Source organism: Plecotus auritus (genome assembly GCF_963455305.1).
Source record: "Plecotus auritus genome assembly, chromosome: X".
NCBI lineage: Eukaryota > Metazoa > Chordata > Mammalia > Chiroptera > Vespertilionidae > Plecotus > Plecotus auritus.
In genome coordinates this window covers 5,101,016-6,093,210 of record NC_137784.1, presented here as the reverse complement: position 1 = coordinate 6,093,210, position 992,195 = coordinate 5,101,016, and the positions used below count along the sequence as shown (strand labels likewise).

The 992,195-nt window shown below is 46.2% G+C and overlaps 11 protein-coding genes and 1 pseudogene across 25 annotated transcripts; 10 read left to right on the top strand and 2 right to left on the bottom strand.

Moving 5' to 3' along the window:
• Nucleotides 1–18,871: 18,871 nt before the first annotated feature.
• Nucleotides 18,872–548,833, bottom strand: FRMPD4 (FERM and PDZ domain containing 4). 4 transcript variants are annotated; one of them, XM_080652462.1, is made up of 17 exons: nt 548,605–548,833; nt 225,840–225,956; nt 118,908–119,068; nt 114,917–115,019; nt 74,155–74,200; nt 61,879–61,983; nt 58,515–58,622; nt 53,120–53,251; nt 47,987–48,106; nt 42,254–42,390; nt 38,557–38,683; nt 35,277–35,366; nt 34,108–34,290; nt 31,989–32,127; nt 24,521–25,585; nt 22,814–24,115; nt 18,872–20,732 (listed from the first exon to the last, which is right to left on the bottom strand). In XM_080652462.1, the coding sequence occupies exons 1-17, from the start codon at nt 548,634–548,636 to the stop codon at nt 20,728–20,730; spliced, it is 3,972 nt and encodes a 1,323-aa protein (XP_080508588.1). In that variant the 5' UTR covers nt 548,637–548,833; the 3' UTR covers nt 18,872–20,727. The 4 variants fall into 4 exon arrangements, with proteins under 4 accessions (XP_080508588.1, XP_080508586.1, XP_080508587.1 ...); XM_080652460.1 differs by having other exon boundaries at nt 18,872–20,727; XM_080652461.1 differs by lacking the exon at nt 548,605–548,833 and adding an exon at nt 547,375–547,453.
• Nucleotides 548,834–572,015: 23,182 nt separating this feature from the next.
• LOC308239482 (stress-induced-phosphoprotein 1-like) lies at nt 572,016–574,605 on the top strand (annotated as a pseudogene). The gene is made up of 4 exons: nt 572,016–572,044; nt 572,477–572,660; nt 572,885–574,051; nt 574,247–574,605. The product of its transcript is annotated as a stress-induced-phosphoprotein 1-like (transcript).
• Nucleotides 574,606–833,501: 258,896 nt separating this feature from the next.
• MSL3 (MSL complex subunit 3) lies at nt 833,502–850,046 on the bottom strand. 11 transcript variants are annotated; one of them, XM_080653303.1, is made up of 13 exons: nt 849,890–850,046; nt 848,551–848,633; nt 848,064–848,159; nt 847,622–847,719; nt 846,494–846,585; nt 845,839–845,958; nt 844,931–845,091; nt 843,563–843,721; nt 842,535–842,794; nt 841,771–841,880; nt 838,791–838,890; nt 837,595–837,679; nt 833,502–834,351 (listed from the first exon to the last, which is right to left on the bottom strand). In XM_080653303.1, the coding sequence occupies exons 1-13, from the start codon at nt 849,989–849,991 to the stop codon at nt 834,252–834,254; spliced, it is 1,566 nt and encodes a 521-aa protein (XP_080509429.1). In that variant the 5' UTR covers nt 849,992–850,046; the 3' UTR covers nt 833,502–834,251. The 11 variants fall into 11 exon arrangements, with proteins under 11 accessions (XP_080509429.1, XP_080509432.1, XP_080509433.1 ...); XM_080653306.1 differs by having other exon boundaries at nt 845,839–845,961; nt 846,500–846,585; XM_080653307.1 differs by having other exon boundaries at nt 846,500–846,585.
• Nucleotides 850,047–855,633: 5,587 nt separating this feature from the next.
• LOC308239868 (claudin-34-like) lies at nt 855,634–856,278 on the top strand (the record flags this gene model as incomplete). Its single annotated transcript, XM_080652718.1, has 1 exon — nt 855,634–856,278. The coding sequence occupies one exon, from the start codon at nt 855,634–855,636 to the stop codon at nt 856,276–856,278; it is 645 nt and encodes a 214-aa protein (XP_080508844.1).
• Nucleotides 856,279–869,715: 13,437 nt separating this feature from the next.
• On the top strand, nt 869,716–870,360 carry LOC308239789 (claudin-34-like; the record flags this gene model as incomplete). Its single annotated transcript, XM_080652616.1, has 1 exon — nt 869,716–870,360. The coding sequence occupies one exon, from the start codon at nt 869,716–869,718 to the stop codon at nt 870,358–870,360; it is 645 nt and encodes a 214-aa protein (XP_080508742.1).
• A 14,775-nt stretch (nt 870,361–885,135) lies between these two features.
• LOC308239926 (claudin-34-like) lies at nt 885,136–885,780 on the top strand (the record flags this gene model as incomplete). Its single annotated transcript, XM_080652780.1, has 1 exon — nt 885,136–885,780. The coding sequence occupies one exon, from the start codon at nt 885,136–885,138 to the stop codon at nt 885,778–885,780; it is 645 nt and encodes a 214-aa protein (XP_080508906.1).
• A 13,898-nt stretch (nt 885,781–899,678) lies between these two features.
• LOC308240650 (claudin-34-like) lies at nt 899,679–900,323 on the top strand (the record flags this gene model as incomplete). The annotated part of the gene is made up of 1 exon (XM_080653984.1): nt 899,679–900,323. One exon carries the CDS (start codon nt 899,679–899,681, stop codon nt 900,321–900,323), a length of 645 nt encoding a protein of 214 aa, XP_080510110.1.
• Nucleotides 900,324–915,335: 15,012 nt separating this feature from the next.
• On the top strand, nt 915,336–915,980 carry LOC308239412 (claudin-34-like; the record flags this gene model as incomplete). The annotated part of the gene is made up of 1 exon (XM_080652236.1): nt 915,336–915,980. One exon carries the CDS (start codon nt 915,336–915,338, stop codon nt 915,978–915,980), a length of 645 nt encoding a protein of 214 aa, XP_080508362.1.
• Nucleotides 915,981–930,612: 14,632 nt separating this feature from the next.
• LOC308239699 (claudin-34-like) lies at nt 930,613–931,257 on the top strand (the record flags this gene model as incomplete). The annotated part of the gene is made up of 1 exon (XM_080652509.1): nt 930,613–931,257. One exon carries the CDS (start codon nt 930,613–930,615, stop codon nt 931,255–931,257), a length of 645 nt encoding a protein of 214 aa, XP_080508635.1.
• An 18,591-nt stretch (nt 931,258–949,848) lies between these two features.
• Nucleotides 949,849–950,493, top strand: LOC308239617 (claudin-34-like; the record flags this gene model as incomplete). Its single annotated transcript, XM_080652373.1, has 1 exon — nt 949,849–950,493. The coding sequence occupies one exon, from the start codon at nt 949,849–949,851 to the stop codon at nt 950,491–950,493; it is 645 nt and encodes a 214-aa protein (XP_080508499.1).
• A 15,037-nt stretch (nt 950,494–965,530) lies between these two features.
• On the top strand, nt 965,531–966,175 carry LOC308239373 (claudin-34-like; the record flags this gene model as incomplete). The annotated part of the gene is made up of 1 exon (XM_080652195.1): nt 965,531–966,175. One exon carries the CDS (start codon nt 965,531–965,533, stop codon nt 966,173–966,175), a length of 645 nt encoding a protein of 214 aa, XP_080508321.1.
• Nucleotides 966,176–980,454: 14,279 nt separating this feature from the next.
• On the top strand, nt 980,455–981,099 carry LOC308239869 (claudin-34-like; the record flags this gene model as incomplete). The annotated part of the gene is made up of 1 exon (XM_080652719.1): nt 980,455–981,099. The coding sequence occupies one exon, from the start codon at nt 980,455–980,457 to the stop codon at nt 981,097–981,099; it is 645 nt and encodes a 214-aa protein (XP_080508845.1).
• Nucleotides 981,100–992,195: the final 11,096 nt, after the last annotated feature.

Genomic DNA, 992,195 nt, shown 5'->3' with positions numbered 1-992,195 from the left:
GATTCCGGTCAAGGGCATGTACCTTGGTTGCAGGCACATCCCCAGTGGGGAGTGTGCAGGAGGCAGCTGATCGATGTTTCTCTCTCATCGATGTTTCTAGCTCTCTATCCCTCTCCCTTCCTCTCTGTAAAATATCAATAAAATATATTTTTTAAAAAATAAATAAAGACTGTCACCCTTTCCCACTTCTTCCTGCTTGAAATACGCCCGTTGTGTCTGGAGGTTGAGCAGCATCTCAACCCCTAAATCAAAAAGCCAACATGCTAAGCGTGCACACCCCCTGCTGGGGATGGAGCCCACAACCCAGGCACATACCCTGACCCGGACTCGACCCATGACCTCCCGGTTCATAGGTCAACGCTCAACCACTGAGCCACGCCGGCCAGGCTTCTTCATTTCTTTGGGTTACACACCCAGAAGTGGAATTGCTGGATCATATGGCAGTTCTACGCTTGATTCTTTAAGGACCCCCCCCCCATACTGTTTTCCACAGTAGCTGTACCAGTTTATGTTCCCACCATCAGTGCAGAAGGATTCCAATCTCTCCCCATCCTTGCAACACTGGTGTCTTCTGTTTTGTTTTACGTTATTTTTTGATAAGAGCCGTCATCCTGATGTTGTGTGTGGTGTGACTATCTCCCTGTGGTTTGGTTTGGTGCTTCCCTCACTGTTTTATACCTTTAGTCCACTTTGAGGCCACTCATTCTGTTGCTATCAGTTCCCATCGCCGCTTCTCGTTTAGCCGTTGAATTTTACCTCTCCATTGAATATTTGTGCAAATGTGTACTGGGTAGGGAAGAAGAGCAGTGAGCAAAGCCACACTTTCTCTTTTAAAACTTGGAAGTCGTTTGTTTGGTTTGATTTTAGCTCCAGAAAGTCTTTGTCTAATGCTGAGCGTGAATACCCCTTCAGCCGTGGGCAAATTACGGCCCGCGGGCCGGATCCGGCCTGTTCGGCTGCTCTATCCGGCCCGCGGAGCCAAAAGAGCAAAGGGTTCTCTTGCTCTCCCCTCCGCCCCTTTACTTTGAATTTATATTAGTTCACACAAACACTCCATCCATGCTTTTGTTCCGGCCCTCCGGTCCAGTTTAAGAACCCATTGTGGCCCTCGAGTCAAAAAGTTTGTCCACCCCTGCCTAGGTCTTCTCTTTCATTTTCGTTTCGGTAAGAGGTGGTATGTGCCTTCCACCCATTACTGTCCACCACAGCTCCTGTGACAGGCCTTCGCTTTGCTTTCCTGCTCCCCGGCTACTGGGCTGCGTTTGCCGAGTTCACCGTATGCAGCCGGGTCGCCACTCCTGTGGGATAACGTTGACCTGTGGGGTAAGCTACTGGGGGAGAAAGCCTCTCAGCTCTTTCTAGTCTCTGTGACTATTGCTTCATGGTTCTCGTCTCAGGCATAGGAATACACAAGCTCAACCTCAGCTAGCCCTGTGTGCCTTTAAGAGAAGAGTCAGAGGCCCCTCCCACCAGGTTGATCCACAGGCAGATAACACACTTGCTGGGGGTATCCATGCACCAGCAACTTCAGAGGAATGAGTTACATTTACTTCATCTGCATTCTCGGGTGGAACATATTGTGTGCATTCTGTTCCTGATCAAGCAAAGTTGTGTGAAATGTAGCAAAAGCTTGCTCTAAAATGAGCCAAAACTTTTAGGTGATTCAAAAATGTAATCCATTGTTTATGGTAAGTTCTCTTTGGTCTCACTTTTCCGTGAGAGGCAGCAGCACTTGAACTCTGGCCACTCCTGGGGTGGAGAAACGAGTAGGACTAACAATGGCAGAACAATTAAAAATGGCAGTCACAGCCCAGCCGGCATGGCTCAGCGGTTGAATGTGGACCTATGAACCAGGAGGTCACGGTTCGATTCCCGGTCAGGGCACATGCCTGGGTTGTGGGCTCGATCCCCAGTAGGGGGCGTGCAGGAGGCAGCTGATCAATTATTCCCTCTCATCATTGATGCTTCTATCTCTATCTCCCTCTCCCTTCCTCTCTGAAACCAATAAGAAAATATGTTTTAAAAAAAAGAAAGCCAATAAAAACCAATTAAAAAATAAAACCAGGAGCCCTAGCTGGTTTGGCTCAGTGGATAGAGTGTTGGCCTGTGGACTGAAGGGTCCCAGGTTCGCTTCTGGTCAACATACCTCAGTTGCAGGCTCCATCCCTGGCCTTGGTTGGGTGCGTGGGGGAGGCAACCAATTGATGTTTATCTCCCCCCCCCTTCTGCTCTAAAAATCAATGGAAAAATATCTTCGGATGAGGATTAAAAATAAATAAATAAATAAATAAATAAAACCAGGAACAAATGCTGGTCTGTGCCCAAAAAGGTTCAAGAAAAAAATAATTCCATAACAAACACATATTGTGTTGTTGTTGTTTTCATTGAGTTTTTTTTTTTTCTTTTTCTTTATTCTGGATTTAGTACCAAAAATCTCCTTTCCTGAGATTGAGCTTCTAATACTTCCGCAGCTGCTCAGGGGAGAGCTGGCCATGAGTTAAATTTCACTTTCACTCTTGAGCACGGCGGGTATGTGTGTGTGTGTGTTCCACTTTGAATATCTAGTCACTGCCACAAAAAACTGAGCGCTGTTTCTATGTATAATTCACAAGGCAGATAGAGCTAGTGGGTGTATTTATTGGGACAATTTCCTAGCTGACCATAATAAATTGCCTTGGCCTAAAACATCCAGCATATGTCGGCAAATGTCCAACACATAAGGCATCTCCAGGAAGAGATGCCTTTTCCTAATTTGCACCAAGATGTCGTACGGACTCATGGCAGCCTCAGTGGTGCCTGGGTTAATTAAGTGGTTGTGCTCTCCCTACTTCTGCTATCAACTTCCTAGCTCTTGCCTTTCAATCATCACCCCAATCCAACACTCCCTAGAAGGAATGCAGAGCGTGGCGACGAGTCCCATTCATTTATTTGACAACCATTTATTGAGGGTGTCCCAAAGAGCCGGCCGCTGTTCTGGGTTGGATGTGCAGTGACGTAGAAGGCCAAGCTGCACATCACTTGCCAGCTCTGCAGCGAGCCCACGGACACCCAGAAACCCCACCCTACGCCTTCCTTCTCCGCAGTCATTTGATTTCAGGGGAATAAATCCACCAGGCACAATAACAGTGGCCACAGGCTTCCACGTGGAGCCCATCTTTGTATGTGCTCATGGGAACTACCCAAAGCAGACCTTTTCCTGTCTCATGATCTGTGTGAGGCAAACATCACCTCCAGCTATGGTTAGAGATCCTGCAGCTTCCTGCAAATCTGTTCATTTACTCAATATCTACACTAATAAAAGAGAAACATGCAAATTGACCATCCCTCCACTACGCCCACCAGCCAATCAGAGCGAGTATGCAAATTAACCCAACAAAGATGTTGGTTAATTTGCATACACAGGCACGGAGCGAAGACTGAAGACAGCATAGAAGGAAGCCAAGCACTGCAGAAGGGAGTGAAGCTGCCGAGAAGCAAGTGGGGCGACAGAGACGGGAGGGAAGCAGGCGGGGCGGCGGAGATGGGAGGGAAGTGGAGCAGCAGAGACGAGAGCGAAGCCCCTGGGCTTCACTCCCTTCTGTACTTTGCTCCAGCTGCAGGAAGCCCTATTCTTGCAGGAATCTTCCTGCAACGGGCCTCTAGTATATGTATAAAAGCCAAGCGACTAGAACGACCGGAACGACCTGTGGCTATGATGCGCACTACAGTGACCAACCAGCCCGATCAGGGCCCTAATGGGCCCCCCCCCAACCTCCTGCATCCCCTCCCCTCCACCGGCCAGGCCCCAATTGGCCCCCATCAGGGCAGGCTGGCCAGACCCCACCCGTGCACGAATTCGTGCACCAGGCCTCTAGTCTTAAACAACATTTGGTCACATTTATTAGTGCTTATTATATGTTAGACACCCTTCTAAAGACATCTATTAACTCATGTATTTCTGGGTTGTTTTTTGTTGTTATTGTTAATCCTCACCTGATTTTTAGAGAGTGGAAGGGAGGGGGAGAGACAGAGAGAAACATTGAAGTGAGAGAGACACATCAATTGGTTCCCTCCTGCACACACCCCAACTAGGGCTGGGGATCAAGCCTGCAACCAAGGTACATGCCCTTGACTGGAATTGAACCCAGGACCCTTCAGTCCATGGGCCAACACTCAATCCACTGAGTCAAACTGGCTAGGGCTCTGTTTTTCTTTATTTTTATTGATTTCAGAGAGGAAGGGAGAAAGAGAGAGAGGAACATCGATGAGAGAGAATCATGGATCAGCTGCCTCTTGCACGCCCCACACTAGGGATCAAGCCTGAAACCCAGGCATGTGACCTGGCCAGAAATCCAACTGTGACCACCTGGTTCATGGGCGGATGCTCAACCACTGAGCCACATCGGCCGGGCTCCTGATGTATTTCTTATGCAAACTGTTGGATCCCTCTCTTGCTCACAGATAAGAACCTTGAGGTACATAAACACTAGACACCTCACCCAAAGTCACTCACCAAAGTCACGGCAGGAATGTGGCGGAGCTTGACCAGGAGCGAATCCTGCAGTCTCCTAACTCCACCAGGTGGAAGGGCAGGGGGGAGACACAGCTGTGGGGCAAACCAACCAAAGGCCGCTTATGCTTCTGAATGTCTGTTAAACCTTTGAATTAACTTCCAGGCAGCTATTTCCACAATTACCTAAAGAGAATAGGTAAGCCCTAGCTGGTTTGGCTCAGAGGATAGAGCGTCAGCCTGCGGATGAAAGGGTCCCGGGTTCGATTCCGGTCAAGGGCACGTACCTCAGTTGCAGCCTCCTCCCCGGCCCGGGCCCTGACCGGGGCTCATGCAGGAATGTTTCTCTGTCTTCCCTCTCTCTTCTACTCTCCTTAAACATCAGTGGAAAAATATCCTTGGGTGAGGATTAACCAGATAAATAAACAAAGAGGATAGGTGAGTGGCCGACCCCCAGGAGCCACTGCGTCTTGCTCACCCATGAACTTTCGGGCCTGTTGTCCACACTAATCCCCAAAACAAACACTGTTCCTTAGGGACTCAGCACCTATCCCAGAACCAGCCCCACTTCACCTCCTCCCTCCCCTTTATCTGTAGCCAATGTCAATTCTTCAAAAAAAAAAAAAAAAAAAAAAAAACACCCCACAAAACCCTTACAGGGGTAATGATCAACATAAACTGATGAACAAAAATAGATCCAGAGACAGAGAAGCATCGAACAGACCTCCAAACCTCAGAGGGGAGGCGGGAAGGCGGGGGGGGGGCGGGTAAGAGATCAACCACAGGCCGAAACCGGTTTAGCTCAGTGGATAGAGCGTCGGCCTGCGGACTGAAAGGTCCCGGGTTTGATTCCGGTCAAGGGCATGTACCTTGGTTGCGGGCACATCCCCAGTGGGAGGTGTGCAGGAGGCAGCTGATCGATGTTTCTCTCTCATCGATGTTTCTAACTCTCTGTCCCTCTCCCTTCCTCTCTGTAAAATATCAATAAAATATATTTAAAAAAAATTAAAAAAAAAAGAGATCAACCACAGGACTTGTATGCATGCATATGAGCATAACGCATGGACACAGACACCAGGGGGGTGAGGGCATGTGCTGGGGGGTGGGAGTGGGCGGGGAGAGGTCAATGGGGGGAAAAGGAGACATATGTAATACTTTCAACTATAAAGAATAAAGAAAGAAAGAGAAAAACAAACTAGTGTAAAGTTATAAACACAAAACAAAACAAAACTCTTACATCGTTCTTCCCCAAACTGCACCCAGGAGCCCGGCAGCCCAGAACGTCGGCCAGGCGGCCTTCCCCCAACCCCCAGGCGGGTGACCGATGAGGAGCACCTGGGCCTCCTTCCGGCTCTCGTGGCTCAATAAACCTTCGTTTAGAAAAGCTTTCAGCTGTGAGTGTTTAAAGCTGAAAAAAGGAGGAAGATGGACTTAGTATTCTCATAATCAGAGAAGTGTTTCTAACTACAATGTAACTTCTAAAATCTAAAAAGCAAACACCTCAGCATGAAAAAATTTCTTTTCTTTATTTAAAAACATATTTTTATTGACTTCAGAAAGGAAGGGAGAGGGAGAGAGAGATAGAAACATCCATGATGAGAGAATCATTGATCGGCTGCCTCTAGCATGCCCCCTACTGGGGATCAAGCCTGCAACCCAGGCATGTGCCCTGACCTGGAATCGAACCATGAGCGCTTGGTTCATAAGTCAATGCTCAACCACTGAGCTAAACTGGCCAGGCAAGATTTCTTTTATCAATGAAAACGTTTACAGTAATAAAAGACCCAGTTTATGTATAAAAGCAAGCCCCTATAGGAAAACATACAGCCTTCATACAGCTTGTGATAAAGAGCAGCAGTGAAAATACTTCCCACAAAAAGAATTCTATGTATCATTAAATCTGAAAATTTAAAAAACCCACATTTATAGCTCAGCAGCCTACCCATGGCTTCGTCCCTGGAGACTTGTATTAAGCACTAAATTGTCTTTCTTAACCCCAGCGCTACTTAGTTCTTTTCTAATACTTCAAGCAGCTGAAGTTAGAGAATTAGCATAAAGCCCGGTCCTAAAGGGCTATTTGGAATCCAGGGTTTATTATTTTTATTCATCCAATAATAAACATTTAGTGAGCACCTTCTCTTTGCCAGGGGTACCTCTAGTTGCTTGAGAATAAATATACCAGTAAATAAAACTCATCTTTTTTTGGGTGTTAATCCTCACCTGAGGATATTTTTCCATTGATTTTTAGAGAGAGTGGAAGGGAGAGACAGAGAGAGAAACATCAATGTGAGAGGGACACATCGATTGGTTACACGTGCCCCAACCCTGGGGCCAGGGATCAAGCCCACAACCAGGGTACGTGCCCTTGACCGGAATCGAACTCGAGCCCCTTCAGTCTGCGGGCCAATGCTCTATCCACTGAGCCAAATGGGCCAGGGCTATGCAAAACTCACGTTTGTCTTCAAGGAGCTTGGCGTCTCATTGAGACAGGCTACTAAGCAGGACAAGCTGAATAGGGAAACTGAGACAGATAAACAGCACTTTGCAGCCATCTGTAAATCCTATCTTTTCTGAAGCAGGGAGATTTCAGAGAGAGGAAAGGAGAGGGAGAGAGATAGAAACATCAATTGGCCACCTCCTGCATGCCCCCTACTAGGGATCCAGCCCACAACCCGGGCATGTGCCCTGACCAGGAATCAAACCGTGACCTCCTGGTTCCTAGGTCCATGCTCAACACGCCGGCCGGGCATCTCCCTGTATTGTTTGATTTCCCCTGGCCTGTCAGCTGTGTGATTATGGAAGGGGTCAAAATAATGGAAATTTCCCATGGCTTGGCTGCTCTTGTGCCAACCTGGTAGGGTAGGGCCTTTCCTTCCTATTACTGTCTCACCCAGTCTTTCCTGGCAGTTCTCAGTGGCTTCTCACACGAGTTCATCAACAGTTCTGCCCAGAACTGGGACATTCACTGTGTTTTTCTGCCTCAGTGCATCCTCGCTGCGATCTACTCCCTCTAAACTGGTGGGGAGCCACTCAGCCTTCCCGCAGGCCACCTGCCACGGGGGAATGTGTCATGCCCAGGTGTTCCCTACAGAGTCCCAAGTGAACCAGAGGCCAACTGTGGGTAACTTAGAAGTGGGACAATCACCATCTCCCACCTGTCTGCCCTGTGCCATCTGCTAGTAAGTCTCAACACGCAGCGTGTCCCACAGGAGCTGATCAGAGATTTGATGTGGAGGAAACTGTCTACGCCATGAAGCAAAAGAAAAGGGGATTCCTGCCCGACTTCATGTGAAAAGGTGGATTTCGGATGTATTAAAGGCCTAAATAGGAATGGTGCAAGTACAAAGTAAATAGAAGAGAGCATGGGAAAATACACTTCCCATAAAGAACGAGGAGAAGCCCGGCCAGGCATGGCTCATTGGTTGAGCGTTGGCCTATGAGCTAGAAGGTCCATGGATGTTTCTAGTTCAGGACACATGGCCTGGTTGCAAGCTCCATCCCCAGTAGGGGGCGTGCAGGAGGCAGCCGATCCATGATTCTCTCTCATCATTGATGTTTCTCTCTCTCTCTCTCTCTCTCCCTTCCTCTCTGAAATCAATAAATATATATATAAATATTAAATATTAAATATAATCCTATATAATAAAAGGCTAATATGTAAATCGACCAAACAGCAGAACGACCAGTCGCTATGACGTGCACTGACCACCAGGGGGCAGACGCTCAACACAGGAGCTGCCCCCTGATGGTCAGTGTGCTCCCACAGGGGGAGCACCGTTCAGCCAGAAGCTGGGCTCACAGCTGGCCTCTCTCACGCCTCTGCGGCAGGCGGACATCCCCCAAGGGGTCCTGGACTGCAAGAAGGCGCAGGCCGGGCTGAGGTCCCCCCCTCCCCAGTGCACGAATGTCATGCACTGGGCCTCTAGTATATATATAAAAGAATTGAGAGGACTTTTAAACAAAACCCTCAAGGCATAGTGCTGGGTAATGCCTATTGTTGGTGAGATACATGGATCAATACCCTGTGGGTAGGTAGATGGGTGCTGCCATCTTGGTCACATTACGTACACATATGCCTTGTGAGCCAGTGTGTGTGTGTGTGTGTGTGTGTGTGTGTGTGTGTGTTGTTTTTCTTGTTGCTACACGGGGGGCTGTGTGGGGATATTCATCTCAGCTTTGTTTGTGGAAGGTAGTTAGTTGAAGGTCATCTAGGCATCCATCCACTGGGGAAGTTGATAAATAAAGGAGGTGAATGTCCAAGATGGAATATCATACGGCAATTAGAAACCAGGGTCTGACCGAAGAGTACAGTTAACAACATGGGAAAAGTAAGATAAATATAATCCTTAGAATGAGATCTACAGTACAGTACCGTTTATATCATCCTGATACATGCAAACAAAACAACACTACATTTTTCTCTGAATTCTCCAGAAGACATGTTATTCAGAGGATGGGCCTCCTGAACTCATCATTTAAATTCCTTTGTCCCCTTGCCTTTCCCTCCACTTCTCCCCGCTTCCTTCTCTCATCTTCATCTGATTTATCCAGGGTGTGTCTATGAGTGTCAGTACAAACCCACTACCAACATCATGCTGTCATGAAGAGGAACAAACAACTTATACAAAGGGCTGAAATGAGCCCATGTCCTCAAGGGTACTTTTAGGTCTTTTGGTTACGGTGGGTGTTAGGAATACTAGTACATGATTAACTGCAGAGAGAGCAATCAGCATATACCTATGTCTGTCTCTGTATCTCTCTCTCTTCTTTTTTTAAAATATATTTTTATTGATTTCAGAGAGGAAGGGAGAAAGATAGAAACATCAATGATGAGAGAGAATCATTGATCAGCTGCCTCATACACACCCCACACTGGGGATTGAACCCGCAACCCAGGCATGTGCCCTTGACCGGAATCGAACCTGGGACCCTTCAGTCCGCAGGCCGACGCTCTATCTACTGAGCCAAACCAGCTAGGGCTCTCTCTCTCTCTTCTTGTTTTCACAGACTGGAAGGAAACCTCAGATACTCAGGAACTGTCGCTGGACAAAGAAGGTTCAGACCAAATAGCTTGGATGGCATCCCTTGCTCTTGCCATCAGCATGGACTGTTGGGCCTGCCCAGTGGAGGGGAACCCATCTAGTAATGTTGAAGAATACCCTTCTATTTCTCAAATCCCACACTTGGGCATACATCCTAGAGAAAAATCACAACAGATATGCACAAAGAGACAGGTACAAGAATGTTCATTGCAGCAGTGTTTTTAATAGCAAAAAATTGTAAACAATCTAAATGTCCATTAACAGCAGAATCTCAATTCTAATATGCAATAGACTACTGTAAAGCAATAAAGAGAAATGAATGAAAACGCTATCTATTAAAAGGTATAGTTCTTATAAAACGAATGTTAAATAACAAAATCAAAGTGTGGAAGGATATGTACAGTATGATACCATTTACATCAAGTTCAAAAACATGCCAAACAATATCACACATCGTTAAGGACATCTAATTATGTGGTCAATATATGGAGTGCGTGGGAAGGATACAAAAGCAACATCGGGCTTGATATCTGAGGAGGATGAGAGGAACATGGGGCTGGGACAGGTTACTCAGAGCATCGCAACTTTCTCTGTTTATTTCTTTAAAACAAAGATCCAAAACAATAAGGGAAGTTGCACGGATCTGACAAATCTAGGTGGGAGGAACATAGAAATCGACTTCATAAAATTATAGAGAATAATGTAGGCTTCAAGTATACAAAAATCAAATCTAAATCAATTGTGCTGAAGTAGAGCTATAAGCAAGCTGACCTGCACACCTAGTTACCCACACCTCCGTCACGGCCAGGGCAGGACTAGCCTCCGTGACGTCCACACATCCCACTTGCCCACGTTGTAACCAAAACCATAAAAACGCCAAGCTAGGGCTCTGTCGTGCACGACACAGAATTTTCATGACAACAATGGAGCTGACACCTCTGGAACTGGTCTGCTCTCTTCACTGAACACTAGGCAATGGCCACAGAGAAAACTTCAGGGGGGAAATAAACAGTAGGCAAACAATCTAAATATATTTTGTATTATTGATTTCAGGGAGTAAGGGAGAGGGAGAGAGAGAGAGAAACATCAATGATGAGAGAGAATCATGGATCGGCTGCCTCCTGCACGCCCCACACTGGGGATCGAGCCAGCAACCCAGGCATGTGCCCTGACCCAGAATTGAACCTGGGACCCCCTGGTTTGTAGGTTGACACTCAACCACTAAGCCACGCCGGCCTGGCTAGGAAAACAATCTAGAATTGAAAAGCATGAGCTCTCAGAAGATGCACTAAACTCCAGGCAGAATGAATGAAAGAAAATTCCAGAACTACACGCACCCTCGTGAAATTCACATTTGGAGGAAACGAAAGCAACAGATCTTCTAGGTGAAGTGGGGAGGACCTTTAAAGGAACAAGAATAACATTTAGCAAAATGATGCAAAGAGATGATGGGCAATGGCATCCAGGTCCTCAAGGAACGTGACTTTGAACCTGAATCCCATAGGCAGCCAAATGATGGACGGAGCAGAAGGACAGAGTGAAGGCGTTTTCAGAGAGGCTAGATTCCAAAAGGTTACTTTCCACATCATCTTTATGGGGGACACTTCTCTAGGCGATATAAGGGTACAGGAGACCGTGAGGGTCATTCGAAGGATGCTGGGAAGGGAAGTCCCCGGATGGTGTTTTTACAATAAAAGCAGGTTGATACTAGAAAAGAAAGTCAAAAGGCTCTTAGGGCATAGGAATTGCAGCTTCTGCCTGCTTCTCTGGGGCCACTTGAGATGCTCCGTTTTGAAGGCCAGCCCCGCTGTAGGAGGCGCTGCTGTCCTGAGAACGCCATGCATGAGAAGCCTCATGGACAGGTCCCAGGTATGACTGCTCAGGTAAGCTCCCAGCCCTTTGCTGGCCACACAAGGAGCCACCCCCAAGCCCCGTCAAGCCTCCTCTGGCCTCATCACCCCCTGCCTGCACCTGCAGGAGAGACTGCGCGTGGCAACCGCCCGGCTGAGCCCATTCCCAGGACCAGGAGAGACAATAATAAACGGTTCTTTACGCTTCTGTGTTTTGGGGTGCTTTTCAATGCAGCAATAGAAACTGCAGGGGAGGGGTGGGAAATTTAAACCTCAAAAGGAAATACAAAGGGATCTAAACAGGGCATAGTTTTGAGAAATCTTGTTAATCATTTAACACAGTGATCCTGAAACTTGAGCGTGCGTTCGAACGACCTGGAAGGCGTGTGAGATGCCAGCTTGCTGGCCTCCACCCTCAGAGTGTCTGAGCTGGTCTGGGAGCGAGCGCAGGAGTCTGTGTCCCAGTTCCCAGGTGATGCTGATGCTGCTGCTTCGGGGGCCACACTTTGAGAACCCCCAGCTTAAGATACCATGATGTCACCAGAAACTCTCTCTTTCCTCTTTCCTTCCACGTGTAGGGCTCTTTGTTCTGGCCGTTGAATGACTTAGTTTCTTGAGAAAGCAGTTGACTACACTGTTTTCCCAGGCTGCAGCGGTTACAAAATGTTGATCCTTAAACACTGTGGGAAGCACTGCTTTTAATAAAAATGTAAATGCAAAGGTACTGGTGGCCTAAGGTAGGGGAGGAAGTGAAGAAGTGGGGAGAAGAGGGAAGACAAGCTAGGGAACATACAGATTCATTCATTCCACATAGATGAGGAGTCCAGAGAGACCGTCTAAAGATGACTGAACAAGAAGCAGAGTTGCAATTATAATTTTTAAAGTTCAGTAGGTAACATAATCTCCCTATCTGTCAAACATTGGTTAGGGAAGGAGAATAAAAGGCGAGGGGTAATGGAAGCAAGTGAATTCCTTCTTTTTCAAGAGGTAGTCATTAGAATCATCCAAAGTTGGTAAGTCAAAACCTTAGTTAGAATTAAGGAGAAAACCATGAGAAAAACTAAAAGCAGAAACTGATGAAATGGGTTGTGTCTTGGAACTGGCAAGGAGAGTGGGAAGTTACAGGACAGGAGATGGTTGTTTTTTGTCCTAAGTTCTTCGGTGGAACTTAAATAAAAAAAAAACACATGCTGGTATTTGTTAGATTAAAAACAATGACACTATTTACTTGGCCAAAAACTGATCAACGAAACTGCCATTGCTGAGTGCAAATCTTGATTCTGACTAACATCTGTGATTTGGGGCAAGCTATGTGGAATCTCTAAACTCAATTTCTTTCTTAAAAAAGGGATGATAATGGTAATTTCTCAAAGGTTGTTCTAGGAAATAGATGTGATAATGATGCATGAAGGTCATTTAGCACAGTACCTGGCACATTTGCATGAATAAATATTAGGCAGTATTATTATTAATGCCATTATAATCATACGGGCAATAGATTGGAGACCAAATTCAACACGAACAACTTAGGAGCAAGCGACCTGAGTGGACTAATCCCCCTCCCCATAAATACTTGAGAAAGACATGGTCCCGCTGGTTCAAGGCCAGCATCTTGAGTGATTCATCTGCCAGTTGCATTATTCCGTCTAACCTGATCTCAAAGTCATAACTGGGCTCTGGAATGAGCACAGTGCATAAAGTCATATTGCCACAGAATACTTTCCTATGGACCTCGCGCTAAGAAAATCCCCACCTGCACAGTCAGTACATCATAAGTACTGGAGTTTCCAGCCCAGAGCAACTTGGCATATGAACACAAAACTCCATCTATAGAATGGGTCAGGGCAGAGAACGCTGGAGGCTGCCCACGTGGAGTTTGATGGCTTACGTCAGGGCTTGCGTCGTGAACGCCTTTCAAGTCTGTATTTCAACTGGCTACCCTGAGGGAAGAGCCTTAGAGGACATGGCAGACAGACCCTTGGGTGGTCCCCACGGTTCCTGCCCCTGCTGGTCATTCCCTGCCCAGCATTCTGCCCTTGAGTGTGGACAGGACCTGTGACATGCTTCTAAACAATGGGATATGGCAACTGGGAAGGAAGATGGACTTAAGGTCCCGAATCTGTTAGTTTTGAGTAAACCAAAAGCACAATTATTCTGGGTGGGCCTGGCTTGATCAGGTGAAAACCCACAAAAGTGGGAGGGACTAGGCCCTCCTTGAGGCCAGAGATTCTCCTTGCAGGCTTGATCAACTGAGCAGCCACGTTGGAGATGGCCCCATGGCAAGGATCACTTTGCAGCCTTTAAGACCTCAGGGCAGCCATGTAACATTTCCTAAAAATGGAAGATTGAAAGAGGGAACTGGCCAACACAGACGAAAGTGCAGCAAAGAAACAAAAAGTGATAATAGGGAAGCGCAATGAACAGCAAATGTCAGTGGAGTAAGACAACTGACTGTGGGACTGCTGACATGGCCCCCGTTGGAGATTGGAGCCATGCAGGCCAGAGGAGGGCAGAGAAGATGCGGTTACTGACAGAAATCACCATGGTGGCTGTGATGAAAAGGATGAAGCTGTCCCAGAGGAAGTCACCCTGGGAAGAAAACACTCACATGAGAGGAACTCTTGGAGATATTTCACAACATTGAAAGTACCAATGATAAAATGTTGGAAGCTGATCCAAATTTAGAGAGGAAAGATGCTCACTCCATATTGTAAATTATATGATGACTCAAAGAAGGCAAGCGCTGTTCAAACTCTTTTTAAGGCTTTACAAAAGAAGACCCACTTTAATTCTCAAAGTTTCTAATGTTTAAATTACTGTATACTAAAGAAATATTGTACTATATTTTCCCACATCCCTAACATTTATAACTGACAGTAAGAGAGTAATATTTTGAAAAAAATCAGTATAGGTCACGGCACAATTGTAGTTTGTGTTCATTACTTATTAAGATCACTTTGCACAGATTGGACTGCCATGGTCATCTTCAGTCCTGCACATGCGCAGTAAACACTGCCTGCGTGCTGACTCACTCTGGGTCCCTTCCTGTTTTCACACATGACAAGGGATTACCCATTGTAGAATTTTCGGCAGGGACCATGTCAATTATGTTCTCCATTGTACCCCACCCCCAGCACCTAGCACAACGTCTGCCCAGATTAGGAAGTTGTTAATAGCTATTTGAATGAATGAATGGACATATCCAGATTCTGAATGGGTGACAGGAGTCATGGATCATTTAGCGAAAGGATAAGATGTGCAAAGAGTACTAATCAAAATGAAAACAGGAGAAACATTACTTGGTTGGCGGTTACCAAGAAGGCTTAGCTTCCTGGATCCCAAAGCTAATTCTGCCTGAAGTTGTGGATGCTGCTGCTGCAAATGGCATAGAATTTTAGTCCAAAGTGTGGAGTGGAAAATGAGAGTTGTCAGGTACAATGAAAAAACACACACCACACCTCAGCGCTTTAGAATAAATGTGCAACAGAAAATTGAGATGCAACTAAAAATGTGGAGGAAAGATTAGAGTCAGTTGAGCTGAAGGCAGCAGGTTAATTTCAGGCTGAATGGGGAAATAAGCTACTTGGGATAAGCGACTGGGTTATCTACTTCTTTCAGTGGTGTAGGATTTAATTCGTTCCATTATTCTGTGCAGCAGAAATATTTGATAAAGACACGAATTGTTCTTCCATGGATTTCCTATATATAGACTTTGAAATTAAAAAGTGAGAGGGGTCGGCCAGGGAATAGGTGAAATAACTAAAGAGTATCCAAGTTTTCTGGTTCAGGTTGTTATGAATGAAAATGCCGTTTAAAAGGTAAGGTTCTGACTCTTTGATCTTTCAAAGCTGAGAAGCGATTTCTGCAATCTGACTTTAAAGAAAGATTTGGGATGTTATAAAGAGAAAGTTTTATCATCATCTTGGGACTGCCAGAGGGCAAACTAACTCTGAAATCCATGAAGCCAAACCAAAAACTAGTCACACACACACACACACACACACACACACACACACACACACACTCTACTCAAACACCTCCCCTACACCACTATATACCCAAACACACACAACCAGCTACTCAAACACCTCCCCTATACCTATACCACTATTCACCCAAACACATACAACTATCTAGTCAAACACGTCCCCTAAATCTCTATACACCCAAACCTCTATACACCCAAATACACCCCCCAGAAACCTGACCACTTTCCAAGCAGAGACAAAATCAGGTTAGAGATTAACAGTGTGATATCCATGTACTTTTTAGCCCTGTGAAGATTTCTGAATGTCTGGAAGCGATAGGAATCACCTAATCATGGCTGATTTTGCCTTTTCTCTGATTTCAAAAACTGTTAACATAATTATGAATGGTGAAAACGAGTCACAGAGCAAACTTCTCCCATTGCCAAATCAAGAGTAACTCAGGAGGAATAAATTAGAGTGCCATCCAAAACAATAGCTGGCATTTAGAAATGTATGTAACAGGAACATAAATGAAGATCATTGTTCCTAAGATGAGTCCTAATGAAAGATGAAATTCATAGCAAAAGGAATCGACCCATTGTAGTGCTCCTGTAGCTGCTCATTTCAAGATTACCTTTCTTTTCTGGAAAAATAATTTCTTTTGTGATTAGACCAATTCTAGTTGGGCCTGAGAGTGAGTCTGCGCTAATGTTAATGTCTGAGGCAATTGCATGAGTTGTTGGATTTACTATAAGCCTGATGCTATGGTGGTTGTTCATCTGAGTGTTATCCAGTATTTTTGTGCATGTCAATCGTATCCGTTCTGGCCAATCCACCTACAGAAAACATGGTGCATCTGAGACTCAAACAGAAAGGCAAATGTGGTCAGAACACCTTGCTAAGTCCAAAGTTAAGTCCATAAACACATACAATAATAATAACATGAGTATATATACAGAAAAAAATTGAAAAAAGATACCCTAAATTGTTGACAATGACTATCTTTGGGGTTGGGTTTATAGGGATTTTCACTTTCTTCATCATTTATTTCTGTAATATTTAATAATTCTTAAAAGTGTGAAAATGGCATTGTGATTAAGTTGAAAAGTTCTTATCTATAGAAAGTTCTTACTGAAATATTCATGGATTAAATGCTATAATGTCAGAGATTTGCTAATATATACAGTGTGGAAGGACATGTGTAGAAATAGAGAAAATAAATTAGACATGAATTGGTATGTGATGAGTACATATTGGTTCATTCTATCATTGTGCCTACTTTTGTGTATGCTTGAACATTTTATGATAAAAAAATTAATAAAAATGAGAGGTGATACAATTGAAAAAATGAGGCTGGGGAATAAATGTAAAGAACCTCAAGTACAAGAAATTTCTATTCTCTACTTCAGCAGTCTCCAAACTTGAGTAAATGCAACCCTACCTGCGACACTCTTTTTGCATACATTCACCAGGCATATGCTTGTTAATTCATTTATTTATTTAAAATGATGTACATATACCACTGTACTATTATGCCATTATAAAATATATGCAAACATAAAAAAAGGCTAGAGAAAAATCAACACAAAATCATTCTTCCTATACTCTAATGGACATGTACCCCACTTAGGATCCCATGTGTGGTGAGTGGGGGGCCCCTTAAGGTTTTCTAAGTAGTAAAGAGTTTGTTTATAAGAAACAGAAAGTCATTGGAGCACCCACAGATAACGGGAAATGGATTAGAAAGACCCAGAGATAATTCGCTGAGGCCTCTCAAAGATCTGAAATGAACAAAGAAGTTGTTCCAACTGAATATGTGATTTGAACAAAGAGCATCCCTTCCTTGGACATTTCATTTATACATATGCAATACACATAATGTATTCCGCACATGGAGTCAGGATACAATATGCATATAAAGCAAATATCCCCACATATTATCTTGGGCACTGTATTTAACACAATCATTATGATGATAATAAAATCTAACATTAATTATTTAATCTGTCAGGTGTTGTGGTAAGAACTTTACATACATAATTTTACTTAAAACTCATGACAACCCTATGAGACATAGAAAAAAATTGATTGGCTTTCCCAAGATAAGAGGGCTAGAAAATGGCAGAGTTCAAACTTAAAGCAAGTTTCTGACCTCAAACCCCACATCCTTAACTATGCAACAATACTGCCTCCATAGGGAATTAATGGCAGTGTCCAAACCATAAGATTGCTGTGATGATTAAATGAGATAATATATGTGATATGTTTAGCACATTGTCTGACATCGAACACACATCCTATTAATGTTAGTATTTTAGTACACAGAATATTTACCAAAAATTTCCACAGTAAACACCATTAATATTTCTCAATATCAAACATCAATATTTAGAATTGTAATAAAATAATGTTTTATTTAAACATTATTTTTAATAACACATGTCTAAACTCCTTTTGTATGCTACCATCTACAACTATGTGTGACTTTTGTTATTGAGTCTCTATAGAACGACTGATGAGAGACAGCGACTGTAGACTGTTATGCCTCCTGTCCAGTAGGCAACAAAAATGGAAATATCTGTACTTGGCATATACTCCTGTCATATTTTAAGGAGCCACGTACATAAACAGGAGTGTGTGTAGCTTGAGCACTAAATGATCCATGAACTATATATGTACATGTCAATTTTATTTTACAATTGCAGAGTTTGCATTCTTTTGCTTTGACCCAAAGATACATTTTGAGAGAGACGACAGTTCTGAAAACTTCTTTGCATTCTATCAGTTTTAACAAAAGTGGTCAAATTGACCACTTGTTATTTTTTTTTCAGCTTTCATATATCTATAAGCCAATCCAGATTAGATCATTTAATAAATACTTATTTGTTTAATCATGGCTTCTATATTAGAGTAGCCATCTCTCTCTGATTTTCTGAACATTCCAGATTTGAAATTTTGTCCCAGCGCTAGGCTGTAATTCCAAGTTGGGTTGGAAGTATTGGCCCCGGTAGAGGTGCGGCGTGCAGCTCTGTGGTGCTGAGAGCTGCGATCTGCGATGGGACTCAGGCTGGTGCAGTCTGCTTTACACAACTGGATCTGCACTTGCTTTAAATAATCATCAAATGTTCCCTTTTTGTTGTAATTTTGCAAATACTTTACTAAATGTTCTGTCACTCTTAAGGGAATTCTGAATTTCATGGTTGAGTTGGGGAGGTGGATGATGTCTTTGGTTTATGTATTTTGACATTTAGTCAAAGCAGATCCGTCTTTTCATCAAAAAATTAATTTTAATATTATTCTTCCATTTTATGTAATTAGATAATCTATAACTAGGTATTACCCAGGAACCTGCCCGTCATTCTCTCTGTTCTTCTATTGGGAAGTATTTTAATTCTAGGAACATCAGGCAGAGCATTTGTGTTGACACAATAGAATCCACCTCCACCCTTTTTGAACCCAAATGGAATAAGCCAAAATGAAAAATGTAGGATTCTTGGAAGAAAGCATCAGATAACCAAACGCTATGAGCAAAAAATTAATTTATTATATATCTTCTCTAATAATTCATAATAGCTTCTTGAATTTTAAATGTCTTTTTGCTATTTCCAATTTTTAAAAATCATAATTTTAAAACATAAGTACTATTTTATATACATTGTGATTTCTTTTTTTTTTTTTTACTTCTAAATATGAACGACATGGTCTCCAAGTATCCGCTTGGAAGGAAAGGAGATGGGATTCACCGTTTTGCTCTAACATGGTAGAATTTAAAATTTCACTTCATATCCCCCGAATTTTGACTATATGAAAAATAGCCAAATGTCATCACTGCCTTGTATAGTTCTTTTACATGTATATATGTATAATATAAACAGAATACATCTGATTAGTACATTTCAACATTTCACCAATGTGACCTTTTATCTCCTTTTTATACAAAATAACAAAATATACAGAGAAGAAAGGAGACATCTGTTCATCGTACAAGAAAGAAAGTAAATAAAAGTTCATGTATGGCTTTGCAAAGGTAGATTATGATGTGACTTTCACACTTTATTTATTTAAAAGCATCTTGAGAGAACGTGTTAGTGTGCTTACGAGGGCGGCCATGGTGGTTGAATGTCGCGTCGACAGCCCGACACTGGGATCCCCAGTGGTCTTTCCTGTGGCTGCCTCGGCAGCTTTCAGGAGGCAAATGTAGTTTATGACCACTTCATCGATCTTCACTACAATTTCCTGCCGCTGTGTTTCGGAGCTCACGACTTTCACTAATCGCATGCAAGCTTCTGTTAGGCAACAGAGCACTTGAAAGCTGGAAGTCATAGCTAGGAGCATCTCCTCTGGGCTTTTCTCGGCCATCGCCATTTTCCTACAGGCACTTCCTAACTGTCTGGACTCAATGGACAACAGTTGCTTGTACTGAGAAAGTGTAAGGTCATATGCTTCAGGGCGGGACTCCTCTCTCTTCCCCTTGGTTGCCCTGACAAGGCAGAGCAGCTCATTGGCATCATTTTGGGCTGCGAGGAACCCATCGGGCATTGCATATGTGCTCTGCTTTAGGGCACTTATTCTTGCAATCCGGGCATCAAAAGCCAGGTTGCTGAAGTCCATGTCATCCGAGCCACTCAGGTCTTCTGCCCAGACCTTCAGCACTGGACACCTGGACAGCTCCCCTTTTTGCTTCTGAATCCCAACAGCCAGGGAGGGGCTGCTTGGTTCTGGCATGGCTTTAGTCATCTGTAGTGGAAAGAGGCAAGAGACCCGGTGGGTGGGTTCTCCCTCCTCTTCATCCTCATCCTCATCTTCCTCCTGCCCTCCGTTTAGGAAGCAGTAGCTGAAAGGTCCCCGGCATCTCCAATTGCTGCCCTCCAGCTTCCTCAAAGGTAATGTCTTATACAGCTTTGAGTCTTTGTGAGCCACCGGGGACCCCTTGTGGACCTTCCCGTCAGAGCTAAAGTGCATCGAGCTTTGGGAAAAACTTTTGGTGAGCTTCTTTCCCAGGGGGAGTTCTGCTCGCCTTTCTGAAGTGGCCTCCTGTGCTTCTGTGATACCTGGACACTTTACGCTGACTGTACCCTTGGTTCTCTCTCGGAAGGTTTCCAATCCTACACATCCTGAGAGGATACTGCTGCTACGTCTCAGAGCCCTCTGGCTGGGGGGTGTCTCACGGCTCTCCCCTCTCACATCCAGCGGCTGCCAGCTCACAGCCTCTCCGTAGGCCCGGTATGCTTGGGAGAAATCATTGGGGTCTTGATTTGGAATTGGCACCTTTGATTCCGAGTGAATGTTTGATGGTAGCAGGATGGGATCAGCTTCAGGATATTGAGACCACACTGAAGGCATGCCTCCTCGTCTCTCCTTCCCAGACTCTGTCAAAGCTACACTAGGGGTAGTAGAAAAAAACAGAGAGAATCATTAAACATCTTATGGTGGTCAATTCATTACATCTCTCTGTGATGATTGCTATTTCCCAAGGATGCATTCTAGAAGGGCTGCCATTTGTCAGGGTCACCCCGCTTTCCAAAGACTGCCTTCTGAGATCACATTAAAAAAATACTGCAGCCGAAACCGGTTTGGCTCAGTGGATAGAGCGTCGGCCTGCGGGCTGAAAGGTCCCGGGTTCGATTCCGGTCAAGGGCATGTACCTTGGTTGCGGGCACATCCCCGGTGGGGGGTGCGCAGGAGGCAGCTGATCGATGTTTCTCTCTCATCGATGTTTCTAACTCTCTATCCCTCTCCCTTCCTCTCTGTGAAGTATCAATAAAATATATTAAAAAAAAATACTGCAGTCTGTTATTTCTTAGACTACTGATTCATTTGGAATTGTCTAGAAATCCCCAGTGTTTCCAGGGAGACAATGGGATTACTTTAATTGTTTTGCTCCCATTTACCTGTCAAAGTTTAGACACATAATTAGAAAACACACATTCTAGGTATAAACTATTCAAACATGCTTATGACACTGAAGTTTCATTTCAAGGGAGTTAGGTTAATCCTGGCATCTGTTCATTTTTTATAAAGAAGTGGCCTAATTTACTGAATGCAAATTATATCAGCTCGCCTTTGAAAGAGGATCCCATGAAATTCTCTTGGTACAGGTTTTGAAGTGGAGACACTGGGCAAATTACGTGAAGAAAATCTCCATTTCACAGAATTTTTGTGAGAAGAAGGAAGTTGGGGAGAGCATGCTTTAATTAGTTTAGAGATAAAGATAACAGTTCGGTGATGAATTATGTAAATTCATGGGCGGGTTTCCCATGGCAGGTGAAGCCAGTGGTGGGTTTTTAAAAAATTGATTTTAGCCCTAGCTAGTTTGGCTTAGTGGATACAGCATTGGCCTGCGGACTGAAGGGTCCTGGGTTCGAGTCCAGTCAAGGGCACATGCCCGGGTTGCGGGCTCGATCCCCAGTAGGGGGCGTGCAGGAGGCAGCCAATCCATGATTCTCTCCCATCACTGATGTTTCTCTCTCTCTCCCTCTCCCTTCCTCTCTGAAATCAATAAAAATATATTTTTAAAAATTGATTTTAGGTTTGAGACAGGGAAAGAGAGAGAGAGAGAAAGAGAGAGAGAGAGAGAGAGAGAGAGAGAGAGAGAGATCAATTTGCTGTCCCACTTAGTTATGCATTCATTGGTTGATTCTTGTATGTGCCCTGACTGAGGATTGAACCCACGACCTTGGTGTATGGGGACAGTGCTCTAACCAACTGAGCCAGCAGGCTAGGGCCTTTTTTTTTTTTTTTTTTAAACTGAGTAGTGGGTTTTGAGAAAGTAGATAATCTTAAAAGAGCAGGAATAGACATTAACCAATATAAGATCTCATTAACACGTCAGAATATTCCTCTAGGAGTCTTACAGAGTCAAGAGGAATCTATAACTATTGCTGAAAGGTGAACGATCTCCCCCAGTCCCTCCAATATCCCTGACCCCTCCTGCTCTATGATCCTTCCTTGCCTCTCAAAAATGCAATGGCAAAATCAGAAATCCAACATCTTAAAAAGGAAATCAAACCGTTCTGTGACTCTAAGCAATATTATCTTGTAATCAAAAGTCACCCTGGGCACTGCTGAAAGTCTACATTGATAATTTAGAAACAAATATTGCTCCCTCGGATTCTAAAAGCAAGAACAGATTAAGATTCTAAAGAGCAGTGCCATTTCCACCATTGATTCTTAGGGAGAGTGGGAGACAGGGAAAGATAGAGAGAAACATCGATGTGAGAGAAACACATCGATTGGTTGCCTCCTGCACGAGCCCCGACCAGGGCCCGGGCCGGGGAGGAGCCTGCAACCAAGGTAACTGCCCTCGAGCAGAATCGAACCCGGGACCCTTTGGTCTGCAGGCCGACGCTCTATCCACTGAGCCACACCGGCTAGGGCCAGATTTCATGTTTCTAGGTTTGTTGTGAGTTTGGTTTACACGCTCCTGGTGTATCAGGCAAAGCGCTAAATCCCTCATTTCTGTACCTGTGGTTTCCTTAATCTTGGGGAGTCGATGACATCCATCTCTCAAAGTCCCAAACAGGGGTTCAGCATTAATGGCTGTGTGCAGGGCAGGCACTGTCATCCGGGGACACACCCCTTCCGTCTGAGGGTGTGATTCCTTAAAGGGGGCCCCGTGGCTGGAAAGCCCAGTGGCTCTCTCCTCGGAAGGAACGTAAGGCCCGCCTTTGCCCGCGGTCTCAGGAAGCAGGTGCTTCCCCACGGAGGCGCAGAGCGGGGACTCCACGGGGGTGGCGCAGGCGCTGCCGCTGCTGCCCGTGCCACAGCCCGCGTCCACCGAAGACCCCTGCGAGCTCTGGAGAGAAAAATGGCCCTCGCTTTGCAGCGATGACATCCGCTTGGCCAAGTGGTAGTCACAGAGGTGGGCCACGCTCTCTTCTGCGCCGGCAAGCTGGGAAGGACGGTCACAGGGAGGCGGGGCGGCGTCCTCGGGGTTGTCTAAGTCTTTGGCTGAAGAGACACAGGTCACGTCCGTTAAGAAGTGGTCCCGCTGGCCGAGTCCTGAAACCTCAGCAGCTTCCCCACGGGGAGCCCCTTCATCCTTCCCTTCGGCCTCCCTTGTCCCCAGGCCAGGAGCTCGTGGGAAGATCCCCGTGGCTGCTTCCAACGCGCCTTTGTCAGCCGCCCCGCCCTCGGCGGCCACATACCATCGCTGGCTGTCCTTGCGGAAGGCAGTTCTCTCCAGGTTAAAGGGGCCCAGGCGCTGACCGTCCCTGGCAGACATGGTACCAAATTTACCTTTGGCGTCCTCCTCGGCCTCGGCCTTGGGCCCCTGCTGCTTCTTCCCTGGCGCCGGCCCGTTCGCCCCATTCGCAGGCGCTTTGCCCTCCCCGTCGGCCGCCTTGCTTTTCCTCTTGCTGGTGCAGGAATACGCCACGGAGCCCAGGTGCAGTTTGCTGAAATAGTCCGTGACGGACTTGGTCTCCATCGTCTCGGGCTCCATCTCCATGTGATCTGAGTGCAGTATCTGCTTGGAAGGCACGACTTTGGACGGCAGGTCCGTCCCGGGCCGGGCGGCCAGGGCGTGGGGGGTCTTGGGGGGCAGGGCCCCCCCGGCAGGGGCCTTGGAGGTGGAGGTGGAGAACTCGGTCTGCTCCTCGGCGAGGGGGTGGTAGCCTTCGGGCGTGGCCAGGAACATGCGGGACAGCGTCTCGGACTGCTTCTGCGCCGTGGCCAGCTCAGAGCTCTCTGTCATTTCGGAAGAGTTAGTTTCATTGCCCGAGTCTGAGGAAGACTCGGGGCTATAAGCCCTCAAGATGGCTACACCTGCATGCCGTGAGAAACAAGAGGCGATTAATGGATGCGGGCAGAGGCACCGGGAGCCGCGTGCGAGAATGGGAGCATTGTGACTCAGAACCGAACCGAACCAAACCAAGCGAGTGTGTCCCTTGTCGGGGAGGACTCTGAGTTTATTGCACGGATGTTCCAGAAATGGGGGGGCAAGCGGGCCACGTGTATTTATTGATTTATTTATTTATTTATTTATTTTAAAAAAGGAACAAAAGAAACCACATACACAAAACAAGCCACGATGGGAGTGCCCGCACATGTATGAAATGGGACATGCGTGAGAATGGAGAACAGCACACACGGGGCTCCGAGGGCAAATGGCTCGATGGGATGAGTGATGAGGTGCTTATCAGTGAATGAATGTAACGATCGTGAAAGAACCTGAATTGTTACTGGTCTGCTGTTCTTCCGACACGGACAGAGCTCCCAGAGCTCCCAGCGGGGAAGCGGCCGGCTTATCCAGTCCCTTGTCGCACGTCCCCTCGGCGCTGGTGGGCACCGCGTCGATGAGGGACACGGGGATCTCGTCGTTTTGCAGGCCGCCGCCTGGCCCCTTGTTGTCCAGGAAGGAGGCTGCCTGGCTCTGAGAATCCTCTTCGTCTGAACTGTCTCGAAAGCCGGGCGGGGGGGCGGCGATGGCCATGTTCAAGGACCGCAGCAGGAAGTCGTCCTCGTTGTCATCCCCTTCTGGAGGCGGCAGGGACGTGAGGTCAATGATGTCGTCGCTTGAGCCAGACAGGTTGAGGATGGCCGGCTGGTTCATCTCTCCCACCATGAGGTCCTCCTCACAGCTCACCTCGTCCTCGTCCTCCGCATCGTCGGTGTTCTCCGCGTAGCAAATGTCATGGAGAAGGGGCTCCTCGATGCCCGGGCTGGCCTCGAAGCTCTTCACGTCGCCTATGTTCGCGTACACGGAGTTTTCCACAAACTGGATGTTCTCCGCGTCGGGGGTGAGGTCCAGGGTCTTCATGTCGTTGGCACTTCTCACGTAGAGATTCGTCTGCTTCTCCAGCAGCTCCGGACTCTCGTCCAAGAGTCTGTCGTAGCTGAGAGCTGGGGGGCCGATACCATCGTCCATGGCGAGATCTCCAAAAATGAAGGACACTTTCGCTCCTCTCGGAGACTCCTGTGCTTTCTTTAGAGTTTCTGGTCCTGAGAAGGTCAACAGGGACCGTGGAGCGAGGCTTCTGTAGTCGGCCTCGCACGGAGCGTCTCCTGGCGGCGCCAGCTGCGGGTTGAGTTCATCGGGATTATAGGTGTTGGCTATGTAGACGTGCCTGTGATCTTTTGGACACGAGGTGCCATCTGTAACCTCCACCGTCTTCTGTTTGGAATCTATATATGTTATCTGGGCTTCCTGTTCCCCTTCGCCAATAAAGGTGGTCATTTGGGGTATACAGTTCCAATCAGGGCCAAGGATGTTAAGCTTTCCTTTATTTTCAGTTCCTAAGGAGAAAGAATCATGCAAAGACACATTACAGTGCTGCCTGGTTTCCGGGGGCCTCGTCTCTCTCTCTCTCTCTCTTTTTTTTTAAAAATATATTTTATTGATATTTTACAGAGAGGAAGGGAGAGGGATAGAGAGCTAGAAACATCGATGAGAGAGAAACATCGATCAGCTGCCTCCTGCACACCTCCCACTGGGGATGTGCCCACAACCAAGGTACATGCCCTTGACCGGAATCGAACCCGGGACCCTTCAGTCCGCAGGCCGACGTTCTATCCACTGAGCCAAACTGGTTTCGGCTCTCTCTTTTTTAAAATATATTTTTATTGATTTCAGCAAGGAAGGGAGAGGGAGAGAGAGGTATAAACGTCAATGATGGGAGAGAATCATTGATTAGCTGTCTCCTGCACATTCCCGACTGGGGATCAAGTCTGCAACCCAGGCATGTGCCCTGACCGGGAATCGAACCTCCTGGTTCATAGGTCGATGCTCAACCGCTGAGCCATGCCGGCTGGGCTGTTTCTTAATTTAATGGCTTGTAACATCACTTTTATAAAAACAGGGTTACTGAGCTTTCCAAATATGGCAGTGGTCGATTTAGGCCTCGGGTGTAAGGATTTCTTGGTTAGGAGAATTGACCGTAACAGAATTGGTATTGCATAAATTTTCATTGCTATTTGATAAAATATAATACCATCTGAGAGTAGGGAACTATAGCTTAATTCCATCTGACTCTTAGTTCTATTATTAAAAGACCTCATGTCCATCTGTGAAGGTGAATATAAAACATGCCTTTTCAAATCCTTACAGGTGGCAGTCCAATAGGCTGTTATTCCAGAAAATGAATTGCCCTTTACTTTGTAAAGCGAGATCTAACGTTACCCACTTTGTAGAGGAAGATGTGGGCCTTTTTCCTCATTGAGTTAAGAGAAAGTCAAGGATCCACATACTTCTGCCATGTATCTTAGAAGATATTGTAATGATCATGCAATAATAAAATATATCAATAAAATATAATGTAATAATAAATATTGGAATGATAACACGAAAACCTCTCTCTTCAGCTCTTTTATATCCTAGTGGATGTTTACATATCCATATGAATGTCAGTACCCATGCCTGTACGCACATGCGCATATGGTGCAGAAGGTGGAGCACGCAGAGGTAATGTACTTCTCTCTGCTATTTCCAAGCATAGTTAATTCTTTGGCTAATTTCAATCTTTATTTGTGTCATGAGAACTTTCTGAAGACTTGTTTGATGGCCTGCGTGAATTAAAACAGCAAAATCCTAATTTAAAAATTATTGTTTTGTTTGCCCTTCAAGCGTCTTTCTTTCTTTTTTTTTTAATGTTTTTATTGATTTCAGAGAGGAAGGGAAAGAGAGAGAGAGAGAGAAAAAAACACATCAATGATGAGAGAGAATTGTTGATTGGCTGCCTCCTGCAAACCCCACACTGGGGATCAAGCCCACAACCCAGGCATGTGCCCTGACCGGGAATCGAACGGTGACCTCCTGGTTCATAGGTTGACACTCAACCATTGAGCCACACCAGCTGGGATTCAAGGGTCTTTCCATAGGGATTTTGCGTGGAGATTTTGTTCCTGATAGTTAACAAGATGGGCCAGTGTGTCACTATCAATACTGCTTTGTGGATTCCAGAGGTAACATTTTGAGGAAATGTTTGGGCCACCTTTTTTCCCATCTGTTCCCTCAAATTGCCCCCTTGCCCAAGTTTGAGTACTACTGACATCAGAGATACAAGACATGGGGAGAAATCACTTTCACTGAAGAGGGTTTTGCTCCCCCAAAACTATACAGTGGACTCAATGCTGAACAATGTTCCAAGTCATTTTACTAAATATATATTATTTTTTATGAATAGCAAGCAAAATATATCACTTTGAAGACACTGAGTTACACACCAGCCATATTTGCATGTTTTATAATAAGTACACCTATGGGGGTTCAGCATTGTTTCATGAATGACAACCTACATTATGACTGGCTATGTGTGTATATGCATGCGCGCACACACACATGCACATGTGTGTCAGGGGTATGGATTATCAGGCAGAGCTAAAGTGGTTCAGCAATGTTGTGATGGCTTTAAACCAGAGTCCAGCAAACTTTTTCTGTAAGGGGAAGGCCAAATTGTAAATACTTTAGGTTTTGCAGGTCAACTGCTCAGCTGAGCAACTACTCAACCCTGTTTTAACATGAAAGCAGCCAGGGATCATTCATAAACAAATGGATGTAGTGGGCTGAATGGTGGCCCCAAAAGATATGTCCATTCTGTGAATGTGACCTTAGTTGGAAAAAGAGTCTTTGTAGATGTAATTAAGTTAAGGATCGCGAGATGAGATCATCCTCAACTATTGTAAAGGGCACTAAATCCAATGGCAAGTGTCCTCATAAGAGGAAAGCAGAGGGAGATTTGGACCACAGAGAGACGAGGGGAGGGCCATGTGAAGACAAAGGCAGATATTGGAGCTACACAGCCACAAGGAATGCCAACACCCATGAGAAGTGGGGAGAGGCGAGAAAAGTTTCTCCCCTAGAGCCTTTGGAGGGAGCGTGGCCCTGCCAACAGCTGGATTTTGAACATCTAGCTGCCAAAACTGTGAGAGAATAAGTTTCTCTGATGTTACACCCTCAAGTTTGACCTACTTTGTTACAGAGCCCTAAGAAACGAATACAATGTGCATGGCTGAGTTCCAAGAAAACTTTATTTATAAGAACAAGATTTGGCACATGGGCCATAGTTTGCCAACTCCTGAATTAAACCAACAAGAAAACTGAACAAGTCAGCAGGCTAAAAGCAAGGTAAGAGATACTTGCTCAGACCCTTTGAAGACCCAGAGATGCAGAAATATGTGGGTTTGGGGATTTTGAAAGTATTTGAAGGTTAATTTTCAACACAGAGAAGAAGAAATGGGGGCTCAGTGATTCTTGTTAGAAATCTTGACTAAGGTCTGTGATCAATTTGAGACGAGAAGAAAATACGCATTCAATCTTGACTTCCTTCCAGAAAAGTGGACGGATTTGGCTTCTGGAATAATTTTGGAGACACGAAAGATGTGGGTTGGGAATTAGGATCTATATTGTGGTCCAGTCTCTCACAGAGTGGAGGAGACAATGGACTAGGGGTGAGCTGGCCCAAATGGACTTCGCTCTCTACGTTTCCTGAGTGTCAGGAGGTCTTTTGGGAGTTTCTGCAGAGAAGAGAGGACTTTCTACCATCAGAGGAGGCTAAGCCTGAAGCTGCTGCGCAGCTGGGGTCAACCAGTTGCTTCTTGGAGCATCGCCCTGCCAACACCTGGATTTTGAACCTCTAGCTTCCAAAACTGTGAGAGAATAAGTTTCTCTGATGTTACGTCTCCAAGTTTGACCTACTTTGTTACAGAGCCCTAGGAAACTAATACAATGTGCATACCTAAGTTCCAATAAAACTTTATTTACAATAACAAGATGTGGCACATGGGCCATAGTTTGCCAACTCCTGAATTAAACCAATAAGAAAACTGAATAGGTCAGCAGGCTAAAAGCAAGGCAATTGGAGTATGCCATCTTCTCTCCCTTGTCCTCCCTTCTTATACACACACACTCGTGCGCATGCTCTCTGTCTCTCAATTTCTCTCTCTCTCTCTGAGAGTGGAGAGAGATACTTGCAACATGTGCCCTCACCCTCATTCTCACTGTAGAACTGGGAGAAATTGCTGAAATTCCACTCTTTCCCCGTGGTGATAATACTTTCTGGAACTAAGTTTTTGCCTCTTGAAATTTCATTAAACATTACATTGTGAGTCACTAGAAAGTGGGTGGAACCCAGGCCCTTCCTACTGTAACCAGTCTTAGAGCGGTCTGTCCGCTCTTCTTCATGCACCTGCAAAAGGTTATATTTTCAAGATAAACTTTAAGATTTGAAAATACAAAGCCAAAAACTGGTTTTCAAATGTTAAAGGATCGTGTTAAGTTGCTGAACTGCTCTTTGGAATTTCAAAGGTCGGCGTTAAATGGCTCTAAGTCTCCTAGTCAGTGAAACACATGGTCATAAAAATGTTCCCCACCAAACCCAACAGTACTCACCACCTCCGTTTCCTTCCCGCCCTATTTATTTCTAATCATCTGGGTCCCTCAGGGTCTCTCCTTGTCTTATGTCTGTCTTCCATTCCTTTCTGTGTTTCTGTCACTTTCATTATGAATTGTTTCCATTTCTGTTTTCCCCCCCCCCACTGCCAATTATTAGTAGGGGCACAGAGCATCGTTTTAGGGATGGTACATAAGTTTCTAGTTCTTACCTTGAAAGCTAGGTTTTAAATCCCAATTGTACAAATGAAAGAAAACCCCAAATTATCACATGATCTCACTCATATGTGGAATCCAATGAACAAAAGAAACTGATGAACAAAATAGATCCAGAGACATGGAAGTGTGGAACAGGCTGTCGGATCTCAGAGGGAAGGTGGGGGAGGGTGGGTGGGTGGTAAGAGATCAACCAAAGACCTTGTATGCATATATGCATGGCCCATGGACACAGTAGATAGGGTGGTGAAGGCCTGGGGTGGGGGGTGGGGGAGAATATAAGGGGTTAATAGGGAGAAAGGGGACAGATGTAATACTTTCAACAATAAAGATTAAAAATAAATAAATAAAAATTAAAAAACAAACAAACCCACAGGCATTTCAAGGTGGGGCTGGATTAAATCTAGTCTCAAGTCCAAGTTGCTCTGGGCATGCCTTGTCCATTTCTTTCTTTCCCCCTGGTTCCCCTTTATCCTGTGACTGGCATTGCTGCCATCTAACCAGCCATCATCATATACTGCCTGCGAGTCTGTCTCTGTGTGTGTGTTTACATATCACAGTACATTTCTGGAGTAATCATTTATGGTTCCTGCTGTGTAAAAGCAAGAGAATTTTCCTCCTCTACTTCCTCCTTGCCCTCAGAAACACTGAAGATGGAATTTGTTCTTAAGAATTTCCCTTTCTTCCACAGAAGCCCTATTACGGAACCCAATCAGACTATTACGAAATGCAATTAGCCATTGTTCATGGGTCAGGAGATTTGGCTCGAATAGTTGTGTCTGTCCATCAGCCACATTTACTGAGCGTCCCCTGGAGACTGAGGAAATGTCAAACACTGAAGCAAACAGTTTCAAAGCAAACGAAAACCACCCACCCTCGGAGAAACTGCCAATTTCATGTTTGCAGCCCTCCTTGTCCTCACTTCGGGTTTATTTCGCCCTGTCAAGTGGCGGGATTCAAGTATTTGATATGCTTGTGATCTCGAAGCTCCCAATACAGAGCTAAAGCCCCAAATCCAAGTCCTGGGCGATACCCAAGTCATCCTATTGGGAGAGTTTCTAGATCCTGGAGGTAAATCGGATGCCTGAGGAGGGTCCCAGGCGTCTGCGCCTAGAGCACCTCAAGGAGAGGCTCCCCCTTCCTATGGGGCATCTTATTGTTAGTTCTCTGCATGTTGACTCCTAGGAGAGGGAGACATTAAAACCCCGCCATAAAGACTGATGCTCACTCCCATCACAGTAATCAAATCCCTGCTTTTGTAGCATATACCCCCGCATTTCCGAGTGACATGTAAAATGTGATGCTGAAATCAACATGTCAGAGAAAATAATTAGGCCATATAGATAGACTTGAAGGCTCTTGTGTTAAATTTGGACATTAGATTTTTATGCATATGATTTTAACTTTCCCAGAAAAATCCTGCCCAGCCACTGTGGCTCAGTGGTTGAGTGTCGACCCAGGAATCAAGAGGTCACTGGTTCGATTCCCGGTCAAGGCACATGCCCGGGTTGCGGGCTTGATCCCCATTGGGGATGTGTGCAGGAGGCACCTGATCGATGATGTTCTTCTCTCATTGATGTTTCTATCTCTCTATCCCTCTCCCTTCCTCTCTTTTTATTTTAAAAATCAATAAAAACATATATCCTCTATAATAAAAGGGTAATGCGCAAATCGACCGAAGGGTGGAATGACCGGTCACTATGATGCGCACTGACCACCAGGAGGCAGACGCTCAACACAGGAGCTGCCCCCTGGTGGTCAGTGTGCTCCCACAGGGGGAGTGCCACTCAGCCAGAAGCCTGGCTGATGGCTGGTGAGCGCAGCGGCGGTGGTGGGAGCCTCTCCCACTTCCGCAGCAGCGCTAAGGCTATCCAGCTGCCGGCTTAGGCCCACTCCCCATCAGTTGGACATCCCCCAAGGGTTCCAGGACTGTAAATGGGCACAGGCGGGACTGAGGGACAGCCTCCCTCCTCCAGTGCACGAATGTCGTGCACCGGGCCTCTAGTATATGTATATATATAAAAGAAAGATCCTTATTGTTTTGGTCAAGTGGATGGGAAGGGGAGTCACTGGTTTGTGAGTTTAGGGAGAGAATACCTGTTTCCTGGGTCCCGGTGTTTTTCTTGTTGGCCATGTTAAAGATGGACCTCCTGGAATCCACAAGTAGCCGGTAGTATCCAGCTGTTAAGCAGGCCAAGTTCATGGCGTCTGATGACTCCATCAGCAGTGTGATGGGCTACACAAAAGAGAACGACTTGGTTAAAGCCATCTCTCCTGGCTATCTTCCCTCAGGTGACAACGACCGCATTTGTGCATAGGAAATGTAAACAATAAAAGTTATTGAGCAACCATTTCATCGGAGAAACAGAAATGTGGGGAAAAGGTCAGGCGTAACAAAGAGAGCCTTACTGAGAAACAAGTAGGTGGCATCATTTTGAAACCTAGACATTTTGAATCTTTTCCAAGTCCAAAAAGAAAATAACATTGGTTTTGTTCCCAAACAGTCAACATTTAAAAAAAGTGATAGTTAAAGAGTTTGTTAGCAGATCTGAACTCACAATCTGAAAAATCATAGGAAGTTAAGTTTGGGTTCATGATGAAAATTAGTGTTGAAGAGAAGTAAAAATAAAGTGGAAATTACTGCTAACACTGACCAAAAAGTGTCAAAGAGATCCAGAAAGAGGCTGCTTCTAAAAGAAACTGTCAATTAATAGGAAGTCAAAGGAGAGATGAGAATTGAGAAAAGGCCTTGCTAAAAAATAAAACTTTCTGGAACCAATGAGGTTATTATTTCCTGGTACATGGATCTTGGGAATATAGGGACGGAAGTGTTCAATTAAGCAACTATTCTCATTGAGTTAGGAAGGGTAGAGGGGCTGGCATGCTCTTGTTGACAGACAAAGCAAGAGGGAAATAAGGGAACAACAAAAAAGCAGACACCCAGGGAGACACAGAAATAGTGAGATGATAGGCCTCTTGCTTTTGCTCTCAGCTGTAGGACACTGGCCAGGTTTGATGACCCCACTGGTAGAATCTAACTTCCCAACCAAAGCTGCTCTACTACTTACTGAACTGCCTTTTCCTCCCATTTTAATTGAGGTCTCCCCTCAAGCCACCCCACAATTATTTACACAGGCAGGAAAGCATGAATAGGGTCTTGCCACCCACTTCTGTTTGGGACAGATTATCCCTAGTTAGCAGGTCTGTGATGAATGCATCCAATTCATCCTTTTTCCATGATGGGCTATTGTTTTCAGCATCTTTGATCATAGACCAGGCAGACATTCCAAGTCTACTCTTGTACACTGAAGTCAAAGAGAGTCCCTGGGTTTAGCCCATGAAATCCCATGGGCCATGGCCAACATGGTGGAGCTCCACCTTCTCAAGGTCATCTCTTCCTGCTGCAGAGCACTGATGCTGTCCAATCTGCTGTGTAGAAACCCTTTCCCATATTCTCAGTTCCTCTTAATCCGCTCTGCCCATGCCACCGTGGTGGGAGTGGGTCCCCCCTGCCTGTTCTCAGAGCACTTCCGGTTGACAGTGTTTGCTTTGTGGAGTCACTGCCTCTCTTCCGGTCAGTGCCTCTTCTCCATACAAACACTGGATACATCAACAATGCCCCAATCCAATGACTCATCTATTACTGGGACAAGAAGGTGGGGCCAGGGGGCCTTGATCACTTCCTAACAACTTCTGTTTGGGGAGTAAAGCTTTACCGTTTGAGGACGATCTCAGATTGTTGTTTTAAATGGAATGGCCATGACATTCATAGGAATCAGGACCAATTGCTATAGCACAAAAAGACAGACTAAAATGCTCAGCTTTTCTAAAAGAATAAACACAGGGGACCCAATCTAATGCAAGGGAGTGGGAGTTCTAATCAGAGTTGGGGAAAATTTCCCTGTCTATACAAGACTCAAACATTCTAAAAAGTTAGAAGCAAAAAGTCTCTCCCACTCTCTATGACTCACGCGTTCCGGAGCTGAAAGGGCCTCAGAAATGAACTTGCTTGCTCTCTTATGTAAACATGAAGAAACTGAGCCCAGAGAAGAAGAGCAACTTGTCCTTGTGAGTTGGGTGGATTTGCTTTCTGTGCCACATCGCATCTTTGATGCTCTGGACACATCGCAATTCTACCTGCTTTGTTAAGTAGCAGCACGGTAGCCCAAATGAGCTGCTCAAATCAAGGCCATGTGCCAACATCCGGCCGACTTACCTTCACGTCCAGGACATGGAGCTCCACCCTCACCAGGTTCTCCTCTTCAGTAAACATCTCAATCCTGTTCACATGGCTGAAGTCAGCTAAGAGAGCCACCAGGTTGGTTTTGGTGTTGATGACGTGGCTTATGCCATATCGGGGCCCCACCAGGAGAGTCACTTCTGAGCGCTTTTCTGCCTGCTGAGAAAGGGACATTGACAAAATATAAAAATACTAGACTTTTAAGACCCGAGAGAATGTTTTTATAAAACTGCTTTTTCTTAATAGATTTTTACTGATTTCAGAGAGGAAAGGAGAGGGAGAGAGAGAGAGAAATGTCAATGATGAGAAAGAATCATTGATCGGCTGCCTCCCACATGCCCCCCACTGGGGATGGAGCCCGCAACCCAGCACGTGCCCTGACTGGGAATCAAACCCTGATCTACTGGTTCATAGGTTGATGCTCAACCCCTGAGCCATGCTGGCCGGGCAAAACAACATTTTCTTTAGAAACTATTTCTAGGTTTTATTGTACTAAGTCACCCCATTAGAAGAACCAGATACATGACTGCATTGAGGCTCTGATAAATTAAGAATAACGTGGAAAGTAAATGTTACCATAGCATGTACATTCATAATCATGAGAGGTTTTTAGAAATGAAAAAAAAAAGTTTTTATGTGAAAGCAACTTTTGGCCCAATGCCTGAAAGAGGGCCATAGTCAGAGTACATCACTTCTGGGTCTTCCCCTTTCTTTTTCCAGGGCGCGCTGCGCTGCTGTTGTCTAGTTTCACATTTCCCCAGGGGTCCTCAAACTACGGCCCGCGGGCCACATGCGGCCCGCCGAGGACATTTATCCAGCCTGCCGGGTGCCGCTGCCTGTCCTGCTTAGCAGCCGACTCGTCCCGGGCCCGCAGTGTGCATAGGAATTTGTTCATAGTTTTTTTTTTAAACTATAGTCCGGCCCTCCAGCGGTCTGAGGGACAGTGAACTGGCCCCCTGTTTAAAAAGTTTGAGGACCCCTGGTTCAGACTGTGGTGCAGTGAGTTAGAAACAAAGGCTGGAAAGTATTCACAGCTGATTTGTTTCTGTCATCAAGAGCAACTCATTCAAGACAGCCTATCCAGTAACATTTCCAGGCCTCCATGACTTTCCAGAAAAAGCAAAAAAAGAAAATAAAGAAATTACCACTAGTGTTGCCTTGAACACACGGCCCCCATACAGACGAAGGTCACTGAGGAACTTGAGATAATGGACCTTGGCTTGCAGGGCAGAGAGCTGTGGGGAGAGAAGAAACATCAGGTGTTAACTCCATTGGGTGGGACTCTGTTCCTGCTGGAGACCAGCTGAAAACAAGGGCAAACGAGATGACGACTGCCAACAGGCGTGTGAGACAAGAACTCGGAATGAAAAAAGAAATAAAATTGCTCTGTATTTGGCTTCCTGATGAAGGACGGCGACAGGACATTTGGATTAAATTTGTTTTATTTTGGGAAATGTATGGGGGACTCATAAGTACAGGTGCGCTGGGCCAGGGCACTCAACAAAGTGAGAACAAGCCTAGCCAGTTTGGCTCAGTGGATAGAGTGTCAAACTGCGGACTAAAGGGTCCCAGGTTCGATTCTGGTCAAAGGCACATGCCCAGGTTGCGGGCTCAATCCCCAGTGGAGAGCGTGCAGGAGGCAGCCAATGAATGATTCTCTCTCATCATTGATGTTTCTCTCTCTCTCCCTCCCTCTTCCTTCCTGTCTGAAATTAATAAAAAAATATATATTTTTTAAAAAGTGAGAACAAGATGATAAAATTTTCCACTGAAACATCTACTCACAAGGAGGTTTCAAAAGGCGAGTGATGTCTCCAATTGCAATCAGGGACAAAGGCTGTTGTACATTCTCCCACCATACAGGAGACCCACCTGTATGCGGTTTTGAATACACACCTGCCATCTACACAGGCAGCATCTACATGCCCCATCTCAAGTTTCTCACAGTCTTTGCAAGTGTTTAGGGGAAAATGAACTTCCTGAGCTCCAGGCATTGTGGAAATGTTGGAACTTGCTCTCTAAGTCTCTGTTTCATTCATTCGACTCCAGGAATCTATTGAGGTTCATGAATGATTCACAAATGAAATTTTATCCAGATACAATTTATCTTCAGAAAGACTTAAATATCTAGATTTCCACGTCATCAAAAAAGTACTTGATTTTAAAAAAAAAAGTCCATGGTTCATACTGCATGTGCCAGGAATGTTTGTTGGGGGCGAGATTTCCAACTTGCCAACTCATTGGTTAACTCACCTAAGTGTGCTACCCTTTATGTAACTGGTATTCAGGACTGTTCATCCATCCTATTTCTTTTAAAAACCCAAAGCAATTTGCAAATCGATTCGAAAGCAAACCACTCACCCTTGTCTAGAAGGAATGACCTTTATGGACAGGTAGATCAATCGAGTTTAGAGCAGGCATTCAAATTAGAAAGCCAGTGGGCCAGGCTAGAAAAAAAACCTATCAAGTTAGTCAAGAGAAATTAGCTTTGGGCAAATCAGATCTGAAATTTTAAAAATCTTGATCTGTGATGTCCTGATACATTTCTATGAGCTGAATGGTTCCAGGAACTGGAAGTAAGCCAAAGGTGCCGATAGTATGTTGAATCAGATTATTTGTTTAAAAAAGCCATGGGGTGGGGGAGAAAGGGGTCCTAATATGAGGTGACAGGAGAAGATTTGACTTTGGGTGGTGGGCACATGGTCCTATATACAGATTTTGTAATTTAGTAATCCATACATGAAACCTGTATGTGCATGTTGACTAACGTCACTCCAATATCTTACCTAATAATAGACAAACATGTAAATTGACCATACCTCCGCTACACCCACAGCCAATCAGAGTGAGTATGCAAATTAACCCAACAAAGATGGTGGTTAATTTGCGTACACAGGCACCCAGCAACTAGGGGCAGGCGGGATGCTTGCATTGTTGACATGGTGATGACACAGGCATTCTGCCCCACCTCTGGCCTCTGGGCAGTGTGGGAAGGCGGGGCCGGAGTGGAAAGAGGTGGCTCCGGGGCTGGGCCAGAGTGGGAAGGCGGTACCGGCAGCCAGGGAAAGGAAGGCCCATTCTAGCATGAATCTTTGTGCATCGGGCTTCTAGTAATTTAATTTAAAAAAGTGGCAATGTGGTATAAAGAAAACGAGTACAATGGTCCCCCGTTATCTGTGGGACATACTAGTATATTTCAAAGCCCCCAGTGGATGTCCAAAACCATAGACAGTACTGAACCCTATATATATTATGTTCTTTCCTATACATACATATCTATGATGAAGTGTAATTTATAAAGTAGGCACACTAAGAGATTAACAACTAAAAACAAAATAGAACAATTATAAAAAAATAAAATAAAATAAGCCACAGGTGAGGAGGGAATAGAAATAAGCAAGTAAAAACGACTTAAGATCAGATCCTAAGACCAAAGCATTGCCCATATAAGCAGTGGTTTGTATTGGCGTCTCCCAAGTTTCTATGGCCAATATCAATTGGAAAATGCCCTTGTGTTGTTAGACTTCTTCCAGTTTCACAGGGCCAGTATTTTCAAGGTCTTCCTCTCCCTGGTTCCCGAAACCCTGTGCTTTGTATTACCTAGAAACACAGCTCTTTATTCTGACCAATAGTATATTTTAAAAGATCCTTTGTGTTTCTCCTGCTCGATAATACGAAAGATTGTAACACGAATGATGGTGAACACAGAAATAATTTCATCATCCTTCCTGCATCCCTGGCCTCTACCCGCGAGAGGCCAGAAGCACCCACCCCCTCAATTGTGACAAACAAAGATGCCTCCGGACATGTGTCCTGGGGAACAGAATCACCCCAGGTTGACAACCAGCGAGTGAGACCTTACTTGTTAATGAATCGTAATGTAAATATCTGTGTTTTCCGATGGTCTTAGGCGACCCTGCTAGCGGTTCTCAACCTGTGGGTCGTGACAGGTTGAGAACCGCTGCTGTAGAGCCTAAGACCATAGGAAAACACAGATATTTACATGACGATTCATAACAGTAGCAAAATTACAGTTATGAAGTAGCAACAAAAATAATGTTATGGTTGGGGGTCACCACAACATGAGGAACTGTACTAAAGGGTCGCGGCATTAGGAAGGCTGAGAACCACTGCTCTAACCAGAGACTATGCCAGGTTCTCCTTCGGGCCCATGTGAACAGCCCTCCCCTCGATACAATACAAGCCCATAGCTTGGAAGAAAGCAATAGGTTTCCATAAGATTACTTCTTTTTCATTAGGTTTAGAAACATGATAATGGTTAAAACTGAAAAGGTTAGAATGTTTCTGCTTCTGAAAATATGATGCTAAGTCTTTTATTCATGGGCTAATTTTAAACATTTAAAAAAAACGCACGCAGGCCTCTCTCTTTAAAATCCATTTTCTATTAAGATGCAAATGCGATACCTTTTTACCGGGCGGTACCAAGTTTTGATTTGCCTTGACGAGGTGTGAAAGTGCCTTCTTTATGTTCTTCTCTTTCATGCTTTGCAGCACAGCAGAGGGAAGGAAAGTCTCCAATCCCCATTCTTTTCTGCAATGAAGAGCATAGCTTTAATTTCACATTCTTCTGATGAGGAGTTAGCCAAGACAAAATGGCATTCTGTTTGCTGGAACAAGCCAAGTCTTGGCAAGGCAGGGAAAGGAGACAAATCCCCAGTTCGGGAAGCAATTTTTAATTGACACTCAGGAAACACTGTTTGATCTTGAATACACATGTTTGCATTTTAAAAGAAACACATCGCTCACTCTCCAGACAGAGAGCAAAGAGGTATTTGGGGTCAATGGACACTGCAGGGTCTTCTTCATCCAAACCACCCCCAAGGCTCTTAGAGTTCACACAGATCTGAGCTTGTATTTCCGAGACCCATTTCCCCCCATCCCTTTATTTATTCTTCTTCTCACCTCTCCCTGTCTGCCCACACGCTGTCTCTCTTCTCCAAAAAGGACGGACACCACTCCTTCATCATGCCCTAACCATTCCTCCCTCCCCATCTCCCTCGTCCATGGCTGTTTCCCTGGAGACATGGCCAGTTCATGTCTACCGAACTCCTTCCATCAACGTCTCTGACTTGGGGCGGAGGAGAAGAGGAATGACGCTGGTGTGGAGTCAGGGCAGGGTTCATGACCCTTAAGTTTGTCTGGTATGATGGGAAAGTACACACATCTCATAGGTATGGATATATTAGAAAACACAGACAAATTGGACTGGGTTCATAGTTTTTTTTTTACCAAGAAGCCATTTCCCTATGACTACAATCCTATTCTAAGGTTCCATATTTTGAATTTTAGGGACTCTGTCCTGGTTGATCATGTGCCCAACTAGTGTCTTCTAAATGACGTGAAGAAACTGAGAAGGTGCTGGCTATTTCTCCTGCTCTGTTCATCTTCACCTGCTCAGATGGTGTTTTTCATGATCACCATTTCCTTCCTCCTCCTCCTCAGCTTGTACTTAATATCTTTTTAAAATATCTATAATAATAAAAGCGTAATATGCTAATTAGACTGGATGACCTTCCAGACGAAGCCAGGGCTGCTAGGGAAGCCCGGGTCCCAGGTGTCAGAGGGAAGGCGGTGCCGGTAGCTGGGGGAAGGAAGGCCTACTCTTGCATGGATTTAGTGCATCGGGCCTCTAGTGAAATATTTCAGAGAGGAAGGGAGAGATAGAAACATCAATGATGATAGAGAGTCATTGATCGGCTGCCTTCTGCAGACTCCACACTGGGGATTGAGCCCGTAACCCGGGCATGTGGCCTGACCAGGAATTGAACCCTGACCTCCTAGTTCATAGGTTGACACTCAACCACTGAGTCACGCCAGCTGGGCTGTACTTATTATCTTTACCCATCATTTGGCAGTCCTTAGGGGCTACCTTATAATTCTACTTGTATTATCTTAAGTCATTACTTTTCATATCTTTATGTCTTGTCTTTATGATCAGATCACAGGTTGATGGATGATTAAGATTATAATTTATACTTTCTACTGTTCCAGTGTGAATACCATGTAAAATGCTCAATAAACATTTGCTGGGTGTATGAATAATGAGAACTTTATCTCATAGATGCTACAAGATTCTTAGTCAAGTTAGTTATCTCTGGAAATTTTTTGCTTCACATATTTGTCCCTGTTCAACCATGTTCAACCTGGGAAAATGTGGGTCCAGAGTATGGACAGAAATACATTTCGGTTGTCTGAGATGCACCTCAATTGGTGCAGGCCACCTTTACAACTGGGAGCCATTTTCATCCACACCCAACAACTTCAGAAAGGGGAGTGGATGAGGCTCTGAATGTGTCCATCTGAATGCGAGACCTCTTTTGGAGCAACTCTCTCAGGCTACAGTGATAGCACATTTGGTAAGAGAGAAAGAGAGAAAGCATCTGTGAAAAGGAGTGGCCAGGACTGAAAGACCCGAGGTTCTCACACTACACACAACGATTTCTCCATAGGTGCTGAAGGAGAACTGAGTTGTAGGAACAGTGGCCTTGGAGTCAGTAGAAGAAGGCTGTCTTTCCACCCTTCTTTTTTTTTTTTTAATGTATATTTATTGATTTCAGAGAGGAAGGGAGAGGGAGGGGGAGATAGAAACATCAATGATGAGAGAGAATCATTGACTGGCTGCCTCCTGCACGCCCCACACTGGGGATGGAGCCCATAACCCGGGCATGTGCCCTGACCAGGAATCAACCCGTGACCTCCTGGTTCATAGGTCGACACTCAACCACCGGGCCACGCTGGCTGGCTGTCTTCCTACCCTTCTTTAGAGGATCTAGAGCAGGAGAAATAGCCAGCACCTTCTCAAGTTCTTCCCCTAATTTAGAGGACACTGGTTGGGCACATGATCAACCAGGACAGAGTCCCTAAAATGCAACACAAGCTCACAGGCCTGTGGAGAAGAAGCCACAGTGCCCCTTGGGGGTCACCCTGGCACTATGGGATTCAGAATGACTTTTAGACAGCCCCTGGGACCACAAGGTGGGATTGCAATGAGCCTGTACATCTGTTGGAGGAAGAGATGGAGGGGACATTAAGGCTTTTCGTGTCAGATGGAGATGTAGCTTCAGCCCTGCCATGAACTTTGAAATATGTGTGTCCCTTTGTCTTAGCACCAGAGCTGCCAGGATGAAGAAGGTCTGGCTGCTTTAGGGTATGAATCACTCACCAACGGGGAGTGTGCAAGCATGTCATACCCGCGGCCGGTGGACCGCATGCCTTGTTTATTAGCACGTCAACCATACGGCCCGCCAGCCGCGAGTTTGACATGCTTGGACTGTACAGACGGGGTGACGGAGGGTTCTCTTTTCAAGGACAACCCTTAAACAGACTCATCAACGGAAGGCGACACAAACTGCCTTTTCTAAGGAGAGGGGCTCTTCTCTGGTCAGAGTACACTGGTGCTCTAAGTGGGTACTAAGCAAGACAGGCATGCGCATCTCCCAAACACGAATTCGTGAAGCAAAGCGTGGTCCTGTAGCATCCTTTCCCGCTCAGTCACAGTCCTTTACTGCAAACACCACCCTTCCCGGCTGAGACTTAGAACATTGCTATTCGTGCCGCATGTTGACCATCTATAATAACCTCGGGTTACGCAGGTCGCTCTCTAAACACAGGTGCTTCGAATGATCACACAAACTATAGTGTAATGTGGACTCTTACTGCCTGGGTTCGAATCCCATCCTCTCTAGCCTGTGCGACTGGGGCAAAATTACTTCACCCTTCTGTGCCTCGGTTTGCTCCTCTAGAAAATGGAGCGAAAACCCTTCTTATCTCACAGCGATGTTGTGAGAAGGAAGCAGCTTAGCGCCTGAAAAGCGATGAGATCAAAGCTTGCCTCGGAACCAAGTCCACGTAGGAGTTTAAAAATGTGTTTCATTTTCAATATGACCCTCATTTTAACCACAACTCTCCAAATGTGGATTACGTAAGAAATGGATCTCTTCCACGCAAAATGAATATGCCAGTCGTATATTTTTCCCATGTTTAACCAATGGTCGGCCACAACCAGGATCAGTTTTGGAAATAGACATAGATCAAAAATGCACTTGGCCGTTAAGAAGGGCAGCCAACTTCGTCTCCGAAATGACTCCCAGTGAACACTTACTCGATGTATTTGAGAGAGATTTTCTGCGTTTGCTTGGTGGTAACGGTTGCGATGTACATTTGCAAGGCCGCCAGCCGCAGGGCTATGTCGTATTTCAGCTCCGGCCCAAATCGCTCCTGTACCACATCGTTACAACTCTGCAAAGAGACCAGCAGGGGGCGCAGCTCGTCAAAGAATGGGCCCAGGCGCTGCCTCATTGGAACAGGTGACCGCATCCCCCCTCACTAGAGGCAAGGAGGCTAAATGTGGAAACATCCCCCCGCCGCCCCCCCGCCCCCCCCGTCGCGCTGCTTGCAACGAGTCAATATTGAATCGCGCTCACAAACAGACAGACCACGCAAAATATTTACCATCCATCAACAAGCGAGCTGCTATTTCAATATTTAGCTTTTTGTAAAAAGAATTAGGAATTAAGGTATGGAATTTCCAAACACAGGTGCTGCAATTGAACACACGAAGCCCCGCCGGCATGGTGGTGTCTGAAGTTAGGCTGCTGGGCTTGGGATCCGGGCTTCCGATCCCATCCCTCGGCCTCACCGGGACATGACACTGGGAAAGGGCCTGGTTCTGCGCCTCAGTTTCCCCTTCTGTAAACTGGGATGGATACTGCTCCCTATTCACAGGGTTGTTGTGAGGGCGACATGAGTCAGCATGGAAAGCCCTGACAACTCTCCCTGGCAAAGTGAAATAGCTCACACGTGCTATTTCTCTTCGTCATCATTTAGAGCAGCTTCGGGGAGGCGATGAGGGGCGGAGTCCCGGCTTGGCCCAGGACCACCTGTGAGTGTCACTTGGCGCCGTTTGCTTTCTCCTGCAGCCTCAGTGTGCTCATCTGAGCCAGGGGGGTTCACACTAACCACCTCCCCTAGTGGTGGCGGCTCAGATGGGCTGCAAAGGAAGTGCTTTATCACAGCGCACTGTGCATTCGGGCAAGGGGAGCTAGTAAACCTTCAGTTCAGCCCTAGCCGCTTTGGCTCCGTGGATGGAGCTTCGGCCCGCAGACTGAAGGCTCCCAGCTTTGATTCCGGTCAAGGGCACGTGTGTTGATTGCAGGCTCCCTCCCTGGCCCTGGCCAGGGTGTGCAGAAAGCAACCAAGCCAATCAATGGGTCTCTCTCACATCGATGTTTCTCTCTCTGTGTCTCTCCCCCTCCCTTCCACTCTCTCTAAAAATCAATGGAAAAATATCCTCTGGTGAGGATTAACAGCAACAACAACAATCCTCAGTTCACGCCAGTGGCGACCGCCCCCAGTGTGACCCTGACGGTCATTCCGCGGCTCTCGACCTCAGTTTGCTCATCTGTAAAAGGGAGCCATGTCGCTCACAGGGATTGTGGGAGCACCACATTGAAGAGCGGCTGAGCGTGTGTTGTAAAGTGCAACATCCTACATCAGGGGAAGGTCCGGCCCGCGGGCCTGAAATCATGTGGTCTGGCCCTGCCAAGGCGTTGGGGACGAGTTCATTCAACGTCTGACCAAATAGAGCAGGCTCATTTTAAAGCTGATGATTTTGTAGGGCCCGAGAATGATGTCACAAATATCCAAGACCGGTGTTAGGGTGACCTCCTCCTCCCTCATCAGGAGCGAAGGACCAAGCCGCATGACCCTGGGAAGTGGCAAGCACACGCCCATATGAAGTGGGAAGTGCAGCTTCGCCTAACCCAGTGGTCGGCAAACTGCGGCTCGCGAGCCACATGCAGCTCTTTGGCCCCTTGAGTTTTTAGCAAAGGCCAGCTTAGGAGTACCCTAATTCAGTTAATAACAATGTACCTACCTGTATAGTTGAAGTTTAAAAAATGTGGCTCTCCAAAGAAATTTCAATCGTTGTACTGTTGATATTTGGCTCTGTTGACTAATGAGTTTGCCGACCACTGGCCTAACCTCATTTTGCACGTGTGTTTCCTTACTTTCGTTCTGGAAAACCAGGCTTGGGGCTAGACCAGCCGTGGGCAAACTACGGCCCGCGGGCCAGATCCAGCCCGTTTGGCTGTTCTATCCGGCCCGCGGAGCCGAAAGAGCGGAGGGTTCTCTTGCTCTCCCCTCCGCTCCTTTACTTTGAATTTATATTAGTTCACACAAACACTCCATCCATGCTTTTGTTCCGGCCCTCCGGTCCAGTTTAAGAACCCATTGTGGCCCTCGAGTCAAAAAGTTTGCCCACCCCTGGGCTAGACAATCTGTAGCCTCTTCCTTACCTTGTCCCAAGAGGATTTCAAGTAGGAGCCTGCGTCAGCATTCGTTTGCCTCCTTCCCAAATCTATCCATTTCACTAGACGGGAACGTGTCCCCCGAATGGTTTGCTCACAGTGTTTACCTTCACATACTTGTCCGTGTGCGCTGGCTCCAGCAATGCACGTCCTACCCACGTGCTCTGGGTGTGTGCCCCTCCGCCCCCCCTTCACCAAGACTGACGTCACTCTCCCCCCTTGCCTCCCTAACATTTGCTCCCCCTTAGGATCTGACACTGTCAGGGGGGCAGGGGAAGTAGGTCTGACTCGAGGTGGGAATGTCATGTGAGAGCATTTGGTTCTGCTCGTCTTGGGTGGCCCAGTTCTTTCCAAGTGTCCAGAGCTGTCCATAACAAAGCACCACGGGGCGGAGGGCCAGAGAGGGTCATTTTTTAGTCTCATGGGGATGAGGGGGAGGGGGCCCCCCAGCGCAGTGCCAGGCCGTAACAGGCACGCGAATCAGCGTTGTGATGCATCACTTCTCCCCACGGCTGCTATCGCCTAATGCAGTGGTCGGCAAACTCATTAGTCAACAGAGCCGCAGTTTGCCGACCACTGGCCTAATGGATTGGAAACAGGATTTCAGCATCGGGTTTAGAGACAAGAGCTCCAGGTTTGAGCCTAGGCTCTGTCAACTGTTCATCAAATGACCTTGGACATGACATTTCCTCGCTCTTAAGTCTCAGTTTTCTTATATGAAAAATGGGCTAAAACAGCTAAGTCAAGCCCATTTGCTGCTATACTTGTAAGGATGTTTCAAAAATGTCATGTGTGCCGAAACCGGTGTTGCTCAGTGGATAGAGCGTCGGCCTGCGGACTCAAGGGTCCCGGGTTCGATTCCGGTCAAGGGCATGTACATTGGTTGCGGGCACATCCCTGGTGGGAGGTGTGCAGGAGGCAGCTGATTGATGTTTCTCTCTCATCGATGTTTCTAACTCTCCCTCTCCCTTCCTCTCTGTAAAATATCAATAAAAAATATTTTTAAAAAAATTTAGAAAAAAAAATGTCATGTGCTTTATAAAGGTGAGCCATCACTCTTGCTTCTAAGAGTTGTGACTGGAACTGTGCTTCCCGTCCCCATTACACTGTGTGTGTCTCCTGTATTTGAAAGGTGAATTTGCTAGGTGAATTTCTTATCCAGGTGATTAGCCACTTAATTAAATTATACACTGAGTGGCCAGATTATTATGATCTCTGAACGCATAATAATCTGGCCACTCAGTGTGTGTATGTGTGTGTGTGTGTGTGTGTGTGTGTGTGTGTGTGTGTGTGTTAGAGGCCCAGTGCATGAATTCGTGCATGGGTGAGGTCCGGCCAGCCTGGCCAGGGGGAGGGGACATGGGCAGTTGGCCAGTCTGCCTGCTGGTCGAACTCCTGGTCAAGGGGACAATTTGCCTATTAGCCTTTTATTATGTAGGATATACACTGAGTGGCCAGATGATTATGCGTTCAGAGATCATCATCATCTGGCCACTCCGTGTATATTGCTTCTGCTTACTCTTTTGTTTTCTAGACTAATTTTATTGCATCTTTTTAGCACCTTCAAATCAACATGGGCCCACAGCACCATCTGTGGAGCCACTGGCTGCTGTGAGGCGGGAGCTATTTTAGACACACTGCACATGGTGTGGTGCAAGGCATTTGGAAGCAGAGGGTCTGAGTCCAAGAAATTCTCATTTCCTGTTCTCAGTGGAAGAGAGAAAAAGGGGTGATGGCAGCTTCGTTTCAGTCTCTGTCACCTGCCCCACATGGCTGTCCACCTCCCCCACGGGCTGCCCGTTGAAGGGGTTGCTAATCCACCACCCATGTAACACCCAAGTTGGGAAGGTTTATTCCAGGGACAAGACCCCTGGACAGGTTTCTTGTTCTCAGGACAATCCCAGGCTATAAAAGATGGCTCTTTTGTTCATCCTCACCTGAGGGTATTTTTTTTACCATTGATTTTTAGGGATAGGGGAAGGGTGGGGGAGAGACACACAGAGAGAGAGAGGAACATCGATGTGAGAGAGACACATCGATTGGTTGCCTCCCACACATGCACTGACCGGGGCCAGGGATCGAGCCTGCAACCAAGATATGTGCCCTTGACCGGCATCGAACCTGGGACCCTTCAGTCTGCAGGCCGATGCTCTAACCACCGAGAAAACTGGCTGGGGCAGATGTGTCTTTTGAACAAAACGTGTCTTTCTCCAAGAAGTACATTCCATTTGGGCAAACACACCTTCTACAGAGCCATGCCTGGCAGTGCTCCTGGCCTACTCAAGTGGTCTCCCCTCCCCAAGACAACTGCAAACACGTTTTACACACTCAATGGGATTTTGATGTTTAAAACGAAAGCAGAGCAAAATGGCTTGAAAGCATCATCGTGTTAACAGGATGAGTACAGAATTGGCGAGAACGGCAACCCAATGGGTCAGCGGTTGCCGACTGGTGGTCCGCGGACCACTGGTGGTCCATGAGGTCAGAAAGGTTGGCAACTGCAGTAATAGATCACACTGCCTGGCCAGGTACTGACTGGCACCCGTAACGATCTACACTGAGTGGCCAGATTATTATGATCTCTGAACGCATAGTAATCTGGCCACTCAGTATATATATATATATCAGAGGCCCGGTGCATGAATTCATGCATGGGTGGGGTCCGGCCAGCCTGGCCAGGGGGAGGGGACATGGGCGGCTGGCCGGCCTGCCTGCTGGTCTAACTCCTGGTCGAGGGGACAATTTGCATATTAGCCTTTTATTCTATAGGATGTACACTGAGTGGCCAGATGATTATGCGTTCAGAGATCGTCATCATCTGGCCACTCAGTGTATATGCAACTAACAAGCTAAAAAACACAGCTCCAGGTCTAAGCTGCCAAACAAAGTGCCAATTGGTTCTCAGCAGGAATGTGGGAAAGACCCAGTCACAGACCAGCTGTCAATCAGGCTGTTTCATGCGGTTACATGTGGGTTCCCTGGCTTGTTGGGGAACAAGGGCCATTGCTAAGAGGTCCAGGTGACTAAAGTCATGCCCTGCCAGTGGGGCTCAGTGGTTGAGCACCAACCTACAAACCAGGAGGTCATGGTTCGATTCCCAGTCAGGGCACATGCCCAGGTTGCGGGCTCGATCCCCAGTGTAGGGCGTGCAGGAGGCAGCTGATCCATGATTCTCTCTCCTCATTGATGTTTCTCTCACTCTCTTTCCCCCTCTGTCTTCCTCTCTGAAATCAATACAAATATATTTTTTAAAAATTAAAAAATAACAGCAACCCAAGTCGTGACAGTTTCACTGTTCTGGGTCACAACCGATGTAAAGGCCACTCACATTTCTTTACTTGATAAATGGGGCTTACTGACCCTTATCCTGGGGACTCGGGGTGTCTCCCTGAGCATCAGTCCTCCTGCTGAGCTAAGGACCACACTTTCTTCCAAAGACCACTGAAGTGGCGGGGGGGGGCGGGAGGTTTGAACCAGTTCATTTATCCACAACATTCGCATGAAACATGCCAATCGTGCGCACATACCTGAACATAGAGATATTCAAAAGCAACCGGATCTCTCCGTAACAGGTCAATGGGGTCCTTCGGCACGAAGCTGATTCGGAAAAGACACCTCATCTTGTGGGAGCTGGGCCGCTGTGTCACCTGGAAGAGCAGACCAACCACAGGGAGGCTCAGTGGGGACTGCAAAACGGCCGAGGGACCCAGAAGCAGAGGCAACTTTCTTTGGCCTTCGAGGGAAGGGGCGGCGAAGTTCTTTGAGCGTCTGTCACAGGTACTCACGCCCCGGAAATGTACAGAGCCTGGGACGTAGGTCCGGTGACCCCCAAGAAGACCCTGAGAGGAGGGACTTGCTAAGGAACTGTCCTCAGGAGCGGCCAGCAAGGAGGCAGGGAGGCAGGGCAGGCAGGGGAGGATGGGGAGCCAGCCCATGGTCCCCAGGGGGGCTCAGCCACAGCCTGGCCCTTGGGGGTCTCTGGAGGGTAACTGCTAGCACGGGGCCTGGCACCTGAGCCTAAGAAGCACAGACTAGTCCCTGGCTTGGGGCTGTCCCGGGGGCGGGGGGTGAATTTCAGGTTGGACAGAATGCGCGCTAGGAGTCTGTGAGCGCGGCCCCGCCCCTCAAGGTAAGATGCTCGATGTTGTCATGGCAACCACAGCCAGGGTAGGGGCAGGAACACAGAGTCTGGGCCCCTGCACTGAATCTGGAGTCAAGTTTCCAAACTACTGGCAACTTCTGATGCCGTGACTTCACTCAGATCGCTCCACGGTGCTTGGAATACAACACAGGCCCCTCAGGGTCAGGGACACGGCTCCTTCGGATGTGCTGTCCTCTTCTGCCAGCCGGGGATGTGCAGCTACCACGTGCTGCTCCTGACCCCTCTGGTCACAAAGGGAATCGGTGGGGGAGTAGCAGGTGCTTAGTACACAGGTGAGTGAACGAAAAGACACTGGACTCCAGGAAAGAGGGGAGAAGCCCTTCAGTTTCCCCGAAAGAGGCCAACACGACCAACCTAGGGCCGCAGCCCCGCCAGCACAGCTGTCTGCCTGTCGTTTTACGCGCTTGTATGTACTTTGCCTGCACGTGCATGCGGTTTCATGGACTTGTGACAACTTTCACGCAGGGGACAAAGCTGGAGAAGCAAAAATGATTGTGCACTGCCATGTAGAAATTCAAAATAAACACAGCAGCAGCTTCACTGAGCCTCATGGCACGTGTGTGTGTGCGCGTGTGTGCATGTGCGTGTGTAGATGCGTACAGTTTACATGTTGAGTAGAATGTGAACGGGAAAACACACCCTCCTTGCAAATGGGAGCATTGCTTGAAACCCCTCATGCACCCAACGGAGGCTGCTGAGCGGAATCGCAGACAAGCCAGGGCGCGGGGCTGCAGGGAGCCGCCAGCAGCCTGCTAGCCCCCCCAGAGAACAGATGGGGGTGGCGTCTTGGCCACCAGGAACTGGGCCGCACTGCATCCCATATTTACAGTGGGCAGGGCTGGGGCAGGGCTTCGAGGCTTCCGAAAATAGTCGGAAGTAGACACCCAGAGCTTAAAGCAACGCACACGATCTTGCCTTAACTTAAAGGACCTCAGAAGCCACTGCCGCTAATAGCTTCAGGAGACCAATGATGGGAACAGGCGGCCAAGTCGTTGGAATGACAGAAAGGGGAATTGGACAGAGCCACCTTCTCGGCGCGGCTGCCGAGGCTGGGAGTGACACATCTGTTTCGCAGGTGACCTGACAGGCTCTGGACAATGACAGAAAGGGAGACATCACCTGGAGGCATAAAACCCATTATTAACGCCAGCGCCCCCCTCAGGGCGGCTGCCCAGTGATGCAGGGAGCTCAATGAAAGCATCTGCGGGCGGGAGGGGTGCTGGGGCGGGAGGGGTAGTAGGGTGGGAGGGGTGCTGGGGCGGGAGGGGTAGTAGGGCGGGAGGGATAGTAGGGTGGGAGGGATAGTAGGGTGGGAGGGATAGTAGGGTGGGAGGGATGCTGGGATGGGAGGGATAGTAGGGTGGGAGAGATGCTGGGGCAGGAGGGATGTTGGGGAGGGAGGAATAGTAGGATGGGAGGGATACTGGGATGGGAGGGAAGCTGGGGAGGGAGGGAGGGAGAGTAGGATGGGAGGGATACTGGGATGGGAGGGATGCTGGGGAGGGAGGGATGCTGGGGAGAGAGGGATAGTAGGGTGGGAGATATGCTGGGGCAGGAGGGATGCTGGGGAGGGAGGAATAGTAGGATGGGAGGGATGCTGGGATGGGAGGGATGCTGGGGCAGATGGGGGTGCTGGGGCGGGGGGTGTTGCTGGGGCGGGGGTGGTGCTGGGGTGGAGGGATGCTGGGGTGGAGGGATGCCGGGGTGGAGGGATCCTGGGGCAGGGGTGGTGCTGGGGTAGAGGGATGCTGGGGCGGGGGTGGTGCTGGGGTGGAGGGATGCCGGGGTGGAGGGATGCCGGGGTGGAGGGATGCTGGGGCGGGGGTGGTGCTGGGGCGGGGGTGGTGCTGGGGTGGAGGGATGCTGGGGCGGGGGTGGTGCTGGGGTAGAGGGATGCTGGGGCGGGGGTGGTGCTGGGGTAGAGGGATGCTGGGGCGGGGGTGGTGCTGGGGTGGAGGGATGCCGGGGTGGAGGGATGCCGGGGTGGAGGGATGCTGGGGCGGGGGTGGTGCTGGGGTAGAGGGATGCTGGGGCGGGGGTGGTGCTGGGGTAGAGGGATGCTGGGGCGGGGTTGGTGCTGGGGTGGAGGGATGCTGGGGCGGGGGTGGTGCTGGGGTGGAGGGATGCTGGGGCGGGGGTGGTGCTGGGGTGGAGGGGTGCTGGGGTGGAGGGATGCTGGGGTGGAGGGGTGCTGGGGCGGGGTGGTGCTGGGGTGGAGGGGTGCTGGGGTGGAGGGGTGCTGGGGTGGAGGGATGCTGGGGTGGAGGGATGCTGGGGTGGAGGGGTGCTGGGGCGGGGTGGTGCTGGGGTGGAGGGATGCTGGGGTGGAGGGATGCTGGGGTGGAGGGGTGCTGGGGCGGGGGTCGTGCTGGGGTGGAGGGATGCTGGGGTGGAGGGATGCTGGGGTGGAGGGGTGCTGGGGCGGGGTGGTGCTGGGGTGGAGGGATGCTGGGGTGGAGGGATGCCGGGGTGGAGGGATGCCGGGGTGGAGGGATGCTGGGGCGGGGGTGGTGCTGGGGTAGAGGGATGCTGGGGCGGGGGTGGTGCTGGGGTAGAGGGATGCTGGGGCGGGGTTGGTGCTGGGGTGGAGGGATGCTGGGGCGGGGGTGGTGCTGGGGTGGAGGGATGCTGGGGCGGGGGTGGTGCTGGGGTGGAGGGGTGCTGGGGTGGAGGGATGCTGGGGTGGAGGGGTGCTGGGGCGGGGTGGTGCTGGGGTGGAGGGGTGCTGTGGCGGGGGTGGTGCTGGGGTGGAGGGATGCTGGGGCGGGGGTGGTGCTGGGGTGGAGGGATGCTGGGGTGGAGGGATGCTGGGGTGGAGGGGTGCTGGGGCGGGGTGGTGCTGGGGTGGAGGGATGCTGGGGTGGAGGGATGCTGGGGTGGAGGGGTGCTGGGGCGGGGGTCGTGCTGGGGTGGAGGGATGCTGGGGTGGAGGGATGCTGGGGTGGAGGGGTGCTGGGGCGGGGTGGTGCTGGGGTGGAGGGATGCTGGGGTGGAGGGATGCTGGGGTGGAGGGGTGCTGGGGCGGGGTGGTGCTGGGGTGGAGGGATGCTGGGGTGGAGGGATGCTGGGGTGGAGGGGTGCTGGGGCGGGGTGGTGCTGGGGTGGAGGGATGCTGGGGTGGAGGGGTGCTGGGGTGGAGGGATGCTGGGGTGGAGGGGTGCTGGGGTGGAGGGATGCTGGGGTGGAGGGGTGCTGGGGCGGGGTGGTGCTGGGGTGGAGGGATGCTGGGGTGGAGGGGTGCTGGGGTGGAGGGATGCTGGGGTGGAGGGATGCTGGGGTGGAGGGATGCTGGGGTGGGGGGATGCTGGGGTGGAGGGATGCTGGGGTGGGGGGATGCTGGGGTGGAGGGATGCTGGGGTGGAGGGATGCTGGGGTGGAGGGGTGCTGGGGCGGGGTGGTGCTGGGGTGGAGGGATGCTAGGGTGGAGGGATGCTGGGGTGGAGGGATGCTGGGGTGGAGGGATGCTGGGGTGGAGGGGTGCTGGGGTGGAGGGATGCTGGGGTGGAGGGGTGCTGGGGCGGGGTGGTGCTGGGGTGGAGGGATGCTGGGGTGGAGGGATGCTGGGGTGGGGGGATGCTGGGGTGGAGGGATGCTGGGGTGGAGGGATGCTGGGGTGGAGGGATGCTGGGGTGGAGGGATGCTGGGGTGGAGGGGTGCTGGGGCGGGGTGGTGCTGGGGTGGAGGGATGCTGGGGTGGAGGGATGCTGGGGTGGAGGGGTGCTGGGGCGGGGTGGTGCTGGGGTGGAGGGATGCTGGGGTGGAGGGATGCTGGGGTGGAGGGGTGCTGGGGCGGGGTGGTGCTGGGGTGGAGGGATGCTGGGGTGGAGGGGTGCTGGGGTGGAGGGATGCTGGGGTGGAGGGGTGCTGGGGTGGAGGGATGCTGGGGTGGAGGGGTGCTGGGGCGGGGTGGTGCTGGGGTGGAGGGATGCTGGGGTGGAGGGGTGCTGGGGTGGAGGGATGCTGGGGTGGAGGGATGCTGGGGTGGGGGGATGCTGGGGTGGAGGGATGCTGGGGTGGGGGGATGCTGGGGTGGAGGGATGCTGGGGTGGAGGGATGCTGGGGTGGAGGGGTGCTGGGGCGGGGTGGTGCTGGGGTGGAGGGATGCTAGGGTGGAGGGATGCTGGGGTGGAGGGATGCTGGGGTGGAGGGATGCTGGGGTGGAGGGGTGCTGGGGTGGAGGGATGCTGGGGTGGAGGGATGCTGGGGTGGGGGGATGCTGGGGTGGAGGGATGCTGGGGTGGAGGGATGCTGGGGCGGGGGTGGTGCTGGGGTGGAGGGATGCTGGGGTGGAGGGGTGCTGGGGTGGAGGGATGCTGGGGTGGAGGGGTGCTGGGGCGGGGGTGGTGCTGGGGTGGAGGGATGCTGGGGTGGAGGGGTGCTGGGGTGGAGGCATGCTGGGGTGGAGGGGTGCTGGGGCGGGGGGTGGTGCTGGGTGGGGATATGCTGGGGCGGGGCGGCTTCTGTGTGGCAGCAGTGTCATCAGGGGAGGCTCACGCACCTGGGTGAGGGTCTCCTGCTCGTGCAGCAGCAACAGCTTGCTCCCGGCCCCCTCCGTCCTCTGCTCCAGCATGAGGGAGAAGTGCTCGATGCCCTTGATGGACAGCTTCTCTTGAAGGGTTAAGATGACATCCTAGCAGAGGAAACATTGACAAGATGCAATCAAAACCCAGGCAGTGCCCGGCCGGCATGGCTCAGTGGTTGAGCATCGACCTATGAACCAGGAGGTCAGGGTTCAATTCCGGTCAGGGCACATGCCCAGGTTGCAGGCTCGATCCCCAGTGTGGGGCGTCCAGGAGGCAGCCAATCAATGACTCTCTCTCCTCATTGATGTTTCTATCTCTCTCTCCCTCTCCCTTCCTCTCTGAAATCAATAAAATAAACATTTTTTTAAATCCCAAAGAGGGGTCGTATTCAACGGCGGCCACTTCTGGAGACATTTTTGTTGTCACAATGGGATTGGGGATGCTCAGCGTGGAGGGATGCTTCTAAGCGTCTTGCAATGTACAAGACACGCCCACAACGAAGAATTACTCGTATCTGGTCCAAAGTATCAACTCGCCAAGATACAGCAAGGTTTTGATTCTTCTCTGCAGACTTTTTGAAATGTCTTCAGGCCCCTGGGAAACAAACACCCCCACACCCACCCACCACCGAAAAATAATCATCCCCCGGAAATACCTTGACTATATTGAATTTTATGAAAAAGATTTTCTCTTTCGTAATTTCCCGCTCAAGGCCCAGAGAAGAGAAGACAACCGCAGCCTTTGTGTAGCAGCACACACTTTCTAAAAGCTCCCGAATCGCCAGGGCGGACGCCGGGAAATCAATAGCAATACATTGTTCCTATTGCCACTCTGTAGCAAGGATGCTGGCAATTTTTGTTAAACACTGTCATCTCCTTTCAAAACGATACTATTTCCATTTGATGCCCACCAGCCCGGGTGTATTGTGCTAATAAGGCTGTTAGGTACCAGATAAGATAACTATAATTTCATGTGAACTTTTTGCATTGCTTCCTGTCTCCTCATTGTCATCTGCCGTCCTCGGGGAAATCAAACTCAGTCTAGTGTGGGCTCCGCTCATAAAGAGGCCAGAGGGAATCTACAACAGGGGGCAGTCTCTTCTAAACGCCCATTTCTCTCTGTTAAAAAACGCATTCACGCCCTAGCCCAGGGGTGGGCAAACTTTTTGACTCGAGGGCCGCCATGGGTTCTTAAACGGGACCGGAGGGCCGGAACAAAAGCATGGATGGAGTGTTTGTGTGAACTAATAGAAATTCAAAGTAAACATCATTACATAAAAGGGTACGGTCTTTTTTTTTTTTTATTTCAATAGTTTTATTCATTTCAAACTGTGCTCTGATACTGTGCTCTCCAGGGGCGTGTCTCCCTCCATCACCACGGTAACGTGTCTCCGCATTCCCAGGGTGATGTCGGGGGACGCGTCCGCGGGCATTCCAAGGAGCCTCTGGAAGATTGAGAGGTTGTTCCTTCTACTGAATGGGGATATAAATCCGCCCACTCAGAAGGAGGAGCTGCGGCCGTGTTTCCCGACGTTGCCATGTTAACACTGCTGCTGGGGAAGGAGCGGAGGGGAGAGCAAGAGAACCCTCCGCTCTTTCGGCTCCGCGGGCCGGATAGAACAGCCGAACGGGCCGGATCCGGCCCGCGGGCCGTAGTTTGCCCACGGCTGCCCTAGCCGGTTTGGCTCAGTGGATAGAGCGTTGGCCTGCGGACTGAAGGGTCCTGGGTTCGATTCCGGTCAAGGACACATGCCTGGGTTGTGGGCTCGATCCCCAGTAGGGGGCGTGCAGGAGGCAGCTGATCCATAATTCTCTCTCATCATGGATGTTTCTCTCTCTCTCTCCCTTCCTCTCTGAAATCAATACAAATATATTTTAAAAACGCATTCAAGTCTTTACGAAGATCTTCGGATGCGGGAGGGTACAATGGCAAGCAGCTGTCCTGACCAATCGGTGTCACAGAATAAGGCCATTGTGTGTGAGGGATCTGTAAGGACAGAGCTCTGTGGCTTAGGTCAGCGGTCTGAAAACTATGGCCATGCCCCTTCATTTATATAGTGTCTGTGTGATAAAAAAAAAAAAAAAATTCTTCTTGCCTATAGAAAGGTTTGCCTGCCCGGCCGGCATGGCTCAGGGGTTGGGCGTCGACCTATGAACCAGGAGGTCACGGTTCTATTCCTGGTCAGGGCACATGCCCAGGTTTCGGGCTTGATCCCCAGTAGGGGGCGTGCAGGAGGCAGCCGATGCACTGTTCTCTCTCCTCATTGATGTTTCTGTCTCTCTCCCTCTCCCTTCCTCTCCGAAACCAATACAAGTACTTTTTGTACTCCTGGCTCTTGGGAAGTAACTGCTATAACCTTGGAGCATCGTGCCTGATAGGAGTAGCTTTGTTTACCGGGGACCTGGGGCCACACTAGACAGTGTATGCCAACAATGTGTTTACGGTGGGGCCCTTGGGTCATGTGGTATCAGCTCAACCTCTGGCGGGGCCGGCTACTAAGGTCGGCCACAGAGGTGGTCAGCTCTGTCGGTGCCGCCGACCGCCAGTAAAAACCGGACAGCAAGGCCCGGGTGAGCTTCCCGGCTGGCACACTGTGTGCACACGGTCACGTGATTGCTGGAGAAAAGGCTGTCTGCACAGCTCCAATGGGACAGGACAGCTGGGAGTCCTCGGCCAAGCCCTGTGCCCTGGGCACGCTCTCCTATTGCTGATTTCACTTCGTATCCTTTGGCGGGAAGACACTGGAACTGGGAGTGTGACCATTTGCTGAGTCCCGTGAGTCCTTCGAGTGGAGTATTGAACCTGGGAGTGGGTTCTACAACTGCTTTCATGACACCAATAGCAGAATCGGGTAGTTGCAACAGAGGTCAAATGTCCCACCAAACCTCAAATATTTACTCTCCAGCCCTTCCCAGGGAAAGCTTGCCAACTCCTAGGTTAGTTGACCAATATTTAGAGCAGCCGTGGGCAAACTACGGCCCGCGGGCCGGATCCGGCCCGTTCGGCTGTTCTATCCGGCCCGCGGAGCCGAAAGAGCGGAGGGTTCTCTTGCTCTCCCCTCCGCTCCTTTACTTTGAATTTATATTAGTTCACACAAACACTCCATCCATGCTTTTGTTCCGGCCCTCCGGTCCAGTTTAAGAACCCATGGTGGCCCTCGAGTCACAAAGTTTGCCCACCCCTGATTTAGAGTAACATCTCACTGTCAACTGATTTGAAGTAGGAATAAAAAATAAATAAATAAATAAAGACTTCTTTAGTCATCAGCATTTAAAATCCGCAGTCTGGTATGAAGGCAGTTCATATTTCATCCGGAATGATTTAAGGCTGATTTAAATGCTTTATCATCAATCTACTCTTATTGTCTGCTCTCTTACCTGCTCAATCGCTGCCTATTTAAAGCAATTCCAAACAAGCTGCTTGCTGGTACCCTGATAAGAAGAAGGCACGGTGGGGGGCCTTTGCAGAAATGCTTCCCCTCAGAAGCTCTGTGCTGATTCATTTGAAAAACTGAGAATTGGGGGTTGACTATTAATAGACATTTTAAACACACAGTTGATATTCTCTTGATACACTATTACACAAGATCATCACTAGGTACTTGTTTTTACCTCAATAAAATATTTTTCACTGTGCATCTGAAGAAAGCCTATTTTAGGCCGATGGACCATTAGGGAGCAATCAATCTCTGAACATACTTTTATCCAATAAAAAAGAGAATATGTATTTTCCCCCAGGAAGGAAGCATGGAGGGGGGGACCCATATGCTTTATAATAATGCCCATTATGCAAACTCACCTGTAGCTCTGAAATACAGTAGCCCCCCCCTTATCTGCAGTTTCACTTTCCGAGGTTTCAGTTATCCGAGGTCAACGGCAGCCCAAAAATACGTAATGGAAAATTCCAGAAATAAACAATTTCTAAGTTCTCCATTCTACCCGGGAAGTGACTCCTCCCTTTGTCCAGCGCATCCACGCTCTGTAGTTCCCCGCATATTAGCACGAGCAGCCGCCTTGGTTACCAGATGGCCCGCTGTGGTGCCGCAGGACTTGTGTCCAAGTCACCTTTGTTTTTCTTACTGATGGCCCCAAGGCACAGAGCACCGGTGCCGGCCATTCGGACAAGCCACAGAGAAGCCGTGAAGCGCTTCCTTTCAGTGGAGGTAAGCATGTGTAGGAAAACCCATCGTATAGAGAGAGATCATTACCATCCTCGGTTTCGGGCATCCACTGGGGGTCTTTGAAGGCATTTCCCATGGATAAGGGGGGACTACCGGCATTGAACTGCTTTGTAGCTCTTCCTATCACCTCTTCTAAGACGCATACCTCATCCTGCCCTTTATGCATCATTGCCACGAAAGCAGTTCCAGTAATGCAAAGTGTTATCTTTATATTGCTCTACCCCTTGTTTTCGCTGGACACCAAAGTAGCAGATACTCAATTAACCGCTAACAGCTTAATCTTTCTTGGGCTCACGTTGCTGAGAGACCATGCTGGCTTTGGGCAGGGTGCCAAGCCTTCTTGGTGCTTTTGGGCTCTTCGCAGGGGTCCTCAAACTACGGCCCGCGGGCCACATGCGGCCCGCCGAGGACATTGATCCGGCCCGCCGGGTGCCGCTGCCTGTCCTGCTTAGCAGCCGACTCGTCCGGGGCCCGCAGTGCGCATAGGAATTTGTTCATAGTTTTTTAAAAAAAACTATAGTCCGGCCCTCCAGCGGTCTGAGGGACAGTGAACTGGCCCCCTGTTTAAAAAGTTTGAGGACCCCTGCTAGTGGTTGCATTCAAATGACCGGCTGCTGTGGCTGGCTCATCACTGATGGCTTATCAGTTTGCGTACACACACACACACACACACACACACACACACACACACACAGACACACACAGACACAGACACAGTGGAACCTTCTGAGGTTAAGCTTTTCGAATTGGTTTCTTTTTAAGTATTCACACACTACCTTATTTGTTTTGTTTTGTTTTGAATCCTCACCCGAGGGTATTTTTCCATTGATTTTTAGGGAGAGTGGAAGGGAGGGGGAGAGACAGAGAGAAACATCGGTGCGAGAGAAACACATCGATTGGTTGCCTCCTGCACGAGCCCTGACCAGGGCCTGGGCCGGGGAGGAGCCTGTAACCGAGGTAAGTAAGTGCCCTTGACCGGAATCGAACCTGGAACCCTTCAGTCCGCAGGCCGGTGCTCTATCCACTGAGCCACACCGGCCAGGGCTCACACACTCCCTTATTTGGAAGCAACGAAACACTTCTCAGTGATAGACAAGCAGTTCTCCAAGAAGGGCTGCCACACGAGACGCCCGAGCAGCTTCCGCTTGCTGCCCGAGGGGGGTCCGGGCAGAGCTCAGCGGTCCCCTTACCTTTATGGAGGTACTGGAGTCAAAGCGGAAGGATTTGGTCTGCCCGTTTTCCAGATAGACTTTCAAAACATTTGGCATAAAAAGAAGCGAATTATCCTTAACAGTTTCCTGTTTGACAACAATAAAAAGAGGGAGCGGTTAAAGTCAGTGGGATTATAATTTTGCTCTTCGCAATAGCCACGTATATCTACAATGTACCCGAACGCAACATAAATAAAAACCAAAATCAATTGAAGTCTCTGAGGCCAACCAAGGTGTCCCTTTGGTGATATCCAAGTGCAGCTGTTCATAGAAAAATTCTTTTCCAGCTACAAATAACTCAGTTGATTCAAAGAAAAGAACTTTTCCCATCAGAAGATCAATCAGAGGAGTTTTTTAAAAAATATATTTTTATTGAGTTCAGAGAGGAAGGGAAAGGGAGAGAGAGAGAAACATCCATGATGAGAGAGAATCATGGATCGACTGTCTCCTGCATGCCCCCTACTGGGGATCGAGCCCACAACCCAGGCATGTGCCCTTAACCGGGAATCGAACCCTGACCTCCTGGTTCATAGGTTGATGCTCAACCACTGAGCCACACCAGCCGGGCTAAAGGAGTTTTTTTTTAAATTGAGGGGTCCCACCGGAAAACGCAATTACAAAAATGACTCCCTGGTACCTGCGCCACAGGGTGTGGGTCAAGGCCAGGCGTGTGCAGAGCAGAAAGAGCGCCGGGCTGACGGTGTGCGATGTGACGCCTGCTGGTGCCCGCAGAGGTCATGACAGTGAACCTCAAGCCTTGATCAGCTTCAAAGCTAAAGTTATTCTGTGAAACAATTTTTTCTTCATTCAGGAAGATTTTCCCCAAACTCAAAGGAATGGGGTAGTGTGTATATGGAGTAGAACACTAAGTCTACAACAAACAGATCATAGTTTATAGAACTTGCCCGGCCGGCGTGGCTCAGTGGTTGAGCGTCAAACCTGTGAACCAAGAGGTCATGGTTCAATTCCCGGTTAGGGACACATGCCTGGGTTGCGGGCTCAATCCACAGTAGGGGGCATGCAGGAGGTAGCCGATCCATGATTCTCTCTCATCATGGATGTTTCCATCTCTCTCTCCCTCTCCCTTCCTCTCTGAAATCAATAAAATATATATATATTTTTTTTTTTAAATATTTTTTTTTATATTTTATTGATTTTTTTACAGAGAGGAAGGGAGAGGGATAGAGAGTTAGAAACATCGATGAGAGAGAAACATCGATCAGCTGCCTCCTGCACACTCCCCACTGGGGATGTGCCCGCAACCCAGGTACATGCCCTTGACCGGAATCGAACCCGGGACCCTTCAGTCCGCAGGCTGACGCTCTATCCACTGAGCCAAACCGGTTTCGGCCTAAAATATATATTTTTTTAAAAAAAGTAGGCATGCTGGATGAGCTCCATGAGTCCCTGGGTGAACTGTGCTGCTCACACGTGGTTGGATGCGAAGTCACAAGAGTGAGGGGAAGTCAGTAGCGATGCAACCCCACGCCCCTTGTCCAGATGAGGAAACGGAAGAGGTGTCCGGAGACTTGCTAATGGCCCACCGTCAGTCCAGGAGGATTGAATCCCTCGCTATTTCGGGGACAGGTTCCTATCTTTCACTTCCTGTTTCTTTCTCTGAAATCCTTTCCTCTCCTTTCCACTTCACCCGGGACTTCTCTGCTGCCCGGTTCACTGAGTTCATTTGCCTCCACGTCCAGGAGGCATGACACACAGTAACTCAGAAGAGCAAGAGCAGATGGGAAGTGAAGATGGTCACAGAGGCTGAGGAGCAGACACGGTACCAAATGGCCCAGAGGATGGGCCCCCCGGGCTGTGTCCGCACACACCAGCTGCCTGGAGCGAGCCCCGTTCTATACAGGGACACAGGGACACTGCCACGGCAGCCTGAAGTCAGTCTCCCTAAAGAGGCATAAACGCATGGCCCGTCTCCCACTCGGAAACTTGAGAAAAGATGAGGGGATGTCACATGACCTCCGATGACACAGTGATTCCTCTGTGACTAGAACGTTCCAGCCTTGAGCTGGGACGGTCTTGCTCTGAGCTGATAATGTATGCTAACTCTGTACCCAGAGGGACGGGAATCCACTGAACCGCGCAGCACAAGCCACAGTGTGAAGCGGGGAGAGGAGAGGAGATGATAGATGGGCGATCGGAGGCCAAGGTCACAGCCAAATGCTCACAGGGCAGCACCGTGGGAGCCTGATGCCGCCGCCCACAGGCGTCACAATCGTATGCCAGAGGGGCCAGCTGAGGCCCTGGTGCCCAGCTGGGGCGGACAGAGGTCAGCAGGCTGGAGCTGGGAGATACTTGGTCCACGTGTGCCTGGCCAGGGCGTGCAGGCTACATCTTTAAAGTCAGATCCAGGACCGTGCTCAGCGGAGTGTTTCTGACCCACAACAAGGATGACATGGAGGAGAACTGCTTTTCTGCCCAGACCCACGAGGATATTTGTAACACCATTCTCAGGCCCTACAAAATGATCAGCTGGAAAATGAGCCCGCTCTATTTGCTCAAACATTTAATGAACTCACCTGTAACGCCTTGGCAGGGCCAGACCAAATGATTTCCCGGGCCTTGTATGACCCGCGGGCTGGACGTTCCCCACCCCTGATTAACAATACCAAGAGCAACAATAAAACCTCCACACAAGAAGCTGGCATTTCAAAGTTCTAAGAAATTAGTGCCCTAGATGACAGCTTTCTCAAAACAAAAAACACAATGCCCTTTTGTTGTTGGTGGTTTTTTTTTTTTTTTGGAGAAAATTGAAAATAAAGCATCCTATCAATGTTTGCATTATTCATTTAGAAGATCAATGATGTGCCTGAGCAATCATGATTTCTATCAAGAGCTATTAATGAAAACCCTGGTTGCATATATGAAAGTTTTCCATCATTTTAACTGTTTTCCATTTTGCTCAGTTGGAACAATAAGGACGTTTTATTTTGGATAAGGGAAAAAATTAGTGGCTATGCAATACTTTTTTCAAGATACACAAGGGGCTCTCGTGGAAGAATGCTTAGCTGGCAGAACAGGAATAGGTGGCATTTCAAAGGGGCACATTTTACTCAAAAAGAGGCAATGCCAGTGACGTCCAATCAAATGAACTTCTTTGCAAAGAAGTGAGGTCTCTAACCCTGCAAGCACTCAAGGAAATACCGGACTCTTCCGGCTCCTGGAAATGTTAGGGGGGACCTATCAGACATAACCAGGTGACCCTGAGATTTGACACCCCTGTGAAACCCAGCAACCAGTGCCAGATCTATCTTTCCAGTGGGGTGCTGGCCTTGCTCGGTGCCTCAGTGACTCGCTCCGGGTCACAAAGAGGCGACTGTCCACTCACCGACACCTGCCCGTTGATGATGACCTCCTCGGAGAAGCGCACTTTCACGGGGTTGGACTTTAATCTGGCCTTCTTTGCAGCACTAATAAATGCTGATTTGGGAGACTGGAAAAAAGAAAACGTTTTATCGGATTACTGATAACGTAATACAAAACTTTTAACAGTTGTCTTCTATCTTTTTTTAAAATATATTTTTTTATTGATTTCAGAGAGAAAGGGAGGGAGAGAGAGAGAGAGAGAGAGAGAGAGAGAGAGAGAGAAAGAGAGAGAGAGAGAGAGAGAGAAACATCAATGATGAGAGAGAATCATGGATCGGGTGCCTCCTGCACGCCCCCCACTGGGGATGGGGCCCACAACCTGAGCATGTGCCCTTGACCGGAATCGAACCTGGGACCCTTCAGTCCTCAGGCCAACACTCTATCCACTAAGCCAAACCAGACAGGGCAATAATCTCATTGTTATTCACATTAAGGGCATATGGGCATGTGAGCAGGCAAGTACACACACACACACACACACACACACACACACACACACACGAGTTTCAGCCTCTTGTTGGTAACCTGGGATCCTGTGGTCTTACTGGGCGGGGTAGGGAGGAGCCCTTGACTCAGAACTGAAAGTTGACCTCACATTCTGCCTTTTCTTACATGTCCTTGTACTATCCTTTATTGGAAGGAGGGCTAAGAGACTCAGTTCTTCCTCAGAAATCAAAAAGTGCAACAGGAAATCCCACTGAGACGGGGCTGTGACCCAGGGGACTCCTTGCTGCATGATCTTGGTAAATTTCTTTCACCTGAGAATCATCCCTGTTGCCTAATTCTAATGAAGCCCGAGGGGAAGGAAATTCACATCCAGTAGGTGGATGAGAACACACACACACACATACATATCTGTAATAATAAAAGCATAACATACTAATTAGACCGGATGTCCTTCTGGACATCCTTCTGGATGACCTTCCGGACGAAGCCGTGGCTGCAAGGGCCGAGGCAAGTAGCCGCGACTGCGAGGGCAAAGCCCCTTGCACGAATTTCGTGCATTGGGCCTCTAGTGTGTATATATGTGTGTGTGTGTGTGTGTGTATACACACACACACACACACATATATATAAATTTCACATATATATAAATTTCACATATATATAAATTTCAGAGAGGAAGGGAGGAGAAGAGAGAGAAACATCAATGATGAGAGAGAATCATGGATCGGCTGCCTCCCACACATCCCACACTGGGGATCGAGCCTGCAACCTGGGCATGTGCCCTGACCAGAATCCAACCTGGGAACTTTCACTGAGCCAAGCCGGCTAGGGCACCTTTTGGTTTTTTTCATCCTCACCTGAGGATACATTTTCATGGACTCTTATGGAGAGTGGAGGAGAGAGGAAAAGACAGAGAGAAACATCGATGTGAGAGAAACACATGGACTGGTTGCCTCCTGCAAATGCCCTGACCAGGGCCTGTGCCCGGGAGAAGCCTGTAACCAAGGTACGTGTTCTTGACCAGAATTGAACCCGGGACCCTTCGGTCTGCAGGCTGATGCTCTATCCATTGAGCCAAACTGGCTAGGGCTGGGCGTATTTTTTAATTTTTTAAAAGAATTGCATTTTCTATTGAACCTAACATGGAGGTAAATATTTAGTTGGAATCACACAATTGTTATTTTATAGATTAAAATGGTCAAATACTGGAAATTGCATATGGTTCAATGTAAAATTTTTTATACTATGTAGTCCTAAGCGATTGAGGATGTTGTGTAAAGAATTCTAGAAATTGCCTGGCTGGCGTGACTCAGTGGTTGAGCATCTACCTATGAACCAGGAGATCACGGTTCAATTCTGTCAGGGCACATGCTGGGGTTGAGGGCTCAATCCCCAATGTAGGGCGTGCAGGAGACAGCAGATCCATGATTCTCTCTCATCATTTCTCTCTCTCTCTCCCTCTCTGAAATCAATAAAATATGTATATATAAAATTCTAGTAATTGACTCTAGAATGAACACAGAGGCTCAACCTTCTGTGTATTGCATTAATGTTAAGGCACAAAAGCCAATTAGGGTGCCCTATACAAATAAAGTAGAATAAAAAGGATTCCCATCTTAGTCAAATACAAGTGTATTTGAGACCAATGAAAAAACAATGCGATTTAATGGAGAAGTGGTCTAGCCATACAATGAAACAGTAGTCAGCCATAAAAAGGAATGAAGCTCAGACACATGCTACAACATGGATGGACCTCAAACACATTATGTTAAGGGACACAAACCATACACAAAGGCCCACCCATTGCATGATTTGACTCCATTTGCAGGAAACACCCAGATTAGGCAAATCCCTAGAGAAGGAAGTAGATTAATGGCTGCCAGAGGCAAGGGGAGGGGAGAATGGCAGTGACTGCTCAAGGTGCAAGGTGACATTCTGGAGCTCGATAGTGACAATGGGTGCACAAGATTTTGAATGAACTTAATGCCACAAAATTGTATCCTTTAAAATGCTTAAAATCGTAGATTTATGTTATCTATATATATAAAAGGCTAATATGCAAAGTGCCCCCTCGGGAGTTCGACTGGGAGACCGGGAGTTCGATTGCTCACTATGACTGGTGCTGACCACCAGGGGGCGGCGCGGAACGAAGGAAGGCCCCAGCTGGCAGCCAGAAGGCCCCGATAGGCCCTGATCACCGGTCAGGCCTAGGGACCCTATCTGTGCACGAATTTCGTGCACTGGGCCTCTAGTGTATATATAATTAATAATAAAATACAAAACACTACAATAAAACAAAATCACTGTTAAAAATACACAATAAAACATGGGTGGGTATGCTAAGTGAAATAAGTCCGTCAGAGGGGTATCACAGGTATCCATAATTTCACTCATATGTGGAATCTAATGAACAAAATAAAGTGATGAATGGAGTGGATCCAGAGACATGGAAGCATGGGACAGAGTGTGGAATCTCACAGGGAAGGTGGGGGAGGGTGGGTGGGAGGTGATCTACCAAGGACCTTGTATGCATATATGTATAGCCCAGTGGTCGGCAAACTCATTAGCCAACAGAGCCAAATATCAACAGGACAACGATTGAAATTTCTTTTGGGAGCCAAATTTTTTAAACTTAAACTTCTTCTAATGCCACTTCTTCAAAATAGACTTGCCCAGGCCATGGTATTTTGTGGAAGAGCCACACTCAAGGGGCCAAAGAGCCGCATGTGGCTTGCGAGCCGCCGTTTGCCGACCACGGGTATAGCCCATGGACACAGACAATAGGGTGGTGAAGGCCTGGGGCAGGGGGCGTGGGCGTGCTGCAAAGGGTTAATGGGGGAAAAAGGGGACATATGTAATACTTTCAACAATAAAGAATTATTTTAAAAAATAATAATAAATTAAAAAAGAAAAACAAACAAACAAAACATGTGTGCGTATACTCCTGGGTGGAGTTTTGCTTTAATACTGGGGGAAACCTGTTATTTTGAAGGTTCCCCTCCACACCCATCCCATCCTTTGCTCTGAGAAATGTCAGAGGACTGCATGGATGGATGGTTTGACCCCCAGAGCTTTAATTCCGCCACCTAAGCGCTGTATTTTAAGAGAATGGCTGCCCTTAGAACACACACACACACACACACACACACACACACACAATACCACAAAACAACTCCAAATGGCTGCTGTTCAAAAAGAACCGCTTTGAACACGCTCAACGTGACTTGGCAAGTCCTCCTGCAGAGCTGGAGTGATGACAGTGGTGTTCTCATCGGTATCTTGGTAATTAGAGGCCAAGTTCAGTGATGATTAACGAACAAATCAGACAGCAGTGAGTTCATTTGCTTTTGATGTGCAATTTTTTAGCTGAAGGGAAAACATGATTCTCCCGTGATGATGTGAAGCAGGCGATATTTACATCGGCACAATGAAGTGAGCACAAGTGAAGCGGTTATAAGAAAGCAACCCTGCGCAGGCCTGCCTAATTAGACGAGATGTCAGAAGGCGGCAACGCCCCCTTCTCTGGCATTCTTCGGGAATGAGGGGTTTCACACGTGTAAGGTTTAGTCTTCTATGCATCTGAATTTTTAAATGTAATATTTTACCATATTTTTCTCAAATGTTCTACATAATTCCTTGCCTCGATAAAAAAGCATATTTAACAGAACTTAATTTCTTATGCATATCATTTGCTGTGTAATCTTGGAATGCAGTGATGTCCCCATGGGACTATATAGGGTTATGTGCCCCTAAGGTAAGTGGCCCCATTTAGCAGAACTTGTCAAGATGGGATGCTACACCTGGCTGGCGTGGCTCAGTGGTTGAACGTCGACCTACGAACCAGGAGGTCACAGGTTCGATTCCCGGTCAGGGCACATGCCCAGGTTGTGGGCTCGATCCCCAGTAGGGGGTGTGCAGGAGGCAGCCGATCCATGATTCTCTCTCATGACTGATGTTTCTCTCGCTCTCTCCCTCTCCCCTCCTCTCTGAAATCCATAAAAATATATTTAAAAAAAAAATATGGGCGGCTTCTCTCTTCTCCCTGTAGCTATAGCATGCCCACTGCATGGAGCCTCATTCCCATATCTGTTTACCAGACACGAATGACAAACCTGGTAATCTAGGAAAACTAGAAAGCACACGAGAGAGCCACGGCAGTTAAGCAAATACCATTTTATACGTATTAAGTCTCACTAAGAATCCATATTAGTGCTTTTTTCTGATCCTGGATTCGTGACTATTTCATATAATCAACATACATTTTAAAAACTACATTCAGATCATAAAACCATAAGCTCTTCAATCTGAAGATTACTGAATTAGAATCAACAAAGTATGGTCTTATTCCAGTGGCTGGATTTACTTGTGGTTCATGGGAAATGTAAATCAGTCACGTCTGTAGTTTTCTATTTTTTTATGCCAATCCTCACCCCAGGATATTTTCTCATTGAATTTTAGAGAGAGTGGAAGAGATGGAGAGAGACAGAGAGAGAGAAACATCGATTTGAGAGAGACATAACAATTGGCTGCCTCCCACATGTGCCCTGACTAGAGCCGGGATCGAGCCTGCAACCGAGGTACATACCCTTGACCAGAATCGAACCCGGGACTCTTCAGTCCGAGGGCCGATGCTCTATCCAATGAGCCAAACTGGTTAGGGTGAAACTGCAGTTTTAACTCAGATCTCTCTTTGCCGCTCAAAACATATACCATGTGCACCACTCAAAAACCTGGTGAATTAATTCTTAGCAACCTGCAGACCTGATCAGAAGCACTTCATAGCCTGTGGTGGAAATGATAAGTAATTACTATTTAGAATAATCAGATTCTCCTGCTGTTAATTAATTTTAAGATTAGAAGGCCTCTAATTAACCCTTCACCCCTTTCCAAATCTGCTATTGCTAAGGTGGCCATGATAAGTGTGCGGCATGCTCCTGATGCTTTTAGATGCTCTTAGAAGTCGCTAGAACAGAGCTGGGGAAAATGACATAAATAAGATTAATTCCTGAAAGTGAAGTGTAAGGCCTTGAACTTGCAATCTCCGTAGCTTTACAGTACTACTCATATAGTAGGCGCTGGGGAAATGCCTGCTGATGACTCACTAGCCCAGGGGTGGGCAAACTTTTTGACTCGAGGGCCACAATGGGTTCTTAAACTGGACCGGAGGGCCGGAACAAAAGCATGGATGGAGTGTTTGTGTGAACTAATATAAATTCAAAGTGAAGGAGCGGAGGGGAGAGCAAGAGAACCGGATAGAACAGCCGGATCCGGCCCGCGGGCCGTAGTTTGCCCAAGGCTGTTAGCCCATAGTTACCACTGGATAACTTAGTTTGGAGTTACCCCCTAAAGCAGACCCTAAGACAGGATTCACAGGCAGGCAGCTGATTTGGGAGGCGCTCCCAGGAAGCACAGGTAGGAAAGTGGGGGGCAGGGAGACAGGGAAGGGGGTAACCCAATAAAGCATTCAACTGTTAAGGCAGGCACCACTGGAAGCAACTGGACCACCGTGGGAACCAAGGCAGACCACGGGCCTGAGTGTTATACTGACTGAGTAAGAGGGGAAGCTGGGGCATTGATCCACCGGCTGCTGCCAGGAATGGCTGCTCCTCTGGGAGTAGTAACTCCTCGGCACTTCCGGCACTTCCGGCGTGCTCCATGAGCATGCTCCCGTGGCCAGAAGCCCACAGGCAAAGAATCGCTGGTGGTCTCAGCTGGAAATTGGGTTGGCATGCTTGACATGACACATGCTAAATGAACATGGTTCCAGTTCTAATAGCGTCTGCTACACTGGGGCTTCCATGAGGTCTGTAGCCTCCCTCGGGTGTGTGGAACATGCTGGAAGGTAGGCAGGAAGTGAGAGGCAGGCAAGTGGGTCCCTCAAAGAAACCTGATTGAATTTTTTTTAGAGAGAGGGGAAGGGAGGGAGAGAGGGGGGGGGGGAGAGAGAGAGAGAGAGAGAGAGAGAGAGAGAGAGAGAGAGACATCGATGTGAGTCACATCGATTGGTTGCTTCCCACATACCCTTTGGTCCACAGGCCAGTGCTCTAACCATTGAGCAAACTGGCCAGGGCGAGACTCTTTAAATACTCCTTGTTTCAGGTAAGGTTGAACTGGGAAGTTCTACATGTTTTGTTTTGTTTTAAATATATTTTTATTGCTGTCAGAGAGGAAGGGAGAGGGAGAGATAGGAACATCAATGAGGAGAGTGAATCATTGATCGGCTGCCTCCTGCACGCCCCCTACTGGGGATTGAGCCCGAAACCTGGGCATGTGCCCTTGACTGGAACTGAACCCAGGACTCTTCAGTCCGCAGGCCGACTCTCTATCCACTGAGCCAAACCAGCTAGGGCTGAAATGGGAAGGTCTAGACTTGGGAACTGGGGAAAGGAAAGAAGAAAGAAGCTGGCCAAGAAAGATCTGTAATAAAAAAATAGTCACAGTACAAGGAAAGAAGATAGCACATGAGAACCAAACAAATAAAATCCATGAGTAATGCAGAGATTCTCCTTCTAAAATTCCATACTGAGGAAATACTATTAGATACGGCTAATAATAATACTAAATACAAAGATACTACTAAATACCAATAAATAGGACTTATACACAAAGATGTTCTTTGCAGAATTAGTTATAATAGCGAAACATTAAAGGCATTATGAAGGGTTCTATGATACTGAGTTGGTTAAGTAAATCAACATATGTTTTACAGCCATGTATATGACACTTATGCAGAATTCTTGATGACATGGGAAAAAGCTTGATATATGAAGTGGAAGAAAGAGAAGAAAATTGTACATACAATATGATCTCAATTGTTGACAAGGCATAGAACAAAAAGATTGGAAGGGAAAAGGCCAAAATGTTCCTATTGGTTGTCACTAGGGAAAAGGTTTGCCGACACATATTTGTCTACTTCTGTGTTTCCTTCTGTACTGGCACAATTTTTTTCTAAGAAATAAAGTAAAAATGGTGGACAGAGAGCCCTCCATATTATTTAAAATATAAGGCAGTGCCCTGACAGGTTTGGCTCAGTGGATAGAGCGTCAGCCTGTGGACTGAAGGGTCCCAGGTTCAATTCCGGTCAAGGGCATATACCTTGGTTGCAGGCACATCCCCAGTGGGAGGTGTGCAGGAGGCAGCTGATGGATGTTTCTCTCTCATCGATGTTTCTAACTCTGTCCCTCTCCCTTCCTCTCTGTAAAAAAATCAATAAAATATATTAAAAAAATAAAACAAAATATAAGGCAGCAACCTGTTAAGAATGATGTCTTCTCAAAGAATTGTGGGGATCATAAGATCTTCTTCCAGGCCCCCCTGACCTGTGCCTCCCTGGAGACTGATTTTTGTGACTGGATTATGTTGGGGTGCCCTGAGCTCAGATGGAATATGGCAAGAAGGTGTGAACATCGGCTCTCTGTCTAGACTGGACCTCATTAGGCAGAGGAAACACAACATTAAAAATGCGGGCCAGCAAATTATAAGGAAATAAAAATGCTAATTTTTATTGTCTGTAATAAAATCACATTTATTTTGGCGTTCTTTTGGTCTGCTGGGTCATCTCTTTCTGTATGTCAACCCTGATTGCCAAGAGACTGTTCGGGAAGAAATAAAACTCAATTAAAATAAAAAACACACACCAATTTGCTTATAGAAAAATCTGAACACAAAACTGTAAAATTTTGAAATGTCCTCTTCTCTCATCTGCTCTCCTCTCTACATGTAATGTATCTATTTAAGTAACTTGGGGGGTTTAACTACATTATTTCACCTCCTACAATTCAAAAGAGCCACTTTGGACTCAACCAGTAAGGGCAAACTTTAGGCGGGCCAGTGGTCCCCAGTGGGGGAGATTTTGCTCCCCAGGGAATATCTGGCAGTGTATGGAGTCATTTTTGGTCCTCACAACTAGGGGAGGAGGTCCTACTACTGCCACCTAGTGGGTAGAGGCCAGGGTTGCTGGTCAACATCCTACAATGCGCAAAGCAGCCCCCTTCAACAGAGAATCCGCCAGCCCAAATGGCCACAGTGCCAACATTGAGAAACGCTAAGGTAGCATTTAGAATGTGTGCTGAGATTTGAAGGGTGAGAAGGATTCAACCAGGCCGAGGAGGTGGTGGGGTGGAGTATGTTGTGGGCACTTCAGGAAGGGGGGTTGGTCAAAGGAAATCAAAGATGAGAATTCTTCTACAATAGCTGGGAGGGGAAGAGCGACTCTGAGAAGCAGAGGTAGAGCTGTTGGCTGTAAGAACATGCATCACTTGCTCCTCAGGGGTGTGGCTAAGCATTGACTTTCAATATAGCACAACAGTGAGAGCCCCCTGAACGTCTAGAAAATTCCAGAGTATCTGTTAAAAGGAAGTTCCAGGACTTACCGATGGCAATGGGTATTCATATGAATAACAAGTCATGCAGACTCAAACGGCAAACAGGGCAAGCAAGGCCACAAGACACAACCCTTAACTTCAATGCAAAACTCCCCTCTCCTTCTCTAAGTCTAATGCATGGGGCAAAAATAACCTAGTTTGGACTCAGGTTCTGACCTTGCATTTCTAATCTATATATCTATATAATAAAAGCCTAAGCAACCATTAGAGCGAAACGACCAGAACAACTGGTCACTATGATGCGCACTGACCACCAGGGAGCAGACACTCAATGCAGGAGCTGTGCCCTGGTGGTCAGTGCGCTTCCACAGGGGAAACGCTGCTCAGCCAGAAGCCGGGCTCTCGGCTGGCGAGTGCAGCGGCAGTGGCGGAAGCCTCTCCCGCCTCCATGGCAGCGCTAAGGCTCAGTGAGCCAAGTGGTAAGGAGCAGCGAGCAGGAGGGCGGTAAGGAGTGAGGGGTCCCGGACTGCAAGAGGGATGTCCGCCTACCGGCAGGCAGACAACCCCCAAGGGGTTCCAGACTGCGAGAGGGCGCAGGTCAGGCTGAGGGACACACCCCCCCCAGTGCACTAATTTTGTGCACCGGGCCTCTAGGATATATATAAAAGCCTAATATGCAAAGTGTCCCCTCAGGAGTTCGACTGACTGGGAGTTCGATCACTCCCTGTGACGTGCGCTGACCACCAGGGGGTGGTGCGGAACGAAGGAAGGCCCCGGTCGGCAGCCGGCAGCCGCTAGGGACACTACCCATGCACGGATTTTGTGCACTGGGCCTCTAGTAGGTTATAAGGTGGAGAGAGAGAATTCAGGGAAGGCAATGTAAACCTGAGGTTCCCCCAGGAACTTATAATGGGCCAATCAGTTGCTTATTAAGGACATTTCCATTGGCTTGACCAAAATGGATTTGCCCACTGCAAAGCAATGAAGTGAGGATAGGATTGAAGGAAGTGTGAGTGACATTTTGGTTAATGGAAATAATCTAAACATACAGGTGACCTCTCCTTTCCAGGGAAGGCATCATGGAATCAGGATATGGAGCAGGGAGGCCCTTGAATGGGATCTAACCTTCTCCTCATTCAGCCGAGGAAGTCAAGAATTCTGAGCAAGTATAAGAATCATCCATTATATTGTTGAGAACTAGATCTCAAATCTTGGTTCTCTTACATCCTGTTTTCAAATCAAAAGGTCTGTGGCGTGGCTGAGTGGTTGAGCATCGACCTATGAACCAGGAGGTCACGGTTCGATTCCTGGTCAGGGCACATGCCTGGGTTGCGGGCTCGATTCCCAGTAGGGGGCGTGCAGGAAGCAGCCAATCCATGATTCTCTGTCATCATTGATGTTTCTCTCTCTCTCCCTTTCTTTCTAAAATCAATAAAAATATATCTATTTTTAAAAAGGTGTGTGTGTGTGTGTGTGTGTGTGTGTGTGTGTGTGTGTGTGTGATGTTAAAGAGATGGGACTAAAAGTAACAGTCAGTATGAGGCTGAGATTTTTATATATATGATCTCCTCCATGGCATAATTTGTTGTCTGGCTAATTCTATTTGTGCTCTGATTCGAATCTTGGGTACATGTTGTTTGCTGTCCCAAATTCATGCACCGGGCACATAGCACTTAGGAGGAACATTCTGGGATGAGGAGATGAAGAGTTTGGTCATAAGGTGGAGATTGGCAGATACCGGAGTCTTTTCATTGATGTAGGAACACTCCAACTCCATGGGGAAGAAAACAAGTGCAACCAGGTGGGAATCGCTGCTACTCCATGCGAAGGCCACACAGGCACTGACAGGAAATGTCTTGGGAAATCTCTGAAGGAATTTGCCTCAGTATTTTATAGTTCCACTGACAGCGTGTGAAATTCACAAGCGACGGCAACTCTATAGAAGCAGAAAGTAAATTAGCGGTGGCCTGGGAATGAGGGCAGGAAGGGTTTCATTGCAAATGGGAATGGGGGATCTCATTGGGGTGATAGAAATGTTTTCAAACTGGATGGTGATGAAGTCTGCGTACTTCAGTAAATTTCATAAAGATCCTTGAATTGTACATTGCAAAGGGGTGACTTTTATGATATGTGAGTTACACTATAATAAAGTTGTTTCAAAAGAAAATCATGGGCCCTAGCTTGTTTGGCTCAGTGGATAGAGCGTCGGCCCTCAGACTGAAGGCTTGCAGGTTAGACTCCGGTCAAGGGCACGTACCTCGGTTGTGGTTGTGGGCTCGATCCCTGGCTCTGGTAGGGGCTTGTGTGGGAGGCAACCAATTGATGTCTCTCTCTCACATCGATGTTTCTCTCTGTGTCTCCCCCTCCCTTCCACTCTCTAAAAATCAATGGAAAAATATCCTCTGGTGAGGAGTAACAACAACAACAAAATCATGGGAATTGAAGGCAGCACGATTTTAATAACTCCCCAGCCCCCTGACCAAGGCTGCGGAATGAAATCTTGGTGGCCCTATTACCTCTAATACCCACCTTTTAAAGCAGGTCTCACAGAACTATCTAGAGTTCTCTAGCAAATTATCTAGATGGGGGTAAGAAAAATGATCATGGCCCTAGCTGGTCTGGCTCAGTGGACAGAGTGTCACCTGCGGACTGAAGGGTCCCGGGTTCGATTCCGGTCAAGGGCACATGCCTGGGTTATGGGCTCAGTCCCCAGTAGGGGGCATGCAGGAGGCAGCCGATCAATGATTCTCTTTCATAATGGATGTTTCTCTCTCTCTCTCTCCCACTCTGAAATCAATAAAAATACACTGAGTGTCCAGATTATTGTGATCTCTGAACACATAATAATCTGGCCACTCAGTGTCTATCCTATATAATAAAAGCCTAATATGCAAATTGTCCCCTCGACCAGGAGTTCGACCAGCAGGCAGGCTGGCCAACTGCCCATGTCCCCTCCCCCTGGCCAGGCTGGCCAGTCCCCACCCATGCACAAATTCATGCACCGGGCCTCCAATATATATACTGTATATATACACTGAGTGGGCAGGTTATTATGCATTCAGAGATCATAATAACCTGGCCACTCAGTGTATATTAAAAAAATAAAAAGAACAGAAAAACAATCATGCTTCAACCCCCTATCATGAGACATTCTCATTAGTCTTGTGATTCTTAAGCTGGAAACCTCAAGAAAGTCTTGAGTTTTGTGCCATTTGCAGATCTGAGCGTCGCATAGGACTGAACAGGCGATTTGGAAGATACTTAGAAAATGCGCTACTTTCTTTTCTCTCCAGTGACTGGGGTTGCTATCGTGAAGAACAACATACAAATACTCCTGACTCCTGACTGGTGCTGCGGAGGCACACTGCTTTTTCTCTGCTGTCATTTCTCATCGTGGTTGTACTGGAGGGAGGGGCACACAGGAGCCCGAGACCAGGCGAGGGCACGTTTACTCACAGGACACTTACAGGGTAAGGCTGGATGACAGTCAGCAGTATCGATTCTTTGCAGCTTCTGTGAAAGAGAAAAAAACAAACACATTCATGAAAGGCACAGGGACAGCGTTCTTTGGGAACGAAATGTGTGATTCGCTGGCGAATGTCACTTGGACTCAAAGGGCAAAGAATCAACAGCTCGGAAGCAGGCTTGCAGACCAGAGAGAAATCCACAATCAAGTGACCACCCAGGGACGCCAACAGCCCGGCCCGACAGCAAGCTACCCACGCGGTTCACGTTGGGCGATACGATCTGCGATGCCAAACAGCAGGGCCTTAAAATAAAATCTGTGGAGGGCAGATTGGTTTTAGAAGCTTCAACTCAGTCTTTTTATACTTTTCTCTGCTCTCAAAATTGATTTTCCCCACCAGATTTTCCTTTGCTGCTTAAAAATTTCTGTGAAATTTTCTGTAAGGGGGATGATAGATTTTGTAAATTCTATCCATTGCCCTAGTTGGTTTGGCTCAGTGGATAGAGCATCGGCCTGCGGACTGAAGGGTCCCGGGTTCGATTCCGGTCAAGGGCATGTACCTTGGTTGCGGGCTCGATCCCCGGTAGGGGGTGTGCAGGAGGCAGCCGATCGATGTATCTCTCTCATCGTTGATGTTTCAATTTCTCTCTCCCTCTCCATTCTTCTTTGAAATCAATAAAAATATATTTTTAAAAAATTCTATCCATTCATTGAACACCGTTATTTTCTCAGGATCAGCATCATGAAAGAAAATGGCACTGTAGGTTTGTATGTAAAAGCAGTATCCCAGCCCTAGCTGGTTTGCTCAGTGGATAGAGCATCAGCCTGCGGACCAAAAGGTCTGGGGTTTGATTCCGGTCAAGGGCACGTACCTTGGTTGCGGGCTCCTCCCTGGCCGGGGCCCTGGTCAGGGCTCGTGCAGGAGGCAACCAATCGATGTGTTTCTCTCACATCGATGTTTCTCTCTGTCTCTCCCTCTCCATTCCACTCTCCGTATCCCAGGAAACATGACTTCCCACACTGTGACTTACTGGGTCCGCGGTAAGGACGCCTGCAATCTTGGGAGATAAATATTTCAGACAGGCCCTCATGGGGAAGTATTTTACCAATAGGGAACGCTCTGTAGCTAAAGGCAGACCTGTGTAATATAATGGTTTATTTAATTTCCCCCAAGTAACCCGAACCTTTCAAAGAACTCCAACCCTTGCGGGGGAATCATATTATGGGCTAGAATCGTTTTTCTTCCTTCCTCCCTCTGATCCTTCTTTATCACGAGGGGGAGGAAGGTCAGTTGCCACTTTGCTGAGGAAGAGCTGACTTTTCCTCCTCTGGGCGGTAATTAATTCCCTGCGTGGTGATTTATTTCCCCAGCAAATCGAGCGAAGGGCGTCTGCTGCGGGCTGTTCCCTTGGAGAAGCCGCTGCAAATCGCATCTCCCGCACGAGCTGCCCTGCGGTTTGACTGGCTCATGGCTGGCTGGGTGGGAGCATGTTCTACTGACTCCACCGCAGCCGTGGGGGTGGGCCCTGAGGGAGGGACTGGGGAGGAGAGAGGGGGAGAAGTCAGCAGAGCTGAAAGAGCAGGGCTACAACTCAAAGAGTTCGCCCTAGCTGCTTTGGCTCAATGGATTGCCTCGGCCTGCGGACCGAAGGGTCCAAGGTTAGATTCCGGTCAAGGGCACATGCAGGGGTTGCGGGCTCGATCCCCAGCGGGTGAGGGGGAGTGGAGGGGTGCAGGAGGCAGCTGATCAGTGACTTTTCTCTCGTCATCATTGGTGTTTCTTTTTTAAAAAAATATATTTTATTGATTTTTTTTACAGAGAGGAAGGGAGAGGGATAGAGAGCTAGAAACATCGATGAGAGAGAAACATCGATCAGCTGCCTCCTGCACGCCCCCTACTGGGGATGTGCCCGCAACCCAGGTACATGCCCTTGACCGGAATCGAACCCAGGACCCTTCAGTCTACAGGCTGACACTCTATCCACTGAGCCAAACCGGTTAGGGCTCAATGATACATTTTTTTAAAAACCTCAAAGAACTTGAGAAACAGCGAGCACACTTGGGATGATTGCAGGGAGGCTGTTGAGTGGCCCATCTGCTCCCATGAGTTCCAAGCTGCCAAGCACTGGCCTCGAACCCCAGTAAAAGGAGCAGACAGCCAGAATTCCCACTCGACGGGGTACCAGGCCACAGTGTCATCAGAGGAGAATGCAGTGGGTAAGATGCACGATCATGCATTATTGGTGAGCATGTCAGCACGCGCATCGGCACGAGACAGTATGAAATATAATACCATTTACACAGGCTCAAAATACCCCCACAAAACAGCATCAATATATTTGTAATAACCCAATAAAAAATGACAGGATGTACACTAAACATATTAGAATGCTTTCTCTTGGGGGAGGTAGGAGTGGGTGTGAACATAAATAAATAAAGCCAGAGACGGGCCTTGCATGGTCTATGATGATAATCATTTATGCCATGAATTTATGACTTGGATGAATTCAACTCTCTGTAGCTGTGATTTTAAAAAATCAGAACTTGAAGAAAGATGAAATTGGGGGCGGGGGCGGGGGGCGTCATGTCAGCAAACTTCTAAGCTGTTTAAGGGGAAGCGGCCCTGGGAGATCTCTAAAATAATCCCTAATTTGCTCACCAAGATAACAGAGAACCAACACTTTGGGCCTAGCGCACTGCCCGGAACTACCTCTGCTTTGCTTGATTTCACACAGTCCCTAGGCTCCCACTGCTGCGCATGCAGCTCTCTCCAAGAGAGAAACGAATAAGCAGAAATATGCGGGTGTGGCTCAGTGGTTGAGTGCTGACCCAGGAACCAAGAGGTCTCAGATTCAATTCCGGGTCAGGGCACATGTCCCGGATGTGGGCCCAACCCCCAGTAGGGGGCATGCCGGAAGCAGCCGATGGATGATGTTCCTCTCTCTCCTCAATGTTTCTATCTCTCTATCCTTCTCTCTTCCTCTCTAAAAGTCAATAAAAACATATATTAATAATGAACAACATGCAGAAACCAACACAAACGGAAGCAAAGTATTGCTTCGTAGCCTTCACTCAAGTTTCCTTAGTTCGTAGGACACAAGAAACATTCAGCAGATGAGAAATGGGATAGAGCGCCATTGACTGAAGAATTGGTGAGTGTGGCAGCCGTGGTAGTGGGCCTGGCCATCCTGCCTGGCCTCTTCTGCCCAAGTCTGCTCCCAGAGCCCTCAGCAGCAGGCAATGGGCCCCCGGACCTCATCCTTTGGTCACAGCTGATTGGGTTGGAATAAGCCAATCAGATTTCCTTTCTCCAGAATCAGAACTAGGAGACACAGCCAAAGAGTCACATTCATGGCTGAGTAAGAGGATAGGGTACAGATGCTGGTGGTCCGCTGAGCAGTCCTGGTTCCCACCATTACTGAGGGCTTGTTGCTCACCATTCTGTTAGAAATAGAATAATAGATGTCACACACCACAGTATGATGTCTATCAGCAGTTTGGGGAATGGGCTTTTATGTGTTTTCTCTCATCTCTAAGTAGCTAATTATCACCTGCCAGGCAAGAAGAATATACTCCACAGCCCTTTGGGTCCCTTAGGATGCCTAACCCATTCTAGGGGGAACAAAGATTGAAGCCATATGTATTCACATGTTCCAGGATGCTAAGATGGTGCAGGCAGATTCAGCTGAGGCTTCATGCCAATACATGTCCATCACCCCTACACGCCAAAGCAAGGTGCTTCAGGACTTTCAAAGGAGGTCTTAAAACCCAGAGTTTGGCCCCAGCCGGTGTGGCTCAGTGGTTGAGCGTAGACCTATGAACCAGGAGGTCACAGTTTGATTCCCAGTCAGGGCACATGCCCGGATTGCAGGCTTGATTCCCAGTAGGGGGTGTGTAGGAGGCAGCCGATCCATGATTCGCTCTCATCATTGATGTTTCTCTCTCTCTCCCGCTCCCTTCTTCTCTCTGAAATCCATTAAAATGTATTTTTTTAAAAACCAGCAAAAGAGAGAGTCCTTTGGCAAGATGTAGGTTACAATCTATGTAACATAATCATGGAAGTGACACCCCATCATCTTTGCTGTATTCTGTTGGTTAGAGGCAAATTATAGGTCCCACCCATACTAAGAGAGGGGAATATACAAAGCCATGGCTATCAGAAGGCAAGGATCATTGGGGACCATCTTAAATTCTGTCCGCCAGACTAACAGAGAGATTCATAACCAATTAAAATATATCTCGAGAGTAGTATCCAACCGTGAATTCACCACACAGATTTTTTTTTTTTTTGTCCAGAACCTCAGTAAGAAGCATTGCTCAGTATACCTTGTTAATTTGAAAGCATTTTTCAAAATGTCTATTATATTTATGGCATTAACTGTCTTTGTGTCTACAGTAATTCTTGGCAAATTGCCTGAAACATAAACTAGATTGATTTTTAATGTTACCATTTAATGAATAAATGAAGTTATTTAAATTGATATAAAATATTTTAATGTTATTTATCATGTAGACTGTGAACACGCCTTTTTTCTATTTTCTCTCATCTATAATTATTTGATTATAACCTGCCAGACAAGAAAAATTAACTTCATAATGTTTTGTATCCTTTAGAATCCCAAGCCCTAAGATCCTAGGAGGAAAATAAGATCTAAACCGTTTTAAAATAGCTTCACCAGAAAAATTAGAATCGATAATGGATGATGCCACATTCAAGTAATCAGATAACTTCTTTTTATGAAGGCCCCAAACAGCTAGAGACTTCAAAAATCCAGTTAGAAGCACATTTAGAGAAGTATTATCTCATAATAAATTCCAAGTGAATTTTCCACTTTTGAGAATGATTTCAAATTGCAGTGCCAATATTTTTTAAATGGTTGAGTTTGTTACACACATCGTTTTAATCCCTGAGTCACATGCTGACCTGCAGGGGAAAATATAGGCTAAGATACCCTAAGCGACTCCTATCAAATTTGCCTGACATTCCTCTCTCTTCATGCCTTTAACAAAAGTCTTTTCTTATCCTTTGTGATGGAGAGTCCTTTGAAACATTTTAGAACACCAGTATCAGTGGCTGCAGGTCATGGTTTGTGTCCCATTTTTAAATTTCATTGGATGTGATTCTGTTACAACAAGCAAAGCGATGTGAGGAAGCAGCTCAGATTCTAATGAGGTTATTGGTATTAAAATCCCTTTCAGGAAGCCTGAGGTGGTTTGGCTCAGTGGACAGAGCATCGGCCTGAAGACTGAAGGGTCCAGGGTTCAATTCAAGTCAAGGGCACATGTGGGTTGTGGGCTCTGTCCCCAGTGGTGGGCGTGCAGGAGGCAGCTGCTTAATGATTCTTTCTCATCATTGATGTTTCTATCTCTCTCTCTCCCTTCTTCTCTGAAATCAATAAAAATATCCTATATAATAAAAGGCTAATATAAAAAATGACCAAACGGCGGAACGACCGGTTGCTATGACATTCACTGACCACCAGGGGGCAGATGCTCAACACAGGAGCTGTCCCCTGGTGGTCAGTGCACTCCCACAGGGGGAGTGCCGCTCAGCCAGAAGCTGGGCTCATAGCTGGCGAGCACAGCAACAGTGGTGGGACCCTCTCCTGTCTCTGCAGCAGCACTAAGGATGTCAGTTGGACATCTCCCGAGGGCTCCCGGACTGCGAGAAGGTGCAGGCCAGACTGAAGGACCACCCCTCCCCGAGTGTACAAATACCGTGCACCAGGCCTCTAGAATTGATAATAAAATAAAATCCCTTTCAGCAACGAAGCTAAAGCTCATGTTTTCTTTTTCTTAGAGCAGCATAGCTTGGCACTTTTCTTTAACCGACTTCCCACTCTGTACTTACATGATTTTAATATTGCAATATGTATAATCACATTGGCCTGTGCTAATGTATATTTCCCTTCTAGCCCAACTGGATCCCTTGATCAACTCAGAGACTGATAGGAAGTTAATGGAGTTGTGAAGAGCCTGGAGGTTTCTTCAGAGACTGAGAAGACAAAGCAAAAACAAAATAACTAAAATATATAGGAAATACTTTGTGTCGAAATTCAAGAGATTTTCTTTAAATAAAAAGTCCAAATAAGTGAACTGTAAGATTTTAAACTGCAAAAGTGGAAGTAAGGAATCAATCTATGAAGGCTGAAAGGTTAGACTTTAAAAGGCGACATGTAGCCTGGGTGGGTAGGACAGTTGGTTAGAGCATCATTCTGACACTCCATGGTTGTAGGTTCGATCCCCAGTCAGGGCACATACAAGAAGCAACCAATGAGTGCAGAAATAAATGAAAAAACAAATGGATGTGTTTTTTTTTTTCTCTCTCTCTCTCCCGTCCTCAAATCAATATAAAACAAATTTTTTTAAACCAAAGACAAAATCTAGATGTAATTCAGGGCTATCTATGAAAGGACTTTGTAAACTGAAATGACATTCTAATGTAACTCCAAAGCTTGATGTGCAGTAGTTTCATTTGGAATGACAGGTGATCAGGTACAGGAAATGTACTGTTACTTGTAGGGTAAATTCACACAAACGGAAGATTCCTTCCTCTTGCACTTCAGAGTTCTCCAGAGAGATTAGGATAACACTCCTCTTTTGCAAGCTAGTGCCTCTCAGGCCTTCAACTCTCTGAGGTGGACAGCCACCGTTGATGGAAAAAGAATTGGTTAACAGCATTTCTCCAATGATGCTTTGCTGCATTCCTGGGGGATCGCGAAGCCACTAGGAAAGGCTGCCTTCTATTTTCCTATCTGAACCTGGAGATGTGAAAAGTACACGAAGCTTCTTGTGACTGATAACCAGCCGTGGCACAGAGCCAGCCTAGTCAACTGCGGGCAAAGCCCTTCATTTTTAGAGAAAGTGCCACAGGACTGCTTGCAATGGAGGTTTAATGCTTCATCTTGTTGACCGTCCCAGCACTCTGAACAGCTTGTAATTATCCACCGTATCAGCTCCTAACAGATACTGAAATAATTAGCTGGAGAGAATGGAAATGGCTAGCAAATGGCCAAACATCAAACATGGTCAACACATTCAAGCTGTATCATTCCCTCCTGATCTTGTGACGTGTGTATTTCTTTAATTCAGTGAACTCCAATAGCCTTCCTTTATCTTATCCTTTTACTCTTCTTAGTGTCCGACTGAGCTGCTTCTAATCTGCTGGCTAATGGAACAGGTTGCAGTCCATCCGTACACGCTGGTCCATCTAAACACACATTCTCGAGTGCATGTGGAAGACAAGTGCTCTTATAACTGAAAGGCATCATGCTGAACAAATGATCAATATACTCTGAGTGGCCAGATTATTATGATCTCTGAATGCATAATAATCTGGCCACTCAGTGTATATCCTATATCAGTGGTCGGCAAACTCATTAGTCAACAGAGCCAAATATCAACAGTACAATGATTGAAATTTCTTTTGAGAGCCAAATTTTTTAAACTTAAACTTCTTCTAATGCCACTTCTTCAAAATAGACTCGCCCAGGCCGTGGTATTTTGTGGAAGAGCCACACTCAAGGGGCCAAAGAGCCGCATGTGGCTCGCGAGCCGCAGTTTGCTGTCCATGGTCCTATATAATAAAAGGCTAATATGCAAACTGTCTCCTCGACCAGAAGTTCGACCAGTAGGCAGGCTGGCCAACCACCCATGTCCCCTCCCCCTGGCCAGGCTGGCCGTCCCCACCCATGCACGAATTTATGCACCGGGCCTCTACTATATATATACTGAGTGGCCAGATTATTATGCGTTCAGAGATCATCATAATCTGGCTACTCAGTGTAGAAGACACCAGAGGGGTATTGGGGCAGCCCTGGTAACACCTCCTAGTGTGGGGCGCACCATTAGTACTGAAAGGAGCTTCTGTTTCTCGTACAGTTTTGGGGAAACCACATTGCCCCACTGGGCTTCATCTTCTTCATCTAGAAGAGGAAGGCGCTTGGACTAAATTAGCGGTTTTCACATTGTGCTCCACGGAACACTTCTCACCTCTTCCGAGAGGGTGAGGCCCTGGACACCCCTGTGTCCTTTCAACCAGAACCCCCACTGCTCTGTGCACTGGGATTGGGGTTAGGGTTCTGCTGAAGAAAGAGATCCACTGTGAGAAGCAAGTAGGAAAACCTATGGACAGGATGCTTGCTATTGGTTCATCCAATTGCAACTGGCCTCTGCCTGCGATTCTAAAGCACATTCTGAATTTCCATAAAGGCGTCCAGCATTCTCTTCCAAATTGAACTTATTTTCCCCAGTGAAAAGCAAAGATAAAAGTTTTAATGGATTTGGTTATTTTTATATTCTTTTTAAAATATATATATTTTTATTGATTTCAGAGAAGGGAGAGGAGAGAGAGAGAAAGAGAGATTAAAACATCAATGATGAGAGAGAATCATTGATCGGCTGCCTCCTGCACGCCCCCTACACTGGGGATCAACCCCATAACCCAGGCACGTGCCCTTGACCGGAATCAAACCTGGGACCCTTCAGTCCGAAGGCCAACGCTCTATCCACTGAGCCAAACCGGCTAGGGTGCTTTTTTATTCTTTATATTTTTAAGAATGACAATAATATCACCTCTATTTTATATTGCAAAGGTAGAGCATTTCAGTAACTATCACAGCACCCTAGAGGTAGGCGGTACCGTTATCCCACTTTTACTGATGAGGAAATGAGGCTCAGATAGGCTACAGCACTTGCAAAAAGTCACATGTCCAGGAAGTGGAGGCTGCTACTTGCCTGACCCCAGCCTTTGGACGCGGACAATGACTGGCTTCGGCCGATGGAAGAGGTAAGCGGAGAGCTGACTGTGTGAGTAGCCTTGTGTGTTCCTGCTTGCCCACTCCTGCTCTGTGTTGCCATGTGCAGCACACCCTGGCTAGCACCCTGGCCCGAAGAGGATGACAGGCCTGTGGAGTGGATGTGAGCCCAATCTCCAGCTTTCAGGCAAGTCCCAATGAGATCAGCAGAGCCATCCCAACTGGTTTTTAGACGCACGAGGAAGAAATGCTTATTTCCAGACAGAAACGACAAATATTGGCCTGGCTGGTGTGGCTCAGTGGTTGAGCGTTGACCTATGAACCTGGAGGTCATGGTTCGATTCCCGGGTGGCGGGCTCCATTCGCAGTGTGGGGCGTGCAGGAGGTAGCTGATCCATGGTTCTCTCTCATCATTGATCTCTCTCTCTCTCTCTCTCTCTCTCTCTCCATTCCTCTCTGAAATCAATAAAAATATATAAAAAAGACAAATATTATATGATTCCACTTATATGAAATAGCTGGAATAGGCCGATTCATAGACACAGAAAGATTAGTGGTGACCAGAGAAGGGGTGGAGGAAGGATCAGAATTTTCTCTTAATGGGTACAGAGTTTCAGTTTTGGACGATGAAAAAGTGTTGGAAACAGGTAGTGGTAATGGTTAGGGGAATGGATGCCTCTGAATCGTACACTTCCAAGAGGCAAGTTTCATGTTATATATATTTTACCACAATAATAAAAAAAAAGAAATGCGTGTTGTTATTAGCCACTGAGATCTTAGGGTTATTTGTTATGAAGCAACAGCTGACTTATACAGCTTCTGTCTAAAGGAAGGGCAGGCATTAGAGAGAGAGAAGAATGAGAATTTGGTTTAACATCGACTATGAGTAGGAGAAGAAGGACGAGGGGGAAATGTCAGATTCAACACATGCCAAATGAAATCTCTCCAGGTTAAAAATAAATTAGGTAGTGGGCCACGGTAGGATGAGATGGTGGCAGCAATGAAAAGAAACCCTTTGCAAGTGGCTGGTGCCATTCCTGGGTCATTCCCACGGCGACACTGCTGTCAGGGGCATGTGCGATGACAGGAGGAACTCAGCGAACTGGGAACAACTTTCAAACATTAAAAAAAAACTTGAAGCCAACACAAATTTGGAGACTGAAAGACTGGAAGAGATTAGAAAGAGACAGGTAGTGTCATCTGCCAAGTTGAAGCTGTTAGAAAGAATAGTTCACATCCTGAGTCGATTCTTTTTAAAAAAATCACATTCTTATGCAACTCAAATCGATTTGCCTTGACAGCTGCTTGCTTTTCCCCTCTTAGTTCAGAAGATATTTATGATGGATGGGCTCTGTATCAGCTCTTCCTTCACCCCTGTTCCCCAGTCCCGCATGCTCTCACAATACAGGGGTTCAAGGTGGTTTTAAATGAAAACACTGAACAGAGGGCCAGGGACTGTAGTGGGATGTATGGCAGGACCACAAATGGGGGGTATCAGTTGAAGCCTTTTGTTGTTCGTGTTCGTCCTCACCCAAGGATATTTTTCCACTGATTTTTAGAGAGTGGAAGGGAGGGGGAGAGACAGAGAGAAACATCGATGTGAGAGAGACACATTGATTGGTTGCCTCCTGCATGCACCCGGACCAGGGCCGGGGATTGAGCTGCAATCAAGGTACATGCCCTTAACTGGAATCGAACTTGGGACCTTTCAGTCCACTGGCCAATGCTCTATCCACTGAGCCAAACCGGCTAGGGCTGGCACCATAATTTTAATTGGTTCCAAATCCCTTAGCCACAGAAAAACCTTTTAAATGACTTTGCTTTCTGAGTACAACTGTGGTAGAAAGATCTTAACCTTTGGAGTCAAAGAGATGCTGAATTCTGTTTCTGCTTCTCTCTACAATAACAGGTCAGCTATTCAACCATTCCCAGTTAGCAATAATTCAACAAATAATAGGTGGCCATTGATATTTGGGGAGTGACATAATCTCTATATATAAAAGCCTAAGTGACCAAGCTATGATGCGCAGTGACCACCAGGGAGCAGATGCTCAATGCAGGAGCTGCCCCTTGGTAGTCAGTGCACGCCCACAGTGGGAGCGCTGCTCAGCTGACCGACCGGTGCCAGATGCAGGGCTCATGGTTGGTAAGCGCCGCTGGGGACTGACTGGGCGTGAGCCCGTGGTAGGCACAGCGGGGCCGGGATGAGCGGGAGCAGCAGGTGGTGTTGCACTGCCGGTTTCGGCCCAATCCCCACAGGCCATGCTGAGGGACCCTACCAGTGCACAAATCCGTGCACCAGGTCTCTAGTGTTCTATATCATCACATGGGCCTTTGGAGTCCAGCAATCTGGTTTCCAATTCCTGTTCTCCACTCACTGGCCTTGGCCTTGGGGACAAGATACTCAGTCTTTCTAAGTTCCAGGTTCTTTATTTGTAAAGAGAAAATAACAGCACTTATCTAACTGGATTATTCTATTAAGTGACATAATGCTTGTAAAATGCTTCGTAGGATTCCTAAGCTATAACAAGTGCCTAATCTATGTTACTAATCAACAGATGAATGTGTTGGCGTTAATAATAACAATATTAACAGAAACGAATAAAGCTTCTTTAGATGCCAAAGGAAGAAAAAGAGAAATGAGATGTTAGCTAAAGGTCTCAGCAGTAAGCGATGTGACTGCAAAATGGAAATGACAATAATGAAAATAATAACAGTCCTCTTCGGAGCACTGTTGTGAGAACAAATTATAGATGGGTGAACTGCTTTTAGTGTCTTGGGAGAAAGGTATTATGTAAATTCAAGTTCTTTTGCTTTTCATTATTTTCCCTTGAAGACTGCAAAAAAAAAAAAAAAATCATAGTGGGTGGCTGAGAACAGGGACTGAGGGAGGAGAAAGGGAGAGAAAAGCATTCAAAGAGGCGAGAGAGAGAGAGAGAGAGAGAGAGAGAGAGAGAGAGAGAGAGAGAGAGAGAGAAGTACTCCCTGGCCATTGCATTTGCTTGAATAACTGTCACCTACCTAGCCACACAGCTATATAGGAGGTTGGATGAATGTGTGACCTCCCCACCCTCTCGCTCTTGTCCAGGAAATGTCTAGATTGCATGTTTGTGTGCTCAGGGCATCCTCTCCATCTTGTCGACATGGCTATTGCCTTCACGTGCATCATTGTGCTCTGTGTGTTTAGCACCGACCGAGAATATTCTCCCCAGGCCACTCCCCAGTCTGGTTCCAGGGCTGACTGATACCATGTGCTCTGGGAGAGTTAACATGCAAAGGCCAGTCTGTGCAACTGATTTTTAAAAATTGAGTTTACTGAACCTGGCCGGCATGGCTCAGTGGTTGAGGGTCGACCTATGAACCAGGAGGTCACAGTGCCTGGGTTGCAGGCTCTATCCCTAGTAGGGGGTGTTCAGGAGGCAGCCGATAAATGATTCTCTCTCATCAATGATGTTTCTATTTCTCTCTTCCTCTCCCTTCCTCTCTGAAAACAATCTACACTAATAAAAGAGAAACATGCAAATTGACCATTCCTCCACTACACCCACCAGCCAATCAGGAGTGATTATGCAAATTAACCCAACAAAGATGGTGGCGAGCATGGAGCTGGAGCAAGCAGGTGGTTTGGGTTGCCCCTGGCGACGGAGGAAGCCAAGCTTCCTGCCCACCCTGGCCTCCACTCAAGGAGGGGCTGGGGGACTGGGTCGCTGGGGGGGCGTGGCCAGCCTGCAAACCACCACAGGCCCCTTACCCAGGCCGCCCCACGCCCCAAGAGAACCCCTGCCCTGATCCCGGACACCCTTCAGGGCAAACCAGCTGGCCCCCACCCATGCACCAGGCCTCTATCTATACCAGGGGTCCTCAAACTACGGCCTGCAGGCCACATGCGGCCCGCCGAGGACATTTATCTGGCCTGCCGGGTGCCACTGCCTGTCCTGCTTAGCAGCTGACTTGTCCCGGGCCTGCAGTGTGCATAGGAATTTGTTCATAGTTTTTTTTTTTAAACTGTAGTCCGGCCCTCCAACGGTCTGAGGGACAGTGAACTGGCCCCCTGTTTAAAAAGTTTGAGGACCCCGGATTTATACTAATAAAAGGGTAATATACTAATTAGACTGGGAGACCTTCCAGGAGACCTTCCGGATGTTCTTCTGGACAAAGCCATGGTGGAGGGGCCAAGGTAGAGGCAGTTAGAGGCCAAGAGGGGAGGGCAGTTGTGGGTGATCAGGCTGGTGGGGGGAGGGGGCCATTGGGGGTGATCAGGCCAGTGAGGGTGGGGGGCAGTTGGGGTGAGTAGACCAGCAGAGGGGCCAGTTGGGGGCGAGCAGGTTGTCAGTGGGGGTCAGTTGGGGGTGATCATGACAGTGGGGGGCAGTTTGGGGTGAGCAGGCCAGCAGGGGGGCAGTTGCGGGCGAGCAGGCCAGTGGGGAGGGAAGGTGGGGGTGAGCAGGCCAGCAGGGGGGGCCATTGGGGGTGATCAGGCTGGTGGGTGGCATTTGGGGGCGAGCAGGCTGGCAGGCATAGTGGTTAGGGGCAATCAGGCAGGCAGGCAGGTGAGCGGTTAGGAGCCAGCAGTCCCAGATTGCGAGAGGGATGTCCGACTGCCGGTTTAGGCCCAATCCCTGTGAACCAGCAGTAGGACATCCTTCGAGGGGTCCCAAATTGGAGAGGGTGCATGCCGGGCTGAGGGACACACCCCCCGTACATGAATTTTGTGCACCGGGCCACTAGTAAAAATATATTTTAAAAAAATCAAATTGCATTTACTGAGGTATCATTGGTTAATAAAATTACATAGGTTTCAGGTGTATAATTCTATAATCCATCATGTGTATATTGTACTGTGTGTTCACCACCCCAAATCAAGTCTCTGTACATCACCATTTATCCCCCCTTTACCCTCTTCTACCTCCCCTAATCCCTGGCCCTCTGGTAACCACCATACTGTAACTGTTGCTTTATTTTATTTTTTATTTTTTTTATTGTTTGAAGTATTACAAATAGTAGTACATAAGTCTCCTTTTTTTTTTCCCCATTGACCTCCCCCCAGCCTCCCCTTCCCCCAGTACATGCCTTTACCTGTCCCCCCCCCCCCCAGTGTCGTGTATCCATTGGTTATGCTTATATGCATGCGTACAAGTCCTTCGGTTGATCTCTTACAGCCCGCCCACCCCCCAACCTCCTCTGCCTTCCCGCTGTAGTTTGACAGTCTGTTCAATGCTTTTTTGCCTCTGTATCTATTTTTTCCCCTTTTCTTTCCTTTAAAAAATCTTGCCTCTGCAGACTAGAAATAACCATATAATAACAAAAAATGTTTGAGTCCCAATTTCAATGTCCAACAGTTCTGAGTCCCCGTTTCAATGTCAAACAGTTCCTTAAGTGTACATGTCAGCAATGATGCAACTGTTGCTTTAAACTGAACATTTGAGAAGACAAGGCAGATCCGATTTTGAAAAAAAAAAAAAAAAAGTTAAATTCCTATCTTGGACTCCATGGATATGTCTGACTTTGTCAGGTGAGATGACATTGTGAGGCTTATGGCGTTCATGACAGCCATTACTCAAACTGGTTTTCAAATTAATTCATTCACTAACCATATTTGGGGAAAATAGTTTTGTTTTTCTTTCTCCTCCTCCTCCTCCTCCTCCTCCTCCTCCCCCTCTCTCTCCCCCTCCCCCCTCCTTCTTCTTCATCCAGAAGGTCTCCTGAAAGGTCTCCCTCCCCTTCTCCCTCTCCCTCTCCCTCCCCCTCCCCCTTCTTCTTCTTCTTCTTCTTCTTCTTCTTCTTCTTCTTCTTCTTCTTCTTCTTCTTCTTCTATCAAGAACTGGAATGCCTCCCGTCTCCTTCCTCTCTGGTCTGTTTGGAAGCAATTTGAACCATCTTACTGAGGTATTATGTTGATCATGCCGCTTCCATTCTCAAAACATGATGATTTCCCACGGCATCTCACATTCCAGGAAACTTCCTCATCTTTTTCTCCCAACAGGGGACACTCCCAGTAGCTTTCCACTGATCTCCACTTACATTTCAACTGTAAAGACCACTGAGATTCATTCCACAAATGTGTGACAAGCCCCTACTATGCGTCAAAGACTGTTCTAGGCTGTAAGGATGCACCAGTGAACGGAACAGAAAGGAAGCCCTGTCCTTCTGGGGTGGCCACTCTGTGGAGTCACCTGGCCATTTGAGCAGCCCTTTCCACCCTCCAGCTGGCTATGTTCTCATCCGGGAGCTGCAGAAGCGGGACCAGACCTCCCATTACATGGCTGCTCCCAGACACCCAAAGCCGTTACCCTTTCAGCTGACGAGTCCCCTGCATTCATCAAGCTGCTTTGCCCCACATCAAAAGCTTCCTGTCCCTAAAGCTTCCTGTGCCCTTTTCTTTAACAACCCTCTCTCTTCACAATCCTCTCCAGGAGTCACTCCTTTGAAGTCTTCCCACATCAAACCATCTGCCTCTAGACCTACGGTGTCCATGGCAACCTTTCCAATGCAGGGACAGCTCTGCAGGGACAGGTGGGGGGCCTCTACCTCTCAAAGAAAAGAGGGAACAAGTGGTGACAAAGTGAGAAACAGATGCTTGACTACCTGGGGGCACATATTTTTTGGTTTTATTTTTTAATCAGAAGGCTACTTTGCAGTAGAGTGTTGTTTTTTTAAAAAACAAAACAAAACACACACATATATTCTTATTGATTTCAGAGAGGGAGGGAGAGAGAGAGAGAGAAACATCAATGATGAGAATCATTGATCGGCTGCCTCCTGCACGCCCCCTACTGGGGAACAAGCTTGCAACCCAGGCATGTGTCCTTGACTGGAATCGAACCTGGAACCCTTCAGTCCGCAGGACGATGCTCTCTGTCCACTGAGCCAAACCAGCCAGGGCAGAATCCCCTGCTTTCCAATAAGGACCTAAGAAATGCTGGTGGCTGAGTCCCCTGCAGCTGCCAGAGGAAAACTAAATGTTACAGTGACCACAAGAGGCACGCAACTATTTTGAACCCTAGATCAGTGGTCGGCAAACTCCTTAGTCAACAGAGCCAAATAGCAACAGGACAACGATTGAAATTTCTTTGGAGAGCCACATTTTTTAAACTTAAACTTCTTCTAACACCACTTCTTCAACGTAGACTCACCCAGGCCATGGTATTTTGTGGAAGAGCCACACTCAAGGGGCCAAAGAGCCCCACGTGGGTCCGTGAGCCACAGTTTGCCGACCACTGCCCTATATTGTATGTCCTCAAAGATGCTCTCTGCATAGTGTATATGGCTACATATTTAATTCACACCCGAGACATTTTAGTCAATGGTCTGATTTTATTTTAATAGTGAAGCTTGAGATGAGCTCATGCTTATACAGTATATAATATTCAGGGGTCCTCAAACTTTTTAAACAGGGGGCCAGTTCACTGTCCCTCAGACCGTTGGAGGGCTGGACTATAGTTAAAAAAAAAACAACTATGAACAAATTCCTATGCGCACTGCGGGCCCGGGATGAGTTGGCTGCTAAGCAGGACAGGCAGCGGCACCCGGCGGGCCGGATCAATGTCCTCGGCAGGCCGCATGTGGCCCGCGGGCCGTAGTTTGAGGACCCCTGAAGATTATATGTAAACTCGTCAAACATAAAAACAAGGCTACACAACCTGATGCATATCTGCCTAAAAGCTATCACTCTGACCATTTCTTTTTTGTTTGTTTGTTTTGTTTATCCTCACCCGAGGATATTTTTCCATTGATTTTTTAGAGAGAGTGGAAGAGAGAGGGGAAGACAGAGAGGAATATCGATGTGAGAGAAACACATCATTTGGTTGCCTCCTGCACGAGCCCCGACCAGGACCAGGGCCGGGGAGGAGCCTGTAACCAAGTTACATGCCCTTGACCAGAATCAAACCTGGGACCCTTTGGTCTGCAGGCCAACACTCTACCCACTGAGCCACACCAGCTAGGGCTGCTCTGACCATTGCTTTGTGGACCAATGACACAACTGCTCCAAACACTGGCAGTGAAAAGATTCCCTGTTGCTGGTTTTGTGTCACAGGCAATAGTTCAATTGATTTAAACCCATGTGATGATTCCTATGGAAGGCCACATTGTTTATCAAAAAATCGTGATGATTTGGTTTCCAGTGCAGACTCCATGACTCAATAACAGAGAATGCTGAGCAACCTAACCTTATTACTCAACTCAGTTATTCTGCCAACTGCTGTTGGCTCATGTCATTGACACCATCCCCCACCCAGCGCTCAGGCTAGAAATCTGACGGAGTCTCTTAAACTCTGCATCAAATACACCGCCAAGTTCTGCCAACTCGCCCTCTCCGACACTTTGCTCTGTCCCAGGACTCCTCGGGTCCAGTCTCCTAGCTGTTACTTCTCACCTGGATTCGTTCAAGAATTTCTAATGGCCCTGACCGGTTTGGCTCAGTGGATAGAGCGTCGGCCTGCAGACTGAAAGGTCCCAGGTTCGATTCCAGTCAAGGGCATGTACCTTGGTTGCGGGCACATCCCCAGTAGGGGGTGTGCAGGAGGCAGCTGATCGATGTTTCTCTCTCATCGATGTTTCTAACTCTCTATCCCTCTCCCTTCCTCTCTGTAAAAAGTCAATAAAATATATTAAAAAAAAAAAAGAATTTCTAATGGCTTCTCTGTTTCCACGCTTGCCTCCAGGTTCCCTTCTCCACGCGGTGTATTTGAACATGCAAGTTGGGTTATTTTGCTGCACTGCTTCAACCCTGCCAACGGTTCCCTCTCTTTCCTAGAATAACATCCAGACTTCTTTACATGGTCTAGACCAGGGGTCAACGTATTTTTTTTTTTTTCTATTAAGGGCCAGATAGAAAATATTTCAGGCGTTGTGGGACAGACAGTCTCTTGCTACTATTCTAACTCTGTAGTTGTAGCATCAAAGTAGCCACTGACGCTTGGCTGGCGTGGCTCAGTGGTTGAGCGTAGACCTATGAACCAGGAGGTCACAGTTGGAGTACAGGGCAGGGCACATGCCTGGGTTGCGGGCTTGATCCCCAGTAGTGGGTGTGCAGGAGGCAGCCAATCACTGGTTCTCTCTCATCATTGATGTTTCTCTCTCTCTCTCCCTTCTTCTCTGAAATCAATAAAAATATATATTTAAAAAAGCCAGCCACTGACAATATGTAAATGCATAGCCATGACTATCCTATCTAATAAAGAGGGAATATGCTAATTGAACCTCACGTCATCGCAAAAGATGGCGGTGCCCACAGCCAATAAGGAGGGAACATGCTAATTGACTGCCACGCCCTCAAAGATGGTGGCACCCACAGTCACAAGATGGCGGTGCCCAGTCCCCTCAGCCCCGCCTGGGTGGCAGGGACCTTGCTGCATGCCTGCCTCTGGAGTCCCCAGTCCCCTCAGCCACCCAGCCGCCCAGGGCCGGCCTGAGGCGCAAGCAAGCCTCGGATGGCGGCTGCCCAGCCGCCCAAAGCCGCCCGAGGCTCAGGTAACCAGGGCCGGTTGAGGCTTGTGCTGCCGGCAGTGGAAGCAGCAGAGGTGTGATTGAGCACTGCCTTCCCCTAATCGTCGGGTCGCCTCCTGCCCCTGAGTGTTCCCAGACTGTGAGAGGGGGCAGGCCAGGCTGAGGGAAGGGATCCCCTCTCCAGTGCATGAATTTTCATGCACCGGGCCTCTAGTGTTCCAATAAAACTCATTTTATACCAACAGGCTATGGGATAGATTTGGCCAGCGAGCCACACTTTCCAGCCCCCACCCTAAGGCACCCTCCATCACCCAGTTCCTCTGTTTCTCCAGTCTTTTCACACCACTTTCCCCTTATCCCTATTTCTCTTCCCCAAACACTCTAAGCTCTTGATCTGGTTGCCATTTCCCATCCTCGCAGTCACAGCTGAAATGTCACCTCCTTACTGAGGACTTTCCCGTGTGCCTACTCCTGTGCCATCACTCTCCCTTACAGGGCCCGTTCTTGGCCTCTGGGGCACTTCCCACCATGGGTAATTATCTATGTATTTGCTTCTTTCACCTCTTCCTGTCCATCTTCCTCACTAGATCATGTGTTGGAGGAGGGAAGGTACCAGGTCTGAGTGGTTCACTGCTTCATAACCAGCAGCCACCACTATGCCTAGTACACAGTGGGTGCCTAATAAATATTTATCGAATCAATCCATTGCATCTCTTTGAGTCCTTGTTTGCTCACCTCCAAAATGGCCAGTAAAATGCCTAGCCAGTTTAGCTCAGTGGATAGAGCGTCGGCCTGCGGACTGAAGAGCCCTGGGTTTGATTCAGATCAAGGGCACATGCCCAGGTTGCAGGCTCAATCCCCAGTAGGGGGTGTGCAGGAGGCAGCCGATCAATGATTCTCTCTCATCATTGATGTTGCTATCTCTCTCCCTCTCCCTTCCTCTCTGAAATCAATAAAAATATTTTAAAAATAAATAAATAAAATCGCCAGTAATAATACTTGCCTTAGAGTAGCAGGGGTGGGGACCCTTTTTTCTGTCGAGAGCCATTTGGATGTTTATAACATTACTAGAGGCCCAGTGCACGACATTTGTGCAAGGGGGGGGGGTGTCCCTCAGCCCAGCCTGCACCCTCTCCAATCTGGGACCCCTCGAGGGATATCTCACTGCTGGGATTGGGCCTAAACAGGCAGTTCGGACATCCCTCTCACAATCCAGGACTGCTGGCGCCCAACCGCTCGCCTGCCTGCCTGCCTGCCTGCCTGCCTGATTGCCCCTAACTGCTTCTGCCTGCCAGCCTGATCACCCCCTAACCACCTCCCTCCCAGCCTGATTGATGCCTAACTGCTCCCCTGCCAGCCTGTTTGCCCCCAACTTCCCTCCTCTGCCGGCCTGGTCACCCCTAACTGTCCTCCCCTGCAGGCTCGATCGCCCCCAAATGCCCTCCCTTGCAGGCCTGGTCCCTCCCAACTGCCTTCCCTTGCAGGCCTGGTCCCTCCTAACTGCCCTCCCCTGCTGGCCATCTTGTGGAGGCCATCTTGTGTCCACATGGGGGCAGGATCTTTGACCACATGGGGGCAGCCATCTTGTGTGTTGGAGTGATGGTCAATACTCTTTTATTAGATAGGATAGAGGCCTGGTGCATGGGTGGGGGCAGGCTGGTTTGTCCTGAAGGGTGTCCTGGATCAGGGTGGGGGTTCCCTTGGGGTGTGGGGAGGCGTGGGAAAGGGGCCTGTGGTGGTTTTCAGGCTGGCCATGCCCCCCAGTGACCCAAGCGGAGACCCTGGTATCTGGGATTTATTTATCTTCTACAATTGAAACTTTGTAGACTGGAGCTGAGCCAAGCCTTCTGCTCTCTCCATGGTGGCAGCCATTTCTGTTGGGATTTATTTATCTTCTATAATTGAAACTTTGTAGCCTTGAGCAGAGGCCTGGGCCCGCCAGGGCAGGCGGAAAGTTTGGCTTCCTCCATCGCCAGGGAAACCCAAGCCTCCCTCCTGCTCTCTCCATGGCTGCAGCCATCTTGGTTGGATTGATTTGCATACTCACTCCTGATTGGCTGGTGGGCATGGCTTGTGGATATAGCCGAGCGATGGTTAATTTGCATATTACTCTTTTATTAGATAGGATTCCCGGCCATACACAATTACCAACTTAAACATGAGCCAGATTATCAAACCTCAGAGGGAAGGCAGGAGTGGTGGGAGGTAATCAACCAAAGACCTTGTATGCATATATGCATGACCCATGGACACAGACAATAGAGTGGGGAAGGCCTGGGGCGGGTGGGGGGGCAAGAAGGGGTCGATAGAGGAAGAAAGGAGAAATATGTAATACTTTCAACAATAAAGACTTAAAAAAAATTAGCCTGATACATTTGGTCAAATATTAAATGAACTCAACTCTAATGCCTTGGCAGGGCCAGACCAAATTATTTCTTGGGCCTTATTCAGCCCATGGGCCAGACGTTCCCCATCCCTGTAGAGGACTGCTGTGCTGATTACATATGTGAGGCACCCAGGGAAGTGGCTGACCTCAGGCATTTCCTGTGCATTTGGCTCTCATCTGCACAGATACAGTCCTAATGGATAGGATCGTTTCTTTAAAACACTCTCCACTCTTTCGAATGGCATTCAAGTGGCGGGGGATCGATCACCCCAGTCAGAACATGCCGGCTACTTTAGCTGCATATTTCTAATCCAAGTTAAAGATGAGAAAAGCATGGTTTTCTATTAAAAGCAGATACTTTTTCCAGCTCAATCAATTCACTCTCAAGTCCTTCTTTAGAGATAATGTCAGTGAATGTGGAATGTTGGGCTAGAAACAAATGTTGGATTACGGACAGGTGCTCTCTGATATTTGAGTTGATGTGTTTCTAGAAAACACAACAGAACTTAACTTCTTATGCACCTTCGTCTCCTTAAGATGTCCTTGGCAGCTGAGATGTGGCAAGGGAAGCAGCAGGAGTAACGCCAGGGCAAGCACCAGAGGTAATGGGTATACAGGGTACATGCTGGTCCCAGGGGCTTCCACTCCCATCAACCAGCACCCACACTTGAGTCTTTATTCAAGAAATACCCTCAACCCAGCCGGTGTGGCTCAGTGGTTGAGCACTGACCTATGAAGCAGGAGGTCATGGTTCGATCTCCGGTCAGGGCACATGCCTGGGTTGTGGGTTCGATCCCAGTGGAGGCATGCAGGAGGCAGCCAATCAATGAATCTCTTTCATCATGGATGTTTCTCTCTCTCTCTCCCTCTTCCCTCCTCTCTGAAATCAATAAAAATATATTTGAAAAAAAATACCCTCAGGCTACTGCTTTTGTCATTGCCTAAAAGCATGGAGGGGGCAATGTGACATCAAGTCCCTGGGAATTGACATCCCCCAGGGGCAGTCCCTCACCAGTGACTGTCCTGTGGTGGGAGGGAGTAGAAACGCTCCATCTCCCTGCCTCTGATGGGACCACCACTAGGTGACACCTAGAAGCTATCGGACGCCCCTGTGGACTGCACCAAAGTTACCCACATGGGACTTGCCTGGCATGGCAGCTGTGTTAAGCCACTTGCACATGGATCCTCATTTCCAGGTTCTTGGAGCCAAAGCTAAGACAGTGAGCCAGTGCTTACGGAGGACAACTGGCATTCTCTCTATAAACCGTCACTTCAGTTTCATTCTCTGGGTAAACTTTCTTTAAAAAATATGTTTTTATTGATTTCAGAGAAGAAAGGAGATGGGGAGAGAGAGAGGAAAAAAAAATCAATGAGGAGAGAGAATCATGGAGTGGCTGCCTCCTGCACGCCCCACACTGAGGATCGAGCTCACAACTCCAGCATGTGCCCTGACCGGGAATGGAACCATGACCTCCTGGTTCATAGGTCGATGCTCAACCACTGAGCCACGCCGGCCGGGCTGGGTAAACTTTTGTGGAAGGTACACATAGGCAAGTCCAGCTTACTGGACAAGTTTAAGTCAATGCCATTCAACAATTTCTGAGCTCGAAAGAGTGGGAAGAGAAACTCCGAGTACTTGGAACTTGCAAATAAATAAGAAGCAGACCAGGTTAAAAAGGCAAACCTCCTATGTGAAGGCCATACTGGGAACATTTTTTCTTTATCAAGACATATTGAAATAACGATCATTTATAAGACTCATTCTTTGAAAAGGATTACTTGAAATGTTCTTTTCAAAGGAATAAATGCCAATCTGCATTAGTCTTACATAAAGATTTTGCCGAGCAAAGAGGCAATTACAGCCTGACAGATGCCTAAAATAGCCTTGATTCTGTTTCTTTTTCGATCCAGAGGTGGGCAGATACCACCCTGGTGCCTCTGAATTACAGCTTATGAAACTTGGAAGCAAGAAAAAGATCTATCGAACCATCATGTTTAGACGATACAAGCCTGGTGACTACCTTCCCCTCCTCCCTCCTCTCTTCACTATCCTTTAGGCAAAGGAAAAGGCCAAGTTCACTTCTCCAATGGCCATGGCCCGAACCCCTTCTTGTGTCAACAGTGGTGCTGCGTGGCTCCCGCGTGGCCTGCTACAATGGCTCTCAGACGCTGTGTCACTTGCCATCCAGGCCTGACCCTGGGCTCTGCGCTTCTGTGGCTACGCACCTCTGGGAAAATGCTACACTTCATTGAGCCTCTATAACGTCATTCATAGTAAAAAGAAAGCCTTTTCTGGCCCAGCTGGTGTGGCTCAGTGGTTGAGCGATCACGCAGGAACCAAGAGGTCACCGGTTCGATTCCTGGTCAGGGCAATGGCCCAGGTTGCAGGCCCGATCCCCAGTGCGGGGCGTGCAGAAGGCAGCTGAACCATGATTCTCTCTCATCATTGATGTTCCTATCTCTCCTTCTCCCTTCCTCTCTGAAATCAACAAGAATATTAAAAAAAAAAATAAAATGAAAACCTTTGGTGGTCGTCTACTAGTAAAGGTGAAAGGCACGCTTTCCTCATATGAATCGATCATGGAAGGACATACAGCATGAACACAACAGTGGCAGAGACAATGCCTTTGGTAGATGGAATGTTCCCCCCTCCTTTATGAATGGATGCTTTGCAGGGAGTCCATTCTTAAAAACTAGGCTTTGTTTGATGTCCACAAATGTCAAATTCTCAACGTTTAAACGTCACGCAGCAAATTACACACGCATGCTAGCAAGTGGGCCGCTGTTCACGTCCACGGAGAAAGGGGCTACTTTGTTTTGAACAGAATAGCCAGGCTTTATTTTTTCATACTAGGTGACTATTTCTTTTTTATAAAAAAGAAAGAAAGAAAGAAAGAAAGAAAGAAAGAAAGAAAGAAAGAAAGAAAGAAAAAGAAAGAAAGAAAGAAAGAAAGAAAGCAGGATTTCACCTGAGCCCATGAGAATTACCATCCTACATAATAAAGATGTAATACGCAAATGGTCGTTATGCCATGAAGTGTAATGACCGACCACGTAACCACCAGATACGGATCAGCAGGAGGATGGGGTGGAGAGCTACAGGAGGGGGCAGGGCAGCAAGCTATGAGGGGGGGAGCAGGGGGGAGCTACAGGAGGGCGGGGCAGCAGGCGGAGAGCTACTGGCGAGCTACTGATGCACAGATTCACGCAGGGCTACTAGTGTGTCTATATTTGTCTGCTGGGAATGCGTGAGAAGTACTCAAATGGAAGTGCTGCAGGACCAGAAGAGATACTGAATATTTATACTAGTAAACAGTTCTTCAGAATAAAACACTTGGATAAAATCTGTAGCTACAGAACTCTCTGTGCATTAGGTGAAATCGTTTTTGAACATCCTTGAGAAACAAGAGAGAAAGCAACCAGCACAGCGAAGCCAGAATCCCACAGACAACATCCCCAGCTGAGCGAGGTGGTGGCACAGCCCTTAAACACGCAAATGGGAGCTGGTGGAGACAACGCACCAACAGCACCCGTGTGGGAGGACACGGAGGGGTGGGGTGGGGGGTGTGATGACTCAGAGACCAGAAAGACCCTGGAATTGCCCACAGTGCCACACAGAAGTCAGGGAGTCCCATCCAGGCAGAGCAGGCTACAGACAGCCATCAGAAGCAGAATGCTCGGCCCGGCTGGTGTGGCTCAGTGGTTGAGCATTGACCTGTGAAACAGAATGTCATGGCTTGATTCCCAGCCAGGGCACATGCCCAAGTTGTGGGCTCGATCCCCAACGTGGGGTGTGCAGGAGGCAGTGGATGGATGACTCTCATCATTGATGTCTCTCTGTCTCTCTGTCTGTCTGTCTGTCTCTCTCTCTCTCTCTCTCTCCTTCCTCTCTGAAATCAATAAACTATATTTTTTACACATAAACAAAAGAGCTGTCTTTAACAATTGTAAGTAAAATAAATTTATTGCACTCCTGAATCCAGTGAGAGGCCGAAGGACACGAACAGGAACGATCCCAAATGATTTTAAAACAGCATTTTGAACATCATTGTAATATACACCATAAAGACAGATAGAACTGCAATAAAAAGGCTTTAAGATGTGTTCTGTCATCGGGTTATTTGTGATAGCACTGTCATGCTGAGGCTAGTGTGCGCATAGTGTGGGATAAAGTTGAGAAATTACGATGGGGTCACTGAGCTTTGGGATAGATAGTTTGAGTAAAAGGAAATAAAGATGTAAGATAGACGAGGTTACATAAAATCTTTATGTCCTGAATTTGAATCACACATACTGGTATGAACTCATGATGGATTTTAAGTTTAAAAAATGCGTGTGATCCCTGGCTGGTTTGGCTCAGTGGATAGAGCGTCAGCCTGTGGACTCAATGGTCCCGGATTCGATTCTGGTCAAGGGCTCGTACCTTGGTTGCGGGCACATGCCCAGTGGGGAATGTGCAGGAGGCAGCTGATCGATGTTTCTCTCTCATTGATGTTTCTAACTCTCTATCACTCACCCTTCCTCTCTGTAAAAAATCAATGTATTTTTAAAAAATGCCTGTAAATGCCTTAGTTCTGTCCTTATCAATAAGCACGCTGGCATTCAGATTATTAACTACCATTTCCCACGAGAAGGAGTTATGGCTCCTTGGAGAAATGACTGGAGAGAAACCAAGATGGCGGCATAGGTAAGCACCTAAACTGCTGCCTCACACAACAATTTCAAAACTACAACTAAAAGACAGAACAGACACCATCCAGAACCACAGGAAAGCTGGCTGAGTAAGAATTCTACAACTAGAAGGAAAGAGAAAAGCTCACAGAGAATTGGAGGTACGGCAAAGGGTCTTCGTGCACGCAGAGAGGAAGGGCGGCCGAAAGCCTGGCTGACTTTCCCTGGCAGAAGGGGGAAGGAAGCCCCCGACCGCACTGAACCGCAGTTCTGACTGCACTGAACCCCAGCTCTGGGTGAGCCCCTGGGGACCCACGCTCTTATGGGGGGAGTCTGGACTCTCGGGCGGAGACTCGGGAGCTGGGGAAGGCAGAGGTCTGAAGGCGCGCGCGTGCCAGTGCGCACAAAGGCTGCGGAGGTTGCCACAGGCTTCCCTAGTGGAAGGGAGTCGGAGGCTCCTGACTACACTGAGCCCCAGTTCTGACGGCACTGGACCCCAGCTCCAGGCGAGCCCCTGGGGACCCACGCTCTTGTGGGGGGAGTCTGGACTCTCGGGCGGAGACTCAGGAGCTGGGGAAGGCAGAGGTCTGAAGGCGCGCACATGCCAGTGCGCACAAAGGCTGCGGAGGTTGCCACAGGCTTTCCCTAGTGGAAGGGAGTCAGGGAAGGCAGAGGTCTGAAGGCGCGCACGTGCACACAAGGGCAAGGCTGATGGTAAGCCAAGACTATCTGCTCCGCCCTGAGACTCCACCCCATCCAAGCTGAGCACAGAGGCTATTGCAATTTGGCAAGTCTAATCCTATAAGGCTGTCTCCAGCACCGAACTTCTCCCAGCATAGACACAGCTGATCCTTATAGCCAACTGGCCTGGAGGTCAATTCCTCCCAGTGATACCAACAACAATCAAGACTTAATTACAACAAGGCTGTACACACAGTCCAGAAAGCGGTGCACCAAGAGTGTCCACCTCAGGTTAACTGGGGAGGCCGACCCACTGGGCCATATAGGAAACCTAGCACACAAATCTACCCTACCAACTCAGGGAAGCAGTGAAAATGCGGCGTCAAAGAAACAGATCACAAACGAAAGAAATGGAGGAAAACAAACTACTGGATATAGAATTCAAAACCATGGTTATAAGGCTTTTCAAGAATATTCTAGAAAAGGCCGATAAATATAAGGAGACCCTCGAAGATATGAAAAAGGACCAACTAGAAATTAAACATACACTGACTGAAATAAAAAATATTATTACAGAGACCCAAAAACAGACTAGAGGAACACAAGAATCAAGTCAAAGAATTGAAATACAAAGAAGCAAAAAACACTCAACCGAAAAAGCAAAAAGCAAAAAAAAAATCCAAAATGTTGAAGATAGTGTAAGGAGCCTCTGGGACAACTTCAAGCATACCAACATCAGAATTATGGGGGTGCCAGAAGGAGAGAGAGAGCAAGATAATGAAAACCTATTTGAAGAAATAATGACAGAAAACTTCCCCCACCTGGTGAAAGAAATAGACTTACAAGTTCAGGAAGCGCACAGAACCCCAAACAAAAGGAATCCAAAGAGGACCACACCAAGACACATCATAATTAAAATGCCAAGAGCAAAAGACAAAGAGAGAATCTTAAAAGCAGCAAGAGAAAAACAGTTAGTTACCTACAAGGGAGCACCCATACGACTGTCAGCTGATTTCTCAACAGAAACTATGCAGGCCAGACGGGAGTGGCAAGAAATTTTCAATGTGATGAATAGCAAGAACCTACAACCAAGATTACTCTACCCAGCAAAGCTATCATTCAGAATTGAAGGGCAGATAAAGTGCTTCACAGATAAGAAAAAGCTAAAGGAGTTCATCACCACCAAACCAGTATTATATGAAATGCTGAAAGGTATTCTTAAAGAAGAGGAAGAAGAAAAAAGTAAAGAGAAAAATTATGAACAACAAATACATATCTATCAACAAGTGAACCTAAAAATCAAGTGAATTAAAAACCTGAGGAACAGAATAATCTGGTGAATATAATAGAATCAGGGGCATAGAAAGGGAGTGGACTGATAATTCTCAGGGGGAAAGGGGTATGGGGGGTTCAGGAAGAGACTGGACAAAAATCATACACCTATGAATGAGGACAGTCGGGGGGAGGTAAGGGCAGAAGGTGGGGTGGGAACCGGGTGGAGGGGAGCTATGGGGGGAAAAAGGAGAAACAATTGTAATAATCTGAATAAAGATTTATTTTTAAAAAAAAGAAAGAAAAAAGAAACAGTTCACACATAAGCTCCCACCTTGGGCTGTATAATCATCCTCTTTCATGAATATATTATTCTCTTTCTGAATACAAAAAAAAAAAAAAAGAAATGACTGATTCCAGATGTGGAACAACAAATACACAAGCCGAACCTTGAGTAGCTTAGCAGAAAGTCAGGACACGAACCGAGATTATTAGGGTCATGTCAAGAGGACTCAACAGCCCTCTGGAATGGGTTCCCACTTACCAAAGATTCAACAAATTGAGTTTCAACAACAATAATAATATCAATGGATTTATAGAATCAAATATACCTAAATCCATGAGCGCATAAAAAACAATACTTAAAAAAACAATAACACCCACCCAGCCAGAGTGGCTCAGTGGCTGAGTGTTGACCTATATGAACCAGGAGGTCACGGTTCGATTCCCAGTCTGGGAACATATCTGGTTGCGGGCTTGATCCCCAGTAGGGGGCGTGCAGGAGGCAGCCAATCCATGATTCTTTCTCGTCATTGATGTTTCTCTCTCTCCCTCTCCCTTCCTCTCTGAAATCAATAAAAATATATTTTTAAAAATAAAATTATTTCCAACTCCCCTCAGGCCTGACAAGTTCCGCCCACCTCCTTTGCAGTCCCACCAGCCAGTACACCCACTGTTTGCTTGCGCCCATTTGAATTACATTTCACTTCTGCCTGAAAGGCTCTTACTGATCACAGCTATGCTACTTTTAAGACATACTGTATATTTAAGGGCCCAGGGGAGGGACTTGCTTTATGGAGAAAAGAAACAAGTTACAGTGGAAGGTTAATTTTAAGGGCCTCCCACATACTGTATTACTTTGTCAAATAATGGAAACCAGTACCTCACCGTGCTTAGGAAACATATCACATGCAGGAAATGAAAGGCTGAGAAATGTGTTTTTCTCTTTAAATCCTCACCCAAGGATATTTTTTCCACTGATCTTTCGAGAGAGAGTTGAAGGGAGTGAGGAGGGGGAGTGAGAGAGAAACATCGATGTGAGAGAGACACATCGACTGGATGCCTCGAGCACGCACCCTGCCCGGGACCGGGGATTGAACCTGCAACCGAGGTACATGCCCTTGACTGGGAATTAAACCCACGACCCTTAGGTCCACCAGCTGAGGCTCTAACCACTGAGCAAGCCAGCCAGGGCTGTGCATGTGTTTGCATTTTTTAAAATCTTCACACTTTTGGAAGTTTTCTCCAAAGTTGGGATTTTCCATTGTAAATCCCAAGAGAGGCCTCCTTTGCTAATGTGTTCGGCTATTCAATCTTGAAATTAGCAAGCTTCGAGTTACCCAGATACCCTGACGCGCTCTATCAGAGAGAACATTCCCAATATTATTTCCAGAATTCGGAGTGAGCTGATCCTGCTCATTGGGCTCAATGAGTAACGGTGTATTCCACCTCTCATACCCGTGATTTAACTTTCCATATCAATGCTCGCACCCAGGGGTAGACAAGCTTCTTGTAAGAATCCAAGAAAGCTCAACCCACAGAGCAAGCCCATTTATCAGACACGGAGCTTAGACTGTTTTGTGCATAAAAATATAAACGGAAGAGCAGCAAGAAGCTAAAAGGGAGAGAAGGATGTTTAACCGTGATAAGTTCTCACAGAGGGGAAAAATAACGATCCTTTGGTCTTCTTGGTCCTTTATTATTTGACCTAAAAGCGGTAAGGAAGTTTGCCTCAGTTGCTGAAGTTGGAAATATTCAGAATACAAAAAAGCAAAGATGTTGGAATAAAAGTGAAATCTTATTTGGCATAATAGTATGTTACAATTGCTTCTGTCTGAATGACAAGAGCTATAATTTCTTTTGTACTTTTCTGTCTAAACATATGCACTGCATGGAGGAAATTAATCTATATTTAATCTTTTAAGTGGTTATCAAATGGCTTATTAAGTGATTTTTAATGTTTACCTAGTGGTGCTATATAACTTGGCACACTTAATAAACACTGATTTAAAATGAGCTGAATACTAATAAGCAGAGATGTTGAAGCATAAGTGTAATCTTGCCCTAGCTGCTTTGCTCAGTGGCTAGAGCTTCAGTCCACCCACTGAAGGGTCATGGGTTTGATTCCGGTCAAGGGCACGTACCTCGGTTGCAGGCTGTATCCCTGGCCCTGGTTGGGGCCCATGCGGGAGGCAACCAATGGATGTGTCTCTCTCACCTCGATGTTTCTCTCTGTCTCTCCCCCTCCCTTCCCCTCTCTCTAAAATTCCATGGAAAAAATTTCTTAGGGTGAGGATTCACACAAAAACAAAACAAAACAAAGCAAAAAAATACAATCTTATTTAGACCAAGACCAATCTGATAGACGTGAGCTCACGTGTGTGTATGTGGAATCAAAAAGCATCTGCGCGTGGAGAAATGTCACTGAAGAAAGTGCCTGCTTTCCTTCCTTCTGCATTTTGTGAACATTAAAACATAGGACTAATTCATGTGTCTGGCATTCTTCCTCCATGACACTAGTTGTAAGAAAGAAGCCATTTCTTTGTATCTCTAAATGTATCTCAGCTCGGAACTCTTGTCCAGTTGGCTGGTGGGAAACACGTTCTCGGCTGTGTCTTAAGAGGCTTCCCTCTTGCCTCGGTCATGCCAGGGTCCTGGGGATCTCACACAGCTCTCTCCAGTCCGCAAAGGCCTGCGGTGGCCAGCAGACTGTCCTGCTCAGTGTCTAAGGGTCTCTTAGCCACCAAGTGGCAGCATGGCGTAGAATGGGTTGACCTCCTGGCTTCATCAAGGATTGCTCAACTGACCTTGGGCAGATGACGGAACTCACCAGAGTTTAGTTACAGAGCCTTGCATTTGTCTAATCCTGCTTCTTTTTCTATTTAATATATTGTTATTGCTTTCAGAGAGGGAGAGAGAGAGAAACATCAATGATGACAGAGAATCATGGATCGGCTGCCTCCTGCACGCCCCACACTGGGGAATGAGCCCGCAACCCGGGCATGTGCCCTGACTGGGAATCGAACCATGACCTCCTGGTTCATAGGTTGATGCTCAACCACTGAGCCACACCGGCTGGGCTAATCCTGCCTCTTAGCTAGAAATAAGTCCAATTATCCCCAATCACAAAGATGTGTTAGAATCTGATATATGTGGCCCAGAGGAGAGCTTAACAAAAATTAGTTCAAGTACCTTTTCCAGAAGTTTCTGTTTGCATGAAAAAACAAAACAAAACAAAACAAAAAAAAACAACAACAAAAAAACAAGTAGCAAAAGGGTAGCAAGGGAGTACAAAATCTTTCTTTACATCTTACTTGTTCAAAGAATCCCTTCCTGCCTCATCGTACAGATTTATGAGCCAGTTCATTGTTATAGATCGTGTTTATAACTAAACTCCACTGTCTTACCATTCAGTTTATGAACAGGGGGGTCCCTGCAACCTTACCATCTGGGGTCCCAGCAGGGAGGGAACGGCTCTTGAGAACTGTTGCCTCCCTGCTCTCGGCTCTGTTGCTTGGGCACGGGGACCGAACTTGCCTCATCACCTCCCTCCTCTCTTCTCAGCATCTCACTCAGGGACATTCTGCCATCTTGAAACATCCCCACCGACTGGGGAACCATTCATCTGCAGGGCTGACAAATTCCACCCTCTTGAGAACTGGCAGGTTTGGCTCAGTGGATAGAGCATCAGCCTGCAGACCAAAGGGTCCCGGGTTCGATTCCAGTCAAGGGCACGTACCTCGGCTGCAGGCTCCTCCCCAGTAGGGGGCGTGCAGGAGGCAGCCACTCAATGATTCCCTCTCATCATTGATGTTTCTATCTCTCTCCCTTTCCCTTCCTCTCTAAAATCAATTTAAAAAATACATATATATTTTTTTTTAATTTTTTTTTTTTAAATTGCACCCTCTTGAAAAAAGGAGAGATGAGCCTACTACTTATCATAGTGCACTTAAGCTGGGCAGGCTTCATAACAATCGTGTCCATGGTCCTCAATGGGGTGGTAGCGTTTGCAATGATTGGGGAGCGCCCCCAGGATTTAGCGGATGGGGTCACAGATGCTAAAGGGCCTTCCATCCAAGGACAGCCCTGTCCAATGCAGAGTGGCACCTGTGCACACTGACAAAGCTGGCTGGATGCCCCGCAGATCCAGGATGTCCGCTCCCCCACGTTCAGGTCTGTTTTGCATGATCACACTCTCTGCCTCCTAACGACCAGGGGGCACAGGGAGGGGACAAAGCGTGGATGCCGATTGAGGCAGGAAAGGAGGATGTTTACGTACAAGTTCACATGGAAATGATGCACGTGAGGCCCTTAAAACCCCCCCGCAAAAGGGCAGTAAACACTGCATTTTCCCAGAGGAGAGAAGGGTTATTCAATTTAATGTCCAGCTAGAGGTCGTCGCAAGTGTGGGCTTAAATGTAACTCTGGTGGTGCTGGGTGTATGATCTGACATGGCATCAAGGCCTGGGGGCAGGTTAATTCCAGAATGGTAATTTAAAAAAAAATGTTTTTATTGATTTCAGAGAGGAAGGGAGAGAGAGAGAGAAACATCGATGAGAGAGAAACATCAATATCGATCGGCTGCCTCCTGCACGTCCATATTCCCCTTACTGGGGATCGAGCCCGCAACCCAGGCATGTGCCCTGATGGGGAATCTAACCGTGACCTCCTACTTCCAGGGTTGATGTTCAACCACTGAGCCACAGCAGCCAGGCAAGAATGGTAATTTAAACCACATATTTAACACCTCCCTTTAAATCTCGGAGTAAAGTCTAAAGTGATGGGAAGAGGTTGAGAACTCTGAAGCTGGTGACAGTGAAGAGAAGAGATAATATAGTAAATGATGCTGATGGAGATGTTTGGAACATATGATGCGTCAAGGTGAAAGTCAACACGTATGCCCATGCTTGAGATGAGCAATGGACCTGGTGCTGGCACAATGTGGAAAAGGGCAGTTAGCATTACGTGCACTTTTAGGTTTTTTCTGCAAATGTTCATTTCTTTTTTTTTTAATATATTTTATTGATATTTTACAGAGAGGAAGGGAGAGGGATAGAGAGCTAGAAACATCGATGAGAGAGAAACATCGATCAGATGCCTCCTGCACACCTCCCACTGGGGATGTGCCCACAACCAAGGTACATGCCCTTGACCGGAATCGAACCTGGGACCTTTCAGTCCGCAGGTCGACGCTCTATCCACTGAGCCAAACCGGTTTCGGCAAACGTGCATTTCTTTTTTTTTTTTTTTTTTTAAACATATTTTATTGATATTTTACAGAGAGGAAGGGAGAGGGATAGAGAGTTAGAAACATCGATGAGAGAGAAACATCGATCAGCTGCCTCCTGCACACCTCCCACTGGGGATGTGCCCGCAACCAATGTACATGCCCTTGACCGGAATCGAACCCGGGACCCTTCAGTCCGCAGGCCGACGCTCTATCCACTGAGCCAAACCGGTTTCGGCAAATGTGCATTTCTTTACAATTTCATGCTCCACATGGCATTAGGCACGAAGGCTGACATATGATAAAATAGGACCTGTTCAGAGATCTTTCCAGGATTTTGACCAGGAAAGAAGGCACAGGCCGCTGTGCTCTTCAACTCCACAAAGATATTTGGGGGTTTCCAATTGATTCTTCGTGGAGGATCAGCTTCTGAAAAGAGGGGGTCGTGCCTGCTGTTTCCCAGGCACCCAGCAGTGAGCGCTTTTCTGGCCCCAGATTCATTGCATCTCTCCATCCTCCAGACAAGGATCCTCCCCAGCCTGTGCTTTTCAGCCTTCATTCCTAGAACCCAGCTATTTACCTCCTTCACAGCAGCCCTGTCCTGGGGCGATGTGTGTTGTGTGGTCTGGCTGAAGGAACGGGCCAAAAGATCGACCTGCTCAAACGGAGCAAAGTCATGGGGAAGGGGGGTAGGCGGGGCACTTCAGTGAATATTTCAAAATCTGATCCTGCTCCTGGATGGAAAGCTGTGGCGTAGAAATGAGAAACAAATCAGAATTCCAATCCGACCTCTGCAATGCAATGAGCTGTGTGGCGACTTAGACGAGGACTTAATGTATATAACCCTGTTTCCTGACCTACAAAATGAGGACCTACCTCATACAGTTGTAAGGATTAGATAAACCACAGTGAGTAAAGCGCTTAGCGCTGAATGAATGGGAGCGATTGTTGTCTTTATCAAGGTCATCATCACTACCTTGGAACGATTGGGAGCAAGTTGCTGAAGTCTCAGGGTCTTGGTCTCCTAGTCTATACATGTCACTAGGAATTGGCACTTCTGAGCCTTCGTCTAAGGATCCAATGAGCTATGTATGTGAGAGCACTTTGTGACTTGTCATCAGTTAGGTAATGGTGTCAGTTGCTGCTGTTAAAGCTGCTAGCAATAATAACCAAGATAAGGTGAATATTATGAACTCTGGTCCCCAAAACTCCCTTTTGGGAAGTGGAGAGATGGGAAAAAATAAGGAAATAAACAAGTAAACACAGACTTTTGTGGAGGTGTCCCTGACCCTCCCTACTGACCCCCAAAGGTGGTAACTCCCATATCTTGACCTGCTGAAATGCATATTCATCTTCATTATAATTTGTACCATGCCCTGTTATTGTTATGTGTGAGTGGCCACAATAATCTAGCCACTCACTATATTATATATATAGTGAGTGGCTAGATTATTATGATCTCTGAACACATAATAATCTGGCCACTCAGTGTATACCCTATATAATAAAAGGCTAATATGCAAATTGTCCCCTCAACCAAGAGTTTGACCAGCAGGCATGCTGGCCAACCGCCCATGTCCCCTCCCCCTGGCCAGGCTGGCCGGACCCCACCTTAGCACGAATTCATGCACCAGGCCTCTAATATATATATATATATATATATATATATATATATATATATATATATGCATATATATATATTTTTTAATTGATTTAAGAGAGAGGAAGGAAGAGGGAGAGAGAGATAGAAACATCAATGATGAGAGAGAATCATTGATTGGTTGCCTCCTGCACGACCCCTACTGGGGATCAAGCCTGCAACCCAGGCATGTGCCCTTGACCGGAATCAAACCCAGGACCCTTCAGTCCGCAGGCCGAAGCTCTATCCACTGAGCCAAACTGGCTAGGGCCCGTGTGTTTCTTAATGACAGGGACCAAGGTTAGGATAATACCAGCTGCTGTAAGGAACTCAAAGCTACACAAAGGTTTGGTCACGACAGGAGTTTGTCTGTCACACAAAGCCCATGATGGGTGCTCCTAAGTGGGGGGCAGCTCTCCGCCAGGGCCTTCTCCAGGGAGGGACCCAACCCAGACCCTCCCTGTAGGGTGGCTCTGCCTTTGACTCACATAGCTTCCTGCTTGTCCATCACACTGCGGAAGGGGAGGGGATGGAAAGGCACGTGGGGCTTGGCACTTCCGGTCCCCTTCCTTTCACAAGAAGCCAGACCCATGGATGAAGCTCCTCGTACCGGAAGCTAAAGGGAGTCCAGCTATGCCCTAGGCCAGCTGTGCACCCAGGCAGTGGAGGGGGCAGCTTTGTGGAGCACGCAGCCAGTCTCTGATCCCGCAGGGAATTAGCCCTAGAGATGATCTAATGCCCCAGTACAGCTCAGAAAGGTCAAGTGTACCCAAGAGGACAGAGGAGTGGGTAAGGGCAGTTGACAGTGGTGAACAAGGAATGACACCAAGATATCTAGTGAATTCTAGTGAAATGGATGATGGAGCCAAAGGGCAGATGTAACATACCTCTCCCAACACTTCCTCCCATGAAACAAACACCCGTAAATGTAGTCCAGGACCGTGCAAAGTGGGATAAGCTGACCATATTCTAGGAAGTAAGGCTTATACTTTATTATTATTTATTTTAGTTTTTTTTTTTTTGGGGGGGGAGCTTATTCTTTCATACTCAGCGTGTTCTAAGGACAGGCTCAAAAAGATTTGCTTTTGGTCTTTTCAGCTACTGTAAGTAATTTATAAATTTGTACTTCTAAAAGATTAATAATTAAGGTCAATAATTATCTTTTTCCATTTCTTTCTTTTACTTATTAATTTTAGAGAGAAAGAAAAGGAGAGAGAGAGAAAGAGAGAGAGATCAATTTGTTATTCTACTTGTTTATGTATTCATTTGTTGATTCTTGTACGTACCCTGACCGGGGATCAAACCTGCAACCTTGGTATATTGGGACGATACTCTAACCCAGTGGTCGGCAAACTCATTAGTCAACAGAGCCAAATATCAACAGTACAACGATTGAAATTTCTTTGGAGAGCCCAATTTTTTAAACTTCAACTTTTTCTAACGCCACTTCTTCAAATAGACTCGCCCAGGCTGTGGTATTTTGTGGAAGAGCCACACTCAAGGGGCCAAAGAGCCGCATGTGGCTCGCGAGCCGTGGTTTGCCGACCACTGCTCTAACCAACTGAGCTACCTGGCCAGAGCCCAATTTTTTTCTTAATACAAGATGTTAAGACATTCAGTAATGTCAGGCATATGAGATCATTGAAAACTTGCCCTAATTTAAAACTTTTTCTGGTTATTCAATCGTCAACATTCAAGTTCCATACATGAGTTGCATAAAGACATGCTCAGTAATGGAGAGATGTAATGAAAGAGTGAGCGATGGTCATTAACAAAATCTAGGGGGCACTCAAATAATTTGAGTCAAGCCATTTTTCTTATTCATTTTCATCGTTAGATGCCAGTATAACCTTTCTGAACAACGGATCAAATCCCCTTTTCTCCTCATTAGAATGTTTTCCAACACATTCCATTTTCCAGAATCATCGCCCCCTTGCTCCCCAGGCTCTTTAATTTGCAATTGTCAGAAAGCGTGTACACGACAAGTGTGTATTTGGTGAGACAAGAGTCTGCACTGTCAATATAGCAAGGGGCTGTTCTTTTGTGTTTTCACTCAAATTGCTTGCCCGTCTTACTCTAAGAAGGCCTTATCACTAGTATATCATGCATCATCATGCATATTTCATGTGGCGGATGCTCAGATGTTCTTGGTTATTATACTAAGCAGCACCGGCATGCATCTAAGCGCAGCTGAAATTAGACAGAAAGGTGACCTTGCTAATATACTCTTTTGCAGACACAATAGCTCTGGAACATGATCTGACTTGACTTTCCATTATAATTCTGATGAGGAGCGACTGGTAAAGAGACATACATGCGAGATCTCATTTTCAAACGGGTCCCTTCTATGTGGCTTATTTTGCAATTATTGAACTTGCCAATCTGCCCCTGATTGCCACTTGAAGGTAGTCCTGAGTTTTAGGGCCCACACCCCATAATTCCATTTTTTGAAAGATATATTTTATTGCTTTCAGAGAGGAAGGGAGAGGGAGAGAGAGATAGAAACATCAATGATGAGAGAGAATCATGGATCAGCTGCCTCCTGCACGCCCCCTACTGGGGATCAAGCCTGCAACCCAGGCATGTGCCCTGACCGGAATCAAACCCGGGACCCTTGAGTCCCCAGGCTGACACTCTATCCACTGAGCCAAACCAGCTAGGGCTGGATATGCTCGTTTTTAAAGAGAGAACTTTACAGTGTTATTCAAATGATGAGTATTTTTTCTGAAATTCCTTAGTGGCTAAGAAAATGGGATATGTATCTTGTGTAAGATGTAGACATTAAAACACATATCGGCTGAGGAGTCTGTTAAAAGACATTATTTTATAAGAGCAAAATTCCTAGGTTAGTACACATGCGGCCTTGAGAAGGGTTAGAGTTTTATGTACCTGAAGTATTTCGCGATGTTTCAAAAGCATGCCTGTTTTCCTTTCAATCCATTTAAAAATACACAGTCTCTTTATCAAGTATGTGGGAATCTTGCCCTAATCACAGCCTCATTTTGAGAGAAATCAACTGTGCCTATTATTTGGGATTTTAGTCCAAATTTAGCTCTATCAAAGAAGATGCAATCAGACCAGCCGGCATGGCCCGGTGGCTGAGCGTCAACCTATGAACCAGGAGGTCATGGTTCGATTCCCGGTCAGGGCACATGCCCGGGTTGTGGGCTCCATCCCCAGTAGGGGGACCGGGGGCGCGGGTGAGGGGGGGAGGCAGCCGATCAATTATTCTCTCTCATCATTGATGTTTCTATCTCTCTCTCCCTCTCCCTTCCTCTCTGAAATCAATAAAATTATATTTCTAAAAAAAATTATATTTCTTAATATCTCCTAAAGCAGAGCTTGGCCAACGTTTTCTCTAAAGGGCCAGAGAGTAACTATTTCAGTCTTTGTGCCACAGGTCTGTCACTAGTATTCAACTCTGATATGGTAGAGAAAGCATCTGTTCAAACTCTATTTATGGACACTGAATTTGAATTTCATAGGATTTCCTTTCTTCTTTCTTTCTCCCTTTCTCCCTTTCTCCCTTTCTCCCTTCCTTCCTTCCTTCCTTCCTTCCTTCCTTCCTTCCTTCCTTCCTTCCTTCCTTCCTTCCTTTCCTTCCTTCCTTCCTTCCTTCCTTCCTTCCTTCCTTCCTTCCTTCTTTCTTTTTTTTTGTTAATGCTTACCCAAGGATATTTTTCCATTAATTTATTGTGTTGTTGTTTTTTTAAGAAAAAGTGCAAAGGAGGGGGAGCAACACAGAGAGAGAGAAACATGAGTGTGAGAGAGACACATTGATTGGTTGTGTCCCGCATGTGCCCTGACCGGACTGGGGATCGAGCCTGCAACCTAGGTACATGCCCTTGACTCATAGGATTTTCATGTGTCACAAAATAGTCTTTTATTTTTTCCAGCCCTTCAAAATGGCAAGAAGCATTCTGAGCTCATGGGCTGTGCAAAACCAGGCGGCAGGCTAGATGGACTGCAAGCGCTCATTCACTACGCTACGTTTAATTGGTTCATTTATTTGAACAAATATTCCTTGACTCCATTACCTATAAAGTCCTATGAAGACTTCTGTTTACAGAGATGCCATTTTCTTCCATAATGCAGCAAACCAGAAGCAAAAAAATCTTTCTGCCCGGCCGTTGTGGCTCAGTGGTTGAGCATCGACCCATGAACCAGAAGGTCACGGTTCAATTCCTGGTCAGGGTTGCAGGCTCGATCCCCAGTAGAGGGCATGCAGGAGGCAGCCGACTGCTGATTCTCATCATTGATGTTTCTTTCTTTTTTTTTATATATATTTTATTGATTTTTTACAGAGAGGAAGGGAGAGGGATAGAGAGCTAGAAACATCGATGAGAGAGAAACATCGATCAGCTGCCTCCTGCACACCTCCCACTGGGGATGTGCCCACAACCAAGGTACATGCCCTTGACCGGAATCGAACCCGGGACCCCTCAGTCCGCAGGCCGACGCTCTATCCTCTGAGCCAAACCGGTTTCGGCTCATCATTGATGTTTCTGTCTCTCCAGCCCTCTCCCTTCCTCTCTCCCTCTCTAATAAAAAACAACAACACACTTTTTATTTAAAAAAACCTTTCTCCAGGCCCCGGAAGGCTCGCTGGGAAGTGATGACAATTGAGATAGCTTTACTCTGTCTCTGTCCTGCAGCAGGCGACGCAGTCACAGCAGACACAAACACAGATATTTCATTTCTTCTCTCGTCCCCGAGGCACAGGAATCCAGAGGACTGATCACAGAGGCGTGTGCCCAGGGGGAACACAATGACTGTGTGACCTGCCGTCAGGCCCAGACACGGCACTCCAGGATGCCAGCCAGCGCCCCGGCCTGGCGCAGAGCCTCCCTGGATGGGGTATGTCCCTGCTCACAGCCGCGTGCATCTCAGGAGGGAAGTGATTCCAAATGCAAACAGTGCGGCTCCCGCCCAGGCAGGAGACAAAGCCACTCCCGCCTCCTGTATTCCTGGGCCGCAGGGAGGTTAGAGCTAGACTTTGCTCCCAAAGCAGGTGCACCCTGAGCGCCCCTCCCCCCCCCGCCCCGCCCTGGACCAACAACCTTCCATATCGGGATGCCTGCGGAGGACAGGCATGATTTGCAGCCAACTGCGCAGGCTCCATTGTTCCACCTGGACTCACGAAGGGCGACTCAGTGGCTTGGGACTGAGGGTTCCCCAAAATGCAGGCCTCTCCATGCTGAAACCGGGATGGCTGGTCACCCGACAAGTCAGCTTCCTCTATGTCTGTTTCTCTGTCTCCTTCCCCTTCCCCCGCTTCTTCCAAGGATGCGGGACCAGCCAGCGCTGCTCTGGGAAGCGGGGCTGAATAGATTGGGGAAAGGGACCACCTCCGCAAAACCCCGGATGCTCCACGTAATGCCTGGCCCCAAGCACAGGTGGACTTTTGGTGATAAGAGAGCAGAAATGGTAGGAGAGGCCCTTCTCCGGTTAAAGGGTTCTGATGATTGCTTCCCTAGGCCAGTGGTCGGCAAACTGCGGCTCGCGAGCCACATGCGGCTCTCTGGCCCCTGGAGTGTGGCTCTTCCACAAAATACCACGGCCTGGGCGAGTCTATTTGGAAGAAGTGGCGTTAGAAGAAGTTTAAGTTTAAAAAATGTGGCTCTCCAAAGAAATTTCAATCGTTGTCCTGTTGCTATTTGGCTCTGGTGACTAAGGAGTTTGCCGACCACTGGGCCGCTACGCACAGCTCCGTTTGCAAAAAGTCAAAACCCTTTTGCCCTACATGCACCGAACAGTGCAACTCCAGTAGATTCCCAAGGAGATGCTTGGCCAACATTTGAACATCACACACAATGTATGACCTGGTGCCCGTCAAGAATATCACATAACAAGTTATTTACACCGACGATCAAATGAAACCAATCAATCAAGCACATTTTAAACTGTCCTAGCTTTGGCCCCATTATCCCTTTGCCTCTGGCTGGTGACTTTAAACTTCCGGAATGAATTACTCAGTCACGTTTGAAACATCAGTGAACTATACGGTTTTGTTGCCGTGGGATTCCCGTATGTAAAATTACTCATCACTTAAACTGAATCAGGCGTGGCGTTTTGAGCTCCTGGATTATGGACTGTCATGTGTCAGCAATTTTGGAAGGAAAAACAATTGGCTAGAGTCAGATAGGACTCAAAACCACTTTGAGCTGAAGTGCATGCACTCTGCATGTTAACGCAACACCGGGTGAGCGATGGGGTGTTCTGTGTTTATGGATCGTGTGTCTTTTCATGTTAGAGTTCAGCGTCACGGGCATTTTCTAGGTGAAGGTGTGTGTAGGGGGGTGTTTCCGCCCTAACGGACTCCGGGCAGCGCGTCCTCTGCCCGGTGAGGCCTCAGCTGTGTAGCCGCCTTCTCAGCGGGACCCCGCACAGGAGCCTGTCACCCACCTGACCAGGTCGATGACCCGCTCCCTCGGCGCAGCGCTGACTGACTCATCGTTAATCATTACGATCTGATCTCCCGGGATCAGCTTGCCTTCCGAGGGGCCACCTGGAGACAAATGAGAGTGAAGTGCGGGTGAGAAGACCATGGCTAATCGACCCAGCGTAGCCTCCTCTTCTGATCATGGTTCACAGTGAGCAAAGGATGCTCTCAGCAGAGAGAAAGCACCCCCCACCTGGGGCTCTAGATCGGTCCTCAACCCTGGCTGCACATTAGAAGGAACCGGGTTCTCTGGACCAGCCCGAGGCCCTGCCGGCGTGGCTCAGGGGTTGAGCATTGACCCATGAACCAGGAGGCCAGTGGCTCAATTCCCGGTCAGGGCACATGCCCGGGTTGCGGCTCCATCCCCACTAGGGGGCGTGCAGGAGGCAGCCGATCCATGGTTCTCTCTCATCATTGATGTTTCTCTCTCTCTCTCCCTCTCCCTTCCTCTCTGAAATCAATAAACAATATATTTTTAAAAACCATCATCAAATTCATTAAAAAAACACACCCAAATGATGTTATTGTACTTTACTGAATAATTGAACACGTAACACCCAGAACATGGAGCTCAAAGCAATTCAGTTGTTGTCCACCCATCCAGACACTTGGCATAAGTGTCACTCAAGCGGGAACGTAAACTCTCTCCTTTCTGGGGAGTAAGAGAGAGGGAACAACCATCACATGTCCCCACATCGTGAGGGACAATATTCTTTTCAAGCTGGGGAGCGGACAGTGTTCACACACGGAATTCTGAAAATCACACGAGAGACGCTTTTTTGCTACTGGGTAATATGCAGGCAATCACTCCAATTCAGTCAAACGAATGGTTAACATTCAAAATGTTGGTCAAACACAGAAACATTTTCAGGATAATTGTTTGAATCATAGATGCTAACTACTCTGATGCGAAAAGCACTTGCAGGTTAATACGACATGCTCTTATATTTGACCTATGCTTTTTAATCAAACGGAAATATTATTGTTTAATCAAGTGACTGGAATCAAAAATTCTGGAGGAAGCAACATACAGTTCCTTCCAAGATATTCAATAGTGGCATACACCAGAGAATTGTCACCGGCCCTCTAGTCTGAAGGCCGGGCTGCCTGGGCAGAGAAAATCTGGTCACGCCACTGAAATCACCGGGGACTTCAGCAGAGTCAGTTTTATGAGAGACACAGTTGATTTGACCAGCATTTTCCCTCATAAAAATGACTGGAGACAGTACTCTTTGACCTCTGTTTTCACTTTGTTCTACTCTTCTCAAAATTGTCTAGCTGAAGGTGTTAGTGTCTGCAGCTAAGGAGAGCTGGGGCAAGGAGGGGTGGAAGGAACGGTGAAGTAACGCAAGAAATTGAAAAACTTGAAATCTTGAGGCAGCTCCCGGGAGAATCTGACAACCAGAGATGTTAAAATAGCCTACTATTCCAAAACAGCCTGCCAATGTGCTCGCACTTAGAAAATATGGGTATATACACACATATAATACTATACATGTGTACATGATACTAGTATAGGTGTGTGTATGCACACAACTGTCCACCTTATGCATGCTCTGTGTGTACACGAATAATGCTCAACCCTCAGTAGGAGGCGCTCAGATGATTTGTTTTTTTACATGTTTTCTTCTATACTATCGACTGCATTGTATTTTTATAAACCATATGTGTTATTTTATCATAAAAAGTAACAGATCTTTTTTTATTTTGAGGATAATATTCTCAGCTGTGTCCAGCTCCGTAACCCCACACAGAGAACTAAAGTGCAATCCACAGCTAATGAAATCGGAAGCTGGGCAGACGGAGTCCGAAGTGGCGAGGCAGTGGTAGGAGCGAAAAGGAAACTTATTCTTCTGTGCGGGAGTCGAAAGTGGTGGACCTTTTTTTGGTGCTTGTCCTGGGGCATATTATGTCCAACTAGAGCCCCGGTGCATGAAATCGTGCACGGGTAGGGTCCCTAGGCCTGGCTGGCGATCAGGGCCTATCTGCGGGGCGACCTGCCAGGTGAATGGGGGCCCCTCACTGGCACCTGCCTTGGCTGGCCTGGCGCCGCCCGCTTGCCAGCCCCGCCCCCTGCCACTGCCACCTGGCTGGGGTCAGTTCCTGCGTTGAGCGTCTGCCCCTGGTGGTCAGTGCACATCACAGCGACCTGTAATTCCGCCGTTCTGTCGATTTGCATATTAGGGTTTTATTATATAGAATAATAAAATATAAAAATTTAAGTCAACCTAAAAAAACTTATACTAGCTCACTAGTTGCTTACATTTTCCTGAACTGACAGGCTCAGCTGGTCAAACATTTTAGAGTTTAAAATAATAATGATCATTATGGAATAAATACACTGAGTGGCCAGATTATTATGATCTCTGAACACATAATAATCTGGCCACTCAGTGTCTATCCTATATAATAAAAGGCTAATATGCAAATTGTCCCCTCGACCAGGAGTTCGACCAGCAGGCAGGCCGCCAACTGCCCATGTCCCCTCCCCCTGGCCAGGCTGGCCGGACCCCACCCATGCACAAATTCATGCACCGGGCCTCTAACATCTATACACTGAGTGGCCAGATTATTATGCATTCAGAGATCATCATAATCTGGCCACTCAGTGTATATACCTGGCCCTCTTCTAATGCATTTCTTTCTCTCCCTGTTCCTGTAAGGTAGATACTATTATGATTCTCATTATCCAGATGATGTAGAAGAGTTACGTTAAACTGAAAGGCAGAGGAGTTCACATAGAAGCTAAAATATCTAAGAAGGGGGCAGAGGCAGGGTTCAAAGCCATCAGACCACGGCAGTCTGATGCCACAGTCTGTGCTCTTTACCACTGAACAACCCTGTTACTTATTTGCAAAATCCCAGAAGCAGCATCGAAGTATCCTCTGGTCTGAAGATAAATCCATAGGAGTCCGTTGAAATAAGTACATAAATGTGTATAATAAATCATTACTAAAAGAGCATTGTTTCTAAAAGGGAAAAGATGGCCCATTGCATCTTTATATTCAACTGTGTTGATAGTGGAACATCCATATACTCCAATGAGAATGTCTGAGCCAAGTCCTTCTCGTTGGATCCAAGCATATTGTAGGTTTTAAGAGATTTGCCACACGCTGTATGGGCCAGTGTTCACTGTATGACAACCCCCCCCGCCCCCAAATCTCAGTAGGGTGTCCAATAATCATTTAGTTATGGGTCTCCGGGGTGACCGCAGACGGGCTGCTCCAGGCCAGCCGCAGTGGGCACTTCTGTGTCGCACTGCAGACCAGGGAGTACTTAGCTCTAGGCTGGAGGCTGGCTGCCCCGAGTTCATTCTGGGGCTTAGGCCGAAGGGGGAGCAGCCCCGTGAGGGACATTCCTATGGCCTTGCAGGAACCACAGAAACAAGCTCAAGCATATTTCAAACCTTTGCTTATGTCATCCTTGCTAATATGCCATGGGCCCAAGTCAGTCACCTGGTCTCACTTAAGAGAACTGGTGTAAGGAACGATCTTCTGCCCCTAGTGGGAAGGGAGGGGAGTGCATCTGTGTAAAAGAATCCAACAACATCAATGACTAAACCCTACAGTAACTGAAACACCGCTTCCTGCTTTTCTCACCGACGAGTTTGTCATGAGCTGGCAGAAGTGCAGTCAGTGCCTGCCTCTGGTTATTCCTATCCAGCCATTAAGGAGTGGGTCATTTCCATGGCACAAATGATGGATCAGTGTTTTCCTAAAGGGAGCCATCTAATGGGTTGAGCAGTCTAAACCTCGTTTCCATCGCCATTTCTGTCCCTCTGGTGGTCTGACCCTATCCACGTGCTGGGAAAATTCACTAGCCCTCCCAGCCTGGAATGGAAATTAAACTAGCTTTCCCAGCCTGGCATGAGACTCGCGGAAATGAACAGTAGGCATCCCTGCAGAGGCACGATGGGCAGTCCCAGGAGGCCGAGGGCTGGGCTGGGACGCTTACCTGGTGTCACTGAGCGAACCACCACCGGCTTCTCACTCCCCGCCACGAAACCGAATCCCAGGACGGGGTCCCTCCGCATCTCCACCTTCCGCGGGGCCGGGGGGATGATTTGGCAGCTGTCTAACCGGGGGTCATCAAATGGGATTGCCTGTGTCATGTGACTGTGGGGGAAACACACACAAGAGAAGCAAGGCGTCAGTGTCAGCTGGCCGTGGCCCGGGAATTTCATCCTCTGCCATTCCAAAACCTACTCTGAGTGGCAGAATAGCGCGAGAGAAAAACACCGATGGGAGAGGGAAACGATGATCCGCTGTCTCCCATTCGAGCCCTGGCCAGGAATCGAACCTGCAACCTTTTGGTGTTTCTCTGGCTCTTAAGGAAGTCTTCACTCGTGCATATTATCCAAGGCAGCCTTCTTTTGAGGGTAGACTTCTTAGTTTGAATTCTAGAAATCTCCTTAAAGCAACGTAAGCCAAGATTACTTTTATTTTATTTTGTTTTTAAATATATTTTATTGATTTTTTTATAGATCGGAAAGAAGAGGGATAGAGAGTCAGAAACATCGATGAGAGAGAAACATCGATTCAGCTGCCTCCTGCACACTCCCTACTGGGGATGTGCCCGCAACCGAGGTACATGCCCTTGACCGGAATCGAACCTGGGACCCTTCAGTCCGCAGGCCGATGCTCTATCCACTGAGCCAAACCGGTTAGGGCTTAGATTACTTTTATTATTATTTCAGTGACACAGACTTAACTCAATATTTCCTCTCTAATCTTCTTCAGTTAAGTAAAGGCAGATAATTTCGAACGAAATACCTTGAAAGATGCTACTCTATCTGCCATCTGGACAACATATCGTTCAGATGCAATGAAGACGAAGAAGGAGGATTCCTGCTGTCCTCGTGTGTAATTAATAAGAGTTAAGGAAAATCAATGGAAACCCTCCGGGCTCTGTCCTTTAGGCACATTTCTCTGACTAGGGCAATCAAGTTTAAAATCTCTTTGAAACGGAAATGTCTTTTCCACTTAGCAGCTTTGATCTGGACGGCTGGGGAAAAGAGAGCGTTTGCCGAGGCCGAGAGCTGCAGACACTCATCTGTTATCCTATCTCATTTTCAGAAAATCCCCTTCTACGGAGCCTGTGGACCCCACCCCCCTCCTGTCCACAATGACAAGAGGAAGAATAACTGGGCCAAGTTCACTCTGCTCAGGTGTGTGAGCCAGGTGCAATTCCCACCACATCTTCTGATTCAAAGCGTTAAGTGCTGGACCAGCTACGTCATTTGCAAGAACAGCGCAAAACGAAACCATGGGGCCCCTGGTGAACGCACAGTTAAGAACTCCCGGAGCCCTGAACGTGGCCTTGGGTCACTGCATGAGTCACACGCCCATGAAGCTGGCCCTGGGGTGTGCTACTCCCAACCATTCTAGAAACAGCCAGGCTCACAGAGGAGGGGCTGTCTTATGTGACACTGCAGGTGCTGGTCTGCGCCCAGAGATGAGACATGGCTACCATGGCGGCACACGTGCTTGGCAGGAAGGGACGTGGGCAGACCTCAGGTGGGCAGGTCACGTGGAGAAGCATGGTACTCCAGCCCGGCCGGCGTGGCTCGGTGGTTGAGTGTGGACCTAGGAACCTGGAGGTCATGGTTCCATTCCCAGTCAGGGCACATGCCCAGGTTGCGGGCCTGATGCCCAGTGCGGGGCATGCAGCAGGAGGCAGCCGGTCAATGATTCTCTCTCATCATTGATGTTTCTCTCTCTCTCTCTCTCCCTTACTCTCTGAAATCAATCAATAAATAATAATAATTATATATATATACTGAGTGGCCAGATTATGATGATCTCTGAACGCATAATAATCTGGCCACTCAGTGTATGTCCTATATAATAAAAGGCTAATATGCAAATTGTCCCCTCGACCAGGAGTTCGACCAGCAGGCAGGCTGGCCAACCGCCCATGTCCCCTCTCTCCCCCTGGCCAGACCCCACCTATTCACGAATTCATGCACCGGGCCTCTAATACATATATATATATACTGAGTGGCCAGTCAGTGTGTGTGTGTATATATATATGTGTGTGTATATATATATATATATATATATATATGTGTGTGTGTGTGTGTGTGTGTGTGTGTGTGTGTGTGTGTGTCTGTGTGTGTATTTTTTAATTTTTTTTAAAGAGAAGTATGGTAGTCTGAAGGACAGAATTTAAGACCCTGATTTAACCAGCAAAACCCATCCAGTGCCCAGGGTGGGAGTCTCAGACAGGGCCCCGGGCAGGGAGGCGCTGAGATATAGGAAACAGTGGGGGAAGTCAGGGCTGGGAACCAGGACAGCGGGAGGACCTCTGATGTCCCTACAGCAGCCTGTTGGGCGGGAACTTGACTACTGACATTGACCCCTGCATTGCTCCCTCTCAGGCCTGAAACAGGCATGGCTGCATGTGCCTGGGGGAGAATGGGGCCCCTTGGGGTAGTAGACCTCATTCCATTCTCTTGTCTCCTCTGTACGAGTTCCAGCTCGGAGCTACCTTGGGAGATGAGTCTTTCCTTTTATCCTGGGATGGAACAAAGGAAAAAAGGGAGGGGAGATCCCCATTTTTGGAGCCGGGCCCTGAGCTATGAGTTCACACCATAGTCTACAGAAGACATGCTCTACATGAGCACAGAAGTGAAGTGATTCGCTGACGGTCACGTGTTGAAGAACAGAGCACGGAACTTGGTGGGCGGAACTCTCAATTCCAAGAGTAGAGAGGGACTGGGAGACGGCTCCCCTGCTTTTCCAAAGTTGCCAGGCTTTGCTGCACATTCCAGTCACCCAGGAAGCGTGACAAGCCCTAAGGCCCAAGTTTCACCGCAGACCAATCGCATCAGAATAGCTGAGGGTGGCAGCCAGGATCCGTTTTTATATATATACTAGAGGCCCAGTGCACAAAATTTGTGTACAGAGGGGGTGTCCCTCAGCCCAGCCTGCACCCTCTCCAATCTGGGACCCCTTGAGGTATGTCCGACTGCCCGTTCAGGCCCAATCCCGGTGGGATGGGGCCTAAATGGGCAGTCGGACATCCCTCTCACAATCCAGGACTGCTGGCTCCCAACTGCTCACCTGCCTGCCTGATCACCCCCTAATCGCTTCTGCCTGCCAGCCTGATCACCCCCTAACCACTCCTCTGCCAGCCTGATTGATGCCTAACTGCTCCCCTGCCGGCCCGATTGCCCCTAACTGCCCTCCTCTGCCGGCCTGGTAACCCCTAACTGCCCTCCCCTGCAGGCCTGGTTCCTCCCAATTGCCCTTTACTGCAGGCCTGGTCACCCCTAACTGCCTTTCCCTGCAGGCCTGGTCACCCCTAACTGCCCTCCCCTGCAGGCCTGGTTCCTCCCAACTGCCCTCCCCTGCAGGCCTGATGGCCCACAACTGCCCTCCCTGCCGGCCATCTTGTGGCAGCCATCTTGTGTACACATGGGGGCGGCCATCTTGTGTGTTGGAGTGATGGTCAATTTGCATATTACATCTTTATTATATAGGATTTTATTGTTATTTTAAAAATATGTTGTTATTGACTTCAGAGAGGAAGGTGAGAGGAAGAGAGAGAGAGAAACATCCATGGTGAAAGAGAATCATGGATCCGCTGCCTCCTGCACACTATTAGGGATGGAGCCCAAACCTGGGCATGTGCCCTGACTGGGAATCGAATCATGATCTCCTGGTTCATACGTCGATGCTCAACCACTGAGCCATGCTGGCCGGGCCAGGATCAATTTTTAAGAAGATTCTCCAGGTGATTCCGAAGTGGAGCAAGGTGTGGGGACCATTCACCTGCCCAGGGAAGACTGGGGTCCAGTACCCCTTCTAGATTTTAAGAGGACACAAGTGATGTCTGATGGGCTCCTCTAGCATCCGTCGGAGATGTAAGTGAAAATATTGGACGCATCTGTAGCTTCATTATCCTCTTGCCACTACATGCTAGTCTGCAATTTTCAATTCCTCATTCATAAAATCTCTATTATATCATTATTTTATTAATACCCGGCATTTATTAAATACCAATTTCATGCTATGCATTTTATGAAATGCTTTCCATATGTTAGTTCATTTAATTCTCCAAAACAACTTCATAATGCACTCATTTAATTAACACCTATTTATTGCACGCCCACCGGATTCTCAGTTCGGGGGATACACTAGGAACGCAAACAGAATCAGAAAATAATTTGTTCGCTCCAGTGTTCAGAGGCAGAGACTAAACTAATAAAGGAGTAGGATTTATGGCCTATCAGGTCATTGTAAGCGCGAAGGAGAGAAATAATGGGGAGGAAGCGTGGAGAGCTGCTGGGTGAGGGTGAGTGTACTGCAGTGTGATATCAGGGGTCGGGGAAATGCCTGAGGAGAGCCTTTCCGGCAGTGGGACCCCCAAGTGCACAGGTCCTGAGGGGCCCCAGGCCTGCAGAGAGGATGCGTAAGGGACAGCCCAGAGGCCAGTGACAGGGGAGGCTGGAGGCAGTGAGGGGGGACGGGGAAAGAAGTGTTGGGGGGAGCCCGGCCGGCATGGCTCAGTGGTTGAGCATCAACCTATGAACCAGGAGGTCACAGTTCAATTCCTGGCCTGGGCATATCCCGGATTGCTAGCTCGACCCTTAGGAGGGGCATGCAGGAGGCAGCCAATCAATGATTCTCTCTCTCCTTCTCCCTTCCTCTCTGAAATCAATTAAAAAAAAAAGAAGTGCTGAGGGGAGATCAAAGATCACACAAGCTCTTGGAAGGAGTCAGTGTATTGTGAGTGAAATAGAAGCCATTGGCAAGTTCTGTGTGAAGAATGTGATAGCTGCTGTACTGAGAACAGACAGGAGGGGGCGCTGGTGGGAGCAGGGAGAGCACTGCAGGACCCGCTGCATCAGTCCTAAGGGAATGTCACGCTGGCTTGGACCAGGGTGAGGGTGGCAGAGATGGCAAGGAGTTGCTGGGTTTTTCACATTTAGAGGCCACTGTGACAGAGCAAAGGGGGGATTTCTACTCTGGAACCTTCTTCCTGCGCACACAGGGCGTCCCAGTGAGGATCGATCTGTGAGCACGTTTTCTAATGCAAGTCCTATGTCCTGATGTATCCAGATGACAGGGGACATTGCTCTCCAAGGAGCTAATACTTTGGTGTTTGCACAAGAAACACAGACATGCTTGGGTCTAAAGTCCGAGATGCTGGTTCAGAGTGAGACTTGGGGAGCCAGACTCCCTGGATTTGAAGCTGGGCCCCACCACCTCCTAGCACTCGACCTGTACAAAGTATGGCATCACTCTTTGCCTCCATTTCCACATCTGAAAAATGGTGACAACAATAGTAACAATCGCATAAGAAGGTCGTGAAATTAGATGACTGAATAAATGTCAAGCACTTAGCAAAATGTCTGGCTCACAGCAAGCAAAAAGCACTCGCTGCTCTTTTCATCTCTTGAGGTCCATGAATAAAAAGGAATAGGTTTCAGATATCACCCACTCATTCAATCTTGTTAAAATATGAAAACAAACTCAATAACGTTTCAAAAACCTAAGCCCAATTCTCAGGGAAATGCCTCAAACGCTGGGAAAGCTCAGAGGCCTTCAATTTGAAAAATCAGATCAAGTGCAATGACACATTAAACACACATTTAAGTTGATATCCGTGAAGCAATATGTCCCCGATTACAGAAGAAGAGAGGAAGCAAGAATAAAATCCACTCTCTGGAGACTGAATCGCTGTTAGTAAGTTTTCCTCGGCCATGTTTCTGGATCACTTCAGTGATCGCTGAGTCCAGGGCTGGGGAGTGAGTCCGGGTCATGGGGAAATAAGCCAGTCGGAGAAAGATAAATATCAAGTGATCATTTGTGAAATATAATGAACAACATAAATTGATGAACCAAAATATATCCAGAGACAGAGAAGCATTAAACAGACCATCAAACCTCAGAGGGAAGGCAGGGGAGGGTGGGGAGGGGTGGTAGGAAATCAACCAAAGGACTTGTATGCATGCATATGAGCATAACCAATGGACATAGACAGTAGGGGGTGAGGGCATGTGCTGGAGGGTGGGACCAGCCAGGGGAGGTCAATGGGGGAAAAGGGAGACATGTAATACTTTCAACAATAAAGAATTTGAATTTAAAAAAATCCCTGAAAAAAAGAAAATGAGATTAATTATGTTGTAAGGGGTGGGACCTTTCATCCCAGACACTGCCGTGCTCTGTGTCAACAGAGAATCTGACATTGGTCCGGTTCATTTCATTGTCGTTTCCCCACCCAAATCAGGTTTGAAACTCACAACCAAATGTTCATTTTGGCGGTCGCTGCTTGTTCTAGAATTTTCTTTTGTTGCTCATTGTATTTTTGTTTGTTTTTCTTGCACTTTGAGGACAAACTTCCAATGGCATTATCATTTTCTTGCTCAACAGGTTGTACTTACAGAATAAATTATCCTATATAATAAAAGGCTAATATGCAAATCGAACAAACGATGGAACAATCAGTCTCTATGACACACACTGATCACCAGGGGGCAGACGCTCAATGCAGGAGCTGACCCCTGGTGGTCATTGCGCTCCCACAGGGGGAGTGGCGTTCAGCCAGAAGCCCTGAGCTGGGCTCAGGGCTGGCAAGCTCAGCAGTGGTGGTGGGACCCTCTCCCGCCTCCATAGCAGAGCTAAGGATGTCCTATTGCTGGCTTAGGCTTGCTTCCCCGAGGACATCCCCTGAGGGCTCCCAGACATATGTACATTGGGGGCGACCAGGCCAGCAGGGGAGGGCTGTTAGGGGCGACCAGGCAGGCAGGCAGAGGCGGTTAGGCGTGATCAGGCAGTTAGGGGCATTAGGCAGGCAGGCAGGTGAGTGGTTAGGAGCCAGTGGTCCTGGACTGCGAGAGGGATGTCCAACTGTCGGTTTAGGCCCGATCTCCGGCAGTCAGACATCCCCTGTGGGGTCCTGGATTGGAGAGGGTGCAGGCTGGGCTAAGGGACCCCCCCCCCCATGCACAAATTTCATACACAGGGCCTCTATTCTAAAAATAATTGACCTCTGTCTCTTTCCGTGAGAATGAAACTGCACTCAGATGTTCCCCCATGAAATATCACTTGGTTCTTCGTATTAAGGCAAGCACTTTTTGGCTCTCTCCTTGCACTATTTTTTATAAAGATGCTTGAGTAGTTTTACAATGAGCTGAAAGAGCAGCATCTTTTTTAACCTGCTGAACATGCTTCAGTGAATTCTGCTGCTGAGCCTAGAACACAACTGATGAACTCCACAAACCTCTGGCCCCAACCCCCAACCTTCTCCAACAAACACTCAGATAGGCCAGGAATCCATGACCGGAAAACACAGATTAATTGCAACGGACAATGTGTCTGCAAATGGGAGGAGCAATCTTCCTGTTTCTGACAGATTCATGTGAAAAGGAACAAAGGCAGTCCTGCTGCCTAACTTCCCAGAACAGGAGGAAGAGATTCCCTTGAACTCTTGGAGCCTTTCTTCCTCAGTAGAGGTAAAAGGTGGGCACATCCACTGTATCATGAAGCATCACTTTGACTAAGGTAAAGCATCCTATAAGAAAACCTTAAGTAAGGTCCTATTTTGCAACATGGGCTAAGTGGAAAGATTTATTTATTTGTTTGTTTGTTTATTTATTATTTTTTAAATCCTTGCCTGAGGATATTTCTCCATTGATTTTGAGAGACAGTGGAAGAGAGAGGGAAAGACAGAGAAACATCGATGTGAGAGAAACACATCAATTGGTTGCTTCCTGCACGTGCCCTGCCCAGGGCCCAGGCTGAGGAGGACCCTGCAATCAAGGTATGTGCCCTTGAACAGAGTTGAACCCAGGACCCTTTGGTTTGCAGGCCAATGCTCTATCCACTGAGTCAAACTGGCTGAGTGGAAAGATTTAGAAGCCATTACCTTTGGTGTGGACTTAAAGAATAGAGGAAGATGGTGGCCAGTTGGACATCCGGGTAGTTACAACTGGAACGAAAAGGAGTATAAATTAACCTGTACTTCTGAGTGCCTAGTTCTGCTGGAAAAAGTCATTGTTGGTGGTACCTCCCAGGGAGGGCCAGCTGTGATTACAGGAGAGAATCAAGTGCTTATCTATATATCTATAATAATAAAAGGGTAATATGCTAATTAGACTGGACGGCTTCCGATGTCATTCCGGACATCCTTCCTGACTAAGCCGGGGCCAGAGAGAAGCTAGCCCAGGTCCCTGGTGCCTATGGGCGGCCCGAGGGAAGCCAGCCCAGGTCCTGGATACCTGCTGGAGGCCAGAGGAGGGAAGCAGCCCAGGTCCCAGGTGCCTGCCGGTGGCCAGAATCCTGGGTGCTAGAGGGAAGCCAGTGCTGGAGGGAAGCTGGTGCCGGTAGCCGGGGGAAGGAAGGCCTACTCTTGCATGAATTTTCGTGCATCAGGCCTCTAGTATATATATATATAAAAGGCTAATATGCAAATTGTCCACTTGGAAGTTTGACCAGGAGAGCAGGAGTTCGATCACTCACTATGATGTGCACTGACCACCAGGGGGCAGCGCGGAACATGGCGAGCAACCAGCAGTGGCGGCGGGGTGCTGAGGGAGCGAGGGAAGGAGGAGGTGGGAGGCAGAGAGGCCAGGCCTAGGGACCCTACCCTGCATGAATTTCATGCACCAGGCCTCTAGTGTATTACATTCTCATCTTGAATTACTCTTCATCTGCTCCCAGGACATAGTTGACCACTAGATGCCACATTGCTTTTCAGTGCCTTCCCACTGCTCATAGTACACATTTCTCTACTCCTTGATTCTGCTAACATCTCACTGCCCAAAGCATGCCACATGGCTGAGCCCAGATGTGAGAAGCAAACAGAACTGGTATAGTTGGGCATGTGCTCTTGCTGCTCTATCACCACACTGAGAAGAGCTTCTCAAGGTAGCTGCTGTCCCTTTAGCTGGGGCTCCAGAGAGGACACGTGTGGGCCAGACCAAAGCAGACACCTCAGTGAGGAGCCCAGTGTAGCAGAGCTGCCACCCCCCCCCACCCCTGAGCCCCAATCAGCCAGCTGAATGAGAAATAATAAATGATGATTGTTTTACAACACTAAATTTGGGGAATGTTTGTTACGCACCAAAAGCTCACTCATACAATCTATAAATAGTGCTCTTGATATTATGTTAAAACCCTGAAATTCCACATCCCAAAAGGATTCTTTCCAGCAACCATATTCCCCACACCATTTGTAACATAAATAAGTTACCTTGGACAAATAACAGACACATCCAAAGGAAACATCTCTCTTATTATCCCTGTATCTCCCCTCATGATCCCTGTTAACAGGGCAGCCATGACAACCCGGTCATTCTTCAAACTTTCTCACATCCCAGACAAGACTTGGGTAGTGGTGGCTCCCAATGCAAGGCTCAACAATTCCTAAGCCCTATTATGGCCTGTGAGAGAGCCTATTAATAAAAGCTCTAAGCAAAACTGCTGCTAGGCAAGCCAGAGTTCCCCAGAATAAGAATGTAAGTAGGAAAGGTAAAGAAAGCAGAAGCGTGGATTGTTCAAGTTGGTACATTACAAATGAGAGAGGTCATAAGGGAGAGTGGAAGAGAGAGGGAAAGACAGAGAGAAACACTAGATCCATTGTTAGGTTGCTAGCAAGCCAAAATTATGAAATGTGTGGCAAAATAACATACTGCAAATTTTATTTTTGCCTGGCTGGAATGGCTCAGTGGTTGAACATTGACCTATGAACCAAGAGGTCATGGTTCAATTACTGATCAGAGCATATGCCCAGGTTGCGGGCTCGAGCCCCAGTAGGGGGCGTGCAGGAGGCAGCCAATCCATGATTCTCTCTCATTATTGATGTTTCTCTCTCTCTCTCTTCCTCCCCCTTCCTCTCTGAAATAAAGAAAATAAAAAGAAGATAAAAATAAAACTTACATAGTACTTGGAAAGCCAAGAGAATCCAGTGTGCTTAAGCTTAGAAATCACAAAATGTTTGGAGGGATCTTACAGAATTTTAGGAGTGTTTGAAATATGTGAAGCCTCTCCTTAATGGGTAGACTAAATATGAACATTTCAGGTCCCTTCAAATTAATATATAGATTTAATGCTATCCAATAAGAACCTCCCAACAGTCCTTTTAAAGAGTTCAATAATGAGAATTCTCAATCTACACTAATAAAAGAGAAATATGCAAATTGACCATACCTCTGCAACACCCACTAGCCAATCAGGAGTGAGTATGCAAATTAACCCAACAAAGATGCCGGGTTAATTTGCATACACAGTTGTGGAGTGGCTGGGCGGGGTGGGACGCCTGCTATGGGGGGGGGTGTGGAGGGAGCTACAGGAGCGGTGCTTCGGCCAGAGCAGAGAAGACTGAAGGCTCCAGCCGGAGCGAACACTGAAGACTCCGGCTGGAGCAAAGACGGAAGGTGGTGGCCAGAGCAAAGATGGAAGGCTGCGGCCAGAACGAAGGCCTGGGTCCCGGGTGCCGGAGGAAAACCAGTGCCGGCAGCCAGGGGAAGGAAGGCCTATTGCTCGAATCTTCGTGCAACGGGCCTCTAGTTTTATATAATAATATAAAAGAACACTCTGAACAAGAAAAACACTCTGGTTGTCCTGCCCCACGAGGGACCAGAACCTATTGTAAATAACAATTCTGCCCAGCTGCGGGGGCTCCGTGGTTGAGTGTCGACCTATAAACCAGGAGGTCACAGTTCCATTTCATGTGAGGGCACATGCCCGGGGTGTGGGCTCAATCCCCAGTAGGGGGCGTGCAGGAGGCAGCCGATGCATGATTCTCTTTCATCACTGATGTTTCTATCTCTCTGTCCCTCTCCCTTCCTCTCTGAAGTCAATAAAAATATATTTGGGGGAAAAATTAAAACAACAATTCGTAGGGTACTGTGACAATGGCACAGCTATAGGAAAGTATAAGACGATGGTACAGCAACTTCGACTAGCACAAAACAAGGGTTTGAGGGTAAATTTAGAGACGCCTGCCCAAGAATTCAATGCAAGCTATGGCACCACAGAAATGAAAGTGCTTTATTTAGCATGTCAACCATACGGATGGATGCCTTTGCAAAGAAAACCATTACATTAGAGTAGAGTGGCTATGACAACATTTTGTCCTCCACAGGAGTTGTTGGCTGCCTGGGGACAATGAACTAAAAGAATTATCTCTTCAGAGTAAAGGAGATATTATAATAACAAACGGGAAAGGCCCTCATTTTAAAAAGAAACTCGGGTGGTGGCAAGTACACAGGGAGACAGATGTTTGGAAAGGATTCTAACACTATGTGTTTGTTTTATTGAAACTTATGCAGCCCTGACCGGTTTGGCTCAGTGGATAGAGCATCGGCCTGTGGACAGAAAGGTCCCAGGTTCGATTCCGGTCAAGGGCATGTACCTTGGTTGCAGGCACATCCTCAGTAGGAGGTGTGCAAGAGGCAGCTGATCGATGTTTCTCTCTCATCGATGTTTCTAACTCTCTATCCCTCTCCCTTCCTCTCTGTACAAAATCAATAAAATATAAGAAAAAGAAACTTATGCAAATAGGTATCTATGAAAACAGCAGCCTTTGAAAACTCGGGAACAAATTTTTCTAACCTGTTACCTAATCTTCCGAAGGAAGCATTTTAGTGGATTGTGAACTCACTTGTTACATATAATAAATACAACATCTTCCATTTGGTTGGCAAGACCAGTGGAGGGCCATCGAGGAATACGGAAACTCTGAGCTGAATTTCAACAAAACCCCTTGCGTAAGTGGGATTAGAAAAGAGGATGTCAAGAGCTAGTGCGCAGGCTGGTGAAACACTTCATGCATTTACTTCTTCCTGTTTCCCTGCTTCCCCTTTTTCTCCCATGACAGTGATTAAAACCAAGTAGAGAAAGGAGCTGAAGTTGCATGTTTTTATTCATTAAAGTAGAAAACCAAGATGCTTGAAAATAAGTAGGCACCCTCCATCACTGTGCTGTCATTTAAGATACTTAATAATTTTTAATGCAGCAGTGACAGCAAAATGCTTCCAAGTGATTAAAATGTATATTTCATCTCCATCCCATCTTATTCTAACATCTCATTATAACATCGTTCTTACACATGCCTTATATTCTCCGTAATATTTTTTACAGTAGCACATATATACATAAATTATGAATAAATTCATGTATATCAGGGGAGGGTGTTCTAAATGTTTTTACTAATAGGAGTACAAAATCAAAAAAATGTAGAGATTGCAGGGCCGGCATGGCTCAATGGCTGAGCATCAACCTAGGAACCAGGAAGGTCATGGTCAGGGCACATGCTCTTGTGCAGGAGGCAGCCAATCAATGACTCTCTCTCATCACTGATGTGTCTATCTATCTCCGTTCCTCTCTGAAATCAATAAAAATATATAGTTTTTAAAAAGGTAGAGATTTCTGTTCTGTATGATCCAGGGATCCCTGACTTACGGTGTGAGTCCAGAGGGGGAATTCTATACTCAAACCTGAAGGACAGAATCCTTGGTATTACAAACCTCCATTTAGCTCTTGAAAAGTCCAGCTCTCACGTTCATAAATCTTCAGTGGCATTTTTAGAACCTAAAAATGAAGCTAGTGTCAGGGCCCAGGTCAGGGTGCCCAAGACGGCCCGCAGCGGCATATGGATTATTTTGAATGAAAGTGACTTAAGAAATTGCCTTTGCAAGCAGAAAACCCTGACCGCTCTGACCCCTAAAAGTCTGGATACGTCTCCCACGTGATGGGTGCCCTCCCTGTTCCCGAGGCTGAGAGATAACCTTGGCACAAGCTCTAGCCGGTTTTGCTCAGTGGATAGAGCACTGGCCTGTGGACCGAAGGGTCCTGGGTTCGATTCCGGTCAAGGGCACATGCCCGGGTTGTGGGCTCGATCCCCAGTAGGGGGCCTGCAGGAGGCAGCCGACCCATGATTCTCTTTCATCATGGATGTTTCTCTCTCTCTCTCTCTCTCTCTCTCTCTCTCTCTCTCTCTCTCTCCCTCTCCCTTCCTCTCTGAAAGCAATAAAAATATTTTTAAAAAATTTAAAAAAGAGTTCGAAGAATCCAGCATGGAAAGCTTGTATAAACACGCCGTGCAAGGTGTGACTAATTTACAACCCCAGTCCAAAACCCGTTCGGATTCCTCACCAGCGAACACCCAGACCGTGCTCAGATCTCTTTCTAGTGAGCACGAGCTCTCTCTGTCCTGTCAATTTCTTCAACCAATTTATCGTTTCTTTGTCTAAAAACTATAAAAGTTCCTGGTTCAATTATTTCTTTGAGCCTCATTTTTTGATCTGAGCATCATATTATGCTTATCTCGTATGCACGTATTCAATGGTTTCTTTCTGTGAATCTAGTCTTGTGTCCATTTTATGATTTTATTATTAGCCCAACTGTAAGAATAAAGAGGGGGGACTTCCCCCTCCCCTGACAATGATAAGGGCTCACTTTGATGACTAAGAACTTCTTTTTTTAAAAAATATATTTTATTGATTTTTTACAGAGAGGAAGGGAGAGGGAGAGAGAGTTAGAAACATCGTTGAGAGAGAAACATTGATCAGCTGCCTCCTGCACACCTCCTACTGGGGATATGCCCGCAACCAAGGTACATGCCCTTGACCGGAATCGAACCTGGGACCCTTCAGTCCGCAGGCTGACGCTCTATCCACTGAGCCAAACTGGTTTCAGCTGATGACTAAGAACTTCTGAGAGAAGTTAAAAGAAGCTGGTAAGAAACTCACAGAATCAAAGGTGTGGGCTAACAGTATAATTTTTTCCCCATTTATTTTTAAATATATTTGTATTGATTTTAGAGAGGAAGGGAGAGGGAGAGGGAGAGAAACATCCACGATGAGAGAGAATCATGGATCGGCTGCCTCCTGCACGCTCTCTACTGAGGAACAAGCCCGCTACCCAGGCATGTGTCCTAACCAGGAAATGGAACCGTGTGTAATGGGGAAGAGTGTTAGGAGAGAGTGAGTATGAAGGAGAAATGAGGTGAGAGAGAAGAACTACAAGCCATGTGCGAATGCTGTGCAACGTCAGCCATACATCCTTATGGTAAGCAAGAGCGCATTCTCCCTGGGGAGGTCAGAGGCTCTAAGAATTAGGTTCTGGTATGGAATAGGTGGAGTGAGGAAATAAGAATCCTGAAATTCTCTCCACATTCTGGGAGACTAAAGCAGACTATCTCAGAAAATAAGGTTAACATAGTTCTTAAATGTTAGCTTGAATGCACATATTATTAAATTTCTCTCTGAATTAGAATATTATTCATGTTGAGGATTACAGTTAAAGGGAACAGAGTTTAAACGGAACCCAGACTGACACATTTTTCCAGTCACACTTTCAGCTTTCGCAAATGAGATGCAATAAATCAAGGATCTATAAGGGCTTGTATAAATTAATGTCCAAAATAGGTTCCATTAATTCATGATCAAATTTATCCTTCAAGGACTCAGTTCAATTTGTCAATAACACTACTGAAAACCATTTGAACAATTAGTCAATGATCAACAGCAAGTTCATCTACTCAGAGATTTTTGTCATCATTTAAGACGATGACTTTAGCGCCTACAAAATGCTTATTGACTGTGCCTTGTGAATCTAATTGTAGGATCTAAAAGGGCAAAATGTTTGTCAAGTTTCCCTAAAGCTGCAAAATCCCTACAGCTAGGCTGGTAATCAATCATAATAATTGAGTTTGTTCAATGTGTGTAATAGATGGCCTTTCTGCTAATGACACGCTAATGTGTCAGAAGCAATAATAATCAAGTCACATTCTCGGGTTGATTGAGATGCTGAGCAGAGCTGGTTATTCTCAATCTCACCTCACACCATTAACACCAGACAAGCACTGCTTCCAAGGAACACTGTCTTCCATTAAGATTTACGGGGATTAAAAATGTAAAAGACAGCCTGGCTGGCTGGTGTGGCTCAGTGGTTGTGTGTCAACCTATGAACCGAAAGGTCACCATTCGATTCCTGGTCACATGTTTCTATCTCCCTCTCCCTTCCTTACTGAAATCAATAAAAATATTTTTTAAAAAAGAAACATCAATGATAAGAATCATTGATCAATTGCCTCTTGCATGCCCCCTACTGGGGATCAAGCCCACAACCCAGGCATGTGCCCTTGACCGGAATCGAACCTGGGATCCTTCAGTCTGCTGGCCGACGCTCTATCCACTGAGCCAAACCGGGATTATCATTCATGTTTCTATCTCTCTCTCCCTCTCCCTCTCCCTTCCTCTCTGAGTTCAATTTTATATATATATATATATTTAATATATATATATATATTTAATATATATATATTTTTATATATATTTTAAAATATATATATATATATATATTTTTTTTTTTTTTTTTTAAAGACAGGTAATATAGGCAGGTAGCCACACAATAAATGCTCAGAATCATATGCTCTGTTTGGCAATACCCAGTCCAAACAGTGTGATATCTGAATAAGTGTAAGTTAATGTGAGTTGAACTGGAGGAGGCTATAGAACACTTCAAATACCACTACAAAAACCTGTTCCTGGAGAACATACTGGGACAAGCACATAAGAAAACAACTTCACAGTAAGTGCGAGCTTGCTTTCGCAACCTTGACTTTTAAGCTATCGGGTAGGGCCAGAAGCAGGGACCTTCAGGTCATGTTGTTGTCATCCTGTGACACATGGTGGGCAGTCCTGTGGATTCAAGGGTGCACTCCGGCCAGAAGCAAGGGCACCCTCAGGAAAGGGGGCTGGTGGAGCCCGGCCGGCGTGGCTCAGGGGTTGAGTATCAACCTAGGAACCAGGAGGTCACGGTTCAATTCCCGGTCAGGGCACATGCCCGGGTTGCAGGCTCGATCCCCAGTGTGGGGTGTGCAGGAGGCAGCCGATCCATGATTCTCTCCCATCATTGATGTTTCCATCTCTCTCTCCCTCTCTGGAATTAATAAAAAAAATACATATTTTTAAAAGTGGGCTGGAGGAAAGCAGAGGCTTTGGTGCTCCTATACCATTCAAGCAGGGAAGCCTTCTAGTTCAGTAGGGAGACGAGAAGAATCATTGAAAGGAGAATGGTGAGGATCTTGCAAGATAATCAATTTCCTGTCACCCATCTCCATTTCAAAATAAAAACATTAAACGACAAAAATTGAACAAAGTGCCACAATGTTCTGATATTTTTCATGATATCTACTTCGAGTTATTTCCTTAAAAATGTTTCATTTTTCAGACCCCACTTAGCTGACAACCTAAATCACACTTCAATTCTCCCCATTAATTAAGTCAGCATTACCCAGGGATCTGTGTTTAAAAGGCATGCCAGCCCTGGCCGGTGTAGCTCAGTGGGTTGCGGATCCTCTCATGCATAGAAAGGTGGCCGGTTCAATTTCAGGTCAGGGCGCATGCCCAGATGGCAGGTTTGGTCCCTGATTGGGGTGCGTAGGTAAGGGGGGGAGGTGGGGGGGGAACAACTGATGGATGTTTCTCTCTCGAGTTGATGTTTCTCTCTCTCATCATTTAAGAACTGAAGATCCCTGCTTGCGAGTCCTACCCGAGAAAGGCATTCCAGGTGATTCTGGTGCAGGGCTCAGGATCATAATTGGAACAGCACCGGCTCTGTGGGAGACACCCCGGGAGAGAGCTCAAGGCTAAAATAGACAGCCAACCTCCATGTATGTTGTACGTCACAGCCACCCTCACTGCACAGCTGGCTGCATGCCGGCCTCTGTTATATCTTCCTGATGCCCTGGGACTTTCTGGAGAATCCGGATTTCCGGATAGAAAAGCATGTATGGGAGGCAACAGCAATTCTTGATGATAAACAACTGGATGACTTGAATTGACATTTGCCATTGGATTAGCATGAATCCAGACCACAGTCGATGGTGGAAATGCATGTATAACAGAGGCATGGCTTCTCAAACACACCCCAGAGCTGCTGACACTCGAGAACATTCCTACCTGGACATCTAAAGCCCAAGCCTATTGTATGCTGGAATCATTAACACGTGTCAGCAGTATTCATTTGACTAGATGCAGATTTCTTATGATCATAATGGATGTTTAACAAAATAATGGAACAGAGGTATTTTCAATGACATATATTTAGCAGTTTTATGGATGTCTGATTAACTTGTCATAACAGTATTCATTTAATTCAACTTAAGGGCTGAAATCTACTTTCAACCTTTATTAGTGTGAAACACTTTTTGGGCCACACAAATCGGGGTGGGGGGGGGGAAACAATTAGAAATCTCGGATAAAACACTGAGAGATTTTGCTGCGATATCTCTTTCGTTTTTAAAAATAGCACTAAGCTTGGCTGGTGTGGCTCAGTGGTTGAGTGTTGACCCAGAAACCAAGAGTTCACTGGTCTGATTCCCGGTGAGGGCACATTCCCGGGTTGCCGGCTCAATCCCCAGTAGGGGGCATGTTGGAGGCAGCCGATCAATGAAGTTTCTCTCTCATCAATGTTTCTATTTCTCTATCCCTCTCCCTTCCTCTCTTTCTAAAAATCAATAAACATATTTGGGGGGAGAAAAGAGTATTAAATCTTTATGCCTTTCTCTCTTCCTTACAATTGGTTTCCATTCTCTTCAATACTTTAGAGCAGTGGTTGGCAAACTGCGGCTCACGAGCCACATGCGGCTCTTTGGCCCACATGCGGCTCTTTGGCTCTTCCACAAAATACCACGGCCTGGGCCAGTCTATTTGGAAGAAGTGGTGTTAGAAGAAGTTTAAGTTTAAAAAATGTGGCTCTCCAAAGAAATTTCAATCGTTGTACTGTTGATATTTGGCTCTGGTGACTCATGAGTTTGCCGACCACTGCTTCAGAGTCATGTATCTAAAGTTTCAGTCATATATTTTTTTCAATATATTTTTATTGATTTCAGAGAGGAAGGGAGAGGGAGAGAGGGATAGAAACATCAATGATGAGAATCATTGATCAGCTGCTTCCTGCACGCCCCCACTGGGGATCAAGCCTGAAACCCGGGCTTGTGCCCTTGACCGGAATCGAACCCGGGACCTTTCAATCCACAGGCCGATTCTCTATCCACTGAGCCAAACCAGCTAGGGCTATTTTTTTAAATCAGGCACCACGGTAGGCCCTGAAGAAAAGAACATTACCATAACAGCAGCAGGAGCACTGGTCTTGATCACATGCATTCCTTATCGCAGAACTTTTCACAACAAACCTACTTGGTGGTAGTATTCTTTTTAAAAAATATATATTTTATTGATTTTTTGCAGAGAGGAAGGGAGAGGGAGAGAGAGTTAGAAACATCAATGGGAGAGAAACATCGATCAGCTGCCTCCTGCACACCCCCTACTGGGGATGTGCCCGCAACCAAGGTACATGCCCTTGACCGGAATCGAACCTGGGACCCTTCAGTCCGCAGGCAAACGCTCCATCCACTGAGCCAAACCGGTTAGGGAGGTGGTAGTATTCTTATCATCATTTCCCGTTGAGGGCGCTGAGTGGCTGGAGCAGTAAAGTAATTGGACTTTGGAAAGTTACTAAGTGGCAGTTGAAGGAGGCTTCTGAAGAACCATGACATTATGGCCCTGACCGGTTTGGCTCAGTGGATAGAGCGTCGGCCTGAGGACTGAAGGGTCCCAGGTTCGATTCCGGTCAAGGGCATGTACCTTGGTTGCGGGCACATCCCCAGTAGGAGGTGTGCAGGAGGCAGCTGATCGATGTTTCTCTCTCATCGATGTTTCTAACTCTCTATCCGTCTCCCTTCCTCTCTGTAAAAAAATCAATAAAAAAATATATTTAAAAAAAAAAGAACCATGACATTATGAAACAAAATATTCTCTAGAAGAAACATACATAGTCCAAAAGAGAAGAAATGATCCAGAAATAATACATTAATGAGCCAGCTTAGGGACTTGGGCCCAGAAATGAAAAATTCCAGGTGAGCTGGCAGCCACGTTCAGACCAGGTGGTCAGAATGAACGTGGCATAAGCTAAGTATAAAAATGTCATCACGCCTCCACTCTCTACTAAGAACCACGGAAGTAGCTGATTTTTTTCTCCCTTCTCACTGCCCGCTTAAAGCACTGACCTGCATGGGCAGTTGATCTAGATTTGACCCTACACAACCTTCCTAGGGGGGTGGTAATGAGCACTCCACCAGCATGAACACAGTGTCAGGAAATGCAGCAGGAGAAGGAAGTCACCGGATCTTGAAATGGTACATTCCTTAAGGCTGTCTTTTTCTAAAAGCCCATCTTGAATGCAGACTGGTGCAGCCACTTTGGAAAACAATATGGAGTTTCCGCAAAAAAATTAAATATGGAACTGCCATTTGACCCCGTGATCCCACTTCTAGGAATATATCCTAAGAAAACCGAAACACCAATCAGAAAGAAGGTATGCACCCCTATGTTCATAGCAGCACAATGTACCATAGCTAAGATCTGGAAACAGCCCAAGTGCCCATTAGCAGATGAGTGGATTAAAGCTGTGGTACGTTTACACAATGGAATACTATGCAGCTGTAAAAAAGAAGGATCTCTTACCCTTTGAGACAGCAGGAACAGACCTGGAGAGTATCGTGCTGAGTGAGATAAGTCAGTCAGAGAAAGACAAGTATCACATGATCTGCCTCATATGTGAAATCTAAATAACAAAATAAACTGATGAGCCGAAACCGGTTTGGCTCAGTGGATAGAGTGTCGGCCTGCGGACTGAAGGGTCCCAGGTTCGATTCTGGTCAAGGGCATGTACCTGGGTTGCGGGCACATCCCCAGTAGGGCGTGTGCAGGAGGCAGCTGATCGATGTTTCTCTCTCATCGATGTTTCTAACTTTCTATCCCTCTCCCTTCCTCTCTGTAAAAAATCAATAAAAAAATATATTTAAAAAAAAAACAAAAAAACCATGACATTATGAAACAAAATATTCTCTAGAAGAAACATACATAGTCCAAAAGAGAAGAAATGATCCATAAATAATACATTAATGAGACAGCTTAGGGACTTGGGCCCAGAAATGAAAAATTCCAGGTGGGCTGGCAGCCACGTTCAGACCAGGTGGTCAGAATGAACGTGGCATAAGCTAAGTGTAAAAATGTCATCACGCCTCCACTCTCTACTAAGAACCACGGAAGTAGCTGATTTTTTTCTCCCTTCTCACTGCCCGCTTAAAGCACTGACCTGCATGGGCAGTTGATCTAGATTTGACCCTACACAACCTTCCTAGGGGGGTGGTAATGAGCACTCCACCAGCATGAACACAGTGTCAGGAAATGCAGCAGGAGAAGGAAGTCACCGGATCTTGAAATGGTACATTCCTTAAGGCTGTCTTTTTCTAAAAGCCCATCTTGAATGCAGACTGGTGCAGCCACTTTGGAAAACAATATGGAGTTTCCGCAAAAAAATTAAATATGGAACTGCCATTTGACCCCGTGATCCCACTTCTAGGAATATATCCTAAGAAAACCGAAACACCAATCAGAAAGAAGGTATGCACCCCTATGTTCATAGCAGCACAATGTACCATAGCTAAGATCTGGAAACAGCCCAAGTGCCCATTAGCAGATGAGTGGATTAAAGCTGTGGTACGTTTACACAATGGAATACTATGCAGCTGTAAAAAAGAAGGATCTCTTACCCTTTGAGACAGCAGGAACAGACCTGGAGAGTATCGTGCTGAGTGAGATAAGTCAGTCAGAGAAAGACAAGTATCACATGATCTGCCTCATATGTGAAATCTAAATAACAAAATAAACTGATGAGCCGAAACCGGTTTGGCTCAGTGGATAGAGTGTCGGCCTGCGGACTGAAGGGTCCTGGGTTCGATTCCGGTCAAGGACATGTGCCTTGGTTGCGGGCACATCTCCAGTAGAGGGTGTGCAGGAGGCAGCTGATCGATGTTTCTCTCTCATCGATGTTTCTAGCTCTCTATCCCTCTCCCTTCCTCTCTGTGAAATATCAATAAAATATATTTAAAAAATAAATAAATAAAAAATAAACTGATGAACAGAGTGGATCCAGAGACATGGAGTCACGGAACAGAGTGTGGAATCTTAGAGGGAAGGCGGGGCAGGGTGGGCCGGTGGGTGGGTGGGAAGTTATCAACCAAGAACCTCGTATGCACATATGCATGGCGCATGGCCACAGACAGTGGGGCAGTGAAGGCCTAGGGCAGGAGGCGGGTGTGGCCTGGAGGAGGTCAATGGGGGGAAGAAGGAGACAGATGTAATACTTTCAACAATAAAGATTTAAAAAAAAAAGAAAAGAAAAAAGAAAAGGAACAAAATAAAACAAACAAAAAGCCCACCTTTTCTCAAAAGCCTGCTTTGTCCCCAACTTATAAAGCAGCCAAGCAGAGCCAGCCTCCGTCTTCTGTGCTGCCTCCCTCGTACACCAGCATTAGCTTAATAAGATCTGTCTGGAAATTTCTCTGGGGTTTCCTCTCAATTTCTGTCTTGGGGAACCGAAGAACCCCAATGCTGGTAACATGAGGGCAATACAAACCCCAGGAAAAGAATAACCTATTGTTTTAAATGGACTTAACAGAATTATCTGTTTTGAAAGTAAATAAGCAAGACCCCAAACATGTCATATACAAAGTTTCCTATAAATATTAGATGTAAGACATTTAAGCAATGAAAGTACTAGAAGAAAATACGAAAGAGTACATTTAAAGTCTTTGGGTTAGCCCTGACCGGTTTGGCTCGGTGGATAGAGCGTCAGCCTGCGGACTGAAGGGTCCCGGGTTCGATTCCGGTCAAGGGCATGTACCTTGGTTGTGGGCACATCCCCAGCAGGAGGTGTGCAGGAGGCAGCTGATCGATGTTTCTCTCTCATCGATGTTTCTGACTATCTATCCCTCTCCCTTCCTCTCTGTGAAAAATCAATAAAATATATTTTAAAATAAATAATTAAATAAAGTCTCGGCGTTGGAAGGGCATTTCTAAGTATAACGTGAAATCCAGAAGCTACAAAGGAAAAGACAAACAGGTTCAACTACACAGCAATTTAAAAGGCAAAGCATAAGCAAAGTTATAAGACAACACACTAGAAGAAAAATTTTACAACATAGAAAGCTGACAAACACATAACATATATAATAAAGAGCTTGTACACCCCCAAAAAGAAAGATAACCTAATTTTAAAATGATAAAGTATATGATCAGGCACATACATGAAAATAATAAAATGGCCAATAAAGTTTTATGACACTCATTTTCCTTCATAAATGAAAAAGAAAAGCGCTGACTTGCCACTTTTCCCCCCTTGAAATAAAAGTGCAAGGGGGTGCAACCTGCTTCTGAAGGGCCATCATAAGCTCTCAGAATTTAAATGCATATGCTATGTGTCTTAGCAGTTTTGTTTCTAGACCTGTGTCCTATAAGATAAATCGGTATAGCTATATGCCCAAGGGTGAGCATTACAGTCCTTCATTGGGGTGGGGGTGTGGGGGGGGGGGAGAAAAGAAATGTGGGAATGAGGCAGTACTCTTGGAAATTAAATATATAATGGCATATTCAATTGAGTAGAAAGTTTGAGGGATGACATTTTAAAAATCTTACAGAAAGTTGAATAAAAGACACATGTTCGAAATATAAGAGAAAATTTTAAAAAGTGCAGATGGTCCATTCAGAAGCTCCAACATACAGTTGATAAAGAAATTCTAAAACAGGAAAGAGAGGGAGAAAGGAATTATCAAATAAACGAATCTGAATAGTTCCTGAGCTGAATGATCTGAGGATTCAGCCTGAGACCCTTTAGTCTGACAGGAAAAGCGGCTCACACCGGAGGCATCACAGGGCAATCCGAATACCCTAAGGACACAGCTATGATGTTTAAAGCTACAGAGAGAAAAGATACATGGAAAATAAAGGACAGAGAATCAGGTCATTATCTGACTGCAGGACTGGGGGCCTGAAGGCCATGTAAATGGACTTAAACCTTCTGCAAGAAATAATTTTCAAGCTGTATTTTGTTGCCAATTGAGAGGGTAAAATAATGACATGTCCAGACACGCAAACATTTATTTATTTATTTATTTATTTATTTATTTATTTATTTATTTATATTGATATTTTACAGAGAGGAAGGGAGAGGGATAGAGAGTTAGAAACATCGATGAGAGAGAAACATCGACCAGCTGCCTCCTGCACACCCCCTACTGGGGATGTGCCCGCAACCAAGGTACATGCCTTTGATCGGAATCGAACCCGGGACCCTTCAGTCCACAGGCCGACGCTCTATCCACTGAGCCAAACCGGTCAGGGCAGACACGCCAACATTTAGAAAGTCTACTTCCCACCCTTCTTTTCTAAGCCAGTTCTCTGAGGATGTGCTCCAACAAAATCAAGAGAGAAAGGCACGAGATGAAGGAAAAATGGATTCAACATGGACTAAGAGAGGAGCAAGACCATAGGATGGCAGTTTTGTAAGTGGCCCTGTTGGTCATCCACCCACATGAGAACAGGAGGAGGACATGAGAAGGGAGGTGCCTGGGAAAGAAGGCGGTTCCAGAATTTGACATTACTCTTGAGAAGAGCAAAGCATTTGAGGCAGGACTTGCCAGGGGAAAAATAAGTAACAATAAGGGACTACCAGGAAAACAAAAAGGTTTAACATAGTGGCACTATAACCAGCAATCACTGGTTATACTATGACTAATATTTTCTCAGTCATAAAAATAAAAACTCTTTAGTGAGTTTTAAACTCTAGAATCAGACTGTAGCTGAGGCACAAAAGACTCAGAAATGGAAAGAGCAATGGGAAATGATTTCAACTATTGTAATATTAAAGGCAAACTATGGCCGAAACCGGTTTGGCTCAGTGGATAGAGCGTCGGCCTGCGGACTGAAGGGTCCCGGGTTCGATTCCGGTCAAGGGCATGTGCCTTGGTTGCGGGCACATCCCCAGTGGGGGGCGTGCAGGAGGCAGCTGATCGATGTTTCTCTCCCATCGATGTTTCTAGCTCTCTATCCCTCTCCCTTCCTCTCTGTAAAATATCAATCAAATATATTTTTTTTAAAAAAAAGGCAAAATATGGAAGATGCAAGTTGGGAAACGGAAGGGTAAGAAAAAGTAATCAAGAAGGGCTCATGCATTACATTTTCCTCTTACTAAGTGGAAATTACCAGAATCAGGACATGCTGTTGACAGTGGAAGAGAAAAGAAGTAAAAGTATGATCTATTATTTAAAATTGATCCCAGGAAACCCCCAGTTGGGCTCGGGCTGCCAGGTGGGGTTGCCGGCGCATTTCCCATGCTTTTTGAGCTTGTAAGCACCCACAAACAGAAACAAAAACGGAGCAGAAACAGAAAAAGAAGGTACCTGAAATACGCCACGCCTGGCTTCCAGTGCCCCGGACGTACAGAGAGCAGGCGAGCAAACAGCACGCCAGTTCAACTCAACCAATTGCGAAGGCGCCGGGGAAAGTTGGTAAGCACTTAAGGCAAATCCTTGAGTTAAGTAACTCTGCAGCTGCTAGGGAGTTTCCACAGGTGCCTGCAAGAAGTTTCCCAAGTCCAGGCAACCGCCCCGAGTCCTTTGGCACTCCCCGAAGGCTCTTACCTGCAGGCGTCCTCAAACTACGGCCCGCGGGCCACATGCGGCCCGCCCAGGACATTGATCCGGCCCGCCGGGTGCCGCTGCCTGTCCTGCTTAGCAGCCGACGCGTCCCGGGCCCGCAGTGCGCATAGGAATTTGTTCATAGTTTTTTTTAAAACTATAGTCCGGCCCTCCGACGGTCTGAGGGACAGTGAACTGGTCCCCTGTTTAAAAAGTTTGAGGACCCCTGCCTTAGGGCTCGGAGGAGGGTGTCCCACCAGAGTCTCCAAAATACGTTACCAGGAAACCCCCGGTTGGGGTCGGGCTGCCTGTCGCTGTGTCCAATCACGAAGGCAGGGTTGAATCTTATAAGGCAATTATTGAGAAGGCCAGCCTACCAAGAAGGCAGAGTGCTTACAAGCGTCAAATCTTCGCTTCCAGTAAGGTGCAGGGGACAGGATTATAAAGGGGAAGGAGCTAGGGTGAGGCTGGGAACAGATGTTAGCTATTGTCCTTAGTCATCAGGCGATGAGATGATGTTGATGAGATGATGTTTTGACTCCTAGTGGGTCAGTCTGACCGTGCTTATGGGTTCTGCTTGCTGGATTCACAGCTGAGTCACCTCCTTAATCGCTTCACACAAGTGTTGAAAAGGAAACTTAAGAAAAACATGACCCCCTATCCTATACAATAAAAGGGTAATACGCAAATCGACCAAACAGCAGAAAGACCAGTCGCTATGACATGCACTGACCACCAAGGGGAAGACGCTCAATGCAGGAGCTGCCCCCTGGTGGTCAGTATGCTCCCACAGGGGGAGCGCCGCTCAGCCAGAAGCCGGGCTCACAGCTGCGAGCACAGCGGCAGGGGCAGGAGACTCTCCCACCTGCATGGCAGCACTAAGGATGTCCAACTGACAGCTTAGGCAGGGAGCAGGCCTAAGCCGGCAGTCACACATCCCCCGAGGGCTCCCAGACTGCAAAAGGGCGCAAACTGGGCTGAGGAACCACCCCCCCTCCACACCCAAGTGCACGAATTTCGTGCACTGGGCCTCTAGTTCATAAGAAATGTAACCCTCTATTCACATGTCTATGTGTTCTAAGATTTAAAATAATACGATTACTCTTCAGATTAATTCAGGCTCTCTATCTATCCAAATCACGAAGTTATTTTATAGCTCGATAGTTAGAGAGCTACACTGGTTAGGTAGGAGCCTGAGAAGGAGGTGGGGAAAGGTACAACCAATCTAGGCCTTATCTGAAAGAGTGAGAAACCAGTAGAGAGAAGTCCAAAATTGCTCGTCCCAGAAACACCAGTTGAACTATAATCCTTGGACCAGGAGTTGGCAGATTTGGGCGGGGGGGGGGGGGGGGTTTAAAGGGTCAGATAGCAAATATTTTAGACTTTGTAGGTGTGGGGGATAAAAAATAATTTTTCCTCCACCTTTCTAAATTCTTCTGGCTGGACTAATAAACATATTAACATGAGTTGGATGAACAAGAGAAAATGACCAACATTATTACGTGTGTCCATAAGAGTGTTCCATAAGAATATGAGCCCTCAGGATCGATCTGGCAGTGAAGGCTTAAGTGGCATCTTGAGCCAAGGAGAAAGGCGATTTGTGGTTTGGGCCCTCAAAGGGCAGGAAGGCAATTCACATGGAGATGGGAAAGCGGATGTTTGGTAAATAACTGCTTGCTGGCCCTTGGTTAAACAGAGGACACAGAGAGGTTTGAACTAATGGATCTTGCTAGGTTCCTCCCGATCTATAACACCTACTTCATATCAAGCTATGATACTATCTCCCTTTCTAGAACAAGTGCTCTACATTCTTTTTAGGCAGTTGGGGGGAAGGTCAAGGTTTTTCTTGAGCCTTGCTTTAAATAAAAAAAAAAGAAGCTTAAAATATAAATATCTCAAAAGGTTTTGGTGTGGCAAACTGCTTCCTCTCACAGGTCATCTGGTCTCCATCACAGCTACTCAACTCTGCCGCTGTAGCTCACACGCAGCACAGACAAATGCATAAAGACTGTTCCAATCCAACTTTATAAACAGGCAGAGGGTCAGATCTAGATATACGTGGGAAATCACCACATTTACGGAAACTATAGAGCATGATTGTCCAAAATATCACTAGGGAGACTATTAAAGATGAACACTTAAAATTCCGTCTTCATTTAGCTCCTAGGAGGCATGCTCTCTCTTGATTCTCAAAGTCATGTCAAGAGCACAAATGCTTGCCCCACGCTGATTAAGCAATGGTAGCCCTTCCCCAATATTTAGGATAGAAAAGGCCAATGGGTGAAATGTACTTGAATTGAACGTTTGCTCGAGTATTTGTCCAGGGAAATCACTATTAAATGCATCCCCTTGGCAGTTTTATAAATGAGTACCACTAGATTCAGAAGTACTTGAAGGTTGAGTATCTCTATTTTCACCCTCTGCCGCGTTGTGTGGTATAGAGCTGCTGTGCAAAGAATGCTTGGAAAATACGGATATAACTTAGCCAAACTTACCTATTCAGTTTTTTAAAATAAATATATTTTTATTGATTTCAGAGAGGAAGGAAGAGGGAGAAAGAGGTAGAAACATCAAGGATGAGAGAGAATCATTAATCGGCTGTCCTTGCATGCCCCCTCCTGGGGATCCAGCCCACAACCTGGCCATATGCCCTGACCTGGAATTGAACCTGGTTCATAGGTCGATACTCAAACACTGAGCCCCCCCCCCCCCCCACCCAGGCTGTATTCAGTTTTTTAAGTTTAATTTAACAGTAGTCTATGGAGTTTCACACAAAACTCCAGAAATTATTTTCCACTTGAAATTTTAGAACCATTGTTTCAGTTTTAAACTTGATATAGACAACTTCGCTTTATCTAATTGCAATAGAAAGACTATAATGAAGATTATAAACCAAGATTACACACGTTTGTGAGGCTCATTTCAGGCTTTAGAAAGACGTGATGAATAACAGGTCTTTTATACAGGTAATTGAAAAGCTATCATAAAAGCTTTTAGAAATATTTTAAAGGCGAAACTCAAAACGTAAAGTGGATAATTATCACTCACTAAAGTTTGTGAGCATATCTATTAATCCCTCATCAAAGAGGCAGTCACATGAAAGTGCTCCATCATTCTTCAATTTAAGAAATTGTCTCCTCTCCTGAAATTAAAAAACAAAACAAGATTCCCCCAGGGACCTAACCTCTGTTGCAAATGAACTGCTTGTTTGTATCCCGCACAAACAGAGGGTGAAGGGTAAAGCAGAGCAATCACTGTGGCTTCAGTCCACGCTGGAGCCTACTGGTCAACTGCATGTGGTCATTTAATTACCGATAGCCTCCTGTGATCATTATGCAAAGCAGGCTGGCAGGATGTCTCAAGTGGAACCCTGAAAACGGAAGGTGGGAGGTGGAAGGAATCAGCGGGTGCATTTTTGCTCCGGAGCTTCGCACTGTTCAACCGTGAAATCGGGGTGTAGGGCGAGGGAAAGCAAACGATCGGCAGAAACATCTGGGAATAAATCTAACGCTCCTTTGCTGAAAAGCGCTGCCTTTGAAATGTTATGCTATAAGGATTATTTTATGGGCATGATAAAATCAGGCTCGATTACGAAGCAAATTAAACCTGGAGAGGCCAGAATTCACTTATCCTAGGCAGGTCTCAGAAGCATTTAACATGTTGAAAGCGTAAAAAAACTGGGGGTTGGGTAAACAAAGAGTTCAAACACGTCTCTTCTGGTATCAAACTAGGGAGTTAGATAAGAGCATAATTGCTAAGACTTCTTACCTAACTTATACGACAGGAAAAGATAAACATTTTCTGTGTGTGACTATTATTGCAAACAGAATGTAACACTTGTTCAGTTTCAGATCTGTGGAGATGGGAGATTTCTCACACCTGCGAGCCTGGGTTTCTCCCCCCGCAGTTTTTCCTTGAGTCCTGAGAATTTGTTATGGGGCAGCTGAGTGAACAGCGGTTTGATCCTCTGGAAAGATAATTGCACGGCTGCTATCATAAATATTACCATTAGGCAATGGAGGGTGCCATGAAAACACCTGGTTTTGGCCTAAAGGGAGAAAATCACATTAGGCATTAGCTTAATTGAAACAAAGTGGATGGCATTTTTTCAGAAGCTTCTAATGTCCCAACCTATCAAATATTAGCGAGCCTCAAATGCCTGTGTGCATTATGAGAACAATCTGACTACACTCAGAAAATAGTCTAAAGTACTTCAATGTGTCTTCAACCAAATATTGGGATAATATTGACTTGGGAAAAGCCTTTATGCTAGAAAAGCTAAAGATAAATGATTTCGCATAATGCACATATATACACATATTCATACATATCCACATAAACATATGATGGCATATTACTCAGCCATAAAAATGAGTGAGACAATATAGATGAGCCTCAAAAACATTATGCTAAATGAAAGAAGCCAATGACAAAAGGCGACACATTGTACAACTCCATTTATATGAAACATCCAGAATAGGCAAACGCATAGACACGGAAAGTAGATTTGGGGCTGCTAGGGGCAGGGGGTGGTCCCTTGGCAACCAGCCCCCTATTTTTAGTTTTTTTTTTTGAAAGCTACCTCATTAACAAAAGAATAGCCATGTGATTAAAGAGTTGGAACTTTAGGTCCCAGTCCCTGACCTCTGGGGACAGGAGAGGGACTGGAGGTTGAATCAACCACCAATATCCAGTGACTGAATCAATCATGCCTATGTAACAGCCTCCATAAAACCCCAAAAGGACAGGCTCTGGAGAGCTTGCAGGGTAATGAACACGTGGAGATTTGGAAGTGGCTTGCTCAGAGATCGTGGGAGCTCTGTGTGCTTTCTTCATACCCTTCCCTGCGCCTCTCTTCAGTCTTGGCTGTTCCCGAGTTATATCCTATATAATAACAGGCTAATATGCAAATTGTCCCCTCAACCTGGAGTTTGACTGGGAGTTTGACCAGGGGGCGGACCAGCCGGCCAACTGCCTGTGGCCCCGCCCCTGGCTGGCCCCGCCCCCAATCACCTCCCCACACCTGTGCCGGACCCCACCTGTGCACGAATTCATGCACCGGGCCTCTAGTCCTTTAAATAAATAAACTGGTAATCTAGTAAGTAAAACCATTCTACGAGTTCTGTGATCTGTCCTAGCAAATTAATCAAACCCAAGGAGGGGTTTGTTGGAACCTCCGTCTATAGCCACTTGGTCAGAAGTATAGTTAACAACCTAAGTTTGTGACTAGCAACTGAAGTGTGCTGGGGGCAGGGAGCCGTCATGTGGGACCTGTGAGATCTGATGCTATCTCCAAGATCTGAGCTGAGCCCTAGCCGGTTTGGCTCAGTGGATAGGGTGTCAGCCTGCGGACCAAAGGGTGCCAGGTTCGATTTCAGTCAAGGGCACGTATCTTGGCTGTAGGCTCCTTCCTGGCCCAGCCCCAGGACGAGGCTCTTGCAGGAGGCAACCAATCGATGTGTCTCTCTCACATCGATGTTTCTCTCTGTCTTTCCCTCTCTTTTCCACTCTCCCTAAAAATCAATGGAAAAATATCCTCAGGTGAGGATTAACAACAACAACAGCAACAAAAAAGATCTGAGTGGAATTGTAGTTCACCCAGCTGGTGTCGAATAATTGCTTGGTGGTGGAGGGGAACACTCTCACACAATGGAACTGGGCACAGAGTCCTAGCTGTAACATTATGAATGCACTAAATGTCACTAGTGGTCTATTTTAGATTATGTGCACTTTAGCACAATAAAAAAAATGCATTAAAATATTTTCTTTTGAGGGGCTAATTCTCTCCCAGAAAATCCCTCATTCCCTTCTAGGCCCCTATGGGGCATCGCCTGGGAATAAAGATAATAATAAAAAGAAATGCGAGCTCCCTTACAGAGTATAAGTGTTACATTTCCCTAACCCAGTGTTCGGCAAACTGCGGCTCGCGAGTGCCGCGGTTTGCCACTCTGTTGACTAATGAGTTTGCCAACCACTGACCTAGACTCTCAATTCCAATAATTACAGGCTGCTGTTGTTCCTTGTGATTAAGCCCCTAGCCCAGTGGTCAGCAAACTCATTAGTCAACAGAGCGGCAAACTGCGGCTCGTGAGCTGCATGTAGCTCGCAAGCCGCAGTTTGCCGACCACTGCCTTAACCATTAATTATAGGATCTTTTCCAAGGAAGGGAGTAGGGAGAAGAAGGGGGAGGAAGGGAATCCATGAAGGAAGAATCTGAAACAAGGAAGAGAACATGAATCCCACCTGGTAGGGGAAGGTTTGGGAATATTTGGGAATGTTCTTGGTCTGATAAATAGTGTTTGTGATTCTGGGCAGGAGACTCATTGCTGCAGAATTAGCTCTGGTCTTCAGACTTCTGGGTATCAGTGAGGGAATAAGTGACAGCTAAAGCTTATGTCTGTATGCTCTGGCTGATAACCTAAGTAGGTAAATTTAAAAAGGCAGATCCCTGGTCCAGATCAAACTGTGCAGTCAGCAACCAGCACTGATAAATGTTGAACTCTGTAAGCTATATATATAAAAGCCTAAGTGATCTTTTGACCATTCGACCATTTGACCAGTAGCTATGACACGCACTGACCACCAGGGGGCAGACGCTCAATACATAGGCATGGAAACATGGAACAGGCTGATGAATCTCAGAGAGAAGGGGGAGGGGAAAAAGGAGGGCGGGAAGAGATTAACCAAAGATCTTATATGCTTACTAAAGGCCTGCAGGGATTGAGCCGAAACCAGCAGTTTGACATTCCCCGAGGGGTCCCAGATTGCGAGAGGGCGCAGGCCAGGCCGAGGGACCCCACCAGTGCATGAATCCGTGCACCGGGCCTCTAGTAAAAATGGCAGTACCCCCAAGATGCAAGCATCAGATACTAAAGATGTCACTTTTAAAAAAATGTATTTTATTGATTTTTTACAGAGAGGAAGGGAGAGGAATAGAGAGTCAGAAACATTGATGAGAGAGAAACATGAATCAGCTGCCTCCTGCACACCCCCTCTTAGGGATGTGGCCACAACCAAGGTACATGCCCTTGACCGGAATTGAACCTGGGACCCTTCGGTCCTCAGGCCGACGCTCTATCCACTGAGCCAAACCGGTTAGGGCAAGATATCACTTATTTTGAAAAACCATGGGATATGACCGTGGCATTGTATCCATACTTCCCGTGTTCAATGATAGCAAAAAACAAGCCTCAAGAGTGGTTGACCCGGCCGGTGTTGCCCAGTGGTTGAGTGTTGACCTATGAACCAGGAGGTCACCGTTCCATTGCCGGTCAGAGCACATGCCCAGGTTGCGGGCTTGATCCCCAGTAGGAGGCTCGCAGGAGGCAGCCGATCAATGATTCTCTCTCATCATTGATGTTCTTTCTCTCTCTCCCTCTCCTTGCCACTCTGAAATCAATAAAAAAATATATATATACTATCTAATAAAAGGGTAATATGCAAATTGACCATCACTCCAACACACAAGATGGCTGCCCCCATGTGGTCAAAGATCCTGCCCCCATGTGCACACAAGATGGCCACCACAAGATGGCCAGCAGGGGAGGGCAGTTGGAAGGACCAGGCCTGCAAGGGAGGGCAGTTGTGGGCTATCAGACCAGCAGGGGAGGGCAGTTGGGAGGGACCAGGCCTGCAAGGGAGGGCAGTTGGGGGTGATCAAGCCTGCAGGGGAGGGCAGTTAGGGGTGACCAGGCCTGCAAGGGAGGGCAGTTAGGGGTGACCAGGCCTGCAGGGGAGGTCAGTTAGGGGAAAACAGGCTGGCAAGGGAGCAGTTAGGCATCAATCAAGCTGGCAGGGGAGTGGTTAGGGGGTGATCAGGCTGGCAGGCAGAAGCGGTTAGGGGCAATCAGGAAGGCAGGCAGGCGAGCAGTTGGGAGCCAGCAGTCCTGGATTGTGAGAGGGATGTCCGACTGCCCGTTCAGGCCCGATCCCGGGCAGTCGGACATCCTTCGAGGGGTCCCAGATTGGAGAGGGTGCAGTCTGGGCTGAGGAACACACACCCTGTGCACGAATTTTGTGCACCAGGCCTCTAATATATATATATTATTATTATTATATCAATTTGCATATATATATATATATATATATCTTTAAAGAGTGGTTGAGATTGAAAGGTGGCCATCTTGGAACCAGCTGGTGGAGATTCTAAGTGATTGGGCATAGCCTCCAGGTGAGTTTTTAGCTGTTTGAACATCTGGCCAAAGGAAGTTCTCCAGTGTTTAATCAAATGTTGGCTCTGACAACATGGAAGACAGGGAGGTCACAGCATGCAGTGTGAGGGGACTTGGCTTTGTCACTAACTAGCATCTGGCCTTTGGTTTCTCCTTCCATAATGCAGCAAATATTTCCTGAATGCCTCTACTGCACCACACACCATGATAGGCTCTTCCTGAAGTACAAACATATGCCAATAATTGATCATCTATTTCGAGAGTCTTCTGTGTACCAGGCACCCCACATAGATGGTTCCGCAGTCAGCCAGAGATTTCGGGCAGAGTTTATGCAGCGAATAAAGGGTACACCTTTTTTGGCTTTTTCCTTTATGAGATTCCCTCCTTTATTTTCTATCAGTACTGGTTGCCCCAAATTCTGCCCTCTTGTTCTTTAGGCCAGAAAGACTATAAGTTTTCTATTGGAATTCTAGCCACTTGACATGGTGCCAACTGTGACATTAAAAGCCATAAAAACTGACAAACTTACCATTCTAAGTATCAAATCCCCTAGAGAATCTGCCCACTATTACTCATTTTCAAATGTCTTGTGACAGGTGTTTAAAATTTTTAAAATTTTGTCTAGAGTTTAGTCATTATATTGAAAAGAGGCAATCTGGTGGGAATTTCTTTGGCCATACTGGAAATGAAAACCCATTTTTACTTTTAAACAAGTCTACAATTTGAACATTTTACTAGTTCAAATAGCTTTCATTCTAATGAAATGAAGTTTTATTTTACTGTCCCAGAGGCATTTGATTTCTTAGTTTCAACATATTCTCTCTTTTCCTCATCATCTATTTCTGAAGCTTATAATAAGAAAGCATTTTGAGTTTTCTTCTGCTTATTGGGAATATTTGGAATTCTAATGAGCATTCTTGAAGGAACCTGGATTCAACTTGTCTGTCCAATAAAATTTTAGAGAAGGCACTAACTCATTATTCAGCTCTTGATAGATGCAAAACTGGTTTGTGTCTACAAAAATCCAGGGATCTCTCTCTCTCTCTCAAAAGCATTATTATATAACTAGAGGCCCAGTGCATGAAATTTGTGCATAGGTAGGGTCCGTAGGCCTGGCCAGTGATCAGGGCCGATTGGGGCCTTTTGGCTGCTGGCCAGGGACTACCTTCTTTCTGCACTGCCCCCTGGTGGTCAGCGCATGTCATAGCAAACACTCAAATCCCAGTCTCCTGGTCGAACTCCTGAGGGGACAATTTGCATATTAGGCTTTTATATATATAGATGATGAAGTTGTAGAGCTAACCATCAGCTGCTAGATTGAACAGAGCAAGTGTAGTCCAGTCCCTGACTCATGATCACTGTACGTGTGCTTCCACTGGGGGAACACAAGGATTTGGCCACAAGGTCAGGAAGAGGTTGACCTGAAGCGGAAACTACTCAAAACAACACATAATGGATCTGCTGAAGGTACTCTCCTTAGTAAATGGTTTCGAAATATGTCCCTGATGAGACTAGAGTCTGCAGTCTAATCCAATTAAGAAACTAAGATGGTTTTCGAGGGCCATCAACTACTCCTTGTAACAAGTATGAGACAATCACTATATTATCAGGAAATTGGAAGAGTGATCTGAAGGGTGTATCAAAAAAAAACAACAACAAAAAACAGGATGAAAAAAATCATATTTTGAGACTTCAGTCAGCATTATCAAAGAGAAATATTTCATCTATTATAGAGTTGGATATAATTCTTCACTAAAGTAAGATTTTATGTGTTAGAGTGAGGAATAGTTCATCAGGTATTTCGATACTTTGGATGAAATATTTCCATGGCTATCCAATTTATTTTCTTTTGCCTCAATGCTCTCGAAGCAGTTTTTTCCCTTCCAATTTACTACTTCAATTTTCCTGGTAGTTGGATGAAAGATGGGAATATTCATTCCTTTGGAAAGTTACACTTCCCACTGTGAATGAATAAATAGCATCTGATTGGGGAACCTAACTCTTCCTTGCAGTAAGGTGACACCCACAGGCCCACACATGCATATAGATATAGACGATGTATTCTAAATGGAAGTGACATCACTTCCAAGAGGTAAATGTTGGTTCTTGAGGGATGGGGGGGGGGCACAAAATCGCACTCTTTTCATATACATAAAGCACAGATACACATACAGTACATAAACTTAGATGCAATATCTGTAGTATTGAAATTTCATGAAGAAGCAATTAAAAAAAAAAAAAAGGTTTGGCTCAGTGGATAGAGTGTCAGCCTGTGGACTGAGGTGTTCCGGGTTTGATTCTGGTCAAGGGCACATGCCCAGGTTGCAGGCTCGACCCCCAGTGTGGGGAGTGCAGGAGGCAGCCCATCAATGATTCTCTTCCATCATTGATGTTTCTATCTCTCTCTCTCCCTCTCCCTTCCTCTATGAAATCAATAAAAATATATTTTAAAAAAGTCTAAAAAGGCTCCTTGTGTGTGTGGTGGGGGGTGGGGGGGGCCAAGGGTATGAAAAACAGATCAAGAAGCAGGGATATACACATGATCTCACTCATTTGTGGAATATAATGAACAACATAAACTGATGAACAAAAATAGGACCAGAACAAAAATCGAACAGACTGTACAAGCTATGAGGGAAGGCGGGGGTGGGGGGGGGGGGAAAGAGATCAACCAAAGCACTTGTAGGCATGCGTATGAGCAAAATCAATCGACACAGACACTAGGGGGGTGAGGGCTTGTGCTTGGGGGGGAAGGGGTGGCAGGGGAGAGGTCAATGGGGGGAAAGGAAGACTCATGTAATACTTTAAACAATAAAGAATTTTTTAAAAAAGAAGCAGTGATATAAACACACACTCTCCCTATCCATATCTATCTATTTATAGATCTAAATATATACTAGGTAGAGACACACAATTATAAAATAGATATAGATTTTATAACTACATATTTCTATCAGTTTGGGGTTTTGTGTGAGTCTGTTAGTTCACTACGATGATATCTCGAAAAGCTGTGCCTTAACGTAGCTCTGATCATCCCTGACCCACACAATGGCTAAGTCACACCCAAGACTAGCCGCGGAGGCACAGCCTTGGCAGGTCTCAATGCTGTCTCATCTCATGAGCAACACCAAACCTCCGAAGCGTGGGCAGCCCTCACTCACCCAACCAGCTCTCCTATGTCGTGGTGGGTTTAAAATCCTCACCCATCCTAGCACCTCAACGATGGCTGACCTTCATGGCTGCAGGTGCCCCACACTCTCTCATCTCCTTGTCCACATAGCCCTCTCCTGGTGGAATGTCTCTGAAAATGGCATCTACAGAAAATCCTACTGACCACCAACACTCAACTCGAAAAAGAACCTCTTCCCCAAAGCCTTCCTCCCTCATTCTGGAAATACTGGCCCCTCACTTTGCACGCGCCTTCACTCTGTCCCACTGCACTCATCCCCTATAGCTCACATGACAGTTCTCTGCAGAAGGGTCTCCTCGCTTCTCCTGAATCGTCGCCTTCTCCAGGAGAGAAATGGCTTTTTGGTGGTTTATGTTAGAAATCCAGCGCCTAACACAATGCCTGGGAGGAACAAACAGCTGTGGGTTAAAATTAAAGTATCAACTCTCCCCGATAACTAATAAGCACTGTCCTGAGCGCCCACTAGGTATGAAGCTTTTGCTTCTGGAATAGAAGAATGATGGCCCTAGCCCAGGGGTGGGCAAACTTTTTGACTCGAGGGCCACAATGGGTTCTTAAAGTGGACCGGAGGGCCGGAACAAAATCATGGATGGAGTGTTTGTGTGAACTAATAGAAATTCAAAGTAAAGGAGCGGAGGGGAGAGCAAGAGAACCCTCTGCTCTTTCGGCTCCGCGGGCCGGATAGAACAGCCGAACGGGCGGGATCCGGCCCGCGGGCTGTAGTTTGCCCACGGCTGCCCTAGCCGGTTTGGCTCAGTGGACAGAGCATCGGCCTGCAGACTGAAGGGTCCTGGGTTTGATTCCAGTCAAGGGTACATGCCCGGGTTGCAGGCTCCATCCCCAGTGAGGGGCGTGCAGGAGGCAGCTGATCAATGACTCTCTCTCATCATTGATGTTTCTCTCTCTCTCCCACTCCCTTCCTCCCTGAAATCAATTTTAAAAATTCTGAAATAGAAGGATGATGAATGAGCATGATTCTTTTCCTCAAGGGGCTTAGAATTCAGCAAATACGTTAAGACAGGTCCATGGAGTTACCCTGAAACAGGAAGCAGAGGCTTAAAGTGACAGTGGTCATGGAATTCAGGCATCCCTGGTCCCTCAGAGACCTGTGGCCAGCCCGGGTGACAGACACAGTTCATTAAACTGGTCTAAGTGACTGCCCTCTCTTACACAGTTCCTTCCTACAGACAGAAAGGGACTAAAAAGTGATTTCTTCAAATGAAATGATCTTAGTTTCTTGGGCAGTTTTAACAGCCTACTCAACAAATGAGGAAAATGAAAGGATAGTGGAGCTGCCAGATTCACGAAAAGACTGATGGTAAAGTAAATTCTAATGATCTGGGCTCCAAGAACGTTTTCCATGTCTTCTGGCATTCAAATGCTCATGCACACGAATGAATTTTCTACTAACAGGGTCACAGAAGGGACCTCCTTGATCTGTCATTCCCAGCAGGGAACAATGGTCTAGTGGGGAGGACAGCCAGACAGCCAGGGGAAACGTGCAGTCCCTCTCCCGAAATCAGAGCTGCTCCGGATGAGTTGGCAGAAGGTGAAGACACAAAAGCTGTCAGGAAGAGAGACTCTTCACAGATTTCTTGTTTAATGAGACCCCTCAGGAGAGAGAAGAGTGTCAGAGAGCAGCCTCGTTTCTCCGTGGCATTTATAGGGTTGAAGATGGTAATGAATTCCAGCCCTGAGCCTTCTCTCTACCTTTCAATGTGTATTTAAAAGGCTCCTCCAGGCTTCGGGGAGCCTGGAGTTTAGTCTTATCTTTATCTGCCCACACACACCCAACAGAATCTGCTCATTCTTTAGCGAGGTGCTTCTTAAACTCTTGCTCTCAGAACCCCTTTACCAGCTTAAGAACTGCTGGGGACCTCAAATGGCTTTTGTTTCTCTGGATCACAGCCATTGATATTTACCATGTTGGAAATAAAAAAAACTGAGACATTCAAAAAATATGTATTAATTCATTAAAACAAAAATAAACCCTTCATATTGCAACATAAGCAACATATTTATAAAATACTAGAGGCCTGGTGCACAAAATTCATGCATGGGGGGGGGGGTTGTCTCTCAGTGCAGCTTGCACCCTCTCTAATCTGGGACCCCTAAAGGGATGTTTGACTGCCCACCAGGATCGGGCCTAAACGGGCAGTCGGACATCCCCCTCACAATCCAGGACTGCTGGCTTCCAACCGCTTGCCTGCCTGCCTGCCTAATTGCCCCCAACCGCTTTTGCCTGCCAGCCTGATCACACCCTAACAACTCCCCTGACAGCCTGATTGCACCTAACTGCCCTCCCCTGCCAGCCCAATTGTCCCTAACTGCCCTTCCCTGCCGGCCTGGATACCCCCAACTGCCCTCCCCTGCCAGCCTAGTCGCCCCTAACTGATCTCCCCTGCAGGCCTGGTCCCCCCCAACTGCCCTCCCCTGCAGGCCTGGTTGCCCTCAACTGCCCTCCCCTGCAGGCCTAGTCCTTCCCAACTGCCCTCCCCTGCAGGCCTAGTCCTTCCCAACTGCCCTCCCCTGCCAGCCTGGATACCCCCAAATGCCCTCCCCTGAAGGCCTGGGTCCCTCCCAACTGTAATTCCCTGCAGGCCTGGGTCCCTCCCAACTGCCCTTCCCTGATGGCCTGATTGCCCACAACTGCCCTCCCCTGCTGGCCATCTTGTAGCAGCCATCTTGTGTCCACATGGGGGCGGCCATCTTTGACCACATGGGGGCAGCCATCTTTGACCACATGGGGGCGGCCATCTTTGACCACATGGGGGCAGCCATCTTGTGTGTTGGAGTGATGGTCAATTTGCATATTACTCTTTTATTAGATAGGATAACTATGATTGCTCAAACAAGAAAAATTAGTTAGAGAGGGGAGTTGCTTTCCATTTTTGCTAATTGATTTAATGCCTGGCTTACTGGACACCCAGCCAGAAAATGCCACAGTGGGGAAAAAAAAAAGAGAAAGAAAGTAAGAAAATGCTACTGTGCACTGTGACAGGATGAGAGAGAAAAGGACAACTAACACCTCAGTAACATTCTTCAAACAGTTATTTTTTTAATATATATATTTTTTTACTAGAGGCCCAGTGCATGTAATTCATGCATGTGTAGGGTTCCTAGGTCTGGCTGGCGATCAGGGCCCATTGGGGCCTTCCGGCTGCCAGCCGGGGCCTTCTTTTGTTCCGCGCTGCCCCCTGGTGGTCAGCACATGTCATAATGAGCGACTGAACTGGTCTCCTGGTTGAACTCCTGAGGGGACACTTTGCATATTAGCCTTTTATACAGTAGGTCCTTGGGTTATGTCGGAGATCCGTTCCTACGGCACGGTATAACACAATTTTCGCTGTAAATCGGAACCCACCTACATAAGCACCTACGTCACTCACATGGAGCACATACACAGCAGTAATGAAGTGACACAGTAAAAAAAAATTTAAAAGAAAGATAACAATTCCTGACCTTTACTTGTGGTAAATAAATAATAAAAAACATAAAGTACATATGTAGATATGTTGATATGACGGAACTTTTTTTTATAAATAAATGGGAGATGGTGACATAACCACAAAACGATGTACATCGAGTCCAAAGTAACCCGAGGACTGCCTGTATATATAGATTGATTTCAGAGAGGAAGGAAGAGGGAAAGAAATATAGAAACATCAATGATGAGAGAGAATCATGGACTGGCTGCCTCCTGCACGCCCCACACTGGGGATCGAGCCCACAACCCGGGCATGCGCCCTGACTGGGAATTGAACCCTGACCTCCTGGTTCATAGGTTGACACTCAACCTCTGAGCCACGCTGGCCAGGCTGCAAACAGTTTTGAACCTCGTGACCCTGTGGTGAGTCCCTCCGTCACAGTTTGAGAATCGCTGCTCTATTTTTCCACCAGTGAGTGAGTACTCCCCAGGCCCCTGATAAATGACAAATGGACGGATGGGCTGCACAGAACATGCCCTGGAGCTGAAGTCAGAGAAAAAACATCTTAAAAAGTGAACTTCTGTTCTATGACCCCGTCTTCTGACGGCAAGTGAATTTAGTGTTTAGAACTGTGGCAGGAAGTCTGGTGTCCCAGTCAGTCTCTGATGGCAGTTCTCCCATTTCTCTAAGATGCCTTCGTCATAGGCCTGGTTCCCTCTGAGAGTTCCCATACCAGCAGAATTTGTAAGCAGTGATGAACCAGTGAGCTGGGAATAAAAGCAGAGTTCCCTTTAAGCCCTACTTAAAACATCAAAGAGGCCTGGCCTGGTGTGGCTCAGCGGTTGAGTGTCAACTCAGGAACCAAGAGGTCACTGGTTGTGGGCTTGATCCCCAGGAGGGGGCGTGCAGGAGACAGTCAATCGATGATGTGTCTCTCTCATCATTGATATTTCTATCTCTCTCTCCCTCTCCCTTCCCCTCTCTCTAAAACCCAATAAAAACATATATTTTTTAAAAAAGCCAAAGAGGCAGAGCCCCACTCTGCGCTCACCTAAAAGCCAAAACATTGCTCAGGGCTCCCTTTGAAAATTGCCTCACCTTGCCTCTCAATTACATTGAGCAACTAAGTTCAATTGTTCTATTTGTTACCCCCTTTAGTACGAGACACTGATGGGGTGAGTGAAATCTTGAAGAACTTTTAATATTTCATGTAGAAAATGAATTGTCAGCTACTCACCGCCCACCAGTTCTCAAAGGGGGCGATTTTCCGCCCAGGGTACATTTGGCAACATCTGGAAACATTTCTGGTCATCACAACTGGGGATGAGGGTTGCGACTAGCATCTGTGGGTAGAGACCAGATGTTGCTCTGTGCCCAGCATCCCGCAGCGCACAGAGCAGTGACCCCATGGCAAAGGAAGCATCTGGCTGCAAATACCAATAGCGCCAGTTAGAAGCCCTGCTGTAAAGAATGGCTTTATTTTCCTCTTCAGCTGAGAGTGTGGGCGTGTCTTTTTCAAGAGGCAACATTTATTCTGCTTTTTAAAGTGGGACCTTAAGCACTTCTCCTTCATATTTTTAAAGGAGTTTTTAAAATCCTAATGTAATAACCTTAATATGTTTATAATCAGATTTGAAAATGGTTGAATGCCATATAAGCTCAGTTGAACCTGTGGCATTTGAAAACAGGGTCTCACAGTCACTGGGGGACAATGGGTTAATCTAAGACTGAGAAAGTAAAAGTAAACCAAGAAGGATTTTTGCTGTTGTTGCAAGAATCTCCAGAAGTTTCTGTTGTTGTTGTTAATCCTCACCCTAGGATCTTTTTTCCCCATTGATTTTTAGAGAACGAAAGGGAGGGAGGAAGGGAGAGGGAGGAAAAAAGTGAGAGGGAGAGAAGGAGAGAGAGAAAAAAACAATGATTAGTTGCCTCCTGAATGGGCCCCGACTGGGCTCAGGGATCAAACCTGAAACCAAGGTACATGCCATTGACCTGGAATCGAGTCCTTGACCCTTTGGTCTTTGGGCCAACGCTCTAACCACTGAGAAACCAGCCAGGTCTCTCCAGAGGTTTTACTAGAACACACTGCAAACCTCCTAAAGTGGGGGGGGGGGGCATAATGCATGGCATTTGGGGACAGGGACTCCTTTTGTAGGGAGCCCTTCGGCAAGAGAACCTGAGGAATGCGCTTAGAGAATCTCTTTTTTGGCCTCTGTGGTCCATCTCCAGCAGAGTCAACTTTTAATGGAAACCATTACCGAATGTCCCCAGGGCAAGCAGGATGTAGGGAGGAGGGGAGAGGGTATAAGAAGAAAGAACGGTGTACCTGAGCCAGCATCACTGTGGAAGCCCTCAAGGTGCCCACCTTAGCTAGCCAGGGGGAGGTGGAGGCAACTAGAAAAGACCTCAGCCCATTTTTTTTTTTAATGGCCCAATAGGAGACAATGAGACCTAGGCGCCGTATGAGGAAACTGTTAACCCCATAGTACTCAGCCAATGAGGAGCCGGAGGAGGGACTCGCACCCTAGGGATAAATAGCTTGTGATCTCTGCTCCCTGTGCCTGTACAACCGGAGATCTGGTCTTGCAAGGATGCATTAAAAGTCTCATTTTCACCATACATCTGTCTCCGAGTCCGTGATTTGAATTTGGACAGGTGAGCATTTCTCACGGGCAAGTCCTGTCTTCCGTTTATGAAAGACTGTCTTTGTTTAAAAAAAAAAAAAGAGCCAAAACCGGTTTGGCTCAGTGGATAGAGCGTCAGCCTGCGGACTGAAAGGTCCCAGGTTCGATTCTGGTCAAGGGCATGTACCTTGGTTGCGGGCACATCCCCAGTGGGAGGTGTGCAGGAGGCAGCTGATCGATGTTTCTCTCTCATCGATGTTTCTAACTCTCTATCCCTCCCCCTTCCTCTCTGTAAAAATCAATAAAATATATTTTAAAAAAAGAAAGAAAGAAAGAAAGAAAGAAAATCACTGTTACTTTATATCAGTGTTCACTCCTGACCACACACAACAAACCATTCGGAAGCCAATGAAAGCTTCGGTGACCTCATGATGAGCAGACCATAGCTTTAGAGCTGCGGAATTTGCAATCAAGCGAACAGCAGTAATTAGGCAGCTCCCTGTCGAAGCCCTGCCAATCTGAGAGTGTGTATCACATCATGTAACTACAGACACAGCCATTCTGACGGCGAGGAGTCAGGAACAGAAGCCGAGCGGGAAGCGTATGAAGGCGAGGGCCGCGAGCCTCTAATTGAGCACTCCAGAAAAGCCGGAATATGGCCTGATTATTGGCAATTACAGAGTGGAATTCAAATTTATCATCTGCAATTATGGGACGCAATGACTCTTCTGAGCTGCTCTCTCCAATGCTGAGACACAGTTCATCAAGATCCAAAGCCTGAAACGGCTCCTACGAGGAAGGAGAACCAGGCTGCAGAGGGGAGGGGGCAATCAAGCCTTGATTAGTTCCCATGAAGTCACTGTCACGTTCAACGTCATGCAAACGCAAAGTTAAAAAAATTACCCAAAGCCCGGCTGGCGTGGCTCAGTGGTTGAGCATCGACCCATGAACCAGGAGGTCACGGTTTAATTCCTAGTCAGGGCACATGCCCAGGTTGCTGGCTTGATCCCCAGTGGGGGACGTGCAGGAGGCAGCTGATCAATGATTCTCTCTCATCATTGATGTTTCTCTCTCTCTCTCCTCCCTCTCCCTTCCTCTCTCTGAAGCCAATAAAAATATATTTAAAAAACATTTTTAAAATTTACATACAGCCCAGACTTCCTTTAGTGTGCCAAATATTTTTTAAAAATTTAAACTGCTGCCATAGCAACACCTACCAGTAAATAGCATAAATGTTTTATATGCACGTTAATAAGGGTTTTCTTGTGATCATTTGTGTGGTTTTCATTTAATTATTTCACAGGCAGGCCTGGATTAAGAAGTGAATTATCCTCTGTGGGAGGAGAGGGCTCAATCTATAATAATAAAAGCGTAATATGCTAATTAGACTGGACATCCTTCTAGACACCCTTCCGGATGACTTTCCAGACGAAGCTGCAGTGGCTGAAGCAGCCACTGGGACGGCGGGGGCCAAGGCCCTTGCACAATTCTCATGCACCGGGCCTCTAGTCTATATATATAAAAGCCTAAGTCACCGGTCGACCGTTCAACAGGTATGTATGACACAAACTGAACACCGGGGGGCAGACGTTCAACACACAGGCATGGAAACACGGAACGTATCCGTGCACTGGGCCTTTAGTAGTTCAATAAATTAAGGTCAGGCCCTAGCTGGTTTGGATCAGTGGAGAGAGCGTCGGTCTGCAGTCTGAAGGGTCCCGGGTTCGATTCCGATCAAGGGCACATGCCCAGGTCCAGGGCTTGATCCCCAGCAGGGGGTGTGCAAGCGGCAGCCAATCAATGATTCTCATTGATGTTTGTGTCTTTCTCTCCCTCTCCGTTCCTCCCTGAAATCAATATATATATGTATGTATGTGTGTATATATATATATATATATATATATATATATATATGAAATAAATTAAGGTCAGACTTATGATGGGGTAGAGAATATTTTTTAAAAATATTTTTTATTGATTTTAGAGAGGATAAGAGAGAATCATTGATCAGCTGCCTCCTGCACGCCCCTAGTGGGGACCGAGCCCTCAATCAGCTAGGGCAGGGGGAGAGAATCTTCACGTCAAAGTTGAGGTTTGGGTGAGATTACTTAGAGACATTTAAAACAAACAAAAAATGGTGTTTATTTTTATTTACCACCATCACAGTACTTCCTGCTTTGTACGGCGATTCTGGGGAGAAAGCTGAAGGCAGATACCTGTTTGATGAGTAAAGCTCAGGGGGTGTGGACTGGTGACTTTTCAAGGTGATGACAGATGGAGGTGCCTGCAGGTCCTGGTGCAAAGGGCAGTGGGTGTGTGGGCCCACAATTCGGCCTAAGGCCTCCCCTCCTGGCAATTGTTGGGAAATTTACATGTACCCAAATGAGATAACAGTGCAAAAGTCCTTGGCCAACTGCAAATGTGATTTGATTTTTAAAAGTTACACTGCAGATGAGTACTAATTAAGAGTATAATGTGCACTAGCCAGTTTGGCTCAGTGGATAGATTATTGGTCTGCACACTAAAGGGTCACAGGTTCGATTCCTAGTCACATATCTCGCCGAAAGGCTTGATCCCCGAGTTTCTCTCTCTCTCTGTCTCTCCCCCTCCCTTCCACTCTCTCTAAAATTCAATGGAGCTCTAGTCAGGCAGGGGAGGGGGGGTAGAGAGAGGCATCCATTTGTTGTTCCATGTTCATGCATTCATTGGTTGGTTCTTCTATGTGCCCTGACCAGGAATCAAACCCGCAACCTTGGCATATCAGGATGATGCTCTAAGCAACTGAGCTACCCAGCCAGGGCCTGGAGCATCCTATATAATAAAAGGCTAATATGCAAATTGACCAAATGGCAGAACGACCGGTCACTATGATGTGCACTGACCACCAGGGGGCAGATGCTCAATGCAGGAGCTACCCCCTCGTGGTCACAGCCAGAAGCCAGGCTCATGGCTGGCGAGCACAGCAGCAGTAGCGGGAACCTCTCCCACCTCCGTGGCAGCGCTAAGGAAGTCTGACTGCCAGCTTTGGACTGCCATCAGTCGGATATCCCCCAAGAGGTCCTGGACTGCAAGAGGGTGCAGGCCAGGCTGAGGGACCTCCCCAAGTGCACAAATTTCATGCACCAGGCCTCTAGTTATAAGGTGAAAGAGCAAATGTCAGGCTGTCAGATTCCCTCTGCGTTTTCCATTCCTTCTATCATGGACTTGGACAGTTACTGGACTTCACTTACACGTTTGTTTTCTCAGCTGAGGTTCATGGTGAGGTTTACATGCATCTAGGACAGCCGTGGGCAAACTACAGCCCGTTCGGCTGTTCTATCCGGCCCGTGGAGCCTAAAGAGTGGAGGGTTCTCTTGCTCTCACCTCTGCTCCTTTACTTTGAATTTCTATTAGTTCACACAAACACTCCATCCATGCTTTTGTTCCACCCCTCCGGTCCAGTTTAAGAACCCATTGTGGCCCTCGAGTCAAAAAGTTTGCCCACCCCTGGCCTAGGACTAGAAAACACCAAGAAGGCACTTGGCGCAGAGTAGGTATTCAGGAAATGTGTTTTGCCCCCACCTTGCCATTGACTGGGAGCACGTCTGTCACATGCAGTTGTCACATTAACTGCTCTGACCCTTAATATACCCAAGGCAAAAAACAAACCCCAGCAGCAAGGGTGGACCAGGCCCAGCAGGCTCTCCATCGTGCCTCTGGCCACAGAGACTGCGGCTCTCCTTGGTCTTTCTTGGGTCTTACTCTCCTTGAAACCAGAAAAATGTAGTGTTTTTTCGAGAGGACATACACGCATACATGTTCACAAACATGTCCAGATCAGCCATGTCCAACCTTTTTCATCTCATGGCGCACACACACACTAATTCCTGAAATTCTGCGGCACACCAAAAATATATATTTTTGCTGATCTGACAAAAAAAAAAAAAAAAGGAATACTTTTGATTCGTTCACACCAGATGGCTTTTGTCGTGTTGGCTATTGTCATTTTTTTTTCTTGGATGATTTAAGGGAAAACAGGTCAGTGGCCCAGAGTAAATACTCAGGTATTGCATGTTTGAAAAATTCTGTGGAGCCCTGGCCGGTGTAACTCAGTGGTTGTCGGCCCAGGCACCGAGAGATCGCTGGTTTGATTCCTGGTCAGGGCACATAACTGGGGTGCAGGCTTGATCCCCAGCAGGGGGCGTGCAGGAGGCCGCTGAAGAATGATTCTTTTACATCGATGTTTCTCCCGTTCTACCTTCCTCTCTCTCTCTCAAATCAATAAAAACATATTTAAAAAAAATCTTGGGGAACGCTGGTTGGAACTCGCTGTCCTAGAGAAATGAAAATCAGGTTGGGTTGCAGGTGGGAAAACTATGCAATGCCCTGGCTGGTGTGGCTCAGTGGATAGAGCGTTGGCCTGGGGACTCAAGGGTCCTGCATTCAATTCTATTAGGGGCATATGCCCGGGTTGCAGATTCCATCCCCAGTGCAGGGTGTGCAGGAGGTCTCAATCAATGATTTTCTCTCATCATTGATGGTTCTATCTCTCTCTCTCCCTCTCTCTTCCTCTCTGAAATCCATAAAAATATCTATACTAATAAAAGGGTAATATGCTAATTAGACCAGGTGACCAGACATCTTCCAGACATCCGACACCCTTCCGGACAGTTAGGGGGCGACCAGGCTGGCAAGAGGGCAGTTGGGGGGCAATCAGGAAGGCAGGCAGGTGAGCAGTTAGGAGCCAGTGGTCCCAGATTGTGAGAGGGATGTCCGAGGGGTCCCTGATTGGAGAGGGTGCAGGCTGGGCTGAGGGACGCCCCCCCCCCCCCCGTGCATGAATTTCGTACACCAGGCCTCTAGTATCTAAAATAAAACAAAACGATGCATTGCCCAGGACACACGGTTATCTGCTGATTCTGTGGGAGCTACTTCACAAGCCTGTAAATTGCACAAAGCTCATAGCAATGCAAAGGCCGTTTTCTCCATAGAGAGATGTGCAAGCCCCACCCTTTCGGGAGGCGGAGGTCCTGTTGCTCTCCCTCCCCCTTTATGGAAGCAAAGTGGGCCTCCACTCGCAGGTGCATTTCAGTACTTTCGACTATAAGGGCCAGCGTCCTTTCTTCTGATTCTTCTTTAAAGTGGTCCTAACACAGGGGTGGGCAAACTTTTTGACTCGAGGGCCACAATGGGCTCTTAAACTGGACCGGAAGGCCGGAACAAAAGCATGGATGGAGTGTTTGTGTGAACTAATATAAATTCAAAGTAAAGGAGCGGAGGGGAGAGCAAGAGAACCGGATAGAGCAGCCGGATCCGGCCCGCGGGCCGTAGTTTGCCCACGGCTGTACATCACAGCAGTTTCCTCATGAATGAGTGGCATAAAATGTGCTGGGGGCTCAATTGTGTCTGTATGAGTCATGATTTTACCTTGTTTTAAAAATTGTCCTTTAATGGGTATTTATTAAGTAACTAACGTATGCCGAATGCTGCACCAGGTACTGCTATAGATACATGAATCTGTTCGGGTAGTTCCTAAACTTAAGGCATTGACCTCCAGAGTGAACCATCCACATTTTAGTCTCTAAAATGCCTCTGGTTTAAGGATATTTATTAGTGCTCAATTCTTTCTATTGACACCTGTCTTGTCTTTATTTTTTATTTATATATATAATTGGTTTCAGAGAGGAAGGGAGAGGGAGAGAGAGAGAGAGAAATATCAACGATGAGATAGAATCATTGGTCGGCTGCCTCCTGCATGTCCCCTACTGGGGATCAAGCCAGCAACCCAGGCATGTGTCCTGACCAGGAATCGAACCATGACCTCCTAGTTCAGTGGTCGGCAAACCGCGGCTCGCAAGCCACATGCAGCTCCTTGTCCCCTTGAGTGTGGCTCTTCCACAAAATACCACGGCCTGGGTGAGTCTATTTTGAAGAAGTGGCGTTAGAAGAAGTTTAAGTTTAAAAAATTTGGCTCTTCAAAGAAATTTCAATCACTGTGCTGTTGGTATTTAGCTCTGTTGACCTAATGAGTTTGCCGACCACTGTCCTAGTTCATAGGTCAACTCTCAACCACGGAGCCTCGCCAGCTGAGCAGACACCTGTTTTGTTTTTAAACCAAATTCCTAGACCAAGAGGGGAAAAAATCTAAATTAAACGTTATTCTACAAACACAAACTATGAGTAAAAGCTAACAGTAGGAAACAAAAAATTGGGAGTTTTTAAAAAATTCTTTTCTGAAGTTTCCAGATGAATTTCTTATAGACTTTGAATTATAGGTAAAGAGATATTGCTCTGCCACCCATATAGATCATTTGAGACACAACAAATGATCTTAATGCCTAGAATTGAGAAATTTTAAACTCGGGGCTCCTGCCTTTGGCCTAAAAGCATTTTAATACAAGGTGCATTAGCATAACTAGCTCTCTTTAGCGCAATTTATCAAAATTTTCCCTTGAAATATTCTGAAATTTCAGTCTTGAGTGACATCTTTGATATTTGAAATGTAGGCGTGATTTTGTGGGCCATGGAACTCTGAAATGTCCATCATCCTTACAGCCGAACCCTTTGAACCGTCTGAGTCACAGACTAGGTTAAGTGAGTCCATACTTTTTACTGCTAATTTCTTATCCTGGACCAGCTTTCTAAAATGATGGAAGTAAAACATGTTTTAAGAGAAAAATTCAAATACTATTAAATGGAAAATATGGATATTGCCCAAGTTCTCAGTCTTTGGCCCATTGCCCAGAATAAGTAAACCATTTCTAGCATATCCTTAAAGGAATATTTTAATGACATACAACATTCTTACTCATCTATGATTTAAAAATCATTGAAAAAAAATCACATAGCATTGAATTCTATGTAGCATTCGAAAAGAATGAGAGAGGGCTATGGAAAATGTCAAGATGTATTAATTGAATAAAGGGAGACATTAATAACGCCTTTTTATTAATCATATGCATTGCAAATATTTTCCCAGTTGGCCTTTTAAATTCGTTTTGGTATTTGAGCCTTAATCTATTTAAATGTTGAAACAATTATTGCTAATTGCCATCCTTATTGCCAGCTTAGGGTTTATAATGCATGGCAAGTCTCTTCGATAAATAAAGCATGCGGAAAAGTATTTGAATTGCAGAACTGCAAGCGAAAAGACTCTGGAATGCAAGGAATTACTAATGCCATAAGAGCACCTTTCTGTATCAATTTGTCACTGGAGCTGCTATTGGTGTGGTTAGCTTAAACTTTTCCGACTGCTAATATTTTCTCAGCAAACAAAATGAAGCGTGTAGCATGCATGTTCAGGGCTGTATTTTCAAAAGCACTGAGTCCCGGCGGCCTCTGGGGGGCAACAGAGAGGCCTCTCCGTGGCGTGACTGTCAGTGTTCTTTTGTGGACAGCCCCTTCCAGAAGTGCTTCTACCGCTTCACATCCACAAAACTGGGTCATTCTTTAAATAGCCACGTGTGTTCAGACATTATTATAAACGGAGACATTACTGGTTACAAACCTGTTGGTTCACAAGCCTCCGACCAGTGGTGGGCAAACTCATTCGTCAACAGGGCGGCAAACCGCGGCTCGCGAGCCGCAGTTTGCCGACCACTGCCCTAGACGAAAAAGTCTTCTATGCAGCAAAGTGGACTCTTCAGAACCTGCCAGAACAGTCTTCTCCAAGGTCATCCCACGCGGCCCCTCACTAGCACCCCAGGGCACCTATCCTAGCACAGGGAACACGTCTGTCTGGCGCCTGACCATCCCTGCTGTTCCCTCTTTCCCCCAAATCCGTGGTCGGCAAACTGCGGCTCGCGAGCCACATGCGGCTCTTTGGCCTCTTGAGTGTGGCTCTTCCACAAAATACCATGGCCTGGGCGAGTCTATTTTGAAGAAGTGGCATTCGAAAAAGTTGAAGTTTAAAAAATGTGGCTCTCCAAAGAAATTTCAATCGTTGTACTGTTGATATTTGGCTCTGGTGACTAATGAGTTTGCCGACCACTGCCCCAGATCTTTGCTTATCTGTAGAGAGTACACTCCTGGTCACCATGTGGGCATCACCCATGTACGCATCCTTCTGCCTCCCTGCCCATCTCTCTAGGGCAGCCCTGGCCGCATGCGTTGTGTTTATATTCCGCATATCGGTTCCCTCCTGGATATAGTAACCTCTTCAGTGTAGGGACCCTTAGTTTATTCATTTTTTTAAAGGTTTTTTATTGATTGCAGAGAGGAAGAGAGAGGGAGAGGGAGAGAGAGGCATCAATGATGAGAGAGAATCGTCTATTGGCTGCCTCCTGCACGTGCCACATTGGGGCTCGAGCCTGCAACCTAGGCATGTGCCCTGACCGGGAATGAACCGGCAACCTTTCGGTGCATAACCTTTCGGTACAGGGGATGATGCCTAACCAAATGAGCCACAGTGGCCAAGGATACAATTAGACTTTAAATTGTGAAACTATAGGTTCTGAGCTAAGAGGTAGTATCTCTTGGGGGAAAATGTTACTTACATAGCACTGACTCAGTATTGCTTTAGGACTAAATAGTGTCTTTACATAACAACACATGGCTGAAGTATCCCTTATTGCCAAAAAGAATAAATTATACCAGCTCATGTGAAATAATTTGTCATTATTTTACCATAAAATAGCAATCTGAGCCATTTAGATTTCAAAATACTATCATTCAATTAATCTCCAGTTACGGTAACGTTTCAAGCAGTATGCTTATTCCAATGGGCAAGGTAAATTCCATGGAGAGCAAGTGAGATGGCTCAGACTACACAGCAATGTCCAACAATCATCTTGAATACATGCTCTTAGTATAAGTCAATTCCTAACGTTTCATTAAAATGGAGCTTAGAGTGGGGGCTCCCAACCCAATTGTCAGGACACGATGGGGTCAAAATTCTTTCGGAAGCATTCCAGACCAATTGTCATTAAGGGGAAAGCCAAGCTCTCAGGACCAGGCATCTAAAATTGTGGGTCAAGAAATAATGCTCCATGAACATTTTCATGTCTCTGCATGCTCAGGGCTACCTAAGGAAACAGCATGATGCCTGGGCTGAAGGCTGACTGGGTAATAGCAGCCACGAAGATGGAGCCCTTGGCCCTAGCAGGTTTGGTTCAGTGGATACAGCGTTGGCCTGCGGACTGAAGGGTCCCGGGTTCAATTCTGGTCAGGGCACATGCCCGGGTTGTGGGCTGGATCCCCAGTGTGGGGACGTGCAGGAGGCAGACGATCAATGATTCTCATCATCGATGTTTCTATCTCTTTATCCTCCTCCCTTCCTCTCTGAAATCAATGAAAGTATTTTTTTAAAAGAAGACTGAGCCCTTGGTAGTGATAGAGAGCCTTAGGTCTCTCTGGAGCCCTGTGCTTACAGCCCAGGGGAGTGAGGTACAAGCCTGGCCCTCTACCCCCCAAGGAGATTTGTTTTCCTTTTAGACCAATGTTACTGTCTCTCTCTCTCCAGAGGAGAGGATGGATAAAGGGGCCAGCACGTCCTATGTAAGCTCTGGGTCTCAGCATTCTAGAGTTCCTTGTTTGTGGTGCACAACCTGTACACATAGGTAGGCGTGTCTGGCTTTTGCTGAATCGCCCTGGAAGAATTGGGGTTTGATCCAGAGGGGTGTGTGTGTGTGTGTGTGTGTGTGTGTGTGTGTGTGTGTGTGTGTGACACTTAAATACATAACACGCTGCTTTGTGAGCCTGAGAGTACCATTTTAGATCGGTTATAGTGTCAGACTCAACATTGAGAACCAATCCCCCAAGGAAACCAGGGCTGTGTTTCCGTAGGCGTCCCCCGGGTTTGGTGATACCGGTGGTTTGGGGCAGGTATGCCCCCTGCTTTGGCTGTGCCCATACTGTAAACGTTGCTAAAATACTTTGATCGTCACCCCAGGTGAGAATTGCCACGCATACATAAGTTCCACAGTTTCACTTGGGAAAAATGTCTGTACTTCATCGCCTGCCACTAGAAAATAGACCACGATTACTTCTGCCCAGGCCAGTCTCTCAACAGATTTTAGCCCTATCTGTTCTTCCAGTGGCTTTCACCCTGGCTCTCAGCATGCAAGGAAGCTCACCGAGGGTGCGTTTATGTGAATTTTCAACTCCATCTCCTGTCTTTTATTTATTTTCCGTTTGCAACTAACACCATCTGAAAAGAACACAGGAATTCATCAAACGCATCACACTTGTTTTGCTTGTTGTCCTCTCAAGGAGCTAAGATTCCATCCCACCGAGCTCCCAAAAGATGCAGAAAGAAGTCTCCAGGCATGCAGGCTGCAAGTATTTTCATAATTGTCCAGACGAGGGAAATGGGGCAGAGCTGGGTTTCCCTATGGCCAGTACCAGGAAGCAGCAAAATGGGTCAATTTCCTGGAGAGCACAGCAGAGAATATTCAAAAGGGTTGACTGTATCATTTCAGGTAGGCATGGCTTTCTTTGCTAAAAAGTAAGAGGAAATCCCCGTAAGAGGACAGTGTGGGGAAGCACGGGATGCGGTGGAAAGTCTGTAAGGAGGAATCTCCGAAAGGTCAGGGGCCTCAGCGGGAACCTTGCCGAAGGTGGGATCCCCTGCCTTGACTTTTCCAAACAAGTCTGAGCCCCTGGGTGTTTGCTGGAATCTTTATGTTTAGACTTCAAAATGTCCTTGCTTAAAGGACACTACAGGCACATGTGTCCTCTCAAGGATGCTTACCGTGCTGATAGTATCTAATAGTTAATTTTAGTTCAAGCTGTTGTGACAACAAAAGCCGAAGGAGGCAGGCGAACAGGGCTGTTTGGTTCCTATAGCCAAGCAGCCCCTTAGCCCTCTGTTTCCATTCATCCGTCGCTCAGGGTCTGCTGGTCAGTCCTGGCAGGACAGAACCTTACAAAAAGAATATTTTCAAGTATAGGAAGGATAATTTATCTTCTTTTAAAAAAAATGATTTCATAGAGCAAGCGAGAGGAAGAGAGACAGAAGCATCAATGATGAGAATCATCTCTCTGCTGACTCCTGCACACCCCCTACTGGGCATGTGCCCTAACAGGGAATCCTCTTGACCTCTTGGTTCCTGGTCAATGCTCAAGCACTGAGCCACACCTGGCTGGGCAGAAAAATTCCTTTTCAAACGTCTGGGAAATAACCACCACCCGAAACCCCTACCGAAGGCAGGTTTTTCAGCCTAAATCCTGGATATGAAATGAATGGATATGAAACTAATGGATGTACTTAAAGAGATGATTGTTAGACCTATATTTTGTGTGCAAAGGACTGCTCGGAAAGAGAGGCACTTACATAGCATTGACTCAGTATTGCTTTAGGACTAAATAGTGTCTTTACACCATTTGTTGGTCCCAAAGCTTATAAGACGAAAGCCTAAGACTGCTGGTGGGCAAGGGAATCTGCCTGGAAATGAAGGAGCCCAGAGGGGAACAGAAGTGGCCGAGTCCCGAGAACATTGCTGGAGCCCCTGGATCCAGCTCTACCTCTGGATATGAGCCAACAAAGCCTTCTTTGCTCTCAAACCAGTTTGAGTTACAGTTTCTGTCACTTGCAACCAGAAGTGTTTGGACTAACAAAAGTGTTTCCGGGTTGCTGGGAAGAGGGAATTAACATGAGGCCTGGAACCGATACATGTTAATTATTATAATGATAATAATCCTTTCTTCAAACTCCTATACTTTGCCAATCTGCTGTACTTGGCATGCATCACACTCTACTTTATATGATTAGTTTATGTTTATGATAACAAGATTTTAAGCATTTTGAGGACAAAGGCTATTTTTAAATATTTTATAGGACCTAGAATAGTGCCTTGCATAGGCTAGGTATATTCATAAATGCCAATATGATTGTGTTAAAAAGATAATGGGATTTGATTGCTTATGTAGCAGCCTGCAGGAAAATGTAATACAGATAAGTGTTTACAGTATATAATATCACTTGACAGAGGCAGAAAATTCTCTAGGGAACACGAATTCCGTGAGAAAATACTTTTAAACTATGTATTTATTAAAAACGAATCTAAGAGGGAAGGTGGGGGTGGTTGGGAGGGATTAAGCAGGGAATTTCTATGCATATATGCATAACCCATGGACACAGACAATAGTGTGGTGAAGGCCTGGCGGGGAGGGGTTTGTAAGGTGGAGAGGATCTATAGGGGGATTGATTGAGAAAGTGGAAATATCTGCAGATTTTTAGACTTGGAATTACCGATTTTCTCAAGGCCCATGAAAAGTAACACTATGTAAATAATATACACCATTTTCATTCGACTGAGAATTAGTGTTAAAGCCGTCACAAGACAAGGGAAGACGCAAACACTACAGGGACAACTCCTATTCTCAGATGCTGTGAAGCCTCAAAAATATATCCACACCTATTATTTTTAAAAATACTAGTATATTTTTATTGATTTCAGAGAGGAAGGGAGAGGGAGAGAGAGATAGAAACATTAATGATGAGAGAGAGTCATTGATCGGCTGCCTCTGGCATACCCCCTACTGGGGATCGGAGCCTGCAACCCAGGCCTGTGCCCTTGACCGGAATCGAACCTGGGAACCTTCAGTTCGCAGGCTGATGCTCTATCCACTGAGCCAAACCAGCTAGGGCTACACACCTATGATTGTCCAGACACATGTCAGACCAGACTTACAAAGATGCAGCGAGAACTTACTCAGAATTATTGGACATGATAAACAGATGCAGCTAATGAAACTAAATATTTTTAGCTCCAAATGTTTATCTTATTTTTCTGTTTTGCTAGTATTATTTTCCAATCCACAACTGCTTTTTTTTTTTCATTTTTAAAGAAACATGCACTATTTAGATTTTTTTCTTAAATGAGTCATTGTTACGAACTAAAATTACTATAAAGTCTACTCAGGAGGCTCCTCAGGTGATTCTGGGTTTGGGGGTTCCTTGTACATTCTGTCTTGCCCACTCCCTTTTTCCTCCATCAATCTGGGTTGGCCATTTTTGCATGTCCCGGGGTTCTCAAACTATTGTACGTGGTTTTCACAACTTGAAGATAAATGAACTTTAGATAAGAAAACAAATCTAGCCCTAGCCGGTGTGGCACAGTGGATAGAGTGTTGGCCTGCGGACTGAAGGTGCAGGGTTCAATTCCGGTCAAGGGCACATGCCCAGATTGCGGGCTCGATCCCCAGTAGGGGATGTGCAGGAGGCAGCCAAACCATGATTTTCTCTCATCATTGATGTTTCTATCTTTCTCTTCCTCTCTGAAATCAATAAAAATGTATTAAAGAAAAAAGAAAACAAGTCTATATTTCAATACAGGTTTGACAAGGGAAAAATATTGATTATGGAATCTCACACTATTATACTTAAAGGGAAAGAATCCTAAATCTATGTATACTGGCTAATATTTTACTGAGAGTTAATATAGTCTTCAGTGGATTTGGAAGAACGTATCATGAATAACTACATAAATCCTGTCAGCTCTGTAATTGCAAGGTATTGGTAAAAGCTCTAATTTTCTCTCTGAACTAAATCTTAAGTGTACTGGGCTGAAAACAGGGAGGGCATATTGAAACTAGAAGAGACATTTTTATTCTTCAGACAACAAAATCTAATTTGAAGACATTGTTTTTCCCTCCCCTAAATTTACCACCTATAAAAATAAAAGCGTAATATGCTAATTAGACTGGACATCCTTCTGGATGAAGCCAGGGCTGCGAAGGAAGCCCGGGTCCCGGGTGCCAGAGGGAAGTCGGTGCCAGCATCCAGGGGAAGATAGGCCTCCTCTTGCACGAATTTCGTGCATCGGGCCTCTAGTTTAAAATAATGGTTCAACTGAGCAAGTCACAAGTCCCCTATACTACACATGTTTCTGTAACTAAATGTTTATTTGAGGAAGGTAGATTCTTTGTCAAATAAGTTATATGAAGGCTCCAACATAGTGTACAATCATGCCCTAACTAGAAACTTCTTTGGCCTCATTTCTAAACCTCCCATGTACTTGTTAACCCTTTCCATTTTATCTAATCTTTTTTATAAGTCTTTCTACTCCTCCAATATGTCTCTTTTGCTTTTTAATGAGGTTTTTTATTGATTTCAGAGAGAGGAAGAGAGTGGGAGAGAGAGATAGAAACATCAATGATGAGAGAGAATCACTGATCAGCTGCCTCCTGCACGCCCCCTACTGGGGATCGAGCCCACAACCCAGGCATGTGCCCTGACTGGGAGTGGAACCGTGACCTCCTGGTTCATGAGTTGATGCTCAACCACTGAGCCACACTGGCTGGGCTTCTCTTTCTCTTTTGTTTTCTCAGAGGTACTACTGATGTGCTAGAAGGTATGTTTATTATTGAGTCAATTAACCAATAAGCATTTCTCCATTTAAATCTGGCAGCACATAGGACGTGCCACTCAACTAATGTCTCTGTGCTTGAGTATTACCTCGGGTAATTGGGCAAAATTTGGCAGTTTCACAATTGAAAATGCAGACATTTAACCAATTCCTCCTGTCTCAGATCTGGAGGCCCGTGTAAAAATCAAGCAGAACACCGACAACGGTAGCAGGCCCTGAAACTTGCCCCTTTGTTCTTGCAGGTTATTTTAATGGTTTCCTTTCTTGAACAAGCCGTTTAGTAACCAAGACTGCTGTTTGCAAAAAGACATTGCTTTTGCCTGGCCTGCCACATGTAAGGAAAAGAAAATTGTGTCTTTTTTCTCTGTGATCACCTATTTAAAACAAAGTGACTTGGAAAAAGTTGCCATCTATCATACGTGCTATAACAGACATCACTTAGCAAATACATACATATATATCCTATCAAATAAAAGAGTAATATGCAAATTAACCATCACTCCGCTACACCCACAAGCCATGCACACAAGCCACGCCCACCAGCTAATCAGGAGCAAATATGCAAATAAACCCAACCAAGATGGCTATGGCCACAGAGAGCAGGAGGAAGACTTGGGTTTCCCCGGTAATGGAGGAAGCCAAGCTTTCCGCCTGCCCTTGCCGGCCTAGGCCTCCACTCAAGGCTACAAAGTTTCAATGATAGAAGATACATAAACCCAAATAGAAATGGCGGCAGCCACGGAGCTGGAAAGAGCAGGAGGCTAGGGTTGCCCCGGCGATGGAGGAAGCCAAGCTTTCCGCACACCCTGGCTGGCCCAGGCCTAGCTTAAGGCTACAAAGTTTCAATTATAGAAGATACATAAATCCCCCAAAAAATGGCTGCCGCCATGGAGCAAGCAGAAGGCTTGGCTCCGCTCCAGGCTACAAAGTTTCAATTGTAGAAGATAAATAAACCCCAGATACCAGGGCCTCCGCTTGGGTTGCCAGGGGGCATGGCCGGCCTGCAAACCACCACAGGCCCCTCGCCCAGGCCGCCCCACGCCTCAAGGCAACCCCCACCCTGATCCAGGACACGCTTCAGGGCAAACCAGCTGGACCCCACCCATGCACCAGGCCTCTATCCTATCTAATAAAAGAGTAATATGCAGATTGACCATCACTCCAACACACAAGATGGCTGCCCCAATGTGGTCAAAGATCCTGCCCCCATGTGGACACAAGATAGCCACCACAAGATGGCCATCAGGAAAGGGCAGTTGGGAGGGACCAGGCCTGCAAGGGAGGGCAGTTGTGGGCGATCAGACCAGCAGGGGAGTGCAGTTGGGAGGAACCAGACCTGCAAGGGAGGACAGTTGTGGGTGATCAAGCCTGCAGGGGAGGGCAGTTAGGGGTGACCAGGCCAGCAGAGGAGGGAAGTTGGGGGTGACTGGGTCTGCAGGGAAGGGCAGCTGGGGGGGACTCAGGCCTGCAGGGGAGAGCAGTTGGGGGGTACCAGGCCTGCAGGGGAGGGCAGTTAGGGGTGACCAGGCCTGCAGGGGAAGGCAGTTAGGGGAAAACAGGCTGGCAGGGGAGCAGTTAGGCATCAATCAGGCTGGCAGGGGAGTGGTTAGGGGGTGATCAAGCTGGCAGGCAGGAGCAGTTAGGGGCAATAAGGAAGGCAGGCAGGCAAGCAGTTGGGAGCCAGCAGTCCTGGATTGTGAGAGGGATGTCCGACTTCCCGGTGGGATCGGGCCTAAACGGGCAGTCAGACATCCCTCTAGGGGTCCCAGATTGGAGAGGGTGCAGGCTGGGCTGAGGGACACACACCCCCGTGCACAAATATTGTGCACCGGGCCTCTAGTATATATATAATATTGATTTCAGAGAGGAAAGGAGAGGGAGAGAGAGAAACATCAGTGATGAGAGAGAATCATTGATTGGCTGCCTCCTGCACGCCCCATACTGAGAATTGAGCCCGCAACGCAGGCATGTGCCCTGACTGGGAATTGAACTGTGGCCTGCTGCTTCATAGGTTGATGCTCTCAAACACTGCACCATGCAGGCTGGGCTACAGCTTACATTTTAACCTGAGATCACTTCCTGAGAAAGTCTTAAATGAAAAACACCGAACGCCTGCTTTTCCCGGTAACCTTACAGCTGCAGAGACAGAGACTAAGCATTGCTTTTGTTTCGTTTACAGAACAACAACCTTGATCATCTAAATAGCTTTTTTTAAAAAAATATATTTTATTGATTTTTTAAAGAGAGGAAGAGAGAGGGATAGAGAGTTAGAAACATCGATGAGAGAGAAACATCGATCAGCTGCCTCCTGCACACCTCCCACTGGGGATGTGCCCGCAACCAAGGTACATGCCCTTGACCGAAATCGAACCTGGGACCCTTCAGTCTGCAGGCCGATGCTCTATCCACTGAGCCAAACCGGTTAGGGCCCTTCAACTGTTTTTAAGGGGAAAGCATATGGCAGTTTGGCATGAGCAGTCAACCTTGTGCAGATCAGATGAAACCCACACAGGTTCACTGCAGCCCACAAAGGGAGGTGCAAATGGTGGCTGTTAGTATCACGCATGCATGCCTTAGCTGGTGGATGTGGGAAAGAATGTGAAGGTCTGATGCGCTCTTCATCTCTAATTGCACATGGAAGTGGCGGCAAGGGACTGGCTTTCTGGAATCCTTCAGACAGCATCAAATCTTGCTCTGCTTATGTACTAACTATAGGACTTCGTATCTCTAAGTCTGTTGTCTCATTCCTACAAAAAGGGCAAAGGATGTTTATTCCAGAAGATGCTGGGAAAATTGAGTTCACTGAATCCAAAGAAGGCCAACACAGTATTTATTGTCTTCTCCTCATCCAGCCCCCTTCTGAACAGAGAAAAACCGTAGTTCATGAGATTGAAGGTGTAAAATTAATTAAACAAGAGGGCGATTAGACTGAGGTGGCACAAATGCCATGGAGGTCTACATAAGCAAACAAAAATCTCAGCCTGTAAATGCCGCAAGGCTACTAAAGCGAAACGCTAAGGACAGCCAATCACAAACAGCCACCTAGGCTTAAAGCTACAGCTGACCAATCATTCCTTTCTTTGTTTTCATACTTCCTTTATATAAGTCTTTCCTCTGGCTGCTGTCAGCACAGCGCTCCTGACTACTTCCGGTTTGGCACTGTCTGATTTGAATCTATTTTTGCTCAAATAAACTGTTAAAAATGTTAATATGCCTCAGTTTATCTTTTAACAGAGGGAAGGAGGATAGGCCACCTTAAAATATGCCTCTTTGGTATAAGGATGATTTTGAGCTGATTATCTTTTTTTCACATTTCATTTTTTAATTTTATTTTAATTGTTATAATATTTTTATTGACTTTTAAAGAGAGAGGGGAAGAAAGAGGGAGAAAGAAAAAGACATCGATGTGAGAGTGGAACATCGATGGGCTACCCGGGCATGTGCCCTGACCGGGAATCCAATTAGCCATCTGGGTAATCAACAGCGACACAGCCCAGAAAAAGCAGACCCTGGAGAACGTCCAGAAACAGAGCAGAAGTTGTCCTTCTGTAAGAGAGTTACATTTCTAAGGGACATCTCCATTTATGGGCATCTTCCTCTCTACACCAGGAAAGGAATAAATGACTAAGTCTCAAGAAACTCTAGTCCATGAACAAGGCTTAAATTTGCATAACACACGTCACCCTTATTTAGTGTGCTTTTCCTGGTCACCTCCCATAACTGGACCCCAGTCCCTCATCCTCCTTGGTCTTTAGCTAGAGATGGTATTAAGGTGCTGGCTTGGGCCATTTCTGGGAGTTCTTCAGTCTTCCTGGGTTTCTCCCTTGTGTAGAGGAGGTGGGTATACACGTGAAGTATTAAACTTCCGTTTCTTTTTCTCCTGCTAATCTGTCTTTTATTGCAGGAGGGTCTCAGCTAAGAACTTAGAAGGGTAGAGAGAAAATAATTTTTCTTCCCCTACTGGGAGAATGCTTCTGAATCAATCAGTTTATATTAAGCCAACCTACAATCTTTTCCCAATATATTTCAATTCCATTTTTAAGATCAGTAAAAGGAATGAAGTCTCCCGACACCCGTAAAACTGTAAGAGCCAATTAAAAAAAAATAAGCAGGGGGTACAAAGAGCTTTGAAGTTGTGCGGACTGACAGACATAGTAGGAAGGACACAAAGGGCCTGAATTCCACCCTGACACTCTAGGATTCACCAGAGGGGGAGGGGGAGGGGAATGGGAATGAGAATGGGAAGGAGGAGGCTAAGGCCTGTTGAAAGGAAGAGAATATGAGAGATTTCTAGCCTTCTGTGTAACAAATCAAGACTCATGAGCCCTAGCTGGTTTGGTTCAGTGGATAGAGTGTCAGCCTGCGAACCGAAAGGTCCCAGGTTCGATTCCGGTCAAGGGCACATGCCTGGGTTGTGGGCTTGATCCCCAGTAGGGGACTTGCAGGAGGCAGCTGATTCATGATTCTCTCTCATCATGGATGTTTCTATCTCTCTCTTCCTCTTCCTTCCTCTCTGAAATCAATAAAAATATTTTTATTAAGGTATTATATGTGTACATATCTTACCATTGTCCCCCCACCCCACTCCCATACATGCCCTCACCCCCCAATGTTTTGCATCCGTTGGTTACTCTTATATGCATGCATACAAGTCCTTCGGTTGATCTCTTATCTCCCCCACCTCGCCCTAACCTTCCCGCTGTAATTTGACAGTCTGTTCGATGCTTTACTGCCTCTGTATCTATCTTTTTGTTCATCAGTTTATAATGTTCTTTATTATCCCCAAATGAGTGAGATCATGTGGTATTTTTCTTTCATTGACTGGCTTATTTCACTTAGCATAATGTTCTCCAATTCCATCCAGGTTGCTACAAATGGTAAGAATTCCTTCTCTTTTAAAACTCATGAGAAGACATGGGAAGTGGATGGTGGCTATATTGGATGTATCTTTGGCGCAGAAAGAAGAGGAAATGGCCCTGGGGAGATGAACAGAGCACCCCTGTCAGGGAGCAGTGTGCCTGGGGGCCCACAGCCACCCAGAGCAGGGTCCTTCCCCCTCTCTTGATTGCCACCCCCAAAACACAAGAAGAAATAAATTTCCTTTTCTGACCTAGTTTGCAAATATACATGTTTATTTATAACGAAACAAAAGGTTGCCAAAGTAATATTTGTATATGCACAATGCACTCTGCTTTCTACATTAATCTAGGTCGTATTTTAAAACGCAGGTAGTGCCCTCACTGGTTTGGCTCAGTGGATAGAGCATCGGCCTGAGGACTGAAGGGTCCCAGGTTCGATTCTGGCCAAGGGCACATGCCCAGGTTTCTGGCTCAATCCCCAGTAGAGGGTGTGCAGGAGGCAGCCAATCAATGATTACCAGGTACCATTGATGCTTCTCTCTCTCTCTCCCTCTCCCTTCCTCTCTGAAATCAATAAAAATATATTAAAAAAATAAAATGTGAGTAGTGCATTGGCAGCTGATTCTCTATCATTTGAAAAACGGTGACCCAGAGAACCTTTGGGAATCTTCTTTTGCCTAAGAACCACCATCCGCTGCATGTCAGTAGCCCCCGAATGTCTAGGGGGCCCTGCTTTGGGGATCAGCTCCTCCAGGTACCCCAACACACTCCCTGCTATAGCACGCCTAGTTTGGCAATGTTGCCAGATAATGAAATTATGTTTGTATCTGATAAAAGATTGTATAAAACACTGCATCACACAGACACATTCTCCTAGATTAGCTTTTTGGCGGGGTTAGCATACTATTATGGATAAATGTACATACATGTACATATAAATAATGTTTCTCTCTTACAGGCAATATATTCTTTAATGCAGAGAAAGACTAATCCCATGATTACACTCATATGTGGAATCTAAAGAACAAAATCAACAGATGAACAAAATTGAAACAGACTCAGACACAGAGAACAGACTAATGGTTGCCAGAGGGGAGGGCTGGTGGGGAGCTGGGTGGAAAAGTGAAGGGATTAAGAAGTACAAATTGGCACTTAGGAATAGTCTCGGGGATGTAAAGTACAGCACAGGAAATACAGTCAATAATACTGTAATAACTATGTATGGTGCCAGGTGGGTTCTGGAAATATCCAGAGGAACACTATGTAAAGTATATGATTGTCTAACTAAGCTGTACACCTGAAACTAATACCAAATAATATTGAATGTCAACTGTAATTGAAACATAAATTTTTTAAAAAAAGCAGAGTTGACTACTTGGCAAGTTCTGAAATCGGTTTATATGTATCTTAGTATGTCTTTTGATTTACAAATATACAAATACAAGCACAACACTAAAGATAAAACGCAAAGATAACTTCTGTTTTCCCCCTAAGATAGAAAATGATGAAGCGGGCTTTATATTTTCCTGTATAAACCCCCTGAACCCACTGCTTCTCTTTTAAAAATATGTTTTTATTGATTTTTAGAGAGAGAGAGGGAGAGGGAGAGAGAGACAGAAACATCAATGATGAGAGAGAATCATTGATTGGCTGCCTCCCACATGCCCCCTCCTGGGGATCGAGCCCGCAACCCAGGCATGTGCCCTGACCTGGGACTTCTTGGTTCCTGGGATGATGCTCAACTACTGAGCCACACCGGCTGGGCACCTCCCTGCTTCTTGAACCAGGTGACTATTTCATCCAAAGAAGCCCCTCGAAACGTCACGGCTGTGGGGAAACGAGCTTCACAGGCTTTTTGGAAAGCTGCAGTTAGAATCATTTTTCAAGGGCACTGACGTTTACAAACATCCTCTTAAATGGATCAGCATGATATATTTGCTATGTCCTTCTAAGATGCTGACACTGACATGGTCTGCATACAAACTAGCCATGTTGTTGCAAGACTGAGCTTTGCAGAACTAGAATGAGCTGATCTCTTGAAAAATTACGTCCAAAATAATGTTGATTTTAAAAAATGAGTTTTGGAAAACAAGAAAAAAATATAACCAGGTAGTTGATGTACTTGCTATGAGTGGGTCATGAGTTTGGTACTAAAGTTTCTGGAAGCAAACACCCAGGGAAATCTAGCCATGTACAGAACTCATGCTGTCTATCAGACAGACTCCAGTCATTGATAAGAGGCACAGCTGTTTTGCCTGCTCGGAGTGGCTCAGTGGTTGAGTGTTGACCTATGAACCAGGAGGTCACGGTTCTAGGTTTGATTCCCAGTCAGGGCGCATGCCCGGGTTGCAGGCTTGGTCCGCAGTGTGGAGCGTGCAGGAGGCAGCTGATCAATGATTCTCTCTCATCATTGATGTTTCTATCTCTCCCTCCCTCTCCCTTCCTCTCAGAAATCAATAAAAATATTTTTTAAAAAAATAAAAGGACAGCTGTTTTTAATACTTAAATTACATAGAAGCTGCTCCTGAAATGCTTCCTTCAAGAAGAAGCTGGGGCCCTAACTGGTTTGGCTCAGTGGCTAGAGCGTCGGCCTGGGGACTGAGCGGTCCCGGGTTCGATTCCGGTCAAGGGCATGTACCTTGGTTGCGGGCACATCCCCAGTGGGAGGTGTGCAGGAGGCAGCTGATCGATGTTTCTCTCTCATCGATGTTTCTAACTCTCTATCCCTCTCCCTTCCTCTCTGTAAAATATCAATAAAATATATGAAAAAAAAAAGCTGGGCACAACTGTAAGGACAGTGCCCTCGGCATCTTTGGGGGGGGAGGGGGAGGGTGAGAGAAGGACCTGGGGACCTGGGGGAGAGGCAGGGGGTTGAAGGCCATAGTGAAGACAGGACTAGAGGAAAGGCAAGTGTGGTGGCTATACTACATGGAGGATGGAGGATGTTGCTGCAGTTAAAAGCAGAGGACGGCTGAAACCGGTTTGGCTCAGTGGATAGAGCGTTGGTAGAGTGTTGGCCTGCGGACTGAAGGGTCCCGGGTTCGATTCCGGTCAAGGGCACGTACCTTGGTTGCGGGCACATCCCCAGTAGGAGATGTGCAGGAGGCAGCTGATCGATGTTTCTCTCTCATCGATGTTTCTAGCTCTCTATCCCTCTCCCTTCCTCTCTGTAAAATATCAATAAAATATATTAAAAAAAAAAAAAGCAGAGGACGCGATGTACATTGGAGAATATGGATGATCTCATGATGGCAGTGCTGTATGGCACTGTGTGTGTAGCCCCGAAACAATGCAGATGCCCATCTGAATCTCTGCAGCTGGAACATGGAGTGAGCATTGCTCTTATATAGCTGCGAATCGAAAAACACAGTGGAGCCCTAACTGGTTTGGCTCAGTGGATAGAGCATCGGCCTGCAGACTGGAAGATCCCAGGTTCAATTCCGGTCAAGGGCATGTACCTGGGTTGCGGGCACATCCCCAGTAGGAGGTGTGCAGGAGGCAGCTGATCGATGTTTCTAACTCTCTATCCCTCTCCTTCTTCTCTATAAAAAAAAATCAATAAAATAGATTAAAAACATTAAAAATTTAAAAAAAAGAAACAAAAAACACGGTGAAGTAAAGCTTATTTTGTAGGCTACCGTTTACCATCAAAACGGGACAGACACACAGACATATACATTTACATGCTCATGTCCAAAAAACAAGGGGAGGATAGAATAAAAACTAGAAAAAAAAATGAAGCAAAACTTTACTACCTTTGAGGCAGAGACTGAACAAGGTGGAGAGGACGGGGTAAATTGTTGCCTTCTCTGAATATATCTTACTTTGTAGATTTCACTTTGGAACCAGGTAAAAATGCAAAGTCGTTATAGAACAAGATTAAATTTTAAAAGGATTTTTTTCAACAAATAAAAGCAAAAGGAAAGAAAGGAACCTGATTGTGAATTGAGTTGGTGACATAAGTGTAAAGAGAAAAAAATTTCAAGTAAGTTTGAAGAAGAGAAATTTGACTCAACAGCTCTAGTGTCTCCCTGGGAGAGACTGAAATGAAATATATATACATATATTCACCTAAGCACATATGTATCTGATATACTATATGTCTATTACACACATTCATACATATTTACACATAATAAAAAGGGTATTAATATGTGATAGTATTAGAATATATACACTATCCATATATTCTTACATAAACTGGAACAGAGAGAGTACACAGAGACATACACAGATGTATATATGTGTATGTGTATCAGGAGGGAACCTTAAGTGGATCAAAAATGGTTAATGTTCTATGAATTGAGGAGTACATTTTATGAAATCAATCTTCTGCACCCTAGGCCCCAAAGGGAAAATAAAAGTGCTGTGTATATAGAGAGAACAGTTTTTTTGTGTTTTTTTTTTGCTACATCATTTGGCTCAGAAAATGAATACCTTTAAACAAATGAGTTGGAAAACTGCTTTCAAAGTAGAAGCTGCAAGCACAGTACTCTGGTTCCTGCGCTTGGCACGCTGCTCTGCAATATTCCACAGTGCACCTCAGTGAACCCCAAATAAATCATTCCACTCCTCCGGTGGAAAATATCAGATAGAATGCTCTTGTTGTAGTTGTTGTTCTTAAATATTCAGAAGTTTTATTCCTCACAGGAGATGCTTACAATTTTAAGGTCATTATGAATGTTTAGTCTGAGAAATTTTTAACACTTCAGCATGATTATTTTCTATACCGAACATAGAACTCTACTCTAGAATATTAATAGAATGCATTGTCTATCAATTTTCTAGGTTCGTAAAAACATTTTTGATTTAGAGAGGAAGGGAGAGAGAGAAACATCAATGATGAGAGAAAATCATTGATCAGTTGCCTCCTGCACGCCCCCTACTGGGGATCGAGCGCACAACACAGGCATGCGCCCTGACCGGGAATCCAACTGTGACGTCCTGGTTCAACCAAGGAGCCACATTGGCCAGGCTATACCTGCTACTTTCAACTACTTCTGTCCTGGTTCAACCTCGGAGCCACATTGGCCAGGCTATACCTGCTACTTTCAACTACTTCTGTCCTGGTTCAACCTCGGAGCCTCATTGGCCAGGCTATACCTGCTACTTTCAACTACTTCTGTCCTGGTTCAACCTCGGAGCCACATTGGCCAGGCTATACCTGCTACTTTCAACTACTTCCCTGCTTGAAAAATATTTCCTGAAGTACCAAAGTGCTCTGTTTCAGAAATACATCAGTATGAGTTCGCTTATTCCTAACTAAAACTAGCCCTGTCACAAATGTAAATACTTAAGCTAGGGTAATAAAACTCATAGATTCTCAGGCTAGGAGAGCTAAATCTCACTAACTTAAGGCATTCTATGCATTAGTCCCCTCAATGGTATCCGAGCATTTTGTGGTAAGTAGTAGATCAAGGAGATGCTAATGGTTACCCCTGATTCAACAACAACAAAAGGGTTCTGTGGTTCTAGGTTTGGGAAAATGCTGGGTTGAACAGCATGCACTGGCTTTCTTTACTCAGAACATAAGATGCTAATGAGCATTGTGATTCTCCTAAAAAGGGAGCAGGTAAGGGAGACTTTTTCCAAACTTCTCTTTCTTGGAACCATTTGCTTTCCCAGAGCTTTTTGTTAGACAAGTGTTCAGTAGAACACACTTTGGGAAATGGGCTATTGGCGCCTGGATACTGCCAACAATGGTCATTAGACCCGGCAGCGTGCAACACATTCAATGTTTCTGTAGCTCCAATTCAGAACTTCTATTTTCTCAACCAGATGCAGAACAAACCAGTCCATCTATGTGGATACATACTCGGCTTTTGTAATACGGAGACTTGATACAAAATAGAAACTCATTTTGAGAATTAAGTAAGGAAGAGTACATTAATTACAATTGTAGAATATAAATGAAAGGGATCTACAATTTGATTAATCTTATTTTATTGGAAATTAAGAACAATCAATACTGATACAATAGAGTTTTTAAATAGGTACATTGAAGAAATCAGATTTGTGAAATAAATGACATTTGTTTCCTCTCAAAAACTTAAAAAGAGGGAGGGGTGTTAGTACTTCGGAGCTGACCCAGGAGAGAGAAGCTGTAGGGCAGTGGTTGGCAAACTGCAGCTCGCAAGCCACATGCGGCTCGCGAGTCGCGATTTGCCGCTCTGTTGACTAATGAGCTTGCCGACCACTGCTGTAGGGGGACCATAAGGACATATGTCCCCACTGCACCAAAACTCATGGAATCCTTCTTTATCCTGGCTAGAGGTGATGGCTTTTCTATCTACTAATCTATCTACTAATCTATCTACTAATCTGGGAACGCATGTGTGTGGACTCTTCAGAAGAAAGCTTATTTTGTAAGTTGTTAGCTCCATTCTCCCGAAGCTGCATATGAGATCCTTGAAGTAATAGGAGAGAACTGTATGTTTTTTAAAATAGAAGTCTATAAATAACAACAACAACAACCAAAGAACTTATATGCATAACCCATGGACGCAGACAATAGGGCAGTGAAGGCCTGGGGAGGGGGCGGGAAGAGAGAGGAGGGGGAAAGGAGGCATCTGTAACACTTTCAACAATAAAGATAAATTAAAAAAAAAAAAAAAAAAAAAGGCGACCTGGGACCCTAAGGAAACCAGTCTCCTTCAGAAACATTGTCTCACCTGGGAACTGTCCAAGGTACTGAGCAGCCTCCTTGAGAAGCCTATGGTGAAGGCTCAAGCCCCTTCCTGTCTGGGCCTTACTTGCTTTTTTCACCAGCCTAATGCTGACCTCCCATTACAGGCTTAACAAGAGCCAGCCACTTTGCCAACCTACGTGTGGCCTGACATGATTGTGTAACAGACACATTACAAGCTGTAAACCAACACCTTCTGCCTGTCCAACCAGACAAGACCTAAGCTTGTCTACTATCCTTTTGAGTGTTGAGCATCTGCCATGCTCTAGACCAGCGGTCGCCAACCTTTCGGACCTCATGGACCACCAGTGGTCTGCGGACCACCAGTTGGCGACCGCTGCTCTAGACTAAGTGGCCAGTTGCCTATTAATTCCCAGTAAATTACTTCTCATTCGAGTAGTCCACAGAGAGGTGGAGAAAAGGGATGCCATGATTTAATGGCATTCTTTAATGAGAACCAAGGGACAATAGAACGTAGAATTCTGTTAGGCCTATTGGAGTGATACTGGATGGAATCATGTTGACATGTTGCCAAAGTGTTGAGAAGCACAATTTTATAGAACTAGATATGATGCAAAGCTACAGGACTTTGGGAAAGTAAACGTATCTGAGTCATAGATTTCAGAAAGGATCAAACCACCATGTTGCAATAATTGAATGGCATAAGGTATGATAGCATAATGTGGACAGCTGCATGTGTGAACTAGTAAAAGAAGGCCCTTTTTAAAACCCTTATAAGGGTATAAGCCTATATAATAAAAGGGGAATATGCAAATTGACCCTAAAGGCAGAACAACCTGGAACAACCTGTCGCTATGACATGCACTGACCACCAGGGGGCAGACTCTCAATGCAGGAGCTGCCCCCTGGTGGTCAGTGCACTCCCACAGGGAAGCTCCGCTCAGCCACAAGCTGGGCTGACGGCTGGGAGCCCAGTGGCGGTGGCAGGAGCCTCTCCCGCCTCCTCTGCAGCCTAAGCCACAGTCGGACATCCCCTGAGGGCTCCCGGACTGCCAGAGGGACATCTGATTGTCAGCTTAGGCCCAATCCCCCGGGGAACAGGCCTAAGCCGGCAGGTGGACATCCCCCGAGGGGTCGCGGACTGCAAGAGGGTGCAGGCCGGGCTGAGGGACCCCCCCTCCCTGCTGAGTGCACGAATTTTTGTGCACCGGGCCTCTAGTTTCCCTAATAAAATCCTTTCCATTTAAACTAACTCCCCACCCCATCCTACAATGCCCAGCTTATCAATAAGATTTCTTCATTAGTTACAATTTAGTAAAGCAATACTTTCAGACATCTTGCATTTCAATAATAATGACACAGAAGGGCAATATAACCACGGGGCAAAATTTCATTTCAGGATATCAACACTAAGAAATTAATAAATGTCCCTGGCTTGATGGCTCAGTTGGTTGGAGTGTCGTCCCCATATGCCAAGGTCATGAATTAAATCCCAGGTTGGGATACATACAAGAGTCAACCAATGAATGCATAAATAAGTAGAACAACACATTGATATTTCTCTCTGTCTCCCCCACCCCATTCCTCTCTCTCTAAAATCAATAAATAAAAATTGAAAAAAGAAACTAAATAATGATGTGACAAACAGAATCTTAAGGTACACATTTCCCTTATTTTAGAATTAATAAGGACATATATGGTAAATAAAGATGCTCAGTAGTAAATGAAGATCATAATTATGAGAGTGACTTAAAATTCCTGTAATCTACCTTTGACAATTTTTAATCACCCAACAGTGATTTATATCCAGGTCATTACAATAAGCACAGTGCAGTTAGAACCTCTGATCCCAGAGTCTTTCATTAAAAGTCTATTTATTCCTGTCATTTAGAATCCCCTCTGTTTTTTGACAAATTAACCTGTCCTCTGCCAACTTAATTTTTCAAGTAGACTTTATTATTGCAAATGTGATACCTGATCATTGCAGAAAAATAATACATTTTTTTAAAAAATCACCCATTTTCCTACAGCCCACTGTTAATTTTTTCATTATTTTCCAGTATTTTCTCTGTTGAAATATTTTGTATAAATTAATGGAATCATACTTCCTATATATTTTCTTTATCCCTTACCATTTTGTCATAAACATTGCCAAATATTTATCATTCTTTATAAAAAGAATTTCAATGGTAGAAAACAGCAGTAATATGTCTATAACACAATATATTTAATGTTTATGGCAAGGTTGGGAATTAAGTGCTTTCAATTTTCTCTATTGTTAAAAATATCCCAATGATTATTTTTATACATAAATCATTTTACATTCATGATTCTATTCAAAGGATATATTCTTTGATGTACTACCACTGGGCCAATTATTTTATTTTTCTTTTAGTTGAAGCATTTTATGTATTTTATTAATATCATATTTAAACAGTAAATTTAGGCCATGGAGTTTTCAGAACTCTTGATAATTGGCTTATAAATAATAACTCTATGTAAATTCTTTCATCCATTTACTTTGATATGATTTTTTAAAAAGTTTATCTTGGGGAACGCAAGAGAGTGGCAATGTATAGAGCTCAAGGCAGTTAGTGTTATTCCATTGCGATACATTTGGTTGAGACGGGTCAATAACATCTGACATGAAATATTATTATGATAATTTTTTAAAATATTTTTTATTGATTTCATAGAGGGAGAGGAAGATAGAGATAGAAACATCAATGATGAGAGAGATTCATCGATTGGCTGCCTCCTGCACACCCCACTGGGACTGAGCCTGAAACCAGGGCATGTGTCCTGAACGGGAATCCAACCATGACCTCCTGGTTCATAGGTCGATGCTCAAGCACTGAGCCACGCCAGTCAGGCATATTATGCTTTTTTTTTTTTTTACAAGATATTTTTATTGATTTTTAGAGAGAGAGGAAGGAAGAAGGAGAGATGCGACAGTGAAACATTGATCGGCTCCCTCTTGCATGACCCCTACTGGGGATCATGCAACCCAGGCATTGACCAGACCCGGAATCGAATCTGCAACCCTTTGTTACACGGGACGATGCCCCACCAACTGAACAACACTGGCCAGGGCTATTGTACTAAATTTCAGTGAACATGCCTCAGTGAAGAGGCTTGGGGCTTAGGGAATCTATTCATCTCTATCTAGAGCAGTGTCCTAGGGGACTTGGGCAAGTTCTCCATCTCAGAAGAGCAGAGGCCAAGGGTGATGTCACCATCACCTCCAGCTGGAAGGTAGCAATAGCAGGTGACAACCCACCCCAGGTCTCTGACCTTCACTCTACAAGCCTAGGATTTTCTGCCTAAGGGTGTTTATTCTGGCAACAGGGGCACCTCAGCTTGACAGCAGTACAAAGAGGTGCCAAAGTGTCAGTGCTTCCTAGGACTCTTCCTTCCATCAGTAATAAAACCCTGCATTGGACACCTGCCCCTCAGTTGGGACAACTGTGAGCCTTGTTCTACAGGAGCCATGTATTTCACCTTTACCTGGCCCCCTTCCGTGTGTGTGTGCATGTGTATGTGTGTGACAGGGTAGGTCTCTTTGATAATGTATCAGTTGAGTAAAGATTTGAAGGAGACAATGGAAATAAGCAAAATTTATTTATTCTCCTGCCTATCAACATTTAGGTTATGACCAGGTTTTTGCTATGGAAATGCTCCTCTGCGTATTTTTGTACAATCTCCAAGTACACATGTGCCAGAGCCTCTCACTTGTTCACACCACTTCTGCTAGATGTTAAGATCCTCAATTCTACAGATCCAGTCCTAGAGGCTGGGAGGACACTGGTTAAGAATGTTAAAGTTCCCAAGTATCCCTTGCTGTTGATACCTTCAGCCCATTCGAGGCAGCTGGATTCAGTCATTCCGCTCTCCCACCTCATAACCCTCCAGAAGATGCTGCTGGTCTACCTGGGGGCCTCACTAGTCAATGTGATGGGAACTGCTATCACTCTGGCTTCCACATATACAAGCAAAACCTCCAGTACAACACCTTTCATCGAACCCTGACCTTGAGGCAGTGGGGGTGGGGGTCTTGAAAGCAGGGGATGCCACAGGGGTCCTGAAACTGGGGATTGGGCTGTCTGGGGGGATCTTCTGAATGTAAGAACCTTGACTTTGCAGTGGAAACCCTGGAGTTACAGCATCAGCTCCAGCACTGAGAGGGAGACGAATTGGTTTTCCAAATGCCAACATTTATTGAGGATTTACAGAAAGATGGACATTGGGCCTGACAGCTTTTCATGCACTAGAGCAGATATTGGCATATTTCCAGAAAGGGCAAGGTAGTGGTTTAAGCTTTGGAAGCCACAGGGTCAAATATGCTCTGCCATTTCAACCCCAAAGCAGCTATAGACAATATGTACAGGAATAGGTGTGGCTGTTTTCCAATAAGACGATGTTTTAAACGTATCTTTATTGTTGACGAGAGGCCCAGTGCACGAAATTCATGAACGGGTAGGTCCCTAGGCTGGGCTGGTGAACAGGGCTGATCGGGGCCTTCCTTCCCCGGCTGCCAGCTGCCAGCCAGGGCCTTACTTCATTACACGCCACCCCTGGTGGTCAGCGCATGTCATAGTAAGCGGTAGAACCCCTGGTCTCCCGGTTGAACTCCCAAGGGGACACTTTACATATTAGCCTTTTATATATAGAGATAGTATTACAGATGTCCCCTTTCTTTTTTATTTTGCAATTGAACCCTCCACTCTGCATCCGCCCCCTTCCAGACCTTCACCACACTATTGTCTGTGTCCAGGGACTGACTATGCATAGTATTAGTTTCCCGTTAATCTTTCCTGACCCACCCACTCTCCCCACTTTCCCTCTGAAATTCTCCAGCTTGTTCCATGCTTCTGTGCTTCTTTATGGACACTGGAATTTAAATTTCATATCATTTTCACGTGTCACAAATATGTTTTATTTGATTTTTAGAAACAGAGGAAGGGAGAGAGAGAGAGAGATAGAAACGTCAATGATGCGAGAGAAACATCATTGATGGGCTGCCTCCTGCACGTCCCCCCTACTGGGGATCGAGCAGGCATGTGCCCTGACCAGGAATCAAACTGTGACCTCTTGATTCCTGGGTTGGTGCTCAACCACTGAGCTATACCAGCCAGGCAAAAAATATTATTCTTCATTCCCTCCCAACCCTTCGAAACGGTAAAAGCATTCTTAGTTTGCACACCTTATAATAACAGGAGGGGGGGCTGCAGTTGGGTGCCTCCTGCACCCCAGTGGCTAAGAGTATGGCTTCTGGAATCAGACTACTTGGGTGTGTTGATTTTTCATTTTATTTTTGAGAGAGAGAGGAAAGGGAGAGGGAAAGCGAAAAAAACATCAGTCAGCTGCCTCTTGCGTGCCCCCTACCCAACACTGAGCCCGCATGTGCCCTAATCAGAAATCGAATCGCAACCCTTCCGTGCACAGGCCACACCCAACAGACTGAGCCTCACCAGTCAGGGCACAGGCTACTTGGGTTAGGTTGGTTCTGCCACTTGCAAGTGGTACGACCTTGGTTGGGCAAGCCACTTAACATCTTCGTGCTCAGGTCCTCAACTGTAAAACGGAAAGTAGCACCACGTGGCAGCGTTGTGGCAAGAGTGACTTAATCACTGAAGAACGCATAAGGACCCTTTAATAAACATTCACTGTTTTTATTATTGCTCTTTTAAAAATATATTTTTTGTTGATTTCAGAGAGGAGGGGGGAGAGAGAGAGAGAGAGAGAGAGAGAGAGAGAGAGAGAGAGAGAGAGAGAGAGAGACATCAGTAAAGAGAGAATCATTGCTTGGCTGCCTCTTGCACACCCCCTAGTGGGCATGGAGCGTGAAACCCAGGCATGTGCCTTGACTGGGAATCAAACCGTGACCTCCAGGTTCACAGGTTGATTCTCAACCACTGAGCCACGCCGGCCGGGCTATTACTGCTCTTGTGGTCATATGTGCATTACACCCACCACGATCACGTGAGTCCAGGGTGGTGGCAGAGAGTGCGGTCAGTGCGAGAAAAGGCTCAGCTGGATTGAGCTCCACAGTGTCTGCCGGGTGGGCCCATCTGCCATGTGTGCCTCTGGGGCAACAGAATTGAAATGAATGAATCAGCCGAAACCGGTGTGGCTCAGTGGATAGAGCGTTGGCCTATGGACTGAGGGGTCCCAGGTTCGATTCCGGTCAGGGGCATGTACCTTGGTTGCGGGCACATCCCCAGTGGGGGGTGTGCAGGAGGCGGCTGGTCGATGTTTCTCTCTCATCGATGTTTCTAACTCTCTATCCCTCTCTCCCTTCCTCTCTGTAAAAGATCAATAAAATATATTAAAAAAAGAGAAATGAATGAATCATAATTGATTGCCACATGAGAAATATATGGAAAAAACTCTCCATATTCCCAGCTATCACTAAATTATACGTTAACAAAGTATCTTTTGTGGGATAGCCTGGAATTTTGCCACCATTTTTAACATGGCATCTATGGAATAAGTATATTCCGCGTTCCAATTTCTCGCTTACAAATTAGTAATTGGAAAACATTCTGGTCATGAGCACAGACAGCAATAGAACTGCCTGTGGCCTAGAAAGAGAATAGGAATAAAGGCTGTTGGCAAGAATTAAAACTCTCACCATTTAGAATACAATATAGCTCCCCAAGTGATGGCGACCATACAACTAAAATTCATTAGAAAATGATATTCCACAATTTGGACAACTCTCTCATGGACAAACTGGAACTGCAGCTCAGAGTGATGGTTTGAAATGGCACCTTTCTCGCCTGGCCAGTGTGGCACATGGTTGAGCATGGAGCTATGAACCGGGAGGTCACGGTTCGATTCCCGATCAGGGCACATGCCCGGATTGCAGGCTCCATCCCCAGTGTGGGGCGTGCAGGAGGCAGCTGATCCATGATTCTCTCATCACTGATGTTTCTGTCTCTCTCCTGCTTCCTCCCTCTCTGAAATCAATAAATTTTATTTATAATTTTTTTTTAAATGGAGCCTTTCTCTAGTTACTTTTCTCACCCCCCCCCACCCTCAAGGTGTTACTTGCACTGGTTTTAAACAGAACACCTAACTGTTGCACGATTAAGTCATGCAGCTAACTGATAATTAAGGAGTTTTCATTCCTGCTTTCAAGATGTGCCTGTTTTTCAAATTTCCCTTAAGCGATGGAGCCCTCAAGTGGAAGGCATGCTTTGAGGAAAGGCTGGCGCATGGGCTGAAGGGCAAGGAAGGTCACTCCATGCCATCTTCCCCTCCTCCCTGCCCGTCACCTTGTAGTTCACCATGAAAGGCCATTACATGGCTCTTCCCAAAGGAATCCGCGTTGTGGGGGGCTGTTGCTTAGGCCACAGTCATGTGGGCTCATGATAGTAGCACACAGAGCCCATCTCCCCATCTGGCAAGCCGTGCTACAGAGTTTCCCAGGGAGTTATGCCCATTGGAATGAATTTTGGAAATCTTGTGGGCTACCCTTTTGTGTATGTTTTCCCTGGGGCTGCCCTATGGCACACATCCTCCGGGGAGACTTGGGATGTCCCTTACACTTTGGTCCTGATGACAGAAGACCTGAATGAGAAGAGCACTTACTCTGTAGCTGATCCAGGGGGAATGGCTGAGTTTGGAGGAGCCATGGAGGACATATCTAGAATCAACAAAATTCTGTGATTTGGGGTGCTATTAAGGAGCCTTACACGTTGTGGTGACAGGCTAGACAGCCAGCTAAAGAACTTGCAGCGTCAGATTGAACTATCCAAGGACATGGGGGGGTCCTGAGAATATAAAAGAAGCAATATTTTTGCCAAGTTCGAGAATCTTAAATTTACACAGAAAGGACATTTATATTAATATGGAAGCAAAACTGCAAAATCCAATCCCATGATTAATATGGGTGTACTTTCAGTGGTTTTGGAGGCAAAGAAAAATTAGGATATATATATATATATATATATATATATATATATATATACACACTGAGTGGTCAGATTATTATGATCTCTGAACGCATAATAATCTGGCCACTCAGTGTGTGTGTGTGTGTGTGTGTGTGTGTGTATATATATATATATATATATATATATATATATATATATATAAATATATATATATATATTAGAGGCCCGGTGCATGAATTCATGCATGGGTGGGGTCCGGCCAACCTGCCTGCTGGTCAAACTCCTGGTGGAGGGGACCATTTGCATATTAGCCTTTTATTATATAGGATATACACTGAGAGGCCAGATTATTATGGGTTCAGAGATCATAATAATCTGGTCACTCAGTGTATATATATTTCAGCTCCAGGAAGTTGTGGTACATACCCACACTCCTATAAAGCTGTAGGCTCACCAACAGCAGCTGGGCGTATAGGGTTAGGACACTCCATTAGAAGGTTCCTGAGAAGGATCTGCTGAGTCCCTGGCTGAAATCGCTTCGCTGGTTATACAAAATCCCCAACATAATGGCATGGCAACATCCAGATTTGATCCGATGAAATGGCAGCTGGTATGGGAACAGCCAGTTGGATGTCTATGCCAGTCTCAACACCCAGCTGTAACTGCTGCTCAGAAGGCATCTCATGACTGCATTCGCCTTCCTGAGAGGGCCCGGGCATCTCTGAAGCCTACGAAGCTCAAGACTTGAGAACAGAAATAAACGAGAGACTCAAAACCACCAAATGACTATCTCTTGGTTAAGGCATCGGCGCAAATTTGCTGTTGTATGGCCAAGAAGAGTAAAGAGAATTTGGCCCATTAAGATGGTAATTGTAACTCCCAGATAAAGTATATCATCGAGTGACTGGTTTAGTTTTTTCATTTTCAGTTGAAATCTAAATATTTTATGTGCATATTAGGAATTTTAAAAATACCCTGTCAAATGGTCCCTGGGGTGAAATCTTTGCCTACTGACAAGCACAGGCCTACAGTAATAGATGTGCTTCTTCACTGCATGTTCAATGAGAAGATGCAGTTGAGGGTCTAAGAAGCACCAACACTTGGCACTAGTGGTGAGCATCAGGATATTCTGATATGGCCTGAGCAGCATGGCTCAGTGGTTGAGTGTCGACCTATGAACCAGGAGGTCACAGTTCGATTCCCGGTCAGGGCACATGCCCAGGTTGCAGGTTCGATCCCCAGTGTTGGGCGTACAGGAGGCAGCCGATCCATGATTCTCTCTCATCATTGATGTTTCTATCTCTCTCCTTCTCCCTTTCTCTCTGAAATCAATAAAAAAATATTTTTCAAAAAAAGAAATGATAGGTACAAAAATACTAATGTGACATAAACAAACTATATTTGTGGTTTCTATTGGTGACCAGGCACTGCAAATACTATGCCAGTCCGTGGTTTATATTCCTGATTAAAGAAAATGTTCACCGCCAGTGAGAAATGAGTGAAAGCAGGAATGGAATGCCACACCATCCATCCAAGGGAGGTTCACAGACTCTGAATTCTAGCCAGAGTTCTTGGAGATCCATGAACCTCGGGTTAGGAACCTCTTTTCTAGTTTAGACACATGATGAAGACATAAGGCTAGACCCGCCTCTGCATAATTAATTTTAATAGAGCATAGCGATCATTTAAATGTAATGTACTATTTTACCGCTGACAGGACACTGGCGCAGGAAGGCCAAGTGCTTTCCTCAAGGTCATGCAATTATTTAGTAGAAGGGTTCCGACTCCAGCTGCCTTGTTTCAAGCTAAGCCAACATTCCCCCGTGACCCAGGCCGGCTGCTATCCTCATTTGTTTTTTTGCACACAATGCTGACCTTCCCCACACTGCAAAAATGATCGGACTCCAAATTCATACTCAAAAACTGGACTTCATGGCTGACCGCTGAACCTTGATTGTTTGTGGATGCTCAAAGACTTCAAGGAACAAGAGACTAATGACTAAATCTACGGTCTGTAAACAAAACATTAAGCTACGAGATGGTGGGGGAAAGCAGGGGAGTGATGAGGCCAGTGTTGATAGCTTCATTAGAGATAGGCAGGAGGAAGAAGAAAGCACACTGGGGCTATCCTCAATGTTATTATGAAGTCAGAGGAGCGGGAAGCAGCAGGGAAGGGAGAGATAATAAAGAATCACCCAGGGAGGTTATGAACAAGAACAGAAGGTAAATGAAATGTTGGATTGACAGGCAGCTGACAACCTAACTGTGTCAACAACAATAGTGATGTCAGCCAAGTCACCAACACTGAATACCTTCACGGCCTTGCCATTCACAGCGCGGTCCATGGAGCAGCAGCAGCAGCAGCAGCAGAAGAAGAAGTGCCTGGAAGCTTGTTAGAAAGAGACACTCTCGGGCCCCACCCTGGACTTCAAAAGCAGAATCCGCACTTTCACTGGATTTCCAGGTGGTACACTTTCAAGCTGGAGAAGCACTGATTCAGGAAATCAGACGTCCAAGCATCATGAGAATTGCCGAGAAGCATGATCATACCATTGATAGGAAGTTAAAGGTGAGCTTGGGGTACAGTATGGAAGGAAGGAACTTTTGATTGAGTTTTTGGAAGATATTTTCAGTATTACCATGTCTCTTATTAAAACTGAAGAGATGCTAAACAGCGGCACTGGCCAGTCCTATAGTGCTTTGCATGTTGTTTTATTATAAAGTGCTGAGAAATGCGATAGGTTTCCAACATGTTGATACGATTTGCACAAAGAGTTGTGTTCTCTAAAGAAACTACTCTTTCGTAAAACGTGCTGAAGCAGAAGGAATAATACATTGCTGATGAAAGCTATCAACACCAGGGATTACCCAGACTAAACCTGGGTTAATTGTCCACTTGCTCTTTTAACAGTTTCCAGGGACCTGTTGCCTCCTCCTACCCATTCTCTCCATCCCCAAAACTGATTTCTCTCCTGTATTTCCTTGAACGTTTAACATCACTGTCCATCCAGTCATCCACCCATGTACCCATCCATCCAGCATCCTTCCACTCAGCTGTCTAGCCATTGAGTACCAACCAGCAAGTACCAGGCATCATTAAAATATTGAGGTTACTCCAGGCCATCTGCAAGTCAAATAAGATATGTTCCCTCTTTTGCGAAGCTATTATTGTCTGGGTATAAAATTTCCAGAGAAATCCTTGGCTCTTCCATATGCTGCCTTCATTTCACATAACTTTTTTTATTCTTTAAATTTTTTATTTTTCAATGACAGTTGACATTCAATATTATATTAGTTTCAGAATAGTGGTTAGGCACACAATTTACAAAGTGATCGTCCCGATAAGTCTAGTACCAACCTGGCCCCATACATAATTATTTTTTTAAATATATTTTATTGATTTTATACAGAGAGGAAGGGAGAGAGATAGAGAGTTAGAAACATCGATGAGAGAGAAACATCGATCAGCTGCCTCCTGCACACCTCCTACTGGGGATGTGCCCGCAACCAAGGTACATGCCCTTGACTGGAATCGAACCTGGGACCTTTCAGTTCGCAGGCCGATGCTCTATCCACTAAGCCAAACCAGTTAGGGCCATACATAATTATTACAATATTATTGACTATATCCCTATGCTGCACCTTCCATACCCATGACTATTTTGTAACTTCCCATTTCTACTTCTTAAGCCCTTTATCGTTTTCACCCAGTCCCCACCCATCTGCCAACCACCAGTTTGTACTCTATACCTATGGGTTTGTTTCTGTTTTGCTTGTTCATCTTGTTTAGATTCCACATATAAGTGAAATCACATGGCATTTGTCTTTCTCTGTCCGCCTTATTTTACTCAGCACAATAGCCTCTAAATCAGCCGCGGGCAAACTACTGCCCGCGGGCCGGATCTGGCTGTTCTATCCGGTTCTCTTGCTCTCCCCTCCGCTCCTTTACTTTGAATTTATATTAGTTCACACAAACACTCCATCCATGCTTTTGTTCTGGCCCTCCGGTCCAGTTTAAGAACCCATTGTGGCCCTCGAGTCAAAAAGTTTGCCCACCCCTGTTCTAAATCCATGCATGAATCTGATAATCCTGTCAATTGTAGTCCTAAAACATCTGCTGATTTTGAACATTCCATCTCCATGGCCTTCTTGGTCCTATAGCTTATTTTACGTCATTATCAACACTCCCTGCAACATTATCTCTGCCTCCTATCAGGTATCTCCAGCAAATGCTCTATCCTGCTTCGACAGTTCCTTTCACTACATTATTCTATTAATTAGAAACCTTCGGGGGCCCTCTGCTTCCTATACACTGAGTGGCCAGATTGTTATGATCTCTGAACACATAATCATCTGGCCACTCAGTATATATATTAGAGGCCCAGTGCATGAATTTGTGCATGGGTGGGGTCAGGCCAACCTGGCCAGGGGGAGGGGACATGGGTGGATGGCTGGCCTGCCTGCTGGTCGAACTCCTGGTCGAGGAGACAATTTGCATATTAGCCTTTTATTATATAGGATATACACTGAGTGACCAGATTATTATGCGTTCAGACATCATAATAATCTGGCCACTCAGTGTATAGTCAAACCCGAGCTCCATAGTATAGCATTCAAGCTTCTTTTCCTAATATGCCTCCCAATCATCTTTCTAAACTCATTTCTTGCTGTAACAATTCTCCATCCCTGATGACACCCCCAACATTCTAGCTATATTGTAGTTCCATTGCTGCTGGAGTGTGTCACACTGTGTCACGTCTCTGTCCCTTTCATTATGCTGTGTTTTATGCTTCCAAAGCCATTCCTACTCACTTCGTTTGTTAAGAGCCATCTCAACTGTCACCTCTTCTGGGAATCTCATTGGGGAAAAACGGGAGCATCAGAGAAAGTTCCACAGTAGAAGTGACATTATATTCATTTTCAACTGTGAGAGCAAATGACATTTCCATTGAGGGCTCCACCATGAACAAAGACATCCCTCTTTTCCATATTCTCACTGGATTTTGAATCTGACTCTAATATAAGATTTGCCATGTAAAATGCGAGTTCCAGCCCTAGCCAGTTTTGCTCAGTGGCTAGAGCGTTGGCCTGCGGACTGAAGGATCCGGGTTCAATTCTGGTCAGGGGCACATGTCTGGATTGTGGGCCTGATCCCTAGTAGGGGGTGTCCAGGAGGCAGCCAATCAATGATTCTCTCTCATCATTGATGTTCTCTCTCCCTCTCCCTCTCTAATCAATACAAATATATTTTTTAAAAATCGAGTTCGAGGTTGACGTGCTCGTGTCCCCAAGCTGACTGTGAGGACCTTGAGGACAAGGGACACTTATTATCACAGTCGCACCCTAGTGAAAACCTGCTGGGTGATTGATAAATGTTTGCTGAACAATATATTTATCCATCCAGCTTCTAAGATGGCCCCCAATGATCCCCACCTCCTCGTATTTCACTGCCTTGTGCAATCTCTTCCCTTTGAGCAACCTGCTGCTCCCTAATTGACCATGTTAATGGTGAGAAGATACTGCTTTTCTATGAGGCTGTAACATTATGCTTTCCATCTTGCTAGCAGATTGTCTCTATGGCCTTCATGGGTTGCATGTTTTTATGTTTTTAAAATATATTTGTATTGATTTCAGAGAGGAAGGGAGTGGGGGGAAGAGAAAGAGAGAGAGAGAGAGAGAGAGAGAGAGAGAGAGAGAGAGAGAGAGAGAGAGAGAGAAACATCAATGATGAGAGAGAATCATGGATCGGCTGCCTCCTGCTCAGCCCACCATAGGGATCTAGCCCACAACCCGGGCATGTGCCCTGACCGGGAATTGAACCGTGACCTCCTGGTTCATAGGTCGAAGCTCAATCACTGAGCCAGGCCGGCCAGGCTTGGGTTGTATGTTTTGATGACGTGAGCAGCTCTGCTCACTTCAGGGAGGCCTACAGGGCAAGGAACTGAAAACAGCCTCAGACCAACACTGAGACCCTCAGTCCCTCAAATGTGGGGGGCAGGCATCCTTCCCCAGTCTAACTTCCCAATGAGGCCCCGACCCCTGCCAACCCTTCCATTGGAACCTTGTGAGAGACTCTGGGGCAGGGGACCCAGCTTACTCCTGCCCAAATGGCTGAGCCATAGAAACTGTGACATAACAACTATGCGCTGTTTAAGCCACAAAGTTGTGGGGTAGTTTGCTATGCCAGCAGTAGGTAAGGAATAGAATGAGAGAACCCATCTGGTAGGCTGATAAATAAGAATGACTTAAGAATAGTTATGTATGATCCTGGATGCTGGGTTAAATGTGAAAAAGTCTTCGGAAAGTGAGATTTATTTCAGGACTTCTGGCGCTAGATTTTTATACACAGCACATCTATGCTGTCAAGGATGCTCCCTTTTTTTAAAAAAAAATATATTTTATTGATTTTTTTTTGCAGAGAGGAAGAGAGAGGGATAGAGAGTTGGAAACATCGATGAGAGAGAAACATCGATCAGCTGCCTCCTGCACACTCCCCATTGGGTATGTGCCCGCAACCAAGGTACATGCCCTTGACCAGAATTGAACCTGGGACCCTTGAGTCCGCAGGCCGATGCTCTATCCACCGAGCCAAACCGGCAAGGGCAAGGATGCTACCTTGCCACAAAGGTTAGGATCCTTCAAAGAGGAGTCTTCCATTTAGCAATGCGGCCATCTTTCTTCTCACTCTGACAAGTGCTTCTAATGCGAGGAGCCCAGTGCTGGCTGGGTGAGGTCAGGGAGGCTTTGCCATCACATTAAAGGTGAAAGAAGCCTCCAGAAGACTGAATCCTGTGAGGGAGACAGGAATATGGTTGTGCCAGCTCTGCCTCTGAGAGGTTTTGTCCTGTCTCTGATCTCCAACGGGACTGCCCTGAGATATACTTGTCCTGTTTATTTTGCCTCAACTAGTTTTTGTGTCTGGCACACACTGGGTGTTCAGTAAACATTAGTTGAATGATTAAAGAAAGGAACAGATGAATGACAGGAGAAGATGTGACTTTGGGTGGTGGGCACACGGTGCAATATACAGATCTTGTAACATAGACACGCACACCTGAAACCTATATGATCATGTTGACCAATGTCACCCACTAAATTAAAGAAAACAAAAAGCTCCTTGAAACAACATCTGCATTTTGCGGTTTTATCTATTTCTCAAGGCACCTAACACACCATTTGACATATGGCAATTTCTCAATAAATTCCCATTGCCTGATAGGTTGATGGGTAACAACATAAAGATTTTAAAACGCCAGAAACTATAACATAAGAAAACATTCAATTTCCCCACTAAGCTAAAGAGATTTCTTATTTTTTAAAATACCACCGGAAGGAAAATTCGAGAAGGGTCATCTAATACCTTAGGAAAAATCCCAATCATGGCAGAATAAATGAATATATCGCATGCCTCCTGGTGGGTGGGTTCCAGGGAGTTAGAGACTAACCTTTGCATGGGTATTTCAAGTACACTGACTCAATGCAAATTAGTCTCTTGTCCACATCTGATTGCCATACAGGGGATGGTTAAAATGGGAGAAGGATTTTTCTCTTGAGTGGAGGAGGGCTCAGAAATGCAAAGCAAAATCAACCAGCTGACCAACAATAGAAAAAAACCACCCAGATTCCAAGGCCAAGGTGATTTTCCTGTGCTTCATGAAGAAGGAAGATCAGAAACAAAAACCAAGTAACACACTAACAAACCCCCTTTAACTTGGATCTCTGATGTTGGGTAAGGGCCAATTAATATCGCAAGCCCTAAGCCCGAAGGATTAGCAAGGATCATTTACAGCAACAGTAGCAGGGCCAATAAAATAAACAGAAATGCAAATTAACGGAGGAAGAAATGAGGCTAAATACAAGGCAACATAAGTGGAAACACCTTCACTGAGTTCTCCAGGGGCAGACTTAGCCAGAAAGATGCCTCTAGCATGTCATTTTCCAGCAAGTGGAAAGTCAGTAGCAGCTTTAATTAAGCACCATGAGGTACGTGGGACCTTCGTAGTTACTCAAGCAATATTTATCCCTCAAGAGATGTACCGATTATGCGTTTACAGTTTAAGAGAGAAAATGATGAGCTAAGACCATTATTTTCAAGGACCGCTGGACTATTTCCCCCCAGCTTTCTTCTTTTTTATTTATTTTATTTATTTATTTTATTTTATTTTTATTTCAGAGAGGAAGGGAGAGGGAGAGAGAGATAGAAACATCAATGATGAGAGAGAATCATTGATTGTCTGCCTCCTGCACGCCCCCTACTGGGGATTGAGTCTGCAACCCAGGCATGTGCCCTTGACCGGAATTGAACCCGGGACCCTTCAATCTGCAGGCGGATGCTCTATCTACTAAGCCAAACTGGCTAGGGCCCCAGGATGTTTTTTTTTTTTTTAAATAAATCTTTATTGTTCAGGTTATTACAGATGTTCCTCTTTTTTGCCCCCATAGCTCCCCTCCACATGATTCCCCAGCCCACCCCATGCCCTTACCCCCCGTCACTGTCTTCATCCATAGGTGTAAGATTTTCTCCAATCTCTTCCCGCACCCCTCACACACCCTTCCCCCTGAGAATTGTCAGTTCACTCCCTTTCTATGTCCCTGATTCTATTATATTCATCAGTCCATTGTGTTCATCAGATTTTTCATTCACTTGATTTTTAGATTCACTTGTTGGTAGGTATGTATTTGTTGTCATTTTGTTGTTCATAATTTTTATCTTTACCTTTTTCTTCTTCTTCCTCTTCTTAAAGAATACCCTTCAGCATTTCATATAATCTTGGTTTGTTGGTGATGAACTCCTTTAGCTTTTTCTTGTCTGTGAAACTCTTTATCTGACCTTCAATTCTGAATGATAGCTTTGCTGGGTAGAGTAATCTTGGTTGTAGGTTCTTGCTATTCATCACTTTGAATATTTCTTGCCACTCCCTTCTGGCCTGCATAGTTTTTGTTGAGAAATCAGCTGACAGTCGTATGGGTGCTCCCTTGTAGGTAACTAACTGTTTTTCTCTTGCTGCTTTTAATATTCTCTCTTTGTCTTTTGCTCTTGGCATTTTAATTATGATGTGTCTTGGTGTGGTCCTCTTTGGATTCCTCTTGTTTGGGGTTCTCTGCGCTTCCTGGACTTGTAAGTCTATTTCTTTCACCAGGTAGGGAAAGTTTTCTGTCATTATTTCTTCTAATAGGTTTTCAATATTTTGCTCTCTCTCTTCTTCTGGCACCCCAATAATTCGGATGTTAGTACGCTTAAAGTTGTCCCAGAGGCTCCATACACTATCTTCATATTTTTGGATTCTTTTTTCTTTTTGTTTTTCTGGTTTGGTGTTTTTTGTTTCCTCATATTTCAAATCTTTGGTTTGATTCTTGGGGTCCTTTGGTCTACTGTTGAATTTCTGTATATTCTTTATTTCAGACAGTGTATGCTTAATTTCTGACTGGTGCTTTTCCATTTTTTTGGCATTCTTATTAAGATCCTTAAAGGTCTCACTAAGTTCCTCAGAGGTTTTTAGAAGATTCTTGAGTAACCTTATAACTGTGGTTTTGAACTCTATGTCCAGTAGTTTGCTTTCCTCCATTTCTTTCATTCATGACCATGTTTCTCTGTCTCCGCATTTTGGCTGCTTCCCTGTGTTGATGGAGTGGCTTTGTGTGGTAGGTGACCTATAGGGCCCAGTGCTTCAGCCTCCCCTATCACCTGAGGTGGACACTCTTGGTGCACCCCTTTGTGGGCTGAGTGCAAAGTCTTGGTGTAGTTAAGCCTTGATTGCTGTTGGTACACTGGGAGGAATTGACCTCCAGGCCAATTGGTTGTGAGGACCTGCTGTGTCTATAATGGAAGAACTGCTGTGCTGGAGACACCCTTATGGGGCAGGACTTGTTTCATTGGGGCTTTGGTGCTCACTGAGTCTGCCTCTTGAATGTGTCACTTATGGATGTGAGGAGTTGAAATCTGGTGTCTCACACTGACCACTAGGTACACTGGCTCCTGGATCTCCAATGGGGTGCAGGTCAGCTACTTTCTGAGGCCACCCAGCAGGAGCTGCTGCGAGATCTGCAGATTTCTCCTCTTTGCTTGGGGTTTGGAAGTTTTGGAGCTGGCTGACCAGAGCTGCAGTTTGTTAGGTTAAGGCAATAGGGCAGGCCATTTATATGCAAAAGCCACTGCGCACAGTTTAGGTGGGTTTGTAAATTGGGTGGGGCGGGGTCTCAGGGAATCACTAGGGCATGGCAAACAACAATGGCTGCCAGTCAGCCGTCTCTGCGCCTACGCATTTCCATGTCCCCGCATTTTCTGCTTCCCTGCATCCCACATCCCATGTCCTGCGCCCCAGTGCCGTAAATAATGACTTCTGAGTGTACCTCTGTGAGAAAGCCACCCTCAGTTTCCGACCTGATGGCAGACAGTCCAGCTTCTCCCCATAGGAGTCTGGGTGCCCAGAGTCTCGCCGGAAACTGGAGTTCAGAGCAGTCGGGAGACTGTGTCTCCCTTCGGGTTGAAAAAAACAGCGCACCCAGTCGCCAGCCGCCAGCCCGATTCTGCTCTTGTGCACGTCCTACCCGGTCTGAATGCTCTTTTCTCTTTCCTTCTAGTTGTAGAACTTCTACTCAGCCAGCTTTCCCGTGGTTCTGAGTGATAGACGTTTTGTCTTTTAGTTGTAGTTTTGGTGTGGTTGTGAGAGGCAGCACGTACAGGTATAATATACCTTATGCCGCCATCTTGGTTTCTCCCTCCCCCAGCTTTCTAAAATTTAATCTTGGATACACGATAACCCCTGATGTTGACTGGGTGTCGCAGATGGAGGCAGACTGTAGGTAAGAATAAAACATTTTCTTCCTTATTTTTTGCCTTCGAATTCTAGGATTGACACTCCAAGGACCCTCAGAGGCAGCAGTTACAGTCAAGCATGTTGTGAAAGATGCACAATTTACTAAGTGCCATCTGCGAGTGATTCCTCAGTGATCGGCAGGCTGATGTACAAGACAACAACATTTTTTTAAAATACATTTTTTATTGATTTCAGAGAGGAAGGAAGAGGGAGGGAGAGAGAAACATCAGTGATGAGAGAGAATCATTGATGGGCTGACTCCTACTGGGGACTGAGCCTGCAAACGGGTGGCCCGACCAGAAATCGAACCAGGACCTCCTGCTTCATAGGTCAATGCTCAACCACTGAGCAACACCGTCAGGTGACAACATCATTTCTTAAAGCATAAGAAATCTTTTTGGCTTAGTGGAAAATCAGATTGTTTTCTAATACAACAACTTCCTTCTAGAAATTTAAAACCTTCCTGTTGTACCCATCAATTAATTCTCTTAAAAACAGAAGGTGCGCCCTAGCTGGTTTGGCTCAGTGGATAGAGTGTCGGCCTGTGGATTAAAGGGCCCTAGGTTCGATTCCATTCAAGGGCACATGCCCAGGTTGCAGGCTTGATCCCCAGTAGGGAGCATGCAGGAGGCAGCCGATCCATGATTCTCTCTCATTATTGATGTTTCAATCTCTCTCTCCCTCTCCCTTCCTCTCTGAGATCAATAAACATATATTTTTTTTTAAAAAAAGAAGAAGACTACAGCAAAGAAGGATCTCATTATAGACTCTGGCTGCTCTGGATTTCAGGAGCAAACATGAGGATGGAAGGAACTTGAAATGAAAATTCAGGTCAGATGACGGCGGTCAGACCCAGGCCTTGCTGCGCACCAGCTCCTGCTGTTGGGAGACTGACAGAAAGGGCGCTTTGATGAATGCTCACACCCAGGAAGCCACCCCAGCAGGGGGGCCCCGCAGAGGGCCACGTGCCCCTGGGAACAGCTCATCATGCTGCTTCTGTGAGGAGGCACTTTAAGGGCTGCCAGCTGTAAACGCCCTACCCTGAGGACTCTCAGGCAAGGGACAAAATGCACCACGGCATATTTCAGGAAATCGAAGGAGATGTTTCATCCAGAATATGAAAAGGACTCTTCCCACTTATGAATAAGAAGATAAATGACCCCATTTAAAATGGGCAAAGCATTTGAATAGCTATTTATCCAGAGAAGACATGCAGATGGTCAAGAAGCATAAGGAAAGAACGCCAAGATCATTTGCCATCAGGGAAATTCAAATCAAAAGCACAGTGAGATAGCACTTCAGACCCACTAGGATGGCTCGAATCAAAAGACACGTAATCGTAAGTGTTGGTGACAATGTGGAGAAATTGGCACATTCATACATTGCTGGCAGGAATGCAAAACGGGAAACAGTTGTCAGTTTCTTTAAGAGTGAAACAATATGATTCAACAATTCTACCCTTAAGTGTCTACCCAAGAGGAATATAACCATATGCTCACAGGCAAAAATTTTTACATAAAAGTTCAAGCAGTGGAAACAACTTAAAACGCCCATCATTTGATGAACAGATACATGAAATGTCATATATCCATGCAATTGAGCGGTATTAAATCATGAAAAGGAATGAAGTACTGATACATGCTATAATGCGAAAGAAACTTTCTGTTCTTAGCAATTCACATGAACTAATCATTTCATGCTCTTACAATTCAACGGGGTAGGTGCTACTATTATGCCAATTTTATAAATGAGGGGCGCAAGCTACACAAAGGTTAAGCATCTTGCCCACCATCATGTAACTGGGAAGAGATACAAAAGATTCAACTCCAGGCAGCCTAGATCCAGAGCTGACACTCAAACACCAGACCTCCCTGCACCTTAGCTTTTATTCCACAGGAATAAAATATTACGTAACATAATTTGCAGGTCATTTTCCTACAAATGCAACCATATGGGATACAACAATCAAGTGTGGGAAAGAACATGGGTAATCTAAACTAAAAGAGTGTTAATCCTCACCCTAGGATATTTTCCCATTGATCTTTAAAGAGAATGGAAGGAAAGGGGAGAGACAGAAAGAAAGATTGATGTGAGAGACATCCATTGGCTGTCTCCCACACGAGCCCCATCCAGGGCCTGGGATTGAGCCTGCAACCTAAGTACGTGCCCTTGACCGGAATCCAACCTGGGACCCTTCAGTCCAAGGGCCAACGCTCTATCCACTGTGCCAACTGGCTAGGGCTGAATGATATATTTCTTAAAGGCTTTATTTTCCAGCCATTGGTCAGAGTTCCATTATGTAAATGATTGGAGTCATTATTCAAAATGTGGGTTTAAAGATCTTCAGGCTCAGAGGGGGATCCTGGGAAGAGCGGGGTGGGAGGAGAGCGGAATAATAAGGAGCAGAGGAAGGAACAAGTCAAGGACACTTAAGTTCCTGCAAGAAGAGGCTTTGGCTGGCTCTCTGGAAGAAGATAAAAAAGAAAACAGTTTTGAGAGAAAGTGAAAATCATTGCAATAGCATGGGCCTGCAGGAATTGAAAGCGAATTTAGGCACCAATATTACTATTAATATAGGTTTCTATATTTGTCCATGTATTCATCTCCACTGGAGAACTGTATAATTCATTTGGCTTTGCGTTAATCTAGCATCTAGTGCTTTCACCTTGAAAAACTCCTCTTAGAATTTCTTGCAGAGCAAGTCTATTAATAATGAATCCCTCAACTTTGGTTTATCTTAGAAAGTCTAAATTGCTTCTTGGATTTTGAAGTACAGTTTTTCTGGAAACAGTATTCTTGGTTACGACTTCTTTTTAGCGTTTTGACTTTATCATCCCACTCCTTCTAGCATACAATGCTTCTGCTGAGAAATGTGCTGAATCTGATGAAAGCTCCCTTTTTTGTGATGATTTTTTTCTCTGGCTGCTTTTAAGATTTTCTCTTTGCCTTTGACATTTGACAGTATGATTTTAATGTGTCTCAGTGTGGGTCTTTTGGGATGTATCTTGGTTGCAGTTATTGGAACTTCTTGAATTATTATGTATACTAGAGGCTCAGTGCACGATATTCATGCACAGGGTGGTGGGGGGGTGTCCCTCAGCCCAGCCTGCACCCTCTCCAATCTGGGACCCCTAGAGGGATGTCTGACTGCCCGTATAGGCCCGATCCCGGTAGGATTGGGCCTAAGTGGGCAGTCGGACATCCCTCTCACAATCCAGGACTGCTGTCTCCCAACTGCTTGCCTGCCTGCCTTCCTGATTGCCCCCATCCACTTCTACCTGCCAGCCTGATCACCCCCTAACAACTCCACTGCCAGCCTGATTGATGCCTAACTGCTCCCCTGCCAGCCGGTTTACCCCTAACTACCCTCCCCTGCAGACCTTGTCACACCTAACTGCACTCCCCTGCAGGCCTGGTTGCCCCTAACTGCTCTCCCCTGCAGGCCTGGGTTCCCCTCCAACTGCCCTTCCCTGTAGGCCCGGTCGCCCCCAACTTCCCTCCTCTGTCAGCCTGGTCACCCCTAACTGCCCTCCCCTGCAGGCTTGATTGCCCCCAACTGCCCTCCCTTGCAGGCCTGGTCCCTCCCAACTGCCCTCCCCTGCTGGCCTGATTGCCCACAACTGCCCTCATTTGCAGACCTGGTCCCTCCCAACTGCCCTCCCCTGCTGGCCATCTTGTGTCCACATGGGGGCAGTCATCTTTGACCACATGGGGGCGGCCATCTTGTGTTTGAGTGATGGTCAATTTGCATATTATTATTTTATTATATAGGATAGAGGCCTGGTGTACGGGTGGGGGCAGCTGGTTTGCCCTGAAGGGTGTCCTGGATCAGGGTGGGGGTTCCCTTGGGGCGTGGGGCAGCCTGGGCAAGGGGCCTGTGGTGGTTTTCAGGCGGTCCACGCCCCCTGGCGACCCAAGCGGAGGCCCTGGGATCTGGGATTTATTTATCTTCTATAATTGAAACTTTGTAGCCTTAAGTGGAGGCCAAGGCAGGCCAGGGCTGTGGAAACTTGGCTTCCTCCATTGCCACGGGAAACCCAAGCCTCCTGCTTGCTCCGTGGCCACAGCCATTTTTGTTGGGATTTATTTATCTTCTATAATTGAAACTTTGTAGCCTTAAGCGGAGGCCAAGGCAGGCCAGGGCTGCAGGAGCTTGGCTTAATCCACTGCCGGGGGCAACTCAAGCCTCCTGCTCTCTCCAGCTCCGTGGCTGCCGCCATTTTTGTTGGGATTTATTTATCTTCTATACTTGAAACTTCGTAGCCTTAAGCGGAGGCCAAGGCAGGCCAGGGCAGGCGGAAAGCTTGGCTTCCTCCATTGCCGGGGAAACCCAAGCCTCCTGCTCTCTCCGTGGCCACAGCCATCTTGGTTGGGTTAATTTGCATACTTGCTCCTGATTGGCTGGTGGTTTTGGTTTGTGGGTGTAGCAGAGGTATGGTCAACTTGCATATTACTCTTTTATTAGATAGGATTACTTTAAAAAATACCTTCCAATCTTTTAAAAAATATATATGTTTTTATTGATTTCAGAGAAGAAGGGAGAAGTGCAGAGGGATGGAAACATCAATGGTGAGAGAGAATCATTGATTGGCTGCTTCTTGCATGCCCCTTATTAGGGATCAAGCCTGCGACTCAGACATGTGCCCTGACCAGGAATTGAACTGTGACTACCTAGTTCATGGGTCAACACTCAACCACTGAGCCACTCCAGCTGGGCTCTTCCAGCCTTTATAGACTGGTTTTGTTCAGGAAAATCCTTTACTGCCCAGCCCATCTCGAAATTCTAGGACTTCTCAAAGCTTTTCTGAGGATGTGTGTTCTTTGGGCTTGTTTGTGTGGCTTTAGTCATTTTCAATTCATTAAGTAGCTTGTTCCTACTCTTCAGAAGCCCATAATCTCTTGTCCACCCTGGAATGTGACCATGGAACCCCAGCTCTAACATGCCATGGTGATCGCAGCTGCTTTCAGGAGCTTCTACATGAGGTCCACAGCTCCGTCAGCATTCCAAGACAGGCGAGACAGACACCGGTTCCTCAGATGAGCCAGAACTTGGGATGCATGATCCACGCTTTGTTTCTGATCTGAGGAAAAATCCTCAGGGTGGGAGGGTTCCTCCTGGTTGCAACGCGATAGGTCAGACCAGGGGGAGGAGTAAGAATAGATGCCCCTCCCCCTTTGCTGGAATTTCTTCTTCCTTTTACACTGGTCTGGGTGCTGTCATTTCTCAACTGGTCTCTAGAGTTTTCACAAAAGCACATTGGTCCACGTATTGACTCAGTTTCTCTGTGGGGGAGTAAGGGTTTAAAGCTTCCTTTTTGCATTTTTTTATATGTAAATTTATTTCAGAACACTTTTAGAATTATGAAACAAATTCTAAAGACTACGGAGAGTTCCTGCATATCTGTCAGCCACTATCCCCTATTGTTAACATTTTACATTAGCATCAGTTACTATTTGTCATAATTACTGAACCAGTATGGCTACATGATTAGTAACCAAAGTCCATAGTTTCTTCAAATATCCTTAGACGTTACCTAGTGTCCTTTATCTGTTCCAGAATGTCACCTAGGATATCATATCATGCTTCGTTGTCATATGCCCTTAGGCTCCTCTAGGCTATAACAGTTTTACCACTTACTTTTGAGGTACAAAAGGCAAGAAATTCTTTTTATGATTTAATTAAACTGGTTAAGAAGATTCCATTGCTCGTAACTCACAAAATAGCCAACTGATAGTTTTCAAGTCTAAACACATCCTATATAATAAGAGAGAAATATGCTAACACATAACGACCAGATCACAGATCTGCAGAAGGGTGGGGCAGCAAACTACAAGCGGGCAGCGGAGAGCTATAGGAGGGGGCAGGGCAGCAAGCTATAAGGGGGGGAGGGGTGAGCTACTGGAGGGCGGGGTAGCAGGCAGAGAGCTACAGGAGGGCAGCAGCGACCTACTGGCACACGGATTCGTGCGCAGGGCTACTAGTTATTTTATAATGAGAAAAGTGAGGCCCATGGTATCCAAATGATTGCCCACCATTACAATCTTTGTATGGACAAGAGCTAAAGTGTTCTTACATCGAATTTCTGTGCTTTCTGATTCTATGACACGTACTGCTGGGATACACTGCAATCACATTATTGCAAAGATAGCTTCATTACAGCATTTTGGAGTGAAATTTTTCATCAGCAAGTTAAAGAGATAATTTTCACTCAATGACTTGTGTATCAGCATCTGTAGTAACAACTTACTGAATAAAATGATTCAGAAAAAGGTCTATTCTTCATCCATTAATCAATCCATCCATCCATCTACTCCGGCATAAATATATCTAATATTTACTCAGCAAATATTTATTAATCACCTGCTATTGGTCAGACAATACTCTGTGCAGTGCACAAACCAATCCCTGACGATCTCCTTTATCTCGTCTATTAGAACAGTCATGAGTTGCCAGCAATATTTGGTCATAAACCAAATATATCAGCATACTGAAATTCATGAACCTTGTTCCTTTTTTAAAAAATATATATTTTTGTTGATTTCACAGAGGAAGGGAGAGGGAAAGAGAGATAGAGAAATATCAATGATGAGAGAGAATCATTTATTGGCGGCCTCCTGCACGCCCCACAATAGGGATAGAGCCTGCAACCTGGGCATGTGCCCTGACCGGGAATTGAACCATGACCACCTGGTTCATAGATCCACGCTCAACCACTGAGCCACTGCGGGCAGGCTGACCCTGTGTCTTTGTTGAGGATTCTAAGTAGAAATGTATGTTTGACAATGGGGGAGACTGAAGTACAAATGTTGAACTAAAAAGAACAACCAGCTGAGGAGACATGACAAGCAACCTCCAGCGAAGGGGCTGGTGTCATGGAAGCCAAGGCAACAACCTGGAGCGGAACATCACCAAAAATGAACTGGGGCTCTGGCCGGTGTGGCTCAGTGGATAGAGCGTTGGCCTGGGGACTGAAGGGTCCCAGGTTCGATTCCGGTCAAGGGCACGTACCTTGGTTGCAGGCACATCCCCAGTAGGAGGTGTGCAGGAGGCAGCTGATCGATGCTTCTCTCTCGTTGATGTTTCTAACTCTCTATCCCTCTCCCTTCCTCTCTGTAAAAAAAATCAATAAAATAACAAAAATGAACTGGGGACATTGATGCAGGAGCTGTATACATTCCCACAAGGGTAATGAGCAGAATTTCTTCAAAACGCTGTTGACAACTTTTTTATTTTTTAAGTCCTCACCCAAGGATATTTTTCCATTGATTTTTAGAGAGAGTGGAAGAGAGAGGGGAAGGCAAGGAGAAATATCGATGTGAGAGAAACACATCGATGGGTTGCCTCCTGCACAAGCCCGACCAGGGCCTGGGCCGGGGAGAGATCTGCAACCGAGGTACGTGCCTTTGACTGGAATCGAACCCGGGACCCTTCAGTCCACAGGCCGACGCTCTATCCACTGGGCCAAACCGGCTAGGGCGACAAGTAACTTTTTTTTTTTTTAATATATTTTTATTGATTTCAGAGAGGAAGGAAGAGGGAGAGAAAGAGAAACATCCATGATGAGAGAGAATCATGGATTGGCTGCCTCCTGCAAGTCCCCCACTGGGGATCGAGCCCACAACCTGGGCATGTGCCCTTGACCGGAATCGAACCTGGGACCTTTCAGTTCGCAGGCCAACGCTACTGAGCCAAACCGGCTAGGGCTAAGTAACTTTTTGAAAGTCCAATGGGGCTGTTTCTCTGTAGACCATTAGGAAGAGCTCTGGCATTAGGCATTCCATAGTGACTGGGCTTCATGTTGCAACCATTTCCTGTCCCTCTCCACCCCCCGCCCCCCACGAAGGTGCTGGCTAGAGGTAGGGAGCAGCTACACATCCTGCCTTGAGCAGACCTGTCCCTCAGCACCCCCACAAGGATCGGAGGGGAGCCATGGCTCTCTCGCATTGGAAGTTCTAAGTTCTACCTCTCTGGTAGGTTTCCAGGGGTCCTCAAACTTTTTAAACAGGGGGCCAGTTCACTGTCCCTCAGACCGTTGGAGGGCCGGACTATGGTTTTAAAAAAGACTATGAACAAATTCCTATGCGCACTGCGGGCCCGGGACGCGTCGGCTGCTAAGCAGGACAGGCAGCGGCACCCTGCGGGCCGGATAAATGTCCTCGGCGGGCCGCATGTGGCCCGCGGGCCGTGGTTTGAGGACCCCTGGTTGACGATGCTATTCCTAGAACATCCTTCAGAGGCGTGTCATGGAAGCCGGAGCTGTGCAAGAACAGCTTCCGACAGTGCATACATCGTGGAGCCTGTTGGCAGCCAGTAGGAAAAAAGGAGCTCTGGGGTCCATTAGCAGCTCCCTGCACGACTCAGCACAAGCCCTAAAGTCACGTTGCCAATGTTCGCCCTAGTTTCTTTCACACAGAAAAGTAATGGCAGCCCTGGCCGGTTTGGCTCAGCGGATAGAGCGTCAGCCTGCAGACTCAAGGGTCCCGGGTTCGATTCCAGTCAAGGGCATGTACCTTGGTTGAGGGCACATCCCCAGTGGGGGGTGTGCAGGAGGCAGCTGATCGATGTTTCTCTCTCGTTGACGTTTCTAACTCTCTCTCTCCCTTCCTCTCTGTAAAAAGTCAATGAAATATATTTAAAAAAAAAAAAAAGAAAGAAAGAAAAGTAATGGCAGCCCTGGCCGGTTTGGCTCAGCGGATAGAGCGTCAGCCTGCAAACTGAAAGGTCCCAGGTTCGATTCTGGTCAAGGGCACATGCCTGGGTTGTGGTCTCGGTCCCCAGTGGGGGGCATGCCGGAGGCAGCCGATCGATGATTCCCTCTCATCATGGATGTTTCTCTCTCTCTCTCCCTCTTCCTTCCTCTCTGAAGTCAATAAAAATATAAATTTTTAAAAAGTAATGGCAGCTCCCGATTTCATGGGAGGGTTTTAAAAAATTTATCAGTTACTATTGGCAAGCCCACGGGCCAAATCTGGCCACCCATTTATAAAAAAAAAAAAAAAAAAAATGTTATCACCCTCGCCAGTTTGGCTCAGTGGTTAGAATGTCAGCCCGCGGACTGAAGGGTCTTGAGTTCGATTCCCAGTCAAGGGCATGTACCTCGGTTGCAGATTTGACCTCCAGCCCCGATCAGGGCGTGTGCGTGAGGCAACTAATTGATGTGCCTCTCTCACATTGATGTCTCTCTGTCTCACTCAATCTCTGCCTCTCTCTCTCCCCCTCCTCCCTCTCTTACACGCTCTCTAAAAATCAATGGGAAAATATCCTTGGGGGAGGATTAACATAAGTAAATACATACATAAATCTATAAATAAATCAATAAATAAAATAAAATAAAGTGTTCCCGACACACAACCCTGTCCATTTGTTTATGAATTTCTAACGGCTGCTTTCACACTGCAGAGGCAGAGCTGGGTAGTGCTAAATCCCCACTGAGTTCCCACTGCCTGCAGATCTGAAAATATTTCCTCTGATTTTTTCACAGAAAACGTTACTGACCTGGCCTGGCAAATGAAGGCCTGGGGGAGGGCAAAGAGCGGGTAATTTTCAGGGAGGAAAGCCCTCGTGGGGGGCATAGAGATTGTCTTCCTAGGGAGTCGGGAGCTAGAGGCAAGCTCTCCTCTTTGCTGGGCCTGCATGGAGAAGCCACATGAGAAAAGCTTTACAAAAATGCAAGAGGACCAAGACCGGTTTGGCTCAGTGGATAGAGCATCAGCCTGCGGACTGAAAGGTCCCAGGTTCGATTCCGGTCAAGGGCACGTACCTTGGTTGCGGGCACATCCCCAGTGGGAGGTGTGCAGGAGGCAGCTGATCGATGTTTCTCTCTCATCGATGTTTCTAACTCTCTATCCCTCTCCCTTCCGTTCTGTAAAATATCAATAAAATATATTTTTTTTAAAAAAATGCAAGAGGTAAGGTTGGGAGGTGAGCACTGAGTCCGAATCCGTGTGGAAGCGATGTAGCTTCTAAGAAACGCTGTCACGTCCTTTCTTACCTGTGTGACTGTGAGGGGCAGAAATCAAATATTGGGGACCAGCGATGACGATAAGAAATGGGAATCTTGATCTGCTCACCATGATGGTTCTGTTCTGATCAGAGAAAGCACATTGGAACCGGGCTGGGAGTTGTACGCCCTGCGACATGGGGGCGAACATCTTAATGCAGTCTTCAAGCATGTCAAACTCGCGGCTGGCGGGCCACATGCCTTGTTTATATACAAGCCGCGAGTTTGACATGCTCGGCTGATGAACAACCTGATTGCTGAAACAATGTGGCCCTGGAGGTGCCCGAAGGCACCCGCCTTCTATGACACCCCCCTTCCCCCCTCACTGCCCCCAGCACGCACTGCCTGTAACTTGTAACCATTATACTTTGCCTCCTTCCCCTGCCTGTAATTCTTACTTTCTCATGTAATCTGTATCCTTCTACCCAATATAAGCAGCTGGCCTATGGGGGGCAGAGCAGATGTTTGTGGCTGACCTGCTGCTCCCCCATCCTGCCGGCAGGATTGGAATAAACACTCCTATAGGATCCAACCCTGTCTCTGCTAAATTAGTGACAGGTAGCCCGGCCCCGTTGGCCATCCGCTTCCACTGAAAGTGATGAGAGAAGACGAAGGAAGGAGAGGCCAACCATTCCTTTTCCTTTCAGTTCTTCTCGACTCATCAGCAAGCCGAAGGGAGGGGTTGGGAGAGTTACAGACGTAAAGCAAAAACTACTGAGTTAGTTTAGTGCAGCATTTTACTTCTCTGGATCGAATGAAATTCCTGCACATGTATGAACTGTGAAGTGCAATTGTGTAATTTCAGTGATTCCTCCCTCATACGAGTAAAAGGCTCATATTTACATCTAAAACTCTCCTTGTACCATATGTGAATGAGCAATACAATTCACGCTAACAGCTTAAAATTCTACTTTTTCTTTGCTTAGAATGGCATCAAATAGCAAATGTAAGAGTAGGCCATGCTGACAGGAGAAAGGGCCGTGCACCGTGAGAATAGAAGACACCCCCTCCGAAGGGCTCCTGGTGGCTAAGTGGGCTCAAATGTTATAAAGCAAACAGCCTGGCAGCCATTTCCAAACAGGGATCGCTCCCCCAAACTTCATGTCAGGGAGCAGCCCGCACTGAACTGCCCCCTGCACTGTGCTCCTGCTGGCTGAACCAGGCTTATAAAGGCGGGCCTGGGGACCTATTTCAGCCAATAGGACTGAGGCTCGCTCCATCCAATTGGAGCTGCGCAGCTACAACCAGTCAGAGTGGCTCTGACCAATCAGGGACCAGGGGCGGAGACTTCTGTCTATAAAAGCCAGCTCCCTGGCCTCTGGCTGTGAGAGCCAGGTTCCCTGTCCACTGAAGACACCTCCTTGGTTGAGCTGAAATGCTGATGGTGTCGCGCCAGAGCAGAGCTGCCGAGCCTAAAAAGCAAAGCGGGGCAGATCCTGGAGGAACGGGGCACAGCTGTGTCTCTGGAGCGGGGCCTGGCCCCAGGACCCCTCACAGACAGGCTGTGCCCACTCAGGGCCCTGCTGTATCACAACGGAGCCGTTGGCACTGAATAAAGTTACCCTCTCCATCGCGCCCCAAATCGGGGATTCCTGTGGCCTTTGAGTTGGCGCCAGGGACCATGGGTTGACTGGGAAAACCTTTCCATGTTAGTAGCTTTAGCAGCGCCTCTGTCCTGCTTTAGAACGAGAGGCCTGCGTTCCCATGTTACAATGGGGTCTTGAAAATTAGGTGGGCGGCCCCGCTGACTGAGCAGAGGCAGCCGTGGGCAAACTACGGCCCACGGGCCGGATCCGGCCTGTTCGGCTGTTCTATCCGGCCCACGGAGCCAAAAGAGCGGAGGGTTCTCTTGCTCTCCCCTCCGCTCCTTTACTTTGAATTTCTATTAGTTCACACAAACACTCCATCCATGCTTTTGTTCCGGCCCTCCGGTCCAGTTTAAGAACCCATTGTGGCCCTCGAGTCAAAAAGTTTGCCCACCCCTGTGAGCCTTCTGGGGGAGTGTCTCACAGCCTTCCCAGTTTGTATTGTCCCCATCCCCAGTGACATGGCTTCTCTCCACTCTGAGTGACCAGTGCCCACCGGCACAGAGAGGCTGCCATCTCTCAGCACCCTTGCCACTGAGGAGGCTGTGGCCCAGAAATTGGCTATTGATAACGGGGTCTCATTCCAGCTTGTTTTTTTCTTTTTTTAAAAAATATATTTTTATTGATTCCAGAGAGGAAGGGAGAGGGAGAGAGATAGAAACACCAATGATGAGAATCATGGATCGGCTGCCTCCTGCACACCCCCTACTGGGGATCGAGCCCACGACCCAGGCTTGTGCCCTGACCGGAATCGAACCTGGGACCTTTCAGTCCAGAGGCTGATGCTCTATCCACTGAGCCAAATTGGCTAGGGCTCACTCAAGCTTTGAGAGGAGCTAGAGGACAAGGGCTTGGCAGGGAACTGCTATAGCCCAACCCTGTGGTGGGCCACGGCAAAGCCCTCTGTCCCCAGCCCTCCCCTCCTGCTATATAGGAGCGCAGACAACAATGAAAAGACACCTGCCACAGAGGTGATCCCATGTCCTCTTAAGTTCAGCCAATTCACTTGGCAGCAACACCCTCACCCCCACTTGGCATTTGGCACAGGCCACAGTGTCCTGCCTGTGCCCCAGCTTCGGGCGATGACATCAAAATTGCTCTCTGCAAGGGTTGGCTCCGTCCGGGAGGAGGAGATCCAAAGGCCACACAGGGGAACGGAGGGTGGCAGGCTGCCCCGAGCCAGCCTTTCAAGTACAGGCTGTGACGGCAACCTGCTCGCCCAGGTGCCTCTCCACCTCTCAGGTGGGCTGTCCGTGTGACCCCCAAAGGACTTCGGTGACCCACTTTGTGCACATCCTTCGGGGCCACGGAAGAGGTCAGGAGAAGAAAGAGCACCACTGTGCAGCAGGTGTCCCCTGCTCCACCCAAAAGTGCGTTGTCCAGTGGCCCAAGGAACTGCAGAAATGACAATCCCTTCAGAGACCTGGGCCTGTAGACCAGCAAGCCAAGTGTTTGAGGGACTTCTCCTAGACAGGGGTGGGCAAACTTTTTGACTCGAGGGCCACAATGGGTTCTTAAACTGGACCGGAGGGCCGGAACAAAAGCATGGATGGAGTGTTTGTGTGAACTAATATAAATTCAAAGTAAAGGAGCGGAGGGGAGAGCAAGAGAACCCTCTGCTCTTTAGGCTCCGCGGGCCGGATAGAACAGCCGAACGGGCCGGATCCGGCCCGTGGGCCGTAGTTTGCCCACGGCTGTAGAATGATGGCCAGATTAAGAAAACCAGCAAAGTTCCTTTAAAAATATATATATTTTTTATTGATTTTAGAGAGGAAGGAAGAGGGAGAGAGAGATAGAAACATCAATGATGAGAGAGAATCATGGATGGGCTGCCTCCTAGGCGTCCCACACTGGGGATCGAGCCTGCAACCAGGGCATGCGCCCTTGACCGGAATAGCACCATGACCTCCTGGTTCATAGGTGGAAGCTCAAGCACTGGGCCATGCCAGCCGGGCAAGCAGCGAAGTTTCCAGAACAAATGCACAGGACAAGGCAAGAGCCTCTGAGAAGGGACAAGTCTGCTTAGCACACAGCTCTGGGTCATGTGCCAAGTGAGAGCTGGAATGACAGTGTCATTGCACAGCCTCCCTTTAACAGCCTTCGCATCAGCTCTGCACACTTCCCTTCCAGCGAGGAGCCGGGATGATGAACTCAGCGGCTAGGAGCTTTGTCAGATGCGAAAGAAAACAAATGTGCTCCAGGGAAGGGGAGAAACAGCCCCTAATGCTCTGATTTCACGTTGACGTGATGTGATTACCTCTCGTTTCAAGCAACGACACGATCACGCTTACTTTGTTCCTGCATTTCCAAAATGACAATCTACCTTCCTCCTCTTGACTGGATGCTCGCATCCTAAGGAATTCATTTAACTAAATGGCATTTGCTCTCGCCATTAGGCAATTATCTGCACGTTATGCAGAATTCATTGTGTGCACTGCAAGCGATATATTTTATTTAAGAATTCTTCCCCAAACCACAAATGTGAGGCAAATGGCCTCTTCTTTAATACAATGCCAATTCTTTCTATCTGTCTGTCGGTCTGTCTGTCTGTAAATAAATGAGCCAGCTTTCAACTCTGGATATTTAAAACCTAACAAAATAATAGAGCAATCTAACTCAATTAGATATCTCTCATTTCTTTTATTGGCAGAACAGTTGATTTCCAGAAAGATCTGCATTTTATTATCCCAAACAAAGGGTAACAACTTGTGTAATCTCTCAGATGCATTTGTCTTTTGTCGGATGTGCATTAAAAATGTAGGCTTGACAAAGTAGGAAATTGACATCTGCTTCAAATATGAGACTGTGACAAGGCAGTGGATGCAGCCATGATACCCACATCCATCTTTATAATGGAACTCTTCTTGACTCTTTACAAAACATTTAGAGAAGGAAAAGTTCAAGAAGAAATATCACAGACTAAGAGACTGAGGGTCTCATCCGCAGAATAACAGTGAGACTTCTTATGAAATCTTGGGGTAAAGATCGAGAAAAAATACGGAAGAATAGTCCTAAAATTACAAAACAATGTTTGAAGGTAATCAATGGCTTCTTCCCTCTTTGGGACACTTGAATTAGACTAAGCAGAGCCTAGAGCAGGGGTGGGCAAACTTTTTGACTCGAGGGCCACAATGGGTTCTTAAACTGGACCGGAGGGCCGGAACAAAAGCATGGATGGAGTGTTTGTGTGAACTAATATAAATTCAAAGTAAAGGAGCAGAGGGGAGAGCAAGAGAAACCTTCGCTCTTTCGGCTCCGCGGGCCAGATAGAACAGCCGAACGGGCCGGATCCAGCCCGCGGGCCGTAGTTTGCCCACGGCTGGGGGAATACTTTGAGAATCACACATACAAATGAGGTAAGGCTTTGGCATTTCTTTTAAAATATACACTGAGTGGCCAGATTATTATGATCTCTGAATGCATAATAATCTGGCCACTCAGTATACATATATATATGTTAGAGGCCTGGTGCATGAATTCGTGCATGGGTGGGGTCCAGCCAGCCTGGCCAGGGGGAGGGAACATGGGTGGTTGGCAGGCCTGCCTGCTGGTCGAACTCCTGGTCGAGGGGACAATTTGCATATTAGCCTTTTATTCTATAGGATATACACTGAGTGGCCAGATTATTATGCGTTCAGAGGTCATCATAATCTGGCCACTCAGTGTATATATACTAGAGGCCTGATGCACAAAATTTGTGGAAGGGGCTTGGCCCTCGCAGCCCTGGCCTCGTCCAGAAGGTCGTCCAGAAGGTCGTCCGGAAGGTTGTTCGGCTGTCTGGTCTAATTAGCATATTACACTTTTATTATTATAGATTTTTATTCATTTCAAAGAGGAAGGGAGAGGGAGAAAGAGATAGAAACATCAATGATGAGAGAATCATGGGTCGGCTGCCTCCTGCATGCCCCCTACTGGGGATCAAGCCTGCAACCTGGGCATGTGCCCTGACCTGGAATCAAACAGTGACCTCCTGGTTCATAGTTCCATGCTCTACCACTGAGCCACACTGGCCGGGCACCATTTCTCATTTCCATGATGACAGAATCCTGCCACCCTGACTTGACTGTCTTCTGTTGTGATTAACACAAAAGGGGGCTTGCCTCTTTTCGGGTTAGGCCTTCCTGGAGATGGATAGGCCCAAAATACACTGCACATTGACCACAGAACTGACTGGTGGATCAGAATGGCTAACTTCCTCCCCAGTTGGGCTAAGTCGATATTGGAGGATCAAGTGGAAGTTTCCACGTCTCATTACTAATCTCCATTGTTCAGGTTTCAGAATTGAATTCTGCATTAAGAAGATGCCGACCCTGTTTAATTGCCCACCATGGGAATTGCGGGCAGAAGGATAGAACAGTGTGTCTTGTCCAATACGCACGTAGGACTACTTTTATAGGCTCACAGGGCGAAGGGGGCCAGAACACCAGCGGGTTACAAAAGGAAAACAGAAGCCTTGAAAACTTAGAACGTGGAAATCTCCCCCACGCCATGCCTATCCACAGACTCCGACTCACCTCTTCATAATCAATCTTGCCAGCTAGGGTTTTAATATGTTCCTTGTTTTAACATTTGCCTCCATCTACAAACATCAAACCCCCAAACTTATGAAGCGTATTATTTTGGCATTAACTCTCCCCACCCCCATGTACAAACATGCTGTCATTCCATTTAACTAAAGAATGGAAAATAAATAACAGGATGCTCTCTATTCTATAATTATTATACGTATTTGCAGCCCTGCTCAGCAGAAATATCTGTGTAGTACGCACGGCCCACCTTGAATGTAAGAATGACTAACAGTCATTGTGGCATCATTGGTTTTTCATCTCTCCAAACAAACTTGGTTTTGTTGGGGTTTTTCTTACATACAAAGAATAGAGAGCTACTTCTGGATTACGATCAATCATCTAGGCTCTGGCCAGACAGTTCAGTAGTTAGAGCATTGTCCTGATATTCCAAGGTTGCAGGTTCGATCCCTGGTCAGGGCATGTACAATAATCAACCAATGGATGCATCAATAAGTGGAACAACAAATCTCTCTCTCTCCCCCCGCTTCCTTTCTCTCTCTAAAGTCAATAATGATAAAAAGAGGACTGATCATCGATTAACTTTGGGATTTTCATCATATCAGGAATTCACACAAACTGTGTGGGTTTTATTGAGCTGGGAAAGTTCTGTCAATAAAATTATTCTATCTTAGAAACTTATTAATATTCATTTATTTAGTATTTAGCATTTACCTGTTTTAAAAGTAAGAGTCAGTAAATGTTTGAGTTACATGACTTTTTGACTTTTTTAAATCCTCACCAGAGGATGTTTTTTTTTTAAAAATTGATTTTAGAGAGAGAAAAGAGAAAAATATATTTAAGAAAAAAAAGAAAAAAAAAAAAGAAGACATCTAGTCTCTTTCAAAGAGACAATGTGAAAGAGTGAAAAATTAAATGCAAAGGTGCTAATTACTAGCCATGGATTCACTTTCAAGTTGTTCATTTTAACTTCTACAACTAATGAGTAGAGACAGACTCCACACGGCAAACTGGGGGTCCCCAGAAACTCAGGTAATTAGAGTATCTCTTTATAATGGACATTACTCAGTAGGTAAAAAAAAAAACACCAAATAAAAATGATTCTCATTATTTGGAAAAGTCATTAGTGACGAGGAAAGTACAAATAATTTCCAAAGTACTACTGTGGTGTGCGTTTTTTAATAATGCAAGGCAAACAGGTGATTTTAAATACACTAGTAGCCACATTTAAAAAAAAATTTATGTTTTTATTGACTTCACAGAGAGGAAGGGAGATGGAGAGGGAGATAGAAACATCAATGATGAGAGAGAATCATTGATCAGCTGCCTCCTGCACGCCCCCTATTGGGGATCGAGCCCGCAACCTGGGCATGTGCCCTGAACTGGAATCAGACCTTGACTTCCTTCCTGGTTCATAGGTTGATGATCCCCACTGAGCAACATGAGCCAGGCCAAAGTACTACTGTTCTTGACATCTTAAAACAGTGTCTCTGAGGATTGTGAAAATTTACTTTTCAAAGTAAAAAACAAAAACAAAAAAACCCACAGATTTGGAAAAGTGATGTTGATAATCTGGTTCTAAAACTTACCGTTTGATGAATGGCTCTTACACATTCAACAGCTGGCATTAGGCCATTGTACGTGTTAAAATGACACCAGGGCTAGTCTTGGTTTTAATCTATTGATCAAATAGCCTAGAACCCAAATCTACCAGAGAAAAAGAAAAACCCACTGTGAGTGGAGAAGTCTGAGCTATACCTTCATAAATTCATGATCCATGTTTTTTATAATTTTATTTTATTTTTTTTAAATATATTTTATTGATTTTTTACAGAGAGGAAGGGAGAGGGATAGAGAGTCAGAAACATTGATGGGAGAGAATCATCGATCAGCTGCCTCCTGCACACCTCCTACTGGGGATGTGCCCGCAACCAAGGTACATGCCCTTGACTAGAATCGAACTTGGGACCTTTCAGTCTGCAGGCCAACACTCTACCCACTGAGCCAAACCAGTTAGGGCTGAAAATTTTATTTTATTTTTGCCAGAAATTTTTACTGTTTCCAATCAAAGTATCTAGGCCACCACAACTGAGTCTATTATATAAACCCGTAACCATGTTACAAAATAGATGGCACAATGCAGTATAAAAATACCTTTCTAGCAACATGAGGGCTCCCTGCAGTGGGTCCTGTTCAAGGGCAACCTGAATTTCCCAGGAGGGACCCAGGAGGCAAGCCCTTCAGCCCCCAACTGTACTTTGAAGAGGGGCGTTCTCTCCCCTCCACAACAATTCTAGGAAGGGAAGAGATTTGAGCTGCTAAGACTGGGAAACATGTGATTGTTTCCTTAGCTACGTTCCAACAATCCAAACATGAAGGTGCGGGATGCCCAAGAGATCAAATCCCCAATCTTGGCAGGTATTTTAATTCTTATAAAAATGATTCCCCACCTCTCATGATGAGCCTCCATAAAACAATGCATCCCGCGGTGTGAAAATTTGTTCCCCTTGGCCACCAATCTCTGCTCAATTGTATTAGACCAGGGAAAACTGTGCTTCCGGATTGCAAATCTATGTCACTAATTTCTCATAATTAAGAATTTCACTTAGGTTGGAGAAGAAAGCAGGGCAGACCCTTGCTGTTTTGAGAAGTGTTATATAAGTATTCTTCTCATACAACTGCAAACCATCAGAGCACTGTGGAAATGTGTAGTGGGTCCTCAGAAAGGTAAATTCTGAATTGGCATATGATACAGCAATTCCGCTCCCAACTAGATCCCCAAGAAAGTGGAAAACAGGGACACAAACAGAAACTTGTACACCGGTGTTTATAGAAGCACTGTTCACAAGAACCCCAATGATCCATTGGCAGATGAATGGATAAACAAATGATATATACCCATACAAGGAGAATTATTAAGTTTTAAAAAGAAATGAAATTCTGATATGTGCTACAGCATGGATGAACCTTGAGGACATTATGCTGAGTGGAATAAGCCAGACACAAAAGGATAAACACTATATGGTTTCACTTAGGTGATTATCTAGAATAGACGGATTCATAGAGACAGAAAGTAGAATAGAGTTTACCGGGGTAAGAGAGGGAGAATAGGAAGTTATTGTTTAATGCAGCGGTCGCCAACCGGTGGTCCGCGGACTACTGGTGGTCCGTGAGGTCCAAAAGGTTGGTGACCACTGGTTTAATGGGTACAGAGTTTCTGTTGGAAATGATAAGAAAAAGTTCTAGAAGTGGGTACTGGTGATGGTTGCACAACATTGTGAACATACTTAATGGCACTAATTGGTACAATTAAAACTGGCTAAAAATGGCAAATTTTATGTTATATATATTTTACCAGAATTAAAAATAGGAGCTTCCACAACAATCCAAAATCTTACCCAATATTGATAAGGGGGACTTATAATCTGATAGATAGAGTACCTGAATTAATCTGAAAAGTAATCATATTATTTTAAATCTTAGAACACATAGACTTATGTAAATAGGGGGTTAAGTCTCTGATAAGTGAATAGGGAGTTAAGTTTTTCTTAAAGTTTCCTTTTCAAGGCATGTGCGAAGTGACTGGGGAGGTGACTCAGCTGTGAATCCAGCAAGCAGAACAGATAAGCATGGTCAGGCCGACCCACCAGCAGTCAAAACATCATCTTGTCCACATCATCTCATCGCCTGATGACTAAGGACAATAGCTGACATCTGCAGACCCCCAAGCGTGCACGTAGCACCCCAGCCCACTCCCTTTTATCATCCTGTCCCCGCCACCTTGCTGTAAGACACCCTGTCTTCCTGGTTGGCTGGCCTTCTCAATAAATGCCTTATATGATTCAACCCTGCCTTCGTGATTAGACACAGCGACAGGCAGCCCGAGCCCAACCGGGGGTTTCCTGGTAACAATATCACTGTGAGAAATGTGTGACCCAATCCATTATGGGCACAATCCTTTGAGCAGACTTTTCTAGTCATAGGTGAGGCAGTTACATTTCGGTACTGACTATTTCTAGAAAGCATTCTCAATGATAGTCCTCATGGCAAACTTTTGTGTTCGCCTCCGACAGTGAGTCCAGCTGGCCTTGGATTTAGGAAGGAAAACTTCTGTTCTGGCCCACGGTTCCCATGCCCTGTCGGGAACTGTCACTTTAAGACGGTGCTTGTCCACGAACAAAGCAAAGCCATGTCACAAGATACAGAGAACACAGGAAACCAAGTTGTTTGTGTCATGGCCTCCCAAGGCCCATGAGTCCCTAACTGAAGTCTGTTAATTCTCCTGAGTAGAGGGTCAAACAGAGACATCCGAGAGCCAGAGATCTTGCTGTTACGTCGTCTCTGCCACCTACCTGACGAAGCAGTCCCGGCCATCCCGGTTCGCCGTCATCTCCCATCCATAGGGCGGAACCTGGTTCAAGCCCCAGGTTCCCGAGGGAGGTGGCCAGCCTGAAGACTTCGTCCTGTGGCTGCAAAAGAAGAACGAAAGGAAGAAAAGCATCATTGCAATGGACTCCTGACATTTCCTCTGAGACGCTCCAGAAGGCGCATAAGACCCGCTCCTCATAACTGGGCTGTATCCCAGCTGACTATGTCAATATTTTGTGTCAGGTATCATGCTTTGTACTTTTCTATATAGAATCTTGCTTACTCTTGTTTTTTTTTTTTTTAATCTGTCTTTATTGATTTCAGAGAGGAAGGGAGAGGGAGAGAGATACATCCATGAGGAGAGAGAATCATCGAACAGCTGCCTCCTGCACGCCCCCTACTGGGGATCAAGCTCACAACCCGGGCATGTGCCCTGACCAAGAAGCAAACCGTGACACACAACCACTGAGTGACATGGGCCGGGCTAGTTGACCTAACCTCTAAAAGGGTTTAGAGCAAGCATGTCAAACTTGTGGCCTGCGGGCCGCATGCGGCCCACAGTGAATATTTTTTGCGGCCCGGCCAATATAACAGTATGTAAGAAATGTTTTAGTAAAAATTTCCTAACTTAATTTTTACAATGTCCTGTTATACATCATTATTAATAACGAACTACAGCGTTCACTAATGACTGATGACTATCATCGTGTTGCATTCATTTCCCTTACGCGCCTTACGCACAGGCGCACCATTTCTCTCCACTAATACCAGCAGCGAATATTCTAGTAGCCAATGGCCACGTCATTAGTCTTGGACTGACTTGTTTGGTGTGTGGAACAGGAAATATTTCGCTTTCAGAGAACAAGAAAAATAGGCTTATTTGTGTTACGCTTATTAATTAGTGAGTTATTCAGTGTCTGGTAAGTTAATGTTCAAGAAAAAATATGAATTTTTATTAAAATGTTCTATTACTTTATGTTAACGATGACTCATTTATTTCAGCCCTTTGTGTTCAGCATGTCTCTATCAAAATAAACCTATGTTTCTATGAAAATGGAAGCTTTTGTGTTTTTGCGGCCCACAGAAACGTAAACCTTGTTTATATGGCCCGTTAGCCTTTGAGTCTGACGTGCGTGGTTTAGAGACTCCCCCTGGTCTATGAACCTCAATTCAAGAACCCCCCACTTAATGACCCTGGAGTGCTCAGTTCCCACCAGTATTTTCAGCTATATAAGGTGTGGGTATGTGTTTTCTCTTCAAATTATTACCACACACTTATCTTGCATTTGACAGATTTTTAAAGGCCCGGGTCTGATACTGGAGAGTGGTTTGATTTATGCCAGAAAACCACTGAGCCACACCGGCTGGGCTCTTGCTTGCTTTTTCGGAGGCCCTGGGAGGTGAATGTACTTATCCCATTTTACAGATGAGGAAGCAATGAAGGGCTCAGCAGGAGGAAGTGTTTCCTGAGGACACACAAGCCAATTGTGAGTAAAAGTTTGGCACATTTTCCACGAACCGAGCATTACTGAGAAAGGATACTAGGACAGTTTGGCACGTACTAGTCAGTGGCTATCACCCCACAATATAGTAAACACACAAGTCAAAATAAACTCCCAGTTTTATGGGTCTTGGGGTCAAACAACCCAAGCCTCAGTATCCTGAACGCCTCCCAAAACAGGCAAACTTTCCACGCGTGTAACCGCACTGCAAGCAAGGTGCGCCATTCAGCCCTAGCCCAGTGGTCGGCAAACTCATTAGTCAACAGAGCCAAATATCACCAGTACAACGATTAAAATTTCTTTTGAGAGCCAAATTTTTTAAACTTCAATTTCTTCTAACGCCACTTCTTCAAAATAGACTCGCCCGGGCCGTGGTATTTTGTGGAAGAGCCACACTCAAGGGGCCAAAGAGCCGCATGTGGCTCGTGAGCCGCAGTTTGCCGACCACGGCCCTAGACCAACTCTCCGCGTCATTTGCAGCAAAAATCCGCATGTTAGCTTTGACAGGTTGCCTCATCAGCAACATGGAAGGAGAGGCTACAGAGAATTTGCTGCCACAGTGGCTTTCCAAGATGAAGAGGGAAGGGGGAAGGGACTCCGCGTGATGAGCAGGTAGTCAGCATCCCTAACCAGAGGCCTGAGCCCCGTGGTGGGGCGCCTGCAGAAATTCCACGGACCTCTCACCCATGCCCAAGACTCCCGCAGAGGGCTGAGCAATACTGCGCATCCCCTGGCCTTTCACTCCAGGTGCACTAACTCCCTGGGTGGCCTGGCCTTTCACTCCAGGTGCACTAACTCCGTGGATGGCCTGGCCTTTCACTCCAGGTGCACTAACTCCGTGGATGGCCTGGCCTTTCACTCCAGGTGCACTAACTCCGTGGATGGCCTGGCCTTTCACTCCAGGTGCACTAACTCCGTGGATGGCCTGGCCTTTCACTCCAGGTGCACTAACTCCGTGGATGGCCTGGCCTTTCACTCCAGGGTCACTAAGTCCCTGGGTGGCCTGGCCTTTTACTCCAGGGTCACTAACTCCCTGGATGGCCTGGCCTTTCACTCCAGGTGCACTAACTCCCTGGATGGCCTGGCCTTTCACCCCAGGTGCACTAACTCCGTGGATGGCCTGGCCTTTCACTCCAGGTGCACTAACTCCGTGGATGGCCTGGCCTTTCACTCCAGGTGCACTAACTCCCTGGATGGCCTGCAAGCGGCCTGGGCAGCTCCCAATGGCAGGCCGGCACCAAAGAGTGTGGGCAGGAGCGCGGTGACCTGTCCAGGCCTCACCATCCGCCAGTCAATACCCCGCCTCGCCTCCTAGGCCACGCACAACATTCACAAATTACACTATCAAGGGCACATCTCATGTGAACAACACCCCAAATGGGAGTGTCAACCTTTCTGTTATTATTTATTTTTATTTGTCAACCTCTCTTTAAAAAAAATATTTTTTATTGATTTCAGAGAGGAAGGGGGAGGGAGGGAGAGAGAGAAACACCAATGATGGGAGAGAATCATGGATTGGCTGCCTCCTGCACGCCCCCCACTGGGGATCGAGCCTGCAACTCAGGCCTGTGCCCTCACCGGGAACAGAACCATAACCTCCTGGTTCCTAGGTCCACGCTCACCCACTGAGCCTCGCTGGTCAGGCAGGGGTGTCCACCTCTCTGTAATGAGGGGAGATTTCATTGTCCAGGCTGCAGGGTAATGCACCGCAACCCTCCCCCCACCTCATGCACCTGACCATGACCCAGTACTACTCTCTGGAGAAACAAGCCCATTTCCTGTAAGTACTGGGGAGAGGGACTCTTTTGCATCATTTTAACCGCCTCCCTCGATCTTGAACTTCCTGTCGGTCTTCCCACATCCTTCATGAAGTGTGGTGAGCGAGCGCTCACACATTTAACACGGGTCTGGCAAATTTAGAACGCACGGCGGGGTGATTTCTTGCCCGGATGACTATTAAAAAACAAAGACATGGAAAGAGTGTTTGTTCCTCTTCTTCATGCAAAAGTCAGCAGTAGCCGATTCCCCAGGCGGTGCTTTACAAAAGGTGCTGCTTTCCTGCAGCAAGAAAACACATGAATTTCCACCCCGAGGGACCCCGAAACCGCCAATTTCTCTGCACTAGCATGTGAATGCTTTCTAAGGCCCCCCCACCCCCGCCCCGCAAAAAGAACCAGCCCGGAGGGGTATGAACACAGTATGTCCTCTATAACAAAGGCTTGAAAAGGATTCGTACAGTGTGAGGTGCCACAAAGAATATTCTTGAAAGTGAAAGGAGGCCTATGTAGAGAGCACAACAATTTATTCTGGATTATTCATTTATGTACTGTACCCGAATATTCACCTTTCCCAGGACAGCTAACTTATTTTATATATATATATATATATATATATATATATATATATATATATATATATATATGATTGATTTCAGGGAGGAAGGAAGAAGCAGAAAGAGAAACATCAATGATGAGAGAAAATAATTGATCGGCTGCCTCCTGCACGCTCCCTACCGGGTATTGAGCTCACAACTCTGGCAAGTGCCCTTGACCAGAATCAAACCTGGGATCCTGCCCTAGCTGGTTTGGCTCAGTGGATAGAGCATCAGCCTGCGGACTGAAGGGTCCCCGGTTCGATTCCAATCGGGGCACATGCCTGGGTTGCGGGCTCAATCCCCAGTAGGGGACGTGCAGGAGGCGGCCAGTCAATGGTTCTCTCTCATCATTGATGTTTCTATCTCTCTCTCCCTCTCCCTTCCTCTCTGAAATCAATAAAAATATATATATTTAAAAAACACAAACAAACCTGGGATCCTTCAGTCCGCAGGCCAGCACTCTATCCACTGAGCCGACCCGGCTAGGGCTCGGCTAACTTTTGAAGACAAACACAGTACACTGTCTTTTCTCTTCTCTTTTCCTTTCTTCCCTTCTCCCAACCCTCCACTCCCAGAATCTAAACCACTAAAAGAAAGACACAGCCTTCCTAATATAATTGACATGTAAATTAAAGAACTGTAATAAGGAGCTGGAGGAAGCCTGCATTTTATTATGAGCTACATTGTGTCCTGTCCAGAATGTTCAGGAAGTTGTAAGCAACAGTCCACAAAGTTGTTTCCCCATAAATCCTTTGGTCATGAAACACCAAGTGAAGCTACTGGAAAAATCCACAAACACTAATTGAGTTAATTCAGGTCAAGAAACAGCAGTTGTTGCCGAAACCGGTTTGGCTCAGTGGATAGAGCGTCGGCCTGCGGACTGAAGGGTCCCGGGTTCGATTCCGGTCAAGGGCATGTACCTTGGTTGCGGGCACATCCCCCATGGGGGGTGTGCAGGAGGCAGCTGATTGATGTTTCTCTCTCATCAATGTTTCTGACTCTCTATCCCTCTCCCTTCCTCTCTGTAAAAAACCAATAAAATATATTTTTTTAAAAATCAATAAAAACATATTTTAAAAAAAAATACATGGGTCAGAAAGGCATGAGTAGAACTCAAAAAATTAAAAGTGAGGGTAGAACAAAGATAATAGTGTTTGTGCATATGTAACAATAAGAGTCTGCAGAAAAAACAAGGGTGCAGGTCATAACTGGGGGGACTTGGCTGCCGCTCTATGCAGTGTGCTTACTGGAAGGCCACCCCAACAACAACAGCCATCCTGGAAGCTGACAGTTTACTCTCTCTGCTGGGAAGATGCTCCAGCAACCTTTTCCGAATCCCATCTCTATGGCTGCACTAAACTCCTCACCACTCCCAAATGCCGCCCATCCAATCACTGCTGAAGACACAGTTCTTTCTACCCAGAGGCAAAGAGGTGGCCCCTTGTAGAGCAGCAACAGGGCCAGTGCATATTATAGATATAGATATAGATATAGATATAGATATAGATATAGATATAGATATAGATATAGATATAGATATAGATATATATCCTGCCCTAGCTGGTTTGGCTCAGTGGATAGAGCATCCGCCTGCGGACTGAAGGGTCCCGGGTTCTATTCTGGTCGAGGGCACCTGCCTGGGTTGTGGGCTTGATCCCCAGTAGAGGGCGTACAGGAAAAAGCCGATCAATGATGCTCTCTCATCATTGATGTTTCTTTCTCTCTCTCTTTCCCTCCCTATCTGAAATCAATAAAAATTATATTTACAAAGAAGATAAAAGCAGAGGTCCTGGCTGTTTGGCTTTAAAGCCCCTCAGGTACTTATTAAATAGGAGTAGCAGGGGGTGCCGGTCAAGGGCATGGCCCCTAGAGCAGCAAGGGTGGTCTCAGGACCAGCAGCAGCAGCACCTAGGAGCTTGGTAAAAATGCAAATTCTTGGCAACCACCCAAGACCTACTGCAAACTGGAGGCCCCGGGGCTGAGCCAGCAGTCCATGTCACCAAGCCTGCGGGCCAGGCCGGGGCCCACTCAAGTCTGAGAGCCTCTGTGTGGAAATCAGACTCTTCCTGGATCCCTCCCGGCTCTGCCACTTACTTTCCATAAACTTGAGCAACTAAAACAGCCTCTCGAATCCCCAGTCCCAGCCACTCCTCTCTAACATGGCGGTAATGGGACCTCGTCTTTGGGAAAATATTAAATGAGTTTGCAAAAGTGTTTAGCATGGCCTGGCCAGTGTAGCTCAGTGGTTGAGCGTCAACCTATGAACCAGGAGGTTACAGTTCGATTCCTGGTCAGGGCACATGCCCAGGTTGTGGGCTTGATCCCCACTGGGGGGAGTGCAGGAGGTAGCCGATCCATGCTTCTCTCTCATCATGGATGTTTCTCTCCCTCTCTCCCTCTCCCTTCCGCTCCGAAATCCATAAAAATATTTTTTAAAATAATAGTAAAAAGAATGGGCTCTATTTTGAAGAGAGACAAGTTGTTAACAACTCCTGACATTTATTAAGGGATTATTCGATGCCAAGCTCTGTGCTAAGGATTCTATGTTGCCTGGCTCACAATATCCTAAGTGTTATAAAGACTCTGCCAAATAAAGCTCTCTGTAACCCTGGAGAGATATAGGCCTCTGGGGAGCGATGCCCGAACAATGGTTTTATCCAGTCTCAAAATAGAAAAAGGACAGAAGGATCATCATCTATTTTTTTCCCCCTAGTCTGGCAAGAACGGGTTAAAACTAGCCCCAGTAACACCTCTGTAAGGTTAAGTTGCTCTCAAAGGAGAAGAAAATATTAGACACTTTTCCCCAGGAGCCAGGAATCCCAGCTGTGTGTGCAGAGGGTCAATTTCCACTGGTCTCGGCCCAGCCTCGAGATTCCTTGCAAGTCCGATGTTCTGTGACTTCAACTCGAGATCATGGCTGTGTGAGCCACTTTCAAACACTTAGCTCAGCCTTAAAAATAGCGACCTACATCGGCAGGGCTATTTCAGGCCCTCCGGAAACTCCCCAGGACTCACTGAACTGGTTTGCAACTTTGTGCTTCACCCATCTATTCTCAGCAACAGATTGAAACTGTCCTGACAAAAAAGATCTTGATGCATGAAGAGACAGCAGCTGCGAAGGGGACAGGCAAAGTTGCAGAGCTATTAGTGTTGGGACCATGGGTGAGCGACCCAGGGTCTCCTCCTGCGGGCACACCTCTCAGCCCTGGACCAAATCTTGAGGGCAAAACTGACCTAGGAGGAGGAAGGCTTAGAAATGACCTGTAGGCTGCTACGGTGACCTGAGTTTCCCAGGAAACACAGCTCAGTATCAGATAAAAGGATGGTGTAGCCCTAGCCGGTTTGGCTCAGTGGATAGAGTGTTGGCCTGAGGACTGAAGGGTCCTGGGTTTGATTCCGGTCAAGGTCTTAGTCGGGGCTCATGCAGGAGGCAACCGATCGATGTGTTTCTCTAACATCGATGTTTCTCTCCATCTCTCCCTCTCCCTTCTACTCGCCCTAAAAAATCAATGGAAAAATATCCTCGGGTGAGGATTAACAAAAACAAACAAACAAACAAACAAACAAAACAAAAAAGAAAAAAAGGAAGATGCCAGGGCAAAGGAAGATGAGAAGTTTCCAGAGTCTAGAGTCAGATTCAAATCCTGCTATTCACTAGCTCTGTGACCCTGGATGCTAAACTCTTTCTACTATATTTTCATTACCTGGAAACTGGAATTAGTCTCACTTAGTGATTCTTTCTGGGGGTGATTTTGGCTCAGGGAGACATATGGCAATGTCTAGAGACATTGGTGGCTGTCACAGCTAGGGGAGGGGCTCAGCGATGAGACCAGGGATGCTGCTGCACATCCTTCAATGCAGAGCATGCCCCAGAACACAGAATGATCCCGCATCAATGACAATGTGCCCCGCGTAGCTCGTGACATAAGGAGTGTATGATTCTGAGCTCAGAATTGAACATATACTTGGTGCTTAATACACTTAAAACAAAAAACAAGCCTTCTCAAAGTTTCCACACAAAGCCTAATTATGATGGACTAGAGGCCTGGTGCACGGATTCATGCACTGGTGGGGTCCCTCAGCCTGGCCGGCGCTCTCTGGCATTTCAGGACCCCTGTGGTGATTGGACCGAAACCGGCAGCCTGACATCCCCCGAGGGATGTAGTAGTGAGTGAATTGGCAGGCAGCCGGGGAGGAGCCCGAGCCCACGCCAGACACCACACCGCTCCCACTCAATACGTCCCTGTTGCGCCTGCCACCGCTCTGTAGTGCTGCTGCAGAGGCAGGAGAGACTCCTGCCACCACAGCCGTTCTCGCAAGCCGTGAGCCTGACTTCTGGCTGAGCAGGCGCTCCCACTGTGGGAGCACACGGACCACCAGGGGGTAGCTCCTGCGTTGAGCGCCTGCCCCCTGGTGGTCAGTGTGTGTCATAGCAACTGGTCGAGCAGGTGACCAGTCCTAACAATCACTTAGGCTTTTATATATATATAGATTATATCTTTACGTCACAGAGAATGACTTCAAATCCCAGGTTTGCCACTAATGGCTGCACGGCTTTGGGCAAATGACTTGGTCTTTCTGGGTTTCAGTTTTTGTGTCAAATGGAAGCAACACCGAGCTCACGGCCACGATCCGTAGCTCAGTGAGATGCAGAACGCCCCGCCGGACAGAGCTGGACTCATTCAGGACGTACCATCAGACCACACGCTGGGTTACAAGTGGTTCTAATAGAATGAAGATAACTTTTGTATTTGACCTCCAAGTTTCAACAGCACTTCTACAGACAGGATTCCTTGGGTACTCACAGGCCTGCCTCAGTAAGCAACAAAGTGCGCGGGAAAGCAACAATGAGCCTATTCTAAAGGTGAAGAAAGCGAGGCTCAATGTCCAGTGGAGGCACCAGATCTCCTCCCCGGAGGGAGATGGGCTCAGCCATCCAGCTGGAAGGGAGACTGTGTTTGACCTCCATTGTGCTGGCATGGAAATGGGGGGTGAGGAGGCTAGAGCCCACCCAAACTCACCCATGCAAAGCTCCTGCTGGTATCGTACAACTAGTTAGAAGCGTACCCAGGACATAAGCCTGAGGCTTCCTACTCCAAAATCCATATCACGGACACCGAGCATGTCAAACTCAAAGGCTAACACGGGCCACATAAACTAGGTATGCAGCCCGCAGGCCGCGAGTTTGACATGCTTGACTTACACTGTACGTTAATGAGGTCTGACTTCAACTTCCGGGCTTCCTTACACGCCTGGTAGTATTTCCAGCCAGGAGCCAGGATTAAGCTGAGTCCTCAGGAATGGGGATTGAGAAGTTAATTATCATGTCCATTTCAGATAAGCCACATCTATTCAGGTATTCATCCCTGACAGAGAATGACAACACACGTCCAAGCAAATCCAACATGACCCCGACTTGACCCTCCTTATTTCTGTGGACTCACAGAGATTATTTCCGAAGAACCTAAGGCTGTTTAGTCTTACAGATGGTGTTACAAAATGTAAAGTATTTTTTCATTTATTTTGCTCTAAATGGAGCTTGGGTTCTGGTACCCACCAAATAACAGAATTAATTTCACGCAACGTGCGAGCAGATGACATTCAAGGTGGACGTGCAATGGGGGGTCCAGGCAAGAGAGCAGGGAGGGCCTGAGAAAAACGAACCAAAGATGGTTCTGGAAGAATTTACAAAGCTCCAAGTTTGGTGGAGGCCTCGTTCCTTCGGGGACCACCTTGGTGTGCCCCATGAGGGGGGAGGGGGTCCTGTCCTACAAGGTTTCGTGTCCCCATGAGTAACTGACTAAACAACCCAGTGTTTTGGTTGCAGTTAATGATTCTGTTGATGCTCAGGCCTGTTCTGAATCAGGCTGCCTGCTCTTTTCTCTCACAACATAACTTTCTCGGCCCAACCGTGCGGCTCAATGGTTAAGCGTTGACCTATGAACCAGGATTCCCCGTTGGGGCACAGGCCTGGGCTGCGGCCTCCATCCCAGTAGGGGGCGTGCAGGAGGCGGCCGATCCATGATTCTCTCTCATCACTGATGTTTCTCTCTCCCCCCTCTCCTTCCTCTCTGAAATCAATACAAATGTATTTGTTTTTTATTTTATTTTTTTAAAATACATTTTTATTGATTTTAGAGAGTAAGGGAGAGAGATAGAGAGATCGAAACATCAATGATGAGAGAGAATCATTGATCGGCTACCTGCTACACACCCCCAATGGGGATCGAGCCCACAACCCAGGCATATGCCCTTGGCCAGAATCGAACCTGGGACCCTTCAGTCCGCAGGCCGGCACTCTATCCACTGAGCCACACCGGCTAAGGCAAAAAAAAAAAAGTATTTGTTTTTTAGAAGAACATAACTCTCTTCATTCAACCAGTAGCCACAGCATTGCAGTCTCCTGTAAGATGGAAGGTTTCCATCCTAGGCGCCCTCATTAGCAGCTGCCAGGGCCGGCGGCTGAGAAGAAAGCTACACTGATTGGGTGAAAATACCATCAAGGCCACGCAGACAGGAGTAAGAATCAGCCTAGCAACTATTTTTAAGATTTCACTTCTGTTATGACAAGGAGGACAGGGAAATACAGCAAAGGGGGGAAAGCAGGCAGGCGAAAACTACTTTAAAAATTCATGCTAAGCCTCCTAAAAGCAGAAACTCAGAAATATGTTCATCACCAAACCATTTCACTCAAGCTCCAAAGCAGTATTAATCAAGAGTTTGTTTACCTATGGTAGCCCTAGCTGGTTTGGCTCAGTGGATAGAGCATCGGCCTGCAGACTGAAGGGTCCCGGGTTCGATTCTGATCAAGGGCACATGCCCAGGTTGCAGGCTCGATCCCCAGTGTGGGGCATGCAGGAGGGCAGGAGGCAGCCAATCAATGATTCTCTCTCATCATTGATGTTTCTATCTCTCTCTTCCTCTCTGAAATCAATAAAAATATATATTTTTTTAAAACGAGTTTACCTCTGGTGAAAGACATTGGGATGTGTATTTTCATAACCAAATTTGAACCTTTTTCTAATGTTCTTCATCTGCTTCATTGCATGGATCCGCAACCCACACAATAAAACTGATTGTGTGATTCTACACCACGAGTTTCAATTCAAACCTCTCACCAGCTGACTGAATTACATTTCCTAACTGGGGATCTGGGAGAACTACCAGGAGACTTAAATCCAGGCTAACAGGTTCTCTTTCCAAAAATTTGGACATACAAACTGTAGCCTCACTCTGTATGAAATGCTGTGACATACTCAAGACATCCTGGGCGTCTGAGGACATATATGTAGAGTCCCCAAATACTGCACGCAGGGGTGGCCATCAAAGTCAGATGCAGCTCTGCCTTCAATGAGACATTTGATTTTTGCAAAGTGCATTTGCACCCGTTAGCACACTGGATTCTCCAGCTCTGTGGATCCGGGAGGCCAATCAGAGTTAGCCCTGAAATGTACTGCAGGAGACAGATGCAGACTGGCCAGGATGGCCAAGGATGGCCAGAGAGGCACTCCAGAGCGAAATGTGGGGACAGTCAGCCCACCAACAACCGAGACCCTTTTACTAGAATGCTATTGTCTGTGTATACGGGGCCAGCGGATATGCAAGGACCAGGTCTTCTTCATCCTTCTCTGTCTCTTCCTCACACCAGCATCCAGGATATAACAGAAGCTCAGTGTGAATGGAATTAATACAGGAGTCTGAGGTACATGCTGGTACCGGCTCAGCATCTTAGGCATTAAAGTGGTAGCTTCCTGCCTGCAAGCAGGTAAGAGTGTGTGTTGGGGGAGGAGGCGGGTAATATGAGTTTAATGACTGCTATTAGGCAGCCACTGTTCTGGGTATTTTCACAGGCTGGTCCATTTTACATCTCACAACAGCTTAACAAGAGGGGCTGGTTGCTGCCATGATGGCTCAGACAATGGCTGCCATTCAGCCATCAGACTAACAGACATAACTGGTTACAGAGAGAGTGTGCACAATAGGATGTACCGATAAAAGTATCTGTGGCCGCAGGCCTGAGAGAACAGTCTGGAAGGATGGATTCCCAGTGGCTGTCTCTGGGCTGGGAGACGGAGGTGGGGTTTCATCTGTTTTTGTCTATATTTTGCATCACGAGTTTGTGTTATTTTTGTAGTTCAAGTTTTATTTTATTCAAAAGACACAGAAAGGGCTAGGACTCCCTGTGGATGTTGGTGGATTCACTGGAGAAACTGTAGAGGGAGAATGTTAAGTTGGAAAACACACAGTGTTCATGCTGCTGGAGGGAAACACACATGGGTGGCTCCCAGTGCATGTCTAGGAGTCCCCACGGAGGGCAAGAAAGGGGTCTCTCCCGCAGTGCACATGTGTACAGCCTTTGACTTAAGGGTCCATCAGTATGGAAGAAATTAACCAAACTATGGCATGAACACGCAGTGGAATACTATGCATCTGTGAAAAATCATTTCTTTGTATAGAGATTTGGAAAGATCTTAAAGTAAATTAAAAAGAAAAAAAGAAAAAGAAATGAGGTTAGGCTCAGCCAGTGTGGCTCAGTGGTTGAACATCGACCTACGAACCAGGAGGTCGAGGTTGGATTCCCGGTCAGGGCACATGCCCGGATTGCGGGCTCCATCCCCAGTGGGGGGCCTGCAGGAGGCAGCCGATCCATGATTCTCTCTCATCATTGATGTTTCTCTCTCTCTCCCTCTCCCTTCCTCACTGAAATCAATAAAAATCTATTTTTTAAAAGAAAAGAGGCAAGATACGTAAAGATGTACAGGCTGCTACCATGGGTGTGAAATCAGAAGAGGAAGATGATTTATCTTCTTTATCGTCTGGAAACTTAGGGTAACACTAAGCACCTTGGGGAAGTGTGGTAAGGACTACATGGATTCAGCGTCCCCAAAGAGCTGCCGTTGGAATTCCTTGCACATACTGACAAATATAACGAATAGTAAGTACCTAGCATGTCCCACATTGCTGTTCCAGGTGCTTGAAATATGACTGAACAAAATAAAAACCAGAAGCATCGACATAGAAATAGACCCCCCCATCACCTGGATCAGATCTCTTCTAGCCTGGTCTTGCACTCATTTTGTATAAGGATATTCTGTGGTTTTTAAACCAAAGCTCTTGTCATTCCCTGAACACACATGTCCTCCATGTTCATGTCTCCGTTTCTTTGTTCATGCTATTCACTGGGGTAAAACACTCTTCTTCCCCTGCTATGATTCCCCATTCCTGGCCACACTCTTCAAAATTGGCCCCTCCTCTAAAACTCATGTGGCAGGTGAGCCTCTGAAAGGAACAGTCCCTGAATACACCTGCCCTAAAATGATGACCTCGCTTCCCTGTCCTTATGGGAAGCTGCTGGGTGCACCATGGAGGTAGCATGACCTTCTAGAAGTACTAATGTGCTTCCCATGTGAATCCGTGTCTTCCTAGATTATAAGCTACGGAGCGTTCAGACCTTAAAAAACATTCCACATGCTGCACTGAGCTAATGCTCCATAAACACTGACTTGCTAATCAATTCGTTGCACCTTGAACTCTTCTCATTCAAGCTCCCACCTGGAATGGAAATGACTTCTTTTTGTCTGTGATATCTCTTAGCCAACTGCGATTTTCCCCGGGACACGGGTGCTCTCCTTTATCTGTATATCCCTGGAGGCCACAGCACTTGGCGATGGTAGGTAGGTGTGCAATACACACTATCTGTGGACTGAGCAGACATATAAGTGGTCTTGTTGCACTTGCTTTGCTAAATACACAAAACCGTACAGAAATAGGAATATTACCCAATCTTTGGGCGGGAGACCTGAATACATGGAAGCGATAACATAACGTTTCAGATTCCCTTCTTCTGCGGACTGGCTGGAGGATCTGTCTCCACATGATGGGAATGTATAGCGTGGCCCCCATGGGACTCCTTTGAGTTCACCCATGGCCAATGAGCATTAATTAAATCCCACCTGCAACCACATTTGACATCGAGGGCAGGATCTGCCACGTAGAAACTGTTTCCTAACAGCATTTGTTTGAACACACAAAGGAATGGAGAGCAGTCGCTGTGGACCATCCTACAACAGAACTAATATGACAATGACCAGGCAGGTCCACGATTTCAGGAGATGGCTGCTATAGTCCAGAAGGTAATAGGGAGGTCAACAGGAACTTACTGCCTCAGCATGCCTCTGTTTTTCTGAAAACAAAATTGCAATGCAAAGGCCCCCAACTGAAATCAAAGGGTTTACATCTAAACCTTACCGATACTAAATTAAGCCTTGATCAGTTCCCTCGCTATGAAATCATTTTCCTTTTCCAGGTCAAGGTTCACTTAGCCGGAAATAGCTCTCCACGGATGGCAAGCTCATACTCCCAACCAAGACTGTTCGTTTCCTTGACTTCTCACTTTAAGAATCATACAGAAGAGCTGGAAGGAGTGGGCAACTACTATCCCCGTACCCTTCACCTAGAGAGACATTTCTCAAAAAGGAGAGGTTTTGCCCCCCAGTGGACATTTGGCAATGTCTGGACACATTTTTGGTGGTTACAGCTGGGGGTGGTGGAGTGCTACTGGCATCTAGTGGGTGGAGGTCAGGGGTGCTGCTACTGGTCTTAGGGTGCACAGCAGCCCCCATTACAAAGGGAGATTGGCCCATATGTCAACAGTGTGGGGGTTGAAAAACAATGACCTAGGTTTGCCAGTTGCTAATATTTTGCAACATTTGTCTTATCCCATTTGCCTTCCCTCCTTTAGATTCTCCCTTTCTCTGTGTGTGTGATAAAATGTCTACTTGAACCATTTCATAGTAAATAACAGACATCAGGACACTTCAGCACCGTATTCGGGAGCATCTATCTCTTAAGAAAAAGGACATTCTCCTTCAAAACTATAAAACTGTACCCAAATCAAATTTAATATTGGCACAATGTTATCTAATATATAGTCCAGATTCAAATTTCCTCAATTATCCTAATAGTGGTATTTTCTAGGTTTTCTTTCGTTTGGTTCAGTGTCCAGTCAAGCTTTATGTTTCCCATTTAGTCATCCTGTCTCGTTATTCAGTCATGTTTTAAGGATACGAAGTGGAAAAAAGATGATGCAAGCTTTTCCTTCAAAACCCGGGAATAATGACGAATGTTTGTAAATCACACCATGGCATCTGCTCAGAGGTAACGTCTGGAGTTCACACAGGGCCTGGCAAAGGTAGCTGTGCAACAGACACTGTTTATTCACGGACCTGACACACAAGTGTTCAGACCTTTTACTCAGGACTAAGGTAATCGTGTGCAGTTGGGGCACAGCAGAAAAGGGCCCCAAAGACTCCCCGGATTTTTTTTTTTTTTTGGAAGAGCAGAGTTCAAAATGGGAACACAAGTGAATAATGTATCAGCAACCAGAAAGCAGAACGAAGAGTGTCTTAGAATTTATGAGGAGGAACTGGACCAGTCAGGACCGAGAGGCCCGCACATGCTCATGGTTAGGGCAAGGTAGCAGGACAGACAGGCCAAAGGACAGACAGGTGAGAGTGGCAACATACACAACAGGCAGCAGAACCAGGGTTTCCACAGCAAAGAACATTCTACCCCTGTGACAAAGCCCTGGACAGATGGCCGGGAGCTCAAGGCACGGCCAGACCAGACCATTTGCATTTGCTGGTGAACGCGCACCTGTATCTATCCCTTTTGTCTTCCTCTTCCCAGAAAGGATCTCAGGTGACAAATGAAGCTCTTGAAAAGACCGGGAAGAGTTTGGTTAAGCTGATGACTGGAGAGAAGATCAGCCACTCTGGACGGAGAGAAGAATCAGTGAACACACAAGGCATTGTACCAGCTAAGCCTCCGCACAGAGGCCTTTCCGGTAATCAACAAGCGTTCACTGGGCATTGTCTCCTTTTTACAAGGTTCCTTGCTCAGCTCTGTGTATGAGATAGAGACCCTATAAAGTACAGTTCCTACTCTTGGCTATCATGTAGTCAGAGAACTATTTCTCTCTTCCAAGCACCTGGTGACCTCATGACATTTCATTCACTAATTCATTCATTCATTCATTCATTCATTCATTCATTCATTGAAAACATTTTATTGAGGACTATTGTGCCAGGCATTGTGTGGGGCTGATGCTTTGACAAGCAAATAGGGCGCTTGCCCTCATGGAATTGAAGGTCTGGTTGAGGAAAGCAAGCATCCTTGCTCACCCTACTGGAAACATTGTCTTGGCTCTGGCGGTTCCCAGAACCTTGAGCTCTCATTGAAACTCCTCGGGCCCTAACTGGTTTGGCTCAGTGGATAGAGCATCGGCCTGCGGACTGAAAGGTCCCAGGTTCGATTCCGGTCAAGGGCATGTACCTTGGTTGCGGGCACATCCCCAGTAGGAGGTGTGCAAGAGGCAGCTGATTGATGTTTCTCTCCCATCAATGTTTTTAACTCTCTATCCCTCTCTCTTCCTCTCTGTAAAAAATCAATAAAATATATTTAAAAAAAAAAGAAAAAAAAGAAACTCCTCGGGTAGAAGTCCATGCTGGGAGATCTGGGAAATGGGAGATGGGAAATCTTCCTTGCTCCTCTCCAATTATCCCACACTGAAGACAATTCCACCCGTAGTGACCATTAAATGCTTTTTCCTACTTGATGTAGGGCCCAGCCTTTGCTCTTAGCTATAATATAGAACCTGAATATACTCTGAGGACCCACCAAATGTATCCTGTCATTGCACTTGACAGCGATTATAGGATTAATGAAACCCAGAATTGGCTGAATCTGCCAAATGGCCTAATCTAATTTTCAAGTACATTGTTAAAAGACTTCTGCAAACACTCATTATTTTGAGAGGCAGCATTCAAGTTCACACTTGCCTTATTTTTAGATGACTCATAACATAATATTGCTACTCAACAAGCTTAGCTGAATCCAATTGGCTTCGAACATCCTCATGAACTACATATAAAAAATTCCAACATGTTCTGAGCTAGCTAGCTATTGTGAAAATTATATTTTCATGGTTTGTTGGGGACAAGCACATATATTTTCATCATTTCTGAATTTTGAGGGGTTACCGTATAAAGTATTTGCTTGAGTGGACTCTAGTTTTCTTAATCTTCTCAGCCTTTCTAAATGAATTTTAGGATTCTATGTTTAACAAGTATAGGTAATAGCAATCTCTCATTCCATTAAGATTTTTTTTTATTTCTGAGTAAGATAATCAAATATTACTTTAAAATTATCCTCAATTAGATACCAGCAAGAATAAACGGGAAGAGATTATTTAAAGGAAGAAAGGGGACAGAGCGGAAAGGAGCCGATATGACTATGTATGCACCCGTGATGAACTAAAAGTGGAAAAAACATACAGAGGGAAGCACACTGGCCTGAAAGGCAGAAGAGTAGGTTCTAAGTGTGCCATTTATAACAGGGGTCAGCAAACGTTTTTATAAAGAGTCAGATAATATTTTCAGCTTTGAGGGTCATGGGGTCTCTACTGCATCCCCTCAACTCTACAGTTATATTTCAAGTAGCCACAGATCATATGTAAACTGAAGGGTCTGGCTGTATTAAAAAAAAAAAATCTGTATTTGGTCTATAGTTTTCTGACCCCAGATATGTAGTGGCACCTTGATTCAGTTATTTTTATTTGTGCCCTCAATTTTCTTATACATAGAATAAAGATGCTGGACTACGTGATAACTGAGGTCCAAAATGTCACCTTCATCAACTAAACAAATCTCTTGCTCAAAGGCCATCATCTTGAACAGGATTGGGAAAAAGCCAGGTACACAAAATCCACAAAAATTTTCACTGAGAAAACAGTTCACTACTCAAGGATAGCAAACAAGATTCCTATTTTCCAAGGAATCTGACGCAAAGACGGAACATTACAGTTCAGTCCATCACATTGGTAAATATTTATGGGAAATTGTAAATCTATGAAACATTGATCTTGTCTTGTAAATAGGGCCACTATCCGGATGAATGGTGTTTTATAGGCATCAAAAACCAAAATGGAAAACCTCTTGTGGCTGCTCTCCAAAATTCCAATAAAAATTCTTTTAGCGTGTCAAGACAGAATGTGATGTTCTAAGACTATTTTAATATCAAGAAAGATGATGCTTATTAGGAGCCACCATTATTTCGGCCTCATTCACATTGTTTAAGCTGTCAAAGGGCATTAATTTTCCCAGCTAAAGAGCTGGAGTCCTCCTCAAATTCTGCAGGTGGAAGAGAAAGCCCACCCTCTTTCATTATTTTCATAGCTTCCCATTCTGCCCTCACATTTCCATAACGATTTGGGGAACAATTACATTTATTGTGAAAAGCATAAGAAGTATAGCCAAAAAACCAGGGCCATTAGCACCAATATCAGGGTTGTTTGGTTTTCCCCCATCCTCCCAGCTTCCATTCAGAGTTCATTCATATTTTTCACTCTGTCTGCTCCCAACATAGGCATGTTATCAGTGAACACAGAGAAAAGATCCAGAATTGCCTTGTCCTAGCTCCAGTAATGGCCACAGGAAGCTCTGCTACTTTTTTTTTTTTTTTATGTCCAAATGTATGGATAAAACCGATCAGGCATTTCCCCATGGTATGTCAGGGCGAAGAAATGAGCTCAAAACCCTAGGAAGAAAATAAGCTCTCAATGTTTCTCCACTGGGGAGTAATTATTTCCACAGCAAGGAAGACATTGATTTACAAAGTGTGCAGACTTACAAATTGTGGGAAAGAGCTTCATTGTAACCGTGTATGACAAGCTAAGTTGTTATTAGACAAGTTCGAAAAGTCTGCCCCTCTAACTGACAATAATAATTTATACTACAGCGTGAATATTTCCAGGAAAGAGATTTTATCAACGAGGTGGTACATTTATTAGAAATTGCCGGAAGGCCCTTCAGAATGAAGGGTGCCCCCTCCAGCAAGGCTTCTTCAATGTCCATACTCTTTTGCATGAGAATTAGCTGAGCACCTAGTCACAATTTGGGTGCAGCGAGGGTGGGGCTGCATTGCTAATGGGCTCCCCTGTGGCGTTGAGGCTGCTGGTCTAAGGAGCACACTTGGGGGAAGAAGCTTTAAGAAGCTTCTGAAACATGGAATCAACTATTGCTGCTGGAGGTTTCCACTTGGGACTCCCAGACAGGTGTGTGTGATACCAGTGAGATGGGCATGGCAAGGATTGGCCAAGAAGGAAGTCAGCACCCACTCCTTACGTGACACTGACCTTGGGAGACAGGGCTCAAGGCAAGAGTCCAAGGAAAACAAAACCAAAGTATGTCTCCTGAACAATAGTGCCCCTTCCCATTCATGGTCATCTCAGATTTCTAACCTATGAGCAGGTGAAGTCTGGTAGCAACCACACTTGGGTAAAAATTGCTGTTTAATATTTTAACCTTGCTGTTTTGGGTTCTGTACTCATTTAAAAGTTATTTTGATTTTCTGAACTTATGTATGATTGAAAACTCCCTTGATGGCGGTTTGAATATCCCATGGATTGTGATCTCACTGGTCATCGAAGCACATTCCTCTGGGACCCAGGACAGATAGTGATCCTAAATTGTCTCAGTAGCTACAGATAACTGAGTTTCGGTTGACTCAGTGGTCCCGGAATCTGGACAGTACAATTATTCTAAATTGTCCAGGTGGTCCCAGATAATGCGTTTCTGTTGATTCAGTGATTCGTAGATACTTTAGATAACGAAGTTGCTCAAATTCTGCTTCTGTAAAAATGCTTTTTCGCGAAACAGGTTCCTCATTCCAGACCCAAAGATGTAATCGATACCTTTGTGATATTCTGCCTATAAGCCAGAAGTGGCAAGCTGTTCGGGGCTGCGAGGTCTGGAGCGCTTTTGCTCCCTCGTATGCCGCCGGCTTTTAATAAATGACTCCATAATTCAACCTTTTTTTGAGGCGTCCTTTGTAAGATGGGAGTTACACTACAACACAGGGTGACCACCCATTAAATGCACCTCTAACCTATTTCCCTCCAACATTAGCAGATGACCTCCCTTATGGTTGGGCTCCAAAGGGCTCAGTTCTCCGGGCTGGATCCAGGGGTCAGGGCCTAGCTCAGAAGCCCTATGGCATCCAGATGCAGACAAGGTACAGGGGACATGGCCTGGCCCTAATCTTTGCCTGAGGCTCTGCTTTTTAAAAAAATATATATACTTTTATTGATATTCAGAGAGGAAGGGAGAAATAGAAACCTCAATGATGAGAGAGACTTATCTATCGCCTGCCTCCTGCATGCCCCCCATGGGGGATTGAGCCTGCAAGCAGGCATGCGCCCCAACCTGGAATCGAACCATGACCTCCTGGTTCCTAGGTCGACACTAAACCACTGGGCTACACCGGCCGCGCCGTTTGGATTTTTTAGCAGAGCCAGAGATTCAAGACTTTGGGAAACTATCCTCAAAGCCCCTACCCGACTCCTCTCCAAAAGGATTTGTTGAGCACATACACTATCTTAGAACTTGTCTAAACTCTGTAAGAACACAAACTGATCAGATGGCCCCATATCTCAAGGAACAGGTACAAAGGTGATGACAGGAAACGATCAAAGATGAACTAATCTGAGGACAACCGAGAATAAACCAGACTGAAGACAGGCATCCGTCCAGAAGAATTCCATGTCCTCTTACAACCATCTCGTGGGCTACCTTCTGCACAGGGGCGTGACTCTCACATCCAACAATGGTGTCTGCTCCCTCCGTTCTCAGTGGTCAGCAAACTACAGCCCATGGGCCTGGCCCACCACCTGCTTTTTTTTGTTTTTTGTTCTTTAAATATATTTTTATTGATTTGAAGGGAGAGGGAGCGAGAGAGAGAAACATCAATGAGGAGAGAGAATCATGGATCGGCTGCCTCCTGTACGCCCCACACTGGGGATGGAGCCCGCAACCTGGGCATGTGCCCTGACAGGGAATGGAACCGTGACCTCCTGGGTCACAGGTTGATGCTCAACCACGGAGCCACGTAGGCCAGGCTACCACCTGCTTTTGTAAATAAAATGCTATTGGAATATGGCCGTGCCCACTCATTTAAGTATAGTCTACGATTGGGTTTTGCGTGTGAAAATGGCAGAGTTGAATAACGGGACAGAGACCATATGGTTTGCAAAGCTATACCTTCCTGGTATTACTTCTATTGCATTTGGTAGCCCAGTCACCTCTAAATAGGGAGAGAGGTAGGGGAGGCGGGGCTGGGGGAGAAAATGAGAGAGAGAGAGCGAGAGAGAGAGCGAGAGAGAGAGAGAGAGAGAGAGAGAGAGAGAGAGAGAGCGCGCGCGGAGGGAATAAGAGGGAGAGAGAGAAAGAGAGAACTCCGGCAGGTGCAGTTTGTAAGAAGCTATTATTGTTTTGGTATAACATTTCCAGAGAAATCCTTGGCTCTTCCATATGCTGCCTTCATTTCACATAACTCTCTTGAGCATTTCTTGAACAGGTCCAAGCATCATGCTATCCGAGTAGGCTGTGCACCAGCAGCACGGGCGATTGCCTGAAGTTGGGGCTTAATGAATAGCGTTGAATGAAACTGAACTCTGGAATCTTTCTTGGGCGCAACTGAAGCCGCGCTATTCAGGACACTGAAATGACCAAGAGCAATAAGCAAGCCTCTGATCATACCTGTCACTGAATTAGCAGAGACCAAATGGTCCTTTTGGCAGCGAGGAAGAAGCAGCTCTCACAGCCCTTGTGCTGGACAGGGCTTTTACAGGAGGCGCCATCATGAATGGAAGGCCTAGAAGAGGTGCTGTTAGCACTGGCGAGCCTGGGGGTGTCTTTACTTGCAAGCCCAGCAGAGATCAAGAACACGGTGGCCGCGCCTTCCATGGCAAACCACTGGGGATGGGGGCGGGGGGCACAGATATGGGTTTCCTGGTGCATGGCTGTGTATTATTTCTTCGGATCCAGCGGCCCCACTTATCTGGTATTGGGCACTGTTCTCTGGGCTCCAAGAACCCAGCAGGACGAAGAGGGAGGAAGCGCATTTTGTAAGCAATTAACTTTGTCCTTTCTTTTTTTAAAAAAGAAATATATATTTTTATTGATTTCAGAGAGGAAGGGAGAGGGAGAGAGAGAGAAACATCAATGATGAGAGAGAATCATGATCAGCTGCCTCCAGCACGCCCCCCCACTGGGGACCGAGCCCACAACCCAGGCATGAGCCCTGACTAGAAATCGAACCTTGACCTGCTGGTTCACAGGTCGACGCTCAACCACTGAGACACACCAGCCGGGCTGTCCTTTCTTTTAATATCTCCTCCTTTATGGTCATCCATTTTTGAGGACACAGTCAAAAGATACACCTCTGCCTGGTAGGCATGGCTCAAGGTTGCGTGTCCACCTAGGAACCAGGAGGTCATGGTTCAATTCCAGATCAGGGCACATGCCCAGGTGGCGGGCTCGATCCCCCCTTCAGGGGCGAGCAGGAGGCAGCGGATCGATGATTCTCTCTCATCATTGATATTTCTATATCTCCCTCCCTTCCTCTCTCTGAAATCAATAAAAAACATTCTAAAAAAAAAAAAAAAGGGAAAAACAATCTTAATTTATACCTGCAGCAAGCAAGTGCACATATAATCAACTGCTAAGTTTCTTGAACAAAAACATCCACTCCAAAACATAGGTTTGTTCCTAGGCCTTATTTTTTTTTTTTTTTAATTTAACTGGAAACCCAGTTGTCCAATTCGTCATCGTTCGCAGGCTCACAGTCTGTTCGCTCCACCGCTGTGATAAACGCTTCCGATGCGTTCTCCTGGAGTCATTAAGATCATTTGCTTTATTCCCAGCAAGAATGCCAGCCATCCATCATGACGCACAAGACACCCCGACACAGACCGATCTCGCCAAGGGAAAGAAGGAGCCGGCTTTGTGGGGAGCACAGGTGAACGGCGTGGAGGGGAAGAGGCACTGCAGGCACACAACCCATAATGCACTTCTTTAATGGGCTGCACACCCATAAGTACGCTTGATAGTCCATTATATTCCATGCGTGTTTCCCCCGGGGATATCCAATATCTTCCGCCTGAAAAGTATCTGCTGGGAAAGGCGGGCGTCAAAACGGCCAAGCCTCATTGGAAATGTGGATTCCGCCTTTTCCTTTCCTCTTCCTTTTTGAAATGGAGCCTGTCTGGAGCTTCTATTCTGGAACCTCTCTGATCACCCCTGGAGAATCTGACATTCTCACTCTCAGAGGTTTGCCTTGTGCTTCTCCTCTTTCCCACTGGTTCTGGGATTTGGGCCATGTGTCCTTGAAGCCAATCTCTGTTTATATAATTGTTCTCATTTCTTTATGGCAATTACTTTTTTCTTTTTTGCTATTTTTTTTTTTAAATGTCACATTTCGTTCCATTTCTTTCTCATCTCTGGCCCTGGGATGTGTCTCTGCAGGCAGGCTCCATGGCTCGCTTTGGCAGCATTTCAGAGGCGCAAACAGGCATGGGGCAGAAGCGAGCTCTGAGGAGAGGCCGCCACGCATCCATCTCCCTAACCAGGTGACAGGAGGGCCCCGCCCATTTCCAGGGGAGACCAGAGAGGATGAAGGGAGCTGCATTCTGAGTCTTAAAGAACCAGGAGCAGAAGGTGGCTCATTTACATCCCAACCTGTCCACACTCTCACTTCTCCATTCTTTCCTTTGGAGCCTAGTTCTCTCTCTTTTTTTTTTTTTTTATAAATATATTTTATTGATTTTTTACAGAGAGGAAGGGAGAGGGATAGAGAGTTAGAAACATCAATGAGAGAGAAACATTGATCAGCTGCCTCCTGCACACCTCCTACTGGGGATGTGCCAGCAACCAAGGTACATGCTCTTGACCGGAACAGAACCTGGGACCTTTCAGTCCACAGGCCGACACTCTAAACCGGTTAGGGCTGGAGCCTCGTTCTTAATTCGGACCCAACACAATGGGGTGACTCCTCAGGACTAATTTCTGTATCCTGTTGTATAGGCCCGAAAGGAAGAAACGAATTTAGTTTATCTTTATTTTCTATTTCACCCTCGGTCTCATATACCATCTTGGGTTCCTTGGAGAGCTCCCCAACTGTTTAACTTTTTCCGCTCCTATAGCATTAATAATTTTACTTCGATTTCTTCGATGGATCTTGGGAACTTGTTAAGGGAAAGAGCTGCCAGCCACAGCTCTGTCCTCCCCCGCATCAGTGGGAGAGAGGGGGCAAATGCTATTGGAAGATTTACCCACGTGACCAAGCCAATTGCGTGGCCAAATGAGTTTTAGGTCTCCAGGCCTCTAGGTCTAGTTTTTGTTGTTTCTTAAAGGACTTCATAGCAATGTTTGCTTTCAGTGATCTACACAACCCTATAAGGTTATCACTATGCCACCCATTGCACAGAGGAGAAAACGGCCAGCTCACCTGTCCAAAGTTATCTAGCTACTGAGTGTATGGAGCCAGCATTTCAACTCCAGGAGGTCGAATTCAAATCCTGAGACTATACTTCTTTTGTCTTTTTAAATGTATCTTTATTGATTTCAGAGAGGAAGGGAGAAGGAGAGAGAGAGAAACATCCATGATGAGAGAGAATCATCCATCCGCTGCCTCCTGCACGCCCCCCACTGGGATGGAGCCCACAACTCAGGCATGTGCCCTTGACCAGGAATCGAGGGTGACCTCCTGGTTCATAGGTCGATGCTCAACCACCTTTTTTTTTTTTTTTTAAAAAAATATATTTTATTGATTTTTTACAGAGAGGAAGGGAAAGGGATAGAGTTAGAAACATCGATGAGAGAGACACCGATTCAGCTGCCTCCTGCACACCTCCTACTGAAGATGTGCCCGCAACCAAGGTACATGCCCTTGACCGGAATCGAACCTGGGACCACCTCAGTCTGCAGGCCGACGCTCTATCCACTGAGCCAAACCAGTCGGGGCTCAACCACTTTTTTAACTGCTTCGTTCTTGACACGCTAAAGAACAGAATGCTCCCCAGCCCTCCCCACTCACCTCCTCCCCCAAGGTTCTTAGGGCCTGCGGTGCCCTCCAAGCACCTGACCTTGGACTGCTCCCTCTGTGGAAAAATAGCATGGCCTGTAGAGACCTCCTCCTCCCTGTGAGCGGGGAATGTCTGCCAAGAGACATCCATGCACATCACTTGGCTTTCAACTTTAAATACATGTCCCCAAGGGGCATGGCAGCGCCGCCAGCACGTTCCCTGGAGGCCACGTGTTGCCAAGGGCACCAGGAAGCCAAGACCCCCGGGACACTTTGCCATGGAACCTGTCCCTACCTTGCTAAGGCTGCTGGGGACGCGCATGTGTCACCCTCTCCATTTCTGCTCGGGGATAGGAACAGCAAAGCAAATACTCCAAGTCCCTGCGGATCCCTTTCTGGAGCTTTGCATCTATAAACAAATGCCCCCTTATGCACACACATTAATTCCTATCAAGATGACTCCTGGCGCGGCTATAAATAATAGATGGGCGGTGATTATTACCCATGCTGAAAACAGGGAAATGGGTAAAAAGGGGAAGTTTGCATATGATTTTTAAGAGAGAATGAGAAAGATGAAAGCTCGCTTCCCCGCTGATCTAGTTATCTGCTCATCCAGACTCCCGGCATCACCTGCAAGTCCCTGAGAGATGCGATAGCTTAATAATTACACACGGACAGCTTACCTGGGAGAAAGAACTACAGGAAAGGAAGTCCTTTAAAAACGCATGTTCGGCCCTAACCGGTTTGGCTCAGTGGATAGAGCATCAGCCTGCGGACTGAAGGGTCCCAGGTTCGATTCCGGTCAAGGGCATGTACCTTGGTTGTGGGAACATCCCCAGTAGGGGGCGTGTAGGAGGCAGCTGATCAATGTTTGTCTCTCATCGATGTTTCTAACTTGCTATCCCTCTCCCTTCCTCTCTTTAAAAAAATCAATAACAATGTATTTAAAAAAATAATAAATGAATAAATAGATAGATAAATAAAAATGCATGTTCTACCCAGCCAGTGTGGCTCAGTGCTTGAACTTGGTCCCCTGCACCAGGAGGTCACGGTTCGATTCCCAGTCAGGGCACATGCCCACGTCGCAGGCTCGATCCGCAGTAGAAGGCGTGCAGGAGGCAGCCGATTGATGTTTCTCTCTAAGCTATGTTTCTACCTTTCTCTCTCTCCCTCTCTCTCTCTAAAGTCAATAAAAACATATTTAAAAACAAACAAACACAGAAAACCACATGTTCCAACTGTGTGTTAATGATATTGCTAAGGGAGCCCATACTTCCTTGAATGTTGTAACCATGGAGATGAAATGAACCCTAACACAGGGAGGGTTATACTACAAATAGTATTACTTTCTATTTTGTAAGTGGGTGCTCTGGGAGGCGACCCAAAGCAGACTCAAATAAGAAATATAAGTCGCATTTCCAAGGTCTATGTTCTGGAGCCGCACAACCATCCTGTGCTAATTACCCCTTGAGAATATAAGGAAACACATTCTAGTGCCAACTTTAATGAGGTATTTTCATCTTGAACATTGGCATCTAGTGGCATGGCCATTGTATGGTCCAAGTCACATATTGTACACAGGACCAGGGGTTGAAAAACATGACTGGTGCGCATGCTTAGGGTGTGCTCAGATGACTGTGCCAGGATTTCTCATTTCAGCCTGCTTTTGTTATCATACGTGGCAAATTCTATGTTGCAGGAGCTGGGTCTGTTTCTATTGCTGTAACATCCTAGAGTTGGGGGAACTCCTGTCCTAGTTATTTTGTTTTCAACTTAAAATATTTCATCACCTGTCTTCTCTATTACCATAAAAACAGTATCAAACCCGGCTGGTGTGGCTCAGTGGTTGAGCATTGACCTAGGAACCAGGAGGTCATGGTTCGATTCCTGGTCAGGGCACATGCCCTGGTTGCGGGCTCCATCCCCGGTGTGGGGCATGCAGGAGGCAGCCAATCTATGATTCTCTCTCATTGTTGATGTTTCTCTCTCTCTCTCCATCTCCCTTCCTATCTGAAATCAATTAAAAATATTTTTAAAATATCAGAAAAATTCTATTTAATAAAACCTATTATGCAAATAGACGGAATGGCAGAACAACCAGTTGTTATGACACGCACTGACCACCAGGGGGCAGACGCTCAATGCAGGAGCTGCCCCCTTGTGGTCAGTGCACTCCCACAGGGGGAGTGCCGCTCAGCCAGAAGTCAGGCTCATGGCTGGCGAGCACAGCGGCGGTGGCGGGAGTCTCTCCGGCCTCCCCTGCAGATGGGCAGTAAGGAGCGAGGGGTCCCGGACTGTGAGAGGAATGTCTGACTGGCAGCATGTGGACATCCCCCTAGGGGACCCGGACTGGACTGTGAGAGGGTGCAGGCTGGGCTGAGGGACCTTCCTCCCCTGCCCCCACCCCCCCACCAGTGCACAAATCCGTGCACCAGGCCTCTAGTTAAACAAATAATTATGCTGAACAGGTGTATATACCCATCGTGATACTATACTTGTATGTATCAGCCCTGGATAAATATTTGTCAACAAATGATGGCAGCACCAACTCATTTATTGCTAATTATGATTGATGCCTCTTAATAACCCCACTGTGTCCAACACATGGTCCCTATTCTCAAGGAGCTTTCAATATTCATACTTGGTCTCCGTATTCACTGAGGCAGCTGGAAAGACTGATGTGTGCCCAGCAGTTCTTTCCATCCGCCCAGCATGGAGAGGCTTTCACAGAATTTATGGCTAAAGCCGCAGCTTCCTGATTTCAATGAAGGAGGACCCAGGAGCAGCCTGCGCATGCCCTGTTCCAGGACTAGAGTTCTCGGGCTCCATACTGACCATGCTGACCTGGCAACTGGCCACAAGTCTTCCCTGTGGAAATCATTCGGTTCAGGCAAAAACTAGGCGATTGTCCTATGAATTTTGAATCGTGCAAATTTAGCTCTAACTTGCATTGAAACTATTTGCTGGATTCTCTTTGGGACTTTGGAGTGTGGATAAAACTACATGAGAATTAGAGTTTACATAACAATCTTCAAAATTCTTTTTAAAAAATATGTATCTTTTATTGATTTCAGAGAGGAAGGGAGAGGGAGAGAGAGATAGAAACAACAATGATGAGATAGAATCATGGATTGGCTGCCTCCTGCACAGTCCCTATTGGGGATTGAGCCCACAACCCAGGCATGTGCCCTTGACCAGAATGGAACCCAGGATCCTTGAGTCCGCGGGCTGTATCCTCTGAGCAAAACACAGCCAGGGCCAAAACTCTTAATAGTATAATACTCTACACCGGTAGCACTCTAGGAGGAATGGTTTCGCTGGTTCCTTCTCCCATTCCCACCCAGAAGACATTTGGAAAATTCTGGAGACATTCTTGGTTATGATAAGTGGGGGTGGGGGGTGGAAGGGTCTGCTGATGGCATCTAATGGGTAGAGAACAGGGATGCTGCTAAACCCCCCACAGTGCACAGGATAGTCCCCACCACAAAGAAAGATCTAGCCACCGATGCCAAGAGTGCCAGGATTGAGAAACCGTGCCCGCTCGGAGGAGAGTTGGGAACCAGGAAGACATGAGGTGGAGTCTGGGCTCTGCCTTGGACATGTAACTAAGTTTCCGTTTCCTTCTGCAAAATGAAAAATTCCTTGTCCTTCGCTTGTGGGTGAATTCAGTGATATCACAAATGCCAAGTTCAGAGATCAAGGTCCTTCCACTCACCTACGGAGCGAACCAACTTGAGAGTCAAGTACCACAGCAGAGTCTGCAACGATGGACATCGCCATTGACAACCTCCCAAGGTTCTAGCAAGCACTGTCCTCCTCAGAGTGTCTCCTCCTCAGAGTGTCCAACAGCCAGCACCACAAACTCAGCCTCCGTGTTCCCTGGCCCAAGTCCTTGCTTAGCAAAACTGCTTCTCATTTGTGCTGCTGACTTGGCAGAAATTTTCATCTGGACTTTAGGAACTGTCCCATCAAATCTGCCCTCTCCCTGACCATTGCAAACCCCACTAGCATAACCCTCCTCCACAAAGTTTTCTGCTTAGTCCCAATATCCAGTCACCGAATTCCATGATGGAACCCACCCCGTGCGTTTTACTCAAGTTCTTTCAAACTGTCTGAGTGTTACTCCTGATGTCTTCTGTGGGTGCACTGTCTGTGTTTCTCTTTGTGTTTACCCTGGCTCCGTTCGCTATAAGCTCCTTAAACACGGGCTCTGCGTTCCATGATTCCCTTAGGGTGGAATGTGCTTTGTTACAGAAAGTGGCTAATACTCAGGCACCGACAAGGCCATGTCTGCCAAGCTCCTGCTCTCATAGCCAGAAGGTCAGGTTCACTTGGGCCTGAAATACCGGGCTGGTCATGGGAACGTGGAAAGGTACCCTGAGGAGAATAGCCCATGGGCTGACTTGAGGGCTATATTGGGAGAATGGCTTCTTTAATGAGAAACACAGGAGAAAAGTTCCCATGAAGAAAATAGCAGGAGAAGGTGGTTTTGAATTAGGGTGGGTGAAAGTACCTAGCAGAAGACATGAGATGCTTCATAAATATTTGTAGCTTTAATTAATAGGATGGTTGAATGGATGGATGGGTGGGTGGATGGATGGATGAACACACATATGAGAGGGGTAACCAATGAAGGGCTTAAAAGCCTAAAATGAACTTTCTGAATTTTTTTTTTACAGTAAAAACAGGGAAATACTGAAAGGTTTCAATGAAGAAAAGGATCTATTTAATGTATCAGATATAAAGGAGACATTTAAAGGTTTCTTGGAGGCCGACCTAGAGTGACTCAGTGGTTGAGCAGTGATCTATGAACCAGGAGGTCACTGTTCAATTTCCACTAAGGGCACAAGCCTGGGTTGTGGGCTCAGTCCCCAGTAGGGGGTGTGCAGGAAGCAGCCAATCAATGATTCTCTCTCATCATTGATGTTTCTCTCTCTCTCTCCCTCTCCCTTCCTCTCTGAAATCAATTAAAGTATACCAATAAATAAATAAATAAATCCTATATAATACTATGGATGAGGACAGTGGGGGGTAGGTAAGGGCAGAGGTGGGGTGGGAAATGGGTGGAGGGGAGCTATGGGGGAAAAAGGGAGAAATAATTGTAATAATCTGAATAAAGATTTATTTAAAAAAATAAAAATAATAAAAAAAATAAAAAAAATAAAAAGAAACAAACAAACAAACAAAAAATCCTATATAATAAAAAGCTAATTATGTAAATCAACCAAAATGGCAGAATGACCAGTCGCTATGACACACAATGACCACCAGGGGGCAGACACTCAACACAAGAGCTGCCCCCAGCCCGCAGGCCCCATCGCCCAATCAGGGCCTGCTGGCCAACCTCTCAGTCCCTCCCCCTGGCAGGAAGGCTCCGATTGCCTGATGGTGAATGGGGAACCGGGGGTGGGTGGCAGTGAGGGGGCAAGGCCAGCGAGTGCGTGGGAATGGCCAACCTCTTGGTCCCTCCCCTGGCCAGCAGGCTCCAATCGCCCAATGGCGAATGCGGAATGGGAACCAGAGTGGGTGGTGGCGGACACGCCAGGCACCAGGCCAAGGCCCCTGCCCCTCTGGTCGCCCCACACACTGAGGGCAACCAGCAGTGGGGGGCCGGGAACGGCCAACCTTTTGGTCCCTCACCCCAGCCAACAGGCTCCGATCACCCGATGGTGAACAGGGAATTGGGGGTGGGTGGTGGTGGTGGTGGGGGCAGGGCCAGCTGCCGGCAGCCAGGGAAGATGGCCATGATCGCAGGCCAGGCCTAAGGATCGTACCTATGCACAAATTTCGTGCACCGGGCCTCTAGTAAATAAATAAAGGCTTCACGTTAGCAAATCTGAATGGGAGACCCTATTAACACGGCTTGATATTCTCATACCTGGACTCAGAGGAATTTGAGACAGTTTTCTATCCACTGGTTTTTATGATATTTGAAATAAACATAAATTATTATAACAACACCAGAATTAAGATGACATATTTATGAACATTCATAAATATAATTAATTCATGTTTAATGTGTTTGCTCCTAGTTGAAAAGACTTATGGCCACTTTATTTATTTATTTATTTTTTGCTGAAAGGAAAACAACATTGTTATTATAGCCAATCACCAATGTTAATGAATAATTCATGTTTCCCTAAGCCAGTGCAATTTAATGGATGGGGTAACACAGAGGTAAAGATTGAATGTTAAGTACTCCTGAATGTGTGTTCGTCATAAATTCATCTATTTATGATGAAAAAAAGGCATATTGATCATCAGTTAGATGGCTATTACATGGCAGGGAAAACAAATGAAGAATATATACAGGTTATCACACTTTCAAATTATGTTTCAATAGGAAGACAGCCAAAGAATCCTACCCTCTCAGAGAGAATAATTTTTACTAGTCCCTAAATAACTATGAAGAAAAGGCTTTTTAATTACAGATGCACTGATTTAAAATGTGGCTCCAATATTATCTTTGTACATAGTTCAAGTATAACATTGGTACTTATAATACTGGTATCTAGGATCACAGTGTTTCCTTTAAAATTTTTAAAGTATTTTTTTTATTGATCTCAGAGAGGAGGCGAGAGGGAGAGAGAGAAACATCAATGATGAGAGAGAATCATTGATCAGCTGCCTCCTGCATGCCCCCTACTGGGGATCGAGCTGTCAACCTGTGCATGTACCCTTGACCGGAACCGAACCCGGGACCCTTCAGTCCGCAGGCGGATGCTCTATCCAATGAGCCACACCAGCTAGGGCCACAGCATTTCGTTTAAAAAGTGTTTTACAGTACCTGCCATTTTATCTGATCCTAGCCATCAGAACAGAAAGGGTAAATTACTAGCATTTCCGTTTGTGAGATGATAAGCAAACTGGTCCCAGGTTAAATGGCTGATGGTCTTCGCAAGTCCAGTGGTGTTCTCATTATTCCGTATTAACTGTCTCAGAAAATAGACTCCCAATAATTGGTGAGACATTTGGGGGTATTTTTACTTAATATTTCTCTTCATCGCGTATTCAATAATAAGACAACTGTGGATAATTTACTTGAAATAACTTCAAAGATTTCCTACTTCTCCTCATTAGCCTTATTTTAAGGTTGCCTTTGAAATACTCAACACCTTGAGTTTTTGCCACTGCTTAGCTTCCAGAAGGTAATTACAAAAGCCAGTCTGTCTCGACCTGGAAAATCAAGACCTTAGGGAATAAGATTTTTTTTTCCTGGAGAGATACTTTGCAAAATAATTTTTAAAAAGCAAGCAAGAAAAAAAAGGGAAGGGTGGAAAATATATCTATTCCAGTTCCCAATATGGAAATGATTAAGCTCCATTTTCTAGGACATGGTACTCAATGTCCAGGTCATTCTAAGCAAAACACATTCCTCAATTTAATATCTATATTTATATTGATTTCAGAGAGGAAGGGAGGGGGAGAGAGATAGAAACATCAATGATGAGAGAGAATCATGGAGCAGCTGCCTCCTGCATGCCCCCTTCTGGGGATCGAGATTGCAACCCGGGCCTGTGCGCTGATCAGGAATCGAACCGTGACCTCCTGGTTCATAGGTCAACACTCAACCACTGAGCCACGGCAGTCAAGTGACTCAATTTGATTTTAACCTGGAAAAGAACCATGTTTTTAAAAAGTCACTTTGAAAATGGACATTTTCTTAAGAAATTAAGGCACACTGTCCCCCTGCCCTTGGCTGCAGTCTTCCATCAGGAGGCATCAAGCAAAGGACTTAGGCTGACTCATGCTCAGGTCCAATGTGTACTATCCAGGCAGCAGAAACCAGCAGAGTAATACACATATTTACCGTTCGCCTTTCCCTGTAAGATCAAGGAGTGCTCTTGGGACATTTCAGGCTCTATAAACATCCCTCTAGAAAATTCTGCAAGGCTGTCAAGGGGATAAAAAAAGCAGAATCTGCCTGGTCCGGGGTGTCAAGGTGACTGGTGCTTGGATCCCATAGTAAGAGGGTGATGATGGGTATAGAATACTCTCTTCACTTGGGGCTTGTCTGTCACTTGTAAATCTCAAGGCAGGTATGCACCACGAGGAGGTGTTTCTGAAAGTTCAGTGACTTCACCCAAATGAACAGTTTCCTTCCTGCAAGAACGCCCATCAACCTGATGGGAGGCGGGGCCTGAATGCAGACACCAGAAGCTTTGGGCCTCAGGAGACTCAACTCTCCCTTCAGGGCAGACACAATGATGATCTGCAACCCCCCTCCAGTTTCCTTAGCTAAATCTCCATTCTATGCAATCTCCCTGCCAGCCTTCACTGCCTTTGTCTGGTAAAACACTATTTTTATTTTTTTAAACATATTTCATTGATTTCAGAGAGGAAGGGAGAGGGAGAGAAACATCAATGATGAGAGAGAACCACTGATCGGCTGCCTCCTGCATGGCCCACACTGGGGATCAAGCCTACAATCCCGGCATGTGCTCTGACCAGGAGTTGAACCGTGACCTCCTGTTTCATAGGTCCAGGCTCAACCACTGAGCCACACCATCTGGGCCAAAACACTTCCTTTTTAAAAGCATAATTGGTTCTAGACCTTTGAAAGCATGTATTTCTTCCCGAGAAAAACTTACACGTGTTTGAAGAAAGCAAAGCGAGGCCAATGCTCCTTCAATTCACTCAATAGACTGAGATGAAATTCACACACATTCCCAAAGGCGAATTCGATGTGTGGGGGGAACTAGCAAATGCGATTTCTGACTAATTCACCAAAAGTTATTCATTTCTCCACTCATTTTTTTTGCCCCTTTCAATGAGCAGACACGATTGTCATCTGTTACTCCATGATGTGCAAAAAAATGGGCCTTTTCATGAGGAAATGGGAAAAGGACATTAGTACTTTTTAGTACATTAGTACACAAGAAAATTAGAAATTGGTATCATGTGACTGTGATGAAAACATAGGACTCCTCCGTCCTACCTTTGATCTCGCTTTGATGGTAGTTCTGATTTAGTGCCCATTTAAAGCCTTCGCTCACCAGAAAATCAAAGCCCTCCATGAGACATTACCCGCAGGAAGGATCTCTGGTAGAGGGATAGGCATGGGTTCCTTCCCAGTGCTTGCATCAAATTGGAACAGATTAACTTAATGTTGCATGAAAATAAGTGAGGTGTCATCTTAATTAAAAGATAGTAGTATTATATCTTTTGGCGGAATCTCAACAAGTGCTTTCCATTTCTTCCAAGTACCACAGATAATTTTTCCTGATGGCTCATGAAGTAGAATTTTATCTTAATCCATTTTGATATGTCAGAACGGGCAGGGCGGTGCTGTGGATCAGCTATATACCACGTGAGAATGAAGCCATAACATTTTGACAATTTCCCATCAAGGAGGCTTGTCCAACAGGGACAGGCAGTTAAAATGTCAATCAACGTGGGTCTTGCACTACTAAAATGTGAAGCGGTGATTGTCAGGACATGAACACTTAGTAGACACCATAAATTACTGTACTTTATCAGAAGACTGTGAGTTTCATTCTTTGAGCCTTTTAGCCAGAGGTGCAATGCAGCCTTCAGCTATAAGAGAAACCATGTTGGAAATTGATTAACAAGCCAGATTGTACAGCACACGTTGGCCCGGTACAATGGGGCGTGCGTTGGAGGCAAAACTGTCTTCTAGTTACTTGATCTGGCCAAGGTATGGGCAGGCAAACTCTTTTTTGTTATTTTTACAGAACATACAAAGGATAAGCCTAGGAGGCTGCCCTTGATATTTGCAACTGCCTTAGGGCTGGCTGCATAATTAGTTTTTCTGAGCAGGCAATCAAGCATGCGCCCATGTAGCCGGCACCCATAAGTTTCTATAGCAACACACACACATACACACACATATGCAAGTGCATAATCCTCCCCATTTTTGGAGACAAACACAATTGTAAGTGCAGGAACAGAGAGAGATGGTCCAGATATATCAACATATCAAACACACACACACACACACACACACACACACACACACACACACACACGTCGATGCTCCTTAAGTGGACCCTACCTTTCCCGACATGCACGCCAAGTTACCGCTTGTTCAATTCCAGCCATCGCTTTCCAGGCTATTCCTTTAGCAAGAAGCAAACAGCTGTGCAAATTGACTTAGCGCTCATCGTCTATTCCCTTAAGCCTGGGCTTTCGGTGGTTACAGGAGCTGTTTGTCGGAGCGCTGTCTTTCCGGGTGCTCGTCCTGTGCGCTATGCGGACGGCAGGCATTCACAAATGGGAGTTCTTTTTCTCGGTAAGTTCTAAAGGAACCGACGTGTTTTCAGAGACAACAGAAGAGAGGAGTAACAACAGATCATAAGAGCGAAAAAAAAAAACTTCGGGGAGCGATGGGAATCAAAAAGGAAAAGAGGCAGAGCACAGTTCGGCCCGAGTGAAGACCACAGCTGCATTTGGGGAAACAAAACAGCCTCTTAATCACATGGTGTAAAAGTATGATGCTTATCACTTTTTGTTTCTCACTGCGGGCACTTCTAAAGAGAACAAAACAACGCTGAGAACTAGATTAGCTGTTTTTGTTTTTTTTTTTTTTCCTGGCGTAACATTTTGTTTGCCTGTTTAATCTCTCAGGCATTTCTGAGAAGGCAAACCAAAAAGGCTTATTCTCAGAAAAAGGGTTTTATTCCCTCATGTAATGCTCCAGCTGTATTAATGAGATCAGATCAAGAAAGCCCGAAATACTAAGACTGGAAAGATGCTTTCGCTCTTCTTCCTTCCCACCTCTCCCAGCTGGGACCTCCATGTCTTCCAGAAATAAAAAGTCAACAAGTGCGATGCAGAATCTCACTTCCCAGTGTTTTCTGGATGCCTACAAGCATTTAGGAAAAAATACGCAACTGTCCGATGGTCTCTGTCCAGAGAACGGTGGAGGGCATGGGGCAGGGAAGATGATGGCTAACCCCAGGCATGAAACCCTGGCTTCCCATCTAACAGCAAGAGATACCCATGCTTTGTACCTTTTCTGGATTTCCAACTACATGTGGTAAAAATGATCTTCCTGTCTGAAGTTATTCTTTTAAAAAAATATATATATTTTATTGATTTTTTACTGAGAGGAAGGGAGAGGGAGAGAGAGTTAGAAACATTGATGAGAGAGAAACATCAATCAGCTGTCTCCTGCACACCCCCTACTGGGGATGTGCCCCCAACCAAGGTACATGCTCTTGACCAGAATCGAACCTGGGACCCTTGATTCCGCAGGCCGATGCTCTATCCACTGAGCCAAACCAGTTAGGGCTGACGTTATTCTTTACACTAAATGAGACTCTCCTCACATTGGCTTGTTCTCAATAATGAAAACACCTGGCAATAATGTGGCATTCTAGGCCCTGCTTTTATTGCTCAGTCTATCCCTTCACTTAATCTCAAAGCTCATGACTCTTCAAGCGAATGCATATTAAAATCTAGGTCTTCAGCCCTAGCCGGTTTGGCTCAGTGGATAGAGCGTCCATTTGTGGACTGAAGGGTACCGGGTTTGATTCCAGTCAAGGGCACAGGCCTGGGTTGCGGGCTTGATCCCCAGTAGGGGGCATGCAGGAGGCAGCCAATCAGTGATTCTCATCATTGATGTTTCTATCTCTCTCTCCCTCTCCGAAATCAATAAAAATATATTTGAAAATCTAGGTCTTCAAATATCAAATGTACAACATCAGGAGGCCCTGGCTGGGTAACTCAGTTGAATACAGCATCATCCAGATACACCAAGGTTGTGGATTCAATCCCCAGTCAGGACACATACGAGAATCAACCAGTGAATGCATAAATAAGTGGGACAACAAATTGATTTCTCTCTCTCAAATCAATCAGTAAAAAAAAGAAGAACATCAAAAATGATTCACTTGAAACTCAAAAGAACCTAATTGAAAATCCAACACAGCATTCGCTCTGGGGGACAGAAGACAGTGGCAAGCCAGGTATTTTCTAAGCAATGGCCCGGCTCATTCATTGTAGGGTTTGGAAAGGCTTTTGTTCTAGTAAAATCCAACCTCACAGTGTAATCCAATATTCAGTCCAGAGGTGGGAGCCATGGGGGCCCGAGACACAAACCCATCAAGCCAGTAGCATCAGAGACCATTTCATCAGATCCTTCCCTTCAATCAGCGATTCTAAGAGTGGAAACACTTCCTAGCTTGGGATGATATAATTTTCCCAAATGAATGGCACTGTGTCACCCTTATGCAGTACATCATGAGGACGCTGGCCAAGAAATCAATGCCTATCCTCCTGGGTCTTGCTCACTCACGACCAGTTGGCATAAACAGGCGTCATGTCATAGAAGGAAAGGTAGAGTCCGTGACACAGTCCTTCTTAGCTTCATCAGGTTCTATCTTCCATTTTTCAAGGCCATCGTTTGGAAGAAATGCTATCCATATAGACTCAAAATACTCTCCACCCACAGGGAAATACACAGTTCCCTTAATGAAGTAAGTGTGACCAGCACAGCAGAGCATGTTGGGAACAGATGATTGGTCGTCAACTCTCACTAGGGCTTCTGTGAACCCTAAACCCATCTCCCGAATTCCACTTCCCTTTTCATTTCGCCTCCATTGCTTTGCCTCCTTACAATGACCACCTCTATCTCTTTTTAGTCCCAGTGTACCACTGTAGCACCTAACACACCCATCATTCTTACATAACCCACTAACAAATTCTTCATTAGATGATGGAAATGCTGCCCATAAATGGCTGAAAATGAACATTCTGAGCCAAAGGCAAGTTTGCTTCCAGGACATTGAGCTCCACGGAGCTGACCCTCGCTGTCAGGTATGCACACGATCTAGAAGACATGGGTTGGAGTGGGACCCCGTCAGCTCCGTCCCATGGTCTGTGTCTATGAATAGAGGTTCCTATTTGGTCAAATAGTCCGTCTACCTTGTTTTGCAAAAGTAACTTTAAAGAAAACTCCCTGGGGCACACATATAGACACACGTACACACACGTGTACACATGTGCGCACCCTCTATAAAACTTTCAAAACTGGGATATCTGAAATAAACAGAACTTTCGGAATTATGTTTTCCTACAACAGCAAAGTTCTCTTGTTGGTCAAGGCAAAACAAATAGCAATTCCTTACAGCAGTGGTCGGCAAACTCATTAGTCAACAGAGCCAAATATCAACAGTACAACGATGGAAATTTCTTTTGAGAGCCACATTTTTTAAACTTCAACTTCTTCTAACGCCACTTCATCCAAATAGACTCGCCCAGGCCATGGTATTTTGTGGAAGAGCCACACTCAAGGGTCCAAAGAGCCGCATGTGGCTCGCGAGCCGCAATTTGCCGACCACGGAACTAGAGGATAAAAGCACTACAGAAGCTGTTTTAACGCCTCCTTGTTGGCTGGGATGTGAGTGTGTAGCTACGGGGGGTAATTCGATGGCCACCAAGTGCCATGTCAAGAGGCCTAGTTGAGTGGCTTTCCCACTTTTCTGTCTCAGTTTTTTTTTTTTAATTTTAATATATATACATTTTTAAATATTTTATTGATATTTTACAGGGAGGAAGATAGTTAGAAACATTGATCAGCTGCCTCCTGCACACCTCCCACTGGGGATGTGCCCACAACCAAGGTACACGCCCCTGACCAGAATCGAACCAGGGACCCTTCAGTCCACAGGCCGATGTTCTATCCACTGAGCCAAACTGGCCAGGGCAATATATTTTTTATTGATTTCAGGGAGGGAGGGAGAGGGAGAGAGAGAGAGAAACATCAATGATGAGAGAGAATCATTGATCGGCTGCCTCCTGTACGCCCCACACTGGGGATCGAGCCCACAACCTGGGCATGTGCCCTGATCAGGAATCCAGATGTGACCGTGCCGTTCATAGGTAGGACCCTCAACCATTGAGGCACGCCGGCCGGGCTGGCTCAACTTTCTCTGAAGATGCTAAGATGCAGCCCAGGGGCTGCTGGGAAAACACTGGACCTCTGGGAAAGGGCCAGTAAGCAGTATGCCAGCTCTCACCCTTTGGAAGGATGAGTCTGAGGGAAGTTCTATACCAGAGCTCAAAAACCTTTCTCAATAACAAGCCAGATATGTCTAAGCACTTTTAAATATTTGAGACCATACAGTGTCTGCCACAATTACACCACTGTGCCATTTTATTTTATTTATTTATTTTTCAAATATATGTTTATTGATTTCTGAGAGGAAGGGAGAGGGAGAGAGAGAGAGAGAAACATCAGTGATGAGACAGAATCATTGATCAGCTGCCTTCTGCACGCCCACTACTGGGGATTGAGCCTGCAACCCGGATACATGCCCCTGATGGGAATCGAACCTGGGACCCTTCAGTCCGCAGGCTGACGCTCTATCCACTGAGCCAAACCAGCCAGGACAACTGTGCCATTTTAGCAAAAAGGAGCCATAGTTAATACGTAAACAAGTGGGCTATGTGTCAATCAAATTCAACAAAAAACAGGCAGGGTTTGGCTTCCAGGATATAGTGTGTTGACCTCTGTTGCACATCATTTCTTAGAAATTCCCAGTGGGTTTGAGCTCCAAATGCCCACACTGCTAACCTATACAATTTTTTGCTTTGTCCTGATATTGTTCCTTCCTTCTCTCATTTTTCCTACTTCCTCAGTGCTGCTTCCTGGCATCACCTCCCAAATTAACCACCTGCCCTCACATCCTTATCTCATGCAGCAGGCACGGGCACCCACTCACTATCTGTTGACAGAAATAGCGAAGGAAACACGCATGATAAAACGTGAGTGCTGTACAGTGGCTTCGCAGCGCTGGTACAAATGGATGCTTAATAGAAGATGATAATAAAAATAAACCAGCAACTTCAGGATCTGGGTTTATTCTAGAGTTAGAATAAATTGCATCACCATTCTATTCTGTGTCTCATAATCATCCTTTATTTAAGAAAAACAAGTATTGCAGAGGAACATATTTGGCTCATGCAGTGCTACAAACGAGGAAGCAGAGCGCCGGCAGGTAATCAGCATTGGTGAAATGGTCCGCGGGCTGATTGCAAGCCATGTTTTTCAAGCAGTCCTTCTAGAAGGTTCTGCTAAGAGCTGGTCTACACACTCAGGATTTAGTGATCAGTGACAAGAGGTGTGCCTGCTCAAAACAAGGGAACTATGACAAAGCGACCTCAGAGGAAGCCTCTTAATGCCTTCTCCAAACTTCTCCGTTCATCAAAATCTAAAGAGAGAATTCCATTTTTTTGCCAGTTCTTCATGGATGGAGAGTGCTTTGGGGTTTGTTCCTACCCATTCTCTCTTAGGTATGGATTTTAACTGTTCATTCTGTACCATGAAATAAAATTCTGCTGAATTTTCATGTGCTGTTATCCCTAGCTTCAAAAGTAATGTTCAAACGAATGAATGAATGGACGAGTGAAGAAATGAATGAGAGCTTAAGGTACTGAACTTTATCATGTGGGAAATTCAAACTTCCGTAACCTGCCCCAGAGTGCGTGCCATTCAAGTTGGCCAAGACAAACGACTTTTGAGGGATGACACTCTAACAAAAGAATGCATGGCCGTAGAGTCCCGTAGAGTCACATTTTGTGCTTTTACTAACAAAATTAAGAAATACTTCTTCAGAATGACTAGGTAAAATGTTGGTGCTTTTAAGAAGACATCAAAAAGGGCAATTTTATTCATTAAATACCTTATATAAACTATTAACTTCAAAAATAAAAATAAAAATCAGCCCAATTGGCATGGCTCAGCTAGGAACCAGGAGGTTATGGTTAAGTTTCCAGTCAGGGCACATGTGGGTTGTGGGCTTAATCCCCAGTGTGGGGCGTGCAGGAGGCAGCTGATCCATGATTCTCTCTCACCATTGATGTTTCTCTCTCTCTCTCTCCCTTCCCCTCTGAAATCAATAAAAAAAACATACACTGAGTGGCCAGATTATGACCTCTGAATGCATAATAATCTGGCCATGAAGTGTACATCCTATATAATAAAAGGCTAATATGCAAATTATCCCCTTGACCAGGAGTTCGACCAGCAGACAGGCCGGCCAACCACCCATGTCCCCTCCCCCTGGCCAAGCTGGCCGGACCCACCCATGCATGAATTCATGCACTGGGCCTCTAACATACATATACATATATATATATATATATATATATATATATACACACACATATACATATATATATATAGCCAGATTATTATGTCTTCAGAGATCATAATAATCTCGCCAATCAGTGTATATTTTTTAAAAAAGTAAATAAAAGCAACAAAAAAATTCCAAAACCAAACCAAATTAAATGAAAACAAAAGAGCAACCTTGCCATTCTATTATGAACACACACCTTCTGAAGCTACTTTGTTCTACAAGTATAACTACTTTTCAAAAGTAGGTAGAACATCTTACTGTTCGCACAGTTGCCAAGGCGGAATTATGTCCTTTACTAGAGGCCCAGCGCACGAAATTCATGCACAGAAACAGTCCTAGGCCTGGCCTGTGATCAGGGACATCCTCCCCTGCTCCTGAAGCTAGCCCCCTCCCCGCCGCTACTCACCCCCAGTTCCCTGTTTGCCAGGGCGATCGGAGTCTGCCGGCTGGGGAAAGGGACTGAGAGTTGGTCAGTGCGCCTCATAGTGACTGGTCGAGCAGTTGTTCTGGTCATTCTGCCGTTAGGGTCAATTTGCATATTACCCTTTTATTATATAGGATTTGCTTCATTTGTACTACATAAGGCAGGGAGTTTTGAAAAGACAAAGGCAATAGACACAAGATCTTACAATGGGCAACACAACTCAACATAGCCATTGCCCTGTTTCCACGCTACTGTACTCTAAGCAATGATGACAAATATGTGCTTCTTTTCAGTTTTTAAGTAATGAGTCACATTATACAACTACACGCAACCTTCTATGCTACCTTCTGCAGTCAAAATCAAAGCCAGAATAAGTCCCTCCATGCTGGCTGGAAGCCGGGCCTTGCCATTCGGAGTGCCAGGACAGCAGCCAACAACCACTTGTCATGTCTGACCACACAGACTGAGCAACTGGTGAGACAGTTTCAAGGTGGTAATTCACGGAACTACAGGAAGCCCTCACAGTTGAGTGCTTTTAGAACTGGCAAGTTTAGCCCCATCGTGGTAATTCACAAGTGATTTAATGGTGGTGAATAATGGGCCTGCTTCAACATTTATAAGCAGACATAAAAAGTTATGACAATGCCCTAACTGGTTTGGCTCAGTAGATAGAGCGTCGGCCTGTGGACTAAAGGGTCCCAGGTTCGATTCCGGTCAAGGGCATGTACCTGGGTTGCGGGCACATCCCCAGTAGGGGGCGTGCAGGAGGCAGCTGATCGATGTCTCTCTCTCATCGATGTTTCTAACTTTCTATCCCTCTCTCTTCCTCTCTGTAAAAAATCAATAAAATATATTAAAAAAAAAAGTTATGACAATTTCACACAGAAAGCGAATCTTGATATTAAAAATAGGCTTGGAATAGAACTCAAATGCCATATCTGGGATGGCAGCTTTAGGGGAGAGCGGGGGGAATGAGTGCGAGGGGAGTATACTTCCTTAAAACACAGGCCCTGAAGGAGAGATGAGAGTGGCTCACAGAACAGAGGGAGGTATTGCTCAGGGTACTGACCATGAAGACCACTGCCAGGTTGAGAAATTGAAATTTTCTTGTTAAAACAGCTGTTTGTCGCTGATTATGGCAACGTTTCTGAATCATTTGTCCTTGCTCTCTTCATCTAGTTGTTTCGAAAAATATCAAGATAGTACCTATGGCCATGAATATGTTGCAGGCATTGAACAAAAGTTATAATTTATAATGCAATGTGTGACAAAGTAGATATACACTGAGTGGCCAGATTATTATGATCTCTGAACGCATAATAATCTGGCCACTCAGTATATATCCTATACAATAAAAGACTAATATGCAAATTGTCCCCTCGACCAGGAGTTCGACCAGCAGGCAGGCCAGCCAACTGTCCATGTCCCCTCCCCCTGGCCAGGCTGGCCAGACCCCACCCAAGCACGAATTCATGCACTGGGCCTCTAATACACACACACACACACACACACACACACACACACACACACACACACACTGAGTGGCCAGATTATTATGTGTTCATAGATCATAATAATCTGGGCACTCAGTGTATATCTAATGCCATCCGACTATCACATTCTGATTATGAGTTCTATTCAAAGCAATTTGAGATGCATTGCTGTCGCAAACACAACAATATTGACCTGACAGAACAATTCAAATGGATGCTCTTGCTGAACACTTGAGGATGGTGAGGGTCATCCGTTTGAGCAACTCATCCAAAGCTAACCAGGAGCAAATGAGGAGGAAAGTGTAAGAAGTCATTCTTCGGATTGGAAATCTAGCATTTGTTTCATCCCATGGTTTTCCTCCCCAAACAGTTTCTCAGAAGGCAGATGAATGACCAGAGTCAGTTTGACCAGAAAAGATGTGAAAATCCCTTAATAGAGAGCTTTTTTTTAATTGTCTAAAGTTTTGCATAAGTCTCCCAGCCATTCCCACCCCGGGCAAGCCACCACCGCCCCAGTGTCTGTGTCCATTAATAGAGGATTTCTAAGAGCATGGCCCACCCATGGATATCTGCATGTATGAACAGATCACCCAGGTATAAAATAGTCAGAGCACTAGTTCCTTTAAGTCTTACAGTGAAGGTGCCCAGCCAGATGAGAGGCAGTTTTCTTTCTTTCTTTTTTAAAAAAATATATAATTGATTATTTTACAGAGAGAAAGGTATAAGGATAGAGAGTTAGAAACATTGATGAGACATTGATCAGCTGCCTCCTGCACACCCCATACTGGGGATGTGCTTGCAACCAACGTACATGCCCTTGACTGGAATCGAACCTAGGACCCTTGAGTCCGCAGGCCGACGCTCTATCCACTGAGCCAAACCGGTTAGGGCCAGAGAGGCAGTTTTCTAAGCAGGGGTAGAATATTCAAGCAAGGCCTTAGGCACCCAACCCAAGGAGACACGAACTCTAAACCTGCTCAACAGCAAGAGACGGCACCGATGTATATTGGGCCATTGGCACTACTCAATTGGAAAACACCAACGTGACATCAGACCTGCCTTCACACACTCCTTTATCCAATGTTTAATCTTCAACACAGCACTTCCCTTGAAATGAAACATAAACATTGAGTGCACAAAATAGAAGTTCTTTCATTTCAATTCATGCGACCTATGATCCTTATCTTTCTCTGAAGACGGCAATGATTCCTATTAATCTTTCTCACATGAGAAACAAACAAACCCATTTGCCTGCATAACTTAATATTTCTTCGACATATGCTACGAATATTACTTTTGCTCTAGCCGAAGAATTCTTAACTCAATCACTGACAGAAATAATAAAACACGCCAGGACTAAAACTGTCCTCATTGGTTGAATTTGCCTAGTCCAAATTGCACATTTTAGCAATGTTTACTTAAAGAAAAGGAGCTCATTTATTTATGGAAGTGTTTCTGGAGCAAGAGTTATGTAGTTTCTACTTGTATTCGTTCAAATCCTGTTATCTTCTTAATGGCCAATAACATGAATTCTAAAGAATAAATTTCTATTCTTCCCAGCTCTGAAAGCTGTTATCCTTGAAAGAGAGGACAAAGGAGAGATCAAATGCTTAGATCGGTTCATTTATCAGGAGCAGGAACTGGCAATTAATAAATGTTAAGAGAAGCTCATTTTATTTGCACATAACAAGACACTTCCACTTTGATTAACCGAGTAAACAATCGCTTCATCATGCCCTACGTGTACTCATTCAACGGAATTCAAAAAGATTTCAGCAATAGTTGCTCCATGCAATTAATTACCATTCTATAAATAGCACCTTTGTTAAACGAGGACAGTTAACCCCCGTGACCCTAAATTCAAATTCTGTTTCCAGGAAAAGTTGAAAGTGAGATTCCTATTCAGAGGACAGCTCTATATTGTGAAAGCAGACATTTGAAGGCAATATTCCATTTAGTCTAATGAAATAAAAGGAAACAGTGAAAATTAAGGCTATTTAGAAGAGAGAGAATGCTTATTTTTATGTGTTGTTTTGATAATAATTGCAAATATGCAATGGCCCAACATATCATGAATTGACTGCAATTTACATATTCATCCCACAGGGAAGTAAACCCAACAGCGCCCTGGAGCCATGATGGAGTAATCACCCACCTTGCTGTAAAGGCCCGGAAACACAGACACATCACTGCCCACTGAACTTGATTCCCTGTTATTGAAGAGATGGATTTGACTTTCGTTCCCTTTTATACGTAACTAGTAGCCCTGCGCACGAACCCGTGCACCAGTAGCTCTCTGCCGCCTTCCTGTAGCTCTCCGCCCACTGCCCCGCCCTCTTGTAGCTCCCCCCGCCCCTTTCCCCCCCTCAGAGCTTGCTACCCTGCTCCCTCCTGTAGCTCTCCACCTCCCGCTTATAGTTTGCTGCCCCACACTCCTGCAGATCCGTGATTTGGTCGTTATGCCTCATGGCGTAATGGATAATTAGAATATTCTTCTCTTATTATATAGGATTTTAAATTTGGTTGAAAAAAGCAGTTCCCCACAGAAGGTGTAGAAAATGTGATTCTAGCCAAAACCGGTTTGGCTCAGTGGATAGAGCGTCGGCCTGCGGACTAAGGTCCCAGGTTCGATCCCGGTCAAGGGCATGTACCTTGGTTGCGGGCACATCCCCAGTAGGAGGTGTGCAGGAGGCAGCTGATGGATGTTTCTCTCTCATCGATGTTTCTAACTCTCTATCCCTCTCCCTCTCTGTAAAAAAATCAATAAAATATATTTCAAAAAAAAGAAAAAAAAGAAAATGTGATTCTAGGGGAAAGGGGGGAAAGGTTTGCATAGTTTGGACCTTGTCACGGTAGAGCCTTGAGTCATGCAGGGCATGTACCTCAGTTGCTAGCTCCATACCCAGCCCTGGTCCAGGCACATGCCGGAGGCAACCAATCGATGTGTCTCCCTCACATCAATGTTTCTCTCTGTCTCTCCCCTCCCTTCCAATCTCTCTAAAAATCAATGGAAAAATATCCTCGGGTGAGGATTAACAACAACAAGAAAGACCCATTTGTCTGCATGGCAGGGTTCAGAGGTCCCATGACAATATGAAGAAATAATAGCGACTATATGCCAGCAAATTCTGACTTCTGGTCACCTGCCTGTATGCCATTTGTGGCACACTGGGTGGGAAGCTTGCTCTAGAAGCAGTGCCTCTTTGGAAGAAGGTCATGATATGTGCACGGTAACATCTCAACCATCCAAATTCTTGTGGCCAAAGGTACTAAGGATCTATCCATTTCCCAAGCATTGCCACCTCCTGGTGGTTCCATTGAAATCATCATTTTCTCAGATGGAACTTCTTGAAGTTGGGGGTGTCCTCAGTTAAAAGCACGCCCAGATCACAGTGACATCCTCGGTACCTGGTGGCTGACAGCCTAGATCTCCCTGGAGTCGAAAGACCTTGTTTAATGGTTTATTCCTACACAGTTGATCATTTTCCCAAACGTTCAGCTCTCACAAACAAATCTTCCATGTATCTTGCCAAAGACTCTTTCCCTCTTCCCCTAGCTCCTCAGTGTGTTCCTTTCGACCTAGAAATAATGCACCAGGCAGTGGCAGAATGCCCTGCCCCGTCAGCCTAGCCCTGTGCATCCTGGGAGTGTCACGCCTGAGTGAGCGGGAGTGAGTGTGATACGCAAGGATCCTTTTATTGTGGAGTTGTTACTGGAAGGAGAGAGAAGGGCAAAAAGCAAACAGAAAAATAAATAAATGATTATTTCAATCGTTATTTTCCAGTTATGTATTTTTTAATATTTAGAGTTTATACGCCAAGCGTAGCATAGACTCCTGGGGTGCGTTCCGCTACAATACGGGGTTTTGAATGTGCAATTTGGGCATCAGTTTAAGACGGCTCAATGTCTCTTCAAGATTTCCCAGACAAAGCCATGTAACATTTCGTGGACTTCCAATTACTCCCTGTAGCTTTCGCTCTGGAGTCAAGGAAAGTTCATTTTTCTTGATTTCATTTTCCACCGATTCATGCAACCGAAATGGAGAGGCGATCCTATCCAGTGTTCTAAACCAGTGGTCGGCAAACTCATCAGTCACAGACCCAAATATCAACAGCACAACGACTGAAATTTCTTGGGAGAGCCAAATTTTTTAAACTTACACTTCTTCCAATGCCACTTCTTCAAAATAGACTCGCCTAGGCCGTGGGGTTTTGTGGAAGAGCCACACTCAAGGGGCCAAAGAGCCGCATGTGGCTCGCGAGCCGCAGTTTGCCGACCACTGTTCTAAACGAACGGCAGGATCTAGAAAAGGGCTGTAAAAACTGGCATTTATCTTTTGGGGTATCGGGTCTCCTATCTCTGTGGTTGCTGTTATGAACTGAATGTCTGTGCCAACCCCCCAAAATTCCTGTTGACATCCTAACCCCTAAAGTGATGGTATTAGAAGGGGGGGGCCTTTGGGAGGCGAAGCCCTCTAGAATGGGATTAGAACAGTTATAAAGAGACCCCAGCCCTGGCCGTTGTTGCTTAGTCAGTTGCACCAAAAGGTTGCCAGTTCAGTTCCAGTCAGGGCACATGTCTGGGTTCTGGGCTTGATCCCTGGTGGTCAGCAGCATGTAGGAGGCAGCTAATCGATGTTTTGCTCTCACATCGACATTTCTCTCTATCTCCCTCTCCCTGTTCTCTCTCTAAAAATCAATTTTAAAAATCTGAGAGACAGAGAGAGACCCCGAGACCTTGCTTCTACTATGTGAAGACAGAAGGAAAAGACAGCTGTCCCTTACCAGACGCCGTATCTGCTGGAGTCTTGATCTTGGACTTCCATCCTCCTGAACTGTGAGCAATTAATTTTGATTGTTTATAAACCCTCTACTCGGTGGTATTCTTTTCAGCAGACCAAACGGACTAAGACAGCTTCTGTGAGTCCTGTCTCCCATTGCCCCTCCATCAATCACTCACTCATAGTATTCAACAGTGTTGGCACTCTTCCCAGGCTTCCGAAGATCAATCCTTTTGGATGCTGTGGACTCCCCTCCTCCCACCCCCTACCAGGACCCTGGACCTTCCTTACCAATTACTGCAGAGAGCAGTCAGTTACCCCTGAAGCAACACTGAGAGGCAGAAGGAATAGCTAGGCCTAGCTTCCCCGCCACAGGTTGAGACACATCTGTGGTGTTTCTCACCTTCCATATGGAATTTCAGACACACAGCAGAGGATTCACTATCAGTATGTCACATGCTCACAGCAAACCACTGAGATCATTATTTCCATTTTATAGATGAAAACACTCCAGTTTGAAGAAGTCTGGTGACTTTTCCAAGGCCATACAGGACTTGGCATTTTTCTGACGGATGCTGTTTTAATTTGTTTTGTTTTGTTGTGTCTCATTTTCTTGGAACTCTGTACTTTCCAACCTCCGTGTTGGAAAAGCAAAGTTACCAGACTAATTGAAACCAAGGTTCCAATGGGTAATAGCCATTTGGGGTGTTGAACCATTCCGAATGCAGTATTTTTTTTTAAATATATATTTTATTGATATTTCACAGAGAGGAAGGGAGAGGGATAGAGAGCTAGAAACATCGATGAGAGAGAAACATCGATCAGCTGCCTCCTGCATGTCTCCTACTGGAGATGTGCCCGCAACCAAGGTACATGCCCTTGACCGGAATCGAACCCGGGACCCTTCAGTCCGCAGGCCGACGCTCTATCCACTGAGCCAAACCAGTCAGGGCCCGAATGCAGTATTTTAACAAGCAATGCCGTCATTGGAAAATGTGAATAGCTCCCAGTGGAAATATCTCATCTGCAGACAGGTGACCTTCGGCCGACCCTCCTGCAGTATAGGTGACCCATTTCCTTTGCCGGCGAGTAAGGCTGGATATAATTTCAAGGGTTATAATAGAGGAGAAAATGAAATGAGTTCTGGACCTCATGAGTTCAGAATGTAATAAAACAGTCCTAGTTCCACCGTGGGCTCCTGCTGCGGTTATTTACGCCTGTTTCCTTGGCGAACCGAACAGAGTGGAGGCTGGATGATCACACACGGGATCAAATGCCCCTACTTCCTAGCTAGATGGTGTCTCCACAACTGCAAAAGGCCTCAGATATTACTCTACCTGCAAGCTACCAAGGGGATTTGCCCTGTTCGTCATGTGTGCTTGCGGAAGACACAAGACTCCTGGGTCAGAGGAGGAAAGAATGTATTATTTGCAGCAATGACAATAGTCAGAGTATCAGCTCTGGTGCCAGTCCCAAAGGGGAAGTTCACGGAGAGAGAATGGTGGGCTCAAAGCAGGGCAGGTGATGCCTACACATGGTAACTGAACAGGGACGCCAAACGAAGGGAACCTGCATGTTTTACAAGGGACAGCAAAGCCTGGGTGACCTTTGTCCTGGACGGAGATCTTATCTTTATTATACTGGACAATACACAAACCCGCCTTTGCTCTGGCTGGTGTTACTTTAACTGTCAGCCAAATCTTCTCACTATACAACCATCCTGGAAGAGACAATCAGGGTCTCTGATCAGAAAAGAGGTAGACATGTCAGAGACCACGGAGAATTGTCTCCCAACACCTTGGTTTTCTCATCTATAAAATGGAAAAAAATATCCCGGCCATTGGTGGCTCAGTAGTTTAGCGTCGACTTAAGAACCAGGAGGTCATGATTCGATTCCAGGTCAGGGCACATGCCCGGGGTTATGGGCTCAATCCTCGGTGGGGGGCGTGTAGGAGGCGGCTGATCAGTGATCCTCTCTCATCATTGATGTTTCTATCTCCCTTCCTTCCTCACTAAGATTAATCCTATGTAATAAAAGGCTAATATGCAAATTGTCCCCTCGGGAGTTCAACTGACCGAGAGTTCAACCGCTCTCTATGATATGCGCTGACCACCAGGGGGCGGTGCGGAATGAAGGAAGGCTCCGGCCGGCAGCTGGCAGCCGGGGTAAGCAAGGCCCTGATTGGCCCTGATCGCCGGCCAGGCCTAGGGACCCTACCCGTGCATGAATTTCGTGCACCGGGCCTCTAGTAAAATCGTTTCTAACTCTCAAAGTTTCTCTTCACCTTCTGATTAGGAACAATTGTGCATTCCAACCAGGTCTGTGTCTTGCCCCCTTTACACTGGTAGCATCGTTCCATCTCACTAAAAGCAATAGAAGAAGAAAGTGCCTTAGGTGAGGCATCAGAATCCTAAGTTTTGACATCCACTCATTAAGCAAATATGTACTGAGCTCCTTCCACCCACAGAGTTCCATGGGATGTGCTGGATGAAGCCCAAACTGTCTGGCTTCATCGAACTCCTCTTACTTGAGACACATCCCGAATCTCGGAGGCTTCCTTTGCCTCAAATAGCGCCATGTTCTGCCTACCATTATGAGGAAGGATAAGCGTGTAACCCTATGATTCAGTATTACCCAAACTGTATTAATGGACTAGCATACTTTAATGACCAAGGAGACAGAACAATTTTCAGTCCAACCCGAACTGCATAAAGGATGGCAGACACAGTAAGGTCACTTCATTGAGATTCTGCGCTTGGATTTCTAATTTCACAAGCCCTTTGTGTGCTGCGCCTGCTTGAACTGGCTTTTTATAACTTTCCCAAAACAAGGAGGAATGTTTCCCTCACAAGGTCATCTGAAAATCTTCAGCGGATTAGTTTGCTGACATACTCAGTTGTTAGATAATACAGTTGGATATAATCCAAAAAGCTTTTAATTCTCTTTAGGAATGGCAAATCACAAAATAACAAATCTTTAAAGGCCAGAGGCAGCACTGATTAATCCATTTCCCTCCCTCCTTTTCTAGGTTAAGGTAAAAGATGGATAGAAGTATCCACACATAGTTTTTCACCTGGAAATTTTGATCCTCGGTCCTGAACAGAAGGCACAAAACAACATTTTACTCTATTTTGAAATTATAAGTAACTAAAGGACTCTGAATGCATAATATGACTAGTTTCTCAGAGAACCCTGGAAAAAACTAAAGTTTTTAAACGTGAGTCTCAGAATCTTCCTAAGAAAACTCCCGAGAACCAAGTGAAATGCGAGCATCACCAAAGGAAGAGAGGCAAAGGCAGATTTCCCAGGAGAGCAGACAGAGAGACCAAGATCAAGTTCTCATCATGGCAGAAAATTCCAGAAGCAATGGAGTAATATTTTTGAAGGGGTAACACTTGAGGATGTTCTGAGGGGAGAAAACGTTGGAATCCAAAACTACCATTTGAGAGTAGGAGTTTGCTACTGATAGACCAGGGCTGGGGATCAAACGTACAACCCAGGTAACGTGCCCTTGACTGGGAATCCAACCCACAGCGCACAGGCAGATGCTCTAACCACTGAGCTACACCAGCCAGGGCACTACCAACCTTAATACATGTATACTATTTTCCTGACTGGGAAGGCCCTCAATCCTTCTCTTCACCTAGAAAGTCATTCTCATCCTGAAAACCCAGCTGAGAGTTTGCTGGTTCACAGATACGCCCCTGCTTTCCCAGGGTACCCATCTCTTCCTTTCTCTGATCTCCTCCTCAGGGCCTCCTCAGCAAGGCGGCAACAGAAGGTGAATTGGCAGGTGGCTTCTTCTACTGTAGCTGAGCCCTTTTACTGCTGCATAACTTTTCAAGGATGTGTCTTCTTTCCAAATAGACTATCCGCTCTTTGGGGTCAGCAAGCAAACCATACCTTTATGGTCTTTTGTAACCTTTTTTATTTATTTTTTTCCCAGAGAGGAAAGGCAACAGTTTGTGAAACAGTTTGTAAAACAATCCATTTGTGAACCAAGAAGGAAAGGATATTATTTAAAGTTCAAAGATCATTAATAAACCGTCAAGAAGGCCTCTATATTGGGAAGAGACTTTTCAAAGGACCGACAGGTGTGAAGTCTGAGACATGAAATAGGGCATGGTGGAGAAATGAATTAAGTTTCAAGGGACAAAAGTTTAAAATGCAAAAGGGGTTATTATGAGAGAAAAAAATGAGGTCAAAGAGGTTACTAATGAGCATCCATTTGTTAAGAGAGAGGGTTGTGATTTTCTAGTGTGGACATCAAGGAAATTATATGAATGTTTATTTCATAAGCTCCTTTGTTTTATGAAATGAAAACATTCAACACATATTTGTTGGATTAAACACCTTGGAGACTGGGTAAACAAAAAGGCAAAATCCCAGATCTCCTTGACTTCATATTTCAATATATGGAGGAGATGGAAAATAAACTAGATGCATGTCATTGTGTAATCCATGATCCCTGAGTGTGGACAGGACTGGGACTTACTTCTAGTGATAGAATTGCACAAAAAGTGATGAGATTTCATTTCTGAGATTAGCTTTTAAATGACAGTGGCTTCCATCTTGCTGGCACTATCTTGCTTGAAACAGCTGCCATGTTTTAAGCTGTGCTACAAAGAGACTGATGTAGCAAGGAACTGAAGGTGGCCTCTGGCCCACAGCCAGAGAGGACCTGAGGCCATCAGTCCTGCAACCCTTGAGCGATTGAATCCTGCCAACAGCCAGGTGAATAATCTTGGAAGCAGAATTTAACCTGCTCCAATTTAACCTTGACATGTCTGTGGTCCTGGTTCACACATTGATTGCAGATTTGTGGAGAGACCCAAGCTAAGTTGTGGCCAGATTGCTGACCTACAGAAATCAGGTAATTATTAATGTTTGTTGTTTAAAGTTACTAATTGTAGGGTAATTTGTTACACAACAATGGATAACTAAGACATGATATTTTGGATAAGTGCTATGGATGAGGATAAGGAGTTTAGCAGGTGTAGGAGTGGAAGCGTGGTTTGTGTTTGATAAAGAGTGGTTTTGAAGGCCTCTCTGTGAAGGACACTCGAGAGTGGAGCTGAAGAGAGCGTGGGTATAAGCCAGGCTAGTATCTGGAGGAAGTGCTTTCCAAGAAGAGGAAACAAGTCCAAAAGCCTGAGCTAGACATGGACTTGATTAGCCTAAAAGAAATTTAGAACGTCAGTGAGGGAGGGCAGGAAGGAGCCTTCCAACTCGGCACAGCCTGGTTCTCTCTGTTAGTGGGATTCTCTCACTAAGTGGACTCTGTTTTCTCTTATTTAGTGTGATATAAACAGTCTCTCCCTAGGAGAATCAGAACGCTCAAGAAACAAAAAGTGTCAGACCAGATGAGGCACAAATGACACAATTTTAACGGTATTGCTTTTCTTTCTATTGTAAATGACCTGATTAAAAAATGATCTGATCAAAACAAGAGCAAGTAAAAATTTCTTACCAATAAAACCAATTTGGCATATAAGAGAAAATTAGTAAATACTCAAAACTATAAACCATGCCGATTACAGATGGTTTGGAATATAACAACAGTATATAGTAATTCTTAGCTATGTTAAAACTTAAGAACCACTGAACAGGGAGAAAAGGGGGCTACATTCCAATGTCTGAGAGGGCCTTTGAGGTAACCACCAAATCTTGTGGAGAATGGAAGTGGATGGAAAATTCTCAGCTGTTGCTATTTATCAATCACTTTCCTCTGTTCTGTTTTATATAAATGCCCATGCAACCTTAATGCATGTTACTAAGTTTTATGAGATATATATTACACACTGGGCACCTAGAATATAGTAGGTAGGCGATAAATGTTTGATGGATTTGAACTAAAAGCTTAAACTGACACACATTCATACAGTTTGGCTCAGTGGATATAGTGTGTTAGCCTGTGGATTGAAGGGCCCCAGGTTCGATTCCGATCAAGGGCATGTACCTAGGTTGCAGGCTCGATCCCTCGCCCTGGGTCAGCCAATTGATGTGTTTTCTCTCACATCGATATTTCTCTCTGTCTTTCCCCCTCTCTTCCACTCTCTCTAAAAATCAATGGAAAAATATCCCCGGGTGAGGATTAACAACAAAAAACAAACAAAAAACACACATAAAAACACAAATGGTGTTGAGAAGAAGTAGACACCCTCTCTGCTCTCATGCAATCTAATTTCATGCCCATGTCCTTTCACACTGGTCTCATGAACCATGGCATGTTCATGTAAGATGCATATTATTTTGCTTATAATCCATGATTTTTTCCTCCTAGATTCCTTGAAGCAGAGAACATTTTTATATATTAACTAGAGGCCTGGTGCACGAATTTGGGCACGGGTGGGGTCCCTTGGCCTTGTCAGCGATTAGGACCTTCTCGCACAGTCCCGATTGGGCCAATCAGGGCTGGCCAGCTGGGGGCAGGTACCACAGGAGGTTGGCTGTGGGAGCGTACTGACCACCAGGGGGCAGCTCCTGCGTTGAGCGTCTGCCCCTTGGTGGTCAGTGCGCATCATAGCTAACGGCTGGTCATCCAGCCATCCAGCCATAATAGTCGCTTAGACTTTTATATATATAGATTACTAAGGCTCCCAAAAGTGCTCAGCACATAGTAGGTTTTCAATAAATGTTTGCATAAATGAATGAATATATGGATTCAAGGTGTGTTTCTAAAGGCCAAAATTGAGAAAGACAAGTATCACATGATCACTCATATGTGGAATCTAACCAACAAACTGATGAACCGAGTGGATCCAGAGACATGGAAGCATGGAACAGAGAGCGGAATCTCACAGGATGCTGGGGAGTGTGGGTGGATGGGTGGGAGGTAATCAACCAAAGACCTTGTATGCACATATGCATAACACATGGACACAGACAATAGGGTGGTGAAGGCCGTGGGCAGAGGGAGGGGTAGAGTGAGCTGGAAGGGGTCAATGCGGGAAAATGGGGGACCTATGTAACACTTTCAATAAAGAATTATTTAAAAATAATAATAAAAGCCAAAATTGAAAGCTCTGTCTGCCTTTAAATACAATGTTTAAGATACAATTTGATTTGTAACTCAAGGGTAAGACTGAATTTCTTTATGCAATTTGAACATAAATGCTACTTGAACACTGAGTGTCATGAAAATATATTTCAGAAAAACTAATAGCAGTAGTCAAAAGCTTCAGAGAATGTTTTTCATCTACAAAAAAGACTTCAGTAATGTCATTTATTTCCTAACGTCAGAGGTAGAGATGTCTGAGAGATGGTAGGAAATAATGCTTGACAAACTTAAAGATGAAAAAAAATGAGTGTAAAAGGATTGGCCGTATAAGAGAAATGTGAAACTTGAAAGCGTAAGTTACATTCAGAAAGATGGTTCAGCAACAACTTCATCTCCTCCTTGTCACTTAGAACATGGATTTTCAGCTGACAGAGGCAAAACTAGGCATTAGGATAAGGATTGTCTTTCTAGTTTAGAACAGCGGTCGCCAATCGGTGGTCTGTGGACCACTGGTGGTCCATGAGGTCCGAAAGGTTGGCGACTGCTGGTGTAGAGGGCTATCATCAAAGGAAACAGCCCTCATCCATTCATTGAACATGTACTAACTGAGCACTTACAATAAGGAAGGAATTCTGCTGTCTTTGAGGAGTCATAGCTATATGATGATGTCTTTCTCTCAAAGCCTTCTTTTTTTTTAAAAAAAAAATATTTTATTGACTTTTTACAGAGACGAAGGGAGAGGGATAGAGAGTGAGAAACATCGATGAGAGAAACATTGATCAGCTGCCTCCTGCACACCTCCTACTGGGGATGTGCCCGCAACCAAGGTACATGCCCTTGACCAGAATTGAACCTGGGACCCTTGAGTCCACAGGCTGACGCTCTATCCACTGAGCCAAACCGGTTAGGGCTCTCTCAAAGCTTTTTGATCTGGTTTGGGAAATTGATGTGTAAAGAAATAAACATAAAGAGGAGGCAGGGCTAACTACCAAGAATTAATGCCATTCAAGACAGGAAACTTGGAAGATGTCTATCTTTTCCTTGAAGTCACGTTCAGCATGGCTTTTGTTGAACAGTGAGAGAGCATGACAGCCTGACCAGCGAGGCTCAGTGGTTGAGCACAGATCTATGAACCAGGAGGTCACAGTTGATTCCTGGTCAGGACACATGCCAGGGTTGCAAGCTTGATCCCCAGTAGGGGGCGTGCAGGCGGCAGCCAAACAATGTTTCTCTCTCATCATTGATATCTCTCTCTCTCTCTCCCTCTCCCTTCCTCTCTGAAATCAATAAAAAACATATTTTAAAAATAAATAAATAACAAGAAATAGGCAGAGTTAAATGTATTTGCCCCTGGGAGCAGGTGAGGTACACAAAAAGAGGGAGCAACATTGGTTTTATACTGCTAGTCCTTTAGTACAAGGAGACTTTGAAAATTATTTGTAAGTAAAATTTTGGTTAAAAATAAAATAGCATCTTTTTTTTTTTTTTTTTTTTTTTTAGACAGAGACTCGTATCAACCAGTCCTTTGACATGAGGAGTCTCCATTGGTGATTAGAGACAGGATATAAGGTGGCTTCCCCATCTGAGGTTGGCAAGTCCCTTTATCTTCCCCCTCAGAGCCCCACAGAGCCCAACCCACATCGTGATTCTGTTCACTCAAGTGCTGTTCCAACACTTTCAGCTTTTCTCTACCCTCCCATGTTCATCATCGTTCATCTATCTGCGCATCTTGTACCTTGAGCTTGAGGTGACTGCACGGGATGTGTCTACCCAAGAAGACACACATATGTACTGCCTGAGCCTTGACTCTAGCCAGCAGAATTCTGGGAACTAAAAGGGCTCATTGTGAATATGAAATTTTGTATTAAGGAGGTAAGAACAGGCTTAAATACACACTGAGTGGCCAGATTATGATGATCTCTGAACGCATAATAATCTGGCCACTCAGTGTATATCCTATATAATAAAAGGCTAATATGCAAATTGTCCCCTCAACCAGGAGTTTGAGAGCAGGCAGGCTGGCCAACCGCCCATGTCCCCTTCTCCTGGCCAGACCCCCACCCATGCACGAATTCATGCACCGGGCCTTATATGTATGTATATATATATATATATATATATATATATATATATATATATTACTGTATAATGACAAAGTACTGGAAGGAGCATTTCAGCAGCCAATTAATTACCCTTTACATCACATAAAAATTAATGTCTAAAGTGATTAAGTATAAGTGAGTGTATATGTATACACATAATGGTAGCTGATATTTATATTAGGCCAATAATGTGCCAGACATTGTCTTAAACACAGTATATATATTAATTTCGCTAATTCTCACCATCCCATCTACAATGTAAGGACTGTTATTATCCTCATTTTCAGAGAGATTAGGCACAGAGCAGATATGTAACTTGCCTGAGGTCACACAGCTATTGACATTCATGATTCTAACCAGCCTTGGGCAAACTACAGCCTGCGGGCCGGATCCGGCTGTTCTATCCGGTTCTCTTGCTCTCCCCTCCGCTCCTTTACTTTGAATTTCTATTAGTTCACACAAACACTCCATCCATGCTTTTGTTCCGGCCCTCCGGTCCAGTTTAAGAACCCATGGTGGCCCTCGAGTCAAAAAGTTTGCCCACCCCTGTATCTAACCCATTAAAAATCACTAAACTCGCCAAAACCGGTTTGGCTCAGTGGATAGAGCGTCAGCCTGCGGACTGAAAGGTCCCAGGTTCGATTCCGGTCAAGGGCATGTACCTTGGTTGCGGGCACATCCCATGTAGGGGGTGTGCAGGAGGCAGCTGATTGATGTTTCTCTCTCATCGATGTTTCTAACTCTCTATCCCTCTCCCTTCCTCTCTGTAAAAAAATCAATAAAATATATTTAAAAAAAAAAAAAAGGGCGATCGAAGATTCTGGGAGCACTGGACTGCTGAGGGGGCATCTTATCCAGGGGCACTGAGGGTCAATGTGGTTCAAAAGCAGTTACCTTGTGCCCCGCCTACATGGCTCAGTGGTTGGGTGTCAATCTATGAACCAGCAGATCATGGTTCGAATCCCAATCAGGGCACATGCCTGGGTTGTAGGCTCCATCCCCAGAGTGGGGCACGCAGGAGGCAGCCAATCCATGATTCTCTCTCATCACTGATGTTTCTCTCTCTCTCTCTCCCCCTCTCCCTTCTGCTCTGAAACCAATACAAATATTAAAAACACAATCACGAAAACCAGTCACCTTGCTTCTGTGAGGTGGCCCTCCCAAGCCATGTTAGAATACTTGACAGAAAACTGAACTCCATACATATTCCTTCCAGAAATGGGGATCTGTCTTTTTCATGGGGTGCTTAGTGCCAAAATGTGTTTTTAAATAAAAGCGCTGTCATGAGAAAGTCATAAGGCATTCATAATCTGAAAAATAACTCGCTAAAAGGTGTATTGCTTAGTACTTATACAAAATCACCTGCTGTTCAGGACATAAAAATCACTCATCATAAAAAAGATCAAATCCTCAAAAAGAAGCCAATTTCATCGCCAAAGAGAATACACACGATTTTTCTGACAGTGCGGGGAATTCCATGGCTAACACGCTCACATATCAAAAATAATATCCGGTCCAGTGAAATTTAATGTTAAGGAGCGAGGAAAACAAACACATTAAGTGGGCAGGACTGTCCAGGGAGAGTAGACCTGGGTCTCTCACTCTTGACGTTGCATTGCATTGTGGGTAATTTTTGTTGTGAGCAACTGTGCTATGTGCGTTACAGGATGAGCAGCAACATCCCTGACCTTCGCCCATAGTAGGCCAGCAGTTCCCAACACCCCCCAGGCATGACAACCAAAATGGCCCCTGGCATTGCCAACTGTCCTCTTGGTGGCAAACTTGCCCGCTCTGCCACGGAGAGCCATTGTTGGAGACATAAGCATATATCAGTAGTTATCAGGAAGTTCCTAATTACAATTAAAAATTTTCTTTTATAATCCTCACCTGAGGATATTTTAGCATGGATTTTTAGAGAGAGTGGAAAGGAGAGGGAGAGACACAGAGAGAGAAACACCGATGTGAGAGAGACTCATTGATTTGTTGCCTCCCATATGCCCCCGACCAGGGCTAGGAGCCTGCAACCGAGGTAAGTGCCCTGGAAAGGAATCGACCCCAGGACCCTTCAGTATGCAGACCGATGCTCCATCCACTGAGCCAAACCAGCTAGGGCACAATTTAAATTTTTACAGGAGAAATTGAGTTTGTATTTCTAATCTGATTACAAATTCATTCAATAGGAAACCAGGGTTTAGCAGGCCCAGAGCTGTAAGAAAACCTAAGAAAGAGGGCCTTTTTACGTGTAATTTTTACTAGTTTTGTTTTCACTGATGATGAAGAGAAGACACAGGAAATACAACTCTGATTGGCTGGCAAGCTCTTATAACTTGCAAAAGTGCTCTGACGGATAGATAGAAGAACACAACAGCACACAAATCAAAAGGCCCACAGAAGGAGGGTGGCATCTCTCTGAAGCATGCGGACTGTTTAGCCAAAGAAAGGCAGAGAACCAACAAAGCAGAAATGCCAGCTCGGGAGATGTGTGGGAACTGCCAAGAAGATAAGGCTCTAGTTAATTTTTCTGTATTTTGCCTTCCAGAGTCACAGCACAGCAAGTCACTAATGAGCTACAAAGGGGGGCCCCTCACTGACGCCGTGTAGTCACTTGGTTAAGAAGAGGGACTTCATATATTCCACTTTAAATGAACATCCTCTGCTGCCCGGCACGGGCTGTATAACAACACTGGGTACCTTCAACAGCAAACATTCATGTCTAACAGTGGACGCGGTTAGGAAGTCCAAGAGCAAGGTGTGAAGGTGTGAGCACATTCATTTCCTGGTGTGGCACCTCTTCCTGGCTTCCAGAGGGCCAGCTTCTCATTGTGGCCTCACATGGTGGTGGAGGGGGGGGGGGGGGAGAGAGAGAGAGAGAGAGAGAGAGAGAGAGAGAGAGAGAGAGAGAGAGAGAGAGACCAGCACTCTGGCCTCTCTGTAACTTTTTTTTCTTTAATATATTTATTGATTTTTTACAGAGAGGAAGGAAGAAGGATAGATAGTCAGAAACATTGATGAGAGAGAGACATCGATCAGCTGCCTCTTGCACACCACCTACTGGGGATGTGCCCGCAACCAAGGTACATGCCCTTGACCGGAATCGAACCCGGGACCTTTCAGTCCGCAGGCCGACGCTCTATCCACTGAGCCAAACTGGTTTCGGCTCTGTAACTCTTCTTATAAGGAAACTAATCCCATCACCAGGCCTGAACTCTCATGACCTCATCCAAACCCATTTGGCTCCCAATGGCTCCACGTCCCGCACCATTACGCCGGGGGCTGCGGGTTTCAAGCATGAATGTTGGAATGAAGCATTCAATCCAAAACACGTGGCGGGCGGGGAACGGGCTTAATGAGGAATTTGTTTTTGAGACAGGCTTGCCTTCAAGACTGCAACACCCTTCTAGTAAAAGGAATCTTAAATGACAATCTTCATTTGCAATCAAGTGGCACTTGTAATCAGAGATGTTCAGACAACGCTGAGGGAATCAAAAAGCTGCTGAAACGTTCATACGTGATCACGATGTGACAAATCATGGGACTGTTTCCCAGGTGGAGGGGCTGGGGACTTGTGGGACGGACTCGGGGCCTGTGTCTGTAAGCCTGGCGGCGAGTCTGAACTTCAGAACAGCCCTTGAACCTTCCTACGCAGACCGTGGTCCGTGGACAGGAGCCTGAGCATCAGCAGTGAGATTGTGAAAAGTGAAGAAGCCCGCGCCCTGCCCGGACCTACTGAATGGCAATCCGCATCTTTCTCAAAAATCTTTTTGTTGATTTCAGAGAGGAATGGAGCGAGAGAGAGAGCGAGAGAGAGAGAGAGAGAGAGAGAGGAAACATCAATGATGAGAGAGAATCATGGATCAGCTGCCTCCTGCACACCTCACACTGAGGATCGAGCCCGCAACCCGGGGAGAGAGAGAGAGAGAGAGAGAGAGAGAGAGAGAGAGAGAGAGAGAGAGAGAGAAGAAACATCAATGATGAGAGAGAATCATGGATCAGCTGCCTCCTGCACACCTCACACTGAGGATCGAGCCCGCAACCCGGGCGTGTGTCCAGACCAGGAATTGAACCTTGACCTCCTGGTTCATAGGTCGCCTCTCAGCCACTGAGCCACGACAGCTGGCAACAATCTGCATCTCAGCAAGCTCCCCAGGTGATCATTGCGCTCAGGGTAGTTTGAGAAGCTACCCTGGAGAGTCCCCTGTGATCAGGAAGAATATATTGTATAGAATCTTTGGTGCTAACACAAGAGCAATCTTTTTTGAAAATACTCTTCAGACCTTCTTGGAAAATACAGAAAACATCTTTAAAAATGAACTTCCGATATTCCTAGAATAGCAACACAACCAGTGACAACAGAAAACGAAAGCAATAGACCGAGTTTAACAAGGACTAAGTTAAGCCTTTGTTGTCCATGTTATTCAAGGAGGGTGTTTAACATGGAGGCGGACAGGTCTCCTAGAGAAGAAATGGAAGGGTCACACTGCAGGCTCCAGGTGACATGTAGCCAAGGTGACCACCTGCCTGCCATTTCTTCATGATGCTATGCTTCAGTTCTGTCACACACACGTACAAAATGCTATGTTCGCATGAACAAGTAAGTCATAAGCAAGTAACAAGTAATCAAAACCCAAAGATGGTCACTTCAACCAAAAGGCCATGAAACGTTTTATTTTGAAAGCTTCTCTCTCCTCCTTCCTATTTTCCTCCCTCCTCTCCTTTTTGATCCCTTTTCCCTTCTTTCCTTCTCTCTTTCTTCTTTGCTTTAGAGTCACGTGATCTTACTCCTATGTGGAATCTAATGAACAAAATGGATCCAGAGACACAGAAGCACAGAACAGGCTGTGGAATCTCAGAGGGAAGGCAGGGAGGGTGGGTGGGTGGGAAGTGATCTACCAAAGACCTTGTATGGATATATGACAATAGTGTAGGGAAGGCCTGGGGGGGGGGGGCGGCAGGTTAGAAAGGTTCAATGGGTGGGGGGGAGATATGTAATAGTTTCAACAATAAAGATATTGAAAATAGCCGAAACCGGTTTGGCTCAGTGGATAGAGCATCGGCCTGCGGACTGAAGGGTCCCGGGTTCGATTCCGGTCAAGGCCATGTACCTTGGTTGCAGGCACATCCCCAGTGGGAGGTGTGCAGGAGGCAGCTGATCGATGTTTCTCTCTCATCGATGTTTCTAGCTCTCTATCCCTCTCCCTTCCTCTCTGTAAGATATCAATAAAATATATTAAAAAAATTAAAAATAATAAAATAATAATTTCAAAAAGAGTTACAGAGGCTGGTATTTGTTAGCCTGTCCAGACAAGCCCGTGGGGTCTGGGGCGTTATCACGTGAGATTACAGGGACATGAAGCCTTGTAGTCTGGGCACCAATGCCATCAGTTGAAATTTCTCTTGTTTTAAAATGATGAGTCAAAGGTCCAGGCATAGGTTAAAGAGCATCAATAATTAGCGGGCAATTAGCTCTATAAATAAATGAGAAACCATGTCATGGGAAGCCAGGCGCTGAATCGCAGAGAAAGACATTTCCGTTCCATTCAAGGAGTGATTCTGCGTCTGCTGTCTCTCCCGCGCCTCCCCCCCTCCCGCCGCCTCCCCTCCCCGGAATCAGGCAACAATAATACAGTAACAGGAAAAATATCAAAAAGGTGGAAGATTAGAAGCTTAGAGCCCATAATCCCCATGGTTGCGGCCAAAAACATAATTAAGGAAAAACACTCATTTAAGTTTCCGTTCTCTTCAAACCTAATCTCATTTTTCCCCCCAAGACCTTGAGGAGGAATAACAATTTGGGGTCGATTTGGAAAAACGTTAGATTACGTCTAGCTGTACCCCAGGAACTTATTCCAAATGAAATCATGGAGCAACAGTAGGAATTTTTAAAAAGGTGATTTGCTCTCCCAAAGCCAGAAATAATCCTTTTCACACTCCAAGGTCAGGAACACGTGGTTACAGCTTCTGGATTTGCTGATGGGAACCGACTGCGTTCCCACAGGCAGTATATGAAACACCCAGCTGTCAAAAAACCCTGCCACCTCAAAGGATCAGCTCGGTTTGAACAAACACAATACACACAGGGTTACTGGCCAACCACCCCTCCAGGAAACATCAGCTCTAATAAACAAGACCATCTTCCCCACTTCTGGCTCTCTGCTGCCTGTGTGTGTGCATGTGTGCGTGTGTGTGTGTGTGTGTGTGTGCATGTGTGTGTTTGACTCCTCACCTGAGGATATTTTTCCCATCAATTTTTAAAGAGAGTGAAAGGGAGAGGGACAGACAGAGAGAAACATCGATCTGAGAGAGACTCATCAATTGGTTGTCTCCCACATGTGCCCCGACCTGGGCCCGGGATCGATCCTGCAACCGAGGTACCTGCCCTTGGCAGGAATGGAACCCAATACCTTCAGTCCCAGGGGAAACACGCCAACCATTAAGCCAGACCAGCTACGGCGATTCTGTCTCAGGTGGGAAGGGTGGGTGGGTGGGAAGCGATCAAGCAGAGAACTTGTACATATATATTCATCCCCCATGGACACAGACAACAGGGTGGTGAGGGGCGAGAGTGGGGTTCACAGGGGCAGGCTAGTGGGGGTCACCAGGGGGGAAAAGGAGACATACTAATATGTAATATTTCCAACAATATTTTAAAAAATAATCAAGCCCTAGCCGGTGTGGCTCAGTGGATAGAGTGTGTCAGCCTGTGAACTGAAAGGTCCTGGGTTCGATTCCAGTCAAGGTCACATGCCCGGGTTGTGGGCTCGATCCCCAGTGGGGGACTTGCAGGAGGCAGCCGATCCATGATTCTGTCTCATCGTGGATGTTTCTCTCTCTCCCTCTTCCTTCCTCTCTAAAGTCAATAAAAATATATTTTTAAAAAATGAAATAAAATTAAAAATAATCAAAAATAAAAGTGCAAACATTCAGAAGCTCCCCCCTCGAAAAAGGAAAAAAAGAAAAAAGCCTATCAAAGCTGTTGCTCAGCCTCCAGGCGGCTCGCCACCCTCATCAATAATAAATTAAAGCAAGAGCTGCTTTTAGACAGAAATTGGAGTAGCGACTTCCCACGTTTATGAAAACGTACTTCCTCCCTGGTTTCTCAGTATGGCGGGCATCTCACTTCTGACAACAATGCACGTCCTCTTGCTAGCTCACACTGGGGTCCTGGGAACCTCTCCCCTCCTGTAATCTTGCCCATGAACTTCTTACAGCCATGACTTCCTCAGGCTCTCCTGGGCACCTGGCACTGGGCCGGGACCAAGTTTGCATTAGCACATCTAATTCTAAAAAGCTCTCTAAAACAGGCCCTCTGTCCCATTTTTTTTACTATGTTTCTTTTATAATTGATTTCAGAGAGAGGAAGGGAGAGGGAGAGAGAGAAACATCGATGAGAGAGAATCATCAATCTGCTGCCTCCTGCACTCCGCCTACTGGGAATCGAGCCCACAACCCATTTTTATAATTGAAGGGCAACTTTGCAAAGCAAATAAACAGTGGAATCCTTTTTTGTGAAATGCTCATATTGTTATTTATTAGCTCTCCATTCCCCACCCCCCTCCCTTCTTACATTTAGCCGTCTTTCTTGCGGATAGTAGCTAAGACTGTATCCAAGTCTTAGGGCAACTGTAAAGGCTACATTTTGTAAATAATGAAATTACTGCTTTTCTGAGCTCGAGCCACTCTCCTTGTGTGACAACGCACAATCAGAGAGATCTGTTAACCTTTAAAGGAACAGACACATTTAAAAAGGTGACCTTCCTCATTCAACAAAAGGGTACCGAGAGATTCTGGTGAGGGGCAGAGCCAGCACATGCTGTGAGGAGTCCAGGCGCACTTGAAGGTCACGCCAAACAGGCAGCTACATGTGTGCATTGGTGAATGTCATAATAGCGCACACATGGGGTGCTACAGAAGCTCAGAAAGGGGGCCCGCGCTGTGCTAGGTGGGAGCAGGTGCCCAGGGAAGGCTTCCCTGGGGAGAAGGGTAATCTGGAATGGAGACACCTAGTGGGATGTAGCCAGCACGGCGTGTGTTTGTAGATGGGATGGGGGCAGGAATAGGAGCAATGAGTGACAGCAAGCAATGAGAGAAATGCAGCAGGTGAGGGCGTGGGGGCCAGGTGATTGAGGGCCTTGGGGAAATAACAAAATGATGACATTTGTACCTTGGATGGGTGACTCCAGTGGCATCGTGAAGGATAGATCTGAAAGTCAGTGAGTGGACTGCTGCAGTGCCTCAGAGAAGAGATGATGGGGGCTTGGGTGTGGACGTGTTAGAAGGTAGAGAAGAGAGGATTATTTTGAGGACTTAGGAGATGAGTGACAGGGCTGAAAGATTGCTTAGATATTGGGACGGATGGTGAAGGCTTAGAAAAAAGGAGAGTCCAGCCCTAACCGGTTTGGCTCAGTGGATAGTGTCGGCTTACGGACTGAAAGGTCCCAGGTTCGATTCCGGTTAAGAGCATGGACCTTGGTTGCGGGCATATCCCCAATAGGAGGTGTGCAGGAGGCAGCTGATCGATGTTTCTCTCTCATCGATGTTTCTGACTCTCTCTTCCTCTCTGTAAAAAAGCAATAAAATATATTAAAAGAAAAAAGGAGAGTCCGGCTGATGTTGCTCAGTGGTTGAGCACTGACCCATGAACCATGAGGTTTCATGTTCGATTCCAAGTCAGGGCACATGCCTGGGTTGCAGGCTCAATCCCCAATAGGGGGCGTGTAGGAGGCAGCTGATCAATGTCTCTCTCATCGATGTTTCTATCTCTCTCTCCCTCTCCCGTGCTCTCTCTCAAATCAATAAAAAACATAAAAAGAAAAAAGTAGAGAATCAAGAATGGTTTCTAAACTTCTGGCTTGAAAACTAGTTAGACGATGGGCCAAGAGAACCCAGAAGAAGGAAGGAGCAGATGGGGTGGTGACATGATCGGTTCCGGTCAGGATACCTTAAATGGTAGGTGCGGGTAGAACAGCCACGCAGAGGTGCCTTGGCAAGTTGCTCAATATTGTGGTCCTAAGCTTGTGGTGAAGATCGGGGCTGAGGACAGAGTTGTCATCCACCTACTGCAAGCAAGGAAGAGGAGAAAGACCCAGGAAGGAGACAGAAGAGGAGGACCGGATTCCCATGGTATTCCTCTCTCCTCTTCCCGAGGTCAAGGGAGAAGCATCCCTGAAGGATGGTCAAGAACAGTATGCAAGGAGTGCCAGAGGTCAAGGCAAGACCTGGACCATTGAATCTGGTGACTTGGGAACAATCAGGTTCAGTGTATTGACTGCATAAAGCAAGGCAAGGGATGTGAAGAGATACATCGAATAAGTATAGACCGATGCTTCTCAAACATTTGGGCCTAAGAACACCGTTACACTCTCAAACATTACTGAGGACACCCCAAAAACTTCATTTATGTTGGGTATATCTATTGCTATTTGGTGTGCTAGAAAGTAAAAATGAGATAGTATCCACAGTTACTAATTCCTTTTAAGACAAGAACTCCATTATAAAAGTAATGTATTTTTTTTAAACAAAACGATATTTCCCAAAACAAATGCATCTGAGAAGAAGAGCATCTTTTTACACATCTGCAGATCGATTTCTTCCATATTCAGCTTAATGGATGACAATTCGTCTATCCTATCTATGCCCGGGTGAAATCAATTACAATATTAAAGGACTCGGGAAGAATACAGATAGTTTGCCTTTTTCTGATACAGGAAAATAACCAAGGTAAGGAGGCCTTGCAGGGTGTGATTGGAGTGAATGAATACATTTGGGGGCAGGAGAGTGAGGGACTTTCCATCCAGAAGGTTCTACTTCTCCTGCAAAATAGGATCATCATGCAGAAGGAGGGAGGGATGACATTTAAAAAGCATAATCTTTGAGCAGGAATAATCATCATCCTTTCTATTAAAAAACCCAAGAAATGAAGTCGCCTCTAAAAAATATGCATGAAATCTAAAGAAAGGGGGCAACTGGCCAACCGGCATGGCTCAGTGGTTGAGCGTCAACCTATGAACCAGGAGGTCACGGTTCAATTCCCAGTCAGGGCGCATGCCCAGGTTGTGGGCTCGATCCCCTGTGTGGGGAGTGCAGGAGGCAGCCGATCACTGATTCTCTCTCATCATTGATGTTTCTATCTCTCTTCTTCTCCCTTCCTCTCTGAAATCAATGACAATATATATTTTTAAAAGAAAGGTATTTGTAGTGTTAGAGAAATTGTGAAGCCTTTTGGGAAAGTAAAATTCACGGCAAAAAGTTCTAGAAGAAACAAAAGAAATGTAACAATATTGGTCTTTCTAAAGAAAAGTCCAAGGAGGGGTGGCCATTTCGAGCCCGTTGTAAACTAGCAATAATGGCATTATCGCAGGATGCAGCAGGAGAGTAACGTGATTATGTCTGATGCAGCAGAAGTGTTCCCTGCATGTCTCCACCGTGGCACATGGAAACAAATATGATTTACCAATAGAAACACTGATGGATGCTCAAAGCCATGAGTCGTTAGCGGGACCGAGAATAGCCCACAGTGACCCAGGCTCTGCTCTTTCCTACACCAGCCAGAAGTGCACGAGCTGCCTCCATGCTGCCGATAGGAGAGTCAGTCACCGACTAAGAGGGCTACTGTGACACGGGGAGCGAATCCAACCTCTCCAGCCTCTACCAAGTGTCTCTGAACCACGGACCACATAATTCCAGCAGAGGCTCTTTTAAAATAAATAAATAAATAAATAAATAAATAAATAAATAAATAAATAAATATCATACAGGTGCGGTGCACGAATTTGTGCACCAGAGGGGTCCCTTGGCCTGGCCTGTGGGATTGGGCTGAAACTGGCTCTCCAACATCCCCTGAGGGGTCCTGGATTGCGAGAGGGTGCAGGCCAGGCTGAGGGACCCCACCGGTGCATGATCAGGGTCAGGGCTGGGGAGGAACACAGGAGGTTGGTCAGCCAGGGAGGGACCACGGGAAGGCTCCAGGGCACGTCTGATCTGTCTTGCTCAGTTCTGATCAGCTGGACCCCAGCAGAAAGCTCACTTACTGATCAGAGCATCTGTCTCCTGCTGGTCAGTGCAGGTCATAGCAACTGGTTGACCAGTCGACTGTCTGCTCCCTGGTGGTCAGTGCATGTCATAGCGAGCAGTTGAGCAGGCTTAGCATATCATTAGCATGTTACCCTTTGATTGGTTGAATGGCCGACCAGCCAATCATATTAGGCTTTTATTGTATAGGATATGTTTTTATTGATTTTAGAGAGAGAAGAAGGGAGAGGATTAGAGAGATAGTAATACTGATGAAAGAGAGACATCAATCAGCTGCTTCCTGCTAGCTGCCTACTGGGGATATAGACTGCAACCCAGGCATGGGCCCTTGACTGGGAATCACATCAGTGACCTCTTGGTTCATGGTTCGATACTCAACCACTGAGCCACACCAGCCAGGCCAGCAGAGGCCTTTGACCTCTCCCATGCCATGAGAGCCTGTCCCACAGCCTGCTGAAGTTTATGGGCTCCATCTCCGAACAATGAATTTAAAAGCATCAAACAAAATGCACAGAAATACAAAGGAAACCAGTGACACTGCAATATAATGATGGACATATTTTAAAATAAAAAAAAAAGGATCCTACTGGGATCGGGCCTAAACGGGCAGTTGTACATCCCTCAAAGGGTCCCAGATTGGAGAGGGTGCAGGCTGGGCTGAGGGACACACCTGCCCGTGCACGAATTTCGTGCACAAATTTCGTGCACCGTGCCTCTAGTGTATAATAAAGAAATATAGGAACTTCTTAGTTAATACACTAAAGAGAAAGACCTAGCACTGTTTTGAAGTCTTACCATTGTTACATGTGTCCCGTGTGGGGGTGGCTGCTGTCAATATACAAAGTAGCCCAATAGAAGCACTGAGCAACATGGGTCAGGCTCTATGTTCTCCTTATGTTGGACTTTTCCGTTAGCCACTTTACAAAGGAAATCACTAACACCAGCTATTTTATCTCTCTTTCTTTCTTTTAAAATCCTTTAGTGTATGCCCTGGCTGGTGTGGCTCAGTTGATAGAGTGTAGGCCTGTGCACAGGTGTGTGGAGGAGGCAGCCAAACAATGTTTTCCTGTCCTTGACGTTTCTCTCTATCCCTCTCTCACCCTTCCTCTCTCTCTAAAATCCATAAAAACATATTTTTTTAAAAAATAAGAACATAGAGCAAATATCTTTCATTTTTCACAAGTCAGATAAATTTTTCTTTGCTCACAAGGCAGACAAACCAGCTTTTTTATTTGTCTCATCTCCAAAGAGGTAAAAAGGAGAGTCATAAGACACCAATTAAAATAATCTCCAACCACATGAATACTTTATTTGAAAATCGGGACTTCAAATTGAGTCCCATGAATATTTATCTTGGAAGAATCCCAAGACCATTAGGTGAAAAGATCTTAAATACATGTAAAAGGTACTGATTATCAATACCACAAATTAGACAATCACAGGGCTGAGTTTAACAAGTAGCTCCCTGCATTAAAACACGCTATCATACAAGCTGTCCATGCTCATGTCAGTGACAACTGGACTCAAAGTGGTAACTGGTGGCCTGGAAGGAGACCAGGCCAGGATGTGTACCATATCCCCTTCTAAGAAAAAACTATCCCCAAGGAGTTCAAAGAAGAGAGAGAGTTCCATGGAACTGCCATCTGACCCAGTGATCCCACTTCTGGGAATATATCCTAAGAAGCCCAAAACACCAATCAGAAGGAATATATACACCGGTATGTACATAGCAGTGTTATTTATAACAGCTAAGATCTGGAAACAGCCCAAATGCCCAACAGGAGATGAGTGGATAAAAAAGCTGTTGTAGCCCATGCTGGTTTGGCTCAGTGGATAAAGTGTTGGCCTGTGGACTGAAGGGTCCCAGGTTCGATTACGGTCAAGGGCACAGGCCCGGGTTGCATTACGAGCTCGATCCCCAGTAGGGGGCGTGCAGGAAGCAGCCAATCAATGATTCTCTCATCATTGATGTTTCTATCTCTCTCCCTCTCTCCCTTCCTCTCTGAAATCAATAAAATATATATTTTTTAAAAAGCTGTTGTACATCTACAGCAGGGAATACTACGCAGCAGTAAAAAAGAAGGATCTCTTACCCTTTGAGACAGCATGGAGCGACCTGGATAGTATGATGCTAAGCGAAATAAGCCAGCCAGAGAAAGACAAGTATCACATGATCTCCCTCATATGTGGACTCTAATGACCAAAATACACTGATGAACTAATTAGATCCAGAAACACTGAAGCATGACATACACTTAAGAATTTCAGAGAGGAGGGAGAGATTAACCAAAGAACTTACTAGTATATGGATACTAGAGGCCCAGTGCACACAATTCATGCTTAGGGGACTGGGCCTAAGCCGGCAGTCGGACACCCTTAGTGCTGCTGAGAATGCGGGACAGGCTCCTACTACGGCTGCTGTGCTCGCCAGCATTGATCGTGGCTTCTGACTGAGCAGCACTCCCCCTGTGAGAGTGCACTGACCACCAGGGGGCAGCTCCTGCATTGAACGCCAGCCCCCGGGTGGTCAGTGCATGTCATAGCGACCGGTCGTTCCGCCGTTCGGTTGATTTGCATATTAGTCTTTTATTATATAGGATATGCATAACCCATGGACACAGACAACACTGTGGCCAAAATATGCTGCCAAAAAGGTTTAAAAGTTTTCCCTTATTTTTGACGAAGAATTCTAGGTAATCAGCAAATTTCCTGAAAACTCAACTTCTATGGATAATTGTAAGTAAAGCCAATGTATAATGACCTTGATATGATTGGAATCACAGGTGTTACAAAACACACTTCAGAGTGAGAGACCAAAATACTTTCAGGAGGTAGTGACCAACATTCCTCTAAATCCTGGCTGTTGTAAACATCAGGTTTTGCTAAGTGAGCAACAAAGCAGAAAAACACTAGATACATCCACAAAGATACATCCTCACCCAACGATATTCTTCCAATGATTTTAAGACAGTGTGAGGGCAAGAGACAGAGGGAAACATTGATGTGCGATAGACACATGGATTGATTGCCACCTGCATGCACCCTGACCAAGGACTGGGGTGGGGAGGAGCGTGCAACCAAGGTATATGCCCTTGACTGGACTCAAACCTTGGGCCTTCAGTATGCAGGCCGATGCTCTATCCAAACTGGCTAGGGCAGAACAGTAGGTGTTAAAATCAAACACAATGTAGGAAAGCTTGAGTCTAAAATATTTAGTAATAATCATAATATTTAAATAGCAATTGGATGTCACTTACCAAGTTTTATTAATGATAGGAGCCTTAATAAATCAACCGTATTCCATTATAATTATAATCAAGACTAAAATCAGGAAATAGAAAGGCTAAAGTCACATTTCATCTACTTCCCAACTCTGCTCTTGAACAGCCCAGCTAGTCTGAGTTCCTTCCAATCCTCAAGGGGAAAATGTATAGCTACTACTGCCTGGTAGGCGATTATTCCCTCTGAGGGCACCGTTCATAATCCTCTTTGTGTTGAACTGCCAGCTTTCATGGTGTAAACTGAGTGTGGAAGATTAAGAGCAAAATCCTCTCACCTGAAAATATCAAAATATCATTCAGGACAAATAGAAAAGTGACCTGCTAGGGGTCAGAGGGGATTTTAGGAGAGGAATTCTGGCACAAAAATCCTTTAAGCAGATTTCCCCCCAAAACATTAATTTAATGAGATTGTTTTGTTCACACTAAGAAGTGAAAAAAAAGGAGCATTTTCAATGCGGGGGGGGGGGGGGCGGCGGGGGGGGCGGGGAATACAAATATGTACCCCACAGACCTCCATGCTGATAGAAGGATATTATTAAAGTGAGATGGCTCAAATAACATAGCAGAATAAACCAATTAAGGCTCAGAAACAACTTTTTCACATCATAAAAGGCTTTTAAAAGAATTCAAATAAGGCTTTGTCTCAAATATAATCAAATTTCATGCTGAATCAATTAGAGACCTTTTGAACTGTAGTCTGTCAGAAATCTGACAACCCCAAAATTGAAAACAGGGAGATAAAAGTTACCTCAGTAGGCATCTGTTAATTATGGTGCGTTGCGCAGGTAGAATTAGTGAGGAACTATCTGATTTCCCGCATGGGGATATTAAGGTGGAAGGTAAAAGCAATTAAATTATCACTAAGTGTTTTTGAAAGAAATCTATACAATGACTTTCTAAAAATGTATATTTGTATTGATTTCAGAGAGGAAAGGAGAAGGAGAGAAACATCAACGATGAGAGAGAATCATTGATCTGCTGCTTCCTGTACGCCCCCTACTGGGGATCGAGCCCACAACCCAGGTTGGTGTCCTCACCTGGAATTGAACTGTGACCTCGTGGTTCATAGGTCAATGCTCAACCACTGAGCCACGCTGACTTGGGAGCAATAACTTTTTAATTGCTTTTCACTTAGCCAAGATACGTAAAACTATTCAAACCGTGACTTAAAATCAATCACACAGACCAATGTTGGTTTTTATAGGGAAAGTCACCATTCACAAACAGTAAATCCAGAGCCCTATAGACATGAAATGAATTTGAAGGAAACAGAAGAGAAAAATATCACCTTTTAGATTGGTGATGATACTGGAGGGTTGGTGACTGGAAGACCTGAACATCCTCAAAATAATGCCAGGCTTAAAAACAATCCAAAAGCTTTAACTGGATCACACACAAGGACCTCAAATATAAGAGTTTGCACATTTAACGGCTGCTGTACAATCTTCCAAAAGTGCACTGGACTGTAGAACACTTTCCACATTGGACCGCACATTTTTGTTCTGGGAAGGCAGTGGAATCTACAGACCAGTTGGCAAACTTTTCTTTCTCTACATTCCTTAATTAGCTCCTGTAGCATCTATGAAGTGTAGACAAAGTGTGGCATCTGAACCCAGGCTCACAATTTGGGTCTGAACCCACCTCTATCAGGATCCTTTAATTCTTTGTTTCAATTTTATAGTCTAGAAAATAAATGTAATAATAGTACATAAGTCACAGTGTTGGCATTAGTATTCATTTGAGTTTGGGTTTCCCCAGAAGCAGACCCCAAGTGTGCCAGTGGGGACAGTATACTGGAAAGAGAAAGCAGTCAATAAAGAATGTAGTATCCAGCCCCTACCACAGTGGCTGAGTGGAGCTTAATCCTATCAGGCAACTTTGGGACTGGTATAGAACACATGTCCGAACTATCCCATCTCAGCAAAGGGCAGCTCGGCAGTATTTATACACCAACTCTTATCAGTTACTTATTTTTTTTTGCCTATGTTTCTGATCTGGGCACTACCGGGGGCACGTGCTGCCCTCGTCAGTGAATCAAGACCAGCAGATTCTCTCCGAGAACTCTAGCACACCAGGACAATAACTGTCAAGATGTGACTCTAGTGTCGGGTTATCAGTTACTTTTATTTTTAAAATATGTTTACTGATTTCAGGGAGGAAGGGAGAGACAGAAACATGAATGATGAGAATCATGGATTGGCTGCCTCCTGCACGCCCCCCTGGGGATTGAGACCAAAACCTAGGCATGTGCCCTGACTGGGAATCGAACCATGACCTCCTGGTTCATAGGTCGATGCTCATCCACTGAGCAACCACGGCCGGGCTTATACATTACTTTTAAAGTGCTTCCAGAGAAAAGCACAGCAGCAACAACAGCTCCAGAAAAATACATCAGCCACGAGAAACAGATATTGGCTGGGGGAGCCTTCAAGTTCATAGTGATGTGGTCAAGTCCAAGGCGCACGGGGGACGGGGGCGCTGAACTAATTAAAGTACATAAAGTGGGCAGAGTAGTGTGCGGCAGGCGGAATGAGTTCCACAAATGTTATTTACTATGAGTATTATTGCTATTACTACCCATTGAGGCATCAACCACTGCTACCTGGTTGTATGCCTATGTCTTTCTATCAGGACCCTTGTTGATGCTGCAAAGAGTAGCAATTACATCACATTTGAGGCTCATCCTAGATAATAAAATGCTAAGTGTCCGGCCGACCGGTCAGCCGTTCAACCAATCAAAGCGTAATATGCTAATGATATGCTAAGGCTGCTCAACCACTCGCTATGACTACCAGGGGGCAGAAGTTCCAATAGCTACATTAGCTTGCTGCAGGGTCAGGCCGATCGGAAATGAACAAGACGGGCCGCACATGCCCTGGAGCCCTCTCTCGGTCCCTCGCTGGCTGGCGAACCTCCTGCATCCCTCCCCGGCCCCGATGGTGCACCCATGGGGTCTCTCGGACTGGCCTGAGCCCTCTCCCAATGCAGGCCCCCTCGGGGGATGTCGGAGAGCCGGTTTTGGCCCGATCCCGCAGGCCAGGCCGAGGACCCCACTGGTGCACAAATTTGTGCACTGGGCCTCTAGTCTTTATTATGATTCAGACTCAACCAGAAAGGCACCTCCTGAGAAATCAGGGATAATTTGCCTTTGTACACTATATGGCTAGCAGATGAAGTGCAACCACCATCGAGCCCAGGATCCACTAGGTCTTTACTCTCATAAAAGCCACTGTCTCTGCCTTTGTTGCCATTCCTAGGCATGACAACAGGTTGTAGCTGAGTTGGTTCATCGACACGCCTTAGAAATGCCTGGCCCAGAACTGATGCCCAGCAGAGCCTGGATTGAAAGATTCCCAAAGGAGATTAGCAAACAAAACCTTTCTTGTTCCAAAGCTGCTACATCTGCAAAATGCCTCGTGGAACCAAAGAGAGAACCTCAGAAACGAAGTCAGCTGGAAGCAGCAGCCACTTGCCGAGGCCACAGGAAGCAGAGGACATCACCTGGGTGTGTGAAGCGCATGCAGTGGGCAGCGGGGTGGGTGGGTGGGCGGAGATGTGACTAAGATGTAAAAGACACAGATATGCCTCAGGCATCTGCAGGCTCATTACGGAGAAGTGGCTTGGCCACATTAAGCATCAGTTATTACTTTAAATACCAGTCATTACTTTTGACTCACATGTAAATGATGAGAACAAAATGTTCAGATTTGTCACAAACCATTACACATCCCGTCGTCACATGACTGGAAAGAGAACCACGTTGCGGGAGAACTGAGCCTTTCAAAACGATGTGGTGAGGAGACCCCCTACGGGATTACTCAGCATCCATTGTCTGCTTCCCTGAAATACGCCCAGATTTCGACCCAGGAGACAGAGATACCCCCATGAAAGAGGAAAAGACTGTAGTCCCAGGCACCCTGCCTTCAGATTAGGGGTGTCCAATGAGTTGCAGCTGCTTTGCATTTTTGTCCTTTTTTTTTTTTAATATTTTATAGTTTTTCATTTTTTTAAATGAAATTGTCAACACCTATTTTATTTATTTTTTATTTTTTTAATATATTTTATTGATTTTTTTACAGAGAGGAAGGGAGAAGGATAGAGAGTTAGAAACATCGATGAGAGAGAAACATTGACCAGCTGCCTCTTGCACACCCCCTACTGGGGATGTGCCCGCAACCAAGGTACATGCCCTTGACCGGAATCGAACCCGGGACCCTTGAGTCCACAGGCTGACGCTCTATCCACTGAGCCAAACCGGTTAGGGCTATAGTTCTTCATTTTTAAAAAGAATATATTTTTATTGATTTCAGAGAGGAAGGGAGAGGGAGAAAGACAGAAACATCAATAAAGAAAGACAATCATTGATCGGATGCCTCCTGCACGCCCCCTACTGAGGATCGAGCCCACACCCTAGCATGTGCCCTTGACTGGGACCCGAACCGGGACCCTCCTGGTTCATAGGTTGACGTTTAACCACAGAGCCACACCGGCCGGGCTCTTACCTTTTTGACTTCCTCCCTTTCTGGCTGGATGTGATGTCTCGAGCTTCCTAGGTCATCTCAGACTCTGCAGTGACTTTAACAATGGAAGGTACATGCTAAGGATGTAACAGCAAAGAAGACGAGGAGCGCAGGAACCTGGTGGATTATGGAGCCACCATATTAAATCTGAGGAGCTAATTCTTGACTGATCTTATACAAGATGCACATTTTTCACACTTTAAAACCTTTCAAATTGTGGCTGGCCAGCATGGCTCAGTGGTTGAGCATCGACCTATGAACCAGGAGGTCATGGTTTGATTCCCAGTCAGGGCACATGCTTGGGTTGCTGGCTCAATACCCAGTAGGGGGCATGCAGGAGGCAGCCGATCAATGGTTCTCTCTCATCATTGATGTATCTATCTCTCTGTCCCTCTCCCTTCCTCTCTAAAATCAATAAAAAATTTTTTTTAATTAAAAAATATATACATATATTTTTTAAAATCTTTAAAATGGAAATAAGTCTTAAAATTGATGGAACAGACTGACAAATTACAGCGGGAAGGCTGGGGAATGTTGGGGAAGGAGGGAAATAGATCAACCAAAGGACTTGTATGCATGCATATAAGCACACCAATGGACACAAGACACTGGGGGGGTGGGATGAGGGCATGCGACAGGGGGTAGGGGAGGCTGGGGGAAGGTCAATGGGGGAAAAAAAGGAGATATATGTACTAATATATGTAATATTTTAAACAATAAAAAAAATTTTAAAAAAATTGATGGATTACTAAACTACTCAACACCAAGCAAAAGCCGTTTGCACTGCACATACGGGAACAATGTACTCATAGCTATTGATAAGGCCTTCCCCTCAATTGAATTATCTCTAGTATTGATACCACGCATGGTAAGTTTCAATCCCATTTCAAAAGTCTTCCAAAAGATTACATTATGACTCAATATTGAAATGAAAGCTACTGGTACACAGTAAAGCATGGAATCAGAGCAGCAGGGCATTGATTTGGTATTAGGAAAGCAAATATTCAGCTAGGAAACAGTGAGCACATTTTCAACAAAGGGACAAATGCTTTCAGGACCCAAGACTGGATAGTCTCCACACACACCGATGAAGCTGTGTTACAGTGTGCTGCTAACATAGATATAAAAGTAATGCCCATGCTCGGCCGGCGTGGCTCCGTGGTTGAGCATCGACCTATGAACCAGGAGGTCACGGTTGGATTCCCGGTCAGGGCACATGCCCGGGTTGTGGGCTCCATCCCTAGTGTGGGGCGTGCAGGAGGCAGCTGATCAATGATTCTCTGTCATCACTGATGGTTCTCTCTCCCTCTCCCTTCTCCCTAAAATCAATAAAAAATATTTTTAATAAATAAATATCTCTCTATATAAAAGCCTAATATGCTAAATGTCTTACTGAGTGGTTGACTGACCAGTCACTATGATGTGCACTGACCACCAGGGGGCAGATGCTTCGACCGGTAGGTTAGCTTGCTGCTCAGGTCCGGCCGATCAGGACGGGGCGAGAGAGGGCCAGACATGCCCTGGAGCCGTCCCGCGGTCCCTCCCACGGTCCCTCCCTGGCCACCAGCCCCGATCAGCCCTAGTCAGGACTGGGCAAGATGGCCCTGATTGGCCCCCATCAGCAGCAAGGCAGAGAGACCCCACCCATGCACGAATTCGTGCACTGGGCCTCTAGTTAAAAAATAAAAATGTACTGGCCATCCCAGGCCAAGTAAGAAAAGCCCAAGCTTGAAAATGTGCAGAGTGGATTTCAGGAGTTTGGAAAACAATTTCCGAGATAATGCCGGGAATTCCTAAGAAAGGCCCTATGACCAGCACTATGACGGCACAAGAACAAAGCTGTCTGAACAAGCGTGGACCCCAGTGATGCCGAATCAAAGTATTTTGCGCATTTGTTTATATATATATTCAAGAGGGATACATGATGAAACCTCTAGGTCTAAAAGAACTCTGAGTCTAAGAGAGACAGGAGACTGAGTGGACCGCTCAGTAATACGATGAGAAGGACTTGATAAAGGTTATAAGGAAGGAAAGACGACTGCTTAAAATTTCATATAGTGATCTCCCCTTATCCGCAGGTTCATCTGTGGTCAAGCACACTCCAAAAATATCAGGCACACAAGTATTAAATCGTGTGCCACTGTCCTCAGCTGGGTGATCAACCTTCTGTGAGATCCTGCCCGGGATGAGCCCCATCCCTTTGTCCAGCATTTCCACGCGGTAGAGGCTGCCTGCCCATTAGTCACATAATGGCCATCTGGGAGATCCGATCAAACTATCTGGGTGTAGCTGTGTCAGCATTCAACTATCTGGGCCCTTATTTTACTTAATCAGGGCCCCAAAGTGCAAGAATAGTGATGCTGGCCACTCAGGTATTCAAAGAAAAGCCAGAACATGATTCAAGTGAAAAGGTGTGGAGTATGAATAGATGCAGCAATGGACAGGAAAATACATAGGCTGTGTAGAGTTCAGGACCACTCCTGGTTTCAGGCATCCACTAGGAGTTTGGGAATATATGCCCCACAGACTCATGGATAGAGAACAAGACTGACAGCTGTCAGAGGGGAAGGGGAGGGCAGGACTGGGTGAAAAAGGTGAAGGGATTAAGCAAAACAGAGAACCTCATAGACACAGACAACAGCAGGGTGATGACCAGAGGGAGAGGGGGTGGGGAGGTGGAAGAGGGTAAAGGGGGGATACATGGTGACAGACGGAGACTTGACATTGGGTGGTGAACACACAATACAATATACTGATGATGGGTTATAGAACTGTACCCCTGCTGAAACCGGTTTGGCTCAGTGGATAGAGCGTCGGCCTGCGGACTAAAGGGTCCCAGGTTCGATTCCGGTCAGGGGCACGTACCTTGGTTGCGGACACATCCCCAGTAGGGGGTGTGCAGGAGGCAGCTGATCGATGTTTCTCTCTCATCGATGTTTCTAGCTCTCTATCCCTCTCCTCTCTCTTCCTCTCTGTGAAAAATTAATAAAAAATATATTTAAAAAAAAAAAAAAAAAAAAGAACTGTACCCCTGAAATCTGCATATTTTTATTAACCAATGGCACCCAATACATTCAATTAAAAGAGAAAGACTTGAGGGTTAAGAAAATCAATTTTTCTTTCACTAGGATTAGAAAGAAGAACCGGTTAGGGCAGTGGTCGGCAAACTGCGGCTCGCGAGCCACATGCGGCTCTTTGGCCCCTTGAGTGTGGCTCTTCCACAAAATACCACGGCCTGGGCGAGTCTATTTTGAAGAAGTGGCATGAGAAGAAGTTTAAGTTTAAAAAATGTGGCTCTCAAAAGAAATTTCAATCGTTGTACTGTTGATATTTGGCTCTGTTGACTAATGAGTTTGCCGACCACTGGGTTAGGGGACTGGGGGAAGGATCAGTGAGGTGGACATTTAGCTGCCAGTCACAGCTGGTAGCTTTTTCTTTCCTTCACCTTAATGACAGGCAGAACTTCAGGTTACTGGTGTAAAGGGGTTGGATCTCAAAAGCCAATTTTTCTGCTCACCAAGGAGCGGTTAGACAAAATGGAACAGAAGGAAACAGAGCCACATGGATGGATCTTCAAATCTCAGGGCTCAGAAAAAGCGCAGCGATACACATCACTCCACCAAAGTTATGCGAATGGCAAGGAATGCCTGTACAACAATAACACTCATTTGTAAAAAGAAATGGGAACGAAAGGAAATGAATGAGTTACTCATGCAAGCACAAGAAGTCTCATTATCGGTGATGATGATGTGCTAGAAACGGAAAAATATAATCCGCTCCATCTCACGCCCCCCACAAGAAAAAAGTTTCTGTTTCTAATACATGCTGAGTAATTTTTGCTCAAGGTGGTTTTCATTTCATGAAAATAATTCCTTCAGCAATAATTGAAAAACAATAGGGCGGTGAAGACCTGGGGGCGTGGGGAGGGGCGGGGGGGGCATCGTAAAGGGGGAAAAATGGGAGACAACTATAATACTATCAACAATAAAATAAAATTAAAATTACAAAATGGGGGGTGGGGTGGGCGGGGGATGGAACAGCCAGCCATTATAGCTCAGTGATTGAGCTTCAACCTATGAACCAGGAGGTCAAGGTTCCATTCCTGGTCAGGGCATATGCCTTGATAAGGGGATCAGTCCCCAGTGTGTGTGTGGGGGGCGGGGGTGGGGGGCTTGTAGGAGGGTTAGGGTTAAAATATTTTCTATTGGACCATTAATAATATCCTGCATTTCATTAACATGTGTTTATTCAATTGTCATTTTTCTGCTAATTTAACTTTAGCAAGTTAGACTCCGGGTAGGCTCACAGAGGTGAATTTGGAAACGTGTCCTACATTTCCTGTCTTCTCATATCACACTGTTCTCATTTGAACTTGAGAACCCCTTCAGGGCTCTGCTGTGCTCAGTAAATGGACACATTCAAATGCCGCTCATTTCCACCAGTCAATCTATAAAGCAGGGGTTTAGGGCACACAAAGACAAATCACTTAGCAACTGGAAAAGGCACATCCATTTTAGTTGGGGGAAAAAAAAGACGCCCCGCAGGCGTGGCTCAGTGATTGAGCATCAACCTCTGAACCAGGAGGTCACGATTCGATTCCAGGTCAGGGCACATACCCGGGTTGTGGGCTCCATCCCCAGTGTGGGGCGTGCAGGAGGCAGCTGATCCATGACTCTCTCTCCTCACTGATGTTTCTCTCCCTCACCATTCCTCTCTAAAAGCAATAAAAATATATTAAAAAAAAAAAAAGACAATGTCAACACAACAAATACTCAGCTACTTTACTGTATCCTAGAGTTTCTCAGCCTCCGACCTTTTGACATCTGGGGCCGGATGAGACTTGGTGGGGGGCGCTGTCCTGTGCGATGCGGGGTGTTGAGTCACATCCTTGGCTTCCATCCACTAGAGGCCAGTAGCAACCGGACTCCCACAAAATTAAATAAAAGGAAGAAAACTCAAAAATAATACACTGGGGACATAATACAGAGAGAATGAAGTGCGGGCGGCACCAGGAGCCTGCCCCACTATCTCTGTCTTGTTCCTCGGATCCTAGGTTTTTAGTGTCAGTCCCTTAAAACAACGGAAATGTAAGGAAATATAATATTCCATTTGCCTTTCGTCACTGAGACATTAATTCTGGAGAGTCAGATAGGGGACCTCCCGCCTCTAGTGGGGATAACTCCCTTTCTCGGTTCTCGGCCGTCCCAGCACATGGCAATGCCATGGAGCGCTCTTAAAGATGCCAACGAAGGGGAAAGCTGCTCAGTCATTGCTGTGGGGATGCGATATGCTCCAGGCACTCTGGGAAACAGTTTGGCGGTTTCTTACAAAACTTAGCATATTCTTCCCATATGATCCAGCAAACGCGCTCCTTGGTATTCACCCAACAAGCTGAAAACTTCCATCCACACACAACGCCGGAGAAGGCCGTTTATGGCGGTTTCACCATAATTGCCCAAACTGGGAAGCAATTGTGATGTCTTTCAGGAGGTGAAGGGCTAATAAATCAATGCTGTTACACCCAGACAACGGGATGTGATTCCGAGCGAAAAGGAAATGTGCTGTCAAGCCACGCAAAGCCATGGCAGAACCGCACATGCATTTGGATAAGTGAAAGAAGCCCATCTGAGAAGGCTCCAGAGCCAGGGGTGGGCAAACTTTTTGACTCGAGGGCCACAATGGGTTCTTAAACTGGACCGGAGGGCCGGAACAAAAGCATGGATGGAGTGTTTGTGTGAACTAATATAAATTCAAAGTAAGGGAGCGGAGGGGAGAGCAAGAGAACCCTCCGCTCTTTCGGCTCCGCGGGCCGGATAGAACAGCCGAACGGGCCGGATCCGGCCCGCGGACCGTAGTTTGCCCACGGCTGCTCCAGACAGTAGGATTCCAACGACATGACAAATCTGGAAAAGGCAAAACTATGGAGACAGGAAAACAGACCCGTGGGTGCCAGGGATGTGGGGAGGGAGGGGACGAATCGGAAAAGCACAGAGGCGTTTGTGGGCGATGAAACCAGTCACGTGACACTGCAATGGCAGATCCATGTCAATATGCATTTCTCCACGCCCATAGGCTGCACAACGCCGAGATGACCGTAATCTGAACGGTGGCCTGCGGATAGTTAACTATGATGTGTCAGTGCAGTTTCATCAATTGCGGAAAACGTGTACCACCCTGTTAGGGGAGGCCGGTAATGAGGGATGCTATGCATGGGTGGGGCAGGGCTACACGACAAATCTCTGTACAATCCCCTGAATTTTGCTGCGAAGCTTAAAATGCTCAAAAAAAAAAAAGGTCTTAAAAACAACACTGCCAGGCCCCTACCTCCAGAGATGATGGTTTGAATTGGTTTGAGGGGAGGGGAGAGCTGAGCAACAGTATTTTTTCATCTCCCCAAAGCATGCTAATCCCCTAGGGCAGGCGTCCTCAAACTACGGCCCGAGGGCCACATGCGGCCCGCCGAGGACATTGATCCGGCCCGCCGGGTGCCGCTGCCTGTCCTGCTTAGCAGCCGACTCATCCCAGGCCCGCAGTGCGCATAGGAATTTGTTCATAGTTTTTTTTTTAAACTATAGTCCGGCCCTCCAACGGTCTGAGGGACAGTGAACTGGCCCCTGTTTAAAAAGTTTGAGGACCCTGCCGAAACCGGTTTGGCTCAGTGGATAGAGCGTCGGCCTGCAGACTGAAGGGTCCCGGGTTCGATTCCGGTCAAGGGCATGTACCTTGGTTGCGGGCACATCCCCAGTGGGAGGTGTGCAGGAGGCAGCTGATCGATGTTTCTCTCTCATCGATGTTTCTGGCTCTCTATCCCTCTCCCTTCCTCTCTGTAAAATATCAATAAAAATATATTTAAAAAAAAAAAAAGTTTGAGGACCCCTGCCCTAGGGTGAGCGCACTGTTTAAACCAGGCACACTCGCATTACTGTACTTTGCTTTATTGCGCTTTGCAGCTATAGCGTTTTGTTTCCCTACAAATTGAAGGTTTGTGGCACCTGCATCAAGCAAGTCTATTAGTGCACTTTTTCCAACGCAAAGGCCTCAGATGATGCCTAGCATTTTTTTAAAAAAATATATATTTTTACTGATTTCAGAGAGGAAGGGAGGGGGAGAGAGATAGAAACATCAGTGAGGAGAGAGAATCATGGATCAGCTGCCTCCTGCACGCCCCACACGGGGGCTGGAGCCCGCAACCTGGGCATGTGCCCTTGACTGAAATTGAAACGGGGACCCTTCAGTACGCAGGCCCACACTCTATCCACTGAGCCAAACCGGCTAGGGCGATGCTTGGCCTTTTTTGGTAACAAAGTATTTTTTCTTGTTGTTAACCCTCACCGGAGGATTTTTTCCCATTGATTTTTTTAGAGAGAATGGAAGGGAGGGGGAGAGAGACACGGAAAGAAACATCAACGTGAGAGAGACACGTCGATTGGTTGCCTCCCAGACCACCTTAAAGAAACAGCCAAAGTGACTGGAGCTCGCTGCAGTGGGGGACCCCGGTTCCTAATGGTATTGACCGAACAGAAGGGGCTGATTCGAGAATCTTGATAATGGATCAGATGTGGGGGAAGTGGCAGCGGGAAGAAGAAACATAAGAACGACTCCTTGAGCTTTGGCCTGAGTGTACGCAGTGGCACAATTAACCGAGGTGGCAAATCCGCTTCAGCTTAAAAGTGGGGTGTTTGGGGCCGGAACAGGTCTTTCTGGACTCAGGTGCTTTGAACACCCTCTTTCATTAGTCAGGACTCTTGAAATACCACTTTCCGAGGAAATCCGTGCTGCCCACTACCTCTACTCTCCTGGGACGGGGCTGTGGGGAGAGGGGGCAGGAATAACTGGCTTTGTTCGAGAAAACCAGGATGACAAAGCCGTTGAGGGGGGCATTGGCAAGATGCTGGTTGCACTTGGCCCAGCCAATCCCCGCCTCCTCCCCCTTCTCCAGTTCCCATTTTTTTTCATCTTCCACTTGAGCACCTTGCGAGTCGGACTTTTAACTTGCCCAGCAAGGGCCAGGGAGCCAGGCCTTTCCGTCACCCAGGCAGCCGGCTTTCCGCCCGCACAAGCCTGGGGTGGCCTCTTCCACATCTTTCAGGATCCTGCCTGCCAGAAGCCCACCACGACCTTGTGCTACAAACTGTGCATCTATGGGCACCCACACACTTCCTCTGAAGCACCCAGGGCAAGCAGCCCCAGCTGACTCACCGTGATCTCCAGCAGCGTCTAGTACGCGATGCTGCCAATGAGTGCGCAGACCCCACTACTTTGCAAATGGACTGTCTGTGGACTGAATGAATCTGTAAATTCCGGAACAATTAGACCTCAGATTTATGACTGTGTCACATAAATCATTATTGTATCTAAGAAATATCCACATAATAATGTATCTCAAGGCCAACGGACTGTATAAAACGGATATTCTTGAATCATCATCTGTCCCCATTTAGCTAAGGTATCCAACTTATGTTGGTATTTACTCGCCTTCACTGGTTTCCACATTTAACTCAGGCATATCTGGGCCTCCCGAAGGCAGGGAGAGTGCTGGGGGGGTAAGAATAACCGGGAAAATCTGGGACATGACAAAGATCACAACATAAGCTAGGAGCTCAGAGTAACTGTCCCCATGCTGTCCTCACTCAGACTGCCGTGAGCTGTTCACATGAGCAAGCAGCCACATGAACGTTTTTATTTGCATAGATGGAGAACTATATTCTCCATAGAGGGAGGGAGGGAGGGAGGGGGGAGAAAGGGAGAGGGAGGGAGGGAGAGAGAGACACAGACATTTTAACTTGCTTTTCAAGTCTTATCAGAATTGAAGGACATAAGATCAATGGATGAATGGACTTTAACTGTATTTAGGTTATCCATTTTGTCTGAAAAAAATTAAATGTACATGTAACTCAATCATTAGACACCCTTCTAATGATAAATGTTATTCAGCTAAGAACTGGTTTAAGCCTAGCTGGTTTGGCTCAGTGGATAGAGCGTTGGCCTGCAGACTGAAGGGTCCCAGGTTCGATCCCGGCAGAGGGCATATGCCCAGGTTGCAGGCTAGAGACCCAATGGGGGTCGTACAGGAGGCAGCCGATCCATGATCCTCTCTTATCATTGATGTTTCTATCTCTCTCTCTCTCCCTCTCCCTTTCTCTCTGAAATCAATAAAAATATAAAAAAAAATAAAAAATAAATAAATGGCTTGAGCTAAGGGACATGCAATTCAATCATATTCTCCTTCTATACTTCTAACCAAATAGAAGAATTCGCCCTTTCTCTGCAGCTTGCTAAAACTGGAATGATGAACCTTGAGTTTTATAATTATGAATGTGTTTAAATTGTTGGTCATAACATTAGTACAAAGTGTTCTCTTCAGAGGAGTGTCATCACCGAATCTTCCATGACCAGAAACTATCGAAACAGAAGCAGTTCTAGAACAAATTCCAATTCAACAAGATGAAACTCCTGTGATCTTGCTTGAAAGCCAAATGGCAATCTAATTGAAAGGACATCGAAGTCACATAAATTCAAGTGGCACTTTGGCATCCATCCTGGGTCGAAAGGACACTAATCATGTCAAGAGTAGGGACAGAAAATGCAGGAAAGCAACGCGCTCAGGACCACGTGTTTTCGGTTGGGAAATGACAGTTGATAATGTCACTTGCCTGTAAGCCAAATGAACGTGATTCACGTGCCCTGTGACATCCAAGGGGAGACGCACTGGAATGAATGCCCCTCCAGTAATTTCAGGCTCAGGTCTCTCCCAGTTGGTGTTTTCTCTCTGCTTCGGGCAGATTTCCCAAAACGATATAGCGGCTGCCCATTTGAGAGACAAGAAGCCATCCTGGTAAACTCAATATGACCAATATGAAGAAGCAGATGTTCAACTTACTTCCTAAAAATATCATCGAATATTAATGTTCCTAATTATGGTACATGAACTTCATTTCACCTCAATTATGCGGGCAGGCGCTGCTAGGAAGGCCTCTTAAGAAATGGTCTGTTAGCAACGCAGTCGGGGGAGTGTGCCCGTGTGGCTTTCCTGGTCTGAGAACCCGAATCAAGTGTAAATATTCGCGTTGAGTTCCTTCCAAGGCTCTTTTGCCAAGAACACCGTTCAGAGGAGCACCTGAGAAACGGGTGTGGGGCTTTATCGTACCTAAGGAACACCCAGGAGAGCGTGAGGTCAAGTACAAGGGCAAAGCCAATGTGGAAAGCTGACCATAGATATTTGGGATAAAGTTGCAGGGAACATTCTATTTTCACAGTTTGGGGCCTTGCGGACCTTATATTTTTATTTATTTTTTAAATCTGCACAATGAATATCTACCACTATATCTACCTCTCTATCCTTTGCCCCCACACACACACCTAGATTTGTATATATGCCTACACCAATACAGAACATACTAAGTGCTGGGAACTATCCAAAGTAGTAAACATATAGGGAACCACGTGGCCACGAAGCTTTCATTCTTTAAGGGGCTTACAGTCTAGAGGGCGATGGAACAAGCTCATCTACACTAATAAAAGAGAAACATGCAAATTGACCATCACTTCACGATGACCACCAGCCAATCAGGAGTGAGTATGCAAATTAACCCAACAAAGATGTCGGCAGCCCCACCTCCCAGCCGCTCCTGGCCTCTGGGCAGCAGGCATGCAGGCATGGAGCAGCCAGGCAGGGCGGGATGCCTGCTATGAGGGGGAGGGCAGGGGCCAGAGGGAGCTGCAGGAGCAGCACTTCGGCTGGAGCGAAGACTGAAGGCTCCGGCCGCAGTGAAGACTGAAGGTTCCAGCCAGAGTGAAGATGGAAGGTGGCGGCCAGAGTGAAGGCCTGTGTCCCGGTTGCCGGAGGAAAACCGGTGCCAGCAGGCAGGGGAAAGAAGGACTATTGCACGAATCTTTGTGCAACAGGCATCTAGTCATTTAATGATAATCAGATGAAGGCTTGCACAGGACACTGGAGACTCAACACAGGAGAAGCAGCTACGCCAGGCTCAGGGGCCAAGGAAAGACAGAGTCATGGCAAGAAGACTGTGTGTGCTGAGATGCAGAGGCTGAGAAGCAGCCACCCAGATGAAGGAGGGATGAAAGGGAAGGTCTGGGAGGCTGGATCTGTACGTGGACAGGAAGCATGAACACTTTCTTGATGCAACTTTGAGGCAGATCCACAGATACATTGAAACTGACACTCAGCCTCCCACAGAAAGGACTAAAACATGCAGAACACACACGGGGAAAGAGGAAACGAATATCAGACTAATCCCATGTATAGTAATCACAGCCTGGGTGAAGCTATCTTATTGGATGAAACATCTGTGAGAAACACCATCGAATGGCTGTCTCCTGCACAACCCCCACTGGGGGGTTACGTGCCTGATGGTAACTGCCCCACTGCCCTCTTGGTTCACGGGTGGACATTCAACCGCTGAGCAACACTGACCTGGCTCACTCCATCTTTTTGTTACTGAACCATGAGAGAGGCAAATATATGATTTATCTTTCCCCAGGTTTTAATTTTGACAAAGTTCAGTTAGGAAAACTGATGTACCAAATTGAACCCACTTGGCAATTAAAAATACAATAGTAGCCCTAGCCGGTTTGGCTCTGTGGCTAGAGCAGCCATGGGCAAACTACGGCCCGCGGGCCGGATCCGGCCCGTTCGGCTGTTCTATCCGGCCCGAGGAGCCGAAAGAGGGGAGAGTTCTCTTGCTCTCCCCTCCGCTCCTTTACTTTGAATTTACATTAGTTCACACAAACACTCCATCCATGCTTTTGTTCCGGCCCTCCGGTCCAGTTTAAGAACCCATTGTGGCCCTCGAGTCAAAAAGTTTGCCCACCCCTGGGCTAGAGTATCGGCCTGCAGAATGAAGGGTCCTGGGTTCAATTCCCGGTCAGGACACATGCCCGGATTGTGGGCTTGATCCCCAGTAGGGGGCGTGCCGGAGGCAGCCAATCTATGATTCTCTCTCAGCGTGGATGTTTCTATCTCTCCCTCTCCCTTCCTCTCGGAAATCAATAAAAAAATATGTTTTTGAAAAATTACCACATTCATGCTGTATTAAATAAATAACTAGAAACAACTTTGCCAATTACTTTTTGGAACACTTTGCTAGTTAGTAATTAAATGTAGCTCATATCATCATCATTGTAGAAAATAAACTGAAACATATAGAAGACCAATTGAAGGAATTCATATCAGCGGAGGTATCTCTGTTCGCTGTCCATGCCACGCCAGTCCCAAGGCAAGGGTTGGTAGGAAGCCATCCTGCCTTACAGTTCACACCTGTGGCCCCGCAGACAAGCCTCGTGGGACTGGTTAACCTGCTGGTATGCTTGTCGACAGAGCTTAACTAATTCTACACTAGGCCTCGCACCAGCACTTGGAGCTATAATTGATAATGGTCAGCGCCCAACACCTACACCAACAGATGTCTGTTAAATCGTCAGCTGAGCCAGAGAAGCAGGGAATTTCATGCCTCACATGTGGCCAGCTGGAGCCTGGCTCCTCTGCAGGCTGGAATGCCAGCCTACAATATGCTAGGCGCACGTGACCTGCCCCAACATCCCAGGCATCCCCACCTCAGCGCTTGTGAAACAAAGGCAGGCCCTGTGCACCGCACTGCCGCCCACCGAACCTCCCGAGCGGGGCCTTCTGCGCTGCGTGTCAGCTTTTGGAATGAGGACACGAAGAAATCCAAACATGGGCATGAAAACCACAAAAGGGCTGCGACTCTTCCAGGCTGTTCCACGTTAGACAGGACCCCATAATACAGAGGACTTGGGGACTGTCATGCCAGGGAAAGGGGGATGGGCGGGGCAGAGAGAGAGGGAAAGAGAAAGCGGGGGGGGGGGGGGAAGAGAGAGAGAGAGAGAGAGAGAGAGAGAGAGAGAGAGAGAGAGAGGATTGCTGCTGACACCCGGGGCGGGGGTTACCACAGTACAACTTGCTTTGAGTTGGCCAACAAAAGCAAAATCAGCCAAAACCGGTTTGGCTCAGTGGATAGAGCTTCGGTCTGTGGACTGAAGGGTCCCAGGTTCGATTCCGGTCAAGGGCATGTACCTTGGTTGCGGGCACATCCCCAGTGGGAGGTGTGCAGGAGGCAGCTGATCGATGTTTCTTTCTCATCGATGTTTCTAACTCTATATCCTTCTCCCTTCCTCTCCATAAAAATCAATAAAATATATATATAAAAAAAAGCAAAATCATCCCCTCAAAAAGGCCAGGCAACACCTTCTAAAAACCTTTATTCGGAACCGCATATTTAATTTTGTTTTGAAATGCAACCAGAAGAATACATAAATGAGAAGGGAAACGTTCATAATAGGTTCAAAGGGCTCGTACGGGTAAGGCCCACACAAATTTCATTTGTCATTTGGCCTTCAAAAGGAGCCACCACTGGGTTTCCTCCTGCTAAATACTTACGTTATATTTCTTAATTGATTCCATAGAGGAAGGGAGAGGGAGAGGGAGAGAGAAACATCAATGATGAGAGAATCATTGATGGGCCGCCTCCTGCACACCCCACACTGGGGATGGAGCCCACAACCCAGGCATGTGCCCCGTCCGGGAATCGAACCTTGACCTCCAGGTTCATAGGTCAATGCTCTACCACCAAGGAATGACGGCTGGGCATAAATACTTGTTTTAAATTCCATCATTTCACAGTGCAGCTTCAGCAGAGGTATCTGGTACCTTGTCACCCTGAAATGCTGCAATTTCATGGTGACTCTGTCCTCTTGCAATGGATGCTGCTTTCACTCCCGATAGCCGTCACTCAATGATGGCAAAGCAGTAAGTCATGACATTCCCATATCGATGTCAACCCCACCGCTCATTCTTATCATCACACACGTAGAGCAATTTCAATGACAGTTTTACAGAATGGCTACAAGTGCCTATGTTTCATAGGCAGTGTCTAATACTTTATTTTTTAAAATATATTTTTACAGGTTTCAGAGAGGAAGGGAGAGGGCGAGAGAGATAGAAACATCAATGATGAGAGAGATCATTGATCAGCTGTCTCCTGCACGACCTACACTGGGAATCAAGTATGCAACCTGGGTACATGCCCTTGACCGGAATTGAACCTGGGACCCTTCAGTCCCCAGGCTGACGCTCTATCCACTGAGCCAAACCGGCTAGAGTGAAAACTTAATTTACAATTCTTTTTTTTTTAAATCAGTAAATATTTAATCTCCAATTAAGTAATCACACACACGCATATATAAAACCTTAGATAGGGAATAAGTACATGGAGGGGAAAACTGAATGAGTAGCCAGCCGAGCATACAGCAGTTGCTCCTAGATTGCTGAGTTTTAGAAATGCATCTGGTCGAGCTGTAGGAAAATATTTTATTCCCTTGTGCTCCTGCGGGGTGAAAATACTGTCTTGACAAATGGATAACTTGAGAAAAAAAATGTGCAAATTCCCAATCTTCTTGGAGACAGACATTAGTCAAAAGGAAATGTCATGTTCTATCATTTTCCTGCAAAGCTAGGTATCTTTGCACTTAGAGCAAAATCAAAGCCAAAAAAATGTTGTTGCTTGAAAAAGAACAGGAGATCAACGATTTGGTTATTTAAAAGTAGGGCCTCTGTACAGATGGCCCGTTGAGGATGGACATTAATGGGATGTAATGACTCTTTGGAAACTGACAGTTCGCTACACTTCAGTTCAATACCTACTTAATTGTTTTCCAGCCTGGTGGGCAAGATAGGCTGAGCCTATCTTAACTTAGATAAATCACGTGGCTTAAAAAAAAAAAAAAAAAAAAGAAAAGAAAGACTGCTATAGTCAAGAAAATCCTATTAGGGAAATATGAATAAAAAAAAGAGATGATGAACATTTGTCTAAGATTTTTTCCACTTTCTCCTTAAAGCCACAGAAAAAAATAAAAATGTTATGTTTAAAAACACCGATTAAAAGGTTTGCCAGATAAGAGCCTCAATGACATTTGCATTTCAGATAAATATGCAAGCCATCCTTCATTGTATTTTACTACATCTGGCCACTCTCCTAGGAACCCTGTTTCTGCTTCAGAACTAGAGAAATCAGGGCACAGAGCGAAAGGCATGGAAGACAGAGAAGATAATTCAAAACTTCCCAGTTCCATTTGCATTCTCTGCCGTGCAGACCACGGATGTGCATTTGTTACCTTAAAAAAGGAAGTAAATGGCCCTAACCCGTTTGGCTCAGTGGATAGAGCGTCGGCCTGCGGACTGAAAGGTCCCAGGTTCGATTCCGGTCAAGGGCATGTACCTTGGTTGCGGGCACGTCCCCAGTGGGAGGTGTGCAGGAGGCAGCTGAGTGATGTTTCTCTCCCATCGATGTTTTTAAGTCAATATACTTCTCCCTTCCTCTCTGTAAAAAAAAAAAAAAAAAATCAATTATATATATATATATATATATATATATATATATATATATATATATATATATATATATATGGCAGTAAATGGCCATAGTTGGTTGGGCTCAATGGATAGAGTGTCAGCATGCAGACTGAAGGGTCCTGGATTCGATTCTGGTCAAGAGCGTGTTCCTGGGTTCCAGGCTTGATCCCCAATAGGAGGCATGGAGGAGGCAGTGTATCCATGATTCTGTCTCATCATTAATGTTTCTCCCTCTTTCTTCCTCCGAAATCAATCAAAATATTTTTTAAAAATGAAGTAAATGTACAGATGAAACCAAAATTTAAAATCTTTACATATTATAATTTATATCTTATTTTAATGTTATAAGCTATATCTTAATATAATATCAATAGGTAATATATCCTAATATAATAGTTATAGATATGATAGCTTATTTGTAAACTCATTAGATGTTATCATTTAGTTCCTCAGCTGCACAGCTCTATTGATCTCAAGCACTCAGTAGCCACACGTGGCAGTCAGCATAGACTGTCACCACTGCAGAAAGTTACTGGACAAGGTTGGCCTAGGTTCTTCTATCAGGGGTCCTCAAACTTTTTAAATAGGGGGCCAGTTCACCGTCCCTCAGACCGTTGGAGGGCCGGACTATAGTTTAAAAAAAAAAACTATGAACAAATTCCTATGCGCACTGCGGGCCCGGGACGCGCCGGCTGCTAAGCAGGACAGGCAGCGGCACCCGGCGGGCCGGATCAATGTCCTCAGCAGGCCGCATGTGGCCCGCGGGCCGCAGTTTGAGGACCCTTGTTGGCCTGAGGCAAGAAGCAGTGTTCAGAAATCACCAGGCCTGAAGGTAGTGCTCCCCTTAGCCAGTAGGTGGCGCGTCTGTGCATCAACTCTATCCAGATGCTCCCTGTCCGTGAGGAGCTCACCTCTGTGGCCAGGTGATAGCAGGGAGGACAGAAGGAGCCTTGGTGAGAAATCAGACAACCTGGTGCCTCATAAGCTCTCCAGCAGTGAGCAAATTGGTACACCTCTTTATACCTCAGTTTCCTCATTTCTAAATAAAGGCCCTTCGAGCTCTCAAATGCTTGGATTCATGCATGAGCAGCACTGAGAAACTGGAGTTCCAGGGAGCAAGATCATATCATATGTACTTGGGTAGAAATGCTCCTGTCCTAGACGGTTCCAGTCATCACAGAAACCCGCCGAGCATCACGCTGTGGGCTCGTATTCGCAGAACTGTGCAGGTAGCAAGAACTTCTGTCCAGGACGTCACCCCTGGAGGGATTATTCTTTCTTGACAACAAGAGACCTTAAACGTTAGGAGTCTGATATGTGTTTTTCTCCTCGCTACCCCATTTCAATCATGTGAATAAGGAAGTGGGGTAAGGTAGGAAGCAATGATAGAGAGCAGTGGCACTAAGGACAGCACGTTCTTCTTTTGTAAAAAAAAATATATATATGTTTTTATTGATTTTAGAGAGAGGCGAAGACAGAGGAATAGAGAGATAGAAACATCAATGAGAGAAATATAGATCAGCTGCCCCCTGCACGGCCCCTACTGGGGATCAAGCCCGCAACAAAGGCATGTGCCCTGACCAGGGATCGAACCACTGACCTCTTGGTTACTAGGTCAACACTCAACCACTGAGCAGTGCAGGCCAAGCCAGGATATAATTTTCATTCAAAAATTTTCTGTATTAAAGGAATTCAAGCTTTTAAGAAGTAGCCTATGAGAAATTTCTGATTCTAACTTTCTACGGGTCTCACTCTCAGTTAAGGGGTTGGGCCAGAGCATCTCTCATAGTCCTTCCTGTTCCAAAAGACGGACTCAGTGAGGCACCCCTACTTCTTCCCACACTAATGTGGAAACTTCAGCGATTACTGATCCATTGGGAAGTCTTTAAGACATAAGGGGGAATGAATGTAATAGATGAGTTCCATCAACACTCTTTCGATTACATTTTAAAGTACCTCGTGAGCCATTACATGAAAATCCAAAATGTGTGAGAAGAAAGCAAATAGGAGAGGATTTCTGAACAATATGCAGCATTTAGCTATTAGCCTCTAGAAGTTCACCGGAAGTACAGTGATTCATCGCCGATGCAGGAACATCATAAGGTAATTCATTTCAGACTTGGCTTCCTCACTGCTGAGCAATATAGCTGTGAAGAAAGTACTGCACCTTCGGGGCACCAATTTCCAGTCTTTTCTGAAATCAGGAGGTCCCAAATGTGATCACTCAGGCCCAATCCCATTCTCCACTGATGGACAAAATGACTCTTGGGGTGAGGTTGACATATGTTGTTGCATTGCTAGTATCTATGTATATAAAACATTCTAGAGAGCACAAGTCATGTGGATAAAGTACCAAGCAAAACACATTTTTTGTTAATGGTCGAAGAAGTGAGAGTAAGTGATCGTCTCACAAAGATTTTAAGTAAACCGGAGTTTTGAGAAACTCACACAGAAGTCAAGAAGGGTCATAATCAAATAAAGAGAAAAAGTTCTCTTGAATTGTTGCAAATATTTTAAATATGTATTTTTTTTACTGATTTCAGAACGGAAGGGAATGGGAGAGATAGAAATATCAATGATGAGAGAGAATCATGGATCAGCTGCCTCCTGTATGCCCCACACTGGAGAGTGAGCCCACAACCCGGGCATGTGCCCTGACTGAAAACTGAACGGTGACCTCCTGGTTCATAGGTAGACGCTCAACCACTGAGCCACACCGGGCGAGCTATATTTCTTTTTTTGCAATGAATACTGTCTTTTTCTTGCCAATGCCAGGTTCTGTCCTCAGACAGGACAAAAAAGAACTGCTATGGCCCTGAGGTTTGGTGACCTACCTTTGATTCCCTGCACTTTATTCCTGAATCACAAAGCTCAAGTTTACTACGATGGCCTGGTACTGATGTTGACTGCAGAAGAAAAACTGTAGAAAAACTAGAAACTACAACAGTCAAAGGTAGTAATTTGTCAGACTCCACACAATTTCATTAATTTCTCCAGTGAAAATCTGGGGTTAGAGCTCAGCATAGTCATGCTTAGTAGCTGCAGGATAGCAAATGATGAACTGTTCTTGGTGGCAAACCACAAAATGGAAATGAGACCGCTTACCCTGCAAGGCTTCCTGAGAAATGAGGAAACATATACTAAGTATTTAGCAAGGGTCTCTGGTACCATTATCGATTAAATAACATATTCTAATATTCGCAATTGAGAAATCCTTTCTTCCTCAAAAGTGAAGTCTTGCCCTAACTGGTTTGGCTCAGTGGATAGAGCATTGGCCTAGGGACTGAAAGGTCCCAGGTTCGATTCCGGTCAAGGGCATGTACCTTGGTTGCGGCACATCCCCAGTAGGGGGTGTGCAGGAGGCAGCTGATCGATGTTTCTATCTCATCGATGTTTCTAACTCTCTATCCCTCTCCCTTCCGCTCTGTAAAAAAGCAATAAAATATATTTTAAAATAAATAAAAAGTTAAGTCTTCTACACATTGACTAGAATGTATCTTGCATGTTCAAATGTGAATAGCTTTTAACATTTTCTTACTGAGGTCTAACGTATATGTTAAAATAAATCTTAAGTGTAAAGATCAGTGAATTTTCACATTTGTATACACCCATACAACCCACAGCCAGTCATGCCAAGCTATGGACCATATCTAGCATCTAGAATGTTCACTCCTGAGCCTTCCCAGTCAATATCCAAGTGGCCCCCAAAAGTAACCATTTTTAGGACTTCCACGCCCTAAATTAGTACTGCCCGTTTTTATTCTTCATGTAAATGAAATTATGCAGTATGCGTAATGTTATCAGGCTTCTTTCACGCAAACATTATGTTTGTACTAACAGTACTTCATTCTTTGCATTGCTATATAATACTTCCCTGTATGACTACACAGCCTTTTACACTCCAGATGTGATGTAAACCTAGCAAAAGCCCTGTCACAATGGCAAGTGAAGTGTCAGAGATGGTGACACCACCCATGGACACAGGACACACCCAAGGCTACTCTGTCCTATGCTTGGGGGAGAAGGAAAGGGGAGAGAGGGGGTGGACACTCATTGATGCGCTCAGAATTTGTTTTATAGCCTATCATAATGCCCACAGAGCTTTCAGATAGCTGTATTATAAGAAAAAAAAACAACAGAAGTTCCTGAAATGATACAAATATATCAAATTAGGAAGAGTAACATTATTAATATAATTTTTATTAAATCTCCTGAACAAAAGGGAATTCCAGCAAGATGTTGATGTATGACCAATTCGCTTTCATTATGTTTTTCTTGTTTACTTGATCTACTCTCTCCAATCGGGACACCTTATTAAAAAGTTTTCTTCTTAGATATGAGTGTCCTTCCACACTCTTCCTGCCTCGGAGTGAGACTCATTTCCCTTGGCAATCAGTAAGCCTCTCCTCTGTGGATCTTTCAGCTGGCTGCTCTCAGCGTATTTCATTTGTCTTCGAATTTCCTGGAGGCTTCGATTTGATGCCCTCAAATAGAACTGAACAGCCTTTAATCACCAGGTTGGCCTGAAATGGTGGTAACACAAGTTCAATGTCCCCGAGCCCCCGGGGATGTTTGTGGGACCTGAAACGCAGAAAATGTTTATGGAGGCGGCATTTGCAAGTTTTGTGCCTGAAACGCTTGCTGATACCATCAGACATTCATCTCCGATGGAGACGAAGCAACGCTGGCTTCCCTATTGTTTTATGATGCTCTTAACCTGGTACTTAAAAGAAGAGCGAACCCCATTAGCACAGTTAACACTAAACACACGTGCAGAAAACTAGCCTTCAATACCCTAAACACAGTTTCCTTTATGTCTCGTTTACCAATAATTGCATGTTTTGGTTCATTTCTAGTATAACTGCGAAATGTTCACCAAATGTTTTTCTCCTGATATGGAAAATTAGAATGAAAAACAAGTGGTCCATAGTGATTCTTTAGGGGAAGCCGCGCTCCCCCCGAAGAGCTCTTTATCACAGCCTCCTTTTGTATAATAAATTTCCTCCCCTTCCTTTTCTTTATTTAACCGCCATCTCCATTTCCTACTCTTTTTTGTTGTTGTTGTTTGTTGTTGTTAATCCTCACGCGAAGATATTTTTCCATTGATTTTTAGGGAGAGTGGAAGAGAGAGAGAGAGAGACAGAGAGAAACGTCGATGGGAGAGAAACACATGAATTGGTTGCTTCCTGCATGAGCCCCAAGCCCTGACCAGGGCCCGGGCCGGAGAGGAGCCTGCAACCAAGGTACAAGCCCTTGACCGGAAATGAACCCGAGACCCTTCGGTCAGCAGTCCAACGCTCTATCCACTGAGCCACACCGGCAAGGGCTCCATTTCCGACTCTTCATGAAGAGCCTCTGTCCTCTGAGCCGCATCTCTTCGATTCCCAATTCCTGGCCGCTTTGCGGCATGAGACGTATCAGGTAAAAACGGAAGAACTGTTGAGGCATTTTCATGCAGCGATCATAAGGTGGCTACAGTAAAAGGAATCAAGAAGCGCATACTTCACTCAGGTTCTTTTTATTTCCGAAAAGCAAACTGAACAGGTGAAGGGGACGCCTACTGAGCAAGCAATGAGCAAAGGCGCCCCAGAGGTTGAGGTAGACCCCAGAATGCTTTCAGGAGCCCCTTTATCAAGCTCCAGGATGAGCCATGAGAAGGAGAAGTCCCTCCTGATCAATCCATCCACAAATTGTTCACCTTAGCTGCTCAGAAATTTCCCTCCATCACCCACTGCATCAACCCTGTGGTCTATACATAGGTGCCAGCTCCCCCAAGCTTTCCTCCCGCACATCATGTTCAACAAAAATGGGTCGTTGTTTGGACTTCACATTTGAGAGGGTTATTTCGCTGGGTGGAAATTTCAGCAACATGGGGACCCTTCCAGGAGACAGGAGATGGTAAGCACTAAATAAAAAGTCCGCTTGATCTCACGTCATGGAATGTGAGCACTGGGGGGCCCAGAAGTCATTGGCCCCGACCCTCTTCAATTCCAGGTGAAGCAGTAGAAACTCAGGGCGGTTAAATGACTCACCTAAGACCTCTCAGCTCAATGGCAGAGCAGGAGTAGACTTCTTTCTAACTCAGTCCTGGCATGTTCTCCTTAAGCTTAGCTGTCTGCATCATATCCGCCCGACAACACTGGCCCACCTGATTGCTCATAACGACCATGTGAGGCCTCACCTCAATGTGGTATTGAATGTAAAACATAAAAAGGACGCCTCTGCAGTATTGTAGAAATTGACCTTGAACGCATACGCTAGGCATTGCTATCATTAATGTAGAGGGCGGGAAGAAATCTTCGTAGCCATCTGCTCACCCCCTGGATTCTGATTGAAGGGAGGGGCACGGACATCAGGAGCTGAATCTAGAGTCAAAGACAGCGGTGCTAGAACTTTCCATGCTATGCTCTTCTTTTTCTATATATATTTACTGATTTCAGAGAGGAAGGGAGAAGAGAGAGAGAGAAAGAGAAAGAAACATCAATGATGAGAGAGAATCATGGATCGGCTGCCTCCTGCACACCCCCCACTGGGGATGGAGCCCGCAACCCTGGCACGTGCCCTGACCGGGAATCGAACCATGACCTCCTGGCTCATAGGTCGATGCTCAACCACTGGGCCATGCTGGCCGGGCAGGCTATGGTCTTCTTCGCCATAGGAGTGTTTCCTAAAATGGAATCTTAGTTGCAAAGGCTATTACAGGAAAGCAGAGTTACACGGTCAGGTTAATTTGGGAAATGCAAGGTAAACAAAACCCAGCTGGTGTACATGCCAGAGGACACTCAGAGCTTTTCATCTGTGGTCCCCCTGCCCAGGAGGGAGCGAGGGACATGGCTCCGCAGAACTTCTTCAGCAGGACATTGCCCTGCCCAGCGCTGCCCTCTGCAGAGAGGGGGGAAGATGCACTACCTCTTCTTGTCACTCCACGGACAGAAAGGATCCGACAACTTAGGTTCCAGAGGGACTTTGGGCGGAGACTTTTGGATGGCCCATGTGTGTCCCCCAAGCCAACCCTCACCCTGACCCCACTTCGTGTCTTTATTTTCTTGTTTTTTTTTTTTTAAATATGTTTTTTAGAGAGAGAGGAAGGGAGAGAGAGAAATAGAAACATCAATGGTAAGAGAAAATCATGGATTGGCTGCCTCCTGCACGCCCCCCACTGGGGATCGAGCCCACAACCCGGGCATGTGCCCTGACCAGGAATTGAACTGCGACCTCCTGGTTCATAGGTTGACGCTCAACCACTGAGCCACACGAGCCAGGCTCCAGCGGACTAGTTAGATACAGATGAGAAAGTGTGGCTGCTCTGTCTCTGCTTTTACGACCTGACATTGACCCTATTGAGTACCTCTTGTGGAGGCCTTGATTCGAAATACAGTTTTTAATGACAATGTGGCTTCAAAGAAGATACTGGAGCTCCTTTGGGGGCATCATTATTATTCACTCATTCATTCATTCATTCATTCATTCATTCATCAATTCAGCCGTCACTTATGAAAAGGCTAATATATGCAGATGTTATGCTGAACCTGGGGGACGCAAATGTAAGACAAACCACTGCCCCCCCCAGAAACACAGAGTTTAATGGAAAACAGACAAATAATAAGAATTCTTCTAAAACGGTGTGATCAGAGTTGTATCACATACCAGGTTTCTCAAAGTCAGCACCACTGACATTGGGGCCCGATGAGAGTGTATTCGGGGCTGCCCTGTGCACTGTAGGGTGCTCAGCAGAGCCCTGGCTTTTAGCCACTAGATGCCAGTAGCACCCCACACACCGGATGTTACAACAAAAATGTCTTCAGCCTGGCCAGAGTGGCTCAGTGGTTGAGCATTGACCTATGAACCAGGAGGTCACGGTTCGATTCCTGGTCAGGGCACATGCCCGGGTTGTGGGCTCGATCCACAGTGGGGGGCGTGCAGGAGGCAGGCGATCCATGATTCTCTCTCATCATGGATGTTTCTCTCTCTCTCCCTCTCCCTTCCTTTCTGAAATCAATAAAAAATATATATATTTTTTAAATGTCTTCAGATATTTCCAAGTGTCCCACGTGGAGGGAGTGGCAAATGACCCTTGTGTGAGAAGCACTGCGTTAAATATACTGTTTCATCGCTAGAGATTTTTCTATCTGTGGGCTATTATGACTATAACATTTTAACAGTCGCAATTACATCTTATGTTGGAGGCATAAATTCAATTTTATAAATATTTATTAAGTACGTCCAGAAGTTTCAGATGCGACCCTACCTAATGAAAATTAAAAAAAAAAAAACCTTGCACGGGGGAAAGCTGGAACACAGAATAAAAGCAACACGGTCCACTGGGAAACTTCCCGAAGGGTCTCCAAAGCACTGAGCAGGCAGTCATTCATTCCGTGAACGGCAGTGCTTGGGGCTCTGGGGAGAAGGGAGCGAAAAGGACAGATCATTGCGCCCAGGACAGAGCCTGCTTTCAGGCATCGGACAAATAGAGGAAACGTCCTCTTGTCAGACTGGGGACAGGCTTCTGGTTAAGAGCAAGCAAGACAGAGGCCCGGGGAGGGCTGGGCTGAGGGGCAACCCGCCCCCCCCCCGCCCCGTGGGGCTCAGTCATCCCCACGCTGGCCTCGGAGAGGCACAGAGGCTATTTGCTCCGAAAACAAGGATGACAGGCTGCCCCATGCACAGGAGCGGAGAAAGGCCCTGCCCCAGCTTCTCCCGGGCCTAATGCACGCGAGGTACTTCAAACTTCAAGCAACCCTTCCCAGCTGTCCCCCCCGCCCAACCCTCCCAGCCTGGCATGTCTCTGTGTCCCTGTCCTCTACTGGCATCACGCCATCATCAGCACCTCTGCTTGGGTCTCAGTACCCATAACCTCTCCTTTCTCTCTTCCCCGTGTCCCCAAAGCGCCGCTTGTAGCTTTCCTTACCGCCTTTAGACCTGACCTAGGAGGGAGCTTTATGTACTGCCCTCAGCAATTGGCTTGCGTCACACCAGGTCTCTCCCCGGGGGTGCCAAGAGCAGGGGTCCCTGCCACCTTCGTGCTTCTATCCCTAACTATGAGCACCCAAGTCCCTGTGGATTCTTGGGGCTCCTGCCATCTCCAGCAGATCTTGTTCTTCCCCCGTTGATTGGACCCTCCTCCTCCTCTTAAAGCCTCGAGGACTGTCCCCCCCATCACCACCCCAATGGCTCTGTTTCTAGGCTGCGCCCCTCTCGGCTCGGTTCCTTCACCCACTCAGCTTCAGATCCAGCCCATAAGGGTGCTGTTTGGTGCCAGGCCATGGGCTGAGACCTTCCTACGGAATATTTTATCTCATTCCCTGGTGTCGTTACACCATTTTACAGACCTTCCTTCTAAAATCCACCTGCCCTGCCCGCGTCAGCGTGGCTCAGTGGTTGAGCTTCAACCTATGAACCAGGAGGTCACGGTTAGATTCCCAGTCAGGGCACATGCCCAGGTTGCAGGTTTGACCCCCAGTAGGCAGCGTGCAGGAAGCAGCTGATAGATGATTCTCTCTCATCATTGATGTTTCTATCTCCCTCTCCCTTCCTCTCTGAAATCAATAAAAAAATATACACTGAGTGGCCGGATTATGATGATCTCTGAACGCATAATAATCTGGCCACTCAGTGTCTATCCTATATAATAAAAGGCTAATATGCAAATTGTCCCCTCAACTAGGAGTTCGACCAGCAGGCAAGCCAGCCAACCGCCCATGTCCCCTCCCCCTGGCATGTCTGGCTGGACCCCACCCATGCATGAATTCATACACTGAGTGGCCAGATTATTATACGTTCAGAGATCATAATAATCTGGCCACTCAGTGTATATCCTATATAATAAAAGGCTAATATGCAAATTGTCCCCTTGACTAGGAGTTCGACCAGCAGGCAAGCTGGCCAACCGCCCATGTCCCCTCCTCCTGGCTAGTCTGGCTGGACCCCACCCATGCATGAATTCATACACTGAGTGGCCAGATTATTATGCGTTCAGAGATCATCATAGTCTGGCCACTCAGTGTATATTTTTAAAAATAAATTAAAATCCATCTGTCCAGATCAGGGGTGGGCAAACTTTTTGACTCGAGGGCCACAATGGGTTCTTAAACTGGACCGGAGGGCCGGAACAAAAGCATGGATGGAGTGTTTGTGTGAACTAATATAAATTCAAAGTAAAGGAGTGGAGGGGAGAGCAAGAGAACCCTCCGCTCTTTCAGCTCTGCGGGCCGGATAGAACATCCGAACGGGCCGGATGCGGCCCGCGGGCCGTAGTTTGCCCACAGCTGGCCCAGACCCTACCGCTAGATCACTGTATCACAGTGCACTTGCAACCTGACCTCGGCCACACTCAATTTGTAATGCTCTTGCGGCAAGTCCTTGTCATGCAACTACTTGTGAATCTAAATCATGTGCAAATGCTTTGTTGTCTATTTCCAAGTTGAAATCATACCTAAACATATAGGACATCCATAACTTCTATGCATGTGAAATCATTGTTTTATCCTGGAACCGGGATACAATGTCTTCCCAAATAAGCACTTGATAAAGAGAATAAGTCCTAGTGAAATAAGCCAGTCAATGAAAGAAAAATACCACATGATCTCACTCATTTGGGGATAATGAAAAACAGTATAAACTGATGAACAAAAAGATAGATACAGAGGCAGTAAAGCATCGAACAGACTGTCAAATTACAGCGGGAAGGTTAGGGAGAGGTGGGGGAAATAAGAGATCAACTGAAGGACTTGTATGCATGCATATAAGAGTAACCAATGGATGCAAAACATCGGGGGGTGAGGGCATGTATGGGAGTGGGGGGGGGGCAATGGTAAGATATGTACACATATAATACCTTAATAAAAAAAAATTAAAAAAAAGAGAATAAGTCCTCCTGAGTGTATGAGAATACTTTGTCCAAATCCTCAATAACTTTAATTCAACTTTCAATAAGCAGGCTTCGCCTGTGTTGCTTCCTGAAAGGTGACATACTACATACAGGAAGCACATTATCAAGGGGGAGAACCCAGCTCAACCCCTTCCTTGCCAGTTGATGGGCTTCTGGAGACGGGGCAAAGGATTTTTCAAGTTTAAACACAGAGCTTTCATAGGCCCTGTCCCTACCGTGTCGCTTAGAAGGCCTCTGCTGATCCTGGCTAACTCTGTGACTCCAGGTGGTCAACCCACAGGCATGTTCCTCCTTCCCTTCACTCCGCTTGATCGCTGGGATACTCCAACCATAACTTGGTAGGATGGGGTCGGTGAAGTTCAATTAGAACACGTTCCCTTTGGGCAGAGGACCCCAGGCGCACACAGAGCCAGCGGGCAAGGTAACCGGGTCCTATGTCAAAAGTTCAGGCCCACCGACCGAGTTCTCCCTGGCTCCTTCCCTAGTTCCACGCCAGTGGCTTTGGGGATCATCTTGGGAAAACTGCTTTCCCTCTGGCCCCTCTGTCATCCCAACTGCAGAGTGGAGATAGTGTGCGCTCTCTTTCCCTGTGGCATTCTGATAATTAGATAAGGACTGAGCACACTCAGGGCTCTCCACCAAACCCGGCTCTGTACAGAGATCACAATTGCTTTGGTGACTCAGTCTAGGAAATAACTCCAGCACAGACATTCGTGACGTCATGCGTCACAAAAAACGCTTCCTGTCTGCTTCCCAAGGCAGGCCAGGCTGCACCCTCAAAGAAATGTTTCCTGGAGCAAGTTCAGGGCCAATGGACTGTGGACACCTTTCTTCAATGGACCAGACACATTGTAGTTTGAGCAAAAGAGTTCACACAGCAAAAACGCAATTGCTCATCCTTAGCTGCAACCTTCAGGAACAGAGGCGAGCTTACTCAACCTGCTTTCAACTGCTCCACAGCTATGCATACTGTAATGAAAGGTATTAAGATAACAATGTTTCAATTTCAATTGGAAATGAGGGGAAAGTAGTTCGAATTCTCCTACATGGCCCCCTTACATCTTGCTCTTTTATAAGCTCACTACTCATTCCTGTATTCCTAAAAATTGAGTTCTCTTTTATAACATATCTGCTATTTTCTTTGACATTTTACTATAAAGTATTCAATGAAACCATATGTTCATCCATTTAAAACCTCGTGAAAAAAAGCAGTCCTTGGAAAAACCTAACTGGTACCTTGAATAAGAAATGAAATAACTAAACCCAAGAGATTGGTAAGCACACTTTTGTCGGCTCAACATGATGAAAAACCGGCCATCACTCAATCAAGCTTGTTTTTTCGATCAAGTTACCACGGAGCTGATCCGTGTGCCAGCAGGGACTCCATTAGACGCTCTACTTCCCATATCAATTTTCCCCGAAGACTTCGCATTTCCTCCCTTAAATCGCGGGCTCCATTCGCATCCTGTCATCCTCAGATCAGATGCAGTCCCTGGCACGGAAATAATGCTCAGCATGTCCTGTTATGCTGCACCCCTGGGTAATCACCAGCATTGTTTCTCAAGTGAAGTCCCACTGGGGGACGCGTCCTTGAGTATTTCTCTACAGTTCGAGAACCTTTATTTAGATGCCAAGAATGCTTTACTCTATTCTATGTCTCCTTAACTCTGCCGCTGGCAAAAGAGCATTGTTCCCGCCCTCAGCTTCAGAACAAAATCTTCTGGAAGATAATGTATATACACATGGGTGAAAACTAATAAATTATGAGGATATGTATAAAAGGGGTATACATATAACAGATCACAAATGATCATTATATGTTCATTCAATCTGAGTGTTACATGACACAGATATGCAATGGTTTCCATGGTATGGGGTGGGCAAAGAAAACATCGTAAAGACCTAAAGAGCAGGATTATTCTTAAACTTCAACTTATATGAAGAGCCTGTTAAAAGGAACAGACTCATATTGTCCACATGCCCACGTAAATGCATTTCAGCTCCTGCAGGGCAAATGCAATACTCACTTTAATTAAAAATCTATCCTTCTATTTTTAATGCCGCTTGTAAAAGCGCTCACAGAGCTGGCCGGGAGATTTACTAGGCACGGGCTATGTTTACAGGGGCAAAATTCATCAATAACTTGCACAGAATGCAGCCAGGAGACGCTGCAGACTTTTAGAGAGTCTTAATATAAAACCAACAGATGGAGCAATGATTTACAAAAGACAGGACTCAAGTTCATTAGGCAGATGACATGCTTTAACTTCGAACTTCACCTTCTCATCAACATTCTGCCCAACGGACCCTGGGAACCATCTACTCCTTTAGAAAGGGATCTGAGACAAATATCCCATTTCCCAGTCTTTCTGTGTCTCTGACAGCCATTTCTTAGTAGATTTTGGAAAACACACACACACACACACACACACACACACACAGAACCACTACTGCAAACACCAAGTGCATTTTCAAGATGAGGGTTCAACTGAAAGCCCCTTGGGTCAGCGAAGAGTGAACTCATTCATTTCAGTGGTCCAACTTTTCTTTTCCCCGGGATCCCAGCTGAGCACACTCCGGCTTCGGGGACAGAAGCCCAATACAATTCTGAGTACTGGGGACAGGAAGAGCCATCCTCGTATATAAAAGTAACTTCAGGAATCTACTGGAGGTCAGCAGCAAGTAAAAAAACAAAGAAAAAAACCTCTCCCCATCTTGTCCGGATCCACTGGTGAAGAAAACCTAGCAACTTCCCTCCCTCTTCCCCATGCGATCTCCCCTCAGCCCACATGTTCCCACGCCCGGCACACACTTCATGGTTTACCTGTTAATTACTGGATTCTGTCAAGGGTCCTTCCTACTATATCCAGCAGGAATGCAAGATGATGCGCGCTCTTCACCCCCCAGTGGCATCTGACTCCACTCCATGCAATCACTCAATGCAGTATGGATGAACGGGCCAAGTTCAGGTTCACTGCCCTACAGCGTCTTTATTCCTCAGAGCGAATGACTAGAGAGCAAGCAAGCCCTGCTGCTGGGGATGCCCGGCTCCTGTTGAAAACTAACAGGAAAAGCACGCTGCAAAGAGCCCTCTGCAGGCTCGCTCTCCTCCCTCTTGCTGTGACAAAGTTAAAGCCGCAGCACTGATAAAGAAGAACAAAAGAAAGATACACTGCAAACTGCCTCTCCGGAGCGGCTTTCTTTGCCAGCAAAACATTAGCCACGCTGCGCTTGGGGACAACAGGTGAAGCCACGTAGGAAACCTTGAACTTTACTGCCCAGAAAAGCCCAGGCAGAGCTGCAGGGATGCCCGGGCCGCGCAGGCATCGGGCGCCCCATCAGCGTCTCTTTGCAAAGTGCCCTGGGTGAGGCTGGCCAAGAAGCATCCAATAAACAAGAGAGGACCCGGGTGGCAGCTTCACCCCGCTCCTGCCTCCGGAGGTGCCAGGCTGCTCCGTGCACGCAGGACTCCGTTTACCAGCATTCAATTTGAATGAGCCGGTGCAAACACACTGCTCGCCGCCCGAGAACGGGATGCATTTATGTGAAACACGAGGAGAATGCCTAATGGGGAGGCACCCTCTGCATTCCCAGAGCTTCCATTACAGGGCGAGCTTGCGTTTCACCGCCTGGAGCGCAGCCAGCGCCCCTGCACCTCTGCCAGCATCCTGCCAAGCTCCTATCCAGACACGCACAGGCGCACGAAGCATCGCCATGCCTGGTGCTGGGAGAAGCACATTTTTGGCATCTGCTCCCGGGATATGCCAGGGGCCGGGGCCCTGCAGGGAGCTGACTCTGCCACCCTTTTCTTTTCTCTTTCAATCAGCAACTTTCGAGGCTGCAGAAATGATGTCCAGCTGCACCTCGGTGCGTGAACTTCACGCAGGGAAGTCACTGCTCCCCCGGCCTTCATTAGCAGTGGGTTCCTGAATAGGGGCGGCCGTAACTTAATTCATCTTGGGTGTATGACATGCAGTCCAAACTGAACCCAAAGCCACTGTCCAAAAAGTGTGTGACGTTACGCCACATCCTAACAAGTGGCCACCAGGCCTCACGCCGTCTCATTACAATGACCTGCACAATTAATTTCACATTTTCCCGCACAGTTGATTGACGTGCAAAGACAATACAGTAACAGGGCGTCTTTTTCTTCCTTATATTTGCCCCGCTGCTACCGAGATTTGGGGATTATTTCGGAAGGTTAACCGCTGCTATGCGACTTCCTTTAGGTGATGGGACATAAGCTGGGTGGGACCTGGCAGGGACTTGTGGTCAGTGTACCCAGGGCTTATGTGGTCCCTGGAAAAGTCCCCCTAACTACACTCCCAAGCTAATGATGAATTACCCACATTTCCTTCACAAAGTTTCCTTCTCCCAAGACGGAAAGAAATAATAAGGGGTATCTTCCCAACAACCGGAAACCTCACATCTAAAAACCACGTTTGACGCAACTCTCTACAATTTTTAAAAAATTATATATTTTATTGATTTCAGAGAGGAAGAGAATGGGAGAGGTAGAAACATCAATGATGAGAGAGAATTAGTGATGGGCTGCCTTCTGCACCGCCCCCCACTGGGGATCAGTCCATAACCCCAGCGGGTACCCTGACCTGGAATTGAACCATGACCATCTGGGGTTCCTAGGTCAGCGCTCAACCACTGAGCCACGCTGTCTGGGCCACAGTTCCATTCTTGACCTCACTGCCTGGCATACATATTGGTTGTAATGGCTGTTTTGTAAAATAAATGAAAAAGAAAAAAAATTTAGTAAAAAACCAAGTGTAACAATGCGGGCCAGCATTACCTTCTACAAGTTCCTCTTTGAAAAGTGCAGCCAATTTGCCCTTCATGGACACTGCAAGTGAGTGAGTTAGTGAGTGTGTGTGTGTGTGTGTGTGTGTGTGTGTGAGAGAGAGAGAGAGAGAAAGAGAGAGAGAGAGAGAGAGAGAGAGAGAGAATGGATAGTATGTGGATAAATATCAGGTTATGTAAATCTTATCCTAGAAGTCAATGGGAACTTTACAGTATAGTTAAGAGATATTATAAGTAGTTGATAAATCAATAAGTGAAAATAAAATAGAGAAGATTCTAGATCAGCCGTGGGCAAACTACGGCCCGCGGGCCAGATCCGGCTGTTCTATCCAGTTCTCTTGCTCTCCCCTCCGCTCCCTTACTTTGAATTTATATTAGTTCACACAAACACTCCATCCATGCTTTTGTTCCGGCCCTCCGGTCCAGTTTAAGAACCCATTGTGGCCCTCGAGTCAAAAAGTTTGCCCACCCTTGTTCTAGATACAACAACAGACCTCCGCACACATTCACTTTTGAGTCCTAGCACAGATATTGGAAGCCATTAGTGTTAAGACTGGGAAGCAGAAGTGGTGATGAGGAGGAGAACTGATGCATATGTTGGCATCGATAAATAGGAAAGGGATGTTTCAGGCTAACAATTCACCCAGCCCTCTCAGGAGCTATTGATGATGAAGATTGCTCAAAGATATAGCGCCTAGACAACTGGACGATGCCTTCCGGCATTTGGGGAAATGGGAAAACAACTGCTAGACAATGGGGATTATAAATATCAGTCCTAAAATTCCTTACAGAAGATAGATGCGCGGGTTGAGTCAATTCATTTATTCAAATAAGCAATTCTGGACTTCCTCCCATGCTCGGTGCGGCCCCAGGGGGACAGAGGCGTGAATGCCAGGTGATGCCTGCTGCCAGAGGGCGTGCATAGCCTTAGGGGTCAGGATGCCCTCCCTCATTTCCCACAGAAATGCTCCTGCCAAAGTCCCCGAAAAAGACAATGCAGGATGGCACAGGAGGGACCTCACACCTGTCAGACCAGCCCTGCGTGTCTAAGCCAATGACCCCGATCTCCCCAAATACCTTGGAGAACAAAGCTGAGAAGACAGGAAGGATGGTGAATCCCTGAAGCAGCAGCAGCAACAGCAACTGGTCAGATGTTTTCCATGACCTTCACCTTCTGGTGACAGGCGATGGTTTTGTTAGGTGGCCAAAGAGACTGCAAATAACCAAGGTTCCTAATCAACTGACCTTAACAAGGGAACTTGAGCCCAGCCGGCGTGGCTCCATGGTTGAGCACTGACCTATGAACCAGGAGGTCACAGTTCGATTCCAGGTCAGGGCACATGCCTGGGTTGCAGGCTCAATTCCCAGTAGGGGGCGTGCAGGAGGCAGCTGATCGATGTCTCTATCTCTCTCTCCCTCTCCCTTCCTCTCTGATATCAATAAATATTTTTTTAAAGGGAAGATTATCCCGGATATTTACCTTGATTGCAGCATTTTGTGGCGCCCCTTTAAGTCTTGCTCCCCAGGCGAGTGCTCGCTTGCCTCACCCTATAGAAGCAGGAGCAGAGCGGACCACACAGGCCAGGCAAGACATAGACCAAATTCAATAAGGATCATTCTGGCCTGGGTCATCAGTACAATTGTATGCTATTTTAATTTAAGCTTTCTAATCTGGGGACCAGATGAAAGTCTCTCTCACTTCTTTCTAATCCAGAAGTTCAGAGTCCAAGATTCTATACAGGTAATGTTGTGTGTGTGTGTGTGTGTGTGTGTGTGTATACTGAGTGGCCAGATGATTATGATCTCTGAATGCATAATCTCGCCACTCAGTATATATATATATATTAGAGGCCCACTGCATGAATTCATGCATGGGTGGGGTCCAGCCAGCCTGGCCAGTGGGGAGGGGACATGGGCAGTTGGCCGGCCTGCCTGCTGGTCAAACTCCTGGTCAAGGGGACAATTTGCATATTAGCCTTTTATTATATAGTATATACACTGAGTGGCCAGATTATTATGCATTCAGAGATCATAATAATCTGACAACTCAGTATATATATATCTATATGTGTGTGTGTGTGTGTGTGTGTGTGTGTGTGTGTGTGTGTGTATTTTCATTGATTTCAGAGAGGAAGGGAGAGGGAGAGATAGAAACATCAGTGATGAAAGAGAATCATTAATCAGCTGCTTCCCACACGCCCCACACTGGGGGATGGAGCCCTAAACCCGGGCATGTGCCCTGATGGGAAATCAACCCATGACCTCCTAGTTCATGGGTCGATACTCGTCCACTAAGCCATGCTGGCCAGGCTAATGTTGCATCTTTATGAAAAGGCAGCCTCGCTCTACCAAGGTAAGGGTAAGGGTTAGGGTTAGAGGTGCACAAAGATTTATATACGCTCACTTTTATTTAAGTCTATTCCAAGTTATTAATCTGCTTTACTGTTACATTAGAAGAATTTCCCTCCAGAAAATCTACACAGAGCTCCCTTTCTGGCCATCCATCACACGTATAAAGAAAGGCGAGCCAAATTGAAGGCGGTGGTGAGAGCTATGTCAGAGTTAGAGCTTCTGTATTCTTGTTATAAGAAGGTCAAAGGACTTCTGCAGCTTCCTGCAGGTGGCAACACAGCTTCTCCTCCTGCCCGAGGCCTGTGAGGTGTGTTCGATCCCGCCCATACAGAACCCTCTCCTTTGAAGACCTCCACCTTTGTGGCCAATGTTTCAGGCTCTAACAAAAGGAACACGGGTCTCTAAAATGGTGCTCAAAGCAAACTCCGAGTTTCCCAGTGGTCAACTTTGTGTTTAATTAGATCATTTTTTTTTTTTTACAATAAACAGGATTCAGTCCCCCTCAAGTTCTAGTAACAGCAGGAGACCAGCCAGGCTTGGTTTGGAAGTATTGGCTTTGTTTAGTGGGGAGATGACATTATTCCTTTTTCAGGGCGATGCTGGTTCCTTCTAGCTGTGAGTGGGCTCAACACAAAAGGTGTTCTCAGTGCCAATTGAAACCAGCAGGTAGAAATTGTTGCGCATCTGAATCAAAGTAGAGAGGAAAAGTATATGCCACTTGCTTTGATAAACTCCCACCACTTATTATGTGAGACTGAGGTTCTGAAAAGAAAACACTTTGTAGAATTTAATCAATCAACACCTTATTATTACTTAATGACTGAACCCTCTTCAAGGAGCGGGTAATAATTAACATGCAAAAGAGGCAACACGATGTCATAGGAAAATTTGAATTTTTCAACGCCCAGGTTCAAGCCTGGGAAATGTCATATTCTCTCTGCAAAATTAAATATTTCCTGTCCACTAAGCAATCATTCAGAACCTCCAATCATTCCACGGGACACGGGGAGCGAAGTGGGCGAGTCAACTGCCCTGGGAAAAGAACCCAGTCGTGCATATTGCGATTATGCACTTGACTTTACCAATCTGGGGCTAAGTTGTTACACTTCATACATGACGAAGGCCAACATATATGGCAGAGGTGCTGTAACTGTAGAATTCTCTGGTGAGGCAGCAGGAGGAGGGATCTCTGCTAATCACAGCTCCAGGAGGTCAGGATTGGTCCTGACCTCCCTGCATTTCCTGGGGACCATGCTGGCTGGTGTGGGGCCTGCTGGTGCTTCAGGACGGATGCCTGTAATCACACATTTCAGTAACACAGAGCTCTCACGCTCTTCTCTGAGCAACTTCCTCAAACCCAACTGAATGGGAGGCCGGCTCTGTCAGCACATGACAAACAGGGAAAAGGCCATGTCCAAAGGGCCGAGTTGGATTCTTTTTTTTTCTTTTTAAATATATTTTATTGATTTTTTACAGGGAGGAAGGGAGAGGGATAGAGAGTTAGAAACATCGATGAGAGAGAAACATTGATCAGCTGGCTCCTGCACACTCCCTACTGGGAATGTGCCTGCAACCAAGATACATGCCCTTGACCAGAATCGAACCTGGGACCCTTCAGTCTGCAGGCCGACGCTCTATCCACTGAGCCACACCGGTTAGGGCCCGAGTTGGACTCTTGATAGAGCTGCAACGACCAGTGATGGTGGGTTCACACAGCAATTTGTAAAGACATGATTGGTCTGGGCTGTGACCTGGACATCAGAACTTTTCAAAGACCCTCAGTCAAGTTTGAGTGCGCCAAAGGAAGGCTGACAGGTTTCTGGCAGCTTCTAGAAGTTAGCACATATCCAACACCTGGAGGCACTATATTGTCCCCACAAGGCAAGCATGTTGAAAGAATAGCATGTTCTCCTGGTAGGGATGGAATTTAGAATTGTAAGTTACTGTAGGGTGGGACAAATATCATTTCTGGACCATGGGAATTCACTCCTAATATTTTCAGAGACACAAAGAAGACTAAGATCGCCTACGTGAGCTAAGAAAAATGATCTCACTTATTTGTGGACTTTAGTGAACAGAATGAATTGACCAATGAAATAAGACCTGAAGCATGGAGGCTTAGTACAGACTGACATACTTCAATATGGGGTTGGGAGGATGAGCAGAGATAGACCAAAGAACTCATATACTTAGATGCATAGCGCAGGGACACAGGCAATAGGGTAGTGAGGATCTGGGGGGTGGGGGAGTGGGTAGGCGCTGGAAGGAGGGGGAGGAGAGGGGGGATATTGGAGATATCTGTAATACTATCAACAATAAAAAAATAAAATTAAAACAAAACAGCCCAGGCTGGTTTGGATCAGTGGATAGAGCATCAGCCTACGGATTGAAGGGTCCTGGGTTTGATTCCAGTCAAGGGCACATGCCCAGGTTGCAGGCTCAATCCCCAGTAGGGGGCATGCAGGAGGCAGCCAATCAATGATTCTATCTCATCACTGATGTTTCTATGATTCTATCTCATCACTGATGTTTCTATCTCTCTCTCTCCGTCTCCCTTTCTCTCTGAAATCAAGACAAATATATTTTTAAAAATTAAAACAAAACAAAAAATAAGCATTGCCTACATGAGCTGGAAGAAAATAAATGAACAGATTTCAGCTAAATACTGTGATTGCATCTGCTTTGCTGCTTGTAATGGGTTGAATGGCTGCCCTGGACAACACATGTCCCGGTTGCTGTGAGGCTGTTAGGAAAAGGGGTCTCTGCAGATGTAACTAAATTAAGGGTGTGGAGATGAGACCATCTTGGATTAAAGGGCCAGGCCCTGAATTCAATGACGATTGTCCTTATCAGTTGAAAAGACACAGACAGGAAAAATCACACAGGACACATGCATATCACGACAGAGGAAGAGCCTGAAGGCGGGCTGTGATGAGTGAAAAAATGCCGGAGCCCCAGGAGGTGATAGAGGCTTGGAAGATGGTCCTCCCAGAGCAGCCGTGGGCAAACTACGGCCCGCGGGCCGGTTCTCTTGCTCTCCCCTCCACTCCTCTACTTTGAATTTATATTAGTTCACACAAACACTCCATCCATGCTTTTGTTCCGGCCCTCTGGTCCAGTTTAAGAACCCATTGTGGCCCTCGAGTCAAAAAGTTTGCCCACCCCTGTTAGAGCCTTCACAGGGACTGTGGTCCTGCCAACTCCTTGATTTTGAACTTCTGACCTCCAGAACTCTGAGAGAACACTCTTGTGTTGTTGTTTGTTTGTTTGTAATGATCCCCTGATCCGCCTACGTGAGCTAAGAAAAATTCCATTGATCTTTAGAGAGAGTGGAAGGGAGTGAGGGAGGGAGGAGAGGGAGAGGGACAAAAGGAGGGGAGGGAGGGGGGAGAGAGAGAGAGAGAGAGAGAGAGAGAGAGAAACTTTCATGTGAGAGACACTTCCATTGATTGCCGCCCACGCCCCGACCTGGGGCCAGGGATCAGCCCTTCAAGGGATGAGGTACATACCTTGGAGCAGAAATCGAACCTGCAACCCTTCCACCCACTGGCTGAAGCTCTAACCACTGAGACTAACAGGCCAGATCCTTCCATTGTTTTAAGCCACCCAGTTTGCTATAGCAACCAGAGGAAACTCACATCCCATCCTATGTACATTCACAGCCCCAAAGGCCCCAACAATAATGCAAAAACTGTGCTCTCTTCTCAGAATATGTGAACATCACTGTGTTCAACCACTGCATCTAGCTCTTTGCCCTGCAAGCAGCAAAAGATGAAAGATCCAAATAGAAAGACAGGATGTGTGCTGCCAGCAAAGCCCGCTGTGTCCTCGGCCTGCTCTCGTGCGTTAACCAAGGCTGCTCCCGCGATTTCCAAATTATCACAGAGAGGCGAAGGCAAGGTCTGCGTGGCATCCTTCCAGAGCTAGCAAACCCATTATTCCCCTTGACAATGGGAATGCATTGCCTATGCATTCTACAGAGACGATTTCCTGCATACCCGAGCTGAACTCCCACTGCTCCGGCTACTTGTAAAAGTCACCTCTTAACCAATACATAAATATTCTTCAAAATGTACCTTCCATGTTCGATTGGGGAAAATGCGGGGTCAGGATTGTGCCGTCTGACATAGCTCAGGAAAGAGCTGGTTTGCGTTATTTTGGAAGACAAGGCTATTAAATCCCACTACGGCATTACTTTGACTCATGTTTTTCTGGAGAAACTCCATCTTCCTTTAACCACCCGGGGCTGACACAAGAGGAACTGTGAGCGACTCGGGTGATCGCCCTCCCAAGGCTGAGTCCACGCAGGCCTGCAGAGCTCAGAACACTTGGTGGCGTCTTCATGACGTGTCGTGAGATGATCACACATACCTCTGTTTGTCCATAATGTTAGCAAACAAATGAACATATAAAGTCAGGAAAAACACAACTAAATTGCCTTTGTACAATCTAATGCTTACATACACTCATTTCTTAAAAATATGTTTCCAAAAATGTGGTCGAGCTCTCTATCCATGGACAACCATGGAGCATGACCCCAGTATTTAGCAACCGACCAGGTTTTTGTATGTTTTTTAATTTTTTAAAAAAAATGATTTTTGTATTGATTCAGAGGAGAGAGGGATAGAAAGACAGAACCATCAATGATGAGAATCATTGATTGGCTGAGCCCAGAACACAGGCATGTGCCCTGACCTAGAATCGAACCCTGACCTCGATTCATAGGTCGATGCTCACTGAGCCACACCTGCTGGGCCCTGAACAGTTTTTAACTAGTAAAGAAAAGCGACCAATTAACCAGACCATGATGAGAACATGGCACATGTTTAGTTTACAAGAAGATGGAAAGGAATTTTTATTTTAGACTGTATGGCTATACTTCATCCCCCAACTTTACTGAGATATAATTGGCAAATGTGACTATTCTTTCTTTTAATTCTTTAAATCTTTATTGTTAAGAGTATTACAGATGTCCCCCCATTTTTACCCAGTACGCCCTTCCACCCACTTTGCACCCAGACCCAGTCCTTCCCCACACTATTATCTGTGTCCATGGGTTATGCATATCTATAGTAATAAAACTGTAATATGCAAATCGACCGAACGGCCAAGCAGTGAAATGACCTTCAGGGCAACACTATGACACCCACTGGCGCCAGGCCAGCCAAGGCGGGTGTGATGTGATTGGTTGGGGACCCGGCCATCGCCTCATGATTGCACTGCAGAGGGAGGTCCAGGGCATAGGTCAGTGGGGCGATCAATCGGGGGGGGGGGGGGGGGGGCGGGGCTACAATTGCTCCAAAGAGGGAGGGCCAGACCACTGACAGAAGGGCTGTGGCAGGTGGGCGGAGCCTCCTTCTTTGGGGCGATCGATGGCAGGGCTCCGGGAGTATGAGAAGGCGCAGGCCAGGCTGAGGGACACCCCTTTCCCAGAGTGAACGAATTTTGTGCACCGGGCCTCTAGTATGCATTTAAGTTCTTTGGTTACTTTGTTCCTCCACCTCCCCCTCCACTTCCCTCTGAGATTCATCAGGCTGTCCCATATTTCCATGCCTCTAGTCTATCTTATTCATCAGTTAATTTTGTTCATGAGATTACACATATAAGTGCAATCATGTGATATTTGTTGATTGGAGATTGAGAGAGGACCCATTTGCTTCCCACCCATTGGTGCATTTGCTGGTTGATTCTTGTATGTGCCATAACAGGGGATCAAACCTGCAACCTTGATGTATCTGGATGGTGCTCCCTGATCAACCCGCCCTCTGCAAATGTGACTATTCCCAACAACTCAGAGAGCAGTGGCCAAGAGTGACTCAGTCATGCTCAGAGTTGAAATGGATGTCAATGGAAGATGACATAGGAATCTTATTTGCCTTCATTTTATTTCTACATGATTACCTTTGATGTAGAAAATAAAGCTGAAAATATTAGGCATGCCAATGTATACACACGGACAATTACCCCACATTAAACCATCACCGTATGTCCCACTGAACTATACATCTTTTCCAGCTTAACTGACTATGTGGGTTAACCCAGTGGTCGGCAAACCGTGGCTTGCGAGCCAGATGCAGCTCGCGAGCCGTGGTTTGCCGCTCTGTTGACTAATGAGTTTGCCGACCACTGACCTAGACTCTCAATTCCAATAATTACAGGCTGTTGTTGTTCCTTGTGATTAAGCCCCTATCCCAGTAGTCGGCAAACTCATTAGTCAACAGAGCCGCAGTTTGCCGACCACTGGGTTAACCTTTTGCAAAATTTTACAGTTGTTGGAATTTGATCTCAATGCCACTCAATCCCAATCAGAATCAGAATCGGATCACGTGAATTTACACTTGAGACATGAGTGACTTATATAATCCAATTTGGTAAATATCGAAAATGTCCATTTCCTTTAAAGATCAAGAGCTAGTGGGATGACATTGACTTGGACGGCTATTTATACAATATTCAAGCAAACCTCAACGAATCAAAGTACATTACTAAAATAAAGAGAGGTAGCGTTAAGTGGAAACTTAAATCTCAGAAGAGGCAGTACTTTCAAGCTGGATCAAGACAGGGCCCGGAATGTCTACTGTGGTCTTCATGAAGGGGAGACTTCGATGTCACGTAAGAAACTTGGGTCTCCAGCCTTGCCCCCCAACAGATAGACTATAACGAGCCCATCAGCAATAGAAGGGAAAGACCAAACCCCCTCCACTCCAAGCCCCCCAAACAGCGTGGAGGCCATTTGTTGAGAACACAAGAGTGTTCGTTTGTAAGCAAATAAACAAACTGGTGGAAACATGAGCGAAATGAGCTCTACAAACTGGTGGAAACATGAGCGAAATGAGCTCTACAAGATCTCTTATTCCCAATCAGATTACATTGAAAGTAATCTTTCCATTCTCAAATGGTTTACACAGAAAACACTAATTATATGTATATGCTTCTATCATGCTTCACACACAATATACTAAATACTCGTTAAAAAATTGAGTGGGGACTATGCACTGGGTTTCCTTGAGTTCATTTGATTCATCTATTTTTATAGCTTCTTTAATGTAACAAATAAAAGGTCAAAAATCAACTGTGAGCTATTAATAGATCTAGCAGCAGACACATTTGCAGCATCATGGAAACAGACATCACATTCTCTCCATTGAGCATTGATAATAGCTCCCAGCATTCTGTACCCTTGGTTTTGCGTGTGTGGTTTTTCTTTAAAGGCAACTGTTCCCTTCAGGGCAAGCTTTGCAGCATATTTTACCACACTGTGAAGGTTAGAAAAGCAACGTGGAGCCGGAAATCCAGTTAACAGGCATGAGGAATGACATGTTACGTGAGGCACAACTCAAATTCTAAGACCAGAGCAAGACAAGGACACGTGCACATGGTGAGGAGACAGGCCCCCCGCTGTTGCCACTCAGCACTGACCTTTTGAAGCTTTTCTGCTTTCGCTCTTTGCATTGCACGTTCGGTGGGATTTGACACATGGCTATTGGCATGTCCTCCAATATAGTATCTTACAGAACAGTTTCCTGGCCTAAACTCCCCTGTCTTCCACCTGTTCCTCTCTCCTGCCCCGACTTCACGGGCGACCACTGACCTTCTATTCTCCCCACACTGGCAGTGCAATGTAGCTGGGGTCCTATAGGAGGTAGCTTTCACAGGGTGTCTCTCTCACTCAGCAATACGCATTTAAGGTTCCTCCAACTCTTCCTGTGGCTAGGAGTGAGTTTTGAAAAGTATTTTAACAGTATTTCTGGTAATGGAGTTATTTATAAAACTAGAACTTAATGATATTCAAATTTTGTCTCCAAAAATTAATAAATCACACCTGGCCAGTGTGGTGCAGTGGTTTAGAGCTGACCCATGAACCAAAAGGCCTGTGTCAGGGCACATGTCTGCGTTGGGGGACTGATCCCTGATAGGGGGTGTGCAGGAGGCAGTTCATCTATGATTCTCTCTCATTATGGATGTTTCTATCTTTCTATCCCTCTCCCTTCCGCTCTCTCTCTAAAATCAATAAAAACAGCCCTGACCGGTTTGGCTCAGTGGATAGAGCGTCAGCCTGCAGACGGAAGGGTCCCAGGTTCGATTCCAGTCAAGGGCATGTACCTTGGTTGTGGGCACATCCCCAGTGGGAGGTGTGCAGGAGGCAGCTGGTTGATGTTTCTCTCCCATCGATGTTTCTAACTCTCTATCCCTCTCCCTTGCTCTCTGTAAAAAATCAATAAAATATATTTACAAAAGCATATGTTTTTTAAAGTTTGAAAGAGGGAAGGCAGGGGTGGGTAGATGAGTGGGTGGGAAGGGATCAACCAAAGAACTTGTATCCATATATGCAACACCCATGCATACAGACAATGGGGTGGGGAAGGGGTGGGCGCTAAGGGGTCAATGGAGGGGGAAAGTGGACATCTGTGATACTTTCAATAATAAAGATTTTTGTAAAATTAATAAATCACACTGAAGAAGTCAATGTCAGCCTAGAGATATTCCTAGGAAAGGAAGCATTGCCAGGGCACAGACAGGGATTTGGTGTTCACTTGGTCCTGCCCGCGCCGGACGCACAGACCACCAGAAGGGGTTCACTTTAGCCAAAGTGGCTGCTCCCGGGCCTTGGCGGGAAAGAATCAGATGCAATTCACATGCACCTGCCTCCGAACAAAAGGCAGCAGACATTCAAAACATTAGAATGGCCATTTGTCAGATTGATGCATGTATCATTTATGGGATAAAATTAGTTGCTTCCAAAATCAATACCTCAAGTGTCAAATATCTTTCCCCCAGAGACTTCTGGAAGAATTATATTAGAGCTGAAACAAGCCTTATAGACAATTTCAAAACAGCCATTTCAACAAATACGTATGCGAGGCAGTGAGGTCAAGAACGGAACTGTGGCCCGGACAGCGTGGCTCAGTGGTTGAGTGCCGACCTAGGAACCAGGAGATCATGGTTGGATTCCAGGTCAGGGCACCTGCCCAGGTTGCAGGCTCGATCCTCAGTAGGGCACGAGCAGGAGGTAGCCAATCAATGATTCTCTCTCATCATTGATCTTTCTATCTCTCTCCCCCTCTCCCTTCCTCTCTGAAATCAATTAAAAATAAAAAATAAAAAAGAACCAAACTGTGGAGAGTTGAGGATGATACTCTGAGAAGCTACGAATTGAAAAGCAGTGCTTTCTCTTTTGAGTGCTGCCTACGGAAGCTACCGAGATGATGGAAACGTCCTTTATCTGTGCTTCCCATTACGATAGCCACCAGCCACCCAAGGCTATGATCTTCTAAAATGAATAGCACAAGGACTTGACTGGGGAGCTTAGTTGGTAAGAGTGTCAGTCCGATATGCCAAGGTTGCAGGTTCAATCCCATCAGAGCACATACAGGAATCAAGCAATCTACACTAATAAAAGAGAATCATGCAAATTAACCATCACTCCGCTACACCTACCAGCCAATCAGGAGGGAAGATGCAAATTAGAAGGACAAAGATGGCGGCCACCCAGCTGCTCCAGGCACTGACTGGCCGGGCAGGGCAGGACGCCTGCTATGAGAGGGAGGGCAGGGGGGCGAAGGGATCTACAGGAGCAGCACTCCAGCCACAGCGAAGACAAAGAAGGCAGACTCTGGCCAGAGTGAAGGCCTGGGTCCCGGGAGCCTGAGGAAAACCGGTGCTAGAAGCCAAGGGAAGGAAGGCCTATTGCACGAATCTCTTCGTGCAACGGGCCTCTAGTAAATGCATAAATAACTGGCAAAACAAATTGATATACCTCTCAAAATCGATCCAAAATAAAAATGAAGGGAAATAAAATAAAGAGCACAATGGCAGTTATGTACGTTAAAAGGACGTTTGAACACAAAGTGATGTTTCACAAAGTTACATGTTTATTTGCAAGGACTTAGATAGAATTCACGTACCTTAAAGTCAACCTGCTTGAAGTGCGCAATGCAGTGATATTTGTTATATAAGATGCTGAAACAATTCCATCACAATTCCAGCACTTTCAACCCCAAAAGAAATCCCATACCTATCTTTTTAAATACATTAACACTTTATTTTATAATAAACATATTTTTATTGATTTCAGAGACGAAGGGACAGGCAGAGAGATTGAAACATCAATGATGAGAATCTTTGATTGGCTGCCTCCTGCATGCCCCTTCTAGGGATGGAGCACACAACCTGGGTATGTGCCCTTGACCTGAATTGAACCTTGGGACCCTTCAGAACACAGGCAAAAGCTCTGTCCAATGAGCCAAACCAGCAAGAGCAAAACCCCATATCGATTTGATGTTTGTCTCTAAAACATTTTGTTAAAGAAATGTACCTTCCAAATCCCTGGTGCATAGAGGCCCACGGCCATTGCATGGAAACTCTCCATTCAGTTTTCCCATGCACGTGTCAATGGACACTTTGGGAGCGTCCACCTTTTGGATACTCACGAACGCTACTATAAACATGGATGTACCAACATCTGTTCAAGTCCCTGCTCGCATTCCTGGTAGGTATAAAGCAGACATGGAATTGCTGGGTCACCTGGCAATTCTGTTTCCTTTTTCTAGGAATCCACATACCATTTTAGACAGTAGTTGCATCACTTTACATTTCACCAGCAATGCACAGGGTTCAGTTTCTCCCCATGTTCACCCGGTTATTATTTTCTGCGTTTGTGTGTGTTAATAACAGCTATCGCAGTGGGTAGAAAGTAGTTCTCTCATTGTGGTTATGACTTGCAGTTCCCTAATGTGCCTGCTGTTTAACATCTTTTCATATGCTCATTGGCCACTTCTATCACTTGTTTGGGGAAATACCTACTTCAATCCTTGGCTCCTATCTTATAGTGCTTGGGTTTTATCGTTGATTTATAGGAATTCTTTATATATTCTGGAATGCAATCTCTCATCAAATATGTGATATGTGATTATTTTCTCCCAGTTGATAGTGCCTTTTGATGCACAAGTATTTTTTTGTAATTTATCTTTATTGTTGAAAGTATTACAGATGTCCCCTTTGATATTTATTCCATTGACCCCTCCACCTAGGAACCACATCTCAAAGACCTTCACCACACTATTGTCTGGGTCCATGGGTTATTCATATCTTCTATAATAATAAAAGCGTAATATGCTAATTAGACCGGACAGCCGAACGACCTTCCGGATGACCTCCGGACGAAGCCAGGGCTGCGAGGGCCGAGCCCCTTGCACGAATTTCGTGCACTGAGCCTCTACTCTGCATCTAAGTTCCCTGGTGGATCACTCCCCACCCCGCCTGCCCTCTGAAATTCCTCAGTCTGTTCCATACTTCCGTGTCTCTGGACCTATTTTGCTCATCAGTGTATGTTGTTCATTAGATTCCACACATGAGGGAGATCATGTGACACTTGTCTTTCTCTGACTGGCTCATTTGGATGGAAGTCCAAGGTATCGTTTCTCTTCCTTCTGTTGCCGGTCAATGTCTTTTTTAGCAACCAAGAGTTTATCAAGGACTCCCAGCCTTCACGCCAGGCAGACATTGCGAGCTTCGTGGTGCCTGGGCATGTGCAAAAGGAACGAGTGACTGGCTCAGCACAGAGGCAGCTCCTACCCCAATGCCACGAGTCCCCAGATCCTTCCCGGTGTGCCACTGCTTGAAAATAGTGGCTTCGATTCTGCCACCTAACATACCAAACACAGACACTAATGTGCAGGTCGCAAATTCCTCCCTATTAGAGGGAGACTGCAGTCCTATTTCAAAGGAAAACTGCAGACGAAGAGTCAGAGAGTTCACCTACCATATTCATCCTGAAAACATGGCTCATTCTGCAGGAAGAAAATGCACTCCTGTTCTCCCCCACCTTACCAAGGTTTTTAATACAATAAAGTAGGCCATTCCTCATCATTTATTGAAACTTTGCAGCCACTCTGAGAGCTGTACCATATGCTTTAAACATATAGAGGAGTGCATGTTTTGCAGGTATATTTAAAATAGTGTCGCACCCAGCTGGCAAGGCTCAGCGGTTGAGCATCAACCTATGGACTAGAAAGTCATGGTTCAATTCCCGGTCAGGGCACATGCCCAGGTTGCAGGCTCAGTCCCTGGTGGGGGCGTGCAGGAGGTAGCCAATCAATAATATTCTCTTATCATTGATGTTTGTGTCTCTCCCTCTCCCTTCCTCTCTGAAATCAATGAAAATATATTTAAAAAATAAAATAAAATAGCGTCTTACTAGTATTACAACATGACAGATACAAATCTCAGTGAAGAAAAACGTATCCATGATGTGTGAAGTCCATACTGAATTCCCAGGAAGGAAAAAACAATGCCATTACCTTTCCTTTAGAGAAAAAATTACCATACTAGCCATATACTGTAAGTTTAACAAATAACTTTTCATTCGTGTACATCCAAGCCAGGTGTCTTATATCAAGGAAGAGCCAAACTTCAAATCCCATCACATATAGAAACTAAACACACTAAAGTGAGATTGGGCAACACCATCCTTAATCTCAAGGCATTTTAATCCCCGTCCCTTCAGCAGGGAGATAAAAATGCAATGGCATCTGACTCCATGATTTGATAAGAGTGATTATTTTTAAAATTCATGTCAGAATTTTTTTTTTCATCACAATGTGATCTTTGGCACAAAGATTTATATTAGTGATCATACAGCTACCTGATTAAAAAAAAAAATGACAGTGCCCTAAATTTTATAAAGACCTATTCTATCAGGAGCAGTTTTTGATTTGAGTCTAAAAAGCCAGGGAAATTTTTCATTAAGTGGCAATGAAATGAAATCTTGGCCCAAACCTAAAGATCAAGATTAACTCTACAGTACAGAATGAAGTAGGAAAGAATATGGAAACCATAGAAATGACTTCAGCCGGGTTGCCATGGCTCAGTGGGTGACCTATGAACCAGGAGGTCACGGTTCGATTTCTGGTCAGGGCACATGCCCGGGTTGTGGGCTCGATCCCCAGTAGGGGGCATGCAGGAAGGAGCTGATGAATGATTCTCTCTCATCGTTGATGTTTCTATTGCTCTCTGCCTCTCCCTTCTCTATGAAACCAATAAACATATATTTTAAAAAAGAAATGACTTCAGCTTAGCTCACGTTTCCTACACATTTTCTCCACACCTGTCCAGATGTGGAGGTTGCCCCTGAGGACAGCTGAGTTGGAGGCAGAGCATGGAAGCCAACCTCCCGCTCCAGAGGAGGAAGCATGCCTGTCGCCTCTGAAACCAAGGCCCGGTTTAAAGTTCTGTCCTCCACATGGAAATGGCTGAGGCCCACTGGGGACACGCTGCCATTATTGGAGGATCTGTCAGAGAACATAGCCTGTCTGAGAGAAAGTGCAGTTAAGACATGTGGTTTTGAAACAGAGAACACCCATGTTAAGGCAAGTGAAAAGAATATTGAGGCCTGACTGGCGTGGCAATGGGTTGAGTACTGACTTTTAACCAGGAGATCATGGTTCGATTCCAAATCAGGGCATATGCCTGGGTTGTGGGCCCAATCCCCAGTGTGGGGTGTATAGGAGGAAGTCAATCAATGACTGTCTCTCATCATTGATGTTTCTATCTATCTCTCTGAAATCAATAAAAATATATTTTTAAAACAAGCAAATTGGGAATAGTGGTGAATTTGTGCTAAGTTATGTTTTCAGTGAACTTGAAATACGAAATACTTTAAATATTTTAGTAATTAAGAATCAGAGAACGAGAAATCGCCTGGCAATACCACGCTCTAGCAGCATGACCCAGGCAAGTGATTTTAACCCCTTTGGGCTTCGGTTCCCTGCTGTGGAAAGTGGGGTGAATAAAGGTGTGTTTGTCCCGGAAGAGTTGTGATAGTAAATGAAATCCTTGGAGGCCAGTACCTTGAACAAGACAAGCTGAACTCAATGATTACTGGCCACTGTTCTCATTAACCAAAACCACTTCCCAGCTGTTTGCAGCATTCCCTGGCTAAGAACCTACAATCTAGCTCTAGCCGGTTTGGCTCAGTGGATAGAGGGTTGGCCTTCGGACCGAAGGGACACCCAGATTCGATTCTGGTCAAGGGCACGTACATTGCTGGCAGGCTCCTCCCCGGCCCAGGCCCTGGTTGGGGCTCGTGCAGGAGGCAACCCAATCGATGTGTTTCTCTCACATCAATGTTTCTCTCTGCCTTTCCCTCACTCTTCCACTCTATCTAAAATCAATGGAATAATATCCTCGCATGAGGACTAACAACAACAAAAAAGAACCTATACGCTATCTGAATTCCCAATCCTCTTCTAAAGGCTAAAGAAAAAATCTAACAAGATAGTTGACATGAGAAGTCAGTGGCTTATGCAGGTATGGTGGGATGTAAGACCCATAATACCAAATTACAAATACGAAATGAGATCCAGGGTTAGATAAGGGTCCTATGCACGTGAAAAGCTCTCCAGTTGAAGGTCATGAACTTCATGGACAATTTGTCTCTACACAACCTTTTGATTGTGACCGGCATGATTGGTTTGCAGCCCTCCACACAGCCCAGGTCACTCCGCGGGGAAGCATGTGGATGGAGGAAACTGGCCACCAAAGCACTTGTTAGGTGATGAGCTAGAATGGAGCAACCCCATGTGGAGAGCAAGGTGCGTGTGTGATGGAACGCAGCCACTAGAATCAGTTTGAGCCCTTATTTCTAAAGCCCAATCTGCAGACCCATGCCAATCAACGAGAGGCACTTTACTGGAGCAAAATCCATTTGGGAACCATTTGTGCCTGAGCTGGGTGGGGCAGCACGTTCCCTCTGAGTCTACACAGAGAAGTACCTGACAGTGAGGTATACACACACACACACACACACACACACACACACACACACAACGGAGTGGCCAGATTATGATGATCTCTGAATGCATAATAATCTGGCCGCTCAGTGTATATCCCATATAATAAAAGGCTAATATGCAAATTGTCCCCTCAACCAGGAGTTCGACCAGCAGGCAGGAAGGTCAACCGCCCATGTCCCCTGCCCCTGGCCAGGCTGGCCGGACCCCACCCATGCATGAATTCATGCACCGGGCCTCTCTCTCTCTCTATACACACACACACACACACACACACACACACACACACACACACACACACAGTGAGTGGCCAGATTATTATGCGTTCAGAGATCATAATAATCTGGCCACTCAGTATATATATATATTTATTTCAGAGAGAAGGGAGAGGGAGAGAGAGATAGAAACATCAATGATGAGAGAGACACATCGATTGCTTGTCTCCTGCACGTGCCCCAACCAGGGCCAGGGATTGAGCCTGCAATTGAGGTACAGGGCCTTGAACAGAATCAGATCCAGGATCCTTCTGTCATCAGGCCGACGTTCTATCCAGGGAGCCAGACTGGCCAGGGCCAACCTAATCTCTTCCTGGCCCAGCAGAGATCCTCATCCATAAGGCCTGTGATTCTCTACTTTCTCTCAGTCTGCCTGGAATGTTCTAGATTTAGAGAACAAACATAATGATATTCACCTCATTTTCAATTAGGAGTGTTATAAAAATGGAAACAGCAGATCAAATTGAACATTCAAGCTGCACTACCTGGGTTTATGTAGAACTAGTGAATAGAAATCTCCAGTCTAACACAACTATGTCAAGAAACACGTACAATCCATGTCAGATGGTCAAAGAAAAATTTTATGTTCTAAATTTCTAGCATTCATATTTTCAAGATGTATGTTTAAGAATTTGCAGGTAAACAAAAAATACTGACTGTTCTCATAGAGAAAGGATTGTCTTTTTCTGCATTTTCACTCTCTAAGTTAGCTGATAAAATGTACTTCCCTTGGATATGCAACCCAAAGCCACAAGAGGATAGCATGACACACCCATCAGAGTGTCGACAATGAAAGAGGTACACGATGACAAGTCTTGGGGAGAGATGGGAAAGCAATGGGAACACTCAGGCACTGTTGGTGGGAGTACAAATTGATGCCAACCCTTTGGAGAGCTATTTACTCAACATAAATATGCAGATATAGTTCACCAAGTACCACCAAGTAGAATGTTCTTAACACTGTTTGTAATAGCTCATCATTGAAAATTACTCAAACGTCCTTCAACGACTGAATGGCTAATCATCTGTAGTATACCCATTCAATGGTATGCCATTATATTGAAAATGAATGACCACTACATGAAGAAAACACACAAATATAGTGCCGAGTGAAAAAAACAACAACACACAAAACAAAACAAAAAGAATGTAGTGGTTGAGAATGGACCCAAGAACCAGGAGGTCATGGTTCGATTCCTGGTCAGGGCACATGCCGGGGTTGCAGGCTCCATCCCCAATGGGGAGCATGTAGGAGGAAGCCGATCGATTATTCTCCCTTATCATTGATGTTTCCATCTCTCTCTCCCTCTCCCTCCCTCTCTGAAATCAATAATAAAAAAAAGAGAACATGGTATATGATGAAATTAACTTAAATTTTAAAAATAGGCAACACTAATGTGTGCTGTTTGACGCCAGGGAGAGGGTACTGTGGGCTGGGAGGAACCCATGCCAATTGATCAATGAAATCAGTCATGAAGGATGGCGTCAGAAGCCAATTTAGCAGTGATATCTACACATCTCTGAGGAGTCTCCATACACAGTGCTCTCTGGAAAGAACTCTCCAACAACCGCACATTACAGGCAACTACGATTTTTTTTTCAAATGTTCTTTCTCATTCCCTACCATTTCCTATTTTGGGCACATCTTGAGCTGTCACGATGTACTCTCTTTCAAAAGTTTGCTCAAGAGCTTTAAGTACTCTCTCTGGAGAAGAACTTTCTATGAGATTTATTCACTCACTCGGAGATGCTGCTTGCTCACCTCCATTTTCATTTCCTGTCTCTTGACCTCTTTTTAACTTATTACAGAGGTGATCTGAAATGTCTAACGGGTTTCAACATATAGTTCTTATCATGGTATTTTTAATCAAAAGCAGTTTGAAAATTTAATTAAATATGAGACAGTTCATCTTAGCCCGCTATTGTAGCTCGCAAACAACTTTGCTTTTCAATAAAGACGAGGTCACAGCGACTGAGGCAGATGGTGGGTCCTATAAACAATTCGGACAAAGGAATCTGGTGGTTCATCTTCTGAAATCTGGCAGAAGGAACAGCAGAAGAGTCGCACTGGCTGAAGACAGCCACTAAAGCAAATCTGGACTCTGAACATTGAAAAGAATGGTCTCTACTCAATTTTATAAGGATGAAAATGAAACAGGTCCAAGATATGAATGAACAGAGTGAAAAATTAAATCCTACAAAACAAAGGGGAAAAGGAACAAAAGGAAAAGTGAGTCTTCATCCCTCCTGCTCCATCCCTCACTCGGCCCTCATCAACCGTATCTTGCTACATGGTCTGTTTTCCTTTGTGTTTGCTATTGACAATTTGGACATATCATAATTAATCTTTTAGATGTCCCAGTATATTGAATATTCAAACATCTGTTTCATGCATTAGAGTAGGTTCCCCCCCCCCACCGTCCATTTCTTAAAGGCATTTTTTATAGATTTCAGAGAGTAAGGAAGAGAGAGCAAGAGACAGAAACATTAATGAGAATCATGGACCGGCTGCCTCCTGCATGCCCCATACTGGGGGTTGAGCCTGCAACCCAGGCATGGGCCCTGACTGGGGAGTGTGACCTCCTGGTTCCTAGGTCAAGGCTCAACCATTGAGCCACACAGACCGGGATACAGTAGCCCCCTCTTATCCATCGGGATACGGTTCAAGACCCCAGTGGGTGACTGAAGTTTCGGATACTATTGAACTCTATATTGACAATGCTTTTTCCTATCCGCACATACCTCTGATAAAGCTTAATTCATAAATTAGGCACAGTTAGAGATAAACAACAATGATCCTATATAATAAAGACGTAATATGCGTAACAACCGTATCACGGATCAGCAGGAGGGTGGGGCAGCGAGCTACAAGCAGGCGGTGGAGAGCTACAGGAGGGGGCAGGGCAACAAGCTATGAGGGGGGACGGAGGGAGCTACAGGAGGGCGGGGCAGTGGGCGGAGAGCTACTGGAAGGTGGCAGCGAGCTACTGGCGCATGGATTCGTGAGCAGGGCTACTAGTCAACAATAAAATAGGAGGCGTGACTTGAACACAAGCCCTACAATGGCGAAACAGTGGATCTGAAAACGGAGAAGAAGACGTGACCGATGGGCAGGGAGCAGCTAAAATGTGGACAAAGCCAAGATTCGTGTGCCGTGTGGGCCAGAGCACGATGGAGTGAGATGTCATCGTGCTACTTGGAACAGCAACGATCGAAAAGTTATGAATTGTTTGTTCCTTCTGGGGTGTTCCCTTTAATATTTTCAGACCACAGTTGACCGTGGGTAACTGAAACCGCAGAAAGGGAAACGGATGCAGTAGGGATTCATGGACCGATTTACAGAGGGGCCATTCACTACTGACTCTGAAGTAAATGCGGGTATGAGTCCTCCTTGCTCCCCTTAAAAAATGTGGATGTGTTATATTGCTTTAGATTCCTGTACTAATTACTTTTTACTTTTAAAAACACATTTATAGCATGGCCAGTGTGGCTCAGTGATTGAGCATCCTATGAACCAGGAGGTCACGGTTGCTGCCAGGGTTGTGGGCTTGAACCCCCATGGAGGGCATGCAGGAGGCAGCCAATCAGGGATTCTCTCTGATCATTGACATTTCTGTCTCTCTTTTGCTCCTGCTTCCTCTCTCAAATCAGTAAAAATATATGTTAAAACCATTTATAATATAATTTTTAAAGTCTCTATTGCTTAACCTACTTATTTCAGGCTGTATATTTTTATTCGTGGCTATGGAACATGAGGAAATCCATATCCTCCAACTTCTTCCGCATCCTTTCCTGCCATGAATTTTACTTAATTCTGTTAAATAAATTATAATAGTAATGATTCAGTAGGAAGACATAAAATACTTGTACTCCTTTCTGTAACTCACATCCCCACAATTGTTTAGGCCAGGGGTGGGCAAACTTTTTGACTCGAGGGCCACAATGGGTTCTTAAACTGGACTGGAGGGCCAGAACAAAAGCATGGATGGAGTGTTTGTGTGAACTAATATAAATTCAAAGTAAAGGAGCGGAGGGGAGAGCAAGAGAACCCTCCTCCACTCTTTCGGCTCCGCGGGCCGGATAGAACAGCCGAACGGGCCGGATCCGGCCCGCGGGCCGTAGTTTGCCCACGGCTGGTTTAGGCTTTTATAATGAAATGGACATAATACGCATTTCAGGTTCTCCATTATTTCCTGGTTTAAAGAAATCTCAAAAGCAAGGCTTTTGTTGCTCACAGATGTCAAACTCACCTGAATGTTCCAAAATGTCTCTCTTCTGCCTTTCTACCTGAATGACAACTTGGCTGGGGGTAATCTTGGCTTTCGCTGATATCTTTCCATGGCTACTTCAGGACTGAGCTCAGCCATGCAGTGTTCTGGAGGCAGCCTTCTTGCCTGACCCTGACCCTGACCCTGACCCTGACCTGACCACTCCGCAGGTGAACTTCTTTTGATTGCTGGAGTGCTTACAGGATTCTTGCCATTCTTGGTGCAAACAGAAGGTCTGCATATGGCTTGTGGGGAAGCCTTGTAGTCACAAGGTTCGCATGTTTGTGGAAATTTCACGTTAACATTACTTCTTTATCTTTGGCTGAGATTAGCTGCTACATCGCTCACTTCCACCCACTGGGCACTCTGCAAGTGGCCTGCCCTTCGTCAAACATGCAACGTCTGAGTGGTTGTCCTTCAAGCCGACCGCCACCTTTGCCGGTTGCTAGGGACAGGAGACACCCACGCCTGGGTCCTGCTCTTTGGGGACATGCACTGGCCTGTTCACACTAAAGCCCCTGTACGGAGAGAGCAAGCTTCCTGGAGATGTTTCTCGTCTCTCCGAGGGCTCTGTTTAGGCTAAATTTCACCGATAGTGGCAATTCCCTGTCATGTTTGGTAGTTTAGAGTTGGCTTGTTTGGCAAATTTTCATAGCTTGCTACCTTGGTTGCAAAGACAGTTTTATTCTTAGTTTGAATCCTTTTTGTGGTTTTTCCCTTTAGTTTGAGAGGAGAAAGGGATCAAAACTCCCTACCTCTGACATATTTCATCAAATTTCTCCATTATTCCATTTACGAAAGTATTGAACTCAGTCAGGTGGGACTCACCTTAACCTAAGGACTACTGACTCCTTATTTTTTAAAACATTTTTTTTTATTGATTTCAGAGGGGAAAAGAGAGGGAGAGAGAGAGAGATAGAAACATCAATGATGCAAGAGAATCATGGATCGGCTGCCTCCTGCATGCCCCCTACTGGGGATCGAGCCTGCAACCCGGGCACATGCCCTGACCGGGAATCAAACTGTAACCTCCTGGTTCATAGGTCAATGCTCAGCCACTGAGCCACGCCGGACGGGCAGGACTACTGACTGTTATTTCAATTTCAGATCAAAGCTTGTTCCTTCGATGCTTTGGGTGTGTGGTGGAGGGTGTCCTCCGGACAGCAAACACTCATTCAAGGTCCCCAGCTTTTCCGGAAGAGCTTGCTCCAGCATTTGCTTTTTGGAAAGAGTTGACCCTGGGCAAGTGTCTCCCGTTCTCACTCCAGGAAGGGATGAGCACACGTGGTTCCTCAGGAGCTCCATTTCTGCTCCCCGGAGCTACAGCATAACTATGTGTTCTGGTCCCCTGCTTCCCTCTCAGGCATGTAGGTTTGCCCTGATCGACGGCCTCTAAAATCTCAGAGGTCAACTTGAGTGGATGGAGGGTCCTGACCGTCTAAACCAGTGGTCAGCAAACCGCGGCTCGCGAGCCACATGCGGCTCTTTGGCCCCTTGAGTGTGGCTCTTCCACAACATACCACGGCCTGGGCGAGTCTATTTGGAAGAAGTGGCGTTAGAAGAAGTTGAAGTTTAAAAAATGTGGCTCTCCAAAGAAATTTCAATCGTTGTCCTGTTGCTGTTTGGCTCTGCTGACTAATGAGTTTGCCGCCCACTGGTCTAAACCATCAGCTGGCTGAAAGGAACACTTCAACAATTACATCTGCAACCTGGACTCATTTTTAAAAGAAGCTGCTGCCCATAAAACAAAAGGGGTGGTAAACATTTCCAAGTGACTCTAAAAGAATAACATGTTACTAGTCCTCTAGAATTTAATCTACTGAAACCGATCCTTAATACTTGCAGAGTGTTCCCGCTAAACAACTGCTCATAAAATAGATTACCACAGCAGGAAACAACATAACCAACGGTACACATGCTTGTGAACTACTGCTTCAAATGAAAATCGCCGGTCTTGCCCTAACCGGTTTGGCTCAGTGGATAGAGCATCGGTCTGTGGACTGAAGGGTCCCAGGTTCGATTCCGGTCAAGGGCATGTACCTTGGTTGCGGGCACATCCCCAGTAGGGGGTGTGCAGGAGGCAGCTGATCGATGTCTCTCTCTCATCGATGTTTCTGACTCTCTATCCCTCTCCCTTCCTCTCTGTAAAAAAGTCAATAAAATATATTAAAAAAAAAAAAGAAAGAAAGAAAATCGCCGGTCTTAATTTAAATAACATAATCATACTTGATAATAACTGGAATAACTGTGATATATACCTGTATTTGTACATAGAATACAACGTAACATTTAACTAAATAGGAGATCCAAAATAATACCAGTCACGATTCATTAAAACACGATATTTTAAAGTAACTATTTCTACTTCATGAACAAATGAAATGATTTCTATAAATTGATACCACATGATGACCAAGTAAAATATTAAAAATTTTTATTCTTTTCATTAATTCTACTAACCCAGAGATAAAATTTTGTGTAAATATATAAAGATTCTTTTTAAATTCTAGATTTTAAAAGTTGATCAATAATGCCAGAATTCTTATAACAGATGGCCATGGAAAAGAGTCCATATAGAATATATTAAACACATATTTAAAGAGAGGGATTATCAAATTTACCCAGCCTGCATTCCTGTGCCCAAATCCAGAGAAAGCAGCTTTTCCGCAATCGGATTATATGATTAAACACAATATTCTCAAATAGGCTGAATCATCATATTATCGAAACTACCCCCATTTAATTCCATGAAAAGAAAATTATACAATCACCTTGACAGTGAAAAATGTTACCTACTTATCTCAGAATTTTGGATAATAGGTCCCACATAATCTCACATCTTATTTGTAATGCCAATTCTACTAGTATGAATTAATGAAAAGTCTTCTAAAATTTAAGCCAAACCTTTTTACAAGGGAAAAGGATATCATTATTATAGTATTCAGAAAATAATAAAAGCATCCATCTGAATCACTAGGAATTGTGATTATTTTTTTTAAAAATCTCTAAACAAAAGACAGACAAAAATTCAGAAATCAATACCCTGCATTCAACAAGTAAGGGGCAAAACAATAAGGCAATGGAGAATAAAAGTGCATATTCCGCCCAGCCAGTGTGGCTCAATGGTTCAGCATCAATCCATGAACCAAGAGGTTAGAAGTTTGATTCCTGATCAGGGCACATGCCTGATCAGGGCTCGATCCCCAGTAGGGGGCGTGCAGGAGGCAGCTTATCAATGTTTCTCTTTCGTTGATGTTTCTATCTCTCCCTCCTTTCCTGTTTCCCTAAAATCAATAAAAACATATTTAAAAAAAGAAACGCATATTCCATTTTTGGTCAAAGCTAGGAGACAGACTCCCGAATATTTTTTTAATTTATTATTTTTTAAAATATATTTTATTGATTTCTTACAGAGAGGAAAGGGAGAGGATAGAGAGTTAGAAACATCGATGAGAGAGAAACATCGATCAGCTGCCTCCTGCACACCTCCCACTGGGGATGTGCCTGCAACCCAGGTACATGCCCTTGACCGGAATCGAACCCAGGACCCTTCAGTCCGCAGGCCGACGCTCTATCCACTGAGCCAAACCGGTCAGGGCAGACTCCCGAATATTTTTAAGAGGGGTACTGAAGCAGCTGAGTAGGTACAATAGGTAAACTGCAAAGCATTGCCATAGAATTAATATTCTACAAAGCAATTCCCTGCATGAGGTATTCTTTGCCAATTTTACAAATATGACAATCTAAGCAAAGAAATTGTATAAATGTGCGGAGGTTTTAGCACGAATGCGTGGGAGACGGCATCAGACCCAGAATTTGTTCTCTAAGCCCATCAAGATCATGTTGGCCACCCCCAAATATGACCATTTCAGAGTGGACGGTGCCTTCCTATTTTTCATTGACATAATCGCAGTGCGGCCAATTATTTTTCCATTCAAAAATTTATCTTGCGAACACACACTTTCGACATATTTCGTGGGGAATCATCATATTTCATTAAAGATAACTTTCAGTTAACATCAATTTGCCATCCCAACCACATTCACCATATTTGTTCACTCGTTTCCCTCACATTTCCATACTGGCTTCATGATTTTATGGAGCTCAAGTCAACTGCACTAATCTTTGTTAAGCATTTATGTTTATAGCATGGATTTTTTTAAATTACATTCTGAAACATAAGAAAAAATGGTGAAGATGCTTCCTTTTCTTCCTTCTTATAAGATTTCTTGTTCATAAAGTAATTTAACTGAAACTTTTTAAAAAATATATATTTTATTGATATTTTACAGAGAGGAGGAGAGAGGGATAGAGAGCTAGAAACATCGATGTGAGAGAAACATCGATCAGCTGCCTGCTGCACACCTCCCACTGGGGATGTGCCCGCAACCAAGGTACATGCCCTTGACCGGAATCGAACCCGGGACCCTTCAGTCCGCAGGTCGACGTTCTATGCACTGAGCCAAACCGGTTTCGGCTTAACTGAAACTTTTTATAAATTTAGAGAAAAATATTCTTGGGGTCTTTGTCAGGTCAAGGTTCTAACCCTTAATCACATCATATATTGTTGCATTTGAAACAACTAGAGATATTACAGTATTTTATAAGACGTGAGTACATTGAGTGTTTGATAAAGTACAGAATTAATAGGAATGAACTTAGCTAGGTTAATTAGTGAAAAGTTAGATTTTTCTCCCATTCATTCCAGTTTCCCAATGTGCCACAGAGCCCACATCCATATGATAAATGTAGGCTTATCCACTGGGAAGTGGGCAGGTACTCATAATCCGCAACAGGAGGGATTACAAAGGTTCCCAAATTCTCCAAGTCTCAGCCCTGCTCCACAGCTCATGAGCTTGGACGGGAAGCCCAGGTCTACCACTAACTGGACCTGGGTCGTTGGGAAAGCTACACAGCCTTCCTGAATGTAGTGAGAGAAGGGTTAGAGGTCTAATTGTTGCAAGAAATGAAAGGGTCTTCTTGAATTTACAGGAAAGAGATGTGAAGTGCAAGCTCATTGGCATCCATGACCAGGCCTTAAGAACCCATCCACCCATCAGCATCACACATTAAAGCGGAGGGGAGGAGGGGATCAAATTCTTTTTTTCTTTAAGATATTCTTACTAGAGGCACAGTGCACAAAATTCGTGCACGGGTAGGGTCCCTAGGCCTGGCCAGTGATCAGGGCTGATTGGGGTCTTCCGGCTGCTGGCTGGGGCCTTCCTGCCAGCTGCGGGCTGGTTGTCTGGTCATTCCGGTCATTCTAGCGTCCCAGTCAATTAGGCTTTTACATATATAGATTGATTTCAGAGAGGAAGGGAGAGAGAGAGAGAGAGGGAGTGGATGGGTTGGATGTGCGAACGGAGCCGTAGCAGGAGGGAGTGAATGAAAATTTCTGTTGGATTTGCCTCCTGTCCCCACTGCAGTAGGTATGGAGAGGCCTCCAAACACTTGGGTGTATTTAGCAACTGTCAATCACTAAAGCCTGAGAAAAACATTGAAAGGCATTCCTGGCTGGTGTGGCTCAATGGCTAGAGCGTCAGCCTGCGGACTGAAGGGTCCCGGGTTTGACTCCAGTCAAGGGCACATGCACAGGTTGCAGGATCGATCCCCAGTAGGGGACATGCAAGAGACAGCCGATCAATGATTCTCTCTCATCATTGATGTTTCTATCTCTCACTTCCTCTCCCTTCCTCTCTGAAATCAATAAAAATCTCTCTCTCTCTCTCTCTCTCTCTCTCTCTCTCTCTCTCTCTCTCTATATATATATATATATATATATATTTTTTTTTTTTTTTTTTTTAAAGGCAGAAACAAATTCCAAAAAACAGGAGAACCCCAAGTCTGAAAAGGTCAGAGAGATTTCACCGGAAGTTCAAAGCGACAAGGGATCTTCAGCAATAAATCCACTGCACGCAGGTTAGTGAATGGGGCTCAGTCTACACATCAGGAAGTGAATCCATGTGTGACAGGGACAAGGCATGGGAATTCCTCCTCCCCCACCAACTCGTGCTGATGAGTGAGGAAAACCTGGGTCCTAACAAGGTCTCCGCGTGCGCATGCAAATGAGGCGGCAGAGGAGAGGTGAGGGGTGATACTCCAAGATGAACAAAGTGGGGAAGGGTGTGCTGACGGGAAGGAGGGAAGGGAGAAGAACAGTGGAAGTGTGTGGAGTTGCTGCCAGGAGGAGAATTGGGAGACAGAGGAGTGTCATGAGGACTTGGGGGAGGTTCTGCGGGGACACTGATGCCCCCATAACCTGCACACATGCCCCCAAGCCGGTCAGCAAGGACATGCCTTCCTTTTGCAAGGACTCTTGCTTGTTTTGTTAAGGGTACAGCCTGCTGAGGGCAGCTTCAGCCAGGAGCAGGCGGACTAGAGGCACAGTGGCCAGGTGGATGAAGGGCCTTTGGAATAAAAAACCAAAAGACAAGTCGGAGTCCATTTGCTGAAATTGGCTATTTTATTTTATTATTTTTATATATATATATATATTATTGATATTTCACAGAGAGGAAGGAAGAGGGATAGAGAGCTAGAAACATCGATGAGAGAGAAACATCGATCAGCTGCCTCCTGCACATCTCCCGCTGGGGATGTGCCCGCAACCAAGGTACATGCCCTTGACCGGAATCGAACCCGGGACCCTTCAGTCCGCAGGTCGACGTTCTATGCACTGAGCCAAACCGGTTTCGGCTTAACTGAAACTTTTTATAAATTTAGAGAAAAATATTCTTGGGGTCTTTGTCAGGTCAAGGTTCTAACCCTTAATCACATCATATATTGTTGCATTTGAAACAACTAGAGATATTACAGTATTTTATAAGACGTGAGTACATTGAGTGTTTGATAAAGTACAGAATTAATAGGAATGAACTTAGCTAGGTTAATTAGTGAAAAGTTAGATTTTTCTCCCATTCATTCCAGTTTCCCAATGTGCCACAGAGCCCACATCCATATGATAAATGTAGGCTTATCCACTGGGAAGTGGGCAGGTACTCATAATCCGCAACAGGAGGGATTACAAAGGTTCCCAAATTCTCCAAGTCTCAGCCCTGCTCCACAGCTCATGAGCTTGGACGGGAAGCCCAGGTCTACCACTAACTGGACCTGGGTCGTTGGGAAAGCTACACAGCCTTCCTGAATGTAGTGAGAGAAGGGTTAGAGGTCTAATTGTTGCAAGAAATGAAAGGGTCTTCTTGAATTTACAGGAAAGAGATGTGAAGTGCAAGCTCATTGGCATCCATGACCAGGCCTTAAGAACCCATCCACCCATCAGCATCACACATTAAAGCGGAGGGGAGGAGGGGATCAAATTCTTTTTTTCTTTAAGATATTCTTACTAGAGGCACAGTGCACAAAATTCGTGCACGGGTAGGGTCCCTAGGCCTGGCCAGTGATCAGGGCTGATTGGGGTCTTCCGGCTGCTGGCTGGGGCCTTCCTGCCAGCTGCGGGCTGGTTGTCTGGTCATTCCGGTCATTCTAGCGTCCCAGTCAATTAGGCTTTTACATATATAGATTGATTTCAGAGAGGAAGGGAGAGAGAGAGAGAGAGGGAGTGGATGGGTTGGATGTGCGAACGGAGCCGTAGCAGGAGGGAGTGAATGAAAATTTCTGTTGGATTTGCCTCCTGTCCCCACTGCAGTAGGTATGGAGAGGCCTCCAAACACTTGGGTGTATTTAGCAACTGTCAATCACTAAAGCCTGAGAAAAACATTGAAAGGCATTCCTGGCTGGTGTGGCTCAATGGCTAGAGCGTCAGCCTGCGGACTGAAGGGTCCCGGGTTTGACTCCAGTCAAGGGCACATGCACAGGTTGCAGGATCGATCCCCAGTAGGGGACATGCAAGAGACAGCCGATCAATGATTCTCTCTCATCACTGATGTTTCTATCTCTCACTTCCTCTCCCTTCCTCTCTGAAATCAATAAAAATCTCTCTCTCTCTCTCTCTCTCTCTCTCTCTATATATATATATATATATATATATATTTTTTTTTTTTTAAAGGCAGAAACAAATTCCAAAAAACAGGAGAACCCCAAGTCTGAAAAGGTCAGAGAGATTTCACCGGAAGTTCAAAGCGACAAGGGATCTTCAGCAATAAATCCACTGCACGCAGGTTAGTGAATGGGGCTCAGTCTACACATCAGGAAGTGAATCCATGTGTGACAGGGACAAGGCATGGGAATTCCTCCTCCCCCACCAACTCGTGCTGATGAGTGAGGAAAACCTGGGTCCTAACAAGGTCTCCGCGTGCGCAGGCAAATGAGGCGGCAGAGGAGAGGTGAGGGGTAATACTCAAAGACGAACAAAGTGGGGAAGGGTGTGCTGACGGGAAGGAGGGAAGGGAGAAGAACAGTGGAAGTGTGTGGAGTTGCTGCCAGGAGGAGAACTGGGAGACAGAGGAGTGTCATGAGGACTTGGGGGAGGTTCTGCGGGGACACTGATGCCCCCATACCCTGCACACATGCCCGCAAGCCGGTCAGCAAGGACATGCCTTCCTTTTGCAAGGACTCTTGCTTGTTTTGTTAAGGGTACAGCCTGCTGAGGGCAGCTTCAGCCAGGAGCAGGCGGACTAGAGGCACAGTGGCCAGGTGGATGAAGGGCCTTTGGAATAAAAAACCAGAAGACAAGTCGGAGTCCATTTGCTGAAATTGGCTATTTTATTTTATTATTTTTTATATATATATATTTTATTGATATTTCACAGAGAGGAAGGAAGAGGGATAGAGAGCTAGAAACATCGATGAGAGAGAAACATCGATCAGCTGCCTCCTGCACATCTCCCGCTGGGGATGTGCCCGCAACCAAGGTACATGCCCTTGACCGGAATCGAACCCGGGACTCTTCAGTCCGCAGGCCGACGCTCTATCCACTGAGCCAAACCGGTCTCGGCTGAAATTGGCTATTTTGGACGATGGCTCCTGCAAACAACTTGCAAATGCTGCCTCCATAGGAATCAATGCACCAGGAAGAGGCCCAATGGCATCGTTATCTGTCACTGGCAACATACGAAGCCCCCCGGAACAGAAAATGACCTGGGGCGCCCCCAGGGAAAGGGAAACCTTTGTTTCGTTTGGTGTGTGGATGTAGCGACTAGGAGGCTATGTTGAGGTCATCGTGCTGAAGCGACAGTATTCAAAAAAACAGCAAACGTGGAGACAGGAAAAAAAGTATCATTAGCACTCAAGCTCATTCTCATGATGCACAGATAAAAACCGCTGAGGTAAGCCCGGCTCAGCTAGGCCCATGAACCAGGAGGTCACGGTTCAATTCCAGGTCAAGGGCACATGCCTGGATGGCGGGGATCGATCCCCAGCAGGGGGCGTGCAGGAGGCAGCCGATGGAAGTTTCTCTCATCATTGATGTTTCTTTCTCTCTCCCTCTCCCTTCCTCTCTCTAAAAGTCAATAAAATTGTTTTTAACGGCCGAGGTGAGGAAAGAGGTACGCAACAGCTTCACATACCAACGAGGATATTAACTAGGTTCGAGCAGATCAACAAAGTGTAATTTGCTCTGCGGCATCTCACATGGTCTTCCAGACCGCTTCCCAGGAGTAGCAGGCCCGTGTCCATCAGCGCCCCCTCGCCTCCCGGCCTCTCCCTCACCCACCCCTGGAGGTGACTCCTAAGTCCATTTATAGCCCTAACCTCTTTCGAGAGCTCCAGACCTAGATTTCCAACTGGCCTCCTGGGCCTGGCCAGATGGAAGGCCTGCCATACCTCGAAATCAGCAGGGCCAAAATAGAACTCATTTCCCAGGCTCTGCAGGCCTGCTCCCCTTTCTGAACCAAGAAAGCACAGCTCAGGGGTTCAGCCACCAGCCCAAGGTCATGCAGCAAGCAGTGAGGGACAGGGCCAGAATTCGAACTCAGCACGCCTACTTGCACATCTCAAGCCTATCCCATCCATCCCTCACCGCACACTCCTGTCCACTGCTACCATCCCGCCAGACACGGAGTATATCGAATGTGCAATGTGACAGCAACCTCAGCTCACACACACACACACACACGGATCATGTCATTTTACCTACCCATGCCTCCATTTCGTGTTCAAATATAAACTGTGGATTAAAAGCACACCTTTTTATAGGCGCTAGACCATGAAACGAGACAGTGTACGTACAAACTGTAGAACGTGGAAGACAAATGCTATTTTGTCCCTTTAGCAGTGCCTTGCACTGTACCTCCAAGTAGGCACCACCCAAACCCAAGTGCTTGGGGAAAGAATGGTTACCAGGCTCAGCGGGAACACAGCACATGTGTGGCTCAGGCTCACAAACAGAATCCCAATCGATTCTATTGACTATCAATTGTAAAAGATAAAGAGCATTTGGCAAAATCAGAGGCAATCATCATCATCATCAGGACTCTGTTAATGAACTGACTTCTTTCCAGTTAGCCTTTTAAATTTTCCCTATAGGTCACAAAGCAATTATCCATGAGATTCCAGTTCGGATTAATTATGGGACTGCTGGACTTTTTGAATTTTCATTCTAAGAGATATTAAGATATATGAAAAGGAATGTTCACTCTGTTAGTGGATATGAAATAATACAGCCGAAACCGGTTTGGCGCAGTGGATAGAGCGTCAGCCTGCAGACTGAAGGGTCCCGGGTTCGATTCCGGTCAAAGGCATGTACCTTAGTTGTGGGCACATCCCCAGTGGGAGGAGTGCAGGAGGCAGCTAATCAATGTTTCTCTCTCATCGATGTTTCTAGCTCTCTATCCCTCTCCCTTCCTCTCTGTAAAATATCAATAAAAGATATTTTTTAAAAAAGAAATAATACAGAACTGTGGGGAAGAGTCATAATAATAGTCAAGCAGCAAGAATCAAACAGGGTAGAGTATTCGCATGTTCAACATGCCACTTGCCAGCTAAAGACCTCGCGCCCATGAACTGCTCTGCACCGGTTTCCTTAAGGATAAGTGAAGGCAACAATGCCTAACTCATAAAACAGCAGAATGCCTGAAAAAGAGCAAATTGTGTATGTCAATAACAGAAACTACCCCAGCTGGTGTGGCTCAGTGGATAGAGCACTAGTCGGCGAAGGGTCCTGGGTTCAATTCTGGTCAAGGGCACGCACCTCGGTTGCAGGCTCCTCCCTGGCCCAGGCCCTGGTCAGGGCTCATGTAGGAGGCAACCAATCAATGTGTTTCTCTCACATCGATGTTTCTCTCTGTCTTTCCCTCTCTCTTCCACTCTCCCTACAAATCAATGGAAAAATATCCTCGGGTGAGGATTAAAAAATAATAATAATAAATAGAATAAAAATAAACAATAACAGAAACTACAACACAATCAACATAATCTGGGGAAACAAACTGAACCTTTCCTTTTGAGTCAGGAATGCAAATACCATAGTCCCCATGAATTCGCAATCAGAGTTTGGATTCTAGTAAAATCAATAACTTAGCCTCGAAGAAAAAAGGATTCAAAATATGGGGATATTGCAGTACACTTCCGTTCTATGCACCACTCCTTTCTGATCAATGTTTTAAAAATATATATATTTTATTGATATTTTACAGAGAGGAAGGGAGAGGGACAGAGAGCTAGAAACATTGATGAGAGAGAAACATCGATCAGCCGCCTCCTGCACACCTCCCACTGGGGATGTGGCCGCAACCAAGGTACATGCCCTTGACCGGAATCGAACCCGGGACCCTTCAGTCCGCAGGCCGACGCTCTATCCACTGAGCCAAACCGGTTTCGGGTGATCAATGTTTTAGATTCATTTCCTAAAATGTTGTCATCTGGGAGATTATTTCGGGTCTTGAAAATAACCGTGGGGAATGCTTTGCGAGGCAAGTCTTGAAGCAAAGTGCTAGCCACAGAATTTAAGGCTGAAAGGACTTGAAATATGGCCTCCAGGGTAGCCATTTTACAACTAAAGAAACTGACTTGAAAACAAAAACAAACCAAAAACCAGTAGTTGAGCGTCCACCTATTGACCAGGAGGTCACGATTCGATTCCCGGTCAGGGCACATGCCCGGGGTTGCAGGCTGGATCCCCAGTGTGGGGTGTGCGGGAGGCAGCCGATCCATGCTTCTCTCTCATCATTGATGTTTCTCTCTCTCTCCCTCTCCCTTCCTCTTGGAGATCAATAGAAATATATTTTGAAAAGTTTAATGTTTAAAGGAAACAAACAAATAAGCAAAAACAAACCATCCAAGCAAAAACCCCTATGAAATTAAACGAAGCTGAACACTGGAAGGTGAGGTTTATAACGAAAGTGAAGTTGGCGGATTTGCTGAGGTTGAGATCCTGATCCTCAAGCCAGCACGCAGCCAGCAGAAAGCTGCTGGTCAGCTCCCCTAAGGTGACCTGAAGGTCATTTCCGTCTGGAAGCAGTAATGGGACAGTGGAGGAGTGAACACTGGATTCATTGAAACAAGTCATTTAGGAACATCTTTCAAAAGTAGAGCACGGGACACTGGCCGGGAAGGCTTGGAGCTCACGGAAATTCAATGTCAAGATCGAAACCCTTAAGTGCATAAAATAGGCGAAAATCAAGGCCCACAATCTCTAAACAGCTTCACACAGCGACACCAGTCATGTGTGCTTCTCAGCTAAAGTCTCAGATTTTCCAGAAAATCTATAAGAACCGACATGGCTTTATTTGCTAAGCTAGCTGGCCGATTAAGGAACAAATTGCCCACTTTCTTCTCTTTGGAGCCAGCTTAACACCTTTCCAGCCATTGTATTTTCTTTAATTTTATCTTTCTTGTTGAAAGTCTTACAGATGTCCCCCTTCCCGCATTAACTCATTGAGATCCAGTCTTCGCCTTCTCTGTTCTCAGTCAACGGTCTAGAGCAGTGGTTCTCAACCTTTCTAATGCCGTGACCCTTTAATACAGTTCCTCATGTTGTGGGGACCCCCAACCATAAAATTATTTTCGTTGCTAATTCATAACTAATTTTGCTACTGTTATGAATCGTAATGTAAATATCTGTGTTTTCCGATGGTCTTAGGCTCTACAGCAGCGGTTCTCAACCTGTGGGTCGCGACCCAGAGAGATAGAAACATCAATGCTGAGAGAGAATTATTGATGGGCTGCCTCCTGCACACCTCCTACTGGGAATCGAGGCCACAACCCTGGCCTGTGCTCTGACCGGGAATTGAACCATGACCTCCTGGTTGATAGGTCTATGCTCAACCACTGAGCCACTTTGGCAGGGCAGAAAATATCATTCCTTATAAAGACTTTTTTTGATCATGAAGACCTGATATCAGAAACTAACAGTAAAGCTAGAAAACCATAGAAAGGATTATTTTCCCCAATTACCTTTTATCTAATGGTCCATCTTCCTCCAGGGTCATTCTGAAAAGCCGCACTTGACCTCACAACACACTGGCACTGGACAGGCTGAATGACTGTTTCAAAGCAACTGTGCGACCATGGGGGTCAGAGGGGAACTGGCCTCTCAGAACACCTGATAAGGAAAACAACTTCCCCAGGCAGTTTCCTTTCTTTCCATAAGTCTCAACGCCACATCCCAAGCAAATACCATAAACTCAACACTTCCAAATATCAGACAACATACTGCTAGAATTTGTGCACATGCCTTCTAAATCCTAACTGTAATCGGCCCACTCAGGGATGCACAGTTTCTCTCTGCATCCTCAATGAACAATTCTAAATAGCCCTGCCTCCTTGAACATTGGCAGTAATGGTCATTTTCATCTCATTTTTGCAATTAAAAAGCTAGTAATAAATAAACATAACAGAAAAGTACCTTAATGAATACTAGCCGTCAGAAAGATCATCCTTAATTTTAGTATTAATCAAAATCCAAGCAATGTATACTGCATGGATTCAGTAATAATGTTGGGTTGTGTTTGAATTGCGATAATTTTCCCTTGTAGGAAGGAAGTAAGGAAGGAAGAAAAAGGAAGGAAGGAAGGAAGGAAGGAAGGAAGGAAGGAAGGAAGGAAGTCAGGAAGTCAGGAAGTCAATTAGATTTGTATGCAAATTGAATAACTAGGTTGACACAAGTTACTTCATACATTTAAAACAATTTAATGCAGGACTTTTTTCTCCCTGAAATAAAAAAATAAGACAGCCCTAGCTGGTGTGGCTCAGTGGATTGAGCGTTAGCCTGCGGACTAAAGGGATCCAGGTTCAATTCCGATCAAGGGCACGTACCAAGGTTGCGGGCTCAATCCCCAGTGTGGGGCATGCAGGAGGCAGCTGACCCATAATTCTCTCTCATCATTTATGTTTCTAACTCTCCCTTCCTCTCTGAAATCCATATATATATGAGAAATAATATATTTTTTAAAAAAGACAAAGGATGCAGCGTAAAGCTTACTTTCTAGTGAAAGGCTGATAGTAAGGATACCTCAGTGATATTTTGCAATTTGAAAGGAGTAAAAGGCTGTTTCCACAATCTCCTGATAAAAGTATCTGACTGCACAGTACACACAGGGATCTTTTAAAGGGAAAGGCTAATGGGGAACCACAGATGGCAACCACACCAAGAAAAAGATACAAGCCTGAATATGCCTCTTCAGGAAAGATACATCGATGCCTTTGTTATAAATTACTAGTGGCCAAGTGCACAAATTCATGTACCTTGAAAGGAACGTGGGTGGTGAGGCTGCAATGGGCACAGGGGTGGGTCTCGGCCCATCCTCCGCACCCCCCCACCCTGCCCTGCCCCTCCCGCCATGGCCCCCAGTCCCCTCTCTGCTGGCAGCCCCACTCCCACTGCCTCTGCTCCCAAGCACTGAAGACGCCTGCCCGCTCACACCCGCTGATGGCGCAGAGCAATTGGGGCCTGCACCAGCAGCGGGTGTGAGCAGGGCCAGCACCATCATTGGGTGCAGGCAGCAGCTGCTGCCCCAATCACCCCTCAGGAGCAGGGGGAGGTGGAGAAGCCCTGAGGGGCGATCGGGGCCGGCAGCTGCTGCTCGCAACCACTGACTGCGCTGAAAGATGGGGGCCACAGGTGGGAGCACCAGGAAGGACCACAGTGGGCAGGAGCAAAGAATTTTCAGTAACCGCCAGAGGCTCGACTTGATGACAGTGACCGCGGGCCGCCTTGGTCTGGCGCCCCCACTCACCTGTTCCACCATCCCACCGCGGCCAGTGCCCACCATGTTTTGCGCCCTGCCGCCTGCGGCCGACACCTGCCATGTTCTGCGCACGCCCCCTGATTAGTGCACATCACAGTGACCAGTTGCTTAGTCTATTTGCGTATTAGGGTTTTATATATATAGATGTGGGACATCCGAGAGACGCTTCCATTTTAATTCAGTCTGGCCCCAAACAAACTTTGGTTGGTTGGCTTGTTCAAGCATAAAAAGGCAGACTCATGATTCTAATCCTTCGTTGAAAAAGTTATGGTTACAAGTTTACTCTGCTCGACATCATAGACCCAACAGGGTCATGAAAGTACATCGAAATTCCTGTTACATCTCAAGCTACCTTTGCTTTTGCCTAAACATCAGCTGATTGCAGTTCTGTTATCTTGGCCACACCTCTGTAACTATGAGTCCAAAAAAGAAATGTGCCCCAAGGGTTGCCTTCTTAGAAGCAACCTGCTCAATGCACAAAACGCTCTGAGCCTTAGGCAATGAATGAGTCACGCATGGCGCAATTGCAAGCGTATCATTGCCTGTCCGGAATCATTGTTGAAAATTAGCCCAATTCTTGAGTTTGTGCATATGGCTCATAAAATGTGTCACTTTTTCTATGATTCATTGACTTTCTTCCAGTTTATATCAAACAGATGTTTATCTTGAAATGGGGTAGAATAAAATAATGCTTTTAAAACTTTGGGTACATTTATGATGGTTAAAAATGGCAAGCATCTGTAGTTAGAAAAATATACTATGCTGCCTTCATCCTGTGGGAAACCACGAATGAGGGGTTGACGTGCTGCAGGTATTTAAAGTGTCTGGCGACATTTCCATTTCATAGAAAGTGGGGAGATTACTCGCGGTCATATTTACTCGGTCCATATGGTGCCTTCACACTGCATGGGTGCCTTGCTACTGAGGCAGGATTTTAAGGGCGAATTTCTCAGGAAGACAAAATAAACAACATAGTGGGCTTATTAGTGAATTTCATTTCTACATTATAAATGTTAAATTATGTTAATAAGAAACTTTAAAATTCAATTTTTTAAAATATATATTTTATTGATTTTTCACAGAGAGGAAGGGAGAGGGATAGAGAGTTAGAAACATCGATAAGAGAGAAACATGGATCAGCTGCCTCCTGCACACCCCCTACTGGGGATGTGCCTGCAACCAAGGTACATGCCCTTGACCGGAATCGAACCTGGGACCTTTCAGTCTTCAGGCCGACGCTCTATCCACGGAGCCAAACTGGTTAGGGCTAAAATTCAATTTTTACAAAATGCCATGGGGGGGTGTACTCAATCAGTGTGGCTCAGTGGTTGAGCGTCAACCTATGAAACGAGATCAAAGTCAATTTCTGGTCAGGACACATACCAGGGTTGTGGGCTCAATCCCCAGTAGGGGACGTGCAGGAGGCAGACGATCTATGATTCTCTCACATCACTGATGTTTCTATCTCTCCCTCTCCCTGCCTCGCTGAAATCAATTAAAAAATATATTTTTTTAAATGCCAGGGCGTGATAAAACTATTTTCAGGATTCTCAATTAACCCATGAAGCCAATATCCTAAGTTTTAATATTAGTTCCAATTCAACTTTGGGTGAAAATAAGTAATTTACAACTAACCTACCTGTTTCCTAAATGAAAATGAACTCTGATATAAATAGGAGAGTGACCTGGAAAAACCCTGCATTTCATCATATTTTGTCATGAGCATTTGCATTTCATCTATTCACGCTCTTCCCAATGAACACACTTCATCAGCTTATTTCCTTGGATTCACATTGACTAGGGCTACTATTTGTATGAATTTGCTGCTTTGAAAACAAAGGAAGAAAATTTAGCACAACGCATTTAAACTTTTCCCCCAATAAATACCCAAATCCCAGCCTTTCAAGGTCCTTTCTGGGCTGTTCTTTTTTAAAAATAAATATATTAAAATGGATATATATATATTTTTTAAAAAAATATTTTATTGATATTTTACAGAGAGGAAGGGAGAGGGATAGAGAGCTAGAAACATCAATGAGAGAGAAACATCGATCAGCTGCCTCCTGCACACCTCCCACTGGGGATGTGCCCGCAACCAAGGTACATGCCCTTGCCGGAATCGAACCTGGGACCCTTCAGTCTGCAGGCCAACGCTCTATCCACTGAGCCAAACCGGTTTCAGCAATGGATATATTTTTTTTAATTTATTTATTTATTCATTTTTAATATATTTTTATTGATTTCAGAGAGGAAGGGAGAGGGAGAGAGAGACAGAAACATCAATGATGAGAGAGAATCTTGATTGGCTGCCTCCTGCACGCCCCCCAATGGGGATCTAGCCCACAACCCGGGCATGTGCCCTTGGCCGGAATCGAACCTAGGACCCTTTAGTCCACAGGCCGACGTTTGATCCACTGAGCCAAAAGGGCTAGGGTAAAATGGATATTTTAATATATGGATAGATGGTTCCATTTAACATGTACTAGTTTAATACTATTTCAGAGATAAAATCACGTGTCAGTTCAGAAGCCCACTGTGACAAACCAAACTGCTCACTCACCCCTTCATCCTCCCTTGAGGTACTCATAGGTGTTCAGAAAGGGATATTCCATCTTAAGTTCTGCATCAGTCCACGGACCACTGGTGAAACCCACTGATGACCAATAATTCATGGACTACAATTGAGCCCCAACGCCAAGGTCACTTTCCCAAATTATTCTCTGTGATGCCCGGACTTTCAATGGCAAAACTGTCTCAATGTACTTCTCGATCGATTTTTCAAAACCTCAAACCTTATTTAGTTTGCTTACTGGATTATCCACATAATTATGTCCTATTCCCTCAGAATTAGGAATAAACAAAAGTCATGTTTCAAGCTTTTCCACACGGCACATGCTAACCTGCATAATCTATTGATAAGAAAGGAGCTTTCTGACATGGGTTTGGGGCATCCATTTAATGAAAAGTGTTCATGATGTAATCAAAGGATAGGATGGATCAGACGATTACTTCCCTAATTTCACAGGAGGAAACTGAGGCGTGGGTAGCTGCGCTGCTATGTCCAAGGACACGATGCCTGAATCCGGATCCTGACTCCCAGTTGAGTGTTCTTCACGGAAGTAAGCACAGGAACGGTATGGGAGTGGTTGCCAAGCCCCAGGCACCTGCAGTAACTATTCCCAATGCATCATGCCAGGGAACCCTCACTGCAATCCTCTGAAGAGGCTTAGACCTAACCCCATTTCACAGGTAAGGAAACCGAGGCTGTGGGATGGAACCGATTGACTAGATGGAGAAAAGCTCTACTTTCTAAGGATGCGGAGCGACAGGTTTTTTGAATCTTGGACAAGATAAAGGCAGTGCAGTGGGATTTACGAAGTATGTCTTACCCGGTTAGGAAGGCCAGTTTCCCTACGATGGTCTGCAACTGTCCTAATCGGGGGCCAACCCGAACTGTGTTATGACAAGAGGACTTAGGAGTGCCCTGCCCTGACAGCTACTCTGCACTCTGCAGGCCAACACCCCTCGCAAAGGTCTTGGAATCGGGACCAGTGACGAAGTCCAGCCCCTGGCGCGCAAAGGAAAGGACCCCGAGAGTTGGGGTCACAGGAGTATCTCAGACTCCAATGTGTGGCCAGATTTGTTTTCTCTTGCTGCACCCTCTCCTTTGCCCTTCATCGAAATCCTCCTGGCGGTGCATTGTGGGTAGTCCATGAGTTTGGATAGCGACCACTTCCAATCGGGAAGGCTGTAGCCAGGAAACCCGAGGAACGGTGTGTGCGCTGCAGAGGTCTGTGCTAGAATGAGGGGAACTTTACCCAACGCATCTACCCAAAGGGGTAATGGTTTCCAAGTATCACCGTTTTAGTTAGCTTAACGCATCAACCCAAAATTCAGTGGCCGGAAACAATGACCGTGTAGTACATCTCTGTCCTTCGCTCATGACTCTGCGGGTGGCAATCGGACTGGGCTCGGCTGGGAAGTACCTCCAGGAAGGGCTCAGCCAAACTTGTGCAGTCAGACACTGAGATGGCCAGGGCCGGTGGCCTAATGTGGTTCTTCTCTATCCTGTGTGGGTTATCACTGGCGAGCCTTCTAGCCCTAGTTTGTTCTGGCAGTTCTGCAAAACGCAGAGAGCAGAAGTCTGTAGGGCTTACAACAGGCGCATCAGGCCCTGACTGGTTTGGCTCAGTGGATAGAGCGTCGGTCTGCGGACTGAAGGGCCCCAGGTTCGATTCCGGTCAAGGGCATGTACCTTGGTTGCGGGTACATCCCCAGTAGGGGGTGTGCAGGAGGCAGCTGATCGATGTTTCTCTCTCATCGATGTTTCTAGCTCTCTATCCCTCTCCCTTCCTCTCTGTAAAAAATCAATAAAATATATATTTTTTAAAAAAAATAGGCGCATCATCATTGCACCTGCATTCCATGGGCCAAAGCAAAGCACAAGGCCACCCTTTGGGGGGTAAGGGAGGTGAAATGGACTACATCTATATTTTAAAAATATATTTTTATTGATTTCAGACTGGAAGGGAGAGGGAGAGAGAGAAACATCAATGATGAGAGATTACCATGGATATACTGCCTCCGGCACACCCCTTACTGGGGATTGAGCCGGCAACCCGGGCATGTGCCCTTGACCAGAATGGAACCCAGGACCTTTAGTCCACAGACTGGCATGCTATCCACTGAGCGAAACCGGCCAGGGCTAGACTACATCTATGGATGGAAGGAACTCAAATTGAGATTCCATCAAACATGAACAAAGGCAAAGATGGGAAAATAGAATCAATTTTTAAATCAATCTATGATATCCACAAAGGCAAGGTATGTACTAGCAGAAACACTAATCTAGAATCTTCTATCTCTCTTTGTTAAATGAGCAAATACCCAGATGAAACTATACATCATATCTGCCATCCGGCAATTTCATCGCAGTAGACAGATTACAGCCTATTCTCTGGCTCACCCAGACTTCCTCCCGAAGGCCGCTGCTATTACAGTCAATCGAATCAACTGTACACTTGCATACCACAAGTTCAAGAAATCAGCAAATGGAAAAGTTCAATATTTGCCAACCTACTATGTGAATCGCTGAATACTATAGAGCGACTTCTTTAAAGGAGTAAATGAGTGAGATGTGATCAGATTGGGAACATTTTTGAGGGCCGTGATCACTCATGCACAACTGAGCCGACACCAGCTCCTTCTCACGGAGGACAGTCATATGACAACTCCACGTGGGGGAGCGAGTCAGGGGAATCAGCTACAGAAATTAAATTGTTTGGTGACGATTTCTTTCTTTTTTTAAAAAAATATATTTTATTGATATTTTACAGAGCGGAAGGGAGAGGGATAGAGAGCTAGAAACATCGATGAGAGAGAAACATCGATCAGTTGTCTCTTGCACACCCCCTACTGGGGATGTGCCCGCAACCAAGGCACGTGCCCTTGACCGGAATCGAACCTGGGACCCTTCAGTCCACAGGCCGACGCTCTATCCACTGAGCCAAACCGGTTTCGGCTGGTGACGATTTCTTAAAATACACTGGGAGCCCTAGCCGGTTTGGCTCAGTGGATAGAGTGTTTGGGCCTGTGGACCAAAGGGTCCCGGGTTCGATTCCAGTCAAGGGCAAGAACCTTGGTTGCAGGTTCCTCCCCGGTCTGGGCCCTGGTCGGGACTCCTGCAGGAGGCAACCAATCCACGTGTTTCTCTCACATCAATGTTTCTCTCTGTCTTCCCCCCTCACTTCCACTCTCCCTAAGAATCAATGAAAAAAGATCCTTGGGTGAGGATTGACAAAAAATAAAAATAAAAATATATATAAGTGTGTGTGTGTGTGTACACACACACACACACACACCATGGACCACATAATGAAAACTAAGCAATCCCAAATTCTAATTGGATAGAAGACTTCTCAACTATAAAAGTCAATTTGGCCAAAACCGATTTGGCTTAGTGGATAGAGCGTCAGCCTGCGGACTGAAGGGTCCCAGGTTCGATTCCGGTCAAGGGCACGTGCCTTGGTTGCGGGCACATCCCCAGTGGGAGGTGTGCAGGAGGCGGCTGATCGATGTCTCTCTCTCATCGATGTTTCTAACTCTCTGGGGGTCCCTCTCCTTTCCTCTCTGTAAAAAAATCAATAAAATATATTAAAAAAAAAAAAGTCAATTTGTTCCCCAGGTCCCAGTATATTACTTCCGAGGACATTATGATACAGAGTTCAGTTTAAAATACACGACACGATACACATGTACCTTTTGTCCCACTGGAGATGGTCTCAAGTGGGTATAAAGGAGGAAAAGGACTACGAAGTGATGCCAAGCATGAAAGAGGGAGGATTAGCTGCTGAGAGGGTAAACAGTCTTGGCAGGATGAAGAGCTGATGGAGGACCGGAGCCCACGGCCGGGGTGCCAATGCTTTTACTGCTTCTCACACTTCCCACTGCATGACTTACTTGGACAGTAACAGTATCACGCCTCTGCAGGAACGGAGAGAACGCGCGAGGCGGGACATCCATGTCTTAGGACTCTGCGTGGCCTGAGGTACACCAGGAAGGCATTGACTTCTCAGCATCCCTATGACTCAGTGGTCCCCCAGCTCAGGGCACATCGTCCCCCAAAGCACATTTAGTAAAGTCTGGACACAGTTTTTGGTGATCACAGTGCAGGGGGGCCAAAGTGGGGTAACTATTAGCAAGGGATGAGAAGATGCCAGGGATGCTGCTCAACACCTTACAATCCACAAGACGGCCTCCATAACAAAGAAAGACCTCGAACGCCCTAGTCGGTTTGGCTCAGTGGCTAGAGCATAGGCCTGCAGACTGAAGGAGGCAGGGTTCGATTTAAAAATTGATTCCATTTCTTCATCTTCGCCTTTGGTCATGTTTGATGGAATCCCACTTTTCAGTTCCTTCCGTCAGTAGATGTTGTCTAGCCCCAGCCGGTTTGGCTCAGTGGATAGCGTGTTGGCCTGTGGACTGAAAGGACCGGGGTTCCATTAACATCAAGGGCACAGGCCCGGGTTGCCGGCTCGATCCCCAGTAGGGGATGTGCAGGAAGCAGCCGATCCGTGATTCTCTCTCATCTCTGATGCTTCAATCTCTCTCTCCCTCTCCCTTCCTCTCTAAAATCAGTAAAATTACATTTTTTAAAAAATTAAAAATATCTCTGATTTAAAAAATACAAAAAGAGAAAGACCTGACCCAAATGCTAATAATGCAGAGTCTGGGAAACCCTCTTGTCCTCCCTCTGGGGCTCACCACAAAGGCTGGAAAGCTTGGATCAGCTAGAGCAGCCGTGGGCAAACTACGGCCCGCGGGCCGGATCCGGCCCGTTCGGCAGTTCTATCCGGCCTGTGGAGCCAAAAGTGCGGAGGGTTCTCTTGCTCTCCCCTCTGCTCCTTTACTTTGAATTTATATTAGTTCACACAAACACTCCATCCATGCTTTTGTTCCGGCCCTCCGGTCCAGTGTAAGAACCCATTGTGGCCCTCGAGTCAAAAAGTTTGCCCACCCCTGAGCTAGAGGGATGGAGCTACAATGCAGGACATGATGACTCTCACTGGAAACGCCAGGTTTAAAAGGGGATGGCACAGCCTTAGACAGAAAATAGAAGGAAAAGTAAGACATGTGATTATTGGCTATTTGGTCCTATCCAAAATGCCCAGAGAGGCATTTGGTCCATGAGAAAGGACTTTGATATTTGACCCTGTCCCAACACATCCAAGGAGACGTGTGGAACATGCTGGAAGGTTCTTGAAGTCTCCCTCATGGTCTTGAAACCACTCCTGCACAAAACGAGCACCGTGGCATGGCGCATTGTCTTGTTGGAAGAAGCCATCTCCATTGGGATACGCCATCAACATGACAGGATGAACTTGATCAGCAACGATACTTAGGTATGTTGTGCTATTCAGACGTTGTTCCACACGAATTAAAGGGCCCAAATCATGCCAGGAAAACATGCCCCAAACCATAACACTGCCCCCACCAGCTTGAAGGGTTGTCCTCATGCATGTGGGGTACATGCTTTCATGCTGTTTCCGCGAAATTCTCACTCTGCCATGTGCATGATGCAACTGGAAACGTGATTCATCGGACCACATGACTTTTTTCCAACGCTCAACTGTCCAATCCTCGTGTTCCTGTGCGAATTGGAGACGTTTTATCTTGGTAACTGCAGACAGCAAAGGTGTTCGAACAGGCCTTCGGCTTCCATATCCCATATGATGCAGGGTACGGCTAATATACTTACAAACGTCAGGTGGTCCTAATAATCTGGCCACTCAGTGTGTGTGTGTGTGTGTGTGTACACACACACACACACACACACACACACACACACACACACACACTCACCCCACCCATGCCCGCATGCAGAAGTGCGCATAGCCAATATTTCCCAGGGCGTGAAATGGCGAGATTCTTCCCTAAAGAAATGGATAACATATTTAACCGGATCCAAAGCAGAAAGTGGGGTTAGTGGTGTCCCCCGATAAACAGCTCCATGTTCTAGCACTTGGAAGTCCACAATGAAACCACTTGTTCCCTACGCACTCAGCCTACATTTAAGCCACTCAGAATTTCACAGGGATTCATTTCCCAGAGCCTCCTTGAGAGCTACTTGTGACTTCTCTTTTGAGCAGCAAATTAGGCTAGTGTCCCTTCAACTTCAAGGCGCTTAGGAATCTCCTGGGAATTTGTTAAAAATGTAGATTCCAGCCCTAACCGGTTTGGCTCAGTGGATAGAGCATCGGCCTGCGGACTAAAAAGTCCGGGGTTTGATTCTGGTCAAGAGCATGTACCTTGATTGCGGGCACACACCCCCAGTGGGGGGTGTGCTGGGGGCAGCTGATTGATGTTTCTCTCTCATGGATGCTTCTAACTCTCTCTCCCTCTCCCTTCTTCTCTGTTGTAAAAAATCAAGAAAATATATTTTTTTAAAAATGTAGATTCCGGCTCAGTAGGTCAGAGGTGGGGCCTGAGATGCTATATTTCCAATGAGCCCAGGGAATGCTGACATTCCACCCCTGTGAGTTATTCATTCATTCACAGGGGATTGAAGAGGCTGGGAAACTACTAGTGGGCAAAAGCCAGCAGAATTCTATTTTTGTAAATAAAGTTTTATTAGAACACAGCTTCAGTCCTGCGAGGCAGAATGGAGCAGTTAGGATGCGAGCCTTAACAAGGCGGTCAATGTAAGAGCTACAATGCCAATGCAGTAATTCCAAGCGCAACATGAGGACTACTTTCCGCGAATCCAATAAGTTCCCAATAATTCTAATAAGGCGCCTGGATTATAATTTCTGTAAAATGTCAGGTGACAACTTTCTTCGGCTTCGCATGCCACGCAGCACTGTCTCTGTTAGCAGTTTATTCATGACATTACGTTACTCAACATGGCTCTCAATACCCAGGAATTAGAAAATTTGGAGTATAGTATATGTCTTCATTATTTGTTTTCTATCACATTTTTTTCAAAAGGTGTATTACATAAGACCAATATAAAAGTAAAAAAAACCCCACACAATAGTATATGAAACAGTTACATAATATTTTAAAACGAATAATATTTTTTGGAATATAAAAAGGAAAACAGATTGGATTCATTTTAAATACTTTCCTTGCCCGGCCTGTGTGGTTCAGTAGTTGAGCATCGACCTATGAACCAGGAGGTCAAGGTTTAATTCCAGATCAGTGCACATGGGCTCTATCCCCAGTAGGGGGCATGCAGGAGGCAGCACATCTGTGATTCTCTCTCATCATTGATGTTTCTATCTCTCCCTCTCCCCGCCTCTCTGAAATCAATAAAAATATATTTTTAAAAAATAAAATACTTTCCTCTTCTGGAATATTTTGATTTGTGTTTTGGGTAAAGATAGCAGTCGCATCGTAGAAATAAAAGCCAGCCCAGTGGAGATTACATTAAAGAGCTTACAGCTTTGACAAAGCATCAAAGAAAAGTGTTTTTCTGTACTCAGTGAATTTTTTTGAATGTGTAGAAGTTTCTTGTCATTCAAATATGAAAAGACCATAAAACTCCAGCTTGTGCTTGGTAAAAGTCTATTGCAAATAACAGCAAAATCCCACACCCATTATCTTAATTAGAAAACCTGTTAGTAATAAGAATATATTGACTAAATATATTGACTAATGAGAAGATAATTAATTTGTACACATCAAGAACTCCATTTAAAATATAGTCTCATGTCTGTAAAAAGAGAAGTAAAATAAACTGGGGACATAATATTTGAAAATAGAAAATAACTTGTTAGAAATAAGCTAAAATAACAAGATAATGAGGAAAACTTCAAACCGCTGTTTGGTTAACTGGCAGAGTTTATTTGATAACTCATTAAAATGGCTGTTTCTCTTCATAATGCATTAAAATATGTTTAAAAATCTCAAATGTTATACTTGAGAACAATTAACAAACAGGAAAATGTGTCCCTTTGTCAAGCTCAAGAAAGGAATATAAGCGAAGAAGCTACGGTTTGAACAAAGAACTAGGTGAAGAACAAGTTGTCACACGCTCATTGGCTGGTCCTGAGCATCCTTCAGTGATTTGATTAATTTTAGGCCTAATCTGATGATTAGTAAAGGAGATATTTTGGAGTACTTGTTGGCCATATGTTATAAGTAAATTCACTTCCTTGGAAAAAGGTTACACCGCTGGAACTACACATCATCAGGCTCAAAGATGAAGCTAATGAAAGTGAGCTCTGGCCCTGACCGGTTTGGCTCAGTGGATAGAGCGTCGGCCTGCGGACTGAAGGGTCCCGGGTTCGATTCCGGTCAAGGGCATGTACCTGGGTTGCGGGCACATCCCCAGTAGGAGGTGTGCAGGAGGCAGCTGATCGATGTTTCTCTCTCATCGATGTTTCTGACTCTCTCTCTCTCCCTTCTTCTCTGTAAGAAATCAATAAAATACATTTAAAAAAAAAAAAAAGAAAGAAAGAAAAAGAAAGTGAGCTCTGGCCCAGCCTCAGAGAGAAAATCAAGTTCTCACTTGGTATCAGAAATGAAGATGGGGTTTCATCGGAGAACTCTGAGAAAGACAGAAGCACAGGGCTTTACTTATAAGGCATGACAAGCTGATTCTTTTTAAAAAACATACATATTTGTATTGATTTCAGAGAGGAAGGGAGAGGGAAAGAGAGGGAGAGAGAGATGGAAACATCAATGATGAAAGAGAATCATGGATCAATTGCCTCCTGCACATCCCCCTACTGGGGAGAGAGCCTGCAACCCGGGCATGTGTCCTGACCGGGAATTGAACCGTGACCGCCTAGCTCCGTGGTCGGCAAACTGCGGCTCTTGAGCCACATGCGGCTATTTGGCCCCTTGAGTGTGGCTCTTCCACAAAATACCACGGCCTGGGCGAGTCTATTTTGAAGAAGTGGCGTTAGAAGAAGTTTAAGTTTAAAAAAGTTGGCTCTCAAAAGAAATTTCAATCATTGTACTGTTGATATTTGGCTCTGTTGACTAATGAGTTTGCCGACCACTGTCCTAGCTCATAGGTCATCGATGTTTCTAACTCTCTATCCCTCTCCCTTCCTCTCTGTAAAAAATCAATAAATATATTAAAAAAAAAAAAAGAGAGAGAGAGAGAGCGAGCCGCATGTTGGGTCTGGTTAAGAAGTGGTCAAAGAGGTGAACTCAGTACACAGCAGCCTCCTGATCCCAAGGCTGGCACCTCGGTGTCACTGCCTGCTCCCCCCCCCCATTTTTACTGGGGCTCAGGTCTGGTTCCATGTACCAAGCAGCATGTCTTGGTAGCCATCCTAGTCCCCATGAGCCGCTCAAGGCTGAGTCTTTACTGCTGCTGGTTTCCCACCCAGGGCACAGAGCTACAAACAGCCCGGAGCCTGGTCAGCTCACGGGCTTCCTCTACGCACTGGGCACCCTCCCCATACTGTTAACGTTCAATGGTCAGGCCCTGACTCTGTTGCCTTGATCATACTTGGCTGATACACTTGGCCCAAGTCATACCTCTATTTGCTTTGAGAGCCTGACGCCACTTCTTTATTGACCGAAATCGAACCCGGGACCATTCAGTCCACAGGCCAATGCTCTATCCACTGAGCCAAACCAGCTAGGGCCGTGCTGGGGATTGAACCCTCAACCCGGCCAGGCCCAAAATTACTTTTATCTCCTCTGAATCGCCCCACTCAGAATGGGGACATATTTGCTATGCTATTCTCTGAGTCCGCCCCAAACATGCTACCAGTAGCTAGGGTTCTAAAGGTGAAATACTGACTGGCAACCCACTTCACACATGCTCATGTGAAAAACATAGGCCGTGTTTCATCAAATCCTACATGCCATTGATTGGGAGTCCCACTTTGATTTTCAAAGAGATGTCAACATAGGAGAAATGTTCTACTTACTCGAAATATAAAAACAAACAAAAGTTTCATGAAACAATACCCCACTGCATGAGCCACTCTGGTATGTTCTGTCCTGTTCTATTTCATTATTTGAAAATCCTGCTTGTCACCACCTAAGTTGATTTATTTACCCGCTGCCTGGTTAGAAGCTATAATTTGAAAATACAGAAGGTCCCTCACAGGCAGGCACAGGCCCATTAATAGTTCTGATGGACTCAACTTCAACCACAGCCCACAGGCCTGAACCGTCTGACTCCTGCCTTTCCCCAGCTTGCCCCGACCTGCTCACCTATGAAGCTCCTGCCCGGTTGCTCTTTTTGTGGTTTTTTTTTAAATATATTTTTATTGTTTAGAGAGGAAGGGAGAGGGGGAGAGAGATAGAAACATCTATGATGAGAGAGAATCACTGATGAGCTGCCCCCTGCACGCCCTCTACTGGGGATCGAGCCTGCAACCCAGCCATGTGCCCTGACCAGGAATTGAACCGTGACCTCCTGGTTCATAGGCTGACACTCCAACACTGAGCCACGCCAGCCAGGCAGGATGCTCTCCTTTTTTTTTTTTTTTTTTAATAAAATTTTTTTATTTTATTGATTTTTTCCAGAGAGGAAGAGAGAGGAATAGAGTTAGAAACATCGATGAGAGAAAAACATCGATCAGCTGCCTCCTGCACACCCCCCACTGGGTATGTGCCCGCAACCAAGGTACAAGCCCTTGACCGGAATCGAACCTGGGACCCTTCAGTCCACAGGCTGATGCTCTATCCACTGAGCCATGCCAGCCGGGCAGGATCCTCTTCTTGAAGTCCCTTGAACTTCAAGACACCAAGCACACCGCACACCTCATGTTGTTCTCTCTTAAAACTCCCTGAGTTAAGCCTATAATTTGTTCTGTCTACAGGTGTCACCTCTGATGCCAGCTCCCAGTCCCTCTACCCACTTTGATCACATTATACCATCATCTCAATTGGGCGTTGGGAGGTCATTCAGGTTTTACTGTAGTCTTCCGAGTCAAGGGCGCTGCGAGCTTTGTGCAAGGATATTTGGATAGGAAATAGCACGGCCCTGGGTCACGGAGTGACGCCCTGGCCAGGAGCACCAGAGCTCTGTCCCCTGCACTGGGAGACTAATTCAAGTTTGCGGAACTGTCCCGCCCTCCACAGACACCCACTGACATTCACTCCAAGCTCAAAAAGAGCCGCACTGAAGGGGAGGATGGGCAGATGAGCCAGGCGTTTCCTTATAACTGTGGTCGGGAAACTGCGGCTCGCGAGCCACATGCGGTTCTTTGGCCCCTTGAGTGTGGCTCTTCCACAAAATACCATGGCCTGGGCGAGTCTATTTTGAAGAAGTGGCGTTAGAAGAAGTTGAAGTTTAAAAAATTTGGCTTTCAAGAGAAATTTCAATCGTTGTCCTGTTGCTATTTGGCTCTGTTGACTAATGAGTTTGCTGACCACTGTCCTAGCTCATAGGTCAATGCTCAACCACTGAGCCACGAACATTGGGGGTTCCCTAGCCTCCACATTTCCCATTTGAGACACAAACCTTCTATGTGTCCAGCATCCATCCAGGCTACCTACACATCACCCTGGGCAACTCAGGGGGGTTAAGGGAACAAGCAGGTCCCAGCACTAGTAATAACTGGTTCATTCCACTGGGGCTCGCTTTTTCCTTACAGACGGAGTTGAGCTCCTAGGCTGTGAGGGGCCGTTCCAGGCAACTGTATGGCGCGTGACTCTCTGTAGCTCGCTGGCTTCCCTACCTAGATGGCAAGAACAGAGATCAAGTGCTAATAAAATCCTCATGAATATGCATGGAGCGTTCCAGGCCCTCAGTTTCAAATTACCAAATTGTGCAATTGCCTTCTTTTGGCAGATATACCCCTTAACCATCTTATACACTGAGTGGCCAGATTATGATGATCTCTGAATGCATAATAATCTGGCCACTCAGTGTATATCCTATAGAATAAAAGGCTAATATGCAAATTGTCCCCTTGGCCAGGAGTTCGACCAGCAGGTAGGCCGGCCAACCACCCGTGTACCCTCCCCCTGGCCAGGCTGGCCGGACCCCACCCCATGCACAAATTCATGCACCGGGCCCCCCTCCCTCTCTCTCTCTCTCTCTCTCTCTATATATATATATATATATATATATATATGTATATATATATATATGTATACACACACACACACACACACACACACACACACACACTGAGTGGCCAGGTTATTATGCATTCAGAGATCATCATAATCTGGCCACTCAGTGTAAGTGAGCATAACAGTCTCGTTCGACAAAGCTACGCCCTCCTGGACAGATGTCGCTGAACACATGTATCAACTCAAATTATTAGCACAAACACAGTCGCCGTACAATGAAGGCATCAAGAGAATCAACTCAATGATTAGGAGTTCTTGGCGAATGAGCATGTCGTGGCCATGGTGACGGAAGAGTTTTTGCCGCCTTAGCAAGTACCCAGAGAAATGGGTTTTGGGGGATAACTGAGTGTCTTGCTTCCCCTCGGAGTCACTGCCATGAATACTAGCACCACACCCCAGTACAGAGAGAGGCTCCCTGTTGGGGCTTAGTCCAGAAATTACAGTTGGTAATGAACGTCCCAGCCCAGTGGTCGGCAAACTCATTAGTCAACAGAGCCAAATATCACCAGTACAACAATTGAAATTTTTGTTGAGAGCCAAATTTTTTAAACTTAAACTTCTAACGCCACTTCTTTAAAATAGACTCACCCAGGCTGTGGTATTGTGTGGAAGAGCCACACTCAAGGGGCCAAAGAGCCACATCTGGCTCGCGAGCCACGGTTTGCCGACTACTGTCCTGGCCGGTTTGGCTCAGTGGATAGAGCCTTGGCCTGCAGATGAAGGGTCCCGGGTTTGATTCCGGTCAGGGCACAAGCCCGGGTTGTGGGCTGAATCCACAGTAGAGGGCGTGCAGGAGGCAGCCGATCCATGATCTCTCATCATCGATGTTTCTCTCTCTCCCTCTCCCTTCCTCTCTGAAATCAATTTTAACAAATTTAAAAAATAAATAAATAAAAGTGAATAAGAAAAAAGAAGAGTTAACCTACAATGAAATTTAAAAATAAAATAAATAAATAAAACTCGTAATGAACTTCTACCAAGGATTTTTTCAACATTCCCGCTTTGCAGGTGGCATTGAGTTGGGTAGCTTTCTCTTTGGCTGTTCTGGCTGGTTCCCCAACACCTCTTCTAAAAGCCTTTGTCAGGCCCTAACAGGGTTGGCTGCAGACTGAAAGATCCCGGGTTCGATTCCACTCAAGGGCATGTGCCTAGGTTGTGGGCACATCCCCAATAGGGGGTATGCAGGAGGCAGCTGATCGATGTTTCTCTCTCATCAATGTTTCTCTCTCTCTCTCTCCCTCTCCCTTCCTCTCTGTAAAAAAATCAATAAAATGCATATTAAAAAAATAAATAAAAATAAAAGCCTTTGTCAGGAACTGAGCAGCGCAACCACGGGCTACTTCACAGCACTCAGCAAACATTCTGCGGGCGTCGCCTTCCCTATAGAGCAGGGGTCCTCACACTTTTTAAACAGGGGGCCAGTTCACTGTCCCTCAGACCGTTGGAGGGCCGGACTATAGTTTAATACAAAAACTATGAACAAATTCCTATGCGCACTGCGGGCCCGGGATGAGTCGGCTGCTAAGCAGGACAGGCAGCGGCACCCGGCGGGCCGGACACATGTCCTCGGCAGGCCACATGTGGCCCGCGGGCCGTAGTTTCAGGACCCCTGCTATAGAGCACGGATCGAGTCACTTGAGAGTGCTGTGTGGATGCTGATGCCTGACCAGAGACCTGGTTTAATTTTCCAACGCAAAACATCTGTTTCTCAGTGGACCTACTGGCACTGATGCCATTCCAGGCAGGATAGAAAAGTCTGCAGAAGCAGTGCTCAAGGCAGGAACGGTCACTTGGCCCCGTGTTGACGGGGACCACCTGCTAGGGATGCTCTGCATTCGGGATGTGTAGACGCACAAGGGGTCACGGTGCCCTGAGTGAGGGAGAGGGAGGGAAGGAAGGGGCAGCCTGGGGAGTGAGGACTAGTGAGCTAGTTCCCCAGGGCCCTGCCTTGCCGCCCGGCCATAAAGAAGTGCCCTGGACTCCTGTTCTTTCCAGACTACTTTGTAGCAACTTGAGATTTTTGAGCATCACCTTCTGCTTGAACTCTGCCTTCGGATTCTAGGAGGAACTCCAGCCTGTGACTGGACTAGCAATGGATTCACCCACAGAGCTTAACGCCCCCTCCACTGGGTCGTTTTCTCAGCTGTCCGATGACGAAGATTCAGGAAAACTTTCACCCCAACAGGACACAGAATATGTACTGACGCTGAGTTATGGCCTGGTTTACAGGAGGAGACATGGAGTGAGGACAATGGCAAGTCTTAAAAGAGACCTCAAAGAACTGCTTCCAACATGGCTGAGGAGAAGGAATAAGGCTATTCAAAACTGCAAGAAGAACAAGAAGGAACCAGTACTTCAATGTGGCTGTGGTCATTGCCCATCACATCCAGGTCCTTCTGGCATTGTTAAGGATTATGACATGGTTTTGGCTGGCTTGCCTCAGTGGATCGAGCGTCAGCCTGCGGACTGATGGGTCCAGGGTTCAATTCCAGTCAAGGGCACATGCTCAAGTGGGGAGCATGCGGAGGCAGCTGATCATTGATTCTCTCTCATCACTGATGTGTCTATCTCTCTCTCCCTCTCCCTGCCTCCCTGAAATCAATTATATATCAAAACTCACACCTTAAAAAAAGCATTATGACATGGCATACACTGTATTCTTGTACTCATTTGAGTTGTAACACATTCTTTGATGTACTCTTTCGATTTTTAGTAGCAAATGTGTGTATAGCGCATCTTCAATAAACTTGAGGCATATCTGGGAAAAAAAAAAAAAAAAGAAGTGCCCTGTCGCCCTAACCGACATGGCTCAGTGGATTGAGCATCGGCCTGCGGACTGAAGGGTCCCAGGTTCGATTCCAGTCAAGGGCATGTACCTTGGTTGCGGGCACATCCCCAGTAGGGAGTGTGCAGGAGGCGGCTGATCGATGTTTCTCTTTCATCGATGTTTCTAACTCTCTATCCCTCTCCCAAACTCTCTGTAAAAAAATTAATAAAATATATATATTTTTTAAAAAGTGCCCTATCCTCCTCCTACCTAACTTCCTTCATTTGTAAAATGAAAGCAGTCCCTGGCTGTGCGAATTAATGAATCAATCATTTGAAATGGCTCTGATAGACATACTGGAGACAGGCAGGCCATGTTATATAGACTGTAAACTGCCACCTTCTGAATACTCCATATATGCCACTCGATTTAGCTAAGAAACAAACAAACAAACAAAAAATACGGCAGAGGTTTCCCAGCAAATGATACTAAGTGCTCTATCAATCCCAGAGGCAAAGGCTGATAAAGGTTCTGTAAACAGTGTTTACAAAGACAGTCGTGCAAAGAGCTGCAAGAGAACATTATGTGGCGGGCATTCGGAAATAGGATTATTACCGAAATGATGCACGCAGGAAAGGAAATGTCCCAAGGCCAAATTCAGATCAATGTCACGGACATGTGACTGGGAGACCACCAGCAGGAGCGCTGCCAATCCATCCTCTCTGTTGAGTGGTAAAAACAGGCCTCGGCAGCCGGAACAGCATTGAACACGCGGACAATAGAAGCCCTTGGGTTTCTCATTCCGCCAAAGTCTAGCACAGGGGTGGGCAAACTTTTTGACTCGAGGGCCACAATGGGTTCTTAAACTGGACCAGAGGGCCGGAACAAAAGCATGGATGGAGTGTTTGTGTGAACTAATATAAATTCAAAGTAAACATCATTACATAAAAGGGTATGGTCTTTTTTTTTATTTCAATAGTTTTATTCATTTCAAACATTTTAACAAGAATGTAAACACTAATTACTGTAATTTGAAACTTCAAAAAATGGAGGAATCATAGCACAATAACATACCTTATATTGAAGATGGCAAAGGCAAAATAAAATTGCCTAACAAAGGAAAGGTACAAAAGCCTTTCCAATTAAACTTAAATATAATAAAATAATTTAAAACTGAAACAAATAGAAAAGAACAAAATGTGTAAACAGTAAATTAAACATTTTCTTTAGTGCAACTTCCAAATGATGCCCGGGACGTCGATGTAGATGGCCATGTAGACTGGGTCGAAAGGTTTTTGGTCTTTAAAACATCAGCTTCAGTGGGAACAGTGTTGTTGGTCTCCTTTTCAGCTAATGCTCTGATACTGTGCTCTCCAGGGGCGTGTCTCCCTCCATCACCAGGATAACGTGTCTACGCATTCCCAGGGTGATGTTGGGGGACGCGTCCGCGGGCATTACAAGGAGCCTCTGGAAGGTGGAGAGGTTGTTCCTTCTACTGAATGGGGGATATAAATCCAACCACTCAGAAGGAGCTGCGGCCGTGTTTCCCGACGTTGCCATGTTAACACTGCTGCTGGTGAAGGAGCGGAGGGGAGAGCAAGAGAACCCTCCGCTCTTTCGGCTCCGCGGGCCGGATAGAACAGCTGAACGGGCCAGATCTGGCCCGCGGGCCGTAGTTTGCCCACGGCTGCTCTAGAGCATCGATGCATTTCTCACAGCTCAGATCCTGTATCTACTTCCCGCAGCCCCAAAGAAGTCTCAGGATTTTGAAGGTTTACCCAAGGACTGCTATTCCCAAGCCTGCCCTCTTTTCATTCAATGTAGAGATCGCTCCCCTCAAGAATGACTTGGCCAGAACACGTAGGCAAGAACAGATCGTGCCCTGGGGCTTGGGGGCGGCTCCAGGTGCAGAGAAATTCATATCCCATCAAGAGTGACCGGAACTTGCCCTGGAGAGCTTGGAAATGTCCTAGTGTCCGGGCCCACCCCCCACCAATTACCCCAGAACATCTCGGGCTGGGTCCGCGCATCTGTATTTTTCCAGGCTCTCAAGACTATGGCAATGTGCGGCCGCATACGAGAAGCCGGACTCTGAGTCATTCTAAAAAACATTACCTTAAAAAATCACAGGGCAGGACATCTCTTTTCCATTGCTGACTTATTAATCTAGAACAAGGGTCAAGGCCACATTGGAAGTACCTTTGACTTTGCTGGCCAGTGTCTGATGTAGCTGCTCAAGACTGCCTCAGGGCCCTGAATAGACACTTCTCCAAAGTGGACATACAGAAGGCCAAGAGACATATGAAGAAATGCTCAAAGTCACTGATCATCAGAGTGAAGCAAATTAAAACAATAATGAGGTGCCATCTCACACCTGTCAGAATGGCTACCATCAAGAAATCAACAAATGACAAGTGCTGGCGAGAATGTGGAGAAAAGGGAACCCTCGTGCACTGCTGGTGGGAATGCAGACTGGTGCAGCCACTGTGGAGAACAGTATGGAGTTTCCTCAAAAAATTAAATATGGAACTGCCATTGGACCCAGTGATCCCACTTCTAGGAATATATCCTAAGAAACCTGAAACACCCATCAGAAAGGATATATGCACCCCTATGTTCATAGCAGCACAATTCACCATAGCTAAGATCTGGAAACAGTCCAAGTGCCCATCAGATGAGCCGATAAACAAGCTGTGGTACATTTACACCATGGAATACTATGCAGCAGTGAAAAAGGATCTCTTACCCTTGGAGACAGCATGGAGGGACGTGGAGAGTATCATGCTAAGTGAAAAAAGTCAGTCAGAGAAAGAGAAGTATCACATGATTGCACTCATATGTGGAATCTAAGTAACAAAGTAAACTGATGAACAGAGTGGAGCCAGAGACATGGAAGCATGGGATAGAGCAGCCGTGGGCAAACTACGGCCCGTTCGTCTGTTCTATCCGGCCCGCGGAGCCGAAAGAGTGGAGGGTTCTCTTGCTCTCCCCTCCGCTCCTTTACTTTGAATTTATATTAGTTCACACAAACACTCCATCCATGCTTTTGTTCCGGCCCTCCGGTCCAGTTTAAGAACCCATTGTGGCCCTCGAGTCAAAAAGTTTGCCCACCCCTGGGATAGAGTGTGGAATTTCAGGGGGAATGTGGGGGAGGGTGTGTGTGTGTGGGGGGGGAGGTAATCAACCAAAGACCTTGTAAGCATATATGCATGGCCCATGGACACAGACAATAGGGTGCTGAAGGCCTGGGGTGGGGGTGGGGGCGGGTTGGAGGGGGGCAATGGGGGAAAAATATGTAATATTTTCAACAATAACAATTTATTTTTAAAAATTAAAAAAAAAGACTGTCTTAGCAACACAAAGCAGCCAGAGCCAACATGAAAATGAGAGGGCACAGCCACACTTGGCCTTGGAGCCCTCCTTAGCTGACCCCTGACCTAGACTATTCTAAATGACGTACCTGGCTCACACACACAAATGAAAAATTTAAATGGATAAAATAAATGTATCTTTAAGAATGTGTTCTATTATTAATAGCACAGAATGTGCTCCAGTGGAAACATTCCTTTGAATGTTCTTTACGAAGAGCACTTGGTTTTAATCTGCTTAATTCCTTTTTAAAATCTTGGTCTTAAACTCTAGGCTACAGCAACATGAAGGTCTGGCATGAAGCTGTTTGAAAACCTTGAATCAGTGGCTCTAGAACAGAAGGAAAATCTTGACAGAGATGTTGACCCACATGTGGACTGGCTGAGTTTTTCAGCTCATTAATGTCATTTTCAACCCACACCCACCAGCCAGGCAGTCATTTTTGTGGAGCCTCTGACAGTGAGTGTCAACTTTCACTGGCAGTAACCAGTTGCCCTGGAAACTAACCAAAATTCTTAAAACCTGAGCTAGGAACCACTGGCACCTTAAATCGGGAAGCGTGACACACACCCCTGAAAATCCACTCTCCAGGACTTAAGCATGCAGCCCTGATACCCCTAACTGCTCTCCCCTGCAGGCCTGGTCAACCCCAACTGCCCTCCTCTACCAGCCTGGTCACCCCCAACTGCCCTCCTCTACCAGCCCGGTCACCCCTAACTGCCCTCCCCTGCCAGCCTGATTGCCCCCAACTGCCCTCCCCTTCAGGCCTGGTGCCTCCCAACTGCCCTCCCCTGCTGGCCTGATGGCCCACAACTGCCCTCCCCTGCCGGCCATCTTGTATGTTGGAGTAATGGTCAATTTGTATATTACCTCTTTATTATATAGGATAACAGACAAAACACGTTTATGTCTCAAAAAGATGTTAACGCCCTAGCTGGTTTGGCGCAATGGATAGAACATCGGCCTGCAGACTGAGGGATCCCGGGTTCGATTCTGGTCAAGGGCACATGACAGGGATGCGGGCTCGATGTCCAGTAGGGGGTGTGCAGGAGGCAGACAATCCATGTTTCTCTCTCATCGTTGATATCTCTCTCTTTCTCCCCCCTCTACTTATCTCTCTGAAATCATTAAAAATATACTTGTAAAAAAAGATGTTCTAGATAGTATACTATTAGTACCCTCATCATATCTGAGAAGAATTTTTGTCAAATAAAAAAGAAACACGGCAAATTTTGACTACACATTTGGGAGTACATTGCACGAGATAAGGAGCGAGCCTTTGAATAAAGGAAAATATTTTCATGGCCATGTCCCCTCTCATTACAAAGCACAGCAAAGAGTCTACTATTCAAAGGTGTGTTTTGATTACACAAGGCACAGGATGGCAATGTCAACACGTTGCAAAGCGCGGAAAGCCAGGAAAAAGGGGAGTGAGATTCCAGGTGACAGTCACCCACGTTACACAACATTGTACCTTTCCCTCTGGATACATGAGCAAACACGAAACAAAAACCCACGAAGTAGACCAAAATGAGCATTCAACATCGATCCATACGTCACGCTACAAAAGTTTCGTTTTTATTTTGTTTTTCAGAAATGAAAAGCAAATATGAAGCCCCACACTGGATCAGCGTGCCACCCCCACAGCTTGGGTGCCCAGGCTCTAGAAGGCAGAGTGAGGGGCCGAGTAAGCATGGTCAGTCAACACGCTCATTGGCATGCCAGGGGCAGGCATTACAAGCCAACCAGAATGCCTCGCAGCCTCTAGGACCCTAATGCACCCACGGCCGGCGAGTCTGGCAAGGCAGTAACATGAAATCCATTTGTCACTTGGCCGCTGCTCTAACTAGGCACAGTTTATGCTTAGGGGAAACTTAAGTCTCTATTACGTAAGCAAATTGAACCAATAGAACCATGGCATTCTCATCCCAAACAACTCCCACTTTTCAAGAAAAGATAGTCAACTGCCCCCCAAAATCACAATTTGCAACTTGTCTGTCATTTCACCCAAACATTCTTGACACATGGCCCTATGATCTACAACAAAACAGCATAAAGGCGATGTTTCTTATTAAGAAAATAAGACAAAACATAAGTCTTTCCCACTGTGGCATAAATTTGCCACCCCAAGATATGTCTCTTTGGCATAATGATTACCTTAGGCTGGTTAATTTCAGTAATCCAAAGATTGAGGAAGGACCTCTAACCTTCCCCCTAACTGCATAAAAGAATTTAGATAGTGGACCTCATCCAGGAAAGGAGATGCCACCGTCATAGGTAACTATGGTGTAAGATGAACTAGGGCCTGGCCGGTGAGGCTCAGTGGTTGAGCATGGGCCTATGAACTAGGGCAGCCGTGGACAAACTACGGCCCGCGGGCCGGATCCGGCCCATTCGGCTGTTCTATCCGGCCCGCGGAGCCGAAAGAGCGGAGGGTTCTCTTGCTGTCCCCTCCGCTCCTTTACTTTGAATTTATATTAGTTCACACAAATACTCCATCCATGCTTTTGTTCCGGCCCTCCGGTCCAGTTTAAGAACCCATTGTGGCCCTCGAGTCAAAAAGTTTGCCCACCCCTGAACTAGGGGGTTCGTGGATTCGATTCCCAGTCAGGGCACATGCCTGCGTTACAGGCTCGATCCCCAGTGTAAAGTGTGCAGGAGGTAGCCAAGCAATGATTCTCTCTCATCACTGATGTCTGTCTCTCTCTTCCTCTTTGATATCAATAAAAATATGTGTGTTGTTTTGTTTTATTTTTTTTTTTAAGATGAACTAGGTATGATAGACAGGGAAGAACTTGGCAAGGCCTTTGACAACTCTGTGACCTCTCCATTGGGAATGGCCCAACAAACATTCGCTTCCTGTTCACTCTTTTCATTCCTGGTGAATGGACTTGCTTCTCCTTCAAGGTCCAGAGTGCTACTCCTCCTCCTCCCTCCGCTGGAGTGACACCTATACCTCATTTCACCTGTGTTTTGGATTCCCTGGAAGTAGGTATTTTCTCCTGTTAATCCGTCTTCTGCGAATTTAATTATTCGAGCATTCAAACGAGCCAAAGTAGGGCAGAAGGCAGCTGCCCCACCCCCCACAACATTTACCTGAAATCCAATTAATGCAGTCATCACAGACCTTACAACTCAAATGGCTTCTATAATCAGATCTTAAAATGGCAATAGGAAGTTCATTACAGCAGAACTAAACATTCTTCAGGACATATAAATTTTAATGATTTGGGTAACATTAAAACATGCTAAACTGTGCATGCCATTTCGATGATGATCCCCATAACTATAAAAGATTTCTGCTTCAAAACCAGACCATGGGAGCAGTGCATTCGAGCACTTGGAGGCCTGGCTTTCAACCAAACGCTGTACAGTACGGTAGCAGAGAATGCCAGAGGCCCCGGGAGATTGTTAGGGGACCCTTCCTAATGCTGAAAGCAGGCACACAACACAGAGGGTTCCCCTGGTACCCTTGTGAAGGAATGCATTTCAGAAGTGGATCTAAAACAGGGGTGGGCAAACTTTTTGACTCGAGGGCCACAATGGGTTCTTAAACTGGACCGGAGGGCCGGAACAAAAGCATGGATGGAGTGTTTGTGTGAACTAATAGAAATTCAAAGTAAAGGAGCGGAGGGGAGAGCAAGAGAACCCTCCGCTCTTTCGGCTCCGCGGGCCGGATAGAACAGCCGTACGGGCCGGATCCGGCCCGCGGGCCGTAGTTTGCCCACGGCTGATCTAAAATAATGAGAAGAGCCCGGCCGAGGTGGTACAGTGGTTGACGGTCAAGCTATGAACCAGAAGGTCAAAGTTCAACTTCAGGTTGGGGCACATTGCCAGCGTTTTGGGCTGGATTCCCAGTAGGGGGCATACAAGAGGCAGCCAATCAATGATTCTCATCATTGATGTTTCTAGCTCTCCCTCTCCCTTCTTCCTCTCTGAAGTCAATAAAAATATATTTTTTAAAAGTAAAATAACTAATGCGAAGAAAAAGGAAATGGGAAAAGCATCACCAAAAGTCCTTCTGTTTGATTTTAAAAAATAATATAATCACGTTTTCAGTTGAGTTTAATAAAAGCTGTGATGGCCGAAACTGGTTTGGCTCAGTGGTAGAGCATCAGCCTGCGGACTGAAAGGTCCCAGGTTCGATTCCGGTCAAGGGCATGTACCTTGGTTGCGGGCACATCCCCAGTAGGGGGTGTGCAGGAGGCAGCTGATCGATGTTTCTCTCTCATCGATATTTCTAACTCTCTCTCCCTCTCCCTTCCTCTCTGTAAAAAATCAATAAAATATATTTAAAAAAATAAAAAAAATAAAAGCTGTGATGGCCGTATCATCTTCAAATACACAACACTTGAGAATATTTTTCCTTTTATCTTTCTCTGCAGGATTGAGGCCATGCAATTACCAGTGGAGAAATCTGAAAATAAACACCAACTGTGACAATTCGCCCAGTTTACAAAACCTAACAGTCAAACAGTTGATGTTTTAGGTGAGCTAACGCTTGCTGGCGGGGGTGTCCGGAGATAGGATGTTTACCTGTATCACTGGGCTCCACCCAGTTCCATCTTCCCCTCCTCCGGTTTTGTTGACAACCAAAAATGTCCCCCAGACATTGCGGAATTTTCCCTGAGGGACAAAAGACCCCTGGTGGCGAACGAATCCACAGGCACAAATCTTTGGTCAAATCTAGACTCAGTACCAAGCTGATTTAGGTTTTTGGTGCTTAGCTCTCATTCTAAACAGTCCATCAGGAATTCTGCCTTTTGCCTTGCTCTGGCCTCTGGTAAGGATGCCACGGTTGGTCTTGCCTACTTCATAGCCTTGAGAATCTGCGTATTTCTCATCCATGCCTTGTCGATCTTATTGTCCGGTAACTAGGTCCGGACATCAAGATCCCCAGCTCATTTTTCCAGGCCAGTGCCTACCCCTCATCTTTGCTATTTGTCTTTATTTTTTTATTTTTTTTTAAATATATTTTATTGATTTTCCACAGAGAGGAAGGAAGAGGGATAGAGAGTCAGAAACATCGATGAGAGAGAAACATCGACCAGCCGCCTCCCGCACACCTCCCACCGGGGATGTGCCCGCAACCAAGTCACGTGCCCTTGACCGGAATCGAACCTGGGACCCCCCAGTCCGCAGGCTGACGCTCTATCCACTGAGCCAAACCGGTCTCGGCTGCTATTTGTCTTTAAATGTCTCTGTGGGTCTTCACTTCCTTATGAAGTCTCTCAAATCATGTAAAACCTATACAAATGTGCATGTTCTTCTCTTGTTAATCTGGCTTTTGTCAATCCCATTCCCACGGTGGGAGGAAAAAGAATTTTCTACAATATGTCACAGGAATGCTGTCAGTTTGGTCCTCTTTGGAGACACACTGGCACAAGTAGTCAATGAGTAATTATTACTGTGCACATCTTGAAACAACAAAATGGAAGATTAACACCACAAACCTTCCCCGCCTCCCCAAATGCCTTTGTTTTCAAGATTACAATGAATGGGGTTTCCAGATTTGTTTGACAAGAAAATGAAATTCATTTTAATAGTCTTTAGCCGACTCTTTTGGCAAGCAAACTCAACACTTCATCACACCAGGAATTAAAGAGTATATTAGTCACTCGGCACAAGTAAAAATATAATAACTGTTAAACTGAGAAAGCCATAATCACAGAAACTCCAGAACACCTAAAAAATAAGTGGTAGCACCGTCTAATAAACAGGACATGCGAAATGCCAGCTACAGAAATCGCTGATCCATGGTGTTTACTGGAATGCCTGCACGTTAAAGATAAAGGCTTTCGCTTCCTTAAAGAATGCACTAATTGTGGTACACGTGTGTTCTTTAGGCAAGCCAGCAGCTGTGGGCCCAAACACGAGGCTTTGAGAAATCCATTTAAATGAATATTTATCAACCTTTTTTCCAGCAATTATATTTAGCAACTGCAGCAGATGCCTCTGCTTTTGCAGTGATCGCTGTGTCACTAATTAGAGTCCCTCTGTAATCATGCTGTCCCCAGTCGCTTGTCTCTTAAGTGGACTACCACCAACTTCGGGAGAGAGAGAAAAACACAGGTCTAACAAGTCTATTACCAAATTTTTAAAAAAGCCATAAACCATAAGCACTCAATGTTCATAACCTCAGCTTTTCCCAAAGCAACTATGGGCTCATTTGAAATTGAGATTTTTCGCCTCTGAGCATGTCAATGGGATGCTATAGTGAAAACCTCTGGATCGTTTCTATGCATCCTGTACAGCCAGTTGCTCAGCGTTGCTCCGCAGACCACCAGGCCACTGCACAGCATCCTCAGCTACAGGGGAGCTCTGGGAGGAGGAGTCTGGAAATGCATATATACTAGAGGCCCGGTGCATGAATTCGTGCACAGGTGGAGTCCCTGGGTCTGGCTGGTGATCAGGCCAATCGGGGCCAGTCTCGCCCAGTCCCGATCAGAGGCAGCCGGCTGGGGTGAGGGACCATGGGAGGTTGGCCAGCTGTGGGACGTTGGCTATGGGAGCGCACTGACCACCAGAGGGCAGCTCCTACATTGAGTGTCTGCCCCCGGTGGTCAGTGCATGTCATAGCTACCGGCCAGTTGTCCGGTCGTAACGCTCGCTTAGGCTTTTATATATAGAGATATTTTTTAAATATTATTTTCTTGATTTCAGAGAGGGAGAGGGTGAGAGAGAGAGAAACATCAGTGATGAGAGAGAACTATTGATTGGCTGCCTCCTGCACGCCCGACACTGGGGGTCGAGACCACAACCTGGGCTTGTGACCTGGAATCGAACCATGACCTCCTGGTTTATAGATTAATGCTCAACCACTGAGCCAAGCCGGCCAGTCTGGGAATGCATATTTTTTACAAGATATCCAGGTGATATACATAGGTGCCACAAACTTTGCAATCCACTGCTTTAGGACAATTTAGGCCCACCTTCACCAGGAAGCCTGCTTAATAACGCAAAGCTGGCTGACGTGCCAAACTTTTGTATTTTCAAGGGACCCTGAGTTTTCTTATATCACTGCCCTTGTTATCTGTAGTGGAATTCATTCGGTTCTTCCCACCCTCTTCACTCTAAACGACTTAAAGAGAGTGCTAGACATCCCTCCATATATACTTTCTTTTTTTAAAATATATTTTCATTGATTTCAGAGGGGGAGGGAGAGGGAAAGAGGGAAACATCAAAGATGAGAGAGAAGCAATGATCGGCTGCCTCCTGCATGCCCCATACTGGGGATCGAGCCCACAACCCAGTCATGTGCCCTGACCACAAATCCCCTCATTGTTACTGAGTTAATTGTTGACTGTTAAGTATCCTGCACCCACCTAAGTAAAAGAAGTATGTGTCTATCATTTTACTTTTTATCCAATCCCAAAGGTTTCCCCGCTTTGCTTTCTCCCGCCTCCCTAATCTACCACCAATGGAGTTCATGTAAACACCTACGTCCCCTCCTTTGATTGTCTGTATAAAACACGGTGAAAAACCACCATTCTCCAGAGCACTACCCCAGTACATTGAGATTCTGCTTCCTGGCAACTGTCAACAGTTTGGCTCAAATAAACTCACAAAAATTCTTTCCAGGTTGGAATGTGTTTTAGGTTAACACCATTGTTTCCTGGACCAGGCTGCCTTCCGGGGCAAGCCTGGCCTCCTTGTCTCTGTTCCCTACAGCGACGGTCAGGGCACTCAGTGGTGGTCCAGGGGGGTGGCTCCTGCAGGAATGAACCGTCTAATTCCAAGGCCAAGCCCAAAAAAAGCAAATAGGTCTCCTGTGAAGCCGAAACCCAGCCTCCAGGCCCCATGGTACAAGGAGAAATGAAAGACATTCAATACCTCTGTGTGTGATCAGGGACAGAATGCCAGGAGCCTTTGAAAGTTCGCTCGCAGGCGTCCAAATGTGCAGTCACAATGACCCTGAAAAGACAATGCCGCCCATAACTGCAGGCTGCACAGTCTAGGATACAGAATGTCTGTGCGCCAGCTCAGCAATGACCTTGGTGTGGCTGATCTTACTTCACTTTCTCAGAGTAAGGAGTGATCTGTGCAGAATACAAGGTGGATGCTAATGAGATGCGGATGATCTTGGAATGTGAAGAACCATGTGAGTCCTTGTATGTCATGGGTGTGAACAAAGGCAGCGAGGCATGCCAGAAAGTGGCAGGACCTCAGGGCCCAAGTGAACTCTGCCAAGGCTTATGATGTCGCTGAAAATCAAATGGTCACTGAACTATGGTCCCCCGCACGTGGTGATCACTATCCATCTTAACAACCATAAGAGCACACACACGCGTGCGCACACACAGAGCCACACACTTAGTGGCACATGAAGTCTTCAGAGCCCTCTCTATGCTATTCATTGACCAGCTGCCTCCTGCAGGCCCCTGACTGGGGATCGGGCCTGGAACCCAGGCATGTGCCCTGAACCGGGAATCGAACCATGATCTCCTGGATCATAGGTCAACACGCAACCACTGAGTCATGCTGGTCAGGCTAAAATATATTTTTAAATTTAAAAGACATTTTGATGTTTGGGGACACAATAAAAGTAATAAGCAGTAAGGGTCACTGGTTACAGTTAGTCTGTGTTGTCATAATCAATATTCATCCCTTGCTCTTCTCCTACATACTAGCCACGGGAAGGCTGGGTGTTGAGAGTTGTGTGGGGGGGAGTAGGAATCAAAGACTGTAAACCTTGCCCTCAAGGAACTCAGTCAACTGAGAAAAGAAGAAAAATAAGATGGACTAATCAGTGGAAATGTTGCTTTGATAAACTCTTGGACGAAACAGAAACTACAAGAAATCTTTCGGGACAAACAAGAAATGCTATCAGTTATTTCTGATCATGGAAAGAAATTCTGGAAAAAAAAATAATAATAATAAAATGTTGCCTGTCTGGCGTGGTTGAGCATCGACCTATGAACCAGGAGGTCATGGTTGGATTCTCAGTCAGGGCACATGGCCCGGTTGCGGGCTCGATCCCTAGTGTGAGGTGTAAGGGAGGCAGCATTAATGATTCCCTCATCATGGATGTTTCTATCTCTCCCTCTCCCTTCCTTTCAGAAATCAATAAAAATATGTATATTTTGTAAATGTCAATTTAGAAAACATAACTTTGAACCCATTATCAGCTAACTTCTGTTGGGTGAAGCTTTAGGAGAATTTGGAAGCACAGAGTGTAAGTTTGTAAAGTTAGTGACCAAAATGTCCTGTAAAATGATAAAGCAGAGATGGCCATTAGGGTCTTAAATTTGTATCTAGTCACCCTTGGAACATCTCAGTTCCCACGAAGATGTAGTCATCAACACTCTGTCTAGTAATTCTATGCAGGAGCTTGCATACATTAACCTAAAAAGAATGATGGAGAGATATCAATCATTTCAGTATTTGTTGCTTAGGTCACCTCAACCCATTTGGGAAGAACCTCACGTGGGATTTGGGGCTGTCGTCACCACTGTCCCCTGAGAATGTGCTGTGCTTCTCTGTCAATGGCGGGGAATCCTTGAATGTCATTGAAATATCTATTCAGAGGCTCTGCAGACTTGCAGTAATGTTTGCCTCCCTCTCTGCCTGTGGGCACAGGGTAATTGTGAGGCGGGATGCCCGGGACTATGGAAATTCTCATCTCTGTCTACCTCCTTTACCTAACCGGCCCCTCGCTAAGAGAGCTGAATGCCAGTGAGTTAAATATGTCGATGATGCTACTTCGGTGCAAAAAGTCAAGGAAAGAGCCTTATAAAAGCTGCATTTCTCCTGAGGAGTTCTATTTAAGTCAGGGTGCACAAAGAAGCTTTCCCCATCAATCATACTTCCCCATTTCTAGTTTCTAATCATCTCTACCCATACTTTGGTGGTGGGCTGTAACAAATTGGTAAAATGGCCGAGTAAGACCTGACCTGCGAGTTCCTATTTTATCCACAGTCACCCAATTAATAAGGTTCTCTATGCAATTTGTTCTCCAATAGATTGAAACATGTCTCCATCGTGAATAATTCATTTCATATGACATGCATCCAGTCAAAATTCAAACCAGGCACCAGGCTTCCGTGATTGTAAAACCAACATTTCCCAGGGTGTGTTCGGCCTCAAGTGAGTGAATGAGTGAGTGATGGGAGAGGCCGCCTATGAACAGCTGCACGGGGCAGGTGCAGGCAATGGCGCGGCCCCGTCTCTATTGATAATGAACAGCGGCCACCAAGATCCACCTCCCTGGACCCATCACCATCTGATTTCCTTAAACATCATGGAACACAAGGAAGATTTGGGTTGTATTAACACAGGCTTACTACAAAGCAAGGGTGGTTTGCTGCTGAAGGCAATGTGTGGACACACTGCTGGTTGTCACAGCTAGGGTGGATGCTGTTGTCATTTGGTGGGTGCAGGGGAGAGATGCTGCTGAACATCCTGCAGTGCACAGGACACGCAGCACCCACAACACAGAGCTACCAGGTCTCACACGCCAGTGCAGCAAAGGACGAGATAACCTATTCTAACCTATGCTTGCCATTTTAATGGTGCAAGGCTTTTGCATAACATACTACCCAAATTCCTTGTAAGTTTCACATTATTAGAATTAGTGATCGGAGAGGACATTTGGCACGGACATCTTGATAAATTGGCATCATCACTTTCATTGTTGAGACGTGTGTGTGTGTGTGTGTGTGTGTGTGTGTGTGTGTGTGTATACATATATATATATAGCCTTTTAAATACATATATATGGGTTATTTTCATTAATACAACTAATAAAGAGGGAGAAAGTACCATTTAAAGGCTGAAACAAATTTCTCTAAAGATTGTGATTTAATAAACCAATGGGATACAGGTTAAATTATATATATATAGGGCTAATATGCAAAGTGTCCCCTCAGGAGTTGGACCGAGAAACCGGGAGTTCAATCGCTCGCTATGACACGCACTGACCACCAGCGGTGGCGGCAGGGCGCTGAGGGAGCGAGGGGAGGAGGCGGGGAACCTGATCAGCCCTGATCGCTGGCCAGGCCTAGGGACCCTACCCGTGCACCAATTTCATGCACCAGGCCTCTAGTAAATAAATAAGTCATAAGCCACATTCTGAGTAAAACCTACTAGCTGTAGGTGCAGTGAGTTGTCTACTCACCAGACTAGGTGCGTGCCATGAGGTTCAGTCTTTACTTGCTACATAGGAGCTTTTGCTTAGGAGGGCACAATCTACCTTACAGACGTCTCAACTTACGCCAGTCTTACAGTGAAAACCAAACGCAGTCTTGCATTTAATTAACCTTTTACACTGCTCGTGCAAGCAGTCTGACTTAGTGACCTGAGTCTATTTTTTCTCTTTCTAAAATCTTGGCTCAGTGGTTGAATATCAACCAATGAACCAGGAGGTCATGGTTTGATTCCCAGGCAGGACACATGCCCAGCCACATGCCTGGGCTATAGGCTTGATCCCTAGTAGGGGGCATGCAGGAGGCAGCCAATCAATGATTATCTCTTATCATTGATGTTTCTATCTCTCTCAACCTCCCCTCTGAAATCAATAAAAAAATATTTAAAAAATAATAAATAAAATCTGTTTTTTTTCTGTGGTGCCCACAGCATTATGGCTGCTGAAAGCTATTTTTATGAAAGTTTCCCCCCATATTGCCTCCTAACTTGTCAGCCTAACTGACCAATTTACAAATTCCTCTTCCCCCCCCCTTTTAACTCCTATTTATATTTGGGTTATTTTCATTAATCCAACTAATAAAGGGGGAGAAAGTACCAGTTAAAGGCTGAAACAAATTTCTCTAAAGATTGTGATTTAATAAACCAATGGGATACAGGTTAAATTGAGAGATAAATCATTCATTCATAGATAAAGAGGGAGATGGGGTATTTCTCATTTGTTCTATATTCATTCAAAATGTACTATTACAAGTTCATTTATCTTCTAATTAAGATGGAAAACAAACCTATGATCTTTACTTCAAATTAAATCTCAATTAATGTGGCTATTTATAGCTGATTAATTTTACCCTCCTTCATCTACTTTATCTCACCTGTTTAAAAATCAAACATTTACTTCTTGTATTTAAATCTTGCTTTAGTGTTGAATATAAATTGTATATTCAGATTTTTAGCAGCTATAAGTTTCTTCTTGAATTAACATTTTCCTGTCAATGTTGAGTAACGAGATTGAAATTCTTTAGACAATGAGTCTAGGTGTAGGACGTACCTATCTCTTGGGACCAGTGAATTGATTCCAACAAATGATGTTTAGGGAAAAAGGTCCCTCTTCCCTCCCTTTGTGCCTTCTGGCCCCCCTCTTTCCCAAACATCCACAGGTTTATTACGTGGGGGGGGGGTGAACCCTAACCTTTAACCAAAATGCGGGTATCACTGTGGGTTCCATTCACTATCATGCACTCTTAAGTCATGTGCACTGGCACTTGTTAAGTGCCCAATGGCTGTCTGTCACAATAATATTAAATTATAATTCTTATTTTTTAAATATACTTTTATTGATTTCAGACAGGAAGGGAGAGGGAGAGAGAGATAGAAACATCAATGATAAGGGAGAATCATGGATCGGCTGCCTCCTAAACACCCCACACTGAGGATTGAGCCTGCAACGCGGGCATGTGCCCTGACCGGGAATCGAACCCGTGGCCTCTTGGTTCCTGGGTTGACCTGCAACCACTGAGCAACACCTGCTTGGGCTTAAATTACAATTTTTGATGGAAAAGATGTTCGTGTAGCTTTTGAGGTTTTCAAAAGGCCCAGATAAAACTAAGAATGGCTGAATATAAACTTTAAACAAATTCTGAATAATATCAGTTGGGATTTCCTAAACACTTTTTTAAAACGATTCTATAATGAGTAAGCGCTTGGAGTAATAACAATATTGATTAAGCTCTGTAGAAGCTAGGCAACATATGATCTGAGTATAGGAAATAGGTTTTCTATGCAAGAGCTGTCAAGAAAAACTCAGAATAGGGTTGAGGAGCATCTGGCCGAGGCACAGTTCGTCAGGGCACCCAAATATAAATAGGAGTTAAAAAGGGGGGGGGGGGGGAAAAGAGGAATTTGTAAATTGGTCAGTTAGGCTGACAAGTTAGGAGGCAATATGGGGAGAAACCTTCATAAAAATACAGCTTTCAGCAGCCATAATGCTGTGGGCACCATAGAAAAAAAACAGATTTTATTTATTATTTTTAAAATATTTTTTTATTGATTTCAGAGGGGAGGTTGAGAGAGATAGAAACATCAATGATAAGAGATAATCATTGATTGGCTGCCTCCTGCATGCCCCCTACTAGGGATCAAGCCTACAGCCCAGGCATGTGGCTGGGCATGTATCCTGCCTGGGAATCAAACCATGACCTCCTGGTTCATTGGTTGATATTCAACCACTGAGCCAAGATTTTAGAAAGAAAAAATAGACTCAGGTCACTAAGTCAGACTGCTTGCACGAGCAGTGTAAAAGGTTAATTAAATGCAAGACTGCGTTTGGTTTTCACTGTAAGACTGGCATAAGTTGAGACGTCTGTAAGGTAGATTGTGCCCTCCTAAGCAAAAGCTCCTATGTAGCAAGTAAAGACTGAACCTTTAAATCTCACTTAGCGTGTCTTTACCTCTACTGGGGTGCTAACTACAGTCATTCCTAATGAGACTGTTAGTGTTAAATGAGATAGTGCATGCTATGTGCTTAAATAATGCCTGACAAATAGTAAGCAGTCAATAAATGATTAACAGGGAAATAAATTATCTAATAATTTAGGCTGATGATTGCATGACAGACTGCAATGACAGAAGAAGAGAAAGACAAGCCAGTGGGAGAAGACGCTGGGTGAGACACAGAGTGGAACACCTGTCTCTGGTCTGGGAAATGGCCCCAGCAGGGCTGGTGTGGAGGGCCTCCTGGAAGCTGGAGGCAGGCTGGGACCAATGACAAGTGCTCTTACCGACTCCGCATGTGGGTTTGGGCTTCCTCTGGTGGCCACGGACGGAGCAGAGAAGATTTTCACGCAGAGACGAGCTCAGATTGGCTTGTAGGATGAGCACCGTGCGTGAGTGTGGGGGAGACGGGTGCCCAGGTGCCAGGGGTAAGCCAGTTGTAACGAGTCAGAGAGGAGATGGTGGAGCCTCTGAGATGGCAGTGGCAGTTGGCGGTGAGAACTGGGGACAGAGTCAAAAGGCAGAATCTACAGAACTTCCCAGCCATGAATTATGGAGGGGGGAGAAGAGCAAACACTCAAGGCTGACAGGTACTTCTAGCCTTGGAAAATTGGACAGAAACACTCCTACGCTATTCATGGGCTCCAGAAAGGGCAGGGGAGAAAGGAAAGCAATGAGTTCAGGAGGAGATGCATAATAGAGTGACCTCCAGGATAGGGAGGTGGAAGAGAGTAGCTGACAAGCTCACCCCTTCCGGTGGCCCTTGAACCCACTCATTTGCTCCAACATCTTACAGACTCCCCCGAATGAAGACCCTATAGCCTACTCTTCAACCACCTCCTGCCCCTCCCATCCCAGAAAGGTCTCCTCTCTGCGTTTCAGTCACCTCACTCTTAAAGTTTTTATTTTTTCTCCCAATTCTGTTAGCTCCCGTTCCCTAGCACACACCCCAAACCTGCGAGCTCCTTTCCTCACAGCTGCCTGTTCTCACAATACACTATGTCCTTAATTTCAAAACTACGGGATTTAATTTTCTTAAACTTGAAACATTTTGCTATAATTTCTCATAATTCCATGCACTGTCCACAATTCTCCATTATTTCTCACAATCCTATTATCTACCTCAATTTTCTGTACTGTCCCAGAATTCTTTGTTCCCTCCCATAATTCTCCACTCTCTCTCATCATTGTTTTTCTCTCTCTCTCCCTCTTCCTCTCTGAAATCAATAAAAATATATTTTTGTAAAAAACTGATGCAATTACATAATCAACTGCTATCAGTCACAATGCCTGTTCTAATTCCAGACTCTCCAACGTCGCTTTTTGATGATTTGGTTTCTACCTGGAGGTTCTCTGCAAGAAAAAACTGAGCATATCACGGTGCCACGAACTTGCAGAAGATTCGAGTTTTTATTAACTTTTATCAACTGAAAGTCTGATTGTAAGTGAACTTATCCTGCAACTCACCTGCAGGGAAGGGACTTACTGATAAAGAGACAGTGAGTATTCTGGTCTGCTTAAGAACTGTATTGGTTTCTAACACTAGATTCATACATTAACATTTCCTTAAAAATTCATAAACACAACCTTCGAATCGTTACATGAATAAATGGAATATGTAAATTTGTACTTCAAGTCTATAAACTTGATTACCAGGATTCCATTCTTGAGAGGTCAATTTCTGCTCAGGATGAAAAACAAAATCTTATTCCAAAATTATGCATTTGGAGACCATTTCCTTGATCGTGCAAGCACCTGGCCTTGTGAATTCACTTCTTCACTGCATAGGCATTGGCCAGGGTCTGCACTGTGGACTGAAGATACAGGGGTAACTGGGGTGGGAGATCAGATAGCATCTAGGGGACATCTTGGTCAAATAGATTTTATTTAACTGCTACATAATTTCAAAAGAACCTGTTTCAAAACTCTGTGTGTGTGTGTTGGGGTGGGGGGGGAGGGCGGTGATTACAGCTATGGGTTTATGGCCATGTATTTCTAAAGTGTTTAATATTCCTATAATGTTTCAAATGCTTCCTTTGGTTAACAGATGTAATTACTTAGATATCATACTTCATTTACAAAGCCTTTTTGATTTTCATATCTATGTCCCTATTTGAGGTACACGCCAATAACTGTCATTCCTTTTCAAAAGGTTCTGGGGCCTGAAGAAGAAAGAGAGGAAAGAGATTCACAAAACTCAGATGAAAGGGTAAACTCTATCTAGCTCAAAGGACTATGTCTTGCCCTGACCGGTTTGGCTCAGTGGATAGAGCGTCGGCCTACAGACTGAAGGGTCCCAGGTTCAATTCCGGTCAAGGGCATGTACCTTGGTAGTGGGCACATTCCCAGTAGGGGGTGTGCAAGAGGCAGCTGATCAATGTTTCTCTCTCATCGATGTTTCTAACTCTCTATCCCTCTCCCTTCCTCTCTGTAAAAAAAATCAATAAAATATATTTTTTTTAAAAAAAGGACTATGTCTTCTGCTATATTTCAGTACATAATCACTACCTGGACCAGTGAGTACCCAATAAATACTTCATGACCAATTCATCTGTTCTTTCTCTATATATAATACATTGTTATAAGGGCTTCTGTACTATTCATAGTCAAAGAAAACTTTCATGAAAATTAAATTTATTGACAAATACATAAAATATTTCATCAAATCTGGAATAAATAGACTTAAAAAATAATCCTGTGGTTATTAGTAATATATCATATTAGAGGCCCGGTGCACAGATTCATGCACTGGTGGGGTCCTTTGACCTAGCCTGCGGGGATCATGCCGACACCAGCTCTCTGACATCCTCCGAGGGGTCCAGGATTGTGAGAGGGTGCATGCCAGGCCGAGGGATGCCACCGGTGCACGATCGGGGCTGGGGAGGGACCGCGGGAGGGCTCCAGGGCATATCCGGCTGTCTTGCCCAGTCCCCATCGGCCAGACCCCAACAGCAAGCTAATCTACTGGTAGGAGCGTCTGCCCCGTGGTGGTCAGTGCACATCATATCGACCGGCCAAACAGTCGGACACTTGGCATATTAGGCTTTTATTACATAGGATAATAGCATGCAGCTGAAAAATAAAAGTAGAAATATGTAATTCACAGCATAATTAATGCTAAATGTTATATAAAAATTTAAAAACATTGCCATACAAATTCTAAGACTAAAAATACTTACAAATCACAATAGTTGACATATACTAAATTCAAGAAAATGATCTAATGTTAATTCCTAAGTCACTGGCATTGGCTAATGCATATAAGACGGTCAGTCTGAATTGATTAGTCTAGTCTTTCGTGTTGTTCAACAGTGACCACCCACTAGAAGAATAATTTAAGGGAAGGCAATGCACAAGTTAAATGTAGAAACAATCCAGTGTTTCTGTGGGTATTAAAATGGACTGTGACACCACAAATGAATTAAGGTGTAATTCTTTCTTGCTGTTTCAAAGAATGAAACAATTTGCATACTTATTCTCTGCTGTTGGATTTCTTATTGTTTTTCCCCTTTTCCAGGCAGCGATTTCTATTCCCACATGCCACACTGCAAATGAGCTCTGCGGAAGTAAAGCTATTTACCGGATCTAATCTATTTCGCCTCCACAGGTCTGAGGATACTGTCCCCCAACTCTTCTTTCCATACTCCCAGATTCGTATTGTAAGCTGCCAGATCAGCGTATTAGGAGCCTAGTTCTGGAAGCACATATTTCAATCAGGAAAAATATGGTTGAAATTTTCATAATGACAGACCACAGTTAGTAAGCATAAACAACCTTGTAGTGATAAATAGAACAAGAATGCAGTCATAGTTACTATCAAACTTCAGATTTAAAAGTCTTTATTCTATAGTGCATAAAATAATATTAGGATGTATGTGTGATGGTTTATATGTACCAAAATTTTGACACTCGATCCACTGAGCCAAAATGGCTAGGGCAAAAGTCTGTCTTTCTTGAACTCTCCTCCAAATCACCAAACACAGCTCAACTCCTAGAATAAGTCCTTTCAAATACACTGAGTGGCCAGATTATTATGATCTCTGAACACATAATAATCTGGTCACTCAGTGTGTGTGTGTGTGTGTGTGTGTGTGTGTGTGTGTGTGTGTGTGTGTGTATGTTAGAGACCCCGGTGCATGAATTTGTGCATGGGTGGGGTCCGGCCAGCCTGGCCAGGGGGACGACATGGGCGGTTGGCCGGCCTGCCTGCTGGTCGAACTCCTGGTCGAGGGGACAATTTGCATATTAGCCTTTTATTATATAGGGTATACAGTGAGTAGCCAGATTATTATGCATTCAGAGATCATCACAATCTGGCCACTCAGTGTAGTCTTTTACTGAGACATCCCATGGTTCCTCATGGTGTGTGTTCTCTCTCGTTGAAATGTGCAATAAATCCAACTTGTTCAACTCCAGGTCTGTTCCCGGTAGTCACTGCCCAGAGAGCGTGTTTGCCCTGCACAGACCTATGACTTTCTATTCCCTAGGCAGCAGAGAGTAAAAAGAGCTTTTCAGGCAGAAGTGAAATAACCAAGGTTGCTTAGGAAAGTAAGTCTTGCTGTAATGTGGCAATGAACTCCTTGGGAAGACTCTGGTGGTATTGAGATTGAGTAGGAAACAATAATCCCTCATAGAGAGGAAGAGGATAATACTAAGGCAATGAGTACATTACAGGGAAAGGAGATTCGACTTGAGACACATGTGACTACAGATTGAGGGAGGAGGGAGATACTTGGCAATGAGAATGACTATGATATATAATGAGGAACCCGAGTGAACACTGCTACCCCCGACCAACTTCAGGAAGACAAGAGGCAGAAGTGGTTAGGAAAAAGAATCAATAACAAAATTTTGCAACTATAAAGTTGATATTGCCATCGAAGAGCTATGTAGAAAGTGTCCTGTATCTGGAAGTATGGAACTGGAGACTGGGAGAGAATCGAGTACCGAAGATTTGAGAGTTATTGGCACATAAATGACATTGGAAGCCTTGAGGATGGATAAGTTCATCATGGGGAAAAAATGTACTATGAGGCCCTAAAGGGAGCCAAGAACAATTCTTGGGGAATCATAACATTTGATGGGCATGCACCAGTCAGCAAAGCATGATAAGGAGGCAAGGAAGTATTCGGGAAATTATGCTGATGCAAAAATCTAGAAACAAAAGACAAAGGTTCAAGAAATGGTATGGACAAATGGCGCTAGGTGGATCAAGAAAAATAAAAAGCTGGCCTTGGGGCTTGACAATGAAGCCTCCTAGGGGACCATTAAATGACAGAGGTAGGAAGGGAGATAGGGGAAGAGAAAGGCACTTATATTTATATTGTATCACTCAAGGGGGAACTGAACCATGCTAGAAGCCATATGGACGGACCCATTCTCCCCAGTGTTCTTGATGTACACCATGTAAAACCTGACTCCTCCAGAAATGGTATCCTGCCATGCAGGCTCAAAGCTCCTGAGAGCCAGTTATCCTGCAGCTGGGAGATTCATTTCTGCATTTGTTATGATGAAAAAGAAAAGAATCAACGGAGGATTCTTTTCATTCTTTAGAGGACCTCAAAATATCATGCAGTAGGCTTCCTTAATCCCCACATTCTTTAGCTTTCTAATTAACTCACTATTGTCTACGAAGTGACAAGGGAGGCCCGGGAAATCTATCATAATATACAATTCTTCACTCCGTCTATGATCAATTTAATCAAAGCTATAACCATAGGAAACCCTCATAAGGTACAGAAAAGGCAGAGAGGTCCTGGTGCATACTGAACATACTGCCGATTGCAAAATTACAGTATAATAGGTGAGCCTTACCCAAAGGCATCAGTGTGTGTTTCAGAAAGTCATTACAGAGTCATAGCAATCAGAGTTCAAAGCCAGCTTTCCGAGTCTAATTCACTGCCTCCTTTTCATTGTCCCACAACATTCACATCGTAGCGGGAGTCCTGCTCAGATTATAGGTGGGAGCAGGGGCTGCGCGTACAGGGTGTATTTATATATACACTAGGAGGACGCAGGATTTAGAGGAACATGATGGCAAGATTTTTTCAAAGAAACCAAAAATCAACTCGAATGCAAATAATCACCGCGAAATTAAGCTGTCGAGTACAGTTAGATGTCTGAGTATAGGTGGTTTTGTGCGCGTGTGGTGCCCTTTGTAATACAGTTAAGTTTTACCTTTAGTTCTTTTTGTCTTTCTAAAACGGCATTTATTTGTATACTAGAGGCCCGGTGCATGATATTCGTGCAAGAATAGGCCTTCCTTCCCCTCGCTTCACTCCCAGCTGCCCAGGAGCCAGCAAGTCCCCGCTCCTGGCCTGCCCGGGAGCCGGCAAGTCCTCACTTCTGTCCAGAGCACTGCTCCTGTAGCTCCCTCCGCCGCCCTCCCTCTCCCTCATAGCAGGCATCCCGCCCCTCCCGGCTGCTCTGTGCCTGCATATGCAAATTAACCCGCCATCTTTGTTGGGTTAATTTGCATACTCACTGATTGGCTGTGGGCGTAGCGGAGGTACGGTCAATTTACATGTTTGTCTATTATTTGGTAAGATAAAATGGATTTTGCAGGAGGTAGCCAATGTTTCTATCTCTCCCTCTCCCTTCCTCTGAAATCCAGAAAAACGTATTTAAAAACAAACAAACATAAAACAACCCAGAAATTCAAACATTTGCCTAATTCATGCAGGTCAAGAGATGCAGAGCCAGCATTAGAAAAAAGAGGTCTATGTTTTTCATCTCTTCCATAAGCTGCCTTTAAAGATTTTGACAGCTGGAAAGGATAGGCCAAACCATCAAGTTGAAACATAGCACTGACAGACACACCATCCTGCGCATTTGTGCAGGAATACGTCTTTAAATGCATGGGAGAGGGCTGGGGGAGATGGGATATGTTTGGTCCACCATGCCTGTGGAAAATATTTAAGAACATAGGTACACTCGAAGTTGAACATGAATTGACAGGGTCGGCTTTAGGTATGGGGTCCGCCCCAGAGGTTCCAATAATAGTATGTGGCTATTTCAGCTTTCCTAACCCTGGTTACACTTTGGGAAAACACATTCTTGTCTTCACTCCAGCTCTTTACTGCTACAAAGACATTTCCCCAGTTCTGGTCAAGTTACAACAGGAATTAATTCGTCCTGGTTCAAGGGGCAACTGAACCAGTCACTGCCCAGAAACCACAGGGAAGTTCCGTGGACAGAGGAGAGGGGAGAGGAGCAGGAAGGAAATCCTTCTGGCATCCAGGATACCATGCAGGAAGAATGAATCTTATAAAGCAAAGATTCTCAAATGGGAATAGGAGGAGGGTTCATTAGTTTGTATGGAGGCCCCTAATATACTTCCAAGGGTTTCAAGAAGGAATATTAACACACTGCTCAATGAGTAAAATAGGGTGTTCTGTGACAACATCCATGAGATGAATGATAAGAACATCTTCAATAGATTTATTAACTGAAATATTGATTAGAAACCTTACTGGATTTGCATGCAGTGTTTCCAACACTCCTTGTCTATGGGTGATTTGTGTTTTTTTTATTTTTTTTATTTTTCTGAAACTGTCTTATTATCGCTCATGGAACAGCTGGGTAGCTCCAAAAACGGTATGGGGAAATCTCTGATGATATAATGAACTACAAGCTAGTTCCTGAGGCATCTATAGGATAAAGGATATTAATATTTTGTTTCCATTCAAACAAAGATTTCTCAGAATTACTCATATCCATGTTAAGGAAATAACAAGAACCCTAAGGGAACAAATATTATATGTGCGCATATGGAACTACATAGCGTGCTATCCATCGTGTGCCTGTGCCAGGCTGGTAAATGAATGGGACAATTAATAATAGCGAAGGAAAAAAAGAAATCGGGTTAGTAGCTGAAGAGGAATCCCATGTGCCCTACTCACTTAGGGAACTCGGTCCCTGAAAACAACGGAAATGAAATGTTTACTAGAGAAAATGGTAGTGCTACGAAGAGCGACCCATTTAGTAGGTGCCATCGGCGGACCCTGTCCAGGCTTAGATTTATCGCTTCACTGGGAAGGCTGTGCTCATCACTTCAATGTCACGAACAAGACTGCTGAAGGCACGCTGAATTTTCCAAGAGCAAACGCATCTAAAGCACTTGAACAACATCAGAAGTGGTGAGGCACGTGATTGCACAGCATACCAGCCTTTCGCTGACGAAGGGGCAACCAGATGGGTCTCCACTTGGCCTTCTCCCTAAACACTGGAACTCTGCCTGGGCGACTCTTCTAGCTCCGTCACTTCAGATTTTGCGACCAGGAAACCACCACGCTAATCACCCTAAACCAGTGGTCGGCAAACTGAGGCTCGCGAGCCACATGCGGCTCTTTGGCCCCTTGAGTGGGGCTCTTCCACAAAATACCACGGCCTGGGCGAGTCTATTTGGAAGAAGTGGCGTTAGAAGAAGTTTAAGTTTAAAAAATGTGGCTCTCCAAAGAAATTTCAATCGTTGTACTGTTGATATTTGGCTCTGTTGACGAATGAGTTTGCCGACCACTGGGCTAGACCAACTTTTAATGCAGCATGGACGCGAGCTGTCCAACGTGCTTTCTGCAGTCATGAAAAGTTTCCGTATCTCTCTCTCCTCCACAGTGCGTGCTGGCCACATGTGGAGTTGAGGAACTGAGGGCATTTTGTTGTTATTGTTGGGTGTTTTTTTAAACATTTTTTATATATATTTTTATTGATTCTTTACAGAGAGGAAGGGAGAGGGATAGAAAGTTAGAAACATCGATGAGAGAGAAACATCGATCAGCTGCCTCCTGCACACCTCCCACTGGGGATGTGCCCGCAACCAAGGTACATGCCCTTGACCGGAATCGAACCTGGGACCCTTCCGTCCGCAGGCCGACGCTCCATCCACTGAGCCAAACCAGTTAGGGCTGTTGGGTGTTTTTTTAAATGTTTTCCTGAGTTTAGAGAGGAAGGGAGAAAGAGAGAGCTAGAAGCATCAATGATGAGAATCATTGATTGGCTGCCTCCTGCACGCCCCCTACTGTCGAGCCCCCAACCCAAGCAAGGGCCCTGACAATGAATCAAATGGAGACCTCCTGGTTTATAGGCCAACGCTCAACCACTGAGCCACACGAGCCACACTGATTATCTATTTTTAAAGCAACTTTGCTAAACAGGAAGCACCGGGAGCCAAAGCTTACATACAAACCACACCAATGAAGGCACCATTTACTGCGAGGTTCTGCGCTGTTTTGTCTGAGGATGTGGGGTAGATGTGTGTGCGTGCCCATGCGTAATAAACACTGAGCCAACTGTGTATATTTCACATCTATAAACTCACGTCATGTTCCCGAAAACCATGTTATTATCCCCATTTCATAAATATGGGAACCGAGGTCCAGAGAGGCCCCGGGTCACCTGCTAGCAAGAGAGGGGTCGGCAATCGAGGCCAAGGCGGCAGGGTGCCGGTCAGACTCTGCCAGTCTACGTGCAGAAGCCTGCATCTGGGCACCTGGGAACCCCAGGAGCAAAGAAGACTGATGGTTGACTCCTTGGGGTAACAGCACGGGGAACGGCAAAATCCCCCGGTGTGTCGGACCAGGCCTGGGGTGCGCTTGGACCTCACGTGGAACAGAAGAGGGTTTGAGGTATGAAACACGTTTGTCAAGAGAAGCAAAAGCGCCCTGACCGGTTTGGCTCAGTGGATAGAGCGTCGGTCTGCGGACTCAGGGGTCCCGGGTTCGATTCCGGTCAAGGGCATGTACCTTGGTTGTGAGCACATCCCCAGTGGGGGGTGTGCAGGAGGCAGCTGATCGATGTTTCTCTCTCATCAATGTTTCTGACTCTCTATCCCTCTCCTTTCCTCTCTGTAAAAAAATCAATAAAATATATTTTAAAAAAAAGAGAGAGAAGCAAAAGCAAGCACAGGTGCTCCCTGTCTCAGCGCCAAGACCTCAAGTGATTTGACAGGAACCTGCCAAGAATGGCTGACATGAGTCCACTATAAGGTGGTCTTTAAGACACAGAGACCAGCACTGGCTGGTTTGGCTCAGTGGATAGAGCGTTGGCCTGCGGACTGAAGGGTCCCGGGTTCGATTCCAGTCAAGGGCACATGCCTGGGTTGCAGGCTCGATCCCCAGTAGGGGGCGTGCAGGAGGCAGCGGATCCATGATTCTCTCTCATCTCTTTTTTAAAAAAAGAGATGAGTGTTTTTCCTTCCTCGTTTTCCCTTCAGGCCTTCAGCTGCTGGCCAGCCCCACCGAGGAGCTTGCAGAAACAGATTTGCCAATGATGCCCGTGACCTTATCTTCCTGACTGCGTGGGGACAGAGCTTTCCAGATTGAATGGGCTTAATAAATGAGTGATGGCTGGAAGCTATTTTGTCCAATAGCAGAACAAATGGGGAGGCCAGTTGGGAGAAGAATATATTCAAAGAACAGGTGGCTGGGAGGATCTGTGAACAGAAGCAGCAGCTAAAATGGGTGGAAATGAAACAGGAGCTGGGAAAAACTCATTCCCTGGCGCTTCCTGTCAGAAAGAAGGCTCGCTCCCTTTTTGCACTTTTGGGTCCTACGGAACCTTGAATTTGACATAGGAAAAAAACACTTATTTAGGAAAGGTGCTCAGCGCTGTCTTGGAGGAATGGACCCTTTTGAGACCAGCGAGCCAAGGCCAAGACTGGTCATGACCGCCGAAACTGGTTTGGCTCAGTGGATAGAGCGTCGGCCTGCAGACTGAATGGTCCCAGGTTCGATTCCGGTTGAGGGCACGTACCTTGGTTGCGGGCACATCCCCAGTGGGAGGTGTGCAGGAGGCAGCTGATCGATGTTTCTCTCTCATCGATGTTTCTAGCTCTCTATCCCTCTCCCTTCCTCTCTGTAAAATATCAATAAAAAATATATATTAAAAAAAAAAAAAAGACTGGTCATGACCTTTCCATCCATACTGAGCCCGCACGCAGATTTCCCCAGAGCAGAAAAAGTGAGATTCCAGGTTTCACCCCAAGGGCTGACTTAGGGGATAATTATTCGGTTATTTCTTGCAATTCGTACAAGCTGTTTCAGACAGGAGACCAATCAGAACATGAAATGCCTTCCTAGAAATTCAGAATTGCCCTCTTTTAATCCTTAGTTGAAAGCTTTGTTACTCTGTTGTTCAATAAGGCAGCACCAGCCCCGGATGGCCAAGGAACTCACATGATGTGGTGTCTGGAGAGAGAGACGCCTTGATTGTAAAATTACAAAGAGTTAGTTTAAAAAAGAAAAGTAACGTGACTTTTTAAAAATATATATGTTGTTGCTGATTTTGGAGAGGAAAGGAGAGAGAGAGAGAAACATCAGTGATGAGAGGAATCATTGATCGGCTGCCTCCTGCACGCCCCCTACTAGGGATTGAGCACACAATCTGGGCATATGCCCTTGAGCAGAATCGAACCTGAGAACTTTCAGTCCTCAGGCCGATGCGCTATCCACTGAGCTAACCAGCTAAGGCTATGTAAAATGTCTTCATGGTACTTTTCATATGTTGATACTTTATTGCATGTCGAAATGATAAAGCTTGGAATCTGTTGGCTTAAGTGAATTATGTTATTACAAATTATTTTCATCATTTTATAACTTTTCTCAATATTGCTATTAAAAATGTTTCATTTCTTATGTGTCTCATTTCTATAGGACAGTGCTGCTTTTTTTTTTAATATATATTTTATTGATATTTTACAGAGAGGAAGGGAGAGGGATAGAGAGTTAGAAACATCGATGAGAGAGAAACATCGATCAGCTGCCTCCTGCACACCTCCCATTGAGGATGTGCCCACAACCAAGGTACATGCCCTTGACCGGAATCGAACCCGGGACCCTTCAGTCCACAGGCCGACGCTCTATGCACTGAGCCAAACCAGTTTCGGCAAAAATATATATATTTTTTAAAATAACCACAGACTTTCATGCTCTCAGGACAGCACAGACGCTTAAAAGTAAAACATGAAGTCCTCCTTATAAATGGGACCATTTACTCTGGAGCACCTCTCGGGCAATACCACCCCCACTAACCAGGCTGGCGTGGCAAGGAACCAGAAGCTTCCATAAACTCCGAGAGCGCTATCATTTTAGCATATCAGATGAAATAAAGACTGCATTTACATAAAATATTATTTGTCGTTTTCAATTTTCTATTCATGAAACAATCTGTATTTGGAAAATAAATCCAAGTCAATTTTTATGCTTGCAAAACATCGAGTGTCTCCAAATGTATCAGAATTGAAAGCCAAATTACAGAAGTGCTAAGAAGAAGTCACACTTCCCTTTGGCCGAAAATATAAAATATAAGCACATTTAGTAACATGGACAGCAACCTAATTCGTTACAATTTTAGACACTGCTTTGTTAATACTTTCAAAATTTCACATTCCTTGACACTATGTGAATGCATTTTAACAAAGTTCATTTTGTAAAACAAAATATCTACTATTTCGTAAAGTCATCTTCAGGTAAAATAAATAAATAAATAAATAAATAAATAAATAAATAAACAAGACCACAATTGTTAGGGGGCAGGAGCTACATTTCCTTAAAAGAGTAAGTGGGGCCCTAGCCAGTTTGGCTCAGTGGATAGAGCGTTGGCCTGCGGACTGAAGGGTCCCAGGTTCGATTCGGGCGAAGGGCACGTGCCCAGGTTGCTGGCTCGATCTCCAGTAGGGGGCGTGCAGGAGGCAGCCAAGCCATGATTCTCTCTCATCATTGATGTTTCTCTCTTCCTCTCCCTTCCTCTCTGAAATCAATAAAAATACATATTTAAAAAAAAAAAGTGGGTATGTCATTAGCCCTGGCAACTTAACATGACAATCATTTTCTTTTGTTGAGCTTTGGTTTCATACAAAATTTTATTTTCTTTTAATATGTCTTGGGTGTGATATTTTTTCCCAGCTACGTATTTCCCAGGAAGCTCATCACTAGCGAACAACTGTTACAGATTTCAAATAGTGAAGATTCACCCTCTGGAAGTCTGAGATCAGATGATCTAAAAGAGATGATGAATTTTTTTAAATCCTAGAAACTGCTCGTTCTAAGGTAATCGTAGACCAACCACCATGATCCTTTATTTCATCATGTGTTCCTCAGGTATTAAGAAGCCTGTACCCTGCCCTGTCCGGTTTGGCTCAGTGGATAGAGCGTCGGCCTGCGGACTCAAGGGTCCCAGGTTCGATTTCGGTCAAGGGCATGTACCTTGGTTGCGGGCACATCCCCAGTGGGAGGTGTGCAGGGGGCGGCTGGTCGGTGTTTCTCTCTCATCGATGTTTCTGACTCTCTATCCCTCTCCCTTCCTCTCTGTGAAAAATCAATAAAATATATTTTTTTTTAAAAAAAGAAGCCTGTACCTTTGTCACTGCTTAAATGATTCCAGTCACCCCCATTGATTCCAGGTTTTGTAACACAATCAATGTCTTCATGATGCTCATCCAAATCCAAAGGCTAAATCTAAACTCTATCCTCACTATCTCTCCTGGAAATAAATACATACCTAGCTGGAAGGCAAAGTGGCCACAAGTCCAATATCAGTGACTAACAGAGAATATCCCAAATGCCCAGTCATTGAATAAGGATGATGACATTTATTGAGTGCTTACTGTATACCAGACACGGCTCCAAGCACTTTATATATAAGATTTCCTTTAATCCTCACAAAACCCTATTATTATTTTCCCCACTTGATAACTGTATAAACTGAGGCAGAGAAGGATTAGACAACTTATTTGAGGTCACAGGTAAGGGTAGAACAAGCATTTGAATCTGCGCAATCTGGCCCCAGAGTCGCTGTTGTAACCGCCACATACCCGTGGTAATAAGGAAATGTCTGTATTAGTGTGGTACTTCCATCCTCAGGGTCAGCATCACAGGGAGCTAGGTAGCAATGCAGAATCTTTGACTCAACCACAAACCCACTGCATGGAAAGCTGCGCTTAAAAGAATCTCCAGGGGAGTCTGATGCTCACAAACTCTGACATGCAGTTGCCTAGGTAACTTATTAATGACGAAAGATACAGCACTCACTTTTTGATCATCATGCAATAGCTTTCACTGTCCTGTGATTAAAAGCTCTTGAAATGACAAGCTGAGGCCACGAATTTTTTTAAATCTGGAGGTACCAGCCTGGATCACGCGGCTCAGTGGTTGAGCATCCACATACGCACCAGGAGGTCAACATTCCATTCCCAGCCAGGGCACATGCCCGTGGTTGAGGGCTCAATCCCCAGTGGGGGGCGTGCAGGAGGCAGCTGATTGATGATTCTCTCTCATCATTGATCTTTCTCTCTCCCTCTCCCTCCCTCTCTGAAATCAATAAAAATATATCCTATATAATAAAAGGCTAATATGCAAATCAACCAAATGGCAAAACGACCGGTTGCTATGACGCGCACTGACCTCCAGGAAGCAGACGCTCAATGCAGGAGCTGCCCCCTGGTGGTCAGTGTGCTCCCACAGGGGGAGCGCCGCTCAGCCAGAAGCCAGGCTCATGGCTGGCGAGCGCATTGGCGGTGGCGGGAGCCTCTCCCTCCTCTGTGGCAGCGCTAAGGACGTCCAACTGACGGCCATCCCCCAAGGCTCCCAGACTGTGAGAGGGCGCAGGCCTGGCTGAGGAACGCCCCCGCTAGTGCACAAATTTCGTGCACTGGGCCTCTAGTATGTTTTAAAAAGCTCTTGAAATGACAAGTGGAGGCCACACATTTAAGATAGATATTTTTTTTAAATATATTTTATTGATTTTTTTACAGAGAGGAAGGGAGAGGGATAGAGAGATGGAAACATCGATGAGAGAGAAGCATGGATCAGCTGCCTCCTGCACACTCCCGACTGGGGATGTGCCCGCAACCAAGGTACATGCCCTTGACCGGAATCAAACCCGGGACCCTTCAGTCCCCAGGCCGACGCTCTATCCACTGAGCCAAACCAGCTAGGGCAAAGATAGATACTTTTTAAAAATCTAGGGTACCCAGCCCGGCTTTGGTGAGCAGCAAAGAGAAGAGCTCAGTAGCGCCTCTTTGCACAGGAAGTGGGAATGGGAAACTCAACTGGGGCAGCACACCACCTGCGCGATGGCCATGTGGGACCACACCTTCCTCCTGGCAGAAAACGGGGCCCACTGGACATCTCACTAGGCCACAGCCACAGGCAAAGCCAATCTACGGCACAGAAGCCAAGGTCTTGTTATCCTTGGCAGTGGTGGGCACAGGGAGGGATCAGCAGGGAGTGGCGATGATGGTGACAGTTCCGGGTGTGCGTGGGGCATATTTCACTCAGTTCCTGACGGGGACTGGTCACATGAGAGCATTCCATTCGTGAAAAACCAACAGCTGCAGACTGGGGATTTCTGCATGCAGGGCTGATAAAGGAAATCACTGTTTCTATAAAATAGCCTCGCGAACAGATACGTGACATAATAGTTTTTATAACTGTGTGGTGGGAATAGAATAGTATATATGGGAGTATTATTACAGTGTCCCACAGAAAGGCAGGGTGTGCTCGCTTTTAAAGGAAACTAAAGTAATTGGCTGTTGGAAGCAGGAAGACCATCCTAATTGTTTTTCATGTTTAAACATTTTATTTGGGACTCATAAGAAATTGCAAAAACAATAGAGTTCCCATGTGCCCTCCACCCACCTTCTCTGAATGCTAATGCAATCTTCCGGAGTCATAGAATTTTGTCAAAACAGGAAGGTGCCATTGACTTAATACTATTAACTCAACTGTAAACTCTACTGAGATTTCAACAGTAAGAATATTCTGTTTTTGCCCGACAGAAGTAGCTCAGTGCTTGAGCATTGACCTATGAACCAGGAGGTCACGGTTCGATTCCCGGTCAGGGCACATGTCCAGGTTGTGGGTTCCATCCCAAGTAGGGGGTGTGCAGGAGGCAGCCGATCCATGATTCTCTCTCATCATGGATGTTTCTCTCTCTCTCTCCCTCTCCCTCCCTTTCTGAAATAAAAAATAAATAAATACATAAATACATAAAAATATTCTGTGTTAGCTGCCAAAAACCATACCTTGTGGTCCTCTTCATAATCATACATATGTAAATACATAGAAATGTGTTGCTTAGTCTTTGACTGTTACACATTATTCTTTCGATGTTATATCAGGATATGTGGCTATATAGACATTTGCATGTAAATCTACACATATTTGCATAACTGAAATTGAACATTAAAACAACCATTAGGCGAATTTACAAATTATCTCTTTCTATTCAGAACACTGTCACGTAACTTGATCACAATCACTATTCTGACCGGTCATCTTACTGTGATATCAGGGCCACTCTGTCCCTTCTCTCCTCTTGCCACTGCCTATGAGAAATTAAATGAATTTCTGTTCCAGGAGTTATCAATCAAGCAGATGATCAGAGTGTTAAAAGACTGGAAAATTATTTGACACATGGCTCATTTAGGCAGTTCATCCAAGACACACCAAAGAAGGTGTTTTTTAAAGCATTTTTTGGAAAAGGCAATGGCTTTTGGCATGCTAGCTAATATTCCTCATCAGAATGACATTATAAAGAATGGCTCGGGGGGAAAAACACCTCTACTGATAAAACTGAAGCAAGAAATGCTACACGTGGACCGCAGCCAGTACATAATATTAGGTATAACGAGCACATGGGTATGTTTGCATCTGGAAGGTTTTTCTGGTCCAGGAATCAGTAATTTCATTAGAACTTGGGGAATTAAATGGTACCAAATGTTACATGGGATCAGTACTGTGACCCCAACATGTCTCCAGTCATTGCAACCGTCTGCTGTAAGGGAGGGGGCTGAATGGCCAGTGTTAGGAAGGTATTACTTAGATGTACTTTCCAGCAAAAACTCAGTCCTGTTAACAAACTAGAAACAGTGGGGAGTGACTAGAAATAGTATCTCTCCGTGATGTGAGTAGAACCAAAGTATGTCAGAAGTGTCCCCCTCCAGCTTTAAGAAAAGGTGTCCCGACCCTGCCAGCCAATTGATATGTAGGCTAAAGGCTACAGCCAGAAGGTTTTCAAGAACTGTAGAGCCCAGCCGAAACCGGTTTGGCTCAGTGGATAGAGCGTCGGCCTGCGGACTGAAGGGTCCCGGGTTCGATTCCGGTCAAGGGCATATATCTTGGTTGCGGGCACATCCCCAGTGGGAGGTGTGCAGGAGGCAGCTGATCGATGTTTCTCTCTCATGGATATTTCTAGCTCTCTATCCCTCTCCCTTCCTCTCTGTAAAATATCAATAAAATATATTAAAAAAAAAAAAAAGAACTGTAGAGCCCAGCCAGTGTGGCTCAGTGGTTGAGCATCATCATGAAGCCCTTGCCACCTCCGCTCAAGCATTCACTTCCCAAGGACTTTGCTACTCACCTCCATTGGGGGAAGACTCCTAGGGAGAAGTGGCGTTGAGGAGGGGGCCCCCAGCTTCCCCTTCCTTAACTATGGGAGCCCCAGAACATCCACGCTCCCAAACACTTTCCATCCAGAATACATGCAAACCAACAAGACAAAGAACATCTTATCATCACTCCGCCAACAGTCAGGACCCCAAAAGCGAAGCAAGAATGTGTGCCAAAACCGGTTTGGCTCAGTGGATAGAGCATCGGCCTGCGGACTGAAAGGTCCCGGGTTCGATTCCGGTCAAGGGCATGTACCTTGGTTGCGGGCACATCCCCAGTAGGGGGTGTGCAGAAGGCAGCTGATCGATGTTTCTCTCTGATCGATGTTTCTAGCTCTCTATCCCTCTCCCTTCCTCTCTGTAAAAAATCAATAAAATATATTAAAAAAAAAAAAAGAATGTGTTACTGCAATTATCAAGACTTCCAATAACCATGCTTCAAGATTTCACTTCCAAGCATCCCATCTGTCTGTCTGAGAAAAATGGAAGGCGCTATTTGGAGCACGGCACAATTTGTTAATATTATACAAAGGTGAAAAAAAGCTGGCAGAATAAGCAAGCATAGTAAAATTACCAGGATGGATTACTCTATAGCAACCTGGGGAAATGACAAGGCACTTTTAAAGGCATGCTTAGCCGAAACCGGTTTGGCTCAGTGGATAGAGCGTCGGCCTGCGGACTGAAGGGTCCCGGGTTCGATTCCGGTCAAGGGCACGTACCTAGGTTGCAGGCACATCCCCAGTGGGAGGTGTGCAGGAGGCAGCTGATCAATGTTTCTCTCTCATCGATGTTTCTAGCTCTCTATCCCTCTCCCTTCCTCTCTGTAAAATATCAATAAAATATATTTAAAAAAAACATAAATAAAATAAATAAAGGCATGCTTTAAAAAAATGGTTTTCCTCGAGGACATGGATAGACCTACAGGGTGCAGAAAGAGACCAATCAGTTCATTTACACAGACACCTAATTCAGTCTCCCAAACCTGCCCCAGGCCACTCCGGACACACAATCGAAGGAGATACATCTCTACACTATTTCCTAAAGAAAGGCTACAAATGTGAAAACAGCCCGGCCGGTGTGGCTCAGTGGTTGGGTGTCGACCTATGAACCAGGAGGTCACGGTTCCATTCGTGGTCAAGGCACCTGCCTGGTGTGTGGCAGGAGGCAGCCGATCTATGATTCTGTCTCATCATTGATGGTTCTCTATCTCTCTCTCCTCTCTGAAATCAATAAAAAAGTATATTTAAAATAAAAACAAAAGCATGCAAACATGTCTGGACCATGCCGACCATATTGCAAAGGTTGAAAGCCCCCCCCCCCCAAGACTATCCTAAGGAATTGGGACCCATACAAACACAGAAGGCTCTTTTTCACTTACTGGACTTTCTCCTTCCTGGAAGTTGACTTAATTGACTATAAAAATCTTCACTGACCAACGAACCAGCAAACCACTGTGTCAGAATATATCCCATACCAGAGGTTCTCACCTTGGGCTGCGCATTGAAATCACCTTAGGAGATTTTTTTTTTAAATATATTTTTATTGATTTCCGAGAGAGGAAGTGAGAGGGAAGGAGAGACAGAAACATCAATGATGAGAGAGAATCATCAATTGCCTGCCTCCTGTGTGTCTCCCCCCGCCCCGCCCCAAGGATCGAGTCCAAAACCTGGACACGTACCCTGACCTGGAATCCAACCAATAAGCTCTTGGTTCATAGGTCAACGCTCAACCACTGAGCCCTTCGGCTGGGCCACCTTGGGAGATTTAAAAAATCTTTTTGCCAAGATCATATACCGGACAAATGCCATCGCAGCTCGGGGAGTGGGGCCCAGGAATTTTTCAAGCTCCCTGTGTGATTGCAAAGTACAGCCACACTTCAGAACACCGTTCTATTGGATAAACATCTACAGGCTGAAACCAAAACACAGCAACAACAAACCTTGCTTTTCCATTAATGCCAAGTCAACAAGGCAACTCTTTCTAGTCCTGCAATACATCAGCATGGTAATGTACAGCTCCAGGCCTTCCTCTTCCTCTACTAAAAACTGCTTCTGGCCGAAACCGGTTTGGCTCAGTGGATAGAGCGTCGGCCTGCGGACTGAAGGGTCCCGGGTTCGATTCCGGTCAAGGGCATGTACCTTGGTTGCGGGCACATCCCCAGTAGGGAATGTGCAGGAGGCAGCTGATTGATGTTTCTCTCTCATCAATGTTTCTAACTCTATCCCTCACCCTTTCTCTCTGTAAAATACCAATAAAATATATTTTAAAAAAAAAAAAAAAAAAAAAAAACTGCTTCTGCTCAGCCGCTGTGGTTCAGTGGTTGAGCATTGACCCATACACCAGGTCAAAGATTGGATTCCCAGTCAAGGCACATGCCCAGGTTAAGGGCTCGATCCCCAGTAGGGGGCGTGCAGGAGGCAGCTGATTTATGTTTCCCTCTCATCTTTGACATTTCTCTCTCTCCCCCTCCCCCTTCCTCTCTCTCTAAAAGTCAATAAAACATCTATTTTTGAAAAAAACTGGCTACTTTGCAGCAGGACACTGCATGCTGAGCCCATTTAGAAGAAGGAGGAAGGAGAACAGCTCATGTCACTGGTGGACCCTAGGCTAAGTGCAACCCCACGCCGGGTTTTCCCAGGTGAATTTTTCCAAGAATTGCGTCTCCTGAAAAAATATTAGAGTGCATTCAAATCAACCACGCAGTAGCTTTTGGCATTTTTAAGAACATACTATGACACAATCAAATGCCTCCTGGGATTCCAAATTTGTTGCATTAAACTAACAGACAATCTCATTAAAGTCTTGTGGGAAAACAAACAGAAGGGACCCCACACTTCCCATCTCGCGTAATTCCATTCAACACCTGTTCTCGAGATGAATTTGCAGTCACACTGTATTCTGAGGCATATTAGTATAGGGCAGGATTGTCATCAAATGTCTGCAGAGAGCAGTGTGGTGTGAAATACTGGCCCCCGTCATGAACAGAGGGCGTGGAGGTGTTCTTGAGCCCCAAAGAGAACACCCAACAACCTTCCCCCTCCCATGAACCTCAGACTTTTAAAATATATATTTTATTGATTTTTTACAGAGAGGAAGAGAGAGATAAAGAGTTAGAAATATCGATGAGAGAGAAACATCGATCAGCTGCCTCCTGCACACCCCCTACTGGGGATGTGCCCGCAACCAAGGTACATGCCCTTGACCGGAATCGAACCCGGGACCCTTCAGTCCGCAGGCGGATGCTCTATCCACTGAGCCAAACCGGTTTTGGCATGAACCTCAGACTTTTAAATACAACTGCCTATCTAACAGGTATCTCAAACGTAACTCCTAATCTTCCCCTTTAAAAACCTGTCCTTCTCAAGTCTCAGAAAATGGCGATTTCCTCCTATCAGTAACTCAGGACAAGGACTCAGGAGTCAGCCCAGACTCCATCCATTCTCTCCCTGCACATCCAAATGGTCAGGGGATTGTTGTTTCCACCGGAAATGGACATCTGGAGTCCCAGCGCTTCTGACTGCCATGGCTGTGGGGCCTTGGCCCACGCCAGCATCACCTCGCTTCGGGGTCACTCAAGTAGCTTCTCGCAGCTCCTTCAAGCTTGAAGCCAAGCCTCCATCAGTATCACATGATCTCAATCATTTGTGGAATCTAATGAATAAAATACACCGATGAAGAAAATGGATCCAGATACATAGAGGCCTGATACAGACTGGTGAATTTCAGAGAGAAGGATGGGGACAGATGAACCAAAGAATGTATATGCATATAGGTATCACCCGTGCCCCAGGAAGGCCTGGGGATCTGGTGGGAATGGGGGGCAGGGGTCCAGAATCTACCTAGGAAAGACTCGTTGAAAATGGGCAGTTAGTGGGCCATAAGATGAGGTTTGCTATGTGTTCTTGTAATCATATGCATTCAAATCCATTTAGAATTCTGAGGAGAGGAGCACATTGATACTGTTCGCGAAGGATAATATATATTAATTATGACAATGCAGCCACCAACCTCCTAATGACACAGACAACTCCTCCAAGCGGGGGAAGATGGTTAATAGACTTGACTGTCATTAAGGAGTGACAGGATATCAGGTGCAATGCACATCAGAGCCTCTGATCACCTCATTTCACCCCCAACTGGTTTCATAAACAAACTGACATCTCTGCCAGAATACGATGGCTCATTTTAGGAGGGAAATGTTGACTTCGTGAAGATGAATAGTAACATTCCTAATGGTTTTGTTTATTCCCCCTCCGGATGAAGATTGGCTTTGAATTCACTTTCTGGATATAGTTTGCCTTTCAGAGTCTGGGGCTTATTAAATGCAGGGCACATGCTGCTTGTCCATCAGTAAACCCAACACTAGTGTCAGCTGTCAAACGCCTTCCATGCCAGTGCGGGAGTCACGGCTACCTGAGCCACAGCGCCCTTTCCCTGGTCTTCCGAGACGGGCCCATTTTTGCAGAGCGGGCCATCACCCGATTCCCTCCCTCTACACCGAGAAAGGAAGAATGCCACTAAACCTCCTATTCCACTGGAAGTGGACACAAGCAATCAAAGGCCGGCACTTCCCATCCTAGCCCTGTCTTATGAGGACGAAAGGGGCCACATGCTGACCTGACCAGCTCAGGGGAGGCCTGCATGGCGGGCTTGCAAACTCAGAGACCTAAAGTCGCCACAAAGGATGGTCTGAAGTCAAACTTTAAGGAAAAGCAGTTTATGGTGGGTAGTTACATCCTAAGCCAGTATCTTCCCTGACAAGGTCAAGCTTTCCCTTAATGGAACCTGTCTTTTTGCATCTAGGATAACATACCCTTTGAAATGTCTGGGTAACTTGTAACTTCCCTTTTTCTGGACCCCCTGGGGCACAACCAAATGTGGTGGGCGCCAGGACAGATACCACAAATCCCTTCGTTATCATGTTAATTGTTCCTGCACCCACCTAAGTATGTGTCCATCATTTTACCTTTTATCCAATCCCAGGGGTGTCCGGCTTTGCTTTCTCCCTCCTCTCTAATGGATTTCATATCACCCATCTATGTCCCTTCCTTTGACTGCAAGGTATATATAGGGATGTAACCCGCCATTCTCTGGAGCATGATCTCAATTCCTTGAGGTTCTGTTTCCAGGCATATGTCGACAGTTTGGCTCAAATAAACTCACAAAAATTATTCACAGGTTTCTATGGTTTTTACGTGAACACTTAGTCCATCCAAAGGCACAGCCCTGGTGGGGAGTGGGGCTGGACAGGTGTCAGGCCCTCCCCATGAAACATGCAAGTGATTTAAGAGATGGCCTTCGTTGTGAATCCACTCAACACCTTCCATGGAGGGTTATGCAGCGGACTGTGCAATCCGGAGACTCAAGTCCCCATTCCCTTAACAGTCGTAGGCGCTAAACAATATTAGTACTTTTCCTCCCACCTTCTAAGTCCTTCTGGCTGGGCTAATAAGCGGTTTAACAGACACAGATTAACAGGAGAAAATCAGAGTTTAAGGCGTGCACATGGCGAACTCACAGATATGACAAATCCATGAAAATTCCCCCAAACGGTGAGGCAACATTGGGTATGTAAGACTTTTTTGGATCAAGTAGAAAAGGGGGTCTTAGATTTCTGAAGTGAGAAAGGGCGATTTACAGGGAGTTGAGGAAGAGGGGAACACAGGATAAGAAAATGCTTGCTGCCCTGACCGGTTTGGCTCAGTGGTAGAGCGTTGGCCTATGGACTGAAGGGTCCCAGGTTCGATTCCAGTCAAGGGCATGTACCTTGGTTGCGGGCACATCCCCAGTAGGAGGTGTGCAGGAGGCAGCTGATTGATGTTTCTCTCCCATCTATGTTTCTAACTCTCTCTCCCTCTCCCTTCCTCTCTGTAAAAAATCAATAAAATATATTTTAAAAAAAAGAAAAAAGAAAATGCTTGCTAGCTGGCTCAGAAACAATGGGACACAGCAGGTATTAGCCAACAGGCCCCTGGCTCAAGCCAGCCCTCTTGTTTATCAAGCTTCATTCAAATGAGGCTCAAGTGACTACCTCAGATCTCTTTCCTGAAGCAAAGAGCAAATTTCTTGGTCTGAATCTCTTGGGCAGGAAGTGGGGGGGTGGGGGTGGGAGGGAATGGCTCCTTCTGAGTCTTTTGTTTCTTAATAAACAGCTTAAAATTACTATCCCCAAAAGGCAGCCTGGGGGTGGCAAAATTTTGGTCTCTTTGTAGTTCTAGTTTTAAAAGTAAATGAACACATTGACTTCAAAGGTTTATACATCCGCCTGGTGACCTCAAGCCTGTTCCAGAGAGAAGCTTACTCTTGCAGAAGTAACAAAATAAGGCTCCTAGACCTTCAAAGCTGAGGCTTAGCCTCTGGATGGCAGGACTTAACCAAGATGTACAGGATTATCCCCTGTGGTCTCCCGAGTACCCCCAGCTAGATCTCTACAAGGAGCCACGCACCTAGTAACCACCAGCAAGTGGAGAAGAGCTATACAAACAACAGCAGCCCCATTTCATGAGCCTTTGCCATGTCCCACGGCTTTGTCATCTTCATTCCTTACAACAGTCTCACAAGGAAGGGACTGTTATGTCCCTTTTACAGCTGCAGTAACAGGCTCAGCCAGAATAACTTCCTCCCCCTAAGTGGCAGAGCTGCAGTTTGAAGCTCATGGGTTTATCTGACGCCAATACTACCTCTACCATCACCAATAAAACTGACAAAGAGAACAATGATGACAAAGCTACCACATGGTGCTCATGACGTGGCAAACACCCTGCCTAGGGGTCACAGGGATTTATACTTTTGATGCTTAAAACAACTGAGTTAGACTTGACTTTGTCTTACAGATAATTAAACAATCTCAAAGACATGAAGTGACTCATCTGAGGTTGTTAGCATACTTAGCTAATTATTAACAGAAGGAAGTGAAGGAAATTAAATTTGAAGTCTAATAAACTAGGGAGCGGAATCAAATATTAACCTTAATAAACTGGGAGGCAATAGCAGATATTAGGACAGCATTGCATACACTGACTCATTCACACTCTCTAGGGGACCGCCTCCGAGGAGGCTTAATCCTAGGAGCAGAGGGGACAGCCTCCCCAGGGGCGCTGCTGGCCCAGCACAGGACCCCAGAGGGAGGAGGGGAAATTCCTCTGCTGGGCACAGTAGAAACCAGAAGAATTAACAGCCTTTTACAGGAATAGAAGTCAAGATGGCGGAGGGGGAGGTGTTTGTCCTTTTGCGCATGCGCTGTGACAGGCAGGGTGACGCCATAGGGGGCGGAGCCTAGCCTGGGAAAAACTGGAAAGATAATCTGATTGGATAGAGGGCGTGGCAATCCAGAAGGCCCAGCAAAGGGATTGGCTGGGAGAGCTCATTTGAAGGGGACCTTTTGCTCTTGACTGAGAACCAAGAAAACATTTGGAGAACTAACTGGGGCCTCCTGACTGTTTCTGCTAGAGCCTGACAGTCCTCTACATATTAATGCCCTTACCCCCAATAAAAGCTCGCCATCACTTCTCTGCGCATGCGTGTACCCTCTGCAATTCTTTTCTCTAGACACCGCCAAGGAACGCCTCTTCAGTGGGAACAAAGCCACACAGACAAGCCAGAGCTCATACTTGAACCCACAGATGGGCAACCTGTATCTGTGAAGAACCGGATACAAAATGTTTTAGGCTTTGTGGTCACACAGTCCATGCAGCCTCTGGCATTGCAGCCCAAAAGCAGACAGAGACATTACACAATGAGTGGCGTGGCAGTGTCCCAATAAAACTTTATTTTCAAAAACGGGCAGGAGGCTGAATTTGGCCTGTGGGTTGGATTGTATCAGCTCCTCCCCTCCACCACTATCCTCAAGTGTTTCCAGAAACAATTTAGAAGTAGAAAGAATGTCAGTCATATAGGCAGTGATGGATTATATGAGGTTTTATTTTACCATGTTTTATGAAGTAAACTAGAGCAAAAAAAAAGTGTTATTCTTGTCTCAACTTAAAGCAACAGCTCTTGCCGGTTTGGCTCAGTGGATAGAGCTTCGCCCTGCGGACTGAAGGGTCCCTGGTTCGACTCCAGCCAAGGGCACATGCCCGGGTTGTGGGCTTGATCCCCAGTGGGGGGTGTGCAGGAGGCAGCCGATCGATGATTCTCTCTAATCATTGATGTTTCTATCTCTCCCTATCCCTTCCTCTCTGAAATCAATAAATATATATTCTTTTAAAAAGCAACAATGGAATATTTTATATTTATAACATTAATTTCATGAAGAAAATGTTTTTAACATAGGCTTATTGGCCTTGTGCTCTTGAATACATAAAATGAAAGGCTACATTGTACCTCAAAAGAAAAAAGAGCTAGGAATGGAGACTGTCTGGGTGTACATATATACCTGATTCAGAAATGGTCAAATTATGAAAGCTGGATATTGAGAGGGTGATGTTGTTCTGCTATTCCTTTTATGTATTTTCAAAATTTCCATGACAAAGAATTAAAACCATGAAAGCTTTACCTACTGGTGAATAAAATGTGATTGGTGTGTGTGGGGGGGGGGGGGGGGGAGGAGAGACCTCGGGGGAGCTCTACCTTTGTTTTTCTCTTTACCTCTTGCTAAGCTAAGCTTTTAGAGTTTTTTTTATCAATAAAATAATTTCTGCCAGTCCTTTAGCTTTCAATAGCCTCTTACCTAAATGTCAAGTCCTAGTGGTAGGCACTTGGACAGGAAATTGCCTGATGGTATTTTAAAAGGATAAATACAAATCACCAGCATTTGAAGTGAGAGGTTCTAGGAAACATCAAAATATTGTTGCTTCCCTCCCGCCCCTCATTAACTGAGTAAAACCCAAGGAATCGGACAGAATTTAGAGCTTTGTATATTTTTCATTGTATTCATGTCAGATGTCATGATTCATAAATGCAATGTTCAGAGATTTTTTTTTTTACTAAAGCACCTTTCTTCTCCTTTAGGGTGTGTGGGGGTGATGAGTGCTCATCTGTGGCCATGTCCAGGCTCCAAAGCCCTGTCCCAGTAACTGTGTCATCTGCAACAAGCGGAGTTCTGTTCAGGAAATGTTGGTGCAGAATGTGCTGCGCTCCAGAAACTACTATGTAGGCCACTGGAACACGCTTCCTCCGCCATCAGGAAACCTCCTCCAGGGAGGAAACACATAAACAGGGATTGATGTATAAGTGCAAAGACAGAAAAAAAAAAAAGCACAGGGGGTGTGTAGACCCCAACCTAGAGATACTACCCGGACAGCATGGCTCAGTGGTTGAGCATTGACCTATGAACCAGAAGGTCAAGGTTTGATTCCTAGTCAGGGCCCAGGCCCAGGTTGTGAGCTAGATCCCCAGCGGGGGGGCAGGCAGGAGGCAGCTGATCCATGATTCTCTCTCATCATTGATGTTTCTCTCTCTCTCTCTCTCTCTCTAAAATCAATAAAAATACATATTTTTTTTAAAAAAGAGACAAGAGATTCTTGCGTCACCTTGAAGGATAAGAGGAGTTAGCTACAGTCAGAAGAGAGAAAACGGCATCCACGGAGAGACATCAACTTCAGCAAAGGCACTCCTTAGTGAGACAGCATGTTGGGAGAATTAACAGTCTCTTATTCCGCGAATATGAAGCGTGGTGCAGAGGGAAGAATGAGGCTCAGGAAGTCGGGAAGAGAGAGGCCACCCACACCCTTCCGTGCCGTGCTATGGAGATTGGGTTGGCACATTAAGGGGAGACATTGGTCAGGGAACAGAGAAAACGGAGCATTCTGGTATCCGCGTGGATACTGTATTTGAAGGAGGCCCGATTAATCAGTGAGACCATCACGAGTTACTAAAATAAAATCCAGTGAGGAATAATGAGACAGAACTAAACAGTATCTGGTTAGACAGAAGCTGAGGAAGTCCGTTCAAAGGTAAACAGAGAAGGTAACACTCGTAAAGAGTAAGAAAAGAAAAAAAACCGGAGGTATTTGGCCAGATTATTCTGAAGTTCAGATAAAAATACATGGAGACTTAGATTTGGGAGGCATCTACATACAAGATGAGGTCAATGACAGGATGCGTGTTGATGAGGAAGGACAAAAGGCCGTGTTCAGAACCAGGAAACACCCACCCCGAGACTCAGATGTTAGGTCAGAGGAATTCCAGAAGCCGATGCATGCCACCGATGGTGACACAGATAACAGACTAGTGCACCAGACAGATGGCGACACAAATGCTGATCCTTTCCTGGAACCCGTGATGGACCAGTGCTCCAGGCAAATGGTGGCGCAGATATTGGCTCCATTCCTGGAACCCCTGCCTGAGGCAGAAATTCCACCCGCCCTCAGCTCATGGTCCTCCGCCCTCACTGAACACCTGTATAAAAAAACTGCCTCTGCCCTGACTGGTGTGGCTCAGTGGATAGAGCGTCGGCCTGCGGACTGAAGGGTCCCAGGTTCGATTCTGGTCGGGGGCATGTACCTTGGTTGCGAGCACATCCCCAGTGGGGGGTGTGCAGGAGGCAGGTGATCGATGTTTCTCTCTCATCGATGTTTCTGACTCTCCCTCTCCCTTCCTCTCTGTAAAAAATCAATAAAATATTTTTTTAAAAAAAGTGCCTCAGCTCCAGCCCAGGGTGACTTCTCAGTCCCTACCCTCAGGACCCTGGGGAACCTCAGCCAGGGGTGCAAGATTCAACTTCCTTTTGACTGGCCTGGACTCTCTGTCTTTGTTCCCTGCCCCGCGAACCTCCCATCTATGAGAAGAATCTACAAGAATGACAAAGCAGTAATACTCAAGATACGGAAACTGAGAAAGAAAAACTCACTTCTGTGTTTGTTACCCTACCACCGCTCAGAACACTTCTGACACCAGATGTGCGGGGATTATCTGGAGTTGGTATCACTCGCACAAGTTAGGGTTGTGAGAAACACGCTCACCTGTCGAAACTCAAATAATGGACTAGGAGACATGAAATACTGAGAAGGCAAAACGTTTTTTGTTTTTTTTTTAATATATTTTATTGATTTTTTACAGAGAGGAAGGGAGAGGGAGAGAGAGAAACATCGATGAGAGAGAAACATACATCAATCAGGTGCCTCCTGCACACCCCCCACTGAGGAAGTGCCCGCAACCAAGGTACATGCCCTTGACCGGAATCGAACCCGGGACCTTTCAGTCCTCAGGCCAATGCTCCATCCACTGAGCCAAACCAGCTAGGACAAGAAGGCAAAACTTTTAATGCTGGTCTTGCAAGAGGAGGTGTCTGGGGGGGCAGGCACACCCCTGGCAATTATCATAAGTGCACAAGTCCCTCCCCCAGTCTCTCATTGGCTGAGCGCTGTGGGGTGTGCACTCTCCGATGATGTCACCTACGTTTCTCATTGGGTTACTTAAAAAGAGGGCTGTGGGCTTTTTAGTGGTCTGCACCTTCCTTTGTCTCCTTGTGGCCTGGGCCTCTGGACCCTCCCCCAAATCCTGTTTGTTACAGGGACCTTCCAGTTGCATTAACAAGGTAAGAAAAACAAGCTCTTAGTATTTTTCCATTTAGGGTGAAATATGTTGAAAGTGGATCACTGAGGCTTATTCCCAACAGGATCATTCCCACAAGACTGGGCCCTCCTGCCACTTCATACAAGATCCCAAACCAGCTGTGGGCAAACTACGGCCCGCGGGCCGGATCCGGCCCGTTCAGCTGTTCTATCCGGCCCGCGGAGCCGAAAGAGCGGAGGGTTCTCTTGCTCTCCCCTCCGCTCCTTTACTTTGAATTTATATTAGTTCACACACACTCCATCCATGCTTTTGTTCCGGCCCTCCGGTCCAGTTTAAGAACCCATTGTGGCCCTCGAGTCAAAAAGTTTGCCCACCCCTGCTAGCCGGTTTGGCTAGAGCATCGGCCTACAGACTGAAGAGTCCCAGGGTCGATTCCTGTCAAGGGCATGTACCTTGGTGGCAGGCACATCCCCAGTAGGGGGTGTGCAGGAGGCAGCTGATTGATGTTTCTCTCTCATCGGTGTTTCTAACTCTCTATCCCCCTTCCTCTCTGTAAAAAAAAAAAAACAAAAATCAATAAAATATATTTTTTAAAAAAACAAAAAACAAAGCGTGATCTTTCAGCTGACCAGCCCACATCAAGAGACCAAGAGTCAACTCATCAGCACAAAATACACTCCTATCACCCAAGAAATTCCAAGAGATTTATTAAGTAGCCTGATGCCAGGAATCAGAGGCAGAGACCAATATACATATTTTCTACTATGTCACAGAAATCAAAGAGGGTTAGGTGGGATGACAGTAATAAAATGAACTGAGCTGCAAGGAGAACGTCACCTGAGAAGAGATAATAATCCTTACTTTACAGGGTTGTTGTGAGTTGAAGATAACAGGCATCAAAACACATTGTCTACCCCCAGCCGGTTTGGCACAGTGGATAGAGTGTCGACCTGTGGACTGCAGGGTCCCGGGTTCGATTCCGGTAAAGGGCACATACCTCGGTAGCAGGCTCCCCCCTGGTCCAGGCCCTGGTCGGGCCTCATGCAGGAAGTTACCAATCGATGTGTTTCTTTCACATCGATATTTCTGTCTCTCCCTCTCTTCCACTCTCTCTAAAAATCAATGGAAAAAATAGCCTTGGGTGAGGATTAAACACCAAACAAACCAAAAAATACCTTGCCTGGTGCCTGGCATGTAGCAGCCCCCCCCCCCCCCCACTTCCTCATCAACATCATGACCCTGGAGAAAGATGGAGGGGTAACTTCAAAAACAGGAGGGGCAGCCCTGACCTGTTTGGCTCAGTGGATAGAGCGTCAGCCTGAGGACTGAAGGGTCCCAGGTTCGATTCCAGTCAAGGGCATGTACCTTGGTTGCGGGCACATTCCCAGTGGGGAGTGTGCAGGAGGCAGCTGATCAATGTTTCTCTCTCATCGATGTTTCTGACTCTCTATCCCTCTCCCTTCCTTTCTGTAAACAAATCAATAAAAATATATATTTTTTAAAAAGCACAGGAGGGGTAGCTTATCCTCTGAAACGGGGTGAAGCATGGATGGAGGTTTTTCTAAGTAGAAAACATCAGGAGAACGTAAGCAACAAATATTGATTTCTACTAAGTCTCTGGCACAATGTAAGATAATTAGAAATGTTTTATTTTCTTATTTTTAAATATATTTTTATTGATTTTAGAGAGGAAGGGAGAGGGAGAGAAGAGAAACATCAATGATGAGAGAGACTCATTGATTGGCTGCCTCCTGCACATATCCTACTAGGGACTGAGCCTGCAAGCCGGGCATGTGCCCTTGGCCAGAATCAAACCCAGTACCCTTCAGTCTGCAGGCCGACACTCTATCCACTGAGCCAAACCGGCTAGGACAATGATAAATATTTTAATGTGTGCTCCTTAAAAACAGTTCTTCAAGGTGCATAAAGCAAGCATTAGGATTTTCTATTTTTTTTTTTTTTAGATGAATAAATGACTCAGAGCACAAGTTCTTTTTCCAAAGAGATAAGAGTCAAGACCGGAACCCAGGTTTATTTAACCAAAAAATACATGACTGTATCTCCTGTTCTTTCTAATACACCTGGCGGATTAGAGCGGTCTCTTGTCTAATCTCGCTACCACACTTCCCATGGTTCATTGGGCAAAACCAGAAAAGGTGAAAACATCAAAACAAAGAAAAGATTTATTCCGGCTTCCATAAAGCTGCAAATGGCAAGATAATAAAACAACAAGTCTATGGCCCCAGGCACCAAAATGTAAAAAGAGCAAGGAATCCAAGTCTGACCATTTTTATACATTTTTATTTTGGTGTTAGTAGTCAAAGGAACAAGTAAATCACATACCTGGAATTTGTAAAGTGGTGGAAGAGGGGAAAAAAGAGCCAGGAATCACAAGGGTAATAAAATTATAACATTTTCAATCAAGAGAATGACCCGATCTAGACATATGGGCCTTGAGAGTTAGCAAGGAGGTCAAAAAGCCACATATCGCTGAAATGGAGGGACAAGTAAACACCAAACAATTAGAGCATAAAGAACATGAAAATGTTGGCAAGAGACACTACACCAGCAAAACCAAGTAAGAAATGACTCGCAGGTGTCACTTCAACTAGTACGATCGTTAATATTTAAATGAGAAACCCGATGGCATTTTGATAATGTTCCTTCTTCAAGATGCTGACCATGGCCCTAGCCGGCTTGGCTCAGTGGATAGAGCGTTGGCCTGTGGACTGAAGGGTCCCAGGTTTGATTCAGGTTAAGGGCACATGCCCGGGTTGCGGACGATCCCTGTGGGGGTTGTGCGGGAGGCAGCTGATCCATGATTCTCTCTCATCATTGATGTTTTTATCTCTATCCCTCTCTCTTCCTGTCTGAAATCCATAAAAATATTTTTTTAAAAAATTGTTGTTACTTCTGCCGTATTTCCTTTGAGGAGAAAATTCAGTGCTTTTCTGTTCCCATTTCAGGGAGGAAAAGGTTGAATTTCAAAGCCTCCAGCAATTCAGGGCCTCAGAAGGATAGGACCTGCATCCGAGTGCAGGGGAAAGTATTAATGAGATGTGGGAAAGGTCAGAGTAAATACAGAGTTAACTGGCAACTCTGAAAAGAGAAAAGGCTGTGCTGTATGGAGTGTGGGGAACAGACTTTCCCAGAAGAGCTCACAAGAATCCAGAGAACGCTGAAAGAAGAGAGACATGGCGGAGCGATCTGGTGGCAGTGCAGAAAGAAAGGAGATGGCAAAACAGTGGATCTAGTGCGAACGCTCCGATTCCCCAGAACTTCAATTTTGCCAAAAAAAGGGAAAATGGCTTGTGCAAATGATTGCTGTTATTGATCTTATCAATAATATTGGGGCTCTGTTCGCCACTTGGGACAAGAAGAAGAGAGGGATAGCACATGAGGGCAAGGAGGGCAGAAGCAGAAATTCAAACTGTGCCGAACACAAAACAATTTGCATGCCTGCCTCCCTACCGCCAGACCTGACCTCCAGAAGCCCAGCCGGCGGGGCTCAGTGGTAGAGCGTAGACCCATGAACTAGGAGGTCATGGTTCGATTCTTGACCAGGGCACAGGCCTGGGTTACAAGCTCGATCCCCAGTGAGGGGTGTGCAGGAGGCGGCGGATCAATGATTCTCTCTCACCACTGATGTTTCTATCACTCACACCCTCTACCTTCCTCTCTGAAATCAATAAAAATATATTTAAAAAACAAAACAAAAAAGATCCAAAAGACAAGAAAAGCAGTGGGCCACGCATTATGAGTCGATTAAAGTTCCACATTTTCATTTGAACCTCCAAACAAATTGAGTCAGTTGCCTTCTAGGTTATACCAATACTAGAGGCCTGATGCACAAAATCCATGCACGGGGCGGGGGGGGAGGTGTCCCCTCAGTCCAGCCTGCACCCTCTCTAATCTGGGACCCCTCAGGATATGTCTGACTGCTGGTTTAGGTCTGATCCTGGGGATTGGGCCTAAACCGGCAGTCGGACATCCCTCTCACAATCTGGGACCACTGGCTCCTAACTGCTCGCCTGCCTGCCTGCCTGATCACCCCTAACTGTCCCCTGTGCTGGCCTGGTCACCCTCAACTGCCCCCCCCCCCCCCGTGGGCCTGGTCGCTCCACGCAGCCTGCTGCTCAGTCGTTTGCTCACCCCTCACTAACGCTCCTCCCGGCCTGGTCACCCCACACAGCCTGTTCAGTTGCGATGGTCGCTTAGGCTTTTATATATATAGTCAACTGCTCACTAGGTGTCTTCCCCTGATGCCTGACTCTCAGAACTAAACTACTGTTCTTGTTCCTAAGCCTGTCTATTTCCTATCTTACTAGAAGGCACCAACATCTGGCTCCTGGCTAGCCTTTACCTCCACCTCTTGTTAGTCATCAAGTTCTAAAGATTCTAATACGTTGTTTCTCTACTTTCCCTCTTCCTCTTCCTCCAATGTCCAAATATCTGTAGCAGCTTATTATTGGTTTTCTACAGCCACTCTTCCCTTTACGCAATCTAGATCCCCCCTGCCCCTCTGCTGCCAAGAAATGTTGCAGTATTTCCTATTTTTAAAAAATTTTATTCTGGCACTGGGCTCTATACCACTGAACTCATGGGAAACCGGGACTTATTCATTCATGCTGACCTTCCCTTTCAGAAGAAAGGAAAAAAGGAAAGTTATTTATTTACACGCTCTCCTGATAATTTCCCGTATTCCTGGAACACTCTCTATAGTTGTCATCTCTAAGTAGAAAATCTCTTGTGTTTCGTTTACTGGAAAATATATTTTATTTCAAACCATATTTAAGAAAGAGTTTTGGGAGACCAAACCAAGATGGCGGAATAGGTAAACACCTAAACTGCTGCCTTGCACAACAATTTCAAAACTACAACTAAAAGACAAAACGTCTATCACCCAGAACCACGAGAAAGCTGGCTGAGTGGAAGTTCTACAACTAGAAGGAAAGAGAAAAGAGCATTGAGACATGCACAAACGTGGAAAAGCTGAGGTACGGAGGCACATGAATCGGGCTGGTGGCGGGCGACTGGGTGCGGTGCTTTTTTCAACCAGAAGGGAGACAAGCTCCCAATTACTCTGAACTCCAGTCTCTGGGGAGACGCTGGGGACCCAAACTCCTACAGGGAGAAGCTGGACTGTCTGTCTGCCATCGGGTCGGAAAGTGAGGGTGGCTTGCTTGCAGAGGTGCGCCAGCAATCATTGTTTACTGCGCTGGGGCGCAGGACACGAGGACTTGGAATCGCGGAGATGCAGAGACGGCTGACTGGCAGCCATCGCTGTTTGCCACGCCCTAGCCTAGTGACTCCCTGAGACCCCGCCCCGCACAATCTACAAGCACACCCAAGCTCCACACAGTGGCTTTTGCATATAAATGGCCTGCCCTATCTCAGCTTAACCTAACAAACTGCAACTCTGGTCAGACAGCTCCAAAACCTCCAAACCCCAAGCAAAGAGGAGAAAACTGTAGTTCTCGCTATAGCTCCTGCTGGGTGGCCTCAGACAGTAGCTAACCTGCACCCCATTGGAGATCCAGAAGCTAGTGTATCTAGTGGTCAGTGTGAGACGACACCAGATTTCAACTACTCACATCCATAAGTGACACATTCAAGAGGCAGACTCAGTGAGCACCAAAGCCCCACTGAAGCAAGTCCTGCCCCCTAAGCGTGTCTCCAGGACAGCATTTCTTTCATTATAGACAAGCGGGTCCTCACAGCCAATTGGCCTGGAGGTCAATTCCTCCCAGTGTACCAACAGTAATCAAGGCTTAACTACACCAAGACTTTGCACTCAGCCCACAAAGGGGTGCACCAAGAATGTCCACCTCAGGTGATAGGCTGAACCACTGGCCACCTTCCACAGAAAACCACTCCATCAACACAGGGAGGCAGCAAAATGCAGAGACAAAGAAACATGTCACAAATGAAAGAAATGGAGGAAAGCAAACTACTGGACATAGAGTTCAAAACCACATTTATAAGGTTACTCAAGAATCTTCTAAAAACCGCTTATAAACTTGATGAGACCTCCGAGGAGCTTAGTGAGACCTTCAAGGACCTTAATAAGAATGCCAAAAAAAAAAGGGAAAAGGACCAGTCAGAAATTAAGCATACACTGTCTGAAATAAAGAATGTACAGAAATTCAACTGTAGATCAAAGGACCCCAAGAATCAAACCAAAGATCTGAAATATGAGGAAACAAAAAAAACCCAACCAGAAAAACAAAAAGAAAAAGGAATCCAAAAATATGAAGATAGTGTAAGGAGCCTCTGGGACAACTTTAAGCGTACCAACATCCGAATTATTGGGGTGCCAGAAGAAGACAGCAAAATATTGAAAACCTATTAGACGAAATAATGACAGAAAACTTTCCCTACCTGGTGAAAGAAATAGACTTACAAGTCCAGGAAGTGCAGAGAACCCCAAACAAGAGGAATCCAAAGAGGACCACACCAAGACACATCATAATTAAAATGCCAAGGGCAAAAGACAAAAGAGAAAATCTTGAAAGCAGCAAGAGAAAAACAGTTCGTTACCTACAAGGGAGTACCCATACGACTGTCAGCTGATTTCTCAACAGAAACTATGCAGACCAGAAGGGAGTGGCAAGAAATATTCAAAGTGATGAACATCAAGAACCTACAAACAAGATTACTCTACCCAGCAAAGCTATCATTCAGAATTGAAGGTCAGATAAAGAGTTTCACAGACAAGAAAAAGCTAAAGGAGTTCATCACCACCAAACCAGGATTATATGAAATGCTGAAGGGTATTCTTTAAGAAGAGGAAGAAGAAGAAAAAGGTAAAGATAAAAATTATGAACAACAAAATGACAACAAATACATACCTACCAACAAGTGAATCTAAAAATCAAGTGAATAAAAAATCTGATGAACAGAATGGACTGGTGAATATAATAGAATCAGGGACATAGAAAGGGAGTGAACTGACAATTCTCAGGGGGAAGGGGGTGTGAGGGGTGTGGGAAGAGACTGGACAAAAATCTTACACCTATGGATGAGGACAGTGGCAGGGGTTAAGGGCATGGGGTGGGGTGGGGAATCAGGTGGAGGGGAGCTATGGGGGGAAAAAAAAGAGGAACACCTGTAATAATCTGAACGATAAAGATTTATTTTAAAAAAAGTTTTTCTGGTTATATAATATTGGTGTGGAGTCCCTCTGTCATTGACTCCCTCCCTCTATCTATACCTCTCTCTCTCGGCTCCCCCCCCCCCCCCAGCACTTTGAAGATATTATTCCATGTTTTTAATATTTTTTATTGATTTCCAAGAGAAAGGGAGAGGGAGAGAGAAACATCGATGAGAGAGAATCATCCATCTGCTGCTGCTGCCTCTGGCACGCCCCCACACTGGGGATCAAGCCTGCAACCTGGGCATGTGCCCTCAGGAATCAAACCATGATCTCCTGGTTCATAGGTCAATGCCCAACCACTGTGCAACAGTGGCTGGGCGAAGATATTATTAAACTACACACACGTTTTCCAATTCCTTTAACTAAAAATATGCTTGGAATAATTCTGTCCATTTGAAAAAAATACAATCTTCATTTTATATGAGGAATGGCATAAATAATTAACATGCGTTACTTTGAGTTGAGAGTAATGACATTATGTGTGGTATATCGGACTTCAAGGCACAGACAGCTTTTTAACTAGATTCACAGAAATCCCAAGGGTATGGAACTCAAGACACTTTAAAAACTATCTCATTAAGAACATTGATTACGTTTCAATTACACTGACCACAAATGATTATGAAAATTAAAATGAATATTCATAGGAGCCAGGGAGGGTCAGATGCTAGCTACCCAAAGCAGGCGGTAACATCTTGGATAAGTGAAAAACACCTCTAGTGATGGTCAAGGCCCTCACTGGCTAAGGAAGTACCTCCTATGGTTAACTCACTGAAGGAAACTCAATTTTTTTCCCCTACCTTCATGAAGTCCCAGCAAGAAGCCTACATGTATATCCAAATCACAACACTCCCAGCACGCAAAGATAATGTCCTACTCGTATTTGAAACCTCAAACAAAAAATAGAGCCACTTTCTTTAGATGGCAAATTTTTTTTAATATATTTTTATTGATTTCAGAGAGGAAGAAGAGGGAGAGAGAGAGAGAGAAACATCAGTGATGCAAGAGAATCATTAATCGGCTGCCTCCTTTATTTGCATGCCCCACGCTGAGGATCGATCCTGCAACCCTGACAGGTGTCCTTGACCAGAATCGAACCTGGGACTCTTTAATCTGCAGGCTGACGCTCTATCCATTGAGCCAAACAGGCTAGGGCTAGATGGCATAATTTTGTGTCTTTTCCATCACAACTACTCTATCCTCTGGATGTTCTCATAAATAGTCAAGTCTTTCTGACCTGGCAGCCCCACGCCCTCCAGGAAACTCAACTGTAATTTGAAATTGTTTATTTATTATTCAAAGTTCTTCATCTAAATAGATTCCCTACACTTGACCTCCCCACCTAACCTAGTGAAATATGGTCACGTTCAATGTCATCCATTAAAGACCTCACTGACACATGGCCTCTAACAGGAGTCAGACTAGGTGAGATTTCTGTGCTTTGATATAGTCAACGCACCTGAGTTTTTTCCCTCTCAGTACATATGGTTTCCCATATGTCTGAACTTAATTTCTTTGGAAGTAATTAACACATGCGTGAATGTAATCATGTAGATTTATGCACATGACCTTCACATTTTTCATGTGACATTTCCAAATTCACAGACTCTAGAGCTTCTGAGAACGGCATCATCTAAAACCTTTTTCATTTCCTCTAGTTAAGGTAGAAGAATCAATAGCAGAGATTGGAATCACATGAAATGAAGAAAGAATCTCATTTAATGAAACTTGATTATTGTTTGAGGCACTCAAAGAACCGTGAGGGTGTACTCTTACTGGGCTGTTTCTTCTTTCTCTATCTTATGCCACATTCCTAAAGAACAGAGTATTTCTCACCTTGAAATATTTCATACCTGCCTTAGCTGGTTTGGCTCAGTGGATAGAGCATCAGCCTGCAGACTGAAGGGTCCCAGGTTTGATTCCGGCCAAGGGCACATGCCTGGGTTACGGGCTCAAGGCCCAGTGGAGGGTGTGCGGGAGGCAGCCAATCAATGATTCTCTCTCATCTTTGATGTTTCTATCTCTCTCTCCCTCTCCCTTCCTCTCTGAAATCAATAAAATATATTAAAATAAATAAATAAATAAATAAATAAATAAATAAATATTTCATACCCATTTTTATACTTGAATTCAAGGTGCTCACTGGTTCAAGCAAATGTATTTCCCAAATGTCAGGTCATAGATGAGATGCCTGGAGGCTGTGTGTACCCGGATGAGGCAGTGCCCTGACTGTCCAGAGCCCTGGGTCCCAGTCCCAGATCACAGCAAACCATACAACTTTTTGGTTGTTGTTACTCCTCACCCAGGGACATTTTTCCATTGATTTGTACAGAGTGGAAGGCAGAGGGAGAGAAACATCAACGTAAGACACATAGATTGGTTGCCTCCTGCACACACCCCAACCAGGGCCAGGGATGGCGCCTACAAGGGAGGTACATGCCCTTGACCAGAATCAAAGCAGGGACCCTTCCGTCCGTAGGCTGACACTCTATCCACTGACCCAGAGTGGCCAGGGCCAAACCATGCAACTTATTACACAGTCACTTAACTTTTCTGAACCATCTCCTTCCTACAAACTGAGGGCAGGCATTGCTGTTCTGTCTCCTAAAGCTTCTCTGAGGTGTGCTAGCGAGAATCATCTCTACGTATGGATTCCTTCCAGGGGTGGGTAAACTTTTTGACTCGAGGGCCACAATGGGTTCTTAAACTGGAAGGGAGGGGCAGAACAAAAGCATGGATGGAGTGTTTGTGTGAACTAATATAAATTCAAAGTAAAGGAGCGGAGGGGAGAGCAAGAGAACCGGATAGAACAGCCGGATCCGGCCCATGGGCCGTAGTTTGCCCATGGCTGCCTTAGACTATTAGGAGCAGGATTTTCTACAGAGCGAGCACTTATTGAGGGTTTATGGTGTGACATGAACACGTTTTCTTTTTTTTAATACTTATTAAATGGATTGGGGTGACACTCGTCAACATGAACATACAGATTTCAGGTGTGGGTTCCTGTGTTACCAGATCCGTATGTTGCACCGTGTGGCCACCACCCAAAGTCAAATCTTCTGTCGCCTTGTATCAGGACCCCCTTCTCCCCCAACCCCTTCAAGCATTATTTAAGTTTCACCCCAACCTTATGAGTTTGTTTCTGTTTGCAAGGAAAGGAAAGCTGAGAGGGGCTGGCCCCTTTGCCGAAGGTTCCACAGCCAGCAGAGGCAGAGTCCTGTCCTAAGGTGGGACCTGGGCCATCACTCTGAGCCGTGGGGCGCCCTGGAACAGAGCCATGTGCTTTGATGCTCCTGGCTGGTAACAGCAAAACCCACTTAAACCACTTACATAATTAGAAACTTTAAAGCAGTGGTTCTCAACCTTTCTGATACCGTGACCCTTTAATACAGTTCCTCATGTTGTGGTGACCCCCAACCATAACATTATTTTCGTTGCTACTTCATAACTGGAATTTTGCTACTGTTATGAATCGTCATGTAAATATCTGTGTTTTCCAATGGTCTTAGGCAACCCTGCTGGCGGTTCTCAACCTGTGGGTCCCGCAGGGACTGCTGGAGTGGGAGGTACACCTCAGAGTTGTCCTGCCCTGGGCCCAAGGATTGGGTTTGTGGGGTCCAGCACCAGGCAGTCACTGGTCAAGGGCTAAGGTTTGTGTCCAGAAGGGGAGGGAAAGCGTACAAATTGCCAGGTGCTTCCAGCTTCCTATTTGATGGAGGAAAGTGGTTTCCAAGTGGGTTTCTAGAGATCGCGAGGAACCAAATAGAAAGGGATCAAGGAGGCACTAAAGCAGTACAGAGGAGCCCTGGCTGGTGTGGCTCAGTGGATAGAGCGCCGGCCTGTGGACTAAAGGGTTCCGGGTTTGATTCTGGTCAGGGCACGTGCCGGGGTTGCGGGCTCAATCCCCAGTGGGAGGCGTGCAGGAGGCAGCCAGTTCATGATCCTGTCTCATCATGGATGTTTCTATCTCCCTCTCCCTCCCTCTCTGAAATCAATAAAAATATATTTAAAAAAATAAAGGAATAAAATAGTACAAAGGATATGAAGGGATCGAGGCCAGACCCTGCCATCGCCTGCCCGACCCTGGGAAGCAAGGACCATTTGCAGGACTTCCTGCGGATGGCACCTGCTCCGTGCTCTTTAACGGTGTCTCCTGAGCCCTACAGGGAACTGATGGACACGTTGTCGTGTTCAGTGGCCTTTCTGGACCTCAGCTCCTCCCTCTGAGCGCATCTGCAACTCCGTCTCTCGTCTTCGTGAAAGGGCGGGAGAGACCGACTCCATGTTCCCTTTGTTCCATGTCCTCCACCTCGTGGAGTCAGGTTCCCGCCCTAGAACCTCTCCAAGAGCCCAACCCACACTTTTGAATTAGCCAATAGAAATGCAAGAGGAAAGTAAGCCACGCCCTGCCCCATGTGCAACCTGACCCGGACCAATCAGCGGAGGCCACACTATCTCACCCCTCCTACCTCTCCCAGGCCCCCTATAAATCAGCGCGTTTGGGGCCTGGGGCTCTCTCTGCCTCCTGTCGCTGCGTCGGCGAGTGTGGTGGACAGGGAGCTCGAGCTAGCTCGATTAAAGGCTCTTTGCTTTTGCATTGGACTCGGCTCCCTGGTGGTCTTTGGGGATCACGAAATCTGGGCATAACATTCGGAATGGCCATTCCTTTCGGGGCCGATCAGAGCTCCCGTGAGGCCGGTTTTAAACCGGAGAGCAACGCCAGTCCAGCTGGGCGCCCTGGTGTCCTTGCCAGGAGACAAGGCGAAGTGGGCCCAGAGCCGGCTCTCCTCCTGAGCTGATCAGAGCCGCGTGGTCCTGGGGCTTAATGATGACGGGAGGGGTGGTGCAAGGGAGGAGGGGGAGGCAGGGGAGTCCTGTGTTGGGTGAGGCCAGTTTGAAGCAGCCATCTGTCTGTTGCCCCATTCTCCGTGTCAAGGAATTTTTCTAGCTTCCCACTATGTGGGTTCCGCAGGACTACCAGAATACCTCTTGTCAAAATCAAGACGAGAGCGTAGCGGAGAATGAATATGTCACCACCGCTGATAAAAGGAGTAAGAAGCGTTTTCTCCGGCTTTGGTTTGCAATAACGGAGGCTTGGGACTGGGGGAGAGGCCTGTGCAGGAAAGAGCCGAGTGCCGGCAGGTGAAATGACACTTCGCCTACCACCACCTGCCGCCACACTGCAGGCAAGCTCAAGCAAACCTCCGTGCCTCGGAATTTCACCACCTGAACGGTTCTTGTTGCTTACGATGAACAAGGTTTGGTGTAAGAAAGGGGGCCTCCTGTGCCAGGTGGGAGGGAGAGGGGAAGAGGATGGGTGATGGCCGGGAACAATTGGGAAGAACCTAGAAACACTCTGTGGACGCTTCCAAATACATGAACACCCTCCCAGGTCTGCGTGATCCGAATGCCTTTCCTTCTTCTTCTTCTTTTTTTTAAATATATTTTATTGATTTTTTTACAGAGAGGAACGGAGAGGGAGAGTTGGAAACATCGATGGGAGAGAAACATCGATGAGCTGCCTCCTGCACACCCCCCACTGGGGATGTGCCCGCAACCAAGGTACATGCCCTTGACCGGAATCGAACCCGGGACCCTTCAGTCCACAGGCCGACACTCTATCCACTGAGCCAAACCGGTTAGGGCCTGACTTCCTTCTTGGTTGGAGTACGTGACCTTGTTCACATGACACAATCTCCCTGGTTTCCACCTGCTCTCCCACAAGCCCTCGATGGCTTCTTAACTTTTACAGATTACACATTTAGGTGAACAAACTCTTTTTTAAATAACATATTTTTTTATTTCAGAGATGAACGGAGAAGGAAAGAGCGAGAGAAACATCAACGATAAGGGGGAATCATGGATCGGCGGCCTCCTGCACACCCCTTACTGGGGATGGAGCCCAGAACCCGGGCATGTGCCCTGACAGGGAAAGGGACCTCCTGGTTCATAGGTCGATGCCCAACCACTGAGCCACGCAGGCCGGGCTGCACCAACGCTTTCACAATGCAGATATGCTGGTCTGAGTACCTCCCCTGAGAATTTCACACACTAGTATAAAGATGTGACACTGGACACCCCTCCTTCACGAGGCGCATGCCTTCAGGGAGGGAACAGGGATTTTGGAGCCTGGGGCCTCAGAAAGGGACACTGGGGGTGGGCACTGATGAGTTCAGAACCCCAGAGTGCCCTGAGACAGGGGGAAGCGTACACGAAGGCAGAAGTCCTCAACCACAGGGATTTTGTTCCTCTCCCCCAGTGGACGTCTGACAATGTCTAGAGCAGGGGTGGGCAAACTTTTTGACTCGAGTGCCACGATGGGTTCTTAAACTGGACCGGAGGGCCGGAACAAAAGCATGGATGGAGTGTTTGTGTGAACTAATAGAAATTCAAAGTAAAGGAGCGGAAGGGAGAGCAAGAGAACCCTCCGCTCTTTTGGCTCCGCGGGCCGGATAGAACAGCCGAAGGGCCGGATCCGGCCCGCGGGCTGTAGTTTGCCCAGGGCTGGCCTAGAGACATTTTTCGTTGTACTAACTGGGAGGGAATGTTACTGACATCTAGTAGATAGAAGCCACGGGTGCTGCTAAACACCCTACAATGAACAGTACACCCCCCCACCCACACCCACACCCACACCCACACATACACACTCAACAAAGAGCTATCCTGCCCTGAATGCCAATACTGCTGAGCTGAGAATACCTGCTGTAGTGATAAGAAAGTGGGAAGAAAGAATGGAGTAAAAAAAAATTGAAGACAGCCCAGCTGGTGAGGCTCAGTGGCTGAGCATCAACCCATGAACCAGGTCAGGGTTTGATTCCAAGTGAGGGTACATTCCCTGATCCCCAGTGGGGCACGTGCAGGAAGCAGCAGATCAATGATTCTCTCTCATCATGGATGTTTCTAAGTCTCTCTCCCTCTCCCTTCCACTGTCGGAAAGCAATAAAAAATATATATTTTAAAAAATGTTCCCCTCTTCTATTCAAAACATGAAGAACATTTGAGACAAACTTCACCTTCTCTGAGTCCCCTGAGGATTCTAGTTGGCTCCCACTGCCGGTCCCTTAGACCAAAAGATCTTCTCCCGGACTTATTACTTGCCAACTCTTCTAGTTTGAAACCATAGATTTAGGTTGAGAGAACTCTGCTTTCTGAATGTTTCACCTTCTCTTTAAATTAAAAGAACCCCATCTGTTTGGCAGGTGTAATGATGCTCTAAGGCCATCACATTAATGGGAAGTGAGACCTTAATTTTAAGGTGTCCAAGAAAGATTAGACCACAGTGTGCTAAACCGGTTCAGAAAGCTCAGGCAATATGCACCTCCTTGTGTCTGCTCTCCTTTTCATCAGTAGAAAAGAAAAGAACAGAAATTACCATACGAATTATGCAAAGGCAAAAGATGGCGTTGCATTATCAGAGAATGCGAAGACTCCATTCTCAAAGAATAACCTCACACTGACTCCATTTTCAAAGAGTGAACTTTCAAAGAAAGCCTGGGAAAATTACCTGGCTCGTCCTGGGACGCACAGCGGCTGCACAGCAGTTCACAGTAGCCTGGACCACCAAGGAAGAGAGGATGCTAAGAGCTGGACCCCCCTGTAAGTGGCTTCCCACCCCTTAGCGCTTGGTCCGCTAAGAGCACAGAAATGCAACTTGACATCTCAGAGGATGGTGGCAAATGGCCCCTCTTTATCTCAGCCGAGTGCAGGCTGAGTCAGAGCGAATGCCTTGGGTGCAGTGGGAACCATGACTTCCATTTCAGCAGAGCAGCAATCAGACCGGGAAGCCCTCCTTGCCCAACCCCCATGGGGCCCATGGTTCAGTAATTGCCAGGAAATGAATCACAAGGAGCAGTGGTGAGCTGTCAAAACATCTGTTTGCAAAGCCCAAGGGGGAAGGAACACGAAGGCTCAGCTGGCTGGCGGGCTCAGAGGCACACGACTGGACCTCAGCCTAACCGGTTCGGCTCAGTGGATAGAGCGTCGGCCTGCGGACTGAAGGGTCCCGGGTTCGATTCCGGTCAAGGACATGTACCTTGGTTGCGGGCACATCCCCAGTGGGAGGTGTGCAGGAGGCAGCTGATCGATGTTCTCTTTCATCGATGTTTCTAACTCTCTATCCCTCTCCCTTACTCGCTGTAAAAAATCAATAAAGTATATATTTTTTTAAAAAGACTGGACCTCAGTACACACACCTCTGCGGCCATCCATGCACCGGGATTGTATCGGGACATCCTCTCCCAGTTGAGCCACCCAGGGACAGGAAAGATGACTAAGTGACGGAGGTGACCCAATGGGTGCATCAGTGAGCATTACTGCTCAGGGGGGATACACAGGAATATCTGCGGGCAGGCAGAGGACTTGCTGGCAAGTCCCATCCCTTCGAATCTCCTTCTCTGGGAAGTTTATGGGATGAATTACCCTCAGGAAAGGCCACCGTTTTTTGTGAGGAAAGAATGTCAGGGCCGAATTCAAGGCTGGTTCAAGCAGGCAACTCTCCCCCTCTGCCCTGCCCACAGAGCCCGGATGTAAATGAAGAACCTTTAGGACAGAGGTCCTCAAACTTTTTAAACAGGGGGCCAGTTCACTGTCCCTCAGACCGCTGGAGGGCCGGACTATAGTTTAAAAAAAAAACTATGAACAAATTGCTATGCGCACTGCGGGCCCGGGACGAGTCAGCTGCTAAGCAGGACAGGCAGCGGCACCCGGCGGGCCGGATACATGTCCTTGGCGGGCCGCATGTGGCCCGCGGGCCGCAGTTTGAGGACGCCCGCTTTAGGATACCACAGAGCAAAAAGGAAATCTCCCCCTTTGTGAATACAAATTGCCTTAGGGAAGTTTCCCTGATGCTGCCTTCTAAAATCTGTTCTAAGTTTGTACTGTAAATTTGCTAACCAAACTGAAAACCTGCCACTATTAGTTTGCACACGTCTGCACGCAACCCCCCAAATACACGCGTCTCACAGAAGACACTTGAGTCATTTCTATTGTATGTGCTTCATGTTACACAGAAGGATTGTTACTATTTGTTGCTGTTTGTTTTGTTAATCCTCACCCAAGGATATTCTCCCATTGAGAATGGAAGGGAGTGGAAGAGAGTGGAAGGGAGCGGGGAGAGACAGAGAGAGAAACATCAATGTAAGAGAGACCCATGGATTGGTTCCTTCCTGTACCAGCCCTGACTAGGGCTGGGGATGGAGCCTGCAACCTAAGCACGTGCCCTTGACCGGAATCAAACCCTTCAGTCCATGGGCCAACGCTCTAACCACAGAGCCAAACCAGCTAGGGCTGTTACAAACTATTTTAGTGATATCTCGGGGAAACTGTTGGGAGTTTTTGGATGAGTTGGGAATGCACTTTTTTTGTGTCTTTTTGAAATAAGAAATAATAGTCTGCTTGTGGCGAAACTCACCATACAACGTGCTTTTTGGAACAAACCGGTTTGGAAAGCAGGCAATGAATGCGAGGACACGTCTGGTGAACAGAGATAAGCATTAATCTCATCAGAAATCAGGTGATCATTTATTTCATTTGAAATGTACAGTTACGTAAAGAATAGTGGGTTTTTTATAAGGGCCAGTATATTTCACCTTTTTAATTACAAGCCGAAAAACAATTAATTCCTTAAAATGCAGACACTGTATGTTCACACTGAGCTCATCACAATCCCAAAGGCAGGTAACAGCCATCGAGTGGATAAAGCGCCCCCTAAAGGTTAGAGCAGCGATTTTCAAAGTTTTCGTGTCATGGCACACGTGACTAATTACTAAAATTCTGCGGCATACCAACAAATAGAACTTTGGCCGATCTGACCAAAAAATAGGTATAATTTTGATGCATGCACACCGGAGGGCTATTGTTGTGTTGGCTGTTGGAACTATTCCAGGGCCCTCCAAGAATTCTTACAGATGCAAAAAAGTGACCCACTTGGACAAGGTCTGAGTCAGTTCTGCTCCAGCTTAAGACCAAAACACATAAATCTCCCCAACGGAAGTGACACACGCCAGTTCAGGGTACTGCTTTCAGCGTACGAATGAATGCTTGTCATTTCTCTGATTGCCAGCCTTCTAAAGGGTATTCCTGAAGTCAGAAAATTCCCAGCAACCCCAAGAAAACCAAGGATCCTATTGGGTTTTATTATGACAGTCCTCCCTGTGGAAATACACAAATCTCTGATTTGCTATATGCATGCTGTCCCTTTGGTCTTAAAAGAGGAATCTGGCCGAAACCGGTTTGGCTCAGTGGATAGAGCGTCAGCCTGTAGACTGAAGGGTTCCGGGTTCGATTCCGGTCAAGGGCATGTGCCTTGGTTGCGGGCACATCCCCAGTGGGGGGTGTGCAGGAGGCAGCTGATCAATGTTTCTCTCTCATCGATGTTTCTAGCTCTCTGTCCCTCTCCCTTCCTCTCTGTAAAATATCAATAAAATATATTTAAAAAAAAAATAAAAGAGGAATCTGGCTGATCACAACCTTTGAATTGATAGGAGCTTGAATTTTTACTCCAATGAAACATTACCCTTTGGGAAGGTGTCCATTGGATAATAGCTCACAAACAGCAGCAGATCTAATCAGACCAAAGAGAAAGGCAACAGGATCCAGAAAGAGAGAACACTGCTTTGATCAATACTTCAAAGACCTAGTGCATGACTCCTTCAGCAAACACGCGGGTGCGCCCGGCCAACCCGGCTCGGTTACTGGAGACCCCCGCTGTTTACATCACGTTGCCTGTCTTGGTCTCAGATCAAATCTAAAGGCGAAAACCAAACAAGCAGTCTTTCGTTCGGTGCCTACGCACGTTGAGCTGAAACAATGCCAGTGAGGGGAGGGGGTAAAAGAGCCTGTGCGTTGCCCTAACCCTGTGGTCGGCAAACTGCGGCTCGCGAGCCACATGCAGCTCTTTGGCCCCTTGAGTGTGGCTCTTCCACAAAATACCACGGCCTGGGCGAGTCTGTTTTGAAGAAGTGGCGTTAGAAGAAGTTTTTTTTTTCCTTTTTTATTAAGGTATTATATGTGTACATATCTTACCAGCCCCCCCCCCCAGCCCACTCCCATACATGCCCTCACCCCCCAATGTTTTGCATCCGTTGGTTACACTTATATGTATGCATATAAGTCCTTCAGTTGATCTCTTATCTCCCCCACCTCTCCCTAACCTTCCCGCTGTAATTTGACAGTCTGTTTGATGCTTTACTGCCTCTGTATCTATCTTTTTGTTCATCAGTTTATAATGTTTTTTATTATCCACAAATGAGTGAGATCATGTGGTATTTTTCTTTCATTGACTGGCTTATTTCACTTAACATAATGCTCTCCAGTTCCACCCAGGTTGCTACAAATGGTAAGAATTCCTTCTTTTTTATAGCAGCATAGCATTCCATTATGTAGATGTACCATAGTTTTCTGATCCAGTCATCTGCTGACGGGCACCTAGGCTGTTTCCAAATCTTAGCTATTGTAAATTGTGCTGCTATGAACATAGGGATGCATATATCCTTCCTGATTGGTGTTTCTAGTTTCCTAGGATATATTCCTAGGAGTGGGATTACTGGGTCAAATGGGAGTTCCATGTTCAGTTTTTTGAGGAAACTCCATAGCGTTCTCCACAGTGGCTTACAAGAAGTTTAAGTTTAAAAAAATTGGCTCTCAAAAGAAATTTCAATCGTTGTACAGTTGATAATTGACTCTGTTAACTAATGAGTTTGCCGACCACTGCCCTAACCGGTTTGGCTCAGTGGATGGAGCGTCGGCCTGTGAACTGAAGGGTCCCAGGTTCGATTCTGGTCAAGGGCATGTGCCTTGGTTGCGGGCACATCCCCAGTAGGGGGTGTGCAGGAGGCAGCTGATTGATGCTTCTCTCTTATCGATGTTTCTAATTCTCTATCCCTCTCCTCCCTTCCTCTCTGTAAAAAAATCAATAAAATATATTAAAAAATAATAAAATAAAATACCTTTTAAAAAAAAGGCCTGTGCGTTTGCGTTTACAGAACTTCAATCATGTGAAAGGGTCAGAGTTGAGGCCACCACTCAAGGGCCAGGCTACAGAGGGGAGCATCTTGTCCACAGTGGCAGACATCGGCAGGGATCTGCTTCTCACGCACACAGCACTTTGCTAGATGCCACTGGCCAGCCTCTGCTCCGGGCACTGGAGGCACGCCATTGCCTTCTGGCCAGCTGTGTAGGCAGCGCCGGTATTAGCCTTGCCGGGAAACCTGCGAGACCCAACGGGTTCACTCTCTCGTCCCCCTCCAGTGGGTACTGTGGTACCCTAGGAGATGGTCAGGCCCCTCAAGCAGTGATCACCTCTGAAATCAATTTTATTTATATATATGGGGTTTTTTAAAGATGAAGAAGACCCCAGCCAGGGTGGCTCAGTGGTTGAACGTCAAGCTATGAAGCAGGAGGTCACAGTTCGATACCTGGTCAGGGCACATGCCTGGGTTGCAGGCTCCATCCCCAGTGGGGTGTGCAGGAGGCAGGGCATCAATGATTCTCTCTCATTGATGTTTCTATCTTTCTCCCTCCCTCTCACTTCCTCTCTGAAATCAATAAAAATATATATATTAAAGAAGAAGGAGGAGGAGGAAGAAGAGAAGGAGAAGAAGAAAGTGGCAGTAGGAAATATTTTAATGAAGAATTTTCCAGAAACCCTCGGGGTTAATGACTAAATATAGGGCTTCTTTCTAAATCTGTGGTCAAGAATGAAAGTCGTGTAATAAAATTAAATAAAATATGTTGATACTAACAAGGAAATAGAATTTAATTGGCAAAAAACACCTTCCTCCCCATGAACATAGAAGATATTTGTTCAAACGCTGAGAGCACTAATGAAACATACCAGTGCGGATTGCCAACAGGAAATCTGGTATGAAATGATCCTTTACTGGCAGACATTTCATTCATGATCAGGATAAATTGAGCATGTCTGAACACGCTAAATCGTCTATTTCTCATACAGCTGTAAAACAAATACAAAAAAAAACAACAAAACAAAACATTTGCTCCAAAACTTAGATAGCTACACTGGGAAAAAAAGGTTGCAAAAATATATTTCTTACATGTAAAGACAAACTTTAAAAACAATTTTATTCTATTAAACAGTTTGTTATCACAAGAAAAAATATGTATAAGAAATGTGCTATAGTATACTAATTTTAGGAAATAAATTTAAACCCTTGATCTTGTTCTAATATATGTTTATTGCCCTAACCGGTTTGGCTCAGTGGATAGAGCGTTGGCCTGTGGACTGAAGGGTCTCGGGTTCCATTCCATTCAAGGGCATGTACCTTGGTTGCGGGCATATCCCCAGTAGGGGGTGTGCAGGAGGCAGCTGATCGATGTTTCTCTCTCATCGATGTTTCTAACTCTCTATCCCTCTCCCTTCCTCTCTGTAAAAAATCAATAAAATAACTTTAAAAATATATATATATGTTTATTGATTTCAGAGAGGGAGGGAGCAGAAGAAACATCAAGGATGAGAGAGAATCATTGACTGGATGCCTCCTGCACGCCCCACACCGGGATGGCAGGTGCCCTCAATCACTGAGGTAGATGAAGGTTCCTCAGCCTTGGCATTCCTGCCTTTTGGAACTGGAGAGTTCTTCGCTGTGAGGGCTGCCCTGCGAATTGTAGGATTCCTGGCCTCGACTTTCTAGATGGCAATAGCAGCCGTTTCACCAGTGGTGACAACCCAAAAATGTCCCCAGAAGTGGTCTAGTGTACCCTGGGGGCAGAATTAGCCCCAGTTGAGAATGACTAGTACCAATCAATTCATGTCCTAATATCCAAGAGAAATTAATATCCACCAACGTTGAAATATGTTAGCACCTACAGGCTTACCGAAACCAATGATATTTCCTAAGTCATGAATGTGGTAGATATCGGCCTTCAGAGTTCTAATTTATACCTAAACTTGTTGACAAGCATTCTTTGTGATCAAAATCGGGGTACATATTTAATTTGGGGATTCTTTCAGTCTCCAGCAGTACCAGTCAGTGGAAACCAAAATCCTCTCAAATATGTGGATTTATCTTTGCCAAATAATCTAATTATTTACAGAGAAACATACGACAAGAATAGAATCTCAAATGCATTTCAAGAGAAAAAATTTATAAATTCCCCAAAAAGGTGACTGAAAAATGCTATTTGCCAACGATTCATAATTTCAGTTCAAGGAACTTATTTCTACTTTTCCAATGAAATAATCTTTCCATTGTACATTTGTCATTTACATAGAAAATTTTCATAGAAAAATACAGAAGACATATTTGTGAGGGTTTAATTTTGGCCAACTTCTAAATTTAGCAATTACTATTAAATTATCATCTCATCTTTCGTTTCTTTTTTTTTTTTAAATATGCTTTTATTGATTTCAGAGAGGGAGAGAGATAGAAACATCAATGATTGGCTACCTCCTGCATGCCCCACATTGGGGATCCAGCCTGCAACCCAGGCATGTGCCCTGACCTTGACCTCCTAGTTCATAGGTAGATGCTCAACCAGTGAGCCACGCTGGCTGGGCTCTCTTTCATGTCCACTTGTCTCTGATTTTAAAAAAACAATTTAGGGCCGAAACCGGTTGGGCTCAGTGGCTAGAGCGTCAGCCTGCGGACTGAAGGGTCCCGGGTTCGATTCCGGTCAAGGGCACGTACCTTGGTTGCGGGCACATCCCCAGTAGGGGGTGTGCAGGAGGCAGCTGATCGATGTTTCTCTCTCATCGATGTTTCTAGCTCTCTATCCCTCTCCCTTCCTCTTTGTAAAAAATCAATAAAATATATTTTTAAAAATTATTAAAAAACAATTTAGGTTTTTTCTTAACTTCATTATAAAATGTTTGCATCCTGATTATAAAAGTATATACACATTTGGGTTGTACATACATGGCTGTGTTTTATCTTTGTAATAACAATATTTTTAAAGTATCTCCTGAATGTATAAATAATTTGATAAATATGGGCACATCTCTCGCTCAGTGCTTTCCGATGCCATGTTTCTTGTTTATTTCTTTTTGATAAAAAGCCAAGTTCTATGACCCTACTCTAAATTTAAATTTTGTGCTGAGAAATGGCTTTGTATTAGAGTACTAGAGAAACAGTACAGTACCGAATGCAAGATATAAAACACTATTCTGAAATCTAAGCATCACCCTTTTAATCTTCTAAACAGCTAAATGGTACCTATAACATCATTACTTATGCATGCCAATAAACCTTTTTTTTTTTTTTTCAGTTTTCTGATATGGAGAAAGCATGAATTTTGATTTCTTAAAAATTTTTTTCGTTATCTGATAGTCACCAAAAATCAAGTTGTTGCAGCAAGGAGAAAGAAAATTACCAGAGCCGGCTGGTGTCACTCAGTGGTGACCTATGAACTAGGAGGTCACGGTCAGGGCACATGCCTGGGTTGTGGGCTACAGGTTCGATCCCATTTGGGGCATGCAGGAGGCAGCCAATCAATATTTCTCCTTCATCATTGATGTTTCTCTCTCTCTCCCTCTCCCTTCCTCTCTGAAATCAATAAAAAATATAAAATAAAATAAAATTAGATACCACCAGGGGTCATTCTACTGATGACAGTTCAAAAAAAAAAAAAAAAAGAGATGAGCCCTAGCCAGTTTGGCTCAGTGGATAGAGCGTCGGCTTCTGGACTGAAGGGTCCCAGGGTTCGATTCCTTACAGACTCCTACCCAGCCAGGGCCCTGGTCAGGAGGCAAGCAATCAATGTGTTTCTCTCACATCAGTGTTTCTCTGTCTCTCCCTCTCCCTTCCACTCTCTCAAAAAAATCAATGGAAAAAAATATATCATTGGGTAAGGATTTAAAAATAAAATAAAATAAGTAAAAAATAAATTAAAGCCCTAACCAGTTTGGCTCAGTAGATAGAGCGTCGGCCTGCAGACTCAAGGGTCCCAGGTTCCATTCCGGTCAAGGGCATGTACCTTGGTTGTGGGCACATCCCCAGTAGGGGGTGTGCAGGAAGCAGCTGATCGATGTTTCTCTCTCATTGATGTTTCTAACTCTCTACCCCTCTTCCTTCCTCTCTGTAAAAAAACCAATAAAAAATATTTTTAAAAAAATAAAATAAATTTAAAAAGAGATGAATTCCTAGGAGTTTGGTTAAAACTAAATTGAAGGGCTATTTTTACTCTGGTTTCTCTCTCTTCCCCATGAGTGTTCGTTCCCTTAACATGCCATTGGCAGGTTTTCTTCTTATTCATCTTTGCAATTAGAAGCACTGCTAACCCCATGGCTTGGTTTTCTCACACCCACCCCCCCTGCTCCTAAATTATGCAAATAGATGCATAACTGCCTTTTCAAGTGAATTGATTTTAACTTTGTTTTGGATATTTCTAACCGCCCCTGGAGTTGGCTGGCAACTTTGCAGGAGGCTGCAAATCAGAGTTGCCAGAAAGTTCCTTAGTATAAAAGCACGAGTGCTGCTCATGATAATGACCTCGCAGTGGTCTCTATACACCTCTCAGCTCAAGCCAGAGCCAGAGCTCAATGACCTTGTCCTTGATGCTTGGTCATTTCTTGCCTCCGGGACTGACTCCGTCACTTTGTAATTAATCTGTACTTTGCAGGTTCTAATGAAAGTTTTATATTGTAAAATGCAAACACAGCAATCTATATTTCGCCTAGTGCTCACATATTATCACTCTCAACAAACTCTCTCTCTCTCTCACACACACACACACACACACACACACACTCACACTCATTGTTAAAAGGACATCCTCCGTCCACCTTGGCCAGCCACACAGTCAACCAGTCCATTCATTCTTGCTCATGCTGATTCTTTTGCTGAACCCCAAGGGCCCATGTAGAAACTTCAAGAAGGGAAGCGCATTATGTGCAGGCCGGCTAAGAAATCCATTAGCCAGGGATTTCATTTCACGGTGGATCATGCAGAAGGAAAGGGCAGAACAGATCTCCCTGAGGCAACTGAATTCACCCAGGCTTTGAACAGGTGCCATGTGCAGAGATCTTTCAAGCCGCGTGACAATACAAAAATGTGACAAGACAAACTGAACGAAGCACCCGTGCTGCCCCCAGGGAGGGTGGCTGCCCTGTTTCGGTGGCCCCCAATGGTCTGCGGCTATTCCAAACCTCCCCAATCCCAATCCGGCCACTGATGCCTCCCGTGGAAGCTTCCGTGAGCACACATCTTCCAGCCGCAAGCCATGAACTGCACGTGCTCGGGGCAGAAATAGAACAGTGGGGGCTAGCTAGAGTTAAGAAACATTCATCAGGCTGTTTGATCACCGGGTTTGTTCCGTTCTGATTCAAGAAAGCACATTCGGATCGGGCTGGGAGCTCACCTGGGAGGTAACACGGAAATGCTGTGCATTCTCTCCATCTGAGACCTGCCTGTTCTCACATTCGCTACCTTGTTGCCGAAACAATGGAGTCCACCCTTGGTCACCTCCCCCTGCCCCCCAGCCCTCATGGCCTGTAATCTGTCACATTGGACCCATTTGTATTCCTTTTGTCTACTTCCCCGTGCCTGGAATCCTATGGCATACCCATTTTTTTAAAGAATATATTTTATTGATATTTCACAGAGAGGAAGGGAGAGGGATAGTGAGCTAGAAACATCGATGAGAGAGAAGCATCGATCAGCTGCCTCCTGCACACCTCCCACTGAGGATGTGCCCGCCACCAAGGTACATGCCCTTGACCGGAATCGAACCCGGGACCTTTCAGTCCGCAGGCCGACGCTCTACCCACTGAGCCAAACCAGTCAGAGCGAAACTACTGTGTTTTTAATCTCATCTGTTCCCAATCAAGGTGAAAAGTCTAGCTGCACCCTAGAATCAGCTAGGTTCCAGAAGGTTTCAGAAACACACAGAATCCCAGGACTCCCACCTCCCTCGGAGATTCTCATGGAGCGAATCGAATCGGAGGGGGGCCAAGAAATCTGTGTTTTTCTAAAGTTCGCCCAAGTGCGTCTTCTGTGCAAGGAGCTGGCAACTACGGATCTCATGCAATCGCCTCGCCGCTGGTTGTAAGAAGTTAGATATGAAGAAGCTGAGCCACATGGGGCCTTGGCAGGCTGTTCACCACTTCTCACCAGTGCTTCGGGGGAGCACAGGGGAAAAAGAGCTGCTAAGCTAAGAGGAAACTATTGGGGAGAAAAGCCAAGCCATGTGCTAACTGTTTCACAAGAACTGCATCATCTGATCCTTCACAATGAGGCTGCCACACATGTCCTCAATGTGCTCAAAATGAGACATCTCGCGGAGGTACGCAGCTCTAGATCCAGCCGATTTCAGAGCCTGAACATACCCACTGTCCTCTCTATACAAACTACATATCTGAATTGGAATTATTCTTTTGTGATTAGAAAAGGGAGAAGTCGCCCTAGCCGGCTTGGCTCAGTGGGTAGAGCATCGGCCTGCGGACTGAAGGGTCCCAGGTTCGATTCTGGCCAAGGGCACATGCCTGGGTTGCAGGCTCGGTCCCCAGTAGGGGGCGTGCAGGAGGCAACTAATCAATGATTCTCTCTCATCATTGATGTTTCTATCTCTCTCTCCTTCTCCCTTCCTCTCTGAAATCAATAAAGACATTTAAAAAAAAAAGAAAAGGGAGAAGTCTTTTAATAATCTTTTAGATAACTCTGTATATTCCTTTTTGGTACTATACTAAAACTCAGCGTTAAGAATATCTTAAAAGTTAGCTGCAATATCAAATCTAAAACCATATCAATAAACTTTTCATATTCTTTTACATTAAAATCCACGCATCTAGCCGAAACCAGTGTGGCTCAGTGGATAGAGCGTCGGCCTGCGGACTGAAGGGCCCCGGGTACAATTCCGGTCAAGGGCATGTACCTTGGTTGCAGGCACATCCCCAGTGGGAGGTGTGCAGGAGGCAGCTGATCGATGTTTCTCTCTCATCGATGTTTCTAGCTCTCTATCCCTCTCCCTTCCTCTCTGTAAAATATCAATAAAATATAATTTAAAAAAAAATCCACCCGTCTATCTTGCACTTGAATGGACCTGTACTCTGCACAATTTTGTAATATCATACATTGATCATTAGGAAAATATTGGTTGAGTTTTTGAGATCTTCAAAACGTTAAAACATTTTATTGATAAAATAGCAAATAATCACATTCATTTATATACCACCGATCTCATCAGAAAAGTCGTTAAGTATTGGGATACTGTACAGCTCATGGTGGCACACTCAAGTATTTCAAAATTTGAATTTTCATTAGAGAACTTTTATTTTGCCTGGCCGCGGTGGCTCAGTACTTCAGGTCACGGTTCGATTCCCGGTCAGGGCACATGCCCAGGTTGTGGCCTTGAACCCAGCGTGGGGCGTGCAGGGGGCAGCTGATCAATATTCTCTCTCATTATTGATGTTTCTATCTCTCTCACCCTCTCCCTTCCTCTGATATCAATAAAAACACATTTTAAAAAAGAAAACTCATATTTTATCACTGTCAGTTGGTTTTCTTAAAAGTGGCAGGCTTGCCAAAACCGGTTTGGCTCAGTGGATAGAGCGTCAGCCTGCGGACTGAAAGGTCCCAGGTTCGATTCCGGTCAAGGGCATGTACCTTAGTTGCGGGCACATCCCCAGTGAGAGGTGTGCAGGAGGCAGCTGATCAATGTTTCTCTCTCATCGATGTTTCTGACTATCCCTCTTCCTTCCTCTCTGTAAAAAATCAATAAAAAAATATATTTTTTAAAAAAAGTGGCAGGCTCTCTTCATTCAGTTTCAATAAAATGTCTCCCGAATACTCAAGGAGTGCGTATTTCTACTGTGTTCTTCCAGTAAAGATGTTGTTTCACGAAACAAGGAGCTCCTTAAGGTTGGAAGGCGCTTGCGAAGTGGGTTTTCTGGCGCCAGCTACAGTGCTTCACAAGGCAGAAGTGCTTCGTGCCTCTTTATTTCATCACACTCCATACCAAAGGACGTGTACTCATGAATGGAGCTTTAATACCATTTGCAATGTTCACTGATTCATTGATGCCATTGTACATGAAACAGGCCTCGCGCTATTTTGCTTGGTTTCTGTTGTTTTTCTACTGAGAATGCCATGCAGTGAGGAACAGCCCAATGCCTTTCAGTGAAGGTTCGTCCCACTGCCCGGATCGTGTAGCTCTGTGGTTGAGCGTTGACCTATGAACCAGGAGGTCAACCACTGAGCCACACAGGCCGGGCTGAACACACCTCGCTGATACCCCTGACTTGAATGCGTGATGAAACAGAAAAGGGCCGAAACGGGTTTGGCTCAGTGGATAGAGCGTCAGCCTGCGGACTGAAGGGTCCCAGGTTCGATTCCGGTCAAGGGCACGTACCTTGGTTGCGGGCACATCCCCAGTAGGAGGTGTGCAAGAGGCAGCTGATCGATGTTTCTCTCTCATCGATGTTTCTAACTCTCTATCCCTCTTCCTCCCTCTCTGTAAAAAATCAATAAAATATATTAAAAAAAAAAAAAGCAGAAAAGGGAAAGAGATGTTATCCCAACATGCAATATGATTATCTGATCATTTCCTGCCAGAATATCTCCTCCCGATGCCACCAACTTCGCCTTATCTCTCTACTGGTTTCGTAAGAGAAAATTACAAAAGGAGCCCCTGTCATATATAAAATTTGATAAGTTTTATGCAAACAAGAGATAAAAAACTAATTTACTAGTATGCTTCACTTAACATCATGAAAACCACCCATATATCCTTCAATGGATTCAGCCTTCTAAAGATAAAAAAAAAACAAGGCTTCTCTCTAATTCATAACTACTTCCCTAATAATTTACCTGGCAACAAAGGCAAAGTAATAAAAACACCTCCTGGGCCCCAGAAGAAAACATTCTACTCCGATGGTGGCCATCTTTGTCTCCTCTACTGTCGGGCATTCAGCCATCTGCGTGTGCAAGCAAGTTGTAATATCCCAGAAATCCATTGAGCATTGGAAATCAACCATCAAGAAAGGTGAACAAGCTCTCTGAAATGCCAAGTAAGTTTGCCTTCCACCAGAATCATATGAACTCGGTGGGAACTTGGACATATTAAAAGCTTAAGCTCCTAATGTCAATATCAGAAGTTGTAGATCATGCCTGGTGCACTAGACCTTCTCACTGGTCCTGCAGGCCCGGCAGTGCCAGCAGGACTGAAAGATTTCGAGTTTGTAACTGACCTGAAATACAGGCCACAAGTGACACAATGGCATCGCGGTAGAGCTCTTAAATAATCTATTTCCATTATTATTAGAATATCAAATGTGACATCACTGGTGTCCTAACATTATCATAAAACATGTTCCACAAGGTACTCTCCCAAACATTAGTTCCATTAGATTTTCCTTAAACCAAGTTCAAGAGCATTCTAAAGAGTAGGACAGCCCTAACCGGTTTGGCTCAGTGGATAGAGTGTTAGCCTGTGGACTGAAGGGTCCCAGGTTCGATTCCGGTCAAGGGCATGTACCTTGGTTGCGGGCACATCCCCAGTAGGGGGTGTGCAAGAGACAGCTGATCGATGTTTCTCTCTCATCGATGTTTCTAACTCTCTATCCCTCTCCCTTCCTCTCTGTAAAAAATCAATAAAATATATTTAAAAAAAAAAGAGTAGGACAAGTGAGTCTTTTTTTTTTTAATATGTTTTTATTGATTTCTCAGAGGAAGGAAGGGAGAGGGAGAAAGACAGAAACATCAATAATGAGAGAGAATCATTGATTGGCTGCTTTCTGCATGCCCCTTACTGGGGATTGAGCTGGCAACCTGGGCATGTGCCCTTGACCTGAATTGAACCCAGGACCCTTTAGTCTGCAGGCCGACGCTCTATCCACTGAGTCAAACCAGCGAGGGTGGACAACTGAGTCTTTAATGTTATTGGGAAGTACAGTCCCCAAAGGGGTGGTATGATATTCAGCATTTTCAAACTGTACTTGGCCAAAGGTTTCTCTTTTGTAGGGTCTCTGAAGGGACATCCAGGGGCTCCCCAAAACATACATGAGGAGCATTGAAATGGACAATTGATAATTACAAATCACTGAGAAAATCTGGATCAGAAACAGAAAATTAGAAAATGGATTGCACCCCACTTAGGCCCCAGGTTTAATCTTCACTGAGATTCCTCACTTACTTAACTTCACTATCGCTCACTGTTCATACCCTGTAAGAGGAAACTTTGTGAGATGCTAGGAATTCCTAGAAAACTCCTTCCAGGAGAAAGCAGGCTCTTCCTTGTCCAAATGATTACAGGTCCCACCACTGCAGATAATTCCACCCAATGAAATATCCCTAGATCTGCATAAAAGAATCTGCGCATGTCCAGCCAGCGTGGCCCAGTGGTTGAGTGTGGACCCATGAACCAGGAGGTCATAGTTCGACTCCCGGTCAGGGCACATGACTGGGTTGGGGGCTCCATCCCAGGTAGGGGGTGTGCAGGAGGCAAACAATCAATGGCTCTCTCTCATCATTGATGTTTCTATCTCTCCCTTCTTCTCTGAAATCAATCAATCAATCAATCAATCAATATATATATTTTAAAGCAGCAGCAGAGATGCCACCACAAAGCTGCACCTGAGGGGGGAGGGGGGGACGGCTGTTCCATCTCCAGTTCAGCTGTGGAATTCCCAAAGGAGAGAAGGACCACAGGACCTCCTATCTCTGCGTGGCTCACACTAGGTTCGGGGAGCGCTCAGAGCCCTAGAGAATGTTGCTATTGATTAAGCATTAGCATCACTCCCTTATGGAAAGCGCCATGGGGATGGCCATCTATCTTGCCTGAGCTTTGGTTAAACAACTCTGGACCAGTTTATGATGAATGGGGAAAACAGCCTGCCCTCGTCTTATTTGCCATAATCGCTCCTTCTATTTCCTGTTCCCCTGGGTACATTAGCGCTGACTTATACACATGACGGTGGTGCTAATAAAAAAGATTTATGTGCAAGGAAGATTTTATTCCTTCCATCAAATGTTTACTTAAGGAGGCTTTATTACCTAAAGTACTATCCTGACTCGGCGCACAAGCAGATTTATCTTTTTAAACTCATTTCCTATCTTTCCATACTTCAAAACTCAGTCTGTCGCGAGGATTTGAGAGAGCGCACAAATTTCGACTCGGCATATTGTTTGTCTCAGAGACAGGATTTTTCAGGAAGGAGAAGTGTTAGACTATTACTGCTAGAGGCTTAGAAACGGGCGCGGCTGTTTCTCAAGATACAGAGAAAGGAGCTTTATTCAAAGGCTATCTTTGGGACGACAGGACTTGTACAAATTGGAAATGGACTTTTCCTAACTGGAACACATGTTAGAAAACGGAGACATGGTACATATGAAAAATCCATCAAGAGCTATGTCCTTTATCCCAGTAATATTATTCATAAATTCATAGATATTCATTCTAAGAAAACAATTCCAGACCCAGCCGGTGTTGTGAAATGGTTAGAATATCGGCCTTAGCACCCAAATGTCATGGGTTCAATTCCCTATCAAGGGCATGGACCTAGGCTACAGGTTCGATCCCCGGCCCGGCAACCAATTGATGTGTCTCTCTCACATTGACGTGTTGTTTTTCTCTCCCCCCACCCCCCCCCCCAAGCTCCCATCCTTCCATTCTCTCTGGAAAATCGATGGGAAAATATCCTTGGGTGAGGATTAACCCAAATAAATAAATAAATAAAAACAAGCTAATGCTAAGGAAGAAAAATAAAACCCATCTGAACAGAGGAACCCACTGCAAGACTGGACTCAGCACAAAATCAGAGCCAAACTCAACGTCGCATAAGAGGCACGTGTAGGCCCAGCTTACCAAGAGAGACTTCTGGAACAAGAGCCGAAGGAAACAAAAGGAAGGGAACTGCATTGTGGGCAGGCCGGGAGGAAAGAAAGATACCATTCTCACCTTCAATCGCGGTCACTGGAAAACAGCTTTAGCAGCAACATGTACTAGAATAAGTAATCCTTCACCTGAAATTCCCTCTCTTCTTTGCACCGCTCTAAATTCTATTCATCTAAAATACCCAAGCTAGCCCTAACTGGTTTGGCTCAGTGGATAGAGCGTCGGCTTGCGGACTGAAGGGTCCCAGGTTCGATTCCGGTCAAGGGCATGTACCTGGGTTGCAGGCACATCCCCTGTAGGAGGTGTGCAGGAGGCAGCTGATCGATGTTTCTCTCTCGTCAATGTTTCTAACTCTCTCTCCCTCTCCCTTCCTCTCTGTAAAAAAATCAATAAAATATATTTAAAAAAATAAAATACCCAAGTTACTCCACAAGGCGTGGCTCAGTGGTTGAGCATTGACCTATGAACCAGGAGGTCACCATTCAATTCCAAGTGAGGGCACACGCCCCAGTTGCGGGCTTGATCCCCAGGATGGGGTGTGCAGGAGACAGCTGATCCATGATTCTCTCATCATTGATGTTTCTATCTCTCTCCCTCTCCTTTCCTCTGAAATCAATAAAAGATTTTTTTTAAAAAATTTTTTTAAATAAACTACCATACCCAAGTTAAGTTCCACATTTACCACATAACTGTGAGTTTTTTTTTGTTTGTTTTTATTCACTCCATATCAACTTCCTAACCAGCAGTTCTCATCTAGGGCCAATTTTGTCCCCCAAGTAACACTTGGCGATATCTGGAGGCATGCTTGGTAGGCCAGTGGTTATCTACAAGATAGAAGTGAGGGATGGTGCCGAACATCCTACAATACACCGGGAAGCGCCCCTGCCGCAGTCTAGAAAGATCCAAAATGGCAAGTGTGCCAAGGCAGATAAACCCTGCAGGAAGGCATACAATTACGTGAAGTCTTAAAAAAATTTTTTGTGCCGAAACCGGTTTGGCTCAGTGGATAGAGCATCGGCCTGCGGACTCAAGGGTCCCAGGTTCGATTCCGGTCAAGGGCATGTACCTTGGTTGCAGGCACATCCACTTCTAATTATTTACCCAAGAGATATAAAAGTGTTATGTCTAGCCCTAGCCGGTTTGGCTCAGTGGATAGAGCGCTAGCCTGCGGACTGAAGGGTCCCGGGTTAATTCCTGGTCAGGGCACATGCCTGGGTTGCTGACTCCATTCCCAGTAGGGGGCGTGCAGGAGGCAATCAATGATTCTCATGGATGTTTCTCTCTCTTCCTCTCTGAAATCAATACACATATTTAAAACAAAACAATCTGTGGTGAACCACACTGCACAGGGTCCTTGTAAGTCATGCAATTTTGATAGTCATGTCTACCCTCCTCAGCAGCTTTAATTAAAGTCGCCTCTAGCGTTCTGTTATTTTGGAGCTGACTTATTTCCTTTTCTCAATTTAGGGCCGAGGGTGGGCTATGCTAGAAGTAGCAACAACCTTGATGATGGATTCTGTAAACGACCACAGCTAAAACCTCCGACAAGACAAATTTGTACTTCTTTCATTACGGTTCACCCCAATTTGGCACAGTTCACGAAGTCATTGAAAATCTTTACAACAATTTATTTTAAACAAATATCATTGCACATTAATAGGATGTTACTAAGATTAATTGCTTTTCCTAAAGAGTTCATCTCACAGATTCCTAAGTTCTTGACTTCTGTTCTCATTAATTCAATTAAAAATGTTAATGCAGCCCTGACCGGTTTGGCTCAGTGGATAGAGCGTCGGCTTGCGGACTCAAGGGTCCCAGGTTCGATTCCGGTCAAGGGCATGTACCTTGGTTGCGGGCAAATACCCAGTAGGGAGTATGCAGTAGGCAGCTGATTGATGTTTCTCTCTCATTGATGTTTCTAACTCTCTCTCCCTCTCCCTTCTTCTCTGTAAAAAAATCAATAAAATATATTTTTTTTTAAAAAAGAATGTTAATGCATACCTATAACTAAAATCCATTTAAAGCGTTTATTGCTCAGGTTCAATTTAAAAAAGTACCAAAATGAAGAGGTACCTCGGTTTTTCCTGACATCTTGATATTGATGAATACATTATTCCATGAAAAGTTAAGCATTTCCCTACTGAAATTGGCCATGAACATCTAAATGGAGTGGAGGGCGGCGGGAGAGGAAAAATTAAGTTTGAATGGCAACATATACTCTGGCGGGCAAACTTTGTCTGTAAAAGTCCAGAGTAAATATTTCACTTTGCAGAACATATGATCTCCTTCATAACGACTCAATCCTGTCCCTGGGAGTGCGCAAACAGCCAGAGGAAACACGCAAACGAATGAGGATTACTGAATTCCAATAAAACTTCATTTACAAAACAGGCTGAAGTTTGCTAACCGCTGACTAAGGTGAAAAATGTTTTAAAAGCGTGGGGGAAAAAAGACATAACGAAAATATGATTTCCTGAGATAAACTATAAGGACTATACAGTTTGCCAATTAAGAATATCAAGCTTATTATCCCCTATGGATTGGAACATCAAAAATATTACTTCTTGCTTTCATAATTTTCTTTTTTTTAATATATTTTAATTGATTTTTTACAGAGAGGGATAGTTAGAAACATTGATGAGAAACATCGATCAGCTGCCTCCTACACACCCCATACTGGGGATGTGCCCGCAACCAAGGTACATGCCCTTGACCGGAATGGAACCCGGGACCCTTCAGTCCGCAGGCCGACGCTCTATCCACTGAGCCAAACCGGTTAGGGCTTGCTTTCACAATTTTCATTAAAGAAATGAACTCATTTAAATAGCACAGGAACCTGGGACCCTTCAGTCTGCAGGCCGACGCTCTATCCACTGAGCAAACCGGTTAGGGCTTGCTTTCACAATTTTCATTAAAGAAATGAACTCATTAAATAGCACAGGAAGTTTCTTTGTCTATTACCGGGGATTATGGACAGGCTTTGAGAAGACCGACCAGAGGAGCTTCTGACCTACTTCTCTTTGTTTTCACCCTTCCCTTTCTTTTGGAAAATCTCGGAGCAGCCCTGCAGAAGCTTACTTTCCAAAGACCATGAAAAACCATCTCTGGCCCTAACCGGTTTGGCTCAGTGGATAGAGCATGGGCCTGCGGACTGAAGGGTCCCGGGTTCGATTCCGGTCAAGGGCATATACCTTGGTTGCAGGCACATCCCCAGTAGGGGGTGTGCAGGAGGCAGCTGATCGATGTTCCTCTCTCATCGATGTTTCTAACTCTCTATCCCTCTCCCTTCCTCTCTGTAAAAACCAATAAAATATATTTAAAAAAAAGAAAAACCATCTCTGGCAAGGAGGTCAGTCCGAAGCTCAGGATGGCAGTGGCAGAACCAAGGGATGCCAGGGATGTCAACCCACCACCCACAATTATTTCAATAACGTCCACTGACCTTTTGTCAGTTATGTGTGAAATACGGGCATACATTCAGCTCCAAGACCAGTCTCCTGGTCGCCTCCTCTCACATATACATTGCACATTGTCCAAGACTGCCACTGGCATCCGTCTGCTGTAGAACTTCTGCAGGCCCCAGAAAAGGGTACTGATTGTTTTAACCTTAGGGCAAAGCAGAGGGCTGTGGTAGCCACAGACTTTAAAGGCAGAGCCCTAACCAGTGTGGCTCAGTGGATACAGCATCAGCCTGCAGACTGAAGGGTTTGATTCCGGTCAAGGGCACATGCCCGGATTGCGGACTCCATCCCCAGTGGGGAGCATGCAAGAGGCAGCCAATCAGTGATTCTCTCTCATCATTGATGTTTCTATTTCTCTCTCCCTTCCTCTCTGAAATCAATAAAAATATATATATTTTTTTAAATGGCAGACACTTCTAGATTTTTTTTTTAATATATTTTATTGATTTTTTACAGAGAGGAAGGGAGAGGGATAGAGAGTTAGAAACATCGATGGGAGAGAAACATCGATCAGCTGCCTCCTGCACATCCCCCACTGGGGATGTGCCCGCAACCAAGGTACATGCCCTTGACCGGAATCGAACCCGGGACCCTTCAGTCCGCAGGCCGACGCTCTATCCACTGAGCCAAACCGGTTTCGGCAGACACTTCTAGATTTGAAGGTTTGGTTCCGACGCAGAAACAAAAACCTTTGTTACAACAAAGAAGCAGAGCTAGAGGCCGAGAGTAATCCTCAGGAACTAGATTAAGAATCTGATGTTATTCGGGGATGGGACCCAATTTCTAAGTGCAGGGAGAGGGCTTTCCCCACACTAACAGGCCATTCTCCGCAGGAGCTGGGTGTCCTCCGAGTCAACTCCATGCTGACACCATCAACCCGGAGAGAGCAGCCGACCCCACGGGGTAAGGTCTGTCCCATTACACTAGCCTGCACCAACACCACTCCAGACTCCAGATGCAATCCACGCGCTCACCTGGGCTTCAAACCACCGCGTGTACACCAGAGATTCCTCAGTTTCCCCGGCCAGAGCTGCTCACAGAGATGCACTTCACTGACAAGATCACTGGTTTATTAGAAAAGGATATAACTCAGGAACAGCCAATCAGGAGACATGCAGAGGGCAGGGGATGTGGGATGGGGCAGGGGACTTCCATGCCAGGGACTGGACAGGTTCACCAACAGGAAGTTCTCCAAAGCCCCTCCTTTTGAGTTTTTATGGAGTCTTCATTACATAGGCATGATTGATTGACTCATTGGCCATTGGTGATTGATTCACCTTCCAGCGCCCTCTCCCCTCCCAGGAAATCAGGGGGTGGGACTCAAAGTTCCCAATCTCTAGTCCAGGTGGGTTCCCCTGGGCACCAGCCCCCATTCCTTGGGGCTTTCCACATCAGCTCATTAACATAAACCCAGCAGGGGTGGAAGGTGAATAGCAAAAAGCCCATTGCAGGCTGATGGCTCTGGGGGAATCTCAATGGCTGAGGACAAAGGGGTAAATATTATAACAAAGGATACTCCCAATGCTCTTATAGCTCAGGAAATTCCAGGGCCTTGGGGAGCTGTGAGCCTGGAACCCAGGACAAAGTGAGAAAGATTATTTTGGTCATCCGAATGACCAACTATGTATTTCTCATCAATCACAATTTTGCCATGTTTTCTACTAACAGAGGATGGGGAAACAGTGAAATGAATGTGACCTCCAGATACAAAGATGAGCGAAGGTTCCAGAGATGAGGGAGAATGTTAGCCTGGGACCCTGAGTTCCCCTTTAGAGTTATGGATGAAACAGGGCCACATGACAAGCTCAGGGGAGGCCTGCCTGATGGCCTTGCAAACTCAGAGACCTACAGGAACCACAAAGGATGGGCTGCAATGAAAAACTTTTTTAGCTAAAAAGCAGCTTATGGTGGGTAGTCACGTCCCAGGCCGCTATCCTCCCTGACGTAGGTCAGTCTTTACCTGAACTGAGCCTATTGCCTTTTTCCATCTAAGATAGCATATCATTGGAATGTCTGAAGCATAGTAACCTCCATCGTGGGTAAAAACTGCTGTTTAAAATGTAACCCTGCTATTCTGGCTTCTGTAAACATTTGCTGGCTTAAATAATAGGGAAAAATAAGACTATTCCCCATTCCAGAGAGACCATAAACTATGCCCCAGATGGAGCTGTCAGTGCTGGCGCCAGGCCAGGCCTTCAGATTGGTCTCACGGCCCAGTCCCAGCACACAGGACTTTTTCTCAGAAGGTCCGGAAGGGTCATTCCAAATGTGGAGAACAAAGAGCTGAAAAACATAGAAATAGCAACGACTTCTGAAAGGGCAGGGAGAGACTGACTCCACGTTCCCTTTGTTTCATGTCCTCCACCTCGTGGAGTCAGGTTCCCGCCCTAGAACCTCTCCAAGAGCTTAACCCACACTTTTGAATTAGCCAATAGAAATGCAAGAGGAAAGTAAGCCGCGCCCTGCCCCCATGTGCAACCTGATCCCGACCAATCAGCGGAGGCCACACTACCTTACCCCTCCTACCTCTCCCAGGCCCCCTATAAATCAGCGCGTTTGGGGTCTGGGGCTCTCTCTCTCTCCACCTCGCCGCTGCGCCGGTGTGTGTGTGTGGGACTGAGCTCGAGCTAGCTCGATTAAAGGCTCTTTGCTTTTGCATCGGACTCGGCTCCCTGGTGGTCTTTGGGGATCACGAAATCTGGGCATAACACTTCCACCATAGTGGGCCCCAGAATTTGAGAAGCAAGACTTTCCTCTGGGCCTGCTAGCACGAGCAAACAAGACTCCAAATAAATTTGGCTTATTGATTAAGGCATCTTCTGACTTACAATATAACATGTCAACGTAATTTGCCTTTTTCTGGACCCTCAAAGCACAGGCACCGCCGTGTGGAGACCACCAGTCCACATTGTTACTGAGTTAATTGTTGAGTGTTAACAATCCTGCACCCACCTAAGAAGTGTGTCTATCATTTGACTTCATTCCTATTGACCCAACCCCACTGTCCAAGCCCCCCAACCGAGCCCCCAAACCCACTAAGGACCAAAGCTTCCCGCCAGCAGCTGCCATCATGGACCAATACTCTTAGCTCATTGCTGTGTAGCCCTTCCCTTTGGATAGCCCCATTCCCCCATCCCCTTTTCTTTAAATAAATTCAAGTTTTCTTTATTCACCTTCTGTTATTGCTATTGAGCCTGCCCGCACACCACCGACTTGAATCTTTCACACACATGTGAATATATACACGAATATACGCACATGCACACAGAAATATATATACATATACACACACATATGTATATCAAGAGGGAAACTTGGATTTCTTGCAAACAAGCAATGAATTGTATATTGTGTCTTTAGCCATGATTCATTGGTCAGTAGTAAATTGATGTGCAACAGGGGATAAATAAAAACAGGTAAATAACTGGGCATAAATCAAGTTCGATGACGGAGTTCTGACTTTTCCCTAGTCTGGAACTCAGGATCTTGGAGAGCTAAGTGACACAGGATTTTCAAAGGAAAATATGTGCCCTGGCAGAGTATCTCAACTGGTGGTAGTGTCGTCCTGATATACCACGTTTTCAGGTTCAATCCCCAGTTAGGGTACATGCAAGAACCAATCTCAATCTCTCTCTCCCCTCCCCCCACCCGCCCCTTCCTCTCTCTCAAAACTAAATCAATAAATTATTTTCAAAAGGAAAATATTGCTCTTACTCAGCGGCAAAAGAATATCTTACTGCATTAAGCTTGTACTCCTTAGGCAAGTCTATTTGGTATTTCTAAAGGCCAATAATCAGGAGTGAGCTACCTCAAAAATGCCAATTGCCAAGAAAACATATACACAGAGAAAAATTCCAAGCATTCATACTGCTAAAGAGTTTTTATTTTTCATTAACTTCTAACTTGATCATAAAGAACTCAATCATTATTATTTAGTTAATATAACATGTCAACATAGGAACATTTAAATCTATATATATAAAAGGCTAATATGCAAAGTGTCCCCTCAGGAGTTCAACTGGGAGACCAGGAGATCGATCACTCGCTATGACATGCGCTGACCACCAGGGGACGGCGAGGAATGAAGGAAGGCCCCAGCCGGCGGCCAGAAGGCCCCGATTGGCCCTGATCGCAGGCCAGGCCTAGGAACTCTACCTGTGCAAAAATACTGTGCACCGGGCCTCTAGTATCCTATATAATAAAAGGGTAGTATGCAAATTGACCCTCATAGCAGAACAACCAGAACGATCGCTTGACCAGTCACTATGAGGCGCACTGACCACCTCTCGGTTCCTTTCCCTGCCCAGCAGGCTCGCATCGTCTGATGGCAAACAGAGAACAGGGAGTGGGGGGCGGGGTCAGCTGCGGGCAGCTGGGGAGATGGCCCTGATCGCAGGCCAGGCCTAGGTACCATCACGTGCATGAATTTCGTGCACCGGGCCTCTAGTGTTATAATATTCCCTTAAATTTCAATACTCCCAAACAAAATAGCGACAGATTCTCAATGAATATTTATGATTCTACTTTTGCCTACATTTTTAAAAGATGCAGCCCAAAGATAAGTCAAATAAATGTTCCAAGAGAAATGCACTCTTCAATAGATACCTGAGCAAGACGGAGGTTTTAAGGATAATAGATGAAACAAGTAACGGAGGTCCAAGCCATTTCCAGTTTCATAAATAATACAAGAAGTCATCTTAGCCGAATTTGGCTAAGCCGTACATTTTTACACTATCTCGCTTTACACAGAGAAAGTAAAGCATCCTAAAAATCGCAGATAAAAAGCAATACATGAAAGCTTTTCTAAATATGTAAAGTCCACACTCTGCAAATTGAGATGCAAGCCATTTTTCAAGGTATTCGGTAGGTCAATACTCATCCAACGAGAAGCTCAACTAAAAAACATCTATCAGACAAAAATCATTAAATTCCCATCCTCCACTGAGCACTTTTAGGAAAAATTGAGCCACTCAAGGAAAGAACTCTCAAGGCAATGCCTCTTTTGAGGAAAATATGCCCCAGCTTCTTCATAACAAAATTATTTTCCGTAAGTTCTAGATGCTCTCCACCCATCCAGCAAATGTTAAGAGAGTGATTAATTCAGGCAAAATGCATTCATATTGTAGAGTCTATTTATTTTGTAAGTTTTTTTTAATCCTCACCCATTTTTTCCCATTGCTTTTTAGAGAGAGAGGAAGAAATTTGTGGGAGAGGGGGTGCGAAAGAGAGAGAGAGAAACATGGATGTGAGAGAGACATGCCCATTGGTTGCCAGGGATAGGGGATCGAGGCTGCAACCCAGGTCGATGCACTTGACTGCAAATTGAACCTGAGACACTTAGGTGCGCGGGCTGACGCTCTAACCACTGATCCACACCAGCCAGGGCTATAGTTTTCTTGTCTCCCGATATGTCAGGTACTTCATCCTAAAGGGGACCTTATCCCAGAATCAGAAGGAGACTGACCTGCGATCTAACTAACACGTGAGAACCCAGAGCAAGTTATCAAAACTGAGGCTCAGAAACCAGGAACCAGGAAGAATTGCAGCCCTCCCTACGGCGGTATCCATTAGACCCTGGGTCTCAGGAAGTGGGTAGCCAGTGAGACCTGATCCAGAGCCTTAGGAGGAGAGTTCTCCTGTCCTTCAAGCCTCGGGTCACACTTTGCAATAGGGGTCAAGGGTCCTTTGTCCCCACACTCAGACGTACCTACCTCCTTAGTGAACACCAGCCAAACACACACACAAAACCAGCAACATCGCTGGGATTTCTAACAAACTAAGAAGGGAATTTAAAACTCCAAGGGAGCCGAAACCGGTTTGGCTCAGTGGATAGAGCGTCGGCCTGCGGACTGAAGGGTCCCGGGTTCGATTCCGGTCAGGGGCATGTACCTGGGTTGCGGGCACATCCCCAGTGGGAGGTGTGCAGGAGGCCGCTGATAGATGTTTCTCTCTCGTCGATGTTTCTAGCTCTCTATCCCTCTCCCTTCCTCTCTGTAAAATATCAATAAAATATATTTAAAAATAAATAAATAAATAAATAAATAAATAAACAACAAGAAGTCCTTTAAAAAATAAAAATTAAAAAATAAAACTCCAAGGGAATGGCATCAGGTTCTCTGTAGGCCTGGGTGCAGGAACTGATCAAGACAATGAGAGGAAGTTGAAAGCAATTAGCAATTACTAAAGACTTAGTTCATTTTAATGACTATAATGTAGTTATGAATTTTTGACTCACTAGCCTGAGATCCCCTGAGTTATGAAATCATTCCCCTTAGAAAGTGGATTAGTTAAGAAATAGATTTGCCTTCAGGTTACAGTGACTTAATCAAGACTTTTCTCTCACATCAGAGTCCAGGCCGATGTGTCCTCACAGCTCCCTCTAGTTCACTGAGTGCCCTAGGGACCCGCAGAGCCTTGGAGTCCAGCCGCCTTCTGACCAGATACTCTGCCGCCTACAGTGCTGTCCTTGACCACAGATTCAAGACTAGGTCTGCACGCCATTCTGAGGGAAAGCAGACAGGAATTAGACTTATGGCTGCCTAGCTACAAGACTTCTGGCTCCCTGCTAAAAAGTCAATAAATAAAATTAAATAGGATTTCTTAAATTATATAACACAGGTCAACAAATCATGACACACAGACCAAGTTCAGGCCAGTGAGAGGGTTAAGAATAGTATTTACTTTTTTTTTTTTAATGTTTTTATTGATCTTTAGAGAAAGAGGAAGGAGAGGGAGAGATAGAAATATACATGAGAGAGAAACATCACAGATAGGCCGCCTCTCCTGCATGACCCGCTACTGCAGTTGAATCAGTACAATTGAACCAGTGACTTCTTGGTTCACGGATCCATGCTCAACCACTGACCAACACCACGTGGGCTGGTTTTTACCTTTTTAAATGGTTGTTTCAAAGAACATAAAAACAGCCCTAGCCAGTGTGGCTCAGTGGATAGGGCATCAGCCTGCAGACTGAGGAGTCCCAGGTTCGATTCCAGTCAAGGGCACATGCCTGGGTTGCGGGCTCGATCCCCAGTAGGGGATGTGCAGGAGGCAGTCAATCAATGATTCGCTCTCATCATTGATGTTTCTATCACTCTTTCCCTCTCCCTTCCTCTCTGAAATCAATAAAGATATATTTAAAAAAATAAAATGACATAACATAAAGGACAGCCCAGCCAGCTTGGCTCAGTGGTTGAGCATCAACCTATAAACTAGGAGATCATGGTTCGATTCCCAGTCAGGGCACATGCCAGGGTTGTGAGTTCCATCCCCAGTGTGGGGCGTGCAGGAGGCAGCCGATCAATGATTCTCTCTCACCATTGATGTTTCTATCTCTCTCTCCCTTCCTCTCTGAAATCAATAAAAATACATTAATAAATTAATACTTTTTTAAAATAAAAAAAAAGAACAAAGGACAAATATGTGACAGAGACCACATGCAGTCCACAGAGACTAAAAAGAAAAGTTGACAATGCCTGTTACAGAGAAAGAGAAGAATGGAATTGGGTTGTAACTGGAAGTTTCTATCACTGTCTTTTCAACATTAGAAAGATGTAGAATTACATACACAATTGAAATCACGCAAATAGAATTCGTATTTTTTGGTAAATTCCGTGAACAATCTGCTTTTGTTATTTAAGGGATTTAAGAAATTGTAACATATTAGTCTTGATATTTTTTAAGATATTTTTGACTTTTTACAGAGAGGAAGAGAGAGAGAGGAACATCAATGATGAGAACCATTGATCAGCTGCCTCCTGCACGCCCCCTACTGGGGATCAAGCCCGCCACCAAGGTACATGCCCTTGACCGGAATTGAACCCGGACCATTTAGTCCAAGGGCCAATCCTCTATCCACTGAGCCAAACTGATCAGGGATAATCTGGATAGTTTAAGCTGAAAGAAATAAGAAAATTGATCATATTTTTAAACCAAATTAGAACATCTCACACAGCTTATTTGCTTTGTAAGTTGAATTTATCATATTTATAAGAGTACTTTTATTTTGCCTGGTCAGTGCGGCTCAGTAGTTGAGCATCAATCCACAAACCAAGAGGTCATTGGTTTGATTCTCAGGGCGCATGCCTGAGTTGCAGGCTCTATCCCCAGTGTGAGGAACGCAGGAGGCAGCTGATCCATGATGTTTCTCTCTCATCAATGTGTCTATCTCTCAATTCCTCTCCCTTCCTCTCTCTCTAAAAGTCAATAAAAACATATTTTTTCAAAAGTCCTTTTATTTTTCAATTTGTATGTTTCAATTACAGTTGGCATTCAATATGATTTTGTATTAGTTTCAGGTGTACAGCATAGTGGTTAGACAATCATATGCTTTACAAAGTGTTCCCCCGATATTTCCAGCGCCCATCTGGCATCACACATTGTTATTACAAAATTATTAACTATATTCCCTCTGCCGTACTTTATATCCCCATGACTATTTTGTAACTACCAATTTGTACTTCTCAATCACTTCATCTCTTTAACTCAGACCCCCAAACCTCCTCCCGCTGGTAACCATCAGTCCGTGCTCTATGTCTATAAGTCTTTTTTTTAAAAAATATATTTCTTTATTGATTTCAGAGAGGAAGGTAGAGGGATAGAGAGACAGAAACATCAATAATGAGAGAGAATCATGGATCGGCTGCCTCCTGCACGCCCCCCACTGGGGATCGAGCCCACAACCCGGGCATGTGCCCTTGGCCGGAATTGAACCCGGGACACCCCAGTCCGCAGGCCGACGCTCTATCCACTGAGCCAAACCGGCTAGGGCTCTATAAGTCTTTTTCAATTTTGTTTGTCCATTTATTTTGTTACCAGAGGCCCGGTGCACGGATTCGTGCATGGGGACAAGGGGGATTGGCCAGGGGTGTCCCTCAGCCTTGCCTGCACTCTATCCAAATCCAGGACCCCTTGGGGGATGTTTGACTGCCAGTTTAGGCCTGATCCCTGCAGGCCTAGAGACTGGGCCTAAACTGGCAGTTGGACATCCCCTAAGGGATGTAGCAGTGTGCCAAGCGGCAGGGGCCAGGGAGGAGCCCAAGCTGGGACCGGGCACCACGCTGCTCGCACTCATCCCAGCCCGCTGCGCCTGCCACCGCTGCTTGGTAGCGCTGCTACGGAGTAGGGAGAGGCTCCCACTGCTGCAGCCGTGCTCGCCAGCCGTGAGCCCGGCTTCTGGCTGAGCGCCACTCCCCCTGTGGGAGCACACTGACCACCAGGGGCAGCTCCTGCATTGAGCGTCTGCCCCCTGGTGGTCAGTGTATGTCACAGCGACTGGTCGAACGGTCGTTACGGTCGTTCGGTCGGAATGGTCACTTAGGCTTTTATATATATATATAGATAGATAGATGATAGATAGATAGATAGATAGATAATATATATATTATCTATCTATCTATCTATCTATATCTACATATAGATATAAAAGCCTATATATATATATATATATATATATATATAGGCTTTTATATCTATATCTATATCTATATCTATATCTATATCTATATCTATATATATATAGAGAGAGAGAGAGAGAGATAAGAGTCCTTTTGACTGCTTGGAAAGTTTCTGATTGTTTCTACATCGAGTTGTCCTGTCAGTCACCAGAAACACTTTATAGGATATGAAGTAAATGCATAATTGAAGTGCAAACTATTTAAGAGAACTCAATAAACTACTGTTGAAATGGGTCTGATTACTTAAATAAATACCATTTGTTTAACATAAATTAATTAAATATTAGGCAAAGGATATGTGACGATGATTGTCCTTATTCTACTAGATTTAAAAACAGAATAATAAGATGTGTTCACTGAACTTCAAAACACACACACAACACTAGGATTGTTGCCATTGTAGCTTTAATAAATGAAATGTAAAGTTAAAAGCAAAGTTACTGCCATTGCTCCTTTTGAAGAGCAGTGGCTGCCCTCTCACATCAAGGAGCTCATAGGCTGGTAAACAGATCTACAGGCCAAGTGGAGCACAAGGAGGGAGGACTGGGAACTAGAGCAGGAAACGCAGGTGACACACCCGAGTCTAGAGAAGATACCCCTGCGTTGCCCAAGCTTGTATTTCACCATTTCTTTTCCTTGTTTTAAATATATATTTTTATTGATTTTAGAGAGGGAGAGAGAGAGAAACATCAATGATGAGAGAGAATCATTGATTGGCTGCCTCCTGCATGCCCTCTACTGGGGATCAAGCATAAAACCCAGGCCAAGTGCCCTGACAGGAATCGAACCTGTGACCTTCTGGTTCATAGGTTGATGCTCAACCACTGAGCCACGCTGCTGGGCTCATTCCACTCTTCTTTGCCAGAGCTCCCCATAGAGTTGCTTATGGAAGAAAATGCAGTTGCAGCCATAGGGTCAATCAACAGGCACTACTGTCTTAGTGGGTTCCATCCTGTTATGTGAACTACAAAAACGCCAGTCCCCTCAACTCTGTCTCACTCCATGGCGCTGTTCTCCTAGGTCCTTGCTGAGAATGTAAAATAAATGCCAGAGCCAGGAGCCAATCACCCACTGAAATCAAACACTTGTATTTGAACAAAAGTACCTTTCAGAGAGATATTCTATTTCATTTTGTCACTTTGAAATCGTATCTGTGGAATTTCTTTAAATGCCTAGTTTTGACATTTTAAAACCTTCATATTTCTGCACGTCTAAAATTGCAGTGTTTGATATCTTAAAATACAACGTACCATTGAATGTTGTCTCTTTAAATTTGGGGAATGTTGAGGCTGTCACTGTCTCTCATACATCTCAATTCAACTGCGGGTTGTCAGTTATATTGTTCCCTTTTTGGAGCATGGGTGTGTGTGAGTGTGTGTTGGTTCATGTATGTTGGTGTATGAGTGAGAGGAGAGTTTCAACAGTGACACACGAAGACAGCCTGCAGTGTCCAGAACTTCAGACTGTGCTCAATCGGAGCACTGCCAAGTTCACTATACACTGAGTGGCCAGATTATTATGATCTCTGAATGCATAATAATCTGGCCTCTCAGTGTATATACTATACTAGAGGCCCAGTGCACGAATTTGTGCATGAGTGGGGCACATTGGGCTGGGCCAGTGGGGGGAGGGGCCACAGGTGGTTGGCCAGCAGGCCCCACCCCTGATCGAGGTGTTGGGGGCCAATCGGGGGCCGGGTGTCCTGGGTGGTGGGCCGATCGGGCCCAGATCAGGCTGGTTGGCTGCTGTAGTGTGTGTCATAGCCACCAATCATTCTGGTAGTTCCGCTGTTCTGGTGGCTGGGCTTTTATATATATAGATAATAAAAGGCTCATATGCAAATTGTCCCCTCGACCAGGAGTTCGACCAGCGGGCAGGCCGGCCAACCGCTCATGTCCTCTCTCCCTGGCCAGGCTGGCTGGAACCCACCCATGCATGAATTCATGCACCAGGCCTCTAATATGTGTATATATACACACACACACACACTGAGTGGCCAGATTATTATGCGTTCAGAGATCACAATGATCTGGCCACTCAGTGTAAATGTGTTAAGAAGCCACACCCTCTTGTCTTTTAGTAAAAATGAGGACATGTTTGTCCACATTTTTGCATGGCCAGCCCCTTCAGAAAACCTTCCTTGCACACACCCCACTGCCCCAGTGTGGGGCGTGCAGGAGGCAGCCAAACAATGATTCCCTTTCATCATTGATGTTTCTATCTCTCTATCCCTCTCCCTTCCTCCCTGAAGTCAATAAAAAATATATTTTGTTAAAAAAGAAAGAAATCAGAAAGGATACCAAAATGAATAGGATACCAAAGAAATAATTTTGATTTTTCTGGTCTAGGATTTCGATTTTTTTTTCCTTTAGAGTTTTCTTAACTCTCCTACAATTCCCCATCTTTTCCTCATTATAGCCATCTTTACCTATAAAATTTTAAAAACATTATAGTAATTATTTTAAAATCTTTGTCTGCTAATCCCACCATCTGGGCGACATGTGGATATTCAGCTACTGCTGTTTTCTTTCCTGATTATGGGTTACATTTTCCTGCCTCTTACATGTCTATTAGTTTGTAGTTATATATTGGACATTACTCATGATATGTTGTATACATTCTGGATTCTGTTTTCTTCCTATGAAAAGTGTAGCTATTTGCTGTAACAAGCAATTTTTATATATATCTCCTATCTAATAAGAGTAATATGCAAATTAACCATCACTCTGCTACACCCACAAGCCACGCCCACCAGCCATGCCCACCAGCCAATCAGGAGCAAGTATGCAAATTAACCCAACCAACATGGTGGTTAATTTGCATATCCAGGAGTAGAGCGAAGACTGAAGACAGCATAGAAGGAAGCCAAGCGTTGCAGAAGGGAGCAAAGCTGCAGAGAAGCAAGCAAGTGGGGCTGCAGAGAAGGAAGGGAAGCAGGCGGGGCGGGGAGAAGGGAGGGAGGCGGGGGGGGGGGGGGAGAAGGGAGGGAGGCGGGGGGAGGGGAGAAGGGAGGGAAGCAGACCACTGTAGGAAGCCCTATTGCAGGAATGTTCCTGCAATGGGCCTCTAGTATGTATATATATATATATATATTTTTTTTTTTTTAAATATATTTCTTGATTTCAGAGAGGAAGGGATGAAGGAGAGTGATAGAAACATCCATGATGAGAGAGAATCACCGATCAGCTGCCTCCTGCACACCCCCCACTGGGGATCGAGCCTGCAACCCAGGCACGTGCCCCTGGCCAGAACCGAACCCGGGACCCCTCAGTCTGCAGGCTGATGCTCCATCCACCGAGCCAAGCCGGCCAGGGCACAAGCAATTACATTACTAGAGGACCACCTTACTTCTGTGGAGGCTGGGTTTTTAGATCCTCTTAGATTGGGTCTGTTTCCATTCTGTCCTTATTTCTAGGGCACAGTTCTCGTTCCCAGGGCACCATCTCCACTCCTCAAGCACGACTACAATGGGGCCCCAATGAAAACCTTGAAGAATTTACCAGATTCCTAGTACTTGGCAAGATTAACACTGTCATCTGTTTTTCCAGCACCAGGTCACTGGCAAAATCTCTCCTCAAGTCTTTCACTTTCCAGCTACTGCTTTCTAATCTGCATGTGCAGTTTAGGAATTAGCCACAGATTTGTATGTAGATCTTGGGGTTCCGCACTACCAGAATTCCCCCTCTCCACTTCCAGGTGTTAGAACAGCCCAGACCTCTGCTGCTCCCCAAGTAGTTAGAGTGCCACTCACTGCTTAAGCTCTAACCCTATGTGACCTGTAACCTGGGAAGCACCCTCAGCGGAAAAGCCAAGTAAATGTGGATCTCACCTAAAATTCCCTTCTTTTTTCAATAAATATTGTGGTTTCTGCTTGCTTTTGTTGCTCTCCAAACAGCTTTCAAACAATTGTTTCAACAGTTAATCATTTTAAATTTGTAATTGTTATGAGCAAGATGTTTACGCCAGTAATGGTTCGTACAATACAAGCTACACTGGCAATGCTGTAACAAGATCCTGGGAGATTTGTTTTTGATTGATTCATTGATTGTTGTTAATTTTTTTTTTCATTAAAGAGGTACTACCCTTTTCTATTTCACAGCCTTGGCTACCACTGGGGATGTGCCCGCAACCAAGGTACATGCCCTTGACCGGAATCGAACCTTGGGACCCTCAATCCACAGGCTGACGCTCTATCCACTGAGCCAAACTGGCTAGGGCTCATCTCTTTTTTTTTTTGAAGTGCCATCAGTAGAATGACCTGCCCTGGTGGTATCTAATTTTATTTTATTTTATATTTTTTTATTGATTTCAGAGAGGAAGGAAGAGGGAGAGAGAGAAACATCAATGATGAGAGAGAAATACTGATTGGCTGCCTCCTGCATGCCCCAAATGGGATCGAGCCTGCAGCCCACAACCCAGACATGTGCCCTGACCGTGACCTCCTAGTTCATAGGTCACCACTGAGCGACACCAGCCGGCTCTGGTAATTTTCTTTCTCCTTGCTGCAACAACTTGATTTTTGGTGACTATCAGATAATGAAAAATATTTTCAAGAAATCAAAATTCATGCTTTCTCATATCAGAAAACTGAAAAAAAAATAGGTTTATTGGCATGCATAAGTAATGATGTTATAGGTACCATTTAGCTGTTTAGAAGATTAAAAGGGTGGTGCTTAGATTTCAGAATAGGGTTTTGTATCTTGCATTCGGAACTGTACTGTTTCCCTAGTACTCTAATACAAAGCCATTTCTCAGCACAAAATTTAAATTGAGAGTAGGGTCATAGAACATGGCTTTTTATCAAAAAGAAATAAACAAGAAACATGGCATCGGAGAAGCACTGAGCGAGAGATGTGCCCATATTTATCAAATTATTTATACATTCAGGAGATACTTTAAAAATATTGCTATTACAAAGATAAAACACAGCCATGTATGTACAACCCAAATGTGTATATACTTTTATAATCAGGATGCAAACATTTTATAATGAAGTTAAGAAAAAACCTAAATTGTTTTTTTTTAATAATTTTTTAAATATATTTTATTGATTTTTTACAGAGAGGAAGGGAGAGTGATAGAGAGCGAGAAACATCGATGAAAGAGAAACATCGATCAGCTGCCTCCTGCACACCCCCCACTGGGGATGTGCCCGCAACCAAGGTACATGCCTTTGACCGGAATCGAACCCGGGACGCTTGAGTCCGCAGGCCGACGCTCTATCCACTGAGCCAAACCGGTTTCGGCTATAACAGGATATTAATGAAGAATAGTGAGGCATTTTTTATGCCCAAAACCAGAAAGTCAGAATTGTTTCTCACTGCATATGGCATTATAAGTTTTGGCATTTCTACAAGGTATAGGTAGATCTGGTATCAAAAGAATAGGAACTGTGGAACACTGGTATTTTCCTAATAAGAAATGACATGCAACAATGAAGGAAGATATAGAAAGGATTAGGAACCAAAAAATGCAAGCTAATTGAAAAGGGACCCTTATTAGGGTCTGTTTAAAATAGGAGGGAATTAAGTATCTCTCCTTCTTCGATAACATATAACATATCACTGTAATATAACCAAACTTATTATATTTGGAACACTATTCTTAAAATATATTTTTATTTCAGAGAGGAAGGGAGAGTGAGAGAGAGATAGAAACATCAATGATGAGAGAGAATCATCGATCGGCTGCCTCCTGCACGCTCCCCACTGGGGAATGAGCTGCCTCTGCTAGAACCACAGCAACTGAGACCTCGAACAACCAAGCGCAGTGGCTACTATGAATGGAATTTGCCATCAAAATGGATTCTGTGTGGCCCTTGGTTCTCCAAACCAGGAGCTGCTAATTCAAGGACAGGTGTTGATGGGGCTATCTGACCACGTGCCCTGCAACTGGCTGCGAGGAAAAGTGAAAAGATGAGTTTGTGGCATCTTCCGATTCTACCATAGGAGTGGCTCAGCCTCATGACGTGGAAGAGCCCCGGATGCAGGAAGGCCATGTTGATACTGTGAAGAAATGCCTCCCCCCAAAGAAAAGAATAAAATTTTCTTATACGCCCTAGCTGGTTTGGCTCAGTGGATAGAGCATAGGCCTGCGGACTGAAGGGTCCCAGGTTCTATTCCAGTCAAGGGCACATGCCTGGTTTGTGAGTTTGATCCCCAGTAGGGGGTGTGAAGGAGGCAGCTGATCCATGATTCTCTCTCATCATTGATGTTTCTCTCTCTCCCTCCTTCTCCCATCCTCTCTGAAATCAATAACATAAATAAATATATATTTATCCTATATAATAAAAGGCTAATATGCAAATAGACTGAACAGATAAACAACCGAACAACCAGTCACTATGACGTGTGTTGACCACCAGGAGGCGTGTGTGGAACATGGCGGGCGTTGGCTGCAGCGGGATGGTGGAGCAGGTGAGTGGGGGCGCCAGACCAAGGTGGGGTGCTGGTTGCTGTCATTGCGGCGAGCCTCTGGTGGTTACTGAAAATTCTTTACTCCTGCCCACTGCGGTCCCGCCTGGCGTTTGCATCTGCTGCCAGCGCCGGCCCCGCTCGCACCCCCTGCTGGCACTGGAGCCACCACTTGCACGCACTGCCGGTGCCAGCACCAGCCCCGATCGCTCGGCACCATCAGCAGGTGCGAGCGGTGGCTGCCAGCCCCGATTTCCCCTCAGGAGCACGGGGAGATAGAGAAGCCCTGAGGGGAGATAGGGGCCGGCAACTGCCTCTCACACCCACTGCCGGTGCCAGCCCTGCTCACACCCACACCCAGCACCAGAGCCACCGCTCATACCTGCTACCGGTGCCCGGCGCCAATCCGGATCGCTCGGCACTATCAGTGGGTGTGTGTGGTGGCTTCCAGCCATGATGGCCCCTGAGGGCTTCTCCACCTCCCCCTGCTCCTGAGGGGTGATCAGGGCAGCAGCTGCTGCTTGCACCCACTCCTGGTGCCGGCCCCAATTGCTCCGTGCCTTCAGTGGATGCGAGCAGGGCCGGCGCCATCAGCATGTGGGAGTGGTGGTGGCAGGAGCGGGGCTGCCAGCAGACAGGGGCCCGGGGCCGCGGCAGGAGGGGCTGGGCGGGGGCATGGAGGATGGGCCAAGACCCAACCCTGTGCCTACTGCAGCCTCACGGCCCACAGTTCCCTTCAAGGTGCACGAATTCATGCACTGGGCCCCTAGTATATATACTGTATAAAAGAATGCAGAAAAGCATGCTGATGAGAAAGTATCCACCAGAAGTTCCCCATCGTACCTTACACATTGTGCGTTAGTGAAGGCCACAGGCCTTTCCTGAATGGCCTCATTTACATGTATAAATTCAAAACCCTGGCAGGCCAAATCAGAGTCTTCTTCCCTGAATCTGTAATTACCCACGTGGTGCGTGAGCATACAAGAGACGCTCCATCCTCGTTTGCTCAGTAGATTGCACAAATCCTGCAAATTCATTTCTGCGATGAAAGGGGTAATGCTGAGGCGGACGGAATGGCCCCGTGCGGTTGCATAATTTAACAGCTGCCCTGTAGGAAGTTATGAAGGAAACAATACAGGGCACCATTTTCATACAGAAGGAGAGGTGATTGCCTTTAAAGAACTACACCACCCCAATCTGAGCCATCTGGGAAGAGCTCTGGGCATCCGAAGTCAGCTGTGTGGCAAAACTCTGCGAATATACAGAGAGAATCCATCTATTTTTCTTACCTCATACCCGCCACCGTCTTTTCAAGCTACTCATTTATCCTGAATTCCAAGCCCCTTGCTGAATGCCCTAGCTTAGCAATTTTTTCAGATCAAAATAAAAATCTTCTTAACTTGAAGGGACATTAGAGTATATAAATTTCTTATGTGGAAAGAAAATCTGAAGTCATATTGCAAAATGTATTACTGTGTATTTTTACACATCGTTGATTCCTTCGGAGGGAGGAGATTTAGGTTAGCTAGAGAAAAGCATTTTATATCTGGGTAGTTAAAAAGCTGGAACAGGTTTACAAATGCTCCTGTCTGGCAATCTTGGAAAATTGGATAGAACCTCGTTTATCTTTGATGATTTCGTTACCCCCCACCCCCTCCCCGCCGGGGCGCTCTGGGAACAGGCTTTGTAGGTTTCCAAAGTCCCTTCCAACCTGGGTTACCATCACCTCCATCATCAAAAAGCCTTTCTTCAGCATTTAATTAGCTCTCATTTTGTGTCCAAGTTGACCGAAGCGCAAGCACAACAGGGCACTTGCTTTGCCCTCAAAGGATTCACAGGCCCTAGCAACCCAGAGAAGTGACTCCAGCATCAAGCAAGCAGGCAAACAAGTACAGCCAGCCACACGCACAAGTGGGGCGACGAACAAGCTGTGCAAATACAGGCCCAGCGCCCTGGGCACGGGGAGCCGGGTGGTGGATGGAAATGGGCGGGGTGGGATTTGGGGAGGAAAGCAGATTCTCCTGCCATCAGCTCTGCTCCAGTGGATGTAGAGCAAAGAGCACTGAAAACGTCAAGGCACACACCACTTGGCCAAGGGCAGGGGCGAAGGGAAGAGCGATAAAGGGGAGAGAACGGGCCTTCTAGACATACGATGAGACCATGAGACCCTGCAGAGGGGCTGTGTCCAGACTCGGAGAGAAAGAAGGCTGTGAAAGAGAGGGAATATCAGAATAGAACAAAAGCAAAGAGTGGTTGCGAGGGAAGAGGCCCACCACCATCACCATGGTTCTGAATTGGGTGGCGAGGAAGAGAGTACTTCAGAGGATAGCGAAGGGCCGAAGGCAGTGGACAATCAGACAATACAGTTGGCAGCAGCGTTAAAGATTACCTGAGGTTAGAAAAGGGTCAAAATGATAAAGATCTACTTCACCTTTTCCCTCCAACCACAGATGAACCGGAAGATCACGGTTCAATTTCCGGTCAGTGAACAAGCCCGGGTTATGAGTTTTGTTGTTGTTTTTGTTTTTGTTTTTTAAATATATTTTATTGATTTTTTACAGAGAGGAAGGGAGAGGGACAGAGAGTTAGAAACATCGATGAGAGAGAAACATCGATCAGCTGCCTCCTGCACACCTCCCACTGGGGATGTGCCCGCAACCAAGGCACATGTCCTTGACCGGAATCGAACCTGGGACCCTTCAGTCCACAGGCTGATGCTCTATCCACTGAGCCAAACCGGTCAGGACCCGGGTTATGAGTTTGATCCTCAGCAGGAGGTAGCCAATCAATGATTCTCTGTTATCATTGATATTTCTATCTCTCTCTCTAGCTCTCCCTTCCTTTTTGAAATCAATTTAAAAAAATAAACAAACAAATAAAAGCCATTAGTAACAATTGAAAACAATTTAACCAGAATGAATCTGCCTCTCATTTATGTATTTGCAGATAAACAGAAGAAGATGAACAAAACGAAATATGATTGCATGCACCAAGAGAAAGCCAAACTAGATTAAAGTCCCCAAGTTCAAAGATTTACACCTAAAGTGTCTTTGTATTTCTGAGGACTCGTCAGAAAGCACTGTTGGAAGTGAGTTCCTGATTCAACTAAGTGTCAAATAAATGGACTGACTTCTTTGTTGTTGTTTTTTTAAATATATTTTATTGATTTTTTTACAGAGAGTAAGGGAGAGGGACAGAAAGCCAGAAACATCGCCCCTGACTGGAATCAAACCTGGGACCTTTCAGTCCACAGGCCGACACTCTATCCACTGAGCCAAACCAGTTGGGGCTAGACTGACTACTTTGAATGAAACCTCCACACTCATCAGAGTCTTTCGGGGAAGCAAGTACTTTTCTTCTTGCTTTGAGGGAAAGGAATTAAGATAAGCCTGACATCATCTCCTTTGCTTTGCCCTTCACCACTCTCTCCACTGTCACTGGGGCTGAAAGCCTAGAAACTACATCTCCCAGAATCCTTTAGCAGCAAGGCTCCCATTTACATTCTGCCAATGCAAGTCATTCACAGAGACCTGCTAGGGCAGTGGTCGGCAAACTCCTTAGTCACCAGAGCCAAATATCAACAGTACAACGATTGAAATTTCTTTGGAGAGCCACATTTTTTAAACTTAAACTTCTTCTAATGCCACTTCTTCAAAATAGACTCGCTCAGGCGGTGGTATTTTGTGGAAGAGCCACACTCATGGGGCCAAAGAGCCGCATGTGGCTCGCGAGCCGCAGTTTGCCGACCACCGTTCTAGGGGGAAGAGAGAAAAGACAGTGTTCACTGGCGGCAGCAGCAGTCAGATGGGTGGCCATGAACAGAGGATATGTGGAATTTTGCTGGGATCTTCCAAGCAGCTTCCTGAGAATTATGCCGGAAGTGCTGAAGGCTGCTGAGATATCCAGTAGAGGATTCTTACTTTGCACTTCTGGAGTTCTTGATACTAGCAAGGTTCCATGACCTTGACTGCCTAACTTCTCCAACAGTGTGAGAGCAGATAATTATCTATATTCAATCACCTCCTGCTTACATACCTAGAGTGATTTCTGCTTCCCTTACTCAACCTTGACCAATACATGGATAAAGCCTTAGGACAGTGGTCGGCAAACTCATTAGTCAACAGAGCCAAATATCAACAGTACAACGATCGAAATTTCTTTGGAGAGCCACATTTTTTAAACTTAAACTATATAGGTAGGTACATGGTTATTAACTTAATTAGAGTACTCCTCAGCTGGCCTTTGCTAAAAACTCAAGGGGCCAAAGAGCCTCATGTGGCTCGCGAGCCGCAGTTTGCCGACCACTGCCTTAGGATAAGGGCACGGGACACCAGGGGAGTGAGAGACACCAAACAAGACACTAAACGCCCTCATCACTATGAAGTAGAGGGGGCTTCGTGTTACTTTCCTAAGGCTGCCCTAACAATGAACCAAACCTTGGGGTGGCTTAGAACAACAGAACTTTGTTCGCTCACAGTCTGGAAGCTGCAAGTCTGAAAGGAAGATGTCAGAAGGGCCCTGCTTCCTCTGAGGTCTCTAAGGAAGGACCCTAGATTACTAGTCCTCCCTGGCTTCCTGTCTTCTGGTGGTAGCCGGCACTCCTTGGAGTGCTGTGGTATTACTTCAATCTCCGTCTCCACTGTTACATGACATTCTTCCCCCTGTGTCTATGTCTTCACGTGTCCTTCTGACTGGACGAGAGCCCATGCTACTCCAATATGACTTCACCTGCAAAGACCCTATTTCCAAATAAGGTCACATGCACAGGCACCAGAACATGAAACTCGGGGGCCACTATTCCACCCAGTGCAGACATCGAAGACCAAACTTGCCTCTTGCTTCCTCTCTCCCAAGGCCAGTCCTTCCTAAGGGCTGGTGCGCTGGGCATCATGGGAAGCATGCCCAGCACTGTGGGAGATACAGTGTTCTTAGAACGAAATCTCCAAATCAAAAGTGAACACTGCTGCCCCCATGTTTCTTTCTGGAATCGAGCCCACAACCTGGGCATGCGCCTGACCAGGAATTGAACCATCAACCTTTTGGTGCACTGGACGATGCCCAACCAACTGAGCCACGCCAGCCAGGACTCTGGATGTTTCTTTTCTTTTTTTAAAAAAATATATTTTTATTGATTTCAGAAAGGAAAGGAGAGGGAGAGAGAGAAACATCAATGATGAGAGAGAATCATGGATCAGCTGCCTCCTGCAAGCCCCCTACTGGGGATCGAGCCCCCAACCCGGGCATGTGCCCTTGACCAGAATCGAACACAGGACCCTTCAGTCTGCAGGCTGACGCTCTATCCACTGAGCCACACCGGCTAGGGCACCTGCCATGTTTCTTTTTTTTTTTTTTTAATATATTTTATTGATTTTTCACAGAGAGGAAGGAAGAGAGATAGATAGTCAGAAACATCGATGAGAGAGAAACATCGATCAGCTGCCTCATGCACACCTCCCACTGGGGATGTGCCCGCAACCAAGTTGCATGCCCTTGACCGGAATCGAACCCGGGACCCCTCAGTCCGCAGGCTGACGCTCCATCCACTGAGCCACACCGGCTAGGGCACCTGCCATGTTTCTTATAGGTGAAGTTGTTCCTTCTGGTGGCAGCATAATCCATAGCCACACACAGCTCTACTCTAGAAAGGGGATGCACAGGTTGATGTAAACAGCCATTGTTCAGCTCATTCATTCAAAAAAAACATTTTGGCACCAAAATGCATAGAGCTCCGAGCCGAACAAAAGAAGAACAAGCGTCTGTGTCTAATTAGGATGTGATCTTAATCCTTTCCATACAATGGGGGATGGATATAAGGGTCTCAAGTTATTAAAAATGTTACACGCTCACTGTCAATAAGACAGTTGTATGTGTGGGCCAACTGCTCTGCAAATCTCTCATCAGGAAGAGGATTATAAACAAAACTTGGCACCCTAAGGGAGCTGCAGTTTGGCAAGCTGTCAGGAAATGAGGATTAAAGCCAGAAACCCAGTGGCAGGAGAGGCAGGGGAGAGGAAGAAAAAATACCCAGAGCAGAGAAAGACAACAAATCTCTGGGCAATAATCAATACCTAGTCAAATACTGATGGAATAATGGGAGCCACCAGCAGGTCTATCATGGCTTTACAACGGGAAAATTGAGGAACGAAACAGCTCCGTTGCATTGTGAAGTCGGTTCTATAAGCACATTAACCCCAGGGGCGTCGCATGAACTTGGAAACGTGCCTTCGTTAATAACTGTCATCACACACAGTCATGGGGGCGTCTTCCCTCTGACACACCTTGCAGAGTCACTGTCCTCCCGCCCCCACCCACTTGTCCTGACTCAACTTCAAATGGCCCAGAAAAGATGAGCAACTTCTTGGCACGCGTGTCTCATTTCTCGAGTGCTCCAGCTAACAGCGCCCCTGGATGCCAAGGCACCGGGATTTCATCAGCATCGCCTGTGAGCGCCACCTCTCAGGCCTGAACACACAGCAGTCAATGGAAAGACCAACCAGAAGCCACAGGGTTGCCAGGGCACTGTCGACTCCCCGTATTCTGGGGACCCCACTCTACTATCTTTTTTCCAGAGATTTTTTTCATTGATTTTGAGAGAGAGAGGAAAGGAGAAGGAGAGAGAAGCATCCGTGTGAGAGAGAACCATGGTTTGGCTGCCTCCTGCACACCCCCTACCGGGGATGGAGCCTGCAACCAGGACAGGTGTCCTGACCTGAATCCAACCAGTGACCTTTCAGTGCACAGGACTACGCCGACCAACTGAGTCACACCAGGCAGGGCCTGGCCCCTTTTTTAATTTATGTTTTATTTTTTATTTATCTTTATTGTTGAAAGTATTACAGATGTCCCCCTTTCCTCCCCCATTGACCCCCTCTCCCCATGCACTTCTCCTTCTCTCCATTCCCTCTCCCTCCCCGGGCCTTCACCTCACTATTAGGCCTCCAAGGGGTTTGCATAGAAGTTCTTTGGCTAATCTCTCCCACCCCTCACTCCCTTTTTCCATTATCTTAATGACAGCATCCTACTGGCATGGGGTAGGTAGCATGTTCACCATTTTTGTTGTTGAGGGGTTTCCTAAAATCATGAGAGAAGGATTTGGAATTGTTTTTCAATATACAAGTAGGTTTGTTTGTTTTTTTAATTTATTTTTATTGATTTCAAAGAGGAAGGGAGAGGGAGAGAGAGAAACATCAACGATGAGAGGGAATCACTGACTGACTACCTCCTGCAGGCCCCCCCACTGGGGATCGAGCCAGCAACACAGGCATGTGCCCTTGACTGGAATGGAAGATCGATGCTCAACCACTGAGCCACACTGGCCCGTCATAGGTGTGTTTTTTTTAATTACATAAAATACTACACGCTCTTTTAGAAATACCATACTGTGAAAACACAAAAATAGAAAAAATACAAAAATAATAACATAAAATCTTACCGTCCGTAGATAACCACTAATCGTCTTTCTGTTCTCATTGCAGACTATATCATACATGTGGAGAAAGTTGGTGTTTTAAGGGAAAATTATCGTCTAGGCCAGGGGTGGGCAAACTTTTTGACTCGAGGGCCACAATGGGTTCTTAAACTGGACCGGAGGGCCGGAACAAATGCATGGATGGAGTGTTTGTGTGAACTAATATAAATTCAAAGTAAAGGAGCGGAGGGGAGAGCAAGAGAACCGGATAGAACAGCCGGATCCGGCCCGCGGGCCGTAGTTTGCCCAAGGCTGGTAGGCTCTGAAGTTCAGAGCACACCTTTCCAGGTCACCTGACCTTGAATGTCTGGTGCCCTGGCACCTTTCATTGCCTGTGAACTATTTTGCAACCCTGTACGTTGTAGATAACGGGTAGCAATGCCGAGTAACACTTGTCTATAGCTTGGAAATCAACTCAGTAACATGGAGGTGACATTGACTGACTTCCCACTACTGAGGAGGCCAACTTTGCACCCAAATGCACATTCATCTCCATATTCCTGATCCATAAATGTGCCATTCTTTGGATTTCTATTGCACCGCTCTAACATCTTACCAGTTCTCGCTCTAATGAATAGGGAGTTAAATAAAATATTTACCATGCATGTGCTCATTTTTTATGTGAGTCATGATTTCACTTCGTTTTCAATATTATACTTTAACACCCATGTTCAGTTTTTTTTAAACTAAGTTTTTATTGATTTCAGAGAGAGAGGAAGGGAGAGAGAGAGAGAGAGAAACATCAATGATGAGAGAGAATCATTGACCGGCTGCCTCCAGCACACCACCTACTGGAGATCGAATCCATAACCTGGGCATGTGCCCTGACTGGGAACTGAACCATGACCTCTTGGTTCATGAGTCAACTGAGCTCTGGTTTGTTTGCTTTTTGCAATCACTACCTCATCGAGGTCTGCTTTATTCTTTTAACATTACATAATAGCTCCTTTCCATGATGATTAATATAGATTTGTAAGGAATACAGATTATACAAACAATATTATTGGCCCACACTAATGGATATTTAGGTGGTTTCTGATATTTTGCTCTGGTGAACAATACTACAATGAACATCAGTGAACGAAACTGCACCCCAGTCCAATTCTTCGTGCAGATTTTCAGAAGTGGAATTGCTGGGTCAAAATACCCGAAAATTGAATACAGAACGCTGTTGCCGGCAGGCTGTACACAAGCATACCCCTGTGAACACTGGCTGAGAAGACGCATTTCCAGTAGGGCAGTGAACTTGACTCCCTATGAGGCCAGGCGGTCAGCAGAGATATGTGGCCTGTGGTGGAGCTGAAGAGTGCTCCCTGCTCATTGGCTGCTTCCAAAAGATATGAAAAAAGAAAAACAGCCGGCCAGTGTGGCTCAGTGGTTGGGCCCATGACCCAGCAGGTCATGGTTCAATTCCCAGTCAGGGCACCTGCCCTGGTTGCTGGCTCAACCCCAAAAGAGGGCTTGCAGGAGGCAGGCAATCGATGATCCTCATCACTGATGTTTCTATCTCTCTCTCCTTCTCCCTTCTTCTCTGAAATCAATAAAAAAAAAAAAGAAGAAGAAAAAACAAAACCCAACAAACCGTATTCATATCTTTAATCAACACAAAGTGTCTAGAAACATCTACAAGTCATTAAGATACAGGAACCAACTTTTTAAAGTATGAAACTCACGAGAGTTCCGTTTATCCATCTGGCAAGTTTATCCTGTCCCTTCTAGCTTCTTTGTGGTGGGGGGGTGGAATATTTCTATGTATTTATTTCAAAATAATCATTTTTTTGGCCTTCAAGTGAGTCAGAGTGATTTTCATCTTCTTGAAACTTTATGACCACAGAGGCACGAAGCTTGGAGAGTCTAATGGAGATGACATTTGAATCTCACCAGAGAGTCAAAGAAATGTAAAACCAATCCAACTGTGACGGAAGGGAGACAGCTCCTTGGGGGGGAAGCCATCTGAGAGTCGGTGGGGAATTATGCAAAATGCCACGCGAGTCCAGGAGCTCCCTACCCAGCGGCTCAGGTGCTGCTTGTGAGCAACGCAGGCCGCACCCAGACCGCCTGAACCCGAATCTTCCTTCCAAGGGAGCCCAAGCGATTCTTTTTTTTTAAACATATTTTATTGATTTTTTACAGAGAGGAAGGGAGAGGGAGAGAGAGTCAGAAACATCAATGAGAGAGAAACATCGATCAGGTGCCTCCTGCACACCCCCTACCGGGGATGTGCCTGCAACCAAGGTACATGCCCTTGACCGGAATCGAACCTGGGACCTTTCAGTCCTCAGACAGATGGTCTATCCACTGAGCCAAACCAGTTAGGGCCCAAGGGATACTTGCACATTAAAGATTGAGAACCACTGGCCAAGAAATGGGGACATGAACAGAGATTGGGGTATCATATCAGTGCCACGAGTATAAAGAAACACCAGTGTTCTGCAGCCCTGGCTGAATTAAACCCTGTGAATCGCCCAGCCGGTGTGGTTCAGTGGTTGAGCATCTACCTATGAACCAGGAGGTCACAGTTCCACTCCCAGTCAAGGGCACATGCCCGGTTACATGCTCGATCCCCACTGGGGGGCGTGCAGGAGGCAGCCGATCAATGATTCTCTCTCATCATTGATGTTTCTCTCTCTCTCTCCCTCTCTCTTCCTCTCTGAAATCAATAAAAATATATTTAAAACAAAACAAAACAAAAAAAAACCCCTGCGAATTAAGATGGGAACCCCAACTTGCCTTGGATAGAATGATTTATTTTTCCTTATTGCATGCCTTTTACCCCAAGAAAAGTGTAGAATCGCATATAGAAATGATGGAATAAATCAAACCCACATTATCAGAGTTAACAGTAACATATTCAAAATCATAAGTACTTCATGTTATTTAAGAGAATTAGGCATATCCAATATCTAATCAGTTAGGCTTGGAATTCTCATTTAAAAAGCCAAAGAAATCCTAAACACTGATTCGAAAGAATATCTGCACCCCTATGTTCATTGCCACGTTATTTACGATAGCCTAGATCTGGAAGCACCCCAAGTGCCCATCAGTAAATGGGTAGATAAAAAACAACAACGCATAGCCGAAACCGGTTTGGCTCAGTGGGTGGAGCGTCGGCCTGCGGACTGAAGGGTCCCGGGTTCAATTCCGGTCAAGGGCATGTACCTTGGTTGCGGGCACATCCCCAGTAGGAGGTGTGCAGGAGGCGGCTGATTGATGTTTCTCTCTCATCGATGTTTCTAACTCTCTATCCCTCTTCCTTCCTCTCTGTAAAAAATCAATAAAATATATATATTTTTTTTAAAAAAAGAAGGAAATCTTTACCCATGGCAACAGCGTGGATGTACAATGGGACAACCCATGGGTCCAGGCTGCCTGTCACTACCTGAGCCAATTCAGCAGAGACAGGGTTGAAACAGGTACAAGCACTTATCCCAATATTGCAGGCAGGATGGGAGAGCAGCAGGTCATCCAAGACAGTCCGCTCTGCAACCCCTTCTCCCCGCTCCTCCCCAATAATCCAGCTGCTTATACAGAAGGACAAAGATTACATGGGGAAGTAGGCAAATGGAAAAAGGAATGCAAATGGACATAATGGCTCCAGATGACAGGCCGTAGGGCTGGGGGTTTGTAAAGGGTGGACTCCATTGTTTTGCAACAAGGTTCATAATCTTTCCATGATAATAGGCAGATAATGGACAGTTCTCAGATAAGGAGGACTGACCTCCAGGAGGATTGAGCTCATTTCCAGGTTAACTCCCAGGTCCCGGGCAGGGCATGCACCTCCCAGCCAGGTTAGAATGTGCTTTCTTTCATTAGAACAAAACAATCAGGATTAACAGAGCATGACTAATAATTTCTTCTAACTATAGCTAGTCCCCCCAATTGTATTTCTCCCTCCCGCCCCTAACAGATGGACCTGGAGAGTAGTGTGCTAAGTGAAATAAGCCAGTCAGAGAAAGACAAGTACCATATGCTTTCACTTACACGTGGAATCTAGGGAACAAAATAAACACAGAGGCATAGATACAGAGAACAGACTGACAGCTGTCAGAGGGGACGGGGTGCGGGGGGCCGGGTAGAAAAGGTGAAGGGATTAAGCAAAGGAAAAAAAATTCATAGACACAGACATAGTATGGTGACAGCCAGTAGAAAAGGGAGGTGGCTGGGGAGGTAGAAGAGGGTAAAGGGGGGATAAATGGTGATGGACGGAGACTTGACTTGGGCTGGTGAACACATAATACAATATACAGATGATGGATTATAGAACTGTACACTTGAAACCCATATAATTTTACTAACCAATGTTACCCCAACAAATTCAATAAATAAAAAAGTAAGTGGAGTGTACATGAGTAACTGGTTTAAATTTGGATTTATACGTTAAAAGTTTGTAAATGGGACTGGAGCATTTAAGAGAACAGAACATTTGTATCTGAAAGATTGGATAGATAATTGAAGGACACTTCAAAGAAATATAGGAATGCCATTTTAAATGTCGAAGGAGATTTAAATATATCCTCATAAAAGTGACTTTGAATTCTGCTCCATTCAAAAATATTTTCTAAAAAATAAGAAACAGGAGTTTGTGTGTACGTATAACTTGAATATATTGGCTATCAAATTAGTCCCAAAACTTTCTCAAATAATCTTTTCAGTATAGAAAAGTCACCCTGGCACTGGTTGGTTTGGCTCAGTGGATAGAGCGTTGGCCTGAAGACTGAAGGGTCCCGGGTTCGATTCCCAGTCAGGGGCACATGCCCAGGTTGCGGGCTCGGTCCCCAGTGTGGGGCATGCAGGAGGCAGCTGATCAATTATTCTCTCTCATCATTGATGTTTTTCTCTCTCTCTCCCTCTCCCTTCCTCTCTGAAATCAATAAAAATGTATTTAAAAAAGTCACCCTGGACACAGATGCCAGATCACCTTTACAGCCAGACCCTGGGTAAGAGGAAAGGCTGCTCAGGGGACTTCCGGCTCCTGATGGCATTGTTTTCAGTAATTAAATGCAGAGCTTGCGATCAGCATTACCCAAGTGTGGCTCCAGGAAGAGCAAAGTGTGAAAAGAAACAGTATTCCCTCTGAAAAATCCTTCAGCCTTCTTAAGCACACCTCTTCTCCCATTAGCTTTTTTGTCTTAGAGAATCGAAAATCCTGGGACATCAAGATGGAATTCAAAACTGCTATGACTGATTTTATAACACTTCCTTACATGCTAAGCTGAATCGTGCACAGGCCTGCCCGCTTTTATATCACGGTGCTGCAGTCAACACTAACAGTTCCCCAACTTCTTTCTTTACCCCCAATGCGTGAACCATTGGATAATGGGGCAGCTATCCCCAAGTTTTTTTTTTTGTTTGTTTTTTTTTTAAATATATTTTATTGATTTTTTACAGAGAGGAAGGAAGAGGGATAGATAGCCAGAAACATCGATGAGAGAGAAACATCAATCAGCTGCCTCCTGCACACCTCCTACTGGGGATGTGCCCGCAACCAAGTTACATGCCCTTGACCGGAATCGAACCTGGGACCTTTCAGTCCGCAGGCTGACGCTCTATCCACCGAGCCAAACCGGTTTTGGCTATCCCCAAGTTTTTAAGTGCCTCTGTGATTAACCTGTAGAACTTTAAATCTCACCTCTTCTAACTTCTTTTTATTTTGAGAGAGAGAGAGAAAGAGAGAGAGAGGGAGAGGGAGAGAGAGGGGGAGAGAGAGAGAGAGAGAGAGAGAGAGAGAGAGAGAGAGAGAGAAATCAGTTGCCTCTGGTAAGAGACCAGACCTAATATCGAACCAGCAACCTGCATATGTGCCCTGACTGGGAATCGAACCAGCAACTTTTGGTATAAGGCAGTGGTCGGCAAACTGCGGCTCGCGAGCCACATGCGGCTCTTTGGCCCCTTGAGTGTGGCTCTTCCACAAGATACCACGGCCTGGGAGAGTCTATGTTGAAGAAGTGGCATTAGAAGAAGTTTAAGTTTAAAAAATGTGGCTCTCCAAAGAAATTTCAATCGTTGTACTGTTGATATTTGGCTCTGGTGACTAAGGAGTTTGCCGACCACTGGTATAAGGGATGATGCTCCAGGAACTAAGCAAGTCACCAGGCAAGGGCTCTGCTAGCTTCTTTGTAAAACTGGAACAAAACAGTGATATGTATAGGGTTATGTAAGTTAATTTTAACCCATATCCTAAAGACAATTAGGTCATATTTAAAGGCGCCTAATCAGGAATCCACAGCTCCTTGGCAGCCCAGGCAAGCACTTCAAATGTGGAATCCAGATCTGCAGAGAGGGTGTGTTCATTTGCATAAGGGCTGTCAGCAATCATTTTTCACTGAAGAAGTGGTGGTGCTACAGCACTGCGGAGCTAGGAAGATGATACAGGTCCGATTGCAGGAGAAAATAAGAACTGAGTGAAACCATCAGCTGTGTACCCAAGACTGATATGCTTTTAATTTTTAATTATGGTTTTGAGGGAGAGAGAGAAAGAGAAACGATGATCTGTTGTTCCACTTATTTATACATTCATTGGTTGATTCTTGTATGTGCCTGACCAGGAATCGAACCCCCAACCCTGGCATATCAGGACGACATTCTATGTTTTTTTTTAATATACATTTACTAGAAGCCCGAGGCACGAAGATTCGTGCAAGAACGGGCCTTCCTTCCCCTGGCTGCCGGCACCACCTTCGCTCTGGCCAGAGCCACCTTTTTGCTCTGGCCCCACAACCGCTGCCTTTCCACCTTCCCACGCTGCCCAGAGGCCCGAAGCGGCTGGGGCGGGGCAGAACGCCTGCTCGGCGCCTGCATATGCAAATTAACCCAACATCTTTGTTGGGTTAATTTGCATACTCACTCCTGATTGGCGTCGCGAAGGTACGGTCAATTTGCATCTTACTCATTTATTAGTGTGGACTGATTTCAGACAGGAAGAGAGAGAGAGAGAGAGAGAGAGAGAGAGAGAATCATCAATGATGAGAATCATGGATCAGCTGCTCCTGCATGCCCCCAACTGGGGTTTGAGCCCGCAACCCAGGCCTGTGCCCTTGACCGGGAATCAAACCTGGGATCCTTCAGTCCCCAGGCCAATGCTCTATCCACTGAGCCAAACCAGCCAGGGCAGGACGACATTCTAACCAACTGAGCGCCCGGCCAGGGCCACCAGGAGTCACACTGTGAACCCTGCCATACCATCTGGGCTTGTGCTCTCTGTGTCTGGTCCAGGTAGACACCTGACACCACGTCTGTTTCCAAGAGAACTAGCTCTTCATGTTCTGCCAAGGGGCCTCCCTAATGTCAGAGGAAGAGACAGCAGGTAAGTTCTCCTGTTCGCTTTTCCATCCTTTCTCTTTGCCAGATCACTAATTAATATAGAAACAAATGCTGATCTGAGACTTCCTTTGATTGCACCACTGCAGCATACCTGAAACATGCCACCCACTTGGCAGGGCTTGGAGAAAAAGAGGTTTGGATCTCCGCTACCTGCATTGATCACACTTTTCCCAAAGAAACACTTTTATTTATTTTTTATTTTTTTAAAATATATTTTATTGATTTTTTACAGAGAGGAAGAGAGAGGGATAGGGAGTTAGAAACATCGATGAGAGAGAAACATCGATCAGCTGCCTCCTGCACACCCCTTACTGGGGATGTGCCCGCAACCAAGGTACATGCCCTTGACCGGAATCGAACCTGGGACCTTTCAGTCCGCAGGCCGACGCTCTATCCACTGAGCCAAACCAGTTAGGGCAGTGGTCGGCAAACTCATTAGTCAACAGAGCGGCAAACCGCGGCTCGTGAGCCGCATGTGGCTCATGAGCCGCAGTTTGCCAACCACTGGGTTAGGGCAAGAAACAACTTTTAAGTGATCCAATTAGCATAAATCCCTGTGCCAGGACTCTCACCTGTTATTTCACACTGACCTGGGCCCTGTTGTCTCCAAAAGGCATATATTTCTGTTTCAATAACCAAATGTGCAGCACCTGCACTGTTCTGGCATCAAAGGAATGTTTTATGATACATTGGAGGCAAAATATGGGTTACTTACCAACAATTCAAAAAGGTCCTCAGGCCCGGCTGGCGTGGGTCAGTGGTTGAGCATCGACCTATGAACCAGGAGGTCATGGTTTGGTTTGATTCCTAGTCAGGGCACATGCCCGGATTGGGGGCTTGATCCCCAGTAGGGGACGTGCAGGAGGCAGCCAATCAATGATTTTCTCTCCCTCTCCCTTCCTCTGAAATCAATAAAAAGAAATATATATATATATCTCCTATATAATAAAAGCCTAATATGCAAATTGACCAAACGGTGGAACGACTGGTCGCTATGATGTGCACTGACCACCAGGGGGCAGACACTCAATGTAGGAGCTGCCCCCAGCCCACAAGCCAGCCAAGACGGGTGCAGCAGGGAGCCCCCCGATTGCCCTACCGATTGCCCTGCCAGTCGCCCCAAAGATCGACCCTGATCATCACTGGCCAGGCCTAGGGACCCCCTTGGTGGCTGCCGCAGCAGCCACCTCTGCTGCAGTCCCTGCCTGCTGCCACCACCTCTGCTGTGTCTCCTGCCCGCCACCGCCGCAGCCAGGGCCTCTGTTGCCTCTGCCTCGGCCCCCGCTCGCTATGGCTTTGTCTGAAAGGAAGGATGACCGGAAGGACAACCAGAAGGACGTCTGGTCTAATTAGCATATTATGCTTTTGTTATTATAGATATAAAGTCCTCAGGCCCTAGCGGGCTTGGTTCAGTGAGTAGAGCGTCGGCCTGCAGACTGAGGGGTCCCAAGTTCGATTCTGGCCAAGGGCACATGCCTGGGTTGCGGGTTCGATCCCCAGTAAGGGGGCGTGCAGGCGGCAGTCGATCCATGATTCTCTCTCATCGTTGATGTTCCTATCTCTCTCTCCTTCTCCCTTCCTCTCTGAAATCAATAAAGAAATATATATATTTTTAAAAAGTCCTCAGGCAATATTCAAAAAATGAAAAAGCTCTGGAAGGCAATAGATTTATTTTAGGAGCTAATTATATGTTGTGTATAAGCCAGGCAGTTAGCACAACTGAGAAAGCCATGCAGCAACCCTGAGATGGACAAACAGGTATGAAAACATAAGAACTGACTTGGAAGCAGGCAGGAAATAGTCCCGTTTTTCACAGTTGCCATTGCTCTCCACCTCCTACCAGCTCTTTGTTCTCATTTCACACCATTTTGGCCAATGCCTTCAAAGGAAGTTGCACAAGCTATATTTTTCATCTGGAGCACATTATATCTCCTTTCATGACAAAATGTTCTGAGCTATATAACCATTAAAAAAGGTAGGGCCCTAGCTGGTTTGGCTCAGTGGATAGAGCATCAGCCTGCAGACTAAAGAGTCCCAGGTTCAATTCCAGTCAAGGGCACATGCCTGGGTTGCAGACTTGATCCCGAGTAGGGGGTGTGTAGGAGGCAGCCTATCTATGATCCTCTCTCATCATTGATGTTTCTCCTTCTCCCTTCCTCTCTGAAATCAATAAAAATATATAAAAAAAGGTTAGGTAAACAGATGGGCAACCTCTGCAGCCTTAACCTTGTCCAGTCCACTCTTCCTGTTGTCTAGGTGGACCCCCTTTGAGAGCAGAGGTTCGTAAAGTGTAGCCCTAGAACTACAGCATCAGCATCATGTGCAACTGTGTTAACAATGCCAATTCTCAGCCTATAATGGGCATATATTAAAACGCAATTGGTCCTGGCTTATTTGGCTCAGTGGTTAGAGTGTTGGCCCGAGGAGTGCAGGGTTGTGGGTTTGATTCTGATCATGGGCATGGACCTTGGTTGCAGGCTCCATCCCCAGTCCTGGTCAGGGGCGTGTGGGAGGCAACCAACCCATGTGTCTCTCTCACATCGATGTATCTCTCTCTCTCCCTCTCTCACGCTCCCTTCCAGTCTCTCTAAAAATTAAAAATATATATTTAAAAATATATCCTCGGGTAAGTATTGACAAAACAACAACAACAACAAAAACAGCACACACATAAAAATGAAAATTCTCAGACCCAACCACAGACCTACTGAGTCAGAGGCACTGAAGGTAAGGCCCGGCAATCTGATTATAGCAAGCCCTCCAGGGGGTTCTGATGGCCGCTAACATTTGGGAAATCACTGTTCAATACTTGGCACCTACCTAGTTAAACTTGGAAGCATGGACTGGAGAGCGCCCAAGCTGTCATCTTTAGATGAAGCAGATGGCAGGGAGGCTCATCCTTCTGCTTGACTGGCAAGGTGAAGGAGAAGTGATGGTGGAAAACTCACAGCATCAGCCCTACGAGGCATCACACCTCCCTCCGTGGTTCAATGCGGCTGCCACCTTTGCACATGCTCACCGGTTATTAGCTACCCTTCTACCGCTTTCTGTGGGCAAAGTTTCAAAACACCTGTTGGTGACTAAAGGCTCTTGCCTCCCCTCTGTGCTACTGCAGAAATAAGAAAGGCAAGTTGGTATCATTATCACGGCTGTCCATGGCACGTGGCATGCCATGGCATGGAGGCCCACCCCAGCAGTGAACCTCCAGGGCTCTGAGCCCCAGGGTGAGGACTGTGCCCAGAATGTTTGGTTGTTTTCCAATGCGATGAAGTTGATTCAACCAGGAGAGAAGAGACAGCTCATGCCAACCAAACTCCTAACACCTTGAGGAGAAAGCTCTCTAGTGAGCTTTGAATGTTTCTTATGTTAACACTAGGGGCCCGGTGCACAAATTTGTGCACAGGTGGGGTCCAGCTGGCCTGCCCCGATCGGGGCCAATCAGGCCAGGATGGCTGGGGGGAGGGGCCATGGGCAGTTGGCCAGCCCGCCCTGCCCCCTGGTCGAACTCCCGGTTGAAGTTCTGGTCAAGGGGACAATTTGCATATTAGCCTTTTATTATATAGGATTACCAAAGACTGCTTTGTGAAAACTCCGAGATAAAACATGAAGGCGGGGGAGGTAATCAACCAAAGACCCTGTATGCATATATGCATAACCCATGGACACAGACAATGGGGCAGTTAGGGCCTGGGGTGGGGGCAGGGATGAGCTGGAGGGGGTCAATAGGGGAAGAAAGGGGACATCTGTAATACTTTCAACAACAAAGAATTATTTAAAAATTAGAGGCCCAGTGCACGACATTCGTGCAGGGTGGTGGTGGGGGGGGGGGGTGTCCCTCAGCCTGGACTGCACCCTCGCGTAGTCTGGGACCCCTCGGGGGATGTCTGACTGCTAACTGAAGGGTCCCAGGTTTGATTCCAATCAAGGGCACATGCCCAGGTTGTGGACTCCATCCCAGTACAGGGCATGAAGGAGGCAGCCAATCAATGATTCTCTCTCATCTTTGATGTTTCTATCTCCCTCTCTCTTCCTCTCTGAAATAAATAAAAATAATACAGTAAAATTAAAAGGTCTTTTACATGAAATAGGGAGTTGAAATGCCTTGGGGTTGAGGCAAATCAATGAACTGTATGCAAACAATAAAAGACATGAAAAGTGCCGAAACCGGTTTGGCTCAGTGGATAGAGCGTCGGCCTGCGGACTGAAAGGTCCCGGGTTCGATTCCGGTCAAGGGCATGTACCTTGGTTGCGGGCACATCCCCAGTGGGAGGTGTGCAGGAGGCAGCTGATCAATGTTTCTCTCTCATCAATGTTTCTAGCTCTCTATCCCTCTCCCTTCCTCTCTGTAAAATATCAATAAAATATATTTTTAAAAAAAAAGACATGAAAAGCTCAGGTTATGCGCCTTAACATTATTTATGATGTTGGGTCCTGTAACTGTACCTATAGATTTCCTTCAATAACCATTTAATCATCTTTCGCGTGTGAAATAATGGGCGGCCCCAAACATCATGTCCAAGGCTGAGATGATCTGTCACTACCTTCCATCAGGCTGCACTTGACAGCCATGATTTCTCATTAGAGGGATATTTATGACCCTGAGTAATGGGATCCCAACACCACCACAGTGTGACGATTTCTGCTGAATATGCAATCAAGTTGTAGTGATAGTTGATGAATGGAGCCCATGGAATAAACTGAGTTCCTGAAACTCTCATCATTAGTACTCTATTTCTTTCCTTTGTTACTCATGTCAGGCCAGAACTGCTTGCATTTGCAATGACATCTTTTTAAAATACACATATTTTTATTGATTTCAGAGAGGAAGGGACAGAGAGAGATAGAAATATCAATGATGAGAGGGAATCATGGATTGGCTGCCTCCTGCACTCCCCCTACTGGAGATTGAGCATGCAACCCGGGCATGTGCCCTTTGGTCCGTAGGTCAATGCTCTATCCACTGAGCCGAACTGGCTAGGGCAATATTCTTATACAAGAATCTATACTAATAAAAGAGAAATATTCAAATTGACTGTATCTCCGTGATGCCCATCAGCCAATCAGGGGTGAGTATGCAAATTAACCCAAAAAGCTGGCGGGTTACTTTGCATATGCAGGCGCAGAGTGGCTGGGCGGGGCAGGACACCTGCTATGAGGAGGAGGGTGGGGGGCAGAAGGAGCTACAGGAGTGGCGCTCCGGCTGGGAGCGAGGACTTGCAGGCTCCCAGGCGGCCGGGAGCAAAGCTGGGGGAAGGAAGGCCTATTCTTGCACAAATCTTCGTGCAATGGGCCTCTAGTATTGTATAAAACTAAGTGAACACTTACTGGGGTACATGTGCAATGTGGGCCCATGGTCCAGCTCACAGAGGAAAAGGCATTGGCACAACACTTATTGTAGTGCGTTATAGGTATGGGTGGTGGCTTTTATTGAAAGTCGTGTCACATTGAGTGGGGTGGTTGTCCCTTTCGGTCTGTGGGAGGCCATGGTGACAATGACGTGAATTTTGAAATGACGATCGGTGGTTGTCTACCATGCGATGCAGCCATGCCAGGAATGTGCAGGAAGCCCCGTGCCTCTCTGGATGTCAAGGAAGGCAAATATTTCTCAAAGGGCTCCCTCCAAATATGCCTTTCTTCGGTGTTGAGGATTTACTAGGAGGTTCCTGTTCCCTAAAGTGGCGGTGGGTTTTAAATCAGGGCATTTCTCTCAGTTGAGATGGGAAAGCAGCTTGGGAAGCTTGAATAATTCAGCGACACGCTGACTCCTTTGGTCGTGAATACAAACATAAATATATTTTCTTTCTTTTTATTTCCTTTCAACTATTTCCCTTATCTACCCCAGTGACATGCTCCATTTGCAACATGCAGTCCTAGGAAAGAATAACTTTAAACTATTGGAAAATGTGGCCCTTCTGACTTTCAGGGAATTTCAAGAGAATATTCTCTTGACTTGTCCCGGGAGACCTGCCATTTCAGAGAAAATGCTGCAAGACTTAATGAGCCAAAGACAGGCACCTCGGCCCAACTTTAATTTCCAACTTAGTTCAGGGAAGTCAATTTACACAGCTCCGAGAGTACTTCCACTACTTCTATTTGTATTCGGGAAGCACCAGGCTGTCTTAAGGAGCCTTAGACTCTGAGCTCATCAGTGGGAAGATGTGTTCAGGTCACCTCCGGCGAAGATAGCAGGAGGGGACCAAGCCCTCACACTCTACCCATGCTTTCAAAGTGTCAATTTCATTCTGATCGTGTGTGACCACAGGGTGCCCATACTTGTCCCTATGGGATTTACCGGTGGATGGATGTTATCTAGACAGAAAGAATGATGAAAAGCTAACTGCCTTCAGGAACAAGAGTTTATTTAAAAGGTAATTGAAGCCAGCCAGCCTGGCTCAGTGGTTGAGCATTGACCTATGAACCAGGGGGTCAAGGTTAGATTCCTGGTCTGGGCACATGCCTGCATTGCTAGCTTGATCCCTAGTAGGGGGTGTGCAGGAGGCAGCCAGGCAATGATTCTCTCCCATCATTGATGTTTCTATCTCCCTCTCCTCCCTTCCTCTCTCTCTAAAATTAGTAATATATATTTTAAAGGGAGTTGAGATTCAATGAAGAAGTCACCCAGAAATACTAGTAAAGGCTGTGGTTGAATTACAGAATGTAGACTTTTTGTTTTGTTTTGTTTTGTTTTTAAATATATTTTATTGATTTTTTTACAGAGAGGAAGGGAGAGGGATAGAGAGTTAGAAACATCGATGAGAGAGAAACATCGATCAGCTGCCTCCTGCACACCTCCCACTGGAGATGTGCCCGCAACCAAGGTACATGCCCTTGACCGGAATCGAACCCGGGACCCTTCAGTCCGCAGGCCGACGCTCTATCCACTGAGCCAAACCGGTCTCGGCATGTGTAGACGTTTTTTAAAGTATAAGAAAAAACACACATTTGATTTGAAAAAAAAATGAAATAGTTAAAAGTGTTCAAGACGATCAAAGCCAACACAGACCTGTAAACTGTAAACATCCAGATATTTGGGGGGAAGTTATTTGATGTAATTATTTGACCAGACTTCAATCTTTAGGTGAAAGATCAAAAACTTAAGTCTTCCTTGAAATAGGTTTTCTTTTTCCAGAAGCCTTAGGACTTTTTCATTCTAGGAGAAAAAATGGGGGGCAATGGGGGCGGGGGGGGGGGAGATGGGATTCAAGAACAGCAGCAGGCCCCAGAGCTGTGCTGATTTTTAAAAAAAATATTATTTTATTGATTTCAGAGAGGAAGAGAGAGGGAGATAGAAGCATCAATGATGGGAGAGAATCATTGGCCACCTCCTGCATGCCCCACACTGGGGATAGAGCCCGCAACCCAGGCATATGCCCTGACTGGGAATCGAACCCGGGCCTCCTGGTTCGTAGGTCAATGCTCAACCACTGAGCCAAGCAGGCCAGGACCCAGACCTGTACTTTTAACCAGCATACCACCGCTTCCACCGTTCCATCAACTAAGGCCCCCAAGTTGGAGCTTTCTCCCCCCCAGTAAAGGTGGGTCACTCTCACATATCCTCATGGAATGCCAAGTCCTCCTGTGATCAGTAGCCCATGTTGCCTGCTCTCTTTGGGGTTGGGGCCTGGCCAGATGGGCCGGGTGGGTGGGTGGGAAGAAGCAGAGGGGATGTCCTGGCAGACAAATGGAGGCAGGCAATGCAGCTAGAGAGGGTGGCCCGGAGCTGCAGCCAGCTCTTAGCAGCTCACAAGAGCTGAGTGTCTAAAAAAAAAAAAAAAGAAGAGGAAAAAAGACTATCATCTTGGACTTTCAATTAATGTAAATTTATGCCTCATAGATATGCGGAGGATGAGTCATGCTAGTTAAGGACTGCTGTTGGATGGGAGTCAACCAATGGCAATGTATTCCAATGCGTGCTTAGGCAAGCATATTACTAATTGATGCCTTGTTTATATTAAGAGGAAGTCAAGGTGTTCCCAGCTCATTTTCTCTGCTAGCGCCCAAGTTGAATGACCCAGAAAACTGTACCCCGTGAATCTGAGCGCGAGTGGGGGACCAAGGGAAGCGACCGCTGTCATTGTTCACATGCTTACACATAGACGGCAACAATGACACTTCTACAGAGAAGTTCAGCGAGGTAAATTGGCCCAAGGAAATACAGCCCATGAGTGGCAGGACCAGGTGTTAAAAGCCAGAACTCTCGCTCCAGAGATCTTGCGTTTAACTTCTGCCTCGATGCAGAAGTGACTAAGATAGAAAATGACGACTTACATTCTTACATATATTTCCCCTCCTAAGACACTGAACAAACATTTTAGATGAACAGTGGGCCTGGGAAATATCATTAGGTTCCAGAGAACAATCTCCATTGCATTAAAATAATCGAGGCAGGACAGGAAGTGTAGGATCTCAGAATCTTAACCGTTTTTAAGTAGCTCATGGTAAGAATACAAATATTTTTTTAATATATTTTATTGATTTTTTTACAGAGAGGAAGGGAGAGGGAGAGAGAGTTAGAAACATCGATGAGAGAGAAACAGCGATCAGCTGTTTCCTGCACACGCGCCACTAGGGATGTGCCTGCAACCAAGGTACATGCCCTTGACCGGAATCGAACCTGGGACCCTTCAGTCCACAGGCCGACGCTCTATCCACTGAGCCAAACAGGTCAGGTCGAGAATACAAATATTATACTAAATATACACGAGACAGAAGAAATCTCACTTGCATACCTGAGAAAACAGAATTTAAATGTTTAACAAATTCTTTCGAGTGAAGATCTCTGGATTAAGACTTGCTTCGTCTTTGAGTCACTTTTTCATTATCTTTCAGAACTGTTGTTTGCTAAAAAGAGTAGCCATTTATTCTCAGCCCACCCTTCGTGCAGGCCCCCCTTCCCCAGGTAACTCCACCCTGCTTTGCATTGTTAGCACTTTCCCTTTCTCTCTTGGTCCTTATGGTTTGAGTAGAGTTGACTCCCCTCTCAGCCCCTGACGCAGTCCTATCACCCAGGCCTGGCCAAAGGGAGTGCCCCCGGCTATTTCGATTCAGATGAGAAAAGCTTATTAGAAATTATCTGGCATAATTTGCTGGTGTCAACAGGGGACAGGAATGCTCTTTTGCAGCTATAAAAATTCAAGCCTTGAGCTGCCAATGAAAAAAAAATGCTCCCTCAAAATTTAACTACCCTAGAGAAAAAGAGAGCTGGGAAGCAGAGCTAGACAGTAACTTGAAGACAGGCACGCAAGCTGTGGTTTCATTGATCCCTGTACTTGGAAAAGTCCCAGCCTTGCTTTAAGTCTATGCTACCACCATTGTGACATCCTTAACAATTTTTGACCAAGGAGCCCTGAATTTTTATTTTCCACTAGACCTGATGACAAATGAGGGCTTTGAACCCTGGAAAGAAACAAATATACAATTAACCAAAAGGCTAGGTTAGCAAGATAACGCGCAAACTAGCACACTACGGAAGCTATTTGGGAATTCATTAAGTTTTAATTTTATTACCAATTATTTATTGAAGACAATAAATCCCGGTGTGGGCACTGAACTCGGTGGTTAGAACAAGGATGAAAGTCAATCTGTTGCCCTAGTTTCCATGAAAGCACGGCAGGAAGTGAGGGTCTTCACTTCCTAGTGTCCATGTACTCTCATTTCTTTCTTTTTTTAAAATATATTTTATTGAATTTTTACAGAGAGGAAGGGAGAGGGATAGAGAGCTAGAAACATCAATGAGAGAGAAACATCCATCAGCTGCCTCCTGCACACCCCCCACTGGGGATGTGCCCGCAACCAAGGTACATGCCCCTGACTGGAATCGAACCTGGGACCCTTGAGTCCACAGGCCGACGCTCTATCCACTGAGCCAAACCGGTTAGGGCTACTCTCATTTCTTAATGAAGCCCTGAGTTGTATGACACAATGTTGTTGCTTTTTTATTTTTTTAATCTGCTTTTTATTGATTTTAGAGAGAGAAGATATGAGAGGGAGAGAGAAAGAAAAACATCAAGAAGAGAGAAACATAAATTGGCTGCCTCCTGCACACCCCCTACTGGGGATTGAGCCTGCAACCCGGCCGTGTGCCCTGACCGGGAATCAAACTGGTGACCTTTCGGTTCGTGGGATAATGCTCAACCAACTGAGCCACACTGACCAGGGCTCCGACACAATGTTTTGTGACATCTGCTTCTTGCAGAAAAATAGTCATTATTGCACGTGGAGCCCACGGAAAACCACCCGTTTCCCAGGGGAAGACTAAGGTGCAGCCAGGATTTAGAAGCCTCTCTTCTATACATTGATAACTTTGCAATCTCGATCTTCCATCCAACTCAGCCTCTTGAAATTCAAAGGCATCTATGCGACTGTGGTAGATTAGAAATAAGGCCATGGCTCCTTCCCACCCTGTGTGCAAAGAACCTTGCAAGGCGCCTTTATTGCTCCTCCCTTTTGGAGAAGGAGTCTGTTTCCCAGCCCCTAGGCCCGGGCAGGCCTGCTTGGTCAGAGGACTGTAGCTGAAGTGACATGATGTGTTCTCCAAAGCTGCGCCTACAGAGGGCTTGCTGCTTCTGCTTCTGCAGCCTTGGACGCTGCCCAGAGACCATGGAAGGAGGGAAGCCAACCAGGGCAGTGCCCTGCAGGCTCAGTGACCCGCGGAAAAGAACTGAGGTGCCCCCAGCCACGGCCAACGGCCACTGCCAAACAAGAGTGTGAGGCTCTCTTGGAAATGCCAACCTGGATGAATGAGTGAGCTCAAGCAAAACCAGCAGCAGAACTCTCCAGAAAACCCAATGAATTGTGAGAAATATACTGCTGTTATTTTAAGCCATTAAGTGTCAGGGTGGTTTGTCATTCAACCATAGATAACAGGACGTCCAGCTGTCTCCAGGAAGCCTCTATTTGAACATCTCAGAGGCACGTCAAACTCTACAAGTCCACAATTATATGCGTCTCCATCCCCTTCCAGATTCCACACTCTTCCTCGATTCCCCACGCCCAGCCTGGTGAGGTGGCCTTGCAAAGGCTTCTCCTCTCGCGCAGGGAATGATCAAATCCCTTGTCCCAGCTCCCAGGACATGCACTGCATTTGTGTTTCCAGGGACCACATTTTGAGGACCACGGGTCCAGGACATTGAGTGTTAACTAACAAGCGTACTGTTTAGTCCTAGAAATTGAGAAGAGGCAAAATAAAAACAGATCGATCACTGCTAACGGACGCTGGACAACCATGCACCCTCAGCTCCTAGAATATCCCTTGCTACACAGTAATAACTGTTTGTTAAATGCCAAAGGAATGAGTCATGCATCTAGAGATCTCAGCTATCTAGTAACACAGAAATACAAAAATAATTGGGGGTGGGATGGGGGTGGAGACAGCAAGGCAAGAGGTACCCAACCACAACTCGGGAATTTACTCGTTTAATACACATTTATAACATATCTAGCGATCATGGTATGCAAATGACAGTAGTAATGACCTGAACGCTGGGCAAGAAAACCTACATCAATTCATTCTTTTGTAATGACTTGAGGTAGGCAAACGGAAAGGAAACAAAATTGACAACTCAGAGAATGGAGATGAATGAAATTCACTACAGAGGACGGACAGGAGGACCCGGATAAGTATAGGACTCTATGCTGGTTGGTGTCTCTTCTCAAAGTCCTCACCTACATCACGCTAAACATCTCAACAGCCAGCAGATCATACTTACATTCTACCAAGTACACTTCACTGGACCATGTTTAGAAACAGGTAGGAGGTAACATTTAGGAGAAAACCCCACTAAAAATGGCGTTACCAAGTTTGGATACATAGGGGTAAACTTCATTCATGTGAAAAATGGGTGAATATAGAATGCCAGCCGAAACCGGTTTGGCTCAGTGGATAGAGCGTCGGCCTGCGGACTGAAGGGTCCCGGGTTCAATTCCGGTCAAGGGCATGTACCCTGGCTGCGGGCACATCCCCAGTGGGGGGTGTGCAGGAGGCAGCTGATGGATGTTTCTCTCTCATCGATGTTTCTGGCTCTCTATCCCTCTCCCTTCCTCTCTGTAAAAATATCAATAAAATATATTTAAAAAAAAAAAAAAAAAAAAGAATGCCAGATAGGCGAACTTGAATGTGTCTTTATTTTTCCTTGCATCTTGAGACCTAGAACTCTCTCTTGCATTTTTCTCTATTTTCCACTCTGCCTAGCACACCAGGTAGAAACAATGAAACTGTAATGAATGTTTTCAACCTTTGTTATGGGAAATTGCAAACATTCCTTAAAGTCTACAATAATTTAATGAATCTCCATGTGAAATCTCTCTGCTTCAATGATCATCAACTCTTGGTCAACCGTGTTTCATGAAAACCACATCTACTTTCCCTCCCCCCATTCCACACGAATACTTTGGAATGAAGAACTGGTTTAAGACTCAGTTCATCATTATCACCTATAAACCAGTAAGTGAAGTTTCCAGATTTATTTGCATTTAAGGGACAGTAGTAATAGCACCTTTTCATTACTGATGATGTTATCTAAGTATATGAAAGTAACCCACTCATAATGCCTTCTTATTCTCATTCATCTACAGAAGACCAAATGTCACACTCGGATAAATGATTCATTTTGTGAAATCAATTTTATATTTGTTGTTCTTATTAAGCCATTTTTCTTCCCGAGGATCTGAGAAAATACATTTTCCAACGTGACTGTGGTGAGTCACAGAAAAAAAAAAAATCACCTGTGGTTTACCTTTCCCACTAGTAGCAGATTTTTCAAAATACTATGTCTTTTTATTTTCTGTGTCTTTTAGTCAAACTATTTATCCCAAGTTGTAGTTTATTCTAATTTTCAGAATATGAAACATGGCTGAATTGCTTAAGTTTAGATATTATATTAGTTAAATGTTAAGAATATTTGAAATCGATTTTCAAATAGATATGCCATCAATCATTGTCTTGACATACACTTGTGTAGTGAGGAAAAATTATATCTTGTCTCAAATATATTTTATGATCTAAAAATTTGATATCAATTATTCAATGTAAACTAAATTTGATTTTAATTATAAAGTAGTCTCCTCTTATCAGAGAGGAATATGTTCCAACTTCGCCAATGGATGCCTGAAACCATGGATAGTGATGAATCCTATATATATATACTATGGTTTTTCCTATATACACATTCCTATGATAAAGCTGGATTTATAAATGAGCCACAGTAAGAGAGCAACAAAAACAACTAATAGAACAATTAGAAAAATATACTATGATAATAGTTATGAAAATGTGGTCCCTCCCTCCTTTCCTCTCCCCCTATCCCACCTTCTCTCCTCCCTCTCTCCCCTTCTCTCTCTCCCTAACCCTCCCCCCACCCCACAACCAACCCTTCTCCTCTTCCTTTCCCTCTCCCTCTGATTTTCTAAACAAAGTGATGATTCACATCCTGCGAGCAAGATTTCATCAGGCTACTCAGAATGGCGGGCAAGATAAATCATACGAATTGTTTGCTTCTGGGATTTTCTATTTAATTTTTTCAGACCATGGCTGAGCATGGGTAACTGAAACCATGGTTAACTTAAATTATGAAAACTGAAACCACGGATCAGGCGAGGGGAGTGTACAGATTTTTAACATTACATTCAGTCTTGTAGTTACAGAAATAATTTTTGAGAAGAAAGAGTGGGGACAAAAATAAAATTCTTACACAACATTACCTTGTTTTGGAAACCAGTGACTTCCCTACAAACTGCTTTGTCATAACACAGAAGGGGTAAAATCACAGGAGCAGGAAGTATTTTGCCAATGGCTGGGTGAGAGGAATTATATTCACCAACAAATGCATTTCAATAGATAGAACTCTACTGATGTGAATCCCAAACTTTGCTTCACATTGGAATCACCCAGGGCATTTCTAAAAACTTCTGATGCCCAGGTCACAACCTGGATTTCTGGATCACTAAGGATGGCACGCACGTGTGCGAAAGCCAGCGTGGCTCCTAGGAACTCCCAAGAGCCAAGAATGCACATGTCTTCCCAATTCTGTGTCCAGTGACATTGTTAGTAGCTTGAAATTGGCAATGGTGGGAGTGTTTACGCCACAAAAATGGGCAGACACTATAAATCAGGGCTCTTTATCTTCGAAGGAGTCAACTGTTAAACATGTACCAGCCTACACCAGCACATGGATGGAGTAGTGGTGGGGAGACAGGCATTAGAATTTTTTAAAGTTCTCCATTTAGTTTCTTTTTTTTAAAATATATATTTTATTGATTTTTTACAGAGAGGAAGGAAGAGGGAGAGAGAGTTAGAAACATCGATGAGAGAGAAACATCGATCAGCTGCCTCCTGCACACCCCCTACTGGGGACGTGCCTGCAACCAAGGTACATGCCCTTGACCGGAATCGAACCTGGGACCTTTCAGTCCGCAGGCTGACGCTCTATCCACTGAGCCAAACCGGTTTCGGCTCCATTTAGTTTCAATGTGCAGGCAAGTTTCAGAACCAGGTGCCTACACAGTGGGCCTTAAACTTGAAGATTCATCAGAAGCCCTGGAAGGATTTGTTAAAAAGTGACTGAGTTGCTGACCCAGTGGATCTGAGGTAGAGCTATAGAAGTTGCATTTCTGACAGACGAGGCTGATGAAACTGGTCCAGGGACCACATTTGGAGGACCACGGGTCCAGGACATTGAGTGTTAACTAACAAGCGTACTGTTTAGTCCTAGAAATTGAGAAGAGGCAAAATAAAAACAGATCGATCACTGCTAACGGACGCTGGACAACAAGACCGAAATACTAGAAATCTCTATTTATCCATGCCTTCCATGTCCCGCCCGTGCCTTCCCCTTGTCATGCATTTCCTGGGTATATTTCTAGTAATGCATTCATTCCTACCACCATCGCTTATTGAGTCTATATTATTATCTGCAATGATACTAGGTTAGAAATAAAAGAACAAAATGAGACAAGGCCGAGTGGAGAAGCTTAGAAGTATGCAATACAGTAGGTCTGGTGGTTATGCCATCATAAAGGATGTGCGGCTTGCTTCCAGAGCTCTAAACAAGATAGGAACCTGGGGCCTGACATGTTTTTACAAGGTAAGAGTCACGTGAAGTGAACCCGAGAAAGGAAGGAGGACATCATTCCAGGCAAAGCGAATCGCTGGTTGAAGGGCAGAATGACAACGGCCAACCACATATCCATGCCAGTCTGTCTCAAAATCGGGTGGGTGTTGGAATTACTTGGGGAACTTGGTGAAAATACAAAGGCTCAGGTCCTCTCGGGGGGCCTCTGTGCTCTTACTGACTCTCCAGGAGTTTCTGATATGCACCACGGAGGTGGGATACCACTGAGCCAGAGAATCAGGCCCAGATGTGATGGGCTAGACCCAGCAGTGGTCGGCAAACTCATTCGTCCACAGAGCCAAATAGCAACAGTACAAAGATTGAAATTTCTTTGGAGAGCCACATTTTTTAAACTTAAACTTCTTCTAACGCCACTTCTTCAAAATAGATTCGCCCAGGCCGTGGTATTTCGTGGAAGAGCCACACTCAAGGGGCCAAAGGGCCACATGTGGCTCGCGAGCCGCAGTTTGCCGACCACTAGAGCAGCACCAAAGGTCCCTGGTGGAAGGAGGAGCTGAATTTGAGAGTAGACCAGGGCTGGCCAGCAAAGAGTACTTTAAAATTATGTTTTGTTTTTTTATTTTTAAATATTCTTTTATTGCCCTAACTGGTTTGACTCAGTGGATAGAGGGTCGGCCTGTGGACTGAGGGGTCCCAGGTTCGATTCCGGTCAAGGGCGCGTACCTTGGTTGTGGACACATCCCCAGTAGGAGGTGTGCAGGAGGCAGCTGATGGATGTTTCTCTCTCATTGATGTTTCTAACTCTCTCTCCCTCTCCCTTCCTCTCTGTAAAATATCAATAAAATATATTAAAAATATTCTTTTATTGATTTCAGAGAGGAAGGGAGGAGAGAGAGATAGAAACATCAACGATGAGAGAGAATCATTAATTGGCTGCCTCTGTCATAGATTACGTATTACAAATCTGACCATAATCTGTGATTTGCCTTTTTAAAAGAATATATATATATATATATATATATATATATATATATATGTTGTTTTTTTTTAAATATATATTTTATTGATATTTAACAGAGAGGAAGGGAGAGGGACAGAGAGCCAGAAACATCGATGAGAGAGAAACATCGATCAGCTGCCTCCCGCACACCCCCCACTGGGGATGTGCCCACAACCAGGGCACATGCCCTTGACCGGAACCGAACCCGGGACCCCTCAGTCCGCAGGCCGACGCTCCATCCACTGAGCCAAACCGGTTTCGGCTATATATATGTTTTTATTGATTTCAGAGAGAGGAAGGGAGAGCGGGGGAGAGATAGAAACATCAATAATGAGAGAGAATCATTGATCGGCTGCCTCCTGCACTCTTGGGCTCAAATCCGCAACCCAGGCATGTGCCCTGACTGGGAATTGAACCGTGACCTCCTGGTTCATAGGTCGTTGCTCAACCACTGAGCCACGCCGGCTGGGCTGTTTTGCTTTTCAAGACAAATTTTTTGCATCTTCTCCTGGCCATCTGGGCGTGCCCTGTCCCCTAGAAGAATCAAAAAAACTTAGGTTTTCTGAAGCAGGGGTCCGAAAACTGCCATCTGCCGGCCAATCTGGCTCCCCACCCACTTTTGTACTGTGCACAAGAATGGTTTTTACACTTTTAAATGGTTGCAAAAATTACAAGAGTCGTATTTTTGACAGATGAAACTTATATGAAATTCAAATGTTGGTGTCCATAAAAAAGTTTTATTGGAACACAGCCGAACTCATTCATTTACAAATTGTATGTGGCTACTTTCACGTGGCAATGGCGGATATGCGTAGATGCAACACAGAATATATGGCCAGCAAAGCTGACCCTTTATAGAAAGGTTTGCTGAAGCCCATTCTGGAGAAGACTCTGAAGGGTGAGGGACGCCCTAGCCAGTTTGGCTCAGTGGATAGAGCGTCAGGCTGTGGACTGAAGGGTCCTGGATTCGATTCCGGTCAAGGGCACATGCCCAGGTTGCGGCCGTGATCCCCAGTGGGGGGCATGCAGGAGGCAGCCAATTAATGATTCCCTCTCATCATTGATGTTTCTATCTCTCTTTCCCTCACCCTTCCTCCCTGTAATCAATAAAAAGGTAATAATAAGCCAATCAGAGAAAGATAAGTATCACATGATCTCACTCATATGTGGAATCTAATGAACCAAATAAACCGATGATCATAAATAGACCCAGCGACATAGAAGTATGGAGCAGACTGTGTAACCTCAGAGGGAAGGCAGGAGAGGGTAGCTGGGAAGAGATCAACCAATGAACTTGAATGTATATATGCATCACCCATGGACACAGACAATGGGGTGATGAGGGCCTGGGGGGGGGGGGGGATGGGAGTGGGCTGGAAGAGGTCAACGGGGGAAAAAGGAGGACCTATGTAATACTTTCAACAACAAAGATTTTAAAAAATAATAATAAAAATAAAAAACCATTTTAGTGTTTTTCCCTAATAATCACACCAATATTTTCCTTTTATAAAGTTCGGGTCGGTCATATAGTGCAAACTTTGTTGTGTTCTGATGCTTTCACTTTTCTTAAGTCATAACTAGAGGCCCGGTGCACAGATTTGTGCACCGGTGGGGGGTCCCTTGGCCTGGCCTGTGGGGATCAGGCCAAAACCGATCTCTGGGTCTGGGGTGCGGGTGAAGCAGACTTGGGGCTGACAGTGCCCCAGCAGCAACCGAACCCATGGCCGATTCAGACTCCCTCCTCTACTGGTCAGAGCGTCTGCCCCCTGGTGGTCATTGCGCGTCAGAGCTACCGGGCGAACGGCCGAACAGTCGGACGGCCGCTTAGCTTTTATATATATAGATTACTAAGAACCTGAGGTAATATTTCAGTATGTGGCAGTACCAAAATTAATCCATCATAATTATTTTCTAACAAATGTAAGTTATCAATAATGCTGCAAGAAATGTATTTCTGCATATGCAAAAAAAAAAAAAAAAAGAATGGTCACGAACATCTGTGGCCTCGTGTGCTGTGGAGAAGGTGCAGAAGCCTAACTTAGCGGGGGGAGGGGGTGTGTGCAGGGGGAATGCAGGCCATCAGCGAAAGCACCTTCAAATGCCATCTTGGGCTCTGAGCATCACAGCCCCCATCATGATGAGAAAGAACCAGAGACCCCCCCCCCCCTTAATGATCCTGTCCGGCTTAACCCCTAAATGAACTGAAAAGGAAGAGCAAGGACCCTCTCCCCACATACTCTGCCTGTGAGGCAGGTGGCGGCCAAGGCAGGTTCAGAACCCTCTGCTCACACTACAGATGCCCTTGGCTCCCACTGGCTCTCCTTGACTGTGAATGTTAAAGTCATTTTTCTTTCTGGCCACAGTGACTCACAGCCGGAGGGAAAAGCTGGAGATCCCCGGAGCAAGATGGGAAAGCACACCTGTGGCCGCCTGCTCAGCACCCCACCCGCTGCGGCTGGCGGCACCGAGGCGATGCCTCCTCCAAATATATCTGCTGGAGAACAGCCCGGATTGAACTCCCTACTACACTCCGGGTGCGGGATCTGTTCGTATCTTCCAATTACCTGCCTCACACAACCCGAGCTATTTTAAGCAGAAGTCACTTAAGGATTCCTCCTCATAGAAAACCCTGCCATTTCCAGAAACTTCTGGTCCAAGCAGAAGTCAGAGAGACCTTGAGCTTGGGCTCAGCCCAACGCTTGAGTCTTACAGCTTTGGAACCAAGAGCTGCAGCCCTTTGGGGTTCTGGGTGGAAGGCAAACATGCGCTTTGGACATGGGATTAGCTTCTTTGGCAAAAGCCGCTTAAATGGATCATTTAGTTGTGCAAATGTGGAGCGGAGACTATAATTAGGAAAGGAGGTTTGAAATGTTAAAGCTACAGCAGCGGCAGCTGAGAAGGAGGTTGGAGGCAGAGTCGCGCTCTGGTGGATACTGTTTGCCTTAAAGGTTTCTGACTGTGATGGCTTGGCCACCCTCTGTCCACAGCTTTTAGACTCCACACCCAGGGGCCATCTGCGTGCCGCGCTCGCTGTCTTTTCAAGCCCAGCCAGGGTGGGTCTGTCTTTCTCCCCTTCAAGTCTCGGACTTCCTGGTTCTTGGTTCTCAAAGCGTGGCCCTCGGCACAGCAGCCTATGCATTTCCTGAAACTTGTTTGATCAGACGAATTCCCGGGCCCCGCGACAGACCTACTGACTCAGAAACCCTGCGCTGGGCCCTGCGCTCTGCAGCTTAAGCAGCCTTCCAAGATGACTTTGATGCGTATACAGGAGATCTTGTTGAAACAGTTGCAAAGGCCCAGCCAGTGGGGCTCAGTGGTTGAGCCTCGACCTACGAAGCAGGAGGTGACGGTTCGATTCCCGGTCAGGGCGCAGGCCCGGGTTGCGGGCTCCATCCCCAGTGTGGGGCGTACAGGAGGCAGGCGATCCATGATTCTCTCTCATCATTGATGTTTCTCTCTCTCTCCCTCTCCCAAATCAATAAAAAAACAGACAACCAAATAGTTTTCAAGGACAGAGCGGGAGTGTAGGTACTTTGGGAAGGACTATGAGACCTGCACGTTGCCTCACCCTAGAGAAAAGGCCTTAATAAATGAACTGAGCCGAAACTGGTTTGGCTCAGTGGATAGAGCATCGGCCTGCGGACTCAAGGGTCCCAGGTTCGATTCCGGTCAGGGGCACGTACCTTGGTTGCGGGCACGTCCCCAGTAGGAGGTGTGCAGGAGGCAGCTGATCGATGTTTCTCTCTCATCGATGTTTCTAACTCTCTATCCCTCTCCCTTCCTCTCTGTAAAAAATCAATAAAATATATTTATTTATTTTTTAAAATATATTTTATTGATTTTTTACAGAGAGGAAGAGAGAGGAGAGGGATAGAGAGTTAGAAACATCGATGAGAGAGAAACATTGATCAGCTGCCTCCTGCACACCCCCCACTGGGGATGTGCCCGCAACCAAGGTACGTGCCCCTGACCGGAATCGAACCTGGGACCCTTGAGTCCGCAGGCTGACGCTCTAGCCACTGAGCCACACCGGTTTCAGCGATAAAATATATTTAAAAAAATAATAAAAATAAATGAACTGAGTCCTGCCCCGACCCAGACTTCTCAAGGGACACCCTGTGCACTGGTGAAGACACGACTGACCACAAGCTTCCGCCACGTACCCCGGTCAGGCCACGACGGCCTGATACTGCACCTGCCATCCCGGCAGGAACGTAAGGGAAGGGCACTGCCAGCGGGGGTCTGTGTTGGGTGATAGAAGGGGGGCAACTGGCGATCAAGAATCGGGGTACAACCAGGAGGCCAGCAGAAAGGGACCCTCTGGGGCCAGCCCTTCAGCTCTGAGGATGGCCCCAGCTGAGAGCCAGATCGTGATTTCACTGCGACTTCCTTCTGGCATCTCAAAGTTCCTGGACACGACTGTTGTGATCTTCTGTGCCTCCCTAGTTAATGAAGCCACGCCGTCTCTGGGTGAGAACTAGAATAACTAGTTCTAGAACTAGGTGAAGCCGAAGGGACTGGTGGCATGAGGACGCGCGCCCACGCTCAGCAGCTTGGACAAGAGCTCCCCCACATTTCAGCTTCGGAGTCTACTGCAGCCAGTGAGGGGCGCACACGCAAGCTCTACGCCGAAGTGAAGAAGGTTTCCCTGCTGGGCCCTGGCCGGTGTGGCTCAGTGGATAGAGCGCTGGCCTGCCAAACGAAGGGTCCCGGGTTCAATTCCGCTCAAGGGCACATGCCCAGGTTGCTTGCTCGATCCCCATTGGGGGGCGTGCAGGAGGCAGCCGATCGATGATTCTCTCTCATCATGGATGTTTCTCTCCCTCTCCCTTCCTCTCTGAAATCAATAAAAAATACATATATTTTTTTTTTTTAAAAAGGTTTCCCTGTTGTGTTTTCGTGGTGGCGAAACGTCTCGGCTCTTTCAAAGGCTGCCAGAAGCCCACGAAAGCAAAGTATTGGGAAATCAAAAGCTTTATTCATCGCCGAAACCGGTTTGGCTCAGTGGATAGAGCATCGGCCTGCGGACTGAAGGGTCCCAGGTTCGATTCCAGTCAAGGGCATGTACCTTGGTTGCGGGCACATCCCCAGTAGGGAGTGTGCAGGAGGCAGCTGATCGATGTTTCTCTCTCATCAATGTTTCTAACTCTCTATCCCTCTCTCTTCCTCTCTGTAAAAAAGCAATAATATATATATATATATAAAGCTTTATTCATCGTTTTGAACGCTGCTTATATAAGCACACCTGGCAAACAGGGAAGAAATAGAACACGCAGCCCAAACTGGATGAACACTTCGGTAGAGGGGCCCTGAGCCGAAGCCCTACCTGGCGAATTACAGAAGCGCTGGCTGCTCTTGCTGGGCCCCCTCCTGGCATGGATGAGTAGCCTTTCCAGCGTGGAGGGCCTCCTCACAGGGAGAGTGCTGGAAATTAGCAGCCCTTCCTCCACTGGACTTGGGGTTACATAGTGTTATAACCCTAACTGCCAGGGAAATAAAAAAAGGGGTTTCTAGACCCCAAAGGTTGGGGTGCCCCGACCCTCAGATGCTTTTGACCAACCATTCTCAGTGGGAAACTTGTCTGAAGTGTAGCACAAGCAGAAATGTGAGAGTGGGGGACAACAGCTGCTCCTGGGCGCAGTTCTTTTGTACCCCCAGTGAATGGAAAGCCCGGCCTCGGTGGCTCAGGGGTTGAGCATCGACCTGTGAGCCAGGAGGTCAGGGTTCGATTCCCAGTCAGGGCACATGGCCAGGTTGTGGGCTCCATCCCCAAGTAGGGGGCGTGCAGAAGGCAGCCGATCCATGATTCTCTCTCCTCATCGATGTTTCTCTCTCTCTCTCCCTCTCCCTTCCTCTCTCTCTAAAAATCAATAACAAAATATATATATATATTTTAAAAGGTGTCTTTCACATTTTAAACTCTCCAGGTGTATCTAAGAGTGAATGGCATTTTGAATCCCTCTCTGTCTTCTCGGAGCACCCCCATTGGTTGGATTCCCGGGGTATTGAGTGGCCAACCAGCATGCGGCCCAGTTTCAGACAGCAAATTCAAGACCATGTGAGGCAGGAACAGGAGACCGGGTGTCGCGGAAAAACAATTTCCTGTTGAAAATATTTCGGAGGATCCAGAAAGTGTGGGCAGTGAAGCATGCAGAATGGTCTGAAGCGGCTTGGCAGAAAACTCTAGAAGCAGGAATGCAGTTCTCGTTCCAGAAAAGTGGCATCGCCCGTGCTACCGGTGGCTGGGTGGCAGGTGCCCTGACTGGGAATCGAACCCGTGACCTCCTGGTTCATAGGTCGACGCTCAAGCACTGAGCCACGCTGGCCGGGCAATGCTCCAGTTTCTAAGGCAAGTTAGTGGTGAACACAGTGTAAGAGGGTAGGGGGCTTCGAGGATAAAAACATAAATGAATAACTCACTTCCTTCTGCTTCACTTTATTTCCCCATCTTTTTTTTTTTTTTTTTAAATCGGTCGTTCTTTTGGAGGAAAGGTCATAGGCCTCGGCCCATTCTCCAGGAGGCGCAGGCCGCCCAGTGGGGAAGGAATCGGAGCCCTCCCTTCCCTGGGGGCCATTCTCCAAGTTTCAGGAGGCAGCTCTGTCCTTCTCCCCCATCCAATGGTGGGGCTACAAGGTGGACCTCTGACTTGGGGGGCTCTGGGTACAAAGCAACCTTGACCTTGTGGCAAAGGCACATAGAACCTCGTGACTGCACCACCTCTCGGCGTCCCCACCGCTGGACCTTGGCCCCCCCCTCCCACCACCCCCCCCCCCCGTGCCATCAGGGAGGGAGGGCCATACAATTCTAGGGGTGCGTGCACAGAACAGTGTCCCATCTGCCCCCAGCCTGCCAGCCCCGGAGAGCTATTCACTTCAGCTTTGGCTAGGGACTCTTGCAACAGCACGTACTGGCTCAAAGGGGATCCATCGAACTGTCCACAGCCACGTGGGGTCTTCTCTGGGGGGGCGGGGGATGGTGGTTGGTCTATGGCTAGATTAGTCCGCACTTTGAAGGAACGTCTCCCCAGGCCCCCAAGTCATCCTCCAGCAGGGAGGACAGAGGGGAGCTCCGGGGCGTGGCTGCCGGTTCCCGATTTCCTGGGCAGCCACAGCTAGAGGTGAAGGGCCACGGTCAGTGTCAGCCCCGGAGAAAGCTGATGGGGAACGCCTTCTGCGATGCCGGAGAAACCCACTGACCGCCCACCCGGGCCAACTCAGTCTGGGGCGCTAAGGGGAGCTTCTGCCTCAGGCAGCTTGGCGACTGAATGAAGCCAGGGACCAACTGCTTCGTTCTAGATTTGGAGTTCTCTTGCTGGGGTGAGCGGTTGCTAGGAAACGGAGTGAGACAACAATCGGGGATAAATCTGTGGCACTCCTCTGAAGCTAAATGTAGGATTTCTCTTTGCACAGTAGCAGATGGATGGTGAAGAAAAATTCAGTCCATTAACCCGGTTGCAGGCCAGTTGGAAAGACAAATCATTTCGAGATTTTAGAAGAATCATAAAGGCATGGGCCTGTGTTAAGACTGATTTCTGAAGTTTCAGCGAGGAAAGGTAGTTGACAAGTCTCTACCTGAAACTTGGAAATGCAAATATTGAGCAGAGTTCCATGACTAATCTCATTTGAACTTCCAGCTTGGAGAATGCACATAATTACATTGGTGGGCAATGGACACTTGGGGGATTAATCTGCTTTTAAATCTGAATCTCTCGTGAAGATGAAATAAAATAGCACCATAAAGATCCATTTAACAATCATATTGGCTTTTATTTTTTAGCCCTTCGATTTGTAATTCTTTCCTTCATTATACCTTCTAGCTTATTAGCTATGTGTGTATTACTTATACATATATAAATATACAGCAGGATATATATTTATGTAAATATACAGGAATATATATATATATATATATATATATATATATATATATATATTGTAATAGAGCTCTGGAAACTTCTCTGTAAGTAGAAGGATAGAATAAAAAGGCAAAACAGGTATCAAAATTGACAAATATTAACTCAGATTTTGCCTTGTAAAGTCTCTGCATAAAGCACTTTGTTTATCGAGTCTAAATTTCATTCCCTTCTCCCACATTAAGAATACTTTCCCAGCTTTTATTTTCTGCTGCTGATCTACAGATTAATTGCTCTGAAATTACAAAGTAATCTACGATTTCTAATCTTGCTCTAGGCTAAAGCAGTAAGTTTAGCCTACTCCCTCAAATTTATCTAAGATCTGAGACCTTAAATACCTTAAAATACCTTTCTTTATTCCCAATGTCATAATCTGCTTTTATACTAGTATTTCAACAGTTTATATATCATTTCTTTTTTCTAAAGGAAAGATAACAGTCTCAAACACCAAGTGTTTTAATGTAGAGACACGTGGAATGTGTGTGCCTGTATGCGCCCATGTATGTATGCAATGGGTAAGCACAAGATGCTAATGAGATTTCCTTCACTGGCCCTTTAAGAAGGCGCCCGGATTTCTACCCGACTGTAGTGTCTCCCTGGTGGAGAAGATCTCTGCTGATTTTCACAGCCAGAGGTGATGTGCGCCCCTCTTCCAAGCTCTGGAGCTCCGGACGGGGGAGCCTGACATGGGGTTGAGATGCCCCTCCGGAAATTCAGCCAGCGAGCATAGGGGCGGGGCCAAGCCTTTTCCAAGTCTCCGCCCACCCTGCCAATCTCCATGGACTCTTCCGTAAATCCTTGCTTATAAGACTTCCGTCCAGCTAGTCTTCAGTTGGTTATTCAGGTTAATTGTTCTATAATTTAGTTGTAATTCAAGTTTCATCTTGGGAGGAGTTGAGTGCAACTTCCAGCTACACCACCACCATCGTAGTTCTCTAAAGCACTGTCTTTTTAAAAGCTATATATTTTTATTGATTTCAGAGAGGAAGGGAGAGGGAGAGAGAGAGAAACATCAATGAGGAGAGAGAATCATGGATCGGCTGCCTCCTGCATGCCCCCCACTGGGGATCGAACCCGCAACCCGGGCATGTGCCCCAACCAGGAATAGAACCGTGACCTTCTGGTTCATAGGTTGATGCTCAACCGAGCCATGCCTGCCAGGCTAAAATACTGTCTTAACTTCCTAGTGGTACACACAAAAAGATGTCTAGCAATTGATGACTCTTTCCAATGACACCCATTGTTGCCCAATTGAGGAGGAAAAACCCAGCATCCCTGCTTCACACCACCCTTTCCTTCCTATTTAGAGGGGTCATAAAATGTTTTCCCTTCCTTGCAGATTTCACTAATCACTACTTATTAAGGAGTCTTCTCAAATATCTACATTCCTAGCCTCTTTATTACTCTCTCTGCTCACATTCCGGTCTAGTGACCATGGAAAGCTATCTCCATACGAGTCAAAATGCAGGCCTCAGCCCGCATAATAAGTTTAATAGTTGTATTAGGGGCGTGCTTTGTCAAAGAAGATGAAAGAAACACTTTGAAGTCAAGCGAGGTAATAAAGAATCAATGTCTTTACCTCCTAAAATTGTCCAAAGGGTGCAAAGGAACTTCCAGAAGTCTACATTTCCTATTCTCTAATAAAATCGATTTCCACTGTTCAACGTGAGCATTTAAAAAGCTTTCCAAATTGAATTCTCTTCCTGTTTTGCTTTGATGGCATCGCAACAAGGCTGTGTATCATTCATTTAAGTTGCGTGCATCTGGCATTCCAATCACACTGCCAGTTAGAGAGTATTTTTTTTCAATCTAGTGTTAAATCTCTATTAGCGGGAGAGGCTCTTGGCCATGACAAAACAACCCCCAAATAGCAGTGGTTTAACTTAGTGGAAGTAGGTTTCATTGTCCCAGTTCAGTGAAAGCATAAAGGGGCGAGTGAGGTATGTGTGTATTTAAATATATTTTTATTGATTTCAGAGAGGCAGGGAGAGGGAGAGAGAGATAGAAACATCAATGATAAGAGAGAATCATTAATAGGCTGCCTGCTGCACACCCCGCCCCCCCCGCCCCACTGGGGGATCAAGCCCACAAGCCGAGTATGTGCCCTTGACCGGAATCGAACCTGGGACCTTTCAGTCCACAGGCCGATGCTCTATCCACTAAGCCAAACCGGCTAGGGCCCCCTTTCTTTTTAATTTTTTTTCCAAAGTTTAGGGTTGTTATGTTAATCATCACCCGAGGGTATTTTTCCACTGACTTTTAGAGAGTAGAAGGGAGGGGAGAGACAGAGAGAAACGTCTATGTGAGAGAGACACATGGATTGGTTGCTTCCCACACACACCAGGACCAGGGCCAAGATACGTGCCCTTTGACCGGCATCGAACCCAGGACCCTTCCGTCCGCAGGCCGACACTCTACCCACTGAGCCAAACCGGCTAGGGCCGTCCCCCTGTCTTGAAATACTTCACCAGCCACAGGAACAGCTTCCATCCATGAATCGCATATGAGGCCTTTAAAAGTCTGCGTCAAATTAGTTCCCCTGGGGGTCCTTCCAGACCTCAGTAGGTACCACTTGACAGTCATTCCCTCTCCCGTTAGGAAGCCACCATCCTATCAGCTTCTCTCCAATGAAAGGCCACAGTCTGTGCACACAACTACGCCCGCCAGCGAGAACGAAGCCAGGGGCGTTGTGAAAATGGCTCTTCGAAGCGACACTGGGAGATCTCCAATAATCACTTATATTATTATCCTGATCACCCTGGCACAGCGCTACCGCTCACGGTCACGGATGCAGAGCCGCCGAGAAGTACTCCAGGGCAGGCCTGCGTCGTGTATGTGCCATCCGCATTTAGCGGTCATTCAGGAACGAGCAGGCTAATGCAGCTGATCATGTTTCTCCTGCAACTGGCCCATGTCCTCACTTCTTGGAAACTGGTATCTCCCAGGCAAAAGGAGTGACGGTGCTGCCGGGCATGGTCCTAAAACCCGCATGTCTACAATTCACCCAGCTCAGGGGACTGAGAGGAAAGGCTGCTAGCAAAACCAGTCGTTGTTTTTTTTTAAAAAAAAAACACACATCTATTTATTGATTTCAGAGAGGAAGTAGAGGGAGAGAGAGAGAGAGAGAGAAACATCAATGATGAGAGAGAACCATTGATTGGCTACCTCCTGCACGTTCCCCCCGGGGGATCAAGCCAGCAACCTGGGTATGTGCCCTGAGGTGGAATCGAACCTGGGACCCTTCAGTCTGCAGGCTGACACTCTATCCACTGAGTCAAACCGGCTAGGGCTATCAAAACCAACCCTTGAAACCACAAGGTGTCAAGCATCAAATTTTCCCCCCAAAATGCCACTGGAAACAATAAATCCAATTGTGAACACTTACAACAGCAAAGAATGATCAAACAGTAATGAGCATCTAAGCAAATATATTAATAGTAATAATGTCAGGCCCAAAGTGTGGGAAACATGGGGCGAAACAGGACTCCAGAGAAGGGGAAGGAATAATTGGAATAGTTTATCTTGCTCAAAGTCCTGGGGAAATCTCACCCACAAATATCATTAGATCGGGGATATCTCTGTTGCAGGCCACCCACGCACTTGGGAGATTAGAATCCCTAATTGGAACCTAATGACTCCATTTATCATTTCGAACCCATCTTCTCCCAACATCTATTTCATTTTCACCTGCGCACAAAAAATGTGGCCTCTCTTCCCTCCTTCTACCTTTCACGAAGTGACCTATGGAGGAGCCATCAAAAGATGTGACTGGTGCCTGGCCAGCGTGGCTCAGTGGTTGAGCGTTGACCTATGAACCAAGAGGTCATGGTTCAATTCCCAGTCAGGGCACATGCCCGGGTTGTGGGCTCCATCCCCAGGAGGAGGTGTGCAGGAGGCAGCGGATCCATGATTCTCTCTCATCATTGATGTTTCTATCTCTTTCCCCCTCTCCATTCCTCTCTGAAATCAATAAAAAATACATTTAAAAAGTAAAGAAAAGAAAATAATAAACAGGAAGCAAGTCATCAAAAAATAAAACATATGCCGAAACCGGTTTGGCTCAGTGGATAGAGCGTCGGCCTGCGGACTCAAGGGTCCCGGGTTCGATTCCGGTCAAGGGCATGTACCTTGGTTGCGGGCACATCCCCAGTGGGAGGTGTGCAGGAGGCAGCTGATCAATGTTTCTCTCTCATCGATGTTTCTGGCTTTCTATCCCTCTCCCTTCCTCTCTGTAAAATATCAATAAAATATATTAAAAAAAATAAAAATAAAAATAAAAAAAATAAAACATAAAAAAGCATCTGCTTATAGTATGGTCTAGATTCAATTCACTATTGCAGTCTGAGTGGGGAATCTGGTCTACCTACTACCACGCCTCACAAAACCACATCAGCTCCAAGGAGAAGGTATTGCAGTCGTTCTAAGGTCTCCATCCCCACAAGGTTCTTTGTCTTGTTCTAAGAACCCACCAGCAGCTTTCCGGGGCTTGATATGGTGGTGCCCAACACGGACCACACAACTCCACCAAATTCATTCTGAGTTCCACACTGTTCCCACCGGGATAAACATAGCTCAGTATGAGAAACCTGTCCCCACCCTAGAGTTAATGAGACGTGCCACTGAGAATTCATAATCAGGCGCTGCAACAATTCTTTCCGGAGGAAAATCACCAGTTTCACCGGCAATTTCCACAATGCAGCCTTCTTTATATTCTCTGCCACCGCGTGACAGCTATTGCACTTTTGAGTAGACTGCATGCATTTAATCCAGAAACAAAATGCGCAAAGGTAGCGTAGGCTTAAAAGAAGGATGGGAGTAGCTAACGGGATGGTTATCTAGAGGGAAGGCTCCTGGGAATTTTTGGAATGCCTGAATGCTCTCCTTCCTTCAGGAGAGATCATAAAAAATCACTCTTCTTTCAAAGAGAGGGAAAAAAACCACTGTCATTACTACAAATATTGTTGGAAAGGAAATCATTAGTGTTTGATTCTATAGCTCTGGAAAGATAGAAAACACAACAAGGAATACACTGAGTGGCCAGATTATGATGATCTCTGAACGCATAATAATCTGGCCACTCAGTGTATATCCTATATAATAAAAGGCTAATATGCAATTTGTCCCCTCAAACATCTCCAACCGCCTATGTCCCCTCCCCCTGGCCAGGCTGGCCGGACCCCACCCATGACGAATTCATGCACCAGGCCTCTATTATATATATATACTGAGTGGCCAGATTATTATGCATTCAGAGATCATAATAATCTGGCCACTCAGTGTACGTTCTCTTTGTTCAGAGATAGTATTATTGTTTGAAAAGGCAGCCCCAGCCCGGCGGGCATGGCTCAGTGGTTGCGCATTGACCTATGAGCCAGAGGTCACAGTTCGATTCCTGATCAGGGCACATGCCTTGGTTGAGGGCTTGATTACAGTAGGGGGCGTGCAGGAGGCAGCCAATCAGTGATTCTCTCTCATCATCGATGTTTCTCTCTCTCTCTCCCTCTCTGAAATCAATAGAAATATATTTTAAAAAAGAAAGGCAGCTCCATGTGATCATAGGAAAGCAATGATGACAGCACAGCCAAGCGGCATTGGTGTTTGCAGTACACACAGTGGTAGGCTTGTTCCTTGGGGAAGTTAGTTACTTATCCTCTCTGACCCTCAGCGTCCTCCTCAGCAAAATGGGAATAATCGAACCTATCCGACTGGTTGTGAAGCTGCTGTTTGTTATCAAAGTGCCTGGGACACAGCATTCCCCACACCTCGATCATAGACGCAGCAGTGGCAGGAGGAGGAGAAAGGGAAGGAGGAGGGGGTAGCAGCTGGGAGTATTTCAACCATTAGGTTTTGGAAGTAGTAAAATAATTGCTAATATAAATAATAAAAAAGTAGATTCTTAATTTTAAAACTGCAGAACTAAGTAACAATATTACACTAATAATATTAGCAAGGCTCCTATTAAAACTAACATCAACATTTCTAATGACATCATTGGCGATTAGCAATACTAAAGCCCCTGCTATTACCAGTACTCTTTATTGTACTATAGACCATGAAAATCATTTCACAGTGAATACAAATAATGCCATGTAAAGTGACCTATTTTGTGCTAGAAACGGTCATTTATTGTGGACACGGGGGTATTCTAAAGAGTGTGATTCCCTCCTGCCTTCCTTTCAAAGATAATTGTGTCTTGAAGTGGTATCAGTAAAAAAGAGAGCAGCCTTCATGTAGAGCAATGGTTCCCAGCACAGGGCACACGCCCCACAGGGGGGCAATTTGATGTTTAAGGGGGGCAATTCGAGAATGAGTTATTCACAGTGAATTCTGTGCATTTCTTATGGTTCTAGGGGCCTCATATACAGTATATACACATATATTGTGACATATTTATGCATTTCAGTTCTCTATGATATGTTTTGGAACTTTATTCGCTAGTTTTTCATATCTCTTCCTATTATTATTTTTTTAAACCATATCTTAGTGATTTCTTCCTCAGGACTTCCACTGTCCTTCCGTTCTTTGATTTTTCTCTTTCATGATGCCGTGTTCTTTGGAAGCGTGTTTAGACCAAGGGAACGGCCTTTTCGGCTTCCTCCACGTGAATGGGAGTTCCCTGCTTGAAGAAGAAGAATTCTGTGTCACGGGGAGGCACCACGATTTTAGAGATGCTTGGGGGGGGCGTGGCCAAAAGAAGGTTGCCAACCACTGATGTAGTTGAAAGGGAACAAGAACTGCAGAGAACCCGTTAGAGTTAGGCTGTGTATCATTCATTTAAGTTGCGTGCATCTGGCATTCCAATCACACTGCCGGTTAGAGAGTGCCGATTCAATGCGGAGAAACCGTCCCTCTGAAAAGAATGGCGAGGATCACACCGAACACGGGAAGAAATGAACATGTTCCTCTGGCAGCGATGGGTTCCACGCTGGAGTGGGTTTGTGAGGACCTAGCAAGCTATCTGGTTGGAGAAGGCTGGTGGCCAAAATCATTCTGCAGAAATATCCACGTAGGAGAAGCTATCTAGTCTTTGGAACTGGACTGCAATGAGTGGCGCCCACTTAGTGTCTACCTGCGCCACGCCGGTATGGTCAGTGGCTGGGGCACTGTTTTTGCCAATGTGCACGTCCATGTGATGGATACATTAGGGAGCGATTTGTGTCCAATGCACATTTATTGTCGGCTGGTGCAAATTCTGTCCAGGAGAAGCACTACGAACTCAAAAAACTGCATCCAGCTGAAAACTCTGCTCAGGAATACACAGAATATGCACACACACACACACACACAAACACACAATCTCCGTATCTACAGATCCTGCAGGTTTGTTTGTTCATTTGTTGTTGTTAATCCTCGCCCGAGAATATTTTCCCACTGATTTTTAGGGAGAGTGGAAGGGAGAGGGAGAGACTGAGAGAGACATCGATGTGAGAGAGACACATCAATTGCCTGCCTCCCGACCAGGGCCCAGGCCAGGGAGGAGCCTGCAACCCAGGTACGTACCCTTGACCGGGATGGAACCCGGGACTCTTTGGCGGCTAGAGCAAGGTCCCCCAGTTTACAGCGTGTGTTAAGTCACCCCCCTCCACACCTGCTGCTACACACCACCCTCCGATTGCACATCACCCTCCTCCCTCTGCGGTAACATGCAAGCTACAACCTTGCCAATGCCCCCTCCACAAGCCAACTTCAGGCTCATCAAGGGGAAGTGACGAGTGTATTGTACGTACTTGTTAACCACTCAACTTGTAAAAATTGTGCTAACGTCTTTACTAGATTCTTACCTTGTTTATATTGGTCACTCACAATGTTCTTTGGTGTTTTTTTTATCCCCACCTGAAGATATTTTTCCATTGGTTTTTAGGGAGAGTGGAAGAGAGAGGGAAAGACAGAGAGAAACATTGATGTGAGAGAAACACATCGACTGGTTGCCTCCTGCACGAGCCCTGACCAGGACCCGGGCCGGGTAGGAGCCTGCAACTGAGGTACGTGCCCTTGACCGGAATCGAACCCGGGACCCTTTAGTCCCCAGGCTGACGCTCTATGCACTGAGCCAAACAGGCTAGCGCTGGGCTTGCACTCTTAAAGGCTGTCACCATAGAGGAACAAAGCCCCTCTTTGCAGACTCAAGTTAAAAAAAAAAAAAAAAAAAAAAATCTGCCGAAACCGGTTTGGCTCAGTGGATAGAGCATCGGCCTGCGGACTGAAAGGTCCCGGGTTCGATTCCGGTCAAGGGCATGTACCTTGGTTGCGGGCACATCCTCAGTGGGAGGTGTGCAGGAGGCAGCTGATCGATGTTTCTCTCTCATCGATGTTTCTAGCTCTCTATCCCTCTCCTTTCCTCTCTGTGAAATATCAATGAAATATATTTAAAAAAAAAAAAAATCTCTGGGCAAACCTCTCCTTGCCTCAGTCTGGCTCAGAGGGACAGTGATCAGCAACCACTCAGGTGTATGATGGGCAGCGTGGGGAAGGACAAGTACCCAGAGGAAGAGAACTAATGTGCCAAGGAGAGGAAAGAGGACCCAGGAGAGGGGAGAACTCACACATTCACACACATTCACAACCCTGGTGTTTCTCAAACACGGGCTGTAATTTATTTGGCGGGGGTGGGAGGGAGCATGAATCTCCTTCAGCACAGCACAGCCAGGGCCGCAGTCAGCAGGAATAAACAATGAAAAATGATAAAGCAGAACAGAAGCCAACTGTATCCAACTCAATCTTCTTTTGTGGAACTTCTGTTTTTGTTCTGTGTGTGTGTGTGTGTGTGTGTGTGTGTAGTATATGTGTGTATGGGGGTAAATACATTTCTTCCTGAGGGCTTTGGTTTTAAAAACATCAGAATGCTAAAATACTCTACCAGGCTTCCTCAAACTACGGCCCACGGGCCACATGCGGCCCGCCGAGGACATGGATCCGGCCCGCCGGGTGCCGCTGCCTGTCCTGCTTAGCAGCCGACGCGTCCCGGGCCCGCAGTGCGCATAGGAATGTGTTCATAGTTTTTTTTTTTAAAACTATAGTCCGGCCCTCCAACGGTCTGAGGGACAGCGAACTGGCCCCCTGTTTAAAAAGTTTGAGGACCCCTGCTCTAGACAATCATCAAACATCAGGTTTGTTTAACATGTAAGAATCTACACCTGCCCATTCATGGGGATAACTGGCCCCCTGTTTAAAAAGTTTGAGGACCCCTGCCCTAGACAATCATCAAACATCAGGTTTGTTTAACATGTAAGAATCTACACCTGCCCATTCATGGGGATACTTAGTATTATTTCATATGGATTCTCGAGTCTTCATTTAATGCGATTATGGCTATAGGTATAGAAAAAAGCATAGCAGACATTTTCATTATGAATATTACACCATATTCAACCAACGAGAAAATGGTTAGAAATAAGAAACGCACAATTGTACATTTCTTGTCAATGACAACCAAACAAAAGTTCCTGATAAACTCATTGGACTTATAAGCACCAAGAAAATTAATTTCAAATTACTTAATTGTTTATAATCATCTTTTGAAACTCACTTTCACTCACATGATTAATACACTCTTGTTAGAAATAATTGGCTCATTACAGAGCAGCGTGGAAGAAGAGACCCTCTCAGGGCGCGTGAACTGCAGGCCGCAGCCTACGGAACACGGGGAGCACACTGCCCACGCGTGGAAATGCCCCGCTGTGAGCTGCTCCCCAACAGGGCAACCGCTCCCCTCAGCCTGTGTGAATGGGTCCATGTAACCTTCCCTTTCTGGAGACCCACTGAGCAAATCTCTGCTCTACAGAGCAGGCACTTTTGGCTGGGGGGGCGGGGGAGAGGGGGGTCAACAAAATTTAATACAACCATACAGTCAGATAATAATGCTTAACAACATTTAACTAGATACACCTTTTTTTCTTTTTTAAAATATGTTTTTATTGCTTTCAGAGAGCAAGGGAGAGAGAGAGAGAGAGAGAGAGAGAGAGAGAAATATCAGTGAAGAGAGAGAATCATGGGTCAGCTGCTTCCTGCATGCTCCCTACTGAGGATTGAGCCCACAACCCAGGCATGTGCCCTGACTGGGAATTGAACCATGACCTCCTGGTTCGTAGGTCGACACTCAACCACTGAGTTACTCCAGCCGGACTATATGTTACATTTTCAAAATATATATTTTTATTGATTTCAGAGAGGAAGGGAGAGGGAGAGAGAGACAGAAACATCAATGATGAGAGAATCATTGATCAACTGCATCCTGCATGCCCCCCACTGGGGATCGAGCCCACAACCCAGGCATGTGCCCTTGACTGGAATCGAACCCGGGACCCTTCAGTGGGCAGGCTGACGCTCCATCCACTGAGCCAAACCGCCTGGGGATGTAGTGGAGTTTTGCCGTCCTCTTCTCAGGACTTAGACATGCCCTTGCAGGACTGGCCCAAGGGACCACGTCCTGTTCCATCTCTTCTATCACCTGAAGCCTGCTTGCTTTCCCAGTGTGGGTTCCACGCTTCCATTCCAAGCATCCCACTCATAGCAGAGCAACGAGTGACAAAGGTGAAGCAGTTTATCAGCCTTTTGTTTTGAATCCGTTACTACACAGCGAGTGTGCGTTATTACATCTTTATGGGAAAGGCGGCAAGCACGGAAGAATATAAACATTTACAACACAGTTCCTATTCAAGTTGTTTAAAATCTATTTGGGAAGAGGAAGAATGGTTCACCGTGGGAACATTTAGAGTAAAGAGAATCCTAAGTGCGAAATGTCCATTTATGCACGATTTCGAAAACCCAAAAAGATAAGCATATTTATATATTTAAATCTGTATCCACCTATTCATTTGTAATCTCTTCCCAGCAAGGATCACTAGATGACATTTGATGACATCGGACAGGGGTTAGCAAACCTCCTGGGGGGCAGATAATTTACCTTTGTGGGTCACCTGGTCTCTGTAGCAACTACTCAACTCTCCCATTTGTCCAGCGAAAGGAGTCACAAACAATACATAATGGGTGTGGCTGTGCCAATAAAACTTTATCTGTATAGATTTACATCTGAATTTCGTATTATTTTCATGTGTCATGAAATATTATTCTTTTGATTTTGGGGACCGATATAAAAATGGAAAGATCACTCTTAGCTTTATAGAAACATAGCCAACAGGCTGGTATTGGCCCACAGGCCGCAGTGTGCCAACTCCTGATCCCTGACTTTAATATGACTTCAAGGTCAGCAGTAAAACTCTGAATTAGGCCCTGTATTGTTTGATGCATGTATCTTCTTGTGCTCCGATGTTTTTAAAAATATTAACATAGCCCTAGCCGGTTTGACTCAGTGGATAGACTCGCAGGCGTCCTCAAACTACAGCCTGCGGGCCGCATGCGGCCCGCCGAGGACATGTATCCGGCCCGCTGGGTGCCGCTGCCTGTCCTGCTTAGCAGCCGACTCGTCCCAGGCCCGCAGTGCGCATAGGAATTTGTTCATAGTTTTTTTTTTAAACTATAGTCCGGCCCTCCAACGGTCTGAGGGACAGTGAACTGGCCCCCTGTTTAAAAAGTTTGAGGACCCCTGGGTTAGAGTGTCAGCCTGCTGACTGAAGGTTCCCAGGTTTGATTCCGGTCAAGGGCACATGCCCAGGTTTCGGGCCCAATCCCCAGTAGGGGGCATGCCAGAGGCAGCAGATTAATGATTCTCATCATGGATGGTTCTCTCTCTCTCTCCCTCTCCCTTCCTCCCAGAACTCAACAAAAATATATATTTTTTAAAAATATTAACATATAGTCCAGCTGGAGTAGTTCAGTGGTTGAGCATCGACCTATGAACCAGGAGGTCGAGGTTTGATTCCCGGTCGGGGTATATGCCCGGGTTGGGGGCTCGATCCCCAGTGTGGGGCACGAAGGGGGCAGCCAATAGATGATTCTTTCTTATCACTGATGTTTCTATCTCTCTCTCCCTCTCCCTTCCTCTCTGAAATCAATAAAAACTGTATTTTAAAAATGTTAACATATTCCTACAAGAGCTAGACTACTTGATTAACCACATCACTGTAGTCTAGATAAATGGAAGTCTGTGGGGTCACACACGACCACATCAGCACTGGAGTGAGACAAAATAAGGATTAACCAACGAGTGGGGAAGGATTAGGCACATTTTTACCTCCTACGCCCATTTCATCAACTTAGTTAAATAGCACTCTATTCTTCAGCCTGTCAACATGAGCTCAACCGGAAGGCCAAATTATGGACTGATGGCATCAGAATCCAATTACAGTCCTAAGGAAGCATCCATCAGTCTATCTCCAGAATGTGGTTCTCAAAAGAAAACCAAGTTGCTCCCTTCAATGAATGGAAACGTACCAGAGGATAAGACTTTTAGGGTTGCTACCAAAAATGAATAAAATGTAAGCTTAAAAACCTTACATGCATTTGTTTGGGGGTGGGGGGTGGGGAACAAAAGAAAATTATTTTTCTCTGTTTATATTCCTATTAGAGAAAGCCTGATTCAGATAGAAAAACTAAGGGGTGTCTGGCCGCAGTGGCTCAGTGGTTGAGCGTCGACTAATGAACCAGGAGGTCACGGTTCCATTCTTCTATATCATTGCAAGGAGTGAGCCTTTGTTCTTTATTTTTTACAGCTGTGTAGTGTTTCGTGTTATTTTAATCTCAGTTCTCATTGAAGTGCTCCTTAAAATTTACTAATTCTATGCTAAAATGACAGAAGTTTAAAAATATAATTCAATTTCGCGGGAATATCGCGTAATTCTCCCATTACAGGGTCGTAGGTCACCATGGTTTGAGGTGCTAAAAATCCACCTGATGTTCTCATGCCACCCCTCAAGCTTTGCCATCACCAGCTGCTTGGACTCTGGTCCTGTGATTGACTTCCATGACAAATGCTGCTTGTCAACTTTAATGCCTTTGAGGAACTACACTGCCCACAGTTTTGGCATAAAATTTGAATATCATTTTCATGGCATCTCAAACTACCTTCTGACTAATGAGTTTTGAAATACTCAGTATGCTATTATTGTCATTAAAAAATATGCCCATGAAACCAAAAGACTTCCTTGTAAATACAGTCATCACATTATCATTCAATGCAAAACAATGGAAATGACCTAAATGTTAATTACATAGGAAGTCATTCAGTAAACTGTGTTAAATGCAGCTGTTTATTTTATATTTATAAAGAATTTTTAATGATACAGGAACACAGTGACTTGTAAAAATTTAAGCATACAATTATGTGTCTATGATATTAACTATGCAAAATATAAAGATTACAGAAAATGGAGAGATAGCAGAGATTATATCTGGCTGGTAGAATTTCTAATATCTATATGTATAAAAGCCTAAGCGACCGTTACGACCGAACAACCAGAACGACTGGTCGGCCAGTCGCTACGACACGCACTGACCACCAGGGGGCAGACGCTCAATTCAGGAGCTTCCTCCTGGTGGTCAGTGCGCTCCCACAGCCAACCTCCTGCAACTGGCCAACCTTCTCCAGTCCCTCCCCCTAGCCAGTAGGCCCCCATCGGCCTGGCCCCGATCAGCCCAGCCTCAATCTGCCCTGATCGCTGGCCAGGCCTAGGGATCCCACCTGTGCACGAATTTATGCACTGGGCCTCTAGTGTATATATAATTTCCTTCATACATTGCATATTCTCAAAACAGTTTGCAGTAAATTTATCTTACTTTTATAGTCAGAACAAACATGTTAAAAACCTGTTGATATTGTTATTTGGACCCCTGAATTCATGTGGGTATCCTATCACTTTTCTGAAATTCAAATCTATTTATTAATAGTTAATATATTCCTAGGCTTCAAAAATCAAAATAAAATATAAAGCGAGGATGGGGGCCCACCCATACGCTCTATCTACCTGGTCCCTCTCAACACATAACCACCTGTACTCCCCCTTTATAGCCTTAAACGCTGCTGTTTGATTTGTGAGCCTTCCGGTCATCACTATGTAAACACAAGACTATATATATAACCTCCTTTTCTTTTTAAACAGTTTTGTCTCTTACTATTTCACTTTAAAAATATATTCTACATCACCTCATAGAGCATTTCCTTTTTCTTTCCCCCCACAGCGTTCCTGTATTTCATATTAATTTTTAAAGCAAAATTTTCATGAACCCATTTCTTAGAATTTGCTCATTCGGTGTGCTATTTTAGAAGAGCAATATAAAAACGAACTCTAGGGCGAGTATGTGCACGTTAGCAAGACAATATCTTTCATTTAGTATAGTGAGTATTCTACTTTCTAGGGTTTTTTGTTTTGTTTTGTTTTGTTTTGGTTAATCCTCATCTAAGGACATTTTCCCATTGATTTTTACATAAAGTGGAAAGGAAGGGGAGAGACAGAGAAACATCGATGTGAGAGAGACACATCAATTAGTTGCCTCCTGAGCATGCCCCAACCAGGGGCCAGGGATCGAACCTGCAACCTAGGTACTTGCCCTTCAGTTCTTCATTTCCTTTTCCCAGTATACTGCGTGTGAGGTACCCTAACCATGGGTTCTTTAATAACACAATGAAGTCCACACCTAGTTAAGTGTGTTAGAAAGGTTATCTGTAATCCTCTCCCGGCAGGAGCAAAACAATGGGCTTAATCGGAGCGAACTGGGATTTTCAGGACTGGCCGGAAAGGAAAGGAAACAAATGTGAGTCTGGGAGGATCTGGGCTGATGCAGCGCTGGGTCCTAGGGGGCAGGGGTAGGCAGTCCTTCGCTGCCAGCGTCCAACAGGCACAACGAACAAGCACTGGCAAGAGATCTAATAGTTCGGGAGCAGTTCGAGCTGTTCAATGGAGTATGGAAGCAAGCCGATGTGTGATCATCAATATCTGCCGCGTGCACTGCTGTGTGGTGTCACTCAGATTCAGTCACAACTCATCAATACTCAACATCTACTCTGAACTAAGGAGGTGGCCCTCAAAGAGCTCATAAGTGACGCACAATCCCAAACGGGACTCAACCTTAATGCAACATGTAGCAGTCCACGATGGCCATAATAATGCCGTGTAACAAACCGCCCCCCAGCTCAGCGTCACCCCACAACAAGCATGTGTTTGCATGCTGCAGGTCCGCAGCTGATGCTGTGCCGTGTGAATCCAGCTTTGGTACCAGCAGGCTAACCCAGGAAACTCTTCCTATATAACAGTGTTAGAAACAAACAAAAAAATGCACACCACCTCTCCACCTCTACCCAAACTGAACTCTCTGACTCATACCCACATTCCGTTGGCCAAAGCAGGAGGAACTGTAACGTCACGCTGAAAAGGCATGGATACAGGGAAGGTTTATGAATTGGGGGGAAAAACACACTCTACCACATGGTGAATAAATGCGATGACAAATGTAGGGCACGCGACACCCAGCAGACTGGGTACACAGCTGGACTGAATTTCCCAGCCTCACTCGCAGCTAGTTGCGGCCGGGGTGCTGGCTAATGAAGCATGGGTAGAACGATGCACTTCGGTTCCAGCGATGGACCTTCTGAGCCTCCCACCCTATCGCCCCCATTCCTTTGCCCTCATCTGTCAGCTGAACGTGAAGGGCAGCACATCCTTGAATCTCACAGCGAAGGAGCGAGTGCCCTCATCTTCCAGGTTCTCAACAAAGCTCCCTCCCTCCCTCCATCAGGAAGGCCGGGGCGGGGCTCCACGTGAGCAAGAAATAAGCCACCATGAATCAAGGGGATAATGTGCTAAAGCTTAACTAACCGGAGCTGGTAGTTGAGCCACTTAACCCAGGATTGGGGAGTTGGAGAACGCTCCATGGATCAAGCTTAGGTTACATATTGAAACATGAAAGACAAACAGTATTTTTCCAGGTAAAAAGGGGGCAAGAGAAAAATTGTTCCGGACGAAATGAAGACTATGGGTAAAAAGGCTCAGAGGTGTGACATGACTACAGTATTGAACTCTGCAAAAGCAGCCAGACAATACGCAAACAAATGAGCATGGCTGTGTTTCAATAAAACTTTATTTAAAAAACTCGTAGTAGAGCCTGGCTTGTGTGGCTCAGTGGTTGATCACCCTCCCATGAACCAGGCAGGAGGTCAGGGTTCACTTCCCAGTCAGGGCACATGTGCAGGTTGTGGGCTCCATCCCCAGTAGGGGGCGTGCAGGAGGCAGCCAATCAATGATCCTCTCTCATCATTGATGTTTCTCTCTCTCTCCCTCTCCTTTCCTCTCTGAAATCAATAAAAATATATTGATTTTTTTAAAAAGCAACTGCAATGGTGTGATGACTGACCCCCATGAAGAACAGTCTAGAATAAGCCAGGTGGTTTCAGGCTGTCGTCTTCAGCCAGTTCAACACTCTTGCCACTTAAATACTGTGTATAAATACACTCTTTCCTACATTCACTGGGCGAAGTTCACATTAATTTTAAGCACACTGGCCTACTGTTTGCTTTAAAGCTCATCTCTGTCAGTTAATTGCCATGTTCTTATTTTCAAATTAAGCAAATTTCACAGAATTTATGAGATATCTGAAAAACAACCAAGATGAAAATGAAAACCCAATAGTAAATTATAATTGCAGGGCAATTGCTTTTCCTTTTCAGACTTGAGAAACATTTCTTTCAGAAAAATGATAGTATTTCCCTATCATTCATAAAGGACTTCCTCAACTGAAAGCTTGCTGACATTTTAAAAACCCATTAGAACATAATCATAATTTTGCTCGAGCTAAGAGCAGTAAAACACAGATTTCTTAGGAGTCCAAGTTGATTACTTTTAACCAGCCATTATAGGAAAAAAAAAAAAAATCATGCTTCGAATGTCAAAACAGAATAAAAGTTTATTCTCTGAGACCTAGTCCAAAAGCAGGCCATTTACTTTGAACTTGTATAGCCCTTTCCATTCCTGAGTTACTGATCATGGTCATTGTTCAGCGAAACAAATAATGACCATTTATCCGCAAGAAGAATCGGAATGGCTTCTTTATGACTCGGCCCACTATTTAGTACAGAGTATCTATCGGATGCCAGGCGCTGCCAACCATACTTGAAAATATATTTCTACCAGAAGAGTGCAGGCAGGAAACCCTTCTCATCTTCTTGCCAGGAAAAAAAAAAAAAAATGGGAATGCTAACTTTGTTATCTAAAACGAAGGCTTAGATTTCTTCAAGATAATTTTCACAGCTTAAGTACATAATGACCTAAATGGCTCAGAAGGGAGGTGGCATTCTTGTCCCATGTTTTCGCTGGAGAAACTGAAGGTAGTGTCGAGTTTTTCCTGACATGGCTCTCAATCAAACCGTACAAAAGTTGGGTTCCACTCAACTCCAAATGAATACCCCCCACCTGAAGCCCTGTGCCTACAACTAAATGCACTTAGCGAGTTTTCTTTCCATTGGGAAAAAAGATGAACGAAGGTCATCAGCCATGGGGACCGGGAGGCTCAAGTGTACCGTAAGGAAATACCCGGCACTCTCCCGAGGACTTATCAGCTCCCCGGCACACGTCGGTTGAGGCTGTGCAAGTACTATTGCCAATTCTTTTTCCATCCATGTTGTCAACTGGCAGGTGAAAGGCCTATGGAAGGCAAGCATCACTCTGACAAGTCGCTCTTTAGCCCAAAGAAAGCACTCTGCTTTAGTGACCAAAAAAACAAGCATGCAAAATTGTCCCCAGCGCAACCAATACAGCAGGACAATAGAGTCACTCCTAATGGCCAGTGTCCCAAAGTTCACTCAATGATTTGAGGCCAGAAGCTTAAGTAAAGATAAGGTCTATGTGAATTGTGAATGCACGCTGATGAATGCATGTATTTAATATGCTAAATTGGCCCAGCCATCGTGGCTCAGTGGTTGAGCATCAACCTATGAACCAGGAGGTCACGGTTCGGCGTGCAGGAGGCAGCCAATCAATGATTTTCCCTCATCATTAATGTTTCTATTCCTCTCCCTTCCTCTCTGAAATCAATAATAAATATATATTCTTTAAATGCTAAATGTGACATATGTCGACAAGGTTTCTCTCCATAACCAAACTCTAGCCAGACCTCTCTGAGCCCTTTCTTGTATCAACCTTATAGGCCTCAACCTTGGCCTATAAAGACTTGATCAAGCCCTGGCTGGTTTGGCTCAGTGGACAGAGCATCGGCCTGCGGACTGAAGGGTCCCAGGTTCGATTCTGGTCAAGGACATGTACCTTGGTTGCGGGCACATCCCCAGTAGGGGGTGTGCAGGAGGCAGCTGATTGATGTTTCTCTCTCATCGATGTTTGTAACTCTCTATCCCTCTCCTTTCCTCTCTGTAAACAATTAATAAAATATATTTTTTAAAAAAAGACTTGATCAAACACCTAGTTTCTTTTTCAAAAACATATTTTTTTAATTGCCTGGCCAGTGTGGCTCAATGGTTGAGCATCAACCCATGAACCAGGAGGTCATGGTTCGTTTCGGCTTGATCCCCAGTAGGGGGCATGGAGGAGGCAGCCGATTGATGATTCTCATCATTGATGTGTCTATCTCTCCCTCCCTCTCCCTTCCTCTCTGAAATCAATAAGAAAACATTTTTTTAATCGATATTTAGAGAGACAGGAGGGGAGAGGGAGAAACATCCATGTGAGAGCAAAAGATCAATTGGCTGCCTCCTGTATGCCTCCTACCGGGAATGGAGCCCACAGGCCAGGCATCCATCCCACAACTAGGCCCTGTGCCCTGAACTGGCAATCTTTTTTTTTTTTTTTAATATATTTTATTGATATTTACAGAGAGGAAAGGAGAGGGATAGAGAGTTAGAAACATCGATGAGAGAGAAACATCGATCAGCTGCCTCCTGCACACCCCCCACTGCGGATGTGCCCGCAACCAACGCACATGCCCTTGACCGGAATCGAACCCGGGACCCCTCAGTCCGCAGGCCGACGCTCTATCCACTGAGCCAAACTGGTTTCGGCGAACTGGCAATCTTTGGGTGCACAAGACAAAGCCCACCCTACTGACCCACCCTGGCAGGGCAACACTTACTTGCTAACAGCTCAAGGCCACATCCCTAGTATGACTCCAGCCCCCTTAATGCGCTTGCCTGAGAAAATTCAAGGCTGCCGAAGGACTTTCCTGTTTGTCCCAGCCAACTCCTGAAGACAGGGCCCATCTCCCAGCCTCTGTGGGAGGAGCAGCCTAACTTGGGTGAGTGGCAGTAGCAAACGGGGATGGGTTCCAGGTGCATCAAGTCCCCCTTTCTCACTTTTTTAAAAAAAAATATATATTTTATTGATTTTTCACAGAGAGGAAGGGAGAGGGACAGAGAGTTAGAAACATCGATGAGAGAGAAACATCAACCAGCTGCCTCCTGCACACCCCCTACTGGGGATGTGCCCGCAACCAAGGTACATGCCCTTGACCTGAATCGAACCTGGGACCTTTCAGTCCGCAGGCCGACGCTCTATCCACTGAGCCAAACCGGTCAGGGCCCTTTCTCACTTTTTGTAATTACTCACTTCCCTGCCTCAACGGAGACCCCAGCTCCCTATGGCCCCTTTTTCCCTTTATTTATTTTTTATTATTTTATTTTTGTTCTGTTGTTCATCCTCACCGGAGGATATTTTTCCATTGATTTTTAGGGAGAATGGAAGGGAGGAGGAGGGACAGAGAGAAACACTGATGTCAGAGAAACACATCGAATCGGTTGCCTCCTGCACGAGCCCCGATCAGAGTCCAGGCTGGGAAGGAGCCTGCAACCAAAATATGTGCCTTTAACCAGGAGCCGACGCTCTATCCCAGCCGTGAGCAAACTACGGCCCGCGGGCCGGATCCGGCCCGTTCGGCTGTTCTATCCGGCCCGCGGAGCCGAAAGAGCGGAGGGTTCTCTTGCTCTCCCCTCCGCTCCTTCCACAGCAGCAGTGTTAACATGGCAACGTCGGGAAACACGGCCGCAGCTCCTTCTTCTGAGTGGGCGGATTTATATCCCCATTCAGTAGAAGGAACAACCTCTCAGTCTTCCAGAGGCTCCTTGTAATGCCCGCGGACGCCCCCCCGACATCACCCTGGGAATGCGGAGACACGTTATCGGGGTGATGGAGGGAGACACGCCCCTGGAGAGCACAGTATCAGAGCCTTAGCTAAAAAGGAGACCAACAACACTGTTCCCACTGAAGTGGATGCTTTAAAGACCAAAAACCTTTCAACCCAGTCTACATGGCCATCTACATCTACATCCCGGGCATAATTTGGAAGCTGCACTAAAGAAAATGTTTAATTTACTGTTTACACATTTTGTTCTTTTCTATTTGTTTTAGTTTTAAATTATTTTATCATATTTGTTTAATTGGAAAGGCTTTTGTACCTTTCCTTTGTTAGGCAATTTTATTTTGCCTTTGCCATCTTCAATATAAGGTATGTTATTGTGCTATGATTCCTCCATTTTTTGAAGTTTCAAATTATAATAATTAGTGTTTACATTCTTCTTGTTAAAATGTTTGAAATGAATAAAACTATTGAAATAAAAAAAAAAAGACCATACCCTTTTTTTTTTTAAATATATATATTTTATTGCTTTTTTACAGAGAGGAAGGGAGAGGGATAGAGAGTTAGAAACATCGATGAGAGAGAAACATCGATCAGCTGCCTCCTGCACACCTCCTACTGGGGATGTGCCCGCAACCAAGGTACATGCCCTTGACAGGAATCAAACCTGGGACCCTTCAGTCCCCAAGCCGACGCTCTATCCACTGAGCCAAACCGGTTAGGGCTGACCATACCCTTTTATGTAATGATGTTTACTTTGAATTTATATTAGTTCACACAAACACTCCATCCATGCTTTTGTTCCGGCCCTCCGGTCCAGTTTAAGAACCCATTGTGGCCCTCGAGTCAAAAAGTTTGCCCACCCCTGCTCTATCCACTGAGCCAAAACTCTATTTTCCCTTTAAAATGCCTAGTCACCGCTGCACAAATGAACGTTGTGTGGATTTCACACTGGCCTCTTTTCCCTACTGCGATAGTATATTACTGAGTAAAATCTGTCCGTACCCCTTTAACTAGTGTCTGGGTTTGCCGGTCTTTGACAGTGTGTATTTGGTGATACGTGTGCCCACACACATGTGTTGATTATGTAAAGAGGAGAAAATAGGAAAAGGCATTAACCCAGGGGTCGGCAAACTGTTTCTGCAAAGAACAGAGAGTATGTCAGGCTGTGCAGGCCATGAGGTCTCCGGAGCATCCATTCAACTTGGCTCTCGTGGAGTAAAGGGAGCCACAGACAACCCTCAAAGGCATGAGCGTACCCATGCGCCAGTAAACCTTTATGGACACTGACATGTGGATTCTATGTTATATTTCTTTTAACTTTTTTGAACCACTTACCAATTTACACAAAATAAAATTTAAACCATTCTTAGCTCAGTAAGCCAGATTTGGGCCATTGGCCATAGTTTGCCAACCTCTGGTTTGACCTGTTTAGAAATGTCTTTTCTTTCTATGATTAGCTTTCAAAGTTCAAGATCATTTGATGCTAAGATTGGTAGATTTCGGGACTGTATTTCTCAACAAGTCAAGAGTTGCTCTCAATTTTCTCATTGAGCCAAGTATGAAATCAGTGATTTTTAAAAAATACATTTTTACTGATTTCAGAGAGGAAGGGAGATGGAGAGATAGAAACAGCAGTGATGAGAGAGAATCATTGATTGGCTGCCTCTTGCATGCCCCCTACTGGGGATCGAGCCCGCAGCCCAGCGTGTGCTCTTGACTGGAATCGAACCTGGGACCCTTTGGTCCGCAGACCAACGCTCTATCCACTAAGCCAAACCAGCTAGGGCGAAATCAGTGATTTTTAAAAAATATATTTTATTGATTTTTTACAGAGAGGAAGGAAGAGGGATAGAGAGAAACATCGATGAGAGAGAAACATCGATCAGCTGCCTCCTGCACACTCCTTACTGGGTATGTGCCCGCAACCAAGGTACATGCCCTTGACCGGAATCGAACCTGGGACCCTTGAGTCCGCAGGCCAATGCTCTATCCACTGAGCCAAACGGGCGAAATTTTTAAGTCCATTCCTTAAAGATAAATTTTCTGTTTCACCAATAATGTATATTCTCTCGCAGCTAAACTTCCATGGCAAACTCCAAATGAAACAGTAATCAAGTTGATCTCTCTCTCTCTCTCTCTCTCTCTCTCTCTCTCTCTCTCGCTCTCTCTCTCTCTGAGAGAATGAATAGCTGGAAGATCCATAAATAGAAAGTTAGAATTTCCAGGTTATGCTTTTAAAGTATAAGTAAGTTTCACTGCAGCTGAAATCTATATCAATTCTGAGAGCAAGAAGTTGAAATTCACTTGAGAGAGACAGAGAAAGAAACAGAGACACAGAGACAGAGAGACACAGAGAGAAAGAGAAAGAGAGGCGCTTGAAATGGTACACAGCCTGCTCTAGAAATCTCTCCCCTGAAACTGCTAGCGACTAGACTCTCACAGCTGCAAACTAGCAACCCCTGGGCAGGTAGAGTTAAATATTCCTAAAACAGAAATCTAGTTCTGTTATGAAACTGTTCATCATTTCACCTCCTGACAGCCAGGAAAATCAGCAGAACTCAGAAAGGGCTCCGACGGTGAGCAAGTAGCATTGTTCATAAAATTCAAATGCAGAGTCTCGGGGAGTTTTTCTCTGCCTGCCTCCAGAACTCACTGTTATCAGCCAGGTGAAGGCAATTACTCGGGTAAAAAGGGAGATGGGAAAGTCTGACCTTGCGCGTTGCTTCTTTAACTTCCCCTTTGCCTGGGAAATAGTAAATTCTGAACAAGATCAAGGTGAAAAATAGTTTTGTGGTCTCTGAATAGATTTTATATACACATTTGAGGGAACTATAAATACATATATAATTTTATTCCTCCTCAAATGCATGATTCTTGTAACTAAATTAGCACTTTATTATTACAAATGTTAGCGACTGCTATATACCACAGAAGAACCCATAAAACTACAAGGTGGGGTAATGTACTGGGAAAGCAGCTTCCCAACCTACCTATTACTACAAGAAGTGATCTTCATGTTCATAATTGGGACCCAATCATCTCAAAGTGTTTGGCTTTTTGCTTCAAGAAGAGACGTGAAATCGTGCTATTGGATCCACAAGCACACTGCTAAGTTTAATAACACCCCTGGAGTTTCGGGTTTCACATCACTTCCCTTCGGGGCATAATCATATGTCTTTCTACTGAGTTGGAGTCTTCTGTAAACACTTCAAAGCCTGCATGTGCTTTACAAACAAAATAGTCGATTCAAAGAACAGTACCCATCAAAATATCTGCCTATTTGAATACTATGAGGGGCTGATAAGCCAATCATCTGTGATGCTCTCATCTACAAGGATGGCAAGTGATATATAACTGTTACCAAGGAAACAACGCAGTAAGACGACATGTAAACCATCAAGCAGTTGAATAAGGAAATTAAAAGAACAAGAAATAAACATCTCCCGGTAGATTCCTGACACATGGCGCCACCCACGATGAATGCACTCAAGGGTCACAACTTGCCAGCTAGGCCAACGTTTGGCAGCATTTTTTCAAATGAGGATCATCAGACAGTACTGGGTTCAATCTGAACTCCAAATTTTCCCATGATTAAAAGGGCATAGATGCTGGGAATCGGTGGTCAAATGTAGATCCTTTTAAAAGTTAAAATATACGGCTTATTAATTCCAGTGTGGATTAATATTTTCTTGAAATTCTCTGTCATTACCACCCTCTTTCCTCACAGACAGGCCATTTAGCAAATACCAGGTAAGCTTTCGACAGCAAATGCTGTCTGAATTAACATTTAGAAACTCAAGTTCTTGGGACTCAAAGGCAAGGTTAGGGCCTGGGAGAGCTATGTTTGTTCATCTCTAAGCCCAGAGAATTTTAAGCACTCAAGTAACTACGTGGATCAAAGCTAAATCCTTTAGGAAGATTATCCATTCTGAAATCAGCAAAATCCGGCAGTGTAAGCACTTTTCTACTTCACCTTTGAGAAAAGAACTTCATTTCTGTAACAGTGTTTAAATCTCACACACAAGGCTATTCCGTCAAGGGCTGGAGCCAGCAGCTGCCAACATGTGTTTCTGCATGCTGATGACTCTCTGGTTCGGCTCGGGGCCGGTCGGAGCAACAAAAGGAATGTGCTTATGGTAGGAAGGTCCCTTCGTGGACACAGGAGTCCAGAGCAGGAGCAGCGTCTGGCTTCAGAATAAACACTCCTTCCACATCCCCTTAAGGACAGAAAGTGAAATTCACACCCATTTACTAAATCCCAACCTCTCTTTAAAGTAACATACAGCCTGGCTGGGGTTTTGCAAAAAAACTCAAAGTCAGTAAAAAGAGCAGGAAACAGCTTTTCCCTGACACTCAGCAGCCCTCTTCCAAGCTCCAGAGTTTAAGGACTAAATCCAGGCTTCGGATGGTTTGTTCATCTTAGCATTTTTATCAGTGGAGGCCACCGAAATCGAACTTGATTACTTTACAATGTACTATTGGTTGAACTTCTTCTTCCGCAGAGTCTCTGCCCATCACACAGATGGCACCGGGCCACCGCTAAACTGTTGCTCCCAGCTGTTTCCCACCCCTGGCCCACGATCTGACAGCTGCGTGTCAATGAGCAATAGACGGCAGCATGCACCGAGGTAACAGAGGTGTGAAGCCACGGCCCTCGGTGACGCTGGCATGAAGCCAGTCTGCCACGCTACAGTCACCCTCGCCTTGACATGCGTGTTGTCTGATCTGCAGGGCAACAACTCTTCACGGGCTGCGCCAAGACCGACTGTTTACACACCAACTGTATACCTCGCATCCCTCCAGGCTAACTCACACTGGGGCCCTTCCCCCCGGGGGAAAGCTGCCTGTGACATGAAGATTGTCTGAAGTGTGTGAGCAGAGAGGGAAGGCGGAGATAGGCAAGAATAAATAAAGACCTGTAGCCGGCCGAGGCAGGCACATGTGAGCGGAATGTTTCCCAGATGGCCCCAGGGTCATTAGCAAAGCGAGGCTGCTCATTCTCACCTGATGCAATGAACACTAAGGAATGGGCGGAAACCTCCAATTATTCTCCCCCGACTGCAAGCCCTGGAAAACCCCTCTGCTAGCTCCTGAGGCTGTGGCGGCGCCTGCTATGGAGTCCCAGGGGCGAAGGCCAGTCTTAGGGGCACCTGGGCACAGAAGGTGGGCAGGGTCTTCTAAGACTTTCCGCCTAGGCCCGGCCAGGTTACGGCCATACAGGCACAGACCCACCTCCTGGGTCTCAAGGAAGACGTGGGAAGCTAAGCGGGCAGCAGGCAGCTCTGACCATGGCACACGAGGGGGCCGAAATGTGGACACGTCGTTTGTTCCTCTCGCCCGGCCAGAGAAATCTGCCTGGAGTGCTGACTTTTCTTTCCGTTCAGCAACATGGAAGCACATTTCGCAGTCTTTCAAGGCTTCGGACGCCCCCCGTCACCCAAAGAAAGGCTAAAGGTCTTTGTCTTCTGTCTCCTTGAATTCGGCATGTAGGTCACTGCTGGGAACAGCTGGTCCGCCTACAAGCGGAGTTTTATGGGGTGTGGGGTCTGATCCCGTGCTGGGGGAAGGGGCCACTTGTGGTCCCTGCTGCTCGGAAGGACCCAAGCCCTAAGGACTCCTGGCTTTGCCTGGCAGTAGCAATTACACGCATCTTCTCTCAGCCCCAAAGCATCCCCGCCGCCCCACGCGCCACTGGGTCTCCCGTGGGAAAGCAAACTGCCGCGAATACCGCTGTGGGCTCTGGGCGTGTGTTTCCGTGTGTGGTCCACACCCGCGGAGCCACAAGCCCCAACAGCCAGTAAGCAAGAAGTTGCACGCAGCAGCCCCCCGCCGCCTGGTTTGGGTCCGATCTCAAGCCCCCGCTGCTCTCTCCAGCTTTTGCTTCGCCCCCGACTCCCTGCAAATAGAGCCCCAAGTTGCCCGCGGAGGCGGCCCTGGGTGCAAAGGAACCGGCGCAGCCCCTACCTCGAGAGCTTGGCAATCTTCACGAAGCTGAAGACATCCATGCAGGCGGCCGGGGACCCCGTGCGCCGCGGCTCCGACGCCCCGTCTCAGGCCAGCAGCGGCAGCCTCCGCAGCCCCATGGCCGGCGGGACCTCAGCGCGCCCCGGGGCTGGAGTGGCGTTGGCGGCGGCGGGCGGCGGCGGCGGCCCGGGCGAGGCTGCACCTGGAGGCGGTGGCTGCTACCCCCCTCCGGCCGCGAGCTGCGTGTGCATCCCCGAGCAGGACCGTGGATGGGCGCCCGCGCAGGGAAAACTCAATTGAGAGCGGGGCGGGCAGGCGGCGAGGGGCGGGGAGAGCGGGCCGGGTCCTGCGCTGCGCCCGGAGCGCCCCAGCCCAGGGGAGGGGGGGGGGCGGGAAGAACCGCTCGACGTCTAGCCAGGCTGGGGAGAGGGGCGCTGTGACGGCTCCCCCGCCCGCCAGCCCGGCTGCCCCGCGCGCCAAGGAGCGCAGACCGAGCCGGGAGCCGGCCACCCAGCCTGGCACACACAGGCGCACCCCTCCCGGCACTGCAGCTGCCTCCCTGCTCCTTCCTCAGGCAGCGTCCCTGCTCCACCCCCCACCCCCAGCCGCGGAGGGGGTGAAGGGTTGTGGCTCTCCTGCCACCCGCTGTGTGTGCCTCCAGATCGGAGATCGGATCGCACAGTCTCGGGCACCCGGGACGGCGAACGCTCCCCCCACCCTCCCCAAAGCAAAGGAGAGCCGAGCGACCGCAGGTTGCCCGCTTCACAAACAGAACGAGCGATGGGAATCGGAGGGCTGGCCGCGGCTGGGCGGACGGTCAGGGGGCCGTGGAGGGAGTTGGCCAGCGCAGTGGGCTCCACTCGGAGAGCGCAGAGTTCCCACCGTGCCCCCCGGAACCGCTGGAGCGAGACGTGCCAGCTGGGCTGGCTGGGAATGTGTGTCTCTGGACCGCAGCGGCGGCGGGGAAGCGTCGGAGAAATCAGAAAATAAGATGGGGAGGCATTTGGGGGTGGCGGCACACACAGCGGATTCTTACTAGAGGGGCACGGAGCTGGGGGTTCTGGGCGCCATTGGCACGGAGGCGAATTGGCACGGGGTTCGCAAATGGGAAGGAGAAGGGATGAGATGGGGATCTGGCAGGCAGCGCCAGCGGCTTTCTCAAAGCCATCAGCGGGTGGAGAAGGGAAAAACAAAACCGTGCTCAAAAAAAACAAAACCAGAAATACTCACCTCAGGCAGAGTAAACTCCAAGTTGCAGCCATTGAGAACTAGCCTGGTCTTTTACATAATTAGCTCCGATAATCACCCCTCTTCAGGAACTCAGACTGTCTCCCCGGGGCGCAGGCTTCTCTGGCCCCCTTTTTCTTGTTCTTTCTCTTGGAGTCTCCAGGCCTCTTGTCCAAAATCCTTTCAAACCTCTCCCCAGACTCCCTGAAGGTCAGATGGCCGCACAAAGTGTGTGTTCTCCCCCCGCCCCAACCACCCCCCCAGCAGCCTTCACCTGATGGCAGGCCCCGCAGGGATCCCGCCCCCGAAATGTTGGAGGATCTGGCCAGTGCGCTGCTGGCTGTCAGAGGGATGAGGGAAAAGGAAATGGGCTTAAAGTTCTCAGACTCCTGCTCCTAGCCTGATCTGTCGCTGCATTTCAAGTCTTCAGCATTCCAACCCACCACTGCCACTTTTTTTTCCGAAAGGCATTTCTTTCAACAATTAAAAATAAAATCGGTGGCAATCCGAAAAATCTAAATGGTTTGAAACGCAGGCACTATGATTGCATTATTTTCAAAATAAACAGAATCCATTTCCCTTTAGCTTCTTAAAGACAGACGAGTTGAATTGCACGGACAAGGTTACTACTCATGATTACACGAGGCGAGAGGGACCTTGGCTTTTGAACTCCCTATCGTTCGTGGGAAATAATTATAGTTTGGGTCTGCACTGTGCCTTTTGTTTTGAAGCACTTTGCATTTGAGTCTCATAGCAACCCTGTCATATAAAGTAAGGCAGCATGGTTAAAAACGAAAATTCTTTTCTTTTTATGCCACGGTCTGTTCTCGATGTGCTAGATAAAGAGATGCCTTTTAAACATGGGTCAGATCAAGTTCCTTGTCCTGTCCAAACTCTGCACAAGCTCTCCATTCTCTTTGAAGCTGAACCTGACCTCCTCCTCCAATGGTCAACAAGGCCCTGGATGCCTGGCCCTTGATCTCCCTGACCTCATCATCTGGTGCTCCCCACCTCCTCGCCACCCCCAAAGCCCCAGCGACACTGGACTCCTTGCTGTTCTTCAAACTCTCCAACTATCCTCCCACCTTGGCTCTTCCCAGGGGTTGTTCCCTCATCCTGGCATGCCCTTCCCTCACACATTTGCATGGCAAGCTCCTTCACAAAGCTTCTGTGTAAATGTCACTTACAAGAAGTCATCTCTGAAAGGCCCATGGAAAGTTGCAAGGTCCCCACCCTCTGGACTTCAAAGCCCCGTTTTGTTTTGTTTTTTCCCTGGCTTCAGAGCGCTTATTGGCCAATAGTGCATGACATCATTTTTTTTATGTCTACTGTTTCTTGTCTGATCCTTCTGCTGAAATAAAAGCGCCACAAGAGCAGGGAGGTTTGGGGTTTTCTCTTGTTCGTGTTTTTGTACTGGTGGATCCCAACTGTCTAGAACAGTCCCGTAGATGGAGAAGTAACTTCATAAACATTTGTTGAATGGATTAATGTTATGCTCATTAGATGCACAGCCAAAACAATGCTGGCCAAGCATCCCCAGTGGGTACTGCTCCCTCTCTGACTTCATTGCTGATGTTTCTCCATCTCCCCACCACTCACTCCTCCATCCATCCCAGCATGCTTCATCCTCCTTGGCTTGCTAATGATGGCAATGAAAGTGCTCTCACAGTCCTCATTATTCCCCTTTGGCCTTTCTTCCTTGCCTGAGAGTAGCCACCAACACATTCCTTCATCTCTCAGTCAACGTCAGGCAGCACAAGTCCAGCTCCTGAGCAGGAAAGGGGCGAAAGCAATGCCTTTGAAGAAAGTATTTGAAAAGAGTGCTTCCTTCGAAGAACAGAACAGTTGGGATGCCCTTTTTAAAAAGATAACCCTATTATTAAGAATTATCCTACATACTAAGAAGTTATTCAACAGTGAAAGTGACGGGAAATAGACATAGTGTTTGCTTGTAGAGAAAGGAGTCTCCCTTTAAGACATCTGGTCTACCTGGAACAGTTTGCTGTTGGGATTCAATTGGTGCCCATTTGTGCGCTACAGTTATACATGGTGCAGAGGCTCACTCTCTACAGCCTAAGAGCCAACAGGGCATACAACTCGCTTCTCCAGGTCTTCTTCATACTCCTGTGATATGTTGATTATCTAATATGTTTTCTAATTGATTGGTATGTTTTTCTAAAGTGCCGGGAACCAATTCCAGCATGTAATAATTACAAGAGTTCCGTCAAAAGGTTGATGGGACTTGGGCGGCTCAACAAGGGTGAGCCACACATATGTAGTTTACCTGTTGGAAACAGCTAAACGGCACTTCCCCCTAACCTGAATAGGATTGTTAACTGCCAGACAACTCAGGGCATTTTATTGCATCCTGTTGGCCAAACACATGAACAGCTGTAGGCTATTCCCCAAACTGACAATCTCTGTAAACCCTTTGAAAGGTATCAAAGCTGGGATAAAAGCGCCACAAGAGCAGGGATGTTTGATGCCCTTTGAAGTGTATATTTCCACCTTGCCTTAGGACAGGTTGTGTTGAATAAAAGCAAGGGTCCTTGGTCAAGGTAGAGTCTTGCAGCTCCTTCAGCTGAAGCTCCTCTGACCCCCAATGCTTTTCAAAACTATCTTTCGTTCTCGGACTCTTTAATCATCTATGCGCAGCCCCTTTCTCCAGAATGCTGAACCCTTTGTAAGGCTGGGAAAAGAACCCCAGCATTATGACGCCCTAACGAGGAACACCAACACTAAAGCAAAGAGATTCTCGCCCTCCTCCTTTGTATTGTATTAAGGTAAGAATAAAATAATCTGCCTGGCTGGCGTGGCTCAGTGGTTAAGCGTCGACCTATGAACCAGGAGATCACAGTTGGATTCCCAGTCAGGGCACACGCCAGGGTTGCAGGCGTGGTCCCCAGTTTGGGACGTGCAGGAGGCAGGTGATCAATGATTCTCTCTCATCATTGATGTTTCTCTCTCCCTTCCTCTCTGAAAACAATAAAAATATTTTTTAATATAGAAAAGGAGCCAGCTTTATTTAAAAAAAAAAAAAAAGGAAAGAATGAAAGAATCTGGTCCCCTGAAACATGCTAACACATCCAGTTTACACCTTCGGGCCCTCTCGGCAGACAGGCAAGGATGTGAGAGCTGGTTTCTCAGCTCTGTCCCTCTCCAAGCCAGGTGTGTGCAGCAGAGGCTGGGAGAGGTGTCTTTGTCCAGCATGAAACAGATCTGCCTAAAACAAACAAAAACCAGTGAGAGGCATTTGAGCACATCCATGATTTTCTCAGGTTTCATCTTCAGCCTGGATCCTTCCTAAGGCCCCTGGTAGAGATTTATTCATTGGAAACTGGATTACTCTGTCTTAAAAGGCTGTTTAATGAGCTTACCGTGAATCCAAGTGACATTTGGTCATTTCTAAAAGCCAAACACACTTTCAAACACTGTTGAATATATTCATGCATAAGAGTCTCAAAGGCATCAGCTCAGGGCAAGTCATTTCCCTTATGAGACTCAGTTTCCCCACCTATAACATGGAAATGATAACACCTGTAGCTAAACTAGAATGAGCCCTGGTGCATGTAAATTGAGGCACGTGGATTTAACACCAGAAAGGTTTCCACACCTATCTTAAGCCTTGGCAGCACTATTAGGGAAAGTTGCAGCCTCTAAGATCTCTACTTTGAAGCTGAGAACATTTACTCTCTTTTTTAAAATATATTTTTATTGATTTCAGACAGGCAGACAGAGGGAGGGAGATAGAAACATCAATGATGAGAGAGAATCATTGATTGGCTGCCTCCTGCACGCTCCTACTGGGGATCGAGCCCACAACCTGGGCATGTGCCCCAACCAGGAATCGAACCCTGACCTCCTGGTCCATAAGTTGATGCTCAACCACTGAGCCATGCTGGCTGGGCTGAAAACATTTACTTTGATGGATCAGAGGTGGACGTTTTGCCTAAAAATCAATCTCATTGTTGCCTGGTCAGTCACCAAAGCCCTAAGCAACGGAACCCTTCATGCTCTGTGAATTTGTCAGGGGGGAGAGGAAGCAGTTTCTTCATCACTGGGAAGGCCTTATCTCAAGCTGGTGTCAGGAATCTGCTATTGCGCCAGATGTTCCATCCAGGAAGGCAGCTTAGGGGGTTTTGTTTTTATTGTAAATTACAGGAGACAGAGCCCCGTGCATTTCTCAGGCGGACTGTAATATCTTGGCCACTGGGTCACAATCTTAAAAACATGGAAGTGGCAACATCAGATTTACATTTCGAATGATCATTTTTAAAAAGTTATATATTTTTATTGATTTCAGAGAGGAAGGGAGAGGGAGAGAGAGAGATACAAACATCATTGATCGGCTGCCTCCTGCACGCCCCCCACTGAGGATCGAGCCTGCAACCCAGGCATGTGCCCCAACGGGAATCAAACTGCAACCTTCTGGTTCACAGGTCAATGTGCAACCACTGAGCATGCTGGCCAGGCATGATTTCTCTTTATTTTTAAATCCTCACCCCAGGATATGTTCTTATTGATGTGAGAGAGAGAGAGGGGCAGGGAGGAGGGAGAGAGAGGCATCGATGTGAGAGAGAAACATCAGCCTGTTGCCTCCCCGCATGCACCCTGATCGGATATCGAACCGAAATCAGGGCATGTGCCTTGATTGAGAATCAACCTCTGATCTCCTTTTGGTGTATGGGACAATGTTTCAACCAAGTGGGCCACGCTGGCCAGGGTGAGACGATGGGATTTTTGAGAAATGAGGTTAAAAATACAACAACAAAAAACTACTAATAAAAGTAATAAAGGAAGAATCATTTTTATTTCCTTTCTTCCTTCTCTTTTCTTCCTTTCTTTCCTTTTCTACTTTTTACCTTCTATGCACGTCATAGTATTTGACCTGGGTGGGGGGTGGGACTAGAGGTTAGAAGGCAAGACAAGCTGTTTTAAAGATACTATGAGTAGTATTAAATAAGGAGCTGAATCATGCTACACATTTGTAAGTTTTCACTTTTCTAAATGCTTTTATTCCATTAGTCCTTGAAATAGCCCTGTAAATTAGACAAGAAAGTTATTATTATTCCATTTTAGCTACGAAAAAAGGTGAGACCAGAAATGTGCCAAGTGATAGCAATAATTTTTCCAGAGTATGAGGATTATTAGATCATGGGAAGCATTGATTTCTGGAGATAAGTCTAGCAGCAGAAAAAAGATTTGTGGAATAAAAACCTCTCAAGTTTGCCCTGGCTGGTTTGGCTCAGCGGATGGAGCATCGGCCTGCAGACTAAAGGGTCCCGGGTTTGATTTTGGTCAAGGGCACATGCCTGGGTTGTGGGTTCGATCCCCAGTAGGGGGCGTGCAGGAGGCAGCCAATCAATGATTCTCATCATTGATGTTTCTCTCTCTCTCTCTCTCTCTCTCTCTCTCTCTCTCTCTCTCTCTCTCTCCCCCTTCCTCTCCAAAATCATTAAAATATATATTATAAAAAAACAACTCTCAAGTTCTACCAATATAACTCAATTTTTTCTCTCATATTTGATTATCTTAAAGGAGACTCAAAAATTAAAGATGCTATTAGAAATTAGGGGCATTAGAAAACAGCAACTAGGATTTCTCTCTTCCATTGCCAAGTCTGTAAGCAGAAGTAGCCCTTGAGCTATCACTTCACTTTTCTTAGTGTTGACTTCCGCATCTATAAGCTTTGTGGGTCCCGATGCAGTTTCAGGGTTCCCGTGCCCTCCCCCTTCTCATGCAATGCAGGTGACTCTTCCTAAAGGTATGATATTTTGAGGTCCTATTTACCTAATCATTTCACAAAATATACATATATCAAATCATGATGTTCTATACCTAAAACTAATACCATGTTATGTCAATTATATCTTAATTTAAAACAAATTTTTTAAAGAAGGTTAGGTTTCATAGGAACAAATTCAAGATCAGAGACTTTTACCAGTCAATTGTATATGTATAAAATAGAAAGTATTAGCTCATGCTCCTATAAGCTTAACTGTAGTCAAGGTTAAGAACCACACTCACTGTATGTACTTTCTACTAGGCTATATTGAGTCATCTATTTCCTTTATATCTTTACTAGAGGCCCGGTGCACGAAATTCATGCACTTGGGGGGGGGGTCCCTCAGCCTGGCCTGCACCCTCTCGCAGTCCAGGAGCCCTGAGGGGATGTGGGCCTAAGCCGTCAGTCGGACATCCTTAGCATTGCCACCGAGGCCGGAGAGGCTCCCACCACTGCCGCTGTGCTTGCCAGCCGTGAGCCCGGCTTCTGGTTGAGCAGCGCTCCCCCTGTGGGAGCACACTGACCACCAGGGGGCAGCTCCTGCGTTGAGTGTCTGCCCTCTGGTGGTCAGCACGCATCATAGTGACCGGTCATTCCACCATTCAGTCATTTGCATATTATCCTTTTATTATGTAGGGTTCCTCTTCTCTCTCACCCATTTTGCTCAGGCATATTCCAAAAAGTCTCTCAGTGTAAGAAGGGTTATAATTACTGCTTTCCCATTGAATCTCCTGTTGTCTGATGAAGTAAAGAAGAAAAGGGGGAAGAGGTCATTTCAAAGATTCTGCTGGTGTATAATCCAGAATATGAATTCTTCCTGTGACATACTCTGTAACAATATTTTGAATTCCTGTGCAGCACTGTATAAAAAGAAAATCAGAATGGCTATTTGTTCAAGGCATATTTAAAAATTTGAGACTCATTTTAAACCTCTCAGATCTGGACTCACTCTTATGCTGTCTAACATGATATTCCTGCATCTTAGCCCCTGATGAGACAAAAACGAATGAAATAACTTTGAATAACAGCACTTCCGCTTGATGGATAAAGTGCTCTAGTCCTGAAGGGTATCATGAGAATGAACTTGACAGAAGATGTATGTACAAAACCAGCTGAGTTAAGACTGATTATTTCAGGCTTTTGAACTCTCATTCATGTATTAATTGATTATTTGTTCATTCATTCAGTTAATATTTAGTGAGCATCAACCATGTATCATCTACTATATAAGAGGCACCGTAGAGAGGAAATCGAGATGAACAACCCTTGATTCCTGTCATCAAGGACTGTTGCAGATACCTTTCCCTGCTCAACAGGCAAGCTGTCTCCTTTCATGTGGAAATGAGTCCCTTTTCTTTTTTCTTTTTTTTAAATTTGTATCTATTGATTTTTAGAGAGAGGAAGGGAGGAACATGGATTTGTTGTTCCACTTATTTATGCATTCATTAGTTGATTCTCGTAGGTGCCCTGACTGGGGATCGAACCCGCAACCTTGGCGTATGGAACGATGCTCTAACCAACTGAGCTACCAGGCCAGGGCCAAAATGAGTCCCTTTTCAAGGTCACCTGGGGGCCCACCTCCAATCCATTTCGCCCCTCCACCTGCTTTCTGTTTCCAAATGAGTTCATTGCATCTTGAACTGTGGCTATCATCTTACTACTATGAGACAACAAGCATAAAAACAGAAAGTCCAGCTATTGAAGACACATCGAAGCATGCAACAGACTGACTTATTTCAGAGGGAAGGGGCAGGAAGAGATTCACCAGATAATTTACAGCAGGTCCTCGGGTTACGTGGGAGATCCGTTCCTATGGCGCGACGTAAGGCGATTTTCAAGTCAGAACCCACCGACATCAGCTCCTAGGTCACTCACATGGAGCACAGACACAGCAGTAATGAAGTGACACAGTAAAACAATTTTAAAAGAAAGATTACAATTCCTGACCTTTACTTGTGCTAAATAAATAATAAACACAAAGCACTTATGTACATATGCCAGAATGACGTAACTTTTTTTTTATTATAAATAAATGGGAGATAACGACATAACCATGAAACAACGCAGTCAAGTCCGAGGTAACCCAAGACTGTCTGTATATGATATGCATAACCCATCTACAGACAATGGTATGGGAGGGGCAAGCCCCGAGGAGGGGGCGAGAGTGGGATGGAGGGAGTCAATGGGGTGAAGGGGACATCAGTAATCCTTTCAACAATAAAGATAAAGATATTGAAGATAGCGAGGTAGACGCTGAAAGAAGAAGCTTGGCCCAGGAAGACCTTGTTGAGTTGTAAAACCAGCCTCCACTGCGACCTTCAAATCTATTTCATGAGCTGATCAAATCTCTTCTGTTTTTGCTGAAGCTTGTGATTACGGAGTATCCTGTTATTTGCAACTGAATGCAGGCCTAGTTGATACAAGGGGTAACACTGGATAAGGGAGGGCCGGGTAAAAGAATTTCTTAAATAACCACAGTGTGCAAAATATAATAAGGCAACTATGTAAATAACTGGAGTGTGAGATGGATGGAAGCCACGTGGGTATAATGCTTTCCAATTTAGGAGAGGTGTCTGCACACACCATCCCAACCTCCCAGCACTCCTCAGAGGCAGGGAAGATTCTCCAGGAGGTTAAGTGGTTTGTCAGAGATCACAAGCAAGCGAACTGGAAGCAGCAGCCCTCAGACAAATACATTCCATTTCCAGGGTACTGAGCTTTCTATATACCAGAGCCATGGTCGGCAAACTGCGGCTCGCGAGCCACATGCGGCTCTTTGGCCCCTTGAGTGTGGCTCTTCCACAAAATACCACGGCCTGGGCGAGTCTATGTTGAAGAAGTGGCGTTAGAAGAAGTTGAAGTTTAAAAAATTGGGCTCTCCAAAGAAATTTCAATCGTTGTACTGTTGCTATTTGGCTCTGTTGACTAAGGAGTTTGCCGACCACTGGACCAGAGCTACCTCCATCAGTACAAAGGCCATTGGCCTGAAGCCCTGGAGAGAGGGTGTTGAAGAGTCAAGAGGGGTGAACAATGCTCAGAAGAGGGGAACATCTCAGGCGGGGAAACAAGAGAAGGCCTTAGAGGACAGGTGAGCCCGGCCAGTATGACTCAGTGGTTGAGCGTTGGCCTATGAACCAGGAGGTCAGGGTTCGATTCCCGGTCAGGGCACAGTGTCCGGGTTGCGGACTGGATCCCCAGTGGGGAGCGTACACGAGGCAGCTGATCAATGATTGTTCTCATCACTGATGTTTCTCTCTCTCTCTCCCTCTTCTTTCCTCTATGAAATCAATAAAAATATATTAAATTTTGGGTCAAATTCAGAAAAAAGGTCGGAAAAAAGACCATTCCAGACAAATAGAATATCATGAAAAGGAAAATAGAAAGATGCAGGGTATACCAAACAATTATTTCAACTGGAGTACAAGCCCCGAGTTAGAAACTAAAGATATAAGGTACATAAGAATTCTGAAACCAGATCTTCATTTTCATCTCAATAAACCCATTTTAGTAGGCAATGGGGTTCCAGTAGCCAATCTAGGAGAGAGACTGGGGGCCAGGCACTTACAATAGGAGACTGAGTTCTTTCAACAGAACTCTAGGTGGATGAAGAACAAGGGAGCCCAGAATGCAGAAACCAGGAGGGGGTACCTGTGGTGGTTGTTCCAGACAAGAGAGTGAGGGCTAGTGGCCCTAGCTGGGGCTGGGACATCCAAACTGGAAGAGACAGGATGAAGATGGGCTGCGGGGCGGGCCTGCATACCAGGTGTGGGAGGTGGTATGGAACGGAGGGCCCGAATGAGACTTGAAGGAATTCAGTAGAAGCAGATTTTGGGGGGATGACAGAGATAATCAGTTCACTTGCTCCTTAGCATCCTAAGAATGTTTTAATTTGATCAAATCAAACCCCACCCCCCTTCTTCCCTAGAACTGGGGATAAAAGCATTTCTGGGGACCCAGGCATAGGAGGTGGAGGTTTTGTGGTGAGATTTATTGGGGTTGAAACTGAAGGCTGCCCCAGGTTCCCAATGTCTCATCTCAGTCTGTCCCACTGGGAAAAGTCCAACCTTGTCTTCATCAGGCCCAAAACAAAGGCCAGCGTTCAAAAGTTTGGTGCCATTGGTTCAGTCCATATTAAAGCTTAGTCCAATTCAGCCTTTCCCCTATCTGGCTAGCTTAGCTTCTGCTCCTGGCTGCGCTTCAGCCGGGCCCTGCAGGCGGCCACGGAGAGAGAATAAGTGAATGAATGGGGTGACCGTGTGTAACCAGGTGTGAGAGATCGCTTTGTTAAACTGGGATTATATTATCTCAGGCTTGAGAAGGATGGGCACTTGTTCAAAATAACCAATCAATTTCCCAATCCTTCCGGCTTCTGCTGGTCCCTCCCCCTAACCAATCCATTTCCTAGATCTCTGGGCTTCTGTGTCCCTTATCCAATCCAATCCTTTTTCCAAGCGAGGCTCTGCCCCTTATGGTTGCCACCTTAGTTCCTCTGGTGAATGCCTTCGTAGAAGCACTTCCCTCTGTGCCATCTTGGCTTCTGCTGGGCACATGCCCAGCAGAGGAATTGCCCCTGATTGTTTACTAGAGGCCTGATGCACAAAATTCGTGCAGGAGTAGGGTCCCTAGGCCTGGCCAGCGATCAGAGCCAATCTGTGGGGTCACCAGGGGGGTGATCGGGGGAGAGGCAGCCCGCTCCCCAGCCTCACTCACCACCGCAGGGCAACCAGCAGGGTGATTGGGGGCTCCCGGGTGGCACCAACCTTGGCTGGCCTGGGGCCTGCGAGCTGGGGGCAGCTCCTGCATTGAGCGTCTGCCCCTGGTGGTCAGTGCACATCATAGCAACCGGTCATTCCACTGGTTGTTTCGCCGTTTGGTCAATTTGCATATTAGGCTTTTATTAGATAGGATTCCTTCTAGAGGGCAGAGGATGCTGTGGTGCCCTGGGGGTGTCGGAAGCTGTAGCTTCCAAAAGAAGCAGGCTTTTTGTCTGCATCCGCTCCCTAGTTTATTTCGCTCAATGATGTCTGGTTCCCTTCCTTCATGCGTATCTAGCTCTGACACGAACGTATTCATCCAGACGGTTTGATTGTGAGCCACTGGTAGTTTGCATGTGACGTGGGCATCTCCCACCCTTCCTGGATTTACCGCCAACATTTCAGATCTATCCTTAGCCGTGTGCCCAGTTCTGTGAGATGTTAAAATCAACCCCTCACACCTTATCCTACGGAGCAGCAAGGTAGAGGGAGACCCATAAACCCTTTCTCCTGGAAGCTCTAGCTTTGTCTCTGATCAGGAGATGGGATCTTCTCCTCTCTACAGCTTTTCGATGTTGCTGATGTTACTATTACTATTATTACGTCATTTATTCTGGCTTTCCTTTGGGTCCTCACCATCAATCAGAAGACAGATGTTCTTCTCTATGGTTCTTCCTGTGTCCCGCTGTGTCGCTGTGGCTAAGCTGTCAGCCCCCTAATTACAGGACACTCTAGTTATAGACATGTTACACTTGCAAGGCATTATTACGAGGCCCTGTATGCCATCACCAGAAGTAACCTAACAAAATGTCATCACCATTGTTAGGGGACTGGTACAAGGAGTGATGTGAATTCTCCCACGCATCCTTGGTCTTGGGAATGTCCTTGGACTCGCGGGAGGGATCAGCTGAGAGGATCCTGCCAAGTAGGCCAAAGTAAAACCCTAGGCCAGCCCTAGCCGGTTTGGCTCTGTGGATAGAGCGTCGGCCCGTGGACTGCGGGGTATTGGGTTTGATTCTGGTCAAGGGCACATGCCCAGGTTGTGGGCTTGATCCCCAGTAGGGGATGTGCAGGAGGCAGCCAATCAATGATTCTCTCTCATCATTGATGTTTCTCTCTCTCTCCCCCTCTTTCTTCCTCTCTGAAATCAATAAAAATATATTAATAAATAAATAAACAAAACACTAGGCCAGAGGGGAGAGCTGAAGGGACAGGAGCACTGGGAATGGAAAGAGACTACTATGGTCCTAGCCGGTTTGGCTCAGTGGATAGAGTGTAGGCCTCCAGACTGAAGGGTCTCGGTTTCCATTCCGGTCAAGGGCACATGGCTGGGTTGCATGCTCAAATCAATAAAAATATTTAAAAAAGAAAAGAAATGCCAATTAAAATTAGACTTAAAAAAAAAGGAAAGAGACCACTCTGGATTCTTCAAGGCCATTCGGTGTGTGGTGGGGCAAAGATTTCTCTACTCCTCACCCTATTCGATTCTTGCTCTCGTCACCCTGAGAAGACTTGGTGTTTGCTTGCTGAAGCTTAGTAATATGAGAACTCCTGTTGTGAAGGGCTGTCAGTGTTAGCCAGGGAAGAGCCTGTCTCATGACGGTTCCACTCTGAAGAGGCTGAAAGATGTCAATCTATTCCTGCGGAGGACTTCCCCGTCTGGAGGGAGGTACCGCATCCCACCCAGAACAGAGCCGGGACAGACAGCCTCCATCCACCTGACCCCAGAGTGCTGGTCAGGAAGAAAGGCGACAAAAAACACCACAGGTAGAGAAAGAGAGGAAAGGGAAGCCAGGACAGGAACCCCCCTTTCCCCCCCCACCCCACCCCCCCACCCCCGGTGCCCATCACAGGCTGACTGTCAAGATGGGAAGATGACTCACTCAGAAAAGTCATGCTGGATGCTGGCCTCTGCGTTTCCTGTGGATTTCAGATTAGCCAACAACGAGCGCACTTTCTTTCTGGTTACACCCCGCAGAGCCTTCCCCATATGGTTTCCTTCCTGTGTTGTGAAACCTAAGGGTTATCCTACTCACTCCAGATGCCTGGTAGCTCGGGATCACCAGGCTCCAAGAGAATCATCCAGAAAGTTAACACAACCTACTCTGGCTCACAAGCAAAACCTATGGCCAGATCAGAGGGTTTTAACACAGTGGAGGAGAGCTTTGGAACTTCAGTATAGACATTTTAAAATAGATATATTTTATTGATTTCAGAGAGGAAGGGAGAGGGAGAGAGAGAGAGAGAGAGAGAGAGAGAGAGAGAGAGGAGAGAGAGAGAGAGAGAGGGAGGGAGAGAGAGAGAGAGAGAGAGGGAGAGAGAGAAACATCAATGATGAGAGAGAACCATTGGTTGGTGGCCTCTTGTATGCTCCACACTGGGGATTGAGACCAAAACCGGGCATATGCCCTGACCGGGAATGGACCCATGACCTCCTGGCTCATAGGTCGACACTAAACCACTGGGCAAACCAGCTGAGCTGAAACCTCAGTATGGACTTACTGGAAGGGCTCACATAGCGTTTTTACCTGGTATAGTCTGGGCCCCCAAGTAGGCTGTCAAGACCACGGACAAATCCTTTGTATAATGATTTAAGAACTCTGGTTATGAGGGGCTGTCACTGTTAACAAGTGAAAAGTTTGACTTATGATTTGGCACTACCCCTGCAGGTCACTATCTCTCTAGTAAAATGGGGGTGAAAAGATTCCAGCTGTTTGCAAGCTGGGAAAAGTACTATGCGAAGCAGAAATTCTTTGACCAGTGAACCTTGGTAGTAGAGAACACTCACTGATTCACTCATTCTTTCATTCAGTAAACATTAATTGAGCATTTACTGCATGGAAGGCATTTTGTAAGATACTGTGGCTCTAACTGTGGGCCAAACAGATGCAGATCCTAGCATTTCATAAAAAAAACCATATTTTTGTTGATTTCAGAGAGGAAGGGAGAGGGAGAGAGAGAAATATCAATGATGAGAGAGAATCACTGATCAGCTGCCTCCTGCACGCCCCCTACTGCAGATCAAGCCCACAACCTGGGCATGTGCCATGACCAGGAATCAAACTGTGACCTCCTGGTTCATAGGTTGACACTCAACCACAGAGCCACACTGGCTCGGCAGGCCTAGCACTTTTATACTCCAGGGAGCACCTGCTCTGGAGTTCCGTCACCACCACCACCCACATTCTGTCAAGCATATTAAAATGCACACACATCATGCATAAAATAGACGTTGCTATACAATTTTTCAAAGGATTTTCCAAGTATTTATAATTCTGAATTTTGTTCAGAATTAAAATTCCACATTATTATTGATTTACATTCTCATACAGGATGGGGCAAAAGTAGGTTTACAGTTTTGAACTGCGTTTCAGTCAACCGGTTACTATATCATAATCCTGTTCATTTGTGTAGACATTCAATGACACATTTATTACTTTTCATGTCACAGCTGATTTTCATACATTGGAGGCCAATATCTTTCTACACATCCTGAGGTTCAAGTTATGAACTAGACCCTTGAAAATGTCAAAGGCACTTGGTATTTGGTCTGTCAAATATAAGATATCTGACAACCCTAATGGGCCTTCCTATTGTGAAACTTACCTTCTAGTGTGTGAAAATAACTACTTCATTATCCAATAGTGTATACACTTCCAATTATGACGAGAGCTAAGACAGGAGTGTATAGAATGGTTTATGAGCATTAAACTCAGGACCTAACCTTGTCTTGGGAGGAGGAGAATGTTAGGACAACTTTTCCTGAAGTGATAAGCTCTGAGCATCTCTCTATATAAAAGGCTAATATGCTAAGTGTCCGACCATCCGACCGGTCGCTATGACGCACACTGACCACCAGGGGGCAGACGCTCAACGCAGGGAGCTGCCGAGCTGCAGTGACTTGGCAGCAGCGGTTCTTGAGTGACGCACCCTGAAACCAGAGAGGAGGGAGTCTGATTCCTCGCAGGGTTGCGCGATTCCACCTTCGGCCATGGGTTATGTTGTTGTTGGGGCGCTGTTGGCCCCAAATCTGGTTTATTGCACACTTGCATTTGCGTTCCACACCCTGTACTACAGCAACTTTGCAGAGTGCGCTCTCGCACTGCGGGACCCCTTGGGGGATGTCAGAGAGCCGGTTTCAGCCCGATCCCCACAAGCCAGGCCAAGGAACCCCACCTGCCAGAGGGACCCCTGCTCACTCCGCAGACGCTGGGAGGGGCCACAGGAGGCTGGCTACAGGGCATGTCAAGCCCATCTCGTCCGGTCCCGCCCCACCGGCCACCTTCTAATTAATTTCCTTTCAATGTGCATGAATCCGTGCATCAGGTCACTAGTTGAAAGATAAGTGAAAATTAGGGAAAGAATGAAGTCAGGAAGAACATTCCAGAAAATGAGATCAGCATGGGCAAAGTCCCATAGGAGAGAAGGATCGTGGGCTGTCCCAGAGAGTTGATTACAAATGGAACGGGGGAGAGTGGCAGTGGCGAGATCAGAAAGGAGGCAGAGGACGCACAGGCCACAGGCAGGATGCTGGCCTCTATGTCAAGAGCAATGGAAGACACAGGACTGTGTTTAAGAACAGTGGCGACATGTCCACTCTGAGAATTCCGGGTGTGGGCAGCCGGGATGGGAGAGTAGAGAAGGAAGAAAGATCCAAACCCAGAAGGGGCTCCGCTGCTCTCACCCTAGTAGCAAAACACAACAGCCCAGTAGATGTGTGTGTTCATCCAACAAACGTAGGCAATAATAACTGCCCTCCGGGCCACACTACCTGCCTGCAGTGATTCTGAACTGGGGGCAATTTTGCCTCTTTCCAGACATCTAGCAATGTCTGGAAACATTTAAAAAATTTTTAAAAATTATTTATGTATTTTTTTTTATGTTGTTGATCTTCACCCGAGAATATTTTCCCATTGATTTCTAGAGACAGTGGTGGAAGTGGGGGTGGGGGGGAGAGAAAGAGAAACATCAATTAGAGAGAGATACATACATCAATTGGGTGCTTCCTGCACGCACTCTGACGGGCCAGGCTCAAACTTGCAACCCAGGAAACATGGCCTTGACCAGGAATCAAACCAGTGACCCTTCAGTGCTTGGGCCAATGCTCTAACCATTTAGAAACACTGGCCAAGGCTGGAAACAATTGTTATTGTAACAACTGGGACAAGATGTTGCTACTGCAGTTAATTACCTACAAGGGAGCACCCATACGATTGTCAGCTGATTTCTCAACAGAAACTATGCAGGCCAGACGGGAGTGGCAAGAAATTTTCAAAGTGATGAATAGCAAGAACCTACAACCAAGATTACTCTACCCAGCAAAGCTATCATTCAGAATTGAAGGGCAGATAAAGAGCTTCACAGATAAGAAAAAGCTGAAGGAGTTCATCACCACCAAACCAGTATTATATGAAATGCTGAAAGGCATTCTTAAAGAAGAGGAAGAAGAAAAAAGTAAAGATAAAAATTATGAACAACAAATACATATCTATCAACAAGTGAACCTAAAAATCAAGTGAATTAAAAACCGGAGGAACAGAATAAACTGGTGAATATAATAGAATCAGGGGCATAGAAAGGGAGTGGACTGACAATTCTCAGGGGGAAAGGGGTATGGGGGGTTCAGGAAGAGACTGGACAAAAATCATACACCTATGGATGAGGACAGTGGGGGGGAGGTAAGGGCAGAAGGTGGGGTGGGAACCGGGTGGAGGGGAGCTATTGGGGGAGGAAAGGAGAAACAATTGTAATAATCTGAATAAAGATTTATTTAAAAAAAAAAAAAGATGTTGCTACTGGACTCCAGAGGGTAAAGACCAGGAATGGTGCTCAATATCCTACAATGTACAGGACAGACCCTACAACAAAGATGTATCCACCCTAAGTGTTCATAGTGTCAAGGTTAGGAAACCCTGTTACAGAACAATTTTATACACTAAATAACCACGGGTGTTAATAAACCCTGTCAGAACCAGAATCTGGAATGCCAGGATGAGGTGGTCCTCACTCGAGGAATAGCCACGGGTCTTTCCTTTGTACTAAGGTCAGGCAATGAGGAGAGTTGCTATAGAGCAGGGGTCCTCAAACTTTTTAAACAGGGGGCCAGTTCACTGTCCCTCAGACCGCTGGAGGGCCGGACTATAGTTTAAAAAAAAAACTATGAACACATTCCTATGCGCACTGCAGGCCTGGGACGAGTCGGCTGCTAAGCAGGACAGGCAGCGGCACCCGGCGGGCCGGATACATGTCCTCGGCGGGCCGCATGTGGCCCGCGGGCCGTAGTTTGAGGACCCCTGCTATAGTGCATCAGACAACTAGTGGCGAGCAGGAAGAGGAACACAAAGAAAACCAAGCTATGACTCAGTTAAGCTCTCTGGGTGCATTGGAACAACACCGCTGGGAACCTGAGCTGAACTGTAAGGACCGAAGGGGCAGAAGTGTTGCCCTCGCCAGTTTGGCTCAGTGGATAGAGCATCGGCCTGCGGACTGAAGGGTCCTGGGTTTGATTCCGGTCAAGGACACATGCCTGGGTTGCTGGCTCGATCTTATCATTGATGTGTCTATCTATCTCTCCCTTCCTCTCTGAAATCAATAATATATATATATATATATTAATTTTATTTTAATTTTTATTGTTTTTAATGTATTTTATTGATTTTTTACAGAGAGGAAGGGAGAGGGATAGAGAGTTAGAAACATCGATGAGAGAGAAACATGAATCAGCTGCCTCCTGCACGCCCCCTACTGGGGATGTGCCCGCAACCAAGGTACATGCCCTTGACCGGAATCGAACCTGGGACCCTTCAGTCCGCAGGCTGATGCTCTATCCCCTGAGCCAAATCGGTTAGGGCTAAAAAAAATATTTTTAAAAAATATTTAATCTTCCATACTTGTTCCCTCTCCCCCGCCAAGTACTAGTCTGCACAGGGACCCCCACCAGGAGGCCTTCCCGAAGACCAGCCCCACCCAGGAGCCCTGGGACCAAGAAATAATGTGAAATACCAACTGTGGACCAAAGGCAATAAAAATACCTTTTAAAAAAAATAAATCAATAAATAAAAATAAAGGGGTGGAGGTCTTTAGTCAGCATAAAAGCAGCCCATCCTTGTACAGTTGGGCAGGAGATACAGAATTCATTTTATATTAATTATAGATTTGTATATTTGCTCAGGAAATGTTCTCGAACATAGCACTGAGTTGTCCTAGGAAAATAAGATCTTGTTCTAATTTTTACTAAGATGTGATATGGGCTTCTTAGCATCAGCTATCGTATTAACGTGGGTTTTTTAAATATCTTTTTACTGATTTCAGAGAGGAAGGGTGAGGGTGAGAGAGAAACATCAATGATGAGAGAGAACCAATGATCACTGCCTCCTGCACGCCCCCTCCAGGGAATTACACGCCCCCCTATTGGGCCCGCAACCTGGGCATGTGCCCTTGACCGGAGTGGAACCCACAACTCTTCAGTCTGCAGGCCGACACTCTATTCACTGAGCCAAGCCGGCTAGGGCTATATTAACGTTTTTGATAGTTGTTAACCCAAGGTCCACAGATACTTGAGGACCTAGGTTCTTAAAAAAAGGACCTTCCATATTTCAGATATAGAATTATTGGTAGATCTTCCCATGAGCTCAGACCCTGGCAATATTCCTGTAATCTCCGCATTGTTTTGTTTCACTTTAATTTAAAAAAAAAATATTTTATTGCTTTTTTACAGAGAGGAAGGGAGAGGGATAGAGAGTTAGAAACATCGATGAGAGAGAAACATCGATCAGCTGCCTCCTGCACACCCCCTACTGGGGATGTGCCCGCAACCAAGGTACATGCCCATGATTGGAATCGAACCTGAGACTCTTGAGTTCGCAGGCCGACGCTCTATCCACTGAGCCAAACCAGTTAGGGAAGGAACAACCTTTATATGAATCCTTTGTACTGTTTAGGTTGGTGCTACAGCACTTAGCTTGCCCTTCCTATTACATGGCTAAGTGGAAAATTCTACACAAGTCCCTGGAGAGAATACTAAAATACAGTGTTTAATGGCACCGAACCTGGAGCCAGACTACTTGGGTTTGAATGGAATTCCTGCTGCATTTTAGGTATGAGAACTTGGACAAATTTGCTCACACGTGTGCCTCCATTTCCTCCTACATAAAATCGGGGTAATAACTATAGCTACGCCCTAAGTGTGTTGTGAGATTGAATACATGTCAAGTGCCTGCACCAGTATCTCACACGTCGTGAGCATCAATAACAGCGGTTCTGAGGCTATTTGAACTCTGAGTGCTCATCAGCTGGCAGGCTTACAGAGAAGGCTGCTAATGTCACAAGAGCAGGCTCTGTCATCAAGTCCAAATCTTCCCCGGTTTCCTTCCTTGAGCCTAAAATGCCGTCCCTTCTGACCTTAGAGACTCTCCACAGCCCAGGCATGGCGCTTGTGAGGCCTGGATATGATGGTGTTGTCAAGGGAACAAGCACACAGTTCACTTCATCTTGTGTCAGTTTGAGAGGGATCCCAAATACCTGCCCTCTCTGGGGTTCCGCCGGAGGGTCCCACCACCTACCGTAAGATCAGAACAGAGGGACGGGAAGTTAAAATGTGCAGCCCTACCCGGTTTGGCTCAGTGGATAGAGCATCGGCCTGCGGACTGAAGGGTCCCAGGTTCGATTCTGGTCAGGGGTACATGCCCGGGTTGTGGGCTCGATCCCCAGTGGGGTCATGCAGGAGGCAGCCAATCAATGACTCTTTCTCATCATTGATGTTTCTATCACTCTCTCCCTCTTCCTTTCTATCTGAAATCAATATATATATATATATATATATATATATATATATATATATATATATATATAAATAAAATGTACATATATCACTTTATGCCAAGTCCCTGAGAAGCTGAAGTGGTGGACACTGGTCCGCCAATAATCTTGTTTCAGGTCCCTCATTATATTCTTACTGTGATGGGATCTTCTGTTTGTGGGAGAAATCTCTACGGATACTATGTTAGAAATTAAAACTGGAAAGTGTTTAAATATTGATTAAATCTTTTAAAATAAAAACAATAAACCCATTACATGCTAACATAAGTAACATTTTCTTTTACAAAATACTTTTATTGATTTCAGAGAGGAAGGGAGAGAGAGATAGAAACATCAATGATGAGAGAGAATCACTGATCAGCTGCCTCCTGCACGCCCCACACTGGGGATGGGGCCCACAACCCAGACATGTGCCCTGACCGGGAATAGAACCGTGACCTCCTGGGTCATAGGTCGATGCTCAGCTACCAAGCCACACCAGCCAGGCATAAGTAACATTTTAAATGAAAAATAACTGCATGTATTTCCTAAAGAAAAATTAAGAAGAGTGACTGTTTCATCTTTTTGCAAATCACATTAAGATCTGGCTTTAAAAAAAAAAAAAAAAAAAAAAGATCTGGCTTTCAGAAGACAGCTGGATTCTCACATCTGGTTCTACATTCAATCTGTTGAGATATCACCTCCAGATAACTCCACCAGGTATTCATGAGACGATGAGACTGAAGAAAGCAAATAAAGTCTTTCTGTTATAAAAGCAATTTTCACCTTGTGGCCCACCTGAATGAGTTAGGGGAACCCCAGGATCCCGGACCACATTTTCAAGTAGTCAAGGGACACCATGCCACAATGCCCACTGCTTGCTCAGTTCTCAGTGGTTCTCACTGTTGAGAGGCAGAACTTGTGTATTAAATGCCTGTGTTTTCTTTTGAGTGAGCATACATTATTATATCTTGACGTAGGTGAGGTACACTGAGTGGCCAGATTAGTATGATCTCTGAATGCATAATAATCTGGCCACTCAGTGTATATCCTATAGAATAAAAGGCTAATATGCAAATTGTCCCCTCGACCAGGAGTTCAACCAGCAGGCAGGCCGGCCAACCACCCATGTCCCCGCCCCCTGGCCAGTCTGGCCAGACCCCACCCATGCACAAATTCATGCACTGGGCCTCTAATATATATATATATATATATATATATATATATATATATATATATACACACACACACACACACACACATTGAGTGTCCATATTATTTTATGTTCAGAGATCATAATAATCTGGCCACTCAGTGTATATGCACTATCTTCACCTGAAGAAGAAATTAAGGCCCAAGAAGTTTATTTACTTCAACTAAGATCATACAGCAAATCGCTTTGGAAACCCTATCTTGGGTTTTCTTCTACCAATCAAAATCCTTCCTTGGTCCAGATCCTACATTGAAATGTCTACTTAGTCTACTGTTGGGCTGATAATCTGAGTACAGTATACCTTCTCCAGGTGAACGCGGCTCGTTCACGATCCCACCTTGATACTATACTTAGCCTTTCCCATGCATCCTAAGAGTCATCCAGCTACATGACTCAACAACCAGAGACAGATATGTTGTGACAATTTGATGAGAAACCTAGGAGGAGAGGGGTAGAGAAAAGTGACTCACCCTGGCACACTACTTGCACGAAAGTCTGCTAATTTCTCTAACTCAAATTCCTTCCATTCTTTCCCCATTCCTGTTCACTCCATCTCTTTCTCTCTTCTCGCACAGAGTCCCCCAGAATCCCACTTGATCGAGAAAAATATAGCTTTCACCTTTAGTTCATAATTCCCTTACGCCAAAGAAAATTCAAGGTTGGTGACCATTGCTGCTCCTTTGAATGCCCCTCAGAGAGCACAGTTCATTTGGTCACACCTCGAATAATTCAAGAAGGAAAACATAATTAGAAAATGTCTTGACTTCTGTGTGTTATTTCTACCAAATATCATAGAGCTGACCTCAGCTTCATAGAGCTTGAGGCGATCTCAAGCATGCCCTCTAATTTATACTCCTGTGACAATGATACCACTTCTGCTCCTATGGATACGTTTATACATCACATATATAAAGAGTCCATGAATTTCTCAACACACAGCAGTGAAGCCTGAAAGGTTGACTTTATGCTGTCATTAAAATCTATCTTCTGCTGCATATTGCTAGTATATCAAGGCAACAGAGATGAACTCAATATATTCCTGTTTCAACTTCACATGTTTGGGGACATTTTCACATCATTTCCCTGTCTTCTCTTCTCCAGGCGAAATAAGCCTATCATCTTCCTTAATTTGAAACGCACATTTTATTTTCTTTGCCTTTTATCATTTCCTTAGCTTTTCATCGACCCCCTCCAATTTCTCCATATGCTCTTTTAAATTTGCGGGTGCAAATGGCACCCAGACTCTAATAAAGTTGATTTTTAACCATGTAACATCAATTTTCCTCATTTCATATTGATGACATCATTCATCGGTAACATGTTAATTTTAAGATTAAACTGACGATTCCTCTTATACTATATCATAGTGAACTAGCTACTAAAATTGGAACAAGACAGAGAAACAGCCATAGGCTGTTAAACAAATTCTTCTTTTCTATTATCAGTGATGATTTCAAATATATACTAGTATATCCGACTGAACTTTTTATAGTGAGAGCTATGCATACAGATTGGGGCCTATATGTGACGTCACTCAAAGCCCCCTTTGAAAGTATATGGCGAATGTTTATTTTCATAACATGTGGCCCCGATCCAGACACAGTGCTGTCTATGGACCAAGGAGGATGACTTGGCCTAAGGTCAACCACTATTGTCAAACCAAAGATTACCCAAATCCTTTTACTTGAGAATTTGAACTTAGAGTCACAGGTAATGAGGTCAGTCAGCAGTGGGTGATGAAGCTGTAAGGGCATATATCTGGGTCTGGCCCTTTAAATTTTTTTAAAGTATATTTTTTATTGATTTCAGAGAGGGAGAGATGGAAATATCAATGATGAGAGACAATTGTTGATCAGCTGCCTCTTGCATGCCCACCTGAGTGAGAATGGAACCATGACCTTCTGGTTCATAGGTCGACGCTCAACCACTGAGCTGCGCAGGCTGGGCTGGGTCTGGCCCTTTTAAATGCTTGTAGTGGTCAACATTGTTGGAAGCAGAAATTGGATTGGCCCTGTGGTTGCTATCAGAGTCGAAGAGGAATGAAGAGGGAGCTTTTCAGCCTCAGTGTCTCCTTTTCCCATCCTCAGGAAGCTTGGTCACTTTTTATTTTAATTTCAGAGAGGAAGGGAGAGGGAGAGGGAGATAGAAATGTCAATGATGAGAATCATTGATCGGCTGCCTCCTGCACGCCCCCAAATGGGGATGGAGCCCACAACCCAGGCATGTGCCCTTGACCGGAATCAGATGCTCTGTACCCACTGAGCCACACCGGCCAGGGCCTTGGCCAGTTCTTGATTCCTGGGTCACAGCGATTGCACAGTGTTAATGCACTACAACCCCCCTTGTCCCATGACTCGCTGGAGCAGACGATAACACTTGCAACAAAATGACCCGCCCAGACCATCTTTACCACTGGATGACTCAGGGTGTGGGACGGCATGTGCTCCAAATCTAACACAGCCCTGGGCATCCAAGACCAGCCTGCCCCCCGCATCCACTCCTCAGTGGTGATGCTCTCACTGAGCCCCCCAGGCCCCCAGGAGGCCTTTCTGCTTCCCTTGATAGCGCCATCGCCCCAACGGTGACTTGGAAATGGCTGTTGCTCATTACTAGGTTTGTTAATAGCCAGCAGTGACCTGCTGTGAACTTTCAAATTTATTATTATTTTTTTTTTTCAGAAAAAGTATTCGGCAATTTTGTATAAAAAAAGAAAAGTAACTGGGCTAAGAATACTTCTAAACACTTTTATAAAAGTCTGACTTCTTTGCTGGCCACTTAAGTGCATACTTAACAGGTTAATTAATGGTTCTTGATGAAGAGAATTCTAGCGGATAATTCCACTTACTAGTATGTAGACAAGGCAATAATGGAGTGTGAGAGCGAAAACAGGAAAAAGTAAGTATTCAGATCAAAGAGAGTCAAGTAGGCTTTCAGAAGGAGACAGATTTCGATGTGTTACTAAGGGGATTTAGAAGACAGTAATCATGCGAGCACTGTAATTTTCCCTTTATTTTTTTCTAACCATTATATGCGTGTTTTATTAAAAGTATTTAAACATTAAAAAAAGAAAGAATTGCAGAGATGAAATGAAGTGTGGGGAATAGGGGAAGCACCTGCCTGGCAGGAAAGGGGGCCATGGATACAGCTTCCCAAGCTCAGGAAGCAAAATGGTTGGAGTGTAGACATGGGGAAGAGCATTTGGTAAAATCTGTTAGATAATTGTTTTTTAAGTCCATAGTTTCGCTTGCAGGGGAAGAAGGGTTGGTATGCACAGCCTAAGCAACAGCATTGAAAGGAAAGTAAGTTCTCTGTCAGGGGGGAGTGAAGGAGCCAGGCTGGGCTGAGAATTGGGGTCAAAGCTTGGGAGACCTGGAGTGCGAGGTTCAAGAGTTTTAACCTAGTCTACCGGGTTCCGGACTGGGCTGTGGAGCAGGTAAATGAGCTGAAAGAGAAGGGCAACATCAATGATACATTCCAGTGCTATTCCGAAGCAACTAAGTTAGATCCCCATGTGCTCTACGCAGGGGTCCTCAAACTTCTTAAACAGGGGGCCAGTTCACTGTCCCTCAGACCGTTGGAGGGCCGGACTATAGTTTAAATAAAAACTATGAACAAATTCCTATGTGCACTGCGGGCCCTGGACAAATCGGCTGCTAAGCAGGACAGGCAGCGGCACCCGGCGGGCCGGATCAATGTCCTCGGCGGGCCGCATGTGGCCCGCGGGCCGTAGTTTGAGGACGCCTGCTCTACAGCAATTGCTCAGCAGCCTACACCAAGAAAGGAGACTACCAGAAGGCCCATGAAGATGGTTGCAAAACTGTTGACTTAAAGCCTGGCTGGGGCAAGGGCTATTCTCGAAAAGCAGCGGCTCTTGAGTTCTTGAACCGATTTGAAGAAGCCAAGCAAACCTATGAGGGGGGTTTAAAAACATGAAGCAAATAATCCTCAGCTCAAAGAGGGTTTACAGAATATGGAGGCTCAATTGGCAGAGAGGAAACTCATGAATGAACCCTTTCAACATGCCCAATCTGTACCAGAAGTTGGAGAGTGATCCCAGGACGAGGGCACTGCTCAATGACCCTACCTACCGGGCACCGACAGAGCAACTGCGGAACAAGCCATCCGATCTGGGCACGAAACTGCAAGATCCCCGGATGATGACTACTCTCAGTGTCCTCCTCGGATTTGATCTGGGCAGTATGGCTGATGAGGAAGAAGTTGCTACATCTCCACCACCACCTCCTCCCAAAAAGGAGACCAAATCAGAGCCAATGGAAGAGGATCTTCCAGAGAATAAGAAGCAGGCACTGAAAGAAAAGGAATTGGGAAACGATGCCGACAAGAAGAAAGACTTTGACACAGCCTTGAAGCACTATGACAGAGCCAAGGACCTGGACCCCACCAACATGACTTACATGACCAATCAAGCAGCTGTGTACTTCGAGAAGGGCGACTACAGTAAATGCTGGGAGCTTTGTGAGAAGGCCATTGAAGTGGAGCGAGAAAACCGGGAAGGCTATCGCCAGATCGCCAGAGCTTACGCGCGAATTGGCAATTCCTACTTCAAAGAAGAAAAATACAAGGATGCCATCCATTTCTACAACAAGTCTCTGGCAGAGCACCGAACACCGGATGTGCTCAAGAAATGCCAACAGGCAGAGAAAATCTTACAGGAGCAAGAGCGGCTGGCCTACAGAACCCCTGACCTGGCTTTGGAGGAGAAGAACAAAGGCAACGAATGTTTCCAGAAAGGGGACTATCCCCAAGCCAGGAAGCATTATACAGAAGCTATCAAACGGAACCCAAGAGATGCCAAACTACAGCAATCGAGCCGCCTGCTACACCAAACTCCTGGAGTTTCAGCTGGCGCTCAAGGACTGTGAGGAATGTATCCAAGCAGGGGTGGGCAAACTTTTTGACTCGAGGGCCACAATGGGTTCTTAAACTGGACCGGAGGGCCGGAACAAAAGCATGGATGGAGTGTTTGTGTGAACTAATATAAATTCAAAGTAAAGGAGCGGAGGGGAGAGCAAGAGAACCGGATAGAACAGCCGGATCCGGCCCGCGGGCCGTAGTTTGCCCACGGCTGAACTAGAGCCATCCTTCATCAAGGGTTATTCACGGAAAGCAGCTGCCCTAGAAGCAATGAAGGACCACACAAAAGCTATGGCTGTCTACCAGAAAGCACTAGAGCTGGACTCCAACTGTAAGGAGGCAGCAGAGGGTTACCAACGCTGTATGATGGCCCAGTACAACCAACACGACAGCCCCAAAGATGTGAAGCGACGGCCAGGGCCGACCCTGAGGTGCAGCAGATCATGAGGGACCCAGCCATGTGGCTCATCCTGGAACAGATGCAGAAGGACCTCCAGGCACTTAGCGAACACTTAAAGAATCCTGTAATGGCACAGAAGATCCAGAAGCTGATGGATGTGGGTCTGATCGCAATTCGGTGATGACTTGCTCATCAGCCCTCTTCCCTCTGTCCTCGTGTGGAAAGAGGAGCTGGGACCGCAGCAAGCAGCACGGAGCAGAAGGGAGAGAAGGGGAAAGCAAACAACTTATCTCTATATTTATACAGACCTGTGTGGAAGATACAGAGACCTGTACCCACGTTACTCTGTAGCCGCTGCCTCTGGGACCTCCCAGCACATGCATGGTCTCTGCCGCTGCCCTCCAGTTCCATGTCTCTGTCCCCTGTTCCCAGTCGCTGTCTCAGCTGCTCTCCCATAGTTGGTTATTTTTTATTTGGGGCAGTGGGCATGAATGGGGAGGGGAGGGTATTTTTCCCGACCTCAGGTCCCAACTGTCTTCACATTGTTAACTCCGAGTCCCCTTCTCCAATAAAACAAGCCAATCAGGCGTGGTTATTAAAAAAAAAAAAAGAGAGAGAGAGAGAGAGAGAGAGAGAGTTTTAACCTAATCAGAAAGCCGGTTTGTATGAGAGTTGGAAGTGAAATGATAACAAGGCCTTTTACCTGGGCAGTGGGGGGGGGGGGGGGGGAGGAGGGGAGAAGAGGGGAATTGATCTGGGTTCAGTATCTTTGAAAGGGAGACAGTGAAAGAGGAAAATGGCAAGATTTGAAGGTGATTACGGAAATAGAGGCTGATGATAAAAACCTAGACAAGGATGGTGGTAGGAGCAATTTAAGAAAATAACAGACTAGCCCAGCTGGTGTGGCTCACTGGTTGAGTGTTGACCTATGAACCAGGAGGTCATGGTTTGATTACTGGTCAGGGCACATGCCCAGGATGTGGGCTAAATCCCCAGTAGGGGGCGTGCAGGAGGAAGCCCATCAATGATTCTCTTACATCATTGATGTTTCTATCTCCCTCTCCCTTCCTCTCAGAAATCAATAAAAATACATATTTTTTAAAGAAAATTATAGACTCTGACAACACTGTAAATAAAGATTAATGTGTGTGGTGACTGATTTGGTATGAGGAAAAAAGAAAATGGAGTAATTTTAAAGGTTATTCAACCAATCAACTATTCAATAAACATATATAGTAACAAGTATATATTCTCTGATGTTGTTATATCAGAGAACAGTGTTATTTGTAGGAATCCAGTCCGATTCTAGTTATCTTAGGCACAAAGGGAATCCTATATAATAAAAGCCTAATATGCAAATTGTCCCAACCAGGGGGTGGGGCTGGCCAGCCAACCACTGGTGGCCCCTCCTCCCAGCTGGCCCCACCCCTAATTGGCCCCTACCACCCAGAGGCCAGCTGGCTGGACCGCACCCATGCACGAATTCGTGCACAGGCCTCTAGTTTATCATAATAACAGATGTGCACGGCATCAGAGAGAGCTTGGAGGGTTAGGCTTAGAAAGATGGCAGATCCAGAAATAGCCTGTAGCAGCTTTCCTAACCTGAGTTCTGTGAGAAAATGAAGCTCCACCAGCCTATAGCATGCGTTACATATAAAGACTTACCTCTTCTCCTCTGTATCTAAAATGGTATGAGTTATGCTCAATCTTTGGCAGAATTGAGAAAATTGTCACTCAAATCATTTTCGGTATCTACTGTTCCAATGAGGTACCCCAATTAAGAAAGGTTGCCTGGGAGTTGAGCAGAAGGCACTGCAATATGATGGTCTTTGCCACGCACTACTCGCTGCCTTTGTTCCCAAATTATTGCTTCACTCGCTCAAAATTTAAAGTCCCAGGAGCTTGGGGTAAATTAAGCATCTGGGGAGACTTTAAGAAGAGATGATTTAAAATACATCTTGAAAAAGAATCACAATTTTTGCAAGTCTGGTTCAAAACAGATCATCCAATGCAAAGACAAGCTTGAAAGGGCTTAGGATTTGGGGAAATGGTGAGTGGGTAATGGGGCTTGAGATGGTGAGACTACAGGTTGAGGGCAGAAGATGAGGTGGAACATGTAAGCAGGCCATGAAGGACTGACATGTTCTAAGAGTTTAAACTTTACCCTCTGGGCTGGGGGAAAGTCACTGAGTTAATGAAGCTGGAGGGTGACATGATCAGATTGGTTTGTCCCAATAGGAATACTGACGGGGAATGAGTTATAAGAAGTAAAGACTAGCCCTGGCTGGTGTGACTCAGGTGGTTGGAGTGTCATCCCTTATAACAACAGGTGGCAGGTTCAATTCCAAGTCAGGGTACATGCCCAGGTTGTGGGTTCATTCCACGTGCAACTGATAGATGTGTGTTTCTCTCTCGCCCTTCTCAAATCAATTTTTTAAAACTACAAGGCTACTTTTAAAAAAAAAAGAAGTAAAGACTAGAAAAGTAAGAAGCTACTATATATATGACTTGTCAGGGACAATGGGCCACTCATCCATGATTTATATATGTAGATCAAGACTCAAAAATATTTAAGTGACTAGTGAAGACAGGCTCAACTTGCAAGGGAAGAGTGAACATTGAAACCACCAGGAAGCAAGGAGACCACTGAGGCATGAATTTAAATCATGCAGGTGATAAAAGGTAAGGTTTTGCAAAAAGGGAGTGGCAATACCAGTGGGGAGAAGACACTGTAGTAATGATGCTAAGGCGAAGGGAAGGCTCATGAGTTCATCTCCGCTGTACAGAATTAGGGGGCTGTGTGTGACTTAACAGGGAGTCTGAAGTAGGCAAGGAAGAGATGGAAGAAGCCAGCATTGAGGAACCCTCAGAATCAGGGCTGAACTGAGAGAAGGAGGCACCAAAGGGGACAGAGGAGCAAGAAGACAATGTCTTCTCAGACACAACACACTGGGGGTGGCGTGAAATGCTGGCGGAAAGGGATACTGAGAAAGAAAAAATAATAACAAAGAGCAGAGACATCTATCACCAGGTGGTACATCTCATTTCCTTTCCCCCAATCCTTCCGGTCCTAGTCTCATTACAAAAGAGAACAGACATGTCTAAGCTTGTTCAGATGACACAGAATAACCTCATCTTCTTGCTTTTCCCTGGTAGGTTTCATCCATCAAAATCTTTTTTTTTTAATATATTTTTACTGATTCCAGAGAGGAAAGGAGAGGGAGAGAGAGATAGAAACATCAATGATGAGAGAATCATGGATCAGCTGCCCCCTGCACACCCCACACTGGGGATCAAGCCTGCAACACAGGCATGTGCCCTGACCGGGAACTGAACTCAGACCTCCTGGTTCATAGGTCCATGCTCAACCACTGAGCAATGCTCGCCAGGCCCATCAAAATCTTATTTGCTCTGAGAGAAACCAAGATGGCAGCATAGGTAAGCCCCTAAACTGCTGCCTCGCACAACAATTTCAAAACTACAACTAAAAGACAGAACGGGCATCATCCAGAACCACAGGAAGGCTAGCTGAGTGGAAATTCTACAACTAGAAGGAAAGAGGAAAGCTCATGGAGAATCAGAGGAGCGGCAAAGGGCTGAGGTACGGAGACACATGCGCAGAGAGGAAGAGCAGCTGAGTGCCTGGCTGACTTTCTCTGGCAGGAGGGGGAAGGAAGCCTCCGACTGCACTGAACCCCAGTTCCAACTGCACTGAACCCCAGTTCTGGGCAAAACCCCGTGGACCCAGGCTTATACAGGGGGAGTCTGGACTGTCAGGTAGAGAGAAAGGAACACGGAGACTCTGAGACCCGGGGTAGCTGCGGCGGGTCTGGAGGTGCGTGCACGCGCACGCGAGTACTCGCAGAGAAAGCCGAATGTGGAGGTTGCCACAGGCATTCCCTAACAGAAGGGAGTTGGAAGCTCCTGACTGCACTGAACCCCAGTTCCGGGCGAGCCCCTGGGGACCCACGCTCTTACAGGGGGAATCTGGACTGTCAGGCGGAAACTCAGGGGAGTTGCGGAAGGCAGAGGTCTGGAGGCGCGCGCGCAAGGGCAGGGCTGACGGTAAGCCGAGAGTGTCTGCTCCACCCTGAGACTCTGCCCCATCCAAGCTGAGCACAGAGGCTTTTGAAATTTGGCAAGTCTAATCCTATAAGGCTGTCTCCAGCACCAAACTTCTCCCAGCATAGACACAGCTGATCCTCACAGCCAACTGGCCTGGAGGTCTATTCCTCCCAGTGATACCAACAACAATCAAGACTTAACTACAACAAGGCTGTACACACAGTCCACAAAGGGGTGCACCAAGAGTGTCCACCTTAGGTTAACTGGGGAGGCCGACCCACTGGGCCATATAGGAAACCTAGCACACAAAGCTACCCTACCAACTCAGGGAAGAAGCAAAAATGCGGAGGCAAAGAAACAGATCACAAACGAAAGAAATGGAGGAAAACAAACAACTGGATATAGAATTCAAAACCACGGTTATAAGGCTTTTCAAGAATATCCTAGAAAAGGCCGATAAATTTAGCAAGACCCTCAAGGATATGAAAAAGGACCAACTAGAAATTAAACATACACTGACTGAAATAAAAAATATTATACAGAGACCTAACAGCAGACTAGAGGAACACAAGAATCAAGTCAAAGATTTGAAATACAAAGAAACAAAAAACACTCAACCGGAAAAGCAAAAAGAAAAAAGAATCCAAAAATATGAAGATAGTGTAAGAAGCCTCTGGGACAACTTCACCGTACCAACATCCAAATTATGGGGGTGCCAGAAGAAGAGAGAGAGCAAGATACTGAAAACCTATTTGAAGAAATAATGACTGAAAACTTTCCCCACTTGGTGAAAGAAATAGACTTAAAGCCCAGGAAGTGCACAGAACCCCAAACAATAGGAATCTAAAGAGGACCACACCAAGACACATCATAATTAAAATGCCAAGAGCAAAAGACAAAGAGAGAATATTAAAAGCAGCAAGAGAAAAACAGTTAGTTACCTACAAGGGAGCACCCATACAATTGTCAGCTGATTTCTCAACAGAAACTATGCAGGCCAGACGGGTGTGGCAAGAAATATTCCAAGTGATGAATAGCAAGAACCTACAACCAAGATTACTCTACCCAACAAAGCTATCATTCAGAATTGAAGGGCAGATAAAGAGCTTCACAGATAAGAAAAAGCTAAAGGAGTTCATCACCACCAAACCAGTATTATATGAAATGCTGAAAGGCATTCTTTAAGAAGAGGAAGAAGAAGAAAAAGGTAAAGATAAAAATTATGAACAACAAATACATATCTATTAACAAGTGAATCTAAAAATCAAGTGAATTAAAAATCTGAGGAACAGAATAAACTGGTGAATGTAATAGAATCAGGGGCATAGAAAGGGAGTGGAGTGATAATTCTCAGGGGGAAAGGGGTATGGGGGTGTAGGAAGAGACTGGACAAAAAGCGTACACCTATGGATGAGGACAGTGGTGGGGAGGTAAGGGCAGAGGATGGGGTGGGAACTGGGTGGAGGGGAGCTATGGGGGAAAAAAGGAGAAACAATTGTAATAATCTGAACAATAAAGACTTATTAAAAAATAAAAAATAAAAAATAAATCTTATTTGCTCTCTGGGGCATCTACTCCAACAGCACTAAAACTATGCTAGAGATCATTAGTTATAGCCATATTGCTTGGTCTGGTCTACTATCTTCAGAAATATACCCAAGGAATTACTTTAAAATGTATTCAAGATTGGTTTTAACTGTAGTGTTCATAGGATAAAGGAATAAAGGTGAAAAAAGCCAGTAAAGATCCCCAACAAGTGAACAAAGCCAGGATATGGTTACAAGTCCTTCACTATAATGTCACACTGCATTATGGATCCGGTAGACAGGCAGGAACTTTTACATAAATTCAGCAAAATGAAAAAATAAAGCCTGAATGTACCAGAACAAGAACTGGAAAGGGGTCATAGAATCTTTCAGATAAATGAGATGACATTTTAATATTTTAGGTATTCTTAACCTATCATATTCCCCGATGGCGGCCCAGTTTTCAGAAAACCTAGCATAAAACACTATTTGCACCGAGCCAGCAAAGCTCAGTGGTTGAGCTTTGACCTATGAACCAGGAGGTCACGGTTTGATTCCTGGTGAAGGCACATGCCTGGGTTGTGGGCTCGATCCCCCATGTGGGTGTGCAGGAGGCAGCTGATCAATCATTCTCTCTCATCATTGATATTTCTATCTCTTTCTCCCTCTCCATTTCTCTCTGAAATAAATAAAAACAAAACAAAACTATTTCGGGGAGGGGGTCTTGATTTCATATGAGAGCTCTCATCACATGTAAAACTTAGATTAAATAAATTTGGAAGCTTTACTCCTGTTAATCCACCCTGTCAGTTTACTTTTCAGACCCAGCCAGGGATACTAAGAGGGTCCGGGAAAACTTTTTCCTCCCCTATATATTCTTATGAGCAAAAAGTCTAAATGGCCTGGAAAAATCATATTCCAATTAAAAAGAGATGAGATTTAAATATAAATGAGTACTTACAGAATACAAATATGATTGTATAAGCTTTCTAGGAAAGTAAGGCAGAGATGTGTCATTTACATAGAACAACAAAGAATAACAACTCTGGGAGAAATAGATGTATTTATTCATTTATTGTCAAGGGGAAATATATGCATATTTGATACCAGAATTTTCACAAACCGCTCTCTAACATGCATGTCAAACTCGCGGCTGGTGGGCCAAATGAACGAGGCATGTGGCCTGCTGGCCGCAAGTTTGACATGCTTGTTCTCGAACAACAGAAGCACACGATCTTTTAAAAAGCTATCCTAATATATAAAGCCCAGGGTCCGTAATGACCGAAGGCTTGACCGAACACCAGAAGTCAGTCCTGCAGTCTGACTTCTGATGTAGTAGTTGAAAGTTGGTACCCTTTTATCAAGCTCTTCCTATTTCCTCAACCCCTCAGCCCCTGGCAAAAACTATTCTACTCTGTGTTTCAATGAGTTTGACTGTTTCTATTTTTAATATTCCACATATAAGTGATGTGGGTGCTTGTGTATCTGTGTGTGTGTAGAACATCTTCTTTATCCATTCATCTATTGATGGACACATTATTTACCTTGGCTATTGTGAATAATGCAGCACATTACTTAGTATTTTAGATGTATTAACTAAAATCCCAAAGAACTAAATACCCATACTTAAATTTCAATAAATACATGAATTATCACACTTCACTCCAACACCTGGCTCTTCCCAGATTACATGTGGGGTGTGTATGTGTGTGTTTCCTGGATACACTTCACTGATTTTCTCCACTACTCTCCTCATATTTAATTCTTTTTCTTCCGGAGAACCTCAAACCTAGTCAGTACCTTCATGGTTATTGAATGCTCCATGGCAGTGACTGAATTAATTGCTTGGATTTGTCACAGGGGTGACAGGGATGTTTCTCTCTAGAATCCTGAGGATCAGGATCGTGTGTGTGTGTGTGTGTGTGTGTGGTGTGTGAGAGAAAGAGAAGAGAGAGAGAGAGAGAGAGAGAGAGAGAGAGAGAGAGAGAGAGAGAGAGAGAGAGAGATGGGCAGCAACAGCAGAAGCATTTTGCAAGTTCCTAGTGAATCTTCTGCTTTCAGGTGTGTGACATCAGCACCCCTCATAGTAACTACTCTTCCTCCATGAGTGACTCCCCCATGGACTTGTATATTGAACAGGCTATCCAACCACGCTCTATATAGAAAGGGGACCAACAACTGCTTAAGATGCAACAAATATTCACAAGGTAAACACAGTGTCAGTCACATCTTATTTTGGAACTGAGACATATGATTCAATCTGAGACTCACATATAGGTCCAGGTTGAGAAACATGACTGAGGACTACTTGAAGGAGGCCTCCTGACACTCTATGTTAATTTGCTAAACTGACTAATTTGGGAAGCCTGATGTGGTGGAGATACTGTCTACAAAGGTAATGAAAGACAACAGGACTGGAGAGGTACCCTACTGAGTACCCAGGTGAAAGTGTATTATATCTCTAAAGGGGAAGGTTACCTGTAGCTGCAGTCTGTTGAAATAGGTACTGAGTAGAACATGTCAGTCAAATACTTTGCCATGACTGCTAATTATTTACCAGTTTCTTTGTGTAGAATCGGTAATTTTAATAATATTAGATATGGATCCCGAATGGGTGTGACCATGACATGAATGGCCTTAAAATTCACACTGAGGCACCAATCATACTTATCAGGTTTAAGAGCAAGTCAAATTTGGCTGTTAAATTCAGAAGCAGTAGGAACAATTATACCTTCTCTAACTAGGTCTTATATAATGGGTGTCTATCTGTGAAGGTCCTGTTTTCATTTACATTGGGTCCTTTCTCAACAAGGGTGAAAGGTGTTATTTGATAAGAAGAGAGGAAGGTCCACAGGGTAACATTATTTCAAGCTGATTATAAGGGAAAAAGATTTATTTGGCTATTCATTAGTTCAGATTGCCATTGTGCACTAGAAAATATTTTAGGACAATAGGAGCTTTGACTATGGGAAATTGAGGCAATACAATAGTTCTAATGGTTAAGTTCAGACATATTTGTATCTATTTTATGAACAGAAACCCCTTTTTTATCACCTTCTCCAAATGTTGGCTGGATAGGGAAGAGAAATGAATGAGGCTTAAAGCTGTCCATAGTCTAAAATGGAAATCAGATTCATTATAACACACTGCCAACCCTCACACAACACCCTGTTCCCCATCAGCCCTACCACCACCACCCCCGACCCCCAATGCCAAACACAAGCAGAAACAACAACTTCTTTTCTTCTTGCCAGTATGATAAAGTGTTAAAGAAAAAATTCATCTTCAGTCTTCACCTTGTCCTTAATCTCAGTGTCTGGCTAACTATGGAATGGCTGGTCTAGTGCCCAAACTTGTAGAATTCTACGTCCTTCCCTTCTCACATACCTGCCCCCTCCTTTGCTCTCCCTCCCCATCATCAGAGAACACACAAAAATACAAACACATTTGCTTTATATACACGCTAGTATTTATTCAAGGAGGCCATTTAGGTTTTGATCTCATAAAGACCATTTCTTAAGCATTTTTCTGTAGAGAGCCCACACACACTTAAGGGTCTTCTTCTGGTAGGGCCTGGGCATCACTTGTGGTAGAAGAACACTGAGGCACTTCTTCCTGTTCATTTGTTGGCTCGCTTACTGGAGGTTTTCTACATTTCCTGTAGTAAAATACCATTATCTGATTCCTTCTGTCTTTCTCCTTCTTGTCTTTACTCTGCTTACTGACAGAATTTACCATCGCCATTATCTTTGTTATCTAGTTGGGAAACAAGTTAAACACAGAAAGACATTGGTTTTGGGGAAGAAATTGGGAAATGGGTGGGAAAAGGGCTTGTAATAGAATGACAATGGACTGAATGAGGAAGTGTCTGTACCAAAAAAGCACAAGACCAGAATCTTGGGTGAGGAATTATCGGAGAAGAGGAAGCATATGAGTAGGGTAGTCTGACCTCATCCTTTTCTTTGTCATCGAGTTGGGAATCGGACTTCGAATTCACTTTAGTACTTGAAGTGTCTTCGTCCATCCTTGTGGTTGGAATCTGATTCGTTATCTAAACTAGTCTAAGGTATTTTCTTAGTAACTGGCTTTGTTGTAGCAACAGACCCTACTCCAAGGCTCCTGGCCTCTATATATACTCTCTAGGACAATGAGGAGCCACACCCTTCAGCTCTGATTGGCCAACAGTCAGTGGTTGCCATGGTGTGGCCTGACATCACAAGCCTCAGCTTGACCATCCAGGAGGGGGAGGTGGGAGAGGATGCAGAAGACTCAGATGCTCTGGGTAGAGAAAGGAGAGCTTCCTCAATACCTCCTAAAAGTTTTCTCAAACTGACCTCTCTCTCCCTCATTTCCTCTAGTTCAATTACTGTCCAGCATATGGCAGGGAGGTGATATTTCCTCTAAGCCATTTTCCATACACCCCCATCCATTTGGTGGTCCATTCCACTATCCCCCACATATCACCCTTACCTAGTATTTTGTGTGTTGTTTTAATGGATGTTTTATTTTAGAACTAGCAATTATGAGTAGTAAAAATGAATCTAATTTTCTCCTTCAATGACCTGTTCACTCTGAAATTTAACTTTTGATTTAAAAGTCCCAAAAATCAAGAAAGACGGTCCAAGTTATATCCACGGAGCTGTAAATCCAAATGCCTCATCTCTCCCCCACACCTAGTTCAGGTACCATGACTCTGTTGAATGGTATTATGTCTTTATTTCCCAAGAACAAAGGAAGTCATTCTACTCAGATTGTGCTCATCTGCATGTATTTTCGCCTTTATACCTTCATAGCCACGACTCCAATCCAGGCACTTACCTTCATTTACCTGGATTAGAATAAAGACTCCTTAAGCCTCATCCCTGCCTTTATGATACTTGCCTCATCCCCAAACTAATCCATTTTTATTACTATAAAAATGCACTTTTTGAGACACTTTGCATGTTATTCCTTTTGTAAAATTCCATTAGTGTCTCCAGATGACTTCGAAGATATAATTCAAATTTATTTGTACATGTTATAAGACCCTTCATACCTTGGTCTGGCCTGTATGCCTGTTAATGCTTTTATTATACCCATGTAACTCTTGTTCCAGCCTCCAGAAATACTGAACTCCTTGTAGTTTCTTGAACAATTTCTGACACATGTTCTTTTTTTCTATAACGTGTGCACTTACACGTCTGTAGATCTGAGAAGTCCTGCTCGTTCAAGTACTCACTTTATCCTATACTTTATGATGACTTCCCTAAGCACAGATAAATCCTTTTAGGCATTCATTTCAGCGACAAATTTGCATCTGAGAAATTTCTCACAGAATTTTTTCCTTATGATTTACATATTTGTTTTTTCACTAGACTATAATAATGTCCATCATTATATATATATATACTAGAGGCCCGGTGCATGAAATTCGTGCACGGGGTTGTGTGTCCCTCAGCCCAGCCTGCACCCTCTCCAATCTGGGACAATCCAGGACTGCTGGCTCCCAACTGCTCACCTGCCTGCCTTCCTGATTGCCCCTAACCGCTTCTGCCTGCCAGCCTGATCACCCCCTAACCACTCCCCTGCCAGCCTGATTGATGCCTAACTGCTCCCCTGCCAGCTTGTTTGCCCCTAACTGCCCTCCCCTGCAGGCCTGGACAACCCTAACTGCCCTCCCCTGCAGGCCTGGTCACCCCCAACTTCCCTCCTCTGCCAGCCTGGTCACCCCAAACTGCCCTCGCTTGCAGGCCTGGTCCCTCATAACTGCTGGCTATCTTGTGGCAGCCATCTTGTGTCCACATGGAGGCAGCCATCTTTGACCACATGGGGGCAGCCCTCTTGTGTGTTGGAGTGATGGTCAATTTGCATATTACTTTTATTAGATAGGATAGTTTAAGATTTACAGAAAAATTGTGAAGATAATACCCATACCCAATTTCCCTTATTACTAATACTTACATTGGTATGGTGCAACTGTAACATGTAGTGAACCATCGGTGAAACAGTGACAGTCAAATCCCAGTTCTCTAATATCTCCAATATCGAACAATTTGGTTCTAGACCAAGTTGTTCAAGGAAAAACTATACCAGTTGTGGAATAAAACTTCAGTTCTTGACGTGAGAACCCTTTCATGCTGATACCTCTGCATGACACAAAGCATCTCTCATGCAACAAACAGAGGAGAGAATGTTTTTGTTGCAGGCCAAATGTGATTAGCACAATTTTAAAACATAAAGAGGCCATCAAGAGCACCAATGTTGATAAGGGTGTGAACATGCTCACAAAACAACAATCACAGGCTATTGAAGAGGTAGAAAAATTGTTGTTGATTGGGATAAATGAAAAATGGTTAGCCAGTGAAAGAGCTGGGTCATACACAAGGAAAAGTGGGGGCCCCCGGTGGTGGTGGAGAAGGCTTTATAGAAGGTGGTACAGTCCCAGAAGCTGGCATGGCCCTCAAGGCGTAGCTCTCAGAGAAGTGTCTTATAAAACAATTAAAATGTGTTCACACTTGCCTAGCTGGTGTGGTTCAGTGGTTGAGCATCCACCTATGAACCAGGAGGTCAGAGTTCGATTCCCAGTAGGGGGCGTGCAGGAGGCAGCCAATGGATGTTTCTCTCTCATTCATGTTTCTCTCTCTTCCTCTCCCTTCCTCTCTGAAATCAATAAAAAGATATTTTTTTTAAATGTGGTCACTCTTTTCAAGGTGTATTTTTAAATCTCAGGAGAATGAAACCAACTCTGATGCAAATGAGTCAGAGAGATATTAATTCACTTTAAAGCCTTAGGAGACAGCAGGAAAGTTGAACTCCTTATCTACAGTACCCTAGTGCTGATCATCCTACCGCAGCTCCCAGCACTTCGGAGGAGCTCACTACACATATACTGAATGAATGAACTGGCTCTAAGTGCACCCTTCCTCACTCTAGGACAATGAGGAGCCACACCCTCATTGAGTAGGAATTTAATTTGAAAGCTATACAAAAAGGTAAAACGAACCTTTTTCATTCTGATTCTGTATTTCTATTATCATCAGCATGCATTTATGTTGCTTGTCTCAGATATCATATTCATGCTTCGAGTCTGCAGTCAGGGGTTAAGTGAAAGATTAAAGGAGTTCTACGCAGCAATGATTTTGATGTTGCTGAAACCACAAACACACGTACGGGCTTGCACAAGGGACTCAAGTTAATGCAACTTCTAAATGTCTAAGGTAATGTAGGTTGCGATGCAGCCAGCAAAAATGTCATTTTCTGGCTTAATGGAGAGATTAATAAATCAAAACCATGAATTATAAATGAAGTCTCGCCCAGGATCGGGGTTATTTTTAGCACAGGAGGGTAACATGACGCTGCAGGTAAGGCTTGTGCCAACGCCAACGCCATAAATGGAGGAGCAAGTACCAAGAAAATCCAGGCCGGGATGTCTTGACCAACAAAAGCAGAGTCAACTCAGCCTCCTCCAGAAGAGAGAGCGAGCTTTGATCACATACAAAAGCGAAAGGCACACGTGACGGAATCTGAGTGGACTTTGCCAGCACAATGACAACTATGCAAAGCACTCAACTCCGTCTTAAGAACAGCTCTAGCCCGGCCGGTGTGGCTCAGTGGTTGCGCATCGACCTATGAACCAGGAGGTCATGGTTTGATTCCCGGTCAGGGCACATGCCGGGGTTGTGGGCTCAGTCCTCAGTAAGGGGTGTGCTGAAGGCAGCCGATCCATGATTCTCTCTCATCATTGATGTTTCTCTCTCTTTCCCTCTCCCTTCCTCTCGGAAACCAGTAACAATATTTTACAAAGGAAAGAGCAGCTCTGCTAGTCATGTGACAAGGTCATTGGCGGCTGGGATTTGAACTTCTCCTATACTAAACAAGGACCCCGTTTGAAACACAAATGAAGGGGAATCCTTAGCCCCAGGTCAAGCTACAGGAAGTCTGCAGGCTCAGGAGTAGTCCACAGACTTGAGTTCAAATGCCAAGGCTGCCACTTACTCTCTGCGCTGTCTTGGACACGTAACTCAACCTCTAGAAGTCTTCATTTATTTGTCTGGGAAATGAGTACAGTGTGTACAGTATTTTGCATGGTGTCCAACATATAGCAAGTGACCAATAAGCAGTTAATGATTTTCAGAGATTTATGTATGACAAAAAGAGAACCATGTGTGAGTGTGTGTGAGTGTGTGTGTGTGTGTGCACGCCCCCACCTTTAAAATCAATAAGAAATGTAACTATTTAGTCCTAGCTGGTTTGGCTCAGTGGATAGGGCGTCAGCCTGTGGACCAAAGGGTCCCCCAGGTTCGGTTCCAGTCAAGGGCTTGTGCCTCGGTTGCAGGCTCCTCCCTGGCCTGGGCCCTGGTCGGGGCTCATGCAGGAGGCAACCAATCAATGTGTTTCTCTCACATCAGTATTTCTCTCTTTCCCTCTCTCTTCCACTCTCTCTAAAAAGTAATGGAAAAATAGCTTTGGGTGAGGATTAAAGAAGAAAAAGAAATGTAATTATGTGTGCATATATAAAACTAATGAATTATGGATTAAAGGTTTTAGCAAATAAATGGATCCTGCTCTTGTCTGAAGCACGCCTTGCCCATTAGGAAATCCTCACTACAAGTGGGCCCCTCCCTACATGTGATGGCTTGGTCCACTCATTTAACTCCCAAGCTGCTTCATTTGTATAAATAAATAAATAAATAAATAAATAAATAAATAAATAAATATTAACCTTTTAAAATATATATATATATTTTTATTGATTTCAGAGAGGAAGGGAGAGATAGAAACATCAATGATGAGAAGGAATCATTGATTGGCTGCCTCCTGCACACCCCCCACTGGGGATCGAGCCCACAACCCAGGCATGTGCCCTTGACCGGAATCGAACCTGGGACCCTTCAGTCCACAGGGCAATGCTCTATCCATTGAGCCAAACTGGCTAGGGCCACAAACATTAGCCTTTCTTGAGTGTTTACCATCTACCAGGCAGTCACTATGGAAAGCAGTATGGAGCTCCCTTAAAAAATTAAAAATGGAACTGCCTTATGACACAGCGATTACACTTCTGGGAATAGATCTGAAGAAACCCAAAGGAATATACACTGATTGGCCAGATTATTACGATCTCTGAATGCATAATAATCTGGCCACTCAGTGTATGTCCTATATAATAAAAGGCTAATATGCAAATTTTCCCCTCGACCAGGAGTTTGACCAGCAGGCAGGCCGGTCAACCGCCCATGTCCCCTCCCCCTGGCCAGGCTGGCCGGACCCCACCCATGCACGAATTCATGCACTGGGCCTCTAATATATATATATATATATATATATATATATATATATATATATATATATACACACACACACACACACACACACACACACACACACACACATATACATATACACTGAGTGGCCAGATTAGTATGCATTCAGAGATCATAATAATCTGGCCACTCAGTGTAGGCACACCTATATTCATTGCAGCGTTATTTACAATACCCGAGATCTGGAAGCAGTGCAAGTGCCCATCAGTAGGTGAGTGGATAAGAAAGCTGTGGGATATCTACACACTGGAATACTACTCAGCACAGATCATTAAGAACCACGTTCCGGAAAGCTATGGTAAACATACACACCTCCCTCACCCACTCAGAAAGATGAAATAAAGTTCTACAACTTTTAAAGTGTTCATCTGGGTAGTTGGATAATGGGTGATTTTCCTCCTTTCTCCCTTCCTTCTTTCTTTTCTTCCTTTCCTTTATTTTCCTTTGGAGTTTATATATTGTCCAAGTTTTGCTTTTTGTTTTGTTTTTTTAATCCTCACCCAAGGATATTTTTCCCATTGATTTTTTTTTTTAAGAGAGAGTGGAAGGGAGGGAGGGAGTGGGAGAGAGAGAAACATTGATGTGAGAGAGACACAATGATTGGTTGCCTCCACATATATCAGACCAGGGCCAGGAATCGAACCTGCAACCCAGGTACATGCCCCTGACTGAGAATCGAACCCTCAGCCCTATAGTGTGCAGGCTGATGCGCTAACCACTGTGTGACACTGGCCAGGGCACGTGGTTCGTTTTCTTATATATCAGGAATATTCATTACCTTTGAAATCAGAAAAATGACACTCGGGAAAGAAAAGCATTGATGCACTAGAATAGATCGATGCAAGCAACTACCGGATAATAAAGGGTCAGGATCTTGTCTTCTGAGAAACAGTTGAAGGACTGCGATTTCTATCCTGGGAAAAAGCGAAGGCTTTGGAGGATGAAATAAGACTCATCCAATACTCTGAGGAGCAGCCATGCCGACCGGGAAGAGACTCTGTCCCGGGCAGCTTCAGAGAACAGACCGGGGCCAACAGAGACAAAGATAAAGGGAAGCTCGCTGAGTTTCCAAGGAGGTGCACATACTTCCCCAAGATGAAAGCGTGCTAGAGCTGGACAGGACGCCCCCTCTGTGGAGGCACACCCCACATGACCATCTATACAAACATCCCCCCTCCCCTGATGCTGGGTGACCAGCCATAGAAACACCCAAACAATGGATGACTACACCGAAACATACATCCAGATGCCAACGAACATACAACCCCGATGCTGAATGTCCCTCCTGCCCATCACCCATCATAAAAACTGACCATCACCCTTGCCGGTGTGGGTCAGTGGATAGCGCATCGCACCGTGGACTCAAGGGTCCCAGGTTCGATTCCCATCAAGGGCATGTACCTTGGTTGCAGGCTGGATCCCCGGGCCTGGTCGGGGCATGTGAGGGAGGCAACCATTCGATGTGTCTCTCTCACATCGATGTTTCTCTCCCTCCCTCCCTCCCTCCCACTCTTTCTAAATAGCAATGGAAAAATATTCTCGGTTGAGGAGTAACAAAAACAAAAGAGTGACCATCAAGTTGGTTTGCATCCTTAGAGATATTCCTCGGAGCTGTGAGCTATGTCCTAAGATCAGCAGCCACAGAGCCGGCAGCCTGTCTCTAGGGACGTGAATTCGAGGGACACCCACTGCACTGGCCCCAGTGAGCCACAGCAGAGTCGCGTTGTGATGCTCAGCTGTTCCTAGCGACACCCCACCCCCCGTGTCTCAGGGCTTCACAGATGACCCTCCCTTACGAAATGCTCTCGAGGGAGAAAGAAAAGAGAGAGCTTCAAAGCAAAAGGAGGAAACACAAGATTCAGGAAAAGAAGGAAAACGTGGGATGCTGAAGAATGGAAAACAAGGAAGACAGCAAGAGATTAATCTATACTAAAAAAAGGGTAATATGCTAATTAGACCGGGAGACCTTCCAGACATCCTTCCGGACAAAACCATGGTGGTGGGGCTGAGGCAGAGGCAGTTAGGGGTGATCAGGCCAGGAGGGGAGGTCAGTTGGGGGTGATTAGGCCAGTGAGGGGGGGCAGTTGGGGGCGAGCAGGCTGGTGGGGGGGGGACAGTTTGGGGCGAGCAGGCTGGTGGGGGGGACAGTTGGGGGTGAGCAGGCTGGCGGGGGCGGAAGTTGGGGGCGATCAGGCCGGCAGGGCGGGCTGTTGGGGGTGAGCAGGCCAGCAGGCAGAGTGGTTAGGGGCAATCAGGCAGGCAGGCAAGCAGGTGAGCAGTTAGGAGCCAGCAGGCCCAGATTGTGAGAGGGATCGGGCCTAAACCGGCAGTCAGACATCCCCTGAGGGGTCCCAGATTGGAGAGTGTGCAGGCTGGGCTGAGGGACAGCCCTCTCCCTCCCCCGCACCGTGCATGAATTTTGTGCACCGGGCCACTAGTACAAATAGAAAAGCTTTTAGGAAACAACTGATAGCCAACATTCAAAATAAGTTTACATTCTGGTCTTGGAGATTTAGTCACCTGCTGAAACACTCAGCTACTTTTATTTGTTTCTTTAGGCCAATCCTCACCCGAGGATATTATTTTCCACAATTTTTAGAGAGAAGAAGGAAGAGGGGTGGAGAGAGGGGGGGAGGGGGATTGGTTGCCTTCCGCATGTACCCGGATGGGGTCCTGGGAGCAAACCTGTAATCCTTTGGTGCCCGGGCTGACACTCTAACCCAGGGGTGGGCAAACTTTTTGACTCGAAGGCCACAATGGGTTCTTAAACTGGACCGGAGGGCCGGAACAAAAGCATGGATGGAGTGCTTGTGTGAACTAATATAAATTCAAAGTAAAGGAGCGGAGGGGAGAGCAAGAGAACCGGATAGAACAGCCGGATCCGGCCCGCGGGCCGTAGTTTGCCCAAGGCTGCTCTAACCACTGAGTCACACCAGCCAGGACACAGCTACTTTTTTAGATGCTTCAAAAACTGTCCTGCAAAAACTCTTACCAGGTATTAAAAGGGTTGTTTAAATAGGAGGAAAAGGACAGAAACAGCGGTGACATTTACATTTTCATCACCTCGTCTCCTAATTAGCTGTATGTCCTGGAGGAAGGTACTTCATCTCTGAAACGCGATTCTTCCACAAAATGAGAATTCTACCTGCCTGGGTTCTGTAAGAACCAAATTATCTTCTCACCTAGAGGTGTGCAGTCATTAGATGTTCCATGAATCTGAGCTTTAGCAATATTCCTGTTGTTGTTAAAAACAATTTATTGGGCCGAAACCGGTTTGGCTCAGTGGATAGAGCGTCGGCCTGCGGACTGAAGGGTCCCAGGTTCGATTCCAGGCAAGGGCATGTACCTTGGTTGCGGGCACATCCCCAGTAGGGGGCGTGCAGGAGGCAGCTGATCGATGTTTCTCTCTCATCGATGTTTCTAGCTCTCTATCCCTCTCCCTTCCTCTCTGTAAAAAATCAATAAAATATATTTAAAAAAACCAAAAAACAATTTATTGGGTCTAGAAAGGAACTGGTACCAATTTTTCCCAAGATCTCATCTCACCTGAGATGAACATACACCAGCTCTATTTAAGACCATCAGATCTTCACGGTAGTGTTGCAGTCGACAAGCTTTTGCTGTAAAGGACCGATGAGCAAACATTTTAGACATACAACTCAACCGTGCCTCATTATTGCGAAACAGTGGTACACGGTATGTAAATGAAGAGGCATGGCTGTGTCCCAGTAACACTATTTACAAAAGCAAGCCGGATTTTCCTTGGGGGCAGCAGTCTGTCTACTTTTTTTTTTTTTTTAATATTTTATTGATATTTTACAGAGGAAGGGAGAGGGATAGAGAGCCAGAAACATCGATGAGAGAGAAACATCGATCAGCTGCCTCCTGCACACCTCCCACTGGGGATGTGCCCACAACCAAGGTACATGCCCCTGACCGGAATCGAACCCGGGACCCTTCAGTCCGCAGGCCGACGCTCTATCCACTGAGCCAAACCGATTTCAGCAGTCTGTCTACTTTTGAGCTCGACAGTATTCCCGAATTACCGATTACGGAACTACTGCTCAAAGTGCTCAAGCAACCCCCGCCCCTCCCCCCGGGTTTGCTCAGCGGACATGTGGCAGGCCCGGGATTTGAACCCAGGCCTGTCCATCCGGAGTCGCGTTCCTCGGCGCTGTGCCTTTTACAGTCACTGAAAAGCGGGGTTTATGGTCCAGAGGACAAATGGTGCTCAACTAAACACATAACTCAAGTAGAACAGATCAAGCTTCCAGGGCCCGGGCCCGCTGTAACATTTATAGCCTCAGCAGAGCTCGCTGGTTATTATTTCAGGGAGAGGTTGGTCTCGCTGAAATCAAGTAAAGAATGCTTATACGAATGTCAAAAAATAACTTTAACCTGAATTTCCTGGACAACACTGGGAACATCATCTCATTTGGGCTTCAGTGACCCAGAGATTGGACCCAAGGATCTAACACATTGTCAGAGAGAAAGGAACTGATCTTTACAGGACAAGAAATGGGAATAAGAAAATATCCACTCTTTTAGTTGTTTGTGCTAAACATTAATTTTCCGTGAAGATGGGCCACAGGCATTTATAGTTTTCCTTTGGTTGCAAAAAGAAGGAATGGAGAAACTAAGTCTTTTTTTGATGTTGTTACTCCTCACCCGAGGATATTTTTCCATTGCTTAGAGAGAGTGGAAGGGAGAGGGAGAGACAGAGAGAAACATCGATGTGAGAGAGACATGGATGGGTGGCCTCCTGCACGAGCCACAAGGAGGGCCCAGGCCTGGGAGGAGCCTGCAACCGAGGTACATGGCCCTTGACTGGAATCGAACCCAGGACCCGTTGGTCTGCAGGCTGACACTCTATCCACTGAGCCACACCAGCTAGGATGAGAAACTAGGTCTTTATCAGGAATATACAGCTCAGTGTTCACTCCCACCACTCCAAGGTTCAAGACCATGTGGGTGGGACCAGGGAAGGGCTCAGAGGCTACTGGAAGAGAGCAAGATGATGGCAAATGAACACTTGAAGGGATTTTAATTATTCCACCATTAGAAGCATCGGCTAACGGGAGGCCTGTCCCCTTCGGCAGCACTGGAAGGAGAGCCGCATTAAGTCTTTGTTGAGGGGAGCTGCCCTGTGCATTGCAGGATGTACAGCAGCAGCCCAGACCTCTACCCACGGGATGTCACCAGCGTCCCATGCCTAATTGTGACAATGAAAAAATGTCTCCAGCCCCGGCCAGTTTGTCTCAATGAACAGACTGTCGGCCCACTGACTAACCCAGGGGTGGGCAACCTTTTTGACTCGAGGGCCACAATGGGTTCTTAAACTGGACCGGAGGGCTGGAACAAAAGCATGGATGGAGTGTGTGTGAACTAACATAAATTCAAAGTAAAGGAGCGGAGGGGAGAGCAAGAGAACCCTCCGCTAACTGGTTTGGCTCAGTGGATAGAGCGTCGGCCTGCGGACTGAAAGGTCCCAGGTTCGATTCCGGCCGGGGGCATGTACCTTGGTTGCGGGCATGTCCCCAGTGGGGGGTGTGCAGGAGGCAGCTGATCGATGTTTCTCTCTCATCAATGTTTCTGACTCTCTATCCCTCTCCCTTCCTCTCTGTAAAAAAAAAAAAAAAAAATCAATAAAATATATTTTTAAAAAAAAGAGAACCCTCCGCTCTTTCGGCTCCGCGGGCCGGATAGAACAGTCGAACGGGCCGCATCCGGCCTGCGGGCTGTAGTTTGCCCACGGCTGGACTGAACTGTCCCAGGTTCAATTCCGGCCAAGGGCATGTACCTAGGTTGCAGGCTCTATCCCTGGCCCAGGTTGGAGCACATGCGGGAGGCACCCAGTCGCTGTGTCTCTCTCACATCGATGTGTTTCTCTCTCTCTCTCTCTCTCTCTCTCTCTCTCTCTCTCTCTCTCCCCCTCCCTTCCATGCTCTCTAAAAGTCAATCCTATATAATAAAAGGCTAATATGCAAATAGACTGAATGGTGGAATGACTGGTCGCTATGATGCACACTGACCACCAGGGGGCAGACGCTCAATGCAGGAGCTGTCCCCTGGTGGTCAGTGCGCTCCCACAGAGGGGTGCTGCTCAGCCAGAAGCCGGGCTCATGGCTGGCGAGCACAGTGGTGGTGGTGGGAGCCTCTCCCACCTCCGTGGCGGCACTAAGGATGTCCGACTGCTGGCTTAGGCGAGTGGGCTGCCAGACTGCGAGAGGGCGCAGGCCGGGCTGAGGGGACCCCATCCCCCCGCCCGGGTGCATGAATTTCATGCACTGGGCCTCTAGTAGAAAATATCCTCTGGTGAGGATTAACAACAACAACAAAACGTCTCCAGAGGTTGCCAACTGTTCCCTTGGGGGCAAAGTCATCCTCGTAAAACATTGGGTTAGGACAGACCATCAGATACTGGCTTTATCTTAACATTCAGTCCAGAGAAAATGGAGAAGATAAGTCCACATGAGATGTAATCAGAGCGCTTTTCTTATGTTTTATTTAAACTCATGGCCCCAACTATTTGTCGAAGTGTAGCCATTATTTTGTAGCTTTAAACTCATTGCAAATCTTAAGGATGCACTACTAACATGCTTTCCTAATATTACCAGACATCATGTGTCGCTCACTGTAATAGGTTTTATGTTACTATTAACGCTCGATGCATCAACGTTTAACCCTGATTTTTTCTTTTTCATTCTTTTTAAAAAAATGTTTTTATTGATTTCAGAGAGAGAATCATCCCTCAGCTGCCTCCTGCACGCCCCACACTGGGGATCGAGCCCACAACCCAGGCATGTGTCCTGATGGGGAATCGAACTGTGACCTCCAGGTTCATGGGTCAGTGCTCAACCACTGAGCCACACCGGCTGGGCCTCATTCTTTTTTTACACATTTTAAATGATCTTGGAATTTGCAATAACAATCTCAAAACTTATATAAATGTCACCTCCAACCTTCCCTAACTAAAATTCAATTACCTGAAATATGTAATAAAAAGTAACCAGTCAAATAAATGTTATTCTAGTGTCAATTAAGATATTACCTAGATCTAGCCAATTACCGGCATTACCCAAGATGTAGAGAACTTGCAACTGTCATACTTTGCTAGTTGGATGGTAAAATGGTGAAGGTACTTCGGAAAATAAGTTGACAGTTTCTTCAAAAATTAAACATAATTTATTATAAGACCCAAGAAATTCTCTTAGGTACTTGCCCAAGACTAATGTTCACACAAAGATTGGTTCAAGGGCCAATGCTCAACCACTGAGCAACACTGGCCAGGGTGATGAATGGATTTATTTTTTTATATATTTTTAGAAAAAAATATTTTTATAGATTTTAGAGAGGAAGGGAGAGGGAGAGAAGGATAGAAACATCAATGATGAGAATCATTGATCAGATGCCTCCTGCATGCCCCCTACTGGGGATCGAGCCTGCAAATGGGGCATATGCCCTGACTGGGATTCGAACCATGACCTCCTGGTTCAAGGGCTGATGCGCCACCACTGAACCACACTGGCCGGCCTGATGAATGGATTTTGATCGCAGTTGTGCATTCACCAAATATAAATAAACAAAAATGAGGGTAAATAGCAAGAAAAATGCTTCAACTTTGGGGGCAGAAAGTATATTAGATAAGAGAGTTAAGATTAAAAAGTATCTCAATAAGCTGGAACAAAGTAATGAAACAAAAAAAATAAAATGAATTAAGAATAGATATGAAAGTTCAACAAATCCATGTCACATGAACAGAATGAAGAGATGGAGCCTCCCAGTCACTCTTTGGAAAGAAGCCTATGGGTTTTCCATGCCAACAACTTCCACATGAATTGGTTATGTCATTTATTTATAGAAAGAATATTATGGTCATGAGCAGCAATAATAGAAGTGCATAATTCAGGTAACATTTGAAGTATTACAACCATTTTTTTTTCTTTTATTTAAAACTAGAGGCCCGGTGCACGAAATTCGTGCACAGGGGAGGGGGGTGTCTCTCAGCCCAGCCTGCACCCTCTCCAATCTGGGACCCCTCGAGGGATGTCTTTTATTTAAAATGTGTTTATTGATTTCAGAAAGGAAGGGAGAGGGCAAGAGAGAGATAGAAACATCCATGATGAGAGAATCATGGATCGGCTGCCTCCTGCACACCCCGCACCGGGATCGAGCCCACAATCCGGGCATGTGCCCTGACCTGAAATCGAACCGTGACCTCCTGTTCAGAGGTTGATGCCTAACCACTGAACCATGCTGGCCAGGCTACAACCATTTCTTAATGGACTATATTAAGAGGTATGTTACAGATTAGTCAGTGGACAATACTTAAGCCTCAGTGTCAGACACCATGCTCGGTACTGGGATACAGGGGAGCAAGGTCCTGGTCCTTGTGAAACCTCTAAGCCAAGCATGTCAAACTCGCGGCCCGCATGCCACGTGCTTTGTTTATTTAGCCTTTGAGTTTGACATGCTTGCTCTAAGCGCTCAGGGAATCCAGGTGTTGAGTCGGTCATTACCAGCATGGTGAGAGCTACAGAGAGAGAGGGCAGAGCTCACAAGGGCAGGTAAGGCGCACCTAGCCTAGATGTCCATCACAGGAAGGGAACCCGGATGTCTGGAAACAGTAAGGGAGAGTTGAGAAGTCTAAGGAGGGCTAGTCTAGGCAAGGGAAGGGATGGGGCATGGTTAAAGCACTGGTATGTGGATGAAGAATCAGTCTTGTATTTGCTTTTCCAAAGGAAGAAATGAGCACCGATAGGGAGAAGTTACAAGGAGGCAGACTCTGTGTGGATTATGTGGGAGGACTTTCTCAGACAAGGGAGGCAGTGGTTGAATAAAGCAGTGAGCTTCCAACGCAAAACGATTCCAGCAGATGACCTTCTCCTTGGGCTAGATCAGGGGGTGGCAAAGGTTTTCTGCAAAGGGCAGTGTCAGCCTTTCAGGCTTTGTGGTCCTTACCTAGACTCTGTGGCAACTACTCACGTGCGCCATTGTATCGGGGAGAGAGCCAAAGACAACAGGCACATAAGTACATGAACATGCCTGTGGTCCAATAACACTGCATTTCTGGACCCTGAAGTTTGAATTTCATATAATCTTCATGTGTCATGAAATATTCTTCTTCTGATCTGCTTCCCGCGCCCCCCCCTCCGCCCCCAACAATTCTTAGCTTGTAGACTGTAGAAATACAGGCAGTGGGGTGAGGTTAACCCGTGGGTTGCAGTTTGCCAATCTCTGGACTAGATGATGCTGGAGTTTGCTCCTAGTTCTGTGACTCGGAGTTTGAGTAAAACCTCAGAGACATGGCACATCCTTTTTAAATATATATATATATATTTATTGATCTCCGAGAGGAAGGGGAGGGAGAGAGATAGAAACATCAATGATGAGAGAGAATCATTGATCGGTTGCCTCCTGCACATTCCCCACTGAGGATGGAGCCCGCAACCAGGGCATGCGCCCTTGACTGGAATCCAACCCGGGACCCTTCAGTCCACAGGCTGAAGTTCTATCCACTGAGCCACACCAGCTAGGGCCATAGCACATCCTTTTAAACTCATCACTTCTTTGCCAATAATCATAACTATAGGAAATATTAAGACAGAAGCATAGAGAGTGTTTCACAGCAACAAAGTGGTGAACTGGGATTTGAACCCCTGCCGCCTGGCTCCAGAATCATGTTTCTGTGGATACTTTCAGCTACTCAATGCACCAAACCTAGAAGGCAGGCAGGCACCCTGGTCACGACTGTTTCTAAGTGAGAAAGCTGAGACATAGCATTGGTAAGCACTCGCCTACACTCACAAGAGCATAAGCACTGTGGGCCGAGTTCTATGTGACCAAGAGGACATACACTTAACCACCCCCACTTCCTGCCGAGTATAAATGGACAAGCTGGACACGGTCATGGTCACGGTCACGGTGAAGGTTGGCAGCTCATTGGCAAGTCTGGGAAATGGTTGTGGACCCAGCATTGAGCCTCTGGAACTAGTGATGTCGGGTGAATGTGGAAAGGCAGGAAGACGGAATAAAAAGATCTAGAAAAGTCAAGAAAATCAACTCTGCCTGTCCCCAAATCTGGCCTAGGGGAGAATCCTGCTCCAGTTTCTCTGTACAAGAGAGGATAACATTACTATTTACCAGCCTCACCCGAGGATGTTGAGTAAATTAATTCATGTCTTGAGATGGGAACAAGAACCTCGGGAACAAGTACATTGCAGCGCTGATTGGTATGTACTGTTTCATTCATTCAATCACCACTACCACTCTCCTGGTCTTGGGGCGGCGGGGGGGGGGGGGGGGGGGCTTTGTGAATAAGCAGTGTAGTAATTCTTCTCAGAGCTATTCATATCATCCTGAGAAAACCAAGTCTAAATGCCGAAAGACGATGGCCACGGCCACTGGGAAGGTTTGGAGAGCCAAAGAATTACAGTCTTGGAAATCTCTTTACTATGTCTGTCCATCTACACCGAGTGGCCAGATTATGATGATCTCTGAATGCGTAATAATCTGGCCACTCAGTATATATATATACATATATATCTATATATATATATTAGAGGCCCGGTGCATGAATTTGTGCATGGGTGGGGTCCGGCCAGCCTGGCCAGGGGGAGGGGACATGGGCGGTTGGCCGGCCTGCCTGCTGGTCGAATTCCTGGTCGAGGGGACAATTTGCATATTAGCCTTTTATTATATAGGATATACACTGAGTGGCCAGATTATTATGCGTTCAGAGATCATCATAATCTGGCCACTCCGTGTATAGTTCCATCACAATAATGCCGGGACCAAATTCAGCCTGTGTGTGAGATTCTTCCTAAGTTCATTGGAGTGCCACTCCCTGCATTTAGGAGGTCCGTTCACCTGAAGGTCTTCTGGCTTCTAGAAGGTACCATGTTGTAGAAAGAAGAGACTGCACAGATGAGGCAGGGGAGCTGGGATCCAAGCCCAGAATTGAATTAGGAAACTGATTTTCGGCCCCCTCATCCAGGTGGCCTCCCATGATTTCCAGGTTGAGTCGGCTGTCTCTTGTCTATACCTCAGTCCTACCAAGCACACCTCTGCCGCACTGGATAGGCCCTTTTGAAACTAGTTGGATATTCCTCAAGAACAAGCTGGGGTTTTTTTGCCCTAACCAGTTTGGCTCAGTGGATAGAGCGTCGGCCTGCAGACTGAAAGGTCCCAGGTTCGATTTTGGTCAAGGGCATGTACCTGGATTGCGGGCACATCCCCAGTAGGGCATGTGCAGGAGGCAGGTGATTGATGTTTCTCTCTCATCGATGTTTCTAACTCTCTATCCCTTTCCCTTCCTCTCTGTAAAAAAAAAGCAATAAAATATATATATTTTTTAAAAAAAGAACAAGCTGTTTTTGTCAGGGTCTTGTCTGCAATTACTGCAAAGCTGGCAGACTGTGGGCTCCCAATAAACGTTCAATAACAATAAACCGTCCTTGGTTGACTCATCAGGAAAATGAGAGAATGGGGTCAGATAATCATTAATGTCTCTTCTGGTCTTAAGATTTGGATAAAGACCACTCTTCCATCTCCCAAACAGACTCTCCTACAGGCTGTTATTCTTTGGCTTGGGGGAAAAAGGAGGAGAGAATCTCAAGGGAGAAATAACTGTATTTGACTAGATCCTTCTCTTCCTATGGAATGAACATTCTCTTCTCAACTCACCGTCAAGAGGGATCCATTTTCAAACCACGCAGCCCCTATCACTCCCCAGCTCAGAACCCTCCAAGTGACTCCCCATCCTGCCCCGACTGAAAGCCACAATCCTCTCCATGACCTATAGACACTGTACTAGCTGGCCTTTTCCCCACTCGCCTTTCTCACCTCTATCCCTAGCTCACCCCAGTCCACCCACACAGGTCTCCTTACCATTCCTTCACTTTACCATGTGCCTTCCCTCCTCAGGTCCACACCCTGATGGCTGGCTCTCAACTCCTTCAAGTCTGCCAAGTCACCTTCACAGGCAGACCTGGTCTAACCACCTCATTAACAATTTGCCATCTTCCTTCCAGCACTCCCCATCCTCTGCTGGTCTACTTCTCTCCGCAGTGCTTGTTACCTTTCATTATACTGCAAAAGTACGCTTTATTTTATTGATTCTTTGAGTCGGAGCTTTTGTCTGTCTTGATCACTTCTGTGTCCTACCGCCTGGAAGACCGCCAGGCATGCTGCATGGGGCTCAATGCGTGTTTGTTGGATGAATAAACACAATGAAGGCAGCGCAATGAGATGGGGGTGAGGCTCCGCTCAGGAGCATCAAGCCCGACCGCTTCTCCTGGTTGGCCTTTGGGCTGTGGCTCTAATGTCATGTTCATGGCCTCCCGCAGAGCCCACATTTGCTCTGCTCTTGCACCTCTCTTTCCCTTTGCAACCTCTGTCCACGGGCTACCCCCTTTCAGGCCAGTGGGAGCTCCATCCCAAGGCAAATTAAGCAGAAGGTAAAGGGACAGAGGGGAAAATCCCGTGCACTAATGGAAAGCAGAAGCTATTATCACCAGGGAAGGCATGGTGCTGACCACTGACCTTATTTCCTGATGTGGACAAAGGAGGCACACATCAACTTTTCAATCCCAGGCTCTCACAAAAGCTATTTTTGAGCTAACGATGGTTAGAAAGCAACTTTCCAAATAAAACTGGAATACACAAATCTAGCACTGTTTCCTAGGCATAGCTGGTGTTCATGGAGGCTGTCCAAATCCGGGAGTCCTTATGTCCAATGATATAAATCATGAGAAGAAAAAGGTAATGCATTGAAAAGGAAAGATCCCGGTTTTGGATATAGACACTTGTAATTCTTCACGAAGAAATAAAATCATAATTCCTGCTCGATGAATTTCCTTTAGACTGACATGGGATATTTTAAGAGTGGGAGAGTGGATGTACAATTATCCAATCCATAATAGGTACCCAATAGATATCAGTCATGACCACCGCCAGCACCACCCTCATCATCACCATTGTTATTTAGAAAGGTTGAGCGAGCGTTGACCTATGAACCAGGAGGTCAGGGTTCAATTCCTAGTCAGGACATATGCCTGGGTTGTGGGCCCGTTCCCCAGTAGGGGGTGTGCAGGAGCGAGCAGATTAATGTTTTGCTCTTACATCGATGTTTCTCTCTCTAAAAATCAATAAAAATATTTTTTAAAAAGAAAGGTTGATCTACTTAAGAGGCAGTAAGAGAGAAGACCACCATGATGTTGAGAGAAATAGAGAAGAGGGGACATTCTATTGGCTGAAAGATGAACCTGATTCAACTGGTTGAGGGTTCCTCAAACTTAGCAAGGTTGATATTTGGCGCCATATAAGTCTTTGCTGTGGGGGAATAACTTGTACATTGTAGGATGTTAAATGTTATCCATGGGTTATACACACTAGATGCGGTAGCAACACACAAGATGTGATCAATAAAACTGTCTCTCTACAATGTGAAGTGTCCCTGGAGAGGTACAAACACCCCAGGTTGAGAACCCCTGACGTCTGACCAGAAAACAGGAAATAAAACGCAGTAAAAAACAGATGTGACTTAAAACTTTTATCTTTGTGGTTTACAGCAGAGGTCAGAAAACCATGGTCCACAGTTCAAATGTATTCCATCACCTATTTTTTACTGATTTCAAAGAGGAAGGGAGAGGGGGAGAGAGAGAGAAATCTCAGTGATGAGAATCATTGATTGGTTGCCTCCTACACGCCCCACTGGGGATCGAGCCTGTAATCCCAGGCATGTGTCCTGACCGAGAATCAAACCGTGACCTCCTGGTTCATAGGTCTACGCTCAACCACTGAGCCACGCCAGCCGGGCCCATCACCTGTTTTTGTAAATAAAATTTTATTGAAACATAGACATGCTTATCATTTACATATTGTCTATGGCTGCTTTCACACAAGGAAGGCAGAGTTGAATAGTTGTGACAGTGAGTAAGGTCCCCCAAGCCTAAAACATTTACGATCTGGCCCTCTGCAGACAAAGTTGTCCATCCTTGGTTCCTATCGCAGATAGGAGGGCGGCTGCTTGCTTTGAAATGCTAGTTCAGCTGATCACACCAGGACATTTGGGAGCAAGGTCCTTGTACCTCCTGTTTCAGCTTCCCAATCTGTCAATGGGATTGATGATCATGGTGCCAGACTCCTAGGGTTGTTGGAAGGATTCAATGAATAAAGACACGTGATGTGCTCAGAACAGTCCTGGAAGTGTGGTAGGCACTCACTGTGCGTTTGCCATTATAATATCCTTCAAGGGAAAACAAAACATGGTGAGCTTACCTTTTTTTTTGTTTTTATTATATTTTTTATTGATTTCAGAGAGGAAGGGAGAGGGAGAGAGAGATAGAAACATCAATGATGATGGAGAATCATTGATTGGCTGCCTCCTGCACGCCCCCTACTGCGAATCCAGCTCGCAACCCGGGCATGTGCCTTTGACTGGAATTGAACCTGGGACCCTTCAGTCTACAGGCCGACACTCTATCCACTGAGCCAAACAGGTTAGGGTTCTACCTACACACTTTTCAATGAAAACTTGACAGGATTCTAATTAGAGAGGACACATTTATTAATTTTCTTTGGGGCCAATTGTTTCCTTTAGTCTACATGTATGAGCTAATTTCTGTAGCTGAAGAGCAAAATCAAAACCTTGTACTTGGTTAATTATATGGTACATTGTGTTGTAGGGTTGCTACATGCTATGGGGAGAAGAGAAAAATCTTACAAGTACAATTCTTGGACTTGTCATTTTGAAGGCTACAAAAAACTCTATTTTGCATTCAAGGAAAATACGTTTAAATTAATGATGTGCATATCTTTTGTTTCTCCTTCAACAAGGCTTTTGTATCTCTTTTCTGCTTAGCACATACTGATGCCGGAAAGAGGTGAAGCTACAAAAGAGGCCGGGGTGTTACATAACCCAGCCTGGGTAAACAAAGCCAGCCACCGGGGCGGCTTCCTCATCTCCACGGGGACCCCGAGTGATATCAGCAATGAGCAAGGAATTCTGAGAGCACTGAGTGGGTAAACTTGATCAAATAGAGGCTGTAGGGGAGGATGGAACTGAGCCCAATTATGAAATAGGGCAAGATGCCTTGCAAGCCTCTTGCTGCCACAATCTGAATTTCTCACCTCTCATTTTCTGCTAGCCTCTTAGCCCCCCTTCCCCCGCCCCCCCGATATCCCCACAGCCTCCATGCCCATGCTTAGAGCCTAGGTGCTTTTGGTGGACACAGCCTAAAGTGACCTCCAAAGAGTCACAGCCTCGGGTAATCCCCTCCTCTTTTTTTTTTATTTATCTATTTATTTTTTTTATTAGACTGTTGCCAGAGAAGAGGGGTTTTAGGTGACTGGTGAGAAAGATGAAGGGATTAATAGGTACTAATTGGTATTTGTAGAATAGTTATAAAGATGTAGATTGCATCGCCGAGAATATAGTCAATAATACTATACAACAAAAGGGCAATATGCAAATAGACCGAATGGCAGAACAACCGAACAACCAATCAAAGCGTAATGTGCTAATGATATGCTAAGGCTGCTCAACTGCTCGCTATGATGTGCACTGACCACCAGGGGGCAGAGCTTTGATCAGTAGGTTAGTTTGCTGCTGGGGTCTGGCCAATCGGGACTGAGCGAGATGGGCCAGACCTGCCTGGAACCTTCCCGTGGTCCCTCCCTGGCCTGATCGTGCACTGGTGGGGTCCCTCAGCCTGGCCTGCGCCCTCTCACAATCCAGGACCCCTCAGGGGATGTGAGAGAGCCACTTTCAGCCCGATCCCGCAGGCCACTCCCCTTGGGAGGGTGCCAGATGCAGGGCTGGTGAGCACTGCTGCTGCTGTGGTGGCAGTGGCAGTGATGGTGGCGGCAGCAGCGCGAGCCTCTGCCAATCGATCGGATTGATTGGGTGTGAGCACACGGCAGGCGCAGTGGGGCCTGGATGAGCGGGAGTGGCAGGTAGGAGCTGCAGGCGGTGTTGGACTGCGGGTTTCAGCCTGATCCCAGCAGGCCACCCAGAGGGACCCCACCAGTGCACAAATTCATGCACCGGGCCTCGAGTCTCATGATAACTATATATAGGTCAGGTGGATACTTGATACATTGAGGACACCACTCTATATAGTACATGATTTTCTAATTACTATGCTGTACATTTGAAACTAACACAGAATCCTATTGAATGTTAATTGTAATTGAAAAATAAAATTTAAAAAGTTTTTTTTATTATTACTCCTGTCCCTTTCGCCATCTTATATGCCTTTCTTTGTTAGGTTGGTGATATTTTATGTCTGTTTTACTTCCTCATCTAGGATGCAGTACAATGACCACCAGTTGTACAGAACTTCTCAATTTAAAACCACTAGTATGGCCCTGACAGGTGTGGCCCAGTTGATAGGAGTGTTGTCCTGTAAACCAAGGGTCCTCAAACTTTTTAAACAGGGGGCCAGTCCACTGTCCCTCAGACTGTTGGAGGGCCAGACTATAGTTTAAAAAAAAAAACTATGAACAAATTCCTATGCGCACTGCGGGCCCGGGACGAGTCAGCTGCTAAGCAGGACAGGCAGAGGCACCCGGCGGGCCGGATAAATGTCCTCAGCGAGCCACATGTGGCCCGTGGGCTGTAGTTTGATGACCCCTGCAGTGTAAACCAAAAGGTCACAGGTTCAATTCCTAGTCGGGGCACATGCCTAGGTTGCGGGTTTGGTCCCCAGTCAGGTGCTTGCAGGTGGTAACCAACCAATATTTCTCTTTCACATGGATGTCTCCCTCTCTCTCTCCCTTCATCTCTCTCTAAAATCAGTAAAAACATTCGCTGGGATGAGGATCATAACCCCGTCCTCTTGAATACAAGTAGGACTTAAGACTTGCTTCTGATGAAGAGAATATGGCAAAGGTGGTGGGATGGCACTCCCTTGGTGAAGTGGTGCTACGAGGCAAAGGGGATGGGATGGGAGGGAAGGCTCCAGCTCAGTGGCTGGAGAGACTCTCCCTTGCTGGCCTTGAAAAAGCAAGCTGCCTTGTGAGGGCCTCGGAGTAAGGCATGCAGGCAGCCCCTAGGGCAGCCGTGGGCAAACTACGGCCCGCGGGCCGGATCCGGCCCGTTCGGCTGTTCTATCCGGCCCGCGGAGCCGAAAGAGCGGAGGGTTCTCTTGCTCTCCCCTCCGCTCCTTTACTTTGAATTTATAGTAGTTCACACACACTCCATCCATGCTTTTGTTCCGGCCCTCCGGTCCAGTGTAAGAACCCATTGTGGCCCTCGAGTCAAAAAGTTTGCCCACCCCTGGGCTAGGGGGAAGAGTGGCCCCAGTTGACAGGCAGCAGCCCATTGTTGGACCTCAGCACGACGCCAAGACACAGTTCTGCCAACAATCAGGTGAGTTTGGAAAGGATCACAGAGAAGTCAGGCAGCCAGCTGACACTTGCGCTCAGCCTTGTGAGATGGCGACAGCTCAGCCATGCCTGTCCTCCTGCCCCCGGCAATGGGAGGGTAATAAATGCATGTTGTTTAAGCCAGTGGGTCTGCGGTAGAGAGCTACACAGCCACAGAAAACAACTAGACAATAACATGAGGAAGGCTGGAAGACTCACAAATCTGAGAAATTAAACTGCGTGTACTTGAACAACTGGGTAAAAGGAGAAATCAAAAGGGAAATAAAGAAATATCTGGAAACAAATGAAGATGGGAGTACAAATTAATAAAAACCTATGGGACGCTGCAAAAGCGGTTGGCAGAGGGGAGTTTATAGTGGCAAATGCCTGCATTAAGAAAAAAATATCTCAAATAAACAACCTAAATGTAACATCAGGGAACTAGAAAAAGAAGAACAAACTAAACCCAGAGGTAGCAGAAGAAAATAAAGAGCAGAGCAGAAAGAAATGAAACAGAGACCAGAAAAACAATAGAAAAGATCAATAAAACTAAGACTTGAAGTATCAGGGGACCCCTCGGTCAAGTACATGATTTTGTAACCACTACGCTATACGTTTGAAATTATACAGAATAATATTGATGTAAACGCTGATTGAAAAATAAGCAAAAGGAAATAAATAAAACTTCAGAGCTCTTAAAAAAAAGATAAACAAAATTGACCAAACTTTAGCCAGATTAACTCAGGGGGAGAAAACAGAGAGAGGACTCAAATAAATAAAATAAAAAATGAAAAAGGCGACATCACAACTAATACCACAGAAATACAAAGAATCATGAGAGACTGCTATGACTAATTACACACCAACAAACTGGATAACAATGAAATGGAGAAATGCCTGCAAACATACAAATTACCAAGACTGAAACTTGAAGAAACACACAAATCTGAACAGACCAGCACTGAGTAAGGAAGTTAAATCAGTAATCAAAAACCTCCCAACACAGAAAAGCCCAGGACCAGATAGTTTCACTGGTAAATTCTACCCAACATTGAAAGAATTAAGGGCAATTCTTCTCAAACTCTTCCAAAAAACTGAAGGGGGAGGGAACACTCCCAAACTCATTTTATGGGGCCAGCATTTACCCTGATACTAAAGCCCGATAGAGACATTCCAAGAAAATTACAGACCAATATTCCTGATGAATACAGGTGATGAAATTCTCAACAAGATATTAGCAATCAGAATTCAACAGCACATCAAAAAGATCAGACACCATGATGAAGTGGGATTTATCCCCGGGGTGCAAGGGTGGGTCAACACATTTGAATCAATAGATGTGCTACACCATGTTAATAGAATGAAAGATACAAGTCAGAGGTTTATCTCAATAGAGGCAGGACAAGAACTTGATAAAATTAAACATCTTTGATGATAAAAACTCTCACAAATTGGGCATGGAAGGCACATACCCCATCATAATTAAGGCCATTTATGACAAGCCATAGCTCACATCCCATTCAGTGGTAAAATATTGAAACCTGTCCTTCTAAGATCAACACAGTACTGGAAGTCCTAGCCAGAGCAATCAAGGGAGAAAAAGAAATAAAAGGCGCCGAAACCGGTTTGGCTCAGTGGATAGAGCGTCGGCCTGCGGACTGAAGGGTCCCGGGTTCGATTCCGGTCAAGGGCATGTACCTTGGTTGCAGGCACATCCCCAATGGGGGGTGTGCAGGAGGCAGCTGATCGATGTTTCTCTGTCATCGATGTTTCTAGCTCTCTATCCCTCTCCCTTCCTCTCTGTAAAAAATCAATAAAATATATTTAAAAAAAAAATTAGTATAAAAAAGAAATAAAAGGCATCCGAATAGGAAAGGAAGGAAAAAAAATTATCTTTGTTTGCAGAAGATAAGATCTTTTATGCAGAAATCTCTAAAGACTCCACCAAAAGAAACTGCCAGGGGCTGGGGTTGGGAAACGGGGTAAGACATTGGTCAAAGGGTACAAATTCCAGTTATAAGATTAGCAAGCTCTAGGATGTAACATACAGCGTGGTGAGTATAGGTAACAACACTCTCTTGTATAAATTCCTAAACCTGAACAAGGTTCTTTTCTTTAAATACACACATACACACACACACACACATTTTAATTTCAGAGAGAAAGGGAGAGGGAGAAAGAGAAACATCAATAACGAGAGAGAATCACGGATCGGCTGCCTCCTACATGCCCCCTACTGGGGATCAAGCCTGCAACCCACGCATGTGCCCTGACCGGGAATCAAACCTCCTGGTTCATAGGTGAATGCTCAACCGCTGAGCCACGCCGGCTGGGCCAGAAGAAGGATTTTTTAAGTACCTATTGTATCACTCTGCTTTCATTCACAGCGGAAAGGCAAGAAATTTGAAAATCCATCGCTTATTTGTTTTTCTGATATATTGGGAATTGTTCATTGTTTTAGATGATGAACCACCCATACGTTTAGCTCTCTTTCAATGATCAACATCCAACTCAATATTAACATCAGAAATCCCCCATCACTCCTTCAGAGACCGACATTATCTGAATATGACATATATTTATTCATTGTGACATATACGCCTTTTGCCGACAGAAGGGAACTCCAGAGTGTACACACGTGTACATGAAACCACATATAAAGGCAAACAGATGTTCTGAAAGGAACAACAGATAAGGAGTACACTGCATCTCACGCTGTCATTGCAGCTGGCTCACATTTCATTTTACTTTAACAATTAACTAGAGGCCCGATGCATGAAGATATGTGCAAGAATGGGCCTTCCTTCCCCTGGCTGCCGGCACTGCCTTCGCTCCGGCCGGAGCCGTTTTTTGGCCTTCCCATGCTGCCCAGAGGCCCGGAGCAGCTGGAGCGGTGCCGACCCTGCCCCCGGCCACTTGGCGCCTGCATATGCAAATTAACCCACCATCTTTGTTGGGTTAATTTGCATACTCACTCCTGATTGGCTGGTGGGCGTTGCAAAGATACGGTCAATTTGCATCTTACTCTTTTATTAGTGTAGATTAGTCCCCTGTAGGAAATGACTTCAATTCCTGGAAGAAACAAGTATCGTGGGTCTGGCTACATCAGGCCATTTCAAGAGTGTGTCTCACCAAAGTCTGAATAATGTCATGGCGAGAGGGAAGGACATGTATGGTGGCTCCTTCCTAAAGCCATCCATTTCCTAGGTGCAAGGAAGTTGGTTTTGTCCCACAGCAGAGAATACTGAGGACATTTTCAAAGGTAGGAGCTGTAAATTCTGTTGACATTGGGGGATTTCAAATGTAAAAAAAAAAATGAAAAGCATAGCTCTTCTGGTAGAAGAGGCCGTGGTCATATAATTCTCCCTCCCCATTAGAATCTAAACATATACTGAAAGAATTAAATAGCAGAAGTGGCATTCTAAAAGCAACAATGCAGCCCTCGCTGATTTGGCTCAGTGGGTAGAGCATCGGCCTGCGGACTGAAGGGTTCTGGGTTTGATTCCTGGTCAGGGCATATGCCTGCTTGCTGGCTCGATCCCCAGTAAGGGGCGTGCAGGAGGCAGCTGATCAATGATTCTCTCCCATCATTGATGTTTCTATCTCTCTCTCCCTCTCCCTTCCTCTCTGAAATCAATAAATATATTTTTAAAAAATAAAAAGAAATAAAAGCAACAATGCAAGTGTCTTCAGGTGCGGGGAAGGTTTGGGGAGCTTTGCTGGTCCTTCTCAGCCTGTTATTACATCTCCGAGCATCCTGCCTCTCTGTTAAGTACTTCACACATATAAGACAATGGGCAAAGTCAAGGGCTGAGAAAGCAGCCCCAGAAAAGAGTGATCACACGTCATGAATGACAAGTTCACCACTCATAAAACCATGACTGCCCAAAGAAGACTACTCTGCTCATATAAAATTTTAAGTAAATAGCAGTGACAGATTTGGCTCAGTGGATAGAGCATCGGCCCTCACACTGAAGGGTCCAGGGTTCAATGCCGATCAAGGGCATGTCCTTGGTTCCAGGCTCCATCCCTAGCAGGGGTCGTGCAGGAGACAGCTGATCATTGTTTCTCTCTCATCGATGTTTCTAACTCACTATCCCTCTCCCTTCCTGTCTGTAAAATCAATAAAAATATATTTTTAAAACATTTTAAGTAAATATATTTGCCACCCTCCTACAGGATAGCTTCTGGGAAAAATTTAGTTGGGAAAAAAAAAAAGGGTACCATTATCCTAGAGGGGAAGCAAATGTCAGCATTAACCTCAACTGAATTACAACACACAGGTTGTATCTACAAGATAAAAATAAATGCAGCCAAGGAGAGCGCCTTCTCCTTCTCTGTGGCCCTAGTGTGTGAGGGGTGCAGGCTTGGGCGCTGGGCAGCGGCTGTGGTAGACCAGAACCACCTAAGCTTTTGGTTATACGTGCGTCCACTCTGTATAAGGTGACTTAGCTCATGAAAAGAACCCATGTGAGAAGCCAGGGAAGATTTGCCGGATGCAGTTTCCTGTGGGTAGCTTCAAATAAACAACCATTTAAGTGGGAGGAAAGGCGAGCAAATAGATAAATAATTCACAGGAGTTGAGTCTGACCCATTTTCGGGAGGCAATAAAATGTAATCTGGATGCCTTTATGAGGAAATAATTCCGTCCTGTGCTGGTTACTGGGCTGCTCAGTAAATCTACGAGGGCTCTGCACTGACCTTCCAGATACCTAGAGAAGGAGCCATCATCACGATACATTCTCTTTGAATGATCATCTCCAAACAATCACGCCATCAATAATTTCTAGAATTCTACATGCTTCCTCTTATTTTATTGTTTCTCTAAGCAACAACTCTTCTCTCTGTCTTCGGGCTCTGCTATTTTCTGGTGTTTTCAGTGGAGGCTGTGCTTTTATTTATTTATTTTTTGCTTCTGAGTTTTAGAAGTTCTACTGAGCGCTTTGTGCCCAACTGGAGTCTTCTCACAGGTCTCCATGGATAGCTCTCTTCCTTCTCTTGACCTTAACAACCTAGCAGGAGAGGAACCTCAGAGGATAGGCGGCGGAGGTGGGTGGGTGGGGAGAGATTAACCCAAGAATTTATATACATATATGCATAACCCATTGACACAGACAATAGTGTGTGTGTGGGGGGGGAGCAGTTGTGGAGTGGAGAGGATCAATGGGGTGGGGGGGTGGGGAAGACATCTGTAATACTTTCAACAATAAAGATACATTAAAACAAAAATCTGCCGGGAGAAAAAACCTTCTCCAGCTAGGAGATGTAAGCCAGAGACAAGAGCACTCCCTGGTGGACATCCAGGGCTGTACCACCTAAGGGAGAAGGACCATATGTTATCTTCCAATCCAGAACGCTTTGGAGAGTAAGGAGAGCCCTAACCGGTTTGGCTCAGTGGATAGAGCGTCGGCCTGTGACTGAAGGGTCCCAGGTTCGATTCCGGTCAAGGGCATGTACCTTGGTTGCAGGTACATCCCCAGTAGGAGGTGTGCAGGAGGCAGCGGATCGATGTTTCTCTCTCATCGATGTTTCTAACTCTCTATCCCTCTCCCTTCCTCTCTGTAAAAAAGAAATAAAATATATTAAAAAAGAGAGAGAGAGTAAGGAGAGGTCTTGAAAATAATAACACCCAGAAAACAGGTGTGAATCAGGTGTGTTTCAAGCAAATAGGGGTATATGGCCATTCCAGCATTAAAGTTAGAAATCGTGAATTTGTTCCTGGGTCACTGAAAGGAAGCAAGGAACAGCATTTGCTAACTTGTGGAAGGGAGAGCAGAGACACAGTCATAGAGTTGGTACCTAATATTATAACCCAGGTTATCCTCATTCTACCCGCATTTAGGGAAAAAAGAACACTTCCCATTGAAAGGATATGGTGTCTGGTCTCCAAGACTTTCCAAAAATAATTGCTTCAGCGACAATTTTCAAGATGTGAGAACTCCATTTCTACACAAATGTGTTAATGATCCAAATGGCAATTAAGGTATATCTTTGATTTCACTTTGCATTTAAACTCTGGAATATAAAGAGATACTCATTTCCAGCCAACTTATATTGCAGCAATAGATTATTAACAGGCCTCTATTTTAAGGTCTCGGTTGCAGGATCTGTTTCAATTCACACTGCCAATAGCAGGATGATATGAAGGGGTGGGTCCAAGATTGCAGATATTTACAAAATAAATGGAATCATCACATTATGACAGTAGGACTTATTACTACCTCAGCCTGAATGAAAAATATTACACTCAAAAAGCAAAATAAATGGAAATAATCTTTCATGAGTGCCAATATGTTAGATTTATGGGGTCATCTATACAAATTGCAATTTCTAATGGATTGCGAAGCATTTATCTGAGAACTTTCATTTCCAACTGTGTACATCTTATCATCATTTGAAGGGCTACAAAATTGCAGTCTTAAATTAAAGTGCAAAAATGGGGACATAAACAAGCATTTGGAAAACGAATCATATTACAGAGATTCAAAGAGCAAACTATCTTTCAAAAGAGTTTGTATTATTTAATTATGTACATTGTGAAATTTCATTCTTTATTTGGTTAAAAGAAATGACCTGAGGCTATAAACAGTAAATACGTATATTTCAACTGCCGGGCACATTGGTGGGGGTGGGGGAGTTTCAACAAATGCAGCAGCCCTTTTCCAAGCAAAGTACCATTTTTCTGTGAACACAATACCCTTCTTTTATAGATGATGTGACGTGGGCATAGACAAAGTATAATTCACACTAGGAGGGGAGCCCTTTAGAAGCTACTAGGCTTCCTGACTCACAGCTTTACATTTCCCATCACCTTATCATCGGTTGTCAAGCAGTTGGATAGACTCACAGCTATATCCATACCAATGTCAACCTGATTATGTTGTCATGAAATTACACTGCATGGATTTTATTGCAATCAGGAGACTCCCATGGTCTCCTTAATGGAAACCTGGGGAAAGACCCTAGCTTCGTGGATCTCAACTACAGTTGATTATAATCCCACCCCACCCCCACCCAACAGGGGACATGGTGATGCCTGGAGACATTTCAGTTGATATGACCCAAGGGGAAGGGAAAGATGCTACTGGCATCTATTGAGAAGAAGCCAAGGATGCTGACAAAGATCCTACATGCACAGAACAATCTCCAACGATGAATAATTATCCAGCCTCAAATGCCCATAGTGCTGCATTGAGAAATTCTGTCCTAGACATTAACGCTGTGTTTCTAAGTGATTTCTTACAATAGAATCCACCATTTAATAACTCTTGCAACCCAATTTAAGGTTGATGCCTATGGGCTGTAAAATCAGATACCTTTACTGTCAGTGTCATGATTGTGGGACTCTACCGTAACTGGAAGTTGACATTCACGTGTCAAAGGGGTGCAAGATCTTTAGAACAGGTTTCCAAGGCAGGAATGGACTGAGGAAATTCTGAGGGGCCCTGTCAAGAAGAAATGGTCAGCTTCTCATCCTTCATCCACTAAGGTGACCTCCATGCGTCACACCCTTGTAGAATCCCATCTTCTTGAGTAGCTGGACCTTGACTTGCTTCTAATTGTTAGAATATGGAAAAGCTGATGGGCTGTTAGGCTCATGAAAATACTACATTATACAAAACTCTGCCTTAGGAGACTGAGTGAGAAATTCTGCCGACCTTGAGGACACAACCTGCCTTGATATAACAGCCTATTGAAGTGGGTCACAGACCTAGGAAGTGTGAGAAGCTTCTAGGACCTGAGGGTAGCCTCCAGCTGACAGCCTGTGAGAAGCCAGGGGCCTCAGTCCTTCAACCTCAAGGAGATGACCTGCCAACAAGTTGCGGGAGCACTGGAAAGCATCTTTTCCCAGTTGAGCTTCTGATGACACTGCAGCCCTGGCTGACTCCAGAACTGCAGGCTTGTGAAGCTCTGAGCAGAGGTCCTAGTGAGGCTGTACTCGAACATGACCCACAGAAACTGTGAAATCATAATGAGTGATGTGTTAAGCTGCTAAAATTGTGATCATTTGTTATGTAGCAAGGGGATGAACTGACCATGAAAGAGTAGTGTCAGTGGAGCTAAAGAAAATGTGTGGAGTCATGTGCTACGCCTCTTTATTGGTCTGACTTCCTAACGGAGAGAGAGAAGGCCTGGGGGTGATGCTAGGGGTTAGGTCAGTACAAAATGGCACCTGGAGGCCCACGCAGCAATGGATGAAAGGGCACTAAATGTAGATATTTTATCTCATGCAAATCCCGGAGTCCCGGCTGCTGGGCTGACTGCTGCTCTCCTTTCATCTGGGACTCAGGCTGAAGAGTCTTGGCATGCACATTCCCTGAGGTTCCCTAGTGGCAACCAGAATGTCAATCATATCCTTAACCCAAGGGAAGGGGAGAATCTGTTTAGATATGTTTTTGTGTGTGTGTTTTTTCAGACCTTTACTTCTTTCCACTCTGTGGTCCTGAATTGTATCATGGTTCCTTCCTTCTAGGCAGGAAGAAATTACTGCCACGGTACTCTGAAAGGTGCCTCTGGTTTCGTCCCATATCTCACCATCCACTCCTGTTCTCTTTTTCAAAACCTCCAGACATCAGCCTCTGGGTTGTCCCACGCAGCCCATGCCTTCGCGTGAACAGCATTGATGGTAGAGTTGGACCAATGTTCCTCCTCTCCAGAATTCCCTAGATTTGATATCTGGCTACATCTCACATGCTCAATGTATAAAAATAACAATCTATGACCTAAAGGATGAAAGACAGAGCAAAGTGAGGCATCAGCTGGTCCATTCCATGCCCAGGCAAAGCCATGGACTGCCTCTAGGTTGTAGCCATTCTCAGTCACTGGGCTTGACGGTAGACTTGAATCACGCCCTGCAGAGGCATCAGATCCACTCAGACCCTGGATTCTGACATGACCTGGCCAACATAATTGCCTTCTGCTGCTGCAAGCTCATTACTCTTCAGCTTCTTTACCACTGGTTACAACCCTCTCCCCACACAGGCCCCAAGATCCTTCTGCCCTTTATAAACACTGGGCTTCTCTTCTGAAAGACCGTAATTTAAAGCATTTGAGTTAGAATATCTCTGAACGCTGCTATAAGAATTATCAGATAAAAACGATTATCTTAATTATGTCACTCGACATGATGCAAGACCCACGCAGAGAAAATGTAGTTTCTATCTCTTGTCATTGGAGAAAAGCTAGCAAAAGATGCAATGCATTTTTGCAACACTTACACATTCTTATTATTTCTACTTTCATTACTAGAACATAAGAATCATATGTAGGGTCAATAATATGCTATGTTGGAGGAATAATTTCATTTATCTTGCAATAGCAAAGCAGGTCTATACCATCTAATTGGCTTAATTTCAGCGAGTCAAGAAAAATCCTCTTTTTTTTTTTTAACTGACTGATGGTTGAAATTTTGTATCAGTCAATTATTTTTTTTAGATGAAGACACTGATCTCTTTATCTGGAAAAATCTCGAAGCAGCTATGGAGGATTTGTATCTTAGTGGGGGCCTGGGAGCAGGGTTTAGTAGGGACACACACGAGAAGGGACACACAAGAATGAGAGGAAGGGGCAGTTATGGAGAGGGGGCTCCAGGGAAGGCACGGGTGGAAGTCAGGAGGACAAGTGTTAGCTCCTTCTCAACAGAGGAGTGGGGGCTGCGTCAGGAAGGCGGTCTTTACACTAATGTGAATGAGCTTAGAGCAAGCAAATTAATCTAGAAATTTCATTTACAAAAAAAAAGCACGGCAATAAAATATGGATGACTTTCACATGAACTCTTCTAGCAGAACTACGGCATAGCACACACGGTGTAGTGCTTTATCTGTCAAAAGATTAGTACCCAGCCTGGCTGGTGTAGCTCCGTGGTTGAGCATCAACCTATGAACCAGCAGGCCATGGTTCGATCCCCGGTCAGGGAACATGCTTGGGTGGTGGGCTCAACCCCCAGTGGGAGGCGTGCAAGAGGCAGCCAATTAATGATTCTCTCTCATCATTGATGTTTCTCTCTCTCTCTCTCTCTCCCTCTTCCTTCCTCCCTGAAATCAATAAAAATATATATTAAAAAAATTAGTATACAGAATACATAATCTCACACATTAGTAAGAAAAAAGGCAAACAATCAAATAAGAAACTTGAAAAGGAAAACAGGCGAATCAACAGAAAGGGAAACTAAGCAGCTAACGAACATATAAAATATTATCTACCAAGCCAGAATGAATGTAAAGATGAAAATGCCAGTTCGTGGAAAATGCCTATTAAAACAAATATGGGACACCCTGGGGAACACTTTGCAAAGTATATGACTGCCTAGCCCAGGGGTGGGCAAACTTTTTGACTCGAGGGCCACAATGGGTTCTTAAACTGGACCGGAGGGCTGGAACAAAAGCATGGATGGAGTGTTTGTGTGAACTAATATAAATTCAAAGTAAAGGAGCGGAGGGGAGAGCAAGAGAACCGGATAGAACAGCCGGATCCGGCCCGCGGGCCGTAGTTTGCCCAAGGCTGGTCTAGCCACTATGCTGTACACCCAAAACTAATACAACGCAATATCGAATGTAAACATGTAAACTGGAATCTTAAAAAATTTAAAAAGAAGAAATGAGAAATTGAAAAAAAACGAGAGACCATTTCATACACATTAGATTGGCCATACATAAAAGGTCTGATAAACCCAGTGTCATTGAGGCTACTGGAAAACGTGGGTAGGGAGATGAAGATAAATTAATACACCCATTGTGGAGTAGAATCTGGCCCTATCTGGTACGGACGAAGCTGCACATACCATTTGGCTTAGTAATGCCTCTTCTAGGTGCATCCCCCAGAGGAAGGGTCAGCATATCATAATTTGGGCCAAACCAGGCCCAATGCCTATTTTTTTGTTGTTGTTATTTGCTTTTAAATATATTTTCATTGATTTCAGAGAGGAAGGGAGAGGGAGAGGAAGAGGGAGAGGGAGAGAGAAACATCAATGATGAGAGAGAATCATGGATCAGCTTCCTTCTGCACGCCCCACACTGGGGATGGAGCTCGCAACCCAGGCATGTGCCCTTGACTGGAATCAAACCCAGGACCCTTCAGTCCGCAGGTCTACGCTCTATCCACTGAGCCAAACTGGCGAGGGCCCCAATGCCTGTTTTTGTATGACCCATGAGTTGGAAATATTTCTTAAGATGTATAAATGGCCGAGGGGGGAAACAATCAAAGGAATAATAATGCCATGTGAACGTGATATGAAATTCACAGCAGCGTCCATAATCGCAGCTCCGTGCCTGCGCGGTTACGTACTGTCAGTGGCTGCTCCGGCCGCCCCAGCAGAGTTCAGCAGCTGTGTCAGAGGCCATCTGGCCTGCAAAGCGGAAAATATTTACTATCTGGTCCTTTAGAGCAAAAATCTGCAGACTCTGGGCCTAGAGAAACTCCATGCATGCGTGCAAGGAGGGCTTGCAAGAGTGTGCACTGGAGCGTGGTGTGTGCCTGAAACAGGCAGCCATGTGCATCTCCTTTAAGAAGTGGCTGCATAAATACATCTTCACATGTTTATGCAATGAACTCTATAGTTTTTTTAAAATAGACTTATGTGAAGCCCTAGCCGGTTTGGCTCAGTAGAAAGAGTATCAGACTGCGGACTGAAGGGTCCCGGGCTCGATTCTGGTGAGGTCACATGCCTAGGTTGTGAGATGAATCCCCAGTGTGGGGCGTGCAGGAGGCAGCCGATCCATGATTCTCTCTCATCATTGATGTTTCTTTCTGCCTCTCCCTTCCTCTCTGAAATCAATAAAAATATATATTTTTAAAAATAGACCTATATGCATCAACTTAGATAAACCTCAAATGCTGAATGATAAAAATTACAATGAGCCCTGGCTGGTTTGGCTCAGTGGATAGAGCGTCGGCCTGCGGACTGAAGAGTCCCGGGTTCGATTCAGGTCAAGGGCACATGCCCGGGTTGTGGGTTTGGTCCCCGGTGGAGGGCGTTCAGGAGGCGGCCGGTCAATGATTCTCTCTTATCATTGATGTTTCTCTCTCTCCCTCTCCCTTCTTCTCTGAAATCAATAAAAAATATATTTTAAAAAATACTATGCAAAAAGATACGGTATAAAACCACCTATATACACTCTGAAAAGTACCCCTAAATGGTATAATATACGGATATATACAGAGACATCCTATCTAATAAAGAGGGAATATGCTAATTGACCCTCACACTGTTGCAAAGATGGTGGCACCCACAGCCAATAAGGAGGAAATATGCTAATTGACTGCCATGCCCTCAAAGATGGTGGCGCCCACAGCCACAAGATGGCAGCGTCCAGTCCCCTCAGCCCTGCTGGGGCGGCAGCCGTGCACCTGCCTCTGGAGTCCCCCAGCCCCCTCAGCCCCCCAACCGCCCAGGGCCGGCCTGAGGTGCAGGAAAGCCTTGAATGGTGGCTGCCCAGCTGCCCAGGGCCGCTTGAGGCTCAGGTAACCAGGGCCGGCCGAGGCTTGCACTGCCGGCAGTGGCAGCAGCAGAGGTGTGATGGGGCGTTGCCTTCCCCTGATCGCCTGGTTGCCTCCCGCCCCTGAGGGCTCCCAGACTGTGAGAGGGGGCAGGCTGGGCTGAGGGACCCCCCCCCTCCAGTGCATGAATTTTCATGCACCGGGCCTCCAGTTGAGAATAAAAGTACAAACATATGGAGAGAAAAATACACGCTCTCAGGATGCCAGTCATTTCTGCAGAGAAGGGGAGAATGGGATGGAGACCTTCATCTGCATCTATAACAGTCTGTTACTTTAGGAAGAAATAGAAGTAGCAAATTAAAAACAATGTGTTTATGATGAAAATGTGTTCACTGCAATGTGCTCTAGCTTTGAAATGCATGAGATATTTTCATAACTTTGTCAGAAAGACAAACCTGCTCCAATAGCTATCACTTCTATTGTCCACATTTCCAGCTGACCACCGGCTTTTCTGCAAGTGCCCTATGAATGACACACTTGGGGCAGGAGTCAGGCAGGGGGCTTGTTGGGCATCAGTCCTGCACCATTGGATGCTGGGAAACACATACCCATGCGTGTGATGAATTGCATAGTCCATAAAGCCGTATTCTTTGACTATACACTCAATGACCGTGACACCATAGGATCTGGGTGACGAAATAATTGCCCTAACACCCGACAAATGCTTTATGAATATTAGAAGAGAGATAGAAATGGAAGAGAATTCTGTAGCAATCGATTGCACGAGTGAGCCACCTCCCAATCGCTCCTCTGTTAATAACTGGTGCGCATTTCCCAGACACAATGGATGAATATACAGCTTTGTTTCCAACAGTAGTTTCAGGAAAACAAGCAGAAAGGTGCTGTCCCCACCTATAAGTCGAGGGTTATATTGCTAAGATAATGATTAAACACTAGTGAGAATGGGAGCTATGGTGGGAAACTTAACACCATCAATCTTTTTTTTTTAAATAGATTTCAGAGAGGAAGGGAGAGGGAGATAGAAACATCAATGATGAGAGAGAATCATTTATCAGTTGCCTCCTGCATGCTCCCCACTGGGGATGAAGTCAGCAAACTGGGCAGGTGCCCTGCCCAGGAATCAAACCATGACCTCCTAGTTCATAGGTCGATGCTCAACCATTGAGCCACACCAGCAGGGCTACACCATCGATCTTACGAATGGGGAGTTTGAGGTTTGCTGAGGTCAGGGAGTATCATGGAAACTCATGTTCTTTTTATTTTTTTTTTAATGTTTTTATTGATCTTTAGAGAAAGAGGAAGGGAGAGGGAGATAGAAACATCAATGATGAGTATCATTGATTGGCTACCTACTGTACGCCCCCCACTGGGGATCAAGCCCACAACCTGGGCATGTGCCTGGACCAGGAATCAAACCAGTGACCACTTGGTCAATGCTCAACCACTGAGCAACACTGGCCGGGTGCAACTCATGTTCTTGTATAATCACTGCTGGCTCTGTTGCCTGCCTGCTGGGTCCTTCCTTCTGCTGGAAAGGTTGGGGGTGGAGCACCGCCCCAGGAGGAGAACTGTACAGAGGAAGGGAAGGCAGCGGGCACGGGTGAAGGACCAGCGAGATTATGTAGCATTAGGGCAAGAGTCTCGGCGCCGCGCACCCGGGATCTCCTTATCAGCATTGCCACTTGCTGTCTGTGCAACCCTGGGTGAGCGTCTCCCCCTCTCCAAGGCCAAATAAATGAAATCGTATGTTAATGAGGCTGAATATCTAGCTCACACGACCGTGGACCATTTGGAAGAAAAATTTCCACCAAAAATGCTTTATAAAGGGTTAAGTCTGTCAAGATATTCGCTGTCCTGCCACACACTTTGATTTGTGTAATGTGCGACTTAATGAGGCCACTCCCGCTGATCTGTGTGGCATGTGCCATGGTTCAGGGGGTTTACAAAGGGAAGGGATGAGGGCGAGGGAGGCAGGAAAGGTGAAGGAGAAATGATGGAGGAGGAAGGAAGAGAATGGGGGCGGGGTGGTAAAGAAGGAGGGAGGTAAAGAGAGAGGCAAGAGCCCAGCCGGCGTGGCTCAGGGGTTGAGCGTCGACCTAGGAACCAGGAGGTCACGGTTCGATTCCCGGTCAGGGCACATGCCCGGGTTGTGGGCTCCATCCCCAGTGTGGGGCGTGCGGGAGGCCTGGTCATAGCCTGGTCAATGATTCTCTCATCATGGAGTTTTCTGTCTCTCTCTCCCTCTCCCTTCCTCTCTGAAATGAGTAAAAAATGTATTTTTTTTTTTAAAAGGAGAGAGAGGCAAGATAGAAGGAAAGTGAGAAGAAGTCGGGAGGAAGAAGGGCCAGGAGGGATGGAGAGAGAGAAGGGACTAGCGAAGCTTGTCTCCCCATCCCTCAGAGATCCGGTCTATCAGCACTATTTACGGGCTCTGGGCAGGTAGCTCAGCCACCTTAATATTGTCCCCGGCAATGTGTAAATAATTTAACCAGCCTCTCAAAAATACCGCAGAGAAATTTTCTAAGACCCCCCCCCCCAAAAAAAAAATAATAAAAGAAAAAAATAAAAGGACTCTCCAAATAAATCCAGAGCACACACTCCTCAAAAGGTCCTAATGGCCAAGACAGCCCCGAGCAGTGGGAGGGAACGGAGTGGTTTGCGGTGCGCATGTCCCGGGAGCTGTGAGGCTTGCCCTTCACATGATTCAGCCGCATTGCGTCGCATCTTTGCAAAGACAATTCCCGGCTCCACAATATGTCCCTCTGTATTTCTTGGCCGGAGGGGCCGTCTTCTACATGAGAGGACGCTGCTGACAGTGACGGGAGGGGGTGCTTGGCAGTCGGGAGGCTCCTGCAGTGAATCACCCCTGCACTCGGGCCTCTGCCCTTTACTTAGATGCTCGCCTCAGTGGTGAGTACACAGCTGCAGAACAGCTTCAAGCCATGAGCCACGGCCTCGCCTTAACATTGTAACACAATGACTTAAGCAAACCAGATAGAATAACTAAAACTCAGACAGTTGTCAGCATACATGGTGTTTGGTGAAAGCTCAGGGCTTTGTTTTGTTTTTTAAAGAAAGAGGAAGGGAGAGGGAGATAGAAACATCAATGATGAGTATCACTGATTGGCTACCTACTGTACGCCCCCCACTGGGGATCAAGCCCACAACCTGGGCATGTGCCTGGACCAGGAATCAAACCAGTGACCACTTGGTCAATGCTCAACCACTTATTCGAGAATATTGTGTTTTAAATAATGTTCTGTCCTCTTGTCCCCTCTAAACCATGAAAATTTCCAGAAATTTCTTTTTCTCTTTTTTATGCATCAAAAGCACATATTTTGAAGTGCCCCTAACACTAACAAGTAGCATAAAAATCCTTTATGCTACTTAAGATAGGTCTCCGTCAATTGTTCAGAAAGTACGTGACCTACTCATTCACCACTTTATTTTTTAATATATTTTTATTGATTTCAGAGAGGGAGGGAGAGGGAGAGAGAGAGAGAAAAACATCGATGAGAGAGAATCATTGATTGGCTGCCTTCGGCATGTCCCCTCCTGGGGATCGAACCTGCAACTGGGCATATGCTGCATAATATACCATGGAATATTATGCAGCAGTAAAAACGAAGAATCTCTTACCCCTTGTGACAGCATGGAGGGATCTGGAGAGTATCATGCTAAGTGAAATAAGTCAGTCAGAGAAAGACATGATCTCACTCATCTGTGGAATCTAATGAACAAAATAAACTGATGAACGGAGTGGATCCAGATTCTTGGAAACATGGAACAGAGTAGGGAATCTTGGGGGGAAGGCAGGGGAGGGTGGGTGGGAGGTAATCAACCAAAGATGTTATATGCATATATGCGTAACCCATGGACGCAGACAATGGGGTGGTGAGGGCCTGGGGCGGGGGGTGTGGATGGGCTGGAGGGGGTTGAGGGGGGAAAAAGAGGGACATATGTAATACTTTCAACAATAAAGATTTAAAGAAAAAGAACTAGGGCATGGACATCTATGGAGGGAGGGCATTGTACTGCCTACAATAGGCATTCACTATGAGAATGAGGGGAAAAGATGTACTATTTTAAGTCATCAGCTCAGTCACCTGGACTTGCCAAAACTGAACTGAAGAATATGCAAATTATTTACAGAAATAATTCGGTGCTTGGCGCTTGGCTTTGTGACCAAGACCAGAAGGGGTGAGCAGTGGCAGCCTGACCGGCGTGGGCCTTTCTGGGAGCCGGACGCCGTCTGCGCGCCAGAGGAGAAAAGGACATCAACGGTGTGGGGCCATCTTCTCATGGGGAAGAAGTTCACTGTGCAGGAAGCTTGTCATGGGCTTCAGTGTGGCCTTAAAATCCTGGGGCTGCTGTTATGTTTGCTTGGTTTTGCTTTGCTCTGTTTTTTAAGGTATCTGGGGTTAGAAACTACAATTTGAGTTTTACAAGTATCCCCCCCAAAAAAACAAAATGGTTGCTTTATACTGTTTCTATGGGAAAAAATATCTAGGATTAAAAAAATTTTTTTTTAATTACGACAAAACAGTATTTCACTGCCTCCTGCACACCCCACATTGGAGATCGAGCCCACAACCCGCGCATGTGCCCTTGACTGGAACCAAACCCGGGACCCATCAGTCCATAGGCTGACACTCTATGCACTAATCCAAAGCAGCCAGGGCAAGTGGTTTCTAATATATGATTTGCATACCTGTTATTGCTCTTTAAGCATTCCAAAGATGCAAAAATAAAAAGGTTCCATAATTAAATTTTTCTCTCCTCATGCATTAAGTCCAGAGTAGTTATATTCATTAAAGGTCAAACAGAACTCAAGTTGCTTAAAGAGCAAAAAGCAGACTAGGAATGCTGAATATTTAATCAAATATATTTGCCTAATTGATCCTTTCCATTGTATCTGTATACACAAGGCTCACAAAAAGACACATTCTTGGGAAGTTGAATTTCAAGGGTTTGTTTCCAATCATGGATGATTCTAGAAAACGCAGTCTTAGTGTTTGATTTGTTTCCTGGGTAACACCCCTTCAAATCTGGTACCCATGCCTCATCATTTTGCTCCTACACATGGAAGAAGATGCTGAAACTACATAGTGTCCATTTCAGGGACAAGGCATGACTTGAGCAGATATCCAAAAGAAGGATCTATGTTGGATGCTTTTCCCTGGAAGGAAATTTAATTTGAGTTAATAGAAATAGCAGGAAGGAAGAAACAAAATGGAAAACTCGCTGAAACTTAATTCACTGCAACATAATGTTGTCTAGCTAGTTTATCTTGGGCCCCTACCAAAAGATTTAAGTTTCTGAAATATCTCAAAAATAGTTTAACCCAAAGACTATTACATCATATAGCTCCCAGTTAGATTTATATGTTTAAACAACTGTGGATGATTTCTGAAATTTAATAATAGGTAAGACTAGAAATATAGCATAAATGAGGTTTCTATAGATTAAAAAAACGAATAATCTCTTGTCCTTAGGTGCAAATTTAGGTTGCCAAATATTAAAATTACTTTGATACAAAGAGAGCCATCCCTCAATGTATCCGTATACAAGGTTAAACCATAAGTTGTGCCTATGTCCTCATCCCCTGCTGTATTCCCTGTATTTCGAGAATATTGTGTTTTAAATAATCATCAAATGTAGTCTTGAACCACAAAGCCAAAAGCAGAAATGAGAGCAGCCACAGTAGGTAGACTGCTGCAGCAACAGGCATACAAAGCAAGAAGAGATAGATTCACTCAGTATGCAGGCTCAAGGGTTGGTATGGAAGCAGAGAGGGAGAAAGGAGAGATGATACCCATCAGGAAGCCGGACCTGATTCATCTAAACCAGCCAGCCTGCCTGCCCCTTTTGAGAGGAACTGTCCTAGGTCCTGAAATAGGCATCGGCGTTAGCCTTGATTCCCCTGATGACCATACGAAATTTTCACTAGTCATTGGCATTGGCTAAAGACACATTCCTTTGCTTGCCTTCTGCCATGAGTCGCTGTGCATTTTCTGCTGTCTGCCTCTGTACCTGCTTCTGGCCTGGGACAAGTCTGTCTGAAAGGGGTAAATCAGAATACCTGAAGCTCATACAGAAAGCTGTTTAAAGGTTTAATGATTTATTTCCTTTCAGTATTCACTAGCTTCTTCACCGCCCACTCAATTTCCCAACTGAGAATGATTGAAAATTCAATAGTATTTGTAAATAGGAATCTTTATGTCTTCTGCACACTACAGAACTCTATTTTCATGTTAACCGCCTCCTCGTCACTAACTGGAGATTATTAATTATGCACATTGACGTTTAAAAACCACATGTATTCTGTTTAGTTATTACTAACCTGAGGGGTTCAAATCACTAACTTCCTCCACAAATTAGCTCATTTTTGTTGAACCAGACAGAAAAAAATTAGTAATCTTTTTAAAATAGTTACATTAATCCACTGAAATGAACCCCTCCCCCCATTTTTACAGGGTTCAACTAATTACTATATCAAGCCCTTGAATACATTTCCTCCCAGTATATACTGTCAGGGATTCATGTTATCTATTACCATTTTTAAGCACTGGAGAAACCATCTAATTAAGTACATGATGGATTTCTTATGCCTGTGTAGATTAACCTCAGTGTTCCTCACTTCTGTACCTCACTTTGGTCATCAACACCTCCAAACTGCCACATTGGAATGTTTTCAGCGATAGACTTAAAATATCCTCTGATTCAACTCTAGAAAAAGACATCTGACCAGTAATTCACACAGCAGACACATTTCTTGGACAGGTGTCTGTCAGCATTCAAATAGGTCCAGGAAGCATATTCTGGAAATATATTGATTTATCCAGATCCCTGAAAAGTCCCATCCAAATTCAAGTCTGTGCCAGGGACACAGTACTGAGGGGTTCCAGATGAGACCACTCCAAAAAATGCTGCTTTGACATATGGATTCTTTTGAGATAAGAGCCATTGAGAACCAGCCAGAGCTCTAAAAACAGGACACACGTTTTCCTTTTGTAAAGGAAATTTCCATTCATAGAGATGTATCCCACTCCCTAACCAGGAAGAGGAAGACCCTTAACAACTATCGAGGGAGAAGGCTCTAGCTTAAATAAATACGTTTCCCAGTGAGCTGCAATAAACTTCATTCTCAGTGATAAAATACTAGATGCATTCCTATAAAGCCATGAATAAGGCAATACTCTCTTCTCAACTAATCGACAGCAAAATAATCTATGTTAATGGATAAATTTGTTACGTACATATTTTAGAATACCATGAAGCTGCAAAAAATCAATTACATTTATACGTACTGACAAAGACAAATAATCACAATACATTGTCAAGTGAAATAACATGAATTTTCCAGAATGATTCCATTAATACTAAAAAGGGAGGGAAGTGGTGTACGTGTGTCTATGTGAAAAATTTTTGGGAGTTTATCTGAGCCAACCTGTCAGGGAACCAAAATCTCAACGCATTGAGATAATGCTCCAGAGAATGGCAGTTTTGCACCTTATTTTATATATTACAATAAAAAGAGAAGAGGTAGGTAGGAGGTGGGAGCGAGCAAAGAGTGGGGGAGCACCTCTGGGATTGGATAAAAAGTAAAATGAGCCCTAGCTGGTGTGGTTCAGTGGATAGAGCATCAATCAGCCTACGGACTGAAGGGTCTCAGGTTCGATTCCGTTCAAGGGCACAGGCCTGGGTTGAGGGCTCGATCCCCAGTGGGGGGCAGGCAGGAGACAGCCGAACAATGATTCTCTCTCATCACTGATATCCCTATCTCTCTCTCTCCCTCTCCCTTCCTCTTTGAAATCAATAAAAATATATATATTTTTTAAAAAGTAAAATGATATATATTTTACATAGGTGGGGACAGGATAGTTAATAGTCAAAATTAACAGGATACAAATAACAACGAGAGGATTTGTAATCGCTGCTCTGGCACATTGGTTGCGCCCTGAGGGTCCAGAAAAAGGGGAGTTATTTTGACATTCCAAAGGAATGTTATCCTAGATGCAAAAGACAATAGACAGGCTCAGTTAAGGTAAAGGCTGACCTTTGTCAGGGAAGATTCTAGTGTAGGACATGACTAAACTGCTTTTAATTTAAAAAATTTTAATTTCAGACCATCCTTTACATCACTAAGTGTATTATACTTTATAAAAATTAGTTATGAAAGCAGTGCATGAGAAATGGTGTAATGCATCATGGCATACCATTTTTATTTGTTAGCATTTATTTTTCTACTTACTCTTCAATGAGCTTAAAAGTCATTTTATTTGATGATTGAGTCGTACATGAAATACAATGCTTGTTTTAGGTCAATACTTCTTGAAGTAATTTCTGCTTGTGTTTGTTTGTTTTTGCTAATCCTCACCCGAGGATGTTTTTCCATTGATTTTTAGGGAGAGTGGAAGAGAGAGGGAGAGACAGAGAGAAACATCGATGTGAGAGAGACACAGTACGTTCCCTTGACCGGAATCAAACCTGGGACCCTTTGGTCCACAGGCCAATGCTCTATCCACTGAGCCAAACAGGCTAGGGCTGTTTCTGCTTGTGAATGACAGGTGACACCTTCTGTGTTCCCTGTGTAATTTCATTTCACTGAACCCAGTGCTGGGCAAGATCTGAAGTGGCAAGAAGAAAAGAACAGAAAGGGTTTATGGAAATACCCTAAGAGGAAGCAGGCACCCCAAGTTTTGAAAACCCCTTCCTTCCAGGCCTAGAACAAGAATTTCTTACGTACAGACCATCCAGTAAACACAGGCCTTAGGAAAGCAATCCTAAAGCAAAGATGAAAAGATAGAGGCAGGAGAATCCATTGTCACCATAACTCAAAAGCTGATATGTGGGGGGTTTTTTGTTTCTGTTTTTTGTTGTTGTTGTTATTTTTTGTTTGTTTGTTTTAATCATCAAATCCTCACCTGAGAACTGAGGATATTTTTTTCATTGTTCTTTAGAGAGTGAGTGGGAGGTAGGTAGGGGCGGGGAGGGGAGAGAGAGAGAGAAAGGAAAAAAACTATCCACATAAGACACACAGATCAATTGATTGCCTCCCGCACATGCCTCGATCTGGGTTGGGGATTGAACCTGCAACCGAGGTACGTGCCCTTGACTGGGAATGGAACCTGTGACCCTTCAATCCAAGGGGCAATACTCTAACCATTGAGCAAACCAGCCAGGGCAAAAACTGATATGTTTTAAGCAATTGTTGGTGAACTCAGAATAGGTAGCTAATACTGCAAGAGGTGGCTAACACTGGTTTAGGATGACGTCATTAAAGTGGTTAATCTTTTTGAGCTTTTGAAAAAGTAAACTTCAATGCTTATAGCTGTGATTTCATTCTTTAATATTTCAGGTGCTAACGAGGCTTGGTGAGAAAGGGGCAGTTTTCTGTATTTCTTAAAATATATAATTGCCCTAACCGGTTTGGCTTAGTGTATAGAGCATCAGCCTGCGGACTGAAGGGTCCCAGGTTCGATTCCGGTCGGGGGCATGTACCTTGGTTGCAGGCACATCCCCAGTAGGAGGTGTGCAGGAGGCAGCTGATCGATGTTTCTCTCTCATCGATGTTTCTAAATCTCTATCCCTCTCCCTTCCTCTCTGTAAAAAATCAATAAAATATATTTAAAAAAATAAATATATATATATATAATTGATACATAACATAGGGACAGTATACCCAAATCAAAATCCATGATCCAAATATTTAAATACATTCCATTTATGACACACAAGAAATGACACAAGAGCAACTAAAAATAGTGATTCCAATTTTGATTCTTTTCAGTGAAGCTGATGAGACTAAATTATGCTCTGTTCAGAAACACCATCATCAGTAACGTAACGAATTGACAACCGAAAGCAGAAAGGACAGCTGCCAAATTGGGGGTAATTAAAATAAATGCCTGTCTTCATTATGTACACATTAAATTTACCATACAATTTACTGTATAGTGTTTGTATTCTTTGCTTCAAAGAATTTTATAGCACCAAAATATTTCTTTTCTAAAAATAAGTACTAAAAATTAAACTTACACAGTGGCAAAAAAACACACACAACAACACAAAAAAACAACCCACAACCAACTTACTTTCAAATACATTTTTTACTATTTTAAACCATAATTTGTAGGAGTCATTTGAACAGACATAATTATATAACTGCTAAAATATATAATGATGATCATTGCAACATTGTTATAATAAAACTAGACACACCCCACATGTTCATCAATATGGGGATTGCTCAATAAATTCTGGTATATTCCTACCAGGAAATGCTATGGAAAAAAAATTGGGAAATTTCTCTTTTCTTTTTTTTTTAAATATTTTTTATTGCTTAAAGTATTACATATATTAGTACATATATCTCCTTTTTTTCCCCACCGACCTTCCCCCAGCCTCCCCTACACCCACTCTTTTCTTTTATTCACTATAACCCCTATGAATCCTGAATCCACACAGTCCAAACAAACAAAATAATTATTATTTAAAATGTCTCATTTCTAATCTAATTTCAAAATGTCTAATTACACATCCTACAAACATCAAATCAGATTCAAGTCCTAACTCCCAGAAATGTGAATGTTCCCCTCCCATCCTCTCCTTGTCCACTACCCTCCTTCCTGCTCTGTGGCCTTTAAAAAATTCGTTTTTGGTCCATTCGAGACACTTTTTCTGCATTACATTACATTCTTACATTCCTAGGAAAACAAAGCCAGGCTTTTCCCTCCTGAGGTTTTCGTCACAGTCCATTGTGGCAGCTGAGGTTGTCAGTACAGTGAAAGCGAACGAAAGCGAAAGAAGCAGGATGGCCTGCCCTTTGTCTAGAGACTAAATGTAACCGTGTAGTTGGAAGCTGTGAGGATTAGGCAATTGTGGCATATTGTGTGCAAAGAGGTAAAGGGTAGTATATGACAGTGGTCGGCAAACTCATTAGTCAGCACAGCCAAATATCAACAGTACAATGACTGAAATTTCTTTTGAGAGCCAAATTTTTTAAACTTAAACTATATAGGTAGGTACATTATTATTAACTTAATTAGGGTACTCCTAAGCTGGCCTTTGCTAAAGACTCAAGGGGCCAAAGAGCCGCACGTGGCTCGCGAGCCGCAGTTTGCCAACCACTGGTCTAGATCATTGAGTCGCACATCAAACCCGGGGGTCATCGCTGCACATTTGTTTCCCTGGCCCGGGAGGCTCACAACAATTCCTCAGCTCTGTGATCACCAGTGATTTCAAGAACACCAACGTAACCAGGCGTCATCATCACAGTTAGAAACCAGATGACGGCTTCAGAGCACAGTTTCATGAGAACCGGGTGTTTGCCTCTCTTTTCAGCACCCTCGATGCTCTGGACAGCACCAGCCGGGCCAGCCATGCGCACCTCACTGCGGCACGGAAAAACTCTGTGGCCTTTCATGAACTGAAGGCAACCAGACTGATAGATGCAGCTTATTTACCACGTCTCTCCCTGCCCGCCTGCCTGCCTCAAGCCGTTAAGCCTCGTCTTCCTCTACCTGTTGTTTGCTTCCATCTAAAAATCCGTAAGAAACTCTGCAAAGGAGGCAAACTCCCTTTTTCTTTTTTTAAAAAAATATTTAGTGTTATTAATTTCAGAGAAGAAGGGAGAGGGAAAGAGAGATAGAAACATCCATGAGGAGAGAGAATCACTGATTGGCTGCCTCCTGCACGAGCCCACAACGGGGGCATGTGCCCTGACCGGGAATGAACCGTGACCTCCTGGTTCATAAGTCGACAGTCAACCACTGAGCGACACCAGCTGGGCCTCCTTTCTTTGAGTGAGCTGATGCAGACTCTGGAAACATCTATACATCCTGACGAATAAATTATGACTTGTCACATTGCACCTTTATGATTTTTCTTTTCAAACCTGTTTCATTAGGTTAACTTTTTCTGATACATGCTTCGCGCCCCCCCCCATTTGTTTTTGGAAGATCTGTTCCAGTTGGAACCTCTCCATTTTCATCAGATCAGAGTTCATTAAGCTCATTTCAACAAATATTTCCTGACCAGATGGTGACCAAAATGAAGATGGTGTCCAGATGAAAATAGACACTCTCACGGTGATGACCTTCCAGGGAGAATGGGTAAACGCTTAAACAATAAACACAATAAAGCCGTGAATTAGATGGAGGGGGAAGAGGAGGAGAAGAGGGCAATGAGAATGGATGGGGAGTGCATGTGTCAATTAGAATTTTAAGAAACTATTCAACATTGTGAGGAAACAAGACAAATCAACCATAACACCAAGGACAGGTGCGGGGAGCAGAGGGACAGCTCTGGCCATGGGAAATCTCTGTCTGTCACCTTCCCGCCAGCTTGTCCTTTAAACCACTGTCTACGGCTCTGCAGTGCAGGGAAGCCTGCACACTGGAGCCATAATTGGAACTGAGTGACAACGCATCTGTTTCCTAAATGGCATCATCAGGACTTTAAAGAGGCTTCCAATTAAGAACTGGCCACCGGTCGGTTGTTCACCTGAAGGTTTTCTTCTTGCGTTTTTTTCATTCATGATGTGTAAACCTTGACTGAGCTTGCTCCCACATGGAATTGTTTCCCACCTGGAAAATGTAGCTTAAGTTTAAAAAATGTTGTAATATGTTTTTATTGAATTTTACAGAGAGGGTGAGGGAGAGGCCTAGAGAGATAGAAATATCGATGAGAGAAACATCAATGATCAGCTGCCTCCTGTATGCCCCCTACTGGGGAGCAAGCCCGTAACCTGGGCTGATGCTCAACCACTGAGCCACACTGGCCGGGCTTAAGTTTAATTCTTGGGTGTTTTAGAAGAATCCTGAATCTTGCCATATGTCATAGATTTACACAGAGAAAATGTGGTCCAAGTTTACCTTTACGTTGTCTTTTTAAATTAACCTTGTCATTTCCCTTGAAACTTCCCTACCTTCCTTAATACCTCAGTTCTTGGCCCTAAATACTGCCATATTCGAGATTTATTAGCACTAAAGAATTCTTGTTAATTTATTAAAGGTACCATTTTGTTGGTGATTGTTCACAGTGAAACAGTTGAGAGAACACCTTGAAGTGAGAAACTGGAAAAGGAATGAAGCTATTGAGAGGGAGCCTGCCCACATGATAGCTGAATGGCTGTGGGATGAAGACACCTGGATACTCAGTGACTGCGTAGGAATGGCTGGTTGACTTGCCAGCGTCGCAGAGTGACAGAACAAGACAACAGATTTCATGCTCCTTGGTTTTCAATTCAGGGCTTTTCTACTACACCCGTTTTGCTATGGGAGTCCAAGTATCTATTCCTTTACCCACCCAAACAATCACCGAGCAATGTATTTGTGGACATAGTGTAAAGACTTTATTTTACTCAGATGCCCTCACCTCCCCACCCCCTTCTGATTCTCTCTCTGGATGAGATCAAAGCTACAACCCTATAAATTTCTTTGAGGTGTTCGTTAGAGTCAGACCATCAATATTGCAAGCTCTACGCAAAAGACAAAGAGCTTTTAATGACCACAAGAAATACTTTTACAAGCTTCCCTACTCTATAAATCTGACAGAGTGATTTACAAAAGACTCATTTGAATCTACCTCCGAGTATAAGAAATGACCTCAAGAATAGAGCGCCTGGTAAAGTGCTGGCATCCTTATTTAGCACAAGACATCCAAATGGCAGGAGCCATCGGACCCTACTGCTGTGTTTATTCACCATCTTAGACAATTCAAAAAATCAAAAAGAATTTTTTTACACCATAAAATGATTAATGAGCAAAATTGTTGGTTCCATTTAATGAAAAAAAAAATTTGATTTATATTTTTATATTCAACACAGCTGTAAATTGCCTCCACTGGCCAAGTTTTTACTTCCTTCTTCTGTGCTCTGAAACATTTGAAATATATCTCTACTCACACAGTGATATAACTGTTCACTTTCCTATGTTCCTTTTTACAGGACTTGGAGGAAAGGAAAGATGATTTATTTCTTTTTCCTCACTTTAACAATTGCAGTGATTGGTATAATATTGGGCATTTACTGAGTTCATGGATGGATGGGTGGGTGGGTGGATAGATGAATAAGTGGCTGGTTGTATACTTGTGATATCTGTAACTTTTCACCATCACCATCATATAAGGTTTTGTACAACAGTTTTCTTTCTAAATTAGCATACGCCTTCTGTAGTAAGGTTTCCTTTATTACCCAGTCTACCAAAAAAAGTACATTTATTACAAGAAATACTTGTGTACCCATCACCCACCTGAATAAAATATTACAAATGCATGGTGTATTAAAACCTCCTGCTGTGGATTTGTTGGTTTCTCCTTGTAATTCTGTAAATAGTTGCTATATATATATATATATATATATATATATATATATGCACTTATTTTATCATAACAGTTTAGAATGTGCGTATCTTCAGGTTGACATGTACTTTTTTTTCATTGTATATAACAGTCTTTATCCCTAATACCAATTTTTGACTCAAAATATATTTTCTCATAAGTCAATCAACATGTCTATCTATCTCTTCCTAAGAATATAGGAACTTTAGTGCAATTGAACTCTGAAAATACCCTCCATCCATTCCATGTGTCTCTGTAGCCCATTTGTCTATTTTTTGCCTTTCTTTTTGGCCCCTAAACTTTGGACATTACCGTTGTCTCATACAGCTGTAATATTTAGATTCACCCCCGTTAGCATTCCCTCGTTTTTCCTTCTGAAGTCTCAATTCTGAGTTTAATTTCCTACTCGCCAAGGACCCTTGAAAGGCTACAGACCTGAGCACAGGGATAGAATATTGTAACGGCCCCACACTGGCCAAGAGAAGCAGGTAACGTGCCCCCTCCAGGAAAGACAGGAATCTTCCTCCGGAATCTGAAACTACAAACCAGCCCTCACGTGAGCTTGGGGTTCAGATGTTCAATGTTGATGTGATCTGGGACCCCTCAAGCCGGGGAAAGAATGAATAAATTAAGATGGTTCCCTATTTATTATGTCCCCAGGGGTCAAGAAAGAACATTCTTGGAAAGTACAACCCAAGAAGGAAATAATAAAAGTGGTTTTCCTGTTCTGGCCGGTTTGCTCAGTGGTTAGAGCGTCAACCCTCAAACTGAAGGGTCTTGGGTTCGATTCCCGGTCCAGGGCACATACCTCCATTTCAGGTTCAATCCTGGGCCCTAGTTGAGGCTTGTGAGGAGAGCAACTAATCAATGTGTCTCTTTCACATTGTTTCTCTCTCATGCCCCCCTCCCTTCCTTCCCTTATACTCTGTCAGAAAATCAATGAATCAATGGAAAAAAATATCTTTGGGCCCAGCCAGTGTGGCTCAGTGGTACAGCATCAACCTATGAACCAGGAGGTCACAGTTCAATTCCTGGTCAGGGCACATGCCTAGGTTACAGGCTCGATCCCCAGTAGAGGGCATGTAGGAGGCAGCCAATCAATGATTCTCGTTATTGATGTCTCTCTCTCTCCCTCTCCCTTCCTCTCTGAAATCAATAAACAAATTGTTTTTAAAGAAAAAACGTCCTCAGGTGAGATTTTTAAAAAAAGTTGGTTTCCAATGGTAGTGATCCTGGCAGTAAACACAAAACATGTTGGAGCCGAACCGGTTTGGCTCAGTGGATAGAGCATCAGCCTGCAGACTGAAAGGTCCCAGGTTCGATTCCGGTCAAGGGCATGTACCTTGGTTGCGGGCACATCCCCAGTAGGAGGTGTGCAGGAGGCAGCTGATCGATGTTTCTCTCTCATCGATGTTTCTAACTCTATCTCTCTCCCTTCCTCTCTGTAAAATATCAATAAAATATATTAAAAAAAAAAAAAAAAAAACATGTTGGAGAGAACCATCTTCAACCTGGGCCGCAAACACATTCCTTAGTATGTGTTTAGAATAGAGACTGGCAGGATGGTTCTCCAAAGGACCAGGAATTAAATATTTAGGTTTTACAGGCCATATGGTCTCCATTACAACTCCTCAATTCTCCTGTTCAGCATGACAGCAACATGGGCTCAGCCTCAGGAGCGAATGAGTATGCCTGTGCTCCAATAAAAGTGCATCATGGACACTGAAATCTGGATTTTGCATAATTCACAAATATCCATAAACTGGAAGCCCGGTGCACAAATTCGTGCACGGGTGGGGTCCCTCTAGGTGGCCTGCATGGATCAGGCCAAAACCTGCAGTCCAACGCCACCTGCAGCTCCTACCTGCCGCTCCCACTCATCCCGGCCCCACTGTGCCTGCCGCAGTCTTGCGCCACAGCAGCACTCACCAGCCATGAGCCCTGCATCTGGCGCCCTCTCAAGGAGAGTGGCCTGCAGGATTGGGCTGAAACGGGCTCTCCGACCTCCCCTAAAGGGTCCCGGATTGCCAGAGGGCACAGGCCAGGCTGAGGGACCCCAATGGTGCAGGATCAGGCTGGAGAGGGACCATGGGAGGGTTCCAGGGTGTGTCCAGTCCATCTTGCTCAGTCCTGATTGGCCAGACCCCAGCAGCAAGCTAATCTATGGGTCAGAGCATCTGACCCCTGGTGCACATCATAGCGACTGGTCAACCGGTCGACTGTCTGCCCCCTGGTGGTCAGTGCACGTCATAGTGAGCAGTTGAGCAGCCTTAGCATATCATTAGCATATTACACTTGGATTGGTTGTTCGGTTGTTCTGCCGTTCGGTCTATTTGCATATTACCCTTTTATTATATAGTATATTCTCATTTCTTTATTCACCTTCCCCCTCATAGTTAGACCAATGAAGCCGACGCCTGGAAATGCTCAATTAAAGATGATGAAGTGAATGAATGTGGTGTTCGCAGAGGAACGCTCATGTCTTTCCAGCAATAGGACAACCGACAGGGTAGGAATAAGCCGCTCGCTCACCATACCATACAACGCAGACATGCTACCACACAAAGCGCACGGTCTTTAGAATAAAGTGTTATGATGAGAGCAAAACAAAATTATATGAGTGTGACTCAGGATTGCCAATTCTAAAGTCATCTAATTATTGCTAAGTTGCTTTCAAAAAAGAAAAATCGAAAAACTATGGGTGAGTATTTTTCCAAGGCCAAATAAGATTTCTATCATTAGGAAAATTGGTAAAAATTAACTCAGATAAATGACATAGTAATTCATTCTTCCTTTCTGTTAAATTTTAGAGGCCTTTCTTATGAAGACAAACTATATTCTCATATTACAGGATGATATTTTCTCCTCTGAAAAAGAATTCACTGAGTAGAATTGAGAAAAGCATTTGACTTCTCAGACCCGCTGTAAATTTTCTACCCTAGAGAATAACATGCAGCGGGAAACTTTTAATTCTGTTAAATAAGAACTGGGTACGTATATTCTTCTCCTGCCACCACTTCATAGAAGGGAAAGAAATGTAGGGAAACAATGTTATATTGTCAAAATACCAAAATGTAGGGAAACAATGTTATATTGTCAAAATGTAGTACTTTAATTACATGTAGCCTTATGAAAAGCCTGTTAAATTGTTACTACTCTTTATTTTGTTAAATATATTTTATTGACTCCAGAAAGGAAGGGAGAGGGAGAGAGAGATAGAAATATCAATGATGACAGAGAATCATTGATCTTGTACACCCCCGACTGGGGATTGAGCCCACAACCCAGGCATGTGCCCTGACCTGGAATCAAACCCTGATCTCCTGGTTCATAGTTGATGCTCAACCACTGAGCAACACTGGCTGGGCATTAAGTTGTTACTATTCTTTAAATTGTGCTACAGATTACAGGAAAAATTTCCCAGGACCCAAAGCCCTAATAATCTATAGCCCAGTGTTTGGGGACTATGGGATTACACAATATCTGAGGTCTCGTTTAACTCTGATATTTTAACACAATTAAATTCTTTTTTTTTTAAAGATATATTTTTATTGATTTCAGAGAGGAAGGCAAAGGGAAAGAGAGATAGAAACATCAATGATGAGAGAGAATCATTGACTGGCTGCCTCCTGAACGCCCCACACTGGGGATTGAGCCCACAACCCAGGCATGTACCCTGACCAGAATCGAATCGTGACCTCCTGGTTCATAGGTTGATGCTCAACCACTGAGCCGCACCAGCCAGGCCACAATTAAATTCTTTTTCTGCATCGTTATATGATATTAAATGCCTCTCCTTTATAGACACACTCAGAACAGATCACCAAAGACAGTTCTTTCAGAAGCTTTTAACTTTTCTTTATCTTCAACTTGATATTGAATTTACTTCCTAATTTACATCTTTATCAATCTCCATTATCATCTTATTTGCTTTACAGGCTTGTATCTTCAGCTCACTAAATTAGCCATATATCATTTCCTTCTCCACTCAAAAAGTCACACATATTCCTTTTAAAATCCTTATAATTGGCAGAACTTCATTGATGACAGAGAGAAGAGTCTGGCTTTTATAAAACAGACATTTATAGAATTGGACAAAGAGGTCACTAACAACCTTTTCAGAGCTCCAGACGCTGGCCAAAGGCAACAGCAAGCAGAGAAGCATCGACTCCTGTAAAGCTCCCCAAACTTCAGGGGGTGTCTGTGGCCAGCTGTGGGGGCTGCTGCCATCCACACTGCCTGGGTAGGTACGCAAGAATGGTACATGTATAGATATGAACCCTCACTGCTGAAGGGGGTTCACTTGGCTTGGAGCAAGGCTGAAAACCCATCCCCAGCAGTGAGGTCAGAAAAAGTAGCAACTCAGTAGGAAGCAAAAGGGGAAAACCCACAGCCCGGCCGGTGTGGCTCAGCGGTTGAGCATCAACTTATGAACCAGGAGGTTATGGTTCGATTCCTGGTCAGGGCACATGCCCAGGTTGCAGGCTCGATCCCCAGTAGGGGGCATACAGAAGGCAGCCAATCAATGATTCTCTCTCATCATTGATGTTCCTATCTCTCTCCTTCTCCCTTCCTCTCTGAAATCAATAAAAACATATTTTTAAAAAAAGGGGGGGGGGCGCCCACAGCCCTGCTGGCCTTGGCTGCAGGGCGAATGGGAGGCCAGGCAGGAATTTCACAGGGAGGTGGTCCTAGAAATGAAATGGCCTCCAAGTGAAGGACAGCTCTCCATACGCCTCTGACTGGCTGGGAAAATGACATGTACGGGCAGAGAGAGCCGGAAAGTAAAAATGGAGCCAGACTTGAAAGCTGCCTGAACTCTGAATGTGCTGCCAACCCACACACAGACTGATTGGCACAGCGTGGCACCGCACAGCTTGAAGTGTGTGAGCACAACTGTTGGCAATCAGTGCCTGAGTGTCAAGTTATGCGGACAGGGCAGTGGCATCCACATGTCCAGGAGGAGAATTCAAGTCAGGGAACACAAACAAACAGAGAGCAGCGACCACACGCCTAATTAACATTTACAGAGCACTCCCCTCCAAGGAGCGCATGGCACACTCCTCAGAATGGGCAATGTGCTAGGCCACAAAAGAAGTCCCCAAAAGTTTAAAAGTACTGAATGATTTTGCTCAGCTGGCGTGGCTCAGTGGTGGAGCGTCGACCTATGAACCAGGAGGTCCTGGTTTGATTCCCGGTCAGGGCACATGCCCTGGTTGTGGGCTCGATCCCCAGTAGGGGGCGGGCAGGAGGCAGTGGATCCATGATTCTCTCTCATCATGGATGTTTCTCTCCTTCTCCCTTCCTCTCTGAAATCAATAAAACATTTTAAAAAAGTAATGAGCCCTAAACTGGTTTGGCTCAGTGGATAGAGCATTGGCCTGGGGACTCAAGGGTCCCAGGTTCGATTCCGGTCAAGGGCATGTACCTTGGTTGCAGGCACATACCCAGTAGGGAGTGTGCAGGAGGCAGCTGATCGATGTTTCTCTCTCATCGATGTTTCTAACTCTCTACCCCTCTCCCTTCCTCTCTGCAAAAAAATCAATAAAATATATTTTTTAAAAAAAGTAATGAACGATTTAAAGTATGCTCTTCAACTACAGCAGAATTGTTAGAAAACAACAACAAAAAAGCATTTAGGAAGTCACTAAATATTTGGAAATTAAACAATTTCTAAATACTATGTAGGTAAAAAAGAAACCACAAAGAGAATTAGAAAGTATTTGAAATGGAATATGACAAAGTCACATATTAAAATTTTTACATAGTACTTAGGGATAATTTATAGTTCTAATGGCCTATACTAGAGGAGGAAAGGGGTCTCAAAACAATAATCTGTTTCCACTTTAAGAAATTAGAAAAAATGAGAAGTTACATCCAAAGCCAGCAGGAAAAGAAATCATACAGATGATATGGGAAATCAATCAAGCAGAAAGCAGAAAAACAATAAAGAAAAGCAATCACTAAACTTGGTAAACTTCTATTCAGCTTGACCAAAAGAAGAAGAAACAAATTGCCACACTCAGGAATGAAAGCTTACACATCACCACCCCTCTAGGAAAGCTAAATGGATTATAAGAAAATATGATGCACAAATTTATACCAACACACTATGCAAATTAGGTGAAATAGACAAATTCTCAAGAACACATTTCGATGATAGGCCTGAATGTAAGAGCTGAAACTAAATCTTCTAGGAAACAGGAGAATACCTTTGTGCAGTTGAGTTAGGCAATGATTGATTAGATGGAGACATGAAAAGCGCACACTCTAACAACAATTGGTAAATTGGACTGCATCAAATTTGCTCTACAAAGATCCTGTTAGGAAAATGAACAAGCACTCCGCAGACCTCGGAGAAACTATTTTCCAAGCACAGATCTATTAAGGGGTTTGCATCTAGAACCATGACAACACAAATATATGAGCTGACAAAAAGCCATTGCGAAGGAAAATCAAGATCATGATGCTATACCATCTCCTAGGACAGTGGTCGGCAAACTCATTAGTCAACAGAGCCAAATATCAACAGTGCAACGATTGAAATTTCTTTGGAGAGCCACATTTTTTAAACTTAAACTTCTTCTAACACCACTTCTTCAAAATAGACTCACCCAGGCTGTGGTATTTTGTGGAAGAGCCACACTCAAGGGGCCAAAGAGCCGCATGTGGCTCGCGAGCCGCAGTTTGCCGACCACAATACCTAGGAGGACTCCAATATGATGGAAAATATCAAGTGCCGGGTGGGTGATAGATTAACCGGAAACCTCATCCACTGTTACTGGGGATCAGAGTGGTACAGCCACCTTGGATAACTACCAGTATTTAGCATTTATTAAAAACTTGAAGCTACATTCAGTATACATCCCAGAAATCCCACCCCTAGATAATTACTCCCGACAAGAAATTACCTGTCAGAAGACTAGCATAGCTTTTTTATCCATTCATCTGCTGATGGGCACTTGGGCTGCTTCCAAACCTTGTCTATTGTAAAGAACGTTGCAAAGAACGCAGGGGTATATATATTCTTTCGAATTAGTGTTTCGGGTTTCTTCGGATATATTCCCAGAAGTGGAATTGCTGAATCATATGGCAGCTTTTTATTTAGTTTTTTTGAGGTGACTCCATTCTGCTTCCCACAGTGGCTGCCCCAGTCTGCATTCCCACCAGCAGTGTACTAGGGTTCCCTTTTCTCCACATCCTCACCAGCACTTGTCGTTTGTTGCTTTATTGATGGTAGCCATTCTGACAGGTGTGAGGTGGTATCTCATTGTGCTTTTAGCTGGCATTTCTTGGATGATTCGTGATATTGAGCATCTTTTCTTGTCTCTTGGCCATCTGTATGTCCTCTTTGGAGAAGTGTCTATTCAGGTCCTTTGCCCACTTTTTAACTGGATTGTTTTTTTGGTGTTCAATGAGATTAGTTCTTTGTAAATTTTGGATATTAACCACTTATCAAATGTATCATTGATGAATATGCTCTCCCATTCAGTAGGTTGTCTTCATTTTGTGGATTGTTTATAATAAATTTATTCATAATTAGTCAAAAACTGCAAATGCATGTATACCACCCACTGGTGACTAGATAAACAAATTTAATACACTGAGTGGCCAGATTATTATGATCTCTGAGGCCCGGTGCATGAATTTGTGCATGGGTGGGGTCCAGCCAGCCTGGCCAGGGGGAGGGGACATGGGCAGTTGGCCGGCCTGCCCGCTGGTCGAACTCCTGGTCGAGGGGACAATTTGCATATTAGCCTTTTATTCTACAGGATATACACTGAGTGGCCAGATTATTCTGCGTTCAGAGATCATCATCATCTGGCCACTCAGTGTATATCCATACAATGACACCTTATTCCGCAATAAAGAGGAACAAATGAGAAGAAGCGGCTCCTGAGATTACTAGGGGGCTGGAGAAGCAGGAGAAGAAACGCTTGAAGAAGGGAAGGAAATGGCTGGCTGGAAGCGCCCGTGCATATTCAGAAAACAGCAGCACCCCTGGCTGGTTTGACTCAACACAGAGAACATTAGCCTGTGAACTGAAGGGTCCCAGGTTCAATTCCAGCCAGGGCACATGCCCGGGTTGCAGGCTCGATCCCCAGTAGGGGGCATGCAGGAGGCAGCTGATCAATGATTCTCATCACTGATGCTTCTATCTCTCCCTCTCTCTTCCTCTCTCAAGTCAATAAAAATGTATTTTTTAAAAAAATTCTGCAAAACAACAATAAAACTCAGAGGCAGAATGCCAGGGGGGTGTGAGAGACAACTGAAAAACTCAAACAGAAGCAAAAGCTCCAGGAGACTCCTAAGGAGCCTGGGCTGGAAGATACACCCGGCTCTTCATCCAAACCCAAGAAAAAGAAGTCTCTTTGCAAGAGGAGCTGGTCAGCAGTGACCCTGAGGGGGCAGCTGGACGTGGAAATCTGAAGAAATCTTTCCCCCAAGGGGAGCCAATTAGTGAACCCGAAGAGGCGGGAAACGGGAGTGTTCCCAAGAGAAGGAGGAGCCTCTCAGCAGCTCCAAGAAGAAGAAAAGGCCTGGTCCGTGTGGCTCAGTGGTTGAGCATCAACCTAGGAACCAGGAGGTCACAGTTCAATTCCAGTCAGGGCACATGCCCCAGTTGCGGGCTTGATCCCCAGTAGGGGGCGTGCAGGAGGCAGCCGATCCATGATTCTTATCATTGATGTTTCTCTCTCTCTCTCCCTCTCCCCTCCTCTCTGCAATCAAGAAAAATATATCTTTTAAAAATGCTCCAAAAGCTATCCCAGGAAGATGAGAATGGACAGTATCCTGGTGGGGTATCACCACCCAGTTACCCACCCATTATCTCCCAATAAAAACCGATTCACAAGGAGAAAATAAAAGGAACAAACTACTGAAAGAAACAAAAACAGGGATGAATCTCAAAAGCCCTTTGCTAAGTTAAACAAACCAGCCACAAAAGGTCACACACTGCGTGGTACCATTTCTATCACGCACTGAAAAATGCAAAGCAATAAGGACAGACATCAGATCGGGGGCCAGGGTCAGGGGAGAGGAGACAGATGTAAGAGAGCATGAGGGAACTTTCTGGAAGGATGGAAATGTTTTATATCTTTTTAAAAATATCTGTCTTCATTGTTGAAAGTATAGATGTTTCCCTCTTTTCCCCCATTGACCCCTCCACCCTGCTCCTGCCCCATCCCCACCCCAAGCCTTCTACCTTTTTTTTAATTTATATATTGTATTGATTTTTTACAGAGAGGAAGGGAGAGGGATAGAGAGTTAGAAACATCGATGAGAGAGAAACATCGATTCAGCTGCCTCCTGCACACTCCCCACTGGGGATGTGCCCGCAACCAAGGTACATGCCCTTGACTGGAATCAAACCCGGGACCCTTGAGTCTGCAGGCCGACGCTCTATCCACTGAGCCACACCGGTTAGGGCAGGCCTTCTATCTTGATTGTGATGGTGATTCCATGAAATATATCCATTTGTTGAAATGCCTCTTCAATAAATAAATAGGTACAAAAGGGGGAAAAGATTACTGACAAATATAATCCTCACGAGAAAACACAGGTTTGGAAGCAGGCCTCCTTGTCTTCTCACACTAAAAACTCTAAATATCTGCCTCTAATCCAGCTGAGAACATTGGAGAACTACCTAGATGTTCCATATGCCAATGCCTTGCCTGTGTGAGGAGACAAGACAGGGTGTCATGTACCTGTATAGACCCAGTGCCCAGCAAAGGGCCGTATCTATAGCTGCTCAATAAATATCTGTATAACCAATGGACAGAGAAATGATTTCTAACAGGTGCAGAGAGGGAATGTTAAAAGGTAAAATACGAAAACTGAGGAGGCTTTAAACGAATCGGCTTCCCCAACTCCTGTGTCAATGGTGCCTGTGTGGCCATTTTAGAGCCTTCATACATCACTGTACTGCCAAATCAGTAAACAGATGAACACTTTTTTAAAAATATATATATTTTATTGATTTTTTACAGAGAGGAAAGGAGAGGGACAGAGAGCCAGAAACATCGATCAGCCGCCTCCTGCACACCTCCCACTGGGGATGTGCCCGCAACCAAGGCACATGCCCCCGACCGGAATCGAACCCAGGACCCTTGAGTCCGCAAGACCGACGCTCCATCCACTGAGCCAAACCGGCCAGGGCAGATGAACACTTTAAAAAAGGGATCATGCATAAAGAACAAAATGTTTTCCAAATGACTCACATAAACACTGAAACAGGTAAACAAATCAAAATAAAGAGACTCGATCCAAATCCTAAAATTCTATGCAAGTAAACCTGATCTGTGTAAGTTAGACAGTGCCCGAGCTGAAATAAGGTTCGGTAATAAATTGGTCTCACTTAAGGAGGCAGGGTTTCTGACTGTTCTTGCATTTTGAAATGATGAAGCAAATGCAAAGGCTTCTCCACAAGCTGTTCACTTCTTAGCTCTAGATTGTTTTCAAAATAACATTCAAATCAATTCATCTTATTTCTAAGGAAATGTCACAACCTTCCCTATGATTTGTAAGGATCTCATTTGTTTTTCTTGCTCAGCTTTTTATTTTGCACATCTTCCTAATAGCATCCTTTACAGCAACTCCATTCTTCTGATCCAGGTTAACTCTTTGCATCTGGTTGCCAGGTCTCTTCAGACTCCTTCAGTCTGGAATGGTTCCTGACTTGGTCTTTCATGATACTTCCATTTTGAAGAGTATGGGCTAGTTCTGTTGTAAAATGCCTCTCAATCTGGGTTTGTCTGGTGTTTTGTTTTTTTTTTCCTTTCTTTTTTAATCCTCACCCGAGGATACTTTTCCCATTGATTTTTAGGGAGGGTGGAAGAGAGAAGGAAAGACAGAGAAACATCGATGTGAGAGAAACACATCGATTGGTTGCCTCCTGCACACGCCCAGACCAGGGCCCTGACTGGGAGGAGCCTGCAACCTAGGTATGTGCCCTTCACCCGAATTGAACCCGGGACCCTTTGGTTCACAGGCCGACGCTCTATCTACTGAGCCAAACCGGCTAGGGCTGTCTGGTCTTTTTTAAACCACATGGTGGTTAAGCATGTTAGGCAGGTGCCCACATCTGTCCTAGGATTGTGGGTATGAACTTGGATCATTTGTTCATCAGATTTCTCTATGGTAAAGCGATCTTTACCCTCTGTAATCAATAAGTAATGCATGTAGAAATATTTGATAGTGCATAATTTAGTTCTAGTACATACATTTTAAGATGAAATATTATGACACTGCAGAGTATATCTATGAAAACAAACACACCCACTAATAATCTCATTACATATAGTTTTGGAATGGAAAGATATATTTACTATGTGGATTTTCAGAGACTATCATATATTCTTACTAAAGGCCCAGTGCACGAATTTGTGCACATTGAAAGGAAATTAATTTGAAGGTGGCCAGTGGGGTGGGACTGGGCAAGATGGGCCGGACACGCCCTGGAGCCAACCTCCCAAGGTCCCTCCCCGGCCTGCTGCACCTGGGGTGGCACTGGGGCTTCAAGGGCGTCTGCAGAGTGAGCGGGGTCCCTCTGGCAGGTGGGGTCCCTCGGCCTGGCCTGCAGGGATCAGGCAAAAACTGGCAGTCCGACATCCCCCAAGGGTTCCCCGAGTGCGAGAGGGCACTCTGCAAAGTCGCTGTCGCTCGGCAGCTCCTGTGTTGAGCCTCTTCCCCCTGGTGGTCAGTGCGCATCATAGCTACCGGTCAGACAGTTGGACGGTCACTTAGGCTTTTATATATATAGATTATTTTTAAGGCATAGATTTAAGTATATGTTGATAGATGGGTCCTACAGAAATTGCCTACTTTCTTCCTGTACCAACGTGAGCCTTGAAGTTTTTGCTTTGTACCCATAAGACCTGTTGGACAGTCATTTCTTCTGCTTAAAATTCAAGAGCAGCACTCTTCATTCTGGCGCAAACAAAATGCTTTTCCAGTGTCCTGACACATGCACCATCTCACCAAGTACCAAGAAACCCAAGAGGCCCAATTGGATCAATAAATAAACTCCCAGCCCCTGGGCTAAGCGCCAGTGACTTAGCTCCATTTATAAACTGTTAACCTTGAGACACAGTGAGCTCAAGCTGAACACGATTACAATGCAAAGCGGTAACACACTGGAAACCCCACGTGCTCTCAGTTAGCATGTTAGTACAGAGGGGTGCCCAGGTTGAAGACAACCAGTGTTTTCATCTTAACTCCATCACGGAAACCCAGCCTTTGGTGACCCACTTTTCCTTTCTGAACACTCATTTATGCATCTTTAAATTGAGGTCACAGCCCGGCCAGCATGGCTCAGTGGTTGAGCATCGATCTATGAACCAGAAGGTCATGCATGATTCGATTTCCGGTCAGGGCACGTGTTTGGGTTGCAGGCTTGATCCCCAGTGTGGGGCGTGCAGGAGGCAGCCGATCCATGATTCTCTCATCACTGATGTTTCAATCTCTCTCGCCTTCTCTCTTCCTCTCTGAAATCAATAAAAATATTTTTTTTAAATAATAAAAAAAAAATTGGGGTCACAGTACCAGCTCCGGGAGGTTGCATAAGCAGCAATACACGTTGTGCCTTCAAGAGCTGCGGAAGTCATACAGCTCCTACAAATGTTAGGCAAAGAGAGGAAATGTCCTCTAAGCTATAATCCGATTGCTGTTACCCACATACAAAAATCGTTCCCTTGGCTTTGATGCCACATAAAAATCTAGTTATTAAAGAATTTTTAATGCTGTGCCTGTTTGAAAATGGAGCATCCTGCTTGTGCGAAGGAAGCCACGCTGAAGAGAACGGCATTTTAATGATGCCAAGAACCAGGCGCACACTGCTGAAGAGGCTGCTCTCCACGCGGAGTGCATGGAGCGGAGTAGTTTGGGGACAACAGCAGGGCTGTCAGCCCCCTGCACAGCTTTTGCAGCGACGCCAGAGCCGCCCACACAGGCTCCAGGAAACACTCCAGCATCAAAAAGTCACATGTGCACATACATGCGCGCGCACACATACACATATTGCTTCTGACAGAGAAACAGAGCAGTTACACAAAGCTTAACTCCCTTCAAGTAATGCCTATGTGCTGTTGAATGAGTGCGTCTAATTCCTCCTGGAATAATCGACCAGGATGGCACCTGAGTGACCTTCCCAGTGAAAGGACCAGAAAGTGTAGAGGCGAGTCGCCTGTCCAGCTGCCCTGTAATGGGTGCTCTATTCGCAGGTGCTGAAACTAGCATTGGGAAAGCTGGTGACTCCCCCTGAAGCTTCATGTCAGACAGGAGGATGGCCCTGGCTGGTTTGGCTCAGTGGACAGAGCATCGGCCTGCGGGCCGAAGGGTCCCGGGTACGATCCTGGTCAAGGTCAACATGCCCAGGTTGCAGGCTCGTTTGCGTGCAGGAAGCAACCAATCGATGTGGCTCTCTCACATCAGATGTTTCTCTCTCTGTGTCTCTCCCCCTCCCTTCCACTCACTCTAAAAATCAATGGAAAGATGTCCTCGGGGGAGGATTGATAAAAGAGAACAAAACAGGAGTATGTACCAGATGAAATGCTTTCAGCTAAATCAACTCCCAACAAAAGGAAGTAGGAGGTAAGAGCTACACGCTGGGAGCTCAGAATGAAGGATAAGCAAAGAGGAGTGTGAAAACCCTGGCAGGCCTTGCCAACACCGTGACCTGTAATCGAAGGCAAAGGGGTCCTCAGCTCTCGCCCTCCCAGTTGATTGTCTACCACCAGGCGTCCTCAAACTATGGCCCGCGGGCCACATGCGGCCCGCCGAGGACATTGATCTGGCCCGCCGGGTGCCGCTGCCTGTCCTGCTCAGCAGCCGACGCGTCCCGGGCCCGCAGTGCGCATAGGAATTTGTTCATAGTTTTTTTTTTTAAACTATAATCCGGCCCTCCAACCTTCTGAGGGACAGTGAACTGGCCCCCTGTTTAAAAAGTTTGAGGACCCCTGGCCCTTGCCACCGGCCTCGTAGGAAATTCACCACCACGGACACGGTCTACATCAACATTTTGAGCTTTTGTTCTTGATATTGCTCTGTGCCACCATATGTCTTCCTAACCTGCCCAATGTACTTTGCAGATTTAATTTAAAAAGATTTTTGTAGATAATGATTTGCTCTGAATAACAGTCATCATATGGGCACAGATGATGCATGCTTTCCCAGTCACTAGTTTCTGCCAGAAGGCAGACCTCCTGGGAACCGCACAAGCCCTCCTGTGACTGAAAACTGCCCAAGCATGTCAAAGCATGCTTGTCTGTGTTTACACCTCCTCTCCCCGGCCTTCCACAAACTCCTGTGAACACTGGGGGCATTTCTGGAGAGTTTTCTCCCCTAGGGAGATTGCACTGTAGACTCTTCATACAATTTTTCCGACAAATATTACAGATTAACATTTGTCATGTGCATTCATTATCGGCCAGGCAGCATGGTAGGTATCTTATCAACATCATCGATGTTCCTCGCCCAGACTTAGGGATCTTGGCATCTGTTTTTAGGGTATCTTTTTTAAAAAATGTATTTTTTTAATTGATTTCAAAGAGGATGGGAGAGGAAGCGATCAATGAGAGAGAATCATCCACCGGCTGCCTCCTGCACTCCCCATCCTAGGGATCGAGCCCGCAACCTGGACAAGTGCCCTGACCGGGAATCAAACCGTGACCTCCTGGTTCCTAGGTTGATGCTTAACCACTGAGCCACGCCAGCTGGGCTGTTAGGGTATCTTAGAAAAGGAGATGCTCAGTTGGATTTGGGGTGGGCAATACCAGCTCTAGCAGGCACTCAGCTTAGGAGGAAAATGTCTACTGTCAAAGCATAGCCTTCATTCCTCACCCTTTTGCTTTGTTCCCACTAACATTCTGCTTTTCCTTATCTGAGTTGAATTTTGGCTTCATTTTCTTTTTCTCCTTACTAGTGCTAATGGATAGTGCCTTCTCTAACCACGTTCGTGCCCATTTATCTTAGACTGGTCCAGATTCCTTTTGTGCCTAAGGAATGGGTCGATGCCTGTGGTTTCTTTACTATTCCCAGATATGCTGTTTTCACTGTTTGTCTTCTCGATTCATACTGGATTTGCAGACATTTCAACTGTCGAGAGAGAAGGCCTCACTGAGCAGCTGGAGATGAGGCTTTCTATGTGGTTGATGGTCATAATCAAGAGACCCCAAAACAATTAGAAAGAAATCCAAACGCCAAGAGACCTACCTAGGGGAGAAGTTCTCATTTGGAGGTTTACTCCAGCATCCTATTGATGGATGTCCCTTCTGCTAGTGTTTATTTTGGGGTATTGTGCCAATGGCAGTGGCACTGAACTGGAAGTAGACTATGAAAGAACGATATTACAATGTAGATAGATAATAACTTTTCTGGAAAGCCTATTTCTTTGAGATGATCTAGAAAACATAATATTTTCCTTCCATGATGCCAGGGTGCCTCAAGAAGTCTGGAAGTTTTCTTATGATTCTATATGCCACAATGATTTTTTAAAAATATATTTTATTGATTTTTTTACAGCGAGAGGAAGGGAGAGGGATAGAGAGTTAGAACCATTGATGAGAGAGAAACATCAATTAGCTGCCTCCTGCACACCTCCTACTGGGGATGTGCCTGCAACCAAGGTACATGCCCTTGACCGGAATCGAACCTGGGACCTTTCAGTCCACAGGCTGACACTCTATCCACTGAGCCAAACCGGTCAGGGCTGCCACAATGATTTTTATCATTACCACAGTAGCATAACGAGAAAGTCAGAGTTGCTACCAGTAGGGTCCTAGTATCTATAAAAATTCTATTTGGCCGAAACTGGTTTGGCTCAGTGGATAGAGCGTCGGCCTGCGGACTGAAGGGTCCCGGGTTCGAGTCCGGTCAGGGGCATGTGCCTTGGTTGCGGGCACATCCCCAGTGGGGGGTGTGCGGGAGGCAGCTGATGGATGTTTCTCTCTCATCGATGTTTCTGGCTCTCTGTCCCTCTCCCTTCCTCTCTGTAGAAAAGAATCAATGAAATATATTTAAAAAAAATTCTATTTGTTCTATACAATTCTCATTTGACAGATGATACAAGTAAGGCTCAAAGACGTTCGGACCAGAATTGAACAAATAAAATGCAGTTGGCTAAATTCTAAGATGGTCCCCAGATTGTCACTGCCCTGGTGTGTACATGCCCTTTGGAATCGCCTCCCCTAGATGTGGACATGACTTGTGAATATGATGGGAGAGTCACTCCCATGATTAGTTTATGTTATATGTTAAACATAAAGGGAATTTGCAAATATAACTAAAGTCACTAATTAGTTGACACTAAATTAATCAAAAAGGAGATGCTGTCCTGGGTGGTCCTGACCTAAAGAGGTGAGCCCTTTAAAAGAGGGTCCAGAGATCAGGCTCCTCCTGCTGGCTTTGAAGAAGTAAGCTGACATGTTGTAAGAAAGTCAAGTGACAGGAACTAGCAGGAGACCAGCCCTTAAGGGACAGCCTAGACCAGCCGTGGGCAAACTACGGCCGGCGGGCCGGATCCGGCCCGTTCGGCTGTTCTATCCGGCCCATGGAGCCGAAAGAGCGGAGGGTTCTCTTGCTCTCCCCTCCGCTCCTTTACTTTGAATTTCTATTAGTTCACACAAACACTCCATCCATGCTTTTGTTCCGGCCCTCCGGTCCAGTTTAAGAACCCATTGTGGCCCTTGAGTCAAAAAGTTTGCCCACCCCTGGAGAAAGTGGCATTATCAGTCATGCAACCACAAGGAACTTAGTTCTGTCCACTGCCACGTGAGCTTGGAAGTGGACCCTGAGCTTCAGAAAGGAATGCAGCCCAGTCAACATCTTGCTTTCAACTCCGAGACACTAAGCACAGAATACAGCTAAGCTGCGCCTGGATTCCTGGCTCAGAAACTGGAAGTTTTTCTAAGCCACTACGTTTGTGGCAATTGGTTGTGCAGAATTTGAAAAGTAATGCATCCTTAATGTTGAGATACAAAATTCACTGGTTGGTAACAGGAGACCTACTTAATAAACTTGCTTCTTCCACCTTATAGGAACCTCACATACACGGGTGATTATTTAAACGCCAACAATAGAAAATACTTTATAAGCAAATGATTCCTATGCATTTAAGGCAACACTGACCATTTAGCAGGAATAATATTATCTGCACAAGTAACATATCCCAGGTGTGAGCTTTACTAATATTTCTTTTGATTAGAAAAAGGCACAACTTAATTCAAAATATTGCATTAGGTATCTATGAATGCATCATGAAGTCCAATTTACAAGAAGTGAGGACTGAGATGTTTCCGACTGATTTTTTTTATTTTTTATTTTGGGGGCATTGGGACTATCTTTCTCATTTATTTGCTGCTTATCTTATTTATGCCCCAGCAAATTTGTTTTCAGAACACACGGACTGAGGAATAAGAGTTGACTTCTGTGAGCAGTTTTCGCCGGTCACTCCATCACACCCCATGTAACAGGGAGGAATTGTTTCAGGCTGGTTCCACTTTTCCTCACACGCGCTGCTCGCTCATATCAGATGATTGAATCAAATGCCGATGTGATTGGGGAAATTACAGTTTCTCGCAATTCAAGATCTGAAGGTTGGCTCTTGCTGTAAGAATCCATTGGGTTGATGGGAGAACAAATCGAGTTAACTTTGGGGACCCAACAGTAGTAAGCCTTGCTCATGCAGCCTTGAAGCCTTTTGATATGAATTTGCAGAGGAGCACTGGACCCTGGGTTATCATCACTCAGCTTTGCTAGAAGGAAACAGGTCCAGTAGACATAAATAAAAAGGTAGTAGAATTACTGTCCATATGAGAGGTTATAAACAACTTCATCTTTGTAGCATTTAAATGAGCTGCCTTTGAGGATAATGAGTTGCCAATTACTAGAAGTAATGATTCAGAAGTTGGAAGATCGCTGTTTATGACGGTTTAGGGCAGTGGTCGGCAAACTGCGGCTCGCGAGCCACATACGGCTCTTTGGCCCCTTGAGTGTGGCTCTTCCACAAAATACCATGGCCTGGGCGAGTCTATTTTGAAGAAGTGGTGTTAGAAGAAGTTTAAGTTTAAAAAATTTGGCTCTCAAAAGAAATTTTAATCATTGTACTGTTGATATTTGGCTCTGTTGACTAATGAGTTTGCCGACCACTGGTTTAGGGCAAATTCCCATACTACATGGGAGAGTGAACCCAATGACCAGTCAGAGTCTACATTTTAATCTAAGAGGTTTTATGATTCTAAAGAAAAAAAATGATATAATAATTTAAAGAGATATCCTACACCATTATATGGTTGTATTGGGATACAATTTATGACTATATATATATATATATATATATATATATATATATCACTCATTATATATTACAGGAACAAATTTATGCCCTTTTTCCTTAGGTATAATGTAATCTTGACAATTTGCCCAAAGTCTTTGATGACGAAGAGGAGCACACCCAGCCACATTTTCCAGTATTATATATATAAAGGAGTGCAGCAGAATCCCCAGAGTTTCATATATCAGGATGGTAATTAAGGAAGGAAAGAGAACTGGTCAGATAATGGAATATAATGACACATGCATAACTTTTTTAAAAATGTATTTTTTATTTCAAAGAGGAAGGGAGAGGGAGAGAGAGAGAAACATCAATGATGAGAGAGAATCATTGATTGGCTGTTGGAGATCGAGCAAGCAACCCCACATGTGCCCCGATGGAGAATCAAACCTTGACCTCCTGGTTCATGAGTCGATGCTCAACCACTGAGCAACACTGGCCAGGCTTCTCTTTCGCTTTTGTTTTCTCAGAGGTACTACTGATTTGCTAGAACAGTGGTCGGCAAACTCATTAGTCAACAGAGCCAAATATCACCAGTACAACGATTGAAATTTCTTTTGAGAGCCACATTTTTTAAACTTCAACTTCTTCTAACGCCACTTCTTCAAAATAGACTCGCCCAGGCCGTGGTATTTTGTGGCCAAAGAGCCACACTCAAGGGGCCAAAGAGCCGCATGTGGCTCGCGAGCCGCAGTTTGCCGACCACTGTGCTAGAAGGTATATTTATTACTGAGTCAATTAACCAATAAGCATTTCTCCATTTAAATCTGGCAGCACATAGGACGTGCCGCTCAACTAATGTCTCTGTGCTTGAGAATTATCTCGGGTAATTGGGCAAATTTTGGCAGTTTCACAATGGAAAATGCAGACATTTAACCGATTCCTCCTGTTTCAGATCGGGAGGCCAGTGTAAAACTCAACCAGAACACCGACAACGGTAGCAGGCCCTGAAACTTGTTCTTTCATTGTTGGAGGTGACCTCTTGGTGGACAGGATGACGCTCAACCACTGACCCAAACAGAAAGGGCAACATTATTGTTATCAAAATCTAAATGTGGAAACAACGTAATTATACATCAGCAGGAGGCCAGGTAAGTAAATTGTAGTGTAGTCATGCAATGGAATACTGTGCACAATGAAAATGAAAAAACAGACACATGCCCTTCAACATGGGAAAAATCCCCCAAACCTATTACCGAGCTAAACAAAAGCAATGGTTACAAAGACAGGTATTATGTAAAAGTTTAAAAATCTCTAAAACAAATATATATTTGTATACATCCATTTGTAATCAGAATGATGTAAAAGTAAGCATAGGAATTGTTTTTAAAGATCCGTGAAAGCAGTTACATCTGGGGAAGGAGTAGGAGGCAACATGATCAGGGCAAGTATACAGCACACATCGCCTTGTCTGTATTATTCCTTTGACAAGTTTGAAGCAAATATAGAGTAATGCATGAGTAGTCCTGATATGATTTTCTTTCTGTCTGTATGTTTCAAATATTTCATAGAAGGTTTAGGTCAATGGATAGAGCATCGGCCTGCAGACTGAGGGGTACCAGGATTGATTCCGGTCAAGGGCGCGTACCTAGGATGTAGAGTGAAATTTGAAATGAATGAAAATTGACCAGATCTGGCAACCCATTTAAGAATGGTTTTCAATGGAGTAGGTTTAAATGGGCTAGAGAGAGAATGGGAGGTGAGGAAGGGTAAACGTCTCTTCTGAGAAGTTTGGCTTCACCCTCTGAGTGATCTCAGAGAAGTTATCTATCCATAACTTCTCTCTCTCTGAAGCTTAGTTTTCTTATCTGTAAAATGGTGTTTATGTGTGTGTACATGCGCTTCCACATGCATGAGAGTGTAGGTGATGCATGTGTGAATGTGTGTGCATATATGCACATTCATACATGGAAACACACACATAAACGCACACATAGGTAAATGTAGTTCAGGCAATGAACAGATGAGAGCTGTAATTCGACCTTCACAGTGAGGGCTGACGAAGCCAATCATTTAGAGCTTAGCTAGAATGTAGATTCCAGATAAAAGGAATGGGAATGGAAAGGGAAAGAAAATGACAGGGAATACTGCCAAATGGTGTTCAGATCTGTCGGTTATGACAGAGGCATTGGAAGAAAAAAAGATCTTCAGAAGCAAACCCAATGTGGTGGCATGAATGTAGTCACGTGACTTTCCAAAAAGAGCAGTCTTCCAGCCTACCCGGTCCACTGCCGTCTTCCCTCCCCAAAAAGTATAAAGGGAAAAAGAGAGCAGGCTTCTCTTCAGCAACTGCTTCACAGAGAAAAGACAGGGAGAGGCCTGAGCCTAAGGGGGATGATCACTTTACGCATGACTAGGATGGGAAAGGGACAGCTCAGAGATCCTCAACAGAAACTTAAAGGAAAATGATGCTGAAAACAAGGATTGGCCAGGCCGGTGTGGCTCAGTGGTTGAGCGTCGACCTATGAACCAGAAGGTCACAGTTGGATTCCCGGTCAGGGCACACGCCCAGTTGTGGGTTCAATCCCCAGTGTGGGGCGTGCACGAGGCGGTCAATCAATGATTCTCTCTCATCAGTGATCTCTCTCTCCCTCTCCCTCTCTCTTTTTCTCTTTACCTTCCTCTCTGAAATCAATAAAAATATGTTTTTTAAAAGTTTGAGCTAAATAACCTTTCTAAAAGCCAAGACGGAACTGATAGAAGAGAAATACACTGTTGGTGCCTGACTCTTAATTGAGTTGAAAGAAACTATACAGGATGCTGTGATTCAAGTCATCAGCACGGCAGAGAGCCTGGGGCCTAAGGGATGGCCAAGGAGACATATAGATCCGGGCTTTCTGAGACACAGTGAGGCCGATACCGCCTTGGGCATGACTCAGAAGACCTCGTGCGTCATGTCCCGGCACAGCTCCGTGTTGATGTAACAACAGAGAATGACCCAGGAGTGAGCTGCCCCTGGTGAGGAAGAAGAGAAGGTGCCGACTGAATCCATAAGTATTTCATCTTCAGATCCAATTCCGAAAGAAATCTGTGCTGAAAACCTCTGATACGTCTTTTATCAAGGAATGAGTGGGGCCGACCTACCAAGAAGGTTCAACTCAGCAACACTCCTGAGCTACTAAAAGGGCTCATGGTGTGCGCACTGCCAGCCGCTCTCATGAATTCGTATGAGCTTTTAGTTAAAATAACAGCAAACAATTGCGCGGTGGTTCTATGGCACCAGATACTTTCCAAAGTGCTTTATATACATTGATTTTTTCCCCATTTAAACATCTGGGAGAGGATCAGCACCTGCAGGTTTGAATTTGAACAAGCACCAGAGGACTCCGGAACAATGAAAGCATTGCCAACAGGAAATAAATTGCAAAATAAAACAAAACAAAAACACAGGAATAGGACACTACACACCTATTAGAATGGCCAGAATCCAGCACAGTGTCCATACCGAAGCTAGCGGAGATGGGAAGCAACAGGAACTCTCTTTCGTTGTTGGTGAGAATGCAAAGCAGTAGAGCCACAGTTTGGTGATTTCTCATAAAACGAAACATACTTTTATCATGTGATCCAGCGATCATGTTCCTTGGTATTTACCCAAAGCAGTTATAAACCTATGTCCACACAAAAACTGTACACAGATGTTTCTAACAGCTTTGTTCATAATTGCCAAACTTGGAGTCCACCAAGATGTCCTTCGGTAGGTAAACGGGTCAACAATGGGACATCCAGACAATGGAATATTACACAGCACCAAAAAGGAATGAACTATCAAGCCATAAAAATCCAGGGAGTACCCAGAATGCATATTACTGAGAGACACCAACCTGAAAAGTTACATACCGGGTGATTCCACCTATATGACATTGTGGAAGAGGTAACACTATGGAGACAGTGAAAAGATCAGTGGTTGCTCAGCCGGTGTTGCCCAATGGTTGAGTGTCGACCCGAGAACCAAGAGGTCACAAGTTCAATTCCCAGTCAGGGCACATGCCCAGGTGGTGGGCTTGATCCCCAGTGTAGGGCATGTAGGAAGCAGCCGATGGATGATGTTTCTCTCTCGTCGATGTTTTTCTCTCTCTATCCCTCTCCCTTCCTCTCTCTCTTAAAATCAATAAAAACATATTTTTTTAAAAAAATGATCAGTGCTTGCCAGGGGAGGAATGACTAAGCAGGGCATCAGAGGGTTATTAGGGTGATGGAAATACTCTGTACGATACTGTAATGGTGGGTACATGTCATTATACGTTTGCCCAAACCCATAGAATGCAGAGCACCAAGAGTGGACTGTAGTGTAAACTTGGACTGTGAGTGATCATGAGGTGTCAGTGTGGGTTCATCCAGTAGAACAGAGGCACCCCTCTGCTGGGAGGATGTTGGTGAGGGGGAGGTCATGAATGTGGGGCAGGGTATATAGGAAATATCTGTATTTGCCCCTCAAATTTGCTGTGAACCTAAAATTGCTCTAAAAAATATTCATAAATGCACATATTTTTAAAAATCATATAGGAGAAAGCAATAGCTTTGTCCCATAAACCTCTCCCTTATTTGGGGACAATAGACCCTTGACCCTTCATTGACAACTGATTTGTTCTGAATAAGCTCTCCAATGAGGGACTGAGTCTGACGTTCCTTTGAGATAAAAGTATTGGAAAGAAAAGGGAATTCATTGCCAAGGGCTTGAGTGTGGACATGTGAAATGAAGCTGCTTATACAATCAGATCCCAGGGACTGGCTTGTTCTAATGGGCTGCGAAAGGGATGCTATAAACCCAGTCCCCAGCAGGAAGCCCGGCTTCTGGCACTCCTACCGCATGGCTGGGATGTGTGCGGGTTATGTGCTCCTAAAAATTCCCTGCCAGCCCAGCCCGCGTGGCTCAATGGTTGAGCATGGACCTGTGAACCAGGAGGTCATGGTTCCATTCCTGGTCAGGGCACATGCCCGAGGTGCAGGCTCGATCCCCAGTAGGAGGCGTGCAGGAGGCAGCTGATCCATGATTCTCTCCCATCACTGATGTTTCTCTCTCTCCTCCTCCCTTCCTCTCTGAAACCAATTTAAAAAAACCATGTCAAACAGTCCATCTTCCTGCTTTTCTGCATTTAGCCCTGGATTAAGACTCAAGGAGTTGCAAGAGACCAGCCAAGAACCAAGGAAGCAGAGGCGGGATGTGAGCTATTGACTGAGGAAATACTAGAAAACAGAGCAGGAAATGGGTCAGAAGCACAAGGCAGGCCTGGAAGGAAGTGTATACAACCATCCAAGATCAGAGCAAGTAAGGACTGCGGAGCTAGGTCAATCAGCAAGGAGCAGGAGGATATAAATAGCGCTGATATGTGGGGCAGGCAAGCGCTATTCTAAGGTGAACAGCCGTCCCGGTGACTGGAGAAAAGAGAGGAACAGTGTCAAACTCAGGAGGTCAGATGAAAGCTCTGGAGAAGGGAGATCAGACCTTCGCCTCCAATGAGAGGCTCTGGCCTGCTTCGTGGGCATTTCTAGTGTGGACCGTGTGGGGACCAAAATAGCTGATTTTGTAAGGACAGTGCTCAATACGACTTTCGGTTTTAGGTTAGCCTTCCTTGGCCTCATGGCCAGAAGTCCAGCTCTCAAGGTCAAATAAGCGAATTAAGTCACACATAACAGAGGAAAGGGATTAGGGAAAAGAAATCGCCCTTCCCCGAAAGCTTTTGCGGGGAAACACATCCACAGGGTTGCATTAGTCATTCCTTTTCTTAAAAGGTGGCAGGGGATGGTTCTGTAAAATCAATTCACTCCACCTTTAATGCACTCTGATCTGCTTAATGCACTGAGTGGTTAACACGGAGCCTCTCTCCTGAACCCCACCGCACTTAATAACAGGAACATTAGCTAATCCCACAGACCCCCATCCTTTCCTTTCATTTCCTTGGACTTAACTCATTCATAATGAGCACTTTGCCCATGTCTCTCTAACAGTGTCTTGGCCTCACCCTCAATTTTCTTCTCTTCTACCAACTCCTTCAGTCGTGAGTTCTAGGGAGGGAAGAATTGTCCCTCATGTCACTCCCCAGTCTAGTGAAACTCAGCTCTCCTCTCTAGGTGAAACAGTCAATATCATTCCTACTTTGCTTATTCTCTGTACCAGCGGTCGTCAACCTTTCAGACCTCACGGTGGTCCGCGGACCCCCGGTTGGTGACCGCCGCTCTGTACCCACCACAAGAGAAACTGAAGGGGAAAAAAAGCAAAGCAATGAAACTCAACAAAGCAGTTATTTTTGTTGTGTTAAAGTCCCAATGAGTATGGTGGCTCCGTGACGCCACTGGGGAATCCATTCTGTCCCTATCTTTTTTGTTGGTTTGTTTTTATTGATTTTCAGACAGAGGGGAAGGGAGAGGGAGATAGAAACATTTATGAGAGAGAATCATGGGTTGGCTGCCTCCTGCATGCCCCACCCTGGGGAATGAGCCCACAACCTGGGCATGTGCCCTGAACGGGAATAGAACTACTGATCCTTTGGATCATAGGTCAACACTCAACCACTGAGCCATGCCGGCCGGGCTGCATCTATCTTTTGAATCAGCCTCAGCTTTCATCTAATGCTACTTGCCTCAGAGTTGCAAAATGGCTGCTTATCTGCCACTATTGCGACTGCCCTAAGCAGGAAGAGAGGAAGTGTAATACTCAGGTGTAAAGTGCTCCAGAAGGCAGCCTATCAATGATTCTCTCTCACTGATGCTTCTCTCTCCCTTCCACTCTGAAATCAATAAAAATATACACTGAGTGGCCAATTATGCGTTCAGAGATCATAACAATCTGGCCACTCAGTGTATATATTAGAGGCCCGGTGCATGAATTCGTGCATGGGTGGGGTCCAGCCAGCCTGGCCAGGGGGAGGGGACATGGGCGGTTAGCTGGCCTGCCTGCTGGTCGAACTCCTGGTCGAGGGGACAATTTGCATATTAGCCTTTTATTATATAGGATATATACTGAGTGGCCAGATTATTATGTGTTCAGAGATCATAATAATCTGGCCACTCAGTGTATAGTTTTATAAAAAGAAATGATAATTATGCCACATGATATAGGTGTTAGGGGTGCTAATCATATTCCATATATAAATGTATGAAATCAACACATTATACACCTTCAACTTATAAAATGTTATATGTCAATTATATCTCAAAAATGAGGACAATAAATATCAGCCATGTGGTGACAGACATAAAACAAATAATTATAATAATGTATAATGATAAGCCTGAAAAACGGTAAAATGAAAACTACAGGTTGGTATGAGAGCATCTGCTGAGGCAATGTGATCCAGCCAGGGAAGATGAGATGATCCCCCAAAACTTACTGACACGTGAAACCTGAGGAATAAGTAGGAATTAACTGGGTGTGCGGGGCTGTGTTCTCTGCTTGCTGCCTTCAAACTGGGGAGGTGGCCAACCGGCCCAAAATGGAAACTTAAGCTTCTAAAATGTACTATGAAATTAACTGTAACATGGGGGGAGCCATATTTTTAAATTCCTGAACTTGGGGTGGGGGCAACCTCTCCCAAGACTGTCTGCGTGAAGATCAATCTCTCTGTCTGGCCACACTCTTGGAATTTATTTTCTTTTTTAAAGGGTAAGATTCTCCCCCTCCCCCCGCCCAGCACACACAAGATCTAGTATAGTGCTGCCAGTTATGGAAATGCAGCAAAAAACACATCATCATTCTTGCTCTTCTTTATATATCTCTGAGTCCAACCACGAAGTCCTCATCGAGCGAACTGATTCATCCTTTTATCATGCAAAATGCTATTTTATACAGTTCTGTACTGGGAAACGGAGGGAGATTTGCAGTTTCATCATCACAGCTACACCTTTAGCGCTGTCTAAACCACCCCTCTGTCAACATCTGGGACTTAGAGTTATTGCTCCCACTCAAAAGCACGGAGCACTTGGCGCTGGCTTTTTTCATCAGCTCTGTAAGGCACGGCTCTCTCTGGAATTCCTTAATCGTAAACACACACGATCCAATATGAATACAGTTCAATTTTTTGTAACCATGGAGTTTTTACTATATTTTTACTGATTTCAGGGAGGGAGGGAGAGGGAGAAAAACAGAAACATCAATGATGAGAGAGAACCATTGATCGGCTGCCTCCTGCACGCCCCTACTAGGGCTTGAGCCGCAACCCGGGCATGTGCCCTGACCTGAATAGAACCGTGACCTCCGGGTTCATAGGTAGACACTCAACCATTGAGCCACACCGGCTGGGCCATTGACTTTTTTTCTTGTGTTTTTTTCCTCTTCGAAGCACTCACTGAAAACTCTGATGGAAGAATACCGTCTTTTGTTTTCTTTATTACTGTCCACAATACCTGGCTCGCTTCTCTGCAAAACAGGCTCTGGGTAGGCAGAGATGCCTTGCACATAAGTCAGACCTAGTCAAACGTGTGAGTTCGCAGAAGTGAGCTTCCAGACTCACAGAATGCAAATGTAGCGTTCAAAAGGTAACGTGGAACTCTGAAGTGGGGTAGCCGTTCACTCGGCATTGCATAAGCAATGTTTCCCTAACAACCGCAATGCAGTCCTCAGTAAGGGGGTGGGGTGAGGTCCGAAAGAGCACAGCTTATGTCTACTAGTAAGTGACAGTGTTTTCCCTCCCTTCCACCCACTCCAGTGAATTATTTCTTGTAATGCTACCCTCCAGATTTGCCAAATTGCTTGGTCTTCTTCATACAGTATATCTCCTTCACATTTCCACCTTTATACCTTTTCTTGGAGTGTCTTTTCTGCTGGGAATGTCTCCCTCCACCTCTACAAATCCAAACCTCACCACGTCACCCGAGGCCTAACTCAAATCTAAATGCCCCGGAAGGTTTCTTGCCTCAGCTGGATGTCATGAATTCTTCATCGATTTCGTTGTTAACATTTAGTGCTCTGCCCACATATGATAGTTTTATATGCCCATCAGCTATCTGATCAGACCCAGCATCAGCAAACTATAGCACATGGACTGTGGCCCACTGCATGTTTTTGTAAATGAAGTTTTATTTGAACACAGCCATGCTCATTTTTTACACATTGTCTGCGGCTGCCTTTGGCGTACAACGGCAGAGTTGAGCAGTTGCAAGCGACTACCTGGCCAAGAAGGCCTAGTGTATTTTCTATCTGGCTCTTCACAGTAAGTTTGCTGATCCTGAATTCCTCTCAAGTTCCAGAACGGACTATAGGGACAATCTAATTTCTTTCTCTCTCTTTCTCTCTTTAAAATATGTTTTTATTGATTTCTAAGACAGGAAGGGAGAGAGAGATAGAAACATCAATGATGAGAGAGAATCATCAATCGGCTGCCTCCTGCATGCCCCACACTGGGGATCGAGCCCGCAACCCAGGGCATGTGCCCTCACCGGGAATTGAACCGTGACCTCCTGGTTCACGGGTCAATGCTCAACACTGAGCCACACCGACCAGGCTAATTTATTTTTCTCTTCAATCTTCACAAAACCTGGAGTATTGCCCTGCATATAGCAGGAACCTAATAAGTAGTTTAAATAAATGTTTGGCTTATAAGGAATTAATAGTGTCTGCTTATGTATATCAGTTTTCTATTTGCAAACGTTATCCTACCCAATTTGTCATTTACTCGTCACCATAACTTGTCCACATAGAGAAAGTAGGTCTCGTTATCTACTGTTAGAAATTCAGGCAGAGACACAGACTTGCCGATGGACAACACAGCCAAACTGGGTCGTGAACCCAGACCTTTGGATTTCTGGCTCCAAAATAGCTCATTTGCCTCCCTGTGCCTACCTGCTTTCCCCTAAATTGAACCAAGATGCTGACAGAGCCCCAAATGCAAACATATCCACATCTAGTTAGTAAATGAGTAACTATGGCCCAGGTATGCCATGCTCATTTTTCAAAGAAATGCAACTATTTTATGAGAACTAGTCATTCAACACATTTCCATTTCTAAATGTAAATGTAAAAAGTAATTGTAATATTAAATTTAAAAACTGAAGAAGTAAGAAGCAAAAAACACTCAGCCAGAAAAGCAAAAAGAAAAAAGAATCCAAAAATGTGAAGATAGTGTAAGGAGCCTCTGGGACAACCTCAAGCATACCAACATCAGAATTATGGGGGTGCCAGAAGAAGAGAGAGAGCAAGATACTGAAAACCTATTTGAAGAAATAATGACCGAAAACTTCCCCCACCTGGTGAAAGAAATAGACTTACAAGTCCAGGAAGCACACAGAACCCCAAACAGAAGGAATCCAAAGAGGACCACACCTAGACACATCATAATTAAAATGCCAAGAGCAAAAGACAAAGAGAGAATATTAAAAGCAGCAAGAGAAAAATAGTTAATTACCTACAAGGGAGCACCCATACGATTGTCAGCTGATTTCTCAACAGAAACTATGCAGGCCAGATGGGAGTGGCAAGAAATATTCAAAGTGATGAATAGCAAGAACCTACAACCAAGATTACTCTACCCAGCAAAGCTATCATTCAGAATTGAAGGGCAGATAAAGAGCTTCACAGATAAGAAAAAGCTAAAGGAGTTCATCACCACCAAACCAGTATTATGTGAAATGCTGAAAGGTATTCTTTAAGAAGAGGAAGAAGAAAAAAGTAAAGATAAAAATTATGAACAACAAATACATGTCTATCAACAAGTGAATCTAAAAATCAAGTGAATAAAAAATCTGATGAACAGAATAAACTGGTGAATATAATAGAATCAGGGGCATAGAAAGAGAGTGGACTGACAATTCTTGGGGGGAAAGGGGTGTGGGAGGTGCGGGAAGAGACTGGACAAAAAGCATACACCTATGGATGAGGACAGCGGGGGGGGAGGTAAGGGCAGAGGGTAGGGTGGGAACCGGGTGGAGGGGAGCTATGGGGGGGGGGGGAAAGAGGAACAATTGTAATAATCTGAACAATAAAGATTTATTAAATTATAAAAAAAACTGAAGAAGTAAAAAGCTTTACAAAATAAATAATCCCCCTTTAAAAATGGAGATTTTTTTTAAAACTTCAAAACATACAGAAAATGTGGGCTGGGAGGAGGGGGGCAGGGGAGACAATGGGAGATATCTGTAATCGAATCAACAATAAAAATATATTTTAGCCCTAACCGGTTTGCCTCAGTGAATAGAGCATCAGCCTGCAGACTCAAGGGTCCCGGGTTCGATTCCGGTCAGGGGCATGTACCTTGGTTGCGGGAACATTCCCAGTAGTGGGTGTGCAGGAGGCAGCTGATTGATGTTTCTCTCTCATCGATGTTTCTAACTCTCTATCCCTCTCCCTTCCTCTCTGTCAAAATCAATAAAAAATATATTTTAATATATATATATATTTTTAAAAAATACAGAAAATGTACATTTCCCACGCTGCTACCACTGACTCTGCCGGCTCGGTCCTTCTTATAAAGGCAGTTGCTCTTGCCTTTTCATTCGACATCTTAAACCTATTGATTCAAGTTAGCAGCTATCAGATTAAACCATAAGTAAGAATAATACGCCCCTACGGTATGTTCAGCCTGCCCAGGCCTAGTTGATCTAATTCAAGTCCATTATCTGCTCAGCAACACCTCTTTACCACTCAGTGTTGTTTACACAGCTGATGTGAAACGTTGGGAAAAAGCAGAGAGGCGAGAATATAGGACATTTGTTTTATGTCTTCCTGTAAAAACCTTCTTTTATTCTGAATACATTAAACAGCAGACTCATGCATTTTTAAACAATATCTGTAACGTCTTCGCATTTATATCAGAGAACCACATTGTTTTCGATACACAAATGGGATTTTTGTAAATACCCCTTTCTCTGAAATGGGTCACATGCTATACAATTACGGAGCGTCTATTAATTTCTGCCCAGTGAGAAAGAACGGGCTGGTTGTCTGAGCCTCTTTGAGGTGTTCCAGTCCGTTTAAATTATGCATGACCTTAATGCAAATGGGAGGTTTCAATATACTAGCAAGCAGGTGGCCCTCTGAGCTGGAGGCTAACCTACTGGCGAAACACACCACGAAGTGTACGTTCAACTCTCTGTGGGCAACCAATGAATGCTTGAGACTTAAAAAAACATCTATTTTTTCAAAGGCAAAAATTAGTATTTGTAAAGCCACTTGGAGAAGGCTTTCTGGAATGCCTGTCAACGCAGGAGCACACGCCTAAAGCAGAGGTGACCCAGTTTCTTAGACCGTCACCGTGAAGGGCACACACCCCGGTTGCAGGCCCAATCCTCGGCCCTGGTTGGGGCACATGCAGGAGACAACCAATCGATACGTCTCTCCCACATCGATGTTTCTCTCTGTCTCTGTCTCACCCTCTCCCTTCCACTCTCTCTAAAAAAAAAAAAAAAAAAAAAAATCAATGGAAAAATTCCTCTGGTGAGGATTAACAAAATAAATAACAACCATCAGCCCTGGCCAGTGTTGCTCAGTGGGTTGAGCATCATCCCAGGCACCAAGAGGTCTCCAATTCAATTCCTGGGTCAGGGCACATGCTCAGGTTGCGGGGTTGATCCCCAGGAGGGGGTGTGCAAGAGGCAGCCACTTGATCTCTCTCTCTCTCTCTCTCTTTCCCCCCCCCCTTTAAAAAAAATCAATAAAAACATGGTTTTAAAAAATTAAAATAAAATACCCACCATCATTTATGTTGCCCCTGAATCTGCGAGGTGGGCAGGGCTGCAGGAAGGCTTGTCTCCGTACCACGTGGTGGCAGCTGCGGGATCCAGCTCCAACAGGGCCTCCTCGTAGGGCTGCCCAGCGGGTGTGAGGGAAGCTAGCCTGGGGTCTCCGCAGGTGGCCCCTTCCCCAGTGTGTGCCGAGAGGCAGGCTGTACAAGCTTCATGTCTCTTGAGGCCCAGCCCGGACACTGGCACGAATTCCCCTGCACTCAATTCCTCAGCCGTCACGCAGCCCACTCAGACTCGAGTGCAGGGGCCCCGAACTCCCCTCCAATGAGGCAGGCCACAGACGCCGTGGCCAGCTTCACTGGTCACACTCGATGGTCTCCAGTCGGAAAGGAGAAGGCCAGGACCCCTGTGAGTTCCCTCCCCTCCATCACCTCACCTCAGCAAGGCGGAGAAGCTGGGACTGGCTACATCACAGCGATGCGGCCCTTCCTCCAGCCTGGAGACCCACAAACCCTCAGACTCTGGGTTGTCATATTTCATTTTTTAATTTATTTGATTGTATTATTTTATTGTTTTCTTAATCCTCACCGAAGATAGTTTTCCATTGATTTTTAGAGAGAGTAGGAGGGAGAGGGAGAGGGAGAGAAACATCGATGTGAGAGAGACCCATCAATTGGTTGCCTCCTGCACGCACCCCAACCAAAGCCAGGGAACCTGCAACCGAGGTACATGCCCTTGACCGGGAATTGAACCCGGGACCCTTCAGTCCGCAGGCCCATGCTCTGGCCACTGAGCCACACCGGCTAGGGCGCGTTGTCCTATTTCAGAATCCTTTACAACTTTGGTTTCTGGTATCCCCTTTGCAAGCTCTGTCTCCTGCTTTCCTAAAATTGATGGCCTCTCTCACCAAGCAAGATGAAATTGTAAAAATAAAATGTTACAGCTGGGGCCGGGGGAGGAAGGAAGGGGTGCGGTGACAAGTCCCTCCAGGGGGTGGCTGAGCCTCACCAACCTCCAGGTGATTATGCATTTTAAAGGCCTGATGCTTTTTAAAAAAATATATATTTTATAAGGGAGGGTGGGGGGAAGGGGGAGAGATCAACCAAAGGACTTGTATGCATGCATAGAAGCCTAACCAATGGACACAGACAACAGGGGGGTGAGGGCATGAATGGGGGGGAGTTGGGGGGGTAATGGGGGAATAAGGACACATATAATACCTTAATTAATAAAAAAATTATATATATATATATATAATCAATTTTTTACAGAGAGGAAGGGAGAGGGATAGAGAGTTAGAAACATTGATCAGATGCCTCCTGCACTGCCCTCCCCCCCCCCCCCCGCCCCCGCTAGGGCTGTACCCACAACCAAGGTACATGCCCTTGACCGGAATCGAACCTGGGACCTTTCAGTCCGCAGGCCGATTCTCTATCCACTGAGCCAAACCAGTCAGGGCTATGTATTTTGATTTGCTTCAAAATGATGACATTCCCAGCGACACGTTTACAGACACAGCTTAACTGAAAACAGAAACTGGCTACTTCGGGGGCTTTTCCGGTAGTAAAACCATCACCATCTCATTTTGTTTAGTCTACGGCAATGGAAACATGTTAAAAGTTCTTATCATTTAACCCTGAATTTAAAGATATCACAGAAACCTTGTTTTGTGCTCCAATATAGATGATATCTATTAAGTCCTTCTGTTCTTAAGTGTAAATCTGTACATACCTAAGCCAGAGGGCTATTTTGCTAAGAATCGACTTCCGTGATGAGATTTTTATAATGGGCTTAAAAAGTAAGTGTATGATAGAATTCGTTTTCGAACTCCTGTTTCGAGACGGCCAGGAAATCAAGAGTCCGTGTATCCTCTAGTAATGTGTGAAGGGCAAAGCTGATTTAGTTGTAGGGACCAAGAGCAGCGACTCCCTGTGGGAAGTCTGCCTTTGCCTGAAAGGGACGCAAATGGCTTCATTGCACCAAGGCGATCATAATGTCACCATTTCTTTCTTTCTTTTTTAAAGTATTTTTTATGGTGGTTTCTCTTTTTCTTTTCAATACGTTTTTATTGATTTCAGAGAGGAAGGGGAGGGAGGGAGAGAGAAACATCCATGATGAGAGAGAATCATGGATTGGCTGCCTCCTGCACGCCCCCTACTGGGGATAGAGTCTGCAACCTGGACATGTGCCCTTGATGGAAATCAAACCGTGACCTCCTGGTTCATAGGTCGACCCTCAACCACTGAGCCACGCCAGCCAGGCTTTTTACAATGTCTTTTATTTATTTTTATTTTTTTATTTTTTTAATGTCTTTTAACAGCCAGAAAATTGTCTTATAAAGATCAGGTTCTTAAAATTTACCCAAAGGGGGGGTGGGGGGGGGAGAAAGAAGCTTGAGAAAGTCTAATGACTAATGATTTCTTCTCTAAAAATAAAACCCACTTTTGAACGAGGCAGCCCGGGCAGACACCTGCTCACACAGGCTTGGAGGTAGGAGGCTTGAGTAAGAGATACACAGGCCACCCCTGCCCACTCAGCTCTGGGCACAGGGTTTGCTGTCACACTTCTGGGAAGCCTTCCAGATCGGTTGCTGCGTGATGGGCATGCCGAAGCCATCGGCTCCAAAGGTATATCAATTCTTCCCTCTGCACAGCTCAGAGGGTGACATAATGCATTCGGTGAAGGCTCACATGTCTGTTAAAAGATGATTCATCGGGGCAAAAACTAGGACAATAAAAGTCTACGCAATGGTTTTGCATCTCCAGGTACTAAGGCCTTAAGGGAAATGCTGGCCCTAGCTGGTTTAGCTCAATGGATAGAGCGTTGGCCTGCGGACTGGAGGGTCCCAGGTTCGATTCCGGTCAAGGGCACATGCCTGGGTTGCGGGCTCAATCCCCAGTAGGGGGCGTGCAGGAGGCAGCTGATGGATGATTCTCTCTCATCATTGATTTTTCTCTCTCTCTTCCTCTCTGAAATCAATAAAAAGTATATTTTAAAAAAATAAAGGAAACATTTGCCAGGAAATGGACTCTGTCTAGACTGGAGACAATATATAATGGTAAAATAAAGAGAACCAAGCAAATGATGATCTTGTCACAAGTTCTTCATGCTGGGCTTGCTCAATAACGGCCAGGCTGAAGTTCAAATATAAGCCATCAACCCGGGATGGCATATCTGTGATTTAAGCCGGTGCTACTCCAAGTGTGGTCCACAGACCAGTGGCATCAGCACATCTGGCATGACAGAAGCGCAAATTCTTGGGCCCCATCCCAGGGCTACTGAATCAGAGTCTCCAGGGGTAGACCAGCTATCTGTGCTCGCTCAGCCCTGCACATGATTCTTACCCACGCTATGGTGGGAGAAGCCCCATTCAAACTGTTGATAGAGGAAAAATAATAATAAACATTTGGTTTGCTCAGCATTAACTCTGCAGAACGCATATTAAAATGAGACATCATTCTTGTGTCATTTACATCTTTAAGAAATTGTCTAGGCCTGGCCGGCCTGGCTCAGTGGCTGAGTGTCAACCTATGAACCAGGAGGTCACGGTTTGATTCCCGGTCAAGGGCACATGCCCAGGTTGCGGGCTCGATCCCCAGTGTGGGGCGTGCAGGAGGCAGCCGATCCATGATTCTCTCTCATCATTGATGTTTCTCTCTCTCTCTCTCTCTCCCCCTTCTCCCTTCCTCTCTGAAATCAATAAAAATGTATTTTTTTAAAAGGAAGCCGGTGACCAACGGGAGAGGGATGAACAGTTTCCTGCCCAAGCCCTGTGACTGTCCCTGCCAATCCTATTACACCCCTGTTTTACAGACCGAGAAATCAAGGCTTACACAAGGTCAAGCAACTTGCGGGGCCAGTTCCACAGCAATTCGCTGGGACCTCCGGCCTCCTCTGCCCTTGTGCGTGGCAGCAGGCAGCAATGCCAGGGGGAGCCAGCTCAATGCCGCCACGCTCTGGGGTCTTTTCAGCTTGTGCTTTTTTTTTAAAAAATATATTTTATTGATTTTTTACAGAGAGGAAGGGAGAGGGATAGAGAGTTAGAAACATCGATGCGAGAGAAACATCGATCAGCTGCCTCCTGAACACCTCCTACTGGGGATGTGCCCGTAACCAAGGTACATGCCCTTGACCGGAATCGAACCTGGGACCTTTCAGTCCGCAGGCCGATGCTCTAGCCACTGAGCCAAACTGGTTAGGGCTCAGCTTGTGCTTTGGAGGTGGAGTTGGAGTTCCTGGAATGGGTGGGGGCTTGGTAAGAGGACCTTCAGGCCACAGCAGCTTCTAGGATGGTCGGTGGACTCGTACTTAATTTACCAAAACTCCACCCAATAGTGTCTGAGGGCCTGGGTCTGTGGGAAAGAAACTCCCATCCCTTCCTGTCGGTGAGATTACAGAAATGTATGCCTGCCACAGCAACCTTAGTACATATGTTATGTTGACATGTCCACATGTTCCAAACCCTACCTCTCCGAGCTTGATAAAATCAATCACACAGGCCAAAACCGGTTTGGCTCAGTGGATAGAGCGTCGGCCTGCGGACTCAAGGGTCCCGGGTTCGATTCCGGTCAAGGGCATGTACCTTGATTGCGGGCACATCCCCAGTGGGAGGTGTGCAGGAGGCAGCTGATCGATGTTTCTCTCTCATCGATGTTTCTAGCTCTCTATCCCTCTCCTTCCTCTCTGTAAAATATCAATAAAATATATTTTTTTAAAAAAATCAATCACACAGAATTCAGCCTCATGTCCCCTATGGAACACATAGTAACTTCTGAATGAATAAATGAATGAATGAATGAATGAATGAATGAATGTCGAGTTGACTTCCTCAGGGGATTCCTTCCCCAGTTTCCAAGGGATTTTTTTTCATTCATTCAACAAACATTTATTGAGCGCCTGCTATGTACCATGCGCTACTCCAGGAAACGGGGATATAGCAGTGAACACAAAGGCTCTCAGTTGTCAACACTATTGCACTCAGATCAAGGGCTTAAAAACTGGGCATCAGGGAGAGAGGAATACAAGCACACTATAAACTGCTTTTGACTTCTAGCATCACTTCATTTCACGTGGCTTTTCCGTTACTTGCTTGCTTTAAATTCGTCCATGGCGTTGTCCTGTGAGTGGAAATACAATTCTAGGAGTGATGCTATTGAGTTTCTTGGAACTGCTGACGTGACACACTATCAAAGCCACCTGCCTATGAACATGCCTAGAAAATAAAAGAGCCCCATGCCCACACGAGCGGAAGCAGGCAGGCTATTGCTCCTGTATATCATTCCAGCCGCATAGAGGGGAGTGAGGGGTCCAAGAACTCACTGGAGAGGCAGAAAGTTAATTAAAACGCATCCTTCATCGTCCAGGATTTGGGTAACACATACTCTAGGGAATGCATGAGACGGAAGGCCAGCATTCTGCGGTCACATTTGGCATCTTCCTTTTGGGCATCAGGAGAACGGGCCTCTGAGAAGCCACCTAATCCTGTGTCTAAGGCAGAGCGTTGTATATTGAAGGATGCTGTAATGGCCCCAGAAGAGGGGGAGCCATGATGATGATGATTTACTTCCTAGATTCTGGTTACACACAGACATCACATTCGGAGCCACTCTGAGACCATGTTTTCTGAAAGCCCAGGCATTGGTTCTACCAGGGGTGGGCAAACTTTTTGACTCGAGGGCCACAATGGGTTCTTAAACTGGACCGGAGGGCCGGAACAAAAGCATGGATGGAGTGTTTGTGTGAACTAATATAAATTCAAAGTAAAGGAGTGGAGGGGAGAGCAAGAGAACCGGATAGAACAGCCGGATCCGGCCCGCGGGCCGTAGTTTGCCCACGGCTGTATCTAGCCTATGAATGATGGCAAGTCAATCTTTATTCAAAATCAATACTCTTGGGGTAAAGCTGGGGAGATGATTAATTCAATGGCCATTCTCAAGAATTCATTTACAAGGAAGAATTCCAAAAGTATTGTTTAATTGCAAAGATAAAAACACATCTATTTTGCAGGTTAAGTCATTCCAGCTAGCCTCTAACTCAGAAGAAAAATTAAAAATTGGTGCTGTGAGTATACCAGAAAGAATGACTTTCCCCATCCTTTTTGTTTTTAAAGTACATTTTTGTTGATTTCAGAAAGAAAGGGAAAGGGAGAAAAAGAAAGAAACATCCATGATGAGAGAGAATCATTGATTGGCTGCCTCCTGCATGACTCCTACTGGGGATCGAGCCCACAACACGGGCATGTGCCCTTGACCGGAATCTAACCCTGACCTCCTGGTTCATAAGTTGACCCTCAACTACTGAGCCATGCTGAACAGGTTCCCCCTCCTTCTTTTAAAAAAATATTTTATTGATTTCAGAAAGGAAGGGAGAGGGAGAGAGAGAAACATCAATGACGAGAGAGAATCACTGACTGGCTGCCTCCTGCATGCCCCGCACTAGGGATCAAGCCCACAACCCCGGCATGTGCCCCTGACCAGAATCGAACCCTGGGCTCTTCAGTCCGCAGGTTGACACTCCATCCACTGAGCCAAACCGGCTAGGGCATCCCCTTCCTTTTCAATAGCTTGATTGTTTCGTATTTACCAATGTTGGTTTCTTTCTGTTTCCGTCCCTCTGGGCTGGAGGACATGGTAGGGTGTCACTACTCTCCTAAATCAGTATTTGTCCACACTCATAAAATATCTGAGAAGTAGATAGGCACTTAAGTAGCCTCTTCCTTCTCTAGATTGCCTTCTTTCTTAATGTAAACTATCTATCACCTACCAGCTTCCTACATTTTCAATTACGCTGCTGGGTGATTGTCAAGTAAATCATCAGAAAAGGCAACTTCACGGAAACTCCTGCACTTCCACTCAGCGCAAGCTCCTGCGGGCCACCTTAGAGGGATATCAGGAACATATGGATGCCGTTGTCTTTCAGTCTTCATGACAGCGGCCAGCACAGCCAACCGTAACTAACACAAATGCCTGCTCACCAAGCGCAGGTCCTGGGCCAGGGAGCAGTGCATACCAGGGGTGGGCAAACTTTTTGACTCGAGGGCCACCATGGGTTCTTAAACTGGACCGGAGGGCCGGAACAAAAGCATGGATGGAGTGTTTGTGTGAACTAATATAAATTCAAAGTAAAGGAGCGGAGGGGAGAGCAAGAGAACCGGATAGAACAGCCGGATCCGGCCCGCGGGCCATAGTTTGCCCACGGCTGGCATAGGCAGTGCCACCAGCGTCCATCGAAACTCTTCGGGTCCCATGCATCCCAAAGCCACCCCTTCTGCTCTGATCTTAGAAGGTGAGCCGTGCCTGTGCCACTGATCACAAGGCCAAGAGCAGAGTCAGAACAGCACCTCCTTACCAAGCGCGTTTCTATTTCTGCAGCTAAGTGCATGATTATTCCCACTGGGCAAGATAAATAAAGACTACTAAATAGATTCGTGTCAGTTTTTATTTTCCTTTAAATTTATTTTTCTTGATTTCAGAGAGGAAGGGAGAGGGAGAGAGAGATAGAAACATCAGTGATGAGAATCATTGGATGGGCTGCCTCCTGCACACCCCCCCCACCCCCCCACTGGGAATCAAGTCTGCAACCCAGGCATGGGCCCTGACTGGGAATCGAACCATGACCTCCTGGTTCATAGATCCACACTCAACCACTGGAGCCACGCCGGCGGGGCCATGTCAGTTGTTAAAATACATTCAGTACGTTACAAATTCGATCAAGTGGGAAAGTAAGATTTACAGATAAAACAACCATTCGTTCAACACACCTTTATTGCGTTTCAGTGTTCAAGAAACAGAAGCCACAGTTTATAGGGAAGGAGCTCACACATGCGTAAAGTAGGCCACAGAGAGAAAAGACACCAAATCTAGTCTGGAGGTTTCGGAAGACGGTCCGGGGCACAGCAACACCTGAGCTCACTCTTGCAAAGTGTGAACAGAACCTGAAGAAGGGAAGAGAGAGGGCAGAATTTTCTGGGCAAGGAAAATATACTCCAAGGCAGCTAACACAACCTGAAGGAACGAGCAGAGGATGCTCAGAGCAAGCTGAACTCGGCAGCACCTTTGACAGTTTCTCTACAGGCAAAGCATCTATTTTTGGTCTATTATGATGTTGAACTTCTTCTCTCCTGTTAAGCATTGCTGCATATTTATATCTAAGTTGTCTTTTATTAGACTCCTACTGGACCATATCTTTTTTTTTTAAATATATTTTATTGATATTTTACAGAGAGGAAGGGAAAGGGATAGAGAGTTAGAAACATCGATGAGAGAGGAACATCGATCAGCTGCCTCCTGCACACCCCCCACTGGGGACGTGCCTGCAACCAAGGTACATGCCCTTGACCGGAATCGAACCTGGGACCCTTCAGTCTGCAGACCGACGCTCTATCCACTGAGCCAAACCGGTTTCGGCTGGACCCTATCTTTGTTTCCCCTGCATAAGTCCAATCACTATTCTGGGGATACCTATATATATAAAAGGCTAAGTGACCGACCGTAAGTATGTCTGACTGTCCAACCGACCAGCTGGTACATGTGACATGCACTGGCAATTTAAAAATAAACGACTCGCACATCTGCGATACATATAAAGCTCTCGCTGGCGCCAATCGCACACGTTTTTTGATCTGTCATTGTCAATCGTGAATTTGGTTGACACTTCTATTATAGAGAAAGGGCGAATAGTGATATTAAAATATTTCTTCTAATTAATTTCCTTTCAATGTGCACATATCCATGCACCAGGCCACTAGTTTTAAAATAAGAGTTGAAATCCAAATATGCTTCTTTGGCTTATGGACTACCTTACCTTCTAGAACTCAAATCTTTTTTGTTTAATTTATTTATTGATTAAGGTGTTACATATGTGTCCTTCTTCCCCCATTACCCCCCCCAATCCCCTACTCATGCCCTCACCCCCCTGTTGTCTGTGTCCATTGGTTAGGCCCACATGTATGCATACAAGTCCTTTGGTTGATCTCTCCCCCTTACCCCCACCCTCCCCTGCCTTCACTCTGAGGTTTGATGGTCTAATCAATGCTTCTCTGTCTCTGGATCTGTTTGTGTTCATCAGTTTATGTTGTTCATTACATCCCACAAATGAGTGAGATCGTGTGATATTTATCTTTCTCCAACTGGCTTATTTCACTTAGCATAATGCTCTCTAGGTCCATCCATGTTGTTGCAAATGGTAGGAATTCCTTCATTTTTATAGCAGCGTAGTATTCCATTGTGTAGAGGTACCATAGTTTTCTAATCCACTCATCTGCTGATGGGCACTTAGGCTGTTCCCAAATCTTAGCTATGGTGAATTGTGCTGCTATGAACACAGGGGTGCATGTATCCTTTCTGATGGATGTTTCTGTTTTCTTGGGATAAATTCCTAGAAGTGGGATCACTGGGTCAAATGGGAGTTCCATGTTTAGTTTTTTGAGGAAACGCCATACTGTTGTCCACAGTGGCTGCACCCGTCTGCATTTCCACCAGCAGTGCACGAGGGTTCCTTTTTCTCCGCATCCTCGCCAACATTTGTCATTTGTTGATTTGTTGATGATAGCCATTCTGACAGGTGTGAGATGGTACCGCACTGTCGTTTTGATTTGCATCTCTCGAATAATTAGTGACTTTGAGCATGTTTTCATATGTCTCCTGGCCTTCCTAGAACTCAAATCTTCACAGGTATTTTAACAGCTGTACTCTTTATCAAACTAAATGGGGGGAAATAATCCAAACTTCAATCAAAGCCCACAGAAAAGATTGCATGTGGCAGGGGCACAGAGCAGAGATGGTAAAAACAAACAAACAAAAAGAAAAAAACCTCATCAGTAAGCTACAGTAAAATGGGTTTTGAAAACTCTCATTGCAATATGTAAATTGATATAACAAAAAATAATAAATCTGAGAAGGCATAGCATTTTATCAGTTCAAGTTTACTTCTCAAACATGGATCTTTTATTTTTTAATATTTCTTTAGCTAATCCTTTTTTATTTTTTTAAAATATATTTTATTGACTTTTACAGAGAGGAAGGGAGAGGGACAGAGAGCTAGAAACATCGATGGGAGAGAAACATCGATCAGCTGCCTCCTGCACACCCCCCACAGGGGATGTGCCCGCAACCAAGGCACATGCCCTTGACTGGAAACGAACCTGGGTCCCTTCAGTCCGCAGGCTGACACTCCATCCACTGAGCAAAACCGGCTAGGTCCCTTTTTTTATTTTTTTTTAAATATAATTTTAATGATTTCAGAGAGGAAGGGAGAGGAAGAAAGAGATAGAAACATCAATGATGAGAGGGAATCATTGATCGGCTGCCTCCTGCACGCCCCCTTCTGGGGATCAAGCCCACAACCTGGGCGTATTACTTGACCAGGAATCAAACCGTGACCTCCTGGTTCATAGGTCGACGCTCAACCACTGAGCTACGCCAGCCGGGTCACAGGGAATTTTTTTTTTTTTAAATTTGTAAATGGTTTCATCAAAGAAACTTCTGCATATACTGACCAGTGAGAATCAGAACCTCTAAATCGCCCCCTACTGGGGACCGAGCTCGCAACCCGGGCATGTGCCCTTGACCAGAATCAAACCCAGGACCCTTGACTCCGCAGGCCAACGCTCTATATACACTGAGCCAACCCGGCTAGGGCTAGACAATCCTTTTTAAAAATATATTTCTACTGATTTCAGAGAGGGAGGGAGGGAGAGATAGAAACATCCATGATGAGAGAGAATAATCAATCGGCTGCCTCCTGCATGCCCCTTACTTGGGAGAGAGCTCGCAACCCAGGCATGTGCCCTAACCGGCTAGGGCTTGAGTTTCTTTAGAATACTTGGAGACGTTGCAAGCTGAACTCTTCAGTTTTGGTCTGGTACAGTGGTCGGCAAACTCATTAGTCACCAGAGCCAAATATCAACAGTACAACGATTGAAATTTCTTTTGAGAGCCAAATTTTTTAAACTTAAACTTCTTCTAACGCCACTTCTTCAAAATAGACTCGCCCAGGCCATGGTATTTTGTGGAAGAGCCACACTCAAGGGGCCAAGGAACTGCATGTGGCTCGCGAGCCGCAGTTTGCCGACCACTGGTCTGGTAGATCTACCAATGTCTCTATTGCTTTTGGACTAGAGGCAGAATGTCATGATGTGGTAGGTGGGGCAGTTCCACGCGTGATCGTCGCCAGGGTGCAGCGCTAGATGAGACCCTTCTACACCAGCAATCAGGTGATCAGCTGCTATTCACTGCGTGGCCCACAGACACGAAATTATGCAAAGACTGAAAGCCTATTTCCTGAGCTAGCTCGGCTTTTTTTTTTAAAAAAAAATCAAAGCAGTTTTCTTTCCCTTTATTAAGCAAAGGAACACGTTTTCCCACACAAACCGAAAAGCACTTCTTCGTGGACTAGTTCTTTCAACTGACTGTGCAGCTGTTCCTGATGCAGGCTGTCTGGGAAGACGCAATTTTTCCTCAGGAAACCAGGTTTGCATAACTTCTCATCAACACTAAGAAATAAAAGTTTCAGAGGTAGATGTCAAGTTGATGAAACAATTACTTCTCCTCAGAGTATGAACAATCACACATTCCCCATGACTAGATATGATTTAGGGATTCACTACAAAAAGGCTTTTTTTTTTTTAAATCCCCTTTTATGGAAGAACTTTCTTTTAAAAGAAATATTTTTATTGATTTCAGAGAGGAAGAGAGAGATAGAAACATCAGTGCTAAGAGTCATGGATCGGCTGCCTCCTGCACGCCCCCTACTGGGGATTGAGTCTGCAACCCGGCCATGTGCCCTGACCGGGAATCTAACTGTGACCTCCTGGTTCCTAGGTTGACGGCTCAACCATTGAGCCACGTCAGCCGGGCCGGAAAAACTTTGAAAAGCAGGATTTTAGATGACAGTTAGGCAGAAAAGACTGTATCACCATAGTCCAGTGGTCAGCAAACTCATTAGTCAACAGAGCCAAATATCAACAGCACAACAATTGACATTTCTTTTGAGAGCCCAATTTTTTCAACTTAAACTTCTTCTAATGCCACTTCTTCAACATAGACACGCCCAGGCCGTGGTATTTTGTGGAAGAGCCACACTCCAGGGACCAAAGAGCCGCATGTGGCTCGCGAGCCGCGGTTTGCCGACCACTGCCGCAGTCCGTTTCAGTACAAGTTTAACGCAGGTGGTTACAAAACTGGATTTTCTATCCTACACCTCTCCCCTTTGCTCAAGTCCCAGGACTTTCAGCCACAGAGAGCCACTTGGAGGCCCTGTCCTCACCTCAAACCTAAAAAGGCTCTAAGGAAACACTTTTCATTTTCCTGTTGCTTATCTGCCCACACAATAATGACAACAGAGAAACAAAACAAAGTAAACCTTTGGTCTGCTCCCCAAGTTCCCAAGTCCTTCAAAGGTATCAGCTCTATTCTAGCCTCTTCAGTCAACATGCAAGGGACATAGATGAGCGAGCCACACGTCCGATTGTGGCAGTTATGCATAAAGTATCAGGTAATACAGATAAGCGGCACCAATCACAGATTTTCAAGGAGTCCGAAAATCCTTTGAGAAAAGATACCATTTATGTATTTATTTACTTTTATATTTGTATTGATTTCAGAGAGGAAGGGAAAGGGAGAGAGAGAAACATCAAAGATGAGAGAGAAGCATTGATCCTCTGCCCCCTGCACGCCCCACACTGGGGATCAAACCCACAACCCGGGCATGTGCCCTGACTGGGAATTGAACCGTGACCGACTAGTTCATAGGTCGACACTCAACCACTGAGCCACACCGGCTGGGTGAGAAAAGACAACGTTTAGATTGAGTCTTGAAGAAATGAAAGTAGAGGAGCATTCAGGGAAGAACAGAACAATGTGTGAGAGGAAGGCATGACATTTCATGGTGAATTCCAAATAGGTCAATGTAATCAGAGTGAAAGACCGACGTGGACACATAATAGAACTATTGTGTCGGAGTTGTATTTTAAATTAAATCTAAAAGGTGATTCCTATAAAATGTGATTTCTGTGCTTGCTAGTTCTCCAGATAATGAGTGATAATGGGGCCCATTCACCCCAATAAACACCACTAAATACTTTAACCTCTTCCCTGTTTGTGTCCCAGGCTGATTCTTTATGCCATAGCTTTGTTCAGGCAAAAGAACAGCTCCCCTGGGCCCCCATTTAGAAGATTCACTTCTTCTACCCCAGTGGTCGGCAAACTCATTAGTCAAAAGAGCCTAATATCAACAGTACAACGATTGAAATTTCTTTGGAGAGCCAAATTTTTTTAAACTTAAACTTCTTCTAACGCCACTTCTTCAAAATAGACTTGCCCAGGCCGTGGTATTTTGTGGAAGAGCCACACTCAAGGGGCCAAAGAGCCGCATGTGGCTCGCGAGCCGCAGTTTGCCGACCACTGTTCTACCCCATCCACAAAGCTTCATCTCCAGCCACCTTTAACGTACTGATCACCCTCCAGGCTTCCTGGAGCTGCACGCACTGTGCCTGTTCCTAAGACATTGTTAGTCTATTCAGCATCTAGTTAAGCATTTACTTGGCATAAAAGCATATACAGTACGTATATCTTGTCTTTTCAACTACCTTGAAATCTTCTTGCAAGCCAGAACTCTATCAAATCTTACTATATTCTCTTGCCCCTCTCCCCCAAAGTTCTGTGCAGAGTGGCTGAACGCAACAGGCAATGGCTATTTGTTTGATACCCTAAAACAGGCTTTCATTTGTTCAATATATACTAAGCACTGTGATATGTAATGGTGAATAAACCATTGCCTATGGCCTCAAGAGCTTTACAATTTACAGCAACAACAAATAAACACACAAAGGGAAGCATTCCTCTCTTGATTTGATTTGCTGTGTGTGTCTTTAATAAAATTTGTAAATATGTTTTCATTGATTTCAGAGAGGAAGGGAGAAGGAGAAAGAGATAGAGACTTTCATCCATGATGAGAGAGAATTATCAATCAGCTGCTTCCTGCACACCCCCTACTGGGAACTGAGCCCGCAACCCGGGCACGTGCCCTTGACCGGAATCGAACCCGGGACCCCTTCAGTCCGCAGGCTGAAGCTCTAGCCACTGAGCCACACCAGCTAGGGCAGCTGTATGTACTTTAAATGTCATATTTATTGCTGGACCAAAAAGATGGAAGAGGATCATGACAGATGCATTTCCTGAGGTCACAGCCATGTCCTACCCAGAGAATTTTCCTAACCTAATTGCCACCACTCTGGGAACACGATAGTCAGTCCTTGTTTATTTTCTTCGCAGAGGCTGTGGGTTAGGCCAGAGGGCATCTGGGGAGGGAACCTTCTGCTAAAACCCACTATTTATAGTTTCCCAGCTTCCCAGAAACAAATATTTAAATGTGTTTTCTCAATTCTCCCCTTGTCATCTGACAAAAATGTAGCAACTTCCATAATCTATCAAAGAGGCAGCATATTATGTTACAAAATCAATGCGCTAAGTAATGGAATTGCATTTTCTAGGTACACTGTCTGCTTTTTTTTTTCTTCTTATAAATGGAGAGCTTATCTAAATAACGGAATCTTTGTATCTGGCACATTTCCAGGAAAATTTAAAGTCCGACTGTAATTATGACAAAGAACTCAGTAACAGAATTTTAACGTAACACTGCCAAAGATTCTGAAAAAAATAACTCCGATGTATTTAATAAAAGTTGAACTTAAGTGAAGACCACTCCCAGCCTCCAATATTTTCAAATCACATCATAATGAAGATACGAATTGGCACACTGGCTACTTCAAATGGAACTTGACACTAATTACGGATGGGAGTGGATGTTTAACCATGTAGGTTAGTGATTTACCCAACTCCTCGTTCAAGTCCAGGGTGGTCCCCAGGAATGACAGATGCCAAATGAGAAGTGGAGTTGATAAACCCTACTTGGTAAAAGCCCTCGAATGACCAAGAAGGATGACTACATTAATAGTGATGGTGACAGACCTAACTGGTGTGGCTCAGTGGATAGAGCGTCAGCCTGCGGACTGAAGGGTCCTGGGTTTGATTCTGGTCAGGGCACATGCCCGGGTTGTGGGCTAGATCCCCAGTGTGGGGCATGCAGGAGGCAGCTGAGCCATGATTCTCTCTCATCATTGATGTTTTCTCTCTCTCTCCCTCTCCCTTCCTCTCTAACATCAATAAAATATATTTTAAACAATCAAACCGGTGAAAGAGCATCAAAAAATTCATTATCTTCAATTCTCAGTCTTTCCATTTTAAGGAGTGTATTCCAGGGAAAGTGAAGCCTTCCCTAGTGCCCGTTGGTGGGGAAAGTCTGAAACATTAAAGAACCAGCTCTACAACCCGCTGGCGACTAAAATGGGAATCTAAGAAACTAAAGATAGCAGGATCCAAGCAAGAGTGGGAAAGACTGAGATGACAAAATTACATTTCTCTGGGACCACTTCCCAGATCTGTGATTACAAATAATAACAATAATGATATTAAAAAGCTAGAGTAAGCCCTGACCGGTTTGGCTCAGTGGATAGAGCGTCGGCCTGCGGACTGAAGGGTCCCAGGTTCGATTCCGGTCAAGGGCATGTACTTTGGTTGCGGGCACATCCCCAGTGGGGTGTGTGCACGAGGCAGCTGATCGATGTTTCTCTCTCATCGATGTTTCTAACTCTCTATCCCTCTCCCTTCCTCCCTGTAAAGATCAATAAAATATATTAAAAAAAAAAAAAAAGCTAGAGTATGCCACCATGAAGAAATAGATGGCAGGAAACCCAAATTTAGGGGAAGGGGTTCCTCCACGGATCACACTGAGGTGTGACATTCTTAGTGACATGGACTAGGTGGCGGCCTGGCAAACTCAAAGACCTACAGGAACCGCAAAGGATGGGCTGCAATGAAAACATTGCAATTACAAAGCAGGTTATGGTGGGTCGTCATGTCCTAGATGGGTACCCTCCCTGACAGAGGTCCATCTTCACCTTAACTGAGCCTGTCTATTGTATCTTGCATCTATGCTAACATATTGCTGGAATGTCAAAGTAATTTTCCTTTTTCCAGACCCTCAAAGCACAGGCACCGCCCTGTGGAGACCACAGATCCTCATTGTTACTGAGTTCATTGTTGACTGTTAACTACCCTGCACCCACCTAAGTAAAACAAGTATGTGTCTATCATTTCACTTTTTATCCAATCCCAGAGTTTCCCCGCTTTGCTTTCTCCCACCTCCCTAATCAATCACCAATGGAGTTCATGTAACCCACATACGTTTCCTCTTTTGTTGTCATGTATAAAACAAGGTGAGAAACCGCCATTCTCTGGAGCACTATTTCAAATCGTAGAGATTCTGCTTCCCGGCAATTGTCGACAGTTTGACTCAAACTCCCAAAAATTCTTCACAGGTTTGAATGTTTCTTACATTAACAGTGATCATCTTTGATCTTTAAATCACTTTGAAAAAGTTTCTGCTAAACTCTTTTTTAAAATATATTTTTATTGATTTCAGAGAGGAAGGGAGAGGGAGGGAGAGAGAGAAAAACATCAATGATGAGAGAGAATCATAGATCAGCTGCCTCCTACATGCCCCACACTGGGGATCGAGCCAGTGACCCGGGCATGTGCCCTGACCGGGATTCGACATCCTGGTTCATAAGTCGACGCTCAACCACTGAGACACAGTGGCTGGGCTGCTAAACTCTTAATTAAGCCCAACTTTCATCGTAAAGAACTACAATTTAACAATGAGGAACGTTTCAGTACACAGACAAAATACATAATCTTGGGAGGGACAAAAAGGTCCAAAGACCACATATTCAAGCTGATGTGAGAGTAACAGGAGAGCTGTGGCAAGTATTTTAGAGTGCTAAGAGGAAAATGACTTGCTGGCAGGGCGAGGGGGTGGGGGGTCGGGGGGTGAGGGGCAGCTTTTTGAAGTGATACCAGCATTTTAAATTATTCTAGGCCTACTTCAGAGCAGACATCTGGCATTAAATATGCAATAATGAAAACAAAGAACAAAGAAGCAGGGCTAGAACGAAGGACTAAGCATAGAGCGTCCAACAGACTTGGTGTCTTCTAGAAGTCTATGAACTAAATGCAAACTTTATGATGCTTGATTTATTGGGGTGAATGGGCCCCATTATCACTCATTATCTGGGGAACTAGCAAGCACAGAAATCACATTTTATAGGAATCACCTTTTAGATTTAATTTAAAATACAACTCCTACACACAAACACACACACATGCCCCTGAACACAATTTGCCACTCTGTGTGCATGAATCTAAGAATGTTCTGGAAAACAACCGACCATAAGAACATGGAGCAATAATACAGTTCAAAACCTTACAAACTCCATAATGCCTTTCAGCAGCTTCTCCCTCATTGTAAAGACTTCTCCCGCTCCCAAATGCACTCCCCAAACAGAGTCGTGACACTTGCTCTATCCTGCATTCTTCTTCCCACAAGAGCAAACCATCTGACCGGTTCTGACTGTATTTTAGTAACTCAACACCTTACCTCCCCCAAGACCATCTGCCTCTTAAAAGAAGAGAATGAGAAGGCTATGCTAGACTCAGAGGAATGAACTCCCAGAGGCCAACAGGGAGGGAATTTGGTGGATACAATAACTCCTCTTCATGCCGTTGTAATTAGCCTAGTTATTAATAACAGGAAAGGGGCAAAGGGAAGGCCAATAGTATAGGCATGTCAATTGTGCATCTTGGCCAGGAAGCTGTAGCTTAACACTCGCCAGGGAGCCACCACTGGGGAAGAGACTGAATGGGGGGAGATAGACAGGTGCCCAGTGAAGTCTGCTTGAAACAGGGGAGGTACCTGTCTGTCAGCCACACCTGGGAACAGGTCATTCACCAGAGTAGGTGTGGCCACTGCAAGCAGGGCAAGATTTGGGATATTTAATCTCCTCAACAAAGAGGTTTGCTCTCTGGGCCCCTGGCTCTCTTCTTCGCTCTTGGTTCATGCTCTTTCGGCTCCCTTGCATTTGCCCACATGCCAGGGCTGACCAGCAGACCCTGAGGGATGGATGAATGATTACTCTGACACGTTTGCTGTGAAAGAGAGGGCTAAGGGACTGCTTGGCTAAAGGAACCAGACAGCCTTGATTGCCTGCCTGTTAGGCTTTTATTGTAACAGCAGTTTGAAATAAAGTTTATCTTTTAGATACAAACAGTAGGGTAAGTAATCTTGGGAGGACACGTGTGTTTGCAGTGTCCTTTAAACAAGAACACCTAAAGATTAGGCATAAGCATTCCAGTTAACACCCAGGGTCCGCACGTGCACCGACTTGTTTGGAAAGGTCAGGGAATAATTAGGGGTGCCGTCTTTGGCACTCCCCTAATTTGGCATTCCGATAAACAGGGTGGGCCGCCTTCAGCACTCTTCCCTTATCTCGGAACGTCCTCCTTACAGACTTTTCAACCAAGTCCGATGCTTCCCCACATCCACATGGCTCAGGGCCCAGTGGACCCCACACAAGGGACTAATGGACTGCAACTAGCCTGATGCTTTCCTGGACCCGGCTCCACCATGGAACGAAAACTGGACACTGGCTTTGCTTCTAGCTCTGCTGAATCCCCAGCTGCACCTCTTTCAAGACTGGGTTAAGGGAAATTCAGAGACGTAATTCCACAAAAATAAAAAGCACTCGTCCTCCCCTGCGAGTCTCAGAAAAATCTTTTTCTCGAGGTATCTTAAGAACCCCACCACAAGCACACAGTGGGGAAGAGGACACCCCACTTCCACCAATAAAACTCTAACCCTCAGGTCACCTTATTTGATAAAGCCCGTCTGCCCTGGCCAGTGTGGCTCAGGTGGTTGGGCATCGTCCTATGCACCAAAAGGTTGCCAGTTTGATTCCCAGTCAGGACACATCCTGGGTTGCAGGCTCGATCCCTGGTAGGGGGCGTGCAGGAGGTAGCTGATGTACGTTTCACTCTCGCATCCATGTTTCTCTCTCTCTCTCTCTCTCTCTCTCTCTCTCTCTCTCTCTCAAGATCAATATGATAAAGCCCTCCTTTCCCTTTAAGTCTATACCAGGGTTTCTCAAACTTGGCATTATTGAAGTTTGGAGCTGAAAAATTATTTGTTATGGATAACTGTCCTGTGCACTATAAGATGTTTAACAGCATCTAGTGGCCTTTACCCACCAGATGCCAGTAGCATCTCTTCACTCAGTGGTGAAAATCAATAATCCTCAGACAATGCCACATGGGGGAAGGGAAGGATGGTGGATCACCCAGTTGAAAACCGCTGGTCTGTCTTACTTACACCAGTAATCTTAGATTCATTGCCTCCGATTTTATTGTTTATTCTTGTGCAGTTGCTATTAGTAGTATGCAAATCACTCTGGAAATCAAAGAATGCAACAAAATAGGAAACCTGCTCATCACAAAATAATTAACGGAGTTGGATGCCAGTCAAAAGCTTTTGGTTTGGACTGAACAAAAATTTACAAATGAATAATATTCTCAAGCGAGGACGCAATACTTTGTCACATTCTTTGTCCTTAGACTTATTATAAATACCTACTTGAAAATGTATTAAAGGGCAAACAACGGACTCTATTCCTTTAGACTCACTGCAGTCCTTGAATTTACTGCATCACAAAAACTACTGAAATGAATAAGAACTTTTATAAACATATGAACAGGCACGGCCTAGTTTTTACAATAAGGTTGTACAATACATGTCTCTAGCGCAATTTAGACACAGTAATCTATAAAATATATATATATATATATGTAACATTGATTTTTAAAAATATATATTTTTTTCTGATTTCAGAGAGGGAGGAGAAGGAGAGAGAGAGAAACATCAATGATGAGAATCATTGATCGCCTGCCTCGTGCACGCCCCCTACTGGGAATCAAGCCTGCAACCCGGGTATGTGCCCTTGACCAGAATCGAACCCAGGACCCTCCAGTCCGCAGGCCGACACTCTATCCACTGAGCCAAACCAGCTAGGGCTATAACATCGATTTTAAAATGCATGTTTATTTTTGCTTATCTCCCCCCCCCCCCTCCATTCTCTATGGTTTCCTGAGAACTATGGTTCTCAAATGGGGACAATTTTGTGTTCCCCAGGAGGCACTTTTCAACGTTCTGAGATATTTTTGGTTGCACAGCTGAGGAGGAGGTGGAGGAGGAGGGAAAATGTGACTGACATCTAGTGGGTGGAGACTAGAGATGTTGCTCAACATCCCACAATGCACAGGACAGCCCCCATCACAAACAATTACCCGGCCCCCAAAGTCCATAGTGCTATGTTACAGCCAAATCCTGGTCTAGATAGATAAGACTCCCACTCGCAGCCCCTGATTCCTGGGAAAGGAATGGTACCTAGGTCTTCTCTATTTGTTTAATGACCACGATGCTAGTATAGAACTGTATCTACTGCAGGGACCCCATGTGACTGTTACGGGAAAATTCTGACTTTTTTGGAAGGAGAGGACAAAGAAAACTTTATTCATTTTAGTTAAAACATTCTTGGCAAAGCAAAAAGTTAAAGTATGGTTGGAATACGATCCTATTTTTAAATGGCTGGATTGTGACATCTGCAAAAAACAGGAGCATCCAAGTCATCCATCATTGATTGTGCTGGAATTTTCCTCACCCTGAATCGCTACCTCTGCCCCTTACTGCCCTCCACCAATAGGAGGCGGCTTCCTGAGGGGCAATGATGCTAAGGAGCCTTCTGAGGGCACAAGAAAGCCACCACGCTAGAGAGGGGGCAAACAGGGGGCAATGAAGAGAACTCCAGTGGGGCTCAAGTCTTCCTCCCCCTTTACTTTTTATTATTTTGGTTACTCCTTACCCGAGGATATTTTTCCATTGATTTTTAGAGAGAGTGGAAGGGAGAAGGAGAGGCAGAGAGAAACATCAATGTGAGAGACACACATCGATTGGTTGCCTCCTGCATGCATCGCAACCAGGGCTGGGGAACCTGCAACTGAGGTACGTGCCCTTGACCGCAATAGAACCCAGGACCCCTCAGTCCTCGGGCTGACGCTCTATCCACTGAGCCACACCAGGGCTTCCTCTCCCCTTTAAGTAAATCTCCTTACCGTCTATTTATTTTCTCTTTGTATCTCTTTTCTGAAATTCCAGCTAAATTTTTTGGAAAAGAGTTCTGATCTCACTTAAATGTTTTTGAAGATTTATGTAATCCTATCCCACTGCTCCGAGTTCTCTCAAGGCAGTGAAATTCAAACGACAAAAAGTGGTCAACATATTAACGTACAAAACACAGGTGGTGAAATAGTCCAAGAACGCAGGCACCTCACCCTTGGGATTCTGGGTAAGCCACGCTGGATTCCTATCCTGGGAGACGAGACACGTGCCCACAGCAGTACATGTTGGTTTGTACAATAATCCCTGTAAGTATGTAAATAAAACCAATGGCTGCAAGTAGAAGTCTTGTGAGCTGTTCTTGCGACTAAGAATTTAAACCCCCAAGCTTCTCCTGGGCTGGGAGACGTTAGAAGACAAAGTTTGAAGTGAAACTGGAAAACAGGTAAATATCACTGACGCACCCATATTGCTCATGTAATATTTATGAGCCCTGGAATGATCAGATTATTCCCAGCTCATTTTAACAAGGGATTTCCTGCCCCCCCCCCAACTCTCTGAATTAGGTGCCAGCGTGCAGACAAAAGCCTATACTAGCACCAAGATAAACACAATGAATAAAATTAGAGCATTTCTATCTTTTAAATCACTGGATAGTAGTCTAGATATAAAAGACAATGGTTCCCCGTAGATTGAATGTGAATGCGCTTGCAATAAAACCTCAATACGATTTCAATGGCCACTGTTTGCAATTAGGGCGAGCAAACCTAAAATCAACTCAACTCCTCTCTCTGAGTTCGTATAATGGATCTCAATTGAAATGCATGCTATGTCTGTTTCAAAGACAGTGTTGTCTCCTCTTACGTTTAGAGGAAAAAAATTCTAAATGCGTTCAAGTGGCTCTAAGGCAAAGGATACACGTAAAGGAAATCCGTTTTTCTATTGCCCAGCGCACAGGAGAAATATTTCAGATTCTAAAGGATGTGAGAAGTGTGGGCCTTTGGAAACAATCAGTTTCCTTAAGCCAGACTGTAAAAGTCTATTCAACTACAATTAGTGTCTAAATTTAAATCCCTGTCTGTGGTTAGAATAGGGATTCGAAGCTAGAAACCCGGCTGCTGTGTGCACCTATGTGGTCTTTAACTGAGGCATCTTATTTATTTCCAAGAAACAGATTTAAAGGCATGGAATCTTTACAGGCCGGAATAGAAGGCTGGCTCCTTGTTTTACGTGATCATTAGTATATGGAATCATAACTTGGACATGTTTATGCCCGAAACACTGGACCTCATTTTGAAATGCTCTTAAGGATTAGACTCCGCAGTAGACAGACCCTAAGGTGACCCCAAATGAGTCCCACTGCGCGGTGTTGACATATTTCATCATAATTAATTTTTGAAGTAGTAATAATTACAAAAGTGCTTAGTCTTACAAAGCATAAGGTACTATGGGAATAAGAATAAGGTACCACTATAGAGTGAGTTACTGGGTTGTGGGGGGGCAGCGGAATGGAGAGGGGTGAAGACAGGGAACAATACAGTTCTATACAGCAGCCCAGTTTCAAGGAAAGTGCGGACTCGATGTGAATTAAGATCTTCAAGATGCTAAGATATGAAAACGACCTAAGTGCTTGTCCATAGATGAATGGATAAAGCAAATGTCACACACACACACACACACACACACACACACACACACACACACAGGAATATTATTTGGCCTTTAAAAAAGAAAGGAATCCAGCCCTGGCTAGTGTCACTCAGTTGTGGTTGGCCTCGTCCAGTGCACCAAACAAAGGCTTGCCGGTTCAAATCCCAGTCAGGGCACATGCCCGTGTTGCAGGCTCCACCCCGTGTGGGGCATGCAGGAGGTGGCCCATTGATGTTTTCGCTCTCACATCGATGTTTCTCTCTCTCTCTCCCTCTCCCTACCTCTCTCTCTAAAAAAAAAAATCAATAAAGATATTTTTAAAATAAAAGGAAATCCTACCATTTTTGACAACATAGATGAACCTGAAACACAGTACGCTAAGTGAAATAAGCCAGACAGAAAGACAAATACTGCATGATCTCACTTATATGTGGAATCTAAAAAAGTTAAACTCAAGCTGAGAATAGAATGGCAGTTATCTGTGGGGCTGAAGGCAAGGGAGAGATGTTGGTCAAAGGTTATAATGTTTCAGTTACCAGGATGAATAAGTTCTGGAGATTGAATGTACAGCATGCTAACTACAGTTAACAATTCCATATTGTAAACTTGAACTTTGCTAAGAGAGTAAATCTTAAGTGTTCTCAACATACACACACAAAATGGTAACTATGTGAAGTGATGAATATAGCTTGATTGTGGCATAATTTTACAATGCATATGTATATCAAAACAGGTTTTATACCTTAAATATATACCATTTTTATTGTCAGTTATGCCTCAATGAAGCTTTTTTTTTTTAAGCCCTTCTGCAATCACTCTGATCCTGTGCAATGGAAATGTAAAATCTGGTGCAATTTGAAAGAAGGGTGAAATAAAGTGAAAATGATCCCAGAATTGGTCCATTCAAGGCTGATGAGTCATGGTAAATAAGGAGGAAAGCGGGTCTAATGAAGAGCGCTGAGTCACAGCCACTCGGAGGCTCTTTCTGAGCAAGTTTAATGCCTGAAATTGGCTAGTCATTGGTAATTTGTTTGGCCTGAATTCTCATAAGGCAACAACTTGAATAGCGACGGGCTTATTTGATACGAAATGCAAGTGTGTGATCTGAGGACTCACATTATAATTGATCAACTGATCTCACTGTTAAAGCTGTATCTTCTCATTCCTTTGACAACTGCAGTGAACCCATTCAAAGGGTCAACCAGATTGGTGCCCAGGCCAGAAAAGCAGGTTTTCCTTCCCATTGAAATAAAAGCCGATGCATTGATCAAGGCCACAGCTTACCTGAAAATGGATGTGTCGTCAAGAGTGTTCCGTTTTCAAGGATGTCTTAAAAGGAAGACAGCACCAGAACATCAAAGCTACATGCTTTCCTAAAGGAAAAAAACAGCTTCCGCAGGATACCCTTTCATCTTCTATGGCAATTCACTATCAAAGGCCGATAGGCCCTTCTTTTGGCTCCTTCCTTTTTCATGGAGGATTTGTCTTGAAAATGTGTGTGTGAGAAGCTACAGATCATTCAGATCCCTCTGATGCAGAAGCGAGAAGTCTCGGGCCAGAAAACAGCTTGAGAAGAGTCTACTTCCCACCTCGACCTCAGGGAAGTTGAGGATTTACCTGGCAGAGACTCACAGGAGAGGGACCACTCAGGAGCACCCACGACAGGACTGGCATAAGGCCTCCGTGTCTCCAGACTGCTCTCCCAGGGCTGCATCTGCCACAGCCTCCAAGGGTCCCCATGTGAGAGTCACTGTTTTGAATGGTGGCATTTTCCCTCTGGAAATCCCTTTTAAAAAATGCAAATCCGCCCTAACTGGTTTGGCTCAGTGGATAGAGCGTCGGCCTGCGGACTAAAGGGTCCCAGGTTCGATTCCGGTCAAGGGCATGTACCTGGGTTGCGGGCACATCCCCAGTAGGGGGCGTGCAGGAGGCAGCTGATCGATGTCTCTCTCTCATCGATGTTTCTAACTTTCTATCCCTCTCTCTTCCTCTCTGTAAAAAATCAATAAAATATATATTTTAAAAAAAATGCAAATCCACTGTCGGGGAAAGGGTAGGGGACTAACGTATTATCCACCCGCTAACTTCAATAGCAGCTGGCCTTACACGTAATTCACCAAGTAAACAGCAGCTCTTCCCCTGACGTTTTAAAAAGATGTTTTTATTTTAGAGAGAGGGAGGGAGAGGACAGAGAAATAGAAACATCGATGAGAAAGGACCGTGGATCGGCTGCCTCCGGCACGCCCCCTACTGGGGATGGAGCCTGAAACCCAGGCATGTGCCCTGACCTGGAATCCTACCTGCAACCTCTTGGTTCAAGGGTCGATGCTCAACCACTGAGCCACAGCGGCTGCCCTTAGCGGAGATGTGGACCCTCACTTTACAGACAGGCATTTCCAGAACTAGCACTTCAGCAGCTTGGGGCTCTCTGCCCACCAGCAGGGAAGTGGGCAGAAATAGAGTTGTTCCGAGGGCTGTGCTGTGGGCAGCTTCTAGGTCGAGTTCACTTTCCCTTTGTCCATTAATATTTTTAATGAAGAATTATCACTGTCTTCGTGCAGTAAATGCCAAAAGAAAAATAATAATGAGTACCACCACATGCAAAAAGAACAATAAAATGCCCATAATGAGGTCACAGTAGGTAGAAGGCGCGGGGAGCTAGCAGGAGTGCTTTCCTGAGTCAGTCATTGAGCTAGAATGTTCTCCATGTTTTCTATCTTTCCAACGACCCTGCAAACATAGCATCCTCTCAGCTTTTTGGAAACAGAACTAAAGCTCAAAGATCATTTTCCAAGGCCCTTGTGTGCCTCACTGCAGTGCCTGCACATTTGCTCAGCAGCATGCTTTGCCCTGGATTTAAAGTGGTACCAGCTTTGGATTAAGATGAAACTGAAAAGACCGGACCGAGGTGCAGGCTTCGCTGGTTTGTGGTATCTTGCTCTCATTCCCGGCATGCCTCTGGCCTTGGCCTCCTTTGAGATGTGATTTATGCTCCCAGTCAGCCATGTCCATCATCAGGCTCTGGGGGAGAGGCCAGAGATCCAACAGGCAAATCTCAGCATCCCAGGCCAACAGCCTTGTTTGCCTGCTTCCTCTCACCTCTGCAGCCTGAGCTGACCTCCTCCTGCTGTTTTCCTGCCCCTCAGCAGCCCTTCAGCCACTCTTTGCTCCTGGGCCAGGCACGCGTTAGGTTAATGGTTTCTCTGACCCTGGGGACTTCATCCTTCCTGCCCCACTGCCACCTACACCACAGAAGTTCGCCTGGGTCAACGGCTCCTGTTCAGTAGTAGCCTCTCTGTCACCCTCTCTCCTCATGTCAGCCAAGAGCTCCCACTTAATAATAACCTTCCAGCCTGGCCGGTGTGGCTCAGTGGTGGAGGGTCAATCCATGAACCGAGAGGTCACGGTTCCATTCCTGGTCAGGGCACATGCCTGGGTTACGGGCTCAATCCCCAGTGAGGGGGAGGTGAGGGGAGAGGTCCGTGCAGGAGGCAATTGATCAATGATTCTCATCATTGATGTCTCTGTCTCTCTCTTCCTCTCCCTCCCTCTCTCTGAAATCAATAAAAAAACTTACTTTAAAAATTAGGTAACAACAATAATAACCTTCGATTCCTGGCGAACCCCAAGCAAGGCTCAATGGTCTGCGCTCGTCAACAGCACTTTGCTGGCTGAGGGGTTCTCATTAGCAAAGAAGTTCTTGCATCTGCTTTCCTTTCTTTCTCCCTCTGCAACTCTGAGGGCCTTCTGCTTTCTGCTTGTGGGTTTGGACTTTTAACCTTTTCCTTTGCTCTTTCCTACGCCACTTGCATATCTCTGTCTCTTGACTTTGACCTTTCCTCTCTCGAATTCTTCAACTCTGCGGACCAGAGTTCCACCCCACAGCTCCTCTAGTTCAGCCTGACTCCGGGCTGCCAGTCCCTCCTGGGGTCTGGCTCTGTGCCCCTCTGAGCTGTGTGCAAGTCCTTTTCATCTCGGGGCGCAGAGGAACCTTCATTGCCAACTGCGACCGGAGCAAAGTTGGATGTTCCTCAAGACTTGAGGAGAGCCGAAACCGGTTTGGCTCAGTGGATGGAGCATTGGCCTGCGGACTGAAGGGTCCCGGGTTCGATTCCGGTCAAGGGCATGTACCTTGGTTGCGGGCACATCCCCAGTGGGAGGTGTGCAGGAGGCAGCTGATCGATGTTTCTCACTCTCTATCCCTCTCCCTTCCTCTCTGTAAAATAGCAATAAAATATATTTAAAAAAAAAAAAAAAAAGCCTTGAGGAGAATTCAGGAAGCGCCATCCTTCCAGCCTGTGAGCTTTCTTTGGCAGAAGACGCTTTTCCCTGCCCGTTCCCTGGCATTACATAACATTCCTTATGACCGGCAGCTCTCTATTATTTTCATTTCTTTCTTAATAAAGAGCTAGCAGAGAAAACAAAGAAGGGACACTTATCAGCATCAAATCACACAGCGGCCCTCTTCCGATCACAAGATGAACTTGAAATCCAATCCACTTCTTCCGTTTCTCCAGCTGAGATAGCAGAGCTTCTCCAACTTTCACAGTCATTGAGGCATCTATGAAATGCAGATCCTGGTTCACTGGGGGGGGGCGGGGGGGGGGGGCAAAAGGGCTCCCAGGTGGTGCCCTGGCTGCATCAAGGCCCACACTTTGAGCAGCAAAGCCCTAGCTCTCCCCATCCCTGGAGCTGGAGTTATACCTGGCCTCCTCCTTAAACAGTACACGCGCGCTCACACAGCCCCGGGCTCTGATTCAAACCAAAGCTCTTTTCCTGAAATATCCCATTTTATAATGCATTTAAGCAAAACCACATGTTTTCAAACGTAACAATGATTTCTTTATTCAAAGATATGGACGGGAGCCTGAAATATAGACACGAGTTGTTTCTTTCAACCAAAGGAGAAAGGATCAGAGAGGGTGTGAATTACAAAGAGGCATTGAAGGGGAGGTTACTGGGCAATCCGGCAAAATGAAAGTCACCGAATCCTGCGGCTGAAAGAATAAAAGACCCCAAAGATAGGACCCCATGGGAGAGGGAGGCAAAGTCAAGCCTTCCATTTCAGAGTATTGACTTCACTGACTCTAGACCAGCCGTGGGCAAACTACGGCCCGCGGGCCGGATCCGGCTGTTCTATCCGGTTCTCTTGCTCTCCCCTCCGCTCCTTTACTTTGAATTTATATTAGTTCACACAAACACTCCATCCATGCTTTTGTTCCGGTCCTCCGGTCCAGTTTAAGAACCCATTGTGGCCCTCGAGTCAAAAAGTTTGCCCACCCCTGCTCTAGACAGATAAGAGCGTTACTTGTCTATTATCTTGAGGTCAAGCAGCTCTTACTGGCTGAAGTTTTCCCTTTTTTATCAACCTAAATCTTAGAGCTTTTTTTTTTTTTTTAAACATATTTTATTGATATTTCACAGAGAGGAAGGGAGAGGGATAGAGAGCCAGAAACATCGATCAGCTGCCTCCTGCACACCCCCCACTGGGGATTTGCCCGCAAGCAATGTACATGCCCTTGACCGGAATCGAACCCGGGACCTTTCAGTCCGCAGGCCGACGCTCTATCCACTGAGCCAAACCGGTTTCGGCTTAGAGCTTTAATGTAATTTATTCTTACATACTCATGAAGCTAAGGCTACCTGGTTACTCTCTCTTCTGGATATAGCATATGATTTCTAAATTTTGTATGATTTTTTAATATATTTGTACTGATTTCAGAGAGGAAGGGAGGAGAGATAGGAACATCAATGATGAGAGAGAATCATGGATCGGCTGCCTCCTGCACGCCCCACAATCTGGGCATGTGCCCTGACCTGGAATCGAACCATGACCTCCTGGTTCATAGGTTGGTGCTCAACCCCTGAGCCACGCGGGCCGGGCTTCCCTATAATTTTAATTGCTGATCAGTGGATGGTCTGTCCTCTCTGAGCCCAGGATCCTTTATTAAAAGCCATATTGGATTAAAGATGCTATAGGTATCGATTTTAGAAAATAAAACTGGAACTGGCTTAAATGACAAAGGGAACGTATTCATCCACATAACTGAAGAACTCGGAGACAGGATGGTGCCAAGAACCCAGTTCCCCTTGGGCACCCCACTGCCATTGCAACTGTTGGCTGCATCTGGGGCCAGCCCCCTTACCCCTCCGGGTCTAGGATACTGATAGCCAGGGACTCTCAGAGCTACTGGCACCCTCATTTGCACTTGGGAAGAGGGGCATCTCTTTTCAAAACTATCAAACAAAAGCCCTGAACTTCAATGATTAAACCAAGTCACCATATTGCATCCATGGAAAGATACATGGTTTTTTATATTGTGACATCTCTGAAGTAAAACACATTATGGCCAGGGTTTTTCCTCATTTTTCCTTCATGGTCCCGAAAAGAGTGTGCCCTTTTTGGCCTCTAACAATGGGACAATAGGTCTAGACTAGTCAGGAATTATCCCCTAGAACTTGGGGGGAGGGAGAAGACAATACTTGCCATTACCCATGGGGGAGTGTGGGATGAATGTTGGGAAGACAATGGAATGTTCTTTAAATTACTAGTCCCATAGTAACGTGGAAACCACACACCCACCCCCAAGTGCAAAATCATTCATTCCTTTATCCACTCACTTAGGCATTTCGTGAATTCCAACGATGAGCTGGTACTCTTCATGGTACTAGGACAGTGGTCGGCAAACTCATTAGTCAACAGAGCCAAATATCAACAGTACAATGATTCAAATTTCTTTTGAGAGCCAAATTTTTTAAACTTCAACTTCTTCTAACGCCACTTCTTCAAAACAGACTCGCCCGGGCCATGGTATTTTCTGGAAGAGCCACACTCAAGGGGCCAAAGAGCCGCATGTGGCTTGCGAGCCGCGGTTTGCCGACCACTGTACTAGGATATAAATGATGAATGAGATACAGATCTTGCCACTGACCGGCTCACACGCTATACTGACTTCTACATGGTCAACTCTTCTATCTATGTATCTATATAAGTAATAAAAATTAGAATATAATAGTAATTGCTGAGTCCTGTTGTAGGAATAATAACCAAATAATCAACTACGGGAAATGGCAAGGCCATAGAAAATGCATTCCATGGAGTGCTGCACGCGAAAGGCCTTGCAGAGAGTGGGAGGAGACACATTTCTCTGGCCCTAACAAAATCTGTGCGCGTTAAGGCAGCACATCAGATTCCGATCTTGGACTAAGAATGGCAGGCCAGCCCATGGCTAAGACACATTCAATGAGTCAGTTTCCAGAAAGGCAGGAAATAAAGAAGCCCCAGGGACCAGACTGACCTGCAGAAATCCAGGGAGGCCGATGGAAAAGCCCCTGGCGAGCTCAGACGGCGGGAACCATGTGTGACACACAAATGATGGGAAGAGGAAAAGAACCATTGTCAATTACACACCCAGACCAGCAGGTCGATACTGCGTTTGTCTGTAGGGGAGGCTTAAACCGGGAGACAATCGGATGGAATGGGATTGACCGAAAGGGTGGTTATCCAACTTCTATGAGAATCTTGCATGGGAATGCTAGTAAATTCTCCGCCTCAGCTGTGTGTACATGAGATAGATGACAGGCATCTGTGATGAGAGCCCCAGTGGGGTCAAACCGCATTATCCAAACCAGCAAGCGCTTTAGGCAATCACTGAGACCTTCCGGGAAAAACCATTTCACCCAGCCAGTGGCAGAGAGAGACTTGCAGTCAGCAGAAATTCTGCTCCTGGCTGGGCTTAAACACCTCCTCTTCCTGTTCCCCGTGAGGCGGGGGGGGGGGGGGGGGGGGGGGCGGTGTTCTTGAATAGCTCCTTTCTATGAAGAGTGGTGACATCCTGCAGCTCATTTGCTTAGAACAGTGGTCGGCAAACTGCGGCTCGCGAGCCACATGCGGCTCTTTAGCCCCTGGAGTGTGGCTCTTCCACAAAATACCACGGCCTGGGCGAGTCTATTTGGAAGAAGTGGCGTTAGAAGTTTAAGTTTAAAAAAATTGGCTCTCAAAAGAAATCTCAATGGTTGTACTGTTGATATTTGGCTCTGTTGACTCATGAGTTTGCCGACCACTGGCTTAGAACATTGTTAGTTCATTCTGTGACTGGGGCAGTTGAGTTGTGCTGGGACCAAGCCCCTCTCCCTTGCTTTCTAGGCATCTACCAGACCAGCGGTCCCCAGCCTTTTGGACCTCACGGACCACCAGTTGGCGACCGCTGTACCAGACCATGATGTGCCCACGCTGGACAATGGCGAGACAAGAGTGATCAAAGAGCTCGCACAGCCCTAGCTGGTGTGGCTCAGTGGATAGAATGTCAGCCTGCGGGCTAAAGGGTCCAGGGTTCGATTCCTGTCAGGGCACATGCCCAGATTACGGGCTCCATCCCCAGTGTGGGGCGTGCAGGAGGCAGCCGATCAGTGATTCTCTCTCATCATGGATGTTTCTCTCTCTCCCTCTCCCTTCCTCTCTGAAATCAATACAAATCGATTTAAAAACAAAGAAAACAAAACAAAAAGCTTGCACACAGTGTGGCAGCATCAGACTCCAAGTCCAATGGCCACAAACACATGTTACAAAGTGCAGAAGGCCTGCAAGGAGATGGGGTCACCAGACGGGCCCCAGGAAGAGACGCCAAAACAACGTGAAAAGCTTCCTCTTTAGCCTCTCGTGATCATCACTGTCAGGGCCGCCTGACAGGTGAACCGGGCTGAGGCAGGGAGGTGGGATTAAGAAAAGAAAGACAAGAACGTGGGATCGGGAGGACGGCAAGCCATTGACAGACGGCAGCAGCTTTATTTTTAATATATTTTATTGATTTTTTACAGAGAGGAAGAGAGAGGGATAGAGAGTTAGAAACATTGATGAGAGAGAAACATCGATCATCTGCCTCTTGCACACCTCCCACTGGGGATGTGCCCGCAACCAAGGTACATGCCCTTGACTGGAATCGAACCTGGGACCCTTCAGTCCGCAGGCCGACGCTCTATCCACTGAGCCAAACCGGTCAGGGCAGCAGCAGCTTTATTAACTGCGCAATGCCTTTTATACAGAGACACTGGCTGGGAGGTCAGTTCCAAAGGAACGTACTCTCCGTTCCTCTTAATCTCTAAGGGAGACAAAGAAACCTTCAGTAAATAGTTACAGACTTCCGGTAAGCCACGAAAGGTCGCTCTCATTCTGTTGACAATTGGAAATGGCCATCCAAACGAGTCAGGGGACACTGTGTGGGCAGGGGACTGAATCTTACCAGTCCCTTCGGGTGCAAGGACTCTGTCAGCTTCCACCCGGTCTCCAACACACCACCGCGCATGATGCGATGGAAGTTGTTATAGCGATAGGCAGGGTGAAGGTTACTGAGTTGCAAGGGAGATGGAGAAGGTAGAGCTCTAATGATACACACCTTTGGAGCAACGGCTCTCTGATCTGGGCAGGAGACCCCACTGCCCACTCTCCAGGTGCCAACGGGCATCGCAACATTAGTCAGGTTTCCAAAAAATATAGCAACTTGTACGTGTCTCTGGTTTTTGCTAGTATCCTAGAAACCCCTAAAATACCACGGCTCCTGGATCTGAGGATGGAGAAGGAATGTCCGAGTCACAGTTTGTTACTGTCCTTCAATAACACTAGCTGTATTTGGGATACTCCAAGGAGCGTTGGTGGGAGCGGTGGGGGCGGATGAATTGAGCCGTGAAGCAGCATGCCCTCGAGTATGACGCAGTGCCTTAGACCTGAACATGGGAGCCTTTCATCCATGGTTTGGGTAAAGGACTTAAAGATTCATGGGTATTGCCCAGCCAGCATGGCTCAGTGGTTGAGCATCAACCTATGAGCCAGGAGGTCATGGTTCGATTCCCAGTCAGGGCACATGCCGGGGTTAGGGGCTCGATCCCCAGTGTGGGGTGTGCAGGAGGCAGCCGATCCATGATTCTCTCTCATCACTAATGTTTCTCTCTCTCTCTCCCTTCCTCTCTGAAATCAATAAAAATGTGTGTGTTTTTTAAAAGGAATCATGGGTATTAAGATTTCTAATGGCCTTAAGACAATTGTAGGGAGTTGTCCTGTGGCTTGAAAATCGGGTCTAAGCCTAAAGCCGCCTTGATAAAGGGCGGAGATTGTCAGGATCAATAGTTAGAAGCCCACGGCCATCCTGATAGAGATCCACCAAGGAATTTGCGTGTGAAATGCTGTGGTTTGCGAAAGGCTGGCTAAGTTTGGGATTAAGGAAATGCAGAAAGCTTGGAATCTATATGATTTAATGGAATATAATTATAATATAAATTACCCTTTTGTAATTTAAGGTATGTAACAAACATCAATTTAGCCTTCACTTCTCAAAGTAATCAGCTTAATAGGCTAAAAGGGTTGCTCCCCACCCACTGTATCCCAGGCTCCTGTAGGTCCTGGTCCAAGCTGGACGAAGCTGGCGGGCTTCCCCTCCATTCCTGAGTCTGTAAGAGCAGGTGCTCCCGTTAAATATGCAAATGATCAGGATGGCAGTGAGAGGTCAGGCATTGGAAATGTACAAATTCTACAATTGCGTAAGCTCATTGCTATGCATGCATCATGCAAACAAGTCATTCGGGGACTCTGGAGGCACAGTTGTTCTAATTGAAGCAGTAAATGATGACTCTGAAGATAATGCACGTGCCAGGGTCTCCCAACACACCATCATGTAACAGCACTGTCCATGCAAACCAGTTCATTACTTTGTATGGTTCTAGTAGCAGGGAGAGGGGAAGGGGGGCAGCGGGCAGTGTCTCCAACTCCTGAAGACAATGAAATGGGAAGAAACCACGACATGGAGAAGATATCTTTACATCTAAAGTCTCTGTGGTGGCTCAGTGGACTGAGCATCATCCCATGGACCAAGAGTCCCTGGTTTCCATTCCCGGTCAGGACACATGCCCGGGGTTGTGGGCTCGATCCCCAGTACGGGGCATGTAGGAGGCAGCCAATCAATGAATCTCTCTCTCATCATTGATGTTTCTCTCTCTCCCTCTCCCTTCCTCTCTGAAATCAATACAAATCTATTTTTTAAGAAGTCTCTGCACAGTTCAAACTCCAGGATGGCAATAGCATTCTTTTTTAATTGCTGTTACTTCTTGTCCTGAAAACCTTGAAAGAAACCCAGATAAGTGATTAAAACTCACACCCGAGCCCTTACTTATGGCCAAGGAAGTGGGGGCTGAAATGAACATAATTAGAAGAGAGTTTTCCAGTGTAACCCAGAGAAGTTTGGCCATCCAGAATGTGTCATCCATCCCGCTTGAGAAAAACCAGCCGCATTCACAGAGCTAGTCTCTGAAAAAGAAATGAGATCGGAGGTTTGAGGAAGGACACACTCCGGAGGATTTGGGATCAAAGCAAGAGTCTGTGTGAATGAAAGGAATTGTCACTTGGTTTTACTGAAAAGGTTAAATGGGAGAAAGTGAAATTCAACTTCGTTTGCTTTTACTTACTGATTTAGAAAAAAAATACTAGATTAGTGAGATAATTGTTAAAACGCTTTGAGATCACAAGATTTTTACACATCCATGCTCTTTTCAACCCACTGCCAGGCAAACAGAGGCGAATTAAGGTGAAGTAATAATATTATGATTATGTGGACGAAATGGGCCACATGGTGACCTGACAGCTCAGGGGAGGCCTGCATGGCGGTCTTGCAAACTCAGAGACCTAAAGTCACCACAAAGGATGGTCTGAAATTAAACTTGAACTAAACGCCATTAAGGTGGGCAGTTACATCCTAGGCCGGTATCTTCACTGACAAGGTCAAGCTTTCCCTTAACTGAGCCTATCTGTCTTTTTGCATCTAGGCTAACATACCCTTTGAAATGTCTGGGTCACTTGTAACTTCCCTTTTTCTGGACCCCCTGGGGCACAACCTAATGTGGTGGGCGCCAGGACAGATACCACAAATCCCTTCATTATCATGTTAATTGTTTCTGCACCCACCTAAGTATGTGTCCATCATTTTACTTTTTATCCAATCCCAGGGGTTTCCCCCCGCCCCCTTTGCTGTCTCCCACCTCCTTAATCTATCACCAATGGATTTCATGTAACCCACCTATGTCCCTCCTTTGATGGCAATGTATAAATACAAATGGAACCTGCCATTCTCCGGAGAAAGATCTCAGTTCGTTGAGGTTCTGCTTCCCGGCATATGTCGACAGTTTGGCTCAAATAAACTCACAAAAATCCTTTACAGGTTTCAATGGTTTTTTGGTTTTTTTTTGTTTTTTGTTTTTTTCAATATATTTTATTGATTTTTCACAGAGAGGAAGGGAGAGGGACAGAGAGTTAGAAACATCGATGAGAGAGAAACATCGACCAGCTGCCTCCTGCTCACCTCCCACTGGGGATGTGCCCGAAACCAAGGTACATGCCCTTGACCGGAATCGAACCCGGGACCCCCCAGTCCGCAGGCCGACGCTCTATCCACTGAGCCAAACCGGTCTCGGCTCAATGGTTTTTTTACGTTAACAATTATTAGATGCTAAATATTTCCATGGCATAGAAAGAACTCAATTAATTCTACTCTTTGTTGTTCATATGGAAAATAATACAATAATTAATAAATAATAATACAAGAATAAACTGTACTTCCAGTACTCACAATGGTAAACCTAAAAACCCCACCCTCAATATATTTCCACTAAATTTGTAAGCCTCTTTGAGATAATGTTGGTGTCTTGGATGTCTCTTATCAAGCACAGTGCTTAAAAAATATGAAAATACTCCCGAACTGATTTACTAAATATGAAAATATAGACTTCAGAGAGCGGGACAATATTGTGCCGATATAAGAAAACTATCATTTCCTCCTCGTTAGGGCAAAGAGCTTCTTGCCCTACAATACTATGGAACATAAAGAGGTTGTCTCTAAATAACAATCAAATCAGGACACTATTCAAGCTCCACACTGGGGTGAAAATTGCTAATACCATTTCTTTTGTATTCATGCATTTTTTTATTCATGTAAGATGCTGAGAGAGTGGGAGGCAACATACAGGAACCATGTACTACTGACAAAAGGAGACTGATTTTTAGTTCCAACAACGATTAGACAGGAAGATGATTTGCTAGACTCGCCCTGCAATCCAGGGACTCTGGAAGGAGTGAAACATTACAGAATTGGACAATGAGGAAAATGGGGTTCCAGAGGAATGACAGCAGACCTGGGAGCATGCATATTGCTCCAAATAAGCAGACATAATATCTTCTGGGACAGAGAGGAGTTATGATGAAGGGTCTTATTCCTGATTAAATGTATTTAATCAAATTATTCTGGAGCCCCACCCGGTCTGGCTCAGTGAATAGAGCGTCGGCCTGCGGACTGAAGGGTCCCGGGTTCGATTCTGGTGAAGGGCAATGTGGGACGTGCAGGAGGCAGCCAGTTAATGATTCTCTCTCATCATGGATGTTTCTCTCTCTCTATCCCTCTCTCTCTCCCTTCCTCTCTGAGACCAATAAAAATCTATTTAAATTTTTTTTTCTGGAGTATGAACCAAGTAACAGGAAAGAATCAGTTTTCAGAGGAATGTGGGACATCCCAATTAAAGACCGAATACATCAGCAGCCAGAAGGAAGCCGGGGTGGTGGGGGGGTGGGCAACCCCAGATGAGAAAAAACTTGTCAGCCCAACAGTCCCTGCTAACACCCACAGGAGCTGGCCAGGAGAGCTTGCGGGAGGGTGTGGAGGGGAAATCCAGGAAGCCCTCAACGTTCCCTGAGGAAGCAGCTGGGCACTGACAAGTCCCCCCGCCCTGCCATGGCCAGTGCTGGCTGGTTCCGGGACGCGCACCCCATCTGCTGGAAGCGCTAACACTGCTGGTTCCTAGCATGAGGTGCCTTTTCAACTCGGATGGATTGGGGTTTCTTGAATTTGTTTAGTGCCGTCCCATCATGTGAGACACTTGAACTTCCAACAGAGTTCTCTTTGGCATCCTTGGTCTCTGTTTGCTGAAGTGACTCCCCCTCCCTAGGGGACAGAGCGTTTGTCAATTAAGAGCTTTTACATCCTTTCTAGAAAGCAGCTGTGCTGCGAACAAGACATGCCACTCTACTTATGGAAACTCTTTAAGGAAACACTGTAAAGCCCTAGCCGGTGTGGCTCAGTGGATAGAGCGTCGGCCTGCGGACTGAAAGGTCCCAGGTTCGATTCCGGTCAAGGGCATGTACCTTGGTGTCGGGCACATCCCCAGTGGGAGGTGTGCAGGAGGCAGCTGACCGATGTTTCTCTCTCATCGATGTTTCTAACTATTCATTCCTCTCCCTTCCTCTCTGTAAAAAATCAATAAAATATATTTTAAAAAAAAAACACCGCTGTAAAGACAGACACACGCCTGTGTCCCCTGGGAACAAAAAGGGGCCACGTGCTAACGTGCTGAGCTCAGGGGAGGCCTGCGTGGTGGCCTTGCAAACTCAGAGACCTACAGGAGCCACAGAGGATGGGCTGAAATGGATAACCTCTCATTAAAAAGCAGTGTGTAGTGGGTAGTCATGTCCTAGGCCGCTATCTTCCCTGACAAAGATCAAGTTCGATCTTGACTGAGCCTGTCTTTTTGCATCTAAGATAACATCCCTGTGAAATGTCTGGGTACCTTGTAACTTCCCTTTTTCCGGACCCCACAGGGCACAACCAGGGCGGAGACCACAAGTTCCTTCATTGTTATTGTTAGCATGTTAATTACTGACTGAGAACTATCCTACACCCATCTAAGTACTAGTAAAAGAAGTATTTTGTTGCCCTAACTCAGTGGTCGGCAAACTCATTAGTCAACAGAGCGGCCACCGTTTTGTGGATAGGGCCCTCACCAGTGGACTGAAGGGTCCCGGGTTCCGGTCAAGGGCACATCCCGGAATGGCAGGCTCCATCGCTAGTAGGGGGCGTGCAGGAGGCAGCCGATCAATGAATGATTCTCTCTCATCATTGATGTTTCTCTCTCTCTCTCCCTCTCTCTTTCTTTCTGAAATCAATAAAATAGAATAAAAAGTATTTCTCCATCGTTTTACTTTTTATCCAATCCCAGAGGTTTCCCCACGTTGCTTTCTCCCGCCTCCCTAATCTACCACCAATGGAGTTCATGTGACCCACCTACGTCCCCTCCTTGGATTGTCATGTATAAAACAAGGTGCAGCCGGAACCGGTTTGGCTCAGTGGATAGAGCGTCGGCCTGCGGACTGAAGGCTCCCAGGTTCGATTCCGGTCAAGGGCATGTACCTTGGTTGTGGGCACATCCCCAGTGGGGGGTGTGCAGGAGGCAGCTGATTGATGTTTTTCTCTCATCGATGTTTCTAACTATCTCTCTCCCTTCCTCTCTGTAAAAAATCAATAAAATATATTAAAAAAAAAAAAAAAAACAAGGTGCAAAACCGCCCTTCTCCAGAGCACTACCCCAGTACATCGAGATTCTGCTTCCTGGCAATTGTCGACAGTTTGGCTCAAATCAACTCACAAAAGCTCTTTACAGGTTGGAACGTTCTTACATTAACGCCCCTGCACTCACTGCTCTACACCACCGCCGCTTCCCTTCTCACCCCAGGAACGTGGGTTTTCCCCACATCCAGCGATTCTATGACACCAGCTAGGGGTCCTGAGTTTTAATTCATGATAACCCCGTGGACCTGGCAGCAGCAGCAGAACCCAAGGGTTATGGGCCTCAGTCCCCCAGGACTGGCCCCCACAAAACACACCCGTACTCCTGACACCAATGGCAATCCAGCTTGTTACCTGTGGGTGGCTCTGATTGACCACAGGGCTCCGAGGCTCCCTCCCTGGGTCCATTCATTTGTTTGAGCAGTTCACAGAACAGGCAATCAGTCTCACCAGATTACTGGCTTATTACAAATGACAGTCAGGGACGCGAACAACAGCCAAATGAATCAATACATACGTCGGGAAGGGTCCTGGGCACGGGAGCTTCTGCCCGCTGGGTGCGTCAGAGGTTTGGGGTGCGTCACCCTCCTGGCACATGGACGCTCCTTGCTCACCAACCTGGAAGCTCTATGAAGCCACCCTTAGGGTTTGTATGGAGGCTTCATTACAGAGGCCCAGCTGATGAGGTCACTGGCCTTCGGTGAGGATTCAGCCTGCAGCCCTCCTTCCCCTTCAGGGAGGTTGGGGGGTGGGGCTGGAAGTTTCGTCCTTCTCATCAGCATAGGTTCCCCTGGCAACCAGCCCCCCTGCTCAAGTTACCTGGGGTTTTCCAAAAGTCAACTCATTAACATAAACTCTGGTGTGCTTGAAAAAAACACTTTATAGCTCTCAGGAAATTACAAAAATGTGGGAGCTCTGTGCCAGGAACAGGAATGAAGACCAAAAAAATTATATATTTTTTTTAATGTTTAAAAATCTTTATTGTTGAAAGCATTGCATACGTCCTTCCCCCCCCCCATCAACCCCCTCCAGCCCCCTCCAGCCCCGCCCCAGGCCCTTACCACCCCACTGTGCACGTCCATGGGTTATGCATATATGCATACAAGTTCTTTGCCAAATACTATTTCTTACGATAAATCACTGATGGGGATCGGGACATGCTACCCCAAAACCTGGCATCGTGGTGCATTGAATCTGAGGGAGTTTGAGAAAACAACAGGAAAGTTGCTGCCTCCCCCCCTCTTCCCCTGAAACAGGTCTTAAAACCCTGAAGCGAGAGAGGCCCCCCTATTCAGGGCAAAGAAGCATCCTTCCGCTGAAGACAAAAGGAGAAGAATGTGAGCTAGCAGGCCTTGCTAAGCCACCTCCCCCATCCCCAAGTTCAATCCTCAGGTCTGGCAATTCCTTCAGGTCTTCACTTCCTAAGGAGGGCTCCCAAATTCCATAACCTTATATTAAATCAACACGGTCATGCTTTTCTCCCGCTAATCTCTTTGTCAGTTTGATTGTCAGACCCAGCCAGGGACCCCACGGGTGTGAAGAAAACTTTCTCCTCCCCAACGTCGCCGTTTCCCCAATACAACCCACGATAATCAGTAGTATGGGCTTTTCATTTAAGATTTCTTTCCAGGACACAAACTACATTTTGATTTTGGTTTTTTGTGCTATGATTTTCACTTCCCATTTCATTAAACTTAATGGAGTCTAAAACTACTAAAACACCCTTTATTTGCATATTGGGCTTTGGTATAAAACACTGTATTGGCAATACAGAAAATTGCGTTCTATCACAAAATGCATCTTTGTAAAGTGATGATAAATGTTGGGATTCATTCCAGATTGGTGGTGGAGGGAAGGCTATACTGACGTGTTTGTTTGTTTTTTAATATATTTTATTGATTTTTTACAGAGAGGAAGGAAGAGGGATAGAGAGTTAGAAACATCGATGAGAGAGAAACATCGACCAGCTACCTCCTGCACACCTCCCACTGGGGATGTGCCCGCAACCAAGGTATATGCCCTTGACTGGAATCGAACCTGGGACCCTTCAGTCCGCAGGCCAACGCTCTATCCACTGAGCCAAACCGGTTAGGGCAATACTGACATGTTTTAATGATTTAAATATGGTAAGAAGCTAATGGGCCTTATCATTATCCAACAGGTTGCTCAATGACCGGAAGTCATTTTCAACTTGTGAAAAAGCCCCCTCCCCCATCAGCCATTACAATATTCAATTTGTCACTAGGTCCAGCCAGTTGCACCTCAAATATTCCTCTGGCCCAACCCCCCCTCTTCATCAGTGCTGACATTTCCTCCTTTGGGGAGGAGGGGGGGAAGGGCTTGGTCTAATTCCTAAGAAGAATTTTTGTTAAAGACATATATGTCCCAAGTCTCCAATCCTCCCGGACCTGGGTGTCTGTATTTCTGAAAATCCAACTTAATGATTCTGATGGACCAGGTTTGGAAGAAGGGAGGGGAAAAAGGTGTCTCGACACCAGGAGAAATCAGTCCTACAAATGACCTTCAAAATAATGAGTGTCAGTCAAAAGAAGATGTAAACAAGTGGATAAGAATTTGGACTAAGCGCCCTAGCTGGTTTGGCTCAGTGGATAGAGTGTCAGCCTGCGGACTAAAGGGTCCCAGGTTCGATTCCCATCAAGGGCACATGCTTGGGTTGGGGGCTCGATCCCCAGTAGGGGGCGTGCAGGAGGCAGCCAATCAATGATTCCCTCTCATCATTGATGTTTCTATCGCTCCCTTCCTATCTGAATTCAATAAAAATATATTTTAAAAAAAGAATTTGGACTAAGCAAAATCACTGGCTATGTCCAATGGGCAAACTATTCCTTGTGCAGAGTGCAACCTGCTGGGTTATCGGATTTATTTTCCTTGAGCTATTTTACAACTCTATACTGGAGATAACTGAGAGCAATGGAAAAGAATTCTTGCCTGCAGACATGCAAATAAGTTGTCTGGTGGCAGTTCAATCAACTACCTCAACCACATCCCTGGGGGAAAAGCTAGTTTTATGTCCGTTTCAACATTTCTTTACTCCATACAAATCAGTGGTTTCTTACTTCTACTTTGAACTGCTTCTAATCTCTTGCCGGGGCCCTCATTTAATTAGTGAGCCACATAAAATATTTTGTGTGTTCATTTTATATTATATGATCATGATTCTGCCTTTTGTTAAAGATGATCCTTTAGCAGAGTCTATTCGGGAATTTGTTCACATTCCAGGGATCTAGGGGGAGATGACACCAGTCAGGAAGTTGATCTAGCTCTTTCTTGTTCTGTGTCTCTGGCTTACATAAAACAATAGCTTTTTCTATAAGAGAAAATGCGATACCCAGATACAACAGGAATTCCAAACTTCTTGCAAAACGAATTTCTCAGTGTCCACAAATAAGTTGTAACTGATGATAAACTAGCTTCTATAAGAATAGGCTACCTTTGCCCTGGCCTGGTGCTCTCATTGGTTAGAGCAGTGGTCGGCAAACTGCAGCTCGCAAGCCACATGCGGCTCATGAGCCGCGCGCGGTTTGCCGCTCTGTTGACTAATGAGTTTGCCGACCACTGCCTTAGGGAAAAACACTTAAAAAAACATTTTAATAATGTACTAATGTCTTTAACCTGAAGTCAAAACTTCTGGGTAAGGGTAATGCCTTACAGCAGTGGTCAGCAAACTCATTGGTCAACAGAGTTTGCCGACCACGGGATTAGAGCATACAGTTTGCCGACCACGGGATTAGAGCATACAGTTTGCCGACCACTGGGTTAGAGCATACACCAAAATTGTGGGTTAGATCCCTGGTTGGGGCACATGTAAGAGTCAACCAATGAATGCATGGATGGGTGGAGCAACAAATGGATGTTTCTCTCTCTCTCTCTCTCTCTCTCAAAGCAGTATTTTTCTAATTTTTTTTTTTTTTTTAAAGAATATGCTATGCTTGTTGCTGATGGACTCCGAGCACCACACAATTCCCTTTTCTGGAACTCCAAACCTGTGGACCAGATCCTGAAGCACATGTTGGTGCTGGCCTGCCTCGTTTGGTGACAATTCTGTCTGAGTGCTCTAACTTCAACACGGGGGGGGGGGGGGGGGACATATTCTAATGCTCTTGAAACATTTATTTTCTGAAAGGTCAGGGATGAAAAAGAAACAACAAAGATGCTATTTAAAACTAGTACAGAAGAATGTCTCAGAGTTTCTTATGCAAAAGAAAGTATATTGATTAAAGAGGAATTGTCCACCAGCGAGGAAGAACTAGGTTACAATAGAGAGTAATTTTAAAAGTGCATACATTTGCCTTAGCTGGTTTGGCTCAGTGGATAGAGAGCATCCACCTATGGACTGCAGGGTCCCAGGTTTGATTCCAGTCAAGGGCATGTGCCTGGGTTACAGGCTCCACCCCTAGTGTGGGGTGTGCAGGAGGCAGCCCATCAATGATTCTCTCTCATCACTGATGCTTGTCTCTCTCTCTCCCTTTCCCTTCCTCTCTGAAATCAATGAAAATATATCTAAATAAATAAAAGTGCATATATTTATCACGGGACCATAGCACCCATGAATCCCATTAAGGGTTAATCTACATACTAATAATGAAGTGAGCTCCTGTTATTACTATATTCAGCGTCTTCTAATGTAATGGTTTCACACCACTGTATCTTTGTGAAGCTAAGGCCCTCTAAAACAGACCTCTGTCTCTCCAAACCCCACATGCATCTTTAATTGAATTTATGATAATACCACCATTTTTGTTTGTTTGTTAATTCTCACCTGAGGATATTTTTCCATTGATTTTTAGAGATTAGAAGGGAGAGGGAGAGACAGAGAGAAATATCGATGTGAGACAAACACATCGATTGGTTGCCTCCTGCACGAGCCCTGACCAGGGCCTGGGCCGGGGAGGAGCCTGCAACCAAGGTACATGCCCTTGACCTGAATCAAACCCGGGACCCTTCAGTCTGCAGGCCGACGCTCCCTCCACTGAGCCAAACCGGCTAGGCGGGCAATAAAAATATATTTTTTTAAAGATTCCCTTCTTTTCACTCCCTCTGCACTATTTTTTTGGTCTTAATTGAATCTCTTTGCAGCACTTACTGATAAAGAGCTTCTTGAAGGAAGGAGGACGTTACCAAAGGAGAAAACACCAGATGCAGGCAGGCGCGGAAGGCCGTCCGTTTTTAGCCCATACAAAAACGGCACCGCGTGGGCGCCGCGGCCCTGCACGAGCTTCAGAGGGTTGGGGTTGGTCACCAGCTTTCCTTGCTGTTGGTTCTGCACTGGCTTGCAGGGCCATCTCCTCCTGCCTAGCGCTCCAAGCCCCGCCTGATCAGGAATCTGCTCAGCAATTTCCAAGTTTAACACGCAGGCAAGCCCCGGAGGCCTTGTGAGGGCCTGATGCTGAACGTCACCCTCAGCTTCCGCTTCTGCTGGAGCCTGGAAATGTGCATTTCTTTTTTTTAAAATATACTTTATTGATTTTTTACAGAGAGGAAGGGAGAGGGAGAGAGAGCTAGAAACATCGATGAGAGAGAAACATCGATCAGCTGCCTCCTGCACGCCCCCTACTGGGGATGTGCCCGCAACCAAGGTACATGCCCTTGACCGGAATCGAACCTGGGACCCTTCAGTCTGCAGGCCGACGCTCTATCCACTGAGCCACACCGGCCAGGGCAAAAATGTGCATTTCTTTTTTTTTTTTTTAAATATATTTTATTGATTTTTTTACAGAGAGGAAGGAAGAGGGATAGAGAGTCAGAAACATCGATGAGAGAGAAACATTGATCAGCTGCCTCCTGCACACCCCCCACCAGGGATGTGCCCTCAACCAAGGTACATGCCCTTGACCGGAACCGAACCTGGGACCTTTCAGTCCGCAGGCCGACGCTCTATCCACTGAGCCACACCGGCCAGGGCGAAAAGGTGCATTTCTAACAAGCTTCAGGGCAATGCTGATGCTGCCGATAGTCCCCACCTCAAGTGGCGCCGGCCTAGCCTGGATTCCTCCATCCTCCGCCAAGGAGTGCCAAGCCCCTCGCCGGCACAGCCATCCCCAAGGGAGGGATCCATCTCAGGGGATGTGACAGCAGGATGCGCGTGGTGTGATACGTTCCTAGGGTTAGCTTTTCTCCCTCTCGAGTCTCTAGGACTAGAGGAAACGCAAAAAATCAGGGCCCTTAAAATACACTCTTGTGAGCTCTGAGTAAGTGACTGCTTCAATCGTAGGCATCCACCTTGTGGGATGGGCGAAGGCAGGCGTTGGCTGGCAGTTTCCACTGCCTTTCAAAGATTCCAATTGGGCTCTGGGGAAGGCAGATTAGGTCTAGTTCCCCGGGGACGCACACTGCAGCATCTGAGATAAACCTGAGGAGAAGGCTGCCCTGATAAATATGACTTCCCCTCTCCAGCTCCAGCTATGATTTAACGCTCCGATGTTGATGTCCCAAGAAGTGTCGATTTTGCAGCTTCAAGAAATAGAAGCAGCAAGCTTAGCCTGCCTGGGGAGGGAGGTGCATCCTGTGTTTCCTCAAAGCTCCCCCGAGGGGAAAGGGCTCTCCTGGGCCCCAGGTCCACCCGGATCCGTGGCCAGTGGCTCTAGTATTCACGCAAGCAGGGCTGACTCACCCACTAGGCACAGGAGGCTCAGTGCCTAGGCCCAATCTGTGACTATCCTAAGCGCCACTGACTGGGACACTTCGAAAGGGTGAATGTGATGGTGTGTGAATTGTTTCTCAATTTTTGAAAAATATGTTTTCATTGATTTGAGAGAGAGAGGGATAGAGAGAGAGAAACATCCGTGAGAGAGAAACATTGATGGGCTGCCTCCCCCGCACCCCCTGTTGAGGATTGAGATGGCAACCCGGGACTCAAACCATGACCTCCTGGCTCATAGGTCGATGCTCAACCACTGAGCCACACCGGCTGGGCTGTATTTCAATTTTTAAAAAGAAATACAATTGTCTTCTAATCGTTATACACCTAAAAGGAATTCTTACCATTTGCAACATTATGGACGGACTTGGAGAGCATTATGCTAAGTGAAATAAGCCAGTCAGAGAAAGATAAATGTCACATGATCTCACTCATTTATGGGATATAATGAACAACATAAACTGATGAACAAAAACAGATCCAAAGACAGAGAAGCATCGATCAGACCGTCAAACCTCAGAGGGAAGGTAGGGGACGGTGGGGGGAAGGGGGAGAGATCAAGCAAAGGACTTGTATGCATGCATATGGGCCTAACCAATGGACACAGACACCAGGGGGGTGAGGGCATGAGTGGGAAGGTGGGGGGGGGATTGGGGGGATAAGGACACATGTAATACTTTAATCAATAAAGAAATTTTAAAAAAAGAACTGAGCACCTTCTGGAAGTCTAAAAGTTGAATGTGACATTCTCTTAGCCATCAGGCAACACATAGGCAAGAGGAGAATCCCCAGATTCCTTTTATTTTTAATTTAAAAAAATTTAAATATATTTTAATTGATTTCAGAGAAGAGAGAGGGAGGGAGAGATAGAAACATCCATGATGAGAGAGAATCATTGATCAGCTGCCTCCTGCATGCCCCCTACTGGGGACTGAGCCTACAACCCAGGTATGTGCTCTTGACCAGTAATCTAACCATGACCTCCTGGTTCATAGGTCAACGCTCAACCACTGAGCCACGCCGGCTGGGCAGAGAATCCCCAGATTCTGCCCAGCTGCAGCCCACCCACTCTGTTGGACCTCGGGATCAGTGCGAGTGTGACACAGTCCCTTCAAGCAACTGGTCTCCAGCCATTAGAAACAGCCTGATAACAATATCTAAGTCTGCAATGCTATTTTAGAGCCCTTCTCCAGTGAGTGCCAGATAAAAGCCTCTTAACCCACTTTTCAAAAACAAGCCAAAACCCCACTTCTCTGGGCAGTAAATCCTAGGTCGGGCTAATAAATAAAACTCACACTAGAAGCAGGAGCTAAAAATGGTGCGCCCAAACCCACCCAGCTTGCGAAAAGCCTGCTTGATTGTATTAGACCTACACTGTGAGCAGTCAGGATCTCGGGGTTCTTGGGCACTCGCGTACACATTGCCAACAGAATTCAGACGACTGCATAGGGTAGATTCGCACCTGTGCTCCAGACATAGGGATGGACTGCCCTTGGGCGAGAGAAAAAATGGCAGAAGTTGGCAGCAGACATTTTGAGTTTAAACTTTTTTTCATTTAGACTCTTTCTTCAACTGTTCAATGGCAATACTGATGATTACCATCAAAGAGGCTTATATTAGACAAGATGTAAAAATCCCTATCTAATGCCAGTGGTCTTAATCCAGCATCTAGAAGGGTTCAGGAATCTGGAGAAGGCGCTGCGTGTAAATTAAACAAGAGTCCAGAGACGAAACATAATTTTGGAAGGCATTTTGGGGGCCAGAGGAGGTTGGCTAAAGAAACCAAGTTCTCCCTTGTCTCAGGACCCCTTGCTTTTTATTAACACAAATTGTCCTAAGGCAAGGTAGATATACACATCAAAGGGTAGGGTTTGGTACACAGAATCCATTATCAGATTGGAGGAATTGCCTTCGGCTGTTCAGGTGTTTGGCCAGTAGGAAGCAATAACATGTAGATTAAGATGCTCTTAGTTGTCTGGCAGCAAGCAATCATTTTTGCATCCTTTTCAGGTTTGGGGAAATGCCCTCAGCCATCTCCAGGTGATTCAGCCCTGGTGACATGCTGGAATTGGCTTCCAGCCCTATCACCGATTCCTTTCTGCATGGAACTGAGTGCTTGTTCCGAAAGTCCATTTTAAACCAGTTTGGGCCCAGGTTACACTTTTCCTCACCCTGTGGTAAGGTGCTCAGGCCACCATGATCCTAGGCCAAGTGCAGCCCTACTTGACCTCAAGTAAACATTTTAAAAATATATTTTTATTGAGTTCAGAGAAGAAGGGAGAGGGAAGGAAAGGTAGAAACATCAATGATGAGAGACAATCATTGATCTGCTGCCTCCTGCGTGACCCACACTGGGGATGGAGCCCGCAACCAGGTGCCCTGACTGGGAATCCAACCATGACCTCCTGGTTCATAGGTCGAGGCTCAACCACTGAGCCACTTTGATCTTGCTCAAGTCAACTTTTTAAAAAATATTTTAAAAATTGATTTTTCTAGAAAGAGAGGAAGGGAGAGGGAAAGAGAGAGAAATATTGATGTGAAAGCGAAACATTGATCAGTTGCCTCTTGCACGTCCCCTACCAGGGACTGAGCCCAAAACCTAGGCATGTGCCCTGATCAGGCGTTGAACCGGCAAACCCTTTGGTGAACGGGACAATGCCCAACCAAATGAGCCACACCGGCCAGGGCTCAAATAAACCTCTAATAATATTGGTCTCACTTATAAATCCTGCAAATCAGAGACATTCTGGAGAGGAGAAAAGACAAAGAGGGCAAAAGACCATTCCCTCTCTCGCTGCTCCTCTCCAACACATCCATACACACTTTTTTTAGGGTTCACACTAGATAAGATTTCAAAACAATCAGGTTTGCATTTGGAAAATTTCCACCCCCTGAAAGTCTAGAACTTGGATCAGGTGTTCTAAGCAGTCCCCCAACCTCGTCCACTTCTGAACAGACAAGTGCATACTCTGAAAGACTCACATTTCATTTTTTGTTTCCCCACAAGGGCTCCTAGGACAGGAATTCTTGAAGCACCAACAGGGAGGAGAGTGAGTAGTAAACACATCTTCCTGTGAGAGCTCATGGGTCAGTTACTTCATGAGGGGATGGCCATCTGGTATACCCCACACACAATTCAAAAGCGAGACTGAGCTGGTGTTACTTGGTGACATTACATTTATCACATTAATGGGACCTCAAAAATGGAATCCATGCAACAGCCTTTTCTCAAAGTATCTAATTTTACCTTAAATCACAACACTAATAGTGTGCCCTTCAGAGCCACTAATTTATGAGGCAGGAGGAGATTGTAGGAGCTTTAAGTAACATATCATTAAATTCAAGCTTAGCAAAGATCTCATGTGATTAACCTACAAATTTCCAAATCCATCATTTGGTTTTTGAAGAGGTAGGGAAAATGTTTTAAGGATCCACATATTTTCATGACTGCAATAGAGCATTAAATACTTTTTAAAATGTTATGAAAAAAATGCTACATTAAAACTGTAATTAGCAGGAATACCAGGACACTATGAGTAACTTCCGTTCATTCATTGATTTTAAAATGGAATTGATCAAAAAGCCTTGCTTTTCAACATTTGCTGCCAAAGGTCTTTCTAAAATATATCATTTGAATGGCTTTGAAGGTTGTTTTCATGCACAAGACCCTTTCTTTTTTTAAAAAAAAATTTTTGTATTGATTTCAGAGAGGAAGGGAGAGGGAAAGAGAGATCGAAACATCAGTGATGCGAGAAAAATCACTGATCGGCTGCCTCCTGCATGCCCCCCACCCCCCCACACACACACACTGTGATGGAGCCCACAACCCGGGCATGTTCCCTGACCAGAAATCAAACCGTGACCTCCTGGTTCATAGGTCGATGCTCAACCAATGAGCCACATTGGCTGGGAAAGACCCTTTCTTCAGACAGAATCCTATGTGGAAGCTAATACTTGATGGCTGCAAAGCAGAGCTGTTGAGGTTGGAGCAGGCACTGATGGTTTAGGCCCTCCCCTCGCCCTCCCCAAGGCCCCAGATGTCCCAACCTCAGGGTACTAAAGAGATGCTCCGCAATCCATAGAACACAGTCAAGCACAGTTTGAAAATCACAGAGAATGTTAGCAAATTTCCCCTCTTACACAGTTTCATGAGGATTGCTGTCTATTTTAAAATTAATAATTTAAAATCACTACAGGTTAACCTGGCTGGTGGTGCTCCGTGGTTGAGCCTTGACTCAGGAACCAAGAAGTCACTGGTTCAATTCCTGTCAGGGCATGTGCCCCATTGCAGGCTTGATCCACAGTGTGGGGTGTGCAGGAGGCAGCCGATCAGTGATTCTCTCTCATCATTGATGTTTCTGTCTCCTTCTCCCTTCCTCTCTGAAATCAATAAAAATATGTTTTAAAAAATTACTACAGGTTAACTATAAACCAGTTCTGTGCTAAGAGCCTTACTTGTTCCAGTGACCTTAGTTAATCCTGACTTCCGCCCATGAGCACTTACTAGAGCCATTATATTGTCCGTTCACACAGGATCTGCTCTGCCGCCAATTCATTACTGGAACAAGGCAGAACTGGGAGCTAGATGAAGTAGATAACTTTGGCCTTCACCTCTTGTATTTCTTCCTTTACTCTTTCCCCTGGAGCTTAAGCTCCGGGTATTAAACTGTCTCTGCGCCATCAATTTTCTTCAGCACCTATTTTCCAAGTATTTGCTCCACATCAGGCATTAAGGCTACCAAGATAAATGAGACAATTTCTGACTTCCCAGAACTCGGTCCAGAGGACTTGCTCAGATGCTAGTTGACGTGTTTCAGGAAATGGCTGTGCTCCAAGAAATGACACAGTTCAGATTTCCTTTGGGAAAAAATCCTGATTACAAATCTTCAGATATAGATCCCACAATCTCTTACCTGAAACCCTCGGTGCCTGTCTGTTTCAGAATTCAGAACCTTTCCGATTTTAGAAAGGAAAGATAGAACATATCCCACTGTATCCATCAGGATGGGCTAGGTTATGCTGCAATGACAAATATCTCCAAAATCTAGATTAGTGGAAGCTCTGCTCTGCTCTGCTCTGCATCCCTTCCAGGTCCCAGGCTGGCAGAGCAAGCACAGGCATGAGTGTTGCTGGGCCCTAGCTGGTTATCTCAGTGGTTAGAGCATTGGCCTGTGGACTGAAGGGTTGCGGGTTCGATTCCGATCAAGGCCATGTAATTCGGTTGTGGTCTCCAGCCCCAGTTTGGGTGTGTGTGGGAGACAACCAATCGATGTGTCTCTCTCATATCGATGTTTCTCTCTGTCTCTCTTCTACTCTCTCAACAAAATCAACGGAAAAATATCCTCGGGTGAGGATTAACAACAAAATCAAAAGAGTGTTGCTGGTCTGAACATCAATGATGAGAGAGAATCATTGTTCAGTTGCCTCCTGCATGCCACCCTACTGGGGATCGAGCCCACAATCAGGGCACATGCCTTGACCAGGAATTGAACTGTGACCTTCTGGCTCATTGGTTAACGCTCAACCACTGAGCCACAATGTCTGGGTAACACACTGAAAACTTTTGTGTTGCTTTAGGAGAGGAAGCTAGGGAATTTTAGAGCCTAATCATGGTTTAGAAAAATATGTGCTGCTACCCTCAGCTTATTGGGAAGTGTTGGCTCAGAGAGGAGCTTCCTGTCCTATTTGCCACCATGGCGCAAGGTTCAAGGTACAAGGACTAGCAACTATGTTGGTGGCCTTCGTTCTACCTTTGGTGGGTGGTCATGGGACCAGCAGCCTCCTGATTATCTGAGCATATTAGACTGGTGCTGGCATCTCCTTGGGAGAGCTGTTTTTCTCACCTGCCATTTGCAAGTTAGCTTCAAATATTGACTGAACTGCTGAAAAATCTATGTTCCATTAATTTTACATGAAATTACAAATGTTAAGATCGTACCAATTTCTGGAAATAGATTTCTAGATAAAGGCTGAAATGAGAATTTGTGTCACAGGAAAGAAAACAGATTAAAGGACCCAAATTAAAAATGGTGCCGGGAAAATTAGAGATATATACAAAAAATGAAACTAGACAACCTTTCTACACCATATGCAAGAATAAACTCAAGCCTGGCCGGTATTGCTCAGTGGTTGAGTGTTGATCCATGAACCAGAAGATCATGGTTCGATTCCCATCAGGGCACATGCACAGGTTGCAGGCTTGATCCCCAGTAGAGTGGCGTGCAGGAGGCAGCCGATCAATGATTCTCTCTCATCAATGTTGTTTCTATCTCCCTCTCCCTTCCTCTCTCTGAAATCAGTAAAAACATAATAAAAATATTTTTAAGAATAAACTCAAGCCCTAGCTGGTTTGGCTCAATGGATAGAACGTCCCCCTGCAGACTGAAGGGTCCCAGGTTTGATTCCAGCCAAGGGCACATACCTAAGTTGCGGGCTTGAGCCCCAGTAGGGGGCATGCAGGAGGCAGCTGATCAGTGATTCTCTCTCTCATCATAGATGTTTCTATTTCTCTCTCCCTCTCCCTTCCTTTCTGAAATCAATAAAAATATATTTTAAAAAATAAACTCAAAATGGATCAAAGATTAAATGCAAGACATGAAGTCATAAAACTCCTAGAAGAAAATATAGACAGTAAAATCTTGGACATTTCTTTTAGTAATATTGTCTTCTAATATATCTCCTTGCTCAAGGGAAACAAAAGAAAAATAAACAAATAAGACTACATCAAACTAGAAAGTTTTTGCACAGCAAAGGGAACCATCCACAAAATGAAAAGACAACCTACTGAATGAGAGAACATATTCATCAATGATACATCCAATAAGGGGTTAAATCCAAAATTTATAAAGAACTCATACAACTCAACACCAAGAAAACAAACAATCCAATTTAAAAATGGGCAGAGGACCTCAATAGACACTTCTCCTAAGAGGACATACAGATTGCCAATAGACATATGAAAATATGCTCATGTCATTAATAATCAGAGAAATGCAAATTAAAACCATAATGAGGTATCACCTCAGACCTGTCAGAATGGCTACCATCAATAAACCAATAAATGACAAGTGTTGGCGAGGATATGGAGAAAAGGGAATCCTTGTGCACTGTTGGTGGGAATGCAGACTGGGGCAGCCATTATGGAAAACAGTAAGAGGTTCTTAAAAAAATAAAAAATGGAACTATCTTATGACCCAGTCATTCCACTTCAGAATATATTAAAAAAAAAAAAAAACACTAATTGGCAAGAATATATGCACCCATATGTTCATTACAGTGTTATTTACAACTAGTAGCCCTGCGCACAAATCCATGCGCCAGCAGCTCTCTGAGGGGCCTGGCTGCTTCGCGCCAGCTGCCCAGAGGCTCTCTGTGGCCCAGAGGCCCATCCTCGGCCAGGCGTGGAACGCTTGCCTCATCACTGCAGCGACGAAGCAAGCATTCCACCTGGCCGCTCACACTGCCCGCTCTCAGTGGCCATCCTCCTGGGACTGGGGGACTTCGGCATGGCTGAAAGGACTGGGCGCTGCCATCTTGTGGCTATGGGCACTGCCATCTTTGTGACGGAGTGATGGCTAATTTGCATATTACCCTTTTATTATTATTTACAATAGCCAAGCTATGAAAGCAACCCAAGTGCCTGCGGCCATTTACAACAAACAGTATGAATGGACCTAGAGGGTATTATGCTAAGTGAAATAAGTCAAAGAAAGACAAATCCCATATGATTCCACTGATATGTGGAATCTAAAGAACAAAATTAATGAACAAAACAGACTCATAGATAGAGAACAGACTGATGGCTGCCAGAGGGGATGGGGGTTAGGGGACTAGGTAAAAAAAAAAAAAAAAAAAAAAAAAAAATGAAGGAATTAAGAAGTACAGCCAGGCTAGCTGGAAGGAGGGGGACCTTGGAAGTGACTGTTTAATGGGGATGGGGTTTCTTTGGGGGTGATGGGAAGGTCCTGGAACAAGCTAGCTCTGATGGCTGCACAGCACTGTGAACATGATAAATGGTCCTGAATTGTACATTTTAAAATGGTTAAGATGGTGACATTTATGTGTATTTTACCACAATAAAATAATTGATCCCATGTGCCTTCCTTTTCCTTATTTTAAAAGTAAGACACCAATACTATGGAAGACAGGCTAATCCTTAACCTTGTCAGACACAAAATCTAGTCCTAAATGGATAGTAAATGTCAGTATGCTTGGGGAACCTTCTACATTCTCATTTCTAGTTGAGTTCACGAGGTGGGAGGGTACTGTTTCTCCTTTAATTCTACAATAGCCAGACTTCGACCTGTGCATCCTCCATGCCTTTTTATTTAACACATTTTAAATTAAACACTTTTACCTAAGTAATAATCAATTTTTTAAATGCATCTTGCAATTAGGATAATAATCAGCATAATCACCCAGCAAATTTCCATACGGTAAGAGTTTGAAGCAAAATTACTATTAAAATGTAAAATCTAGGAGAAACCAAGATAGTGTCATAGGTAAACACCTAAACTGCTGCCTCGCACAACAATTTCAAAACTACAACTAAAAGACAAAACGGACATCATCCAAAACCACAGGAAGGCTGGCTGAGTGGAAATTCTACAACTAGACGGAAAGAGAAAAGCACACTGAGACTCAGAGGAGCTGCAGGAGGCAGAGGTACTGAGATGTGTGCGCGGAGAAGACTGGCAACTGAGTGCGCGGCTGGCGTTCTCAAGCGGGAGGGAGACAAAAGCTCCCAACTGCTCTGAACTCCAGTTCTGGGTGAGACTCTGGGGACCCAGACTCATTCAGGGAGAAACTGGACTGTCTGGCAGTGGGCGGAACTTGAGGGCGGCTTTCTCTCAGAGGTACTTGCAGTGATTACCACGGGACACTGAGACACAGGGGCCTATTAGGGCAGGGCTGACGGGAAACCAATGCTGTCTGCTCTGCCCTGAGACTCCGCCCCATCCAAGCTGAGCACAGAGGTATTTGCAAGTCTTGTCTCATAAGAGTGTCTCCAGCACAGAAGTTCTCCCAGCATAGACACAGCTGATCCTCACAGCCAATTGGCCTGGAAGTCAATTCCTCCCAGTGATACCAACAACAATCAAGGCTTAACTACAACAAGACTGTGCACACAGCCCACAAAGGGGTGCACCAAGAGTGTCCACCTCAGGTAACTGGGGAGGCTGACCCACTGGGCCATATAAAACCTAGCACACAAAGCCACTCTATCAACTCAGGGGAGCAGCCAAAATGTGGAGACAAAGAAACAGATCACAAACGAAAGAAATGGAGGAAAGCAAACGACTGGATATAGAGTTCAAAACCACAGTTATAAGGTTTTCAATAATTTTCTAGAAAAGGCCAATAAATTTAGCGAGACCCTCGAGGATATGAAAAAGGACCAACTAGAAATTAAGCATACACTGACTGAAATAAAAAAATATTATACAGAGATCTAACAGCAGACTTGAGGATCGCAAGAATCAAGTCAAAGATTTGAAATACAAAGAAGCAAAAAACACTCAACCGGAAAAGCAAAAAGAAAAAAGAATCCAAAAATGTGAAGCTAGTGTAAGGAGCCTCTGGGACAACTTCAAGCGTACCAACATCAGAATTATGGGGGTGCCAGAAGAAGAGAGAAAGATACTGAAAACCTATTTGAAGAAATAATGACCGAAAACTTCCCCCACCTGGTGAAAGAAATAGACTTACAAGTCCAGGAAGTGCACAGAACCCCAAACAAAAGGAATCCAAAGAAGACCACACCAAGACACATCATAATTAAAATGCCAAGAGCAAAAGACAAAGAGAGAATATTAAAAGCAGCAAGAGAAAAATAGTTAATTACCTACAAGGGAGCACCCATACGACTGTCAGCTGATTTCTCAACAGAAACTATGTAGGCCAGACGTGAGTGGCAAGAAATATTCAAAGTGATGAATAGCAAGAACCTACAACCAAGATTACTCTACCCAGCAAAGCTATCATTCAGAATTGAAGGTCAGATAAAGAGCTTCACAGATAAGAAAAAGCTAAAGGAGTTCATCACCACCAAACCAGTATTATATGAAATGCTGAAAGGTATTCTTTAAGAAGAGGAAGAAGAAGAAAAAGATAAAGATAAAAATTATGAACAAATACATGTCTATCAACAAGTGAATCTAAAAATCAAGTGAATAAAAAAATCTGATGAACAGAATAAACTGGTGAATATAATAGAATCAGGGGCATAGAAAGGGAGTGGACTGACAATTCTTGGGGGGAAAGGGGTGTGGGGGGTGCAGGAAGAGACTGGACAAAAAGCGTACACCTATGGATGAGGACAGTGGGGGGGTAAGGGCAGAGGGTGGGGTGGGAACCGGGTGGAGGGGAGCTATGGGGGAAAAAAGAGGAACAATTGTAATAATCTGAACAATAAAGATTTATTAAAGTAAAAAAAAAAAGTAAAACCTAGCATACATTTCCACTCCAACACAACTCTTTCAAAGAGTGGTTGACATTGGGCGGGGTAAGTAGTAGATGCCTTTACCTTGCTATTTTTTTTTAATCCTCACTCTAGGAATGAGGATATTTTTTCCATTGATTCTAGAGAGACTGGAAGGGGGGGGGGAGGAGAGAGGAGGGGGGAAGAGAGAGAGAGAAAGAGAGAAACATTGATGTGACAGAGACAAATCAATTGGTTGCCTCCCACATGCACCCCGGCCAGGGGACAGCTATAGGACCTGCAACCCAAGTACGTGCCCTTGACCAGAAATGGAACCTACTACCCTTTGGTGCACAAGTCAATGCCCTAACCATTGAGCACACTAGCAAGGGCACCTTGCTATTTTATATGCATCAGAACCAGAAGCCAACTTGCAATACCAGTCAGCCTTTGTCCATCTTCAAAGTTTTAGCTTTAATGTGCATCTAAGTAGGTGCTCTCCTCACTTCTCCACTGCACACGTCATTAATGGAAGCCCATAGTCACACTGAGGACTGAGGACTGATGATTGACAGGCCCTGATTAGCCTCACAGGCATTCCCTGAGGAAGGAGGACCAAGACCCAATGTCTGCAGCTCAGCAGAAAAGACTTGTCGCCCAGCTGGCATGGCTCAGTGGTTGAGTGTCAACCTATGAACCAGGAGGTCACGGTTTGATTCCCGGTCAAGGCATAGATAGATCCCCAGGATGGGGTGTGCAGGAGGCAGCCAATCAATGATTCTCTCATCATCCATGTTTCTGTCTCACTATTCCTTTCCCTTCCTCTCTGAAATCATTAAAAAATAATAATAATAAAAGACTTCTCAACTTGTAGAGCAATAAAGCGTCCCTACACAATCTCAGCAGTCCTGAGAAGAACTCCCATGCCTTCCGTCTCCCTTGCCTAAGTCTTTTAAACCAGGGGATAAATCTAGGCGCTTGCTTGAAGCCGATGGATTTCCTGAAACTTTGAACACTGGATTTATGCCAACAGAGATACTGCTCTCTTTAAGCTTTTAAATCGTTGAAGCTGAAGTATTTCTTAAACAAACTAAACACCGTCTATGCTTCTCATCTGGGAATGGGCCTTGGTATACGGAAGCTGTTTTTCCTTCCCAAGAGGGAGTGATATGTAAGAATCACCTTGGATATGAAGTGGCATATGGCTAACGGTGGGGGAGGAAGGACAAAAAGCTTCTAGATTTCACTAAGACCTGGGGGCCTGGGGAATGCAGTAACTAGCAAACACCAGAATGGCCTGTAGGTAAACATACAGCATTTCTCATAGTAATCATCTCTTAAAAGCTCTTGAAAGGGCTATAAAAATTTCACCAATAGTTTATTTAATTGCTAGAAATCCAGTGTCACAAAAAGCCAAAGTTTACTGACAAACTGGTATATATGAATGAACCTGACCTTCAACATTTATAAGGAAAGACCAGTTGCATGTAATTGTCTTGCCCATTTTGTTGTTCACATAATATAGTGTAGGTTCTTCTTCCCCTACAAACCAATTAAACAACAACAAAAATCTTGGGTAGTAATTTGCTATTAAGTTCAAGTATATCATTCATTCCTTCATCATTCAAACTATAAGTATCTGTTGACACTCTGGCATGTGTCAAATACTGTCCTAGGTTGGGGCTATATCAGTGGAAGAGACATTGTTTATAACTTCAAAGAATTTATCATCACACAGGAACACATATGTGTAAGTAATTACAAACAAGTAATCATTTTACAAAAGACAAAGACTTCTTTCATCAAGTCATTTTCTCAAAATACCAAATACTACCCAATTATATATGTCAAGAACACATTACTTCTTAATGCGGGTTCGATTCCAGCCCAGGTTGTGGGCTCGATCCCCTGTGTGGGGTGTGCAGGAGGCATCTGATCAATGATTCTCTCTCATCATTGATGTTTCTGTCTCTCTCTTTCTCCCCCTTCCTCTCTGAAATCAATAAAAATATGGTTTTTAAAAAAATTAGGGAGACCCAAGTAAGGCAAGCAAACAGACAAAATCCCAACAACTTCACGTCTTAGTACCCAATGCAGGAACCCAGTAAGCACGCAGCAGTCCCCCCATTTAAACAGCATAGTAGGCTAAATCAATTACTTCTTGCTTGAGCCTGGCTGGCGTGGCTCAGCGGTTGAGTGTTGACCTATTAACCGCGAGGTCATGGTTCAATTTCCGGTTCAAATCAAGGGCACATGCCCAGGTTGCTGGCTTGATCCCTAGTGTGGGGCGTACAGGAGGCAGCCGATCAATGATTCTCTCTCATCATTGATGTTTCTAACTCTCTCTCTCCCTCTCCCTTCCTCTCTGAAATCAATTAAAAAATATTTGAAAAAAAACTTCTTGCTTGAAATTCTTTAAAATGGGGATTATCAGGTAATAGACTAGTTGCCATCTTGATAAGCTCATCCACCCATTAAGTGTGACTAGCAATGGGCCAAGAGAGCTGGGAATAGCCATGAGTGAGCTCGGAGTATTTAACGGAAATAAAAATTCTACACCTTAAGCTCTCTTCTGAAGAGTTTAATTTAAAAAGAAAATTAGCACAGAGACAAACATAAACGAAGAGGCAAGGTTATTGCATGCTTAGCACCAGCTTTATCAACTGAATCATAATTAGAAGCCCGCCACTGAAATAATGCAATTTGATGCTACATTTATTCCAGCGAGATATTGATCGTCCCTAAAGACACAAAGCTAACTTCAATAACGTCACCAAATATTTTGGAAACTCAGTTTCAATCCTACAAATGCATACAATTCTTCTCCCCAACTGAGAGTGTGTGGGCACAATTGGTTCCTGAAATAGAGTGGCTGGCGGAGGCGCGGAAAAGCATGAAGTTTTTGATTCTCTGGAATTTCTGGGCACCGATTTGAGTGTAGGAAGAATTGAAAATCATTTTGCAGCAATAAAATAAAATGTTTGATTTTCTACTTTTTCCTGGTATCCGGCAATCCAAGCTTTGGAAAACTTTCGGTGATCTAAATGAAAGATATTTTCAACCAATCATTTGAGGCTGCTGAGGTAGCTCACAGCTTCAATACAAAAATAAGGAGGGCAGCCAGGGGAGGGGCGGGGACTGGCATGCGAGGTAGGAAGTCTGTTTCCATGAAGAGCCACTGTGAGGGCATGGTTAGTACAAAGGGATGGACACTGATGGTGAACCATCTTCTAAGAGGAACAGACAATTCCTTTTTATGATCTATGAATAAAGAGGCCAATCTGGAACTAGCAAATATTTTAGTATTTGTTCTTTTTAAAAAATATATACACTGAGTGGCCAGATTATTATGATCTCTGAATGCCACTCAGTGTGTGTGTGTGTGTGTGTGTGTGTGTGTGTGTGTGTGTGTATGTGTGTATATATATATATATATGTGTGTGTGTGTGTGTGTGTGTATATATATATATATATATATAGAGAGAGAGAGAGAGAGAGAGAGAGGGGGGGGCCTGGTGCATGAATTCATGCATGGGTGGGGTCCGGCCAGCCTGGCCAGGGGGAGGGGACATGGGTGGCTGGCCGGCCTGCCTGCTGGTCGAACTCCTGGTTGAGGGGACAATTTGCATATTAGCCTTTTATTCTATAGGATATACACTGAGTGGCCAGACGATTATGCGTTCAGAGATCATCATAATCTGGCCACTCAGTGTATATTTTTATTGATTTCAGAGAGGGAGGGAGAGGGAGAGAGAGACAGAAACATCAATGATGAGAGAGAATCATTGATCGGCTGCCTCCTGCACACCCTCCACTGGGGATCGAGCCCATAACCCAGGCATGTGCCCTGACCAGGCATCACACTGTGACCTCCTGGTTCATAGGTCAATGCTCAACCCCTGAGCCATGCCAGCTGGGCAAGGGTATGGCCTTCTAACAGCAGTATTTATCTTTCTCTTTTGTGGAAACGTGGACCTCAGTTCGGAGTATCTAAGCCAGCCGTGGGCAAACTACGGCCCGCAGGCCGGATCCGGCCCGTTCGGCTGTTCTATCCGGCCCGCGGAGCCGAAAGAGCGGAGGGTTCTCTTGCTCTCCCCTCCGCTCCTTTACTTTGAATTTCTATTAGTTCACACAAACACTCCATCCATGCTTTTGTTCCGGCCCTCTGGTCCAGTTTAAGAACCCATTGTGGCCCTCGAGTCAAAAAGTTTGCCCACCCCTGATCTAAGCCTTTGCCTCCTATGCATTGCATTAAGCTGACACATTGGAACTTGGTCTTATGAATAACACAGACATTTACTGGGCAAATGTTATGTGCCAGGCACTATAGGGTGCCAGTAAGAAAGCAATGCCCTTGCTCTCAGTGGAGAGAGATAAATTGTAAACAGGAAACCAACCACTCCATGTAGGCACCACGAAGAAATGTAGAATAATGGGGATGCTATTTTTAGCAAGGGTAACCAGAAAAGGTGACAGGTGAGTGGAGTGGAGTTTGAGCAGGCCTCTGACTGAGTTGCAAGCAGAGAAGTATGTGGGGAAAGAGCGGGTTGGGCGAAGGCACCCATGTCATCACTCTCTCCCCGTCCCTAGTCCACTGTATGCTGTAATCTGGACACTCTTTGCCACTCCCACTCACTTCCCATGACACACTGTGCTCTTTCATGTGTCTGTATGATTGTGCTTATATGACAACTAGAGGCCCAGTGCACAAAATTCATGCACGGGTAGGGTCCCTACGCCTGGCCAGTGATCAGATTTCCCACCTCCCCACCTCCTCCTTCCCTTGCCACCCACACACAGTCCCCAATCCTCCCCCCGCCCCGCCTCCTCGCCTCCTTCTTCCCTCACTCCCTCAGCACCCCGCCGCTGCCGCTGGTCACCCGCCATGTTCTGCGCCACCCCCTGGTGGTCAGCACACGTCATGGCGAGTGATCGAACTCCTGGTCTTCCGGTCAAACTCCAGAGCGGACACTTTGCATATCAGCCTTTTATATATATGGATAGAAGATGCCCTTCTGACTAGAGCGCCATTTGCTGCCTTCACTGGTGGAACAGTATTTGGGGCCAGTTCAAATGTCACCTGTTCCATACAACCTTCTCAATACCTCCCAGGGGTGGGCAAACTTTTTGACTCGAGGGCCACAATGGGTTCTTTTTTTTTTTTTTTTTTTTTTTTTTAATATATTTTTTATTGTGATTTTTTACAGAGAGGAAGGGAGAGGGATAGAGAGTTAGAAACATTGATGAGAGAGAAACATCAATCAGCTGCCTCCTACACACCTCCTACTGGGGATGTGCCTGCAACCAAGGTACATGCCCTTGACCGGAATCGAACCCGGGACCCTTGAGTCCGCAGGCCGACGCTCTATCCACTGAGCCAAACCGGTCAGGGCCACAATGGGTTCTTAAACTGGACTGGAGGGCTGGAACAAAAGCATGGATGGAGTGTTTGTGTGAACTAATATAAATTCAAAGTAAAGGAGCAGAGGGGAGAGCAAGAGAACCCTCCGCTCTTTCGGCTCTGCGGGCTGGATAGAACAGCCGAATGGGCCGGATCTGGCCCGCGGGCCGTAGTTTGCCCATGGCTGTCCTAGGCCAAAGTAGTCACTTCCCACTTCTCACAGCACACTGTCCAGGGTCTCACATGGCTACAGCTAAGAGCTTAATGAACACTCATTGAGCTACTTGGGTTCAGCTTGGCTTATGAATGGATGCTTATAGCTTCTACCATCGTCTATCAGATAGACTACTGGCATTTTATCCCTTTGAGCTTCACAAGACCTTCTGATCTTTAAGAGCCCTTTATTAAAACAGACGTGTAGCCAACACTTTGTGCCATGGTCAGTTAATATCCTTGGGGTATAATTAACAGCTGGAGGATAGGACCTCTGTCAGAATTAAACACTGAGGACAGGTGCTCAAGCAGGGAGTGACAAAATGCCCGCCGGTAACTCCCTTTCCTGGAAATTCTGGAAAATGGTATTCCTAAGCCTCCCTTGCATTTAGGTTTAGACCATGAGATTAATTCTCATCAAAGAAATGAAGCCAGAGTGATATATCCCATTTCCAGGTCTGTCCACTAAAATCTCCTAGGAGATTGTTGGCATTCTTGTTTTCTCTCTGTGGTTGGAAATGAGGACTTCAAAATGACAGAACCCTCTGATGCAAGCAGCTCAGATTCCTGAGTCACCATTTGAAAAGAGAAACATAAAGGAAACATATTCAACTTGAATCAGACTATAACTGAGCAAGAAATGCCTTTTTCTATTGTTCCATGTGTCAGTCAGTGTTTACTAGTATTAGGTTAGCTGTGGTAACAAATAGTCACAAATCTCAACAGCTTATGATAAGAAAAGTTTCTTTCTAGTTCTTTATTACAGAATCCAGGCTGAAGAATCAACCCATTTTGGACATGCTGTCGTCATAGCACAGGTGAAATGAACCAACAGCAGAGCCGCTATGCAAGAATATTTTTTTAAAATATATTTTATTGATTTTTTACAGAGAGGAAGGGAGAGGGAAAGAGAGTCAGAAACACCGATGAGAGAGAAACATCGATTCAGCTGCCCCCTGCACACTCCCCACCAGGGATGTGCCCGCAACCAAGGCACATGCCCTTGACCGAAATCGAACCCGGGACCCTCTAGTCTGCAGGCCGATGCTCTATCCACTGAGCCAAACCAGTCAGGGCAAGAATTTTTTTTTAATGTATTTTTTTATTGATTTCAGAAAGGAAGGGAGAGAGAGAGAGATAAAAACATCAATGATGAGAGAGAATCATTGATCGGCTGCCTCCTGCACCCCCACACGGGGGATCGAGCCCACAACCCGGGCATGTGCCCTGACCTGGAATCGAACCGTGACCTCCTGATTCACAGGTTGATGCTCAACCACTGAGCCAAACCAGCCGGGCTATGCAAGACTCTTAAAGCTTCTGCTCAGGTGTGGCATTCATCACATTTGCTCACATTCCAATGACCAAAGCCTGTCATATGGCCAAGCCTCAGCCGGGTGGAAACTCTTTCTTACCTCCTGTTACGGACTTAATTCCGCGCCCCCTCCCCCCAAGCTGACAATTCATAGGTTTAAGCTCTAACCACCAAAGTGACTGTTTTTGGAGATAGGGCCTTTAAAGAGGGAATCAAAAATAACTAAAGTCACCTGGGTAGAGCCCTAATCCACTAACACTGGTGTCCTTATAAGAAAAGAAAGAGACACCAGGAACAGGCCATGTGAGGACACAACAAGAAGGCATCCATCTGAACATCAAGGAGAGAGGCCTCGGGAGAAACCAAACCTGCCAGTACCTTGATCTTGGACTTCCAGCCTCACCGAGTCTGTGGCATCCCGTGCAGACTAACACACCTCCCCTCCCCCCACAAAGAGGCATTGCAAGTTATATAGCAACTAGAGGCCCGTTGCACGATATTCATGCAAGAATAGGCCTCTGGCTTCACTCCCAGCCGCCCGGGAGCCAGCAAGTCACGCTCCTCACCCCGGCTGCCCGGGAGCCAGCAAGTCCCCGCTCCCCGGCTGCCCGGGAGCCAGCAAGTCCCCGCTCCCGGGCCGCCTGGAGCCGGCAAGTCCCGGCTCCCGGGCCGCCTGGAGCCGGCAAGTCCCGGCTTCTGTCCGGAGTACCACTCCAGTAGCTCCCTCCGCCGCCCCTCCTCCCCTCATAGCAGGCTTCACACCACTCTGTGCCTGCATATGCAAATTAACCTCCATCTTTGTTGGGTTAATTTGCATACTCACTCTGATTGGCTGTGGGCGTAGTGGAGTGATGGTTAATTTGCATGTTTCTCTTTTATTAGGTAAGATAGCTGAGGGTGATGGTCTCCTTACATGGCTGGAGACGAAACCATTGGGGACAACCAAGCCATCCACCACATTATGCCACTGACGTTGGGGGATGCTTGTTAAGGCAGTTGGTCAGCATTACCCTGACTTTTCAGCTGCATCAGGAGTATCCAGCTAGACCCGTGGTCGGCAAACTGCGGCTCGCGAGCCACATGCAGCTCTTTGGCCCCTTGAGTGCGGCTCTTCCACAAAATACCACGGCCTGGGCGGGTCTATTTTGAAGAAGTGGCGTTAGAAGAAGTTTAAAAAATTTGGCTCTCTAAAGAAATTTCAATCACTGTACTGGTGATATTTGGCTCTGCTGACTAATGAGTTTGCCGACCACTGAGCTAGACACATGCACCAAAGAGAAGACCCTTCTCTTCTCCTTCTGTCCTGGGCCAGTGGTCGGCAAACTCATTAGTCAACAGAGCGGCGAACCGCGGCTCGCGAGCCGCAGTTTGCCGACTACTGTCCTGGGCTGACTATTCCTATACTTCACAGAACGAGCAGCAGCCGGCCCGTGGAGGAGACAGGTGTCATGGCTACACCATTTTGTCCCTGTAACCTGATTTCCCCCTCACCAGTGCTGTGGCCTTGGGCCAGTTTCAGGAGCTCTTCGAGTTTTACTTTACTTGTTAAATAAAAATACTGCTAACTGCTTCCCAGGGCTGCTGTGAGAAGTAAATGAGAGAAAATCCTGGCACACAGTAGGTTTTCATTCATTATTATTTTGCCCTCTGCCTACATGCTTCGTAGGAGCGCAAGGAATTCACCCCTGAAGGTAATTTAAAGTGTGCATGTGTCAGTCTTATCAAAGGGGACATGCTCCTTTGTTCCATAAATCATTATTTGGAATCAGAGCTCATCTTACAGGACTAGTCACCATCCAGAAGACACTGTGATTAATTGTTTGGGGGCAGGAGAGAGTGGAGATGGGGATGGAAGGATGGCGCCGCTTGGAGCCAACCTGCAGGCAAGAAGAAAGGTTCTGCGCCTTTATTTAAAGGGGCCACTGTGCAGCTGGCTGGGGTTTACTTGTCATAACAATGCTGGCATTTCAATGAAGATGTTAGCATTAATCATTGACTGTGATTAAAGCTCACACTTACTGTAAAAGCTGAAAATGTGCTTGGCTTTTGTTCCTCCCTTAATCTCCCCCTGGTCTTTGCAAAGTGCAATCTCAATGGTCCAGAAGAAAAATTCTCTATTTTGATTAGAAACAAAAGTGGGGGGAGGGGCTCCGGAAATTATAACGGGAATTTCGATGATGGGAGAGAGAGTTTGGTGTGTTTCATAAAAGAATGCCAGCTGTGTTGTTTTTAATTCAGGAATTAGGGGGCTAAAAAGAGATTTACTCACTAATAAATATCCATTTCCTTACTCGGCATTGCCATGTTGTCCTTCAGCGAGTCGGTCCCAATTCCAGAACAGTTTACTAGTTACCCGGCAGCTAGCAGCTGTGCTGTCACAGATGCTGAGCTCTGTACCGCAGATACACTGACAATCTCTGAAGAGCTGGAGGAGGAAGCAGGCTTTTTTCCAGAGATGCTCGACTCTCGCCGGGCCAGCGTAGCTCGGGGGCTGAGCACTGACCTATGAACAGGAGGTCGCAGTTTGATTCCTGGTCAGGGCACATGCCTGGGCTGCAGGCTTGGTTCCCGGTGGGGAACATGTAGGAGGCGGCCTATTGATGTTTTTCTCTCACCATATCTTTCTCCCTCTCCCTTTCTCTATGAAAAAAAAAATAAAATAAAATAAAAAGATGCTCAACTCTGTTTGAGCTTTAAAACCTAGAGAATTGCATATAACGAGGCAGCTTCCATGAATAGCCCTGAATTGGAAACAAGCAAGTTTTCATGGTAGAACTCCGGGTTGGGCAGCATTTTCCCCAAACACTCATCCCCAAATTCAACGTGTGAAGCAGGCAGTTGTCATTGGACCCCTCCAAGGGTAACTGGCAAACATGAATCCTTGGGGCCCGCCTTGGACCCTGACTCCCTGAGAGTTCCCTGAAACCTTCCAGCCGGGCCAGACCTCCCTCAGCAGCGCGCATGAGCTCACTCGGCACCCCCCCAACTGCTGTGCACAGCCTCCCCCCGCCCCCCCCACCCCGTGGGCCCTGTCCTCCCACCATCCAATCCATTAGGCTGTTGGATGGCTTCCAATGGACTCACCAGTGATTCGTAACCGATATGAGCATAGTCCTATCATTTGTTCTTTAGACTTTGACATATAACCAAAGCATTGGCCTAGAATAATAGTTCTCAGCCAGGAGGGGCAAGATTTTGCCTCCCAGGAGACATGGGTAAGAGAACACCTATTTAAAGGGGATGCAAAATAAATAAATAAATAAAACAAAGGGGATGTAAAGCCTGGCTGGCTTGGCTCAGTGGACAGAGCATCAGCCTGCAAACTGAAGGGTCCCGGGTTCGATTCACGTCAAGGGCACATGCTGGAGTTGCAGGCTCAAGCCCCAGTGGGGGGCGTGCAGGAGGCAGCTGATCCATGATTCGCTCTCATTGATGTTTCTCTCTCTCTTTCCCTCTCCCTTTTTCTCTGAAATCAATAAAAACAATAATAATAAAGTGTCCCCTTTGATAAGACTGACACATGCTCGCTTCGAGGGAAGTGTGAGGAGAAGGGGGAGGAGGAGGAGGAGGAGGGGGAGGAGGAGGGGGGGAGAGTTTCCACAAGGAGGCACGTGACAGTGGCCTGTGCAAGGGGAAGCAGATGAGCAGCAGGCAGTGCTGACGGCTGGTATCCTGCTGCCATCTAGAGCTAAAATTCAAATGTAAGTCACAAAGCAGGAGCTGTCAGCACTGTCTGGCGAGGTCAAGGAAGGCTTCCCAGGGACGCCTACGTGATCCTTCTCCCGAAATCCCAATTTTCATGCGAGATCGCCGCCCAAGTCCGAAGCCCAAGGAATTCTCCTCAAATCCCCCTTTTCTATGTCCCCACATGTAATGCACCCCCAAGATCTAGCAATCCTCTCTCCTCTGCCTCCGCATTTTCTCAGCCTTAGTTCAAGATCGCACGCTTACTTTTAGATCTATCTCATTCCTCTTCTTCCTTCCTGATGCCGGGCCCCCACTGTGACCCACCTTTTACAACATCAGCGTAGTTATCTTTCCAAAACCTAGACACCAGTATGCTCCTGTCTGCACCCCTTGCTGGGTGTGTGTGTGTGTGTGTGTGTGTGTGAATATATATTTTCATTGATTTCAGAGAGGAAGGGAGAGGGAGAGAGAGAGAGAAACATCAATGGTGAGAGAGAGTCATTATCGGCTGCCTCCTGCACGCCCCCCATTGGGGATTGAGGCTGCAACATGGGCATGTGCCCTTGACCGAAATCGAACCCAGGACCCTTCAGTCCACAGGCCGATGCTCTATATCCACTGAGCCAAACCAGCTAGGGCAAGAATCCTCCCAATTTTTAAAAGCAAACGGATTTAAAATGTTTAAGATTCATTTAAATTCATTTAGATTTAAGCAACCACATCCGGCTAGCAGCGACCACATTGTACAACACCATGTTATACTCTATATGCGGGCAGGGACTACAGCTTCTTCATCACCAGATGTCCCAAGACCCAGCTGCGATATTTGTTAGGTTGAAACAGTCAGGTCTGTCTCCTTTTCCACCATAAAAATGTAGGACAGCTTTCCCACCCGCGCAACTGAGGGGCGAACTGCCCTGTGGAGCTCCCCGTCGCCTGCCCGGGCTGCACAAGCCTATTCTGTATTAGAGCATGTGGCTCACTGCTCTCATTGAACACGCTTCTCAGAAATGGTTTCCTTATTTTTTATACCACAGGCTCACACAGCACCCTCACGCAGCTCAGAGGATAAGCTGACCTTTGTGTTCAGAAATATAATTCCGCTTATTGATTATTCTTATTTATATTTACAGGTCAACATCGAATAACATTTATAAGGTCACCACACCGTGCCTCAGAACAGGAAATAAAAGCCAAGTACAGTCAAGGCAAGCACATCCTGAGAGCTCTTTGTTTTAAGTTGCTAGAAAGCTCTTTTTTCTCTTACTCTAAAATAAATATACAGTGAGTGGCCAGATTATGATGATCTCTGAACGCATAATAATCTGGCCACTCGGTGTACAGCCTATATAATAAAAGGCTAATATGCAAATTGTCCCCTCGACCAGGAGTTCGACCAGCAGGCAGGCCGGCCAACCGCCCATGTCCCCTCCCCCTGGCCAGGCTGGCCGGACCCCACCCATGCATGAATTCATGCACTGGGCCTCTAATATATATATATATATATATATATATATATATATATATATATACTGAGTGATATATATACACTGAGTGGCCAGATTATTATGTGTTCAGAGATCATAATAATCTGGCCACTCAGTGTATATCCTAGGAGATACATGCTTACAAATTATGGCATGTATCTGTATCAAGAAGTTACATTATTTTAAAATTTCTTTTTCTTTTTTCATATTTTTATTGATTTCAGAGAGGAAGGGAGAGAGAGATAGAAACACCAATGATGAGAATCATTGATCGGCTGCCTCCTGCACGTCCCCTACTGGGGATCGAGACTGCAACCTGGGCATGTGCCCTGACCGGGAATTGAATCGTGACCTCCTGGTTCAGAGGTCAGTGCTCAACCACTGAGCCATACCAGCTGGGCTATTTTAAACTTCTGAACACTATTCACAGCTCAGTGTGAAAATATCTAAGCGAGAAAGGCAGCGTATGTTTTGTCTACACCAGCCTTGGGCAAACTACGGCCCGCGGGCCGGATCCGGCTGTTCCATCCGGTTCTCTTGCTCTCCCCTCCGCTCCTTTACTTTGAATTTATATTAGTTCACACAAACACTCCATCCATGCTTTTGTTCCGGCCCTCTGGTCCAGTTTAAGAACCCATTGTGGCCCTCGAGTCAAAAAGTTTGCCCACCCCTGGTCTACACCATGTTATTTAACATTTAGTTCCCCCCCCCCGCCCCCCAGCACAGTACACAGAGAATAACAATACCATAGAAATAATTTGCCCATATGTTTTGCTACCAGCTGCTACACCTTAAAGAGCACGTGGGGCTGTTTGTGTTTTGAGTTTGGTTTTCTTTCTCAGGAAGAGAAGAGAGCCTGCCAACAAGGTGGCATGTTAAAAGTTGTAAAGAACTTGCCAGTAATTTGAGGGATTATGACTTTAAAGCTATGCAACATGAGACTGCAACAGGATACTAACTGGTTTCATCTGGATCAGGAGTTTCGAAGTGATGGCCCTTGGGTGAGTTTTATGCCACCGACACGGTATTTTTTTTTTTTTTAGAAGGTGTATTTGAATGCTTTCAGGCAGACTTGCATGCTCAAGAGTTCCATGGCTCCTGCCTGTTCCCATCTGCTCAGCACTGCTATCTAGTTTACCCGCCTCGCCCCTGTACATTTGAGTTTGCAGCGCCTGGTTAGGCGGAATTCCGCTACAGGAACTTAGAGTGATGGAGGCAGAAATAGACTATTGGGAACCAACTAGAACTGTAAGAAATATTAGTCATGTTCTGTTACCCGTGGTTGTTTTGTTCTGATTAACAAAGGCACATTCTAACCTGGCTGGGAGTTGCACCTGAGACCTGGGAGCTCACCTGGGAATGCGGCCCATCCTCCCCATTTGGAGCTGCCTGTTACCATGGAAAGATTATCCACCTTGTTGCAGAAACCAGAGCCACCAGCCCTTTGAAGACCCCCAGCCTTTGCATACCTGCAGGCCTTGGCAAAGCTCCAGCCCTGTAAACTGCCCATTTGGCATACCTTTGCCTACTTCCCCATGTAATCTGTGTCCTTCTTCCCAATATAAGCAGCTGGCTTATGGTGGGGGGCAGAGCAGATTTTGTGGCTGACCTGCTGCTCCCCCATGCTGCCGGCAGGATTGGAATAAACGCTCATATAGGATTCGACCCTGTCTCTGCTGAATTGGCTCAAGTAGTGACAGGCAGCCTGGACCCATTGGCTGTCTGGTTACAAGAGCACTCATATGACTTTCTAAATGTCATATTCTTACCTAGTTATTATTCAAATGATATCAGAATTGAAGGACACTGTCCAATGTGCTGTTCAGAGGCAACAAGCCACCAATTCGCCATGCTGAGGGGCTCCCATTGAAAAGGAAACCTGACCTGGGTTACACCCCACCTCTGCTCACTCACTCTACCTACCATCTTCAGCCCTCATCCTTTTTTGTCTATTCACTATCACAGCTTTGGGAAAGTTCTTGATGTTCATTCTGTAGGAAGTGCTGGAACAAAATCCGATTTTACCTGCAAATACTGTGTTTTTACTTATTTGCCAAAGGGAAAGTGACAAGTACGTTTTTAACTCCAAAAGCAACCATATATATATTTCAAGTTTTAACTGAACAATGAATGATGGATCATCTAATATCAACTAGTTTTCCTCTAAGACCCGGATAACTGGAAGAGATCTTTTTTTAAAAAAAATATATTTTATTGATTTTTTACAGAGAGGAAGGGAGAGGGATGGAGAGTTAGAAACATCGATGAGAGAGAAACATCCATCAGCTGCCTCCTGCACACCTCCTACTGGGGATGTGCCCGCAACCAAGGTACATGCCCTTGACCGGAATCGAACCTGGGACCTTTCAGTCCGCAGGCCGACGCTCTATCCACTGAGCCAAACCGGTCAGGGCTGGAAGAGATCTTGAAGGTAGAATCCACACTCCAGAGAAATCGAATCAGTAGGATATGTAGATGCACATAAGAGGAGACTTACTATCGGAATTAGCTCATGTGCCCATGGAATCTGAAAATTCCTCCTTCCTCTGCCTTTTTGTTCAGTTCTGGCCCCCGTAGCTTGAATGATGCCTGCCCACATTGATGAGGCTGATCTCCTTGACATGGTCTACTGATTCAAATGCTAATCTCTTCCAGAAACACCCTCACAGACACAGCCCAAAGGAAGGTTTTATCAGCTATCTGGGCACCCCATGGCCTAGTCAAGTTGACACATAAAATTAACCATCACACTCCAATACCTTATAGAGAAGCAAGGACAGTCTGTGATCATGCAGTTCCTCGATGATGAAAGTGAGACCAGAAAGAGCTAGCTCAGCCACGCGCAGCCCTCACTGTCCATCAGAATGACTGTGGCCCAGAGGGGTTAGGACTTTACTTTTACATACGGATGCCTGGCCCCCCTCCAGAGAATGTGGGGGGAGGCGCCAAGCATTGGTACTTTGTAACCTCCTGTGCAGCCAGCATGGAGAACCTCAGGTCCAGACCAGAGCTCCTCCAATATTGTCTTCAGACAGTCAGCATCATAATCATAGTCATGCCTGGGAAAATGGGAGTTCCTCACTGCACCCCCAAAAAAGTAACAGAATTCGGATCTCTGGGGCCAGAGGACAGGAATCTGTGTATTCCAAGCACTCTCTGAAATACATAGGCCCAATAAACCACAGGCTGGACAAAAGTAAAGAACTACACAAGGACCATCAGCTTTGGAGGCAGATGTGAATATTAATCTCAATTTCCCCTCTTAAAAGCTGTGGGCCCCATTTAAGGGTCACTTTCTTAACCTCCTTTAGCATTAGTTTATCTCTAAAATGGGACAATGGGCCCTAGCTCAGTGGATAGAGCATCGACCTGTGGACTGAAGGGTCCTAGGTTAGATTCCTGTCAAGGGCACATGCCCGGGTTGTGGGCTTAATCTTCAGTGGGGGGCGTACAGGAGGCAGCTGATCCATGATTCTCTCTCATCATTGATGTTTCTATCTCTCCCTCTGCCTTCCTCTCTGAAATCAATAAAAATGTATTAAGAAATAAAATAAAATGGGATAATGGTAATGAGCTCAGAATTAAATGAAAGAGTACAAAGTAATAAAACTACCGCATCCAGTCCCAGCCCTGGGGCACAGCTGGTGATCCATAAACTCCCCTCCCCATTTTGCTACTGTATAAAAGAAGGGTCCTTTTTTTGTAATCTTATTAATTTTGCTATACATATCAGAAAATAACCAATTTGCTGTCACATTCTACAATTGTCATTGGACAAGAGTATTTTCACGCATAAAAATTGACAAGAATTGATGGAGCATTTTCCAGTTGCCCGTTTAACCACAGGAAATCCACAGGCACAGTTCTATGTCTTGTTTTGTCATTATGTATACATAGGGTTCTTTTCCTCTGTGAGTCAAGATAAGTTCACTAGCTTGTCAGGGCACTGGACTCATTTGTCATGTGGCTCGTGTGTCTTCAGAGGAATCTGAGCTTTTATATTTCTTATATGGGCTATTCTCTTAACAAGCCATTTGCTCTCTAACCTACAAGAGCAGTAGCAAACTACAGCTGCCTGCGCACTGTGGCAGTTGTTTAGATGGAGGGTGGGGAGGGAATCTCTCTCCTGGCTAGGGTAAATGATCTCATTTTAGGTTTCTGGGAAGAGGAGAATACAATTTGTGAGTGTTAAACCTGACTTTCCATTGCCAAGGGTAACATTCTAAGACTGAGCTACATATAAAAATGTGAGGCCAGCACAGTTGGCGTGGTTCAGCGTCCATCTATGAACCAGGAGGTCAGGGTTTGATTCCTGGTCAAGGGCACATGCCCAGGTTGTGGGCTCGATCCCCAGTGGGGGACGTGCAGGAGGCAGCCGGTCCATGATTCTCTCTCATCATGGATGTTTCTATCTCTCTCCCTCTCCCTTCCTCTCTGAAATCGATAATGTATTTTAAAAAATAATAAAAAATAAAAATGTGAGGCCGACCTGGTTATCCTAAAACTTCCCACCTAAGAGGCAAAGAATGAGAGGCTGGGAGTGTCTTCCAGAAACTCACCTCCCGCCCTAACTGCCACCTTCAATGGAGAGGACCAAGGGGCATGTCCTTCCTCTTCTTTGGGGGCTTCTGAGTAGGAGGAGCAGCCTCTGCAGAGGAAGCAGCCTGTGGGAGCCTCTTCCTCTCTGCACTGCTGATCTCTTGCTCAGAACCAGCTAGTCAGCTAAATCAGGGTAAACCTCCCTGCTACCATCACACACCCTGGGGGAAGGTGCATGGGTCTTGCCTGCCCCACTGATATTTTTCCACTGATTTTTAGAGAGAGTGGAAGAGTGAGGGAGAGACAGACAGAAACAGTGATGTGAGAGAAACACATCGATTGGTTGCCTCCTGCACAAGCCCTGACCAGGGCCAGGGCTGGGGAGGAACCTGCAACAGAGGTACGTGCCCTTGATTGGAATCGAACTCATAGGGACCCTTCAGCCCACTAGCCAAACTGGCTAGGGCTCACCTATTCTCTGGCCAAATCTGGCTGTGGCACCACTTTGGCTCATCTCAGCTAGTTCCTCTTGTTTAATTATCTCCTGGCTCAGCAGCACTCCATCTGTAAAGCAATGGAACTGTTCCTAAGAGGATGTGTCCATGTGTCCATAGGAATTTCCACTGGCTGTAGTCCATCCCAGATGTCTACTCCAGTCTGCTTTTTAAAAAAAAAAAAAAAAAAAAAATATATATATATATATATATATATATATATATATATATATATTAGAGGCCCGTTCCATGAAGATTCCTGCAATAGGCCTTCCTTCCCCTGGCTGCCAGCACTGGTTTTCCTCTGGCACCCGGGACCTAGGCCTTCACTCTGGCTGCAGGGGAGAAGCCAAGCCTCTTCAGTCTTCAGTCATCTTCAGTCTTCGCTCTGTGCCTGCATATGCAAATTAACCCTCCATCTTTGTTGGGTTAGTTTGCATATCCACTCCTGATTGGGTGGTGTGTGTCACGGAGGTACAGTCAATTTGCATATTTCTCTTTTATTAGAGTGTGTGTGTGTGTGTGTATGTGTATATATATACTTAATTGATTTCTGAGAGGAAGGGAGAAGGAGAGAGAGACAGAAACATCAATGATGGGAAAGAATCACTGATCGGCTGCCTCCTGCAAGCCCTACACTGGGGTTCAAACCTGCAACCCGGGGCATGTGCCCTGACCAGGAATCGAACTGTGATCTCCTAGTTCATAGGTCAAGGCTCAACCACTGAGCCACGCCGGCTGAGCACTGGTCTGTTTCTGTTTTCTTGCTCTTGCTCACCATGCCTCTCCACCCCCAACTACTCACCTGGGCCAGATAGTAAAATTTTAAATAAAATGTTAGCAAGTCAAGCATAGCAATACATAAAAAGTATATATGTTCTAACCAAGTAGGATTTATTCTAGGAATGCAAGATCTAACATTAGAAAACTAATAAATACAACAAAAAATAAATAAATAAATAAATGTAAAAGTAAGATTTTCAGGGACAGCAGAGTAAAGCAGCACATCACTTTCCAAAGCCCAATTCTAAAAATGTGACAACCGCCAGGAACAACCATTTCAAGGCTCTCAGAATAAAGCAAAGACCGACAACAAATTGAGATGTATTTATTCATGAAAAACTGGTGAACGCTGAGTAAAAGAGTGAGTCTGTGGCATTCCTGCCTGGAACTGATCACACAGGCAGGGCACTCACCCAGATTAGTCAGCAAAGTAGTGAGATTTTGCAGTAGTGTGAGGCATGGCTCCTGAAGTAGCCAGAACATTTGCTGCTAGAGGGAGGGGCCTTGATTTGCACACGTGACTGGTGGCATTGTCATTAAAAATGACAAATTCCATAGGGAACAAAAGAGGACAGTCCATCTCTCCATCAGCCTGAGGTTGTAATCCCTTGGGGGTGAGACCAGCTGTAAAGCCAGCAATTCAACAGGGAGCTACTGAACATGCGAGCAAGGGGGCTAGGAGTGCCCCCCACACAGTCTTGGCTAATTGGGAGGCTATGTGGAGGCACAGGGTGGACCCGAGTGGGCCTGTTATCGTAAAAAAACATTCAAAGCTGTAAAGAATTTCTGTGGGTTTATCTGAGCCAAACAGTCCACAATTGCTGGGAAGCAGAATCTCAACAGATTGGGGTAGTGCTCTGGAGAACGGCGGTTTTGCACCTTGTTTTATACATGACAATCCAAGGAGGGGACGTAGGTGGGTCACCTGAACTCCACTGGTGATAGATTAGGGAGGCGGGAGAAAGCAAAGGGTGTGTGGGAGAACCTCTGGGATTGGACGAAAAGTAAAATAATAGACACATGCTTCTTTTACTTAGGTGGGTGCAGGATAGTTAACAGTCAGCAATTAACATGATGACAATAACAATGAAGGAGTTTGTGGTCTCTGTCCTGGCACCCAGGCACATTTGGTTGTGCCCTAAGGGGTTTGGAAAAAGGGACATTACAAGTTACCCTGACATTCCCCAGGGATGTTATCTTAGATACAAAAAAGACAGTAGGCTCAGTAAAGATCAAAGTTGAACTTTGTCAAGGAAGAGACTGGCCTAGGACATGACTACCCACTATACCAGCCATGGGCAAACTACAGCCCTCGGGCCAGATCCGGCCCATTTGGCTGTTCTATCCAGCCCGCGGAGCCGAAAGAGCAGAGGGTTCTCTTGCTCTCCCCTCCGCTCCTTCACCAGCAGCAGTGTTAACATGGCAACGTCGGGAAACACGGCCGCAGCTCCTTCTTCTGAGTGGGCAGATTTATATCCGGATTTATATCCCCCATTCAGTAGAAGGAACAACCTCTCCATCTTCCAGAGGCTCCTTGTAATGCCCGCGGAGGCGTCCCCCGACATCACCCCGGGAATGCGAGACACGTTACCGTGGTGATGGAGGGAGACACGCCCCTGGAGAGCACAGTATCAGAGCATTAGCTAAAAAGGAGACCAACAACACTGTTCCCACTGAAGTTGATGTTTTAAAGACCAAAAACCTTTCAACCCAGTCTACATGGCCATCTACATCGACGTCCCGGGCATAATTTGGAAGTTGCACTAAAGAAAATGTTTAATTTACTGTTTACACATTTTGTTCTTTTCTATTTGTTTTAGTTTTAAATTATTTTATTATATTTAAGTTTAATTGGAAAGGCTTTTGTACCTTTCCTTTGTTAGGCAATTTTATTTTGCCTTTGCCATCTTCAATATAAGGTATGTTATTGTGCTATGATTCCTCCATTTTTTGAAGTTTCAAATTATAATAATAAGTGTTTACATTCTTCTTGTTAAAATGTTTGAAATGAATAAAACTATTGAAATAAAAAAGAAAGACCGTACCCTTTTATGGAATGATGTTTACTTTGAATTTATATTAGTTCACACAAACACTCCATCCATGCTTTTGTTCCGGCCCTCCGGTCCAGTTTAAGAACCCATTGTGGCCCTCGAGTCAAAAAGTTTGCCCACCGCTGCACTATACACTGCTTTTTAATCAAAGGTTTTTAATTTCAGACCATCCTGCGTGGTTACTTTGGGTGTCTTGAGCTTGCAAGGCTACCATGCAGGCCCTCCCTGAGTTAGTCAGGTTAGCATGTGGCCCTGTTTTTGTCCACAGGCCCAAGCTCTTCAAACATCTCTGGATGGCTGGGCAGCTGCCTGCACATGCAAGAAAGGCCCCGGAGGACCGTGCAAAGAATTCAAGAGGATTGAAATCTGCCTAAACTTTGAAAGCACACCCACACAGATCCATCAGTAGAAAGTAGAATCCTTACTGACATAAGTTGTTCTAGCACAATTTCTATCTAATCACTGAAAACTAAGCTATACAGACTCAAGGGTGATACATAGGAAGCCAGGTTAAAAATAGAAATAAGATAAAAACCAGAACAGCAGAGATGTCACAGTCCCAAGCACGGGGAGTGAGGGAGCGGGGGAAAGTTTCCACAGATAAAAGCAAAGTAAGTTACTGAACGAAATAAAAGCAAAAAAAGAAAAATCAGCAAAAACAACCCTGAGAGGAAAAAATGCAGAGCCCACAATTTCTACAATATGTTATCTAAAGCATCAAGCTTTCCATTCAGTTTTCAACAACAACAACAAAATGAGACATGCAGAGAAATAAGAAAGTATCACCCAGACTAAGGGAAAGGAAAGGAAGGAGGAAAAGGACTCTGAGGGGCCCAGATGCTGTTTGCAGAAAAGACTGCAGAGCAGTTGTTATAAATCTGTTCAATGAATTAAGTGAAACCATGTTTATTTAAGTATTAAAGAAAAATGTAATGGTATCGATTAAAGAAATTGGAAATATCAATATAGCCACTGGAAGTATATTAAAAACTAGAGGCCCGGTGCAGGAATTCGTGCATGGGTGGGATACCTTGGCCTGGCTGGTGATTGGGGCTGATCCAGGTGGCGGGAGGTTGGCGGGGGGGGGGGGGGGGGAAGGAGGTTGGCTGTGGAAGCACACTGACCACCATGGGGCAGCTCCTGCGTTGAGCATCACAGCAACTGGTCAACTGGTTATCCAGTCGTTCGGTTGCTTAGGCTTTTATATATATAGATAACCAAATGAAAACTCTGGAGTTGAAAACTACAATAGCTAAAATAGTAAATTCACTAGATGGGCTTAGCAACAGACTCAAGATAGCAGAAGTAAACATCAGTAAACTTGAAAATAGATTAAATAGAATTATCTAGTCTGAATAATAGGAAAAAATAAAAGAAAAACTAGCAGAGACTCAGAGACTTATAGGATAATATTATGTACCAACTTAGATGTAATGGGAGTGTCAGGGGGAGAGGACAGATAAATAGAAAGAATATTTGAAGTAATTGTTACAACCTTCCCAAATTTGATAATACACATTAATCTACAGTCTCAAGAAGTGCAATAAATCACAAAGAGCACTGTACCTGGACATACCATAGTCAAACTGTTAAAAGCCATAGAAAGAGGAAAATCTTGAAAGCAGCAAGAGAAAAACAATTTATTATATATAATATAAAATATTTTAAAAGCTATCTTATCATAAATAATGAAGGCCAAAGGGCAGTAAGATTATATATTTAAAGTGCCAAAAGAAAAAGAAAACTGTCAACCAAGAATTGAAATCCAGCAAAACTAACTTTGGAAATGAGAGGGAACTCAACACTGATTGCACATTCTAGAAAAGACAAGACTATGGGAACAGAATGAAAACCAGTGTTTGCCAGGATCAGGAAATCTGGGGAGAGGATTAACTGCAACTGAACTTTTTAGACTGATATAAATACTCTCTATATATTTTTTTTGTGAACGCTACACAATTGTACATGAAATTTACATATAAAATTGGTGCATTTTATTGTTTGTAAATTACATCTCAATAAAACTTCTTTTTTTAAAGATTATCTTCTCTTCAGAGGCTTTCTCTGCTTCACAAAACGCCAGGTTTTGCTCCAATAACTTTTAGTTCACATTTGTGTTGTTACACTTGATTCATTGTATCTGAATTATCTACTTAAAGCTAATTTCTCCCACTTGTTTCTAAGATCCTTTGGTGTTAAGAGCACGTGTTTGCAACCATAATATTCCCAATATGAAAAGTAGGCTTTCAAATATCCGTGTTATAAAGCCAGAGTCCAAGCTTGAGCTAATTCAAGGCTCTTTCTAATAGGCAAAGCTTGCTTCCCAAAGTGAGGTATGTGGATGATTTGCCTCAAGAATACAACAGAAGCTGAGTCAATAAGGAATGTTTCTTACTGACAAATAGAATTATTAAAAATGTAAAAAATGAAAATATTTTATTATCTCAAAATAAAAGCAGGTAGGGAAGAGTTCATGGTCTGATGCCTTAGATCAGTGGTCGGCAAACTCATTAGTCAACAGAGCCAAATATCGACAGTACAACGATTGAAATTTCTTTTGAGAGCCACATTTTTTAAACTTAAACTTCTTCTAACGCCACTTCTTCAAAATAGACTCACCCAGGCCGTGGTATTTTGGGGAAGAGCCACACTCAAGGAGCCAAAGAGCCGCATGTGGCTCGCAAGCCGCAGTTTGCCGACCACGGCCTTAGATCAACAAAATCACCAATGTCTCGGGATCATTATCTTTCCACTTTGCCATCCTCGGCATTTTACCTTCGTTCATAACCTCATGCTTGCAAAATGGATGCTGCAAATCCAGGCATCACATCTTTTTTCTTTGGTAAACTGTATTGTTCTAAGTATTACAAATGGCTCCCGCCCCCTCCCCAAGCCTTCCAGGCACTATTATTTGTCCACTGGTACTGCATATATGCATATAAGTTTTGTTTAATCTCTTCCCATCCCCCCTCCCGCCCCAATATGTTATTCTGTTCATCAGTTTATTTTCTTCATTAGATTCCACATACGAGTGAGATCATGTGATACTTGTCATTCTCTGACTGGCTTATTTAGCTTAGCACAAGCCCATTCAAGGCAGGAAGCAGGGAGAAAGTGCAGTGCAGAGAAGGCATCCTTCCAAACTCTCCCTTTCGTCAGGCAGTAAACTCTCTCCTTGTTATCCCTCAGCAGTCTTATCCCTATGTGTCAGTGGCCAAAAGTCACCTAATTTGCAAGAGGAGTATCTGTCCCAGGGAAATGGAATTACCGTCGGCTTATTTAGAACACCAGTTCAGACTCGTCCCCAAGGGTTGTGCACATTGCCAACGAAATAAAACTGTGTTCCTGGTGGCGAGGAAAAGGGGAATGTTATTTGGATACAACTAATTTTGTCTACCACAGAAAGTAATAGAAAAAACGCACTATTTGAGGAGCTACTTCCGTTATCATCCAAAATAGATTTTTTTCTCTACATGTCAATAATACCATTGTATCTTTAAAAAATAAACATTATAAAAGCTCAAGAGCTATGGGGACAAAGTTAAGACTTCAGAGTCCAAACATCAAAGTGAGAACACCAATCAAAGGATCAATGACTCAGTCCTCGTATGGTCACTGTTGATATTCCCAAAAGATGGCTGATGAGTATTGACCTCCCAAGGGTCTTGGAGGTCAAGGCTGATGTAGTCAATTCTGACTTGTTTCCTGAGAAAGGTGAAAGTGAGGACCAAGACAGGAAATTCGATATTGGTTTCAGCTAATTGTGTAAAAACCACTGAACTCAATGTTGGTAGGACAAAACGGAGTGTCAAATTTAAAACCCGAATCAAGCTCTTGCCTTCGTTGAAGCCAACGTTTTAAGTGTTCCTTGCCCTTCAACCAAAAAGGTCAAGGATCAACAGGAATTGATGAAAGACAACGTACACTCTCCTTAGCCTAGAGCTTGGTGGCAAAGTCTCTTCTTAATTACTTGGGGAAGTAAGGCAACACCTGATTAAGTCTACTTTTCATGATAAAGAGCTCTGCCTGGTTTTTCTTGAAACAGACACCATAAAAAATAAAAGTGATGCTGATGGAAAGCAAGTGCTAACTATTTGCACCCACTCAATTGCAAGAGAAAGACAGAGAAGATAAATGTGACAATTTCAAAATCAAGAGTACTTCCACAAAATCCTGGTGTTTCACTGAATATTCTCAAAATTAGACTCAAAACAGCAGGACACGTTAAAATTGAAATAGCACAGGATTTCAAATAACATTAATTTAAAAAGGACAAACTGGAGAGCTACAAAGAGAAATTTCTATAGCATTTTGGCTGGAGAACATAGACTCTAAATGTACAGCTATGGTTTGAGTATTGGGTTTCTGATATAATTTAATGACTTTTAAATTTGTAATTTAAAAACGCCTTGACTTCAAACCTGAAAGCATGGAATTTAAAAGATGGAATTTGAACAAAATGGAACTGTGATTTGGGCTTAAGCTGGAGAAGAGAAATTAGGATTGTAAAGAACCAAGGATGAGTCTCCACGGGGTTTATTAATCAGCCTCATTATTTGATAGATACACTGAGTATCTTGATGTTCTGAGTCAAGGAATTTAGACTATATATAGACTAGAGGCTCGGTGCATGAAATTCGTGCACGGGAGCGGTGGTGCCCTCAGCCAAGCCTGCGCCCTTTCACAGTCCGGGAGCCCTCAGGGGATGTCCGACTACATTTTTAAAAAATCACCCTGTACTTAATTTTCTTACTAACTCCTCCTTTTAAACTCCCGTCACTCTCACATTCTGTTTCTTCTTTTTATTAAACTATTTTCCTGGCCTCACCCCATTTTAGCATCCTTCTCTTTCCTGCTTTCTTTCCCTCCCTCCCTTTGAACCTCCCTTGACCCTTCGCCCTCCCTCCCTCCTCCCTCTCTCCCTTCATTCCCAGTGTCTGTCTCCTTCTTACTCCTCCCACCCTCCACCCTCCCATTCGCCTTTCCCTTGTGAGCCTGAACCTTGCCTCCCTCCCTCCTTCCATATTACCCTCCCTTCCCCCCCTGCCATGTTCATTGGTTTCTCTTTCAAATCTTCTGCTTTCCTCTCTGGGACCTGCTTCCAGCCCCACCTGAGCGCACTTTGATATTAAGTCTTCCACTTGAGGGGCATTAACCCCCAGCCCAGGGCCCAGCTCTGGCCAGGCCTTCACTGCCCCCCCTTCCCCAGCCTCCCTGCCACCATCCCCCTCCCATTCCCTGCCCAGGATGCCCCAACTTCTAGTCAACAAAGTACACTTAACGTGCCACCAACCTAACCCTGGTCAGTGTCTTTGGAGTCCAGCCCTCGGGGATGAAAGTGGTACCCTCCTTAGTGTCCGACTCCACCTCTGCTAAGCTGAGCCTCCCCTCCCAGCGTGGGGTGCCTGGCCCAGTGAGGGTGTCCAAGGCCCATGCTGCTGCCGTGGAGCAGGAGTGCCTCTGCTCAGAAGGCCTCGGACTGTCCACCACTCCATCCCAATGGCCCGCACCGGGGCCACCGCCCTTCTCCCACGTCTGGGTGGGGCTCCCCATTCTGTGCCGCCTGCGCCCTGCTCCTTGCTGGGCACAACTGCTCTACCCCCCCCCTCCTGGTCGCCACCCTCTCCCGTGTGCAGCCCCGCATTTCCTTCCCTTTTCCATTCCTGCATCTTTTTCTTGTTCCCTTTCTGTATTTCTGTTTCTCCTCTGGGCCTGTCTACATGCAGGCCTGCCTTCCTCTCCCTCTCCTTTCTTATGCACTCCTATCGTATCCTATCCTACCTACCCTGGGCCTCACAGCTGCCTGAGCAGGGGGTGGGGACACAGCCTGCTGAATGGTTGTTATATGACGGCATCTTGGACAATCTGCATATTCCTCTATTATTAGTATAGATGGGGTTTGCTTTAATTTGCTCTTCAAACAAAGTTTGATTCTATTTTCTTCAATAAGAGTATCATATTAGCATAAATATTAAAATTGAAAATATTATGGTTTAGAATATGAGGGCACTATATTCCATTTTGGAGTTGAAGTCTGTGCTCAATACTGACATATAAACACATACCACTGATCTTTCCCAGCATTTTTCATTTACTAGAAAGCTTTGGACAGTGACCAGTGGTAGATTAGACTCTTAATCATACTCCAAGACTGTAAACAAAATGAAAAATGGCAGCTGTCTCCTGATCAATGCCACTTTGTTCTTCCAAAATTTGTCTTCCTCAGTTTCTTCTATAGGCCTCTAAGAATACCCTGCTTAGCAATTACATTCTTCCAGTTATTCAGGCCAAAAACCTTGGCATTATCCTTGAAACACACCATGTGTGGATCCCTTCAGCAAATCCTGTTAGCCCTATATTTCAAACTTATCCAGAATCTTCCCATCTTCCCCAAGCTCCACGGCCAGCCCAGTGGGGCAGCCTCCTGCATCACGCTCCTGGATTACGGCAATAACCTCCTCACCCATCTCCTGGCCATCACTTGTGCTCCTTGATCAGTCATTCATTTTCCTTCTGGAAATCCTACCTCATAGTGGGTGTGAGGAGCAGGGAAGAGGCCACCACCATTTCCATTCAGGTTCTATTCTAAGAGATGGTTTCCATGCCAAGTGTAACAGCCACAGAGCAGAGTCCTAGTAATTCCATTTCTCTGAGGTGAGAGTTAAAGAACAAATCTCATTGAAAGGCAGTTCAATAATCTGTCAAATTATTATGTCTTTCATATAGGACTGCTCACGAATGAAAAAGCAAAAGAGAAACAAGGAACTTGGCTCCTAACAGACCTGAAAAGAAATGGATCTAACCAAAATTGTTTCAAAGGTTGGCACCTGATCACTAAAAGAAGACCTTTCCAAAGACTAGGCATTTGAATAATCTTTTAATACCCAATACTTTTACATTATTTGGGGGCTGTAGCGATAGCAGACAATGATTCAGGGCAAAATGTTGCTGTATTGATGGCAAATAATAAATTGATGGGAAGGAAGGAATATTGTCCATTTGGATTTGTGCTATTGTCGCTATAAAATGACTCAGAAGCCAACGCAAAAATTATTTTACGTAATGGTCCATTTAAGTGAATGTGCACTTATGTTCAAAACTCCTCATAAAAACGAAAGTATTATTGGGTCACTCAGTGACCATGGCTAAATAATCATTAGTATCTATCATTTCAACCTTAATCCTTAGCTCCCATGAGAAGGAAGAGGAGGATGTCAATGGACTGACAATAAAAAAAAAAACCAAATACAAGCCCGACTGGCGTGGTTCAGTGGTTGAGAATCAACCTATGAACCAGGAGGCCATGGTTTGATTCCTGGTCGGGGCACGTGCCTGGGTTGCAGGATCGATCCCCAGTGTGGGGCATGCAGGAGGCAGCTGATCAAAGATTCTCTCTCATCATTGATGTTTCTATCTCTTTCTCCCTCTCCCTTCCTCTCTGAAATCAATAAAAATATGTTTTAAAAAAACAAAAAACAAACAAATACATAAAAGGGGAGGTTGGCAGCACAGTGTCAGCTGTAAAGAGTCACCATCACCCTTGAGTCACAGCAAGTGAAAATAAGATTAGGATCGATGCCGGGTTTGAGTCTACAATACACTGTTAAGCCATTTTCTTCTGCACTAACACATTTTCCTGCAACATCCCTCTTGTTACACTCACCAGCCACATCCTGAAAGGAAGCAGATACATTCTCAATGACGCATGTGCATTTTAGGCCTGAGAAATCAGGGTGCCATGGAGAGGAATGTAGACCCTACCGCCATTAGCTGCTAACATCACACAAAATGCCCTACGAATTTACAGTTCAGACTTCCCGCAGTTCTCAATGTCTCTTCAAATTTTCTTTGATGGAAAAGCCATTTTGTAGTTTTTATGAAGCTATTACACAAAAATAGGTCTGCCGTTAAGAAGTCAGGTGTTCTGTTCACTGCAGAGTGGACGGGTTGCCGAACAACCTTTAAACCCTTGCTCAGACACCCAGAGCAGTGTTTCCCATCTCAAAGGCAACTCCATCTTTCCATGTACTTGGGCTCCAACCTTGGGAACATCCTTCACTCACTCAGAATTTATATCATACCAAATTGGCCAGGAAATCCTGTTGGCTCCACTTTCAAAGAAGTTCCAGAACCTGGCTTCTTCTTCCGACCTCCGGAGCTTCCATTCTGTCTGACTCTCCCACAGTCTCTCACCTGGATCGGTGACGGGGCATGTCTAAGGCTCCTCCCAGGGGGGGGCTGATGCGCTGGTCCAGGGACCACACTTGGGTAGCAAGGCTCTGGAGTGTATTTCAGATGGAAGGATATTTGAGAGGAGAAGAAACGGAGGAGGGTGTCCTTGGCTGTGAATCACAGGGTATAGAGCAGGGGTGGGCAAACTTTTTGACTTGAGGGCCACAATGGGTTCTTAAACTGGACCGGAGGGCCGGAACAAAAGCATGGATGGAGTGTTTGTGTGAACTAATATAAATTCAAAGTAAAGGAGCAGAGGGGAGAGCAAGAGAACCAGATAGAACAGCCGGATCCGGCCCGCGGGCCGTAGTTTGCCCAAGGCTGGTATAGAGCCATCTATACGCAACACATCTGGGAAGACATTGGGAACAGAGCAGTCACCTGCCTGCCAGCCCTTGCCCCTTAAAGCCTATTCTCAATACAGCAGTCAGGTCACGCCACTCTCTGCCTAAAATTCACAGGTGTCCTCGCTGGTCTGGCTCAGTGGATAGAGTGTCGGCCTATTCACTGAGCCCAACCGGCTGGGGCTCACCGGTTCACTCTTGTATGTGCCCTGCTCGGGATCGAACCAGCAACCTTGGCGCATCAGGACAGTGCCCTAACCGCCTAGCTACTCAGTCAGGGCCAGCATCTACACTTTAACAAGATGCCCAGGCGACTGGGGGGGCACCTTCCCGTTCAAGAAGCACCTGGAGGGAACAGCTCAGTAGCCCTGCTGTGTCAGGGCCCAGCCCCAGCACACGTCACTCCTGCTGGCCACTTGTCATGAACTAAGCAGGGACTCTCTCACCTTGGCCCCTTTACGAGCACCAGCCTGGCACCAGGTGGTGGAAAGATAAGGAAGGAACGCTGCAGGAGAAAGCAACGAATAGAGTCGAGTTTGAATTCTCTTCTTACAAATCCACATGCCTCCGAGATTCAGGAAAGCCAGCTGGGTTACGGAGACCACGCTAGCCCGCAGAGCTCAGGCGGGTGTCTGTGCAATTACACAGGGGACGCCATTCAGAGCTCAATGGCCAGAAGCCTGCAACTGAGAAACCGCATCAAAGAACATCAATCAAGGACAGACCCTTTCAAGGGAAGGAGCCTTGAGCTCTTACAGGTCCTCTGATGTGGAAGGGTGGCTTGATTAGAGGGGATAAAAAACACTGAGAAAGACATTCAGGTGCAAATATAAATAGTGACTTTTAAAATGCCTATAGCCCGGCTGGCATGGCTCAGTGGCTGAGCGTCGACCTAGGAACCAGCAGGTCACGGTTCAATTCCCGATCAGGGCACAGGCCTGGGTTGCGCGCTCGATCCCCAGTGTGGGGCGTGCAGGAGGCAGCTGATCCATGATTCTCTCTCATCATGGATGTTTCTATCTCTCTCTCCCTCTCCCTTCCTCTCTGAAATCAATAAAAATATATTTTTTAAAAAAGAAACTGTTTTTGGAATCTGTTGTACAAGCAAGAGCAAGAATCATCTTGTCCAAAACAACCATCTGGGAATCTCTCTGGTCCTTTGAGTTCTCATTTCTTGGGTTGTAGCTGAGCCTAGCCAAGCTGACACAGGGAAAGCCATCACAGGTTAAATGCCTTCCCATACCTCGCTCCCTGAGGACAGTACCTTGCTCGCAGTTAACACTCAATAAGTGTGATTATGGTCCTTATCAAAGCCATAATAGTTTATTTAGTCAAAGATTTTCATAGAGCCCTAACCGGTTTGGCTCAGTGGATAGAGCGTCGGCCTGCGGACTCAAGGGTCCCAGGTTTGGTTCCGGTCAAGGGCATGTACCTTGGTTGTGGGCACATACCCAATAGGGGGTGTGCAGGAGGCAGCTGATCGATGTTTCTCTCTCATCGATGTTTCTCTCTCTCTCCCTTTCCCTTCCTCTCTGTAACATATCAATAAAATATATTAAAAAAATATTTTTCATACAAAAGTGCTTGTGCATATAATGCATTTTGACTTGGTCAAGTCTCAGTTTCAACTTTACATTAGCTTATATTGTAGCCAAAACGTATTTTCATCCCTAGCCAAACATAGGATATTTGTCAACAAAATGTCACAGATAACTTGACAGGCAGTAAGAAATCTTAATAAAACCTTTAAGAACTCAGGGAAAATATATACAAAACAAAACGCAAGCTCAAGCACCTACACAGGAAGGAGCTCCTAACAGCGGTGCCCTTCAGAATCAGAATCAACTTGAAACTTTGGCTAGACTCCTGGCCAGGATTCCTCCCAACTGTCAAGGTCACAGAAAACAAGGAAAGACAGAGAAACTGTCACAGCCTAGAATAGTCTAGGGAGACAAGACAATGAAATTCAGTGTGGTACCTTGGATGAGAATCTCAAACAAAAAGTGAATGGTAGAAAACCTGGTGAAATCTAAATCAAGTCTGGAGTGTAATTCATAGAAATATACCAACATATCAAGAAAATATAAGATGTTAACAATGGGAGGAAGTGCGTGAGGGCTGCGGGGGGACTCTGTGGGCATTCTTTGCAACCATTTTGTAAATCTGAAATTATTCCAAAGTGACCAGGGCTATTTGTTTAATAACACAGGAAACAAACAAACCTGGAAGAACCTTCAGGAATTTTGCACCAGTTTCTGAGATCCAGAGGCGTGTACATTGAGAAAGCTCTCATGGATTCTGAAGCTAGTCCCGGGACTGAGACCCACCCCCAGCTCTGTTTCTGAAACATACTATATTCCCACTTCTTGCTCTAAAACAGGGGTGGGCAAACTTTTTGACTCGAGGGCCACCATGGGTTCTTAAACTGCACCGGAGGGCCGGAACAAAAGCATGGATGGAGTGTTTGTGTGAACTAATATAAATTCAAAGTAAAGGAGCGGAGGGGAGAGCAAGAGAACCCTCCGCTCTTTCGGCTCTGCGGGCCGGATCCGGCCCGCGGGCCGTAGTTTGCCCACGGCTGCTCTAAAATCATCCCTTCAGAACAACACATGAGACCTCAGGGACAAGAGAGCAACCTTTGCTCGGGAGCCTTGTTGGGCTCCCCCAGGCTCTGACCCAAAGCAGTGGGGCCCTAGGAAACGCAAGACTAGTCTTCTTCCACTCTTTAAGTGTGAGGAGTCCCCTCAGTCTCACTTCATTGATTTTTAGAGAGAGTGGGAGAGGGAGAAACCGAGAAACAATGATGTGAGAGAGACACATTGATTGGCTGTCTCCCACGTGCACCCCAACCAGGGCTGGGGAACCTGCAACCAAGGTACGCGTCCTTGATGGGAATCGAACCTGGGACCCTTCGGTCCGCGGGCTGATGCTCTAGCCACTGAGCCAAACTGGTTAGGGCCATCTCAGGACTTAATTACTGAACAGAGTAACTCCGTTCTCTGCACAGTGGCTGTTTATGCAGTGATGTGCGTGCCTCTGGCTGGATCCGGGTGCACATGTGTCCTTTGCTCATCCTTCTTCCTTCCAACACATGTAGAAGCTGAGGGGCAGGTCGTTGTTAGAGCCTCAAGGCCTCCATCAGGCCTGAGGAGGATGTGGGGGGCTGTCCTGGAGCTTGGTTTGAGTTACAACAAAGGGAAGGGCATTGTTGAAAGACCATCTTTAGAGCAAAAAGGCTGTACGATTTCACTTGGCAAAGACCTTGGGCCTCTCTCCAGATTATTCTTTTCTGCTCTACTGCCAGCATAAAAGCAATGCATTTAGATATGCTCTGAGGCTGGATTTTTACACCAAAGCCAAAATAAGAACTAGAGAGAGAGAGAGAGAGAGAGAGAGAGAGAGAGAGAGAGAGAGAGAGAGAGAGAGGGAGAGAGAGAGAGCGCAGCTGGGGGGTGGGGGGTGGGAAGGGTTAGCCAGCTCCAGGAAAAAAAAAAAGGCAGTATCATTTCTGACCAACTGAGCAGCATCTGAAAAATCGGTCTATCCCCATAATATACATACACACCTCCTCTATACATACACACAATCACACACACACATACACACATGTAAGTGCTAAACTGTACACCTAAAGCCACTGAGTCCTCAGCTCAAGCACAAAAATAACTGTTAGAGTATTATAGAATGTGTTCAATCATCAAATAATGTATTCATTCATCAAATAATGAGTACCTACTATGTGCCAGGAACCGTTCTGGGAGTTGGGAATACAACAGTAGACAAGACGCCATTACTACCCTCATGAAAACGTTAACATTATTAAATCACATTTATCATATACGTATTAAAGTCAGTCATTGGGCTATGTAACCCCTTTACTTGGATGTTACCACTTATTCCTCACAACCACCGTACAAGGAGAGAAAATGGTCCTTCCAGGTTCCAGATGAGAACCTAAGGCTAATGGAGATCAAGTAATTCACCCACAGAAAGGGATGGCGCCGAGAGTTTCATCAGAGGGGGCAACGGCGGAGTCTGAACCAGCTAATCCTGTACATCCAGGGCTAGCTGTCAACTGTTCACCGACCCAGGCTGACGGGACCAAAGCAAACATGCATCTTGTTCTCTCTATCCCAGTGTGGAGGGTTCTGGAGCTTTCTCTTTTTTAAAAAAAAAAAAATATATATATATATATTTTATTGATTTTTTTACAGAGAGGAAGGGAGAGGGATAGAGAGTTAGAAACATCGATGAGAGAGAAACATCGATTAGCTGCCTCCTGCACACCCCCCACTGGGGATGTGCCCATAACCAAGGTGCATGCCCTTGACCGGAATCGAACCCGGGACCTTTCAGTCCGCAGGCCGACGCTCTATCCACTGAGCCACACCGGTCAGGGCTGGAGCTTTCTTTCTTGCGCCCCATTCCCATGGCTTTGGGGTCTAGGAAGAGGAATGCCCTTGCTGGCACTTGCCCCTCTCCCTTCCTTCCTTCCTCTCTCTCCCGGGAAGAGAACAGCAAGGAGGAAGCGGCCTTTCCGCCCCACGCCCAGCTGTGGGAAGGCAGGCCCGCAGCCCGGAGCTCAACCAGGAGGCTCCCTGCTCTTCGCCTTGGCTTGCCCGCTTCTGGCTGAGCTGCTTCTGGCTGAGCTTCACCCACATGCCGCCTGTTAGTGCAGCTCCAGGTCTGGCGCTGGCTCCCAGGGAGAACCCACAGGGCGCTCTCTGCTCCGGGTGCAGGCCCAAGGAGTGGAGGGGCAATGTGTCCAGAAGGAGAAGCAGAGAAAATGCTGGACTGCTCTCTCTGAGCAACAGCCCTGAAGATGCCTCAAGAGGGGGCTGCCCAACTGGCAAGGCCTGTGTCAGGCAGTTGTGTGCCCAGGAACGGGGAGCAGCACATATAGGGCAGAGCAGGGCCGTGCCATCTGCCACGTGCCCATGCCAGCCTCACCACGTCAGCAAGGTAGGAGTGCGAGGCATCAGGAAAAGAGCGATGGCTCCCCAAGCCAGCCACACACGAGGGCTCCCCTCTAACCATCCCTTCCTCACACTAGATCCTTTCCTGCTGCCATATGGCGGCTGCCAGTACACACGGGCCCATCATTAGGAGCATGGAGAGTGGAGTCAGAAAACCCTAGGTTTGAATTCCGGTCCATGTATGATGGTAGGCTTCTGAGCAGCACGTTCCTCTTTTGTAAAATGGAAATTACAAACCTGGGTGATTTGGCTCAGTGGATAGAGCATCAGACTGGGGACTAAAGGGTCCTGGGCTCGATTCCGGTCAAGGGCACGTGCTGGGGTTGCAGGCTCAATCTCCAATGTGGGGCGTGCAGGAGGCAGCTGATCCATGATTCTCTCTCGTCAATGATGTTTCTCTCTCTCTCCATCTCCCTTCTTCTCTGAGATCAATAAAAAAGTTTAAAAAAGGAAATTATAATAATTACCCCTCAATAAAAGGTGAAGGGATTGACAAGTACAAATTGCCAGTTTTCGAAACAGTGATGGGGATGTGAAGCAGAGCACAGGGAATATAGGCAATGTTGTAATAACTATGCATGGTGTCAGATGGGCACTAGACTTATTGGTGTGATCGCATCGTAGGTTATACAAATGTCTAGTCACTAGGTTGTACACCTGAAACTAATATATTGTGTATCAACTGTAATTGAAAAAATTAAAATATATTTTTATTGAATCCAGAGAGAAAGGGAGAGGGAGAGAGAGAGAGAAACATCAATGATGAGAGAGAACCATGGATCGGCTGCCTCCTGCACGCCCCACACTGGGGATTGAGCCTGCAACCTTGGTATGTGCCCTGACCGGGAATTGAACCATGACCTCCCAGTTCATAGGTTGATGCTCAACCACTGAGCCACTCCAGCCGGGCTAAAAATATTTTTTAAAATTTATTTTATTATTTATGTTTGTTTTTCGACACCTTTTCTTTTTAATTCTGACCTGAGGGTATTTTCTATTGACTTTTAGAGAGTGGAAGAGAGAGGGAAAGACACAGAGAAACATCGATGTGAGAGAAACATCAATGTGAGAGAAACATCAATTGGTTGCTTCCTGCACTCGCCCTAGAGCCTGCAACGGAGGTACGTGCCCTTGACCGGAATCCCATAGGAGGTGCGCAGGAGACAGCTGATCAATGTTTCTCTCTCATCGATGTTTCTAACTCTCTATCCCTCTCCCTTCCTCTCTGTAAAAAATCAATCTACACTAATAAAAGAGAAACATGCAAATTGACCATCACTCCGCTACGCCCACCAGCTAATCAGGAGGGAATATGCAAATTAGAAGGGCAAAGATGGCGGCCGCCCATCTGCTCCAGGCGTGGAGTGGCCGGGCGGGGCAGGACACCTGCTATGAGATGGGGGGGGGGGGGGCGGGCGGCAGGATAGGGATCTACAGGAGCGGCACTCTGGCATGGAAACGAAGGCGGCAGTCTCTGGCCGGAGTGAAGGCCTGGGTCCCGGGTGCTGGAGAAAAACCGGTGCTGGAAGCCAAGGGAAGGAAGGCCTATTGCATGAATCTCTTCGTGCAACGGGCCTCTAGTAAAATATATTTAAAAATATTGAAAATAGGATAAGCAAAAAAATTAAACAACGAAAAAGCGCTGGCTGTGTGTGCGCATGTGTGCGTTCCCACTTTGGGGGTTCGAGTTCTGTGTTGGGGAGGGAAGATGGTATTCCCTGGGCAAACATATTAAAGACAGCTAACTTCCAACCCATTAGGGGCAATCCCCTGGGAAGATTGTGTTCAACCCTGTCAGCGAGGATCTGCAATGCAGGCTAACCATCTCTCTACCTCACAGCGAGCTTTTAAAGGGCAAAGCACAGCCTTGTTCGAGAAGGGTCCTTCAAGTGCATGCTGAACTGCCTGACATATCTGTTTGCATGTCAAAGCACTGGGTTTGTCTGTGCTTTGTAACCAGAACTAAACTGATCTCCTCTCTGAAATTCCAATGTGTTTCTCATCCATTTCCTTCTAGAAATCTACTTTATTGAGGCAGTAGAAGACTCCCTAATTGTCATCTAAAAAAAAAATCTTCAGAAAATAGGGGTGCATGTGGAGGAAAACTGTGACTAGGGAGCACAAATTGGTGGGATTTCAAGCACTGATTACTACCGGATATCCTTTTTTTAAAAAAAAATACATTTTTATTGATTTCAGAGAGGAAGAGAGAGGGAAACATCAATGATGAGAGAGAATCATTAATCGGCTGCCTCCTGCATGCCCCCTGCCACCTCAGGATCAAGCCAGCAACGTGGGCATGTGACCTTGACCGGAATCTAACCCAGGACCTTTCAGTCTGCAGGCTGACACTCTATCCATTGAGCCATACCGGCTAGCGCTGGATAAACCTTTCTTGATTTGTTTGGGAAGAAAAGAGAAACTAACAAATCTGATTCCTGGAGGGTTTGAGCATCCCTGCAGAGTCAAGCGCTCTCTAGGGCAGCCAACTCCCAGGGCACCTTGCTTTTATAAGTGTTTGCCCACAAATGCAACCCAGCTACTGAAAGTCCAGAAGAAACAATCAATTGCATAGATGAGCCTCAATAAGATTTTGCTTTATTTGAGTGTATATTCAAAGCTTTGGAAAAATAGCTTTTGCCCTCAGTTAATTGAATAAAGTCTACTGAACAGAGCCAATGTATTGGACAGCACTTCTAAGCCTTCTTTTTTCCCCTTAGGGGGGGAGGAGACGCACGCCTCTTTGAGAAGCTGAAAAAGAAGTGATGGGTCGCCCTAACCAGTTTGGCTCAGTGGATAGAGCATCGGCCTGCGGACTCAAGGGTCCCAGGTTCGATTCTGGTCAAGGGCATGTACCTTGGATGTGGGCACATCCCTAGTGGGGGGTGTGCAGGAGGCAGCTGATGGATATTTCTCTCTCATCGATGTTTCTAACTCTCTGTCCCCCTCCCTTCACTCTGTAAAAAATCAATAAAATATATTAAAAAAAAAAAAAAGAAGTGATGGGTCCTTTTCCCCAGAAAAATGCTTGAACAGATAAGAATTTTCATTACATACAGAGTAGTTCATGGATCTTCTCATCTATTATTGGAGGCCTCTGCCTTTGAGAGGGGGGAAGACAAAGAATAACACTAATACCTCAGTCTGCATGGCCCTGGGACACAGGTCCTCATTGGATAGGTCATGCATACCAGTACCCCCAAGCAGGCCAGGCTGATACGGCCTATTTTAAACATTTTTAAAATAAATGTTTTTATTGAGTTTAGAGAGAGAGGAAGGGAGAGGGAGAGAGAGAGAAACATCAATAATGAGAATCATTGATCAGATGCCTCCTGCACACCCCACACCTGGGGATCGAGCCTGCAACCCAGGCATGTGTCCTGACCAGGAATCGAACCGGCGACCTCCTGGTGCACAGAACGACACTCAACCAGTGAGCCACGCCAGCCAGGGCTAAAATTGACTTTTTGATATACAGTTTTATAAATGTCATCACATGTATAGATTTTTATAGCCATGACCAAAATTAGGACACAGAATACTTCTGTTAGATGAGGTCCTGTCATACCCCGCCCCCACCCCTAGCACCCATTGATCTGTCATCTTTTTCAGAATGTATATACGTTTTTGTCTTTTTCAGAATGTCATAAAAATGGAATACATACTATGTAACCTTTTGAAACATGCTTCTTTCACTCAACATAATGCCTTTGACATTCATCCTGAGTGCTGTGTATATCGATAGTTTGTTCCTTGTTATTGCCGAGTAGTATTTCATTGTAAACGTTTAACGCTGTTTTCCATTCATCTATGGAAGGATTATCTGGGCTGTTTCCAGTCTGGGGTGATTTTGAATGCAGTTGCCATTAACCTTTGTAAAAGGTGTTCCTCTGAAGGCAGAGTTTTCATTTCTCTGGCCAGTGGTCGGCAAACTCATTAGTCAACAGAGCCAAATATCAACAGCACCATGATTGAAATTTCTTTTGAGAGCCACATTTTTTAAACTTAAACTTCTTCTAACGCCCAGGCCATGGTATTTTGTGGAAGAGCCACACTCAAGGGGCCAAAGAGCCGCATGTGGCTCGCGAGCCGCGGTTTGCCGACCACTGCTCTAGGGTAAGTACCCAGGAGTGGGATCATACGAGTTTTACAGCAAATATACAGTATATTTAGTTTTATGGGAAATGACTAAATGGTGTCCAAAGTGGCTACAGCATTTTGCTGGTACACTACCCTGGCGATGTATGGGGGCTCCAGTGGCCCCACACCCTCGCTAGCACTTGGTATCGCCAGCATTGGCATTGCCAGCATTTCTCATGTTTGCCTCCCTAGGTACGGTGTGGTATCTCTTTGTAACCTTGACTTTCATCTTTGCACCCCAGCACTTAGCACCTTGGTAGATTCTCAGTATTTGTGGAACTGAAACAAACTCACCCCATTTTTTTCACTCCTGTTTTAAAACTCATTGTTTTTTTAAATACATTTTTATTGATTTCAGAGAGGAAGGGAGAGGGAGAGAGAGAAACATCAGTGATGAGAGAGAAACATGGATTGGCTGCCTTCTGCATGCCCCACACTGGGGATCGAACCCACAACCCAGGCATGTGCCCTGACTGGGAATCAAACCGTGACCTCCTGGTTCATAGGTCAATGCTCAACTACTGAGCCACGCCAGCCAGGCAAAACTCAATGTTTTAATTATATTTCCTGCCAAGCTTTGTGTTTAAAACCAAAGAAGTTACATATTAAGCTCCCTCCTAACTTCCTGTACTCACACCTTCTCCCAAGTTCTAAACAAATCACTCTTTCTACTAGATTGATAGCCTATGATTTTCACTCGAACTTAAAGTGAACTGGAAGGCTAGCAAACAAGATTGCTTTTGAAAGGCTCTATTTATACTGTTATGGCCGAAACCGGTTTGGCTCAGTGGATAGAGCGTCGGCCTGCGGACTGAAGGGTCCCGGGTTCGATTCCGGTCAAGGGCATGTACCTTGGTTGCGGGCACATCCCCAGTGGGAGGCGTGCAGGAGGCAGCTGATCGATGTTTCTCTCTCATCGATGTTTCTAGCTCTCTATCCCTCTCCCTTCCTCTCTGTAAAATATCAATAAAATATATTTAAAAAAAATACTGTTACTAGTACTAACAGGAAGAATCACCATCAGTAATTGAATAACTAGATGAGCCAGGCACTGTTTTAGGAGATGTTCCTATAGTAATTCACTGCTCCACCCCCAAGAGGTAGGTATTATCCCCATTTTATAGACATGAGGACTGAGGTTTAATGAAGCTGACAAACTTGCCCAAAGTCACTTTCATTTTGGGCAATAGGGGAAGGCACCAAGGTGCACACCCAGGTCAGGCTGGTTCAGAATCCATAGCCCTAACCATCCGTGTGGCTGCTCTACGGAGCAAAGGAAACAGTTAGTTGTTCTTTAATCAACAGCAAAAACAATCTCAAGTCACTTTCATGTTTAGAGTTAAAAATATAAAATGTCAGGAAAGTGAACCATTCTCCTCTTCACATCAGTCTACTGACAGCTCCTTAGGTCAGCAATGAGGCACATGAATGAGGGGTGTGGTGTGGGACCCCAGTCTGAGCAGCCTGTACTGTCTATTGGAGGACAGACTAAGGATTTAATTTTTATTTTTTAAATATATTTTTATTGATTTCATAGGAGAAGGGAGAGGGAGAGAGAGAGAGAAACATCAATGATGAGAGAGAATCATGGGTCAGCTGCCTCCTGCACACCCCACACTGGGGATCGAGCATGTGCCCGATCGGGCATGTGCCCTTGACTGAAATCGAACTTGGGACCCTTCAGTCCTCAGGCCAACGCTCTATCCACTGAGCCACGCCGGCTGGGCCAGACTAAGGATTTGACACGCTACTCCTGTGAAGCCAGCAGCACAAGTGGGACTCAGTGGAACAAATTGGACTAGGAAAATGATCCCCGTCCATGAAATCCGGAAACAAGTTTACATAGTTCTATACTTGAGAGCTCTCTCCAGGAGATATAAGCTGAAGTTGGAATAATGGCTCCTTTTATGTTGAGTCATAAAATAAAATAGTATTTTAGAGATAAAAAAATAAGATTAATAATATGCTACCTGAATCATCTCTTGACTACGCATAGCTAGGGATAACACAGAACTTCAGTCTTTAGAGGCGTATGGGGCACTAATTCTTTTTTTGGGGGGGTGGGTGGGCACTAATTCTAATAAAACAGGACACACTGGATTTTTCGCCGGATACATGGAGTTAAAACCACGGCCAAGAAGCTATCACACTGAAATTCAGTGGTTTGCCTTTAGTATTTTGATCTAAAATACTTCATATGTCTTCTATTACCTACTCTCTCCCAAGCCCTTGGAGTTGAATTTCTTTTTATGTTATTGACCAGGCAAGCAAGACACACAAGTCGGAGGCTCTTATGTCTCTAATGATCACTTCCCTCGGCCCAAACAATCATTTCATCCTTCAAGCATGAAATCAGGGGGAAATCTGGGCACCAAAAAGAAATACAATTATGTCACAAGCAGCCATTTTGGGGGATCATAGTTCCAAAATGTCAGACTTGTGTGTGTTCCAGTACCATACAATGACAGCATCCATTTCTGTATTTTCCTCACAAGGACTGCATAACAGAAAGAGGTTTATCTGTGCTCATACAAACTCTCAAAACTGTCTTAAAACAAATAGTTCCACTCCGTGATTACAGGCACGGAAAATTATGACAACTCTACAAAATATGTGGCTCCAAGTCCCAAGCAGTAAAAGTCAAGGTCATAAATTTTAGCCGTCTGGAGAGCTTTTTGTAACTTGTGGCAGTTGCGTTATACACGGGCCTCCATAGTGTTCTTATTTCAGTGCTTAAACACTCAATAACCATAGAACCTACTGCAAGAATATCATTTACATGAATTCTTCAGCGGCTTATAATACACAGCGTCAGTGATTAATGAGAAAGCATTAAATAGCAAATGACTGGAAACTTTCCAATCAGCCTTGCAAAATGTACACATTCCTGACAAAGTTCTCATATGAAACCTAGACAACCCTGAGAAAAAAATCCGATATTTATATCAACCATAAGCCACTCAGTAATGATCTGAGCTTTCTATACAATTGTGGTTTTTCTCAAAGGAGAGAAACTTCTTTATCAAGACCATCGAACATCCTGCAACCCAATTTGCATAACCAACATCACATTTTCTGTTTGAAATCAAAACTTTTCATCCTTACAGATCCATTGGTCACTGAGAAGGTGCCATTTTTTAAAAGGAAATAAACACAGCGCAAATCAATTTCCCTTGCAAAAAGTGTAGTCAAAAGTTTACTGTGAATTATAGCTCATTGTAATACCAGACATAAGGACAAGCAGCTAAAATCAGTTTCTCTTTCCCCAAAAGTGCCCCTGGACATTTAGTCTTGAGGGAATGAACCACCAGATCAGCATATGATTTTGTCCTTTTCCTTTCCAGGATATTCCTGCCTCCCCCCTCGATATTCTTTCTAAACATTACAATTGCCTGAACAAACCTCAGCGGGATCTTGTCACTTTTCTACCAAAGGCATCATTCTGCTATAATTCTGAGACGTGGCTTTCAACCCCCGGTCCAGAGAAATGCATCACACCGCAAAACGGGAGCTCAACTCCGAAAACACGGCCAGACCCCCGCCAGGTGAACTTGACCGCTATTACTCACGGGCACACGTGTCCTCCTTCATCCGCTGCCGCTTTGCCAAAGCCCCAGGGGATGGAGAAGGGCTGCCAAGTTTCTCCTTGGAGATCCTCGTCCATGGTGGGAAGCCAAACGGCCTGAGGACGGAAAGGAAGGGCCGTGTTCTTTATTCTTTCACAAGAATGATCGCATCCTAACAAATCCCTGCTAGACCAGAGTGAGCGGGAGGAGAGGAGGAATGGGGCCGGGAGGCCAATTATATTTCCTCTCTCAGCTACTCGGAAACCAGAGCTGCTTAGACAGTCACGTGCTTTGAGAGATTTGAAGATGCAAAAGAGGAGTAGCTGTGTCTTTTGTAAATTATTAACAGGGACTTTTTTCCTGACCGTGAGCAAAGATGCTCAGATTACTCATTTAAGAAAAAAAAAAAAAGCAAAAAAGCAATCATGGTCCTAACCGGTTTGGCTCAGTGGATAGAGTGTCGGCCTGCGGACTGAAGGGCCCCGGGTTCGATACCCATCAAGGGCATGTACCTTGGTTGTGGGCTTGATCCCTTGTGGGGGGTGGGGAGGGGCGGCTGATTGATGTTTCTACCTCTCTATTCCTCTCTGTAAACTCAATTAAAAAGTATTTATTTTTAAAAAAGAAGCAATCAGGTTTGGCATGAAGCACGTGAATTGATGAATCAAGAAACAAGATTTCTGATAGTGTACCACTGAGCCCTATAAATCAGGACACGCCAGTGCAGTTAGCATGGAAGTGACATTGCCCAGGGAGTCAAGTGGTACCTCCCGAAGGCTTTGCCTCGGATGAAAAGGAGTATTCGCCCCTCCCCGTCTACGAACTCACTATGCGCTATTGGACTCCATGAGCTGGAGTGGAGGGGGGGCTGGAGTGGAGCGCCCCCCCCGCCCCCCCCCCCCCGCCCCGCGTACTTCTCGCAGCTCTCCGAGATTTCAGTGCTGCTTAACTTCTCCCCCGCTTTCTTGTTTTTCCTCCAGGTTTGAGACTTAACGTGTCTACCTTACAACTACTGTATTTGAAAGTTGCCAATTTCAATGCTACCGCGTCCCCAGCAATTTCAACCCAGGGCGAAAATGCTGGTCCAGAAAGCACTCGTTTCCCATGACACAGGCAGGGGACACGCGGGGCACCCTGTGTCGAGTGGTACAGACAGGCGACCTTTTCTCTGGATCACGGTTCCTCACCCTCGGCATCACTGGCATTGGCGGCTGGATGCTGTGTGTGGGGCTGCCCTGGACGCGGGTGTTCGGCCGCATCCCTGGCCTCTGCTCACTAAACGCCTGCAGCACCTCCCTAGTTGTGACAAGCAATTTCCCCAGAGGCGCTGGGACAATTTCCTGGGGCCAAGAGACCAGAAGGGACGGCAACTCTACGATTCCACGAGTTCCTTAAGGGGACTTACAGACGGGAGAGCGTCCTGGGAGGCCACAAGACTGTAGGCAGGGGTCCTCAAACTTTTTAAACAGGGGGCCAGTTCACTGTCCCTCAGACCGTTGGAGGGCCCAACTATAGTTTAAAAAAAAAAAACTATGAACAAATTCCTATGCGCACTGCGGGCCCGGGACGAGTCGGCTGCTAAGCAGGACAGGCAGCGGCACCCGGCGGGCCGGATAAATGTCCTTGGCGGGCCGCATGTGGCCCACGGGCCGTAGTTTGAGGACGCCTGCTGTGGGGGAACCAGAGGTCTCATTTGAGTTGTCATTTTCAGTTGTCAAAACGGAGTCACCTTTTTCTTTTTAATCCTCACCCGAGGCTAATTTTCCATTGCTTTTTAGGGAGAGTGGAAGGGAGAGGGGAGAGGGAAAGACAGAGAGAAACATTGATGTGAGAGAAACACATCGACTGGTTGCCTCCTGCACGCCCCTGACCAGGGCTCGGGGCCCAGGAGGAGCCTGCAACCGAGGTACATGCCCTTGACTGGAATCGAACCCGGGACGCTCTATCCACTGAGCCAAACCGGCTAGGGCTGGATTCTCATTTCAAGTGGGAGATACCAACTGTTCATTGACATTTGCCAAACTGCTCACTAGCTGTGATGGTTGATTTTGTGTCATCTTGCCTGGGCTACAGGGTGCCCAGATATTGGGTTAAACGTTATTTTGGGTGTCCCTTGTGAGGTGCTTCTGGATGAGATTACCTTCGGATTCAGTGGACTGAATAAAGCAGAGTGCACTCCCCAGTGTGGGTGGGCCTCATCCAACCCATGGGAGGTCAGGACAGAACAAAAGCAGGAGTGAGGGAGCATTTGCTCTCTGCCTGACTGTTTTGGAGCTGGGACATGGGTCTTCTCCTGCACTCTGACTTGAACTTGTACCACTGGCTCTCCTGGGCCTCCAGCTTGCAGATGGCGGGTCTCCACAACCATGTGAGTCCTGGCCCCGTAGCTCAGTTGGATGGAGTATTGGCTGGATGTGCCAAGGTGGTGGGTTCCATCCCTCGTCAAGGCACATACAAGACTCAACCAATGAATGCATAGATAAATAAGTGGAACAACAAATTGACATTTCTCTTTCCCTCTCTCTCTAAAAAGAATAAATGAAAATGTGAAAAAAAAAAAGTCAATTCCTGCCCTAGCCGGTTTGGCTCAGTGGATAGAGCGGGGGTGGGCAAACTTTTTGACTCGAGGGCCACAATGGGTTCTTAAACTGGACTGGAGGGCTGGAACAAAAGTATGGATGGAGTGTTTGTGTGAACTAATATAAATTCAAAGTAAAGGAGCGGAGGGGAGAGCAAGAGAACCCTCCGCTCTTTCGGCTCCGTGGTCCGGATAGAACAGCCGAACGGGCCGGATCCGGCCCGCGGACCGTAGTTTGCCCACGGCTGGGATAGAGTGTCAGCCTGTGGTCTGAAGAGTCCTGGATTTGATTCCATTCAAGGACACATGCCCCAGTTGTGGGCTCGATCCCCAGTGGGGGGCATGCAGGAGGCAGCTGATCAATGATTTGCTCTCATCATTGATGTTTCTATCTCTCTCTCCCTCTCCCTTCCTCTCTGAAATCAATAAAAAAATATATATTTTTAAAAGCCAATTCCTTACATGAAATCTCTATCTATCCATCTATCTAATCAGTTGGCTCTGTTTTTTAAAAATATATATTTTTTATTGATTTCAGAGAGGAAGGGAGATATGGAGCGATAGAAACATCAATGATGAGAGAGAATCATTGATTGGCTGCCTCCTGCATGTCCCCCACTGGGGGGGATCAAGACCGCAACCTAGGCATGTGCCCCTGGCTGGAATCAACCTGGGACCCTTTAGTCTGCATGCTGACTCTCTATCCACTGAGCCAAACTGGTTAGGGCAGTTGGTTCTGTTTTGCTGGAGAATCCTAACTCCTACACTGCTATAGGTTTCAAGTCTCTAAAACCTGCTGTTTGGAATATGCTAATTTCTGCTTAGTTACACATTCTTTATTTTACCCCGCTTTTTGTCATCCCATTGCAAGTAGGGCTCATTTTGGCAAACTATCCAGAGCTGGTCTTTGACAGCAAAACAAATCAAGGCAGAGATAATGGGATGTTTATGTGCCTTAAGTTAGTGCAAAAAAAAGTCTTTTCAATTAAAGGCAATAACGGCAGTCTACTTAAATTCAACACCGAGGAATTAGGCAGAGGGTTTCATTAGCAGTTGGGTAAGTCCACAGGTGATGGTGGACATCTCATTAACAATGGCATGTCTGCCCTGGCTGGTGTGGCTCAGTTGGTTGGGTGTTGTCCCATGCACTGAAAGGCTGCCAGTTCGATTCCTGGTCAGGGCACATGCCTGGGTTGTGGGCTTGCTCCCCAGATCCCCGGTGACCGGGACTTGAACCGTGACCTCCTGGTTCATAGGTCAACACTCAACCACTGAGCTACACCAGCTGGGCCCGTTTCCATTCTTTTGAGGACACACCTAGGAGTGGGATTGCTGGGTCACATATTGACTCCATGTTTAACTTCATGTGAAGTTGCCAGACTATTCTCCAAGATGGCACCATCATTTTACATCCCCATCCGCAATGCATCAGGGCCCAGTTCACCACATTCTAGCCAATACTTAGTTTACATTTTCCTTCGCATTCGTAGTTTTGTTAGCTCTTCAGTAATTTGAAGCTTTTAAAACATATTTTATCCAGAGAATTGGTCTGAATCTCCAACCCTGCCTCTCTCAGAAACAGGAGACCTCCTTTTGCTTATGAGTTTCCATGACAACAGCTGGTACAAGAAGCCTCCAAGAAATACCATTGGCTCCATGGCATCAAGGGAAACTTTTACTGTTGCTAGAATGCTAAGAACAAGAGCAACTTTAATTTTATATTAAAATACATCATTGGCCCTAGCTGGTTTGGCTCAGTGAATAGAGCATTGGCCTGCAGACTGAAGGGTCCCGGGTTTGATTCCAGTCAAGGTCACATGCCCAGATTACAGGCTCAATCCCCAGTGTGGGGCATGCAGGAGGCAGCCAATCAATGGTTCTCTCTCATCATTGATGTTTCTATCTCTCTCTCCCTCTCCCTTCCTCTCTGAAATCAATTAAAACTTTAAAAAATATATATATCCTATATAATAAAAGCCCAGTGACCGAATGGTGGAATGACCAAAACAACCGGTCAACCAGTCGCTATGACGCGTACTGACCACCAGGGGGCAGCCACTCAATGCAGGAGCTGCCCCCTGGTGTTCAGTGTGCTACTACAGTGGGAGCGCCACTCGGTTGACCGGGATGAGCAGCTACTCCTGCAGCATGAGCAGCAGCTCAGAGGGCAGGTCCACAGCCGCTCGACTGAGTGGCGCTCCTATGGTGGGCTGATCCCTGCAGGCCACACCCCCTATCAGTACACAATCCCGTGCACCAGGCCTCTAGTATACACTGAGTGGCCAGATTATTATGATCTCTGAATGCATAATAATCTGGCCACTCAGTGTGTGTGTGTGTGTGTGTGTTAGAGACCTAGTGCATGAATTCGTGCATGGGTGGGGTCCAGTCAGTCTGGCCAGGGGGAGGGGACATGGGTGGTTGGCTGACCTGCCTGCTGGTCAAACTCCTGGTCAAGGGGACAATTTGTATATTAGCCTTTTATTATATAGGATATACACTGAATGGCCAGATTATTATGCGTTCAGAGATCATAATAATCTGGCCACTCAGTGTATATATAATTGAATTCCTAGGTCCATTTTTAGTACTCTTCCACATTCAGCTTTCTGCCCTTCTATTGTGGCTGACACACTGTTAACACAGAATAACATATTAGCTCTAAAAAAATGCATCATTCACAGAATCAATGATTTTAAGTTGAAACCACTGTTTGGAGAACAGCCTCCTCAGTGTTCTGTAAAAATGGTTTTCTCTGGTACAAATTAAAGCTAACTTCAAGGAAAACCGAGGAAATGTTGGTGCTACTTTTCTGTTATCTACATGCTCTTGTTTATTTTTCTATTTCCCTTTAATTTCTCTGTAAATGAGAAAGGAAATATCCCATGGCTTGCTAAGGATCAAACAGCTTTTTCAAATTTGAACTTGGAGTTAGAAATAATAAACATAGCATGAGATTTTATCTTTCCTTTTATCCTTCCTACAGAAAGAAAGGGAAATGTCATAGAAAACATAAATTGATTAGACTTTTGAAATTGAATGGGAAAATTCCCTCCAAGCCCTTTCGCTCAATCTAAATGCCCCAGTAATTCTGTTCAAGGTTCACATGAGTTGGCTATTAGGTAAATTAGCTTTGAACATACAAGTGGCATTCAAAAACCTGTCTAGCCATGAAAGATTTAAGTGGAATTGTACCTGCAATGAAAAACGAGGAAAGGATTAGAAAAGCTCATTGTTGGAATTCACAAAGCAATTCCCATTTTCCATGCATCTATAATCAGACGCGTCATTGCTCACCCCTTAAAGGGCCCTGTGCATTTTCCAGTGGGCACCCATAAAACACACAATCACAGAACTTGGTATTTCCATCCATCTTCCTTCCCTGCCATTCAATGTTTACTGAGCACCGGGAGTGAACCAGGCACTGTGCTGGGCAGCAGGGCTAGAGAAATGAGTAGTGTCTGGCCAAGTTCGGTGACTTCAGCGTCTCCCTCCCCACAATCGGGCAGTTTTTTTTTGTTGTTTTTTTTTGTTGTTGTTGTTGTTAATCCTCACCTAAGGATATTTTTCCATTGAGTTTTAGAGAGAGTGAGAAAGAGAGGGAGAGACACAGAGAGAGAAACATCGATGTGAGAGAGACACATCAACTGTTTGCCTCCTGCACATGCACCAGCCAGAGCTGGGGATTGAGCTTTCAACCGAGCTATGTGCCCTTGACCAGAATCGAACCCGGGACCCTTCAGTCCACAGGCCAACGCCCTATCCACTGAGCCAAACCAGCGAGGGCTGGTTGCAGTTTTGTTGTACCTGGTTATTGCCTCCCTGCCTGAGCCCTTTGGCTTGATTGCTCCTTACCCACCACCTCACACCCACCTGCTATTTGGCTCTCAACACGCCTTTACCCCTGTGGGTTGGTACTTACATCTGCCTTACTCCCTCCCCACTCTGCCTCTTCTCAGCCAGTCCCCAGCAGCCCCATTTCCTCAGCTCTGAACTGGTCTAGTTGCAATGCCCAGTGCTCCCAATGAGTGCTGGGATTAGGAATGGCAGATAAAATACAGGACTCCCGCCCGCCCGACGTGGCTGAGTGGTTGAGTGTTGACCCAGGAACTACGAGGCCACGGGTTCGATTCCTGGTCAGGGCACATGCCCGGGTTGCAGGCTTGATCCCCAGTAGGGGGCGTGCAGGAGGCAGCCGATCCATGATTCTCTCTCATCAATGTTTCTCTCTCTCTATCCCTCTCTCTTTCCCACTCTCTCAAAAAAGATCTTAAAAATACAGGACTCCCATAATATTTGGATTTCAAATGAACAATGACATTTGTAGCAAAAGTATATTCCACAGAATATTTGGGATGGGACATACTTATACGCAACAATTCTGTGATAGGATCTGAAACCCAGCTATAACTGGGAGTCCTGTCTCTTTATTTGCCAAATCTGGTAACCCTGGTCGGGGCAAATGAAATACATTCCTCAATGTGCACTGTCTTTCTCCAGCTCACATTTGGCGTCAGTTGCTGCGCGCTCCTTGGGATTCTGAGGCCCTGCATTTGCAGCCAAGCGTATCTTGGCAGCGAGATGAAGACCTCTGGCAGCGAGAGATAGGTCTGCCAGCGAAGCGGGCGGAAACGCCGTGTCAAGGGGCTGTGCACAGGCCCCGCCAGGGCGGCATCTGCCGCGGTGACATCTCTGGATCCTGAGCCCCGGATCAACACCGAGTTCATCTGGGAGTGAAATGTGCATCCAAAAGCCATGGCAAGTACGTGCGGACTGGGAAAGACCTCAAAGAGAAACTAGTCCAACTCCCTCAGGTCACAGATCAGGACACTGTGGTCCAGAGTTTCTTAGCCAAAGGCAAGGAGTTAGTTACCTATTGGCAGGCCCAAGATGCTGTTTCTGTTACTGTGGGGTCACCATCAAACCAGTGCGGGTGGCTTTCAAAGAATTGGCACATGCCATAGACCCCAGCCCCACCACGCCACGCCCGAGGGAGAAGTAGCATTTGAGTTTGGTGACAGTGGGGTGTTGGGCAAACACCCCAGCTAGCTGGGCACCAGACAGACTCAGAAGGGGCCCTCTCGCTGGGAGCTGAAAATCCAGCCTCCTGCTTGGGTCTGGGAGGCAGAGTAGGATGCGAATTATGAATCAGGCCTCTTGCATGTAGAGGTTGCCCTGTCCCAGCACCGTGTCCCTACCTTTTTCCTGCTCCCTATCCTCAGGTCGACAAGGGGCCTTCCCCAGTCCACACTGAGCTCCCACATGAAGAGACACCTGGGGGAAGATGGAGCTTCTCCAGGCAGCGCCAGGCTGGGATCACCCCAGGATTTCTCCAAAGGCGTCCCACACACACCTTAAGAGATGAACAGAATGCTTGCTCTGATTCCCTTCCAAATTTGGGGTGAAAATCAAATGGGATCATGGTGTGAAATCTCTAACTGTCTCCATATTTGTAATCTATTACCCGAGATATTTCACCTCCTGGCACAAACGACCACATAGTAGATGTTCAATCAATGTTTAATGAATGATGGACAGAGTCCCAGAATTGCAACTTATTGCTTATTTGGACAGAAAACTGTAATGTATTCTACTTCTTTTTGCTCAGTGTCTTAGAAACTCCTGTCTACACGATTGGATTGTAATGTTCATGTTCCGTGATCTGCGACACAGGATGCGGTTGACAGTATGGAAAAGGAGGGCAACTATGGGAAATGCCACTCAATGCCAGTTTTACGACTTGAGCAAAATTTTTACAGATCTAATTATCTTTCAAAGGTATCCGTGAGCCCTAGCTGGTGTGGCTCAGTGGATAGAGTGCCAGCCCAAGGACTGAAGGGTCTTGGGTTCAATTCCGGTCAAGGGCAGGAACCTGGGTTGCAGGCTCCATCCCTAGCCCCAGTCTGGGTGCATGCAGGAGGCAACCAATCTATGTTTCTCTTTGTCTCTCCCCCTCCCTTTCACTCTCTTTAAAAACAGTCAATGGAAAAATGTCCTCAGGTGAGGATTACCCCAAAAATAAGTAAATAAAAAGAAAAGGTATCCATGAGACTTTTATTTACTTACGCATTGATCATTTAAACCCAAACAAGAAAACCAATCAAGGTAATGTAATTGATTCTAACTTAATAAAGACAAAATTTTCTTCCCAAACTAGAACTTTTTCTCCTGCAAAACGTAGCAACTAATAATTTTCTTATCTAGCCTATAAATGAATTCACAGTAAGCCAAAGAAATTCAACTGGGATTTTAATGTTATATTTAACACTATTTTTCACTTCTTAACTCAACATACCAGACCCACACATAAAGCATTAGGGATTTTAAGTGAACCCACTTATCAGAATTACTTTGCAAGCTCTTTAGGTTTATTTTAGTAAAGCCCTTGGGGAAAGCAGTGGGAAACTACTAAACAGCATAAAGAGTCTACTGCTCCAAGCACTTAAACTCCAAACCACAGAAATGAACTCAACCTGGAACGCTCCATGTGTCTTCAAGATATATGTGGTAAAACCTTTACATCCATTTAGGAAAACAACTTCTCGAAATCATACAGTTTCTGAGAAGACAATGAGTGCAACCTTAAGCCTGCATCGCTTTGAGTTTCTCTGTGGAATAGTGTCTTCGATTCCAGAGACGGCAGATGTGACCTCTGAGTCCATTCAACTCGTTTTACAAATGACAAAATCAATGTCCAGGGACATTAAGGGAAGTTCTCCAGCCCACGGGTCAGCAAACTGTTCCTATAAATGGCCAGATAGATACCTCCTCAGCTCTGCCACTGTCGTGTGAAAGGCAATACTTCAGCTAATGAGTGTGGCTGTGTTCCAATAAAACTTTATTTACAAATGCTGGCCATGGCTTGGTCTTGGCCTATGGGCCATAGTTTGTCAGATCTTGATGTAGATTGCACAGCTGAATAATGTCAGAGACAGGCCAGACACAGCTTCCCTGACTGGCTCCGTTTATTTATTCCCCTAACTCAGTGGTCGGCAAACTCATTAGTCAACAGAGCCAAATATCAACAGTACAACGATTGAAATTTCTTTTGAGAGCCAAATTTTTTAAACTTAAACTTCTTCTAATGCCACTTCTTCAAAATAGACTTGCCCAGGCCGTGGTATTTTGTGGAAGAGCCACACTCAAGGGGCCAAAGAGCCGCATGTGGCTTGTGAGCCGCAGTTTGCCTACCACTGCCCTAACTAATACCTATTAAGAGGCCACTGACCCAGCCGGTGTAGCTCAGTGGTTGAGCATCGAGCTGGGAACCAAGAGGCCATCAGTTCGATTTCTGGTCAGGGCACATGTCCGGGTTGCAGACTTGATCCCCAGTGGGGGGCATGCAGGAGGCAGCCAATCAATGATTCTCTCTCATCATTGATGTTTCTATCTCTCTCTCCCTCCCTTTTCCACTCTGAAATCAATAAAATATATATATATATTTAAAAATTAGAAGTCTCCACCAATTGTGACTCAAGAAAACATCTCCAATTGGAGATCAAATTTCTGATCATGGGAACTGTCTATGGAATACAAGAATTTATGTGTTTTTTGTTTGTATTCTGTTTGTTTTTTTAATCCTGACCCAAGTATATTTTTCCATTGATTTTTTTTTTTTAGAGAGAGTGGAAGAGAGGGGGAGACAGAGAGAAACATCGATGTGAGAGAAACACATCAATTGGTTGCCTCCTGCACGAGCCCCAACCAGGGCCCCAGCTGGGGAGGAGCCTGCAACTGAGGTCCGTGCCCTTGTCCTTGACCAGAATCGAACCTGGGACCCTTCGGTCTGTAGGCCTATGCTCTATCCACTGACCCAAATCGGCTAGGGCTGGAACACAAGAATTTGAACTTCTTTAGAGCTAAAAACATAATACATGAGCAGTTGCAAGTCTCTGTCATGAAATGCATAGTTGGCTTGAACATATTATTATTGGGAATGAGCCATTAAGATTTCCAGGGCCAGAATCCCTACCCAACCCCTGGGTCATGAGCATTTCTTCAAGGAGTTCTCACAGCATCCGGCTCACCCTACCACTGGCCCGTTCTTTCTAATACAGTGTCCCTCCCTGCCAAATGAGATCTTGAGGAGGAACTGGTTTTAGAAACAAATGAGAAGACTGAATCCAAATGGACTGGCTCAAGTGAAGCAGAGGGTTGGGAGAAATGTTGAGTCATTCTTGGAATCTTTCCACAAATATTTACCAGCTCTAACAACATGCTGGCGATAGGGGGTGAGCTACAGAGACATGGTTCAGATGGTGATAAGTTTTGAGAAAATCCTGTATAATAAAAGGCTAATATGCAAATAGACCGAACTGTGGAATGACTGGTTGCTATGATGGGCACTGACCACCAGGGGACAGACGCTCAACGCAGGAGTCCGGCTGATGGCTGGCGAGTGTAGCATCGGGGGCGGGAGCCTCTCCCGCCTCTAGGGCAGCGCTAAGCATGTCTGATTGCTGGCTTGGAGTGGTGGAGTGGGCCTAAGCCGTCATTTGGACATTCCCCGAGGGCTCCCAGACTGCGAAAGGGCTCAGGCCGGACTGAGGGACACTCCCCCCACCCCCTGCTCCCAGGGCAGGAATGTTTCAAGCTTGATCCCCAATAGGGGGCATGCAGGAGGCAGTCGATCTATAGTTCTCCCTCATCATTGATGTTTCTATCTCTCTCTCCCTCTACCTTCTTCTCTGAAATCAATAAAAAAATATTTTTAAAAGTCATGTTATTTATCATTAATATTATAATCCACCAATAGGTTGTGATATACAGTTTGAAACATGCTGATACAATCCGTTCCGAGGAGAAATCAGCTCCATTAAATCGAAATTAAGAAGACTATCTAAATATAGATTCACATCCATTACTGTTAATCATCAGTCTCACCACAAAAGTGCATTTCCCCCCTTAGAAATTAGCTAATGGTAGCATGAAGTCATCACAACTGGTAAAATGTTTTAAAGCTAAAATCCAGACCATGAAAACAAACCACGAGTATGGTTTTTAGTAGCATTGAAAACCATGACACAACACTCAGTCCATTACTGTACAAAATTTTACTAAGCTTGATGCACATTTAAGTCTCTCTTAAGAGCCCTTAATATATGAATTCATATACTATGATTTATATAATAAATCCATATAATCTACAAACATAGACACATACACAGACACATGCATATATGGGTAGTCGTACCGATGTTTTGCAGAGATAATATGTGAACAAATCAGTCTGGAGACCACCACTGCACTAGCAGAATCTGTCTACCTTGGACCTCCAGGAGCCATCAGGACCCTAGAACTGAGCACTGTGCATTTCACCTTGTTTCTCCTGCTCTTTCCTAAAGTCAGTGTGCACAGTCCTTTATTACCTGAATTAGTAGCCTGGAAACTGTCCATACTCTGTGAAGTCCTTCTCCCCAAAGCAAGTGATAGATGAACATAAGACAACATAAGCCCTATCTGGTTTGGCTCAGTGGATAGAGCATTGGCCTGTGGACTGAGGGGACCCAGGTTCGATTCCGGTCAAGGGCACATGGCCAGGTTGCAGGCTCGATCCCCAGTGGGGGGCATGCAGGAGGCAGCCAATCAATGATTCTCTCTCATCATTGATGTTTCTCTCTCTCCCTCTCTCTCCATCTCTGAAATCAATACAAATACATTAAAAAAAAATAAAGACATAATAAGACCAGGCCACATAGTAATTACTTCCATGCTAAAGCCTTGTGTGAATCGGTTCACTTTGATTCAACTTACTCTACAATCTGAATCTGGTGTGTCCCAGTCACCAACTTACCAGTTACACAATCTGCCCTGGTTAAGAGAACTATCTTTGGAGAGAGAGAGAAAAACCTGGACTAGTCATGTTGGACCTCGGCCAGTGACTTAGACTCTCTATGCCTCCGTTTTCATATTCATAAAATGCTGAAAACAAAACAACAAGACAGCCCACTGCATGGGAGAACATATTTGCCAATGTTATCACCGATAAAGGTTTAATCTCCAACATTTAAAAGGAACTCATACAACTTAACAAAAGGAAGATAAACAATCCAATAAAAAAATGGGCAAATGACCTAAATGGACCCCTTTTGAAAGAGGACATACAGAAGGCCAAGAGACGTATGAAAACATGCTCAAAGTCACTAATTATCTGAGAGATGCAAATCAAAACGACAGTGAGGTACCACCTCACACCTGTCACAACGGCTATCATCAACAAATCAACAAACGACAAGTGCTGGCGAGGATGCAGAGAAAAAGGAACCCTCGTGCACTGCTGGTGGGAATGCAGACTGGTGCAGCCACTGTGGAGAACAGTATGGAGTTTCCTCAAAAAACTAAAAATGGAGCTCCCATTTGACCCAGTGATCCCACTTCTAGGAATATATCCCAAGAAACCAGAAACACCAATCAGAAAGGATATATGCACCCCTATGTTCATAGCAGCACAATTCACCATAGCTAAGATTGGAAAACAACCTAAGTGCCCATCAGCAGATGAGTGGATTAAAAAATGGTGGTATATCTACACAATGGAATACTACTGTGGTAAAAAAGAAGGAATTCTTACCATTTGAAACAACATGGATGGACCTGGAGAGCATTATGCTAAGCGAAATAAGCCAGTCGGAGAAAGCTAAATATCACATGATCTCACTCACTTGTGGAATATAATGAACAACATAAACTGATGAACTAAAATAGATCCAGAGGCATAGTCCAACCTCAGAGGAAAAGCGGGGGTGGGGGGAGAGATCAACCAAAGGATTGTATGCATGCATATAAGCATAACCAATGGACACAGACAGTAGGGGGGTGAGGGCATGTGCTGGCGGAGCGGGGGGGGGCGGGCGGGGAAGAGGGGGAACGACGAGGGAGAGGTCAATGGGGGAAAAGGGAGACTTATGTAATACTTTAAACAATAAAGAATTAAAAAAGAAAGAAAGACATGCTGAAAACACTTACCTAATCCTATCCTAAGGATTAATTAGAAAATCAATAGAATGCACCAGAGCACAATGCTAGGCACCGAATGGGCATTCCATAAGCGGTGGCTATCACTGTTGCTGTTGTCATAGTTGTCTTTTTCGGGGAGATTTGGTTCTGAGTAGCACACCTCCATGTGATGCACACAGCTCACATAGATGTGCTTTAAAGGCAATCACGTCACACATTTTCACATTCACGAGGAAGAAAACAATACCCCTCCATTCTAACAGCAAGAAAATGAAAACCATCTTGAATCAGATTGGCGCTGCTGTCTTGGTTCCTTGGTTCCCATAGCCACTAGATCAACTCTCAAAATGAGTATAAATAGCCCTGACCGGTTTGGCTCAGTGGCTAGAGCATCAGCCTGTGGACTCAAGGGTCCCAGGTTCAATTCCGGTCAAGGGCATGTACCTTGGTTGCAGGCACATCCCCAGTAGGGAGTGTGCAGGAGGCAGCTGATTGATGTTTCTACCTCTCTATCCCTCTCCCTTCCTCTCTGTAAAAAATCAATAAAATATATTTTAAAAAAACGAGTATAAATGCTCACCTGTATTTTTGAAGGGTGAAGAGGAAATGGAAGGGCAGGGTTAGAACCCTGTGTGTTATTTTCCACTCTCTGGGTAGACTTAGGTCATTAAGTCACTTATTTTTTTCTCTTGGTCTGTTTTCCATCCACCTGTAAGATAAATAATGTCTGGTTTTGATGATCTTCTTTGTACACATGTGTTATATATTTTGCAAGAACAGTATAACGCAATGGTTTTACTCATTGCAAGAATTCTTCTCCTGGGAATGTCACAAATGGATGTTCTTCTGACTTTGCTTCCTCTATCACCCACAATTGAAATAAGGATCAGCTTTGTGAAACTAGTAACAGTAAATTATAAGGCTTCTTTCACATTTTTCTGCACAAGACCAACATTTACTAGAGAAAACCCCATTTTCCTATAGAGGAAAGCACTCACATTTTACTAAAAACAGGAGTCGAGAATGCCAACAAGCCTGGCTGGCATGGCTCAGTGGTTGAGCATTGACCTATGAACCAGGAGGTCACGGTTTGATTCCCAGTGAGGGCACATGCCCGGGTTGCGGGCTCCATCCCCAGTGGGGGGTGTGCAGGAGGCAGCTGATCCATGATTCTCTCTCATCACTGATGTTTCTCTCTCTCTCTCCCTCTCCCTTCCTCCCTGAAATCAATAAAAATATGTATTTTTTAAAAAGAATGCCAACAAACTCAAAGGGCAATCAGGTCAATGCAAAGTATCCATTAAACTTTCGATTTTGGAATGCATCTTTGTTCTTAGGGCAGTGGTCAGCAAACTGTGGCTCACGAGCCACATGCGGCTCTTTGGCCCCTTGAGTGTGGCTCTTCCACAAAATATCTGTGTGATTGAAACGTACAGTGCGATTGAAACTTCATGGCTCATGTGCAGAAGTCGGTTTTCGGCTCCCAAAAGAAATTTCAATCGTTGTACTGTTGATATTTGGCTCTGTTGACTAATGAGTTTGCCGACCACTGTCTTAGGGGATAAGCAGTTGAATGGAAGCGCTCCTGGGTAAAGGAGGCATCAGTTCTGGACCAGGGGTGGGCAAACTCTTTGACTCGAGGGCCACAATGGGTTCTTAAACTGGACCGGAGGGCCGGAACAAAAGCATGGATGGAGTGTTTGTGTGAACTAATATAAATTCAAAGTAAAGGAGCGGAGGGGAGAGCAAGAGAACCCTCCGCTCTTTCGGCTCCGCGGGCCGGATAGAACAGCCGAAAGGGCCGGATCCGGCCCACGGGCCGTAGTTTGCCCACGGCTGGTTCTATTCCCAGAGCAGCAGCAGAATAAAAGGATAGTTTTGCACATAAAGACAAGAGACAGGACTACTTTTGCTAAGTAACCCAGTCACTCAGGAGGAAGCACTTGTTTTCCCTGGAGAATGCCCAGAGCTCCTATGATCCAGATGTGTACGCAAATGCAAACCACTGGCCATTTCCTCCTTCTCTTCTACTCACCCTGTTCCAAGTCCTGGCTTGCTCTCCTGGCCTCTAGGATCCCTGAGGGGGGGGGGGGGCCTCTGTCCTGGCACCTCCGGTTTGTCTGACCATCCGCTTAGTGCCACCAATGCAATGCAATGCCATGCCACTCAAGCGCCCTCCGCCTGCGCGCAGGCTCCTCTCGCTTCCTCCTTAGTCCTCCGCTCTTGTTAACTTCCCGAGCAGTCTGTTTGTTTATGACACGTGTTCCCGGGAGGAGTTATTTTCACAAAGCCATGCCATGTGGGTGACTTGCCCGGGCCACAGCGTGTGTGGGAGGCCAGCTTTCCCTTTCTCTGCCTCCTCCTGTTAGCACCTGCAGCAAAGTCACAGCCTAAAGTTGTGACAGTCCCATGATATCCAAGGCAACCAGCAGCCAGGGCCTAAACATAGAATTATTTCCATGCGACAAAGCGCACCGCAAAGCTGAGAAGGGGGTGAACAAGGCACACGCTTTAACATGTCTTTATTAATATGAAATTGAGCCAAAGTAATTCATGGCTGTCGTAAGAGGTCTTTCACCAATGATATAAAGGAGGAGCATTGTAAAGGAGGAAATTGTATGATCCTGCCATAGTTCCTGATAAAACGTTTTAGAGGCATCCTGAGGGGAGAAAGTAGTGGAGAAACGAATTTCTAAGCTGTGTTTGTCAAACGCCTAAGACATTGGTTCTTTCTAAGTCAGAAGCACTAAACTGGAGGCAGAAATTGTAGTTTTAGTTTTCATTAACTAGAGCTGAAATCATGTTTTCTTTTCTTTTTTAAACATACTTTATTGATTTCAGAGAGAAAGGGAGTGGGGAAAATAGAAACGTCCATGATGAGAGAGAATCATTGATCGGCTGCCTCCTGCACGCCCCACACTGGGGATGGAGCCTGCAACTCGGACATGTGCCCTTGACCGGAATTGAACCCAAGACCCTTCAGTCCTCAGGTCAACACTCTATCAACTTAGCGAAACCAGCCAGGGCGAAATCATATTTTCTTTAGTCATATATGTGACTTTAGTCATAGCTTATGACTGAACTATGAAATAATCTGTCATCATTCCTGTAATAAATCAACAACTTTAAGTGACTCCCCACTACCAACACCCAGGGTAGCCTAGGGGGTGCTATAGACCTCCATAATCTCCACCAGTTCCACTAGTCTCCTGAAGTAGCCATACAACCTAAATACCAGCAGTGTGCTGGCCATACAAACACATCTTCAAGACAATGTCCTTGGCCACACACCTTCAAACATGTTGCTACTTTTAAACACATGGAGTTAGTGCTGGTGCTTCCCCTAAGAGGCAGAAGTCAAGACAAGATGAAATGTACAAGGATTTGCCCTATCCTGTTTGGCTCAGTGGATACAGTGTCGGCCTGCAGAACGAAGGGTCCCAGGTTCGATTCCAGTCAAGGTCATGTACAGAGGGGGTGGGGGGGGCAGGTGTCCCTCAGCCCGACTGGGTAGGGTCCCTGGGCCTGGCTGGTGGTCAGGGCCTATTGGGGCTTTCCTTCCCCCAGCTACCAGGCCAGTGGTCAGCCAACTGTGGCTCACGAGCCACATGCAGCTCGCGAGCCGCGGTTTGCTGCTCTGTTGACTAATGAGTTTGCTGACCACTGGGATAGGGGCTTAATCACAAGGAACAACAAAAGCCTGTAATTATTGGAATCGAGAGTCTAGGCCAGCCAGGCCCAGGGACCCTACCCAGTCGGGCTGAGGGACACCTGCCCCCCACTGCCCCCTCTGTGCATGAATTTTGTGCACTGGGCCTCTAAAATATATATATAATTTTTATTGATTTCAGAGAGGAAGGGATAGAGAGACAGAAACATCAATGATGAGAGAGAATCATCGATTGGCTGCCTCCTGAATAGCCCCCCACTGTGGATCAAGCCTGTAATCCCGGCACATGCCCTTGACTGGAATCGAACTCAGGACCCTTTAGTCCACAGGCTGACGTTCTATCCACTGAGCCAAACCAGCTGGGGCTTAAGCACTTTCTACTTGCTTTAGATGTTATAAGTTTTATCTCCATAGCAAACCCCCGAAGGATTGCACACATTTCAAGTTTTTATCCCTGTAACATTATGTAGACAGTAAAGTGAATAAGTGAATTAACTAAAGAAAAACAAATTCTGACCTGGTGCATATTTCTCAACCCAGGACTAAAAATAAAAGAACTTCTTTACTTCTTTTTTCTTGATTGTGCTCTTTCTTTAAAATGTCATTAGATAAACAGAAACTATCACACCAAAATTAATATCAGTTCTAACATTCGAGGCAAAAAAGTGCAACAGACCTTGGAAAGGACAGCATCCCTGCTGCGGTCATGGAAAAATTCTCACGGTATAATTAGCTGACAAGGAAATTGACCCAATAACTGCACATTGGGTGAGAGATTTAAATATAAGAGCCTGTTAAATTAAACAAGGAGGCTATTAGACTGAGGTGGCTCTAATGCCATGGAGGCCTACGTAAGCAAAGCGAAATCTAAGCCTGGAAATGCCTCAAGGTTACAAACTAAAAAAGCTAAGGACAGCGAATCACAAACAGCCAATCAGGCTTGAAGCTGTAGCCAATCAATCATCCCCTTACTTTGCTTCCGCCTTTTGTCGATCAAGTCTCTCCTTGAGCTTCGGTGGAAGGCTCCTAACCACTTCCGGGTTGACACTTGAGCTCCTGCTTTCTCCTTGGCTCTGGAGATGGGGGCCAGTCCCTCTTAGAGCCCGGATCCTCACTCCTCGGCTTTTGCATGACAAGTCTGCCAGACTTTACTTGAGCATTTATTTTTCCTACTGGGTCTGGAAACTGCTGGAGTTGACTGGTTCTGACCGGGGATAGACTGGGTCCCACTTAGAACCTGGAACAGCCCAGTCAGTGTGACTCAGTGGTTGAGCGTTGACCTATGGACCAGGAAGTCAACAGTTTGATTCCCAGGGTTCCCAGTCAGGGCACATGCCCAGGTTGCAAGCTTGATCCCCAGTGTGGGGCGTACAGGAGGCAGCTGATCAATGGTTCCCTCTCATCATTGATGTTTCTCTGTCTCTCTCTCGCTATCCTTGCCTCTCTGAAAAAAAAAAAGAACCTGGAACAGGGGCATGTGAGGCCTCAGGTGAATACAATTTTGCTTTAAGGTTGAACAAGTAGACTAACCCAGTGGTCGGCAAACTCATTAGTCAACAGAGCCAAATATCAACAGGACAACGATTGAAATTTCTTTGGAGAGCCACATTTTTTAAACTTCAACTTCTTCTAGCGCCACTTTTTCAAAATAGACTCGCCCAGGCCGTGGTATTTTGTGGAAGAGTCACACTCAAGGGGCCAAAGAGCCGCATGTGGCTCGTGAGCCACAGTTTGCCAACCACTGGACTAACCTCACCAAAGACCATCTTGACTTGCAGTGGAGAACTGTTAACCATCCTAGCTAATAAAAGGGTAATATGCAAATTAACCATCACTCCGTCACAAAGATGGAGGTGCCCATAGCCACAAGATGGCGGCGCCCAGTCCTCTCAGCTCTGCCGGAGTCCCCCTGTCCTGGGAGGAGGCCGCTAAGAGCGGGAAGCGTGAGCGGCCTGGCGGAATGCTTGCTTCATTGCTGCAGCAATGAGGCAAGTGTTCCACTCCGGCCGCGGATGGGCCTCTGGCCAGGCTGGGGTGCGGATGGGTCTCTGGGCCGCGGAGAGCCTCTGGGCAGTGGGTGCGGAGCGGCCAGGCCCCACAGAGAGCTACTGGCACACGGATTCATGAGCAGGGCTACTAGTCTTAGATAACCTCGTCCATTTCTGAGGTGCTTAGAGAAAAAGGGGTCTCGGCCAGGCGCTACCTATCAAGGGCAGAGAGCACTTGACTGCCCCATCTGTACAGTTTCTGGGGACCTGAATGAGACCCGCTGGGACCCCACTCACTCCAGAGCCTGCATCCTGGGCAAACTGGCAGGAGCCAGCCAGCAGGGGACAAGGATTCTTGCCTAAGTCAGGTCGTTCAGGCCTTTGCCTGCGGGCCTGGCGAGAGAGGGGGTAAATGTCATGTTGCCCCTCCTTCCCAGGTCCAGATGAACAGGAAAAAGCATTGGTCAGTGATCCTTTCTCTCCCAGGGGCAGCTAGTGCCTTCTTGTGGTGTCCTTTGAACTTGGCTTGGCAACCGCTAGGTTAGGGGCCCCCCCAATACCACTGGATAGAAATCAGGTTGCACCCCATTCGTGGCTGGATATGGCTGGGCGGGAATGTGGGCTGTGCTCAATTCGCCGCCAGGGCCCCGCTGACTGTTGCTAGCTCTCAGGGGAACTGTCCAATCTTTCTTCCCGTGCTTATCTTTGGGAGCCGCGCTGCATCTTGGGAGGGTAGTGTCTTTGAGGTCCCCTCTTGGTCCTTGGATTGCTCAGTACTGCTGGGAATATTTACCGTCTGTCCCGGCTGAAATCTGACAAGTTATTCTAAGGAATTTGGTACTACCCAATTCCAATTGATTCCTGCCCACACTCTTAAAAATTTTAATATGCGCCCAGCCAGCATGGCTCAGGGGTTGAGCATCAATCTATGAACCAGGAGGTCACAGTTCAATTCCTAGTCAGGGCACATGCCCGGGTTGCGGGCTCGATCCCCAGTGTGGGGCGTGCAGGAGGCAGCAGATCAGTGATTCTCTCTCATCATTGATGTTTCTCTCTCTCTCTCCCTGTCCCTTCCTCTCTGAAATCAATAAAGATATGTTAAAAAACAATTTTAATATGCATCTTTTTCATCCTTTAACAATCCTGATAATACTTCTTTGGCTATTCTGTCTCCTTTTCCTCAGCTATCACTGATCTCAGATCTCAGTGTCAATCTTCTGTTTGAGCTTTTGGCTCTTGTTCACCTTGATACCAAATAGATCCACAATTAATACGAAGAAAGGAAATCATTAAATGCCTTGAAGTTTTTTATGAGTCCCATAGCAGAGATTTAACTGCTTCTTTGAAAAAAATAAAATATGTCTTTATTGATTTTAGAGAGAGAAGAGAGACCGAGAGAGAAACATTGACAGGAGGGAGAGATTGCCTCTCATGCCTGCAACCCCGGGGATATGCCCCAACTGGGAATCAAACCGGCAACCTTCGGGTGCATGGGACAATGCTCCAACCAACTGAGCCACACTGGAACCAGGAGGTGGTGGGTTCAATTCCCAGTCAGGGCACATGCCTGGGTTGCAGACTCAGTCCCCAGTGGGGGGGTGTATGCTGGAGGCAGCTGATTGATGATGGGTCTCTCTCATCGAAGTTTCTATCTCTCTATCCCTCTCCCTTCCTCTCTCTCTAAAAATCAATAAGAACATATTTTTTAAAAGTTATGACTTTGTGAACATTTTTCAATTGAATTCAGAGTCTTAGCCTAAAAAGAAAATCTACCGATTGATTCTACTCTTATGTAAATAGAGACCTGGTAAACGTTTCAGTAGAACAAGCAGTACTAAATGAAGACTAATTGATCCTCATCTCCAAGGGTAACCAGGAATTGGAGCTTTACAGAAAGCCCTGGAAACGCAGCCCACCTCACGTGCAGCAATGCAGGAACCATCTATCCCTAACTTGGCTTGGCAGAAATCAGCTGATGTATAAAACCTTCATTTCTTCCACGAGTTCATTTATAATCAGGTTTTAAGAACCTCATAAGATGCCTCCAAGGCAGAAACATTTTCTCCAAGACAATTCTTCTCTTTTAAATGTCACTAAAGTGTGGATGGCACGGAGCCCTGGGCGAGGTGGGGGGGGGGGCGCTGACACCCCAGAGGGAGAGGAACACGTGACTAATAGCTAGTCAGGTACCAGCTGGCTATACGTTCCAACTCCCTTTCCTGGAAAAACCAAGCATCTCTAAGCCAAGGGAACTTTGATGATAAGCAGGAGGCATTCTCTGGCGTTAACATGCTGAGTGACAAGGGATGAATCAGGATCCCAAATGTCACCTGAGTCATGGAGCCACCTCAGCCATACAGTCCAGGTACACCTGGCAGAAGCTGATCTACAGGCCCAAACCCCACCGGAAATCCGCAGCCAAGAAGTTCTTACCCTTACACCTCAACGTCAAAAGGTGATTAACCCGAGAAACACTGGGGATCGAGCCCACAACCCAGGCTTGTGTCCTGACCAGGAATCGAACGGTGACCTCCTGGTTCATAGATCCACGCTCAACCACTGAGCCACGCCGGCCGGGCTCTCATAGATCCTTCTATCTCTCTCTCCCTCCCTCTCCCTTCCCCTCTCTCCCTCAAATCAATAAAAACATTTTTTAAAATTATATATTAAAAAACAACAACAACAGAACAAGCACATCCAACAAAAGGAAGGAGGAGGACACGGGCAGAGTGAAAACATCAGGAAACAAATGAATATTTCATTTGAAGTGGCGGTAGTAGCTCGTCTCGTCTATGGGAAACCACTCAGTGGAACAGGGACAGAGGCAGAGTGGGAGAAAAGGTAACCCCAAAAGCAACGCTCTTGAAATACGCGGAGAAAACGGTTTCAGCAACTCCCCCCTGACCTTGAACCTCATTGTTATTCCAAAAACAGTGAGAAACCGAATAACAAAGAGATCTTAACTGCGTGGCTTCTGAAGAGGCAGGAGCCGATGTCTGGGAAAGCAGCCCTCCCTCCTCTCCACAGAACGAAGGGGTTCTGTGGTTCTAACGTGGGTTTTATTTTGCAAGAAACTATCCGAGAAAATGTTCTCCTCATCTCAAGATTCTGTCTCAAAATGGTGAATCCCAAGTTTGAAAGAAGAGAAGTAAAAGTATTTTGCAAAATGTTCTCAGGTGAGAACCTGAGCTTTTTTTAAAAATATATTTTATTGATTTTTTACAGAGAGGAAGGGAGAGGGAGAGAGAGTTAGAAACATCAACGATGAGAGAGAAGCATCGGTCAGCTACCTCCTGCACACCCCCCACTGGGGATGTGCCCGCAACCCAGGTACCTGCCTTGACTGGAATCGAACTTGGGACCTTTCAGTCCATAGGCCGACGCTCTATCCACTGAGCCAAACCGGTTAGGGCCTGAGCTTCCTTTTTAACATTGCAGGACAAAGCGTCCAAACACAGCCTCGCTGCTTTGCGCCTCTGGCCTCCAGCTCATACCAACTCCATGCTGCAGAGAATAAAAAAGGACACCCCCGACAATTCGGCCTTGTCTGCAAGTGTAGTTCTTCCCAAGTGCAGTAAATGAATAATTTTTTAATTAAATAAATGTCAGATAGTTCAGTTCAAGAATAGGAATGGCCTTAATAAACCTATATTATGTGCACAAACGTTGAAAAACAGGGTGAGGAGACAAATAATATTCTCATGCCTTCTACTGTTTATTAGAACCAGGGATGGGAAAATATAAATTATTTAGACAGCTCTATTTTCAAGGATTTCTGCAAGTAGAGTATTTGCTTTCTTCATAATTTACATCATAAATATGCATCTTCTTGTTAAATTTACCCCAGGAGAAGAGGAAGGGCCCTCATTTACACAGGGTGGCATGAAGTGATTCAAAGTACATTTCATAGGGAACTTCACAGTCAGAATCAACTTTTCTTCTCTAAGAGTTTTCATAGTAAGCACTCTTTTAAAGTACATATGGCTCGGCTGGCGTGGCTTGGTGGTTAAGTATCGATCTATGAACCAGGAGGTCATGGTTCGATTCCCGGTCAGGGCACATACCTGAGTTGCAGGTTGGATTCCCCAGTGTGGGGCATGCAGGAGGCAGCCGATCCATGATTCTCTCTCATCATGGATGTTTCCTCTCTCTCTCCTGCTCCCTTTCTCTCTGAAATCAATAAAAATACATTTAAAACTAAAAAAATAAAAATAAAGTACATAGGGAACATAGACCATAGACTGGGCCACAAAACAAGTCTCCATAAATTTGAAGAGGCTGAAATCATACACAGTAGATTCTCACCACAGACTCAGGATGTGGAGCGTGGACCACTTGACTGATGCAGCCTGGTGCTTCCTGTTAGGCCTCTAGGACAGTGGTAGGCAAACTCATTAGTCACAGAGCCAAATACCAACAGTACAACGATTGAAATCTCTTTTGAGAGTCAAATTTTTTAAACTTCAACTTCTTCTAACGCCACTTCTTCAAAATAGACTCGCCCAGGCCGTGGTATTTTGTGGAAGAGCCACACTCAAGGGGCCAAAGAGCCGCATGTGGCTCGCGAGCCGCAGTTTGCCGACCACGGCCTTAGGATATCCCATCCCCCATCCCTTTTCTCTAATAAATTCAATTTAAAAAAAATATTTTTATTGATTTCAGAGAGAAAGAGAGAGGGAGAGAGAGGAACATCAATGATGAGAGAGAATCATTGATCAGCTGCCTCCTACACTGGGGTTAGAACCCAGGCATGTGCCCTGACCAGGAATCGAACCATGATTTAATTGTAGACCTCCTGGTTCATAGGTCTACACTCAACCACTGAGCCACACTGGCTGGACCAACTTCTAATTGTTTATCACAAGGAAGTTAATGAAATCCCTTCATCTGGTATGACTTGTTTTGGTCTAGTGCAGTGGTCGGCAAACCGCAGCTCGCGAGCCACATGCGGCTCTTTGGCCCCTTGAGTGTGGCTCTTCCACAAAACACCACGGCCTGGGTGAGTCTATTTTGAAGAAGTGGCGTTAGAAGAAGTTTAAGTTTAAAAATTTGGGCTCTCCAAAGAAATTTCAATCGTTGTACTATTGATATTTGGCTCTGTTGACTAATGAGTTTGCCGACCACTGGTTAGGATATTCCACGTTAGCCATTTCATGCTATTGGGCCCCACAACCCTGCCTGCTATGTGGGAATTACTTAAGTGCCAGTAGGAAGTAAAAGGTGAACATGGAAGGTTAGCATGGTGGTGCGCGGGCAGGCTATAGCCATCTCAGATTTAAGAAAAATTGAAGCCTGGCCAGTGTGGCTCAGTGGTTGAGCATTGACCTATGAACCAGAAGGTCATGGCTCAATTCCCAGTCAGGGCACGTACCCGGGTTGCGGGCTCCTTCCTCAGTGTGGGGCATGTGGGAGGCAGCTGATCAGTGATTCTTTCTCATCATTGATGTTTTTTTCTCTCTCTCTCTCCCTCTCCCTTGCTCTCTGAAATTATATACATTTAAATTGAAATTATATTGATTTAAATTGAAATTATATTTATTTAAATTGAATTTATTAGGGAAGGGGGAGGGGGAGGGAATATCCTAATGGAAGGGCTGCACAGCACGGAGCCAAGGGGACATTGGGTCGATGATGGCAGCATGGAAGCTGGAGTTTCACCCTTATCTGCAGTCACTGGTGGGAAACTCTTGTCAGTGTGTTTGGGGGCTGAGCTGAGCTGGGAATGCGGATGGAACGCAGGTGTGTGATCAGGTGCCTCCAGGGCAGTTTCCGTTCCTCGTGTGGTCTGACGCCTGGTGTCCAGCAAGCTTTTCCTGGCCTTTCATCCTCCTGGGGCGGGAAGCTTACAAATGGCCCTTAAGGATTGTATTGCCCTACAGGCCTAACATGAAACTTGTCAAACAGGAATTCTACTCCCAGGCATCTACCCAAGAGAAATGTGAATGTTCATAGCAGCATTCTTTAGGATAGTCAAAAAGTGAAAAGCACCTACATGTCCATCAGCTTCCTCATCACTATGTGATATATCCATACAATAGAATACTGCCGAACAATGAATTGGAGCAAACTATTGATATACACTACAACATGGATCAACTCAAAAATTATGCTAAATACATGAAGCCAGATGCAAAAGACTGCCTGCTATATAATTCCATGTACATGACATTTCAAAAGGGCAAATCTATAGGTATAGAAAGCAGCCAAGTTTTTGCCTGAACCTGGTGGGGGTAGGCGGTAGGGGTGGAGGCATGGTGCTGGGAAATGACTATGAATGGGCTCAAGGGAAATTTTGAAAATAATGGGAAAATTCTAAAACAAGAATGAGATGATGGTTATGCAACTCTATATATTTACTAAAAGTTAAGAAAGGAAAACCAGTCCAGCCGGCATGGCTCAGTGGTTGAGCGTCAATCTATGAACCAGGAGGTCACGGTTTGATTTCCGGTCAGAGCACATGCCCAGTTGAGGGCTTGATCCCCAGTGTGGGGCGTGCAGGAGGCAACCGATTGATGATTCTCTCCCATCATTGGTGTTTCTGTCTCTCTCTCCCTCTCCCTTCTTCTCTGAAATCAATAAAAATATTTTTTAAAAAAGGAAAACCTTTAGCTCAATTTAATGCAAAATCTCTATTTTACAAATAAGAAAATTGCCTTCAGCCCATAAAAATGCGTGAATATCCTTCTGGCACCTTTTGTCTGTATCTCACGTTTGAACTCTGGTCATGCTTTCTAATTTTTCATGTTGAAGATCCTATTTCCCGTGGGATAAAGAGGACCTTAGAATATAGGGCACGAATTTATGCTAGATTCTCGATGAGTTCATTGGAACTGAACTTACCTGATTGAAATGCATAGAAATAAGCTCGCTGAGACGGAGCCATCCTCCCGAATCAGAGCTCACACAGTGGCCTTTCTATCCCTTAATTACTCAGCTTGTACTGCTGCAAATCCCCAAACATATGCAAGAATACTCAGATCCAGGGACAAACACAAAATAGCCTCCGGGACAAGAACAAGAAACAAACCACAAACTGTACTCTCGTTGCGAATGGCTAGTCATTCCTGTTTTTCATCATTGGCAGTATGGAGAGTCCTCTATGGAAATGAGGAGACACACTGGGTGAGCTCTAAAACTCCTTCCCGTTCTCACAGCAATCACGACCCCCTGTAATTCCCGGCTATTATTTATCATGTCTACCCACTATTCGCCTATTTCTGTAGACGCTGAGCATGAATCTATTTTTGTCACACAGTTCTTTTATCACATCTTTAGCAAAGTAAGATATTTTTTTTTTCAGTTCTCAGGATAGAAGAAACAGAATCTCAGCTTTTGGAGAAACTGAATCCAGGAACATTTCAAAATAATTTTCTCAAAATCCAATATCAACACAAGTATTTGAGATTCCTAATTTAAAGAATTGACCAGTAGGATTTTTTAATGAAAAAAAAAATCTGTATTGAAATACAACTTTTTTTTTTTTTCCAGTTTAAAAATGAACCAAAAGCCTGGCCGGTATCACTCAGTGGTTGAGCTTCAAAGGTTTGATTCCTGGGTCAGGGCACTTGCCTGGGTTGCAGGCTCGATCCCCAGTAGGGGGCGTGTAGGAGGCAGCAAATCAATGATTCTCTCTCATCATTGATGTTCCTATCTCTCTCTCCCTCTCCCTTCCTCCCTGAAATCAATAAAAAAAAAATTTTTTTAAGTGAACGGAACGATAAAATAGTAATATAATTTGTAGTCAGAAATATAATTCGTAGTCAGAAACACAAATTCAGTGGAACATGACCATGGACAGTCAGGATGCTTAAACTCTGCCCAGAAATCTGTGAAGAAAGCGATTTATTATTATTATTTTTTTATTAAGGTAATATATGTGTACATATGCGATTTATTATTTTAAGCATAAATGCAGGGATTGTTGGGCTCATATCCTTTTACTTTGTATTTCCCAGTATAAGGGAGTGAATGGGACAATGAGAAAGTGATTCTCTCTGGGGGATAGGATGAAGGAATTTGTTGAAAAATGGATGTGGATTTAGACTTTTCACTGCACTTTTTTGAACTTTCAGACATTTTTTTTTTTGTCATCTACATCTACTACTTTTACATCTCAGAATCTAATGTAAAGAAAACAGGACCTTCACAGATAGATACCCATTATATAAGACTTGGGTTTTTCAACAAGGGTGAAAGGTGTTATTTGATAAGTAGGGAGGAAGGTCCACAGGATAACATTTTTTCAAGCTGATTATCAGGGCAAAAGATTTATTTTGCTATTCATTAGTTCAGATTGTCATTATGCACTAGAAAATATTTTAGGACAATAGGTGCTTTGGCTATGGGAAATGAGTCAATACAATAGTTCTAAGGGCTATGTTTAGACATATTTGTTTCTATTTTATGATCAGAAACTCCTTTTTTATCAGCTTGTCCAAATGTTTTCTGGACAGGGAAGAGAAAGGAATGAGTCTTAAAGCTATCAATAGTCTAACATCTAAAACGGAAATCAGATTGCCCTAACTGGTTTGGCTCAGTGGATAGAGTGTCAGCCTGTAGACTGAAAGGTCCCAGGTTCGATTCCTGTCAAGGGCATGTACTTTGGTAGCAGGCACATCCCCAGTAGGAGGTGTGCAGGAGGCAGCTGATCGATGTTTCTCTCTCATAGATGTTTCTAACTATCCCTCTCCCTTCCTTTCTGTAAAAAGTACATAAAATATATTTTTAAAAGAAAATAAAAATCAGATTCATTATTACACACTGCCAACCCTCACACAACACCCTGTTCCCCATCACCCCTACCACCACCACCACCCCAATACCAAGCCAAGCAGAAACAACAACTTATTTTCTTCTTGCCAGTATGATAAAGTGTTAAGGAAAAAATTCATCTTCAGTCTTCACCTTGTCCTTATTCTCAGTGTATGGCTAACTATGGAATGGCTGGTCTGGTGCCCAAACTTGCAGAATTCTACGTCCCTCCCTTCTCACATACCTGCCCCCTCCTTTGCTCCCTCCCCATCATCACTGAACACACAGAGATACACATTTTCTTTATACACATGCTGGTATTTATTCAAGGAGACAATTTAGGTTTTGAAATCTACATAATGACCATTTCTCAAGCACTGTCTCTAGAGAGGCAACATATTCTCAGGGTCTTCATCTTCAGGTAGACCCTGTGTGTCACTTGTGGTAGAACGCTCTTCTGCTTCATCATCGTCTTCTCCATCTTCGCTGTCTTCTCCATCATCATCTTCTCCTACTTCTTCTTCTTCTTCTCCTTCATCTACACTGTCTTCATCATCATCTTCTCCTACTTCTTCTTCTTCTCCTTCATCTACACTGTCTTCATCATCTTCTCCTACTTCTTCTTCTTCATCCTCATCGTCTTCTTTTTCATCATCATCACCTTCTCTTTCTTCCTCTTCTTCCTCTTCTCCTCCTTCTCCTTCTTCTTCCTCTTCTTCTTCTCCTCCTTCTCTTTCTCTTTCTCCTTCTTCTTCCTCTTCTTCTCCTTCTCCTTCTTCTTCTTCTTCTCCATCTCCTTCCTCATTATATTCTTCATCATCCTCGTCCTCATAGTCCTCATCCTCATCGTCCTCAACTGGTTGGATTACTGTGAGTCTCTTGCCCTTCATGTAGTAAAATACAAGTCTCTCCCTCCTTCTTTTTCTCTCATTTTCTCCATTCGATTGAAGGACTGAATTTACATTGCCCATTATCTTCATTATCTAGTGGGGAAACAAGATAAACCCAGAAAGGAATTGGTTTGGGGGAAGGAATTGGGACATGGGTGTGAAGTGGGATTGTAATAGAATGACAGTGGATTGATTGAGGAGGTGTTTGTGCCAGACAAGGGCAGGGTCAGAGTATATAGTGGGGAATCAATGGGGAAGAAGAGGAGGCATATCAGTAGGGTAGTCTGACCTTATCCTTTTCTTTGTCATCGAGTTCGGAAACGGAGTCCGTATTCACTTCACTACCTGTAGATTCTTGGCCCATCCTTGCGCTTGGTTCGTTACTTTCTTAGTAACCTTGGTTTTGTTGTAGCAACTGTGCCATACTCCAGGGCTCCTGGCCTCTATATATACCCTCCAGGACAATGAGGAGCCACACCCTTCAACTCTGATTGGCCAACAGTCAGGGGTTGCCATGGTGTGGCTTGACATCACAAAGCTTCAGCTTGACCATCCAAGGTGGGGAGGGGAGGGGATGCAGAAGACTCAGATGCTCTGGTTAGAGAAAGGGGAGCTTCCTCAATACCTCCTAATATGTTTTCTAAACTGACCTCTCTCTCCCTCATTTCCTCTAGTTCAATTACTGTCCAGCATATGGCAGGGAGGTGGTGTTTCCTCTAAGCCATTTCCCATACACCCCCATCCATTCAGTGGTCCATTCCACTATCCCCCAGATATCACCATTACCTAGTATGTTATGTGTTGTTTTAATGGATGTTTTATTTTAGAATAGTTTTAGATTTACAGAAAAATTGTGAAGATAATACCCATATACCCCATACCCAATTTCCCTTATTACTAATACTCACATTGGTATGGTGCAACTGTAACATGTAGTGAACCATCAGTGAAACAGTTACAGTCAAACCTCAGTTCTCTAATATCTCCAATATCGAACAATTTGGTTCTAGACCAAGTTGTTCAAGGAAAAAATGTACCAGTTGTGGAACAAAATTTCTGTTCTTGCTCACATGGCTCAGTGGTTGAGCATTGACCTATGAACTAGGAGGTCATGGTTCAATTCCTGGTCAGGCCACATTCCTGAATTGCAGGCTCAAACCCCAGTGGGGGGTGTATAGGAGGCAGCTGATCAATGATTCTCTCTCATCATTGATGTTTCTCTCTCTCTCCTTCTCCCTTCCTCTCTGAAGTCAATAAAAATATATTTAAAAAAACAAAGAATGGGAAAAGCAGAGAAAGGACAAATGGTTGAAAGGAAAAGAGAGAAAATGAAGTAAAGGGAGGGCAGGAAAGAAGATAGAAAAAGGAAGGAGGAAGGCAGAAAGAAGAGAAAGCAATCACTTGGCTGACCCACCCTGGCCTCTCACTGGGCCACCTGACCCTCTGGTACCCTTGCTCAATGCCATTTACCCAACGCTCCACCACACTCCACTTGCATGCCACATGGTCCATGCCCAGTTCCTATCCCCTCTGTTCATGTACATCTGTTCCCGGGTCCTGCTGCTTTGATGTAATCTGGGTGCTTTGATAAGGATGGAGGAGAAGGATGGGGGAGGAAAGTCCAACAGGGATGAGATTCAACAAGGAAAACCATTTGGGCCAATGAAGCAAGAGGGCAAGAACAGGTTCCTAGAGCTCCTCTCAACTCTGAAAGGAAGATGAACTCTTTCTGGCTTTACAAGACAAGAAACAGAGGCAAACAGCAGGGCAGAATGGACTCTATTGATTTCAGAGAGGAAGGAAGAGGGAGAGAGAGACAGAAACATCCATGACGAGAGAGACTCATTGATCAGCTTCCTCCTGCATGCCCCCACTGGGGATCGAGCCCACAACCCGGGCATTTGCCCTTGACTGGAATGGAAGCCGGGACCCTTCAGTCTGCAGGCTGACGCTCTATCCACTGAGCCAACCCGGCTAGGGTCTGAGTGCACCTTTTAATTCCAGTAGCCTCGTGGACTTCCGACAGGTCACTGATTACTTCTGTCATTTAAATATCTAAAGCAAATGATTTTATTTTTAAGTCGAAAGGTGCTGGCATCCTACTTTTCCAACCCTCCCTTTTTTGACTTTCTGAGCTCATGAAAAGAAAAAGCAGATAAAGGAGCTATTCTTTGCCTTGGTGCCTTTGTAATTGAAAAATGTGACAGATCCTTTTCTCCTTCCTTCACATTTTGTATTTTAAAAATTGCTGTCAGACCAAGGCTTTGCCAAGTTTCAACCCCAAGTGAAATCTCACCGAGAAAACTGAGAGCTGTATAAAAAGCAGATGGATTATAGGTATAATCATACAGCTGACACGTATGTTAGGTTTTTTTCAAACAAGTTCCTCTCTCTTGTGTTAAATGTATAATATTAGTTCTCATTATATTCATGTACTGAAATATATATCCTTTTATCATTCCATTTTCTTTTCTTTTTTAAAAATCCTCCCCCCAAGGGTATTTTCCCATTGATTTTAGAGAGCGTGGAAGAGAGAGGGAAAGACAGAGAGAAACATCAATGTGAGAGAAACACATCAATTGGTTGTCCCCTGCATCCCCAGTGCCCGAGCCAGGGAGGAGCCTGCAACCGAGGTACCTCCCCTTGACCGGAATCGAACCCAGACCCTTTGGTCCACAGGCCGACGCTCTATCCACTGAGCCGAACTGGCCAGGGCATCATTCTATTGTCTGATTATCAGGAAAGTTTCACTTTTGTAAAAACACATATCTATTCATCTGGATAAAAAACAGGCACCCCAGATAAGAGAAGAAATTCGGAGGAACACGATAGCTTTCCCTCTACAGTGAACTCTGTCACATAGAAGAAGATATTTTCACAACTCTGGACAGTGGAGGCTGAACAAATACAAGACAATTTCCATTAGGTACATTAAACTCACTTAAGGGAAAACCTGACGTCAGTTAGACCTTTCTAAAAATAGAATGAGCAGCCTTGTTCAGTAAGGGGAAAGTGAGGGGCATTGTCCCTGAAGGGGCTCATGACTGGAGCTCTGGTATTAGTGAGAAATCAGTGGAGAACCAATGGAAGGACTGGGTAAAAGAGTGAACATAGGTGCCACAAACATTCTTTATCTAAATTTATGCCCCAACAAGGCCTTCCTTGCCTGGCCATTCAGTGCATTCTGCACTTCCACCATGGTGACTTATCATTCATTGTTTGAGCATTCAAAGAGAAGCCAAGGAATGGCCAAAAATCCAAACACTGATAACACTAAATGCTGGCAAGGATACGGAGCAACAGGAACTCTCATTCATTGCTTGTAGGAATGCAAAATGGTACAGCCACTTTGGAAGACAATTTAACAGTTTCTCACAAAACTACAGGTATCTATATATATAAAAAGCTAATATGCAAATTGTCTGCTCAGGAGTTCGACCAGGAGAGCGGGAATTCGATTGCTCACCATGACGTGCACTGACCACCAGGGGGCAGCACGGAACATGGCAGGCAACCAGCGGCAGCAGCGGTGGGGCACTGAGGGAGTGAGGGAAGGAGGAGGTGGGGAAGCGGGGAGGCCAGGCCTAGGGACCCTACCCTGCATGAATTTCATGCACCAGGCCTCTAGTTCTTACAATATGATTCAGCAACCACGCTCCTTGAATTGAAAACTTATGTCCGCCCGAAACCCTGCACACAGATGTTCATAGCAGCGTTATTTATAATTGCTTGAAAGCAACCAAGATGTCCTTCCATAGGACAAATAAATAAACAGTGGTACAGCCAAACAATGGCATATTATTCAGCACTGAAAAAAAAGAGCTATCAAGCCATACAAAGCCATGGAGGAAACTAAAATGCATATTGTTAAGTGAAAGAAAGCAATCAGAAACAGCTACATATTGTGATTCAAATGACATGAACTTCTGGAGAAAGCCATGGAGATAGTAAAAATATTATGGTTGCAAGGGGTTGGGGGAAGGAAGGGATGGATGGACAGAGGATTTGAAGGGCAGTGAAACTATCCGGTAACTACTACAATGGTGGACACATGTCATTATATATTTGTCAAAACCAGTGGCGGATGCAACACAAAGAGTGATCCTCATATAAACTATGCATTTCGGGTGATGATGTGTCCATGTACGTTCATCACTGTAACAGATGTATCACTCTGCTGTGGGACGTTGACAGTGGGGGAGACTGTGCGTGTGTGGGGGTAGGAGGCATATAGGATTTGTCTGTGCTTTCCACTCACTTTTACTGTGAACCTAAAAGGCGCTAAAAAATAAAGTTTATTAATTTAAAAAGAAGCTGGGGATGCTCCTCTCCAATAAGGCAGAAAAGGGGGTGTATTCATTTAATAGGAAGTGAATCACATGACCTCTTACAGCCCCTTCCAACCTGGAGGTGCCCTGATTCCTATGCTCTGTTTAGTGATGGGATACCACTGACTCTTAGGATAGGAAGGGATTTTATTTTATTTATTTATTATTGTTAAATCTTTATTGTTGAAAGTATTATATATGTTCCCTATTTCCCCCCATTGACCTCTTCTAACCCGCCCCCACCCTCTGCCCCAGCCCCTCACCACCCTATTGTCTGTGTCCATGGGCTATGCATATATGCATACAAGTTCTTTGGTTGATCTCTTCTCATCCACGCCCCGCCTCCCCCCCCTCCCCACCCCTGCCTTCCCTCTGAGGTTTGAAAGTTTGTTCCATGCTTCTACGTCTCTGGATCTATTTTGTTCACCAGTTTATTTTGTTCATTAGATTCCCCACATGAGTGAGATCATGTGATACTTGTCTTTCTCTGACTGGCTTATTTCAAGACAGGAGGGATTTTAAAGGTCATCTGATGGGGGAATTCTTCTCTCTGCAGCATGACTGCTGAAAGGTCATCTAGTCTGGGCTAGAAGATCTTCAGGGAATAGAAATTTGGTGCCGCTTTGATTAACTCTTTCAATACCTCCTGAGGTGCATTGTCTGAGAGTCATCCTTCCATTGAAACAATCTGTCTCCCCATGGTTCCCACCCTTCAGATATACCCCTGGGAATCAGAAAGACAGCAGTAGTGTCTGGAGGCAAATCAGGTATCTACTCAACAGAAATCCCACCATGAACATGAAGCCCTTGCCATAGAGATGGGCATTGGAAGAATATGAGGCAGAGATCAGGGATAACCAGACAGAACCAGACCAAACAGCAAGCCAGCCACAGAGTAAACTTGAGGCCCTGGGGGACAAAGGCAGAGGCTCATGTTAAGTGTTTGTGAGGTCATCTCTGTGCCGGGCCACAGGCAAATTTGGGCAAAGAGCACATTCACTTGTTTTTGCCAGCGTCATCTCTTCTTGATGAATATTGAGTTTCTCTCAACTAAATATTCCCCCATCATGCCTTCCTAAAAAGGTTCTTCTAAGTTGTCAGCAGACAGAAAGAGCTATCTGCTAAGGAGTTCATGGCCTTATTTAGAAAATATAAAAGAATTTTGCTAAATCGAGTAGATACTTTCATTCCTTATTTTGCTTGGTATTCCTTGGAAACCTCACACTAAATATGCTTTCCTTGACACTTTCCCCTTCCTGTCTTGATCTTCTTTCTCTCTGTCCCATTTCCTCTCAGCCTCCTTCATTGAATTCTGTCCTCTCACTTCTAATAGTGATGGTTTTCCCAAAGCCCAATTCCCCAGCCTTGTTATCCTCCTATATAATAAAAGGCTAATATGCAAATCAACCAAACAGCAGAACGACTGGTCGCTATGATGCGCACTGACCACCGGGGGCAGGCGCTCCATGCAGGAGCTGCCCTCTGGTGGTCAATGCACTTCCACAGGTGGAGCGCAGCTCAGCCAGAAGCCAGGCTCACAAGGAGCGGGCCTAAGCTGGCAGTCAGACATCCTCCAAGGGCTCCCGGACTGTGAGAAGGCGCAGGCCGGGCTGAGCACCCCCCCTCCCCGAGTGCATGAATTTCACGGACTGGGACTCTAGTATTACATAAAACACATTTCCTGGGCAATCTAGCCACTCCCATGGCTGTATCTACACTCACCTATTGATGAATCCCAAAGGGGTGTCTCTCCCAGTGCCTCTCTCCTGTGCTCCTGAATCATCTCTACTGAACAGGCCACAGGTACAAAGAGCACGTGTGCTCACATGGATCCAATTGTCGTTCACTCCCCTATTCAGGCGTTCCCAAGTGGGCACTATATGTACCCAGTCTCCAAAGCTGGGAAACCAGAAGCCATCTGCATTCTTACCTCCTCATTAACTCCCATATCCAGGCATGGAGTCCCACCACCTCTACCCCCAGACGGCTCTAAATTCTGCCCCTTCCTTTACTCTCACCACCAATGACATGGTTCATCATCTCTCATTGGAACTATTGTAATATTCTGCTTTAACTTTTATATTTTTCTTTTAAAAATATTTTTATTGATTTCAGAGAGGAAGAAAGAGAGGGGGGGGAGAGAGAGAGAGAAACATCAATGATGAGAAAAAATCATTGATTGGCTGCCTCCTGCATGCCCCACACTGGGGATGGAGCCCCGTAACCCAGGCATGTGCCCTTGACTGGAATCAAACCCGGGACTCTTCAGTCCTCAGGCTGACGCTCTATCCACTGAGCCACACCGGCTAGGGCAACTTTTATATTTTTTCATTATACTAAAATAGTTTACATACTTTTATAATGAACACAAGCCACTAACTGAAACTATTACTGGTGATTGATCATTTAGTAGTTGCCTCGAGATCTCTAGGTAGTATCTTCATGTCAGTTTCTTGGCTCACCAAAATCCAATTCCTACTGATTTTTCTCCTACTACAGAGGGGAAGTTAACTTACCGCCCTCACACCCAAATTTCCAGTGGCCCACCTTCCCAAAAGTGTGTATAGACCAGGGGTGGGCAAACTTTTTGACTCGAGGGCCACAATGGGTTCTTAAACTGGACCGGAGGGCCGGAATAAAAGCATGGATGGAGTGTTTGTGTGAACTAATATAAATTCAAAGTAAAGGAGCGGAGGGGAGAGCAAGAGAACCGGATAGAACAGCCGGATCCGGCCCGCGGGCCGTAGTTTGCCCAAGGCTGGTATAGACCCAAAATTATTTCATAAAAAATAAAGTCCTTATTAAGACTTTCATATTACAGGCAGTCTCTCAATTACTTGATTTTGAGCAACAAAATACTATTTGGGGAAGTCACATTAACCTGAAATGACCTCAATCAAACTCAATTTGGATGCCTGTCAAGGTCACCTGACATGATGGGAGAAGGTAAGGAAATGGAATGCAGATAGAGTCGTCATTTCTGGAGAGATGACTTCAAGCTGCAGCCCTGGGTGCCACTGCGTACGAGCCTTTTGAAAAAAACAGTTCATTGCAACACATTAATGCTTATGTCCCGGAGCTCACTACCAATTAGTGGGTCCATGATGAAATTTCTAATGGCGGCATCAGACCCAAATTCAGAGAATGCAGCGACCCACCGCCCGGTGCGAGTGAATATGGAACTGTTTTCATGTGGCTCCAGAGGAAGGAGAAATGAATGTCCATGTGCAAGTGTGGAGTTTGGGAAAAATCGTATCATGAAATGTGAGAGTAAAAACGAACAATTTTGCCCTTGCCTGTTTGGCTCAGTGGATAGAGCGTCAGCCTGTGGACTGAAGGGTCCCGGGTTTGATTTTGGTCAAGGGCACATACCGGGGTTGCAGACTCAATCCCCCGTGTGGGGCGTGCAGGAGGCAGCCGACCCATGATTCTCTCTCATCATTGATGTTTTTTTCTCTCTCTCTCCCTCTCCCTTCCTCTCTGAAATCAATAAAATATATTTTAAAAAATCCAGGCACAGAAAGACAAATATTACATGACCCCACTTATATGAGCAACTTGGAGTAGCCAAACTCATAGAAGCAGAGAGTGGAATGGTGGTTGCCAGGGACTAAGGGGAGCAGAAATGGGCAGATAAGAGTCAGTGGGTATAAAGTATCCGTTACGCCAGATGAATAAGCTCTAGGGATGTGCTGTACAACAAACAGTACACCTCCAGTTCATAGACTGTCTTGTACGCACCACTTTCAAGGGTAAATCTCATAGCTCTTGCTATGATAAAAGGGTGTTTTTAAAGTTACAGATTCGTCTATATAACTGGAGAAAACATGCATCTATGTGTATATATGTAAACATATAATGCCCATCTAAATGGAAACACACAATTTGAAAATTCTTGTAGCAAATTCAACACATCCCAAGAATACCTCCTTTTGCCTTAGCTGGTTTGGCTCAGTGGGTAGAGCGTTGGCCTGCAGACGAAAGGGTCGCGGGTTCGATTCTAGTCAAGGGCACGTACCTCGGTTGCAGGCTTGATCCCCAGCCCTGGTCTGGGCACATGCGGGAGGCAACCAATCAATGTGTCTCTCTCACATCAATGCTTCTCTCTGTCTCTCCCCCTCCCTTCCACTCTCTCTAAAAAGCAATGGAAAAATATCCTGGGGTGAGGATTAACAAAAAAAAAAAAAAAAAAGGGGGGGGGGATGGGAAAGTGGAGAAATAAAAGTAAAAAGGAAAAAAAAAGCACCTCCTTTTACAGGCTCCATGTAAGCCGGGCTGTTCTGAACAGTCCTCCCACTTACACCTTTCTCTGCGCCTTGAACGTGCCCCCCCCCCCCCCCCGCCTGCCCCGTGCGTGTCATTCTGTGATCTACTTCTTTCCCCCCTCATCCCTTTTGTCCTTGTCTGGGAGGTCAGCAAGAGCACTTCCCTATTTCCTTACAGATAAATCTAATCACTTAACACGGGCTAGATGTCCTATAAATGCTGGTTGCTTTGAATGAAGCTCTAGATAAAACTCATCACCCTCTGAAGGGGGCCCATCAGTGAGACAGATCTGGACTTGCAATTTGTACAATACACAAAGAAGGAACGCCCATTAAAAAGTACTCAAGTCTTTAAGAACTTGACTTTGATGACCTGCGAAGATCAAGGAGAGCATTTTGTTCCCCTTGACGGGTATTTATTATTTATCCTTTTCATCGGGACGCAGAGATTTCGTTCCTCCTTCCTGTTCATCGGCACCAAGAGGCGTAATGGTTGTAAGAGGTCCCTGATGTCTGTGGTGCCCCCTCCAGCCTCCTAATTTTAGGGCAGTGCCATGAGCTCACTTATAGAAAGCCTTGCCAGGCTCTGCATATGGTCTGTAATATAAATAGATCGCATCTCAGGCATATCAGCAAGATAGAGGAGTCTATCCCCGAAGTCTGCTGAAACAGAAATTCTCACCTAGAAAAGAAGGCAGGCCACCTCTACTGCCGACTTTCCAGGGAATTAAAGGATGCGTTGTGTGAAAATTTCACTCTGGCAAGCTTAGATGAGTCCTGGACTGTGCAAAAATAAAACATGCCAAAAGTGAAGACTACATGGTAATCTTGTTTCATTTCAGACTTTCACCTTCCACTGGGTTTCGTTACTACGAGTTTATTATGATCCATTTAGGTTCGTGATCTGGAGTATAACCTATGGCATTAGCCTAAGCGGTGGTGATTAGATTCTGTTTTGTCATATATAGATAAAATCTGATAATTGGGCTTATTCATGATATGAGTTCCCATTAAAATAAAAAGGGCCCTAGCCGGTTTGGCTCAGTGGGTAGAGCGTTGGCCCTCGGACTGAAGGGTCCCGGTTCGATTCTGGTCAAGGGCATGTACCTTGGTTGCAGGTTCCATCCCTGGCCTTGGTTGGGGCTCGGGCAGGAGGCAACTAATTGATGTGTCTCTCTCACATCGATGTTTCTCTCTCTGTCTCTCCCTCTCCTTTCCACTCTCTCTAAAATCAATGGGAAAATATCCTTGGGTGAGGATTAACAACAACCACCAAAAGTATATAGCTCAGTTGCTCTGGCTTCATTATTTTTAGAAGTCATTGCTAGACAGATAGTTTCGTGCAGTGCAGGGGTCAGCAAACTACAGCATGCGGACCAGACCTGGCCTGTCACCTGCTTTTTTTTTTTTTTTTAAATATATTTTATTGATTTTTTACAGAGAGGAAGGGAGAGGGATAGAGAGTTAGAAACATCGATGAGAGAGAAACATTGATCAGCTGCCTCTTGCACACCCCCTACGGGGGATGTGCCCGCAACCAAGATACATGCCCTTGACTGGAATCGAACCTGGGACCTTTCAGTCCGCAGGCCGATGCTCTATCCACTGAGCCAAACCGGTCAGGGCTGCTTTTTTTTTTTTTTAATATGTTTTTATTGACTTTTTAGGGAGAGGGAAAGAGAGATAGAAACATCTATGAGAGCACAACATCAACTGGCTGCCTCCTGCACACCCCCTACTGCAGATCGAGCCCGCAATCCAGGCATGTGCCCTGATGGAATCAAACCGTGGCCTCTTGGTACATGAGACACGATGCTCAATCCACTGAGCCACACCAGCCAGGCTGCCACCTATTTTTGTACAGCCCGTGCGCAGAATGATTTTACATTGTTAAACAGCTGGGAAAAATTCCAAAGAACAAGTCATGACATGTGAAAAATAAATTAAAAACCAAGGTTAGTGTCCTTAATAAAGTTTTATTGGAACAGCCACACTCATTCATTTAGGTATTGTCTCTGGCTGCCTATGCATGACAATGGCAGAACTGGGGCGTCACAACACACAGTGACTGGCAACTGAAAATATTCACTATCTGGCCCTTCATAGAAAAAGTTTGCTGACCCCGGTATACTGACAGGAGCTCACATTTTAGAGTTAAGAAAAAATAACAGCCCTAGCCGGTTTGGCTCAGTGGTTGAGCATCAGCCTGTGGACTGAAGGGTCCCGGGTTCAATTCCGGTCAAGGGCACATGCCCGGGTTGCAGGTTCGATCCCTAGTAGGGGACGTTCAGGAGGCAGCCTATCCATGATTCTTTCTCATCGTTGATGTTTCTCTCTCTCCCTCTCCTCCCTTCCTCTCTGAAATCAATAAAAATATATATTTTTAAAAAGAAACAGAAAAAAATCACATGGATTTCAGTTTTTGTCAGCTGGCAGTCTGATCTCAGTGTGACCCAGTGTCTGTGAACCTCAAGTTAAATCGGAATAAGACAACTTCCCTTGAAGGACTGGTAGACGTATTAGCAGTAGGGCTGTCAAGGTTTGCAGTATACTAGGAACTCAACAAACATGAGCAAATGAATAGTAACGCTTACTAATACCATCATGAGCACAAACTTGACCCCAACATTTCCCCTTGGGCATGCCCTGAGAGTTCCTGTGTCCAATGCCTTTTGAGATCCAGGCAAACGCACAACTTAAACCCCCTGCCCTAGTCCCTTTCACCCATTAGTTGGGTGATGACAGGACAAGTTCCCATCACATCCGCTTCTGACAACAAACCGGAGGGAGGTAAATATCTTTCTAATTCACATGCCCTTGCACCTGATCCTGAATTCCCTGAGTAATTAGTTTCCTGGGAAATGGTCTCCGGAGTGATAAAGGTGACATTATCTATGATAGGAAATCACCACCACCTGCCTAATTCTCTTTCCAACTTGCTTATCCCGAGAATGTCAGCAAACAAGTGAACAGGAAATGGAGAACCAACATTAAGTGAGTAAACAGCATGTAGACATGGTCTCCAGGCCACCAGAACCCCATTATTTCAGATTGCCCCAGGGCGCACTTAGAGGGGCCATAGAGGCAGAGACAGGCCTTGAGCTGGGATTGGGATCCCCAAGGCTCCAGGGATCAGAGATGGGAACATGCCTGCCACTCACCTTGCCCACGGCCTCCATCAGGACCTTGACCTCGGCCCTGGCCACCTCCAGTGCTGCAGGAGACTCTGACATCCCTGGTGGCTTCCTGGCCTCGGGCGCGCCTCCTGGCTTCCATCTCATCGCTGGCGTGGAAAAGAGGTCGGCTCTAGGTCTTTTTCTTCATGACCCCATCCCTTCCCCTTCTCGCATCCCGCCATCTCCCCCGCTCTCTGGGCAGTTCGGGCTGAGCTGGGAGTCACCTCCTGCCTCCTCAGGCTCCCTCTTCCTGCGATGGCACTTTCTGGGGTGATCCACATCTCTCACGAGTGACAGGACGTCATCTTGCTAATTAACATATGGCCTAATTATGGCAGCGTTACACTTTAGAAGACAGAATTAAGTCTGAAGTGACCTGAGTAATTGGGGGGGGGGGGGCAGACAGAGACAAATGAAAGTGGCAGCGATCAAGTGGGGGTGGGCAATGACGTGGCCAGGTCCTATGAGGCCCGAGACAACTGGCCCAGCTCAGGTGCGTGGACACCTGGGGGTGGGCTCCACGCAGGCTGTTGTTGTAAAAGGGAGCACCCTATGTAGGGCAAGAGGGGGTTTTCTCTCCCCCTCTTTAGCCTCTCCCCTACCCTCCCTGGCGCTGAGGAGGCACTTGATAAGATAGAGCAAATGGCCCGGCCGGTGTGGCTCAGTGGTTGCGTGTCAACCTATGAACCAGGAGGTCACGGTTCGATTCCCAGTCAGGGCACGTACCCGGATTGCAGGCTCGATCCCCAGTCGGTCCCCAGTAGGGGTCATGCAGGAGGCAGCCAATCAATGACTCTCTCATTGATGTTTCTCTCTCTCTCCCTTTCTGAAATCAATAAAAATATATTTTAAAAAAAAGATAGAGTCAATGAATCAGAAAAATTCATGGCCACAAAGTTGACCTTTCACAGGGTGTTGCAGAAGAGACAGGACATGGGGGTGGGGGGGGCAGTGGGATAGCTTTGGGGGGCTTTGGCAGTTTCATTACATCTTTCATTACAATGGACACATGTGTGACAGCTAACTGATGTACTGAGGTTGGCACTGCAAGTAAGAGGTCCCTGCTCTGCTATGACCTGGCCTAGGGTTAGGACAACAGCATGTAGACATGGTCTCCAGGCCACCAGAACCCCATTATTTCAGATTGCCAAACAAGGACATCATGTGTGCATTGGGGGGGTCTCCCAGACAAACAAGGACATCATGTGTGCATTGGTGGGGTCTCCCAGACAAACAAGGACATCATGTGTGCACTGGTGGGGTCTCCCAGAAGTCGACCTGGGGTCAAGAATGTGAGTACAGGGCATTTATTTGGGAGGAGAGCTAGGAAACTCGGGCAGGGAGGGAGGAAATTAGACAGGGAAGGAAAGGAGGCAACAGAAGGTGTGTGAGCGAAGCAAGGTCTCCCTGTGGGCCACTGAGTGTGGTCCAGCTGGGAAACGGGGAGACAGACCAGAACGGCGCTCGGCCCACGTTTCCTGTAAAGGGCCAGAAAGGGACTATTTTCAGCTCTGCAGGTCAATGATCTCTGTCTCAAGTACTCAACTCTGCCTCTGTAACGTGAAAGCAGCCAAAGATAGCACGGAGATAAATAGGTATGGCTATAGAATAGTGTCTCTCACACTCCCACAGTAAAAAAACAACAACAGCTTTTAAAAAGTCCTATCTGCCTGGCTGGTGTGGCTCAGTGGTTGAGCGTCTCCCTATGAATCAGGAGGTCTCGGTTCAATTCCCAGTCAGGGCACATGCCAGGATTTCGGGCTCGATTCCCAGTACGAGGCGTGAAGGAGGCAGCTGATCAATGATTCTCGTCCATGTTTCTATCCCTCTCCCTCTCCCTTCCTCTCTAAAATCAATAAAAACATATTAAAAAAATTTTTTTTTCAAAGTCCAATGTATTGCAAAAAAAGACTTTTATAAATACAATTAAAATGAATCATGGGGGAAACGAAATAAAAAACCCAGACATACAAAATACAAGTCTTTAAAAAAAATTATTAGACTCAAAAGACACGCAATGAATCCGTCCAGTAGTTACAGAGTTTCTAAATGCTTACTCTGAAGTTATGCACCTAACTTATCACAGACAGGTCGGGGCCTTGATCTCGGCCATGGCCATCACCACAGTTCACGGCCGTCTGGTCCCTCTTACCAGGCAGTGCCCTAGGTCAGTGGTCGGCAAACGGCGGCTCATGAGCCACATGAGGCTCTTTGGCCCCTTGAGTGTGGCTCTTCCACAAAATACCACGGCCTGGGCGAGTCTATTTTGAAGAAGTGGCGTTAGAAGAAGTTGAAGTTTAAAAAAGTTGGCTCTCAAAAGAAATTTGAATCGTTGTCCTGCTGATATTTGGCTCTGTTGACTAATGAGTTTGCCGACCACTACCCTAGGTGGTCCCGGATCTGTCTCTTTCTTCAACAGATCCAGCGACGCCCCTCCTTCCAGCCTCCTGCCACCCTCCTGCGTCCTAGCCAGGCCCCACCCTCAGAGCCACCTCCAGGACCAGCCAACACACCGCTTTTTTCTACCTTAGCTCCTTCTTGCCGAACAGCCCTGAGCTCCCACATTCCTCAGCATCACCCCACCAGGTGGAGGCTGCGGTCACCCGCCTGGCCACCTGCCGCTGCGGCCTCCACACCTACCTCTCTCTGGGCTTCTGTTTCCACCGGACCAGGTGGCTCTTCAGGGCGAGGGCCTGAGCATCCCACCCCTTAAAGACGCACAGCCAGCGCGGTAGCCGCATGCTCTTCCAGGGCGAGCTGAAGCCCCAGGTGAGTGGGCAACACTCAGGGTGCCGTGGAGGCCGCCCTGGCCTTGGAGGGGAACCTGAAGCAGGCCCTTTGGGAGCTGTAGGCCCCCACCCTACCCACGCAGACCCTCAGCTCTGTGACTTCCGGGAGAACCACTTCCGGATGGAGGAGGTGAAACTCATCAAGAAGATGGGTGACACCTGACTCACCTCCGCAGGCCGCCGGCCCTCAGGCTCTTCAGAAGACTCACCCTTTGAGGGGCCCCTCTGCATCCCCCCATGTCTGGCTTTTACCTGAGCCTCTCCCAGAACTACTAGCCATTCTTTTAACCACCCTGGATCCCTCTCCCCTGCATTGGACTGAATGAAACAATAAAGCATTTTGCAGCAATAAATAAATAAATAAATAAGTGTATACTGTGGTAAGTGTTGGGGTTGAGTTTTTTTTTTTGTGTGTGTGTGTGTGTGTGTGTTTTTAAGTTTATTTTCCCCACACCTTGCCCTGTGCATCTCTTCTATCTGACTGTTCCTGAGTTCCATCTTTTTATGATAAACTGGTGATCTGGTAAGTATAATGTTTCTGAGTTGTGCGAGCTGTCCCCCCAAATTACTTGAACCCAGGAGAGCGTTGTTGGAACCTCCAATCCATAGCGGGTCTGTCGGAAGCACAGGTAACAACCTGCATTTGAGACTAGTGTTTCGGGGCAGGATGGGGGGGAGCAGTCTTAAAGGACTGAGCCCTTCCCTCTGGGATCTGATACCATCTCCAGGTAGACAGTGTCAGAATGGAGTTCAAGTGTAGGACACGCACTCTCTCACATTGAAGTTTCTCTCTCTCTCTCTCTCTCTACTCCCTTCCACTCTCGCTAAAAATCAATGAAAAAATATCCTCGGGTGAGGATTAAAAAATATTAATAATAAATAAAGTGTAGGACACCAGGCTGGTATCAGAGAATTGCTTAGTGGTGTGGGGAACCTACCTCCCATACACATGCACCACACATGCACACACGCACACACACACACACACACACTGGAATTGGGTGTCACAATTGTTAGAAGCACTTTAAATATATTTTATTGATTTTTTACAGAGAGGAAGGAAGAGGGATAGAGAGTTAGAAACATCGATGAGAGAGAAACATCAATCAGTTGCCTCTTGCACACCTCCTACTGGGGATGTGCCCGCAACCAAGTTACGTGCCCTTGACCGGAATCGAACCTGGGACCTTTCAGTCCGCAGGCCGACACTCTATCCACTGAGCCAAACCGGTTTTGGCAAGTGAGAAGCACTTTAGACAATTAAATGGCAATATCAGCCCTAGCTGGTTTGGCTCAGTGGATAGAGCTTTGGCCTGCGGACTGAAGGGTCCCCAGTTCTATTCTGGTCAAGGACACATTCCTGGGTTGTGGGCTCGATCCCCAGTGTGGGGCGTGCAGGAGGCAGCTGATCAATGATTTTCTCTCATCATTGATGTTTCTCTCTCTCTCTCCCTCTCCCTTCCTCTCTGAAACCAATCAGTGTATGGCAATAACATATTATAAATTTGAGCCTGAGGGGGCTGTAGCAAAGTCCAGGCTGGTATAATAAATGTGCAAGTCATCAGCACAGAGACAGGAGCTGAAACCATGAGATTGGATAGAGTCCCCTAGGTGGTAAGAGTAGAGAAAGGAGCCGGGGCGGGAGCCCTAGTGGCCTCCAGCTACCCATGGGGTGGTAGTCTCTCTGGAGGAAGAGTTTTTGTAAGATGAAGCTTTGATGGTTTCACAGACAAGATGGGCTTTGAGGAGCCCTGGAGATGCAGGAGAGGGGCAAGGGAAGATTGCGCTCTGTCACCGAGACAGAATGCGGGAGGCTGGCTTTTCTCCAGACAGCCCACCACTTCAGCTTGATTTCTAGAAGGAAAGATAGGCTTGGGTTACACTGCTAGGTACACTTGCTTCCTGAGTCTAAGAGAAAGGACTCTACTCCCCCTTTATCATTTCTATAGACATTGAGCCACACTGTATGCCAATGTTTACTTTCAAATAAGCAAGAAGTAATATATTCATTATACTAAGCTTTGCATGCATGCAGTCCTCTATGACAAGGTTTGAGATGAGTTCTACTGCTTTGGAAAAAATGGGCTTTGTGATAAAATATTTTGGTTCCAAATAAAGTAATAGTCAAAAATCTGCTAAATATGATTGTGATGGTTACATTTTATATGACAAGTTGTCTAAGCTGTGGGTTGGTTGGTCAAACACTATTCAGTGAAGGTATTTGTAGGTATGATTAACATCTACAATCAGTCATCTTGTTTTAATATTTTTATTGATTTTAGAGAGAGAGGAAGGGAGAGGGAGAGAAAGAGAAACATCAATGAGAGAGGGAAACATCAATAGGCTGCCTCCTGCATGCCCTCTACCCAGGATCAAGCCCACAACCTGGGCTCATGTCCTGCTCAGGAATCGAACCAGTGACCTTTTGTTGCACAGGATGAAGCTACACCAACTGAACCACACCAGCCAGGGCTATAGTCAGTTGTTTTTAAGTAAAGGAATTACTGTCCACAATGTGGATGGGCCTTATCCAATCAGTTAAAGGCCTTAGAGCAAAAACTGAGGCTTCCTGGAGGAGTTCTGCCTTAAGACTAACAGAGAAGCCTTGCCTGAGTTTCTAGCCTGCTGCACGACTCTACACATTGAGACCTTAAGACTATAACATCAACTCCTGTCTGAGTTGCCAGCCTGCCAGCCCGCCTTGCAGATTTCAGACTTGCCAGGCCTCACAATCCTGTGGGCCAATTCCTTAAAAGAAATCTCTTTAATGTATGCATATATATATATGTATGCATAATATATGTACAAACAGGCGTGGGCAAATGTAGGTTTATAGCTGTGAAGTAGGTTTACAGTTGTGAGTACACGAAACACAGAGTTTATTATTGTATTATTTATTAATCATTGTATTATTTATTTGTATTATAACTATAAACCTACTTCTGCCCACTCTGTACATATACACACAAATGCATGCATATATATATACTGAGTGGCCAGATTATTATGATCTCTGAACACATATTATGATCTCTGAATTCATGCACCAGGCCTCTAATATATATATATGCATGAATTCGTGCATGGGTGGGGTCTGGCCACCCTGGCCAGGGGGAGGGGACATGGGCAGTTGGCCAGCCTGCCTGCTGGTCGAACTCCTGGTCGCAGGGACAATTTGCATATTAGCCTTTTATTCTATAGGATATACACTGAGTGGCCAGATTATTATGTGTTCAGAGATCATAATAATCTGGCCACTCATTGTATATATATATTTGTCTGTGTCTCTAGAGAACCCTGAGTTATTTATGTATATATTTCATATGGCAAAAATTAATAAGAAAATTACATTAGCCTGGCTGGCATGGCCCAGTGGTTGAGCGTCAACCTATGAACCAGGAGGTCATGGTTCAATTCCCGTTCAGAGCACATGCCCAGGTTGCAGGCTCCATTCCCAGTAGGGGGCGTGCAGGAGGCAGCTGATCAATGATTCTCTCTCATTGATGTTTCTCTTTCTCTCTCTTCCTCTCTGAGATCAATAAAAATAAAATTTTTAATGGGATTATAATTGAAAGAATGAACGAAATATAATTTTTGAGAAGGATTAAATTGGGGTGAAGAGCCTGATCAGCATGGCTCAATGGTTGAGTGTCAACCTCTGAACCGAGAGGTCATGGTTCGATTCCAGGTCAAGGGCACATGCCCGAGTTGCAAGCTCGATCCCCAGTGAAGCACGTGCAGGAGGCAGCCAGTCGATGATTCTCTCTCATCATTGATGTTTCTCTCTCTCTCTCTCCCTCTCCCTTCCTCTCTGAAACCAATAAAAATCTATTTAAAAATTACATGGAATCAGCCCTGACCGGTTTGGCTCAGTGGATAGAGTGTCGGCCTGCGGACTGAAGGGTCCCAGGTTCGATTCCGGTCAAGGGCATATACCTTGGTTGCGGGCACATCCCCAGTAGGAGGTGTGCAGGAGGCAGCTGATCGATGTTTCTCTCTCATCGATGTTTCTAACTCTCTCTCCCTCTCCCTTCCTCTCTGTAAAAAAGCAATAAAATATATTATAAAAAAAATCACATGGAATCATCAGGAAGTATCCTCGGTGCTCCTGGGATTACGTGGCCCACCCGGTACCCTGGTACCCCAAGGCGCTTCAGATCTTTGATGGATGGAGAAGGAGAAAGGGAGGGAGGCAGTTCCACCTGCGAAGTGAGCTCCTCTGGAGTTTCTCCTTGGAAAGGGGCTGGAGGTCGCGTGTAACAGCTGGCCGAGCTGCTGATCAAGACCGCCCTCAGCACCTCTTGGCCCGTTCGCCACGTGCCCCTCAGAAAAGAAAAGGGCTGATGAGCGCTTCCGCACAGACGCCGAGGGAAGAGTTAGCTATTTCTAGAGACAATGCGCTATTGCTAAGAAATTATTTCAAATTGCGGAATGCATCTGTGTCAAAGAAGCGCATGTGAAAGCCTGCACACTCCTTTGTTAGCAAAACCCAATTCAGCCAGATAATCTTGCCCACATTATTACAAAGTGAGTTTTACAATAATTAGCAAGCTCTGCCAACGCCACGAAAGGCAGCGGATTCTCTCCATCACTTGCTTACCAATACACAATCTCATTTTAACAGACCACTCTGAATAACTTATTTTTAGGACATATGTTTTGCATGCCATTATTTTCACAAAGAGATGTTTTGTCAAATAAATTGTTTTTCATGTCCCTGACAGAGTTTTACATAAGTAGCAAATGGCTTAAATGTAAAACCACAGACCATAAAATTTCTTGAGGAACTCAGAGGAAAAGATCTTTTTGACCTTGAGGAACTCATAGGAAACGATCTTTTTGACCTTGTAGTCAGCAAACATTTCATTAAACAGGACCCAAAATGCATTAACCACAAATAAAAGTGGTACATTGCACTTCATCAAAATAAAAAACCTGCTCACAAAGAAATAAAAAGGGCCCAGCCAGTGTGGCTCAGTGGTTGAGCATTGACCCATGAACCAGGAGGTCATGATTCAATTCCCGGTCAGGGCATATGCCCGGTAGGGGGGGCGTGCAGGAGGCAGCTGATCCATGAGTCTCTCTCATCATTGATGTTTCTATCTCTCTCTCCCTCTCCCTTCCTCTCTGAAGTCAATAAAAATATATATTTTTAAAAAGGAATGCACTATTTATATATACAATGATATGAATGACTCAAAATCAGTCTGTTGAGTGACTGAAACCAGATGTGAAAGAACACATATTGTATAGTTCTATTTATATCAATTTGTAGAAAAAAAATGAAACTTTTATAGTGAAGAAATACATTTCCATAAAATTTTCCTGTTATCTGAGAAAAGTATTTTCTTTCAGATACACCATTGACCCTGAGCTAACTCACTGTCTGAAAAACAAAGAGGCCTTGTTTTGGTCTTCTACCCATCCATCTGCGTGTAGGAACTGACTAACCATAACTCAAGTCGAACATATTCATAGCCTGCAATAAAAAATCGTTTCTGCAAAATTAAGTCTGCATTACACTTGAGAATACTAATGTCAAAGAGACACAGTCTAAGGAAACTGTTTCGTCCTGGGCTGCAAGGCAACAGACTGAAGTTCAATGCCGAAGGCTGGACCTGGAGTCTATTCTTTCCCACCCTGGCCACTGTACTGCTAAGACGGAAGATGCGGCCCATCGATTCTACCAGCTGCGCTGCAATATTGCATAGCTTGTAATCTCTGAAGCTTAAAAGAAAATCCATTTACAAAAATTCAGAGATACATCAAAATGACAGGGGAATAAAGTGCCTTCATTTTCAATTAACACCCGCCAGAGCTTCAGAAAACTGTAGCACCCTCACTCTCCTCTTTACCTCGTCTACCATCTCCCAACTTGATCATAAACATGTGTGGGAACAGAATTGATGGGATGTTTACAAAACAGATGTTTTCAAGGGATGTTAATAATATATTTAAACCTAACATCTACTTTTCCAACGGGACATAGATTATAAGTGACAGAGTCTGAGGTACACAAGAATGCATTAAAATATATGCCACAGAGAGACAAGGTCACGGGAGATGCTGTCTACTCGGTATTTACTGAAGAGCCACTATGTAATGGAAAGTTCCCGCGTTTCTCCTGAAGAATTAGGATTCTTTCACACTGTCACATGATGGACTGTTTAGAAGATAACTCAAAAAGTATAATATTTCACTGTACTTGGAACCAACAGGGAAGAAATAAGAATATTTAGGATACTTTCTTCTTAAGAACAACTAAATGAAGAATCTAAGCCCGGCCTCTGTGGTCCAGTGGTTGAGAGTTGACCCATGAATCAGAAGGTCATGGTTTGCTTTCCAGTCAGGACACATGCCCCAGTTGCAGGCTTAATCCCCAGTAGTGGGTGTTCGGGAGGCAGCCGATCAATGATACGCTCTCATCATATATATTTAAAAATAATTTTGTGTGTGTGTGTGTGTGTGAGAGAGAGAGAGAGAGAGAGAGAGAGAGAGAGAGAGAGAGAGAGAATGTGTGTGCCCTTGGGACACTTGGCAATGTCTGGAGATAGTTTGGATTGGGGCGGCTGGGGAAGGGATGCTAGTAGCATCTAGTTGGTAGAGGCCAGGGATGCTGCGAACTTCCCTGGAATGCACACACCAGCTCCTCCCACTGTGAGGAAGAACAATCCAGTCCAAAATGCCAGTCATGCTGACGTTGGGAAATCCTGCCCTACAGTTAGGTGTAACTAGGTAGGTATAACTGGTTAGGTATAACTGGTTAGGTATAACTGGTTAGGTATAACTGGTTAGGTATAACTGGTTAGGTATAACTAGGCCAACTGGGTGGTTGACTCCCTGCTAAGCAATTTTATTTGGGGGTTTCAGATGCAGAGGTTGGGTTAAAATCCTCAGTTTATGACACATTTTTATCCTGGGCTCTATAAGGCCTTATAATTAGTTTTATTCCTTTTCTATTCCAATTCTCCTCCTGCCATGCGGGAGGCAGCTAATCCATGATTCTCTCTCATCATTGATGTTTCTATCTCTCTCTCCCTCTCCCTTCCTCTCTGAAATCAATAAAAATATATTTAAAAAATAAAATAAAAATAAAAGATCAATGGAAAAATATCCTCGGGCTAGGATCAACAAAATAAAATAAAATTACATTAAAATTAAAATAAAAAGTCATCTGGAGAGGGCGAGAAGGTCGCTGACCTATCATTCTTTTCTCATATCTTCAGGTTGAATCATGTGTACAGGCTTCAAAACGGGATTTGACTGTGACTCTTTGGACCCAGAAAGGCAAAGTGGAGGAGGAGGCTAATGGAAACAGCCCTGGTCTAGGCGTCCAAGTGTTATTATTGTTCTGCTGAGCAACTGCGAGCAGCTCAGCTTCTCTGGGTCTCACTGAACTCCCCTGAAAAGAGGGGAGGCTTCAGATTATGTTCCAATGAGCCTCAAGGGTCAGTGAGGGTCCCTCAAGAGCCCCCTGGGGTTGGGAGCGTGGTTGGGAAGGGGAGTCGAGCACACGCCCCCTTTGACAATTTGATATACTGACATTGCATATCAGGATCCATCCTTTTGCAACGCAGAGGGAGGATTTTGAAAACAACTCGTCACGATGCCTTGAAAACTCTGCTTAGTGCTACCAGGGGTGGGCAAACTTTTTGACTCGAGGGCCACAATGGGTTCTTACACTGGACCGGAGGGCCGGAACAAAAGCATGGATGGAGTGTTTGTGTGAACTAATATAAATTCAAAGTAAAGGAGCGGAGGGGAGAGCAAGAGAACCCTCCGCTCTTTCGGCTCCGTGGGCCGGATAGAACAGCCGAACGGGCCGGATCCGGCCCACGGGCCGTAGTTTGCCCACGGCTGTGCTAGACATTCTCTGCTTTGACAGCTCATCCACTTCTCTTGACCACAAGGCTCTGGCTTCCTTCAACTTCCCCCTTTCCTAGAAACAGAGAAATTGAAGGAGGAATCGTGTTAAGAGTGGACAGGGCCGACTTCTCTATTAGCACCATAAGCCCAGGGTCCAGGGGCTTAGAGGGCCATAAAAAATAATTTTAATTTATTTTAAGATCAGAAGCTAAATATTACATAGCCTGACCAGTGTGGCTCAGTGGTTGAGTGTTGACTAGTCAGGGCACATGCCTAGGTTTCAGGTTCACACCCAGTAGGGGCTGTGCAGGAGGCAACTAATCAATGATTCTCTCTCATCATTGATGTTTCTATCTCTCTCTCCCTCTCCCTTCCTCTCTCTGAAATCAATTATATATATATATATATATATATATATATATATATATATATATATATATCCGATATAATAAAAGCATAGTATGTAAATTGACCGAACGGCAGAACAACCGGTCACTATGATGTGCACTGACCACCAGGGGGCAGACGCTCAACCCAGGAGCTGCCCCCTGGTGGTCAGTGTGTTCCCACAGGGGGAGCACCGCTCAGCCAGAAGCTGGGATCACAGCTGGCAAGTGCAGGAGCAGTGGCGGGAGCCTTTCCCACCTCTGCTGCAGGCGGACGGTAAGAAGCGAGGGGTCCCGGACTGCAAGAGCCCCGGACTGTGAGGGTGATGTCCCCTGAGGGGTCCTGGATTGCAAGAGGGTGCAGGCCGGGCTGAGGGACCCCCCCCCCAGTGCACGAATCTTGTGCACCAGGCCTCTAGTATATATATATTAAAGGATCCTTCAGCATATATCAAGTTTGCATATATCATGCAATAGACACAAGGATAATAATTTGCATATTTAAGAAACACAATAATAACGTATATATTAATGAATCCAGCCTGGATTATGTTTGTCTATGTCAAAACAGTAGTAAAATGGGATTTTGAATATTTTCGTGGCAATGGAGCCCATGAAAGCATCACGAGCCCTGGTGGTGGAAGATGCATGGTCTTGGGGAGACACACAGATCTGGGTTCTGAGTCCTGGTTTTCCCTTGTCGGTTGCATGTTATTTAGCTCCGTGTCTCACGGTCAGCTAAGCGGGGCTACAGAGCCCTCCAGGAGCTGCTGGGAGGCTTCAGTGAGCAAGTCTATGTAGCTCCGGCTCAGCAGGTGCTAAACGATGGAGGTTCTCTTCCTCTCTCTTCACAGAAAAACCCCCAACCAGATTGCACAGCAGACATTTTAGGGGGCACTTAGCCAAGATTCGCTCCTCGACCTTGCCTCTCAGTTTCCAAAAATCTCTTGCTGGTTAATTCAGCCTGCTCCATTCTGTGTGTGTGAGGGATTCAACAGAAATCAAAGAATGGATCTCCTACTTTTCTGTGGAAAAATCCCAGTTCTGGACCTCATCCTTTCTGATTTAAAAAAATATATATATATTTGTATTAATTTCAGAGAGGAAGGGAGAGGGAGAGAGAGAAAAAAACATCAATGATGAGAGAGAATCATTGAAGGCTGCCTCCTGCACGCCCCACCCTGGGGATCAAGCCCGCAACCCGAGCATGTGCCCTGACCAGGAATCGACCCGTGACCTCCTGGTTCATAGGTCAATGCTCAACCACTGAACCACGCATCCGGCAGCCTTTCTGATTTTCATCCCCCAGAGCTGAGAAGTAGTCAGACCTGACAATAGAAACAGAAACAGGAAGAATGTATGGCTTGATTGACATAAAGATCTGTCCCTGGAAGGTGCAGACAAATCCAGTTTTCATAGTGAGGATTGTGCTTACCTTTCAAAAACACATGAAAACTTAGGGATGACTATTTGCTGTTTTAATTTAAAAATAAGACGACAACATTAGCAAAACTATTCCAAGTTCAGAGCATACTTAAAGCAAAACTGCCCAGCTGGTGTAGCTCAGTGGTTGAGCATTGACCCATGAACCAAGAGGTCGCTGGTTTGATTCCTGGGCAGGGCACATGCTTGAGTTGTGAGCTCGATCCCCAGTAGGGGGTGTGCAGGAGGCGGCTGATCAACGATTCTCTCTCATCGTTGTTTCTATCTCTCCCTCCTTCTTCCTTCCTCTCTTTCTCAAATCAATAAAAACATTTTTAAAAGATAAAATTTAAAAAAAGCAGAACTGATAGGATGCTTTAAAACTATGGGGGTAGTATGCACAACTGTCTGAAAGTAAACTAGAATTCACTTTGAAGACTGAACAGAAGGTGTGTGTGAAAAGGTGTGTGTGTGCATATAGGAAGATAGAGTAATAGGGACGCGCGCGCACGCGCGCACACACACACACACACACACACACACAGCTAAGAGGAAATTAGGGTCCAAGAGTGACTCATAAGCCCATGCCCAACCCCAGCTGAGTCACCTGGACTGACACGCAGCTGGGAGCATGCTCTACCTAAGAAAGATGCTTCCACCCCTTCTCCCTGTGAGAGGGACTCACCTGAACTCAGCTCGCCATAGGTGCCCTTTGTGACACAGAGGGGCCATGTGTTCCCATGAACCCCAAAGGCCTTGGGTCCTGGGTATTTAGCATTTCTGGACAAGTCCTGCCAACAGCTGGCAACCGAACCTAGACTTCCCCGTGCCCATCTCCAGGTTGTTCCCCTTGGCCAGGGTGCTCTCATGCTCTCCTATGAGAATGAAAACTCACGAGGGGCAGGGTGACTCCACTAGGACATTGTGCCGCACCAGCACGGCCATGGGTGAACCTGAGATGGCGTGGTGAAGGATTGAGAAGACAGACAAGAGAATAAAGCTGGGGCTAGGTAGGGTGCTGCCCTCTGATTAGAGAGACAGTGCCACTGCCTGCAAGCCGAGTCTTTATTTTATAGCCAGATTCCATGAGGCAAAGTAAGGGCATGGTCAAGATGTTTACAACGTTCTAGTGGTTTTGAATCTACTCAATTACATGCACCTGAACTCTATCAAGCTTTGTTTTGGCAGCACTTGCTGCATCTCCTGCAGACGACCTCACTTAGCCACATGGGACCACAGGTTTGGACCTTAAGGTCAAGCTTACAACCATAGCCTTTGGCTATAATTATGCTGGGAGGGCTTTGCCCTCCAAGCTGGGACTTGCATGTGGCTTTGCCACAAGAAGATTGTGCCCTCTCATTAGTCCGAGGCTTGAACCTGTCCAAACACTGTAGCTGCTCTCCACAGGACATGACCTCAGATGCATATACAGAAAAAACCCTCCTTTACCTGCTCTCTGTGCACATGCCTCTTGTCTCTTGCCATCCCTGGTCTTACAAGTCTACCCTTTCCCTATAGGGCTTACTATGTAACATACAGTTTATCCAAATCTTTTTTTTTTTTGAAGCTACCATTTTTCTAAATAGTTTATTGATTTTGAGAGAGAGAGAGAGAGAGACATCAATGTGAGAGAGAAGCATTGATTGGTTGCCTCCCACACATTGCCCCAACTGGGAATGAAACCCACAATCTAAGCATGTGCCCTGACCAGGAATCAAACCTGCAAACTTTTGGTGTATGGGATGATGCTCCAACCGACTGAGCCATCCCAAGTCTTCATAAATGACCTGTGGTCAGCCAAAGGAGCGGCCTGCATGACAGAGTAAGCAGAAATATTGGGGATCACGTCTGGGTGGTGGAGCTGTGCGCAATGGTGATTTTCTTGTTTCTACTTTTCTGTCTTGGTAAATTGCCTACCTTACTTTTCTGACTTGGTAAATTGCCTACCTTTGAGAACGGAGGAGGGGCTAGTCATTATCTACAATGAACTTGAAACCATCTCAATAGTAGCCCCTCAAAAGAAACAGCTCTACTTGGTGATTTGGCCTTGAAGTAACCACTGGTTCCTTTACAGATGTAGTCTATGAGATAGCGATTGTGGAGAGAACGTAATCTCAGCTCCCTATTTACCCCCGTCAGTGCTGCTAAGAAAGAAACCGGTCCAGGTCTCTTTGCTTCGGCGGGTGACAGTCTCTGTCACAAAAGATTCTTTCTTCGAAAACGTCTTGCTGCATCTTTACAAAGTCGTTCTCCCTCCAGGACTTGCGGGGAAAGCTATTCTTGTGAGAAATAATAAATCAAGCGAAATATACTATGGCCTGAAAAGGGATTTACACTTCCATTTATGAGAATGGAGAGTGGCAGTAGATGAGTCAAAGTCACCTCTTTGAATTCATTGTCCTAAAGAGGGTGCCCATCTGGCTCCCCAGCCTATAGGAATGACAGAAGCGAGTTAGGAGAAGGTTGGACAGAGAAGGCTCTGTGGACTGTGAGGCTGGCGACAGGGGGCAGACAGAAAGAAATGCCTGTCTGACTTGGTGAAAAGAGGTATTAAGAGTTTAAAAGTAGATATAGCCCTGGCTGGTTTGGCTCAGTGGATAGAACATCGTCCTGGGGACTGAAGAGTCCTGGGTTCTATTCCCAGTCAGGGCACATGCCCGGGCTGCAGGCTCGATCCCCAGTAGGGGGGCCTGCAGGAGGCAGTCGATCAATGATTCTCTCTCATCATGGATGTCTCTCTCTCTCTCCCTCTCCCTTCCTCTCTGAAATCAATAAAAAAAATATTTTAAAAGGTACATTGCAAGACCCCCCGTGGATGCCTGAAGCCGCGGATAGTACCGGACCCTATATACACTCTGTCTTTTCCTATACACACATACCATGTGGAAAGGATCCTTGTCACGCCAAGGCAAAGCGAGTATTACAGGCAATTCCCCGGTGAAGCCACTTAATTTCATGCAATTTAAAGCAGACGCCTGTTGATAAATTAGCTCCAGAACCGCCAACTGTGAAAAATGGGGCTGCAGTCAGAGGCGCCAAGACATAGATTATTTGTCAACAGGAGCAATGAGCCCCCAAAGCAAGCGACCCAGCTGACTGCAGGCCATGCCGTGATTCCAGCAAGTCCCCAGTGAAAAGCACACGGTTGCCATTAATTACCAGGTATTAGCTGTGTAATTCTGTCTTAATCCCTTTTGTTGTGGTGGTGGTGGTTAATCCTCACCCGAGGATATTTTCCCATTGATTTTTAGAGAGAGTGGAAGGGAGGGAGAGACAGAGAGAAACATCAATGTGAGAGAGACACATCGATTGGTTGCCTTCTGCATGAGCCCCGACCAGGGCCGGGGAACCTGCAACCGAGGTACATGCCCTTGACCGGAATCAAACCCGGGACCCTTCAGTCCTCGGGCCGATGCTCTATCCACTGGGCCACACCGCCTAGGGCTCAATCCATATTTGAAGCGGACAAAAGAAGCGCAAATGCTCTTTGCTCGTCTTGGTCGACATACATGACTCAGTCCTCCTCACAGGACACTTTGCATCACGCGCTCTTTCTGCATACCCTGACAGCAGCCTCATTTTGTGGTGCATCACGGGAAAGATTAGATTTGCTTCACTAAAATCTGGGAACCAGAAAAATATCCTTGGGAAAAGGCTATCCTTCTTAAATGACTGTTTACCGTGGGACATTAAAGCTAAAGTAAGCAGTTTACAAGTATCGAACAGTCGATCGGAAGAGTAATTTCTCAAAAAAATACACGGACTGTCCACAGAAGGCACACAGATGTTTCTATTGAGGCAGCCGGGCTGAGAAGCGAATGGCGTGCTGTAAAGTGTGCATTTCCCACCTGCCAAGGCCCAGATCCTTATGAGGCAGCAATTTACACAGTCATCTAGGACAGTGGTCGGCGAACTCATTAGTCACCAGAGCCAAATATCAACAGTACAACGATTGAAATGTCTTTTGAGAGCCAAATTTTTTAAAGTTAAACTTCTTCTAATGCCACTTCTTCAAGATAGACTCGCCCAGGCCATGGTATTTTGTGGAAGAGCCACACTCAAGGGGTCAAAAGCCGCATGTGGCTCGCGAGCCGCAGTTTGCCGACCACGGATCTAGGAAATCGAAATGAAATAACTGTCATTTCGAAGTCTTCGAAAAACTCGTTACTGGCACTTATAAACAACTCTGTGCCTTTTAGAAAATATCGGAAAATGGGTATAGCCACCCCCTTATCCACAGGAGATATGTTCTAAGACACACACACCGCCCCCCCGTGGGTGTCTGAGGCCATGCATAGCCCTACATACTAGTATGCTGTGTTCTTTCCTATACATACATACCTAGGATAAAGCTTAATTTATAAATTAGGCGCAGTAAGATATTTTTTTAAATATATTTTTATTGGTTTGGGAGAGAAAAAGAGAGGGAGGGATAGAAATGTCAATGATGAGAGAGAATCATGGATCAGCTGCCTCTTGCATGCCCCCAACTGGGGATCGAGCCTGCAACCCAGACATGTGCCCTGACCAGGAATTGAAACATGACCTCCTGGTTCATAGGTTGATGCTCAACTACTGAGCCACGCCCACCAGGCAGGCACAGTAAGATATTAACATCAATAACTAATAATAAAGTAGAACAATTATAACAATATCCTACATAATAAAAGCCTAACATGCAAATTGTCCCCTTGATCGGGAGTTCAACTGCTCGCTATGATGTGTGCTGACCACCAGGGGGCAGCGCGAAACATGGCAGGCGTCAGCGACAGGATGCTGACAGCAGGCAGCAGTGGAGGCACTGCCAGCCCCAATGGGCCCTGACGAGAGCGGGATCGTAGCGGGATCATGGTGGGATGGTGGAGCAGGTGAGCGGGTGGCGCCCGGTCAAGGCGGGTGCGACCAGCGGTGGTGGTACTGAGGGAGACGGGTGGGGGCCTGGTGACTCAGGTGGAGGCCCAGGTGCTGCCCAGGGCCCAGAGGTCAGCTGGGACCTGCCCTTCCATAGCTGGCCAGGCCTAGGGACCACACCCGTGCATGAATTTCATGCACCGGGCCTCTAGTACTATAATAAAAGTTATGTGAATGTGGTCTCTCTCTCTCAAAATATGTCATTGTTTGGGAGTCACCTTTTCCCTTTAAGGAAGCGCTTTACAGCTTCTCTGTGGCTTGTCCGAATGGCCAGCACCGATGCTCTGTGCCTTGGGGCCATCAGTAAGAAAAACAGAGGCGACTTGGACGCAAGCCCTGCAGCACCACAGCGGGCCATCTGGTAACCAAGGCGGCTGCTCGTGCTAATGTGCAGGAAACGTACAAAGCGTGGATGCGCTGGACAAAGGGAGGGTCCAATCCCAGGTGGAACGGAACTGGATGGCGTGAGATTGTGTTGTGGAGCGAGTGCGAGTGAATGACCACTGGAGTCCAGACCAAATTAAAATTTAGGGAGCTTTTATTAGCCGGCCAGTGACTGCTCTGCCTTTCTCCACGCAGGGAGTCCAGAGAGCAGCCCCAACCCTTTGTGCGGGACCACTTTTAAGCACATTAACCACATCCTGTTTTTGCAGAACAAGTAACCCAAGACAAAACATTTTTTCCTAAGCAACGTCAGGATCATGCCATTGACGACCATGTTATTTACAGGGTCATCCTGTTCTTCAGAAAGCTGACAGTGTTCTATGAAAGAAGGCCTACATGCTGGGAAGGGGCCATGAGACCGTATTTCAAGGCCTGGCCTGGTGTCAGCACTGACAACTCTATCTGGGGCATAGTCCACGGCCTCTCTGGAATGGGCAAAAATTCCCACTCTCCAACAATTGCATCACAGGCCACACAACAGCGAGCAAATGTAAAACATGAATTGTTGACTTCTGGAATTTTCCTTTCATTATTACCATTTCTCAAATATACTTTTATTGATTTCAGAGAGGAAGAGAGAGAGAAACATCAAGGATGAGAGAGAATCAGGGATCGGCTGCCTCCTTCATGCCCCCTACTGAGGATCAGGCCCGCAACCTGGGCATGTGCCCTTGACTGGAATCGAACCTGGGACTCTTCAGTCTGTAGGCCAACGCTCTATCCCAGCCGTGGGCAAACTACGGCTCGTGGACCGGATCCGGCCCGTTCGGCTGTTCTATCCGGCCCGCGGAGCTGAAAGAGCGGAGGGTTCTCTTGCTCTCCCCTCTGCTCCTTTACTTTGAATTTATATTAGTTCACACAAACACTCCATCCATGCTTTTGTTCCGGCCCTCCGGTCCAGTTTAAGAACCCATTGTGGCCCTTGAGTCAAAAAGTTTGCCCACCCCTGCTCTATCCACTGAGCCAAACTGGCTAAGGCCCTAGTGCAACCTTGGCTGCCTTCTCAAACCTGGCAGCACTGACGTCAGCGATCAGCCTCACAAACTATTTAATGTCTCAGTTTCGGTATCTGTGCAGAAGGTAACTCAACAGATGGTGGGAAAGGAAATAGGACAAACATCAAAGGAGACGTTCTGAAAGGCAGCTTCGTAGGGGTAAGGAAAGTGCCCGTCAGCTGGCCAGCGAACGAAAGAAGAGAGAATCTTTGCATCGCTGTGGATTGATGTGACGAGCCGGCACGGCCATGGCATACTCAGCCCCAGGGCGCCTTATGTGCCATGCCAGCTCAGCCAGGTTCACTGACCCTGAGAGGGGGCGGTGAAGGATTGAGAAAAGACAGACAAGAAAATGAAAGCTGGGTCTCGGTGGGACGCTGCTTCCCTGATGGGGACCTAGCAGCGCCACCTACTACCAGCTCTGTCTTTATTTTATAGCGGATGCCTCGAGGCAAAGTAAGGGCGTGGTCAAGATGTTTACAACATTCTCCTGGGTTTCCATCCTACTCAATTACATGCACCTGATCAAGCTCTGTTTACTTGCAGCCTCTATCACGCAGGCACGTGGTGGGGCCAGTGTTCGGACCACAGGTTCAAGCTTACAACTACAGCTGCTGGCTATAACTGTGCTGGGAGGGATCTGCCCTCCAAGCTGGGACTTGCACATGCCCATGAGAGGACTGTTCCCTCTCATCAGTCCAAGGCTTGAACCTGTCCAAACACTGCGCCCCACAGATTGACTTTTCTCAAGGAGGCCGAAATTAACACGGCGCTTCCCAGAGACAGGCTTGGAAAGGTAATGCGCAGGAAGCATCCATTCGGAAGGGCCTGAGAGGCAGGCAAAACCCACTTCCAACCGAAGGTGTTAGCGATGGACTCTGTTTCTTTTTATGTCACCTTGTTTATTGTTTATCTTTGGTTAATCCTCACCGGAGGATGTTTTTCCATTGATTTTTAGACAGTGGAAGGGAGTGGAGAAACAAAGAGAAACATCGATGTGAGAGACACACATCGATTGGTTGCCTCCTGCACGTGCCCCTACCAGGGCCTGCGATCGAGCCTGCAACCGAGGTACATGACCTTGACCAGAATGGAACCCAGGACCCTTCAGGCCGAAGGCCGATGCTCTATCCACTGAGCCAAACCGGCTAGGGGGGCATCTTTTTATTTCACTTTTGGGACGGTTCCTGGAGACACTCGTGGGGGCACAGGAGCAGAGCAGAGGGGCGCCCTAGGGCAGGAGCAGGCGGGGTGGGCAGCAGCTGCCGCCCTATGATGTGACATTTTCCATCTAGACCCGTGGTCGGCAAACTGTGGCTCGCGAGCCACATGTGGTTCTTTGGCCCCTTGAGTGTGGCTCTTCCACAAAATACCACGGCCTGGGCGAGTCTATTTGGAAGAAGTAGCATTAGAAGTTTGTTTAAAAAATGTGGCTCTCCAAAGAAATTTCAATCGTTGTACTGTTGATATTTGGCTCTGTGGACTAATGAGTTTGCCGACCACTGATCTAGAGCAATTGGTGTGGTCTGGGTGAAGCCACTGAACCAAGGGCCAGTGCTATTTTTTTAAAATAGATTTTTATTGATGTCAGAGAGGAAGGGAGAGGGAGAGAGAGATGGAAACATCCATGATGAGAGAGAATCATGGATCGGCTGCCTCCTGCACGCCCCCAACTGGGGATCGAGCCCGCAACCCGGGCATGTGCCCTGACCGGGAATCGAAGCCTGACCTCCTGGTTCATAGGTCAACGCTCAACCACTGAGCCACACCGGCCGGACCCATGCTATTTTAATCAAACAAGAGCTATTCGGACAGGGGTCCCAGGAGAAGCTGAAGTCCCTTCTCCCTTACAGAGTGGCCCTGGGTGGAAGTGACTCCCGAGGGAGCCGTGCGTGATCTCACTCTCTCTGTGCATACAGTGGCGCATATTCTCTGTAAACCTCGCTGCACTTCCCAGGGGCAGAGACCTGGAACTAGGCCTGAGGCCCCTCCCTCTGTGGCCCCGGCTATTGGGGGAGGGGGAACGGCCAGAAGCAGGTGGCAAGCGGGGGAAAATGTGTGGCCTCAGGACAGCAAAAGGCAAAGCTTCCACAGCGGCCCCTGCAGACTGGCAGGGCCAACCCCGTGGGCAGCTGGGGCTCTTCTGGTGTCTCACTTGCAGGTAGAAAATAAAGATTGCTAACTACAGAGGCCGCCGCAGGGTCTGAGAGTTGTAAAGGGCAATGACATGACTAACATTTTGAAGAACACTCATATATTGTGCAAGACTGCATATTGGCCCCGCCCGTGTGGCTCAGGGGTGGGGCGTCAACCTAGGAACCAGGAGGTCAGGGTTCGATTCCCGGTCAGGGCACATGCCCGGGTTGCGGGCTCCATCCCCAGTGTGGGGTGTGCAGGAGGCAGCCGATCAATGATTCTCTCTCATCACTGATGTTTCTATCTCTCTCTCCTTCTCCTTTCCTCTCTGAAATCAATAAAAATATATATATATATATATATATATATATATATATAATATATGTTAAAAGTTTGCATATTGTTTAGTTTCCCTATTTTAATTTCAAAAGAAACTACTTCTCTTTGGCTTTACCACAAACAGTAATGCAGCAATGAGAAGAAAAGGGTATTTGATTTCTAGAAGGCACAGGCGTAAACATAGATGGAAAGAAGTCCCACTGGGGGTTAGGATGCAACTGCTATTCCCTGGACTTCTTGTACTGTACATGGCGTGCATGCTGATGAACTCTCTCCCCAGCCACCACCACCCACGGATGTGTGTGGATGTCAAAAACAACAACACCACCCAGCAAACAATGACATTGTAAAGCACTAATGTATTACGGATGAAATAAGAGACATTGAGCGTTTACAGAGAAATGCGGAGGTAAAAAGAAAAAGTGGCCCTAGCTGGTGTTGCTCAGTGGATAGAGCATCAGCCTGCGGACTGAAAGGTCCCGGGTTCGATTCCAGCCAAGGGCACATGCCCGGGTTGCGGGCTCCATCCCCAGTAGGGGATGTGCAGGAGGCAGCCGATCAATGATTCTCTCTCATCATTGATGTTTCTATCTCTCTCTCCCTTCCTCTCTGAAATCAATAAAGAAATATATTTAAAAAAAAAAAAAGAAAAAGTGGTCAAAAGGATTTTGCAGCCCTGACTTTTCTTCTGCCTTGTTGTTAAGAACCCAAGAACTCACATATGTGGAGCTGTGGGAGCAGACAGCTAGTAAGTGTCTTTTAAAAATAGAAACTAGCCCACTGTTTGCCTTTTGCTTAACAGGCAGGATTTCACCTTATCACATAACCTTTCTCTGAGGACACCAGTGAGTTTCTGGACTCTACAAGGCATGGTAAGCACGGGAGGAGAAAGGCTGTCTCGCCATGCATTGCTCTCAGGCAGTACACGGAGACCACACGTGATGCTTAGGATGCTAATAGCATGGAATCATGCTAATGACACACAACAACAGGTACAAGCTCACTACTGCTCACTCTTATATCCACTTGAGTTTCAGATCATTTATGTGGGGGTTGTCCGACTCTGGAATCTCCTTCCTATAATTAATTTTAAATCCCTTTGGAATGCAGGAAAACTATTTCTCTAGACCCGGGGTAGCCAAGTACAGCCCACAGGACAAATCTGGCCCACCGCCTGCTTTTTGTAAAGTCCTGTTGCACCCTAGCCCGTTTGGCTCAGCGGACAGAGCGTCAGCCTGCAGACCAAAGGGTCCCGGGTTTGATTCTAGTGAAGGGCACGTACCTTGGTTGCAGGCTCCTCCCTGGCCTCGGGCCTGGTCGGGACTGTGTAGGAGGCAACCAATCAATGTGTTTTTCTCACATTGATGTTTCTCTCACATCGATGTTTCTCTCTCTTTTCTACTCTCTCTAAAAGATCAATGGAAAAATAGCCTTGGGTGAGGATTAACAAAAAACAAAACAAAAAGAAAGTCACATGGGAACCCAGCCTGTCTCTTCATTTATATCCATACTAGAGGCCTGGTGCATGGATTCGTGCACCAGTGGGGTCCCTCGACCTGGCCTGTGCCCTCTCCCAATCTGGGACCCCTCAGGGGATGTCAGACTGCCGGTTTCTGCCTGATCCCTGCAGGCCAGGCCGAGGGACCCCACCGGTGCACAAATCTGTGCACCGGGCCTCTAGTATGCATATAAGATCTTTGGTTAATCTCTTCCTGCTCTCCCCCCCCCCCCTTCCCTCTGAGATTCATCAGTCTGTTCCATGTTTCCATGCCTGTGCATTGAGCATCTGCCCCCTGGTGGTCAGTGCGCATCATAGCTACTGGTTGAACAGTCCACGGTCGAACAGTCGGATGGCCATTTAGGCTTTTATATATATATATATATATATATATATATCCTATATATATAGTCTCTGGCTGCTTTCATCTATAACGGGGTGCTTCAGAGGTTACAACAGAGACTGGATGGCCCACGAAATCTAAATTATTTATTATCTGGCCCTTTACCAAGCGATGCACTGGACATTTAATTATTTATCCTCGCTGTCTCTATGGATGATAATATCAGCGATGTAAAATTTCCATGTCTCGTGTGTCATTTTCCTGAATGGAATGAATGGGATTGACATTGAGGTCGGTGGATGGTCTCTACAAACCCAGCTGCCAGCGAGTCCTCCCCTCCAGGTGTTGTGCTCCGCTCTCTCCATCTAGATGGAGTCTGTTTTCTCTCCCCTTGAATTGCTAACCCTGGGACTGGCTCTGACAGCACAACGTGGCAGGAGATGCCCAGCAGCTTCTGCTTTTCTCTTGGTGCCCTGAGGCACCACGTGGGAAGTCCGTCTCCCCTGCTGGAGACAGAGCACCCCCCACCCCCGGTCCCCAGACTTAGCAGACACCCCAGCTGCGGTGACAGTCTTGAGGGAAGCTATGTTGGACGCCCCTGTCCCAGTGGCCCCAAGGCAACAGCTCGTGGTGACAGCCTAGCTCAGTCTTTGCAACCAGCAGGCGATGCAAAGAAATCCTTGTTCGAAACCACCCATCTTTGTCATTACACAGCATACATGAACTCAAGGTTTTGATGTTCCATTTAGTATTTCAAAATTTTAGGATGTTTAAAAATAGTTCTAAAACAAGCAACTCCATCATCTTCTTTTATATCTTTTTTTAAAAAATATATTTTTATTGATTTCAGAGAGGAAGGGAGAGGGCAAGAGAGAAACATCAATGATGAGAGAGATTCATTGATCAGCTGCCTCCTGCACGCCCCCTACTGGGGATTGAGCCCGCAACCTGGACACGTGCCTTTGACCGGAATCGAACCCAGGACCCTTCAGTCCGCAGCTCTAGCCACTGAGCAAAACCAGGTAGGGCTTCTTTTATATCTTAAAAGCAAGAAACACTATTCTGTTCAGACGGCAGTGTGAGCAGGTGGGATGCCCGCCACCTTCTAAACTACAGGGAAGACTCGGAGAGCCGTCTAAGACAGCGAGATCGCCTGGCGACAGCATAAGCTACAGAACAGAAACGCAACTCTGGTTAGACCTCTTTTTTTCATCCGCCATCTCAGTGTCGGGGGTTTCAGAATCTCCTCTTTGAAGAAAGCATTTTTCCCCTCTCTCCTTATTACACAGAAAACAGGTCAGGAGAAAGACAGGGATGGAAACCAAAAAGAGATGTTGAATGTCAGTCAGTCTTCTGGTGAGAGGCTACTTGTAATTGACTAGTGCTGAAGGGATCAAAGTTGAGAACTACTCCCAGGGAAACAGAGAAAGGAGTTAAGGAGAGGAAGGCAGTGAGAGGAGAAATTGATGCAGACCTGAGAATGAAAGATCCCTCAGAGTCGCAGAAGCTTGGAGCGGGGCGGGGCTTAGCCTCCGGTGGAGTGGGAGAAGGGGGCTCAGGCAAAGGAAATCTCAATCTCAAAGAACAGAGGGGCTTCCTCTAACCACTGAGACACGGTGCCTCCCAGAGGCGACGAGAGGAAAAAACTCCAAAATGCTGCGGGCAGCTAGCTAGGGCGGTGGGATGGTGGCTGTGTTCCTGCTTTTTACCTGTGCTCCCACCGTCTGCGCCTTTTGATGTCTCATCTTGTTTTATTGGGGGGGGGGGGGAGGGCTGAAAATGTTAGTACCTTGTGATTTCCAGAGAAATGGGATTGTTGCTTAATAATATTGATACTACTACTAATTATACTTAACATTTTAGAAGTTTTTTAAAAATCTAAGTAGGATGATGAAGAAAAAAATTAAAGCATAAAATAAATATTAGAAACCAGAAAAATATAGCATTATGTAGAAATCCAAGAGCAAATTTCTGGTAAGAAAAAGCACAGAAAGAAAAACGATCACCGTTGACAAACATAATCAAGAGAAAGAGAGAGAGAGAGAGAGAGAGAGAGAGAGAGAGAGAGAGAGAGAGAGAGAGAGAGAGAGAAAGAAAGAGAGAGAGAATGCCTCTCAAATTCCGAGTGTTAAAGTGGACCTAACAGCAGCTCCTGAAAATGTAAGAAATAGGCAGGCATGGCTGCGATATATTTGAAGAGCTAGATAAGGTTTGGGCAATTTATTCTGTAAAGGACCGGCTGATACCTACTGGAGGCTGGGCGGGCCGGCCATACAGTCTCCGTCGCACCCCCTCCCTCTCCGCTAGCATTTGGGAACCACTGAATTCCGGAGTGAAAGGTCAAAATCCGTAAAAGACACCACTGAGTGCGAGGGCTTCCTAGAAGCATTTTCAGCCCAAACCAGAGAGAGGGTCAGTCTGATTGCTGGTCTGGACGCAAGCTGGCAAATGCACACACAGCCCCCACGGCGTGGATGGTGCGCGTGGATGCCTGCGGGGGAGGGCCGCGGCTGCCCGAAGGCGCGGGGCGGGGGGACCCCGGGCTTTGGAAAAGGGCCTTTGGAGCTGAGGCTCCGACTTGGGAAGAAGGGGCGCCGCCCCGGAGGCCGCCCTGGGCCGGGAAGCGGGAGCCAGGCGGCAGGAAGGCGGGCGCCCTGGGCCCCTCTTCAGCGCCCTCTACTGGCAGAACCGAGAGCGAGCGGCACAGGACGCACGTGCGCGCAGATCCCCCCCCCCCGCCCCGCCCCCCACTTTTTTCGGTAAAACAGCACCGCAGAGCGCGGTGGGCGAAAAACTGGCAACACCCTGAAACTTCGTTATAAAACTTCCCCCAAGGGTATAGACTCCACTGTCTAGACCCCAAACCAGAGCCTTGACTCCAAAAAGCTTAAAGAAAGACGGAACTGAAAAACTAGCATCAGATGTTCCTTGTCAGAGTGATTTCCGGAACGAGCAAGAGGTTAGTTCATGAATATTAGCGCTCATTTTAACCCTGACTGTGATCCGTCTGCCTTGGGAGTTTTAAAGGCACGGATGTCGTTTTCCAATCGTTTCCTTCCTCCCAATTTTTCTGTACAAAATGCATGATGGGAGTCTTACTTCTACAAACCAGCGACTCTTACCGCCAGCTGTAAGAATCTTAAACTAAGAGCAGCTGCATTAGGGAGCCATCTGTAATGTGACCTGTCAGAAATCGAAAAACCGCAGGCAGCTTTCAAATACGCTTACACACCCAGAGCAACCCGGGCATGTTGACATCATCCTATTAGATCAGCTGGTCTGGAAGCAGCTCAGAGGACAAAGGGCACACACAGTTTTTTGAGAACATTTCTTCTGAGGACAGTCATCTGGTGTTTTAATCCACTTTTGAGCGGGGATGTGTAAAATCTAAGAACATTTATTTATGTATGTTTAAATATGCTTTTGTATTGATTTTTAGAGAGAGGGAGAGGGAGAGGGAGAGAGGGACATCATTGATGGGCTGCCTCCTGCACGCCCCTACTGGGGATCAAGCTGGCAACCCCAGCATATGCCCTGACCAGAAATCCAACCTATGACCTCTTGGTTCCTGGGTGGATGCTCAACTGCTGAACCACACCAGCCGGACAAAAATCGAAGAGCATTTAGCCGAAACCGGTTTGGCTCAGTGGATAGAGCGTCGGCCTGCGGACTGAAGCGTCCCGGGTTCGATTCCGGTCAAGGGCATGTACCTTGGTTGCGGGCACATCCCCAGTGGGAGGTGTGCAGGAGGCAGCTGATCGATGTTTCTCTCTCATCGATGTTTCTAGCTCTCTATCCCTCTCCCTTCCTCTCTGTAAAATATCAATAAAATATATTTTTTAAAAAAATCTAAGAGCATTTAGCTGCTTACCACTTAGACGACAAGACTGGTTTTCTCCTATTTCCAGAGTGCATATTGTTTGACCTAACCTTGATCATACCATGCATGGTATATTTACCATATCATGTCTTGGCATGATAAAATGCAGGTTTTCAAACGACCTTTCCATTGAGAAAACCGAAAGAACTGGGTTGCCTTATTGACTAATAAACCTGAGGCCCCTCAGAAACTATCGAATGGAGTGCGTTTGCCCTGTTCAAAACTATATATGAAATATCCCTTGGATGACCAATGAACTCCTTTCCATGTCATTAATAGTTGCCCTGGAAACCAATTAGTGAGCAAAGTAGCAGACCATCATCTCTTCCCCTGCTTTTTATCACTGTAAATTTATCTTTTTTAAATTTAAAAAAAATTATTCTTTTTATATATATATATTTAAAAATACATTTTATTGATTTTTTACAGGGAGGAAGGGAGAGGGATAGAGAGTTAGAAACATCGATCAGCTGCCTCCTGCACACTCCCTACTGGGGATGTGCCCACAACCAAGGTACATGCCCTTGACTGGAATCGAACCTGGGACCCTTGAGTTCACAGGCTGATGCTCTCTCCACTGAGCCAAACTGGTCAGGGCCTTTTAATATATATTTTTAATTGATTTCAGAGAGGAAGGGGGAGGGAGAGAGGGATAGAAACATCAACGATGAGCGAGAATCATGGATCGGCTGCCTCCTGCACGCCCCCTACTGGGGATTGAGCCTGCAACCCCGGCATGTGCGCTTGACCGGGAATGGAACTGTGACCTCCTGGTTCATAGGTCGATGCTCAACCACTGAGCCACGCCAGCTGCGCAAATTTACTCATTTCTTATTTTTGTAATTTCTTTGAGCCCACCGAATCACAATTCCCAGTCCTGCATAAAAACACTGGGGCGGTGGTGGTGTGAGATGAGGTAATGTGGAATGTTTCAAAATGATTTCAAGTTTGCATCCACTTTTTCTTTTCTTAGCTCCCTGTGTTACCAATCTGTCCCACAAGATGGCTGCCCTGAAACTCAACACCCAGAAACCCTGATACAGTCTGTCTAATGGGGTAATGTGAGACTCTAGAAGATGTGACAAGCATGTGGCTGCCCGTCCAGCAATCCTGGGTGTCTGGCCTAGGGACTGGCGTTTGGACACAAGGAACGATGTAGAAGGGCTGTTTTGCAGCTTAGGGAGGGGAGTAGATGTTGCAAAATGCTGAAACATGAAGACTTCCGAAGATGAACTGGCTAGGATTTGCATGATTCTTCATTCATGTTATTTTCGAGGTCACGGACCCATTTATTAACCTTTTATTGCTTTTCATCATAATGTGGTATGTACTTATCCCCGTGTCCCTTCATGCAGAATCTCGAAGCCAAAGAAGTGTGAGGACCTAAGTCCACGTTTGCTCACGAAGGAAACTGCATGAGGGCGGCGCTGGATGTGCTGAACTTCAGGGCAGGTGCGAACCCAGCGCAGTGAGGAAAGGAACGTTGGCCGGCCCTGGGCAGTGAGGCCTGAAAGAATATGGGGTCAAACAGCCTTTCAGATTCTAATCTGCATGTCCGGCAATGGTGAAGGAATTAATAGGGCCATGTGACAGGCCCTTATGCAGCAGTTAGGGTGAAAGTAAATGTGTAGATATGTAAAAACACGAATTGATACGTCAATATATATGTATTATACATATCAGGTAAGTAAACATGTACCTGTGTGTATAAATATGCATCTATGTGTATGTCAAAAACATGAAGGGCACAAGAACAAGGAGTCCCATGTGTACAATCTGAGTCCACACCTCAACTCGGGGAAGTACTGCCTCTGGAAAAGGGACAGGTAGGCCTTGGCTGGCTAGCTCAGTTGGTTCGAGCTTCGTCCTAATACACCGAGGTTGTGGGTTCGATCCCCAGTCAGAGCACATCCAATAATCAGTGAATGCATAACCAAGTGGAACGACAAATCAATGTTTCTCTCTAATAAATTAAAATTTATTATTTTTTTAAAGGACAGGGGTAGAGACCCAGGTAATGGTAAAGGGAATTTTAGTGAAATCCATAATGTTTTAAGAGTGGCTGGTGCCAAAACCGGTTTGGCTCAGTGGATAGAGCGTCGGCCTGCGGACTGAAAGGTCCCAGGTTCGATTCCGGTCAAGGGCACGTAACTTGGTTGCGGGCACATCCCCAGTAGGAGGTGTGCAGGAGGCAGCTGATCGATGTTTCTCTCTCATCGATGTTTCTCACTCTCCCTCTTCCTTCCTCTCTGTAAAAAATCAATAAAATATATTTTAAAAAAATAAAATAAAATAGTGGCTGGAAACTAATCTTTTTAAAAATATATATTTTTATTTCATAGAGGAAGGGAGAGGGAGAGATGGTGACCCCCTGGTTCAGAGGTCAACGTGAAACCACTGAGCCACGCAGGCCCAGCTAGAAATATTTCTCAATCTGTCTACCAAACCATGGCTTCTTCTGGACCACCACATCAATAAAGGGCTTCAGTGCAATGACTGGTTAAGCTTGATGTGCTACAGGATATAAAAGGTGCGATGAACTATCATATATCAAAAGAACATCTTACTAGGTTTCCCCTCCAGTACAGCCCTTTCGGTTTTCACTTTGTTTTATGAACTGCCCACACGCATTTAAACAGCGCTCATCCTCACACTAATAGGCGTGTTTCTATTCCGCTCACAAATCACCTCCTCCCAAATTATTTTCTGGATAATAATGGACAACGAATAGAAGCTGACGATGTGAAATCGTCTCGCAAGTCACCTTTACAACGGTGAAGACAGAACAGTGAATAGAACTGCAGGCTGCTGTAATTTACCTCATGCCAAAGGAGCTCCAAAATGGCTTATTCAATCATTCTCCGGAAGGCTGTAAACCTGAGTGGGAAGAGGAGGAATCAATAGGAAAACGCAGTCGAACCCTTTACTACCTGTGCTGCTTCATGACCTTCTGGAAGGATGAAGATGGATGTTGCAAAATGCTGAAACATGAAGACTTCCAAAGATGAACTGGCTAGGATTTGCATGATTCTTCATTCGTGTTATTTTCGAGGTCACGGACCCATTTATTAACCTTTTATTGCTTTTCATCATAATGTGGTATGTACTTATCCCCGTGTCCCTTCATGCAGAATCTCGAAGCCAAAGAAGTGTGAGGACCTAAGTCCACGTTTGCTCACGAAGGAAACTGCATGAGGGCAGCGCTGGATGTGCTGAACTTCAGGGCAGGTGCGAACCCAGCGCAGTGAGGAAAGGAACGTTGGCCGGCCCTGGGCAGTGAGGCCTGAAAGAATATGGGGTCAAACAGCCTTTCAAATTCTCAAAACTGGGTTTTCGCGGTGTACTTTTTCTTGAGACTTAGCCATAGCCAATACCTGGACCTCTGTTTTAACTGAGAGGTAATTCACACACCGTAAAATTCACCTTAAAATTGTGTAATTCAGTGGTTTTGAATACAAGATTCTGATGCTCAAGTGACTGAAATATTATTTGCAATACACCTTTACAGGAAAACGTGAACACAATGGATGTGACACTTAACGGCAGGCTTGGCAGTTTAGGAAACTAACCGTTTAAAAATGGACAAAAGGAAGGTAATATATAATTTTTATAAGGATGGTCTAGGCCAGGGGTGGGCAAACTTTTTGACTCGAGGGCCACAATGGGTTCTTAAACTGGACCGGAGGGCTGGAACAAAAGCATGGATGGAGTGTTTGTGTGAACTAATATAAATTCAAAGTAAAGGAGCGGAGGGGAGAGCAAGAGAACCCTCCGCTCTTTCGGCTCCGCGGGCCGGATTAAACAGCCGAACGGGCCAGATCCGGCCCGCGGGCCGTAGTTTGCCCACAGCTGGTCTAGGCATTCAAATCATATGTTAACTGGCCAGTTATTGGAAAAATTATTAATACACAATAAAGAGATAATATTTTTTTAAAAAAAGGGATAATATTTTCAATAGTTAAGTCAACCTAGCTGCACATGCTCAGCTTACGAGAAGTTGTGCTTCAGAAAAGCCTTTGGCGGGAGAAAATCATTTTTCATTAGAAAATGAATGAATTGTAAACTCGACATACATAATTGTATAAATGTTCCAAGAGGCGGTCTGTGTTCATCTCATTGGAGATACGTAGCGAGCAGATTCTTGGAAGGGGAACTTTTCCTTCCCGGGCCATGAAGAATTACCGATTCCACTTCTGCGCCAATCCCGAGCCCGCTGCAGGGGCATCGCTGTACACACACGGCGTAAAGCCAATGAGATGAAAGCCGGGTGGACCCCAACGCTACTCCCGATCAGCTACGAAACCCGAGTTACTTAGCAACGACATGCACTAAGATGATGTCCACTCCGATTTAGAGGTTCTGATTCTCACTGGTCAGTATGTGCAGAAGTTTCTTTGATGAATCCATTTACAAATAAAAAAAAAAAAAATTCCCTGTGGCCCGGCCGGTGCGGCTCAGTGGTTGAGCATCGACCTATGAACCAGGAGGTCAGAGTTTGATTCCTGGTCGGGTCACATGCCCAGGTTGTGGGCTTGATCCCCAGGAGGGGGCGTGCAGGAGGCAGCTGATCCATGATTCTCTCTCATCATTGATGTTTCGCTCTCTCTCTTCCTCTCTGAAATCAATAATAATAATAAAAAAAATCCCTGTGGCCCTTGTTGTTCATGACCAGTGAGTGACCTTTGGAAATTAAGGACAACGGAGCTGAGTTACAGAACAAGGCAAGCGCTATCCTCAAGGCTGGTATGGACCGGCATCCCTTCCATCGAGTTAGGATTTTCTAAGACATCCTGGCAGGCGAGTGAGTGAAATATCAATCACTGGATGTTGTGAGGCCCGGGAGGGACTGCGATGAGGATCAGAAGGGGGACCTGAGGGACCGGCAGCTGGTCGGGACGGCGGGGGATAAACGGGTTGAACCCCGAGCAGCCCGGAGCGCGGCAACACGACAGCCAAGAGCTGCACCAACCTCCAATGCCTGCCTTCCAGCCCTGCCAGGCGGCACAGAAGCAGAGGAGAGCAAACAGGCCGTCCCCAGAAAGGCGGAGGCGAACAAAACCGAAGGAGAAGTGAAGAGGCACGAAGTCACCTTGCTGCTCTCCGCCGTAAAGAAAGAGGACCAGGCCAGACGGGAAACTCTCCCCTGGCTCTTTCCAACAAGACGGGCTCGGCTTTATTTAGGACATCAAACATCACATCGTACAGAACGGGAACCGTAACATTCCACAACGAAGCAGGGCTGTCAAATCTCAAACAAGTCAGGCAACGCTTCCTTTAGCTCACCAAAAATAAGGTTCTACGGAAAAGGCACCGGCAAGGCAAATGCCGGCTGCACCTTTTCGTCTGCCTTCAATAGCAATTCCTTCTAAAATACGTGGGGACTACTTTGCAGTTGCCGAGCAAAACTCCAATTTGCTAGAGTTGCTCAGTATCATCTAAGAATAAAAAGTTTGCAAAAACCATTTTGCTTAGTGCTAACGAAGAACTAAAAAGTGTGATGACTGCTAATAATGCCCAATTCCCACCGAAACAGCCTGACCTGCGCACGCTTTCCCGGACATCTCACTGGGGACACGGCTGCTCTCTTCTGCCGCCACAGGGGCCGCGTGCAGTGGCTGGGGTCAGATGTTAGAGGCTGATCAGGCATCAAGAAAGTACTACGTAACAGAAATAACTACAGTATGTAATAACTCAAAAACTGGGCCCGCCTCTGCTAGTGCCCCCGCTAGGGTGGGCATCGCCTCTCCCACCGGCTCCCCAGCTCTCCACTGGGGAGCTAGAGCGCAGAGCTCAGCAGAGAAGCTCTTCTTCCAGAGCCGTGGGCGCGCTAGTACATCGCCCTGGGGTTCTTAGTGCTGTAGTGCGCCTCACAGGCGGCGACATAGGCGGCCTCGGGGAAGAAGTCGTCGTGGTACTCTGCTAAAAACCTGCGAGGAGAAAAGAAGCCCGTCAGAGAAAGGCCAGTATCCCATGATCTCCCTCCTACGTGCAATCTAATGAAGCAAATAAACGGATGAACGGAGTGGATCTGGAGACAGGGAACAGAGGGCGCGATCTTGGGAGGGAAGGCGGGGAAGGGTGGGTGAGTGGGAGGTGATCAACCAAAGAACTTGTATGCATATACTAGTATGCATGGCCATGACTATATTACAGGCGTCCTCAAACGACGGCCCGCGGGCCACATGCGGCCCGCCGAGGACATGGATCCGGCCCGCCGGGTGCCGCTGCCTGTCCTGCTTAGCAGCCGACGCGTCCCGGGCCCGCAGTGCGCATAGGAATTTGTTCATAGTTTTTTTTTTTTAAACTATAGTCCGGCCCTCCCACGGTCTGAGGGACAGTGAACTGGCCCCCTGTTTAAAAAGTTTGAGGACCCCTGCATAGCATAGGGAGGAGGGCAAGGGGGTGGGGGGGCGGGCTGGAGGGGGTCAAAGGAGAGAAAAAGGGACATATGTAATACTTGTAACAATAAAGATAAAATTCTTAAAAAAAAAAAAAAAAAAAACTGGAAAAAGAGCCCTAACCGGTTTGGCTCAGTGGATAGAGCATCGGCCTGTGGACTGAAGGGTCCCGGGTTCGATTCCGGTCAGGGGCATGCACCTTGGTTGTGGGCACATCCCCAGTGGGAGGTGTGCAGGAGGCAGCTGATCGATGTTTCTCTCTCATCGATGTTTCTAACTCTCTATCCCTCTCCCTTCCTCTCTGTAAAAAATCAATAAAATATATTTAAAAAAAACCCAAAAACTGGAAAAAGAAGAAATGGCTCCAGTGATTACCAAAGGGCTTACATACCAGCAAGTGAAATCTTAACTTCTGACCACTCTCACATGTCATTCTTTTTTGGTATTAGGACGAAAAATTTAATCTCGATTTCTGTACACTGTACCGATTACTCTCACTGCACATATGCAGCTTCTACATTAATTACTACTTCATCAGAGTCCTTTCACTGTCAAGTGTACACACAGAAACAGAACCTAAACCCGCTAGGTGGCAGCCTTGATTATAGAAACATTTCCGTGCAAAAAGGCCTCAGTGGCTATTTCTTCATTTTCCTGGTTTAAAAATGAACTCTAAAAAATAAGTTATCAACTCAGCAAGTGTCACTTGAGAAATTCACAATGCTTCCAGGGGCCAAGTTACACCGAAACTGAATGGTACAGCGAGTACAGAGGACTCTGGGCCCTGATTTGTCACGCCGGAAGTGTTCCAGTTCCAGCCTACAGAACCGAAACATAAGCAAGACTGACTTAGGTCTGGCATGGATGCCTGAGCATTCAAGAGTCTGTAACACACAGATGCTCCTCTGAAGTGTCACCCACTTTGCCGTGGAGGGCTGAACCTCTGCATTACCTTCTTCAGTGAAAACCGAGCTCAAATTCATTCAAGAGTGGACTTTCCCTTCTTTGATTGTATCCTTTTTACAGCAACTAATGAGTCCACCGATTCTCTAGTTCAGTGGTCGGCAAACTCATTAGTCAACAGAGCGGCAAACCGGTTAGTCAACAGGTTTGCCGACCACTGCTCTAGTTGATGCCTTTGGATACATTTTCAAAACCAATTACTATATTTATTTGTAAATATTTTAAAATTACTTCCTAAAATCCCAATTTCTATTTTGTATTGGGCATACTTCAAAATTAGCAGTTTTTGCTATGCTAACTTATAGCTATCTCTTCAGTTGGTTGGCATTAATTGCTTTCAGCTTATAAAAATATTTTTTTATCTTCACCTGAGGGTATGTTTATTGATTTTTAGAGAGAGAGAAAAGGGGAGGAGAGGGGGGGAGAGAGAGAGAGAGAGAGAGAGAGAGAGAGAGAGAGAGAAAATCAATGTGAGCAACATTCATCGGTTGCCTCCCGTACTCTCCCCAACCGGGACTGAACCTGAAACCTGGGTACGTGCTCTGCCTAGGACTCGAACCCGCAACCTTTTCGTGTATGGGACAATGCTCCAACTGAGCCACCCAGCCAGGGCTCAGCTTACAAAATTTTTATGCCAAATGGAATTGTGGGTTTGTTTGACAGGGAGGCTGGAAGGGAAGAGGATCATTTTGCAACTTGTTTATGATACAATGTTCCCAAGTCTATTTTCACTCAGGGCTACTTTATTCGAAATGCCTACTTGAAAGTATCTTTTAAAAACTCCAAGACCGAGTTCTCTGGCTGGAGTGCTCTGCACTCTGTGGCACTGGATTAGCTCTTGCAGGTTGGGGCAAGAGCTTAAAGAGAAGGAAGAAAAGAGGACAAGCTGGGTGAGCCAGGGTGCCGGCAGCCTTGACCACCAAGGAGAGGACCTGGGCAACAGACATCTGGGTGGGGGAGCCGGAGAGAGCTGGGCCACAGCATGGGGGGACAGGGGGAGTAGCGGGGAGTAAAGGATCCTATGATATGCTAAAATGACTGGCTCTATCAGGTGGAGGAAATACCTTTCTCTGCATTCACAAAAGAGGATCAAGCTACAAAGTAACTAAGTTCAACACAACACTTGCAAAAAAGGAAATGCGCAACATCAATGTCAACAACAGTCATTGATCTTAACTTTAAACCCCCAAATCCAACCTGGCAGTGCTAATATTTAAGTTAATGTACTTGCAATAAAGAAAAGTCTAATACTTAAGGTACTCCGGCGTAAAAAATACAAAACTAAGTTATCTTAATCACTTCTACTGTAGAAATCAACTTTAAAATATATATATATATTTCAGAGAGAAAGGGAGAGGGACAGAAAGAAATGTCAATGATGGGAGAGAATCATTTATTGGCTGCCTCCTGCACGCCCCACACTGGTGACTGAGCCCGCATCCCAGGCATGTACCCTGACCCGCCCGGAATCAAACCATGAGTATAGGTCGATGCTCAACCACTGAGTCACACTGGCCGGGCAAAATCAACTTTCTTTTCACGAGGTTATCCACCTGGATTCTTCTAGTGACACCAAAAATTTTACCTCTATACAATGAGCACCCTTGATTTAGAAAGCAGATAAATAAATTATGGACAAAGGAAATAGCTAGAACCCCCCTCTATTACAATTACAGTTAGAACTAACTATACTTAGGTAATACTGCTACTACTTAAAATATCAGAGCTGGCTTTTACACCTGCTAAAGAGAAATTCAGGAAAGTCATAAAAGGCAGTAGAGGTAACTTTTGACAAAGTAATAAAAATACCTCAGAAAGAGATCAAAGTGCTTCAGTAAAGCCTTCAGGTTCTTCTCAGAAAAGGCCATCTTTCCAAGGATTTCTGGAAGTTTCACTGCATTAAAAAGAGAAGCAACACCATTTACCATGGGCAGAATCTGGCAACGGGTAGGACACACCCAAGGATCGTCCGGGTCTGTTTATCCTTATCTGATCTGAAATTAACACCTACAGTATCAAACAAAACTAAGACCTCTGAGAGAACACAAAGGCACAGCAATAGTACAAATATTACAAATATAATTTTTAGGAAGTGTAAGATTTATTAAAAATAGGGCCCTTTTTTTTTAAGAGGTACCTTTGAGTAATTTTTCTTAGACCCCAAAATTACCACAAGATGAACATAAGCTAACAAGTTTGTTAAAATCAAAGCAAAAAAAAAAAAAGAGAGGGGGGGGGCGAGGAGGAAGAAGAAAGCAGGGACCGGGATTTTTTTTTTTTATTTATTTTTATTATTATTTTTATTATTATTTTTAAATATATTTTATTGATATTTTACAGAGAGGAAGGGAGAGGGATAGAGAGCTAGAAACATCGATGAGAGAGAGACATCGATCAGCTGCCTCCTGCACACCTCCCACTGGGGATGTGCCCGCAACCCAGGTACATGCCCTTGACTGAAATCGAACCTGGGACCTTTCAGTCCGCAGGCCGACACTCTATCCACTGAGCCAAACCGGTTTCGGCTTTTTTTTTTTTTTTTTTTTAAATATATTTCTTTATTGATTTCAGAGAGGAAGGGAGAGGGAGGGAGAGATAGAAACATCAATGATGAGAGAGAATCATTGATCAGCTGCCTCCTGCACGCCCCACACTGGGGATCGAGCCCGCAACCCAGGCCTGTGCAGAATCGAACTGGGAACCCTTCAGTCCGCAGGCTGATGCTCTATCCACCGAGCCAAGCCGGCCAGGGCGGGGACTGGGATTTTTTTTTTTTTAATATATTTTATTGATATTTCACAGAGAGGAAGGGAGAGGGACAGAGAGCTAGAAACATCGATGAGAGAGAAGCATCGATCAGCTGCCTCCTGCACACCTCCCACTGGGGATGTGCCCGCCACCAAGGTACATGCCCTTGACCGGAATCGAACCCGGGACCCTTCAGTCCGCAGGCCGACGCTCTATCCACTGAGCCAACCGGTTTCGGCGGGACTGGGATTTCTTACCAAACAATCGCAGCAAGTGTTGTGCCCCGTAAATGTACGAGGGGGGCGGCGGCTGGTCGCCTGGAGGGTAACTGTCAGGCACAAGTTTCCAGGAGAGGACCTGGGAAAGGCACAAATGGAACGTTTCGTTACTGCATCTTAACACTCCGTTACCAACAGTCTCAACATCCGGAGTCCCGGCAGGCAGAAATACCCGTGCTTTGCCAGTCTGTGCCCAATCACGTGTCGCACCCCCCCCCCCCGCCCCCAAGCTTGCCGGCCCTCTGGCACCTCAGGAGTTGCTCCACAGCTGGACCAGGAAAGGGAGGAAACAGTGACAATTTCCTGACAGTGTGGAAGTCCTGAAGGTAGCCCTCCGACTTGCCCATGGAGCTCTTTGTGGGCATGATCTCAGGACATAGGAGGATATAATGTGTTTTTATGCTGAAGAGGATCAAGCTACAAAATAATTAAGTTCAACACAACACTTGCAAAAAAAAATGCACAATATAAAATATTGTGTAGAATTATTAGGTACATACATAGGGAAAAATATCAAGAAGTATAGACCGAAATGTTAATGTTCGTTTTTTTTTTTACTGGTGGAATTAGGATACAGGGCTCCTGAGAAGATATACATATATGTTTTCCATGTAGATTATGTACTAGCATACATATTATAGTTTTCGACTATAATTTTTCAAAACCTTTTTGCCTTTTAAATCAATCACAGGAGGATCCAACTTCCTTGGCAACACATGGAGACACTTCTAATCATCTGAAAATTATGACAATAAATTAAGTAGAGGACAAAATATGTCACTATTAAAATAAATATCAGCTTATAAAAATAAATGAAACTGTGGAAGAGAAGACTTAAAGTTAGATTAGGGAAATATTTGATTTCCTGGTTTTCAACAGCTGCTACCTATAAATTAGCTGTAACTACTTAGGTCATTTTGCGCCTTTCCTTTATTGGAAATCCTGCTGTATTCGAGAATGAAGCAGTAAAAAAAGAGCCCAAAGATGTTTGGAGTAATACTTCTATTGTTCCAAAATCCCGGAATTGCTGCTGTTATATTCACTTTGGAAGCTAATCTGACCCTCTGAGTTGAGTGAAAATAGATGCCAACCTTGAAAATACCTACAATCTGGCCCTTTACGGCAAGTTTGCTGACCCTCCATCACCAAATGTTCTCTGCCTGGTACAGTCACCTGCCCCCAGACGCGGAAACAAGGAAATCCCGCCCCAGGGGACAGTCACAGAATAGCCTGCGGGCCTGAGACATCTCCTGAATCCTGGAGAAACTCAATACCTACATCAGTTAAGTGGCCTTAAAAATCGAGTTTTAGCCCTAGCTGGTTTGGTTCAGTGGATAGAGCTCCGGCCTGCAGACTGGAGGGTCCCAAGTTCGATTCCAGCCAAGGGCACATGCCTGGTTTGCAGGCTCGATCCCCAGCAGGGGGCGTGCAGGAGGCAGCCAATCATTGATTCTCTCTCATCATTGATGTTTCTGTCTCTCCCTCTCTCTTCCTCCCTGAAATGAATAAAAAATATATATTAAAAAAAAAAGAGTTTTTTGCTCTAGCTGGTTTGGCTCAGTGGATAGAGCGTCGGCCTGTGGACGGAAGGGCCCCAGGTTCAATTCCGGTCAAGGGCATGTACCTTGCTTGCGGGCACATCCCCAGTAGGGGGTGTGCAGGAGGCAGCTGAACGATGTTTCTCTCTCATCGATGTTTCTAACTCTCTATCCCTCTCCCTTCCTGTCTGTAAAAATCAATAAAATATATTAAAAAAATAATAATAAAAAGAGTTTTAGAATGAAGTTTCCCGGGGCTGGGTGGATGGGAAGAGATCAACCTCAGAACTTGTATGTATATATGCATAACCCATGGACACAGACAATTGGGTGGGGAAGGCCTGGGGCAGGGGGCAGGGGCGGGCTAGAAAGGGGACATATGTAATACTTTCAACAACAAAGATTTAAAATAAAATGAAGTTTCCCCATTGGTAAAACGGAAACCCGGTGCAAGGGAAGAATATGAGGTAATTTAGGTCAAGTGCCTGGCATAATGCGGACACACAGCATGCCCTCAAAGGGATGACTGTTAATATTATTACGGATGGATTTTATATTTTTAAATGGTTGGGGAAATAGCAAAAAAAAAGAACAACGTCTCATCACACATGGAAATGACCTGATATTCAAATTTGTGTGCGTATTCAAGTCTTATTGGAGACAGCACACTCATTTGTTTATACAGTGTCTATGGCTACTTTTGGAGTTGGGCAGTCTTGTCAGACACTGTGTGGCCAAAGTTCAAAATATTTACTCTGACCTTTTGCAGAGAAAGTGTTCTGACGCCTATTCTATAAAATGAAAATACAGGCCCTGGCTGGTTTGGCTCAGTGGATGGAGCATCGGCCTGTGAACTCAAGGGTCCCCGGTATGATTCCGGTCAAGGGCATGTACTTTGGTTGCGGGCACATCCCCAGTGAGGTGAGTGCAGGAGGCGGCTGATTGATGTTTCTCTCTCATCGATGTTTCTAACTCTCTCTCCCTCTTCCTTCCTCTCTGTAAAAAGTCAATAAAATATATTTTAAAAAAATGAAAATACAGGAGGTGCTCGGATCACATCATTTCGTTACAATGTTGATGAGATGCCAGGAATTGACCTTGTTTCTATCAACTGGCCTGTGGTGAAACTGGTTTCATTGTATGTTGTTTTGCTTAAAGTCCAAGCACGTATCCATGACGGGAAGTGAGGACTTAACTATACTCATGTTTCAGCCCTAACAATTTCTTAAGATAAAAGATAAACGTGAGTGTAACAATGTTCTCATTTTCGAAACCCAAGAACACATTGTTACACATCATCTGAAGGATCCTGTTTATGGTCACAGCAACAGAGGCTTCTGAGGAAAGCCGATTTCCTGCCACAGGACTTAAGCAACCACAAAAGGCTCGCCGGGGGCAAGCAGCAGACACGCACTCTCTACCTCATTGATTTCATTAGTTCTTCTGCCTTCAAAGCTGGCGAACACCGCACTGCCTTCCTTGCTGGGGGTCACAGGAACCGGTGAGGAGGATCTGCTATGCACAGGTGTTTCTTCGGAAGGAACAGATGTGAGTTATTCACTTTGAAATCACAGGGCTGGGAAGGAAAAACTGCCGAGCAGACTTCCAGCCATCTCTAGCAATAAGACCCTCCTATTATAAGACAGCACCTAGAATATTCTTGGGCAAAATAAAAAAGGACTCAACTATTAATAGAAGCTACAGCACCATGAACCTTGAAAACTTGATGCTGAGAAGGAGCCACAGACAAGAGGCCACATATTGTTATGATTCAATCAGTAACCATTCAAGCCCGAAGGCAAATCCTAGGGGCAGCAAGCAAGTGCTGGGTGCCCGGCATCAGGGGAGGGAATGGGGAGTGACTGATCACTGGCTTGTGACCCCGAGCTAATCCAGTAGCACCAAGCATGCAGCCACAGCAAGCATGTCAAACTCGCGGCCGGCATGCCTCATTTAAATAAACGAGGCATGCGGCCCGCCGGCTGCAAGTCTGACATGCTTGAGCTCCAGAGCTGAAGCCCAGCAGGCGCGTGTCTCCGCCGGCTGCTCCCAGGCCGTGGGAAATGCCTCCCCCATCCTCTGACAGCCGGCACGTGTGGCTGGCTGTGCGGGCGCTCCTCCCCTCCCTCCCTCCCTCCCGCATGCCTCCTGCTGGCTGGACCCCGGTGCCCAGGACAGGACCTACTCTTCTCCAGGTGCAGGAACAGCTTGGGCATGCTGGCGGATGCGTCCTGCTGCCGGCGCTTGGGCTGCGGCGAGGCGCTGCTCTCGGACAGCCTGTCACTGTTGGCGGAGTGGCGCGTGGAGCGCCGCAGGGACTGCAGGGCTTCGGGCTCCGCTTTGCGCCGCTTGGGGGTGGCCGGTTCCCCGGTCGCCTGGCTCTCCGTGGACTGCGGGGTGGACGGATTCAACAGAGGCGGGCTTGGCGACAGCTCCTCCTGGCTCCTACGGGAGAAAGGGCACGGTGTCGTGCGCCCGGCGTGGGGAACCTTTGCAGAACCTACGTAATGACTGACGGCCTCAACTGTGTGGCAGCACACAGCTCCCCGGGGACACGGGGACCTGGAGGTTCGGAGTAGGGCGTGGGGACATTGGCGCAGGTCCCCAGTGAGTTGTGCGGGCCTCTCCCCTGGGGTGACAGCAACAGGAAAGGAAGACAGGCTGAGAAAAGACACCACGAGGCAGCGAGAGAACCAGGAGGCAGGAGCGACGAAGGGAGGAGAGGATGGAGGGAAGGTGGCCGCGCAGAGCGGAGCGTGCCAAGGGGAAGCTGTGAGTGTCCTGGGGCGGGCAGGGGGTGAGCAGGCAGGAGGGGACGGACGAGTGGCCGTCACGAGACAGACCACGCAGGAGAGGCACGAGGGAGAAGCAGCTTGTGCGGATGGGAGAGACGTTAGGTCGGGGGACTTCTGTGTCCCTCCAGGAAGAGAGATGTGGGCGTGCTGGGTCAGCGACGGGGCGAACACGGTGACACAGCCCCGCAGAAGGGCAGGAACCTTGACTTGACGGCTCCAGGAGGCACATGCTCTTCCCCGGGGAGGCGGAAGCGAGAGGCTCAGAAGGCACCTCCCCGAGTCCCACAACCAGCAAGCGAGGGAGCTACATTCACCCCCACATCTCCTCCCTCCTCAGCCCTGCTCTCCTCACTCCGCTGCTTTTGGGAAGGGGGAGAGCCGCTCAAAATCCAACCCAGGTCTCCATGCTGGGACTTACCTACTGGTGCTTGTGGCACTTTCCTTAATGGGAAGAAAAAATTTGGACGAAGTCACCTTTTTATATTGAACTTGTTCATATGGATACAGCAAAAGCAATGGGAGAGTATAGTCAAAGGTTATTCTTAATCCATCCACCATCTCCTTGCAAAGGTCAACGCTGGAAGGATTAAAAAGAAGCGATCAGAGATGCGAGACACAGAACTTGCCAAAATGTCACAACGAGCCCTAACCGGTTTGGCTCAGTGGATAGAGCGTCGGCCAGGGGACTGAAGGGTCCCAGGTTCGATTCCGGTCAAGGGCATGTACCTTGGTTGCGGGCACATCCCCAGTAGGAGGTGTGCAGGAGGCAGCTGATCGATGTTTCTCTCTCATTGATGTTTCTAGCTCTCTATCCCACTCCCTTCCTCTCTGTGAAAAATCAATAAAATATATTAAAAAAAAAAAACACAAAACAAAATGTCACAACGAGGTTGTACATTTTTAATAAGGCCGAGTTTTAAACACTGTATATCACACCCACACACCTGAAGAATAAAACGAATCTGTAGATGCCAACAGCAACCAAGAATTCAATGGGAACGCGGGCTTATGATGTAAAGTGCGGGGAGTCTGCAGTGATTTTAACTCACAACACTGAACACACGCATGCGCTCAGCGCCCCACAAGGAGCCCAAGCAGCTTGTGCTGCAGAAGGTGGACAGACCCCAACTACTGCGGGCGGAAGGGGCGGGACCCATGAATGCCTCACACCTGTTTGAACTCGAACACTCTATGCAGGGGTCCTCAAACTTTTTAGACAGGGGGCCAGTTCCCTGTCCCTCAGACTGTTGGAGGGCCGGACTATAGTTTAAAAAACAACTATGAACACATTCCTATGCGCACTGCGGGCCGGGGACGAGTCGGCTGCTAAGCAGGACAGGCAGCGGCACCCGGCGGGCCGGATTAATGTCCTCGGCGGGCCACATGTGGCCCGCGGGCCGTAGTTTGAGGACCTCTGGTCCAACTCTACTCCATCGGGCTGAGACTCGGGCACTGAGGCAGACCCAGGGGACGGTTACTCAGGCCAGAATAAGGCATGTTTGTAAACAAGCTTTGATCCAAGCCTCACTGCCCATTCCGGTGCTTCTCAACCGTCACCTCCCTAAATGAGATCACTGAACACGCTGGTCTTGGTGTTGCATCCAGACCAGATGCAGTTACGGAACATTTAAAAATAAAACCCATTTTGATATTAAATTGCATATTAAGTGACATTAAACGAATTCATAATTCTGAAGTGGAGACAGTGTTACCTCTTCTAAATAGAAGTCACTTCTCTGCTACACAAAAAGAGAACCATCAATGCCAACCCCCCTCTCCCACTCACTTCTTTTCTGCCGGGATGTAATTCACGTTCATGCTGGCATGGGACATGGCGTGATGATGCCGGGGCCGCTCATTGGCGGAAAAGGCTGCGTTGATGGCGAAATGCTTCACGTAGGATTCCAAGATAGTGATGATGTTGGTCTGGCACGGGAGTTTCACTAACTGTCAACAAAAATGGACACAGCTGCCGCACACATCCCACCGTCTCGGCCACTGACGCCAACCGACGGAGGTCTTTCTACAAAAGCTTTTCAAACTCAAAAAACCCCCACCCTACTCTGCGGGAAAAGAATCTTTTAAATAAATACACTTTGAAGCTCTTTGATGGTTTTTTTGTGTACCGATCCTATCACCATGTACATTACAGCATTCATTTTTTAAATGAACGCGAGCAGCGAGTCTGTTAGTGAGCCATTAGAACCACCTGGGGAGCCTTGCAGGCTGGTTCCACCGCCGCCCCCACCACGGAGCCCACGGGCACTGAGTGGAAGTCCAGGCAGCAGGTCTTTGCAAAGCTCCCTAGAGCCGTGGTCGGCAAACTGCGGCTCGCGAGCCACATGCGGCTCTTTGGCCCCTTGAGTGTGGCTCTTCCACAAAATACCACGGCCTGGGCGAGTGTATTTGGAAGAAGTGGCGTTAGAAGAAGTTTAAGTTTAAAAAATGTGGCTCTCCAAAGAAATCTCCATCGTTGTCCTGTTGCTATTTGGCTCTGGGGACTCATGAGTTTGCCGACCACTGCCCTAGAGGGTTCTACTGGGCAGCCAGGCTGGGAAAGACCGTGCACACTTGAACGCACTCAGCAGCAGGGCGCTACCTGACCCGGCATACAACTTCACATGGAAGTTTCATTGCCCCAAGGTTCGCAGGGATTGGGCACTGGGGTTACGTTCTGTTAGACACCATGCGTACCCGTTTCCTCCTGTTGATGTAGTAGCAATCGTCCTCCAGCTTCTTCTTCAGAACGTCGGGGATGTCTATAGTTATTGCTCTCTCTTCCATCGCCCTTTTCCTGCGCGACTCCAGTCCTTCCTTCTGCGACATTAAAATTCCGTATTTTTAAACGTCTTAAACTAGTAGGGGAGTCCATATCCAGAGGACGAACACTTGAAAGCCTCTATGATACAAAGCCAGTTAATCCTCAACATTTACCCCCGTAACGATACGTGTTCTGATGAAAAGCGCATTAAAGGCCACGCTCACTCGTGTTAGGACACTAACCGCATTGCAAATGCTTTCTTTCTTCCCCATTTCATTTCACAGGTAGGACTGAAGGCAGGCAGAAGATGCTAACCTGACACACAGCATTTAAAAGTAGTCACCATTATAAAAAGCAAGTTCACAATGTCACTGAAAAGTAAGAGGTCACTATGACTTGTGCAAATACTTTATGGCTGTACAGAGCCACTGGGGGGGGGTCATACGGTGACTATAAACGAGAGTTACTTTTCATTAAATAGGAAGTGCAACTTTATAATATTTGGTTAAAAATGTATTTTTACAAAATGATTCACGACTGGAGAGTTCTACCACTAAGATCAATACCAAAGAGTTTTCACAATGAAACCTTTACCACTTCAGTCTTTTCTTCAATGTCACTTTCTTCACTTATTGCGCCATCCTTTTCTTCACTGCTGTCACCAGAGGAAGTGCTTACAGCTAGGTGAGACACAAACACCAAGCAAGCCTGGGTTAGCCAATTCCCAGCTCTTCCAGCTCCTTAGGGTGGCACGTGTCTTACTGCCGGTATCCACACACTGCAGTCCTACATATACTTTAAATGCCGAACGCAAATATCGTACCTTTCAGAATGGAAATTTATTTTGAAAACTAGAACACCGATTTCAATGAATGCAGAACACACCCAAGAGAATCATCTGAGCCCTAGCCGGTTTGGCTCAGTGGAGAGTGTCAGACTGCGGTGGACTGAAGGGTCCCAGGTTCGATTCCGGTCAAGGGCACATGCCCAGGCTGTGGCTCAATCCCCAGTGGGGGGCGTGCAGGAGGCAGCCAATCCATGATTCTCTCTCATCATGGATGTTTCTATCTCTCTCTCTCCCTCTCCCTTCCTCTCTGAAATCAATAAAAATATCTTTTAAAAAAGCAAAATAAATAAAGACAATGATCTGAAAGTGTTCAGTCATCTAGGATCCCATGGTTACCTGCTGTGTTGGAAAGTGAGGCCCAGGCCCAGGAGGTACCATAAGAATGGGCTCCCGAGGGATGAGTACAGACACTGGCCGAGAAGGCAGCGATTGGAAGCATGTCTGATGAGGACGAATTATGATTTTATTGACTGCTAACTTACTTGTCAAAATCGCAAGGGGCAAATATCATATGTAATGAGTTAAAAATCTTTCCCTGTGTAATTTCAATGATTCCTCCCCCCTCAGTCCTGCAGTACGTATAAAAGAACTAGGTGAAAGTTCTTTTATTATAACTTTTTAAATACATTTTTATTGACTTCAGAGAGGAAGGGAGAGGGAGAGGGAGAGAGAGAAAAATCAATGAAGAGAGAGAATCATGGATTGGCTGCCTCCTGCACACCCCCTACAGGGAATGGAGCCTGCAACCCGGGCATGTGCCCTGATCCATGACCAGGATCCTGGTTCATAGGTCGGCGCTCAACCACTGAGCCATGCTGGCCGGGAGGTAAAAGTTCATTTAACCAGAGAAAATAACTCAGGCCACTCACAGTTCTCATCGCTTTTATCTTTTTCTTCAACGGGGAGGCTTTTTAAGACAGAATCAACACCAGGCAACCGGCAGCGCTTCTTCTTTCTTCCTGTGCTTCTGGAAAACAAAAAAACACACGACTGAAATAAATTTTGATGTTGACTGATAAGGGTCTCAAAGTAAAAAAGCAAGATAGAACAACAAAGATTCTTAAGCATCCGACAATTAAGCTTTAGAACATAAATGGTGATCTCCACTTCACATTATTATACTACTATATATACAACATCCTCTCGGAAAACACAGCAGTTATTTACAATACAACACAGACACTCTTCGCTAACCCATTTTTAATAAGTCAAATTGCATAATAAACCATGCTTGTCATATGTTTACTTTTATACCCTAAAAATTCTACACATTAAGAGAAAACCCATTTGTCAGGATTGTTGTATTCTCACAGGCGAGCTACAGCTTTTCTTGCCAATTTACGCTGTAATCTCCGATTTTCGTCGGTATCCCGGAGGACATGATCTTCAGCTGCCCACCTATCCCAGCTACAAAACAAACAAAAAAGGATATGAAATTCAGTATGTTAATTCGCTATAAAACAAGTGCCAAAAGCACGTCGCAGGAACGGAAGTGTCCCAGAATGACTTACATTTTGAAAAACTATTTAAATATTTTAAAATCACAAAAAATGCAAACAAACTGAAAAAGGAACTCATTGAGACATAGAAGCAACTGGGGCTTCCAGAATTACCCACAGAGAACTCAAATATAATCAACTTAAAAGTAATCATTCTTCTGCATAGGCAAAGTTTGACTTAAAAAAGCAAAAATAGGACATGAAACTTTTCTGCAAGTGTTTCTAAAACTTAACAAAACCCAACGTTCCTGTGTTGCAAAGATGATCAATTTTCAGTCCGGTCTAACAAATACACTCACCTTCTGTTCCAACCATTAAAATGGATTAGATATTCTGGGATCTTTCTGCCTTTTTCGTCTTTCCCAACAATAACATCCACAATCTGAAACCAGAAAATATTGTCCACAAATGATTGAATATACAGAACACTGGAAGCTAGAGCAGGAAAACTAGATCATAGACCTTTTTTGAAAAGAAAAGGAAGTATTCGCTCCTTTTTTAGACCGCGAGCTGTGCTGAAACATTTTTCCTTTCAATTCCATTTTTTTCCTGACTGGATGCCTCAAAAAAGGAAACATCCCTCCAACCTCCCCGTGATTGGTCTCTGAGTGCGGGACTGGGTGCATCTTTTAAAGCCATTGGCCAGCCAACTTGTCAGTAAAGAAGAGTCCTGGCCAGACAAGAGAGCTGCAGCCCTGAGACCTATGGGAGTTGTAGTCTCTCCAACTCCACTGTGTCCGGAGCCCCAGCCCTTCCAGCGGTGTCCCCAGAGGGAACATCTGGGGCAAATGATGGGGCGTGTCACCCCAGGGGATACTCATGGCGGGGAAAGAGGAGGGAAATCAGAGACAAGGGTTGCCGGGGCGGAACCCTAAAATATAACTCACAGAACCCGGGGTCCTTGGTAAGTCCCCCAATGGGCAGCGCTGCTCGGACGCACCTGGGACCCCAGGCCAACCCCACCACCAGACTGCGATGCCCACTCCCTCTCGCCATCCAGACCTAAGGGGCTACAAATGTGACTCAGTCCCCCGCGAGGCCCCTGATGGGCAGGGGGTGCGACTTGGAGATTGAAAACATAAAGGCCCTGAAGGAAGATAACACTGGGTCAACCTAGCCCTTGGACCCTACGGGAGGGTCCCAAGCACGACTGGGGCCCCAGGATAATGACGTCGCGAATCGACAGGTAGCGCTGTGGCCCTGTGGATTAGGACCTGGGTCGGTCGGTCACGGGGTCACACGGGAGCCCACGAGGCGCTCCGCGCAGGACGAAGGGACTTAAGGCGCCATTCCGTGAGCGGTTTCCTGGACACGCAGCCCACACTGAAGTCACGTGCACAAATCGACGCACGGCGAAAACCTCGCGACACCTCAGGCGCGAGCTTTCAGGCCGCGCGTGCGCAGTCCCCGTACGCCGACCGGAAGCGGAAGCACTCCTGCCCCGAGTCCCCAGCGCGGCGCCCGCGAACGCCCCCTGCCTTCCGCGCGGCGCCGCGCAGGCCCAGGTGTCACAGGCAGGGAGCACCCAGGCCCGGCCGCTTCCCCTTCTCCCCGCCGCCATCCGCACCCGCACCCACACCCGCATTCCGTCCCGGGGTCCCCGACCCGCGCCTCCTCCCTGTCCCTCCGCGGCGGCACCTTGGCATCGTACAGCACTCGCGCCTTGGTGGGGTCAGGCTCGAAGCACAGGACTTTCTCCCCTGAGTGGAATTTAAATTTCATGCCCTCGCTCGCGCTCATTTGCTCATCGTGGCGGAGGGCGAGGCTCCGGGGCGGGCGGAGCGCGCGCGGTGGGGGACAAGGGGGGGCGGGGAGGTGGTGCACTGCGGCGGGGGGTGGGAGGGAGGGAACGGGGAATGGCGGAGGCTGCGGCCGCCCCGCCCTCGGTCCCGCCTCTGCCCGCCCCGAGTCGCTGCTGGACCTCGAAATCGCGGATTGCGCGCTCTGTCCCCACCCCCGCCCACCCTCAGCGAGCCCCCGCGAGTCTCCTCCGGGCTCTGGCAGCCTGCGATCGGAGAACGCCAGCCATGGCCAAGGTCTGCCCGCCGAGCGGCCTCTCCCGCCCTCGTGGGAAAGGCAGCTGACGCGGGCTGCTCCCACGATGTCATCGCGCCGCGCGCGCGCGCGCTGTAGCCGGAGTGTGGGAAGTTCTTAGGGGAGAGCCGGCCTGGGGTGGAGCTGGCGTGGGGAGGCCGGCCGGCGGCTGCCCTCCAGCGGCTGCTCGCCAGGCCCTGGCCGCGCCCGCCTCCTCCGCGGAGCTGCGCGTCGCCACGTCTGGCTGCTGGAGGAAGACCTGGGGCTGGAGTCGGGGCTAGATGGGCAGTGGCTTTGGGCTGAGAGGGTTGAGGGGTGGCGGAGGGTGGTGAGGGAGTGAATCAAGCACTAAGGCAAACCTGGGCAAGGACAAGCAGGTGGCAGGCCTGGAGCCCGCAGTGACAGCGGCGAGCAGTGGGCATGAGTCATGAGTCTAGGCTTCCCAAACCCCAGCTCTCAAAGTTGCTCCCTCGTGGTCTGTCTTCTCCAATACACTGAGACCCCAATGGTGGGAAGTACTGCTAGGCTCCTTGCCAAGTGCCTACACAGAGGGGTCAGGAGGGACTTGATGAACGAATGACAAGCGCTGGGAGGCGGCTTGAAGGGCAAACTTCCAGAGACCCAAAAGACCGGGTGCTGTTTTTTAGCGGCGCCTTTTTTTTTTTTTTTTTTAATTAAATTTCCCCCTTCCCTTCTGTTCAGGAATGGGACGTTTCTGGGCAGTGCAGTTGCTGGAGAAAGACCCCGCTGGGCCCCGCTGTGAGGCTCTGAGGACGTAGTGAACTTCAAGTTCTCCACATTCTGGGCTGGGTTCTTGCCTCCAGAAATGGGCACTTGGCTCCCCTTCACTGGCTTTCCGGTACACACCTTTCACATTTCACATGGCCACGAGAAAAGCCCACCAGCTTCCCTAGATGCGTCATATACCCCTCCCAGCCCTCTCTCTCTCCGTTTCTTGCATTGACTTTCTGCTCAGCAGCCGATTTTCCTTTGCAAAATGCCCTTTCAGATGCTCAGCTCCTTCAGGGGGGCAGGGCGGGGCTGGGGAACACCTTCAGTGGCTCATTGCATACTCCTAGCACACAATACATATTTAATGAATGAACAGACGACAGATTTATGAAATAGGATCCACCAAACTCAGTGACCCATTGGATGGGTAGTGGGAGAGGGACGAATCTTGGGAGACGTACAGAGGTTTGGACATAAGGAGTTGGGTGAGTGATAGGTCCATTGGCCAGAAGAAGGGCTACTGCAGGAGGGACAGGCTGGGGAAGACAGCCACATCATACAGTGGAGAAGCCAGAACTGGAACCATAATTCCTCTTCAGGCTGTGGTTTCTCAGGATTGAGATCTTCATGGTGGGGTTCCCCATACATGACAGGGAGCATTCTGGGGCACACGTCATTGCATGTTATAGCTAAACCATAACTGAAATATTAGCCTTTTTCTTTTTCTGGCTGGTGAATGGAGATTTCCTCTTCAGACTAACATTTCAGAGCAAGACTTTAGATGCTTTCTTTTGTTTCCCTCCATTTCCACCCCTTCCTATGTCCTTGAGCAAAGCCTCTGCCCTCGTCCCCTTAAAAAGTCCAAGAGTGCAGAAGCCTTGGTGATCCCAAAAGGGACAAATCCCATCAGTGGCAGCCTCCCTTGCAACCCTCCTCTATATTCCCAGCCTGTAGATGTCTCCATCTCTAATGTGGGTGGAGCATTTTTTTTTTCCCTCTTGGGTATAGAGGTAAAAAACACAGGGTGGGCTCTGGCATGGAGTCCCACACTTGTCACTTCCTAGTCTTGTTACTGAACTCAAGGTGTTCAGTGTTGAAGACCGAGGTGTTGTTGTCACAAAGTAGTTTTATTGATTTGTAGCAAGTAAAGGAGACCAGGATTTACACCCAAAGCTTTGCCTCTCTGAATTGTTTCCTTGCAGTTGGCTACAGGTACCCAGGTGGTTACATGTGTCCACTTAAGAACCCGTCAAGCTCATCCTGTGTACAGCTGCATCTGCAAAATATTGTGCTACATTTTAACATTTAGAAGGAACGATATTTGGTAGTAACATTTAGAACTGCCTGGACCTTGAGACCCTGCCCCATCTAATAGTGTGTGACCTTGGACAAGTGATTAGATTAGACTCTTGCTGAGGCGGTTTTCCGACATTTATTTATTTTTTTTAAAAAAATATGTTATTATTATTTTTTATATTCAGAGAGCGAGGAAGAGAGGGAGGGAGGGAGAGAGAAACACTGATGGAAAAGAGAAATATCGATCCACTGCCCCCCTCATGCACCCTCACCGGGATGGAGCCCACAACCTGGACATGTGCCCCGACCCAGAATCAATCCCAAGACCCTTCAGTGCACAGGCCGACACCAACCAACCGAGCCCCACGGGCAGGGCCAGTTTCTGTTCCCAGGCCTGTGTTTAGAAGAAGCCAGTCGGCTCAGTGCACATGCTTCTGCGGAGAGCCTGGCATAACGTAAGTGCTGGGTAAGGGCTTGCTATCCACATTCCTCAGCCACTTCTCCTTGTCCGCCATGCCTTCAACATATGGTTATTGAGCATCTGTGTGCTGGATGCTGGACACACACAGAAGAACACACATGACCCCTGGCCTCCAGAGGACACATTTCAGGAAAGGCGAGCCTGCTGTGTGCTCTGATGAAGCTGGTGTCCTGGAGAGCAGGCAGGTGCTTCCGTCTCTAGGAGGGACAGTGTCAGAAAAGCTCCATAGAGGAAGTTGCTCTTTCTGATATTTTTACTTTTTTAGAAATATATTTTTATTGATTTCAGAGAGGAAGGGAGAGGGAAAGAGAGAGAGAAACATCAATGAGAGAGAATCATGGATCCGCTGCCTCCTGCAATCCCCACACTGGAGATCGAGTCTGAAACCTGGGCATGTGCCCTGACCGGGAATCGAAACCTGACCTCCTGATTCATAGGTCCACGCTCAACCACTGGACCATGTCGGTTGGTGAAGTTACTCTTTTTCAACAAAAAACAAGCACATGAAAACTCCCAAGAGTTCATATGAGAAAAATCAACTGGAATCGGGTAGCACCAAATTGGAGGTGGTTAGGAGCCCTTCACTGTCAGAAGCACAGGGGCAGATTGTTACAGACAAAATGCATTAATAAGGAAAGCATTGGTGGACTATAGTATAAAGACTAGTTGGCTGCTTGCAACTGGCTATGCTTAGCCTTAACCTTGAAGCATTCACAGTTTTAGATTTGGCTTTTCCCTTTCCTCCTATTCTTTCTTTCTTCCTTCCTTCCTCCTTCCCTTCCTTCCTTCCTTCCTTCCTTCCTTCCTTCCTTCCTTCCTTCCTCCCTCCCTCCCTCCCTCCCTCCCTCCCTCCCTCCCATCCATCACTGCTTCCTTTCTTTTTTCCTTCCTTCCTGCCTTCCATCTATCCATCCTTCCTTCATTTCTTTTACATAAGATTTGTCTTTAAAAAAATATGTTTTTCTTGATTTTAGAGATAAAGGAAGAGAGAGAAACATCAGTGATGAGAGAGAATCATGGATTGGCTGCCTTCTGCATGCCCCACACTGGGGATCCAGCTCACAACCCAGGCATGTGCCCTTGAGCAGAATAGTAACCGGGACCTTCAGTCCCCAGGCCAACGCTCTATCCACGGAGCCAAACCAGCCAGGGCAAGACTTCACCTCTTGAAGACCTGCTCCCTGACCCTGGCCCTTTAATAAGACTAACTGTCACAGGCCTGCAGACCAGCCTGGGGGCCATGGAAACAAGAGAATGTTTGGTTTCCTTATTTCTGTTACTGCTTGGCAGGGACTACCGTTTGTACCTCTGAGACGTCCTCCTCTGCCTTTGTGTATTGTTTGGGTAAAGATTGGGCTTTATTTTCTCCCTGGTTAGGAAAGACCTGAGATTTCTTGGGGCGGGGTGGGGGTGGGGGTGTCACTTTATTTAATCCTTTTATTTGCTCTGTGAACAGGTTAACTGTCATCAGTGGTCTTACAGGAGCGATGAACCCTAGCCCCCTTCCTGCCTTCCTTCCTTCTTTCCTTCCCACCTGCTCTACTTCCTTCCTTCCTTCTCTCCTTCATTTCGTCTTTGCTTCCATCTTTCTGTTCTTCTTTCCTTCCTTCCTTCCATCCATCCTTCAATTCTTCCTTCCTTCCATCATTACATCTTCCTACCTTCTCTCCTTCCTTTTTTTCTTGCATTGTTTCTTATTTCCTTCCTTCCTTCCTTCCGTCCTTCCTTCCTTCCTTCCTTCCTGCCACCTATGCATTCTTCCTTCCTTTCTTCTTTCCTTCCTTTCTTCCATTATCCTTCCTTCCTTCCTTCTTTCCTTCCATATGTCCTTCCTTCCTTCCTTCCTTCCGTCCTTCCTTCCTTCCTTCCTTCCTTCCTTCCTTCCTACCATCCATCCTTCCATTCTTCCTTCTTTCCATTCTTTCTCTTCCTTCCTTCTTTCCATCCTTGCATCCTTCCTTTCTTTCTTCTATTCATCATTCCTTCCTTCCATCCATTCATCCATCATTCCTTTCTTTTTTCCATCTTTTCTTCCACCCTCCCTTCCTTCATTCCTTTATTCCTTCCTAACTTCCTCCCATCCATCACTCCTTCCTTCAATCCATCCTTCCTTCCTTCTTTCCTTCCATCTCTCCTTCCTTCATTCCATCTTTCCTTCCTTCCTTCTTTCCTTCACTCCTTCCTTTTATATAAGATTTGTCTTGTAAAAATATGTTTTCTTGATTTTAGAGTGAGAGGAAGAGAGAGAAACATCAGTGATGAGAGATAATCATGGATTGGTTGCCTCCTGCATGCTCCACACTGGGGATCAGGCATACAGCGGAGGCATACCCTGATCAGGAATCGAACCCTGACCTCCTGGTTCTTAGGTCGATGCTCTACGATGCCTGCTCGGCTGTAGCCAATCTTAATTGTGTCTTTCAACCAATGTCCAGAAGTGGAACTGCCTGTTTGAAAGTTTGTACATATTTTGATTGACTTTAGAGACAGAGAGAGGGAGAGAGAAACATCGATGTGGTGTTCCACTGACTGATGCATTCATTGGTTGATTCTTGTATGTGACCTGACCAGGGATTGAGCTCTACAACCTGGGCCCGTTGGGAAGACGCTCTAACCCCTTACCTGTCCTGCAGGGTGAAAGTCTGTATACTTTAAGGCTTTCAGTAAATCTTGCCCAAGGACCCTTCGCCAGCAGAGCATGGGGGTCAAGTGTCTCCATTCTGGAATATGGCATTTCCCTCTCTAGTATAGTGCCACTCACTCCGGGGAGCGGTTCCAGGCTGTGGTCCCATCCTCATGACGCCCTCTATTGGTTTGCAGATCCCCTGGATACAGAGCCATGGCCTTGTTCGACAAGGCCAATTGCCAGGCAGCGAGTTTAGTGCTCAACATCCTGGGATGGATCCTCACCATGGTTTGCACGGGTCTGGCCAATTGGCGGGTATGGTACATAGAGAGCAGTCCCGCCCCGCCCTGGGGGATGGCCTGCGTGGGCATGTGGAAGGTCTGCACTTACCAGCCCAACAGCCTGCAGAGCCGACCCATAGCGTGTCACCGCTACACCTACAGTGACACCTACCTGCCGCTGGATATCCGCATCGCTCAGCACCTGCTGCTGGCCGCCATCCTCCTCGGGTTCCTGGGGAAAGGGCTCATGGTCATGGGCCTGCGCAGAGTGTACACGGGACAGCTTCAGAAGGACACCACCGGCAATCTGTTCTTCGCTTCCAGAGTCCTGAGCATCATAGCTGGCACATTGATCTTCATTGTCGTGATCTCCAACAACCAGGCTGTGATAGATGAAGAGGGCATTGCATTCCCGCCATCCTTCCACATCCCCTTCAGGCCCGACCGGCAGAAGCTCGGCAGCACCGTGCCCCTGGCGGTCCTGGCTGCATCCCTGATGCTGTTGAGTGGGCTGCTTACCATCTCTTTCCAGCTGTCCCCCGACAACCAAGTGCACCCCGAAGTCTCACAAGTGTGAAATTCCTGGTTGCATAGCTTTGCAAATCCACGATGAGCAGTTTATGGGGGTGAAGTATCTATGATATATTTCCAAGGATTCATGACCATGGCAAAGGTCATCTTGAGCAGCAAGTGACCATATCCTGCTCTGTGCAAATTGGGCTCATCGATTGGTTAAGGAACTTTCATTAAAAAAATTCCAAAGAAACCACTTTGCACCTGTCTTACTGAATGTGGATTTTACTTATTATTGATTAAACTTGTGGCCTGGTGCACAAAATTGATGCCCATTAAAATGGGATTAATTAGAGGACATGTTTTAATATTGCTATTTGCCCTTTCTCTATAATAGAAGTATCAGAGATGAAAGAAAAGTAGTAAAATGTATATGAAAATATTCTTCCTCTCAGAGTCTGGGGCACACCACGGAACCCAAAGTCAAGTCCCCGCCCACCCACATGCGCCTCAAAATTTTGGGAGACCCAGACCCAGCCAGCCCGCCCTCCCATTGAGCTAGATCCAGACCTGGCTGGTCCCACCTTTGTCAAGCCCTGCCAGATTGGGTGGCGCAGCGTCAGGTGTCCTGGTCTGGCACGGGGGTTGGTACATGGCCTGAGGTCCCCCAGCATGGGCCGGGGCGGGGGGCATATCCTGATGTCTTCCGTCAATCCATACCAGGTGTGAGGCATGCTCTGAGGTCACCTAGCCCTGGACAGGGTCGGGGTGTGTGGCCTGAGGTCTCCTGTCAAGCTCCGCCAGGTTGCCGATGCAGCCTGAGTTTCCCGGGCTTGGTGCCAGAGTGGGGGGCGTGGCCCGAGGTCCCCTGTCAAGCCGGATGGGGGCCCAGCCTCAGGTCTTGCTGATTGCTCCTTAAGGCTCTTTATGGGATCTTGGCCTATGCTGTGGGCACAGCCATCTTGTGTTCCGTAAACCCTGCCTCCACTGTGGGCACCGCCTTCTTTGTAGTGGAGATATGGTCAATTTGCATATTCCCTCTTTATTATGTAGGATAATCAATGCTATACTCCTACTGTGTGGAAATGAGAGTTGCTGGGATTCTCACAGCTCCCTCTCAGACTCCCAAAAAAACAACTGACCTGACCTTCCATGGCCTGGCCCTAACACCTCTCCACCACATGCAATTCCCCACCTGTGCAATAGGAGAAGAGCGGGAGGAATCCCCCTTCCATTGCCGGACTCAGCAGTTACCGAGATTTTGGCATATTCGTTTTCTCTCACTTCCTTCCCTTCTTTTCCTCTACTTTGCTTTCTCCAAAGAACTTGAATGCAAACCCCAGACGTCACGTTCCTTCATCCCTATGCACTTCAAAATTATTCTCTAAAAAAAAGGATATTTCCTTGCCTTTCCATAGTACACCTTTAAACATAACAACTATCTATACTAATAAAAGCTTAATATACTAATTAGCCCAGACACACTTCTGGACAAAGCAGGGGATGTGAGGGAAGCCCAGGTCCCAGGTGCCTTCAGTGGCCAGAGGAAAGCCCGGGAGCCTGCCTGCGGCCAGAAGGAAGCCTGGGTCCGGGTGCCAGAGGGAAGACGGTGCTGGCAGTGAAGGGAAGGAAGGCCTACTCTTGGACGAATTACGTGCATCAGGCCTCTAGTTTCTTATGAACATCTAATAAATACCAGAATTTTAAATGCTTGAAAAGTAATTCTACACTTTCATTTCTTCATTCTTGCATAAGATGTCCACTCTGCCTCTTAAGTCTTTTTTTTTTTTAAATATATTTTATTGATTTTTTACTGAGAGTAAGGAAGAGGGATAGATAGTCAGAAACATCGATGAGAGAGAAACATCGATCAGTTGCCTCTTGCACACCTCCTACTGGGGATGTGCCCGCAACCAAGTTACATGCCCTTGACCGAAATCGAACCTGGGACCTTTCAGTCCGTAGGCTGAGGCTCTATCCACTGAGCCAAACCGGTTTTGGCTGCCTCTTAAGTCTTTATTTTTGTTAAGAGAGGGGAGCTCTATTTCTTTTAAAAAAATATTTTCATTGATTTCAGAACAGAAGGGAGAGGGAGAGAGAGATTGAAACATCAGTGATGAGAGACAATCATGGATTGGCTGCATCTTACATATCTCCTCTGGGTTTCAAGCCCCCAGTCAGGAATCAAACCATGACCTCCTAGTTCCTAAGTGGATGCTCAACCACTGAGCCACACGGGCTAGGCTGAAATGGGCTTCTTCTCAAACAGTATTTAAGAAGTGGGATCACTGGGTCAAATGGCAGTTTTATTTTTAGTTTTTTGAGGAAAGTCCATACCGTTCTCCACAGTGGCTGCACCAGTCTACATTCCCACCAACAGTGCACGAGGGTTCCCCTTCTCCACATCCTCACCAGCACTTGTCATTTGTTGATTTGTTGATATTGCCATTATGAATATGCAAATTGACCATAACTCCACCACTTGGTGGGTGGGATGAGGGCATGTGACTGGGGGTAGGGGATGCTGGGGGAAGGTCAATGGGGGAAAAATAGGAGATATATATACTAATATATGTAATACTTTAAAAAATAAAAAAAGATTCCATAAATAAAAAAAAAAAAGATAGAGAATTGAAGTCTCTGAGAGCACAGTGTTTAAAAAAATTTCCCCTGGGGCAAAAGCCTATGAGCTATTCACATATGTGTTCCAAGGACAGTGCCTGTGACCTAGAATGTTCAATGGATCCTTTGCCTCTAGACTTTGAATCCGATCTGTGGGCAACGGATTCTTCCCTCTTCCCTGTGAGGGAGCTAGTGTGAGGTGGTAGAAGCATTCTTTAGGAAATGCCCCTTCTCTGCCTGCCATGATGTGCACACTGTCCTTAGAACTGGGAGGAAGTCACAGCCTCTGCACTGAGTGAGAGACCACGGCTCCCTTCCCACGGGTTTGAAAAGAGCCTCTGCATCCCATTGATGGTCAGGGCTGGCCTTGGGCGGAGTCTTACCCACTCTCCATTCAGGTCTGGAATGGCTGGGAAGTGGTTCCCAGGTAAACACCTGTAGTTGGTCTCATTTTAAAAAAAACATATTTTTATTGATTTTACAGAGAGGAAGGGAGAGGGCTAGAGAGCTAGAAACATCTGTGAGAGAGAAACACCATCAGCTGTCTCCTGATCGCCTCCTACTGGGGATTGAGCCTGCAACCAAGGTACATGCCCTTGACCAGAGTCAAACCCGGGACCCTTCACTCCATGGGGCGATGCTCTATCCACTCTGCCAGGGTGTGTGTTCTTTAGAGACTCAAACCTCTGGTTGTTTGAACAAGGAAGCTCCTGGGATACATGCTTCTGATGAGGACCAGTTTCTGGAACCTGATACCCTGCTGAGGACGGCGCGCCTGCCTCCTGCTGGTAATGCGTGGGAATGACGGAACCGCTGGGCTATGGCAAGAGGTCTGTTGTCCCCTCTTCGCCCTCAGTGTCACCAGAGAGCAAGGGGACAGGTCATGAGGGCTGAGACCCAGAAGGTGAGGCGGCCACCAGGGCGGGTCTGCTCTGGGAAGCGGGGAAGAGAGTTCCAAGCCCCTGTCCAGGGCTCTTTGGGAATGACTGTGTAAGGGCCTCACTGGATTCTTGTTTCACAGGAATCAGGCAGGAGAAGGTGTCCAGCGCATTTCCCGCGGGTGCAGCACAGCGAGGGCGCCTGAGGGCGGTGGCATTTCTCTCCTCCTCCTCCTCCTGGGAATCCTCCCACGGTGCCCAGGAGCCAGAGGCTGCCATGTGGCCTTTGGGCTCGGGGCCAGCGTGGGGCAGTGCCGGGCCCTTTGCTGCAGGCCCCAGGCAGGGAGGGGTGCCTGGTGACAGCACTCGCGGAGGGAGGCAGAGCAGAGGCCGCGCCTGGGTCATAGCGTGCCTCCTGGACACCAGCAGGTGCAAGTGGGAGTAGAGTCGGGTGATGGCCGTATTTAAGGTAGAGGAGAGGGGGGAGGGAGGGGACCTCTGCCAATGGAACAGAACAGAGGCGCCCCAGAGGACCCAGGTCAGCTTACCCCACCGTCCTGGGCCAAGGCCCGTTCAGGGAGGCCGCCCCATGGCCTGGCCCTGGCTCCCATCACGTCACACTTTCTCCCCTCACCTTCCCCTTCCTCCAGGCTTTCTACTTAAGACAGAGGAATCACAGTGCCTATCTGTTCTAAGACCTCAACAAGGACATTTCCATTGTAGAAGGACTTCAACTCTTTTAAAAAATATATTGTCATTGTTTTCAGAGAGGAAGGGAGAGGGGATAAAGAATATCAATGGTGATGGAGAATCACAGGTTGGCTGCCCTTGCACACCCCCTACTGGGGATGGAGCCTGCAACCCAGGCATGTGCCCTGACCAGGAATCGAACCCTGAACTCCTGTTTCACAGGTCAACACTCAACCACCAAGCCCTACTTGTTCAATCTTAAAGCCAAATTGTGTTCACCTGAGGCTTCCCTGGCCCCCACTCCAGGTTCTAAGAGGGACGCAGTCTCTCCCGGGCTCCGGCTCCGTGTCCGTTGGGAACCAGCCCAGTTCCAGGCAGTTTGTGGACCAGTCCGGAAAGAGATGCTCAGCTAAAGTCTGCAAGCTCCTAACACGGAGGCCCTGGCGCTGGGATGCAGGACCCAGAGGGACTTGCCCGCATCTCTGGCGGCAGCGAGAAGGCCATGCACTCCAGGGCCCAGCAGGTACCTGTGTCCTTGCTCCTTGTTCCTGAGGCTGTCTTGGTGAGGGGGGTTAGGGGGCCTCTTTTGGGTCCCTGTTGTTATGCAGGAGCTGCTGAAACAGAAACGGAGGCATATTAACAATGGTTCGAGCTTACTTTCTCAAAAATCGATTCCGATTGGACAGCTTCAAGCCTGTAGTGGTTAGGAGGCTGTGTTGACAGGAGCCAGAGGAAAGGAGGAAAGTGTGGAAGAAGGAAAGGAAGGAAGGAAGGACTGGGGCGGGCAGCCAGCTGGCTGTCTGTGATTGGCTGTCTTTGGAGTTTGGCTGTGGATTAAACTATTAAACCTGTTGCCACCCTGGCCAGTTTTGCAGGGTGGATAGAGCATCAGCCTGCGGCCCAAAGAGTCCCGGTTCAGTTCCGGTCAAGGGCACCTACCTTGGTTGCAGGCTCCTGAGGGAGGCAACCAATCGATGTGTGTCTCTCACATCAATGTTTCTCTGTCTCTCCCTCTCCCTAAAAACTAATGAAAAAGTATCCTTGGGTGAGGATTCAAAACCAAACCAAACCAAACCAAACCTGTTGCTGAACATTAGAATTTTGTTTTTTTTATTTGAACATCAGAATTTTGGTTCCAGCATTTTGTTGTGGATTCAGGGGGGCAGAGCAGGGAGAGGGCACTTCCTCTCTTCCTAGACAAGAGGTCCACGTGGTATAGAGTCTCCTCTTTCTCACTGGGCTTATAGTCTGCGTGGGAAGGCGGGGACCTGCTGAGCCACCTCGGCTCCAGGAAGCCAGCCATTCCAGGTGGCTGAGGAGGAGGGCAAACGTTAGGGTGGGGTCACCCCCTTGGGGCCTCGGTGCCCAAGATTTGGAACTCTCATTGTGTAGGCTCAGCCTGCCCCAGTGTATTTCGGGGTAAACTGAGGCAGGTACTTGCCAGGTTTCCTGTTTTATGGTCAAGAACGTTCATGGCCAGCCCTAGCCGCTGTGGCTCAGTGGATAGAACATTGGCCTGTGGAGCAAAGGGTCCCTGGTTCGATTCTGGTCAAGGACACGTACCTTAGTTGCAGGGTAGTCCCTGGCCTGGGCCCTGGTTGGGGCTCATGCAGGAGGCAGCCAATCCACGTGTTTCTGTCACATCGATGTTTCTCTCTGTCTTTCCCTCTCTCTTCCACTCTCCCTTAAAATCAATGGAAAAACATCCTCGGGTGAGGATTAAAAAAAAAAAAAAAAAAGAATGTCCTAGGCCTACTCAAGGCCTAAAGGCAGCATATAATTAGGCTCTGATGTGGGCATGGCTGCTTAACCTCCCTCCCACACGGTACTTAGCCAGGGGCAGTGGGTGCCTGTGAAGATGGTGCAGGTGATATTGACATCCCTTGGCAAGTTTGAGGGAAAGCATCGGCATTGGATTGGTCCCTAGTGACAAGGCCCAAAATAACTTTTGGTTCTCAGCCTTCTTAGCCAAGACACAATGCTGGAAGCTAAGGCTTACTCCGTGCAACAGAACCCAATGACCACTAATAGCAGCTACTTATGAAGGGGCGATGTGCCGGGCTATTTATTCCCCATTTTCTCCAATCCCATAGACCAGTGGTTGGCAAACTGCTGCTCGCGAGCCACATGCGGCTCTTTGGCCCCTTGAGTGTACCTCAATCAGAATGAGGACGTTTTTAGCAAAGGCCAGCTTAGGAGTTCCCTAACTAAGTTAATAACAATGTACCTACCTATATAGTTTAAGTTTAAAAAATTTGGTTCTCAAAAGAAATTTCAATCGTTGTACTGTTGATATTTGGCTCTGCTGACTAATGAGTTTGCCAACCACTGCCCTAGACAGTCCTCCGAGTCAGGGATTATTATCTCCACTGAAAATGAAGACAATGAGGGCCTGGGGAGCGGGGAGGGGGGCATTCAGGGGCTTGCCCAAGGTGACCCATCAGCACATGTGCCTCCCACCCGGGTTCCACTTCTTGCTCTTTCTCAGTTTCCTTGTTCACATCCCAACAGGTTTACAAGCTTTGAAAAGGGCCTGGAAACGCCTAAAGAGGGTTCAGAAGTCTGCGTGTTAATGGTGCAGTGTGACCTCTGCTCTCTGCACCTGGGACAGATCAAAGTAGCGCTAGAATGGGTCGGACGCGCCCATTTCCATGACAACAGTGCATGAGCTGAGTGCCACAGTCACTTCAGTCTTGGTCACTGCAGTCAGGTCAGCTGCCAGAGCCATATTGGAAGTCTCCTGCCAGCCGGAATTCCAGAGTAATGGATAGAAAATGGTTTTATACAAGGTCCTAAGTATCAAATCATTAAAAAAAATTGACCTAAGTAATGATGTATGTCTGAAATGCCAAGAAGTCTTTAAAGCTTCATTGAAGTTTGGTGTAAGAATTATCAAGGGGCCCAGCTGGTGTGGCTCAGTGGCTGAGCATCTGCCTAAGAAGCAGGAGGTTACGGTCGATTCCCGGTCAGGGCACATGCCCTGGTTGGTGCTGGATCCCCGTAGGGGGCTTGCAGGAAAGGGGTGGAGGTGAAGGGTGTCCTAATATGAGGTGACAGAAGATTTGACTTTGGGGGGGCAGGCACACAGTACAATATGCAGATCTTGTCACATAGGAACCAACACCTGAAACCTATATGATCAAGTCAACCAATGTCACCCCAATCAATTTAATTTAAAAAAAATTAGAGGCATACAGAGGCAGCAGGTGGTAGAAACTGTATTGCAAACTAGGTCATTTGGTTCCATATTTTATGTAGTGTGTGTGTGTGTGTGTGTGTGTGTGTGTGTGTGTGTGTGTATGTGTGTGTGTGTGCGCGCACTCATCTCAATCTCCTCATCTGTCGGTTGAGTGGGATATTCATATGCAACTCAGAGGATTGCTGGGAAGATTAATTGATAATATACTGAAAAGTACTTAGAATCATTCCTGGCACATAGTTGTTTCTCGTCGTTGTCATCATCATCATCCACTATATTCTGCTCCTTCAATCTCTCATGAACTTTGTCAAATCTCAGCCCCTAAAGTAGCCATGAGCACTATTTTCAAGACGTTGCTTTGCTGCGGGGATGCATGGTTGGGCAAACTAATGAAAACTCTGTGAAACCAGACACGATCCATCAAACTCAGTGACCCATTGGATGGGAAGTGGGAGAGAGAAGGAGGAATCTTGGGAGACGTACAGATGTTTGGACATAATGAGTTGGGTGAGTGATAGGTCCATTGGCCAGAAGAAGGGCTACTGCAGGAGGGACAGGCTGGGGGAAGACAGCCACATCATACAGTGGAGAAGCCAGAACTGGAACCATAATTCCTCTTCAGGCTGTGGTTTCTCAGGGTTGAGATCTTCATGGTGGGGTTCCCCATACATGACAGGGAGAGTTCTGGGGCACACGTCATTGCATGTTATAGCTAAACCATAACTGAAATATTAGCCTTTTTCTTTTTCTGGCTGGTGAATGGAGATTTCCTCTTCAGACTAACCTTTCAGAGCAAGACTTTAGATGCTTTCTTTTGTTTTTCTCCATTCCCACCCCTTTGTATGTCCTTGAGCAAAGCCTTTGCCCAGTGTCTGTCTTCCACCTGTCAGAATGGCAATCATCAACAAATCATCAAAGACAAGTGCTGGCGAGGATTCGGAGAAAAAGGAACCCTCGTGCACTGCTGGTGGGAATGCAGACTGGTGCAGCCACTGTGGAGAACAGTATGGAGTTTCCTCAAAAAACTAAAAATGGAGCTCCCATTTGACCCAGTAATCCCACTTCTAGGAATATATCCCAAGAAACTAGAAACACCAATAAGAAAGAATATATGCACCCCTATGTTCATAGCAGCACAATTCACCATAGCTAAGATTTGGAAACAGCCTAAGTGCCCATCAGCAGATGAGTGGATTAGAAAACTATGGTACATCTACATAATGGAATACTTCTCTGCTATAAAAAGAAGGAATTCTTACCATTTGCAGCAGCATGGATGGACCTGGAGAGTATTATATTAAGAGAAATAAGCCAGGCAATGAAAGAAAAATACCACATGATCTCACTCATTTATGGAAAATAAAGAATATTATAACCCGATGAACCAAAAAATAGATACGGAGGTAGTAAAGCACCGAACAGACTGTCAAATAACAGCGGGAAGGCTGGGGAGTGTTGGGGAGGGAGGGAGATAGATCAACCAAAGGAATTGTGTGCATGCATATAAGCACACCAATGTTATTATTATTATTTTTTTATTTTAATAAATCTTTATTCAGATTATTACAATTGTTTCTTCTTTCCCCCCCCATACCTCCCCTCCACCCAATTCCCACCCCACCTTCTGCTCTTACCTCCCCTCCACTGTCCTCATCCATAAGTGTATGATTTTTGTCCAGTCTCTTCATGAACACCCCATACTCCTTTCCCCCTGAGAATTATCAGTCCACTCCCTTTCTATGCCCCTGATTCTATTATATTCACCAGATTATTCTGTTCCTCAGGTTTTTAATTCACTTGATTTTTAGGTTCACTTGTTGATAGATATGTATTTGTTGTTCATAATTTTTCTCTTTACTTTTTTCTTCTTCCTCTTCTTTAAGAATACCTTTCAGCATTTCATATAATACTGATTTGGTGGTGATGAACTCCTTCAGCTTTTTCTTATCTGTGAAGCTCTTTATCTGCACTTCAATTCTGAATGATAATTTTGCTGGGTAGAGTAATCTTGGTTGTAGGTTCTTGCTATTCATCACAATGAAAATTTCTCGCCACTCCCGTCTGGCCTGCATAGTTTCTGTTGAGAAATCAGCTGACAGTTGTATGGGTGCTCCCTTGTAGGTAACTAACTGTTTTTCTCTTGCTGCTTTTAATATTCTCTCTTTGTCTTTTGCTCTTGGCATTTTAATTATGATGTTTCTTGGTGTGGTCCTCTTTGGATTCCTTTTGATTGGGGTTCTGTTCGCTTCCTGGACTTGTAAGTCTTTTTCTTTCACCAGGTGGGGGAAGTTTTCAGTCATTATTTCTTCAAATAGGTTTTCAGTATCTTGCTCTCTCTCTTCTTCTGGCACCCCCATAATTCTGATGTTGGTACGCTTGAAGTTGTCCCAGAATCTTCTTACACCATCTTCAACTTTTTGGAATTTTTTTTTTTGCTTTTTGCTTTTTCGGTTGAGTGTTTTTTGCTTCTTTGTATTTCAATTCTTTGACTTGATTTTTGTGTTCCTCTAGTCTGTTTTTGGGTCTCTGTATAATATTTTTTATTTCCGTCAGTATATGTTTAATTTCTAGTTGGTCCTTTTTCATATGTTCGAGGGTCTCATTATATTTATCGGCCTTTTCTAGGATATTCTTGAAAAGCCTAATAACCGTGGTTTTGAATTCTATATCCAGTCCTTTGGTTTCCTCCGTTTCTTTCGTTTGTGATCTGATTCTTTGACGCTGCATTTTCACTGCTTCCCTGAGTTGGTAAGGTAGATTTGTGTGCTAGGTTTCCAATGTGGCCCAGTGGGTCTGCCTCTCCAGTTAACGTGAGGTGGACACTCTTGGTGCACCCCATCGTGGTCTGTGTGTACAGCCTTGTTGTAGTTAAGTCTTGATTGTTGTTGGTATCACTGGGAGGAATTGACCTCCAGGCCAGTGGGCTGTAAGGATCAGCTGTGTCTATGCTGGGAGAAGTTTGGTGCTGGAGACAGCCTTATAGGATTAGACTTGCCAAATTGCAATAGCCTCTGTGCTCAGCTTGGATGGGGTGGAGTCTCAGTCTTGGCTTCCCGTCAGCCTTGCCCTTGTGCGCACCTGCGCGCTTTCAGACCTATGCCTTCCCCGGCTCCCGAGTCTCTGCCCGAGAGTCCAGATTCCCCCCACAAGAGCGTGGGTCCCCAGGGGCTCGCCTGGAACTGAGGTCCAGTGCAGTCAGAACTGGGGCTCAGTGCAGTGAGGAGCCTCCGACTACGTTCCACTAGGGAAAGCCTGTGGCAACCTCCGCAGCCTTTGTGCGCACTGGCACGCGCACGCCTTCAGAGTTCTGCCTTCCCCAGCTCCCGAGTCTCTGCCCGAGAGTCCAGACTCTCCCCGTAAGAGCATGGGTCCCCAGGGGCTTGCCCAGAACTGGGTTTCAGTGCAGTCAGAACTGGGGTTCAGTGCGGTTGGGGGCTTCCTTCCCCCTTCCGCCAGAGAAAGTCAGCCAGGCTCTCAGCCGCCCTTCCTCTCTGCACGCACAAAGACCCTTTGCCTTACCTCCAATTCTCTGTGAGCGTTTCTCTTTCCTTGTAGTTGTAGAATTTTCACTCAGCCAGCTTTCCTGTGGTTCTGAATGGTGTCCGTTCTGTCTTTTAGTTGTAGTTTTGAAATTGTTGTGGGAGTCAGCAGTTTAGGTGCTTACCTATGCCGCCATCTTGGTTTCTCTCATTATTATTTTTTAAAGTCAGAGAGCGAGGAAGAGAGGGAGGGAGGGAGAGAGAAACACGGATACAAAAGAGAAATATCAATCAGCTGCCCCCCTCATACACCCTTACCGGGATGGAGCCCACAACCTGGACATGTGCCCTGACCCAGAATCAACCCCAAGACCCTTCAGTGCACAGACCGACACCCAACCAACCGAGCCCCACGGGCAGGGCCAGTTTCCGTTCCCAGGCCTGTGTTTAGAAGAAGCCAATCTGCTCAGTGCACATGCTTCTGCGGAGAGCCTGGCATAACATAAGTGCTGGGTAAGGGCTTGCTATCCACATTCCTCAGCCACTTCTCCTTGTCCGCCATGCCTTCAACACATGGTTATTGAGCCTCCGTGTGCTGGATGCTAGACACACACAGAAGAACACACAGGACCCCTGGCCTCCAGAGGACACATCTCAGGAAAGGCGAGCCTGCTGTGTGCTCTGATGAAGCTGGTGTCCTGGAGAGCAGGCAGGTGCTTCCACCTCTAGGAGGGACAGTGTCAGAAAAGCTCCATAGAAGAAGTTGCTCTTTCTAATATTTTTAATTTTTTTAGAAATATATTTTTAGTGATTTCAGAGAGGAAGGGAGAGGGAAAGAGAGAGAAACATCAATGAGAGAGAATCATGGATCCGCTGCCTCCCGCACTCCCCACATTGGGGATCGAGCCCGCAACCCGGGCATGTGCCCTGACCGGGAATCGAACCCTGACCTCCTGATTCATAGGTCCACGGTCAACCACTGGTCCAAGTTGGTGGGTGAAGTTCCTCTTTTTCAACAAAAACAAGCACATGAAAACTCCCAAGATTTCATATGAGAAAAATCAACTGGAATCGGGTAGCACCAAATTGGAGGTGGTTAGGAGCCCTTCACTTTCAGAAGCACAGGGGCAGTTTGTTACAGACAAAATGCATTAATAAGGAAAGCATTGGTGGACTATAGTATAAAGACTAGTTGGCTGCTTGCAACTGGCTATGCTTAGCCTTAACCTCGAGGCATTTACAGTTTTAACTTTGGCTTTTTCCTTTCCTCCTTTCCTTCCTTCCATCCATCCTTCAATTCTTCTTTCCTTCCATCATTACATCTTCCTACCTTCTCTCCTTCCTTTTTTTCTTGCATTGTTTCTTATTTCCTTACTTCCTTCCATCCACCCTTCCTTCCCTCCCTCCTTCCTTCCTTCCTTCCTTCCTTCCTTCCTTCCTTCCTTCCTTCCTTTCTTCCTTTCTTCCTTCCATCTTTCCATCCTTTCTGCCATCAATCCATCCTTCCTTCCTATCTTCCTTCCTTCTTCCCTTTTTCCTTACTTCCTAACTGCTCACCTTCCTTCCTTCCTTCTCTCCTTTCCTTCCTACCTTCTCTCCTTCATTCCTTTCTAACTTCTTCACTCTCTTCTTGCCTTTCAACCTTCCTTCCTTCCTTCCTTCCTTCCTTCCTTCCTTCCTTCCTTCCTTCCTTCCCTCCATCCATCCTTCCATTCTTTCTTCTTTCCATTCTTTATCGTCCTTCCTTCTTTCCATCCTTGCATCTTTCCTTTCTTTCTTCTATTCATCATTCCTTTCTTCCATCCATTCATCCATCATTCCTTTCTTTTTTCCATCTTTTCTTCCATCCTCCCTTCCTTCGTTCCTTTATTCCTTCCTAACTTCCTCCCATCCATCACTCCTTCCGTCCTTCCTTCCATCCGTCCGTCCTTCCTTCCTTCCAGCTGTCCTTCCTTCATTCCATCTTTCCTTCCTTCCTACCTTTTATATAAGATCTGTCTTGTAAAAATATGTTTTCTTGATTTTAGAGTGAGAGGAAGAGAAAGAAACATCAGTGATGATAGATAATCATGGATTGGTTGTCTCCTGCATGCCCCAGACTGGGGATCAGGCATACAGCAGAGGCATACCCTAATCAGGAATCGAACCCTGACCTCCTGGTTCTTAGGTAGACGCTCAACTATGCCTGCTTGGCTGTAGCCAATCTAAATTGTGTCTTTCAACAAATGTCCAGAAGTGGAACTGCCTGTTTGAAAGTTTGTACATATTTTGATTGACTTTAGAGACAGAGAGAGAGAGAAACATCGATGTGGTGTTCCACTGGCTGATGCATTCATTGGTTGATACTTCTATGTGCCCTGACCAGGGATTGAGCTCTGCAACCTGGGCCGGTTGTGAAGACGCTCTAACCCCTTACCTGTCCTGCAGGGTGAAAGTCTGTATACTTTAAGGCTTTCAGTAAATCTTTCCGAGGACCCTTCGCCAGCAGAGCATGGGGGTCACGTGTCTCCATTCTGGAATATGGCATTTCCCTCTCTAGTATAGTGCCACTCACTCCGGGGGGCAGTTCCAGGCCATGGGTCCCATCCTCATGACAGCGTCTATTGGTTTGCAGATTCCCTGGATACAGAGCCATGGCCTTGTTCGACAAGGCCAATTGCCAGGCAGCGAGTTTAGTGCTCAACATCCTGGGATGGATCCTCACCATGGTTTGCACGGGTCTGGCCAATTGGCGGGTATGGTACATAGAGAGCAGTCCCGCCCCGCCCTGGGGGATGGCCTGCGTGGGCATGTGGAAGGTCTGCACTTACCAGCCCAACAGCTTGCAGAGCCGACCCATTGCGTGTCACTGCTACACCTACAGTGACACCTACCTGCCGCTGGATATCCGCATCGCTCAGCACCTGCTGCTGGCCGCCATCCTCCTCGGGCTCCTGGGGAAAGGGCTCATGGTCATGGGCCTGCACAGAGTGTACACGGGACAGCTTCAGAAGGACACCACCGGCAATCTGTTCTTCGCTTCCAGAGTCCTGAGCATCATAGCTGGCACATTGATCTTCATTGCTGTGATCTCGAACAACCAGGCTGTGATAGATGAAGAGGGCATAGCCTTCCCGCCATCCTTCCACATCCCCTTCAGGCTGGACCGGCAGAAGATTGGCAGCACCGTGCCCCTGGCGGTCCTGGCTGCATTCCTGATGCTGTTGAGTGGGCTGCTTACCATCTCTTTCCAGCTGTCCCCCGACAACCAAGTGTACCCCGAAGTCTCACAAGTGTGAAATTCCTGGTTGCATAGCTTTGCAAATCCACGATGAGCAGTTTATGGGGGTGAAGTATCTATCATATAGGTCCAAGGATTCATGACCATGGCAAAGGTCATCTTGAGCAGCAAGTGACCATATCCTGCTCTGTGCAAACTGGGCTCATCGATTGGTTAAGGAACTTTCATTAAAAAAATTCCAAAGAAACCACTTTGCACCTGTCTTACTGAATGTGGATTTTACTTATTATTGATTAAACTTGTGTCCTGGGCATAAAATTCATGCCCATTAAAATGGAATTAGTTAGAGGAAATATTTTAATATTGCTATTTTCCCGTTCTCTATAATAGAAATATCAGAGATGAAAGAAAATTAGTAAAATGTATAGGAGAATATTCCTCCTGTCGGAGTCTGGGGCACACCACGGTACCAGAGTCAAGTCGCCGCCCTCCCACATAAGCCTCAAAATTTTGGGAGACCCAGACCCAGCCAGCCTGCCCTCCCATTGGGCTAGATCCAGACCTGGCTGGTCCCACCTTTGTCAAACCATGCTGGATGGGGGAGCGCAGCATCAGGTCTCCTGGCCCAGCGCCAGGGTTGGGACATGGCCTGAGGTCCCCCAGCATGGGCCATGGCGGGGCGCGTCCTGAGGTCTTCAGCCAAGCCCTGCCAGGTGGGAGGCATGGCCTGAGGTCCCCCAGCCCTGGCCCGGGCGCGAGTGTGGCCTGAGGTCTCCCGGTCTGGGCCAGGCAGTAGGCATGGCCAGAGGTCCCTTGTGAAGCTCCGCCAGATGGGGATGTGGCCTGAGGGTCCCCCTTCAAGCCCTGCTGTTTGGGGGATGCAGCCTGAGGTCCCCCGGCTTGGTGCCAGGGTGTGGGGTGGGGCCTGAGGTCACCTGTCAAGCCCCATAGGGGCCCAGCCTCAGGTCTTGCTGATTGCTCGTTAAGGCTTTTTACGGGAAATTGACCTATGCTGTGGGTGCAGCCATCTTGTGGTACATAAACCCTGCCTCCACTGTGGGCACCGCCTTCTTTGTGGTGGAGATATGGTCAATTTGCATATTCCCTCTTTATTATGTAGGATAATCAATGCTATAGTCCTACTGTGTGGAAATGAGAGTTGCTGGGATTCTCACAGCTCCCTCTCAAACTCCCACTAAAAACAACTGACCTGACCTTCCATGGCCTGGCCCTCACAACTGTCCACCACATGCAATTCCCCACCAGTGCAAAAGTAGAAGAGCGGGAGGAATCCCCCTTCCATTGCCAGACTCAGCAGTTACCGAGATTTTGCCATATTCGCTTTCTCTCACTTCCTTCCCTTCTTTTCCTCTACTTTGCTTTCTCCGAAGAACTTTAACACAAACCCCAGATGTCACGTTCCTTCATCCCCATGCACTTCAAAATTATTTTCTAAAAAAAAGGACATTTCCTTGCCTAACCATAGTATACCTTTAAACATAACAACTATCTGTACTAATAAAAGCTTAATATACTAATTAGCCCAGACACACTTCTGGACAAAGCAGGGGATGAGAGGGAAGCCCAGGTCCCAGGTGCCTGCTGTGGCCGGAGGAAAGCCCGGGTGCGTGCCTGCGGCCAGAAGGAAGCCTGGGTCCGGGTGCCAGAGGGAAGTCGGTGCTGGCAGTGAAGGGAAGGAAGGCCTACTCTTGCACGAATTTCGTGCATCAGGCCTCTAGAGTCTTATGAACATCAAATAAGTACCAGAATTTTAAATGCTTCAAAAGTAATTCTACACTTTTATTTCGTCATTTTGCATAAGATGTCCACTCTGCTCTTAAGTCTTTATTTTTGTTTAGAGAGGGGAGCTCTATTTCTTTTAAAAAATATTTCCATTGATTTCAGAACAGAAGGGAGAGGGAGAGAGAGATTGAAACATCAATGATGAGAGACAATCATGGATTGGCTGCCTCCTACACATCCCCACTGGGGATCAAGCCCCCAGTCTGGAATCAAGCCATGACCTCCTGGTTCCTAGGTGGATGCTCAACCACTGAGCCACACCGACTAGGCTGAAAAGAGCTTCTTCTCAAAGAGTATTTAAGAAGTGGGATCACTGGGTCCAATGGGAGTTCCATTTTTAGTTTTCTGAGGAAACTCCATACCGTTCTCCACAGTGGCTGCACCAGTCTGCATTCCCACCAGCAGGGCACGAGGATTCCTTTTTCTCCACATCCTCGCCAGCACTTGTCATCTGTTGATTTGTTGATGATTGCCATTCTGAATATGCAAATTGACCATAACTCCACCACTCGGGGGGGTGGGATGAGGGCATGCTACAGGGCATAGGGGAGGCTGGGGAAAGTCAATGGGGGAAAAAAAGGAGATATATGTACTACTATATGTAACATTTTAAACAATAAAACAAAGATTCTATAATTAAAAAAAAAAAGGTATTTAAGTCTCTGAGAGCACAGTGTTTAAAAAAATTTCCCCTGGGGCAAAAGTCTATGAGCTATTCAAATATGTGTTCCGAAGACAGTGCCTGTGACCTAGAATGGTCAATGGATCCTTTGCCTCTCAGCTTTGAATCTGATCTGTGGGCAATGGATTCTTCCCTCTTCCCTGTGAGGGAGCGAGTGTGAGGTGGTAGAAGCATTCTTTAGGAAATGTCCCTTCGCTGCCTGCCATGATGTGCACACTGTCCTTAGAACTGGGAGGAAGTCACAGCCTCTGCACTGAGTGAGAGACCACGGCTCCCTTCCCACGGGTTTGAAAGGAGCCTCTGCATGCCATGGATGGTCAGGGCTGGCCTTGGGCGGAGTCTTACCCACTCTCCATGCAGGTCTGGAATGGCTGGGAAGTGGTTCCCAGGTAAACACCTGTAGTCGGTCTCATTTAAAAATATATATATTTTCATGGATTTTACAGAGAGGAAGGGAGAGGGATAGAGAGTTAGAAACATCTGTGAGAGAGAAACACCCATCAGCTGCCTCCTTATCGCCTCCTACGGGGAATTGAGCCTGCAACCAAGAAACATGCCCTTGACCAGAGTCAAACCCGGGACCCTAACTTTGTGGGGCGTCCCTATAGCAGCCGTGGGCAACTATGGCCCGCGGGCTGGATCCGGCTGTTCTATCTGGTTTTCTTGCTCTCCCCTCCACTGCTTTACTTTGAATTTATATTAGTTCACACAAACACTCCATCCATGCTTTTGTTCCGGCCCTCCGGTCCAGTTTAAGTACCCATTATGTCCCTCGAGTCAAAAAGTTTGCCCACCCCTGCATCCACTGAGCCAGGGTGTGTGTTCTTTAAGTGAGTCAAACCTCTGGTTGTTTGAACAAGGAAGCTCCTGGGAGACATGCTTCTGATGAGGACCAGTTTCTGGAAACTGATACCCTGCTGAGGGCGGCGTGCCTGCCTCCTGCTGGTCACGCATGGGAATGACGGAACCGCTGGGCTGTGGCAAGAGGTCTGTTGGCCCCTCTTCACCTTCAGTGTCACCAGAGAGCAAGGGGACAGGTCATGAGGGTTGAGACGCAGAAGGTGAGGCGGCCACCAGGGCGGGTCTGCTCTGGGAAGCGGGGAAGAGAGTTCCAAGCCCCTGTCCAGGGCTCTTTGGGAATGACTGTGTAAGGGCCTCACTGGATTCTTGTTTCACAGGAATCAGGCAGGAGAAGGTGTCCCGCGCATTTCCCGCGGGTGCAGCACAGCGAGGGCGCCGAGGGCGGTGGCATTTCTCTCCTCCCGTTGTGGAGCGAATGCTAGTAAAGACCACGGGAGTCCAGACCAAACTAAAATTTAAGGAGCCTTAATTGCTGGCCGACGACTGTCCTCTCTCCTGGGGGAGGTCAGAGAGCAGCCCTGACTCTTTTTGCAAGACCGCTTTTAAGCACATTAACCACAGCCTGTTTTTGCAGAGTAAGTAACCCAAGACAAAACAGGTTTTCCCAAATCATGTCAGGGCCATGCTCTTGACGACCATGTTATTTACAGGGTCATCCTGTTCTTCAGAAAGCTGACAGTGTTCTATCTTGCAAGGCTATTTTGGAGGTGCAGCGGGGAAGGGGCCATGAGACCATATCTCAAGGCCTGGCCTGGTGTCAGCACTGACCACCCTATCTGGGGCATAGTCCACGGCCTCTCCGAAGTGCTCACAAATTCTCACTCTCTAACATTCCCCACTGGTTTTATGGGAGAATCAAATCATTGTTTCTTTATCATCAGTGCAGAGATGATGATAGTGAGTGCGCAGGACCATCAGCTTTCCTGCCTGTATCCGCCTTTGTACACAGTTGGTGAGACTATTTATAAGACAGGGCCCAAATGTTGCTGCTATTAGCAATAAGATCAAAGGTCCTGCTAGAGATGTTAGGAGTGTTGTTAGCCATGGGGACCAAGAGAATAGATGTTCATACCAGTTTCCCTCAGTTCTTTGCCTTTCCTCTCTCTCTTGGAGTCTTTTTCTGAGTTGACTTAGGCTTTCTCTGATGACCCCGAAATGGTTGGTATAAAAACAGCAAGTTTCTCCTAAGGCCATACAGAGTCCTCCTTGCTTCATGAACAATAAGTCTAAACCCCTTCTATTTTGTAAGACTACTTCTGCTAACGAACTGAGGGAATCCTCTAGGCGGTGTACATTCTCCTCTAGGGTGCTTAAGTCTAAATCTACTTGGCTGCTAAGTTCCGTAAAGTTTTTGTCCCCCATGACCAGTGCTGCAGTGCCTACTGCAGCTGATCCGGCTATTCCCAGACCGACAAGCAGGGGGACAATTGCCGGGGTCTATGAACCCGCCCAGGTAGATCCTGGTGCTCCCGCTCTCCCTCCCCAGAATAGTAATATACCTGGGGTAGGGTATGAGCTAAGATGCATAAGGAAGGCTTGCGTGGTGCATCAGTGTCAGAGGCGAGGCACAAGGGGTGATTCCTGTGGTGCACGCGAACCAGGTACCTTCAGGGGCCACCAAGTACCGGTCTGTCTCCTCTTCATTGTCCTGACCAAACCTCAGTACTGAGGAACAGGATTCACCATAGGGGGATTTTGATAAATCTAACACTGATGACATAACACAAGTACCTCGTCCCTGGAAATCCCCAAGGTTAATTTTGGGGTGTGCCCCCATCTGCACACTCCTTGTGGGGGGTTTGTAATTGAAACATTTCTAATGTCTGATGAATCTGAACCAACAGTCTCATTTGCCCCTATTCCAACGTAGTAGGGGGGCTCTGGGCTTAAACACAACCAACAGTCTCTGGTGGCATTTGGGGAGTTCTGATTTAAAAAGTTAAAAACTGAAAATAAATAAATAAATAATAAATAATCAAACAAGTGTAAAAAAAAATAAAAAAAAAAAGTTAAAAACTGCATTCAGAGTGTCCAGGATAGGTCTCCGACCTAGTTTGGAAGTATGAGTCTTAGGAACAAGGGTCACCGTCACCGTGGTCAGAGGAGTTAACTCAGTATTATTCCAGGAAGGAGGTGGTGGTGTGGGATGGGGCCTAAGTGGCTGCACTGGAGGCAGCCCCTGGTCTAAGGGTCTTAAAGGCCCGATGGGGTTTTTCCTTTGGGTCTGCTGGGTTCTCTGGAGGGTGAAGAGGACCCTGGATCTCTCCCAGCTACATACAGTCTCAGTCCCCAAGTTTTTCCTGCATCCCAGTATTTCTCCCACCAGTTTTGGGGCATGATAACAACGGGATTGCAGTCTCCTATCATACAGTTATTGGAAGGGGCCCCCGGGCGGACTATTCTCTTGAACTGGATGGCAGGATCTCTGTTAGTCCACAGTGCCATAGTCTCACAACCTCATTGGGCACAATAATAGTCCCCATCAGTTCTACATTCAGGGCTACCTTCGGCTGTGCAGACATAATGTTGAGTTCGCCAAAGTCCTCGTTCTAAGAGGAGGGTGCCACACCCATAACTCGTCCCTACATGATATGCCCCATGGGCTACTGGGGAAATGTAGTGGGTATTCCTTTCTGGCGGCTTTCTGCAAGTTTCCCCAAATAATCGGCATAAGTCAGGCTCTATGGAGGGGGGCCCTGGGGTCGGGGTATGACCTATAGCAGTCTCATCCACAGTCCGGGTCAGTTCCCATGTGTAATTTGCCCTCAGGTGGGGATCACTCACCGTGACTGGCCACAGGCACATCAGGATCAGGAGGACTGCCTTCGGAATCGGATTTTCAGGGGTCCTTGGTGCACTGGATGGTCCATCTCTCTGGCCGGTCCTCTGATTCTGCCTTCTTGATTTGAGTTCGATGTATCCAGTGGTTTTTTCCCGCAAACTTCACCACTGATGGGGTGCTGAGGATAAGAGTGAAGGGTCCAGTCCCCCTGGCCTCCAAGGATGATGGCTCGTGCTTCCGCACCCACACCAGGTCTCCTGGTTGAAATGCAGGTGGTGCAGGTGTAGTCCCAGGGGCTGGGTCTCGGTGAGCCTCTCGGACCAGCTGGTGGTTAAGTGTGGAACTCAACTGTAAGGCTTGTAAGACTTCAGGAGGTTGTGATTAGAAAGGAATGCCAACACTTCCTCCCCTAGCTTGGGAAGCAGCGGTGGGGGTTGGCCAAACAGAATCTCAAAGGGGGTAAGGCCCTTTACGTAAGGGGTCCAACGGGCCCGGAGAAGGGCAAAAGGAAAGAGGCTCACCCAGTTTTCGCCAGTCTCCAGTTTTAATTTTGTTAAGGTTTAGTTTAGGGTCCAGTTCATCCTCTCTACCTGCCCTGAACTCTGCGGTCTCTAGATACAGTGTAATTTCCAACTTATGCCTAACATTTTTGCCAATATTTGAGTGACGTGGGCAATGAATGCCGGGCCATTGTCGGACCCCATCGCAACAGGTAGGCCGAACCTGGGGATAATTTCTGAGACTAATTTCTTAACTACTTTCTGTGCTGCTTCAGACTTGGTAAGGTAAGCTTCTGGACTGCTTTCTGGGTAGACTGTAAAGCCTGTAAGAACCAGTCCGCAGGCAGACACTCTACCCACTGAGTCAAACCAAAGTGGGCTAATCCTTGCTAACAAATCTTTATTTCCCATTGGAGGTCGCCACCTAGTGGGTAGCTGACCTGCAGAGGTCCCTTCTGCATAGCAAGGCATCCACGTGGCAGGTCCAGTTACTTGCTCCCCTGTGGCACCGGAGCGGCCCCAGTTTTTTTCCGGTGTTGCCCTCCCAAGCTCTGAGAGGAGATCTCCCGCAAGAGCAGACATAATGTATGTCTCCTTGGTTAGGCCAATGCAGTGGGGCTGGCTTCTGAGTACACACCTGTGGAACTGTTAAACCTGTTGCCACCCTGGCCAGTTTTGCAAGGTGGATAGAGCATCAGCCTGGGGCCCAAAGAGTCCCGGGTTCAATTCTGGTCAAGGGCACCTACCTTGGTTGCAGGCTCCTGAGGGAGGCAACCAATCGATGTGTGTCTCTCACATCAATGTTTCTGTCTCTCCCTCTCCCTAAAAACCAATGAAAAAGTATCCTCGGGTGAGGATTCCAAACCAAACCAAACCTGTTGCTGAACATCTCATTGTGTAGGCTCACCCTGCCCCAGTGTATAGCGGGGTAAACTGAGGCAGGTACTTGCCAGGTTGCCTATTCTATGGTCAAGAACATTTATGGCCAAGCCTAGCGCGTTTGCCTCAGTGGATAGAGCATTGACCTGTGGACCAAAGGGTCTCGGTTTCTATTCTGGTCAAGGACACTTACCTTAGTTGCAGGCTGGTCCCCGGCCTGGGCCCTGGTAGGGGCTCATGCAGGAGGCAGCCAATCCACGTGTTTCTCTCACATCGATGTTTCTCTCTGTCTTGCCCTCTCTCTTCCCCTCTCCCTAAAAATCAATGGAAAAACATCTTGGTGTGAGGAAAAAAAAAAGAAAGAATGTTCCGGCCTATTCCCGGCCCACTCGTAGTCTACACACAGCATATAATTAGTCTGTGATGAGGTCAGAGCTGTGGGCATGGCTCCTTAACCTTCCCTCCGACACGGTACTTAGCCAGGGGCAGTGGGTGCCTGTAAAGACGGTGCAGGTGATATTGACATCCCTTGGTAAGTTTGAGGGAAAGCATCGGCGTTGGATTGGTCCCTAGTGACAAGGTCCAAAATAACTTTTGGTTCTCAGCCTTCTCAGCCCAGACACAATGCTGGAAGCTAAGGCTTACTCCGTGCAACAGAACCCAGTGATCACTAATAGCAGCTACTTATGAAGTGGCGATGTGCCGGGCTATTTATTCCCCATTTTCTCCAATCCCATAGACCAGTGGTCGGCAAATAGCGGCTCGTGAGTCACATGCGGCTCTTTGGCCCCTTGAGTGTACCTCAATCAGATTGAGGACGTTTTTAGCAAAGGCCAGCTTAGGAGTTCCCTAATTAAGTTAATAACAATGTACCTACCTATATAGTTTAAGTTTTAAAAATTTGGATCTCAAAAGAAATTTCAATCGCTGCACTGTTGATACTTGGCTCTGCTGACTAATGAGTGTGTGGACCACTGCCCTAGACAGTCCTCCGAGGCAGGGATTATTATCTCCACTGAAAATCAAGACAACAAAGGCTCGGGGATGGGGGGGCATTCAGGGGCTTACCCAAGGTGGAGCATCAGCACACTTGCCTCCCACACGGGTTCCAGTTCCTGCTGCTTTCTCAGTTTCCTTGTTCACATCCCAACAGGATTACAAGCTTTGAAAAAGGCCTGGAAACGCCTAAAGAGGGTTCAGATGTCTTCGTGTTAATGGTGCAGTGTGACCTCTGATTTCTGCACCTGGAACAGATCAAAGTAGCGCTAGCACGGGATGGACACGCCCGTTTCCGTGACAACAGTGCATGAGCCGAGTGCCACAGTCACTTCAGTCTTGGTCACTGCTGTCAGGTCAGCTGCCAAAGCCAGATTGGAAGTCTCCTTCCAGCCCGAATTCCAGAGAAGGGGATAGAAAATGGTTTCATACAAGGTCCTAAGTATCAAATCCTTAAAAAAAATTGACCTAAGTAATAATGTATGTCTCCAAATGCCAAGAACTTTTAAAGCTTAATTGAAGTTTGGTGTAAGGATTTTCAAGGGGCCCAGCTGGCGTGGCTCAGTGGCTGAGAGTCTGCCTAAGAACCAGGACGTCATGGTTCGATTCCCGGTCAGGGCACATGCTCGGGTGGGGGCTAGATCCCCCGTAGGGGGCGTGCAGGAAGGGGGTGGAGGTGAAGGGGGCCCTAATATGAGGTGCCAGAAGATTTGACTTTGGGGGGCGGGCACACAGTGCAATATGCAGATCTTGTCACATAGGAACCCACACCTGAAAACTATATGATCAAGTCTACCAATGTCACCCCAATCATTTTATTTAAAAAAAATAAGAGGCACACAGAGGATGTGGGTGGTAGAAACTGTATTCCAAACTAGGTCGTTTGGTTCCAAATCTTATGTAGTGAGTGTGTATGTGTGTGTGTGTGTGTGTGTGTGTGTGTGCAAGTGTGTGTGCACACTCATCTCAATCTCCTCATCTGTCGGTTGAGTGGGATATTCCTATGGAACTCAGAGGATTGCTGGGAAGATTAAGAGATAATATACTGGCACATAACTGTTTGTCGTTGTTGTCATTATCATCCTCATCATCATCCTCATCCACTATATTCTGCTCCTTCAATCTCTCATGAGCTTTGTCAAATCTCAGCCACTAAACTAGCCATTAGCACTATTTTCAAGACGTTGCTTTGCTGCGGGGATGCATGTTTAGGCTAACTTATGAAAACTGTGTGAAACCAGACACGATCCCTCAAACTCAGTGACCCATTGTATGGGAAGTGGGAGAGGGAGGAATCTTGGGAGACGTACAGATGTTTGGACATAATGAGTTGGGTGAGTGATAGGTCCATTGGCCAGAAGAAGGGCTACTGCAGGAGGGACAGGCTGGGGGAAGACAGCCACATCATACAGTGGAGAAGCCAGAACTGGAACCATAATTCCTCTTCAGGCTGTGGTTTCTCAGGGTTGAGATCTTCATGGTGGGGTTCCCCATACATGACAGGGAGCGTTCTGGGGCACACGTCATTGCATGTTATAGCTAAACCATAACTGAAATATTAGCCTTTTTCTTTTTCTGGCTGGTGAATAGAGATTTCCTCTTCAGACTAACCTTTCAGAGCTAGACTTCACATGCTTCCTTTTGTTTCCCTCCATTTCCACCCCTTCCTATGTACTTGAGCAAAGCCTTTGCCCAGTGTCGGTCTTCCACCTGTCAGAATGGCAATCATCAACAAATCCCCAAAGACAAATGCTTCCGAGGATGCAGAGAAAAAGGAACCATCGTGCACTGCTGGTGGGAATGCAGACTGCTGCCACCACTGTGGAGAACAGTATGGCGTTTCCTCAAAAAACTAAAAATGGAGCTCCCATTTGACCCAGTAATCCCACTTCTAGGAATATATCGAAGAAACTAGAAACACCAATCAGAAAGATTATTTATACCCCTATTTTCATAGCAGCACAATTCACCATAGCTAAGATTTGGAAACAGCCTAATTGCCCATCAGCAGATGAGTGGATTAGAAAACTATGGTACATCTACACAATGGAATACTATGCTGCTATAAAAAAGAAGGAATTCTTACTATTTGCATCAGCATGGATGGACCTGGAGGGCATTATGTTAAGTGAAATAAGGCAGGCACTGAAAGAAAAATACCACATGATCTCACTCATTTATAGAAAATAAAGAATATTATAACCTGATGAACCTAAAAATAGATACAGAGGCAGTAAAGCACTGAACAGACTGTCAAATTACAGCAGGAAGGCTTGGGAGTGTTGGAAGGGAGGGAAATAGATCAACCAAAGGACTTGTATGCATGCATATAAGCACACCAATGTTATCATTATTTTTTAAAGTCACAGAGAGAGAAAGAGAGGGAGGAGAGAGGAACACCGATGCAAAAGGGAAATATCGATCACCTGCTCCCCTCATGCACCCCAACCGGGATGGAGCCCACAACCTGGACATGTGCCCCGACCCAGAATCAACCCAAGACCCTTCAGTGCACAGGCCGACACCAACCATTCGAGCCCCACGGGCAGGGCCAGTTTCTGTTCCCAGGCCTGTGTTTAGAAGAAGCCAGTCGGCTCAGTGCACATGCTTCTGCGGAGAGCCTGGCATAACATAAGTGCTGGGTAAGGGCTTGCCATCAACATTCCTCAGCCACTTCTCCTTGTCCGCCATGCCTTCAACATATGTTTATTGAGCATCCGTGTGCTGGATGCTGGACACACACAGAAGAACACACATGACCCCTGGCCTCCAAGAGCACACATTTCAGGAAAGGCGAGCCTGCTGTGTACTCTGATGAAGCTGGTGTCCTGGAGAGCAGGCAGGTGCTTCTGTCTCCAGGAGGGACGGTGTCAGAAAAGCTCCAGAGAGGAAGTTGGTCTTTCTGATATTTTTACTTTTTTAGAAATATATTTGTATTGACTTCAGAGAGGAAGGGAGAGGGAAAGAGAGAGAGAAACATTAATGATGAGAGACAATCATGGGTCCGTTGCCTCCCGCACTCCCCACACTGGGGATCGAGTCCGCAACCCGGGCATGTGCCCTGACCGGGAATCGAACCCTGACCTCCTGGTTCATAGGTCCACCCTCAACCACTGGTCCATGTCGGTTGGTGAAGTTGCTCTTTTTAAACAAAAAGCAAGCACATGAATGGGAAGTGGGGGGTAATGGGGGAATAAGGACACATATGTATTACTTTAATCAATAAAGAAATACAAAAAAACCTTCCAAGAGTTCATATGAGAAAAATCAACTGGAATCGGGTAGCACCAAATTGGAGGTGGTTAGGAGCCCTTCACTGTCAGAAGCACAGGGGCAGATTGTTACAGACAAAATGCATTAATAAGGAAAGCATTAGTGGACTATAGTATAAAGACTAGTTGGCTGCTTGCAACTGGCTATGCTTAGCCTTAACCTGGAGGCATTTACAGTTTTAGATTTGGCTTTTCCCTTTCCTCCTTTACTTTATTTCTTTCTTTCCTTCCTTCCTTCCTTCCTTCCTTCCTTCCTTCCTTCCTTCCTTCCTTCCTTCTTCCTTCCTTCCTTCCATCAATCCATTGACTCTTCCTTCCTTCTTCCTTCCTTCCTTCCATCAATCCATTGACTCTTCCTTCCTTCCTTCCTTCCTTCCTTCCTTCCTTCCTTCCTTCCTTCCTTCCTTCTTTCCTTCCTTCCTTCCTTCCTTCCTTCCTTCCTTCCTTCCTTCCTCCCTCCCTCCCTCCCTCCCATCCATCACTGCTTCCTTTCTTTTTTCCTTCCTTCCTGCCTTCCATCTATCCATCCTTCCTTCATTTCTTTTATATAAGATTTGTCTTCTAAGAAATATGATTTTCTTGATTTTAGAGATAAAGGAGAGAGAGAAACATCAATGATGACAAAGAATCATGGATTGGCTGCCTTCTGCATGCCCCACACTGGGGATCCAGCTCACAACCCAGGCATGTGCCCTTGAGTTGAATAGTAATCGGGACTTTCAGTCCCCAGGCCAACACTCTATCCACGGAGCCAAACCAGCCAGGGCAAGACTTCACCTCTTGAAGACCTGCTCCCTGACCCTGGCCCTTTAATAAGACTAACTGTCACAGGCCTGCAGACCAGCCTGGGGGCCATGGAAACAAGAGAATGTTTGGTTTCCTTATTTCTGTTACTGCTTGGCAGGGACTACCGTTTGTACCTCTGAGACGTCCTCCTCTGCCTTTTCGTATTGTTTGGGTAAAGATTGGGCTTTATTTTCTCCCTGGTTAGGAAAGACCTGAGATTTCTTGGGGCGGGGTGGGGGTGGGGTTCACTTTATTTAATACTTTTATTTGCTCTCTGAACAGGTTAACTGTCATAAGTGGTCTTACAGGAGAGATGAACCCTAGCCCCCTTCCTGCCTTCCTTCTTTCCTTCCCACCTGCTCTCCTTCCTTCTTTCCTTCCTTCCTTCCTTCCTTCCTTCCTTCCTTCCTTCCTTCCTTCCTTCCTTTCTTCTGTCCTTTCTTTATTCCACCTTTCTTCTTCCCCTTTTTCCTTTCTTCCTTCCTAACTGCTCTCCTTCCTTTCTTCCTTCTCTCCTTCATTCCTTTCTAACTTCTTCACCCTCTTCTTTCCTTTCAACCTTCCTTCCTTCCTTCCTTCCTTCCTTCCTTCCTTCTTTCCTTCATTTCATCTTTCCTTCCATCTCTTTCCTTCTTTCCTTCCTTCCTTTTATCCATCATTCCATTCTTCCTTCCTTCCATCATTCATTCCTTCCTACCTTCTCTCCTTCCTGTCTTTCTTGCTTTGTTTCTTATTTCCTTCCTTCTTTTTCTTCCTTCCTTCCATCCATCCACCCTTCCTTCCTTGCTTCCTTCCTTCCTTCCTACCTTCCTTCCTTCCTTTTTTTCTTCCTTGCTTCCTTCCTACCTTCTTCCTTGCTTCCTTCCTACCTTCCTTGCTTCATTCCTTCCATCTTTCCATCCTTCCTGCCATCTTTCCATCCATCCTTCTTATCTTCCTTTCATCCTTCCTTCCTTTATTTCACCCTTCCTTTCTTCCTTCCATCCATCCATTCTTCCTTCCTTCCTTTCCATTCTTCCTTTCTTCCATGCATCCATCCTTCCTTTCTCCCTTTCTTTATTTCTTCCTTCTTTCCTTCCTTCCTACCTTACCTCTTCCTTTATTGCTTGCTTTGTTTTTCTTACCTTCCTTCCTCCATTCCTTCCTGCCATTTATCCATCCATTCTTCCTTCCTCCCTTTCATACTTCCTGCCTTCCTTTCTTCCTTCTTCCATCCTTCCTTCCTGCCATCTTTCTAACCTTCCTTCCATTCTTTCTAACCTTCCTTCCATCCTTCCACCTTTCTCTCCTTCCTTCCTTCCTTCCTTCCTTCCTTCCTTCCTTCCTTCCTTCCTTCCTTCCCTTCCTTCCATCCTTGCTTCCTTCCTTTCTGCTTTCTATTCATAATTCCTTCCTTCTATCAATTCATCCATCATTCCTTTCTTTTTCAATCCTTCCTTCCTTTCATCCATCCTTCCTTCTTTTATTCCTTCCTTACTTCCTCCATCCTTCACTCCTTCCTTCCTTCCTTCCTTCCTTCCTTCCTTCCTTCCTTCCTTCCTTCCTTCCTTTCTTTCTTTATTTCTTTTTTCTTTCTTTTCCTTCCTTCCTTTTCTTTTCTGTCCTTCCTTCCTTCCTTTTTAGATTTGTCTTGTAAAAAATATGTTTTTCTTCATTTTAGAGTGAAAAGAAGAGAGAGAAACATCAGTGATGAGAGATAATTTGGATTGGCTGCCTCCTGCATGCCCCACACTGGGGATCAAGCGTACAGCGGGGGCATGTGCCCTGATCAGGAATCGTACCCTGACCTCCTGGTTCTTAGGTCGACGCTCAACCATGCCTGTTGGGCTGTAGCCAATCTTAATTGTGTCTTTCAACCAATGTCCAGAAGTGGACCTGCCTGTTTGAAAGTTTGTACATATTTTGATTGACTTTAGAGACAGAGAGAGGGAGAGAGAAACATCGATGTGGTGTTCCACTGACTGATGCATTCATTGGTTGATTCTTCTATGTGCCCTGACCAGGGATTAAGCTCTGCGACCTGGGCCTGTTGGGAAGACGCTCTAACCCCTTACCTGTCCTGCAGGGTAAAAGTCTGTATACTTTAAGGCTTTCAGTAAATCTTGCCCAAGGACCCTTCGCCAGCAGAGCATGGGGGTCAATTGTCTCCATTCTGCAATATGGCATTTCCCTCTCCAGTATAGTGCCACTCACTCCGGGGGGCAGTTCCAGGCCATGGGTCCCATCCTCATGACAGCGTCTATTGGTTTGCAGATCCCCTGGATACAGAGCCATGGCCTTGTTCGACAAGGCCAATTGCCAGGCAGCGAGTTTAGTGCTCAACATCCTGGGATGGATCCTCACCATGGTTTGCACGGGTCTGGCCAATTGGCGGGTATGGTACATAGAGAGCAGTCCCGCCCCGCCCTGGGGGATGGCCTGTGTGGGCATGTGGAAGGTCTGCACTTACCAGCCCAACAGCCTGCAGAGCCGACCCATAGCGTGTCACCGCTACACCTACAGTGACACCTACCTGCCGCTGGATATCCGCATCGATCAGCACCTGCTGCTGGCCGCCAGCCTCCTCGGGCTCCTGGGGAAAGGGCTCATGGTCATGGGCCTGCACAGAGTGTACACGGGACAGCTTCAGAAGGACACCACCGGCAATCTGTTCTTCGCTTCCAGAGTCCTGAGCATCATAGCTGGCACATTGATCTTCATTGTCGTGATCTCCAACAACCAGGCTGTGATAGAGGAAGAGGGCATTGCATTCCCGCCATCCTTCCAAATCCCCTTCAGGCCCGACCGGCAGAAGCTCGGCAGCACCGTGCCCCTGGCGGTCCTGGCTGCATCCCTGATGCTGTTGAGTGGGCTGCTTACCATCTCTTTCCAGCTGTCCCCCGACAACCAAGTGTACCCCGAAGTCTCGCAAGTGTGAAAATTCTGGTTGCATAGCTTTGCAAATCCACGATGAGCAGTTTATGGGGGTGAAGTATCTATGATATAGGTCCAAGGATTCATGACCATGGCAAAGGTCATCTTGAGCAGCAAGTGACCATATCCTGCTCTGTGCTAATTGGGCTCATCGATTGGTTAAGCAAATTTCATTAAAAAAATTCCAAAGAAACCACTTTGCACCTGTCTTACTGAATGTGGATTTTACTTATTATTGATTAAACTTGTGGCCTGGTGCACAAAATTGATGCCCATTAAAATGGGATTAATTAGAGGACATGTTTTAATATTGCTATTTGCCCTTTCTCTATAATAGAAGTATCAGAGATGAAAGAAAAGTAGTAAAATGTATATGAAAATAATCTTCCTGTCAGAGTCTGGGGCACACCACGGAACCCAAAGTCAAGTCCCCGCCGACCCACATGCGCCTCAAAATTTTGGGAGACCCAGACCCAGCCAGCCCGCCCTCCCATTGAGCTAGATCCAGACCTGGCTGGTCCCACCTTTGTCAAGCCCTGCCGGATTGGGTGGCGCAGCGTCAGGTGTCCTGGCCTGGCGCGGGGGTTGGGACATGGCCTGAGGTCCCCCAGTATGGGCCGGGGCGGGGGGCATATCCTGATGTCTTCCGTCAATCCATGCCAGGTGGGAGGCATGCTCTGAGGTCACCTAGCCCTGGACAGGGTCGGGGTGTGTGGCCTGAGGTCTCCTGTCAAGCTCCGCCAGGTTGCCGATGCAGCCTGAGTTTCCCGGGCTTGGTGCCAGAGTGGGGGGCGTGGCCCGAGGTCCCCTGTCAAGCCGGATGGGGGCCCAGCCTCAGGTCTTGCTGATTGCTCCTTAAGGCTCTTTATGGGATCTTGGCCTATGCTGTGGGCACAGCCATCTTGTGTTCCGTAAACCCTGCCTCCACTGTGGGCACCGCCTTCTTTGTAGTGGAGATATGGTCAATTTGCATATTCCCTCTTTATTATGTAGGATAATCAATGCTATACTCCTACTGTGTGGAAATGAGAGTTGCTGGGATTCTCACAGCTCCCTCTCAGACTCCCAAAAAAACAACTGACCTGACCTTCCATGGCCTGGCCCTAACACCTCTCCACCACATGCAATTCCCCACCTGTGCAAAAGGAGAAGTGCGGGAGAAATCCACCTTCCATTGCCGGACTCAGCAGTTACCGAGATTTTGCCATATTCGCTTTCTCTCACTTCCTTCCCTTCTTTTCCTCTACTTTGCTTTCTCCGAAGAACTTGAATGCAAACCCCAGACGTCACATTCCTTCATCCCTATGCACTTCAAAATTATTCTCTAAAAAAAAGGATATTTCCTTGCCTTTCCATAGTACACCTTTAAACATAACAACTATCTATACTAATAAAAGCTTAATATACTAATTAGCCCAGACACACTTCTGGACAAAGCAGGGGATGTGAGGGAAGCCCAGGTCCCAGGTGCCTTCAGTGGCCAGAGGAAAGCCCGGGAGCCTGCCTGTGGCCAGAAGGAAGCCTGGGTCCGGGTGCCAGAGGGAAGTCGGTGCTGGCAGTGAAGGGAAGGAAGGCCTACTCTTGGACGAATTACGTGCATCAGGCCTCTAGTTTCTTATGAACATCTAATAAATACCAGAATTTTAAATGCTTCAAAAGTAATTCTACACTTTTATTTCTTCATTCTTGCATAAGATGTCCACTCTGCCTCTTAAGTCTTTATTTTTGTTAAGAGAGGGGAGCTCTATTTCTTTTAAAAAAATATTTTCATTGATTTCAGAACAGAAGGGAGAGGGAGAGAGAGATTGAAACATCAATGATGAGAGACAATCATGGATTGGCTGCATCTTACATATCCCCTCTGGGTTTCAAGCCCCCAGTCAGGAATCAAACCATGACCTCCTTGTTCCTAGGTGGATGCTCAACCACTGAGCCACACGGGCTAGGCTGAAATGGGCTTCTTCTCAAACAGTATTTTAGAAGTGGGATCACTGGGTCAAATGGCAGTTTTATTTTTAGTTTTTTGAGGAAAGTCCATACCGTTCTCCACAGTGGCTGCACCACTCTACATTCCCACCAACAGTGCACGAGGGTTCCCCTTCTCCACATCCTCACCAGCACTTGTCATTTGTTGATTTGTTGATGATTGCCATTATGAATATGCAAATTGACCATAACTCCACCACTTGGGGGGTGGGATGAGGGCATGTGACTGGGGGTAGGGGATGCTGGGGGAAGGTCAATGGGGGAAAAATAGGAGATATATATACTAATATATGTAACACTTTAAAAAATAAAAAAAGATTCCATAAATAAAAAAAAAGAGAGAGAATTTAAGTCTCTGAGAGCACAGTGTTTAAAAAAATTTCCCCTGGGGCAAAAGCCTATGAGCTATTCACATATGTGTTCCAAGGACAGTGCCTGTGACCTAGAATGTTCAATGGATCCTTTGCCTCGCGGCTTTGAATCTGATCTTTGTGCAACGGATTCTTCCCTCTTCCCTGTGAGGGAGCTAGTGTGAAGTGGTAGAAGCATTCTTTAGGAAATGTCCCTTCGCTGCCTGCCATGATGTGCACACTGTCCTTAGAACTGGGAGGAAGTCACAGCCTCTGCACCGAGTGAGAGACCACGGCTCCCTTCCCACGGGTTTGAAAGGAGCCTCTGCATCCCATGGATGGTCAGGGCTGGCCTTGGGCGGAGTCTTACCCACTCTCCATGCAGGTCTGGAATGGCTGGGAAGTGGTTCCCAGGTAAACACCTGTAGTCGGTCTAATTTAAAAAAAAACTTATTTTTATTGATTTTACAGAGAGGAAGGGAGAGGGATAGAGAGCTAGAAACATCAGTGAGAGAGAAACACCATCAGCTGTCTCCTGATCGCCTCCTACTGGGGATTGAGCCTGCAACCAAGGTACATGCCCTTGACCAGAGTCAAACCCGGGACCCTTCACTCCGTGGGGCGATGCTCTATCCACTGAGCCAGGGTGTGTGTTCTTTAGAGAGTCAAACCTCTGGTTGTTTGAACAAGAAGCTCCTGGGAGACATGCTTCTGATGAGGACCTGTTTCTGGAAACTGATACCCTGCTGAGGGCGGCGCGCCTGCCTCCTACTGGTCACCCGTGGGAATGACGGAACCGCTGCGCTGTGGCAAGAGGTCTCTTGGCCCCTCTTCAACTTCAGTGTCACCTGAGAGCAAGGGGACAGGTCATGAGGGTTGAGACGCAGAAGGTGAGGCGGCCACCAGGGCGGGTCTGCTCTGGGAAGCGGGGAAGAGAGTTCCAAGCCCCTGTCCAGCGCTCTTTGGGAATGACTGTGTAAGGGCCTCACTGGATTCTTGTTTCACAGGAATCAGGCAGGAGAAGGTGTCCCGCGCATTTCCCGCGGGTGCAGCACAGCGAGGGCGCCCGAGGGAGGTGGCATTTCTCTCCTCCTCCTCCTCATGCCGGGAATCCTCCTGTGGTGCCCAGGAGCCAGAGGCTGCCATGTGGCCTTTGGGCTCGGGGCCAGCATGGGGTAGTGCCGGGCCCTTTGCTGGGGGCCCCAGGCAGGGAGTGGTGCCTGGTGACAGCACTCGCGGATGGAGGCAGAGCAGAGGCCGCGCCTGGGTCATAGCGTGCCTCCTGGACACCAGCAGGTGCAAGTGGGAGCAGAGTCGGGTGACGGCCGTATTTTAGGTAGAGGAGAGGGGGGAGGGAGGGGAGCTCTGTAAGTGGAACAGAACAGAGGCGCCCCAGAGGACCCAGGTCAGCTTACCCCACCGTCCTGGGCCAAGGCCCCTTCAGGGAGGCCGCCCCGAGGCCTGGCCCTGTATCCCATCACGTCACACTTTCTACCTTCACCTTCCCCTTCCTCCAGGCTCTCTACTTAAGACTCTGAGGAATCACAGTGCCTATCTGCTCTGAGACCTCAACAAGGACATTTCCATTGTAGAAGGACTTCAACTCTTTTTAAAAATATATTGTTATTGATTTCAGTGAGGAAGGGAGAGGGAGAGAAAACATCAATGGTGATAGAGAATCACAGGTTGGCTGCGCCTGCACACCCCCTACTGGGGATGGAGCCTGCAACCCAGGCATGTGCCCTGACCAGGAATCGAACCCTGACCTCCTGTTTCACAGGTCAACACTCAACCACCAAGCCCTACTTGTTCAATCTTAAAGCCAAATTGTGTTCACCTGAGGCCTCCCTGGCCCCCGTTCCAGGTTCTAAGAGGGACGCAGTCTCTCCCGGGCTCTGGCTCCGTGTCCGTTGGGAACCAGCCCAGTTCCAGGCAGTTTGTGGACCAGTCCGGAAAGAGATGCTCAGCTAAAGTCTGCAAGCTCCTAACACGGAGGCCCGGGTGCTGGGATGCAGGACCCAGAGGGACTTGCCCGCATCTCTGGAGGCAGCGAGAAGGCCATGCACTCCAGGGCCCAGCAGGTACCTGTGTCCTTGCTCCTTGTTCCTGAGGCTGTCTGGGTGAGGGGGGTTAGGGGGACTCCTTTGGGTCCCTGTTCTTATGCAGGAGCTGCTGAAACAGAAACGGAGGCATATTAACAATGGTTCGAGCTTATTTTCTCAAAAATCAATTCTGATTGGACAGCTTCAAGCCTGAAGTGGTTAGGAGGCTGTGTTGACAGGAGCCAGAGGAAAGGAGGAAAGTGTGGAAGAAGGAAAGGAAGGAAGGATGGACTGGGGCGGGCAGCCAGCTGTCTGTCTGTGATTGGCTGTCTTTGGGGTTTGGCTGTGGTGATCTTGTGGCATTTCCAGGCTTAGATTTCGGTTTGCTTGCTAGGCTTCTCGGACATTGGAGCCGCCTCAGGGTAGAGCCCTCCGTGTTCATTAATGTAACAGTCTTGAGCTGAAGTTTATGTTTTGTTCCCTCTCATTTTCCCGCTTTTGCGGGGGTTTAGGGGATGGAGAGCCATCAAATCTTTTTTTAACTTCATGTTCTTTATGGATTTCAGAGCGGAAGGCAAAGGGAGAGAGAGAACTATCAGTGATGAGAGAGAACCATTGATCGAGCCCACAACTCAGAAATGTGCCCTTGACTGGGATCGAACCCCGGACCCTTCAGTCCACAGACGGACACTCTATCCACTGAACCAAACCGACTTGGGCTAATCCTTGCTAACCAATCTTTATTTCCCATTGGAGGTCGCCACCTAGTGGGTAGCTGACCTGCAGCGGTCCCTTCTGCATAGCAAGGCGTCCACATGGCAGGTCTAGTTACTTGCTCCCCCCGTGGCCACTGGTGGGGCCCCAGTTTTTTTCCGGTGTTGCCCTCCCAATCCCTGAGAGGAGACCTCCCGCAAGAGGTCAGGCTGGGGTGAGACTTGGTTAGGCCAATGCAGTGGGGCTGGCTTCTGAGTACACACCTGTGGAACTGTTAAACCTGTTGCCACCCTGGCCAGTTTTGCAAGGTGGATAGATCATCAGCCTGGGGCCCAAAGAGTCCCGGGTTCAATTCCGGTCAAGGGCACCTACCTTGGTTGCAGGCTCCTGAGGGAGGCAACCAATCGATGTGTGTCTCTGACATCAATGTTTCTGTCTCTCCCTCTCCCTAAAAACCAATGAAAAAGTATCCTTGGGTGAGGATTCAAAACCAAACCAAACCAAACCTGTTGCTGAACATTAGAATTTTGTTGTTTTTATTTGAACATCAGAATTTTGGTTCCAGCATTTTGTTGTGGATTCAGGGGGGCAGAGCAGGGAGAGGGCACTTCCTCTCTTCCTAGACAAGAGGTCCACGTGGTATAGAGTCTCCTCTTTCTCACTGGGCTTATAGTCTGCGTGGGAAGGCGGGGACCTGCTGAGCCACATTGGCTCTAGGATACCAGCCATCCCAGGTGGTTGTGGAGGAGGGCAACCGTTAGGGTGGGGTCACCCCCTGGGGTCTCGGTGCCCAAGATTTGGAACTCTCATTGTGTAGGCTCAGCCTGCCCCAGTGTATTTCGGGGTAAACTGAGGCAGGTACTTGCCAGGTTTCCTGTTCTATGGTCAAGAACATTCATGGCCAGCCCTAGCCGCTGTGGCTCAGTGGATAGAACATTGGCCTGCGGACCAAAGGGTCCCTGGTTCGATTCTGGTCAAGGACACGTACCTTAGTTGCAGGGTAGTCCCTGGCCTGGGCCCTGGTTGGGGCTCATGCAGGAGGCAGCCAATCCATGTGTTTCTGTCACATCAATGTTTCTCTCTATCTTTCCCTCTCTCTTCCACTCTCCCTTAAAATCAATGGAAAAACATCCTTGGGTGAGGATTAAAAAAAAAAAGAATGTCCTAGGCCTACTCAAGGCCTAAAGGCAGCATATAATTAGGCTCTGATGTGGGCATGGCTCCTTAACCTCCCTCCCACACGGTACTTAGCCAGGGACAGTGAGTGCCTGTGAAGATGGTGCAGGTGATATTGACATCCCTTGGCAAGTTTGAGGGAAAGCATCAGGGTTGGATTGGTCCCTAGTGACAAGGCCCAAAATAACTTTTGGTTCTCAGCCTTCTTAGCCAAGACACAATGCTGGAAGCTAAGGCTTACTCCGTGCAACAGAACCCAATGACCACTAACAGCAGCTACTTATGAAGGGGCGATGTGCCGGGCTATTTATTCCCCATTTTCTCCAATCGCGAAGACCAGTGGTTGTCAAACTGCAGCTCTCGAGCCACATGCGGCTCTTTGGCCCCTTGAGTGTACCTCAATCAGATTGAGGACGTTTTTAGCAAAGGCCAGCTTAGGAGTTCCCTAACTAAGTTAATAACAATGTACCTACCTATATAGTTTAAGTTTAAAAAATTTGGTTCTCAAAAGAAATTTCAATCGATGTACTGTTGATACTTGGCTCTGCTGACTAATGAGTTTGCAAACCACTGCCCTAGACAGTTCTCCGAGTCAGGGATTATTATCTCCACTAAAAATCAAGACAACGAGGGCCTGGGGAGCTGGGAGGGGGGCATTCAGGGGCTTGCCCAAGGTGACCCATCAGCACCTGTGCCTCCCACCCGGGTTCCACTTCCTGCTCTTTCTCAGTTTCCTTGTTCACACCCCAACAGGTTTACAAGCTTTGAAAAAGGCCTGGAAACGCCTAAAGAGGGTTCAGAGGTCTGCGTGTAAATGGTGCAGTGTGACCTCTGCTCTCTGCACCTGGGACAGATCAAAGTAGCGCTAGCAGCCCTAACTGGTTTGGCTCAGTAGATAGAGCGTCAGCCTGCGGACTAAAGGGTCCCAGGTTCGATTCCGGTCAAGGGCATGTACCTCGGTTGCGGGCACATCCCCAGTGGGGGGCGTGCAGGAGGCAGCTGATCGATGTCTCTCTCTCATCGATGTTTCTAACTTTCTATCCCTCTCTCTTCCTCTCTGTAAAAAATCAATAAGATATATTTAAAAAAAAAAAAGTAGCGCTAGCACGGGACGGACATGCCCATTTCCATGACAACAGTGCGTGAGCTGATTGCCACAGTCACTTCAGTCTTGGTCACTGAAGTCAGGTCAGCTGCCGGAGCCATATTGGAAGACTCCTGCCAGCCAGAATTCCAGAGGAATGGATAGAAAATGGTTTCATACAAGGTCCTAAGTATCAAATCATTAAAAAAAATTGACTTATGTAATAATGTATGTCTGAAATGCCAAGAGATCTTTAAAGCTTCATTGAAGTTTGGTGTAAGAATTATCAAGGGGCCCAGCTGGTGTGGCTCAGTGGCTGAGCATCTGCCTAAGAAGAAGGAGGTTACGGACGATTCCCGGTCAGGGCACATGCCTGGGTTGTGGGCTGGATCCCCCGTAGGGGGCTTGCAGGAAGGGATGGAGGTGAAGGGTGTCCTAATATGAGGTGACAGAAGATTTGATTTTGGGGGGGGCGGGCACACAGTACAATATGCAGATCTTGTCACATAGGAACCAACACCTGAAACCTATATGATCAAGTCAACCAATGTCACCCCAATCAATTTAAATTAAAAAACTTAGAGGCATACAGAGGCAGCAGGTGGTAGAAACTGTATTCCAAACTAGGTCGTTTGGTTCCATATTTTATGTTGTGTATGTGTGTGTGTGTGTGTATGTGTGTGTGTGTGTGCGCACTCATCTCAATCTCCTCATCTGTCGGTTGAGTGGGATATTCATATGCAACTCAGAGGATTGCTGGGAAGATTAATTGATAATATACTGAAAAGTACTTAGAATCATTCCTGGCACATAGTTGTTTCTCGTGGTTGTCATCATCATCCACTATATTCTGCTCCTTCAATCTCTCATGAACTTTGTCAAATCTCAGCCCCTAAAGTAGCCATGAGCACTATTTTCAAGACGTTGCTTTGCTGCGGGGATGCATGGTTAGGCAAACTTATGAAAACTGTGTGAAACCAGACACGATCCATCAAACTCAGTGACCCATTGGATGGGAAGTGGGAGAGAGAAGGAGGAATCTTGGGAGACGTACAGATGTTTGGACATAATGAGTTGGGTGAGTGATAGGTCCATTGGCCAGAAGAAGGGCTACTGGAGGAGGGACAGGCTGGGGGAAGACAGCCACATCATACAGTGGAGAAGCCAGAACTGGAACCATAATTCCTCTTCAGGCTGTGGTTTCTCAGGGTTGAGATCTTCATGGTGGGGTTCCCCATACATGACTGGGAGAGTTCTGGGGCACACGTCATTGCATGTTATAGCTAAACCATAACTGAAATATTAGCCTTTTTCTTTTTCTGGCTGGTGAATGGAGATTTCCTCTTCAGACTAACATTTCAGAGGAAGACTTTAGATGCTTTCTTTTGTTTCTCTCCATTTCCACCCCTTCGTATGTCCTTGAGCAAAGCCTTTGCCCAGTGTCTTTCTTCCACCTGTCAGAATGGCAATCATCAACAAATCACCAAAGACAAGTGCTGGCGAGGATTCGGAGAAAAAGGAACCCTTGTGCACTGCTGGTGGGAATGCAGACTGCTGCAGCCACTGTGGAGAACAGTATGGCGTTTCCTCAAAAAACTAAAAATGGAGCTGCCATTTGACCCAGTAATCCCACTTCTAGGAATATATCCCAAGAAACTAGAAACACCAATAAGAAAGAATATATGCACCCCTATGTTCATAGCAGCACAATTCACCATAGCTAAGATTTGGAAACAGCCTAAGTGCCCATCAGCAGATGAGTGGATTAGAAAACTATGGTACATCTACATAATGGAATACTTCTCTGCTATAAAAAGAAGGAATTCTTACCATTTGCAGCAGCATGGATGGACCTGGAGAGTATTATATTAAGAGAAATAAGCCAGGCAATGAAAGAAAAATACCACATGATCTCACTCATTTATGGAAAATAAAGAATATTATAACCCGATGAACCAAAAAATAGATACGGAGGTAGTAAAGCACCGAACAGACTGTCAAATAACAGCGGGAAGGCTGGGGAGTGTTGGGGAGGGAGGGAAATAGATCAACCAAAGGAATTGTGTGCATGCATATCAGCACACCAATGTTATTATTATTTTTTATTTTAATAAATCTTTATTCAGATTATTACAATTGTTTCTTCTTTTTCCCCCCATAGCTCCCCTCCACCCAGTTCCCACCCCACCTTCTGCCCTTACCTCCCCTCCACTGTCCTCATCCATAAGTGTATGATTTTTGTCCAGTCTCTTCATGAACCCTCCATACTCCTTTCCCCCTGAGAATTATCAGTCCACTCCCTTTCTATGCCCCTGATTCTATTATATTGACCAGATTATTCTGTTCCTCAGGTTTTTAATTCACTTGATTTTTAGGTTCACTTGTTGATAGATATGTATTTTTTGTTCATAATTTTTCTCTTTACTTTTTTCTTCTTCCTCTTCTTTAAGAATACCTTTCAGCATTTCATATAATACTGGTTTGGTGGTGATGAACTCCTTCAGCTTTTTCTTATCTGTGAAGCTCTTTATCTGCACTTCAATTCTGAATGATAATTTTGCTGGGTAGAGTAATCTTGGTTGTAGGTTCTTGCTATTCATCACATTAAAAATTTCTCGCCACTCCCGTCTGGCCTGCATAGTTTCTGTTGAGAAATCAGCTGACAGTTGTATGGGTGCTCCCTTGTAGGTAACTAACTGTTTTTCTCTTGCTGCTTTTAATATTCTCTCTTTGTCTTTTGCTCTTGGCATTTTAATTATGATGTTTCTTGGTGTGGTCCTCTTTGGATTCCTTTTGTTTGGGGTTCTGTGCGCTTCCTGGACTTGTAAGTCTTTTTCTTTCACTGGGTGGGGGAAGTTTTCAGTCATTATTTCTTCAAATAGGTTTTCGGTATCTTGCTCTCTCTCTTCTTCTGGCACCCCCATAATTCTGATGTTGGTACGCTTGAAGTTGTCCCAGAATCTTCTTACACCATCTTCAACTTTTTGGAATTTTTTTTTTGCTTTTTGCTTTTTCGGTTGAGTGTTTTTTGCTTCTTTGTATTTCAATTCTTTGACTTGATTTTTGTGTTCCTCTAGTCTGTTTTTGGGACTCTGTATAATATTTTTTATTTCAGTCAGTGTATGTTTAATTTCTAGTTGGTCCTTTTTCATATGTTCGAGGGTCTCATTATATTTATCGGCCTTTTCTAGGATATTCTTGAAAAGCCTTATAACCGTGGTTTTGAATTCTATATCCAGTCGTTTGTTTTCCTCCATTTCTTTCGTTTGTGATCTGATTCTTTGACGCCGCATTTTCATTGCTTCCCTGAGTTGGTAAGGTAGATTTGTGTGCTAGGTTTCCAATGTGGCCCAGTGGGTCTGCCTCCCCAGTTAACCTGAGGTGGACACTCTTGGTGCACCCCTTTGTGGTCTGTGTGTACAGCCTTGTTGTAGTTAAGTCTTGATTGTTGTTGGTATCACTGGGAGGAATTGACCTCCAGGCCAGTGGGCTGTAAGGATCAGCTGTGTCTATGCTGGGAGAAGTTCAGTGCTGGAGACAGCCTTATAGGATTAGACTTGCCAAATTGCAATAGCCTCTGTGCTCAGCTTGGATGGGGTGGAGTCTCAGTCTTGGCTTCCCGTCAGCCTTGCCCTTGTGCGCACGTGCGCGCTTTCAGTCCTCCGCCTTCCCCGGCTCCCGAGTCTCCGCCCGAGAGTCCAGATTCCCCCCACAAGAGCGTGGGTCCCCAGGGGCTCGCCTGGAACTGAGGTCCAGTGCAGTCAGAACTGGGGCTCAGTGCAGTCAGGAGCCTCTGACTCCCTTCCACTCGGGAAAGCCTGTTGCAACCTCTGCAGCCTTTGTACGCACTGGCACGCACGGGCCTTCAGTCCTCCGCCTTCCCCGGCTCCCGAGTCTCCGCCAGAGAGTCCAGATTCCCCCCACAAGAGCGTGGGTCCCCAGGGGCTCGCCTGGAACTGAGGTCCAGTGCAGTCAGAACTGGGGTTCAGTGCAGTGAGGAGCCTCCGACTACGTTCCACTAGGGAAAGCCTGTGGCAACCTCCGCAGCCTTTGTGCGCACTGGCACGCGCACGCCTTCAGATTTCTGCCTTCCCCAGCTCCCGAGTCTCTGCCCGAGAGTCCAGACTACCCCCGTAAGAGCATGGGTCCCCAGGGGCTCGCCCAGAACTGGGTTTCAGTGCAGTCAGAACTGGGGTTCAGTGCGGTCGGGGGCTTCCTTCCCCCTTCCGCCAGAGAAAGTCAGCCAGGCTCTCAGCCGCCCTTCCTCTCTGCACACACAAAGACCCTTTGCCTTACCTCCAATTCTCTGTGAGCGTTTCTCTTTCCTTGTAGTGGTAGAATTTCCACTCAGCCATCTTTCCTGTGGTTCTGGATGGTGTCCGTTCTGTCTTTTAGTTGTAGTTTTGAAATTGTTGTGGGAGGCAGCAGTTTAGGTGCTTACCTATGCCGCCATCTTGGTTTCTCTCATTATTATTTTTTAAAGTCAGAGAGCGAGGAAGAGAGGGAGGGAGGGAGAGAGAAACACTGATGCAAAAGAGAAATATCGATCAGCTGCCCCCCTCATACATCCTTACCGGGATGGAGCCCACAACCTGGACATGTGCCCCGACCCAGAATCAACCCCAAGACCCTTCAGTGCACAGGCTGACACCCAACCAACCGAGCCTCACGGGCAGGCACAGTTTCCGTTCCCAGGCCTGTGTTTAGAAGAAGCCAGTCGGCTCAGTGCACATGCTTCTGCGGAGAGCCTGGCATAACATAAGTGCTGGGTAAGGGCTTGCTATCCACATTCCTCAGCCACTTCTCCTTGTCCGCCATGCCTTCAACACATGGTTATTGAGCCTCCGTGTGCTGGATGCTAGACACACACAGAAGAACACACATGACCCCTGGCCTCCAGAGGACACATTTCAGGAAAGGCAAGCCTGCTGTGTGCTCTGATGAAGCTGGTGTCCTGGAGAGCAGGCAGGTGCTTCCACCTCTAGGAGGGACAGTGTCAGAAAAGCTCCATAGAGGAAGTTGCTCTTTCTAATATTTTTAATTTTTAATTTTTAATTCTTTTAGAAATATATTTTTAGTGATTTCAGAGAGGAAGGGAGAGGGAAAGAGAGAGAAACATCAATGAGAGAGAATCATGGATCCGCTGCCTCCCGCACTCCCCACACTGGGGATCGAACCCGCAACACGGGCATGTGCCCTGACCGGAAATCGAACCCTGACCTCCTGATTCATAGGTCCACGCTCAACCACTGGTCCAAGTTGGTGGGTGAAGTTGCTCTTTTTCAACAAAAAACAAGCACATGAAAACTCCCAAGAGTTCATATGAGAAAAATCAACTGGAATCGGGTAGCACCAAATTGGAGGTGGTTAGGAGCCCTTCACTTTCAGAAGCACAGGGGCAGATTGTTACAGACAAAATGCATTAATAAGGAAAGCATTGGTGGACTATAGTATAAAGACTAGTCGGCTGCTTGCAACTGGCTATGCTTAGCCTTAACCTCGAGGCATTTACAGTTTTAGCTTTGGCTTTTTCCTTTCCTCCTTTCCTTCCTTCCTTCCTTCCTTCCTTCCTTCCTTCCTTCCTTCCTTCCTTCCTTCCTTCCTACCATCCATCCTTCCATTCTTTCTTCTTTCCATTCTTTCTCTTCCTTCCTTCTTTCCATCCTTGCATCCTTCCTTTCTTTCTTCTATTCATCATTCCTTTCTTCAATCCATTCATCCATCATTCCTTTCTTTTTTCCATCTTTTCTTCCATCCTCCCTTCCTTTGTTCCTTTATTCCTTCCTAACTTCCTCCCATCCATCACTCCTTCTGTCCTTCCTTCCATCCATCCGTCCTTCGTTCCTTCCATCTGTCCTTCCTTAATTCCATCTTTCCTTCCTTCCTACCTTTCATAAAACATCTGTCTTGTAAAAATATGTTTTCTTGATTTTAGAGTGAGAGAAAGAGAAAGAAACATCAGTGATGATAGATAATCATGGATTGGTTGTCTCCTGCATGCCCCACACTGGGGATCAGGCATACAGCAGAGGCATACCCTGATCAGGAATTGAACCTTGACCTCCTGGTTCTTAGGTCGACGCTCAACGATGCCTGCTCGGCTGTAGCCAATCTAAATTGTGTCTTTCAACAAATGTCCAGAAGTGGAACTGCCTGTTTGAAAGTTTGTACATATTTTGATTGACTTTAGAGAGAGAGAGAGGGAGAGAGAGAGAAACATCAATGTGGTGTTCCACTGATTGATGCATTCATTGGTTGATTCTTGTATGTGCCCTGACCAGGGATTGAGCTCTGCAACCTGGGCCCGTTGGGAAGACGCTCTAACCCCTTACCTGTCCTGCAGGGTGAAAGTCTGTATACTTTAAGGCTTTCAGTAAATCTTGCCCAAGGACCCTTCGCCAGCAGAGCATGGGGTTCAATTGTCTCCATTCTGGAATATGGCATTTCCCTCTCCAGTATAGTGCCACTCACTCCGGGGGGCAGTTCCAGGCCATGGGTCCCATCCTCATGACAGCGTCTATTGGTTTGCAGATCCCCTGGATACAGAGCCATGGCCTTGTTCGACAAGGCCAATTGCCAGGCAGCGAGTTTAGTGCTCAACATCCTGGGATGGATCCTCACCATGGTTTGCACGGGTCTGGCCAATTGGCGGGTATGGTACATAGAGAGCAGCCCCGCCCCGCCCTGGGGGATGGCCTGCGTGGGCATGTGGAAGGTCTGCACTTACCAGCCCAACAGCCTGCAGAGCCGACCCATAGCGTGTCACCGCTACACCTACAGTGACACCTACCTGCCGCTGGATATCCGCATCGATCAGCACCTGCTGCTGGCTGCCATTCTCCTCGGCCTCCTGGGGAAAGGGCTCATGGTCATGGGCCTGCACAGAGTATACGCGGGACAGCTTCAGAAGGACACCACCGGCAATCTGTTCTTCGCTTCCAGAGTCCTGAGCATCATAGCTGGCACATTGATCTTCATTGTCGTGATCTCCAACAACCAGGCTGTGATGGATGGAGAGGGCATTGCCTTCCCGCCATCCTTCCACATCCCCTTCAGGCCCGACCGGCAGAAGCTCGGCAGCACCGTGCCCCTGGCGGTCCTGGCTGCATCCCTGATGCTGTTGAGTGGGCTGCTTACCATCTCTTTCCAGCTGTCCCCCGACAACCAAGTGTACCCCGAAGTCTCGCAAGTGTGAAATTCCTGGTTGCATAGCTTTGCAAATCCACGATGAGCAGTTTATGGGGGTGAAGTATCTATGAAATAGGTCCAAGGATTCATGACCATGGCAAAGGTCATCTTGAGCAGCAAGTGACCATATCCTGCTCTGTGCAAATTGGGCTCATCGATTGGTTAAGGAACTTTCATTAAAAAAATTCCAAAGAAACCACTTTGCACCTGTCTTACTGAATGTGGATTTTACTTATTATTGATTAAACTTGTGGCCTGGTGCACAAAATTCATGCCCATTAAAATGGGATTAATTAGAGGACATGTTTTAATATTGCTATTTGCCCTTTCTCTATAATAGAAGTATCAGAGATGAAAGAAAAGCAGTAAAATGTATATGAAAATATTCTTCCTGACAGAGTCTGGGTCACACCACGGAACTCAAAGTCAAGTCCCCGCCCACCCACATGCACCTCAAAATTTTGGGAGACCCAGACCCATCCAGCCCGCCCTCCCATTGAGCTAGATCCAGACCTGGCTGGTCCCACCTTTGTCAAGCCCTGCTGGATTGGGTGGCGCAGCGTCAGGTGTCCTGGCCGGGCACGGGGGTTGGTACATGGCCTGAGGTACCCCAGCATGGGCCGTGGAGGGGGGCATATCCTGATGTCTTCCGTCAATCCATGCCAGGTGGGATGCATGCTCTGAGGTCACCTAGCCCTGGACAGGGTCGGGGTGTGTGGCCTGAGGTCTCCTGTCAAGCTCCGCCAGGTTGGGGATGCAGCCTGAGTTTCCCGGGCTTGGTGCCAGAGTGGGGGGCGTGGCCCGAGGTCCCCTGTCAAGCAGGATGGGGGCCCAGCCTCAGGTCTTGCTGATTGCTCCTTAAGGCTCTTTATGGGATCTTGGCCTATGCTGTGGGCAGAGCCATCTTGTGTTCCGTAAACCCTGCCTCCACTGTGGGCACCGCCTTCTTTGTAGTGGAGATATGGTCAATTTTCATATTCCCTATTTATTATGTAGGATAATCAATGCTATAGTCCTACAGTGTGGAAATGAGAGTTGCTGGGATTCTCACAGCTCCCTCTCAGACTCCCAAAAAAACAACTGACCTGACCTTCCATGGCCTGGCCCTAACACCTCTCCACCACATGCAATTATTCCCCACCTGTGCAAAAGGACAAGAGCGGGAGGAATCCCCCTTCCATTGCCGGACTCAGCAGTTACCGAGATTTTGGCATATTCGCTTTCTCTCACTTCCTTCCCTTCTTTTCCTCTACTTTGCTTTCTCCAAAGAACTTGAATGCAAACCCCAGACGTCACGTTCCTTCATCCCTATGCACTTCAAAATTATTCTCTAAAAAAAGGATATTTCCTTGCCTTTCCATAGTACACCTTTAAACATAACAACTATCTATACTAATAAAAGCTTAATATACTAATTAGCCCAGACACACTTCTGGACAAAGCAGGGGATGTGAGGGAAGCCCAGGTCCCAGGTGCCTTCAGTGGCCAGAGGAAAGCCCGGGTGCCTGCCTGCGGCCAGAAGAAACCTGGGTCCGGGTGCCAGAGGGAAGTCGGTGCTGGCAGTGAAGGGAAGGAAGGCCTACTCTTGGACGAATTACGTGCATCAGGCCTCTAGTTTCTTATGAACATCTAATAAATACCAGAATTTTAAATGCTTGAAAAGTAATTCTACACTTTCATTTCTTCATTCATGCATAAGATGTCCACTCTGCCTCTTAAGTCTTTATTTTTGTTAAGAGAAGGGAGCTCTATTTCTTTTAAAAAAATATTTTCATTGATTTCAGAACAGAAGGGAGAGGGAGAGAGAGATTGAAACATCAATGATGAGAGACAATCATGGATTGGCTAAATCTTACATATCCCCTCTGGGTTTCAAGCCCCCAGTCAGGAATCAAACCATGACCTCCTAGTTCCTAAGTGGATGCTCAACCACTGAGCCACACGGGCTAGGCTGAAATGGGCTTCTTCTCAAACAGTATTTAAGAAGTGGGATCACTGGGTCTAATGGCAGTTTTATTTTTAGTTTTTTTGAGGAAAGTCCATACCGTTCTCTACAGTGGCTGCACCAGTCTACATTCCCACCAACAGTGCACGAGGGTTCCCCTTCTCCACATCCTCACCAGCACTTGTCATTTGTTGATTTGTTGATGATTGCCATTATGAATATGCAAATTGACCATAACTCCACCACTTGGGGGGTGGGATGAGGGCATGTGACTGGGGGTAGGGGATGCTGGGGGAAGGTCAATGGGGGAAAAAAAGGAGATATATATATACTAATATATGTAACACTTTAAACAATAAAAAAAGATTCTATAAATAAAAAAAAAGAGAGAGAATTTAAGTCTCTGAGAGCACAGTGTTTCAAAAAATTTCCCCTGGGGCAAAAGCCTATGAGCTATTCACATATGTGTTCCAAGGACAGTGCCTGTGACCTAGAATGTTCAATGGATCCTTTGCCTTGCGGCTTTGAATCCGATCTGTGGGCAACGGATTCTTCCCTCTTCCCTGTGAGGGAGCGAGTGTGAGGTGGTAGAATCATTGTTTAGGAAATGTCCCTTCGCTGCCTGCCATGATGTGCACACTGTCCTCAGAACTGGGAGGAAGTCACAGCCTCTGCACTGAGTGAGAGACCACGGCTCCCTTCCCACGGGTTTGAAAGGAGCCTCTGCATCCCATTGATGGTCAGGGCTGGCCTTGGGCGGAGTCTTACCCACTCTCCATGCAGGTCTGGAATGGCTGGGAAGTGGTTCCCAGGTAAACACCTGTAGTCGGTCTAATTTAAAAAAAAACACATAGTTTTATTGATTTTACAGAGAGGAAGGGAGAGGGATAGAGAGTTAGAAACATCTGAGAGAGAGAAACACCCATCAGCTGTCTCCTGATCGCCTCCTACTGGGGATTGAGCCTGCAACCAAGGTACATGCCCTTGACCAGAGTCAAACCCGGGACCCTTCACTCTGTGGGGCAATGCTCTATCCACTCTGCCAGGGTGTGTGTTCTTTAGAGAGTCAAACCTCTGGTTGTTTGAACAAAGAAGCTCCTGGGAGACATGCTTCTGATGAGGACCGGTTTCTGGAACCTGATACCCTGCTGAGGACGGCGCGCCTGCCTCCTGCTGGTAATGCCTGGGAATGACGGAACTGCTGGGCTGTGGCAAGAGGTCTGTTGTCCCCTCTTTGCCCTCAGTGTCTACAGAGAGCAAGGGGACAGGTCATGAGGGCTGAGACGCAGAAGGTGAGGCGGCCACCAGGGCGGGTCTGCTCTGGGAAGCGGGGAAGAGAGTTCCAAGCCCCTGTCCAGGGCTCTTTGGGAATGACTGTGTAAGGGCCTCACTGGATTCTTGTTTCACAGGAATCAGGCAGGAGAAGGTGTCCCGCGCATTTCCCGAGGGTGCAGCACAGCGAGGGCGCCGAGGGCGGTGGCATTTCTCTCCTCCTCCTCCTCCTCCCGGGAATCCTCCCAAGGTGCCCAGGAGCCAGAGGCTGCCATGTGGCCTTTGGGCTCGGGGCCAGCGTGGGGCAGTGCTGGGCCCTTTGCTGGGGGCCCCAGGCAGCAGGGGTTCCTGGTGACAGCACTCTCGGAGGGAGGCAGAGCAGAGGCCGCGCCTGGGTCATAGCGTGCCTCCTGGCACCAGCAGGTGTAAGTGGGAGCAGTGTCCGGTGATGGCCCTTTTTTAGGTAGAGGAGAGGGGGGGAAGGAGGGGAGCTCTGTAAGTGGAACAGAACAGAGGAGCCCCAGAGGACCCAGGTCAGCTTACCCCACCGTCCAGGGCCAAGGCCCGTTCAGGGAGGCCGCCCCGTGGCCTGACCCTGGCTCCCATCACGTCACACTTTCTCCCCTCACCTTCCCCTTTCTCCAGGCTTTCTACTTAAGACTCTGAGGAATCACAGTGCCTATCTGCTCTGAGACCTCAACAAGGACATTTCCATTGTAGAAGGACTTCAACTCTCTTTAAAAAATATATTGTTATTGATTTCAGAGAGAAAGGGAGAGGGGAGAAAAAACATCAATGGTGATAGAGAATCACAGGTTGGCTGCCCTTGCACACCCCCTACTGGGGATGGAGCCTGCAACCCAGGCATGTGCCCTGACCAGGAATCGAACCCTGACCTCCTGTTTCACAAGTCAACACTCAACCACCAAGCCCTACTTGTTCAATCTTAAAGCCAAATTGTGTTCACCTGAGGCCTCCCTGGTCCCCGTTCCAGGTTCTAAGAGGGAGGCAGTCTCTCCCGGGCTCCGGCTCCGTGTCCGTTGGGAACCAGCCCAGTTCCAGGCAGTTTGTGGACCAGTCCGGAAAGAGATGCTCAGCTAAAGTCTGCAAGCTCCTAACACGGAGGCCCGGGTGCTGGGATGCAGGACCCAGAGGGACTTGCCCGCATCTCTGGCGGCAGCGAGAAGGCCATGCACTCCAGGGCCCAGCAGGTACCTGTGTCCTTGCTCCTTGTTCCTGAGGCTGTCTGGGTGAGGGGGGTTAGGGGGGCTCCTTCGGGTCCCTGTTCTTATGCAGGAGCTGCTGAAACAGAAACGGAGGCATATTAACAATGGTTCGAGCTTATTTTCTCAAAAATCGATTCCGATTGGACAGCTTCAAGCCCGAAGTGGTTAGGAGGCTGCGTTGACAGGAGCCAGAGGAAAGGAGGAAAGTGTGGAAGAAGGAAAGGAAGGAAGGATGGACTGGGGCGGGCAGCCAGCTGTCTGTCTGTGATTGGCTGTCTTTGGGGTTTGGCTGTGGTGATCTTGTGGCATTTCCAGGCTTAGATTTCGGTTTGCTTGCTAGGCCTCTGGGACATTGGAGCCGCCTCAGGGTAGAGCCCTCCGTGTTCATTAATGTAACAGTCTTGAGCTGAAGTTCATGTTTTCTTCCCTCTCATTTTCCCGCTTTTGTGGGGGTTTAGGGGATGGAAACCATCAAATCTCTTTTTAACTTCATGTTCTTTATGGATTTCAGAGTGGAAGGCAAAGGGAGAGAGAGAGAACTATCAGTGATGAGAGAGAACCATTGATCGAGCCCACAACTCAGAAATGTGCCCTTGACTGGGATCGAACCCAGGACCCTTCAGTCCACAGGCGGACACTCTGTCCACTGAACCAAACCAACTTGGGCTAATCCTTGCTAACCAATCTTTATTTCCCATTGGAGGTCGCCACCTAGTGGGTAGCTGACCTGCAGCGGTCCCTTCTGCATAGCAAGGCGTCCACGTGGCAGGTCTAGTTACTTGCTCCCACCGTGGCCACTGGTGGGGCCCCAGTTTTTTTCCGGTGTTGCCCTCCCGAGCTCTGAGAGGAGACCTCCCGCAAGAGGTCCGGCCGGGGTGAGACTTCGTTAGGCCAATGCAGTAGGGCTTACTTCTGAGTACACACCTGTGGAACTATTAAACCTGTTGCCACCCTGGCCAGTTTTGCAGGGTGGATAGAGCATCAGCCTGCGGCCCAAAGAGTCCGGGGTTCAATTCCGGTCAAGGGCACCTACCTTGGTTGCAGGCTCCTGAGGGAGGCAACCAATCGATGTGTGTCTCTCACATCAATGTTTCTCTCTGTCTCTCCCTCTCCCTATAAACCAATGAAAAAGTATCCTTGGGTGAGGATTCAAAACCAAACCAAACCAAACCTGTTGCTGAACATTAGAATTTTTTTTTTTTTATTTGAACATCAGAATTTTGGTTCCAGCATTTTGTTGTGGATTCAGGGGGGCAGAGCAGGGAGAGGGCACTTCCTCTCTTCCTAGACAAGAGGTCCACGTGGTATAGAGTCTCCTCTTTCTCACTGGGCTTATAGTCTGCGTGGGAAGGCGGGGACCTGCTGAGCCACATCGGCTCCAGGAAGCCAGCCATTCCAGGTGGCTGAGGAGGAGGGCAAACGTTAGGGTGGGGTCACCCCCTTGGGGCCTCGGTGCCCAAGATTTGGAACTCTCATTGTGTAGGCTCAGCCTGCCCCAGTGTATTGCGGGGTAAACTGAGGCAGGTACTTGCCAGGTTTCCTGTTTTATGGTCAAGAACGTTCATGGCCAGCCCTAGCCGCTGTGGCTCAGTGGATAGAACATTGGCCTGCGGACCAAAGGGTCCCTGGTTCGATTCTGGTCAAGGACACGTACCTTAGTTGCAGGGTAGTCCCTGGCCTGGGCCCTGGTTGGGGCTCATGCAGGAGGCAGCCAATCCATGTGTTTCTGTCACATCAATGTTTCTCTCTGTCTTTCCCTCTCTCTTCCACTCTCCCTTAAAATCAATGGAAAAACATCCTCGGGTGAGGATTAAAAAAAAAAAGAATGTCCTAGGCCTACTCAAGGCTTAAAGGCAGCATATAATTAGGCTGTGATGTGGGCATGGCTCCTTAACCTCCCTCCGACACGGTACTTAGCCAGGGGCAGTGAGTGCCTGTGAAGACGGTGCAGGTGATATTGACATCCCTTGGCAAGTTTGAGGGAAAGCATCGGCGTTGGATTGGTCCCTAGTGACAAGGCCCAAGATAACTTTTGGTTCTCAGCCTTCTTAGCCAAGACACAATGCTGGAAGCTAAGGCTTACTCCGTGCAACAGAACCCAATGACCGCTAATAGCAGCTACTTATGAAGTGGCGATGTGCCGGGCAATTTATTCCCCATTTTCTCCAATCGCGAAGACCAGTGGTCGTCAAACTGCAGCTTGCGAGCCACATGCGGCTCTTTGGCCCCTTGAGTGTACCTCAATCAGATTGAGGACGTTTTTAGCAAAGGCCAGTTTAGGAGTTCCCTAACTAAGTTAATAACAATGTACCTACCTATATAGTTTAAGTTTAAAAAATTTGGCTCTCAAAAGAAATTTCAATCGTTGTACTGTTGATACTTGGCTCTGCTGACTAATGAGTTTGCCGACCACTGTCCTAGACAGTCCTCCGAGTCAGGGATTATTATCTCCACTGAAAATGAAGACAATGAGGGCCTGGGGAGCGGGGAGGGGGGCATTCAGGGGCTTGCCCAAGGTGACCCATCAGCACCTGTGCCTCCCATCCGGGTTCCACTTCCTGCTCTTTCTCAGTTTCCTTGTTCACATCCCAACAGGTTTACAAGCTTTGAAAAGGGCCTGGAAATGCCTAAAGAGGGTTCAGAGTTCTGCGTGTTAATGGTGCAATGTGACCTCTGCTCTCTGCACCTGGGACAGATCAAAGTAGCGCTAGCACGGGTCGGACGCGCCCATTTCCATGACAACAGTGCATGAGCTGAGTGCCACAGTCACTTCAGTCTTGGTCACTGCAGTCAGGTCAGCTGCCAGAGCCATATTGGAAGTCTCCTGCCAGCCAGAATTCCAGAGTAATGGATAGAAAATGGTTTCATACAAGGTCCTAAGTATCAAATCATTAAAAAAATTGACCTAAGTAATAATGTATGTCTGAAATGCCAAGAACTCTTTAAAGCTTCATTGAAGTTTGGTGTAAGAATTATCAAGGGGCCCAGCTGGTGTGGCTCAGTGGCTGAGCATCTGCCTACGAAGCAGGAGGTTAAGGTCCATTCCCGGTCAGGGCACATGCCCTGGTTGGTGCTGGATCCCCGTAGGGGGCTTGCAGGAAGGGGGTGGAGGTGAAGGGTGTCCTAATATGAGGTGACAGAAGATTTGACTTTGGGGGGGCGGGCACACAGTACAATATGCAGATCTTGTCACATAGGAACCAACACCTGAAACCTATATGATCAAGTCAACCAATGTCACCCCAATCAATTTAAATTAAAAAATTTAGAGGCATACAGAGGCAGCAGGTGGTAGAAACTGTATTCCAAACTAGGTCGTTTGGTTCCATATTTTATGTTGTGTGTGTGTGTGTGTGTATGTGTGTGTGTGTGCGCGCACTCATCTCAATCTCCTCATCTGTCGGTTGAGTGGGATATTCATATGCAACTCAGAGGATTGCTGGGAAGATTAAGTGATAATATACTGAAAAGTACTTAGAATCATTCCTGGCACATAGTTGTTTCTCGTCGTCGTCATCATCATCATCATCATCACCATCATCATCATCATCATCCACTATATTCTGCTCCTTCAATCTCTCATGAACTTTATCAAATCTCAGCCCCTAAAGTAGCCATGAGCACTATTTTCAAGACGTTGCTTTGCTGTGGGGATGCATGGTTGGGCAAACTTATGAAAACTGTGTGAAACCAGACACGATCCCTCAAACTCAGTGACCCATTGGATGGGTAGTGGGAGAGGGAGGAATCTTGGGAGACGTACAGATGTTTGGACATAAGGAGTTGGGTGAGTGATAGGTCCATTGGCCAGTAGAAGGGCTACTGGAGGAGGGACAGGCTGGGGGAAGACAGCCACATCATACAGTGGAGAAGCCAGAACTGGAACCATAATTCCTCTTCAGGCTGTGGTTTCTCAGGGTTGAGATCTTCATGGTGGGGTTCCCCATACATGACTGGGAGAGTTCTGGGGCACAAGTCATTGCATGTTATAGCTAAACCATAACTGAAATATTAGCCTTTTTCTTTTTCTGGCTGGTGAATGGAGATTTCCTCTTCAGACTAACATTTCAGAGCAAGACTTTAGATGCTTTCTTTTGTTTCTCTCCATTCCCACCCCTTCGTATGTCCTTGAGCAAAGCCTTTGCCCAGTGTCTGTCTTCCACCTGTCAGAATGGCAATCATCAACAAATCACCAAAGACAAGTGCTGGCGAGGATTCGGAGAAAAAGGAACCCTCGTGCACTGCTGGTGGGAATGCAGACTGGTGCAGCCACTGTGGAGAACAGTATGGAGTTTCCTCAAAAAACTAAAAATGGAGCTGCCATTTGACCCAGTAATCCCACTTCTAGGAATATATCCCAAGAAACTAGAAATACCAATAAGAAAGAATATATGCACCCCTATCTTCATAGCAGCACAATTCACCATAGCTAAGATTTGGAAACAGCCTAAGTGCCCATCAGCAGATGAGTGGATTAGAAAACTATGGTACATCTACATAATGGAATACTTCTCTGCTATAAAAAGAAGGAATTCTTACCATTTGCAGCAGCATGGATGGACCTGGAGAGTATTATATTAAGAGAAATAAGCCAGGCAATGAAAGAAAAATACCACATGATCTCACTCATTTATGGAAAATAAAGAATATTATAACCTGATGAACCAAAACATAGATTCGGAGGTAGTAAAGCACCGAACAGACTGTCAAATAACAGCGGGAAGGCTGGGGAGTGTTGGGGAGGGAGGGAAATAGATCAACCAAAGGAATTGTGTGCATGCATATCAGCACACCAATGTTATTATTATTATTTTTTTATTTTAATAAATCTTTATTCAGATTATTACAATTGTTTCTTCTTTTTCCCCCCATAGCGCCCCTCCACCCAGTTCCCACCCCACCTTCTGTCCTTACCTCCCCTCCACTGTCCTCATCCATAAGTGTATGATTTTTGTCCGGTCTCTTCATGAACCCCCCATACTCCTTTCCCCCTGAGAATTATCAGTACACTCCCTTTCTATGCCCCTGATTCTATTATATTCACCAGATTATTCTGTTCCTCAGGTTTTTAATTCACTTGATTTTTAGGTTCACTTGTTGATAGATATGTATTTGTTGTTCATAATTTTTCTCTTTACTTTTTTCTTCTTCCTCTTCTTTAAGAATACCTTTCAGCATTTCATATAATACTGGTTTGGTGGTGATGAACTCCTTCAGCTTTTTCTTATCTGTGAAGCTCTTTATCTGCACTTCAATTCTGAATGATAATTTTGCTGGGTAGAGTAATCTTGGTTGTAGGTTCTTGCTATTCATCACATTAAAAATTTCTCGCCACTCCCGTCTGGCCTGCATAGTTTCTGTTGAGAAATCAGTTGACAGTTGTATGGGTGCTCCCTTGTAGGTAACTAACTGTTTTTCTCTTGCTGCTTTTAATATTCTCTCTTTGTCTTTTGCTCTTGGCATTTTAATTATGATGTTTCTTGGTGTGGTCCTCTTTGGATTCCTTTTGTTTGGGGTTCTGTGCGCTTCCTGGACTTGTAAGTCTTTTTCTTTCACCAGGTGGGGGAAGTTTTCAGTCATTATTTCTTCAAATAGGTTTTCAGTATCTTGCTCTCTCTCTTCTTCTGGCACCCCCATAATTTTGATGTTGGTACGCTTGAAGTTGTCCCAGAATCTTCTTACACCATCTTCAACATTTTGGAATTTTTTTTTTGCTTTTTGCTTTTTCAGTTGAGTGTTTTTTGCTTCTTTGTATTTCAATTCTTTGACTTGATTTTTGTGTTCCTCTAGTCTGTTTTTGGGTCTCTGTATAATATTTTTTATTTCAGTCAGTGTATGTTTAATTTCTAGTTGGTCCTTTTTCATATCTTCGAGGGTCTCGTTATATTTATCGGCCTTTTCTAGGATATTCATGAAAAGCCTTATAACCGTGGTTTTGAATTCTATATCCAGTCGTTTTTTTTCCTCCATTTCTTTCGTTTGTGATCTGATTCTTTGACGCCGCATTTTCACTGCTTCCCTGAGTTGATAAGGTAGATTTGTGTGCTAGGTTTCCAATGTGGCCCAGTGGGTCTGCCTCCCCAGTTAACCTGAGGTGGACACTCTTGGTGCACCCCTTTGTGGTCTGTGTGTACAGCCTTGTTGTAGTTAAGTCTTGATTGTTGTTGGTATCACTGGGAGGAATTGACCTCCAGGCCAGTTGGCTGTAAGGATCAGCTGTGTCTATGCTGGGAGAAGTTCGGTGCTGGAGACAGCCTTATAGGATTAGACTTGCCAAATTGCAATAGCCTCTGTGCTCAGCTTGGATGGGGTGGAGTCTCAGTCTTGGCTTCCCGTCAGCCTTGCCCTTGTGCGCACGTGTGCGCTTTCAGACCTCTGCCTTCCCCGGCTCCCGAGTCTCTGCCCGAGAGTCCAGACTCCCCCCACAAGAGCGTGGGTCCCCAGGGGCTCGCCGGGAACTGGGGTTCACTGCAGTCAGAACTGGGGCTCAGTGCAGTCAGGAGCCTCTGACTCCCTTCCACTCGGGAAAGCCTGTTGCAACCTCCGCAGCCTTTGTACGCACTGGCACGCACGGGCCTTCAGTCCTCCGCCTTCCCCGGCTCCCGAGTCTCCGCCCGAGAGTCCAGATTCCCCCCACAAGAGCGTGGGTCCCCAGGGGCTCGCCTGGAACTGAGGTCCAGTGCAGTCAGAACTGGGGCTCAGTGCAGTCAGGAGCCTCCGACTACGTTCCACTAGGGAAAGCCTTTGGCAACCACCGCAGCCTTTGTGCGCACTGGCACGCGCACGCCTTCAGAGTTCTGCCTTCCCCAGCTCCCGAGTCTCTGCCCGAGAGTCCAGACTCCCCCCGTAAGAGCGTGGGTCCCCAGGGGCTCGCCCGGAACTGGGGTTCAGTGTGGTCGGGGGCTTCCTTCCCTCTTCTGCCAGAGAAAGTCAGCCAGGCTCTCAGCCGCCCTTCCTCTCTGTGCGCACAAAGACCCTTTGCCTTACCTCCAATTCTCTGTGAGCGTTTCTCTTTCCTTGTAGTTGTAGAATTTTCACTCAGCCAGTTTTGCTGTGGTTCTGGATGGTGTCCGTTCTGTCTTTTAGTTGTAGTTTTGAAATTGTTGTGGGAGGCAGCAGTTTAGGTGCTTACCTATGCCGCCATCTTGGTTTCTCTCATTATTATTTTTTAAAGTCAGAGAGCGAGGAAGAGAGGGAGGGAGGGAGAGAGAAACACTGATGCAAAAGAGAAATATCGATCAGCTGCCCCCCTCATACATCCTTACCGGGATGGAGCCCACAACCTGGACATGTGCCCCGACCCAGAATCAACCCCAAGACCCTTCAGTGCACAGGCTGACACCCAACCAACCGAGCCTCACGGGCAGGCACAGTTTCCGTTCCCAGGCCTGTGTTTAGAAGAAGCCAGTCGGCTCAGTGCACATGCTTCTGCGGAGAGCCTGGCATAACATAAGTGCTGGGTAAGGGCTTGCTATCCACATTCCTCAGCCACTTCTCCTTGTCCGCCATGCCTTCAACACATGGTTATTGAGCATCTGTGTGCTGGATGCTGGACACACACAGAAGAACACACATGACCCCTGGCCTCCAGAGGACACATTTCAGGAAAGGCAAGCCTGCTGTGTGCTCTGATGAAGCTGGTGTCCTGGAGAGCAGGCAGGTGCTTCCACCTCTAGGAGGGACAGTGTCAGAAAAGCTCCATAGAGGAAGTTGCTCTTTCTAATATTTTTAATTTTTTTAGAAATATATTTTTAGTGATTTCAGAGAGGAAGGGAGAGGGAAAGAGAGAGAAACATCAATGAGAGAGAATCATGGATCCGCTGCCTCCCGCACTCCCCACACTGGGGATCGAGCCCGCAACCCGGGCATGTGCCCTGACCGGAAATCGAACCCTGACCTCCTGATTCATAGGTCCACGCTCAACCACTGGTCCAAGTTGGTGGGTGAAGTTGCTCTTTTTCAACAAAAAACAAGCACATGAAAACTCCCAAGAGTTCATATGAGAAAAATCAACTGGAATCGGGTAGCACCAAATTGGAGGTGTTTAGGAGCCCTGTACTTTCAGAAGCACAGGGGCAGTTTGTTACAGACAAAATGCATTAATAAGGAAAGCATTGGTGGACTATAGTATAAAGACTAGTCGGCTGCTTGCAACTGGCTATGCTTAGCCTTAACCTCGAGGCATTTACAGTTTTAGCTTTGGCTTTTTCCTTTCCTCCTTTCCTTCCTTCCTTCCTTCCTTCCTTCCTTCCTTCCTTCCTTCCTTCCTTCCTTCCTCCTTCCTTCCGTCCTTCCTTCCGTCCTTCCTTCCGTCCTTCCTTCTTTCCCCCTTCCTTCCTTCTTTTTTTCCTTCCTTCCTTCCTTCCTTCCTTCCTTCCTTCCTTCCTTCCTTCCATCAATCCATTCATTCATCATTCCTCCCTTCATTTCTTTTTCCTTCCTTCCTACCATCTATCCTTCCTTCCTTCCTTTCTTCCTTCCTTCCTCCCCTCCATCACTGTTTCCTTTCTTTTTTCCTTCCTTCCTGCCTTCATTTCTTTTATATAAGATTTGTCTTTAAAAAAATATGTTTTTCTTAATTTTAGAGATAAAAGAAGAGAAAGAAACATGAATGATGACAAAGAATCATGGATTGGCTGCCTTCTGCATGCCCCACACTGTGGATCCAGCTCACAACCCAGGCATGTGCCCTTGAGCAGAATAGTAATGGGGATCTTCAGTCCCCAGGCCAACACTCTATCCACGGAGCCAAACCAGCCAGGCCAAGACTTCACCTCTTGAAGACCTGCTCCCTGACCCTGGCCCTTTAATAAGACTACTGTCACAGGCCTGCAGACCAGCCTGGGAGCCATGGAATCATGAGAATGTGAGGTTTCCTTATTTCTGTTACTGCTTGGCAGTGGCTACCATTTGTACCTCTGAGACGTCCTCCTCTGCCTTTGCGTATTGTTTGGGTAAAGATTGGGCTTTATTTTCTCCCTGGTTAGGAAAGACCTGAGATTTCTTGGGGTGGTGGTGGAGTTCACTTTATTTAATCCTTTTATTTGCTCTGTGAATAGGTTAACTGTCATCAGTGGTATTACAGGAGAGATGAACCCTAGCCCCCTTCCTGCCTTCATTCCTTATTTCCATCCCATCTGCTCTCCTTCCTTCCTTTCTTCTCTCCTTCTCTTCGTCTTTTCTTCCATCTCTCTGTTCTCTTTCCTTCCTTCCATCCATCCTTCAATTCTTCTTTCCTTCCATCATTACATCTTCCTACCTTCTCTCCTTCCTTTTTTTCTTGCATTTTTCTTATTTCCTTCCTTCCTTCCTTCCATCCACCCTTCCTTCCCTCCTTCCTTCCTTCCTTCCTTCCTTCCTTCCTTCCTTCCTTCTTTCCTTCCTTTCTTCCTTTCTTCCTTCCATCTTTCCAACCTTTCTGCCATCTATCCATCCTTCCTTCCTATCTTCCTTCCTTCTTCCCTTTTTCCTTACTTCCTAACTGCTCACCTTCCTTCCTTCCTTCTCCCCTTTCCTTCCTACCTTCTCTCCTTCATTCCTTTCTAACTTCTTCACTCTCTTCTTGACTTTCAACCTTCCTTCCTTCCTTCCTTCCTTCCTTCCTTCCTTCCTTCCTTCCTTCCTTCCTACCATCCATCCTTCCATTCTTTCTTCTTTCCATTCTTTATCTTCCTTCCTTCTTTCCATCCTTGCATCCTTCCTTTCTTTCTTCTATTCATCATTCCTTTCTTCCATCCATTCATCCATCATTCCTTTCTTTTTTCCATCTTTTCTTCCATCCTCCCTTCCTTCGTTCCTTTATTCCTTCCTAACTTCCTCCCATCCATCACTCCTTCCGTCCTTCCTTCCATCTGCCCGTCCTTCCTTCCTTCCATCTGTCCTTCCTTCATTCCATCTTTCCTTCCTTCCTACCGTTTATATAAGATCTGTCTTGTAAAAATATGTTTTCTTGATTTTAGAGTGAGAAGAAGAGAAAGAAACATCAGTGATGATAGATAATCATGGATTGGTTGTCTCCTGCATGCCCCACATGGGGGATCAGGCATACAGCAGAGGCATACCCTGATCAGGAATCGAACCCTGACCTCCTGGTTCTTAGGTCGACGCTCAACCATGCCTGCTCGGCTGTAGCCAATCTAAATTGTGTCTTTCAACAAATGTCCAGAAGTGGAACTGCCTGTTTGAAAGTTTGTACATATTTTGATTGACTTTAGAGACAGAGAGAGAGGGAGAGAGAGAGAAACATCGATGTGGTGTTCCACTGACTGATGCATTCATTGGTTGATTCTTGTATGTGATCTGACCAGGGATTGAGCTCTGCAACCTGGGCCCGTTGGGAAGACGCTCTAACCCCTTACCTGTCCTGCAGGGTGAAAGTCTGTATACTTTAAGGCTTTCAGTAAATCTTGCCCAAGGACCCTTCGCCAGCAAAGCATGGGGGTCAATTGTCTCCATTCTGGAATATGGCATTTCCCTCTCCAGTATAGTGCCACTCACTCCGAGGGGCAGTTCCAGGCCATGGGTCCCATCCTCATGACAGCGTCTATTGGTTTGCAGATCCCCTGGATACAGAGCCATGGCCTTGTTCGACAAGGCCAATTGCCAGGCAGCGAGTTTAGTGCTCAACATCCTGGGATGGATCCTCACCATGGTTTGCACGGGTCTGGCCAATTGGCGGGTATGGTACATAGAGAGCAGTCCCGCCCCGCCCTGGGGGATGGCCTGCGTGGGCATGTGGAAGGTCTGCACTTACCAGCCCAACAGCCTGCAGAGCCGACCCATAGCGTGTCACCGCTACACCTACAGTGACACCTACCTGCCGCTGGATATCCGCATCGATCAGCACCTGCTGCTGGCCGCCAGCCTCCTCGGGCTCCTGGGGAAAGGGCTCATGGTCATGGGCCTGCGCAGAGTGTACGCGGGACAGCTTCAGAAGGACACCACCGGCAATCTGTTCTTCGCTTCCAGAGTCCTGAGCATCATAGCTGGCACATTGATCTTCATTGTCGTGATCTCCAACAACCAGGCTGTGATAGATGAAGAGGGCATAGCCTTCCCGCCATCCTTTGACATCCCCTTCAGGCCCGACCGGCAGAAGATCGGCAGCACCGTGCCCCTGGCGGTCCTGGCTGCATCCCTGATGCTGTTGAGTGGGCTGCTTACCATCTCTTTCCAGCTGTCCCCCGACAACCAAGTGTACCCCGAAGTCTCGCAAGTGTGAAAATTCTGGTTGCATAGCTTTGCAAATCCATGATGAGCAGTTTATGTGGGTGAAGTATCTATGAAATAGGTCCAAGGATTCATGACCATCGCAAAGGTCATCTTGAGCAGCAAGTGACCATATCCTGCTCTGTGCAAATTGGGCTCATCGATTGGTTAAGGAACTTTCATTAAAAAAATTCCAAAGAAACCACATTGCACCTGTCTTACTGAATCTGGATTTTACTTATTATTGATTAAACTTGTGTCCTGGGCATGAAATTCATGCCCATTAAAATGGAATTAATTAGAGGAAATATTTTAATATTGCTATTTGCCCTTTCTCTATAATAGAAATATCAGAGATGAAAGAAAATTAGTAAAATGTATAGGAAAATATTCCTCCTGTCAGAGTCTGGGGCACACCACGGAACCCAGAGTCAATTCGCCGCCCTCCCACATACGCCTCAAAATTTTGGGAGACCCAGACCTAGCCAGCCCGCCCTCCCATTGGGCTAGATCCAGACCTGGCTGGTCCCACCTTTGTCAAACCATGATGGATGGGGGAGCGCAGCATCAGGTCTCCTGGCCCAGCGCCAGGGTTGGGACATGGCCTGAGGTCCCCCAGCATGGGCCATTGCGGGGCGCATCATGAGGTCTTCCGCCAAGCCCTGCCAGGTGGGAGGCATGGCCTGAGGTCCCCCAGCCCTGGCCCGGACGCGAGTGTGACCTGAGGTCTCCCAGTCTGGGCCAGGCAGTAGGCATGGCCAGAGGTCCCCTGTCAAGCTCCGCCAGATGGGGATGTGGCCTGAGGGTCCCCCTTCAAGCCCTGCTGTTTTGGGGATGCAGCCTGAGGTCCCCCGGCTTGGTGCCAGGGTGTGGAGCGGGGCCTGAGGTCCCCTGTCAAGCCCCATAGGGGCCCAGCGTCAGGTCTTGCTGATTGATCGTTAAGGCTTTTTACGGGAAATTGACCTATGCTGTGGGCGCAGCCATCTTGTGGTACATAAACCCTGCCTCCGCTGTGGGCACCGCCTTCTTTGTGGTGGAGATATGGTCAATTTGCATATTCCCTCTTTATTATGTAGGATAATCAATGCTATAGTCCTACTGTGTGGAAATGAGAGTTGCTGGGATTCTCACAGCTCCCTCTCAAACTCCCACTAAAAACAACTGACCTGACCTTCCATGGCCTGGCCCTCACACCGGTCCACCACATGCAATTCCCCACCAGTGCAAAAGTAGAAGAGCGGGAGGAATCCCCCTTCCATTGCCACACTCAGCAGTTACCGAGATTTTGCCATATTCGCTTTCTCTCACTTCCTTCCCTTCTTTTCCTCTACTTTGCTTTCTCCGAAGAACTTTAACACAAACCCCAGATGTCACGTTCCTTCATCCCCATGCACTTCAAAATTATTTTCTAAAAAAAAGGACATTTCCTTGCCTAACCATAGTATACCTTTAAACATAACAACTATCTGTACTAATAAAAGCTTAATATACTAATTAGCCCAGACACACTTCTGGACAAAGCAGGGGATGAGAGGGAAGCCCAGGTCCCAGGTGCCTGCTGTGGCCGGAGGAAAGCCCGGGTGCCTGCCTGCGGCCAGAAGGAAGCCTGGGTCCGGGTGCCAGAGGGAAGTCGGTGCTGGCAGTGAAGGGAAGGAAGGCCTACTCTTGCACGAATTTCGTGCATCGGGCCTCTAGAGTCTTATGAACATCAAATAAGTACCAGAATTTTAAATGCTTCAAAAGTAATTCTACACTTTTATTTCGTCATTTTGCATAAGATGTCCACTCTGCCTCTTAAGTCTTTATTTTTGTTTAGAGAGGGGAGCTCTATTTCTTTTAAAAAATATTTCCATTGATTTCAGAACAGAAGGGAGAGGGAGAGAAAGATTGAAACATCAATGATGAGAGACAATCATGGATTGGCTGCCTCCTACACATCCCCACTGGGGATCAAGCCCCCAGTCTGGAATCAAGCCATGACCTCCTGGTTCCTAGGTGGATGCTCAACCACTGAGCCATACCGACTAGGCTGAAGTGAGCTTCTTCTCAAAGAGTATTTAAGAAGTGGGATCACTGGGTCCAATGGGAGTTCCATTTTTAGTTTTCTGAGGAAACTCCATACCGTTCTCCACAGTGGCTGCACCAGTCTACATTCCCACCAGCAGGGCATGAGGATTCCTTTTTCTCCACATCCTTGCCAGCACTTGTCATCTGTTGATTTGTTGATGATTGCCATTCTGAATATGCAAATTGACCATAACTCCACCACTCGGGGGGGTGGGATGAGGGCATGCGACAGGGCATAGGGGAGGCTGGGGAAAGTCAATGGGGGAAAAAAAGGAGATATATGTACTACTATATGTAACATTTTAAACAATAAAACAAAGATTCTATAATTAAAAAAAAAAAGGTATTTAAGTCTCTGAGAGCACAGTGTTTCAAAAAATTTCCCCTGGGGCAAAAGTCTATGAGCTATTCAAATATGTGTTCCGAAGACAGTGCCTGTGGCCTAGAATGGTCAATGGATCCTTTGCCTCTCGGCTTTGAATCTGATCTGTGGGCAACGGATTCTTCCCTCTTCCCTGTGAGGGAGCGAGTGTGAGGTGGTAGAAGCATTCTTTAGGAAATGTCCCTTCGCTGCCTGCCATGATGTACACACTGTTTTTAGAACTGGGAGGAAGTCACAGCCTCTGCACTGAGTGAGAGACCACGGCTCCCTTCCCACGGGTTTGAAAGGAGCCTCTGCATCCCATGGGCTGGTCAGGGCTGGCCTTGGGCGGAGTCTTACCCATTCTCCATGCAGGTCTGGAATGGCTGGGAAGTGGTTCCCAGGTAAACACCTGTAGTCGGTCTCATTTAAAAATATATATATTTTCATGGATTTTACAGAGAGGAAGGGAGAGGGATAGAGAGTTAGAAACATCCGTGAGAGAGAAACACCCATCAGCTGCCTCCTTATCGCCTCCTACGGGGAATTGAGCCTGCAACCAAGAAACATGCCCTTGACCAGAGTCAAACCCGGGACCCTAACTTTGTGGGGCGTCCCTCTAGCAGCCGTGGGCAAACTACGGCCCGCGGGCTGGATCCGGCTGTTCTATCTGGTTCTCTTGCTCTCCCCTCCACTGCTTTACTTTGAATTTATATTAGTTCACACAAACACTCCATCCATGCTTTTGTTCCGGCCCTCCGGTCCAGTTTAAGAACCCATTGTGGCCCTCGAGTCAAAAAGTTTGCGCACCCCTGCATCCACTGAGCCAGGGTGTGTGTTCTTTAAGTGAGTCAAACCTCTGGTTGTTTGAACAGGGAAGCTCCTGGGAGACATGCTTCTGATGAGGACCAGTTTCTGGAAACTGATACCCTGCTGAGGGCGGCGCGCCTGCCTCCTGCTGGTCACGCGTGGGAATGACGGAACCGCTGGGCTGTGGCAAGAGGTCTCTTGGCCCCTCTTCACCTTCAGTGTCACCAGAGAGCAAGGGGACAGGTCATGAGGGTTGAGACGCAGAAGGTGAGTCGGTCACCAGGGCGGGTCTGCTCTGGGAAGCGGGGCAGAGAGTTCCAAGCCCCTGTCCAGGGCTCTTTGGGAATGACTGTGTAAGGACCTCACTGGATTCTTGTTTCACAGGAATCAGGCAGGAGAAGGTGTCCCGCGCATTTCCTGCTGGTGCAGCACAGCGAGGGCGCCGAGGGCGGAGGCATTTCTCTCCTCCCGTTGTGGAGCGAATGCAAGTAAAGACCACTGGAGTCCAGACCAAACTAAAATTTAGGAAGCCTTTATTGCCGGCCGACGACTGCCCTCTCTCCTGGGGGAGGTCAGAGAGCAGCCCCGACTCTTTTTGCAAGACCGCTTTTAAGCACATTAACCACAGCCTGTTTTTGCAGAGTAAGTAACCCAAGACAAAACAGGTTTTCCCAAATCATGTCAGGGCCATGCTCTTGACGACCATGTTATTTACAGGGTCATCCTGGTCTTCAGAAAGCTGACAGTGTTCTATCTTGCAAGGCTATTTTGTGAGGTGCAGCGGGGAAGGGGCCATGAGACCATATCTCAAGGCCTGGCCTGGTGTCAGCACTGACCACCCTATCTGGGGCATAGTCCACGGCCTCTCCGAAGTGCTCACAAATTCCCACTCTCCAACATTCCCCACTGGTTTTATGGGAGAATCAAATCATTGTTTCTTTATCATCAGTGCAGAGATGATGATAGTGAGTGGGTAGGACCATCAGCTTTCCTGCCTGTATCCGCCTTTGTACACAGTTGGTGAGACTATTTATAAGACAGGGCCCAAATGTTGCTGCTATTAGCAATAAGATCAAAGGTCCTGCTAGAGATGTTAGGAGTGTTGTTAGCCATGGGGACCAAGAGAATAGATGTTCATACCAGTTTCCCTCAGTTCTTTGCCTTTCCTCTCTCTCTTGGAGTCTTTTTCTGAGTTGACTTAGGCTTTCTCTGATGACCCCGGAATGGTTGGTATAAAAACAGCAAGTTTCTCCTAAGGCCATACAGAGTCCTCCTTGCTTCATGAACAATAAGTCTAAACCCCTTCTATTTTGTAAGACTACCTCTGCTAACGAACTGAGGGAATCCTCTAGGCGGTGTACATTCTCCTCTAGGTGCTTAAGTCTAAATCTACTTGGCTGCTAAGTTCCTTAAAGTTTTTGTCCCCCATGACCAGTGCTGCAGTGCCTACTGCAGCTGATCCGGCTATTCCCAGACCGACAAGCAGGGGGACAATTGCCGGGGTCTATGAACCTGCCCAGGTAGATCCTGGTGCTCGCGCCCTCCCTCCCCAGAATAGTAATATACCTGGGGTAGGTTATGAGCTAAGATGCATAAGGAAGGCTTGCGTGGTGCATCAGTGTCAGAGGAGAGGCACAAGGGGTGATTCCTGTGGTGCACGCGAACCAGGTACCTTCAGGGGCCACCAAGTACCGGTCTGTCTCCTCTTCATTGTCCTGACCAAACCTCAGTACTGAGGAACAGGATTCACCCTAAGGGGATTTTGATAAATCTAACACTGATGACATAACACAAGTACCTCGTCCCTGGAAATCCCCAAGGTTAATTTTGGGGTGTGCCCGCATCTGCACACTCTTGTGGGGGGTTTGTAATTGAAACATTTCTAATGTCTGATGAATCTGAACCAACAGTCGCATTTACCCCTATTCCAATGTAGTAGGGGGGTTCTGGGTTTAAACAAAACCAACAGTCTCTGGTGGCATTTGGGGAAGTCAGATTTAAAAAGTTAAAAACCACACCCAGAGTGTCCAGGATAGGTCTCCGACCTAGTTTGGAAGTATGAGTCTTAGAAACAAGGGTCACCGTCACCGTGGTCAGAGGAGTTAACTCAGTATTATTCCGGGAAGGAGGTGGTGGTGTGGGATGGGGCCTAAGTGGCTGCACTGGAGGCAGCCCCTGGTCTAAGGGTCTTAAAGGCCCGATGGGGTTTTTCCTTTGGGTCTGCTGGGTTCTCTGGAGGGTGAAAAGGACCCCGGGATCTCTCCCAGCTACATACAGTCTCAGTCCCCAAGTTTTTCCTGCATCCCAGTATTTCTCCCACCAGTTTTGGGGCGTGATAACAACGGGATTGCAGTCTCCTATCATACAGTTATTGGAAGAGGCCCCCGGGCGGACTATTCTCTTGAACTAGATGGCAGGATCTCTGTTAGTCCACAGTGCCATAGTCTCACAACCCCACTAGGCACAATAATAGTCCCCGTCAGTTCCACATTCAAGGCTACCTTTCGCTGGGCAGACATAATGTTGAGTTCGTCAAAGTCCTCGTTCTAAGAGGAGGGTGCCACACCCATAACCCCTTCCTACATGATATGCCCCATGGGCTACTGGGGAAATATAGTGGGTATTGCTTTCTGGCGGCTTTCTCCAAGTTTCCCCAAATAATAGGCATATGTCAGTCTCTATGGAGGGGGCCCCTGGGGTCGTGGTATGACCTATAACAGTACCATCCACAGTCCGGGTCAGTTCCCATGTGTAATTAGCCCTCAGGTGGGGATTACTCGCCGTGACGGGCCATAGGCACATCAGGTTTAGGACTGCCTTCGGAGTCGGATTTTCAGGGGGTCCTTGGTACTCCGGATGGTCCATCTCTCTGGCCGGTCCTCTGATTCCGCCTTCTTGATTTGAGTTCGATGTATCCAGTGGTTTTTTCCCGCAAACTTCACCATTGATGGGGTGCTGAGGACAAGAGTGAAGGGTCCAGTCCCCCTGGCCTCCAAGGATGATGGCTCGTGCTTCTGCACCCACACCAGGTCTCCTGGTTGAAATGCAGGTGGTGCAGGTGTAGTCCCAGGGGCTGGGTCTCAGTGAGCCTCTCCGACCAGCTAGTGGTTAAGTGTGGAACTCAACTGTAAGGCCTGTAGGGACTTTAGGAGGTCGTGATTAGAAAGGGATGCCAACACTTCCTCCCCTAGCTTGGGAAGCAGCGGTGGGGGTCAGCCAAACAGAATCTCAAAGGGGGTAAGGCCCTTTACGTAAGGGGTCCAATGAGCCTGGAGAAGGGCAAAAGGAAGGAGGCTCACCCAGTTTTCGCCAGTCTCCAGTTTTAATTTTGTTACGGTTTAGTTTAGGGTCCAGTACATCCTCTCTACCTGCCCTGAACTCTGCGGTCTCTAGATACAGTGTAATTTCCAACTTATGCCTAACATTTTTGCCAATATTTGAGTGATGTGGGCAATGAATGCCAGGCCATTGTCGGACCCCATCGCAACAGGTAGGCCAAACCTGGGGATAATTTCTGAGACTAATTTCTTAACTACTTTCTGTGCTGCTTCAGACTTGGTAAGGTAAGCTTCTGGACTGCTTTCTGGGTAGACTGTAAAGCCTGTAAGAACCAGTCCGCAGGCAGACACTCTACCCACTGAGCCAAACCAAAGTGGGCTAATCCTTGCTAACAAATCTTTATTTCCCATTGGAGGTCGCCACCTAGTGGGTAGCTGACCTGCAGCGGTCCCTTCTGCATAGCAAGGCGTCCACGTGGCAGGTCCAGTTACTTGCTCTCCCGTGGCACCGGAGGGGCCCCAGTTTTTTCCCGGTGTTGCCCTCCCAAGCTCTGAGAGGAGATCTCCCGCAAGAGCAGACATAATGTATGTCTCCTTGGTTAGGCCAATGCAGTGGGGCTGGCTTCTGAGTACACACCTGTGGAACTGTTAAACCTGTTGCCACCCTGGCCAGTTTTGCAAGGTGGATAGAGCATCAGCCTGGGGCCCAAAGAGTCCCGGGTTCAATTCCCGTTAAGGGCACCTACCTTGGTTGCAGGCTCCTGAGGGAGGCAACCAATCGATGTGTGTCTCTCACATCAATGTTTCTGTCTCTCCCTCTCCCTAAAAACCAATGAAAAAGTATCCTCGGGTGAGGATTCCAAACCAAACCAAACCTGTTGCTGAACATCTCATTGTGTAGGCTCACCCTGCCCCAGTGTATAGCGGGGTAAACTGAGGCAGGTACTTGCCAGGTTGCCTATTCTATGGTCAAGAACGTTTATGGCCAAGCCTAGCGCATTTGCCTCAGTGGATAGAGCATTGGCCTGTGGACCAAAGGGTCCCGGGTTCTATTCTGGTCAAGGACACTTACCTTAGTTGCAGGCTGGTCCCCGGCCTGGGCCTAGGTAGGGGCTCATGCAGGAGGCAGCCAATCCACGTGTTTCTCTCACGTGGATGTATCTCTCTGTCTTGCCCTCTCTCTTCCCCTCTCCCTAAAAATCAATGGAAAAACATCCTCGGATGAGGATTTAAAAAAAAATGTTCCAGCCTATTCCCGGCCCACTCGTGGACTACACACAGCATATAATTAGTCTGTGATGAGGTCAGAGCTGTAGGCATGGCTCCTTAACCTTCCCTCCGACACGGTACTTAGCCAGGGGCAGTGGGTGCCTGTGAAGACGGTGCAGGTGATATTGACATCCCTTGGCAAGTTTGAGGGAAAGCATCGGCATTGGATTGGTCCCTAGTGACAAGGTCCAAAATAACTTTTGGTTCTCAGCCTTCTTAGCCAAGACACAATGCTGAAAGTTAAGGCTTACTCCGTGCAACAGAACCCAGTGATCACTAATAGCAGCTACTTATGAAGGGGCGATGTGCCGGGCTATTTATTCCCCATTTTCTCCAATCCCATAGACCAGTGGTCGGCAAATAGCGGCTCGTGAGTCACATGCGGCTCTTTGGCCCCTTGAGTGTACCTCAATCAGATTGAGGACGTTTTTAGCAAAGGCCAGCTTAGGAGTTCCCTAATTAAGTTAATAACAATGTACCTACCTATATAGTTTAAGTTTTAAAAATTTGGATCTCAAAAGAAATTTCAATCATTGCACTGTTGATACTTGGCTCTGCTGACTAATGAGTATGTGGACCACTGCCCTAGATAGTCCTCCGAGGCAGGGATTATTATCTCCACTGAAAATCAAGACAACAAAGGCCCGGGGATGGGGGGGCAGTCAGGGGCTTACCCAAGGTGGCTCATCAGCACACTTGCCTCCCACACGGGTTCCAGTTCCTGCTGCTTTCTCAGTTTCCTTGTTCACATCCCAACAGGATTACAATCTTTGAAAAAGGCCTGGAAACGCCTAAAGAGGGTTCTGATGTCTTCGTGTTAATGGTGCAGTGTGACCTCTGATTTCTGCACCTGGAACAGATCAAAGTAGCGCTAGCACGGGATGGACACGCCCGTTTCCGTGACAACAGTGCATGAGCCGAGTGCCACAGTCACTTCAGTCTTGGTCACTGCTGTCAGGTCAGCTGCCAAAGCCAGATTGGAAGTCTCCTTCCAGCCCGAATTCCAGAGAAGGGGATAGAAAATGGTTTCATACAAGGTCCTAAGTATCAAATCCTTAAAAAAAATTGACCTAAGTAATAATGTATGTCTCCAAATGCCAAGAACTTTTAAAGCTTAATTGAAGTTTGGTGTAAGGATTTTCAAGGGGCCCAGCTGGCGTGGCTCAGTGGCTGAGAGTCTGCCTAAGAACCAGGACGTCATGGTTCGATTCCCGGTCAGGGCACATGCTCGGGTGGGGGCTAGATCCCCCGTAGGGGGCGTGCAGGAAGGGGGTGGAGGTGAAGGGGGCCCTAATATGAGGTGCCAGAAGATTTGACTTTGGGGGGCGGGCACACAGTGCAATATGCAGATCTTGTCACATAGGAACCCACACCTGAAAACTATATGATCAAGTCTACCAATGTCACCCCAATCATTTTATTTAAAAAAAATAAGAGGCACACAGAGGATGTGGGTGGTAGAAACTGTATTCCAAACTAGGTCGTTTGGTTCCAAATCTTATGTAGTGAGTGTGTATGTGTGTGTGTGTGTGTGTGTGTGTGTGTGCAAGTGTGTGTGCACACTCATCTCAATCTCCTCATCTGTCGGTTGAGTGGGATATTCCTATGGAACTCAGAGGATTGCTGGGAAGATTAAGAGATAATATACTGGCACATAACTGTTTGTCGTTGTTGTCATTATCATCCTCATCATCATCCTCATCCACTATATTCTGCTCCTTCAATCTCTCATGAGCTTTGTCAAATCTCAGCCACTAAACTAGCCATTAGCACTATTTTCAAGACGTTGCTTTGCTGCGGGGATGCATGTTTAGGCTAACTTATGAAAACTGTGTGAAACCAGACACGATCCCTCAAACTCAGTGACCCATTGTATGGGAAGTGGGAGAGGGAGGAATCTTGGGAGACGTACAGATGTTTGGACATAATGAGTTGGGTGAGTGATAGGTCCATTGGCCAGAAGAAGGGCTACTGCAGGAGGGACAGGCTGGGGGAAGACAGCCACATCATACAGTGGAGAAGCCAGAACTGGAACCATAATTCCTCTTCAGGCTGTGGTTTCTCAGGGTTGAGATCTTCATGGTGGGGTTCCCCATACATGACAGGGAGCGTTCTGGGGCACACGTCATTGCATGTTATAGCTAAACCATAACTGAAATATTAGCCTTTTTCTTTTTCTGGCTGGTGAATAGAGATTTCCTCTTCAGACTAACCTTTCAGAGCTAGACTTCACATGCTTCCTTTTGTTTCCCTCCATTTCCACCCCTTCCTATGTACTTGAGCAAAGCCTTTGCCCAGTGTCGGTCTTCCACCTGTCAGAATGGCAATCATCAACAAATCCCCAAAGACAAATGCTTCCGAGGATGCAGAGAAAAAGGAACCATCGTGCACTGCTGGTGGGAATGCAGACTGCTGCCACCACTGTGGAGAACAGTATGGCGTTTCCTCAAAAAACTAAAAATGGAGCTCCCATTTGACCCAGTAATCCCACTTCTAGGAATATATCGAAGAAACTAGAAACACCAATCAGAAAGATTATTTATACCCCTATTTTCATAGCAGCACAATTCACCATAGCTAAGATTTGGAAACAGCCTAATTGCCCATCAGCAGATGAGTGGATTAGAAAACTATGGTACATCTACACAATGGAATACTATGCTGCTATAAAAAAGAAGGAATTCTTACTATTTGCATCAGCATGGATGGACCTGGAGGGCATTATGTTAAGTGAAATAAGGCAGGCACTGAAAGAAAAATACCACATGATCTCACTCATTTATAGAAAATAAAGAATATTATAACCTGATGAACCTAAAAATAGATACAGAGGCAGTAAAGCACTGAACAGACTGTCAAATTACAGCAGGAAGGCTTGGGAGTGTTGGAAGGGAGGGAAATAGATCAACCAAAGGACTTGTATGCATGCATATAAGCACACCAATGTTATCATTATTTTTTAAAGTCACAGAGAGAGAAAGAGAGGGAGGAGAGAGGAACACCGATGCAAAAGGGAAATATCGATCACCTGCTCCCCTCATGCACCCCAACCGGGATGGAGCCCACAACCTGGACATGTGCCCCGACCCAGAATCAACCCAAGACCCTTCAGTGCACAGGCCGACACCAACCATTCGAGCCCCACGGGCAGGGCCAGTTTCTGTTCCCAGGCCTGTGTTTAGAAGAAGCCAGTCGGCTCAGTGCACATGCTTCTGCGGAGAGCCTGGCATAACATAAGTGCTGGGTAAGGGCTTGCCATCAACATTCCTCAGCCACTTCTCCTTGTCCGCTATGCCTTCAACACATGGTTATTGAGCCTCCGTGTGCTGGATGCTGGACACACACAGAAGAACACACATGACCCCTGGCCTCCAAGAGCACACATTTCAGGAAAGGCGAGCCTGCTGTGTGCTCTGATGAAGCTGGTGTCCTGGAGAGCAGGCAGGTGCTTCCGTCTCTAGGAGGGACGGTGTCAGAAAAGCTCCAGAGAGGAAGTTGGTCTTTGTGATATTTTTAATTTTTTAGAAATATATTTTGTATTGACTTCAGAGAGGAAGGGAGAGGGAAAGAGAGAGAGAAACATCAATGATGAGAGACAATCATGGGTCCGCTGCCTCCCGCACTCCCCACACTGGAGATCGAGTCCGCAACCCGGGCATGTGCCCTCACCGGGAATCGAACCCTGACCTCCTGGTTCATAGGTCCACGCTCAACCACTGGTCCATGTCGGTTGGTGAAGTTGCTCTTTTTAAACAAAAAGCAAGCACATGAATGGGAGGTGGGGGGTAATGGGGGAATAAGGACACATATGTATTACTTTAATCAATAAAGAAATAAAAAAAAACCTCCCAAGAGTTCATATGAGAACAATCAACTGGAATCGGGTAGCACCAAATTGGAGGTGGTTAGGAGCCCTTCACTGTCAGAAGCACAGGGGCAGATTGTTACAGACAAAATGCATTAATAAGGAAAGCATTGGTGGACTATAGTATAAAGACTAGTTGGCTGCTTGCAACTGGCTATGCTTAGCCTTAACCTGGAGGCATTTACAGTTTTAGATTTGGCTTTTCCCTTTCCTCCTTTACTTTATTTCTTTCCTTCCTTCCTTCCTTCCTTCCTTCCTTCCTTCCTTCCTTCCTTCCTTCTTCCTTCCTTCCTTCCATCAATCCATTGACTCTTCCTTCCTTTCTTCCTTCCTTCCTTCCTTCTTTCCTTCTTTCCTTCCTTCCTTCCTTCCTCCCTCCCTCCCATCCATCACTGCTTCCTTTCTTTTCTCCTTCCTTCCTGCCTTCCATCTATCCATCCTTCCTTCATTTCTTTTATATAAGATTTGTCTTCTAAGAAATATGATTTTCTTGATTTTAGAGATAAAGGAGAGAGAGAAACATCAATGATGACAAAGAATCATGGATTGGCTGCCTTCTGCATGCCCCACACTGGGGATCCAGCTCACAACCCAGGCATGTGCCCTTGAGTTGAATAGTAATCGGGACTTTCAGTCCCCAGGCCAACACTCTATCCACGGAGCCAAACCAGCCAGGGCAAGACTTCACCTCTTGAAGACCTGCTCCCTGACCCTGGCCCTTTAATAAGACTAACTGTCACAGGCCTTCAGACCAGCCTGGGAGCCATGGAAACAAGAGAATGTTTGGTTTCCTTATTTCTGTTACTGCTTGGCAGGGACTACCGTTTGTACCTCTGAGACGTCCTCCTCTGCCTTTGCGTATTGTTTGGGTAAAGATTGGGCTTTATTTTCTCCCTGGTTAGGAAAGACCTGAGATTTCTTGGGGCGGGGTGGGGGGTGGGGGTGTCACTTTATTTAATCCTTTTATTTGCTCTGTGAACAGGTTAACTGTCATAAGTGGTCTTACAGGAGAGATGAACCCTAGCCCCCTTCCTGCCTTCCTTCTTTCCTTCCCACCTGCTCTCCTTCCTTCTTTCCTTCCTTCCTTCCTTTCTTCCTTCCTTCCTTCCTTCCTTCCTTCCTTCCTTCCTTCCTTCCTTCCTTTCTTCTCTCCTTTCTTTATTCCCTTTCTTCTTCCCCTTTTTCCTTCCTTCCTTCCTACCTGCTCTCCTTCCTTTCTTCCTTCTCTCCTTCATTCCTTTCTAACTTCTTCACCCTCTTCTTTCCTTTCAACCTTCCTTCCTTCCTTCCTTCCTTCCTTCCTTCCTTCTTTCCTTCATTTCATCTTTCCTTCCATCTCTTTCCTTCTTTCCTTCCTTCCTTTTATCCATCATTCCATTCTTCCTTCCTTCCATCATTCATTCCTTCCTACATTCTCTCCTTCCTGTCTTTCTTGCTTTGTTTCTTATTTCCTTCCTTCTTTTTCTTCCTTCCTTCCATCCATCCACCCTTCCTTCCTTGCTTCCTTCCTTCCTTCCTACCTTCCTTCCTTCCTTTTTTTATTCCTTGCTTCCTTCCTACCTTCTTCCTTGCTTCCTTCCTACCTTCCTTGCTTCATTCCTTCCATCTTTCCATCCTTCCTGCCATCTTTCCATCCATCCTTCCTATCTTCCTTTCATCCTTCCTTCCTTTATTCCACCCTTCCTTTCTTCCTTCCATCCATCCATTCTTCCTTCCTTCCTTTCCATTCTTCCTTTCTTCCATGCATCCATCCTTCCTTTCTCCCTTTCTTTATTTCTTCCTTCTTTCCTTCCTTCCTACCTTATCTCTTCCTTTATTGCTTGCTTTGTTTTTCTTACCTTCCTTCCTGCCATTTATCCATCCATTCTTCCTTCCTCCCTTTCATACTTCCTGCCTTCCTTTCTTCCTTCTTCCATCCTTCCTTCTTGCCATCTTTCTAACCTTCCTTCCATTCTTTCTAACCTTCCTTCCATCCTTCCACCTTTCTCTCCTTCCTTCCTTCCTTCCTTCCTTCCTTCCTCCCTTTCTTCCTTCCTTCCTTCCTTCCTTCCTTCCTTCCTTCCTTCCTTCCTTCCTTCCCTTCCTTCCATCCTTGCTTCCTTCCTTTCTGCCTTCTATTCATAATTCCTTCCTTCTATCAATTCATCCATCATTCCTTTCTTTTTCCATCCTTCCTTCCTTTCATCCATCCTTCCTTCTTTTATTCCTTCCTTACTTCCTCCCATCCTTCACTCCTTCCTTCCTTCCTTCATTCCTTCCTTCCTTCCTTCCTTCCTTTCTTTATTTCTTTTTTCTTTCTTTTCCTTCCTTCCTTTTCTTTTCTGTCCTTCCTTCCTTCCTTTTTAGATTTGTCTTGTAAAAAATATGTTTTTCTTCATTTTAGAGTGAAAAGAAGAGAGAGAAACATCAGTGATGAGAGATAATTTGGATTGGCTGCCTCCTGCATGCCCCACACTGGGGATCAAGCGTACAGCGGGGGCATGTGCCCTGATCAGGAATCGAACCCTGACCTCCTGGTTCTTAGGTCGACGCTCAACCATGCCTGTTGGGCTGTAGCCAATCTTAATTGTGTCTTTCAACCAATGTCCAGAAGTGGAACTGCCTGTTTGAAAGTTTGTACATATTTTGATTGACTTTAGAGACAGAGAGAGGGAGAGAGAAACATCGATGTGGTGTTCCACTGACTGATGCATTCATTGGTTGATTCTTCTATGTGCCCTGACCAGGGATTAAGCTCTGCGACCTGGGCCTGTTGGGAAGACGCTCTAACCCCTTACCTGTCCTGCAGGGTGAAAGTCTGTACACTTTAAGGCTTTCAGTAAATCTTGCCCAAGGACCCTTCGCCAGCAGAGCATGGGGGTCAATTGTCTCCATTCTGGAATATGGCATTTCCCTCTCCAGTATAGTGCCACTCACTCCGGGGGGCAGTTCCAGGCCATGGGTCCCATCCTCATGACAGCGTCTATTGGTTTGCAGATCCCCTGGATACAGAGCCATGGCCTTGTTCGACAAGGCCAATTGCCAGGCAGCGAGTTTAGTGCTCAACATCCTGGGATGGATCCTCACCATGGTTTGCACGGGCCTGGCCAATTGGCGGGTATGGTACATAGAGAGCAGTCCCGCCCCGCCCTGGGGGATGGCCTGCGTGGGCATGTGGAAGGTCTGCACTTACCAGCCCAACAGCCTGCAGAGCCGACCCATAGCGTGTCACCGCTACACCTACAGTGACACCTACCTGCCGCTGGATATCCGCATTGCTCAGCACCTGCTGCTGGCCGCCATCCTCCTCGGGTTCCTGGGGAAAGGGCTCATGGTCATGGGCCTGCACAGAGTGTACACGGGACAGCTTCAGAAGGACACCACCGGCAATCTGTTCTTCGCTTCCAGAGTCCTGAGCATCATAGCTGGCACATTGATCTTCATTGTCGTGATCTCCAACAACCAGGCTGTGATGGATGAAGAGGGCATTGCATTCCCGCCATCCTTCCACATCCCCTTCAGGCCCGACCGGCAGAAGCTCGGCAGCACCGTGCCCCTGGCGGTTCTGGCTGCATCCCTGATGCTGTTGAGTGGGCTACTTACCATCTCTTTCCAGCTGTCCCCCGACAACCAAGTGTACCCCGAAGTCTCGCAAGTGTGAAATTCCTGGTTGCATAGCTTTGCAAATCCACGATGAGCAGTTTATGGGGGTGAAGTATCTATGAAATAGGTCTAAGGATTCATGACCATGGCAAAGGTCATCTTGAGCAGCAAGTGACCATATCCTGCTCTGTGCAAATTGGGCTCATCGATTGGTTAAGGAACTTTCATTAAAAAAATTCCAAAGAAACCACTTTGCACCTGTCTTACTGAATGTGGATTTTACTTATTATTGATTAAACTTGTGGCCTGGTGCACAAAATTCATGCCCATTAAAATGGGATTAATTAGAGGACATGTTTTAATATTGCTATTTGCCCTTTCTCTATAATAGAAGTATCAGAGATGAAAGAAAAGTAGTAAAATGTATATGAAAATATTCTTCCTGTCAGAGTCTGGGGCACACCACGGAACCCAAAGTCAAGTCCCCGCCGACCCACATGCGCCTCAAAATTTTGGGAGACCCAGACCCAGCCAGCCCGCCCTCCCATTGAGCTAGATCCAGACCTGGCTGGTCCCACCTTTGTCAAGCCCTGCCAGATTGGGTGGCGCAGCGTCAGGTGTCCTGGTCTGGCACAGGGGTTGGTACATGGCCTGAGGTCCCCCAGCATGGGCCGGGGCGGGGGGCATATCCTGATGTCTTCCGTCAATCCATGCCAGGTGGGAGGCATTCTCTGAGGTCACCTAGCCCTGGACAGGGTCGGGGTGTGTGGCCTGAGGTCTCCTGTCAAGCTCCGCCAGGTTGGGGATGCAGCCTGAGTTTCCCGGGCTTGGTGCCAGAGTGGGGGGCGTGGCCCGAGGTCCCCTGTCAAGCCGGATGGGGGCCCAGCCTCAGGTCTTGCTGATTGCTCGTTAAGGCTCTTTATGGGTTCTTGGCCTATGCTGTGGGCACATCATCTTGTGTTCCGTAAACCCTGCCTCCACTGTGGGCACCGCCTTCTTTGTAGTGGAGATATGGTCAATTTGCATATTCCCTCTTTATTATGTAGGATAATCAATGCTATACTCCTACTGTGTGGAAATGAGAGTTGCTGGGATTCTCACAGCTCCCTCTCAGACTCCCAAAAAAACAACTGACCTGACCTTCCATGGCCTGGCCCTAACACCTCTCCACCACATGCAATTCCCCACCTGTGCAAAAGGAGAAGCGCGGGAGGAATCCACCTTCCATTGCCGGATTCAGCAGTTACCGAGATTTTGCCATATTTGCTTTCTCTCACTTCCTTCCCTTCTTTTCCTCTACTTTGCTTTCTCCGAAGAACTTGAATGCAAACCCCAGACGTCACGTTCCTTCATCCCTATGCACTTCAAAATTATTCTCTAAAAAAAAGGATATTTCCTTGCCTTTCCATAGTACACCTTTAAACATAACAACTATCTATACTAATAAAAGCTTAATATACTAATTAGCCCAGACACACTTCTGGACAAAGCAGGGGATGTGAGGGAAGCCCAGGTCCCAGGTGCCTTCAGTGGCCAGAGGAAAGCCCGGGAGCCTGCCTGCGGCCAGAAGGAAGCCTGGGTCCGGGTGCCAGAGGGAAGTCGGTGCTGGTAGTGAAGGGAAGGAAGGCCTACTCTTGGACGAATTACGTGCATCAGGCCTCTAGTTTCTTATGAACATCTAATAAATACCAGAATTTTAAATGCTTGAAAAGTAATTCTACACTTTCATTTCTTCATTCTTGCATAAGATGTCCACTCTGCCTCTTAAGTCTTTTTTTTTGTTAAGAGAGGGGAGCTCTATTTCTTTTAAAAAAATATTTTCATTGATTTCAGAACAGAAGGGAGAGGGAGAGAGAGATTGAAACATCAGTGATGAGAGACAATCATGGATTGGCTGCATCTTACATATCTCCTCTGGGTTTCAAGCCCCCAGTCAGGAATCAAACCATGACCTCCTAGTTCCTAAGTGGATGCTCAACCACTGAGCCACACGGGCTAGGCTAAAATGGGCTTCTTCTCAAACAGTATTTAAGAAGTGGGATCACTGGGTCAAATGGCAGTTTTATTTTTAGTTTTTTGAGGAAAGTCCATACCGTTCTCCACAGTGGCTGCACCAGTCTACATTCCCACCAACAGTGCACGAGGGTTCCCCTTCTCCACATCCTCACCAGCACTTGTCATTTGTTGATTTGTTGATGATTGCCATTATGAATATGCAAATTGACCATAACTCCACCACTTGGTGGGTGGGATGAGGGCATGTGACTGGGGGTAGGGGATGCTGGGGGAAGGTCAATGGGGGAAAAATAGGAGATATATATACTAATATATGTAACACTTTAAAAAATAAAAAAAGATTCCATAAATAAAAAAAAGAGAGAGAGAATTTAAGTCTCTGAGAGCACAGTGTTTCAAAAAATTTCCCCTGGGGCAAAAGCCTATGAGCTATTCACATATGTGTTCCAAGGACAGTGCCTGTGACCTAGAATGTTCAATGGATCCTTTGCCTCGCGGCTTTGAATCCGATCTGTGGGCAACGGATTCTTCCCTCTTCCCTGTGAGGGAGCTAGTGTGAAGTGGTAGAAGCATTCTTTAGGAAATGTCCCTTCACTGCCTGCCATGATGTGCACACTGTCCTTAGAACTGGGAGGAAGTCACAGCCTCTGCACTGAGTGAGAGACCACGGCTCCCTTCCCACGGGTTTGAAAGGAGCCTCTGCATCCCATGGATGGTCAGGGCTGGCCTTGGGCGGAGTCTTACCCACTCTCCATGCAGGTCTGGAATGGCTGGGAAGTGGTTCCCAGGTAAACACCTGTAGTCGGTCTAATTTTAAAAAAAAACTTATTTTTATTGATTTTACAAAGAGGAAGGGAGAGGGATAGAGAGCTAGAAACATCAGTGAGAGAGAAACACCATCAGCTGTCTCCTGATCGCCTCCTACTGGGGATTGAGCCTGCAACCAAGGTACATGCCCTTGACCAGAGTCAAACCCGGGACCCTTCACTCCGTGGGGCGATGCTCTATCCACTCTGCCAGGGTGTGTGTTCTTTAGAGAGTCAAACCTCTGGTTGTTTGAACAAAGAAGCTCCTGGGAGACATGCTTCTGATGAGGACTGGTTTCTGGAACCTGATATCCTGCTGAGGACGGTGCGCCTGCCTCCTGCTGGTAATGCGTGGGAATGACGGAACCGCTGGGCTGTGGCAAGAGGTCTGTTGTCCCCTCTTCGCCCTCAGTGTCACCAGAGAGCAAGGGGACAGGTCATGAGGGCTGAGACCCAGAAGGTGAGGCGGCCACCAGGGCGGGTCTTCTCTGGGAAGCTGGGCAGAGAGTTCCAAGCCCCTGTCCAGGGCTCTTTGGGAATGACTGTGTAAGGGCCTCACTGGATTCTTGTTTCACAGGAATCAGGCAGGAGAAGGTGTCCAGCGCATTTCCAGCGTGTGCAGCACAGCGAGGGAGCCGAGGGCGGTGGCATTTCTCTCCTCCTCCTCCTCCTGCCGGGAATCCTCCCACGGTGCCCAGGAGCCAGAGGCTGCCATGTGGCATTTGGGCTCGGGGCCAGCATGCGGCAGTGCCGGGCCCTTTGCTGCGGGCCCAAGGCAGGGAGGGGTGCCTAGTGATAGCACTCGCGGAGGGAGGCAGAGCAGAGGCCGCACCTGGGTCATAGCGTGCCTTCTGGACACCAGCAGGTGCAAGTGGGAGGAGAGTCGGGTGATGGCCGTATTTAAGGTAGAGGACAGGGGGGAAGGAGGGGAGCTCTGCCAGTGGAACAGAACAGAGGCGCCCCAGAGGACCCAGGTCAGCTTACCCCACCGTCCTGGACCAAGGCCCGTTCAGGGAGGCCGCCCCGTGGCCTGACCCTGGCTCCCATCACGTCACACTTTCTCCCCTCACCTTCCCCTTCCTCCAGGCTTTCTACTTAAGACTCTGAGGAATCACAGTGCCTATGTGCTCTGAGACCTCAACAAGGACATTTCCATTGTAGAAGGACTTCAACTCTTTTTAAAAAATATATTGTTATTGATTTCAGAGAGGAAGGGAGAGGGGGAGAGAGAAACATCAATGGTGATGGAGAATCACAGGTTGGCTGCCCTTGCACACCCCCTACTGGGGATGGAGCCTGCAACCCAGGCATGTGCCCTGACCAGGAATCGAACCCTGACCTCCTGTTTCACAGGTCAACACTCAACCACCAAGCTCTACTTGTTCAATCTTAAAGCCAAATTGTGTTCACCTGAGGCCTCCCTTGACCCGTTCCAGGTTCTAAGAGGGACACAGTCTCTCCCGGGCTCCGTCTTCGTGTCCGTTGGGAACCAGCCCAGTTCCAGGCAGTTTGTGGACCAGTCCGGAAAGAGATGCTCAGCTAAAGTCTGCAAGCTCCTAACACGGAGGCCCGGGCGCTGGGATGCAGGACCCAGAGGGACTTGCCCGCATCTCTGGCGGCAGCGAGAAGGCCATGCACTCCAGGGCCCAGCAGGTACCTGTGTCCTTGCTCCTTGTTCCTGAGGCTGTCTGTGTGAGGGGGGTTAGGGGGGCTCCTTTGGGTCCCTGTTCTGACTCCGGAGCTGCTGAAACAGAAACAAAGGCATATTAACAACGGTTCGAGCTTATTTTCTCAAAAATCGATTCCGATTGGACAGTTTCAAGCCCGAAGTGGTTAGGAGGCTGTGTTGACAGGAGCCAGAGGAAAGGAGGAAAGTGTGGAAGAAGGAAAGGAAGGAAGGAAGGACTGGGGCGGGCAGCCAGCTGGCTGTCTGTGATTGGCTGTCTTTGGAGTTTGGCTGTGGATTAAACTATTAAACCTGTTGCCACCCTGGCCAGTTTTGCAGGGTGGATAGAGCATCAGCCTGCGGCCCAAACAGTCCCGGGTTCAGTTCCGGTCAAGGGCACCTACCTTGGTTGCAGGCTCCTGAGGGAGGCAACCAATCGATGTGTGTCTCTCACATCAATGTTTCTCTGTCTCTCCCTCTCCCTAAAAACCAATGAAAAAGTATCCTCGGGTGATGATTCAAAACCAAACCAAACCAAACCTGTTGCTGAACATTAGAATTTTGTTTTTTTTATTTGAATATCAGAATTTTGGTTCCAGCATTTTGTTGTGGATTCAGGGGGGCAGAGCAGGGAGAGGGCACTTCCTCTCTTCCTAGACAAGAGGTCCACGTGGTATAGAGTCTCCTCTTTCTCACTGGGCTTATAGTCTGCGTGGGAAGGCGGGGACCTGCTGAGCCACCTCGGCTCCAGGAAGCCAGCCATTCCAGGTGGCTGAGGAGGAGGGCAAACGTTAGGGTGGGGTCACCCCCTTGGGGCCTTGGTGCCCAAGATTTGGAACTCTCATTGTGTAGGCTCAGCCTGCCCCAGTGTATTGCGGGGTAAACTGAGGCAGGTACTTGCCAGGTTTCCTGTTTTATGGTCAAGAACGTTCATGGCCAGCCCTAGCCGCTGTGGCTCAGTGGATAGAACATTGGCCTGCGGACCAAAGGGTCCCTGGTTAGATTCTGGTCAAGGACACGTACCTTAGTTGCAGGGTAGTCCCTGGCCTGGGCCCTGGTTGGGGCTCATGCAGGAGGCAGCCAATCCATGTGTTTCTCTCACATCAATGTTTCTCTCTGTCTTTCCCTCTCTCTTCCACTTTCCCTTAAAATCAATGGAAAAACATCCTCGGGTGAGGATTGAAAAAAAAAAAAAAAAAGAATGTCCTAGGCCTACTCAAGGCCTAAAGGCAGCATATAATTAGGCTCTGATGTGGGCATGGCTGCTTAAACTCCCTCAAACACGGTACTTAGCCAGGGGCAGTGGTGCCTGTGAAGACGGTGCAGGTGATATTGACATCCCTTGGCAAGTTTGAGGGAAAGCATCGGGGTTGGATTGGTCCCTAGTGACAAGGCCCAAGATAACTTTTGGTTCTCAGCCTTCTTAGCCAAGACACAATGCTGGAAACTAAGGCTTACTCCGTGCAACGGAACCCAATGACCACTAATAGCACTACTTATGAAGTGGCGATGTGCCGGGCTATTTATTCCCCATTTTCTCTAATCACGAAGACCAGTGGTCGGCAAACTGCTGCTCGCGAGCCACATGCGGCTCTTTGGCCCCTTGAGTGTACCTCAATCAGACTGAGGACGTTTTTAGCAAAGGCCAGCTTAGGAGTTCCCTAACTAAGTTAATAACAATGTACCTACCTATATAGTTTAAGTTTAAAAAATTTGGCTCTCAAAAGAAATTTCAATCGTTTTACCTTTGATATTTGGCTCTGCTGACTAATGAGTTTGCCGACCACTGCCCTAGACAGTCCTCCGAGTCAGGGATTATTATCTCCACTGAAAATGAAGACAATGAGGGCCTGGGGAGCGGGGAGGGGGGCATTCAGGGGCTTGCCCAAGGTGACCCATCAGCACATGTGCCTCCCACCCGGGTTCCAGGTCCTGCTCTTTCTCAGTTTCCTTGTTCAAATCCCAACAGGTTTACAAGCTTTGAAAAGGGCCTGGAAACGCCTAAAGAGGGTTCAGAGGTCTGCGTGTAAATGGTGCAGTGTGACCTCTGCTCTCTGCACCTGGGACAGATCAAAGTAGCGCTAGCACGGGTCGGACGCGCCCATTTCCATGACAACAGTGCATGAGCTGAGTGCCACAGTCACTTCAGTCTTGGTCACTGCAGTCAGGTCAGCTGCCAGAGCCATATTGGAAGTCTCCTGCCAGCCGGAATTCCAGAGTAATGGATAGAAAATGGTTTCATACAAGGTCCTAAGTATGAAATCATTAAAAAAATTGACCTAAGTAATAATGTATGTCTGAAATGCCAAGAACTCTTTAAAGCTTCATTGAAGTTTGGTGTAAGAATTATCAAAGGGCCCAGCTGGTGTGGCTCAGTGGCTGAGCATCTGCCTAAGAAGCAGGAGGTTAAGGTCGATTCCCGGTCAGGGCACATGCCCTGGTTGGTGCTGGATCCCTGTAGGGGGCTTGCAGGAAGGGGGTGGAGGTGAAGGGTGTCCTAATATGAGGTGACAGAAGATTTGACTTTGGGGGGGCAGGCACACAGTACAATATGCAGATCTTGTCACATAGGAACCAACACCTGAAACCTATATGATCAAGTCAACCAATGTCACCCCAATCAATTTAATTTAAAGAAATTAGAGGCATACAGAGGCAGCAGGTGGTAGAAACTGTATTCCAAACTAGGTCATTTGGTTCCATATTTTATGTAGTGTGTGTGTGTGTGTGTGTGTGTGTGTGTGTGTGTGTGTGCGCGCACACTCATCTCAATCTCATCTGTCGGTTGAGTGTGATATTCATATGCAACTCAGAGGATTGCTGGGAAGATTAATTAGTTTAAGAATCCATTGTGGCCCTCGAGTCAAAAAGTTTGCCCACCCCTGCATCCACTGAGCCAGGGTGTGTGTTCTTTAAGTGAGTCAAACCTCTGGTTGTTTGAACAAGGAAGCTCCTGGGAGACATGCTTCTGATGAGGACCAGTTTCTGGAAACTGATACCCTGCTGAGGGCGGCGTGCCTGCCTCCTGCTGGTCACGCGTGGGAATGACGGAACCGCTGGGCTGTGGCAAGAGGTCTCTTGGCCCCTCTTCACCTTCAGTGTCACCAGAGAGCAAGGGGACAGGTCATGAGGGTTGAGACCCAGAAGGTGAGGCGGCCACCAGGGCGGGTCTGCTCTGGGAAGCGGGGAAGAGAGTTCCAAGCCCCTGTCCAGGGCTCTTTGGGAATGACTGTGTAAGGGCCTCACTGGATTCTTGTTTCACAGGAATCACGCAGGAGAAGGTGTCCCGCGCATTTCCTGCTGGTGCAGCACAGTGAGGGCGCCGAGGGCGGTGGCATTTCTCTCCTCCCGTTGTGGAGCGAATGCGAGTAAAGACCACTGGAGTCCAGACCAAACTAAAATTTAGGAAGCCTTTATTGCCGGCCGACGACTGCCCTCTCTCCTGGGGGAGGTCAGAGAGCAGCCCCGACTCTTTTTGCAAGACCGCTTTTAAGCACATTAACCACAGCCTGTTTTTGCAGAGTAAGTAACCCAAGACAAAACAGGTTTTCCCAAATCATGTCAGGGCCATGCTCTTGACGACCATGTTATTTACAGGGTCATCCTGGTCTTCAGAAAGCTGACAGTGTTCTATCTTGCAAGGCTATTTTGTGAGGTGCAGCGCGGAAGGGGCCATGAGACCATATCTCAAGGCCTGGCCTGGTGTCAGCACTGACCACCCTATCTGGGGCATAGTCCACGGCCTCTCCAAAATGCTCACAAATTCCCACTCTCCAACATTCCCCACTGGTTTTATGGGAGAATCAAATCATTGTTTCTTTATCATCAGTGCAGAGATGATGATAGTGAGTGGGTAGGACCATCAGCTTTCCTGCCTGTATCCGCCTTTGTACACAGTTGGTGAGACTATTTATAAGACAGGGCCCAAATGTTGCTGCTATTAGCAATAAGATCAAAGGTCTTGCTAGAGATGTTAGGAGTGTTGTTAGCCATGGGGACCAAGAGAATAGATGTTCATACCAGTTTCCCTCAGTTCTTTGCCTTTCCTCTCTCTCTTGGAGTCTTTTTCTGAGTTGACTTAGGCTTTCTCTGATGACCCCGGAATGGTTGGTATAAAAACAGCAAGTTTCTCCTAAGGCCATACAGAGTCCTCCTTGCTTCATGAACAATAAGTCTAAATCCCTTCTATTTTGTAAGACTACCTCTGCTAACGAACTGAGGGAATCCTCTAGGCGGTGTACATTCTCCTCTAGGTGCTTAAGTCTAAATCTACTTGGCTGCTAAGTTCCTTAAAGTTTTTGTCCCCCATGACCAGTGCTGCAGTGCCTACTGCAGCTGATCCGGCTATTCCCAGACCGACAAGCAGGGGGACAATTGCCGGGGTCTATGAACCCGCCCAGGTAGATCCTGGTGCTCGCGCCCTCCCTCCCCAGAATAGTAATATACCTGGGGTAGGGTATGAGCTAAGATGCACACGGAAGGCTTGCGTGGTGCATTAGTGTCAGAGGAGAGGCACAAGGGGTGATTCCTGTGGTGCATGCGAACCAGGTACCTTCAGGGGCCACTAGTTTCCAGTCTGTCTCTTCTTCATTGTCCTGACCAAACCTCAGTACTGAGGAACAGGATTCACCCTAAGGGGATTTTGATAAATCTAACACTGATGACATAATACAAGTACCTCGTCCCTGGAAATCCCCAAGGTTAATTTTGGGGTGTGCCCCCATCTGCACACTCCTTGTGGGGGGTTTGTAATTGAAACATTTCTAATGTCTGATGAATCTGAACCAACAGTCGCATTTACCCCTATTCCAATGTAGTAGGGGGGTTCTGGGTTTAAACACAACCAACAGTCTCTGGTGGCATTTGGGGAAGTCAGATTTAAAAAGTTAAAAACTGCACCCAGAGTGTCCAGGATAGGTCTCCGACCTAGTTTGGAAGTATGAGTCTTAGAAACAAGGGTCACCGTCACCGTGGTCAGAGGAGTTAACTCAGTATTATTCCAGGAAGGAGGTGGTGGTGTGGGATGGGGCCTAAGTGGCTGTACTGGAGGCAGCCCCTGGTCTAAGGGTCTTAAAGGCCCGATGGGGTTTTTCCTTTGGGTCTGCTGGGTTCTCTGGAGGGTGAAGAGGACCCCGGGATCTCTCCCAGCTACATACAGTCTCAGTCCCCAAGTTTTTCCTGCATCCCAGTATTTCTCCCACCAGTTTTGGGGCGTGATAACAACGGGATTGCAGTCTCCTATCATACAGTTATTGGAAGGGGCCCCTGGGCTGACTATTCTCTTGAACTGGATGGCAGGATCTCTGTTAGTCCACAGCGCCATAGTCTCACAACCTCATTGGGCACAATAATAGTCCCCATCAGTTCTACATTCAGGGCTACCTTCGGCTGTGCAGACATAATGTTGAGTTCGTCAAAGTCCTCGTTCTAAGAGGAGGGTGCCACACCCATAACTCGTCCCTACATAATATGCCCCATGGGCTACTGGGGAAATGTAGTGGGTATTCCTTTCTGGCGGCTTTCTCCAAGTTTCCCCAAATAATCGGCATAAGTCAGGCACTATGGAGGGGGGCCCTGGCGTCGGGGTATGACCTATAACAGTACCATCCACAGTCCAGGTCAGTTCCCATGTGTAATTAGCCCTCAGGTGGGGATCACTCACCATGACTGGCTACAGGCACATCAGGATCAGGAGGACTGCCTTCGGAATCGGATTTTCAGGGGTCTTTTGGTGCACTGGATGGTCCATCTCTCTGGCCGGTCCTCTGATTCTGCCTTCTTGATTTGAGTTCGATGTATCCAGTGGTTTTTTCCCGCAAACTTCACCATTGATGGGGTGCTGAGGACAAGAGTGAAGGGTCCAGTCCCCCTGGCCTCCAAGGATGATGGCTCGTGCTTCTGCACCCACACCAGGTCTCCTGGTTGAAATGCAGGTGGTGCAGGTGTAGTCCCAGGGGCTGGGTCTCGGTGAGCCTCTCGGACCAGCTGGTGGTTAAGTGTGGAACTCAACTGTAAGGCCTGTAAGACTTCAGGAGGTTGTGATTAGAAAGGGATGCCAACACTTCCTCCCCTAGCTTGGGAAGCAGCGGTGGGGGTCGGCCAAACAGAATCTCAAAGGGGGTAAGGCCCTTTACGTAAGGGGTCCAACGGGCCCGGAGAAGGGCAAAAGGAAGGAGGCTCACCCAGTTTTCGCCAGTCTCCAGTTTTAATTTTGTTAAGGTTTAGTTTAGGGTCCAGTTCATCCTCTCTACCTGCCCTGAACTCTGCGGTCTCTAGATACAGTGTAATTTCCAACTTATGCCTAACATTTTTGCCAATATTTGAGTGATGTGGGCAATGAATGCCGGGCCATTGTCGGACCCCATCGCAACAGGTAGGCCGAACCTGGGGATAATTTCTGAGACTAATTTCTTAACTACTTTCTGTGCTGCTTCAGACTTGGTAAGGAAAGCTTCTGGACTGCTTTCTGGGTAGACTGTAAAGCCTGTAAGAACCAGTCCGCAGGCAGACACTCTACCCCTTGAGCAAAACCAAAGTGGGCTAATCCTTGCTAACAAATCTTTATTTCCCATTGGAGGTCGCCACCTAGTGGGTAGCTGACCTGCAGCGGTCCCTTCTGCATAGCAAGGCGTCCACGTGGCAGGTCCAGTTACTTGCTCCCCTGTGGCACCGGAGGGGCCCCAGTTTTTTCCCGGTGTTGCCCTCCCAAGCTCTGAGAGGAGATCTCCCGCAAGAGCAGACATAATGTATGTCTCCTTGGTTAGGCCAATGCAGTGGGGCTGGCTTCTGAGTACACACCTGTGGAACTGTTAAACCTGTTGCCACCCTGGCCAGTTTTGCAAGGTGGATAGAGCATCAGCCTGGGGCCCAAAGAGTCCCGGGTTCAATTCCGGTCAAGGGCACCTACCTTGGTTGCAGGCTCCTGAGGGAGGCAACCAATCGATGTGTGTCTCTCACATCAATGTTTCTGTCTCTCCCTCTCCCTAAAAACCAATGAAAAAGTATCCTCGGGTGAGGATTCCAAACCAAACCAAACCTGTTGCTGAACATCTCATTGGGTAGGCTCACCCTGCCCCAGTGTATAGCGGGGTAAACTGAGGCAGGTACTTGCCAGGTTGCCTATTCTATGGTCAAGAACGTTTATGGCCAAGCCTAGCGCATTTGCCTCAGTGGATAGAGCATTGTCCTGTGGACCAAAGGGTCCCGGGTTCTATTCTAGTCAAGGACACTTACCTTAGTTGCAGGCTGGTCCCTGGCCTGGGCCCTGGTAGGGGCTCATGCAGGAGGCAGCCAATCCACGTGTTTCTCTCACATCGATGTATCTCTCTGTCTTGCCCTCTCTCTTCCACTCTCCCTAAAAATCAATGGAAAAACATCCTCGTGTGAGGATTTAAAAAAAAATGTTCCGGCCTATTCCCGGCCCACTCGTGGCCTACACACAGCATATAATTAGTCTGTGATGAGGTCAGAGCTGTGGGCATGGCTCCTTAACCTTCCCTCCCACACGGTACTTAGCCAGGGGCAGTGGGTGCCTGTGAAGACGGTGCAGGTGATATTGACATCCCTTGGCAAGTTTGAGGGAAAGCATCGGCGTTGGATTGGTCCCTAGTGACAAGGTCCAAAATAACTTTTGGTTCTCAGCCTTCTTAGCCAAGACACAATGCTGAAAGCTAAGGCTTACTCCGTGCAACAGAACCCAGTGATCACTAATAGCAGCTACTTATGAAGGGGCGATGTGCCGGGCTATTTATTCCCCATTTTCTCCAATCCCATAGACCAGTGGTCGGCAAATAGCGGCTCGTGAGTCACATGCGGCTCTTTGGCCCCTTGAGTGTACCTCAATCAGATTGAGGACGTTTTTAGCAAAGGCCAGCTTAGGAGTTCCCTAACTAAGTTAATAACAATGTACCTACCTATATAGTTTAAGTTTTAAAAATTTGGATCTCAAAAGAAATTTCAATCTTTGCACTGTTGATACTTGGCTCTGCTGACTAATGAGTGTGTGGACCACTGCCCTAGACAGTCCTCCGAGGCAGGGATTATTATCTCCACTGAAAATCAAGACAACAAAGGCCCGGGGATGAGGGGGCATTAAGGGGCTTACCCAAGGTGGCGCATCAGCACACTTGCCTCCCACACGGGTTCCAGTTCCTGCTGCTTTCTCAGTTTCCTTGTTCACATCCCAACAGGATTACAAGCTTTGAAAAAGGCCTGGAAACGCCTAAAGAGGGTTCAGATGTCTTCGTGTTAATGGTGCAGTGTGACCTCTGCTCTCTGCACCTGGGACAGATCAAAGTAGCGCTAGCACCGGATGGACACGCCCGTTTCCGTGACAACAGTGCATGAGCTGAGTGCCACAGTCACTTCAGTCTTGGTCACTGCAGTCAGGTCAGCTTCCAGTGCCAGATTCGAATTCTCCTTCCAGCCCGAATTCCAGAGAAGGGGATAGAAAATGGTTTCATACAAGGTCCTAAGTATCAAATCCTTAAAAAAAATTGACCTAAGTAATAATGTATGTCTCCAAATGCCAAGAACTTTTAAAGCTTAATTGAAGTTTGGTGTAAAGGTTTTCAAGGGGCCCAGCTGGCGTGGCTCAGTGGCTGAGAGTCTGCCTAAGAACCAGGAGGTCATGGTTCGATTCCCGGTCAGGGCACATGCTCGGGTTGCGGGCTAGATCCCCCGTAGGGGGTGTGCAGGAAGGGGGTGGAGGTGAAGAGGGCCCTAATATGAGGTGCCAGAAGATTTGACTTTGGGGGGCGGGCACACAGTGCAATATGCAGATATTGTCACATAGGAACCCATACCTGAAACCTATATGATCAAGTCTACCAATGTCACCCCAATCATTTTATTTGAAAAAAATAAGAGGCACACAGAGGATGTGGGTGGTAGAAACTGTATTCCAAACTAGGTCGTTTGGTTCCAAATCTTATGTAGTGAGTGTGTGTGTGTGTGTGTGTGTGTGTGTGTGTGTGTGCAAGTGTGTGTGCGCACTTATCTCAATCTCCTCATCTGTCGGTTGAGTGGGATATATCTATGTAACTCAGAGGATTGCTGGGAAGATTAAGAGATAATATACTGGCACATAACTGTTTGTCGTTGTTGTCATTATCATCCTCATCATCATCCTCATCCACTATATTCTGCTCCTTCAATCTCTCATGAGCTTTGTCAAATCTCAGCCACTAAAGTAGCCATGAGCACTATTTTCAAGACGTTGCTTTGCTGCGGGGATGCATGTTTAGGCTACCTTATGAAAACTGTGTGAAACCAGACACGATCCCTCAAACTCAGTGACCCATTGGATGGGTAGTGGGAGAGGCAGGAATCTCGGGAGACGTACAGATGTTTGGCCATAATGAGTTGGGTGAGTGATAGGTCCATTGACCAGAAGAAGGGCTACTGCAGGAGGGACAGGCTGGGGGAAGACAGCCACATCATACAGTGGAGAAGCCAGAACTGGAACCATAATTCCTCTTCAGGCTATGGTTTCTCAGGATTGAGATCTTCATGGTGGGGTTCCCCATACATGACAGGGAGCGTTCTGGGGCACACGTCATTGCATGTTATAGCTAAACCATAACTGAAATATTAGCCTTTTTCTTTTTCTGGCTGGTGAATGGAGATTTCTTCTTCAGACTAACCTTTCAGAGCAAGACTTTAGATGCTTTCTTTTGTTTCTCTCCATTTCCACCCCTTCCTATGTACTTGAGCAAAGCCTTTGCCCAGTGTCTGTCTTCTACCTGTCAGAATGGCAATCATCAACAAATCACCAAAGACAAGTGCTTCCGAGGATGCAGAGATAAAGGAACCATCATGCACTGCTGGTGGGAATGCAGACTGCTGCCGCCACTGTGGAGAACAGTATGGCGTTTCCTCAAAAAACTAAAAATGGAGCTCCCATTTGACCCAGTAATCCCATTTCTAGGAATATATCGAAGAAACTAGAAACACCAATCAGAAAGATTATATATACCCCTATTTTCCCAGCAGCACAATTCACCATAGCTAAGATTTGGAAACAGCCTAATTGCCCATCAGCAGATGAGTGGATTAGAAAACTATGGTACATCTACACAATGGAATACTATGCTGCTATAAAAAAGAAGGAATTCTTACCATTTGCATCAGCATGGATGGACCTGGAGGGCATTATGTTAAGTGAAATAAGGCAGGCACTGAAAGAAAAATACCACATGATCTCACTCATTTATGGAAAATAAAGAATATTATAACCTGATGAACCTAAAAATAGATACAGAGGCAGTAAATCACCGAACAGACTGTCAAATTACAGGGGGAAGGCTTGGGAGTGTTGGAAGGGAGGGAAATAGATCAACCAAAGGACTTGTATGCATGCATATAAGCACACCAATGTTATCATTATTTTTTAAAGTCACAGAGAGAGAAAGAGAGGGAGGAGAGAGGAACACTGATGCAAAAGGGAAATATCGATCAGCTGTTCCCCTCATGCACCCTCACCGGGATGGAGCCCACAACCTGGACATGTGCCCCAACCCAGAATCAATCCCAAGACCCTTCAGTGCACAGGCCGACACCAACCAACCGAGCCCCACGGGCAGGGCCAGTTTCTGTTCCCAGGCCTGTGTTTAGAAGAAGCCAGTCGGCTCAGTGCACATGCTTTTGCGGAGAGCCTGGCATAACATAAGTGCTGGGTAAAGGCTTGCCATCAACATTCCTCAGTCACTTCTCCTTGTCCGCCATGCCTTCAACATATGTTTATTGAGTATCTGTGTGCTGGATGCTGGACACACACAGAAGAACACACATGACCCCTGGCCTCCAAGAGCACACATTTCAGGAAAGGCGAGCCTGCTGTGTGCTCTGATGAAGCTGGTGTCCTGGAGAGCAGGCAGGTGCTTCCGTCTCTAGGAGGGACGGTGTCAGAAAAGCTCCATAGAGAAAGTTGGTCTTTCTGATATTTTTACTTTTTTAGAAATATATTTGTATTGACTTCAGAGAGGAAGGGAGAGGGAAAGAGAGAGAGAAACATCAATGATGAGAGACAATCATGGGTCCGCTGCCTCCCGCACTCCCCACACTGGGGATCGAGTCCGCAACCCGGGCATGTGCCCTCACCGGGAATCGAACCCTGACCTCCTGGTTCATAGGTCCACGCTCAACCACTGGTCCATGTCGGTTGGTGAAGTTGCTCTTTTTAAACAAAAAGGAAGCACATGAATGGGAGGTGGGGGGTAATGGGGGAATAAGGACACATATGTATTACTTTAATCAATAAAGAAATACAAAAAAACCTCCCAAGAGTTCATATGAGAAAAATCAACTGGAATCGGGTAGCACCAAATTGGAGGTGGTTAGGAGCCCTTCACTGTCAGAAGCACAGGGGCAGATTGTTACAGACAAAATGCATTAATAAGGAAAGCATTGGTGGACTATAGTATAAAGACTAGTTGGCTGCTTGCAACTGGCTATGCTTAGCCTTAACCTGGAGGCATTTACAGTTTTAGATTTGGCTTTTCCCTTTCCTCCTTTACTTTATTTCTTTCCTTCCTTCCTTCCTTCCTTCCTTCCTTCCTTCCTTCCATCAATCCATTGACTCTTCCTTCCTTCCTTCCTTCCTTCCATCAATCCATTGACTCTTCCTTCCTTTCTTCCTTCCTTTCTTCCTTCTTTCCTTCTTTCCTTCCTTCCTTCCTTCCTTCCTCCCTCCCTCCCTCCCATCCATCACTGCTTCCTTTCTTTTTTCCTTCCTTCCTGCCTTCCATCTATCCATCCTTCCTTCATTTCTTTTATATAAGATTTGTCTTCTAAGAAATATGATTTTCTTGATTTTAGAGATAAAGGAAGAGAGAGAAACATCAATGATGACAAAGAATCATGGATTGGCTGCCTTCTGCATGCCCCACACTGGGGATCCAGCTCACAACCCAGGCATGTGCCCTTGAGTTGAATAGTAATCGGGACTTTCAGTCCCCAGGCCAACACTCTATCCACGGAGCCAAACCAGCCAGGGCAAGACTTCACCTCTTGAAGACCTGCTCCCTGACCCTGGCCCTTTAATAAGACTAACTGTCACAGGCCTGCAGACCAGCCTGGGGGCCATGGAAACAAGAGAATGTTTGGTTTCCTTATTTCTGTTACTGCTTGGCAGGGACTACCGTTTGTACCTCTGAGACGTCCTCCTCTGCCTTTGCGTATTGTTTGGGTAAAGATTGGGCTTTATTTTCTCCCTGGTTAGGAAAGACCTGAGATTTCTTGGGGCGGGGTGGGGGTGGGGGTGTCACTTTATTTAATCCTTTTATTTGCTCTGTGAACAGGTTAACTGTCATAAGTGGTCTTACAGGAGAGATGAACCCTAGCCCCCTTCCTGCCTTCCTTCTTTCCTTCCCACCTGCTCTCCTTCCTTCTTTCCTTCCTTCCTTCCTTTCTTTCTTCCTTCCTTCCTTCCTTCCTTCTTTCCTTCATTTCATCTTTCCTTCCATCTCTTTCCTTCTTTCCTTCCTTCCTTTTATCCATCATTCCATTCTTCCTTCCTTCCATCATTCATTCCTTCCTACCTTCTCTCCTTCCTGTCTTTCTTGCTTTGTTTCTTATTTCCTTCCTTCTTTTTCTTTTTTTCTTCCATCCATCCACCCTTCCTTCCTTGCTTCCTTCCTTCCTTCCTCCCTTCCTTCCTTCCTTTTTTCTTCCTTGCTTCCTTCCTACCTTCTTCCTTGCTTCCTTCCTACCTTCCTTGCTTCCTTCCTTCCATCTTTCCATCCTTCCTGCCATCTTTCCATCCATCCTTCCTATCTTCCTTTCATCCTTCCTTCCTTTATTCCACCCTTCCTTTCTTCCTTCTATCCATCCATTCTTCCTTCCTTCCTTTCCATTCTTCCTTTCTTCCATGCATCCATCCTTCCTTTCTCCCTTTCTTTATTTCTTCCTTCTTTCCTTCCTTCCTACCTTACCTCTTCCTTTATTGCTTGCTTTGTTTTTCTTTCCTTCCTTCCTCCATTCCTTACTGCCATTTATCCATCCATTCTTCCTTCCTCCCTTTCATACTTCCTGCCTTCCGTTCTTCCTTCTTCCATCCTTCCTTCCTGCCATCTTTCTAACCTTCCTTCCATCATTCCACCTTTCTCTCCTTCCTTCCTTCCTTCCTTCCTTCCTTCCTTCCTTCCTTGCTTCCTTCTTCCTTCTTTCCTTCCTCCCTTTCTTTCTTCCTGCCTTCCTTCTTTCCTTCCTTCCTTCCTTCCTTTCTTCCTTCCTTCCTTCCTTCCTTCCCTTCCTTCCATCCTTGCTTCCTTCCTTTCTGCCTTCTATTCATAATTCCTTCCTTCTATCAATTCATCCATCATTCCTTTCTTATTCCATCCTTCCTTCCTTTCATCCATCCTTCCTTCTTTTATTCCTTCCTTACTTCCTCCCATCCTTCACTCCTTCCTTCCTTCCTTCTTTCCTTCCCTTCTTTCTTTCTTTCTTTATTTCTTTTTTCTTTCTTTTCCTTCCTTCCTTTTCTTTTCTTTCCTTCCTTCCTTCCTTTTTAGATTTGTCTTGTAAAAAATATGTTTTTCTTCATTTTAGAGTGAAAAGCAGAGAGAGAAACATCAGTGATGAGAGATAATCTTGGATTGGCTGCCTCCTGCATGCCCCACACTGGGGATCAAGCGTACAGCGGGGGCATGTGCCCTGATCAGGAATCGAACCCTGACCTCCTGGTTCTTAGGTCGACGCTCAACCATGCCTGTTGGGCTGTAGCCAATCTTAATTGTGTCTTTCAACCAATGTCCAGAAGTGGAACTGCCTGTTTGAAAGTTTGTACATATTTTGATTGACTTTAGAGACAGAGAGAGGGAGAGAGAAACATCGATGTGGTGTTCCACTGACTGATGCATTCATTGGTTGATTCTTCTATGTGCCCTGACCAGGGATTAAGCTCTGCGACCTGGGCCTGTTGGGAAGACGCTCTAACCCCTTATCTGTCCTGCAGGGTAAAAGTCTGTATACTTTAAGGCTTTCAGTAAATCTTGCCCAAGGACCCTTCGCCAGCAGAGCATGGGGGTCAATTGTCTCCATTCTAGAATATGGCATTTCCCTCTCCAGTATAGTGCCACTCACTCCGGGGGGCAGTTCCAGGCCATGGGTCCCATCCTCATGACAGCGTCTATTGGTTTGCAGATCCCCTGGATACAGAGCCATGGCCTTGTTCGACAAGGCCAATTGCCAGGCAGCGAGTTTAGTGCTCAACATCCTGGGATGGATCCTCACCATGGTTTGCACGGGTCTGGCCAATTGGCGGGTATGGTACATAGAGAGCAGTCCCGCCCCGCCCTGGGGGATGGCCTGCGTGGGCATGTGGAAGGTCTGCACTTACCAGCCCAACAGCCTGCAGAGCCGACCCATAGCGTGTCACCGCTACACCTACAGTGACACCTACCTGCCGCTGGATATCCGCATCGATCAGCACCTGCTGCTGGCCGCCATCCTCCTCGGGCTCCTGGGGAAAGGGCTCATGGTCATGGGCCTGCACAGAGTGTACACAGGACAGCTTCAGAAGGACACCACCGGCAATCTGTTCTTCGCTTCCAGAGTCCTGAGCATCATAGCTGGCACATTGATCTTCATTGTCGTGATCTCCAACAACCAGGCTGTGATAGATGAAGAGGGCATTGCCTTCCCGCCATCCTTCCACATCCCCTTCAGGCCGGACCGGCAGAAGCTCGGCAGCACCGTGCCCCTGGCGGTCCTGGCTGCATCCCTGATGCTGTTGAGTGGGCTGCTTACCATCTCTTTCCAGCTGTCCCCCGACAACCAAGTGTACCCCGAAGTCTCGCAAGTGTGAAATTCCTGGTTGCATAGCTTTGCAAATCCACGATGAGCAGTTTATGGGGGTGAAGTATCTATGAAATAGGTCCAAGGATTCATGACCATGGCAAAGGTCATCTTGAGCAGCAAGTGACCATATCCTGCTCTGTGCAAATTGGGCTCATCGATTGGTTAAGGAACTTTCATTAAAAAAATTCCAAAGAAACCACTTTGCACCTGTCTTACTGAATGTGGATTTTACTTATTATTGATTAAACTTGTGGCCTGGTGCACAAAATTCATGCCCATTTTAATGGGATTAATTAGAGGACATGTTTTAATATTGCTATTTGCCCTTTCTCTATAATAGAAGTATCAGAGATGAAAGAAAAGTAGTAAAATGTATATGAAAATATTCTTCCTGTCAGAGTCTGGGGCACACCACGGAACCCAAAGTCAAGTCCCCGCCCACCCACATGCGCCTCAAAATTTTGGGAGACCCAGACCCAGCCAGCCTACCCTCCCATTGAGCTAGATCCAGACCTGGGTGGTTCTACCTTTGTCAAGCTCTGCTGGATTGGGTGGTGCAGCATCAGGTGTCCTGGCCTGGTGCGGGGGTGTGGACATGGCCTGAGGTCCCCCAGTATGGGCCGGGGCGGGGGGCATATCCTGATGTCTTCCGTCAATCCATGCCAGGTGGGAGGCATGCTCTGAGGTCACCTAGCCCTGGACAGGGTCGGGGTGTGTGGCCTGAGGTCTCCTGTCAAGCTCCGCCAGGTTGGGGATGCAGCCTGAGTTTCCCGGGCTTGGTGCCAGAGGGGGGGGCGTGGCCGAGGTCCCCTGTCAAGCCGGATGGGGGCCCAGCCTCAGGTCTTACTGATTGCTCCTTAAGGCTCTTTATGGGATCTTGGCCTATGCTGTGGGCACAGCCATCTTGTGTTCCGTAAACCCTGCCTCCACTGTGGGCACCACCTTCTTTGTAGTGGAGATATGGTCAATTTGCATATTCCCTCTTAATAAAGATTATGTAGGATAATCAATGCTATACTCCTACTGTGTGGAAATGAGAGTTGCTGGGTTTCTCACAGCTCCCTCTCAGACTCCCAAAAAAACAACTGACCTGACCTTCCATGGCCTGGCCCTAACACCTCTCCACCACATGCAATTCCCCACCTGTGCAAAAGGAGAAGAGCAGAAGGAATCCCCCTTCCATTGCCGGACTCAGCAGTTACCGAGATTTTGCCATATTCGCTTTCTCTCACTTCCTTCCCTTCTTTTCCTCTACTTTGCTTTCTCCGAAGAACTTGAATGCAAACCCCAGACGTCACGTTCCTTCATCCCTATGCACTTCAAAATTATTCTCTAAAAAAAAGGATATTTCCTTGCCTTTCCATAGTACACCTTTAAACATAACAACTATCTATACTAATAAAAGCTTAATATACTAATTAGCCCAGACACACTTCTGGACAAAGCAGGGGATGTGAGGGAAGCCCAGGTCCCAGGTGCATTCAGTGGCCAGAAGAAAGCCCAGGTGCCTGCCTGCGGCCAGAAGGAAGCCTGGGTCCGGGTGCCAGAAGGAAGTCGGTGCTGGCAGTGAAGGGAAGGAAGGCCTACTCTTGGACGAATTAGTGCATCAGGCCTCTAGTTTCTTATGAACATCTAATAAATACCAGAATTTTAAATGCTTGAAAAGTAATTCTACACTTTCATTTCTTCATTCTTGCAAAAGATGTCCACTCTGCCTCTTAAGTCTTTATTTTTGTTAAGAGAGGGCAGCTCTATTTCTTTTAAAAAATATTTTCATTGATTTCAGAACAGAAGGGAGAGGGAGAGAGAGATTGAAACATCAATGATGAGAGACAATCATAGATTGGCTGCATCTTACATATCTCCTCTGGGTTTCAAGCCCCCAGTCAGGAATCAAACCATGACCTCCTAGTTCCTAGGTGGATGCTCAACCACTGAGCCACACGGGCTAGGCTGAAATGGGCTTCTTCTCAAACAGTATTTAAGAAGTGGGATCACTGGGTCAAATGGCAGTTTTATTTTTAGTTTTTTGAGGAAAGTCCATACCGTTCTCCAAAGTGGCTGCACCAGTCTACATTCCCACCAACAGTGCACGAGGGTTCCCCTTCTCCACATCCTCACCAGCACTTGTCATTTGTTGATTTGTTGATGATTGCCATTCTGAATATGCAAATTGACCATAACTCCACCACTTGGGGGGTGGGATGAGGGCATGTGACTGGGGGTAGGGGATGCTGGGGGAAGGTCAATGTTGGAAAAAAAGGAGATATATATACTACTATATGTAACACTTTAAACAATAAAAAAAGATTCTATAAATAAAAAATAAGAGAGAGAATTTAAGTCTCTGAGAGCACAGTGTTTCAAAAAATTTCCCCTGGGGCAAAAGTCTATGAGCTATTCAAATATGTGTTCCGAAGACAGTGCCTCTGACCTAGAATGTTCAATGGATCCTTTGCCTCTCGGCTTTGAATCCGATCTGTGGGCAACGGATTCTTCCCTTTCCCTCTGAGGGAGCGAGTGTGAAGTGGTAGAAGCATTCTTTAGGAAATGTCCCTTCGCTGCCTGCCATGATGTGCACACTGTCCTTAGATCTGGGAGGAAGTCACAGTCTCTGCACTGAGTGAGAGACCACGGCTCCCTTCCCACGGGTTTGAAAGGAGCCTCTGCATCCCATGGATGGTCAGGGCTGGCCTTGGGCGGAGTCTTACCCACTCTCCATGCAGGTCTGGAATGGCTGGGAAGTGGTTCCCAGGTAAACACCTGTAGTTGGTCTCATTTTAAAAAAAACATATTTTTATTGATTTTACAGAGAGGAAGGGAGAGGGATAGAGAGCTAGAAACATCTGTGAGAGAGAAACACCATCAGCTGTCTCCTGATCGCCTCCTACTGGGCATTGAGCCTGCAACCAAGGTACATGCCCTTGACCAGAGTCAAACCCGGGACCCTTCACTCCGTGGGGCGATGCTCTATCCACTCTGCCAGGGTGTGTGTTCTTTAGAGAGTCAAAACGTTGGTTGTTTGAACAAAGAAGCTCCTGGGAGACATGCTTCTGATGAGGACCGGTTTCTGGAACCTGATACCCTGCTGAGGACGGCGCGCCTGCCTCCTGCTGGTCACGTGTGGGAATGACGGAACTGCTGTGCTGTGGCAAGAGGTCTGCTGTCCCCTCTTCGCCCTCAGTGTCACCAGAGAGCAAGGGGACAGGTCATGAGGGTTGAGACCCAGAAGGTGAGGCGGCCACCAGGGCGGGTCTGCTCTGGGAAGCGGGGAAGAGAGTTCCAAGCCCCTGTCCAGGGCTCGTTGGGAATGACTGTGTAAGGGCCTCACTGGATTCTTGTTTCACAGGAATCAGGCAGGAGAAGGTGTCCCACGTATTTCCCGCAGGTGCAGCACAGCGAGGGCGCCTGAGGGCGGTGGCATTTCTCTCCTCTTCCTCCTCCTCCTCCTGGGAATCCTCCCATGGTGCCCAGTAGCCAGAGGCTGCCATGTGGCCTTTGGGCTCGGGGCCAGCGTGGGGCAGTGCCGGGCCCCTTGCCGGGGGCCCCAGGCAGGGAGGGGTGCCTGGTGACAGCACTCGCGGAGGGAGGCAGAGCAGAGGCCGCGCCTGGGGCACAGCGTGCCTCCTGGACACCAGCAGGAGCAAGTGGGAGCAGAGTCAGCAGAGGCCGCGCCTGGGGCACAGCGTGCCTCCTGGACACCAGCAGGAGCAAGTGGGAGCAGAGTCGGGTGATGGCCATATTTTAGGTAGAGGAGAGGGGGGGAAGGAGGGGAGCTCTGTAAGTGGAACAGAACAGAGGCGCCCCAGAGGACCCAGGGCAGCTTCCCCCCACTGTCCTGGGCCAAGGCCCGCTCAGGGAGGCCGCCCCGTGGCCTGGCCCTGGCTCCCATCAGGTCACACTTTCTCCCCTCACCTTCCCCTTCCTCCAGGCTTTCTACTTAAGACTCTGAGGAATCACAGTGCCTATCTGCTCTAAGACCTCAACAAGGGCATCTCCATTGTAGAAGGACTTCAACTCTTTTTAAAAAATATATTGTCATTGATTTCAGAGAGGAAGGGAGAGGGGAGGAAAAATATCAATGATGAGAGAGAATCATGGATTGGCTTCCCCTGCACACCCCCTACTGGGGATGGGGCCTGCAACCCAGGCATGTGCCCTGACCAGGAATCGAACCCTGACCTCCTGTTTCGCAGGTCAACACTCAACCACCAAGCCCTACTTGTTCAATCTTAAAGCCAAATTGTGTTCACCTGAGGCCTCCCTGGCCCCCGTTCCAGGTTCTAAGAGGGACGCAGTCTCTCCCGGGCTCCGGCTCCGTGCCCGTTGGGAACCAGCCCAGTTCCAGGCAGTTTGTGGACCAGTCCGGAAAGAGATGCTCAGCTAAAGTCTGCAAGCTCCTAACACGGAGGCCCTGGTGCTGGGATGCAGGACCCAGAGGGACTTGCCCGCATCTCTGGAGGCAGCGAGAAGGCCATGCACTCCAGGGCCCAGCAGGTACCTGTGTCCTTGCTCCTTGTTCCTGAGGCTGTCTGGGTGAGGGGGGTTAGGGGGGCTCCTTTGGGTCCCTGTTCTTATGCAGGAGCTGCTGAAACAGAAACGGAGGCATATTAACAATGGTTCGAGCTTATTTTCTCAAAAATCGATTCCGATTGGACAGCTTCAAACCCGAAGTGGTTAGGAGGCTGTGTTGACAGGAGCCAGAGGAAAGGAGGAAAGTGTGGAAGAAGGAAAGGAAGGAAGGACTGGGGCGGGCAGCCAGCTGGCTGTCTGTGATTGGCTGTCTTTGGGGTTTGGCTGTGGTGATCTTGTGGCATTTCCAGGCTTAGATTTCGGTTTGCTTGCTAGGCCTCTGGGACATTGGAGCTGCCTCAGGGTAGAGCCCTCCGTGTTCATTAATGTAACAGTCTTGAGCTGAAGTTCATGTTTTGTTCCCTCTCATTTTCCCGCTTTTGTGGGGGTTTAGGGGATGGAAAGCCATCAAATCTTTTTTTAACTTCATGTTCTTTATGGATTTCAGAGCGGAAGGCAAAGGGAGAGAGAGAGAACTATCAGTGATGAGAGAGAACCATTGATCCAGCCCACAACTCAGAAATGTGCCCTTGACTGGGATCGAACCCCGGACCCTTCAGTCCACAAGCGGACATTCTATCCACTGAACCAAACCGACTTGGGCTAATCCTTGCTAACCAATCTTTATTTCCCATTGGAGGTCGCCACCTAGTGGGTAGCTGACCTGCAGCGTTCCCTTCTGCATAGCAAGGCGTCCACGTGGCAGGTCTAGTTACTTGCTCCCCAGTGGCCACTGGTGGGGCCCCAGTTTTTTTCAGGTGTTGCCCTCCCAAGCTCTGAGAGGAGACCTCCCGCAAGAGATCAGGCCGGGGTGAGACTTCGTTAGGCCAATGCAGTGGGGCTGGCTTCTGAGTACACACCTGTGGAACTATTAAACCTGTTGCCACCCTGGCCAGTTTTGCAGGGTGGATAGAGCATCAGCCTGCGGCCCAAAGAGTCCGGGGTTCAATTCCGGTCAAGGGCACCTACCTTGGTTGCAGGCTCCTGAGGGAGGCAACCAATCGATGTGTGTCTCTCACATCACTGTTTCTCTCTGTCTCTCCCTCTCCCTAAAAACCAATGAAAAAGTATCCTTGGGTGAGGATTCAAAACCAAACCAAACCAAACCTGTTGCTGAACATTAGAATTTTGTTGTTTTTATTTGAACATCAGAATTTTGGTTCCAGCATTTTGTTGTGGATTCAGGGGGGCAGAGCAGGGAGAGGGCACTTCCTCTCTTCCTAGACAAGAGGTCCACGTGGTATAGATTCTCCTCTTTCTCACTGGGCTTATAGTCTGCATGGGAAGGCGGGGACCTGCTGAGGCACATCCCAGGTGGCTGAGGAGGAGGGCAAACGTTAGGGTGGGGTCTCCCCTTGGGGCCTCGGTGCCCAAGATTTGGAACTCTCATTGTGTAGGCTCAGCCTGCCCCAGTGTATTGCGGGGTAAACTGAGGCAGGTACTTGCCAAGTTTCCTGTTTTATGGTCAAGAACGTTCATGGCCAGCCCTAGCCGCTGTGGCTCAGTGGATAGAACATTGGCCTGTGGACCAAAGGGTCCCTGGTTCGATTCTGGTCAAGGACACGTACCTTAGTTGCAGGGTAGTCCCTGGCCTGGGCCCTGGTTGGGGCTCATGCAGGAGGCAGCCAATCCATGTGTTTCTCTCACATCAATGTTTCTCTCTGTCTTTCCCTCTCTCTTCCACTCTCTCTTAAAATCAAAGGAAAAACATCCTCAGGTGAGGATTAAAAAAAAAAAAAAGAATGTCCTAGGCCTACTCAAGGCCTAAAGGCAGCATATAATTAGGCTCTGATGTGGGCATGGCTCCTTAACCTCCCTCCCACACGGTACTTAGCCAGGGGCAGTGGGTGCCTGTGAAGACGGTGCAGGTGATATTGACATCCCTTGGTAAGTTTGAGGGAAAGCATCGGCGTTGGATTGGTCCCTAGTGAAAAGGCCCAAAATAACTTTTGGTTCTCAGCCTTCTTAGCCAAGACACAATGCTGGAAGCTAAGGCTTACTCCGTGCAACAGAACCCAATGACCACTAATAGCAGCTACTTATGAAGTGGCGATGTGCCGGGCAATTTATTCCCCATTTTCTCCAATCGCGAAGACCAGTGGTCGGCAAACTGCAGCTCGCGAGCCACATGCGGCTCTTTGGCCCCTTGAGTGTACCTCAATCAGACTGAGGACGTTTTTAGCAAAGGTCAGCTTAGGAGTTCCCTAACTAAGTTTATAACAATGTACCTACCTATAGAGTTTAAGTTTAAAAAATTCTCTCAAAAGAAATTTCAATCGTTGTACTGTTGATATTTGGCTCTGCTGACTAATGAGTTTGCCGACCACTGCCCTAGACAGTCCTCCGAGTCAGGGATTATTATCTCCACTGAAAATGAAGACAATGAGGGCCTGGGGAGCGGGGAGGGGGGCATTCAGGGGCTTGCCCAAGGTGACCCATCAGCACATGTGCCTCCCACCCAGGTTCCACATCCTGCGCTTTCTCAGTTTCCTTGTTCACATCCCAACAGGTTTACAAGCTTTGAAAAGGGCCTGGAAACGCCTAAAGAGGGTTCAGAAGTCTGCGTGTTAATGGTGCAGTGTGACCTCTGCTCTCTGCACCTGGGACAGATCAAAGTAGCGCTAGCACGGGTCGGACGCGCCCATTTCCATGACAACAGTGCATGAGCTGAGTGCCACAGTCACTTCAGTCTTAGTCACTGCAGTCAGGTCAGCTGCCAGAGCCATATTGGAAGTCTCCTGCCAGCCGGAATTCCAGAGTAATGGATAGAAAATGGTTTCATACAAGGTCCTAAGTATCAAATCATTAAAAAAAATTGACCTAAGTAATAATGTATGTCTGAAATGCCAAGAACTCTTTAAAGCTTCATTGAAGTTTGGTGTAAGAATTATCAAGGGGCCCAGCTGGTGTGGCTCAGTGGCTGAGCATCTGCTTAAGAAGCAGGAGGTTACGGTTGATTCACGGTCAGGGCACATGCCTGGGTTGTGGGCTGGATCCCCCGTAGGGGGCTTGCAGGAAGGGGGTGGAGTTGAAAGGTGTCCTATTATGAGGTGACAGAAGATTTGATTTTGGGGTGGCGGGCACACAGTACAATATGCAGATCTTGTCACATAGGTACCAACACCTGAAACCTATATGATCAAGTCAACCAATGTCACCCCAATTAATTTTATTTAAAAAAAATAGAGGCATACAGAGGCAGCAGGTGGTAGAAACTGTATTCCAAACTAGTTCGTTTGGTTCCAAATTTTATGTTGTGTATGTGTGTGTGTGTGTGTGTGTGTGTGTGTGTGTGTGTGCGCGCACGCACTCATCTCAATCTCCTCATCTGTCGGTTGACTGGGATATTCATATGCAACTCAGAGGATTTCTGGGAAGATTAATTGATAATATACTGAAAAGTACTTAGAATCATTCCAGGCACATAGTTGTTTCTCGTCGTTGTCATTATCATCATCATCATCCACTATATTCTGCTCCTTCAATCTCTCATGAACTTTGTCAAATCTCAGCCCCTAAAGTAGCCATTAGCACTATTTTCAAGATGTTGCTTTGCTGCGGGGATGCATGGTTGGGCAAACTTATGAAAACTGTGTGAAACCAGACACGATCTACCTAACTCAGTGCCCATTGTATGGGAAGTGGGAGAGAAAAGGAGGAATCTTGGGAGACGTACAGATGTTTGGACATAAGGAGTTGGGTGAGTGATAGGTCCATTGGCCAGAAGAAGGGCTACTGCAGGAGGGACAGGCTGGGGGAAGACAGCCACATCATACAGTGGAGAAGCCAGAACTGGAACCATAATTCCTCTTCAGACTGTGGTTTCTCAGGGTTGAGATCTTCATGGTGGGGTTCCCCATACATGACAGGGAGCATTCTGGGGCACACGTCATTGCATGTTATAGCTAAACCATAACTGAAATATTAGCCTTTTTCTTTTTCTGGCTGGTGAATGGAGATTTCCTCTTCAGACTAACCTTTCAGAGCTAGACTTCACATGCTTCCTTTTGTTTCCCTCCATTTCCACCCCTTCCTATGTACTTGAGCAAAGCCTTTGCCCAGTGTCTGTCTTCCACCTGTCAGAATGGCAATCATCAACAAATCACCAAAGACAAGTGCTTCCGAGGATGCAGAGAAAAAGGAACCATCGTGCAGTGCTGGTGGGAATGCAGACTGCTGCCGCCACTGTGGAGAACAGTATGGAGTTTCCTCAAAAAACTAAAAATGGAGCTGCCATTTGACCCAGTAATCCCAGTTCTAGGAATATATCCCAAGAAACGAGAAACACCAATATGAAAGAATATATGCACCCCTATGTTCATAGCAGCACAATTCACCATAGCTAAGATTTGGAAACAGCCTAAGTGCCCATCAGCAGATGAGTGGATTAGAAAACTATGGTACATCTACATAATGGAATACTACTCTGCTATAAAAAGAAGGAATTCTTACCATTTGCAGCAGCATGGATGGACTTGGAGAGTATTATATTAAGAGAAATAAGACAGGCAATAAAAGAAAAATACCACATGATCTCACTCATTTATGGAAAATAAAGAATATTATAACTTGATGAACCAAAAAATAGATACGGAGGTAGTAAAGCACCGAACAGACTGTCAAATAACAGCGGGAAGGCTGGGGAGTGTTGGGGAGGGAGGGAAATAGATCAACCAAAGGAACTGTGTGCATGCATATCAGCACACCAATGTTATTATTATTTTTTTTATTTTAATAAATCTTTATTCAGATTATTACAATTGTTTCTTCTTTTTCCCCCCATAGCTACCCTCCACCCAGTTCCCACCCCACCTTCTGCCCTTACCTTCCCTCCACTGTCCTCATCCATAGGTGTATGATTTTTGTCCATTCTCTTCATGAACCCCCCATACTCCTTTCCCCCTGAGAATTATCAGTCCACTCCCTTTCTATGCCCCTGATTCTATTATATTCACCAGATTATTCTGTTCCTCAGGTTTTTAATTCACTTGATTTTTAGGTTCACTTGTTGATAGATATGTATTTGTTGTTCATAATTTTTCTCTTTACTTTTTTCTTCTTCCTCTTCTTTAAGAATACCTTTCAGCATTTTATATAATACTGGTTTGGTGGTGATGAACTCCTTCAGCTTTTTCTTATCTGTGAAGCTCTTTATCTGCACTTCAATTCTGAATGATAATTTTGCTGGGTAGAGTAATCTTGGTTGTAGGTTCTTGCTATTCATCACATTGAAAATTTCTTGCCACTCCTGTCTGGCCTGCATAGTTTCTGTTGAGAAATCAGCTGACAGTTGTATGGGTGCTCCCTTGTAGGTAACTAACTGTTTTTCTCTTGCTGCTTTTAATATTCTCTCTTTGTCTTTTGCTCTTGGCATTTTAATTATGATGTGTCTTGGTGTGGTCCTCTTTGGATTCCTTTTGTTTGGTGTTCTGTGCGCTTCCTGGACTTGTAAGTCTTTTTCTTTCACCAGGTGGGGGAAGTTTTCAGTCATTATTTCTTCAAATAGGTTTTCAGTATCTTGCTCTCTCTCTTCTTCTGGCACCCCCATAATTCTGATGTTGGTACGCTTGAAGTTGTCCCAGAGTCTTCTTACACCATCTTCAACTTTTTGGATTTTTTTTTTCTTTTTGCATTTTCGGTTGAGTGTTTTTTGCTTCTTTGTATTTCAATTCTTTGACTTGATTTTTGTGTTCCTCTAGTCTGTTTTTGGGTCTCTGTGTAATATTTTTTTATTTCAGTCAGTGTATGTTTAATTTCTAGTTGGTCCTTTTTCATATCTTCGAGGGTCTCGTTATATTTATCGGCCTTTTCTAGGATATTCTTGAAAAGCCTTATAACCATGGTTTTGAATTCTATATCCAGTCGTTTGTTTTCCTCCATTTCTTTCGTTTGTGATCTGATTCTTTGACGCCGCATTTTCACTGCTTCCCTCAGTTGGTAAGGTAGATTTGTGTGCTAGGTTTCCAATGAGGCCCAGTGGGTCTGCCTCCCCAGTTAACCTGAGGTGGACACTCTTGGTGCACCCCTTTGTGGTCTTTGTGTACAGCCTTGTTGTAGTTAAGTCTTGATTGTTGTTGGTATCACTGGGAGGAATTGACCTCCAGGCCAGTTTACTGTAAGGATCAGCTGTGTCTATGCTGGGAGAAGTTCGGTGCTGGAGACAGCCTTATAGGATTAGACTTGCCAAATTGCAATAGCCTCTGTGCTCAGATTGGATGGGGTGGAGTCTCAGTCTTGGCTTCCCGTCAGCCTTGCCCTTGTGCGCCCGTGCGCGCTTTCAGACCTCTGCCTTCCCCGGCTCCCGAGTCTCCGCCCAAGAGTCCAAACTCCCCCCACAAGAGCGTGGGTCCCCAGGGGCTCGCCTGGAACTGGGGTTCACTGCAGTCAGAACTGGGGCTCAGTGCAGTCAGGAGCCTCCGACTACGTTCCACTAGGGAAAGCCTGTGGCAACCTCCGCAGCCTTTGTACGCACTGGCACGCACGGGCCTTCAGTCCTCCGCCTTCCCCGGCTCCCGAGTCTCCGCCCGAGAGTCCAGATTCCCCCCACAAGAGCGTGGGTCCCCAGGGGCTCGCCTGGAACTGAGGTCCAGTGCAGTCAGAACTGGGGTTCAGTGCAGTCAGGAGCCTCCGACTACGTTCCACTAGGGAAAGCCTGTGGCAACCTCCGCAGCCTTTGTGCGCACTGGCAAGCGCACGCCTTCAGAGTTCTGCCTTCCCCAGCTCCCGAGTCTCTGCCCGAGAGTCCAGACTCCCCCCGTAAGAGCGTGGGTCCCCAGGGGCTCGCCCAGAACTGGGGTTCAGTGCAGTCAGAACTGGGGTTCAGTGCGGTCGGGGGCTTCCTTCCCCCTTCCGCCAGAGAAAGTCAGCCAGGCTCTCAGCCGCCCTTCCTCTCTGAGCGCACAAAGACCCTTTGCCTTACCTCCAATTCTCTGTGAGCGTTTCTCTTTCCTTGTAGTTGTAGAATTTTCACTCAGCCAGCTTTCCTGTGGTTCTGGATGGTGTCCGTTCTGTCTTTTAGTTGTAGTTTTGAAATTGTTTTGGGAGGCAGCAGTTTAGGTGCTTACCTATGCCGCCATCTTGGTTTCTCTCATTATTATTTTTTAAAATCAGAGAGCGAGGAAGAGAGGGAGGGAGGGAGAGAGAAACACTGATGCAAAAGAGAAATATCGATCAGCTGCCCCCCTCATACACCCTTACTGGGATGGAGCCCACAACCTGGACATGGGCCCCGACCCAGAATCAACCCCAAGACCCTTCAGTGCACAGGCTGACACCCAACCAACCGAGCCCCACGGGCAGGCCCAGTTTCCGTTCCCAGGCCTGTGTTTAGAAGAAGCCAGTCGGCTCAGTGCACATGCTTCTGCGGAGAGCCTGGCATAACATAAGTGCTGGGTAAGGGCTTGCTATCCACATTCCTCAGCCACTTCTCCTTTTCCGCCATGCCTTCAACACATGGTTATTGAGCCTCCGTGTGCTGGATGCTGGACACACACAGAAGAACACACATGACCCCTGGCCTCCAGAGGACACATTTCAGGAAAGGCGAGCCTGCTGTGTGCTCTGATGAAGCTGGTGTCCTGGAGAGCAGGCAGGTGCTTCCACCTCTAGGAGGGAGAGTGTCAGAAAAGCTCCATAGAGGAAGTTGCTCTTTCTAATATTTTTAATTTTTTTAGAAATATATTTTTAGTGATTTCAGAGAGGAAGGGAGAGGGAAAGAGAGAGAAACATCAATGAGAGAGAATCATGGATCCGCTGCCTCCCGCACTCCCCACACTGGGGATCGAGCCCGCAACCCGGGCATGTGCCCTGACCGGAAATCGAACCCTGACCTCCTGATTCATAGGTCCACGCTCAACCACTGGTCCAAGTTGGTGGGTGAAGTTGCTCTTTTTCAACAAAAAACAAGCACATGAAAACTCCCAAGAGTTCATATGAGAAAAATCAACTGGAATCGGGTAGCACCAAATTGGAGGTGGTTAGGAGCCCTGTACTTTCAGAAGCACAGGGGCAGATTGTTACAGACAAAATGCATTAATAAGGAAAGCATTGGTGGACTATAGTATAAAGACTAGTTGGCTGCTTGCAACTGGCTATGCTTAGCCTTAACCTCGAGGCATTTACAGTTTTAGCTTTGGCTTTTTCCTTTCCTCCTTTCCTTCCTTCCTTCCTTCCTTCCTTCCTTCCTTCCTTCCTTCCTCCTTCCTTCCGTCCTTCCTTCCGTCCTTCCTTCGTCCTTCCTTCTTTCCCCTTTCCTTCCTTCTTTTCTTCCTTCCTTCCTTCCTTCCTTCCTTCCTTCCTTCCTTCCTTCCATCAATCCATTCATTCATCATTCCTCCCTTCATTCCTTTTTTCTCCTTCCTACCATCTATCCTTCCTTCCTTCCTTTCTTCCTTCCTTCCTCCCCTCCATCACTGTTTCCTTTCTTTTTTCCTTCCTTCCTGCCTTCATTTCTTTATATAAGATTTGTCTTTAAAAAAATATGTTTTTCTTAATTTTAGAGATAAAAGAAGAGAAAGAAACATGAATGATGACAAAGAATCATGGATTGGCTGCCTTCTGCATGCCCCACACTGTGGATCCATCTCACAACCCAGGCATGTGCCCTTGAGCAGAATAGTAATGGGGATCTTCAGTCCCCAGGCCAACACTCTATCCACGGAACCAAACCAGCCAGGCCAGTGCTTCACCTCTTGAAGACCTGCTTCCTGACCCTGGCCCTTTACGAAGACTAACTGTCACAGGCCTGCAGACCAGCCTGGGAGCCATGGAAACATGAGAATGTGAGGTTTCCTTATTTCTGTTACTGCTTGGCAGGGACTACCGTTTGTACCTCTGAGACGTCCTCCTCTGCCTTTTCGTATTGTTTGGGTAAAGATTGGGCTTTATTTTCTCCCTGGTTAGGAAAGACCTGAGATTTCTTGGGGTGGTGGTGGAGTTCACTTTATTTAATCCTTTTATTTGCTCTGTGAATAGGTTAACTGTCATCAGTGGTATTACAGGAGAGATGAACGCTAGCCCCCTTCCTGCCTTCCTTCCTTCTTTCCATCCCATCTGCTCTCCTTCCTTCCTTCCTTCTCTCCTTCATTTCGTCTTTTCTTCCATCTTTCTGTTCTCTTTCCTTCCTTCCATGCATCCTTCAATTCTTCTTTCCTTCCATCATTACATCTTCCTACCTTCTCTCCTTCCTTTTTTTCTTGCATTGTTTCTTATTTCCTTCCTTCCTTCCATCCACCCTTCCTTCCCTCCCTCCCTCCTTCCTTCCTTCCTTCCTTCCTTCCTTCCTTCCTTCCTTCCTTCCTTCCTTCCTTCCATCTTTCCATCCTTTCTGCCATCTATCCATCCTTCCTTCCTATCTTCCTTCCTTCTTCCCTTTTTCCTTACTTCCTAACTGCTCACCTTCCTTCCTTCCTTCTCTCCTTTCCTTCCTACCTTCTCTCCTTCATTCCTTTCTAACTTCTTCACTCTCTTCTTGCCTTTCAACCTTCCTTCCTTCCTTCCTTCCTTCCTTCCTACCTACCTTCCTTCCTTCCTTCCATCCTTCCATTCTTCCTTCTTTCCATTCTTTATCTTCCTTCCTTCTTTCCATCCTTGCATCCTTCCTTTCTTTCTTCTATTCATCATTCCTTTCTTCCATCCATTCATCCATCATTCCTTTCTTTTTTCCATCTTTTCTTCCATCCTCCCTTCCTTCGTTCCTTTATTCCTTCCTAACTTCCTCCCATCCATCACTCCTTCCGTCCTTCCTTCCATCCATCCGTCCTTCGTTCCTTCCATCTGTCCTTCCTTAATACCATCTTTCCTTCCTTCCCACCTTTTATATAAGATCTGTCTTGTAAAAATATGTTTTCTTGATTTTAGAGTGAGAGTAAGCGAAAGAAACATCAGTGATGATAGATAATCATGGATTGGTTGTCTCCTGCATGCCCCAGACTGGGGATCAGGCATACAGAAGAGGCATACCCTGATCAGGAATGGAACCCTGACCTCCTGGTTCTTAGGTCGACGCTCAACGATGCCTGCTCGGCTGTAGCCAATCTAAATTGTGTCTTTCAACAAATGTCCAGAAGTGGAACTGCCTGTTTGAAAGTTTGTACATATTTTGATTGACTTTAGAGAGAGAGAGAGGGAGAGAGAGAGAAACATCGATGTGGTGTTCCACTGGCTGATGCATTCATTGGTTGATTCTTGTATGTGACCTGACCAGGGATTGAGCTCTGCAACCTGGGCCCGTTGGGAAGACGCTCTAACCCCTTACCTGTCCTGCAGGGTGAAAGTCTGTATACTTTAAGTCTTTCAGTAAATCTTGCCCAAGGACCCTTCACCAGCAGAGCATGGGGGTCAAGTGTCTCCATTCTGGAATATGGCATTTCCCTCTCTAGTATAGTGCCACTCACTCCGGGGAGCGGTTCCAGGCTGTGGTCCCATGCTCATGACGCCTTCTATTGGTTTGCAGATCCCCTGGATACAGAGCCATGGCCTTGTTCGACAAGGCCAATTGCCAGGCAGCGAGTTTAGTGCTCAACATCCTGGGATGGATCCTCACCATGGTTTGCACGGGTCTGGCCAATTGGCGGGTATGGTACATAGAGAGCAGTCCCGCCCCGCCCTGGGGGATGGCCTGCGTGGGCATGTGGAAGGTCTGCACTTACCAGCCCAACAGCCTGCAGAGCCGACCCATAGCGTGTCACCGCTACACCTACAGTGACACCTACCTGCCGCTGGATATCCGCATCGCTCAGCACCTGCTGCTGGCCGCCATTCTCCTTGGACTCCTGGGGAAAGGGCTCATGGTCATGGGCCTGCGCAGAGTGTACGCGGGACAGCTTCAGAAGGACACCACCGGCAATCTGTTCTTCGCTTCCAGAGTCCTGAGCATCATAGCTGGCACATTGACCTTCATTGCTGTGATCTCGAACAACCAGGCTGTGATAGATGAAGAGGGCATAGCCTTCCCGCCATCCTTCCACATCCCCTTCAGGCCGGACCGGCAGAAGATTGGCAGCACCGTGCCCCTGGTGGTCCTGGCTGCATTCCTGATGCTGTTGAGTGGGCTGCTTACCATCTCTTTCCAGCTGTCCCCCGACAACCAAGTGTACCCCGAAGTCTCACAAGTGTGAAAATTCTGCTTGCATAGCTTTGCAAATCCACGATGAGCAGTTTATGGAGTGAAGTATCTATGAAATAGGTCCAAGGATTCATGACCATTGCAAAGGTCATCTTGAGCAGCAAGTGACCATATCCTGCTCTGTGCAAATTGGGCTCATCGATTGGTTAAGGAACTTTCATTAAAAAAATTCTAAAGAAACCACATTGCACCTGTCTTACTGAATCTGGATTTTACTTATTATTGATTAAACTTGTGTCCTGGGCATGAAATTCATGCCCATTAAAATTGAATTAATTAGAGGAAATATTTTAATATTGCTATTCGCCCTTTCTCTATAATAGAAATATCAGAGATGAAAGAAAATTAGTAAAATGTATAGGAAAATATTCCTCCTGTCAGAGTCTGGGGCACACCACGAACCCAGAGTCAAGTCGCCGCCCTCCCACATAAGCCTCAAAATTTTGGGAGACCCAGACCTAGCCAGCCCGCCCTCCCATTGGGCTAGATCCAGACCTGGCTGGTCCCACCTTTGTCAAACCATGCTGGATGGGGGAGCGCAGCATCAGGTCTCCTGGCCCAGCGCCAGGGTTGGGACATGGCCTGAGGTCCCCCAGCATGGGCCATGGCGGGGCGCGTCCTGAGGTCTTCAGCCAAGCCCTGCCATTTGGGAGGCATGGCCTGAGGTCCCCCAGCCCTGGCCCGGGCGCGAGTGTGGCCTGAGGTCTCCTAGTCTGGGCCAGGCAGTAGGCATGGCCAGAGGTCCCTTGTGAAGCTCCGCCAGATGGGGATGTGGCCTGAGGGTCCCCCTTCAAGCCCTGCTGTTTGGGGGATGCAGCCTGAGGTCCCCCGGCTTGGTGCCAGGGAGTGGGACATGGCCTGAGGTCCCCCAGCATGGGCCGGGGCGGGGGGCATATCCTGATGTCTTCCGTCAATCCATGCCAGGTGGGAGGCATGCTCTGAGGTCACCTAGCCCTGGACAGGGTCGGGGTGTGTGGCCTGAGGTCTCCTGTCAAGCTCCGCCAGGTTGGGGATGCAGCCTGAGTTTCCCGGGCTTGGTGCCAGGGTGGGGGGCGTGGCCCGAGGTCCCCTGTCAAGCCCGATGGGGGCCCAGCCTCAGGTCTTGCTGATTGCTCGTTAAGGCTCTTTATGGGATCTTGGCCTATGCTGTGGGCGCAGCCATCTTGTGTTCCGTAAACCCTGCCTCCACTGTGGGCACCGCCTTCTTTGTAGTGGAGATATGGTCAATTTGCATATTCCCTCTTTATTATGTAGGATAATCAATGCTATACTCCTACTGTGTGGAAATGAGAGTTGCTAGGATTCTCACAGCTCCCCCTCAGACTCCCAAAAAAACAACTGACCTGACCTTCCATGGCCTGGCCCTAACACCACTCCACCACATGCATTTCCCCACCTGTGCAAAAGCAGAAGAGCGGGAGGAATCCACCTTCCATTGCCGGACTCAGCAGTTACCGAGGTTTTGCCATATTCGCTTTCTCTCACTTCCTTCCCTTCTTTTCCTCTACTTTGCTTTCTCCGAAGAACTTGAATGCAAACCCCAGACGTCACATTCCTTCATCCCTATGCACTTCAAAATTATTCTCTAAAAAAAAGGATATTTCCTTGCCTTTCCATAGTATACCTTTAAACATAACAAGTATCTATACTAATAAAAGCTTAATATACTAATTAGCCCAGACACACTTCTGGACAAAGCAGGGGATGTGAGGGAAGCCCAGGTCCCAGGTGCATTCAGTGGCCAGAGGAAAGCCTGGGTGCCTGCCTGTGGCCAGAAGGAAGCCTGGGTCCGGGTGCCAGAGGGAAGTCGGTGCTGGCAGTGAAGGGAAGGAAGGCCTACTCTTGGACGAATTAGTGCATCAGGCCTCTAGTTTCTTATGAACATCTAATAAATACCAGAATTTTAAATGCTTGAAAAGTAATTCTACACTTTCATTTCTTCATTCTTGCATAAGATGTCCACTCTGCCTCTTAAGTCTTTATTTTGTTAAGAGAGGGGAGCTCTATTTCTTTTAAAAAAATATTTTCATTGATTTCAGAACAGAAGGGAGAGGGAGAGAGAGATTGAAACATCAATGATGAGAGACAATCATGGATTGGCTGCATCTTACATATCCCCTCTGGGTTTCAAGCCCCCAGTCAGGAATCAAACCATGACCTCCTAGTTCCTAGGTGGATGCTCAACCACTGAGTCACACGGGCTAGGCTGAAATGGGCTTCTTCTCAAACAGTATTTAAGAAGTGGGATCACTGGGTCAAATGGCAGTTTTATTTTTAGTTTTTTGAGGAAAGTCCATACCGTTCTCCACAGTGGCTGCACCAGTCTACATTCCCACCAACAGTGCACGAGGGTTCCCCTTCTCCACATCCTCACCAGCACTTGTCATTTGTTGATTTGTTGATGATTGCCATTCTGAATATGCAAATTGACCATAACTCCACCACTTGGGGGGTGGGATGAGGGCATGTGACTGGGGGTAGGGGATGCTGGGGAAGGTCAATGGGGGAAAAAAAGGAGATATATATATACTAATATATGTAACACTTTAAACAATAAAAAAAGATTCTATAAATAAAAAAAAAGAGAGAGAATTTAAGTCTCTGAGAGCACAGTGTTTAAAAAAATTTCCCCTGGGGCAAAAGCCTATGAGCTATTCACATATGTGTTCCAAGGACAGTGCCTGTGACCTAGAATGTTCAATAGATCCTTTGCCTCGCGGCTTTGAATCTGATCTGTGTGCAACGGATTCTTCCCTCTTCCCTGTGAGGGAGCTAGTGTGAAGTGGTAGAAGCATTCTTTAGGAAATGTCCCTTCACTGCCTGCCGTGATGTGCACACTGTCCTTAGAACTGGGAGGAAGTCACAGCCTCTGCACCAAGTGAGAGACCACGGCTCCCTTCCCACGGGTTTGAAAGGAGCCTCTGCATCCCATGGATGGTCAGGGCTGGCCTTGGGCGGAGTCTTACCCACTCTCCATGCAGGTCTGGAATGGCTGGGAAGTGGTTCCCAGGTAAACACCTGTAGTCGGTCTCATTTAAAAGTATATATATTTTCATGGATTTTACAGAGGAAGGGAGAGGGATAGAGAGCTAGAAACATCTGTGAGAGAGAAACACCATCAGCTGTCTCCTGATTGCCTCCTACTGGGGATTGAGCCTGCAACCAAGGTACATGCCCTTGACCAGAGTCAAACCCGGGACCCTTCACTCCATGGGGCGATGCTCTATCCACTGAGCCAGGGTGTGTGTTCTTTAGAGAGTCAAACCTCTGGTTGTTTGAACAAGGAAGCTCCTGGGAGACATGCTTCTGATGAGGACCTGTTTCTGGAACCTGATACCCTGCTGAGGGCGGCGCGCCTGCCTCCTGCTGGTCACGCGTGGGAATGACGGAACCGCTGCGCTGTGGCAAGAGGTCTCTTGGCCCCTCTTCACCTTCAGTGTCACCTGAGAGCAAGGGGACAGGTCATGAGGGTTGAGACGCAGAAGGTGAGGCGGCCACCAGGGCGGGTCTGCTCTGGGAAGCGGGGAAGAGAGTTCCAAGCCCCTGTCCAGGGCTCTTTGGGAATGACTGTGTAAGGGCCTCACTGGATTCTTTTTTCACAGGAATCTGGCAGGAGAAGTTGTCCAGCGCATTTCCCGCGGGTGCAGCACAGCGAGGGCGCCCGAGGGCGGTGGCATTTCTCTCCTCTTCCTCCTCCTCCTCCTGGGAATCCTCCCGTGGTGCCCAGGAGCCAGAGGCTGCCATGTGGCCTTTGGGCTCGGGGCCAGCATGGGGCAATTCCGGGCCCTTTGCTGGGGGCCCCAGGCAGGGAGGGGTGCCTGGTGACAGCACTCGCGGATGGAGGCAGAGCAGAGGCCGCGCCTGGGTCATAGCGTGCCTCCTGGACACCAGCAGGTGCAAGTGGGAGCAGAGTCGGGTGACGGCCGTATTTTAGGTAGAGGAGAGGGGGGAGGGAGGGGAGCTCTGTAAGTGGAACAGAACAGAGGCGCCCCAGAGGACCCAGGCCAGCTTACCCCACCGTCCAGGGCCAAGGCCCCTTCAGGGAGGCCGCCCTGAGGCCTGGCGCTGGATCCCATCACGTCACACTTTCTACCCTCACCATCCCCTTCCTCCAGGCTTTCTACTTAAGACTCTGAGGAATCACAGTGCCTATCTGCTCTGAGACCTCAACAAGGACATTTCCATTGTAGAAGGACTTCAACTCTTTTTAAAAAATATATTGTTATTGATTTTAGAGAGTAAGGGAGAGGGAGAGAAAACATCAATGGTGATGGAGAATCACAGGTTGGCTGCCCCTGCACACCCCCTACTGGGGATGGAGCCTGCAACCCAGGCATGTGCCCTGACCAGGAATCGAACCCTGACCTCCTGTTTCACAGGTCAACACTCAACCACCAAGCCCTACTTGTTCAATCTTAAAGCCAAATTGTGTTCACCTGAGGCCTCCCTTGACTCGTTCCAGGTTCTAAGAGGGACGCAGTCTCTCCCGGGCTCCGGCTCCGTGTCCGTTGGGAACCAGCCCAATTCCAGGCAGTTTGTGGACCAGTCCGGAAAGAGATACTCAGCTAAAGTCTGCAAGCTCCTAACACGGAGGCCCGGGTGCTGGGATGCAGGACCCAGAGGGACTTGCCCGCATCTCTGGAGGCAGCGAGAAGGCCATGCACTCCAGGGCCCAGCAGGTACTTGTGTCCTTGGTCCTTGTTCCTGAGGCTGTCTGGGTGAGGGGGGTTAGGGGGGCTCCTTTGGGTCCCTGTTGTTATGCAGGAGCTGCTGAAACAGAAACGGAGGCATATTAACAATGGTTCGAGCTTATTTTCTCAAAAATCAATTCCGATTGGACAGCTTCAAGCCTGAAGTGGTTAGGAGGCTGTGTTGACAGGAGCCAGAGGAAAGGAGGAAAGTGTGGAAGAAGAAAAGGAAGGAAGGATGGACTGGGGCGGCAGCCAGCTGGCTGTCTGTGATTGGCTGTCTTTGGGGTTTGGCTGTGGTGATCTTGTGGCATTTCCAGGCTTAGATTTCGGTTTGCTTCCTAGGCTTCTTGGACATTGGAGCCGCCTCAGGGTAGAGCCCTCCATGTTAATCAATGTAACAGTCTTGAGCTGAAGTTTATGTTTTGTTCCCTCTCATTTTCCCGCTTTTGCGGGGGTTTAGGGGATGGAGAGCCATCAAATCTTTTTTTAACTTCATGTTCTTTATTGATTTCAGAGCGGAAGGCAAAGGGAGAGAGAGAACTATCAGTGATGAGAGAGAACCATTGATCGAGCCCACAACTCAGAAATGTGCCCTTGACTGGGATCGAACCCCGGACCCTTTAGTCCACAGGCGGACACTCTATCCACTGAACCAAACCGACTTGGGCTAATCCTTGCTAACCAATCTTTATTTCCCATTGGAGGTCGCCACCTAGTGGGTAGCTGACCTGCAGAGGTCCCTTCTGCATAGCAAGGCGTCCACGTGGCAGGTCTAGTTACTTGCTCCCCCCGTGGCCACTGATTGGGCCCCAGTTTTTTTCCGGTGTTGCCCTCCCAATCACTGAGAGGAGACCTCCTGCAAGAGGTCCGGCCCGGGTGAGACTTCGTTAGGCCAATGCAGTGGGGCTGGCTTCTGAGTACACACCTGTGGAACTATTAAACCTGTTGCCACCCTGGCCAGTTTTGCATGGTGGATAGAGCATCAGCCTGAGGCCCAAAGAGTCCCGGGTTCAGTTCCGGTCAAGGGCACCTACCTTGGTTGCAGGCTCCTGAGGGAGGCAACCAATCGATGTGTGTCTCTCACATCACTGTTTCTCTCTGTCTCTCCCGCTCCCTAAAAACCAATGAAAAAGTATCCTTGGGTGAGGATTCAAAACCAAACCAAACCAAACCTGTTGCTGAACATTAGAATTTTGTTTTTTATAATTTGAACATCAGAATTTTGTTTCCAGCATTTTGTTGTGGATTCAGGGGGGCAGAGCAGGGAGAGGGCACTTCCTCTCTTCCTAGACAAGAGGTCCACGTGGTATAGAGTCTCCTCTTTCTCACGGGGCTTATAGTCCGCGTGGGAAGGCGGGGACCTGCTGAGCCACATTGGCTCTAGGAAACCAGCCATCCCAGGTGGCTGAGGAGGAGGGCAACCGTTAGGGTGGTGTCACCCCCTGGGGCCTCGGTGCCCAAGATTTGGAACTCTCATTGTGTAGGCTCAGCCTGCCCCAGTGTATTTCGGGGTAAACTGAGGCAGGTACTTGCCAGGTTTCCTGTTCTATGGTCAAGAACGTTCATGGCCAGCCCTAGCCGCTGTGGCTCAGTGGATAGAGCATTGGCCTGCGGACCAAAGGGTCCCTGGTTCGATTCTGGTCAAGGACACGTACCTTAGTTGCAGGGTAGTCCCTGGCCTGGGCCCTGGTTGGGGCTCATGCAGGAGGCAGCCAATCCATGTGTTTCTGTCACATCAATGTTTCTCTCTGTCTTTCCCTCTCTCTTCCACTCTCCCTTAAAAATCAATGGAAAAACATCCTCAGGTGAGGATTAAAAAAAAAAGAATTTCCTAGGCCTACTCAAGGCCTAAAGGCAGCATATAATTAGGCTCTGATGTGGGCATGGCTCCTTAACCTCCCTCCCACACGGTACTTAGCCAGGGACAGTGAGTGCCTGTGAAGATGGTGCAGGTGATATTGACATCCCTTGGCAAGTTTGAGGGAAAGCATCAGGGTTGGATTGGTCCCTAGTGACAAGGCCCAAAATAACTTTTGGTTCTCAGCCTTCTTAGCCAAGACACAATGCTGGAAGCTAAGGCTTACTCCGTGCAACAGAACCCAATGACCACTAATAGCAGCTACTTATGAAGTGGCGATGTGCCGGGCTATTTATTCCCAATTTTCTCTAATCACGAAGACCAGTGGTCGTCAAACTGCAGCTTGTGAGCCACATGCGGCTCTTTGGCCCCTTGAGTGTACCTCAATCAGACTGAGGACGTTTTTAGCAAAGGCCAGCTTAGGAGTTCCCTAACTAAGTTAATAACAATGTACCTACCTATATAGTTTAAGTTTAAAAAATTTGGCTCTCAAAAGAAATTTCAATCGTTGTACTGTTGATACTTGGCTCTGCTGACTAATGAGTTTGCAAACCACTGCCCTAGACAGTTCTCCGAGTCAGGGATTATTATCTCCACTAAAAATCAAGACAACGAGGGCCTGGGGAGCTGGGAGGGGGGCATTCAGGGGCTTGCCCAAGGTGACCCATCAGCACCTGTGCCTCCCACCCGGGTTCCACTTCCTGCTCTTTCTCAGTTTCCTTGTTCACACCCCAACAGGTTTACAAGCTTTGAAAAGGGCCTGGAAAAGCCTAAAGAGGGTTCAGAGGTCTGCGTGTTAATGGTGCAGTGTGACCTCTGCTCTCTGCACCTGGGACAGATCAAAGTAGGGCTAGCAGCCCTAACTGGTTTGGCTCAGTAGATAGAGCGTCAGCCTGCGGACTAAAGGGTCCCAGGTTTGATTCCGGTCAAGGGCATGTACCTCGGTTGCGGGCACATCCCCAGTGGGGGGCGTGCAGGAGGCAGTTGATCGATGTCTCTCTCTCATCGATGTTTCTAACTTTCTATCCCTCTCTCTTCCTCTCTGTAAAAAATCAATAAGATATATTTAAAAAAAAAAAAGTAGCGCTAGCACGGGTCGGACACGCCCATTTCCATGACAACAGTGAGTGAGCTGATTGCCACAGTCACTTCAGTCTTGGTCACTGAAGTCAGGTCAGCTGCCGGAGCCATATTGGAAGACTCCTGCCAGCCAGAATTCCAGAGGAATGGATAGAAAATGGTTTCATACAAGGTCCTAAGTATCAAATCATTAAAAAAAATTGACTTAAGTAATAATGTATGTCTGAAATGCCAAGAGATCTTTAAAGCTTCATTGAAGTTTGGTGTAAGAATTATCAAGCGGCCCAGCTGGTGTGGCTCAGTGGCTGAGCATCTGCCTAAGAAGCAGGAGGTTACGGACGATTCCCGGTCAGGGCACATGCCTGGGTTGTGGGCTGGATCCCCCGTAGGGGGCTTGCAGGAAGGGGTGGAGGTGAAGGGTGTCCTAATATGAGGTGACAGAAGATTTGATTTTGGGGGGGCGGGCACACAGGGCAATATGCAGATCTTGTCACATAGGAACCAACACCTGAAACCTATATGATCAAGTCAACCAATGTCACCCCAATCAATTTAAATTAAAAAAATTAGAGGCATACAGAGGCAGCAGGTGGTAGAAACTGTATTCCAAACTAGTTCGTTTGGTTCCATATTTTATGTAGTGTGTGTGTGTGTGTGTGTATGTGTGTGTGTGTGTGCGCACTCATCTCAATCTCCTCATCTGTCGGTTGAGTGGGATATTCATATGCAACTCAGAGGATTTCGGGGAAGATTAATTGATAATATACTGAAAAGTACTTAGAATCATTCCTGGCACATAGTTGTTTCTCGTCGTTGTCATCATCATCCACTATATTCTGCTCCTTCAATCTCTCATGAGCTTTGTCAAATCTCAGCCCCTAAAGTAGCCATGAGCACTATTTTCAAGACGTTGCTTTGCTGCGGGGATGCATGGTTAGGCAAACTTATGAAAACTGTGTGAAAGCACACATGATCCATCAAACTCAGTGACCCATTGTATGGGAAGTGGGAGAGAAAAGGAGGAATCTTGGGAGACGTACAGAGGTTTGGACATAATGAGTTGGGTGAGTGATAGGTCCATTGGCCAGAAGAAGGGCTACTGCAGGAGGGACAGGCTGGGGGAAGACAGCCACATCATACAGTGGAGAAGCCAGAACTGGAACCATAATTCCTCTTCAGGCTGTGGTTTCTCAGGGTTGAGATCTTCATGGTGGGGTTCCCCATACATGACTGGGAGAGTTCTGGGGCACACGTCATTGCATGTTATAGCTAAACCATAACTGAAATATTAGCCTTTTTCTTTTTCTGGCTGGTGAATGGAGATTTCCTCTTCATACTAACATTTCAGAGCAAGACTTTAGATGCTTTCTTTTGTTTCTCTCCATTTCCACCCCTTCGTATGTCCTTGAGCAAAGCCTTTGCCCAGTGTCTGTCTTCCACCTGTCAGAATGGCAATCATCAACAAATCACCAAAGACAAGTGCTGGCGAGGATTCGGAGAAAAAGGAACCCTCGTGCACTGCTGGTGGGAATGCAGACTGGTGCAGCCACTGTGGAGAACAGTATGGAGTTTCCTCAAAAAACTAAAAATGGAGCTGCCATTTGACCCAGTAATCCCACTTCTAGGAATATATCCCAAGAAACGAGAAACACCAATAAGAAAGAATATATGCACCCCTATGTTCATAGCAGCACAATTCACCATAGCTAAGATTTGGAACCAGCCTGAGTGCCCATCAGCGGATGAGTGGATTAGAAAACTATGGTACATCTACATAATGGAATACTATTCTGCTATAAAAAGAAGGAATTCTTACCATTTGCAGCAGCATGGATGGACCTGGAGAGTATTATATTAAGAGAAATAAGCCAGGCAATGAAAGAAAAATACCACATGATCTCACTCATTTATGGAAAATAAAGAATATTATAACTTGATGAACCAAAAAATAGATACGGAGGTAGAAAGCACCGAACAGACTGTCAAATAACAGCGGGAAGGCTGGGGAGTGTTGGGGAGGGAGGGAAAAAGATCAACCAAAGGAATTGTGTGCATGCATATAAGCACACCAAAGTTATTATTATTTTTTTTTATTTTAATAAATCTTTATTCAGATTATTACAATTGTTTCTTCTTTTTCCCCCCATAGCTCCCCTCCACCCAGTTCCCACCCCACCTTCTGCCCTTACCTTCCCTCCACTGTCCTCATCCATAGGTGTATGATTTTTGTCCATTCTCTTCATGAACCCCCCATACTCCTTTCCCCCTGAGAATTATCAGTCCACTCCCTTTCTATGCCCCTGATTCTATTATATTCACCAGATTATTCTGTTCCTCCGGTTTTTAATTCACTTGATTTTTAGGTTCACTTGTTGATAGATATGTATTTGTTGTTCATAATTTTTCTCTTTACTTTTTTCTTCTTCCTCTTCTTTAAGAATACCTTTCAGCATTTCATATAATACTGGTTTGGTGGTGATGAACTCCTTCAGCTTTTTCTTATCTGTGAAGCTCTTTATCTGCACTTCAATTCTGAATGATAATTTTGCTGGGTAGAGTAATCTTGGTTGTAGGTTCTTGCTATTCATCACATTGAAAATTTCTCGCCACTCTCGTCTGGCCTGCATAGTTTCTGTTGAGAAATCAGCTGACAGTTGTATGGGTGCTCCCTTGTAGGTAAATAACTGTTTTTCTCTTGCTGCTTTTAATATTCTCTCTTTGTCTTTTGCTCTTGGCATTTTAATTATGACGTGTCTTGGTGTGGTCCTCTTTGGATTCCTTTTGTTTGGTGTTCTGTGCGCTTCCTGGACTTGTAAGTCTTTTTCTTTCACCAGGTGGGGGAAGTTTTCAGTCATTATTTCTTCAAATAGGTTTTCAGTATCTTGCTCTCTCTCTTCTTCTGGCACCCCCATAATTCTGATGTTGGTACGCTTGAAGTTGTCCCAGAATCTTCTTACACCATCTTCAACTTTTTGGAATTTTTTTTTTGCTTTTTGCTTTTTCAGTTGAGTGTTTTTTGCTTCTTTGTATTTCAATTCTTTGACTTGATTTTTGTGTTCCTCTAGTCTGTTTTTGGGTCTCTGTATAATATTTTTTTATTTCAGTCAGTGTATGTTCAATTTCTAGTTGGTCCTTTTTCATATCTTCGAGTGTCTCATTATATTTATCGGCCTTTTCTAGGATATTCTTGAAAAGCCTTATAACCATGGTTTTGAATTCTATATCCAGTCGTTTGTTTTCCTCCATTTCTTTCGTTTGTGATCTGATTCTTTGACGCCGTATTTTCACTGCTTCCCTGAGTTGGTAAGGTAGATTTGTGTGCTAGGTTTCGAATTGGCCCAGTGGTCTGCCTCCCCAGTTAACCTGAGGTGGACACTCTTGGTGCACCCCTTTGTGGTCTGTGTGTACAGCCTTGTTGTAGTTAATTCTTGATTGTTGTTGGTATCACTGGGAGGAATTGACCTCCAGGCCAGTTGGCTGTAAGGATCAGCTGTGTCTATGCTGGGAGAAGTTCGGTGCTGGAGACAGCCTTATAGGATTAGACTTGCCAAATTGCAATAGCCTCTGTGCTCAGCTTGGATGGGGTGGAGTCTCAGTCTTGGCTTCCCGTCACCTTGCCCTTGTGCGCATGTGCGCGCTTTCAGTCCTCCGCCTTCCCTGGCTCCCGAGTCTCCGCCCGAGAGTCCAGACTCCCCCCACAAGAGCGTGGGTCCCCAGGGGCTCGCCTGGAACTGGGGTCCAGTGCAGTCAGAACTGGGGCTCAGTGCAGTGAGGAGCCTCCGACTACCTTCCACTAGGGAAAGCCTGTGGCAACCTCCGCAGCCTTTGTGCGCACTGGCACGCGTACGCCTTCAGAGTTCTGCCTTCCCCAGCTCCCGAGTCTCTGCCCGAGAGTCCAGACTCCCCCCGTAAGAGCATGGGTCCCCAGGGGCTCGCCCAGAACTGGGGTTCAGTGCAGTCAGAACTGGGGTTCAGTGCGGTCGGGGGCTTCCTTCCCCCTTCTGCCAGAGAAAGTCAGCCAGGCTCTCAGCCGCCCATCCTCTCTGCGCGCACAAAGACCCTTTGCCTTACCTCCAATTCTCTGTGAGCGTTTCTCTTTCCTTGTAGTTGTAGAATTTTCACTCAGCCAGCTTTCCTGTGGTTCTGGATGGTGTCGGTTCTGTCTTTTAGTTGTAGTTTTGAAATTGTTGTGGGAGGCAGCAGTTTAGGTCCTTACCTATGCCGCCATCTTGGTTTCTCTCATTATTATTTTTTAAAGTCAGAGAGCGAGGAAGACAGGGAGGGAGGGAGAGAGAAACACTGATGCAAAAGAGAAATATCGATCAGCTTCCCCCCTCATACACCTTTACCGGGAGCCCACAACCTGGACATGGGCCCCGACCCAGAATCAACCCCAAGACCCTTCAGTGCACAGACCGACACCCAACCAACCGAGCCCCACGGGCAGGGCCAGTTTCCGTTCCCAGGCCTGTGTTTAGAAGAAGCCAGTCGGCTCAGTGCACATGCTTTTGCGGAGAGCCTGGCATAACATAAGTGCTGGGTAAGGGCTTGCTATCCACATTCCTCAGCCACTTCTCCTTGTCCGCCATGCCTTCAACACATGGTTATTGAGCCTCCGTGTGCTGGATGCTAGACACACACAGAAGAACACACATGACCCCTGGCCTCCAGAGGACACATTTCAGGAAAGGCGAGCCTGCTGTGAGCTCTGATGAAGCTGGTGTCCTGGAGAGCAGGCAGGTGCTTCCACCTCTAGGAGGGACAGTGTCAGAAAAGCTCCATAGAGGAAGTTGCTCTTTCTAATATTTTTAATTTTTTTAGAAATATATTTTAATTGATTTCAGAGAGGAAGGGAGAGGGAAAGAGAGAGAAACATCAATGAGAGAGAATCATGGATCCGCTGCCCCCTGCACTTTCCACACTGGGGATCGAGCCCGCAACCCGGGCATGTGCCCTGACCGGGAATCGAACCCTGACCTCCTGATTCATAGGTCCACGCTCAACCACTGGTCCAAGTTGGTGGATGAAGTTGCTCTTTTTCAACAAAAAACAAGCACATGAAAACTCCCAAGAGTTCATATGAGAAAAATCAACTGGAATCGGGTAGCACCAAATTGGAGGTGGTTAGGAGCCCTTCACTTTCAGAAGCACAGGGGCAGAGTGTTACAGACAAAATGCATTAATAAGGAAAGCATTGGTGGACTATAGTATAAAGACTAGTTGGCTGCTTGCAACTGGCTATGCTTAGCCTTAACCTCGAGGCATTTACGTTTTAACTTTGGGTTTTTCCTTTCCTCCTTTCCTTCCTTCCTTCCTTCCTTCCTTCCTTCTTTCCTTCCTTCCTTCCTTCCTTCCTTTCTTCCATCCACCCTTCCTTCCCTCCTTCCTTCCTTCCTTCCTTCCTTCCTTCCTTCCTTCCTTCCTTCCTTTCTTCCTTCCATCTTTCCATCCTTTCTGCCATCTATCCATCCTTCCTTCCTATCTTCCTTCCTTCTTCCCTTTTTCCTTACTTCCTAACTGCTCACCTTCCTTCCTTCCTTCTCTCCTTTCCTTCCTACCTTCTCTCCTTCATTCCTTTCTAACTTCTTCACTCTCTTCTTGCCTTTCAAACTTCCTTCCTTCCTTCCTTCCTTTCTTCTTTCCTTCCTTCCTTCCTTCCTTCTTTCCTTCATATCGTCTTTCCTTCTATCTTTCTTTTCTTCTTTCCTTCCTTCCTACCATCCATCCTTCCATTCTTTATCTTCCTTCCTTCTTTCCATCCTGGCATCCTTCCTTTCTTTCTTCTATTCATCATTCCTTTCTTCCATCCATTCATCCATCATTCCTTTCTTTTTTTCCATCATTTCTTCCATCCTCCCTTCCTTCGTTCCTTTATTCCTTCCTAACTTCCTCCCATCCATCACTCCTTCCGTCCTTCCTTCCATCCGTCCGTCCTTCCTTCCATCTGTCCTTCCTTAATTCCATCTTTCCTTCCTTCCTACCTTTTATATAAGATCTGTCTTGTAAAAATATGTTTTCTTGATTTTAGAGTGAGAGGAAGAGAAATAAACATAAGTGATGAGAGATAATCATGGATTGGTTGCCTCCTACATGCCCCACACTGGAGATCAGGCATACAGCAGAGGCATACCCTGATCAGGAATCGAACCTTGACCTCCTGGTTCTTAGGTCGACGCTCAACGATGCCTGCTCGGCTGTAGCCAATCTAAATTGTGTCTTTCAACAAATGTCCAGAAGTGGAACTGCCTGTTTGAAAGTTTGTACATATTTTGATTGACTTTAGAGAGAGAGAGAGGGAGAGAGAGAGAAACATCGATGTGGTGTTCCACTGATTGATGCATTCATTGGTTGATTCTTGTATGTGCCCTGACCAGGGATTGAGCTCTGCAACCTGGGCCCGTTGGAAAGACGCTCTAACCCCTTACCTGGCCTGCGGGGTGAAAGTCTGTATACTTTAAGGCTTTCAGTAAATCTTGCCCAAGGACCCTTCGGCAGCAGAGCATGGGGGTCAAGTGTCTCCATTCTGGAATATGGCATTTCCCGCTATAGTATAGTGCCACTCACTCCGGGGAGCGGTTCCAGGCTGTGGTCCCATCCTCATGATGCCTTCTATTGGTTTGCAGATCCCCTGGATACAGAGCCATGGCCTTGTTCGACAAGGCCAATTGCCAGGCAGCGAGTTTAGTGCTCAACATCCTGGGATGGATCCTCACCATGGTTTGCACGGGTCTGGCCAATTGGCGAGTATGGTACATAGAGAGCAGTCCCGCCCCGCCCTGGGGGATGGCCTGCGTGGGCATGTGGAAGGTCTGCACTTACCAGCCCAACAGCCTGCAGAGCCGACCCATAGCGTGTCACCGCTACACCTACAGTGACACCTACCTGCCGCTGGATATCCGCATCGCTCAGCACCTGCTGCTGGCCGCCATCCTCCTCGGGCTCCTGGGGAAAGGGCTCATGGTCATGGGCCTGCGCAGAGTGTACACGGGACAGCTTCAGAAGGACACCACCGGCAATCTGTTCTTCGCTTCCAGAGTCCTGAGCATCATAGCTGGCACATTGATCTTCATTGCTGTGATCTCGAACAACCAGGCTGTGATAGATGAAGAGGGCATAGCCTTCCCGCCATCCTTCCACATCCCCTTCAGGCCCCATCGGCAGAAGATTGGCAGCACCGTGCCCCTGGCGGTCCTGGCTGCATTCCTGATGCTGTTGAGTGGGCTGCTTACCATCTCTTTCCAGCTGTCCCCCGACAACCAAGTGCACCCCGAAGTCTCACAAGTGTGAAAATTCTGGTTGCATAGCTTTGCACATCCACGATGAGCAGTTTATGGGGGTGAAGTATCTATGAAATAGGTCCAAGGATTCATGACCATGGCAAAGGTCATCTTGAGCAGCAAGTGACCATATCCTGCTCTGTGCAAATTGGGCTCATCGATTGGTTAAGGAACTTTCATTAAAAAAATTCTAAAGAAACCACATTGCACCTGTCTTACTGAATCTGGATTTTACTTATTATTGATTAAACTTGTGTCCTGGGCATGAAATTCATGCCCATTAAAATGGAATTAATTAGAGGAAATATTTTAATATTGATATTTGCCCTTTCTCTATAATAGAAATATCAGAGATGAAAGAAAATTAGTAAAGTGTATAGGAAAATATTCCTCCTGTCAGAGTCTGGGGCACACCACGGAACCCAGAGTCAAGTCGCCGCCCTCCCACATACGCCTCAAAATTTTGGGAGACCCAGACCCAGCCAGCCCGCCCTCCCATTGGGCTAGATCCAGACCTGGCTGGTCCCACCTTTGTCAAACCATGCTGGATGGGGGAGCGCAGCATCAGGTCTCCTGGCCCAGCGCCAGGGTTGGGACATGGCCTGAGGTCCCCCAGCATGGGCCATGGCGGGGCGTGTCCTGAGGTCTTCTGCCAAGCCCTGCCAGGTGGGAGGCATGGCCTGAGGTCCCCCAGCCCTGGCCCGGGCGCGAGTGTGGCCTGAGGTCTCCCGGTCTGGGCCAGGCAGTAGGCATGGCCAGAGGTCCCTTGTCAAGCTCCGCCAGATGGGGATGTGGCCTGAGGGTCCCCCTTCAAGCCCTGCTGTTTGGGGGATGCAGCCTGAGGTCCCCCGGCTTGGTGCCAGGGTGTGGGGCGGGGCCTGAGGTCCCCTGTCAAGCCCCATAGGGGCCCAGCCTCAGGTCTTGCTGATTGCTCGTTAAGGCTTTTTAAGGGAAATTGACCTATGCTGTGGGCGCAGCCATCTTGTGTTCCATAAACCCTGCCTCCGCTGTGGGCGCCGCCTTCTTTGTGGTGGAGATATGGTCAATTTGCATATTCCCTCTTTATTATGTAGGATAATCAATGCTATAGTCCTACAGTGTGGAAATGAGAGTTGCTAGGATTCTCACAGCTCCCTCTCAAACTCCCACTAAAAACAACTGACTTGACCTTCCATGGCCTGGCCCTAACACCTCTCCACCACATGCAATTCCCCACCTGTGCAAAAGCAGAAGAGCGGGAGGAATCCACCTTCCATTGCCGGACTCAGCAGTTACCGAGATTTTGCCATATTCGCTTTCTCTCACTTCCTTCCCTTCTTTTCCTCTACTTTGCTTTCTCCGAAGAACTTTAACACAAACCCCAGATGTCACGTTCCTTCATCCCCATGCACTTCAAAATTATTTTCTAAAAAAAAGGACATTTCCTTGCCTAACCATAGTATACCTTTAAACATAACAACTATCTATACTAATAAAAGCTTAATATACTAATTAGCCCAGACATCCTTCCGGACAAAGCAGGGGATGCGAGGGAAGCCCAGGTCCCAGTTGCCTGCTGTGGCCGGAGGAAAGCCCAGGTGCCTGCCTGCGGCCAGAAGGAAGTCTTTGTCCACGTGCCAGAGGGAAGTCGGTGCTGCCAGTGAAGGGAAGGAAGGCCTACACTTGCATGAATTTCGTGCATCGGGCCTCTAGTTTCTTATGAACATCAAATAAGTACCAGAATTTTAAATGCTTCAAAAGTAATTCTACACTTTTATTTCTTCATTTTGCATAAGATGTCCACTCTGCCTCTTAAGTCTTTATTTTTGTTTAGAGAGGGGAGCTCTATTTCTTTTAAAAAATATTTCCATTGATTTCAGAACAGAAGGGAGAGGGAGAGAGAGATTGAAACATCAATGATGAGAGACAATCATGGATTGGCTGCCTCCTACACATCCCCACTGGGGATCAAGCCCCCAGTCAGGAATCAAACCATGACCTCCTGGTTCCTAGGTGGATTCTCAACCACTGAGCCACACCGACTAGGCTGAAAAGAGCTTCTTCTCAAACAGTATTTAAGAAGTGGGATCACTGGGTCAAATGGCAGTTCCATTTTTAGTTTTCTGAGGAAACTCCATACTGTTCTCCACAGTGGCTGCACAAGTCTACATTCCCACCAGCAGTGCACGAGGATTCCTTTTTCTCCACATCCTCGCCAGCACTTGTCATCTGTTGATTTGTTGATGATTGCCATTCTGAATATGCAAATTGGCTATAACTCCACCACTCGGGGGGGGGGGGTGGGATGAGGGCATGCGACAAGGCATAGGGGAGGCTGGGGAAAGTCAATGCGGGAAACAAAGGAGATATATATACTACTATATGCAACACTTTAAACAATAAAAAAAAAAGATTCTATAATTTTTAAAAAAAGGTATTTAAGTCTCTGAGAGCACAGTGTTTAAAAATATTTCCCCTGGGGCAAAAGTCTATGAGCTATTCAAATATGTGTTCCGAAGACAGTGCCTGTGACCCTAGAATGGTCAATGGCACCTTTGCTTGTCGGCTTTGAATCTGATCTGTGGGCAACGGATTCTGCCCTCTTCCCTCTGAGGGAGCGAGTGTGAGGTGGTAGAAGCATTCTTTAGGAAATGTCCCTTCGCTGCCTGCCATGATGTGCACACTGTCCTTAGAACTGGGAGGAAGTCACAGCCTCTGCACCGAGTGAGAGACCACGGCTCCCTTCCCACGGGTTTGAAAGGAGCCTCTGCATCCCATGGATGGTCAGGGCTGGCCTTGGGCGGAGTCTCACCCACTCTCCATGCAGGTCTGGAATGGCTGGGAAGTGGTTCCCAGGTAAACACCTATAGTCGGTCTCATTTAAAAATATATATATTTTTATTGATTTTACAGAGAGGAATGGAGAGGGCTAGAGAGTTAGAAACATCCGTGAGAGAGAAACACCCATCAGCTGCCTCCTTATCGCCTCCTACTGGGGATTGAGCCTGCAACCAAGGTACATGCCCTTGACCAGAGTCAAACCCGGGATCCTAACTTTGTGGGGCGTCCCTCTAGCAGCCGTGGGCAAACTACGGCCCGCGGGCTGGATCCGGCTGTTCTATCTGGTTCTCTTGCTCTCCCCTCCACTGCTTTACTTTGAATTTATATTAGTTCACACAAACACTCCATCCATGCTTTTGTTCCGGCCCTCCAGTCCAGTTTAAGAACCCATTGTGGCCCTCGAGTCAAAAAGTTTGCCCACCCCTGCATCCACTGAGCCAGGGTGTGTGTTCTTTAAGTGAGTCAAACCTCTGGTTGTTTGAACAAGGAAGCTCCTGGGAGACATGCTTCTGATGAGGACTGGTTTCTGGAAACTGATACCCTGCTGAGGGCGGCGCGCCTGCCTCCTGCTGGTCACGCGTGGGAATGACGGAACCGCTGCGCTGTGGCAAGAGGTCTCTTGGCCCCTCTTCACCTTCAGTGTCAACAGAGAGCAAGGGGACAGATCATGAGGGTTGAGACCCAGAAGGTGAGGCGGCCACCAGGGCGGGTCTGCTCTGGGAAGCGGGGAAGAGAGTTCCAAGCCCCTGTCCAGGGCTCTTTGGGAATGACTGTGTAAGGGCCTCACTGGATTCTTGTTTCACAGGAATCAGGCAGGAGAAGGTGTCCCGCGCATTTCCCGCGGGTGCAGCACTGCGATGGCGCCGAGGGCGGTGGCATTTCTCTCCTCCCGTTGTGGAGCGAATGCTAGTAAAGACCACGGGAGTCCAGACCAAACTAAAATTTAGGGAGCCTTTATTGCCGGCCGACGACTGCCCTCTCTCCTGGGGGAGGTCAGAGAGCAGCCCCGACTCTTTTTGCAAGACCGCTTTTAAGCACATTAACCACAGCCTGTTTTTGCAGAGTAAGTAACCCAAGACAAAACAGGTTTTCCCAAATCATGTCAGGGCCATGCTCTTGACGACCATGTTATTTACAGGGTCATCCTGGTCTTCAGAAAGCTGACAGTGTTCTATCTTGCAAGGCTATTTTGTGAGGTGCAGCGGGGAAGGGGCCATGAGACCATATCTCAAGGCCTGGCCTGGTGTCAGCACTGACCACCCTATCTGGGGCATAGTCCACGGCCTCTCTGAAGTGCTCACAAATTCCCACTCTCCAACATTCCCCACTGGTTTTATGGGAGAATCAAATCATTGTTTCTTTATCATCAATGTAGAGATGATGATAGTGAGTGGGTAGGACCATCAGCTCTCCTGCCTGTATCCGCCTTTGTACACAGTTGGTGAGACTATTTATAAGACAGGGCCCAAATGTTGCTGCTATTAGCAATAAGATCAAAGGTCCTGCTAGAGATGTTAGGAGTGTTGTTAGCCATGGGGACCAAGAGAATAGATGTTCATACCAGTTTCCCTCAGTTCTTTGCCTTTCCTCTCTCTGTTGGAGTCTTTTTGTGAGTTGACTTAGGCTTTCTCTGATGACCCCGGAATGGTTGGTATAAAAACAGCAAGTTTCTCCTAAGGCCATACAGAGTCCTCCTTGCTTCATGAATAATAAGTCTAAACATCTTCTATTTTGTAAGACTACTTCTGCTAATGAACTGAGGGAATCCTCTAGGCGGTATACATTCTCCTCTAGGGTGCTTAAGTCTAAATCTACTTGGCTGCTAAGTTCCGTAAAGTTTTTGGCCCCCATGACCAGTGCTGCAGTGCCTACTGCGGCTGATCCGGCTATTCCCGACAAGCAGGGGGACAATTTCCGGCGTCTATGAACCCGCCCAGGTAGATCCTGGTGCTCGCGCCCTCCCTCCCCAGAATAGTAATATACCTGGGGTAGGATATGAGCTAAGATGCACAAGGAAGGCTTGCATGGGTGCATCAGTGTCAGAGGAGAGGCACAAGGGGTGATTCCTGTGGTGCACGCGAACCAGGTACCTTCAGGGGCCACCAAGTACTGGTCTGTCTCCTCTTCATTGTCATGACCAAACCTCAGTACTGAGGAACAGGATTCACCCTAAGGGGATTTTGATAAATCAAACTCTGAGGACATAACACAAGTACCTCGTTTCTGGAAATTCACAAGGGTTAATTTTGGGGTGTGCCCCCATCTGCACACTCCTTGTGGGGGGTTTGTAATTGAAACATTTCTAATGTCTGATGAATCTGAACCAACAGTCGCATTTACCCCTATTCCAATGTAGTAGGGGGGTTCTGGGTTTAAACACAACCAACAGTCTCTGGTGGCATTTGGGGATGTCTGATTTAAAAAGTTAAAAACCGCACCCAGAGTGTCCAGGATAGGTCTCCGACCTTGTTTGGAAATATGAGTCTTAGGAACAAGGGTCACTGTCACCGTGGTCAGAGGAGTTAACTCAGTATTATTCCAGGAAGGAGGTGGTGGTGTGGGATCGGGCCTAAGTGGCTGCACTGGAGGCAGCCCCTGGTCTAAGGGTCTTAAAGGCCCGATGGGGTTTTTCCTTTGGGTCTGCTGGGTTCTCTGGAGGGTGAAGAGGACCCCGGGATCTCTCCCAGCTACATACAGTCTCAGTCCCCAAGTTTTTCCTGCATCCCAGTATTTCTCCCACCAGTTTTGGGGCGTGATAACAACGGGATTGCAGTCTCCTATCATACAGTTATTGGAAGGGGCCCCTGGGCGGACTATTCTCTTGAACTGGATGGCAGGATCTCTGTTAGTCCACAGTGCCATAATCTCACAACCCCATTGGGCACAATAATAGTTCCCATCAGTTCTACATTCAGGGCTACCTTCGGATGTGCAGACACAATGTTGAGTTCGCCAAAGTCCTCGTTCTAAGAGGAGGGTGCTACACCCATAACTCGTCCCTACATGATATGCCCCATGGGCTACTGGGGAAATGTAGTGGGTATTCCTTTCTGGCGGCTTTCTCCAAGTTTCCCCAAATAATAGGCATACGTCAGTCTCTATGGAGGGGGCCCCTTGGGTCGTGGTATGACCTATAACAGTACCATCCACAGTCCGGGTCAGTTCCCATGTGTAATTAGCCCTCAGGTGGGGATCACTCACCATGACTGGCCACAGGCACATCAGGATCAGGAGGACTGCCTTTGGAATCGGATTTTCAGGGGTCCTTGGTGCACTGGATGGTCCATCTCTCTGGCCGGTCCTCTGATTCTGCCTTCTTGATTTGAGTTCGATGTATCCAGTGGTTTTTTCCCGCAAACTTCACCATTGATGGGGTGCTGAGGACAAGAGTGAAGGGTCCAGTCCCCCTGGCCTCCAAGGATGATGGCTCGTGCTTCCTCACCCACACCAGGTCTCCTGGTTGAAATGCAGGTGGTGCAGGTGTAGTCCCAGGGGCTGGGTCTCGGTGAGCCTCTCGGACCAGCTGGTGGTTAAGTCTGGAACTCAACTGTAAGGCCTGTAGGGAATTCAGGAGGTTGTGATTAGAAAGGGATGCCAACACTTCCTCCCCTAGCTTGGGAAGCAGCGGTGGGGGTCGGCCAAACAGAATCTCAAAGTGGGTAAGGCCCTTTACGTAAGGGGTCCAACGGGCCCGGAGAAGGGCAAAAGGAAGGAGGCTCACCCAGTTTTCGCCAGTCTCCAGTTTTAATTTTGTTAAGGTTTAGTTTAGGGTCCAGTTCATCCTCTCTACCTGCCCTGAACTCTGCGGTCTCTAGATACAGTGTAATTTCCAACTTATGCCTAACATTTTTGCCAATATTTGAGTGATGTGGGCAATGAATGCCGGGCCATTGTCGGACCCCATCGCAACAGGTAGGCCAAACCTGGGGATAATTTCTGAGACTAATTTCTTAACTACTTTCTGTGCTGCTTCAGACTTGGTAAGGTAAGCTTCTGGACTGCTTTCTGGGTAGACTGTAAAGCCTGTAAGAACCAGTCCGCAGGCAGACACTCTACCCACTGAGCCAAATCAAAGTGGGCTAATCCTTGCTAACAAATCTTTATTTCCCATTGGAGGTCGCCACCTAGTGGGTAGCTGACCTGCAGCGGTCCCTTCTGCATAGCCAGGCGTCCACGTGGCAGGTCCAGTTACTTGCTCCCCCGTGGCACCGGAGGGGCCCCAGTTTTTTCCCGGTGTTGCCCTCCCAAGCTCTGAGAGGAGATCTCCCGCAAGAGCAGACATAATGTATGTCTCCTTGGTTAGGCCAATGCAGTGGGGCTGGCTTCTGAGTACACACCTGTGGAACTGTTAAACCTGTTGCCACCCTGGCCAGTTTTGCAAGGTGGATAGAGCATCAGCCTGGGGCCCAAAGAGTCCCGGGTTCAATTCCGGTCAAGGGCACCTACCTTGGTTGCAGGCTCCTGAGGGAGGCAACCAATCGATGTGTGTCGCTCACATCAATGTTTCTGTCTCTCCCTCTCCCTAAAAACCAATGAAAAAGTATCCTCGGGTGAGGATTCCAAACCAAACCAAACCTGTTGCTGAACATCTCATTGTGTAGGCTCACCCTGCCCCAGTGTATAGCGGGGTAAACTGAGGCAGGTACTTGCCAGGTTGCCTATTCTATGGTCAAGAACGTTTATGGCCAAGCCTAGGGCGTTTGCCTCAGTGGATAGAGCATTGGCCTGTGGACCAAAGGGTCCCGGGTTCTATTCTAGTCAAGGACACTTACCTTAGTTGCAGGCTGGTCCCTGGCCTGGGCCCTGGTAGGGGCTCATGCAGGAGGCAGCCAATCCACGTGTTTCTCTCACATCGATGTATCTCTCTGTATTGCCCTCTCTCTTCCCCTCTCCCTAAAAATCAATGGAAAAACATCCTCGTTTGAGGATTTAAAAAAAAAAGAATGTTCCGGCCTATTCCCTGCCCACTCGTGGCCTACACACAGCATATAATTAGTCTGTGATGAGGTCAGAGCTGTGGGCATGGCTCCTTAACCTTCCCTCCGACACGGTACTTAGCCAGGGGCAGTGGGTGCCTGTGAAGATGGTGCAGGTGATATTGACATCCCTTGGCAAGTTTGAGGGAAAGCATCGGCGTTGGATTGGTCCCTAGTGACAAGGCCCAAAATAACTTTTGGTTCTCAGCCTTCTTAGCCAAGACACAATGCTGAAAGCTAAGGCTTACTCCGTGCAACAGAACCCAGTGATCACTAATAGCAGCTACTTATGAAGGGGCGATGTGCCGGGCTATTTATTCCCCATTTTCTCCAATCCTATAGACCAGTGGTCGGCAAATAGCGGCTCGTGAGTCACATGCGGCTCTTTGGCCCCTTGAGTGTACCTCAATCAGATTGAGGACGTTTTTAGCAAAGGCCAGCTTAGGAGTTCCCTAATTAAGTTAATAACAATGTACCTACCTATATAGTTTAAGTTTTAAAAATTTGGATCTCAAAAGAAATTTCAATCGTTGCACTGTTGATACTTGGCTCTGCTGACTAATGAGTGTGTGGACCACTGCCCTAGACAGTCCTCCGAGGCAGGGATTAGTATCTCCACTGAAAATCAAGACAACAAAGGCTCGGGGATGGGGGGGCATTCAGGGGCTTACCCAAGGTGGTGCATCAGCACACTTGCCTCCCACACGGGTTCCAGTTCCTGCTGCTTTCTCAGTTTCCTTGTTCACATCCCAACAGGATTACAAGCTTTGAAAAAGGCCTGGAAACGCCTAAAGAGGGTTCAGATGTCTTCGTGTTAATGGTGCAGTGTGACCTCTGCTCTCTGCACCTGGGACAGATCAAAGTAGCGCTAGCACGGGATGGACACGCCCGTTTCCGTGACAACAGTGCATGAGCTGAGTGCCACAGTCACTGCAGTCTTGGTCACTGCAGTCAGGTCAGCTGCCAGAGCCAGATTCGAATTCTCCTTCCAGCCCGAATTCCAGAGAAGGGGATAGAAAATGGTTTCATACAAGGTCCTAAGTATCAAATCCTTAAAAAAAATTGACCTAAGTAATAATGTATGTCTCCAAATGCCAAGAACTCTTTAAGGCTTAATTGAAGTTTGGTGTAAGGATTTTCAAGGGGCCCAGCTGGCGTGGCGCAGTGGCTGAGAGTCTGTCTAAGAACCAGGAGGTCATGGTTCGATTCCCGGTCAGGGCACATGCTCGGGTTGCGGGCTAGATCCCCCGTAGGGGGCGTGCCGGAAGGGGGTGGAGGTGAAGGGTGTCCTAATATGAGGTGCCAGAAGATTTGACTTTGGGGGGCGGGCACACAGTGCAATATGCAGATCTTGTCACATAGGAACCCACACCTGAAACCTATATGATCAAGTCTACCAATGTCACCCCAATCATTTTATTTGAAAAAAATAAGAGGCACACAGAGGATGTGGGTGGTAGAAACTGTATTCCAAACTAAGTTGTTTGGTTCCAAATCTTATGTAGTGAGTGTGTGTGTGTGTGTGTGTGTGTGTGTGCAAGTGTGTGTGCGCACTTATCTCAATCTCCTCATCTGTCGGTTGAGTGGCATATTCCTATGTAACTCAGAGGATTGCTGGGAAGATTAAGAGATAATATACTGGCACATAACTGTTTGTCGTTGTTGTCATTATCATCCTCATCATCATCCTCATCCACTATATTCTGCTCCTTCAATCTCTCATGAGCTTTGTCAAATCTCAGCCACTAAAGTAGCCATGAGCACTATTTTCAAGACGTTGCTTTGCTGCGGGGATGCATGTTTAGGCTACCTTATGAAAACTGTGTGAAACCAGACACGATCCCTCAAACTCAGTGACCCATTGTATGGGTAGTGGGAGAGGGAGGAATCTTGGGAGACGTACAGATGTTTGGACATAATGAGTTGGGTGAGTGATAGGTCCATTGGCCAGAAGAAGGGCTACTGCAGGAGGGACAGGCTGGGGGAAGACAGCCACATCATACAGTGGAGAAGCCAGAACTGGAACCATTATTCCTCTTCAGGCTGTGGTTTCTCAGGGTTGAGATCTTCATGGTGGGGTTCCCCATACATGACAGGGAGCGTTCTGGGGCACACGTCATTGCATGTTATAGCTAAACCATAACTGAAATATTAGCCTTTTTCTTTTTCTGGCTGGTGAATGGAGATTTCTTCTTCAGACTAACCTTTCCGAGCAAGACTTTAGATGCTTTCTTTTGTTTCTCTCCATTTCCACCCCTTCCTATGTACTTGAGCAAAGCCTTTGCCCAGTGTCTGTCTTCCACCTGTCAGAATGGCAATCATCAACAAATCACCAAAGACAAGTGCTTTCGAGGATGCAGAGAAAAAGGAACCATCGTGCACTGCTGGTGGGAATGCAGACTGGTGCCGCCACTGTGGAGAACAGTATGGCGTTTCCTCAAAAAACTAAAAATGGAGCTCCCATTTGACCCAGTAATCCCACTTCTAGGAATATATCGAAGAAACTAGAAACAACAATCAGAAAGATTATATATACCCCTATTTTCATAGCAGCACAATTCACCATAGCTAAGATTTGGAAACAGCCTAATTGCCCATCAGCAGATGAGTGGATTAGAAAACTATGGTACATCTACACAATGGAATACTATGCTGCTATAAAAAAGAAGGAATTCTTACCATTTGCATCAGCATGGATGGACCTGGAGGGCATTATGTAAAGTGAAATAAGGCAGGCACTGAAAGAAAAATACCACATGATCTCACTCATTTATGGAAAATAAAGAATATTATAACCTGATGAACCTAAAAATAGATACAGAGGCAGTAAATCACCGAACAGACTGTCAAATTACAGGGGGAAGGCTTGGGAGTGTTGGAAGGGAGGGAAATAGATCAACCAAAGGACTTGTATGCATGCATATAAGCACACCAATGTTATCATTAGTTTTTAAAGTCACAGAGAGAGAAAGAGAGGGAGGAGAGAGGAACACTGATGCAAAAGGGAAATATCGATCACCTGCTCCCCTCATGCACCCCAACCAAGATGGAGCCCACAACCTGGACATGTGCCCCGACCCAGAATCAACCCAAGACCCTTCAGTGCACAGGCCGACACCAACCAACCGAGCCCCACGGGCAGGGCCAGTTTCTGTTCCCAGGCCTGTGTTTAGAAGAAGCCAGTCGGCTCAGTGCACATGCTTTTGCGGAGAGCCTGGCATAACATAAGTGCTGGGTAAGGGCTTGCCATCAACATTCCTCAGCCACTTCTCCTTGTCCGCCATGCCTTCAACACATGGTTATTGAGCCT

Excerpts from the sequence above, each read along its gene's own strand:
- FRMPD4 (XM_080652459.1), bottom strand. The coding sequence starts at position 547,415 with ATGGATGTCTTCAGCTTCGTGAAGATTGCCAAGCTCTCGAG. Across the intron at positions 42,391-47,986 it reads TTGAATATCTCTATGTTCAG|AGTTGTAACGATGTGGTACA; the intron begins GTATGTGCGCAC and ends GTCTCTTTGCAG. Across the intron at positions 38,684-42,253 it reads ATCTCTCTCAAATACATCGA|AAAAGAATGGGGATTGGAGA; the intron begins GTAAGTGTTCAC and ends TCTTCATTGCAG.
- MSL3 (XM_080653303.1), bottom strand. The coding sequence starts at position 849,991 with ATGAGCGCGAGCGAGGGCATGAAATTTAAATTCCACTCAGGGGAGAAA. Across the intron at positions 848,160-848,550 it reads TTTAATGGTTGGAACAGAAG|CTGGGATAGGTGGGCAGCTG; the intron begins GTGAGTGTATTT and ends TTTGTTTTGTAG. Across the intron at positions 838,891-841,770 it reads GAACTAATGAAATCAATGAG|GTCCTCTCCTGGAAACTTGT; the intron begins GTAGAGAGTGCG and ends TGCCTTTCCCAG.